Source organism: Balaenoptera physalus, assembly GCF_965194825.1.
Source record: "Balaenoptera physalus genome assembly, chromosome: 1".
NCBI classification, from domain to species: Eukaryota; Metazoa; Chordata; class Mammalia; order Artiodactyla; family Balaenopteridae; genus Balaenoptera; species Balaenoptera physalus.
The window spans coordinates 168,941,958-170,028,536 of NC_138882.1; the positions used below are offsets into that span (position 1 = coordinate 168,941,958).

Below are 1,086,579 nucleotides of genomic sequence, written 5' to 3' on the forward strand. Positions count from 1 at the left end.
GATGAATCCACTCCTACTTCACAGAGAATATACAAGCTATCAGAAAGTAGAACTACCTCAGTCTTCTTCTGTCAACCTTACTTCAGTCTAAAACTATTCTTTCTTATCTCTCTCTGGTTACAGATCTCCCCTTTTGTATAAAAGTAATATTTCTACTTGGATCCCATTCCCTTTTACTTTTCAGGAATCTTCTTTATTTATCCCCTCTATTCCCTATATTGTTCACCCACTCCCTTACCAGCTCCTTCCTAATTGCATTGAAACTTCTCAGGTTGTCCCCAACTTTAAAATTTTTTTAAAGAACCTAGCCTTCTCTCTTCCCCTAACTAGTTACTGCCAGATCCCTCTCCTATCTTCTTATTAAAACTTTCTGAAAATGTTGTCAACACTGTTTGTGTCTCCAATTCTTACTGAACAGTCTCCGCAAACCATCATAGTCTTGCTTTCATCGTGAACCTGCCCTCATCATTGTCCTCTGTTTGAAATGACCTCCATTTGAAATCCCAGTTGTCATCTTTCAGTCATCATGCGCCTTGGATTCTTGGCAGTCTGATGCTGTTAACCACTTCTCCCTCCTAGAAACTCTCTCTTCCCCTTGGCACACTCTCCTGGTCTTCCCATGAATACTGAAGTTACCACTTAGTCTTCCTCTTCTTGACCTTGAATGACAGAGTTCTGTGCTGGGTTTCTTCTCTTTTCCTTGCTATACCTTAATATTGGATGCATTGTATGGTAGATTATTTACAAAAATGTTCCCAATTTTCTACCTTTCCTTGTATTCTATGCTCTTTATAATATAACTTTGCAACTCCTCCTATCAAGAAGTAGAGTTTATTTCTCTACCTCTTGAATCTAGACTGGCCTTGACTTACTTTGGCCCATAGAGTATGGCAAAGCAATGGTGTACCAGATCCAAGCCTGGGCTAGCTACCTGGATGATGAGAGTCTATGGCTTAGTCACCTCAGCCAATAGCCAACCAAGCAGCTGGTGAGTGAATCCCCCTGATACCAACCAGCCTCAGCCAGCCTGCCAGCTGACCATGGACACATGAGCAAGCCCATTTGAGATCAGCCAAGCCTGTCCAAGATGACAGAATTTACAAACTCATGAACAATAATTCAGAGTTGTTTGAAGTCACTAAGTTTGGGGATAATTTACTATGCAGCAAAAGCTAACTTATATAGTTTCACTCCCTCTCATGCCACAATGGTCATCTCTATGTTGATCATTTTCTAGACTACATCTCTAGCATAGATCTACCATCTTAAGGCCAGACTCACATCTATACTTGCCTACTAGACAATAGCATTTATCCAGTTTTCCGTATGGTCCAGATGCAATGCTACACACATCTTTCTCTTTATCCTCTCAACCATCCTATGTGGTGGATTTTTCCATTACCCCATCTTACAAGTGAGAAAACCAAGGCAAGGAGAAGTTAGTGATGTGCCCATAATCACACAGCAGCAATTGGTAGATTTAGGATTTGAATTCATGTCTGTCAGACTCCAGAAGCCTATGATAGTCACCACTCTAGTGCCTTTCCCCACTACTTGTGGTTCCAAGTACTTATCACATTCTCACCTCTCTAACTTTACTGATGTTGACTCTTCTTCCTTACACATTCCCTCCTTTTGCTCTTCTTGGCTAACTCCTGCTTATCCTTTACAACCCTGTTTGTATATTACCTCCTTAGGAAGTTTCTCTGACTTCCCCTTCTTCCTCCAGGATGGATTAGATGACCCTCCTCTCCGCCACCATAGCAACCCCTGCAAACTTCTACCTACTCTCACTGCATTATATTGATGCTATATCTCTCCATAGACTGTAAACTCCTTGAGGACAGGGATTCTAGCCTCAGGAATGGGGTCAGTGGGTGCGAGTCTCGCCTCACCCAGTCAGGCGCCATAAGCCAATATACACCAAAAGGATGTTGCTTAGATACCACCATGGCACTATGCAAAGTGAGATAAGTAGAACTGGAATACCTAAAACCGATAGAAACGCCAGCTACTCATACAGAAATGGAAATTTCAGTCCACCTGGCAATTTCTAAGGCAGTGGGTCTTAAAATGAACTTTTCACAGACAGGGAATTTGCAAAGCAACTCACCCCAAACTCTAATCTGTGGGCTTGAAGAGAAAATGCAAGATTATGGGGTGATTGCTCTTTTTTTATTTCATTGCTCAACACTTTCTCATGAAAACAGACTCTAAAAGGTGCTGGAAATGAGAGATTTAAGGAATGGAACCCATCTCTCTGGCCATATCTCAGGCAATGCAAAATTCAAATGGCCCCCAAAGGGCACTTCTCTTTTGACAGTGAAAGCAAACCCTCTCTAGATGAGTGGGGCTTCCCCAGAGCCCCGTCTCAGAAGTTGTTATCGTCCAGCTGGGGAAGGGAAGGTGTCATACGGTACAGGGCCATCAACTCCACTTCAGCCATCTTTGATGTGATGAGACAGTGATGAAAAAAGCTGCCTTCAGGAGAGGAGAGTCTTTAGAGCACAAAATCCTGGGGTCTAGGAAGCGTCCCAGGCAATTAAAAAAGCCATTATGAAGTGTGCAGGGCGTGAACAGTGATATGGTGATATAACAGGTCTAGAATACATTTTGCAAAGTTTCTCAAAGAAACACCAAGTAATCTTTTGCCACTTACATTTTTACAGCCTTCTGTTAAAAGTCCTTGATTCTAAAACTAAGCGCATACCAGCGAGGGGCTGTGGAGCCAGAGTGATCACGTGGGGCTATGGGTTAATTTATCTCTGAGTTAGCGGTGTTTGCATTGTAATAATGACGTGGCATTATTTTGGAATGTAAATACTGTTGTACATAAGTATGTGCTTTTTTTCACCGAAAATCCATGGTTTCCTCTTCTCTTGGATACACAGATAGACTACACTTTCCAGTCTCCCTTGCTACACTCTCCACCTCCACTCTCATAGGTGTGGCTATGAGACCAAGTTCTAGCCCTTGAAATATGAGAGGAGGTGATGTGTACCACTTCTAGACTTGGCTCTTAAAAATTCCTATCCATCAGATTTGCAAGATGAAACAGCTCTACAGATGAATGGTGGTGATGATGGGTACACAAAAATGTGAATGTACTGAATGCCACTGAACTATGTATTAAAAATGGTTAAAATAGTAGATTTTTTAATTTAATTTTTATTTTTTATTGGAATATAGTTGATTTACCATGTTGTCTTAGTTTCAGGTGTACAGCAAAGTGATTCAGTTATATATATATACACATACCCATTCTTTTTCAGATTCTTTTCCCATATAAGTTATTACAGAATATTGAGTAGAGTTCCCTGTGCTAAACAGTAGGTCTTTGTTGATTATCTATTTTATATAAAGTAGTGTGTATTTGTTAATCCCAAACTCCTAATTTATCCCCCCCCCCTACATTTCCCCTTTGGTAACCATAAGTTTCTTTTAGAAGGCTGTGAGTCTGTTTCTGTTTTGTAAGTAAGTTCATTTGTATAGTTTTTATTTTTTTAGATTTCACATATAAGTGATATCATATGATATTTGTCTTTCTCTGTCTGACTTATTTCACTTAGTATGATAATCTCTATGTCTATCCATGTTGCTGTGAATGGCATTGTTTCATTCTTTTTTACAGCTGAGTAATATTCCATTGTATATATATACCACATCTTCTTCATCCATTCATCTGTCGATAGACGTTTAAGTTGCTCCCATGTCTTGGCTATTGTAAATGGTGCTGCTACAGTAGATTTTACGTTATGTATATTTTATCACAATTTTTAAATTAAAAAAAAATTCCCAAACATGCTCCATCACACTCTTGTTCCCTTCCTGGGAACTGGCTGAAATGGAGACAACTTCAGGGCATTCTTGGAAGCCATTGAAAATGTTGAAAATGACAGTCTCTTTAAGCACAGTTACAAGTACTAGACATAAATTTCTATTGTATTTGAGCCATTATTCACATTGGGGTCTGTATTAATTATCTATTACTGTGTAACAAATTACCCCAAAATTAGTGTCTCAAAACAATGACATTTATTATCTCACAAGTTCTGTGGGTCAGGAATCTATGTATAGCTTAACTGGATCTTCTGCTTCAAAGTCACTTTCGGGCTGAGATCAAGGTGTCAGCCAGAGCTACAGTCAGCTTAAGCCTCAACTGGGGAAGGAAGTATCTGCTTCGAAGTTCACTCATGTGATTGTTGGCAGGATTTAGTTCCTCAAGGGCTGTTGGCCAGAGGCAGCCCTCAGCTCCTGGCTATGTGGGGCAGCTCACAACATGGCGGCTTGCTTCATCAGAGCCAGCAAGCAAGAAGAGCCAGAGGGAGAGCGGGCAAGACAGAAATCACAATCCCTTGTAGCCTAATCTCCGAAGTGACATCCCATCTTTTTGCTGCATTCTATTCATTAGAAGCAAGTCACTAGGTCCAGCCCATGCTCAATCAGAGGGAATTACACAAGAATATGAAAGCCAGGAGATAGGGATCATTGGAAGCCACTTCAGAGGCTTCCCATCCCAGGGTCTGTTTGTTACAGCAGCTTGCCTACCCTAGTACCATAAGTCTAATGGAGCAATTTACATCCTTGGTGTTGCTGAGAATTTTGAACGATTTTGTTTGAACATTTTACCCCATGCTTCCTGCCTATTCCTGGGAGTAGATGCAGAAGTGCCCAATGTCAGGTTTTTCATAACTGAATAGGTGAGTGATGACATTTCAAAGAGGACTGAGTTCTCCTGGCATGATTCACATCAACGTCATGACGACAGCTGACCAAATCCAAGGCCAAATGGAGAATTAGTTTCTCCTAGTTGTCAGATGCTCCCTTTTTCCTTCCCCCAGTGACTACAAAGCATGACAGCAGAACCTTCCTCACAGTGGTAGCTTTGCCACCATGTCCTCTGAAGGGTCTGGCTAGTTCCTGATACTTTAGAAGATGGAGAAGAGCACCCTAGTCTGGCTTTCACAAACCCTGTGTTGAGGAAGGGCTGGCCAGACAGCTGTCAGATGCAAAGATCCTCGCTATGTGTATAGCTCAACTTAATTGCTCATCTGGCTAGGCCCCATTCCTCTGCAGATGTTGTATCACAGCACTGCTGGATTTGCTGCTTTCAGCCTCCTCTCATCACCTTAATTAAGCCAAAATAATAAGGCAGCATGTTAGACACGATGATCAAGTTTTAATTAGACTTTGATAAACCAATGTGAACTTGATCTCGTCAGGGGCAACATTTCTGACAAGCAGTGAGGCCAGTGAATCATGAGATAGTTTGGGTATAAATAGCAACTATGGTCTCAATCTCATCTGTGTGGAGGAAGGTCAGGGGTTGGGTGTGTATGTAGCCATCATAACCCTTTCCATTTGAGGAAGACTTTATAGTGTGCGGAGTCCTTTCAGCCCATTGTTATGTGATTGTGTGAGCTGGGACTCATTTGGCAACAAGACATCCAGTCCCAGATGGGGAGAAGAAGGCAGAAGCTCACATTGAATCAATTTATAAGACATGCCAGAGACAGTGCTAGGAGCAACATATATGGAATAGAAGTCAATGTCTCACCCGAAGTCTCAGGACTTAAGAAGTGTCAGAGCAGAACTCCCACCCAGGTCTGTTCATTTCCTTTATAGAACCCTCTTCAGCACTTCATGCAAATAATCTTCCAAAGCCATCCTGAAAGGCAACTAAATTCGAGCTGAAAATGCCCTTAGAGATAGATCCAAATCCCTTCATTGTACAGATGTGGAAACTGGGGTTCAGGAAACAGAAGACATGTCCCTCTGTTAGACAATAATTTGGTGGCAGAACCGGATAAGAACTTAAGTCTGACACGGCCACTCTCTCTAATTCACTTAATTCAGTTTGATTCAACAAATATTTGTTGAGCATCTACTCTATGCTGAGCACTGTTTTAGGGGTGTATCAGTGAATTACAAGAGATAAAGATGCATGCTCTAGTAGCTTTCCATTCTGAGAAGTGGGGAATAGATAGTGAACAATGAATAAGTTAAGTATATAGTATGTTAAGAGTGAATAAGTGCTATGGATAAAAACAAACAAACAAAAAGATAAAGCAGGATAAGTGGGATGGAGAGCTGTATAGATGGCTGAGCTTAATTTTAAAACATGATGGTTAGGGTAGGTCTTACTGAGACTGAGAAATCTTCCTAAAGGCAAAAGTTTCCGTTCATGCATTCATCCACTGAGAAATTACTGAACACTCACTGTGTCCAGCCTTTTGATAGAGGTGGGCAGCCAGCCATCTCTGTTAAGGATCCCAAGAGCACCACTGTGGTCTGAGCTATTTTTTTCCTAACAAATGACATTCCCCAAGCTCATGACCAGCTAAGTGGCTGCAGTGCTACTGACCGCTCCCATGTGGCACAGACCATCCAGACACTACATGAAAAGTATGATAGTCAGGCAGTGGTCAGGCATGGAAGTGAAAAGGCATCCCTGGTCATGCTGGGGGGCAGGCAGCTTATCTGCAGGAGTCTTTCCCCCTCCCACTAACTCACCACACATGGCAACCCTACAAATCTCCCTCTCTGGAAAATGTCCCACCTAATTTTTACCAACCTTCAGAATTTCCCCAGAGTAGCACTAATCCCATGATCAAAGCCTTGTGTGAAGCTCCCAGGGGTCAGTTAGTCACCCCTGTAAGCTAAATGAACCTATGGACCCCTATGTCTATTCCAGTCTGCTAATTAGAGTCTACTGACCCCAGACCATTCATTTTCTCCCTCCTTCTCATTTGTTGAAACAGCATTCTAGAGGTGAGTGGTCTCTGTCAGGGGCCTTCATATTACCTTATGTGGGAGCAGTAATGTTGTGCGTTCAGAGAGAATTTTAGGATTGACAAGGGCACTCTCACATCCATCATGTCATTTGAACCCCATAAAAGTGCTGGGTCATTGTTCCCACTTTTTATCAGATTAGGAAGTTCTTAGGAGTGAAAGATCTATCCAACATCACACAGCCATTGAAACACAACTAAATGCCCAGGGCTCTTTCTAGAACTCCAAGCTGGCTGGCCCTGTGGATAACATCTGGTGACAGGCCAGATAGATGAAGTAAGGTGATCCAGCCTCGAGTTAAGTAGAAAAATAATAAAGATAGCAGCCTGAAATCCGGGAGCAGTACAGTATTCCCCATACTTCAGTGCATACAAAAATCAATCACCTGAGGAACTTGCAAAAATGCAGATTCTGAATCTGTAGGTCTGGGGCAGAGCCTGAAATTCTGCATTTCTTTAAAACTCCCAGGTGATGCCAATACAGCTGGTTCTTGGGCTGAGCTTTGAATAGCAAGAGGATGATGCAAGTCGATACACCGAGTCATCTGATTGGAAGGCTCCCAGATCTCAGTTCTGCCCTTTAGCAGCTGTGTGACTTCGGGCAGGTCTTCACCAAGCTCAAATTCAGGGTGGTTGTTGCTTTTTCTTTCCAGACTCCACAACAGAGAAATGCTATGGTGGACACTCACATTTGTCCCTAACAAGACTTCAACTGACCAACTTCCTGAAACCATCAGGTAGGGTGAAACAAGATGCACACTGCACAGAGGCACTGACACATGGTGGTGGGTGTCAACTGAAATCCAGCCCATACTGCACTCACCATGCAGAGCCCCCTGCATAAAGCTACATCCACCTAGAGGAGGGGACATTATTTCTCTCATTTACACAAGGGCACCACATGGGCCAGTGGAGGTCTTGACCTTTCCACCATCCTGGACAACTGCTCTTAGTCTAATCGATCTGCCTTTTCAGGGTTCGATCTAGTTGCCAAGCTTCTCCTCTACACTTTTTCTTCTCACTCAGGTAATGACCTCTTTGACTCGTCTTCCAGGCCACTACTGATTCCCACCCCCATCCCTAGGTTTGTGGAGAGACCATGTTCACTCATAACCATTTGTTCACTCAACAGCAAGTATTTATGTGGTGTTCACTGTTTGCTAGGCATGGTCCCAAACACTGAGAATACAGTGGTGAACAAAATAAAGCTCTTATGGAGCTACCATTCTCAAAAGGAAGAGGCAATCCATAAATAATGTATAAGATAATGGCGGGCAGTAATGCGTGTAATGAGGAAACTAAGGCAGGAGGTGACATTTGAGCAGAGACCTGAAGGAGCTGCGGGAGTGAGCCTTGTGGGGTGATGGAGAAGTGCAATTTGGGTAGAGGAACAACCTCTGCAACAGGTCCTGGAGCAGCAGTGTGCTCGGTGTGGACAAGGGAGATGCAAGAAGACCAGTGTGGCTGGAGCGGCACGTGTCAAAGGGAACATCTAGATCACCTGGAGACCTTTGGGTTTTATTCCGAATGTGACAGGATAATGCTGGAGAGCTTTGTGTCATGGCCATTGCTGCTGTTACAGTTGTCCCCCCACCCTTTTGTTTCCCATTCAAGTATTTTAAGGGAGTTGGGGAACAGAATAATTCATTCAACAAACTCAACATATATATCTTGAATCCCTACCATGTGCCAGGCACTGTTCTAGGCTTCAATCTAGGTCCTGGGAATATTAGCAGTGAGCACAATAGGCAAACTCCCCACTCTTGTGGGGCTTACATCGCTGTCAATGGGAAGATGAATCTCAGCTCTCTTCTTGCTGAGATCCACATGGAGATGAGAGAGTGATTGCACTGCCTACCTCTCTTTGGATTTGCAAGTTGGGCTGGAGATAGAATAAGCCAGAAAGTTCTGAGGGACCCACTGCTATCTTCACACAGATGCTTTGTGTTGGTGACTCTTGTGGAAATCAAGAGCAAGAGGTTGATGTCATGTTGGGGGAGGTCAATGTGAAGCAGAGGGAAAGTAGAGCCCCAGGTAGGAAAAGCCTGTGGGGCTGAGCTTTGTGAGGGAGCTGGAATTGACCTTGGGAATGAATATAAACCTTGAGAATGTACATAAATTCTGGGGAAGAAAGGAAATGAGCTGGGAGGCTTGACCTTGCTCATATTTTACAGGCATGGACATAAGCATTCTGCCCAAATTGTACTTGCCCTTCAGAATCCAGCTTAAACAGCATCTCTTTTACAGGACCATCCCTAAAACCTTCATCACTTCTGCCTTTTAACAGATGTCTTGCCTGCACCTAGCTCAGTACTTCCAGTGCCTGTCACAGAACCTGGCTCATAGCAGGCACTTAATAAATACTTGCTGGGTGAGTAAATAGATGGAAGGGTGGATGGATGGATGGGTGGGTGGATGGATACACAGATGGATGGTATGATACCCTAACTTGTTGGCAGGTATACGCATGTGGCAGTGAGGGAGCCACAGGAAAGATCTGAAACTGATTAATTAATCTCCTTTTCTCCTATACCACCTAGACCGTGGCCTTGTACATAATAAGAGTCCAACAAATGTGTACTGAATGAAGGAAGATAGGCTTTGACCAGAAATATGAGTCCAAGGGTTCAGGTTTTCCCATGAAACTTTAATGCCAAAAAGGATTTCTGCATATAAATTCACCCTTCTCTGCTCACCTTTACATAATTCAAGCAGCATGTGGCTCCTTGGGGACTTCTTTGGACATTAAGTTCTCTCTCAACAGTCCGAGGATTGAACAGTTGCACTGAAGCAATTACCATCGATTTGTCATTACGAGGGGAGTATGGAAGGAAGGGCATGGAGCCGAGAGACGGAGGTGCAGAAGAGCCCGGGACAGAGGGACCCAGGGACCAAGAAACACAGGGGCTGCCTCTGTGGAGGCAGGCAGCTTGGAGAAGTCAGTGTCTCTGGAAGAATGAGAATGCCAGGCAAGGCCATTAACACATCCCAGAGGCATGGAAGCTTTTAAGCTGCTTCCTGGCATGTTTGTTTCTTTCCCCCTGAATGGTATCTAGCTCATGCCCCTCAACATCAGCTTGACAAGCACACCTCAACACGGCAAGTCAGAAAAGGGAAGAGGTCAGAGAGGTTGTCTTTGTTTTGCAGTGAAGACCCAGGAGACGATGAGGAAAAGCCTTGAGTTACTCTTTGAAGATGGGAGTCTCCTGGGAGCTGTCAGAGAAGTGGGAAATGGCTCAGGCAGGGTCTGCCGGCTCTCCCACCCTCGGGTCCCAGAAACATCTGCACTGATGACTTGATAAGGAGAGATGTCTTGATAAAGAGAGGTGTCTTGATAAGGATAGATCCAGATTAGAGATGACCAGGACTGCAGAGGAGCAGCTGGCAAGGACCCTCTGGGAAGAAAGATAATAAATGTCTCCTGCAGGGGCTCCGAATTCAGAAAAGGGAAGCTCTGAGAGAAAGAGGAGGAGCAATTCCCCTTCTCTGACTCCTCACTTAAAAGGAAATTCCCTCCAGTGGAGGTGGGATGGGAGAAGAAACCCGTTGGTCCCTTCTGCTTCATTGTGAATTAGTCATGCTCAACCCTCTCGAGAACAGAGACACCTGGAGAAGGAGAAGCAGGGAGCAAACGAACACTTAGCATCCACGCCACTCTGAGGAAGGCAGCTTCACACACATTGCCTTGTCAAACCCCAACAACAATTCTCTAAAACGAGTTCTCTGATTCCCATCTGTGGTGAGTTAAACTGTGCCCCCCAACCAGATATGTCCTGGAACCGGACATTGTGATCTTATTTGGAAAAAGATTCTTTGCAGGTGTAACTGAGTTGAGGATCTTGAGATGAGATCATGCTGGATTCTCAGATGGGCCCTAAATCCAATGCCAAGTGTCCTTATAAGAGACAGGGGAGAAGACACTGACTTAGTGGAGAAGGCCACATGATGATGAAGGCAGAGGTTGGAGTGATGTTGCCACAAGCCAAGGAATTCCTGGAGGCACCGGAAGCTGGAAGAGGCAGTGAAGGATCCTTCCCTAGAACCTTCAGAGGGAGCGCAGCTATGCCGACACCTTGATTGCATGCTCCAGCCCCACCGAACTATGAGAGAATAAATTTCTGCTGTTTTCGGCCACTGAGTTTGTAGTAATTTGTACAGCGGCCCTATTACACCATTTTATAGATGAGAAAAACGAGGCTCAGAGAGGGTGAGCAACTTCTCTAAGGCCACCTGGCTCAGATGAGACAGATCTGGGTTATAAACCTCAGAGTGGAGCAAAAGGTTAGCATTTTCCAAAGAGCACCTGCCGAGATGCACCCAGAAAGGCCAGCTGAATAGAATTCCATAGTCAAAAAGCTGGGAAACGCCCTGCTTTGGAGGTCCTCTCTGCTAGCGTCTGTGGTGAAACCCCACGAAACCTGCTTAACCTTCACTTCCTCAGCAAGACCTGTCCTCACGCTCTCAGCCCAGCAGTTTCTTCTCATAGCACCTTCCCTGGGCTTCCTTCCTTTGCACTTACAATCACAGCCCGAGAAAATGTGTATTTGGAGTTTATTTTTTAATTTTTATTTTATATTGGAATACAGTTGATTTACAATATTGTGGTAGTTTCAGGTGTATGGAAAAGTGATTCAGTTATACATATATCTATTCTTTTTCAGATTCTTTTCCCATATACATTATTACAGAGTACTGAGTAGAGTTCCCTGTGCTATGCAGTAGGTCCTTGTTGATTATCTGTTTTACATATAGTAGTGTGCATCTGTTAATCCCAAACTCCTAATTTATCCCTCCCCCACCCCGACCTTTCCCCTTCGGTAACCATAAGTTTGTTTTCTAAGTCTGTGAATCTGTTTCTGTTTTGAAATACTTTCATTTGTATCATTTTTTAAGATTCCACATATAAGCGATATCATATGATATTTGCCTTTCTCTTTCTGACTTACTCTGCTTAGTATGATAACCTCTAGGTCCATCCATGTTGCTGCAAAGGGCATTAGTTCATTATTTTCTATGGCTGAGTAATATTCCATTGTATATATGTACCACATCTTCTCTATCCATTCATCTGTCAATGGACGTCTACATTGCTTCCATGTCTTGGCTATTGTAAACAGTGCTGCAATGAACACTGGAGTTTGTCTTTTGTTTAATGTCTTTCTCCCCAACTAGACCATAGCTCCGTGAAAGGCAGGATGTGTCCAACTTCTTCCCCACAGCACTCCTGGCTCTGGGCCCAGCACTTGGTACATGGGAGGTACCCATTAATATCTGCTGAATGGATGATCAAGAAAAAATTATTTAACTTTATTTAATCCAAGGTTTTCCAAACTTATTTAACTGTTTTTTAATAGGCTTTAAAAATTTTTATTGGAGTATAGTTGATTTACAATTTTGTGTTAGCTTCAGGTGTACAGCACAGTGAATCAGTTATACATATACATATATCCACTCTTTTTTTTTAGATTCTTTTCCCATATGCACCATTACAGAATATTGAGTAGAGTTCCCTGTGCTATACAGCATGTTCTTATTATTATCTCTTTTATATATAGTAGTGTGTATATGTCAATCCCAATCTCCCAATTTATCCCTCCCCCACCCCCTTATCCCCTGGTCAGAAACTTATTTAACCATTAGACCCTTCCTGCTATAGCACCTGAGAACATCAGATTTGGGGAAAGGTGGGGGTCTCTGCCAACAAGTTGGGCTGACGACACTCTTTTCCCCTGAGGCCAGCTTGAGTACAGACCTCCCCCTCCTCCTGGGCCAAAGGAGTCTGCTCTCTCCTTGGGAAAGGGAGATAATCATGAGCCAATGTAAACCCAATGAACATACCTATGGGATTTGGAGAGTGAGGAGGAGCAGATGAACTGATTTAAAGTCTACACGGAGAGGGCGCAGACCAGCCACGAGCGGGCCACACCAGCCCTCCGCTCTAAGCCTCCTCCAGTACCTCCACAGGGCTTACCTCAGGACGTGGGGCCAATCAGCTGGGGACACCATTCCCAGTCATCGAGATGCTGTGCTTGAGCCACGTGGAAGTTGCTCCCACTCCATCGGAGGCCCTGAGGCAGAGCTGAAGTTCCAAGCCCACTGAGCCTCACTGAGGCTCACACCATCGTGGGTGGGCACTGCCAGCAGGCTCCCAAGCAGGAACCCGGGGAAGCTGGACAAGCTGGCTGGGATGTGATGACTCAGAATCACAGAAATTTCTCTCTTTCTTTCTATGGAGCAGCAAGAGCAGAAGATTCTAAGATGAGAGCAGTAGGCAGAATGAATGAGATTTCCTGGGAAAATAACATTAAATAAGATACTTTATCGAAAGTTCTCCAAACAATTAAGTGGACAAGTCATTACTGTTAATGATGCTTTATGAAGAAACATGATTGCAGAAATATAGATTTTTAAAACCACAATATTTAATTTATCAGAAGAAAACCTGAGACTCGTGAAAGATCAACATCCAGAATATCCATGGCCGTGTGGCTGACAGGGTCTTGGTGCTCCGGCCAGGTGTCAGGCCTGAGCCTCGGAGGTGGGAGAACCAAGTTCAAGACACTGAACCACCAGAGACCTCCCGGCCCCATGTAATATCAATTGGCAAGAGCTCTCCCAGAGATCTCTGTCTCAACGTTAAGACTCAGCTCCACTCAATGACCAACAAGTGCCAGTGCTGGACACCCCATGAGAAACAACTGGCAAAAAAGGAATACAACCCCATCCATTAGCAGAGAGGCTGCTTAAAATCATACTAAGTTCACAGAAACCCCAAAACACACCACAGGACGCAGTCCTGCCCACCGGAAAGACAAGATCCAGCCCCATCCACCAGAACACAGGCACCAATCCCCTCCACCAGGAGGCCTACATAACTCAGTGAACCAACCTTACCCACTGGGGGCAGACACCAGAAACAACGGGAACTACGAACTTGCAGCCTGCCTGCAAAAAGGAGACCCCAAACCCAGTAAATTAAGCAAAATGAGAAGACAGAGAAATATGCAGCAGATGAAGGAGCAAGGTAAAAACCCACCAGACCAAACAAATGAACAGGAAATAGGCAGTCTACCTGAAAAGGAATTCAGAGTAACGATAGTAAAGATGATCCAAAATCTTGGAAATAGAATGGAGAAAATACAAGAAATGTTTAACAAGGACCTAGAAGAACTAAAGAGCAAACAAACAGTGATGAACAACACAATAAATGAAATTAAAAATTCTCTAAAAGGAATCAATAGCAGAATACCTGAGGCAGAAGAACGGATAAGTGACCTGGAAGATAAAATAGTGCAAATAACTACCACAGAGCAGATAAAGAAAAAAGAATGAAAAGAAATGAGGACAGTCTCAGACACCTCTGGGACAACATTAAACAAACCAACATTCGAATTAAAGGGGTCCCAGAAGAAGAAGAGGAAAAAAAGAGACTGAGAAAATATATGAAGAGATTATAGTTGAAAACTTCCCTAGTACGGGAAAAGAAATAGTCAATCAAGTCCAAGAAGCACACAGAATCCCATACAGGATAAATCCAAGGAGAAACACGCCAGGACACATATTAATCAAACTATCAAAAATTAAATAAAAGAAAAAATATTGAAAGCAGCAAGGGAAAAGCAACAAATAACATATAAGGGAATCCCCATAAGGTTAACAGCTGATCTTTCAGTAGAAACTCTGCAAGCCAGAAGGGAGTGGCAGGACATATTTAAAGTGATGAAAGGGAAAAACCTACAATGAAGATTACTCTACCCAGCAAGGATCTCATTCAGATTCAACGGAGAAATTAAAACCTTTACAGACAAGCAAAAGCTAAGAGACTTCAGCACCATCAAACTAGCTTTACAACAAATGCTAAAGGAACTTGTCTAGGCAGGACACACAAGAGAAGGAAAAGACCTACAATAACAAACCCAAAACATTTAAGAAAACGGTAATAGGAACATACATATCAATAATTACTTTAAACGTAAATGGATTATGCTCCTACCAAAAGACATAGACTGGCTGAATGGATACAAAACCAAGACCCATATATATGCTGTCTACAAGAGATCCACTTCAGACCTAGGGACACATAAAGACTGAAAGTGAGGGGATGGAAAAAGATATTCCATGCAAATGGAAATCAAAAGAAACCTGAAGTAGCAATTCTCATATCAGACAAAATACACTTTAAAATAAAGACTACTACAGGAGACAAAGAAGGACACTACATAACGATCAAGGGATCAACCCAAGAAGAAGATATAACAATGGTAAATATTTATGCATCCAAAATAGGAACACCTCAATACATAAGGCAAATGCTAATAGCCCTAAAAGGGGAAATCGACAGTAACACAATAATAGTAGGGGACTTTACACCCCACTTTCACCAATGAAAGTGGTGAATTTCATCCAAAATGAAAATAAATAAGGAAACACAAGCTTTAAATGACTCATTAAACAAGATGGACTTAATTGATATTTATAGGACATTCCATCCAAAAACAACAGAATACACTTTCTTCTCAAGTGCTCATGGAACATTCTCCAGGATAGATCATATCTTGGGTGACAAATCAAGCCTTGGTAAACTTAAGAAAATTGAAATTGTATCAAGTATCTTTTCTGACCACAACGCTATGAGACTAGATACCAATTACAGGGAAAAAATCTGTAAAAAATACAAACACATGGAGGCTAAACAATATGCTACTAAATAACCAAGAGATCACTGAAGAAATCAATGAGGAAATTTTAAAAAATACCTATTAAAAAAATGACAATGAAAACACGACGACCCAAAAACTATGGGATGCAGCAAAAACAGTTCTAAGAGGGAAGTTTATAACAATACAAACCGACCTCAAGAAACAAGAAAAATCTCAAATAACCAACCTAACCTTACATCTAAAGAAATTAGAGAAAGAAGAACAAACAAACCCCCAAAGTCAGCAGAAGGAAAGGAATCATAAAAATCAGATCAGAAATAAATGAAAAATAAATGAAGGACACAACAGCAAAGATCAATAAAACTAAAAGCTGGTTCTATGAGAAGATATACCGAATTGATAAACATTAGCCAGACTCATCAAGAAAAAAAGGGAAAAGAGTCAAATAAACAGAATTTGAAATGAGAAAGGAGAAGTAACAACTGACACTGCAGAAATACAAAGGATCATGAGAGGTTACTATAAGTAATGATATGCCAATAAAATGGACAACCTGGAAGAAATGGACAAATTCTTAGACGCGCACAACCTTCTGACACTGAACCAGGAAGAAATAGAAAATATAAACAGAACAATCACAAGTACTGAAATTGAAACTGTGATTAAAAATCTTCCAACAAGCAAAATCCAGGACCAGATGGCTTCACAGGCAAATTCTATCAAACATTTAGAGAAGAGCTAACACCTATCCTTCTCAAACTCTTCCAAAATATAGCAGAAGGAGGAACACTCCCAAACTCATTCTACACTGTCACCATCACCCTATAACAAAACCAGACAAAGATGTAACAAGAAAAGAAAACTACAGGCCAATATCACTGATGAACATAGATACAAAGATCCTCAATAAAATACTAGCAAACAGGATCCAACAGCACATTAAAAGGATCATACACCATGATCAAGTGGGATTTATCCCAGGAATGCAAGGATTCTTCAATATATGCAAATCAATCAATGTGATAAACCATATTAACAAATTGAAGGAGAAAAACCATATGATCATCTCAATAGATGCAGGAAAAGCTTTTGACAAAATTCAACACCATTTATGATAAAACCCTCCTGAAAGTAGGCATAGAGGGAACAACATAATGAAGGCCATATATATAACAAACTCAAAGCCAACATCCTCAATGGTGAAAAACTGAAACCATTTCCACTAAAATCAGGAACAAGACAAGGTTGCCCACTCTCACCACTATTATTCAACATAGTTTTGGAAGTTTTAGTCACAGCAATAAGAAAAGAAAAAGAAATAAAAGGAATCCAAATTGGAAAAGAAGAAGTAAAACCGTCACTGTTTGCAGATGACATGATACTATACATAGAGAATCCTAAAGAGGCTACCATAAAACTACTAGAGCTAATCAATGAATTTGGTAAAGTAGCAGGATACAAAATTAATGCACAGAAATCTCTTGCATTCCTATACACTAATGATGAAAAATCTGAAAGAGAAATTAAGGAAACACTCCCATTTACCATTGCAACAAAAAGAAGAAAATACATAGGAATAAACCTACCTAAGGAGACAAAAGACCTGTATGCAGAAAACTATGAGACACTGATGAAAGAAATTGAAGATGATACAAACTGATGGAGATATATACCATGTTCTTGGATTGGAAGAATCAACATTGTGAAAATGACTACCCAAAGCAATCTACAAGTTCAACGCAATCCCTATCAAACTACCAAAGGCATTTTTCACAGAACTAGAACAAAAAATTTCACAATCTGTATGGAAACACAAAAGACTCCAAATAGCCAAAGCAATCTTGAGAAAGAAAAACAGAGCTGGAGGAATCAGGTTCCCAGACTTCAGACTATACTACAAAGCTACAGTAATCAAGACAGTATTGTGTTGGCACAAAAACAGAAATATAGATCAATGGAACAGAATAGAGAGCCCAGAGATAAACCCACGCACATATGGTCTTATCTTTGATAAAGGAGGCAAGAATATACAATGGAGAACAGACAGTTTCTTCAATAAGTGGTGCTGGGAAAACTGGACAGCTACATGTAAAAGAATGAAATTAGAACACTCCCTAACACTATACACAAAAATAAACTCAAAATGGATTAAAGACCTAAATGTAAGGCCAGACACTATAAAACTCTTAGAGGAAAACATAGGCAGAACACTCAATGACATAAATCACAGCAAGATCCTTTTGACCCACCTCCTAGAGAAATGGAAATAAAAACAAAAATAAACAAATGGGACCTAGTGAAAACTTAAAAGCTTTTGCACAGCAAAGGAAACCATAAACAAGATGAAAAGACAACCCTTAGAATGGGAGAAAATATTTGCAAACGAAGCAACTGACAAAGGATTAATCTGCAAAATATACAAGCAGTTCATGCAGCTCAATATGAAAAAAACAAAAAACCCAATCCAAAAATGGGCAGAAGACCTAAATAGACATTTCTCCAAAGAAGATATACAGATTGCCAATGAACACATGAAAGGATGCTCAGCATCAGTAATCATTAGAGAAATGCAAATCAAAACTACAGTGAGGTATCACTTCACGCCAGTCAGAATGGCCATCATAAAAATTCTACAAACAACAAATGCTGGAGAGGGTGTAGAGAAAAGGGAACCCTCTTGCTCTGTTGGTGGGAATGTAAATTGATACAACCACTATGGAGAACAGTATGGAGGTTCCTTAAAAAACTAAAAATAGAACTACCATACGACCCAGCAATCTCAGTACTGGGCGTATACCCTGAGAAAACCATAACTCAAAAAGAGTCATGTACCACAATGTTCATTGCAGCACTATTTACAATAACCAGGACATGGAAGCAACCTAAGTGTCCATCCACAGATGAATGTATAAAGAAGATGTGGCACATATATGTAATGGAACATTACTCAGCCATAAGAAGAAATGAAACTGAGTTATTTGTAGTGAGGTGGATGGACCTAGAGTCTGTCATACAGAGTGAAGTAAGTCAGAAAGAGAAAAACAAATATCGTGTATTAACACATGTATGTGGAACCTAGAAAAATGGTACAGATGAACCAGTTTGCAGGGCAGAAGTTGAGACACAGATGTAGAGAACAAATGTATGGACACCAAGGGGGGAAAGCCGCAGCGGGGTGGGGATGGTGGTGTGATGAATTGGGCGATTGGGATTGACATATATACACTGATGTGTATAAAATTGATGACTAATAAGAACATGCTCTATAAAAAAATAAATAAAATAAAATTCAAAAATTAAAAAAAGAGAAAAACAAATACCATATGCTAACACATATATATGGATTCTAAAAAAAAAAGAAAAAGAAAAGGTTCTGAAGAACCTAGGGGCAGGACAGGAATAAAGACACAGACGTAGAGAATGGACTTGAGGACACAGGGAGGGGGAAGGGTAAGCTGGGACTAAGTGGGCATTGACATATATACACTACCAAATGTAAAATAGGTAGCTAGTGGGAAGCAGCCGCATAGCACAGGGAGGTCAGCTCCGTGCTTTGTGACGACCTAGAGGGGTAGGATAGGGAGGGTGGGAGGGAGACGCAAGAGGGAGAGGATATGGGGATATATGTATACGTATAGCTGATTCACTTTGTTATACAGCAGAAACTAACACACCATTGTAAAGCAGTTATACTCCAATAAAGATGTTTAAAAAAAATAAAAGGAAATAAAAAAAATAAAGTTTACATGGAGAAATAAACATGTGATACTAGGCAGAAAAATTCTGAAATTGAAAAAAAAAGAATAAATGAAAATGACAAGACTTACCAGATATTAAAAAAATAATAAAAACTGATAATACTTAAAAGCGTTTGGGAGTAAGACAAGGCAGTCAAGTAGAGGAAAATAAAATCCAGATAAAAATCCAAGAAGACACAGGCATTTTGTATATAATGAATATGGTATTTCAAATCAGTTAGGGAAAAGGGATTATTCAACAAGGGGTGTGGAGAAAACCAGCTTGCCATCTGGAAAAAAAGTAAAATTGGATCTTGTCCTCACTTCTCACATCCAAAAAATTCCAGATGGAACAAGGATTTCTACATAAAAAAATAAACTCATAAAAATACTAGAAAGGAATGTGGAAGACTTTTTATGACTATGGAGTGGAGACAGCCTTTCTCAGTAAGACACAAACTCTGAACAGAAAAAGTAAAGAATGGTTTCATTTGAATAGAAAAATAAAACTTTCAGAACTTCAAAAAATACTGTAAGTTAACTCAAAAATCAGCAAACAAACTGGGAAAAGTATCTGCAACTCATATGACACACAAAGGCCGACTGACTTAATATATCAAAAGCTCTTGTAGATCAATAAGAAAATGACAAATAACCCACCAGCAAAAAAATGGGCAAACCCAAACCAAAACAAAAACCAGAAACAGGCAACTCAGAGAAAAAAGACCTGCAGGTGGCTAATAATATGTTTTAAATATGTTTATAGCATTTTTCATAATGAAAGAAATGCAAATTTAAATGATAAATTATGTTTCATCTTTCAGACGGGCAAGATTCAGAAATCTGATAAGACACAGTGGTAGCAGGGGGTGGGGAAACAGATACTCTCATGCCTGTTGGTAGAAACTAAATTGGTGCAGGCTTTTGCTGGGGAATTTGGTGACATCTATCAAAATGAAAAGAGTGGGTCAGAGGCTCAGTGGATGCAGATCCCTGATTCAGCAGTGGTTGGGCCGAACCTTGACCAGTCCCTCAGGGTCCCCAAGGTCACCTCTCCTCAGCTGCCTGCTGGGACCTCACATCCCCCTGAACCACCACAAGCACTGAGACACCTCCCTCAACCCCAGACCAACCTGGAGCTCTGTGCCTCCTGAATCTACTGTCCATGGCTTACCACGTTGACCAGTATGAAGTGGCTTTGGAGAACTCTGCCAGAGGTTTTCTTCTCAAACCCCATTAAGGGAGGAACATGCTTAGAAACCAAAAGCACTGCAGAAGCTACAAGGTGGCCATCCTCCTTCAGAACCAAGAAAGCAGCCCGCGGCAAATGAGAGTGGGATTGAATGAAGGGAAGTGTGCATTACACTTGAACAAGAGTGTGAATTTGTTGTTAAAAGGAATTGCACAGACAGGCTGTTGAAGCAAACGATCCTCACTTTGTGAATTCTGAGGTCCATTACCTGATGTACACTTGTTATCCATCAAAGAACGGGGTGAATATGGAACCAACTTCTCCACGACGTGTAAGCTGTACCAAAACATCCTCCATGTTTTCTTTGAATAGTTCCACTATTCCTTACAAAGGGAATGTTGTAGCTCGCCCCAAAGAAATATACATTTTAACCCAGCAACCTACCTTTTAGGAATTTATCTTTCAAGTATGCTGACACATGTATGATTATAGGATTGGTAGTAATAGCAAAAGACAGAAATAATTTAAACATCAATCAATAGAGAACTAGTCAGGGGCTTCCCTGGTGGCGCAGTGGTTGAGAATCTGCCTGCCAATGCAGGAGACACGGGTTCGTGCCCTGGTCTGGGAAGATCCCACATGCCGCAGAGCAACTGGGCCCGTGAGCCGCAATTACTGAGCCTGCATCTGGAGCCTGTGCTCCACAACAAGAGAGGCCGCGATAGTGAGAGGCCCGCGCACCGCGATGAAGAGTGGCTCCCGCTTGCCACAACTAGAGAAAGCCCTCGCACAGAAACGAAGACCCAACACAGCCATAAATAAATTAAAAAATAAAAATTATAAAAAAAAAAAAATAGAGAACTAGTCAGATTATAGGCCATCATGCAATGGAAAATCAGGCGGTAATGAAAAAGGGTGAGACAGCTGATATAGATGAATCCAAGATATATTAATTTTTTTAGAGCATGGTACTGAATGTTCCATCATCGATGTAAAAAAAAATCTATATACGCATAGAATATATCTAGAAGAAAAATTGCCAGTACAAAAAGTATACAGTAAAACAGATTATTCTGTTCCACTGCAGGCCAACCTCACCCTAACTCTAAAGAAGGAAAGAGCTATTCATCATCCAAAATCTGCTTGATCACCAGCCCCCGAGCAAGGATGGAGTGGGACTGCATGGGGCGGGTGCAGTGGCCAGACCCCTAACTCTGAGCCCTGAGGCAGAAACCCGTTCCCAGGATACGTGTCTTCATTACCAATTGCCCCTGACGTGTGGAGTACAGTCTGAACAGAATACCAAGCACAGCGGCTAGAGTCCTGAGTCACACCTCCTGCGTGAACGCTGATTCCTGGAGTATTTACGACTGCATCTGGAGTATCGGGCACTGCTTCCTGAAATGCTGGACTCTCCCTTCAGGTAAACTAGGTACCACACCCCACCTGGAGTCATCAGCCCCAACAGATGCCCACAATGCTCAGTGCTGTCTCCCGGGGTCCTGAGTTCTCTGCCCGGACTGCTGATGGCATGTCTTGAACACAGAGCACTGCTTTCCTGGAGTTCAGGATACTCCAGTTCTGATCACTTGCTGCTAGGGACCTGAGCAGGGCCCCCGAGGGCTGAGTACTGCATGCCTGGACCTCGGGGTTGAGTGTGCTGAGAGTTTTGAGCGCTGTCTCTTAGAGATGTGACGACTGTGTCTGGCAGGCTGGGAGGGATGCCCGCCCTCACCCCTACTGCCTCATCATGAACCACTACTGTTTCAGACCAGGTTATGTCTCTTCCTGCCGTCTGGCCTCCTGTTCAGCATCTTCCCCAGGGTAACTCTACCCTGCAACTGCAGTAACATATTTATTGAACACCAACAATGTGCTGGGCACAGTGATACCTTGATACCGACTGTGTGCTGGGTACGGTGGAAGTCTTATAGGATTGGTAGTAATAGCAAAGGACAGGACCTGTTTTCTTGACCAGATCCCACTTAGATGCATGCAAGGTGGTCTGACAGTTTTCTAGGCTGCTCAGAGTGAGTTTAGCAACTAGGATATAGATCTTGGTTGGCCAAGCTCCCAGAAAGCTGAGGGCTAGCAAGATGGATTGACTTCATTTCAGGAGAGGTCAGAAGATCTGAGATTGGTTGTGAATACTGATAGATTGGAGTGCAAGATGTGCTGAGTTAGTCCCAGTGTGGGTCAGGGAAACCCATGCGTGTCCTATGGGTCAGAGACTGGGGAGCCCAAGGGTATGCCGTAATACCCAAGACCCTTTCTCCTGTCTTGGCCCCCGTACAGCCCACCCCTGCCTCCACCAGTTTAGGCCACAGTTGTAATTAAACCGTTCCCAATCATGATAGCAGATTTTGCCAGGTGCAGCCTAGGAGATGGCATCAGCAGCTGGTTTGCCCCTGGGCTGCCAACCTAGGCACATGGTCAATGGTTAGTGCATGGTAAATTTAGTAGTCATTCTCTGCCGGGGTCATTTTCTCTCCCACTCCTTCCCCATGCTAATGTGTATCCACAATGCTGACTCAGGCTTTTTGGAGAAGGATGGCTCCAGGAAGACTCATACCTATTTGAGATACTTCACAAATTATAACACCAATCGGGAAGTTCTGCAGCCACAGCTATCACATGTGGTACCCCCTATGTGTCCAGGGGTAACTCAGTGGGTGAGCACCGAAGCCAGAGCACCTGGCTGCAGACCTCACTCACAAGCAAGTTGCTTTATTTCTCCATGACTTAGTTTTTTTCACTGGCAAAATAGGATCAAACTCGTATTATTTCATACAGTTGTTGTGAAGATTAAATGAATTAATCTAAGAGCGCTTAAAACAATGCCTGGCACACACTGAGTGCTCAATAAATATTAGCGAATATCACTACTAACAACGATCTACTGAACAGCAGACATCGTCCTTCACATGTGTTATCTTATTTAATTCTCACACAGTGCTCGGAGGCAGGTATTATCATCCCCCTTTGCGGATAAAATAACTGAATCAAAGAGAACCAAAGTAACCTGCCCAGGGTCTGATGTCTAGAAAGTGGTAGGGCTGAAACGGGAACCCAGGCAGCTGGGTTCAGAGCCCATTTTTGACTCTAAACCCTGTACTCCACTGCCCAGCAATGCAGCCTCTTCGAATGGGTTTGTCAGAAGCAGCATCGCACACCAGGTTTCTTTGGAGACAGGCAGAGCTCCACTTCAGGTATGCTCAGGACCATTCTTTGTGGCACAGAAGGTTACTTTCCTGAGGTCACTGTAAGATCAGTCCCTAGTATCGGTGAGCTGGTTCCAGCGAGCGCAGGGAAATCAGGACAGGTATCAGCGCTCATAAGAGCTAATAACACTTACCCAGCACTGTGTCAAACCCTTCTTCCTCATTTAAGTGTCAAACGGCCCTATTAATTAGGTACTATTTTACCCCATTTTATAGGTGATGAAGGTGAGGCATAGCCAAGTCAAATAACTTGCCCAAGATCACACAGCTAGGAAGGGACAATTATCTTTGGAGGGGCCTCGCTGGGTACAGCAAACATCATTAACATTGGCAAAGGCTGAGAAGGTGATGCCTGCACCTCTGATGTGATGGTCCTTCAAAGGGCCCAAGAGGTGGAATGAATCCTGGGCAGCCTCCTAGGCCAAAGTATGAGTCGAGAGGAAATGTCGAAGAAGGACAGAACCCAGCTCTGTGCAAGAAAAACAGTAGAATGAGTTATCTTAGGAAAGAGGGAACTCCCCATAGCTGAAAGTGTCTCTGAACAGATGAATGCTCACCTACAGGGGCCTTGGAGAGGAATTTCCTTCCTTCCTCAATGGATTCAAGATGTACCACATCTTAGTCCATTCATTCATTGACCATTTGTTCACCCAATGAGCACCTGCTATGTGTCAGACACTGGGCGAGGAACAGTTGATGCAAAGGTGAACAAGACACAGCCCTTCCTTTGACCGCAAAGGTGTATTGTGGTATCAGGGGTATTCAGAAGGACTCTCACTCACTGAGTTGTAACTTTTTAGTGAGTCATGTACCACTCAAAGAAAGCTTTGGACATGCACACCTACACAATATTTTATATCCAAAATTGAAGTCCACAGGAGAATGAGAGATGGTGTCCTAGAGTCTGTGCTTCCAACCTCTTAGCTCCCAGACCCACACAGCTGAGCAGGGACTGGCTGTCTGCTGGCCATGCTGGGAAGATGGCAGACACATCTGCGGACAAGGATGCAGAGCAACTGCAGACTGAACTAGTGTCCAGGGAAGCCAGTCATGGTGACAGAATCCAAACTCGAAGAGGGCATGAGCAGACCTGCTCCAGCAGATCACCATCCAAGAGGAATGAATGCTTCTGGCAGGATGAGCAGGCAAAGATGTTCCTGAAGTGCAGCGTAGGGACTAGGGAAGAGGGAGACTCAGAACCAGGGCTTTCCTGGAATTCCAGGAGTAAAACCAAACTAGGCTCATTCTAGCAGAGGGGAAAGATGAAGACTCAGGCAGAAAGCAGGGCACCCTCAGTCCTCTACCAGTGCTTTGAAGGATTAGATGAAGGGAATAGAAAAATCCAAGAGATACTGTCAAAGAAGAGCCAGGCAGTGACACCGGTCTCCCACAGGGATTTCTGGTTTTGCTCTGCAAAGAGCAGTCAAGACTATTTCTAACTCACTGTTGTCTCCAGGACAAAATCTCTTGCTGTTGGGCTCTATGGGAGGTCAGGGCTGGCCACAGCTCCAGAGGGGGGGGAACTAGAATGGGCGAATGCTGCCCAGAGCCCTCAGAAACGCCACCAGGATCCAAGCCCCAGGATCAGTCCCGGTCATGTGGGGAAAAGAGGGCTGGGGCCACTCTCAGGGTCAGTCCTGGAGAACAAAGGGGCTGGGACCTCCCCTGAAGAGGCCTTGGAGGCAGCAGCAAACCAGGTGAGAAGTTGAGATTAGAGCGCCTGCCTCTGAGATGAAGCTGACCATCGATCCATCTTCCATCAAGAAGGGGTTCAAAGAGCTTCTCCCTGGGTGACATTGTTCCAACACCGGTCTTTCATCATGAAAGCCTGGGGTGGCTGTTCTCACTGGCAGAAAGGTCCATAGGATGGAGACAACTTGTCTCCATCCACCCCTCCATCAACTTCAAAAAGACAGAGCCCACAATCTCCCTCCTGCTAAGTGCCAGATGCTTCTGGACACTTTGCACACGCCTCTCCCATAATCCTCGACAACCATCATTGTCTTTACGAGCCAAGTGAAGGGTCACTGGCCAAGATCACAAGTTAGTCATGGTAGAGCTAGGATTCAGACCTGGTCAGTCTGGGAGCTGTAGCACTGGGCAACCCTGCCCCCTTGTTACTTGCTCTGGCCTGGCTCCTCCAGGGATGCCCCAGGGTCATCTTGTTGCACGGCATTTCATACTTTGGTGTTTCGATAACCACAACAACCACACTCCTTCTTGGTGAGGATCTGGACTCTGCTTCTGGATGGTCAGGTCTCTGGCTTTCTTCCTCAGGTGGCAGCAGTAGCTCCAGGTGCCTGGCACCCCCGCATTTCCACCCTCGCTCTGGCTTCCGCAACTGGCACCTCCATGCTACTGACCCTTAATGCCAATGCTCCTCCTTTAGTAATGTTTTTTCCAAACTTCACAACAGCACTGTTGTTCTGCCTAATCCTCACTTGAGTATCAGCCCATCCACAGCCCTGCCAGCTGAGACACAAGGGGCAGGCCGGCTGGACCTGATCCCATTCACTTTGTGTCCCCCTCAATGTGATCCTTCCTGAAATATCTTCTGATGATGTTAGAGGCTTTAAGCCTGAGCCTCACCCACATTTAGTCCAGTTTTCCCCAGCCACAGAATATCATCTTTCTCCAAAACTTGTTCTGCCAGTTGAGATTTTCTATCCTCAAATGGTCTAGGCCAGGATGTCCAAAAAAATCTGTCTCTGAGTTAACTGAGGTCTGCTCTGTTGCATCTCAGCCCAGGATAGATCTGAACATTCAGTGGATTGGCCACAGTAATCGACAGGAGAGGCTGGACCAGCTGCTCCATCTGGTACATCTTTGAACAAGCCTGGACATTCGGCCCTTAAACTAATGCCATCGTGAGTCATGACTTCACTGCTTATCTTCTCTCCCCGACTAGATTGTAGTGTCTTAACATTAGTCTCAGACCATGTGCTCAAAATAACGAATTGAATCAATGATTGGAGGAGGAGGAGAGGGAAACTCTCATTTACTGGACACCTACTTTGAGAAAGGCACTAAGGGACTGCCATGGACTCAGTAGTGTCCCCTCCCAAATTCATATGTGGAAGCCCTAAACTCCAATGTGATAGTATTTGGAGATGGGACCTTGGAGAAGTAATTAGGGTTAGGTGAGGACATGAGGCTGGGGCCCTCGTGATGGCATTAGTGCCCTTATATGAAGAAACATCAGAGTGTGCTCTCTCTTTCTGTCTTTCCACATACACACACAAAAAGAGATCATGTGAGCACACAACAAGATGGTAGTTGCCTACCACTCAAGAGAAGAAACCTACCTTGCTGGCACTTTGACCTTGGACTTCCCAACCTCCAGAACCATGAGAAATAAATGTCTTTTTTTTTTAGCCACCCAGTCTATGGTATTTTGTTACAGCAGCCTGAGCAGACTAAGACAGGGGCATTATGTCTTTTAACTCCGTAACAACCCTATGAGGGAGAGCCAAGCCATTCCCCCTTCTTCCTTAGTTTATAGAGCCCTAATTTGGCCTCTGTATTCGGCAAGTCTAACGTGCTCAGGAAGGTAGGTCCCTTCTCCAGTTCCAGCATCTCAGCTTTCACCAGTCAGAGTGGAAGGTTGAACAAATGGACATGACCTTCATTCAACTCCAGTTACAGAGCCTGAGCTCTATAGACAAACTCCCTGGGTTCAAATCTAACCTCTGACAATTATCTGCTGAATAGCTTTGGACAAGTTTTTTAAACCTCTCTGCATCTTAGAAATAGCACTTATTTCTTGGGATTGTTTTCTTAAGTAAGTTAACCCATGTAAGTATTTAGAAGGTGCCTGTCATGTCCTAAGTGCTCCATAAATGTTACTATTGTTGTGGTGGTTATTATTATTGTTGTTGTTGCCATGAGCTACAACATGGAAGTCCCCTGGGAGTTTCAATGCAAGACTATGCTCCTTGATGAAAAGGGAGGTGACAAGGAAGGCAGCCCCCTTTTTCCTGCTTTGAATTTGATTGTGATAAGGTTTGATACCTGGAACTGTCATGTTGGGATTTTGAAACCATAACCTAAGGATGAAAAAGCAAACATGCTGGTGTGGTGAGATAGAAACTTAGAAAGCCTAGTTCCAAACTTCTCTTTCTGTGAGATGACGATTAGCCTTTCTATGTTATTATTAATCCATTGTGCCAATGAGGAAACTGAGGCTGGGGGAGGGGTGAAGGGTGGTTAAGTCATTTGCTCAGGATCACACAGCTAGAGGGCAGATCTAGGATTCAAACCCAAAGCCCAGGCTCTTCCCTGGGAACCTACAGGCCTGGAGGCTTGGAGAGAAGAGTGTGTGCCTTGGAGAGGAGGTGAGGGAGGGTGTGCCTTGCCTGACTCCTCGCATCCTCTGGAAGAGGTGTATCAGAGCAGGTGCCTGCCTGCCTCCAGTGCCTTGCCTGTCAATAAAACCCCCAGCCTGGCTGTGGCAAGCTGCAGATTCATGCAAATTCAGGACCTATATTTAGCAGTAATTTAGCTGTCATCAGTCAGAGGGAGAAGAAAAAGCCCTCCCCGATGTAATGGTTATTCATATCGACTACCTACTCCTCCGGTGCCTTATAAATCCAAAGGAATCTGACTCAGAGCAGTGGTGGCACACAGGGGGCTGGCTGGCTTGGATTCTTCAACCCCCTACTCCCACCCCTGGGCAGAGATGATGGGGCAGTATCCTGAGCACAACGGGAAGGAAGGTTCATTTCTCATGGAAGGTGATGATAAGGGAGAAATATAGAGAAAGATGAGTCAGTTGGAGAAATCTAATAAAAAACCCAAAACGAGAAGGATGTCGGTGAGTCAGAGGATGTCGGAGCTGGGAGGGCCCTGGGAAATCAAGCAGTCCAGCCCTGAGGAAACTGAGGCCAGGGAGGAGAGTAATCATATTAACAGATCTCATAATTACCGTGAATTGAAGGCTCGCTCCCTGTGTCAGTCACTGTTCTCAGCACTCCACGGTGTGTAGTCATTTGTTCCTCCCAATAACCCACAAGATCAGAGTTATTGGCCCCACCATACAGACCAGGGACCAGAGATAAGGAGAGATTCAGTCACTTGCCCCAGGTCCCAAAACGGCAGAGCCAGAATTTGAACCCAGGTCTGTCTGATGCCATAGTCATTGCTTGTAACCACTAACAACACTGCCTGATTTGTCATCAGTTTCATGGTTGATAAGTGTCAGAGCTGGACCAGGCCTTGGCTTGAACAACTATCTGTTTTTTTTCTCCTGTATCTTCCAAGTAGAAAAGAGCAATGACAAGATGGAAGAATGAAAAAGGGAACATGAGAGATAAAAGGCAGAGTGGGTTTGCGCTTGAGGTGGTTGGAGTTTGGGAAGAAAATGAATTACTGTTTTCTCCCTCTAGTGATACACCCCTTGGATTTATTTGAGGGTGTTATGAGGTGCCTGGGAGATGGGAAGGAGAGGCTGCTTTGGGAAGGGGTGCAGGAGGCATGTCTGGGGAGGCATGATGATAGGGGCTTGGGGCATCGTGAGGGCACCCAGAGGATGGAGAGATGGGACACGGAAAGAGAAGGCAAAGAGGTAAACTCTGCCAGCTCGCACCAAAGGTCTGCTCTCTTGCCTAAGCCACACCGGGCACCACTTTGCGCAAGGAAACTTCACGAAAAGAAACAACCCTGGAAAGGAGTGAGATTCGGGTTACACACTTGATTTCATAAGGGTTGGGCCAGAAAGGAGCCAGATCCCTGCTCTCAGCCCACAGAACCTGACCACAGATTTCAAATGGATTCACAGTGTACATCTCTACCTGGTGATGGAATCCCTCACATGTAGCCCCTCCAGGACAAAGAACATGGACTCTGGACCAAGTTCGTATTAGCTGTGTGACCTTGAGCAAGTCAGTTAACCTCCTTGTGCTTCAATTTCCTCATCTATACAATAAGAATCATAATAGTCCCTTCCTCCTAGGGTTGATGTGAGGATGCAATGAGTTAATATACGGAAGGTGTGCAGCACAGCGCCTGGCACAGAGGCAGTACAGTGTGTTAGCTTTTACTATTGCTTTTGTTATTGTTCATTCTGAGATGCTTTTGTCTGCCAAAGTAGAAGGTCTGTAGGACTGAACATTTTCCCTCTATAAACTCAGGATGATTAAATTTTCCCTTAGCCATGCCACAGAATGTACACACCAGTCACTCAGATGATATGCAAAGATATTATATCTCTACCCCTACCCTTTCTCCACTATTTCCCCCCATTTTACCCCCATCCCACACCCCAACATGCACGCACACCACCTCCTCATAACTACCTTTATCTGGATAATAATAGAGAAATAAATCCTGCTTTGTCCTCAAATTGCCCAGGTATCTTAAGGCCAGCTCATTTGGGAATATTTTGGCCGAGAGTGACTCTGGCCAGGCTTCTCTTCTGCCTGAGCATCCCCTCCCCCACCCCCAGGAAGCAGGGGCTGCTACTACATCATGTCCCCGCACCTCTGCCTCATGCCACTCTGGTCCCCTAGGTCAGAGACCATCCTATCCCCCCTTTCCATCCTGGAAGTTTCAAACAGCAAGTGTGACTTTGCAGTCAGCATTTTATATCCTGAGCAGCCAGGAAGAGGAATTGCCGCAAATAACCGTGCTAATGGAGGTAATGGAAGTGGGGAGATTGATGTCTCCAGTTCACAGGAGGGCTGGTGGCACGGGCTTGCTGAGCACTTCACCCAGCTGCTGGCTCCTCAAAGAAAAAAGCAGTGAAGCAGGCTGCCTGTAGTGACAGCATCTCAGGAAAGAGTCCCACAGTCCTCGGGTCTGGGGAAGATGCAGAGAGGGCATTCTGTCCATTTTTCCTGCCTGCAAAAGGCCTGTCCCAATTTTCCCTTTCACAGCCCTTCACAGGAGGGAAATGCACAGAAAGCAAATGGTAGCATCCATCAATGCCTGTCAGTGAGCGGACCCTGGACCAGTGGCATCAGCGTCACCTGGGAACTTGTTAGAAATCAAATTCCCAGGCTCCACCCCACATCTATGAAAACACTGAATCAGAAATTCTGGAGGTGGGTCCCTGCAATCTAGGTTTTAATAAGCCCTCTAGGGAACTCTGCAGCATGTTCAAGTTTGAGAACCACTGGTCCAGTCAACAGTTCTCAAACTTTGCTGAATATTAGAATCACCTGGGGAATTTTAAAATCCCAATGGCCCGGCCACACTCCAGCCCTATTAAATCAGAATGCCTCAGGGTGGGATCCAGACATCAGTGTTTTTAAGTTCATCCAGGTGATTCTGATAGACGTTGAAAGGTGTGAACCACTGACCTAAATATTTAATAGCCAAATCCACAAACATCCTCTTTCCAATATGAATGTGCTTAGCAAAAGTGGTAAAGATATTTTGTCTCTGTGCAAGAGAAGGGAAATCAAGTTCACTGCACCTATTAGATGCCTAGATATTACTGTGTCTGTTTTACCAAGGAATAAATGAAGGCACATATTTGTTAAGTAGCTTGTCCAAAGTCAGAAGCAGATCCACCCACCATGAGGCAGACTCTACACAAATCCTAACCTGGGGGTTCAGGCTAGACCCTGTGGCTGGGGCTAGACCTTGACACCACATGCCATATAAAATGTGTGCATCACTCTTGTTTCCACAAAGAAGTTCTTTAAACTCAGGTCTTGTGAATGACATCACCAGGTGGCAGACCTCAAGTACATTCAATCAATAAGAATTCAGCAATACCAAGATCACCCACCAGTCAGATACACAGAGTAGTTTGTATATGTTAGCATCATGAGATGGAAATTAAACTATAGTTGTAGAGAGTGTGGCATACTATACAAAACATAAAAAATTCATTAACTCTGTCTAGTACCTAAGAATATAAATTAGAAATTTTTAACCCCCACAAGTGGAAGATATTATGCTAAGGGTAAAAAAATGTAAATCAGATTAGCAATGAAACCAAAGCAGTGGTTTAGTTCTCACTGATTTCACATACCTTCTGGCGTTGGTTCCCCATTTGGTAAGTTTCAGAGCCAGAATTTGAATCCTCCTCTGCCTGATCCCAAAACTTAGGCATTTAATACTACTTTGGATGATTAATTCTTAGGTAACTATTCAGTAGAAGCAAAGAACTTCTGCATAAGGATATTCATCAAAGCACTACCTATCATTTCCCAAAAAAAAAAGTTGAAAAACACAATAACAATAATAATAATAACATTAATGATAGTGTCTACCCTTTAATGAATGCTCCCTATGTTCCTGGGACACGGTGCTAAGAACCTCACATGTATGGTTCCATTTTAATTATATGTCGTGGAAATAAGCATAATAACATAGAATTCCACAGTCATGTGTTGTGGAAATTATCAAATGCTTCTAGTTCTCCCTGTCTAACAAGGTAAGATTATACTTCTGGTCCCCTTCATTCGTGGGTGGCGCCATATAATTCTGTCAAGAGAGTTGTAAACAGGTGACACATGGTTTCTTTGTCGTTCTGAGTCCCTAAGTAACTGCAATGAGCAGAACCACACCATCAAAAACCCCTCCCACCACCAATTAACCCATGATATGCATGTAACATGAAGAAGAAATAAACCTTTGTGTTTTAAACCACTGAGACTTGGGGTTGTTTGTTATGCAACATACAACCTACACTGACTGATACATACATATTATCTCATTTTAACCCTGATAATGTCCCTCAGTATTAGTATTGACTCCACTTTATAGATGTAGAAACTGAGGCTCAGGGAAGTTAAATTACTAACTTTCCCAAGGTCACAGAGCAAGGTTTTGAATGAGGCAGGCTAACCCAAAGACCATTAGTCATTACAGTAAGGAAATGGTATATACACTCCAAAGGACTATTATGAAATCAGGATCAATAATTTCAAAGATAATGTGAAAACAGAGGGAGAATATATATGATGAAATAATAAATGAAAGAAGCATACTGCCAAATGGTAGGAACATTGTGTTTGCAATTTTACCTATATGCATCTGAAATGAACCAAACCAGGAAGGAAATATGCAAAAGCAGAAATGTTGGTTGTATTAGAACAGTGGGATTGTGTGTGACTTGTCAAAACTTTCTCCAGTGTTAGCTCATCACTTTTTCATTAATAAAACAAATCGATCTTCTTTCTCAAATGCCTACATCTGCACGATGTTGAACACGTGGGTGGAAGGTAAAAAAGTGCCATCTGTCAGCAGCACACATCTCTTGCCCAACATCAGACATCTGGAAATTCTGAATGAGCCAAATGACTGAATTTTTCATGCCTCACTGAAGACTTTGAGGAATGGGGAGGACAGATCTCTCTGAATATCTTGTGAGCTTCATGGAGAAGCTGACTTGTGTAGAAATTCTGTGGACAGCAATGTCCTTATTGAGGAAAAGTGTGAGACGGATGGATACAGGCTCCAAAGAAAATCGGATGAAAGATATTGCTCTGGTCAGTCACCTCTACCTCAGGTCCTGGTGAGAAACATGGTTCCTGGGGAGCGAACCATTTAGCTGGTGACAGATATTGAGTTTATAGGGCAGGAATTCTGTCTTGCCAGGTCCTGTGGACTCCCACCTCTGAATATGAGAAGCTCTGAGGATTGTTCCAACCCACTTGAAGGAAACAATGCCCAGGTCAATATTCATCAAAATACAGAGTAGATGGAGTCTCCAAACAGGCATGCCCGTTAGCCCATCACTCTGGAGTCCTTCTACAAAAATTGCCATGCTGGTTGACCCAACCACTCTCACCCAGACCCCACAGATACCACACAGGAGAGCACCTAGGCCAAGGGGTGGATGAGCTACAGACTTGTGAGTAACCTCTGACTCAGTCTAGCCAGAAAGCTCTACTCAAAGGAAAACGTCACCTTAAAAGTCGAACCCAACTCTCCTTAGTGGGGGTGAGTGGGTAGCAAGGGGGTAACTCTCCTTAGTGGGGGTAATCTCTGCCTTAACACAAGGCAGAGATTAGACAGTGGGTATCAAGAATGGAAGCAGGAGGACACACGGGGAGAGCTGAGATGAGAGCGTGTCTCAGTCATGGTCATGGCGGACCACTGGACACACTCTTGCTTCTGGGGGCGGATGGGTGGGACTAAAATGATTGATGGTTAAGTGGTGTTGGATCCTAGAGGATCTTCCAAGTTATCGTCCAGTCTCGAGATCGCGAGGCTGTGTGGCTGGTCCTAGGGTACCTTGTCCGGAGGTGTTTCTTAGGGTCATTCCTACAACCTGGGGTCTGCTGGAAGGAGAAGCAGCTTTGCCCAGGGAGCTGTTCTAGGACAGGGATGCCAAAACAACGATGGAGGGAAGTGACCGCCAAGTTCTACAAATATACTTCCCAGTCTAATCGGTTGGGCCAGGAGTCAGCAAATTTTCTCTGTGAAGGGCCATATAATAAATATTTGCAGCTTTGAGGGCCAAATAGTCTGTCACAATGATTCAGCTCTGCTGTTGTGGCTTGAATCAGTCATAGACAATGTGTGAATGAATGGATATGGCTGTGAGCAAATAAAACTTCACTTACAGAAACAGGTGCAGGCTGGATTGGGCCTATGGGCTATAGTTTGCTGACCCCTGGGTTGGGCTATCAGGTTCCTCAACCTGATGGTGACATGTCCAGAGGCATCTCAAGGATAGCGTGCCTGCAGCTCACCGAATGCCTTTCCTACACACAAGCAGCTGGTGATGGCAGTGGAGGGATTAGCTGGGGAGCAAGGGCATTAGTCTCCAGCTAATGTCACTTTCTTCTGCTTTGTGGCCTCTAAGTCTTTTGCACCTCCTGGATCCCAGGGACAGCCTGATAATGAGGAGATATAGGGGTGACAGAGGGCCTGGCTCCAAAGCCTTGTCTTTCTTAACAACTCCTCTGCCTTTTGGGGAAAAACAGCTTCCTAAGGTGAGGGGAGATGGTGACTGTTCAAGAAAAGGAAACATCATCTGTGAAAATAAGAAACCTCCTTCTGACTCCACCCATCCTGAAATAAATTATCTCGCTCATGAAAAAGTAGATTTCTAACAATGCCCAACCACTTCTATACTGATCGTCTCTCCCAGACATTCCACATGGTCTGGTTAAAGCCACTGGCCTCAGCTCCAGGTACACATAGATGACTGTCTCCAGGTGGGTGTTCAATCAACATCTCTTGATGTCCACTCCCCATGGGTCCCAGATCTGTTCTTCCCCCAGTTTTCCACAGCATTAAAATGTCACCTTCAATTACTCCATGGCTCGGACTTAAATCTGAGGAATCCTTGTTCTCCCTTACCTTGTACGTCCAATCCACTGGCATGTCTGAATCAGTTCCACCTCCAAAATTTATCTCAGGTCTTTTCTCCTGCCTTCTTCCCCGATTCCACTTCCAGATCCAGCCTGATCATCCCCGCTTTCAATAGCTTCCAAAGTACTCTTTTTCCTTCTCCTCCTACCCCTTAGAGCCCACTCTCCATTCATCAGCTGGAGTGATTTTTTTTTTTAAAAGAGAAAGATGGGGCTCATGTTTTATCCTGAAATTCCCTGCTCAAAATCCTCCCTTAGCTTCCTATGGCTCTTAGAATAAAGCCCAGAGTGCTGATGTAGCATACAGGCCTGGAATAACCTGACTCCTGCCCACTTCTCCAGCCCCATCCTGCAACACTCTCCTTGTTCACAATGCTCCTTCCACACTGGGTTCCTTTCTATTCTTTGAATACAGTGGGCCTCGCTAACCTCCAGACTCCACATTTGCTGTTCCCTCTGCCTGGAATGCCTTGTTCCCGGTTCTTTGCACCATTGACTTATTCTCACCCCTCAGGTCTCAGTTCAAATGCATCTGCTCACAGAGGCCACCACATCTACAAGCCATCCCCCAGTTACAGCCCTACCACACCATCTGTTTCCTTCCACGCCCTTCTCTTAGTCCCAAACCATCTTTTTGGATGTTTGTTTACTTGTTAATTGTTTCCTCTCTCACTAGAATCTAATCTCCTGGAAACCAGGAATCTTGTCTCTTTGCTCTGCTGTTGCCTCTGTGAGAACCTGGCACAGAGTCTGTGTTCAATAAATACTTGTAGATTGATTGAATAAGTAACCTCACCCCACAACACATGGGGGGAAAAACCAGTGGTCCTCCTCTCCTTCGCCTTCTCCCCAATCACCAGGACTCTGGGTCTTAATTACCTGGCCCACATTTCCAACTCCCGAGAGAATAGAAGGTACTCTTCTGTGTCTGTGTGTGTGTGTTAAGAACAGATAACAGGAGATCTACCTTCTTAACAAATCTTAAGTGTACAGTACAGTACTGTCAACTATAATTTAACAATGTTGTACAACAGCTCTCTAGAACTTATTCATCTTGCATGACCAAGACTTTATACCCTCTGAACAACAAGTCCCCATCTCCCCTCCCCTTAGCCCTTGGCAACCACCATTCCACTTTCTTCATCCTGAGTTTGACTACTATAGATACTTCATATAAGTGGAATCATGCAGTATTTGTCATTCTGTGACTGGTTTACTTCACTTAGCATAATGTTCTCAAGGTTCATCCATATTGTCACATATGGCAGGATTTAAGAAGGGACTTTTTGAAGTGTGCAGGGGGGCCCACACAGACTTTATTTCACAGCCAAGAGCAGCAGGAATTAGAAAAGTAACGATTCTAGCAATCCCACTACTGGGCATATATGCAGAGAAAATTCTAATTTGAAAAGATACATGCACCCTAATGTTTAGAGAGGCACTATATACAATAGCCAAGACATGGAAGCAACCTAAGTATCAATCAACAGATGAATGGATAAAGAAGATGTGGTACATATATACAATGGAATATTACTCAGCCATAAAAAAGAATGAAATGATGTTTGCAGCAACATGGATGGACCTAGAGATTATTATACAAAGTGAAGTAAGTCAGACAGAGAAAGAAATATCATATGATATCACCTATATGTTGGAATCTAAAATGTGACACAAATGAACTTATTTATAAAACAGAAACAGACTCACAGACAAAGAAAACAAACTTATGCTTACCAAAGGGGAAAGGGAGGAGGGAAAAATTAGGAGTTTGAGATTAGCTGATACACATTATTATATATAAAATAGATAAACAACAAGGTCCTACTATATAGCACAGGGAACTATATTCAATATCTTGTAATAAACTATAATGGAAAAGAAAAAAAAAAAACAGTAAGGATGTGTGAGGCCCAAGAGCTCAGAGCAACAGTGGTCCCTATCAGCCTTTTATATCCTTTACTCCAAGGAAATCCCTTGACCGTGAGTTTTGGTGTCCTTGCTCTGAGATGGGATCAGTAATAGCTACCTCAAAGGGGTAACTATTTATCTCCAGATAAAATGAGAGAACATTCTTGAAGCTAACTTTGTACTGAGAAACTTTAGAATCTTGGAGCAGGGGCAGGGTTTTCAGGTGTTGCCTTGTTGGGCATATTGATCAGTGTCACTTAAAAGGAGAACATTCAAAGGCTTTCTAGAAGAATGCAAGCTCCATGGAGCAGAAACTTTGTTTTATCCTTGCTGTGTGTCCAGTGCCTAGAACAGTGACTGGCAAAGAGCAGGCACTCAAGACCCAAGGGAAGTAGTCAGTGAAAGCCACATGTTGTTACTTGTTATTAGTCAAGAGTGAGAGAGACAGAAATCAAATGGGTCTGAGTTATTACTGCTGAAATCCTTTGCTCTCAGTTATAACAAAAGGAAAAAAAGGAAAGAAAAAGAAAAAAAGTGTTACTGAGTACAGTCAGGACTGTAATGAAATAGCTTGAACTTGTTTGGAGCTAATACAGGTTTTAGCACTTAGGAACCTTGTTCTTCTGAACTGTTATTTTGCCCCTTTCTCATCTCTCTGCCGTTTGGACTCAATATATTTCCCAGCAGCAAGTCTTCCATATTACTTTTCTACCATGCTTCACTTCCCTCAGACAGACTCTGGGATTAACTTGGGCAATCCATTCTGTTCAGATGAGGGAACTCTTCACTTGAGCTGATGAATGTGGAAACACAGGTAAATTATTCACTCAGAATCAGTCACTCTTTGTGACCGTGGTGAGAATGCCGCAGCCCAGGCTCCAGCCTCTCCCGCTGCTGCCCTGGTTCCTGGTGCCTGGTAGTGGGGCTTCTCCAAAACTGTTCGGTCCTGAGAGCTGCCACTTTCCTCCTCAGTCAGTTCCCGAAGTGAAGCAATTCATGATTCATGGTAGTCATTGGGGTGTCTAGACATAACCCTAGGCACAAACCAGGAGCAACTACTGACTTGGGATGTGAGTCTGAACTTCCTCAACGAGGTTCAGGTATGGATGAAATTGAGGAGGGAGGGAACAGGGTCTCAGAGGCCATCTGATTGCAGCTCCATCCTAAGCAGCCCTCAGTGTGAAAATGTCATGAGCCTCTGCCACGATGTTTCTTCTGCAAAAAAAACTTCCCCCACCCTCACCCCTTTTTCAAGGCTTATTTCTTTCTCAAGATTTAGCATGAGTACTTCCAGGAAGTCTTCCATGATCTCACTGAGTCAGAGGTCCTCCTGACTCTTGTGCTGGCCCCTCACACAGCCCTTAACTCACTATCTCCCCCTCTACACTGAGAGCTCCCCCATGGTGGGGACTTGTCTTATTCCTCTTTGATCTCTTGTGTCAAAAATAGGACCTATCACATAAGCATCAGTGAATTTGGAGGTTGAATAAAGGAAGCAACTTTCTGATGATCGCACACCTGAGAAGTGGCAAAGCCAGGTATATGAGTTAACTTGGAATTATAACAAACAATTCCCGATCTCAAGGCTAAAACAACATACATTTACTTTACACTCACGTTGCATGTCATTAGCTGCAGGACAGCTGTGTAGCTGCTCTATGTATCTTCTCATTCTGGGACCCAGGTGAAAGAAGCATCCCCTGTGTGGGATACACCCATTCTCAGGGCAGAGGGGAAGAGCAAGAAGCTGACACAAAGCACACACTTAGAGCTTTTGCTCAGACATACTATATGTCAAGTTTGCTTACATTACATTGGCCAAAGCAATGGCAACACCCAAAGTAGGTGGGCAGAGGAGACATACAGCCCTCCTTCAGGGAATATTTAAGTAGAATGAAACAGTCTACCACACCAGGACTATGTGACTCCAAAGTGGCCTGTCTTTGCTTTGCACCTGCCTTCTAGCTTAGAAGCCCCTCCTGAGGCTTGACCCTTAGGAAATAAGGAAAAGGGAGGGATCCAGATGTAGAGATGCAGGCTGGTCGTAAAGAATCATCATGACACCTTTCTGAAAAAGCTGTGTTTGTCTTCCATGTTTCTGAAAAATTGGCAACATTTACACCATCATAGCACAAGTAGAACCAAGACTTAAGTGTGACAACTTCCATAACTGATTTCATGCATTTTTGGCAATCCTAGCACATTTCATGGAATCATACGTTTTCTTTCTCCTCTGGGAACCATGTCCTTAAAACACAATGCTTATAGAAATAATAGGAAACACACACAACATAAGCTCAATTCTCTTCCCAAGTCTACATTTATGAGCACCAAAATATAAAGTGATATAAAGAGCTGTACAGAGTTGACGCCTACAACTCAAGCCAAGATTATGACAATAACCCCCAACTGAGAGGTGACCTGTCTCCTCAGGGATATAGCCCTCACTTTCCTTCTTCCCTCAATGGTCTGCCTGTTTGTGACCCATGTGGTATCTGGGAGCCATTTTGACTCCCTAAGGAGCTGGGAAAAAGAAGAAAGTCAGAGAGGGCCTAATGTCTATTTGCAAACTAGACTCTGACTAGTGACAGGCAACATGAAAAAAAATCTGGAGATAGCACTCAAAAAATCCAGATTTCTGGACCCTAGAAAAATTGGAAGGTGAAGCAAGGTTAACAACCTGCCTTCCCACACGGCAATGGTTGGCTAGTGCTGAGCAATGGAGCAGCTGAGCGATGGCTGCCCCTGTTAACTGGGACATAAGCTCTGGTCTCCAGATGGACAGAACCACACCCCAGTGTCTGAATGTGTAGTTACCTACACATTCTAGCTTGCTTCACTGTGTGAAGGTCACTGTATGATCCTGTGGGTACCTGTCATTTTCAACTCTTTATTTATTAAGTGCCTACTGTGAATGAAGGACTGTTCTAAATGCTATTTATTCTCCTTGTTCATTGACCTTCTCCACAAACAACGCAAAAGACTGACCCTTCTTTCCAAACTTCCCACTCAATTCGGTGCTGAGAGGGTCACATAATGACTTTGGGGCCAGGGTGGCTGGTATCCCAAAGGTCCAGTGAATGGTCTTGTTTAGGCCATTGATATCATTTACCTTTGGAGCATTCCTTATTAACTCATCCATGTTAACCCTTATTGTTCACATTTAGGATGATGTTAAACTTGCAAGAATACGGATTTTGAGTCAAATTAACCTGGACTCAAATTCTAGCTCCAAGTCATAAAATTCTCTGAGCCTGTTTCCTCATTTGTAAAATGGGCATATTAATTTGATCTTGATGGGTTGCTATGAGGATGGAATAAGTGAGATCATGTATGTAAAAAGCAGACCATGCATTATAAAATATTCAATAAGTTTTAGCTCCCTTTCAAAGTCCCATCCACTTTACAGCCTCACAAAATATGAATACCAGGTACAAGCAATAATTATACAGGGAGAACCTTAGCTAACATATATGAGTGGCAGTAGTCTCTCAAAGAGATAATGGAAAACTAGGTAGGTCCCTCTGTTTTAGGGAAGGAACGTGCTGTTGCCCATGGACACCATGCCCTATGACATGGCTTCCTGTGGACAGGCCAGTTCTGTTTGCACTGTGAAGGTGTTTTCTTATTTATTGTTTGTGTTTTTGTTTCTTACCATTGCACTTTGTTTTATGAAGTTGATTGGGCAGATGTCCCATCTTACAGATACAGAAAGGTAAGTCTCAGGTGTTCTGGTTCTAGGTGTTCTAGTTCTAGTTCTAGGATTCTTGGTTGCAAAAGCCAAAAGCCACTCAAGCTGGCTCTGGTTGAACAATCTAATGAATAGGAGAGGCCTGGGCCCAGAGTACAGCTGAGTCTTGCAGGGACAGAAACTGGCCAATCAAGGACCCAGGCTGTTCTTTCTCTCAGCAGCCTCACAGTCCTTCTCATCTCTTTTTCTCTCTGAGTACTCAGCTTGCAGTCGGCCCAATATGACCACCAGCCTGACTCTACCCCTTGTCCTTTGAACTTATCAGCTTCCCACAGGCCAAGGTTGAGCTTCTCTCCTGGAGTCTGAGGTTCTTTCCCTGCCTCTGGGAATAGGATGCCAGGTAAAAGACTCTACAATGTATACTGCACATGTTTTATGGGTTTTTCTGCCCTCTGGCCATTTTTCATAGTAAAATGGAGGAGTGGAAATACTCAAAGTAATAGTAACTTGGGATTTTCCAGAATTGATAAAGGAACATATTAACATGTGGGTAAACCCAAATAAATATTGACTATACAAATAATTATAATAATGTCTAATTTGGGATGTTAAAAAATACTGAACAGTAGTAGCCTTTAGTCAGGAGGAGAATAATTGTAGTAAAGTGAAAGGTAGTTAAAATTCTTTGAATTATTTTGGTGGAAAGCATATATTTAATTTATTCCGTTAAATATGCGTAATATAATTTCTAACATAACACTACAAGAACAAAAATAATATGTGTAACTTCTATACTATTTGAGGAATAATGAGTAAGTTTAGGGAGAATCAATCTAAAAAAAGGCAAAAAAGTAGAACAAAGTGGGAGAAGATAAAAGGACAAGACCAATGGAAAGCATAAAATAAAATGGAAAAATAAACTCCAACTCTACTGGTGATCCCAATAAATATAAAATGACTAAACTTTCCAGTTAAAATTAAAAGGTTACCAGAATTTAAAAAATGTTACCAGAATAATAAAAGGTTACCAGAAAAAATAATGTCTTATATACTGTAATTAAGACAGAAAGTATACAGAAGTAAACAGAAAGATTAAAGCATAAAGATGGGGAAAGATACATCATTTAAATACTAAACAAAATAAAGCTCATGGCTCTATTAGTATTATCTAATTTAAAAGACTTTAAAGTGAAAAGCTTTACTGGAGAGAGTTCCCTGGCAGTCCAGTGGTTAGGACTCTGTGCTCTCACTGCTGAGAGCCCAGGTTCAATCCCTGGTCAGGAACTAAGATCCCATAAGCTGTGCGGCACAGCCAAAAAAGCCCAAAAAACAAAAAACAAAAAACAAACAAACAGAAAGCATTGTTAGAAATAATAGGAGTCACTACATATTGATAAAAATTCAATTCACTAGGAAGATTTAAAAATTCTAAACTTGCATGTAATGTAGTGATATTATTTCAAAATAAATGAAACAAGAACTGATAGAACCACAAGGAGAGCTGATAAATCTGCCTTCATAATGGGAGATTTTAAAATATTCTCATAGCACAGTAACAAATAGACAAAGAAAGAAAAAATCAGTAGAGATATAGAAGATGTAAATGCAAAATTTAAAAGTTAGATCTAATCGAAATCTATAGCAACTGTTGGAGAATAATAATCTTCCCTCATAAATAAGGAACATTAAACAAAATCTGAATGAATTTCAAACAATTTGTATTGAATAGACTGTGTTTAGTGACCATAATGCAATTAAGTTAGATAACAATAACAAATGAATAACTAGGAAAATCCATTTGAATATCAAAAATCACATGTCTAAATAACTCATATGTCAAAAAGTAGAACACAGTGGGAATTAGAAAGTACTTAGAACTACATAATATTGAAAACACGAAATATAAAAACTTGTGGGATGCAGCTAAAATACTACTTATAGGAAAATCTGTGTAGTAAAATGCTTATATTCATAAAGATTGAAAATTAATGAACTAAGCTTTTTCCAACTTAGTTAATTAGAAACAGAAAACAATAGAATAAACACAAAGACAGTAAAAGGGAGGAAATAATGAGAAAAGCAAAGTTACTAAAATTAGAAATATGTGCAATAGTGATAATCAGCAAAGTCAAAAGTAAATGCTTCAAAAAGACTAAAATGATTATCAAATACCTGCCAGGGTTCTTAGAGAAATTAAAATTATGAGGTATAGAAGATGGCACACAATGCAGATATAACAGAGAATAAAAAGGTAATAAGAAATTATTATGAACAACTTTATTGTAAACTAGAAAACATAGATAAAATAAGTACCTGGGAAAAATGCCTAAAGTTATTAAAAACAAAGGGATAATATGAAGAGTTCTACAACAATTGAAGAAACCATCAGTAGTTTAAAATTGTTCTATTGCTATATAGAAATACAGGGCCTAGAAGGTTGCACCCATGAGTTCTATCAAACATTAAAGAAGAGGTGATTCCAATATCACAGAAATTCTTTCAGAGACTATGAAAAGAGGGAACACTTCCCAACTCATTTTATAAGACTGGTATACTTTGATACCTAAATCTAAAATCTCAGGAGATGAAGAAAAGCATACAGTAAAATTTAACATCCATTGGGTTTTTTAAAAAATACACTATTGCAAGCTACAAATAGAAGGAAACTTCCTTGAGCTGACGTAAGGTATTTACAACAACATTACAGCAAAGAGTATACTGAACAGTTTAAATTTTTAAAAATTCTCTTCAAAATTAAGAACAAGCATGGTGCTTGCTGTCACTACTTGAATTCTATATTCTAGTTCTAAACAGTTCAGTAATACAAGAAAAAAATGGAAGTCATAAAGATTGGAAAGGAGTAAAGAAAGCTATCATTATTCATGTGTTACGATTATTGATGACAAATACCCAAAAGAATATGCAGATTACACAAATTAAGATAATTTAATAAAGTTGATGGGTAGAAAATCAATATATATAGATGTTGACATTTTTGTTTCTATACACTAGATTAAATTGTAAAAAAAAGTAAAATAAATCTAAAAAAATATACAAGATGAGAGAAAAGTATACAATGTTATTAAAATATATTAAAGAAGATCTAAATTAATGGATATAAATAATATCTAATTAAATGGAGAAATATATCTTACTCATGAATAGAAGGAATCAAAATTATAAGAATATCAATGCAATACTATTCCTATTGCAATTCCAATAGGGTTAATTTTTTTAAACATCTTTATTGGAGTGTAATTGCTTTACAATGGTGTGTTAGTTGCTGCTGTATAACAAAGTGAATCAGTTATACATATACATATATCCCCATATATCTTCCCTGTTGCGTCTACCTCCCTCCCACCCTCCCTATCCCACCCCTCTAGGCGGTCACAAAGCACCGAGCTGATCTTCCTCTGCTATGCGGCTGCTTCCCACTAGCTATCTATTTTACATTTGGTAGTGTATATATGTCTATGCCACTCTCTCACTTTGTCCCAGCTTACCCTTCCCCCTCCCCGTATCCTCAACTCCATTCTCTACCAGGTCTGCATCTTTATTCCCGTCTTGCCCCTAGGTTCTTCATGACCATTTTTTTTTTTTTAGATTCCATATATATGCGTTAGCATACTGTATTTGTTTTTCTCTTTCTGACTTACTTCACTCTGTATGACAGACTCCAGGTCCATCCACCTCACTACAAATAACTCAATATCATTTCTTTTTATGGCTGAGTAATATTCCATTGTACATATGTGCCACATCTTCTTTATCCATTCATCTGTTGATGGACACTTAGGTTGCTTCCATGTCCTGGCTATTGTAAATAGAGCTGCAATGAACATTGTGGTACATGACTCTTTTTGAATTATGGTTTTCTCAGGGTATACGCCCAGTAGTGGGATTGCTGGGTTGTCTGGTAGTTCTATTTTTAGTTTTTTAAGCAACCTCCATACTGCTCTCCATAGTGGCTGTATCAATTTACATTCCCACCAACAGTGCAAGAGGGTTCCCTTTTCTCCACACTCTCTCCAGCATGTATTGTTTCTAGATTTTTTGATGATGGCCATTCTGACTGGTGTGAGGTGATACCTCATTGTAGTTTTGATTTGCATTTCTCTAATGATTACTGATGTTGAACATCCTTTCATGTGTTTGTTGGCAATCTGTATATCTTCTTTGAAGAAATGTCTATTTAGATCTTCTGCCCATTTTTAGATTGGATTGTTTGTTTTTTTGATATTGAGCTGCATGAGCTGCTTGTATATTTTGGAGATTAATTCTTTGTCAGTTGCTTCATTTGCAAATATTTTCTCCCATTCTGAGGGTTGTCTTTTCATCTTGTTTATGTTTTCCTTTGCTGTGCAAAAGCTTTTAAGTTTCATTAGGTCCCATTTGTTTATTTTTGTTTTTATTTCCATTTCTCTAAGAGGTGGGTCAGAAGAGAATTTGCTGTGATTTATGTCATAGAGCATTCTTCCTATGTTTTCCTCTAAGAGTTTGATAGTGTCTGGCCTTACATTTAGGTCTCTAATCCATTTTGAGTTTATTTTTGTGTATGGTGTTAGGGAGTGTTCTAATTTCATTCTTTTACACGTAGCTTTCCAGTTTTCCCAGCACCACTTATTGAAGAGGCTGTCTTTTATCCATTGTATATTCTTGCCTCCTTTGTCGAATATAAGGTGACCATATGTACGTGGGTTTATCTCTGGGCTTTTTATCCTGTTCCACTGATCTATATTTCTGTTTTTGTGCCAGTACCATACTGTCTTGACTACTGTAGCTTTGTAGTATAGTCTGAAGTCCGGGAGCCTGATTCCTCCAGCTCCGTTTTTCTTTCTCAAGATTGCTTTGGCTATTTGGGGTCTTTTGTGTTTCCATATAAATTGTGAAATTTTTTGTTCTAGTTCTGTGAAAAATGCCATTGGTAGTTTGATAGGGATTGCATTGAATCTGTAGATTGCTTTGGATAGTATAGTCATTTTCACAATGTTGATTGCTCAAATCCAAGAACATGGCATATCTCTCCATCTGTTGGTATCATCTTTAATTTATTTCATCAGTGGCTTATAGTTTTCTGCATACAGGTCTTTTGTCTCCTTAGGTAGGTTTATTCCTAGGTATTTTCTTCTTTTTGTTGCAATGGTAAATGGGAGTGTTTCCTTAATTTCTCTTTCAGATTTTTCATCTTTAGTGTATAAGAATGCAAGAGATTTCTGTGCATTAATTTTGTATCCTGCAACTTTACCATATTCATTGATTAGCTCTAGTAGTTTTCTGGTAGCATCTTTAGGATTCTCTATGTATAGTATCACGTCATCTGCAAACAGTGATAGTTTTACTTCTTCTTTTCAGATTTGGATTCCTTTCATTTCTTTTTCTTCTCTGATTGCTCTCACTAAAACTTCCAAGACTGTGTTGAATAATAGGGGTGAGAGCGGGCAACCTTGTCTTGTTCCTGATCTTAGTTGAAATGTTCTCAGTTTTTCACAATTGAGAACGATGTTGGCTGTGGGTTTGTCGTATATGGCCTTTATTATGTTGTTCCCTCTATGCCTACTTTCTAGAGGGTTTTTATCATAAATGGGTGTTGAATTTTGTCAAAAGCTTTTTCTGCATCTATCAAGATTATCATATGGTTTTTCTCCTTCAATTTGTTAGTATGGGTTATCACATTGATTGATTTGCATATACTGAAGAATCCTTGCATTCCTGGGATAAATCCCTTGATCATGGTGTATGATCCTTTTAATGCGCTGTTGGTTTCTGTTTGCTAGTATTTTGTTGAGGATTTTGCATCTATGTTCGTCAGTGATATTGGCCTGTACTTTTTTTGTGACATCTTTTTCTGGTTTTGGTATAGGGTTATGGTGGCATCGTAGAATGAGTTTGGGAGTGTTCCTCTGCCTGCTACATTTTGGAAGAGTTTGAGAAGGATAGGGTTTAGCTCTTCTCTAAATGTTTGATAGAATTCACCTGTGAAGCCATCTGGTGTTGGACTTTTGTTTGTTGGAAGATTTTTTTTTTTTTTTTAGAAATTTCATATAATGTCTGAAACATTTATATTAACATATTTCCATACAAATAACCCAATGAAAGTTTAGTATTAGTTGTTTTGTTTGTTTGTTTGTTTATACTGCAGGTTCTTATTAGACATCAATTTTATACACATCAGTGTATACATGTCAATCCCAATCGCCCAATTCAGCACACCACCATCCCCACCCCACCACAATTTTCCCCCCTTGGTGTCCATATGTCTGTTCTCTACATCTGTGTCTCAACTTCTGCCCTGCAAACCGGCTCATCTGTACCATTTTTCTAGGTTCCACATACATGCATTAATATACGATATTTGTTTTTCTCTTTCTGACTTACTTCACTCTGTATGACAGTCTCTAGATCCATCCACGTCTCAACAAATGACTCAATTTCGTTCCTTTTTATGGCTGAGTAATATTCCATTGTATATATGTACCACCTCTTCTTTATCCATTTGTCTGTTGATGGGCATTTAGGTTGCTTCCATGACCTGGCTATTGTAAATAGTGCTGCAATGAACATTCGGGTGCATGTGTCTTTTTGAATTACGGTTTTCTCTGGGTATATGCCCAGTAGTGGGATTGCTGGGTCATATGGTAATTCTATTTTTAGTTTTTTAAGGAACCTCCATATTGTTCTCCATAGTGGCTGTATCAATTTACATTCCCACCAACAGTGCAAGAGGGTTCCCTTTTCTCCACACCCTCTCCAGCATTTGTTGTTTGTAGATTTTCTGATGATGCCCATTCTAACTGGTGTGAGGTGATACCTCATTGTAGTTTTGATTTGCATTTCTCTAATAATTAGTGATGTTGAGCATCTTTTCATGTGCTTTGTGGCCGTCTGTATGTCTTCTTTGGAGAAATGTCTATTTAGATCTTCTGCCCATTTTTGGATTGGGGTGTTTGTTTCTTTAATATTGAGCTGAATGAGCTGTTTATATATTTTGGAGATTAATCCTTTGTCCGTTGATTCGTTTGCAAATATTTTCTCCCATGCTGAGGGTTGTCTTTTCGTCTTGTTTATGGTTTCCTTTGCTGTGCAAAAGCTTTGCAGTTTCATTAGGTCCCATTTGTTTATTTTTGTTTTTAGTTCCATTACTCTAGGAGGTGGATCAAAAAAGATCTTGCTGTGATTTATGTCAAAGAGCGTTCTTCCTATGTTTTCCTCTAAGAGTTTTATAGTGTCCAGTCTTACATTTAGGTCTCGAATCCATTTTGAGTTTATTTTTGTGTATGGTGTTAGGGAGTATTCTAATTTCATTCTTTTACATGTAGCTGTCCAGTTTTCCCAGCACCACTTATTGAAGAGACTGTCTTTTCTCCATTGTATATCTTTGCCTCCTTTGTCATAGATTAGTTGACCATAGGTGCGTGGGTTTATCTCTGGGCTTTCTATCTTGTTCCATTGATCTGTGTTTCTGTTTTTGTGCCAGTACCATATTGTCTTGATTACTGTAGCTTTGTAGTATAGTCTGAAGTCAGGGAGTCTGATTCCTCCAGCTCCGTTTTTTTCCCTCAAGACTGCTTTGGCAATTCGGGGTCTTTTGTGTCTCCATACAAATTTTAAGATGATTTGTTCTAGTTCCGTAAAAAATGCCATTGGTAATTTGATAGGGATTGCATTGAATCTGTACATTGCTTTGGGTAGTATAGTCATTTTCACAATGTTTATTCTTCCAATCCAAGAACACGGTATATCTCTCCATCTGTTGGTATCATCTTTAATTTCTTTCATCAGTGTCTTATAGTTTTCTGCATACAGGTCTTTTGTCTCCCTAGGTAGGTTTATTCCTAGGTATTTTCTTCTTCTTGTTGCAATGGTAAATGGGAGTGTTTCCATAATTTCTCTTTCAGATTTTTCATCATTAGTGTATAGGAATGCAAGAGATTTCTGTGCATTAATTTTGTATCCTGCAACTTTACCATATTCATTAATTAGCTCTAGCAGTTTTCTGGTGGCAGTTTTAGGATTCTCTATGTATAGTATCATGTCATCTGCAAACAGTGACAGTTTTACTTCTTCTTTTCCAATTTGGATTCCTTTTATTTCTTTTTTTTCTCTGATTGCTGTGGCTAGGACTTCCAGAACTATGTTGAATAATAGCGGTGAGAGTGGACATCCTTGTCTCGTTCCTGATCTTAGAGGAAATGCTTTCGGTTTTTCACTGTTGAGAATGTTGTTTGCTGTGGGTTTGTCATATATGGCCTTTATTATGTTGAGGTAGGTTCCCTCTATGCCCACTTTCTGGAGAGTTTTTATCAGAAATGGGTGTTGAATTTTGTCAAAAGCTTTTTCTGCATCTATTGAGATGATCATATGGTTTTTATTCTTCAATTTGTTAATATGGTGTATCACATTGATTTGCATATATTGAAGAATCCTTGCATCCCTGGGATAAATCCCACTTGATCGTGGTGTATGATCCTTTTAATGTGTTGTTGGATTCTGTTTGCCAGTATTTTGTTGAGGATTTTTGCATCTATATTCATCAGTGATATTGGTCTGTAATTTTCTTTTTTTGTAGTGTCTTTGTCTGGTTTTTGTTGGAAGATTTTAAATCACAGTTTCAATTTCAGTGCTTGTGATTGTTCTGTTTATATTTTCTATTTCTTCCTGGTTCAGTGTCAGAAGGTTGTGCTCTTCTACGAATTTGTCCATTTCTTCCAGGTTGTCCATTTTATTGGCATGGAGTTGCTTACAGTAGTCTCTTAGGATGCTTTGTATTTCTGCGGTGTCTGTTGTAACTTCTCCTTTTTCATTTCTAATTTTAATGATTTGAGCCCTCTCCCTCTTTTTCTTGATGAGTCTGGCTAATGGTTTATCAATTTTGTTTATCTTCTCAAAGAACCAGCGTCTAGTTTTATTGATCTTTGCTATCATTTCCTTCATTTATTTTTCATTTATTTCTGATTTGATCTTTATGATTTTTTCCCTTCTGCTAAGTTTCGAGCTTTTTTGTTCTTCTTTCTCTAATTTCTTTACGTGTAAGGTTAGGTTGGTTATTTGAGATATTTCTTGTTTCTTGAGGTAGGGTTGTATTGCTATAAACTTTCCTCTTAGAACTGCGTTTACTGCATCCCATAGTTTTTGGGTCGTCGTGTTTTCATTGTCATTTGTTTCTAGGTATTTTTTGATTTCCTCTTTGATTTCTTCAGTGATTTCTTGGTTATTTAGTAGTGTATTGTTTAGCCTCCATGTGTTTGTATCTTTTACCAATTTTTTTCCCATAGTTGATATCTAATCTCATAGTGTTGTGATCAGAAAAGATACTTGATATGATTTCAATTTTCTTAAGTTTACAAAGGTTTGATTTGTGACTCAAGATATGATCTATGCTGGAGACTGTTCTATGAGCACTTGAGAAGAAAGTGTATTCTGTTGTTTTTGGATGGAATGTCCTATAAATATCAATTAAGTCCATCTTGTTTAACGTATCATTTAAAGCTTGTGTTACCTTATTTATTTTCATTTTGAATGATCTGTCCATTAGTGACAGTGGGCTGTTAAAGTCCCCTGCTATGATTGTGTTACTGTTGATTTCCCCTTTTATGGCTTTTAGTATTTGCCTTATTTATTGAGCTGCTCCTATGTTGGGTGCATATATATTTACCATTGTTATATCTTCTTTTTTTCTTTTTCCACAATCATGAACATTTTATTCCAAAAGAATCAGTGTGAAATAATAAAAATTCCTGGAAAAAAAATAAGAGTCTAGAAACACTGCAGAACTTCTTCAAAAAAAAGCAAACAAAAAAAGTTTAGAATGGCTATATCAGAACTAATACGACAACAGTAGATAAACTGAAAGCAAGCAAGCAAAATGAATCTTCCTTAAAAGACTTCGGTCAAGGAGAAGAGAATTAGAGGGGAAAGCAAGGGCTAGAGTAGACAATATAGATAGACCTCACTGTTATACAGATTTTTTACTAATTTAGACACAAGACATTTTTCAGCTACTTACACCAGTGAAAGTTATGAATGACTAATGCAATTGCTAACTTGAAAAGTGTTTAAATTCAAGCTTTTCTATAACAGTACAAAGGTTATACACACGGTATCAGGGACTGGTGAAGTATTATTTAGTGAGCCCAAGCCTCAATGCATTTGTAAATGCAATTTTTAAAAGTAAATGCCTCACACCGAATATTAAGTTTGCACATGGTGTAGTAAAAGTTGTACATCAACAGAACTCTATACATCCCAGATATTTTAAAGCAGACTACACACACAAAAAAACAATTTTGACTTTAGCTTTTTAAATGTTATATTTTTAAGAGCCCAATAGTATACCAAAGCACAAAAACACTGAATTGACTAACAGGTGTTAATTTATAATTAACTTTCTCAAGACTTGGTAAAGTGTCAAAATATCTGTTTCTTACTTTTCAAAAGTTTAACTTTCCCAACTTTGTAGAGACAAATAAAAGTCGACTGGTTCAAAATCAAACTGAAGATATACATATTTGTTTGAGGACACCCTTTTTAAGCTAATCCAATCTTCCTTCTTTCAACACTGCATTTCCCTAACCATTCACCCCAGGCATATATGACATGTATGTCAGCGAACAATACTACTTACATTCTAAATATATACCAGCCTGAAGAACAGGTGCAACACTATTTAGATGCATGCCTTTTTTCTTCTAAGCCTAAATTTGCCTTGGAAAGTGATTTTAAAATAAACACAAACACCCAAAAGAGTTGAACAATCCTTTTAAAAAGATGTAGTCCTTCTGAAATACAAGACATAAGTCCTTAAAACACCAACAGTCTTCCAAAAGTTAGGTAATCCAACCTATCAAAGTTTCACCTTAAGACTGAGTCCGGCTCAATTATGAAGGATCCTGAGGATATTTAACTTTGCTTCCCCTGCGTGAGTTGGTAACATGAGACAAGTACGCTTTACTCCAAGTTAATATTAAATCTTCATAAAGACGGCACAGATATTCTGGTTTGGCTTTTTATGTGTAAAGAAGGGGATGGAGGACGGTGAAGGGTATTCTAAAAAGAAAAATTCAGTACAGAGAAGCGCTGATGAGTCAGTCACTAAGAACTCAAAGGGAATCTAAGTGAATAAGGCAGCATCCCAGGTAAGAAGGTACTTAAAGTTGGCGGTAGGAAATGAAAACTTCACAGGTCAGCCGCAAGCCATTGTGCTCGGTAGCAGCCCTGCAGTTCCGCCCGCCCCACCTCCCAGTGCGCCCGCTCCATCTCGAACCGAGCCCACTCATGCTGGATGTAGTGCAGGATCCCTGGGATGGTGTACTGCTGCGGCCGGGACAGCTCTGGGCCTGCCGCGGGACCCGCTCCCTCGGCGCCCGGAGGACCCCCGCCGCCCGCCGCTCCATTCCCCCCGCGGGGGAAAGGCTCATGTTCCCCCCAGGTCCCTGCTGCTGCCGTGGAGGGGCCGCCATCCCGGGGCCGCCACCACCACCGCCTCCGGCGAGCTCGTCCATTGTGTGTGGGGACCCGGCCGGGGCGCAGGGCGAGACGCCGACCGCTAGGCGGAGGGCCGGAGAGGGTGGCGCCGCGCTGGCGGCGGGGCGGAGGCCAGCTGGGAGAAGGGCGGGGAGGGGGTTGTTGCTGAATGCCTGCCGTGGGTCAGAGCAGGGAGCTGCCTGCCGCCGCCATTACAGTCCCTCCTCCATCTGCCAGTTTCACTCACTCACCTTAGGGGAAGGGGGGGGCAGGGTTGGGAAGGGGAGACACGCAGGGCTGCCGCTCCCGCGCAACATGCCGGGTAGAGAACGCCCTGTTATATCTTCTTGGATTGATCCCTTGATCATTATGTAGTGTCTTTCTTTGTCTCTTGTAATAGTCTTTGTTTTAAAGTCTTTTTCTTCTTATGTGAGAATTGCTACTTCAGCTTTCTTTTGATTTCTATTTGCGTAGAATATCTTTTTCCATCCCCTCACTTTCAGTCTGTATGTGTCCCTATGTCTGAAATGGGTCTCTTATGGACAGCATATATATGGGTCTTGTTTTTGTATCCATTCAACCAATTTATGTCTTTTGGTTGGAGCATTTAATCCATTTACATTTAAGGTAGTTATCGATATGTATGTTCCTATTACCATTTTCTTAATTGTTTTGGGTTTGTTATTGTATGTCTTTTCCTTCTCTTGTGTGTCCTGCCTAGACAAGTTCCTTTAGCATTTGTTGTAAAGCTAGTTTGATGGTGCTGAATTCTCTTAGCTTTTGCTTGTCTGTAAAGGTTTTAATTTCTCCGTTGAATCTGAATGAGATCCTTGCTGGGTAAAGTAATCTTCATTGTAGGTTTTTCCCTTTGATCACTTTAAATATGTCCTGCCACTTTCTTCTGGCTTGCAGAGTCTCTGCTGAAAGATCAGCTATTAACCTTATGGGGATTCCCTTGTATGTTATTTGTTGCTTTTCCCTTGCTGCTTTCAATATTTTTTCTTTGTATTTAATTTTTGATAGTTTGATTAATATGTGTCTTGGCATGTTTCTCCTTGGATTTATCCTGTATGGGATTCTGTGTGCTTCCTGGACTTGATTGACTATTTCCTTACCCATATTAGGGAAGTTTTCAACTATAATCTCTTCAAATATTTTCTCAGTCCCCCTTTTTTTTTCCTTCTTCTGGGACCCCTATAATTCAAATGTTGGTGTGTTTGATGTTGTCCCAGAGGTCTCTGAGACTGTTCTCAATTCTTTTTATCCTTTTTTCTTTATTCTGCTCTGTGGTAGTTATTTCCACTATTTTATCTTCCAGGTCACTTATCCGTTCTTCTGCCTCAGTTATTCTGCTATTGATTCCTTCTAGAGAATTTTCAATTTCATTTATTGTGTTGTTCATCATTGTTTGTTTGCTCTTTAGTTCTTCTAGGTCCTTGTTAAACGTTTCTTGTATTTTCTCTATTCTAGTTCCAAGAGTTTGGATATCTTTACTATCATTACTCTGAATTCCTTTTCAGGTAGACTGCCTATTTTCTCTTCATTTGTTTGGTCTGGTGGGTTTTTACATTGTTTTTTCATCTGCTTTGTATTTCTCTGTCTTCTCATTTTGCTTAACTTATTCACTTTGGGGTCTCCTTTTCACAGGCTGCAGGTTCATAGTTCCCATTGTTTTTGGTTTCTGCCCCAAGAGGGTAAGGTTGATTCAGTGGGTTGTATAGGCTTCCTGATGGAGTGGACTGGTGCCTGTGTTCTGGTGGATAAGGCTGGATCTTGTCTTTCTGGTGGGCAGGACCATGTCCAGTGGTGTGTTTTGGGGTGTCTGTGAACTTAATATGATTTTAAGCAGCCTCTGTGCTATTGGGTGGGTTTTGTTCCTGTCTTGCTAGTTGTTTGGCATAGAGTGTCCAGCACTGTAGCTTGCTTGTCATTGAGTGGAGCTGGGTCTTAGCATTGAGATGGAGATCTCTGGGAGCGCTTTCACCATTTGATATTACATGGGTCCGAGGGATCTCTGGTGGACCAATGTCCTGAATTCGGCTCTGACACCTCAGAGGCTCAGGCCTGACGCCCAGCCGGAGCACCAAGACCCTGTCTGCCACACAGCCAGGTACGTGGGTTGTTTCTTGCCTTTTGCGAAGTCTGAGGTCTTCTGCCAGTGCTCACCAGTTGTTCTGTAGGAGTTGTTCTGCATGTAGATGTATTTTTGATGTATTTGTGGAGGAAGGTGATCTCACGTCTTCCTCCCCCACCATCTTGAAGGTCCACCTGAGAAGTGTTTTTAAATGTCTTATTTCTCCCACAAGTTTTTGTTCAAACTTTGTGATTCTTTGCATTCAGGTTCCCCTCCTGCAGCCTGGGGGTCTTGCTCAGTGAATGCCTCCAATAGGGTTTTTCATGGAAGTTGACAAGTTGATTCTAAAATTCATGTGAAAAACCAGAAGACAATCCTGAAAAGGAAAATTAGTGTGGCAGGTTTATTGTAATAGATAAAAAATGTGTTGTGAAATTATCATAATTATGTCCTTTTATTACAGGGACAAATAAATTGAACAGGACAATGGAACAAATTGGAGAGCCCAGTAACAGACCCACAAATATTTGGAAACTTGATATGTAAGAACTGGAATTGCAGATGAGTAGGGAAAGGAAGGTCCTTTCCTTAAATCTTTTTGGGAGAATTATAGTCTTGCGGAAAAATTGTATGCTGAAATCTTGTCTCAAATAACATGCAAAAATCAATTCTAGATATATTACATATTTTGTATGAAAGGAGAAACTATAAAACTTTTAGAAAAATAATAGGAAATAATATCTATAAGACCTCAGAGTTGCAAAATATTTCTAAGACTCCAAAAGCACAAATCATAGAGGAAAATATAGATAAATTCAACTCATTGAAATTAAGTCTTTTTGTTTATTACGAGAGCCCATAAAGAAAAAAAAATCACCAATTAGGAAAGCCTCAAAGGATTAGTATTCAGCATATATAAAGTAGTTCCATAAATCAATAAGGAAAATTTAAAAACAGAAAAACCTCATAGAAAAATAGGCAAAGGCATGAGGAGTTAGTCACTTGACAGAAGTGGAAACAAAAATGAACAACATGAAAAAGAAGATGCTCAGTTTCATAAGGAATTAGAAAAAAATTCTAATCTTACACCCTTAAGACTTTCAAAAAGTGAAGTTAATTTCTTTAAAAGATAGTTGACTCTTTAAATTAAAATTAATAACAACGTATTACGGGATTTTTAATCCCATAAAAATGAAATGTATGTCATAAGTAACACAAAGAAAGGGAAAGGAAAAATAAAAACATACTGTTTATATTTGTTTTCTGGGGCTGCTATGTGGCTTAAACAATGGAAATCTATTGTCTCACAGTTCTGGAGGCTAGAAGTCCAAGACAAGGTGTCAGAAGGATTGGTTCTTTCTGAAGCCTGTAAGGAAGACTCCATTCCACGCTTCCCTCTTGGATTCTGGTTGTTTGCTGGCAATCTTAGGCATTCTTGGCTTGTAGAAGCATTACTTTAACCTATGCTTTCATCTTCACATGTTGTCCTCCCTGTGTTCATAATGACTGTGTCCAAATTTTCCCCACTGGTCATACATACTAGATCAGGGACCCACTCTACTCCAGTATGACCTCCCCTTAACTAATTATACCTGAAACAACCTTATTTCCAAATAAGGTCACATACTGAGGTGGTGGGAGTTAGGAATTCAAGCTATGAATATGGGAGGAGGGCACAATTCAATCCATAACTGCTGCCCTCTGGAGCTCCCCAATTCGTATCTTTCTCACATGCAAAATACATTCACCCCATCCCAACATCTCCAAAAGTCTTAACCCATTCCAGCATGTAAGTCTAAAATCTCATTTAAATATCATCTAAATCAGTTATGGGTGAAATGGGATATGATTCATCCTGGGACAAAATTCTTCTCCATCTGCGAACCTATCATCTGTTTCCAAACTACAGTGGAGGCACAGGCACAGGATAGACATTTCCATTCCAAAAGGATGAAATTGGAAGGAAAAAATATATAGGGTCTTGGGTCCCAATGAAGTCCAAACCCTAGCAGGGAAAATTCCATTAAATTTTATGACTTGAGACTAGTCAACAGTCCTTTCTGGCCTGATGCTTTGCCCTTCAGACCCACCCTCCATCCTGTGTGGCAGCTTTGCCCCTGCTGTTTGGGCCTTTGGTGGTGGCAGTGAGAGCCTCACTGGCCTCAGCATTTGTGGCTCTGTCCTTGAAGTAATTCTTCCTTCAGTTCATCCTATCACTGTCTCTTTTAGTCCAGGTCTGCAGTGTTTCTGTTGATAAAAAATTGTTAAAACTCATGTTAGCCTAACATGAAATCTGTGAAAGATCAAGTCATTAGAAAAGACAGTCCTCCCATATCCTTCCTGAATAACTACATCTCTATTCCTGGATTCTGCTGAGATGGTTGATTGGATCCATGAGTCCCATGCCTAGTCTCTTTAGTCAGTTGTTGTCCAGTCACACCCTTAGCTCCATTTCCAGAGCATCATATCTGGATAGGCTGAGATTCTTCCCAATTGTCAAGTGCTAGTTTGTTGTTGCCTATTAGTTCCTTCAATTTATTTCTCTCCACTCATAGCAAGGAGACAGGCTGCTTCACCTTCAACACTTTGTTTAGAAATTTCCTCACTAAATATCCAAGTTTATTACTTACAAGTGCTTCTCCTATTTTCAATAACATGACCTTCATTTCTGTATGAGACCTCACCAAAAGCATCTTTAACATTCATATTTCTAGCAAAATTCTCTTCATGATGCTATATGTACTCTCTAAGACAATAGAATCTTTCTCTTCAGCTCTCCTCTTTTCTTTCTGACCTCTCAGAATCTCCTTTAATATCCATATATATACTAACAGTCTCCTTAAGGCAATCAGCCCACAATGTGGAAAGGTCATGTGTTATATATTACTTGAATCAGATGCAGTAAGTTAAAGAAGTATATTGTAAATCCCAGGGCATCCATTAAAAGATTTTAAAATACATGGAAACATAGTTAATAAGCCAAAGTGGAAATTAAATAGAACATTTTTTTCAAAACTCAATATAAAAGAAGGTAGGAAAAGGAGAAAAAGAAATAAAGAACATACGGGACAAATACAAAACAAATTGCAAGATGGTAAATTTAAACCCAACCATATTGTTAATTACATTAAGTGTGAATATTCTAGGCTCTCCAATTATAAGATAGAGATTGTCAGACTGGATTTAAAAAACAAAGCCTGGAGTGACATCAGCAATATGGAGGAATAGGAGGTTCCAGCCCTTGTCTCTCCACAAAAATGTCAATTTAATAGCCATCCACAGGTTAAAATACTTTATGAGAGCTCTGGAATCCAGGTGAGAGATTACAGCACCCCAGTGAAGCATAGAATGAGAAAAGATGCATTGAAAAGGGTAAGAACAATTTCACTGCACCCACATCACCCCTCCCCCAACTTGGTACAGAGCAGCACCAAGAGAGATCCCTTTGGCTCAAGAATTCTCCCATGAAATAGATAGCAAGTCCACGTGTGGAGTCCTATGTCAGTTCTGCCAACCTGTAGACCCCATTTATGGTTCTACCTTGCCCATGGGCTCTGTCACCTGGCCCACCCAGAATCTCTGGCTACATTGACTGATGAAGGGCTTTCCCTGCTGAAGCCATTCTGTAAAGACTGAAAGAAGTTACTCCCTCTTCAAATGTGCAGATACCAACAGAAGGCACCAAAGGGCAAAAATAAAGCGTCAGTAATTTACCCTAAAGAAATGGACATCTATCACTGACTGAGAATGAATTCAAAATAATCATCTTAAAGAAGCTCAATGAGCTACAGAGAACACAGACAACTAAATGAAACCAGGAAAATAATACATGAACAAAACGAGAAGTTCAAAAAGGAGATAGAAACCATTAAAGGAATCAAACAGAAATTTTGGAGCTGAAGAATATAATAACTGAACTGAAGCTCAAACAAGAGCTTCAACAACAGACTTAATCAAGTAGAAGAAAGAATCAGTGAATTCAAAGACAAGTCATTTGAAATTATCCAGTCAGAAGAACAAAACGAAATGAAAAAGACTGAAGAAAGCCTATAAGAGTTATAGAACACCATCAAGATAACCAATGTATGCATTATGGAAGTCCCAGAAGGAGAAGAGGAAAAGAAAGGGGTAGAAAGCTTATTTAGAAAAACAATGGCTGAAGACTCCCCAAATCTGGGGAGGGAAATGGGCATCCAGGCCCATGAAACCTAAATGACTCCAAATATGTTGAACCTAAAGAAGTCTACACTAAGATGCATTATAATTAAATTGTCAACAGTCAAAAATAAAGAGAGAAATTTGAATGCAGCAAGGGAAAAGCAACTCATCACATACAAAGGGCTCCCCTCCATAAGATGATCGGCATATTTCTCAGAAGAAACGTTACAGGTCAGGAAAGAATGGGATACTATATTGTGCTAAAAGAAAAACCTGCAAAACAAGAATGCTAGACCCAGCAAAACTGTCTTTTTAAAATGTAGGAGATATAAAGACTTACCCAGACCAATAAAAACAGGAATTTTGTCACCACTACACCAGTCTTACAAGAAGTGGTAAGAATTCTTCAAGTTGAAATGAAAGGATACTAAACAGTAACATGAAAGTATAAATCTCATCAGTAAAGACAAATATATAGATGAATACAGAATAATGTAATACTGTATTGGTGGTGCGCAAACCACTTTGAACTCAAGTATAAAAGATAAAAGACAAAAGTATTAAGAATAACTATAGCCACAACATTTATTAAAGGATACACAATATAAAAATCATAGATTCTAACATCAGTAACATAAAATGTCAGGGGGAGTAGAAGTGTAGAGAGCGTTGCACGAATTGCTACAAATTGTTACAACTGAAGAGTTTTGGTATGTAATTGTTATCAGTTTAAAATAGACTGTTATAGGAAGTTTCATGAAAACCGCATGGTAATCACAAAGAAAAAAACCTATAGTACATTTAAAAATAATAATAAAGATGAAAGAGCCAAGTATATCACTACAAAAAAAATATCATATCACAAAGGAAGACAGCAAGAGAAGAACAAAAGAACTACAAAAACAGACAGAAAACAACCAACAAAATGGCAATAGTAAGGCCTAATCTATCAACAATTACTTTAAAAGAAAACGGATTAAACTCAACAATCAAGAAATATAGAGTGGCTGAACTGATTTTAAGAAAAGCAATATCCAACTATATGCTGTCTACAGCAGACTCACTATAGATTTCAGGACACACGTAACTAAAAGTGAAGGGATGGAAAGAGATATTCCATATAAATGACATCCAAAGAGAACAGAAGTGGCTATGTTTATATCAAAGAAAATAGTATTTAAGTCAAAAACTGTCATGAGAGACAAAGAAGGTAATTATCGATGCATAGTGATGAAAGAGACAATTCAACAGGCAGGTATAACAATTATAAATATTTTTACACCCAATATCAGAGTGTCTAAATAAATAAAACAAACATTGACAGATCTGAAAGAAGAAAAAAAGTAGCAACACAGTAATAGTAAGAGACTGCAATGCCTCACATTCAATAATGGATAGATCACCCAGATCAAAAAGCAATAAGGACACAGCAGATTTGTACAACACTATTGACCAAATAGGCCTAACAGACATAAACAGAGCATTCAACCCAACAGCAGCAGAGTACACATTCTTCTCAAGTGCACGCAGAACATTCTACAAGACAGATCACATGCTAGGTCACAAAAGAACTCTTAACAAATTTAAGGAGATTGAGAGCATTCCAAATATCTTTCACAACCACAATGGTATAAAACTGGAAATCAATAAAAAAAGGAAAATGGAAAAACTCACAAATACATGAAAAGTAAACAACATATTCTTGAGCAACCATTGTGTCAAAGAGAAATCAGAAAGAAAATTAGAAGATATCTTGAGACAAACAAAAATGAAAACACAACATATCAAAACTTGTGGGACAAAAAAAGCAGTGCTAAGAAGATTTATAGCAATAAAAACCTATATTCACAAAGAAGAAAGATCTCAAATCAACAATCTAACTTTACACTGCAAGGAACTAGAAAAATAAAAACAAACTAGCCCAAAGTTACCACAAGGAAGGAAATAATTAAGATTAGAGCAGAAATAAATGAATAGAAAAACAATAGAAAAATTGACAAAACTGTGTTTTTTTTTTTAAAAGAAAATCAACAAACCTTAGGCAGACTAAGAAAGAGAGAGTACTCAAGTAAATAAAATCAGAAATAAAAGGAGAACTTAAACTGACACTACAAAATACAAAGGTCTAAGGAGCTAAAGACCTGTACTTGTAAAAGTATAAGACACTGATGAAAGAAATTGAACATGACACAAACATATGGAAAGGTATACTGTGTTCATTGATTGACATGATTAATATTGTTAAAATGACCATACTACCCAAGGCAATCTACAGATTCAATTCAACCCCTGTCAAAATACCAATGGCATTTGTCACAGAACTAGAACAATACTTCTAGAATTTGTATGGAAACACGGAAGACCCCAATAGCCAAAACAATCTTGAGAAAGAAGAACAAACCTGGAGATATAATGCTCTGTGATTTCAAACTATACTACAAATCTATAGTAATCAAAACAGTATGGGACTGGCACAAAAACAGACACACAGATTGATGGAACAGAATAGAGAACCCAGAAGAGAACCCACACTTAGATGGGCAATTATCTACAACAAAAGAGGCAAGAACATATAATGGGGAAAAGGCAACATCTTCAATAAATGATGTTGGGAGAACTGGATAGCTACATGCAGTAAAACTGGACTACTCTCTCACACCATGAACAACAATAAATTCAAAATGGATTAAAGACTTAAATGTTGTAATACCTGAAACCATAAAACTACTATAAGAAAAGAGAGGCAGTAAGCTCTTGACATCAGTCTTAGTATTTTTTTTTTAAATATGTCCCCTCAGGCAAGGGAAACAAAAGCAAACATTAACAAATGAGACTACATCTAACTAAAACCTATTTGCACAGTGAAGAAAACTATCAACAAAACTACTGAATGGAAGAAGATATTTGCAAATGATACATCAGGTAAGGGGTTAATACCCAAAATATTAAAAGAGCTCATGCAACTCAATATTTTAAAAAATGCAACCCAATTAAAAAATAGGCAGAGGATCCGAATAGACATTTTTCCAAAGAAGACATACAGGTGGTCAATAAGCATATGAAAAGATGCTCAGCATCACTAATCATCACGGAAAGTCAAGTCAAAACTGCAATGAGATATCAGCTCTCATCTATCAGAATGGCTATTATCAAAAAGACAGCAAATAATGTGTTGGTGAGGATGTGGAAAAAAGGGGAATCCCCCCTGCAGTGTTGGTGGGAATGTAAATTGGTGCCACCACTATGAAAAAAAGTATGGCGATGCCTCAAAAAATTAAAAATCAAACTACCATATGATCCAGGAATTCCATCCTGGGTATTTACCCAAAGAAAATAAAAACATTAATTACAAAATATACTTGCACCCCTATGTTCATTGCAGCATATTTATAGTAAGATATGGAAGCAACCTAAATGCCCATCAATAGATGAATGGATAAAGACAATGGAATATTACTCAGCCATAAAAGAGAATGAAATCTTGCCATTTTTGACAACATGGAGAGAACTGGAAGGTATTAAGCTAGTGAAATAAGTCAGACAGAGAAAGACAAATACTGCATGATTTCACTTATATGTGATATTAAAAAAATGAAACAAATGAACAAACATAACAAAACAGAAACAGAGTTATAGACACAGAGGACAAAACATGTCGTTGCCAGTAGGGAGGTATGTGGGGAGAGGAAAGAAATAGATGAGGGAGATTAAGAGGTACGAACTTCCAGTTGCAAAATAAATGAGCCACGGGTGTGTAGTATACAGTGTGGGGAATATAGTCAGTAACTATGTAATATCTTTGTATGGTGACCTGTGGTAACTAGACTTATTGTGGTGATCATTTTGAAATGTATAGAAATATCAAATCACTATGTTGTGCACCAGTAACTAACATATTGTTGTAGGTCAATTATACTTCAAAAACAAACAGACTCATAGAAAAAGGATCAGATTTTTGGTTACTGGAGATGGGAGTTAAGGGGGGTAGAATTGGATAAGGTAGTCAAAAGGTACAAACTTCCAGTTATAAGATAAATAAGTACTAGGGATATAATGTACAACATGATAAATATAGTTAACACTGCTGTATGTTATATATGAAAATTGCAAAGAGAGTAAATCCTAAGAGTTCTCATCACAAGGAAATTTGTTTTCTTCTATTTCTTTAATTTTGGATCTGTGTGAGATGATGGATGTTCACTAAACTTATTGTGATGATCATTTCATGATGTATGTAAGTCAAGTCATTATGTTATACACCTTAAATTTACACAGTGCTGTATGTCAATTATATGTCAGTAAAACTGGAAGAAATTAATCTTTAAAACACTGATGAAAGAAATTAAAGCAGACACAAATGAATGGAAAGATGTTCCACTATGTTCATGAATTGGGAGAATTAGTACTGTTAAAATATTTGTACTATCTGAAGTTATCAACAGATTCATTGCAATCTCTATCAAAATCCTAATGGCATTTTTTACAGCAATAGAAAAAACAATTCTAAAATTCGTATGGAATCACAGAAGACCCTGAGTAGCCAGAGCAATTTTGAGCAAGAAGAACAAAGTTGGAAGCATCACATTTCTTGATTTCAAAATATATTGCAAACCTACAGTAATCAAAACACTATGGTACTGACAGTAAAAACAGACATGTGGATGAAAAAACACAATAGTGAACTGAGAAATAAACCCATACATGTACAAGGGTGCCAAGAATACACAATGGAGAAAGAACAGTCTTTACAAAAAATAGTGTTGGGAAAACTGGATAGCCACATGCAAAAGAATAAAATCTGACCCTCATCTTACACCAAACACAAAAATCAATTCAAAATGGATTAAACACTTAAATGTAAACCTGAAACCATAAGACTTGTAGAAGAAAACATAGCAAAAAGTCTTCTTGACATTGGTTTTGCCAATGATTTCTTGGATATTACACCAACAGTGTAGGCAACAAAAGCAAAAATAGACAAGTGGGAGTATATCAAACTAAAAAACTTCTGTACAGCAATGGAAACAATCGACAAAATGAAAAGGCAAACTGCCGAATGGAGAAAATATTTGCAAACCATATATCTGATAAAGAATTAATATTCAAAATATATAAGGAACTGCTACAACTAAATAGAAAAAACCCAAATAACCCAATTTGAAAATCAGCAAAGGAACTAAAGAGATATTTCTCTAAAGAAGACAGGTACATGTAAAAATGTGCTCAAAATTGCTAATCATCAGGAGAATGCAAATGAAAACTACAATGAGATATCATCTTACACCTGTTACTGTTAATATGGCTATTATCAAAAATAATAATAATAATAAGTGTTGGTGAGAATGTAGAGTAAAGGGAATGCTTGGACATGGCTGATGGAAACATAAATTGGTGCAGCCACTATGGAAAACAGTATGGAGGCTTCTCAAAAAATTAAAAATAGAAGTACCATATGATCTAGCAAGCCCAATTCTGGGTATATATCCAAAGGAATATATATACAATGAAATATTACAGCCATTAAAAAGAATGAAATAATGCCATTTGCAGCAACATGGATGGACCTAGAGATTATCATACTAAGAGAAGTAAGTCAGACAGAGAAAGACAAATATCATATGATATCACTTACATTAGGAATCTAAAAAAAAAAGATACAAAAGAACTTATTTACAAAACAGACTCACTGACTTAGAGAACAAACTTATGGTTACTGAGGGGGAAGGGTTGGTGGGGAGGAAAAGAACGGGAGTTTGGGATTGACATGTACACACTACTATATTTAAATTAGATAACTAACAAGGACCTATTGTACAGCACAGGGAACTCTGCTCAATATTCTGTAATAACCTAATGGGAAAAGAATTTGAAAAAAGATAATACATGTATATGTATAACTGAATCACTTTGCTGTACGCCTGAAACTAACACAACATTGTTAATCAACTTTGCTTCAATATAAAATAAAAATTAAAAAAAAAAAAAACAAAGGAATTGGAATCAGGATCTCAAAGAGCTATCTCTGCGCTCCCATGTTGCTTGCAGCATTATTCACAATAATCAAGATTTAGAAGCAATCTAAATGTTTTATTGACAAACAAATGGATAAATAAAATGATATATACATACAATGGAATATTATTCAGCCTTCAAAAAAGAAGAAAATCCTGCAATTTTCCAACATGGATGGAGGGCATTATGCCAAGTGAAATAAGCCAAATACAGAAGGAGAAATACTACATGATGCCACTTATATGAGAACTCTAAAATAGTCAAACTCATAGAAGCCAAAAGCGGAATGGTGGATGGCTTGGCTGGAGAGAAGGGAAACAGGGAGGTATTAGTCAGAGGGTACAGTTTCAGTTATGCAAGATTAATAAGTCCTAGAAATCTACTGTACAACATAGTGCCTATAGTTAACAATAATTATTAATTAATACTTGAAATTTTGCTAAGAGGGTAGATGTGTTCTTATCACAAAAAGAAAATAATAATAAATAGAGAGGAAACTTTTGGAGGTGATGGATATGTTTATGGCATAGATTGTAGTGATGGTTTCACAAATATATACTTATCTCTAAACTCATCAAGTTGTATATATTAAATATGTATGGCATTTTTTAAAAAATTATTTATTTATTTATTTATTTTTGGCTGTGTTGGGTCTTTGTTTCTGTGCGAGGGCTTTCTCTAGTTGCGGCAAGCGGGGGCCATTCTTCATCGCGGTGCGCGGGCCTCTCACTATCGTGGCCTCTCCTGTTGCGACGCACAGGCTCCAGACACGTAGGCTCAGTAGTTGTGGCTCACGGGCCCGGTTGCTCTGCAGCATGTGGGATCTTCCCAGACCAGGGCTCGAACCCGTGTCCCCTGCATTGGCAGACAGATTCTCAACCACTGAGCCACCAGGGAAGCCCTATGTATGGCATTTTTAATGTCAAGCATACATCAACAAATTGGTGTTTAGAAACAAAAAATTTTTTAAAATAAAAAGCAAGGCCCTATTATCTGCTGTCTATAAGAAACACAATTTAAATATAAAAATACGAGTAGGTTAAAAATAAAATGACAGAAAAAGTTATACCATGTAAATGCTAAACATGAAACTTGAAGTAACTATACTGATATCAAAGTAGGCACACACAAAAATTATTACAAAATAAAAAGGATCATTTCACAAAGATAAAGGGAACATTAAACAAGGAGCCATAGCAATTTTAAATGTGCATGCACACAGTAACAGAGCTTCAAAATACATGAAACAAAAACTGACAGAACAGAAAGGAGAAATAGACAAATCCACAATTATATTTGGTGATTGAGAAAGTATCAATTATTTTCTCAATAACTGACAGAACAAATAGAAAAGCAGAAGGATATAGAATACTTGAACAATACTATCAAAAGCCTGGAGATAATTGACATTTATAGAACATTCTTTCCAACAACAGCAGACCACACATTCTTTCAAGTGTACATGGATCTTTCACCAAGTTTTAACCATGTGCTAGACCATAAAACAAATCCTAACAAATTTAAAAGAATTGAAATCATATAGAGGATGTTCTCTGAATACAGGGAATTAAATGACAAGTTAGTAGTAAAAATATACCTGGAAAATCTGTAGACATTTGAAAATTGAAGCAACATTTCTAAATAATCCATATCAAAGAGGAAATCACAAGAAGAATTAGGAAGTATTTTGAGTTGAATGAAAACAAAAACAAAACATATCAAAATCTGTGAAATGAAGCTAAAAGAGTGCTTCAGGAAAAATGTATAATTTATATGCTTACATTAGAAAAGAAGAAAAGTCTAAAATCAGTTTTCTAAGCTTTCATCTTCAGAAAATAAAAAAGAATAACATATTAAGAACACAGTAAGTAGAAGGAAAGAAATAAGATAAGAACAGAAATTAATAAAATAAGAAGCAGACTGAAAATTGAGAAAATAGTAAAATCAACAATATAATTGTTGATAAAACCATAGTGAGGTTGATCAAGAAATAAAGAAGAAGGTACAAATTACCAATATCAGGAATGAAAGAGGGACCACCACTACATATCATGTAGGGAATATTGATACCAACTTTATGCTAACAAATTCAATACTTTAGGTAAAATAGGCTAATTCCTTGAAAGACAAAATATACTATAGCTCACTTAAAAAGAAGCAAGGAATCTGAATAGTCTTATACCTATTAGTGAAATTGAATCCTTAAAGTCTTCCCCCAAAGAAAACACATGGTCCAGATGACTTTGAGTTCTATAAAATATTTAAGGGAAAAATAATACTAGTTATACACAAGACCTTTCAGCAAATAGAATAGGAGGAAACACTTTCCAAATAATGTTATGAGTCTGGAATTATGATGAACCAAAGCTAGACAAAGGTATTAGAGGAAAAGCAAACTATAAGCTAATATCCTTTGTGAACATAGACACAAAATCCTTAACAAAACATTAGCAAATTTAATCCTGCAATATATAAAAAGATAATACATCTTGACTAATTGGGGTTCATTCCAGGAAGGCAGTATTGGTTAACATTAAAAAAATCAATCAATGTAATTCAGCATATTAACAGAATAAAAGAAAAACTGTACTATCTCCTCAATAGATAGAAAAAAGCATTTGAAATCTTCAAGACCTACTCGTGATACAATCTCTCAGCAAACTAGGAATAAAAAGGAATTTTCTCAACCTGAAAAAGGACATCTGCAAAAAATACACTACAGAAAAAAAAAAAAAAAAACCCTAAATCAAACTTAGTAGTGAAAGACTAAATGCTTTACCTCCTAAATTGGGAAAAAGACAAAGAAGTCTATTATCACCATTTCTGTTCAACATTGTACCGGCAGTCCTAGGCAGTAGAAAATGACAAGAAGAGGATTTTAAAAGACTCTAAGTAGAAAATTCTAAGCAATGTACCCAAAAATGTCACCAGTACTAATAAGCAAGTTTAGCAAGGTCAATATACAAAATATATTGTACTTATATATACTACCAGCTTTCAATTGGAAATTGGAATAAGCAAACCATGCCATTTACAGTCATATCACAAAACATAAAATACTTAGGGATAAATTTAATAAAATATATTCAGACCTATACACTAAAAACTACAAAACAAAGACAGAAAGTGAAAAAGACTAAACAATGAAAAGATATATCATGTTCATGGATCAGGTCTCAATATTTTTATGATGTCTGTCAGTTTTCCCCAAACTGATCTATAGATTCAATGCAATCCCAATCAAAAGGCTTGTAGGCTTTTATACAGAAATTGAAAAGGGGATTCTAAAATTTATATGAAAATGCAAAGGAACTGGAATAACAAAGACTATTTTAAAAAAGAAGAACAAATGGAGGACTTTTATACTGTCTGATTTCAAGATTTGATATAAAGCTGAATATAAAGGTACAGTAAGCAAGACAGGGAAATGTATTGATCAGTGGAATAGTATGGCAATAGATCCACATATATATCGTCAATTGATAGCACTGTATTAATTTTTCATTGCTGCTGTAACAAATTACCACCAACTTGGTGGCTTAAAACAATACGAATTTATTATTTTACAGTTCTGTAAATTGCAATCTGGCACAGGTCCCACTGGGCAAAAGTCACTGTGTCAGCAAGGCTCTGTTCCTTCTAGAAGATCTAGAGGAGAATGTTTCCTTACCTTTTCCAGCTACTAGAGGCTGCCCTCAATCCTTGGGTTGTGGCCCCTTCCTCCATCTTCAAATTTAGCAATGGTGGGTCAAGTACTTTTCACACTTCATGCCTCTAACTTCTATTCTGCTTCCTTCTTCCATTTTTAAGGACCTCTGTGATTACATTGAGTCAAGCCAAGCAATCTGGGATAATCTCCCTATTTTAAGGTCACTCTATTAGCAACATATTCACCTAACATATTCTTATGTTAGGTTAGGACATGAACTTCTTTTGGGGGGAGGGGCATTATTCTTTCATAGACGCCAAGGTAATTCTATGGTGAAAGTGTAGTCTTTTCAACATATGGTGCTGGTACAATTGGATAGCCATACAGAAAAAAAATGAACCTTGACCATTACCTTACCCCACCCACAAATATTTTCTTGGAAAAGATTATATATCTAAGCATAAAAACTAAAACTATAAAAATTTTAGAGGAAAATCTTTACGATCTAAAGGATGGCAAAGATTTTCTAGGACACAGAAGATTCAAACTATAAAAACAAAATTGGCAAGTGGGTCTGCATTAATATTAAAAATCTCTGATCTTCCAAAGATATTATTAAACAGTTAAAAGCAAGTATCAGACTAAAAGAAAATATTCACATGTATGTATCTGACAAAGGGTTTGTATACAGAGTATATAAAGAATTCTTACAACTCAATAATAGAAAGACAAACAATAAAAAATGGGCAAATGATTTGAACAGACACTTCTCCAAAAAAGATATATGAATGAAAAATAAGTACATAAAAAATACTGAATGTCATTAATCATCAGGAAAATAAAAATGAAAATCACAATGAGATACCTCTAGACATCCATTAGAATGGCTGAAACTAACAAGACTGATAATGCTAAGTGTTGACAAGGAAATGCAACAACAGAACTCTCATAGATTCCTGGTGGGAACGTAAAATGGTACAACGATTTTGGAAAACAGTTCGGAAGATTCTTATAATGTTAAACCTATATTTTCCATAAACTTAGCAATTCCACTTCTACATATTTATCTAAGAGACCTGAATACATTTGCCTGTACAAAGACTGATACTTAAATGTTCATAGTAGCTTTATTCATAATAGCTATTAATTAGGAACATCCCAAAGACCCTTCAGGAAAATTGTAGTATATTCATACATCAGTACAAATGAATAACTATTAAAAGCATCAACATGAATGAATAACATCGATTGAAAAAAAAGAACAGATTGGAGTCCATATTTAAAGTGCATAAACATATATATCATCTACGTGCTTATGTATGTGGGAGAACTATAAAGAAAAGCAAGAGAACGACAAACATAAAATGCAATAAACTGGTTACCTCTGGGAGGGTTAGGAAGGAATATGGGTTTGCAGTGAGACATGAAGAAAAATTTAGAGGTGTTGGCAATACTCTACTTATGCTGAATGATGGTAACATACATTTTTATTCTTCTTCTTTGGAAACATACATTATAATTATTCTTTTGTATGAATATAATATCTGTGAATATAAAATTTTAAAATCACATAGCATTTCAATGGCAGAACTGGAACTTGAACCCAAACCTCTTGACCCTTGAGACCCCTGAATCTATGGACCCCGAGCAGAATAGATCTTACCATCCTGCTTCCAGGTCGGAGTTGAATTTTGGGGTGGCAGGCAGTGCTGTAGCTGGCTGGGGAAACAGCCTTCACCCTGCCATTTCCATCATCCATGGATATTGTTAATATCATCTGCCTCTTCTCTCCATCAAATATCTCCTCTGAATACTAGGATGTTAGACAATAGATTAGATCCTACACAGGTTAGAGCCCTGTCACATGGGGACTTTTCTAGTGCATGTAATGGACAGTGAAGGTGCTGGCTACCAGCACGTGTTCATTTTATCCTGAGGCAGCTGGTATCTCAGGGGCAAATTCTCCATAAGATGAGGAGCAGTCCACTGGGTTCCTTTCTAAAGCCACAATCAGAAAATCACCTCTGATACAAAGGTGCCATGTGCCACCCATCCTCCTGGATGGCATGAGAGACCCAACATCTATTACTCCTCCAGGGCTGTATCAAAATGCACATCCTTTACCTTGGACAGCCTGTTGGCTCTCTCCCATTAGCACATCTGCACCAATGAGATCAAATCTCTTTACAGACTGTTCCTTCCTCCACTCATTAGTCCAACATTTATCAAGAACCTACCAATTGTAGGAGCTGTGTCAGTGGATGAGGTGCAAAGATGATGAAGCAGGCAAGGTATCTTCCCATAAAAAGTTTATAAAGAGAGAAAAAGATATATCAACATATAATTCCAACACGCTAAGCTTGGTGCTAATTGAGTTTTGTATAGAGGGAAAAGTAGCAAAATGTCAGAGGAGATGACATTTGAGATGGGGTTAAAAGGGGTAGGGATTTGCCAGAGAGAAGGGTGGAGGCAGAGACCCTCTGAGAAGGCGTGGAAGGTTCTGGGGTGCCCTAAAGAAACAAAGAGATTCCCACAACTGGAGTTTGGCTGTACAGGGGAAGGCAGTGTGCACAAAAGCCTTTTAGGAGAGCTAGAGGGAACAAGAGCTTAGAGTTTAAGTTCTAGGCCAACTGTTTTTATCCTATGAGCCCCCAGAGAACTTTTGGGAGAATCATAAAGTTATGTGGAAGGAGTTCTCAAATTCTTAGGTTCACCAAATATTGCCTGTTGAATGAATAAAGACTGTAAATACATATGCTACTATTTTTAAATGTAAATAAATATTGCCATGATTTTTATAATTCAGAGGCACTTAATGGTCCTAGTATGTTTGGGCATTATGCATTTTCCCTTTTGACAGTGACCAAAAGTACAATCTCTGTCATGGGCTAAGGTGCAAGGAGGTGTTTAGAAACATTTTCGATGTGAAAGGTGGGGAGCGATGGTCCTCCTCATTGAAATCTGGGCATTCTCTGAGGCAATGAGGGGAAATGAGATAGTTTTAAGTAGGAGAAGGACAGAGTCAGGTTTCTGTTTTGGAAAGGTCACATTGGCCACCACAGAGGCAGGATGGATTACAGAAGGGAAGCCCCATTGGAGACAGAGCCATCAGCCTCTGGGGACTCTTGCAGTGATGGGATGAGAGATACAGGTGGTCTGAGCTAGATAGATGGTGGTGAAGATGGCAGAGAGGCATATTCAGGAGACATTCAAAAGTCAGACTTGGGTTGTGGGAGGGATGAATAAGTGGAGCACCAAGGATTTTTAGGGCAGTAAAAATTCTCTGAATGATACCATAGTGATGGATACATGTCATTCTACATCTGTCCAAGTCCATAGAATGTACAACATCAAGAGTGAACTGTAGGTGATTACAATGTGTCAGTGTAGGTTCATCAACTGTAACAAATGCACCACTCTGGTGGGAGACATTAATAATGAAGAGGAGGTAGAGGGGAAATGAGAACTCTCTGTACTTTCCTCGCAATTTTTCTGCTCTTAAAAATTGTCTTAAAAAATTATAAATGTTTGGGGCTTCCCTGGTGGTGCAGTGGTTGAGAATCTGCCTGCTAATGCAGGGGACACGGGTTCGAGCCCTGGTCTGGGAAGATCCCACATGCCGCGGAGCAACTGGGCCCGTGAGCCACAGCTACTGAGCCTGCGCGTCTGGAGCCTGTGCTCCGCAACAAGAGAGGCCACGATAGTGAAGAAACCCGTGCACCGCGATGATGAGTGGCCCCCGCTTGCCACAACTGGAGAAAGCCCTTGCACAGAAACGAAGACCCAACACAGCCAAAAATAAATATAAAAATAAAAATAAATAAATAAGACCCGGTGCAACCAAATAAATAAATAAATATTTTAAAAAATATATAAATGTTTAAAAGTCCAAATTGATGGAACTTAGTGACCAGCTGGATGTCAGAGGTGAAGGAAAGGAAGGAGTCCAGGATGGCTCCCTGTTTGCAGCTCTGATAATTGCCAAGGCCATTCATCCAGGCTGCCTGCAATATCTCCTGTAATCCTATGATTAACCCCATTCTTGAGATGGCCTGGGCTTTGCATTTGGAAATCACAAAACTCTGCATTAAAAAAAAAAAAACAGAAAACAGGCATGAAATCTTGACCAAAAGTTTGAGACAGAAGGAGGCAAAAGGAATGAAGTATAAAAGTGTAGCTCCTGGGGCTTCCCAGGTGGTGCAGTGGTTGAGAATCTGCCTGCCAATGCAGGAGACACGGGTTCGAGCCCTGGTCTGGGAAGATCCCACGTGCCGCGGAGCAACTAGGCCCGTGAGCCACAACTACTGAGCCTGCGCGTCTGGAGCCTGTGCTCCACAACAAGAGAGGCCGCGACAGTGAGAGGCCCACGCACTGCAATGAAGAGTGGCCCCCGCTTGCCGCAACTAGAGAAAGCCCTCGCACAGAAACTAAGACCCAACACAGCTAAAAATAAATAAATAAATAAATTTATTTAAAAAAAAAAAAAAGTGTAGCTCCTGACAAATCCTTCAGGGAGAGAAGAGACTGAATGACGCAAGTTACCAAATACAGGTGAGTAGTCATTATCTGGGTCATGGCCCAACCAATAGAAAACATTCTGAGCCTAGAGGACAAGGCTTGTCTGTTAATCACTCCTGTTTGCTCATGGGAATGAATGCGCGGCTGCAGGGGAACAAGGAAGTAAGTGTTGAAGCTGGAACTTAGACTAAATCACGTGCACGAGGTTTCACAGCTGGCACCTGGTAGGGAGAGGATTCAAATAATAGTATCTAACATACACGGAATGCTTACTAGGTGTCCAAAACTGTTCTCAGTTCTTAACACGTATGAATTCATTTCATAAACCCCTCAGCTCCCAGAGGTAGGTAACATTTTTATCCCCATTTTACAGATGAGAAAACTGAGGCTCACAGATGTGAGCTAACCTATCCAAGATAGCACACTGATTTTATTTTTATGGTGGTAAGTGGGGGAAGCTAGGAATTAGACCCCAGCAACCTGGCACCAAAGCTTGCTCTCTTGGCCGCTACTCAAAATGCTAGGTCTGTCTGTCCAACGCCAGATACTGGTTGAGACGCTATGCTTAACTACTGAGCCGCACTGCCCTGACATGGGAGAGAGTCCAGGTGTCAGAGGAGATGGTGATGCCAGTCCAAGTTCCAGGCAGTCAGAGGCCAGGAGGGGTGGGGTGGCACACGGGAGGTGCCTTTGCTCAGTGAGGTGGGTCTGGTGGACCTCTGGACCCAGAGGGCCTAGGATGGGGAGGGGGCAGCAGCAGGACTGATGGCCCCAGCCCACCCTGGACAAAGGCAGGTGAGGGATGGAGAGACTGCAAATTTCCACGGAGGCGGAGCAAAGGCACAGTGGTGGGAGGGGCTAGGAGACCGGAGATGTCTAAGCTTGTTGAGATTCTATGAGGGCACTTCACAAGAATCAGGCTTTCTGGGTCTTGTGAAATTGATTTTATTTTTATGTCTTAAGTTTGTGCCAGGATGTTATTTCTCAGTTGAATTCCTTTGACTACTTCTATCTCCAAATTACACTCTCATCTTCCTCCTGTAGCTGTGCATTCATTTCCACGTGCAGACAGGGATGGCGAGCCGACAAGCCTTGCTTCCTGTAGGCGAAGCATGTTGTCTGCCTTTTGGCCATGACCCAGAAAAGGAGCGCTCCTGAGTCTAGTAACCTGTGTTAAGTCAGACTTCCTTCCTTAACCATCAGTCACCGGTTTTGCTTTTTCTTTCTTTCCTTTTTTTTTAAATTCCTATTTGCCTCATTAACCCTTCACTCCACGGTCCCTCTTTTTTTTTAACCCTCGAAGTTCAGTGACTATGAAAGTTTCAAAGTACACAGAGCACATGCCTTTGCTTCCTGCCTTTGGCCTCAGCTAACAGGCTCCATCTAAACTTCAGTGCCCTTGGGCAAGGCTACATCCTTCTTAAGACTCCACTGTCCCTGGAGGCTCCTTCTGATAGAAGCAGCCTCAGGAACAAGCAGAAGGCAAAGGGGGTGGAGATGCACATTTACTGAGCCCCAGTTTTGTACCTGCTGCACATACTGGGCATTCTCCAATTTAATACTCACCTTTACTAGGTGCTGGACTCCATGCTAAGTGCTATGCAAAAACCACAGTGGTCTTTAAAAACACAAATCTAGGCCTGCCACCCTCCTCCTCAAAATCAGTCAAGGATTTCCCATTGCCCTTCGGATGGAGCTCAAAATGGGGTTCTTACCAAAGTCTACAAGGCATCTGCAGTCTGGTCCCTGAGGACATCTGTAGCCTCGTCACATTGCCCCCTCCTCCCTCATCTGCTATCTTTAACTCTGCTAGTCATCGTTCAGCTCTCAGCTCAAAAGCCGCAGTATATGGGAGAGAGGGGAGTACAGTGGTTTGGGGCATGACCTCTGCAGCGATGGGATGAGAGATACAGGTGGTCTGAGGATGGTCTGATGGCCTGGGCTTTGCATTTGGAAATCACAAAACTCTGCATTAAAAAAACCCAAAAAAACAGGCATGAAATCTTGACCAAAAGTTTGAGACAGAAGGAGGCAAAAGGAATGAAGTATAAAAGTGTAGCTCCTGACAAATCCTTCAGGGAGAGAAGAGACTGAATGACACAAGTTACTAAGTACTGGTGAGTAGTCATTATCTGGGTCATGGCCCAAGCAGTAGGCCAAACTGCCTGGTTTCAAATCCCAGCTCTGGGCCTGATTGGCCCGGTTTGGATCAGGTGTCCATCTATAAGCCAATCAATGGTCAAGGTGATGGAACACCCAGTGCTGTTCCCTGGGACCCAGGAATGAAATCAATTTTCCTGAGAGCATGGTGGTCTGAGAGTCGGGGAGAGATGATTCACCAGAGGAAATCAAGAACTGTTGCCCCAAGAAGGGAAAGCAGATGCAGGAATAGAAATTGTCACTCAGTTGTCATGCTATGTTTGCCAGAATTTGATCACTGTGTTCCTCCCTGATACTTGCCATATTCCTGTACCACTTGCGCTATTATTTAATTTGCATTATCACCACTCCCTTATTGGACTCTCAGCCTTATTTTTAAATAAATTTATTTATATTACTGCTGTAAATGAAAAATGAGTATTACTTACCATAAATAGGAGGTAACCTTAAACTTTTTTTTACAGTGAAAACAAAACAATGTTATTAAATTCCAACTAGAGACTGTGGCCTGCTAAAATGCTTTGAGATTGTGGCCTTGTTCTCTCTTTGTTAAAAAGAGAGATTAGCAAGTCTTAGAGAGGTGTAAAGACATACTAACACCAAACTGAGCCTTTCTCCCTGATGTAATCAAAAAGCCTAAGAAAGCATTGAAAAGGAAATTACTTTCTCACTCTGTGATTCAATGTGATGTGATGCCATATCCATATAGCATTGAAAAGTCATTTTCCGTGCCACTTGCAAACATCTGGTAAACCCCTAATGCTCCCTGCCTGACACTTTAAGGAGCACTATCTTGGAGTGTTTGAACTTGGTCAAAATTGTTGAATGAATGGCCAAAGAGAATGAGATTGAGGACAAGTTGGCTAGTGGAGGGATTGGGAGGCGAAACAGCACATTTTATTAACAGAAAATTACCTCTTGGTCTGCTTGGTCCTTTCCAATGAGATATGAAAGGAGTTAGTTCAAGTCATCTTGTTTCTCTCCTTGCTTCCTGCAGAGCTGCCTCTCCCTTGTGTCAGACACTGTCCTTCTAGGCTGGTGCCTACACCATCTTTTCAATGAACAACCCCTCTTTCTGCCAGCCTCCATCCTGTACACCCCCTGTTCACTCATCCCCTTCACCATGACAGTTTCCCCCACATATTCAGTCATTTCCACCTCCTAAATATTTCCTCATATCTGTCCATTTCCATTCTTCCCCACTGCAATCACCACAGTTCAGACCACCATTACCTCCATTCTGGACGAATACAGTCACCTCCTAACTCTCATTCTGCTTCTCCTTTGGCCCTAATTCCCCAATCCATTTTCCTATCATCTAGAGGGCTCTTTTTAGAAAGTGAATTGGAACACTCATTCCCCTGCCTTAAGACTTCAATGGCTTATTGAGGTTCGAATAAAAGCTGTAGCAAGGCTTACCTGACTGGCATCTGGACCTGAGTCCACCTCACAGCTCACCTCATTCTCCTCACCTCCTCCATCCCTGCTTTGGAGATTTCTCATTTTTCCTAAGGTCCTGAATAAGAGGTTCCCTCTCCCTGGAGCCCTCTTCCCCGCACTCTGCCCCTACTTCTCTCGCTGTTTCCTTTTCATCCTTCAGGAATGCCTTCTCTAGCCCCCAGTACAAACTATATCCCCTCATCATAGGGCTCCATTCTTTGCCCTTAAAGCACTATTCACCATTTTAACTCTACATATTTGTGTGTATGTTTGCTTAATGTCATTCTCCTCCATCAGACTAAAAGCTTCATAAGAGGAGGGAACAGGTCTGTCTTGCTTATTCACGGATACATCCCCAACCATTAGCCCAGAGCCTGGCACTCATTCAAGTTTGTTAAAAAGCATAAATAAATACTTTCCATAAAGCAAATAATGTCCTTAATGTCTAAAATTGGCTAAGAGGGAAATGCATTGCATTAGAAGAAGAGAATTTGTAGGTTAAGCATTAAGTGTATTGAATACATTTAGTAAGAGGTTTGGTAGGGGATAAGGTATAATTATGTGGCTAAATATGCTTAGGGATGATTTGTGTTTTGTGTTTAGCTTGTGGAAAATTTTAAAATCTGTTAAGACAGGGAATTCAAGAAAACATGAAGATTTCACTAAGGCATTGGACAAAACAGGCAGGTTAATTCAGAGGATGCTGTGTTTACCTCCTTGAGACCACAGGTGTGAAGTGAGCCACAGACATGGCTGGATTCCAAATAAGTAGAAAAAAGGACCTCAAAGCAAAGGCTCAACAATGTGGCCACCACTCCACTTGCTCTGCTCCTCCTGCTAATTACAACAGAAATGGAAAATCCTCCTTCAAATGGGACCGCTACAACAAGAAGTCAAGCTAGCTTCACCCTGAAGAGGAATTGGGTGGAAATAGGAGGGGTTTAGGGAGAGGATGAAACATGACAGCATATGGGGATGACACTGAGGGGTGATTAATAAAAGAATATACTGAGCCTTGAAATTGTCTTGAGGAGGTAAATTCTTGCATGTTTCTCCTGCAAGAATGTGGCAGCCAGTGTTAATATATTAAGGATTTGGGAAGCCACATTTCCTCCTCTGTCCTGCTCACCACTACTGCTGCCTGGAAGGGAACCCCACAGGGAGCCGGGCAAGGAAAAGCCAAGGGTCTCCACCAGTTTAAAACAAAAGTCAGATATCTTCTTCTTCTTATGCTGATAAGGCCAACAGGACCGGCAGACATGAAATGGTGAGAGGATGGGCTCCTATGTGGTCATTACATTCACACTGTCTGTGTATAGTCAGTGTATGATCCCCAGAACTCAGACATAAGATAACTCTTCATGAGTGCATCTGTTTAAAGTGTTAATTAGAGAGTAAGCTTTACTATCAGCACAGGGCCCTAACTAGGTAAAGCAGAGTTGTGCTAGAACCAGCCCATACCAGCTTCCAAAAGTCAACTGTTACATTTTCTGGAATTTTGTGAACCAGTTGCTAAGCACAGACATTGTTTAAAATTCAATTCTCTAAACCTACAATTAAGTACATTTTATTAAAAACAAAGATAACAAATACTCAGGACTCATATACTTCCCAATTATTTTGCATTTTACTACCATCTATTCTTTTAAAGTTACTTACTTCTATTATACCTGTATGGTGGAAATACCATATAAAGGTGTGCGATTACAATCTCTTCCCAATTCAGTGACATCACTTTGATGGCTTGACATCGGCCAAGGTGGGAGTCTTTACACCCACGTAAATCAGAAAATGCTACAAATCAGGACTTGATTTATTGTTCTGTTGATTGGACTTAAGAAAGTGATGAAGAAAATGTCAATAATGCAGATTAAACTTAAAAGCCTGTCACGTCTGTAAATGTTGCATTGTGAATGGCATAAAAATTGAGGAAATATTCTTCCAGTATTTGAAAATGATTATCTGGTTCAGCAAAGCAGTTGTTCACATCGTTCATGAACGAATGGCGTTCCAGCACGCCCTTGCGGTTTCACTTTCATCTCACTCGTTAATGTAAAAGAAAATATCAGCCAGTATTCATGTCAGAACTACACCCATTCACCAAAGCTTCCTTAGGTTGGCTATAGACACAAGTGTTCAGCAAAAACGATGAAAGCATTCTATGAGAATCAATTGGCCCTATGGAATTTATGATAACTAGTGTTGTATATTAAAATATTTGCAAATTGTGTGAAACACATCCTTTACATCAGTAGAATTTTAATAATTGAATGTACATATGTACAGTATATGTGTATCTTTTTGAGAGCTGGTTGTCAAATATTGACCAGTGTACCACTTGGTACCTCCCAAATCAAAGCTGGAGACTGAGCATAACAGCACAAGAGGTCCACTGGGTTCTAATCAATGACATTGATAGTATTGCAAGAAATGCCAGTGGAAGGAAGCTGAACTTCACAAAGCCCCGAGCGGATCCAGCAAAGGGGAATTTCACTGTTGATCCTATCTTGTCCAAGCGAGAGGATACAGGCATTAGAATAACAAGCATTAGAGAATTGTTTTCTGCTGGGAAGAGCAAAGGTTTCACCAGCTCTCACAATTGTTTAGATCATGGTTTCTCAGCCTTGGCACTGTTTTGGACCAGATAATTCTTAGCTGTGGAGGGCTGTCCTGTGCATTGCAGGATGTTTAGCAACATCCCTGATCTCCTCCCACTAGGTGCCAGTAGCACGTCCCTAGTTGTGGCAACGAAAAATGTCTACAGACATTGGTCCCTTGTTGAAAATCACCTGCTGAGGTGAAATATCATTTTAATTCCATTCAACTCAACAAAGAGTTATTATCACCGGCTAAGCGCAAGGCACTCTTCTAGGCACTGGGTTACCTGAGTGAACAAAATCTCTGTAAGAGGTGCCAATCACCATGCCTCTGATGACCCACTGAGTTGATTTCTCCACCAGACTACAAGCTCCTTGAGAGCATCATTGTGTGTTATTTTTCTTGGGGTCTCCAATCTGTCTCGGCACAGGACCTGGCACCAAGGTCCTCAGTGATGTGAACACCTGGGCTGCTTGAACAGACTGCCTACCTCTATAGCCCCACTCCTTTTTGCAGCACTGTGTTTTGGCTGAGCTGAGCTATTTTCTTTCCTCATGGTTCTCATGCCCTCTTTCTCTTCAAGATCTTCCTTAACTTGTTCCCTAGGTGTGTTGGTGTCCTATTGATGCATCACAAATTAATACACACGGAGCAACTTAAGATGGCACCTATTTATCATCTCATGATTTCCGTAGGTCAGAAGTCCAGGCTCTCTGCTCAGGTTCTCGTGAGTCTGAAATCCAAGTGTCAGGTGGCTGCATTCTCATCAGACCTCTCGGGTCTTCTTCCAAGCTCATTCAGGTGGTTATCAGAGCTCCGTTCCTTGTTGGCTATGCACTCAGGGTGTCACACTCAGCTCCAAGAGGCCACTCTCCTGTCCCTGTCACATGGGCAACTCCACCTTCAAAGCCAGCCATGGAGAACTTCTCACACGTCAAACACCTCACGTGCTTCGAATCTCTCTGACTTTGATCTCTTTCTTCACGAAGAGCATTGTCCCTTTGAAGGGCTCATGTGATGAGGTCAGGCTCACTGAGGATAAACTCCCTTTCTCAGTCAACTGTGCCACATAACATAACCTAATCATGGAAGCAATATCCCATCCTATACACAGGTTCCTCCCACCTCGAGATAGAGGGGATTATACAAGGACGGGGTTCTTTGGGAATCATCTTAGAATTCTGTCCACTGCAGTTGGACTCCCCCAGATCCCCTTCAACTTTACTACCCCAGCCCTCTTCCCTTTTGGATCTCTTAGCTTAGATGTCGCTATTTGATAACAATAGTCATTTCTTTTTATGGAATTATTTCTAAAATCTGTGCACCACCCTTTATATATAGTTTTGTATTGAGTTTTCACAACAGCCACATGAAGTACATATTATTTTTATTCTCTGCATTTAGAGTTTCCTCTGCCTCACACTCTTCCAGATAATCTTCATGTTCATTCCTTTACTCCTTTCTGGTTTCCATTCAAACGTCACCTCCTCAGAGATGCCTTCCCTGATGGCTCTACCTAAAAATAGTGCATCGTAGAGTACCAACTAATAAATGCAGAAGAAATGACGGAATGAGAACATCACCATTTGGCAACCATCGTGTTAGTTATTGATTCAGACAAGAATCACCAGTGGAGCTAAAATTAGTGGGTAAAATTTTGTTGAGGAACAGGATAGCTATATAGGCTCAAAGTATCTCCCCACAAAATACTTATTAATTATAAAGGAAAAATTAGAGCTGTTATGATGGAGAAAGCTGGGAAACACCACCTTATCTAAATGATCAGAGTTAATATCACCAGCAGTGTAATAATGCTACTGTACATGCCTCCTAACATGATGCACTGAGAAGGATATGTTACTTCCGTGGTTTTCCTGTCTTACCAGATAGGCCCCAATGGAGGGATCACTAGCTTGGACTCTTGAAAAATGTCAAGACAAAGAAAAGCTGAGCAACTCTTCCCAATTAAAGCAGGTTAAAGAGACATGACAACTAAATGGAACATGTGACCCTGGATTTGGATCCTGGACCAGAAAAAGCAGCTTTTTTTTTTTTTTTAAGTATAAAGAACATGATTGGTACAACTGTTAAAAACATAATAAGGTCTGCAAAAAAGATAATAGTATTAATTTCCTGATTTCAATAATTGTCTTGTGTGGCTGTGTAAAGAAAATGTGCTTGCTCTTAGAATATATACACTGAAGTATTTAGGGGTAAAAGGGGCTCCATATCTGCAACTTATTGTCAAATGGTTCTGAAAATAAATAATAAAATAAAATAAAATGGTAAAAGGTTAACAGTTAGGAGTCCTGAGGGAAAGGTATACTGGAGCTTCTTGTCAACTATTCTTGCAACTTCTATATATTTGAAATAATTTTAAAATAAAGTTTACCAAAAGAAAAGAAAATAGGATAAGAATAACTCACTTTCCCACTCTTCAACCCTTACTCTGTTTTACTTTTCTGCATGGCCCTTATCACCCCTGGTTATAACATGTATTTTATTTAATTTGACAACAACCATATGAAGTATGTACTATTACTGTTCCTTGCCTTTATAATTCCTTCTACCCGGAAAGCTCTGTTCTCCAGGTCTCTGCATCTTACTCCCTTGCTGCTCTCCACTCAGATGCCTCGGATAAGAGTAGTAAGGTTCACTCCTTCCCTCACTATGCTGTAAACCCCATCAGAGCAGGGACCTGGTTTTGTTCATTGCTGATCCTCATATCTCTCAACAGGTCTTGGCACATGGTAGGTATTCAACAAACGTATGTTGAATAAAACACGTCCATTTTAGAGAAGAGATTTAGGAAGAGACTGTGAGTTTTGAATCCAGGCTCTGAATTCAAGTCAAATGATTCTAGAACTGCTACTAATGACTCTGTTTTCTGACTTCATTGTTCCAGGAAGCTCCCTAGCCTTCGTGTACTCCCCTCCTCTTGAGTGTGGGCTAGACCTTGTAACTCACTTCTAATGAATAGAATATGATAAAATTACAGGCTGCCACTTCCATGATTAGGTTAGTGGACCCTTGCTGGCACTCTTTCTTGCCTTCTTGCTTGCTTTCTGTCTTTGTGAGATGTTCTATGGAAAGGTCCCTGTGGCAAGAAACCAAGGAAACCCCTGCAAGGAATTGAATCTTGCCAACAAACTCATGAATGCTCACTTTGGGGGTGGATCCTCCCCAGCTGAGCCTTCTGGTGAGATTGCAGCCCCAGCAGACACTTGGATTGTAGCCTGTAAGAGACGCTAAAGCAGAGGACTCAACTAAGCCATGTCCACGTTCCTGACCCACAGAAACTGAGATAATAAGTGTTGTTGTTTTAAGCCACTACATTTTGGAGTAATTTGTTGCATAGCAATAGGAAATGAATACTTTGATCCTCTGTATCTCCACAACTATGTTCTACTCTTATAAAAAACATTTTGTGCTATATTTACTTATATCTTCCACCCTCCCCATCACCCACACCATAAGCTCTTTCTTCTTGGGCAGGGACTGTAATTAGTTTACCATTTTATCTAGGATTCATAGCATGGTGCCCGTCTCATATCTGGAGCTCAGTAAGTGATTGTCAAAAATTACTGAGGGGTCTCTCATTAGAAATAAATTTTAGTTGGGTTTATACATCAACCTAGGAATTTGGTCAGATCTAAGGGCCCTGATAATGTTCTTGAATTTGCAAAGCTCAGAAGCAGAGTCTGAACTGTGGGCTCTTCACCATAGCTGTGTCCCCCATGAGGCCCCATCTGGGTGACCAGCTGGTCCCCTAGATGGCAATTCCATCTCAGCTTCTTTAACATGATAATTCTTGAAACCAGTGTTTGTAACACTAAACCACACTAGAGGACAAAGTGACCTGCCCATCCACCTGTTCTAATGAATATACTTTTAAACCGCTCAAGGAAAACCATTTCTCCTCCTTCCTTTACACCAAACAAAGATTTAGCTATAAAATTTCGGCTTAGAGTAATCACATCCTGAATCAATGGCTTATTTTTTGAGTTAAAAAAAAAAAAGAAAAAGATCCCTCTAGCATGCTCATTTTAATTTTAAAAATCCTCTTTTAAATGGTAGGGAGCCTTTTAATTCTCCACTCTGGCTTATAAAAAAATAATACATAGACAGAAATGTGTTATTAAAGCTATTTTTCTTGGCGTTCTGGTAATTTAATAAACTGCTGAAGCTAAGCCTTGAGGCTCTATGAAGCAGAAAGAAGATGACTTGACTGTTGATTAATAGTTCCTGATCATCCCCCAACCAACCCCCCTGCTTCCTGGGGTGATTCTTGAAGGACAATGGGTGATTTCTGAAGAATGAAGATTTGGAGAAACATTGTGCAAAAATGTCTTGTCCAAGGAAGCTTAATCTCTGGGATGACCCTCACATTCTTCTCTAAGACTTGGGGTGCTGGAGAACTGGTTGAGGTGAGTCTCAGAAGATAACTCTTGATGTGGTCACTTCCATATTTGACAACTTCAGAGCATTTCACCAACCTTGAAAAGTTTCCATGTCAAGGTCATTGCAGAATGTCTTAGTCTGCTGGGGCTGCCATAACAAATAATCATAAACTAGGTGGCTTGAACAACAGAAATTTATTTCTCATGGTTCTAGAGTCAGGGACCTCCAAGGTCAAGGTGCCAGCCAAGTAGGTTTCATTCTGAGGCCTATTCTCCTGACTTGTAGGGGGCCACCATCTGGCCATATGACCATGTGACCTCTTCTTTGTGTGCATGTGGAGAGGAAGAGCCAGCTCTCTGATGTCTCTTCTTTTAAAGGCACTAATCCCATCATGAGGGCCCCACCCTCTTGATCGCATCTAACCCTAATTACCTCCCAAAGGCCTCATCTCCAAATACCTTCACATTGAGGACTAGGGATTTAACATATGGATTTGGTGGTTACACAAACATTCAGTCCATAACAGGAGGTGTGTACCAGTTATTAGGCCTTCATTACTTGGCTTCAAATCCACTCCTAATAATCCTTAAACTCTGCAAGCCACATTTCTGCTTTGCCTGCTGGATCTCTGTTTGGCTCTGTCAAGAAGGGGCACTGGAGGGAGACCCAAGGCTGGAGGAGGAAGAAGGGACTTCTTCATTCCTGTTTGGCTCCTATTCTGATCAGCATCACTGTAGCAATGACAATTTTGTTCAATAGCAGCAATTGCAGTCAGTTTACTATTTTTCCAACACTTGCAGAACCAGTCTCGCTGTGCCTTCTTAGAATATCAACACCAGTAGTCTGATGCTTCCTTCTTAAAGGTCTGGGCTCCTACCCCCATGGAGCACCTTTTCTGGGCCCAGAGACACCAACACCAATAAAACAGTTCCTGTTCCCCAGATCCTTGTGTCTGAGCTTCAGCTCCTCAAGGCTCCTCCTCCAGGCCTCTACATTTTAATAATTCCACCCTCTTCTCTTTGGATGGTAGCTGCATTTTGCAGTTGCTACTTCTATGTTACCCTTGGAATTCTTTTTTTTTTCCCTTCAGTTTTTCAATATAGATTTAACAATGATTTATTTATATTAAATTATTTCTGTTAAAGTAAGTAACATGGTTCTGTCTCCTCCTGACTGAGAATGGGAACTTGGCCCCTTTCATTTGACAGAAAGATGCAATCCCCCACAAGTAGATAGGCCACTCTTGCATTCTCTAGGCCTATTTCTCTCCCTGTAAAGCGAAGCGAGTGGTAAATATGTTTCATGGATGAGACTGACCCCACTAAGCCAATTTTTTCCTTTTCTTTCAGTAGCAGCTGGGCACTATGGTTGCGGAAGGAAAACCTTCCTTGTTGAAAAGCTTTTCTTTATAGGCAGCTCTGTGAGGGCAGAGAATAAGATTGTCCAACTATGTAACTCAGGACTTAATCCAATGCCTTGTGCAAGAGAGGCATTCAGTAAGTGTCTACTAAGTGATGAATAAATAGAAAGATGGATGGGTGGATGGATGAGGAATGATGAATGGATGGATGGATAAATGGATTGGTAGATGGAAGGATGATGTTAGCAAATCTCGAGAACGTCTAGTAGTAGAAAGAAGAAGGTCTTCTTGAAGGAATGGTGTTATTTCATTTTTGAGCATGTCACATAGGATTAGGTTTGGTTATGTGTGAAAGAAACCCAAAATAACAGTAGCTTTTCAAAGGCGTTTGCTTTCCTCTCATGTCAACAAAGTCCAGGGACAGGAACTCCGGGACTGGCCTGCCACCACCATGGTCATCAGAGGCTCAGCTTTCTCTCTTGTTGCTCCACCAAATTCATAATGTAGCTCCGATCTCCAGAAATCGCACATAACACTTCCGCCTACATCCCATCTGGCCAGAACTAGGTAGACTATTCTGGGTGGTCACATGCCAATCTGAAAACGGGAGTTCTATTACAAGGGGGGGGGAGGAAGGGAGAAATGTATATTTGATGCCAACTGGAAATCCCTGTCATAGTGAGGAATGAACAACACAGAACTGAAGGAGGGAGCCTTGGAGGAGAACTTGAAGTCCGGGAGGAGTTGCTCCAGAGGACACCCCTTTTCTGTAGGGCTACTTCCCCTCCTCGTCCTCAGCCCCGGCCTCCCACTTCTTCTTCCACCATGGCCTAATGCTGGAAAATGACCTAGAGGTCTTAGTTGCCTGAAAACTTAATAGTCGTTAACCACGTGACGTGTGTCTCAACAAAGTTCATTCACTCTGGGCCGTGTTACTGGAAACAGGGAAGTGGGAGGAAAAAGGGGTAAGAATATTGATTTTGAGTCACTTACCCCCTGACCTTAAATAAGTTACTTAATCGCCCTGAACCTTAGTTTCTGCACGTGTAATAAATATATATACATCACAGGGTTATTATGAATGTTATTATGTTTTTTAACATCTTTATTGGAGTATAACTGCTTTACAATGATGTGTTAGTTTCTGCTTTATAAGAAAGTGAATCAGCTATACGTATACATATATCCCCATAACTCCTCCCTCTTGCGTCTCCCTCCCACCCTCCCTATCCCACTCCTCTAAGTGGTCACAAAGCAATGAGCTGATCTCCCTGTGCTATGCGGCTGCTTCCCACTAGCTATCTATTTTACATTTGGTAGTATATATAAGTCCATGCCACTCTCTCACTTCGTCCCAGCTTACCCTTCCCCCTCCCCGTGTCCTCAAGTCCATTCTCCACGTTTGCGTCTTTATTCCTGTCCTGCCCCTACACTAGATAATAAAGGTGATGTTTACAGCACGGTGCCTGTTCCAGCATAAGTGCTCAATGACTAGTAGCTGTTTTTATTTTATTAAGTATTTCTGGGACCCAAAATTTTGCTACTCCTCAGTTTTGTCGTTTAAACCATGCATAGACTATCATTCGTTTTAAGATTTGCAAATAAAGTAGGTTCTGAGGAAAGAGACTGGGGGTGGGGAGTGGACTTGAAAACATATCCGATGAGAATTAGCTTCAGAGTCCAGGGAAGTTAAAAGAGCAGACGTCATTCATCTGACGGTCTGAACTGGGGCGGGTGTCCTGCTCTCATATATCCCCTTGATAGACTCCTCACCTTTTGTAGTAACTATGAGTTAATGTCTCAGCATAAAGTGCAGGCACTATGTCTGTCTTGCTCATTACTGTATCTCTAAGAATAAGTTCCAATGCGAGTGTGCTGAATGGAGGGGAGAGTTGGTTGGAAAGAACAAAGAGAAGAGATGGGGATTTTCAATCCCTTCCCAGACTTTAAGATCCCAGTTCTGAGTCCCAGTGCCCACCGCTCTCTGTCTGTTTCTGGAATTCTCTGAGAGGTGAACAGAGTCAGGAAGTGCAACGTATTGGAAAGATTTGGGGCTTTAGCTCCAGCCCTCCCCTAAGTTTCCTCCTAAGGAATTTCTTAGGGGGAAAAATTCATAGAGGCTTCTGAGAGTCTGATTCTTAGACATCCTGGGACAGGGGCTTGGGAAGTGAGCTCCAGCTGTGTCCGAATGCAGCTCAGTACAGCTCAACAAACGTTTTTGACTCCCACTATGTGCCAGGCACCATACTAGATGGTGTTCTGCATGCCCTTTCTCATTTTGAAAATGAATGCTTATTTTTATTAAAGTAATACAAACACATTTTAAAAGCCAAATAGTGCTATTCACAATAGCCAAAACATGGAAACAACCTAAATGTCCATCCACAGGTGAATGGATAAAGAAGATGTGGTACATATATACAAGGGAATAGTACTCAGCCATAAAAAAGAATGAAATAAAGCCATTTGCAGCAAAATAGATGTAACTAGAGATTATCATACTAAGTGCAGTAAGTCAGAAAGAGAAAGACAAATACCATATGATATCACTCATGTGGAATCTAAAGTATGACACAAATGAACCTGTCTGCAAAACGGAAACAGACTCACAGACATAGAGATCAGGCTTGTGGTTGCCAAGGGGGAGGCAGGTGGGGGAGGGAAGGACTGGGAGTTTGGGATTAGCAGATGCAAACTTATAAAGGATGGATAAATGACAAGGTCCTACTGTACAGCACAGGGAACTATATTCAATATCCCGTGATAAACCATAATGAAAAAGAATGTTAAAAAAATGAATGTCTATATGTGTATAACTGAGTCACTTTGCTGTACAGCAGAGATTGGCACAATATTGTAAATCAACTATACTTCAAAAAAAAAAAAAAGCCTAATAGTGCTAAAAGAGTCATAAACAAGGCAGCGAACCCCACACCTCCATCCCTCACAAACCAATCTTGCTTCTCATAGATAACTCTTTCAACTTTCTTGGCCCTTTAACTCTGGGATTAACCTCCAGAATTCCAGATAATTATGGGAATTCTGCTATCTCTCAAATCATCCATTTGGGATATCACCTACTGATTTTCTATTATGATAAAAGGATTTTAGCTCTATTCATACCCTTTTCTTCACCTCCATCCTCCCACTATAGTTATCACACTAATTTTGGTTAAAATCCATATTTGGGTTTTTTACTACTATGATCACATATTGTTCATTGCCAAGTTAATAACAATTGTTTCATTTCTTATTTGAATTTATAGCTAAATCTTCCCTCCCCCACCAACCACTATAAAACAATTCTCAACACAGTTTTCCACACAGTCAACTCTGTCAGAATAATCTGTCATTTTCTTTTTCTTTAGCCGCTCCCCACCCCCCGCCCCCAGACACCTCCTATCTGAGGTCTCCAACTTCCTGCTCTATTCTCGACTGGTGGTGGTAGTGGCTTTTCAGGCTTTGCTTCATGGTTCTTGAGCTAAGATCTTTTTTCATCACCCCAAGAGTTTCCTTGGCCTCCCCCCAGCTGATGATACCTATTTTCTATATTCCATGTCTTCTGTCTTGGTTTACCCGCTTGTCTTCGTGGGGCACAGAGCTTCCTGACAAAGGTGCAAGGACGCACATTTTTTGAGACTCTGCACATCTGAAAACATCATTCTACCTTCACAGATAAGAGTTTCGAATTTTCCATTAAAAGCCATTTCCACTCAAAGCTGTGACAGCTTTGTCCCAGGATCTTCTAGGTTCCAATGTTACTGTTGAGAAACCTAATGCCATTCTCATTCATGAACATTTGTATCTGAGTGGGATTTTCTGAAAACCTTAGAATCTTGCCTTTATCCTTGATACACTGTAATTTCATAATGATATGCTTGATGGAGTTTTTTTCATTCATTTCTGTGAGCACGGGTCCGGACCACTCAATCTGGGGAATTTTCTTATGTTTTTCTATTGATACTTCCCTCCCCTCTCTTTTCACTATTCTGCCTAGAACTCCTATTAGTCAGATATTTGGTCTCCTGGACTGAGCTTCTCATTTACTTACCTTTTATCTCCTATAATCCATCCCTGTGTCTTTTAAAAATTCTCCTTTCCAGAAGATCTCTTTGATGTTAGCTTCCAACCTTTTCCACTGAAAAAATTAAATCAGCTATCACTGTTTTAATTTCAAAAGCACTTTTCTGTTCTGATTTTTAAAAATAATCATAAGGCATATTGTCTTATTTTTAAAATAGAGTGGCTTCTCATAGCTCCCTGAGAATGTTATGCTCTCCCTTTTTAGTTTTTTTTTACCTTTGTTTTCTGTTTTTGTTTTTTGGTCACGCTGAGGGGCTTGCAGGATCTCAATTCCCTGGACAGGGACTGAACCCAGGCCACAGCAGTGAAAGCCCAGAATCCTAATCCTTAGGCCACCAGCGAACTCCCTTACCTTTGTTTTGATCTGTGCCTTTCTTGTTGGAGATTGTCCATTTCCATTAAACATTAAGTCTTTAAAGGTTGATTGGAAGCTCTTTGTGAAAGGGCATAATCGTAGGGTAATTTTCATTGGTACCTCCAAGTGCCTTTGGGGCATTTCATTTTCTTCAGGGAACCCTCCAAATTCCTGCCTCTTGTGTAAAGTCTAGCTGCTGGCCTTGGGTGTGGATGTGTATTTCACTTAATGCCCATTTTCCATCAGTACCCTCATCTCCACAATCCTTATGCATGGTCTGTATGTTTCTCCAGAGAAAGTACCTCCTATCTCCTATAGAACTGTCTGTGGCCCCCGGCTTTGTGGGGCCAGGATAGGAGATACTTCTTATAACAGCCCCTTGTTTTCATCTCTCTTCAGCCCCATCTTCCCTCCTCAGCATCCGGCACCCCCTGAGGACTTCAGGCTCTGCAGGGGAAAATGGTTTGCTTCTTGTTGATTGGCAGGCATTTCAACGTGATCTTCCCCTCCTCTGCTAAGGCATTACCATTCCTCCACCACACTTCTGCCCTTTTATATAGCAGATGAAATTGCTGGCTTCTCCTAATTTCATTGAGAATGGAGTTCGTATAGATGTTTTTACTCTCCTTCTTACTTGGGGGTAAATTTCAAGAGAAAAGGGGCAGAAACATCTTCACCATCTTGAAAACACAAGTGTACATGAAGTATACATTAAGCCTCTATTAAGACTACATTATCCTTTAATCCTCAAAACTATTAACATTACCATTAGTAGAACTGAGGTTCAGAGAGGTTAAATTCTCTGCCCAACATCAGAGTTGGAAAGCGGCTAAGAACCCTTGTCTGGACAAGGGCAACTCCCTTGTTCTCTCCTGCCCCCAAGCACTCTGAGATCCAGAGAGGGTGGCAAATTATGGCCCAGCCTGGGTTAATACCTAGAGGTACAATGTGAGGAAGCTCATTGGGGAACAAAAGAGCTCCTGCATTGGTGAGAACTTCTAACCAGTGTCTCTCAGTCAGTGGAGAGTCTAGACTGTTAACCAAGGATATCAACAAGAAACACGATGTGCTAAAAGTGGGGTGAGCCTTGGGGAAAGGGGCTGAAGAACTCAGGGGGAAATCTTAGACTTAGACCATGGAGAAAGGAGAAGGCATAAGTCCTAAGAGAACTTGGGAGAGAAATTGGTTTCCAGGGACCCAGGAAGAAAGGCCAATTGTGTCACACTGTGAAGGCAAGAGAAATGCTCTTGTAAGCCCTGAACTTAAGCTCATTCCAAGACACTGGTGACTTACAGAGCCCTAGCCTCTCACTGCAATCAGGATTGGCCTAACATTCCCCAGACCTAGCCCTCACTGGTCTCAACTTAGAACTGACAATGTTGGTCCATGTGTATGTTCATGGCTCATTTTTTAGACCCAAGAGGAGGTCCTTACATTAAACCTCTGTTTAATTTCATCTTATGATGGTTTGCCAGAGGATAGCACATGAGTTTCATTTCATAGACTGTCCCTGATCAGTGATGGCTGCCTGGACCACCATAGGGAGAATGATTCTGTGACTTTGTCCAGGCTCAGGGGATCGGCTGCTTAATGATGCCTGCCATGGGTGTCGAATAGGAGAATTACGGTATATGTGTATCACTGACTCAGGCCATCTCCTCTTCCCAGATTTGTGTCCTCCATTAATGTGATCAAGATGCTCTCAATGTCCTCATTAAAGTCACTGATAAAAGCTGATTGAGAATGATCCAGGGACAGTGCCATTGGGGGGAAGTTCTGAGATTGACCTCTAGCTTGGCATGGATCTACAATGACTGGCTATAGTCTATCACATTCAGGATTATTTTTAGAATTGATTTTCAGGCCACTTTTTCCCATCTCATGTCCAAGAGAGACTTTTTCTGTAACCGCCACCTGGATAGGGCAGGGCAGGATGCACTTCTTTTACATCAATTCCAGAGATGCATAAACTGGGCGATTGAGAAGTGAGTGGATCACAGAAGAGGAGAGATAAGCCCTCAAGTGTATAATCCCTGGGATCCCTTATTTACAGAGCAGCCCTTGGAGGACTGTAGCCCGTGGTGTCTCTTCATGTCCTCAGTAAACCTGGAGCCTCATGGGGGAAAAAGGAGCAGTGAAGATCACGCAGAACATTACAGAAAGTAACAGGCACACTCCATTTCAAGCAGCTCATACTTTTATCAGAAAATACAAACTTTCTAAATTAAGTGTCTTACGTCTATTTTACCAACAACAACAAAAGCAAAAATCACTCATGTTAGCTAAACACAGATGCATATGTGGATGAGCAAGTGAGTATGAATCCGAGGGGGGTGTGTGCAGTCTGTGCTGTGTGTGAGGGCGGGCTGTGTGTGTGTGTGTGTGTGTGTGTGTGTGTGAGTGTTGGTCCATGGATGCGTCTGGCCTTGCTGTTTTCTGTCTGTGACCCGGTCGGAACCTTGGCTTTCCAAACTTCATACCAAGCTGTTGCAGAATCCAGAATTCCAGAGCCCTTAGCCCTGCTCCAAGGGCTAAGGTAGGAGGAGGGAGATGAGAAGAAGATCTAAAAATTTATGCCATTCCCACTAGAGGAAAAATAGGGGCTGTTCATCAGGGGCCCACCGGATGTTGAGCCGAACCTGGAGGAGAAAGAAAATGACGTTATCATAGAATTCCTGATGTCGGCAGAGATATTAGGGAAAGTAGTATATTAATTTTGGGGCTGTCAAAGACTGGGAAGATCATGACAGGCTTGGAAGCTGAAAGCTTTAGCAATAATGTAAAAAGTTTTGGCTCTGGGAAAATCACATATTGAAATGATACAATTGGAAGATAATAAAGGGTTTCTTCTGCCACCTCCTTAGGTCAGGAAGGCCCTGGCAGCCTGTAGGGGCTCTTTCCACCCAGCCTATGGTCTCTCCATATCCAAGACCAAAGACTAGGGAGCCTCTCTGGATCTAAGCACCTTACCTGTGGGCCTGTAGCCCCTCTACCTGCCTTAGAGGACCCTGTGTGTCCCTCAGGAAATTCCACAACATCAGAGAACTCATAGCCACGTCCTAGGGTGAGATCTCAGAGTCCGGACAATCCCAGGGTTCCTGATCCCCTTCTCAGCACCAAGCTAGATCAGACCCTCCATTTCACACCAATCTGGCAAGTAAGCACTGAGGCATCCCTGACTGCCTGGAACTCTGCTAGACCCTCAGGGAAGGAAGTGCCGAGAAGATTTAAGCATCACCCTCCGAGAGCAGAAAAACACACCCTTCTGCTTTTTCTCCCTGGCACACTGCTAATTCATACTTCAAAAGAGAGTTCAAAAGCCATCTCCTCTGTGAAGCCTTCCCCAACCTCTCCAGATGGAATCATTTACTCACACTTGGGATCCTACTGCAATTTTCTTTCCCCATCTGCTAGGATACTTTGAATGAATGGAACAGAGCTCAAGACAAATTGCGGCAGAGCAAATGGCTAGATATAGTCTAATCCAGGGATTCTCAGTCACTTTTCAGCTGGGCCGAAGCATATTACAAAAGATGCTCACGTTCGTGGCGCCCTCCCATGAATTGGTGAAACAAAAAAAGGGGGGGAGGGGAAGAAGCGATGGGAACGAACCAGTGCATTAATTTGTAATCCCTCAGCTGGTACGTGTATCTGTTGCTCACTGTGAGCAGTCACGGACAAGCGAGGCTTTGGGTTGTTTGATCCCTTCTCACAAAAATAAACTTCATGAGAGCAGGGACACTGTTCGGACTGTTCACCATTTGACACTCAGCACTCAGGCCAGGACCTGGCACCAGGTAGGTGCCCAATAAGCCATTAATGTCAGTGGTAACCCCACCTCTTTTTCTAAAATCATATTGGAAAAGAAACGATTAAAAGTGATGTTATTATAAGGACACTCTGAATTCTACTCTGATTTATAAAATAAAGGCTGTAACCCGTACTCGAGTATTTAATAATTACCAGTAACAAATTACTCATGACACACACCTTGTATCTGATTGCCACACCCCACACATCTGAGCCCTTCATGATGAGAAATTCTGATCAGATCAACTGCCAAGGGCATGGTCTAGACAGGATGTAAACTAGAGGGCCAGGAAGAGAGGTAATCCATGTGGACTATAGTTATCCAGGAATGCTTCCTGGAGGAAGAGGAGGGGCTTAAACTGCCTCACGAGCGTGGTGAATGGTCCTGGTTTGCCTGGGACAGTTTCTACACTGTCCAGTAATAATTCCAGTGTAATTATCATTTGTGTTCTCTTTAACTCTCAGACTTATTGTTCTTTGGAAGATACATGGTATTGTTATCCTGCCCTGATGGATGTATGCAAATGGACTTGGCAGAGGGCAGGAAGGGCTCCCCTCATCCTTCCCTGAGAACACGGAGGCTACATACTCCTTCCTCTCCCACCTCATACAGTTTAGTCTCTTGGTTCCTGACCCAGAGGAAGCACTGAGGCCCCTGGTCTCCCAGACTAAACTCTCCACCTACGCCCTTGTACCCCTCCCCGACCCAGGCAGCCTCTCCTGGACCTTGTTGCATCCAGCATAGCTGGTAAACCTCAACACCACCCCTGTGCCCAGTGTTCTCTACATTCCATCCTAGAGTGGCCAGGTTTTCTTGCCATACTGTCATCCCTCCCTCTCTTCTCCTGGCTCCCTGACTCCACACTCTCCTGCTTTTCCTCCCACCCTTTAGATCCTTTGCTGGTGCCTCCCCATCTCCCCAACCCCTCTACATGTTGGAGACCCAGGGCTCAGTCCTTGGGCCTCTTCTCTTCTCTATGTACATGTGCTCCCGGGGCGATCTCATCCCATCCCATGCCTTTAAATATCATCTATATGCTAATGACTCCCAAATTTATATTATCAGCCACCAATTCTCCCCTGAGCCCCAGACTCAGATATCCACCTGCCTATCAACTGCACCATGCAAGTGTCTAACGGGCATCTCAGATTTCACATATGCAAAACCAAACTTCTGATCAACAGATCCTTGCTCTCATCATCTGGACCCTGGTATTCTGGCATTGCCAATCATCTGGACACTCCAGTCAAAAACCTAGGAATCATGCTTGACTCCCCTCTTTTCCTCATTCCACATCCAACCATCATCAATTCCCATCAATTCTACCAAGAAAACAAATGCTCCACATCTTTTCTCTTACCTCCTTCCCATGGTCACTGCCCTAGTCTACGCCACCAGCACCTCTTGCTTGGATAGCTAAAAAGGCTCCCATCCTGGTCCCCTCCATCAGCTCTTACCCGTCAGCCCACTCTTCATATGTCGGTCAACACCATCTTCCTTACACGGAGAGTTAGAACATTCACGGCCTCCCGCTGTTCTTCCTTCCCTCGCCTCCCAGGCCCTCTCTAGTCCGGCCCTGCCACCCCTCCGATTTCAATTCTGCCCACTCTCTCTCCTCCACTCACTGTGCTCCAGCTACATTTCCCACCGCGGGGCCACTGCACTTTCGATTCCTTCTGCCCAGAGCGCTCATCACCCATGTATACACATGGCTCATTCTCTCGTTTTGTTCAGATCTCGGCTCAAGAGAGGTCCCTTATTCCCTCCTCGCTATCCCTTGCACCTGACATGTATGGTGCGTATTTACTTCCGTATTGTCTAGTTCTCCTCCTGGAATGACGGAAGTAAACACTTTGTCTTGTTCACTCCAGTAACCAGTGCCTAGAACAGTGCCGGGCACACAGAAGATGCAACAAACATATTTTTGAATGAACGAATCATCCCTTTGGGGGACACGGGCCTGCACTCCTCGCCTCGTTTTTCCGACCTCACTTTCCTGGTCTTTCCACCCTCTCAGGCCGCCATTGCACCCTCTCAGGCCGCCATTCCACCCATCACTCTCCTCCTTCGCGCACGGTGTCCCCAGCTGGCTGCAGGCTCTCTCCCACTTCTGAGGCTGCTCCTTCCTCAGTCTCCTGCTCACTCCCTTCCCCCTCCTGCCCCTCTGAAGACAGCCGGAGACCAGGTCCCAGCCCTCGGCTCGCACTGCTCCCAATCAGTGCTTCCCCGACCGCTGACTGCTGAGAACTTGGGACCACGCGGCCTCCGAAGGACAGCAGGTTCTGGCTTCTGCAGTAACTCCCTCTTCCCTCGAGCCCAGAGTCACAGCGTGGAAGGGGGACGTCTGCTGGCCTGCAGGTAGGCTGTCTTCCCTCTGCAGTCTCATCTACTCTCACCTCCGGGGAGGTGAGAACCTCTCTTACAGACCCTGCAGTCACCTCCAGACTCTGCCCTCTCTTCCCTCCTGTTTCTCTCCCCTCCGGCCCATCAATTCACTCCAACGTTCACAAATCTGCATGGGATCCCCAGGCCTACCAGTCAGAGCCTTTAATAATCCAAGCCCAGCCCCCCTTTTCCTATTTTCCACCTTGTTCAGGGATAAATCTAATACCTCAGCCAGATGCCTTTATTCCGCAGGCCTCAAACCCACCACGCACCTTCCCACCTGAGGGCCCTGTTCCCCCAGTCGCTGCTCGCTGGACCCTCCCCATCCTGCAGCTCTCATTGTCCACCCAGCGGGGATCCTCCCTCCGTCCTCGGGACACTTGGATGGTCTTCACTTTGTCACGGCATTAACATCGTTGTGCCCCCTCTCATCCACTCTCATCTCTGAAGGGAGGAACCATGTCCTATTCATGGGCGGTGCCCCACGGGCTAAATTCACCGTAACTATGTGAACTGACACAGCGCTTTCCAGGCTGCATTGGCGAAACACACCATGATATGCTCTACAAGAAGAGGGAAAAAAGGAGAGGAAGGAGGGAGGGAGGGAGGGAGGGAGGAAAGAAGGGAGGAAGGAAGGGAGGGGTGGAGGAAGGGAGGGAAGGAAAGAAGGGAGGGAGGGAGAGGTTGAGGGAGGGAGGGAAGGAAGGAAGGAAAGAAGGGAGGGAGGGATGGAGGAAGGGAAAGAAAAAAAGAAATAAGGGGTCATGGGTTTTATATTCAAATGACACTATCGACCAGCTTCTTGAATGTTCTCCATGAACCCTAGTAAATTAAATAATCTGCAAATTCCAACAGTTAAGAAATCTGTTTATCTTCGTTTCTACCTTTCTTTTCCCAAACAGATCTGACTATGGAAACCTCTTTCCAGCATTTATCCCTCTATCAAGACATTCATGGGAAACACCGATTGAAAGGGTCCAAGTCCAGGACACCGGCTGACACTACAGTGCAGGGCTGTGATGGGGCGGAAGGGAATCTGTGTCAGGTTGGGGAGTTTGGTCCTAATCCTGTAAAGGGAGGTTCTCAAACTGGAGCACACGTTCCCCGGGATGTGCCTGGGACACCTGGATTCTCAGGACTGACAAGGCACCACCCGCCTTGCAGAGCATCAGTAGTGAAGGTTTGGTGGGTGGGAATGAGCCGCTGCATGTTGTTACATTGAAACAACAAACACCAATTTCTTGCTGACCCGCATGAAAAGTCTGAATGGAGCTGTCAGCTAAAATGTTGAGTTTGTGTTGGCTGCTAAGCTCCTCTCCTCTGCTGTTTGGGGTATTTTGGGGGAAAAGTGTGAGCAGCCTGATAAGCAGTGAGAAGACCTTCAGCAGGGCCGGCTGCGAACTCACTGGGCTGTTGGAGGAATTAGCCTGGCAAGGAGCTCAGGAGGCAGTGAGTGGGGCAAAGAGCTGTAAGAAGATTACCTGGCCGTGGCCTGCTGGAAACCAGGCAAATGGGGAAAGGCATACGCGTCCCGCTCCACTACCTGCCACCTGCCATGGGTGGTGCGCTCATCCACTACTGACCACGCAGCTGCATTTCTGCACCAAGCTGAGGACCCCAGCCCCGACTGGGCCTGCCAAAGGGCACCCCCCCCGGGCCCAGATCAGGCTCACCTCCACATCCGCTCCACCCGGGACCCACAAGGCACAGGGTCTGCCCTCCCCACAGCCAAGGAATATATGTACCAAGAGAGCAGCAGTGAGGCCCAGCGCGCCCACCTCTCCTCTCTAGCAGCTTTCGGGATACGAGGTGAATTTCCAGTGTGGGCTGAGGACTCACCCATACGCCTGGGGGAAGGGGTACTGCAGCCCATCTCCTGCCATGGGGGGAGGGTCTCGGGGATTTCTGGCCAGCTTCTGAGGTGTCCTCTGAGGGTACGGATAGTTGGACTGGACGAAGGGGACGTAGCTCAGCAGGGGGGTGTAGGAAGAGCGGAAAATCTGCTGTCCCATCTGCTGCGGGTTGTGTGGCGTCACCTGCGGGGCAGAGAGGAGACAGGGGTGCCACTAAACTTCACAGTCCCCCAGCCCTGACCCTAACCTGAGCCCCCACGCCTCAGCCCCTGTGCCCCTCAGTCACTGTGGGGTGCATAGAAGGCAATGTGTCGGACGGGGAAGAAGCACGGAGCTCAGCTTCTATATGTGAGACTGGTAAGTTATTTAATTTATCTGAGTCTCAGTTTCCTTATCCATAAAATGGGCAAATGCTATCTCCATTGTATCTGGACTGAGTCAGCTGATATAAGTAGAGAGACTGGCACATAATAAATAGCAAAGGAATATTATTTCCATTATTTCCATTCTCTTCTCTGTCCCCTGCCTTACCCTCAGTCCATAACCATCTCAAAAGCCCCTGGTTCATTTTTTTTTTTTTAATTTATCTATTTATTTATTTATGGCTGTGTTGGGTCTTCGTTTCTGTGCGAGGGCTTTCTCTAGTTGTGGCAAGCGGGGGCCACTCTTCATCGCGGTGCGCGGGCCTCTCACTATCGTGGCCTCTCTTGTTGCGGAGCACAGGCTCCAGACGCGCAGGCTCAGCAATTGTGGCTCACGAGCCCAGTTGCTCCACAGCATGTGGGATCTTCCCAGACCAGGGCTCGAACCCGTGTGCCCTGCATTGGCAGGCAGACTCTCAACCACTGCGCCACCAGGGAAGCCCCCCCCCCCCAGGTTCATGTTTAAGTCTTTTACAATCTCAGTAAAGGTTGTTGGGATTTATACATCCCTGGCTTCGAGCTCAGGATCTCAACAGACCCCAAGTCCAAGATAGCTCTGCCCAGTGGAAGTTCCTGTGACGGATGATGGAAATCTTCTGTGTCTGTACCACCCAATATGGTAGCCACCAGACACAAGTGTGGCTACTGAGCACTTGAAATGTGGCTAGTGGGACTGAATTTCAAATTTTACTTAGTTTTGATTTCAATGTAAATAGCCACACGTGGCTGGTGGTTATGGTACTGGGCAATGTGAGTGAGGAGAAAGGCCAAATGGGGGCACTGGGATTCAGCTCAAACCCTAAGAAAAGTAGGAACTCATTGGGTTTCTGAGACCACCTGGATCAGACCCCCACCAAGAAGCAGGGCTCATACTATCTTGCCCCTGATGAGGCAGGAACCCCACCTGTCTTATTTACTGATTTATCCTTGGCCCTGAGACGGTGCCTGTCACACAGTAGCTGCTCGAAATATATGTTAAATGGATAAGTGCAAGAAAGAGAGAGAGAGGAGGAGGAGGGAGGAAAGAAGAGATTACTAAGTGTCAGCCTGAATATCTAAAATGACAGGGAGCTCATTACATCATGAGCGCTGTATTCCACTACTGACAGCTCCAAATGTCTTGTGTGGAGCCGACATCCATCCTCCTGTGTGTTTCAGTCAAAACTCGGGAAATTTCTGGATTTCCACTTTAATAGCAAGTCTGTAGTCCAAGCTGCTCAGGGGTTCAGCGTACTGACTGCCCTTTCTCACCCTGCACACCCTTATCTAATTTAAAAAGATGACAAAGGCTAGCGCTTATGAAGTGATAACAAGGGTGTGCCAGGCCCTTCATGTGGATTCTCTCATTTAAACACCAAACAGCCCTGTGAGGTAGGACCATTAGGATCCCCATTCTAGAGATGAGGAAACAGGTTCAGAGAAGTTAAGCAACTTGCTCAGTAAGTGTTTCAAGCGTCTTGAGTTTTGTTGCGATCCCCAGTGTGGCAGGCCCAGAGCCCGTGGCCCTGGAACGCACCGCTATGCGTGCTCCCTCTGGAAGCCTGAGCCCCTCCCTCCGGGCCCTCCCCATCTTTCCCCCAGTGGACAGGTAAGATCTGGTGACACTAGACCTGGGCACCAAACCCCCAAGAGGGTGAGCTGAAGGTCAGAAAGTGCCAAGAGCTCACAGAGAGAACCCAGGAAGGCACCTCCAAGACAGACACCCGAGGGTCAGCGTGGCAGAAAATAAAAAACCCTGGTTTTCACAGTGAGGGGACAGTCCTGGACCTGGGAGGAAACTGACGTGAAAGAGAAGATACGGGTCCTAGAGCTTATGCAAGCTTTATGCAAAACTGTATCCTAACTACATGTCACGGATAAAACGCATAAAACAGAGCTGGGTACAGGGCTCTGGAACCATCTCCAAGATGTCCTCTTTGCTGACAAAAGCAATGATAGAGCAGTGTGCCCAGAATGCCACATCTGTATAAAAATGCTTGTATAAATAGATATCACTGGAAGGATACCTAAGAAACCAATCACAGTGATTGCCTCTAAGATTTTAAAAATTTTGTACCAGGTTTTTCTATTACTGTTTCAAATATATGCATTTACATAACTTTGTCTAAAAGCATTCACTTTGGAGCTAGGTGGATGGAATCACTGCTCGTGGGGTGGAGGGGATGAGACTGAGATTCTGTGAGCCTGACTGCCTCATTTCATCTTCACCTCAGAATGCAAAAGCTCCTACTGCTGAAAGAGCAGTCCTGGCCCACGTAAGAAAGTAACCTACACTTATGGGCCCTTCTCTACCTTCTGGAACATTCTAACATCCTTCAGAGGTCAGAGGTGCAGTTTGCAGAGAAAGGGTAGGGCTCCCCGGGGAGAGAGGAGAGGCGGAGGAGTCTGTGGGTTTGATCTGTCCACCTGATTGTGGGGTTGCAAGGCCAGCCTGAGAATGTAGCCGGTCCTCAGCTCCCTTCCTCACACCCCCATCCCTGCCCCTAGATACTCAGAACCTCTGGAAGTGTTGTTTTGTGTTTTGTGTGTGTGTGCGTGGGCCCACACGCATGCAGCTTGGCATGCATGTCTATAACTGCATCTTTATTTGTGTCTGGGTGTGTGTTTGTATTTTTGTCTCTGCTGCTTTATTTTGATACCGTATTTTTGTGTGTCTGTATACAAGAGGCAGTAAGGCACAGTTATTGGGAACATGGACCCTGAAGCCAGGCGGCTCAAGGTCAAACCCCAATCTGCCATTGTGTTACTGTCAAGTAGATATTGACCCCCGACCTATCCATGGGAGTAGAGGGTGCAGATTCAGCTAACAAAAATATATAACACCCAGTTAAATTTGAATTTCAGATAAACAGCAAGTTTTTGGGGTTTTTTTAGTATAAGTATGGTCCATGTAGTATTGGGGACATAGCTCTGCTAAGACATTATTCACCATTTATCTGAAATTTAAATTTAGCTAGGTGTCTGGTTTTTTAACTGACAAACTGACATGGAAGGGATATGACTCCCAGCCCCACTGATGCTGGGCAGGCCATGTGATTTGCTTTGGCCCGTGGAAGGCAGGTGTACATTACCACGTCCCAGCTCTGAGCTGAGCCCCTCAGAGACACTGGGCGTTTCTGCTCAGCCCTTCCGCCATCCAGCATGGCAGGAGCAAAAGTGACTGTATCTTCGGCACAGGCCCAAAAGGGGGACACGTGAAACAGGCTTGAACCCAACCCCAGTCCTGCTCAGCCAACCTGCAGACCCGTGGGTAAAAAAGTAAAGCCTCTGAGACCTTGAGGCCATTTGTTGCCACAGTAAAAGCTAACTTACGTGTTAACTGTATAATGTTGGACAAATTAATCTCTCTCAGTTTCCTCATCTCTAATCTATAAGGCAGATTATAGGGTAGTTCTGAAGGTGAAATTAATGCGGGTAAGGCCCTTAGAGAAGGGCCTGGCACACAGTAAGGGCTCTGCAAGTGCCAGCTGGTATTATCACCTGGGGACACTGGTTTGGGTCCACACGCATGTTGGTGTTTCTGTCTGTACTCTGGAGTCAAGCACGGGCCGGAAAGTATGGCTGGTGACCAGCTAGACAAAGACAAGGGAACAGACATCCTTCTGACATGAAGGCCTTTGCGGAGCTGAGACAGGCGAGGAGGTCAGCTACTCACCTGTCGGGAGTAACACCCCAGCTGGGGGTGCAGGGTCTGCTGGTAGGGCATCCTGGCCGCCCGCTGTGGGTACAGGCCCTGGGGAGAGAAGGGGGAGGCTCAGTGCTGTGGGGCGGTGGGCTCCCAGCCAGAGGACAGCAGCCACTCAACTCAGCTTCCAGCTCCCTTGCCTGGACCTCCACACACGTTCAAGTCCGTCCCACCACACTACTGGCCAGACCCACCAGCTGCCTAGTCCAGCTGGAATCAGGTCGAGCCAGCACGCCTCACACCACCCAGGAAGCCCCTGGTTAGCAGGATTCACAGCCTTTTTGGTGAATATTTAAGGCAAGAGCTTTAGGAACCCGCCTGCCTCTTGAATTCCAGATCTGCCCCTTAGTGTCTGTGTGACCTTGGGCAAGTCACTTCACCTCTCGGAGCCTCTTTTCCCTTGTCTCTAAAATTATGTGTGTTCAAGCCTGCAAAGCCTGTGAAGGTAGCCAGATGATCTTTGTTGCTGTCTATACCCCTTTCCTAAGTGCCTTTTCCCAAACCCCACTCCTGCCCCAAGACGTGAAGTACCCATGCACATGTGCTAGCTTGCCTCCCTGTTTATTTAAGCACATCTGCACGTGTGCTTCCATTTGTGTCTGCAGCTGTGTGTTTCTGTGTACAAATGTGCAACTATGAACCTAGGTGTATTAGTTTTGGTCTCTGCTGCTGTGCATCTCTCTGCCCACACATACACCTGTGTCTGTACCTGATGATGAAGACTGATGTGAAGATAAATGAGTTAATCCATCTAAAGGGCTTAGAACAGTGCAGCACGTAGTAAGGATTCTGCCACCATCTCTCACTGCCACCCCCTGCCCCTGCTGCTCCCACCACTTGAAGAGGCTGCCTGGCAGTTCAGCCCGATGGGAAGTAGAAACTTTACTCACAACTCTGTCCGGGGTGGCCTTAGGTGTCCACATGTACACACACACACACACACACAGCAGAACCGCCACTGTGGATGGGGTCAGCCCATGACCCCTCCAGTCCCAGGCTGCCTCTATCTGCCAATCCAGAGTTACCCTCTAAGATGCAGGTCAAAACCCAAAGCACCCCTCAGACCGTATATCTTTCCAGAAGATTCCATGCCCCAAGATGCTGCCTCCATCCTGGGCTCAGCTTGTGCCATCGTCTAAGTGTTGATGGTTGATGCTGCCCTTGACGACTTCCTCAGAGCCCATGGGCTCCTCCTAAAAGGCTCCGAATCCCTGATGTGGGGTCCTGGGGAAGCCCCCCAGCTCTCTCAGCGCCCATCCCCCACATCCCCGAGAGAGCACATCCTTCCAGGGCCCTCCTTGCTCTCTGCTCCCGTGCCCCTGCACTTGACCGTGGCCGGGCCTTTCCCACATCCACCAACCCCTTCACCTGAAACCAGTGCACCTGCTCGCCTTTTCTCCAAGCCCTGCTGCCAGGGCAGCCCCACTCACCACCACGACCAGCCTGTGACCCCAGGCGTGGCCTGAACTGGGACAGAGGTGTCAGCCGGATGGAGCCGCCCTGCCTGTTCCCAGCCCCCAGCGGGTTCCAAGGCTGCGTTCTAAGTGTCCCTCCTCTGCTTCACTCCCTCCCCATCAGCGCTCAGCTCTGCTTTCCACAGCCAACTCCCCCAGGGCGCCATCCTCCCCACGCCTGCCTAGGTGAGGCTACCCCTAGGATCCGTGACCCGCCTGTCCCTGCTCTGTCCCGGGGCGGATTTTCAGGAGATGATGCCATATTCATCAGTATGAGCCACACTGTATGACTTGAAGGAGATTTCTAGTTGTTCAAATTGCAATTCTGTAAAATCACAAGCAAGGGTAAACACACATTCATTCCTCTTTGCTTGAGGCCACGGCCTCTTCCTACGTGCCCTCCCTCCTTAATTGGGAGCAGAGTTCCTTTGTGTCAAGCAGCCCAGGAGCCGCCGGAGTTCCCGGGTGCTGGGGACTTAGTCTTCCACGGCTCTGCGTCCGTCCACAGTGAAGCCCTGAGTAAATTGGATTTGGGACCTCATTTTTATTCCTAACACCGAGCAGGAAAAGAGGCTAGGATAGACTGTTCCCCATTTCTCCTCTGTGCCTTCTCAAAGTCTGTGCTCCCTGACACTGTTTCCTAGGAAGATCAGGGCTGAAAAGTAATAAAAACCAATATCTATATCATACTTGAGATTTTACAAAGCCCTTTCCCATCCATGGACTCCATTAACCTGACAACTGACTCAAGTGTTTGCTGCTGCTGCTGTAATGATTATGAGGCCATTTCATAGGTGAGGAGACCAGGGATCAGAGCATTTGGCTAACTTGCCCAAGACCACACAGCTTGGAAGCAGCACAATTCCCTTAAACCCAAGTCTGACAATTCTAAAACCTGCTTTCTTTTTATCATATCAGGCCCCTTGATCAGCCGACTTGAAGCCTGATGGCATTATGAGATCACGAGGAGCTGGAAGAAGGTAAATTACCCTGTCCCTGTGACCACCTGGGAGTGTCGATGTGTACAGCCAACTTCAGCTGGGCCTATTCAGTGTCTAAACTGCTGCATAGGACCCAGGGGCCCTACCAGCCAGGGCCCTTCTGCCCAGAGGCCCAGGAAGCTCAGAGTCAGCCCTGTGATGCACACATCAGCATCTCTAAAAACAAAGGACTTCATGCTGGAAAAATACGTCCAAATCTCACCTACTCCGAAAGTCAAGTCAGAAGAAGTTAACGTAGCAGAGAGAAACTATCCCCTCTTTACAGAACAGACCACTGCAAATTAGCTTTACATGGTGAGCCCTGTGAGTGCATTTGAGAGTGAATCGGTTTACACCAAATAAAATTATGCAATTGTTTCTCCTTCAGGGGTGGGGGGCACACCATGCTGGCTTTTGATTTGTCCCTGACTTGTACTGGACTCCGAGCTTCCTAGTCATCTTGGAATCACCTCACCTGAGTCAAGGCCTATACTCAGTGACTCAGTGTGAAGCAAGGGGTTTTTTGTTTTAACTACTTAAATGAATGAGAAAATAAATAAATACAGATGCGTGCATCAGGGATTAGGTGATAAACGACTGCACAGCGAGTGAGCAAGGGTGGAGGAACATCAGTGAAGGAGCTGGTGAATCAATGAGGACATGAACAGGGCATTTCTCTCGAGCCCTCTGCCAGGACAACATATCATAGACATGGGAGGGACGCACTTGGATTTTCCCGTGGATCACGCTTCCTTATGACGTCTCACCCCAGTGGCGGGGTGTGAGGGGAGTGTGGCCACTTGCTCTGTTTAGCAAACAAGAAAAGGCTTGAAAACAAAACTTTGCAGAAGAAAAGAGAGACCATGCTAAACTCCTTTACTTTAGTTCCTGTTTAAGAATCAGGGGCTAAGCCTGGTGGGCCAGCTGAGAGGGGCTTTACGGGGAACAGAGAAGATCTACCTTCTGTGCAGGATGTCTAAGCTGTGAGGCCTGCCGCTCTGTTGTAAAGGAGGAGATGACACGTGGGACCGGAGGGTCAGGGGGAGGGGGAGGGGCACGGAGACAGGATGAGTCGATTTTCAGGTGGATTTCCTTCTCTCTCTGCCCTCTCCGGGCTTGGCCAGGCCAGGCTGGGGTAGCAGGTTCACAGGAACCTGGCCCTTTCATACACCTGCACACCATTCTGGAAAGGAGCCACGGAGGAGACAGAAGACTGAGAAATCTTAGACACTGAGCACCTTTCCTGGAGGAAATGAGCCCTACCTGAAGGGACTATTTAAGCTCTTGGTTTAGACTCTGGTTTAAACCAGAGTGAACATTTATTTGATTTTTTCTTCTACCTACCCAGTGGGTGGCAGCTCTTAAGGGAGATTAAGTTAAATAGACAAACTAAAGAAACTACACTTTCCCTGAATAAATAAGTCTGTGAGTAAAATTTCCCACCGGGCAAGTGTTTCTCCAAGCCATTGGGTCTGGCCCCTCTTAGCTATGAGCCCAAGACCAAGAATGTGGGTCAAGCCATCTTAGCTGGTAGAAGCTAAGATTGCTGGGTTGTAGTTGAAATAAAATGGCCACATAATTTGTCATCTGCACCAGGACACCTGAGAGTGAAACGGGGTGCAATTAATAATTATGCTGGGACAAAAGACCTGAACTGGGACTGTCCCAAGTAACCTAGGACACATGTCATCCAACTGGAAAGGAGGTGGTGGGAAACAAGGACTGTGCTGTCATTCTCTCCTGGGAGCCCAAGTACTTCACAGGCCAAAACTAGCCAAGTCTGGAAGACACAGCACAGAGTGAACGGAAATTCAGACAAAGGAAAATGAGAAATATACACACACAGGCATGTGCATGTGCGCACACGTGTACCGGGTGGTTGGTCTGATGTGGCCCCAATGAAAAAATTAACTAATGAGTCTATGGCTCTTTGTGAATTAGGCTTCCTGCGAGCCAAGGCTCCTCCGTGGACACAGGCCCAGGACCCGCTCACTCACCTGGTACTGGGGGAAGGTGGAGGGATTCGTGAACATGGGCAGAAGTGGATAGTTCATGTTGAGCCAGAGCGGCTGGTTCACGGTCGCTGAGGTCGAGGTAGTGGCAAAGCGTGGGGTGAAGACATTCCCTGTGTACTTGAGGTTGTTCTTGTCGGCCCCCGTCACGGGCGGGTTAACTGTAAGTCACAGGAGGGGTAGAGCGTTTCCGTGACTGAGGAAGGGAGAGGCCAGGACGCCCTCTGCCCCATGACTGCCTGAGGGGTTAGTGTTCTCAGAGGTTAGGTCTTTTAAAAGCTCCCAGAGGGTTCTTCAACTTTTGGATGAATTTCCAACTCTAGGAAAACATCGTTAGGTCACACCTTGCCAATTCGGAAGGGGTGAAAATCCCAGCATGGCCTGGCACGGAGCATCTCTCTCTGTCATTCACTAGTAAGGAGGCAGTTTAGCAAGAGGATGCAATAAACCAGATTGCTGGGGCTGTATCTCACCGACTTACAAAACTACGTTCTTTCAAGTGCTTTCGAAAAATCCAGTTTGGTATAAACAATTGCTATGCCATTGGAAGTCATTCTTATCAAATTATTAAAGCAACCCCCTGAGGACATGTACTTGGCAACAGTGAGGACCTGGTGCAGGTTGTTGTATGTATGTTGGAATCATTTTTTAAAAAATACTTTAAAATATTACATAATTCAGTATGATAGGACCCAAAGTTAGTCGGAATGAATGAGATGTGAGTGAGTTGTTTTAGGATATGGATCCTGGATTCTTTCCTTCTACAATATGCTCTGTGGGCTTATACAGTCTGAGCTGGGGTGTCAGTTTCCCCTTATTGGCACATTTTTGGGGGGAAAGGCAGTTACACTAAAACAGTTGCAGAAGTACGAGGGAGAGAAAGCCGGCACATGAATAATCTCAGTGTAGAAATAATCTCGAAGAACGGATTTTTCTTTGGTTTGGACCACTTGAGGGGATATAAGACATGCTGAGTCAAGGCTATATTCAAACTGACCACCAATAATGCCCATGTGACCCCTGAAAGTCAACTGCATTTCTCTAGCAATAGTATTCCCTGTAGGGGACACAGGAAATCATTTCCCCCATTTTATGGGACTAGGGAAAGACAGTAACTTGCCCATGGATGAGACAGCCCTTTGATGGCAGAGCCACTCCAGGGACATTTGAGGGTTTCTGAAATCCCTTCCTCTACAGATTTCCTCTGGGCAGGGTCAGCTTACGTTTCAGCTCCAGCCCGTCCACCTCCACTTTGCTGTGAAGCTCCAGCTGTCTGCTTGGGTTCTTGGTGGCCCCAAAGAATTCACAGAGCAGGTTCTTCTTGGCCGGACAGGCAGGCTTCTTGGCAGGCAGGGCCATGGACATAGAGCCCATGGGGTCACTGCCACCCTCCTTACCACAGGTCTCCTGCTGTCTCTGGGACCACTGACTGAGAAAGAGGCTCTCTTGACCCTTGGTCAGCTGCTTGGCGCCAGGGTTCCATTCTACAGCAGAAGGGAAACTGAGTCAATGACTCTGGAAGGCCAAGTGCTGGATGCGGGGAGCACTGTCTTGTAGACTAAGTGATGGGTCCTCCAGAGCACATCTGAGGCCCCAACCACTCTGGGCTCTATCTCCCAGCCAAGTTCAATCCAAGTTCAATCCCTGAAGGCTTCACTGACCAATGCCCATTATGGTCTCCCCATCCCATGCACACATGCATGCATTCATCCATTCTTATCTCCTTGCCTTCCATCTACCCATTCATCCTCCCTTCCATCCACCCACTCATCCTCCCTTCCATCCACCCACTCATCCTCCCTTCCATCCACCCACTCATCCTCCCTTCCATCTACCCATTCATCCTCCCTTCCATCCACCCACTCATCCTCCCTTCCATCTACCCACTCATCCTCCCTTCCATCCACCCACTCATCCTCCCTTCCATCCACCCACTCATCCTCCCTTCCATCTACCCATTCATCCTCCCTTCCATCCACCCACTCATCCTCCCTTCCATCCACCCACTCATCCTCCCTTCCATCTACCCACTCATCCTCCCTTCCATCCACCCACTCATCCTCCCTTCCATCTACCCATTCATCCTCCCTTCCATCCACCCACTCATCCTCCCTTCCATCCACCCATTCTTCCTTCCTTCCATAATTCCTTTCTTCCTTCCTTCCTTTCAAACTTCCTTCCTTCCAGTTACCTCTCTTTTCTTATCTTCTTTTCTTTCTTTTCTTCCTTCCTCCCTCCTTCCCTGACTTCCTCCCTTCTTCCTTCCTTTCCTTCATTTCTTCCTCTTTTCTTTCCTTTCTCCCTCTTTTTTCCCTCCCTTCCTTCCAACCCTCCATATGTTGGAAGGTTGGAATACAAAGGTAGTTGGAATACAAAGGTCTCAGATACAATGCTGACTTGGACACAGTTCCTGACTTCAGGGAGCACCTGGCTTAGTGGGGGGACACAGATTCCTACAGAACACATGTCTGTTCCCTCATCGTGGACTCTCCTCTTGCTAAATCGTCAGAGCGATTTAGCACTCTCGTCAGTGCCAGGCTCTGACCTGAGTCCTGGGGACACTGCGATGAGTCAGAGCCAGACTTGGCCCTGCAGGAGCTCAAAACAAGGAGGAAGAGAGAGACAGACCCAGAAATAGCTCTGGGACAAGGCAGATGGGAACCATGAGGTGACAGAGGGACATCGTGGGAGAAGAAGGTGGCTAAGACAGCTTCTGTCTGAGAGGACCAGAGGGCTTCCAGAAGGAAGGGGGTCTTCAGCAAGGCCTTACACCAGGGGGCTATGGGTGACTGTGGGCAAAGGCACAGAAGCATCGGAGAGACACAGTAAGGCAATGGATGTGGTCAGTGTCAGGCTCAGATCTTTCTCCAAACAGACCGAGTGTCCCCCTAGTGCTAGGACACAGTCTGGACCATCATGGGACCCTCTACAGCAGTGGTTTTCACCCATATTTCCTTTTGAGCAATGGAACTCTTTCTTCCAACAAAATTAAGTATGATGGGGGGAAAATACATATATATATATGTGTGTGTGTGTATATATATATATATAACTGCATATATATAATATATATACACATATAAATTTTTTAAGGCATTGCTTGGTTGAAGCAGGAAAGAGGGCCTTGTTCTCAACATCTTCACACCTTCCCCAGCCAGAAGGTCCTGGTCTCCATGGAGCTTGGCTGGGAAATGGCGCTGGACACACAGCAGGCACCTCGGATCTTTCTGGTAGCGGCAGGACCAGAGGACCTGTGCCCAGTATTACCTGTTGGGAGTGGATGTCATCCCACCCACTCTTGGCCCCATTAGCCCACTGGCCTTGGGGCTGAGTCTGGACAGGACAGGGCCTGACCTCCTAGTGCCATCCCAGCAAAGGAAAGAGCTGCTCTAGCCTGAGCCAATTTAGGAGAAAATGACATTTTTATCAAAACATGTCCCTAGAGTCTCTTCCAAGAGTTTGTCTGGTTGCAAGTGTAGCCCCCAGCCCCCTCCCCAGAGGCCCCACACCTGCCATCACACACATACACACCCAGCTGCCTGCAACATGCTTGCTGCTCGCTCATCTCCAAAGCTCCCTCTTCCAACGTCTGTGTACACAGACCCACGCACATTCCTGCCTGTCGTTCCTTTGGCTCACTCACACGCACACACAACTACACACAGAGAATGGACGCACACAAACACATACACACGATCACAATCAGATGCACCCACCCTGCATTTCCTCTAACGAATACGCTCACACCTGCAAAGCTCCCCTTGGCACACCTTTGCCCACACACTTGTACACACATACACACACAAACGGTGGGAGGGCGGAGGGGACAGGACGGCCTCCAGCCCAGCACACTCATCCGACAGAGAGACATCCACGGCTGTCTCCTGCAGAAGGAGGCGGGAGGAACGTCCCCTCCGCCAGGTAGGGCTCCATCCTCTCACGTGTACAGCCCATCGTCCCCAGAGTCCTCGGGCTCCTAGAGGCTGCCCAAGACCCAGAGTCCAGCGTGCTGTCCACAGCTCAGAGCCCTTGGCCTTCCTCCAGTGCTCCAGAGCACGAATGTTCTTTAGGGTGACCGCGTTCCCATTTTCTTAGGAGGATGGATCTGGGTCCTCCCCACACAGGCATCTCTCCATTACCCGTCCATGCTCACAGCCTGGGGGGAGTTTTTCTTTTAGTTTTCTCCTAGTGACTGTGGACAGCAGGCAAATGCCACTGCCATCAGTCTGCCTTCTTGGAACCATCCAGTCTGAGTGGCTGGATCGGAACAGGCACAAAATGCAGAATCCTGGGAGTGGGGCGGGGGAAACTTGGGAGGTGGCTGGATTTCCTGGGGACGATGTGAACTCCTCAATTCAGGAGTGGGAATGCACTTTCCTAAAGCCCTGGAGTACCTGGGAACAAATCCCAGCGCCAGCAGTCTGCACCGCACCTGGAGAGTTTACACATTCACCCTCCTGCCCCACAGAGAGGGGACCAAGCCTCACGGTTGGAACAGGAGCTTCCATGAGAAGCCAGTCAAATTTCCCTCCTATCCAGCTTAAAGTCCCCACACTGCACTGTCACCCTGGACCCAGCGAGGATAAACGTTCCCTTCAGTGTACTCTGGGTGCCTGTGGATTTAAAAACCCAATCACTTACCAAATGGGCCTCTCCCTCTTCCCAAACCACATTGGGTTCAGAGCCACTGTATCTGCTTACAGGAGCTGTGCCCTGTATACGGGCATCCAGCAGAGGAGGCCTGTGGGGACTGAAAACAGCCCGTACCGGGGGACTGTGCTCGCCAGCGAGGCCACGTCGCCCTACTTTGCACAAAGACGTTGCAGGTGCCTGATGCAACCCGGTAAGTTGTTTCTTCCCCCGCGGGCCCATTCCCTAGCCCTGCTCCCAGCCCCACTCACCCATCAGTGTGTGCCCCTCCATGGCAGGGTCAGCCTCGGGCTTGGAGCAGATCTTGGCAAACACTGGGAGCTGCTTCCTCTGAGCAGGGAGTTTGGGGGGCTTGTCGAGCTTGTCGGGAGGCGCTTGAGGAGGCGGGGGAGGCAGCAGCAGGAATGGGCCTGGCTCCGCGGGCTCCCCGGGTCCAGGGCCATTGAACATGCTGTTCTGCAGGAAGTCCTTGATGACCCTGTTCTCCTCCAACACCGTCTTGCTGTCGGGGGCCTTGGACGTTTCCGTGGACTTCAGTGGGAACTGAGCCAGGAGCTTGCTGATCTCTGAGCTGGAGGCCCCCAGGCTGTTGCCCCTGTCCTCTGTCCCCTTGGCACTCTTGACCTTGGCAGTACGCAGAGTGCCCGTGACCGTAGACATGGCAGAATTGCAGTCCTGCTGGCTGCCGATAACGGACGCTGCCACCTTTGGCTCCAGAAGCTTGTCACCGGCAATGATGGAGGCTCCTGGGCGTTCACTGCTGCCTGCCACCAGCGAAGGCACAAGAAGGCAGGGAGCCGGCTGCCCGGGCCCCTCGAGGGAGCTGCTGGGCGCCTCCAGCTCCCCTGAGCTCTCTGTGACCAGGATGAGGTGATCTTTGGTGAGGCTCAAGAACTCCTGCTCCACCAGCAAGGAGATCTCATCTTTGCCACTGGTGAGCTCCAGAGGCCTGCAAACAGGTCAGAAAGACAGATGGCTTTAGTGCCAGCTCCCTGAGGGTGGCCGTGCAGCAGGGCACGGGCCGCAAGGAAAGGGGATGGAGGAAACACGTCTCCAGGTGTGAGAAACCTATTGCTTTTTAAGAGAGAAAATGGACCATCAGTGGACTCCAAGGGGTTTCTACACCACACCAGTGGGCATAGTACCGAGAGCTTGGTTCTGGGAATCGGGATGCCTGGGTCCTCTCCCAATACTACATCTTGCTGAGTGAGCTGAGCCTTAATTTCTCTCCACCTCTCCCTGTTCAGTCATGCTCAGGACCCGAAGCAATAAAAGACCAGCAGCACAGGGGACAGGACTGAGCCGACAGCTCTGAGCGTGGCATGCAGAGTGCTGGGGCTGAGTCTTAGGAAGCCCCCAGATGCACTGTAGCATGGCAGACAGCAGGGGACCTCAGGGCCTCCCAGCCTGGCTCTGTCACTTCCCAGCTATGTGATCCTGGGCCCCTTGCTCAGCACCTTGGTCTCCTCTCCTGGTGAACAAGAATATCATAGAGACACTTCAGACCTTGTCTGGCACAGTAAGGGCAACACAAGTGTCAGCTAGTATGTCGACACTTCCGTCAGCCTGGCTGGGCCCCTGGTCCTGAAATCTGCACAGTGGCTCCATGGATGCCCGTGTCCACCTTGGCTGGGCATGGCCCTCTGACCAGAGCACAGACTGGGCCCCACTTCCTGGGAGCACCAACAATTTCTTGATCCCTGAACCGATTCACAAGCATCTCCCTGTATCTAAACACAGGCCTCTACCTGCACCTCAGACCCCGGGGGCTCCAGCCTGGACCCTTGATGGCCAGCACCAGCCTGATGGGGCCTGATGGTCCCATGGACTCTAGGCTCCTGACGGCTGGCTCTCTCCAGATGTGGGAGAGGGTAGCAATCCTGCTGGCCAGGCTTGTGGCCCAGCCTGCCACACCAGCATCCTTGGCAAGGGGGAAGCTTCCTCCCTGGCACTCCCAGGAGGACCATGGTCACCCATCTTAGAACCATCTGCTATCCCTCCTGGATGGGTTCCCATGAAGGGTGGATGAGGTGGCCTACACAGAGCATTCTGGAAACTGCTCAACACTCTACTGCTGGTAGAAGGTGGTGAAAATGGCAAAAAAGAGGCAGAGGGAAAAATTAAAGCTCCCTGTGAGTGGAGCTTTGGGGAGGCCCTGCGCACATTCCTGCTCTGACAACCCGTTCTGTGGGTGGAGTCAGCCCCGAAAATAATGACTAGGGAATGCGCCCAGCAGGGTCGGTCCTTCCTGGTAATGCTCTGTGTATGGGCACACGCACGTGGACACACACACACACACGTGCAGTGCAGGCACAAAATGACTCAGTCATCACACGCAGAACCAGGGGACAGTCTCCACATCTGACGACCAGCCACTGCCTACTGTGCCAGGCATTAACCCCTTAGTTGCTGGGTCCTGATGAAGCCCAGAGGGTCCTGGAAAAGGTTTTCCGTAGACAGGGCACTTGGGAAGCACAGGGAAGAGTTTAAAACTTGGGAGTTTGTCACTATTCTAACGACCGAGGCAACCAATGCCTCCTGACCACCAGCCCCCCATGTGGCCTCCCCAGGCCTGGAGGCTGAGAGAGGTGCCAGGAAAAGCAGACTCCGGCCAAACAGACCGAGGTCAGGATCGGGCACCTCTGCGTATTTCACGTCAAATCCTGGAAACTCAGAGACTCACATGTGATGAGGGTATGACACCTGTGACATGGGTAGGACACTACAAGTGCCCAGACGCTGGGTGGGATGAGAACTTGGTACAGTAACCCCTGTGCGGGCTCAGCATGGACACGCGCCAAAGAAGCCCTGGGCACACGGTGGCTGTGAGTGGCAGTGGGAGCAGGCTGGCCCTGGAAGCTCCCGGAGGCCATCAAAGCCGTGTATGAGGCAAGGCGGTCCACTCTGTTCTCCCCCTCTTTCCCTGCCCTCTCTCCTCTTCCCATCCTTTCCTCCTTCTCACTCTAGACTCCGTCTATAAATTGGCCCCCCTCTCCTGCCGTGTCCCTGGGAACACCTGCAATAAAGAGACTGCCAATCCATGGCCCCGAGTTATTGATCCCCTGTCTTCCTCTTCATCTTCACCCTCAAAGGGAGCAGGGGAGTCTCGAGTCACAGAAACCAGATACTTGAGGGACCAGTTTTTGTCTCTCCCGTGCCTGCCCCAAAACTTGCAAAGCAAGTTATGTACCAACAGATCTTCTGAATTGGAAAGACTCACCACAATTACGTTATTTTTTTTTTTTTTTTTTTTTTTTTGGCCATGCTGTGCCAGGCTTGTGGGATCTTAGTTCCCTGACCAGGGATGGAACCCGGGTGCTCGGCAGTGAAAGCACACAGTCCCAACCGCTGGACAGCCAGGGAATTCCTCAACTATGTTAATTTTTAAAAATTGGGATAATGGGATTGTGGTTATATTTAAACAACAACAAAAAGGATCCTTTTATAGATACATACTAAAGTATTTACAGAGAACATTATGCCTGGGATTGGCTTTAAACTTAATCTAGCAAGGGGAGGGAAAAGATGGAGGCGGGGGAATAGATAAAATAAGATTGCCCCTATGTTGATCATGGCTAAGGCTGGGTGAGGGGTACATGGGTTCATCACATACTAGTTGTTCTATTTTTGTCTGTGTTTGGTTTCTCGTTTTTTTTTTTTTTCTAAAATAAAAATGTTCTATAATAGACGTACACATAAAAGTCTCACCACTGAATCCTTTAAAGTATCAGCTCCAAGGAGAAGTCAAAGCAGCTTCTAAAAGACCCACAGGGCCCGAGGTCCCTGTACCAAAAGCCACCCCGCAGGCAGTCCCTTCTCAGCACCTGAGAGGATACTCCTCCCCCTCCCCCACGCGGGAGCCAGGCTGGCAGAGAGGACCCGGCAGGGGCTGAGTGTGAACCCCGTTCACATTCCCCGGTCATTCTCCTCTGGACACATCACGGGGGTCACTGGGCCTCTTAGGAAGCTGGCATTCCCAGAAGGGGCAGGGCAGTGCCAAGAACAGAGGGGCCCACCCTGGCTGTGGGTCCCCCACGTGTCCCTGAAAGGCTGGCCCGGAGCACCTGGCCCTCCCCGAGACAGCCCCTACAAACTCCTATTTCCTTTGAATCTGCCATGAATCCACTACAGGCCAGACTGGAAGCCAGGCATCCATGTATATGCTTGCATTTTAATCCTCTCCACATCCCTGGGCAATAGACAATATCATTCTCACTTTACAGGTGGGAAAAGTGAGCCTGAAAGAGGTGAAGGACCTTGTCGCTGAGAAAGTGAAGAGACTGGTGTGAGGATGCTGTCGGGTCCGGCTGACTTCCTGACCTCCTCCTACCCCAACCCGGCTTCTTTTCCAGGGATCGTTCTCCAGCGAGGTCCACCCGGCCCCTGCTCCGTGGCTGGGCTTTGGTCCCCAATCTGAATGCAATCAGGGATATTGCTAGGATCATCCCACCACTCCACCCTGCGGAGGATCATCACGGTGAATCCTGAGCCTGTCATCCGTGGCATTAGCCATCCCTGACAGCTCTGTGTCAGCTGCATGTCTGATGAGCACGCCTTCTGGGTCCCCCACCAACTGATGGACAGAAATGTTGAAGGGGAGAGAGTCCAGGGCCGAGCCTTAGGGCCATTGCTGGAAACCCTCCCCCTCCCAGTCTGACAGTAATCCTGGATCAACAGTTTGGGGGAATAAATCAATCCAGTCACTATCATCCCATCTCCACTTCTCCAAGACAGCCTTTACCAAATACCTTGCTGCAATCAAGATTCAGCACACAATTACAAGTCTCTGAGCAAGGGTCTCGCCTACCTGCCCTCTCCACCCCCAAGAAAACAAGATTCGTTTGCTCTTTTCTGTTCTAGAAAACTGCATGCCTGCAGAGCTCAGACATTCTTAGAACTTAGATCTAAACCATTCCCCCACTTAAACCCTTATGTGAATTCTCACTACACATAGACTAAAAATCCAAACTCCTTTCTGACCCCCCAGGGCACCCCACAAAGTGGCCCTGTTACCCCCTCCTGCTTTGACTCCTCTTCTTCCAGCCACTCTGGTCTTATAAATATGCCTTGGCATGTCAAGTTCATTCCAACCCCAGGGCCTTTGCACCTCCTTTGGATGCTAGATCATCCCTTGACTGACTCTTACTAGGCACTCTACGCTCCATCAATCTGTTTATTTTCTTCCTAGTGTTTATCATCACCATCATGTAGTATTTTCTTATGTCTTCACTCCCTACAACAACTCATCCTCCCTGAGGGCAGGGACTGTATCTTGTTCACCATGGAGGCCTCAGGACCTCGAGCAGTGCTGGGCACATACCTCCAGCTCATTAAGGATTTGTTGAATAAATGAATAAACTGGCTCACGAACTTGTCTTTACCCTTGTCCGTTTCTTGAAACTCTTGAAATCAAGAGCTGTGTTGCCAAAGACTGCCCAACTCCTTCAATGGTCGCAACCTGCCTGGATTTGATTCTATTTCTGGCCTTCCATCTCATGTCCCACCTTGGGCCTGGCACCCCTGTGAGCTGACCGGATGACACTGACCAGCCTGCTTGGTCAACCCCTGTAAGTCAGTCCCACGGCAGAACCCACACAGACCCTGCCCAGCTCTTAGCGACCACTTTGTGGCTCACAGGTTTTTCCCTCTTCCAACAACTTTGCTGGGTTCCACATCGAGCCTGCCCGCCTGCATTTCCTGGTATCTATCTTTTTTCCTCTCTTCTTAAGAAGTTTTGCCGATGCTGGCACCTCTCCCGTGCTATTTGCTTTCTGCTTTGAGTTGGTAAAAAGCATAAAATCTGCCACAGACTCTATCACAGTGAATCATTCAGGGCCGTTAACCCAACTCCCGGGCGCTGACAAAGGAAGCTAGTCAGAATTGGTGCTGGGGCTCCAGCTGCTGCCACTACCTCTGCTTTGCCCACCTCCAGAAATGATAGGTGTCTGATGGTGACTCTGTACACGGGCACCACACATCATTTCTGCATTTGCAGTGTATAGAGTCGTATAAAAAGAAAGGCTATTGACTGGCTGGCACCCCTTCCCAGAATAATGACTAAGCAAGCATGCTGTTAGCTCCCCGACCGCAGTTCTGTGTTCACGATAACACCGAGAAAAGATGAAAACTGCTATTCGTCTGAGCCAAACAACAGAAAAATGCAAGCAGAGAATTGTTAGTGCTGGAAGAGGACACCAAAACAACTATTTTCTTCCCACTATGGCATTTCAGATTGATGACAAACACGGTACCCAGGCCAGGTGCCCAGGCAACATGGGTGGTTGAAGATCGAAGCAAGAGAAGGGCTCTGGCTCCATCAGGAGACTGACCTCCTGGCTGGAGGTGAGGCCGACTTCACGTGTCTGCGTGGGTGGGGCAGCAGAGCAGAGCGGCTAAAAAGCTCCGCGCCTGGAAGGAGGCAGAAACTGGATTCAAATTCCCACTGCTTAATGGAGGCCAGCCCTCAAGCAAGCTGCCTAATATGTCTAAACCTCAGGTTCTAGTTCACAAAATCAGAAGGATGAGCATTTATGGAGAATGAACTAACCAGCCAGGCACTGTGCTAAATGCTTCCCATGCAAAACTCTCATTTTAATTCCCACAACAGCCCCAGTGGGGTGCTGTGAGGACCGATTACGGTTTTGACCCTATGGTAGTTCCCACCCACCTTGGTTCAGTAACAAAGCAGAGACTTGGAAAGTGCCTGGGCATCAGGGCTTAACCTCTTGTTTCTCTTGGGACTCAGCAACCTCCACGTGGACGAACCCAGGAAAGTCTGCTGGAGGATAACACATCCCGTGGAGAAAAACCCCAAGGTCCTCAGCTGACTAGCCAGACCTGGGTGACTACAGACACTGCAGATGTGTGGGTGGGCACGAGGCACTTCCCGCCAAGCCCACCCGAGCCTCTCCCAGAAAAACAACCCAGAGGAACCCAGCCCAGACTGCTCAACTACGGAAATGGGAGCTAAGTAGGAAGCTGTGGTGCTGAGCTGCTAAACTCTGAGGTGGTTTGTTACACAGTCGGCCCTTCGTATTCACAGGTTCGACACTGGTGGCTTCAACTGACTGTGGATGGAAAATACTGGGAAAAAAACTCCAGAAAGTTCCAGAAAGCAAAACTTGAATTTGCTGCACACTGGCAACTACTTACATAGCATTTGCATTGTATTGTACAACTCTTTACGTAGCATTTACATTGTATGAGGTACTATAAGTAATCAGGAGATGATTTAAAGTATACGGGAGGATGTGTGTAGGTTATATCCAAATACGACACCATTTTATGTAAGGAACTTGAGCATCCGCAGATTTTGATATCCATGGACATTCTGAAACCAATCCCCTGTAGATACCAAGGGACTATTGTTGATCAAAAGCTAACGGGCACAGAGAGATACAGTTATCGCAGTTTTTAAATGAAGAAGCTAAAGTCACCATCCCCCGATTGGCCCCCATCCTCACTTGACCAAGGCTGGTGGACATTTCTGGGTCTTCCTGTCTGCATGGGGAACAGGGACCCATCTTCAATGCCCCTGGAGCATATGTCACAGCACCCAGGGTGGCCCCTGCCCAATGTGGAGGGAAGGGACACAGCCACCTCTGTCAAAGCTACCTGGTGTCTTCATCTTTCCTCTCCTCCAGAGCCAGGATTCACTGAACTGCCCTGGGTACACACACCATACCATGCACACACATACGCACCAACTTATGTGTGCACACACAGCAGTCACGTACATGCACATATCCCAATGTGCACACACACACCCATGCACACACACATACCACAGCTGTGCACACACACACACACTAACGCATATGCATACACACATAAAGCAAGCCATGTACACACACACACCAATGCACACACACACACCCAGGCACACAGCTGTGCTACAGCCACACACACACACACGCTACAACCATGCCCACACACATACCACAGACGTGCACACACCCACACATGCAAACAACCGCAGCATGTACACACACCTCACAACCGTGCACATACACCCAGGCACACACGCACACACCACCACCACCATAGCTTTGTAGAAACCCAGCAGGAAGAAAGAAAGGGGGAAGGAGGGCGGATTCCCCTATCTCCCAGCCTGAGGGGCCTGGGCCGACTGTTTTCAGTCTACGGGGGGAAGGGGGCAGTTGAGAGAAACTGCAGATTCAGTTGCCATCCCAGGGCCTGCGCACCTGCGTCCCAAAGGTACCTGGAAAGCCACTGAGTTCCACCTGCTGGCCTTTCTCTGGTGGGGGTGTGGTGGGCAGCGGGCCTTCAGAAAACCCTGATTCCCACCCCGCCGCTCCTCCGCTCTCCAGGCTGCGTGAGGATTAAGTGAGATGATGAATATGAAAGCGCGCGGTAAACTGTAACGGGCGCTGTGCAAATGTTAGCGGCTCTGACGGAGAGACGTGCGGTGCCCAGAGGCCCGCTGACCCTTCGCAGCCCAGGGCCTGGCCGGCTGGGGGTGGGAAGCCGGGAAGTGGCTGAAGCTGCGGTCACCTGCACCGTGGGGATGCTGACGTCGCCGGGGGTTAAGGGAGACGACACTGTGAAATCCCTCAGCTGCCCGAATGCCACGCCTGGGCTAGATGTTCATCTCATTTCTTAGCAAAGGCCTTCACACAGAGTAGAGTCCATTTTTACAATGTCCCTGGCATCCTCTTAGAACCCAAAAACGGTCAATCTCCTTCCTTCATGCTTTTTTTGGAACACCTCTTTCTCAAAGCGGTGTCCCTTTGAAGCCTAAGGTTCCATCATCTTTGACCCCCAAAGTATCAGAGAACTTCCTACAAATATGCACAGGAATCTCCTGTGGTGCTTGTTTCAAATGCAGATTCCCTGGGCACTCCTGGGGAAATGGCAGTTCAGTTGGTCAAAAATGGGGCCCAGGCATCTGCATTCTGAGCCAGGATCCCTCCTCCACCCTCTGCCCCCAGGCCTGCAGTTCTGGTACAAATGAGGCACCTGAGGACACACATCCAGGTGTGAATTTCCCTTCCCTCCCTGACCCTCCATCTGTCTGGAGGGGAGAGAAAGGAGTACACAGAGGCAGGCAGGGGTTGAGCCTCCGACTGGAAGGGTGGGGGGATGAAGGATTCAGTGAGCTGGGGAATGAGACAAGAAATACTGGGGAGTAAATACAGCAATAAAGGAGCTTCGGCTGGGAGCTACAGAGTGATTCTTATTGTTCAAATTATCTTTAAAACTTTTCATTTGAATCTGTTTAATAAGAGGAGGTTTACCCTAAGGAAGAGGTATTTTTTTAAATGTGACTTGGGAGCTGAATTGGAAAGAACGTTGCAACAAAGATATTAAAAAGGGGATTAAACCAAACCACCGGTGGCCCATCTCTGCAGGCTCCTACAGCCTGCGACACGGCTCCCAAAACCATAAAATTAAATTAAAAAGGGGGACACGGGACGTGGGATGTTAATCATGATTCATCTTCCCTTCACCGCTCGTGGCTCCCGGTGTTAAGCAGAAGGAGGAAGGGCTATTCTGAATGGCTCCTGGTGTAGCGAAAGAGCTCTGGTCTTCAAGCTTCACCAGGTCCCTATCCCTATTCTGCCCCCTCCAAGCTGGATGACTCTGGGCAAGTTGCCTAACTTCTCTGAGCCCCAGCTTCCTCATCTGTAAAATGGGAATAATATTGACCATCAACTGGGAAGGGTTGCTAAGACAATGTGATAAACAGAAAATTGAACTACAGAGCCTGGCACATATTAGGTGCTCAAGAAAATGTTAGTTCCCTTCTTAAGCTCAAGGCAGAAGGAGGAAAAGACCTTGCAATGTCTTGGCTTCCTGATATCCCGTCCCTACGTCACTCAATGCTTCCTCTGATGATTGTGACCTCTGGTTTGGATCCTGGCAACCTCTGGGCCTCACTCTCCTTGCAGTGGCATTTTTATGGTTCATCCATCATTCACTTACTCATTCATTCATACACACTGCATTGCCACTGAGTGCCAGGAACTCGGCTGGGCGCTGGGGAGACAATGATGAGCTAGACATGGCCCTTGCCCTTAAGAAGCCGTGGTCAGGTGGGGGAAGAAAGACTGTTGCCACCAGCAGCATACAATACATGCCAGATGACCACCTCATCAGAAACCCTATGCCAGAATGGCGTTGACACATCCCACTGGGTCTTTGTGTCCTCTTCTCTGGCCAACGGTCAACACAAGAGCTGGTTATAAACTGACTCTTCCATTCTATTACCTGCACATAAAGACCCCTACCATTAGGTCCTCAGAGCTAAGGAAGGATTTGTCTCTCCTGATGACCTCTCCTGCTTTCTCTTCTTAGATGATATGAGTTATAGAAACTAACTGGTATATTCCCACTTTTTGCCCCAGCTGCCAAGAGTCTCAAAGCAACATGCTGGCCTCCACTGAATACTTTTCCTTAGCTTAGCTTTTCTGGTATATAAGTCTCCTCGCCCCATACCATTCTTGATTACTTAACCCTTGTCATTTTGTCCTTGATAGTAATGATAATAGGGTGATGATGAAGATGATGAACTTGAAGTCCTTATTTTCTGCCAGGTGCTGTATGAACTTTGCACACATTCTTTCATTGACCTCCACAATAGTCCTTTAAGGTGGTCACTATGACTTTTTCCATCTTTCAGATGAGGAGAATGGGGCACAGAAAGTTTGAGCAACTTGGTGACAGCTAGGAAGTATACTGGGATACTCCTTATTTTATTGTTCTCTGAGCCACCTTTAAACTCTTAGGAAAGAGAGGGGATATAATTGTTTATTTAAATTTTTAAAAAGGAACGTGGAAGAGGGAGGAAGGAGAAATGTTAAATGGGGTGAGCAGTGAAAAATTTACAGAACGATACACTAATTCCAGGTCTTTAAGGATGGGTAAGATTTCAGTAGACAGAGAGAGATGGAAGAAAGGCATTCCTGGTAGTGAAATAACCTGAGCAAAGGTAAGGGAATGTGCGCCCGCTTGTGGCGCATCTCGGTTTACAGAGAGTCTGGAGAAGAGCAGCCAGGTGTGCACCTAGAGATGTGGGTAGGACCAACTACAGAGATTCTTTTCAAGACCAGGTCAGGGGGTTCAGAAGACAATGAGGAAGCCGTGGAAGATGCCTGAGCAGTGCTGTTGATGTGCCTCAGGAAGACGAAGCTGGTAAAGGGCGAAGGACATCCAAGAGGGAAAGGAACCAGGCACAGTAAGATGAGACGATCTGAAAATGGCAGAAGGGAGACCTGCAAGGAAGCAAGGAATCAAAAACCATCATGAAGGCAACTGACAGATGCGTAAGGAGACTGGAGGAGAGAAGGGTCAAGGGCCTTGAACCTCTATCTGCAGCACTATTTGTGCACTAATTCACTTGACAACCGGGAGGGAGGATGCATTGATGTCAACGTGATTGGGGTCATAGTAGTGGCTGAGACCCAGCCCTGGGAAGCTTAAGGGAAGGGGACACTTAAGTGTTCATGAGAAAAGGATTCCAACCTGGGGCCTGGGGTTTTCTGACATTCTAAAATATCAAGGGATGTGAGGATGTGTTTCAGGCCAAAGGGTGTATGGCGGCTTCCCTCAGATTCTCAAAGAGAGGTTTGACCCCTCCAAGGGGAGAAAATGCTAGTCTGGAGTGAGCATTAGACTCCAAGGGTGTCCAGAACTGGCTTCTGCTCTAGGGCATCAGTCCGAGTTTCCACGTGCGAGTCTTGTCCTCATCACTCCCAACACTAGGTTTCAAGCTTTAAAAAAAATAAATTTTTTAATAAATAAAAGTGAGGATGTAGTCCAAGCAACTTTTCCAGAAAAGTAGGATTCATCCCATTTTTCCTGAGCTGGGTCTTGAGAAGAAAGCCTCCAGAAAGAGTTCTATAAGCGCAGGGAAGGACGGGAAGCTCCCTGGGGTGATGGGAAATCGCGTGGGGGTGGATGAGAGCGGAAAGGTGGCTCTCTTACTGTTTTAATAACTGTAGCAACAAAGGACTGGTTTGTTGGGAGAACAGTTTAAACAAGGCAGCACGTTGGGTTCCAAGTCGCAGTGGCTCTCCTGCCTGGAGGACTGGCCAATGGGTGCAAGCAGTGAAAATTTACTGGAGCAAGTGCAAAACAGCCCTCTTCCGTCATGAGACAGACAGTACCTCAGAAGGCTGCCAGTCAGGAAATCATTTCTGTTTTGTAAATGCTTAAATGGATTTCCTTTCTTTCTGTAGACTTCTCCTCCTACTTGGGTCTGGCTCAGGAAGACCTTCCAGCTCGCCTCCCCCAGCCTCCTCCAGAAAGCCTTCCCTGAGCTCCAAGCCCAGGTCACGTGTCCCCTCGGTGTGCTCCCACAACACTGGCACTTCATCCGGACATTTATCCTAATATGTTGTGATCTGCCCTCCTCAAGACACTGAAGGTCCAGGTAGGAGCTCGGAGACTGTCCCCATCTTTTTCACCACTGTATTGCTTTCACACTTTGCCAGGCATGCACAATAAATATTTGTTGAACATCATTGCTGTCACATGGATCTGTGTCCGTCCCACCCACTAGACTGGTAGCTCTCAGAGAGACGGGCTTCTGTCCTACTTATCTCTGTATGCCTGGGACCCAGCACAGGGCCGGCCACCCAGAAGGCAACTGTGAATGTCTGTTGAATGAATCCATAAATGAGGGAATGAACAAATGTCATTTCACAGTCAGGGCAATGGAGTCAACAGCAAATCCAAAATCCCCATTCTAAGGCTGTGAAGTTTTAGCAACAGGGGGATTGAATGAATAGGTAATCCTAGAATATGAGTCAGTAAGTGGCTTTCCACAATTCTCTCAGCCCAAATTTAAGACTAATTAAAAGATAACTGAACAAGAGTCTGGAGTTTAATTGACGCTAGACAGAACTACTGATTTCTCCCCCATAGCCCATTTCTCCCCATTTCTTCCCCACCTCAACAAATGCACCACCGTCCAACCAGCGCTCAAGCCAAAAACCTCAATTCAGCTGTGACGTGTCTATCTGTGTGCCCCAAACCATCTGCAGGCTCTTTTGACTCCTCTCAAAATACACGCCAAATCCCCCACTTTTTCCATTTTCACTGCAATCACTCTGGTCTAGCCACCATCACCATCGTGCTCATCTGGACTATTGTAGCATCTTCCCAGAGGTCTCCCAACTTGCTCTCTCACCTGTCTAACAAACCATCTCCACACAGCAGCTGGAGACATCTTTAAAAACTAGTGAATGTGATCGTGTTACACCCCCTTCCTAAAAACCTCCAAAGGTCTCCCATAACATGGAGAATCAAATGTGAACTCCCTACTGTGGTCCTCCAGGCCTTCTGAGACCTTGCCTGACTGCCTCTGGTATCACCCTGTGCCACGTCACATCACTCACTACACCCCAGCCGTGTTGTCCCTCTCCAAGCCCACTCACATCTCAGAGTCCCTGTGGTTTCTCTCCTTTCTGCCTGGACATCCTTCCTTAGGTCTTCACCTGACTGGCTCCTTCTTGGGGTCCAGGTCTCAGCTCAAATGACCGCCTCTACTCAGAGAGTCCTTCCCTGACCACCCCATCTAAAGGAGGTCCCCCTAGTACTTTAGTCAGTTTTATTTCCATCAGAGCACTCTCTGCTAGCTGAAATTATTTGGTTTATTTTTATGTGTTTATTATTGGTTTCTTCCAACTAGAATACCAGTTCTTTTCCCATTCTAAAGTTATCATACTCTCCTATTTACTTATTTTCTGTTTCTCTCCCCTACTTGAATGTAAGCTCTAGAAAGGCAGGACCTCATCTGGTTTACAGCTCTATTCCACTAGCTCTTAGCACAGAGCCAGGCACATAGTAGATGCTTAATAAATACTTGTTGAACGAATAACTGAAGGAATGAATGAATGAATGAACTCAAAATGTGTCCATAGGCTAAAGTTGGCTTGTGGAGAAAAGTGAACGTGGTGTTAATTGCCATTAACAGGAATACAGAATATAGATGGGGAGAATCCAATCTGCTTGGATTGGATCATACCTGGATTATTGTACTTGGTTCTTGTTGCTGCACTGCCCCAGGGACCAGCGGTGTGGGCAAGAAACTGACCAAGTTGGTACATGAAGGGAAACTTAGAAAAACAGAGATACTCAGCTTGTGAAAACAAGAAATCCTAGGAGGAATGTTGTTGCCATCTTTTAATATCTAAAGGGTTATTGAGAGGAAGGCGGGGATAGATTTGGTTTGGAGCCCTAAGGGCAGAATCCAGATCAATGGGTATTAGTTTGATAGAGACAGATTTCAGCACAGGAAGAAAATGGTTTTTTGACAGTCAGGGTTCACAGCAAAGGAAGGAGCTACCTTAGCAAGTGGTGAGCTCTGCATCTAAGAAAGTGTACAAGTGGATAACCACTTGGCAAGGATGTCGAGGAAGGGATTCAAGCAGCAGAAGATAGCCTTCAAGATCCCTTTCAAACTTGAAATGTCTGGGTTTCTATGATATATGGGGACAAAGTAAAAAAAAAAAAAAATCTGGCTAACAAGAGTTCTAGAGCTTACTTATCTACCTGCCCTGATAACAGTTAGCAACTCCAAAACCCAAACTGGGTTTACAAAATTAAACAGTAAGCAGATTAGCTGAGAGGTTCTCTTGTGGGCCTGAAGCCATCCCACAAATATGCTGGACAGCTCCCTGGATTTGAAATCTGTTATCTATGTGTGATCACTCAGAACATGGGACTGCCGAATATTTTGACTCTCCAAAAAGATGCCTTAATTTCTAGGAGAAGGCAGCCAACTCTATCACGCAGTGGCTAAGATGGTCCTGGGTTTGTTTCCTGAAACTCCACCACTTCCTAACTGTAGGACCTCGGACAAAGAAATGAACCCCACCAAACCTGTTACCTCATCTGTAAAAAGGATCTGATTGAAAAATAGGGGAGGGAGGAATTGAAACAAGAATGACCCAAAGTTAATAATTAATGAAGCTGATTGACAGACATTCATTATACTATTTTATGTGTTTGAACATTTGCATAACAAACAGTAAAAAGAGGGGGAGTTTAAAATAGTACCCACTTCATGTAATAATTGTAGGGCTTAAGGAAATCATCATCATCATTATTACAAGGAATTTTTACAAATCCTAGTTATTACCGGGAATGTTTAAATATCCCATTTAATCATCCCAACAACCCAATGAAATGCGTAGTAATCATCTCCACTTGGCAGATGAGGAAACTGAAGCTCACATAAATTAAACAAATCCCGCAGCTGGCACAGGGCTGAAATGCGATCCGAAACCAGAGTTATCTGATTCCACCACTGCAGCTGCCTTTATTTCAAGAACAGCTCACTGTGTTCTACTTGGTTGATATCTGCACGATTATGATATCATTTATTCATCTAAGGCAATGGTTTCCTAGCTCTTTTATCATAGCAGAACCCTTTTTTCAAATGCAGCCTTTACTCAGAACTTCAGTAAGTAAAAACCCATAAAAGCCGAACAGCTCTGGCTGATGTGGGGATCGGGACCCAGCAACCAGGACACTTGACTCCAGGGTTGCCCCTGAAGCACCCTAAGGTCTATGAGCATCATGTGAAAACCCCAGATTGAAGGCAACAAAAACAACCACTAAAACCCCTGAACCCTGAGAATTGCATTTAGGGACAGCCTCACGGGAATAATGTAGCTTTCAGTTTCCTGTCCCCATTACATTTGATCCTCATTATCAACTCTGAGATGGACAAGGCAGGGCATATCATTCTCCATTTGCAGATGAGAAAATTAAGGCCAAATGGAGTTAAGCGACTGGCCAAAGGTGTGCCAGTTCAGTTTTCAGCCAAGTGCAGACTGGAAGTAGAGTCTGTTTCCATTAACTCCGTGTGACCTGGCAGAGAGGGTGCAATCTACTGGAAATTGCCACTGACCCTTGGTCCACAAAGTGGCCAATCAGCTCCTTGGCCACTGAGAGCTGAGCAGAGCCCCACAGGCCCCCTCCAAGGCCCTGTCCCAGAGCAGATGGCAGTGGGCAGGGGAGAGGGTCTCAGTGCCACCGGAGGGCAGGACAGCAGGATTTTGGCTGTAGACGGGCCATTCCCATCCCAGCCGTATACTGCTGAGCAGGGGGCAGGGTAGGCAATAACAGCCAAAGTGCCTTTCGCCTTCATGTGTAGCAAGTAAATAAGCCCAAAAAGGGTCAGCATGGAGTGCAGAACTGGGGAGCAGTTACGCTTTGCCTTTCTTAGCTCTTGCGTAGAAATCCCTGAAACCAGACTCAGCTCATAATTGCCTGAAGGGTTCCCCCACTCCAGAACATCTCTGAGCTGAGCTGGAGCATGTGTTGGAAGAGGCAACACTTAATTATCACTTAGTCTTTAATTAGCACTTAATTATTAACACTTAATCCATCTGTAAAATGGGGACACGAATACCTGCCTCACAGGGACTCTGGGAGGATTAATTAATGTTTGCAGCCCACTTTGAAGATACAAAGCAGTAAACAAGTGTTTAATGGTGGCATTAATAACTCGCCGGATTTACTCGCTTTTCCTAAGGAGGTTCTTTCTTCTTCTCTGTTCCTCCCTCTCCTTTCTAATATCCGTCCCCAACAACATCTACCCAACTTTGCCCTCGTGGAGAAACTTTTAGCTCTGTGTTTCCCAGACACAGGATTTCCCATCCAGGAAATGGGCTATTTACAGCCATCTTCCTGCACTTTAATTTTCTATTATGTCCTCTGAATATGTCAGTGCCTTCCCAGTAAATATTTTGATGTGCGCTCTCGCAGCGGCTTCCGTGGAGGCTGAATGGGACAGCTGCTCCCTGTATTAGGGAATTCCAGATGTGGTTTAAAACCATCAGACTCATCTGTGCCAATGCCTAGCCTTTGAGGGCGGCAGGGGAGAAGGATCTTCTAGTTGCCTCTGGGGAAAGCCACGGACTTCTAGCCTTCAGCCCTGGCTAGGGTGGTTTTTCAAGGTCCTCAGATCTACATTGGAGTTGCCAATGCCTTTAGACAAGAAATATCCCCTGAGTGGGCTGGTACAGAGGCAGTAGAAATACAGCCCTGGTCTGGCCCTTCACTCAGGTAACTTCAGGATCCCCATCAACGCTCCTACTGGACAGAGGACCATGGTGGGTGGAGGAAAAGTACACAGCCTTTAGGGTTTAGCCAGACTGAACAACAGGTCAAAACACTCCCCCAGAGGGTTAGACCTCATCTCCTCCCCCCTCCCTTGGGTCACGTAAGGGGACACTCACTCTTCTTGGAAGCTGAGGCCATTGTCTCTTGGGGTGCCAGCCATGGGGGCAGAGAGCTGCTCCTTGGAGGTCCTGGGCTGCAAGGCCTCGGGCAGGCCCTGAACTCTCTTCCAGATTTCATGGCAAGTCTTGTCTAAGCTGTCTTGGGGTGTGTCCTGGTGGATCCAGATGTACCTGGGGAACGGGCCCAGGGCGGAGGGGCGCTTGGCCACCAGGGCTGAGGACAAAGCCAGCCCATTCCCACTGGCCATCCTCTTCCTCTCTTTCCGGAAGCCCCTTTGTCCACCCAGGGCTCGAAGACAGGGGGACCGTCCGCCACCACCCCTCATTCACCAGAAAGGGAGATGAGGATGGGGCAGAAGGAGGTCAGTTCTGTCTAGCTGTTGGTCCAGCAAGGTGACTATGTTCAGAGGCCTTCGATTTGTGCGTAAGTGATGGATGGAGGACAGCTTTCTTTTGGGGAGGGGGTACTTATTTTGATTTGTTTTTATTTGCTCTGTCTTGACTTTTGCCCCCCTCCCCTTCTCCCTTAGAAGAAAATATTTAAAAGTCAACAAAAACCAGTAGCTTAGTAACCGTGGAATCCCCCTGAGCTCAGGAACCAGGCACCTGGGGGGGCAGAATGACATCTGGGAACAACTGGAAGGGGAGGGCTGGCTCTCCTCCCAGTCCCTGGCACTCTCCCGTTGCCACCGGCCCCTGACTCCTGGCAGCGCCCGGGGCTCAGCCCATCATCGCTCGCTAAGCCTGGGGGATGACCTGGTGAGGGCCTGGCACACTGCTAGGCACCGGGCTCCGGGATTCTGCCATCGGTTTCTCACTGGGCCTTCCCAGGGACCCCGAGCCCACCGAGGGCCAAGGGCCCCCTCCCGGCCGAGCCCCGCCCTGCTCGCCCCAACTCCCCCTCCAGTCCCCCTCTCCTGGCCGCTCTACCGCCCACAGGAACGGTCCCGAGTGCCCAGCGCCCGCCCCGGCGCCCCCAGCAGACACCTGCCACGGTCCCCTCCCTGGGCTGCGGGGTGGACTGGGGAAGGGTCCCAACGCCTTAAAAGGGCGCTGTCTCCGCGGGGGGCTGGGGCCGATTTGCAGGGCCGGTGGCTCCCACCCGCTTCCCGTCCAGCGCTGGAATTCCTCGCTGGGTTTCAAACGCAACGGCTCGGTGCGCGCGGCGCCCTGCGCTCGGTCTGTGCCCCAGGCCCTCCGGTGGGGTGGGGGCGGGGACCAGAGGACCCCAGAGCGCTTTCCCCCATTAGAGGTCAAGGGCACCGTGCCCCGGCTCGCCCCGCCACCGCGGGCTCCTCGTACCCACCTGGACGCCTGCCGGTCCCTGCCCGGGGATCACTGATTTCACCCCTAACTGCCCTTTGACCAGGCGCTTACCATGTGCCAAGCGCTCGGCTTTAAAGTTGATACCGTTATGTATTATTGTTCTACATTTGAGGAAACCGAGTCTCAAAGTCCTAAAGGGGTGTGTCCAAGGCCCACTAGGAAGCGGGGAGCTGGGGTTCAAACCCAGGCACCCCAGGCTACTGATACAGACCGGTTTCTCCAGCGCTGGGCTCAGCGGTCCCCAGGGTGGGCGGAGGTGCCGAGAGAGGGTCTAAGCTAACCGCTTGCTGCTCGGTGGGCTCCGCCCCACACTGGAGGGGCTTCCTTAAACTCGGAACCAACATGGGACCTCCGTCTGCCCGGGGCTCTCTGGCCCCAGGAGTCAATGGTTGTTCCTCCAGTGTTTCCCCAGTAAAGGATGATCAAGAGGACGGACGGGAAAGAAGAAAGAAGCCTGGACGCGAATAGACGAGATGGCAGCCTGTTCATGTAGGGTTGAACCCTGACACTGCCCCTTACTAGCTGTGTGACCCTAACAACTGTCTTCACTTCTCCCATCCTTCATTCACTCCCCAGATACTGATGAGCCCTCCTCTGTGCCGGTGAGTTGCGGGACAGTGAGAAAGCATGAAGGTGAACGAAACTGGCATGGTCCCTGCTCTCATGGACCCTATATTCTCTCGTGGAGGGAGATAGATCGCCAACTAGCAGAGCAGGTAAATAAGTAATAATTACAGATGAAATACGGGCTCTGATGGAAACTAGCCAACAAAGTGAGGCAATGGGGGGAGAAGAGGTGGCAGCATCAGATGACCATGCAGGCAGGCCACTTAGAGTAGGTAAGGTAACATTGGAGATGAAGCAGAAGGATGAGAGGGGCCCTTTTTTGTAAAATGGTGTTAAAAATTATTAGGAAGATCACATTTCCGGTACATAGTAGGCACTTCATAAATCTGTGTTGGATGAATTCATGGCATACTGTATGGAGTGCCTGGCATACCACAGGTGCCCAATACACAACCTTGCTCTTTACAGAGGGCCTGAGTTCCTGGAAATGTTGACTCTAAATTTTGAAATCCGAGCTTGATTCCCCTTTGATTTTCATTATAAAATTGAAGATGTGTTCCTTTGGGGAAAATTCTGAGGACCTAGACTGAATAAAATTATAGTTAAGAATGTAGAAAACCTTTTAAGATAGTGCATTTAAAAGGAAAAGTGATCACTTCTGATGAAATATTAATAGTTCTGAAAATGTCACTCAGTGTTTGTGTTGCTTGGCATTTGGTTGGCTAACACCTATGCTTAGAGCAGAGCACCAACGACCCTGTACTGCCCAGGCCACAGGATTCTGGAAAGTTAGCCAGCTCACTCATTCCTTCTGTTCCTTCTTCCCTTCGGCAGGAGACTAGGCAACAGGGGCCAAGGACTGCAAAACAAAACAAAACAAAACACGAAATACACCACGGATAGAGAACAAAGATAGGGGTGTGTTTCTTGGAACACAGAGCTGACGTATCTAGACGAGTCTGCAAAAAACTTAAGTGGCAAACAGTATAGAGGTGTTTCAAAAAACTAAAAATAGAACTACCATATGACCCAGCTATTCCACTCTTGGATATATATCCAAAAAAACAAAAACACTAATTCAAAAAGATACATGCACCCTAATGTTCATAGCAGTATTATTTACAATTGCCAAGATATGGAAGCATCCTAGGTGTCCATCAACAGATGAATGGATAAAGAAGATTTTATATATATATATATATACACACACACACACACACACACACACACACACACACACACACACACAGTGGAATACTACTCAGCCATAAAAAAGAATGAAATTTTGCCATTTGCAGTAACATGGATGAACTTGGAAGGCATTTTGCTAAGTGAAATAAGTCAGACAGAGAAAGAAAAATACTGTATGATATCTCTTATATGTGGAATCTAAAAAGCACAAATACAATGAACTAGTGAATATAACAAAAAAGAAACAAACTCAAAGATATAGAGAACAAACTAGTGGTTACCAGTGGGGAGATGGAAGGGGGGAGGGGCATTATAGGGGTAGAGGATTAAGAGATACAAACTATTAGGTATAAAATAAGCTATAATGGTCTATTATACAACACAGTGAATATAGCAAATACTTTATAATAACTATAAATGGAGTATAACTTTTAAAAATTGTGAATCACTATATTGTACTCCTGTAACTTATATAATATTATACATCAACTATGCTTTAATGAAAAAATATGTAAGTGGAGTATTTAGAGCCAGTATAAACAAACCACATCTAATCTGGTAGCCACTAGCCACATGTGGCTATTTTAATTTTAATGTAAGTTATATTAAAATTTCAGTTCCTTAGTTACATTAGCCACATTTCAAGAACCACGTGTGGCTTGTGGCTACCATTTTGGACAGCACAGAGAACACTTTCATTATTGAAAAACACATAGACTCTAGAACCAGACTACCTGGGCTCAAATTCTGAGTTCATGTTTCCTGGCAATGTATCCTTAGGCAAGTTACTTTATGCCTTGGTGTATTAGCTTTCTAGAGCTGCCACAACCAAGTACCACAGACTGGGTGGCTTACTCAACAGAAATTTATTTCCTCACAGTTCTGGAGGCTAGAAGTCCAAGATCAAGGTGTTGGCAGGGTTGGTTCCTCCTGAGGTTCTCTCGTCGGCTTATATACGGCTATCTTCTCCCTATGTCTTCATACGGTCTTTGCTCTGTGCATGTCTACGTCCTGATCTCCTCTTCTTATAAGAACACCAGTCATGTTGGGTTAGGACTCACCCTAAAGACCTGATTTTTACCTTAACCACTCTTTAAATGTCCTATCTCCAAATAGTACCTCACATTCTGAGGCACTGGGGGTTAAGACTTCAACATCTGAATTTGAAGGGACACCATGCAGCTCATAACACTTGGTCTCCTCATCTGTAAAATGGGATGACAATAAAGAATATCTATTTTGCAGAATTATTGTAAATGTCCTATTACTACTTAATTATTTAACAAACGGAAAGCCCCTAAAACAACACCTGGCACACAAGAGACACCTAAAAGTGCTGTATATTAGTTTCCTTGTTGATTACATTGAAGTGCGTGCCACTGGAGTTTCTCAATAACAGCTTCTGTGCTACGTGTAGGGAGGGAGAACTTTAGCTGTACTGGGGAAATTTGCTTTGTGGTGGAGGAATGGACTCGAATCATCAACTAAGCCTTTCTAGGCTTTGTCCATTTTTTAGCACCAACCGTGGCCAAAATTGTGCAAGGCACAGGGCTAGGAGATGAATAACACCTCTAGCCTACACATTGTCACAGGAAGGGAGCAAAGCATTCCAGAAGTGCCTGCTACACAGCAGGTGTGGGAAAAACTGATACACTCTGTGCCCAGCACGTGAAATGGTGTCCAGGACCATTGACTGCTTCGCTTCAAGCTCTAAAATAGGCAGGCACCGGGTTTCACTATTCTATCTTCAGCACCTTGAACAGTGGGTTCAATTTGTGAACCCCTATTACCCTGAGCAGGTTGTTTCACCTCTTTATGCCTCAGTTTGCTCATCTGTGAAATAGGGATAATAAAATACTGACCTCATAGAGTTGTTTTGTGGCAACTGAGATAATACACGAGCTGTGCTTTAGAATAGTGAGTCTGGCACATGCATCGTACCCAATGAATGTTAGCTATCATTATTTACGATTCTGGGATTCTTGCTTTTCTATTTGAAACCAGGAAAGCCTCAGGAGGAGACAACTCTCCCTACCTATTCTCCAGCCAAAGCCTCTCCTCACGTGGCTTCCATCACAGACACAAACACGGCTAGGATGGAGAACTCAGAAAGGTGGGCACGGTCTATGTTTTCTGGTGATTCACAGCTTACTCGTGGAGGCCCTGTCCGTCCTCTAACATAGTTTCAACAGCCAGCTCTCACCATAAATATCTCTTTCTAGCTGTAGAAGAAAATTGAAAGGTTTTTTTTTTTGCCATTTTGCTTTTGCAAATTTTGGGCCATTAATAATTTATTTAATTTATGGTCAGTTATGATTTCTCACCAATCTTGGTGCCTACCTGGGAAATCTTGTGCGGTGAGAAAACGCCAACCTACGAATTTTTATCAGATGTAATGAAATTTTTATGACTACTAAATTCAACAGCTAATGAAGTTGACATAATGGTACATTTAGCATTTAATTAAATATTTACTGATTTCAATGTTGCAGTTTTCTTCTTTGTATTGTGGAGCTAATAACACTCTCAGACCTCAGACTTTTTGCAGGACCCTGAAAAGTACAGTGACATGATGCCTAAAGCGACATGTTGCCTAGAGTGGATTATGCCTAAAGGGTCAAACCGCCCAGAGGGGGCCCCATGCATAAGGAGACTGCAGGCAGGCTTCTTAAGGGACAAACCCCGGAACAGGAGGAAGAGAGGAGGGTGCAGCCATCTGTCACGTGAATGGGCCTCCCTTGGACGTTGTCCCAGGAACTGAACCTGACTTCAGAGCAGCCAGCCTTGGGAATTCCCTGGTGGTCCAGTGGTTAGGATTCTGGGCTTTCAGTGCCCAGGGTCTGGGTTCGATACCTGGTTGGGGAACTAAGATCCTGGAAGCCAAGCATCGAGGCCAAAAAGGAAAAAACAAAACAAAAACTAGAGTAGCCAACCCTTTCCAGGACTTTGGAAAGGACACCAGAGGATTCTAGAAGCAAAGCTGTGGCTCTGGGATTCCTCTTTCCTGGCAGCACCATCAGCAATCCCTACCATTCCCACAGGGGATTTCATCCCTTATTATTGCCTCCAATCCTTGCCCATTTGTGAGGAGATTGTTAAGAGCTTGGGCGGTGGCAGCAGACACACTTGAATTTGAATTCCTGCTCTGCTACTTACTGAAGGGTGGCTTTGCACATGCTCAGCTTCTCTGGCATTCCATCATCGGCAAAGGGATGGGAACACTAGACAGGTATGGAGGGAGAGAGTTTCAAAGAGGGACATCTATGGACGTTCTCAGGTGTGCCCTCCATAAAAGATACCGATTATTGTTGTTGTTATTAGCTATTAATGTAAAAATGGGGGCTGCGAAGACCCAACACAGCCAAAAATAAATAAATAAATAAAAATTAAAAAACAAATGCTTATGTCTAATTCCCACAGACAGGGATTCTGATTTAATTGGCCTAGACTAGACCTGCTCAAGAAGATTTTAAAAAAATAAAAAAATAAATTAAAAAAATGGGGGCTGATGAGATCTCCATTTAAAGTTAGGGGAAAGGAAAGCCATAGTTGGCGGAGGGAAAGAATATGACTTGTCAGCGGTGGCCCAGTAAGGTGGCACGAGAGTTGGAATGCAATTGGTCTTCCGCTTCTGCCTTGGCCTTCCTGCCAGACCCCTGTCGTGATAGGAGCCCCAAGAATCCCTGGAGAGGCTCTGTACGCGGTCCCTCTCAACTAGAAGCTTGGTGTTCTGCCCTTCCTTCCCTAACTTCCAGGCCTGGACGTTGGCCACCAGTATGCATTCATTTAAGATTTATACTAGAGATGATTTGAGGCAGCTTTCAGATTAAAAAGTAAAAATTACAGCATCGAAGGATAAAGCAAGAACTGACTCCATCTAAAGAAAGCAGAAAGAGTTGCTGCTTTCAGGTCCCTGAATTGGTCAGGATGCATGGAGGTAATAAGGTAATAAAACTGGGTATCCCTGTTTGTCAGCTAAAGCAAAAACGGAAACACGTCGGAAGGCAGAGTTTTTATTTTCTGACAGCAGAAAATACACATCTTCATCTGCAGAGACAAGATGCTTCCTGGAAATAACCCCAAGCATGAATTTATCATGAGTCCTTATATAATGGACACTGAGTGACATAGTGGGCAATATATTCAATTCTGTTTTCATAAAGACAGAAATGCCATTAAGGTGGTCAGTTTCTCACATCAGGTTTCTCTGAAGACAGAGAACATAACATTAAATCATAACCCAGAGAAGGCATTTCTTTAAGGAATTCAGATAATGGAGTCTAGGAGAGACACCTTTGGGTCCATTCCACAAACATTACCGAGCACCTACTCAACCATCCATCCATCCATCCATCCATCCATCCATCCATCCATCCATCCACCCAGCAAACATCTACTGAAGGCCCACCATGTACCAGGCACTCTGAATGGCACTGGTGAAGACTGCTTGTAAGAGCTGACGCCTGGACTGAGTTTTGAAGGACAAATAGGAGAACGCCAGACACAGAAGGAGGGGAGAGCGTTCCAGGCTGAGGGAGCAGCGTGCACAAAGGCCCAGGGGGAAGGGAGAGAGAAAACACGGCTCATTTCAGAAGTGCAGGGGCCTCAGAATGGCTGGAGCGAGCGTGGTGGGTGGACAGTAGGGAGACAGGGGGCACAGGAGAGAGGGGCAGCCAGGGGCAGGAAGGGAGGGTCTAGCAGAGAACTTGGATTTCACTCTGTAGGCCATGGAGAAACATCCGGGGAAGGCAGGGAAGCTGTGAAATCAGGTTAGTGTTTTAAAAGAATGGGATGGGAATGTTGGATGGGACAAGAGCGGAGTTGGGGGCACCTGTTATGCGGCTGCTGTCAGAAACCCAGAAGAGAGATGTAGGGATCTGGCTAGGACCTGGGAGATGTGAAGGAGGCAGAATTTAGAGGACTTGGGAGCTGCCTGGATGTGGGGGCTGAGTGAGAGGGGGGTCCAGAATGATCCCCCAGGTTTCTGGCTCAGGAACTGGGTGGACGTGGAAACTGGCTCCTGAGATGGGGGACCGAGCAGAGGGGCAGGTTGTGGTGCCGGATCAGAAGTAGGTGAGTTCAGTTGTGAGCAGGCTGGGGCAGAGCATCCTGCAGGACATCCAAGAGCAGAGAATGCCAGACACCACACAGGCACTAGGGACTCAGGAGACCTCCAGGAGAACATTTCTGCCTAGGGAACTCCCCAGTCCACTGCGGGGGCGGGGGGAGCAAAAGAGAAAGCTGTCAATTACAGAGAGACTGGGGAATCACAGAGCAGAGGTACGGTGCCCCTCCTGCCTGCCCTCCAGCACCCTGGACCGCTGTGAGCACTGCAGATTCTTCTTGCTGGGTCTACCTCCCTGCATTTGCCCACACTGCTTTCTTCCTGGAAGGTGCCACTTCTTACCTGCCCCTCTCCCCAGGCTGAGCTAGAAGCCCTTCTCATTTCCATAACATCCGGTAATTCTCCCAGAGTCATTATGCTTTGCTGTTTAACTCTTTTCTCAATAAACTATCCATAGCCTGAGGGCAAGGACCAATGGTCATGTTTTATTCTTGTTTATATTTGTTCCCTCAGCACCTAGCACAAAGCCTGGTGTGCAGATTAATGTTTGTGGCTGCACAAATAAAAGAATGAGTGAGGAGTAAGTAAATGATACTGCAGAAAAAGCATGGAGGGGTGTACGACGGTGTTGCTAGCTGCTGTAACACACCTCAATATTTTGGTGTCTTTTTACTGTTAAAAGTCGCTTCTCACCTAACAGTCCAATTCAAGTGTCCCAAACTGGTGGGTGACTTTTCTCTACAGGGTGATTTGGGATCCAGGCTTCTTCCATCTCATGGCTCTGCCATCCCCTAGGGACCCCAAATGCTCTGTATCCAGCCAGCAAATGGAGGAATAAGGGTGGGAGGATTTTATGGGGTAAGCCTTTAAGTGACACACACATCACTTCTGCTTACATTCCTTGGGCAAGAACCCTTGTCTTATGACTGCACCCAACTGCAAAGGGGGCTGGAAAGTGTAGTCCTGGCTAGGCAGCCACTTCTCAGTGATAAATCGGCACTATTGACATTTTTGGCCAAATAAACCTTTGGGGTGGAGGGGGGCTTCCCTGGGCATGTAAGGTGTTTAGCACCATCTCTACCCCCTAGATGCCAATAGCACCCTCCAGTGGTGACAACCAAAAATGTCTGTGGACACTGCCCAATGGCCCGTGGGGGTCAAATCACCCCTGGTGGAGAACCATTGCTCGATACAATGGAAGGGGAGGCGTACCGTTCTGATGTCCAGCTAGCTGGCCGTGCTGCAGAGGGCATCTAACTAAGCAGAGGGTGTGCGTTGCGGGTGCTGGTTAGGAGAAGCTACCTGAAGGAGGTGACACTTGAGCTGAGTGATTAGGAATCATCTCCTCTGCACAGTGAGAGAAGGAATGGTATCGCACTCAGAAGAAGCAGCGTGAGTGAAGGCGTAGGGGCTACGATAGCACAGCTGATTGGAGGAACTTCAAGCAGAGATGAGAGCCGAGCATAGCCCCTCTCCTGTGGATTATGGCGTCTGACAAGCAGAGGAAACATTTGACCTCTTTTGCCACTGACTCGAGTTCTGTCCCTTTCTTTGTTTCACAAACACAGGATTTTCTGCAGGAAATGCTAGAATTCGATGGTCCCAGCATTTGGTAGCACTGGAGGAATCGCCCAGACTGTGGGCCCTTCTCACATCCCCCTCCTGTTTGTGGGGCTCCCACAGCGTCCCCCCCAAGTTTGTCCTGGGATTTTTCTTCCTGAACCGTTTCTGTCACCTTTCCTTGGGAAGCAGATCACTGTCATCTCTACGGTGACAGCCTTGCTCTTGGGAAATACTAGCTTCTGTCCCATCGCGTTCATCATTTTAAAATCCCCACCCTCCACTCAGACCCCAGGCTTTTCCTCTGAGCCCTCGCCTTTGCTCTGTAGCCCTTCTCTGCCGTCCTACTCAGCCCTCAGCCTCCATTTCTGCCCTCGTTACCAGAGCATCCATTTGCTGGCTCATTTTCTCTCTCTCGGCTTCAGCAGGTTCTTTTATTTTCTTCTTAGGTCAGAATGAAACTTTCAGGGCATCAGGAGTGCAGCCCCTACCTGAGTCAGGCCAAGTTCTCCAGAGCACCAGGCCTTGTTTTCTTTCTAAAACCAACTCTGATCTTATCTGGGTATTAGGCTTATCTTGGCCAGTCACCACACCACATTGGGCTTTTTGCAATGTGATACTGTGGAGAGACCTTGACCCATGGCTGCCTCTTGCTCCTGGGGAGACAGGAGTGGGTAGGCAGGGAGCCAGCCCTGGGGGTTGGGCTGAGAGTCACACTCTCCTAGGCTAGAGAGGGGAGGGCTATTATTATCTCTTGGACCCCTGCCTCTCCCTTGGCCTGCAAATGTTCAGGGTCCCCATCTCTGGTCTTCAGAGCCGGGCACCTTTTCAGACTACTTCTTGATAAAGCAATCACACTCCACGCAGCCTGATGGACATCTCTTTAAATCTAGTTTCTGACTGTCATGCATTTCTTCTCTCTCTTCCCTCCATCCGTAAAGACCTCTCCTCCTGTTATGTGCTGAATTCTGTCCCTCCCTATGTCGAAGTCTTAACCTCTAGGACCTCAGAATGTGACTATATTTGGAGACAGGGCTTTAAAGAGGTAATTAAGTTAAAACTAAATCTGTAAGGTGAGGTCTAACCCAGTATGACTGGTGTCCTTATAAGAAGAGGAAATTTGGACACAGACATGTACAGGGGGAAGACAATGTAAAGATGTAGGGAAAAGACATGCCATCTACGAGTCAAGGAGAGCAAACTCAGAAGGAGCCAACCTTGTAGACACCTCGATCTCGGACTTCTAGCTTCCAGAACCTTGAGACAATACATTTCTGTTGTTTCAGCCACACAGGTATGTGGTACTTTGTTATTTGTTATGGCGGCAGCCCTAGCAAATGAATACACCTTGTACTTCCCCCTTTTTAAGACTAAAATCCAATCTCCTCATCAGCCCCTAAAAGACCCCGCATGATCTGGCTCTGGTCCCATCCCCTCCCTCATCTCTTAGGGGTCCCGTCTTATTCACCTTGACCTAGACCCAGCCGCCTATCCCAGACCCCCTCCCTTTTCAGGGCTTTGCCCTTCCTTTTCCCAACTCTTTGCATGGCTGTTTAGCTTTATTTTCAATCCCACCTTCAAGGTCACCACCTCAGACAGGCCTCCCCAGACCACCTATTTAAGGTATGCCCCGTGTAGCCCTTCTCACAGCAACTATGAACTTTTTCTTTATAGCATCTTTGATGAGTTACTTTATATATAATTGTTTATTTATCACCTGCCTTCATCAAGCCAGGGACAGTTCACTCAAGTGTGTTTATCTAGCACAGTGGCTGGCATGTAATGATGCTCAATTACTATTTGCTGAGTAAATCAATCTTCACCTCGTCAACGTATCCAGGCTTCAGGGTCCAGCCCAAATCTTACTTCCCTCCTTAAATTGGCCTTATGATCCCCCAAGTCCAAGAAAAGCTTCCTGCCTTGATGTGCCTTTGTTACTGTCTGTAACATGCCTTTTCCGTCCTGGCGATCAGATCAGCGCTGCCTGGGCTGTGGGGGGGGGGTTTCCATCTGTGCCCCGCATCCTCCCGTGCAGGACCGCACACTGTGCATCTCTGCATTGCCCACAGCACAGGCTGGCACAGGGCCCAGAACTCAGGAGGCCTCAGTAAGTATATGTGGACACAGACAGATCAGAGGGAGGGAGGAATGGTGGAGGAAGTGAGTAGCTGGGCCAGTGTCAGGAATTAAAAGGGTGTCCCTGCCCTCCACGGCCCCCAGGGAGAAGGATGACAAATGTCCCATTGCCGGGGAGGGTTCTGGGGTAAACATCAGCTGTGGGTTGCAGCCACAGAGCAAAGTGCTGGGGCTGAGGAGGGAGTGGGGGAAGCCCACTGGCCTGGAGCCCCAGAATTACAGAGCAGCCCAGACTCCCTCCTGCCCAGCTGTAGGCTGCAGGGGAGGGCTCTGCCCGCTGGAGCTCGAGGACCCCTCTGGCAGGAGAGGGGAGAGGCCCAAGCTCATGAGCCAGGGCTTTCCCCCAGGGAAGATCCCACCAACAGCACCCCCAAGGCTGCCACCCACCAATGGCCCAGCCAGCCCCTCCCTTCTCCCCAGCGCTGGCGGGAAGGCCAAGGCTTGGCTGGCTGAGCCCTCTCTTTTGGGGGCTGGGCCTGGACAATGGGAAGCGACAAGCCCCCTCCTCGCTGCTCCGGGGACATAAAGCAGGCCTTTCACTGTGGAGTTCTGGCCGTTTTGGTCGGTTCTTGGCACCCAGCGAGGCGGCGTCGGGAGGGGCGAGAAAGGCAGCCTGTTGGGGGTGGGGAAGGGGCCCGGCGATTCTGAGGACGCTCACCGGCCCGGGGCTACCGGGCTGGCTCCCCAGCTGCGGGATGAGCTCATACTGGGAAACCGGAACAACTTGAGGTGGAGGAGGGAGCCGGGCATCAAGGGAGCTGGGAGATCGGGAGATCGCGGCTCCGCACAGCAAGTTTTTCTTGGGGGGCAAGGACAAGCATCCACGCCTCCGGCCCTGTCCGCCGCCTTCCCCACTCCGGTCGTCAGCCCCATAGCCCTTTCCACCCTCTTTCCCGGAATATTCCCACCGACCGCGGGCCATTGCCCCCTGGGCTCGCAGACACTAGAGCTCCGGCTTGCCAACCCCCCTACGCCCCTAGCGCAGCCTCTCCCGGGTGCCTCGGGCAAAGGGGAAGGGTGTTCACCCGCTAGTGCCTTTCCACCCCGCGCGCCGGGGGGGACCTCCTCCCCAGGCCCTACGCCTCCTGGTCCCCCCCCCCCCCCGTAGCGTCTGTTCCCTCTCGCGGAGAGTTTGGCGTAGACAGCTAAGGAGCCATCGTGACTGACGGAGGAGCCTAGGAGAGACGAGACAGAGACGGAGACCGAGTGGGGGTGGGGGATCGGGTGGGGACCGGCGCTGAGCCCTTGGGGCCTGGCGGCAGCGGCGGCGGGAAAGAAGTGGGAAGGGGCTCACGCCATTGGGAGAAACTCGTCTGGTTTGGGGCCAGGGCTGGGAGGAGGAGGGTAAGGATGAGAAGAAGCCGGGTCCGGTTATTTAATTTTGAGGATAAATTGCACAAGTAACTCTTGCACCGTTCCTCTACCAACCTCACTTCCCCTCCCCCACCGCAACGGACACAAGCACGCCTCCCTCCATCCCGAGATTTTGCCTTAGGGTAGGGGAAGGACAGAACAGAGCCAAACCCGCGGGTTCCCCCACCCCCGCCCCTCCCTCCCTCCCTCCAATTCTTAATCCTGGGTCTACGCGCACACACACCCTTCTCCTGGGATGGGGTAGGAGGCTGCTGCCACTGGGGCTGGTAAGCATCGCCCCACGCCCCAGATTGCAAGTTCAAAGCCACCACCCAAGATCAGCTCGTAAGAGCCGTGACTTGGGGAACCGCGTCCTTCTTTGGTTACCTTTTCCCAGACAGTATTCTAATTTCCAAACGTGGAAGAGGCGTGTGTGTACGTGTGTGTGTGTGTGTGTGCGCGCGCGCGCCTGTGAGTGTCTGTGTCAGTATCACTGTGTGTGTGTGCGCGTGTGTGTGTAAGGGGGAGGGTGTATTAATGGGTGATCTTATAAATGGAAACGAGAGAACTGAACTTAAAAGAAACTGGTCAATTGTAAAACAAACAGGAATAAACAACCCTTTAGATGTAATCTGTGGTTTGTCTGGAGGTGGAGGTGGCGCTGAAGAGGAACACCCGCCCCCTCCCAATATTTTCTCCTTTGCTGCGCCTCCACCCCCAGCATTTGGAGCGGCGGAGAAGCGGCTCCGGAGTGATTAATCCGGGGATAATTCACCCCCCCTCCGCCCCCCGGCGCGAACCCCCCGAAGCGGGATTGGAGCGAGTCATTTCCGAGAGCGCAGCGCGCCTCTCCCCGGCCGGGCGGACACTTGGTTCATTCCAGCCGCAGAAGCTCAGAGCTCCCGCGTACCGGGATTTTTTCCGAGCAGAAAAAAGCTCCAGAGCTCTCCTGACCTCCTTTCTCCTCCACTGCGAGGGGAGCCTCTCCCTCGGCGCTGCCGGCCGCGCCATGCCGCGCTCGCGGGGACGGAAGCAGGGGCGCTGCGGCTGCCCCGCGGGGAGGGCTCGCGCCGAAGCCGGGATTTCGGCGCTTGTGCCGGGCGCCGGGAGCCGCTGGGGCCGTCCGCCGCCGCCGACGCCGCCGCCGCCGCCGCTGCTGCTGCTGCTGGGCTGGGGGCTGCTCAGCGCCTCGGCCGCCGCGGGTAAGTCCGGCCGCGCCGGGGAACCGGCGGCCGCCGCGCGCCCCACCCGAGCCCCGAGCCCACCCATCCACGACCCGGTCCCTGTCCCTTCCCCCCGCCCTCCGCCTTAACCTCCCGCCCTCCCAAACGCCCACCGTCCTGCTCAGCCTCGCCTCTGCCCCCTCCTCTTTCCCCCCCACCCTCACCCTTCCTCCCCGCCACCCTCACCCTTCCTCCCCGCCACCCTCACCCTCACTGCTACCCACACCCCCAGCCGCAACTTGGCCGGATCCGGCCAGGGGGCCTGGGAGACAGACCATCCCCGCCTGGGGTTGCGGGGCTCCCGGACCGTGGCTTCAGTTTCTTCAGCCTCCCAGCCCCCAAGGTGCCAGGCTTTTCCCAGATAAACTTTCCTGGAGCCCTCCCCGCCTCCCGATCCTGGTTGGCACGCCCGTCCTGGGGGCTGGAGCGGAACGGCGCGCCCCCTCCCCATTTCCGCGTCTGCAGGGTCTGCCCTTCCCTGCCCCCGCCCATTTTTCTCGCAACTGAAGCCCGCGCCCCCGCCGGAGCCGCCCGGAGACTGCGGCCGCCACCCCCCTCCGCAACTGTCCCCCTCCCTGGGCGCTCTGGGCTGGGAGGGTGGTCAGCTGGGCGGGGGTCCAGAGCACGCCGAGCTGGAGGACTCCGGTGGGGGCTGGAGGGTGCTGAGCGACGGACAGGCGGGGGCGGGGGTTGCGCCCGGGGACGGGGGAGGGAGTGTCGCCGCCAGGCCCCGCGCCGCCACATTGCCCTCGGTTTCCACTCCGCGCCAAAGTGCCCTTTCCCGCGCCCTGCTGCAGCCGAGCGCCGGGTCTGCGGCAGCGGCGGCGCGGGCGGCGGGACCTGATCCCGGCGACCGAGTCGGGGAGGGGGACAGACCTGGCGGGTGTGGCGAGTCCCGGAACTTCGCCGATGTGTGGCTGCAGCTTGCGGACCGGGAAGGCACGCGGAGCTTGGAGAAAACCCAGTCCCCACTGGGAACCACTGGCCTCGACTGCTGCCCTTCCGCTTTACCCCCTGCACCCCTCCGAGGCTCAGCTGTAGCCACAGCCTAGAAAGTTCTGTGTTCCCGGGTGGGGACGGGTCCGCCGGGCGATGCCTGGGGCCGCATTTTTATTTAGGCTGGAGGCTGACACCCACGGGGGGAGAAAACCCGTAACACCTGCTGCCCAGGCTTTGACTGAGAGCACCTCCAGCCTGGAGCCGTGTAGGGTTTTTTATTTATTTGTTTATTGTTTTTTTAAACCACCGATTGAACCTTTGAAGGCTTGGCCTCAGCCATCGAGCCTCTAGGTGGTCCCTTTTTGGAAACGGCCACCCTTCCCTGGCGAGCTCTTCTGTCCACTCTGGGCTCCAGCATCTTGTGAGCCGGTCCCCGCAGACCGTGTCGCCAGCTCCTTAGCCGGGAATGTTAGGGCTGCTGGTCGGGAAGGGCGCCCTGAGACAGCCCTAGCTCTCCCATCCCTACTTGACCGGACTTTCTCAGGTTCCCCTAAGAGTCATAGCGGCCGACACCCAGAGAGGGGCGCCCGCGGTGCGCGCGCCTAGGAGCTCAGGCCTCGCGCACACCCACACCCACTGGGTGGCTGCACGGTTCACAACAACGCCGCTGGTCACCAGACTTGCCACATGAGAGGTGGGGGTACCGCTCGTACCGGCTGTCAGGCCTCTCAGACGTGTGTCCAGGAGCGGCCCCTGCTCCGGCTTAGCAGACCTGAGATTGCCCCTAATATGATCCAGCTGGTTTTCAGGCTCGATTTGTCCCTGCCCCTTGGGCATGTTATGCCCCCAGGGAAAGAAGAAGGCCGACTACCGGAGCTTGCACACTGCTGGGCTGTGTTGGAATCCTGCCTTGGAGAGATCGGTTGTCTTGCAGTTCTTTGGTTGGCAGAGAAGTTGGGGGTGGGAGTGCTGAATGGCTTGGGGGAGGGGGTGCTTGCTCTCTGGTGGGCGTGCTCTGGCTTACCATCCCGCATTTACATGTGCTGTTTGACCTTGCCAGCAGCAGAGATTTGGAAGTGGACTTGGTGACAAATGATGGCAGGATTTGGCACATTAGAGGGGGAAGCACATTTATTTTGTGTTCTCTTCACGCCGTTGACTTTAAAAGATGCTCAGGACTGCTCTGTCTCCCTTCCTTGGCCCAGTGATGACTGGATAAAATGAATATAGGATTTGAAAGGAGAAGCCTCCTTACCTGCCTTCAACTTGGACCCTCACCCCTTCCATCTGTGCCCTCACACTTCCCCCACCCCCAGCCTCCCTAGAGACCTTCCAGCAGTTACCTCCTCCCCCTAGATGATAGATCCATCAGTCTCCTGTCTTTTGTTTTCCCTAAACAACTTAATCTCTAACATAAAACAAGCCAACCAGACTTCTTGGCCCTATTGACCTTTTAGCTCCCATCCCATCTTTCTTTCTCGTTTACAGGTTAACTCTCTTCAGACGAGTCTTGAACTCACTTTCTCTGCGACCATTCACTCCCTGCCGACTGGCTTCTGTCCCCAGGACTGGAACTCTCTAGGAAAGATCACTGATGACCACCTTAATCGCCAAACCCATCTGCTTTCTCTTTCTTTCTCTTCCTTTACCTCTCTGAACTGTGAACACTTTGGATTACTTCTTTTAAAATTTCTCTTCCTTGGGCTTCCGGCACACTGTGCTTGGCTGATTTTTCTCCTACCTCTTGGCTGTTCCTTCCCAGTGTCTAATAGTAGCACTTATTCCCCTCTTGAAAGTCTGGCTTCCTGCAGTGTTCCATTCCTTATGCTTTTCCTCATTTCCTTTCACTCCTCCCTGGGTGAGCTCATCCAGGCCCATTTCTTCCACTACCACACTCTGAAGCTTCCAGACAGATCTCTCCTGCCAAGATGCTTCTCCCGATATACGTCTATTGGCTTCCTAGCCCACGGAAGCTCTGGATCTAGACAGCCCGTATAACAGGCTGACTCTTGGACAATCTTCACATAGATGTTTCCCTTCCAAAGCAAACTCATTAGCTCTGCACCTAACCTCCAGTATCCTCCGTGCAGGCTGGTGGTACTGGCAGCCTCCCAGTTACCTAGCTGGGAACTTTAGGATCATCCTCAACTCCTTCCTTATCAGGTGGCCATCAAGTTCTGTCAGGTTCATTCTCTCAAATGTTCTCAAACCTGGCTACTTTTCTCCGAATTAAGCAGCTCTGAGCATTGAAAAGACTGTTATGCTTCCCATTTCCTTAATAAGTAATTTAAAATAAAGGCAATATTAAACTGTAAGTATAAGGATTTTTATACTTACGGTTTCAAGTTCTGATTGTTTCCCATGCTAACCACTTCATTGCTTTAAAAGAAATCAAATATCAAATTATTTTTAAAAAATTTCTCCCTGCTTTGCTTGTTTTCAGAGGCCTCTTAAAAACTGGAGCACTGACCATACCCAGTGTTTGATGACAGTACTAACTGAATTGTATTCCAAGTAGTTATTTATCTGCTTCACGTATTGAACTGTGAGCTTCCTGAGGGCAGGGACAGTGCTTTATTTCTCTTGGCATCCCCAGCACCCAGCTCAGGACCTGGCATAGAATTGGTGGCTGATAGATGGTTGTTAAATCAGCAGATGATTTTTTTTTTTTATAAAGAGCTCCTGACTTATTTATTTATTTTTTTACTTTATTTATTTATTTTTTGGCTGTGTTGGGTCTTCGTTTCTGTGCGAGGACTTCCTCTAGTTGTGGCAAGCGGGGGCCACTCTTCATCGCGGTGCGCGGGCCTTTCACTGTCGCGGCCTCTCTTGTTGCGGAGCACAGGCTCCAGACAGGCAGGCTCAGTAGTTGTGGCTCACGGGCCTAGTTGCTCCGCGGCATGTGGGATCTTCCCAGACCAGGGCTCGAACCCGTGTCCCCTGCATTGGCAGGCAGATTCTCAACCACTGCGCCACCAGGGAAGCCCCAGATGATTTTTTAAAATATTTTTTTCTTGGACAGTTTTCTAGGGGCTGATAAGCCTAAAACAAGAGTTTTAGGGATCAAAGAAGCCAGTTGGTTTGCAGAGGTAATGCGACAACAAAGCCACCTGATCCCCAGTTGCTTTCCCTCCAGAACCAAATGTCACAGATTGGTAAGATAGCTCCTTAAGTTCTAGAACCAATACAAGAACAAGCCCTAAGCATTACCCACCCCCCCACCCCCCCAGGAAAGGCACCAATGTATGGATTTGAATTTCCATATGCAATTGAGCTGTGGGTTTGTGGTTTTAAAAAAGAAACTGACCACAGCAGAGAGTGTTGACTGACCATGTCTTGGACTGGTGACAGGGTAGCTTTGTTGAAGGTGAGGCTAGAATGATGTGGAAAGGCACTGGAGAACCAGATTGCCAGGGCTCGGACACTGCAAGGTTTGGGTGTGTCCAGAAGAGTCCAGCAGGTGGCTTCAGCGACACCACCTTGCCTCATGTGTCTCATCTGCCTCTGTTTCATCATCATTGTCACGCCAGCAGGATTTAGGAACTCTGATGGCTCAGCAGAGCCAGATATTCCTTGTTGGAGAACTAGCTGATCTTCAGACCTCCCCAAGGCTCAGGCTGCCTGCCTGCAAAAGAGACAAGGCATCCCTGTGTTTTGGGAGGGATTAGAAATCAGAGATGCAACAGGCCCAGCACATACATATTGATTGTGCCCACTGAATGGAAGATGGGGTTGGAACAGGAACACTGAGGACAGAGGACTCGGCCAGGAAGTCTGTGTACCCTCCCAATATCCTCCTCCACTGCTCAGAAAGCTGTCTGGGTACCCAGGGGAGTGACACTAACAGCGGATGTCTGTTGAGTCCTCATCATGTGCTGACAGCAACCCAAGCACTTGCGTGTATTAACTCGACCCTCACAGCGACCCAGTGAGGCCAGTAATATTATTCTCCCCATTTTATCCACAAAGAAATAGGTTCAGAGAGGACACATAACTTAACCACACCCCTAGTCAGCCAGAGATTGAGCCCAGGCCTGCCTGACTCCAAATCCTTTACTGGTACCCACCCTGTTATCTGTTCTAAGGAGACCCAGCTGGTGCTACCCGTGGAATCCTTCCACACAGGCTACCTATCTCTGTCCTGCTTTTCCCACTGGGCTGTGCCCATCAGTTATGCTGTGATGCTTTTAGCACTTGAGCCTGGATCTCAACCTTCCAACTCCTCAAGCAGCCATGGTCCATCAATCTCCACCACAGCTCCTGGAGGTGACTACAAAGCCGTCCTTGATTTGCTTCTAGTCTCAGGCACCAGTCTCGACTGAACTCTGCTGTGAACTCTCACAACCCAGGTTGTCAAACTCCTCGTATTGTAAAACTCATCAGGACATATCGGGATTTCTTGTTTAATGAGACAACGTCTGCCTTTATTCCCTAAGGCTCTATGGACTCAGGCGAGCATTGTAGCCCAGATCACAGCACATAGCAGACACTCAATAAACACCCGCTGAAAGGATCAGAGGCAGGTTCTCTGGAGCCCAAGGTTCCCTTTCTCTATGACTGCCCTTTTGGACATTCCCAAGGCAAGGGGCTTGGAGGAGTGGGACGCGATGAAGGGGCATCCCCAGGTGGGAGGCGGCCCTATGTCCTTCTACATATTACTAATGATAGCTCTCCTTTACTGAGTGCTGGCCTAGTGCTTTATAGACATTCCTATTCAATTCTCACAACAATTCAGGTACTATAATATCACATTGGAAGAGACTGAGACTCAGAAATTAAACAATTTGGCCAAGATTATAGAGCAGGTAGGAGAGGAGACAGGATAGAACCTCAGGGCTTCCTGACTCTAGGGCCCATCCTTTTAATTCATGGAAAGCATCTGTCACAGTGCCGGACCTGTCGTTAGCATTCAGTGTATGTTAAATGCTGCCACTACCTCTACTGCTACTACTATTGTCCACTTGCTTTCTGCACCAGCCTCTTAGAATTATAAGAGAAACAGTTCTCATCCTATGCCACTCTAAGATGCCACCAGATGCATCAGCAAGAGTCTTTCCTCTGCTCCTCCCACTGAAAGCACACTCCTTAGAACCTGGCCGACTCACCCACCTATCAGCCCGTGTTAGTACACCTCTTCCTAGAGGGATGAAGAGGGCGGACCCTCTAGCTCCCCCTAGAGGTTGGAGAATGTCACTGACACTGCCTTCCTTGGGTTTCACTCTGGGATATGGCCTCCCAATCCCTCCTCTCTGTCAGCTACAGAGATTTTCCAAGGCAACAGGGGAACATCTGGGTGAACCTGAAAATGGAGGGTTACCTCAGAGTTTTCCACCTCACAGAGACACTGTCTCAGGACTCATTGGCTTTGAATAGAATTCGGCTTCCCGTTGGGCCCACAGAAAGCAAAGGGTAGGCTATGCAATGTGGGTTTCTCAACTTGAAAATAGTGGTGTGGTTCTTAGAGCTCTTTCTTGGTTCTTGTAAGTTAAGAGAAACATGAAACTCATATTTATTTTCTTTCTAGATGTGGGAGCTCAACCCCCTGGGCTATCTTTTCATAACCCACCTTTAAAGATGAGATTCTGTTTTGGGGGGCCTGTACAAATTCAAGACATAATAAGAATTACATACTCTTTTTAGAGCATGCTTTTGATTCCCTATCAATAGATTAAGCATTTTGGAAGTTGTTTGAAAAAAAATTAAGATGAGATTCTGTATCTTTTTTTCCCTCCTCTTCCACCCCAATACATACTTAACTCTTAGGTCTCTGGGGTCCTTTGGCTTTCTCATGTAGTTTCACATGACATGAAGAATGGTCATGCCCTGTATACATTAAAAAATGAGAACTCTGGCCAAGCAGGAGATGGGATGGGAGCGGATGGAATGGAATATGGTGGGGTGGGATTGGAGAAACAGGATAATTTGAGATGGACTGAGGTGAAGTAGGAAGGAGTGAGTTGGGGTAGGATCAAGCCTGGGTTGGGATGTATATTGGGATGGAACAGATAGAATGAATTGGGATGGACTGAGATGGGTGGTGGAATGAAATGGAATAGGATTGAGTAAAATATGATGGTTTGAGGTGGAATTGGGAGATAGAGAGTGTTCGGGGGATTGACTGGGATAGGACGGAGTGAAGTGGGATAGGATTGGGTCAGAATGGATTGGGATGGGATGGGATGGGATGAGATAAGATGGGATGGGTGGAGTTGGGTTGGGGTAGAGTGGGACAATCGGGATATGGTAGAGTGGAGTGAATGAGTTGTGGTGGGATGGGGTGAGATGGGGGTGAGTTAAGATGTATTGGGGTGGCTTAGGTTGGGTGAATTGGGAGGGGATACTGGGCAATGTAGTGGGATTATATAACCAATTGAGTGGGCATCGTGAGGAAATGGGGAATTAAGGAGGGTACCAGAAACAACCTAACCTGCTTCACCTTATTGTAGCATCTTCATCTTCCTCCCCAGAACTCCTCAGTTCCTCATTTGCCTGAACTGTGAAATTTCTAGCAGATAGAAAGTCCCCATCAGCCGTTGGTTCCACACTGGTGTAGATTCTAAAATGCTGGTGGCTCCAGTCTCTGCTATTAGGGGTCATTCTTCAGGGAGAAATTGGGAGTCCTGTGTGGCCACCACCATGAACCGTAGCAGAGAAATATGCCAGGCACAAGGCAGGAGCCCCAGTGCAGCCCTTGCCAAGCCCAACATCAGAGAAGGGCACTGTGCCCACCCTGGAGCTAGCGGGGTGGCTGTACCCACAGAAAGCAAAGTTCTGGGTAGTGTAGGGGTTCACCTCTGTGGTCCCCTCTTTTGAGGAGTTTCCCCACTGGAAACTGCCTTTCACTTTCTACCTATTTGTTTCTTATTGTTGGAAAATTTTAAACTGAATGAGCTCTAAGGAGATGTCAAGTCTGCCCTTGAAAATCATCGTTATAAGGAACTCTTGTGATGCTAAAAGTAATGTCTGTGTAGTTAAATTACTGACAGCACCAAGATAACTCTTAGAAACTTATTTGAGAATCTCCCATGTGGTCTGGAGCAGAAAATAAGGGCTCATATTGTGGCACAAATAGCCTTCCTCCCTGCCCATGTCTCATTTATACTCAAGTGCAATTATAATCCAGAAACCTCAAAAAATTATGTGTTCATCTTCTTGGTTTTCAAATAGGCAATAGAGTAAGGTCCATTATTAAGTAGCTACATCTATTTATTGATTGAAAGTAAGCAGGTGTGACAGTTGTAACTTGAAAGGGAGAAAGCAGAAACTTTGAAACAGACCATTTGAGATACAAGTGAATTATCAGAGAATGCGTAGGCATTTTGTGCAGAGTGATTGATAACCCTTTCTGAGATGAGCAAGTGTGGTAGAGTCGACTCAGGCCCCGGGAGGTTTGTCTGCGGGTTGCTGCCTAACTCCCCACCCCAGCCTGAGTCTTACCACCTCCTGCCCTCATAACTCCTCCATCGCCATGTCAGGGGTAGGAGTCAAAGGTGGAGAGCGGCTCAGAGACTGGGTGAGGCTTGGTGATGGTGCATGGGGCTTCTGGCACATTACTCGGCAACAAAAAGGAGGTGAAAGTTTAATGATTTATTTTCAGTCCATGACCAACAAGGACCTACTGTATAGCACAAGGAACTGTGCTCAATATTCTATAATAATCTAAATGGGAAAAGAACTTGAAAAAGAATAGATACATGTATATGTATAACTGAGTCACTTTGCTGTACACCTGAAACTAACACAACATTGTTAATCAACTATACTCTGATATAAAATAAAAATTAAAAAATAAAATAAACTGTTCCTAGCATGAAAACTGCCCCTTCAAGGATGGCATCCCTCCCCCCAGGGACCTGTGTTGCCCTGCTCTCCTGGCCTTTGTCATTTGTGCAGTCCTAGAAGGGCTGAGCTATGGCAGATTCATAGCTGGAAGGAACATGTTCTGATATGTTTGATATGTTTCTTAAAATTTGGCCTGAGAGTCAGGAAACTAGTCTTCCAGCCTTGGTCATGACTCTACATCTCATTTCTTCTTCCTGGGCCTGACTTCCTTGCCTGTAAAGTGGAGATAATAATACCCACCTTGTCTATGTAATGCTGAACTTGGCATTATTTAATTAACAAAACAAAAAGGATCCAGAGATTTTAGAGTAGGTCACCAGTGTAAGCCCCATCCAATGGGAGATCCTGCCCAGTGGTCAGGCTGGCTTGGCATGCCAGGGATGCGAATCTCACTACCTTTGCAGACAGCCTGCCTGGCTATGCTTCAGGGCGCAGGGGTAGTGGATGAAGGAGGGTGAACTCACTCAGCTTCCTGGCCCTTATCCATTCTTACCCTCCAAGTGGCTGATCCTGAGAAACTGAAAGGGAGGACACGGACAATTCCCATCCACCGCCCATCAGACATCTGCTGCAGCCTCCTGCCTTCCCACCCACCCACCTACCCTGGGGCAGCATCACTGAGCTCAGGCTGGGGGAGGTGATTGCTAGGGCTTCATATTCACTAACACATCCATCCGGGGGACAAGATTTGCCCGAGGCCTTTTAACTCTAGCAAGATGGAAATTCCCTGTGTTTGAGGACCACTGGGACTCACATCTCCTGTGACATTTTGTTCCAAGAAACATAGAAAGAGGAAAATGTAACAAGGATAGTTTTGCTGGTCATGTGGAAGGCACTGCTGGGTGTTTTTTTGGTTTCTGCTTTTTTTTTTTTTTTTTCTTTGAGCATGACATGGAATTAACCTACCCTCAGATCATGACACTTTATGATCATCTATCTATGAAAGGCTCCTTTCTTGTTTTATTTTTAAAAATTTCCTTCCTTTATCCCCAATCCCAAGGCGATTGTTGCCTTCTCCCATCAGTACCCACTCTAATATATTTTATATATATCTTGAAATATGCATGGATCCTTATAAAATATGTAAGGTTGTTTTGTGTGCATATGTAAATTTACATAAATGATAGTGAACTATAAATTTCATCACGTGTCTTTTTATTTACTTAGCACTATAGTTTATAGATCTAGCCCTGCTCCTTGTATATGTCTAGTCCTTCACTGCATTATAAGTTGTGCATCCATCCCATTGTATATATCCACTCCCCCTGGGAATAAACCCCTGGCTTGTCTGTAACTCCTCCTGACTACACATGAAGTTCTGAAGAACATCCTTGTACATTCTCTCTTGGGACCCCATGTAAGAATAACTCTGGGCTATACAGAGTGGAAGATTGGGATCCCTGAGTTAACATGTTGATTTTCTGTGATATGCCATAATATTTTCCAGAACAGCTGAGCTAGGGCTCATTTCCACCAAGAGTGCACCAGAGTTTCTGTCTCCCCATGTCATTACCAATACCTAATATTGTCCACCTTTCTAATTTTTGCCATTCTGATGAGTTTAAAGCGCCATCTCGTTGTTTTGTTTTATTTTGCATTTCTCTGATGACTAGTAAGTTTGAATATCTCTTATATGCTTGTTAGCTATTTGAGCTTCTCTTTTTGTGAATTGCCTAGTCATATTCTTTTCCTATTTTTAAATTGGATTTCCTGTCTTAATTTAGAAAAATCTGGGTTTGATTTTCAGGAGTTCCTTTTATATTCCAGGTATACCCTCTGTCAGTTTTAGAGATTACAGATAACTTCTCCCAATCTTTCATCTGTCTGTTTTGTTTATGATGTCTTTCTTTGGACAGAGATGCTTCATTTTGAGGTAGTCAGATTCATCAATGTTTTGTGGAAGGCAGAAGTTGAGATATACGGGTGCCCTGATGAGCTAAGGGGCAGGGTGGGCTCCCAGGCCCACCTGAGCCCATCCTTCTCCAGGGCTGGCTCTCTGTATGGAGGGCTTTGAGCAGTCCCAGAGCTTTCCTGTCCATACTGGGGCCCCAATTCCTATAGGAGGTCTTTCTTCTGGCTCAAGGCACTGTTTTAGAAGGTGCCAGTTAAACTACAAATAAATTACTGGATGGGTGCCACACTTAGAGAATGTGAGGGTTTGCTTAGCCCTTCAGCAGGCGTTTATAGAGGGCCTGTGCTGGGCCTGAGCTCTCAGATGCGTTGGGGACCATAGACAAGTTTCAAAGATAAGGGTACATAAGAGAGACAGCTGCCCACATATTCATAGCAGCATTAGTCATGATATCCAAAAGGTGGAAATAACCCAAGTGTCTATTGATGGATAAATGGATAAACAAAATGTGGCATCTACATACAGTGGAATATTATTCCACCTTAAAAAGGAAGGAGAGTCTACATTGTACAACTTGGATAAGCCTTGAAGACATTATGTTAAGTGAAATAAGCCAGTCACAAAAGAACAAATACCGTATGGTTCCAGTTATATGAAGTACCCAGAGTAGTCAGATCCACGGAGACAGAAAGTAGAATGGTGGTCGCTGGGGCTGGGGGTTGGCGGATTGAAGGGAATGGGGGGTTGTTTTTTTAATGAATAGAGTTTCAGTTTTGCAAGATGAAAAGGGTTCTGGAGATGGATGGTGGTGGTGGTTGCACAACAATGTGAAGTACCTTAACGCCATTGAACTGTACACTTAAAAATGGTTAACGTGGTCACTTTTAGGTGATATATATTTTGCCACAGGTAGAAAAAAAGAGGGGTAACTATCCAGACTCCAGGGGTCAGGGAAGTCTCCTAGAGCAAGTGATGTTTAGGCTGAGACTCGCAGGATAGATAGCAGAGGGCAGATGAAGAGAGGCAGCAGGGGGAAGGATTCCAACAATGGAAACATACCTGTACAGGCTCATGGTTGGGTGGAAGTGAGGCATGTTCAAGGTCTGGAAGTAGCTCAGTGTGACGAATAAGGGCAATGAAGAGTCTAGAGGGTTTGGAGCAGGGGTGTGGCCCCATCAGCTTGGTTGGCTGGTGCAGGTCTTCAAGGAATGCGGTGATGATGAGGGCAGGGTGCGGACCAGGGCACTGCTGGGGAAGGCAGGTCTTGGTGTCCCTCGGGGAGAGGTCAGCAAGGAGGGGATGAGGGCATCCTCTTCCTTCCTCATTTTTTTTACCCTGTTCCCCACCTTCCCAGAGAGGGTAAAACATCCACAGAACTGTCAAAAGTCCATGAAACCCACGTAATAACCTGTGGATTATAAATCACAGTTCTGTTCATCCTGCCTCAGTGAGAACATCCCACAACTTTCTGCAAGAAAGAAAGTTCAAATAGTTAATCTACCTGCTCGGGGATGACTCCACAGGCCGTTTCAGCATCCCGTCTCCTGGGGAGACCTGCTGTACTCTTATCTTGTCCAGGTCGTGTGCGCCCCTCCACATTTTGGTCATTCTGCGTCCCCTGGTCCACCGCCTCTCCTCTTCTGACCTCTCCAGTTATCTCCTGCCCCTTTCCTTTCCTGCTCCCTCCTTTCCCCAGTCCTGTTATTTTCCTGACACCAAGACTCTTCATTCTCATTGCAGAGTCACCCTTCCCCCACCCCCAGCCTCACCATCAGTTTAAGCCTCCTCCTGACCTTTGACCTTGTTGCCTCCACCCCCCCTCCTCATCTAGGACCTGCAACCTCCGTGGCCTTTCCTTTAGCCAGGCTTCAGCCCACCAGCTCTGTCAGCAAGGAGGATTTTCAGGGCTTTTAGCTGCTCCCATCTGCTTAGGACCAGTGGGGCTGGGTCCTTTGAACATGCACTGAGCACCCGGTGCAGTGGCCCTGGCCTGGGGCTCAGGGATGCAAGTACCACCTAAAACCAAGTGCCTTCCTCAAGGACAGTTACAGGCTCCTAAAGGCCCAGGGAACTCTGAGAATGGAGGAGGGGGAGGGGCAGCAGGGCCAGCTTCACCTAGGGGTGTAAGCAGGCTCTCCAAGAGTGAGCAGGCGTCCTTCGGAGGAGGATAATATGGGAGTAGGAGGTCCTCGGTAGAGGGAGTGGCCTGGACAAAGGCTTGAGGCAGGAAGCTGTGTCGGGGGATGTCAAGTTTGCATGCCCCTCCATCAGCATCATTATCACGGAAGCTGGAATGGTCCTTTAGGGAACACTCAGAGCTGTACTTTCCCCTCCCTAAACCTTGTGGCAGTCCTAAGAAGGTGATGATTTTGCAGTTGAGGAAACTGAGATTTAAGGAGATTAAGTTACTCGCCCAAGACTAGACAACAGGGAGGGAGAGAGCCTGGATTTAAACCTGGTCTGATTCTGGCACCCACAGACTTAACAACCACTGTTGTACCCAGGTTTCTCAGTTACAAATGTAGATACCCAGGCCCTCCCTGGATCTTCTGAATCGGAGTATCTCGGAGCAGGGTGTGGAAGCTACGTCCCTAATAAGTTCCTGTTATTATTATTATGCACATTAAGTCTGTCTAGGAACCTCTTAGGCAAACAGCTCCCGATGCCTGAAGGTGGAGCCCAGAGGAGATGGGCCTTCTTCAGCCATCCACTCCTCTGCAATGACCGTGGCCTTGACCTCACGCAGGAGTCGACAGAGGAAGGGCTTCCTGCTCGCCCTCCCCACTCCTTTCCTCTCAGCTCTGCCCGGGTGGAGCTGGGACCCGGAGGTGACCAGATTAGTGCTGCCAAGATTCGGTGGCCCTCAAGGAGAGGCTGGGGAAGCACACTAGCCCCACAGGCCTGCATCCCATACCTGAACTGCTTAGCACACCTAACAAAAGGCCTGTTGGTCTGGGTGGGCCTGACAGCTCTGAGCTCCTGATTTACCACGTCCTTCCACCAGGCCCTGATTTGTTAGGTGAGAAAGCAGGGCACTCAGGGGAGTCTTATCCGCAACTTCCTTGTGTACTAACTCCTATTATTCCAGATTTAATACTTGAAGAGCGGACACAAAGCACTGAAGTGCCATTTTCCTGGGGCCTCTTGGTGGGAGCCAGCTGTATTTTAGGACAGAGGCGAAGCAGGCAGGGTAAGGCGGGGTGGCCAGTCGTGGTCAGGGTCAGGGCAGACGGGGAGGGCTCCCAAGGGTGAGGCCAAGGCGTCCAGGTTTGTTCCTGGCTGGGGGAGGACTCAGTGGCCAGGGGAGGGGCTCTAGCCCAGTGGATGGACATTTAGGGAGTCCGTGGTCCCTGTGAGGAGCCAAGGACTCTGCAGAGAAACCGAGGCAAAGGGCCAGTTATGCAAATAAGGATGCTAAGACAGGAAGTACAGAAGTACAGAGACTCTGGGAGGCCAGGGGGTCGGGGGGAAGGGGGTGGAGGGGGTCATTCATTCATTCATTCATTTGGCCAAGTGTTTCTTGGGTTTCAGGAAGTCGGGTAGGGACTATTAAATGAGTGCCCTGAGAGAGAAAGATTTCATGATCAGATGAATTTGGGAATCACTAGACCTCTGGTTTCCAAAGTGTGGTCCAAGGCTTTGCCAGGAAGCTTCATAGAATTGCAGCTTCACTGTCCTGCCTGTAAAGGTCTATGTTTGCCTGACTCTCAGCATGCAGCTTTCCTACCCCTTGTCCACATAAATCTGTGCCCCACTGACAAGCGTTTGGGTTCTTTTATTCACCGCTGTGTCCCCAGCACCTAGGACCGTGCCTGGAGCATGGTAGACGCTCAGTCAGTATTGATTGAATGCATGAATGCTCACCAGGTGGTTGTCAGGTCCAACTGAACACCCTGGAAGCTGCTTTCTGAGCAGCAGAGACACAATGCAGATTGCCTTTCTGTTTTCTGTTGCTGTATCAGATACAGCTGATGTCCTAAGGTGATGAATTGCTGAGAGGCTTGGGCAAGGGGGTGGTGGAAATTTTTGATGCAGAGCAATGGGATAGCTGCTTTGTGCCAGCCTGCGTTTCAGGAAGATCCTGATGTTGCTGGAATCTTTGAGTTGGAAGCCATTGTTAGAAGTCAGTTTTTTGAGAAGTGTTAGCTATTAACACCTTAGTAAAAAAAATGAACTGATCAGTCTGGAGCGATTAGGGTCAGATAAGGTGGTAAAGGGTAAATTTGTGTGTATCTGGACCCACCCAATGTCTCCAGGCCTCAGATTTTGAACCTAGAAGTTAATCTGACCCAACCTTGTTCCTCTCTTTTCTCTTGATCCGGCTCTTGTTGGCCTCTCCCACTCAGCTCAGTCCTGGTGTGTCCTTCCTCTGGCTCTGTGCCGCCCTGAACCACAGGCTCCATCTGGGACTATTCTCATCTCTGGGGCAGCCTTACCCACTCATCCTCCCGAACAACCGTGTTTCCCACATCACAGAAAAATTGACACTAAAGGAAACAACTGCATGAACCTTGCCGCTGAATTTGGGTAGGAAAGCCCCAAGGGTGCTGTGCCCTGCGCTACCCAGGAACGTTGCTGCTGTAATTGGCTAATTGGCGTCCCTGCTTCCCATTTCTCTAACCCCTCCCTCCTCTGTTTCCTTTCCGTTAGCCCAGAAACACACTTTGTTTTCATCTTAAAAACACACTAAACACCACCCCTTCCTTGACTCTGCACCTCTTTTGACTGTCACCCCGTCTCTCTCCTTCCTTTCCTGGTCTGGCTTCCTGAAAGAGTGTGTCTGCCTATGTACTTCTCAACCCCTGTCATCTGGCTTCCACACGCCCCACTCCGGCGGAAGTGCTCCAGCCCAGGGCACCACATGACTTCCCATTTTCCAAATCCAAGCCTCTCTCTCTGCTTCTAGACCTTTCTCGGTCTTTCCACAGCCTGCCTCTTGCCCTTCCATCTGCCTCCTCCCCTCCTCAGCATCTGACACTGCTCATCATTTCCTCCCATTTAAAATTTGCTGTCATATTTGTGTTCTCAGGCCTTAGCTGACCTCTCTTTTTATTCTCCATTCATTTCTTCCCGTGGCTTTATGCCACTGTCCAAATGCTGATAATCTCCACATCCCACATTTAGGTGAAGACCTTGCCTCTGAACTCCAGAGCCACATACCACCCGGCCGATCCATGGCCCTGCGCTCAGCATGCCATCTACTGAATTCTTCCTTTCTGTTGTCACCTGTGTCACGCCCCTTGCCCCCAGCAGTCTCACCATCCTGTATTCTTTTGTGTCTCACCTCCATGCATCTTCCTAAGCCAGAAGCCTGGGCATCGTCCTTGAATTCCACCCCTACCCATTCCCTCTCACTAGTCAGATCTTGTGGATTCTACCTCCCAGATAGCTCTCCAGCCTCCCCGCAGTCTCACTAGTGCTGCTGAGGCTTAGGCCTCAATCTTTGCTCCTGGACACTTGGGACCCAGCATTCTGGCCTTGACAGTGGCAACAGTTTGGTCTCCCACAGCCATTCTTGTCTTCCTCCAGTTGATGGTTCGGTAAGAGAGACACAGGAGAGCGGCTTTACTCTCTGGATGGAAGGGGAAGGATAAAACAAAGATCAGTGAGAAGTTGGCGCCCCTTGAAGAAGTAGCAAAGACTCTGAAGCTCTTGGGATGAGAGTGGGTCTTGGGAGTTGAAGCTGATATGCCATGGACAGCTGTTCCTATCACCCCCTCCCTTCCAGGGTTCTGACTGATGGGCTGTAAGGACAAAGAATGTCAGTTGGGAGGAAGGGAAAGTACTGATTCATTTGTTAATAGCTGGGCATGTGCCTGACACCCCTCGAGGCACTGGCCTTTGGTCCATCATGTTGGAGAGCATGGCTCAGGCCTGAGCCCAGTGGTTGCCTTTCATGTCCCACTGTGAGGGTAAATCTTGGGAACTGAGCACTCAGGATCCTTGGCAGAATCAGGACTGGGAAAGGGTCTACAGCGTATACTCAACGCCCCCTTTCCCAGCCAGCTCTCAGCATGAGAATGACGGGCTTGCTCTACGCACGGGTTTTAGGTAGGACGGGGGGCATCTGGTGGACATGCTTTGCCTTTTAGTCCAGTGTCCCTGCCCCCTGGGGCAAAGGGAGATCTCCCCTCCTCTGTGGGCTGAGACTGCGTGGTGAGAGGCAGGGGACCAGGCTCCTAAACGTCTCCCTCTCCCAACACAGCCCAACTTTGTTACGACTGGGGACACGCTCCTGTTCTCCGAGTTCCTCCCAAGAAACTTGTATATCAAGGCACTGTTTCCACCAGTCTGCATTTATCGAAAGGGGCATGGATTCTTTTCCCAATTTTTTTTTAAAATTAATTAATTAATTAATTAATTTTTGGCTGTGTTGGGTCTTCGTTTCTGTGCCAGGGCTCTCCCCAGTTGCGGCGAGCGGGGGCCACTCCTCATCGCGGTGCGCGGACCTCTCACCATCGCGTCCTCGCTTGTTGCGGAGCACAGGCTCCAGACGCGCAGGCTCAGTAGTTGTGGCTCACGGGCCCAGTTGCTCCGCGGCATGTGGGATCTTCCCAGACCAGGGCTCGAACCCGTGTCCCCTACATTGGCAGGCGGACTCTCAACCACTGCACCAGCAGGGAAGCCCTCCTCATTTTTATTCCTAAAAGAAATATGTAACTGCCAGTTGTTTCGGGTCCGTTGGCCCTGATCGGCTCTCTCTCCACATCCCACCCACCCCGAAGCAGTTACAGGGAAACTGTGCCACGGGGTCAGAACAAGTGCAGGAGACCCAGGCTTCCTTCCGCTCTGCCCTCACACGGAGGCGGGCAAAGCCACGTCCAACCTGTGGAAAGCCCCTCCTTCCTACCTTTCAGCTCTCTGTTCCAGAGCCCCAGGCCCCTTCCCACCTTCTCGTGGCCTCAGCCTTCCTTCGTTTCTCACACGTTGTCTGAGTTGACGCCCTGATTTCTAACATGGGTGGTTCTGATCTTCTGCCCTGGGAAAAGGCATCTTCTTGGAAACTCACTCTTAACTCCCTTTATCTGTGGTTGAGACACTCCCATTCATTCCCAAACACACCTCATTGCATTTCTCCTTTCAAAGCAGCAGACAGTCCTGCCAAGGGACTAAGGTTTCTCAGGAGGCCGTAGGCAGAGGGGCTGGGGAAAACAACATCCCTTAATTGTCAAGCCTGTGGGGCCCCCAGAGGGCCCCGGCTCCATCCCACCAATCAGAATGGACAAAGGACAAGCGTGACCTCACTGACTGGGACGAGTTCCAGCCCGAAGCAGACACTTGGCATGTATTTGCCTGGGCATTTTGATGGTGGATAAATGCAGTTTCTGTTAGGCTCTTTGAAGTATTGAAAGTAGCTCACAAACTCTCATTACTGCCTTTGAAGACCCGTAGGGGTCTGGGAACCCCAGGCAGGGCCCTGATCTTGTCCAGTGCCTCCTCTGCACCCTCCCTGCCACGCCTTTCTTCCCCTCTCAAATTTGGAACCAGACAGAGTGAAAAACAACAAGAGGAGTCAAATGGAGAGATCAAAATGTCAGCTCATTACTGATGGAGCTGGTTGGAGAACGTGGCTTTGGACATGAGGCCAAAGTGGCTTGTTAGTACATCACTCTTGAATGGGAGAAACTTACCCACCCATTCAGGGGCAAAAGGGGGCAACCTGGGGCCTCCCTCACAGGGGCCAAGCCTGCTGGACTAAGTTTAGGGAGGTGCGAGGTGGGTGGGGCTGAGCTGAGCTCGCCAAGTTCTCCCCGCCAACTCACTATTTAGACAAGTCACTCCCCTCCTGCAGGGGGCGAGAGTGAGGGGTCAGGGAGACCAGAGAAATATGTGTCTGCGGTACTTTGTCCTCTGGGGCATGGAGTGGGAAGGTTCTACCCTCTGTGGAGTTGGGGCTTGGGCGAGCACGTGCTCTCCTACCTGGCTGTGTTGGATCTGGGCCAGCGCAGGTCAGCATCGCCTGCAGCTGTGGGGGGGCAAGCATGCCTGTCCCACCCACCACCCTCCCACCCTGGAGGGATGCTTGGAGCCCCATCTACTTTGGGCACAGCTATGGATGCCAACCAGCCTTGGAGATTTCTCAAAGCCCTTACCCAGACCTAGAGGAGATGCTGACTAAGACATTGATCATCTGGCCCGCTTATCTCTGTGACATATTTAAATAAGAAAATAAATCGTTCATTTTTCTTTTCCTTTCGTTGTCTCCTGGAACAGTAGATGGAGAATGTGCTTCATCCAGGTGAATTTTAGGAAATGGGACTGCTGTTTAAAATGCCTCTGCTCTGGAGTCAGACCTGATTCTCCTTGGTTAACTCCTTGAGAGAAACTGATGTCAGGTTAGGGCCAGGCACCATACATTTGCTTTGCAGATGAAGGACCAAAATTGAGTGGAATAATAGGTCCAAGGCAAGAGGAGCAGTTGGTGTATGACGGGGAAAGTTACTAGCCTAACAGTAGAAATACCACGACTTTTCCCTTTTCTCATCCTCCCTTCCCCTCCCCTCTCCTTCCCTCCCCTTCCCTTCCCTTCTGTCTTTTTTCCTTCCTTCCGTGCATCCAGCCGTCTGTGCATCCATTCAACCATGTTGTGTTGAGCTCCCACACTGTTCTGGACTCTGTGTGGGGTTCTGGTACCTAGAGGTGATGACATGTATAGTTTCTGTCCCCCCAGCCCCACCCCCTAAGCTTTCATTCTTTCTAATGTATCACCACTGGGGTGGACAGATAACTAAGCATAACTTAAATGCGATGTGATGAGTACCACAATAGAGTTTAGCATGGGACTGGGATGGGGGTAATGGGAGGACAGAGGAAGGGCAGGAATCCAACCAGGGACCACTAGGGATAACTTCCTGGATAGATTTTGAAGGTAGAGCCGACAGGGTCCAGTGGGAGTTGGTCTAGGGAAGACAGAGAAGAGTAACCTGTGGCTTCTTGACCTGGTAGCGATGTTGGTAATGGGCCGGATGCCACTTCTTGGGGGTGATAGTGTGTCGCCTGGGTGGGATGTCTGTGTGATTCTGATTCTGTGTTGGGCACATCGCTGTACACAGTCACTGGACAGCAAGACCCCACTGAGCTAGGTCGTAGAGTTATTCCCATTTTATAGAAATAGAAACTGAGGTTTGGAGGAATGAAATTACTTGTCCAAAGATCACGTAGCGGGTAGAGGATGGAGCCGCGACCATTGCTGCTACATAGCGCCACCCATGCAGAGTCTCTTGACAGTGTTTCTACAGCTGTTTCCACCACAGCACACAACCCAGGATCCCTGGAGAGAGTCCAGCACTGGCACGAATCACAAACTGTTTTTATAATAATAGTGGTGATAACATTATCTTCATGTCTGCAGTTCCTACTATGAGCCACTGTGCCAAGCATTTTGTATACACCATCTAATATACATCTAACAACAGGCTTGTAAGATAAATGACATTATTACCCCCATTTTGCAGATGGGCAAACTGAGGCTCGGTGATATTACTAATGGCTCAAGGTGATACACCAGTTGGTTAATGTTGGAGCTAAATGAGAACCCAGAACTGCAGGACCCCAGAGCTCATGGTGTCGAGCAGCACATTATTCACTTCCCCCTCTGCAATTTCACACAAGAATGGAGGGAAGGGGCCGTTCTTGTCTTATTTCACTCCCTGCACATGTTCCTGCCACTTTCCAAATCTCAGTTTCCTCATCTGTATTAAGGGGACAGTCATTCCTGCCTGCCTTGAACAGAGACGGTGACAGGCTCACCAGGGCCTTGTAAAGGCCTATTTCATTGGACCTATAAGACACTTGTAGCTGAAGTTCAGGGCTCTCATCTCCCGAGGGCTGGGTGTCTGTCTGGGGAGAGACTGAGGGGGTGGAGAGGAGCCACTTGTGGGCCTCGGCTCCAAGGGTGAGTTCTCTGATCTGATCTGTCTGATCTGATTGTTCAGATCCATCGTTTCTTGGATGTGGACACCAGATGTGGAAGGATAAGAACATCTTTGGAGGCAGATGGGGCAGTTGGGACAGGATGACCCCTGTCTCTTCCCCAAAGGCCACGGCAGCACAAGGAAGGTGCAGAGAGGCTGCTCGGGGACACTTCAGGGCTCACACTAATGGGCCTGGCTCTGTGCACTGTTGCCGAGGTGGTCGGATGCCCTTCCTGCCTTGAGGAGCTCACGTTGCTGTGGGGAGGCACGCGTGGCGCACGCAGTGCAGCGTGATGCCCGGAAACCCGCAGGCATCCTCCACGCTTCCCTTTCTTGTTTCCTTCCTCCCACAGTCAAGCCATGAGCCAACCCTGCTGGCCGCACCTTCAGAATACATCCAGGATCCACCCGCTCCTACCATTTCCATCGCAGCCCAGAGTCCGAGCTGGCATCTCCTTTGCCTGAACTCCTGCAGGCGCCCCCTCTGCGGGTTCCCTCTGTCCACTCTTGCCAGCCCAACAGCTGGAACGCTTTGAGCAGTGTCATCAGATCATTCATTCCTCTGTGCGGAACCCTCCAGTGGCTCCCGTCACGGTCAGATACAAGTCAAAGTCCTTCCCACATTCTTGCCCCGGCTTCCTCCCTGACCTCATCTCCCCTGAGACTTGCCCGGCTTACTCTGCTCTGGCCAGTGGCTCCCCTGCTGTTTGTTAGACAAACTGGCCGTGGTTCAGTGGTCTTGGTCTCAACATCCCCAATAGCCACAGGGCTCAATCCATCGCTTTCATCAACTCCTGCTCAGATGTCACCTCCTTGGAGAGGCCTCCCTGATTCCCTTATCCTTTACTTACGCTGCCTTAGGATTCTTCATAGTGCTTTTAATTGCCTGACATGTTGTATATGCATTTCCCCCCCCCCCCATTTAGTGTCTGTCTCCGCAAGTAAGTTCCATGAGATCAAGGAGCTTGTCGGTTTTGTCCAACTCTAGAATAGCGTCTTAAACATAGTCGGGGCTCGGTGACTATTGGGTATTGAAGGAATGAATATATAGAGAGAGAACCAAGGCTGACAGAAGCCCAGAAGAAGGAGCAAACAACTCCATGTGTGGGTGGGTTGGTAGGGGGTGTCACTGGGTGAGTGGATGGGGGTCACTGGGTGAGGTGACATGGGAGGTGGGACGTATAGGAGGTGCAGGCAATCTTCAGGGGAAGAAAGAGGGGATGCGATCCCAGGAAAAGCCCCGAGACCTCAAGGGGCTGGCTGTTCACAGGAGCGGAGGAGAAGTTCCCATGGAGGGAGGACGCGTTGTGCTGTAGCTGAGGCCACGCATCCAGCTGGGAGCCGGGAGCGGGGCAGGTGGCAGAGGAGGGGAGGGTGGGGCCGCTCCCTGTGAAGTGATTATGAGCCCGGACTCTGGAGCCAGTCTGGCTGGGTTCATATTCCAGCCCTGCAGGGAAATCTCTTAAGTCACCATTTGAGGTGCTATTAGATCATCTCGCAGGATCTCAGAGCACAGTGCTGGGGTGTTCTCAGAAGCACAAATTGGAGCTTCAGAGAGACCTAGGCTTCAATCCTGGCCCTGCCTGGTCCTATAGCCTGCATAAGAGACTGAATAGTCTCTTTCGGCCTCAGTTCCCATCTCTAAAATGAGAACAATAGTCCCTAATTCACAAAACCTTTGTAACGTTGCGGTGAGATGATGTATGTGAAGCACTTACCTAGGCCTGGCCTGGTGCTTGGTCGTGGTTGCCAAGGCAACGAGCCTGCTGAATCCAGTGGGATCAGGAGCATTGGGAGGAAACTTGCTCCTTAAGCTCTTGGTGGGCCTCGGGTGTGCTCCAGATATTTGCTGGCCTGCGAGGGCCCACGCCTTCGCTCAGAGACCCTGCCCTCCAGCCCGCTCCTTCCTTCAGGTCCTTAGAGGACCATGCCCCCTCCTGCCTTTGGGCCTTTGCACGTACTGACTCCTCTGTCTGGACTATTCCTGCCCCCTTTCACCTCGTTAACCGAGGCTCATCTTGGCTCAAGGTTCACTTCCCCCTCCTGGACCCTCCATCTAGCTCATTTTCATAGAAGTGTGTTCCTTGCCCTTGGATAGCTTATCTTAGGTAATGATTATACATTGATCATAGTCATTAATTTACTGTTATCGCTCTCCTCATAGACTGTAGGCTTCAGGAGGGCAGGGACTGTGTCTGGCTTATCTCTGGACTATAGACAGTCCCTAGCAAATAGTAGGTTCTCAGTTCAGATGAGGAATGACTCAGGGAAGGTGGAAGGGACACGCACAGCTGTAGCGACCTTGTCTTATTCTTATCCTGTTCTTCCCCAAACAAGACTGGGAAGACTGAGGGAGGCACCTTCGCCGTGAACCTCGCAGCATTAGGAGGGATCCCAGTTCTTTTAAAATTTACAACAACAACAATAATAAATAACACATACTCAGCGCTCTAGTCGCTATGCTAAGTACTCTGTAGACATTACTTCATTTAATTGAAACGTCATTATTATTGAGTGAGAAAAGCAACATGCCGAGAAGTGTGTATAATGTGATCCAATTTTAAAAAGATAAACAATGTCAATTCCCCACTCTATATGTAAATGTGTATACGGGAGTATGTAATTTTATGTTTGCATATGGTTTTACGAGCAAGAGTAAAAATATGGAAAAATGCAAACTGGATTGTTAATATGGGTTACCTAGGGGTGTGTGTTGGCTAGTGGGTAGTTTGAGTGGGTGAGGTGGGGGAGTGAGGGAGAAAAAGCCAAGGGAAAAAAGGGAAAGTAAAAAGTATAATTGCACTTAAAAACTCAGTATGCATAATAAGATCATACTTAGGTATTCATGCAAGATTGTATATGAATGTGTATGTAAAAAGAAATAGAAAAATTGTTCCAGAAAGAAAAAAGTACTAGATGCCGGCAAGGGTGCAGTGTGGTGGGCACTTTCATAAACTGCTGGTGGGAGTGTAAATTGTTACAAACTTTCTGGAAAGCAACTCGGCAATATATTACCAACAGCCTTAAAAATATTTATATGTTTGGACTCAGTATTTCACTTCAAAGAATTTACCCTGAAGAAATAATCAGAGTTGCAGTCAACCATTTATGTGTAAAATGCATAGCATTCTTGGTATGAGAGGGAAAAATGGGAATGAACTAAATAGCCAACAATAAGAGAAAGGTGAAACAAAATGTTATGTCAAAAACTAAATTACAGTCTTACGACAGTCCTGTAGACAGGACGACTCTTCGCATCTCCATTTTACAGATGGAGGAAACAGAGGCTCAAGAAGGGGAAGCAAGTTGGCCTTAGTCACCGGCCAGTAAGTAGGTGGTGCAGCAGGATTCGAACCCCTGTGCATTTGCAAAAACGTGAGAATTCCTGCCTTATGGGTAGGCTTGCCAACAAGGTGCATATCTGGTGTTCAAGTCCCTCCCCTGGAGGAAATTGTACAGTTCATTGCTCCAAACGCTTGACATCTTGAGCTGGGACCTGTTCAACCATAGCATGTAGAGGGACCCCCCAGAAGGATCATCAATGTGACTTCACTTTCTTTTTTATTTATTTATTTATTATTTATTTTTGGCCGCATTGGGTCTTCGTTGCTGCGAGCAGGTTTCTCTATTTGCGGTGAGCGGGGGCTACTCTTCGATGCGGTGCGCGGGCTTCTCATTGTGGTGGCTTCTCTTTGTTGCGGAGCACGGGCTCTAGGTGCACAGGCTTTTTAGTAGTTGTGGCACGCGGGCTCAGTAGTTGTGGCGCACCGGCTTAGTTGCTCCGTGGCATGTGGGATCTTCCCGGACCAGGGCTCGAACCCGTGTCCCCTGCATTGGCAGGCGGATTCTTAACCACTGCACCACCAGGGAAGTCCTTCACTTTCTTTTTAACGAGATAATGTACAGAAAGCCTTTTAGTCAGCACCTGAGGCAGAGTTAGCACTCATTATAATCTCTAACTTGTAGTTCACGTCATCATTTTTCCTTGGTTAGAGAGGCAGTTAGGAAACTAGGTCTTCTTCTTCCTTGTCATTCTAATTTCTTCTCTCTGGGTTAGCTTGGAACTTGTCCTCTTAGTGGCAGCCCATGGGAGCGTAAATAGTTAAAGCTTTGGAGTCAGATCTGCGTCTGAATTCTGGTATTGCCTCTCAGCAGCTGTGTGATTCCAGACAAATTATTTAACCTCTCTGAGCCTCAGTTTCTCCTCTGATCCTCTTTGCCTGACTCAGAGAATTGCAGTGAAGATGAAATTAGATGTCAAATAACAAGTGCCTACCACAGTTCCTGCCTTGTAGAAGATGTTTATTAAATGTTAGGATGCTTGCCTTTCCAATTGGAAGGCATATTCTTCAGCTGAAACCTTGCTGAGTGGCACTGCTTTGTGAATGGTTTTAGGCCAGGTTGGACCAGGCCAGAGCAAGATGTAAGCTGGGCCAGGGGTACAAACATTATGGCTGGAGCTTTAGAACCCCAGGCTAGAGTTCAAAGCGACGTGCAGGGTAGCAGGGAAAGGAACATGTGTTTACCTGGGCTCAGGAAGGGCACTGGAGGTTGCAGGCAGGTTCTGAGTCTGACATTTTTGCTCTTGTTGGTACCTAGAGGTCACAGCTGATAAAAGACCAGTGAGAGAGTCTGGCATGAAAGAAAGAGGAGGGACGTGACATTTGGATAAAGACTTGCTGTTGAGAGTGCTCGGATATGTCCTGGGTGAAAAGAACTTATCAGGCCTTGAGGAAAGTAGCATGGTTTTAATCACTTTTTTTTCTTGTAAAGTCATTTGACTTTGGTTGACCCATTCTCTACACCTCCAGAGGCATAACCAGGTCCAGGCTATGGAGTGGAATGAAGAGATGCAGTTGATGAATGGATGAGTGGATGGACGAATGGATGGATGAATAGGATGGTAGGTGATGGTAGGTGGATGGGTGGATGAGATGGATAGCTAGATGGGATGGATGGGCATTTGGGATGGATGAATAGAGATGGGCTATTATATGGGGGTGGTGGATGAATGCATAGATGGCTAGGATGGAAAGATGAGGATTGACTGATAGGCTGGTAAAGTGGAAGGTGGAAGGATAGATGAGATAGATGGACTGGGTGAATGGATTGGATGAATAAATGGAAAGATGAATGACTAAATGGAAGGATTGACTTGATAGATTATACAGATGAAATGTGATGGTTGAATGAAAAGATTGAGGGAATGGATGATGAGTAGATTCATGGGATGGTAGATTTAAGAGTGTTTGGATAGGTGAATGGATAAAAGAAAGGACCCAAGGATGTGTGGATGGAAGGATGATTGGATAATGCTTGGATCAGGGTTTTTGTAATTTATTGTTCAAGCAAACCCGTTTGGGGACTGTCTGGTTGAAGGTGGAGATACAGGCTGATGGGAGAATAAAATATCTTGGTTTCTTAGAGGGACTGCCTGGGGATAGGAGTCTGGACTCCTCTGCATCATTCTCTTATCAATTCCCATGACGTCCTTAGTGAAAACTCTGTATCAGGCCTAGAACACCAACACAGACTATGTTCACATACCTCTGTGTCTCTTCTAATGCACACACAGAGTTTTATTGGCTCTGACATGCAAGTACGAGATATGTCCACACTGGCATTTACACTCATATGTAATTTGTAATGGAGATGGTCTGTTTGTTCTCTGCTGGAAACCAAATGGGATTCAATGGCTAACTGTCCACAGCACACCCAGTTGGGTGGGATGGGCCAACAAGAAGGAAAATCAAGTGGCCCAGGGGCCCTTGCCTTGTTCAATGGATGTAGGGTTTTATTCTTTGTTAAACAAGTAATTTATTTTGAAGGCCACCAGTTCAGCACAACAGAGTTTTTAGTTGTTCTTTATCAAAGCAAGCTGGGTGGCTAAAGATAAAACACAGAAGAGATCTCCCAGGTTCTCGGTTGGGAGTCTGAAGAGTCTCTAGGATACAGTTACCCAAATAATCTACTTTTCCTCTTCTCCCAGCCATACTGCTTACTTGCTCTTTCTCTTTGATGTGATTTAATTAGTTATAACTACTTTTCAATCACTATAAAGGTAGTGTATCCTCAGAGCAAAAATTCAAACAGCATAGAAGGGCATTTGGTGAAAAAAGGTCTTCTCCCCACCACAGGTCCCCTAGTCCCACTTATTCTAGAGATTTTCAAATTCATAAGTAGAAATATGACACAAACTCTTTGTATCGCACACAAATGGGATCATTCTAGGTATAGCAAATGTACTATCCTGTAGCATGCTTTTTCTCTTGACAATATCTCTCATACATCTTTCTGGGTAGGCATATATTAATTCATCTCATTCTTATTAATGATTGCACAGTATTTCACAAATTACCATAAATGACTCAATCAGTCCCTTATTATTTAGGCTTTTTCTAGTTTTTGGCTCCCCCAAATAACACCACAATAAAATAGTTGTGTGTGTGTGTGAGAGAGAGAGAGAGTGATTTCAACATGAATGAACTAGTCTGTACAATGGATTTAGTGCCTCAATAGATATATGAATTTATGCTGATAAAACTGCTAAATGACATTAATTTAAATACTACAAATAGTATTGGAGAGTTCTTGGTTTCTCTACATCTTAGAGTGCATCAGAATCAGCTAGAGGGCTTGTAAAAGTACACATTTCTGGGCCCAAGAGTCTTCTGATTCAGTAGATCTGAGATGGAGTATGTCTGGTACAGTAGAGAATTTGCATTTCCAACAAGTTCCCAGGTGATGCTAATTGCTGGTCCAGGAACTACTGCTCTGTACCTTTCCAACAACTTTATTTATTTATTTATTTATTTATTTATTTATTTATTTATTTATTTATTTATTGGCTGCACGTGGGCTTTCTCTAGTTGCGGTGAGCAGGGGCTACTCTTTGTTACGGTGTGCAGGCTTCTCATTGTGGTGGCTTCTCTTTGTTGTGAGCACAGGCTCTAGGCACACGGGCTGCAGTAGTTGTGGCACACGGGCTCAGTAGTTGTGGCTCGCAGGCTCTAGAGTGCAGGATGAGTAGTTGTGGCACATGGGCTTAGTTGCTCCGCGGCATGTGGGATCTTCCCAGACCAGGGCTCGAACCCGTGTCCCCTGCATTGGCAGGCAGATTCTTAACCACTGCTCCACCAGGGAAGTCCCCTCCAACAACTTTTAAAAACTTGCCAATCTGATATATATCAGTTATCTGATTATTACATTTCTTTAATTATAAATGAAATTGATCATCTTTTCATGTTTCTAAGTTACTTTATCTGTTTTTGTGCAAATTGTCTGTTCATGGACTTTGTTCATCTTGCTAGTTTTCTATGGCATTGTTCATATTTTTTCTTATTGATTTATAAGAACTTTTTGCATATGAAGGACATTGGCTCTTTATCTGTAACAGTGTGGCAAGTCTTTTCACCAGTTTGGAGTTTGTTTTTAGGTTCTGTGATTCCTTCCTTCCTTCCCTCCTTCCTTCCTTCCTGCCCTCCTTCCTTTCTTCCTTCCTCTCTTTCTCTTTTTTCTTTTTTTCCTTGTACATATAGAGGTTCTACATTTTTATGCAATCAGATTTGTCAATGTTCTGGCTTTCTACTTTTGTGTTATACTTAGAGAAAGGTCTTTCTCACTTAAAGATTATATAAAAGTTAACAATGAATATGTGTTAATGCTTGTTTTCTTCTAATCTAAAATAGGGCAGCAAGTGTTACTATGGCAGTGTAGTAATTACTTAATTGAAAATGAAAATGTGAAGTCTTCACATTTCTGAATTAACCTGAAGGGATCTTTTCAGCCTCTTCACCCTTGGGTCTGTAAGAGAGAAAAGAAACTCCCATTTGATGATTTCCTCCTCTTTTGGCTATTGCTGTGATGAGATGAGATTAAAAAAAAAAAAAAAGAGTTTGAAGTTTGAGGGCAAAGTGTGTAGGCTGTTTTCAGACAAACAGATGTTTCTAAAGTGATGGAGGCACAGAGAAAACCATGGAGGCCACAAACATGAGGTAGCAGAGCAAACAAAATCTCCCTCCCCTTCTGACAGTCTGGCTGCTTTTCTGTGAAACACTCCTGTCCCCGGGCATGCCTTCCTCCACTGAGCTGCAAGGCTTCCCACTGGAAAAGAGGATCGGGAATGAGGGATTGTGAAAGAGCCTTTTATACAACCTGTAATAATGTATGCATTGATAATCGTGGGCTGCCTGAATTAATGGAACCATCATGATTTGGAAAGGATTGCCTTTTCTATTATTCACACAACTTCGCATGCAGGGTTTTGGAACAAGGTCCTGGATGCTGAGACAACATCCTTAGCCAGCCACTGTACCAGCTTCAGAGGAACTGGCAGCCTAGTGGACAGCTAGACATGGTCACAAGTGATACTTGTAAAAAGAGAGAGAGGTGCTAATGGAAGGTGCTAGCGTGTACAAAGGCAGGAACCACGTCTTATCTATCATTCTGTCCCAGGACCTAGCACAGCACCTGACACGTAGGGGCTCAACCAATGTTTGATGACTGAATGAATAAGTTTGGGGGCAGAGAGGAGTGAGCAAAGAGCTCTGCCCGGGGAGGTAACAAAAAGGAGGAGATATTTGAGTCTTAACAGGAGGAAGTGTTACAGAAAGAAGTGGGTAATAAGCAAGGTGGGTCTCTGTGGGTGCCACCCCCTGCTCAGCCGGGCTCAGGGTGAATTCTATAATGTCACGTGGCAGGGGTGAAGGCATAGACTTTATTGGGGAAAGGGAATGTTGACAGAGTCGGGGGCCACAGTGCTGTGCCTGACATCAGTGGGGGTCTGTGTTCTAGGGGAGGGGGCCACCCTTGTCTGTTGCCCTTCCTCCTTACGGGCCAAGCACGTGAGCCACCTTATCAGTGAAGGGACTAGCTGCTTGGGAGTGGGCTGTTTATAAGATTTGTCTAGGAAGGCCAGCTGCCCTGCACCTGGGGAATTTGCAGCCTGTGGGAAGTTGGAGTCCCCCTTGGCCCTTGGGAAGCTGAGCTTGGATGCCCCTGGTCCCAGCTAGCTCATGGTTCAGGGGACCCCGAGTGAGCATCCAGAGATGTTGTCAGAAAATCCTGATGCTTGTGTCACGTTGGGGAAGGGTATTCTGGGCTGACAGGTGAGCTTGTGCAGAGACTGAGAGGTGCACCCTGGCCCATCTGAAAATCAGAAGGACGGTTTAGGCCTGAAAGGGAATGAGCAGCGTGGTGATGGTGGGCTTCCTGGACCCACTTTTCCCTGCTCTGTGCCTGCTCACAGGGAGGCCCGGGCCGGGCAGCTATGGGTGGGGGCAGAGTGAGTCTGTGATTTCGCCTGCTCTTCACTTTCTGCCGTTCCTGGTGGTGGGCAGGCCCCTCCAAGCTGGGTGCTGGAGGTGGAGTGGAGGGAGAAGGTTCAGGATGCTGAGGCCAAGCCTAGTCTAGGTGCAGTCCTGGAGAGGGCAGGATGGAGACATCCCCAGGCCAGGCCGGCCTGTGTAAATAACTTGCAAGATATAGTCACCCATTTGTTTATTTAAAAAAATTTAAGACATGACCTCCACCATCCCCCCATTCCCCCCCCCCCCACTGCCCCAATGGAGCAGGCAGAACTTTGATTCTGGGTCAAGTACTGCCACTACCACACCGCTGGCTGTGTCACCCAGGGCAAGTTATTTCCTCTTTCTGCACCTCAGTTTCCTCATCTGTAAAGTGGGGTTATAATAGCCCCTGTCTCGTAGGACGGTTGGGAAGGTGAAAGGAGAACGTGAGCTTGGAAAGACTCAGCACACGCAAGTGCTTACAGTATTTGTTAACAAAAGCGGAGCATCCACTGGTGAGGTCAGAGGTAGGGGTCACTGGGGGAAGGGTGCAAAACTCTGGGCAGAAAAGGACAGGTGCCATATTGCAGATATGCATCTACTGAGCACCTACTATGTGCTGTATCTAGTGGGTAGGTACATAAAGGAGAATCAAACCACGCCTGTTCTTGAGTCCGAGGTAGGATGACATTTGTTTGTCTTTTACACCAGGAACCAAGCGCTGTGGATATGCAGAGGTGGGGCCCAGAGTGGGTCTCCTGGGGAGGTGGCCTTTGAAAACATTGCTCACTAAGAGTTGGAATGTGGCCTCTGTAGTCTGGAGTCATCAGAGAAGGCCTCTTGAGAGAGGATCCTGTGAATCCCTGCTCCCCGAGTGATGCCCTCAGAGGTGGACCACTGCAGATGAAGCTCCGCCCCACCACCTTCTTCATAGCTCTGATCACGCTCGCTCTGTCATTTGCTTACTGTTTACTTGCTTCCATCCGTCGTCTCCGCACTAGAAAACAAGCTGTGTGAGGATGTGCACGGGGAATTTGCACCGCCAGTGCCTACAGCGGGCTTGACACACAGCGCTCAATAAATACTTATCAATTGCATGAATGAAAGGCACAAGGGTGGGTGGAAGGGAAAAAGTGAGTGGTAATTAATGTTTATTGAGTTCCCTGTGCCTGGTGTTTCACATCCATAATCTCATTTAATCTTCCCAGCAGGCCCGTGAGGGAGCTGTTATTATCCTTCCCTTACAGATGGGGGAGCTGAGGCTCAGAGAGGTTGAGCAGGGTGCCCAGTGTCACACAGCCAGCAAGTGGTAGAGTGGGGCTGTGAATTCAGGTCTGTCTGACCCCATAGGCTGAGCTCATCCTCACCGCTGCGCTGCGGGATGCTTGGTGTGTGTGTGTTGGGAGCAGGGAGTGGGCTCGAGTAGCCTTGGAAAGTGTGTGTGTCTGCGATAGTGGGGGGGTCAGTGCAGATTAAATTGTAACTGTCATGGGCTCTTTTAAATTCCCGCATCCACGTATTCTCATCTATGTGCGTAAACACAGTTTCACCAGACACACACAGCCCTCTGCCACTCACCAACACCGCACCAGGTGGAAGAGACACACAGATTCTTCCAGAAGGCTGCGGGGGTTCTGGTGGAGGGAGGGGGCCCACTGAGCCCTCCCTCTGAGATGGTGGATAGAGAGCCTGAGGGTGTGGGCTGTGCACCTGTATACCGAAGAGCCGTGTGCACGTGGCAGCAACATGTGAGCTCCGAGTCCGAAGACAACGTGGGAGAAAGGATGTCCACACCCTGGCGTGAAGCAGAAGTGGGACCAGGGAGCGGCTGAGGTCGGCTGCTGAGAAGGTGATAAAACACGCCGCTTCCCCAGAGGGACGAACCAAGAGCCGCAGCCAAGGGCAAACTGAGGTAATGGCCGGCCAGCCAGGGCTGGGCCGACGAGAGCCTGGGACCCAGAAGGCCCAGGAGGTGGGTGGAACGATGGCAGCGCTCAGCCGTGCGATGCCTCTTTAGAAGCTGGAGACCTCCCGCCCTGCAGCAGCCCCTTTCATTCCACGTCCACCCCTTGAACGACGGTCCCCTGAGACCCTCAGCCTTTACTCCTCTGCTGCCTGTGCTCTGCACACTCGGCCCGGGCTGAGTTGCACACTTCAGTTCTCGGACTGTAAATCCTGCTGCTACTGCGTCCGAGCCCTGAGCCCAGCCCGGCTTAGCCCTCCTTCTTTCGGCTGCCCTATCAGCTCCTGACTTGGTCCTGAGAGTGGATGTTCCAAGACGCAAATTCCCGGGTCCATCACAAGATGACCCGGCCAGTACCCTGCTGAGAACATACAGACCATCAAGAATGGGCTTCTCCCAAGTGCTGCCACCCTTCCTGCCTGTCCCCTGCACCTGCGGCCACTCCTCCCCTCCCCCCACTCCCTGGGGAAGAGGGGGGTCGCTCCTGCTGTCTCCACTTCCCAGGCCTCTGATTCCACCCTTCTCTCTCTCTCACCTCTGGGAGTCGGCTCTTCTCTCCCCCTCACCGCTCCCATTTTATTTTTCTTCTCCACTGACTTTACTCTTTAAAATATGTTCAGAATAAAAAGCGGGCTGTCTCTGGGCCCTGAACTCCTCTGGCTACTGCCCTCTCCTTCTCCCATTTAAGGCCAAGCTGCTCCCAATGGCCACACTCAGTCTCCAGTTCTTCCCAATTAACTCGCGCGGGGCCTGTGTGTTCGGTGACGCTGACAGCCTTTGTCACGAGGCTGGGGACCCGTGGCTCCTCTTGGTTCTCAGTCCACAGCCCTCTCTTTATTGTTGCCTTTTCTGCCCCTGATTTGGTCTCCCTGTGCGTTGTCTGTCTCTGTCACTTCCATCCTTTTTTGTCTTTTTCTCTCCTCTTCTTTCTCGCGCTCCCTCGCTGGGTCTGCCTTTGCGTCTTTTTTTCCATCTGCCCGTCTCTCTTCTGCCCGTTTTCCCTTTGAGTCTCTGGTTTTCTCTGTCATTGTCTTTCTGTCTTTCTACCTTTCACTGGGGTGTCGGGCCACAGATGGTGTCGGGCCATAGATGAAGGGGGTCCCAGTGGGTCCTGAGATGCCCCCTCAAGAGCCTCTCCTGGGGCCTGGACAGGAACAACATAGGTCTGGCTGTTCTGGGGCCTGACACGGTGGCCCTCCTGGAGGCAGTGCCCTCCAGGCAGCAGTGGGGCGAGGAGAGAGTCCATCTCTGTGCGGCTCTGTGGAGGTGTGCACACGGCGGGGGCCTGGAGCACTTCCATTTAGCATAATTACATTCTTCCCGCTGACAGCTCCCACCATGGTCTCAATTGGACGTGACATTCTTATTAAATAACTTCACCAGTAACCAGTAATAATAACACAGTCCTTACTTGCTGACCTAAATTGCTCGATGCTATTTTGGTAAGCAGCAACGGTGCTGCAGGGCTTCTGCAGAATGGCCTGCCAGATCGCCAGCAGCACCTACACACACATGCACACACACGTGTGCATGACTGGGGCTGATGGGAAGTGTGCGTGCACTGCCTGGGCACAGCCTACATGCATGTGCCCGGGGGTGCCTGGGAGGGCTGCACCCCCTCTCCAAACCAGGGAGTCCTGGGTGCCTGATGGCCCAACATCCCTGGCAAGGATGACTCTTCCTAGCCTGGTTGCCACAGAGTAGAGATTCGGCTTCCAAAGGATCTCCTGATTCTCTGTCCCTTTCCCTACCCTGCTCCAGCCTCTGTGCATTCATACCTTCCTTCCCCTGCCTCTGGAGTCTTCTTCCCTCCCTTTTCCTCCAGGTGAAATTGTATTCATCCCTTAAGGCCCAGTGCTGATGTTACCTCTTCCGAGAAGCCATCTCTGATTCCACCGTAGTGGCATTAATCACCCCCTGAGCTGTTCTCCTGCTTTACTGTGTCTGGTCTGGCACTATATTCAAGTTTGTTAGCTGAAGATAGAATTGTCCTTTGAGCAACAGACCATAATTTATTTAAAGGCCGGGACTGGGTCATAACCATTTCTGATGATGTACCCACCCACTCCCACAGCAAGGCTCCCTGAGGGTTTACTGAATGGAAGTGAATTCAGGTTTATGGGGAGAGGGGTACGGCTGGAAACGGAGAGGTGGTAGTGGTGGGTTTTTCCACAAAGATGAAACACTTGCAAGGCTCCTAGTCTTTGTTTTTATTTTCCATCCTGACAAAAAAAAAAAAAAAAAAATGTGAGGTGTTCACTCTCGCAGAACAAATAGAACTGTGACTTCGGTTTCACAATTTACGGGGCTGATTTTGTCTGCTTTTGACAGTTCTGTCATGTTCCTGACAGTTACAATTTGGTTTCTCTCTGGGACCTCAGGATGATAAGTTGGGATGCCAAGCCTGCATTGATCCATCGAGGGAGCATATAGCCCCTTTGGGTTTCTCCCCATTCTGTGCTTATGAATTTGGAGTTCTGAGCAAGCCAGGGGAGGATGGATGGGGAGGACATAAGGCCATGTGAATGTGTGTGGGTGACTGTGTGCTGGGGGAGGGGTGTCACACAGATCGTCTGACGCAGGTGGCATCGGAGGACATGAGCAGTGCCCACTTGACATGTGACCACAAAAAGCATCAATACATGTGTACTGAGTGCATGATGAATGGATGGACGGGTGAATGGGTGAATGAATGAATGAGTGGTTCTGTCTTCTATAGCATGTTGTTTCCTTCCCTGACCTGAGCACGGAATGTTGAGTCTGTCTTAGATTTGAATCCTAGGCCCCCTGCACACTAGCTGAGTGATTTTGGAAGGTTCTTTTGCCTTTGAGAAGCTGGTTTCCATCTATAATATCAAGAACAGAATCCAAGCTTGCCTGGGTTGTTGTTGAGGTGAAATGCACGAGGGGCCATATAGTGTGTAGAGGTTAAACTCATAGGCTCTGGACTCAAACTGCCTGGGCTCACATCCTCACTCAGCTACTTCCTGGCTGTGTGACCTCGGGCGGCTTAGCTTGTGTGCCTCAGCCTGCTCATCTGTGTACATGGGGTAACAGTGGTACCTACTTCTCAGGGACGTTGGGAAGATTATATGAGGCAAAGCATTCAACGCAGGGCCCGGCATATAGCAAGTGCCCAGGACATGTGTGACAGAGCACCTTGGCTGAGTCGCAGCTGAGATTCAGATATAAAAGCATTTAGGAATCAGGCTATACCCTTTCTAGTGGGACTCTCTGTCCCCTGCTCAGATGTCTCCTTACATCTCATGGAGCTTTTAGGGTGACTGGCCACACTCTGGTTTGTGTGGGGTTTAGGAATTTCATGAGGAAGAACTTGAATCCTGAGCACAGATGGGGTTTAGAGATATGTAGACCCCAGTCCAGTGGGAAGTGGGGAGCTCCATGAATATTAAAATGCTGGGTTAGATAAAGTGGCACCAGAGAGAAAACTCACTGTGAATGAGTAAGGGACCAGACAGGGACCCATAGCTTGAGGGTCAAGAGAAGGCAGGGGTTCTGGATCAAGGACAATCAAATACGTCTCCAGATGTTGCGAAATGTCCCCTGGGAGGCAAAATCACAAGCATCTGAGAACCACTGTTTTACTAGACCTTTAGAGGATGACAGCTCCCTCCCAGCTGGAAAGAGAAGTGAGAAGGGGAAGTCAGGAGGTGGGAAAGATAGAAAGGTTCCTTCCAGCTGCCTAAGACTGTTCACGCTCTTGCACATCCCAGAGCAGGGTGGGCCAGTGTCAACACATGGCTCTCAGCAGACCCTCAGCAGCAGTAGTGAAGTTTCAGTGGCCCCCAAGGCAGTCAAGGGAGGGCACAGCAGCTAGGTGAGGACTGCAGGGTCCAGAGCAGTGGCTCTGCTTCCATGTGAGTTAGTGCCCTTGGAGAGTCCTTGAGCTCTGGTTCTCAGCCTTGGCTGCACATTGCTGGGGTCCCACTTGCAGATGTTCTAATTTACATGGCCTGGGTGGGGGGCCTGGGCATTGATTAGCAGTCTACAAAGCTTCTCAAGTGTCACAGGGTTGAGAACCAACCACTGTAAGCTAGGCTTTGCATCAGAATCACCTGGAAGCTTGTTAGAAATGCAGATTCTCAGGCCCCACCCAGCCCTATTGATTGCCCGAGTGGTTCGTACACACATGGAAATTTGAGAAGCACCGACCTGGGGTATGAAAAGTGGGAGAACTGAGGACAGTTCAGCCTGGCAGGTGGAGTCTATTGATCCAGTACCTTTAGGGAAAAACAGTTACATCAGACTGGCAAGAGCTAGTGGGCGTAGTCTCCTTTCTTTTGCTGAACCAGAAGGGACCAGGGGCAGCAGACCCTTCAGTGGATAGGTCTTCCCCATCTCTCATACACTGGAAGCTGGTCTGGCTGCCTCCACAAGCCCAACCAAAAGAATTCCGCTCATCCCAGTCTGTTCTTGTCTTCCTTCTCCTTTTCTCTCTTTACCAAGAAGATTGATGGATGCAGAACAGATGCGCCATCTCGCTGTCCCCATCTCCACATTCTTTCATTCATTCATCCATCAAATATTCATTGTGCATCTCCCGTAAACCACATACTCTTCTAGACTCTGAGGATTCAGTGATAAACAAGAAAGAAAGAAAAAAAATTCCTGCCCACAGGGAGCTTGCCTGTCTGGTTATTTGCAGGCAATAAACAGATAAGTAAGTAAATACATAACATTAGGTTGAGTGGGGATAAGCTCTCTGAAGAAAAATAAAGCAGGAGAAGGGTGGTTGGAAAGGCCTCTCTGAGCATATGGAAGGAGGAGGACATTGCCTTTTTTTAAAAAAATTAATTAATTAATTTATTTATTTATGGCTGTGTCGGGTCTTCGTTTCTGTGCGAGGGCTTTCTCTAGTTGTGGCAAGCAGGGGCCACACTTCATCGTGGTGTGCGGGCCTCTCACTATCGCGGCCTCTCTTGGTGCGGAGCACAGGCTCCAGACGCGCAGGCTCAGTAATTGTGGCTCACGGGCCCAGTTGCTCCGCGGCATGTGAGATCTTCCCACACCAGGGCTCGAACCCGTGTCCCCTGCATTAGCAGGCAGATTCTTAACCACTGCGCCACCAGGGAAGCCCGACATTGTCTTTTTTTCTCTAGTTGGAGGGGGTGAAATTAGTCACCAATTGATGGCTGTCCTGCCTTCCTCGCTGTCCATATAAATCTTACCCAAATCCCAAGCCCCCCACCTTTTCTATATTATGGTAAAAAACATATAGCATAAAATTTACCATCTTAACCATTTGGAAAGTGTTCAGTACAGTAGTGTTAACCACCTTGTTATGCAGCAGATCTCTGAACTTGTTCATCTTGCAAAGCTGAAGCTCTGTACCCATTGAACAGCAACTCCCTTTTCCCCCCTTCCCCCAGCCCCTGGCAACCACCATTTTTAAGAGTTTGACTAATTTAGATACCTCATATAAGTGAAGTCTTGCAATATTTGTCTTTTTGCGACTGGCTTATTTCACTTAGTATAATGTTCTCAGGTTTCATTCATATTGCAGCATATTACAGGAATTCCTTTTTAAGACTGCATAATATTTCATTACACGTATATACCACATTTTATTTATCCATTCATCTCTTGCTGGACATTTAGGTTGATTACATTTCTTGGCTATTGTGAATAATGCTCCAATGAACATAGGTGTGCAAATATCTCTTTGAGATTCTGATTTCAGTTCTTACCCAAAAGTAGGATTGCCAGATCATATGGTAGTTCTATTTTTAATTTTTTGAGGAACCTCCATACTGTTTTCCATAGCAGCTGCACCACTTTGTGTTCTTACCAACACTGCACAAGAGTTCCAATTTCTCCATACCATCACCAACACTTATTATTCTTTTTTTTTTTCTTTCCTACTGGCCATGATGATGGTGTGAGGTGCTATCTTATTGTGGTTTTGATTTGTACTTCCCTGATGATAGGTGATGTTGAGCATCTTTTCATATGTTTATTGGCAATTTGTATATCTTTGGAGAAATGGCTATTCCAGTCTTTTGCTCATTTTTTTAATGAGATTATTTGGTTTTAGGTTGCTGAGTTGTAGGAGTTCTTTATATATTGTGGATATTCATCTCTTGTCAAATACATGGTTTGCAGGTATTTTCTCCCATTCTGTAGGTTGCCATTTCACTCTGTTGATTGTTTCCCTTGGTGTTCAGAAGGTTTAACATTTGATGTTGTCCCATTTGTTTATTTTTGCTTTTGTTATGTCCAATAAATCACAGCCAAATCCAGTGTCATAAAGCTTTTTCCCTGCGTTTTCTTCTGGGAGTTTTATAGTTTCAGGTCTTACATTATATCTTTAATTCATATTGAGTTAATTTTTGTATATGGTGTAAGGTTAGGGTCCAAAATCATCTTTTACATGAGGATATCCAGTTTTCCCAGCACCCTTTTGTCGAAGAGACTATCCTTTCCCCATTGTGTATCCTTGGCAACCCTGTTGAAAATCATTTGACTGTATATGTGAGGGTTGATTTTTGGGCTCCCTATTCTATTCCATTGGTCTATATGCCTGCCTTTATGCTAGTACCATACTGATTTGACTACTGTAACTTTGAAATAGGTTTGAAATCAAGAAATGTGAAACTTCCAGTTTTATTTTTACATCTCACAATTTTCGGGGCGGGTATTTGGAGTCCTTTGAAATACTATATGTTTAAGGATTTTTTCCCCTATTTTTGGCAAAAAAAAAAAATACCACTGGGATTTTGATAGGCATTGAATTGAATCTGTGGATTGCTTTGAGTAGTGTGGCCATTTTAACAATATTAAGTCTTCTAATTCATGAACATAGGATGTCTTTCTGTTTATTGTGTTTTCTTTAATTTCTTTCAGCAATGTTTTATAGTTTTCAATGTGTAAGTCTTTTACTTCTTTGGTTAAGTGTATTCCTAAGTATTTTATTTTTTGGAGTTACTGTAAATGAAATTATTTTCTTAATTTCCTTTTTGAATTGTTATTTTTAATGTATAGAAACACAATTAATTTTCGTGTGTTGATTTTGTATCCTGCAACTTTGCTGAATTTGTTTATTAGTTCTAACTGGGGTGTGTGTGTGTGTGTGTGTGTGTGTGTGTGTGTGTGTGTGTGTGTGTGTGAAGTCTTTAGGCTTTAGGCTTTGGTACATATGAGATTATGTCATCTGTGAACAGAGATAACTTTACTTCTTCCTTTCCAATTTGGATGCCTTTTATTTCATTTTCTTGCCTAATTGCTCTGGCTAGGATTTCCAGTACTATGTTGAATAGAAATGGTAAGAGAGGGTACCTTGCCTTGTTCCTGATCTTGGAGGGAAAGCTTTCAGTTTTTCTCCATTGAGTACGATGTTAGCTGTGGGTTTTTCATATATGCCTTTTATTGTGTTGATGTAGTCCTAGTTATGTGTGTGTTTTTATTATGAAATATTGAATTTTGTCAGTGCTTTTTCTGCATTAATTGAGATGATCAGGTTTTTTTTAACCTTTGTTCTCTTAATGTGGTGTATTACCTTGATCAATTTTTGCATGTTCAACCATCCTTGTTTTCCAGAAATAAATCCCACTTGGTCATGGTATATAAACCTTTTAATGTGTTGTTGAATTCAGCTTGCTAGTATTTTGTTGAACATTTTTGTATCAATATTTAGCAAGAATATAGGTCTGTAGTTTTCCTGTAGTATATTTGTCTGATTTTTATATCAGATCAAAATCATAATAGGGCCTCATAAAATGATTTTGGAAGTATTCCCTCTTCTTTTTGGAAGAATTTGAGGAGGATTGGTTTTAATTCTTATTTGGTAGATAAGAGTGTTTGGTAGAATTCTCCAGTGAAGCCACTGGTTCTTGGGCTTTTCTTTGTTGAGAGGTTTGTTGATTACTGATTCAATCTCCTTACTAGTTATAGGTCTGTTTAGACTTTTTACTTCTTTATGATTCAGTCTTGGTAGCTGTATGTTTCTAGAAATTTATTCCTTTTTTTCTAGGTTACCCAGTTTGCTGGCATATAATTGTTAATAGAAGTTTCTTATGATCCTTTTTATTTCTGTGGCCTCAGTTGTAATGTCTACTCTTTCATTTCTGATTTTTATTGAGTCTTCTCCCTTTTTTCTTAGTCTAGCTGAAGGTTTGACAATTTTGTTGACCTTTTCAAAAAAAACCTCCTAGTTTTGTCAATTTTTTCTATTCCCTATTTTGTTTAATTTTGTTTTAATCTTTATTTCCTCCTTCTGCTAACCTTGGGTTTAACTTGTTATTCTTTTTCTATTGCCTTGGGATATAAGTTATTTTGGTGATTTGACATCTTCTTTTTTAACGTAGGCATTTATTCCTAAAAACTTTCCTCTCATCTTAATACTGCTTTTGCTGCATCCCATAGTTTTGGTGTGTTGTGTTTTCATTCTCATCTGTTTCAAGATGCTTTCTAATTTCCCTTGTGATTCTTCTTTGACCCATTGGTTGTTCAGTGGTGTGTTGTTTAATTTCCATACGTTTGTGAATTTTCCAATTTTCCTCTTGCTGTTGATTTCTAGTTTCATTTCACTGTGGTAAGAAAAGGTACTCAGTATGATTTCAGTTTTCTTAAATTTGTTAAGACTTGTTTTGTGCCTAACATGTGATCTATCCTGGAGAATGTTCTGTGTGTGCTTGCAAAGAATATTTATTTTGCTGTTGTTGGGTGTGGTGTTCAGTATATGTTTGTTAGGCTTAATTGGTCTATAGTGTTGTAATTAAACACTTTCCTTATTGAACTTCTTTCTGGTTGATCTATTCTTTATTGAAAGTGAGGTATTGAAATCTCCTACTATTATTGTATTATTGTCTATTTCTCCCTTCAGTTCTTTCAATGTTGGTTTCATGTATTTGGGTGCTCTGCTGGTAGGTGCATATGTATTTATAATTATTATATCTTCCTGGTGAATTGACCCTTTTAATATTATATAATATCCTTTTTTGTGTGTCTTGTGACAGTCTTTCACTTAAAGGTTATTTTGTCTGATATAAGTATGGTCATTTCTGCTCTTTTTGGTTACCATTTGCATAGAATATCTTTTTCCATAGTTTCATTTTCAGCATATGTGTGTCCTTATATCTGAAGTGAGTCTCCTAGACAGCATATAGTTGGATCTTGTTGTTTTCCACTCAGCCACTCTATATCTTTTGACTGGGGAATTTAATCCATTTACATTTAAAGTAATTGCTGATAGAGAAGGACTTACTATTACCATTTTGTTAATTGTTTTCTGTATGTCCTGCAGTTATTTTGTCCCTCTTTTCCTCTCTCACTGCCTTCCTTTTGTTTCATTAATTCATTTGCAGTGATATGCTTTCATTCCTTTCTCATTTTCCTTTGTGGATCTTTTATAGGTAGTTAACATGGGGATAACATAAAATATCTTATAGTTAATACAATTTATTTTAAACTGATAACAACTTAACTTCAGTCACATAAAAAAACTCTACTGCTTTACATCTCTGTCTTCAACTTTATGTTATCAATGTCACAAGTTATATTTATTTACATTTTGTATACATTAACTTAGTTTTATAGTTTTATTTTTATGTTTATCTTTTAAATTCTATACCAGAATTTAACGTGATTTTTTGTACCACCACTACAGTATTACAGGATTCTTTATTTTCTATATATTTACCTTTGCCTGGAGCTTTATAATTTTGCACTGCTGTGTAGTGTTGCTTTGTAGTGTCCTTTTTGTGTGTGTATTTACTGTGTAGTGTCCTTCCATTTCAACTTGAAGTACTCCCTTTAGCAATTCTTGTAAGGCAGTGGTGATGATCTCCTTCAGCTTTTTTTTTTTAATCTGGGAAGGTTCTTATTTCTTCTTCATTTTTGAAAGACAGTTCTGTCAGATATAGTATTCTTAGTTGGCAGGTTTTTTTTTTTCTTTCTTTCAGCACTTCGATTATACCTTCCCACTCCTTTCTGGCCTGCAAAGTTTCTGCTGATAAATCCACTGATAATCTTAGGAGCGTTGATAATCTTATGAGCTCCATTGTATGTGACAAGTTGATTTTTGTCTTGTTGCTTTCAAGATTTTCTCTTTCTTTGTCTTTAACTTTTGACAATTTGATTATAATCTTTCTCAATGTGAGCCTTTTTGGGTTCATTCTAGTTGGAGTCTTTTGAGCTTCTTGAATTTGGATGTCCATCTCCTTCCTCAGAGTTGGGAATTTGTAGCCATTATTTCTTCAAATAAGCTGCCTGCCCCCTTTCTCTCTTCTCCTTCTAGGACTCCTATGATGCATATCAATTGGTCCAGTTGATGATGTCCCCTAAGTCCCTTCAGCCTTCTTCACTTTATTTTTTTCTTTTTTGTTCCTCTGACTTGATAATTTCAAATGACCTGTCTTTGAGTTCACTGATTATTTCTTCTGCTTGACCAAGTCTGTTGTTGAAACCCTCTAGTAAATTTTTCAATCCAGTTATTGTATTCTTTAGCTTCTTACTACAGAAATTTTGGTTCTTTTTTAAAAAAATACTTTCTGTCTCTTTGCTGATATTATTTTATTCATGCATCATTTTCCTGAGTTCGTTTAGTTGCCTATCTGTGTCCTCTTGTAGTGCATTGGACTTCTTTAAGATGATTATTCTGAATTCTTTGTCAGTAGTACATGGATCTCCATTTCTTCAAGTTCAGTTTCTGGAGATTTATTTTGTTCCTTTGACTGAGGCATGTTTCTCTGTTTCTCCATGTGCCTGTTTATTTTTTGCTGTGATTTGTGCATTTGAAAAAATAGTCACCTATCCTCATCTTTATGGACTGGCTTCATACAGGGGAAGACCTCCAACTAGCCTGGCTAGAGCCTCTGGAGGCAACTCAAACCTTCTCCAGGGATGTGTCTTCTCTGGGCTTGTGCCTGTAGTTTCTCAGAGAGGCTTGCTATTTTCTTTTGCAAGAGCTTGTAATTTCTTACTTCCTCTGGTATCTGTCTGTGTCTCTGCAGTTTCTCTGGTGCTGCAACAAGCACCAAGCTCTCTTGTTCTCTGTGGCTCCCAGGCATCTAAAGTATGCTAATTCCCTGTTTGCACTCCAGGTCAGACAAGACAGAAACCAGTTCCTTGGGCAGTTCTCTGAAAGTCTGGAGCATTGGACTTATGTTCCTTCTTCTCTTTCCTCCCAAGGGAAAAGCTGCTGGTTGGGCTATTCTTCTTAGTCTTGATGAGCTATGCTGTCTTGGGGCTGTTGTGGTTGGTGTGAAATGGCTTTTCTCACCTGTTTCAATGTGACTGTTCTTGAGTTTGAACTTGCCTGGGGTACTGTGACTTCTTAACACGTTCCTGGAATTCTCATAAAGAGTTTTTGGGTCACATGCTGTTAAGTTGGCATCTCTGTGGGGAAGTGAAGTCCAGAGCTTCTTATTTTGCCATCTGGCTGATGTCATTCCTTAAGCCTCTTTTTAATGGCACCTCTTCCAGGCACCCTTCCCCACTGCCCGCAGCAGAGGCCACAGGACTGTAAGGGGTGTGGGGGCACCAGGACCTTTCTCCTGTAAACGCCATACTGTGCCACAGTAAATGCTCTCCCACCCAGCAGTTGATCACGGGGCATATGATGGTTGAATATACGTGTGTTTCTGCTTTTCCTGACCAAGTGCAGTGTGCATGGTCTTCATACTGCAGGTGAACATGTGCTCTTAGCTTTTTCAGGGACAGATGTGTCTTGAGAGGATGTTGTATCTGTGGGATCTGTCAGGAGTCAGAGGTCCTGGGTCTCAGCTCCACCACCCCCAATCGATGTGACACTTCTGGTTTCTTTCTAGTCATGCATGATCAGAGTCACACGTCCCTCTTGGGAGGCACAAGGAGATGGGTACCTCTAGATCCTAAGAATCCACAGGGAAAGTGTCACCAGGAGGGTACAAGAAACAGGGACAGAACAGGTTCTCCAGCCTATGCTAAGAGACTGGAGCTAAGGGGTGGCCCTGCCAGAGCAGAGCTTAACTCACAGCAGTAAGGATGAAGCTGGCTTCCACCTCTACCTCCAGGTCCCTCTCTTTCTCCTTGCTATAAATTCTCTGTCCTTCCCTGTTACACATCTGCTTGCCAGCTGCCACTCAAGCAAGAGCATTGTCAGGGAAGGGTCAGGCTGTCTTGGAGAAGGCGCTAGTAAATATCCATTGAATTGGCTTGACTTTTGTTCTTCGCATAGGCCCATGCTACTCCTCAAGCCAGTGTGTTTCCTGCCACAAATCCCCAGCACTGGGACCAAGTAGATTCTAGAGGCCCCTACCTACAGATAGGGGCCTCTAGAATCACCTAGGGACCTTACAGATTCTCCTATTAGAAGGCCGGCCGATTCATTCAACATATACTTTTGATTTTTATCAAGGCCACACAGCCGATGGCCCTGGGAATTCCTGATACCATTTTAGTGTGCCCACAGGAGAAGGGATACAGCACTGGCAGGATTTCTGGTGGCCCTAAAGTGTCCCCAGGACTCTCATCCACAGAAGTCTGCAGAGCAGTCCTCCGGGACGCCCTTTGAGTGACCTCAGGTGCTGAGTGTCTGTGGATGGGGCTTTCACTGGAGCATGGATGCCACTGGGACAGCAGGCAAGTATATAGGCCGGGGCTGTGGCTGACCAGGTTGGAGGAGGCCCCAGGTGAATGAAGACCTCTAAGGCCAGCACTGGGCATCTGGGGAAACAGCCATAGCGATGTCTTCTAAGCAGAAGTCTGAGGTCACTGGGGTGGGTTCTGAATCAGATGCTTCCACGTGACCAGCCTCATCATCCTGTTCACCGTGGTTTGCACGCGTATGGGTGACGAGCAACAGTGGAGCTCTGATTTCCTTTTATAGAGATTTTAAGAGGAAATACATTTCTCTATTACTCCCTGACACAATTTTTACATTATCTGTCTCCCACTCAGATATATTTTTCCCTCAGTTTATTCAAACTCAGAGAAAGAGAGAGAGAGAAGATATAGAAGAATTAATTAAAATAAAGTCTCTTCTAGGACAAGGTGTGTCATCTCTGTACTTCCTCTGGGGTGGGGGTGGGGTACAGGGCTGTAATGGAGTCGTGTCCAGCCAAGAGGAAAACTCCTTAGCTCTGGTCAGCTCTTTTAGACTTCCATGCTACAGATGGCATATGGCCTGCCCCACCATCGTTCCCCCTTCTTTCCTTCCTCCTTCCATCCCTCTCTCCCTTCCTCATTCTCTCTCTCTCTCTCTCTCTCTCTCTCCCTCTCTTTCATCCCAGTGCAGTGGTAGAGCATATACTTTCAGATCTCAACCTCAGGAGTCAGACAAACCTGTGTTTGAAAACCTGCTTAGTCATCTATTACTGTATATGTGAACTTGGATGAGTTACTTAACCTAAACCTCATTTGCTAAACAAGGTAAAAAATAATACCCACCTCTTTGGTATGTGGTGAGGTTTGAAAGAAATAATGTGAGTGAGGAGCTCAGCATTGTGTGGGGCACATAGTCAGTGCTTGATAAATGACGGCTGAAATTCCTTCAGCCTTGTGCTTACTGACATTCGCTTCCTTTGGCAGCCCCGGGCTGGGCCCTCAAGAATGTGTTGGTGAAAAAGGCAGACTATGCTCTCTGCCCTCAAGGGGCTCAGTCTGGAGGGGAGGTGACCATGGGAGCAGTGGGCAGTGGCCCCTGGGAGGCCAATGGCATCCCATCCCCAGCTCTAATTCCACTGTGGGCTGGATCTGTGGGCTCTTCCACCTCAAACTGCCTTCCGACAGAGCCACACCAGCTAGTTTGGCTTCCTGAGCCTTTAGGGAGTTGGGTTTATATGAGCTGTACATTTGTGAGTGCACTGGATTGTAGTTCATTCATTCATTGAACATTCATTGCCTTACTCTGTGCCAGGCACTGTTCTAGGCACCTAGGATGCATCAGTGAATAAAACAGGGACTTTGCTCTTGTGAAGTGAATGTTCTAGCAAGAGGAAACAGACAATAAACAATACACACAATATATAAGTAAACTAGTAGGATGCTATAGAGTGATACATGCTATGGGAGAAAGATTATATGAACAGGTGAGGGAGCTTGGAGGTGCTAGGGATGGAGGTGGGGAAGTGGGATATGATTTTCTAAAGAGTAGTCAGGGTAGACTCATTGAGAAGGGAATGTTGAGCAAAGACTTAAAGGAAGAGAAGGGGTTTGCCTTATCTGGGGTAAAGAACATTGCAAGAAGAAGGAAAAGCAAATGCATGGCAGCTTGTGGGAGGAATGGGAGGGAAGCAAGCATGGTTGGGGAGGGGTGAGTAAGACAGGGAATCTCTATGAGAACAGAGATTGTGTCCCCCTGTGCCTGGCAGGTGGTAGAAGTACAGTGAGTACTGGTTGAATGAATGAATTTTTACTGGCATCTAGGCTGGTCCAAGCTGCGCCAGGCCAGAACTAACCCATCACTAATTTTCTTGAACAGAGAGGGCTGACTTAAGCTCTCGGATAGGAACAATTTTCAAATTACCAAACAGAGCTCAGATAAAATTCAAATGTGCAGTTGGGGGCGTCAAAACACAAAGGCCTTTCCTTAGCATGTACAAAGAACAGCACATTGCTGAAGAGTGGGAAAAAACAAAATGAAATTACAGATGACCTTTGAATGCCTAATTTAAAGGAAAGTCTGCCGCGAAAGTCTCCATGAGTGAGCCTTTTGGATTCCCAGCAGATGTCCAGTCTGAAGCTGCCGGAGGAATGAGGGGGGTAGGCCATCTACAGAGGAAGAAGAGGCTGTACCCAACTGCTGGTGACCACATGTCACATCTTCCCTTACTCTGGCTTTTGGGATGTCTGATTTTGTTTCTTACTCTGTAGCTCAAGTCTCCCCACCCTTCATCTCCAGAGAGGTAGTCTCCCTCTCTGTCCTACTTATTGGTTGCCGAGGAGTAAGTGCTAGGAACATCTCAGGAATACACTCCTAAGGGACCACCCCCCTTTCCCTCACCCCAGGCCTCCTGTGGCAGACCACCTCTAGTGTGGCCTCTGGCTCTGTCTGGTCTAAGGCTGGAGGACGTTGTGTCAGGCATTCAGGACCTGAGTGGAGCTCCAGTGCTCTCTGCCCTCACCTCTGCCCCGTCAGCCCCTTACCCCAGCTCTCCCTCTCTCCTTCTGCTTCTTCATCTCACCAACTCCTTTCTTCCTTTCTCATCTTGGGCAGAAATCCTGGGAGAGGTTGGACAGGCATCTCAGTGGCCGAGGGTCAGGAGAAACAACAGTCCCTGAGGACAGTAATGGTTCAGGACCATGGATAGGGCTCTTCTGCTCCAGGCAGCACCAACCGTTCACTTGGGTCAGCTGACTCAGGGCATCTATGTGAAGGTGACCTTGAGACCCCCTTTATAAGATGGAGGGGTGGGGGCCTTAGTGACTAAGGGACTTGACCATATTCCTTGCTATGAAGTGGCAAAGCAGAATTAAGAACCCAGGTTTTCAGATTCTTCCCATTTCACCATGTTAGGTTCCCCCCCCCCATTTTTTAATTAATTTTCACATCTGGGTCACATGAGACCAAAGGGCTTGAAATTACCTCTGTCCCTTAGAGATGAGGCCAGTTCCACCATGGGTGTGTGTATTAGAAAAAATAGCAGCCATGAGCTTTTGATGGATAAAGAAACAAATGAAAAGCAAAACAAAACAAAAGAAGCACAGATGACAACTGGACAAGCTAATCTATGTACTCAACAGATATTAACTGAGTGTCTATGAAATGCCAAATTCTGTGCTGGAGATTTAATAGTGAATCAGATGTGGTCCTTGCCATCATGAGGTGCTCTGGTGGTAGAGACAGAGACATAAGCTTGGTTTCTCAATTTCGCAATGCAAGCTTGGTTTTGACAATTCACTCCCGTTTCCCAAGTTATTTTTTTTTTCCTTCTGGGAAGTCCAATATGTACAGAATTTCCCATGTGTCCTATCTTCTGATGCCACACTGAGCCTCACCATAGTGGGCTGAACCCCAAAAAGGCAGGCAATAGGGCAGAAGCCTAGGAGTTTGAGCTGAGATGATTGACACTTAAGAAAAGGGCTCCCCAAGGCAACATTCTTTGTCTATCAGAGTGGTCTAGAAAGAAATAGGCATCTAGCCACTCCCCTCACCCCCCAAATCAATTATCACATTGGCCAAAATAGGCATCTAGCCACTCCCCTCACCCCCCAAATCCACCCATCCATGGAGTAGTGGTTAAAGAGACAGGATATGACACAAGATTGCCTGGGGTTGAATCCTGTTTCCACCATTTATCAGCTGTCTGACCTTGGGCAGGTTACTTAACCTTCCTGGGCCTCAGTTTTCTTGCCTGTGATATGGGAATCATGATAGTACCTATCTAATACGGTTGTGGGGATGGAATGAGTTATTAGATGTAAAGTACATAAGACAGCCCTTGGCACAGGAAAAAATGTTTAATGATCTATTATTATTAGACTAAGTCCATAAGGGCAGGGATAGTGCCTGGGACATAGTGAGTGCTCAATACTGTTTTTTAAATGAATAAATGAATGAATTTGCTAAGACCTGAACTTCTGTGTGTCAGTCCCTGTACTCAGCCCCATCCCTTGAACCAAAACCACAGCTCAAGTGTCTTCTCAGCTGAGGAGAACTCAGTGATATTTCCCTATGTTTGCTCTGAAAGACCCAGCCAGGAGCAGGACCAGCCCGGCAGCGGCACCTGTTCCCAGACACACCTGCCCTCTTCTCTTGGTGCTGATCCAGGGATGTAGCACAACCCAAAGAGTGAGAAGCTCTGCCATCAGCAATGCAGAGATACCTCTGCTGGTCCAGGATTCCCTGTCAACATGATAAACAACCCCTGGCTGGTATTGGCTCAAAATGATGACAAAAGAGCTGCATCTGTATCTCCAGGCAGGGAAAATCATATTTGGTCCACTGTGATGGCTTCTGTGTTCAGCATGTCCTGGAGAATCAGAGAGCCTGGAGTTAGAATTAGGAAGCTGAACAGCACGGGATTATTCCCACAGAGCAATTGGACGTGGCACAGGGACAGGCTTGCTGCCTTACCCCGTCTGCCATGCATTGTTTTGTGCCTTTGCTGCATGCCTCCCCGGCTTGAGAGGAAGAAGGAGACCCTGCTTTGTTTCCTTGTCCCTGCGGCACAGCAACTGTGCTAAGCTCTTTTCAACAAATCCCAGGCTTTGCCACTAGAGCTGGGTGCAGAGTGGAAACAGCACCATAGCTTTGGAAGTGCATCCCCAGGTGGTGTGTGAATCTTGTAGCCTGGCAGAGGGAGGGGCCTGAGCTTTGCTTTCACACAGATCTGTGTTTGAATCCCAGCTCTTCCGCTGCTACCTGTTTGACCTTGAGCACGTTCTTAAGCCTTGAGGAGCTTTGGTTCTTCACCTGTACAGTGGTGGAGGTGGGGGCATGACAGCCATTTCAAAGGGTCATTGCTAAATTCAGGGGGACGATGTTAGGGAAGCACGTGGATAAATGTTGGTCCCCTTCTTAGACCTGCGCAAAAGCACCCGTCTTTCTGGGTGTGCTTGTATGTGCTCTCCGCTGTGCCCCTGGGATCCAACAGTGAGGTGTCCTCAAACCACTCAGCAAGTGGAGACACGGTTAGTAAGATGGGCCATGTCCGTCTGTCTTCTATACTCCACTGTGAACTCTTTGAGGGCGTGGATCATATTACACACAATCCGCCCCTCCCATTTCCCACCCCCCAATCCCACCCCCTGAGACCCGCACACACCCACGCTCACATACATAGAGCCTGGAACTAAGCAGCCCTCCCCAGACGTGCTGAATGAAAGCTTGAATTTGGCTTGGACCTCTGAGGTTCTGGGTAGAATCCAGGGCATCTCTAACTTGGATGGAGAAAGTTGCATCTTTATTTTCACTAATCTTCTACTGAAACCTAGCATTTCTATTAATCATGAATATAAGCAACAAAGTACAGCAGTACTAGCAGTACCTGTGAATTTGTCACTCAAAAGATCACAGGTATTTTCATAGAACATTACAGTAGTTGCAGCTATCTAGAAAGACCATTTGTGCTTTGAACTACAGTATTTTTCAGGCCCACTGCTAGATCTTGTTCATAATGAATTAATAAAGGAGCACCTATAATACTATATGACAAACTTTTGAAATATTTTGAAAACTATATTTCAGTATAATTGGTTTCCTTTGTAATTCTATGTATTTTGTTGTATGCATTTAAAGAGATCATTTGAGACGGCTTCACCAGGCTGCCAAAGGGGGCCACGGCACAACAAAGGTGAAGAACCCCTGGTCTAGGAGGTCCATGGGTGGGCTGCTTTGGCCTGCAAGTCCCCTAAAATAAATGAAAAAAGGTGGGAGGCTAGGTTCTTATGTATATGTGACTTTCCTTCTTAGTGGACATTTGGCAATGTCTGAAGACATTTTTGGTTGTCACAAGTGGGAGGTGCTACTTGGCACCCAGGGGTAGAGGCCTGGGATGGTGCTAAACATCCTGATGCACAGGACAGCCCTCCCAACAAAGAACTGTCCTGCCCCAAATGTCAATAGTGCTGAGTTGAGAAACCCTGGACACATTAATGGAAATTTCTCGGATTGTTAAGACTTCTAGGGAAAAAAAAAATCAATGCACGTCTTCATTAGAAATACCTGTGATAATTCTCTCATCCAACACTGAATGCACATCTACAGCATATACCAGGCATTGGGCGCTAAGGTTCCAGGGAGGAGTACGACCCTGGAGGAGCTCTGGGTCTGCAGTTCAGTAGGATGTGCGACCCAGTAGAGTTGCGTGCAAGGTGCAGCCATTATGCAGATCTCTACGGGGCACCTGTTGTCCAAGCAACATGCTGGGTGCTGCGGATCAGCGTGAATGTGACAGAATCCACATCTCCCAGGGAACACAGACAATAAGTGATGCCGTGATGTGTGCTGTGAGTGATGACAGAGGTGCAGGGCTCTGTGGGGACACACAGTGGGGTGTGTGCTTGGGTGTGTGTTGGGGTGAGGGGAGTACACCTTAGTGCAGTGGTCAGTAAGGTCTCCTGGGGGTGCTGAAGTTTCAGTTGAGACCTAAGAGATGAATAGGAGTTGACCAGATCAGAGGATGAAGAAAGGTTGCTTCAGTCAGAGGGAGCAGCAAGTTTGAAGACAGAGGGAGCAAAAGAGCACAGAGCATCAAAGGAACCAAACAGAGAGAGCCTGGCTGGGGCTGGAGTGTCACTTAAGGGAAAGAGTGGCAAGAAGCAAAGCCTGGGAGAGGAGCAGTGGGTGTCTCAAGGGGGCGTCTTGTGTGCCATGTTTAGGACTGTGGGCTTTTCCCAGAGGAGCCATTGAAGGATTTTAAAGCAAGAGTGGCAAGCCAATTTTTGTTTGTTTGTTTGTTTGTTTTTTTGAGAAGGATAGATTGGGAGGGAAGAGGCATGGAATTTGGTGGATGGCTGTTGCAGTGACAGAGAGAGAGAGGGAGAAAGAGAGAGAGAAAACTTAGTAACTGCCCAGGAAACGAGGGGAGGTGCCTCAGAGGAGGTGCTGTATGAACTGAATCTGGAACAGTGGGTAAGGTTTCCTAGGTTGACAAGGTAGGGGAAAGGCATTCCAGGCAATGGGCCAAGCATTGTACGGCCTGAAGGATCGTGGGGTGTTTGTAGGTTTGTAGATGATGAGCTCTTTGGTCTGACAAGCATAATGTGCAGGGGAGAGGGGCTAAGATGAGGCCCAGTGCCAGCATCTCTATGACCCTGGCTTCTGGTTCACAACTAAAGGGTGACTGCAGAGGCCAAAGATACTGTTTGGCCCCTGCTTCTCCCATCTGTCCAGACAAGGTGCCCCCGCAGAAGGCAGGCATAGAGGTAAGCCAGAGTCCCGTTGTAGAAGTGAGATAGACAGCGGGCTGCCTGTGTGCAGGTGAGATGTTTTTCGTGGGCGTGACTCACCCGGCATCTGCCGCACTCCTCTGTGTTTCCTCTTAGGGCAGTCTCATTAATTGCATGCTTTCCACAAATCCATCTCTCCAACCCAGATTGCACTCCCACATTCCAGTCTATGGCCCTAATTGCTTTCTGGCCATCTCTGTCTGGATGTCCCACTGGCTTCTCCAACTAAATTTGTCCCAAACTGACCTTATCAGTCAATAAATATTTGCAGAATTGAATTGAATTTTCCTGCCAAACTTCTCAAAAGAGTTATCTCCTCAAAATTATCCTTATTTGTAGACAACATGATTGTATGCCTAAAACACCCAAGGGAATCAACTGAGAAATCTTTGGAATTAATAAGAGTTCAGAGACCCTGTTGGATGCCAGATGAATGTATAAAAATCAATAGGTTTTCTGTTGATCAGTAATAACCAGCTAGAAAAAAAATAATGGGAAAAAATGTCATTCACTAGAGCAAGAAAAAGGGCATAAAATGTCTAGGAATAACCTTAACAAGATGTGACTGAGACCTATATAAAGAAAAGTACAAACCTTTACTGAAAGATTAGCTGGTATTTATTGATTACTTATAGTGTGTCAGGTACTATACTGAGTATTTAGCAGTTTAGCAGATATTATCACATTAATCTGTACAACCATCCTAGAAGTGGTTGTTAATTTTAAAGATGTTGAAATGAGAGTTTAAAGAGTTTACATAAATTGCCCATAAAGTATTAAGTGGCAAAACTGAAATTTGAACTGAAGCCTTTTTGTTTCCAAAACCCAAGCTTTTAACCTTTTCACGAAGCCACCTTCAGAATACGCCGTACATACACAAATGGTAGGTTGGTAGGTGTCTTCTGGGTATTATAAAAAGATTAATTCATTTCACTCATCCATTCATTCCAAAAATATCTATGGAGTGACTACTATGGGCAAGTATTGAGCTAGGTGCTAGAGATAAAACTATGAATGAAATCTCAAGGAGTCTATGGCTGGAGAAGCCACATAAACATATCATTATGTCACCATTGGTGAAAGCAGTGATATTCACTGGTTCACTAAGTCATTCACTAAGGATGAGCAAACAAAGGAAGAAAACTTGCCATTATCTCGAGGGTTCCAAGAGGGCTCCCTGGAGGAGGCAATGAGTCTTAGTGTGCCTTGAGTCAGCTGGGTGAGGGAACTAGAGAGAGAGCATTCCAAGCACAGAGAGCTGGGTAGGCAATGAATATGCATGAATCATTCATTCAACCAACAACTCTTCTGGGAGCGTCTGCTGTGTGCCAGGTACAGGTCTGGGAGCTGGAGAGAGAGTAGAAACAAAATAGCTCCCCTGCTCTTATGGAGATGGCATTCTATCGGGGTAGGGGGGCACTGAAAATAAACAAGAAAATAGATGTCAGAGGATGCTCAGTGCTGTGGAAAAAATAAAGCAGGAACCTGGAGGGCTGGCGTGAGAGGAGGGAGGCTTGGATTTCATTTAGGGTGGGCTGTGAGGTGGTGTTACTTGACTCAGGCTGAAGGAAGTGAGGGAGTGAGTCACACAGCTCTTGGGGAAGAGCTTTCTGGGCTGGAGGTCGAGCAAGTGCAGGGTCCCAAGGTGGGCATGGGATGGGCTTAGGTATCATGGCCCATCACAGGGATGAAGGGATGAGAGACAGGAGAGAAGGTCAGGGGCAGCGAGGTGTCCGTTCAGGTAGGGCTTCTGAGATGTGGGAAGGACTTCGGCTGCTGTGTTGAGTAGGATGAGAAGCCAGAGAGAAATCTTTCTAAACGTCAATAAAGGAAAAAAAAATATTACCAAGAAAAAGACAGGTAAAGATGGCTGCCTGTAAAAACCAAACATTTCATTCTACATGAAAAATGTAAATGAAACAAAAAGCACACAACAGGTGAAAAACAACATTTTCAGCAAATATGACAAAAGAGTGAAATCCTGATTCTCTAAAGAGTTAGCACAAATTAATAAGAAAAATAGTAAGAACTCATGGAATATTTAAGAACATAAAATTTAGATACCTTTGTATGTCATCATAAAATTAAAAGGCCAAAATGACTACAAATGTATATGTAGCACGTGTGATGCATGGAAGATGTAAATATGTAACTCAGTGAGAAAAAATAAACACCACAGTGGAAAATGAGCCCAAAATTTCATCAGATAGTTCCTCAAGGGAGGAATTAAAATTATTATTGAGGACATCTTCTTTATCCATTCATCTGTCGATGGGCATTTAGGTTGCTTCCATGTCCTGGCTATTGTAAATAGTGCTGCAGTGAACATTGGGGTGCATGTGTCTTTTTGAATTATGGTTTTCTCCGGGTATATGCCCAGTAGTGGGATTGCTGGGTCGTATGGTAGTTCTATTTTTAGTTTTTTAAGGAACCTCCATACTGGGTTATAGCTTTCTCAACTCACTAACCAACATTTGATTCCCGGGAGACTTCCAAATGAGTCCGGGTTCCAGCGCTGTCTAACCATCTCCAGCAGCGCCTGCCACAGAGATCAGCCAACCTCCTATGGACAGTACACCCCCCAGAAACCAAAGCTGGATGCAGTTACCGCTTAAGTGAACACTCGGTGTGGGACGCTGGCCATGGAAAAGCATTTTCCACCACACTGACCAGCATGCTGTCACCAGACCTTACTAAGAGGCCAGGTCTTACTTATCACAGAAAAAAATATCCAGAAACAATTTAAATGCTTGACAGTAGGAGAATGGTTGAGTAAATTCTAGTATAACCATATACTAGAATGTGGCGCGTCCATTTAAAATGCTGTTTATGAATTCAGTATCTTGGGGCGGGAGGGCTTGTGTTGTCATGTTTACTGAATTGTTGCAAAAGAAAACCGAGAAATGACCTGAACGGCCATCAGCAGGGGAGTGGTTGAATACATTGAGATATATCCAGGCTGTGGAATTTTACACATTTATATAAAAAATCAGTTAGATATGGCTCTACTGACCTGGAAGGTGTCCCCAGTGTATTGTTAAATGAGAAAGCAGGTTGCAGAGAAATGAGTGCAACTACGATTTCATTTTTTAAAAAAAATAATAAAAATTCTCCCGGAATGTGTCTTTGCATGAGAGATGAGAAGGTTGGAGAGGAGAGAGTTACCTGCCGGTTAACTCTGGTAGCTTTGGAGTGGGTAGAAGGGAGAGAGATTGGGGACCCATTTGTCCTTATACACCTTTGTGTTGCATGTATGTATAGCCATGTATATTACAAGTAACATTGCCTTTTACAACTTAAAACTGAAGAATAATTTACTGAAAAAAGAGCCCACAAAATTATATATATAATATTATCTCGATGTGAAATATGCATGGAAAAATCTAGAAAAAGAAGAAAATATTAACATCAGTTGCCTCTGAGAGGAAGGCAAGATTGTAGTGTTTCCTCTTTTTTTAATTCTTGCCTATATTTTCCAAATTTTCTGCAAGGAGGAAGATATATACGTTACTGTTTAAAATATAATGGCCTCTACCTTCTCACAAGCCAATCTTGCCTTTACTTATTTACAATCTGGCCTCTGTCCACCGTGTCACATGCCACCTGTCTTTGCTGAAGTTCGTGTATCCATTCTGCAAATACTTATTGAATTCTCAGCACTGGGGATGCAACAGGAACCAGGACAGAACTTCCACTCTCAGCATCCTTACTTCCAGAGGGACCATTTAGACATCAAACCAAGTAACCTCATCCCAGACCCTCACCTTAGCCCCCCTCTGGTGCTCAATGCACTGAATCACCTTCTCCTGTATGGAACTGCACTCTGGTTCTCCTCCCACCATTATGCCTGCCTTCCTGCCTCCTACTCCGTCACCTCTCTTGTCCCTGTACACGGAAAGTGTTCCCAGGGTCTCTGTTTAGAGCCCCCCGATTTCTTTCTCCGCAGCACGAGATGCTGTTCATACCCAGGTTCTGAATCAGAAACTGCAAACCCACACAGCAGTTGGGATGCTGGTGGATGGTGGTGAATGTTGGTATCAGTGGTTGACCAGGACACGAATGAGGGTGGTCCTCAAGGCGTGACCCCTGTTGGGTCTATACTCCAGGATCATTCTGTGCAGCCCTGTAGCACAGTATTGCCACGTGGAAGTATTTGCTTATGTCTGGGTCTATGAATCCAGGCCCCAAGGCCCATCCCAGGGTCTAACCTAGAGGAATGAATGAATGAATGAGTGAATGACATGATGCAATGACATCACCAGACAGATTTCAGAGACATGAGCTGAGTAGATCTGGTGCCAGTGCCAGTGAGGTGAAGTTCAGGAACAGGAACCAGGGGGCTCCTTTAAAATTTGTGGAGATAGGAGCTTTATTTCCTTATTACTGTAGTTGAATATTTTTTCTGGGTTCTGAGCCACTTATGTCTTCCTTTATGAACTAACTTATTCAAGACCCTGTCCAGCTTTTTAATTATAGTGCTTGTTGTTTTCCTGCTGGTTAGTAAGAGTTCTTTCTGTGTTAACTGTTTTATTGATACTTTTCTACCTAACCTTTTTGTGTGCCTTTTGATTTTGTTTCTATTTTTGACCTACACATACTTTCTGTATCAACTATCAATCTTGTAGTATCTTCCACAGCTTTTACATTCAGAAAATCACAGTCAGATAATTATTTGTGTATATATTCTTCTAATTATTTTTTGACTTTTTAAAGAACTTAGTTTAGTATATGGTGTGAATTGACAAGATAACTTAATTCTTTTCTCAAGCAGTTAATTAGTTGACCTTGCAAAATGTTTTTCTTTTCTCACTGATTTTTAATGCTTGTATGTATTTTAATTTTTACGCCTATTTAAAGCTATTGCTGTAATACTATGTCATTTTCTACCTGTCCAGCCTTGGGCCACCTCCACACTATTTTCAAAGCATCATTCGGTGATTCTGTTTAGTATCTTGTAGAATGAGAATACTACAGTTTCTACCTTTTCAAAAAATATCCATTGTCTGCCACTGTCTGTTTCTTCCAGTTAAACTTAGGCACCCTTTTACTAAATTTAAAACAGGCTATTGGGCTTTTGATCAGAATTGCATTAAGCTTATAAATTAACTTTTCAAAAGGTTAATATTCCAAATTAACCTTTCAGAAGTTAGTCTTCCACTCAAGATTACGTATGTCTCTCCAATCATTCAAATTTTTTATCCCTCTCTAAATGTCATTTTTATACAGTGACTGCCCATTTCTTATTAAGTTTATTTTCATTTATTATACGCATTTTGTACTTATCATAAATAAGACCTTTTTTCTTTATATTTTTATCTGTCACTTGCATATGGAAATGTCATTGATTTTGTATACTTATTTTGTGTTTGGCTACTTTACTGAAATTTCTTATTAGTTCGAATAGCTTCCTAATTGATTCTCCTGGGTTTTCTGGGTATATTAATATATCATCTGCAAACCATAATTTTGCTTGCTCCTTTCTCATTTCTTTTTCCTACATCGCATGGATTAGCTCTTCCAATAAAGCGTGAAATCTCAGAGGTGATAGTAGCATTTCTATCTCATTCCTGATCTTAATCAGGCGTTTCACCGTAAGTAGGATGTAGGTTATTGTTTTAAAATAGATGCTCTATCATGCTAAGGAAATATTCTTTCTTCTACTTCCAAATGCTTATTTTAATCAGGGTTACATGTCTAATTTTATTAAATGCCCATTTAGCATTTATTCATAAGACCTTAGTTTTTTTTTTCTTCTTTAAATGCGATCCTTTGTGTTATCCCTCTTTTCTGTTAAAAGAGATTTTTCAATATTAAAGTCATTTTAGAGATTAACTGTCCTTTGTCAGTTAATCCCTAAAGTGGGCTTTAAAAAAATTAGTGTTGAGTCAGTTTATCAGCATCATAGTTAAGGTGGATCTGAAGTGGACTGCTTACTTTTGAATCCCATCTGAGTAACGGGGTGACTTGGACCCTTTCCTTAATTTCTCTTTGCCTTAGTTCTTCATCTGTAAAATGGAGGTGGTATGAATAGTATCCACCTTCTAAGGCTGTTGTGAGGATTAAACAAGTTAATATATGTAAAGTTCTCAGAGGAGTGTCTAGCCAAACACTCACTAAATACAAGCACTATATTAAATTAATGAGAACTTACCATGTATCTGGTACTGAGCTTGGGCTATGGATTTAAAGATGGGAAAACTCAAGTATGGTCTGTCTTCTCACAGAGCTTACAGCCTGGCAAGAAAACAGATACTTATGAATTAATCACATGGAAGCATGGACATTTGCTTCTATGATAAGTGCTACCAAGGAGAGGTGATGGTATCCTGAGAGCATATAATAGGGGGTTTGAACTAGTCAAGGAGAGACAGTTGACTAGACATCTGAAAGAAAAATATGCCAAGGAGGGAGGGAAGAGTATTCTAGGAAGAGAGAACAGCATACCCAAAGGCCCTGTGGCTGTGCAGTGAGAGTTTGGCCAGTACAAAGGACTGAGAAGGGCGGGGTGTTTTTTTCTGACAGATATACATCTGTGGCACATATCACTGTGTAAATTTAAGGCATACAGCATGATGGTTTGATTTATGTATATTGTGAAATGATTGCCACAGTAGGCTCAGCTAACAACCATTATCTCATATAAAAACAATAAAAAGAAAAGAAGAAAGGAAAAAATGTTCTCTTTGTGATGAGAACTCTTAAGATCTACTCTCCGAACAACTTACCTGTATATCACACAGCAGTGTTAGCGATAGTCATCATGTTGCGCGTCACATCACTAGTACTGACTTATTTTACAAGTGGAAGTTTGTACCTTTTGACCACCTTCCTCCAGTTCCCCTTCCCCACCCCCCCACCTCTGATAACCACAAGTCTGATCTGTTTTTCTATGAGTTTGTTTTTGGGGTTTTCTTTGTTTGTTCAGGTTCCACGTATAAGTGATATCATACAGTATTTATCTTTTTTTCTCTGACGTATTTCACTTAGCATAATGCCTTTGAGGTCCATTCGTGCTGTTGCAAATGGTAGGATTTCCTTGTTTTTTATGGCTGAATAATATTTGTGTGTGTGTGTCTGTGTGTGTGTGTGTATGTATCTCACAACTAATTTATCCATTCATCTATCGATGGACACTTAGGTTGTTTCCATGTCTTGTTTATTGTAAATAATGCTTCTATGAACATGGAGGTGCAGATATCTTTTCGAGTTAGTGTTTTTGTTACATTTGGATATATTCCCAGAAGTGGAATTGCTGGATCATGTGATAGTTCTATTCTTAGTTTTTTGAGGATCCTCTGTACTGTTTTCAACAGTGGCTGCACCAATTTACAATCCCACCAACAGTGCACAAGAATTCCATTTTCTCTGCATCCCTGCCAGCATTTGTTATCTCTTGTCTTTTTGATGATGGCCATTCTAACAGGTATGAGGTTATATCTCATTGTGGTTTTAATTTGCATTTCCTTAATGACTAGCGATGTTGAGCATCTTTTCATGTACCTGTTGGCCTTTTATATATGTTCTTTGGAAAAATGTCTGTTCAAGTCCTTTAGAAGGGTGGGGTTTGGCTGGAAAGCTAGTGGACACAAGGGTAAGAGGTCACCAAGGGTCAAACCATGCAGAGACCCTCATAGGTCTACAAGTGATTTTTCCTTACTGAAGAGCAATGACGAGCTATGGGAGGTTTGATGTCGGTGGAGGAAAGGGGAGGTGACCTGATCAGATTGCTGTTTTGGAAAGACACCCCCAGCTGTAGTGTTGGCAAGGACCAGGGTAAACGCAGTTGACCAGTTAGGAGGTAGTTTTTATGGCAGTCTGGGGGAGAGATGCTGTGGGGTCGAGGGAAGTAGAGACAGAGACAGGATGATCGGTTGTCCATGGGGCTGCGAAGGAGAGGAAAGTGTCAGGAAAGGGTGGGTGGAGGACATCACGAGCCTGAACATCCCAAAGGAGGTGTCAGGTCTGGAGCTCAGAGAGAGGTCTGGCCTGAACTGTGAAGTTTTGAGTCATCAGTGCACAAGTGGGGAGACAGAGAGGAGGAGAGGCCCCAACACTGAGCCTGGAAAGGAGCCAGAGAAAGCCATGGGAGGAAAGATGGAGAGTGAGCGGTACGGGAGGAAGCCGGGGACCAGGCTGCTCAAAGCATCATTGCATCTGCAGGGCACCAGGTAAACGAGCAGGCTCTCTGGCCCCTCCCAGGTGCTGTCCATCAGAATGTAAATGTCAGCCAGGTCCCCAGGCGCTGCTCATGTGCAGTGTAGTCTGAGATGCTCTGGCCTGGGAAGGGTGATTCCAGAAAGGAGGCAACAGTGTCAGAGGCAGCTGAGAGAGAGGTCTGTTAAAATGAGGACTGAACAATATCCGCTGGACCCATCGGTGACCTTAGACCTGTTTGGGTGGATTGACAGGACCAGAAGGCAGAACTGACGGGCAGGGAGTAAGGAAATAGAGACAGAAAGGACAGACAGGTTGTGTTTTCTAAAACTTTGGCTGAGAAGGGGAAGAGAGAGACAAGGCTGGAGGGAGAAGAGAAGTGGAATGGGGAGTTGGTTTTTTAAGGAGAGTCTTGAGCACATTTAAAATGGGAAAGTTCCAGTGGAGAGGAAATGATTGAACACTTGGAACATACATAAGAGAGAAACGTATATAAGGTTCTTGAAGGTTAGGGAGGGATGGGATCCAAAGGGCACATGGAAGGGATATGTTTAGATTGCAGGAGGGCTAGTTGGTCTGCAGGAGGAAGGAAGACCGTGTGGGGCAGGCTAGACGGATTTGGAATTGGGAAGACAACGGAATCCCCACTGGTGGCTTTTATTCTCTATGCAGATGGGAAGAGGGGGCTGGGGCTGAGAAGAGGAGCCTGGAGCGTCAGGAGGCCGTGGAAAATGGAGAAAATTTGAAATCATCAGTCTGGCATTTAATGTTGTAAAGAGGAAGTTCCACCTGGTCTGCTGGCCTTTTAGTTCAAACTCTGAGCGTTGTTTCCTACCTCACAGGGTTGTTCTAAGGCTTGAGTACAACGATGCCCATTTTATCACCTGGACATTTCACGGCACAAGCAAGCTGGCACTCAGTGTGTCAGTCGCCCACCTTCCTTCCCTCTGCACCGAGCATGGGCTGGTCCAGAGGAAACACTTGGAAAAGGGGGTTCATGATCCTCTAACACACTGCTCCCGTCTCTCTGGGAGATTCTCAGAGTTCTTCCGGCCGTACTGAACAGCTCCCTTTCTCTCTCCCAGGCCAGAACTGCACGTTCCAACTGCAGGGTCCCAATGGCACCGTTGAGAGCCCGGGGTTCCCGTATGGCTACCCCAATTACGCCAACTGCACGTGGACCATCACCGCGGAGGACCAGCACCGGATCCAGCTTGTGTTCCAGTCCTTTGCCCTGGAGGAGGACTTTGACGTCCTGTCGGTGTTTGATGGGCCGCCCCAGCCAGAGAACCTGCGAACCAGGTATCACGCCCTCCTCCCCGTGGCCGGCAGCTGGGCCTGAGCCAAGCTTGCTGAGAGGAAGAACCAGGCAGGGTGCTTTGTCGTCAACACAGACCTCTGTTTTTATGAGGCCTGCCCTGAACTCCTCTGCTTTCTTTACCTTTCCCAGTTCCTTTCTCCTGCTTAGAAGTTCCCAGTAGGCAGGAGTTTTTGTAGGACATTTGGGTAGACTAGATAGAAAACATACAGAGCAATTCAAGTCTTTCTGTTACAACTGATTTCGCATATGTGTGTATGTGTGCATATCTGTTGGTGTATATTCTTTGCACACACAGAAATATATCCCTTGGACCCAGCAGATATGAACTGAAGGCTAGTAGCAACTATGTCTTGCATCCCCGACTTGAAAACCATCAATACTTTGTTGGATTTTGCCTTGCATTTGCATGGCTTTGGCTGTGGGTACAGAATTGAGAATTTAGGGAAGTTTCTACTTTTTAAACCGCAGCACACTTGATAGAAGAGGAAACAATGGAGAGGATGAGATTGCTTTCCCGTGCTCCAGAGCTGCCTCCGAAGGGGAGAGTTCACATCAAGGAAGGGAAGACAGGGAGGAAGGCTCCCACCTCTGCAGGAAGAGCAGACTTTGGGGGGGGCAAAGATCAAGGCCCCAGAGTCATAGCTCTCCAGGTTTTGTTGACCTGGTGGCCTGCTGTGCCTCCCTTGCAATACTCGTCCTGGTCCTGCAAGATAGGCTTTGGGCTCCCCGGGAGACAAAGGGTTAATGGCTTACCAGCCAAGCCCTGGGGACTCCAGGATCCTCAAGGCTTTGTTTAAGATGCTCTTGGAGCAGAGTCACAGACAACATTCCCAGGACTGAGCCAGCCCTCTTCTTGCTTGCTCCCTGCCCTCTCAGGGCAGTGCAGAGGTGAGCTGCCATGTCTGCAGCTGGGATGGGCATCTGGGGCTCCCCTGACTAAGCGGTTCCTCTTAGACAAGACCAGGCTTGTCCGTCTGCCCTTGACATTCCACAGGGATTGGCACACAGTAGGTGTTCAGTGAAACTTGGGTGGAGGGACTGGAGTGCTCTTCACTTATTCATTCCGCAAATATTTCATGAGCACCTACTATGTTCCAGACACTGGCCTGCGTGCTGGGGACGCAGCAGTGAGCAAAACGAAGCTACTATCTTCAAGGAGGTGACATGCTAATTGGGAAGGGGGCAGGCCTCGACTTGAATCTGTGAGTTTAGAGTTCAAGGACATCGGGGCTAGAGATATAAAGTTGGGAGCCTGGGACTGGTTAGTGCTTAAAACCAGGAGACTGGACGAGGTCACCATCAGATGTCGAGCTCCGGTGACCCCATCGGTGGGGCACCGGCGCAGACCCTTGAGGGATGTTGAAAGACGGAAAGTCAGATCAGGCCAGTGGGGCAGTTAGTTGGGGTGCAGATGACTGGAGGCCTGTTCTGCGTCCTGAAGTTCTTCCAGCTCTCTTTTCTCTTCAGGCAGGGTCCACGCACGTGTGGTCAAAGCTCTATCTTCTGACGTTTGGGTTCTCTGGCTCTGAGAGTGAAGTGTGGAAGACCCCCAGAGGGGGGATGGCTCTGGCCGGCAAGGGTGGGGGTTCTGGGACCTAAGGAGGTGGTCCTGGCAGGGGGTCCCTGGATGTATTCCCAGGGCACAGCCCACTCTGGCCAACCAGCCGTGTCTGAGGAGAAGGCTCCTGGGATTTGTACCTCCACAAGGTCATCCCTGCTCGGGCTCCTCATCCCTGTCATCTGCCTGATGTGCTCATTTTGGTTCATTTCAGAATTATATAGTTTTCCCATACAGCATTTCCAACTCCACGCTATCTGGGATCACGTCCGCTTTCTTGTATCTGCTCCCGCGCATTTGCATTTTCTTTCTTTTTACTTATTTAGTCTTGCCAGAAGTGTGCCTATTTTATTGGTCTTTTAGAAGTCCCAACTCTAGGGCTATCAGTTTTATTCTTTTCCTGTTACCTGACTTGTTGACTTCTGCTTTTATCTTTATTCATTCTTCCCTCCCACTTACCTTGGGCTGGCGTTGCTCTTTTGCAGTTTTCATGAATTGAATTAGTTTCATTACCTCTTGTTTGATATTAAAATCATTGAGGCATTTTTCCCTAAGTACAACTTTGACCATATGCCATAAATTTTGATGGATAGTTGTTATTTTTAGAATAAATAATTCTAACTGCAGGCTCTAACTGCAGTTTTGTTCCTTCCTTGACTCTAGGGTTTTTTTCCCTCAAAATTTCCAAGTAATATTTTTTTATACTTAAGAAGTTATTATCTAGTTGTACTGCACTATGTTCAGATTATGATTTCTATTTTGGAGAATTTGTTGCCTTTTTTTCTCAGTATAAGATCATTTTTGGTAAACGTTCTGAGTATTTGAAAAGAACATGTATTCTGTGGTGGAAGGGTGAACAAATTCATGTTATTAGTATTGTTTAATTTTTCTAATTTCTTATTTATTGTCTAAGTGATTTTTGTCAAGGATAAGCAACTTACTGTTTTCACATTTTCACTATTATTTTTATCATTTTCTCCCTTTATTTCTAAGTTTTTACTTTATATATGTTGATGTTATTCTCTTCAGTATGTCATTATTTGTAAACATCAGATCTTCAGACTGAATTATAATTCTTCCAATATAAAAGTTATATGTATCCCCCTTTTTTTGCCTTAAATTCTACTTTGATACTAGTTTTACCACTTTTATTATCTTTTAAGTTTGCATTTATCACCCATCTTTGCTAATTTCTCATTTTTAATATTTCTATGTCATTGTTCTATATGTATCTTTCAGAGTTTTGTTTTTAAATCTTTCATGAGAGTTTTTATTCTTTAACAGAAAGGTTTAATTCACTCACAATTTTTGGTGATAACTGATGTATTTGTCCTTGTATAATATTTAATACTTTCTGTTTTTAAGCTTCCTTACTATGATTTCCGTTTCTCCATCTTTAAGCACAAGTTTTCTTTGCCTCGTCTCTGATTTTTATTCCACTAGTGGTTAAAGTTACTTCTTGAGAACACATTTTAAGCTATATTTCTCTGTCAGCATCCTGTCTAGTGAGCCTTTTTCTTAGTCAGGTCTCACCAGCACTGCATCTCGTAGAAATTCCTTAGTGTTTGTAGCATGTAGGTGTCTGTCTCTTTTTCCTAGTTTCCCACATGGACATATGTAGTCTCTCTTTTTATATACCTCAGACTATTTCCGTGACAGCTTGGGAGGTCAGGTTGAAGGAGCGTTTAACATGTTGCCTTGGCTTTCCATCTTGAACTGGAAATCTCTCTTGAGATGTTTATTCTTTTTTGATTTGCTGTCATGAATAGAATTATTTTTCATTATATTTTATTTTTGGATGATTCAGTGCTAATATGTAGAAATACAATTGATGTTTGTATATTGATCTTGTATCCCGTGACCTGGCTGAGCTTCTTATTAATAGTTCTGATAGTTTTTAAAAAATATCTGTGAATAAAAACAGTTTTTGTTCTTTTTCAATCTTGATGCCATCTATTTATTTATGCTTAATTGCAGCAGATAGAATATTGACTATACTCAATCTTCAATATAATATTGAATAGAAGTGGTGAGGGTGGACATCCTTACCTCGTTCTTGATCTTTAAATACTCAGTTTTTCACCATTAAGTGTGATGTTGGCTGTAGGTGTTTGGTAGATGTCCTTCTAATGAAGACATTTAAGTAGAGGATTTTGGCATGATCTGGCTGCAGTGTGGAGAATGCATTAAGGTAGGGGTCCAGACTGGTGACTGCCAGGCCAGGCAAGAGACGGAGGTAACCTGAGCTAGAATAATGAAGAGAGAAGATGGCGTGGGTTTGTATGATGTTATGGGGCAGTGTGGTACTTGGAATTAAGGGTGGGTTTATAGGGATTGTAGAGTGGGAGTATGAAAAAGGAAGGTGTGGAAGATGGCTCCACATTGTCCGGCTTGGAAGCAGAAAACAAGCTAGGTCAGCCTGATGTGAATTGCAGTCTCCAGGAAAATGTGTTCTCATGGCATCCCAGGGTATTCTGTGCACTGATGTTTTTCTTCATTCATCTAGCAGAACAGGTAGGTCACCTCGTCTCACAGTGTTTTCCCGTGAGACAGGAGGGTACGGTGGTGACAGGCCAAGATTTATACCCAGCTGGCTTCTACATTTATTTGCGCCATGACCTGTGCAAGATTTGGCTTCTCTGAGACTCATCTATAAGTTGGAGGTGACACTGACCCACCTCACAGGGCTGTGTGTATGAGCCACCGCCTAGGACCCCCTGCTGTTCCATAAACACTATTTGCATCTTTCCTGGCCTTTTGCTCTTAAGAACTCAGCCCGCTCTGGAGCGCTTTCATGCCTGTCTTGACGCTTCCTCTGTGCCCTGCCCATTAGACTTTTTAGATCTGGGAGCTGCAGATGTGGAGGACGGACATCCGAGAAGAGACTGGGCTCAGGGGAAGTCATTCGTTGTGGGTGGCATTACTCATCCCACGGTAGCCCAGCAGTGGGGCCGGACTGACGAGAAGCCTGCAGTGGGGTTCTCTCTGCATCACTTGGGGCTTTCGTCTCAGACTTGACAGGCGTAAGTTTTGTGATTCTGCTCTTTGAGCATTTTAATGCATTTCTCTTTTCTTCCTTTACCTTCAGTCCTTTTCAATTTATTTATGGATGCATTCCAGCAAAAGGCTGGAGTCACCTCCCCACCCCAACCCTCAGCCCTCTTTAAACTCATCTTTCTCCAGCTGCTAGCTCATGGGTGGTGGTGTGAGCAGCAGGCTTCCCTCCTGGTTAGATTCTAAGCCCCTTGAGGCCGGGAGTCAAGCCTTCTACCACATGTGGCTGTGGCTGAGCCATGCAGTGAAATATACATCTTGCACCTGCAAGGCATGAGTTCCAGCTCCTCGCTAGCTGCTTGGCATAGACAGGTGACTTTGACTCTTAGTATCTTCATCCATGAAGTGGATGTATCAGTATCTACCTCATAGGTTGGTTGGTAAGGATTACATTAAATAGTGTGTGTAAACTGCTTTGAACTGTAATGAAATATAAACAGAAGAAATACTTGTATGTTGGTAGAAAAAAAATTAGAAAACACAATTAAGCAAAAAGAGACACACACACACACATACACACACACACACAAACCCAATACATTTATATGACGTGAGGTAGAGCAGTGGTTTTCAACTGAAGGTGATTTTGACCCCACGGGGACATTTGGCAATGTCTGGAGACATTTTTGGTCGTCACAACTGGAGAGGGGCCCTGGCATCTAGTGGATCAAGGCCAGGGGTGCTGCGAAGTGTCCTACCATGCACAAGACAGCTGCAACAAATGCCAGTGGTGCTGAGGTTGAGAAATACCGAGGTAGGTGATTAAGGGGGAGTTAAGGCCTTTAGCATCAGACATACCTGTGTGCTAATCCTACTTCTGTGTCAGTGACCTTGGACAAGTGAGTCGACCCATCTGAGTTTCAGTTTCCTCCTCTGCAAAATGGGGAGCTCTCAGTGACGCTATGTACTGACAGCTGCACCTGGCATCGTTAAAGAAGAGGTGCCAGTAGGCACACTGCACACGGCTTGTTCTATATGCAGATGCCATTCATCTCCCAGCAACTCCCTTTCTCCACCAGGAGTTCACAGACACCTTCTTGAGAGCACCTCACATTTCATCTAGAGCTATTCATAAGCAGCAACATCCCAGGGTGCCAGAAGGCAGCGTCTGGCTGCTTGAAATTAAATTTACAATAGAAGCTGATCAGATTCTTCTCATAATGGATCAGGGTGGGAAATGGGAGTAGGAGCTGGTCCTGAAGGCTGGGGAGCCTGTAGGAGTTTGGAAATTAGCGAGAAAAGAACAAAGAGCCTCCCAGATAATGCAGTGTCAGCCCTGCCTGGATGAATTACTGAAACAATCCCCACATCTCTGCTTTTGCACAATTAGGTGGCCTTTCCGTGCTGGCAAACATCCTATTGCATTGCAGTTGAATGTGGGATGAAGTTTTCTAATGGAACACGAGCAAACATAATCTATGGCAATGCTGCTAATAAACGACATCACTGTGTATTGGAGGGTTTATAGGGCACTGGTGATAACTGCACCAGTTAAGCACAGCTAAGCATCCCTTAATTGAGACATCTGGGCTCAAGTTATGGGAAACACTGCAACTGGTTCCCTCCATTGCTGGCAATACACATTCATCAGCCTAAGGTGGAATGCAGTTTTAGTCATCTGGGGCTGGTTGCAGATTTCACTCAACTGGCATTAGACACCTGTTTGGAAGTTGTAAAAAACCTACAAATTTGTCAGATTTACTGTCTTCTTATGACTGTGTATTGCAGCAGGGTCCCCTGAAGGACCTGCTTGTTAGATTCCTTAAAAAGTGTGCCCTACACCTCAATAGGATTGTCCTTGGAGGATCCTTTCCCCAGAGTGCCTTGAGAATGTGCTCTTGTGGTCAGGAGGTGGCTGGAAGGACCCATGGGGATGAGGGAGCATTCCTGTTTAGGATTGAAACAGAGGGAGGATACTAGAAAGGAAAAAGAAGTGATGACACCAGGCACCTCTTGTGGGCCAGCCACCGTGCTAGACATATTCATTCATTCATTCATTCATTCACTCATTGTCATGTATTCAACCTTTATTGAATGCCTAGTGTTGGGGATACAACAGTTAACAAGACAGCCTCTGCTTTCAAGGAACTTACAATCTTTTTAGGGAAACATAAATAAGCAGGTGAAGGTAGTCCAGGAGGCATGACTGAGGAACCTGACCTAGTCTTGGGGAGATATTTGTAGATGTTGCTCTGTGGGCCTGGGATGCTATCCTTCCATCTGCCCCTTTGCTTAGTTACCGCTCCCTCGTTTTTTATATGTCAACTCACTTGCACTTTCTCACCTGGGGAATCCTCTGAGACACCCCTACTTCTCAACCTGGTCACACCGTCCTGTGATACCCCTGAGATTACTGTGCATCTGTCCTTCGTGGCTTTACGTGTGCGTGTGTGTGATTCTTGGATTTCTGCCCATCTCCCTCACAAGACTGTAGGCTCCTTGACTGTTTTATTCTCCACTGCATCTCCAGGGCCTGGCCCATAGGAGGCGCTCAACAAAATATTTATGGAATGAATGAATGAATGCTCTCTGGAGGAAGGGATCCCTGATAGGGCGTGGAAGGAGGGGCTGGGAGAGTGTTTCAAGCCAAGAGAATAGTATGTGCGCAGGTCAGGGCAAAAGCGAGAGAAAGGCGAGGTGCAGGGGGCTCACTGGGGGTGGAGTGCTGTGGGGAGATGGGGGCGTCCGGGCCGGATCACCAGGGGCCCTCTATGCCATGCTGGGGAGCTCGCACGTATCTTAAGGGAAGTGGGGACACACCAAAAGGTCCTAAACAGGCATTAACACGTGTTATGTAATAATTCAACAACAGCCCCATGAGATGGGTAGTATTAATTTTCTTTGCAGAGGTTGAGTAAGCGGCTGAGGTCTCTTAGATACTAAGCGACTAGTGGAGGAGAAGACCATGGGTCTCCTAGAACCAGAAACCAGGCTTCCTTCTCCGCTCCAAATGCCTTCTGACTGCTTGGGACTCATTTGCATTCACTCCATTTCCCTTTTAAAAAATTCATGCCATTTTCCTTTTCAAGCTGCTTCTTTAAAATGGTAAAAGTAATGGGAACTCAGTATTTTTTTAAAAAGTCAAGCAGTGCAGCAATGTATAGAGTGAAAAAACACAAGTACCTCCTTCCCAGGCCCTTGTTCCAATTCTGCTCCCTGGAGATAACCACTGTTAACAGTTTGGTGTGTGTCCAATTTCTTTTTAAATAAAGATTCATTAAACTGCCCATGAGGCTTATTGGGACATCCATCAGCCCTTTAAAAATTGTTCTGATGAATTAAGTGTAAACTAATTAGAAACATGGATTCAATTACCCTCGAAACACACAAGGGTTTAATAATTAATAGGAAGAGGGCTTGAGGCCAAAGGCATTATGGATTTTATTAAACCGCTAACATCTGAAAAGTAAATATGTTTGATTCATCCTAAATGCAGGCAAATTTGCCATCTGGAGGCAAACCTGTTGGTAGGAGCTTCGTATGTAATCGGGAAATTTATCTCTGATTAATAAGGAGTCAGCTGACGTGTTTAGAGGCCAAGGCCTGCGGGTGTAGCCGGACGGGGCTGCAGGGTCAGGGCAGCAGCCTGTCTTTCTGGGTTGCCGTAGTCGGCTTTGTTCATGACCTTTCCCCAGGCAAGCTTTGGGAGACCTGCAGAGATCCCCAGTGAGATCACTGACCCCTACTGTGGGCCCAGAGCATCTGGGGACAATACTGGGCCCAGAAACTCTGTAGGACATTTGGGGGAACCATTCTGTTTATCCTCTGAACGATGAGTTCTGATGACTTAAATGGACATAGAGGAGGGTCAGGGGGTTGGAATAAATATTTACCTGTTGTGTGCCAAGAGCTTGATGTCCCACATCTCATTCAATCTTCACAGTTTTCCCAGACATAAGAATTATCACCTCCATCTTTATCGCGAGAAAATACTGAGTCTCCAAGAGGCTGCGTGCCTTGGGCGAGCTGTATTCAAACGCCCATTTTCACACAGGTTGGCCCAACCACACCAGGTCTGAAGGGGGCTGCAGAAGGGAGGGAGCAGGGTCTGCCCAGCTTGGGGCTCGGGAAGCCAACTGCAGTGACCCACGGGCGACCATGTGCTCCATCATCTAATGCCAAAGGGTGGGTTTGGGCAGACGTGGTGGGGCAGGGGTTGGCAGCCAGTGATATACAAAACCAGGTGGGCAGCAATGTCGGGGTCCTGAGCAATCTCTCCCTTCACAGTGGGACCCTGTGGTTCAAGGTCAAAGTGAATTTTTGTGACAAAGCCTCACGTTGCTCATTCGCCAAGTCTGCCATTTAATAGCGGCCAAAATGTAAGGCCCCACGGAGCCTGAGTCTTGGGCCAAAAGGCTGTGTTGCCTACATCCCTCCCCATGATCGGTCCTGCCCACCGTGTCACCAGGTGTTGTCAAAGATGCGACATTACCCCAGAATGGAGTTGGCTTCCCCTTGACTCTCATCTGCCCCTTTCTTGCAAGTGATGGCCGACAGGTGTGTTGCTGAGATAGGAGTGTATCCCTTTCTTTATCCTCAACTCATTCCCTGAACCTTTGGGGCAGCAGAAATCAAGGTGCAAGGGACCCTGGTAACCCAGAGATGTTGTCCTCAGGGTAGAGGCAGGTTTGGAACCTGTAATTTTAGCATTTATTCCATTTGTCAGCAGAAATGGTACCCGAATAAACACCCCCCAACTCTGAGCTCCTCGTTCCCTTAGAGTTTACGTAAATATAAAAGAAAACCAATCCTCAGCTTTTAAGTGAACAGAGAGCCAAGTTACTGCTTCCTTGGGTGGGTCTGAGCTGCCACCAGATGTGGTGCCAGGAAACAGGACTGGGGCAAGGAGACCTGGGTTCTGGCCCAGGTGTGGCCACTGGTGTACTTGTGACCGTCACCAAATCCCATCCCTTCTCAGGGCCAGCTGAATTTTCCTGATTTATAAACTGAGGACTTACATCTAGGAGAACTCCAAAGCTTCTTCCAGCTCTGAAATTGTGTGATTAAGTGTTGCTGGAGGTGTATGTAGAAGGGCTATAAAATACTCCTGATCTTCTTGGACTATTTCTGCCATATTCAGGAACCGCTCTTGGCTTTTTCAACAATTTCCCCATTTGTCTTTGGCATAAGGGTTTATTTCCCAGTGGCCTGTTAAGCAGTGTGTCAGAGAAGGCTAACTGTCCACCATCATTCTTGCTTCTCTTCCGCAGGGCAGCGTTGTCTGTGGGAAGCAGCTGCCCAGCCTGGGTCAATATTTCTCAGCCTCCTTTGCATCGAGGTGGAGCTGTGTGACTTAGTGGTCAGTATAAAGTGAATGAAGTAATGTGCCCCCCTCCCAGGCATGGCCCAGAAAAGCTCCCTTGCAACCTGCGCCGTCTCTTTCCCTGGAAACAGGAGATATAAGAAGCCTGGATGCCTGGTTGGCCATGTGAAGTAGAAGCCACCCCCTCCCCCGACTGCTGCAGATTGACTGGATTTTACATAAGTGAGACACGAACTTGTATACACACTTGGACCTCTGAGAGTCCAGGGTTTGTCTATCACTGTAGCTAGTGCTTCCTTGCTTCTCTGTCTCACATCTCCTGCTGCCCCAGCTGAGCACACATGTGGGGTGGTGGTTAAGAGAGGGGCTTTGGAGCCAGCCTGCCTCTGCTTCTTACTTGCTGTGTGATGCTGAGGGAGTCACTTGTCTCTGAGTCTCAGTTTCTATGTCAACAAAGTTGGAATTAGAGTAGTACCTACCCTGTAGGGAAGTTGTGAAGATTCAACTACCCTACAAGGCATAAAGTGTGTAGAAGATGTTGGACACACAGTAAGCACTGGGTAAATGTTAGTCATCTTGTCATTGCTTCCTTTCCAAAGCTCATCCCTTCCAAATCCCTCCACTGCCACCACTGTGGTCCAGGCTACCATCATCTTTTGCCTTGATTATCACAGCAGCCTCCTCCTTAGTTTCCCTGCTCTTGCCTTTGTCACCTTCAGTCTGTCCTTCATACCAGAGCTAGAGGGATCGTCTCTTTTTTCATTTTTTAAAGAAAAATCTTTTAAAATAAATAGAACTAGTTTGAGGTTTATAGAAAAGTTGTGAAGATGGGACAGAGAATTCCTATATAATACCCCTCACCGAGATTCCCCTATTCTTATCATCTTACATCTGTATGGTACTTTTGTCACAATTAAGGAACGAATATTGATTTATTATTATTAACTAAAGTCCATATTTTATTCACATTTCCTCATTAGTTAGTTATTAGTTTTTACCTAACATTCTTGTTCTGTTCTAGGATCGCATCCAGGAAACCACATAATGTTTAGTCCTTCTGCCTCCTTAGGCTCTTTTGGCTGTGACAGTTTTGCAGGCTTCCCTTGTTTTTGATGATTGACAGTTTTGAGGAGTACTGGTCAGGTGTTGTGTTGAACGTCCTTCAGTTGGGATTTGTCTGATGTTCTTCTCATGATTAGACTGGAGTAATGTGTTTTTGAAGGAAGGTCACATTTTCATCACATCATCTCAAGGTTACATACCATCAACATGACTTGTCTCTGTTGATGTTGGCTTTGATCACCCGATTGAGTTCATGTATGTCAGGCTTCTCCACTGTAAAGTTACTGCCCACTCCATACTGTCCTCTTTGGAAGGAAGTCCCTATGTGTAGCTCACACCTACAGAGTAGAGAGTCATGCTTCATCTTGAGGGCAGAGTAGCTACATAAATTATTTGGAATTCTTCTGTAGGAGAGATCTATTTTCCTCTGCTTACTAATTTATTTATATCAGTGGATTCATGGATATTTATTTTATACTTTGGGTTAAAATTCAATACCAGTTTGTTTATTTTGTTGCTCAAACTGGAAAGCTTTGGCCACTGGGGACTCTTTTAGTTGGCTTCTCCTGTTTTCTTTGACAGTTCCCCAGCATTGTGAGCTTTTGTCATTGATGTTATTGTTGTGACTGCTATTGTTTCACCAGAGCTCTTTGGAGAAATGAGCTTTACATCTTTTAATTGGGAAATGGTGTTAGAAACCAAGATCTGGCCCTGGGTGTGCTCATTGCTATTGAGGTATCATTGCTTCTAGGCCCTCTCAGCTGACAGAGCAAGGAAATATGTGTATGTATACTAACTCGTGTGTATACACATATCTATAAATATTTTTATATGTACCATGTGTATCTGTGTTCAGCTAAACGCGAGTTCATATTGAAGTCTCCAACTCTAATCCAGTACCCCATGGAACATTCTAGCCTCCTCCCCTTACTTAGCTGGAAACTTCCACTCCAACAGTGAGACACCTGGCTCCCACCATCTGCCATCCATTGACTGAATTGTTCAATTCCAGGATGTAGAGTGGTATCAGAATTGTTAACCCGTACCCCTTGGAAAATAACTTCTCAACTAGAGTACAGTGATCATGTGATCAGTTGTCTTTGCCTTTAGCCTTACAGTTTCCACTCATCTGGAAAGTTACTTAGATAAGCACTATGAAGAACATACACATCAGGGAAAGAATGAAGTGCAAGGGGTGAGATTTCAATAGGATGGCCAAGGAAACTGTCACTAAGAAGGTGACTTTGGAATAAAAAACCTGAAACGAGGTGAGTTTGGTGTCTCCACCTATCTTCAGCTGGCTTTATGACACCTGTTGTGTTGGGTTGTGTGTCTTACGTGTGTTTCCTTTCTCAGGGCCCAGCAGGCTTTATTATGGAGATTTAAGGGAGTGGAAACATAGATTCATTGGTAGCTTCAGATGACATGATAGACACCCAGGCACACATTATGGTATCTGTCTCCCTGAGCTGCACTGACTCAGGCTCCCAGGGTAATGTGATGAAGGCAGTGAAGACAGTGTAGACTGGTCTGGCTGGTGATGTCATAGCACCTCACGTCGCCCTTGAGCGTCATGGAGGCTGGCAGGGCAGTGTCTTCAATCCCACTCAAAGGTTTATATCAGCAGGCTCCTCTGCGCCTTGGAAGGTCTTCCCTGTCCCCTCCTGATTTGGTCTTCCCCATGAGCATGGCCACTCGTCTCTTAAGCAGTGGTGGTGTTATCAAGCAGCCTTATCAAGGAAGGAAGTGTATACCTTTGACTCCACCTTTCCAATTTGATTATTTCATCCCAAAGGGCTCTCAACGAGTGATCCGGGGGCTTTGTGATCCCCTGGCCGATCGGTAGAGGCACATTCAACTTCTCTCTTCTTCAAAGTCCTGCAGCCACACCTCACAGACAAGGTGGATCTTAGGCTTATGTAACCCCTACACAGCAAAGGGGAAAGGTGACAGATTCTGGCTCCGAGAGTCCAACTGTATTTCAGTCATAACAGGAATACATCCCTGCCCACAGATAAATGCAGAAAGCCAGAAGGCTGTCAAGGCCCTGAGTAGGTGGAGGAATGAAGAGCAGAGGAGTTCTTGCAAACCAAGGCAGGTTTGGAATCATCCACCTTTCAGTGCCTAATATTGCTTCTCCCAACTCTGGTCGTTTAAGCTTCCCAGACACATTGTGTTATTCACTTCTCTCAACAATCCCCGAAGTGTCTTTTTTGGCCCCATTTTGCAGAGGAGAAAGCTGAGCTTCCGAATGGCAAATAAGTGCCATGTTAACAAGAAGTGGCCGAGTTCTCAGCTTTTTATCCCTGCTCTTTGTGAGTGTCCTCCAGCCCTCTAGACCGCGATGCAATGGGGAATGGGAGAAAGGCAGCCTGAACACAGAGCCACCCATCCTCAAGGGCCTCGATGGGAGAGAGGAAACTACCAGAGATGTGATTCCTCTTGCACAGCTCCCTGCCCCCCCACCGATATTAGAATTTACCCGAACTGGGGTAAAAAGGACAGAAGAATGGAATGACTGTCTTCTCTCTGCTGTGCTTCTCTCTCCAACATAAGCTAGGTGAAGACCTCGACACGACTAATTATTTGTAGAACCCCAAAGGAGCGGGTTCCTTCTATTTTGGAGTATGTAGAAGTGTAAAGATTTTCTTTAATTAGATAGTGCCAGATAGATTTAATTAAAGCTTCAAACCTGCAGTTTTCTTTGTTTGATTGATCAGTTGGTGCTGATTGCCTGGAGTAATTATGAAGGGGGAAGTGGAGTTGTCGGTCTGGTGGCGATCAGAAGCAGACTGAGTCGACCCCTGGATACTTGGTTGTCAGAGTGGATTCTGAAAAGGTTTAAATTGCACAAATGTTTGCTAGCCAGTCGGATAAAAAATAAGGTCTCTAAATTACATTTTTGTCTAAATCGTGCTCCTGGCTGATGTGCTTCTGTAGAAAAGTTCCCTTTCCCCTCCTTTCTCCAAACGTAATCACGCCCCTGAGATCAGGCAATATTCTGTTATTTTTGTCTTTCTTATTTATTTATTTATTTATTTAAATTTATTTATTTATTTATTTATTTTTGGCTGTGTTGGGTCTTCGTTTCTGCGCGAGGGCTTTCTCTAGTTGCGGCAAGTGGGGGCCACTCTTCATCGCGGTGCGCGGGCCTCTCACTGTCGCGGCCTCCCTTGTTGCAGAGCACAGGCTCCAGACGCGCAGGCTCAGTAGTTGTGGCTCACGGGCCCAGCTGCTCCACGACATGTGGGATCTTCCCAGACCAGGGCTCGAACCCGTGTCCCCTGCACTGGCAGATGGATTCTCAACCACTGCACCACCAGGGAAGCCCCTTTGTCTTTCTTTTGTGAAATAATTGAAGCACACATTTGGGAGTGGCTCATAATGGCCTTTTGAGATTGTGGGAGCCCATGGAGGGTCGGGAGAGAAAGACAGTCTCTCATAATCTCAGTGTGAATTTAGGGAACTCAGAAGGGGTTTTGAAGTCAGCCAGTCCCTGGGTTTGAATCTAGCCTGTGACCTTGGGTAAGTACCTTTTCTTTTTCCTCATCTGCAAAATGGGAGAGTTGTTGAGAAGAACAGTTGAGCTGATGCATGCATATCTAGGCCCTGGCCTGCAATGGGCTCTCACTGAATGTCAGACCCTTCCCCTTCCTGTGCTCTGTCGCCTCTTTGAAGTACCACCACAGAAGCTCCATGAGCTCAGGAGACCAGAGCCATCTTGCTCACCATTGCAAAATAGCCCCTGGTGCATTGTTTGTATATGGAGGGTCTCAACAAATATCTGTCCAGTGGACAAATGAATGAATGAATACCCTGTGTATTTAAGTCCCCCCCCCCAAAATAGGTGACACCAGTACAGGGTAGAAGAGGGGGCACCATTCATGAAACGCTGAGGAGACTTGGTCCCCATTGGACACAGTATGAAGAGTGAGGTGGGAGCCGCCTTTGGAGAGCATCAGTGGGAGAAACTGTTCTCTTTTCTTCTGGACTGGCCAAACCAGGCTGGGAGACTGAGTTTACTTCTCCTTTACGCACTGGGAGGGGATGCTAAGGATGATTGTCACGACTGTTGCAGCATAAAAAATAGTTGGAGTTAAAAAAGCGAAGCATGCTCTAGACTTGCTTGTGCATTATATATATCACTATGTAAGAACATATACACAGGTGAAAACGATTGGAGGGAAACACAACAGCATGCTAATAATATAGGTATCAGGATGCTTGATTATAGATTATTTTGTAATCTTTATTTAATTTTTTTTTGTAACACAGTGGTGTTATTTTTATAGTAAGAATGCATTTTCAATTAATACAAAGTTCAATGTAGAAGAAAAGGAAACAATTCTATTACTCTCCATGCATACCCACAGAGGGATATTGACAAACCAAAGTAGGTCCAAAGGAGAATGACCAAGGATGAAGAGGGATGTCATTTATATTGCAAGATGGAAGCTGAAGGACTCCAAGGTGTCTACTTGGAGGAAGAAGCTCTTAGGGAAATGATGGCTGTTGTCAAAGGCCTGGGGAAAGGACTCAAAAGCTGACAGCAGATGGTGGCACTCAGGCTGTGACATGCAAGGGACGGGGGGAGCAAACTTCAGGTCACTTGGAACGCTGGTATCTATCTAGAAGTGGGGCTCCCTGCCTCAAGAGGCACTGAACTTCCAGCTTCTGCAAGACTCAGTGCAGAAGCTGAGGCTTCTAGGGCTGCCTCTCTCTGGGCCACAGATGCCTCACCTGTACAGTGGGGGCCATTGCTCTGTAGATCAGTGATGCTCTACCTGGGGACATGCCTCTCCCCAACCCAGACCTTTAGAGAGGGGGCAATGGTGTTGCATCTAACGTTCTAGAAAGGAGCCGGAGGGGAGGTATACATGCAGTTTAAAAAGCATCTTCAGAATGACCGTTCCTTTGATTTGTTTGTATTCACTTTATTTTGAAATTTTAAAGCACATTAAAGAAGGAAGTGATCACTTTATGTGGATCACAAGGGGTCCCAAGGTTTTCAAAGACTGACACACAGTGGTTTAGGTGGGTGCTTCGCAAACTTTAATGTGCGTGCAAGTCGCCTGGGGTTTGGGGGAAAGTGCCAGTTCAGATTCTGCAGGTCTGGGGGGCGGGGAAGGGCAAGATTCTGCATCTCCCAGTGAGGATCCTGGTGATGCCAGAGCTCCCGGCTCGTGGCCTGTTCAAGCGGGTCCCTGAGCCCTTCCCAGCAGCTCCTGGGGCCCTGGCTCCCTGCAACGGCAGAATATTGCTTGCTTACATACGAGTCGTTGGCCCATCCCTCACAGAGTCTGTTAAATGGAGAGGAGCCAACTAAGAATGAAGACCCAGGCATGAATGAATCCAGGCAGGACGTGAGAACTGTGTTTTAGTAGCAATAGAACTAGGCATTCATTGCTCAGATTTACATCTTCGGCACATGTTTATGTCTGTGCCGATGGCTGCTGAATGTTTGCCAGTAATGCTCTGTTGTCTTAGTCCTGCCTTTATGGCTAAGGATGTGTGTTTCATTCTGATCGAGTGTAGAATTTGAGTAAACATGTATTTCTCAGTATCTTCCCCTCTAATCGCAGGATTGTTTCTGGAGCCCGTGCCCTCACGCCAGCCTTCCCTGGCTGCCCGCCGTGCGCCCGGTGGGGGTGGGCCTGCTAATCCTCCAAAGTGCCTTCGTTGCTGGCAGACGGAGCCAGCATGACTTTCTCCATGAATCTCCCTGGGCTTGATGGGCCTGCCAGCACCACTGATCACTGGTCCCTCAGAGCAGAGCCGTTTCACTCTGTTTCCAGGAATTTGTGATGTTTGTAACGTGATCATTCAGTATCATCATCCACTGCCCCGGGCCTGCTCAGCTGCAGGCGATGCTGTTCCCCACACCCTGACCCATCCTGCCCCAGCCTGACTGTGGAGAGACCCCCATCCTTACCAGGGGGTGACTCGGGGCTGAGCATCCCGGGCCCAGGATCTGGGGACCCAGGCACTCCGGTACCTGCTGTGCTGCGGTGCACCAGGCCCCCTGGCTAGTCCGTGCCTGCTGGGCCCCAGCCTGCCTGAGCCCTGGCTCCCTAGGCCGGGGCTGGACTCCACTTGGCTCTCACTAGCCCGCTTGTCCCAGTAGCTGCACTCTGCTCCGGACTCCTGACGCCACGTCAGATGGGGTCCCCAGGGCCCTGCCAGCCCCCAGGTCTCGAGCCTCCAGCCTCACTGCACTTCCCCCTCCACCAGGCTGGTTGCTGAACCCCAAGCTTTGATTCTCCCCCGCTCCCTGCCATCCTCTGTCCCTACCCTCTACTGATTTAGGGCGTATTTTATGATGCCAACAAGAAGGGAATGCGGAGGGAGAGGCAATCCCAAGGCAGAGAGTGGGAAGCAGGAGGGAACAAGCAAGGAAGAGAGTAGGAAAATCAAAAGCAGGCTTTGGGACAGTGGTTCCTGGTAGTAAAAAATAACAGTAAAATTATATCTGTATAATTTTGTATAAAACACACACATATCATGGATATAATGTGCCTGGCATTCTTCTAAGCCTGACAAGCAGCATGTCATTTTGTGCTCTCAACAGCCCCGTGAGGGAGGTATTATTATTATCATCCCTGTATTATGGATGGAGATTGGAGTAGTGGAGTAGGTCACGTAGCTAGTAAGCGACAGAGCTAGGATTTGGACCCAGATGGTCAGACTTCAGAGCTCATAGTCTTTTTTTTTTTTTTTAATTTATTTTTGGCTGTGTTGGATCTTCGTTTCTGTGCGAGGGCTTTCTCCAGTTGCGGCGAGCGGGGGCCACTCTTCATCGCGGTGCGCGGGCCTCTCACTAGCGTGGCCTCTCTTGTTGCGGAGCACAGGCTCCAGACGCGCAGGCTCAGTAGTTGTGGCTCACGGGCCTAGTCGCTCCGCGGCATGTGGGATCCTCCCAGACCAGGGCTCGAACCCGTGTCCCCTGCATTGGCAGGCGGATTCTCAACCACTGCGCCACCAGGGAAGCCCCAGAGCTCATAGTCTTAACCACTATGCAATATTGTCCCAAGTTCCTACTTTGGCAGGGTGGGGGTCATGGACCCCTCTGAACTCCTAGTGATAGTAATGGATTCTCCTCTCCCCCTGGGTACATACACACTCATTTAACAATGTGCATTTAATTTAATGGATGGACACATAAACCCCTTGGGGCCCACCTTTGAGCCCCAGGTTCAGAACTCCTGCTTTAGAGGCTGTGCACATGAATGTCAATAATAATAACAGAAATTGATCCTTTGTGAGCATTTACTATGTTTTGGGCACAGTGCTAAAGGCTTTCTGGGAATTATCTCCTTTACTCACCATAATAATTCCAGGAAGAATTTTCACCCCCATTATGCAGTAAAGAAAACTGAGATTTAGAGAGGCTGAGTCACCATCCCAGGCTCCAGCAGCTGGTAAGCCCCAGAGATGGACTTCAACCCAAGTCTGCTGACTCCAAAGCCAGTGCCCTGTATGCCCTGCAGCTGCCCTGCAGAGGGCTGGGCAGTGCCCTTGTACCCAGGCTGACCTAGACCCGCAGGAGAGAAATGGAGATTTTGGGGGATGGTTTCTAACAGGTGCTTCTTGGAGATTTTGACCCCAGCACAGGCCTGATGGGTTCTGTGCACATCCTGCAGAGTGCTCCCATCTTTGAGCGCAGGAAGACGGTGGGAGGAAAAGAAGGAAAGAGTTGGGGGACCCCAAGGCAGAACTGGGCACGGGAGAGAGGAGGGAGGTTTGTTCCAGGAAATCGAGAAGACACTCTCAGAGGGAAGAACATCAGGAGGGAGGAGAGAGGGAGGTCATGGGAAAGGGGAGGGTTTCGGGGAACGTCGTCTCGCAGAGCAGGGCTGGGGAATTGGTTTCTGCAGCCAGTTTTTTTTCTTTGCTTTTCCACTGGCTGTCAGTTGTGGAGTCAAGGAAGGGTCTTAAAAACCAGCAGAAGCAAGGGTGGGACTGGGGGCCGTCAAGCAGGACAGGCCGCAGGTTCAAAAACAGAGATTTAGAGGTTGCCCTTGGCTGCCCTCCCTTGCCCACTGCCGCACCCTCTGGGATGGGTCCTGATTCTCTGTTCTCGTGCTCATGGTCATGCCGCCACCGTCCCTCCCTCTGCCCTCTCCTTCACCTTCCCTGTGCTCTGTGTCCCCTGTCCTCCGCATGGCTAGCTCAGGCCAGCTCAGACATATATCCTGAAGCACGGCCCCAGCAGGACTTCCTGGCTTGGACATTTTGAAGCATCCACATTAAGGTGACAGTGTCAGATGTACAGGCCACTCTTTTGTTACCAGGCATGTGTGCCACAGACACCCTTGGTAGATGCCAATGACAGGTATTCCTTGGCAGTAAAAATAGCTGAAGGGTTTAGGGTGTATTTTTAGTCTGGGTCCAAATGTCGCTGGCTGAAAATGCCATTGCAGAACCTCGGAGGGCCTGGTGGATGCTTTCTGGGTCAAGTCCTGAGCTACGGCCAGCTCCTGGGTCCCGGTGAGGTCAAAGGGCATGCTAGAAGGTGCTCTGGTTGATTTTAGATTCATCAAGGTCAGGCGTCGAGGGTCCTAAGAGGTACATCTGTCCTGCTTGAGTCCACACTGGAAGGGAGACCAGCAAATTCTCCAGAAGGGGGTTTTGTCTGATCCTGGCCCCTGCTGTGGGGATCCTACACCCAGATATGGAGAGGCTTAGAGCAAGTCCCCTCACCCAGCTGAGCCAACAATCTCCTATTGGGAAAATGGGGGTAATACTTGGGCTATGCATATGCATGGCAATCATAGTAACAGGTTATAAGACCTCCAAGAGGTCTGTGGGAACCAGAGCCGGAGTGTGTGTTCCTGTGCGTGTGATGGGGGAGCTCTGTGGCTGTGGTGAGTTACGGTGCCCAGGGATCAGTTCCACTCACCTGAGTTACACCCAAGGCTGCTCTTTCCTGAGCACTTGCTGGGTGCCAGGCAATGCTGTAAGCACTCTGCTTGTATTAACTCTACATCTTACAATAACCCTAGGAAGCAGGTGTCCCCATTTTATAGATGAGGAAGGTGGGGCGCAAGGACAGTAAGTGACTCATAAATGCTGGTGCTGGGAGTTGAACTCAGGCGGCCCCTGAGCCCCACTCATAACAGTGAGATGGCACAGAATCTGTGAGTGGTGACCCTCAGTGCCCAGGAGAGCCCAGGGCCTCGTCTTCCTCTGTGAGAGCCTTGATGAGTGTCTGCATAACCCAAGGATGGGGCAGAGATGGAGGCCGCCTCGCTGCCAGGATGAGAAGGTGCACAAGAAAGGGCCTTCACGGAGCCCTTCTCCACGGTGTCACCGCTGATGTTCGGGGCTGGGTAACTCTTTATTTGGGGGGGTGTCCTCCATGTGTTAGGGTATTTAGCCGCACCCCTCTCCTGCTAGAAGCACCCCTCCCCCATTAGAGAAGCCAAAAAAATGTCTTCAGACATCGCCAGATGTCCCTGGAGGGGACAAAATTGTCCCTGGCTGAGGCCCACTGCTCTAGGGGTCAGAGAAAGTGAGCTCTCTCTCTGTCCCAAGGTCTCTTCCGTACCTGTAGGTTATGGTCTCTCGTGCAATTAGCTGCCTGCAGTCGTGGCCAAAAGCCGCTTTTCGGGCCCCTGGGGATGCAGGTGGGTGGGGCCTCTGTGCATCTCAGCTTCCAGGCGGAAGCCGGGGGTGGGGACACGAAGGTGAGGCCTGGCTGAGATGCGGGCCGGACAGTGACTGCTTCCCAAGCCTTCATGGCCTTCTTTTCCTGTCCCATTAGCCAGATGCGTGGCACTTCTGTTCCTCCATTTCTGCAGAGAATCAATTGAAAAGATAAAAAATATGGCATCTGGAGAGTTTAAAATTAGCTTCTTACAAAATACAAAGTGGAAGAGAGAGGAACAAAATAGAAACAGGGAGCCTGTGACTTGCACAAATCCTACATTTGTTGCCTGGGAGCTGAGCAGCGTGTCTTCCCATGAGGAGGAATTCTGGGACACGTAGGGGCGGGGTCCGTCCACCGGGGAGCAGGGGACAGGAGCCACCCTTCAGAGCTCCCTCCAGGCCTCCCTCGCCTCCCCTCCTCCAGGGCCTCCCCATCCTCCGCCTCCAAGTCCTTCTCCTTCCCTTCCTTTGATACATAGGCTTTCATTACATAAATATATTCTAATTATAGAAAACTTGGAAAATGCAGACTATTATAAAGGAGAATTTTTTAAAAATCAGCTGTCACGTTGCCACCCCAAAAAGAACCACTGATAACACCCCCATACACTTAGACGTTGAATTGACCAAAATTAGATCATACTGTATATCCTATTTTATAACTGCTTTCTTTTCTCCCCATTTAATTTGTCCTAGACCAATGGGAGGAATCCAGCCTCTCTGGGGTCCCCCTGCCCTCATCCTATCAGCGATGAACTCCACGGCGCTCAGTGCTGCAGGGGCAGACGGGGATGAGAACGCCCCAGACACCCCCGGCCTCACCCCAACTCCCCTGAGCCCTCCCAGGCTGGAAAGGGACACAGGACCACTGACGGCCTGAGCATTGTCACAAGGCAGTGTCTTATCTTTGAAGACTTCCTGGAGGGACCCAAGCTGGGCTTCGAAGAATCAATCCGATTTGGCTGGGAGGACGGGACAAGGCAGGGCGTGCCAGGGAGAGGGTACAGTGGGAGCAGTGGCTGGGGGGAGGGACCAGCCCAGTCAGGTTTGCACAGATCTTGAGAAGTGAGGTTCAGAACTTGCATGAAATAAGCGCTCTGTCCTGCCGAGCGCGTTGAGGATGAACAGTTCCTGGGTGACTCCCACCATCTGCCTCCGGGGTCCTTGGCGCATCAGTGTCTGGTCACCTCCACTTCCGTTTGCAGTGGCTACCTGGGTCCTCCCTGTGGTCTAGACGGCCTCGGTTATCTCCATCCTGCATCCGGGATCACACGTCTTTGCTGGCCTCTCCCATCCTCCTCTGGTCTCTTGACATCCTCTGCCCTTGTCATCTTGGTGCACAGCCAGCGCCCACTTCATGGCGTGTGACCTGGGCTTGGAAAGGGCCCGCAATTGGTTTAACCTTCTGTTGTCACTGTTTGGAAACTCCTAATCATTTTTGAACCAGGGCCTGCGTTTTTATTTTGCTTGGGGCCCCACGTGTTACGTGACTGGTCCTGCACTCAGTGGAAGGCGTCACTTCTCATTTTACTGAGGTCCCCTTAGAGGCCCCTCTGCCTCAGAGACCTGCCAGGTTCCCATCGGTCCCTCTTCCTCTGAGGCCACCCTTCTCCCTGGCTCTCAGGGCCAGTCGCACTTGGACTGTTCCCCACTGATTGTCTCTCTGCACTCTCATTCGCCCTCTTCCCGCTCCTTCACTTCAGCCTGCACAGAGGCTGGGTTATTACCATTCTTCAAAAGGAAATTAAAAAATCCATCCTTTGCACACCTACCTGCCCCTTCCTTCCCAAATGTCCTCATTCTCTCCTCCTTCCACTTCTAAACAGCCCCCTAAGAAATCTCTGTTCTCTTTGTCCATGTCTGTGTCATCTCCTGAAGTCTTGTTTCTGAGCCCTGCACCCCGTCACCTGCACAGCCTCTGCAGATATTCAAGCACGTGACCCAGGGGTCTTAGCTCACACTCCCTGCCCTCTGAGGTATCACGTCTGTTGGGCCTGCCTGTCTGGTCCTCACCCTCAGCTCCTGGCACTCTGCGCTCTCCTGCCTTTCTTCTTTCCCTCTCTTCTCCATTTCACAGAGGTGGTGAAACCCAAGGGGTCCATTCCAGCCATGCCTGTAGCTTCTGGCAGCCCAGAGGTGAAGAAGTGAAGATGCCCAATGGTCCGGCATGGTGGAGGGATGGAAGGGTGGGCGTGTGAACTAACACAGATGAGGTGGGACCAGCCAGGTGAGAGTCCAAAGGGTGGTGGCTGATGAGGGTTCAGACCATAGGGCCATGGGGCAGGGGGATTAGGAAAGCAAGAGACACCCCCCAGACCTGGGTGTGCTGTGGTAACCACGGTAGTGGCTTCCACTGCCCCCACTGCCTGCCTTCACTCATTCATTCATTCATTCCCCAAATAGTCACTGAGCACCTATTGGGGCCAGGCACCGAGGGCGCCGAGTAATGTGTTAATTATAATGGGCCATGTGGTCACCCCACAGGAGTGAACAAGGCATTGGGAAAACAGTGGGGGAACAAAGCACACAGATTCCCATCTTGCCCAAATTTAGCCTGTAGTAGGAGAGATTATTAAGTAAACAAAGAAACAAACAAAGGGAGTACAGCTTTCAGTAAGCTTTCTGTTGGAAATAAATAGGATGCTAGCAGAGAGAGAGTGTGCCTGGCTGGGGGAGGGGCAGCACTGGTGTGAGTTTTCACACAAGGACCCCCAGGGATCCGAAGGGTAGGGTGGGCAGAGCAGAGGGGAGAGGGTGCCAGGCAGAGCCACACATGGCAAAAGGCCCTGAAAGGCCCACTTGCCCATCCCAGCCACCGGGGCATAGCCATCGCTGGTCGTGGGAAGCACCTTGACTCCTGGTGATACTGACAGCTTCGTCCTTTTTCACGTGTAGCAGCGACCTGATGGCCACAATGTCACCAAGTACTTGAGCCCTCATGACTCAAGCAGGGCCCAGTCTGGCACATCACTCTGGCTGTCGCTCATTTCTTTGTGTCGTGCCTGACCTTCGTGCTTCCGTTCCGTGGGACGTAGCCAGGAGCCCAGTCTCCAGATTTGCAGGAACCTCGAATATGGGATGGGGTGGCAGTGGGGGTGGGGAGCTGGGTTTCATTGCTTGGGATGTTCACTGACCAGTGCCCAAGAGGCAGAAGGTTCTAGAGCTGGTCCAGGCTGGGGTTCCCCTCCCAAGGTTCAAAACAAGTCAAGATCTAAGGATGTGGCATCCAATTTGTAAGACGCTTCCCGTCTGGCAGGGGGTGAAGTAAGAATGCAGTTCAGGGCTGGGGTGTGGGGAGCAGGGTCCTGTCTTCCGGGGGAGGGGGCTGAGCAGAGCTTAGTAAGGCAGGATGAGTAGGGCTGAAGGCCAGTTGTGTGCCTTGGGAACCAGGGTGGAGTGGCCCTGCGGGCATATGTGGCCCCTCAGGGCTGACACCCACCCCGATGCCTGCCAGCCTTCAGTTACAGCCCTAAACCCGGCCTCTCCCTGCCCCCTCGGCGGCCTCGGTGGGTACGGAGTCCCTCTGCTGCTGCGGGCCCTTTACATCTTTCCATCCTGATCCAGACTGTGGCCTGACAGCTAAATCCTTCTCTTCCCTGAGAGCACATCTTGGTTTATTTTTCTTCATAAATTCTGTTTGATGGCTGTAGGAATGTAGAGGATTTGTTTTTATATCATTATCATCATCATATTGACCCCTTCCTCTATGCCAGCATCCTGCTAAGCACCTTCCCTATATTAACTCACTGAGTCATCACAAAGATCTTCTGAGGGAGGTGCCATCATTCTCTCCATTTCTCAGGTGAGGAAATGAGGATTAGGGAAGGGACGTGACCTGCCTAGGGTCACAGAGTGAGTAGATGACAGAGCCAGCATCTGATTCAAGTGTGCAGGTGCTCTGCTTGGACCGGCTCCTATGTGATGGAGGACCCTGGGGAGGGGGCCTTTCTGCCCTCAGCACAAAGGCCATCCTTTGCCAAGGGGCACCTTGGAGTTCTCACTTCCCACTACAGCTGTGCCCACCTCTGCCCCTGACCAGGTGGCTATGCCTGGCTTCCCCTTCTCCCCCTCCTCCCACCTCTACACTGGGTCCCCCTCTGCTTTCAGGCCAGGAGAAGCCAAGCCTGCCGGACAGTCTGGGTTAAAGAAGGAAGTCAGAGGCCTCTCTGGCCAATGTCACTGCCCATCTAGAGCACGGCTCACCTCCTTGCCCAGCTCCCGGGTTGCCTGCCAGTACTCAGATGTGTGGTGCTATAAAAAGCCAGGTAGTAATACGCAAATTGCCCTGATTATTTATGGCAAAGTTAGTAAATAAGCCTGAGAGACAAGGTGAGTTGTTGTTTTTACGATCTCTGCAATCCTAGCAGGAAAACCTACGGTAAACAGAGCTCGGGTGAGCAGAGCCAGAGCCCACGGTTTAATAAACACAGCCTAATTACCAGGCACCAGGGACAAACAAGCGAGGGGGTTATGGAAGGGAGTCATGAGAAGCTGGCCGCCAGGGAGGAGGAGGTGGAGGGGGCGGAGGGCAGGAGTGGGCAGCTGGATCCTCTGTCAGGCCCAGCCTCTGAGCCACCTGCTGGGAGAGGGCGGGGACCTGGCCACAGATCACCATAATGGGCCGTACGTGTTGCTATGGGTCCTGCCACAATGCCAGGAGCTGCTACTAAAGCTGCAGAAAAAAATTGTCAGAATGAGACTGATGAGGGAGGCCCAGGGATGAGGGGTCCGTGAGAGGGAGAAGGGATGCTTTCTGCGAGTCATCAGCCTGGTGCTGAGGATGGCATGGCTCGCTGGCCCATTACCCTGATCAGTTTTCAGTGCTGTTGCCTCTCTGTGGTGCCAGCCCTTGGGAAGCTGTGATCAGGATGTAGTCAGGGGGAGAGACGGGGCAGGGGGCCAGCAGCACTCAACAGACCTGAGCAGAGCAGGGAGGCAGGCAGCCAGGGGGCACAATCAGAAGTCCTTCTTGAGCATTTGCCCCCCACCCTCCCCATAGATCATGTGCTTAAGTATCCACTGGGAGTGGAGGGAGACGCAGCAGAGCCAGTAGAGACCCCGACCATAGCTCAGTGGTTGGAGCTAAAGTCTCCAGGAGCAACCAACAAAGGAAGGCAGTTGGTGGATCGATACCCCAGCTTCCTCTCCCTTCAGGTATGACTACTGAGTTGCCTGTTCTACACCTACTCCCGGCATCCCCCAGTGGGACTCACAACGACACCTTGTGTGACTAGCACCCCTTTATGGGATGCATTTCCTTTCCAGCTCACTTCCCCTCTCCTTCACTGTGCTTCCTGGAATCAACTCACAAATAAACTCACTTGCACACGAATCCTTAAGCTAGCTCTTGCTTTTGTGGAAACCCGATCCAGGTGCTAAAAACTTTGATAGAAATAATCATAATAATAGCTATTGAGCACTTACAGTGTGCCAAGCACTATTCTAAACATTTTACCTATATTAACTCATTGAATCATCTCAACACTCTGTGAGAGAGATACCATTATTAATCCCCATTTGGCAAAGGGGAAAATGAGGCACAGAGATGTGAAGGCACCTGACCGTGACCACACAGCTAGTTAGTAGCAGAGCCAGGATGCAAACCCAAGCACTGCTAGCTTTACAGATTATTTTCTTAATCATCACACTAAACTGCAAGCCTCTCAAATATTCCCCAAGCACCTCTTTATTCCAGGCCTTAGGCTTGGATGTTGGGATCTAGAGACGAACCGGACACGGGTCCTGACCTTGGAGAGCTCAAAGCAGAAACATAAATGAAATAGACAAGTCAGTGCAGTTTGGAGAGATGTGTCCAGAGCAAGGAGAGTTTAGAGGCAGAGCACCTGGAGGGATCAGGAAGGCACGACTAAAGAGGTGCCACTTGAGCCAAGTCTTAAAGAAGAAATTGGAATTGGAAAATGGCAGGGGATGAACGTGCAGGAAGAGTCCAGGCAGAGAGGATAGCGGGTATAAAGGGGCCAGCGTGTATACACCATGGCTGTATTTGGGGAATCACTCGACCTTCTGTATGGCTGGAGTGCTGGGGGTGAGTTGGTTTTTTGCGTATTTGTTTATTGTTATTGTTGTTTGCGGTGGGGGCCGATGACTGATGGGAAAAGAGGCAGAAGCCAGATTATGGAGGGTCCTGTCGCCATGCCAGGGGGAGGGAGAGCTCCCCAGGGCTACGACTGTGTTTACAATGCTGCTTTTCCTTAGTGGGTGTTGAACATGAAGTTGCTTATTATATTCTTCTCTGGACTTTCTTGTGTTTCTGAAAGATTCTTACTTTTAAATACAATTTAGAAAAATAAACACAGTTAGGAGGTAAACAAACCCACATGGATAGACCAGAATCGGCCCCCTCTCCCTTCGGACACTCTAGCCCTGGGAAGGTATCCCAAGGTCTCATCAGCTTTCTTAGCACCAGAGCGCACAATCAGAGTCAGCTTCGAGCTCCAGGAATGTTTGGCAGCTACTTTTACAGTTTGGGGTCTAGGGGTCAAGGACAAAAATTTACCCTTATCTGTCTTCAATGCAAGTCCTCTATATTAAGCCTCGGGGGACCTTTTGGATTTGGGTCTCCATCATACCAGTCATAAGTTGACCAGGGTACCAGCTGTTTTCCCGTACAAGACGTTAGAAATGATGGTGCTAAATGCAGTGTAGTACCCTGGGTTGGATCTTGGAACAGAAGAAGTGGAAACACTGGTGAAATCCAAATAAAGGCGGTACTTTATTCCTAGTAAAATACCATTGTTCATCTCTTCATTTTGGCCAATTCCATGGTTATGGAAGATGTTAACTTTAGGAGAAAGTGGATAAAAGGTATACGGGACCTCTCTGTACTATCTTTGCAACTTTTCTATAAACCTCAAATTACTCCAGTATCAGGACTTTATTTAAAAATTATGGTGGACAGGGCAGGACCAAGGGCTGGACTCCATTACAAAGCCCTATTCCCAGTTGACATCTGGGCGTGGTGGTTGAGCAGGTAAAGGATCTGTATTATTGTGGTGACATCTAGCCCACCTTGCCTCTTCTTATGCGTTTATGCCTTATTGAAAGACAGGTACTCCATACCTGTCACATTTTCCTGAGTTTCCCACCTGGTAATTCTTTTCCAAAGGGAATGAAAGTGATGAGGTTGTGCTTGGAGAGAGCATGCCACTTGATCAAAAGGTTCATCCAAGGTTGCCTTGAAACGGCATGCTTTCTTGCCATGCTTTAAGAAGTTCATCTACTAAAGCTATATTTTCATTGGCCTTTTCAGAAATCTCTGGAGCAAGGCAGACCTTTCTTCCCCAAGGAAGAAAGATAGGAAGAGGGCTTCAAGGGTGGCAGAGCCCAGCAATGAAAATGGACCCCTTGTGACCCTACGTGTACCACTACATTTTAACCTTCCTTGGAGATTTCTTGTCTCTGCTTTGCTCAAAGGGACCCAGGAAGGTGGACTAATGAGGAGTTAGTCACCCATGGAAGTGTCCCATTCTGACCTAGAGATAGTGGGGACCTTTCCGTCTTTCCTAGACAGGCGACATGGCAAATCATCCTCCCCTTATATCGTTCTAATTGTCCCTGCTGATTAATGAGGTCACTTAAGCTATCAATTATTATCCTGCCAAGAGAATGACTATTAGACTGAAACGAAGGCCCATGAACTTGCTTATTCTATTAAAAAATAAAGCAATGAAAGATGATTAATGGTGTGTGCCCAGAGAGGCGCCACAGGAAGGGGTGGGCAGGAGAGGAAGGTGGAAATGAACATTTTCTGATTAGGGGGCAAAAAAGGCTTTTGTTTAAAACTAGCTTCTGATTGACCCTTTTCCCTTCAACCCCACTGCTTGAGAGACCCGTCTAGACTCAGTGTCCCCACTTCCTCCCTTCCTAGGCGCGGCTTCCCCACAGTAACCCAGTTGCAGTCTGACTGCTCCACCACACTGCTCTGGGAAAACTCACCACTGCCCTAATTGCCACATCCATCGACCCTCTGATCCTCCCTCATCAGACCCCTCAAAAGTGTTCGCTGCCTGTTGACCTTGTTCTTCTTGGAACACTTTCTTTTTCTAGCTTCTCTGACACCACCAACTCCTCACCCATTCATTCCATTTCACATGGATTTACTGAGCATCTGCTCTGAGCCAGGCACTGTGCTGGGCCCTGAACACATAAAGTTAACCAAGATGGACAAAGTCCTTGCACTAAATGAAACTTACATCCAAGCCGAAGAAGATAGGCAATTAACAAATAAATACATATCAAGAAGCCATTGAGGGTTATGAGGAAATAGATGGAGTGACTGATGGAAGATGATGACAGGGTATGATCACATGGGAGGCGAGGCCAGTGGGAGCCTCTCTGTGGACGAGGTACCTCCATCACTTTCGCACATCAGTCCCTTAAATCCTACCGCTGTCTCCAGGCTCCCATGGCTTCTTGTGTATCATCTCACTCTCCGTAGACTTGGGCGGAATCTTGGGGATTAAGGGATTGCTCTGGATCAGTCTCTGCTTTGCAAAGTGTGACACCAAAGATGACCAAAATGATGGCATCCAGGGGGTAAAACCCATTTCCAAATTTAAGCTGCCAGTTGACTTAAGTCTGAGCCTCCAGGCAAAGAGACAGAATTCAGGGATAAGGCAACAGTTCCGAATCCAGGGCCATAGAATGTGATATGAATGGCACCCCGTGGAGTTGTGCTCCGTGGTGGCCCTGGAAGCCACATGGAGTTAGAGAACCATACAGACACTGGCAGATAGAGCCTGAGAGCTTCCCCAAACCCCCCGCAAAAAAATCCCAGGTAACCAAGCTGTCTCACTGCCCCTGTGGCTTCTTCCTCTCAGGTCTCCGGGTAAGGGCACAGGGAAGGGCTCTTTACTATCAACACACCTCTCTTGTTCGGATATGATAAGTCAGGTTGACCCCCCACTGTTCACCACCGCCATCACCCATCACCTATGACCTGGCCTTCGGCGCTGTGCCTCATGCTGCACAGCTGTGGGACCAGTTTCCACATTCTAGCCTGGCCTGCGAACCCAGACTGAGCAGAGCCCCAGTCAGTCCCCTTGCTTGGAAGGGAATCTGCACAGTGCCTCCTGAAGGCCATGGTTCTGGAAGCTTCTGTGCATCCTGGTTCCCCGGAGCATGGGAAAACAGTGAACTTGGTACCCTGTGTGGCCTGGGCCTGGGCCTGGCCCTGCCCTCAACCATGTCCAAGGGGCATTACTGCCCAGGTCACAGGGATGGTGCCTGAGCTCTCGGCTTCCTATCCAGCAGCTGCTGGAGGAGGGTTTGCGGCAGGTGGTGACGATGATAGTTGTCGTTCCTGGGCTCAGATGCTGCACACTGGAAGTTTGGTCTCTAATATGGAGACCCTGACTCTTCATACCAGGTGCCGTGCTCAGAACAGGCTCTGGAGGCCGAGAGGAAGGGCACGGTGGTGCAGGGCCAGGTCAGGTGGGCCACCCCGTTCTCTCAGTACAGCCTCCCTGCCCTCTTGCAGATATTTTCAGCATCTTGAGCCACCCAGAGCTCACCGAGACCCCACCTGCTGTCTTCCCAGAGTGGCCTCAGCAGCTGCTAGAGGCTAGGTGGGCACAAGTCCTTAGGATGGAGAATCTCCAGGGAGAGACACTGCTGGCCACTCACTTATATTTGGACAACCATTGTTTGTATCTCCCTGGTATGTGAGGAACAGGAAATGCAAAGCTCTTCCGGGTAATGCCAATCCTAGGATGGCACCGTCTAAGGGCCTAGGTAGGTCCCAGCTGTTCCATGGAGCCCCTTGAGGTGGTTCTGACTTTAAGGGCAGCCTGGACGGAGAAAGAACAGCTTCCCTTCCCAAATGGGGGATGTCACTGGCCCGATTTGGTGGGGGGGTAGCTACAGAAGCAGCAGTCTTCTGGAACACGGTGGCCCCTCTTTCTCAAAGGCCCCCTTCCCCATTGCCATCTCACCACGCCCTCCTGACCCATGGTGCGGGGCGCTTCAGCCTCTGTCACGGAAGACCAAGCTGGGTTAGGGTTTTCCAGGATCCTGTAGGAGCAAATAAAGTCTGTACCTGAGCAGCCTCCAGAAAAATCCCCTCTCAGGGAGACTGGTAATTAAGCAGTCATGGTTCCTCCTGAAGGAGGAACAGCTGGTGGTCTCCATTTGTTCTCCTGGCACTGGTTGGAGAACAATTTCATAAATTACACGTAAAGTTGGGTGTTGTCTTTCCTCCACTCTGCCATCCTCTTTGCTTCAAATGACCTCCCTGTCCTCCCACTACCCTCCGTGTCCTTTGGATGATTGGCTAATAATTTATCTTTTCCATCAGCTCAGGCTGGTGATGTTGAAATCCCCGGGCACATCTCTATCACTGCACTTACTGTGTTGCATTATCATTGTGTCTTCAGCGATAATAAAATTAGTTATTAACTCCTGTTGTGTAGCTGGCACTGTTCTCTAATGCGAGCATAGTCCCAGGGAATCAAATGAATAAAATTCCCTGCTGTCATGGAATTCACATGCTGGTGGGGAAAGGTGGACTTAATAAATAAGGCTTCATTAAATATATAATACGTCAGATGGTGATTTGTGTTATGGAGAAAATGCTGGACAAAGATCAAAAGCCATGAAGTGGTGGTGGGGAGGGTTGCAATTTTAGATGGAGCGTTCAGGGAAAGCCTCGGTGTAGAAGAGCGCAAAAACCTGAAGAAGATGAGGGAACCAGCCATGGACATGTCGGGGAAGAGATGGGGTAGTTGGGGAAAGCTGAGGGAACAGCAAGCGCAAAGGCCCTGAGGCAGAAACTTGCCAGATGTGTTCAAGGAACAGCAAGAGGCCATAATGGCTGGAGCGAGTGAGCAGGGGGAGACAAGTTGGTAATACAGAAAGAGGCAATGGAGTGGGAGTGGGTAGTGGTGTCAGAGGATTGCCCAAGGCCTTTAACTTGTTGTGAAATCAACTAGGGCACTTTTAGAAGAGTTCTAAGCAGAGAAGTGACACGATGGGACTTAAAATAATCATGCCACTGCCTTGTTGAGAATGAGCTGTAGGAGGACAAGGGGGAAAGGGGGAGACCAGTTGGAAGGTTATTGCAATAACTAGGGCAAGAGATGGATGTGCCCTAATCAAGGATGGATGGCAGTAATGAAGGTGATGAGAAGTGGCTGAAGTTTCAGATAAATTAATGTGAATGCCTCCTTTTGAGGGTGAACTCCTTGAAGGCCAGGTCCATGTCTTATAAATTTTTATCCTTAGAGCCAAGCATAGTACATGATGTATAATAGGGCACACAATTAATATTTGTTAAATGGATGATTGAGGAAAAATAATTTTTAAATGTTAATTGTGGGAATAAGTAAGACTCTGGTCTCTTTTTTGAAACTGTCAGATCATAGAGCAAATCCTGGGTAACATCCACCTAGATTTCCTGAGGTGATATTGTAAAGAAGGCTGTTCATGGGTGTGCTGAACCGAGAAGTGTAAGGCTCAAACTCTGTCTATCTTTCTTGCTGAAAGACTTCTCAGAGCCTTTAATACAGTAATACTCAGGATCCCAACATTTCTTAGTTTGAGGTACCATTAAGTGCTTCAGTAGTATTTCCACCATGCTCCATGGGTAAAAGAAATACCTATCAGCTCCATTTATTAAGTAGTAAGGGCTGACTAGCTGAATAAGTACTTAAATCCTAACAACTCTGTAGCTCTTTGAAAAAATAATCAATATAAATTGAAAGAAAAAAAATCATATTTTTATTTCATCCTTAACTAATCACAAATACTTACTAATGGAAAATGTGTACTTGTGGGGCTCTGCACAGCTTCTCAAACCTTGGAATCCGATTGGACACTACTACCCTCACATCCTGTTCTGTACCGATTGTCACACAGCACCTACTTTATTTCACACCAACCACCGAACGCCCAGGTCTGAAAAGAAATGATGTCATTTAAAGGAATGTAGCTTCAAGTTGAAACTGGAACTACTTCTAGCTAATACTTTGTGTGTCCAGTAGATACTGAATATCACAGTTTCCCTTGAAAATTTAAAATATCCCTCAGTGCTCTTGTAAATTCCCTGCAGCACCCCAGGGTACCTCAGCACACAGTTTGGTAACTATGGTGCTACTTTGAGTGTAGCATTTTCCAAAATGATTTACGCATGTTCTTAGGCAAACCTATTAACACAACACTAGATAGTATTCCATGGATTGTGTTTTGGGAACTGTTGGCAGAGAGCAAAAAGAGGGAATACCCAGAACTCCCTGCTGCAGAGCCAGAAACTACAGTCCTATGGGAAATGCTCCTGGGTGTTGACAGAGTGTGTTGAGAGGATTTGCATTTCGAACATACAGTGCTGCCCCCCTATTTTTAGACCTCAGCAGGTGGACCTGCCATGACACCAGCCCTTGCTTCTAAAGCCTGCATGCATTCTAGAAAGTATATATGGTGATTTGGCGGCCTAGCATTGCTCCCATCCAACCAGATACTTAGGACAGATATCCTGGCCTCCGAAAAATAAATGGACATGGGCAGCTGAAAGCAGAGGTTTGTACAGCCAGTGAATGTTCTCTGGATAGACTGGAACATTTGAGAGAAGATCCTTTGGACTTAAGCTGGGATTTTCCAGCAGATATCTGGCTAATGCCAGGTCACTCTCAGAAATGGGGGTTTATTACAAAGATCCCCAGATCTTGGGGCAGCACAAGAACCATCTCTACAGATTTTTGGTTATTGTGGGTTTCAGGGCTTCTGAGACCAGGAGTGTCAGTGCTCTTTTTTTTTTTTTTAATTAATTATTTATTTTTGGTTAGGTTGGGTTTTTGTTGCTGCGCGCGGGCTTTCTCTAGTTGCGGTGCGTGGGCTTCTCATTGCGGTGGCTTCTCTTGCTGCGGAGCACGGCCTCTAGGCGCACGGGCTTCAGAGGTTGTGGCTCGCGGGCTCAGGAGTTGTGGCTTGTGGGCTCTAGAGCGCAGGCTCAGTAGCTGTGGCACACGGGCTTAGTTGCTCCGTGGCATGTGGGATCTTCCCAGACCAAGGCTCGAACCTGTGTCCCCTGCACTGGCAGGCGGATTCTTAACCACTGCGCCACCAGGGAAGTCCCTGTCAGTGCTCTTATATCCAGTGTAGCAGCAGCATGATCTCCATGAGCTGCCTGCTTTGGGCATTTCATTTCCCAGAGTGTTTCATGGAATCCCAGCCCACAGGATGCTCTGAGAAAAAAAGGGTTTATGATATATATATACTTAAAAGCACAGAAGGCCTGATTTTTCCAAGTTTCCCAGTTTTAGAAGCTCTTGATTAAATGCAAATGGGAATTACCAGAGAGAACATGTGTCTGTAGGGGTGTCTGTGTGTGTCTGTGTATTGTGTGTGATTATGACTAATGTCCATCAATTACCTGAAAATTACTAGATGATGCCTGTAATGATAGTTCTGTTTTTAGCTTAATGGTTTATATATCTAACTAGTGGCTGCTCTCTGGAGTAGGGCTGCTGGCAAATCAAAACACTATTTGCCAAGCCTGTCAGTGTGACAAATGTTGCTTACCTGTACTCTTTTATTCCCAAGGTCAAATGACATGTCTTTTTTAAATATCACTGTTTGAAGTGCTAAGAGCCTTAAATGAGAGCCACTCAATAAAGGCCCAATTTGCTATATTACTGTTTATTCCTGGATAATTCTATACTCGTTGGGCTTTTTAAGATGGCAAGGAGGAGACATGCATGCATCACCCTCAGAAATGGGGATTTCTTACAAGGATCTCTAGATCTTGGGGCACTCTTCAGCCTTTTGGTGTCACTATGGGTTTCAGGGCTTCTGACACCCAGATCATCAGCAGCCTCCTGGCCAACGTAGCAATAGCCCAAGCTGTGACCTGCCTTCTCTGGGCATATTATTTCCTAGAGTGGGTTCCACACAACCCCGGCCCATATGCTGCTTTAAGAATAAAAGGGTTTATGATCAGATGTGTTGGGGAACTGTTATATAATCTATTCCTGCCTTGGAAGTTTGCTGTTAGCTTATTAAAAGCTCCCATAAGCACCTTGTTTTTCGTTTATTTTCGAAAAATCCTTGCTTCACTTTGTTTAACCCAGCATTTCCCATTTCTGTTTAACCACTGAACACCTAGAATATCCTTCGGAGAATAATCTAGTATTTGTACTTTGCAGAAGAATCTGGTTGTGTTTATTTGTCACCCTCTGTGTTGGATGTCCCCAAGATCCCTCTTAGCTTAGGTTCAATGATTGACTGGAAGACTCACAGGATTCAGCATATAGCTGCACTCCTGGCTGTGATGTATTAAAATGAAAGGATACAGAGCAAAACAACAAAGGAAAATTGCGTATGGGATGAAGTCCGGGGGGAGAAACCAGTCACAAGCTTCCAAGAGTCCTCTCCCAGTAGAGTCACACAGAATGTGCTTACTCCCCCCAGCAATGAACTGTGGCAAGTGAAATGTTACCACCCAAGGAAGCTCATTGGAGACTCAGTGCCCAGAGTTTTTCTTGGTGGCAGATTGCATGGGCACCCTCTGCCTGGCATGTACTAAAGTTCCAGATTCAGAGGGAAAGCAGGTGTTCAGTATAAACCATAGTGTTTGTACAAATATTTTAGGACACTCTTATCAGTTCCGGGAATGGTGGGGACCCTCCTGAAATCCATGATCCCAGATTCCAGCCAAGGGCCAACCTGGTAAATAGGCCTTGCAAAGGACAACAGTCAAGGCTTTTTCTGTCTTTTGGAAGCTTGTGACTGCTTTCTCCCCCTGGACTTCATCCCATGCACAAGTTTTCTGTCGATTCTCTAATGGCTGAATATTCACTCATTCATTCTCTACATATTTGTCTTAATCAGCTTGGGCTGCTATAACAAAAATTCCATAGACTGGGTAGCTTATAAACAACAGAGATTTATTTCCCATGTTTGGGTGCTGAAAGTCTAAGATCAGGGTGCCAGCACGGTGAGGATCTGGTGAGAGCTGTCTTCCGGGTCGCACACAGACTGCCACCTTCTCATTGTATCCTCATATGGTGGGTGGAGAGCAGAGAGAGGAAGCAAGCTTTCTCATGACTCTCGTAAGGGCACTAATCCCATTCAACAGGGGTCCACCCTTCTGACCTCTTTGATTCCTAATTACCTCCCAAAGGCCCCACTTCCTAGTACCATTAACTCTGGGGAGAGTTGGGTTTCAACATATGAATTTTGGGGGGACATATGCAGTCCATATGTTCAATAGTATTCCATCTTATATGTGCTAGTGATGCAGAGAAGAAGTTAACGTCCTTACCTTTGAGGGACTTACCATCAAGAAGGAAAGACAGATACATCACAAGTAATTCAATAAGAAAATCAATTCATTATGATTGGAATGCATATTATAAAGGAGAAATACTCTGTTATTGGAGGACGTTTATCAGGGATTTCCAAACTCTTTCCCAGAGGAAGTAGCATTCAAACTGAGACCCCAGAAGCTAGTGGGAGATGGATACGTGAGGTGGTGGCAGCCTGGGTGCCTAAGGGAGAGAGCAGTGCACACAGCCCTAGAGGCAGCATATGCAAGGGCCCTGGGGTGGGAAGAAACACGGCACCTTCAAGGGAAGTGTAAAGGCCCATGTGGGTGCAGGGGAGAGAGCAAAGGGGAGAGAGATGTGAGCGGAGGCAGAAAGGCAGGCCAAGTACTGCAAAGGCAAAGCCTTGAGCCACATCACCCAAGGGTTGGTCTGTCTCTGTCATTCCCAGTCATCACGCCTTTAGAGCTGACCAGATCTCTGGTTTCACTTGAGACCTAGAGCACCAGCCACAGCAGTACTCACGCGGGGATGACTCATTGTTCTGTCCCTATCTCAGAAGGCCGCCATGTGCCTGGAAGACGCTCAAATAAAGCCTTACTCTTCCGTCTGTCCTGTCCTCCTGTTTCTCTAGACATCAGGAATCAGGATTTACACACACTGCAGTAATGGAGTCACTTCACTGTACTAATGGACTCCAAGGCTCCAGATCAGAGTTCGTGGAGGTAAGAGTTTCATTCTGGTCTTTCCCATGGGTCCTCTGACTAGTGGAAACAAAGCCATGTCCCGGTGATCTCGGCCCACGGCTCTGACCCGTCTCTGAGGTTCAGCATCTGACACCCATTGGCACTCAGTAAGTAACTGAGGAATTAAAATTGGATTGACCTTGAGAGGCAGCCTATTCCCTCCCCAAGCAGGTGTGACTGCCCATGTTCTTCTGTCTGTGGATGGACCCAAGTAGCTTCCCCGGAACCTCCGTCCTTGCGGTCCTGGTTCTCGCTCATCATTTCATGAGGACATTGGTGTGTCAGGCATGGACTTTCAGGGGTTTGAAGACAGTTCTCTCCTGACCAATTCTCTTTTACTTTCCATGCCCACTTCCTTCAACTATTCCTCACCTGACAGGGTTCCTTCAAGGTCTCACCCCAACCCTTGTGCCTCAGAGCCCAGAGGCCCCAGCTTGGGAAGTTGGTAGTCAGTCAGCTGAGAGCCTTGGAATTCTCAGACATGGGTACTATCTCCTGGAGTCAGAAGACTACCTTTTATTTTTACAGGTAGGAATATGCAAATGCTTCTCTTGGGTGGAAAAAGTGTCATATCATTGCATTTAAGAAAAATTTTGACCTAGAGCCCCCACTCATGAAGGTGAGAAATCTCATTTCAGCCGTTGTTGCGGTTCCCCCAAGCAAGTCTTTCACAGACTTCAGCATTTCAGGAGGGTCCCCCCGGTCTTCAGGCCACACTGGCCACTGCTGATATGCTCAAGGCCTCAGTGCTTCTTGCAGGTGGGCAGCACCAACTCAGCTGCATCTGGGCCAAACTTGGGTGGGGACGTACCAGCCCTTTTGTGGACAGTCCAGCCTTGCTGGGTGCCCCAGGGAGCAATTCCCCTCTCAGGGTCTCTCCCTTCCTCAGTCTCCACAAAGCAGGGAGGGTGCAGTTCTGAGCCTGGGGCAGTCTCACCTTCCCACCTGGGCTCACTGCTTCCTCTCTACCCTTCCTCCACTTCCCTCTGTCCCTTCTTCCTGATAGTCCCATTAAAAGCCCCTCTTCTTCCTGGAGATGTTCAGAACAGGCTGCTTTTTCCTTGTATCTCACCCCATTTCATGGGTGTAGGGAGATGGCCAGAGTCAGTAAATGTAAATTATACCACGTCCAGCTGTCTCCCCCTCCTGTTGTCTATCCTGGCAGCATCACGATGAACTGTGACACTGTGTGGCTGCCCCTGGAAATGACAGATAACCCTCCATTCATTCATTCAAAAATAAATACAAGTCCCCTACATGTGAACTTTCAAAGATGCGAATGTGCATTCGCATGTCCAGTAACATAAGTTAGTTCACGTGTCTGGTATACATTGTCACGTGCGTGCATCCTCTACAAGTGGTTGCGCTTTTGTGTACTTTACTGTACAGTACTGTATAGAGTACAGTAGTACAGTGTCTTTATTTCAAGCCCAAGATGTCTGGAAGCAAGCATAAAAGCAGTGGTGATGTAGCTGGTACTGCTAAGAAGCGCCAGGAATTGGAGGCCCAGAGAAAGGACGAAGACAGACAAGAGGAAGAACTAACTGAAGAACCGAAGGGATTCATGATGCAGGAAATGGCAAGGGGATTTTCTTTATTTGAGGAGGCACTGTTAGTTTTTGAGGCACAGCACCTGAACGTAGAACAGTACATGAAGGTTGCAGCAGCCGTTCAGAATGCAATCCAGTGCTACCGTGTCACCTATGACGAGAAAAAAAGAGCTACTACCCAGACATCACTGGATCGTTTTCTCAAGAGGGTAGATAGAATTGAATCCAGAACCTGTGCCTTCAACGTCAGGCATGAGTGAAATTTCAGCTTGCCCTCCATCTCCTATTGCTGACGATCCTTCAGCTCTACCATCTCCCACCTCCTCTCCCTCCTCCAGTCAGTAACTCTTCTTGCCTGTTCACTCGATGCCAGCCCCTGTATGCCAGCTGTTATATGGTACTACTGTACTTTTCAAGGTTCTGTACTGTAAGATTAAAAATGTTTGCTTTATTTTTTGTGTTTGTTTTTTATGTATTATTTGTGTGAAAAGTATTATAAACGTATTACAGTACAATACTATATAGCCGATTGTGTTAGTTGGGTATCTAGGCTAACTTTGTTGGACTTATGTACAAATTGGACTTAACGAAAGCGCTCCCCGAACGGAACTTGTTCATATGTAGGGAACTTACTGTATGCAATGAATTGGACAAGGATGGGGAAAGCAAACACATCCACTGCTTTCATAGAGACCTGAACAAAATAATCACAAAAATAATAAAAATATTTACCCCAAAATACATCTTATTAGGAAATGTGATAAATGCTAGCAATGAAAAAAAAAAAGGGTAATTGTCAGGATGGGCCATGTATGGCTGTGTGTATTAATCACACAAATAATACAAATGTTTTCTGATGCTTTGACATCTTGGGACTTTGCTGACCCAGGAGAGGTAGCCCCTCTCAGGGTTAGCAATTCTAAGACACAGCAAACTACTCTTCTGGGAGTGAGCCTTTTATATGCAAACCAACCATTTCAGAGCCCACCTACCTCCTTTATGGAGTTCTTACCTGTTAAGCCACTGTAGCCCTGCCCTAAGCACCCCAGGGTCAGATGTCAGACAACTAAGGGCAGTCGCCTGCTTACCCTGCCTCACCCATTCCTTCCCCTACTGCAATCCCAATTAAGGCTCTTGCTCACATTTTCCTTCTATCCCTTCTACATCCTGACCAACCTGGTGCTTCCCCATGTGGCCCTGTGTGGCATGGTATGCTCCCTCCCCCACTTTTGGGAACTGTAACAAACTATCTTTTCAATGGCAATTGCCTCCCCATCTGTTGCCCTCACCATTCCTGTATAGTAATAAAAATCTACACTTTGAAACATTGTGGTAACAAACAACCCTCAAATCTCCAAGGCTTAACTCACTAAAAGTTTCTTTCTTGCCATGCTACATGTTCAAAGGTGGTGTGCAGGGGTTGTATGCTTAGTGGAATCACTCAGACACCCCGGCTGACAGAGACCCAGGGTCACTGCAGCAGGGAAAAGGGAAGAGGGGAACTTGGCGAAAGGAACCCAGGCTCCTCGAGGCTCCCTCCTTGAAACAGCACACTTCGCTGCTACCCATTCATCCTTGGCAAAGCCAGTGCCATGGCCAGGCATGAGCTCAGCAAAGGTGGGGAGGGACCGTTCCAACAGTGTCTGAAAGGAAAGCTGGAGATACGTGAAGAGTAGCAGTGACCTGCACAGGGACCTTCGAGAATGCAAAATAGACAGACTAGTCTGGGAGGTCAGGAATGTACCTTTCTGAAAATAATGTTGACATTTGTGAGGAGACTTGAATGATGAGAAGGGGTTAATCAAAGAGGTGGAGGGGATGTGAGAAAATGTTCTGAAGAGATAACAGCATGTGCAAAGGCCCTGAGGATGGGGGCCTGGCCAATTGAAGGAACTTAATCCAGCAGTGTATCAAGGAGGAGGGTGGGAGAGAGGTGGGGAAGAGGATTTTATCGCTGACACTGTTTGGGGTGCAGACTCATGGTGATAATAAGTAGACTTTTCAAGTCTGCTTTATTATAGTTTTCAAGTTCTCCACAGGAAATACACCCCTTATTGCCTGCACTCTGGGCTGACTGCTGCCCCCACACTTGACCAAAGAAGACTGGAGGGGCTGGAGCCAGGCAGGCTTTGTGGGCCTCCTTAGGGATTTTGGTTTTAATTGTAAGGACGGTCAAAAGCCATTGATGGATTCTGAACTGGGACAGTGAGAAATTTGGGGTCATGAGCATCACCAGTTTCCAAGACTCTGGGCTCCTCTGGGCAGGGAGACAAGCCAAAAAAAGGCTCTTGAGGAAGTGGAAAATCCAAGAAGCCTTGATAAAGCGACAGAAGAGTATTAACTTACATCTATGGCCATGCCATCTGTTTGCAAAAGCTGTTCTCCGCACATTTTAGAGTCAACAAGAAGATAACCAACAGCAATAGGAGCCTCTTGCCTTTCCTGCCATCATTTTACCCCATTTCTCTAATAAGTCTGGATTGCACTATTGAACAATACCTCACTCCTTTCAATATAGTATTTAGACTTGTCAGATAAAAGATGTGAAAATCTGAAAGTTTTATTCGCTTATTCCGACATGCAACGTGATATCTCCTCCTGGCTTGCGGGGTCATCAACTCGTCTGAAATCAATTCAACAATAAGGAGTGAGGGAAGAGCGGGCCACAGGGCAGAGGAATGATTCAAGTATCCAGATGGGGAGACTCAAGCTTGCCCACCCCCTCCAGCTTTAGCACCTTTGAGGAACCCTCCATGTTAGAATTTATCTCCCAAGCCTGGGAAAGAGCAGAGCAGTGGTAAATATCTGATTAGAGAAAATGCCTAGTAAGCTGCAATTCCATATATTGCAAATGATAAAACTGTAATTGTTTGTTGACAGTGTACATTAGCTCTTTGCAGCTTGTGTCAATATAGTACCAAGAAACTAGGGTCTAGGAAGCTTTAATGGCAGCTCAAAAATATCGTGGAACTAGCTAGGGGAATAAAATCAACAAATTTTACTCGTTGGGAAGAATGTCATTTCCAGAGACGACTTCAGGGGAGAAGTGGTCATGCCTTGGTGAGGTGTGAGATTTCTGCATGAAGCTGTATGTTGTTGAGTGTCTGGGAAGGGCATCAAGGCATAATGCTGGTGCACATGGGTGAGAGGCAAGTTGCAGCTGCTGTGAACTGGGCCCGCTTGGGGGTAGAGACAAAAAGGGGATGGGGCCTGAAGTTCAGATCCAGATAGAGGTCTGAGCCCTTTGGGGATAATTTGGTATTTTGATATCAGGGTCCACTGGGATCCACAGTCTGGCATCATCATACATGACTATCTGGGGGTGGAGAAGGATGTCTGGTGCATGGGCAAGTTGGTGGGAAACCAGCGAACAAGAGAGTGGTGGGCTGGGGGCCAGGGTTGTGGTTCTGGTGGTCAGCCATTTCCAGCAAGGACCCAGCCAAGGATGGACGTGTGTGTGTTTGGTGGTGGGTGGAGACATCGTTGGGGTTGAAATGAACAGGAGGCAGCTGAACAGAGGGACCCACCAAGAACCAAGTAGCAGCTCAAGGCTCAATCTAGGTAGACTGAGTTTATGTCAGATTTAGTGGAGGACCGAGGTGCTGTCCAATAAAAATATAATGTGAGCCACATATACGATTTCTCAAAACTTTCAATTTTGAAATAATTATAGATCCACAGGAAGTTGTAAAGATCGTACAGAGACGTTCCATGTACCCTTCTCCCAGATTCCCCCAATGGGTACATCTAATGTAAGTACAGTACAACATCAAAACCAGGAAATAGACGTTGGTGCAATGTGTGTGCGTACGTCTATGTCATTTTATCATGTGTGGATTCATGTCACCACCAGTGCAATCAAGATGCGGAATTGTTCCATCACCACAAAGTTCTAGTTCTCCCTTGTGCTACTCCTTTATAATCACCCCACTCCCCTTCCTCTCACCAGACCTAACCCCTGGCAACCGCTCATCTGTTTTCCATCTCTTTAATATTGTCATTTCCAGAATGTTATATAAATGGAATCATCTGCTACGTTATCTTTTGAGATAAGCTTTTTTTTTCACTAAGCATAATAACCTAGAGATCCATCCCAGCTGTTCTATGTATCAATAGTCCATTCGTTTTTATTAGTGAGTAGTATTCCATGGCATGGATGTGCTGCAGTTGGTTTTATTATTCACCTATTTTAGGACATTTTTGTTGTTTTCAATTTGGGGCTATTCCACAAACAAACAAACAAGCAAAGCTGCTCTGAACAATCATGTGCAGATTTTTGTGTGGACACCAGTTTTCATTTCTCTGGGACAAATGCCCAGGAGTATGATTGCTGAGTTGTATGACTAGTGTATGTGTAGTATTTTTTAAAAAGAAATTGTCGATTTTCCAGAATGTCTGTACCATTTTACATTCTACCAGCAACGCATGAAAGATCCAGTTGCTCTGCATCATTGTCAGTCTTTGTCACTATTTTTATTTTTATCTGTTCTAATGGTGTGTAGTAATATCTCATAATGGTCTTAATTTCCCTTGCCCTAATGGCTAAGGATGTTTAACATTTTTCTTGTGCTTATTTGCCATCCACATATCCCCTTAGTGAAACGTCTTTTCATGTCTTTTGCCGATTTTTCAATTGGATTGTTAGATCCTTGCCTTGTTCTCAGTCTTAGGAGAAAAGCATTCAGTCTTGCGCCATTAAGTGTGAGGTTAGCTATAGGATTTTTGTAGATGCTCTTTATCAAGTCAGGAAGTTTCCTTCTATTCTTAGTTTTATGAAAGTTTTATTTTTATTTTTTACTTTATATTGGAGTATGGTTGATTCACAATGTTGTGTTAGTTTCAGGTGTACAGAAAGGGATTTATTTATACATATTCATATATTTATTCTTTTTCAGATTCTTTTCCCATATAGGTTATTACAGAGTGTTGAGTACAGTTCCCTGTGCTATACAGTAGGTCCTTGTTAATGACCTATTTTACATATAATAGTGTGTATATGCCAATCCCAACCTCCCAATTCATCCCTCCCCCTCACCTTTCCCCCTTGGCAACCACAAGCCCACCCTCTAAGTCTGTGAGTCTGTGAAAGTTTTTTGTTTAAATCAGGGATGAGTGTTGAATTTTTTCAAGTGCTTTTTCTGCATCAATTGATACGGTCATGTGATTTTTCTACTTTTGGCCTGTCAATATAGTGAATTACATTGATGGATTTTCAAATATTGAACCAGCCTTGCAACCTTTGAATTAGACCCCACTTGGTTATGGTGTATAATTATTTTTGTGTATTGCTGAATTTTCTTTGCTAATATTTTGTTAAGGCATTTTGTGTTTATATTCTGTGGGATATTGGTCTTTAGTCTTCTTTCTTTGTACTGTCTTTGGTTTTGGTATCAGGGTAATACCTCATAAAGTGAGTTTGGAAGTGCTCCTTCTTTCTCTGTTTTCTGGAAGAGATTGTAAAGAATTGGTGTAAATTCTTTTTACATTTGGTAGAATTCTCTATTGAAACCTTCTGGGCCTGGGTATTTCTTTTGGGGGAGTTTTTAAATTACGAATTCAATTTCCTTAATAGCTATAGGGCTATTCAAATGATTTATTTCATACTGGGAAATTTATGGTAGTTTGTGTTTTTCAAGGAACTGGTCCATTTCATCTAATTTGTCAAAAGTATGTGTGTAATTTGTGGCATTTTCTTATTATCATTTTGATAACTACAGGCTTCGTTTTCCCTAACCTTTACCAACTCTGGATATATGCCAATCTGAAAGATGAAAAATGAGTCTCGTGGGTTGAGTTTTCATATTTTTGATATTAATTAGGTGGAGCATCTTTCTGTTTCTGTTCGTATATATCCTTTGCTGTTTTCCTCCTTCCCTGTTTACCTTTCTCATATTGATTTGTAAGTGTTCTTTATAGATTATGAATACTAACCCTCTTCCTGTCATATATATTATACATAATCTTCCCAGTTTTCACTTTTCTCTTTATCTTTTTTACAGTTTTTTTTTTTTTGCTCCACATACATGCTTTTAATTTTCATGTAATTAAATCAATCAATATTTTCCTTTAAGGCATGTGGGGTTTTATGCTGCATCTGTCAGTACTCAATCAATTTCAAGAGATAGAACCCAAATCAAACTAGTTGAAGCAAAAAAAAAAGAAAGAAGGAAGGAAGGAAGTGAAGAATGTTGGCTCATGTAACTGGATGCTACAGAAGTAGCTCTTTCTGCATGGCTGGATTAGGATCTCCACAATATATCATCAGGGCTCTGTCTCTCTTCTCACTGTTCAGCTTTGTCTATATCTATATGAGATATCATTTTCTCTAAAGCAGATAATCTCTGTGTAATGATAAAAAGAACTGCTGGCAGTTCTGAGCTTACATTCTAATGATTTAGAATCCCCAAATAAAGGACTCTCGAAGTCTGTATATCATATCCCATGGAAAGACTCAGAATGACTCTGCTTGGGTTATATGTCCTCCTCCCCCTTCTCCCTGCCTTGAAGCAGTCCATAAAGTTGAGAGATGTGCCATGATTGGTCATTTGCCCAGTTCTGTGGCTAGCGAGCAGGTGGGGTATCTGTCACAACCCCATACAACGATGGGCAGGTAGAAGCCAAAGGAGTTCTTTAAACATGTCACACTTAGAAAGACCTTCACCAGCATAAGAGGATTAAAAAGTTTGTTTCCTTCTAATATGTATGGTTTCAATATTTGACATATAAGTTTTTTGCTCGTGTGAGAAAGTGAGGGACATAGAGACAGAAAGACAGGGACAGGGATGGGAAGAAAAGATGGAGTGATGTAGGGATCCTTTGCTGGGTGTTTTGATACCTGAAGAGAAGATGACCTTGAAACTTATTTGTTCCCCCCTTTTACAGTTTGATTACTTTTCCTTCTCTTTTCCTTCAATTTATTCTGAGTTAACATAAATCCTATAAGATTAGGATGGTGGGAAGGGCAAGGGCTTCACCTAGCACAGGGCTTTTCATGGCGGGCATTAGCAAATATCTGATTTAATTTGTTTGAACCCAGTACTCATGCCCTCCAGGGGATATCTGGGCATCCAGATATTATATAGCAATGGGAGGTACAGAGATGGATCCAGGAACACCACAGATATCCTAAACTACTTAAAAATAGAGGCAAAGGTACACTTTGAATTCCTCCCTGAGCCCTGCCGGGGGTGGGTGATGGTAGATAAGCCTCAGATAGGGGACAAAGGACAAAGGTGGACAGGAGTCTGGCCACCCCACCACCACCTTTGTGCACAATCACGTCACCTGTGGGGGCCACCATGTGTGGACACCCAGCCGAGGACAACTCCTTTCCTAAAATATGTCCCAAGTGTTCAGTGAAAGCTTCATTATTTTATCCTTTTAACATTAGAAGAATCTTTTAAAAATGACTCTCTTGTGCTAAAAACATATTATTTCAGGTTCAACAATTCCTTTTGTTTCACCCCTGTTTCTTTTTCTTTACTTAACTCGCAGGGAAAAAATGTAAGCATTTTAATTTTAAAAGCACATACAATATGATCCCATTTGTATGACATTATTTCACTGAATATGATCTGAACTACTCATCCTTCCATCTCTTTGTATGTCAACTGTCAAGAACGATTATTTCTAGATTGTATTGGGTTTTTATTTTTTGGTTTCATCTTTTAAAAATAATAACCACTTATCATTTCTATAAAAGCAGTAGACCTGTTCCTTTTAAAGAATAAAGTCTATGATAAGAAGCATCCACATTCTGCTACTTAGAGTTGGATATATTTTCCTCTGTATGTGAATGAATATGTCTGTTGGTGATTATTCATTGTAAATTTGTGGCAAAGTCTACCCAGAGCCTCAAAGGACCTTAGCCAGAAAGGGAAGAGTCAGTGTTACTGAACCAAATGTGGGTCTGCTTGTCCACATGCAATAAAGGCAATCTACTGACACCAGGTTGTGGTTTATTGCAGGGTGACAAGCAAGGAGTCCAGGTAGCTAGTGCTTAGAATGCCAAACTCCCTGAAGGCTTTCAGGGAAAGGTTTGTAAAGACAGGGTGAGGGAGGGGGGTTGTGGGGTAAGTGATCAGCTTGTGGACATTCTTCTGATTGTTTGGTGGTGAGGTAATTGGGAGTCAACATCATCAACCTTCTGGTTCCAACCGGTCTGGGGACCTACGTGCTGTGGGCATCATCCAGTTAACTTCTTCCACCTGATGGGATTTTCAGCATCTGCAAAACAGCTCAAAGGACATGGCTCAGAATATTATCTGTAGCCCCTGAGGAGGAACTAAAGGTCCTTGACTTTGTTTAATGACTAAGCTATTATTATTTTGTCTAGCTTGACTGTTTTCCTTTCTTTCTTCATTTTCTCACTTCTCTGATTAAATTTACTCTTTGGAACTCAGAGAAGGCCTAGGAGGCTACAGTTTTTCTGCGGACAAGAGACAGGTGGAGGACATGGGGTGGGGGGAGTCTGTCCGGGGAAGGCCCCGTAGGGTCCTGCTTGGATACATCAGGAGAAGAAACTGGAGGAAGAGAAAGAGAAGAGCCATAAATGAGCAAGCCTCCAGGTCGGGGGTAGCCCATGGCTTCGGGGGAGTAGCCCCCCATATTTCTGTGATTGGTCTCCATCACCTTTGCTGGAAATTACTTTAACTTTGAACACCTTGCATATGCCTGGCGTTTGACTTCTTTCATATCCTTCCCTGTGCCTAGATCAGCACCGTGCATCCAGCAGGTGCTCAATAAATGCTTAAGGCATGTTCAATTCCCAAGGGGGTCATCCTCCCTCCATCTCACCTCTTTGTCTTTCAGGCTCACAGGCTTTCAGCTGCCGGCCACCGTCGTCAGCGCGGCCACCACCCTGTCTCTGCGCCTCGTCAGTGACTACGCAGTCAGCGCACAGGGCTTCCATGCCAGCTACGAAGGTAGGTGCCTCGGCCCGGCCTCAGGAGCCTTATGTGTGAGGTTGTAATAGCTGCGGGCAGGGCTGCGCTGCTCTTAGTTGCCTGGAGGGCTTCTTCAGATTCAGAGCTTGTGCCTGTCCTAACAAGACTGGTTACTAACCAGTAACTCAGTTACTTAAATTGCCCCTGCTGTGTTGTTTCCAGGAAACTGAGACTTGAAATCAGAGCTGAGCTGCTGTCGTTTATCTTGAGGGCCTGGTAACATCTCCTTCTCTCCCCTTAACTGGGTTTTGTTGTGTTTTTATTTTTTAAATTCTGTTTTCTCTTGGGCTTCACTGTATTATAAGGTACCTTGGCTTGGTTTTGGAAATAAGACAGATATAAACCCTAAGTAAAAGACATAAAATAAGTAGCTGAAAAAATTTTTTGCTCACTATAGTGACTGCAAAGAGTCAGCTTTATATCATTCAGAGAAGAACAATCAATTTTTCCTTGATAGCACAGATTAGGGTTTCTTGGTTTGAGTTATGCAAATAATTTCCGCTTCTCTCAGCCTGTTTAAATATGGTGTTAGCATTCAAATTAACACTAATATCTTCAGATTATACACTATTATTATTATTAACTTTATTATGTTAGTTCAGAAGGTGGTACGTCTAGATCACTGTCATTTCCCTGGGAAATTTACATCTCATTAATAGGTAATTATGCTGCTCTTGGCTAAGACCCACACCGCTATTTTGTGTTGAGATCATTCATAGGCATATTTTAAGACTGTTAATGATAATTAATAACAATAATGACATAACACCCTAGTAAAGCATGCCAGTTATTTGAAAACTTTCTTCCTCTTGCCTCTAAGAACTTAAAGAATAAGTGATGCTTTCTTGAATGGAGCTATAGCAATATACAAATAGATACCACCTTTGTCTTGGCTAGGAGTATACCACAGAAAGAGGGCAAATCCTAACTCCCTCGGCAAAATTCACACCTGTTGGTAAGGGGTGTTTGGTGCTTTAACCTATGCGATTGAGAGTTCCTGAGAAGGTCTGTTATTTTTAACTAAAGATACTAAGAAGGCTCCAGAGAAAGTTTCACATGCCTTTAACTGGGGGCTTCTGACATAACTCCAGATTGCTTTAACTGAGGGCTTCTGAAAAGACCTGTTTGTCTTTAAAGTGAAGTCTCCTGGGATAACCCAATTTCTTTGGAAAAAACAATCAGTTCCTCCCAAAAGCAAGCCTGTGATCTTGGTCATCCTGGTTCTGTCCTCAACCTGGACCTTTGGCTCTGAACCCAAACTAAGTCTCTTTGAGTCTGAGCTACAACCTCTTGATTAAGTAAGAGAGGCCTCTTCAGAAGCTTCTTCCACAATATGTGGGCCTTGGGGGGACTGGCTGTGTTTGGGGATGGTGGGGGGAATGAGTCATTGACACTAGAGTTGGTGGCTGCAGAGATCCCAGGAGGGGCTGACACACAGCGGGACCCAGCTGGGCCCTAATGGTGTCCTCATTTAGCAGACTTTGTGGATATTTGTCTGAGGCCTGGACTTTCATGAGGTTTTAGGAAAAAAGTATCCTGTTGATCCCTGACCATGTTGCCTGCTCTGGGAAACAATGCCAAGTGCTTCTCCATCAGGCAGAGCAGAGCTGAAGGTACATTCATAGAGCCTTGTAAAATCAGAGGTTCTAGCCTGGAATTCATGGGGAGGTCTACAGTAGGGCATCAAAGGTCTGCAAACCCCTTGTAATTAGAAACCACATTCTGAATGTATAAGGGTATATGTATTTTTTTCTTGAAAGGATCTAGATCAGGGATCAATAAACTATGGCCCACCTGGCCAAATCCAGTTCCTGGCTTGTTTTTATAAATAAAGTTTTATTAGAACACAGCCAAGCCCATTTGCTGACATTGTCTATGACTGTTTACCTGCACTACAAATTCAGAGTGGAGTTATTGCCACAGAGACCACATGGCCTGCAAAATCGAAAATATTTACTATCTGGCCTTTTACAGAAAAAGTTTGATGACCCCCGGTCTAGAGCTGTGCTATCCAATAACAGTAGCCTTTAACCACATGCCACTATTTATATTTACATTAATAAAAACTCAATCAAATTTAAAATTTCATTTCTCACTTGCACCAGCCTCTATCAAGTGTTCGGTAGCCACCTGTGGCTTGTGGCTACCATATTGGGCAGCACAGACAGAGAATATTTAGTCACTGCAGAAAATCCTCCTAGACAGGGCTGAGCTCGGGCTTCCATCAGATTCACGAAGTGTCTGCGATTCACATGAGGTCATGAATCATTAAGATAAAGTGGAGGCCAGTGGGTCCCTCCTCCCCGCTGCCTGGCCCGGGGGTGGCAGCCCCGACAGGAGAAGGACCAATGGGACAGAAGGAAGGGCCCGCCCTCCATCAGCCACTTAATGGTGTCAGGTCTCTAAGTCATCGGCACTAAGAAGGGAAAGGCTCCAGGCGAGGCCCAGGCAAGCCCTGCATGATGCAAACAGGTTGCTATAGCTGAGTGACTCTCTCTGTAGTCACCTGGGCAGGGTTTCCGCCAGCGCCGTGGTCTTCGTGGCTCTTTGTGCTGCCTGGCAGAACGGCTCACAGGAGAGGCAGGTGCGGGGAAGCCAAGGCTGGGGCTATCACCAAACCCTGTCGATCTGGCTCAGGACTGGACCACGGGGCAATTTGTGCATCTGGAAAAGTGTGAGTCGCACTGACTTTTGGGACACCCCCAGTGGAGGGGCCAGGAGGGGAGGTGGGAGGAACCAGCAGGTGCAGCCACTGCTGCGGATGAACCATGTGATAGACTACATCCACAGCCGTCCTGGACCCTCTCTCTCACTGGACTTCTCAACAAGACACAGGATGATCCCACATTTAGGGATGTACTGATAAATACTAGCTTCTTGGGCCTATAACTGAGTAGCTGGGTGACCTTGGGCAGATTTTTTCAAACTCTCTGGGCCCTGTTGCGGGGAAGGGGCGATCCAGTGGTCAAAAAAGACGATAAAGATTTAGCTCTCAGGGAAAGAAGTCAGCCCCTCCCTCCATTGCAGAGCCCACCTTAGTCACTAGGGCTGGAAAGAAAGCAGACAGACAGACAGGCTCTGGAGAACTCCCCTCCCCCCAGCCCCGCAGCAGCCCGGGCTGACCCCGGTCAGGACAGCCCCCTCACATCCAGTCTTCTGGGTGTCACAGGACCTGTTTCTAAATGCCATCAGGGCCCTGCTCTTGGTAGCTCCCCTTGGCTGACGTCCCTGAAAGTCTGCTATCAAAGGGAGTCTCATCCTCCTCCACCCTCCTTGGGAGAGTGAAAAGTGCAGATAAGGAACTGAACTGCTGCTCGGGATTTTGGAGAAAGGTGAAGTCAGATGAAGGGTGTCAGCTCAGAGCTGCTGCTGCTTCAAGGAAAAGATCAAAAAGGCCAATCGTCAAAGCCCGAGATGACAGGAGATGCTTGACTTGTAATCCCCGCGGGCAAGAGTGTGGGCTGCGGCCGTGGACAGGAGAGAAGGGGATCAACTTGTATTAAGCACTGACTGTATGCCAGGCACTTTACATACATTATCTCATTGAATCCCCGAGACAGCCCGGTGGACAGACGTCGCTATCTCCATCTTACAGATGCTGGAGCTGGAGCTCAGGAGTTCTGTGTTCAGCTTTAAGGCTACTTGATGGCCAGGAGTTTTAACGTGACTTTTCTGGCTGTAAAGACTGTACTCTTCTCCTGCACTGCACACCCTGCAAAACTCCTGGAGGAAGGCAGAGACTGGTGACTCCCTCTCATGGGCAGGTAGATTGGAACTAAGTCAGAGGCAGTGTGGACACAGGAAGCCTGCCTTGGCTTCAGCGCCCCTCCCGGATGACTTGGGTCATCTCAGGGAATCAATAAGAGATATGTCCAGAGCCTGTCAGCTAGGGTTGCCAGATAAAATCTAGGATGCCCAGTTAATTTGATTTTTAAATTATTCCAATTTTTTAAAATTTGAAAAAAACTTTAGTGTAAGTATACCCCAAATATTTCATGGGACATACTTTTACTAAAAAAATTACCTGTTGTTTGTCTGAAATTCGAATTTGATGGAGTGTCCTGTATTTTTATTTGCTACATCTGGCATCCTCATTCCCAGCACTGAATCCCCAGGAGCTCTGACCCCACTCATCTCCTCCTCCTCCTCTTTCTGACGCCCAGATCTGCCCCTGTCCTGCTCTGCCCAGCTCGGGCTGCCCACGCACTACAGAGGATCTAGGCTCACCCCTGCCCTTCCAGTGAGTGTCCATTTGACAGCTCTCTGAACGCCCACACACATGCAGAGACGCAGATCCATGTGCACTTGGGGTTACACTGTGTGTGTAGTTCTGTAGTCTGGTTGACGAGGCTGACGTTTTTCTGTGTTAATAAAAGCGGCCCTACTCTGTTCTTCCTAATGAATATCAGTGAGGGAGCCATTGTGGTTTGCCTATACCACAATTAGTTAACCAGTCATGGGGACATCTGAGTGAAGGACATCCCTGTACATACAACTTTAACCCTCATCTAATTATCTTAGAATAAATTCTTGGAAGTGCAATTGCTGGGTCAAAGAGTGTGTTGATTTTTCATTTTATTACATAATTCCACGGTGTCTTTAGGAAGATTCTTCTGGGGCACACCTCTACCAGCAGGGTGTAAGAGGGCCCATTCCCCCCCTTTACGTACATTGCGCACTGGGGAGTCTTAAGTCAATTTCATTGATTAAAATGGGTGAGATGAAATCTCATTTGTGGTTATAATTTGCATCTCTTTGATGATCGGGAAGGTTGAGGACCTGTCACCACTTTCTGGCCTTTAGTAGATCATTTTGTAAGTTACCTGTCCCTGTCTCTGCCTACTTTTCTTTTGGGGTGTTAGTATTTTTTTCTTATCCCTTTTGTAAGTGATTTTGCATATTAAGGCTATGAATATTACGAGTTTCCTTTTGATGTGCAGCAATTTTAATTTTCATGTCACAAATTTTTTAATATTAATTTTTCTTTGATAATCTACCTTTGATGTTATGCTTAGAAAGCCCTTTTCCATGCCAAGATCAGCTGGTCATTTAGATATTCCTCTCATTCTTTTAGCATTTTATTTTTCCATTTCACTTTTAAATCCCTCTGGAATTCAGCTATGTTTGTCTTGGTTTCAGTGACCCTGTCTCTGATTCTCCAACGTTCGCTGTGTCCTTCTGTCTGTCTTTCAATGTGTGGAAGCCTGTTACTTCCCCGGCCTTCGCACCGTGTCTCTCCCTGATGTTTCTAGTCTTGCTGCGTTTAGATGTTGTTTCTCCCACCCAAGCCCTTGGGCTTCACACCTTCTCCACACACGACTCTCAGAGGTTGTATGGGGTTGTTTCTGTCTCTGACAGGCTGATCAGCAGGTAAACAAGAGTTGTAAGCAGATCAGAAATGTCAATTAGAGAAGAGTCTCTGCAGGTTTTAATGCCTAATCCTGGTTGCACCTTTTGCATTTTAGCAGCGTCAGTCCTGAGCAGTCACTCTGACACTTTCGTGCAAGAGAGCCCATCTCTGACTGCTGGGTCTCAGTCTATTAGATCTATTTAATCATCTACATCTAAGAACAGGTATTTCTGTTTAGTTAAATCTAACTGTCATCTTGAGTTCTCTCAAAAATATAAGAGGCTTCCTTAAAAATCAAAATCACTTATTATCCCCACATGGAATTTATTTTATTTATTTATTATTTTTTTAAGGGTTATTAATCTTTTTTTTTTAACATCTTTATTGGAGTATAATTGCTTTACAATGGTGTGTTAGTTTCTGCTTTATAACTAAGTGAATCAGTTATACATATACATACGTTCCCATATCTCTTCCCTCTTTTTTTTTTTTTTCTTTAATTGGACTTTATTTATTTTTTTAACATCTTTATTGGAGTATAATTGCTTTACAGTGGTGTGTTAGTTTCTGCTTTATAACTAAGTGAATCAGTTATACATATACATATGTTCCCATATCTCCTCCCTCTTGCATCTCCCTCCCTCCCACCCTCCCTATCCCACCCCTCTAGGTGGTCACAAAGCACCGAGCTGATCTCCCTGTGCTCTGCGGCTGCTTCCCACTAGCTATCTATTTTACATTTGATCCCACATGGAATTTAGAAGCATGAGGAACGCTTATTTTTGCCAACTCCCCCATCACCACAAGGGGAGAGGCTGCACAGTACAATGATTAAGGCCTCAGGTTCTGGGTTCCAACGGATCTGGAATCAAATCCCATCTTTGCCACTCACTTGCTGTGTGACCTTGGGCAAGTTACTTCACTTCTCTGAGCTCTGGCCTTTGCATCTGTAAAATCAGGGTAAGAATAATACTTCATAGAGTTGTGAAGGTTAAGGAGAGAACACACAAGTCACATGATGTGCTCAGCACAGAGACTGGCAGATTGTCAGTGACTGATAAATGTCAGCTAATGAAAGAAGTCACCCTCCTCCTAACCTCACCAGATTGGGATTATTTCAGGAGATGGAAGAATAGATATGTCTACTCCATAGGTCACAATCCCAGCCCCACCCCAGCCCGCTGGCTCCTGAGTTTGCTTAAAATTCTCAACCCACTTGTTCGTGGTATGTCTGGACTTACAAACAGACCATAACATCTGTGGGGAAGGAGCAGAGGAGTCTCCATATTCGTGAGCTCCAGCGCTGCCGGGGAGACTGCCCACCACATGGGGATGAGGTCGTGGGCCCTGTCCCCTGGTGGGCTGGAGCTGATGAGGCCCATGCCGGGAATTTAGTCTTTTCATGTCCTCTTCTCTTTGTATCAGAGATGTTGGCTTTAGGGCTAATGGTGCTAGTGACACATCCAGCAGACCTTAGACTTTGGGGGTCATGGACTTGAAAGCTGTGACTGTCTCCAGACAGACAGACACACACACACACAAACACTTTTCCATGTTATTTTTCATATAATTCAGATGCCCTGAAGCCCACCCATGAACCATTAGTCCACCTGAAACACTGAGCCCAGAGAGGCAGGGATCACACATTCAGTGGGTGGTAGAGATTCTTTCACTCACTGAGCTGATATATATCGAGAGCCTACTGGGTGCAGCGCCTGATGTTTCAACCAAGTCCCATCCTCACCGTCATGATTTCCTCCTCTACCCCTACCCACCTACCCTCCCAAAGGGAACAGAATGGGGGAGGAAGAGCTCAGTTCAGTGCCGCATCTTGGTGAGTTTTTGCTCCCAGTGCAAGGTCAGTAATGTCACCTCCGCCTCTGGACCAGAGCACGGTGGGACAGCGTCAGACAGACACATCTGCGAGGGACAGATGGACAGAGATGGAGCTCCCTGTTGTCATTCTATCAGGAGAGGCAGGCTTGGGACAGAGTGTGCTTTCCTGGCTTTTGGAGGGGGAAATAGGGTAGAGGTGATCATGTCATGCAGGAAAATGGAGGTCCAGAAATGGACCCCCTCCTGGTTTTATTCCCTCCTGTAATTAGACCTGCTGATCTCCCTCTCCCGGCCTCTCAGACAATTTCCTCAATTTGAAAGAGTTCCCCAATTCAGGGACATTCTGCAGACATCTCAAAATTGGGCTAATGGAAGCTATTTGACCATATACATATATACACTGAATATGCAATTTGCACCGTTTAGGCCACTCAGGCCAGAATGGCAGGCCTGGCGAGGCCTCCTTTGGGGGAGGGGAGAGGTGATGGATGTCCATTTCCTCTGCCTGGGAAGGGATGGTGTGTGCTTCCTGAATCAACCTGCTCCATTTCCGAGGGCTCTGCCTTGGGAGTTGGAGAACATTCCTTTTAATCAGTACGGTGGAGTAGCAAATTAATACACAGAGATGTGACATTTGAGACAAATTGGGCAGCACTTCTCCATAAGTGGGGAATCAGGATGAATTTCATATCACGTCCTCAATAATCCCACAAACAGTTCATCATGCATAGTGATAATTTCCCCCTTTGGGGAAGAATATTAACATAGCTTGAAGATGATATCATAGCAAATTCTAGTGCCCTGACCCTCCTCACCTCAGGGTGTCAGAAGACAGGGTGATGAAGGCAAAGGAGCATTTTCAGGTGGCTGGATGACCTGTGGGTAAGGGGTACATCTACTTTACTTCTCTGGCCCTGTTCATTCATTCATTCACTCATTCACTCAACAAATATTTACTGCACACCTGCTCTACTCCAGGTCCCTAGGTAGACTTTGAGGAATATGAATGAATAAGAAGTGGCCTCCAGCTTCAAGGAGCTCTTAGACCTAAAATTGTTGGAGAGGAGTGTGTAGGAGTAGAGGAATGGGGTCCAGGAAGAGGTAGGTTCAACCCTGGCTAGCTATGACACCTTTCGCATCTCCCGACCTCCCCGAGCTGATTTTGTGCAAAAGAGGAACTGCAGCACCCACCTCAATGGTTTGTAATGAGGGCTAAAGAGTTAATGGCTGGGAAGTGCCTGGTACAGAGTCTCTGTTCGAGAAACACCCATTCCTCGACCACGTGGAGAAAATTACTCTCATGCCTGGTTGGGTGTCTGGAGATCAAGTCTGAGCCCTGCCATGTCCCCACTGTGTGACCTTGGACAAGGTACTGAGCCTCTCAGCTCCCTCCTATGGGACATGGGATAATCATGTCTTCCTTTCAAGGGGGGAGTGAGCATTAGTGGTAAGGTACAGAAAGCACCTAGCATGACATTTGACACATAGTAGGCACTCAGTCAAAGGAAGCTCTTATAATAGGTGTGTTTTGTAGGAATGAAAAAAAAAATTCTTTCCTATGACAAAATCTTTGGTCAAGTCTTGTGGGTCTCCAAGAGCAAGGAATGCCACCTATTTTTTGTTTCTTCTGTCACTGCGGTACCTTAGTTCAGGGCTTGGTACACAGTAGGGACACTGCAATACTAGCCAGTGCTTGCCTCTCCTGACCTGGATCTTTGCTAGTCCATATAGGGCTTTTGTGCAAATTAGCACAAGTGGCCACCCTGAGGGGACACAGCCCTGTGAGCGTTCGGCTTAGTGCATGGAGTAGAGGCTGGGTTTTAACCACAGTCACCCACTGTCCAACGATAGATTCAAAGAGTCATTAGAGGCCGGGTGCAAGGATCTTGGGGTGCTTTCACTTAAAACCCTCTAATTGGGGCTTCCCTGGTGGCACAGTGGTTAAGAATCGCCTGCCAATGCAGGGGACATGGGTTCAAGCCCTGGTCTGGGAAGATCCCCACATGCCTCAGAGCAACTAAGCCTGTGCGCTACAACTACTGAACCTGTGCTCTAGAGCCCGCGAGCCACAACTACTGAGCCCGCAAGCCACAACTACTGAGCCCACATGCCTAGAACCTGTGCTCTGCAACAAGAGAAGCCACTGCAATGAGAAGCCCACTCACTGCAACGAAGAGCAGCCCCCGCTCGCTGCAACTAGAGAAAGCCCACGTGCAACAACGAAGACCCAACGCAGCCAAAAATAAATACATAAATAAATTTATAAAAACAAACAAACCCTATAATTACTTCCCAGATGGAGAACAAACTCCTTACCTGGCCATCAAAACTGGGCATCAGCCTCACCTCCACCCGCTTCCTCCTCCAGCCACACTGGCCTTTGTCTGGTCTTAAGATATGCCACACTCTGTCTCCCCACCCATCCTTCAGACACGCTGAGTGCCTTCTTCTGAACCTTCCTCCCCCACCTGACCACTCTTCTCTGCCTCTTTGTTTCCTTCCAATCTCTGCTTAAACCAAATCCAGAGGCTGCCCCTGGTGCCCGATACTCCCTTTACTTTCCCTCTTAGTTCCCCGTGCATCTCCTCCAGTTACATGCGTCCCTCGTGTATTTCCTGTTCCTTGTTTGCCCTCTCTCCTCCAGTATGTGCTCCCAGACAGTGGGGAACACCAAGAGGAAAGCTCAGGGTCTGGAGGAAAAATCGACTCTCAGCTCAGCCAGTTAGTAGCCAGTGTGGGACTTCGAGCAGGTCACTTAACCTCCTCTGACCTCCGCTGTCACAGGGACAATAATAATACTAATCCCTACTCTGTGGGATTATCACCGGGAACAAATGAGGTAACACGTGTCACGGGTTCCTAACGGTGCCTAGTGTGGAATAAACACTCGGAAAGCAGACACATGGGCTCTTATGATTACTCTTCACAGCTGCGCCTAGCCCAGGAGCTGACGCATGGTAGATGCTCAGTAAACGATGATTGAATAAGTGAGTGGATAAGGGATCATTCCACCCAGTGTAACGGAAAGAGATTTGCTCAAGGTACCTGGGACCATATTCCATTGAATCCAAGATGTTCTCAGTTAAAAGATGTAGCTTTATTGGATGTACCACTAAGAAAAAAAAAAATGCTGCCGATTAAAGTATGACATGCCGTCGATTTTAAGATACACCCCAATTTCAAAGATATGAAAATATGGAAAAATGTGCTCCCTGGAACTGACGAAGTGTGGTAACTGCTTAATTGCTTCTGACCGCCCCTCACCTCGTTTGGGGTGGGCTCATCGCTCTGACCTCTTCTCCAAGCCAGGGCTCCCTGACCGTCAGGGCTCCTCTTTTTCATCATTCAGGTGGTGGCTCTCGCTGGACGTGTGATCACCTCTTAATTCGTTCTCTCGGCTCCAAGTCTCATTACTTTTCAATTTTCTGCATTGCACTCTATTTAACACCTATTAGCACAGGTCTTCAGCTGATAAATGACCTTCTCGGGGGAGGCAGCAAGATGCCCCAGTTTTGATCCTGTCTCTCGTATCTGTGCCCAAGGCAGGGGAGCCCATAGAACCCAAATAGGGGCCCCGCAGGACCCCTGCCAACCCCTCCTATAATAGCTCCCAAGGTACCAGGAATACCACTGGGTGGGGACCTGAATGTGATTTCTCCCACTTGGATGGGAGATGGGAGAGTCAGCCTTCGGCCACTGCTCTGGTCATGACTGTAGCTGGACACACTCACCTGTCTCCTTCCTGTGGACCTGGGTCAGGTGACCCCATCAGAGGTTCATCCACTGACGCCCACCCTGGAGGTTCAGGGGACACACGTCCTTCTACCGTCTCTTCCTTGGGGGAAGTTATCTCCCAACCCATGAGCCGAGCATCAGCAGGGAGAGAAAGCTCCCAAGTAGAAGTATCAGATTGAATATTCCCATCCCACCTCTTCCCGTTAATTGATAATTTGGGTGTGATTAGCCACTGTTTTGGATTATTCTTTCCAGCCCTTTCCTTCATTAGTGTGGATAATTGAGGGTTGAACCCATTGCCATTTCATTGGAACAGCAGGAGAGAAAAGCATTTAGGGCGTTGGTGGGTTCTGATTTGGAGATTTGGTGGTGGACAGATCACCTCTACCCTTCCCCTTTCCACTCTGTTGAATGATGGGCACTGTTTCCCAGTTCTGTATCCTCATTCACGCCCTGGATCCCTGACCCCAGGGCCTCAGAGATGAAGGAAACAAAGGGACCAGCTCACTGCATGACATGTCCAGCAATGCAGTGGGAGCTTTGCAGACACTGATACACCCCCTGGGGAGCAAGGCCTCAAGAATCCCCACTGTACAGAGAAGGAAGTGGAGGCCCAGAGAGGTTAGTTACCTTGCCTGAGGTTACACAGCACCTAAGGGTCGTGCACAGTTTGAAAATCGGTTTGGTTCCAAAGCCCACCTCTTTCCACTAGGTGCTGCCTCCCCACATAAGTTACATACAGTTCTCCAAGCCTGCCCCTCCCACATCTCCCAAGCCCACAGAAAGGAGGGGCCGTGGAGAGGCGGGGGGCCAGCCCTTGACGCTGGAGCGCCTCCCCGGTCTGGCCATCCCCAGCCTGGCCTTGCTGAGGACCTTGTTGCTGCCCAAGACCCTGTCTTGCGGGCGATGGCTTTCCTTCCCTGCTTTTCAACCTTCCTTCCAGCTCTTCATGTCCTGCCCCTCCCTCAAGACCTTTATCCAGCCACAGATTAGGAGTAATGCAAACTGGCCTTGGTAATGCATTAAATTACCAGGAGTTAGCCTTGTGAAGTGGAGGGGGGCAGAGGAATGAGCAAGCCAAGCACGTTCCAGCCTCAGGGCCTCCGTACATTCTGTTCCCTTTGCCTGTACTGCTCCGCCCTGGTGGCCGCATAGCTCTCTCCGTCATGTTGTTCACTTCTCTGCTTAAACGTTCCATATCAAAGAGGCCTTTCCTGATGACACTGTATGACACAGCCGCCCCACCCATCACTCCCTGTCACCCCCACCCCGACATATAATACAATTATTTGTCTATTTGCTTATTGTCTGTCTCCGCTGTCAGAATGTGAGTTTCCTGGGATCAGGGCCTTTGTCTCTTTTGCATTGTTATTTTCTGCTGAATCTTCAGTTCCTAGAACAGGTTCTGAACCATATTAGGTGCTTGATAAATATTTGGTGAACAAATGAATGAATGAAATCAAAGGCCAGAAGAAAGAAAGAATGTATGTATTTGAGCACCTTCAAGAAATCCCAAGGGATGGAAATGTAAAGTACGAGAAGTGGGGGCAGCTGGAACAGCTGGAGCTGAGCTGGATGGGGATCGGGGGTCAGCTCATGCGGGGCCTGGGAGACCCCGGAAGGCATCTGGGCTTTATTCACAGAGCCCGCCCGTCACCAAAGGGTCTTAGGCAGGGAGGTGATGCAGTGAGATTTCTGCTTTAGAGATGGTGAGGAGGGCGGGGGGGAGATTGGAAGCAAGGGGAGCCAGTCACAGGCGGGGACCGTTGTCCAGCACAGAACGTGCCTGGACCTTTGTCAGCACCGGGGAGGGTGCCAGGACAAGGGGAGAGCTAGCCCAGGCTCACACCACACTGCCCACATTCCCTGTGGATGGGTATCTAAGCTGCTGGGACAGAAGGAATGCCCCACACGTGGAGCAGCTTGGCTTGCCCAGTGGCTTAAACAAAAATATTTATGATATTCCTGTCTGTTCTACGGACATTTGTGATGTGACTGTAACCCACTGAACAAGCTCACCTTAAGAGTCCCGATGAACAGATGAATGTGCGAGTGCTGGGGTCTCTGGTGCTAAGTGATGTGGATGAAAGCCTTGAGATCACACTTGGAAATTTTGCAGAGGATTCGGAGCAGGGAGGAAGGGCAAATGCATTGGACAATGAGGACGGTAAGGATGACAGTGAAAGCTAACATCACTTCAGCTCTTACCAGGGGCCACGTACTCTTATAGGTGCCTTGCATTTTTAAAAAAAAATTATTTATTTTACTTATTTATTTTTGGCTGTGTTGGGTCTTCCGTTGCCGAGCTCAGGCTTTCTCTAGTTGCGGTGAGCGGGGGCTACTCTTCGTTGTGGTGCGCGGGCTTCTCATTGCGGAGCACGGGCTCTAGGCGCGCGGGCTTCAGTAGTTGTGGCACACGGGCTCAGTAGGTGTGGCTAGCGGGCTCTAGAGCGCAGGCTCAGTAGTTGTGGTGCACGGGCTTAGTAGTTGTGATGCACGGGCTTAGTTGCTCCGTGGCATGTGAGATCTTCCCGGACCAGGGCTCAAACCCGTGTCCCCTGCATTGGCAGGCGGATTCTTAACCACTGTGCCACCAGGGAAGTCCCAAGTGCCTTGCATTTTAACATTTAATCCTCACAACAATCCTATGAGGTAGGCACTATTATTATCCCCATTTTGCTGATGAGGCACAGAGAGGTTAAGTAACTTGCTTGAGGTCACACAGCTAGTTAAGAGGTAGAATGTGGGTTTGAAACCAGGCATTTCAATTTCAGGCTGAAAAAAAGAATAAAATAGTTTCACACAGCTGGGACTACTGGATCAAAATAAAATATTCCACTATAGTAGAGAGCAATGCCAAGGTTGGTACTTTAAAGCTAACAAAAGGAAACGATGTGGTAATCTGGCTATATTCAAATGTAAAAGTTCTGTACAATAAAAAACTTCTAAAAATGGAAAGAAACACAATTGACTGTTGTATAATTTTATGCCAAATATGGCAGGAAGGGGTTAATCTCTATATTATGTAACCAGCCCATCTGAAGTGGTAAGAAAGCTATCTGGAGTTCACATCAGAGGAAATAGAGTCAGCAAGTAAATACACAGGAAAGCTATTCGTAGAGTCAGCAAGTAAATACACAGGAAAGCTATTTGGTCTTGCTAGTAATGAAAGTAATGTCAATTAAAACAATGAAACTACACTTCATCCCTTGTCAATTAGCTCTAAAAGCCTTGTGAGGACACAATACAGTGCTGGGGTGTTTGCAGAGAAACGGGCATGCTCACACGTTGCTGGTGGCGATGGAAATTAGTCCTTTGGGAATCCAATTTGGCAACACGTGTCAAGAGTCATAAAGTACTCATGTCGTTTGACCCAGTGATTCCCCTCCTGGGATTATATCCTATGGAAATAATTCAACAGAAGAAGAAAGTTATATGCATGAAAGTGTTGATTTCAGCATTATTTATAATGATGAAAAAAAATTGGAAACTGTAAAAATGTCCAACAATAGGGAAATGACTAGGAAAATTATGGTATATCTACCTAATGGATTTATGCAGCCATTTACAATTATAATAGCATTATTTAGCAATATGGAAAGATGTTTATGATATAATTTTTCAGTGAAAAAAGCAGAATGCAAAATTGTTTCCCCATATTTATTACAACCATGGAAACTAGGTCTTATGCAGACAGGGACTAGATGGAAATAAAAAAGGAAACAATTGATATGGGAGGGCAGTGAGATTGTGGGTGATTTTTTTAAAAAGTTCCTCCTTATGGCTGCTCTAGTGTTGATTGTGTGATAAAGAGCAGATAGGAGAAAATCCAAAATCAAAGAGTAAACCAAAATCAACAGCAATGAAGTCCTGGCTTATGTGTAAACTACATAGAGGTTTCAGCTGGCTGTGAAGGAGGTGAGCCCAATACCACATGGCTGGATGAAGAGAAATATGGATTCCCCGCATAATAAGGCAACAATCAGAACAAGGTGTTTTTGAGGAGCAGGGACTGTATCTCCCATTAGACCCAGCACAGAGTAGGTGTTTGGGAGGAATGAATGAGAGAAGTAGTGATGATCCCACAAAGAAAAATTAAAGAGAAGACCTGGATGTGACTTGAGAATTTGCCACAGAAAAGACAAATAAATGTTTTTTTCTGGATTGCTCCAAAGAGCCGAGCAATGTCCAATGCATAGATGTTAGAGGTAGGTGAATTTCAGCCAATAATCAAGAAGAAATTTTATGTAGCCTTAATTATCATAAGTTGGAGTAGGCTGCCTTGTTAGGGAATGAGTTCCCCATCTCTGGAGCTGATCAAGCAAGGGTTTGATTGATCAAGATCTGCCAGAGATGCTGTTAGCATACTTCTCAAACTACTGTATGTACTGGATTTCATCAGTTTAATAGTCCATCAATGGTAAGATGCACAGGAAACTTCAGAGACAGGTCCTGATGGTGCCCTGCACACTAGCTTGAGTCCCTAGTCCCCAGATGCATGCGCACATGTTCTTTTCCTGATGAGGATTTTTTTGGTGTGAGCAGCCTGGCTGAATTGGATAGGTTGTTTTCCTAGGTGCCTTCTAAAATTCTTGACAAATCTAAGAGTCGCTAATTCAATGGCTCCACGATTCTGTAACTCACTACTTGAAATCAACAACTCCCCATCCATTAATTCGATTGACTTTGATTCCAAAGCATTTTCTAATCTCCAGTATTGTTCTTGGCCCTGCCAATCAAGTCCCATTGATGCTGAGACTGCAGTGATACAGGCGCTTGGCCAGCACCCCCTATCCCACAACCCTCTCCTGACCCACATTCCAGCACCTGTGGAACTGTGGCAGCCCTGTTTGATCCCAGAGCTGTGGGGGGCTTGAGAAGGCAGGAAACTTCCTCAGGCACAGGTAAGCCTAGACCCAGTGCCCATGGTGTCCGCTCATGCCTTTCACCTAGCTAATCCACCTGCTTCTGGAGGCAGGGGGAAAGCAGGAAGCAGCCAGGACAGTAGAATGAGCTTGCATCTTGGAACCAAATAATTCTTGGGTTAATCTGCCATTCACTGTGTTACCTGGGGAATGCTTTACAATATCTCAGAGCCTCAGTTGCCTCATCTGTAAAATGGAATGCATACGTGAGCACAGTGAGATAACAGCCGTGATCATCCGTAGCCAAGTCTGAAGGGGGTAGAGTTTGCTTCCTCCTCCAAGGCCCTTTCTTGTTCTGGGACCACATGTGACTCTTCTAAGGCTTCCCTGTCCATCTCAAATGGAGGGTGAGATGCGGGGAGATTTCTTTCCTGTCTTGGGAAATATGTCTGGGAGGCTGTGGTTTCAGTGACTCCACCCTTCGCGAGCCGGGGAGAGTGTTCTCTTTTCTGTGCTGCACACTCAGCTGTCTTGGACAACATCACGGACTCTGCTGCGAGGCAGCACGTGGACTCATTGGCTTCTGCCTGAGGCTTCTTGGGACACAGAGTATATTTCTAGGTTTCTCACTGTCTAATCAAGCACAAACAGGAGAAAATGTCCCAAACAATATAAAGGGAGAAAATGTCCCAAACAGTATAAAGGGAGAAAATGTCCCCAATAGCGTGAAGGTTATGGAAAACCTAGCTTTTTGGTTCATCTATGTATCCATCCATCCATAGATGGATGGAGTAGGTATCCACGCCTTGAATACATACTCTGAATGGGGCTTGGGAAAACACAGATGGGCAAGACCCAGTCCTTGACCTTGGACAATCATGATCTAGTTGGGGGAGACAGATAAGAAATCAAACAGCTGTGAGGCAGTGTGATCACTGCCTGAGATGAGGGCCCGGGGCACGGTGGTTGCTTGCCTAGGCTCAAGGTGGGTTGCATACCACCACCTTCTGGCAAATCTCCAGGCTGAGTCAGCAGCACCCTCCATCCGCGCACCCCAAGGTGAGAGTTTGCCTGGTGCATCTGAAGAACAGAGATGAGGCCGTGTGGCCAGAGTAGAGCGAGTGGTGGGGAGAGGTAAGAGTTACTAATGTCAGAGAGAAGAAGAGACCGGGTCAGGCACAGCTTCTACATGATGGGAAGGACTCAGTGTTTACCCTGAGCATGATGCGGCTCGCTGGCAGGCTCTGAGCAGAGGCTGGTCTGATCTGACCTACAAAGGAGGGCAAGGGTGGGGGCAGGGAAACTGGCAGGAGTCCGCTGCAGCGACGCAGGTGACAAACGAGGGGCCCTAGACAAGCGCAGTAGCAGTGGAGGGCATGAAAAGTGGGCCAGTTCCAGGTAGATTTTGCAGGTGGAGGCAACAGAGTCAGTTGACGGATTGGGTGTGGGGTGTTAGGGAGAAATCAGTGTGGCTCTAGGGTTTTGGCCGGAGCCGCTGGCAGAGTGGAGCTGCCCTTAACTGAGACAGAGAAGCCCATGGGTGGACAGGCTTGGAGGGGCAGAGGTGGGGAGCCCTGTTGGGACTGTTAGGTGGGAGATGCCTGCCTGGCACCTGGAGGACCTGGTGGGTAGGCAGCTGGATGGAGAGAGCCTGTCTGCAGGTGTAAGTTGGAGGCTCCCCAGCATGTAGACGGTATTTAAAGCCATGAGGTTAGATGAGATGACTTCGAGAAGGAGTGGAGATAGAAAAGGGAGATTCTTTTTACTCCCCAAAACTGTATTTGCCCGTGATATTCAGAGAAGGCCCGTCACCCCTTTTTCCCAGGTGTGGCTCTGAGAACCAGTTATGTCTGTTTCCTGGTTCTTGCAGCGGCTGTAGCTTCAGTTCCTTCCAGAGGTCTAGGAGAGGGCAGGCCATCTTGCAGAGTGCCGAGGACTGAGGACAGTATTGGCCTTGGCAAAGGACAGCTGGTCCCCGCCCTGAGGGATTTACTGGCACGCTCTGTATCTTCCAGAAGCAGGTGCCCAGCACCCAGCAGGAGCTCAGGAAATGTTGGCTGAGCAGAGAACGCAGGGTCTCAGGAGAGTGGGAGAGCTCGTGGGCTCCACCCTGAGGTCCAGGGAGAAACAAGGGGACACCTGTGGTGCTGAGAAGACACCCCTCTGAGCATCAGGGCAGGCTGTGTGCACGCGCCTGGGTGCTGCGGGGCTGGGGACAAAACAGACGGAGGATCGCCTGCAGCACGGGGAGAAGAAGCTCATCTCTGCCTGGCGGGCACCTGCTGCCTGGGGAACTTCGGATTGAAAAATCTATAACGGGCATGACAGTGAGTGATAATACTTGAAAGGAAGTCTGTGGCGTCTGCTTTCGAAGCCACGTTCCCCGGAATGCCGATCTGAGCTAGGCTCCTGGAGCTGTGCCTTTGGAGACGTCCCTGGTTGCTCAGCCAGCTTGCTGGTGTGAGCCCGCCGAGAATAATTAGCGAAGCTGTGGCTTGGGCTTGGTGTTGGGCTTTTTTTCTAAAGGCTAAACATTGGTTTACAGAAGTGAGGCACTGGGGACACATCACAGGTCGGGGCCCCAGGAAAGCAATGGCCAGTCCTGGCTACAATGAAATGCACACAAGCTCAAGGGAGGCAGACGTGTCACCTTTATTCCCAAGCCCTGACAGCTATAATGAAAGAGCTGTTTGGGATTTGGCAATGGTTCACTGGCTTCGTTGATGGGGATTGTGCATTTTTGATGGAGAATCATGTATTCATTCAACAAATATGTATTGAGCACCAACTACGTGCTAGGCACAATTTGAAATTTTGGGCTTAAAGCAGTGAACGAAAGAAGTGCCCTTATGGAGCTTACATTCTAGAATATGGAGCAGATAATGGAGAAACTAAATGAGTAAAATATATAGTGTATAGACGTTAATGAGTGCAAAGCAAACTAAAAAGAGAAAGGAGATAGGACAGGTCCAGGGTGGGGAGGTTATAATTTTAGACTGGGTAACCCAGGAAGCCTCCTTGAGAAGATGATAATTGTGTGAAAATCTGAAAGAGGGGAAGGAGTGAGCCAGGGGGATGTATGGGGAGAGTGTTCCAGGCAGCAGGAATAACAAGTGCAAAGGCCCTGGGGTAGGCCTGACATGTTCAGGGAACAGCAAGGAGTCAAGGGTGGCTGGAGGGGATGAGTGGGCATGAGATGAATAGGAGGCAGAATCAGAGAGGCCACAGATGCCATAGTCCCTGATAAACTGTTTTACAACTAGAAGAAAACTTTGAGCCTTGCCGCCTAAATTCCCAATTTTTCAGATGAGGAAACTGACCCCAGCCAGGCAAAGTGGTTTGTCCATTGTCTTTTTGTCAGGAGCTGACCTGATTCTCACACTCAGGTCCCCTGACATCCAGATTATTCCTTTTCGTTCAACTCATTTCATCATTCAGAAAATGTTTATAGACATTTCATTCACAAGTAGAAATGAACAATACACAAAACTGGTGGAGTGGCCCCAAGAACTAGGATGGGGGATGGATGGACTCTCACGAGAAGATGCTCATCAACTCTGTTTATATTTCCCATCCTGATGAAAGCATTAAAAGACATCACCCCAGAGCAGACGCCCAGCTTCCCAGGCTGATTTCTGGACTTTTGGAGTTTTGACTTTAGTTCACCTCTACCCACCTTTACATCTCAAAGTTATTAGGTGGAGTTATTAGACTAGGGCTCAGCCTCCAGTGGGAAAAGAAGTAAAGCCTGTAGTAATTTGATCAGGAATTACTGGCATAGTGCAAGGCGGTGGGAATTCACTGGCCATCAAAGGCAGCCTTCACCTGAGCCTCACGGAGCTCCCAGCCCAGTTGGGGGACAGGCCAGTAGTCACGCACAGTGACCAGCGCTGTGATGGGGTTGATAGGGAGCTGTGGGGTTGTAGAGGATGGGTGTTGAGCCGGATTTAAGGTGGGTGGGTTAGAGAAGGTCTCCTAGAGAAAGAGGAAACCCAAAGGATGAGGCGATGCCAGGCCTTCCCAGGGCAGAGGGAGACTTGTAAACAAATCACCGAGAGTCCTGTGGCAGGCTCTGGCGGTTATCAGCCCGGATTCAGGTCCAGCTCCATTGCTCATGACCTTTGTGACCTTGGGGAAGTCATTGAACCTCTCTAAGCCTCACTTTCCTCATTTATAGAATGAGAATAACAATAGAACTTACCTTATGGACTTATTATGAGGATATAATAGGAGAATGCAGGAAAAAATGTTTATGCTATGTTACAAATGCTCAGTAGATGGTATATATCATCATTATAATCCAGTATGGTAGGGCGGACCACAACTCCCTGCCTGGCCTCTGCTTCCTGGAGGTGGTGTCATCGTAGCTGAGTCTTGAGTGGGGGAGGGGTGAAGGCATGGAGAGGAAGGCATTCCAGGCAGAAGGGGCAGCCTGAGCCAAGACTTGGAGGCCAAGGCCAGCATGGTGAGTGTGAAAAAGTCCATGTGGTAAAATAATGAATTAATAATAATTAGAAGGGAAGGAAGGAGGTAAGATGATGCTGTAAAAAAAGAGGCAGGGTCGGGAGCATAGAGGCCTGTCTGAATGTTAAGGATCTGAATGTTGTCCTGTAGACAATGGCGAGCCATTGAAGAGCCCTTAGAAAGGATGAAGAGGCATAATCAGATGTTTTGAAAGATCACACGGGGCGGGTTGCAAGGGTTCAAAACAGGAAGTGGAGGTCCACTAGGAAAACAATGCATTGGTCCAGGTGCGAGATGATGTGACCCGAGCTGGGATAATGGCAGTGAGGATAGGGATGGAGAGGAGGGGTGGGACTTGAGTCACATAGGAGTGAAATCAGCGGTACTTAATGTTTATTAAGTTTGGTAGGGGTGGGGGTTGGGGAGACAATGAAAGAAAAGGAAGATCCAGAATATTCCAGGAGGTCGAGCGGTTTTAGGAAGGACACTCCAGATGGATTTAGGAGTTAACGAGTTTATATGTGTGTATTAGTCAGGGTTTTCCAAAGATACCAAACCAATAGGAGACAGATGTATATTTCTTATGAGAAACTGGCTCACGTGATTATGGAAGCTGAGAAGTCCCAGGATCTGCCATCTGCAAGCTGGAGGCCCCGGAAAGATGGTGTTGTGATTCAGTTTGAGTCTTAAGGCCTGAGAACCAGGGGAGCCGATGGTATAAATCCCAGTCTGAGATGTGATGTTCCAGCTCCAACAGTGAGGCAGGAAAGAAAGCTCATTCCTCCTTCCTCCACCTTTTTGGTGTATTCAGGCGCTCCGTGATTGGCTGATGCCCACCCACAGGGGGAGGGCAATCTACCTTACTGAGTCCACTAATTCAAACGCTCATCCAGAAACACCCTCACGGACAAACCCAGAGATAATGTTTAATCTGGGCACCCCCATGACCAGTCAAGTTGACCCATAAAGTTAACCATCACAGTGTGGTACTCAGCACCGTGAAACAGCACGAGGTCACCTGGGGGAGGCAGTCACAGTGGGGAGAGCAGGGGGCAGAGCTGGGAGCCCTGGGAGATAGCCAGGGTAGGCAGAGGAAGAGGCTTACATGGAGGGACCATCGCTGAGGCCCTGGGAGAGCTGGGAGTCAGGTGCACGGATCCCAAGGGGTCAGGACATTCGGGAGAAGGGAGAGCAGTCGTGGTCAATGCAGCCGAGTGTCCAGGAAGATCAAGGCTGCACAATGTCTGCTGGACCTGGCTCTCGGGACATGGCTCCAGGGTGAGCGGGGTTAGCCATACAGGGCTCCCCCACCCCCAATGCAGGGAGCTGAAGCATGAAGGGGAGGTGAGGAAGGAGAGACGAGAGTGTCTTGGCACCTCGTTAGAGACGTTTGAGTGATCAGGGGAGATGTCAAGCCAAGCCAGGTTCTGAGTCTGTTTGTCTCTGTTTTTACTATAGGAGAGACAAGAGTGGGCTTGAAAACTGAGAAGGAGCTTGCTGGAAGGGAGAGAAAGGGATGCTGAATGAAATCCTGTGTGGTTAGTTGAGAAAGATTTTTTTTTTGGTACCTAAACCTGTTGTTCTGCTTAGTTCTCCTGTTGAACAGTCCAGGGCGATGATAGAGCCCTGTGGCAGACCGCTAGAGACTGCCTTCAGATGGATAAAAGTCACCTGACTAAATCTAGGTCATTTCCTAGTACTGGCATTTCTCCATCTTGACTCACAGAAACTTCTGCCCATCTACCGTGCTCCAGATGACAAAAGGCAGCATGAGTATAGGAGCTGGAGTCGTCAGGAAACCTGGATTAAAGCCCCAGCCTGGCTCCTCACTAGAGCGACACGTTTGAATGAAACAGTTAACCTTTCAGGACCTGCATTCCCTCCTCTATGAACATGGGGTTAGCACTAATACCTGCCATGCCTTTTTCACACGGTGCTTGGGAAGGTTAAACGGGGATCCTGTGGGCAGACGCCTGGTAAAACGTCGTGCTGAGCACAGCTGTGGTTCTTATTTCTCACCTTTGCCCACTTGGAGTCTGAGCCACTGACAGGTAAGTGCAGAGAAGTGGCAGCCCAATTCAGAGCCCTGATTTGGTTCTGCATGCTTTATAAAGCATAATCATTTGTTAGTTTAAGTGCGATCTCTAGGCTTTTTTGGAGTCACACAATTTATATTCAAACTGCAGCTTGACAGCCAGACTTGGAGATGCTAGTCTTTTTATCAAGAGCACGTGTCTTGCTTTTACAGATTATAAAAGTATCACATGTTCATGGGAGAAAATGGGGGAATGCACAAAAGCACAAAGAAAATTACGAGTAACTATGATCTGACCCTCTAGATAGAACCACAATAAATATGTTGGTATTTATTCTTCCAGGCGTTGTGTGTATATGTGAGCATAAAATTAGAATTTTTAATATATATAATATAGCTATATTGGTATAATTATTTAACCAATCCCTTGTGTTTAAATTGTTTCCACTTTTCCCCTCTGATAGATATTGCCACAGTGAAAAATTTTTATACATAAATCATTGGGTGAATCCGATTATCTCCTTAGAATAAATCCATAAGGCCATGGCCATTTCAGAGACTTTTGGTAGACGGTTTCAAATTGCTTTCCGGAAAGATTTATGTTCTTGCCAGCAATGTATACCCAAGCCTTCACACCCTCCCTGACACTGAGTATTAACATGTTTAAACAGTGGTTCACCAGTTTGACAGGTAAAACATGGTTCACCAACAGGGGTTAGAGGAGGCCAGTCCTGAGGGGTCGCCTGTATCCCAACAGCTGGAGGAATCGCAGCAGAGCTCCTTTTTTTTCAGGAGCTTGTTTTTCGTGGCCACTGCCTGGGCCTCTGGGCCTGCCACCCATTCACTGAGGACCGAGCCAGTGCATCTGTGCATTTGCCGCAGAGTGGGGCACTCCCAGGAGGCTGAGGTCAGACCTGATGGGGTAATAATGCTCAGGGGCATCTGAGTCCTGGAGAGAGAGAGAAGGCATTTCAGGTGGGGGACGGCCAGTCCCCTGCATATCATCTTGGATGTACTTCCGCCTGGGCTCAGATGGTAGGATGCTCTTTGGGGCTCCACCCATACTCCAGAAAGCTCTATTGTTCACGGAGCCTGGCATTTTCCGGACTAGAAGCAGACCTTCTGGGGGCAGTGGGCGTGCAGAGCGTTCAGAGTGCCCGTGCAGGAGGGAGTCTGGCCAGCTGGTTCCCTGGAGGGCACTCACCCTCCTCCTCCTCTGTGCTTTCTTGTTATCCCTTGGGGGCTTCCACTCTCCCACACCTGGGGCAGGGCCCTGCTCCACCTATGAGTGGTCACGTGTCCACCCTGGATGTGGCCGGAGGCCCAGGGGAGAAGAGGAGGCAAAGAGTAGAAACTTCCCGAGTTGGTACCCAAGAATGAACTGGGGCGCATTCATCTATCCATCCTTCGAGCTGATAGTAGGAGAAAAATGAAAATGAACAGGACCGGGTCCTTTGGTGCCTCTAGGAACTCACGACCAAGTAAGATAGACAAGCTCGTAACAAGCACTCACAAACATGGGCGTGAGTGGTGAGCCCAGAGCAGCTGGGCCTGAGGCTCTGGAGGCTCAGGCTGCTCACCGATCTTCTTCATCCATTATTTGCAATTTAGGAAACAATTCCTCTGGAAGCCAGTGTGGGATGGTGAACCAGAGTCAGGTAATGAGGACTGGGGTGGGATGGGTGGGATATGAGCAGCTGACCTATTGGCAGCCCTTGGCTGAAGCTCCTGGAATAATAAGAGCAGGTGTGAGTAGGGTCTGGCAGCCACAGAATTCCCCAGGTGCAGTGTAAAGTGTTTCCCTCCTAGGAGACAGGATATTAGGGAATCAGGTACAGGTGGCCTGGGAGGACTGCCCCAAAGTTGTCTGCTTTGGCTGGGAATCAGGATGGGCTCAGTGATGGACCAAGATGGGTTGGAGCCTAAAAGACAAAGAGCCACGTATGGGCTGACAGAAGGGTCTGGCAGAGAGGGCAGATGGGTCGCACCTTGAATGCCAGTATCAGTCAATTCATGGTAGCTGCCAAGGACCATGTATCGAGGCCACATCTGGATTCACTGAGAAGAGTGCGGAGATCAGTTAGTGATGTCTGCATGGGAGTGGAGGAGAGGAATGGTGACGTGTATACTATTTTCGTCATCCCTGATTTCAGGCATCACAGAAGATATTTCTGGATGCCAGAGAGGACAGTGTCATGATTTATGTTTGTCCCTGGGAAGGGGGCTGCATAGGCCCCACAGAAGTACAAATTCCAGGTGGCAGAGGAGCAGGAGCCATCCATGGAAGAAAGATTGTCTGAGCTTAGCAGGGCATCAAGGTCCCAGCCTTGGTGACCAGATTCAAATAAGATTCCAGTCTTAGGGGAGCTGAAGCACCAGTCAGGGAAACTGAGGCAGGAACCCAGTTATAACCAGGCCAGCCTGCTGAGGGCAAGGAAAGCTCCAGCTCAGTGGGCTCCCCTGGGCTTACAATATTGGGCCTGTGACCATATGTGTAATTTGGACTCTACCTTCTAATGACCTCCCTGCTGTATTCAGGACTAAATCAGGACTTGGGCAAGATTGAGCCTGCAGGGGCTGCATGGGTTACATCTGATCACAAACATGTCATGAATATCAGCCATATAGAGGGGAATTAGGGGGAGTCCTGGCAAGTGAGGTTTTAGGAACATTGAAAAGCCTCCTTTTCTTCCCCAATGAAATCCTCTCCTGTGTCCTAAGCACTGTCTGCATTTTCGCCGTCAGAGGTGGTCCCATAAAATGTCCACTCCGGAAATGAGCACATGACCCATCACTGTTCAGGAAGTGGATCCCTTACCCTCCATCTGCCTCTTGGCCAAGGCAGAGAGGGCACCCCTAGCTGAAAGTGCTTCTGTCTGGACATGCTGTATTTTTTGGGGAAGATTTCTCCATCTCAGCTCTGATTAGTTTCCCTATTGAGAGATCGTTTTTCCCTAAATGGGGACTTGGCTCCTGTGTTGCCCATGTCAGTGGGAAACGCCACTGATGGAAAGTGGTAGGAGATTGTGCTCCCTCGGCAACCTCACCATGTGCCCTGTCTTTGGTGGTAATTGGCGAATGACCAATAGCAGCAGGACCTGGGCTGCCCAGCCCAGCCCAGAAAGGATGGAGGCAGAAGTGTTTGCAGTAGAAGAGGGAGGGAGAGGGAGGATTGGTGAGTCGAGTCCAGAGCCAGACAGGAAACCCCACCTCAGAACAACACCATGCTCCCAGGTGCAGGAGAGAGTTGGAAATAATAGAATCAAATGGAATTAAGATGGTATTTGCCTAGGCCACAGGACTACCTGGAACCTACCTTAGACCATCCCTTCCTGAAAAATCCTCTAGGGAAGCTCTATCCTTGATTCTAAGATGTTGCCTTTCTATATTCCACCCAAGAGTTTAACCCTTCTGAAATCGAAACAAACCTTAAAACAATCAACCCATGCAATTCATGCTGTATTTTTCTTTTTTCTTTTTCCAAAAAAAAAGCTCTAATTAAATTGACAGCTCATGTCATTACTGATGGCATGCTTGAATCAAGGAATTATGGTATATATGCAAAGAATGAAGCTGGCAAAGGAACCCTTGATTACTAGATAAAGCTGTGGTTCCAAATGCTCTTGTAAGCTGGCTGGATTCCAGTGAAACTGCCTTTAACTAGCTTAATTGCATGATTCTTTCAGTGGTCCATGAGAGAAAGCCAAGTCAAAGAAACTTGAACACGAAAGGGAATCTATTGGCTTAGGTTCCAAGGAAGTCCAAAAGATGGATGGCTTCAGGAATAGCTGGATCCAGTGATACTGGGACCCTCTTCATCTTTCAGCTCTGCTTTATATCTTTTATGTGGTGACAAAATGGCCCTGGGAGCTTTGGGCTTACACGATCCTGGAGAAACAGAGAGATCCTATATCTCCCAACATCCATATGGAATCTATATGGAAAAACTGCTGTTGGCCATGCTTGGGTCATGTACCACCTCCAAGAGAAATCACAGTGGGCTGGGGATGAGATGCCATACTGGGGAGCCATATGTGGCTAGAAGACAGGCAGGGTGTTGTGATTTGATTGACAGTCTGCACAGAGCCACGTGGGATGGAAGCAGGGCAGTTCCTCAGTGGGAAGAGAGAAATGCTGGTCAGGTAAAAGCTGTAGCTGTCTACTCTTGGGTCAGCCTGAGGGCCTAGCACCAGAGCTCTCCCCCGCAAGTTTCATCTGAGACTTGCCTCTTAGCACCTCTGTTTGAGAAAAGGCCAGTCTGGAATAGCCCATCAGAGTGACAGAGGACATGAAGAGGAAGAGGCAGAGGGTGGCATTGCTTCAGTGTCCTCCCAGGTCAGGGCTGCCACTGGGCGCATCCCCACAGAGGGGACATGAGTGTCTATATAGAAACAAAATAGCTGAAGAGGGTTAGGGCAGCCTAAGCCGAGCCGACAGGAAGGAAGAGGTAGAGGGGAGATTGCATCTTCCGTGAAGATAATGCATGAGAATGCTTAGCCGGGTGCCTGGCACCCGGCACTCAATCAATAAATGGTAGCTGTTATTATTACCCATTAGAGATCATCCCTCAGTGCCTGCAGTCTGGGCATGATGGATGTAGGCTGTGTTTGTGTAATGGGGATTATTTATTAGTCACCTTGTAAAAAGCAATGACAGAAAGGCACAAAACTGTGTTACCACAGAGGGATCTTATCTCATGGAAATCAAAAGCTTCTGTTTTTTCCACTAGGAAAAAAGAGCACTTGTTCTCAGAGATTAAATCCAATTCTTCTGTTGAGATGTCCAGGAGAAGGAGGGGATGTAATTTCCATAGATCTCAGCACTTCTTGTAGGATAATTCTCCTCCAGCCCCTAAGTACCTGGGAGGCTGTGTGTGTGTGTCTGGGGGGTTGGGGGCTGCGGGTTGGAGGGAATGGGAGTTGGAGAAGGGCGGGGCCGTTGGCGTGCAGGGGCAGCAATGTCCCTTGGAGACCACTTAGGCCTTGGCTCCAATTTTTCTACCTTTACAGGCTCAGGGCAAAGACCAGAGATGATGTTTACGGGAATCCGTTTCTTTTGGTTGGGGAGTCTGTGCCACCCTGCCCACTCCCCTTCCCTTTCACCCCCTCCCCAGCCACACCTGCCTTCAGCTGCCTCACTTTGCCCACTGCTAACCCTAGACCTATTTGACAAAATTGTGGCCCATTACCCATTGCCATCTAGTGACGTAGACAGTTTTAGAACTACTTAAACCAATTTTTAAATGGTTATATTTTCAGTGAACAGAGTTATTAGCAAGAGCATATTTATGTGGCAATACCCATATAGCAATTCAGAGTGGCTACAAAGTCCCCATGCGTGAGATTAGGTCCTTTGCTAATTATTTGTTTAATAACAGCTCTGCCTAACAACAATTGAAGACCTAAAGACAGCCACTGTTCCCCAAAGAACATGGGGACATTTTAAATTTATGTGGAGAATAGAAGGAAGCATACAAATCACCTCTTATTTGCATGCAGGGAGACTCTGAGGCTGCTCTGAATAGAACATTTATTAAGCACTTACATTGCCTGGCACTTTTTGATCATTATCTTACTTCCCTCTCCAAACTCTCCTCTGTGGTATGTGCTATAGACTATTGTTACCCCATTTTACTGATGAAGAAGTTGAGGCACCAAGAGATTAATAGACTGGCAGAGCGTTGAAACCAGACAGTGTGACTTCAGAGTTGGTGCCCGCCACTGCCCTAAGACAGGGCCAGGTACGGAGGCACCTCATGGTTCATGTCTATTATCAACATCAAAGAGATACAGCAACATTATGAATACATATCAATTGTGCATTTTGTAATCGCACAAAGTTCCAACAATCTGAAGCTAAAGCATTGTTAACATTTTGAGAGCATCATCCTGGACATCCAGCTACCTGGGGAGAAAACCAGCTAATGAGATGGCTGGAAAGAAAGAATTTTAGAAAAAAAAAAAAAAAATGAAATTGCTGCATTCTCTCCATTTTATTTTTATTTTTTGAAAATTTTACTTGAATTCAACAGATGGGAAAAATTAAAGAAAAATGGAAGGAATTGTTAAATTTCAAATAAATAGACATTAGTTCCTAAAATATTACCTCTAAAGAGAAGAACAGAGATTAAAGAACACCTTGAGATGTGACAGTCATTTTTACTATTATTTTTATTATTATTCTTTTTGCAATATTTGTTAACCCCCTGCCTTGAACAATGAGGAGGTTAGTGCATTTATACTTGTTTCTTCAACCTCCTGGGTCAGTTTTCTTAAAAAGTTATTTTACCTGGCAAAGTCTATAACATTTATATTCTGTTCTGTACAATCACTCTCACAAGTGTGTGATTTTACACAAAACCTTTATAAAAACTCCATATTTATAAAAGGGTTTAACACTCATCGCCCATCTTCTGACCACCTATTTTATATTCCAGAGTTCTGTATTCTGATTGGTCTCTTGGTTTGCTGAAGTTCACTGTCAAGTACCTTTTCCAAGAAGGGCTCATGGGTGGCTGTAGTCTCTGAGTTCCTACATGCTCAAGAATGTCTGCTCGTTGTCTAAATACTTAGGTGATAAGTTCACTGGGTATATGATTCTTAAGCCATCATTCTCCTCAGAGCTCAATTAGATTGCTCTAAGGTTAACCAGACTTACTTCTCTATTGTTTGGCTTGGTTTTTCTGCCTGGATGCGTGTATGATTCATCATTTCTCCTTGAAATTGAGTAACTTCACCAGGTGATTACTATATATAACAGTTTTGGACACGTCATGTGCCCTTTTGATCTTCAAATTCAGCTCTTTCTATTTCAGGATGTTTTTACTGATTATATCTTTGGATATTTTCCTCTATGGATATGTTGGATCACTTTTGCCTTTATTTCATATCTATGATCTTCTTTATAATCATGTTAATATATTTGATGTTTTCCATTTATTTTTTTAATTGAAGTATAGTTGAATTACAATGTTGTGTTAATTTCTGCTGTACAACAAAGTGATACAGTTATACATATATATACACATTCTTTTTTATATTCTTTCCCATTATGGTTTATCTCAGGATATTGAATATAGTTCCCTGTGCTATGCAGTAGGGCCTTGTTGTTTACCCACTCTATATGTAATCCTTTGCATCTGCTAACCCCAAACTCCCAGGCCACCCCTCCCCCACTTCCCCCTTGGCAACCACAAGTCTGTTCTCTGTGTCTGTGAATCTGATGTTTCTGTTTCACAGATAGGTTCACTTGTGTCATATTTTAGATTTCATATATAAGTGATATCATATGGTATTTCTCTTTCTCTTTCTGGCTTACTTCACTTAGTATGATAATCTCTAGTTCCGTCCATGTTGCTGCAAATGGCATTATTTTGTTCTTTTTTATGGCTGAGTAGTATTGCATTGTATATATGTACCACATATTCTTTATCCATTTATCTGTTGATGGACATTTAAGTTGTTTCCATGTATCGGCTATTGTGAATAGTGCTGCTATGAATATAAGGATGCATGTATCTTTTCAAATTAGAGTTTTCTCTAGATATATGCCCAGGAGTGGGATTGCAGGGTCATATGGCAATTCTATTTTTAGTTTTTTGAGGAACCTCCATACTATTTTCCATAGTGGCTGGTCCCATGTACATTCCCACCGACAGTGTAGGAGGGTTCCCTTTTCTCCACACCCTCTCCAGCATTTGTTATTTGTAGACTTTTTAATGACGACCATTCTGACTGGTGTAAGGTGGTACCTCATCGAAGCTTTGATTTGCATTTCTCTAATAATTAGTGATGTTGAGCATCTTTTCATGTGCCTGTTGGCCCTCTGTATGTCTTCTTTGGAGGAATGTCTATTTAGGTCTTCTGCCCATTTTTAGATTGGTTTTTTGTTTGTTTTTTTGTTGTTGAGATGTATGAGCTGTTTGTATATTTTGGAAATTAATCCCTTGTTGGTCACATCATTTGCAAATATTTTCTCCCATTCCATAGGTTGTCTTTTTGTTTTGTTTATGGTTTCCTTTGCTGCCATTTATTTATGTAATTTTCTCAAACTTGCCTGCCAAGTTCCTGGTTTGGGTTTTCAAACATGCTTGATTCATTCTTCCCCCTCCCCTTCCCCCTCCTTCCTCCCCTCCTCCCCCTTCCCCCTCCCTGTCTCCTTCCCCTTCCCACTCCTTCTTCTTCAATTGCTTTCATTACAATCTTTCTTTTTCTTTACCCTGCTCTGCAGGCTCACTTTCCATGTCTTTTGCTTATCTTACAATTGCCCTTTTAGATCCTTGAAACTCTTCATTGAATTCCTTTTTTAAAAAAATCTATAATTCTTTAAGACTAGAGAACCCTGGTTTTCTGAACTCATATTGTTTCTTTTGATAATTCCTTCTGAGGTATATGTTTTCCATAGCCTTTCACTTCATTAACTCTTTCCCTTCTTGTTTATTTGGTGATTCCTACTTGTACTTCTCTGAATGGTTCCCTACTAATTATCTCTGTTTTTTGAATAGGACCAAATATTTGCTGAAGAATAGTGTGCAGAACTCTCGGGCCTGGGAAGTGAGGGATTATGAACTGATCAGTTCTGCACTGCAGGTCAGGTTTTGTGGCTCAGATATCCTCTCAGTAAAGCCAGTATTTCTATTGACTCTGGGCCAAAAGTTCTCCATGTGGTGGTCTAGTCTAGGGATGGATTCCTCGCTCATTCTCTGCCTCGTTCTGCAGCCTCCCTAGGACAGGGGTGGGGCCATAGGTCATTAAGCAGAAAGGCAACAGAGTCTCTTCCTCAGCTCCTTCACCTCCTTTCCTGCCTCTAGTGCTGATGGGGTTCTCTACAGGACACTCCCAGTTCTCTCCCGGCTGGTCCATGTTCAGACATCTTGCCACTCTCATCAAAAGTTCATTGAAAAAGACTATTACAAGAGACAAAGAAGGACACTACATAATGATCAAGGGATCGATCCAAGAAGAAGATATAACAATTGTAAATATTTATGCACCCAACATAGGAGCACCTCAATACATAAGGCAAATACTAACAGCCATAAAAGGGGAAATCGACAGCAACACAATCATAGTAGGGGACTTTAACACCCCACTTTCACCAATGGACAGATCATCCAAAATGAAAATATATAAGGAAACACAAGCTTTAAATGATACATTAAACAAGATGGACTTAATTGATATTTATAGGACATTCCATCCAAAAACAACAGAATACACATTCTTCTCAAGTGCTCATGGAACATTCTCCAGGATAGATCATATCTTGGGTCACAAATCAAGCCTTGGTAAATTTAAGAAAATTGAAATCGTATCAAGTATCTTTTCCAACCACAACGCTATGAGACTAGATGTCAATTACAGGAAAAAATCGGTAAAAAATACAAACACATGGAGGCTAAACAATACACTACTTAATAACCAAGAGATCACTGAAGAAATCAAAGGGGAAATCAAAAAATACCTAGAAACAAATGACAGTGAAAACACGACGACCCAAAACCTATGGGATGCAGCAAAAACAGTTCTAAGAGGGAAGTTTATAGCAATACAATCCTACCTTAAGAAAAAAGAAACATCTCAAATAAACAACCTAACCTTACAGCTAAAGCAATTAGAGAAAGAAGAACAAAAAACCCCCAAAGTTAGCAGAAGGAAAGAAATCATAAAGATAAGATCAGAAATAAATGAAAAAGAAATGAAGGAAATGATAGCAAAGATCAATAAAACTAAAAGCTGGTTCTTTGAGAAGAGAAACAAAATTAATAAACCATTAGCCACACTCATCAAGAAAAAAAGGGAGAAGACTCAACTCAATAGAATTAGAAATGAGAAAGGAGAAGTAACAACTGACACTGCAGAAATACAAAGGATCATGAGAGATTACTACAAGGAACTCTATGCCAATAAAGTGGAGAACCTGGAAGAAATGGACAAATTCTTAGAAATGCACAATCTGCTGAGACTGAATCAGGAAGAAATAGAAAATATAAACAGACCAATCACAAGCACTGAAATTGAGACTGTGATTAAAAATCTTCCAACAAACAAAAGTCCGGGACCAGATGGCTTCACAGGCGAATTCTATCAAACATTTAGAGAAGAGCTAACACCTATCCTTCTCAAACTCTTCCAAAATATAGCAGAGGGAGGATCACTCCCAAACTCATTCTACGAGGCCACCATCACCCTGATACCACAACCAGACAAAGATGTCACAAAGAAAGAAAACTACAGGCCAATATCACTGATGAACATAGATGCAAAAATCCTCAACAAAATACTAGCAAACAGAATCCAGCAGCACATTAAAAGGATCATACACCATGATCAAGTGAGGTTTATCCCAGGAATGCAAGGATTCTTCAATATACACAAATAAAACAATGTGATACACCATATTAACAAATTGAAGGAGAACAACCATATGATCATCTCAATAGATGCAGAGAAAAGTTTTGACAAAATTCAACACCCATTTATGATAAAAACCCTCCAGAAAGTAGGCATAGAGGGAACTTTCCTCAACATAATAAAGGCCATATATGACAAACCCACAGCCAACATCATCCTCAATGGTGAAAAACTGAAACCATTTCCTCTAAGATCAGGAACAAGACAAGGTTGCCCATTCTCACCACTATTATTCAACATAGTTTTGGAAGTTTTAGCCACAGCAATCAGAGAAGAAAAAGAAATAAAAGGAATCCAAATTGCAAAAGAAGAAGTAAAGCTGTCACTGTTTACAGATGACATGATACTATATGTAGAGAATCCTAAAGATGCTCCCAGAAAACTGCTAGAGCTAATCAATGAATTTGGAAAAGTAACAGGATACAAAATTAATGCATAGAAATCTCTAGCATTCCTATACAGTAATGATGAAAAATCTGAAAGTGAAATTAAGAAAACACTCTCATTTACCACTGCAACAAAAAGAATAAAATATCTAGGAATAAACCTACCTAAGGAGACAAAAGACCTGTATGCAGAAAATTATAAGACACTGATGAAAGAAATTAAAGATGATACAAACAGATGGAGAGATATAGCATGTTCTTGGATTGGAAGAATCAACACTGTGAAAATGACTCTACTACCCAAAGCAATCTACAACTTCAGTGCAATCCCTGTCAAACTACCACTGGCATTTTTCACAGAACTAGAACAAAAAATTCCACAATTTGTCTGGAAACACAAAAGACCCCGAATAGCCAAAGCAATCTTGAGAAAGAAAAACGGAGCTGGAGGAATCAGGCTCCCTGACTTCAGACTATACTACAAAGCTACAGTAATCAGGACAGTATGGTACTGGCACAAAAACAGAAATATAGATCAATGGAACAGGATAGAAAGCCCAGAGATAAACCCACGCACATATGGTCACCTTATCTTTGATAAAGGAGGCAAGAATATACAGTGGAGAAAAGACAGCCTCTTCAATAAGTGGTGCTGGGAAAACTAGACAGGTACATGTGAAAGTATGAAATCAGAACACTCCCTAACACCATACACAAAAATAAACTCAAAATGGATTAAAGACCTAGATGTAAGGCCAGACACTATCAAACTCTTAGAGGAAACCATAGGCAGAACACTCAATGACATAAATCACAGCAAGATCCTTTTTGACCCACCTCCTAGAGAAATGGAAATAAAAACAAAAATAAACAAATGGGACCTAACGAAACTTAAAAGCTTTTGCACAGCAAAGGATACCATAAACAAGACGAAAAGACAACCCTCAGAATGGGAGAAAATATCTGCAAATGAAGCAACTGACAAAGGATTATCTCCAAAATTTACAAGCAGCTCATGCAGCTCAATATCAAAAAAACAAACAACCCAATCCAAAAATGGGCATTAGACCTTAATAGACATTTCTCCAAAGAAGATATACAGATTGCCAACAAACATATGAAAGAATGCTCAACATCATTAATCATTAGAGAAATGCAAATCAAAACTACAATGAGATATCATCTCACACTGGTCAGAATGGCCAGCATCAAAAAATCTAGAAACAATAAATGCTGGAGAGGGTGTGGAGAAAAGGGAACCCTCTTGCACTGTTGGTGGGAATGTAAATTGATACAGCCACTATGGAGAACAGTATGGAGGTTCCTTAAAAAACTAAAAATAGAACTACCATACGACCCAGCAATCCCACTACTGGGCATATACCCTGAGAAAGCCATAATTCAAAAAGAGTCATGTACTACAATGTTCATTGCAGCTCTATTTACAATAGCCAGGACATGGAAGCAACCTAAGTGTCCATCGACAGATGAATAGATAAAGAAGATGTGGCCATATATACAATGGAATATTACTCAGCCATAAAAAGAAACGAAATTGAGTTATTTGTAGTGAGGTGGATGGACCTAGAGTCTGTCATACAGAGTGAAGTAAGTCAGAAAGAGAAAAACAAATACCGTATGCTAACACATATATATATGGAATCTAAGAAGAAAAAAAAAGAAAGGTCATGAAGAACCTAGGGGCAAGACAGGAATAAAGACACAGACCTACTAGAGGATGGCCTTGAGGATATGGGGAGGGGGAAGGGTAAGCTGTGACAAAGTGAGAGAGTGGCGTGGACATATATACACTACCAAACGTAAAATAGATAGCTAGTGGGAAGCAGCCACATAGCACAGGGAGATCAGCTTGGTGCTTTGTGACCACCTAGAGGGGTGGGATAGGGAGGGTGGGAGGGAGGGAAACGCAAGAGGGAAGACATATAGGAACATATGTGTATGTATAACTGATTCACTTTGTTATAAAGCAGAAACTAGCACACCATTGTAAAGCAATTATACTCCAATAAAGATGTTAAAAAAAAAAAAGTTCATTGAAGCCTTTCGGGGGCTGAGGTACGTGATTTTAGGGAAATCTGCATTTGGCTGAAGGTCTGAGGATGCTGTCAACATCCCCGGTCATTTATGTCAATATTCTGCAGTATGTGGCCAATATGCTTAATGGCGTGCGCTGGGGACCATTTCCTTGCCAAAGATGCAGCTTTTACTCCCCTGTATTTTCGTCCTTTCTGTTGTCGTTGTCAGTGGATTTCAGGAGAAATAAATGTCTTTCCTTGACATCTTTAAAAAGCAATCTTCCGTGGCATCATCGTTGAATGGTTGCACAGAATTCCACTCTGCCAATTAGCAACATTAAATTTACTACAGTTCTCTGTTGAAGGACATTTATGTTTCCTTTTCTTCTTTATTTTTTCTTTGAATATAAACAATGCCATGATGCATATCCTTGGATATCTGTCCATTTGCCCTCATCCCACTGTAAAGAACTGAGAGAAAGCCTCAGAGAGGGTAAGGGGTTTGCCCAAGATCAAAAATCTAGTTAGTAGTGGACCCGCGAATGTAAGCCTAGCTGGGAGACCCCCATTTGAAGCTGTCCACCTGTCACAAGTCCGTGTCTCCTTTCATCCAGAAAAGACCCTTCCCACTGCCTGCCCTCTCACATTTCACTCTCTCCTCCAGCTCCACATTCTTGTAGATTTAACCCCTGTTCTCAGAGGGATTAACTGTAAGAAGATTTCTGTGCAGCTTTTCTCCTGGATTCACACAAAAGGACTTAGATAAGTCTTGGCTTATGGGGCCTTAATGGGCCATTAGGGGAGACTGGAGCATCTGGGGCCAGCTCTAACCAGAAGGAAGGATCAGAGAGGCTGGGGCATGCCTGGGGAGGGCCTTCCAAAGCCTCTTCTTCAATGTCCTATTTAACGGCAGATTCTGGGAGTCTGGGCTGTTTATGTGATCCTGATATTTGGACTTTCTTAAATTGAGGATCGACTCTTTGGGGGCATTCACATGCAAATGACAAATAGTTGAGTACCTAACAGGTACCCAGGGCCAGCTTCATAGGCATGCCACCTGTCCATTGCAGGGGGCACAGCCCTTAGAAGGGTCCGAGTCTGGTTGAATACTCTGCTGTTGCCCTCTTGAAATTCTTAATCATGTTTGAACAAGGGACCCTACATTTTCACTTTGCACTGGACACTGATTATGTAGCTGGTCCTGCATGTGCACATACAGTACCAAGCTCTTGCATCAGGGTAGGCTGTCGTAGGAAGCAGCAGAGACCTGGATCTGAGAGCCGTTGGGCTGAGAGTCTTCAAATCCTGCAGGCGACCTGGCGTTGAGAGCAGTAACGAGGCTAACGCAGCTGTGCAGATGGAGGAACACTTGGGCAAGGTGACAGTCCTCGAGCCCTGTAGCCGCAACTGGTCATATCGCAAAGAGCACCACTGGGTGGGTCTCAGGGCTGCACCAGCAGGGCAGATGAGATGCCTATTCTGCCTTCCCGGACCACAGCCTGCTGAAGGAGGCCGCTAGCACAGAAGTTGTTCATTAGGTTTTCACTCCATTTTTCTCCCATCACCAGTAGCAGCACCAAAGGGAAGGAGCCAGTTTTAATAGTCGTGCAGACAAATCGCATTATTCCTACCTAACAGTGGCTGGAAGACAGTCTGCCTCTCGCTCCCCATCCAAGTCTCTCCCTTTCTCTCTTTTCTTTCTTCTGTTTTATTAGCTGCACAAACAAACAAAAAAAAAGATTTTTATTACTCAAATGAGCTCTCAGCACGTCTGCTAATACACTCCTAATGGGTTTTAAGACTTAAAAGCAACAGCATGGATCACCATTTGCCTGCTCAGCAAGAATTTGCCTGGTGGGAGGGCAGGATGAGGAAGGGGAGGAAGGCAGGGAACAGGAGATACCTCTGCTGGCCAGACCCACCATGCAAATGAGCTGGGATGCGGTCCCAACATATTAAGTGGATCAGAGCAGTTTCTCGTTCACATGTGCAAATTAGATTAATCAGACTGGACTCCAAAAGAGGAGAATAATAATGCCGTTACTAAGGACACACGGGCACCCGCAGGGATGCATGGGAACTGGACTTGGACTGGAAGTCATCTTTGGGTGATGGGTCATGACCCAGCCATTCAGCTGGGTCCAAACCCAGCAACTGATCCCCGCCTTGCCTTCCCACTGGGTCTGGCCTGCTCAGGCAGCTTCCAAGCCACCGATGAGCAGGAAATCCAACTCCAATTTCTTCACTGCCCCCTTGATGCCTAGGGCTGAGTGCTGCCCACAGGCCAGGCTGCAGAGATGCAGTGTGGTCTGAGGGTTCAGAGCACAAGACCCAGGGTCAGATGAGCTGGCAGTGTCACTGGCCCACTGCATGACCCTGGGAGAGTGACTTGATCGCTCTGACTTCAGTTTCTGCAGGCGTTAAGGATAACTTCTTCCAAGGGTTGTTCTGTGAATTAAATGAGATAATATGTGCAAAGCACAGTGTCAGATGCAATAAATATTAGCTATGCTCTCCTTCCTCCCTCCCTCCCTCTCTCGCTTCCTTTTTCTTTTCTTTTTTTTTTTTTAATTAATTTATTTATTATTTATTTATTTTTGGCTGTGTTGGGTCTTCGTTTCTGTGCGCAGGCTTTCTCTAGTTGCGGCAAGCGGGGGCCACTCTTCATCGCGGTGCGCGGGCCTTTCACTATCGCGGCCTCTCTTGTTGCGGAGCACAGACTCCAGATGCGCAGGCTCAGTAATTGTGGCTCACGGGCCCAGTTGCTCCGCGGCATGTGGGATCTTCCCAGACCAGGGCTCGAACCCGTGTCCCCTGCATTGGCAGGCAGATTCTCAACCACTGCGCCACCAGGGAAGCCCCCTTTTTCTTTTCTGATTCATGGAATCGGTTCCAGTTTTCTAAGTTGATTCATAAAACCGACTCCACGATTTCTCTAATTCGATTGTCCAGGGGAGGCTCACAAACCCTCCCACTCAGAGAGGGCGCCTTTTGGAAACTGCCTGCCTGGAGCAGCCCCTAGGGCGGGTACCCCCTTTTCTAACAGTCTTTGCAAGCTTCTCTGTCCCCCTTCTCAGGGAGGGCAGGTGTGCTGGGCTCAGCCCTCTTGTCTGCCCAGCTCTCAGTTGCTGCGGGACGATTAGGAGCCACTGCCAGTACATTCTGTGTGCTCCCCGCCTGTTGTGCGCTGACAGCTGATATGTACAGCATCCTCACATCTGTGCCAGGATCTGTGGGCAAAGGGATTTTTGTGGAAAAGCCACCAGCTAGGAGAGAGGAACTCAAAGCTTGACAGAACGTGGCTTCTTATCATCCGTCGACATTTTTTCATCCCTCTGTGCTGAATTTCATTTTGGTGGGCAGAGCGTGTCTGGATGGGAGCGGGAGGGAAGGGTGGCCACTTAGCCGGAGGGTGTGGTCCTCACACACTGCTCTGATGATCGCTGGGCCCGAGCATCTGTCTGTGTTTATGGGCCATTTGTAATACCTTTCCTGTGAATTTTCTGTGTGTTTCCTTTGCCTGTTTTCTTGGGTCATTTGGATTTCTTTTCCTTTTTCAGTAATTTGCAGGAGCTCTTAATAATATTCAGCCATTCATTCTTTGTTTGTTATGTACATCGTGCATATTTTCTTCCAGTTGACTGCTCGTCCGAACTTGGTCAATTGTGTTTTTCACCATGCACATCACTCCGGTGACCTCAGCGAGGCGTGCACCGGCCCCAGGGTGGGCATAGTTGCAGATGGTTGGGGTCACACATGGGAATAAGAACTGTCGAGTGTACATCAACAGAAAAATCTAGATGGAGTGCTGCTCCAGGTGACTGGATAGTAACACAACTGGACTTTGGAATTTTTAAAGCACTGCTTTTCCTATTTGGAAAAAAGTCAGTTTCTTTCCCAAGTGACAAGGGAGCAGAGACAGAGTGAACTCTCACTGTCCTGCTGTACCTGGGAACCAAGTGAGAGCAAAATGATTAGCGAATAATCCAGGAGTGGGCACTGGTGAGACAGCTGCCACATTTTCCTATTTCCTGAGAGCTAAGCTTCACCTCAGGGTTCTGGGGGACACAAAAGTTCTACATGGGCCTGAGATCAGGAGGCCAATTACAAAAGCAAAATCCCACAACATGAGGTGGGCAGTGGCTCTTGGTCCTAGATTGCTGGGCTAGTAAGAAGTGACATCCAAAAGGACCAGGGCTCATGTCCTGGAGCCCAGTCCTGAAGCCACCAGCTCTGCCTGCATCAGCCACTTGGCAGCTCTGATGGTGACCACACAGCAGTCCTGCAGATGTGGGTTTAAAATGGACGATTCCAGCCTTGGTAACGCCAAAGCCACCCCCCACCCCCCGCCATATGTGTACAACTTGGGGTGCTTATTCTGTGAGAAGCCAGGACAGCACAGAGGCGTCCGAGTATGAATTTTGAAGAAGTCCACCTGGATCCACGATGAGAACTTGCCATATTAGAGAATTTTTTTTTCTCTTTCTCTTCGTCATCGGGAAACACATTTACCAGGCACCTATCGCGTTCAGGACCGATGGGAGCTCTTGGAAGTATCTCTTAGGTGCGTAAACCAGCCAGTTGATGTATCCAGTCCGTGAGGTGAGATTCCTGGGTGCATCAGTGTGTGAGAAGTGGAAGTGGCTTTGGGGAAGAGGTTTCACTGTGAAGGGATTTTGAATGAACAATGAACTAAATTCCTTTCTTCTGGTGACTATTTATGGAATATCTACCATGTGTTGGTGACTGGGTTGGGCTCTGGAGATATAATAAAAGAGAAAAACAGGTGCAATCCTTCTCTGGGTGGATCTTAAAGCAGACATTAATCAAAGAACTCATAAATACATGTACACGACAACTGTGGGAAGGACCACCGAGGCACTGCCCTGGTGTTGCGAGCAGGAGGCCAGGAGAACTGCCCTGGCGGGAGGTGGAGATGGCTGAGCCCACAGCTGGAGGGAGATGGGGTTCAGCCGGGGCAGGGCAGGCGTTCCCAGCTCCGTGATGACACCCTCCCATCACTCATTCTCCCCTTCCTCCCGCTCACCTCCCCGCTTCCTTAACCCAAAGCACACCAACTGTATCCAGTTGGTCGCACATCCTATTTATTCTGCCTCCCAACAATCCCTCGAACCTAACCCCCTTTTCATCTGCTCCCGCACTTTATATTCATCTTAATATCTCTGCCCCGATTTCCTCTAAGGATCTCTCCCTGGTGTACTGTCCTCCAGCATCTCCCTTCAGTTATTCACACATCCTGGAGGCAGGGATTTGCCTCCATCCATTGGCAAAAGCCTTCTTCACGGAACATGTTTGTTATTCAGTTAATCGTTGAAAGTTGGTTATGCGCTAGACACTGAGAAGGCCATGGGACTTACTAGGAAGAAGGGGGTGGGTTTTCTGATATAAGGGGCTGGTGGAGGAGACCTTTGCAAAGAGCGATGTTAAATGTTGCCGGTTGTGGGGGGGGGGGTGGTCCAGGGGCATGAGGGTCGAGAGAAGGCAACTTAGGGGAACGTCCAGGGCAGTGTTTCCTTATTTGTCAGGAATAAGAGCTAGATAACATGGGATTGTGAGGCAAGGGGAGGGAGTCCTCTTTCAAGAGGTTTGGTCTGTAAGAGGAGCAAGTGAGATGGCAGCTGGAGGAAGCAGAAGTAGTGAAGGAAAGAAGTGGTGGTGGGGACGCTGAGGATGCAAGAGTGTCTGGCTGGTAGGGAAGGGCCCAGGAGAAGCAGGATGGACAGAGGTGGCCGAGATGGGGTGGAGGGCCCAGGTCCTGGAGTTCAGCATGGACTGGGACAGGGAGGCTTTGTTCCGAGACAGGAGGCTAGCAGAAGTCAGCCATGTATGGGCCACTGTGATGGACAGAAGCAGAGTGAGGGAGGGAGAATCCCCCCGCCCAATTCTGCAAACCAAGTTCTTTTTTTTTTTTTTTTAACATCTTTATTGCAATATAATTGCTTTACAATGGTGTGTTAGTTTCTGCTTTATAACAAAGTGAATCAGTTATACATATACATATGTTCCCATCTCTCTTCCCTCTTGCATCTCCCTCCCTCCCACCCTCCCTATCCCACCCCTCTAGGTGGTCACAAAGCACCAAGCTGATCTCCCTCTGCTATGCGGCTGCTTCCCACTAGCTATCTATTTTACATTTGGTAGTGTATATATGTCCATGCCACTCTCTCACTTTGTCACTTCTTACCAAGTTCTTAAATGATAAAAGTAAATAGGTGGATATAATATTTTGCTGCGAATTTTTCAAGCAGTGCAGAAGTCTCCAAGGGAGAAAGAGTATCCCCCTTCACTAGCCCTCTCCCCCATTTGCCTCTCAGCGATTTTGCAGTTTGGTCTGTCATCTTCTAGATTCTTTTCTAAACACTTATGCCGTTGTACATATATCTAGATAGAGATCCATACATCTACATAGGCACAGATGTACAGACACAGATATAGTTTTACTTTTTTATATAAATGGGACAGTACAAAATGTACTATGCTGAAACTTTGCTCTTTTTTTCAGATGACATATGTCTTTAGAGCTCTTTCTACATTCATATTCATTCTTCTTGGCGGCTGTCAGGATTTCTGTGCCATGAGTTATGTATTTTACTGATGGCCATTGAAGTTGCTGCAGTGACCTCTGTGAAAAGCAGTGTTGCAGGGAGGGCTATTGTCCACACGTGTTTTTGTGCATATGTAAGAGTATCTATCGGATACAAAGCTAGAAGTGGAATTGCCCGGTCAAAGAGTCAGCAGGCTATCATTTTTATATCTTTAATTGTCTTCCCCAAAGCCATTCTAATTTACATTCCCACCAGCGACCTAAGTTGATTTCCCTACCTTCTCCCCACACTAGATTTTATCAGTCTTTTTCATTCTGCCCATCTGATTGTCAAATAGTGCTGTCTCATTGTGGTTTTGATTTGCATTTTCCTGGTTATTAATAAGGTGCCTGTCTTCATATGCTATCCTCCATTTGTATTTTTTTCCCCAGTGAGTTACCTGCTTGTATCTCCTGCCCATTTTTTTTTTCACATTGGGACTTTTACTTTTTTCTTATTTTGTGGAGATTTTACTATATTCCGGGCAAAACTCTTTTGTCCGTTATACACGTTGTGACTCTTTTCTCCTATTTTTCTGTAACTTGTATTTTAACTTCTTTTGAGGCCCGTTTTAGAGATGAAGAAACTGAATCAGAGAGAGAGATTTTAAATGACTTGCCCAGAGCTGTTTTCTGATTCCCAGTGTTCCTTCCACCAGGTCCAGAATTCCTCTGCAGAACAGCAAGGCTGTGTCCTCCTGGCTCCCATTCAGGAGGATTTGTAAAGTTGAACCCATAAAGTTTTATCAAGCTGCAGAGCTGGATGAGGGAGGGAGACCCACGGTGGTGGTCCTTGCTCAGGTCCACTCCACCTCCTTCACCTCCCTTCTATATTCCAATGGAAGAATTTCAGAGATTTACCAGCCCACAGCTCATATTGGCTTAGGAGCTGCTGGAGCCCGACAGGTTCTAGGTTAGTGTATCAAGGCCACCTGGAATAGGGCTGCCAGATTTTCCAAATAAAAATAACAGGACACCCAGTTAAGTTTGAATTGCAGATAAACAACATGCTTTATTATGGCCCATGTGATATCCTAGTATAGGTATGCCCCATACAATATTTACTTATACCAAAAATCCATTCACCTTTTATCTGAAGTCACACTTACCTGGGACATGTGATCTATGTGGCAGCCTCACCTGGACAAGGTGGGAAAGGTCAGGGCACCTGAGGAGGCTCAGGATCCCTTCCCTATCCGCTAGCCTCAACCAAAGGGTGACACTTCTTTTTCTTTTTCGTATTTTTTCCGTTACGTTTTATTACAGGATATTGAGTATAGTTCCCTGTGCTATACAGTAGAACCTTGTTGTTTATCCATTCGATATATAACAGTTTGCACTTGCTAGCTCCAAACTCCTAATCCTTCCCTCCCCCACCCCGCCCTTACCTTTGGCAACCACAAGTCTGTTCTCTATGTCTGTGAGTCTGTTTCTATTTTGTAGATAAGTTCATTTGTGCTATGATATCGTATGGTATTTGTCTTTCTCTTTCTGACTTACTTCGCTTAGTATGATAATCTCTAGGTTCATCCATGTAGCTGCAAATGGCATTATTTCATTCTTTTTATGGATGAGTAATATTCTAATATACCACATCTTTATCCATTCATCTGTCGATGGACATTTAGGTTGCTTCTATGTCTTGGCTATTGTAAATAGTGCTGCTGCTATGAACATGGGGTGCATGTATCTTTTCAAATTATAGTTTTCTCCGGATATATGCCTACGAGTGGGATGGCTGGATCATATGGCAACTCTGTTTTTACTTTTTTAAGGAACCTCCATACTATTCTCCATAGTGGCTGCACCAATTTACATTTCCACCAACAGTGTGGGAGGGTTCCCTTTTCTCCACACCCTCTCCAGCATTTGTTATTTGTAAACTTTTTAACGATGACCATTCTGACCAGTGTGAGGTGCTACCTCATTGTAGTTTTTTTTTTTTTTTTTACAGTTACATCATAATTTAATGACCTTTACAGACAAAAATGATTCAAAAAAGATGGGCATCATTCATCCTTTTTGAGAAAACTAAATGTAATTGCAGTCCAACAATATTAACATTCAAACTAAGAAAGGGAAAGCTTAGGATTTATAAAAAATTGGAAATGAACAAGAACAGTATTTTTTTAAAAAAATAACTGTAAAAGTATTTAATCTAAAAAGCAATTATTTCAAATTAGGTAGTGAGACAATAAGATCTGAAAAAAATGTCCTCAGGAAGAAAAGAAAAATATCACGTAACAAAGATAAAATGCATATACTTTGTAACACCTTAATAAAAATACACTTTTCTCAAAAAAAGTAATTAGGGTCTCTGAATGAAAGGTATTTGTAAAACAGAATCATGATCCAAGTACAAAACTGAAACATGACATTGTTTTAAGAGCTGGTGCACTAAAAAGCATAAGCAATTTGACCTTTGTACCAGACACTGTCCACACAAATTTCTTTTATTCCATCTGCTGCTGAGTCAATGATACTTGTGGGCTCTGAGCAAATCCACACATGCATAACCTGACAGCATCTTTCGTCAGGATAACACCTACACCTCTGATCTCCTCCCCCAGAGATTGCCTGTTGTCCCACCACAGACATCTCCTCTGTATTTACCTCATTGTAGTTTTGATTTGCATTTCTCTAATAAGTAACGATGTGGAGCATATTTTCATGTGCCTATTGACCATCTGTATGTCTTCTTTGGAGAAATGTCTATTTAGGCCTTCTGCCCATTTTTTTTATTGCATTGTTTGTTTTTTGTTATTGAGTTGTATGAACTGTTTGTATATTTTGGAAATTAATCCCTTGTCGGTCACATCATTTGTAAGTATTTTCTCCCATTCCGTAGGTCGTCTTTTCATTTCATTTATGGTTTCCTTTGCTGTGCAAAAGCTTACAAGTTTGATTAGGTCCCACTTGTTTATTTTTGCTTTTATTTCTATTGCCTTCGGAGACTGACCTAAGATAAGAGTGGTAAAATTTATGTCAGAGAATGTTTTGCAAAAGGCAACACTTTAAATGTCTTTGACTTTTAGATTTAGAAATTTAAGGTACAAAGGGATCAAGTGACTTGGCAGGGCTGGGATTTGGAGCCGACATTTCTGAGCGAAGAGCCCAGGACTTTTCCCACGTGCCCTGAATTTGGGGAGGCCAAGCCTCCTCTTTATGGCCTGTGACCATGAAGGGCAACAGAAGGTCCAGGAGCAGCAAAAGGTGTGAAGAGACAGACCAATTATAATAAGGAGGGAACTGATGGAGAGAGAGTAATGTGTGTTTTCTGCAAGACTCTCATTACCTTAAATGGAGTGAATCCACATTAATTCAAATTAAGTAAGTATTTAATTGGCTCTGACTCCATTTCCAGAAGTGAGTTCACAGCCCATGTATGCATCTCTGGGCCTCTGATTTTTACATATTTTACACTTTTTTTTATATAGCTTTTCTAATTGTTTTAAAAATTACCTTTATTGAGATATAATTAACCTACAGTGAAATGCACTAATCTTAAGTGTACAATTGGATGAGTTTTGACAAGTTTGTGCATCTGCCTTACTAACCACCACAATCAGGACACAGATGTTTCCATCATCAGGAAAAGTTCCTCTATGTCTCTTCTTTAGTCATTCTCCTCCCTCCCCCAACCCCAGCTAACTGATCTGCTTTCTGCCACTTCAGATTAGATTTGTCTTTCCCGGAGTTTCATGTAAGAGAATGAGACAGTATAATCACACAACATACATAGTCTTTTTTGTCTGGCTTCTTTCAGTGTAATGATTTGGAGATTAACCTGTGTTGTTACCTATATCGGTAGTTCATTCATTTTTACTGTTCAATAATAAACAGTTGTATTATTATACTGTAATTTGTTTATCCATTCACCTGTTGATGGCAATTTGGTTTGAGTTTTGAGCCATTATAAATAACTATGAATGAATATTTGTATAGAAATCTTTGCATGTTTTCATTTCTCTTGGGTAAATACCTAGGAATGAAATGGCTAGGTCACTTGGAAGGAGTATGTTTAGCTTCATAAAGAATTGCTCAGCGGTTTCCCAAAGTAGTTGTACTGTTTTATATTCTCATCAGCCACATGTGATGGACATGACCTTGCTAAAAGTTGTTATTCTCAGTCTTTGAATTTTAACCATTCTAGTAAGTGTGTAGTAGTATCTCACTGAGGCTTTAATTTGCACTTCCCCAATGGCCAGTGATGACAAACATCTTCTCATGTGTTTATTGGCCATTTGGATATTGTCTCTTCAAGGCTTCTGCTCATGTTTTAATTGAGTTGTTGAGTTGTTCGTCTTATGAGTGAGTCATAAGGCTTTATGTATATATTCATAACACATATACAGACATATAAAAATATGCATGTGTCTACATATAAATATATAATAAATATACAGAATGTATAATAAATACATCTAGAGAGTTGTCCAGCACCATCGGTTGAAAAGACTATTAGATCATTTTTTAATTAAGATGCAATGTGATTAATTCCATACCAGCCCTTTAATTTTTTCACCCTTTTTTTTTCAATCAACAAACATCTGTTGAGTTTCTTGCATTGTTTTAAGTGCCGAGCATCAGCAGTGAACAAGGTAGAACAAGACCCTGCTCTCACGGAGGTCCTAGTCTGGAGGAAGGAGACAGTCCACAATTTAACCAAAGATAATAATAGCGAACCAGGTACTAAAAAGAAAAAGAAAATAGAGTTTGGAAACAGAGAGCAGCAGGACGTGCTGGAGGGAGATGGAGGCCCAAAGGATGGAGGGAGCAGGGCCTAGGATCTCTGCAGATGGGCATTTAAGAGAAAAGCCTCATTTCAAACACCCCTCCCCTCCATTGCCCGCTCAGCTTCTCAGAAGCCCCCTTAGGTCCCTCTGCAGAGTCCTGTGTCCCATCAGAAGCTACATCAGGCCTCTTCCCTGCCCCAGCTGCTCCAGCCACCGCTCACAAAGCTGCATCTTAAAGCAGTGATTTTGCTGCCCAGTCTGCTGGGATTGACCTTAGCAGATTTCACTCCTTCATCCATTTCTGTAACCGAAGGCCATGTATGAAGTACACTAAGTGAGCTTGGTACTGTGCATAACCCTGGGGAGACAGAGATGAACGAATAAAGAGGAGAAGGTTGGAGAGTGGGCCCAAGTCACGGCTTCAGCAGGAGCCAGTTGAAGAAGAGTCTTAAATGCACGGAGAGCACTAGGTCTGTCCTCTGGAGCCAGGGGAGCTCTGAAAAACGGAGCTAAGGCAATGACTGCTCTTGCTGCTGTGCAGGTACCAGATTTGGGGTTTTGGAGGTGGAGGGAAATGGAGGCCTAGTAGGATTGAGCCTGGGAGGTGTTGCAATAGGCCAGGCAGGCCATGCTGCGGGTATGAATTAAAGCAGTGGAGATGGGGACGGGGAGAAAGACCCTAGGGTGACTCCGGGTCTCTGACTTGAACAAAGGGGGCTGGTGGTGCCATTGACTGTCTGAGGGGACACAGGAGGAAGACCGGGTTTGGAATGGGTGGCTGGGGTGATGAGGAGCTCATTTGGGGCCTGCTGGGAGTGAGGCACACCTGGTAGGAATGTCTAGAGCTTCATTGCACTTGAAGGTCTAAAGCTCAAGAAGGAGGTCTAGGCTGGAGGTCAAGCCTTGGGAGTCGTCCACACGGAGATCATGGTTGATGCCAGAGGTGGATGAGATATTCCCAGGAAGTATCTAAATAATTACTTGCTCTGTGGCAGCCTTTGCACCCAGCACGTTGCTAAATGCATAGTACAGAGGTTAAAACATTGGGTTCTGACACTCAACTCCTTTCATTCAAACCTCATTCCCACTTACCACCAACTCACTTCCTGTCTTCCTCCACTTCTTTGTCTACGAAAGGGTGGTAATAATAAATTCACCCTGTGGGGGTATTACATGGATGAAATTATTTAGAATGTGTATAGCACTTAGAATAGTGGTTTACTTTGTGATCAATAAATGTGAGTTAATTATAATGCCCTTTCATTCTCACAGGGCACCTATAAAATAGGGATTATCATTCCCTATTTTACAGATAGGGGAATCCAGGGTCTGACAGGTTCATGCCCAAGGTCCTGGAATCAGGAAGTGGAAGAACCAGGATTTGAACCCAGGTCTGCATGGTCCCAGAGTCTACCGTACAAGCCTGTCTCCCACGGTGGACAAAGACCTGGGCATTCTGTGGCTTCTTGACTAACTCAGCTCCTCTGGGCCGAGGAGTTCCGACACCTGGCTGAGTACTCATCACTGCTGTGCCATCAGCCATTGCCAGCTTCTCCTCAACCCCAGCCTGGGGCCGCCAACCCAGCAGACCGGCCTGCAGGCCTTATGCATGCATGCGTAGGACACTGCCTTTCGTACCTCCTCCAGTTGCCCTCACTCTTTAGAATCCAGGTCCCTCCCTCCTCTCCCAGGAAGCCTTCCCTGACCACTCCGGTTCCCAGAAGCCCTCCTCCTCTGAGCATCCTTAGCTCTGCCAGCCCTGCCCATTCACTTGGGACCTGCACACACACGGTGCTGGACAACCTTTGGCATTTTGTGGCATGATGTTCCCCTTGTACCTATGATGCTGTGTCTGAGTCAGATGCTGTGTGTCCCCTACCTCAGCCTCAGAACAGAGGGAGAGAGGCGCCTTTGAGTTCGTGCTGCCGGAAGTCTGTTCTCCATGCCCAGTGGCCTGCGTTATGCTCCAGATGCCCATTTGGAGAAGAGAGCTCGTCAGGGGCCCTGGCTGAGAGAGCCTGGTGGCCTGGGGTTGCAGCCAAGAGAGCAGACTTGGAAGGACTTGAGGCTATTAGCAAATAAAGCACAGATGGAGGCCAGGAGTTCTGACAGGAGCCACAGGGTTAAGGAGCCGCCTGAGTCATGGTCCAGTGGGGAAGCAGGAAGGCAGCCAGCCCCGGGGAGGACCCTGAGAGCCGGCAGACCTGGGCTGGAAGCCTGGCTCTACTTACGTGCTCTGTCACAAGACGCCCGACCTCCCTGAGCCTCAGTCTCCTCAACTGTAGAATGGGTATGACATTGATACAGCCCTTCCAGGGTTGCTGTGAGAACTCTGTGCAGTGCCGTGGGGGTTACTTGTAGGTTTCCCTTCTCTTGCCCTGCCTCCCCAGGGAGGGAAGACGCCCTACAGAAGACAAACCTTTAGCAGTATTTGGGAGACAAGGAAGGAGGTGGATTGGGAGAGCAGAGGGAGGAGGGTATTGCTCAAGGATATGAGCCTTGCAGGCCTGGAATTAGCTGTGTGGAGGGCGCTATGATTGGAGGGGTTAATAGGCATCCATACATAAAGAGGGAAGGAACTGGCTACTGTCCGTCTATAAATCCTCACTGGTGCCAGCTCTGGACTTGGCCTTGGGCTGGACTTGGGTGGTGCCAGGGTGAATGGGGTGCCACCTCTGCCCTCAAGGAGCTCCCTGGTGATGGGACAGTCAGGCCAAGTAATGGGGCATCTCCATTCAAGGTGTTAGGTGATGATCAAGGGGTGGGCCAAGACCACAGAGCTCAGGTGAAAGAGCGATTGCTTCTGCCTGGGCTTCTGTCAGCATTGATTGCTATGGCCTGGCGGCCTGTGGGTAGACTGAAACCCCAGTGTTCCCCTAAGGGTGCAGGTTGCGGTCAGAGAGACTGTATAAACTGCATGCTGAAAAGGCAGCATGGTTTTGTACCAGCAGGACTGAGCTGGGCAGTGCCCTGAGAACCTTGACCTCCAGCTGGGGAAACAAAAGCACAAGATCTACGGGGAGCAGAGACTTTCACAAACATTATCCCACTCTACCACCCCTTAATGTACAGAGGATCCCTAATGTATCCCTCTTTTATCTGACGCCCAAAGAGGTCAAACAACTTACCTAGAGCTACACAGGGAACCAGTGGCACCACCAAGGTTCCCACTGGGGTCCTTCCGGCTCCACCAGCCTGATCTTTCCCACGTGCCCCCTCCTGCCAGCCTCGTGCCTTCCCAACAGATGAGCCGCTCCCACGCTTCTGCAAAGTCCTGCAGACGCAGCCACGTCCTGCCTTCTTCCAGAAGAGCCGGGGCAGCCGTGGGGCCTGGCCCATCCCAGTCCTTCCTGCCCTCCCCAGCTGCCAAATTAGTGGGCCTGGCATCGTGGACTCCAGTGCGCGCTAGCGACTGCTCTCGCAGCTTCCTTCCCATCACACCTCCCCTAGAAAGCCTGGCCACCTCAGGCTATATTTAGCAGCAGCTGTTTGGCAGGGAGGGACGGGGTGGATAGAGAGGGGAAGGAAAGCGAAGTCCGCAGCCTTGATCCCCACACTGAGAAGGGGGTGTCAGGCCCGCCTCTCCTCCATCACCTGCAGGTGCAGCCTCAATGCTGTAGCACTGGGGCTGCTGCACATATTTGGCTCGAATATGATGGATGATGAGGTCCATGTAAAATAGCAGTTGAAATCTTCAACATCAGACTTCTGTGTTCATCAAAACTGCCTTGTTTCATTGACAGGTTTTGTAATAAGTAAGCATCACACATTTGTATGTGTACGATAGTTTTATATTAATGTCATCTGTTTCATACACTGAGGTACTGTGCAAGGTTTCTTTTGAGAGGGGATTTGTTCCCTGAAAAAAAAGTTGGGACATCAGAAGCTTCACCCTTTAGTGCCTTGCTGCTTGGGGTGTGGTCCGTGGACCAGGAGCATGGGCCTCACTTGGGAGCTTGTTAAAATGCAGGATCTCGGGCCCCATCCCAGACTAAGTGGATTAGAACCTGCGCTTTAGAGGATCCACAGGCAAGTCCTCTGCTGTTTGAGAAGCACTGCCTTAGCATAAATCAGACTCACTGGGGGAGTTTGTGAAATGCAGACTCCCTGGCCTGGCTTCATGAGATCAGAACCAGGGCAGGGCCCAAGCAGTCTACCTGTTTCAGAGCATCCTGACCATGGTGCAAGCCCTCGATCTGCCCCCAGAGATGCTAATGTTCATGCTCTGCTAATAGCATCAGGAAGGCAGGCTGGCGAGCAAAAACACAGAAACAAGCTTTCCTATGAAACTACTTTCTTTCCTCCCAGGGACACTCTGCCTTGAGGTCCCTGACTCCAGGGGCAGTGGGATGGGTGACAGCCTCTACAAGCTCAGCCTGGGGGAAGACACACCTGTGACCCACAACTTCACTCATTCTCACTTTGGCCTTGACCGTGGAGACATTCTTCAGCTGCAGGGAGAGAAGGACTGAGACAGTGGACACTCTGGGGACCAGGCCTGTCCCCAAAAGGAGCAGCCATGGTCTTAGACCAGATCTGCAGACTCTTCCTAATCATGTTCTACAGAACCACTCACCGAGGTGTTGATGCTGGTTCTTTCCTGCCCTTCCTGCCCTGGCCTGCCCTTCCTGCAGGGAAAAGCGTTCCCTGGGAGAGAGATAATGTCCCAAGGTGGGTGGAAGGGAGGGGAGAGACAGGTGATCAGACAAACTGGATTATCCATATCCTGGAAGATGAAACCCTAACAACTTCTTGGTACCTGCTAAGTGCACAAAAACACTGAATTAAAAAACAGACCATCCCTCACCTGGATTGCGGTAGAAGGCTTCTAATGAGCCCTCAGCCCCCAGTCTCCCCTGCTTTAATTCATCCTTCTTAGGGCTCCCAGGCCCTGCCATTCCTTGCTCTGAGTCCTGTGTGGCTCCCTGGGACTCTCAGGGTCTGGTCCAAACGCCTCTGCAGGACTTACAGGGCCTTGTGACCTAGGCCCTGCCTGCTTCCCCAGCCTGAGCCTTTGCCTGACCGTCCACGTGTCCTATGCTCCACTTAGAATACTTCATGTCTGGTGTCTTGAGTGCACCATGCCCTTCCGTGTCTCTCTGCCTGTGCACCAGCTGTTCCCTCTGCCAGGGACACCCTTTCCCCACCCACTAGCAAGTCTCCTACAACTCACCCCAGGAGCCATCTCATCGGTCCATCATTCATTCAGTATTTCAACAACAATTCAGTGAGTTCCTACCACGTGCCATGCACCAAGCTACGGTCTGGTGTATAAACGACAACAACTAATTTAAAGTACTCACAGACCAATAGGCTTCGGGATAATCTCTCTTCACTCCCTACATGTTACTGATGAGGAAGTCGAGGCACAGACTGGTTCAAGAACCGTCTCAGGAGAAACAACTAGGAGGAAGGCTAGGGTTTGAACACAGAGTCTGTCTCAGAGCCCGAGGCTTGGGCACCCACCGTTGGCCAGCCCTGTTGCAAAGGCCTCTTCCCAATGTCACCCAGCTCCTCATCCCTCGTCCTCCTGCTACCCCTTCCTCTGCCCTGGTCCTCCTCCCTGCTCCCAGCTCAGAGGATGGAACCACTGGCCATCCAGTAGCCCAGATCAGAAACCTGGAAGCCACCTTGGCCTCTGCCCTCCCCATCAGCCGGTCCTGTCTGTCTGCCTCCTAAAATCTCTCTCTAGTGCCTGCCACCTCCTAGTCCAAGGTTCCCTCATCTCTCACCTGGATGGTAGGTACTTTCCCTCTTGTACCCCTACAAGTCATTCTTTACAGAGAGCAACAGTTTCACAGCCAATCTGACCAGGTCACTCAACGTGGATTCCCATCTGCCTGGAGGCTCTTCTCATCCCTCACCCCACCCCCACCCCAGCCATGTCTAATTGTGCTCATTCTTCAGCTCCCAACTCAGGAGTCATCGCCCCAGGGGGACCTCTTCTGATCACCCGTTCAGCTCAAGTACCTCTGCTTTCTGCATGGAACTGCCTCGCTTTATGATGACACACTTACGGGTGTCATTACTTTATTAACACCTGTCTCCTTCATGAGACCAAAAGCTCCAGGAGGACAGTCACCGTGCTAGTTCTGGTCTTCACTCTATACACAGCACCTGGTAGAGCCTGATGTTTAGTAGACATGCCAGCAATAGTTCATGAACAAATGACGGGGTTGCTGTAAGATCAGACCAGAGAGTGCATGTAAAAGCACGTGGTACAGTCCCTCGCATAAAACAGGCACTCAGTTATTAGCTAATACTAACTGCTGTTGTTGTTAGAACTCATCTTGAGCAAGCCTTACCTGATGCCCAAAGCAGGTGCAAATTGCAAATCACAGGGGCGGTGGCTGCAAACAGCTGGAGAGGGACGATTAAGAGCCGAGGGTGGCAAAGAGCTGGAGTGTTGAACTGCAAACACCTGGGAGGAGGAGCTGCAAACAGCTGGAGGGGAGGCTGCAAATAACTGGGGAGCAGAACAGCACGGGGACAGGCACGCATGCGTGTGGGTGCGGCCCCCTCTCCCACACCTGCCGTCTGCCAACAGTACCGCGGCCCCTACACGCACATCCACCTCTCTCCTAAGAGAGGGGGCCGAGCCTCCACGGGGGTCTCTTGTGAGCCTGCAGACAACTCCGGTGCACCGTCTGTGTCTGATCACCTGGGTGACTTCTTTCTTTCCACTCCTGTGCCCGCCCCAGGCATGCCGCCCTCTCAGATACTTTGCGGGTGCCAGTTCCTCCCCTGAGCGGCCCTCACCCTACCCTTCAGATCCGAGTTCCAACATCAGTTTATCGGAAGGACTGGATTGGGCTCTCCTTCTGCACCTTCCTCATTTCTTCTTCCTCAGTGAGAGCAGTGATTACTCTTCCTTCGTTTGCATATACCTGTGGGGTGCTCTGATTAAAGCGCATCTCCCCTACTAGGCCATAAGCTTCTAGAGAGCAGGCGCCATGACTGTACTCACCACCTAGCCCCAAGCCTGGCACACAGTAGGTGCTCTTAACTCTGAGATGGGTGCAGGGATGGGTGGAGGGACTCAAGTGGTCGCTGAGAGGCGCCGGAGAGATCCTTGAAGGCAGGGCCAAAAAAAAAAAGCTATTTATTGAGTGCCTACGGTATACTTAGCCCTGGGATAAGTTGTCCCCTTCTCGTTAGGGCTGGGGACGCTTGTGTGTTTCTCCAGGGTGGCAGAAGCCCTCAATTCCCACCTCGTCTTGGCCACTGCTTCACTGAGGACCTGGCCTGATAGGACATCTGTTGGGAAAGAACAAAATAGGCCCATGACTGTCTGCACTGACAGCCATCCTCCCTGCTTCACACACAGCAAGGAAGGAACCAAGGACCTTAGGCCTCAGTTTCCCCATGTTTAAGAGAGGGATTTGGGCTCCTAGGTGATCCCTGAGGACTGTGCCAGGTGTGATAGTGTGAGTCGGGGACTGATTTCTCTGGGAGCTCCCTATATGTTCATCCTAGAACGAGCCAGGCCTTCCCAAGAGTCTCAGCCCCCAGGCTCCAGACGTGAAAGAGTCTGGCCACCAATGTCCACGGCCTCGGCCAGGAAAGGATCCACAGTGAAAGCTCTCCTGGCTCCAGACCACATGTTCTATCCACTGAGTTGCCTACAAGAATCCCACAGATCCATAAAGCAGGCACATAAACCCACTAAGAGACCCTAAGTAATAACCATACTCAACCATTAAAGCACTAGCTAGACGCTCTAAGCTGAAGCTCAGAGAGGCTAAGGAACTTGCCGAGTGTCACACAGAGAGTAAGTCACAGGGCTGGGCTTTGGGCTGAGGCAGGTAAGCTCCAGAACCCCTGCTCTTGACACCTGCACCGTAGTCTGAGACACCTAGACACACCCACTGCCAGACACACCAGCTCACAAAAGTACGCACACATGTGAAACGCACACAGGCTTTTCCAGAGAAGCCAGCAAAATGGCTCCCGCCTTCTTCCTCTTTCCTCTCCTGAAGCACCCGGGGGCTCCGCCGGCTAGAAGCTCTGCACAAAGCCGGAAAGGGGCTCTCGTTACCGGTAGGTTCCTCTCTCAGGTGGTTTGGCTTCCCCGGTCTCTCTGCCAGCCAGGCTGCAAATGAGGCTCGGAAAGCCCTGAGCCTGCAGTTCCCTTGGATACAGGTACCCACAGTAGTGGGGGAAGGGGTAGGGCTATTTCTCAGCGGGTCCCTGGCCTGGCTTGACAGCTGCTTTGGATAGCAAGCGAAATGCCTCCTTTATCTCTGCACCATTAATTCAAAGATGCCTAGGGAACCTGTTAGGAAAAGAACAAAATCGGTCTGCTGACCCTCTGCACCGCCCTCCGCCCTTTCCTCCACCCTGCATCAGACACAGCCAGGGAGGGAACCCGGCGTCTGTGAGATGCCCGGGTCCTGCCGGGCACAGAATCTGACCTGCAGGGACCGGGGGGACTGGTGGGCAGGGGGAACCTGAGCAGGACTTAGAGGGGGCAGAGCAAACCAGCGGGAGGGATGGGAGCGTGGCAGACAGGTGCACAGCGCAATGGGCATGTGGGGACGAGGGCTGGGAGCTTCTAAAGCAGGTACGTACATGTCACGAGGGTGCAGCCAGGGAAGACGGGAGGGTGGGAGCAGCTGCTGTGGATCCTGCCTCCACTACTGACGGGCCGCGTGGCTTTGGGCGAGTTACTTACCTCTGTGCTTTAGTTCGCTCTCCTGTAAAATAGAGATGGCAATGGTACTCATCCCTAAGGGTTGTGGAGAGGATTTAACGAGATAGTCTTGCAAAGAGCTTAGGATGGCATGTCCTAAGCATGCAATGGATGTTAGCTCTTATTATGGTAATAAGGATGGTGATGAGGGGTGCAGCTGGGAAAGGAGAGATAGAAGGGACGGTGCCAGGGGCAAGGCTGGCTCTGAGCATCCGTGTATTACTCCAGCCACCCTGAGTTTCTTTAGTTCCTTAGATGACGTGCTGCCCTCTCTTGGCCTTTGCATATGCTGTTCCCTCCACCTGAGCACTCTTTCCCGGTTCTTCTCTGGATTCGTTCCTACAGTGAGTGCTAAATAAGTATGTTGGAAATGAATGAAAGAACCACTGGTGTCAGATCTTGTCCTATCAAACCTGAGTGACTCTTGAAGACCAAGTTGGCACGTCTCTTAGCAGCTTGAAGACATACTGAGACACTGAGTGTGATGTGGTCAAGAGCAGAGGCTGTGGACTCTGAATTCTCCTTCCTTAGTAGCTGTGTGACCTTGGGAAAGTCACTTAACCTTTCTCTTCCTGAAGTTCCTTATCCACAAACCGTTAATAATAAGAGTCGTTGGGAGGACGAACAAGCTAATATACTAAAATTGCTTGGAACAGGGCTGGCCTAGAATGAGCTCTGAGTAAGCCTTGGTCATCTTGGACCAGACGTTCCACCCAACACTCCCTGCCCACATGGGGAATTGTGTCTGCCCCGTGCGGGTCCCTTTCCCTCTTCTGTTGACTGTTTTAGTAGGTTGTGGAAGCTGCTGTGATTTTCCTAATTTAATGTTGATACCCTTCTATGTCCAAACCAAAAACAAACAAAAAATGTATAGGGTTCAAAAAAGAGAAATGAAAGCCATGTTGGTTAGGACAGGGCAGGGTGTCTAATTTAAGCCCTGGTCAGTGGGACAGGGCTTGCCGGGCCCCATCTGGGTGGCTGGGCTTGCTGCTTCTGATGCGGCCCAGTCCTCAGCCCCACCTGGGCCCAGGACAGCCCTGTTCAGGCATCTCAGGCTGGCTGAGAAGGCTCAAAGCCACCAGATCGTGGACTGGCTAGGCTGTCCTCGGCTGGATGCCCTGTGAATAAATGCCGATGTGGGGGGGGTTGGTGATGGGGGAGAGCCATGCCACCCCTCTCCTTGCTTCATGGCCCTCCCTCTGACCTCAGTCTTTGTTTCTGGACTTCCTGATTCATCTGGTTTCTGGCTGAGGCTAACTGTCTCCTTCAGCTTGCTTGTCTAGGTCCCAATGTCCTGTAGCTCTCACCAGCCCCTTCCCCAGCGCTGGATTCGTTCTCTAGTCCTTCAGCAGCTAGCTCGGCCTCCTTCACATCTGGCAACTTCTCCACCCCAGATCACCCAAAAATCTGGCGTGAATGCCTCCCCAGGTCAGATCTGGAAGCAGCACCAGTTCCCATGAAGGCAGGCATGCCTCAAAGCCACGCCTACAAAAGTTAGGACTCAGAATCAAGACCAAAAGCCAGGCATGGCCGACAAGGTCCGGCAGACAGGGCTGGTGCTCAGCTCTCGGCCCCCGCTCTCTCTGCTCTCTGCATCCTGGACACACTGGCCTTCCCTAAGTTTCTGGAATGCCCCCTGCCTCCTAGGGCCTTGGTAATGCTGCTTTCTCCACCTGGAATGCTGTGCCTCTGCCACCCCCTCCTCTGCAGTCTCCTGTCATCCTGCTCCGAGCTCAAAGGTCACACCCCAGAGACACCCTCAAGACCACCACAACTAGGTACAGTCCCCCTGCTGCCCATTCCCATGGTCCCCAGAATCTGTTCTCCATCAACTTCATCATTGCTTATAATTATTAATTAATTAGCATTTTTATTGGATTAGTGTCTGTCTTCCCACTAGACTTCGTGGGAAGCCCCCTGAGGGCAAGGCCTGATCTGCTTACTCACCCCAGAGCTTAGCCCGTGCTCGTCATCAACACACTTTCCTTGAGCCCCTGCTGTGCACCACTAGGCGTTGAGCTAGTTGCAGCGGGTACCGTGGTGAGCGAGACGTGGGATAAACGGCAGGTGATCGGGGTGCCGGGGAAGCGCAGCAGAGGCAACGCGGCAGAGAGGAAGGCCGTGGGGAGGAGGGGATGTCTGCATTGAGACTTCCGGTCCACAATAATAGGTTCTGTTTCTTGAGCTCTTCTTCCATAGGGTCAGCCATGCTGGAGGGTTGGGTTGGGGAAGGGTGTTTCAGGCAGAAGAGCCAGCAGGAGCAAAGGCCCGGAGGCCGGGAAGCGTGTAAATATGATCCACAGCTCAGTGATCCTGTTGCTGCCAGGCGAGCAGGGGAAGGGGCTGAGAGGTGGATGGGGACCTGATTGGGGGGATTATGGGGGGTCATGGTGAGGGGTCATGGCGAGGGCAGGGAATCTAGCAGGAAGACAGCAGCATGCCGCTGAAGGTTAAGTTGGGCAGACCTGAGTGATGACCCTAATGGAGGGGAGCCAGAGAGGGGCGTTTGCTGGGTGATGATGGCGGTGTCTTTGAACAACCCGGTTGAGTCTCCTGCTTCCCCAGTCATCACTCACCACCCCATGCTAACTGGGCCTGTTTGCTACTCTGCCCACTCCCTACCCAGCCCTACTACCAGATGGCTACTTCTAAGGGCAGGTCATTCCTGCCTTTTTACCCTCAGCACCCTGGGCGGGGCCTGGCCTAGAGGAAGTAGAGGTGTTTTCTTTCTTCTTCCTTTCTTTCTTTCTTACTGACTTCCTAACTCCTTTCCTCCTAACTCACTTCCTTACCTTCCTTCCTCCCTCTTTACCTCTTTCCTTGAATAATGGCTTGGGCTGTGAACTGATTTCTCTCCTGTTTCCCCTCCCCACCCTCCCCATATCCCATCATCTGCCACCTCTTTGTTGGAAAAGTTCTGAACTCAGACACACTTGAAGAAGGTAAAGGGAGGGGCTAAAAGAACCAATGTCAATTGCACAGCTTTTCTATGCCAAGAACCACACTAGGAACTTTACATGGATTACTTCATTTAATTGTTAAATCAACCCAAGGAGGTAGATATTGGTGTCTCCATCTTATAAATAAGAGTCAAAGCAGTTCAAAGCTGCCCAATGTCTCCTTATGGCAGAGCCAGAGGTTTCATCCAAAGAAAGGGTCTATAGTGATGGAACTTCAGGCTTTATAATGGGACAGTGGGAGAGAGCTTTTGGAGCAGGGAGACCTTCCCAGATCACTCACATCACGCCCCCGCTGTGATGCCTCCCCCTCTGCCTTGGGTCAGAGCAGGCCTGGTCTGAGCCTGGAGTAGACCATCAGCTCCCCTGGGTCAGAGGGTGCCCCAGACAGGACGAGCATCTAACTCAGGCAGAGCTGCAAAGGTGGTGTTGGAGCCAGAGTGGCAATGAGGCCAGAGGCCAGGACCCCGGAGATGCAGTACGGGGCTAAGGCTACACCTTACGCCAGGGATGCTCTGATGGGTCTCGAGACCCCCTTTTAGCATCCCCTCCATTTGGATCCATGTCACCATGTCCTCAGGCATCTCCTGCCCCTGCCCCTGTGCATGTCTCCATGCCCCAGTCACAGCCCTTGGCCAGGATAGATACGCTTTTGTTCTGGGCCTCACCACGGCTGGTAGAAACCCTGAGCCGTCCACAGCCTGAGCTTCCTCTGAAAGTTAAATTAATACATTCTACTCAGGTGACAAAGCGACCCTGGCCCCTTGGCTCGGCATCAAAGGGCCCGGAATTATCAGCAAGTTGCTTTTGAAAGAGTAGAGAAACGAAACATGGGAGGATATAACTTTTAATTTAAAATACCGTGCCCTCTGCATTTGGATGTCAGGAGGGATCTTGAGTGACATTTGCGGAGCTGCTGGGGTGAGCCTGTGAGGTCAAGCGTACTCATTAGCCATGCTCAGAGGCAGCTGCAGAGGGAGTAGAGAGTAAATCGGTTCCACCGGCCGGGTTTCTCCCTATTAGGAGGGAAACAAAGCTGAGACTCACTTCAGCATCCCCTAGGCAGGGCCATGGCTAGGCACAGAGAGAGCATCTCCGGGGGCCATGGTGGAGCATCGGAAGGAGATCCAAGTGGCTTCACAATCTCCTTGTCCCACTGGGAGGGGAGACCCCCAGATTGCTCCCTTAAAGATGGCACCTGCGTGGCATTGTTTCTGCTTAGAGCAAATCAGATTTTGGCTGCCAGGAATTTTACCAGGGGAGGAACCCGGATGACCAGACATTGTGGGGAATTCCCTAACCCATGACCCTCAGATATTTATGTAGCAGAGTGTGTGTGTGTGTGTGTGTGTGTGTGTGTGTGTGTGTGTGTGTACGTACGTGTGTGTACTGTTGGGGGAGGCAGGATCCATAGATCTAGTGAATTTCTTCAGATTCTCAAAGGGGTCCGTTCATTTTTTTTTTTCATAACTATTCTTTCTCTTTTAATTGAAGTATAATTTTTTACAATAAAATGAACAAATCTTAAATGTTCAATTCAATGAGTTTTTGACAATTCTATACACCCATTTAACTACCACCCCAAACAAGAATTGAACATTTTTATCACCCCCAAAATTACCCTCATGCCCCTTTCTAGTCAATTCTCTTATGGCAGAATTTTTTATTGTGAAAGCCCCCAAACGTTCTTAAGAATGTCTTCTATTTTCTTTAATTGAAGTATAGTGGATTTACAATGTTGTGTTAGTTTCTGGTGCACAGCAAATTGATTCAGTTTTATATACATACATATATATATTTCATATTCTTTTCCTTTGTGGTTTATTATAGGATACTGAATATAGTTCCCTGTGCTATACAGTAGGAGTTTATTATCTATCTATTTTATATATAGTAGTTTGTATCTGCTAATCCCAAACTCCTAATTTATCCCTCTCCCGCCCCCTTTCCCCTTCGGTAACCATAAGTTTGTTTTCTATCTCTGTGAGTCTATTTCTGTTTTATACATAAGTTCATTTATATCATTTAAAAATTTTTTTCAACTGATAATACTACTTTATTTTTTAATTTTTATTTTATATTGGAGTATAGTTGATTAACAATGTTGTGTTAGTTTAGGTGTACAGCAAAGTGATTCAGTTATACATATACATTTATCTATTTTTTTCAAATTCTTTTCCCATTTAGGTTATTACAGAATATTGAGCAGTGTTTCCTGTGGTATACAGTAGGTCCTGTTGGTGATCTGTTTTAAATATAGCAGTGTGTACATGTCAACCTCAAACTCCCAATCTATCCCTCCCCTACAACCTTACCCTTTGGTAACCAAAAATTCGTTCTCTATGAGTCTGTTTCTGTTTTGTAAATAAGTTCATTTGTATCATTTTTTTAGATTCCGCATATAATCATATGATATTTGTCTTTCTCTGTCTGACTTATTTATTTGTAATGGCTGAGTAATATTCCATTGTATACATGTACCACATCTTCTTTATCCATTCATCTGTCAATGGCCATTTAGGTTGCTTCCATGTCTTGGCTATTGCAAACAATGCTGCAATGAACATTGGGTTGCATATTCTTTCAAACAATGTTTTTCTCCAGATGTATGCCCAGGAGTGGGATTGTCAGAATGGCCATCATCAAAAAATCTACAAACAACAAATGCTGGAGAGGGTGTGGAGGAAAGGCAACCCTCCCAAACTGTTGGTGGGAACGTAAATTGGTATAGTCACTGTGGAGAACAGTATGGAGGTTCCTTAAGAAACTAAAAATAGAGCTACTATATCATTTTTTTAAGATTCTACATATAAGTGATATCATATGATATTTGTCTTACCTGAGTTACTTCATTTAGTATGATAATTTCTAGGTCCATCCATGTTGCTGCAAATGACATTATTTTGTTCTTTTTTATGACTGAGTACTATTCCATTGTATATATATATATATATATATACCACTTCTTCTTTATCCATTAATTTGTTGATGGACATTTAGGTTACTTCCATGTCTTGGCTATTGTAAATAATGCTGCAATGAATGTTGAGGTGCATGTATCTTTTCCAATTAGAGTTTTCTCTGGATATATGCCCAGGAGTGGGATTGCTGGATCATATGGCAACCCTATTTTTAGTTTTTTGGGAAACCTCCATACTGTTTTCCATAGTGGCTGCACCAATTTACATTCCCACCAACACTATAGGAGGGTTCCCTTTTCTCCACACCCTCTCCAGCATTTATTATTTGTAGACTTCTTAATGATGGCCATTCTGACTGGTGTGAGGTGATACCTCATTGTAGTTTTGATTTGCATTTCTCTAATAATAAGCAGTGTTGAGCGTCTTTTCATGTGCCTGTTGGTGTTCTGTAAGTCTTCTATGGAGAAATGTCTACTTAGATCTTCTGCCCGTTTTTTGACTGGGTTTTTTTGTTGTTGTTATTGAGTTGTATGAGTTATTTGTATATTTTGGAAATTAATTCCTTGTCGGTCATATTATTTACAAATATTTTCTCCCATTCCGTAGGTTGTCTTTTCGTTTTGTTTATGGTTTCCTTTGCTGTGCAAAAGCTTAGAAGTTTGCTTAGGTCCCATTTGTTTATTTTGTTTTATTTCATTTTTTTAAACATCTTTATTGGAGTATAATTGCTTTACAATGGTGTGTTAGTTTCTGCTTTATAACAAAGTGAATCAGTTATACATATACATATGTCCCCATATCTCTTCCCTCTTGTGTCTCCCTCCCTCCCACCCTCCCTATCCCACCCCTCTAGGTGGTCACAAAGCACCGAACTGATCTCCCTGTGCTATGTGGCTGCTTCCCTCTAGCTATCTATTTTACGTTCGGTAGTGTATATATGTCCATGCCACTCTCTCACTTTGTCACAGCTTACCCTTCCCCCTCCCCGTATACTCAAGTCCATCCTCTAGTAGGTCTGCATCTTTATTCCCATCTTGCCCCTAGGTTCTTCATGACATTTTTTTTTTTTTTTAGATTCCATATATATGTGTTAGCATACGGTATTTGTTTTTCTATTTCTGACTTACTTCACTCTGTATGACAATCTCTAGGTCCATCCACCTCGCTACAAATAACTCAATTTCGTTTCTTTTTATGGCTCAGTAATATTCCATTGTATATGTGTGCCACATTTTCTTTATCCATTCATCCGATGATGGACACTTAGGTTGCTTCCATGTCCTGGCTATTGTAAATAGAGCTGCAATGAACATTGTGGTACATGACTCTTTTTGAATTATGGTTTTCTCAGGGTATATGCCCAGTAGTGGGATTGCTGGGTTGTATGGTAGTTCTATTTTTAGTTTTTTTAAGGAACCTCCATACTGTTCTCCATAGTGGCTGTATCAATTTACATTCCCACCAACAGTGCAAGAGGGTTCCCTTTTCTCCACACCCTCTCCAGCATTTATTGCTTGTAGATTTTTTGATGATGGCCATTCTGACTGGTGTGAGATGATATTTCATTGTAGTTTTTGCATTTCTCTAATGATTAATGATGTTGAGCATTCTTTCATGTGTTTGTTGGCAATCTGTATATCTTCTTTGGAGAAATGTCTATTTAGGTCTTCTGCCCACTTTTGGATTGGGTTGTTTGTTTTTTTGATACTGAGCTGCTTGTAAATTTTGGAGATTAATCCTTTGTCAGTTGCTTCATTTGCAAATATTTTCTTCCATTCTGAGGGTTGTCTTTTGGTCTTGTTTATGGTTTCCTTTGCTGTGCAAAAGCTTTTAAGTTTCATTAGGTCCCATTTGTTTATTTTTGTTTTTATTTCCATTTCTCTAGGAGGTGGGTCAAAAAGGATCTTGCTGTGATGTATGTCATAGAGTGTTCTGCCTATGGTTTCCTCTAAGAGTTTGATAGTGTCTGGCCTTACATTTAGGTCTTTAATCCATTTTGAGTTTATTTTGTGTATGGTGTTAGGGAGTGTTCTAATTTCATTCTTTTGCATGTAGCTGTCCAGTTTTCCCAGCACCACTTATTGAAGAGGCTGTCTTTTCTCCACTGTATATTCTTGCCTCCTTTATCAAAGATAAGGTGACCATATGTGCGTGGGTTTATCTCTGGGCTTTCTATCCTGTTCCATTGATCTATATTTCTGTTTCTGTGCCAGTACCATACTGTCTTGATTACTGTAGCTTTGTAGTTTAGTCTGAAGTCAGGGAGCCTGATTCCTCCAGCTCCGTTTTTCTTTCTCAAGATTGCTTTGGCTATTCGGGGTCTTTTGTGTTTCCATACAAATTGTGAAATTTTTTGTTCTAGTTCTGTGAAAAATGCCATTGATAGTTTGATAGGGATTGCATTGAATCTGTAGATTGCTTTGGGTAGTAGCGTCATTTTCACAATGTTGATTCTTCCAATCCAAGAACATGGTATATCTCTCCATCTATTTGTATCATCTTCAATTTCTTTCATCAGTGTCTTATAATTTTCTGCATATAGGTCTTTTGTCTCCTTAGGTAGGTTTATTCCTAGATATTTTATTCTTTTTGTTGCAGTGGTAAATGGGAGTGTTTTCTTTATTTCACTTTCAGATTTTTCATCATTAATGTATAGGAATGGAAGAGAATTCTGTGCATTAATTTTGTATCCTGCTACTTTACCAAATTCATTGATTAACTCTAGTAATTTTCTGATAGCTTCTTTAGGATTCTCTATGTATAGTATCATGTCATCTGCAAACAGTGACAGCTTTACTTCTTCTTTTCCAATTTGGATTCCTTTTATTTCTTTTTCTTCTCTGATTGCTGTGGCTAAAACTTCCAAAAGTGTGTTGAATAATAGTGGTGAGAGTGTGCAACCTTGTCTTGTTCCTGATCTTAGTGGAAATGGTTTCAGTTTTTCACCATTGAGGACGATGTTGGCTGTGGATTTGTCATATATGGCCTTTATTATGTTGAGGAAAGTTCCCTCTATGCCTACTTTCTGGAAGGTTTTTATCATAAATGGGTGTTGAATTTTGTCGAAAGCTTTCTCTGCATGTTTTTTTTTTTTTTTGCTTTTAATTTCTATTGCCTTCAGAGACTGGCCTAAGAAAACATCACTATGATTTATATCTGAGAATGTTTTGCCTGTTTCTTTTCCAGGAGTTTTATGGTGTCATGTCTTCTATATAAGTCTTTAAGCCATTTTGAGTTTATTTTTGTGTATGATGTAAAGGCATGTTCTAACTTCATTGATTTACATGTGGTTGTCCAGTTTTCCCAGCACCACTTACTGAAGAGACTCTGTTTTCCCCATTGTATATTCTTGCCTCCTTTGTCAAAGATTAACTGACCATAAATGTATGGGTTTATTTCTGGGCTCTCACTTCTATTCCATTGATACATATGTTTGATTTTGTGCCATTAGCATGCTGTTTTGATTACTGTAGCTTTGTAGTATTGTCTGAAGTATGGGAGGGTTATGCCTCCAGCTTTGTTCTTTTCCCTCAGGATTGCTTTGGCAATTCTGGGTCTTTTATGGTTCCATATAAATTTTAGGATTATTTGTTCTAGTCCTGTGAAAAGTGTCATAGGTAATTTGATAGGGATCACATTAAATCTGTAGCTTGCTTTGGGTAGTATGGCCATTTTAACAATAGTAATTCTTCCAATCCAAGAGCATGAGATATCTTTCCATTCCTTGGAATCACCTTCAGTTTGCTCTATCTATGTTTTATAGTTCCCAGCATATAAGTCTTTCACCTCCTTCATTAGGTTTATTCCTAAGTATTTTATTTTTTTGATGCGATTTTAAAAGGGATTTTTTTTTAACTTTCCCTTTCTGATATATCATTGTTAGTGTAAAGAAATGCAACAGATTTCTGTATGTTAATCTTGTATCATGCTACCTTGCTGTATTCATTTATCAGTTCTAGTAATATTGGTGCAGAGTCTTTAGGGTTTTCTATATATAGAATTATGTCATCTGAATTTAATGACAATTTTACCTCTTCTCTTCCAACTTGGATATATTTTACTTCTTTTTCTCATCTGATTGCTGTGGCTAGGACTTCCAATACTATGTTGAATGGAAGTGGTAAGAGTGGGCATCCTTGTCTTGTTCCAGATTTCTGCGGGAAGGCTTTCAGCTTTTCACTGTTGAGTATTATGTTGACTGTGGGTTTGTCATAAATAACTTTTATTATGTTGAGATGTGTTCCCTCTATACCCACTTTGGTAAGATTTTTATCATGAGTGGACGTTGAATTTTATCTAATGCTTTTTCTGCATCTGTTGAGATGATCATGTGGTTTTTGTCTTGTGTTGATGTCTTGTGTTTTCTTTTGTTGTCATTTATTTATTTTTAAAAAGTTTTATTAAGCAATTAATATGTACCTGGCATTGTTCTAGGCACTTGGGGTATAGCAGTGAACAGTTTGTTGATGTTCTAATCCAGGAGTATAAAATATAAATTACTATAAAATATAAATAAATCCAATAGTATAGAACAAATACATGACAGTACTTTGTTTGATGGGTCTTTGTGTCATGAAGAATAGAGCTTGGTAAGGAAAATGGAGAGGGACAGGCAATAGTCTATAGACAAAAACATGACCCTGAAACTATCAGGAGCCCTTGGTGGAGACAGTAAGTAGATTCCAGTCCATGTGAACTGTGTCCCTGGATACACTGCACCTTACAGAACAGGTCTGGGTGTGAGCTGGTTGCCTTTGGAAGCCAGGTCCTCTGGTCATGAGGATAGACCCCGGAGAGACAGGGACGTCTCCTGAGCCTCCTTCCTGCACCTAGCCCCGTGCCAGGCCCCTGAAGGGAGGGGTAGAGCCTGCCCAGCGAGGGGCAGGCTGAGTGGAGCTCCGTGCAATGGAAAGCACCCAGCTTCAGGGTCCACTTGAGAGGTGAGCTGGGTGGACACATCAAGCACCTGATGTCGTGTGTGGCTCACGGTGGCTGCTTCATCCATAGAATGGCCTCCTCCCTTTGCTTATTAGGGATACTCCCAGATAAAAAGTGTGCAAACATCCAAGTGCACTGGTGTGGAAGGGGCCGGGAAACTCTGGTCGTAAGAAGGTCACTCCTTAGAGAAGCTCCCTCTGCTCTCTGGGGTTCGGCGGCTTCACGTGCAATGTAGGAGTTCGGTTCTAAGACGGGCCTGTGCTCCCTTCTGGCTCTCATGTTCATGCTCATACATTTGCCAGCATTTTCCTGAGAACTCCTTTGTGCTGAGCCCGGTGCCACGATGAACAGCACTCAGCCCTGATCTTGGGATGTTCACAGTCCAGTAGATGAAACATGCAAGCCAAGCAGCTCTGCCACTGACCAGCCCCCGTAACCTTGGGCAAGTTACTTCAACTGCCCTGGGGCTCAGTTTCCCCATCTGTAAAATGGGGAGTGTCAGAGTACCTTCTGGGGCTTTTGCAAGGATTAAACAAGTTACAACATACAAAGCACTTAGAACAGCATGCTGCAAAACCAGCTCCTCGGGGACAAGCAGACTGACGTGGTGATGTCTGTGTCCCTTGTGCCTGGCCCAGTGCCTGGCCTGGAGAAGCGTTTCCAGAAGAAAGGCAGAATGAACACACGTGGGAGGAATCTCTTCTGCGGGCCGGTTGTCCGTTCCCGGAGCCACGTGAGATTTGTGTGAGCCCGTGTGACGCTCAGACAGCTCCTGCAGGCTGCTGTAAAGCTCTCACCAACACCTGTCCCTGCAAGCTTTCACACTGTGTATTTGAGCCTTTGATATACAGGGAATGCTTGCCAGGGGAGAGAAATGTTATTGGACATTTTTTGTGGTCGTAAAGATTACTTCTCGATGAAAACACACGCAAAGAAAGACTTACAGGCCTCCCTTAAGGTAGGCAAATGAATGACGTGTGTCTACAGCATCCCAGCCATCGCTCAGGGCTGTCGGCTCCGCAGGGGCGGGGGCAGAGGAAGGGGACCAGAGGCCGCGCGCAGGCAGGGGCAGTTCCCGCTAAAACTGCAGCAGCACCTTTTTCTGAGCCATCCCTTGTCTCTCCTTGCTCCTCTCAGGTGGTCTAAGTTTCTCCTGTGGAAGACCCAACCTTTTCCTTGAGGTCTGTCCGTGTCACTCCCCCTCCCTGAAGTAGAGACGACCTTGCACTGTGTGCCTCTGTCTGGAACACCCGCCCTGGGCTCTGGCGTCCTGGGGGCTCAGACCCTCCCGCCGCGGGAGTCCTGTCTCCCGAGCCAGGTCCTAAGTCCGCGAGGGCAGCGTGCAGGGCTGTTCCTCTAAGGCTTCCTCCGACTCATGGGGCACAGTTCACCACCTGCATCAGTCTGGCTGAGGGCGGAGGGGAACTGCCTTCAGGTGCCTTTCCTCACCTCCTCACTGCGCTTCTCCCAGCTGCCTCCTCTTCTGGCTGACCTGGGAGACGCTGGGGGCAGGAAACTTGTCCCATTCAATCCCTGCTCAGGGCCTGGGGCAGTCGGTGGAGTGCAGGAATGCCTGAATGAATGCCTGAATAATGAGGCTCTTCTTCAGCCTGCTTGCTGACCCCATCTCCCCCTTGGCCGGCCCCCCAGTGGGAAGGAATGTTCCCCCTCCTGGCTGGCTGCTCTGCTCCCTTCTCTGGGTCTGCTTCCTGCCTGGCTTGAGAGACCTTCGTGCAGCAGACACAGTGGTGCCCTTGCTTGTGAAGATTGGGGCCATGCAAGGGAGCCCGGCAGTAGGCCCGGAGAATCTGGAGGCAGTCAGTGTGACCAGAGTGGGGCCCGGTGGGGCTGGATTCTGGCTGGGCCTGGCCTGGGGTCTGGTTGAGGAAGGAGTTAGAGGCAGACAGGGCCTGGGTCAGGATGGGTGCCTGGGAGCTGAGACTGGGGATCAGAGACCAAGATTGACTTAGAGCTGTGTACCCTTGGGTGGATGGCTTACCCTCTCTGTGCTGTGAGACGTATAATGGGGAGACAGTGAGGGCTGGGCCACATTCCCCCACCTTTTCTCAAGGCGGGTCAGTTCTCACCACACAGTTTAGCATGCAGAAGTCCCCAGGGAGTCCATTTCTGCAGCCACCCTCCGTCCATCCGCATCCCCTCCACCTTCCCTCCCCACTCCCACCCCCTACCCCCATCCCTGTCCCTGGCTGGGGAAGCCATAAGCGTTGCCAAACCATAAAAGTGGGCCTCAGAAACTTTAAAATGTTTTTACCTCCTAAGCGGTATGTTATTCTATACAGATCAGCTTCCCTAGGGAGTGTCAGTGATATAAACATAAATAGTGTAAATATTTGTCTCCTGGGCTGATGGCAGTATCAAGCTCTGATTTATTTTGTGAATTGTGCTGTCTCTCTCCAACCCACCTGAATCCTCTGAAAAAAAGTCCTTGGCATCTCTGTGAACAGTAGACTGTGCCTCTTTGGAAGTCCTCCAGGAGCAGATCTTAGCACCAGCCCTCGAAGGCTCCCTGGGGCCCAGGAGGAGCCAGGCAGGAAGGTGAGGGGGGGTCAGAGTTGGCCTCCTGGAGACACTCTCCCTCACTCATCCCGCAGCCATCCTGCTGAAGGCACTTGCACATCCCACTTGGCCTTCCCAAAGCTTCCGGAAAAGGCAAAGGAGCAATCAGCCTCCCTGCCACTGGGTTCCACTGGGAAACCTCAGCTCTGTTCACATTTCACACGATGTGTCTCCCAGAGCTGCTGGAAGCTGGTGGCCCCGCTCTCACTCACGCACACGATAGAAAGGACATCGGAATATGCCTGGCGTCACCCAAAAGCTGAAGTGATGGGGATCAGGCAAATGACCCAAGACAGGCACGCTGCTTCCAGGGGGCTGCAGACCCTCCCGTCCTGGAGCTGCCCCGTCAGGGCTGGCTGGGCGGCTGCTGCCTCCACGGGGCTGAAGGAAGGTCAGTCGTGAGTGTGCACGAGGCTGCTGACGCCAGCTCACGCACGCGCTCGGGGCCTTGGGAGCTCGGGGAGTCACCACGGACGTGGTCCAGGCAGGGCCTCCAGGGACACAAATGCTGTGCTCATCCACCGCATGTTAATCCTGAGTCACGCTGTCCAGGAAGGCGTCCTTGGGCCACTCCAGGAGCCTTGAAGAGATGCTCTTAACTGCCAGCCACTTCCCCAGAGTCCCTGCAGACACCCCAGGGGCCGCCATAATGATAACGGTGATCCTGATGATGATAATTGCACTCATTTCCAGAGTGTCTGTGCTGTGCCACGCCCGGTGCTAAGCTCCTCACACGCATTATCCCAGTGAATCCTCCCAGCAGCCCAATTATTACCATCCCAATTTTACTGATGCGGAAACTGAGGCTTAATAAACCATGAATGATGCAGATGGAAAGTTCAGGAGGGAGGCAGCATGGGTTATGGAAAAAAGGACACACCTTTTGGAGTTAAACACATCTGGATTAGAATCCAGAGTTTGCCACTTACCAGTTAAGTGACCTGGCAAGTCACTTCCTGGCTCTGGGTTTCAGGGAGGCAGGAGAAAGCAGATGGGCACATATGGGTCCACCTCCCCAGGGTCTCAGCCCTGTACCTATACATGTGAGCTCCATCCCTACAGGCAGGGAAGAGCTTCACAGGAAGCCACCTCCCTCCTGGGAAGGTCCGGGCTGGCAGGAAGGGCTGCTCTGTCCAGTGGACACCTGCTCTTCCCTGCCAGGCAGGGCAGGAACTGGGAGTGTGCCAGGGGGCTTCTATAGAACTGCCCACTCCCAAGTGCCAGGCCTGAGCTCAGTCTCGGATGCCATCAGATGTCGCCTTGCGATTCTGCAAAGCTAGGTTCGCTTGCTGAGCGCAGAGACCAGGGGGAGATCTTGAATGATGGTCAGACGAATGACTGCAGACACAGGGATTCCCAAGAGAGGCTGTGTGGCAGCCTCACACAGGGGAGGTAGGAGGGAGGGAGCCCGGGGCGCCATCTCTGCAACAAGGCTTGCCTTTGCCTAGAGAGCCTAGTGGCAAGAGCCAGTCATTCCACCTTGCATCACCATCAGAAACATACACACGTGCTCATTCATTCACTCCTTCACTCATTCACTCATCTAAGGAGTCAGCAGAGCATAGTGGTTACCAGTGAAGAATTCTGAGTCAACGAGACCTGGCATTGAATTTCTGCCTCTTGATGAATTCTTCATGCAATCTTGGGAAAGTCACTTAACTTCTCAGAACCTCAACTTTCTCATTTGTAAAACAGAAATGATACAGTATTACATGAGGATCAGATGCTATAGTGTCATAAATCATTAGCACAGTGCCTGGCACCAGAAAATAATTCCAAATAATTCCAAAATATCTATCAATTGATTGATCTAATAGAAATAGGATGTAAACCTCAAATGTGAGCCATATATGTAATTTTAAGTTCTTAGTAGCTATCTTAAAACAATAAAAATAAACAGGTGAATTAAATCTAATAACATATTTTACTTAAGCTAACATATCCAAAATATTATTCTTTAAACGTGTAATCATTGTAAAACATACTAATGATATATTTTACATTTTCCCTCTCATACTAAGTCTCTGAGATTGGGCATGTATTTTATACTTACAGCACATCTCGATTTGGACCAGCTGCCTCGAAATGTGCACATTCCCCAGGGTGTGGTCCTGTTCTGTTCTTTCCTCTCCACATTCTTTCTCACATGGCCTCACTGACTCCCACAGTTTCAATTATCACCTCTAAGTGAATGATGATGGGAGAGTCTGACAGGGAACAGACAGGATGTGCACAGAACATGCCAAGAAGGGCATGCAACCAACAAGGGTGAGTGTTAGCAGAGGCCTAAGAAAGTAGCCTTAGTATGGTAAAGTCCTAATGGAAAATGGGTGAAATAGTTGTCATCACAAATAACAATGATCACAAGTATAGATTATCTTAATTACAAAATTGTCATAAACTTAGCAGCCGAAAACAACACACATTCATTAACTCACAATTAATAATACTAACACAGTTGTCATATAGGTCAGGAGGCTGGGCATGGGCTAACTGGATCCTCTGCTCAGGGTCTTATAGGCTGCCCTCAAGTATTAGCTGGGCTGCATTCTCATCTGGAGGCTCGACTGAGGAGGAATCCCCCTCCAAGCTCATTCAGGTTGCTGGAAGACTTTCTTTCCTAGCAGCTCAATTACTGAGGACCCTCAGCTTTCTGCTGGATGCCACCCTCAGGTTCCGGAGGAAGCCCTGGGTCCTAGAGGCCACCTCCATTCCTTGTCACATGGGCTTCTCCAGCGTGGCCTTTTAGCTCATGAAGCTGCAAGGGGAGTCTCTATCTCCAGTCTGCTAATATGGCATAATCATGAGAGTGACATCCTGTCACCTTTTCCATGTTCTATTGTTAGAAGCAAGTCACAGGCTCCACCCACACTTAAGGCGATGGTATTAAACAAAGATATGAACATCAGAAGGCAGGGAATTTGGGGCGATCACCTTGGAGTCCATCTGCCACATGGGATTTGTGAAAAACTGTAAAGATGAGTAACAAGAGTTCAAGTTAAGACACTCCTCTTCCCATTTAAGTTTTAAGTCAAAGAAAGAAGAGATGCAAAGATAACTTGCCAAATAGGAGTCAAAGAACCAGCTTTATTAATTTCTGGACAAGCTCCCCAAAGTGGGGGACTTGGGAGGGCTAGATTGGAGAATAAGGTGGAGTTGCCCATCTTCTCTAAAAGAAAAGACAGGCAGGCTCAAGGGGCAAGGCTGGCCAGATTTACCCTCCCAGCCACACACAGGAAAGGTGGACCAGAAGGAGAGAATGGTGTGATTTCCTTTAGAAGGCAGATTAAATCAGAGCAAACACAAGAGTCAGCCCTTTTGCTCTTGAAAATATGGCCTGATAAATACTGGGCTCTCAATAACCATTTGTGCTCCTCCTCTTTTCTTGAGGAGGAAGAAATAAGGGAGTAGGGAAAGAAGCCAGAAATGGCCTCTCCTTTATAGAAGGGAGGTAAGGACCTGCCCTCAATAAACATAAAAGGAATTTACAATTATGTTGAAGCAGGAAGAAGTGCCAGGCCCACAGCTAGGTAATAACTCCTAACGTGCAGTGGAATTTGTAGTCTCCTGAACACGTTCATGCTCACTGACCCACTGAATCTTGGTAACAACAGTCAAGGCAGGGATTATCATGCCCATTTTAGAAATGAGGAAGCTGAAAGTCTGAGTGATCACGTGACCTCGCTGACCAGTTGCATGGCTGGTCCTCGAAGCCAGATTTTCTGGTTCTCCATCTAGTCCCCCTTCCACTGTCTGTTATGCTGGCCACAGGATGAAGACAATGCAGAGCAACTCAACCTCTCTCTCACTTACATCTGCTGTTATTCTTTACATCCACCTAAGAGAAAGTTCAGCAAAGACTTAATTTCATAGCTGGAGAACAGCTAGGTGCCGAACCAGCATGGGTGCCCTCAGAATATGTCCCATCACGTTTACCTTGCTTGTTACAGTTGGCCAGGGGTTGAGAAAATAACAGGTGCGCATGGTTCCCGTGCTTTAGCATCTAAGAGTACTCCAACGGGGTGGTCCCTCACCTGTGGTTTTCTGACCTCCTTGCAGAAAACCGTCCAAGGAAGACTTGGTATCTTCCTGAGTTTCTGTTATCCTAGAGGATGGAGCCCTTCAAACCAGCCCTCCTTCCTCTATCTCGAGTGTTTGTCCTGCTGCAAGGCTCTTGTTCACAGACTGGAGGTCTGAAAGTACAACAGGAATGAAGCAGAGTGTGACCTGGGATCTTCGCAGAGGCCCATTGCCCCAGTTGAGGCATTTTTTAGGAGGTTGCTCTAAGCCAGTTGGCCCCAATATCCCTGGGCAGGCCCTATGGGATGTTTCTTCCAACTTGGAAGCCCTGACTTTCAGGTTAGTACCCGTGGCGGGGTGGCGGTTGGGGGGCGGATCACAAAAAGCTCATGAGTTTTCCTCGGGATACCTCTAGAACACCTGTTGAGTGACGTTTATGGGCCTTTGGCTAGGATCTGACCTGAGGAGTAGAAAGAGGAGGAAGTGGCATCACCATAGAAAGAGAAAGAAGTCTGTAGAGATAGCTACATGATGTAGGGAAAGGGGGCTGTGCACACTTGAACTTGTGAGTGCAGGTGTGCTGCCTGATTAAGCAAGAGTATACCTGGGTATGTTCACACTAGGGTGAGTGAGCATCCTTTTGTGTGTAGATCCTCGAAATTCAAGCAGGGTATATTCTGAGAACTTGACATTCCCAAATCCTCAAGTATCTTTATAGGATATTTCCCCCCTTAAATTAGTAGAGTGTGTACTTGAAAAAAAAGTATTTTGATGACCTCTTCAGATCTTTAATGATTCCATAACTAAAGACCAGAGCCATTTATAAAATATTAAAATTAATTCTCCACTAAAATAAACTCCCCTCTCCATTGCCTCCTATCATTACTCAACCAGCGTTCATGCAGAGTTTAAGCAAAGCTTCTAAGCTGAAAGGAGATCATGATGAATGATAACGCCACGCCCCTATTAACTTTTGTGGCAAATGGAAAACACTTTGCAGAACGTTTAAACCTTTCCTGTGCTTAGAGGTCAGTCCATAGCCACACGACTGCCTCTGCCACCCAGTGCTTTATGGAAATGTTAATGGGGCTCCCAGCTGTATTCCAAGAGCATTTCCATGGAGAATCCTGGGTTCCATGGGCAAATTCTCACAATGCTCAACTGCCTTTTGAGCAGTCACCAAAGTATTCATTCCCACTCAGTGCGCAATTTTTGCCCTGGCTGAAGCACTTGCTGAAATGATTTTTTAAATCTTTTCCTTGTTTTCAAACACTCACAAATCAGAGCCACCATCAAATTCAACATCCACTCCTTAATTCACCCATGGCTTCTATTTTCTAGCTAAAACCCATTACTTCCTTAGACTCCTCACTTACTTTTCACTTCCATTACCACCTTGGGAGGTTGGCTTTATTTTGGGAAATGATTTTTCACAATAAAATAAAGATTTTCATCACTTCACAGGAATCGCTGCATAAACCCAAGAAGAGAACCCCAGAGAACCGGAGATGTCCAGTAGTCAGCTAGGTCTGCCCACTAGACAAATGTCTCCCTCCTATGTGATTCAAATCTAAGCCTCAGTAGCATTAGGAATGGTGTCCTGGGTCAAAGTTCTCTTTATGGAGACTGAGCCTTCAAGGATTTGCAGCCCTAAGGGCAAAAAACTTCTATGGCTGTGGTTTAGATGTGCAGGGGGGACCAAGGTTGGCCTGGAGTTGAGGTCTTGAAGGTTTCATGGCTAGTGGGCTAGCTGGGGTCTGGTGTCAAGATGAGAGATCCAAGGTCCAACTCAATGGACCAGGGACTCCCTGGGAGTTCAGGGACCCTCGTAGGTTTCCTGTCCTATAAAACCCAGATCTTGAATCATTTCTTCCTGGAAGCCAACCCTGACCTCCCCCTGGCCTCTGCACAGCAGGATAGCTGCTTTCCTGAAGTTCATGCTGCCACTGCCATGCCTCGGCCATTGGGCCTGTGACTCTGTGCTGGGCTTACCTGCTGGCTTCTCTCTGTGTCCCCCATGAGACTGTGAAGCCCTGAAGGCCAGAATTCTCTTCCATCCTCTTCAGCCCAACCTTCATTTTGCTGCTTCTCGGCCCATGGAGAGGATGCGCCCTTTTCATAGCTCCCTGCATTCAGGACCAGCTTCAGGGGTGTAAGGCCTGTGTGGTCACACAGGGCACCAGGGCCCCTTGCGTGGTTTCATGCTCCGCTGCTATCTTGCAATTCACTTTTTTTTTGAATTTTATTTTATTTATTTTTTAAATAGCAGGTTCTATTAGTTACCTATTTTATACATATTAGTGTATATATGTCAATCCCAATCTCCTAATTCATCCTCCCCCTCCCCGCACTTTCCCCCTTGGTGTCCATGTGTTTGTTCTCTACATCTGGGTCTCTATTTCTGCCTTGCAAACCGGTTAATCTGGACCATTTTTCTAGATTCCACATATATGCGTTAATATATGATATTTGTTTTTCTCTTTCTGACTTACTTCACTCTGTATGACAGTCTCTAGGTCCATCCACGTCTCCATAAATGACCCAATTTCGTTCCTTTTCATACCCTAGTAATAGTCCATTGTATATATGTACCACATCTTCTTTATCCATTCGTCTGTCGATGGGCATTTAGGTTGTTTCCATGACCTGGCTATTGTAAATAGTGCTGCAATGAACATTGTGGTGCATGTGTTTTTTAAATTATGGTTTTCTCTGGGTATATGCCCAGTAGTGGGATTGCTAGGTCATATGGTAGTTCTATTTTTAGTTTTTTAAGGAACCTCCATACTGTTCTCCATAGTGGCTGTATCAATTTACATTCCCATCAACAGTGCAAAAGTTCCCTTTTCTCCACACCCTCTCCAGCATTTGTTGTTCGTAGATTTTCTGATGATGCCCATTCTAACCAGTGTGAGGTGATACCAGTTAGAAACTACACCTCATTGTAGTTTTGATTTGTATTTCTTTAATAATTACTGATGTTGAGCATCTTTTCATGTGCCTCTTGGCCATCTGTATGTCTTCTTTAGAGAGATGTCTATTTAGCTCTTCTGCCCATTTTTTGATTGGATTTTTTTTTTAATATTGAGCTGCATGAGCTGTTTATATATTTTGGAGATTAATCCTTTGTCCCTTGATTCGTTTGCAAATATTTTCTCCCATTCTGAGGGTTGTCTTTTTGTCTTATTTATGGTTTCCTTTGCTGTGCAGAAGCTTTTAAGTTTCATTAAGTCCCATTTGTTTATTTTTGTTTTTATTTCCATTACTCTAGGAGGTGGGCCAAAAAAGATTTTGCTGTGATTTATGTCAAAGAGTGTTCTTCCTATGTTTTCCTTTAAGAGTTTTATAGTGTCTGATCTTACATTTAGGTCTTTAATCCATTTTGAGTTTATTTTTGTGTATGGTGTTAGAAAGTGTTCTAATTTCATTCTTTTATATGTAGCTGTCCAGTTTTCCCAGCACCACTTATTGAAGAGACTCTCTTTTCTCCATTGTATATCCTTGCCTCCTTTGTCACAGATTGGTTTACCATAGGTGCGTGGGTTTATCTCTGGCATTCTATCCTGTTCCATTGATCTATATTTCTGTTTTTGTGCCAGTACCATATTGTTTTGATTACTGTAGCTTTGTAGTATAGTCTGAAGTCAGGGAGTCTGATTCCTCCAGCTCTGTTTTTTTTCCTCAAGATTGCTTTGGCTGTCTCAAAAAATTTTAAGATTTTTTGTTCTAGTACTGTAAAAAATGCCATTGGTAATTTGATAGGGATTGCATTGAATCTGTAGATTGCTTTGGGTAGTATAGTCATTTTCACAATATTGATTCTTCCAATCCAAGAACATGGTATATTTCTCCATCTGTTTGTGTCATCTTTGATTTCTTTCATCAGAGTCTTATAGTTTTCTGAGTACAGGTCTTTTACCTCCTTAGGTAGGTTTATTCCTAGGTATTTTATTCTTTTTGTTGCAATGGTGAATGGGATTGTTACCTTAATTTCTCTTTCTGATCTTGCATTCTTCGTGTGTAGGAATGCAAGCGAATTCTGTGTATAACTTTTGTATTCTGCAACTTTAACAAATTCATTGGTGAGCTCTAGTAGTTTTCTGGTGGCATCTTTAGGATTCTCTATATATACTTTCATGTCATCTGCAAACAGTGACAGTTTTACTTCTTCTTTTCTAATTTGTATTCCTTTTATTTTTTTTTCTTCTCTGATTGCTGTGGCTAGGACTTCCAAAACTATGTTTAATAATAGTGGCGATAGTGGACATGCTTGTCTTGTTCCTATTCTTAGAGGAAATGCTTTCAGTTTTTCACCATTGACAATGATGTTGGCTGTGGGTTTGTCATATATGGCCTTTATTACGTTGAGGTAGGTTCCCTCTATGCCTACTTTCTGGAGAGTTTTTATCATAAATGGGTGTTGAATTTTGTCAGAAGATTTTTCTGCATCTATTGAGATGGTCATATGGTTTTTATTCTTCAGTTTGTTCATATGGTGTATCACTTTGATTGATCTGTGTATACTGAAGAATCCTTGCATCCCTGGGATAAATCCCACTTTATCATAGTGTATGGTCCTTTTAATGTGTTGTTGGATTCCGTTTGCTAGTATTTTGTTGAGGATTTTTGCATCTATTTTCATCAGTGCTATTGGTCTGTAATTTTCTTTTTTTGTAGTATCTCTGTCTGGTTTTGATATCAGGGTGATGGTGGCCTCATAGAATGAGTTTGGGAGTATTCCTTCCTCTGAAATTTTTTGGAAGAGTTTGAGAAGGATAGGTATTAGCTTTTCTCTAAATGTTTGATAGAATTCACCTGTGAAGCCGTCTGGTCCTGGACTTTTGTTTGTTGGAAGATTTTTAATCACAGTTTCAATTTCATTACTTGTGATTGGTCTGTTCATATTTTCTATTTCTTCCTGGTTCAGTCTTGGAAGGTTATACCTTTCTAAGAATTTGTCCATTTCTTCCAGGTTGTCCATTTTATTGACATAGAGTTGCTTGTAGTAGTCGCTTATGATGCTTTGTATTTCTGTGGTGTCTGTTGTAACTTCTCTTTTTTCATTTCTAATTTTATTGATTTGAGTCCTCTCCCTCTTTTTCTTGATGAGTCTGGCTAAAGGTTTATCAATTTTGTTTATCTTTTCAAATAACCAACTTTTAGTTTTATTGATCTTTGCTATCTTTGTTTCTATTTCATTTATTTCTTCTCTGATCTTCATGATTTCTTTCCTTCCACTAACTTTGGGTTTTGTTTGTTCTTCTGTCTCTAGTTCCTTTAGGTGTAAGTTTAGATCATTTATTTGAGAGTTTTCTTGTTTCTTGAGGTAGGATTATATTGCTGTAAACTTCCCTCTCAGAACTGCTTTTGCTGCATCCCATAGGTTTTGGATTGTTGTGTTTTCATCATCATTTGTCTCTAGGTATTTTTTTATTTCCTCTTTGATTTCTTCAGTGATCTCTTTCTTATTTAGTGATGTATTGTTTAGTCTCCATGTGTTTGTGTTTTTTACATATTTTTCCCTGTAATTTATTTCCAATCTCATAACGTTTTGGTCAGAAAAGATGCTTGATATGATTTCAATTTTCTTAAATTTACCAAGGCTTGATTTGTGACCCAAGATGTGATCTATCCTGGAGAATTTTCCATGTGCAGTTGAGAAGAAAGTGTAATCTGCTGTTTTTGGATGGAACAAAAATATCAATTTTAAATATCAATTAAATCTATCTGGTCTATTGTGTCATTTAAAGCTTCTGTTTCCTTATTTATTTTCATTTTGGATGATCTGTCCGTTGGTGTAAGTGAGGTGTTAAAGTCCTCCACTATTATTGTGTTATGGTTGATTTCCTCTTTTAGAGCTGTTAGCATTTGCCTTATGTATTGAGGTGCTCCTATGTTGGATGCATATACATTTATAATTGTTATATCTTCTTCTTGGCTTGATCCCTTGATCATTATGTAGTGTCCTTCCTTGTCTCTTGTAACATTCTTTATTTTAAAGTCTATTTTATCTGATATGAGTATTGCTACTCCAGCTTTCTTTTGATTTCCATTTGCATAGAATATCTTTTTCCATCCCCTCACTTTCAGTCTGTATGTGTCCCTAGGTCTGAAGTGGGTTTCTTGTAGACAGCATATATATGGGTCTTGTTTTTGTATACATTCAGTGAGCATGTGTCTTTTGGTTGGAGCATTTAATCCATTCACGTTTAAGGTAATTATCAATATGAATGTTCCTATTACCATGTTCTTAATTGTTATGGGTTTGTTTTTGTAGGTGCTTTTCTTCTCTTGTATTTCCCACTTAGACAAGTTCCTTTAGCATTTGTTTTGGAGCTGGTTTGGTGGTGCTGAATTCTCTTAGCTTTTGCTTGTCTGTAAAGCTTTTGATTTCTCCATCAAATCTGAATGAGATCCTTGCCAGGTAGAGTAATCTTGGTTGTAGGTTCTTCCCTTTCCTCACTTTAAGTATGTCATGCCACTCCCTTCTGGCTTGTAGAGTTTCTGCTGAGAAATCACCTGTTAACCTTATGGGAGTTCATTTGTATGTTATTTGTCATTTTTCCCTTGTTGCTTTTAATAATTTTTCTTTGTCTTTAATTTTTGTCAATTTGATTACTCTGTATCTCGGCGTGTTTCTCCTTGGGTTTATCCTGCCTGGGACTTTCTGTGCTTCTTGGACTTTGGTGGCTATTTCCTTTCCCATGTTAGGGAAGTTTTCAACTATAACCTCTTCAAATATTTTCTGGGGTCCTTTCTCTCTCTCTTCTTCTGGGACCCCTATAATGCGAATGTTTGTGTGTTTTATGTTGTCCCAGAGGTCTCTTAGGCTGTCTGCATTTCTTTTCATTCTTTTTTCTTTATTCTGTTCTGTGGCAGTGAATTCCACCATTCTGTCTTCCAGGTCACTTATCTGTTCTTCTGACTCAGTTATTCTGCTATTGATTCCTTCTCGTGTATTTTTCATTTCAGTTATTGTATTGTTCATCTCTGTTTGTTCTTTAATTCTTCTAGGTGTTTGTTAAACATTTCTTGCATCTTCTTGATCTTTGCCTTCATTCTTTTTCCAAGGTCCTGGATCATCTTCACTGTCATTATTCTGAACTCTTTTTCTGGAAGGTTGCCTACCTCCACTTCATTTAGTTGTTTTTCTGGGGTTTTATCTTGTTCCTTCATCTGGTACATAGTCCACTGCCTTTTCATTTTGTCTGTCTTTCTATGAATGTGGTTTTTGTTCCACAGGCTGCAGGATTGTAGTTCTTCTTGCTTCTGCTGTCTGCCCTCTGGTGGTTGAAGCTATCTAAGAGGCTTTTGCAAGCTTCCTGTTGGGAAGGACTGGTGGTGGGTAGAGCTGGGTGTTGCTCTGGTGGGCAGAGCTCAGTAAAACTTTAATCTGCTTGACTGCTGATGGATGGGGCTGGGTTCCCTCCCTGTTGGTTGTTTGGCCTGAGGCGACCCAACACTGGAGCCTACCCTGCTCTTTGGTCGGGCTAATGGCGGACTCTGGGAGGGCTCACACCAAGGAGTACTTCCCAGAACTTCTGCTGCCAGTGTCCTTGTCCCCACAGTGAGCCACAGCCACCCCCCAGCCTCTGCAGGAGACCCTCCAACATTAGCAGGTAGGTCTGGTTCAGTCTCCCCTGGGGTCACTGCTCCTTCCCCTGGGTCCCGATGTGCACAGTACTCTGTGTGTGCCTTCCAAGAGTGGAATCTCTGTTTCCCCCACTCCTGTCGAAGTCCTGCAATCAAATCCCAATAGGCTTCAAAGTCTGATTCTCTAGGAATTCCTCCTTCCGTTGCCAGACCCCCAGGCTGGGAAGCCTGACTTGGGGCTCAGAACCTTCACTCCAGTGGGTGGACTTCTGTGGTATAAGTGTTCTTCAGTTTGTGAGTCACCCACCCAGTGGTTATGGGATTTGATTTTATTGTGATTGCGCCCCTCCTACCATCTCCTTGCAGCTTCTCCTTTGTCTTTGGATATGGGGTATCTTTTTTGGTGAGTTACAGTGTCTTCCTGTTGATGATTGTTAAGCAGTTAGTTGTGACTCCGGTGCTCTCGCAAGAGGGAGTGAGCACACATCCTTTACTCCACCATCTTGAACCAGTCTTCTGTCTTGCGATTCTTAACCATGCTTTCAACAAGGGGCTCTGTATTTTGCACTGGGCTTTGCACATTATGTAGCTGTTTGTGCATGCGTAATACACTGGTGACCAGGCAGTGGTTTTGGAGGGTTGGTATGCCTAGACATTAGATGAGAATACCTAAGGGCAGGGACCACAGTTATCCAGCACTTTCTGACAGCACCCAGCATCGGCCTAGGCACAGGGGCATCCATACAATGGCCTTTACCCACTGGCCTTGGCTGGGGCAAGTTGAAAATGAGGAGAGCGTTCCCTTCACCCAAGGAGACTCTTTAATGAGAACCCTGGACCTACTCCTGAAGATCATGTGTTTAGGGCGCTAAGTGTGGAAGGCATTTGTCCTCTGGCATTATTTCAAAGCCAAACGGCAGTAAAGCCAGGAATGCTGGGCTCTGATGAGGCCTCACAAATCAGGTAGGATGCAACACCATAGGCCTTTTTATCAGTCCTCATCCCAAGAGGACTTGTAGGGGAAGCGGGGAGCAGGGGGGCCTGAGCTTCATGGTCAAGGGGCACAGGATGAGTGGGGAGAAGAGTTCTAATTCCATCCTGGGTGACTTTGATTCAAGCCTATGAGATTTACCAAGCAGTTGCTTGCTAAATAGAGGTGACCAAGGGGGACAGAGGCAGCGCAGGTGCCGAGACCAAGCAGCCCTCTGCCTCTACCTCTTGGAGGTTAAAGAATAATAGTTTCCTAAGCACTTTCCACGTGCCACTTGTGAAACTACTGAATGCTTACGTGAAAAAGTACAAGTTCTCATTCAACCCTCCACAATCCTATGAGGGAAGTGTTAGGAGTGTCGCTGTTTTCTAAATGAGGGAACGGATCCCAGAGAGATCTGATGACCTGTTCGTGGTCATCCAACTTGTTAGGGGCAGAGCAAGGATGTAACCCAGACCTATCTGGTGCCGCCACTCACTGCCCCTCCCCAACCAGGGACTGGGAAGCCCCTGCTCTACACCAGTGGCCTCTGGGGTCCAGAGGAGGGGCTTTCACATGAGGGGAAAGGGTCGTACATCAGTCCCCCTGGGCAGGGCCAGAGGAGAGAGGAGGCTTGGGTCCCCATCCTCAGGAATAGAAACAGAAAAGCAGAAGTCTTGATGGGAGTGGGAGGTGTGAGTCCCAGAATTATCTCAAAAAGCCTCAGCACCTTGAGGATTCTAGAATCTTTGTCATTGCGCCACTCCAGTTGCTTAATTTTCCATCCAGCAGACGTTTCCAGAGAGCCTGACATGTGCCAGGCAAGTTTTACTAGGCACCAGAAGTGTAGAAATTAAAAGATAAATTGCAAATATTTATGAGGTGCTGAGCTGCAGATGTGCCATGCAGTGGGAAAACAGGCTGAAGTGGACGGTAGGTGTTCCGAGGAGGTGTGCTCAGAGCAGGGCTGCCAGACTCTGCCTGGGCGCAGTCAGGGGAAATGTCTCAGCCAGGTGACAGCTGATCACACACAAGGCTATGGCATTTAGAAGCCTGAACAGGAGTTTTCCAGGGTAAGGAGGATGGAGGATGCCAGGGAAGGTGGTCCAGGCAAAATGGGCAGCTCCAAGGTCAAAGGCACAGCGGATGGAGAGACCAGCATCTGAGCGGGAACATCTTGGTGGTCCGTTGCCTACAGCTTGGGGTTGTAAAGCAAAGAACACAGGAGAGGCCACAGAGGCAGGGCATGGGCCCTGCGGAGGAGTTTGGCCTTTATCTTGAAGGTCCCCTTGAGGATAAGGGGAAAGTTCATCAAATGATGACACTACCCTTTCCCAGACGTGGCTCTCCCTCTCCCGGGAAGGCTTGGGTGCAGCACAGATTATTGGGCGAGGGACTCGATAAAGGGCGTTAAGGAAGAGAGTGACGTGGTCAGGGATGCATTTGAGAGATCACTCTGGGAGCCACAGCGAGGAAGGCAGGAGGCCGGGATCTGGACTCTCACCCTGTGACAGCAGGATCTGAGCTCTCAGGTGGGTGGTGCCTGCCCTTTCTTCCTTCCTTCACTTATTCATTCATTCAGTGGATATTTACTGAGGGCCAGCTATGTGCCAGGCACTGCTCTAGTGCTAAGAATAGGAAGGAACGAATCAGAAACCTCTTCCCCAAGGAGCTTACGTTCTAGAGAATATAAACAATCAAGTTAAATGACTACAGAATGTGTTGGATGGGGAGAGGTGGGGTGAGGTGTGGGGCTTGTGATTTTAACTAGGATGGTCAGGAAAGATCTCACGGAGAAGCTGACATTTGAGGAAACAGCTGTTGGAGGTGAGAGAGTGAATCTTCTGATCTTTGGGAGGAAGATGGTTCCAGGCAGAGGGAACTGCAAGTGCAAAGGCCCTGAGGCAGGAGCGGGGGGTGGGAGTAGAGCAGTAGAGAGGAGGGCAGATGAGGAAGAGTTTGTGTGGGACCTTGCAGGCCTTCCCAAGGACGTTGGCATTTACTCTGAGAGGGGAAGCTGTTGGAGCATTTGAGCAGAGGAGTGGTAATAAATTTATTACTGCAGGGTTGTTTGTAAATCAGATGTTTGTCAAGTGAATCCAGCTTAAAATCCCCTACGAGAACCCAGGCTGACCTAACGGTCCTTGCTTGGAGGTGGCTGGTTCCCACAGAGCAGGTGCATTTACAGAGTCCTGCTTTTACCAAATTAAATCTTTATGTCCCCGCCCCCCCCAACCCTTCTGGGAGAGAGAACCAGACCCTCAAATAGCAACACTGCCCACTTATAGCACTCGCTCTTCCCCCCCCCCGCCCCGGGGACTGCTTCTAGGCAAATCAGCTCACCCTCATTAAAAGTGGATGAAGCCTGCAAGGAGGGGAGGAAACATGCAAAGAAGATGGCAATCATGAGAGTGAGGCTGCTGGGCCCTGCAGTCAGAGCTCCTGAACAAAAGAGCCTGAACATTCTCTCTCTAGCTGAGCCCGCATGCACTTGCTGAATGCTCTCCATCCCAGCCTAAACAGCTACGTACCATTTATTGGGCACTTACTATGTGCCAGGATCTGTGATAAGTACTTTACGTGATCTATCTCATTTAATTCTTTCAACACCCCTGAGTCTTAATAACTCTCATTTCACAGATGAGGCACCTGAGGATGAGAGAGGTGCAATAGATTTCTCAAAGTCACACAGCTCAACTGGAGCCTGGGTCTGTCTGACTCCAGAAGCCTGCTTGGAGCCACTTGTTCCAACTGTCACTGAAACATTGGCGGCCACTGCTTTCCAAACAGGAGAGGGCACACCAGGCCAGGAGACCCGATTCCCAGTGAACACAGCCGTCCAGCCCTCCACAGCATAATGGGACATCGGTGGCAGGCTGTGGGGAAGGGGCAGGGTTGGGGGCTAGGCTGGGCTTGAACTGGGGGAAGGGGCCAAGCTGCTGATCGTAATGAGGGTGCCCAGCAACATAACTGCAGAGCCCCAAACGTCCCCTGATCTATCTGCAGGGGTCTGATCCAGTGGGTGGGACCAGGCAGAGGGGTGCGCCAAGCCAGAGAGCTCTGGGTACTCTGTCTTTTGAAAGTAGGACTCCAGCTGGCCAGCAAGGGGTTGGCAGACCGTGATGCTCTCTGTCACATTGATGGGCTGGATTTAGTTCAAGGTCCAGTGCTAGCTGGGAATGGGAGAGAAGGACAGGAGATGGAGACAGAAACCCCGACCCAGGCTTGCCTGAGCCAACACAGAGATCAGAGAAAGGATAGGCGACACGGCCCACTCCAGACCCTGTCCCCCGTGGGCATGCGCCCTGGAGCACTGCCTCCCAATATCTTACTAATTCCAGAGTCGCCTTCAAACCAGATTTGTCCCCAATCTGGGGGCGACTTCTAAACACCTATGCGTAGATTCTGCAAAACACCAAGAAAGAACTGCAAAACTCTCATTCTCCGGAAAGATCGTTAGCTGGGAGAGGAAGCGTCTGATTCTCGAGCTCAGAACGGTTGGTAGAGGAGTTTCCATTTCCATGCGAAGTGATTGTGGCCCCCAGGCTCCCCCAGCACCCAGTGCAGACTTCTGCTCCAGCTGCCCCTTGTCTTCCTGTAATTATTTGCTTATACATCTGTCTCCCCTACAAGGCCACGAGCCCCTGGAAGGCGGGGTCTGAGTCTGATCCATTGCCCTGTCCCTGATGCCTGGCACAGGCTGTTCCACAGAGTTATAAAATAAATTAATGAATAATTAGGAAGAAAAGGCTGCCGGAGAGCTCCAAGGTTCCGAGCCAGTGGTCTGATAATGTCTGTGCGAGCGCAACGGGCTCCTGTGCATTTTGTGTGTTGAATAATTGAGTGAGGGATGCCAGAGGCAGAGCAGATGTGAGATTTCTCGGACCTGACAAATGACAGACAGTTTCAATACACAGGAGGCGGGGATGAGGTCGAGACCCCTCCTGGGGGTTCATCAGGAGGAAAGGGTAGAGTGAGGGGCACAGCTTCAGATGGAGGAAATGGGCAGGAGATCCTGGCGCTGGGAGCACCAGGGACCACAGAAGGGGGCAGGGGCAGGGCAGGTGGACCCTGGGACCCAGAGGGCTGCCGTCTTATGGTGACCAGTATTTGGAGAGGGGTTGGAAGTCTAGGTAGAAGATAAGACTTCATTAATTCATTCAACTTGTGTCCTCGGCGCTAGGACCCAGCAGTGAAAAGGCGGTCGCTGCCCTTATGGAGGTTGACTTCTAGTGTGGATTCAGGTCAACAGGTAAATAATCGAATTTCAGAGTGGGATAAGCAGTGCACAGAAACAGGGCCAGGGAAAGAGAGCGGTGAGTTGAATTATTGTGGACAGACCAGTCCAAGAGGGCTTCTTCGAGGAGCTGACCCTTGAGCGGACACCTGAGTGATGCCAATGCACCTGCTTTGGCGGCTCTGAGTTGGGCACGTTTGAGGAGCTGCCAGAAGGCCGCAGTGGCAGGAGACAGGGGCTCGGCGGGGAGGGAGGGGGCAGGTGACCAACTGTGCTGCTGTGTCCTGACCCAGGCTTTCCCGGGACATGGGGCTTTCTGTACTAAACCTGGTCCCAGGCAAACTGGGACTGAGCTAGTCACCTAGAGGTGGGACAGGAAAACAGAGGAGGGCGGGGGCCGGAACATGCAAGGCTGCCGCCTCGGAGGCTGCGCTGAGGGGTTTGGGTTTTATTCTACGTTGGAGGGGAATGGAAGACAGCAACTCCTTTTTGATGTAACAAGTACCTCTGAGTGCCTCCTCTGCGCCCGGGGCTGCTCTGAACAGTGAGTGGGGGTGGGGTGCACACAGTCCTGCCTTCACGGATTTGGGGCTTTTGTGGTCTCTCACACCGGCAGTGAAGTCACTGTCGCCACACATTTTCTCTTTGGCATTTTCCAGCTAAGCTTGAGGTAAACAAAGGAAAACGTCTGTAGCGATCAGAGCAGGTGCTTTCCTTTCCCATCCAGATCACCGGGACACTATTTCCAGACATCATTTCATTGTTACAGAGAAGGAGGAGCATGTCATCTGATCTCACGCTGCAGCCCAGGTCACCTGAAAATCAAATCCAGGCTCACTTTGCACACCTGAGTTGGAAGGGCACAGGGCAGCTGGGAGGTGGAGATAAGGGGACAGTTTCAGCACGGCCTGGTAAGGGCCGTGGTGGCTGTGTGAGTGGGAAGCTGTCACACCAGCAACAGCGAACGTCTACTAAGCACCGACTGTGTCTGCTTCCCATTGCCATGTCACACACTGCCACAGACAGAGCCACTTAGAACACATTTATCATCTCACAGTTGCCTGGGTCAGAAGTTTGGGCATGGCTCCACTGGGTTCTCTATTCAGGGTCTCACAAAGCTGGAAGCTAGGTGTCTGCTGAGGCTGGGGTCTTATCAGAGGCTTGGGGTCCTTGCGCCTGCTCACGTGACCGCGGGAAGATTTCATTTCCCTGCAGCTGTAGAGCCACGGCTGCTGGCTTCTTTAAGATCAGCAGAACAATTTCTGCTGCTTCAAGTCTCTGACCAACAAAGCCTCAGGCTCACCTGATTTGGTCAGGCCCACCCAGAAGATTTGTTTTTTTTTTAACTCAAAGTCAGCTGTTTTGGGTTTTAATTATATCTGCAAAAAAATCTTCCTTCACCTTTGCCAAATAACTCTGTCTAATCATGGGCATGACATCCCATCCTATTCATGGGTCATACCCACACCAAGGGGAGGGCCTTATGGTGGTGGGACTCAGAATTCTGCTTACCATACTAGCCACGTAAGAAGTGCTTTACACACATCGGTTCGTTTAATTCTCAGAACAATCCTATGAGATGGATACTGCTATTGGCCCCATTTTACAAATTAGCAATGTGAGGCAGAGAGAGGGTAAGGAAGAAGCCTGAGGTCCACAGCTAGGAGAAGCTGGTGCTTTGGCAAAGCACAGTGTCCTGGAGCCCGGATCCCTGTGGCAGTCAGGGAAGGAGGAGGGGAGGGGAGCCAGCCAAAGTTCCCATTGCTGTTTCTAAAACGTTGCCATGGAAACCCTGCATGAAGCATCACTTAAAGAGCTGTTTGATTATTTTTTCAGGGTGGCATCTGCAAGCACATAGCAGCAGCACCAACACACACACACACACCGTGGTTGAGTTCATGGGCCGAGTGGCAGGCACATGGCAGGAGGTCCGGAAGGTCCATTGATAACGGAATATGCTCATTGGCGTGATCAGGGCCTGGTGAGCGTCCCTGTTGCGGGGACCCAGATCTGGGGAACCATTCAGGTCCTGTTAGTTTTCACTGGCTGTGCGCCCAGAGGGGACCGTCTCCCAGTTGCTCCCTTCTCTCCTCCCACCAGGTCTACATTCCTGGCCCCATCCCGGCCGCGTCCTTCCTGGGCCTTCTCATAGCAGCAGTCTTTTTTTTTAACATCTTTATTGGAGTATAATTGCTTTACAATGGTGTGTTAGTTTCTGCTTTATAACAAGGTGAATCCGTTATACATATACATATGTCCCCATATCTCTTCCCTCTTGCGTCTCCCTCCCTCCCACCCTCCCTATCCCACCCCTCTAGGTGGTCACAAAGCACTGAGCTGATCTCCCTGTGCTATGCGGCTCATAGCAGCAGTCTTGGTGCCTTGGCCCAACCAGGGATAGGGTGAGGCCACTGTAGAGCTCATGGAAGTCAAGCCCAGACAACGGACTCAGGAGGGCTCCAAAGCTGCTCACTAAGCCCCTTTGAGGAGTTCAGCTCCCATGATGACACAGAAAGTCCTGGACACTAACTGATCTTGTCCCAAATCTTGAAGCGAGGGCTGGCCCAGCAGACCAAGGAGGCAGGAGGTCCAGGGTAATAATTATGTCGACAACTATGATCATAATGACTGCCAGCGAGTGTGACTTCTGCCAGGCCCCACACAAAGTGCTTTGTATCCATTGTGTCTAATTGCTCATTTGTCAGTTCATTCAACAAATATTTATCGTGCAATGGCTGTGCCAGGCTCTGGGTCTACACGTGTGAAATGGTGAGACTTGGAGCTTATGTTCTCATTCGGAGAGATAGACAATAAACAAAAGGGGAAAAATGACCCATTGCAATAAGTGCCACAAAAAGAATTAAAATAGAACAGTGTTGGGGACTTCCCTGGCCGTCAAGTGGTTAGGACTCGGCGCTTCCACTGCAAGGGGCACAGGTTCGATCCCTGGTCAGGGAACTAAGATCCCGCAGGCCGTGTGGCACGGCCAAAAAAATAATAATAATAAAATAAATAAAAGGTTAAAATAAATAAATAAATAGAATAGAATAGAATAGAATAGTTGGAGGGAGGGCCCGGGGGCTTCTTTGATTTGTGTGGTGAGAGGAGGCCTCTCTGAGGAGGTGAAAGTTAAGCAGACATCAGAACAAAAGGCTGTGCCAGGGAGAAGGTACAGCTGATGCAAAGGCCCTGAGGCAGGAACTGGCTTGGTGAGCCTGAGGAACAGAAGGAAGGGCCGGTGTGTCTGGAACGCGGAGAGTAAGGAATAGAGGGCAGGAGCGAAGGTTGGCCAAGGAGACTTTGTAGGTTCAGGGGAGGCGTATGGGTTTTATGTGAAGGGAGATGAAGTGCCTCTGAGGTATTTTCAGCAAGGCAGATGCATGCTGTAACTTGTGTTTTAAGAGATCACTCTGGCTGCTCCTGGAAGAATGGCTGTGTGGGCACGAGAGAGCAGTCAGAAGTCCAGTTAGTAGACGTCTGTGGGGACCGGGGAAAGGATGCTGATGGCTTGGACCATGGAGGCCGCACTGCAGCGGGAGAGAAGGACATGCATTCCGGTGTGGTCAGCAGGGCTAGCTGATGATTTGGATATGGGGGTGGAGAAAAGGATTCTGGACTACTCCTAGGCTTTGGGGGTGAGCAGCAGGGTAGATTCCATCCTTGTGAGAACTCTAAGGTACATTGTTATCTGCATGTCATAAGTTAAAAAAGCAGGCCCGCAATCGCCTGACATCTGCCATAACATGGATGACCCTTGAGGACATTACGCTAAGTGATAAGAAGTAGTCAGATTCACAGAGGGAGAGAGTGGCAGTTGCCAGGAGCCAGGGGAAGAGCGGGTAGCGTCAGTGTTTAATGGTTATGGAGTTTACTTTTCACAAGATGAAGAGTGCTGTGGATGGATGCTGGTGAGGGCAGCGCAACAAGGTGAATGTACTGAATACCGCTGAACTGTGCCTTAGAAAGGGTAAAGATGGTAAATTTTATATTATGCGTATTTTCCACAATTTAAAAAAAAAAGGAAAACAGGCCCAGGATCACACTGTTAGTAGGAGGTCAAGCCAGGTTTTGAACTGGGCCCAGCAAACTCCACATCTGATGTGTTGAACTGCCCCCAGGGAGCACAGGGCCCCAGCCTGTGTGTGAGCTCACCTTCCTCCCCAGTACCAAGGTGAGGGTCACCCCACCTTGTGTGGGCATCAGGCGAGGATGCCAGCCCTACGTGTGGCTGGTTGGGTGCCTACTTGTGGATGTTTGAATGGCGAGGGGAACAACAGAAAGCAGACCAAGTCTCAACACTTCATTTTGTCTAATAATCGTGTGTGTGTGTGTGTGTTTGTGTGTGTGTGTGTGTGTGTATTTTTTTTCCAAAGCAGCCCTTTAGAAACGATGATGCTGGTGCTGGTGGTGATGAAGATGACGATGACAATAACAAAATGATGAAAATGTCAGCTCCCACACGTGAACATATGTGTGCCATGCACTTTCCGTATAACGTTTTATCGATCCTCTCCATAACCTATGTGCGCACTTTCATTATCCCATTCTACAGATGAGAAGACTGAGGCTAAATGAGATTAAGAGACTCACCCAAAGCCGCCTGCCAGTCAGTGGGAGTGAAAATTCAAAGCTTGGCCTGTCTGTCTCCAGATGCCTTTCTAGTAAGGGCCCAGGTTAAATGAGGAGGCTAATTAAGAAGGTATAACTGTGCTGCTTCTCAGAGTTCTATTTTTTGGGCCAATTTGAAGGGACACAGATAATTATTTCCTGGAATGAGCATCTTCTGCACAGGCCCCAGGATCCTCCACACTCAGCCTCCTGCGTGGAAGCTGACACCGCCTTTGCTTGGCGACAAGTCACAACAAGGCTGGGCCCAGTCCCGCCCCGCCCCATTCAGACAGCACCTCACGGGGAAACAAGAGAAAACAAAATTAAGCTGAGCTCCTAATTCACATTCCATCTCTGGCAGCTCCTTGATGATAAATAGTCTGGAATTGGAAATGAGGCAGGAGGGAGGCGGATGGCGATCTGGGCAGAGCGGCTCGGCAGACCGTTTCCACTTGGGATCACCCTGTCTGCTTCTTGGGGCAGCTGGGGAGGCAGGGTCTACGGCGGGGGTGAGCAGGCACCTTTTCCTCTTCCTTTAAAAAATTATTATTTTTAATCATGACAAAATAGACATAACGAAGTCCACCATTTTCAAGTGTACATATCAGTGGCATCAAGTATATATTCACGTTGTTCTACAACCACCACCAGATTCCATCCCTAGAATATGTTCATTTCCCCAGCTGAAACTGTACCCATAAAATACTAATCCCCATTCCTCCCTCCCCCAGCCCCTGGCAACCACCCTTCCACCTTCTTTCTCTGTGAATTTGACCACTCTAGGGACCTCATATCAGTAGAATGTGCGCCGTTTGTCTCTTTGTGACTGGTTTGTTTCACTTAGCATGATGTCCTCAAGGTTCATTCATGTTATAGCATGCTACAGAATTTCCTTCCTTGTTAAGGCTGAGAAATATTCCATTGTATGGATATACCACATTTGGTTTACCCATTCATCCATCGATGGACACTTGAGTTATTTCCACCTTTTGGCCAGTACGGATAATCCTGCTGTGAACATGCCTCCTTCCTCCCCGACCCTAGGCTTGACCATAACTGTATAATCAGGGTATTGAGGTGGCCAGGTTAAGTCAGTGTGCCCCACAGGACTGCCACCCTGCACAGTGCCCCCATGTACCCTTCACCTCGCCTCACCAGATCTCACCCCAGGTCTTGCAGGTTTCCATAGCAACCCTATGTCAATCAGCTGTGAAAGGCAGTCAAGTGTAGTGGTTTGAGTCCTGGCTGTGTTACTTACCAGGTTGGTGACGTCGGGCAAGTTCTTTTATTGTCTGTGGCCTCAGTTTCTTCACCTATAGAGCTGGAATCATAGTAGGACCTACTTCACAGCTAAGAGGAGGGGTTGCAGAAAATGGTACTAGCCCTTGTTGTGTGCCAGGCATCGTGCTAGCGCTCTGCATGGATTATCTGACCCCACAACTACCCTACGTGGCAGTTATCCCCTTTATTAAAGTTAGTGTAACTTTATAAAGTTAGTGTAACTTTATCTATAAAGTTGAGTACTTTTCCATATGCTTCTTGGCCATGTGCATATTTTCCTTTTAGAAGTATCTGCTTAAGTGTGTCGATCATTTTTGTGTTCTTTGTATTTTTATTTAAAATGTAATTTAAATATATATATTATAGATAAAAAAAAAAAAAAGTTATCTGCTTTCTAGATGAGGAAACTGAGTCTCGGGGAGGTGGAGCCCTCGCCGGTAAGTGGTGATGCCGGGATTCTGAGCACTGCACCTGCACTCTTGTCTGATACCTTATCCTGCCTCCTGTGCCGGGAAGGCATCTAGCACAGGGTCTAGTCCACAGGAAGTGGCCAGCAAATGAGGACCAGTGTGATAAATTTTGGACGTGGCCATAGGTGGCTCCTGGGTTGATGAAATCAACCTGTGTCCTCCAGGGAGCAGAGTTGGCCTTATCAGGCAAGGCCATTATTTGGCTTAGACATTTTGAACTTGGGGCTGGGCTGACAGGTCTGCTCTGCTGGGCAGAAGCACTAGAGATCTATACCTGACCTCAGGGCCCTGTGAATCCTATGATCCTGGGAAGAGGAGGATCCAGGTGTTCCATCATTTCTCAAAAGGTTCCTGACCCCAGAGTGGTGAAGACCCACTTGGGTTCTAAGCCCATGGATCCCGGAAGGGGCCACAGGCTCTAAGGTTTATGAGCAGCACAGATGATGTTATGCTGAGAGCTCAGAGGAGGCAAGCTCCTGGGTCAGCCAGGCTGCAGTCATCATGGAAACCTGGCAAGGCAGCACAGGCCACGGCTACAGGACAGACAGAACCAGTCAGGACCCAGGTCATGTGGGAGAAGCTGGTCCTGACTTTAAGGATGACCAGGTCAGAGCGCTGAGAATGGTCAGCCAGGCCGTGGTAACTAAGAGACAGTCAGATTTCCACGGCCAGCAAATAGAACCCCGTTTCCTACTCCTGTATCCGTCCTGGGCAGGTGACAGTGGAAGCAGTATGGGGGACTGGAGAGGGAGTGGGGGTGGCAGGGGACCTTCAGGGGAGGCTGGGCGGGTCAGCAGGAGAAGGCCTGGAACGAGGTCCATTCTTCCTGGCTGTCGGGCATGTGAAGTACGGCATAGTGCGCTGGCACAGAGCAGGCCCTCAGATGCCATTGCCTCACCTCCCGATGGGGGCTGCGGTCTGGGGTGGGCTCTGGTAGCTTCTTAAATAAAAGAGCACCATCTCCAGAGTGTCAGCATCATGAGGGCTGGGAAGGCGCTCATTGTGGGACCGCCAGCACGCCACCCGCGTGTGAAGACGTTGGTTGAATACATGAACGAATGAATGAATGAGCAGCTCTTACTGTAAGCCAGTGGGCCTTCTGGGCAGAGGACAGTGTGAGTGACAGGCGGCCCTAGCGTTTAGAGATTCTTGTCACTTTGCTCGAGGCTGGGCAGAGAGAACAAGGCCTGCTTCCGGAGCCTCCTCCAGCCCTACCCAATCGGCCGAAGGAAAAGAGGGTGGGAAGGTCAGAGGCAGGCAGGAGCGACTGTGGGTTCAGTTCAGACAGAGGACAAAGGAGAAGGAGAGATTGGAGTCCTCAGGTGTCTAGAAAAACACTGGAGGCTCTGGGTAAAGCTGTGACTCCAGGCTCTAAGCAGTTGGAGCCAGAATTAAGAGCTTGTCTGTCTTTGGGGAGCAATCCCAGCAACAGAGCCGTCAGGTCCACAGCAGCTCTTGGGAGCCAGAGGGTGTTTCAGGCTCTCGGGGGCCTCTTGCCTCCATCCTTGCCAGAGTGGTGCAAAGGGACCGGGGCATGGCTCCATCTCCACGCACATGCCCTGCGCCCCAGGCCCGGTCTGGAGGGGGTGCGGCTCTCTTGATTCCACACGGAGAGGGGTGGGGGCCGGTAGCTCCTGACTCCCAGGCCCTGGTTCCCTGGGGCCGTCAGCAGCCCTGGCTCTGCTGTAAATATCTAGTCTTGCCCAACTGTGCCAACCATTGGGCCCCATCCCCAGCAGGCTCTTCCACATAAATACACATGACATATAAATACACGTAGATACATGTATATATACACACATGTACACACACATACACAGGTACACAGGCATGCGCATGTAACACCAACACAAAAGCTTGGCTATAGAAACCCGTGCCTCGGTGATACACACACACACACACACACACACACACACACACACACACACACACACCACAAATAGCGTGCTGGAGGAAATGTAAGGAGTTCAGTGTTGCAGGAACAGCAGGTTTGAGGGGAAACGGTGGGGATAGAGGCAGGGGCCGGGCCAGCTTGTGGAGGACCTTGAGTGACATTCCAGGGATTTGAACTGACCTGTAAGAGACGGGGAGCCACCACAGGGCTTCCAGTGGGAAGCGCTGTGGTCCCAGGGGCTGTTGAGAGAATGCGTTGGACTGGGGCGAGTCTAAAGCGGGAGCAGTGAGGAGGAGGGGACCATCTCCAAGTCCCCAAGAAGAAGGAGAGATGGGGGAGTGGCCCTGGGCGTTAGCAGCGGGACTGGGGTGGGGGGGGTCAGATAGGAGGGACGAAAGGAAGCCGACTCGAGAGACTGAGTGGGCTGGACGGACTCCAGGTCAGTGCCAGGCTCTGGGAGCCCAGGGCACAGGTGGCTGGCGGCGAGGCCAGGAGTTGAGGTGGGCCATGTGCAGCTGGTGGCACGTGTCAGGCTTCCACGGGGAGCCACCCAGAGGTGCTGGGACTTGGGTCTGTGGTCAGGAGGAGGGTCTGGGCTGGGAGCCTGAATCAGTCACACAAGGGACAAGAGCCTGAAACACACGCGGGGGCTGGGTGCTGCTGCGTGTGTGCCCGCCCCTCTCCCTTCTCTGCCAAGACCACCCCGAACGCCTCTTCCAGGAAATGGCTCTGAATTAGTCCCTCCCGTCGTCCCTGAGGCTGGGTGCCGAGGGCAGGTAGGGCGGCACAGGGCAGTGAGGAGAGGGGCAGAGAAGGGGCAGGGTCTTGGGCTGGTATCTGTCACCTCCTGGGCCTCTGTGTCGCCTGCCTTTCTCATGTTGCTTTGGGGCTTAGTAGGACCATTTGCGAATTATTCTTATTAAGATCTAGGGGAGGCCTTTCAGACAGGAAGCTGCAGGCCCCTGCCTGGCTCGGTAAAAGCCGTGTGGGTCCAAGCGATGCCCCCTGCCTGGATGGCTTCCCGCGTTCCAGCTCCAGGGACCCATCTGCTCTCTCCAGCTGCTACCCCGAGCTGCTTCTCTTTCTTACTGCTCCAGCATCTTCTCCCAGGGAGCTCTAGGGACTTATATACAATCATATCCCAAATTTATCGGGCATGTACTATGTGCCAGACACTGAGATAAGCCCTTTGCCTGGTTTATCTTACTTCATCCTCTCAACAGCTCTCTGAGCTGGGTGCAGTTATGACCCCCATTTGACTGGTGAGGAAACTGAGGTGCAGGAGGTGAAGGTAACTTGCTCATGAGGTAACAGAGTTGGGATTTGAACCTGGGCCATCTGTCTCCAGAGCCCCCTTTGCCAACCAGTGCACTCTGCTGCCTCTTCTGTCACAACTGCTAACCCCTGCCTAGGAGTGGCGCGGGCGAATTCAAACCTGCGTCTGTAGGATGCCGGAGCCCTTCTCTGACCCGGGATGTTCTGTGCCTCCCGGACCCAGATATGCCTTTTGCCGCCCACCTCCTAGACCACGGCTTGAGCCAACAGCTACATGGAGCCCGTCCGGGGTCAGATCTGCATCCCCACCCCCGCATTTCATACTATGCCTGGAATGACAAGAACTTAAATGCAGGTGCCAGGCAGGCCCCTGAGTGTAGGGGAGAGTGACACTGGCTTCCAAGAACTTAAATGCAGGTGCCAGGCAGGCCCCTGAGTGTAGGGGAGAGTGACACTGGCTTCCAAGAGGTGCTCTGGGTGCAGAAGTGGACTCCGGTAAGAGAGGGTCATCGGCCCAACAGAGGCTGTCCAGAAGGGGATCGTCATTTGGCTACATAAACATGGCTTGTTTACTGGTACATGTGGGCGTAGGTGTCGTGTCTGTTGTCATATGTGTGAATGCAAGAGCTCGCACAGATGCATTCTGGAGGTCTGGTTTTACATGTGCATGTTTGTGTATGAGGATGTAAGTGCATGTGTGCGCATGAGGGCATGTGTGTGAGAAGGTATCAGAATGGATGGATTTGTGCATATTGGCTGTGAAAGTATGTTGTTGTGTCTGTTTCCATGTGAGAGAGTGTGAGGACCCCCAAGTAAGGAGCCTCCCTGGGCAGAGCCTGTCCTTCCTCCTGCCTCCTGACCCAGGAGGACATGGACCAATGGTCCCCGCCTGCACTGGGGCCTCCACGAAGCCTTTGGAGTGGTTTTTGGGCTCAGACAGGAGTAAAAATAAATGGCCAAGCAAGAAGCCAGGCCTTTCTGTCTCCCCCCATTCCTGATTCTCAAGCTGCAAAATGTACACCAGGCACCATCTTTGGCCCCATTGGGGGACCTGCAGGAAATGGAGCCTTGAAGCCAACTTCTCAGCCTCACCAAACCTTCCTCTGCCTCTTTGCTGGAATGCAGTAGCTAAGAAAGAAGGTGCAAGAGTCAGTCCCACTGGGCGTACTTCCCAGCTCCCCCAGCTCTAGTCATGTGAATGGAAGCTCATCGTCTCTGAGCCTCAGTTCCGTTATCTGTAAAATGGGGGTAGTACCCACTTCACAGTGTTGTTATGGGGATTAAATGAGATAGGGTTCAACAAGGAGTTAGTCCGTACAAGTGGTCAGTAAGTGATGGGGCTGATGCAGAAGAAGGAAGTGAGGACAAGAGGAGGATTTACAGAGATCCCATGGGGACTCAGATGCACCTTTTACTTAGGGTCTTTTGTAGTCACAGAATCCCCCATCCTTTGCAGAAGGTACGAGAAATAGGTGGGTGATGGTGGCTGGAAGCCTCACTTCTCAGCGCCTCTGTAGGCCCCTCTGTCTAGTTTTTCTTAGAGAGCGGGAAGCCGAGGGGTCCGGAGCCTTTGGAATATTGTGCTTCTTCCCATGGGATGCGAGTTAAACTATCTCTTGCCTTAAGAAGAGAGATGGCTGTGAGGTATGCTGAGGCTTCCTGGTCCTGGACAGGGGGCCACATGGAGGGAACAGGGGCTCTGGGGCTCTATGTCCACAGGGCTGGAGTTGGCAGGTGGGGTATCGCCATGGGCATCGCAAATGGCACACAGAGACGGCACTTCCCAGCTGGCCAGCAGGATGTAGGGGGGCTAACACCCAGCCTTGGGGAGGGAGCTACAGAGTCTGAGGGAAGTTAAGGGGAAAGCAAGGCAGTTACGCAGCGGTGGGGTAGCCCTAGCAAGAGATAGGATGACCTTTCTTATGAGCAGCCTCACCCAGGGTTAGGGGTCCCAGCCTCACGACAGGACCCCCAGCTGACCCAGGTCACTGCCTCCTCTTTGAGCCCCTTTGCTAGGATTGGTTCAGGATTCATGACTGCCTATCTGCAGCTGGGCATGGCTGAGGACCAAACCCGGCTGGCCCCGGCCACAAGCCTTTGGAAGTCCAGGTGCAGCAGGTCAGGGATCATTCTGCCCCAGCCAAGCAGAAACTGTGCCCTGCTATAAAAGTTGTCAGATGAAAAGGAAGAACCTACGCCTTTGCCCTTCTGTAACATAGGCTGCTCTCAACTGGAAGTGATACTGGGTTCTTTGGTAAGAAGTGATCCCAATCCCCAAAGCTACTGACCCTCCCAGCCCACAGAAAAAGAGATGTGCCAAAGGGAGATCACGTTTGTAAAAACAATGCATGTTAACCCGGAAAGGTCTGCGTAAATGTCAACTATCATTGCTGTTGTTGTTTTATGATAATAATGATTAATAAGGAAAACAAAGCAACTCAGGTTTTTCTTATCTAGAATCTAGCAATTCCCAAAGTGTGTTCCACAGAACAATTCAGAAGCTAATAGGTGTTTCTGAGGAAAAAAAATTAAAAAGGGAGAGGAGAGCTTCTATGGTCAATTTTGTGGAGATTCTGATTGAAGCAAGGTTTAACAGGTTTCTCTCCTGCAGAACCTCTGAGACAAATTCGTAAGCATTTGTTTCTTCCAGAGGAGAGAAATTCTGCAGCATTTCCCAAAGTTCCTTGACCCCCTGAATGCTTTTCTCGTGGACCTTATTTCTCAGCCTGTGTTTTATGGAATGTACTTTGGGAAACACCTCTAGGCGTCATTCTGCAATTAATCAAATTTAGCCCCAAATTGCATGGTTAGCTATTCTAAGCCTAACACTGACAGTATTCTCTGTGCTGCCCCATAGGGTACCACTGATGTTCCATGCATTGGTCTGTCTCGACGAGGTGGAAAGTCCCAGTGCTAGTGTGTGATGGGGGCAGGGGGTGCTGAACAGGGAACAGCGGGGCTCAGGGCTGCAGAAGCCACCAGAGGCTGCGTCACAGGGGACCTTGTGCCAGCCTCAAGCTGTTCATCAGAGGGGCTAAGGCATAGCACAGTCTCCTGCAACAGGAGAGGGACAAGGGTGTGCAAACTAACACCCGGAGCTTCCCTTAGAGAGTTGACTGGGGGAGGGAGGAGGCCGCCCAGCTCACTGCTCCCCTGTAATCCTGCTGGACCCTAAACTTCCGCAGGCCCCACCCTGGGGGCTCTGAACTTTCCTCTCCTGCAGCCTCTCTTCTGGTTCAGTGTTGAGTTCCTTAAAGCTGGGCTATCTCTCTCCTTGTCCTCTTCCCCTTTTCCCCAGAGAAACCCCCATTTCCTTAAGAAGCTGAAGTTATTGATGGAGAGAATACTTCCCTCTGGAGCAGAGTTGATAAAATTAGCAAAGGAAGATCCAGGATGCCCAGTTAAATTTGAATTTCAAATAGCAAATACTTTTTAGTATAGGTATATCCCAAATGTGGCATGGGATATACTTATACTAAAAAAAGAATTTGTGTTTCTCTGAAATTCAAATTTAACTGGGTGGCCTGGATTTTAACTGGCAACTCTGTTCTGGGGCCTAGGATGTAACCTTTTCGGTTTTGCTTCTAAAGAATCTCAGGTGAGAGAGAGGAGGCCATGGGGCCCTATGGTTATGAAGCATCAAGCAGAATTCCTGCGGAAAGCCCCGCTGTGGCCCCTGCTGGTGGGATGATGGCTGAGTGTGCAGGTTGTCCAGGTGGGGGGATGGGGCCAGCGAGGGGTCTGATTGGGTGTAGGTCAGGCGTGCTCTAGGCCTGGCAAGGAGAGGGACGGTGTGCAAGCCCAGAGCGCTGCCTCCATGCTGGGAAACACAGGCCTTGAAGGTCAAGGTTACAGACTGATAAGGACACAGGCGCTGAAGTCCAACAGCTCAGGTTTCAGCCCCGGCCCCGATCCCAACCAGCCGTGTGACCCTGGGTCAGAGTAGCCTCATCGTTCCTCATTCCCCTGCCCCCGAAAGAGACCAGTCAGAGTACCTCGTGGCAGGGTAAGATGAGATAGAAGAGTCCAGATAAAGTACTGAGCAGAGTGCCAAGCTCATATTAAACACCCAAAGGGTGACTATTATTATTATTGCAGCTAGCTGCGTGACCCTTCAGCTCTCTAAATTCAGCTGTTTGGGGTGAAATGGGGTTCATAAATACCAGCCTAAAGAGTAGCTCTGAGTACTAGCATGAATTCTATTTTAATGGGAAAGATTGTGGACTGAACGTACGCACACAAGCCCTTCCCTGCAGCCCGCACAATGCCCCCTGTCTCCAGGGCCACATTGAAGGGGAAAGGAAATGTAAGTTCGGTCTCGGTCCTCAGGTGCCAACCGCCTGTCTTCTTCCTGCCAGTCACCTGTCCAGGACTCCCACCTGTGCAGCCCACTCCCCTCACAGCCCCTTCCCTTCCTTGACTCCCAGCAAAACAGGTCTTTTCTTAGTTCTCTTTCTCTACTGTGGGAGATGGGGGGAGGTTCCTGAGATTGTACACCTGGGATAAGTACGTAACTGAATAAACATGAATTCAGCGGTACCACACTGTGGCCCGTGGGCTGGGGACCTGTTTTATAAGTAAAGCTTGGTTGGAACATGTATTGTCTAAGGCTGCTTTTGTAGCACAGCGGAAAAGCTGAATCACTGGGACAGAGACCATTAGGCAAGGCCAGAAGTATCTACTCTCTGGTTCTTTACAGAAAAAGTTTGCCAACCCTGCTTTACTTTGTTGCTCCCTATATATAATGCATATTTTTATATGCACATAGTATAAACTACATGTGTGTGTGTGTATGTGTACATATATGTATATAACACATTCCATCAGGGTACTCCCTCCCTGCCAGGCATTAAATCAAACACTAGATAAAAAAAGAATATGTCATTTCTGCCCCTCAGGATAGACACCTAAACAAACAATTACAGGCAGACTGAGCTCCCATTTGGAAGCTGGAGTATTGTAAATTAATGAACGATTGAATTGTAATGTCGTATGACAAATGCAGGAATTGAAGTACAAGTAAAACCCTGACTTAAATCTGCAAGTGGGGTCCAAAAAATCCTGTCATGTAAAATGTGGGCCTGTGAGATTGCAAAATTAACCAAATGACCAGAGCAAGCCTGTGTAGTTAATGGTTTGGGAGTTCCAGGACTCTGGGAGCTGGTTGCCAATGACATTATACCTGAATTTACATTCTATCAGGATATCTTCTCCTGGGGTTTTCCAGTTTATACAAGACGCTAAGGGTATCAAAGAGGGCTTCACAGAGGAAGTGGTGCGGGGGAAAGATTGGGGGAGCAGGAGATGAGGCAGAAAATGTCAGCAGGGGTCAGATCACAGAAAGATGGGGCTGCATGAACCTAAGACTGGATTAATCCTGACAGCAATAGGAGGGTTCTCATGGTTTTCTTTTTCTTCCCTTTTATTTATTGTGGTTGATCTTTCAACATCATTATTTATTCTTACATTCATCATGCAAAAGACCAGAGGTCTTTTGCCCACGCACCTTGGTGGTAGGGAACCTGCTTTGGCACGTGCGCTCCGGAGGGGGGAACAGGGCAGGACCGTGGTGACTTTGCCATTGTAGAAAGCTCAGTCCAGCGTCAGTGCAGACAGTGCATTGGAGGGCGCAGGGCCAGCGGCAGGGAGATCAGAGTTGGGTTCAGAGGTCCCGCAGAGAGATGATGAGGATCCTCAAGTGAGAAGGAGGGAGAGGGCAAGAGTGATTTACGGAGGACAGCAACATCCCAGGGAGAAGCCAGGCTGGCTGCTCCCAGAAGTCAAAGCCCAGTAACAAGAAAGGCGCCGGAAATTGAACAGTTCACAGCTCAGAGCGATAAGCCGACGGGGCTAATGGAATAACCTGCATGAATAGGTGGTTCTCAGTTTCAGCTCTGCTTACAGTCACCCAGAGGAGCTGAGGCTCTCCCTCTGAAATTCTGATTCGGTAGGTCTGGGGACAGGTCTAGGCATTGGTGTTTTTATAAAACTCCCCGCGTGACCCTGATGCTGAAGGTTGCAAAATTGCCAACATGAGCCAAGAGAACAGGCCCACAGTGGAGAGCTGATGCCAGATGCTGGGCAGGAGGAGGCTTGGCAGGACAGGGCCCTGTGGACTCGTGGGTGGCATATGCCATCTGAGGTCCTGGCACCCTTGCCTTTGTTTGATTGACAGGTAGCAGGAAATGTACAGGACCAGGCTAAGGGTTGACTTGTCTGGTTGTCACCCCAAGTCATCCCCACAAGGAGAATGAGTGTGAGTCCCCTGTGAGGGTGTTTCAAGGTACACTAGTCACCGTGGACTCTATGTGGAATGGTCAGTGCAAGCATGGCCTAGCGCAGGTGCAAAGTACATGGGCTCGGTAGTCAGGCAGTGCTGTGGACACCCAGCTCTACCCCCAGTGAGCTACGGGGCCTTGGGTAATGCTCCAACACCTCTGGCATCTCAACGAGAGATAATAGCCCCTCTCTCAATGGGTTATTGGGAGGATTAAATAAAATCATTAAGTCACACAATAAACTCTTATCAAGGTATTATTATACATCAGGCACTGTTCTAGGCACTGTTCTAGAAACTGGGACACAGAAGGGAACAAAATAGATTAAAAAAAAATATGTGTCTTCATGGAGCTTATATTGTAGCAGAGTGGGACTAACAATAAACAAATGAATGCATCAACTATATGCTATGTCAGATGTAGATGCGAGAGGAAGTGGAGACAACAAGTATAGACAATTCTTTGGGGTGGAAATATATGCAAAGCACCTGACAATGGGGACGACACATAGTAAGTGTGCAGTAAATTATGTTTACAAGACCAAACAGCTAAAAGCAAGGGAGTTTTAAGGATTAGCTAAGATAATGTGTGATGCGGAAGTGCCTAGCACAGCGTAGGTACTGAAAAAATAATGGATCTTATTCTTCCCTCCCCGTCCATGCCCACTACCCCTCAAGTCACACACACACACACACACACACACACACACACACACACACACACACACGCCATCTCCCCTTTCCATATTGAGGGCTGTGGAAGAAGAAATCTTTCTTCCTGCATCCTTTCTCCCAGCCACCCTGCCACTTTGTATCAACTGTATGGCCATGGACATGAAACAAGTTACTTGATGGAAGATAAGAAATCAAAACATATGGAGGGTGCTTGTCCAGAGAGCATAAATGACTCTTCATTATAATATGGGAACTAAAGTCCCACATTAAAAATAAAAGAAGGTATTATGTAGCTTTTGCTGCACTCCAACCACAAAGGAGGTCCATTGTCATACAGTCACTGAGAATATCTTGTTGATTGGCAAGAGCCGGGCTTTGTAGAAGGAACAAAATTCCCCACAGCTAATCTACAATGGAATTGTTCAATGTCAGGCACAGCTTTAATAATATTGTTCTGGGCTGCCTTGGATGTAAATATCCCACTCTTCATTTTGTAAGCAATCAAAGGGAAGTTTTATAGACGGGAGAGCATGAACGGTTATAATGTCTGTGCCAAAAAAAACACATGGGCAGAATCGAAAAATCAAAGAATGCTGTGCCTTAGAAAGTCTGGCTTTTGTGGCTTATCTTTGATCTCTGTCTGTCCAGCAAGTTGTGCATCAGATACATTACAAAAGACCAAACTTTAAATGTTGCCCTTGACACTATTAAAAAGTACAAGATTGGCAAATCAGACTGGAGAAGAAAAGACAGACAATTAAATCTGGACAATCAGGTAATCACCCTTCATTTTGTCTCAGTGTCTAGAATAATGAAGGGAGGAAGGGAACTCCTGGTCATTAAGTACCCACTATGTCCTGGGCACTGTCTCTGTCAGAAGCAGTACTGTATTCCAAAATTAAGAGTGCTGAACGATGGAGCCAGAAAGACCTAGATTCAGAACCTAGCTCTGCCATTTTCTACCTCTGTGGCCTTAGGGAAGTTGCTTAAGCTCTCTGTGCCTCCATTTTTTTCATCTGTGAAATGAGAATAATAGCTGTCGCACATGATTGTTTTGAGGATTAAGTAAAATGAATTTGTAGCCCAGGGCCCAAAACATACGAGGAACTCAATGGTGGGTATTATAAATCTAGCTTTATTTAATCTGTACAACAGTCCTGTTATGAGTTGAATTCTGTCCCAGAAAGATATGTTGAAGACCTAACCCCAGTACCTGCGGATATGACCTTATTTGGAGACAGGGCCTTTGCAAATGATGAAATTAAGATGAGGCCATTAGAGTGTGTCCTAATCCAATATGATTGGTGTCCTTATAAAAAGGTGAAATTTGGACATAGAGACACAGAGGGAGAATGCCAGGTGAAGGTGAAGGATTGGACGGATGCATGGACAAGCCAAGGAACGTCAAAGATTGCTAAAAAAAAACTACCAGAGGCTAGGAAGAGACAAGGACAGTTTCCCCTACAAGTTTCAGAGGGGTCGTGACCCTGCCGACATCTTGAGTTTAGACTTCCAGCCTCCACAACTGTGAGACAATAAATATCTGTCGTTTTAAGCCACCCAGTTTGTGGTACTTTGTTACAGCAGCCCTAGGAAACTAATACAATTCACCCTCTGACCCCATAGGAAGAAAAAGAAAGTATCCTCATTTTTAGATGAAGAACTGAAGTCCAGAGAGGTAAAGTTTATGGCTCAAGATCATTCAGCCAGAGGTGGATGAGCTGAGATTTGAATCCAGGCCTCTCTGAGCCCAGCGTCTGCCCTCTCTTCGTTCCCTGTGTGACCTCTCGGGAGCAAAGATAAAAAAGGAGGTGGGGTTGGAACTGAGACTCATCACACCCAGGTCCCAGTGGAGGTGCCAGGTCAGAGCGATCTGGTTATGAGCGCTCATTAAGTAAAAAGTAGTGAGCGTTTGAGAGTGACTTTTTAAAAAGAATCGGGTTTTATTTATAGTGATGTTCCAATCATTAATTTCAAAGGAAGAAAGCCCAAAGCAGAAACAGGTTCATTAAAAATTTGACATTAGTAATTTAATTAAATTGGGTCTTTGCGTCTCGTTGAGGAAAATGAAATGTTAGTTCTACACCAGTTCTCAGCCCATTTCCCCGGTTGGCTCCCTCCCCTCACCTTAGCTTGTTTTCTTCTCCAAATGTTTACCTGACCTGCCCCTCCCACCCCCAACACTCACAAACGTACTCACATCGCAGTTTCTGCCTCCACTGTGGCCAGTAGTGCGGGATCGTGGGGAATGCCAAGGAAGCCAGCACTGTGGGATCATGGGAAATGCCAAGGAAGCCAACAGAGTGGGATCGTGGGGAATGCCAAGGAAGCCAGCACTGTGGGATCATGGGAAATGCCAAGGAAGCCAACAGAGCGGGATCGTGGGGAATGCCAAGGAAGCCAGCAGAGTGGGATCGTGGGGAATGCCAAGGAAGCCAGCAGAGTGGGATCATGGGAAATGCCAAGGAAGACAGCAGCATGGGATCGTGGGAAACGTCAAGGAAGCCAGCAGAGTGGGATCATGGGGAATGCCAAGGAAGCCAACAGAGTGGGATCGTGGGAAACGCCAAGGAAGACAGCAGCATGGGATCGTGGGAAATGCCAAGGAAGCAAGCACTGTGGGATCATGGGAAATGCCAAGGTATCCACCAGCCCAAGGACTATTCTAAGCTAGGCTAATAGACAGGGTGATGGAAGTCAATCCTTTCATCTGGGTTATCTCACTTGTCAGAGGTAGAGAACGGGCCTGGAAGAGCTCTTCACCCCTTAAGATAGTTCTCCCACAAAAACATAAGGGCAGGGGCCCTTTTTGTCTAGTTCATTGCTGTATTACCAGCACAGAGTGCAGTAGGCCCACAATATATTTTCGTTGTATGAAGGAATTAATGCATCAATGGGTAACCCTTCCAAATGACTAATTGATGAACACTCAAATATGTCCCCACAAGTGTCACACACAGTGTTAGGCTCCCAGGATACACCCAAGGACTGCATGGCCCTGCAGTACAGTGGAAGGATAACATCTGACATTTTTGAGCACCTACTCTGTGCTGGGCACTGTGCCAGCCATGCATCAGTTATTATCATAACCTCATCAACCACTAGATATTACTGTCCTCCTTTCTCAGTTGAGGAAACTAAGGCTCAGAGAGCTCACATGACTCAAGGCCACAGAGTAAGACAGTGACAGCACCTGGCTTCAGACCAGATCAAGCTAGTACCAAAGTCTGCCCTTTCCCTCTACAACAAGCTGTCTCCTCCTGGGAGGAGAGGAGAAGTGGGAGAGAAAGCCTTCTTTCTGAGGGCTCTGAGATCAGCAAGGCTGGCAAAGAGGGTCCTGGAAGAGAGCAATATGGGCTGGAAGAGGGTACTGCAAGGGCCTGGGAAGCTTTCTAGAATCCAGGCTGGCCGTCTCCACTTCTTCATCTTTATTCCTCATCACTGCCACCCCTACCCTCTTATTCCAGGCTCTCTGAGCTCTTAGGTTATCTCTGGCCTCAGGGCCTTTGCACATGATATTTCCTCTGCCTGGAACACACTTTGACCTAGCTAATTCTTACTAATCTCTCAGGGTTCAGCATAGACATCACCTCTTCCAAGAAGCCGGCTCTGACTACCCCCTGACCGGGTTTGTTCCCCTGCCTGGTCCCTATCTCATCATAACACTTAACATACCTTTAATCGTATGCATCTCCCAATGGACTGGGAACTTAGATTCACTTGTGTGGTACTCACTGTATCCAGGCTTTACATACCTCCACTCAATTCTCAGTGACCCCAGAGGAAGGTACTATTGTGAACCGCCTCTTACAAAGGAGGAAACTGAGGCACAGAGAAGTTAAGAGACTAGCTCAAGGTCCCACAGGTAGTAAGCCATCAGGCTGGGATGTGAACCCAAGCACTGAGGCTCTCGGGTCTGTACTTTCCACCACCCTGCTCTATGGCCTCTCAGGGTTGGCCTCAATAAACCATTGCCAGATGAATTAATGGAGAGGTGCTTGGATGGCAATCTGGACACGGCTGTGACCACTTGTCCTTGCCTTATGGGGAGGTGTGAAATGGTAGGAGGTGGGACCTTCTGGGCACAGGCAGTTCCAACTCTAGGAAGAAAGGCAGAGGGTAGGGGGAGCTGAGTCAGGTTGAACAAGTGACTCGGGCACAGAGGAGCTGCGCCCTCCCTTTCCCCCTCCTGATTGGCAGGTCATGATGCTCACGCACCCTCACCGAGACCATGTCCTCTGGATAATGAGTGCACACTGGCAGCTGGCCGTTATTGCTCTGGCTCAGGTGGCACACTGTACATCTTATTCTCTGGCTCCCCATTTTCCCCTTGAAACGGGTCAGTCTGATCAGAGCTCAGGTTCTTGTCTCCCTACCTCACTGCCTACTCCAGCACTAATGACCCCTTCAACTCCCCCAAACCTGCTGGGCCAAAGTACAACTCTGGCTGCTGGGGCAGATACACATGAAAGAAAGGACATCGGGTTTAATGAGCACCTACTCTGTGCCGCTGTCTTTGTCCCTTCCATGGTGTTTATTGGGAAGGACTGTGGAGTCTGAGATCAGAGCAACCAAACCCAAGAGATTAAAGTGATTTCCCTGGGGCATCTCAAGTGATGGGATGGACGTGTTACTGAACCAGGTTCGTTTTGCCCAACGCGCAGCAAGCCAAAGCGCTGAGGTGCCAGGGTTTGCAGCAAAGAGAGTGTTTATTCACAAAGCAGCCAAGCGAGGAGATGGGATAACAAGTCTCAAATCGGCCTTCCCAAAGGCAAGGGGCTCAGGGTATTTGTGGGATAGAGACTAAAGAAGCAGTGTGGTCTGAGGCGTGGGGAGCTTGGGAAGCATGGGGAAAGGTGATTGGAAAAAGGTGCAGTAATCATCGTTCTGCTCAGGCGTTAACTAAGCTGCAGGCCTCCATTTTGGGGGTGGGTGCTTAGCACCATCTGAGGGTGGAGTTTTTGGCCCTCTGACATCAAAAGTCAACAAGCAGATGTTTGCACATGTCCAGTTAGAGCTAGTCTTAACTGGCTTAATTCGAACTAGACACAAGTTCCTGGAAAACAATTCAGGCAGACATCTTATTGTTCAGGCTCCGTGCCACTTGGAGGACATGCAAGCCTTTTGTAGCAACAGTTAAAACGACCTTGATTGGTGAAGGCAGGATACAGGTGAAATGGATTGAACTGATGCTTACCCACAGTTCAGACATACTTCACATCCAGGGCTGCACATGAGAAAAAGCAGGAAACCTGGATGTCCAGGTGTAAGTTGCGTGTGCGGCTCCTCCTGAACGTGTGACCCCTGCGAGTACTGAGGGGCCAGGCAGCCTTCAGGGGCAGCCCTGTCCTACGGAAGAAAGGAGGTCCGGGGAGGAGGGTCACCCAGGGAGGCGCTGCTCAGAGGCCGGGTGTCAGGACTGGAGACCCGCTCACGGGCTGCGTGTCTCTCCTTCTCTTTACAGTTCTCCCCAGCCACACGTGTGGGAACCCCGGACGGCTGCCCAACGGCGTCCAGCAGGGCGCAACCTTCAACCTCGGCGACAAGGTCCGCTACAGCTGCAACCCCGGCTTCTTCCTGGAGGGCCACGCCGTGCTTACCTGCCACGCTGGCTCTGAGAACAGTGCCACGTGGGACTTCCCGCTGCCCTCCTGCAGAGGTAGGTGGCCAGGGAGGGCCTGAGGGGTGGGCAGCACCTGGGAGGGATGCTGCAGCTTTCAATGGGACCCAGTCTCCATCCACGCCAGCAGGGGGTGGGGTACCCATTATGGGGAGCCCCTGTCTGGGGGCCACCAAGGGTCCTCAGGGTCCCCAGGTATTCTAGGGGCTTTTAGGCCTCACTGGACCTCCTAGTCCTCAGGTGTGCACTCCCTCAACCTGCTTCCCCTGCATCAACAAATTTATTTTTAGTCGGTCTGCCCTTCCCTCCTGCCCTCCTATCTCCGAAGATACATCATTTCTCTTCCTGTTACCGATGTGTCTCCTGTGCACGGCTCTCTCCCAGCTGCTTTCCTATTGATCTCACCCTGGCAGTTATTCTTCTCTCTTTTCTATAAATTCAGCCTCTCTCCCTATATAATGGTGTCCTCCTCCCAGTCTTCAAATATGGTCAAAACCTCTTTACCCCAACACTGCCCCCCAGGAAACCCCGGCTTCCTTCAGTGCTACATTGGTCTCAGCCTCCCAGCTAGGGTAACCAACTTGTCCTGGTTTCCCTGGCACTTTCCCATTTCTTAGCTCCAAAAGTCCCGCATCCTGGAGACCCCCTCAGTCCCAGGCAAACCGAGACAATTGGTCGCCCCCTTCCCAGCCTATTTCTTATTGCCCCCACATAATAATCAAGCTTATTTCAAAAATAATTGCCCATGCCTCTTATCTGATGATAAAAATAGCACATGATCATTTTAAGTGAGCTTAGAAAATACAGAAGGGAATAAAGAAGAAACAAAATTTACCCATTTTAACCACGATTTTCATATATTCCCTTCCCATCTTCTTCCTCTTTTTTTTGAAATTGAAGTATAGTTGATTTACAATGCTGTGTTAGTTTCAGGTGTACAGCAACGTGATACAGATATACATATATATATATATTCTTTTTCAGATTATTTTCCATTATAGGTTATTACAAGATATTGAATATAGCTCTCTGTGCTATACAGTAGAACCTTGTTATTTATCTATTTTATATACAATAGTATATAAAATAGTTATTTTATATATACTATTTATACTATATATATATATATATGTATATAAAATAGTATATTTTAAAATATACTATTTTATTTATAATAGTATATATATCTGTTAATCCCAAGCTCCTAATTTATCCACCCCCTACCCCTGGCTTCCCCTTTGGTAGCCATAAATTTGTTTTCTTTGTCTGTGAATCTGTTTCTGTTTTGTAAATAAGTTCATTTATATCATTTTTTTTAAGATTCTACATGTAAATGATGTATGGTATTTGTCTTCTCTGACTTACTTCACTTAGTGTGATAATCTTTAGGTCCATTCATGTTGCTGCAAATGGCATTATTTCATTCTTTTTGATGGCTCAGTAATATTCCATTGTGTGTGTGTGTGTGTGTGTGTGTGTGTGTGTGTGTGTGTGTGTGTGTATAATATCTTCTTTATCCATTCATTTGTTGATGCACATTTAGGTTGCTTCCATGTCTTGCCTATGGTAAATACTGCTGTTATGAACATTGGGTGCATGTATCTTTTCAAGTTAGAGTTTTCCTCTTTTCTGGATATATGCCCAGGAGCAGGATTGCTGGATCATATGGCAACTGTATTTTTAGTTTTTTAAGGAACCTCCATACTGTTCTCCATAGCGGCTGCACCAATGTACATTCCTGCCAACAGTGCAGGAGGGTTCCCTTATCTCCACATTTCCCTCCCCTCCAGCATTTATTATTTGTAGACTTTCTCCTAATGGCCATTCTGATTGGTGTGAGGTGGTACCTCCTTGTAGTTTTGATTTGCAATTCTCTAATAATTAGTGATGTTGAGCATCTTTTCATGTGCCTGTTGGCCATCTGTATGTCTTCTTTGGAAAATGCCTATTTAGGTCTTCTGCCCATTTTTTGATTGGGTTGTGTTTTTGATATTGAGCTGTTTGTATATTTTGGAATTTAAGCCCTTGTTGGTCGCATTGTTTGCAAATATTTTCTCCCATTCTGTAGGTTGTCTTTTCATTTTGTTTATGGTTTCCTATAAGTTTGATTAGGACCCATTTGTTTACTTTTGCTTTTATTTCTTTTGCCTTGGTAGACTGAGTGAAGAAAACATTGGTACAATATATATCTGAGAATGTTTGCCTATGTTCTCTTCTAGGAGTTTTAGTGTCATGTCTTCTATTTAAGTCTTTAAGCCATTTTGAGTTTATTTTTGTGTGTGGTGTGAGGGAGTGTTCTAATTTCATTGATTTACATGTGGCTGTCCAGCTTTCCCAACACCATTTGCTGAATAGACTGTTCTCCATCGTATGTTCTTGCCTCCTTTGTTGAAGATTAATTGACTGTAGGCATGTGGGTTTATTTCTGGGGTCTCTATTCTGTTCCACTGATCCATACATCTGTTTTTGTGTGCAATACCATACTGTTTTGATTACTATAGCTTTATAGTATTGTCTGAAGTCTGGGAGGGTTATGCCTCCAGCTTTGTCTAATACATATTGCATACATGCATATATTGTGAATATATATATGATTGAGATTATAATACATGTAGATATTTTTAACCACCTTATACAAACTGTGACATCATGAAAAGGGTTCCTTATGCCAACAATGCCCAGCATCTTGAAAGCTCCACCCAGCCTTGTCTATCCTCATCTCCCACTTACTCCCCTGCAAACTGGCCTTTGCCACAAATATTTTGCATCACGTTGCCAAGTCAGATGGGAATTGTTTTGGCCCTTATATTCCTTGATGTCTCAACAGGCTTTTGCATTCGTGACCACTCTTTCCTTCTTGAAACCCTCATCTTGAAATCCAATGGATCTCCGAACACACAGGTATAAGTCTAGGAGGATTGTTTCAAGGAGTTGAGAAGTGATTGGAACAAGTAGCTCTCCTTGGGTTCAAGTTTAGAGGAAGGTTTTCTGTAATTACTATCAGAAGACTAGCTCGAGGAGAAGCAGCTCCCTCCTTCCACCATATGCTCACACCCATTTTACTGTCTACACGAGCAATGGAAAATACTTGGCACATAGATCCGTTTCTCTTCTACCATTCCCATGGGAGGCATAATTAATTGATCATAGCACCCTTGCTGCTTGATTCCGGAGGCAGCTGTGAATTCTTTCCAAACAGGCAAGCCACAAGCAATCAATCTGAGTTGCCACTTGACTCCGTGTTTGTTTAGCCCTCCTCACCCAATAGAATTGGCCTCAGCCTTGTTGGTCCTGGGGAAGCTAGTCTCCTTTCTCGCCTTCCTAAGTCCCCTCCTCCCAGGCCCCCTTTCTAACATGGGATAACTTGGGACATGTCTCTCTTCATATGATTGATACCAGGAATGTCCAAACCAATCAGGTGAGACCTTGGCCCCTACACACTAGTGTGTGGCCCTGAGTGGCCTAACTGTGGTCTGAATCTGCTGTTTCCACTCTTCCTGATAGCACCTCTACCCACTCCCTACCTAGAGGATGTCACGGTTTAACACTCTGATCTTCCAAGGAGAGGCGTCAGAGTTGTGACATGGTAATAGAATGTGAAACATGATAGTAAATGTAATTAAGTATTTAAGCTGTGAAACGGAAAACACAGTTCTCGTTCTTTTTACAAAACGATAGATATCATACTTTTTTAATCAATGTGGAAACTAAAGACAATTGTAGCCCAAATATCAGAGGCAGAGGGACTATCACCACGTCCTCTGAAGTATAATTCACATCGGTAGCCCATCTTAATGAGGTGGAAATCTACAATCCCTCCAAGTATTTTCAGGAATCTTTGTCAGCTCTAGCTTCCTTTGAACCTTGAACTCACTGCCATGCCTCACCTCCCTTGGTTCTGCTCTGCCAACCTAGGTTGAAAACTTGGCCCATTTTTCCTGACCCCCGCCCCAAAACAAAGACAAAACCATCAACAAAGGTGTTTGCATGCAGCACAGCCTTTATTGGAGGTTTGTGACAATGCAGGGACTTCACATCTCAACAATGCAAGTGGCTTGAAATGAAAATCGGAGCAGTCAGGAACCCCAGAGCCTTTCGGCCCCTCCCCCTGGAAGCTTCTCCCTGGCTTCTGTCTTGGCAAGCCCCGGCTTCCCTGTGATGTGCGTTGCCCCCTCTCATCTCACTCCAGCCTCCTCCACTTTGCTGCCTCTCGACCTCAGCCCCATCTCAGTACTTCTGTTGACTTCTTAGGCACAAGAGCCCAGTTGCCCTTGGCTTTGCCATCTCCTTACAGGCTGATGTCTCCTTCCCCGACCCAAGCTCTTTAGGTATAGGGTGATATTGTCTCTAACACAGAGAGCTTTCACTTGGAAGAAACCCTGGGGCTGGCTGTTAAAATATCTTTGTTGTTAACCCACTAGTCAAAGAGAAGATGAGGGCCACCTCATGGAGGGCTTCCTTTGCCAGGTCAGACCATGGCCCCGCAATGCAGGGTCTTCATGTCCTGGCATGGGGGCAGCGAGGGCTGGCTTTTCAGTGGGCGGAGTGGGCTGGGGTGACAGCGCTCCCCCAATGTTCATATCACAGCAGTAATTCATGGACGTGCAGAGCCTTTGGGGGCCACAGCTCTCTCCCAAGTCGCTCCTGATTCTCTCTCAACCTCTCAGATGACGATGATTCTTTCTTTCCCCACTTCTTCTCCACTGACTTTTCTCCTCCTCTTTCCCCTTAAAGCCAGAGGGCCCAGCATGGCCTCTTCTCTGGGAACTTCTTGCCTCTCTTGGAATTTCTCATCCACTCCGAGGCTTCTACTGTTGCTTGGGGACGACTCTTCAGTCTCTACCTCCAACCCTCCCTCTGTCCTGAGCTTCAGGCCCACAATGATATCAAACTCACCTGAAGCCCTCCCTAGAGGGTGCTTCAAATGCAGCACGCCCAGATCCTAACTCCTTCTATTTTCCCAAACCTGCTCTTTTTGTTGCCTTCCCCAGCTCAGTGAAGAGTGTCACCATCCAAGGTGGCCAAGCCAGACACCACAGTGGCATCTTTACACTCCTCACCCTACGTGCTCCCTGCACCCTTAGTCACCGTGACCTGGCAAATCCGTCTCTGCACTGACACTCCCCTCCACGCCTTTGCCGCTCTTCAGGGGTGATGGTCCCAGGCCCTCTCAGCTCTCGCCTGTCTCACTGCAAAGCGTCTCCAGTCACCCCACCACACACATGGCAATTCATTCTCCACTGCAGGAGTGAACTTCCTAAGACACCGATCTGACAGCATCACACGTTGCTCAGACTCCCGCCGGTGACTGTTTATCACTGACAGGGTCAAGTTCAGATTCCTTAGCATGGAGCACAGGGCCCTTCCGGAAGGAGTCCGAGGCCGACTTTTCTAAGTCCTCTCTAAGTAGCTTGCAATTAACCACACCAAAAATGCTCCCTTCCAGAATGCACACACCAAGGAAGCCAGCCGAGCACGTGAAATCTTGCTTTCAGAAGGGCTTCGAGCCCCGGAGACTCCCAGGGGCCTGAGGGGCCTGAGACGAAGCTCTGCTCAAAACTGGGAGGGAACAAAATGCTGTCCCGCTCTCCGAGCCCCCAGGGCCCTCCACTCCCTGCGATTCGGGTCCGTTTCTCTGTTCTAATTCACCACTTGCTGCAAGAATAGCATGAGAAGCAGCCTCAATAATGTCTGTGATTTTCTGAAAGTGATTTTCCAAACTGCCCTTCCTTAGTAGTCTGAGCTGAAAGGAACAGAGAACAGTGCTCCCCGTGTGCCTCATGGCACCAGGAGCTGTGGTCATGCCAGGGTTAATGGGTTCAGACTCAGGGAGGATTAAACCTTTCTTTCTCTCATGTAGAACTCTCAAGGGCTGGCATCTGTAAGTGGATAAACCGCATCCACTGGGCAGTGGTCCGTAAATCCTGTCCGTAAATACTTGCTGAGTGAACCGATGGCTGGATGGGTCTAATTCACCATCAGGATTATGTAGGCATACGAGCCCGAAAGGGAAATTACTGGCCTGGGTTCGCCAACCTGCCCGGCAGCTCGGAGTGACACGAGCTCTTTGAGTCCAAGGCTTCACAGAGCAGTTTGGAGGGTGGTGCCTCTGCCTCAAACAGCAAACGCCACGCGCCTGGCTGAAAGGTGAGCTCAGTCTGGAGACACAGCCTAGACCAAGAGGGAATGGGGGCCATCTAGGGTCTGGGGGCAGAGCAGGTGCAAGTCTCACCTCGAAGGAGGCCCAGCCCAAGGCTACTAGTCCGTCAAGGCTTGGCCCAGGTGGCAGAGGGAAGGAGGCAAGGTCTCCCTTCACTTTGTGTCACTTTTGGCACCTTTTCAAAGGCAGAAGTCCCTGGGAGCCCTGAACCTTGCAGAACCTCTTTGATCCGTAAGAAGGGAGACCATGTGGATTTCAGCAACAGGCCCCTGACTTGTGAGGGACGTTGGCCCTAGACCAAAGAGTGCCGCATGGGGAAGGAATCGGGTTCAGATGCTCTGGGGGCTGAGAGGCAGGTGGTGGAGAGAAAGCATCCTGAACAAGAAAGACTTGGCCCCTGAAGTCCAAGCCCAACACTGCAGGCTGCCCCCAAACCCAGGGAGACAGGGATTTGGTCTGCAGCAGCTTGGGCGGCCAGTGCCCAGATGCATTGCAGATTTTTTGGCCCCAGGGAGAGGAACCTGTGAAATCTGAGACAGAAGCAGTGGCAGGCATGGAAAGAGCATGGATTCAAACAGGCCTACATTCAACCCTAGCCATGCCAGCTCAGAGCTGTGGGTCACCGGCTAAACCCTTCTGAGTTTTAAAGCGGGGACATGAGTAGTGGCCTTAAAGGGTGATTGCTTGTTCATTCACTCAGGATTTAACACCTTTTGCTCGAGTACCTACTATGTGCCAGCCAGTCACTGACTCAGTCCTTATTTATTAATTGCCGTATTTATTAAGCGCCAGACATTGTTCTAAATGCAGAGAATTGCAGTGATGAATAAGTCAGACCAAGTTCCATGATCTCAGGGCGTTTACGTTTTAGCATCCTAAGGCAGAAAACAGGCAAAAAATCAAATAAACAAATTTCAGATCATAATAGGAACTATAAGGGAAATCAAGTAACTAATAACAAGGAAGGCTGCTTTAGAGGGAGCCGTCAGGAGGGGACTCTCTGAGGAGGTGGCATTTGAACTGAGTCCTGAATGACAAGGAGCCTGTTATGTGATGACCTGGGGAAGGGCATTCCCAGCAAAAGGAACAGCAGGTGTAAAGGCCCTGAGGTTGGAGCGAGCCTGTTAGGGGAACAGAAAACAGACCCACAGCGGGCAACGTAGAGTTGGCGGGGGGAGGCGATGGGAGTGAGTGGGGCTGTGGTGGAGCAGGACCAGAAGTGTGGGTTTGCTTCTAAATTCAGGAGGGAGCCGGGGAAGGCTTTTCAGCATTTTCTGAAATGATCACCCTGGGTGCTAGAAGGGAGAGGGATTGTAGCTGGCAAGAGGCACAACTAGGAGGCCAGTTAGGAGGCAGCTAGTGCAGGTGTGCAGGCTGGAGACGACGCATCTCGGTCAAGGGTGGCCGTGGTAGAGGTGGAGGGAAGGGGGTGAACTGGGGCCGTGGTTCAGGGGCACAGCCAACAGCCTTGCTGCTGGAAGGCATGTAGGTGCTGATGGAACAAAGGGTCAGGGTTGACTCCTAGGCTCTTTCTGGAGTGCTGGCAGGGTGGGGATGCCAGTGACCAAGATGGGGATGGCTGGGACAGGGAGTAGGAAGTGTGTGCCCTAAATACAGTCACGAGAGCTCATTTTGTTCGGGTCAAGTTTGAGATGCCTGTGAGATCTCCAAGTAGGGGGTATCAGTTCTGTGGCTGGGGGCGGTTCCAAGCTAGAAAGAGATCAGGAGAGGGGTGAGAGACCCTGCGTGACAATGGAGATAACCAGGAGGGCCTGGGGACTGCATGCTGGGCCCCCTTGTGCTGTTCAAATTATACAACATACAGAAAGCACCAAATACCATGCCAGACAGTGTGGACCTTGAGTGATTCTAAGCCCAGGGACTTGGCATGGACCATGGCTCCCAGAGGGCATTCCTAACTGCGGGGCCCCTCTGCTACCGCTGGGGTCACTAGTCCTTCTCCTGTCGCCTTTGCCATCACTGCTGTTACTGTTACAGAACCAGAACCACGCAGAACATGGGCTCTGGAGTCCGATCACCTGGATTCAAATCCTGGCCTTGACACTCACACCCACTAGCTGAGTGACTGTGGGTGTGAGTGCCCTTCTCTGTGCCCTGGTATTCTCACCTGTGAATTATAATAACAATAGTACTTAACTCAGAAGGTGAAGTGAGGCTCAAGTTGATCAATGCTCCACTCGCAGCAGAGGGCCTTGTTCACAGTAATGACTCAATGACAGTTAGCTGTCGTGATTCTCACAGCCACGACCATCACTGGCCGGCATTTATCAAGCACTTAACGATATGCCAGACCTTGTGTTATCTAATTTAATCCTTACAAAACCCCCAGGAGGTTAGGATCTTACACTGAGGGAACTGAGACCTGGTGAGGTGAGGTACTTTGCCTGTGGTCGCACAGCTAGAGGGTGATTCTGCCCAAGTCCATGTGCCTACCAGCCACGACCTTGGCCACCCCCGTCTACTGTAGACAAGGACAATGGCCTGTGACCCATGGCAAGAGACTCATGATGGCACCGTTACTTCCAGAGCTCCTGCAGTTTGGTTCGGGACCCAACAACTTGGTCCCCTCATAGGTACATCCCCTGCACGGGTCCACCAGGCCAGGGAGTGCCCCGTCTCCTGTGGTTTCCCTTTGACCCTCCTCTTTAACTTGTACCAGGAGCTCTTTAGGAGAGAAGCCCCAGGGAAAGGGCCTGAGGCGGTTCTGCTGGGCAGATGCCACTTTGGGGTGGGGGCCAGGGTCTGGAGGACCAGGGTCTCTTATGAAGAAACCTGACCCAAGTCTCACCCACCTCTACCAGAGCATGGGTGGCGGGGTCCTAGCTGTGGAGACTGCACAAAACCTCTGCCTCAGGCCCCTCAGGCAGAGAAGAGGGGGAGTGGGGGGTGGCTTCTCCCACCTGGAAAACCCCTCTCCAGGATCTGGGGTTTCCAGAAGCCCATGTCAAGACTGGCATTGCAGTGACCAAGGCCTGAGAGGCAGAGAAATAGGTGAATAATGGATGGGTCTGGAGTCAGAGAGTTATGGATTCAAATCCTGGCTCCAACATTTAGTAGCCAGGTGACCGTGGGCAAGTTTTAAAAACTCTCTGAGCTTCAGTTTCCTCATCTGTAAAATGTGGGTGACAAAACACCTATCTCTTTGAGCAGTTTGAGGATTAAATGAGAAAATGCAGGTACAGCATTTAGCACGATGCCTGGCCTGTAATGAAAGTGCAACAAAGAAGAGGTACATAGCCGAATACCATGTCCTGTTTACGTTCCTCCTCTCAGAAGGTCACCTCGGGGGAAGTATCTACGAAGAATTCTGGGTGTGGCGGAAATAGCAGTGCTCTCGGGCAATTGGCAATTTCTTAATTTTAAGAAGGGGTGTCCTTGATAAAGCCAAGGATAAAGGGGCAGAATCCTGAGGCCCCAGAAGAGGGGACTGATGAGGTTGAGCAGGGACACTGAGCTACACAGTACAAGGAAAGGGGGGACACTGCTGGTGGCTTTGGGGCAGTGATGCCCTGGCTCTCTCAGCCTTGCACTTGAGTTGTAAGATGGTAGCTTCGCCCCAGTAGGGGGCCTATTGGAATTTTCCTTTCCTCAGAGGCTGAGTAGCCCTGGGGAGGGAGGATATGGATAGAACCCCAATGCCAAGGGCCCCAAAGCTTCTAGGCATCCAAGATTGTGCCCTGGAATTGGCCTGAAATTGTTGCGGGGGGTCGGGGAGGAATACAGTGTAGGTTCCTCCATTCCTACCTGAAATTTGTGAGTCACTGGAGAGTTAACAGACATCAAAGGGAGCTGAGGGATAGTTCTCAAAAATTATAGTTAATTGAGGAAATTTCAGTGCAACTTTAAGACAATCATAAATAAAGTCATAAACTTGGAAAGGCAACTATCAGCATAACACACCTGTACCCAAGAATATACATGACTTAATAGCAATGGAGAATGCCCATCGCCACAGAAGGAGAAAGTGTAAATTAATATTTTAGGAGTGTGGTGTCAGCTGAAGGTTATATTTTATGATTCTGAAGTTGTAACCATGAAATATGATACCTTGTTTAAAGTGTGAGAAAACCTCCAAACAACTTTTACAGCATCTTCAATCAAAACAGAATGGTGCAGGAACAAGGATGTCAAGGGAGCCCAAGAGGCAGGGAAGACTCCAACAGCAAAGGTGCCATCTTCAGAGTAGACAGATGCCTCTGGCTAGAGGGTCTTAAGCTCTGAGTGCTCAGTTCCAGCACAGTCTGGAAGTCATTGACTAAAATTGGGAAGTTTGACTGTCTCAGGATGGCTTACCAGACTGCTATCAAGCAGGGAGTGTTACTGAGCCAAACCTGGATCTGCTCGCCTGACGCACAGCAGAGCCAAACTACTGACACAGGATTGTGGTGAAGGAAAACACAGTGTTTATTGCAAGGCCAAGCAAAGAGAATGGGCAGCTCATGTTTAAAAGACCCAGACTCCCTGATGGCTTTCACGGAAGGGTTTTTAAAAGCAAGGTGAGGGAGAGGGTCACAGGGTGCCTGATCAGCTCACGGACATTTCCTCTGATTGGTTGGTGGTGAGGTAATTGGGAGTCAACATCATCAACCTTCTGGTTCCAACAGATATGGGGTCTACATACTGGTGGTCAGCATGCAGTTAACTTCTTTCACCTGGTGAGGGTTTTAGTTTCTGCAAAACAACACAAGGATATGCCTCAGGATATTGTCTATAGCCCTTGAGGAGGAACTAAAGGCCCTTGACTTTGTTTTATGGCCAAACTACTGTTATTTTGTCTTGCTTGACTCTTCGTTTGTTTCTGCATTTTTTCACTTTTCTAATTAAATATACTCTTTGGAATTCGGGGAAGGCCTAGGATGCTAAACCTTTTTTTTTTTTAACATCTTTATTGGAGTATAATTGCTTTACAATGGTGTGTTAGTTTCTGCTTTATAACAAAGTGAATCAGCTATACATATACACATACCCCCATATCTCCTCCCTCTTGCATCTCCCTCCACCCTCCCTATCCCACCCCTCTAGGTGGTCACAGAGCACCGAGCTGATCTTCCTGTGCTATGCAGCTGCTTCCCACTAGCTATCTATTTTACGTTTGGTAGTGTATATATGTCCATGCCACTCTCTCACTTTGTCACAGCTTACCCTTCCCCCTCTCCATATCCTCAAGTCCATTCTCTACATCTGCGTCTTTATTCTTGTCTTGCCCCTAAGTTCTTCAGAACCTTTTTTTTTTTTTTTTACATTCCATATATATGTGTTAGCATACGGTATTTGTTTTTCTCTTTCTGACTTACTTCACTCTGTATGACAGACTCTAGGTCCATCCACCTCACTACAAATAACTCAGTTTCATTTCTTTTTATGGCTGAGTAATATTCCATTGTACATATGTGCCACATCTTCTTTATCCATTCATCTGTCAATGGACACTTAGGTTGCTTCCATATCCTGGCTATTGTAAATAGAGCTGCAATGAACATTGTGGTACATGACTCTTTTTGAATTATGGCTTTCTCAGGGTATATGCCCAGTAGTGGGATTGCTGGGTCGTATGGTAGTTATATTTTTAGTTTTTTGAGGAACCTCCATACTGTTCTCCATAGTGGCTGTATCAATTACATTCCCACCAACAGTGCAAGAAGATTCCCTTTTCTCGACACTCTCTCCAGCATTTATTGTTTGTAGACTTTTTGATGATGGCCATTCACACTGGTGAGGTGATACCTCATTGTAGTTTTGATTTGCATTTCTCTAATGATTAGTGGTGTTGAGCATCCTTTCTTGTGTTTCTTGGAAATCCTATATCTTCTTTGGAGAAATGTCTATTTAGGTCTTCTGTGCATTTTTGGCTTGGGTTGTTTGTTTTTTTGATATTGAGCTGCATGAGCTGCTTGTAAATTTTGGAGATTAATCTTTTGTCAGTTGCTTCGTTTGCAAATATTTTCTCCCATTCTGAGGGTTGTCTTTTTGTCTTGTTTATGGTTTCCTTTGCTGTGAAGAAGCTTTTGTTTCATTAGGTCCCATTTGTTTATTTTTGTTTTTATTTCCATTTCTCTAGGAGGTGGGTCAAAAAGGATCTTGCTGTGATTTATGTCATGGAGTGTTCTGCCTATGGTTTTCTCTAAGAGTTTTATAGTGTCTGGCCTTACATTTAGGTCTTTAATCAATTTTGAGTTTATTTTTGTGTATGGTGTTAGGGAGTGTACTAATTTCATTCTTTCACATGTAGCTGTCCAGTTTTCCCAGTACCACTTATTGAAGAGGCTGTCTTTTCTCCATTGTATATTCTTTCCTCCTTTATCAAAGATAAGGTGACCATATATATGTGGGTTTATCTCTGGGCTTTCTATCCTGTTCCATAGATCTATATTTCTGTTTTTGTGCCAGTACCATATTGTCTTGATTACTGTAGCTTTGTAGTATAGTCTGAAGTCAGGGAGCCTGATTCCTCCAGTTTTGTTTTTCTTTCTCAAGATTGCTTTGGCTATTCGGGGTCTTTTGTGTTTCCATACAAATTGTGAAATTTTTTGTTCTAGTTCTGTGAAAAATGCCAGTGGTAGTTTGATAGGGATTGCCTTGAATCTGTAGATTGCTTTGGGTAGTAGAGTCATTTTCACAATGTTGATTCTTCCAATCCAGGAACATGGTCTATGTCCCCATCTGTTTGTATCATCTTTAATTTCTTTCATCCGTGTCTTATAGTTTTCTTCATACAGGTCTTTTGTCTCCTTAGGTAGGTTTATTCCTAGGTATTTTATTCTTTTTGTTGCAGTTGTAAATGGGAGTGTTTCCTTCATTTCTCTTTCAGATTTTTCATCATTAGTGTATAGGAATGCAAGAAATTTCTATGCATTAATTTTGTATCCTGTTACTTTTCCAAATTCATTGATTAGCTCTAGTAGTTTTCCGGTAGCATCTTTAGGATTCTCTACATATAGTATCATGTCATCTGCAAACAGTGACAGTATTACTTCTTCTTTTCCAATTTGGATTCCTTTTATTTCTTTTTCTTCTCTGATTGCTGTGGCTAAAACTTCCAAAACTATGTTGAATAATAGTGGTGAGAGTTGACAACCTTGTCTTGTTCCTGATCTTAGAGGAAATGGTTTCAGTTTTTCACCATTGAGAATGATGTTGGCTGTGGGTTTGTCATATATGGCCTTTACTATGTTGAGGTAAGTTCCCTCTATGCCTACTTTCTGGAAGGTTTTTATCATAAATGGGTGTTGAATTTTGTCAAAAGCTTTTTCTGCATCTATTGAGATGATCATATGGTTTTTCTCCTTCAATTTGTTAGTATAGTTTATCACGTTGATTGATTTGCATATATTGAAGAATCCTTGCATTCCTGGGATAAACCCCACTTGATCATGGTGTATGATCCTTTTAATGTGGTGTTGGATTCTGTTTGCTAGTATTTTGTTGAGGGTTTTTGCATCTATGTTCATCAGTGATACTGACCTGTAGTTTTCTTTCTTTGTGACATCTTTGTCTGGTTTTGGTATCATGGTGGAGGCTGATACCAAAGGAGGCTGATGGTGGAGGCTAAAGATTTTTTAGAAACAAGAGGTGGGGGATACTGGGGGTGGGAGGGAAGGGTCTGTCCCTGGGAATATCCAACAGGGTCCTGCTTGGTTTCAAGAAGTGTGATGTAGTAGAGGAGACCACAGTCCTGGTCCAGAGAGACTTAGCTGGAATCCTGAGTTGGCCACGTACTGCATCACCTTCTGAAAGTTACCTTCTGAACCTTTCTGAGCTTCGGTTTCCTGTATCATTTGTTTGTTCAACAGATATTTATTGGGTACCTGCTATACACCAGGAAATGTGGTAGCTGCTGGGGATAGAACAGACATGGCCCCTGCCCTCATGGACTTTACTGTCTAGACATTAAGTGAATTATTAAGTTGATCAATTGATTATGGGAAAGTATGTGGTGCTGTAAAAGTATATGATGGGGAGAAGGGGTATTCTGTTTCTGGAACGATCCTTGAGAAGTGAAACTTAGACTGGGACCTAAAGCCTAAGCAGGGGCCTTCCAGGCCCAAGGAGGTAGGGAAGAAGTTTTCAGAAAGAGAAGGTAGCACTTTCAAAGGTCCTTGGGCAGAGAAATGCTTGGTGCAAGAGAAGAGCTGGGAAGAGGCTGGTGTGGTTACAGAAAGTGGGCAGGTAGAGGCTGGTATGAGGCGAGGCCCTATGAGGTTCTTGTCAGCCCCTGGATAGGATATTCTGAGTGACAGTGGAGTTGTCGAAGGTCCCTGCCGAAGGGTGTGGCGTCATCAGGTCTGTACTGTTTGGGATCACTCAGGCTTCTGTGTGAGGAATGGGTGTGCTGGGGCAGGAGGAATGCTGAGACACAGGAGGGAGACTTCATAGCTGGGCTTGGACCACGATGTGGCTTAGGGTAGAGCAGATGCCGTGAAGACAGGAGACCGAATCAAGAGCCGCTCAGAAGGACAGAGAGGCTTTGGTCACTGTTGGGTGTGGGGTGCAGGAGGGCTTGAGGATGTCCCCCAGCTCTGGCATGAGGCATGGGGTGAATAGTACTGACACCCTCCCTCCAAGACAGGAAACTGGAAGAAGACTGAGTGTCGTGGGAGGAGAGGATGAGGACGGTATTGGTCAGGGTGTGTTGGGAACGACATATGATGGATACCTAGAAGGGTTTCTAGGACCAGGAACCAGGCAGGAGGCTGAGGAGTCGTTCTCTCTCCCCCAAGACCTGCTTCCCCTCCAGCCTTCCTTGCTGCTGCGTCATCATCTAGATGCGCAGACCGTGCGGACCGCGGGCCTGTTGGAGACCCCTGCACACATCGTGGCAGCTGGGGCTGGCTCAGGGTCCCTGTGCTCCTGACACTGCCCCCTCGTCTTTCCACTGAGGGCTTCCCCTCTGCCCTCCACCCGACTGCCCCTTCTCAGCCTCCTTTCAGGAGCCTCTGCTTCTGCCTGCTGCACGTTAAATGTCTTCTGTCCCCGGCCTTCTTCGCTCCCGTGGAGCCAGCTCTCTCTTCATCCTTCATGCACACTTCTGGCCTCTTGGTTTCTAGGCTCCAGGTCCTCTCTGCTGTGCTCCAGACCCACCTGCCTATCCCTCTTGCACTCACATTCGGCGTGGGGGCGGGGAAGGGGTCACTGTCCCCCATCGCTGTCATCATCAGCACTGTTACCCTGTTAGAGACCTCAGCATGCTCTTTCCCTCCTCCCCTTCTTCACGGCCCACTCCCGGGTGGTGGAGGCCACATCCCCTTGCTTCTCCCCCAGCCTCATTCTTGAATCTCTTCTGTTCCTTCTCTTCCCTCCCACGGCCACGGGTTCAGGCTCTGACATCGGGTACAGCCTCTTCACCATCCTCCTCACTGATGTCTCCCCACTGGGCACACTCGCCACCCCCCAAACCACAGCATCCATCCATCACGTGGGGACCAGAGTCATCTTTCTAAAGCAGGCCTGGGCTTTCACTCCCTGCTGACAAACTGGCAAGTCTACCCGACACCTGCAGGGTAGAATCCATCCCTTTAGCGAGACCACCAAGGCCTTTCTGAGCTGACCGCTCCCTTCCTTTCCATGTCCACCCCACCACACACCTCTGCATCCCACACCTTCACCTGGAGGAAAGCCGATCACTCCCCAAGCACGCCACACCCATTCGGACCCCCTTACCTCCAGATGCCCTGTTTCCTCTGCCGGGAGCCCCTTATTTTTCTCTCCCTCCAGCACACTCCTACTCCTTTTTCAAGGTCCAGGTTAAGTGTGTCTTCTTTGACCATGATTTTCCTAACCGTCAATGCAGCCAAGCTGAAGCCACTGTGGCCAGGGGTGTAGACACTTCCACCTGCTGTAGACAGGGCCAACGTGGGACTATTGGGGCCGACAGGCCCAGTGCTTGCTGGGAGCGACATTGACAAATCTGCTTACTGGCTGGCTCCTGTAGCTTATCTCCCTGGTAATGGTCACGGTGAAGTTATTTACATCAGAAGGAGACAAACCCTGCCTTGAATGTCAAACTGCATAGGCTCCTGCCAGAGAGATACCCAGGGTGGAAATACCGTGTGATTTGATACAACAAACAAATAGCACCGGCAAACTAGATTTAAAGCTAGGCAAGGCAATCTGCCTACCTTCCCTCCCTCCCTCCTTCACGGGGCCTGGACACCTGGATTGGAGGTAGTGAAAGAGAAAGGGAGGAGGAGGAGGAGAATAGAACTGCAGCTCCTTTCCTTGGCATCTGAGGCCCCTCACAGCACAGCCCTTGCCTTCCCGCCCAGCCCAGCTCCACCATTTCCACCTTGCTCTTTGAGTTCACACAGTCCTGACTAAGTCCCTAAATGACGCTCTCACCCCTGCAGCTGCCTTGCTCTTGCCTTTCCTCTGCCCAGGACACCCTTTCGCCTGATCCTACCGGGCAGTCAGCCCTCAGTTGAAGTGGATCCTGCCAGCTCAGCATTCAAAATGCAGTCAGTCACTGACTCCCTCTCACTGGTACCACCTGGTCCAGGCCACCATCATCTCTCTCCTGAATCATCACCATAGCCTCTACAAGTGCCTTGCTTCTGCCTTCTTCCTCTTTGGTCTGTTGTCTGCATAGCACCTCAAGGGATCCTGTTAATACACCAGTTAGATCATGTCATCTGCTCAGAACCATCCGCTGGCTTCTCATCTCACTCAAGTTAAAGCCCAAGCCCTAACAGTAGCCTCAAAGGTCCTCCATGGGGCCTTGTCCCTGCCACTCTCCTCCTCACTCCCAGTGCTCCAGGCCCTCGGGTCTCTTGATGCTCTTCAACAGTGCCAGGCCTCTGCACACCATAGCCTTTGCATTTGCTGTTCCACCTGGAATGCTCTTCCCCCAGATAACCAGCTGGCTTTCCCTCTCCCTCCTTCAGGTCTTGGCTCAGATGTCAGCTTCTCAGCGAGGCCTTCCCTGACCACCTTTCTGCAATGTCCATACCCCCACTTCCAGTGCAGAATACTCCCCATCCTCCTTCTGCATTTATCACCACCTCACTTACCATAGGGTTTACTTATTTACCTTGGGTATTGTCTGTTTCCCTCTGACTGGAATGTAAGCTCCATGAGGGTAGGGATTTTCTTTCGTTTTATCTGCTGACAAATCCCTAGCACCTAGAAAAGTGCCTGACACATAATAGGCACTCAGTAAACATTTGTTGGATGAATGAATGTTTCAACACAAATGTTGCCTCCTGTGTGAAGCCTTCCCTAAGTCCCATCTGCTCTCACTGTGCCTCGACACCTCGGTTATAACAATTCTGGGGAACCACTGCGTGTGAGAAACACTTGGGCAGGGATGAAATCAAGCTTTTCATGATGTAGTGCTGGTCCTGGCCCAGTGTCTGGCACACAGTAGGTGCTCACTTAATGAGTGTGGGAGGGAAACATTCATGAGTACCTACTGAGTGAAACGCCTTCATTTCTGTGCTCATACATACCAAGGAGCTGGCATTTAGAAATGGGCTAATTCTCTTGAAATAGACCGTGACCCTGTAGAACGACATTCGTAAGAATAGTTCAGGGCCACTGAATAAACTCACTTTTATCTCCATCCCACACTGCTTCTGTTTATCCAACTGTCAGCTCCATCTCTCCACTGGGACATCCCCTGCACACACTCAGCCCTGGTGTCCAAAACTGAACCCTGGTTGCCTTCCACACCACAAGGTGCCCCCCTCCTGGGTTCCCTGCTGCAGGAAGCGGCAGCTTTCATCCATCCAGATGCTCGTAGCTGAAGCCTGGAATCCATCCCTCCAGACCACTAGTCCTGTAGATTCTACTTCCTAACTATCTCTCAAGCAGGTCCTCCCCCCACCCTTCCAGGGCCTTAGCTCAGATCACATCTGGCGTCACCTTGACTTTGGTGACTCTGCACTCTCAAGGGCATCCTGCCCGCTCCCCCAGCTCAGACCTCGTCTATGCCACAGCCACAGTGGTCTTTCTAAGACGCAAATTTAATCCTGTTTCCTCACTGCCTTTGATCCTCAAGATGAAGTGGAAAGAAAAGGAGAACTTGGCATCGGTTGGGCATCTAACACATGCTAGTCTCTGGCTAATGCTCGGTACTGTCACATTAATTATGCCATTCAGTTGTCATAAGAAACCATTCTACAGAGAAGCAGAATGAAGCTTAGAGAAATAAATCACCCAAGGTCCCATGGTTGGCAAACTGTGGAACCTGATTTCAAATCTACACCTTCCTGATCCTAAAATCCATTTTCTTTCCAATATGGTCCGCTGCTTCCAATCTTTTTTGGGCCCAGCACTCTCTGTCATGAGGCTCCTTCTGCATTTCCAATACCATCGCCCATCATTCCTCTCTGTTCACTCTGTGTTAGGCCATCTAGAACTACGTATCTTAGATATGCCTCGTGCTTTTGGGCTTCCATGCTTATGACCTTTGGTTCTCTTTTCTCATAAATGCCTTTCCAGTTCTTCTCTAATGATCTCCTAGTCATCCTTCAAAACCCAGCTCTAATGACACCTCCTCCATTAAGCTTTCCCAAATTGACTCACCCAAGCAAAGTAACGTACTGCTTTATCTCTGTCCTCAAAGTGTGAATTGTACTCCTGGGAGACAAGAATGTGTTGGTTAAGAGCATAGGCCCTGAAATCAGACTGTTGGGCTTAAAAATCCCAGCTCCTTTAATCACTATAAGCTGTGCCTTTGGCAAATAACTGAAACTCTTTGTGCCTTGGTTTCTTTACCTGTAAAATGGGAATAATACTTCGCAGGGTCATGAAACATGTAGAGTAGTTAGAATAGCACCTGGCACAGCGGAAGTGCTTAATAAGCAGTAGCTTTGATTGTTGTTACTCTACTGCCTCTGATACACGTTTGAACCCTGATATTGCATTTTTCCTTTCTTTACAACTTAGTCCACATCTCTAATACAGCATATGCTAAGTGGATTACGATCACTTACTTGCATACAAGCTCCAGGAGGGCAGGCTTAGGAAATTTGGATAACTTCCACTAAGTCACCCAGCTGGAAGCCGTAGAGGAGGGATTCACACTGAGTCTGCAATAATTGAAAAGCCAGTGCTCTTAACTATTTTTTGTCAGAGCATGTTCCTTGGATCATTGTTTCTGAATATCAAGTCTCAGCTGGGATTTAGGCTGGAGCAGTGACACTCCACCAGGATGTGCTGCAGGGATGAGTAAGACGTGGTCTCAGCCCTTGGGGATTCCCAGCAAGTTCAGAACCTAGAGTGGCAGACAGACGTGTGACAGGTCATTCAAACAGTGCCAAGTACCGTGTCTGAAGTTGGACACTTTGCTCCAGGAGCACAGAGGAGAGAGCCGTTACTAAAAGCTTGGGGAAATGAGGCTTTACCGAGAGGTGGCTTTGGAGTTGGGTCTCAAAGCATCAGAAGACTTGGTCTGGACACGGGGTATCCCAGGCAGAGGGAGTGATGTGAGCAAAGCCCGGGAGGTCTGACCCCACACAGCACTAGAACAGAGCTAGCCTGGGCCCAAGGGGCAGGAGGGAAGATTGCAGAGGTCCGGCCAATCTATGACGGGCCTGGAATGCCCTTTGAGTTTTGCCCAAGGGAACAGTGCTGAGTTTTTGTTTTGTTCCCTCACATCTGAGGTGTACCGAGATCTGGTGGGAAAAAACATCCTGGTCACCACAGTCGTGACCGTGGAAATAACTGTGACAACTGATTTCTCCTTCCTTCCTGGTCGTTGCAGAACAGTGTGGTATAGTAGTTAAAAACGTGCTCCAAAGGGCACAGTTCACCCAACTCGTTAGCCTCGCTTGTTGGCTGTGTGACCTCAGGCATGTTACATCACCTCCCTGTGCCTTGGTTTCTTCATCTGTTCATTGAGAACAGTATTAACTAAAATTCTCACAACAGGGTCTGGCACGTCATAAGAGCTTTGGAAGTGCTCAGTATCATCGTTATGAGGCCAATTCAGACTAGGGTCTTGGGGCACCCTCTCTGCACGTCATGTCCCAGGACCCTCCCTGCCTCTCGTGGGTGAAGCGCAGGGTGAGTACCAGGGCCTGGGAACCTGACCGCCTCCCAGTGAGCCTCCTGTCTGTGTCCACAGCGGACGACGCATGCGGCGGAACCCTGCGGGGCCAGAGCGGCATCATCTCCAGCCCGCACTTCCCCTCGGAGTACCACAACAACGCCGACTGCACCTGGACCATCCTGGCCGAGCTGGGGGACACCATCGCCCTGGTCTTTATTGACTTCCAGCTGGAGGACGGTTACGACTTTCTGGAAGTCACGGGGACTGAAGGCTCCTCCCTCTGGTAAGCGTGCCTTTCCGCTCCCTCCCCTGTGCCCTGCAACTGTGGCTTACTGGGGTGTGGTCCCCTGGACCTGCAGCTGAAGGCCCCTTTGCCACTTCCTCCACCCACTGCTGGAGAGCCTTCCTCTCATCGTAATGAGAAGTCACTACACATTTTTAGAGCTGGGGTAAATTCTTACAGTGATTTTGGTATCTGATTTGAATCATGTCCTTGCTGAAGAATTACAGGATGGGCCTTGGTCGAGTAACTTGCAGTAAGACTAACAGTGTTCTGGTCTCAGGACATGGACAGGGTCTCAGTGAAATGATTTGAAATACTGTTCCCTTTCTGGAAGCATCCAACAAAGGGAATAGAACCCTGAGTGGCAGTTGCTTTTCCCATCCCCAGGGCTGTGAGATGGGACAGGCATTGTGTCTCGATTTCTGCGGGAAGAACTAGCCTGCTCCCTGTCATTCTGGCTTTGCCACAAAGCGGGGCTTTTGTGAGGCGTACTCCGCTGCCATGGAGACCCGGTGTTGGCAGGTTCGGGAAGAGAGGGATGATGAGGGCTCACCAGCCTTAGTTGCTTGTGGTCTCCCAGAGACGTGCCCAAACTGAGGTCGGCTTTGGGAGTGTTTAGCTTCCTGTTTGGGTGACAAGCTGCGAGAGTGGTGGTGTGGCGTTCAGAAGGTGTTCTTGTATTCTCCTGGTGGCTCTGTTATCAGGACAAGGGCACCACTGGGACCTGGGTCAGCACGTCGGGAGCCAAGAGAAGGATGCACTTAGGTGTGCTTCTTTGTAGCCTTCGTTGCTGCGCGGTGCTGGGGAAAGCAGGGCTCGGTGCCTGGGACGGAGGCAGAGGAGGTGTCACCGAGGGCTCTGAGAGAAGCAGAAAGTGGTAGCTGCGAAAGTCAGGGGCAGATAGCGCCTCGGAAAGGCAGACACGGTGGTCAGTGGGCTGGGGGCGCAGGCGGAGAAGGGGAGGAAGGGTGGGAGAGGAAGAAAACAGGTGTCGGCGGATATTGAGCACCTCTTTTGTACCAGGTTTCATGCTATGTTGTAGAAACGCCAGTGGAGAAGGACATGGCCCTTTGAGGGAGAGAAAATCAGACAAACCCACAATAGGAGCCAAGTATGACTCTCTGAGAGGGATAAAGCGGTAACAGACCCCTGCCAAATATGGACTTAAAGCTTTTGGAACCGGGAAACTCACATTTCCTGGTGTAGTGGAAGGCACACTGACCTGGGAGTCAGAAGACCTTGGTGTCATCAGCTCGTCACGTGAACTTGGCCACGTCAGGTCATTTGCTACCCTGGATGGGGTGTTGAGAGGGACATCAGATGGCTGATGACTAATTGCTGTGTGGAGGCTGGTCCAGGGCCAGTGGCTAGCACCAAATGGTGCTCAGAGTTGGGGTGGAACTCTAGATGACTCTTCACTGAACTGCACTCCCAGGGACCTGCCCAGCCTGAAGACCTTCTGTCCCCCTGCCTCTTTTTGTAAAATACCTATTTTTCTGATCATAAATGTAATACGTATGCTCCTATAGAAAACACGGAAAATATTAAAAGGTATAAGGAAATAAATAACAAGTATTAACATTTTGATGTATTCCCCTTTGGTCTTTTTGCTTTGCCTAGATCAAGCTAGCTGGCCATTTATATATATTTTAATATTACAAAATTAGGAACTTAAAATATATCAGTAGTTATGTACTTTTAACTTAACAGTATATCATGAAAATTTTTTTCCTGTGTCATTACAGATGTCTCTAAAGTATAATAGGTATGATAATAGTATTTATTTTGTAAATAAACAGTATTTATTGAGCTTTTGTTATCAATATTTGGCAGGCTAATTCTAAGCTCTTACAGCTATAATTTCATTTCGTCTTCTATGAAGTAGGTGGCATAATTTTCCTCCTTTTACAGATGAGGAAAGCGAGGCCCAGAGAGGTTATGTCACTTGCTTGAAGTCACACAGGTAGTAAGGAGCAGAGCTGAGATTCAAGCCCAGGTTAGTTGGACTTGAAAGCCCATCTTCTTAGCCAGTCAGCACAGTAGTCATGCTACGTTTGTGAAGGACTGTCGGCTGTGTGGCATTCCCTCCTGAGACTGACGCAATTTACTCAATCAGATCTCTTGATAGATTGTTTCCAAGTTTTCACCTCTATAAACAGATACCAAGATAAATATCCTTGCTGGTTCCCTCTCTTCCAGCCCCAAGGCCTCTTCCACTCACTTGTTTGTCTGCGGGCCAAATGGTCTCCCACAGCTTCTGCCCCCCAGGTGTGGGTCTACACGGTTGTCCAAACTTCTGGAGTGAAGCAAATCTGAAAGATTATTCCTTTTCCTATTAAGTCACTCAGTGGGGAAGGAATTAAGCAGAGGAAATCGTTAAGGGAGTCATTCAGAACTCTTTGCTATAAGATTAAGTTATAATTATTTACAGGGTTGATGCATTGCCAGGCAGGATGCATTTGTTGTTCTAATTTATACCTGCATAGCAACTACGGATAAGCAAACTTGGAGGCTCAGGACGTACATGCAAAGAACCTGCTCTTTCCCCAGCCCCTCTCCTTTATGTATCCCTGGATTCCTGTGAAAATGTGATGCCCCTGGTTTATAAGTATACTGCTTTTATCAGCATACGTTACGATTTTAGGCTGTTCTCTTGAGTTCTGCACCAAGCACAGAAAGACAGCAGATCTTCTTAGAAAAGATGAATTTGAACAACTGGGCATCCCTTTATCTACTGAGAAAACAGAGACACCTTTGAGAGAAAAAAATCCACTGTCTCCCTTATCGGGTAGCAGATTCGTGCTGATTCAGAAGAGGGTGGTGGCATAGACTGTCCCTGACTCAGTTTCCACACTCTCCTCCTACCCCAAGGGGGAATATAAACAGGAGAGTTTAAATTAGGGGTTCCTGTAGTTTGGATTTCATGGACTAGTAAAATTTCCAAACAATCAGGGAAGTATGGGGTTGATAATTTTTTATTTTGCCAAGTAAGGATATTAGAGAAAAAAAAAAACAAAATCTGCCAACTCCTCAGAACATTATTCCATAAAACAAAGGACAATTCAAAGCCAAAAATACGGCAGGATATAATCAACTGCACTGACATAATGAAAGATGGGGGTGGGAGGAGTGTACGTAATAGCGGCGTTTGCCCGTAACTATAAAGCTCTGTGATGTGTATACATCAATCAGTGGCTCGCTGCTTCCTGTTGTGCTTGTACATCACTGGCCTCTGGGAATCCGACCATACACGTTTTGAGCAGGAAAAGGTTGTTACTATGGTGAGCACTGAACCCTGTAACTCTGACATGCTGAGAGGGTCTCAAGCATCTTAGACTTACTCTCCCTCAAGTTAATTGCCTTTCTGTGTGTGCGATTGACCAGGAGCAAAAGCCGGGTTTGAATTGACTGAGAGTTACAATCCACATAGTAGATTTGGTGTTACTCCCCCACTACACACACATGTACACACACACACACAGCCAAAGGACACACCCCCCCCAAGTCATCACCATGTACACATCACCATATACACATCACACATCACCATATACACATCGCCATGTGCACATCACACATCACCATGTACACATCACCATATACACATCACACATCACCATGTACACATCACCAGGTCAAACCCCCTGACACGTACATACTTCTAGTTCTAGTTCACCAAACTCCATTTAGGGGCCAGAGTTTCTCTCGCTGATCTTTCTCGGGGGTAGGTGGTGGTCTTTGTTCTGCTCTGACCCAGTCTTGGCAATGACCTTCAGGGAGCCCCATTCCTTCCCCTCCAATTCTAGGTAAATACTCTCACCACTGCTCCAGTTCCTCATGAGGTCCCTGGATTTTCAGAGGGCTGGGGCTGGGGGATGCAGAAGACTCTTAAAACCTGGGGTTCTGGGTCCCTGGAGGGAATCAGGATCGTGTTATCATAACGAGGAGAAATAATTGCCAGCCCATTACAGAGCCGGCCTCTCCATCAAGGAGAAAATCAGTGAGTTAAAGTCTACCCAGAATCTGTCCCCTTCTCCCTCTGCCTCATGCTGGACTCTCTCCACGGGAGTCTCACCAGACACTTCCTCTGGGCTACAAGGAAGGAGAGGAAGCCAGACACTCCTCCAAGAACAGGGGTGAGGTCTGTGCAGCGTCTCCAGGATTAGGTGTCAAGCCTGCACCTTGGCATCTAACTGGGGAGATAGCAAGCTCGGGAGTCAGGTGGACTTGGCCTCAAAACCCAGATCCACTTCTTAACAGTTGTGTAATCTCAGGATATTTACTAACCTCTCTGAACCTCAGTTTCCACATCTGAAAAATGGGGCTCATTTTACCAACCTACAAAGCATATGGAAAGGGATAAACATGCAAACTGGTGCCTGGTTTATAGTAGGAATAATAGTCCTGGGATGGGCACAAGAGGCAGGGGCTCACTCTTTGAGGGGAAAAGGGTAAGATGAGGCATCTCCAGCCACTCGGAGCCTCCCATGAGGCCATCTCCCAGCCTGCCAGCCCAGTGGCATCTTACCAGGCAGAAAGGCACACACACAGGCTGGTCACTCTGCCTGATCCAGCTCCCAGGGGAATTGCCTGGAAACCAGGTAAGGTAGACTGGCAGAGAGCCCCTGGGTCAGACTAGAGGATGCCCTTGCAAAGGTCAGAAGGTGGAGGGTGATTTTGCTGAAACCGTCTTCCCAGAGCTGCACTTTCTGAGCACATTACGGGCAGCGTCTCCTCCTCTCTGCCTGGACCCAGCCCCAGGCTGGCCAATTAGCTGCTTTTTAGAAAAGCAGAGGAAGGTTCAACTCATTCAGCTACCAGTGGCTACTCTGTGCAGGACTGGGAGCAGGGGCACTTGCCCGGAGCCAGGCACAGCCCCTGCCCTCAGGGGCCTGCAGATTTAGAGAGCAGGGGCAGAGAGTATGGAAAGGATATCCAGGAGAGCACTGCAGAGAGAGGGGAGGAACATCTCTGCCTGGGATCCGCTCGCTGTCTCTGATTGATGAGGATGCAGAGTTTGTAGGGCCTTCCTCCCTCCTTTGCTCCTTCTCTTCCGCTGTCCGCCCCCACCCCCTTGGCAATTTCCTCCTATAGCAGGGAGGGCAGGCAGGGCATGCCCTGCACTCAGAATTGAAGCCACCCTTTTCCTGGGGGCCAGCAGAAGTGCCAGCCACCGGCGTGTGTTTGTTGGGGTGTGTATGGCTCCTTCCCACATCTGGGATTTCTGTGTAGAGCCCAGGACCACTCTCCCATCTTCTGTGGGTCAGTCTCTGCTGTGATTCCCAGCCTCTCTTCCTTGCTTCCTTCAATATACTTCAATTTTCGTTCTTTGTTTCACTCCAGTCATTTGGGATCTGCTGCCCATTCTCTATGTGCCCACACCCCCAAGCCTAGCCCCCCCCGCAGACCTCTATGTGACAAACTTGCCTCCACCAAACATGTAAAGTAGGAAAAGGAAGGAGAACACACTGCAGGGCCTCAGAGGAGGACACTATCCTGGGGCGGGAGACCAGGGCCTCCAGGCGGGGCCTGCAGTTGAGTTGGGCCTTGAAGGGTGGGTACCATTTTGATATGGGAGATGGAGATGAGGGGGCAGGTGGGCATCATTCTAGGACTGCTGCCTGGGCCTCCTGGCCAATGTAAGAGCTCCCTTCCCTGATCTAGGAAGTGGTTCCAGGGATTCTCTGGTGAAGATTTTCTCCACCATGCACCCACCCTGGGGCTCTGACATCTACCTCTGAGCCTTGGTGGCCCCTTCCACCTGGAGAAGAATAGAAGAAAGTCGACTCCACTGTCTGGAGTTCCCAGGTCCTGCCCCCAGGGCCACCCAGTAGACTTCAGCTGTTTTTTGAAAAGAGAACTTTCCTGGAAAGCAGGTTCAACCTACTCTCTGAATTCAACTTTGAGGGTTTTTCTTTACCTTGTTTCCCTTCATTTGTTTGCTTTTGTTTTTATAGGTGGGGATACAAAAACTCCCATCTAATTTATAGACATTCAGTTTGAAAATTTTGCTAGTAACATTTTATCCTCTTGGAAGACCGAGTTTTCATTATTAAGCATTTTACACGTGGAATTTGAGCCAACTAGAACCATTTGATCTCAATGACTTTTAACTAGATATTTCATTCAGGAGTCATTAGATTCAGATATAATTAGAATGAGAACAGCATACCAATGGGGATTTGTTAATAATAACTATTCACTTATTTATTCATTCACAAATACTTTGTCAAACCATTGGTTTAGATCATTTTTGTTCTTTGTTACTTTTCCCCTATTTATTTTTGGTAATCATTTACTGCCAGCCTTGATGAACTAGGCTCTGCTAGGTGCTAGGGAGACAAAGACACAGTCCCATCCCCAAGGAGTTATTTATTTACTCCACAAATGTTTATGTAATAGCCATGCACTTTACAGGACCCTGGAGCTCACAGTCAGGGCGAAGAGGCAACATATAATTAAGTGTTTTACAATCTTATGTGTTAGGTACTTTTCTAAGAGGTATACAGAAGTTCCCATAGGGGCTAAAAAAAGAAATGTAGTAGCTAGAATTCTTTTGGTTCAAGACGTAGAAACCCACCTCCAGCTGACTCAAGCTAGAAAGGGAATATGTTGTCTTCTGTAACTGAAAAGTCCAGGGAGTGGCTACAAGCACTGCTGGATCAAGGCGTACAGATATCCACAACTGCAGATGTCCACAGTTGCTTCTCCCCCTCCCACAGCTTTGTTCTCCCGTGCGTTGGCTTCAGTCTCAGGCAAGCTTTACCCATGAAGTAGCAGAGGTGACTGCCATCAGTTTCCTCCATCCTCCTGGTTTAGCAATCCTAGCAGAAAGGAAGTGTGTCTTTCCTAATCGTTCCACAAAAGCCCTCAGATGATTCTTGATTGGCCCAGATTGGATCATGTGCTCCTCCACTCTCAATATCAGTATAGCTAGAGAATGTTCTCATTGACCACTCCCAGGTCACATGACTATCTGTCCTGCCCACACCTCTGACTGGGAGTGGAGAAGAGGTGGGTCACCAAAGGAATACAGGGTCACTGGGAAGACGGAAACAAAGGACGTCCTCTAAAAAAAGGTCTCAGTCTTCCGTCACGATGGAGGGGCTGCTGGGAGGATTCAGATAAATGAGTCCCAGAGGGCATGACTTTTGAGTTGAACTGAGGGGTGAGTAAAAGCTTGCCACTGGCATGGAGCAGGAAAGCCTTGGTGTGTTTGGAGCTTTGCAAGTGGGGGGGTACAGGGTGCAAGAAAGCAAGGGCGGGATATGAGGCCTGAGATGAGCACAGGAAGAGCATGGGTCTTGAAGAACCTTGTCCCCATGTTCATAAGCTGGGAGAGGATTCCATAGACCGCAGAAAGCTATTGAAGTATTTTAAGCAGAGAAGTAACATAATCACACTGAATCTTAATTGAGTTCAACTAGAAGCCTCAGAAACCAGCTATAAAACTCTGTGACCCCTCAGGCAAGAGATCATCCAGCCCTGAATTATGGCAGTTGTAAAGGGATGGAGCACAGGAGGTGACATCAGAAAACATCTCAGATGTAGAGTCAACTGCTTTGGGAGCTTCATAGGAAAGGAGGAATGAAGGCAAGGGAGGAGTCTGGAGTGAATCCCAAGTTTCTGGCTAGATGACTGTGGTAGGGTCATTCACCAGAGGAACACAGTGGAAGGAGCAGTACTGAGGGACGGTGATGCTCGCTGGCTTCCCCAGCATGAAATGGGCACAGGGAGAGAAGTTAAGGCCATAGCAAGGAAGGAGATACAGGGACCCAGGTCCCCTTGGTTACTGATACACAGTCTTTGGGATAAGACTAGTGGAGATGGTCATGGGACAATCAATAGCTATGGCTGTAAAGTTGGTATTTGAATAAATACTGTGGCAGGGCCTTGAGAAGTCATCTTCAGGATCAGCACCAGCATCATCTTCATCAAGAGTGTCTCCTTCAACATCTCGGTCAGCCTTACCATCTCCATCTTTACTGCCATCAGTTTTCCATCATAATTCATTCAAACAAACTACTTAAGCCCTTCTATCGTCTGACATTGAGCTTGGCACTGGGAATACAATGGTGGAGGAGACAGATTAAGCCCGTGTCTTTGTGGGACTTCTGGTCTACTTGGGGGAAACTGACATTAATAAAAGAATCACAAAATAAATGTAAAATACACATGTGATAAGCACCATGAAGGAAATGAACAGGATGGGGAATAATAGCAATGGAGACCTTATTAAGATAAAGGGGTCAGGGGAGGCCTCTCTGAGGGGGTAGGAGCTAAGATTAAGACCTGACTACTGAGAAGGAGACACCGTGGGGGGAACTCAGGATCAACATTTCAGGCAGAGGGAATTGCACATGTAAAGGCCCATCGTCACAATGCCCTATTTTCCTTTGAACTTCATACAGGGAAGTGGCGTAGGCTTATGCCTGTCCTCTGGGGTTTCAGACTGTTTGAATGCCAGGAGCAAGGCAGGGTCAAGGTCTCGGGCTGGCAGAGATGCTCAGGAAGCAGCTGAGCTGGCAAGGGGATGGGCCTATGCCAGCAAGACTCAGAACCTCCTGCCTTCCTGTGAGTCTGTGACACCCTTGCTTCCCTCTCCTTTCCTGCCACATCATAATGCTTTAAGCCAGCCCAAGAAGCTGTTCTCTTCTCATGGAGCCCATGAAATTACATCTGTTGTCTCCATCAGGAGCCAGGCCATAAATAACCAGCCCTTTAAAATCTCATCTCCCGTATCGGAGATGGAAGTAGCATTACTGGCTCCGCAGGCGAGCAGTGGGAAAGGATTAGTGCCCCAGCGTGCTGCTGGCAGAACAGGCCTGGAGAGCTGGGGAGCGAGGCTGGGGCTCCTGCACACGCCACAGGGTATCAACGTGACTTCCTTGTTTGCATCACTGAGAACTTGTTCTCGGGAAGAGAACACAAGCCGCAGCTGGAAGGGGCAGGAAGTGAGCCAGGGTTGTTCGCTGTCGGCACAGTGGCTCCTCTAGAGCTGGCGATTTGGCCAAGTTCTGTGTGTGGGAAGCTGAGGTCGGGCAGCTGGCCTGTACCCCGTGGGTCTGACTGCATGCAACAGGTTGGTAATAAGTACGGCGTCTGCGTGGCAGCCCGTGCCAGGACCGTGAAGGGCACCAGACAGCAAGATGCTCTTGCCACCCTCTCTTGAGGAGCTGCCAGATGCCTGATGGTGCCGCTAAGTCAGATGGAAGGAGCTATCCCCTTCCAGGGGCCCATCATTCTGGCATGATCTGCCTTCCAGAATGATGTTAGTTCGTTCACAATGTTCAAGGCCCCAGTCCTGATCTCCTTCTTCGCACTTGGCCACAAATGTTTGTTCTACTCACTTTTGACATCACCTAGCCCATGTTTCACGCTGGCTTTTGCCTGTCCCTTGCTCTTACAATCTCTTCTGGCTTCCTAAGACTGCCTTACCTCCCTGGTTGTAACCCTGAGCTTATATTTCTTTTAATCCCAGCTTCTCCTCATCCAGTGGCTGGTGTGTAACACCCACAGCCTCACCAGGGAAGCAATATTCACAGAGAAAACTAGCATTTGACAATCTGATGAAATGGCAGATGGTCACTGTTGAGCTCAACAGATTCCATCATTTGGGAAAGGAGAGGGCAGGCTTGGTTTGAAATTAACAGTGAGGCTTCAAGGAATAGTAGAACTCCAGTGTCCCTGAGAACTTCTCATCTGCGTTCTTGGAAGAGTGGTCTATCTTGGCTGCCTCTAATTCTTCTGTCGCCAATAATTCCCACCTACTTCACCATGCCTTCTACCCCAGCCTTGCCCTGAAGCCATTCCTATTAAGATCATCATGAGAGAAACAACCCCCACTCCAAACACTACCACTTCCAATGCCAAAGCCAAAAGGTCGTCTTTAGGTCTCATCTTACTGGATACTTCTACATTCCTTTACGTTGTTGGTTATTTCTCCCTTTGGAACTTTCCTTTCTCTTTTTTTTCTTTCTCAAGCTACTGTCTGTGATTCTTCTTGACCTCTCTGACCATTCCTTCTCTGTCTTCTTTGATGACTCCAAGATTCTGCTCTTGCCTTACTGCTCTGTCCATTCCACACATTCTTCCTGGGTAAACTTATCTGCTCCTGTGGCTTCAGATAAACCACCTGTCTCTTTACAACTCTCAAATCTGGCTCCCTAGCCTGGCCTCCCCACTGAGCGTCAGACTGTGGAGCCAACTCTTGTTGGACAGCCCCACCTTGATGTCCCCCCAGTGTCTCCAATTCAACAGGTCCCAACTCCACTCATAATCGACGACTAAAATGGTCAGAGTTTGTTTCCTTTCTTAGTTTATGGCACCACCCTATACCAAGTCATCCAAAACTCTGGGAATCATCCCTGTTTAATCCCTCTCTCTCACCAGCCACATTCAATTAATTGCTAAATTCTCCCAATGTACCTCCTATAGCATATTTTGCAGTCTTTACTACCACTCCCCCAGTTCAGCCCATCATCTTTTCTTCTTTGTGGGTTGTAATAGCCTCCTTGCTGATTGCTCAGGTTCTCGGTGCTCTCTAATTCATCTTCCCCGCTGCTACCAGAATGGTTTAATTAAAATGCAGATCTGACATGCTAAGCCCCAGGCAAAAGCTTTCAATCATCTTCCATTGTCTACAGAATAAAATTCCAGCCCTTGATAGGCCCTTCTTGATCCAGCCCTTGCCTCCCACCCCAGCCTTATCTCTTGCCACTTCCTTCTTTGAACTTCATTAACCCTAACACTCATTGGTATAACACCGCAAAGTTTTATTTCTCGCTCATGCTACACATTTATCATGGGAGTGGCTCTAATCCACATAGTCATGCAGGGGTGCGGGGTGGGGAGGTGGGGGGGCTGGTATCCAGGCTCTAGGATCTTATAGCTCCACCATCAAAGAGAGTAGAGAATCTAGCATGGGCTTTTCACTGCCCCAGCCCGGATATGATACATACCACTCCCACTCACGTTTCATTGGCCAAAAGTAGTCACATGGTCCAGCCTAGCCATAAGGGAGCCTGGAAACATGATAGCAGATGAAATGGTTGGTGAGCCAATATCTCTGCCACACCTCACGTTTCAGTAGACACATGCCCTGGCTCTTGTCAAAGAACAGCCCCTCCCTTTATGCTCCAGCTCTCATCTTCTCCAAGGATTCCCTGCTAGAGACATCTCCTCTTTCTTGCACTCATCATTTTTCTCTTCCCTCTTAGACATTGCTTAATGTCAAAGAACATAGAGACATGTTCTAATATCTACCATCTGGAGTCAAAACAAAAACAGCACGCACCAAACTCCCCCATCGCTCAGCCCCATTCAGCTACAGCCTTGGGAAGATTGCTGGTGACCAGGGTCACTCCTCCATCTTCATCTGACTTGGCTTCTTGGGAACATAACACTGGCCATCTGTCCTTAAACTAGTTCTTTCTCCTAGCTGACTTAAACCACGTAGCTAGCTGTCTATGGCCATTCCTTCTCTGTCTCGTTTGCTGTCTCCTCCACTGTTCAAGCTCTGTCCACTCTTTACATGCGGACTGCCCAGGGGGCCCTGGGACCCTCCTCTTCTCCATTTACCCTCCCTCCCAGGTAATCTCAATGAATCACAGGTTGGCTTTCAAAATCATCTATATGCCAATGGCTCTCAATTTCAATGTCCAGCCCTAAGGGACCTTTTGGGCTCCATATATATGGACAGGAATCTCAAAATCTTAACAGGATCTCAAAATGAACACTTCAAAGCAGACTTTTTTTTTTTAATTGTGATAAAATAAGCGTAATGTAAAACTGACCATTTTAATCATGTTTAAGTGTACGATTCAGTGTCATTAAGTACATTCACATTGTTGTGCAACCAACACCACTATCCATCTATAGAATTTTTTTCGCCTTCCCAAAGCAAAACTCAGTACTCATTAAACAATAACTCCCCGTCCACTCCCATCCTCTGGTAACCACCATTCTACTTTCTATCTCTATGAATTTGACTACAAGTCATACAATACTTGTTCTTTTTGTGGTAGCATAATGTTTTCAAGGTTCATCCATATTATAGCATGTATCAGAATTTCATTCCCTTTTAAGGCTGAATAATATTCCACGGTCTGTATATACCACATTTTGTTTATTCATTCATCTGTCTGTGGACATAGGACATGCCCTTCTCCCCCTAATCTCTCCTCTCCCAGCCCTCTCCACCTCTGTCTACTCCCCAGAAGAAGCTGCTCTGCCCATTCTATGCCGCCAGCATCTGGCTGCTCAAGGGCCTTGTCTCCCAGCTTCTACCCCTGCTGTAGTCCATTCTCCATACAGCAACTGGAGTGACTGACATTTACACATCACATCATGTCTCCCCTGTTTAAGGCTTTCCAATGCCTTCCCATCATGCTTAGAATAAAACCCTACAAGACTATAGGGTTACTGCCCACCTCTTTGACTTCCATCCTATTACCCACACCCACTCACTGCGCCCCAGCTCCACTCGCCTCCCTCCTGTCCCGTGGATGGGCTAAGCAGATTCCCTCCTGGGGCCTGCACTAGCTGTTCCCAGGGTTTAAGATCCTCTTCCTTCATAGTTAAAAAACATACAAACGACAACAACAACAACAAAAAAATCCCACAAGAAAAAACACGAAAAAGACCTGGCTGTTTTGAAATGCAGAGTTCCATTTAAATTCCCCTTCCTTAAAAAGGCTTACCCTGTCCATGCAACCTAAAGGAATCCCTCACTATCACAACATCTTGTTTTATTTTAGGTATTTGTCAATCCCTGATGTTTTCTGGCTTACTTATGGATTTGTCTTTTTTTTTTTAAATTAATTAATTAATTTATTTATTTATTTATTTATGGCTGTGTTGGGTCTTCGTTTCTGTGCGAGGGCTTTCTCTAGTTGCGGCGAGCGGGGGCCACTCTTCATCGCGGTGCGCGGGCCTTTCACTGTCGCGGCCTCTCTTGTTGCGGAGCACAGGCTCCAGACGCGCAGGCTCAGTAGTTGTGGCGCACGGGCTTAGTTGCTCCGCGGCATGTGGGATCCTCCCAGACCAGGGCTGGAACCCGTGTCCCCTGTATTAGCAGGCAGACTCTCAACCACTGCGCCACCAGGGAAGCCCTGGATTTGTCTTTTTTCTGTTCCCTCCCTTCTCCCACCACTGCCTGCAGAACCCTGAAAAGCTGCAAAGGCAGGGCTTGGCACTTAGTCGGTGTCCAAGACTGGCTTGTTGGGAGGAGAAACTTGCTTCCGCCTCACCAGTAACAGTGTCCTGGGGCTAATTGCAAAGGTTAACATGGAGCCTCTCCACCAAGTATTTTAAGTAATAACCTTCCTGGGGGACATTTGCAAATTAGCCCTGACTCTTGCTGATTACTCATCCTAAACTCAGTCTGATTAATGATTAATCAGCAAACTGCTTGGCCAGAGCAGGCTGATCAGTGCTAGAAAGGATCTTAAATTATGCAAGTCACTTGGCCAGTCTTAAAAAAATAAAAAGCTCAGCAGTCGGCAGAACGGGAGAGGTTTGATTGCAACGTGAGTGAGGTTAAGTTTTCTCAGTTGTTGTTTTCCCTTTTTGTCTTTTTTTTTTTTTTCCTTTTGACTAAGAAATCAATTAGGCTCGAACTTGCCACCTCAGAGAGAGACTGTGTAGCACAGAAATAGAAATGTGTTAAATATCACTCTTTTTTGTTCCTTCCCTTCAAAAGAGTTTGGGTCTGGGAGACAGAGGTTAAAATTAGCCAGTTTGTTAAGCAGATGCCTGTCTGGCACCTGATGTCAATTTCTGCAGCCACGTCAGTTTCAGCTATCCCTTCACCTCCTCTGAGCGGCAGCACACAGGGCCTGGCAGGAAGGAGGAGAGAGGGTTGATGAGGGCTACTCACTCCGCCTGCCCCTCGGTTGGGGCAGAATCAATCTGCCCGCAACCTGTCGCACCAGGAGTCCTTGTAGTGCTCTTTGCCTGCTGCCTACAAACCCCAGGGGGACAGGAAAAAAGGCAATCAGGGTGATGAACAGGCTCCCCACTGCAGGAGTGAACCCGGTGACTGCCCGGGACCCCTTTTACCCTCAGTCTGCAGCCTCCATCCTCCAAGGCTGGTCCTGCCTGTCTTGCATGTGGCTTCATCTTTCTCCTCCAGATTCCTCTTCTGGTCACTGGTGCTATGGCCGAGGGGGAGATTCAGAGAAAGCAGAGCGATCTGTTGACGTTGCTCTCTGGGCCAGGGGAAAGCCAGGGGTATAGGATTTAGAGCAGTTAGTGCAACCCCGATGCCCGTTAGAACCAACACCCAGATCAACTAAGTCAGAATGCCCAGGGCTGGGAGCTGGGCATCAGTATTTGTAAAGCTCCCATGGGATCCCCATGTGCACTAAAGTGGGCGACCACAAACGGGTGGAGGGTAGGAAGCTTTGGGGAAAGAGATTATGAAGGACATCAAAGAATGAAGTAGGAAATGGGCTGATCAGGAGTTGACTGTCTTCCCCAGAAATAGAGGGACATCTGTCTGTCTTGTGATGGGCAGGGTGAGGGGAGAAGAGGTGGCCAGACACAGCAGCTTCCAGGAGCCCCAAAGCTCCTGATCTCTCTCATTTCTACCCCCGATTAAAAAAAAATACCCTCTAGAACGCATCCTTGTTTCCCAAATTGTGATGCACCAACCAACTCCCTGAATCAAAAAACTTGCCTAGAAGGCATTTGGGAATGCAGATTCCTAAGTCCTACCCCAGACTACTAACTCCAGAACTTCTGAGAATTGGGCCCAAATTCAGTGTTTGTAACTATTCTCTCAGGTGTTCTGAAGTAGATGAAAGTTTGAGGGCCACACTGGGCCTAAACAGAACTCTTGCCAGGGCAATAATAGGGTGGGGGTGGATTTTTGCCCATTAAGAAATGCTCCATCTTCTTATGAATGGCTCCGTTATCGAATTTCTTGGCATGGAAATTCCCAGATATATAAATACACACACCCGGGAATTTCCATATATATATTGTTTTTTTTAAATAAATTTATTTATTTTATTTATTTATATTTGGCTGCGTTGGGTCTTCATTGCTGCGTGTGGGCTTTCTCTAGTTGCGGCGAGCGGGGCCTACTCTTCTTTGCGGTGCGAGGGCTTCTCATTGCGGTGGCTTCTCTTGTTGTGGAGCACAGGCTCTAGGTGCGCGGGCTTCAGTAGTTGTGGCACATGTGCTCGGTAGTTGTGGCTTGTGGGCTCTAGAGCGCAGGCTCAGTAGTTGTGGCACACAGGCTTAGTTGCTCCGCAGCATGTGGGATCTTCCCGGACCAGGGCTCGAGCCTGTGTCCCCTGCATTGGCAGGTGGATTCTTAACCACTGCGCCACCAGGGGAGCCCCTCCTGGGTGATGTTTGACTTAAATGTTTGGTTATGGTTTATGCACAAGGCCAGGCGAGCACATCTATTACCTAAAACAAAGCACACTGACTCCTAACCGACTTTATAAATTTATTTAACAAATGTTTTTACCTGCCTGCTCTGTGCCAGGTTCTGTGATAAGCCCTGTGGTTACGATGCTGAACTAGAACGTCTCAACTCTCTAGCTTTGAAGTCTAGCCTCACCTTCTTATCTACCTGGTGGAGGCCCACACAAAGACTGTCTCCTTTGCGTGTGAAATCCTGAGATGTGATAGTATCTCTGCCTTCCCTCCCCACCCACCCACCCTGGACTCCTGCTGTACTGGCACCAGCCACTTCTTCTCTAGCATCCTTCTCCCAACATGAACTCTTGAAGAGCATGAACTTGCCCCAGCATCCCTGAATCCTCATTGCTCAGCCGAAGTCCCGGCAACAGGCAGGCATCAAGGTTTGCTGACAGTTTGTTGAATAAATAGAGCCTCTGACGTCTTAGAATCTCAGCGCCCTCCTCAAAGCCCCATCTCACCCCACCAGAAAGAAAGGCAGGTAGCTCTTTGTCCCACGTACCTGGTCTCAGAGTCCTTTGGCAACGGGACAGATATCACAATAAATCAGCAGGCAAATATCTCTTGACCGCCTCAATGAGCCAGTTGGTTCCTGTGCTGAGTGACATCACGTATATTGTCTCCTTGAATCTTCATCAGCATCTACAAGTTAGGTACCACATCTTGCAGAAGAAGACACTGAGCCTCAGAGGCTCAGCATACTCTCCCCACACGCTCTCCTCTCCATCTGGGTTCTTCCCTTTCCATTCTCTCTGCACAACACTCTTGGGATAATTCCTTGCCCTTAGAGCAGGCTCTGGTGCTCTCTATCTGACCCCTTCGAGTCTCTGATTATCTGCTCCCTCCTGCCTTAATATACCTTCAGGGGTGTAATGATCTTTAAGAGCTACAGGGTGTCAGGCAGTGTACCAAGGGTTTCACATGCATTATCTCATTCAATCCCTATGAAACTCTTGTAAACAATGTACCATCATCCCTATTTTTCAGGTGGAAAAACTAAGACTCCAAGAGGTTAAGACACCTGTCAAAAGTCATACAGCTAGTAAGCACCTGAGCCAGGAGTTGGACGCCGCCCACGCCAGACTCTAAATTCTGGTCTACTGCCCGTCTCTTCTGCTCCTTGAGCTCTGATTCATTTTCTGCTCTGATCCCATCATTCAAGTGGCTTTTTGGGTCTCTCTTTTTGAGTCTTGGGTCCTCTCTTTCCTCCCTCTACAGGCCTGTAGGGTCAGTCCTGGGTCCCAGCCAGCAGAGGGCGGCCCCTACCTACTGTGCACTGCTGCCGCCTCCAGGACTGCATCTCCCACTCAGTTCTCCTCATGTCCCAAGATAGTCCCAGTTGCAGCAAGTCCCTGGCTCTTGAACTAAGCATTGAGTTTTCCCTAGAATTACACTGGAGTCTTGCTCTGTTCCTGTGACAGGCCGTTGAGATTTACAGGCTGCTTCCCATGGAGAAGGTGAGGGTAATGCGACTTCTGCCCAGTGCTTCTCCCCTCTCCCAGTTTTCCCTCCTGCATTCTATACTGCCAGCTCCATGAAGGAGATGTGAAACCTCCTTGGAGGATGTTTGTGGCAGGTCGCCTGGAGAATGCTTGTCCAAAGGGCGTGTGGGCTGCTGACTTCCAAGCTGGGTGCTGAGTACCCCCAGCCCCATGCTGGGTCCCCAGTAGGCTTGACCCTCCTACTTGGATACCTGTTGGATCTGTTGGATACCCTTGGATACCTTCCCCCATGATGCCGCAGCTCCAGGTGTCTGTGGCCCAAGTCGGGAGGTAGCAAGGGCTCAGCCTGTTCTACCTCCAGTTCTGGTCCCCGAGCCCAGATCTGCAGAGCTGGCTGAGAGAGGGACCACGTATCAGGGTCTCCCCTTCAGCATCCCGGGAAAGATCCCCAGGACTCCCTGCTCACCCCTGAACCTCAAGAAAGGCAGAGTTGAGCAAGAGAAAGATCAGGGATTTGGGAGTCAATGTCGGGTTCAGATACCAGCTCTGCTGCCAATAAACCACGTGACCTCAGTTAACTTACCCTCTGGGGGCCTTGCATAGAGTTACAAGAAACATTTGGCCAGAAAGACTGAACAGGCCCAGCTTCCCAGCCTTTAAATCCTGCTCGTGTCCTTCCTCTGACCTTGCATGGCTGAAGTACCTGGAAGGGCCTCCCTCCCTCTCCCCCACTCCTGGAGTCTCCCAGCAGGTGCTCCAAACAGACAGCTGCACTGGCTCCCTTCAGAGATTCCAAGGTGATGTGGGTCTCAGCCTCTGCAGCTGATTGGTCAGGGCGGGCGGCAGCTGCAGGCTGGCCCCCAGCGGGAGGCCACAGCAGGAGGTTGTCATGACCCTCTGGGCCAGGCAGCTCTAAGGTCCCAGGGCCATTTGGCAGGACCCTCAAGGGCACGCAGAGACAGACAGGAGTGAACAATACGGCTTTGACTCTCCCTCTGAGCGGGGAGCTCAGCTTTCTGAACTTCAGGGGCCCCAGTTTTATAAGGCAGGTGGCGGGTCCTCCCCACTCCCCCTTCTCCCCCCAGCCTGCTGGGAACCTGCGGCTTGTGCACAGAGACTTTCTAACTTTTCACGTATAAACGCAGCACCACCGACTCCCCTCCAGCAGGAGCCACCCCCTACAGTGATTTTTCTGGAACTGGGAGGGTTTGAAGAAAAGACAAGTGTTCTTGGTAGAGCGTCAACTATGTTCCAGGCATCTACACTCATTATTTCCTTTGCATTTTCAAGTAACCGTGAGAAACTGAGACTGAGCAAGGTCGTGTGGCCACGGTCACAGAGCTGGCAAGTCGCAGACTGAAGCCAGGGCCCTTTGCCTTCCAGCCTCTTGGTCTTTGTGCCTCTCTGGATTGGGGTGGGAATTCCAGCCGGGGAGAGACTTTGGGTGTCCTGGAAGGATGCCCCCAGGCCTACAGCCTCAGCTCCCACTCCTTCCCCCTGGTGTGGTCCTTGTCTTTTGAGCTGTGCTTGGTAGGAGCTTTGGGCGGGCCTCCCTGCTCACCAAGGCCTCAACTGCCACGTGTGGCCAGATCCCTAGCGGACGCCCCATGAGCACAGGACAGACCGCCGGCAGCCTTCCCCTGCAGGAGAGCCGTGTCACTGCAGACAAATGGCCCGTGTCATTCAGCCATGTCCTCCCCATTGCTGGTCTGTGGCCTGAGTTGTCCAGATAACTCTTTTCATTTGATGTTGTCTTTACGGCTGCCACAAAGGTCCCCGGGCAATGACAGCCTAGCCATTGCCCCAACCGAGAGGAGACACAGGCAGGCCTGCTTCCTGACTTCTGTGTGCTGCCTGTTAGGCTCTCATAATCATCTGAATCTGTCAAGCTCCATCAAGTGACGTTTTTCACATAAAGGCAAATGTCCCCTAGGCCACTCTCTGAGCTGGGGATGGCATCCCGGATGCTGACGTGGCCTCCATCCTTCCACCAGCGATTTCCTTCACAGTTGCCCATCTTCTCCCAACCCTCGCCCCACGATGCCCTTCTAAGACCCCCTAAATCCCCCCAATCCCTCTGCTTGTAATCATCCTCCCCCAGCCCCCCCCAGCTCCCCCCTACCCCCCACCCCATGCCAGTGCCTTGGCAAGTAATTGCTTTCACAGGGAAGTTGACAAGTCTCTGGCGACTCCTACCCCGGCTGGGAAAGATTCATTATTCTGTATCTGGAAATAACCAGGCCCATCAGCCCAGGGCTGAGATAACACCAGTGTAAAAGTTCTCTGTTCAGGGGAATTAATTAGGATTCCTTATTAAAGATCCAATTAGGCAAAAGGGCATTTTTATCTGTGATAGTCAGCTGCTCCTATTTTTCTAAAGCCATAACTCCAAGTTTAAAAAAAAAAAAAAAAAAAGGAGAAAACCAGGGGCTGTGTTTTCCTCTAAAACAATTCACTCTTTCAGTGTCAGTTATGTCTTCATCAGGATGTGAAAATAGATTTTCTCATTCAATTTGCAATGCTTTATGTCCTCAGAGTCTAGTAATGACTCCACTATATCCCTTTAGCAAGAACCACGGCCCCAGATGGGTATTTGGGGAGTGGGACATTTGGTTAGGATGGCTGCAAGAGAAACAGTGTTTTTTAGCAACCCAATTCACGGGCTGGCAGGAAATGCCGGCTCTGCCACATTCTGTCCCTGCGACCTTGGGCCAGGCATTTAACCTCTCTAAGCTTCAGTCTCCTCTCTAAATCTATCTCCCAGGGCCAGGGAGAGGATTAGGAGTAAATTGGTGCAATATAATAAAGTGACTAAGAACCAGCTCTTGACCGGGATGACCTTTCATCACATGTAGAAGCCAGGAGTCCTTGGACCAGTTCACCTCTCTGAGCCTTGGTTTTCTCATCTGCAAAATGGGAGAGAAATCCCTCCTCTAAGGCTCTGGCAGGATTAAATGAGAATAGGTGAAGGCACCCTGCCTATGGAGGGCGCTTAATACATGTTTCTCAAACCTGAATCGACCCATTTTGTATTTCCCTCGAAGAAGCCCAGTGAGGATTCCTGGGAAGAGCTTTTCCTGCTCCCCACCCGGAAGAAATGGAGCTCATTTTGTCCTGGGTGGGGCTTGGGTGTTAAGTTCCCCGGCTGGTTCTAAAGTACACTGGGGCTGACACTTCGTGGCTCCCAGAGGAAGCAGTTCAGACAGGAGAGGGGTCACCTCTTGACCTCAGTGGTCGTCCTGCTTTACTCCCAGCCTGGGACCCAATGCCCAAAGTCCACCTGCCCATATGATGTGGACATGCTCCGTGTAAACCCCACAGATATTTTATTTGCATTGTTGAAGAGAACAGCCACAGCCTGTTTCTCCAGGGAAGAGAAGACTAGGAGGAATAACAGAATCTGAGGCTTCCAGAAAGTTCTGTAGAAAGCATGCTGTCGCCCTCCTGCTTCATTCCACGGATAAGGGCACGGAGTCCCAGCATCACTCAGCAAGCACATAGCAGAGCCAGGGCGGAATCCAGGCTCTCCAAGTCTGATCCAGCCCTATTTCTACCACCTTTGGTATTTCCAGGCTCCCTACCACTGGACCAGCGTTTGCCAGACTTCACACCGTGTTCCTCTCCCGTCTGCCTGTCCTGACTCACTGCTGTGCCCCACCCAGTGCCTCAGTTTACCCCAGAGAGGAGCCACTTTATCTTCTGTGTCCTCTTCTCACCTTTCCTTCATATTCTTTTGATCTCAACACCCCCTTTTAAAGTCCCTGCACCCTCTGACCCCACTCCTTCCACCATGACCCCTCTGCCCTCACCTCTTCCTACTCTCTTGTCCACTCCGGTAGCCACACTGGCTTCCTTGCTGTTCCCTAGACACCAGACATGCTCTTCCTATCTCAGGGCCTTTGCACATACTGTCCTTTCCACCTGGAACGCTCTTCCTCCTAGACATCACCTCACTTCCTCACCTCTTTCAGGTGTCACCTCTAAGGTCACATTCTCAGCGAGGACTTCCCGACCACCTATTTAAAAATTACAAGTGCCTCTTTCTATTCTTCAGTGTCTGTTTTTTTCTCAGCTGGATCCCCACACCTAAAAGAGGGCTGGCATTTGTGGGTTCCAGCCCTTGGTTCCATCCCTGGAAGCTCCGATACTTAATAGGCACCATCCTCATTCTCCAGGTGAGGAAACTGAGGCACAGAGAGGCGGCAGGTGGCTTACTCCAGGTCACCGAGGGAGTTAGTGTCACAGGAGTGACTTGCTGGTTGATCTTAAAGCAACTGTAAAGGTAGTTGTGTTCTCAGGGTTCTTTGTGTCTGTCTACGTGCTTTGCCCGGGTCCTCAGGGTCTGACTTCACTAAGCGATGCCCTTGAGCCTCACTGAGGCCTCCAAGAGGCAGCCCTGTTCAGGACACACATCCTGGAAACAGACCGTCCTGCTGCAGAAATGCGTTGCTAGAAGAGAACACAGCCTGGGCTGAGAATCAAGAAATCCTCTCCCCCTTGGCACTCCCCTTCTCGTTCCCCTATCCCCCCTGCCAATTCCATCAAATAATTCCTGATAATGAAGTTAAGATGATTCATTGGTTTTCTGATGAGCGTGAATTCATCATCAAAATCTACATATTTCAATCCCCTGATATGTGCTCTCAGATTCCTAACCTGATTAATATGTAAAGTGCTTCATCCTGTGACTTAACAAGAGAAAATCCAGCTTGGTTTTAGGGGCCCGCATGGTTCCCAGCCTGTGGGGTTCTGGGGAGTGCCGACTCCACCCTGGGGATGGTGCAAGGAGCTTAGCGGGGACTGGGTCAAGGTGCCAGCAGGCACCTCAGCTGAGAGGGTGCTGGTTGCCCAGGTCAGGCCCCGGAATGCAGAGCACTGCAGCCTCAGGCCCAAGGTCTCATCACCCAGAGAGCCCTGGCTGCAAAGTTGTTCAACATTCACGGGCCCACAGATTTGCAGGGGCTGGGAATAGCCCACACCCCGTGTCTGGGAACCTGGGGGAGATGCAGCAGCCCCCACCTGAGCCTTTCTGGATGGGACAGCCAGTGTGCCCAGCCAACCTTCATCCGAGGCCATCTAAGCCTGATCCCGGTACCATGTCCCCAAGCCTCTCCGGAGGGCAGGCTCAGGCTCAACCAGCAGCCTTGAGCCTCCCTTCCACAGCCCCAGACCCTGGAGCAGGCCCTGCTGCCGCTCAGTCTTCTCATGTCTGAGATGCCTTCCGTTTAAGATCCCGGTCCCAGCCCCTTTCGCCCTGCCCCCCAGGCATCCCCGCCCCTCCCCCACCAGATTCTGCTGGGGGCCCAGACTGTACCAATTTTGCTCCTGCTTCCTTGGACTCAGACTGTGCCTCATACCCCCAGGTAGGGCCAGCCTGCCTGTCTCCACCACCCTCATCCCTGACCCACAAACCCATAGGCCCACCCCCACCCCACAGGGTCTCCTGCCAGGTGCTGTGGCCACCCATTTCATGAGACGCTGTTTGCCTAGTCAGACATGGATTCACACCTCAGCTCCAGGATTTGGGGAAGGGAGTTCACCTCTCTGAGCCTCTATTTCTTTAATTTTAAAATAGAGCTGTCAGCAGTAATAATTGATACTGCTTCGGGCCGTTGTGAATTTCATATTAGCACTAAGCAGCATGTCTGGCATGTAGATAGCACTCGATTGAGTAGTAGCTGTCATTGTTATTCATTTTTATAGCTGCTGACTGAGGTGGACAGGTACGCCCACTTTTCTGATGTGGAAACTGAAGCTCAGAGATGTTGAGGTCGGGATATGGTTGAGGGGAGCAAGGCAGCACCTCTTCTCCACAGAAGTACCTGGAGCCTTTGGGAGAAAAGGATTTGGGACCCTGCAGAAGATGGGATTTCCCAAGAGGAGACCTGCCCTGTAAGAGATGGGGACCCACTCAGTGACCTGGACGCCCCAACAAGATGCTGGTCCCAGCAGTGGAAGGCCACTGCTTGGCACATCTGTGTCTGATGCTGGGATTCTCATGCCCCTGGAATCAGGGTATTGACCTAGTTTGGTTTTTCCCAAAAGCAGACCTGAGACAAAGGCTCAAGGGCAAGTAGTTTATTGGGAGGTGCAGGTAACACCAGTCGAGGAGGTGGACATGATAGGGGAAGGGACAGTAGCCTATAAAGGGTATGTGATCACACCAGCTATCACAGTAGGGGCCTGGGACATTATCCCACAGGGATACTCTGGGAAACCCAGATCTGCAGAACCCAGGTCTTAGAATTATCCCACCCAAGGAGCAAGGGAGCTGGGGTATTTATACACCAATTCCCAAAAGTCACTGAATGAGGGCTGCTCCTGGGGGTTTAGTAGTGCCTGGTCCTTCCAGCCTACTGTGCACATGGACAAAGTGGCCTTCCATGGGGAAAAATGCCCTTGGGCACAGGGGTACCTGTGCTGGCAGTTGGCAGTCAGCTGGCCCACTCTGAAAGACCCAAGATTATTGGCCAGACACTAACAGCACCTGCTGTTATTGGCGAGACACTATCAAAGGGCAGGGTAGAGGTGAACTGAAAGAGCTGAAACACTTGGTGCTTAGACAGCTTTGTGGTGGGACCCAGCTCACTGGGCATGACCTTGGGGAAGGAGCATCTTCCCTTAAGCCTTGAGAAACCACTGAGACTTGGGCAAATCCACAGAAATCTGCAGAGGGGACAGAGGCTCTGGCGAGCAGGTACAGGGGACAGCAGGACCCCATTATCCAAGTAGCCCCACTGCTGTGACACTAACCCCCCACCACTGTCAGACAACAGCTCTGGAGACCTCCCAGGACAGGAGGAGGGGGAGACCCCATATCAGGGTGTGTTTGGATCTCTTGCCCTTCCAGCAGGCTGCAGCCAGCAAGTAAGAGGACCCTTTCAGGGACCAGTATCAACCACCCGAGGGTCCTGGGAAAGGCTAGGCTGCCTGCTGGCTTGGCAATTAGCCATTGAGATTTGGAAAATCAGGCACATGAAACCTATTTTGGGGTCACAGAATTGTAAGTTCTGTGAATTTAGGTCACATACACATACACATTTATGCAAACCAATTATTCACTGGGATGCAAGAATCTGCTGTCAACATTCAAATATTTTTGGAAAGTTTTGCTTTTTCCTGGCTGCACTTTTTTTTTTTGAGTGAAGTCGTGCTTATTCCACAAGTTGGAGGCATCACGGGTGAAGTCACAAAGAGCTCATGCATAGTTGAGCAGGGACGCCCACTTGGGGGCTTTATTTAGACACGCCCCAGCATTCACTTCATCCTTTCTGGAACTACCATGAGAAGTTTCAGAACTCAGCCTGGAGAGCAGGAAAAGGGCTCAGAGTTCAAACACATCCATGACCCATTTAGTCTTCTAAAGTATGTGGGAGAGATCTCCTTCGTGCTTTACTTCCCCATCCTTCCTCCCCTCCCACCCTCTGGCTGGGAGGCTGCTGGACAGAGCCCAGGACTTGGAAGTCAGATAAACGGACTTCTACTGGGCAACCTTGGGCAGGGACTAATCTCTCCATGTTCCCTTCTGCCAAGTGGGTGTAATACTGCCAAAAATGGTGCTCAAGAGACAAGTGGAACATAGTAGATGCTCAGTAAGTGCTACTTCCCACCCCACTTCCTTCCTTATAAGTAATTTTAGTTCTCTCTTTGCTTTAATTCCTGTTCTTCCCGGCTCAGTCATCCAGGTTGTACCGAGCAGAGATGCGACCCAGGTGTTTCTATTGATGTGGGGAGCGGCTGGGTGGTTAGTGTGATGATCCACTCGAGTCATAATAAAGCATCACCAACTTATTGCACGCCGACTGCTGTACTAGGAACATTCCATTAGTCATTTTTAAGGGATTGACGTAAGCCCTCTCACCATCCCATTTGGTCTGATTCCTGTCTGCCCTTGGTCATTCACCTCCTACAAATGCTCTGAAGTCTGTGCTTGGGGCCCAGAGATTCCAAATCCCCACTTTCTGCTTCCAAATCACCCAGCCAGCCTCAGCGGAAAAGAGTGAAAGCACAATTATTTTGCTGGTTTCCAGCAAAATAATTAGTTTTCCAGCAAAAGCCATTCGTTTTTTGGTTTCCATTATAAACGTAACACATGGTCATTAAAGAAAATTTAAAAAATAGAGAAAATTTGATAAATAAAGAAACTCATGCATGAACATTTTGATGTATTTCCTTCTATTTTTTTTTTTTTCTAGGCATGGCTTTGTTTTGTTTTTCATTTAAAGATCTGTGTTCTGGGAGTTTATATATCTATCCTTTTTTGTTATTTACCAAAGCAATTCATGCTCATTGTGGAAAATGCAAAACATACCCAAGGGTACAAAATAAAATATTCGAGTCTTATTTGTCAACCCCCTACTCGAAGTCTCCTCTCCTCCCCAGAGGCAAACATTATTAACAAATTTGGTATGTAGCTATGTAGACCTGTCTCTATGCATTTACACACAAACACGGGACAGGGAGTTAAACATTGTTATCCTACAACTTGTTTCTGTTCTCTTAAGTGCATGTATTAGATATTTTTCCATGTCAGTACCTATATCTACCTCATTATTTTTTAAACAATTGGCTAATAATTACCATTTTTCATCATTCCAAACAGTGCTACAGTTAATACCTTCATGCATATATCTCAGTGCACATCTTGGAGCATTTATAGGATAACTTCCTTAAAGTGGAATTTCTGAGTCAAAGTGTGTGTCTTTTTAATTTAGTTTCTGCCTAAGTATACTCCCCCAAAGCTGTGCCAACTTAATATTTCCATCAACCATGTATGAGACTGGCTATTTCCCTACATCCTTCCCAAATTAAAATTTTGTTATTTTTATCCTTCTTGATGGGTGAAAAATAGCAGTTCATTCTTTTGATTTCCATTCCTTTAATTATTAGTAATTGATCACCTTTTCATTTGTTTACGGTCATTTCTATTTTATTTTCTGAATTACCTCTTTATATTCTTTATCCATTTTTCTATTGGGTTGTATGTGTTTTTCCTATTGATTTTTAGGAGCACTTTGTATATTTTGAATATTAAAACTAGGTCTATATCTTAGTCTGTTCAGGCTGCTATAACAAAAATGCCACAGACTGGTGGCGTATAAACAGAAATTTATTTCTTACGGTTCTGGAGGCTGAGAAGTCCAAGATCAAAGTGCCAGCAGACTTTGTGTCTGGTAAAAGCTTGCTTCCTGGTTCACAGTTGGCCATCCCCTTGCCGTGTCCTCACATGGTGGAAGGGGCAAGGGAGCTCTCTTGCGATAAAAGGGACAAATTGGAAAGACATTTAGGAGGTAGAACTAGCAGGACCTGGCAACCAAGAGATGTCAGCAGATGACAGCTGCCCTGCTGCCGAGCAGACTCAATGCCCATGAAAGAGACGATCCAGTTAGGGACTCAGGGGAGAAGCGATGCCCTTATAAAAGGGCAAGGCCTCTTTTATAAGAGCACTGATCCCATTTGTGAGGGCTCCACCCTCATGACCTTATGAACTATCAAGGACCCCACCTCCAAATACCATGACATTGGGGGTTAGGTTTCAACATATGAAATTTGGGGGGGACACAGACATTCAGTCTATACCAGTTTGTCCTATATGTTGTAAAATTTTCCTCAGTAAGTAACTTGTCTTTCAGCTTTATTTTATTCTTCCTCATAGCAGACAGTTTACATTTTTATCATCAAATCAGTTGTTCTTTTCCTTTGTGACTCCTGAGTTTTGTGTCTGGGCCAGGAATACTTCCCCACTTGGAGATTACAAAAAATAGTCCTCTCTAGTTCTTCTAGAACTCTCAGACTTTTATATTTTGCAGTCAGCTCTTTAATCTGCCTGAATTATATTTTGTGCCAGGTGTGAGATATAGATCTAAATTTTAGTTCCAAATGAATAATGAATTGTTCCCAAACCTGTCCTTTCTGATTTGAAATGGCCCTTTTATCATAAACTAAGTTCATGTCTATCCATGGTTCTATGTCTGGATTTTTTCTTCTATTTCATTTATCTGTTTTTCTACTTATGTGCCAGAATCCCATAGTTTCAATTACCATAGTTATATAGTAATTTTTGTTTTCTAGTAGGAAAAGTTCTCCCTCACTATTCGTTTTAAAACATTTTATTGGCAATTTTTGTGCATTTACTTTTCCAGATAAATTTTAGAATAAGATTTTCAGATTTCTCGCAAGAAATTCCATTGTGATTTTGGTTAGAATTTCACTGAATTTGTAGGTTAATTTGGAAAGAACTGACATTTTTACAATAGTGAATATTCCTGTACAGGACCATGGTATGTCTCCCATTTTTCAGATCTTTGTTTACATTATTTAATAAAATTTTATAGTTTTCATCATTTAGGCCTAGTAAATTTCTTGTTAGGTTTATTCTTAGGTAGTTTTATAGCTTTTATTGTTATTGTAAAGAGTATCATTTTGCCATTGCATTTTCTAATTGTTTATTGCTTGTAAATAAGAGATCCATTGATTTTTGTACATTTCTTATGTAATCAACCATCTTGTTGAACTCCCACATTAGCTCTAATAGTTTTAAAGTTGATTATTTCAGATTTTCTAGGTTAGAAAATCATATTAGCTGCAAGTAATGTGATTTTGCTTCTTCCTTTACAATGTGTATGCTTTTTGTTCCCCTGGCTTCTTACATGGCTAATGCCTCCAGAACTGTATTCAAGAAGAATGGTAGGTTTGGCATCCCCATTATTTCTGCATAGGAGACACTTAAAGGCAAGCATAATTTTTTTCTAAATTCTTTATTACAGATCAACAAAAATAACAAAATTTCTAAAGATGATTATACTCCCACTTTGTATAAGGTTGATCAATCATGCATTATCCATATTAAGTAATGTTATTAATTTTTAAAATCTAGAGTGATTCAGAAGGGACTGATGGAGATTGGAGGGGGAAGTGCCAAAAAATGGAGCCCCACGTGGCTCTCTAGCACCATCTCTAGATGATGCTATGTGTAATTTTGCATCCTGATTATGTTCCACTTGTAATGTTGGTATTTTCCTTATTATTATAAACCCTCGGCCCCCAAATATTCCATTAAACGGATATTCACAACCATTCTTCTTTCTGTGAACATTTAGATCGTCTCCAATTGTTCATGTTATAAATATTGCTGTGAAGAATATTGTAGTGTGTAAAGCTTTTTGTTTTTTTCTGAATTTATGGTGATTTCTTTAGGAGTGATTTCCAGAATTAATATTTTTTTAAGACTCTTGATTCTTATTGCCAAATTGCTTTCTAAAAGCATTCGATCATTTTGCACTGCCAACAGCCTTATGTGAATGTCTGAAGAAATGGGACTTTTAAAATTAAAGATTATGAAATATGTTGTAGAGGAAAGAGAATGTGCTGTGGAGTCAGAGAGCTGGGTTTGAATCTGGTTCCACCATTGACAAACTGGGTTAGATTATTTTTATATTTGCTATCTTTTTTTGGTTTGTTTTGATTTGATTTATTTACATTTTTATTGAAGTATAGTTCACGTACAATATTATGTAAGTTACAAGTATACACTATAGGAAAAGCTCTGTGAGCCTCAGTTTCCCTATCTGTAAAATAGGCAGCTAATCCTTTCTGCAGCTGTGCTGAAGTTTGAATGAGAAGAAATAGGTGATGGTGCTTGGCTCAAAGTAGCTGTAAACATGTGAGAGTCCTTTTCCCTTTCTTTGGACTATTTTGAGAAGTTTTTCTTTTCTAACCAGCTTTGGAGGCTTCCCCTGCAAAACAGGCTGCAATTAGAGTGATTTCTGTCCCTTTCCATCTGCCAAGAGGGCAGTCCTTTCCTGCTGCAGGCCACTGGCCCCCGCTGTAAGCCCCACCACCTCTTTTGTAAAAGAACTTCCTGTGGGCTGCCCACTGTGCCCCACTCTGTGGATGGACCATTCACGAGCCTCATGAAACTGGGGATGAGAAAGAGCAGCAAGGCCAGCATTCCCAGTGGAAACAGTGGCCAGGGCCTTCCGGGGAGGGCATCGCTTCTCCCCTGAGTCCCTAACTGGAACCTCTCTTTCATGGACATTGAGTCTGCTCGGCAGCAGGGCAGCTGTCACCTGCTGACATCTCTTGGTTGCCAGGTCCTGCTAGTTCTACCTCCTAAATGTCTTTCCAATTTGTCCTTTTTTTTTTTAACTTATTTATTTATTTATTTATTTATTTATTTATTTATTGGCTGTGTTGGGTCTTCGTTTCTGTGCGAGGGCTTTCTCTAGTTACGGCAAGCGGGGGCCACTCTTCATCGCGGTGCGCGGACCTCTCACTATCGCGGCCTCTCTTATTGCGGAGCACAGGCTCCAGATGCGCAGGCTCAGTAGCTGTGGTTCACGGGCCTAGTTGCTCCACGGCATGTGGGATCTTCCCAGACCAGGGCTCGAATCCGTGTCCCCTGCATTGGCAGGCAGATTCTCAACCACTGCGCCACCAGGGAAGCCCCAATTTGTCCCTTTTATCGCAACACCAAGATCCCAACCTCGCTCAGGTGCTCTCACACCTGGAACACTGAGGCAGCCTCCCACTAGTCTCCAGTATCTCCCCTCCCATCTGTCCTCTCTTCTGGCCAGTGTGGTCCTCTCTGGCCTTGCCATTTCCTTGCTGCAAACCTTCAGTGGGTGCTGTTACCCCACAGAGTATAGTTCAAACTCTGAGCTCTTCATCCAGGGCCCTTCCAGCTGGCCGGCACTCCTGAGATGTGCAGTCCACTCGTGCGTTTGTTTATTGAATGGTCTAACACTTTTCGCACTCCTTACAGGCACTTGGTGCTGTGCTAATCAGCACTTTATATGCATAATCTCTTTTAACCCTTTCCGTAACCCGATGAGACAGGATTACTTTCATTCCCCTTTTACAGATGAGGAAACTGAGGCTCAGAAAGTTAACATAGGCTGCCCAAGGTGCCTCCGCTAGTAAGTAGTAGAGCTAAGTTCTCTGTCACTGGAGCCCCTGCCCTCATATGAAAGAAAGAAAGAAAATCCCAGTTTCTTTCATATGTTTTATACCTGAGACTTCCTATTAGACTAACCTGGTGGTATCTTCTCTATACTCATATTTTATAAGAAATAATTAGCAAAATTACAAAACTTGCCACTGACCAGGGGCTAGCATAAGAACCTGGCAAATTCTCGACCTCCTGAGTGCTCCAGGACTGACCAGAAGATGCCTCCCTGGTTCCAACACCCCAGTTCCTGCCTCCTCACGTGGTGCCCCATGCCCTGGCTAGCTATGGCTTCCCAAGAGGGATCTCTGCCTTTCTCTCTGGACCTTCCGTAGCCAGCCCTTACAGGGTGAATAGTGGGCACTCGATAACTGCACTGAATTGAATTGGATTGAATTGAACCAAACTGAATTCGGAAGCAGATATTCTCCACCAGTGGCTGGGATATAAGTTCACTGCTGTCCTAATCATCCTGTGGTAGAGTACCACTGCCTCTTCCATAAGCCAGGCTAAGCACTTGGGTGTTTGAGGATAGTATACCTTAAGGGGTCTCTGTTTGGGCAGGGTAAATTTTTCTGCATAGACCATTGGAAATAGATCTGAATTGTGTTCTTTGATGTAGTTTTCTGATAGGTCTCAGAAGTCAGACAACCTGAGCTGAAGAATCATCTGCACCACTTGTACTGCTGCATGACCTTGGGCAAGTTACTTAACCTCTCTGAGCCTCTGGTTCCTCATCTGTCTCTGTCCCATGGGAATATTGTGAGGATTAAAATGAGAAATTGAGTGTAAAGCACTTACTATGCACAGTGCTGCATAAGAAGGGCTCACAGGTTTTGATAATAATTGTAATAACTGTACTTTTCTGCCCATTTCTCCTGTCTGTGCTGAGTTAGATAGTGAGGTGGATTGGGGGCAGTGACAGTAGGGGAAAGTCAGAGGCAGGTAATCAGAAGCCTGGTCTTCAGGGAGACCGGTCAGCCCAGGGGCCCTGGAAGGAGGAGGAGTTCCCAGGTTCCATGCCTGGAAACGTAGCTGAAGGATGTGGGAAAACGGAGAGGGTATGAGCCTAAAGAGGTAGAGGGAGGCCGGATTATTTGTATTTTATTCTGGGGACAGTAGGGAGGCACTGAAAGGTTTATAGCAGGCGAATGACATGATCAGCTTTGCCTTTTTGAAAGACCACTCTGGCTGCTGCTGGAGAACAGGATGGAGGGATGGAAGCAGGGACAGATCCAGGCTCAGACACAAGCTGCCCATTGTTGCGGTAGCCCAGGTGAGAAATGATGAGGCCTGAATAAACGCAGATGGTAACAGCGGAGACTGTATGGAGGGGTGGATTTAAGAGTCTGGAAGACCATACACACAGCATCACTTGGTTAGTGATCCAGTGAACCTGGGGGACTAATTAGGAGGAGGAATAGAGGCGGCTCCCACTCTTGGTTTGCGTGGCAGGTGGATGGCAAGAGGTGGTGAAGGGAGTGCTGGCGTGTTAAGCATTGGATGCCTACGGGCCGTCTAAGGTGGATGGATGTAAGGGTCTGAAATTTGGGGGAGGGGGGTGGGTTGTAAATAGACTTTTGGGAGCCATCAGCACAAAATTGGGTACAAGGAGAGAACTCACACCTGGGAGAACTCACAGCAGGGAAAGAGAGTGGAGCCGAGATGACGAGGGGGCACATGAGGGTAAGTACGTAAACTGTTCCAAGTGTGAGGACTCACTGGGGGTCCCGCTCCACCAGAGGGCAGGTCTGGAGTTGGTTGCACAGATACGCAGCGTGTCCAGGAAAGGCCAGGGCATTCTGTCATCCACTGCTCGACTGTGTTGGCCCTCCAGCTCCCGGCCTGGCCTGGAATGTGCCCTCAGTATCAATCTGCTTGGCTGACCCCTGGGCCCCTGCCCTGCTTCTCCCCCTCTGAAGGGCTGATCCTCTGCCTTGGGCAATATGAAGATTATCAAAATAGCTTAAGCCCTGATCTACAGGGCAGCACCTTCCCCAATGCCCTCCCACTTCCACATTCCAGATCCCAGAATACAGAGGGAAGGCCTCTGAGTGAGAAAAGAGCGAGACTCCCTGAAAACAAGCCTTGCTTCCCAGTTCAGAGGCATGTGTCCTCTGTGGGGCGTCTCACTCAGGGCTCAGACAGACCGGCCCTTGAGTGTGGACCCCTGAGCAGCTTTGGAGAGCTCCCAAAGGTCTTAAGGCCTTCCAACTTCTTGGCACATGGATACTGCCCGAACTAAACAAATAGAAGTTCCCAGATCCCACTCCCACTGAATGTGACTCAATGGATTAGGGCTATGACCCAGAAATCTGCACTTTAAATACCCACCCTAGGCCATCTCGATGCAACAAGTCAGAGAGCACCTTTGAGAAATACTGACTTAGAAAGAGACAATTGTGAGGGGACCCAGTATCTATCAACCACCCACCACTTGCCGCACTGTTGGCATTTCACTCAGTCCTCACTGCTCTCCAGTGAGGTAAATGCATCATTGTTTTTGGTCCAGGAAATAACTGGAGACTTGGAGATGTTTAGCAACTTGCCCTAAGAAGCACAGCTGTTTACTAGAGTCAGAAGCGGAACCCCAGGTCTGTATGACTCCAAAGCCTTAGACGCTCACGCTGCAGCACCTCCAGCATCCTGAGAGGAAAATGGCACCTATTTTCAGGTAGTTAAGTGTCCATCATAGGGAAGAAAGTTTAGCTAATTGGCAGAAACTGAAACAATGGGTAGCTGCAAGAGTCACACCTTGACTTGGTGCAAGATCTAATAGTTAGAAGAGAACAGCTTTCTGCGGGAGGACTGTTGGAGTTAAGTAGGTGCCGGACAAACACTAGTTGGAGGTGTCATAGTGGGGATTTATGGAGTCAGCTGCAGTGCAACTCCGAATCCCTTTCAAGCCTGTAGTGTCTAAGATACGGTACTTTGATGAGATGACTCCCTGAGTTTGGTCCTCATGTTCTGCCTAGACTTATATTACTGCGTTTATGGCTGTGAAGGGAAGGAGTGGGAGGGCAGGGAGAAAGAAGTCAGCTAGTAGATCAAGGTATGAGGATTGAAAGAGCTAGGATCCTGAATCTTTTATCCCTCATCAAGTCATTTCTTAGTTAGGAGACAACTGAGAAAACATGCTGTATCCCCAGAGAGATGGGTGCCTGATTTCCTTATGGCTCAAGGAAGGGTATGCCCAGTGTAGACTTGTTTAGGCATGAAGGAGGAATCCTCCTTGAATCACACTTCAGATGACCAGGCAAGTTTTCACACGTGCCATGTGCACTAATGCCAGTCCAAGGCCTGGGTCTACAAAGGCATAACAGTCAAGAGAAAGGGAGATGTGTTTTATTCCTCTTTGGTCTGAACACTCTCAAGTGGGAAGAGTCGTGACATAGGCAGCTTTATAGAGAGTATGAAATTGCAAGTGTTGTCCGTTGAACAGCCTGTCTTTTGAAGCTGTCTCATTAGACCATCCATCTTCACCCAAGTCAGTTTCAGTGCTCCAGACTCAATTACCTCTGGCCACCCCATCCTCCATCTCCCCACCAAAGCTCTGCCATAGCCCTGTGGATACCGGTGCCCACATTTGATTTCCAGCCCTCCACTCCCCAGCTGTTTAATCTTAGGCAAGTCATTTAACCTCTTTGAGCTTCATGCCCTGTTGGTGGTATTATAAATTGGCAGAACGTTTTCTGGGAAGGTAGTTTGACGGTACATAGTGATTAAAATGTAAAAAATGCATGCCACTTTTAGGACTTTATCTTGAGGAAACAGTGAGAGGTCTTTGTAAAATGGATACACAAGGATGTTCCTTGCAGTGATGTTTATTATAGTGCGGAAAAGGAAACAGTATATTTCCAGCATTAATGGTTCCATAAACTGTGGTACATGTGGCTGATAAAACACGTAGCAATTAATTTCAAAGAATGTTCAAAGAAATTGGAAAATGCTTAATATGATATTAAGTGAAAAAAAATCAACATACGAAACAATGTATATAGTATGAACTAACATTTTTACACACATACATATATAATAGTCACTAAAAAAAGCAGACAAGAAAAATAGTAGCACCATGAGCTCAGAATGGGGTGCTAATGTATTTTTTATGTTCTTTTGTGTTCTCTTAAAGTTTTACAACAAGCCTATGTTACTTTCTGGGTGCAGAAAAATCAGTAAAAGTTAAAATACATTTCATTAGTTTCTACCACCTGCAGGATGAGGAACAAACTTCTTAGCGGAGGATTTTCATAATCTGACCCCTTCCTAAAACAGCAGCTTCATCTTCTGCCACTTCTCCCCATTATCACCAGCTCCGCCCCCCATTCCCCTGCCTTGCTTCAGCCACTGTAGCTACTTGCCATTCTGTAAATACATCATGACTGTGCATCCTGTCACTGCCTTTGTCCTTCCTGCATTCTCCGTCTGGAATGACCTTCTCCACATTTTTCCAGAATCAATTCAAGTATCTCCACCTCTTCCTTGACAGTTAATTATTTCCTGCTCTTTACCCCTGCAGAAATGTGTGTGTGTGTATAGATATAGATATAGACATAGATATTTTTAATAGTTACTTATTTAGTGTCTGTCACCCCCACTTTCCCCTTATTCAAGATTTTGTGGGAACCCCAAGGAGGGAAGGCCAATTCTGTCTTGGACAGTGAGGAAAGCATTCAGAGGAGAAGATGTTTGATTTGGGTTCTTGAAGAATGAATAGGAGTTTGTGAGCTAGACAAAGGATGATAGACATCTCACACAATTCTAGAACCAGCTCCCAGCTGACAAGTTCTTGTATCTATTTCTAGCATAACCCTTATCTCACTACATAGTGTGCTGCATAAGGATATGTGTGTCTCCCCAACCAGACAGTAGGTCCTTGAAGGTAGAAAATGTGCCTTGTTTTCCTTGCAGTGTTCAGCAGAGTGCCTGACATATACCGGGCATCGTAAAGACATTTTTTGTCCCAGAGTATAAAGGTCTGAAAGTACCAAACCCATAATTACCTTTCTCCTTATGTGATTGCACGTGGGCAAAGATCGTATTCTTGTCTCTTATCACTGGTTTCAAGTATGGGCCCAGAGATGCTGAAAATACGTACTCTATAAATTGTCTGCTGATTTGAACCAAACTGAAGAAGTTGCTCACTTGGTAGACATTAAGAGGATCTTATGCAACGTTTGGACTTCATTTGAGTATAAAAATTTCACCAATATGAGCTTTGATTCCCTTTTAGACAACATGCCATGGTTTCAGAATGATGCCTTTGAAATAAATCCTGTTTGAGTAATGTTTCTCTTGGACTCATAAAATCTTTATGGCAATCTTTTCTCATTTGATAGACTATGAAAAGGAAGAGAGAGCCAGAACCACTTAGTGGGGAATGCAGTATTTTCTCATATGTGGGTCACACACTTATTGGAAATAGTTTTAAAATGCAAATACAATACCAACAGCCATTAGCTAAAAAATCCTAGCTCTGTCCAAAGTGCTGAATCTGTGGGTACTCTCTGATTAAGAGTAGTGGTATGGAAATTATGTATCCATTCAGATAGAAGGTTTGAATGTATTAAAAATCCAGTAATAGCCATACTAAGGATAAGAACACAAATACTGGCAGAAATAAAACACAAATGAACAGCTTAGTGTCCCCAGTTGCAAAAAAAAGAAAAAAAAGACAGAGACAGAGAGAAAAAATAAGTTGATAAAGCTGAGCTCTCAACCCAGTTATGCGAAGGAGCACTGACTTGGGAGCCATGCATTAATTCAACACACATTTTTCAAGTGCCTACTATATATTAGGCATTGTACTAAGACACTGAATGAGATAAATCATAATCTTTGGTCTCCACGAGGTCACAATTGGTGCTTGCTCAACCACTACCCAACTGTTGACCTTGGGCAATTAACTTAACCTTTCAAGGCTCAAAGCTCTCATTTAAAAATTTGGGAAAATAGGATCTCACAAGATTACTGTGCAAATTAACTAACGTAATGTTTGCAAAGCACTTTGCCCAGAATTTAACATATCAAAGCTCTCAGTGAATGTTACATGTCAGTATTATGTGTTACATTATGCTATGTTCTGTCTATCCATTATTTCATGTATGCTCTCATTTACTCTGTACCAGTCATGTGGGATAGGTTTTAACAACCACTTTACACAGGTGAGGAAAATGAGGCTCAGAAGAATGGAGTTAGAAGAATTAGTCGCCCAAGTTCGTACCGTTGGTCAGTAGTGTGGACAGAATTCAGGGCCAACTCTTTTCACTCTAAAGCCAATGCTCATAACTATGATGATGCCGATTAGAGCAGGACTTGAAAACAGACCGACTGTCCATATTAACAACCAAGGAAAAAGGCAAATTCTACCCTCATGTGGGCCTGCATTTTTGAAAAGGAAAATTCTGAGAGAGTGGGTGGACATATGGCCTAGGTGCTTGTGTGAATTTTAGGTCAGGGACACTTGTGGGCTGATGGAGAAGGGAGGGATAAATCCTAGCACTCAGGAGAATGTGGCCAAACCCCAGAAACACCAGAAGGTTTCACCAGGCTCCTAGCCCATGAGGGAGCAGGAGTGGGAACCAGAGACTACAGCAGGCCAGTTAGGCAGACAGGCCACACGTCAGTGGTATGGTTAACTACAAAGGCTGCAGGGACTCTGGGGGCTGAATTCCACAGAACCCATGGCATCTTGGATTGGGGTGGGGAGTATGGGGGAAGAGAACAGACTATTTCCAGAAGCCACCTGACTCGAGGACAAGGGGCTCATGATGAATTTTCTGCTAGAGACTCACTGGCACTGGGACAGGGCAGGTTGAAACAGAATATGTGGCTAAGCAAAGGCGGGCATCACAGAAGCCACTGCCTCACACACTCTATTTGAACCTCTGGCTGAGAGAAATCTGTGATTTTCTGCTCCGTGTCCCATGGAGCAGGGGGGCGGGGGATGGGGGAGAATGGGACTTCTGAATTAGTGACAACACATTGCTTACCTTGGTGGTAACTATGTGCTTTTTTTTTGTTTTAGGCCAAGTACTTATGATTCAGTCCTACAGACTCCACATAAATATATATCCTCTTTGCTTTTCTCCCTGTGGGAGGGCAACATAGGGCTACAAAGCACAACAATAACCACCCCCCCCTTTTCCCACAAAACTGCCCAATAAACAACGAATGCTATTTGGACTCCCTTGATTGAAATGGAAAGGTCACATCTCAGTCGTGTCTTTGGGGCTTGCTCTTCCCATTTGTGACAACGCTGGGCTGTCCTGGGGCCTCCCTAAGGTGCCCTTCCAGCCCTGACCTTCCGTGAGTGTCTTTTAAACACAGAGTCTGGCCAGTCCTCAGGCAGGCACATGGATCAGTGAGGGCTCTGCATTGGACTGTGTTCCCAGGGCCTCCGTGTCTGCTGCCTTCCACCCCTGCTGCCGCCGTCAGATCAATGGGGGGACCAGATGGCTGTGCTGTGTCATAACAATGGCTTCTTCGCAGGGACTTTTCTCAGTCCTTTTCCTTCAAGCTGTGGAGTCCAAGGGCAGCCGTGCCTCACACCCCAGCTCTCTGGGGAGGCCCATGTTGGCTTCTGATAAAGGTCAGCAGGGGTCTCTGGAATGGACCATGGGCGGCTCCCACTCACCTGTGATACCGGCTGTGGTGTCCCCGTTAGAGAGGAAGTGTGGCTGCTTCCATCTCGTGTACCAACGGGACCTGGCCTCGTCTTCCACTGAAGCTGAAGGGAAGGCATGGAGTGTCAGAAAACAGTGCAGGAGTTTCAGGTTGTTTCCAATGCCTCACCTTCATGCAGTAATGGCCTCATGGAGATGGCTCCTGGCTTAGGAATCCAAAGGGTTTATTGACTAAATACATGGGACAGAAAGTGCTGGAGAGCAGCTCTCTCAGGTGTCATGGTCTACTCCCCTTCTCTCTGATTGTTAAGCAGTACACACAGTCCCCGATGGTCACTCCCATCCCTGAGTCTGCCTGACCTTCTAGCTTTAGGGACCAACTGACTGACTCCCAGTTTCCACATCTGTTGCCTTGAATTAGCAAGAGAGAAGATCTGGTTGGCCCAGCTCATTAGTCGAGTGTCAACTTCTTGTCCAATCAGCTGATACCAAGAAGGGGGGGTGCTCAACTGGAGCAGACATAGCCGCGGGAAGGAGCCCACCCCTTCGGCGGTGAGCTGGGGAGGGGGCAGCGCGGCAGTCCTGAGCAGAGCGCTCGGGCTGGGCACACAACCCAAGGCATATCTTCTACGTGGGTTTCACCGTTCCAGCTTCTCTTCGGTCTCCCTCAGGAGGTAATGGAGAAAACTACTTTTCTCATCTACCTCCTTGAGCAAAACAAAATCAGACCGACTAAGGGCCTGGCACTCTGTGAAGAGAACTTGAGAGCAATTTCACGGGACCCTCGCCACTACAATGTTGTCTATCTGGCTTTCACAGTCTACAAAGGGAAGCTCTGTAAATACCAGAGATTACTGTGATTACTGTGAATCCTCTAAGCAGCTAAATTCCCCCAATTCACACAGTTGTAATGCCTTGGGATTTAGAGAGATAATTAAGAACAGATGAGCCTCAAGAAGGTTGATGACAATGAGGGGGGTTGCATGAAACAGCGGAGGGAATGTTGATGGGAGTTCCAGGACTTCATCTCCCTCAAATGGTGGTGGAACGCAGCCTGGAGGGGGTCGGAGGCAGGAAGGACCTCGGTTACTGGCGTCCCTGGGCCCAGGCGTCCTTGCCTCCCAGTCTTCCCGAACTGGGGACACAAACTCCAAACTACTCAACCGCTTAGGACTAACCAGAGCTGATTCAGCCTTGGACTGTGGCCCTGAGGCCGCTCTGAACAGCTGCCTGCTGCTGTGGGATGGGAGGGGCCCGACTGGCCACTTCTGACCCCTTTCCTCTTGGGCGGCCTTGTGCCCACACATCAGCCTTGGCACAGGAGGGCTTTGGCTGCAGCACTGAGTCATTCCCCCCCACCCCTCCCCGGGCCCCTTTTAGTTTTTACTCATTTCTCGGTGTTTTTCTCTCTGACTTTACTACTTACTGAAAGGCACAGGAATACCAATAAGGCAATACTATGTTTTATTTGATCTATCCACTGTGGCGAGCTGAATCTATAGTATTGGTCATGCCGAGAGTGTTTTGACCTTCCAAAAGGAAACAAGTGCTCTCCGAACCAGAGCCAAGCAAGCAGCCTAGACCCTTCCATGAGCAAAAGTCTGGGACCAGGGGAGTTCCAGAGCACGCAATCACCATCAAAATGTGACTAGACTTGTTGAGGTTGAAGTCCTTGCAGCAAGGGAAGGGAAGGGGCTGTGATCCAACAGCTACCATGAGGGAGTAGAGTGAGGGTGCTGGAGCCAGCATGCCTGAGTTCTGCTCCTTGATAGCTGTGTGACCTCAGAGAAGTTGCTTAACCTCTCTGTACCTCCATCTTCTCTCCTGCAAAGCAGGGACTCTAATAGAACCTGCCTCACGGGGTGGTTGTGTTACCTGAGTCTGTACATGTGAGATACCCAGAATGGTGGCTGGCACACAGGAAGTGCTCGGAGGGGACTCTTCTGTCCCCTAGTGTTGCATAGGTGCCTTATACTGTGTCTCTTCCATTTTTTTTCTGACAATAACTGTGGGAAACAGACTTTTATATTCCCATCATGCGAAAGAAGAAACTGGATCTAAGATGTTCAGAAAATTGCCCAGGGCCGGGTAGCTAGTAAGTGGCAGGGACAGATTTCGAAAGTGGAGATCTCCGGCTCCAAATCCTATGTTCTCTCTATTTCACCATCGTAGCCAGTCCCCTTCGTGGTCAGCCTGGCTTCCCCTAGTCATACCCCTTCCCCTCCTGTCCCCTGCGTCCCTCAGCACCCACTGCAGTTTCAGTGATGCTGGAATCACAGCACCACTTCTTAGCTTCGGCAACTCTCTGAGCCTCAATTTCTTTATTTCTGTAAACTGGCACAATAACAGGGCCTGTTGGGAAAGGGAACAGCAGCCCGCTGAGGGCCAGAGACTGGCCTGGTGCTGGGAGCTGGCCTGTCCCCCACACCTAGACTACGGCACGTGAGCGCTCCACGACCGTGATGGATTAAGACAAAAACAAGATTACTTCGTAACCACATCTGAACTCGGACACAAGCAAGGACGTTACCGAAAGACAAGTGACCGGACATCCCCTCCCTCTTGGCTAACATGAGTGACAGCCGCTTCTTTACCAATTCCAACTTTAGTCTTGCTTCATTCCTCCCACCTTCTAGATAAAAGTTATTAAGTACCCAATGGTAGAAGTATATTGACTTCCTGACAGTATCCAGTCCAGAGCAAAGCTCCTCTTCTTTGAACCTCCCCCAAATCATCAAATCAAACCTAATTCCTACAGTAAGTTCTTTCCAACCTCCTCTTACTGAGATGCCCCACAGTTCCCAGGGCTGTGCATTCTCCCTCATTGCCAAGAGCCGAAAATCCCAACTTTGTTCAACTACAGGTGGATTCCCGGTGGTCTTTGGCTGTGGTTTGTGGTTGGAGGTGGCAGGGGCAGGGGGAATTGACACTGCCTTCTGCTGATGCCTGGCGAGCATTAAATCAAGGCCAGGAACACAGTAAGCACCCAATACATGCTAGTTATTAGCATGATATGTGTTACCAAAAATATCTTCCTCCTCCGGACGGAGCTGGTGTGCACACGTACCTCTCACCAACCAGCACCTTCTTCTCTGAAATCCGTGCAGACACCCCCTTACGTTTGCCCCGGGTACGGCAGCACGCCCCTTTGCATTTTCTCACAGACCTTTACTCCACACTGCAGACCCCAAGCCCGTAAAAACCTTTATCACCCCTGACATCCGGGTGGAGGACATCCTCTCAGGGTGTTTAGACAGCCTAGGCGGGGGATGGCAGGAGGGCCAGGTCGGCAGTGGAGTGACCATCAGGTGTCGGCAGGCCCCCTTCTGCTTCCTGGCAGAGCAGACGCTGTGCGAATGGACGCTCCCTCACCCACTCGCCGGAGCCGCGTGGGCCAGAGGAGCCGGGCTGGATTCTTCAGCGCAAGTGTACTCGCAGCTGCATCCACCAGGGGCAGCCCCAGGGACCGCAGAGTTCTTTCATGCCCACTGCTGCTAATTGCAGATAATGCATTAAAGATACAGAGCCGCATCTGTTCATTTCAACATGAGTATCGAGGAATTTACGTGGTTTGTAATGACAGGGTGTGAGGGCGGGGAAACGCTTATTCTGCCTGCGGGCCAGAGGCACAGCTGTGAGCAGAGAGCTGGAGGTGTGATTTCTGGTGCCCAACAAATTCTCTGGGTGACAGCCAAGCCCTTCCTCGGAGGCGCCAAGGGAAAGATCCAGGTATTTCTCCGGAAATGCCAAACACAGAGTCTGGGTGCTCAGGAGGCCTCCTGGCCCAACTCTGCCTGTGTAGAGTTCCCGAGAGACAGGAGGGAACTGACACTGCCAAGCCCGGGACGGGAGGAGCCTCTCCGGGTTCCATTGCTCATTTTCCAGCACCAAGCGCTTCGCCTAGAGTCTCAGTTCCTCATCTGCAAAATGGGGGTGTTTAAAGTTTCTGCCTCATTGAGTTTATTAGTAAATAAGATCAGTAGAATTGCCTCAAACACTACCAGGCATGGCATAGGTACATAAATAACAGTTTTCTATTATTATTTTACTGCATGTCAAGCATTGTGTTAGATTTTAAAGGTACCAGGATGAATAAGGCAAGGCACCTGCCCTCCTTCACTAGTCAAGACAAACACTAGTTAAGATGTGATATGAACGAGATGGTGATGTGATATGGGAGCACAGAGGAGGGTGGGAGGGTCCAAGAGGGCTTCCTGGAGGAAGGGACACTTGACCTGAGTCTTGTCTGAAGGTGGAAGTTTACCAGACCTAAAAGGTAGGATGAGTTCAGCCTGGAGTAGCATGTGCAAAGGCCCTGAGGAGAGTATAGTGTTTCTGGGAGAAATACTGTAGGGCAGGACCTTAGGGTGGGTGCGTTAAGTATCTACTCCTGCGTAACAAATCATCCCAAAACTTATGGTTTGAAGCAACGTTTATTATCTCACCTTGTCTGCGTGTTAGGAATCTGGATGTCGCTTAGCTGGGTACTCCAGGCTTAGAGTGTCTCCCAGGGCTGCCATCAAGGAGTATTCCAGGGCTGTGATCATCTCAAAGCTCAGCTGGGGAAAAGGATTTGCTCCAAGCTTATTCCCAGGGTGCTTTGGAGGATTTTGAGTTCCTCAGTGCTGTTGACCAGAGGCTACCTCCGTTCCTTTCCATAGGGTAGCTTTCAACATGGCTGCTGGCGTCGTCAGAGCGACTCCGAGAGAGAGGAAGACAGGAGTCACAGTCTTTTATAACCTAATCTCAGAGACGGCAGCCCATCACTTTTGCTGTATTCCCTGTGTTGGAAGTCACTAGGTCCAGCCCACACACCAGGGGAGGGGGCTGTACAAGGGTGTGAATGCCAGGAGACAAAGAGCGTTTAGTCACTTCTGAAGCTGCCTACCGCCAGCTGCCCTCCGGCCCCCAATGATTCATGTCCCTGCCACGTGCGACACACAGTTACCCCTTCCCAAGGCCCCCGAAAGCCTCATCCCATGAAAGCATCAGCTCAAAGTCCAGAATCTCACCATCTAAATCAAGTTCAAGTGTGATTGAGGCTCTTGGGTGTAGTTCTTTGAGTACAGGTCCTAGAGTACTGTTACTCTGGATCAGTAGCTCTGCAAAACTAGACAGACAAGTTCTCTGTCCCCACACACCTGACATACAGTGGTGGGATAGGTACAGGGTAATGGCTCTAGACATTCTTACTCAAAAGGGGGGACAGTGTGAGGCAGAAAAAAGTCCCTGGTCCATAACAATTCTGAAATCCATCCAGGAATACATTGGAAGTTTCTTGATTAGTTTTAAAATCTGGGAATATTTAACTTCACCTTCTGAGTTCTTGGTTTCTCCCTCTGAGTCTTCCTTTTTTTTTTTTCTTCATGAAAGGAAGTGCATGTTTGAAGCTGACTTTTCTTCAGCCTGCTTCCTGCTGAGAATTTTGGGAGTCCAGTGACCTCTTTTTGTTTTTTACTGTCTCTGTCCTTTTTAGTCCAAGCTGACAGTGTTTCTTCTGATAATAGTTTTCTCCAAAACTTTGTGGGTCTTCTGTAAATTTCACTGAGAGTCACTCTCTTACACAAAAGCCACAACCACAGATTTCTTTGAACTAAACTTCTCTACCTTGGGCTTCCGCTAAGAAGGCCAAGGGACGATGCTCATATGCTTCCCAGAGGCCCTATTGTTTGATCTTGAGGATCTGTAAGGCCCGCCCTAATCTCTTTAAAGGGCCTTTATGTGGCGGAATAATACTACAGTCCTTTGATCTTTCCTAGGTCTTAGCCAAAGGCTGCAAAGTCACACCCTCAGCTTTATCTCCAGACCACCTTTTCTCACACTGCTCAAAGCCATCTCTTAATTTTAGCATCCTTTGCTGTCTTGGGAGGCTGAGAACTTTCCAAACTATGAAGTTTGGCTCCTTTTCAACCACCTTTCCCTCCATTTATCTCTCTTCTCACATAAGCAGCAAGAAGAAACCGGCCAGTACCTTCAACCCTTTGCTTGGACACCTCCTTAGCTAGATCACAAAGTTGATTCAGTGCATGTCCTGCCTTCCACATCCCTGCAGATGACATTGTCGCTAAACTTTCTTCCACTGCGTAACAAGGATCCCTTTCCTCCAGTTTCCATTAACATGTTCTCACTTCCTTTGGAGCCTTCACTGGCAACATCCTCAAAGTCCAGCTTTCTCTAACAAGGTCTTCAGAATACTCCCAGCCTCTACCACTGCTGGTTCCAAAGACATCTCACTTTTTTAGATATTTTTCATGGCACTATCCCCCTCTTGATACCAACATCTGTATTCATTATCTATTTCAGTTTGCAACAAATTATCCCAAACCTTAGTGCCATGAAACCACATCTATCACCTTAGTTGCTACGGGTCAGGAATCAGGTACGGCTTAGCCGGGCCTGTCATAAAGTTGCAATAAAGGTGTCCACTGGAGCTGGGCAGCGGTCTACTTCCAAGCTTACTCACGGTTGCTGGCAGGATTCAGGTCCTTGCCGGCTGTCTGAGGGCCTCAGTTCCTCGCTGGCCATTGGCCAGAAGCCACCCTCAATTCCTTGCCATGTGGGCCTCTCTACAGGGTGGCTTTCAACATGTCAGTTTGCTTTGAGCAAGCGAGAAAGAGAGAGAGGCAGAGAGAGTCTTTCATAGCCTAGTCCCTTCCGAAGAAGTGACATCCTATCACTTCGGCCCTATTCTGTGCATCAGAAGGAAGTCATTAGGTCCAGCCCACACTCAAAGGGAAGAATCACACAAGGGTGTGGATACCAGAAGGCCTGGTTCACTGGGAGCCATTTCAGAAGCTGAGTGTGGGCGACAGTGCAACTCGCGAGGCAGCAGTGGCCTGATTATCCTGTGTCAGACTCCCGTAGTGAGGGGCAACCACCGCAACGTTTCACTGCTGACGGGGAGGAGTCTTCACATATCACTCAGCCAGCTGGAGCAGAGAAAGGGCTGGAAAGGGAGCAACGACTAGGGGGAGCTGTTGCAAGGCAACTGTTATGAGGGGATGGCCACACGGGAACGCTCAGCGTGCCACTGCTCATCCACCCAGAGGTCAAGGCCAGTCTGCAGGGTCACATGACCCCCTTTTGGCCTTTGGCCAAGCTCTTTCTCCTGCTTGAACTGCCTTTGTGTGTGTTGTTCTCTCCTTCTTTGCACCATCCCTTAGAGACCAGGGCAGGCACCCCCATCCACTGGGCACTTCTTACACATCAGACTTCATTTACAAGCATGTCCCAGACATTTCGTTTATCCTCCAGCACACCTGGAGGGCAGGTATTGTTTGTGGGCGTGTGATTAGAGGTGCATGACAAGACACAGAGGTGCCAGGGCTTTGTGACTTCACCCTGATGACCTCACCCTGGCCAGGGGCCTGATCCTCGGTCTTATAGGCCCAGAAATGGAAACTTTTTGTCCCCAAACATGCTTTAGTGGAGGCTGAAATCAACTCTAAGATCCCAGTGATGCTGTGTGGCCCAGATGCTAATCGATTGTTTGCAGCTGGGATCGACTTCTCCGTTGGGATTTGAGGGAAGCCCCAAAAAATGAATAAACAAACAAACAAACAAACAAATACTTATTCCTTTGTCAAGTTCAGAATCAGTTGGCAGATGAAAGAGAAAGACAGATGAGGATCAGCCTTTCACCTTTATTACTGATGAACTGGTTGGAGAGCAGACCTGAACACACTTTGCAGCTGGGGTTGGCGGGGCGAGGAGAGAGAAGAGCAGGTCAGCCCTTCCTCTCTCTCAAAGTCACTAGGCAGATCAGTGATGCCTCCTCCAGAGTAAATGCCAGGGCTGCACGAGGAAAAAGAACTCCTCCGTGGTCCTGGGGCCAGCAGCATCAGTACCACCTGGGAACTTTTAGAAATGCAAATTATAGGGAGAGGAGGGTCAGAGTGGAGTGATTCAGGCATTAAGACAGCCATGGGCCCAAAGACTCAGCCTCCTTCTTCCCGAGGGCAGGGGCCCCTGAGCCCAGCCGAGTGGGTGTGCATGGAATGCTGGTACCACACCAGGTTTTCTGCCTGCTTTTCCTCTCGCCCATTATCTTAGACCCAGGCTCCCCCTACTTCTCCTCCTCCTCCCCTCCTTCCCCCTTCACTGTCATTGCATTACAGTCATTAGAAGCCAGCAGATTCACAACCTCCTGTCGGCTTTTTCATAAAGGACTGTTAATAGAGTTAGTTTTCTGCGGGGGCGCTGCAAACTGTTGTCAAAACTCTGACTTAGCCACCCACATCCACGTAATTAATCACAGAGGAAACCAGAAAAGAGTGGCATGAGGGCTGGGGTCCAGCTGTGTGTGGGCCCTCCTCCCGGAGGGGACTGTCATGTAACACACAGCCGCTGCCCACCAAGAGCCAGGCTGGAAACAAGACAGCCTCACTGGAACCACTGCAGAGTACAAGTCAGGATCTAATTAGCACTGGGGGGCGTTCGCCACCTTCCAGAGGCTGGTAGCAAAGGAAAAGAAATGAAACAGGTGGGGTAGAGGCTGGAGGGAGAAAAAAGGTTAAAGATGGTTTATTTTAAGATGACGAGGAAGCTGGCATTTATTGAGTACTGTATTAGTTATCTATTGCTGTGTAGCCAATTACCACAAACTTGTTGGCTTAAAACAACACACGTTCGTTATCTCACTATTTCTCTGGGTCAGAATCCGGTAACAGCTTAGCTGGGTCCACCACTTGAGGTCTCACAAGGCTGCAATCAAGGTGTCAACCAGGGCTGAGTTCTCATGTGGAGGCTCAGCTGGGGAAGGATACACTTCCCCACTCATGTGGTTGCTGCAGCACTTAGTTTCTTGTGTTTGTAGGACTGAGAGCTTCGGTTTTTTCCTGGCTGTTGGTCTGAGGCACCATCAACTCCTAGAGATTCCCCGCAGTTCCTTGCCACGTGGGCTTCCCCAGCTTGGCCACTTACTTCATCAAGCCAGCAGGAAGAATCTCTATAGAGCAAATCCACCAGCAAGATAGAGTTGTATACACCATGGTGTAATCACAGAGGAAATCATGTCCCATCTCCCCTGCCCTATTCTCTTGGTTAAAGGCAAGTCACAGGGGGACTTCTCTGGTGGTCCAGTGGTTAAGACTCCATGCTTCCACTACAGGGGGCGCAGGTTCGATCCCTGGTCGGGGAACTAAGATCCCGCATGCCGCGTGGCGTGGCCAAAAAAGGAAAAAAAAAGGGAAGTCAGAGATTCTGCCCACATTTAATGGGAGGGGGGTCATACCAGGGTGTGAACACCAGAAGGGGGAAATCATAGGACAGCCGCCCTAGAGCGTCAACCACAGTACCTTTTATGTGCTAAGGACTGTGCCAAATGCTTTTGCGTGCGTTACATCGTTTGATCACTAAAACACCCTGAGGGGCAGGCATCATCCCCTTTGCACAGATGAGAAGCCTGAGACCGAGGAGCGAGAACTTACTTGCCCAAGGTCCTGCCAGTGATCAGAACCACTTGTGTCAGGACAGCAAGCTTACAGGCTGCAGAGTCAGCAGCTTTACAGTGAGGAGCAAGGGCCCGAGGCTGGTGGGGAAGAGGGTAGTGAGAGGGTTCTAGCTATGAGGCGTGAGACCAGGAGGGAAGATGGCTGTGGACTTCACGTTGAGAAAGAATAAAACCGACAGTGCTTTGTTTGATGATCTCTATATTCTCAATGAAGCAGAAAATGAGGGTGTCTCCTGAGAGACTGGAGGTTGGGCTGGAGGGGAAGCAGAGCCCAGTTGGAGCAGCACCTGTGCGGAGTGGGAGAGGGGGAACAGGAACCTGGCCAGCGTGAGTACAAGGTTGCCAAGGAGGATAAAGCTGCTTCTTCCATGAAGACTTTAGCAGTTGCCTCGGTAGGTGGTACTCGCTCCCACCCCCAGCTCTTTGTGCAGTCTACACTCTCCTCAGGCCTTGTAGGGCGGTGGTTTATGCCCGCGTCCATCCCTCTCGTCAGGGCAGGAACCTAACAGTAGACTGCGTTGGGCCTCCTGGTACCCAGCACAGGGTCTGGCGCATGGGAGCCCTTCGTAAATGGCCTGATTCCAGACCCTGAATTTCTAAATCACTCCACTCTATTACCTCTCACCCCCTAAAGGCTGACCCAGTTCTAAAAGGCTATTCAAAAATAGGTATTTTTATTATTGTTCCAAAAGTAAAATTTGAAACAACAGCAGGTTACAGAGATGCAGATCCCTCATGGAATAAGGGTTTAGAGCTGGAATTAAGGAAGTCTGTTGCATGCAGAACCTGGTGACAAAAAAAGTAATTTTGCATTTTGGCTCAGTCTCTTTGATATCAGAAGTCAAGAGCCATTTCAAAATATTCCATATCAATCTAGATTGGTGTGAAATGTTGCCTACAGTGTATTATTGCCTGAAAAATACAGTTATAGTAGACGGAACAATCCCATTTGTATCAAATGACAAGTTTTGACTCATTTTAAGTGGCAGAAAACCGAACTCAAACTATCTTAGACAGAATCCAAAACGTGTGGGTTTATCTTCAATGGAAAGTTCAGGATGCCAAAGGGACTAACATTTTGGCCTAAGAATGAGGCAAATGGCTGCCAACGGCCCCTGGGGCTGCATCCTCCCCTAGGATTCCTTACACAAGTCCTGAGATCCACTCCGATTGGACCAACTTGGGTCACATGACCGTCACTGAGCCAATCACTGTAGCCAGGGGGATTCCATCTGATCCAGCCTTGGTCAGGATGGAGTTGGTGTGCTGTGATCAGGAGGAAAAGGAATGGATGCCGGGGTGGTCAAACAGGCAACAAATGTCCACTCTGTGTGTTGTGCTTACGTCCACAGAAAAATGACCGGGTAGACGCCCACCAAAATGTCGAGAAAAGGGTTCTCTCCAAGTTATAGTACTTGGGGCAGAGTCAGACGCCTGTTTTTGTAAAATCAGCCCCATGCTTCATCCTAGTGACTAGACTAGGGACCACCACAGGAGTCTCATCCTGGCCCACTAATAGTATCGAAGCCTTGCTGGAGGACCAGTTCTGGAATCCCTGGAGACACTGAGTCCCCTAAGGCCCACCTAAACTCCAGTTTCCCAGCCTCTGCTGGGGCCTGAATTGGGAGCCTGACCTGGACTCCAGGCCTTTTGCCCTCCTGGCGAGGAGGGTGGCAGGGCTGGCGTTTGCTCACTTCACTCCGAGTAGGGTCCTCCACCCTGGAGACCCACTTGGGACCAGGACGCTCCCACCCCCAGGACTCCTAGCTTCTTTCCACCTGGAGATTCCCACCCCACCCTGCCTGCCCAAGCCAAGCCCGGTAAGTACGGACCACACACTCTCCAGACACTTCTCTCAAAACCAGCCCCTCCTGGGATCAGTTTCCAAACCCTGATCTCAGCTCCACCGTGCCACTCACTTGTTGCCCAGAGTGGCAGCAATGGCCCCTCTAACGCTACACACGAGACCAGGGACAGGCGGTACCATTGAATGGCATTTTATTTCTAATTGGATCCATCAGCTGTGTCTGACTCAGTTTGTTTGAACCCTCTGCGCTGGTTCTTAGCCGACCCTTGGAGGCTCTTCTTCCTGGCATTACGGTAGATGCCCAGTTCCTCTTGGTACTTAGCTCTCAGGAGAGCTGCCCTTTGTTCATAGGGCTGTTTGTCGTCGTCTGTCATTGCTGACCACATCTTCCCCGAGGCCTTTGCCACCTGCACTACTGACCAGTTTGGATTCTCCCACTTGAGCTGGGCATAGTGGTCTTGGCAGAAGAGTAGGAAGGACGATGGAGGTCGTCTGGGTGCGTGGGGGTCCCGCTTTCTCTTCTTCTTCTTCCTGCCAGAGTAATTCATCATCTCTTCCTGGTATCGGGCTTTGTCGAGCTTAGCCAGGGCTTCATATTTGGCCTTTTCTTGCTTTGAGATAGACCTCCATTTTTCCGAACACTTTCTAGAGAACTCTTTAAAGCCAAGGTAGGTATTTGGCTGCTGCTGCTTGAACTTGTTTCTGTAATTCAGCAAAAAGTGGATGTAAGAAGAGACATTTGCCTTGGGCTTTAGCTGGACTTCTTTTCCCATGTTCATAGGGTCATTTTATTTTCTGGATCTAATAACTCAGACAGCAGAGACTTTTGTCCGCCACACTCCAGGAGCAATTAGAAGGTGCTCTGCTGGCGGTGAATGTTTCTCTCTGTAAGAGCTGCAGGCAGGGGTCTGCCTTTTCAGTGGTGGTGGCATTGTTGGGTCAGAAGGGATTGTGACATCACTCACAAGCTGGCCACTCCAGGCCAGGGCTGGTGGCATTTGCATACAGGTGCTCTTATTGGTTGGCTACTTGGCGGTCAAATTTCACTTCTTGTGAAAGATAATGGTTCATCCAGAGAAGGCTCTGGAGCAGTACCCCACCCCCTGGAATGTTTCTCCTTGGTTTCCTGGAGGCAGTGGGCTTTGCTCAGTTGGGGAGCTTTCCATCCCTCAGATGTAGTAACAAGCCACGGGGTCTGCCTTCCCCGCCGTACGATTGTCAAGATGCCTTCTCATCCCTTCCAGAGACAGGTTGGAAATAATGAACACGAGGAGGTGGATGGCTCCAGAGCTGTCATGATAAAACGTGAAGTCTTTCTGTTTGCCTTGAACGGTGGCAGTTCATCCTGTACAAAGAGTTTAGTAGTAACTCTAAAAATAATCAGGTATGACAGCTGTGACTCGGTTCCTGTCAGGACAAAGTTGTCTAATTTAAAACCCAAGCACTTGGCCTATACGTCTGAACTCTTCATTTCTCTGAGGAAATTGGGGGTGGGGTGGAGGTTAGGGAAGAAGGGAGGAGAGCCTTATGATTTTACTAATTACACCTGAGTCCATGAAAATGAGGCAGAATCCTTGGCCTATCAGGAGGCCCCCCTGCCTTTATCCCAGGGGTCCCCGTTTCGTGGGGCTAGAGCACAAAGCTCTAGCAGCTACCCTCAAACTAGTCGGCCTCTGGCTTTTTGAGAAAAAAGTTGCAAACATTCCATCAGTCTTCCAACTGGAGGGAAAAGAAAGGAAAAGTGTCATTTATTGACCTTTGGACATTGCGGAAGTACTTGTTTACCTGGTCATGGAGTTGATACCACTCAGTGGTTGATGACAGAGCCAAGTTTACAGAACTGGAACACTGAGCCTCATTAGCATAAAATTAACCTGTTTAAGGTAAAACAGCCACTCACAGGTTGGATCTGGATTTGAACCATTTTGCCTGACTGGAGCCTCTGCTTCATCCCGCCTGCACAGAACTGCTGCCTGGGGGGGCCTAGGGTCCGAGTGCATGGCCTCTGCAGCTGAGCTGAGTCTGACACTGAAACTTGCCTGAGGCTAGACCCCGTTTTGAATTTTGGCCAAGGCCATTTCCAGGGCCCCACAACCGATTTCACCTTCCATCTTACATAAAAGAGAGTTGGCTATTGACTAGAGTCTCCAGTCCTGAATTCTAGTCCCAGCTCGCCACGAGGCGGCTGGTCTACCCAAGCCAGTCCCTTCCTTCCTGTAAGCCAATGATGTCTCATCTGTGAAATCAGTGGTGCGGAATCAGTGTTCCACTGGCCAGGGAAAGACCCTCCCGGTGACATGCTGTAATTCTGTGGCTGGACTGGGGAGCCCGTGAGATACCAGGTGCCAGCTCAGGGAGTCCGGGCCAGTGGTGGGGGCAGAGAGGTCTGGCCAGTGGGAACAGTTTAATCTGGGGACACTTCTCAGCCTAGGGAGCTTTTTGCCACTCTGGTTCTTTGTCCCACGGTGGCCAGAGGTTGGCTCGTCTGTCCTTTGGACTTGAGCTGGGCTGCCGAGATGAATGAGACACAGCTCCTTCCTGAGGTAGAAGGCTGGGTTGTGAGGAAGAACTTGCCTAACATCCATATGTGATAATCAGCTTCAGCCCAGACTCACAAAGCACCCAGCAGCTTATCTGTGCCTCTGTTCACAACCTTCTACCCCCTCTCAGGATGTTAAGATCCAGGAACATTAACTCCATGATAACCATCTGGAGCCTAGCAGATCTAGGAAGAGAAGACAGTTAAGGTGAAAGCTATGACAGTCCTTTGGTGTTGGGGCCACATTCCCGACTTGGCGGGGTGAAGCAGGGCACCCCTTTGTCTAGTGGAGCTGCGGGAGAAGTACACCGGACTTTCTAAATCGATGCTGTGTGCGCTGGCATCTGAGGTTTGCTCCTTTCCATCCTTCTCCAGCCTGCTCCCTGTCCTGGGTAGCTGACCCATATGGACCACGTCACTGGCTCCTGTGCCCTCCGGCTTCCACTCCAGTTTGACCGATGGGGACCCCAACAGGAGATCAGGGAGGGAGGGAGGTGAGGTCAAGGCAGTTACTCTTCTGGCTCCCTCCCTGCGGGGGTTGCCTGGAGCTGGCTCCCCAGCCCCAGACTGAAAGCCCTGGCTCCTCTTAAGGCATCGTCTTGAAATGACTCTCCTTCCAGGTTCCCTCTCCTTGTTCCCTCCTGCTGAGGGTGGTAAGAGCTCCACCTTTACTAGCCTCTGAGGATTCGGCTCTCCCTTGTGGCTTTCCAGCACCTTGCCCATCCCTTTGTAAATAGCCTCTTTGTTAAACACTCCTCAAATTATTCTAATTTGAGTGGCCATCTGTTTCCTGCTGGGACCCTGACCAGTGTGCTGTGTTTCTAACCCTCCACCGTGAACAGCGGAGGTGGAAGAATAAAGCAAGTGTGGGCATCCATCCAAAGTAGAAGGGTATCGAGCTTCTGGAGGCCTGAGTGCTGGGTAGTCACACAGCCCAGAGGGGCCTGCAGGGGCCAGTGTGCCTGCCGGGCGGTGGCAGGACAAGACCATGTGGCTTAGGAAGAAGTGTCTAATGTCCTTTGTACCATGAGATGACCTCCAGGCAGGGCTGTGCTGCTCTGGAGGTCCAGGTAGTAAATAGTGCAGGCTTTGTGGGCCATGCATTTTCTGTTGCAAGTTCTCAGCTCTGCCATCGTAGCTCAAAAGACAACACGTAAACGAACGAGTGGCTGTGCCCCAGTAAAACTTCACAAACACAGGCGTTGGGTTGGGGCTCGTAAGCCTGCCCACCCCAGTCTAGAGATGTGAGTTCAGTATTTGCAAATTTTTGGATTGCAGTCTACAATAAGAAATGTATTTTACACCGTGACCCATTTAGGCACGTGCACACTTCATAATAATAATATTTATACAATGCCTAATGTGTGCCTCTGTTCTAAGCACTTCACCCCGTATCAGCTCATTTAATCCTCGTGACAACCCTGTGTGTGGGGTGTGAGCCGGGTCGTGCTACTTTTATCCCCATTGTAAAGATAAGGTCTCTGAGCACATAAAGTTTTCAGAAACAAAAGTTTTACGAAACTATACCTACTATGTGTGTGATGTACTCTTTTCTTCTCCATTCTATGCTGTTATAGTCTCCTCTACTTTATTTTTTTCTTTAAAATGCACCCCACGGTCTGATCTTATGACCTGCGAATGGGTCACAATCCATTGGTGGATTTGGAAAACACTGTTTAGGCAGGCTGGGATGGACCCCCCACCTCGGAGGTGGTGAGAGCCTCTTTCTCGGCAGCGATAACACCAACTGGACAAGCGACATCCTTACAGTGGAGGAAGGGGGCAGATACCACTGTAACCAAGGGATCAAAGCAAAGACTGTCAGTAATAGGCCATGCTGATATCACACCCCCCCTTCGATGATGCAGTAATAAGAGCATCTCACCCAGTGGTATTCTTCCCCCAAATCCATAACCCTGGTCTAATCGTGAGAAAATATTAGACCAACCCAAATTAAAGGTCAGTCTACAAAATACTTGACCAGTACAAAAGTCTCAAGGTCTTGAGAAAATAAGGAAAGCCTGAGAAGCCGACAGACTGGAGGAGACTCTGTAGACATGATGCCCCCGTGCAAGAGAAATGCTGGACTGGATCCTGGAGCAAAAAGGGGCCCTAGTGGGAAACCTGGGGAGATGCGATAAAGTCTTCCACTGAGCCAATATTAATGTACCAGTGTGGTTTCTTAGTTTTGCTAGATGGATCATGGTTATGTAAGATGCTAATAGTAAGGGAAGCTAGAGGAGGGGTATACAGGAAATTTCTATACTGTCTTTGCAATTCTGTGCTCATTTCAAAATAAGTTTTTTTAAATCTCCCCAGCTGATGGGAATGTGTACCCAGGGTTTAGGCACCCCGCTCTTAATCCTTCTCCAGGAATCCTAGGGCAAATTTTACCCTCAACTGTAGCAGCATATGCTCCTGGCATATCATCTGTCACAGTGTTTCTCAAGTTTGGGGGCAAGCATCAAATTTGGGGAAATCTTAAAAATCCCAGGGCATAACAACAACAACATGAGAAGCAGAAGTACGTGGCAGGGGCACATGATAAATGCTGTGATGCTCTCTCCATCCCCCTGCTGCCCTTTCTCCTTTGGGGTGGGAATCAGTGCTGCACTTGCCCTCTGAGTGAGGCCTCTGTGGCAGGTAGAATAATGGCTCCACGAAGATGTCCACATCCTAGGCCCCAAAGCCCATGAATATGTTACCTTACGTGGCAAAAGGAACTTCGCAGATATGATTATGTTAAGGATTTGGGGATGGGAAGATTATCCTGGACTATCCGAGTGGGGCTGATGTAATCACATGGGTCCATATCAGAGAAAGGCAGGAGTTTCAGAGTTAGAGACGGAGATGTGATGACAGATGCGGAGGGTCAGAGTCAGAGAGAGATTTGAAGATGCTCCACGGTTGGCTTTGAAGATGCAGAAAGAGATCACAGGCCGAGACATGAAGGTAACCACTAGAAGCCGGGAGAGGCAAGCCAACGGATTCACCCCTAGAGCCTCCGGAGAGAGTGCAGCCCCACAGACACCTTGACCTTGGCGCAGTGATACCCATTTTGGACTTCTGACCTCCAGAACTGTCAGATAATTAATCTGTGTTGTTTTACGCCACTAAATTTGCAGTAATTTGTGAAAGCAGCAATAGGAAATGAACACAGTATCCTTCTCATCCAACTGGTGGTCTGTAACTATTCCTGTGCTGTTCTTAACCCCTGCTTGTGTTAACAAAGATGAGAAATGTATGCCGCCGCTTAATGGATGAGTTGAGGGAGTAGGGAGCATGATCTAGTCAATTTTACACACTTCACTCTCTCGCTGACTCATTAAGTCACTAATTCGCTCACTGGCTTACCAGTTAATTCACTCTTTTATTCTTTCAGTTTATTCACTCACTCACTCATCACTCATGTGCACACACACACACATTTCAACCAGTAGGTGAGTTGCTGGAGCATTGCGGCGGCTGCTTTAAAGGCCATCGATAAGCAGTGTTTGAGGGATGGATATGTCTCAGGATTGGTGGTGGTAGGAGGCATCTGAAATTTCCTGGAAGCCAGACCGGTGGGGAAGACATGGTCATAAGCAGAGCTAGGCTCTTTGGCATGGACCTCATGCCAAGAAATGTTACTCAATCAGATGTGACCGTGATAGTTTAATAAAAATGATGATAATGCTTTAGGTAGATCACCTCCAGAAGCCTAGAGAGAGAGAGATTAAATTGTCCAGGGCAAATGTGAAACGCTGGATTGGATCCTGGCACAAAAACTGGGGAACGTTAGCCGAAAAACTGGGGAAATGTGAATAAGGTCTTCCATTGAGCTAATTGTACAGTACCAATGTTGATTTCTTAGTTTTGATACATGGACCGTGGTCATGTAAGATGCTAATATTAGGGGAAGCTGGGGGAGGGGTATACAGGAAATTTCTGTACTGTCTTTGCAACTCTATTCTCATTTCACAGCAATGAGTGGCAGAGCCAGGCCTCAAACTCAGGTTGGTTTGACTCCAAAGTCTATGTGTTTAACCTCTACTGAGCGTCTAGGAACTCCCTTGGGGCCAAGGAGAAGGGGAAGCTGGCAAGGAACAAGGCCACATACTGCAGGAGGAGAGCAGGTGGAAAGAGAGAAGGTGTCTAAATCTCAACACTTACGGGGTTCTGGGGAGACTTTTCCCATCTGGGTTGATCCTGATTCCAGATGCACCTGGTGAAGTTATCCCCAGGTCATAAGATGCCCCGAGTTCAGCATGTAGACTGACCTGGATGGCCCACTGAACCCCTCGGCAGGTACACACGGAGCCTGGGTCCACTCTCATGGGCAGAGGCTAGCCAAAGCCAAGTACGGGGTCAGCACCTAGCCCAGTGGGCTAGTGAACAGGTGGACAGGAAATGGGACAGATGATCAGGTGTAAGAATAGGGTCAGCATGCGGGGGGCCAGGCCTGCGTGTTTACCTTTGGCAGGTTGTGGCAGAGGGGGAGAGGATGAGAGCTAGAACAAGACCACCTCTGAGGAGATAACCCCCAGAGCAAGCTGTGGGTACCCCTCACGGGCCTTGACAAAGCCCCTCCCTGACACCACAGAGTAGAAAGAGTGGCCCCTGATCTTTCTGTCCAAACCCCTGCCTCTTTCAACCGCAGTGGACATCTTTTATCTGCCTGGCACCCCTCCCTTCTTTCGAGCCCATTCCTTCTTTGGGAAAACTGTCCCCAAAACCAGTCATGGAGTTCTGGTAGGGGCCCATGCCCTCTGCCCCAGGAGTGGACACAACCCCAGCTAGACTAATGAGAGGCTCCCAGTGAGCTTTTCCTAATTGAACCCAAGGGACGAGATCTTCGTTTTCTCTCTGGAGGTGAAGCTGGGAGAGTGAATCAGGGAGCTGCTAAGTATGGCCACAGTCCCAGCCTCCAGCAGCACCATCTGCAGTAGCGAGGATGAAGCCAGAGACAGAGCACGGCACAGACGGACCCAGAGACAGGGGCCTGTGGCATCTGAGTCCCTGGGTCTAGTCATCCCTGGGGCCAGCTACAGTGTGACTATGGCAGCCGATAATTCCTTCTCTACTCCACGCCCATTTAATCAGGATTTCCGCCACTTGAAACCACGAATATAAGACGTTAACTTAGATGTGCTGGGGGTGAGTGATATAAGACAGGAACTCTCCCCTCCCCCATTTCCAAGCCTTCCTTCCTGTCTCTTTCCTCTCCCCTCTGCTTGTGTTTGCTCCACCACACTAATGGCTGGGTCTCTGGTGTGTTGTTCAGGTGGCGTACGGACGGCACTGGCACATGGTGGGCCCTCCTTAACAGCGAATGCTTCTTGAGCACTTGCTGTGTGCCAAGCCCTGTACTCAGAGCTTGCAAACCCATTATCTCACGTAAACCTCCTAGAGTTCTATGAGGTACGTGCTGTCGTTATCCGTATTAAATACATGGGGAGACCGAGGCGCAAAGCAGGTCAGTTACCTGCCCAAAGTTAGACAGCTGGGAAGTGTAGAGCCGAGACTTGAACCCAGGCAGGTGCCTTCCAGGGCCCATGTGCTTAATCTCTGCCCCAGACTGCTTTGGATTCAGTAAATGTTAGACCCTTTGCCCACGCGTTTCCCTTGCTGCACGGAGCTATGACATGACAAGAGTGATGGCTGCTGTCTTGAAGCCCCAGCAGGAGTTTATCAGGATCACTGCGTCACCTTGAATCATCATAGTCACGCTATGAGATGCACACTGGGGAAAGAGAGGCTCAGAGAGGGAAAGCAACCTCCCCAGGTCACACAGCCCGTGGTTGTGGAGGCAGGATGGGAATCCGGCTCCATCTGACTCTAGGATAGCTTCCTCACTGACCTTAGCAACCCCGGTCCCCAAGACGGTTTAGCCCATCCATTCTCCAGCCGCCTGGGAGGTTCACTCCCTCAGCCAGGGCTTCAGAGCTGCTGAACCGTCAGGCGGGGCTGGCTAGCTGCCTCCTGGAGGGGGAGAGGGAATGTTGAGGATGCTCAAACTCAGAATGGCAGTCGAGTGGCAGGCAAAGGCTGGCGTGGGCGGCTCCTCGATAAGCCATCTGCAAACATTTCCTCTGGATGAGAAGTATTATCCAAATTTAATCCCCAGAGGCCTCTGCAAGGCATACATTGCCACCCTCCCTGGAATGGGGGCAGGTCCCTTCTCCGATTCCTGTTACAGTGACAGGCGGAAGCTGGGCAAGGCTGAGTAAGCACGAGCTAGTGGAGGCCAGGCTGGGGCTGCCTGAGGGCGGGAAGGAAGGTGGCAGCCAAGTGTACTGGCTATGCTGGGTGCCACAGAGTGCCCTGCCCTTTCACCCCTGCACTGTGCTCCCACCAGAGTGGACGCAGGCATCCTTATTTCCCCAGGGAAATGAGGCCACACTATTCTGGGGTCTCCTTACTCCCTGTGTTCTCTGGAGGCTAGAGTTCAAGGCACTGATAAGATCCCATCTCCTCTCTTCTCAGACCTAAGCAAGGGAGTAAAATAGTTCACATTTGTGAGATACCTACTGTGTCAGGCACAGTCCTGCATACGCTATATGCAAGAGCACAGAATCCCATTGCGCAGATGAAGAAACTGAGGCTCAGGGAATTCATAGCACATGCCCACATTTCACAGCTAGATGACAGTCAAGCCCAGATTCAAATACAGGGCTGTCTGATTTTAGAGACCTGGCCTTTAACCCTGACCTTCTTAAACCTATTGCCTCTGTAGGGGAACAAGACAGGTGATGAACCTGAGAGGTGGTGTCTCCACCTAGACAGAGACCTGAGCCAGTAAGGGAAGAGGGTCCAGGTAGCGTGTGAGCACACCTTGGTCACGAGGCTCCTAAGGCCAGCACCCTGTTCCTGGGTGAAGCCTGGTGGGGGTAGGCTTTGACATCTTCAGGCATGGGGACCATCAGGTCTGCAGGCTGGATCTCAGGTCTAATCTATGGCAACAGAGACTCGGGCTGGGGGCAGGGAACGGCCAGCTGAGGGCCCAGCAGCTGGTCAGGGCCCAGACTGCTCTTAGATTCTGTCCCAGTCAGACTGGAGCGGGACCTGGAGGAGGACGGGTCTTATAAGAGTGATGGGGTGGGGGGCAGGAACAGAGGTGGAAGAGATGATGCTGGGACACCCTTTTCCCAAATCTCCTCTGGGAGAGCTAGGCCTGTGAAGCCTTCTGTCAGTCACTGCACCTGCACGGTCCCGTTAGCTGATTGGCCTGGCCTGGTGTCACGAGGCTGCCCCTTCCCAGAGCTGTGTGTCGAGGGAGGGAGACTGATCTTCAGAGGCTTCTAGCACTCAGAAAAGAGTTAGAACTGCCTGATAGTTAGGCCTGGAGACAGAAAAGGAGAGAGTTGCCCAGAGCTTGGCCCCCAGCGCCAGGGCCCATCTCCAGACCCAGCCCCCATTCACTTTAGCATCATGGGCACGGTCTCTCCACAGAGGCAGGACACCCCTCCCCCAGCAGCCCTGCCCAGTGAGCGGCTGAGCTGGGAATGGAAGGAACCAACACCCCAAGCCACTCCCCAGACCTTCTCACTGTGTTCCCCTCAACTCACAGCCCCAGGACATCGTGATACCACTCTCATCCCGACAGCACACACAGCCAGGAGCTCTGTCCCTCAGCCCTCCCGGGCTCAGACACACACCCTCCAGGGAGCAGTGCTTCTGGAGGACAAGCATGTACCTGATGTAGTTTGTGTGGGTTCCCTGGAGCTCACAATTAGCCGAGCAGGGAAGAACGATGATAATTTGTTGAGTGTATTGAGTTGCTTCTGGGAGAGAGGGAACATTTGCCCACGTTGATTATCAGACTCCACCGTTGCTGACCTGGGGCCACGTCACCACAAGAAGAGTTTCCCCAGAAGGTACCAGCAGCTGCCCAGCACATGGGAAGAACAGTGAGGGCTGAGGGCCCAAGGGGCTGGGGCAGCACGTCTTCACGGGAGACCAAGACGAAACCCCGCGTGGCCTCCGAGCCCCTCCCCGCTGCCCCCAGGCTTCCCTGCTCACCTGCCTTTTCCTCTGCTTTCCCCACGTATGCCCTCTGCTTCCTCCCGCAGGACCTCGTTCATCCGTTCATTTATTTAAGTGTTCCTTCTTCCCGTGAGCAGTATTTCTCGAGCCCTTCCCACGTGTCAGGCACTCACAAGGTACCGAGGGAAGAACCGAACAAGAAAGGAACATCTCCTGTCTTCAGGGAGCTCGCGGTTTGGTGGGGAAGCAGATCCCTGCGCGATGCATGATGAGACAAGCACTGGCTTGGACCAAGTGTAAGGACTCTTTGCAAGAGAAAAGGAGGTACCAGGGAGAAGCCCACCTGGCTTCCGGGAGCCAGTGGCTGTAAGACGACACAGGATGGATGAAAAGTTGCTAGAAGAAGGGTGGGGTGGGTCAAAGTGGACAGGGAGAGTTTGGCTGGGAGGTGAGTTCTTCATCTTTAGAAACATTCAGAACACACCGTGACTGACCATGTGTCCAGAATGATGGAGCTGGGATTCATGCATAGCCAGGCAGCAGACCTGGAAGGCCTCTGAAATTCTCAAATATGATGTTAAGACTGGCTGTTTCCCACTCTTCTGATCTCAAAGGGGATAGCGTTAGAAAAGATGCCCCACTATTGAAAGCAAGAGACTGTCATTTGCATGTTTGCTCATTCATTTATTCATTCATTCATTCATTCACAAAGCATGTGTCATGAAAGTGCTTTAACCATCTCCCCCCAGGCAGCTCCCTGGAGTGGCTGGCACTCCCAGGCTTGGTGGATCTTCCTGCCCGAGGCCCCCTGGCACTCAGCGCTGGCTGCCTGCGGGCTGTCTCCCTCCCCCACCCCCAATGCCTGTGCACTCCGTGCGCCCACCAGCTGAGCCTTGCACTTTCTGAGAATCGGATGGGTTCGTTGCCAACTCTCTCGATGCCAGTCATACTTGTTATTATAATTATGTGACTTAAATTAAACATCACATAAACTGATGAAATATGAGTGTGAAAGGAAGTATAGTTGCATCTCTGGAAACCAAATTGAATGCTTTGGCATGGTTCCATGAAGGAGACGCCCTAAAAAGAATTGCTTCCTAAATATTAGGTGTGAGTGAGTGAGAGAATGGCACGCCACTGAGCTGGTTCCATCTGGGAAGGGACGAGGTCTGTCTTGCCCACTGCTGCATCCCCAGTGCCTAGCACAATGCTTGGTACATCGCAGGTGCTCCATAATCATCTGTTGACTGGAGGAGCTGTGGCAGAATTGGAAATGGTGAGCGATGCATTATCGGTGGAGTTTATGCAAGATAGACAATGCAGAGAAGAAACCCACGGTCAAAGGGAAGACCTTGCTCCTGAGTTACATGGACTGGCAAAAAAAAACATGTCCCTCCAAGTGTTTTTACATTATAATGGAGTGTTTAAGCTATGAGTGTATTCTTTTATCATTCCCCACTTAGAAATTATTTTTTACCAACCGACTGCATCATGGGCAAGGCTTCTACGTTCGGCGTCAGTAAACTCTGTAAAGGGCAAGGTAAAGATTTTCAGCTTTGCAGGTTATACTTACTGTCACAACTACTCAGCTCTGCCTTTGTAACATGAAAGCAGACAATATGTAAATGAATGAGCACGGTGGTGACCCAGTGAAACTTTACTGACAAAAGAGACAGCGCACTGTGGTTTGCCAAGCCCGGATCTATGGAACTGATTTGTTCTGTGCGCCAGGCACTGTGCTGTGTTACTGGACACACAGAGACAAAGAAAATTCTGTCCCTGCGCTTACGGAGCTCGCCTTCGAGTCAGGGAGGTGGTCATGAAGTCAAAAGATGATTACAGTTTGCTGTGCTCAGTACAGCAGTGGGGCATGTCCAAGGTGCGAAGCGGACACATGGAGGGCACTGCTCCTCCCACAGGGGCAGGGAGAGGGAGAGGTGGAGGAAAGGAGGCATTTTGTTAGGTTCATGGGATCAGTGATATTTTCCCAGGTAGCCAGGTCGGGCAGCAGGAAAAGGCATTCCAGGCACAGGGAATAGCCTATGCAAAGGCATGGAGACATGAAAGTGCCTGGAGCTCAAGGTGGGTGTCACTGGAGAGGGAAGACATGAAAAAGCTTAGACTTTATCCTGGAGCCAGTGGACCTTTGCTGCTGGGTTTCCAGCAAGGCAATGACTTGAGCAAGTGCCCGCACAGAGTATGGAAGATGGATGGAGGCCGAGGGCAGATCAGAAGGCTGTCTCTGTAGCGCGGGTGAGGAACGATGCGGTCGTGAGGTAAAGACCATGTGGCCACAGTTGGCCACGGGAGCGAAGGAATGGAAGGAGTTAAGGATGATGCCCGGGTGGGGTGGCTGGGAGGAGGGTGCACATCATGGGGAGAGAGAACGCTAAGGGGCAGGAATGACGGGCGAGGGGAAGCTTTGGTTTGTTCAGAGCATACAAAACAACCCCCAGGGCTTCCCTGGTGGCGCAGTGGTTGAGAATCTGCCTGCCAATGCAGGGGACACGGGTTCGAGCCCTGGTCTGGGAAGATCCCACATGCCGCGGAGCAACTAGGCCCGTGAGCCACAACTACTGAGCCTGCGCGTCTGGAGCCTGTGCTCCGCAACGGGAGAGGCCGCGATAGTGAGAGGCCCGCGCACCGCGATGAAGAGTGGCCCCGGCTTGCCGCAACTAGAGAAAGCCCTCGCACAGAAACGAAGACCCAACACAGCCAAAAATAAATTAATTAATTAGTTAATTAATTAAAAATAAAAAGAAAGAAAGAAAACAACCCCCAAAACATACAGTTAGGTAGCCAGGAGATGAATCTTTGTAGGGTAGCTCAGGCCTCTCAGAACTGCCTCAGTACCTGGGGTGGGCAGGCACTGCTGGGAACCAGAACCTCGGGAAGAAGCCAAAGGGCCTCTTTCCAAAGGTAAGTCTAGAGGCCGGGGGGCTCCAGCAGCCCACAGCCAAAAGGGACTTGCACTCACCCCAGACATTCACCCAGTTCCTGGAAAATATGTAACATCACAGGTTTGTCTTGGGAAAAGGGTTTTCCTCAGTATAACAAGAGTCCTAGGCGTTTGGCTAAAGAAAAACTGATATGGAAATCATTTGTGATGAGACTGGGTGTCAGGGCTGAGTCAATAAAGGCTCACGTCAGGGGTGAGAGGGAGCTTGGGCGGGGGAGCAGGAGTCAGCCTCCAACGAGGGCCTCGGTGTCCTTTGCTGCCACCACCCAGACATTTCCAGAAGGCTTTCCCTGGTTGCATCACGGTGTTCTCTCCATTCCCCAGCGGGGAGAGCAGACAGCAGGTGGGAAGGGCAGAGGGCTTGGGAGTGGGGCGGCAAGCACCTCCTGTATGTCACTGTCTCCCCGGCCGGGTGGGTCGGGGGTGGAGGGGTGGTTTATGCTTGGCCCTGGAAGATTCTTCAAGCCTGAATCAGATCCAGGCTGTGCGCATAACTTGGTTAAGAGATAAAGCCCACAGAAGGTGTGCTGGGAGCACAGAAGCCAGAGGCTATTGACCGAGGAGCTGCACAGAGAAGGAGACGGTGAAGCCGAACCTTGTAGATGACAGGCTTTGCAGGAACTGTTGTATCTAGGGAACCACAGTGGGAGTGGTACCTACCGGCAGGCACAGTACCTTATACACAGTATGTGCTTGGTGAGTAAATGAATGAATGAAAGTTCCCCTGAGGATGTCCATTTTCAGGGATGCTGAGATTTAAACCAAGATCTCCTAATATTCCTCCCTCTCAGTTTAAAATTAGGCAGCAATTCCTTGCAGATCACTATTGTCATCTTATGGGGCATGTCTCTCAGCACCCCAACATCCTGACTGTACGAGAAGCTTCTTAAGAAGAAATGCTATCCACACAGTCTGCTCTGAGCGCTCCTATTACTGAAAGCAGAGCTTAGAGCTTTCTGCAGAGGAACTCAAAGCCACTTTTTCCATAACCAACTACATGCATTAAAGGGAGTGTTTTTTTTTTTTTATTCTCCCCAAGCCAGATTCCATTAAGGAAGCCCCATTTAACGGAAGTCAATTTACCAAAAAGAAAAAAAAAATGAGCATAATTGCTTAAATACATTTTATGTTGTACTGCGGCAGCAATTTCCGGCTCGAACTTGGAATTCCCCAGACCCCTCATAGCGAAGTTAATATGGACAGAAAGGTTTGAAGGGGAGAATCTCTCTCTGTGTTTCTCTTCTTTAATTATGATTCTAACAGGGAGCAAAATTAAAGAGGATCCTGGGGGGAGGAGGGAGGGAAAGTAAAGGAACAGGATGGAATTCAGCCTACACTGTTCCACTGCCTTCCCCGAGTACAGAGGCTCTATCTAGCATGAGTGGGATGGTTTGGGTTTGAATCCCACTTCTGCCACTTAATAGCTGTGTGACCTTGTGCAAGTTTCTTAACCTCTCTGTGCAGCCAGGTGGTGCAATGGGAAAAGGCATTATGAGCACGCAAAGGCAGAGAAGCACTAAAAAGCAGTGTGTGTTCCAGTTCACGTAGGTCTTCTGTTTGACTAGAGAATGGGGTGTGTGTGTGTGTGTGTGTGTCTGTCTGTCTGTCTGCAAGTCTGTGTGACGTGCTCAGAGAGGGAAAGCAGGCAAAAGTCAGACCAGGAAGGCTTCACTGGGAAGGTGGCATTTGACCAAAGGCTTTGAGGAAGTGAGAGGGTGAGCCAGGTGGCGGTCTGGGAGAAGACCCAGCCAGCAGGCAGAGAAACTGTCAAGTGCAAAGGCCCTGAGGCAGGAGCAGTCCTGGCCAGTTTTGAACAGCATGGAGACCCATGTGGCTGGAGCTTAAAGCATAAGTAGAGGAGGAGACAGGAGAGGTGAAGACACACTGGCTTTTTTAAGGCCTGTAGACCCTGGTATAGTCTTTGACTCTAAGGCTTAGAGCCACTGAAGATTTGTTTTTAATTAACTCTATTAAAGTATAATTTACACAAAATAAAATTACCTATTTTATTTTATTTTATTTTTTTCTGCGTTGGGTCTTGGCTGCTGCGCACGGGCGAGCGGGGGCTACTCTTCATTGTGGCGTGCGGGCTTCTCATTGCGGTGGCTTCTGTTGTTGCGGAGCATGGGCTCTAGGCGTGCGGGCTTCAGTAGTTGTGGCACGCGGGCTCCAGAGCACAGACTCAGTAGTTGTGGCGCACGGGCTTAGTTGCTCCACAGCATGTGGGATCTTCCCAGACCAGGGCTCGAACCCGTGTCCCCTGCATTGGCAGGCGGATTCTTAACCACTGCACCACCAGGGAAGTCCCTAAAATTACCCATTTTAAATATACAGTTCTGGGGGCTTTGACAAACGTGTATATGCCATATAACCACCATCTCATTCAAGATATAGAACATTTTCATCACCCCAGAGGGTTCCCCTGTGCTCCTTCCCAGGCAATCCCCACCTGTACCTCTCACCCCCAGCTTTGGCAACCACTGATGTGCTTTCTCTCACTGTAGATTAGTCTTTTCCAGAGTTTCATATAAAGGGATTCACACAGTATATAGTCTTTTATCACTCAGCATAATGCTTTTGAGAATCATTCATGTTGTTGTGTGTGTCAGTAGTTTGTTCTTTTTCTTGGAGAGTTTTGAGTGAGGCATGATACCATCGCAATGGCAGAGTTTAATGTGATGCTTCCAGCATTTAAGCCTCCCATTCTCTGATAGATGCCAAGAAAACTCTCAAATACGCATTTATGTCCAAGGAGGCAGGAGTAGTGCAGAGTAGAGATGCACAGGGCCCTGAGTTTAAGCCTCGGGAATGAACAATCATCGTCAGGATTCCTGGGAGCAGGTGAAGGTGTGGGAGAAATGGGAGGCAGAGGATGTCCCTTCGGGCTCCTCCAGCCTGTACCATTGGGGGTTAATGCAGATCCCAGGGCTGGAGAATACCGACTTTGTGACTTCTGGTTACAACCTTGATCATTACTCTCTTCCTGCCCTTGGGACCCCAGCATCCTCCCCTCATTCCATTTTGCAATGAACAGCCCTTGGTTCTGAATTATTCAGGTAAATTCTCCCTATTTCTACTTCCCTTATGTAAATAGTCTCCAGGCTTTGTTATTGAGATAGAATTGAATTTGGCCTGGGGAAGAAAAAAGCCCACCATAGTGTTTGTGGCTCCTTAGAAAACTTAAATGACTCTGCCCGTAATAAAGTATTTTAAATGGGGTCTGGTGAAATACAGTAATTGGTTTCTGTAATAGCTCTTACCCTAGCAATATGGGTGATATTCTTGGAGGTTGGTGTATATCAGCATTTTCATTAGAGTAAAAACTCAGTTTTGCAGGGTGAGAAGCTCCTTGGTTAGTTCCTTTGTCTAATAGGCATTTATGGAGACCCACCATGCTGGATCTCTTCCTTTCACCCCTCCAGATCATCTCCCCTCCCTTGTCTACCCTGTTCCATGCTCAGGAAGACTTACTGGTGAGACTACATCAGTATGCTCCCTTGCCCTCTGGCTTCCAACTGGGCTAGATCCACAGAAACATCAGCAGTAGATTGGAGGAGGGGAGGGGAGGGGAGGGGAGGGGAGGAGAGGGGAGGGGAGGGGAGGAGAGGGGAGGGGAGGGGAGGGGAGGGAGGGAGTGTGTCTTGCTCCCTCCTTGTGGGATTTTCACAAACTGGCTGTAGTCTCCACTGACTGAAGATCTGGGTCCTGTGTGGTGGCCCTTTCTATGCAACCCTCTCCTTCAGGGATAGCCATGTCCTCTCCAGGCCTGTGAGTGGAAACCAGACCCCTGTTAACAGCCTCAGGATACTGCCCCAACCCCGGTGGTGAAGAGGCCATTCGTTCAACTGGAATTATTCTCATATGACCGAGCCACCTGTTTTCTGCTGGAACCCTGACACACCTGCTTTGTATCAAGCATTGTGTTAGGTGCTTAGTACAAAGAGGAAGAATGAAGATGATGGAGAATAACATAGCAGCTGCCATTTACCAAGAGCTTTCTATTTTCCAGAGACCGTGCTAAAGTCTTTTTTGTGTGTTATCTCATTCAATCCCGGCAGCCCTTTGAGAGAGGGATTATTATCTTCATTTTACAGATAAAGTTACTGAGAATTTAAGTAATTTTCATAAGGTAACACAGCCGATCCCTCTAGAGTCCCAGCTTCTCCCCTCCCCCACCCACCCACCAGTCTGCACTGCCCTCTTTGAGGCATTATCCTAGGGAGACACACACGTAGGTAAATAAATTATAATTTTAATAACATGCTGTGACATCACAGAGGAGGGGAAAGGAAAATTATGTTTATTGAGCTAATATGTGTCAGATACTGGGCTAGGTTCTTTGCCCATAAGGCCTCTCACATATTCCCACAGACTCTCCGGGCCGGTGTTGTTCCTCCATTTTCAGAAAGATCAAGTAACTGGTCCCAGGTCACACTGGTAGGAAGTGGTGAAGCCTGGATCTGAACCCAAGTCCGTGTGGCTTCAGAGCCGAGGAGAATAGGAAAGGCCTTCCTGGGGACATGGTGTCTGAGGGCATCCCGAAGTCGTCTCAAGTGATATAGCTGGTGCAGGAGAGAGGGTTACGCGCGGGTACATTCCAGGCAGAAAAGGCAAAGGCACAGAAAAGGAGAAAGCTTGGAATGCTTCGATGTAAGCAGGGTGTCCAGGCGGGGTGGGAGCGGTGGTGCCATAGGGGATTCATCAGGATGTTTTGTCCCTGATTCAGACGCAGGGAGGAGGAGCCGAGAGACACTGGGCGTCGGCCCGCTGGAGGCTGTGGGGTTGAGGAGAGAAGGGCGAGGGGCTCCTGGGGTGCAGCACAGCAAGCAGAGCGAGAAGGGGCATCCGGGGCTTAGCCTGGGTGTGGCGGAGGGGCCGGCACCGAGCGGAGGCCCGTTCAAGCAGGGGACAGTGTGGAAAGTTTGGAAAGCCAGTCTTGCATGGGCACCGGGGAGCCATGGAAGGTTCTTGAGCTCCGAGCAACTCTAGGAGGAAAGATCTGATTGACCTGAAAGCTGGCTCAGGACACAGCTTGTCAAGAGGCTGGGGCAGTGCCTGGCAACGGTCGGGGATATCCTGGTTTCCCACCCACTGAGCCGGCCTGGCTGAAAGCAGACAAGGCTAATCTAAGGGCGGAGAGGTGGCCCAGCAGTGGGGGCTGGCCTCTTGTGGAGGAGCAGAGACAGGGGCAGGGGCCAGAGAAGACCCAGCGCCTAGTTGGTGACCCCAGAACAGGCTGTCACAACTGGGAAGGGCCGTGCTGCCTGTAGGCGCTGCCTGAGCCCTTTCTCCTGACTCCTCAGAGTCCCCGAGGGGCTGGCTCGGGGTCGCTGAACCTCTGCCCGGGAGTGGGGGGCTGAACCTCCGCTGGAGAGCTGGGCTGGTCCTCTGCTTGCGGGCTGGACCTTTGCGGGGAATCTGGATCTCTGCTAGGGGTGGGTATGTGGACATCTGCTGGGGTGACGGGCCTCTGCTGGGAGGGCTGGACCTCTCTCCTGGGCAGCTAGACCTCTGCTGAAGGTGGGGAAATAGGCCTCTGTTCCAGGCCTGAAGGATCGCCCCCTCCTCTCAGCAACTCAGCGGTGGGAAGAGCCCCCGGGGCAGCCAGCTCAAGCGGCCCAGGCTGCAGGCTACTGGCGGGCGGCTGGGCCAGCACGGCCTTCCCTTCTGCCAGGCCTGGGAGGAGGCCCCAGCCCACGTGGGCAGTGGGGAGACTCCCGGGTGCCCGGTCTCAGGCAGCTGTGGTCCCTGACTCCGTCTTCCTGTCCCCACAGGTTCACCGGAGCCAGCCTCCCGGCCCCCGTCATCAGCAGCAAAAACTGGCTGCGGTTGCACTTCACGTCCGACGGCAACCACCGGCAGCGCGGCTTCAGCGCCCAGTACCAAGGTAGGCGGGGCCGGGCTGCCCTGCTTCCCCGGGGTCGGGGGCGGGGGCGGGGGCGGCAGAGATGATGCCTGGGGCCGTCTTGTCCCCGGACTGGGTCCGGTGTGTCTTCAGGGTACACTTGCCTCTGTTGTCCTGCTCTTATTTGCGGACTCAGAGGTCTGCATATCTGCGTGTCTACATCTGCCATTGTGGTCTGTTGTCCAAGGGAAGACACTTCTCAAATTGTGTAGAATGGTGTACCCTGAGCTGCCCGTCTTCAGGCCAGGCGAATCATACTAGTTTATACCAAGGGCCTCCTGAGAGCCGGGCACTGTGCTAGGCTCTTGGTCAGCGCCATCTCACTTAATCTTCATCATTACCCTGTGAAGTAAATACCATCACCATCCCCATTTGATGGACGAGAGAGCTGAGGCCCAGAGAAATTAAGGCAGTTTCCCAAGACCATCTGAACTCCTGCCTTTTGAATCCAGAGCCCACCCTCTTAACCGGCAGAGTTTAGCCTACCCTGGTATAAAGCGGGAGAGCTGCCCACATTTCAGCTCTCATTCATTTCACGTAGAACACAGATGTTTGACAAACGATGGGCAAAACAACTCTAGGGAACTCTCTAGCTTAGGTGCTCAAATCTGTGAAGAGCTGTCTGGTGGCAAGAGATCACACCAAGAATGGCAGGTGGAAACTGCAGGTAAGCAGATTTCTGCTCCAATCGTGAAGGATTTCTTAACCCCGCGAGCCGCACATAAAAATGAGTGGGTTGACCCCGAGGCAGGGAGCTCTCCACGCCTAGAGGAGATCCCAAAATCCAATGGATGGGTGGGAGTAGATGACAACATTCCTTTTCAACCTTGGGTTTGTTCAAAGTACACAAAATTTATCCACAGAGATAAACACCAAGGGTTGGCTTCAAAGTTGCTCATTAAGCCATTACTGTCACCAATTACAAACTGAGGTTGGTTCTGATTGATTCAATGTGAACTTGTATTGCACACCTATTAAGCAGAAGGCCCTATATAAGACCCTGGGGAAGAGAGTGGGCTGTGCTGTGAGTGAGAGAGTGTGGTATATTGGTGTGCGTAGGACACAGGCCTGATGGAAGAGTGAGCTGTGATCACCACCTCACCGCCGAGGGTCAGGAGGGAGCACTGACTCCAGTGGAGGACATGCTGGCAGCTTGTCCCTCCAAGCCTCACCTCGGAGGCTCTGAGCACACTGCCCCCGGGAGGTGGCCCCGGCAGAGCGGGGCCCCCCCAGGGCCAGGCTTTCAGGCTGGGATAAAAGCAGCACTGGGAGTAGAAGCATTACGTGTAAAATCTGAATCTTTTATGAATAGCCTCATTTCCTTAGCCTTGGGTAGCAGGAGTCCCTTGAAATATTTTTAGAAATAAACAGGAAACCAACCTGGTCTGACAAGCCTGGCTCCGAGAACTTTCCTGGATACATTTTTTCCGCCGCTGAGGTTGGGCCTTTGTGGGAGTGAAGCACCTCTCTGGATCTTTCTGTTGTGTTTTCCAAAATAGGAAAGAAGAGGTGAATGTTATTGTTTCATCTGATTAAATAGGTGCCAGGTGTTTCTAATATTTCAAGTTTCTGAGGCCCCATTTGTCATGGTCATAGATTAGGGTTTTCTGCCAGACAACAGGCAATGAGGACCCAGGCCAGGCAGTCTCTAGGTCAGGAGCACACATCCGTTGCACACCTACTGTGCACCAGGCGCTGTACTAGGCAGTGTATAAGCATTGCCCCATTTGATCCTCTCCACAGTGCAGCGGCTAATATGTTTTTAATTTCCGTATTTCAGTTGAGGAAGTTGAGGTTCAGAGAGGTGCACAGACCACACAGCCTATACATGGTGAAGCTCGAATTCATTCGCAGGCCTGTGTGAGTTTTTCTGCAAAATCACAGGGCCTTCTCATATGGTGCTTTGGGTGCCTCACTTTTCCTATTTGACTGGTATCTTTTAAACTTTATTTTGTTAATCTCACCCCACCATAAAAAAATACATTTTCCATCACAACCCAGGACACACATATATATCTGCAGAACTAAAAGGAAAATGTCACCAAGTGGTATTTACCCTTAGTAAGAGTGAGGCCCCTGAAAATTTCTTTTCCAATTTTTAATGTTAGTTGCAACCTCGAAATCAATTTCACAAGTCTGTAGCAGGGAACAACCCACAATCTGAAAAGCTGTTTTAGTTATGAACTTCTCAAAAGCAGGCCCCTTCTTATTCTCTCTCTGACTCCCCCCAAGACAGCCCAGAACAGGATTTGCACATTGGTGTGTGCCAGCGTTTCTCTCTGGGTTTCAAGAACTTGGCATTTATTACTTCATTCAGACCTAACAGCAACTGTGTAAAGCAGGTACTACTATTAGCCCCATTTTACAGATGAGGAACGAGAGTTGCAGAGAGGGTAGGTATCTGGCTCAAGGTCTCCTCGATAGAATGTTGGAGTCTGAGTTTGAACCCCAGCCGTGTTCATCTGGATCTGGCATCCTAATATACTGTGGTGTATACTGATTGTGTTAATACATGATTCTCCCCTGTGAACTTTCTCTCGTGTTTTCCAGACTGAGGGTATATAGTGCAAGGGTCTACAATAATCATTTGGAAATGCAATTGGTAACTTTATAATGCAGGGTGTCTCAGCTTCCGCACAATTGGCATCGTGGCCTGGATGATCCTCTGTTGTGGGAACCTGCCCCATGCACTGCAGGATGTTTAGCGGTATCCCTGGCCTCAACCCACTAGATGCTAGATGCCAGCAACACACACATACACACACACGACAACCAAAAAGTCTCCAGACTTTGCCAAATGTCCCCTGAGTGCAAAATCACCCCCGAATGAGAACCATTGCTCTAAAGGAGTGAAAACTTTGGAACCACTAAAGACCATTCTAAGTTTTGCTACTTGCAAGTTCAGTCCCAAAGAGTAGCAGAGAGAGGTTTCAGTCAGGGGTCCAGTAGGAGACAGGAGCATACTTATTGCATGGCTTTAACTGAAGAAGGTTTAGTGAAGGGTCCAATTACAGAGGTAAAGGTGAGATTAAAGGAACCCAGAGGGTTTCCTTTTAATGAGATTACCCAGAGAATGAACGACAGAGAGGCCTTTACCACACTAGGGAAAGGGCCAGGGGAGACAGGAGCAAGAGCTGGAGCCATTGAAGAGGGGCTGCCTGGCACAGCTGAGGAGCCTGACCTCTGCCAACCTACAGTGCAGAAGGGGGGGGCCAGGAATCTGTCACCAGTGCAGGAAGAGGGAACTGGAAATATCACCAGTGCAGAAGGAGGGGGCCTGGGAGTCAGTAACCAGATCTTGCCCTTCTCCCTCCCTCACATCTGCTGTGCCTCCCATCTGCCAACCCACTAGGAAACCAGCAACAAGAGGACAGTCTGCTCTATGCCCTGGGAGACTGACCAGTTTGACCAGTGGACCCCCTTGTTCTGTAGCCGTCCACAGGGGTCCGGCTCTGGGGGCACAGAGCTGGGGGGAAAAGTTTAAAGAATGGACCTGGGGAGTCATCAGCACGGGCTCAGCTTCACCCGCGCTCAGCTTTATGGCATTAGAGTCTCAAGGGATGTAGGGCACTTCAGAGCCAGCAATTACCAACTCCTGATTATATCGATGGATGTTTTGTCCCAGAGAAACAAAAAATAAAATTAAAATAAATAAAATAAAATAAATCTAACTAACCTACAACACAGCACATTCCATTCCTGTCTCAATCCAATCAGAATTTAGGGCTGTTCATGGCCAGACACAATTTTAACCAATACCACATGGTATCAGAGGATCTGAGTTCTAGGCTTGCTTTGCCTGGAGCTGGCTGTCGGAAGGTGGGCAATTGTATTTCATTTAACGAGCGTGTCCCATGTGACACTACCACGTGACAGCACAGAAAGATGTACACAACGAGGCCAGTCTCTGCTCTCAAGGAGAGCAGGTTCAAGAGAGGAACAGACATGAATATACAACTTCTGTGCCACATGAGAAGAGCTATAGTTGAGGCCTGATGAAGGGTTCTAGGACTGGAGATAAAGAAGCACTTCGTTTTGCTGGACACACTTAAGGAGAGCCGAAAAAGGGCAGTGACTTCAGTGTGAGTCTCAAAAAGATGCCAGACAGACAATGGAACGAAGCATTCCAGGTAGAGCTGAAGCAAGGTAGCGTGAAAGTGCTAAGTCTAAGGAACCACAAATATCTGTGTGTGTCTGGAGCACAGGTCAGCAAACTATAGCCTGCAGGCCAGACCTAGCACTCTGTCTGTTTTCATATGGTTCTTGAGCTAAAAGTAGGTTTTACATGTTTAAATAGTTGGAGGAAAAAAAATCAAAAGAAGAAGAATATTTCATAGCACATAAAAATTGTATGAAATTCAAATTTCAGTGTCCATAAATAAAGGTTTCTTGGAACTCAGTTACACTCATTCATAGACAGATTGTCTACAACTGCTTCAATGCTACCAGAGTTGGGTAATTTGCAACTGAGACGACGGGCCACAGCCTAGTATGTTTACTCACAGACCTTTTACAGAAAACATTTGCCGACCTAGAGCGAAGTCTGCAGTCCAAAGCAGTGAGGGGTAGCGGGTCATGAGGCCAGAAAGAGAGGTGGGGGTCTCGTTGTTAAAAAGCTGCAGTAAAGCTGGGCTTGATTCCATGGTGATGAGAGGTGATCAGAAGTTTTAACAAGAGGGGAGGTGTGATCATGTTTTCATTCTAGAAAAATCTTTGCTGTAGAATGAAACTGGTGGGAGACAGTTGAGAGTTTTGGAGAATGAGAGGATGATGAGGATCCAGAGGTTAGGCAGAGGCAGTGGAGGGGGGGGGGAGGGGACAGACCCGAGGAGAACTTTCCATGGCAAACCAGCCTGGACTCAGGACTCGTCAGATTTGGGAGTGAGGGGGGATGCGGAGAGGAGATGAACGAGTCAGGCGTGAATCTTAGGTTTCTAGCTTGAGTAAGTGAGTAAAAAAATTTCTTTTAGAAGTACTATTCACCAAGGTAGTCTCTGGCACAGGGAGATGGGGGATGGATTTTGCTTGAGACACATTGATTCTGGGGTAGTACTGGGATATCAGGGGTTGAGAGACTATCTAATAAGTACTTGGCTATTCTGTCCATCTGTAGCTCAGAGAAGAAGGGTCTGGTCTAGAGATAAAGACGTAAAAGTTTCAAGGCAAAGTAGAGGCTGAGGCCACCAATCCCCTCTTAGGGCACGAGTCTTCCCCATGTGTGTAATATGGGCCCAAGAGAGTGGGCTTTTAAAGTGGGTTCCTTGGAGGCCAAGGGGCTCTCCCAGCAGCTGTTTTGCTAGCGGCTGAGCAGGTGGGATTTCCATCCCAGCTTCAACCAGAGAATTCTCTCTTTGACCTATTTGTAGCAGGCATTTACCTAAGCAGATTAAAATAGGTTCTTGTACCTGGCAACCCCAGGACTTGAGGTTCTATAAGGTTCCTTCCGGTTTTGGAAGGCCACTGAGGTTGTATAATCCATCCCTCTGTCTCCAGGTGAGGAATATTTCCAGTCCTTCTCAGAGTGTTAATTGCTTTCTTGGTTGTTTTGTTTTTATTTTTTTAAGCCTAAAGGGATGACAGTGAGAAGAGCCTTTTTTTAAATGCCCCCAGTGGCCAGTGATCACAAAGGGGGAGGGGCTTCCCTGGCAGGGAGGATAGCACCCCCCACTATTGCTTTCCTCGTCTGTAGAGGGAATAATATTAACCCCACAGGGCTACTGGAAATTAAAGGAGCTCCTGGTAAAATATCTGACACGTGGCAGTCACTCAATACACGGAAACTTGAAGCTTCCTACCCCATCAGTCACCTTGACCCCCTGTTTGTTATATGGGAAACACTTGTGCAGTGAGAGCGATCTGCCTGCTCTGGCTCCTTCTCACACATGTTCCCTTTGCTGCCACTCTGACCTGATGATCATCCTCTAGTGTCCGTCCCTCCCTTCAGCCAGATCCCAGCCTGGCCCCGCTGTCCCTTCTCACTGCCTCTGTCCCTCCCTTCAGCCAGATCCCAGCCTGGCCCCGCTGTCCCTTCTCACTGCCTCTCTTGTCAAGTCAACCCTGGTGACCAGGAGACTGAAAGATATTCTGCTTTCTAGAAGTCCTGTGCTGGGTCTCAACTGTCCGCCAAATAAACTTTTCCATTTGAGAACAATTTGCATTTACTGAGATGCTTGAGGCTTTTTACGGTAACAAGCTGAAGCTTCTGTTGTTCACATGAACATGTTGCATTCTTAATTGTGACTGATCCACAGTCCTGGGCCAGAGCAAAAATGCCTCAGGCATCCCATGGCCCAAGCTCTGATTCATCTGTCCTATTCTTGTTGGCCCTCTGAGCTGCCAGACCCCTTACCAGCCTCATTTCCAGGTTTGGGCCTCTGGGGGCCTCAGCACAAGTCTCAGGGGCCCAGGGCCGGCTCCCTACAAAGCCAAGCTCCTGAATTCAATCAGGAGGGAGCCTGGACTTCCCTGGCAGTCCAGTGGTTAAGACTTCACCTTCCAGTGCAGGCGGTGTGGGTTTGATTCCTGGTCAGGGAGCTAAGATCCCACATGCCTCACGGCCAAAAAACCAAAATGTAAAACAGAAGCAATATTGTAACAAATTCAATAAAAACTTTTTAAAAAATGGTACACATCAAAAAAAAAAAAAATCTTAAAAAAGAAAGAGTGGGCCTGAACTGAAAAGTGAGCGTGAACACATATGTGATGCCCCTCACCTCACCAGGCTTCAAGTGTTACCCCTTCCTTTTGCCAGAAATTAATTCAAAGCACATATTCTGTAACAGTGGGTCGTTCATCCACTCAGTCATCAAACTCTTATTGGGAACCTTCTCTGTGCCTGGCTCTGTGTCAGTCCCGGGACGCAGACACAGGAGCTCATGAGGCAAATGGCTAGAAGCAGACCTGCTGTTCCCGTGTAATGAGGGCTTCAGCCGAGGTCCGAATGAAGCCTGGAGAGGGCACTGACTACTCCCTGAGACGTAGACAGAGAGGCAGAGAGGAAGTAACCTCTGAGTGAGGCCTTCCAACAAGAGGTAGCCAAGCAGAAAAGAGGAGAAAGGATGTTCCAGGGAGAGAGGAAAGTGTTGCAAAGGCAACTGAAACCAGTAACTGATGGCCATAGTGATTTCCTTAAACATCCTGCTTCCAGTTGTTTCCTCCAGCTGACTTCTGGGAAGCTGTTCGTGAAGACCGCTGCACAGCCCATTGTTAATAGCAAAGCATGTCTCTATTCTTTCTCAAATTCCTTTCCCATTTAGGTTATTACAGAGTGTTGAGCAGAGTTCCCTGTGCTCTACAGCAGGGTTAGGGTTATAACTGAATCGCTGTGCTGTACACCTGAAACTAGCACAACATTGCTAATCAACTATATTCCAATATAAAATACAAATTTAAAAAAATAGCAAAGCACGGTCCTAGGAATTAGAACATGAGCCACCCCCGATGCTGCCCCCCATCTACCATGCCAGGGTCCTCCTCTCCTTTAGCAATTCCAGCGGCACAGCGAGTTTTGCTGTGGTTAACCGAGAAACTGCACCAGCATCTCCCAGCAGAGCACTACTTACCACCTGAGTTGGGTTGATGATTCCTTTTGCCACCATATTTTAAAAATTGCCCAGCATGGTGCATAACCAGCTTCAGAGGAAGTTTGCAAAACTTTCTCAACTATCCGTTATCCTTCAACACCTGCATTTTTTTTAATTTATTTATTTATTTATTTATTTATTTTTGGCTGTGTTGGGTCTTCGTTTCTGTGTGAGGGCTTTCTCTAGTTGTGGCAAGTGGGGGCCACTCTTCATCGCGGTGCACGGGCCTCTCACTATCGCGGCCTCTCTTGTTGCGGAGCACAGGCTCCAGACGCGCAGGCTCAGTAATTGTGGCTCACGGGCCCAGCTGCTCTGCGGCATGTGGGATCTTCCCAGACCAGGGCTCGAACCTGTGTCCCCTGCATTAGCAGGCAGATTCTCAACCACTGCAACACAAGGGAAGCCCCAACACCTGCATTCTTAGCAATGGTCATCGCCAGAGTTTTGAGTGTTCTTTTAATGATTTCTGTACCAATTTTTTGCTCTTCATTTAGCTGGATCAGTGAATCCAAGCCTGGAACGCACTGAAGCAAGGCAGCCAGGTGACGCTTTTGTGAACAGCAGCTCTTGTAGCATTCAGAGCATCTGGGACTATTTCTTTTCATTCTCTTCCACGTCACTTGTCCTAGCAATCTTCAGCAGAGTTACTCCGTCTGAAGTTTTGCCAGATGTTCTTTTAGTTTTTCTTTTTCATGGTCACTGACAGTAACATTCTAACTGCTCAGTGATTTCTTAACTATGTTTCTCAATTTCAATATTGTCACCTTTTCCTTGCAAGAATGTGGCATCACCTTTGGTCACAATAACCTCTCCAATTTTTCCTAGGTCATGAAGCAAAACCTCTTAAAGATTGAGGGTCCAACTCACTTTTCCAAGTACCACACCATCAGTAGCACCGGCCTTGTTGGGTTCATTCTGTGACACCAAAACCTGGAGCTTGGGCTCTTATAACCCAAAGGCCAATTTTCATCCTATTCCAATTGAGTGTACTGAGGGCATTTTCAACAATTATAATCAAAGACTTTCACTGGGCATTGGCAATTTCAAGAGTGGATACCAGAAACCATCAGTGTCCTGGAATCCCCATTTCTGAACTTTTGATGTATTATTCAAGCAGAGAGATATGTAATCTTAGTCAACTTTTGTGCCTTCAGTTCCTAATTCATCATACAGTGTTTTCCTGTCCTCTATTGTAAGCACACCCTTTGAACCTTTGTGGTTGCATCAGAAATGATGTTGCTGATTTCTGTCTCCATGTTTAGAAATTGTGGCAAATTGAGCAGTCTCTTCGGGGTTTAGCGCAGGTTTGGGCTGCTTCCTTAGTTCAGCAGTTATAGCGTCAACACGCAGCCTCACACCATTCCTGGTTTCCACCGGATTAGCGCCTTTGCTAATCTTCTTGAAGCCTTCCATGGCAATCAAGAGTGCCAGTGCAGTAGCAGTGGTGGCGCCACCCCAGCCTCTTCATTTGTGTTGGCGGCGTCCCGATCAAGTCTGGTGTGATAGTTTTATATTTATCCTTTAAGTCAGTTGACCTGGCAGCAGATACCTCACCTTTTGTTACTCTGAGGCATCTTCAGCTCTGTTCTGTAACCACTGTTCTTCCCACCATTCTTCTCCGTAGTAAGGGCTTCCCCATCTGCTAGAAGGTCTGCAGCTTGAAGCATTAGGTCTTAGGCATCTGCACCGAATTTTATATCTTTGGCATGAATCTCAGTGAGATGCGGAGCCAGTGCGCCAGAACCTGGCTTTGTCCAGCAAAAGACAGTGAGTAATAAAAGCATTTCTGCAGGGCTGGTGACCAGGCAGCGAGGCAGGTCCTCAATGACAAGGGAAGGGCAGAGTGCAGGATGCACACCCAAGTTTGCGAAGTGGCAATCAGATTGCCATTTTTAAAAGATCACTGTCTGCAACATTTTTTAAGATGGGCCAGAGACAGTGAGTCGGTGAACCAAAACCAAGCAAAAAAAAAAAAGGATACGTTTAAGGCAGGAACGACTTAGAACATTGAAAGAAGGATACGCACTGGAGAAATTTTCTGAGGCTGAACTAACTGGATTTGGTGTGGATGTGGATGTGGGAGGACATGAAGGGATGGTCCAGACAGCAGGACAGCCAGGTGGTGGGGAAAGGCGAGTGGTCAGGCTGAGAGCAGGGGCTCACTGTTGTGGAGGGAAGTCTGAATCCACTGGGATGAGAAGAAGCCGTAGGTTCCATGCACTTCTTGGTTCCCAGAGCCATGGAGGCAGGTTACGCCTCCCTCTCCTGTCTCCTCCACTAACAGGTCCTTGTCTCCCGCTAGCTCAGCCCAATAACTAATGCTGCAGACTAGAGAGGCATTTGTATCGCCAGATTCTTCCAGCTAAATGTGTACCATGTGTTCCGCTAACCTTTACAACAGTGGGGAAATGTCTTGTAATTAACCAGAATATAAAGGATGAATGGAGCAGGCTGGCAGTCTCCTGTAGTCATTATCATTCAGAGGAGGTGAATGTAGCTACTAAGATTTCCGTCAACCAGTTAAAGCCAGCACTTTTCTCTTGGGAGTCCTGACTTTGTTCACATACAGTACAAACACATGTATAAGCGTGAATTATATTTGTATGTAAAGGTTTGTAGCCATGCATACACAGGGGCGTAAATGTGTTCTTGTGGGTGCACTGGTTGTAGACACGGATGTGCATGCGTGCATGGATGTGTGGCGTGCATATGTGCGCCGGGGGTGTGCATTCAAGTGTAGCCGGGACCCAGGAGCCAGCCCCGGGCTCCACATTTTCTCCACTGCGTCAGTGGTTACAGAATCCTCTTTAGAGACCAGTGCTTCAGTGCAATACCATAGGTGCTACGCTAGTGGGCGCTCCGTGAATGAATGTTCAAACAAGAACAACTACACCTCAGAAATTCTCCAGGTCCTTGCTGTTTTGCCCTTGCTTTCTGCTTAGTTCTGTTAGCAGTGTGCTGTGGAGACCTAGAGAGAGAAGTGCCCTTGTTCTCTGACCTTTCACACCAGGTCTGCCCTGGTCTGTCCGGCTAGTTCTTCTACGAGCTCATTTCAAGGCTGATTTCCCATGGTGCTCCATCTTCCATGGTCACCCACCACACACTTGGTCAGACTAAGACAAATTAGCTGTCTGTAATTCAGTGTGCGAGTGCTTCCCTGGGATTGCCAAACCACTGCGACCCCGGTACATGGAGGTGGTTTCTGGACACTAAGATCCCTGGCGATGTGGATATTGCCAAGTGGGTACCCCCCTAGCCAGGTGGCTTTCTGACCCATTCATCAGTTCTGGGGATGGCGTAGGCCAGCTGTAGGCTCCACCTCCCCAGAGCCTGGGCCAGCTGGGCCTGGACATACGTTTCTTGAGAGGTTGTGTTATTGGTGTGAGGAAGCCCTGCCCACAGAGCTGTGGCCCCCGCGTTTCCCAAGCTAACGTGGGGACCCACCAACAGCGTGGGTGACGCAGCCTCTCAGACCTGGCTCAGAGGGGTAAACCGTCCCAAAGTTTGCATATAAGTTAAGGAGCCCCCTCTAACTTTTCAGGTTCCTTCTCAACCAGTTCTTCTCACCACCTTAACAAACTCCATCCCGGGGTGAGTAGCAGGATGCAGAAGAGGAAGGACGGAATTAGTTCCTGCTGGGAGGCATCATGATGTCATCCAGTGGCTATTAAGCACTGATGAGTCAGCTTAGACAGTCCTTCCTGGAGAGGACCGAGTAGACAGGATGGCCATAGACATTGGAAGGATTCCCTCTGGGGCCTGGAGATGGGGGAGGGGCAGGAGCCTCTTTCTCGATGCAACCTTGAGAAGAGAGGAAGAGGGCTTCCTCTTAACCACCCCCTCATATCCACCTGCATCTCACGGTCCCCCTTCAGCAGCTACAAGGAAAACCCAAGCAGTGTTTGCCCCTGGGAATGGCATCCACGGGGCACTGACCCCCTTCCTCACCCCCTCCTCCAGCGGACACTAGAACCTGAACAAGGGGCTTGGGAAGACTCTGACTCACCTCCTCCTCCTTAGCCGGATGCCCTGAGCCATCTTCCCAGACCTGCCCTCAGATGGGCTGCACTGGGTCCTAGAGACCCCTCTCCTGATCCCTGCCCATTGGTGGGGCATCCGGGAGAAGAGCTGGAATTGTTCTCACAGTGCTGGGACCATTCCTGTTCTCTTAGGGATGTTGAATCAGAGGACATTTTTTCCCCCTGCCTCACCGTTATTAGCTTGGCTTGAATAATGCATGTTTCCCTATGAATACCCTGTTTGATAATGGGCCCACGTTAGTGTTCATTGGAAATTTTCCTGCTGAATACACATGGAGAGTAATACACATTTATAAAAGGGATTTGAATGCACGTTGGGAAGTGGTGACTCCGTGGAAGTAACTGAATTTTGTCAGGCATTCAGCTTAGACAGCAGCTTGCTGGGGGACCAACCTTTGGGGAGCTTTTTGATACAGGCAGAGCAGGGATAGACAGGGGGTGGGGGAATACTCGGAGATGGTCCCCTTTGCACACCTGATCGCTGTAGGCTTTAGTTCTGGGGTTGACATGTTATCTCAAGTGCAGAGTGAATATCTGAGTCTCCAGGGGCTGAGCTGGGGAGGGGGCAGATGCTGAAGAAGGTTGACCATGCCCTTGGGATAACTTTGGGGACAGGTCACAAGAGAAGATGCTGAGGTCCCACCAAGAGCACAGCTGCCTCCTGGCTGTGTGACCTACAATAAATCACTTAAACCATTGTGAACCCCTATTTTGTTATCGATCAAGTAGGTATAATAACGACCGGTCAAGGTTGTTGAACATATATAAGGATCAAATGAAATGATTATTGAAGACCCGCTATGAACCAGGCACTATTCAAGGCATTGAGGACACAGCAATGAACAAAACAGACAAAAATTTCTGTCTTCGTGGAGCTTACATTGCAACGTAGGTGACAAAAATCACTAAGAAAATTATATGTATGCTAGAAAGTTAGGGATAAAGTGGGTAGGGGTTAGGGAGAACTGGGGTTGGAGGTATAGTTTTAAGTGGAGTGGTCAGAGGAGGCCTGCAGTAGGAAGTGGTGTTCTCACAAAGGCTTCAAGGAGAAAAGGGAGCAAGTCATGAAGATAACTGGGAAAGAGCCTTCTAGGGAACTGGCAGGCTGAAGCAGGCATGGCTGGTGTATTGTTGGAATTTCAGGGGGGCCCATGTGGCTGGAGAAGAGTGACTGAGGTCAAAGATGGGGTCAGAGAGATCGCGGAGAGGGCCAATTGGTCTGGGCAGGCCCTTTTAAAGACTTTGGCTTTTACTATAGGAGAGTTGGGTTGCCCCTGAAGAGTTTTGAGGAGAGATGTAATTTGGTCTGACTTGTGTTTTAACAAGATCCTTCTAGATCTTGTGTTGAGAACAGATTAGATGGGGGCAAGTGTGGAAGATGGAAGGTCATGGCAACAAGGGGAGAAGTCTTGGAGATTTGGACCAGAGATGCAGATGTGGAAACTGCACTGGGGATAAATTTGGAAGGGTTTGCTGATAGATCATGTGTGGGTGTGAGAGAAAGAAAGGGGCCAGCGATGCTGATTTAAGTAAAGAACTTGTAAGGTCCTCAGCCCAGTGCTTGGCACGTAGGAAGTGCTGGTCACAGTTGTTAACCGCTGCTGGTACCAGTCAGAGTGGGGCTGAGCCCCCTGGCAGGGGGTTCTGGGGCTGGACAGATAAACCAAGCCATATAACCAGAGACAGGATGAAGCCCTTGGCAACCAGCAGAATGCTTTGGAGCATAGGGGTACTCAGACCCAAAGGAGGTTGATGGATTCAGAGGAATAGCCTTTGGAATTGTGGAGTTCTGGCTCTGGGGCCCTTTGTACGCTATTTGGCCAGTTCCTGATGAGCTATGGACTGGACTTAGCGTTGGGATCAAAACCCAGTTCAATCCATCAGACCATCCGCCAGTGACCTCCCGGACTCAGCTGCCCCTGCTCACAGTAGGTCAGCGGGTGTGGGCTGGGCTCGGCTAGGATGACGGGCTCTGCTCCTCGTGTTCCCACCCTTTCAGGACCAGCCATGTCTTCTCCCAACGATGACAGAGATTCAAGTGGGCAAGCCTAATCTGACAGGCAGTTTTCAAGTCTTTGGACACATCAAGGCCTCCATAATGACCAAACCCAAAGTCAAGGAGTGGAGGAAATATACTCCACCTCTTTAACAGGAAGGATTACAGTCACATTGCAACAGCTGTGGTTACAGCGAGGGTGACACCTTGGGGCCCTAATCCAATGTAACACACCTGGCCAGGGCTGGTTCAGAAATTGGCCAGGACTGGATCAGGAGGAGAGCAGAGCTGCAGAGGGCGGGCTGCGGGGCTTCGCATGTGGACACTCGCCACCAGTTTGCGGGGAGATCACCCCGGAGGGCCAGCCTTGATAGCAGCTCCTTCTCCGTGTTTGAGACCCTGTTGCACTTGAATGCTACCCTTAGTATATCCCTGCCCAGACGGGCTTCTGGCTTTGACCCACCATGGAATGTCCCAAGCTAAGAGAGAGATCATTCTGGAGGGACCCATCCCCAGTCCCATACGACAACTAAGCCTGATTTTCCTTTCACCTCTTCTCTAGTCAAGAAGCAAATTGAGTTGAAGTCTCGAGGCGTGAAGCTGATGCCCAGCAAAGATAACAGCCAGAAGACGTCTGTGTGTAAGTGTCCGCCCCCGGCCAGGCCTCTCGCTCGAGGCCAGAACCGCAGGCGCTGTGACCGCGGGGAAGCCTGACGATGCTGCGCTGATGTCCCTTCAGCCCTGCTTCCCTCCGCGCGGGTCTGCGCGTGCGCACACGCTACCCTGGTGCCCAATGAGCAGCCCCGGACCCTGCCCTTTGTCTTCTCGTGTTCCTCCTCCCATTCCCCTCCTGCCTCTTCTTTCTCCCTCACTTCCCATTCTAACTGCAATCCAGGGAGTCATTCCTGCTACATTTCTTTCTTTATTTTTCCTTTTGAATCACTTCCACCTGCTAAGACAATCCTTTTTCTGGCTCATCTAGGAGTCAGTAGACTCCAGCTGGGATTTTGGAGGCTTCAAGTCCCTGATTCCAGCTCCCAAGGCAAGATTGGGGGAAGGGGAGAGAGGGGAATGCCTAGAACCTTCCACCAGGGTCCATGGACCTGGCTGGGCAAAAGGTGGACTAGGGAGTGGGGGTCCCGCTTCTTGAGCTGATGGGGCAGTGCCGGGGGCTCCCTGCTTGGACATGGGGCAGATTCTGTCCATGGAAACGTGTTCCTGCCATTGATGTTTGAAAGATCAAAAGGAGGATGTCCAGTGCTGGGCAGTTGTCTGGAATGTCACTCCAGAAGCACCTGATCAGAGCCTGTGCTAAGGGGCTTTTGAGCTAGAGCATAGGAAGGCTTTCCCAAAGGTTCTGGGCCACTCCAGGAGGCTGGACTTGAAAGCAGAGCAGATTTTTCCAAGAAACGCTCTTTTTTCATTCTGGAGGTGGCGGCAGGGAGCCTCCCTTGGTCCCCCAAACACCTGGCCTTCTGGTCTACCTTCTGCCTCCCTTTGCTCTCTGCTTCTCACGCCCTTCTCTCTCTCCTTCCACTCGTCCTCCCTCTTTGCACTTTCCTCTCCTTCCTCCCCCCTCACCCTATCTGCTTCGCCCTCTTTTTCTCTCTGTCTCTGCTCCCTGCTGACCCTCTCCTTTCCTCGTTCACCTCCATGTGCTCCCTCCTCCTGAGGTGCTGGAAGTAATTGCTGGAGAGAGGCAGAGAGAGGCCATGGGTGGGTCCAGAGCTCCGTTCTGTGGGTGGCAGGGAGCAGTGGGGGGAGAGGCAGTTTGGTCCCAAGGCCGTGACGAAACTGAGCCTGGCTGTGGGTTTTCTCTGGTCTTTCAAGTCCTCCAATTGGAGACAGGCACCACTCCTTGCCTCTGGGGACCATTGTCTGGTCACCCTGCCACAAGGGGGCTGGATGGCAGAGGGCAGCCAGAAGGCCCTGCTTCTGTGCTTGACTAGGGAGCCAAAGGAAGGAGCAGAGGGTTAGGTCAGGAGTCTGCAGGGAAGGTTCGAGACATGGCCCGGGCCCTCACAGACTTTCTTTCTGCAGCCACAGGAAACCAGAGGAACTGAGGCAGGCACGATTCAACTTCAGAGTTTGCCCTGGGGCCACAGGCAAACTTTAAGGAAACTGCTCTGATTTGGGAGAGCACGTTTTTATCCCAGTTGTATCCTTAGGTAACTGTGTTATCCCAGGCCCTAACACCTCAGTTTCCCCATCTGTAGAATGGGGATGCAAAACCTTATCCTCCCTTTCTGCTTTGGATCTGAGTTGGGGCTTCTTGACCTAGGACTTCAGGAGGTCCATGAACTCGCTAGAAAATCACATGTGTTGTTGTGGGTGCATTTTGGGGTGGAAGGGAAGGGTCTGTGGTTTTCATTAGTTCTCAGAGGTACCAAAAACTCCCTCAGAAAGATGAAGAAACCCTATTTTAATAAAAAAATTCAAAACCTCTTTGAAAAAATATACATTTCTCTACAACAAGGTACTGGTCTCCTTTCTGAGATTCCTTCAGGGAGGAATGGGTGTGTGACTCAAGCTGCCTCGGAGGCAGGTCACCAAATGTCTGCAGGGGTCTGGCCCATTGTGTTCTGCCCAGATTCCCTGTGGACAGATGTCCTGAACTTCAGGGGAGGAGTGGGCCACACTTACATCTCCTGGATCCTACTTACTGCCTTTACCAGTCTGTGGGCACCATGGGCCCCCGGCCATTGGTTCTGTTCACCCATGTGTCTGTGGCTCCCTTCACTTTGGGTAGAAGGCATTGTCTTTCTGAGTGTGTTGCGGCTTCTTCCTCACCATAGGGACCGGGGCAAGGATCACCTTCCGGTCTCTTCGCTCTGCAGCCAAGAGCAAATTCATGCTACAAGCACAAGCGGCTGGTCTTGAATAGGCAGGGGAGGCTGGAACTCAGGAAAGAAAGGGGAAAAGCCTTTTGCCTCTGTAACTCCGACAGTAAACTGTTCACTGGGATTTGAGTTTGCTTGTTTCCGGGGAGCCTTGAAGGCTCATACGGGGATGCCGTCACCTGTTCGGTCCTCCCAGGAAGAGAGGGCACTGGGGGGGATATGAGCTGCTCACCGCTGGGCTTGCAACTTCCTGGATGGCGCCTGAGCCTCATTTCGGGCTGGCTGATTAAAGGGGACGCAGCAAGGTTTGCCATACATGTCAGGGGCTGCGGTTCGGCGGGTGGGCTTCGCCATGGCCTCGGCTCTCCCGTCCAGCCACATCCTCATCAGTCAGCCTTCCTCTGTGCTACGCTGAGCAGTGTCAGCTCTGAACGAGAGGGAGAGAGAAGGAGGCAAGAATCTGCTGTGCATTCTTAACACGCTGCAAGGTGGTGTGTGGTTCCCATGTGGTGGTAAGCAGGGCCTTTGGATGGGGGCAGTCGGTGCACAGGGTTGAGTAGGCAGGGCCTAAAGAAGGTGGGCGCTTAGCTCAGAAACCCTCAGTAGGGCTGGGTCACAATGAGGCTGTCTTGCCAACAGACGAACCCGCAGGTAGAGCTCAGGGGTCCTCTCTCCCTCCTGCCCCTGGGGATCCTGGAAGCCCCAGTTTTCTCTTTCCTCCCGCCTGCTCGCAAAACACCGAGGCCCCAGGAGGCAGGGGCTTGCTCTGCTTTTGGAGATGGCGCTTCCGTCTTATTAGCCGAGCCTGAAGGGTCCTGGACTGGGGGAATGTTGATGTAGCTTAGTTGAGGATGTGAAAGTTTCAGAAGTAGAGGTTTGGCAAGGAAGGGGCTGGGAGTAGGGGACGAGTGTCCAGTGGGAGCGACTGGCTTGAGCCTGGCACTGTGGAATGTTGGAAAAAAGGAGGCTGCCCAAGAGGCCTTGTACTCGTCACCACACAACCAAGAGGGTAACTGGTCTCTGGCTTGAGCACTCAGTCTGTCCAAATGCCCAGGTTCCCTTGGCCAGCCACACCCGGGGCTCCCTGGAGATTTGGGCAGGTTTCTAACAGTAGAAATGAGCTTCAAACTCAGGTCTGAAATGAGACTAAATGAGTCAAAAATGGGATTCCCCACTGCTGCACTTCCATCAACTCACTTGCATCCTCACAGGTCGCTGGGCCAGGAAGTCCCCTGCCCCCTCTCCCCATGCCCTACTCTTCCACAAGCCCTGATGACTCTTTCTTTGCCACGTGCATTCCCATCACTTCATGTCTGTCCCCACTACCAGGCTCTTGTTGTCCTTTACCTGAATGAGCACAAAACTTTCTAACTCATTTCACAGTAACTGGCCTCCCTCTGAGCAATCCAGATCTTACAGTGCCCTTCCCCACTCAGGACTCTTCCCATCGTCTTTAGGATCAGACTCGAGCCCCTTCAAAGTCTGACCTCTGAAACCTCACCTTCACTCCTCCATGTCACTCATACCCTCCCTCCTGTTCTGGCACACCGAACAACTTACAGTTCTGTTTCCATGTCTCCACCTTGCTCCCCGGGCCCATCTGTCTGCCTGAAATGCCATTTCTCTGTTATCATGTATCTAAATCCTACTATCTCAGTAGCTCCATGTCAAATGCTGCCTCCTCCAGGCAGCCTTCCATGCTTCTCTCAGCAATATGAGATGGGTCCTCTCTCTGAACCTCCCTGTAGCTGTATCTTTCATTACCTCCCCATTGTGGTTCTGTAGTTTCTTTCCATAGTTCATGTAACTCCTTGAGGACAGTGGAGTGGTCGTATCTTATACCTGACATTGGCACTTCCCACTGTATCCAAATAGGGTCTTGTATACAGTAGGTGTTCAATTAATGCTTGTTATGTACCATGTGCAGGAATGAGTGGGTGAGTGAGTGAGTGATGGAGCACGTTGCTCATATTGTGGGACACTGACTGGGTGAGAGGGAAATGGGCCAACTCAGGGAATGTTGCTCCAGTCTCCCCATCATCCCTCGTCTAGAGGTGGTTGTCGGGATTGTGGGGTTGGTGAGGGCTTGAGTGGAACTCTGGCTCCTGGTCATTGCCGAGGCCAGGACTCCAGAGGTGCGAGGGAGTTCTAGCCTCACAGCATCTCAAGAACAATGAACTGCAGGGGCCGGAGGGTTTCCACCTTCTCCACTGGAGACAGGAGAAAACTGACTTTGTGTGTATCCGCCGTCCTTTGACCAAGCTTCTCCTTTAACCTAGAGTACCGTGCACGTGGCTTTTAAAAACAGGACTCTGGTGTTGGCGAACGTGAGGGCATCACAGCACCTGCCAGAGCTACCGCAGGGGCTACCTCAGTGCCCTTGGCCAACGGCACGGGCGGGAGATGCTCTGGTTACCGCTTACTCTGCATTGAGAACTGTCCGGTGGGAAGAGGTTTCTCAGCAGAAATATCCGTGTTTGAGCTCAAGTCCCTGCTTTGAACTTCAGACTGCAGCTTTCTCTTACATTCTTTACCGTTTCTGACCACACATCCACCTTTTATTTAACTTTCTTTGAGTCATTTCTCCATTGGGGGCTGAGGTTGGGGGGCTCATCTCATCTAGAGCTGCCATCAGCAGATTGGAAGGGTGGGGAGGCCACCGGGGGCTGTGGACTGTCCACCTCTGGCCGTTGGTGCGGGATAAGGGAACGGGATGGCTGTCGGCTTGGGGTGCCTCTGAGCCCACACGCTCTTGATGAATTTCACTTGGACTTCTCTCCCAAAGGAATTTGTCAAAAGCAGCTCCCCATCTGCACACTCGGGAAACCCGAGCCCAGTAGACCCCAGCAACCCCACAGGCCCCAGCAGAGCAGGGCCTCTTTCTGTCTCTGCATCCACCTCCCACCCTGCGACACTGCCCCGACTGGTTTCTTCCTGTGATTATCCATCTCTGTATGTGCTGTTTTTTGCCTTGTAGTAACTCAGGTTGGTGTGTCCCAAGGGCATAATATGTGTCCAGACCCTGGCATACCTGAAAGGGGCAAAAGACTAGGCTCAGATTTCAGGTAAGATCTGTTTGGGAATGTTCTTATTGCAAGAAGGGTGGGATGGCCTGGTTGGGGGGAAGACAGGGACTGGCCTTCCTGGAGGTAGAGTGGAGAGGACCGTGTGGATACAGGATCACTTCCTGGAGAAGAGCTTTGGGCTTTAACATTCTCTCTTGGTCCAGTCCTGGGACTAGTACCCACACCTTAAGGGGGAAGGGAGGGCTGTGGACTGCCAGTGTCACCCAGCAGACCTATACCCAGGGTACAAAGGGCTGCCATCGTCAGGAATGACATGCCAGCAGGCAGCTCACACCTCTGATAGTCTAGGACACCCTGGGGCCCCAAGACAGTGCATTTTGTAAAGTTTCTAACTATCGAGGCATCTTCTCATAATCCTCCACTTTCATGAAAGTTTATGGGTATCATCCACCCACTCTTAGCTGTCCTAATTGTCCTAATACTTATCTCAGAAGATTGCTCTTTCGCTCACAAAGTCATCTTTTAACTCGATCCTAAAACCATTAAACAGTCCAGAAAAGAAGATGAAGAGCAGGTGTTCCTTCCAATGGAGATTTCAAGTGATAAACGGTGGAGGGGAGATGAAGGGCCAGAGGAGAAATAAAGTTCGGCATGGTGCTTCTTTGTGGACCTAGGAAGGACTCAGGGGGGGACCTGGCAGGCCCAGGGGTGGAGCTCACAGATACTCCTTGTCTCCCAGGTTAGGATCCAGCGTCCAGTTCACCTGCAACGAGGGCTATGACCTGCAAGGGTCCAAGCGGATCACCTGTATGAAAGTCAGCGACATGTTTGCAGCCTGGAGTGACCACAGGCCGGTCTGCCGAGGTGAGGGTGCCCCTGGAAAGGGAGGCCGGCCAGCAAGCTGGGCTGGGCGTGGAGGACGGAGCCCAGCTCCTGAAGCCCGAGTCCAGACTCTCATCCAGGCTGGCTCACCTCACTCTCGCTGCTCCCCACACCTCAGATGCTGCACCCATTTACTAATGAACCCAACACATTTATTTAGCACCTCCTCTGTATCCAGGCCTATAGAGGAGCAGGAGATAACAGAGATAACAGATAACAGAGATGGGGAAGAGAGGCACGGTCCCTGCCCTGCCTGCACCTGACAGTCTAGTCAGGGAGTCACACATGAGCAGGTTTCTGGCCCACCGCACCAAGATATCACAGCTGCACCTAGATGGGAAGGGAAGTCACTTTGTATCATGTCACCTTGAATCCTTCCATTATAGCACACAGACATCCCAAACCCTCCGTCTCAGTGACCTTGTGTCTTTCCACATACTCAGCAAAAAACAGACCTGTCACTTCTGAAAGAATGCTCTGAGCTATGCAGGAGTAACAGGGACCATGACCTCAAAAGACCTCTCTGTGGGATTCCTCTAACCTCACACCTGGACATCTTATTCTCGGGGGCCCTGCCGTCCCAGGTTTCACAAGAACCAAGTCTGGGCTGGCCAAGTCCCCATCCCCCAAATAATCTTAAAATACGGGACCTGAGTGTATTTTTCCTTTGGGACAGGACAGCAGCTGCTTCTATGGTAGAGAAGCCCCTGGCCTCATCTCGCAGGGCACCACTAGACAGCTTTTCATGTCCTACACTGCATTCATCTCTCTTTTTCCATTGTTTGCACACATGACAGGACTCAAGAGTTCTTGGTACAAGAGTAAGGAATCACTCTAGAGTTTGTAAACAAAGACAGCAGTTGCCCTTTTGAGTGACCCTTTGGAAGAGAAAGTGTGCTGCCCACTAAAGTTACATTCCAGATCCTTCCAGTTTAAGAAGGAGATTCTTTGCCTCTCTCCAGGCACATGCATCAAGATGAAATTCATGCAGAGTAAGATGGGTCCAGGATAAAGAACTTAGATCACTGCTGCACTGAGGAAGGGGCAAGTTGGAGCTGAGACCCACTCCCTTTTTTTACTGTGTTGATAAGCGCTCTGGAAGAGGGTCATGAAAATCTCTCTCAAATAAGCCTTAGATTAATTCATTCTCACTCAACTTTGAGGTGGCCACTGTCCACAATTAATAATGTGCTTTGCATCCCCACTGATTTTAGTTATATTATTTCAAAGATTCCACTTAGCTAATATTTTTCTAAAAAATCAAACAAAAGAAGAATTCTTGGGTATTACTCTCAGCTTTGCCACCAGCTGGCCGTGGGTAATTGGGCAAAGCCCCTATCTTCCCCGGGCTTATTTTCTTACTGGTAAATGTAGATCATGGCTCCTACCCTACCCATCTTGTGTTAATGTGAGGGTCAAATGGAGTTGTAGATATGGAAACACTTTATGAATTGGGAAGTGCTGGACAAGAAAGCGAACATCCTTGTGCTAGAATATAAGCTCTATAGGACGTCTGTTTTGTTCACTGCCTTGAATAGGGCCAGGCACATAGTAGGTGCTCAATAGCATGTGTTGAATGGATGATTTAATTCATGAATAATTGAATAGCACAACACTCCATTTCCGGGGAACCAAGACACCAGCTGAGTAGACAGGCATAAAATTATCAAGTCTGAGGATCAAGGCACCCTTTGCCTGTCTGTCATTTCAAAATTCCTTTTGAGGAGCCAGAACAAGGATGCCTTCAGGAGGTGGTGGGATCTGATCTCTCCCCAAGACCTTTTCATTGGAGGCAGGTTGTTCTCTTAGTAATGGTGGTTGTTTACATGAATAAGCCCAGGGTGGGGAAGGGCTGGTGTTTCAGAAGAAAGTTCACGGTCAAGCAATGTGCTCATCTTTTTCTCCAGACATGTTGTGTGCCCCAGTCAAGTCCCTCCAATGATTTTGACCCACTGGACTTTGCATTCTCTGCCATGCTATTGACTTAAGCATTGGGCCGAGCTTTTTCACATCCATTTTCATCCCATCCTCTGCCCCTGGGAAGTGGGGGGGAAATCACGGAAAACAGAGCCAGACAGGATTGGGTACAAATCCAACCATCACCACTTTTTAGCTGGGTGTCCTTAGGCCTGTCTTTTCACCTCTGTGAATCTCTTTTCTTTTGATAAAAGGCAGTGATTATAGAACATTGCTTTATGACATTACTGCGAGAACTAGAGGAGACAGTGGACATGAAAGGCCTCATTTAGAAATGACCCCAGCGTATCTGTGAGGCTCGTGTGCAGCGTGTTTAGTTTAAACTGCTGAGCCCTGTCGGGATATAGCTTCCCCATGCCTCAGAGCGCACCCTCGGCCTCTAGTGGCTCCAGATCTTTTAGAAGACTGTTTCCTCACTGTCCTGTCCAATCCTGTTGCAATCACACACCTTGGAAGGCCCACAGACTTTGATCTAGAGACCAACTCTACCTCCTGCTGGCCTGCTGGCCCTGGGCGGCTTCCTTCCTCTTTTTTAGCCACAGGGCCCTCATTTGTGAACTGGGAACACAAAACCTCCAGTGCCTAGTGATTGCCAGATTGAAACAAGCCATTTTATAGAAAGTGACCAGCACTAGCTGTGGTTGAGAGGGGGCTCTAGGGCAGGTTCACCTTCCTGCCACTCTCTCCCTCTTTTTCCCTCTCCCAAGGTCATTGTGAGGGAGGAAGAGAAAAGCAAAGGTTGCTGGGTTTGGACTTGGATGATCTGTCCTGGACTTCCCCGAAGGCCAAGGGCTGAGTTGGATATTAAATTCAAGGGGGGTTCTTTAATTTTGGCAGTTTTGAAAGTTTTCCTTTTAAAATCTCTTATTTTTAATTAGTCAGAATTACTATTCTAATTGTGATTTTTTTAACAGAGAGTTTAAAGGAAGCCCACTTTAAAAATAGAAAGGGACACAACTCTTTGAATTCCGCGATCGCTCCACTAATAAGCAAGTTACCAAAAGATCACAGTCTGAAAAGGATTCACCGCCACACACAGTGGTATTATTTTTCCTCTAATGCATTTAAAATATGATTTGATTTTAAACATTCATTTTCCACACAATTAATTCTACCAAAACATGGGACCCGGCAAATGATAGGTTTTCAACAAATGTTTGAGGGCAACCTGAATGAATCAGTGATTGAAATGCATGAACAATTGGGGACCGTGCCCTCATTTTGGAATTTGAAATTCGATATTCACAGGCCTTTTTTTTTCTTCCCTTCTCATCAGAAGAAATAAGCTTCTCATTTAACTACTAGAAAATTCTGATCATCCAAAGGAATCGAGGACAGCATGAAACATTGTTATCCTGTTATACTAATTCTATTCAGGCCCAGATACAGGCAGTATAATATAGGGCTTGTCAAACTTATTTCACATAGGGAGCCCAATATTTTTTAAAAAGCTTTTGCAGAGGCCCCATAAATAAAATAGATACCGTGGAGCTTCTCTCAATGAAGTAGGGGCAGGGGATTTGGAGTTGCCCCCTTCTCACCACTTCCAGCAGCCGCGAAGCCACCTCCAGGGAACCCCTGAGGTTCTGGGGAGCACGGTTTGTAAACCACTGACGGAGTGAAGAGGACCAAATTGACAAACAGGAGATCTGGTTACTTGTGACCACAAATTGGTGTTGACAGAGGATAGGGATGGAGTACCAGCCCCAGATGAAATACAGTTACTGAGTCACAGAGTAGATCATCAACAGAAAGTCATACATTATTTTTCTTCCTAGAGTAAGAGCTTTTTTGGTAAATAGAACACCAGACTCAGGACTCAGAGACCTAAGTTCAAGTTCCAGCCTTGCTAGTAACATACCATATGGCACAGGGCAAATTACTGAAATGCTCTGAATCTTCTCGCTCATTCTCCTGAGGTGGGAGTGAAATGTGGGAAATATTGCACAAAAAAGTTTAATTTAATGCCGTGAAAATTACAGGTGGCTGTCTTCCGTCTTGGGTCAGCTTCCTGGGCCTCCCCCTTAAACACTAATGTTGTTCAGAGTTTTGTCTTCATGTCCCTCCCCTCCTCTTTTCTCCACCCCCTCACCCCTACCCCCATCCCTCCCCCATGCTACCCCCGCCTTCCTCTCCTCTCCTCTGTAGTTATTCTCCCCTGGGTGATGTGCTGACTTCACTAGAATACATGCCCCATTGCTCCCTGAGCCCCTTACCTATACGTATGTACTAATGGTAAAGCTCCCATTTATTAAGCTATTTGTATAAAGCAGTACAGTAAACATTTTTCATAATTTCTTTACAAGGAAAGAGGCAACATCCATGTTTTATGCTCAGCTCAAGCTTGGAGTGGTCCGCCAACTTGCCCAAAGGCCCAAAGCTAATCTTTTGAACTGGGACTCCACCGCAGTCCAAAGGCTCTATCCTACTTCTACTTGAAAATTGCACCTGGACACCAATTTGGAGTAAATACACACTAGATGGAACCACATAGAACAACCTCTCCTCCCCCCTGCCCCCACTTTTTGGTAACATTTATTTTGATCTAATTGTGAACTCACAGAAAATTGGCAGAAACTGTGCAAAGTATTATATGTTCTTTGCCCAGATTTAAACAACTACTTTTAGGGAGTTAATGGACAAGATACATCAGTCAGAGAGGTAGGAGAAGAACCAGAGGCATCATGGAAGCCAATGAATGTGAGTTGCACAGAGAGAGAAGGGTCAGCAGGGTCAGACACTTTAGAGAGGTCGAGTACAACAAAGACCAGAAAGCAGCCCCTGGGGTTAAGTGGCTTAACTAAGTGGTGGATGTTTGAAATTGCCCCTGTAAGGAGCTGTCAAGGAAACGGAACAAAGACAAGAGAGAGGACTGACTTGGGCCAAAGCTTCCATTACAGCGGCAAACCACAAGTCTGTGGTGGTGCCATGGTTCTCCTGGCAGCCCCCAGGCACCCAGGATTAGGAATAGAGATGGTTAATCAAAGGTAGATAGGAGAGTGTTACAGGAGCTGCTGGTGAGGGTCTTGAGGTCCAGACTAGGTAGTGAGAGAAGAGGGGTCAGGAGAGGATGGAGAGATGGGGAGAAATGAGGGAGCCAGGAGTCTGGAGAGGCCTAGGATTTAGGACAGCAGGTGGTGCATCGAGACCAAGGTCACTCTGCTGGATGCGTAGGCAGCAGGGAAAGGAACGGGGTGATGGAGTTTAAGATCTCACAGATGGGATGGACTCTCCTGGGTCCCAGAACAACAGGCCCTGGGTGTGGCCATGGACGTGGTTGACCTTGGGCAGGGGCACCTGATCTCAGGAGGAGGTGCTGACCTCTGAAAGGCGAAGGAGCCATCCCTCTGTTGGAACCGAAAGGAAGAAGATGAGCACATAAGCAGACGGGATTGCAGACTTGGGGGGTGAGAGAGAGGGCACGCCTGCCAAATGTCCTCTGTTCCACCCACAAAGACTGAAGCAAGGTCATCACCTTAGAGTAAGGGGAGGCAAGGGGAAAGGTGAGAGGTCCGAGGGACGTGCAGGAGGCATGAAAGTGTCTTTGAGCAGAGTGGGAGGGTGAGCTTAATAGGGCTAAATGGCAGAGTTGCTGGACAATATCCAGGACTTTTTGAGGTGGGTGATCATGAATTTATAGTGACACCAATCTTCCTACTCATGTGATTTTCTCCAGCAAAGCTCTACTGCATGGGGGCAGGGCTAGAGAATGTAGGTGGAGAAGTTCATCCACAATGGATGTCTTTTGGGCAATCATTTAAAGGAAAAAGGAGCAAGGGACTTAGGTGAATTTGCAAGAAAATGATCATAATGGTGGACCATGGGATCTAAGTTGGGTAAGGGTGGAGGAGAAGACAGGGAGCTGATGGTGGAGAGAAAGTTGTTGTCAGTGGAGTGAGATACAGATGAAGGTCAAAGAAGACTTCCTCCAGGGGGTTAGCAATTGTTCGTGGAACAAAACACTGGAGGGGAGGAGAAAGCTCTCCACTGCGGAGTGCTGCGGACCCAGGAGGGGGAGATGGGCTTCACTCACCGCAGGAGTTGGAGCAGGCAGTTCTGAAAGACATTGCAGCTACACGTCAGAGTTTGTTTGCCTTAGAATTGGTGGTCAGGAGGTGGTTCTAGAGAGAGAACTATGGAAAGGAAAGGATGAGGAGGGAGGTCAGTAGTAGGAGAAGTGAGGGAAGCCAGCATGGAGCAGGATGGGAATAAGATTTGGGGAGAAGATACGGGCTTCCCTGGTGGCGCAGTGGTTGAGAATCTGCCTGCCAATGCAGGGGACTCGGGTTCTAGCCCTGGTCTGGGAAGATCCCACATGCCGCGGAGCAACTAGGCCCGTGAGCCACAACTACTGAGCCTGCGCGTCTGGAGCCTGTGCTCCACAACAAGAGAGGCCGCGATAGTGAGAGGCCCGCGCACCGCGATGAAGAGTGGCCCCCGCTTGCCGCAACTAGAGAAAGCCCTCACAGAGAAACGAAGACCCAACACAGCCATAAATAAATAAATAAATAAATAAAAATTAAAAAAAAAAAAAAGATTTGGGGAGAAGATAGAAGACCAGAGGCACTTGCACCTGGAGCAGTTCCCTTTCTGGTACCAAGTTGTTTTGATGCCAGAACTGGCTGTGGGTCTAAACGATGTCTCCCTAAAGTCCCCTGGAATAGTGCCCCTGTTATATGGTGTAGTGATGTTCAGAGGAAGAATGGGACTTTGCAGCAGAGCTTGGGCATGGAAGGTCCTGGAAAAGTCTCCTGAAAGTTATCCAGCAAGGCATTTGATGGGAAAAGGCAAATAGAGAAACACAAATATGTGTTTATTCATTTATTCAGTCACTGTCTGAGCATCAACCGTCTCGCCAGCCCTTGTGGGCCACAGCAATGATCTATCCATCTGTTGGTGGGATCGCAGCCAGCCGCTGAGAAGTCTGTCTGTCTGCAGACCCGCTGACCTTACCCAGACAGCAGAGGAGAAAAGGAGCTGATGCTCTGTTCTGAACCTATTTTTAGGTGCTCCATGCTAACTAGCTGCAGATTGTAATATTTTCATTAAACCCCTCTAAGCCCTTAAAGTGGTAAATGCCTTTTTGACCTGTTCTCTCTAATTTACCTTCAGCACATTTCAACAAACTGCAAATACCATCTAATTTTTGGAAACAAGTGCAGGATAAATTAAGTCTGAAGCTGAGGGCTTTTGGCAGCAAAACCTGAGTCTCCAGGATAGGTGTAAGGTAGTGCTGGTAGAGATTTGTCAGATTCCCTGCATGTCTAGCATTCTAAATCCACAGGTCCTCTTTGCAAAGGTGGGCTGGGATCAGGGTTTTGGTTTTGATTATCTTATTCTAACTTGTTTAGTGATGTTGTCAGTCTCAAGTGTGGTCATGGGAAACAAATCCTGTAAAGAAACTTCAGGAAAGGTAGAATAAAGATCCCTGGCCTTGAGAAATCTTGGGGATAGTGAGATGGAATGAATCAGAGTCTGACAGTCCCAGCTCCCCTTTGTTAAATACTGACGATGTCCCGGATCCTTGGTGAGCCTTCATATCCAAAATCTCATAGAATTTCATCCTCACCATGCCTCAGTGGGGCAATATCCCTAGTCCCATTTTACAGATGAAGTAGAATCAGAGAGGTTTTCTAACTTACCAGACTTAAATAAACAGAAAGTAGACTTAAAACCCAGAATGCCAAGCTGGTAAACCCCACAGCATGCTCTCTCCTCCCCATGCGGTGCTGCCTTCAGGCCCAGTTGTATCAAGTGGAATCAGTGATTGTCCGTGTTTCTCAGCCCAGAATTACAGGAGCAATCAGATGCACGGGAGGGGAGTGGGGGAGAGGGTTCCACTAGGGCTTTGTTCAAACTTGATTCAACATTTGAGGTCAGGATGAGAAGATCCTTCAGGTGCAGGACTGGGGAGAGCCACCGAAAGGAACTTCCCCGCTGAAGGGGATGAGCCGTAGGAGCAATTCTGACCCCGGGTCTCTTGCGCGTAACCCCTGACAACACTCACTCCACTCAGTTGTAACTGTTTTTCACATCTGTTCCCTCCACTTGCTGGTGGCCCTTCAGAGAAGAGGGATTGTGTCTTAGACACTTTCCTCTCCCCACCCTCTGCCTGGCCTGTTAATAGGCACTCAGTATATGTGGGAATGAATGAGCACAGGCATGAGTGTGTGAAATGAGAAGAGATTAATTATGTCCAGAGCTGGGGAGCCTGCTTCCTCAGGCCCTCCTAGGAAGGGTTTCCTGGGAAAGGTTTATCACAGCCCTGTCCACACACGGAGAGGAGTTCTAGGATATTTTGCCCCATCAGAGGAAACCAGGTTTGACACCACTTTCATTTTATATACTTAGGCTTGTTGAGTTTGCTTGCTATTTCTTTACCGTTAGGCACTTTGCCTACAATTAAGATAAATTGCCACGTGGGCAGCAACATAACAGGCTCCTAGAGCTCTTTATTAAAATAGCTGAGCGCTAACATTGAAGAATGAAGGGGTTGGAACTAAAGAACATGTTTTTAAAGAAGGCAAACACCTAGATACAATGTAGTATCTTAACTGGTATCAATCACTACTTAATCTAATTAGTTTAGAAGCTATTTTAAAGAGCTTAATTAGATTAAGTTGTGATTGATAACACTTTATATCTACTTGAGGAGAGTACTTCTTCTAATTCACCTTGAATCTTCATGCTTCCAGTCAAAAGCCTATTTCAGGCATGTGCTAAGTGTGGGGAAGTACTTTATTGTCCCTGAAATCACTCTGGGTGCCTGGCACTGGGCTGAGCCAGGGGCCTCGGCAGAGTCCTTGGGTTCAGACATTCTGATACCTAGTGGGGTGGCCTTGACAAGGACACCATGAGATTCTACTTCAGGAGGCCTGAGAGCAAATGGGGGAATGCAGAAAAGTCAGCAGAGCAGGAGGAGAGCAGTTTAGCAGGCCCATAAGTACATGGGGTCCACCTAGCTTGAGGTCAAGGTGTGTAGTAGCCCACACTCTCTTGGTAGAGATGTGCTGCTCGGTCACAGTGGAGTCAGGGTAGGGGGCTTGCTTAGCCTGACGGTGGAAGTTCATCGTTGCCTAGAGAGCAGCGGGTCAAGGCAGGTGGGGCCTACTCCTCCCCCAGTGCTTGGGGAACTGTGACTTCCTTTGAGCCCGCTAAGAACGATGGGGGAAGGAAACAGGAAGTAGGAAGTTATATCCGGGGTGGGATGTACAGACTTCAGTCTCTTCTGGGCTGGGAGTGGGAGGTGGGGATGGGAACTCATCCTAACCTAAACTAAAATGCTTGCCTTCCATCTCCCCTCTGCAGCCCGTATGTGTGATGCCCACCTTCGAGGCCCCTCGGGCATCATCACCTCCCCTAATTTCCCCATTCAGTATGACAACAACGCACACTGCGTGTGGATCATCACAGCGCTCAACCCCGCCAAGGTAAGGCTCTTGGGGAGGATGGGGAGTGTCCTACGGGCAGGACTGGACTGGGGACGGTTGTCCTACCAGGGATTTCAAACCCAGAACTTGGTTGTGGTAGATTCTCTGCAGACAATTATTAAAAATTGTTTTTACTAAATACCAAGTAGATAAAAAGCATACTTGTAAAATATAAGATATAAAGAACATCAGTACAACAAACACCTGTGTAGCCATCTCCCCACTCAAGAGAAAAGAAAAAAGCACACAGATATCTTAGTGATGTGTGTCCCTCACTAACCTCATTCCATTCCCTATCCCTCAGGTCACCATTACCTCGATTGTGTGCTTTATTATTCCTCTGCTTTTCTTTATAGTTAGCACATAAGTGTGTATCCATAAAAATACTTAGTTTGCCAGCATTTGAACTTCATATAAATGTAATCATGTTGTATATACTATTAATCAAGTTCACTCAAAGTTACATCCTTAAGATTTATCTATGTTGTTGTGTATCATTTTGCACTGCTATATACATCTTTTCACATCTTTATTTCCCAGTTAGTATTTTTTTTCCTGTGAAGTGCCCTTTGTTCTCTAATAAATTTTATAAGTATCTTGCCAAGATCCACAAAATGACCTGTTGCAATCTTTATTTTAATTATACCAAAACTACAGATAAATTGGAGAACTGATATCTTTATGAGACCAAGTCTTCCAGTCCATTAATATGGTATAGCTTTATTTACTTAGGGCTTCTTTAATGGCTTTCAGTAAACTTGTGTAATTTTTCCATTGTAAATCTTGTACAATTCTTAATATATTTATTCCTAGATATATTTGTTGTTGCTTTTATAAATCATATCTTTTAAGATTTTATTTTCTACCTTTTTCTTGCATGGTGGTTAGAAATGCAGTTCATTTTTATACTTTGGTTTTTGTATATATCAACTATTCCATAATAATTTATCTGTGAATTCTTTGGAGTTTTCTACATAAGACAGTTATCATCTGCAAAGAATGATGGTTTTGTTTCCTCCTTTTCAATCTTATACCTTTTCTTCAACCTTTTTCTTGCCCCAATGTTCTGCCTAGAATCTCCAGTGTAATGTCAAACCATTGTGATGATGGTAGGCACTTTTGCCATTGTTCAGTGTTAAACACAATGTTTTACTTCCTCACCATTAAGTATGATGTTTGCTGAAGTCTTTTTCTTAAATTTATAGTTCCTTTCTAATCCTAGTTTGCTAAGAGCTTTTATTGTGAATGGATGTTGACTTTTATTGAGCATCTTTCTATATCTATTGATATAATCGTATGATTTTCTCCTTTATTCTCCTGTGTGGTGAATTCCACTGGTTGATTTTTCTGATGTTAAACCAACCTTGCATTCCTGAGATAAACTCAACCTGGTCATTTAGTATTATCATTTTTAAACATACCTATATTTGATTTACTAATATTTTGCATAGCGATTTTGCTTCTATTTTGTTATGTATTATATATATAACAAAATAGAATATATTATACACACACACACACACACACACACACACACACACATACATACATACACATGCATACACACACACCCCTGCCAGATCTCTGTGTCAAAATATTGTTAACCTCATAAAATGATTTGGAGTTTTTCCTCTTTCTATCCTACCGTTGTTTTTGGTGTTCTACAGTTTCACTGTCATATGTCTAGTTGTGGATATTTTGGTATTCATCCTATTTGATTTCATTAAGCTTCTTGAATCTATGGATTGCATCTTTCATCAGTTTGGGAAAATTTTTAGCCATTGTCATTTCGACTGTTGTCTCTCTTTATTCTCTCTCTTTTCTGCTTCTGGAAGTCTGACAAGGCATGTTAATGTTTCTCACTCTATCTTCTTTGATTCTTTTTTTTTTATTATTACTTTATTTATTTTTGGCTGTGTTGGGTCTTCGTTTCTGTGTGAGGGCTTTCTCTAGTTGCGGCAAGCGGGGGCCACTCTTCATCACGGTGCACGGACCTCTCACTATCGTGGCCTCTCTTGTTGCGGAGCACAGGCTCCAGATGCACAGGCTCAGTAGTTGTGGCTCGCGGGCCTAGTTGCTCCGTGGCATGTGGGATCTTCCCAGACCAGGGCTCGAACCTGTGTCCCCTGCATTAGCAGGCAGATTCTCAACCACTGCACCACCAGAGAAGCCCTCTTCTTTGGTTCTTAACGTCTATCATTTTCTCTCATTCTGTTCAATAATTCTCTGTTCAGTTATCTCTAACCTCTGTTGAAGTCATTCACTGGAGATTTATTTTAATTTCAAATATCATTATTTTTGGTTTATGAAGTCCTATTTAGTTTTTTTTCAGGTGCTTTTTGAGCTAATTTTATAATCTCTTGCTCCTTACATATATTTAAGTTATTTAAATATGTTAAACACATTTGTTTTATATTCTGTCTATGAATCTCAGTATATGAAATCTTCGCAAGTTTCACTCTGTTGCCTGTTGTTTCTCACCTCTGGCCCCCAGAACCATGTTTCTTTCTTTGTTTTGTAACTTTCGACTATGTGGTTAGAATCATAAACTTTGTCTGTGGGAATTCCTTGAGACCTGGGTAGAAGCTGGTGTGTTTGCTTCTGCTCAGTGCCTGGGGGCATTACCAGCCAGAAACCTCTTCAGACTAAATTCTCAGTATGAAGATTTCAAACCACCCAAGTAATCTGAAGGCTGAAAACCCATGTGAAGACAGATTTAGCATGATGGAGTCTCAGGGGAAGTTTTCTGTTTGCTGTTCACTCAGTGTCAAGGTCTGAGATAAACAATAAGCCTCGAGATCTACCCAGAGGGCAGCAGTGCTGTATGAGAAGGAAGGTAGGCTTATTTCTAGTTCATCCTCACACTAAGGGTGCAGCCTTCACTAGCTCAGCTTTGTTCAGGGGTGTCATCTGAGAGTCCCCAACTTTGGTGGACCCTGACCTTTGTCTCCTTCTCCCTCTTCTCCACAAGGCCCTGAAAACCAAAGCTCTACTTCACCAGTTTTTAAAAATGCACTCAAGGCCAAAGCCAGCTTCATGCTCTGAATCACATTTTGTATCTCTACATTCACTGGGTTTTAGACTCTAAGAATTCTTACTGTACTAGTCTTCTCAGGCTTCCATAACAAAATATAATAGACTGGGTGGCTTTAACAAGAGACAATTATTTTCTCACAGTTCTAGAGACTAGAAGTCTATGATCAAGATGCCAGCAAATTTGGTTTCTGGTGAGGACTCTTCCCAGCTTATAGACGGCCTCCTTCTCACTGTGTCCTCACATGGCCTTTCCTCTGTGCACATTCAGAGAGAAACTTTCTGGTACCTCCTCCCCTCTTTTGAGGACACCAAACCCATTGGATTAAGGCCCCACCCTTATTACTTCATTTAACCCTAATCACCTTCCTAAAGGCCCCATCTCCAAAGGCCATCACATTGAGGGTTAGGGTTTCAACATATGAATTTTAGGGAGATATAATTCCGTTCATAACACTTACTAACTTGTAAAAAGCTTTTTTTCTTTTCTTTTAAAATTTTACTCAACATTTTAAAATTGTTTGCTCAAGAGTGCCTAGGACCATAATACTTGGAACACTGGAAACAGATTTCCTCTGCAAGGCCTTTTACAAAGAAAGATTCATATTTTATCAAACCATTTGGTGATGAACCTAGTCAATGGAGAAGGATGTTTCAGCCACATGGGGATGGAAATGGAGGCTAAACCAGAAGAAGGACCTACTACCATGAAGTTATTAAGCTGCTGACTAGAGGACTCTTTCTTGGGCATTGTTAAAAATGCTTATCTCTGTTTGCCTTTTAATCTGAAGGTGGGGTACGGGGGAAGTGTAGGTAAGGCGTGAGAATTTTCTGAGAAACAATTTGATTTGCCCTCAGAAGGCCTAGCCTTGGCTGGTGTGTGAAGGTCAATGGCCCCATATTGGTCACTACCCCACATGCCCTGCAGGAGGTCACTCCAACCCGGGTTCCTGAAGCCAGCCCCTCTGAAGGACACTCCCTCAGAGTCAAGTTGTGCAGAAGGGTGTTCTTAGCAGCGTCATGGGTTCTTACTGGGCTTCAGGTAGTGCTAGGGGAGCCCAGAAAGGCTGAAGGGAGTTCCTTACTGACACCACCCAGGAGGACAGCCAGGGAGCATACAATGCCGAAAGGAGGGTGTAAGAGTAGAAACTCAAAGTCTTAGACTGAAGACTCGGAGCTGCCTTCCTGCAAATAGCAGGGAAAATGCAGAGTGTGTTCCTACCCCTGTTCACTGGCCCACAGGAGAGATACAAGTGTGTCCAGGAACTGCTTGTCTGGTCACTTTGGGAATATCTCCTTCAGCAAAAATCACAGCCTCTCCAAGTTCACAATATGTTTTATGAGATGAGCATTTATTCGTTCATTGACCATGATATGATCTCTGCCCTGCACAGGAGCGTGCACATAGGCGAGAAGTCGTGTAAGTAAATGTAAAGCTAGAGTTTGGATAAGTGCTAATGGAGATGAGTCTAGAGTGCGATGGGAAAATCTAGGAAGGAGCCACTACCTGGAAGGTCAGGGAACTTTTCACAGAGGAGGTGACATTTGAACAGGGTCTTGAAGGATGAGTAGGCTTAGAAATCAGTATTTCAGAGTGGATACATGTGCAGAGGCACCAAGGTTTGGAACAGTCTCTGAGAACTGAAAATAATTCAACATGCCTATATCAAGATGAGGCTGGAAAGGTCAGCAAGATTTAGATCATGCTGAACACACATGCTTGGTAGAGAGGCTTGAGTTTTATCCTGAAACAGATTTTTAAGGGTAGAAGTGTTAGGCTGTTGGTAATAACAATAATAGCTATCTCTTATTGTATTCCTGTCATGTGCCAAGAACTGAGCTAGGCCTTCTGTGTAAATGACTTTCTTTCATTCTCTTCATAGCACAATTAATTAGGTTTTAAAAAGACCCACTTGATGGATGAAAAAACTGAATCGTGGACAGGTTGAAGGTTAAGAAACTTACTCATAGCACATAACCAGGAAATAAGTGGCAGCCCTGAGATTTAAACCCAGTCTTCCTGGGTCTATTGCCCATGAACTTCAGTAGCTGTGCTGTGCTACTGGATGGAACAAGGTCTCAGAATAGATGGGAGGGGTTGGGAGTGGTAGCCCTGGGATCAGCCTTGGGAAGGATGAGGGCCACTCTTTCTTCTGAACCAGAGCAAAAGGAGGAAGGTCTGAGTTTTTGAAAGATTACTCTGGCATCTGTAGAGCTATTAGAGAGGGATACTGGGGGGAGTGAGACCAGTTAGGAGGCTGAAGCAGCTACCCAAGTAAGAAATCTGGGGTCATCAACCAAGGCTTTGGAAACATGAAGGGGGAGACAGATTTAAGAGGAATTTAGGGAATGGGATGGGACTTGATGGCTGATAGGGTGTGAGTTGGAGGGAGAAGGAGAGGTCTCATTCAACATTGTGTCCCAAGTGACCACCATAGTGCCTGGTATATAGTGGGCACTCAGTAAACATTTATTCAATGAACAAATAGATGATGACTCAGTGTTTTCTGACGTGGACCAATCGGTGGCTTTAAAAAGAAATACAAGAAGAGGAACAAGCTTGGCAGCAGTCAAGAAGGAAGCATGTGCATTTGAAGTGCCTGCATTTCATCCAACGACATTTGGATACACTGGTTGGAAACTGGATAAATCTGGGTTCAAGAGAGAGATTTGGGGTCATTTCATCAACACACAGTTGGGAACAGAACCGTAAGGCATGGATAAGCCTTCTTGGAGAGAGCAAAGAGAATGAAAAGATTTAGAATGGATCTGGGAACACAATCCTTACAGATGAAGGAGATCCAGTGAAAGAAACAGAGAAGGAGCAGTCGACGTGGTAGGAGGGAAATCAAGCTGCAAAAGCAGGAAGAGTTTCCAACCAGGATATGTCTAATAATGGCAACACTGAGAAACGTCTTGTTGGAAACAGACTGGAAAGAGACTGTTGGCTTTGGTCTTGGAAGAAGACCTTTCAGTGGAGCTTTGGGGGGCAGAAACAGCAGTGGGATGGGGAGTGAATGGATGGGGAGGGGGGGAGGCTCAAGAGGCCAGGCATGTAGACAGCCTTTTTGACTTCATTGTGAAGCGAGGGAAGGAGAAAGGGCACATGAGGGAGGTCGGGTGGACAGAAAGCTTTGGGCTACTTAGGGTGTTTGTTTAGGATATTGGGATTTTGAGCCCATTTGTAGGCTGTGGGCAAAACAAGCACAGAGAAAGAGAATGAAGATGTAGGAGAAAGAGGATGGTGAGTGAAGGATCTGGAGTGAGTGAGAGGCAAATTGGACTGAGAATGCAGGGGCTCCTTTCACAGTGAGCAGGTGAAGAAAAATGCTGTCATGAGAAGGAGCTGAGAGTTTTGCCTGCAGGAGTGTACAGTAGGACTCCTTATAATCATGGAATGATTACGCATCCCTAGTACCTGTATGTGTGTGGGCATGAGGACCCTTCCTGCCATTTCATCCCCCTTGTAGGACCTCTCCTGGTTGGGCTTGACAGGGAGCTGGGAATGTTTCAGTGACTAGGGCCTCCAAGGGCAATTGGAAGGTCCAAACAAGGCCCAAAAATGGTCTGACGTGGGAATGGCCGAGAACCTATGTCAAGATGGCAGCCTTGATTGAGCACCATGGGCTCTGCTGCTCTGCCCTGTGGGAACAAGAACTGACAGTCTCATTGCAGAGGCAGGTGAAGGGTATGTCTCTCCTCGATAAACTAAGAATAAAACAATTAAAACCACCTTGGTCCATCCTCCCGGAAGCTGGACAGATTCAGGGAAAAGAGAAAAGGCGGCTCAGAGCAAGTGATGCTGGCCTACTAGGTACACAGCTCTGCATTCTCCCTTTGATTGGGATGGTCTGGAGAAATGCGAGCCCCGCCTTGGCCAGATGGGCTCTCTTAGTTTTTGTAGTCATTTTGCCCACAATAACATTTCCCAAATTTGGTCAATCCTCAGAAATACCTGGAGAAAGTTTAAAGACACAAATTCCAAAGCTCTTTCCTCAAAGATCTGATTCAGTGGGTCTGAGATGGGAACCTGGAACCTATATTTTTAAAGAACATCCTGGTGGTTCTGACCAACCTGGCGTATGTGATAAATAACAACCCCCTTCCCTCCCAGCAAAGCACACGAGGCCCTCCTGCCCACCTCCCCTCAGGCAGCCCTGGCTTCAGCCACACTGAACTCCCAGTTCAGACACAGCTGGCCCTTTAAGAACTCTGTCCAGCACACCCTATCCCAGTGTGCCTTCCCTTCTCCTCCAGGCAAATCCCTACCCATCTTTGAGACACAGTTCAGATCCCTGCTCTTCAGAGAAGCCTTCCTACCTCCACCAGGTCTTAGTCCTGCCTCTGTTCCTCCAGCACTTCGTCAGCCCCTTCCGTTTGCATGCATGTTACATTGCACTGTGTCGGGAATCTCTTTCCTCCATAGCTCGTGAGAGCCCCCAAAGTAGGAGTGGCATTTTGTTTATCTCTCCTGCAGTTAGCACAGTGGCCGGCACAGAGGAGGAGCTCAGCAGAGGTTTGGATACGTTACCAACTGACGGAAGAGACCTGTCTCTGCGTCAGGTAGCTCCTCAGGTATGGCCCTGCCCATGCTGGGTCCTATTAGGACCTTTCAGCTCAGCCTCAGGAAAGATGTGACTGATGAAATTTCTGTGGTCAGGACTGAAACCCGGACCTGAGTCGATGCCCCCTACCGGCGCGCATCTGCCTCTCTTTCACAGCTTCTCAGTATGAACTCAAGACATATGAGTCAATTTGTATATGATCCCCGCTGGATTTGATCAGGACATTTAATCCACCTGTGCTAGAAAAGAAGTAAAAGGCAGGCAGGAGAGAAAGAGAGATATGGGAGGGAGAGAGATGAGGACGCCAAGGAGAAGGAGGGGGCCTGGAAGGGAGAGGGAGAGGAAAGCACATTTTATGAACTTCAAAGCCAAAGATAACAGCGTTTTGATTATTCACTCCTTGGGGATTATCAGTGTCACTCTTCCCTTTGTAGATCCGAAGAACAGAGAAATAACTCCCCAGCCAACAATCGCTGTGTCGTGCAAATGTCAGGAACCCATGTGTTGGCCCTTTTGTTCACTCATTTATTCACTGAGCAGATATTCACTCTTGCACTCTCTGTGCTGCGCCCCATGCAAGATGCTGGCTGGTGATGAGAGAGGTTTTCCCTAAATGCCCCCACAGCTCATTCCTCACGATTGGGCGGCTCTACAGGGACCCTTCCACGGCCTCCTCCAAGTCCTGACCCTGATCCCTTTCCTTTTTACAGTTGTTTTCAGTTCTCGGCATATTTTGGCATTCCTCTTCCCCTAGAGCTGGCCGTGGCCTATTCCCACACACCTTCCTCTATTCGTGAAGACAAGGCCTGCTCCCTCCTCTAGCCGGGATTTTGTGCCCCTCGCATTTGCCCATCCCCGTGTTCCTCTGATTTCAGCACTCATCACACTGCGCTGTGTTTCGCATATACCCGTGTGTCTCCCCTTCTGGACTGTGAGGTCTCAGGGCAATGGCCATGTTTGTCTTCCTCTATTGCCTCTCCAAAGCCCAGCACCTGGCAAGGACGTATTAACTGTTGAGTGAATAATTGAATGAATGAATCCATCAACCAATGAGTGAATGAATGGATGAAGGGCTCACTACTCTCAGAGCCAGCAAAATTAAACCTGAGGTAGTGACCAAAGTTCCAGAACCTCTGAAAGTTCTCAATCTCTGCCCCTGGGCTTTCTTTCCCAACCTCCTCAAAAACCTTCCTTAAAGGTGCCGGAGGCCTCTCTGCCTGAACTCCTGAGGGTTCAGAACAGCCCTTCCACCGAACTCCCCTCCTCCCCACCCCAAGAGCCAGTTCTCCAGCCCTGCCCTGGGTCCTCAGCAAGACCCAGGCAGGAGTCACCATGCGGGCCGTGCCCAGGGAAAGGGAGTTCCCTTCCTTTCATGGAGCTAATAGTCAGGCTGTCCGCAGCATTAGTATCCTGAGGTGGGGGGTTGGGGGAAGCCAAGGTCAGCCCTCAGGAACTCAGAGAAGTGCTCTGAGGAGGAATAGGGAAGGAGGCCTGGAGCCGAGGGTTGTGGAGGGAGCTCTGACTCACTGGGAAGGGGCAGGGGCAGGCCATGGAAAGCCTAGGGTTTCCATGCCAAGAAGCGGAACTTTCTCCTGAGGCTCAAGAGTTGATAAACTTTTCTGTGGTGATGAAAGCCTTGCTTCAGAACCCATAGTCATTAGGTTCTGATTGGCTGTGAGTTGCAGAAAACTCCTCCACAGAAGCTTAAACAAAACACTGATTATTTTCTCCATAACCCAAAGGTCCAGAAGTGAAGACTCCAGGGCTGGTTTAGTAGTTTTCTCAGTGTCTTGAGCACCTGCTATTTTTCCCTCTGCCATGCTTTGCATGTGGCTCTTGTCCTCATGATCACAAGAAGGCTGCTTCACCTCTGTCCTCACATTTGTATTCCAGGAAAGCAAGGAGAGAGGTGGGAAAATGCCCTGAGAACTCCTCAGCTCATGTCTCATTGCCCAGAATCCTGTCACTTCACTATCCTTAGCTCTGAGGTTAGCCAGGTACATTGCCATGCTCCAAACAAAACCAGCGTTCTATTAAGAATGGGTAAATGGTGGGAGGAACATTGAGTGAACCACTATGTCTGTCACAGAGTCCCAATCATGAACTAGATCAAAAGGAACTGCTTTGGTTGGAGCAAGGCCCTGCCCACTCTGGCTCTTTTCCCACCTTTGTTTGTGCCCCCATAGTACCTTTGTAGAACCCCAGGGTGCCTGGGAACTCAATTTGAAAACCATTGCTCTAGTCCAGAGGTCAGCAAACTTTTTGTAAAGAACCAGATCATAAATATTTTACACTTTGAGGACCATGTGAGGTTTCTGTTGCACATTCTTCTTTGTAGTGGTTTATTTATTTTTTAATCCTTTAAAAAAGTAAGAACACTTCTTAACTCAAGGGGCCAAACAAAAAGAGGCCACAGGCCTGATTTGGCCCAAGGACCATAGTTATCCAACCCCAGCTCTAAGGGGTCGTGGGGCATAGAGTTTTTGGTACAGAGTGAAGGATGAGCAGCAGAGGCCGGAGCCCAGCTAGGAGGCAGTTATAGGAATGCGGTCATTGGACAAAACAATCTCAGTCTAGATCTCTTGGGACTCCAGCTTCCCAAAATATGCCTGAGAGCTGTCACATCCTCTGGAGCCTCACTGAGACCTTGGGCACAGCCTGGCAGGACTGGGATCCCTGTCCTTCGGCTGGTCCTGGATGGTGCTCAGGAAGCAAGGAATGTCCTCTGGGCCCAGGGTGGGCACCCTCCATGGTCCCACTCCCGTTGCCCGCAATTCTCCGGAAAGGCGGCTGTGTGCTGAGGGGTACAGTCTCCAGGATTCCCTCCCCCACCCACTCTCTGCAATGAACACAGGCTCAGGCTCGCCTAAGCCCTCGTCCCACTCCTGGACCCTGGACCAGCCTCCTGGCAGGTCTCTCTGCCTCCAGCCCTCCCTCCATGCCGAGTTATAGCTTCCCGCCCATCTTCACCCTCAAATCCAGACTGCTTGCTCGGGCCTGCCAGGCAAAATGCAGACTCAGCTGTGCTGCTCGCCCCTCCCCGCTGACCCCTCGGCTGCCCTCCTTGCTCCTTGTTCCCCTGTTCACTGCTCAGAGCATGTCCGGGACGGAGCCCACACCCTTCTCCATCCTGCAGGTCCCTGCACACCCACCTCCTCCATGCGGCCACCTTTCATCTCACCCTCCTTTGCCGTCCTCCAATACTCACCATCTGCACTGTGCACTTGGCGTTTAGATTCTGCTGTGAATTGTCAGGCAAGTGAGATAACTTATGGGAAGCAGCTAGCTCGGTGCTTGGCACAAGGCAGGTGCTCAGTAATTATGCCCTAGTGCAGGGTTTGTTTATTCATTTACCTAATGGGTGCAAATTGGGTGTCTGAGCTGTATATACGCGTGCCTCTTTAATCATGCCTATTTCATGTGCTGCCACTCTCCTGCCTTAGAAAGACACTTTGCCAGCTTGATTTATCTGTATGTTAGTTAATGAATCATTATAGGATCCTGTCTTTAAAGAAAGGCCAAAGAGAAGAGCGAAAAAAAAATGAAAGCACCAGTACACTGTGCACTGGGGGCCCATCCCAAAGCTTCAACATTGTATATGTCGTGCTGTCTGCTTGGTGTAATTAGCTCCCATGTTAGGGTCAGACACTCTAAAATGCAGCTCACATCAATGGTGCTCTAATCAGTGATGTGAATCATTTTATAGTTCTGGGTTCTGGCCTTCAAAGCAATGTTTTCCCATCATAGACATAGTAATCACGTGCTCTGTCTTTTGGCGGTGGCTTCGTGACTGGGGGCTGGCTGGAAGGGGTGACGGTGGTGAGAATGTACAGGCAGGACCCTCACTCCCTGCAGAGGCCAGGCCCCTCAGTCTGCAGAAGGCACAACTGGCCTTGGAGTATTTTATGAGCAAGTGTTAGCTGAGCCGCTGGGATCCAGAAAAAGAGCTTAGGGAAGACTGAGAGGATAAGTCGTGGTCCCTACCTTGTGGACCGGAGACCTCCCTGGGATGCTATGAGGCGAGCACAGTGGTAAGGGCCTGGCCTCTGGCTGCCTGATGAGTCCCAGTTCTACCACTTAGCTGTGTGATCTTAGGCGAGTCGCCTAATGTCTCTGTGCCTGGGCTTTCCCATTTGTAAAATGGAGGTATTCGTAGTGGCTGTTGTGAGTCTTACATGAGTTGATGTACGTAAAGCGCTCAGAACAGAGTGGAGTACATTATAGGTGTCGGCTCTTGTAGTGACAGAATCTCTCAAGAGAAGATCAAAGGGAAGATCAAAAACTGTGATTAAGTGTCTCAAAGAATCTCCTAGACCAGAGGTCGGCAAACTACCACCTTTGGGCCAAATCCAGCTCATTGTTTGTTTTCGTAAACTAAGCTTTATTGGAACACAGCCATGCCCATTCGTATACATACCAGTGTACGTGGATTATGGCTGCATGGCCGTGTGAAGCTGTGGCTGCATTCATGCTACAGCAGCAAAGGTGGGTCATTGCAACAGACATCAGATGGGATGCACAGGGGCAAATATTTACTGCCTGGCCCTTTACAGGAATAGTCTGCCGACCTTTGTCCTTGATGATAGCTCCTGTGAGGGGTCCAAGAGCCTGGCGATAAGTCCATGCTGGGGAGTCAGGAAAGGTCTGGAAAGCGTTCTCCCATTCAGCATTGTCTGAGCCCGTGGCATGTGCCTGGCACACCGACAGGCGCTGGTGGTTCAGAGGCCATGAGACCTGGCCCCTGCCCTCCAGGAAGTTCATGGTGTAGTGGAAGACCAGGTAAACAGATCAGTCGCAGTGCAGCAGGTAAGTCCTGACACGGAGAGGAGAGGAAGGGCAATCAGGGAGCACTTGGACAAGAGTTCAAGGATGTGGAGACGTTGCTAGGGGAACCGGGGGCGGGGGAGGGGACTGTGCAAAGCGGGGTTGTGAATGGGCCGATGTGAGGGGAGACCACACAGGCCCTGAGGTGGGAAGGCAGCGGGGAGCAGGTGCCGAGGGCCCCCCCTTGCGTACTGGGCTAGGAAATGGCGACATCGTTCTGTAGGGCAGGACTGGGGAGGGTAAGAGATGGGAAGGCGATTCCAGCCTAAGCAGATGGTGATGATGGGTCCTCAGGGAACATGGAGGCGAGCTTGCCTGCTCGGCGGGAAAACCAGAGGGGCTAAGGCTTCCCCACTCACTGTAGGTTGCTCACTGTAATATGTGTCTATGTAGCCAACAAGGATTTTTATCAGTAGGGTCTAGTATTTTTGTCGAAACTATCTGAGAGCCCCAAGCAGGAATGCTTTCCTCACTCTACTTGCATACCACCGGCGATGGGCTGCTCACTACCTCTGAATGCAGTCCTTTTCATTGTGGGACAGTTCTGACAGTCACAGAGGTGGGTCTCAGTGCCTTGTCGTCTCCACGTTTGCCCCTGGAGCCAGCCGGGGTTACTGCTGCTCCTGCCTCTGTCCCTGAGTCTCTCTTCTCCAAGGTCAGTACCCCCAGCTCCTCCATCCCCTGTTTTCTAATAGGCCCCAACTGCTGCCTGCTAAGGGCCCACATCCTCCCTCACCCACACTGTTGTACAGCCCAGACATCGGGCTGTTTTCCACCAGCCCTCAATGCTATTGCTCCTAAAACAGAAGTCTCGTGCCGTACACTTACTTACAACTCTTCCATGATTCCCCCTTGTCTTTAGGACAAAGCCTAAATCCTTAGCATGACAGACAGCCCTTCCTAACCTGGCTCCTCCCACTTCTCTGGCGTCACCGCCCTCTGCTTCCCTCTCAGTCAGACAACTCCAGATCTACTCGCCCCACGCGTCTGCCCCAGCACCTGCTTCTCCCTCTGCTTGGATCACTTTCCTTTCCTTCTCCGTTTATCGGACCCCAGTCCCTCTCCCAAACTCAGCCTGGGCTTCATTTCCTCCAGGAAGCCTCCTGCAGCCTCCTTCCAGCCAATGGCACCCGTCCTCCCTCCCGTCCACGCTCACGGCTTCTCGCTGTGAGTCCCGTGCCCAGGCAGAGGGCACTGCACAGGCGGTACCGGGCTCAGGCACAAGTGCAGCAGCCGTTTCCTTCCGGGGCACCTGAAGGCGCCCTGGGGTGACGCTCTGCTGGGCTGTTTGGTTTGGACAGAGGAAGCCTGCACCACTAGGAAAAACCATCCACGGGAATTCTCTACTCCTTGAGGGGCAGAATGGAAAACAAAGTGCTTGCAGCCTCCCTACTGGGAGACTGAAGGTCTTTATCCCATTGAAACCAGCCTGAAACAGACAAAAAGAGGCCCAGATGAGATGTTAGGGGAGGGGACTCTGTGTGTTCTGTCTTCATGAACGGCACTGTCACCCACCACCCAACTGCCCAAGCCGGGAAGCTGCAGGTCTTCCCAGACTCCCTCTCTCCCTCAGTCCCCACATCCGTCCAGCCACAAACCCTGAAGACTGCAGGACCGTCTCTCTCGTGCGTCTCCACTGTGTGGACCTCCTGCATCGCTCACCTAACTGCCACCGAAGCCTCGAATCAGCGCCACCGGCTCTGGCCTCCCTCCTGCCACGTCAGTTTCCACACGAGCAGCCAGACCAATGTTCTTCTCCAACACCTAATTGTCCCCGTTACCCACTGTTTAAAACTCTCCTGCCGCTCCTCCCTCAGGATAAAGCCCAGCTCTTCGGGGCTGGGGAGGCTATGAGGCCCTTTGGACCTCGCTCCAGGCAGATGTCTCAAGTTCTGGACCTTCTTGAGCCACCTCCTTGCACAGAAGGCCCAACCACATCGTCCCCCAGAGTGAGGTAGCTGACGGCTATGTTCAGTTTGTGGACCTGCATTGATAGACACTGACCACTCCGGAATGTTCCATCTCTGCCACAGCTCGGGCCTTGTGCACTAGACCCCTGCCTCTCCCGTCATCCCCTTCTGTCCCCGACAGTCTTCCAGAGCCTTCAGAACTCTCAGACCACCACCCCCCTGCCAATCACAGCCTCCCTGCCTCTCCCCACCATAGGCTAGCATCTGTCACCTGGGGTTGTGGTTATCAGTTTACTGTTCTGTCTCCCCGCTCACCCAGGGCAGGGACCGTGTCATGCTCACCATGAAACCCTACCTCCTAGGCTGGCATGTGGTGTGAGTGCTTAGTAAATATTTGCAGCAGGCAGGACTAAAACAAGATAAAAGAATCAAGATTCTTTTATTCAACATTCATTTATTCAACAAATAAACAATCAAAGTGGATGGAGAAAAGCAGGCAGAGGAGAGGCCGAGGGAAATGTCTGCAGGTCCCTGAGGACCGCATAGCTAAGAGTCCACATGTGGCCTGAAAATCTGCCTCCAGTTCCACGGGGATTTCTGTGCATTAAAGCATGAAGGAAGAGTCTCATCCTCTCACAGCTGGCCAGATGTGCCTGGTGTTGCCATGACAGCCTCCAGAATTGGCCAGATGTACCATGATCATCTTTGGAAAACATCAGGGGACCCCAGAGACTGTATGGCCCCAGAGAGAAAAAGTTCACACTCAAAAAGGTGGCATGGAAACGCTCAGTTTGGATTGAGGGTTGTGTGGGGTGGTGTCGCGGGCGCTCTGGGCATGGGGACATGAAGATCCTTGCTGTCTTCAAGGCCGTGGGAGTCTCTCCCGGCAGCCCCTGCCCTCTCCCTAACCCCTGCTCCCTCCCTAGGTGATCAAGTTGGCCTTCGAGGAGTTTGACCTGGAGAGGGGTTACGACACCCTGACGGTCGGGGACGGTGGTCAGGACGGGGACCAGAAGACGGTTCTCTACATGTGAGTGAAGCGGAGCACGTGGTGGGCAGGGCAGGAGCACGGGCACCTTGGCTGGGGGCAGGGGGATGGGCTTGTCGAGTCCTGCTTGGTCCCCCTGACCCTACCCCCTGCCACCATGCGATGACAAGGACAGGTGTCCTGCAGCACTGTCTCAGCAACAATCCTTCCGTCTCCCTCTGCTCCTACCAAGGGAAACAGAGCACTGGGCCAGAGTCTCGCTAGGAAGTCACAGGGAAAGTGTACAGAAGGGGCAGCCTCTTAGGGAGCAGGGGAAATGGAGGTTTGGTGCGTGCGCCTGGAGCGTTCCGCTTGACTGTCTGCATCTATGCAGACCCTGCTTCTGCCCCCAGGAGTTTTTCCTCAAGGCCACGTACGTGTGGTGGTCTAACTTCAGACAGAGACAATGGAAGTGTTTTGCTAATTTCCCTCCACGCTCATAACTGTCTGGGAAAAGGATGGTTTCAGGGAATTGGGACCACATTTTCCGAGGCCAGAAAGGCTGGTTTGACATGGTCTAGTCGAGGGAGAGGATGACGTCGGGCTGCCCTGGGTTCCATTACACTGGGTCTCAGCTCTTGGGGGCCATTTGGCTCCTCCTTCACCCACCATGATTAGCCTGACGTGAAAGCAGGAGAATACTCCTGTTCAAGGTGTGTGGCCCAGCGTTAGAGAGATAGACAGGCCTGACCTCATCCACCTCCCCTGCCAAGAAGGAGGGGAGATTTCACATATGTTGGGCACCTACTATGTGCCCAGGCACTGTGATGGGAACTTTCACATCAGTTATCTCATTTAATTCCCACAGCAGCCCTGTGAGGAAGGTGCTATTATACCCATTTAACAGGTGGAGAAACTGAGGCCCAAAGGGTGCAAAGATGGTTGGTGGCAGAACCAGCACTTGAATTCATGTCTTTTGATTTCCATCAAGGACAGCATCCCATGCCACACCCCCTCCCAACCACGCTAACACCCTCTGGTCTTAATGCTGAATTAAAAAATGGCCATTCTGTAATAGCTGGCTTGTCCAGGAGCTGTTCTGTTCTGGGTGCTTCTCATACCTTCCTCACATCTACCTGGAATATCCTATTAGGGCAGTTGAATAACATAACCTACCATGTCAGGTGACATGGCTGGGACTTGGGATCTCTCAAGAGAAAGGAGTGGAATGTCAGCCTGAAGGGCATCGTCCCTGCTGCCTACTCTCCCCTGTGTTAATCAGGGTTCTCCAAAGAAACAACCAATAGGATGTGTATATATAAAAAAGGGATTTATCATAAGGAATCATTTTGTGTGATAATGGGGACTGACAAGTCCCAAGATCCGCAGGCTGAGTCAGCAAGCTGGGGACCCAGGAGAGCTGATGATGTAGTTCTAGAGCAAAGGCCAGCAGGCTCAAGACCCAGGAAAAGCTGATGTTCAGTTCAAGTTCAGGGTGGGAAAAAAGCACTGTCCTACCTGGAAGTCAGGCAGGCAAGAAGAATTCTCTTTTACTTGGGAGAGAGTCAGCCTTTCTGTTCTATTCAGTTCTTCAACTGATTGGATGAGGCCCACCTTCACTGGGGAGGGCAATCTGTTTTACTCAGTCTTCCAAATTAAATGTTAATCTCATCCAGAAACACCCTCACAGAAACACCCAGAATTATGCTCAGTCAGATATCTGGGCATTTTGTGGCCCAATCAGGTTGACACATGAATTACCCATCATCCTCAACCCCTCCCCTCCTCTCTGTGTATCCCCATCACTCACCTGCCCTGGCATGCTGACCTGTGTGGTACATCAGCTCGATGTGTCCAAGAGGCCAGGATCCCACTCTGTCTCCCCCATGACCCCATTGTGCTTTGTCATAGAGAGAACCGTAGAACAGAAAAGCTGAAAAGACTCTGGGGGAATCATACATTTCAACCCCTCATTTATATGGAGTGAAAAAGCTCAGAGAGGCTCGACCATTTGCTCAAGGTCCCACAGCAAATGAATGGCAGATCCAGGGCTTGTACCCAGGCCTCTGGACCAGTCTAGTTTGAGTGAGATCCCAACAAGTTCTGTAGCAGCCCAGGGGCTCTGCCACCACCCTCAGATCTCTTTAGGCCAACGTCAATTTCAAAACTTCAGGGAAACACATGCAAAATCGTTGGGTTCCTTAGTTGTCGTAATTGGGTCACACAGAGGAAGAGCAGAGGCCTTGGTCTTCACCCTTGCTCACCACCACCCTGGAGTCCATCCTTACTCATTACAGAATGTCAGAGCCCCCAGCCCAGGGATGTCACACGCACCAGGCTGGTGTGTCCCAGGTGGTCTCTCCCCGCTCCAGCTGCACGGTACTCACAGAGTACCGATCACCTCTCTGCAGCCAACTCAACAGCCCTCCTCAAGCTTTGAGACCCCAGAGTAGAGCAGAGATTAGAGCCCATCAATCCAACCACCCCCTCACAACCCCCCGACACCCCATCTGTGCTGGCAGTTTGTCTGGTCTCAGCAGAAAAAGGAAGCCAGGTCTCTTCTAGGAGCCCCAGGCTGTGCCGTGGACTCTGAGTCTGCCGCTCCAGCAGGCTGACCTTGGGAAAGCCACTGCCCATCTTGCACCTCTGTCTTCTCATCTGTACAGTGGGCATAACACAAGCTCTACCTCACTGGGCTACTGGGGACATTAAATAAGATAATGAAAGGGACATGGTCTGACTTGGGTAGGCGCCTGGTAAATGTGAGTTGAATCAGAGTCCTCTCCATGCCTAAACTCTCTTCTTCAGAAAGAGCGTTGCCCAGGGTGGTGGCTGTGCTTTAAGCCTCACTTCTCATGCTGGAGTGGAAAGAGGTGCCTCATTAAAAGGACTGGCTGGGTTCCGACTGGGGAAATGGGTTTCTGTCTGTGTCTTTTCTGCAATACAGTTCACAGGAAAGACAGGAGGTTGCAGGGGTGTAGACACCCCCTTGATTAGATCTGGCTCCGGCCATCCGTCCCCTGTGCAAGTGAGGACACAGATCTCTCTTCCAAGCCCTGGAATCTGGGCAGGGGAGTCATGGCTGAGATGCAAGCTCTGCCTGTGGCCGGAGGGGAGTGGTCCTGAGTCTCCCAGCACGTGAGCACATGCTGCCGGGCTCAGTGCCAGAAACACTGTGGGACTCAGTGTCTGCCTGAGTGGGCATGGCACCTAGATATTCCTTTAGATGTCATCAGTCACACCGTCATTCTCTTGGGGTGCCACAGTGGGGTGCACGCCTCTGAATCTCTCTCTCCTGACAGCCTGACAGGTACGTCGGTCCCAGACCTCATTGTCAGCACCAACCATCAAATGTGGCTCCTCTTCCAGACCGACAGCAGTGGCAGCTCCCTGGGCTTCAAGGCTTCTTACGAAGGTAACTGCTGTTGGGGAGCCGATGAGTCAGACGCTTGGGGTCTGGTTTGGAGTCAACAAGCCCTGGGTTTGAATCCTGGCTCTGTCCTGCACTAGCTTCCTCTCCTTAGGCATGTTATTCAACTCCTCTGAGTCCCAGCCTCCTTCTTTGTCCAGTGGGTCTCCTGGGCTGTTTTGAGGATTATCTGGGATCAATCACACACATCAGTTCCATCCTGGGTTCATACCTGGCTTGTGTAGACCTTTGAAAAGCCCCATAAACTTTCTGAGTCTTGCTTATTTTATAAAATCTTTAGACTGGAGGCAGTAGCTTCCCAAGCTACCCTATTTGGGTGTCATAGTGATGAGTGACTGTGTGCACAGGGCTAGGGACAGACACACACCGTTGGTGACCTGAGGAGGATGCAGACGCGGGTGACCTGCATCTCTTGGCGGGAACAGGCATTAAGGGAACGGCAAAGTCTGGGGTCCAAGAGATGCCTTTACCATCACCCCTCCATGCACTGCCAAGCCTCCTGATGACTGCTGGTGCAGACCCCACAGAAGGTGGAGCAGAGACCATCCCCCGAGCATTTGTGAAGGCCCTGTTAGGTATCCGACCCTAGACCAACACTGGGAGAACAGATGCATCAGATCTAGGCCCTTGCTGCAAGGGGCCTGCGCTAGCATGGTAAGACAGAGGAGAAAACAAACGAGCTATTATTAAAGCAAGATCATTGCAGCAAACAGAACCAATGGGAGCCCAGGGAAGGGACAGCCATCCTTTCTGGGGCATCGGGAAAAGCTTTATCGAGAAAGTGAGCTTTAAGTCTTTAAAATGACTAGAGAGACAGGCGGCAGTAGAGGGGGAGAGAAGGCATCCTTCCCCACCCCATTCGGAGACGTGATCATTCTACACGGGACTATTTAGGGTCCAAAGGACTCTCACTCTGCTCGTGTGACTCACACCCCCAGTGGACCAAAGGCCCTTCCTGTACCAGGACCTGGATTCTGTCACCAAACTGGGCACACAGGACATGTATTAGTGTCCTAGGGCTGCCCTAACAAAGCACCACAAACTGGATGGCTTCAACAACAGAAGTTTATTCTCTCACAGTTCTGGAGGCTAGAAGTCTGAACTCAAGGTGTCAGGAGGGCCACGCTCCCTCTGAGACTGTGGGTAGACGCCTTCCTTGCTTCTTCCTAGCTCCTGGTGGTGGCCACCAATCCTTAGCTTGTAGCTGCATCGTTCTCATCTCTGCCTCTGTGGTCGCACGTCCCCGTGTGTCTCTCTCCTCTTCTCATAGGACACCAGTCATGTTGGATTAAGTGCTCACCATCTTAACTTGATTTCGTCTGCAAAGACCCTATTTCCAAATAAGGTCACATGCACAGGGACCAGGGGTGAGGATTCAGGGACCAGGATCTTTTTGGAGAATACGATTCAACTCATAACGGGAGGCTAGCCCTTATCTCCTGCAGGAACACTGTCAAACCATGATATGCCCACTGGGGTAAGGAGGATGGATGTACTGTTCGAAGAGTAGGAAACATGCATCTAAGAGAGACAGGACAGCAGACAGAGAACACCTATTGGGTGACAACGTGCAGAGTTCAAATCCTGGTTCTGTCACTTTCCAGCTCCATGGTGAGTCAGGGAGCCTGTCTGGGGCTCTGTTTCTTCATCTGTGAAATGGAGATAATAATACACCTTCGGGCACAGGGCTTCTGTGAAGATTAAGTTTAGATAAAGAATGTGAAAATTAAAATGTTGCAAATTACAAGGTGATTAGTGAGTAGTGAGTGAGTACATAGGTAGTTAAATGAATGGGCTCTTCTGGCACATAGTTATATATATGCAGCTGTGAGGCAATGGAAAGAGCCCCAGACGAGAAATCAGGAGACCTTGATTCAGGCCCAAGCCCCGGCCCTCACTACTTTGGAAATGGGAATGGGTTTAGACTCAAAAGTTTCTAAGGTTTCCCCATTTCAGGACTTCTATGGATATTCAGCAGTGAATGTTTCCAGAAGTGGGGAGGAATGATTCTGTACCATCCACATTCCCTAATCTTTCCATATCTTATTCATGGCTTGGATAAGACAAAAGTCACATGAGCTTGAGAGGGATGATGGTACAACAGTCAGCAAACAGCGTGCAGAAAGCTCTGGATGGAGTGGAGTAATTGGCTAAATTACCAGGATAAGATGAAGTGGGAATAAATATCAAGTCCTGTTTGAAGTTTCAAAAATATTAGCTACTAGAATTTATCCCAGGGAGTGAGTGTGGCTTTATTCTATGCTGATCAGTCATCAGAGAACTGGGCATAGACGTGGGGACCTCAGCTTGAGATGGATAAGGAGAGGACTTAAAGTCAAGCCCAGCGAACAAGGTTAACAGCCCACTGAATGTTTATTCAGGGGAAAGTGGACTCAGGGGAGACTTGAGAGCTGTGTCCAAATATTTGAAGGGCTGTTCTGTGGGAAAGAGGAATTAGGCTTATTTGGTGTGATTTCATTGGAAAAGAAAGGGACATATCATTTGTTGAGAGCCTATTATGTGCCAGAAGCTGCGTGTTCATTGTCTTGGGGTTTTCAAACAGTGTCACACAAAGACCTGGGGTACCCTCGGGGACCACCAAGGTGGTGGGATAGGGGATGCCCAGCAGGGAGGCCTCTGACCCTGCCTCCATCTCCTCTTCTCCTCCTGTAAACCTTCTTCTAAGAGGGGATTTGTAGCTAAGCACGAGTTTGAAAAGTACCGCTTCATCTCATGCAGCGCTCACAGCTATGTGATGACGGCTGCTTTTCTGTAGAAGAGGAATCAGAGCCTCAGGGGGTAAGTGACCTGCCCAGGGCCACACAGAAATGTGGGACCCGGCAGAGTCAAGATTCGACACTGGGTCTCTGTAGCTTGAAAGCCCATGATTTTCTCTTATACTGGGAGCCTCCCCAAGTTACAGAATTTCAATTCCTTATAAAATCTTTATAGAAGCCAAAGCTTTGCCCCAGTCAAATGGGCCATGAGCCCAGTCAAATAAGTCATGAGCCTGGGTTCCTTGTTACTAGAGATTGGGATTAGGTCATTCGGCCATTTCACTCAGCCAGTATTGATTAAGCTCCTGTTATGTGACCAGAATGAGGCTAGGTACTGAGGCGACAATAGAAGGCAACATAGACTTGGCCTAAAAACATACGCTGTATGACTGCTGGTCACAGACTAGGCGTGGGCCGGACTTCTCCTCGGAACCATGACAAAATAGGAAGAGAGAAGAGAGTCTGAACGTTTAGACCCCTCAGTAACCCACAGGGGCTACACGGGTTCTGTGCACAGAGGCAGCAGCTTCTGTGAAGATAGAACAGACTCTGGAATTGGACCAGAGCTGGTGAATCCCAGCTTGGCCCCAGCTGTGTGACCTTAGGTGAGGTATACGGTCTCTCTGAACCTCCGTTTCCCCACTCATAAAATGGAGGTAATAATGCTGACTGTATTGCATTGCTGTGCAGTGTTATGAGATGAGATCACGAAGGCTCCTGGCACAGCGCCTGGCACAGCGCCTGGCACAGAGGTGCTGTCCCCTGGGGGCTGAGAAAGTTCCGTGATGACCACTGCCCTCCACTCCGGGCTGTGCCCTCCTCTGGGGGCCCCGTGGCTCCCTGCCTGTCCCCCAGGTGGCCCGTGGTTGCTCTGATAGCCCCGGTCCTAGGCCCCTGCCTCACCCTCACTCCCCAGACTGGCTGGGAAAGGAGGTGGTTCATGGTGGCCACTGTGTAAAATGTGAAGGCAGACGTGGCAGAAGACAGACCCTGGTCACCAAGGGCCTCAAGGCCTCATAAGGAGTTCGCACTTTGTTCAGTGGAAAGAAGAGCCTGGGAAGGGTTAAATGTCAGGATGGGCCTGCCTTTCCCTTCTTGTCCTTCCACCTTTGACCTTTGTTTGAGGGTGACACCCATGGGTCTCACACCTTCATGGCGAGATGCCCTCTTCTGTGGAAGAGGTGGGTGGTCGAGTTCCCTGAGGCCCTGATATGACTGTGTCCTTTCCCATCTGCTCTGGGCTTCTCTCCCTGCAGCCTTCTAGGTCCCCTCCACCCTCCTAGCTACTCCCCCTAAGCTCTTGCATGGCTCCCCACTGCCCCCTCAGGGCAGGCACTTCTCAGGCTCTCAGCTTTCATCCTCTTTTTCTAGAACCTTCCACCATTGATCACATCTACTTCCATGACTTCAACCTCAGCCTGAACCCTGGGGACTTTCAGATCTACTCTCCACTTGCATGTCAGTCTAGCTGTGACACATCTTACATAGCTTCCTCCTCAGACATCTCACGCCCACCCCATCTGTCTTAGGTCTATTCTGGCTGCCATAACAAAATACCGTAGACTGGGACGCCTGAATAACAGGAATTTATTTTCTCACGATTCTGAAGGTTAGAAGTTCAAGATCAGGGTTCTGGCTGATTCGGTTTCTGGTCCGGGCTGGCTTCAGATGGCTGTCCTCTCACTGTGTCCTCACGTGACCTTTTCTCGGTGTGTGCACATGGAGGGAGAAGAAGAGTGTGAGTGCGTTGTCTGTTCTTATAAGGACACTAATCCTATCAGATCAGGGCCCCACCCTAGGACTTCGTTTAACCTTTATTACTTCCTTAGAGGCCCCATCTCCAAATACGGCCACACTGGGGGTTAGGACTTCAACATCTGAATCTGGGGGAGACACAAACGTTCAGTGCATTAACACCATCCCAAACCAAGCTCTCCATCTCCAGCCCCACACCCCCTGCTCCCATGTCCCCATCCCAGTGAACAGCACCACCATCCACACCGTCACTCAGCCTCATCTCCACCTCCTCCTTCTCCCTCTCCCACCTCTGACTCGGTTCCCAGATTCTGCCAGTTCTCCCTCTGTGGCGCCCCAGCTCCTCTGTCATTGACGTGGCTAGGCCCTCGTCACCTCTCACCTGATGACCACACAGTCCTCCTACCCAGCATCTCTGACTCCAGGCCCCTCCCCCAGCCCCACCCATCTGCCTCTTGCAGCTCAGTGATCTTCCTAGAATCCAAATCTGGCACAGTTCCCTGCTACTTAAAAAAAAAACAAAAAAACCCACAAAACTTTAATGACAACTTCTCACTGCTTTCAGGATAAAGCACAGTCATTCATGTGGCATCCAAGGCCCTCAATGATGATAATTCCAAGCCAAATTCTGGCTCCTATGAACCCATTCTAGGCAGATTACAGTTTATTAATCTATCTGGTCCTACAGGGCCTAGCCCAGTGCCTGGCACAATCGGGCACCCTTCCTCTACACCCTCTCAATGCCCTTTTGTCCCGCTTTACCACCTCCCGGCACTCAGGTGCCAAGAGCCCACATTCTTCACTGTCCCCATAGACTCTGGGGTCAGACAAACCCACTTTATAATCGAGTTCTGCCATTGGCTCTGTGTGTGATCTTCAGCCGATCCCTCCGCATCCCTGAGCCTGAGTTTTCTCATCTGTGAAGAAGGGCTGATAAACGTTCATCTCACAGGGGTCTTGCGAGGATTCCGTGCAGTGAAGCCTCCAGCGTGGGGTCTGGCATTTAGTAAACACTCAGTTTAAAAGCCTGATCCCCTCCCCTGCTTCCCCAGTCCTGCAGCTCTTCTAACCTGCACTCATGGCCCAAAGCTTCAGAATGATCTCCACCCCCATCTTAGCCCTTCTTTTATCCCAGCTCCTGGGGAATTCCATGCAGGACAGGCATCTCGGCTCAGGGATGGGAGGGTGGCCGGGACGCATGTGTTCCACAGGTGGCATGAGGCGTTTGAGGGCAGAAACCCCCAGGCATATCTGGCCCCATCAGCATCAATACCCCCTCTGCCCCTGTTCAGGTAGAGAAAAGCTTCCTTAGGGCAGGCAGGTGACACTGCAGCATCACCACCACCACCCCCGCCATTAAAAGTGTGAGCTCCTGGGTGGGAAAAGTTGAGGGATTTATTTCCCAGAAATACTTCTCATTATGCTTGTCACAATCCCAGGTCAGGGTGGGGGAGGGGCCTCCAGCTCTGTCAATATCTGAGTCTTTGGCACCTAGAAAACTCAGGCCCCCTCCATGAGGGCAGCCAGCTGTAGGAAAGCATTCATATTTGCAATTGCTCTGCTTCCCAGCAGAATAAGAAATATTTAAGGAACAGGCAATTAACACTTACCAGAAACATTATAAAATTACATACAACTTGCTAACAAGTTTCAGCATCAGTCTCGGAGCCTCTTCACTTCCTGACTTGGAGCCTGGAATCTGGCAGCCTAATGCTAAATCTCGGAGGCCGGCCTAAGGGAGGGAGGAGCTGGGACCCTCACCCTGGAGATATGGAGAAGCAGGGCAGCGGAGATCATGCAGAAAGGATGCCCAATAGTCCAGGGGACTTGTGTTGGAAATAAGGTCACCTGTGTGTTCAACATCATCTAGGCCCCTATTATGTGTTACAGACACTGTTCAGACCACAAGGGGATACAAGGATAACAAGGCAATCTGTGCCTTCACCCAAGTCTTAGTCTGTCTTCATTAGAGTCCAGGAAGCATGAGAAAATGTGGAAATGTCAAGGAGGGGCAGCTAACCTTACTTGAGGGCATCAGGGAAGGCTCCCTGGAGGAGCTGGTGTCTGAAGCTAAGACTCGCTTATAAGATGGAAAGGAGTTGGTCAACATCCCAGAGAGAACAGGTTGACTTAGAAAGCCTGATCCCCTAGGGTTGCCTAGGGTTGAAGCTAAAACTTCCACAGAATAAAGTTTGAGAGCCAGTAGGGGGAAGATGGCCAAGTCTAGCCTTCTGCAGGCGGTGCCTGCATCCCCTTCTCCAGAACTGAACTCTGGTGGTGGCACCGGGAGGCCTCCTGAAGGAGATGGTGTTGGAGCTGAGCTTGAAAGGAGACCAAGGGCAGCAGCCCGGCATCCTGACTCTGCTCCTTTTTGGACCCTGCCTTTCCTCCAATCAGAGCGTTAAGCACATGGCCATTTTCAGCCTCCAGTCTGCAATTTTTAGGACCTCTGTCTCTTCTTACTTTATCCCCATAAGCTCAGAGGCCCAAACTTTCCAACTTCAACCAGGAAGGACACCAGGCATGTTCCTAAGATGCTCACTGAGTTTCCATGATACCCTTAAAGCTTCCTCAGGCACTGGGACCTAGAGGTTTGCTAGATACAGGCAGCAGCTAACCCCTCTCAGGAAGGCCCAGTGGGACCCACGCTGCACATGAGTCTTTCCTGGCCCCCGGGAGGCAGGGGTGCTAAGCAGCAAAGGATACTGCACCTTTAAAATCTAGCAGGAAGTCATCTGTCAATGAGACATACTCTTTAAATACATGGGCTTTTGCAAATGGCAAGCTCCAGTTTGGGGCTGGTACAGACAGCTTGGGGGCAACCTGGATGTTTGTCTTCACCCCGTATTCACCATATTCACCCCTGTTTCCCAACCTCCTTCAGTCTGTGACACACCCATGACAGTGTGGTGGAGGAAAGGGATGGGAGGGACGAATGTCACCCACCTCATCCACCCACATCTCCATCCCATTCATGAAAATTGTGTGCAGAGAACAATGCACAGATTCCCAGAGATACATGTACAGCTGCCCTCTGTCTCTTGCCTGCTTGCGCCCTTCACATCATCAGTACAAAAGTGGAGTGGGATGTGGTTCCCAGGAAATCCATGAGATCCAGGCATGCCCAGAGGTCGTCTTAATGCACCAGAGATGTCCTGGTCACTCATTAGGAGTCTGTGCTGGTTGAACAATTGGTCTGGAGGCCTCAGGATGCATAAGGCACTGCGCTTGGTTCTGGAGGTAGAAAGAGCAGAAGGGGTGGGACCGCCGGCTGTAAGGAGCTGATCCCGGCTCTTCATGGTCTCCCAGACCATCTCTCCAGCCTCATCTCCTTTCATCATCACATCCTGCCACATTGAACTTCTAACTCTTCTCCAGAATTGAAAAAATAAATAAATAAATAATTGTCCAAGGGGGCTGGGAGTGAGAGTGAGAGAGAGCTCCTTAGGCTGCCTGGGTGATTCAAGGGTACAGCCCCAAGGAAGCACTTGAGCTGACACTGAGAGATGATTCTTTGTCTAGTGGACAAGTGGGGGGTGTTCATGAGGAAGAGAGGACAGCGGGTACCAAGTTAAAACCATGTGAGAGCCGGCTGGGCTCCGCCAACAATGGGCCAATAATGACCTTGAGGAAACACCTCCTGGTTACTGGTTACGTGCCACGTGCTGGACATTTTGACAGTTGTCTTATATACATAAACTCATTTAATCCTCAAAACAACCCTGCAAGGTAGCTGTTATTATTGCCATTTCTGTATTACAAGTGACAAAACTAAGACTCAGCCAGGGTACGAAAGGTACCCAAGGTCTACTACTTAGTGTCAGAGCCAGGATACAGATCCAGGACTTCCTCAGAATCCTCACCTTCTCACTGTTTTGCCCCCTGCAGGTGGCTCCGTTTTGTGGTGAATCTCAAGGTCAGAGATGGACAAAGAGGAGGCTGGGGTGGGAGGGGGTAGACAAAGGTCCTGCCATGCCAAGGAGTTAGGGTTTTCATCTGTGGATTTTTGGGAAGCCATGGAAGAATCAATGAGCAGGGCACACTAATGATCAGATGTTTGTTCCTGAGCGATCTCGTGCTGCTTTGCTGAATACGACAGAGTAGAGGGAAGGGGCAGGGGAACAGCCCTTGCCCAACGCCATGCCCAGGTGAGGAATTGAGAGGGGTGGACTTAGGCGGTGAGGGGAAGAATGGAGAGTAGAGGGTGCAGGGATGTCCGGGAGGAGGAGCCGCCAGGAGGTGGTTAGCAAGGGCTGTGATGGGGAGGGGAGGGCAGAATCCAGGCTGATTCCTGTGTCTGCCTGGGCAACCTCCATGAAGCCTTTTGCCTCCCCCAGCCCCAGCCCGAGACCGGAGCTGCCTCCCCTTCGCCCCCAGAGGTTGTGTGGTCAGGTACACACCCCGTCCCGGCCCCCATCAGTTACTCTGTAACTATCTCTAGAGCCACCTGACTGTGAGTGGTCCAAGGGCAGAGGCCCTGGGTCAGGCAGCTCTGTATCATTAGCACTGAGCGTGGCATTTGACACACTCCCCGTGCAACACGTATCAGCTGTGCTCACACACTGAGCAGCGTGCTGTCTGTGCTCCAGACGCCGTGCTAAGCGATCAACAACACACAACTGACGCCTGCCTCCATAGGGCTTCCCTTCCAGTGGGTGGGGAGATGAGAAACGAGGAAGCCACCTGACAGCCAGTGAGGCGCCAGTGGGGGCTGAGATGGTGAACCAGGTGGTCCCTGATGCCCCAACAGGCAGTAGGCTCCAGGAGAGCAGAGATTTTTGCCCTTTTTTCCACCGCTATACGTGCAATGTCTAGAACAGGAACTAATGAAATGAATAGAGGAATGCTTACAATCGGTGCTACAAAGAAAAAGACCAGGGTGCCAAGAGAGCAAAGGAGAAGGGAAACATCTAAGGAGAGAGGTTAGGGAAAGCACCTTGAGGAGGTGACGTCTTAAGCTAAAGTCTGTAGCGTGAGCAGTCGGCCATGTGGCATTGGGGAGGAGAGGAAGCTGCAGCCCGGGGTTGAGGGAACAGTGAATCAGTGAAGGAACAAATGAAGTCCCACCCGGTTGGAAAGGCAGCGAATAGTAGCCCATGGTCGGACTCTCCTCTCCCTCTACACGGCGCTGCCCTTCTTGGAGCACATCCAATGGTGAATTTACACAGACACGAGAAGCAGTTCCTTCTCTACAGACATTGTCATAAAAGAGGATTCCAATTTGGAATCACAAGTTTAAAAACCTGGGGAGAAGACAGTAAGGTTGATCACAGACGATAGGAATAAAACAGCGGAGAAAGGGGAACGCAAATATGCAGAGCCCAGTTGTGATGGAATTCTGAGGGTCTTTGAAGCACGCATCTTGTGTTCGCCAGCTTGCTTCTGGTCAGCAGAAGGAGGGAGAGAGAAAGATAAACACTTATAGAAGGGAATTCTATTAGGCCAGATAACAGGAAGCTGCATGCATGATTTCCTCCAAGTCAGAATCTGGCTTATGGATTTGCACTTCTGGGCCCTGATGTCAGATTTGGTCGGCACCTGGCCAGGAGGGTCAAGGTCACGTGCCTTTTCAGGCAGGGCCGTGGAGCCCAGGGAGTCCCCTTGCGGGAGGGCAAGGGGACTTGGTTCCCGTGTGTCCCCAGCAGGGGTTGGCGCTGGGCTTGGAGGGAAGATCCAGACCAGGACGAGGGTGTCTGAGGGCCAGCCCCCAGCCCCCCTGCCTTCCTGAAGGGAGCTCTCAAACTCTCGAACCACCCTGCTCTGTTCTTCCTCTCCCCCGACCTGGTCCTGATTCCGTGGTCTGCACATGCCCCTCTCCAACGCCTTGGACCTCTTTGCCAAGTGCGCCCTTAAACCTGACCTCCCCGAGGTCACCCCTACCCAGGAGCCCTCTCCAGCACTAGCAGCTCCTGTCCGCAGACCCCGTGAACTTCACATTTGAGCCGTGGGCTCGTGCGCTCGCTCTCCAGCGCTGTTCCACCTACGTGCAAACCCTTCTCCTTTGACCTAGGCTGTCTCCACCTCTGCCACTCGCTACCCTCCTCATGGGTGTCGCCAGCCTCTTCCTCTCCACTCTGAGTCTCGCCATGACCTTGCCTCTCGTTTCTCAGCCTTCTCCCATCCTGTCAGTGCGGACCTTGCTCTCTGGCACCTCTGGAGCCTTCACTCCACCCACCCGCTCTGGGGCCCCTCGTCCCTTCCGCTCCCCCACCCGTTCCTCCCTCTACTCCATTCACCATCCTTCTCTTGGCCTCTCCATCACCATCCCCTCCCCTTCCTCCTCTGTTCACTTCTTTCCTCCTTCAGCCTGAGACCCTTGCATCACACATCAGCCATTCCTTGAACAGTATCCTTGACTCCCTGCCCACCGCCCTGCCATTTCTCCACGTGCACGTGAACCAGGTTCTGAGGGATCTGGGACAAGCCACACAGCCCTGCTCGGTGACAGCACCCCTGTAAATGAGCTGTCTCCACCCTCCGTGGAACCCAGGGTGCACGGCAGTCCTTCCAGCCATGATTCCTCTTCTCCAGGTGACTGTTGCAGATGTTCTTGTCAACGTCGCATCCTTTTCCCCACAACTGGTCCCTCACCTGCAGCAAACGTCATGACACGTCCTCCTGCTTCACTAGGAAAGTAGAGCCTGTGTCATCACAAGATCTTCTTCAACCTCCCACTGTCCTACCTGAAAGCTCGCTGTGATCACCTCTTCCCTCTTCCCCCCACCACGAGGGAAGGGCAGCTTCCTGGGCTCTAAGGTGAGCCCCCCAGCGTGCGCTGGGCCCCGGCCTCCTGCTTCTCCATAGCCTCGTGCTGTCACTGCCCATTCCAGCTCACCAGTGTCTCTCATTCAGTTATATGCATTCATAGTCTCTCTCTCTCTCTCTGCCCTCCCCTAGCATTTAATTATGGTCAAGTTTCTTCGGCCTTAAAAAGCCTCTTCAGCTGCCCCCTCAAGGCCATATTCCTCATAAGTTGCCACCTGAATTCTCCCCATTGCTTCACTTCCAAGAAACGCCTTCTTTACGAGTCATCTACTCTTCCCAGATCGTCTTCCTCTTTTCCCGTCAGTGCCGGGCCGGCCCCATCATCACACTCAAGTCTCCTGCCAGTATCCAGTGAGCTCCTTTCACTGACCTGCTTTCCAGTCCTTTCTAAACTTCCCTGCCACATTCGATGCTGTTGGTCTCCTTCCTGAAACTCATTCTCCTCTAAGCTTCTGGAGCTCCGCTCCCCGCAGGATCTTAGACTAGCCTTCTGCTGGCCCCTGCGGTGTCCCTAGCTGTTCTCTCCGGACTGATGTCTCCCCTTGGGTGGTCTCATTCTTCTCATGACCCTCTGTGAGCTGAATCCAAATTCTGTATTTCTAGGCCAGATTGGCCTCGTGGGCATAAGACCCACATAGCCCCTTTCTACTAGGTATGTCCCCGTGGAGGTGCCGAGTGACCCTCCAGCCCTGCTCCTCCTCGTGCATCTGGTGAAGATGAAAGCACACCCGGTACCCAGGCCAAGCCCTGCAGTCATCGTAGCCCCTGCCTCCCCTTTATCCCCTGTCTGCTCACTCGCAGTGTGGCCTGTGGCTTCTTCCTGCTTTAGACCTCCCAAGTCCTCTGCCTGTCCCCATCCCCTCTGCCTGTGCCCATCCCCTCTGCCTCTCCCCATCCCCTCTGCCTCTCCCCATCCCCTCTGCCTGTGCTCAGTCCAAGATGCTGTCAAAACAGCTCCCAGATCACTGAGAGCCTCCCTCTAGAACGGAACCTCCGTGGCAGCAGGGCCTGTGTCTGCCTTGTTCTCTGTCGCACCCACAGTGCCCAGCACAGTGGCTCATGCTAAGGAGACACTCAAATGTTTGTTGAATGAATGAACGATCTCCCTGCCTCCAGAATTGCTGCCCCCAGACCGTTCTCCAGGCAACAGTCAGGGTGACCTTTTAAAATCCACACTATGAAATGCCAAGTGGAATGAAACCCTTTCCTGAGCCCCCATTGCCTACACTCTGAAGTCCAGTCTCGTTAGCAGGTCGAACAGGCCCTTTTGTGGGTTGGCCCTGCCTGCCTCTTCCAGCCTCGTCTCTCTTCACCCGGTGGAAAGTACTCATGCTTGTGGAAAGTCAATGTGACATGGTGGTGAAGGGCCCTGGAACCATACAACCTGGGTTTGGACCTCAGATTCACCATTTCCTGGCTCTGTGACCTTGGATAACTACATCACCTCTCTGTGCCTCAGTTTCCTCACCTTTAAAATGGAGATAGTAGTACCTAGGTCACAGTTACTGTAAGGATGAAATGATTCACTATATGTAAAGTTCTCAGAGTGGCTGCCAGCACATAGTCAGTGCTAGAGTCATTAGTTCTGTAACTAAAAGTTCGTTATGATCGTAACGATTAGCTAGTTATCGTCACTTCTATCATTGCAGTCCTGCAAACAGCCTCTGAGACTCTGCATGGGCTCCTCCCCCACCGGAAGGGTCCTTCCTCCCCTCTCCGTCCCACTGATGCCTTTCTCTTCTTCCCAGCTTTATTGAGATGTAATTAACATATAACATTGTGCAAATTTAAGGTGTACAACGGGTTGATTTGATATATGTATATATTGTGAAATGATGACCACAATAAGGTTAGTTAACGTACCCAGCACCTCACCTTACACTTTGTGTGTGTGTTTGTGTTGAGAACTTTTAAGACCTACCCTCTTAGCAACTTCCAAATATACAATACACTGTCGTTAACCAGAGTCACCATGCTGTACATCATATCCCCCTGGCTTATTCATCTTATAACTGGAACTTTGTATCCTTTTACCACCTGCACCTATTTCCCCCACCCCACCCTTGGCAACCACCATTCTATTCTCTGTTTCTCTGAGTTCATTTTTTTTAGATTCCACATATAAGTGAGATCATACGGTATTTGTCTTTCTCTGTACAACTTATTTCACTTAGCATAATGCCCTCAAGTTTCATCCATGTCACAAATGGCAGGATTTCCTTCTTGTTTGTGGCTGAAAAATATTCCATTGTATGTGTGTGCCACATTTTCTTTACCTGTCCATCCATCAGTGGACATGTAAGTTGTTTCCATGGCTTGGCTGTTAGTAAATAATGCTGCAGTGAATCCCACATACTCCTTTCACCTGCTGGCTCCTACACAGACTTCAGGCCTCAGCTTAAACATTCTCCAAGAAGGCCTCCTCCGAGAAGCCTTCCCTGATGCCAGGGTTGGGATTGGGCTGAGATGAGAGAGACACTCACCTTGGGCATAATTTTAAGGGAGACACCAAAGAACTCAGTAATTAAATAATATTTTAATGTAGTATTTTTTAAAAACCAAGATTAATGCAAAATATCCATGATAAAAAAATAACATTTCAGTAATGACAGACTCTGATGGCCAGGACTAGGGTGAGACAAGTGAGGTGAGCTGTGCAAGTGCTGGGTCGGATCTGGTCTTTTTATTAAGTTCTGGTGTTCTTCTTCATGTTGGATTTGATTTATATGCATCAGTTTTGATTTTCTAAAAACAAAATATTGCACTAAGATCGTATTTGTCTAGATGGCTGAGTTTTTGGTGCTCCCTAAAATTTTGTGTGCAAGGTTAGTGCCTCACTTCCCGCACCCTGTTTCCAGCCCCACCCTCCAAGTTTGAGTTCTGTTGCTGCTCCTGGGCGCATCCATGGCACAAATCACCCTGTGTCGTAAATACTTGCTTCCTTGTCAGGATTGTTCAGTCCCTGAGACCAGAGCCCACGTCCAGGGACTGGCACACAGTAGGTGCTCATTATATGCTTCTGATCGCACTGACGGCAGGAGAAATTGGATGGGTGTGGAAACAGCCAGGCCTGCACAGTGGAGAGGGCTGGGCAGCTCCTTCCTCCCGCTCAGGATGCTTGTTCTCTGGAGCTGATCACACCTTCAGAGCAGCTGCTGTGGTCTAAGATGCAGGCAGGTGGACCCCACATTTACATCTTCTACAGCATGCGGGGATCTCACCAGGACATCTTAAACCTGGGTCCTGTCCCAGGCAGTGAGCCCCAGCTCTGTCTTCAAACACCAGGTACCTCCTTCCAGGTCTCAGGGTGCCCGCAGTGACAGTCCTCGCCAGGGCCTCACGCCCCAGAGAGAACGTGTGTGGGGACACTGGAAGAAAGAGGGCCTTGCTGCTCGCTTCTGCAGGCTGACTTGTCCCGGGGCCCGTCTTCCGTTCCTCCCGATCCCCTGGGGCTCTGGGACCTGGAGCCAAGCGGCCGCCTTCCTGGGAATGCCTCAGTGGCTGCCTTCCCCCAGCCCTGGCAGGAGAAGAGCCAGCTTCAGAGGAGGGTTGAGGTGTGCTTTCAGGCTGTGTGTAGAGGGACAGGCCAGGGGCACGTGTGAGCTGACCCGCCCTTGAGTCCTCAGGCCTGGTGTCTGCTCACACAGACCCGTCTTCTCCCCCGAACCCGAGGACTTTTGCTGTTTGACTTAGATCTCTCTCTGTCTTTCACACACACACACACACACACACTCCCACAATCCCAGCCAAAGAAAGCCTGTTCTGCCAGTAGTAGGGAACAATGAATGTGACAGTCAGCAGCCCATCCGTGTAAGGCGGCGGTACTCGGGGCTCACCTGACCAGCCCACAGGGCCCAACAGCTGTGGGAAGAAAGCTTTTGCAGAATCACCCGTGTCAGGGCCATGCACAGCAACTTCGGGGACTAGGGCTCCTGACAGCCCATAATGGTGCCTACGGAAAATGCAGGGTCCCTTTGGCCTGACAGTCCTGGGAAGGTGTCCAGAAACTTCCCCTTACTCCAGCCGCCTCTCTCCCAAATCATAGGACTCCTGCCGTCCTCACCTCACCATCTGTCACATCAGTCGTGACTCGCGTCCTTCCTGCAGGGTGCCTCCCTCTCTGGGAGCAGAGCCCTTCCTCCTCCCGCTCCCTCTCTCCTGCTTCTTCCTCCCCGCCTCCCTGCCCTGCATCTCTCACAGCACTAAGCACGGGGCTGGTGGAAGCGGGGGCAACTCCGGAGGAAACTCCGGGGACTTGGCCAGGACAGACTCCTTTCCTGGAAGGTCGGGGTCCTGATTGACTCTGCCACGAGGCAGCCAGCCCATCAAGCCCCCTGAGCCCAGACCCCCAGAGCTGTCTCAGGGAAGCCACTCCCTGTCTGATTCACCACTGTTGAATCAAATGAACTTTAAAAGCATACTTAATGAGTCACGTGTTTCATTTTACCTGCTCCCGTCTTAAATTGAATTAAAAATGTATCTTCGTGAAAGTGCTTCCATATCAGAAGGCAGTGAATATTGATTCTCACTGAATCTCTGGCTGTGGCAAAGGCAAGCAGCAAAGCGTCAGCGACCTTCTCATCTTGCGCTCGCCTTGGCTGCTCAGGAAGGGACGGAGCTCAGAATCTATCAGGTGACGTGAGTAATCTGAATGCAAGTCAAGTCAGTAAAGATCTCTCCAAACCGTGAGCTTGTGAATTCCTAGGACAGGTGTCTCACAAAGAATGGAGACCCGCCTTCCCTGAGTGAAAATATCCAAGCACCTGGAACACTCTGTGTGGACATAGAGTCCAGGCATTTGAGAGCAGGAGGGCCTGATCCTCCCAGGATGCTGTTTTAAACACGACCTTGCAGGGTTTCTCATCAAAAGCCCACCTGGGTCCCTCCGAGCCCAGCCTCGTGGCGGAGGTGCAGCATGGGCTTCAGCTCCGAGAGGCATGGAGTCACCATGTGTCTCTGTTTTCTCTTTTCCTGTCTTGCAGAGATCGAGCAGGGCAGTTGCGGAGATCCTGGCATACCTGCCTACGGCCGGAGGGAAGGCTCCTGGTTTCGCCACGGGGATACCCTCCAGTTTGAGTGCCAGCCGGCCTTTGAGCTGGTGGGGCAGAAGGCAATCACGTGCCAAAAGAATAACCAGTGGTCGGCTAAGAAGCCAGGCTGCGTGTGTAAGTGAGCGGGGAGGGGGCCGCTTCGGGGTCTGCACCGAGAGGCCAGGGGCCCATTTCCTAGCTAATCCGGACCCCATCCTTGGGAACCTCGTAGGTCGTAACCGTAGCTTCACTCTGGTTGGTTTCTTCTCCTTCTCAAAACGTTGCTGGCTGAGTCCTCATTTCTGGCAGTGACGTGGATCGTAGCACTGAGAATGATTGCTCTTGACATTTGGGGGCCTTCTTCAACGCCGTCTTACTCTCCCTGGTGACCCTTGAGAGCAACGTCAGACCCCGACATTTCCTCCTCGCCCTTCTTGCTGTCATTGACGCCATGTAGTCGAGCCAGGGCAGAAGGTGCTGGCGATTTCGTAAGACTGTAGACTCTGTGCCAGCCTTGGGGTACCACGAGACACCATGGCCTTGCGGGGATATATACAAAGTTTCATCAGATGGCTTCCTCTTGCATTGGATTTAGGGAGGGATGGGGATCAAGCTGTCTTTGAATTGTTGATCTTTCAGAGGAAGGGTTGGAGTTGAGTGCTCTGTTCTCTGGAGATAACAAGGAATCCTTTCTTCCTTTCTCTGGGACGGTCTGACCTCACTTTCCGGCGCAAAGAATACTTTAAGTCCTGGGTCCCAGGGAAATTGGCAAGCGTAAGGGGACTGTGTGTAGAGGAGCAGGCTTGGTCTTTGTTGAGAAATCAAAGGTTCTACCTCTCGGGGCTGTCACCTCTTCTTCTCCCAGCCCTTGCCACTGCCCCTCTCCGTCTCTTACAATCTGCTTCCCTCAGGGAAGGGCAGACAGACTGACCCTCTGATCTTTCTTGCCATCTCAGTGGGCTTCTCAGGGCCTTGGAGTGCTGCCTCATAGAGAGTGGTTGCCCCTTGGGGCCGGGGAGAGGAATGACATGGGAGACTATAAGGGAGTATCTGTGATGACAGAGAGTTTGGCATGTGAGTTGGTGAGTTGGGTCATACCACGGTGATTCTACTTTTCAAACGAAAAAATCACTTTGTGTAGTTGACAAAGCATTTTTGATGACTTGTGAGCTTATGTAAAAATTCTTGCAGAGGTTTAAAGATCAAATCGTTCTTAGATACACGTTAAGCAAACCACCCTTATTGAAAAAAATAAAATTGCATGAAATTGGCTGCCCATCTCTGGCCCAAGGTGGTTAGATATGTGTACCCTGAAAGCCAAGGGGACCGGAGGGGCAGGGGAGGTTAGCAGGGGGCAGCTCCAGGCAGGCAGGAACAAAGGGCCTGACAGTCTAGAAACGAGCCCAGGGCAGAGTGGGTGGGTGGAATGGAGTTCCACAGGGTGCGTCGGAGGCAGGGCCTCAGAAGGCAAAGGTCCAGACTGGGGGAGTCCCAGGTAGTGTGGGTGTTCCATCTCTGAAATCCATGTAGGTGAGACAAGGCAGGGAGAACAGGAAAGGGTCAGGCCTCTGGGGCAGAGAGCTGGCAGGAGGCAAGTGTGTAGCAGAGCCAGCCAGCCACTTGGAACCAGGATGAAGTTCCCTGCCCCACAAGCTGAGAGATGCGGGGAGCAGAACGCTACTGGGGGTGGGGGGGGTCTGTCACTCAAGCCCTCCAGGAATTTACTTGACCCTTTGGCTCTTAGAAGTAGTTTCAGGAAATCTTTCTAGAACCTTCTGTAAGTGCTGCTCAGCAGGCCCCTCGTTTCCAGGAGGAAGGCTGACGGGATGCTGGGCACTGCTTACAATCACCTGAGAGGAGACGAGGGCAGAGCAGTCCTGGAAGATATGGGGCGGTGCTCTCTGTGGTTTAAAATAAGGAAGAGGAGCCCTAGGCTTACTGATGAGAACCGTGAAGCAGGCACTCTGTGGGGCTAGGATGGCATTTCTTCTTCTGGATGATTCTGGGAGATGGGGGATGGTATCCCCAAGGTACTCCCATTACTCGGGCTTTTCTGCTCGTTTGGGTGTAAGAGACACAGCTTGAGTCTCAGGGGTGCTGGCTTCAGTGGAGGAGGCCAGGGAGAGCCAGCTGGCCCCAGGCCTTTGCACCACAAGCAAGGTCACGAGTGAGTGCCATCTGTCAGCTCTCTACTGAGTACCCAGCCCCTAAGCTGATGCATCCCTAGGTCCTGGGCTTTGCCCTCAGGTGGTGAAAGATGGTACTAAGAAAATCCGGGCGCTCTGAGAGAACTTTGGATTCAACATCTGGGAGACCTGTGTCTTAGTCCCGGCTCAGTTTTGTGACTACGGCCAGGGCAACTTCTCTCTGGAGTTTGGTTTACTAATCTATCCGATGGGGTGGCACTCCCCAAATTCTAAGCCTCTATGATCGTATTTACAGAAAAAGACAACTATGACGTGGATAGTCCTCACGTTTTCCATCGTGAATACTTGGAAACCACTTCCTAAACTGGGTCATTTACAGAGCAGCTCATGCTTCAAGGGATAAAGTTAAAATGTGGCGATCTGCTTCTGATCCCAGATCAAATATATCATAGTGTGTGATCTGCAGAAAAGGGACAACATCTGTAAGCAGTTATAAAAATATAAAATAGTACAGGCAGCCTCTGTGTTTTATAATGTGGTCATAAATGTACATAGAAAAGCACCTCTAGCAAACGTTAGCTTAAGCGTCCTAAATTTTAGCACACATTAGTCACAATAAATATTAACACAATATTTAGCAAACCGTACTGTTCTTTCCTTCTGAGGGTTTAGAAGAGGATTGGGGGGATGTTTTGATGGCTCCAATTTCTTTGAACAGTTGTCCAAAAAGTGCACAGCAATGCATTGTTCTTCTCTTGAAACATTTTCTTCAAAACAGTTCCTTACTCGGGAATTGCCTGCCGAGACTACACAAATACACTGTTGCCTTCATGTTCCAAAACATTTTCTGTAGCAAGCAGGGACTTCAGAATCATTTCGTTGGCTTTCGAGCTGCCCTCACAGCAGTAGATGCTCAATAGATGGTCTTTTTTTTCACTCGGTTTTAAAGATGATGATGTTTCTCGCAGTGAAAAGCATTTTGAAAGAAAAGACAGAGCCAGCTTCTCTCCTCTTACTCTCTCTTCTTCCTTGGCTAATTCACATCTCCAGGGATCACTGCTCCAAATCAGGTGGCACCAGTGCCACTTTCCATCCATTCAACAGTATTTACTGCGTGTCTACCCCGTGCCAAGCACCAGGCATTGGAGTCAGAGCTCTTCGGGCTCTGCCTGGGAAACATGCTCAACCTGGGGTCCTGGTGAGAAAGCTCCCCGCAGGTTACACATACTCTTCACCTTCCTCACAGGGACATCGAGAGCCTGTCCACTTATTCCTCCACAACAAGAGATACAAGGGAAGGAAGATACAAATAACTCTGATGGTGGTTTGCACAACACTTGATGCTTTGTTGACAGGCTAGCAGAATACTTCACACTTCATAAGGAAGGCAGGAAACCAATTATCAGTCCATTAACAGCCACTTGCAGAAGAAGTTTCAAAACAGCCTTAACCAGAGAAACGCCAAGACTGCACAAATGCCAGCTTCCCTTCGCCATTTTGTAAACCACCACCAGAAGGTGTGAATCCTAATTGCTCAGTTCCTAATGTATATGGCATAGGTGTGAAATGGGAATACACTGAGATGTATACAGTGCGAGTTACAAATCAGCAGCCGAACCTTGAGAGACCAAGGGAGGGAGAAGTGGGTCCTCTGGGGCTCAAAGAAAATGTCACAGATGATACGGGGCTGGAGCTGGGCCTTGAAGGGTTGGGAGGTAAAGGAGGGTGCTTCACACAGGGACGCTACGGGAAATGGTCCTCTCCTAGCACACTCCTGTCCCTTGCTCCCTGTGTCCCCCCCCCCCCAACCATCCCCACGCTCTGGACACACACACACACACACACACACACACACACATACACACACAGGTTGCTGGACAGAGAAATGGATTGAGTCCTAGGGTCATCAGGATTCTCAGCCTCAGCACTACTGACATTTGGGGCCAGATGATTCTTTTTCGTCGGGGGCAGTCTTGTGCATTGCAGAACGTTTTAGCAGCAGCCTTCTCTACCCTCTAGAAGCCAGTAGCACACATACCCACCTCCCGCTGCCAGTTGTGACAACCAAAAATGTCTCCAGACGTTGCCATACATCCTCTGGGGGAAAAAAGCCACCCAGGATGGAGAACCACCAGTCTAGGATAACCTAGTCTTGTCAACTTCTAAATACAATGAAATCTGTATATTTGCATTTTGTGTTAGATCGTGATTAAAATCTATAGAATAGTGACAGTGAGGAAGCATGGGGTAAGGGAAGATGCCAGCATTTATTACATGTTTTATGTCATTGGGAAGATAGGCATCTTCCCTACAACGTTATGGAATATTTATTCTCTCATTTTTACAGATGAAAACAAAGCTCAAGGAGACAAGGTACATAGGCTCAGAGGTTATAGAACTATTAAATGATGGGCTGGAATTTGAACTATTACTTGACAGAACAGGCTCCTACTCCAAATCCTGTACTCTCTCTATTGCACCAGACATCCAGAATCCAAGGGGTCATCTGCAGCAGGAGAAACAGGGAAGTCTTAGGACAACAAAATTCGTCCAGACTACAGAAACAAACTGTTGTCTGTGTTACCCCCATGAAGTAACAGAGATTGACAAGTGTGAAACAAATTCATGAAGGCTAGATCCATGACCCTTGTTGGGACTACATCAGTATTTGCACACCAATATGCAATATACTGGTGTCAAAGGCATTTCCTCATCCTTACTTTTTCTCATTCCTTCTACCCATCCATTTATCCATCCATTTTGATTTATTGAGCACCTGCTATGTAGAGTCAGCTGCATAAGAGGGTATGGCTTTTCCTGGTAAAATTCTAAACTGGAGGGCCTCTGGGGATGATTGATCCTGCTCAGCTCGAAGTGGTGATCTCTTAGTGCCATGTCCTATATAATGTGCTGTAACTCTTTCAATAAGTATCTGGGGCTTAAGGGCCACTACTCAACACAGGCTTTTGGTATATTCTAGTATTTTATAAGTTTAAATGAATAAGATACTCTTAATTCATTTCCTTAATCATTTTTAAATTTGGCCATTCCTTTTTGATTCTTATGCATGTGCACACATATTTCGGATGGTTTTAATCAAAGTGAACATACCGTCTCGCATTCTGTCTCTTCAAGTTCACATTATATTGCATATCTTGCCATGTTACTACATGTCTTTTGTAGTTATCATTCTTCATGCCTATAGAATATTCTGTCTAGTGAGTGGACCATAACTTAGGCTACCAATTATGTTCAATTATTTTTATACAAGGCTATAATGAACATCCTCAAGTGTATGGCCTTTTTTATTTTTCTTCTCTTGAATTATTTTCTTAAGATAAGTTTCCAGGAATGACGTTGTTGGGCCAGAGTAGGAACATTTAAAAATACCTCTTGATGTATACTCCTAGGTTGCTCCCCAAAAATGTTGTGCCAGGTCATAATGTCAACAGCAAAAGCTTTAAGGTTAAAAATAAGATTCGTATAATACATGTCCTTCCCATCCAGAAATATGGCATAGATTTCTCTTGTGTTCATCTACTTCCCCTTTTCTAAATATAACAACTTTGTGGTTTTCTTCATATAGGTCACATATATCTCTTGTAACCTCTACCAGCATCGCCAAACCTCAAGTATTTGTGCGGCCTTTAAAAAATTGCTAATTTAATAGGTATAAGTTGAATACATCCCTCCAGCACACCCTTGTCAACTTCCGCAAAGTGCCAAATGTTATGATAAGTGCTGCGAATGTAGAGACGAATTGAGCACAGCCCTTGACTTCAAAGAGCTCGCTCTAACACGAAGATAGAGATAATTATGTAAATTAAAGTGGGCTCTTGTGGTTCAAAATTTAGCTTTTCAACTAGAGAGCACTGGTGAATCAGATGCATTTAGAACCTGCCCCATGAAGATTCATTCTTTTATTTAACACATATCCATTGGGGGCCAGCGATGGGGCAGGCATCGTAGTGGGTGTGGAACAGGGAAGCACAGCCCCTTTGCTCTTAGAGCATAGACTTAGGTCATCGCTTTTAGAATAGTTGGGGCTCAAAGAGGGGAGGACAGATTTGAAGCCCTGCTGGGAAGGGAGCTACCCTAGTGGCAGTACTGGGTTCTGAGAAAAGCCAGGGGGTCTGGACCTCTGCAAAAGGAGGATGTTCATTGGATACATTGACACACATACACACACCTACACACACGCGTGCACACACACATGCACAGTCTGCATACTTGATTTGCAGTGGTTCCTAAAGGGGTTGGCTGCTGCCGAACATGGGTGAGTGAAAGAAGAGAGGTGGGGCCCATGGGAGTAGGGTCTGGAGAGACTGGTTGGTACCCATGGCTGGAAGCATGCCCCTGTTGGAGCAAGAGGTATGAAAGTGGTGTCAGGATTTCCATTACAGGACCCTGGACAGAGGCTCCAGTCCTGGCCTTTCTCCAGCTGGCCTGGGTCCAGTCCTGCCCAGCAAGGACATGGGGCATTTGCTATTTGTAACCCCCGTGTAACAACTGTCTGTCCTGACGTGTGGCTGCGAGAGTATCGTGTTGGTATTTTCCTTTCCAATTTGAAGGATCTTTCTATTTGATACACATATTTTACCAATCTCTAGCTTTCTTTTTTCTTTCTTTTTGTTTTGCTATTTTACATTGTACAGTTCCTTTACATTTTTATATAGACAAATCTCTTGATATTTGTGATTTCTTTTCAAAGCTGACAAAGTTAGCATTCTGCCACAGATCTAACAAACAGCTTGTTGTATTTTTAGTTATTTGTCAGTAATTTCATTTTTTTAAAAACATAATTTGTTAATCCATCTGGAGTTTATTTAGATGAATGCATGATATTGTCCAAACTATTACACAGTTTTCCAACACGATTTATTAAGTAATTCATTTCCCTTTTGATTTGAGGGAAATGAATTGTTCTATCACATTCTGAATCCTGAAATGTAGTTAAGTCTGTTTCTTGACTCACCACTTTGTTCTGCTGCTAATTTCTATCTTAGCACCGGTGTTGAATAATTTTAATTGTTGTTTTATAATATGTTCTAATATCTGGCAGAGCTGGAAACTACTCCTTCCTCCCTTAATTATTTTCTCTTTCAGAATATTCATCGTTATTCTCATCTGTTTGCTCTTCAAGATTAATTTTAGAATCATTTTGTCATAGTAAAAAAAAAATCCTATTGGGATTTTGTATGTGTGCTCCTATTAAACTATAAATTAACTTGAGGAAAATAGGCATTTTTATACTACACAGCCTTCCCATCTAGAAACATGGTGTGTCACTCTCTTTGTTCATCTACTTTCATTTTTCTAAATATAACAGCTTTGTGGTTTTCTTCACATAGGTCACATACGTCGCTTGCTAGCTGTATTTTTAAACAGGCAGGTGCTTTTTCACTCCTCTCCCACCTCGACCGCAATGCCCTGTGCACACCTGAAGCATGTCCCGTTTTCCCTCCTCTCTGTGGCTGAATCCTGGCGTTCCCCCTAAATATATAATCCCAGATTTTCCAGGACAAGTGCAATTTCAAGCATCCTTTCCTTTATCCCAGAAAATATGATCACAATAGCTAGAGTCCTTGGAAATTGCCTCTTTCAAATGTTCAGAGCCAGAACTGGGATCAGCTGAGGTTTGAAGACGTCAGCCTCGGTGTGAGGGATAATATTCCTGGGAACTGCTTGTGATTGGGGCAGGGGCTGTGATCACAAGGGCGGTGTGAACTTCCTCCGCTGATGTAATGTTCTCCTCATTTCTCTGGGCTGCCTTAAAGGTCCCATGAACACACACGTGGCCCCGGGAGAGAAGCAGGGAACCTGGGGGTTGCTTTGGTCCAAGTTTGTCAATTTCAGGTCCATTCCTGGAAATTGAAAACCAGCGTGTGTAGTTCTGGGCCCCCTTCTTCTGTTACCCAGGCCCCCAGCACCTGGACCCTGAAGACGTGTGGTCTCACTGTGCTAGTGATGAGCAGAGCTGGGGGCGCCTGCTCTGTAGAAGGACCCCAGTAATCCAAAGGGGTCAGTTCCTTGAGCAGAAAGTCCTGATGATGGCAAGAGCTGGGAAGCATCTCTATCTGCTCCTGCAGTGGGGAATGGGCACTGCAGTCATGGCTGCGAAGCCTACCAGGACCACAGGGGCGGCCTGGGAAAGGTAACCCAGAGTCGAGGGAGGCCGAGGCTCGGAGAACTAACCCTGAATGAAAGGATGGCTCACATAGGGGCCGGCCAGCACTTCCAATCAGAATATCCAAGGAAGTAGAGTCAACACTTGTCCTACCAGGCCAGTGTGGGTCCTGCATCGCCTGTTACCCTTATTCTTCAATAGGCAGGTACTTGATGGGTGAAGGTGGCTTCTGGGTTGGATCAGGTCCTCACCCAGGGGAACAGGGTCTGCTGTGCAGGGTATCCCAGCCCCAGCAAGAGGCTGCAGTTTCATTAAGAGCTTTACTCACAGCAGGGACTGCAGAGGAAACCAAGAACCAGAACAGAAGCCCAGTCCCTGAGCTGGGGCACACGTGGTGGGGCAGGGGTGGCAGGTGGGGAGGCGCCTGAAACTCTGTGGGCCTGTGGGTGTGCTGGGCTCCTCGGAAGCCCACCAAATGCTGCCTGTATGAAACCAGACTCACATCTCAGCCCACTGGTTTGAGGGGGCGGGACTTCCCCATGACTGTCAGGCGTGGCTGGGCTGGGCTCAGGATCTGGCTGTAAGAAGTGAGTCTGTGGAATGAAAGTGTTCAGTGTACCTGGGTAGGGTCTCATCAGGCAAAGACTGGATGTGAAGGGATGGCTCACAAAGGAGGCTACCAGCACATCCAAGGAAGCAGAGTCAACGCTCTTCCTACCACGCCAGTGTGGGTCACAAACAGCACTTGTTACCTTTATTTTTAAATTGATACATTATGGGGGAAGGAGGTATCTTTGATGGCCCCGCCCAATACAAAATAGACCCAACCCAGCTAATCGTGAGAATCACTCATAGGCTTTTTAAAATACAGAATCGTGGTCTCATCCCCAGAAATTCTGATGCAGCAGGTCTGGGATGGGGCCCAGGAATGATTGTTCTAAAGCCTTCCTAAGTGATCTAGATCAGATTAGTGAACCCCACTAATAGGGAGTACCTACTGTGTGCCCGTGGCTTGCAGGGGTGTTTGGGATCATTCCTGGGGGGCTTGGTCCCCTGTCAAGATGGCAGCCTCTTGAGGCATGGGGCTAGGATGTACATGGTCATATATGTTGTGGTCATATGTTGTTACTATGAGGCTGGCCAGGCTGAGGCTGCCATAACTCGGGTGGTTACGATGGTGGTGGCCTTCTGGGGTCCAAAGAACGTTGACCTCAGTATTGCTATCCTAGTGAGGCATGGGATGCAAAGTTCAGTACTGTGACATTACAACTCGATGTTGCGATTGCCTGCCTTTCATTTCTCTGAATGCAGCAAAAGGTGGAGGGGAGGGGCTGCTATACACCCGACAGTCGGAAAAGGGAACTGGGAAAGGGATGGGCATAATTTTAACATGGTTCTTGTCTGCCAAGAGCTCATGGTCTAGTGAGTGTGACAAGCACATACTTTTATTATAAAGCAATCTTTGAATTAGTGCAATTTATAGATGTGGCCACAAAGTGCTACCAGTATGTAAGGAAAAAAAATTTATTCCAGTTGGAAGATTCTCAGAAGATTTCTTGGAGGATCATGGGCAAAATTTCAGCCCAGTCCAACCCAGGGATATATCCAGAACCAAACTGCAAAAACAGTCCGAAGGCCATATTCCTACAGCTAGGAGTCCTGGTCCAAGGTATCTGGGGACCACAGCCACCTGGGTGGCCTGGGGGCTGGAAAGACTGACCAAGCTTTGGGGGTCTTACCCTGGGCTGTGACCTCTGCTTGAGGGCCGCTGGGGAATGGGTATACCTACCATTCTCACTTCAGCTTTCAGCTTTGGAATCAGAGCAAACAGGTTCTTTTCCCTTTATAAAATTTTCAAAGTTATGTGTATGCCAAGTGCATTCCCCATGCCGCAGCACAGACCGTGCCTTCTCCATGGTGCTCTGCGATGTCTGCTAAGAGAGCTATGGGGGAGACACAGCCTCTCTAGTCAGGGTCTGTTTTCACAGCTGCTGGCTCCGGGGCTGGGGCTCAAAGCTCTCGCAGTACCCTCCCCCGTCCTGTGAGCCTCTGGACGAACCTGTCATCTCACGTGGCCAGAAGTACATCCCCATCAGTGCTGGGTGTTGTGGGTGTGCTCAGGCTCTGTGGTTCCTGGGGAAGGCACTGCTCGCCTTTTCTAGGGGTTGGCTTTCAAGGAGAGCCTTGGGCTACCTCTCTTGTGGGAACAAAGACCCTTCCTCCAGTCCTATGTACAAAGGCAGTCTGGGGGTGTCTCGGGAGATGGGCTGAGTACAGGACTGCTCCCCTCGGCTACCTGGTTAACTCCCATCTTGCTCAGGGAGTCAGGTCAAGCTCCTGGTCTTGAAGGTAGCTCTCTCAGGCTAACTGTAAACTCCCCTGGATCATCGTGGATTCCCCTGGAAGGAAATCCAAACATACTCCCTTACGGTCCAGGGGAACAGCCACTAAGTGTTCTTGTCCTGTCTGCAGTGGCTGGTGTTCTGCGGTCATGACTGGGCTTAGGGTGGCCAGGACCATGGATAGCACTAGAATGCCTGAGTGAAGAGGCTCTGCTGAGACAGCCTCAGAGGAGATGGTGGGGCTCTCCGAGGGGTCCCAGAAGCACCTTCTGAGCTTTTGGGAATGTAATCTACACCCTTTCTTGAATTCCCCTGACTAATAGGAAGTCTTGGGTTCTCGGGCTACATCATGCCCACATACTTTTCTCACCAGCTAATACCTGTGTCTGGCTGATGAAGTTAATTAAGAACAGTTGAAGCTAACCCCAGCAGAGGGCACAGAGGCCCACTGAGGTCTGCCCTGTGGCGAGGAGAGTCCCCACGAGTATCACTCAGAGATCCTGGGGGCTGGGCCCAGGCAGCTGTAGGACCTCACAGCAGTGAGAAGCGCTTTTGAGAAGCCTTTGCTTGGCACATGGAAAGACCGGTCATCAGGGCACCCATTACTCACCCAACAGGGCACAGCTCCTCAGAATCCCAGACAGAACTCAAGTCTGACAGAATAGCCAACACTCAAGTGTCAAGCTGTTCAGCTCCAGGCACCTCCGTGCAGCTGACAGAATACATCTCCTTTCCTAAGTCGGTCTTCCCAGAGAAGATGACACACAGAGTCTTAGCAGCCAAGCATTCATTCCCACAAAGGGGGAGTTTTGTCAGAATCCTCTGGGTTTGGAGTTATCTGCTCATCCACCGAGAAGAGGTACTGAGGACCAGAGTGCAAACCTTTCGATCTGGAGTCTTGCTTGGTTGAGGAATGGGCTACGCTGGGGAGGGGTGAGGAGACCCCGCTCTGGCTGCCTCCTCAGGCTGGTTGAGACTTGGAGACATGCCGAGCAGAGGCCTGGGTGGAGACGTGGTCTCCAGCAGCAGCACTGAGACATGCCTCTCGTTGCAAATTCAACAAAGATTGAATGTATAACGCCTGCGTGCCCAGGCACGGGGCTACACCCCATGCCTTCAGAAGCTTCAGCACAATGAATCGTCACAACAAAGGTGTGATTTAGAAGTTATCAATCTAATTTTTCTGCATGTGGAAGTAGAAAGCAAGGTACAGAATGCTTACCCCCACCTCCCCGCTCAAAACAGCAGGCAGACCCAAATTTTCCAGGATTCACATCTGCTCCAGCTTTGGGGTGGTGGCTTGGTTTAGCTACATATACTTTCCAAAGAATTCATAGCCTGTTTTCAAGGTAAAAGCCGAGCCCCAGGAGTGTGGACTCAGTTCCTTCCCAGGAGTGGAGAGCAGGGATTTTTCTTCATGCTTTGTTCCATAAGGGACCAAAACTGTCCTTCGAGCTGGTGGCACGAGATCTTCAGCCAGCAGCTATGGAGTACATAAGACCCCAGCTCAGAGCCTGGCCTGGGCAAGGACCTCTGAGCAGGTCTGAAGAGGGTCTAAAGCCTAGGGTAAGCGCCAGGAGTGGTTTGGGTGGGCATTATTCCAGAGGTGTGGCAAAAGTCAATCATGACCGCAGGGTAATTCCAGGCAGCGGGTAATTCTCAGAGGTTGGCCTTTGCTGATAAGCAGTCAGTTTATACCAAGAACCTAGCAAGGCTCTAAGGGGGTACAAGGATCAGGGTGCAATCGCAGGAGACAAAAATTTAGCAATTGTTAGGCCCCTCCCAGTGAGCTTTGATTTAAGATTCCATTCCAGAAGGGGATTGGCTTGTGAATGAGGAACTTGAGGCAGAAGCTACTTTCTCAGGATAAAGGATACTTTTGTGGAAGGGAAATAAAAAGACCACGTGTGGAGTGACCATACCTCCATACTTGCTCGGGACCCTCCCTGTTTACATCTTTTGTCCTAAGGTAATTATTAGTGGTACCATCTTTCATTCTCAAAAGTGTCCCAATTTGGGCATTATATTATGTGGCCTCCCCAACCATGACCCAACAAACGTTATGCCAAGAAAGGCATTGAGCCACAGTTGAGTGCTTTGGATGCTGAGGGTGATCTGAGCCAAAGATCTAAGAGGTGCTGTAATGGACCCCTTCCTCCCTCTCCCCTCATCCCGTGCCCCTCTCCACTTGCTTACTTTTCCCAGACACACTGGCCCTCTTTCAGACCTTCAGATACGCCAAACTCTCCTACCTCAGTGCCTTTGACTTGAGGTTAACCTGTTGGAATGTTCCTCAGGAGGCTGGATCCTTCTCATCACCCCTAAAGCTGTCACCTCCCCAGAGAGGCCTTCTCTAACTACCCTATCCAAAAGAGCTATCCTTCACTTTCTGATTTCTCCATATCCCATTTCATAAATATATTAGTCAACTTTTGCTGTGGCATCAACAGTGCAAAAATCTCAATGAATTGCAACAACAAATATTTATTTCTTACTTGCATCGCATGAGGGCTGTAGGTCAGTTGCAGCTCTGCAGGGCTCAGGGGAGCTCTACATAGCCTCTTATTCTAGATGTGCCTGCTTGGACATGCCTATGCCATGTCCACTCACCTTCCATGGGGTAAAGCAAGTCACAAGGCCAAGCGCAAAGTCAGTGCGGTGGTCAGGAGGGCTCTGCCTAAAAGGAAGCAAGGCAAGGGCAGGGCGGGAAGGAATGATTGTGAATAAATAATACACTGTAGCACAATAAGCTATGCTTATGTTATTTGTTGGTTGTCTGGTGCCCTCCTAGACTGTAAATTTCCTGAGAGCAAAACAGTATATGTCTTGTTCACTATTGTATCTACGGTGCCAATCAGATAACAAATTTTTAGTAAGTACTGGTTTCCTATTTTTGTTATAGTTATTACTGATCATATTAGTGTTGGAGTTATTAGGTAGACAAAGCCAACATGGTAGGGATAGGAGAGCCTCTGGTTTGGAAGACACTTGGCAACCCGGAGCCTACTAATGCAGGATTTCGTTCTTCAGCTCTCAGGCTGGTGGGGTTATAGCCAAGGGTGGCTTGGGTACTGCCTTAGTCCATTCGGGCTACTATAATAAAATGCCACAGACTGGGTAGCTTATAAACCACAGAAATGTATTGCTCACAATTCTGGAGGCTAGAAGTCTGAGTTCAGGGTGCCAGCCTTGTTGGTAAAGGTCCTCTTCCAGGTCGCAGTCTTCTCCTTGTATCCTCACATGGCAGGAGGAGAGCAGATCTCTCTGGAGGCTCTTTTATAAAGCACTGATCCCATTCATGAGGGCTCCACCCTCATTAGTTAAGTAGCTCCCGAAGGCCCCACCTACTAATACCATCACCTTTGGGCATTAGGATTTCAACATATGAATTTGGGGGAACGCAAACATTCAGACCTCAGCAGGCACTGAGTGGGATGAGCCTGGTGTACAGGCTCTATGGCTGCAGCTAGGAAGGATAAATGGAGGGGGGGACACACAGCACTCTACAGAAATGATGCATAACAGAGTTTTCCAGATGGAAAGGAGAGAACATTCTAGAAAGAGAAAATAGCCAGAGCAAGACCTGGCGTTAGCCTTGCACATTTGTAGGGCTGCAGTAATCTAATATAGCTGGAATGTCAGGGAGAGTTGGGAGGTGGAAAAATAAAAGAGTTTGGCAAGGGCCTTCAGTCTTTGAGGGTCTTTTTGTACCCTTTTGAGAAGTTTAGGCTTTATCTTCTGTGCAACAGGGGATCTTTATTTAAAGAGTTCCAAGCAAAGATGAAATATCATGAGAATTTGTGATTTACAAAATTCATTCTGGAGCCAATAGGTAGGATGGATTCAAAAGGAATGAGATTTAAAGACAGAAAACCAGATAGGCTATTGCAGTAGGAAGAGAGCCTTCACTTAACAGGGTGTGATGGGGATGTGACAAGTACAAGAGACACTGAAGAGATAGAATCAGCAGAAGTTAGTTACAGACTGGATTTGGGAGCAAGGGAAAAGAAGTTGATATATTTTGCTTAGGCAACTGGGTATTGTCATTCATGGAGATAAGGAATGAAGGAGGCTTAGGAAAATAGATAAAGAGATCAATTTTGGACATGCATTCAGGGTGCTGGTGGGATCTCCAGCAGAGATGTACATCAGACAGTTACATACCATGTCTGAATGTGTAGGAGGGTCTGGGCTACCAGTATCATTTAGGAGGCAAGGGCATAAGGAAGAGTGGCGGGGAGCGGGAAGGGGCCAAGGGAGAGCCCATAACTGGGTGACGGCAGAGCTGAATCATTCCCTGATGCCAGGGAGTGTTCCAGATGCAAGATTCTAGGAGAACCAGTTTTGGGAAAAAAGACTAGGAGTTCAGTTTTGGCCACATTTCATTTAATTTGCTCTGATAAAATCCAGACTCCTCCTGAGTCTAAAAGATCTTTGCCATCCTCTCCAACTCATGTCATGTTCCTAGCTCCATGGTTCACCTTGCTCCTGCGCTATTGGCCTCCCTTCTGTCCCTCACATACACCAAGCTCGCTCCCACCTCAGGGCCTTTGCACTTGCAGTTCCCTCCACCTGCAGTGGTCTTCCCTTAGGACAGCTGGCCACGTCTCAGAAGACGCCTCCTCAGATGGGCCATCGCTGACCGCCTTATTGAAAGCAAGCACCCCCCCATTCACTCTTTTCCCTTCACTCTGTCTTATGTTCTTGGCCACCTGTTAGAATGTAAACTTCATGCCAGCTGAGGACTTGCTCATCTGTCTGGTTGGTTGCCTCCCATATCTAGATTAGCGTTTGTCACACAGCAGATGCTCCGTTAGTATGCCAGCTAGGTGGAGACATTCTAAGGCCATGCAAAGGGGCCTGCACAGGAGGCAGAAAGGAAGCGTTTCAGGAATGGGGGAGGGCTCAGCTCTGTCGAATGCCCTGCTCACCTAACGCAGGGGGCCTGCGCTTTTGCCTGCCTGCGAGGTGGGGACGGAACAAAACAAAGAAACACAAAAACTTGACACAATTCATGGCTTTTCAATCAAATTACATCAAATATGAATTGAAGAGGACATGTTCCATGCTCAGGAAATACGTGGACAGCGTCATCCGTTTATGCCTGATGCTCCTTTTGGAATGTGTATGAGTTTCTAGAAGGCATCCTCAGTTCTCCTCAAAGAGAACCCAGCATTAACTTAATCTTGTTTATGATAAGGCTGAGCTCGGCTGGGTGACCAGTTTCAGCCTCATGAATGTGACCTTGAAAACCTCACCAGCTTCCTCAGGCCCAAGGAAGTTAAATAATAACTCTCACCAGCTCCAGTGCCAGGGATGTTGAAATACCTCAGATGAAAACTACTGTACCCTGAGCTTCTGAGCAGAAAGAGGTGAAAGGAATTCATTAGTGGCTTTGTAAAGCCTCTGGCTCCAGCTCAGTTCTAGCATTCATCAGCAGAGCTACCTCAGTTTACTGGTTCAGAGATGCACAGTGAAGCAAGAACAATCTGATTGGGCCTCTCCTGCTTGGGTGAGCACTGCTGGAGAAAATCGCCCAACCAGGCAAATTGGTGCTGCTACAAATTCAAGGTCACCAGTCTCAATCAAGCCTGCCACAGTGCCCAGCATCCATCTGTGTTTCTTAAGTCAGTCTATTCTCCTCTTCCCCATGGAAGCTATGCCAAGCATTCTCCACTCCACCCCCCCCCCCATCCTGGGAACAGCCCCCCTCCTCACCTTACCCTGGAGAATGACCTTGTCTCCCACCTGGGAGACGACGTCCTCAACTTCCAAATTCCAAAGACACCAAGACTGCATTTCATCACCATCCCCATCCTTCCTCTCACCTTCCCACCTTTAATACCAGAGATGCTCATTCCTCTCTCCCATCAAAAACCAATCCCCCTGTAGCTTATGCATCCCATTTTGGCTTTAGATCAGGTACCTTCAAACACCTTTAAACTAACAGTAAGAAATGCAGTGCAGCACACACTCACACACACACTCACACATGACTGAAACAGATTCACAAACAGTACTTACCTTTATGCCTATAATGCCCTCAGTTATTTCCCATTCTCTTCCCTTTGTTTTTGTTTTTTTTCTTTTATTTTAGCATCCAGCCCATGACCCACCACGTTGCTTTCACGAAGAGTCACTGTTTCAAAAATTTTCCTATAGATTCCCCCTCGCCTCCCACCTTCTCAGGAATCTGTGCCTCATGTAATTCATCCTCTTTCTTCTGTCTCAGCCTCTCCCTTCTGCCACGTCCTTCCCATCGCCATTTAAATTTCCCCAGGTCCCTCTTCTCTTAAAAGTAAAACTCTTTCTTCACACCTCCCACATCCTGTCCGTTCTTGAATACTCTCCTTCGCATCCAGACTCCTTTGACGGGATGTCTTTCCTTGCTGTGACCACTCCTCACTTCCCAGTCCCTTGTCACCCCATCCTTTCTGACCTCTGTGTCCACCACACCTGGAAACTGCTCTCACCAAGGTCACCAATGAGCCTCCTGTTGCTAAAACCCAATGGGTTTTACCCAGATGCTCCACTCTATTTCCGGACAGATAACCCTTCCCTCCTTCTGGAAACCACTCTCTTGTTTTTCCTCCTACCTTCATCTGCTTTGTCTCCATCTACCCTGCCAGCTTCTCTCCATCCTCTTGCAAAGTTCCATGCTGTCTGTTTTTTCTTTGCCAACTTGATAGCCCTACTGTTTGAAGTTTTTGTTTCCTTATAATATTGTACATTTCCCCAATCTTTATTGACCAATTTTATTCACTTGTTAGTTGTCTCTTAATTACCTTAGCCCATACTTCTATTTTGAGTGTTTATCTTTTTGTGGAATTGTAGTTCTTCATATGTTAAACATAGTAAATATTTAATTGTAATATCTTGCAAATATTTCCTTTTCATTTGGTCCTTACTATTTACCTTTTATGGTGATATTTGAAATCCAAAAGTTTTTCATTTCTGTAACTTAAAATACTGTTTTCCTTTATGATTCTAACCTTAGTATAATGCTAAGTCCTTCACCACCTCTGAGATTATACAAATATTCCTTATATTTTCTTCTAGTACTTCTATGGTATACTGAGTGAAATGTGGATCTAATTTTTCCATTCTGGATCCAAATGGTAGCCATTTGTCCAAGCATCCCTTATTGATCAATCAACCTTTACCCTGCTAATTTAAAAATCCCCCTTCATCATATATTACATTTTTGGATGTCTGTATCCTTTTCTGAACTTTCTTTTTTGGTTCCATTGAACTCTCCTTTGAAGTTGATACATTACAGATTTTATTATTGCAGCTTTATAATATGTTTTAATATCTGAGTTGATAAACTTCCCTGCCACTGGAAGAAAATCAGTATTGTGGTTGAGAGCTTGGGCTTTGGAACCAGCTTGACTGGGTTCATATCCCAGCCCCATCACTTACATGCCTGTGACTGTGGGCGGGTTACTTGAACACCCGGACTCAGCATCTGCATCTGTAAAATGGGGATAATAATAGTATCCACCTCAGAGTGCTGCTGTGAGGGTTGATGGGTTAAGACATATGACGTCTTGCAATGCCAGCTAGCACCTCATATGCTGTTTTTCCTTGTCTCTCTCAACAGATCGATCTTATAGTTGTTTTAAGCTCCAGAAAAAAAAATCAGTGTGGGCCTTGTCTGGAATTACATTAAATTTTGCCTGGAATTACGTTAAATTTATACAATGATTTGAAGATAATTGTTATCTTAACAATATGAACTCATCATCCAGGAAAAAAGTTTGTCTCTCATTTTTCAATTTTCTTTTCTGCCTATCAATAAAGTTTTGTTGATTTTATTATATAGGTCATGTTTGCTTATTGTTTTAGGGCTGAATTTGATTTGGTAGCACTTTACAAATAAGATTTTTTACACTGTGGGTGTATTGATGTGTGAGTAGATGAGTATGAATATGTGTATCATACATACTATCTTATGGGAATATTTGTATCAAGATTAATTAAATAGCATAGCTACTATAGCTTGCTTAAAATTTAAAAGCTCTGGCCCTAAAAATACCTATTCCCTAAATGTTTTCCAGTCTTCTCAGGTTTTTCTCTTCACACAATTTTTGTAATTTAAAATTTCCTGGGAAATTCTCCATTTTGTGAATATTTCAATTTTATTAGTATGCTACACATACTATTCTTTTATATCTGGCTTGTCTTCTTAATTTTATTATCCTGTCTCTATGTATATATCTTCCCTCTTTACTTCTTGGGTAGACCGATGAGAAGTTTCTCTTTTGCTGGTCTCTTCAGTTAACTTTTTCTGCTTTTATCTTTATTAAGTTTATTCTCCCGTTTCTCCTTAATTTTCTTTAGTTATTCTCTTTGTCACTTTCTTAGTTTAAATGCTCATTTCACTTATTTCTTTTTTATTTAATAATGAATAAGGCTATTAATTTTCCCTCAAATACAGCTTTGGCCTAGTATCATCATCGTTATTGTAAGTAGTCTGTACTGACAGCCTTTGTTTCCTCTTTGAACTCAAGAACTTATTTAGAAAAGGGTTTTATAACTATTTGGGTGATTAGGGGTTTTTCCTCATTCTTTTACTGTTTTTTTAACATCTTTATTGGACTATAATTGCTTTACAGTGTTGTGTTAGTTTCTGCTGTATAACAAAGTGAATCAGCTATATGTATACATATATCCCCATATCCCCTCCCTCTTGCACCTCCCTCCCACCCTCCCTATCCCACCCCTCTAGGTGGTCACAAAGCTCCGAGCTGATCTCCCTGTGCTATGCAGCTGCTTCCCACTAGCTATCTATTTTACATTTGGTAGTGTGTATATGTCAGTGCTACTCTCTCACTTCGTCCCAGCTTGCCCTTCCCTGTCCCCATGTCCTCAGGTATATTCTCTACAGCTGCATCTTTATTCCTGTCCTGCCCCTACGTTCATCAGAACCAATTTTTTTTAGATTCCACATATGTGTGTTAGCATACGGTATTTGTTCTCCTCTTTCTGACTTACTTAACTCTGTATGACAGATTCTAGGTCCATCCACCTCACTATAAATAACTCAATTTCGTTGCTTTTTATGGCTGAGTAATATTCCATTATACATATGTGCCACGTCTTCTTTATCCATTCATCTGTCGATGGACACTTAGGTTGCTTCCATGTCCTGGCCATTGTAAATAGAGCTGCAGTGACATTGTGGTACATGTCTCTTTTTGGATTATGTTTTTCTCAGGATATATGCCCAGCAGTAGGCTTGCTGGGGCATATGGTAGTTCTATTTTTAGTTTTTTAAGGAACCTCCATACTGTTCTCCATAGTGATTGTATAAACTTACATTCCCACCAACAGTGCAAGAGGGTTCCCTTTCCTCCACACCCTCTCCAGCATTTATTGTTTGTAGATTTTTTGATGATGGCCATTCTGACTGGTATGAAGTGATACCCTATTGTAGTTCTGATTTGCATTTCTCTAATGATTAGTGATGTTGAGCATTCTTTCATGTGTTTGTTGGCAATCTGTATATCTTCTTTGGAGAAATGTATGTCTGGTCTTCTGCCCATTTTTGGATTGGATTGTTTGTTTTTTTGATACTGAGCTGCATGAACTGCTTGTAAATTTTGGAGATTAATCCTTTGTCAGTTGCTTCGTTTGCAAATATTTTCTCCCATTCTGAGGGTTGTCTTTTCGTCATGTTTATGGTTTCCTTTACTGTGCAAAAGCTTTTAAGTTTCATTAGGTCCCATTTGATTATTTTTGTTTTTATTTCCATTTCTCTAGGAGGTGGGTCAAAAAGGATCTTGCTGTGATTTATGTCATAGAGTGTTCTGCCTATGTTTTCCCCTAAGAGTTTTATAGTGTCCAACCTTACATTTAGGTCTTTAATCCATTTTGAGTTTACTTTTGTGTATGGTGTTAGGGAGTGTTCCTAATTTCATTTTTTGCATGTAGCTGTCCAGTTTTCCCAGCACCACTTATTGGAGAGGCTGTCTTTTCTCCACTGTATATTCTTGCCTCCTTTATCAAAAATAAGGTGACCATATGTGCGTGGGTTTATCTCTGGGCTTTCTATCCTGTTTCATTGATCTATATTTCTGTTTTTATGCCACTACCATACTGTCTTGATTACTGTAGTTTGTAATATAGTCTGAAGTACAGGAGCCTGATTCCTCCAGCTCCGTTTTTCTTTCTCAAGATTGCTTTGGCTATTCAGGGTCTTTTGTGTTTCCATACAAATTGTGAAATTTTTTGTTCTAGTTCTGTGAAAAATGCCATTGGTAGTTTGATAGGAATTGCTTTGAATCTGTAGATTGCTTTGGGTAGTATTCATTGTCATTTTCACAATGTTGATTCTTCCAATCCAAGAACATGGTATATCTCTCTATCTGTTTGTATCATCTTTAATTTCTTTCATCAGTGTCTTATAGTTTTCTGCATACAGGTCTTTTGTCTCCTTAGGTAGGTTTACTCCTAGGTATTTTATTCTTTTTGTTGCAGTGGTAAATGGGAGTGTTCCCTTAATTTCTCTTTCAGATTTTTCATCGTTAGTGTATAGGAATGCAAGAGATTTCTGTGCATTAATTTTGTATCCTGCTACTTTGCCAAATTCATTGATTAGCTCTAGTAGTTTTCTGGTAGCCTCTTTAGGATTCTTTATGTATAGTATCATGTCATCTGCAAACAGTGACAGCTTTAGTTCTTCTTTTCCAATTTGGATTCCTTTTATTTCTTTTCTTCTCTGATTGCTGTGGCTAAAACTTCCAATACTATGTTGAATAATAGTGGTGAGAGTCGACAACTTTGTCTTGTTCCTGATCTTTGAGGAAATGGTTTCAGTTTTTCACCATTGAGAATGATGTTGGCTGTGGGTTTGTCATATATGGTCTTTATTATGTTGAGGTAAGTTCCCTCTATGCCTACTTTCTGGAAGGTTTTTATCATAAATGGGTGTTGAATTTTGTCAAAAGCTTTCTCTGCATCTATTGAGATGATCATATGGTTTTTCTTCTTCAGTTTGTTAATATGGTTTATCACACTGATTGATTTGCTTATATTGAAGAATCCTTGCATTCTTGGGATAAACCCCACTTGATCATGGTATATGATCCTTTTAATGTGGTGTTGGATTCTGTTTGCTAGTATTTTGTTGAGGATTTTTGCATCTATGTTTATCAGTGATATTGGCCTCTAGTTTTCTTTCTTTGTGACATCTTTGTCTGATTTTGGTATCAGGGTGATGGTGGCCTCGTAGAATGAGTTTGGAAGTGTTCCTTCCTCTGCTATATTTTGGAAGAGTTTGAGAAGGATAGGTGTTAGCTTTCTCTAAATGTTTGATAGAATTCGCCAGTGAAGCCATCTGGTCCTGGGCTTTTGTTTGTTGGAAGATTTTTAATCACAGTCTCAATTTCAGTGCTTGTGATTGGTTTGTTTATATTTTCTATTTCTTCTGGGTTCAGTCTCAGAAGGTTGTGCGTTTCTAAGAATTTGTCCATTTCTTCCAGGTTGTCCATTTTATTGGCATACAGTTGCTTGTAGTAATCTCTAATGATCCTTTGTATTTCTGCAGTGTCGGTTGTTACTTCTCCATTTTCATTTCTAATTTTATGGATTTGAGTCCTCTCCCTCTTTTTCTTGATGAGTCTGGCTAATAGTTTATCAATTTTGTCTATCTTCTCAAAGAACCAGCTTTTAGTTCTTGATCTTTGCTATTGTTTCCTTCATTTCTTTTTCATTTATTTCTGATCTGACCTCTATTATTTCTTTCCTTCTGCTAACTTTGGGGTTTTTCTGTTCTTTCTCTAATTGCTTTAGATGTAAGGTTAGATTTTTTATTTGAGATGTTTCTTTTTCTTGCAGTAGGATTGTATTGCTATAGACTTCCCTCTTGGAACTGCTTTTGCTGCATCCCATTGGTTTTGGGTCATCGTGTTTTCATTGTCATTTGTTTCTAGGTATTTTTTTATTTCCTCTTTGATTTCTTCAGTGATCTCTTGCTTATTTAGTAGTGTATTCTTTAGCCTCCATGTGTTTGTATTTCTTACAGTTTTTTTCCTGTAATTGATATATAGTCTCATAGCATGTGTTCAGAAAAGATATTTGATACGATTTCAATTTTCTTAAATTTACCAAGGCTTGGTTTGTGACCCAAGATATGATCTATCCTGGAGAATGTTCCATGAGCACTTGAGAAAAAAGTGTATTCTGTTGGTTTTGGATAGAATGTCCTACAAATATCAATTAAGTCCATCTTGTTTAATGTGTCATTTAAAGCTTGTGTTTCCTTATTTATTTTCATTTTGGTTGATCTGTCCATTGGTGAAAGTGGGGTGTTAAAGTCCCCTACTATGATTGTGTTACTGTCGATTTCCCCTTTTATGGCTGTTAGCATTTGCCTTATGTATTGAGGTACTTCTATGTTGGGGGCATAAATATTTACAATTGCTATATCTTCTTCTTTGATTGATCCCTTGATCATTATGTAGTGTCCTTTGTTTCTTGTAATAGTCTTTATTTTAAAGTCTATTTTGTCTGATATGACAATTGCTACTCGAGCTTTCTTTTGATTTCCATTTGTATGGAATATCTTTTTCCATCCCCTCATTTTCAGTCTGTATGTGTCCCTAGGTCTGAAGTGGGTCTCTTGTAGACAGCATATATACAGGTCTTGTTTCTGTATCCATTCAGCCAGTCTATGTCTTTTGGTGGGAGCATATAATCCATTTACATTTAAGGTAATTATTGATATGTATGTTCCTATTACCGTTTTCTTAATTGTTTTGGGTTTGTTATTGTAGGTCTTTTCCTTCTCTTGTGTTTCCTGCCTAGAGAAGTTCCTTTAGCGTTTGTTGTAAAGCTGGTTTGGTGGTGCTGAATTCTCTTAGCTTTTGCTTGCCTGTAAAGGTTTTAATTTCTCTGTCAAATCTAAATGAGATCCTTGCTGGGTAGAGTAATCTTGGTTGTAGGTTTTTCCCTTTCATCACTCTAAATATGTCCTGCCATTCCCTTCTGTCTTGCAGAGTTTCTGCTGAAAGATCAGCTGTTAACCTTATGGGGATTCCCTTGTATGTTATTTGTTTCTTTTCCCTTACTGCTTTTAGTATTTTTTCTTTGTATTTAATTTTTGATAGTTTGATTGATATGTGTCTTGGCCTATTTCTCCTTGGATTTATCCTGTATGGGACTCTCTGCACTTCCTGGACTTGATTGTCTATTTCCTTTCCCATATTAGGGAAGTTTTCAACTATAATCTCTTCAGATGTTTTCTCAGTCCCTTTTTTTTTTTCTCTCCTTCTTCTGGGACCCCTATAATTTGAATGTTGGTGCATTTAATGTTGTCCCAGAGGTCTCTGAGACTGTCCTCAATTCTTTTCATTCTTTTCTCTTTATTGTGCTCTGTGGTAGTTATTTCCACTCTTTTATCTTCCAGGTCACTTATCCATTCTTCTTCCTCAGTTATTCTGCTATTGATTCCTTCTAGAGAATTTTTAATTTCATTTATTGTGTTGTTCATCATTGTTTGTTTGCTCTTTAGTTTTTCTAGGTCCTGTTAAATGTTTCTTGTATTTTCTCCATTCTGTTTCCAAGATTTTGGATCATCTTGACTATCATTACTCTGAAATCTTTTTCAGGTAGACTGGCTATTTCCTCTTCATTTGTTTGCTCTGGTGGGTTTTTACCTCACTCCTTCATCTGCTGCATAGTTCTCTGTCTTCTCATTTTGCTTAACTCACTGTGTTTGGGGTCTCCTTTTCGCAGGCTGCAGGTTCGTAGTCATTCTTTTATTATTGCTTTGTAGTTTATTTGCACTGTGAATAGAAAATGTGTCCCAACAGTTTTTGCTTTGTAGCGGAGTTTATGGAGAATTCTTTGTAGCCCAATATAGGGTCCATTTCTGTAATATTCCAAGGGCATTTGTGAAGAAGGTGGTGTTCCTTGTTTGAAGGTTACAGAGTTTCATATAACATATACACACTCATAGTATTTTACAGATCCACTTTATTTACTTTTGACTGCAGATTAGTATATTTTTCTCCAACTCTTACGTTTTTTGGGTTTTTTTAATTTTTATTTATTTATTTTTGGCTGCATTGGGTCTTCGTTGTTGCACATGGGCTTTCTTTAGTTGCGGCGAGCTGGGGCTGCTCTTCGTTGCAGTGCACAGACTTCTCATTGTGGTGGTTTCTCTTGTTGCGGAGCACGGGCTCTAGGTGCATGGGCTTCAGTAGTTGTGGCTCACGGGCTCTAGAGCACAAGCTTAGTAGTTGTGGTGCACGGGCTTAGTTGCTCCGTGGCATGTGGGATCTTCCTGGACCAGGGCTCAAACCCATGTCCCCTGCATTGGCAGGCAAATTCTTAACCACTGTGCTAAAATTAGTTTATTTTGTCTGTTTCAGCGCTTTGGGGCCAAATGTTTCATAACTGTCATATCTTCATTTTGGAATGTGCACGTCATCCATTTTTTAAATGTCATCTTTGGATTTGAGATTTTGTTTTGTCTCATTGGGTCCCTAGTAACTGAATTATCATTTTGAAAGCACTGAAACTAGCAGTGACAACACCTGAGGAAAAGATAGTAAAAGAGGATTTTTCAACAAAACTTTTATTTCTTACTCAAGGTCCTATTGAATAATAATCCAATATTATACACAGTAATGATACATCCATTTGGTAATGAGGTTTCCACCTTTATTATTTTTCAAAAGTCTGAACCATTTAAAGGCTTATCCAAGGTCAAGATCCATGAGCACAACATGGTAACTGCTTCCAAAGGGAGAGCATACCTCATCTTTCTCTTTTACCTGGGTGATTGATAGTGATGAGATACAATCACAATACGTTTTGTTATCCTCATTTGGGACACTGAGAAGCAAATTCTATTCTCCAACAGAAGCATTCTACCGTAATATGTAAACCTAATTTTCCAGTGAGAGAGATTAGACCTTTGTTGGACAATGCACACTCCCTTTTCCTGCCCTCATTGTAACAAGTCTGAATTATACGTTGGGATAGAAAACTGAGCTTTACAGGGCCACATTTCTGTTCTATTAGTGTCAGTTTATCAGCTCCATCTCTTTCCAGGTGCAAGAAGAAATGTCTCTTGGTAGCAGTCCAGAGGACTCTTGGACTGAAAAAAAAGAATCATCAAGAGTCTGGTGTGATATTATAACATCCAAGGGTCTGATATTAGTATTAAAACTCCTTTTTTTGTGGTTTGCATTTGCCTTCACCAGTAGGTCTCAAACCCTGGCTGCACATCAGGATCACCCGGAAGCTTTTAGCACCTCTGATGCCCTGGGTACACTCCACCAAATAAACAGGAATCTTTGGGGCCTGGGCATTGGTAAATTGTAACACTCTTCTAATCTGAAGTCTGAGCTATCTTGGCCCATTTCCTTATTCTTGACTATTCTGAGTCACTTTAAGTTGTGTGTCTTTTCCCAAAATGAAAGTTATATTTTTCTAAGACAGATAAACCTGTATACGTTTACTATCATAAATGATGTTTTGTCTTTTTCCCCCTTTTTTAGCATCTTACTTTACATTTCCCCTCTTTATGATTCCTTGTTGTTTCCTTTGAATTCCATTTTTTTGCTAAATTGACTGCTTTGCTTTTTCCCCTTTGGTAATTTTGAAGATAAGATACTTTATAGTCTATTACTAATTACACTTAACATCTTTAAAGACACACTGTAACCTATATTTCTCTAATTAACCACAGAAACTATATAACAGAATTTCTTACAAAATGAGGAAATTAGCATATCTCCTTGCTTCAACTTTATACTTTACATCAGAATAATCTGCAATATTTTACCCTGGGGTTTGGGCAGGAGTGATATCTTTTATCTTCTCTTCCAACAAATATTTGTTACACTTGCAGTCTATTTTCTAACTATGTTTATAGCAATTATTTAGATTCTTTACTATATTGTTTATTTGCTTATCACCAATCTTTTTTCATTTTTTATTAAGCATAACTTTCTCATACTTGAGTTCTGCATTTTGATTCATCTCTTGGTTGGGTTGAAAACATCTTCACGTATTTCTTTAGTGTTGTATGGATAATATACTTTTTGAGGTCTTTGATACTGGAAGTGGTTTCTGTTGTCTTTGCTCTTTAACAATTTGGCTGGGCCATACTCTTTTCTACTCTAAATTATTTAGGGACAGATCTGTACCGTGTCTAAGAGACATACATTGAGGATCACAATGTAGTATTTTTTCCATGTTTCCAGAGCTAACACAGGTATCCACCTATTTTTACAGACTTTGGTCAGTTCTTTTGGTTGGGGCTTGGAACGGGATGGGGATGTGAGGCACGTGTATCCATGTCACCTTCTCTTCAGATGGTATCAACCATTAAATGCTCATTGATTCATTCAGCAAATATTGATTGAGCACCAACAATGTACCAGGCATTGTGGGAGCCATAGGGATTCAGAGAAATCAAACAGACAAGATTTCTACCCTCATGGATTACATGTGTGTGTGCTGGGGAGAGGGAGGGACAGACCATAAACAAACCAGTGAACAAGGTAATTTTAGAGAGTGATAGCTAGAGCTGCCATATGTAGCTGCTCAAAATGGTGCCCCTGGAGCTTTACAACATGGCAACTCGGGATAAAGGGTATAAAGAAAAAAACGTGACAGAGTGATGGAGTCGGGGTGGGGACTCAGGTGATGTTAATTAAACTCTCTGCAGCAAATCCATTTGTTCTCATGCTTTCAGTGCCTTTGAAATCGTAGAGCTTTTCTTTGTCTTTGGTCCGCCTTGATGTTGTTCTGCTGGTAGACAGACCATGTGGTTTTCCCCTTCTGTCTTCAAGGTAGTGGTCTTTGTTGGTTTCAGATTTCTCATTATTTGTATTATGCTTCCAGCTGGACTACCACAAAGCCATAGATGGGATAGCTGTGTGGGGGCATCTGTGTCCAGCCTAGAACCTCCAGTTCAGGGCTGATATAATGCTTGGGGTTAACAGATGAATCTTTAACAGATTCTAAGAACACCCCCAAGAACTCCACTATTAGACTTAGTGAGCAGTACTGTTCTCATACTGGGAGACGATGTTGCTGGGTGGCTAAGGGCTTGGCCCGTGGAGTCAGGTGGATTTGAATTTGCATGGATTTGCGTGGATTTGAACTCGCTGCTACCATCTACTGGCCGCGCAGCTCTGACAAGCTACTTAATCTCTGTGTGCCGCAATGTCTTCATTTTTAAATGGGGTTAATAACAGTACCTACCTCATGCCGTTATTGTGACAGTTAAATTGTGTAATTGATGAAAGTGCTTAGAACAGTGCCTGTACTTAGTAAACGCCCAATAATATACAATGGTAATTACTATTAACTATACCTTGTGTTGCCTAAAAGCTTTTTCATGTCCTTCTCTCCCCTTGACTCAAACTTTCAATACTTATAAAATACAGAGATTATAGGGATGAGACTGAATGTGTCCTCGAGACCAGGTTCACTTTGGTGAATTTGATGGGAGGGCTTTGAATAGCAGGTTGAAAAAGTAATACCTAATGCAGAAAAGGGGAAGGTGCGTAGAGTCAGGCAGAGGAAAGAGACACTCAGCGGAAGGAATCACCAATCCCTTTGTTTTGTGTTTTTTTTTTTCCTTTTGCAAACATGATTTTATTATTATTTTTCACCTTAGCTTCATTATAATTAATAAGTCACATATTATACTTACTTTAATTTCAATATAATTAATACCAAACATCACTATAAATGTTATAAAGGCACTTAAATGTTTGTCCATATTCGTTTTTACCTTCTTTACACTTTTATGTATCAAAAAATGTTTCAATGAGCCTATATCATTTTTGCAGTCAGAAAAATTAAATATTGTTTTCATTTTGAAAAAATATCACCCCCAAACCTTTTACTCTAATACAATTTTTTATTTGGGGGCTCATGTCCAGTCTTTACCCATATATAAGCAAATATTTAATAGCTATAATCCAAAGCATGCGTATAATTTTATGATGTACTGTTTTACTTTAAAATGTTTAACATTCTTCTTTCTACAGGGTCATATTTATCACTTTAATGATTGTGTTCAAACTGCACCACATTAAAGGCTATAATTTACCTCGCATTATTGGGCTGACATGTAGGTTGTTCACATTTTTTCCTCTGTAATAAAATTATGTCACTGTAAACATCTTTGTCCATGTGGCTCTTTTTCTTTTTAATTAATTCCTAGAGATTACTGAGTCAGAATATTTGAATAGTGTTGTGGCTGCTGATAAGAATGCATACACTCCCTTCCAGAAGGATTATATCAACTTTACTGTGCAACTGCCAATAAATACATATGAGTTTTCATGAAGCTGCAACAGTATCGGTTTTTTTTTTTTTTTTTTTTCCTAGTGAAATGGACTGTGTTTTCATATTAATCCCATTTTCTCTCATATGAATCCGCTTTGGTCATCTTGGTGATGTTCTTAGACAATTATAAAAGCTCTAATTCAATATTGATAGTTGCCCTTTGGTATATTTGTTGCAATGTTTTTTCATTCTGTTATTTTTCTTTTTAATTTTGGTTTAGTGTTTGTGTGTTTGTTTTTCCATTTATAGCACTTTGCTTTGCCTCAGCCTTGTTCCAGGGTCTGTTAGTTACTGGCATGGAAAGGATTTAAAATAAAGATTTTCAGAAGAGTCGATCCTTGGAATGTGTGCAGGGCCTCAAGATAAGGCGCTGGTCACCTCTCTCCCCCAGTTTCTTCCAAAACTTTGGGCTCTGAAAGATGGTGCCTACCTAGCGCCTCCTTAGCATAGTTTTGTAGCTTCGAGGCTGGCAGAATCCCCAGGGGCACACCTATCATTTCCCCACTAAAAATGTTTAAAAGATAGAAATGGACTTGGAATATCTCCACTCTGGTTACCACCCGGGGGATCACCACCAGCTAAAAGGAGCCAGGCACTGGGTCTACATTTAAGCTTGAATGGTGGTTTTTCTCCCCAACGCAAGGGACCGAGAAGCATGCAGGCCCTGCCTGGGGTGGGCTCACCGAAACGGAGAGAGGGCCAGGAGAGGACCAGCTCCACCTTGTCTGTGGCTTGCCAGAGGGACCCTTCCCAACACCACGTGTGGCATGGAACCCATCATGTCTCCCACCTAGAGCTCAGAGCCCAGCCGGTCCAGCCCAGCCCTCGTGTCACCCTTTCTCTCTGTTGCTCTTAGACTAAGAAACGCTCCCCCGCCAGCCCTCAGGGGCCCAGGCACAATACCAGGGATGCTCACTGACCTCCACGGCTCCTCTCTTGCAGTTTCCTGCTTCTTCAACTTCACCAGCCCCTCCGGGGTCGTCCTGTCACCTAACTACCCGGAGGACTACGGCAACCACCTCCACTGCGTCTGGCTTATCCTCGCGCGGCCCGAGAGCCGCATCCACCTGGCCTTCAATGACATTGATGTGGAGCCTCAGTTTGACTTCCTGGTCATCAAGGATGGGGCCACGGCTGAGGCCCCAGTCCTGGGCACCTTCTCGGGAAACCAACTCCCCTCCTCCATCACAAGCAGCGGCCACGTGGCCCGTCTTGAGTTCCAGACCGACCACTCCACGGGGAAGAGGGGCTTCAACATCACCTTTACTAGTGAGTCCAGCCTGTGTCCTCAGCTGACCGTCCCTCTGGGGATGTCCTGTGGAGGGGGCGTCAGCAGAGGAGTGTTGATGTGGGTGGGCACGTTCCAAAAGCCTTGCGGGGCTGCGGAGCCAGGCATGGGGCTCCAGCATGAAGGGAAAAGCGGAAAGCGTTCTTTTCTGTGGCGTCACTCGCTTTTGGGCATTTATTTCCTATGAATGTGCCATATAATGTGAAAGGAGCCTGGGGCCCCATTTCTCCCTCCCACCCTCCCCCTCCGAGAAGGCCCAGCTAGAACCAGGAAGGGCCCAAGGGAGAGCAAGCCCTCCCCATCCTCTTCTAGCTACGGACGCCTCTCCGATGTGCTCCCCCAAGTCCTCGGATGCCTGCTCACTGCCGACTTCATGTATCCCCCGTGGGGCTGCTCACGCTTTGCTTTGCCAGTTGCCACTCCCATAGGCAAATCAGAAACAGAAGTCTAGAGCAGTGTTTCTGTTTGGCTCTGAGACTCATTAGAGCCAACTCTCGGGGCATTTCCTCATGGCCCCTCTCAGGGCCGCAGTCCCAAAGTTGTCACCTCCAGTTTTAACCCTTGGCCCCTTCTCTAGAAACAAACTGAAGCTCAGCCGTGATTATTGTCGTTTCTGTGTCTCGGGGGGTTGGGCGGGGCAGAAGCTTGGAGAGTAGAAACAGCAAGCGGCAAAGGTAGCAAGAGGTGCTGTTCAGGGCAGAACCAGCTACAGACCCAGTGAACTTGGCCAATGGCAAATCTTCAGAGGGGGCTGAGGCTGGGTCCGTCTGAGCAGGTTAACCAGATCCTTTCCCAGAGGCCGCTTGTGAAATGCAAGTCCCCAGTTCAAGCTCCGCCCCACGCACCCAGCACACACGCAGCGCTTGTCCCTCTGGCACTTTCAGATAGAACTGATCTCCGCCCAGCCCCCCTCCCACCCTGGGCAGAGAGGTCTTGCTTCCTTGTCCCATCTGTCCCCAGGGTCTAGTTGAGCTGAAGACAATAGGTGCCAAACAGGGGTCACTGGGGACCCCAGATTCCAAGCTAAAGCCCTTCCCTGATATTTCCCTCAACACCTTCTTCAGGATGCCGGACTTGATAGAAACAAGCCATCTTCCCAGGGATGCCTCCTCCAGGGCACTCGTCTTCCCATCATCTGTGGGCAGGAGGAAGCAGAGCCCAGTTCTGTCTTCCCTAATCTTCCCAGTCTAGCACTGCAGCACTGGCTTTTAGTTTATCTGTCCTCATCCCTACTTTCCCGTGAGGTGATGAGCTCTGGAAAGATGGGGGTATGTATTACTTATCCTTCTATGCCCTCTGCCCAGTGCAGGGTCTGGTACATGGTGAGGATCAGTAAATGTTTATTGGATGGAAAGATCCAGGAATGGCTGAATAACCTTTCTTCCCTCCTGGGAAGTGGGAGTGGGAAAAAGAAGGGTAAGAGCTGTCCCAGGGAAGCCCACTTATCCAGGACGGGGAGGGCCGAGGACTCTACAGGTTCACAGCAGGTGTGGATACACCGATGGAGGACCTGGCTCAAAAACAAATACCCATAGTCTCCGAGGAAAACCATATCCCAGTAGGTCCCCACTTTCCAGGACAGGAGCAAATGCCAAATCCTCAGGAGGAAGAGGCAGAAAGCAGCAAACCCGAATGATCAAGCTCTTACCCAGCATTCCTCTCGAAGGTTCCTCCATCGCTGTAAAAATGATACACATCCAATACGTCAGTAGTCAAAAAACAGGGGCAGGTCAAGGAAGAAATGCTGACTACCACCCTAGATCCCCCCACCCAGAGATGATTCTTGCCAATATTTGGTGAACACTATTACAGACATTACAGATAATTTTCTGTGCATTTGTACAGATAGAGTGGGTTGGATAGGTAGCAATAACTTTTAAAAACCTGAGCCCCATCCTAGACCTGATGAATCAAAATCTCTAAGGAGTGAGGCCCTAGAATCTACATTTTTTACAGGCTTCTGGGGTGATTCTGATGTAGCTAGTGAAACCACAGTCCATGGGCAAGTGTTTGGGAACTAGTGTAGTCTCCCCCGCAGGACGTGCATCTCCTCAGTCACGTCCCAACTGACGATCGTCTGGGAAGAGCTGGAATTTGCCCTATGTCAGGGAGCTCGCATCCCCCACCCCAAGACAGCTCTCTCCACAGGTAGAGAGCACTCGGGGCTTCCCCTCATGATGACCTGAAATCCGTGTCCCTGTAACAAGGCTCAGGGATCCCGTTTCCACCTCCAGAGCTCCTTAGAGGAAACCTAATCCTTCTTCCATGTGAGTATTTTGTTCAAAGATGAGAGTAGCTGCTTTTTACTGAGCACCTACTGTGGGAGCATCCTGCGGGCATCACTGCCAACCCCACAACAGAAACTTCCTAAGCTAAGATCTGTCCCTTTTCACCTGCCAGGAAACAGATTGACAAGGTACATGGGTGGAACTGGGCAGTATTTAAATCCTTGACTTAGAGCATTTGCTTCAAGGTATTGGAAATGGCTCCATATCCCTGCTCAGTGTGTACACGTGTGTGTGTGTGTCTGTGTCTGTGTCTGTGTATCTGTGTGTCTGTGTGACTGATAGGGTTTTGAATAGACAAACGGCTGGACTTCTGGGCCCCAAGTGCCACTTTTCTTCCCACCCCATGTTTCTAAATGTGAGGGCAAGCTCATGGTCATAAGTTCCTAATGAGGAAAGGTTGGGAGACTGATGTCTGGGCTGACTTAAGCTTGCATTTCAGAGGGAAGGGGGTCGGGGCTCAGCTGGGATCATCCAGATCATCTCTGTGTCAGATGCTCCCTCAGCCCAGCTTCAGTAGGAAGGATCGCCAGGTTTGCTTCCAGCAAGATGGTCTGACAGCCTCCAGGGCTGCTTCTGTTTCTGACTGTGCAAGTGTTTCAATCACTAGGGAATCTCAGAGGCCTCTAAAGTGGCCCACGCCCTTGCAGCCGTGGAGCCTGGTCTCCACTGGGAAGCCACCGTCCTTAAAACAGCAGGGATGCAAAAGGGCGTGGCCTCGGACTCGAGTGTGAGAACTGGGCACCCCTGTTGGAGGAAGGTTGGGAACAGGAAGAAGGAAGGGAACACAGACTTAAGGGGTACTGACCACCTGTCAGGTGTTTACCAAGCATTCGCCACTTGCAAATTCAAATCAACTTTCATGTTATTCCTATCTCAGAATGGCCCATTTTATAGGTTAGGAAACAGAGGCTCAGCAAGATTACATAAGTTGCCCAGAACCATGTAACTAATAAGAGGCAGACCTTGATTAAACCCACAAGTGTTCTGACTCTTTCCTCCCCCCCCCAACCCCCACCATGGTATTATCAATTGCCTGGGCAGAGTGAGAGGCAGCCTGACAAGGGGCGAGGAAATGAAGGGAATGGCTTCAGACAGGGTTAATTCCAGGGCACCTACTTTATGATGCTTGGTATCTATTAGTGTCACAGGATTTAGAGCCCGGTTCACCTGCAACATAAATGATCCCACAGCTGTCTGAAGGTAGGGACGCACGGAATGGATTTGACATTGAGGACACAGATCTGCTCCTTAACCATGTTGAGCGTCAGTTTCCTTATTTGTAAACTGGGGTAATAATACCTAAGTCACAGAATCATTATTTGGTATAAATGAGCCAACAGGAGAAACAACCCCCTGCCTGATCTATAAATGTGCTATAGAATGAAGTTGGATTAGGTGCTCAGGAAGGCAGGAGATCAAGTTTAACAAGTACCTGCTTTATGCCCAGTGTGGTTCTAGGGTATGTAGCTCTCCCCCCAGCATGCCAGGCTCTTGGGGAAGTGGGGGAGGTCTAGGATTGACCATGATAGTGAAGCTTATTTTCTTTGGGGGTCCATCTGCACGCCAGCTCTGTCTAACCCCATCCCTGACCCTTATCCACACAGCTTTTCGACACAATGAGTGCCCAGATCCGGGCGTTCCAGTAAACGGCAAACGGTTTGGTGACAGCCTCCAGCTGGGAAGCTCCGTCTCCTTCCTCTGTGATGAAGGCTTCCTCGGGACTCAGGGTTCAGAGACCATCACCTGCATCCTGAAGGAGGGCAGCGTGGTCTGGAACAGTGCCGTGCTGCGGTGTGAAGGTGCGTGCCTGCCGGGCCGGGGGCCGGGGCTGTCAGCCAGAGAGGCTGAGGAGTGGGACCGAGTGGCCCAAACCCCAGTCGTCCTCTTCTCCCAGGACATGGGACCACCCTCTCGCCCTCACGCCGGAATGGCCGGGGCTTTACAGAACCACAATGCACAGAAATTTGAATTATAACCAGAGATTAAACAGGAGAAATGCAGGTTCTAGACTGTCAGGCATCGAAAACACCTCTTCTTTCAACTGGGAATGCTCTCAATATCACAGCCATTAGGAGCCCTGCTCCCAGCTCCTGCACAGGGGAGCTCCATCAGCCTGAAGCAGTGTTGGCAGAGCTGTGAGTTTGCATGTCTTTCAAGCTGCCAGCCACTCTTTCCTTCTCCACATGCTAATTTCCCCCAATTCCCTGGGACATCTCCCCGGCTTGGCCTTGGTATCCCTGTTAAATGCTGCCTTGATATCCTTGCAGTGAATCTCCAGGAGACTAGGGGCAGACCAGCCAGAAAAAAGACACAGCTTGAAGCAAGCACAGGGGTTGTTATGGTGTCTCCTCGGTCCTGCCTTGCCACGCAGACAGGTTTTGACTCAGTTTCAGAGACTAGCCATCTGGTCCCCCCAACTGCAGGCGTGAAAAACACAAATTAAGCTTCTTAAGGGCAGGAATTATGTAAAACTTGTGCACCAAGCACAATGCCTGGCACAGAATAGGCCCTCGATAAATACTTGTGAATAATGGGTGGAAAGTGAGTCTCCCACAGACCCCTTGAAGGCAGTGACAGTGGAGGCAAGGGCTTCAGTTCCCTGCTTCTGGGACCCAGAAAGCGCCTTCCTCTTACCTCGCGTGATGGACAGAGGGTAGCGACCTAAGGGACCTCTCCATACACAGTCCCCAGACCCAAACCCGAGCACCCCGGCCAGCAAGGGGGAAGGACAGGAGAGCAGAGCAACGAGGGGGCGTGCCTCAGGGCGACCGCTGCCCCAGAGCTGACAAGCAGGGGGAGCGGGGAGGAGAGACCACCAAGGGCACAGGGCCCGAGGCAGAGAGGGTGGCGTCAAGGTGGGCCGTCGAGTCAGAGGGACCTGGGCTGGAATCCTGGTGAGTCGCCTTTTTCCCTCTAAGCCTCTGGTTTGGTTTTTTTTTTTTTTTCAGCTAAAAAACAAGTGGGGAGATGATAATGAGATGCACGTGTAAAGGGCACTTCCAGGCAGAGAGTGAGTTCCTAGCGTAAGTGTTAGCCATGCTCTTGCTGGTGTGTAAGCTCTGTGAGGTTAGGGAATCTTCCTTGGCCTCGTATCCCCACAGCTGGCATATTGTTTGATGCCTGCTAGATGCTCAGTCAATACTGGTTGATCAATCACTGAATGAATGAATGAATGAATGACCTTTTAACTAGGTTAGAGCCTCCTTCATGGCCTCCAGAGCCCTGACTCTCACCAGACTGCCTTTTGTCTCCTCCCTGAAATTTACCCGCTGAGTCGCCGGGGCCAAGTGACTTGACTTCTCTGTGCCTCAGCTGCCCCATCTGTAAAGTGCAGTTCATAATGGGAGCCCCCTCACAGGGTGGTCGTGAGCAAGCACCGCTCCTGGAGCAGTGCCTGGCAGAGAGGCAGCGCTCAGTCAGTGTTGGCTGTGAGCATGATATTCACCTGATTTTAACCATCCCTGACACCACCAGATGCGTGTTGGTCCACTTCCGGGGATCATGGGGTGGGTTCATCCTTCCAGGTGCCTGTTCCAATCGTGACACAAACAGGCGTCTCCCTGCCCCCCACGGTCACCCAACCACATCCACACAACCTCCCCTGCTGTTTTTACCCAGCAGAGCAAGCACTTTTGGAAACAGCATAAGCTTTGGTGTCAGGGAACCGTGAAACTCCTATCTTTGCCCCCTCCCAGTTGTGGACCCGATGGGTTGGGTAGCTCCCTCAGCGGCAGTAGGGGCGTAACCACGCATGTCTGATGGGGTTGTTTGGGGGTGAGGCAGAGCCCAGGGTCTGGGGGCTTGTCGGTCAGTGGTCTCACCTTTCCTTCAAGCTGGGCCCCTCATTCTCCCTCATGCTCGTCAACCTCCTCTGACTTCTTTGGTTTTCCTCGTGGTCCATCTCATCCAGGACATCTTCCCTGCTGTCTCCCACTCACCTGATCTCTCCTTCCTCCTGGTTCCCTTGCTCTATGGGCCACCGCTGGACCACTCTATCAGATACTTGGTCTCACCATGACTACATTTTTCTTTACCAGTTCCACGAGTCTTGGCCCTATCTCCCAACCAAGACTATAGGACTTCCGGGGCAGAAGCCCAGGCCACAGTGCCCCTGAGCCTGTGGGGCTCAGTCCCAGTGGAGTTGACCCCCCTGAGAGGGATCAGGACTTGGTAACTACAGAATCCTCCTCCCCACCCTCCACTTTCCTGAATCAGGTGCTCCTAGACCATAGTTCTGCCGGTGCAGTGAACCACTCCAGACCATGAGTGTATGTGCAAGAGAACTCGACCTTCATTAAAGGACCTTAAAGCGGTTCACTGTTTCATAGGCTGAGTCTTAATTTTGAAATTAGAGCTGTCTCATTCATTCTGTCCCTGGAGGGGAAAATGCTTAGGTTGGGGGACAGTGGACAACCAGAAATAAGGGGGCAGCCTATTGGAGAGATGCTGACTTGGCACAAGGGGAGTCTGCTCAGTCTTCCTAGAATGATGGGCATTTGATGCCAACCTGGTTTCCGGAGACCTGGGGAGCAGCAGATTAGAGGGCCAGAGTGAGAGCCGGACAGCACCTAGGGTGGCCAATTCTGGACTTGAAACCGTAGAGCAGACAGGGTAAGAAGATCCTGGAATCTGGCCCCTCCTTGGCCCCTTTCCCTCCTGTGTTGAGCCTTGGAAGAACCCTGCTCTGTAATCAGCATCTTTGTCTTTCCATTTTTTCTAGTTTTGTTTTTGATTAAGTATCCCCACCTTGTGGACAATTAAATGTGGAAGCTAATGATCTTTTAAAAAATCTTTTAATATATGCTAAGAGCCTCTTAGCTTTTGAGAGGCTATAAAAGGACAAGGGAGAAAATGGCTTCTTCTCCTAAATTTAGAAAGAAGGATGATCATCTGGCTGATCTAAAGCAGAAGTTGCAAACTTTTTCTTAAAGGGCTAGCTAGGAAGTGTTTTCAGCTTTGAGAGCCCTAAGATCTCCCCTCGACTCTGCCATCGTTATGCAAAGACAGCTTTGACAAAACAGAAATGAATGGGTCGGATTTGGCCCCTGGGCTGTAGTTTGCTGACCCCTGATCTACAGAACAGAGGACATAAGGGATCCATATGTTTAAAATCAGAAATTTCCTAAGAAAGACTTCCAAGGAGTGAAACAGCTACAAAGGAACGCACGGTTCTCACCCCGGCATTCATCTCTTCCTTGTCTCTTGTAAGGAAGAACGAACTAATTATACATCACTATGGTAGGCGGTTTACAGGTGTCACCTCATTTCAGCCAGGTACCAGTCTAGGTAGCAGGTGTTGTTATTGTCCCATTAAAGCACAGAGAAGCTAAGTCACTTGTCCAGGGTCCTCCCAGCTTCTAAGTGACAGAACCAGAATCCAAACCCAGGCTCTTGGCTACCCCGTTACTGTATTTTTCTTGAATTATATCACTAGAGGGAATATAATTTCAAACATATTTGTAAAAGACTTAAAAGCATCCACAAATAGGATGAAAAGCAGGTTTTCTACTTTCCATATCCCAGTAGAAAATTAAAACAAAAGGAAACATATTGCCTATCACAAAAGACAAAGGAAATAGGACACCATGTGGAAGCATCCGAAATTGACAGCAGTAAGACAAACATATCAGTTATGGTAATAAAGTAATTACACTCCCTATTAGAAGACAAAGACTCTCAAACTGGGTTTAAAAAAATATGCTGTTTAAAAGAAATACATGGGAAAAAAGGAGATAAATTATCTACAGTGAGTATGTATTTTCATTTTTAAAGTAATACTTGGTAGTTGTAAAAAATGTAAACAATACACAAGTGCAAATAAAGTTAAAGTGGAAATATTCATTTCCTAATCCCACTCCCCGGAGAAAAATGGCATAACACTTTGGTGTAGACACGTCCACGTTTTTTTCTCTCTGTATGTAAAATAAATGTGTTATTTTTATAATTTTTTTTAAAAGTCTTCTAAAAAAGAAAGGTCAGTTCTCCCCACTCCCACAAGAGGAGTCTAAGTGATGGTGGTAGTTCATTTAGGCCTCTGAGGAAGAAGGGTAGTTACTGCGTTTCTAACATTATTTCATTTAATCTTCTTGTCACTCTTGTGAGAAAGATTATTATGCTCTATGCATGAGAAATCTGCAAACCAGCAAGGTGAATTGACTTGCCTGCAATTACCCAGCTAGTAATAATTGAGCACTTACTATGTGCTAAGTACTAGGCCAAGTGCTTTACATACATTGTTCTATTACATCTTCATGACGACCCTACAGGGGAGGCACTGTTATGATCCTCACTTCACAGATAAGGAAACTGAAGCACAGAGTGGCTAAGTAACTTGACCAAGATCACACAGCTAAGTGAACGGGAGAGTCAGGATTCAAATCCAGATATTTTGATACCAAATGATCACTTTGAACCACCAAATGCGGTCTGACTCCAAAGTTCATTCTCCTTTTGTTCTACCACAGTATGGTGGAGGATAGGTGGTGAGGGGTATGGGGCGGGGTAGTGGGGAGGCAGCGCTGGAGGGAGTCAAAGAAAAAGCTTCCACTGCTTCTAGATATTCACACTGAGACCCCTTTGAGGGCAGTAGTCGGGGGGTGGGGGGGGGTGCATTCCCGCGTCCACCCGTAGTGGTTAGAAATGGAGGCTCTGGAGACAGACTGCCTGTGTTTAAATCCTGGCTCTGCTGCTTCCCTGCTGTGTGTTTCTGGACCAGTTACCTAAGCCCTCTGTACCCGTTTCCTCAACTAGGAAATGAGGCTAACGCCAGTACCCACCTTAAAGTTTGCTGTGAGGGTGAACATACAGGAAAAGCAGAAGCACGTGTCAATTAGCATGCGGCTTGTGGGGGCTCAGGGAGCACGAGCTCCCGGCATCACTCTATTCCATCAGCACCCCCATCTGCCCTTTGCCTCGTACAACTATAGCATCCAAGGTCAGGGGAGGTTGGTCCTCCCTCACAGGGGACACCAGCCCCTCATCAGAAGCCCAGCGCATTAGCCATCTCATGCTGCCATAACAACATACCACAAACTGGGTGACATAAACAACAGAAATGTGTTTTCTCATGGTTCAGGATACTGGAGGTCCAAGATCAAGGAGCCAGCAGGGTTGCTTTCTCCCGACATCTCTCTCCTTAGCTAGCAGATGGCCATCTTCTTGCTGTGTCCTCACATGGCCTTTTTCTCTGTGTACATGCACTCCTGATGTTTCTTCTTCTTGTAAGGACACCGGTCCTTTTGGATTAGGTCCCTCCCTTATGCCCTCATTTCACTGTCGTGATGTCCTTAAAGGCCCATCTCCAAAGCCAGTCACATGGGAGTTAAGGTTTCAACCTATGAATTTGAGGAGGCACAAAATGCAGTATTTCGTTCCTTCCACAAACTATTTATTGAGCACCTACTCTGTGCCAGGCACTGGGATAAGGCACTGGGTACCTCTTTTGTCTTATTGCTGAATTCTTCTCCCTGTTCAAGGCAGGACCCTCTCCTCTTTTTTTGTCTTTTCCGTGTGTGTGTGTGTGTGTGTGTGTGTGTGTGTGTGTGTATCTATGTGTATATCCTTCTTTTCACCCTAACAATTTTCATGGAAAATTTCAAACAGAGAGAATAGTATAGCGAACCCCACGTACCCATCACCTGGCTTCAACAATTATAAACTCATGGCCTATTTCATTTCATTCATACCCTCTGCATTACCAGTATCTCCCACCATTACCCTGCTCTGGGATTATTGTGAAGCAAATTTCAGGCATAATATTTCATGCACAACATTTTAGTGTATATTTCTAATGGATGAAAAGAACTCCTTAAAACAGAACCACCATGCTATTATCTTAAAATTATGAAAATAATTACTTAATACAATCAAGTTTCCGTGATTATCTATCTAACCCTTTCTTTCATAGTATTTTTTAAAAAGTCAGAGCCCTAGGGAAGCTGATATGTCTCAAGTCCTTTTTAATCTGTAGGTGTCTGCCCACCCTCTTGCGATATTTTTGTTGGGGAAGCCAGGTTGTTTATCCTGAGGAGTCTCCTGCAGTCTGAATTTTGGCGATTACGTCCCTGGGAGGTTGCTCAACATGATCCTCCCTCTCTTATATTTCCTTTAATTGACAGTAAGGTCTAGAAGCCTAATCAGATTCAGGTTCTGGTGTTTGGCCAGAATATTTTATAGGCAGGGCTCTGTGCCTCTATCAGATGCATGTAATGTCTAGTTGTTTCTCTTTGGGTGATGTTAGGAGCCATCAGTTTTCATAGCCTAGAGATTACAAAATGGTAACATTCTATCTCTTCTTTTATAAGCTGGAATACTTATGGAAAACTTGCCCTGATCAACTATTTGGTTACCCTGAGGTATAGTTCATACAGGAAAGACAGGAGAAATACTTAATTATTTTCCTTTATTTACCAGTTTTCATATTAATGGGTTGACTCTAACGTCTTCCAAAGTTGAACGTTTTTTTAATATCATTACAATCCAAAGGATTGAAACATATTTTATGCATTTAAATCCATTGCAGTTATTACTGTAGTCAACGCTCAAATTGTCCCATTGGCCGGCAGGAGCCTTTTGAAATTGGCCCAACCTCATCTTGTACATTTTCTGTCCCTGACCTAAAATCAGCTGTTTCTCCAAGGAGTCCTGGTTCCTTTTAGTGAGAAATGATACTCAGAATCTGGGCACTGGCTCTGCTTATTACTATTGAGTAGGTCCTTATTTCTAAGCCTTTTCAATGAACAGAGCTAAGAAATGTTTTTTGAAAGATAAAATGCATCATGGGTTCATTTCATTTCAAATGTAAGAACATTTTTTCTTTTTCACTGAACTTCCTTGATGTCATATCTTTATCTTCTTTCACTCTTGCTGGTAATCCCAATTCTCAACACCAACATAATTTCCCATTCCTTAATATACACCCAGGAGTCTCAAATTGTAATACCAGTACTACCAACAGCAGTACGATTATTGAAAATCGTTTTTGTGTTTTTCCTTTCAATTCTTCTTGTCTGTACATCCTACTAGGGATGGACTATCAAATTACTGTGTTTTAAAATCTCTTTAACTAGTTTCTTCATGTATGATTATGCTACCAGCTGATACAGTATTATATTCATTTATTTTACACTGCTTTTAAGTTTTGAGAAATTGCTTATCAGATTTAAATCTTTTTTCATTAGGTAAAATATTTACATAGTTCCAAAGCTAAACCTCTAAAAGAAGGTATATTCTGAGAAAGTCTAACTTCTACCTCTATCCTCTCTACCCTGGCCCCTCCCTCCATCCATAGGTAATCTTTTGCATTTTGAGTTTGCCCTTTCATTGATTGTTAATATGAGAAAATATGTGTGTGTCTCCCACCCTTTTCTTAGATAAATGGAATCATTACCCTTGCTTTTACTGCTGTATCTTGCTTTTATTCACTTAATAAAATATTCTGGGGACCACTCCATGACCTTGTATAGAATAATCCTTATTCTTGTTTTATAGCTGCATAAATAGTCCATGTTGTTGATTGCCCCAATTCATTTAGTCAGCTCCCTATTGCTGAGCATTCTGGCTGTTTCCATTCTTTGGCTGTTATAAATAGTACTGCGTTATGTAGCCTGGTACATATATATGTCTTTGCATATTTTTGCCAGTGTATCTTTAGGACAGAGTTCTAGAAGTAGAGTTGCTGGGTGAGAGAATAAATGCCTATGAATTTTGCTGGATGCTACCAAATTTCCCTGCGTAGGGTTTGTGCTCTTTTGCATGTCCAGCAGGAAAGTACTAGAATTCCTGCTCTCCCTCGGCTTCACGAGTCATCAGACTTTTTGCATTTTCCCTACCTGATGGATGAGAAATAATTTCTCGGTATAGTTTTGATTTGTACTTATTTTCTCAGTAAGAGGGAGGTTGAGCATCGTCGCAAATGTTAAAGAGACACTGCACTTAGGAATCCTCCCCTCCTTCTCCCTGCCTGGCAACCACCACCCTGGGATATGAAGATTAACTAGAGAGAGTGAAGGACTGAATAAATGGAGAGGTTGTTTGCCAATCACCTGAGCAGAGAAGAGAGGAACTAGCCAAAGTGATAGAACGACACAGCAGAGAAAGAAAACAAATGGTGGCCACCAAAGGAAAGATTTGAGTTTCCTTCTCTGGAAAGTTTAGATAGGGCTTTGTTGATGTATATGACTGAATAGAGAGTAGCCTTGTCGGGCAACGGTGACTCTGTGATCTATGGCTTCCTGCAAAGTGAGTGACAACTTCGCAGTCCAGCAGCCAAAGAGGCTAGGCCTGTGCTGAATGGGAGCCAAGAAAGAGTCCCCACTCTCTTCTGAGGCTCTGTGCCTGCCTGGGGACCCAGGCGCATCGCAGCAGGCATGCCCCTCCCCACCTCCAAGGTCTGGAAGAGTAGAGCAAAGTATTAGTAGTTTCAGTGCCATGGATGGATGGGTTTTGAAAACAGGTTACTCAGGAAATAACAATACCTATAGGCAATTTATGCTTTCAATGTTTGATAGAGGTGCTATGTAATTTCTCAGTTTCTCCAAGCCTCAACTTACTGAAAATGGGATAATAATCCCCGCCTATAAAATCAGGATAATAATGGTTATATACCTTTTAATGTTGCAATTGTCACAAGGATAATCCACGTTAAGCCCAACACATAGTAAACTCAGTAGCAGTGAGCTCATACCTATCAGCTGTGGTTGTCGTGCTATTATGTGCTGCAGGGAGATTTGGAGACAGAGGTCTTGAGGTTAAATCTCTGCTCTAACTTTATTAGCTCTTGATCTAGTCTATCAGCCTACTTAGCCTCAGTTTTCTCCTCTGTAAAATGAGGATAGCTTCATAAATGCTGTGCACATTTAAATGAGATAACACGTGGGATGGATTGGGTGGGATGGATTGGGAGATTGACATTGACGTATGTACACTACTATGTATGAAGTAGATGGCTGGTGAGGGCCTACTGTGTAGCACAGGGGGGAAAAAAAGAAGGTACAGTCTGTTTGCAGGACATATATTAAGTTAACCTTAAAAATGCATTCCAACATACATTAGATGCAGACAAATACTGTTTGATTCCACTTATACGAAGTACCTAGAGTAGTCAAAGTCATAGAGACAGAAAATACCTTGGTAGATGCCAGGGGTGGGAGGGTGGGGGGCGTGGGGAGGAGGCATGGGGGGTTAGTGTTTAATGGGGACAGAGTTTCAGTTTAGGAACGTGAAAAATCCGGGAAGTGGATGATGGTGAGAGTTGCACAACAGTGTGAATATACTTAGTGCCACTGAACTGAACAGTTAAATATGGTTAAAATAGTATGGTTTATATTGTGTGACTTTTACCACAATAAAAAAAATTTTTTTTAAATGAGATAACACGTGTAAAGCAGGTAGCATCGTAAGTCATCAGTATGAGTTGTCTACTATTAACATCATTATTATTCTTTTGTCTTCTTTGTTAGTTAAACTTTCTAATATAATCTACTATTAAGAATGCTTGACAATTCTTTTAGATATTTTCAGGAAGGTTACAGAATTGAGAGAGAAAGGTGTGGTACATTTGGCTATGTTTTATGAGACTGATTACTTGGGGAAATTTGCAAAAATTTGCAGTGATAGGAATGTCAGTAGTTCCTTATCCCCTTTCCTTTCCAGTCTTGTTCAGCGCATTTTGGGCATCTGGTAGCACCGCAGTAAGGGGATCCCAAGGAAGCAGGGTTTCTTTTAAAACTAGGATGCTGCTTAGGGTATGATCTCTGGTTTTATGCTGTCTTCCTAGGTCTGAATCCAAGTTCTACCACTTGCTAACCCTAGTTAGCAAAGGCTAGTTACTTAATCTCCACAAGCCTCCGCTTTCTTAGCTGTAAAATGGAGTAAATAATAGCACCCGCCTCACGGGGTTTGTGTTTTGTGAAGATCAAACCTGATAGACACGTGAAGCTCAGCGTGTGACAGGAGCGGGCTCTCAGTCCATGGCCGTGGTGGTGACAGTGGCAGCGGCTTTGGTGCTGGTGGTGATCAATGGCCTCGTTATCAGTCTCGGGGAGGGAGGTGCCTTATCAGGGTGGGCGAGGTTAGACTGTACTAACAAACAACCGCAGAATCTCAGTGGCTTAAAAACAGGAGTTTTGCTCTCACACAGACTACTCAGGCTACATGGGTGACCTGGGTCACGGGGCTCTGCTCCTCAGGGTCACTTAGACGCCCAGGCTGATGGTACTTCCTTCTAGACTTTCACAGTCACAAGCTGCAGATCACACGCTGGCTCTTCACGTCCCCATGTGGACATGACACGCATCACTTCCACCCTCGATTGATTGGTCAAGGCAGTCACGTGGCCTTGCCTACACGGACACAAAAGGGTGGACAGTGAAATCCAACCACGTGGCCTGAAGGCGGAGCACTGGAGCAGCTCTAATGACCACCACGGGGCCAAGGGTCTGGTTGCAGGAAGAGGCAGGAGTGATGGGAAAGATGGGAGAGAATGGAATGGGAAACTGAGGGATGGGAACATGGGCAGAGAGAGACCAAAGGACTGAGATAACAGGGTTTGCAAGCTCAGAGCCAGCGTGATGGGTGCCTGAACCCTGGGGGTCTTGTGGCTTTGCCTGCCGTGACTACACTCATCCTTCCATCTACTCATTTATTCATTCAAGCAATGGTCACTGAGGGACACTCGTGTGCCAAGCACTAGGCTAAGGGCTGGGGGTTCCGAGTGGCATAAGACAAATTATACGGCCTCTGCCCTCAGGGAGCTCGCAGTGGAGTGGGCTGTGTGCTCCTGGACCAGAGCACTGGGTGCCAGCTCTGCCAGGGTGGGCCGGGCTTATGCCTCTGCCAGAGACCTGATGATTGAGTCAGGAACAAAGAGAGAACCAGTGTGACCCAAATATTAGTTGTAGTCCAACACTTCTAGAATGGCAAAGGACTTTGTTTAAAGGATTCTTTTCATTCCTCCCCTCTGGCCCTTCATAAAACTCCAAGTGATATAACTGGACATATCCGTAAAGGACCCAAAAGACAGAACTCACAGTTTATACAGTTTATGTAATTCTCCATAAAAACAAAAACAATACTTGCTGGCAGACACGTTTTATAGAGAGATTTTTTTGTTTATTTATTTGTCCCCCCAAGAAACCTGCTTCTCTCCCTTCTGTCCCCCCAGCTCCCTGCGGTGGTCATCGGACTTCGCCCAGTGGCACCATCCTGTCTCCGGGCTGGCCTGGCTTCTACAAGGATGCCCTGAGCTGTGCCTGGGTGATTGAAGCCCAGCCAGGCTACCCCATCAAAATCACCTTCGACAGGTGCTTGTATCCACAACCTGGGGGTGGGGATGAGGAGTGATATCTCTGCAGTGGTGTGGGAGGGAAGCTGGGGTGGGTGACGGACCAGCACCGATGCTGGAATGTCAACAAGGTCAGAGGACACTCGAGTGGCTGCCCTGGGTGGGGTGGGGGCAGGCTGCACTGGCTTCGCCCTTGGCCTTGGTTCCATCTCAGTAGTGGGGTCTGTGATGTTTAGGAGACTATTAGTATCTGAGGAGCATAGCCCTGACATTTCCAGTGTGGGAAGGCGGTCTTCCTCACCTCTGACCCAAATCCTGCTCGTATGCCCCACTTCTAACTCCCACCCTGGCTGTGCCCCTCGGGTGGGGGAAGTAGCCACCCAAGTATGAACACAAACTTCTTGTAGACAAAGCATTCGTGGCCTAGAATAGCCGTTGCAAACTTTTCTGTGAAGGGCCAGGTAGTAAATACTTTAGGTTTCATGGGACACTTGCTGATATCTGTTGCATAGTCTTTGCTTTTTTAAAAAAAAAAAATACTGCTTTATAAATGTGAAAAACATTCTTAGCCCTTAGGCCATACAAGAACAGACTCTAGACCAGAACTGGCCCTGGGGCTGTAGTTTACTGACCCCTGGCCTAGAACATTCTGACTCCCATGAGGCTAGTCCCTGTGCCTCTAGGTCTGAGGATGGGTCACAGCCCAGGCCACAGAGGGGACTGGGAGAGCCGCATCCAACCGCAGGAGGAGGAGGAGGAGGAGGGTTCAACACAGTAGGGAAGGTCCTCCCGCATCTCCAGTAAATGTGTGCAGATTATACTAAAGTATCCCAGCCTGCCAAAATCCAGTTGTTCTGAAGCCCAGGTCAGGCAGGGCCTTTTGTCATTTGAAAATTAATGAAGTTTCTCAAGACGTCTTCATTTCCATCTTCGGCAGATTTAAAACTGAGGTCAACTATGACACTCTGGAAGTGCGAGATGGACGGACGTACTCGGCGCCCTTGATCGGAGTTTACCATGGGACCCAGGTCCCCCAGTTCCTCATCAGCACCAGCAACTACCTCTACCTCCTCTTCTCTACCGACAAGAGTCACTCGGACATCGGCTTCCAGCTCCGCTATGAGAGTGAGTGTCGGGGCGTCAGTGACAGGGTCGGCCGCGCGGGGAAAGGACCAAGGGCTGAGCTCCGCCGGGAGGCCCCGCTCGGCCGCGTCCCCGTGGCGTTCTCAGTTAGGCTGTGCTCGTCGGGAGGTGCTTCTTGTTCTCAACATCTCTCAGAGCTCAACTTTAGAAAGAACGGAAGGTCCCCCTCTGCGCGCAGATGACTGGACGCCGCCATGCTGGGCACTCTGGGGACAGAGTGCTTGACAGATGGTGACTTTGAAGTGAGATGTCATCTCCTGCTCCCTCACCCTCTCTCATCACCTGCATTCATCGCTGGTGCCTCCATTGAAAGAGCTTGTTGATTCAATTCTTAGCAGACCACTCTAGTAACTTAGGGCCGACAGCACTGTAAGGAGAGGGTCGTTTTCTTACCCGTGTTCGTATCCATAACCTTTAGCATGGCGTCTAAGCCACAGGGCACACTTCACTGATGGTTACTGAATGAATGATGAATGAACAAATGATGAAGACCGCTTGTTCTCCCTGACAGATGGGTCTTCAGATACCCTCAGCAGATACTGACAGCCACATTTGAGGAGGGGGCAGATGACAACTCCAGCCTTCTCTCACTCAGGGCTCTCTCCCCCCTCCCTTTGTGAGTCAGCTGGGGTCCCTCTACGCTCACAGTGAGCTTCCAGCTGTGGGCTCTCTATTCCAGCTATAACACTGCAGTCAGACCACTGTCTGGATCCAGGGATCCCCGTCAATGGGCAGCGTCATGGGAATGACTTCTACGTGGGCGCCCTGGTGACCTTCAGCTGTGACTCGGGCTACACACTAAGCGACGGGGAGCCCCTGGAGTGTGAGCCCAACTTCCAGTGGAGCCGGGCCCTGCCCAGCTGTGAAGGTGAGACATACCAGCAGGGGGCGCTAAAGTAGAGGACTCCTTTCCTGCCCTGAAAACACAGGCACTGACCCCCTTGACCCTGTCAGTGAGGGTTGGAGGTTTGGATGAGATGGGGGCTGGGATCCCAGGGGGACTGTGGGGGAAGCTCCCTGGGCCGCTCCAGTCTTTCAGTGCCCGCTTCCCTCCTCTCCAGCTCTCTGTGGTGGCTTCATTCAAGGCTCCCGTGGGACCATCTTGTCACCGGGGTTCCCTGATTTCTACCCCAACAACTTGAACTGCACCTGGATTATCGAAACATCACATGGCAAGGGTAAGTGTTTAGGCGCATGACAGGTATTGGGATGCAACGTGGTCAGGGCCCCAAGGTCCCCAGGTCAAGGTGACCTCTGGGCTTAGTCTGAATTTTTCTCACCAACCAGAAAACTCCCAGAACCTTCCTATCTCTTTGAATCACAGAACTCATTCAACAAATATTTTTCAAACCTAAAATCTCCATTCTGGAAGAGATCTTAGAGATTACCAGCTCTCAAACCTACTTAATTCGGTCGGGAATCTTCTCCAAATCACTCCGCACAAGATGGCAACACACCTTCTGTCTAAACACCCCCCGTGGTGGAGAGGTGACCAACCCACTCAACAAAGGGGCACCTATTCTCATTTTCTGCTAGATCTGACCCCTCCTAATAACCTGAGACTGAGTTCCTTGCACTGAGCCCAGCCCTGGAGGAACATAGGCTGCCTCTGCTCCCTGTTCCTCACATCCAGCCTTCAGGTATTGTACGTGGCAATCCTCTTCTCACAGAACTCACACGGTTCCTCAGAGGAGTGTTTTCATATTCCTCACCAGGCTGGCCTCTTGCCCTACCTTCCCTGACATAAATGACCTTTGAGGGTCCCAAGTTCAAAGTAAGGGTGCTGACTACAAATAAACATTAACTAATATACTCTTTCACTCCACAAATATTGATTGAACTCCACCTATGTGGCAGACCCCGGGGCTGGGAATACACAGTGACCAGGCAGACATGGCTTCTACCCTCAGAAGCTTGCTCCGAAGTTCATCTAGAGTTAAGGTTCTTCGTTTTTTTTGTTTTTTTGTGTTTAACATCTTTATTGGAGAATAATTGCTTTACAATGGTGTGTTAGTTTCTGCTTTATAACAAAGTGAATCAGTTATACATATACATATGTCCCCATATCTCTTCCCTCTTGCATCTCCCTCCCTCCCACCCTCCCTATCCCACCCCTCTAGGTGATCACAAAGCACCGAGCTAATCTCCTTGTGCTATGCAGCTGCTTCCCACTAGCTATCTATTTTACGTTTGGTAGTGTATACGTGTCCATGCCACTCTCTCACCCTGTCACATCTTACCCCTTCCCCCTCCCCATATCCTCAAGTCCATTCTCTAGTAGGTCTGTGTCTTTATTCCCATCTTTCCCCTAGTTTCTTCATGACCTTTTTTTTTTCCCTTAGATTCCATATATATGTGTTAGCATATGGTATTTATTTTTCTCTTTCTGACTTACTTCACTGTGGAGAGGGTGTGGAGAAAAGGGAACCCTCTTGTACTGTTGGTGGGAATGTAAATTGATACAGCCACTATGGAGAACAGTATGGAGGTTCCTTAAAAAACTAAAAATAGAACTACCATATGACCCAGCAATCCCACTACTGGGCATATACCCTGAGAAAACCATAATTCAAAAAGAGTCATGTACCAAAATGTTCATTGCAGCTCTATTTACAATAACCGGGACATGGAAGCAACCTAAGTGTCCATCAACAGATGACTGGATAAAGAAGATGTGGCACATATATACAATGGAATATTACTCAGCCATAAAAAGAAACAAAATTGAGTTATTTGTACTGAGGTGGATGGACCTAGAGTCAAGGTTCTTAACGCAGTTTGGCAAATACTCTAATGTTAGACCCCTACACTAGAGGTTTAGATTTTCTATGTTGGAGGTGGAAACCAGGCAACTATGTTTTTAGAACACTTCACTAGTAACTGTGATACGTGCCTTTAAATAAGAACCTCTGATCTAGAAGAATTAACGTGTAGAAAAGCCAAGAAAATCTTTAAAGGGAAGAGTAACCCTTCCAGATATTAAAATTTTATAATGGGATAAAATAATTTTAATGATGTGGTATGAGTATAGGAGTGGACAAACAAATCAGTGAGGGAGAATAACGATCCAGAAATAGATTCCCCTGTGTGTGTGTGTGTGTGTGTGTGTGTGTGTGTGTGAGAGAGAGAGAGAGTGTGTGTATGTATGTGCAAGAGAGAGACAGTCTTCAGTATATGATTAAAGTGTCATTTCCAATCCATTAAAGAGAGGATGGATTATGTAATAAATGGTTTTAAAACAGTGGGCTTAACCATTTGGGAAAAAGAAAAAGCCAAATCATACCTCACGCATTTATCCACAAATTCTAGTGCTAGAAGGATATGAAAGTCTAACCTCAGGTGGGACTTACTTAAAGAGTAGCACCAAAAGTAGAATCCATGAAGGCAAAGACTGTTAGATTTGATTAAATAATACTTTGAATAGATTTATGGTTTTTTAAAATAAATATATAAATATTCAAAATATTCATGTAAAATATTCAAATAGTTAATGGACAAAAATATTTGCAACCTATGTAATCATCTAAGGACCACGAACCTGATGCATAAAGAGCTCTTAAAATTTTTTTAGAAAAATATGCCTGGTCTACAGGGCTATAAAATAAGCAAAGCTATAAACACTTCATAATAGAGGAAATACAAATGAAAAGACCTCCACCGCCCCTAACAATTTTAAAAATGCATATTCACCCAGTAAATGAAATGCCATTTCCCTTTTCAAGTCAGCATAGAACATCACAACAGTGTAACAGTGTGGGGAACAGTGTAGAGACACAAATACTATTCGTCGGTGCTGCCATCGTGCGAAACTGCTCAAACTTTCCAGAGGATGATTCAGCAATGAATCAGAAGCCTTAAGAATATACGTGCCCCCGGTACTTCCCTGCTGGCGCAGTGGTTAAGAATCCGCCTGCCAGTGCAGGGGACACGGGTTCAAGCCCTGGTCCGGGAAGATCCCACATGGCACGGAGCAACTAAGCCCGTGCGCCACAACTACTGAGCCTGCGTTCTAGAGCCCGTGAGACACAACTACTGAAGCCCGTGCGCCTAGAGCCCGTGCTCCGCAACAAGAGAAGCCACCACAATGAGAAAACCGTGCACCGCGACGAGGAGTAGCCTCTGCTCGCCACAACTAGAGAAAGCCTGCGCGCAGCAACGAAGACCAAACACAGCCAAAAATAAACTAATTAATTAATTAATTTTTTTTAAAAAAAGAAGAATATATGTGCCTCTGGACCCAGCAGTTCTACTTCTTGGAATTTATCTGAAGAAAATAAATAAACTGTACATCAAGATTTAGCTACAAGGTTGTCCCCTAAAACACTTTATTAATTGAAAAACTAGTAACTATTCCAATGTCCATCAATCAGGAAATGTTAACTAAACGTATGGTATTGCCAAATAATGAAATATTCAATATTACCATGCAGCTACCGAAAGGAATAATGTGAAAGAATATTTAAAGCCCTACACAGATGGTTGCAATACACTGTTGACTAAAAAAAAAGTTTGCCAAAGTAATATATTCAGTTTATAAAAATTGAGCAAGGAGAGCTGGCTTCCCTGGTGGCGCAGTGGTTAAGAATCCGCCTGCCAGTGCAGGGGACACAGGTTCAAGCCCTGGTCCAGGAAGATCCCACATGCTGTGGAGCAACTAAGCCCGTGTGCCACAACTACTGAGCCTGCGCTCTAGAGCTCGCAAGCCACAACTACTGAGCCTGTGTGCCACAACTACTGAAGCCCACGCACCTAGAGCCTGTGCTCAGCAACAAGAGAAGCCACTGCAATGAGAAGCCCGCACACCGCAACGAAGAGTAGCACCCGCTCGCCACAACTAGAGAAAGCCCGTGCACAGCAACGAAGACCCAGTGCAACCATTAATTAATTAATTAATTAATTAATTAATTAATTAATTTTGTTAAAAAATAAAAAAATTAAGCAAGGATATGTGCATAGAAAACAGTCTGAAGAGCTATGCCCCCAAAGGTTAATACTAGTTGTCTCTTATTTTCATCTGTTGACTTTTTCCTAATTTTGAGCACTAAATATGTATTCCATGTAAAGTATACCATTTGTATAAAAAAAGAAAATTTGAAAGAAAAGTCACTTATAATCCCACCTCATGTATTTAAGCACTGTCACTGTTGCCTTTAATAGGCCTGGTATTTAGCCGGGATTAGGACAGCCTGGAGCTTCTTGGGCAAGACAGGACTCTCCGGCAGTCAGGGCAATGTGGGGCTGGCCCCTTTTTCCCACAGTATTGTTCCCAAGGAGAGGAGGGATGGAGGCAGCATCCTTGTTCATCCTGCAGAGCTGTTTCCACCAAGCCTGGTCCAGAGTTGGCCATTGCCAGAGCCAGAAGCTACTCTGTGGCATCAAGAGGGAAAGAAAGGCAGCCCCCTGTGATCCCTAGAGTAACGACCCCCTATAGTCATGATTCTCTCTGCGTCTGACGTCTGTAATTATAGGGTGTATGTTCCTCTTTACCTTTCTACCTGTGTCTTTTCTTAGAAGTCAATGCGGTTCAACAAATTTTTAACAAATGCTTATTTGACACTTGCGCTTGCTGTAGGTGCTAGGCAAACACAGGGGAACAAATCCTCTGGCGCTGCCTGCCTTGTAGTCTAGTGGTAGAGATCCAGCCTAAAGAGATCTCTCAATGTACCATGTTCAATTCTGGGATAGAGCAGACACAGGTGGGGAGTTGAGACTTAGGCCAGTCTTCAAGGATGAACAGGAATTAGCCAGGATGAGAGGTGTTCCAGGCAGAGAATCAACAAGAGGTCACTGATGTATATAACCAGGTCACTTCTTCCTTAGAACCATTGAAAGGCTTCACCAGACCCTAAGCATTGAGCCCCAAATTGTAAAATAGCTAGCATGGCCTTATAGCCCTGGTTTACCTTTCTCAGCCTCCTTCTGAGCCCTCTAAACACTAAGTTCTAGCTACACTGAACTTCTTTCAGTTCCTAGAACTTCTTAGGCTTTCGTTGTCCTCTAGAGCTTTGCACAATGGGACAACTTTCTTCTCCTGGAACACTTCCTGTCCCCGCATCATCTCCCCCATTCCCCTTGCCTGGCCAGCTCCTCATCCTTCTGAACTCACTTCCTCTACTGAACCTTCCCGACCCCCTGCCCCCAGTGCTGGGTCTGGGTGGGGCTCCCGTCCACAGGCTCCTATGTGACCCTGTACCTTCCCAATCCCAGATTTCTCCCCACTGTATGGAACTTGGCATCCTCGTCATCTGTCCCCCGGACCAACTCTAAGCTCTTTCAGAGAAATGTCTGCCTTGCTTCCTGCAATTTCCCCAGCTGCTGGCTTCATGCCTGGCACATAAGAAACTCCAGAAATATCTATATGAATTGAATTAAAGTGAACTCAGACCCTTCTCCAGAGGGCACCCCTCAGGCTCTGCTTGTAACAGTATCTTGGGCTAACAGACCTATGGAGGCTGCTGACTCCGATTGCTCCCTACCAGGTAGAAGTCCAGGTGGGGAAACTGAAAACTCTGTGAAATTCAGAATTGTTCAACTTACCACATGCCCAGCCCAAGGGAACAGCCAGTTCAGGAGTCCAGATAACGTGCCCTTGCTAAGACCCCAGGCCTGACATCTTTTAACCCACAAGGCTGTCTCGGAGTTAGATGAACTGAGTACTAAGAACGCCTACTGTGTGCTAGGCACTGTGCCGTGGGCTTTGCATGTGCTGCCCCAGGTGTTCCTCTCTCCAAGGATTAAATGTCACCTAAAGGCGCAGAGCAACTTTGGCCCAGACACTTTCGCTGGTAGACGGGCTTTTGACGCAGGTCTGCCTCCCTCCAAATCCCCTCCTTTCCCACGGCCCTGCCCTTTCTGCTCCAGTGTGGTGTTAAATGTCCTTTGCACGATTCTGCATGGTTCCCTCCAGTGGAGTCTTCGTTTGTGTGTGCATCTGTCACACCAAATCTGGATTCAAACTCCAACACAGGGCCTCTCTATTTCTGTGACAATGTCTTCATTTTCACACAATGGCCAAAAGATCCCCAAGCAATCAGCATAGCTGGGAAACCCAGGAGTTTCATCTCAGTTGTTTACTTATCCTTAGAATCTTTGCCAAACGTTTACTCCTTTGGAGGGGCTGTATTTGCATGCTGGAAAAACAGAGTAAAGGCACAGTGCTTAATTCACCTTCGTTTCCGCCTGTTACTGTGTCTGACTCGTCCTCCACCCAACCCTGTGTTCCAGCTAGGAGGGAAAGACATCTATTCCACCAAGCCCCTTCCCAAGCTCTGCAGACTGAGAACAGTTTTCTCATTTGCACACGTGTTTACGTGTCGGCAGTACAGGATATGTACAGGCATACCCGTGGGGTTCCAAGCATGCTTACACCCCTCGTGTCACAGACTGTGACCCCTGTGAAGCCTTCCCAACCCCGGAGGCATAGTTGCCCACTCTCCGTCTGTCCCTGTCTCCTCCTCTAGACTGGGAGATCTTTCTCGGTGCTTAGCCCAGGCCTGGCACTTAGTAGGTGCTCAGGGTCTATGTCTTTGAGTAAATAGATAAATGGATGCGTGTCAGCTGCCCGGGCACAGGGCATTCACAAGCTGCTTCCCTGGTCCCACCTCTACTGGATTCTGTTCCCCCAACCCCCACCTGTAGAATCCCAAATACTCCAGATCACCAGTTTCTATCAACAGAGAGGCAAAAAACCTGAAAACATCTCAAATGCTTAAGCATTAAGACCTTGGATCTAACCATCGTTTATCAAAAACGTGTCAGTAATTAGAGAAGTATTCCTCACACTTTTATGTGCCTACAAATCTCTTGGGGGATCTTGTTAGCATGCAGATTCTGATTCAGGAGGTCTGTGGTGGAGGCCAAGATTCTGCATTTCCAACAAGCTTCCAGACAATGCCCCAGATGCTGAGGTCCGTGGACTTTGAACAGCACTTCGGTGCAGCATTCCTTGCCTACCCGAGTTCCTGCCCTGGTACATCCATGGCATGTATTCCCATGGGCACACTCACCCGTGGGTGGATGTGCATTACACATCTGCCCACCCAAGCACAACTGCCATCTGGACAAGTTCAAGAGTTGCTCTGGGTGTTAAGATCCTGCTGCTCCATAACCTTGCTCACCCCTGACCCCTCCCACCACCTGGCCCCTCCTACCGCGGGCTCTCTTGCCATAGCGGGAGAAGCTACCTCGTGGGGTGGTTTTTTGCACAGCCTCTGCCACCAGATTGTCTCAGTTCAGATCTCAGCTCTCCCACCTACTAGCTGGGCGACCTTGGACAAATGACTTCATCGCTTTGTGCCTTGGTTTCCTCAGGTGTAATATGGAATGAGAATAATCATACCCATGCTGGAGGGTTCTTAGCAGGGTGAAATGTTTCCGTATTTCCCCTTCTGATTGATAGGGGCCAACTAAAGGGCAACTCAGGACAATGACACACATACTTAGTGCTGAATGTTATTATCTTTATTGAGTGCTCTTAGCCCCTTCCCCTAAGCGGAGGTCCCCTCCCTTTTTCCCATCTCAGATGGGATGGCTGCCTGTCCCCTCCCCCACCAATCCCCCTCCTCCCTGTCTTCTGTTTGATGTCCCTCCTCCCGCAGGCTTCCAATCTGCCCCTCCTCTGATGGCCGCCCTTCCCTGCTCTGGTCCTCTTCATGCTTGTTGATTCAGGTAGCAGCTGTCCCAGATCTACTCCTGTAGTCTGACCTTAGTCCTGAACTCTAAGTCTGTACTTCCAGTTCCCACTAGCTCACGCTGCTTGAATGCCAAACATGCAGGGTGTTCAAAGCCAAGGCCATTACCTTTCTACCACCTGCTCCTCTTCTTCCTATGCGTCCGACCCCGGGTCACAAAAGACATCACTGTCCTTCAGGTCAAGATCTTCCCCATCATCCGGGGAGACCTTCAAGATGGCAGAGGAGTAAGACGTGGAGATCACCTTCCTCCCAACAAATACATCAGAAATACATCTACATGTGGAACAACTCCTACAGAACACCTACTGAATGCTGGCAGAAGACCTCAGACTTCCCAAAACGCAAGAAACTCCACACATACCTGGCCATGTGGCTACAGGGTCTTGGTGCTCCGACCGGGTGTCAGGCTTGTGCCTCTGAGATGGGAGAGCCGAGTTCAGGACATTGGTCCACCAGAGACCTCCTGGCTCCACGTAATATCAAACGGCGAAAGCTCTCCCAGAGATCTCCATTTCAACGCTAAGAAGACCCAGCTCCATTCAACAACCAGCAAGCTATAGTGTTGGACACCCTATGCCAAACAACTAGCAAGACAGGAACACAACCCCACTCATTAGCAGAGAGGCTATCTAAAATCATAATAAGGTCACAGACACCCCAAAACACACCACCAGATGCGGTCCTGCCCACCACAAAGACAAGATCCAGCCTCATCCACCAGAACACAGGCACTAGTCCCCTACACGAGGAAACCTACACAACCCTCTGAACCAACCTTAGCCACTGGGGGCAGACACCAAAAAAAACAGGAACTACGAACCTGCAGCCTGCGAAAAGGAGACCCCAAACACAGTAGGATAAGCAAAATGAGAAGACAGAGAAACACACAGCAGATGAAGGAGCAATGTAAAAACCCACCAGACCAAACAAATGAAGAGAAAATAGGGAGTCTACCTGAAAAAGAATTCAGAGTAATGACAGTAAAGATGATCCAAATTCTTAGAAATAGAATGGAGAAAATACAAGAAACGTTTAACAAGGACCTAGAAGAACTAAAGAGCAAACAAACAATGATGAACAACACAATAAATGAAATTAAAAATTCTCTAGAAGGAATCAATAGCAGAATAACTCAGGAAGAAGAACAGATAAGTGACCTGGAAGATAAAATAGTGGAAATAGCTACTGCAGAGCACAATAAAGAAAAAAGAACGAAAAGAATTGAGGACAGTCTTGGAGACCTCTGGAACAACATTAAATGCACCAACATTCTAATTATAGGGGTCCCAGAAGAAGAAGAGAAAAAGGAAGGGACTGAGAAAATATTTGAAGAGATTATAGTTGAAAACTTCCCTAATATGGGAAAGGAAATAGTCAATCAAGTCTAGGAAGCACAGAGAGTCCCATACAGGACAAATCCAAGGAGAAACATGCCAAGACACATATTAATCAAACTATCAAAACTTAAATACAAAGAAAAAATATTAAAAGCAGTAAGGGAAAAGAAACAAATAACATACAAGGGAATCCCCATAAGGTTAACAGCTGCTCTTTCAGCAGAAACTGCAAGCCAGAAGGGGGTGGCAGGACATATTTAAAGTAATGAAAGGGAAAAACCTACAACCAAAATTACTGTACCCAGCAAGGATCTCATTCAGATTTGACAGAGAAATTAAAACCTTTACAGACAAGCAAAAGTTAAGAGAATTCAGCACCACCAAACCAGCTTTACAACAAATGCTAAAGGAACTTCTCTAGGCAGGAAACACAAGAGAAGGAAAAGACCTACATTAACAAACCCAAAACAATTAAGAAAATGGTAATAGGAACATACATATTGCTAATTATCTTAAATGTAAATGGATTAAATTCTCCCACCAAAAGACATAGACTGGCTGAATGGATACAAAAACAAGACCTGTATATATGCTGTCTACAATTGACCCACTTTAGACCTAGGGACACATACAGACTGAAAGTGAGGGGATGGAAAAAGATATTCCATGCAAAGGGGAATCAAAAGAAAGATGGAGTAGCAATTCTCATATCAGACAAAATAGACTTTAAAATAAAGACTCTTACAAGAGGCAAAGAAGGACACTACATAATGATCAAGGTATCAATCCAAGAAGAAGATATAACAATTGTAAATATTTATGCACCCAAAATAGGAGTACCTCAATACATAAGGCAAATGCTAACAGCCATAAAAGGGAAAATCGACAGTAACACAATCATAGTAGGGGGCTTTAACACCCCACTGTCACCAATGGACAGATCATCCAAAATGAAAATAATTAAGGAAACACAAGCTTTAAATGATACATTAAACAAGATGGACTTAATTGATATTTATAGGACATTCCATCCAAAAACAACAGAATACACATTCTTCTCAAGTGCTCATGGAACATTCTCCAAGATAGATCATATCTTGGGTCACAAATCAAGCCTTGGTAAATCTAAGAAAATTGAAATCATAGCAAGTATCTTTTCTGAACACATGCTATGAGACTAGATATCAATTACAGGAAAAAACCTGTAAAAAAAACAAACACATGGAGGCTAAAAATACACTACTTAATAACCAAGAGATCACTGGAGAAATCAAAGAGGAAATCAAGAAATACCTAGAAACAAATGACAATGAAAACACGATGACACAAAACCTATGGGATGCAGCAAAAGCAGTTCCAAGAGGGACGTTTATAGCAATACAATCCTACCTCAAGAAACAAGAAACATCTCAAATAAACAACCTAACCTTACACCTAAAGCAATTAGAGAAAGAAGAACAAAAAGACCCCTAAGTTGGCAGAAGGAAAGAAATCATAGAGATCAGATCAGAAATAAATGAAAAAGAAATTAAGGAAACAATAGCTAAGATCAATAAAACTAAAAGCTGGTTCTTTGAGAAGATAAACCATTAGCCACACTCATTAAGAAAAAAAGGGAGAAGTCTCAAATCAACAGAATTAGAAATGAAAAAGGAGAAGTAACAACTGACACTGCAGAAATACAAAGGATCATGAGAGATTACTACAAGCAACTATATGCCAATAAAATGGACAACCTGGAAGAAATGGACAAATTCTTAGAAACGCACAACCTTCTGAGACTGAACCAGGAAGAAATAGAAAATATAAACAGACCAATCACAAGCACTGAAATTGAGACTGTGATTAAAAACCTTCCAACAAACAGAAGCCCAGGACCAGATGGCTTCACAGGCGAATTCTATCAAACATTTAGAAAAGACTTAACACCTATCCTTCTCAAACTCTTCCAAAATATAGCAGAGGAAGGAGCACTCCCAAACTCATTCTACGAGGCCACCATCACCCTGATACCAAAACCAGACAAAGATGTCACAAAGAAAGAAAACTACAGGCCAATATCACTGATGAACATAGATGCAAAAATCCTCAACAAAATACTAGCAAACAGAATCCAACACCACATTAAAAGGATCATACACCATGATCAAGTGGGGTTTATCCCAGGAATGCAAGGATTCTTCAATATACACAAATCAATCAATGTGATACACCATATTAACAAACTGAAGGAGAAAAACCATATGATCATCTCAATAGATGCAAAGAAAGCTTTTGACAAAATTCAACACCCATTTATGATATAAACCCTCCAGAAAGTAGGCAAAGAGGGAACTTACCTCAACATAATAAAGGCCATATATGACAAACCCACAGCCAACATCCTCTCAATGGTGAAAAACTGAAACCATTTCCTCTAAGATCAGGAACAAGACAAGGTTGCCCACTCTCACCACTATTATTCAACATAGTTTTGGAAGTTTTAGCCACAGCAATCAGAGAAGGAAAAGAAATAAAAGGAATCCAAATTGGAAAAGAAGAAGTAATGCTGTCACTGTTTGCAGATTTCATGATACTATACATAGAGAATCCTAAAGAGGCTAACAGAAAACTACTAGAGCTAATCAATGAATTTGGTAAAGTAGCAGGATACAAAAATAATGCACAGAAATCTCTTGCATTCCTATACACTAATGATGAAAAATCTGAAAGAGAAATTAAGGAAACACTCCCATTTACCATTGCAACAAAAAGAATAAAATACCTAGGAGTAAACCTACCTAAGGAGACAAAAGACCTGTATGCAGAAAACTATAAGACACTGATGAAAGAAATTAAAGATGATACAAACAGATGGAGACATATACCATGTTCTTGTATTGGAAGAATCAACATTGTGAAAATGACTATACTACCCAACACAATATACAGATTCAATGCAATCCCTATCAAATTACCAATGGCATTTTTCACAGAACTAGAACAAAAAATTTCACAGTATGTATGGAAACACAAAAGACCCCAAATAGCCAAAGCAATCTTGAGAAAGAAAAATGGAGCTGGAGGAATCAGGCTCCCGGACTTCAGACTATACTACAAACTACAGTAATCAAGACAGTATGGTACTGGCACAAAAACAGAAATATAGATCAATGGAACAGGATAGAAAGCCCAGAGATAAACCCACGCACCTATGGTCACCTTATCTTTGATAAAGGAGGCAAGAATATACAATGGAGAAAAGACAGCCTCTTCAATAAGTGGTGCTGGAAAAACTGGACTACATGTAAAAGAATGAAATTAGAACACTCCCTAACACCATACACAGAAATAAACTCAAAATGGATGAAAGACCTAAATGTAAGGCCAGATACTATAAAACTCTTAGAGGAAAACATAGGCAGAACACTCTCTGACATAAATCACAGCAAGATCCTTTTTGACCCACCTCCTAGAGAAATGGAAATAAAAACAAAAATGGGACCTAATGAAACTTAAAAGCTTTTGCACAGTAAAGGAAACCATAAACAAGACAAAAAGACAACCCTCAGAATGGGAGAAAATATTTGCAAATGAAGCAACTGACAAAGGATTAATCTCCAAAATTTACAAGCAACTCATGCAGCTCAATATCAAAAAAACAAGCAACCCAATTTAAAAATGGGCAGAAGACCTAAATAGACATTTCTCCAAAGAAGATAGACAGATTTCCAACAAACACATGAAAGGATGCTCAACATCGCTAATCATTAATTAGAGAAATGCAAATCAAAACTACAATGAGTTATCACCTCACACCAGTCAGAATGGCCATCATATAAATGCTGGAGAGGGTGTGGAGAAAGGGGAACCCTCCTGCACTGTTGGTGGGAATGTAAGTTGATACAGCCACTATGGAGAACAGTATGGAGGATCCTTAAAAAACTAAAAATAGAACTACCATACGACCCAGCAATCCCACTACTGGGCATATACCCTGAGAAAACCATAATTCAGAAAGAGTCATGTACCACAATGTTCACTGCAGCTCTATGTACAATAGCCAGGATATGGAAGCAACCTAAGTGTCCATCATCGGATGAATGGATAAAGAAGATGTGGCATATATATGCAATGGAATATTACTCGGCCATAAAAAGAAACGAAACTGAGTCATTTGTAGTGAGGTGGATGGACCTAGAGTCTGTCATACAGAGTGAAGTTAAGTCAGAAAGAGAAAAATAAATACCGTATGCTAACACATATGTATGGAATCTAAAAAAAAAAAAAGGTTCTGAAGAACCTAGGGGCAGGACAGGAATAAAGACTCAGATGTAGACAGTGGACTTAAGGACACGGGGAGGGGGAAGGGTAAGCTGGGAGGAAGTGAGAGAGTGGCACTGACATATATACACTACCAAATGTAAAATAGATAGCTAGTGGGAAGCAGCCGCCTAGCACAGGGAGATCAGCTCGGTGCTTTGTGACCACCTAGAGGGGTGGGATAGGGAGGGTGGGAGGGAGACGCAAGAGGGAGGAGATATGGAGATATATGTATATGTATAACTGATTCACTTTGTTATACAGCAGAAAGTAACACAGCATTGTAAAGCAATTATACTCCAATAAAGATGTTTAAAAAAAAATGTTAAAAAAAACACCTTCCCCGTCGTCCCTTAGCTGCTCCTTCGCATCTGTTCCTCTGATCCCTGTCTACTTCACCTCCTGAGTCTCGTGTCCCTTTCCTGCTCTCACCCGCTCTGCCAGCCCCCATCCACTTGCCCCCAGTGCATGGCTGACCTCCTTCTGACTGTTCTCTCTCCCTCCACTTCGTCCTCCTCACAGCCACCAACATCTTGCTAATCTGAAATTGGATCCACTCTGGATAGGATGGCTTCTCAGTGCGTCCAGAAAAACATCCAGTCCAGCCCCAGCCTACATTTCCAGCCTCTCTTCCAGATGTTTCCTGCTTAGTGTGTCCAGCCGCACCGTGCAGCTCACAGAGCCCTGGAATCCACAGTGGCTCTGTCCCCTGGTGCCCTGCCTGGGGTGCCCTTTCCCCTCTTACCCGGTTAATTCCTAAGCCTCCTTTTAAGACCCCAATCAAATGCTCACTCTTTAGTGAGGGCATCCTACCCTCCCCTCTTTCCCTTCTGCCCCCCAGTGCAGTCTGATCTACATTGGTTCCAGCGTTTGTCACTCTGTACTGTAGCTATATCCCCTTGCACCCACCTAGCCCTGGGTCCTGGCCCATAGGAAGTACCCAGTAAGTGTACAAATACTTGTTGACTGGATGAATGACCTAGCCATAAATCTCCCTTTCAAATTGGGACAACGAGAAAGCAGCATCCTTCTCCCTGACTGGACCTCAGGGCAGGGGTGTGTGCGGTTCACCTGGGTTCCTTCACTCAGGTTGGCTGGTGTGTGTTGATCTTGCTCAAGCTTGAGGTTCTGCACACCGATAGACGTTTGCAAACGGGGAATGTCTGTGCAGACCCCGTCGTGCAGCTGAGCCCCTTCAGCCCTCTCACTGTCATCACCCTGACCCTCTGGTCTCCTGGCAGGTGTGTTCTTCACTTTCCACACCTTCCACCTGGAGAGCAACCACGACTACCTCCTCATCACGGAGAACGGCAGTTTCACCCAGCCCCTAAGGCAGCTGACCGGTTCCCGGTTGCCAGCCCCCATCAGCGCTGGACTCTACGGCAACTTCACTGCCCAGGTCCGCTTCATTTCCGATTTCTCCATGTCCTACGAAGGCTTCAACATCACCTTCTCAGGTAAAGCACGTGAGGGTCCCTCGGGGTAAGTGATGGCTGAGCACTCGGTCCCTCCCACCACCCCCCACCCCTGCCGCCGGTCTCTGGTCTCCCCAGCAGATAGTTCTTGGTCCCCTCCCCAGCCTCTGGGAGGGGGACCTCACTGCTGCAGCAGAAGATAGTCGGGTTAGACACAAGGACGAACTTCCTCATAGTGGGCTTGGAAGGAATTAGCAGGTCTGTTGGGGAATCTCCTTCTGTGAAGGTATTTAGGCTTCACTCTGAACATGACCAACCCAACTGATTGAACTAGAGGACCTCAGGAGTCCCATCCTGCCCTAGTAATTCCAGCTTCTTCTTCTGATTCCACTTCCACTACTTCACAACCACAGCAATTTCTAAAAAAAAAAAGAAAAGAAAAGAAGGGAGACTGAAATTCACATTTTGGAGTGTTTTGGTCTCATTTGGGGGCTGCTTCACCAATGCTAAGTTAGTAGCGATGGATATTTATCTTTGTGTTTAGGAATCCTGAAAAGAAAGCTCGTTAATATGCATTCAGGGAGAACAGAGGACCCTTCACTCCTCTAGTACCAAGTCCTGCTGCTGCTCTCATCCTATTGCTCCCAGACCACCCCCCTCCCACCACCAGCCAGGAGTAGAGCCAGCAGGTGGATTCCCCCGGGACGGGTGAGAGATATCTGACCTCTAGGAAATGGGACACGGCCGAGCTCAGCCCCACAGTGTCCCTCCAGCAGATGCCACCTGCCATGTCCTGGCTGATGGGACATATCCAGCCAGTCTGCCTCATCCAGCCTCTTTCTCCCCACCACACAGAGCCCCGGGGTACTGTGTCCCAGAAGGGAGATGCCCTTGGGGATGAGGGAAAAGGTGCTTCTATATCATCACTAGAGGTATAAAAGTCACTAGAGGCAGGTCCCTGGTGCATAAATGCCACTCCGTCACACATGCCATCTGCCTCAAGTGCCAGCGTTACCAAGACACAGCTTCAGCTGAAGCACTTGGATTCTTTTTCCCAATGTAAGTTGCCCTAGGCTGGGTCATGCATTCTGAACCTCTAGAACCAGGCTGATTGAATTGATCTGGCTTGGTGCCCAGGGAGAAAGAGGCAGGAGAGTCCACAAGCCTGAGGCTGGGGTTCATGTGGAGATGAAGGGACAGAGGAGGGAAGGGTCAGCCTCAGAAATACTCCCGGGAAGCATGTTTCCAGAAGGGCGGTGCTCTCTCCCACTGCTTGTGGTCTGGAGGCACTCAGACCACCCAGAACACACCTGCCTGTTCTCGCCCGTCTGTGTCCCTCTCGGGCTCTCTCTCCTTCTCTCCTTCCTTTTCGTGCATCGGTGTGTATCCCGTACCTCTGTCTGTCTTCCTCTCTCGTCCTCTTCTCCCTGGTGTCTTTGTCTGTGTGTTCCCACCCTCTGTGTCTGACCCCAGCTCTCCTGCTCCCTTTGCAGAGTATGACTTGGAGCCCTGTGAGGAGCCTGAGGTCCCAGCCTACAGCATCCGGAAGGGTTTGCAGTTTGGTGTAGGCGACACCTTGACCTTCTCCTGCTTCCCCGGGTACCGTCTGGAGGGCACGGCCCGCATCACGTGCCTGGGGGGCAGACGGCGCCTGTGGAGCTCGCCTCTGCCAAGGTGTGTTGGTAGGTGGTCACGTGCTTTCATTTTGCTTCACTAATGGGGTTGGCCGGACTTTAGTCAATTGCTGGGAGGTGGTGGAACGCACCTGGGCCAAGAGGCTGACAGGACTGGGTTTAAGGACTGTCTTAGCACACGGTTACCTTGGGTGGGTGGCCTACCCTCCTTCCACGCCAACCTCCTTAGCGGTACAGGAGAGATGGCGCTGCCCGCTTCGTGAGCTGTTCTGTAGCCTCAACTGACCTTTACAAAGCGGGTCCACAGTAGGCAGTCGGATGAAATCAATTTCTATGCTGTTCCCTCCCATCCTTAACACACATTCCCGTGGCTAATTGATGCCTCTTGTGGAGAAATCTGGGTGGGGTGTGTGGGTGCACCTATAGGAAGGAGGTATGACCTTTGCCCATGGAGAATCCCCATCTGGTGGAGGAGAGGGCTGATTTTACTTGTCCAATGAGGATGCTAGCTTTTGAGAATCTCTAGAAAGACTTCCTCCATTCCGCTGGGGAAGAGAGAGAGAAGCAGGAGTTGGGTTCACTTACAGAGCACCCAGTGCAGGTCGGGCATGCTTCTGGGTGCTGAGAATACAAAGGTGAGCAACACAGGGGAGGTCTCTCCGCTCCTGGTCTCACATTCTGGTGGGGGGAGATAGGCTGTAAACGCGTGGATGTGTAGCGTGTCGGGCAGTGTTGAGGGTTACAGAGAAAGATGGTCAGCTTAGAAAGTGCTGGAGGTTTTTATAACAAGTGGTCAGGAAAGGCTTCTCTGATGAGCTGACATTTTAGTAGAGATCTGAAGGGATTCAAGGAGCTAATTCATGGGAGAAGAGGGAGCAGAGTACCAAGGCCCCAAGCCACGAGGCTGCTCGGTGTTTGAGGAATAGCTTGGAGGCCAGTCTGGAGCGAGCGAGGGGGAGAACAGTGGATGGTTAAAGAGGCAGCTGATGGAGTTGGGACCAGGAGCCCTGTGACCCAAGGTCCTGCCGGCCTCCTCGCCAGCGTGCTAGAGCAGGCTATTCAGAGCTCCAGGCCGAGAGGGTGGAGAGAAGTGGGGTGATATCCCAGGGACTGGGGACAGTTGCCGGCTGTCCCTCGTTTATAAGGTTCGTGGCTCTGCTTGCTCGATGCTCACACCATGGGGCTAGACGGAACACAGGCTGGGTCGGTGGAGTACCTTCCATGCTCACTGCTATCCGCTAGTGCTAAATATTACAGAAAACCCCAATGTACCAAACAGATCAAAGCAGCACTGCACTGACTGAAACAGGCGCCGGCGTCTTGAGAGCCCTTGAGGTCAGCCTTGCCCAAGACAACCGCACGGAGCCCTGGGGCTCTGCAGAGGACAGTGGTAAATAGGATGGCAAGATGGGCTGTGGGGTCACCTGGGCCCAAGGGTGAGTCTCTGCTCTGCCACTTACCAGCTGTTAGATCTTGGGCAAGCCACCAGACCCCAGCAGCTCCAGCTTCCTCGCTTATAAAACAGAGATAACAATATCCAATTCACAGGCTTTATTCCAGATTCGATGATATAATTTACATAAACCAGTGGGGTGGCATATAATTATCATTTTGCCAATGACCTTTTTATCATTATTTATCGATGACATGACCAACAACCAATAACCCTTTACGATCTCAGAGGGGAAACATTAAGACAAATAGATGCAGAATTCCATTTTTGATCAATTAACTAATCTCAAAGTTTATCCTTTTTTCTGCAGCCATCTCCCAGAGCATCCACCCACCCTGACCTGGACACACATTCAGACACACATGTAACTCCCACTGTGTAGGTTCAGTTTCGATGTGGCTGCTAGCAGCTCTTTTCTGCTCTGGAGAAATGTCTTCAGCTAAGTGGCTCTGAGGGGAATTTTTCCTGAATGGGATTATCCAGGACCACAGATACGCACACGCCCTAAGCTCTCGCCTCATTGATCTCGTTACATAAACTCATTCTTTAACTTATTATTCCAATTACTGTTTGTTCACGGCGTCTCACAATATTTTCATTATTCCATTTGTCTTCTGTTTTGTATGTATTCATAACGCATAGCAATTATAATCACCTCTAATTACCACCAGCCCACAACAGAACGTCAGGCTGGAGGTATCACGGGAATGCCCACCCGGGAGATGCTCCCAGTTGCCATATGCACTGGAGGTGTAAATTGAATAACTTACCAGGAACATTCCCTGCTGAGAAGGAGATGGACAGTCCTGGGCTCTAATTCATTGTGTGACAGGGCGACACAGCCCCTGACCTCAGGGTCCCCTGAGCTGGATGTGGAAGAGACAGCCCTGATCCCAGAGTACCCCATTCTGCAGCAGGAGACATGGCCCTGCCCCTGGGAGCCCCGCATGACGGAGCAGACCTAACTGTCTGCCTCGGCAGCCCCAGACTGATGGACAAGACACAGCCCCTGCCCTTAACGAGACCTCTTCTGATGGGGATGACAGAAGTCGTAGATGCCCGAATTAGCCGCAGCACTTTCCAGTGCAGATGACTGTTTGTTTCTCTGGAACATTTATTTGTTTCCATTTATGCTTGTGTTTGGCTTTTCAGTGCATCTGCTCACCTCCCCTGATACTTTGGAAACTCTCCCAAAAGCAAGTGCCAGGTCCCGCTACCTCCTGTACACTCCCCGGTGCCCTGGAAAAAGGCCTCAGTAGGGGCCAAGGACTGGCCCCATCTGAAGCTGTCAGTCCCCTTCACCTCCCCATAAAGGTGTCGGGAATGTGGGAAAGAGGAGAGGGTCATGCTGGGGCAGAGATGGCATATAGCTATTGTGCAGCAAGCCGGGGCAGGAAGGAGGTGCAAAAATATGTCAAAGCCCACGTTTAAGGAAAACCAACTTTTAGGAACTAGGCAGAGAGCAAGAGGTATCAGAAACAGTGGAGGTGCTGTGAATGTCAGGCAGCTAACACATGCTTCCCGAGAAGCTTCTTGGGTTTTCTGCCATTCCCAGAGCCTGGGCAGTTAGGGCTCCAAATAGAAGCAGATAAGCTGCGTAGATTCATCGGGTTAGATGGGGAGAGAAAGGAATAACGCTTGTTGAGGGCCTACTAGGTGCTAACCACTCCCTATATGTTCACCTCTTTCATCATAAAATTTCACATATGTATTCTCTCTAGTTTTATGTGGATGCTGTTATTGTCCAGATGGAGGCAGATGAAGAGACCGAGGTTCAGAGAGTTGATATAACTGGTCTGTCTGAGTCTAAAATCCATGCTCATCCCACTGCACCACATGTTGTTCCCTAGACGGAAGAGAATACTGTGCGATGCCCAGAGATGGTGGAGAGCTGCTTCAGAGGGCTGCCCACGTGATGTGACTGAGTAATAAATGTCTAAATATGCACAGCCCTTAGCACCCCCTCCCCAAATGCCCACCTTCATCAGAGGGCACCCAGAATACTTACACACTTTAGAAACATATCTACCTAAAGTATCAGCAGCCACCAGGGTGCCCGTCCACCACCCGCCCTTTAGCTTTATGCCCCAGCTCTGCACATTCATTACACACGTTCAGACACTTTGCAAACAGGCTGAGTTTAAAGTACTGCAAAGCGAGATTTCTCCTCCAAGACAAATGATGGCTGTCCTGTTCAGTTTGAGCTGCTATAAGAAAATACCATAAAGTGGGTGGCTTCAACAACAAACATTTATTTCTCACAGTTCCAGAGGCTGGCAAGTCCAAGATCAAGGTGCCAGTGGATTCAGTGTCTGGTAAAGGCTCTTTCCCTGGTTTCCAGATGGCAGCCTTCTTGCTGTACCATCACACAGCAGACAGATTGCAGGCTCTGGTCAATTCCTCTGCTGATAAGGGCACTAATCCCATCATGGGGGCTCTCCCCGCATGACCTCATCTAGACCTAATTACCTCCCAAAGGCCCCACCTCCAAATAGCATCACACTGGGGAATTCTTATGCTTCAGCATAAGAATTTGTCAGAGGGACACAAACATGCTGTCCGTGGTAATGGCTTATGTGACGTCTTAGGAACCTGAAGCTGGTCCTGAACTGGAAAGGGCCCAGGGAGGAGGGCTTGTCCCACCAATCAGAGGACTGATTGGCGGGACATGGTCACTATCTTCAAAGTTCTAAGGAGCAGCCTTTGGGACAAGAGAACACACAAAGGTACAACTAAGCCCACTAGAGGCTCAGCTCTGAATGTTCCTGTATCACATGCTCCCTCCACACTGCTGTGGCCTAGGACACTCCAGGCTCAGGGCAATTAAAGTTGAATATGTGGTGACCTCAGGGTCCTTCCAGCCAATGACTGTGCCTAGAATAGGGACACTGAGGAATGGTTCGGGGAAAGCAGATGTGCTACCACCAACCTCAGAGATTCAACATATGCTCCATACTCCCCATATGTCCAGACAAATAATGGGCCTGCCATCTGGACTTGTATTTATATCCTTCCAGAACCTAATCATTTTTAGAGCTGTCCATCCTCTGAGGTCAGTGTCCTCCATATTTATTCATTCATTCATTTGGCAAATATTTATTTTACAGACAATCTGGGTTAAGCCTTGGAAATTCATGGATTCATTAAGCATGACCCTTACCTTCAAGGAACGCACAGTCTGGGTAGGGGGTGCAGACAAGTAACAAGCCATCAGGGTGCGATCTGGTAGACGCTCTGCCACAGGGAAGCCCAGGAAGAGGCTTCACAATTATCAAAGACCCTAGAGAGCCAACTGCAGGGTCCTTCAGCACATGCCCTGCACTGAGCTACCCCTTTCATAGCTGCTGCTGTCCTGCCCAGGCATGGAGCAGAGCGAGTGGGTGCTGGAGATACAGAAATATGACCAAGCCCTAAAGCATCCACAGGGCAGTGGAGGAGATAGAAATGTTAACAAATAAGTCAAGTAAAATGTGATAACCGCTATAAATAGAGGTATAGGAACAATGGGGAAAGAATGACTAATTCTGGAGGAGCAGAAACAGATTTTGAGAGGAAGGTGTGAATTCATTAGCTGTTGAATTAAACAGGGTTTCCATGGGTCTGTGCCAAAATTTTCTTCAGAGCCTCAGAGGCCCTAAATTCCAGGACCAAGAGGGCTGAGTTGCAGCCCCCTCCTCTTCTTGAATTGAGAGATTTGATCTAAATTGCTAAGTACCAGGGTCTTTATCTTGAAAACAGGGATAATTGTGTCTGCCTCATGGGGATCGGTTGCTGTGACTAATGGCTGAAATGATCCTTGTAAAGCTTGGAAGATGCTAGCAATTATTATTCAATCTTGTCCCCTCTTTGTTTGTATCCTCTGATACTGAAAGGCTTCATCCCTCCTCACTTGGCTGCCCCCATCATCCCCTGATGCCCTCCTTGGTCATTTCTGTTGCTATGATACTATAGGAACAGGTGGGAGGGAGAATGGCTGCTTCATAACACTGTGAAAGTAAAGGGTTCCTGGTGGGTTTATTTCTATTTCTGCAGAAGAAAAACAGACAAACTGAAGGAGAGAAATAAAGGAACGTAGCAGAACTACAGGTGGGCAGGTGTTAAAAAAAAAAAAAACTTTGATAAGCATTCCTATAGACAGGCAGACAAATGGACAGATAAACAGGCACTCTGGCAGGTAGAGAGGCAAGCAACTTGTCATCTTTGTAAGGTATTCCAGCGCTGTGAGTTGTTTTCCGGATGTAGCTGATGGGCGTTAATCTGTGATTATTGTGATTCTCTTTCCAGCTGAGTGTGGGAATTCAGTCACGGGCACTCAGGGCACTCTGCTGTCTCCCAACTTTCCTGTGAACTACAATAACAACCACGAATGCATCTACTCCATCCAGACCCAGCCGGGGAAGGGGATTCAGCTCAAAGCCAGGGCATTTGAACTCTCTGAAGGAGATGTCCTCAAGGTAACACTGATAGATTTCATAGAGTATGTATGTTACGGGATGCAAAAATATGGTCACCACACTCATTTATCTCTGTGTGAATGACCCAACCTTTCTTCTTCCCTCCTGAGTCCCAAGATGTTGTCCTCACTCATCTGAGAGAAGTGAGAATCTAAGAGAGAAGGGTAGGCGAGTGTATTCTAAAGAATGTGGCTTTAGAGTTTGCTTAGGAGCTGACTGCTCTCAAATATGTATGTGATTGAGTAGGGGTTGTCTGGACAGTAAATCACCATAATAAACTCAGTTGGAGTGGCCAGTGGATCAGGTTTTCCATTGTGAACTCTGACCATCAACCTAGATACGGAAGAGTTCATAGAATATGTGCATTTGTGTAGATATGTGTGGATATACATATGTTTATATGTACGTTTCCACATGTGTGTGCATCTGTGTCTGTGTCTGTATTTGGTTTGGGTGATCTGTGTCTGTACATACTTGTGTTCTGTGCGTGTGCATTTGTGTATGTTTTGAGTTTATGTTTCAGTGACCGGTGGGCTATTTCAGTAGCTTCAGTGTGCCATGGTGATGGCCTGCATGTAGCAGTGGGGTTGAAGAAAGTGGATTCAAGATCTACACAAGAGAAAGAAGTGAAAGGACTTGGACTAAAGAAAGGGTTATAGAGAGGGACTTGTTAAGACATTGAACACACTTATGACTGTGTTTCTTTGTGTGTGTGATTTGTACCTCCAATAACACATCATGTGTGTGTATGTGTGTAATCAAAAGAGTTGACTCTGGAGAACTTATCAAAGAGCTGCCTTATTTAAAAAGATTATAAGGAAAATCTCATACTGAGTAGGTCCATTTTCATCCTAGGCCAAGAAACTTTTTTATCTTATTCTAATATAGTTTTATTCCCTGTAGCCAGAGAAGTCTAGACATTAGAAACAACCAAAGGTCACCACTCTAGAAAATCCAAAGAGAAACCATTAAATAATCCCCATCCCTTAGGACTCTCTGTAGATATGATGAGTACACTGTACTTTTTATGCAAAGATGATACTCTTGACCCACCCTCTGGGGCATGTGTGTGTGTGTGTGTGTGTGTGTGTTTGGAAGGCATTTCTCACTCTTACCTAATTACTCTTGAACCCAAGAGGAAGTACCATGAGATGACCAGTTGGGACCGGATATGCCTGAAACAGAACAGAATATGGCAAAGTGGCCCAGGTGTGAGTGGGTTCCTATCATTGGCTCCTTAAGCTCTACTTTTCAACCTCTAAGCTCCCCAAACAGAGAAATGCAGTGTGCATCTCCCTATAAGTGAACAATAGACAGGACGTTATACTTTCCAAGGGCCATGTCTTCAGGCGTCTCCCTTGACCTCAGTTCTCTCCATCCATTTGTTCATCATCAACAACGGAGCCTCAGAGGACACACCCAGGGCCAACAAGGCCAGAGGGACTTCCGTGCTCTAGTGCTGCAGGTGGAATTGAGGAAAGCTGGACGATGCAGAGACCTTCTTGGAGGAAGGCTGCTGTTCACCCTGCAGAAAAAGGCATTTTGGAGACTTACAGTTCTCAGGTTTTGAGGCGAGCGTGCACAGCAGTTCTGTGCATGTGGCCTGACGGGACCGGCAATAGGCCTCCTTCCTTGGCTGCTAGAGGTCACATGGAGCATGGCTGGTGCCCCAGCGTCCTCTCTAGGGTGGTCTGGACTCAGAGTAGCACCTAAGACCTAGTCAGCAGGTGTGCATACCCCGCTGCACTATCAAGCTTCTGCCTCGGGGTTGAGTGAGCAACTTAACAGACAGAAGAGAGACTTTTGGAGGCACTCAGGGTAAGAAGGGAGGGACCTGGGGCATCATCCCCAGGTCAGAGGTCAGGGAGGGCTCAGGCAGGGATCAGGACCTCAGGTGGCCCTGCAGGGCTGTGTGCAGAGGGGGATGATTTCCTGTGTTTCTTACAGGGATCTTCCCAGACTTCAGACTTGGTCTCTGCAGCCGCCTGCCCGGCTGGCCCTGCCACCAGCCTTCTAACACTGGGCTCCACCTTCTTGCCCAAAAGCCTCTTCCTCCCTTTCTAGGCCTCTGTAGTGTCCTCCTCAGAAGGTTGGGCTGTGGTGCTGACCTGACCGAAAGGCCATCCACACGATCCTGTAACCACCAGAGAGAGCTTCCATAGCAGGGGGTCTGGGGAAGGGAGGGCAAGGCATCCAGGGAGATCACGTAGTTTCCTGTTCTAACTCTTCCCCTCAGGACCCTTGCCCTCCCGAGGGAGAACCTGGGACACGAATTATTTTGGAATGAAAAGAAATGCACGGTTATAGTTTCCACCCTGCAACCACTGTCAGCTGCAGGGGCAATGTTCTTTACACCTGTCGTTCCGATCTACCTCGACACAAAGGAGGTGGCACCCAGAGTCACCTCCAGGAGAACCCTGCCCCTGCCCTGGTGTAACTGGCCCATCTGCCAGAACACTGGTGTATTTCCAATCCTGAGGATGTACCTGTCCCTCCCGAGAACCCCAGTGCATACCTGGACTCCTTCCTGCCCAGCGAGACCCACCACTTCCTCCACACTTGCGTCTGACCAACCCTCCAAACCTTCCATACACTCTTGGATTTCTGACCCATGACTGTTTTCTTGCATTTGTGACCCTCAGTCTTTTCCTTACCTTTAATAACTGAAAATTTCTTAGACCTCACCCCTACACATACTCCAGCTTGTCTCCTAGGACTACCTGATTTCTTCTGTTTCGGCCTCCACCAAAATTTTGACCTCTGTCATCTGCAAGACAGAAGGTCCTCTAAATGCAATAGTGTGGAAAGACAACAGCTCCCAGCTCAAGATGGCACACGAAGCCCATGTATATAACTACATCCTCTACGGTTCCCACGGAAATGACTAAAGGGACATGAAAATGGGAAATTAGGCAAGGCTGCCTTTCACATACAACTTAAAGGAATTTTTGCCAAATGGAATACCCCCGAAAAGGGATCCATTTTGAGAAAGAGCCTAATCAAAGTGTAATTCACATAAGTGAATTGAAATCCTGCCTGTGAATTAAGTGCTAGAAACCTCAAGGAAAGAATGCATCTAAGACCACCTAGGTCAGAGCAGCAGAGCCTGGAGCCAAGGACACACCATGGGGCTGTTGGCAGGGGCCAGATCTCAATCCAACTAGCTCTTCTGGAAGCGTACAGGGTCTGGGAAACCACACAGAGCCACAGTTCCCTCTCAGCATGACTTTCTGGATTCTATTTAGCTGTTGTTGGCAAGCTGGATAAAGCAGAGCAATGCCATGGCTGGCGCCTGACAAGAGTGGGCAAGCTCATTAGAGAAGAGGCTGCCACAATCATACACACACACACATGCACATGTACACACACATACACATATACGCACTCTCCCTCACACACACATGCTTTAGTACCAGGAGCAAGAGAAGCTCCTACTATGGCCTCTTCTGGCTTAACTCTTCTGCTCTGCCTTAGAGACTGCTGGGTCTTTCCATTATCCATATTTAGTTTCCCTCTGTCATGGTGTGCCAACCAGAAAATGAACTGGATATGTGTGAATATTCAGTAGATCAGAAGATGGGGACCTGTCTGAGGAGTCAGAGTTAATTGCCCCTCTGCAAGCAACAAAGAAAAAAAAAATACTTTAAAAACTTCTAATTTGTATTCTTAACAGGATTTGAGAGAATATTATATTTATGACACAAAAATAGGAAATAATGAAAACAGAGCAATCTGAGATGAGGAAAGATTGAATAGCGATGAAAAACATGATCACCCAATTAAAAAATGGAATGGAGGCAATGAACAGAAGATGGTAAACCACAGAAGAATGAAATCACTTTATTATAAGATAAATTTGAGAACTTCTCTCACATCTCATAATGAAATGAAAAAGAGAATTCTTTTATATTAATAAAATGCACAATCAATTCACAGTAAAACTTTATGTGCCAAATAACATAGCATGAATATATTAAATAAAAATTGCTAGAAATGTAAAAAATTTTAATAAAGTCACAGTCATTGTGGAAGATTTAATATACCTCTATTAATCTCTGATGTATCATCTAGGTTAAAAATAAATAAGGATTTAGGTAGCTTGAATAATATAACAGAATAAATCCAAAGAAAGTAGAAAAAATACTTTTAAAGATAAAAGCAAAAGTGACTGAAAAAAGAAAAATTTTAAAAATAGCAATTATCAACAAAACCAACTGGTTCTTTGAAAAATAATAAAATAGACAAAATTTACAGGACTCATCAAGGAATAAAGAAGCCACAAATATATAATTTTAAGAATGAAAAAGGAACATAGTCATAGATAAGGTAGAGATTATGAAAACAATAAGAAAATGTTTAGGAAAAAGCATAAGACAAAAAATCTGAAAGCTTAAATGAAATGGAAATTTTTATAGATAATAAGTACTAATATCAAGAAAAAATACAAATCTGAATAAACCAATAACCATTTAAAACATTGGAATTCTCCTGTATTCTCTCTCAAAGTCCCCAGACCTAGACTATTTTACAGGTAAACTCACAAAACTTCAAGAAACAATTAATCCCTGAAATAATCAAACTGTGTCAGAAAAGAGAAACATGAGTATCCATCTCCCCACTCACTTTATTTAAATGGGACAAGTAGAAATATTGATATCAAACTGAATAAGGGCAGCATAAAGTATTAGGCCAGTTTCACTTATGATCATAGATCTAAAAATCCTAAATACAGTATCATGTTGAATCTAGCTGTGCATTAAAACAAAAATGACCAATGGGATGGATTCCAGGAACATAAGGCTGTGTCAACATTACAAAAGCTCCTAATTTTCTTTATTGGGCAACCCATATGAAGTTGCCATTTTTGTAGCTCAAGAGCAGTCAAATATCAGCAATTTCATCCTATAAACAGATTAGGAGAGAAAAATACATGATCCTGCCAATGTATCCCAAAACATCGTGTGATGAAATTCAGTACTGATTCATGATTTTTAAAAATATCTCATAAAGCTATGGACAGAACTTTCTTAATCTAATAAAAATTTTCTGCCAACACCTATAGCAAACATTATACTTAATGACAAAACTTCCTAAGGATTCCCAGTAAAGTCAGGAACAACACCAGTTCTGCTACCACCAATAGTATTCAGATCCAAGCCACTGCAATTATACAAAGAAAAGAACAAAGAAACTACAACAATTAGAAGGGAATATCCAAATTGTCTCTTATTTGGAAAATATAAAACAACCAGCTGATAACCTATCAGACCAGTAAGACAATTTAGCAAAGCTGCTGGTGTTTCTACAACCAATTCAAACATGTAATCAGAGGTGGGGAGAAGGTCTCATAATAGAAACAAAAACTATAAGACACCTGGGAATAAGCCTAACAAAAATGTGTATAATCTTTACTGAGAAAATTATAAAACTTTATACTGAAGGACATAAAACTAAAATAAATGCAGGGAGGTTTCATATTCAGGGCTGAACAAAGGCTATGAACAGGCAATTCACAGAAGAGGAAAGTAGAATTGGTAAACATACAAAAAGATATTCCACTTGGGTGATAATCGGGGACATACAAATTAAAATGGGATACCATTTCACACCCATCATATTGGAAAATTTTAGAGTGCCTGAAAATATCAAGTGTTGGTGAAGATATAAAGCAATGAAAGCTGTCATACGTTGCTAGTGAGAGATTAAATTGGTATTTAATCTTTGGAGAGCAGTCTGACAACATCTAACAAAGTTGAAGATGTGCCTTCCATGTGCAACCCGCTTCTCTTCTCTGTTTTAGTTCTAGATATATGCCCTAGAGAAACTTGAGCACCTGTGTGTAAGCAGACATGCATGTAGCATTGTTCATAGGAATGTTACATTGAAACTGTGTGTTAAAAGCTATCCATTTAGCATATTCATTTTGAAGGCAGCCATCTTGCTGAACTGTCTTATTAGATGTAGTGGTATGTACATATCAAAAATCAAGTTGTATGGGACTTCCCTGGTGGTGCAGTGGTTAAGAATCTGCCTGCCAATGCAGGGGACACGGGTTCGATCCCTGGTCCGGGAGGATCCCACATGCCGCGGAGCAACTAAGCCTGTGTGCCTCAACTACTGAGCCTGTGCTCTAGAGCCCATGAGCCACAACTACTGAGCCTGTGTGCCACAGCTACTGAAGCCTGCGTGCCTGGAGCCTGTGCTCTGCAACAGGAGAGGCCACTGCAGTGAGAAGCCCGCGCACCACAACGAAGAGTAGGCCCCGCGTGCCACAACTACAGAAAGCCCGTGCGCAGCAATGAAGACCCAACTCAACCATAAATAAATAAATAAATAAATAAAATTGATTTGTACACCTTAAATATATGCAATTTTTATTCGTCTGTTTCACTTCAATAAAGCTGAAAAAAGTGGAAACATATAATAGAGAAAAAGAAAGAAAGAAGGTTAGATGTAATGGGTGTGTATAGATTCTCTTGGATTTGTCAGGGATAAATCCATCACCTGTATATAATGATGAACTGGACCATCAAAGCAATTTTCTTATAGACAAGCAATATTCTGTTAGGAAATAAATGTATACAAGGACCCAATTACCAATATCAATAAAAAATATTAAAATGCCCAGGAATAAATACAGAATTTTACTGAGAGATATAAAAGACAACTTGATTAAATGGAGCCAGATGTCCTGTATATGGATAGGAAGATTTAATATCATATAGATATGTTTTCTCTCTTATCAATCCAGGCATTTAATATTAATCAGTCAGAATTATACAAGTTGTTTTGGGTCTTTTGGAGGGATTGGGGGGAGTTGTTTCTCTTAATTTGAGAAAATTCTTCTTGAGTTTATCTAAAAGAATAAACATGGGAAAACAATTTTTTAAATTAAAAGCAGACAAATGTGAGGGGACTTGCCCTACCAAATATTTAAATATATTACAAAGCTACAATAACTAAAACAGTTTAGATCATGCACAGGAATAGGCAAATAGATAACTGCAGTAGAATAGAAAGTTGAGCAAAAAAAATTTATATAACTACATATGTGATAAAGTTGGATTTAAAGTTGGTGATAGGTGGAATATTTACAAACAGGGTTTTGTTAAAAATGGCTAATCAACCAGGAAGAAAATGTATCTTATACCATATGCCAAAATTCCAGGTGGATTTACGAACAAAATTACTGAAAGAAAATATTGGTTTATTCATTTATCATACATTTGTTAAGTGCATCTTATGTGCCAGGGCACATATTCCACATATTCTGGACAATGATATGCGAATGATTATATTGTGGGTTGGGTTAACTTTATGATGGAAATTTCTACAGCTGTTTAAGTGCTGTTGTGGAAAAAATATTTAATGATTTGAAAAATATACACATTATATTAAGTGAAAGAGCAGGTTACCATATAGTATCTATAGTTTGATCTTGCTTTTATAAAAAATAAATTTAAAAACTATATAAGGAAAGATATGCATAGCAAGAAGCCTAGAAAGATAGTCACCAAAATGTTATGAGTGCTGAAAGTTGCTTTCAGTTTCTTCTGTGTTATAAGTTTCCTGCAATGAATATTTTATCATAATGACATATTAAGAACAAAAATATTCTTAACGAATTAAGATGAATTATGCTTTGAAATTAAGGAAAAAATCCTATTCCCATTATACTTTTATTAATTAACAATTTCTTAATACCATAGTATATCCAGTGAGTGTTCTAATTTCCAATTATCTCATAAATGTAATATTTTTTAAATTTACAGTTTATTTGAATCAGGATGCAAATAAGTTGTACATATTGGATTAGTTGCCTCAAGTATTTTTTTAGTCTTTAGGTTTTACCTCCATCTCTTCTTTTTTACTCCCTTGTAATTTATTTGTGACTTGTTTATTTGTAATGTATTCATTTCATATGTTCCTCTGTCCTCCATATTTCCTATACGTTGGAAATTGGATCCAGTGGCTTGATCTGATTCAGGTCTGATGTTTTTTTGGCAAAATGACACCATAGGTATTGGTGTGTCTTCCATTAACAAGCACATGATGTCTGGTTGTCTCTCTTATTGTGATGTTAGCAAGTGTTGATGATTAATGCCTTGATCAGTTAATTAGAAAATATGTTTTAATGGGGTAAAACTATTTTTATAACAATCTTGATGCAGCAGTGTGCTGAACTCTTTGAACTGGTGTCATGTCTGTGTCTGCTGGCACTCTGGAATTCTCCCAGTCTATCAGTGATATAAAACAATTGCATATAGGATCTGGAAACAGATTTTTGAAGCTCCCAGGGGCCTAAACAAATCTCTAATATACAACACTGTTAGCTTGAAGGATGGCTTCTTTTAGAAAACTTTGCTTCATAAATAGTAGAATGGAAATATTGTTCCAATTTGCTGGCAGCTGGCACCACATCCTGTGCCATGCACAAATATTCATCACCCACCCATAGATCCCATCTTTGATATTTACCAAAGCAACAGGGGGTCCTTCACTCAATCACAAATTCTGTTGTTATTTGCACAATTATCTGGAAAGGAGCAGCAACCTCGGAACCTGGGGAGCCAGTTCATTATTCTGATGAGTCTTGTCTTTGCTGGTGCTCAGTAGTTCAGGGGACAGATGGGACTCAGGGAAGCCAGATGCCTGCACGATTCCACCCCTGGCAAGCCTGCAGGCCCTCGCTGGAGCCCTCATTTTAGGAGGGAAGGAGCAGAGACTGAGCTTGGGGAAGGGGAAGATACCATGATACCTGACACGCTGGACATTTTAACTCCATCCTGCTGGATCCTAGGGGTCATGTCCAGCAGAGTGTGAGACTGAGGCCACTGCCACAGTGGAGTAGGATTAGGGAGGAGGACGATTGTCTCATCTCCTGGAAGGGCAGGATGGAGTGTTTAGCAATGCAGAAAAGTCGAATGCTTGCAGCCTGCCTGTCTGCAGAAACAGATGGTCTGGGCACTCAGGCAGCCCCAACCTGGTCTCCGCAAGCTGCTGAAGAGTAAGCTGGTGCCATCTGGGGGTTGGGGAGCTAAGACCAGATCTCCTCTGGGAAGGTTAGAACAGCATCCAGTTCCTAGAGATCCAATTAACACCGAGATGGGCTGGGCACAGGACTGGTACCCAGTAGGCTAGCGGGGCTGATAACTTGCCCCGTGGCAACTCCACTCTGCCGTCTTCCTTGCATCTGATGACTGACTGTCCCTCTAACGGTTGTTATCAGTGCTAAATTCTGGGAATGTGGGCTGTGGGGTGGGAAGCCGTTGTTCAAGATAAGGCCATGCTGATGATGTGGGGTTGGGGTCTCTCCCGTGTCCAGGTCTACGACGGCAACAACAACTCCGCCCGTTTGCTGGGGGTGTTCAGCCGCTCTGAGATGCTAGGGGTGACATTGAACAGCACGTCCAGCAGTCTGTGGCTTGATTTCATCTCTGATGCTGAGAACACCAGCAAGGGCTTTGAGCTGCAGTTTTCCAGTAAGTCTTTTTCGCATCTGAGTGGACAGTGAAATCGGGCTTTCCCCGGTTCCACACACAGGGAGGCTGGGCTCTGGGACATCACCCATCAGTTAGTGGGTTTGATTTTCTCTAACTGGTGTGTGCTTAGCGGACTGTTTCCCCTAAGACATTGTGCCCGTGATTTGGATAAGCTGCCACTTGGCGTACAGCTCCATGGTTACACCTGTGAGTAACTTAGCTAAGAGTCACAGCACACCTTTGACTCACTAATCACCTTTTACTCACTAAAAATAATAAACGCTGAGCCTTTGAATTAAAGCAACCAAAGATAGCCTTTCCTAATGGTGACATTTATAAACTAATGTCCAGCTACAGTCAGAAGTAAAAAATGCAAGCACTAACGTATAATTATGTTCTTTTTTACTACTCCCTAAAGAGTCGAGGCTTGATTCTTTCCCTTTTTTCCTGATTTTAACTTTCTCCTTTACTCCTGAGATTTCAAAAACAGAAAGCACTGAGGTTCGTACACAGCCCCAGAGTACCTGGGATGACATCTACCATACTTCAGCTTCACAGCTATTTTATTCATTTATTCGAGCTTCTACTTGCCCAGTAGCTACAAAGAAAGGTGCTTTTGTAGACTATTTTAAAAGCCAGTGAATATCCATCGACTGATAAATGGATATGTCCCTCCATACAGTGGGATATTATTTGGCCATAGAAAAGGATCCAGTTCTGTTCCATGCTACAATGTGCGCGACCCTTGGACACATGATGTGAAGTGAAAGAAGCCCGTCACAGTACATGTAGACACATGTATTGCATGAACCATTTATATGAACTGTCCAGAATAGGCAAATCCATAGAGACAGAAGGAAAATCGTTAGTTGCCTGGGGATGAGGGAGTTGAGGGGAAATCACCTTCTCTTTGAGGTGATGAAAATGTCCTAAAGTCGATTGCAATGTTAGTTGCGCAACTCTGTGAATAAACTAAAAGACACTGAATTATACACTTTAGTTGGGGGAGTGTTTAGTATGTAAGTTATGTCTCAATAAAGCTGTTAAAATAAAAAAACCAACGAGTCTACTCAAGATTCCTCTTGCCTGCGTGTGTAGGGTCTGTGCCTGTTACAGCAGGCACATAAATGGAAGAGGATTCAATAGAGTCATATTCAAATTCCGTTTCTATCATCTGAGATTGCGTGACTTTGGAACAATTTGTGTGACCTTCCCGAGTCAATATTCTCAGCTGTGCAATGCACAGTTACCCCTCCTGGTAAGACTCCTGTGAATAACAAGTGAGAGCTAACACAGGTGGCCACCGTGCCCTAGGAGCTCTGTGTAAGCTCACAGAGGTCTCCTTCTCCAGGCTCGTTCAATAGAGTGTATTTAAGCAGGACAAAATTGAGCTTTGAAACATACATTTAAAGTGACTTTTCCATATTACGCTCTCCCATCAGACTGTCTCAGTTAACAAAATGGGAAGGGCAGCTCCCGCTACCAAAATGCTATGGGGTCAAACCAACAAAAAAATAGGAAATCCGGACCCTATACCTGAAAACTATTAAAAGCTGTCCTGGGAGAAATAACTGAAGTCATTTACATATAGCAACAGGGAGAACAAACACTCCGTAACAGACCCTCACCTGAGCACAACAGCCGCATGACACGCCGAGGGGCGCCTCCATCAGGACCCAGGGGCATGTGCCGGGTGGCTTCCTTAAGGATGTGCGCTCTTGGTGGGGGGGGTGGGGAGGGCGGGGTGTGGTTTGTGCCATGACACGTCTTGATCACCCTTATCTCTTCTCTCGTCCCCAGGTTTTGAACTCATCAAATGTGAAGACCCAGGAACCCCCCAGTTTGGCTACAAGGTTCGCGATGGAGGCCATTTCGCAGGGAGCTCTGTGTCCTTCGGTTGTGACCCTGGGTACAGCCTGCGGGGCAGCGAGGAGCTGCTGTGTCTGAGCGGGGAGCGCAGGACCTGGGACCGGCCGCTCCCCACTTGTGTCGGTAGGAGGCCTCTTGCTCTTCAGGTGACCCCCCTCTGATGTCCCCTAATCCCGAGTTCCCAGCTCTGGTCTCATTAAGGGTCTCCCGTTGGCCCTCACACTCCATGGCCTTGGGGCCGTCTGAACTGTCTTGTTCACGGCAGTCATGTCTGGCCCTGCCCGCCCTTCCCCACGTCCTCACTCTCACACCTTATTACACCCGCACGGCAGCGAGGCCAGGCGGTGGCTTGCCGCTGTCATACATTTAGCGAGCGGGACCAGAGCCAGGTCATGCCCTCAGAGTCGTAATCCTCTCCTGGCGGAGAGGTGGGAGGGTCAGTTAGAAGGAAGAGGTGGACTTTTTGCCTGGTTCCAGGGGTTCCTGCAACATCAAGTCTCAGATGAGTCTCCAGCTCACTCTGGCCTCAGTTTCCCCATAGGCAAAATGGGGTTCATGCTCCCTTTTCCGGAATGTTGAAAGAAAGAGTCAGGTCATGAACTAACATCTATCTTGTTCTTGAGAAAGAGTCAGATCATGAGCTAGCATCTATCTCACACTTAGGAAAGAATAGGATAATGAACTAGCACCTTCTTAAGCCTGTGGTGCTTCCAGAATGTCAGCACAGGCTCTCTGGAAGCTTCATCCATGTGTCACAGGACAAGAGAAGCCTGGTCCAAGGCAGAAGTGGGAAATAGGCAACACCCGTCCTTCTGTCTGTGTGGCCTTTCCACCTCTCACCCCCCGCCTCACTGCGCGTGTGACCCTCCCTGCTGACCAGGATTCCACCACGCTGCTTTGTCCTGTATCCCCAGCCCCAAAAGGAGAGAGGCCTTTCCCTCTCTCCATCCCCTGCCCCATGGCTCACGACCTCAGCGTGGCTGTGCAGCTCTGGTTAATCTTATAAGGACAAAACATCCACCGGGAGAATGTTTAAGTGCCTACTAAGCGCCACCTGCCAGAATCCTCGCAGGTGCATGTTTGGGTATGTGCAGAGGCAGAGAAATAAAAAAGGAAAGAGTAAAGCATCTTCCTGCCCTTGGGGAGTCCATACCCTGGCAAGGAGAAGAGACACATAAACAGGTCATTATAATACAAGATAAACACTGTAAAAAGAGTAAGTGCCAAAGTGTTGAGGGAATACGAGAGAGTTGTGCCTAGGAGATGATATTTCAATTGAGACTTGAAAGGATGGGTAAACATCACCCACAGGAGGGGAGGTAAGGGCGATATTCTTTTCCCCCAGGCGACTACATGTTAACAGGACCTTCGACATTGTTACCCAACAGAGGGTCTAAAGGTGAGGATTTCAAACCTAACTGTGGATAGATCAGGATAGTGGCCTCTAGAATCTTCCTCTGTCTGCTCAAGTCTACCTCATCCGCAGGCATACCCCGTCCCTTTCTCCCTGCTTCCCTGTTGTTATCCCCTTGTTTCATTCATGTGCCAGGCCCTCTGCCAGGCACTGGGAATACAGGGAAAAGCAGATCCCAGGCCAGTGAGGGAGACACAGGCATAAACAGACAACAGTATGATGCCATAGGCAAGCCAAAGCAAATGAAATGTGAAGGAGGTGATGATTCACACTGCAAGACAATTATTTGCTTTGCAAAAAAGCTCCACTGAAAGGTTCTTCTGAGTATCTAATTTGCCGGTTGGACCAAACTTAGAGAATCCACTCAAGCAGTGCTAGTGAGAGTACTTATACTTTGAACCTCGGAGGGCTTCCCCACCGAGACTCCCTCAGGCCCTACGCAGTGGGGGGAGGCTGTGTATTTGGGATTATGTGTGTATAGTTTTACACATGTCATGTTGTGATGGACTGGATCGTGGTCTACCAGAAATGACTACTACAGCTGAAACATCCAGCTGTTTTCTTTGTGGATGAGTGGATGCTACAGCCCAAATGAAGCAGCCAGGGCTGTAGGATGGGGATAAGGCAGGAGACCAGAAAGACGAGAGTCTTAGGGTCTTGTTGGTAGATCTGCTGCTTGCCAGCCATCTGGCTCCCCCTGCCCCCCTGTCCGTCCCCAGATAAAGTGAGCCCTGAGGAAAGAGCAGTCGTGTCCCTGAGGAAGTGCTCCTGGTGCCCCTGCCTCCAAACGCTCGCCTCTGGGAAGCAGGAGGGGCCCTTCCATCAGGAATACGGAAGGAAGCTCCAGCCCAGGGCAGGGATAATGTCCTGCCCCGTTTCTAGCTGCCTCTGCTAGTTGTGGGGCCAGACAGGCTTCCTCCCCACAACTTACAGCTCATCCTCCCACCCACACGCTGCTGCCTGCCGCCGGCCCATCCAGCCCGACATCTCTCATTCAGGTTGGCTTCTCCCACCCCAATGTCAACACGGGGGTATTTACGCAGGAAGAAAGGGCCCGGTCTCGTGCGCAGGCTTCCTGCAGAGGGCCCCTCCCCCGCCCTGCCTTAGTGGGCCCGGGTCAAGCCATGGGGCCCAAGAGACGCTTGATGGGTCCTTTGTAGCAACAGATGAAGGTCAGTCTCCCATGTGTGACTTTGATCCCCTCATCTCCTACTTCTAAGATCTTGTTTAATCAGATCTTTCCTAAAAAGCTTTGCAACAAATCTCTTCATTTTCTCTCATGCTCCCTTGATTCAGACCCTTCATAGTAATTCTCCTGGGAAGCAGTAAGCTTCTCTCGTCCATCTGATCATCCACCCACCTATTCATTCAATAAACACTTGTTAAAGCATCCGTGATGTGCCAAACACCATGCTAGACACTTGATGTACAAATGTAAGTAAGACACGGTTTCTGCTGCTGAGTGAAGGAGATAGATTTTAATAACCTGTTACACGTCTATGATAAAAACCGTTCCATGTTATAATGGAGACACAAAAGAGGATAGTGTCAACTCGATGTGAGGAGGGGAGGGTGTCACAAAAGGTCTCATGGGGAAGATGTTGGCCGACTTGTCAGTCCAAGGAGAGGCCTGAAGAGGCCCAGTGTGCCTGGGCTTGTGGAGTTTATCACACTTGGCTGGACCAAGGGGTGCCAGGACGGGACCAGAAAAGGCCAAAGGGAGCCTCTCTGGGGGACTTGATGGGCTCTCCTAAGGAGCTTGGACTTCACTCTGGGAAGGGTTTAAAGCAAGCAGTGATGTGGCCAGTTTGTATTTTAGAAAGATCCTTCTGGTGGCACTGCCGAGGGGGATGCAACTCTGCCACCCTAGAGATGGTAAGGGCCTGAGCCACAACTCTAACAATGGAGGCAGAGGCGGGGCAGGTGTGAAAAGCATCCCAGAGGTTCAGGCCCTGGGGCTCAGAGGCAGATTAGACAAGGGGAGGAAGAAGGCCAGGAGGATCACCAGCTTCTGACCTGGAGGGCTGCTCTGATGGGGAGATGGACCTCTTCACTGGTGCCCTGCCTCTAGATCGACCCCTCTGCGCCCCTTCACACTGCTACAGGAGCATTCTCTCTAATGTGTAAAGGGCACTAGTGTGTAAAGTGATCAATTTACTCTCGTGCATAAACACTGCGGTTCTGTGCAGTGCCCTTCAATGAACGATGCTCGCCCAGCTTTCCAGCCCTGCCTCCCTCCAGGCCCCATCTCATACCCCGTCCCCCAAGCTGCCATGCTGTTTCCCACCCCCAGGAAGTTCGCAGTACTCTTCCCTGTCAGCCTCCCCAGCCCACGCCTCCCACCCACCCGCCCGCCTCTCCCTGCCCTGCGCTGGAGGAAACTGATCACCTCCTCCTCTGTGCTGCCACTTGCCGTGAACGTGCATCTGTCAGGGCGCAGGGCACACGCTGTGGCCGCCTCTTCCTCCAGGTCTCCGGAGGAAGGACGCCATGCCTCGTGCTCCTGGCACGTGACACCAGCCCAGTTCCTGTCAGTGACCAGGTTCAAGTGTCTGCACATTCTCAGGAGACCTCAAAGAGTCTGGTCACAGAGTGGGCCATCAGCCCTACCCCCAGGGACCTTTTTTTTAATAGCTTTAATGAGATAGACTTCACATACCATACAGTTGGCCCATTTAAAGTGTACCACTCAGTGCTTTTTAGTGTATTCACAGGGCTGTACAACCATCACCACAATCTAATTTTTGAACATCTTGTCTCCCCAGAAGGAACCCTATACCCGTTAGCAATCCCTCCCACTGCCACTCCTCTTCAGGCCTTGGCAACTACAAATGTACTTTCTGTCTCTGTAGATTTGTCTGTTCTAGATATTTTATATAAATAGAAACACATAATATGTGGCTTTTTGCGCCTGGCTTCTCTAACACAGCATAATGTTTTCAACGTTATGTTCATCCACGTTGTATCGTGTGTCAGTACCTCATTCTTTTTAATGATCAAGTAATATTCCATTGTAATGGTATACCACATTTGTTAATCTAATTCAACAGCTGATGGACATTTGGGTCATTTCCCTTTTTTGGATATTATGAATAATGCTGCAGTGGTCATTCGTGTACAAGTTTTCATCTGAACATACGTTTTCGTTTCTCTTGAGTATATATCCAAGAGCAAAATTGCTGGGGTCATAGGGCAACATTTTGAGGACCTATATAGAAAACTGTTTTCCAAAGCAGCTGCACCATTTTGCACTCCCACCAGCAATGTCTGAGGGTTCCAGTTTCTCCACATCCTCACCTACACGTTAGTTAGTCTGTCTTTTTGATTATAACCATCCTAGAGGTTATGAAGTGGGATCTCATTGTGGTCTTGATTTACATTTCCCTAATGACTAATGATGTTACACATCTTTTCCTGTGCTTATTGGCCATTTGTATACTTTCTTTGCAGAAATGTCTATTCAAAGGCTTTGCCAGTTTTTTAACTGAACTCTGTCTTTTCATTGTTGAGTTGTAGGGGCTTTTGTAGGTCCTGGATACAAGTCTCATCCAAGGGCCTTTCGCTATGCTGCGCTCAGTCACCTGGAATGAACGAGAGGGGCCCTGGCACACAGGCAAGAGGAGCCAGTGGATGGCTGCCGTGAGCACAGGTCACCCCCTGAAGCTCGCTCTTCCGGGATTTCTTTCAGCTGAGTGTGGCGGGACGGTGAAAGGAGAGGTGTCAGGGCAGGTGCTGTCACCCGGGTATCCAGCTCCCTATGAACACAACCTCAACTGCATCTGGACCATCGAGGCCAATGCCGGCTGCACCATCGGGTAAGTGCCAGGGCCAGCAGAGGAGCCATTGCCAGCTGTCCAGGGGAGTCATCACCAGTCCACCAGCCAGTGGCTGGCCCTGCCCACCTCACCTGGAGGCCCTGGTGAGCAGCAGTGGTTGCTCTGACCCCAGGCTCAGGCCGGGGCCCATGGAAAACCTGAAGAGGCCAGCCTTGGCCTCACAGGGCTGCAATCCAAGTTCAGACAATCCACTGGCCTAGGCGGTACGGTGTCCGCACAGTAGCTGAGGGCATAGGCGTGAATCCCAGCCCAGCCATTTGCCATTTGTAGGACTTTGGGTAAGTTTCTTCTCCTCTCCTTCTGTGGCGTATGGGTTATAATATTGGCTTCTCGGGATAAAGCATCTAAATGAGACGCTGCAGGTAATGTACTCAGCACAGTGCTTGAAACATAGTAAGTATTTATTCATGGTTTGGTGGTTATTTCTCTGATGGTAGTAAAGGTCAGCTTAGCACTGTAGGACCCCAGATTGCTTCCCTTTCTCAATCTGAGTTTCTACATCTGTAAAATGAGAACAGAAATGCTTGTGATTTAGAGTTGTGGAAGGAATAGTTCGAAAAGCCCAGCATACTGTCAGGTACTGTGTACGAATTCCCTCAAAATGTAACTTCCTTTCCATGTACGTGCTTGACTAACAGCAATTACTTTTTGGAGTTCCAAAGAGTCAGAGAAGAAAGGAGCTTTACCATTTATTGAGCACAGGGCCTGGCACACGTAATGTCTTATTAACTCTTCACAGTAGCCCTGGGAATACGAATAGTAAGCCCTAAAAATAAATAGACATTCTTATTACTCCCATTTTATAGATGAGAGAACTGAGATTCCAGGAGAATGCATAGTGTGTCTAAGCTCACACAGTGACTCAGAAAGCTGGGGCGTGGATCCAGGTCTTTCTGAATCTTCGCACCAGATAATGCTGCTGGCAAACTGGGTTCAGAGGAGCTGTGAGGAAAAGAGGAGGTTGGCGTGGCAGGATGGATGAGGTATGGAAAGAGAATTGAACCAGGCAGTTGGAGAGGGAATGGTCTGGCTGGAGTGGGGAATGCATGTGGAAAGGAATGGAGACAGAGTGGGCTAGGGAGCAGCCTGCTTGCGGAGGATTCTATTTATTTATTTATTTATTTGTTTATTTATTTATTTATGGCTGTGTTGGGTCTTCGTTTCTGTGCGAGGGCTTTCTCTAGTTGCGGCAAGCAGGGGCCACTCTTCATCGCGGTGCGTGGGCCTCTCACTGTCGCGGCCTCTCTTGTTGTGGAGCACAGGCTCCAGACGCGCAGGCTCAGTAGTTGTGGCTCACGGGCCCAGTTGCTCCGCGGCATGTGGGATCTTCCCAGACCAGGGCTCGAACCCGCGTCCCCTGCATTGGCAGGTGGATTCTCAACCACTGCGCCACCAGGGAAGCCCCGGAGGATTCTAAATGCCAATAAACAAGAGGGAGCCGTGGAAGGTTCCTAAGCAGGGTTATTTACAGTGGAGAGAGCTCACGGGAGGAAAACCAGTCAAAAGTCTGTCGCAATAATCCAGGGATGAACTGCTGAGACTTTGGAATAGTGGGGAGTCAAGACAAGAGGCAGAAGTGTGGCCAGGAGAGGTTCCCTGCCCTGGCGAGGTCTCCGTGAAGGGGAACTGGCTGAATGGGTGTGTTGCTGCCAGAGATACAGCTGTTGGCACATTCGCTGATGTACACATGGTCTTAGACCCAGTTCAATTAAAGAAATGTATGAAGGGTTTGCCACGTGCAAGTTTTTGAGCTCAACCCTGTGCAAAATGAGGTCAGCAGAGCTCTTGGGGATTTTGTGTTAAATACAAAAGTTCATCCCACACTGCTGCTGGAGTCACTTTCTGGAAGCGCTCCTGATCAACTCACACTCTAAGTAGAACGCTTGCATGGCACCCGTGCTCACAGGAGCTGAGCATCTTATCCTGGTTTTCAAGGCTGTCATGACTTCAACCCACCTCCCAACCTTATTTCCCACTGCTTCTCTTCAATGACAAAGCTGAATTGCTAGTGGCCCCCGTACATATACTCATGGCCGTGCTCGGTGCCTTGGTTTCCACTCTGCCCTCCCCGGAATGCCCCCCTCCCTCCAAAGGCTTATGTCTACAACTCTCGCTCCCTCAAAGTCAAGTGCACATGTCAGCTCACCCAGGAAGTCTCCCCCAGTCCACTCTCAGGAGACTCCTAGGAGTCCTTTCTCCATTTCTGCATTCCCAGTGCCCATGGCCTGTCTTTCCCTGATGACATTGACCACTCTTCCCCTCTCTCTATGCTCCTGCTTTACCTCCCCAGCCAGAGCCATGCTCTCTGCCCAGTTCATCTTCACAAGTCTCCTGGCTCTCAGCACAGTGGCAGAGGCTTAACAAGTGTCAAGCGTTGAATGAATGAATGAATGACTGCAGCAAGCAGGACCCAGATATGAAGGTAGTTTTATGACTAGCAGATCCATGAAGGTCCCTCAGTAAATAGTAAATGAACAATGAATTCATCACAGGTGTCTCCATATGCAAATCAGGAGGTTTTCCCACGTTCCCACCTTGCACGTTACTCATTCATTCATTCGTTCCTCCATGTAATAGCTGTCTGCTGAATACACGGCAGTGCCTACGGGAGACACTGGCGTTGCCCAGATGAATAAGACCACGGCCACTGTTGGCAAAGAGGACATGTGCGTGTACACAGAACGAGGTGGTGGAAGGAGGGGGCAGGGGACTGAGCAGCAGTACAGGAGACCAGAGAGGCTATCCCGGAAATGAAGACACCAGAGTAAGTCATGTAGGATGGAGAGGAGTTGCCAGGTAGCCAAGGAAGAAGGTTGGCAGGACAGAAGGGCCTACAAGGCAGAAGAGGTGACGCAGGGTGTGCGGGCTCAAGGAGCCGGTCCCCATGGCTGGAGCGTCACCTGAGATTTGGTGGAGGGGTGGGCCATGGAGGGGGAAGAAGCTGGTGGAGCGGGCTGCATGCGGCCAGAGCGCAGAGGACCGTGGCGGCCGTGACGCTGAGTTTGGCCCTGTCCTGGCAGCCTTGTGGAGAAGGGGACAGACGGGGTCTGGGACCCCAGTGAGGAAGAGCCTGTCTCCGGAGCGTCGTCGGGATGAGGAGACCTGAACCCTGCCGGTGGCGATGGGATGGAGAAGCAGGATGGAGAAGAAGGGACAAGTTCAGGAGACATTTAAGGAGTCACACCAGCTGGTCTCACTCGCCTCAAGAAATGTGGAAACTGAGATTTCTTCTGTTTCCGTATTTTTTGTTGTGCAACATACAATATGTAAAATAGAAAAGTCGAACAGTATGCCGAGCGCCTGCTTACCTACCACCTAGACACAACTACTGTGAATATTTGCCCTCTTTCTTTTTTTTTCTCTCTGTCCCTTTTCTTTTTTTTTTTCTTTTTTGTCTGAATCACACAAAGGTAACTGTAGACATCCTGCTACTTCTTGCCTAAGTACTTGGGCGTGCATCTCCTCCATGACCTAGTAACCTTAGCACACACCATGACATGTGACATCAGTCCCCGGGCATTCAGGTTTAGGAGAAGGGTGGGAGGAGAGCCGTGAGATCTCCGAGCGGCGGACAGGGAGAGCACAAGAATTCAGTGATGGCATTTCTGGGCAGACGTGAAGACTGTTATCAATTACAGGGATGATGGGTGTGGGGTGGGCTGGAGGGGAGAGCAGAGCATCCCTTCCTAGCCCTCAGGAAGAGAGGGTCGAGACAAATAGAGGAAATATTCTCTCCAGAGATAGAAAGAACTATAGAGGGGGCCTGCTGGGTGTGTGTGTGTGAGGACCCCGAGGTGGGGAATGGCGTGGAGAGGGTGAAAGTAACCTCAGCCCTCGATTGGGAAGGCTTCTTGGAGCCACACAACGTCAAAGGAGCTGATGCCACATGAGCAGAGGCTGCACGGAGAGTGGCCAAAAGATGGGGATGGAGTGATGGGACACTTTCGCCTTCCTCCTGCGATCCCTCCACCCCAGGCTGCCGTGCCAGCCAGCGTCTGCCCCGTCCACATGCACATCCGTGCTCTAGCATGTTCTCTCCCTCTCCTCCTCTCTCTCCCTCACCGCCCCACATACCCCACCACCCCTCCCCGGAATCACCAGACACAAAGTTAAGAGAATTTGTAATCAGATAGAATTCAGACAAACACAAAAAGCCCCTTTTGTGTTTGTGCCCTTATTCAGAGTAAGACTTAGTTATTATTTTTTTTTAAGTATTATTTATTTATTTATTTATTTATTTTTGGCTGCGTTGGGTCTTCGTTTCTGCGCGAGGGCTTTCTCTAGTTGCGGCAAGCAGGGGCCACTCTTCATCGCGGGGCACAGGCCTCTCACTATCGCGGCCTCTCCTGTTGCGGAGCACAGGCTCCAGACGCGCAGGCTCAGTAGTTGTGGCTCACGGGCCCAGTTGCTCCGTGGCATGTGGGATCCTCCCAGACCAGGGCTCGAACCCATGTCCCCTGCATTGGCAGGCAGATTCTCAACCACGGCGCCACCAGGGAAGCCCTAGTTATTATTTTTTAAGTGAGAATTTCTTTATGGAATTTTTCTTTATAAAAAAGAGATACTCATTTTTAAAAATTCAAAGTACAAACCATAAAGAAGTTTATAAAGTAGAAATCAAAATTCTCTGCACACCCTACATAAGATAGCCATTGATATCCATTTGTTCAACTTCCTCTTTTAGGTATTTTGTATGCCAGCATATACAGAAAGCAAATGCAATAAGCATGCTTGCTAAAACAAGATCAGCTCCTTGAGTGGCTCAGTAACTTGCTTTTTGTTTTAACCTCTACTCATATATCATCATCTTATCCTCTCAGTCTATATAGATCAGCCTCATCCTGGTTGATGGTTACAGGGAATTCTGTTGTCTGTACAACCATAATTTATTTAACTATTTCCCTATTGATAAAGTGAATATTTTCAGTTTTTCGCCCCAGTAAACATCCTTATACGTGAATCTTTGAACAGTTGTCCAACTAGTTCCTTAGGATATGTTCTTAGAAGGCAAATTTTGATACATGACCTCAAATTTCCCTCTAGCTATTGCAGCAATTTACACATCTACCAAGAGCCTGCTTCCCTACCCAGCATTACTCTGTGTTGTCAATCCTGGCAGTGTTTGATGGGCAAGATGGTATTTAATTGCCTTTGCTGCTTCAAGCTCTTTGTATATTTTTCCATGGAAGAGTTTATTTTTTCTCATATAGACTGTTCAGCTGGGTTTATTTCTAGTCTATAATTTTAGGTTAGATTTCTTTTCAACCTGAGTATTTAAGAATGTCTTAAAAGTTACTAAGTTATATATTTTGTATGATTTTTAAATCAGTTCCACTTTTACTGCATTGTGCCCTTGTTACTTTTTGAATTTTTTCTTACTTATGTTCTATGTATATTTGAAGGAAGGGAAAAGAGTTCAGGGATTTATACATTTTTTTTTACATCCAATGTATTATGCTTTCTTTCAAACAAAATATATTATGCTTTTTATTGCTTTTTTTATTTTTAACTCTTCCTATTTTTAGTTGATTTGATTTAATTTGCTCTGTTTCTCCTCTGGTGATTTGAAAGATCTATATCCCATTTGCATTCTGCCAGTGGTCTTGTGTTTTCATTAATTCTGTTTTCAACAGTATTTATTCTGTTATTCCTCCCTCTTTATTTTGGAAATCTTGTTTTGGTTTTCGTTTTTATTTCAAGAAAACTGCACTTTTTGTTTTCAGATTGCTCTTGACAGCTTACTTTTGTTTTTATCAATGCATTATCATCTTGCATCTCTCTGAGGACAGTATTTATGTTTTGTTTTACAACAGCTCCTGTTTTCCCCCCCGCATCGACTGCGTCCTGCAGTTGGGCCATTCGGGCTGATCATTCAGCTGGATTCCTTTGAAGAGCTGATTATCTTTATGTCCCAGTTGTCCTCCCAGTTGTCACTCATTCAGTATCAAGTTGCAGCTGAGAGCCAGACTCAACCACCACACTACCTACCACTCTTATCCTCTCTGTAGCTTGGGAAGCTCTTCAAGCAGGCACCCTGTGCCTCAGTTCTCTTCTCCGTAACATGGTGATTAAAATAGTACCTACCACTTGAGGCTGCTATGAGGATGAAGTGAGCTAGCATATCTGAACACTTAGAACAGTGCCTGGGACGTAATTCCCAAATGTGGAGAACCCCCTCCACGAGCTGCAGGTGGTTGTTCATTTGACCCAGATGGGCATCCCGGAGCACAGCAGGTGGTAGGTCACCCCTTAGATCACAGATGGTGGGTGCCGTGCTGTTGGTGGGGGCAGGTGTCAAGCAGGTCTTTCCCTTGGGTGTGCCAGCTGGGAGGGGATGTGCGACAGCCCACAGGCCAGTCCATGAGACTGTCCCCGGGGGCACAGACAGAAGACTTGCAGGTGCCTCCCAGCACCCTGTTCAGCCTCGACCAAGCATTGGAGGCAACGGGAGGGATCCGTGGTTGCCTCACCCCAGCAAGCTGGGCAAAGAGAGTCCCTTTCCAGGAGTGCCCAGGGGAACAGTGGGTGGCTGCAGGGATTCACGTTCAGGCTGACCCCTGGGTGGGGCCCAAGCAGGAAAGCAGGCCCTTCCTGGGTGGGCTGGCTGGCTGTGAGACCCTGCCCTTGAACGTGGGCGGGGTGGGGGGGGGCGGCCTACAGCATTTGGCAAGTGTTTCTCCCTGAGGGCCAAGAATGGGACAGGCTGACTGATGAACTCTGTCCAGGCCTGGCAGCTAACAGCAGGAGAACAGACCAGGGAACTGCGCCCTTCATGTCACCCCTAACTATGTTGTCAGTTCATAGAACATGGAAGTTTCAGCCCACATGGGTGGGACCTCTTCTCAGTTTCCGATGTTGGGTCTGAGTTTTCCTTTTGATAATCAGTGGACCAGCTCAGATGACAACTGGGGAAGAGCAGGAGGCAAAGCCTTTTGCTCTTGGGCCTCCCTTCTACTTAGTGTTTATCCAGTCTCTACAGCATATCAGGTTCTAGATCAGTTATTATTGTCCCCATTTTATAGATGGGATCATTGAGGCCCAGAAAGGATGAATGTCTCACAATTACCCAGCGATACAGATTTCAAGCCCATTCTGTCTGGCCCCAGTCTACCCTTCTGACCCTGGTTTAGTTCCATTTAACAAACCAGGACATTGAACACCTTCTCTGTGCCAGAGACTGTGTGATGCTGTGTGGTGGGAAACACAAAGATCAGACCACGGCCAGTCCTTGTCTGCCAGGGGCTCATATTCTAGTGGGAAATAGGCAAATAAACAGGTACCCCCAAGACAGTAAGTGCAAGCCAAGTTCAGTAATGGGGAAGAGAAAGACAAGTTCTACCTGGAGATGTAGAGGGGAAGCATGCCAATTGAGGGGAAGGAGAGTGAAGGCATGAACCTTGGGGAAAGTATAGGGTCTGTCCACAAAGGAGGAACAAGCAGTCACTTGATGTGGCTGGATGTGGGGGGACAAGGTTGCATGGGTAGAGACGGTTCTCTGCGGGACCCTGAATGCCAAGATGAGAACTCTACATGGATTTCTCAGTATAACGAGCAGCCACTGGAATAATTTGAAGACAGTAACGACATTCAGTTCATTTTAAAACTTGGAGCACTTAGTGCCAGGCATTCTGCCAGGCACTGAGGGTATAAGTGTAAATAAGAAACAGTCTTTTCCCTTGAAGGTCTCAGTCTTACAGACAGAAATTTTATCCATTAGGAATGAAAATAGAAAAACTGACTAAAGCTGGCTTCAGCAGATGGAGGTTCACTTTTTCTCCTGGAAAAAGAATCTGAAGATCCCATCCAGACCTGGTGCAGCTGCTCAGGACGCCATTGTTTTTCTTCTTGTTCTGCCATCCTTAGGCTTTCGTCCTCATAGTTACCTAGTCAGCTGCTGCAGCTCCAGGCATTGTGTCTGTGTTCCAGTCTCAAAGAAGAGGGAAGAGGAAAGGGAGCAGACCTTTCTTCTAGTGAGGGTTTACATATTTATTGAGGAAGAACCACCATCCTCACAGACATCTTCCTACATTCCATTAGTCTGAACTTGCCATGACTGGCTGAGGGAAAGTGAGAGATCGGTTTTGTTTTGCTTTTACAGTTTCAATAGTAGAGACAGATGAGAGGTTTGGAAATGGAGTACAGATAAACCTACCTATAGTGCCTACTTAGATTCTTATATAACAAAATAAATGCTATAGTAGAAGTATGTACAAAACACAATAGAAAGCATTTGCAAGGCCAGTTCATAATTTTAGGTGGCAGCTGAGGGGCAGGGTGTTACAGACAGGAAGTGCTATTCTAGCTACACTTTACCGAACAGTAGTAGTTCACCATGCAGAGTGGAGGTAAAGACCTTCCAGGCATGTAAAAGAGAAGAAGGGGTGCGTAGCTGCTTCTGAATGAGCTCATTATCTGGTATGTCGTGATGATATCTCCAGTTCAGGAAGTTCAGTGGCAGCAATGCAGAGGATAAATTGACTGGGAAGCCAAGGAAGAATTGAGTATAACTGTTTGAGGGGTCCTGGTTACACCCAGAAGAACTGAGTACAAATTAGGTTGAGGTTGAGAGCTGTATGTGGCTGGCTATAAAGAAGGGAAGGGGGAAAGGGATAAGACACAGTGCTTTGCTGGTATGCTTTCCATGAAGAGATCTGGGGCACTTGGAGAATGGAGAACTTATTGTTCCTGGAAGCTCTGATTTCTGCTCCTAATGCCCATTTAGTTATAAAGTTCATGTTTGGCTAATAGTCCTAGTTTGTTGATTTTTAACTGTGGAGATGCTTCTTAATGATTAACATGAGGGCAACCTGGGAACTCTGTTCTTGGCTGTTGGTTAAGATTCAGTAGGATTGCTGAGAGAGGGGGCCATGGTTTTGATTAACCAGAACCCCTGCCCAGTGGAACTTGTCTTCCTGGGAGGATGCCGGACTAGACAAAACATCTGGCTGTGCCTGAAGCCCAGATGGCCCCGCTGCAGTTTCATATCAATCAGAGGGCAACAATTCCCCACTGAGGTCAGTGTGGCTTCCCTTTACCCAGCAAGCAGGCAGCTGGCCCAGAGGAGGCACCAGAAGTAAAGCTTCTGTTCATAGCTCTTGCCAGGAATTGTGGCTGCAGGTTTAGCAGCTTCCAGAAGGTTTATTTTCTTGCAGTGACAGCAAGTCAGACCTTAAACAGAGAAGGTCCATGTACTCATACCACAAGAACTGACCTGAAGGAACTGAACAGATAAGCACAAACACGATGGGGTATGGCTTTGTCAGATTTAGTTTCAACAAACCAACAAAAAGGAGCTCGAAAGTGTTTGAAGGAGAGGATATAGGTAACCTGGTAGGTATAAATGTAGCTTTAAGAGTGGTGGTGCTCTCTGGCACTTTAGCTTTTCATAGGTTACCTCTAGAAAAAGAAACACAAACTACTTCAAATTATCCAAGAATAATAATCCAGCTGAGCTACACCGGATAGTTGAATTGGCCAGAATACATCAATTTGACTGCCAGTTTACAATTCCAGAAATGAATTCCAACATCTCTTAGGAAGAAAATAAACAGTTCAACCAAAGAAATGCAAACCTTGTTGATTGGCCACATTGGACCAGTGTAAATCTCTCCCTTTCAAAAAATAAGTAAACAAATAAGCAACAATTAAACTAAATTAAATGAAAAGCTTGTGATGCTACTTAAAACATACCATTCTTAAAAAAAGAGAACCATGTTCCTAAAGAAATAGAAACATATTTCCTGAAAAGATTTTACCATGGTAGGCAGAGGAAATTTTAAATTGGTATATAGATAATATTCTCATTTAAATATAAGAAATAGGGATGAGAAATAGCAGAAAATGGATGGTGAAATGGAGGAAGAGAGCTCCTGAGCTAGAAGCACAGTGACAGAGACAAGTGAAGAATGAAAAGAAACTAAATACAGAATAAAAATTTACAATCGCAGTATTTGTCTTGTAAGAAATAAAAACATTGAAATAGGAGACAAGCTGGAGAATCTCTCTGAGACGGAAGAGAAAAGGTGTGAAGGTGGGGAAGTAATGAAAGAAAAGTTGCCAAATGTGGAAGACAGAGCACCAATCCAGGCGGCATAAATGAAGAAGAACGATTAACAAATGGAACAATTAACAAAAGGTACAATAAAACACATGATGGCAAACTCTTCTTATCCTTGGTGAATTGAAAGGACTCACTGAGTTCCAGGCAAAATGAATAAGATACAACTTGATGAAAAATGGAACAGTTCCATGGAGAACAAAAAATCCCTACAAGCATTTGACAAAACACACACAGGTAAGCACACAATCAGCCCTCAGCAAATAAAATAGCCATTTACGATAAATAATCACAACTAATCCAACCCTCCTGAAGTTTCTTCTCTGTAACATCAAAGACCAAAGCCTTTGGAGAATCATTGATTCAGCCAGGATATAATATGCACAAGAGCCACAGAAAATTGCCCACCCGGGCTTGTTGAAGAACTTGCAAAGACAGGGCAGCAGGCCCCCAAAGTTATCAGGCCCTAAAGCCTGGAACCTGTAAACACTACCTTATTTGGTAAAAGGATCTTTGCAGATGTGGTCAAACCAAGGATTTTGAGATGAGGAGATTATTGTGGATTATCTGGATGGGCTCTAAATGCAATCATATATATCCTTATGAGAAGGAAGCAGAGGGAGATTTTATATACACAGAGGAAAAGGTGATATGAAGACAGACACCGAGATTGGAATGATGAGGCCTCAAGCCAAGGAATGCCAACAGTCACCAGAAACTGGAAGAGGCAAAGAACAGATTCTCCCCTAGGGGCTCTGGAGGGAGTGCAGCCCTGCTGACACCTTGATTTCCGCATAGCAATACTGATTTCAGACTTCCGGCCTCCAGAACTTCAAAAGAATACATTTCTGTTGTTTTAAGTCACCACATTTGTGGTACTTTGTCACAGCAGCCACAGGAAACTAAAACAGACATAATTTTTAGCCTACTGAGATGTTTAGGAAAAAAACTATACAAAGAATTGATGACCATGAAAGACGATATTTAATTTGAGTCTATACTCCCTGCTTGTATTGTCAGTGTTTTGATAGTTGGCGGAAGGCAGAGGGGAAAGTAAAATCTTTTTAGCTTTTCTGTCTTACATAAAGGAGAGTGAAATGGTATATTATTTTTCTTTTTCTTTTTTTTTAACGTCTTTATTGGAGTATAATTGCTTTACAATGGTGTGTTAGTTTCTGCTTTATAACAAAGTGAATCAGCTATACGTATACATATATCCCCATATCCCCTCCCTCTTGCATCTCCCTCCCACCCTCCCTATCCCACCCATCTAGGTGGTCACAAAGCACTGAGCTGATCTCCCTGTGCTTATTATTTTTCTTAAAATTGATAATTAGAGAAAATGCCCATTTAGGAATACTTTTGAAAATGTTTAAAAATGCCTAAAGTAGAATTAAAAACAAAATGTATACTTTGCAAATCACTGAAGGAAATGTGAAAACTAAGACATGTTACAAAGAAAAAGGAAATAGCAAGAAAACATAATAAACAAAAAGCATAAAACAGGTTGATGGAGATAAGCTTCTATTAGTCTCCCTATATTAGGCTCCTTTCACATGAGACCCTCACAGTCCTCCAGTGTGTCCTCAAATTTGGCCAGCTGAGGAGGAAAAGAGAAGGCATCAGAGAGTAGAACAAAACTTGTTTTAAGAGTCAGGTCTTCCTCCTCATCCCACTGACCAGAACACATTTCCCAGCTCACCTAATTATAAGGGAGGTTGTGCCTAGGTGGAAGAAGAAACGAGTTCGTGAATACATAACATCATCGCTGCTTCAAGAACAAACGTTATCAGTTCTGAAATGAGTATAAATTCACTTTTGTCTGGCCACTCCACAGTGCGAGGTAGAAGAAAGTAAGAGGAGAAGAGGTGGTCCCTGGAGCAGGCCAGGGTTGCAGGAGCTCAGGATGGCTGGGGGAGGATTGAAGGATCAGCCAAGAACTAAGGTCAAGTGGGAGAGCAGAGTGCAAGACTAAAATGCTGAGCTAAGAGTCTGCAAAAGGAGTGGGCAGAATGATGTGTGAGCGTCCCAGAGGGAGGCCCCGAGATGAGGGCACACAGGAAAAGGAAGCCTCTACTGTTACATGTGGAGCTTTCACTGACCAACCTGTGGGCAGGGAGGGAGCTGTAAGGAGCCTTGAGCTGGTGCCCACAAGTTAAGTTTCCATATTAACTTGGAAAAAAGAGAAAAAGATTCTCATGTTAGGTAAAGAAAAAAAAAATGCTGCTAAACAGAAGAACAATAAAATATTAAAAAGTTGACACAAAGGAATAGCATGAGAACATACATAAATAAAAACAGGGGTCACAATATTGCTTTTCCAAATAAAGGTAAAATTCAAGGTTAAAAAATATATATACATATTAAAGGGGAGAGAGGGAATTATTTCACGTGATAAAATGCTTAGTCCACAAGTGTGTCAACAGTCATGAATATTTATGCACCAAATAACCTAACAAGAAAACTCAAAGCAAAATCTGTCAGAAAAGCAAGAAGAAATTGACAGCCGTAGGAGACTAACATATCTCTCTTAATGGAGTAAAACAAATACAGTAAGTCTTCTACATATAAGCAAGTTCCGTTCTCAGAGCTCATTCGTAAGTCCCATTGTTCGTAAGTCCAGCAAAGTTAGCCTAGGTACCCAACTAACACAATCGACTATAGAGTACTGTACTGTAGTAGGTTTATAATACTTTTCACACAAATAATACATAAAAAGCAAACACAAAAAATAAAGAAAACATTTTTAATCTTACAGTACAGTACCTTGAAAAGTGCAGTAGTACAGTACAACAGCTGGCATACAGGGGCTGGCATCGAGTAAACAGGCAAGAAGAGTTACTGACCGGAGGAGGGAGAGGAGGTGGGAGACGGTACTGTACTACTGTACTCTATACAGTACTGTACAGTAAAGTACACAAAAGCACAACCACTTGTAGAGCATGCACTCACATGACATTGTACACCAGACACGTGAACTAACTTATGTGATTGGACACGCAAACGCACATTCACGTCTTTGAAAGTTCACAACTTGAAGGTGCATATGTAGGGGACTTACTATAAAAAAATAGAACTAAACTGGAATTTATTTTAGGTGATTTTACCATCTTTTGATTTGATATTATGTATCAGGCTCAGTGCTAGGTACTTTATATGTGGTTTCATTTACAATAATCCTCTTGGCAACACTGCTGGATAGATGATGTTACTGCCATTCTACAGAGGAATAAACTGAGGCTCTGTCAGGTCACTCAATTAGCTATCAAGAATGAGTATTTGAACCCAAGTCTTTGACCCCGTAGCCATTTTGTTAAATAGCCTCTTTGGGAGGCAGAGCTTCATTTCATGGAAAACATTTCTTCAAAAAAGGATAAAGGCACCTCTGCCTCTCACAGAGTCCCTGACACCTCCAGGGCAGGTTCTGGTCAACAATAGGCAGTCACAGAGCCTTCATTTACAGGGCGAAGATAATGAGAAAAGAAGTGGTGCAAGGTTACTGAGCAAGGAAGAGTGAAACACAGGGCAGTAGCTTCAGTGCTGCATCTGTACACCGCCCAGCCTCCCAGAACATCCGTCACTGCAGCTTCTTCAGTGACTGAAGCCCAGGTTTATTCTTTCACTTAGGAAAATAACACAAGAAGAATCTTTCCGTCTTGCCAATACCAGCTGGCACCAGGAAAGGACAGCCTCTAATATTGCTCTAGACACCAATGCTTGCTTTGAGCTTTGGTCTGTCTTCTCAGTTTTTGCTCTTTGGATGGCACAATGCTTTAATTATTATTGTCTGCTATTATAATCATGGTTTAATTGTTGGTTTGCTGCACCGTGGCTCAGAGGAGGGCATTTTGTGAGACAAGTATTATTTTCTTATTGTCATTTCCAAAGTCACTGAGGATAATTTAAGCTGCGTTCTTGTTTGGGGACAGGAGTGATTTCTGACCCCTCCCCCCGCTGCAGCAGCTGTTCGTTCACATGCCATTTTCCCCTGATGTAAAGATCCGCTGTTAACAACTCTTCTTCCCGGTGCAACATCCATTGTGTTCATGCAGTGGTGACAGTTGCTTGGAAGCACCCAAAGCCTTTTCATATTCTGGGGCCCAGTCAGAAGGCAAGTGAAATCAACATATAAAGATGCTGTGATTTTTTTCCTTTCTAGTTTTTGCATTTTTCTAATGTGCGACGGATACAGATGAACCACCTCTAAGTGTGGAGGTGGGCGGTACCCGAGAAATGCCCAATGTGTTAAAGTTTCCTTCAGACTGAGAGCTGAAAACCATAATCCCAGACTCGAGTTTGTCTGTGGACAGCACTTAAGGGGTGCAGCCCCCTACAATGACAATTTGATGCTCTCCTAGCTTTTTAGATGAAAGTTCTGGCAGTAATTCTCTTCCTGTGGTTGAAGCTGAGTGCCATGAGCCTTACCTGCAAAGCCTAGGGGGACTCTTAGTGGTGGGCTGGTGGGCAGAGGTAAGGGAGTGAGGGCCAGGTAGGGGCTGCCTCACCTGGGGAGCTGCTGTTGGGACATTCTGGTGGAAGGTGGGACTCTGCGGAAACACCATGATGAAAAGGTGTACAGAGATCCCGGAACAGAGATGGCCCCACGGTCGAGGTGCCCTGCAGTTAAAGGGAGTGGCAGCCAATCTGACATGAAGACCCAGCTCCAGAGACAGCAAGCAGAGGTTCTGGGCAGCCCCCAGGGGAATGGGAAAGAGAACCAGAGACCAGCGGGGCTCATTAGCTGAGCTGGCATACTTGTCAGTAGTGAAAGCCCAGGCTGTACCCCAGGCAGATTTAGGACGCTGAGACCAACTCAAGGCCCCTCTTTTTTGGAAACGGGGCTCCCCCCTCTCTGCCCCCAGCCCTGACCCAGCACCATAGAAAGGATCGAAGAGGCCATGCCTGCCTTGCCTTCTTCCACAGTTGGACATCATTGCCCTGCCCTGAGTCACTCTCCTCTCTCTTTTTTACTTATTTATTTTTGGCTGCATTGGGTCTTTGTTGCTGCACGAGGGCTTTCTCTCTAGTTGCAGCGAGCAGGGGCTACTCTTCGTTGCAGTGCGCGGGCTTCTCATTGCGGTGGCTTCTCTTGTTGTGGAGCATGGGCTCTAGGCACGTGGGCTTCAGTAGTTGTGGCACGCAGTCTCAGTGGTTGTGGCACACGGGCTTAGCTGCTCCGCGGCATGTGGGATCTTCCAGGACCAGGGCTCAAACCCATCTCCCCTGCCTTAGCAGGCAGACTCTTAACCACTGTGCCACCAGGGAAGCCCCTCTCCTCTCTTGACTCCTTGGGCTGCACCTTTTTCTGGTTTACCTTCTACCTCCTCCACTCATTCTTAGTCTCCTTCCCCTGCTCATCCTTAATGCCATGGATCTCCAGGACACCCTTCTCTGTGTGCTGCCCACACTGATACTCGTTGGGTGGGCTTGTCCAAACCCATGGCTTCAGGTCTCACCCACCTGCACCCATGCTCTCGTCCTCCTGAAGAACCTGTACTGTCCTAGGGGTCCCCGTCTCTCCATCCCATCAGTGTCTTTGAGCAACCTCTTTTCTCTGCCCGGCATTCCCCTTCCTTCTCACACTCCTCGCCACCCCCTTCATCTGGAAAATCCTGTTCATCTCTCAAGACTCAGTTGTTCCCTCCTCCGGGGACCTTGCCTCACCCCTTGGCCTGAGGTGGGACCTTCTCTGTGAGTATCTGTACCATAGTACTTATCACACCACAGCTAGGGGCAGAAACAAGCCATGCTCCTGTCTGTATCACCTGTGCCTGGTGTGGTATCTGTACCCATTGCCTACTATTCATTGATTGGATGTGTGAATATTGGTCAGAAGACTTGTAGAGCTGTATTTGGAGAGTGCGAGACCAGGGCTGCAGCATCCCCCTGTCTCCTGGCTTTAAACTAGGCAGCCATCTCTGGCCCAGGGTCTGTGCAGCTAGGTCCTATCTCTATGGTGGTGATAGGATGCCAAAGACATAGATTCAAGGGGCGGGATGTGGGCAGTAAAGAGAGATGTCAGAACCTCCAGTGAAATAGGAAGTATCTTCCTGAGCACATAGGATTTAAGTTGTCCATCACCAAGTGGCACACACAGCACGGACAGTGGGTGAGTTTGGCTGAACTGTGGGCGTCCCCAAAAGCTGATGAGCCATTCACTGATTCATCAGCTCACCCAAACCGGGAGCTTAGTGTGGGCCAGGCCTGGTGCCGGGTACCAAAGATACAAACACAAAGGAGACACAAACACAACAGTTAAGGAACTCAGTAAGACAGGTTATTCAGTGGATGACTGTGATACACAGGAGCACACAGAAAGAGCATCTCACGAGATCGGGGCCGGGGGAGGGCTTGGAAAAGCCCATGGAAAAGCTTACCAACTGGAGGTGGGGATCTACTGGGACGTGTTATTCAGGTGGTATATTAGTTTACTAGGGCTGCTGTAACAAACCGAATGACTTAACAGAAATTTATTTTCTCACACTTCTAGAGCCTAGAAGTCCAAAATCAAGGAGCGAGTAGGGTCACGCTCCCTCTGAAGGCTCTAGGGAAGAATCAGTTTCATTTCCCAGCTTCTGCGAGTTGCCTGCACTCCTTGGCTTGTGGACGCATCACTCCAGTCTCTGCCTCCATCTTCACATGGTCCTCTTCCCTGCGTCTCCTCGGTGCCTGTGTATCCAAATCTCCCTTTCCTTTCTCTTAGAAAGACATCAGTCATTGGACTCAGGACCCACCCTACTCCAGTATGACCTCATCTTAACTTGATGACATCTACAAAGACCCTATTTCCAAGTAAGGTTACATACACAGGGACCGAGGGTTAGGACTTGAACATATCTTTTGGCGGGAGACCATTCAAGCCACTACAGGTGGTGTGAGGGCACGTATAGGGGTTGGAAACGTCCAGGCAGAGGGAAGTCCCTGAAGCCAGAGAAAGAGAAGAAAATGGGTAAAGAGTGAGAGGAAGAGGAGGAGGCAATTGGGGCTATTCACGGAGGGCTTGGAGCATCCCCTAGGAAGCCTGACTTTATTCTGTAGGGAAAGGGGAATGACTGGTCAGATATGTGGTTCAGAAATGTCAGCTGGCCCTGGTGGAAAAGGTGGATTGAAAGGGGGAGGGGGGGTTTGGGTGCACACTCTGTGTGCCTCTGTAATGCTGTTCTCTCTCTTGCAGTCATCTTCCTTGTGCTTTGCTTTTATTTCTCCAAAACTGCTTCAAAGACATCTCCTCCTTGAAGTTTTCCTTGCCTCTCTCAATTAGAAGAAGATGATGATGTAAAAGAAAGGCCTTTGGTCCCAGACAGACGTGGTTTGAATACACCCTCTGACCCTTACAAGCTGTTTGACACCCCCCTCACCCTCAGCAAGTCTCCCCAGTTAACCCCCGGGACTTCAGTTCCCACATCAGCAAGATGGCAAAAGTAGGCTCCAACTTACAGGCTTGTTATGAGGATATTAGACAATATACATAAAGTACTTGGCACGTAGATTTCCAACAAATGATTAGTTCTCTTCTTCGTCCGGTTATTTTGATAGCACTTTATTTATCCCACGCTTTCAGCACCTCCTGCACGTATTATTGTGTTGTGTGTGTCTCTTTCAATAAACAGCAGCAGCCTCCAGGGCAAAGACACAGCCTTCCATGTTTGGGCAGCTCTCAGCACAGAGCATGGTGCACATTAGGCCCCCTCCCTCTTCCGTGGCTGGTGTTGTGTCTGTGGCCCAAAGAAACAAGAGCGCAAACAGGGGAGGCGTCAAGATGAAGGATCACCTTCTCACAGCATGGTGGGCGCGGGATCCTCAAATGGTTTTCAGTATTTCAAAAGCCAGAAGGAGACTGGATGGTCACCTGCAGGGGAGCTGCTCAGGCAAACCCAAATGTCTGCTTGGGCCCAGAATTATCCCTATCAATGAGAACCTCTAATTAGCATTTTATAGACTTTGATTTCTATGGGATGAAAAACGTCTTCAATAAGAGTCTTAATCCAAGTGGTCAGACTGGCAAAGCTTCACTGGCTAGCATCAAGGATTTATCATGAAAGAGGCCACTAGCACCTGTAGTAGCCCCCTAGCTAATTTCCCTGCATGTGCCGTTGCCGTTGCCAGGCTGTTCTTATTCGGGCAGCAGGAGTGATCTTCAAACGAAAATTGGATCTTGTAAGGTCTCAGCTTAAAATCCTTCAGTGACGTCCCTTAGCCCATAGAATAAAATCCAAAAATTTCCCCGACCCACTGGGCCCCACGAGACCTGGCCTCTGCCTACCTCTCTTGGCCCAGGGACAGCCTCAGTGACCTTTCTTTTTTTTTTAATTTATTTTTATTTATTTTTGGCTGTGTTGGATCTTTGTTTCTGTGTGAGGGCTTTCTCTAGTTGCAGCAAGCGGGGGCCCCTCTTCATCGCGGTGCGCGGGCCTCTCACTGTCGCGGCCTCTCTTGTTGCAGAGCACAGGCTCCAGACGCGCAGACTCAGTAATTGTGGCTCATGGGCCTAGTTGCTCCGCGGCATGTGGGATCCTCCCAGACCAAGGCTCGAACCCATGTCCCCTGCATTGGCAGGCAGATTCTCAACCACTGCACCACCAGGGAAGCCCTCTGTGGCCTTTCTGTTGCTCTGATGCTCCGAGCTGCTTCCCTTTCGGGGCCTTTGCTCATGCTGCCCTTTATCCACAGAAAGCGTCCTCCCATCTCTTGCCCTGCCCTGCTCTTCACGTGACTGGCTCCCTTTAAGCCTCTCCTCTTCCTTAGATGTCACCTCCGTGCAGAGGTCTTCCTGGCCAGTCTGTCTAAGCCGGTGGCTCCATCTCAGCGCTCTGCTGTTTCCTTCATCGCATTTGCCCACAGCTGATGGTCTTCTGATGGGGTTGTGTGTGCAGGAGTATTGCCCATCTCCAGAAACAACTGGAAAATGACACCCTGTCTGTCATCTTCGCCATTATCTCCCAGCACCTGGCACACGGAAAGCATTTACATAAACAAAGGCAGTAAGAGGTCCGGAACTTCAGCTTCTCTCCTTTCCATGGCCAAGCTGCCTGGTTTCTGCCTGCAAAGGACCTCAGGCTCCCTCCCCTGGCCTCTGGCCTCCTCTGGCCTCTCTGGCCTCGTCCTCCCGCCTCTGCTGACCTCATCAACGCCAAGCCTTTGACTTTGTCTGATTAACAGATCAGTTAAGCTGAATGCAGTGAATTGGCACTTTTAATTCCGGGTCTTAAATCTCCGCCCTTTAACCTTGTGTATGATTCACATGTAAACTATTGATTACTGATGGGGCCTCTCTGGAGCAGGCCTAGCTCTCGGCCACAGCCTCTTCCTTCTGGAGGCGCAGGCAGCGTTGTCAGGGGGAAGAGAGGAAGCGCCAAAGTCTGACCTGGACTGTAATTATATAAAGTAGTTCTGTGTCGCTCTCTGACCTGCCCTTGACCTTGAGCAAGTTATTTAACCTCTCCGAGCCTCAGTATTCTCATTTTTCAAGAGGGGAACGGTGCTACCTGCAAAATAAAGGTGCTGGTGAGGACTAAATGGGATAAGGTGAAGTTGCCTTGAACACAGGGGTTGTATAAATATGTTTTCTTTCATTTCTACCTAGTGTACATATTCTCTCTTTTCACACTTCCCATCGGTCTGGTCCTTCTGGGATTTCATTTGTTCATTCTTCAATTCACTCACTCATCCATTCCATTATTCACCCTCAGGGACCTCAGTCGGTCTCTAACCAGAAGAGGATAAAACCCCAACTCTGCTAGCTAATACTGATGTCCCTCTCTCAATCCAGCTAGGTCCCTATGACATCCTCATGCCACCCGAACTCCAGTGTGGCCGTCGCCTGTCTTCCCAGGTACCTTAACCTCCCCCCTGCCTCTGGGTCTTGTCTTGTGTTATTACATCCAAAGAAAACACCCTCCCTTTCACGCCGCCCAAACTTCTAGCCTCGTCTCCTTCCTTCCGTGACAAGCCTGGCCCACGAGAACCTCTCTTCCCTGAGAGCACGTCTGGAAGCACCACACAGCTACCACTTGGTCTGCGCCTGCAGGTGGCTGCCGATTTCCCAGTGCATCACGGACCATGGAGGAAGCAGAGAAGCCAGGGGCAGCTTAGCACAGCAGGGTGGATGCTTGTTTGCTCTGCTTCCTGGGGAGCTCCTTCTCCCCTTCCAACCAAGTGTAGGGCCCCAGTCTGCCAGTCTGTTCCCTCCTAAACGCCTTGAAGAGAAGCCTATCTGTTTTCACTCATCAGAAGTCCTTGGAGGAGAGGCCTGCCAGGAGGATGAGTATACAACCATTGAGGAAACCCACACAGCTCTGGTACTGAGGAAGCTCCACCTGTATCTATAAAAGGGTCTGCCTAGGAAATCCAAGAGCTTAACTTGAAGCCTGTTAGAACTTAACTAGTGACTGAAAATAAGATATACATGCACACACACACATATACATATATATATCCAACAATAAATATGTAACTAATAATTAAATCCCACTCACAATGGAGCTGAAAGCCAAAAATTGAACTTAAGAGGAAGAATGCAAAGAGGAAAACCATAAAACTTTACCAAAGTACCTAAACTAACCCCTAAATAAGTTACAACATCTACAGTGTTCCTGGCTGGGGAAAATAAGTAACGTAAAGATATTAATTTGCCCGAGTCAATCAGTAAGTGTGTGCAGGGCTTCCCTGGTGGTGCAGTGGTTAAGAATCTGCCTGCCAATGCAGGGGACACGAGTTCGAGCCCTGGTCCGGGAAGATCCCACATGCCGCGGAGCCACTAAGCCTGTGCGCCACAACTACTGAACCTGCGCTCTAGAGCCTGCAAACTACAACTACTGAAGCCCGCACGCCTAGAGCCCGTGCTCTGCAACAAGAGAAGCCACTGCAATGAAAAGCCCGCGCACCGCAACGAAGAGCAACCCCCGCTCACCGCAACTAGAGAAAGCCCGCGCAAAGCAACGAAGACCCAACACAGCCAAAAATAAATAAATAAATAAATAAATAATTTTTTAAAAATAAATAAGTGTGTGCAATTTCAATCATAGTATCCACGGGATTTGGAGGAATTTGAAAGGATAAATTTGGGAAATCAGCTAAGAAATTTTGGGGAAAAATACGAAGGGGAGCTTGCCCTGTAAGAATATCAAAATATGAGACTGAAAACTGAAATCAGCCGAGTATCTGAGCTCCTGGTACCTCAAGTATTTAGAATCCTGTCACGACAAAGGAGGGAGCCCTGGAACAGAGCAGAGTCTAGACTCAGACCCATGGCCAAGGTTTCAAACCCGTTGAGAGAGACAGCCTGGATTATCCAGGCACAGGCATCTTCATTCAGGTACTCGTGAGCGCTATCAGAAGCGTCAGGCGTAGCCCAGGCAGTGGGGCTACCAGAGTGAAGAGGAACTGCCCCCGCGCTCGTGGGAGTCATGTTCTAGTTGGGGAGAGGAGTAGTCAACAAATAAATAAAGTATAGACTGTAATAAATGCTAAGGAGGAAAGAAGCAGAGCATGTTGATAGAACATGGAAGAGGCCACTTTAGGTAGGTGGTGGGATAATTGAGGGTCCATTTGGAAAAAATAATGAACCGATAAACCTCAACAAATGAAACTCCACAAGTGCTGAGAAAATATTAAAGTTTTGCTTTCTAATCATATAGGGAAGAAGAGGGTTTGCCCAAGCGTACCATGACATCCAATATCCTTAAAGGAAAATATTAACATTTGATTACATAGAATGAGTAACTTCTATACCAAAAAAGACACCATAAACAAAATTTCAAGGAAAAAGAGATACCAGCTGCTGGGAGAAAATGTCAGCAACAAATATATAAAAGAGAAATTAAAATATATAAAGATAATAAATAAAAATTATAATGAGTGAACAGAATTTAAAGACAAGTAACTCAAGCTGGGTAAAGGATGTGAAGATATACAAATGACCAATAAATATGTGCAGAGATACGCAACCTTACTGAATTATCTAAATTTAAAACACTAGTGAGATTCCATTTCGGTTTAGCAGATGAGCAAGTATATTAATATAGAATATATTTACATTATAATATCTGATGTTGGTAAGGTGAAGTTTAGAGAGAACAGTCATATGAATACTGTTCGGGGGGAATGTAAATGACACAATCACTTAAGAAAATAACTGAGCAGGATTTATCAACAACTTTAAATATATTGTATACCCGTCCCCCCGACCAAAGTATTTCTACAAGCCAACTGAAATATTAACATAAATGTGAAACACTACATAAAGATGGGAATGTTCCTTGCAGTTTTATGTGAAATAGTGAAATATAGCAATGTACATTTCTACAGGAAAAAAATGAAGTAGATGTATATCTCCATTATATAGTATTAAGTGAAGGAAGTTACATAAAACTATGTAAAATATAGTCCCATGGCGGGGGGAATGTATGTGTGCACACTGAAAAAAATCTGGACGTATTTGCACCAAACCTAATATCAAGTGGAAGGTTCTAGAGAACAGATTGGTTTGTGTGAGAGAGACTTCTTAAAAATTCAGGACATCTGTATATTGTTAGCCTTTTTCTGCCTTGAACATATCTTATTTTTATAATTTTAGAGGACATTTTTAAAAGGATATAGTGATAAATGGATTGGATCCTGGAACAGAAAAAGGGCATCAGTGGAAACACTGGTGAAATCCAAATCAAGTCGGGAGTTGAGTTCATAGTAATGTACCATGTTGGTTTCTTAGTTGTGACAAATGTACCAGGGAAATGGAAGACGTTAACCAGGGCAGAAGTGGTAAGGGGTCTATAAGAATTCTCTGTATTATCTTTGCAACGTTTCTGTAAGCCTAAAATTAATCCGAAATAAAAAATTCATTAGGAGAGAGAGAGACAGAGAGACAGGCTGGTATCCAAGTTCTGCTCTGGGAAGCAGAGGTGTAGGTTCACCCTTGCCCTCACTGCAGCTGGACCAGCTTCTCGAAGGTCCTGCCATAACCCCTGACCTTTATTTCCCCCACACTCACCTTTCTTAAGACTTAGATTTTTAGAGCAGGCTTACGTTCACAGCAAAGCTGAAAGTACAGAGATTTCCCATTCACTCCCTGCCCCACACCTGCACAGCTTCCCCCATTATCAGCATCCCCCATCAGAGGGGTACATTTGTTACAACTGCTGAACCTACATTCATTGACACATCATTATCACCAAAAATCCATAGTTTATATTAGGGTTTGCTCTTCGTGCCCATATTCTATAGATTTGAACAAATGTGTAATGTCATGTATCCACTATTACAGTATCGTAAGTGTATTTCCATTCCCCTAAAAATCCTCTGTGCTCTACCAGTTTATCCCCTCTCCCTGACCTAGCCTCTGGCAATCACTGACCTTTTTACTATTTCCATAGTTTTGCCTTTTTCAGAATGTTATGTACTTGGAATCATACAGTATGTAGCCTTTTCAGAATGGCTTCTTTCACTTAGTAATATGGATTTAAGGTTCCTCTATGTCTTTTCAAGGCTTGATAGTTCATATCTTTTTAGCACTGAATAATATTCCATCGTCTGGATGTACCATAGTTTATTTATCCATTCATCTACTGAAAGACATCCTGGTTGCTCCCAAGTTTTGGCAATTATGAATAAAGCTGCTGTAAACATCTGTGTGCAGGGCTTTGCGTGGAAATCAGTTTTCAACTCCTTTGGGTAAATACCGACGAGCACAATTTCTGGATCGTATGGTAAGAGTGTGTTTAGTTTTGTAAGAAACTGCCAAACTGTCTTCGCAAGTGGCTGTACCATTTTGCATTCCCACCAGCAATGATGAGAGTCCCCGTTGCCCCACATCCTCATCAGCATTTGGTGCTGTCAGTGTTCTGAATTCTAGCCATTCTAATAGGCGTATAGTGGTATCTTATTGCTTTTTTCATTTGCATTTCCCCGATGACATACGATGTGGAACATCTTTTCACATGCTTATGTGTCATTGGTATATCTTCTTTAGTGAGGTATCTGGTAAACTGTAGCCCATTTTTTAATCATGTTGTTTTCTTACTGTTGAGTGTTAAGAATTCTTTGTATAGAATTGGCTCTCCATATCTGCATGTTCAGGATCCACAGATTCAACCTACCTCAGATGGAAAAGATTTGAAAAAACGCCACAAAGTTCCAAAAAGCAAACTTGAATTGGCCATGCACAGGCAACTATTTACATGGCATTTACATTATATTTACAACTATTTACATAGCATTAATGTTGTATGAAGTATTATAAGTAATCTAAAAATTATTTGAAGTATACAGGAAGGTGTTCTATGCAAATACTAGGCCATTCTGTATAAGGAATTTGAGCACCCTCAGGTTTTGGTATCTTGTTATCTTGCAGAGCAGCAATGTTTAATTTTAATGGAGTCCAGCTTATCACTTGTTTTCTTCATGGATTGTGCCTTTGGTGTTGTATCTAGTAAGTTGTCACTATACCCAAGGGCATCTGAGTTTTCCCTTATGTGATCTTCTAGGAGTTTTATAGTTTTACGTTTACATGTAGGTCTGCGATCTGTTTCGAGTTAATCTTTGTGAAGGGTATAAAGTCTGTGTCTAGATTCATTTTTGCATGTGGGTGTCCAGTAGTTTCAGCACCATTTGTTGAAAAGACTATCTTTGCTCCATTGTATTGCCTTTGCTCCTTTGTTAAAGATCAATTGGCTATATTAATATGAGTCTATTTCTGGACTTTTGATTTATTTGTCTGTTATTTCACTGATATCACGCTCTCTTGACTACTGTAGCTTTATAGTAAGTCTTGACATTAGGTAGTGTCAGTTCTCCAAATGTGTTCTTCTTCAATGTTGTGCTGGCTCTTCTGGCTCTTTTGCCTCTCCATATAAACTTTAGAGTCAATTTGTCAATATCCGCAAAATAACTTGCTGGGCTTTTGACTGAGTATTTGTTTTTTTACCTCTATCCTTTATCCCCAGATCCTGCCTTCTCAGCATCCCCTTCCAATTAGAATGATATGGATAGGGGCTCAGGAGCGAGGCCTGGGGACTGCCGTGTAGAGTAGAGGAGATGGGTGGGGTTTTACAGTGGCAACAGGAAGCTCCATAATAATAAGCAGGATGCACACAATCTATCCTCCCTCACCCTTGTTCCCATTTTCTAGTGACCTCCAATGGGTGGAGCAGGCTGGATGGAAATTGAGAGGAAAATTCTCTCTAATCCTCTTCCTTCCTGCGAGTCTTTCTTAGGTGTATGACTTTGCCTGAATGGAAGCCCCTGGGAAGAAGGGGCTGAGCCCCGAGTGACCACCTGCTTCTTCTCTCCGTTCAGACTCCACTTCCTGGTCTTTGACACGGAGGAGCTCCATGACGTGTTGCGCATCTGGGATGGGCCCGTGGAGAGTGGGGTTCTGCTGAAGGAGCTCAGTGGCCCGGCCCTGCCCAAGGACCTGCACAGCACCTTCAACTTGGTCGTTCTGCAGTTCAGCACCGACTTCTTCACCAGCAAGCAGGGTTTTGCCATTCAGTTCTCAGGTCTGTGCCCACCTTCCGCCAACCTCCATCCATCGGTCCTGCCGTAACCCCCCTTCCTCCTCCCTCAAGTCCCTTCTTTCCTCCATCTCTCCACTCGGGTAAAGATATTTATTGAGCATTTGCTCTGTGCCTGGCCCATGGGTAGTGCTTGTTCTGATATCTGTGCCGAGCTTGCTCTGAGGGGAGGGGAGACAGGTAGGTGAATAGACACTGACATACAAATCAACAAGTATCTGGAGGGAGAAATGTGAGCTATAATGGTCACCTTGGAGCATCAAGGAAGATGTTCCAGGAAAGGTGATGCCCAAGCTCCAAGCGGAAGGATGAGTAGAAGTTACAGAAGAAAAGACAGTATTTCAGGAGGGCATAGTCAACTGTGGCGTGGATTTAGAGTTGCCATGGAGCTGGACTTGGAGGATTCGTGAGTCCTTATTAGATGAGAAAGAGAAAAAAGGGCATCCTGGGTGCAAAGAGCGTGTGAATGTGTGAGAGGCAGGATAACGGGCTCTGGAAGTGGAGGGTGGTCCACTGTGGCTGAAACGTGAAGAGTGGGGAGGGAGGCAGGGGAGGGACAGCCGACACTGGTTTGGAGCACAGTCACAGAAGAGCTGAGCTGACGTGTCACACACTCTTGTTCTTAGTTTGGTGCACATCTCAGTAAGGACTGGAAGCCAAATATGAGTAATCTAAATTCAATTAATTATGTACTGCAGTAGCCAGTTATGGCGGAGCATGACAGAGAGCTACCAAAAATGGGCAATGCTCAAACGTCCAAGTCCCAACACTGGCTCGTTTCTATGATTGGTCCTGCCTCTCCCTGGGATGCATCATCTCATCTCCTCTGAAGTGCCTCTTCCATCACTCATCTGCCTGCCCGAGTGACTCTGCCTCGGTCTATGCTTATGTTTATTATACAGCAGCTGTCCTCATTACCATCTCCTTACTCCACTGCGTGTATGTGAGAGGGGGGTTTCCATGGTGATGCCAGAGCGAGGCTGTGTGGCACCTGGGCCATGGCTTTGCCTCCACACTCTCGCGTGGTAGGTGTATCAGCTAAGGGTGGTTGGGTATAGCTCTAGCACCAGTAAAGCTGTAATGGCATTACAGAGCCTACTTCTAGCTCTTTCCTGCCTCTGTCTTCCCCATGGAGAAGAGCATTTAGCAGCGTGTGTGGCAAACGAGGGTCCCCAGGATCATGTTCCTGAGTACTCATTAACTTGCCCACTTAACACTCATGCAGGCTGCCAGCCTCTCGAGGAAGAGCTCCTTGTGGAGTTCATTGGGAGTCTTCTGACTGGAAATCCCCGCACCCATTCACCCATGGAGAGGGTCCCCGGGAACCAATGAGTAACATTGAACTCACCTAAGGTTAGGGTCCCAATGTGGGGCGACAAGAGAGTCATTTTAGATAAGCATTTCCCAACACCTGTTCCCAGGGGTTCCATGGACAATTAATTGGTATTTAAAGGAAAAGGAAGTCTGTGTGATCAAGTCATGTCAGGAAGGTGCTTAGGTTGAGGCAGACCTAAAGAGGTTATCTGTAATTCGGAGCCTCCGAGAGCATTTGTTCTGCTAATGCAGATGCATTAGGAAGGTGTCTGGTAGGTCACAATTCTCAAACATATTTCATCATGGATGACTTTTTTCTAGGCCATCTCAAGAGACTAGCATTTCATGGAACGAACTTTGGAGACTGCTGGGGTAAGCAATAGAAGGATCTCCCAGCAGTAAGGAGAGTAGAATGCTAGAGACAGCTCAGTCCACTCGCTGGGGGGAGGAGAATGGGGAATAATTAAGCCAGACATGTATTTTCTCTGTGCTCAAGCTGATGGGTATGGCTTTAAAAAAGGAAGAAAAAAAAAAAAAAGAGCCCATCATTGTACCGGCAAATTCCCCCGCGGATTTGCATTATCTGACCTCCAATGTGTCCTTGCAGTTGCCACTTGGGACAGAGTCCCCGGGCGCTCTGGTGAGCCGTGCCTTCGCCCAGCAGCTTCAGCTGCTTTCTCATGCATTGCCCAACTCGTAGAAGCCCTGTTGTCCTTCAAGGTTCATCTCAGATGCCACTTCTTCCTAAGCTCCCCATTCACAACAAATTGCTGTCGCCGATGGCACCCCCAGCACTCAACTTCTATTTCTTCAGCACGTTGCCGATTCCAGGCACCTGGCCTTGCCTGGGAGCTGGCCACCTATTTGCCAGCTCACAGAAAGCTCTTAGAGGGTAGGGGCCACCTCATGCCCATCAGACTCCTGCACAGTGTGTGTATGCAGCAGGAGGTCACTCACCACTTACTGGACCATTGGGCACAGGAAGACTTGAACAAATGAAAGGATGTTTCTCTCTAACACAAGAGTTTCTTTGGGCAAGCCATCCTGAACATCACTTAGGCCCACAGAGAGGGGAGTGGGCAAAACTACCTGGCCTGGTGTGCTGGTGTACCCGAGGTTCGGAAAAGGTCACCTTCCCTGTTGCTGTCATCACTTAGCAAATACCAGCACTACCCTAGGGAAGAGAGACCGGCTCACCCCATGTTAACGTTATAGTGTGTGTTTGACGGGGGATTGTACAGAAATGCCAGGGACGATTAGTGCAGGCTTGGCTTTATTGAGTAAACATGACTGTGTAACATCTAACATCCTGTGTGTACTACGTGGATCCAGCCGCTCCCTGGAGGCTTTGCCAAGCAGCTCACATTCAGGAGCATTAAAGGGAGAAAGTGAGAACGAAAAAAGGTGAGAGGGAGCACAGAAGGAGAGGAGAGCATAATCACTGCCATCTATAGAGCCGGCACCGCCCTAAACTCTCTACAACATTATCTCTTATAATTTTCACAAAAACCATAAAGTACAGGCATCATCATTAATCCATGTTGCAGATGTGGGCTCTGAGGCCCAGAGAGGTTTCTCATTCAAGGTCATCTAGTTAATAAGTAGCAGAGCCTGGGTCAAAACGCCTGTGTCTGATTCCCAAACCTAGGCCCTTAATCATCGCACCCCATTGCCTCCCCTATAAATAATCTTTCTGAGTATGGTCACAAGAGTGAGCTATTTTTCTTCCAGGGAATCATTTACATGTGTACGCTGTAAAGCTAGAGATGAAAGCTAAGTCTGTTTTTAATTGGGTAGGAAGAAGATTGGTTCTTGTTTGACTTTATAAATAAATTCAGTAAGTATCTGATGGTGATAGTTTGTTCATTTATTTATTCACCCAAGAAATATTTACTGAACACCACTGTGTGCCAGGTGCCACTCTAGGCCCTGGAGAGACAGTTGAGATCAAAACAGCCAAGGTCTCTATTCCTGTAGAGATGCACAAGGGATCTACAATAAAGAGGCAAACACATGATCTAGCAAGATGATTACAGATGGTGTTATGAAGAGAACAAAACAGGATAATGTGACAAATTTGATGGAAGGGGGTTAAGGGATGAGCCCAGAAGGTGATCAAAGAGGCCTGTCTGAGAAGAGGATATTGGAGCTGAAAACTGAATGACAGGATGGAGCTGGCATGGGGAGATGTATGGCAAGAGCATTCCAGGCAGAAGGGCCAGCAGGTGCAAAGGCCCCTGAGGGCAGGGATAGGGGGAAGATGGAGGGGGCTAAGCTGGCTGTATTGGAAGGAGATTTTACCAATGTGCCTGGAGCATAGTGATAGCAGATCATTGAGGGTGTTAATGATTTAAAGCTGGATCAAAGCAAAGGGTAGGTTTAAAATGTGATCTCAAAAGAAGAGAGTGTAAGAGACCATAAACCGGGGGTCGGTAAGCTTTTTCTGTGAAAGGACAGGTGGTAAATCTTTTTCTGTGAAAGTCCAGGCTTTGTGGACCACATGATCTCTGTCATAACAACTCCACTCTGCTGTCAGAGCACGAAAGCAGCTGTAGACAATATGTAAACAAGTGAGCATGCCTGTGTTCCAATAAAACTTTATTTGTAAGAACAGGCATAGAGCCAGATTTGGCTGTGGACCTCAGTTTGTTGCATACTGTCTTAGCCGTTACTGGGTGTAAGGTATTAGATACTCCAACTCCAGACTCGTCCATGCAATCCTAGATGGTATAATTAGTGCTATTAGTGTATACAGTTGCCCTGGGCTTTTCCACCGAAGCCATCCTAATAGCAGAGGAGAGTAAATGTATATCCCCAGGAGATCTGAGGTATGTAGGAAGCATAAAATCTCTTTGCGGCTTCCTGGTTTGCTTAAGAACTAATGTGAATCTTACATTCTACTCCATAATAAATTCACTTGTCTTAGTGTAAAAGTTATTTTTCCCAGAATTTCTGAGAAAAACTGACCCTCCAAGCCAATGAACCTTAGGGATCCTGTGTCCTCCAGAACCTTCTGTCCCTGGGGCCTGCCGACCACAGCCTGTGAATGATGACACAGGCGGGGACCGCGGAGGCAGCCAGGGTTGATACAGCTGCCTCAGAATCTTTTCTCTGGAGTTCCAGTTGTACCATTTCCTTTGGTGTGTTTTCTCATGCTGCATTTTGTCCATTTGTTCCCTCAGTCGTGCTTTTATTATTTATTCCTCCCTTCCATCATTCATTTGATGTTTGCTTTTAAAACACCTTCTCTGTATTATGCTGTCTGGTATTAGACTACAAACATCTCCCAAATTCCTGAGGTTTTAGAATTTTTAATGCATCCCAACTACTTATACTTATTTTGGACTTTGTCACTTGCTACAAACACCAGAATCCTCTCGGGTTTCGGTCTGGTGAGTTGTTGGTTGTTTGCCATACGAGGGAGAACATGACCTTCACCCGACCTTAGTAACTCCAAGCATCTTCTCAACCACTGCTCAGCATTCAGGCAGGCCAACTCCCAAACTCCTTTGCAGACCTTTCTGGTTGAATATTGGAGTTTATGCTTAATTACCTTGTCACTCCCTCACACGGATCACGTTAGCTACATTTTGCAAAATTGCAAAGCTGATCTATGTAATAAGGCTTGTATCGTTAAACCAAATTGAACTCAGTCCTACAGTCATAGCGATGCAGTCATGCTTAACTCATAGTATAGTATCCCAGGACAGGTGGATGATGGTGATGGTGAGGGTACCAATAGAGTAAGTGATGGTCACAAGTAGTGGTGGAGGTGGTGACAGTAATGGGCGTGAGAACGGAGATGGTGGCGCTGTTGCTGCAGCTGATTACACCGGCGGGAGGTGATGGAGATTGCAACAGTGGCCCTGGTGATGGACGTGGTGATGTCAGTGAGGGTGGTGAGCCAGAAGCCTCACTGTCGGGCAGACACCTAGGCAACCCCACTTCCTCCTCTGTTTTCTTATCCCAGTGTCCACAGCAACATCCTGCAATGACCCTGGGGTCCCCCAGAATGGGAGCCGGAGTGGCAACAGTTGGGAAGCCGGTGACTCCACGGTGTTCCAGTGTGACCCCGGCTATGCGCTGCAGGGAAGTGCAGAGATCAGCTGTGTGAAGATCGAGAACAGATTCTTCTGGCAGCCCAGCCCGCCAACGTGCATCGGTACAAAGCAGCTGCAGTGTGAACCCTGCCCTCTGGTCCCACCACTTGTGTGCTCCAGACCTCCTACCCCCTTAAGTGGTAGCTGCATCTTGAGCCTGGCCAGGAGAGTCAGAAGAGCTGAAAGTTGCAGAAAACTCAAAGTCTACTCTTCTTCGCATGTCTATGTATACACACACTCACTCGCATTCACACACCCACACTCTACACACTATGAATTCGTCACTCTCCAAAATGGTCCCAAAGATTTTTAAGCCAAGTGTGCCTGTCCCTCTTCTCCTGACCCAGACCATATAGATTGGAAGGAGGACTGTGGGTCACCTCGGGTAGCAAGGGTCTTCAGGTTCTCAAATGACCCTTCTATTACCTGGAGCGCTAGAAGGGCACCCACAGACCTGGAGGTAAAGGAAAGACCTTTGCTCTTCCTCTTGGCAAGGAAATTATTGGTTGCCTGGCTTTTGGTTCTCCAGATCTGTCCTTAGTCCTTAAATCTCCCCATTTGCCAGATGAAGCAGTGGAGGCTCTGTGATGTGTCCAAGGTCATGTAGCTCATAAGGGTTGGTGCCTGAGGAATCGATCCTGCTCCCCAGTTCCTTAAGGCTGGGAGGAGGAAGGAACTTGAAGGGAGAGGAGGACAGGAAAGAAAGAGAAAGTGATGGAAACAAACGTTCCAGGGGCTCATGTCCACCTGGCTCTTTTCCTCAGGCAAAATACTGAGTGCAGTTCTCTGCTGTATGAGCGATGGCAGACAGTTGTGGAGTCCTTACTGTGTGCAACTGGACATTTACTTACAAAACCTCACTTAACTTTCCCTGCAGCTCTCTGTAATGAGTACTGTTCCCTCATTTTACAGTACAGTAGACTGAAGCTTAGGCGACTGAGTATCTTGCCTCAAATCACAGAGCCAGGATATGGCAGAGCCAAGAGTCACACCCACATCAGTCTGAATGCAAAGCTTTTCATTTTCCTACCTCCCACACTGATTCCCACCCCGGAGATGGGCTCAGGGGACTTCCCGAGATGCACCCCAACATTGCCCACCCCAGCGACGCCCTGCACCTCTTTGCACACAGACTCAGGGGAGGGGCTGTCCAAGCGTCTGAGGACTGGCCTTTGCTGGGCATGCTCTGAGGCCTGGTGTTAACACTAAGTCCGGTCCCTCGGTGGCAATGAGGAGTCACATGGGTATGTGTGGTTGGATCTCCGTGAATGTACTGCAGACAGGAAGGTGAGACCTGGGTTCCAGAGCAAGCTCAGCTCTCAACTATGTGTTGTGATACGTTGAGAGAGTATAGGATATTGAAGAAGACAGATCCAGGTTTAGTTCCTGGCTCTGCCATTTACTAGTTCAGTAGCCTTGGGGAAATTGCTTCAACTCTCTGACCCAGTAAACGTGCAGCCAGCAGAGCAGAGAGGTTAATTCAGCTTTCGTTACCCACTCTTCTGCGCTCGGCGTGGGGAAATGTTCCTCGCAACTAAGTGAACATCTGCCTGTCCTCTCAAACAGTCTGCAAATCCCAGTGACAAGCCCCTCATTTCCAGCTCCCTTGGCAGTCTGCCAGGACGGGTCTGGCTGGTCTTCACCCCCCTTCATTATAGGGAGGAAGCAAAGGGAGATAACAAACGTTTATTGAGCGTCATCCCCATGATAGGTGCTGGGCTAGACGTTGTACCTACGTATTCACAAATGAAATCACCGTGCGGTAAGTTTAGAGCTCGGGTTCTGGATTCCAACTGCCTGGGTTCGAGTCCCGCTTCACCATGACAAACTGTGTAGCCTTAGACAAATCACTTCATCTCCCTGCGCCTCATTTTCCTGCCCTGTAAAACAGGGAAGATGATAGTACCTACCTCATGGGGTTGTTTTGAGAATGGAATAAGATAATGCTGTAAAGCACTTAGAACCATGCCTGGTTCCTAGTAAACATTGTGTATGTTAGAGGCCATTATCGTCATTATTCTTTCTCTTTTTTTTTTTATTTCATAGATTAGGTAACAGAGGCTCATAGAGGTGGGATAGTCTTGCACAAACTCACAGCTAGGAGGTAGCCGGGTCAAAATTGGAACCCAGGACTGTGCAACATCGAAATCGGTGGTCTTTTTCACAACTCGCACCTGTCGGCACAGCCTGCCCGCTTTTTAGCCGCCTGGAATGATCACCTGTTCCCATTCCAACCTGGGCAACGTGGTTTGTAAGGTCAAGCCTGGGCCTGAGGATGGAGCCTGCCTTCTCCTTCTAACTCAGTGGGGAGCAGACAGGGCCTGACTGTGGGGCAAGGGGGCGCCAGTGCCCAGGATTGGAAGGGAGACCTGGCTTCTGGTCCAGCTTGGTTCCCAGCCCCAGCCCTGAGTACCCGCTGAAAGGATGGGGTGCCACTGGGATGTCACCAAGGCCTCACTTAGTCTCCTACAGCTCAGTTGTCCTGCTGGCCAGCGCCTGGGCCTAGAAGGGGAAGGGGGACTTTGTGTCCCTCAGCCAGCCCCGCCCAAGCAGCGGGACCTGTCTGTCCTGTGGGTGAAGCAGCCCAGGAGGCCAGCCAGGGCCTTGAGGACAACTGGCAGAGGGCGGTGAGGCCCACGCCGGGGTCCTGAGTGGGAAGCAGATGCCTGACTGTCCGATACTGGGGAGCCATCTGGCAGGGAGCTGGGCCAGGGCGGGGGACACGAACCCAAACACACTGAGGGCACTTTGGGGGTTGGCGGAAGAATAACGGGAGCAGTTCTGAAACACCCAGATTGACCCCACCTGTGGCAGCTTAAGGGAAGGAACCCCTGGGCTGTAAAGGTAGGTCGTGCCTACCAGCCCTTGCCCGAATGGAGGCATTGTTGGGAAGATGCCCCGGTAGCTGGGACCGCAGCCATGACTGGGCTTCCTACTCTCACTGGCTGCATCACTGTGTTTCTAGCCCAGACTGGGTAGGGCCACTCTCTGTGGACTGCGCTGTGTGGTCTTGCTTTGTTAAGTCCAAGGTTTTATCCTGATCAGGCAGGCCTCTAGTCTGTCCCATCCATCTAACCATCTTGTCTAGAGAGGGTTCGGTGGAGAAGAAGGGAGTGAGAGACAAGGCAGACCAGACTCGAGGGACCATCCTCGCTCCTAGAATCTCTTCGCCTGGAGCCCCTCCCCTGCCAGCTTGCAGGGAGGGACAGCCCTCTCCACTCCCGCTGCGGCCAACGATTCCGAGGCAGTGCAGAAGAATGGGGACATGACGGACTTTGGGACCAGACAGATGTGGGTCTGAGTCTCAGAGTGACTCTGGGCAAGTTCCTTAACCTCTCTGAGCCTCAGTTTCCTCCTTTCTGAGTCAGGAAGAGTAATCCATAGCTCAGCAAGTTGTTATGAGGCAGAAATGAGATAATGGATCTAAAATGCTGTACGTTGTGTCTGACATTTAATAAGTGTCCACTTGAGTGTTTCTGGTACTCAGGTTGGGACTTGACATATATTTTCCACCGAAAAAAGCCCACACTACTCACGACCCCTCGGGTTTTGTGTTCAGCCACATTAGGGCTTTAATGGCCTGGTCTGAAGACCCACCGTTTTGTAAAGAGACCCTGCTGGGGATTGATCCAGACCTTTAACCTCACCCCGAGTAAAAGCTACACTGAGGCAATAAAGCTCTGCTCTGGGACAAGCAAATGGCCACTCTAAAGTTCAGTCCTGGATGTACCCTTGGCTCCCACCTCCATGTCCATTCCTGTGGGCTCACTATTTGCCTAAAGTACTGCCAACCTCCAGTGCTGCCCTGAGGTTTTCAGACCAAGCCATGTTTAGAGTCTCAGCCATCTTTTCCTGTTAGCGGCCCCATACACCCCCAGCCTCTACTTTATCAGACCCTCATGCTATGGTGCAATAACCCAGCCATTTGGGGGAGAACCTGATTCAGGATCTGGGAGGTGCCCCCAGAGGGCTCTGGATGAATCGCTTGCTGTATCCCTGGCCACCTCCCCACTCCCTGCCCCTGGAAAGGCCCGTCATCTCAGGGGAGGGGGACCACTGTGGACTAATTGGGGTTTTGTAATATCTCCGTACAACGGAGGAACACATGATCTCTTGGACAAAGGCCTTTGAGAAAATTGGAAGGTATCTGCAGCCCTAAGCAGTGTAGGAGGCCAGGCACACTTGGCAAGTACACACGATTGCTTTCCGCTCCTCCTGACATCAAGTGCACTGGGACTCATGGTAAATACCCACAAAGCTCGCCCAGAGACAGGATGTGAGGCCCTGGAAGGAGACCGTGTATTTCATATCTAAAAGCCTAGTGATGGCTCTATATATTGACTACGTACGGTATGCCAAGTGCTTTAACAGACATCTCTAAAATCTTTACAACTACCCCATGAAAGAGGTATTATCTGTGCAATAGAGGAAGGACACTGAGGTCCAGGGAGGTTAGGTAAATTCCCTAAGGTCACACAGCCAGGAATTTTGGTTTTGTTTTTTAATAACAGCGTGGTGAAATTCCCATATCATAAAATCAACCATTGAAAAATGAACAGTTCAGTGACATTTAGTACATTGACAATGTTGTACAAGCACCTCCGCTATCCTGTTCCAAACATCTCCATCACTTGTAGGTGAAACCTCATGCCCATTGCAATCCACCCTCCCCTGGGCCCCTGGAGCCAAGTTCTAATTTAGGTGTATCAGACTCAGTCCCTCCTCTACCAATACCCGCTGAAAGGTGACCAGGTGAAGGGGACAGTCTCACCCTCATCTTCCTCTCTCCTCAGCTCCCTGCGGGGGAGACCTGACGGGACCATCGGGAGTCATCCTGTCACCAAATTACCCAGAACCCTACCCGCCAGGCAAGGAGTGCGACTGGAAGGTGACCGTCTCTCCCGACTACGTCATCGCCCTGGTATTTAACATGTATGTACCTTTCCCCCCGGTGGGAGGTGGAGGGTTCAGAGCAGCGAGGGGTGCAAACCCGGGTCTCTGGGTGAGTATACATAGGTCTGCTGTGAGCGGGGTTTCATTCCAAGGGGGTGAAGGAGTCCAGAAAAGGAGAGAAACCAGCATTTATGGAACATCTCCTGTGTGCCCAGCACCGTGCTTGCTCCATGACTTCACACATATTATTGTCTTATTTGATCCTTAGGATAATTTATGAAGTAGCTATTACTATTTCTTTCTTTCTTTCTTTCTTTCTTTCTTTCTTTCTTTCTTTCTTTCTTTCTTCCTTCCTTCCTTCCTTCCTTCCTTCCTTCCTTCCTTCCTTCCTTCCTTCCTTCCTTCCTTTCTTTCTTTCTTTCTTTCTTTCTTTCTTTCTTTCTTTCTTTCTTTCTTTCTTTTTAACCTCTGATGATGCTAAGATGCCAAGATGCAGAAAGTAGGGCACTGCTGGGTCCTCTCTCCCCTGCCCTGCTGAGTTCTCCTCCTCTGCTCGCACCAGATCCTCCCATCCGCCTCCCCAGTGTAGGAACAGCCCAGGTGTCTCTCAGCTACTCCCCCCTTCAAGCTCCGGCACGATCTCCTTGGTTTCTTTTAAAAGCAAACTCTTCAAAAGGATTATCTCTGCTTTTCTCTCCTTCCTCGCCTCTTGTTCACTTTCACATCACTGACATCTGGTTTCTTCCTCCACGGTTCCACTGGAAACTCCTCTGAAACTCCCACGCACTCCTGGCTGCCAAACCAAACAGCACTTTCCGTGCTTTATCCTTTGCATCACTCCCTCCATCCTTCCCCTGCTTCTCCCCTTGGTTCTGTGGACTTACTCCCCGCTGGCCCTCCAGCTCCTTCTGGGACTTTGTGGCTTCTTTTTCATGCCCTTTGCCCTTTGCCAGGCTCCGTCACAGATTCCTTGTCTTCTCGCCACACCTCCTTCCTGGACAGGCTCATCCACTCCGACGCTTCACTCTCCTCTTGTAAACTGGAGATTCCCCTCTACCACCCGCCCAAACTCTCTTGTGGGCTGCAGGCTCCTCCATTACAACACATACAAAACTAAGCCTCCTGCTTCTCCCCACAGATGAGCTCTATTCTGAAAATGGGGGAGCGGCCCCATCATCCACCTTCACTGCTCCTTCTGTTAGTGGCCAAGGCATGGAGCCTCTGCTGCCTTAACCTCAGATTTTCCCTTCTTCTCCATTCTCCCAGCTGCTGGCTTGGTTGAAGCCCTTATTGTTTTCTGTCTGAACTACTGCCATAGGCTCCTAACTGGTTCCTCCCTATCTTTGCCTTCTGTGTCAATCTCGTCTTTAGCTAGCTGTCAGTGTGATGTTGACACTGGAAAACACTGAAATATGCACCTCATTTTCCATTTGAACGTACGGTAATATACTACTCAACAATAAAAAGAAATGAACTACTGACACATGCAACCACGCGGATGAATCTCAAAATCTCCTGCTGACTGAAAGAAGACACACAGGAGTACATAATGTATGATTCCACTAATATGAAATTTTAGGATCAGCAAAACTAATCGAGGTGATAAAAATCAGTTCAGTGGTATCTTCTGGGGGCGGGGAAGATTGATTGGGAAGGGGCACCTGGGAAATTTGGGGGATGGTGGAAACCTTCTGGATCTTGATATACATGTGTCAAAACTGAGAGTGATTTACTTTAGAGCTGATTATTTCATGGTGCATAAATTATACCTCTGTTCAAAAACAAACAAAGAAACAAAGGTATCCTTTATTTTTGAATCCTATAATGGCTCCCTCTTCTCTATAAATTAAGGTTCCAAACCTTTTGTTTGTTTTGTTTTGGGCTATTTTTTTGGTCCAGTCTTTTGAGTTTCATTCCAAGGCAGCTGGCCCCTGCCTACCTCTCCCCTCAGTTCCCCCACCCAGTCCTAACCCCACCCCGTCTAACCCCTGAGCTTCAGCCAGACTGAACTACTCACAGTCTCCAAAACTATTTCATGCCTTCGTGACTTTGCTTCTGCTTCTCCCTTCATAGCGACTTCCTTTTCCCTCCTTGTCCAACCGCTGAGGGTCTTTTAATGCCCAAGACAAACTTCATTCCCATCCTCCCCCGCAAACTCGGTGCTGTGTTCCCACATGCCTGTACAGACTTTTGACTTTGTTGTCTTCACGTCTGTCATTTCCTTCAGATCCATCTCCGTCTTGAAGAAGGGGTGACGTCTGACACATCCCTGCATCCTGGGCACCTTGCACAGTGCCCAGCATACTGAAGGTGCTCAGATAAAACCTGGTGATTGATGGAAGGCAGGGGCAGATGGAAGGCATTTTGGAAGTGATGGAGCCATAATTTGTGACCCAAATTGACCCACTCCCAAACCCTTCCCTGGTGCCCTTTGAAAGAGTCAATGAAGAAGCTGAACTATGGGAGCAAGAAGACCATACCACCCGGCAATGGTGGGGTGACCCTGCAGCTGACACCAGTGTGAGAGGGTGCTGTGTAGGAGGGAGGCCAGTGCACACCTGGCTCCACCTCCAGTCCTCCCAGATCCCCATCCTGTCTCTCTGCAGCCCTACCCCTTTTGTCCTAGATATTTCATGGCCTCATCTCTTGCCATGTCTTAGCTAAAGGGTAGAACCACCATTTTGTTCTCAGTCCTGCCAAGTGGAGTGTCTGAGTATCCTAGCCCTTGGTTGGGCTATGAACCAGTTTGCATCAGAACTCTATTCTCTGCAAACTCATTTACTTCTGTTGTTTCCATCTTTACACCCTTGATTGGCACCAATTGCCTTTGTTGGATGTACACCCAAGAGTGGCACCACTGCATCATAGGGCACGCGTATGTTCAGGTCTAGTAGATACTGCAAAACAGCTTTCCCAAGTGGTTGAACCAATTTACACTCCCACCAGTAGGATACGAGCGTTCCAGTGGCTCCACGTTCTTGCCAGTCCTCGGTATTTTCCATCATTTTCATGCTAACCATTCCAATAGGGTAAATTACACTCAAAAACTCTAATATTCATTCTGCTAAGCTAAGACAGTTTGTAAAATGAGTTTTTTCCTAGACTAGGGTCAGGATTGCTGAGAAAGAGGCACACCTGTGAGAGCCAGGAGTGGGATGGGAGCAGATCCTGAAGAGAGCTGAGAACCAGCCCCAGGGTAAAGGAATAAAGTGAGGGTCCTTCATCAGAATAGGCCCCTTCCTGCCTGGGAATAGCTCGTGGGGTGGCTCTTTCCCCTCAGAAAAGGGGGTACAGCATAGACAGTATAAAGACATTAGAGGCAGGTAAGAGACCTGGGTTCTGACCACTCTGTGTGTAGAGCTGGTAACTGATTGTCCCTTCTGTGCACAGTGTAGTAAATATAGACAACAATACTGTGTTATCATCATCAAACTTGCTAATAGGCTAGATCTTAATTATTCCAACCACTAAAAAGAAACGATAATTATGGGATGTGTCAGAGGTGCTAATTATTGCTACAATGGCAATCATATAACAATGGACAAATGTATCCAATCAACATGTTGTATGCCTCAAATTTACGTGCCATGTCAAATATATTTCAATTTTTAAAAATATTTTAACTCCAGCTAAAATAGGTTTTCAACTCCAGCTTTCTGGACACCGATACTAGAATCTGGTTCCTCCGCCCGAGCCTGCCTTATCCATCTTCTTTCCCTATTGGGAGGTCACGGGGGTTTCACCCTCCCCCTCCCCACCAGTAGGTCTTGGGTTGGGCGCTGGTGGGATGGAGGCCCTGTCCTTCGGTCGAACCCGAGGCCAGTGCCGTCTTTATTTGACCTTAGTGGGATGGGGGCGGGATGTTTTTGTTCCCCAGCTTTAACTTGGAGCCTGGCTACGACTTCCTCCATATCTACGACGGGCGGGACTCGCTCAGCCCCCTCATAGGAAGCTTCTATGGCTCCCAGCTCCCGGGCCGCATCGAGAGCAGCAGCAATAGCCTCTTCCTCGCCTTCCGCAGCGACGCGTCGGTGAGCAACGCCGGCTTCGTCATCGACTACGCAGGTGAGGGCCCTGGGAGCAGAGGTGACCGAGAGCAGGGCTGGCCACACCTGGCCAGGGATGGGGAAGGTGTAGTGTGGTGAGGAGAGCGCTGGACGGGATCACGGGGAGCCCGCTGCCACCTGCAGAGCCCCTGCCTCTCTGTGGCCCTCTGGCTTAGTCCCTCACATCCAGGTGCCCCAGGCCTGGGAGCAAAGGAGCTTCACGTTCCTCTTGCACCTCATTTCTGTTTCCACGTCACTACTCCCCTTCGCTCCTTGTTCTATGAGGATCATGCCTAGGTCTTCCTGAGTCTCATAACCTCAGCCCATGCCATCAGCTGACATCTTCGTTGCCACGCCCCTGCATTTGCTGCGGCGTCTGATATGAGGCTCAGTCCTCCTCTCTACCCCAAAGTGTCCCACCCTCCTGGGTAACTTCAGCACCCATGTGGACAGCCCATCCAGCTCCTGGGGTCACAGTGCCTGGACCTTTGTCCCAAGGCCATTCCACGGCTATCCTCTAGCTCCTTGTCATAGACTGGACGCTTTCTGATACTTCCTGATCACATTTTCTCATCCCTCCAGCTATCCCATCCTTTTATTCTCATTCCACTTTTAGATTAATGAAGGCAAGCTGAACAGTGTGAAGGTCAAGAGCGGGGGTGGGGGGGGGCAAATTTTTTCTTAAAGGGCCAGACAGTAAATAGTTCAGGCTTGTGAGCCACGCAGTCTATCTCGGTTACTCAGCACTGCCCTTGTAGCATGAAAGCAGCCAAAGACTGAACAGAAAACAGTGGGCGTGGCTGTGTTCTAATAAAAATTTGCTTACAAAAACAGGTCTTGGTCCCTGCCCAGTCAAGAGCATTGACAGATCAACTGGGTGCACGGCTCATGTTTGCTGCGTGGCCTTGAGCAAGTTATTTAACCTCTCCGAAACTCCATCTCTTCATCTATAAAATAATGGTCGAAAAATTCCTACAGCACAGAAACATAATTGATGAGTCCATGCATTAAAGCCCTTGGTCTGGGCTCTGGCACCTTCCAAACATTTTGTAATGTTCACATGGTAGCAGCAGGAGAAGGAGTATTCCAGGCTCTCGAGCGCTCCACTTTCTTCTACTCTGCTATTCTCTTTTTGACCTCTTCTTCTTCTCTAACGAGCCCAGGCCCCGTTATCCAAATCCTAGCTCCATGTTTTGCTTGATTTGTGAGCTTGGCAAATTATTATCTCTTGGAACCCATTTCTCCATCTATAAAACGGTGGTAATAATAGTTATATTGCAGAAGATATTTTATATGTATAAATGAAATGTGGACTAAACACTAAACACTAAACACTAAACACCGATATGGACTAAACACTCTGTAGATCCTGTTGAGATGATCGATTTTATTATTGCTACTGTAACCCAAGTTCACCCGGGCCTCATCAGCCTGTGTGTACAAATGGGATCACAGTACCAGTTAAAATTAAAAAGCTCCCGGCTCATGTCCCCCATTTGCATAATGTGGGACCTCAGCAACCTTTTAAAGTTTGTGGCAACTCCTGGGAATGTCTCACACGAGCTCACAAACAATCCCAATCATAATGGTAGTTAACTTAGCGCCTGCCAACTGCCAGCACTGTCCTGAGCAGTTCACATCCATCAACTCACCAAAATCCTCATAACTCTCCATCGCTTGCTGTGTGTCAGATACAGTTCTAGAAGATGCTTGGTGTGCAAGTTAGAGAATGTTTTGCCTGTGGTCATCTTTTCTCATGGGGCTGGCCTGGGAAGTGGATACTTTGCCATCCTCTCTTCCTCCAGACACCTGCCATTCGATAAACCTCCTGTACTCAATCTCCACACGCTGATGTCAGAACAAACACAGTCACAATTTGTGGAATTCTAACCTAAGGCATGACTTAGACTCAGCCTGGGAGCCCCATGGCTCCGCCCACCACCATCCCCACTGCCGTATCATCATCACCATTTTATTATTATTCATCTCTTTAATCACACTCATCAGTCCCCTCAATTTTCCTGCCCCCCGATCCTTCCAATGCATAAACCTTGCACAACGGCATCTTTTATTAAACGCACACTCAAGTGGCTGAGCACAGCCAGAAGTCACACAAACAGGGCACTTGGAGCCACCACAAGCGATATCCTTTAACCCCAGCCAGGCCTTAGCAACGACCAGAGCCACACCTGACTCGTCCCACCTGGGTCTTCTACATCACAGAGATTCTAAAACTTTACCCCAGATGTCACCACTTCCAGCCTCTTACAAGAGGACTGCATTTCGTCATCCCTGGTTACAGGGGCCACTGGACAGAAACTCCCTCAGCTTCCTCCCTGGCCACCTTGTTCCTGGCAAACTGGCTGTGGCCACCTCTCCCTCAAGTGTTCTCCATGAATCCATGTGCTAGAGCCATACTTCTAGGTCCTCATTCCCAAAGAAGCCCCTTCCGCGTTCAGCTGTTGGCCCAAGACCATATCTAGAGGGGTCCCCAGATCCAACACACAGCTCCAGAGAATAAAGCCTTCCGGGCTGCCATCTGAACCAGGCAAGCAGCTGAAGGAGGCCAATTACTGGGGAGAGGGGAAGGGGGAGGCACAACCCACCCACGCAGCCTCTACCACCTTATGAGGATCTGTGGTACAAGTGCCAAAGAAATGTGCCTGCTTGGGGTGGGAGGTACCTGGTGAGAACTGGAGCTGCCCTCCTTCCTTCCTTCTCAGATGGCACGCCTCCTAACGTGGGTGAGCCCTCCACTATGTCCCTAGCCTCTGGTCAGGTAGCCCATTTGATGGAGCCCAGGGACACCCTGTCTTGCCCCATGGTCTCCTTCTCCATATCCCAGGATCCCTGGATTCCTGGAATGGGTCTACTCTGCTACTGGATCCCAAGAACTAGATGATATTCCCCCGTGTTCAAAATCTGTATAGGGGAAACTGCCATCACTTATCACCTATATGGCCTTAAGCAAGTTACTTAACTTCTCTGACATCACTTCCTTATCTGTCAAAGAGGGACGGTGACACCATATTGAAGGCGTTGTTGTGAGGGCTGGTCAATAGGCACAGCACCTAGCACCGTGCCCCATGCCAGTAGGTAGTTGTCACATACTTTGATCCAACTTCTTCCATTCTTTTGCCTTTTTCTCCTGGGTGATGGATATTTCATTCGTTCTGCCCTTGTTTGGAAGGGAAAACCTCTCTTCATGGGGCTAGCCCAGTAGAATGAAGTACATTTTCTTTTCTGTTTATTGAAGATATAAAGTATGAATATGATGTTTTGTACACACATATATATATGGGAGTGTGGGTTTATATATATACGTGTGTATATATATATATATATATATATATATATATATATATATATGAGTGTGGGAAATATATGAATATTCGTGATGTGTGTGTATGTGTGTCCTGTATACTTCTCCAATCCATGGCAAAGAATTTAGACACTCTACTCCCTGCGAGTCCATAGAACACCCTGGATTGAGATGGTAGCCCACGGAGGACTTGCACACTGAGGCAGGTGTGGGTTCTTAGGAAAAGAAGAATTGACCTCCTCTATCTAGAAGCCATCTTCTGTCCAAAGGCAGAGAGATCCAGGGCTCCACTAATGCTGAGGATCTGGGTCTCCTAGGAGCTGGGGCTTCAAGGGTTCTGCTCTGGGAGGTGTTTGAGGACCCACTTGGAGAGGTGTTGCCAGACTCAGCTGGGCTTAGCCCAGTGAAAACCACTCTCTGACCCAGGTCAACTCCTCCTTTGACCCAAGGTGAACAGACCAGGAGCCTTTCCCCATTTCCCACCAGCTTCCCGAGGGGGAAGCAGAAACAGTTTCATCCCATCTTAGTGAGGGATCATTTAGTTCATATCGAGAAACTCACTCAGACCAACTTAAGCAGCAAAAGGAGTAATTTATTATAAAAAAATGTGAAAAACAGAAACACTTAAACCAACTTGAGACAAAAAGAAGACTTTATTATAAGAAAACAACTAACAGCCAAACTGATTTAAGCTAAAGAGCATTCTGTATTTTAACAATACAGATGATAAACACTCACTCTCACTTAACACCGAAAGGGAATACATTTTTAGAATACAAGAGCCCAAGGACAGGAAGCATGACCTCCCAAGGGGATTACAATCAGGATGGGAAAATCGGAGGTTGAAATCACCTTCCTCCATCTCCAGGGCCACTCTGTCTCCTCCCTGCTCCTTTCTGAGTACATGCTACATTCACCTTTCTCTGCTGGTCAATTTTCATTGCTTCTCCATTCTCCTAGGACAGTAGGGCTGCCTCACTCTTGGCTTTGAATCACTTCCCAGTTTGTAGCCCAACTCCAAATCCCAAAGGACCATCAGATTGACAAGCTTAAGGCAGGTATCCACTGAGTGGTGTCATTAGGTGGATTCGGCTTTTGCGCAAGGGGCAAAGGCAGATCAGGCATTTTGATTCATTTGTTCACTCAATAATATTTATTGAGCACCTACTATGTGCCAGACACTGTTATAGGGGCTAAGAACAGAGCAGGGAACAAAACAAAGTCCCGGCCTCCATGGAGTTCATATCCTAGGCTGACAGGCATTTCTACTACAAATGGGATGTTGGAAGCCCACCTGATTATAAGGCAAAGATGGGTGGGTGGGGTGGATTCGTAGATGTCTCTGTTCCGTTGCTCCTGGAAGGTGGCTGTGCTGGGTTAGTCTTCTCTGGGCAGGCCTTCTAAGAGATTCTGAATGCAGTCATGTCAACTGTGGATTTCTATTACACCATGCTCTGGCACACTTCTCATCTGAATGCAGCCTCCTGGGTAGTTTTACCCTCTGCTAGAAAGATGCAAAGGGAAGGAGGAGGATCCTGTCTTTTGAACACAGTTATTAAAAATGAGTCCCAGGGAGGTTTAGTGTCTTTTTTCAGGCCAGAGAAACCAATAGGATGGGTGGGAGGGACCTTTATTCTTACCTTGCAGCAGGTGTGGTAGCCTCCTCTTGGGGAGGGAGGGACAGGCTAGGACATCCATACACGTGTCTAGTAACCATTCCTTCATTCAACAAATGCTTATTAAGCTCCTACTTCATGCCATGCCCTGTGCTGGATGCAGAGGACACAGCGGTGAACAAAAGTGTCAGGGTCCCCACCCGAGGGGAATGTAAAGGTGAGTGAGGGAAACAGACAGTAAATAAGGAGACGAACAAGAAGTGAGAAGCATAAGTTAGGAAAGAACAACCTATCCTAAGAAAGAGCAATGGGGAGCCCACTTCAGAATGGCGAAGGCCTCGCCAAGCAGGTAACACGTGAACAGAGACCTAAAGGTTGAGAAGAAGCCCCCTGTGTAAGAGCAAGAGTGGGGAGGGTTTCAGACAGAGGGATGAAGAGTTCAAAGCAAGTGTTAGAGAATCTGAAATAACTCAGGAAAGGCCAAGATGAGTCAACTTTTACTGAAAGGTACTAAAAAGTACCTATTTTCTCTTTCAAGCCCTTGGAAGTAACACTGTAGGCCTAGGAATTACCACCGGCTTTCCACATCTGCCCCTGCCATGACTACTCCCACCACCCAGCTCTCCCATGGTCTGTCTTTCTAAACTCAAGATCTCTTCATTTATGCTTATTTCAAAGTAACACATGTTTGTTGGAAAAATTCAAATAATACAGAAGCATATAAGATGTGCTCTAAAAACTTAACATCTCCCCATACTACCATCCCCTGAAGTACCAGTATTAATGGTTTGTTATCTCATTCCAGATGTTTTATATACATATAAATAACGTACATTCTATACCAGAGGTTGGCAAACTTTTTCTGTAAAGGGCCAGAGAGTAAATATTTTGGGCTTAGCAGACCAGATGGTCTGTGTTGGCTTCAATTCTGCTGTTGTAATGCTAAAACAGCCATGGACGATATGTAAACACATGGGTATGGTTGTGTTCCAGTAACACTTTACAAACACAGGCAGCGTGTCAGTGGACTGTAGTTTGCAGATCCCTGTTCTATATGAATGGAGATCACACCATATATACTAATCTGTAACATGGGTTGGCTTATTTTTTTTTTTTGCTTTGTTTTGGGTTTTGCCCAGCAATAGATCTTGGGCATCTTTCCATATTAGTAGCCAAAGATGTTTGCTATTCTTTTCCAAGGTTGCTTATATTTCAGTGGATGGCTTTAATCCAACCTTTTTAACAAGTTCCTTACTGTCTGGGTTGTTATTTTCAGTATTTTGCTGTTTTGGTGTTTGGAAATGGGCTTTATCTATTAGGACAAAAAGAATCTGGTTCTTTTTATTTTCCCATTTTGGAGGGCTTGGGGTTTATTTATTATTATCATCATGCTGTTTTAGTCATTTCGTTTTATCATTCACAGCTGAGCTCTGGTTTGGCAGCCTGAAGACCTGATTTTGGTTTTAATTCTACCTCTTAATAGTTGAATGGCTTGGAAAACTCATTTAGCCTCTCTGATCACCACATTCCTCATCTATAACCGGAACAGAAGTGTACCTGGCCCTGCCTGCTTCAAAGGCTATTGTGAGACACAAATAAGAGAACAGATTGGAAATTGCTTTGAAAATTACGAAGTGATAGTCCTGTGTAAGGGGCTATCATCATTATCATTAGCCTTGTCGTTATTATTAATGTGATAATGCTTGGAATGATGAACTCTTCTTGCTCTGACATGTGAGCAAAGGTAGAATAGAAGCTGTAGTTGGATCACTGACGTGGTTGTTGATTTTCTAAGCCCAGAGTTGTTCAGCCAATCAACTCAGCATCCATTTATTAAGCCCCTATTATGTGCCAGATGGAACCCTAGTGCCAAGTTCTGTGCTAGTTGCCAGGGTTATGAGAAGAATAGATGATTGATTTCTGTCCTCTAGGAGTTCAGAACCCACCAGAAAGAAATACCCTTAGACAACCTACCAGGATAATCAAAAAAAGAGAAATGGAATTCTGCCAGAGAGAAGGCAACGTTCAGGACATTTGCTCAGGAGAGGGTGGCGCTGAAAAGTGTAGGAGTTTGCCACACAGAGAAGGGAGGAAAGGACTTTCTGACACAGTGTAAAGTTCGGGACAGTCATACCCAGCTGGGTACACTAGCGTGCCAGGTACCCAAAAGCCCAGTTGTTTATATGAGGTGGAAGTCTATTCTTCTTCCTGTAAAAGAAATCTGGATATTGTCATCCAGGGCTGTTGAGGTGGTTCCACCTAGGCTCCTCTTGTTTTTCTGCTCTACCCTGCTGCGTGGTTCCCATCCCCAGGGTTATCTCAGCATCCAAGGTGGTGACTGGAGGTCCAGCCATCACGTCTGAGTTCCAAACTGTGGGAAGGAGGAAGGGAGGAAAGAAGGGTCACTGAGCATTCTCTCACCTGAGTCACCTTCCCTTAAGCAGCCTTTCTAGAAGTCCCACACGTATCCATTTAAGAAATATTTATTGAGTGCCAATCATATGCCAGGCACCGGACAATACTGGAAAACTGCCTTCATGGAACCTACATTCTAGTGGAGGGAGATAGAGAAAATAAGGTAACTGTATGGTGCATGAGATAATATTGACCTCAGTGCAGAGAAATAAAACAGAGAAGGGTGATGGGGAGTGTTGGGGAGAGGAACACCACAGTTTTAAAGAGCTGATCAGGGAAGTGTCATTGAGCTAAGTCCTAAAAGAGGTAACGGGGGAGCCGTGCAGATGGGGAAATGTTCTGTACACAGAGGTCAATGTGATTGGAGCAAAGTTAGCAAAGGGACACTAGGAATCAGGGTCATAGAGGAGAGGACTGGGGCAGAAGGTACAGGGCCTTGTAGACTTGTAAGGATTTTGGCTTTTACTCTAAGTGAGACGGAAAGCAATGACCTGACCTGACTGTGTTTACTTCTCTTTGGCCAGATCTAGCTGCCTGGGAGGCTGGAAGGTATATATCTTAGCTGGTGCCTTGATACTCTGGATAAAACCTGGGTTCCATTATAAGGATGAAGTGGGGGGATGGATATTGAGTGCCACAGCTTGTTCTGCCTCTTATGAGCTATGTGAACTTGGTTCCAAGTTACTTAATTTTTCTGAACTTCAAATAAGATTTGACCCACTCTGAATTTATAAAAAAGACAGATGAAATAGAAGACCTGGTGACAGTTCCCTGTATCTCTGCAAATGGGCCACCCAATGGTCAGTTGCATTCTGACCAGAGCCACTAAGCTTTGGGGAAGGACAGATTTGACGTGTGGGACAAGGTGATACATCACAAGGCACATGAGGAAACCACTGAGGGGTCCTCTGTTAGGTGAGGAGCCATGTTCTGGGTCCCACTTGAGTGTAAATTTAGTAATGTATCCTGGACTGCTCCATCCTAAATAGGCTCTAGGCAAAGACAACGAGCAGGGCCATCCCACCATCGGGCACAGGTGCAGGTGTCTAGACTTGACTGAATCACAGACTCAGAGTCCCATCCCATCAGTCAACGGGCCGATCGGCAGCTGAGCAACGCCCTCTAGGCTATGACTGCCTCCTATACACGCAGCTTAAAGGTACCCAGGTGACAAGGACAGACCTCAGCAAAATTCCTCCTGACCTATTCACCTCTCAACTCTGATCCCTTCTGTTCTGGGTCTTTCCTCCTTAAATCTGCTCTTTGAACTTCTGGTTCCTTCTGCAAGGGCTGTCGGCACCTCTTTGTGAATCCCCATCTCTAGACCCTTCCGCAGTGTAGCCTCCAGGGTTTCGATGGTACCCTGATACTCTGTTGCATTCTCCTGACACTGCCCAGCCCTGACGACAGGGCTCTTGACCATCAGTGGTTCGGGAACAAGGAATATGAGGAAAGGCAGCAGTGGATGGAAGTGAACACTGGCTCCCAAGAGCTGTTTGGGATTTCCAGCTGCTGGGGAGGGAGGCTGTGCAGTGAATGTCCTGCTCCAGCGACTTGCAGCCCCAGCTGATACTCTCAGTGGCTCAGGCAGCATCAAGTTCACTGTTGTCCAGTGCCCAGGGACAGAGTGGATGCAGCGTAGGTGCAGCCGTGGTATGCCTGATTGGGAAGACATACAAGCATCAGTAGTCAAATGGAAAAATACTGCTGTTTTAATAAGCTGGCAAACATTCAGTACCCCAATGCAAAGCCCTGGAAAACTGCATTGGAGATCTGGACGCATCCCAGAGGCTAAAATGGGGTTTCCTACTTTCTTCCTAAATCTAAATATCGGTACCCATCCACTCAGAAGTGCCTGCAAGGTATGGATATAACAGCCTGCAAAGCTGGTATCAGCGCCACCTACCTACCCAGCCAGCAACACAGCCGTCAGCAAAAGAAAGAGAAGAGAAAGCATCTCCAAAAGCGGCCCTGCTTCCCACACAGACATAAAACCAGGAGGCCGCCATGTTGAGTGTGCAGGGTCACACCTGAGCAAAGGTGGACTGGGGCTTCCCTGGTGGCGCAGTGGTTGAGAATCTGCCTGCTAATGCAGGGGACACGGGTTCGAGCCCTGGTCTGGGAAGATCCCACATGCCGTGGAGCAACTAGGCCCGTGAGCCACAACTACTGAGCCTGCGCGTCTGGAGCCTGTGCTCCGCAACAAGAGAGGCCGCGATAGTGAGAGGCCCGCGCACCGCGATGAAGAGTGGCCCCCGCTCGCCGCAACTGGAGAAAGCCCTCGCACAGAAACGAAGACCCAACACAGCCATAAATTAATTAATTAATTAATTTTTAAAAAAAAAAGGGTGGGATGTGCCTAAGCCCTGACCTTCACCACAGTGACCCGGTCACGACTGAGACACGATCCTAGGACTGTCAGCTCCCACCAGCCAGAACAGCGCGTGCCTCCCCGGCGGGAGGAGCGAATCAGGGGTGAGAGAAGGCCTCAGAACTGTAGCCGCAACTCCCTCCTTTGTGGGTCAGGGCAAGAATGTGGGGAGAAGAAGGGAGATTTCACTCTCCAAAATGACTTCCAGCCCTAGTTTCTTTCTTTTTTTAATTTTTAATTTAATTTTTATTTTGTATTGGAGTAGAGTTGATCTACAATGTTGTGTTAGTTTCAGGTGTACCGCAAAGTGATTCAATTATACATATACATATATCCATTCTTTTTCAGATTCTTTTCCCATATAGATTATTACAGAGTATTGAGTAGAGGTCCCTGTGCTATACAGTAGGTCCTTGTAGATGATCTATTTTACATGTAATAGTGTGTATCTGTTAATCCCAAACTCCTAATATATCCCCCCCACCGAACCTTTCCCGTTTGGTAACCATAAGTTTGTTTTCAAAGTCTGTGAGTCTGTTTCTGTTTTGTAAATAAGCTCGTTTGTATCATTTTTAAGATCCCACATGTAAGTGATATCATACGATATTTGTCTTTCTCTGTCTGACTTACTTCACTTAGTATGAAAATCTCTAAGTCCACCCATGTTGCTGCAAATGGCATTATTTCATTCTCCAGCCCTAGTCTGTAACCAAATTTAGAGAGGTTTCCAGACCTGAAGAGAATATACCCATCGGCCCCAAATCCCCATGCGCTCTGTGGCTAATCAGAGTCAGGGTCTCCCCATAGGTGCTGTGCCCTGGAATTAGGCCACTTATGAGCCCTCTGTGTATATGTGTCTGTGTGTGTATATATGTGTTTTTCTTTTTTTCCAGAAAACCCACGGGAGTCATGTTTCGATCCTGGTTCCATCAAGAACGGCACGCGAGTGGGGTCCGACCTGAAGCTGGGCTCCTCCATCACCTACTACTGCCATGGGGGCTATGAGGTGGAGGGCTCCTCCACCCTGAGCTGCATCCTGGGGCCTGACGGGAAGCCTGTGTGGAATCATCCCCAGCCAGTGTGCACAGGTGGCGGAGCCCAGGGCTGGGGTGGAGGGAATTAGGGCATCAGAGGCAGAAGGGGCTGGAGGCTAGGGGAAGGGGCAGGCAGGACACGGGCCTCACAGCAGGGCTCCTTGGGTTCGCCGTGAATGAGAAGGGCTGCAAATTCCCCAGGTGTACCAGTCCCCATCTGTGTGTCATCTCTCTCAGATCACATAGTGCCCTCACCCCCACTCCAACAGATGTCCTCAGCGGTGGCCCGAGACATGCCAGCAGCCCACACCAGGGAGAGGGGAATCTAAAAGTGACCCTGAGATTGTTCCCGGTCCTAGGGGAAATCACTGAGAGTTCAGATGTGTAAAACTAAGACCAGCAGGGTGGGCTAACTCCAAGGGCAGCTCGGTTAGCCATGGGGTCTCGACAAAAGGGATCGGATGGAGTGCCGGAACTTCAGGAGCATGGCGGCCACCTAAGTTGAAAAGTAAGGAGGCCCCTTTGCCCAGGTGGGAGAGGCTGGCTCTGAGGTCCACCCCTCGTGGGACTGGGACCATGGCTGGGTCGCGCGAGCCGTCTGCTCCCAGAGGGCTGTTCTGGGGAAACCTCTGCTCCTTAGTCGTGCAGACACTAAGTGCCCAGGTGCAGACATCAGCCGTGGGGTGGCACACCATCTCCGGGTCCCACCTGTAGGCAGGAGAGGTTCCTAAAGTGCTCCCCAAGGCTGGGCCTCTAGGGACCAATGCCAGTGTCACTAGTTAGAGGGCAAGGAGTGGCCGGTACCCAGGAGGGCCCTTGATAGCATTGTGGGGGGGTGGGGGGTGGGGGTTCAGGCCACATGCCAGGCCAGGGATGGATGTCCTTGGGCAGGGCGGGGCAGGGCAGGGCATGTCCCCAGAATTCCCCTCCTCCACATTAGTGGCTTCAGACCTCAGAGCAGCCCCACCTGGGCCAGAAGGTCAGGCTGAGAGTGAGCAGACAGAGGGTGGACAGCTGATGAGAGGCCCGTGAGGTCACCTGGCCCTCTACCTGATTTCTTTTTCAGCCCCCTGTGGGGGACAGTATGTGGGTTCAGATGGAGTGGTCTTGTCCCCTAACTACCCCCAGAACTACACCAGTGGACAGATCTGCCTGTATTTTGTCACCGTGCCCAAGGACTACGGTATGGATTTTTTTTGTATATTTGTTTATGTTTTCCAACGCCTTGCAATTCCACTCCAAATTGTATCCACTCCTATTGTGCAAATGGGCCGAGCAGTCTCCCTCAGAGGACAGCTGCGTGCCATTGCTCTGCAGTGGGCTGTAGAGTACGCTCCTGATACACAAGGGAGGACGGGACCAGTGAGACCTGCTGGAACCAAGGGTGGTGTGGTTAGGGAGGAACCAGCCAGGACAGAGGGAAGGCAGGGTGCACCGGGGGCTCCCTAGCCCAGCCCGGGTCTGAATAGAGGTGCTGCAGACCCAGGCCGATTGGGAACCCAGGGGAGGGTGGCGGAGGGGCAGGAAGAAGGGAAGGAGTGGGACTGAGCTGGACTTGAACGTACAGGTGAGGGAGCTGGGCGCCCCATCATTCCACTATTCTGTCTGTGAGCTGGAGCCTGGTCCAGCAGCAATTGGTAGGATGAGCAAGACAAAAAGAGAGGAGCAGGTGAGTGCCCTGGAAAGGCAGAGAAACCTCCAGATTCCAAGAGACCCCGGCAAAAAGAAGCCAGCCTTGTCACCTGGTTAGCAGTGGGACGGTTAAGAGTCCTGGCAGCTCTGGAGGATTCAGGAAGTTCCCGAGGGGCACAGGACTGGTTGTACCTGGGCAATCAGTGACTGGCCGGGCTGCTTTCTCCCTGCATCTCCTCTTTGTAGGAAGAGGAACAACTGTTTCTAAACAGAGTTGGCGTTAGTGGGGTAAAGGTCATCTATATATCCTGACCATCTGAGATGGGGCAGCGTGCAGAGAACTAGCTGCTTTTTCCCAAGAGATAGGATGGACTGAGCATGGGGCAAGGCCTGACCATTCGCCAAACATTTATCAAGCACCTCCTAGGGACCTCGCACTCTGCTGGGAACCAGAGCTGCAGAGGTGAGAGAGACGTGATTTCTGCCCTCTGTAAATTCCCAGCCTCATCTTTACCCACAGCTCTTGCCATCGGGCACCACTCCCACACCAGCACCTGCACACTCGTGTGTGTGGGCACACGCTCCCCAGCACATTCATGTGGCAGGAGCTTTTGACCTGTAGGATCACAGTTAGAAAAGTACTGAAAGGTTGTCCAATCCCACCTGCCACCCAGAACCGAATCCTTGATAGCTGGGCTGCACATTGTACTTGAATTCCTCCAGTAATAAAGAGCTCACGCCTTTGCAGGCAGCCAGCCCCAAGGCTGGGCGGTTTCACTGAGCTGAAACCTGTATGTGGAGAACTGATTCTAGGAGGGGTCGTGATCTGTCCCAAGCATCTTCTCTTTTTTACTGATGCTAAACCCAGGGATTTAGGTGCAGATTTTTGCCTCAGGTCGGAAATACTTGTCCCCAGCCTGTGCCTCAGCCTTAACACCCTCTCCTCATAGATCTTTCTTTGATCCCCTATCTGAAGTGGACTGCCTTGCCTTATCACTTTTCTCCCACTCTCTCTAAAATTTAACACTATCTGAAATTATCTTGTTTATCTATTTGCTTAAGTGTTGTTTTTTTTTTTTTCACTTTTGACTGTCTCTTACTACTAGAATGCACACTGTGTGAAATCAGGAACCTTGCCCATGTGTTCACCTCTGTAGGGGAGAGTGTGGAAATATCCCTGCCACCACCCCTCACTCAGTGCCCATTTTCAGGGCACCAAAACAGGCTCTCCCTCCTTCTCCTCTGCCCGTGAGTTGAGAGCTAAAAATCTCTCACTCCACTCACTACTATACTCATCGTTGCAAATGCTTTCTGTCCCCAGGCAGTAAACTCCATGGCCTAAGTCCCTCCCAGCCTCAACACACACACACACACACACACGCACACACATGCACATACATGCACATCCGACTTCCTACATGCTCAAGGCTTAAGCCAAAATAGAGAAGGGCTTACCCTGGTACTTGCTCTCAGATGCACCCAGCCAAATGGGAGACCAGTGCAGGCAGAATGTACCAGGGTCTGAAATGGAGCTGTGCCCCCCATGGCCCCGCAGGGTCAGTAACCCCAGCCCCTCCAGCAGTGACTGGCAGAGATGGGACAGCTGAGGAAAGACCCTGTGATGGCCATCAAATGGCACGGCCCTCAGGTCTTGTCTGAAAGGGGGCTCCTCAAGGTCATGGTCCACCAGTTTTCAGCCCCTCCCATGAGCTAGTTGAGTGGCCTTGGGGAACTCAACCTCTGAGCTTCAGTTTCTTTGTCTATAAAATCAGGTATCTGGAAGAGTCAGGGTTGAAGAAGATGACGTGCATGACAAGCATGGTACCCAGCACAGAGTAGGTGCCCAATACATGTCATTTTGCCTCTTTCCTTGGATTTGCCAGAGGGAAACGAGGTAGAGATGTTTGCCTCTTCCATGGACAGTCGCTCCTTCCTCGGGAGAAGGCTGCTACTCAGCACCCTCATTCCTCTTACATGTGTGGGATCTTGTATCCAGGGGATGCCCTCACTGGCTGGATCTTTGAAGAAAAAGTGAAGGAAAATACAGGGTCCTGAGATCAACGTGGAACCCGGGGGAAGTTACGGAAAGCTCTTCCTTTTCCTAGAGTAGCTGCTGCCACTGCAACTTGAGAAAGGACTAGGGTTAGCCTGTCTGCTCGTGCAGCCCACAGTGTCATCTTGACCTGTGTGGAGAATGCCGTCCCGACCCTTCCCAGGTCCCCGCATCCCTGTGCCCGGTGTCTAATCAGCCAGTGGAAGGGCTCAGCAAGCAGTTAACCCCATGAACCGACAGCCTCCTCTGAGGTCGCCCTGCTCCTCCAGCTCTCCAGGGCTTCCCCCCAGCACGGCCGCCTGGTCTTTCCCCTGAGCTGTCTTCACCGTGTCTCCTCCACAGTGGTGTTCGGACAGTTTGCCTTCTTCTACACGGCCCTCAATGACGTGGTGGAGGTGCATGACGGCCACGACCAGCACTCCCGGCTCCTCAGCTCCCTCTCGGGCTCCCACACAGGTACCCAGGGCTGGGCCAGCACGGTGAGGGTGGTGGGCAGGGGCGTCGAGGGGAAGGAGGAAGGAGGAGGCCCTGTGAGCAGGGCGTGGCCACAGGTGGAACCACACCTTTGTGAAGGTGGTACAAAGGAAGGTACGACCACACCTTTGTCGTATGCTGGTGCTGTCAGCTCCTGATAACACCACATAGAAGGAAGCTTCAGAGGCTACCCTCACTCCAAGCTGTGTCTACACCCCCCCAAGTGGTACAGCATTCCCCTGTCGGTGGATATTGAGACCCAACCTGTTTTTCTAATGATAAACATGTTGCACTTTCATTGTAGAAAACTTAGCGGCAAGAAAAATTAATTGTATAAAGAATTAAAATAAAAACCACCCCGAAAGAACCACTGAAAAGGTGGAGTGTATTTCCTTCCAGTCTTTATATCTACTTACACTTAATCTTTTACATTTTTTATTGAACACACAATATACATATTTTTATTAAAATGTTCATTCTGAGCATTTCTCTTTTTATTTTCCTCTGTAATCGGATTTTTAAATGCTGCATAAAAGTCTATCATAGAGTTATTTAAAATTTATGTAATGAATTCTCTATTATTGAACATTTAGATTGTTTTCTTATTTTTCACTCTCATGAATAGTAATTCAATATAGTATACATATATCTTTGTATACATCTCTATTACCTTAGAATAACTAGAAGCAGAATTGCTAAGTTAAAGGAAATGTGTGATCTTTAAGGCTTTTTTGTTTGTTTGTTTGTTTATACTGCAGGTTCTTATTAGTCATCAATTTTATACACATCAGTGTATACATGTCAATCCCAATCGCCCAATTCAGCACACCACCATCCCCACCCCACCACAGTTTTCCCCCCTTGGTGTCCATATGTCTGTTCTCTACATCTGTGTCTCAACTTCTGCCCTGCAAACCGGCTCATCTGTACCATTTTTCTAGGTTCCACATACATGTGTTAATATACGATATTTGTTTTTCTCTTTCTGACTTACTTCACTCTGTATGACAGTCTCTAGATCCATCCACATCTCAACAAATGACTCAGTTTCGTTCCTTTTTATAGCTGAGTAATATTCCATTGTGTATATATACCATATCTTCTTTATCCATTCGTCTGTCGATGGGCATTTAGGTTGCTTCCATGACCTGGCTATTGTAAATAGTGCTGCAATGAACATTGGGGTGCATGTGTCTTTTTGAATTATGGTTTTCTCTGGGTATATGCCCAGTAGTGGGATTGCTGGGTCATATGGTAAATCTATTTTTAGTTTCTTAAGGAACCTCCATACTGTTCTCCATAGTGGCTGTATCAATTTACATTCCCACCAACAGTGCAAGAGGGTTCCCTTTTCTCCACACCCTCTCCAGCATTTGTTGTTTGTAGATTTTCTGATGATGCCCATTCTAACTGGTGTGAGGTGATACCTCGTTGTAGTTTTGATTTGCATTTCTCTAATAATTAGTGATGTTGAGCATCTTTTCATGTGCTTCTTGGCCATCTGTATGTCTTCTTTGGAGAAATGTCTATTTAGGTCTTCTGCCCATTTTTGGATTGGGTTGTTTGTTTTTTTAATATTGAGCTGCATGAGCTGTTTATATATTTTGGAGATTAATCCTTTGTCCGTTGATTCGTTTGCAAATATTTTCTCCCATTTTGAAGGTTGTCTTTTCGTCTTGTTTATGGTTTCCTTTGCTGTACAAAAGCTTTGAAGTTTCATTAGGTCCCATTTGTTTATTTTTGTTTTTATTTCCATTACTCTAGGAGGTGGATCAAAAAAGATCTTGCTGTGATTGATGTCAAAGAGTGTTCTTCCTATGTTTTCCTCTAAGAGTTTTATAGTGTCCAGTCTTACATTTAGGTCTCGAATCCATTTTGAATTTATTTTTGTGTATGGTGTTAGGGAGTGTTCTAATTTCATTCTTTTACATGTAGCTGTCCAGTTTTCCCAGCACCACTTATTGAAGAGACTGTCTTTTCTCCATTGTATATCTTTGCCTCCTTTGTCATAGATTAGTTGACCATAGGTGCGTGGGTTTATCTCTGGGCTTTCTATCTTGTTCCACTGATCTATGTTTCTGTTTTTGTGCCAGTACCATATTGTCTTGATTACTGTAGCTTTGTAGTATAGTCTGAAGTCAGGGAGTCTGATTCCTCCAGCTCCGTTTTTTTCCCTCAAGACTGCTTTGGCAATTCGGGGTCTTTTGTGTCTCCATACAAATTTTAAGATGATTTGTTCTAGTTCCGTAAAAAATGCCATTGGTAATTTGATGGGGATTGCATTGAATCTGTACATTGCTTTGGGTAGTATAGTCATTTTCACAATATTGATTCTTCCATTCCAAGAACATGGTATATCTCTCCATCTGTTGGTATCATCTTTAATTTCTTTCATCAGTGTCTTATAGTTTTCTGCATACAGGTCTTTTGTTTCCCTAGGTAGGTTTATTCCTAGGTATTTTATTCTTTTTGTTGCAATGGTAAATGGGAGTGTTTCCTTAATTTCTCTTTCAGATTTTTCATCATTAGTGTATAGGAATGCAAGAGATTTCTGTGCATTAATTTTGTATCCTGCAACTTTACCAAATTCATTGATTAGCTCTAGTAGTTTTCTGGTGGCATTTTTAGGATTCTCTATGTATAGTATCATGTCATCTGCAAACAGTGACAGTTTTACTTCTTCTTTTCCAATTTGTATTCCTTTTATTTCTTTTTCTTCTCTGATTGCCGTGGCTAGGACTTCCAAAACTATGTTGAATAATAGTGGTGAGAGTGGACATCCTTGTCTTGTTCCTGATCTTAGAGGAAATGCTTCCAGTTTTTCACTGTTGAGAATGATGTTTGCTGTGGGTTTGTCGTATATGGCCTTTATTATGTTGAGGTAGGGTCCCTCTATGCCCACTTTCTGGAGAGTTTTTATCATGAATTGGTGTTGAATTTTGTCAAAAGCTTTTTCTGCATCTACTGAGATGATCATATGGTTTTTATTCTTCAATTTGTTAATATGGTGTATCACATTGATTGATTTGCGTATATTGAAGAATCCTTGCATCCCTGGGATAAATCCCACTTGATCGTGATGTATGATCCATTTAATGTGTTGTTGGATTCTGTTTGCTAGTATTTTGTTGAGGATTTTTGCATCCATGTTCATCAGTGATATTGGTCTGTAATTTTCTTTTTTTGTAGTATCTTTGTCTGGTTTTGGTATCAGGGTGATGGTGGCCTCATAGAATGAGTTTGGAGGTCTTCCTTCCTCTGCAATTTTTTGGAAGAGTTTGAGAAGGATGGGTGTTAGCTCTTATCTAAATGTTTGATAGAATTCACCTGTGAAGTCATCTGGTCCTGGACTTTCGTTTGTTGGAAGATTTTTAATCACAGTTTCAATTTCATTACTTGTGATTGGTCTGTTCATATTTTCTGTTTCTTCCTGGTTCAGTCTTGGAAGGTTATACTTTTCTAAGAATTTGTCCATTTCTTCCAGGTTGTCCATTTTATTGGCATAGAGTTGCTTGTAGTAGTCTCAGGATGCTTTGTATTTCTGTGGTGTCTGTTGTAACTTCTCCTTTTTCATTTCTAATTTTATTGATTTGAGTCCTCTCCATCTTTTTCTTGATGAGTCTGGCTAATGGCTTATCAATTTTGTTTATCTTCTCAAAGAACCAGCTTTTAGTTTTATTGATCTTTGCTATTGTTTTCTTTGTTTCTATTTCATTTATTTCCGCTCTGATCTTTATGATTTCTTTCCTTCTGCTAACTTTGGGTTTTGTTTGTTCTTCTTTCTCTAGTTCCTTTAGGTGTAAGGTTAGATTGTTTACTTGAGATTTTTCTTGTTTCTTGAGGTAGGCTTGTATAGCTATAAACTTCCCTCTTAGAACTGCTTTTGCTGCATCCCATAGGTTTTGGATCCTCATGTTTTCGTTGTCATTTGTCTCTAGGTATTTTTTGATTTCCTCTTTGATTTCTTCAGTGATCTCTTGGTTATTTAGTAACGTATTGTTTAGCCTCCATGTGTTTGTCTTTTTTACGTTTTTTTCCCTGTAATTCATTTCTAATCTCATAGCGTTGTGGTCAGAAAAGATGCTTGATATGATTTCATTTTTCTGAAATTTACTGAGGCTTGATTTGTGACCCAAGATGTGATCTATCCTGGAGAACGTTCTGTGCGCACTTGAGAAGAAAGTGTAATCTGCTGTTTTTGGATGGAATGTCCTATAAATATCAATTAAATCTATCTGGTCTATTGTGTCATTTAAAGCTTCTGTTTCCTTATTTATTTTCATTTTGGATGATCTGTCCATTGGTGTAAGTGAGGTGTTAAAGTCCCCCACTATTATTGTGTTACTGCCGATTTCCTCTTTTATAGCTGTTAGCAGTTGCCTTATGTATTGAGGTGCTCCTATGTTGGGTGCATATATATTTATAATTGTTATATCTTCTTCTTGGATTGATCCCTTGATCATTATGTAGTGTCCTTCCTTGTCTCTTGTAACATTCTTTATTTTAAAGTTTATTTTATCTGATATGAGTATAGCTACTCCAGCTTTCTTTTGATTTCCATTTGCATGGAATATCTTTTTCCATCCCCTCACTTTCAGTCTGTATGTGTCCCTAGGTCTGAAGTGGGTCTCTTGTAGACAGCATATATATGGGTCTTGTTTTTGTATCCATTCAGCAAGCCTGTGTCTTTTGGTTGGAGCATTTAATCCATTCAGGTTTAAGGTAATTATCGATATGTATGTTCCTATGACCATTTTCTTAATTGTTTTGGGTTTGTTTTTGTAGGTCCTTTTCTTCTCTTCTGTTTTCCACTTAGAGAAGTTCCTTTAGCATTTGTTGTAGAGCTGGTTTGGTGGTGCTGAATTCTCTTAGCTTTTGCTTGTGTGTAAAGCTTTTGATTTCTCCATCAAATCTGAATGAGATCCTTGCCGGGTAGAGTAATCTTGGTTGTAGGGTCTTCCCTTTCATCACTTTAAGTATATCATGCCACTCCCTTCTGGCTTGTAGAGTTTCTGCTGAGAAATCAGCTGTTAACCTTATGGGAGTTCCCTTGTATATTATTTGTCGTTTTTCCCTTGCTGCTTTCAATAATTTTTCTTTGTCTTTAATTTTTGCCAATTTGATTACTATGTGTCTCGGTGTGTTTCTCCTTGGGTTTATCCTGTATGGGACTCGCTGCACTTCCTGGACTTGGGTGGCTGTTTCCTTTCCCATGTTAGGGAAGTTTTCGACTATAATCTCTTCAAATATTTTCTCTGGTCCTTTCTCTCTCTCTTCTCCTTCTGGGACCCCTATAATGCGAATGTTGTTGCGTTTAATGTTGTCCCAGAGGTCTCTTAGGCTGTCTTCATTTCTTTTCATTCTTTTTTCTTTAGTCTGTTCCACAGCAGTGAATTCCACCATTCTGTCTTCCAGGTCACTTATCCGTTCTTCTGCCTCAGTTATTCTGCTATTGATTCCTTCTAGTGTAGTTTTCATTTCAGTTATTGTATTGTTCATCTCTGTTTGTTTGTTCTTTAATTCTTCTAGGTCTTTGTTAAACATTTCTTGCATCTTCTCGATCTTTGCCTCCATTCTTATTCCAAGGTCCTGGATCATCTTCACTATCATTATCCTGAATTCTTTTTCTGGAAGGTTGCCTATCTCCACTTCATTTAGTTGTTTTTCTGGGGTTTTATCTTGTTCCTTCATCTGGTATATAGCCCTCTGCCTTTTCATCTTGTCTGTCTTTCTGTGAATGTGGTTTTTGTTCCACAGGCTGCAGGATTATAGTTTTTCTTGCTTCTGCTGTCTGCCCTCTGGTGGATGAGGCTATCTAAGAGGCTTGATGGGAGGCTCTGGTGGTGGGTAAAGCTGACTGTTGCTGAAGGCTCCACTGGGGGAGGATCTGCTTGCAAGCTCCTATATAGTTGCAGGCAGGATTCAGTTCTTTGACGGCTATTGGACTGAAGGCGTCAGGTCCTTAAGGACTGTGGATGAGAGGCCCCCTTCAGTTCTTTGCCATGTGGACCGCTCCATAGGGCAGTTCACATATGGCAGCTCAAGTTGTGTCAGGGGACTCAGCGCGGGTCCAGCTGTGATGGACTGGTAAGCCCTGAGCGTCTGGAGCAGCTTAGAAAACTGCTGAATCAGAGCTAAAGGACTGCTGCCATGACCGCTCTTGCCAGAGGAAGCATGATCTCCAAGGCTTTTTATACAGATTGTCAAAAATTGCTCCAGAAAGTTCTTGCCACTTTGTTTACCAACAAATAAGTGGGCATGTTTTTGCAGCTCAATAACAAAAGAACAAACAACCCAATCCAAAAATGGGCAGAAGACCTAAACAGACATTTCTCCAAAGTAGACATACAGATTGCCAGCAAACACATGAAAAGATGCTCAACATCACTAATCATTAGAGAAATGCAAATCAAAACCACAATGAGGTATCACCTCACACTGGTCAGAATGGCCATCATCAAACAATCTACAAACAATAAATGCTGGAGAGGGTGTGGAGAAAAGGGAACCTTCTTGCACTGTTGGTGGGAATGTAAATTGATACAGCCACTATGGAGAACAGTATGGAGGTTCCTTAAAAAACTAAAAAAAAAACTACCATATGGGGCTTCCCTGGTGGCGCAGTGGTTGAGAATCTGCCTGCCAATGCAGGGGTCACGGGTTCGAGCCCTGGTCTGGGAAAATCCCACATGCCGCGGAGCAACTAAGCCCGTGAGCCACAATTACTGAGCCTGCGCGTCTGCAGCCTGTGCTCTGCAACAAGAGAGGCCGCGATAGTGAGAGGCCCGTGCACCACGATGAAGAGTGACCCCCGCTTGCTGCAACTGGAGAATGCCCTCACACAGAAGCGAAGACCCAACACAGCCATTAATTAATTAATTAATTAATTAATTAATTAATTAAAAAAGAAACAAAACTACCATATGACCCAGCAATCCCACTACTGGGCATGTACCCTGAGAAAACCATATTTCAAAAAGATACATGTACCACAATGTTCATTGCAGCACTATTTACAATAGCCAGGACCTGGAAGCAACCTAAATGTCCATCGACAGATGAATGGATAAAGAAGATGTGGGACATATATACAATGGAATATTACTCGGCCATAAAAAGGAATGAAACTGAGTTACTTGTAATGAGGTGGATGGACCTAGAGTCTGTCATACAAAGTGAAGTAAGTCAGAAAGAGAAAAACAAGTACCTTATGCTAACGCACATATATGGAATCTAAAAAAACGGTACTGATGAACCTAGTGGCAGGGCAGGAATAAAGACACAGACACAGAGAACAGACTTGAGGACACAGTGGGGGAAGGGGAAGCTGGGTCGAAGTAAGAGAGTGGCATGGACATATATACACCACCAAATGTAAAATGGATGTGTAGTGGGAAGCTGCTGTATAGCACAGGGAGATCAGCTCGATGCTTTGTGAACACCTAGAGGGGTGGGATAGGGAGGGTGGGAGGGAGGCTCAAGAGGGAGGGGATATGGGGGTATATGTATACATATAGCTGATTCACTTTGTTGTACAGCAGAAACTAACACAATATTGTAAAGCAATTATACTCCAATAAAGATTTTTTTTTTTAAAAAAAGAGGGCATGTTTTATTCTCACAAAAACTAGGTAATTAAGAAAACAAAAGCATCGTCAGTTTGAAAAGTGAAAATGGTATCTCATTTTTTAATTTGCCTTTTTTTTATTACTACTTAGGTTAACCTTGTATAATGTAATTATTGGCCCATGAATTTTTTATTTGTGAATTTACTTGTAAATTAGTGTTGATTTTCTATTAGCATTTATTTTTGTATGTATTTAGTAGAGCTCCATATTATTAGAAGCTATATATATTACATGCCATAAAAACCTCTTATCTATAGTATATGCTATGAAAACCTTCCCCTATAGTTCGTCATTTGCCATTTAATTTTCTTCAGGGTATGTTTTAATGTCAGAAAATCTAAATTTCCCATGATATTAAATCTATCAATGTTTTCTGTTATAGTTTTCTCCTCTACTTTTCTGCTGACTAAATAAATATTCCTCTGGGTTTTCCTTTACTTCTTTTTTAGTTTCATTTTTTCTTTTAATACCTTTGGAATTTATTTTGATTTATTATTTGAACTAGGTAACACCTAACCAACATCTTGCTAATTTAGTTAATCAGTTGTTCTAATGGAATTTTCAAAATGCCAGATCCACATATATTAAATTTTTATAAAGTTAAAGGTATGTTTCTAGACTTCTTATATATTTCCTCTAAGTGTCTGTTTATTCTTGTATCAGTATCAAAAAGCTGTAGTTAGTGTAACATTATAATAATGTTTAACACTGTAATAATTTTAAACATATGGTACTGTAAGTCCCCATTGTCATTCTTGATTCTGAATTTTTTATTGATTATTCTTGCTTAATTTTGCTTCCAAATAACTTTTAGAAATATTATATCAAGTTAAAAAAATTGCATTGGAATTTTCATTGGAATTCCATTAAACTTATAGATTAATTGGGGGAGAACTCACATGTTTATGATAGTAACTCTATTTCCCATTAGGAATATGGTATGTCTCTCTATTATCTTTTGAAAGAAACAAACAAAAAAAACCTTTAGAAAGGTGCTATAATTTTCATTTAGGCAGTATCCATTTTCTGTTAATTTTATTTCTAGATATTTTGTGGAATTTTTGTTGCTGCTACTGTAAATGAGTCTGCCCCTGGCATCACCTGCCTGCCCCACCATTATATTTTCTAAGTGGTCTTTGCTAGTATATTAGAAGACTGATATTTGGGGTATATTCATCTTGTAAAGTCATTGAGCCCTCCATAATAATGCTAACACTGCCAAATGATTCTCCTGGGTCCTCTAGGCAAGAAACGGTATCGTCTGAAAATAAATCTGTCTCATTATTTTATCTCTTTTCAGTAGTTTTTCTTTTATTTTCTTCCATGGTTATTGGTCTAGTCAGGTATATTAACTTAACATCAATGTTAATATTTTATATGTTAGTAAAAAAATCTATTTTGTGATTATTTTAAATGTAACACCATCGCTTACATAATATCCTATGATGATGTTTAGTCTCTTTTGTATTAGTGGTTATACACAAGAAAAACAAAATAATCTGAAGAAAAATAGGAGGAGCGATGTCATGAAACAAAAGCAGAGGTTAATTAATTAGAAAATAATAACAAGCTCCACAGACTGAATGGTATATTCATAGTTGCCCTTTTTTCTCAGCTGAACCAGAGGTTTTATATTGTTTAGTTTGTTTCGTTTTGTTGGCTTCGTTCTGTTTTATATTGCTTCAACTTATCAATTCTTCTGTAGACTTTATTGTTTTCTAATTAATTGAACCCTGCTTTTGTTTCATAACATCTCCCCTTTTTTTCTTCAGATTATTTTATTCTTCTTGTTGTAACTTTTTGAATTGAGAGTTTTATTTTCTCTGTGTAATAAAGAAGCATATTTACAGTATATATATATTCACCTCTAAGCATAGTTTTGGCTTCATGCCATAAATTTTGATATGTACTATTTTCATCATCATTACTTTCTAAATAATCCATGATCATGATTTACTCTTTGTGCCCAAGAGTCGTTTAAGGATGTCTCTTCTTTTTCCCCAAGAACCTGGATTTTGTTCCCGTTACATTTAAACATTTGTGTTAATTTCTATTTTTATTGCCAGGTAGAGAATGCGGCCTGTACCATTTCTACTTTGGGGATTCAATGAGGTCCTCTCAGTAGCCAAGGACATTCTTTTTAATTCCTTAATTATCTGACAAGAATGTGTGTTCTCTGTTGCGTAGAGAGTCCACGTAGAGAGAAGGGGCAAGCTCAGGCCCTGTGGCCACACTGCCTGGTCTCTAATCTCAGCTCTCCAACTTGCATGATAGGCTCTTGCAGTCACAATCTTTGGCCACTCTGAGCTTCAGTTTCCTCATGTGCAAAGTGCAAAAAGTAAAACTTCTACCTCCTAGATTTACTGTTAGGATTCAATAAGCTTTGTAATAGCCATTAGATAAGGCTTACCCATTTTTATTATTCAAACCCATTATATCAGTGGTTCTCAATGAAATGGAACACCCCCCACACACACACTCATCCAAGGGTGTAAATCAGGATTTTGGAGGGTAAGATGCTTTTTCAAAATCTCTTGATAGATAGATAGATATAAGTATATCCATAGATATAGAAGTATAGGGGCTTCCCTGGTGGCACAGTGGTTGAGAATCTGCCTGCCAATGCAGGGGACACGGGTTTGAGCCCTGGTCTGGGAAGATCCCACATGCCCCGGACCAACTAGGCCCGTGAGCCACAATTACTGAGAGGCCCGCACACCGCGATGAAGAATGGCCCTCACTTGCCGCAACTAGAGAAAGCCCTCGCACAGAAACGAAGACCCAACACAACCATAAATAAATAAAAATTTTTTTAAAAAAAGTATAAGCATAGGTACAGGTAGAGAGATAGGTATACACTTAGAACCTGTAGATATAAATATGGATATAGGTATAGGGATAGGTAGAAATGTAAATGACCAATAGAAACAGAAAGAAACAGGGATAGAGATAGATGACTGATAGGTGGATGGATGGATAGATAGATGGATAGATAGATAGATAGAAGTATAGGACCTATATACATTAATATCAATATCCTCAGATCATCTCTTATTCCTCATATAGAGAAACACTGATGATGAGACTTTGGTGCTGATGGGAGTGAACTGTGTCCCTGTCCCTGAGGCTGGGCTGGGGGAGAAAAAGAAAAGTTTGAAGACCACTACTCAACAGTCTTCATTTTGTTTTCCTATTTATATATCAATGAGAATGTTGTGTGAAAGTATCTGCCAGCACAATTGTGATATTTTGTTGTCTTCCTGTGTTTCTAACAATTTTTTATCTGTGTTTGCCTGGTTTATCTTTTCTCATTTTCTTTGAGAGTCTTTTTCTTTTAAGAGGAAGTTTACTTATAAGTGAAACATGTGGCCTGCTATATGTCACCTTGTTTTGTTTGTTCTGGGGTTTTGTTTGTTTTGTTTTGCTTTTGCTTCTTCACGTTTCCATTCATACCTGACCCATCTCTAATTTCCAAGCTTTGCTGATACATTTGGACTTTATCAATGTTATTAGTAATTATTTTATAATTATGGACTTCTTCCCCAAGAACAAGTTTTTCCATTTGCATTTAGTTTTGTTACCTCTTTAACAATAATTAATTGGGTTTAACTATATTTTCCTAGTTGTCTTTATCCCTGATAGTTTTTAATTTCCCTACTTTTGTTCAGTTTTTAAAAGTAGGGCTCCTCACTGCAGTACTTTCTGTCACCTTGCATGTGTGAGAATGCCTTTCCTTTGATGTATCATATAAATGACAACCTGATTATAAATCAAATTAGGGGTCACAAACATTTCAAAGCTGCAGTGGTTACTTTATTCCAATAGCTAATATTATAGATGAGTTGAAATTCAACCTGATTCTTTGTCCTTGTAGGCAACCCATGCTTTTCTCTTTTAAAAACCTTTCACATTTTTTTCTTTATTTTTAAAATTGAAAAGCCCACTAGGATGTGTTGTGGTGGAAATCTCTTTTCATTAATTAGATCTGGTACTTTGTGAACAATCTCATTCAAAAACCTCAAGCTTAGAAAGTTGTCTTCCTTCTTAAATTATTTTTTCTCGTTCAATTTTCTCTTGTCTTCTCTCTCTAGAATTCTTGATATGTGCATATTGGATTTTTTTTCTGCCTGTCTTCCACATCACTTGTCATTTCTCTCATTAGTTTAATCTCTTTATCCTTTTTCTGTGGAGTCTGGAAGAATTTCCCTAATTTAATCTCCACTTTGCTGTTCAATTTCTGCAGAATCCAGCTCCAAGTGCCAGAGTTTCTCATCTCTTTGTAGCTTTTATTGATCTCAGATCTGTTCTTTGACACATCTTCCTCCTCTAATTTCAGAGACGCAATGCTAAATTTAATCTTGTGACAACCGCTATTAGAAATCTTCTGAGATTTTTACCTGTTCTTTGTTGTAGTTCACATAAAGATACTTGCTTTGACTTCTGAGAGGTCTCCTCCCTTCAAACTTTGGAATCTTTTCTGATGTCCAGTGATTTTTACTGTGTGTTTATACCTGGAGAGGGAGAGCTGCATATGTCCAGCACTGGAAGTTGAAATGGGTCCTGTGAGACATTACGGGGGGTCCTACTCCACATATATCCGGCCAGATGATGGGAAAATGGAAAAGTTGAGTTTGTTCTGCTCGCATTTATTGAGAGGAGGAACTAGAGATGGTGGTGAAAATCACGAAAAGCTTTTCTTCGTGAGTTTCTTTTTGCTTTGGCAGCCAGAATTTAGCTGGGCAGTGATTCCTAGGCTCAGCCACCTGGGATCTATGTACATCTAAGTGTGTTGTGAAAAAGGCTCTCTAATCCCCATGACCAGTAGCACCACATGGGCTTTCTGGAAGCACTGGTGGACCCCGGATGTGCCTCCCAATGGCTCCTTGGGTCGTTCCAACTCCAAGCCTCCCTGAAGTGGAGATGTAGCCTGGCTTTCTGTAACACCTGCTTCCCTTCTGACGGTGGGGTCGGCAGACATTCCCAGGGGTCCCTAAGGCTATGGAGGGGCAGTATGCAGAGTGGCCATGCCACTGCCCATCACCCCACATTCTCCCTCAGCTTCCACAGGAAGGCGAAGGTGAGCAGGAGTCCACCTCACGGCTGCAGGTCCATCTGCACCACGTCAAGCAGAAGATATATCTTTATCTTCTGATAAAGAAGCTGTTGGGCTTCCTTAGCTTCCTGTGCCTGTGCGGACTTTCCCCACTTTATTGTGTTATTGGTTGGTTGACAGTACACCCTGCTTTGCCTGGGATAGTCCCAGCTTTCACTTGGTTGTCCCAGCATAATTATTGATAGCATGCCCTTTGACTCTCGGAAGTGTCCTAGTATGAACAATAAATTATACGATCACTCTGGTTGTCAATCATTTCACAGGGCATCTGGGAAAAGCCAGTTACTCTCCAGTGATTATGTCACCCTCCTTCCCAGAACTTGGTGCCTTTTTTGTTTGTTTGTTTTTATCAGATTGATATCAGTTTTCCAAGTAAACCACCAGTCAGTTTGGTAATGGCCATTCTCCCCCATCCATGTGGGTCAACACATCTTTAGAAGCTTTCTCCTTTCCAGGCAGGTCAGTTGATCTGAACCTATCTTTCTTGATCTATAAACTGCAGGTACTGAATGCCAACCTCACATTGACATGGATCAACGTTAAGACCACGGATGTGAAAGCTTTCTGTAAACTTTAAACTGTAACTTGAAGTAAAAATGTGAGGTTTCACTTTAGGAAGAGCTGGGAGGTGGAAGGGGCTGCTGTGTGGGGTGTGAGCAGCCCCTCCATCCTGGCCAGGATTTTACCTGCCAGGCCCGACTGCGGGACTCACAGTCTTCCTCTCCTCCTTGCCCCTTATCTCTGCAGGAGAATCGCTGCCCTTGGCCACCTCCAATCAAGTCCTCATTAAGTTCAGTGCCAAAGGCCAAGTTCCAGCCAGAGGCTTCCACTTTGTCTATCAAGGTATGCAGGACGTGGACGTGAGAGGTGTGAAGGCAGTCTCAGTTCTTCAGAGAGAACAGGGACCTTTGACCCCCTAGTCTGAGCCTCATTCTTAGGGTGTTTTGGGGCAGTTACTGGTTTGTGGGGCAGTTCCCTGAAATTCAGCTGAATTTTATACATTCATGTACCCAACAGACAATTCTTGGACCAAACTCCATGCTGGATAAGGGAAGAAATCATAGAAGGGAAGCTAATTTGCACACACACCCCCACCGCCCATTGTCTGGCACAGTCCTGATGGCATTGGGAAGACCAGCCCAGGCCTCTTACCCAGACCCTCTCCCGTGGAGCTTGGTTTTGTCTGCAAGAGCCAGTAAAGGTGCGGGGAGAACACAGGCTTTGGAGTGAGCTGGACACGGATTTGGATCCCAGCTCTGTCACGTTCTACCTGGGCGCCAGCTACCCCTCCTCTTGGAGCCGCGGTTTGTTCACCTGTAAAAGGAGGGTGATCATATTACCTCAGCGATGGCATTAAAAGAGTTCACAGAGTAGCTGGCATGAAGCAGGTCATCAGTGTCTGTCCCCTTCCTTACGAGCCCGGAAAGGCCACGTCCTGGAGCACCCTGGCCTCCACCTGGAGGCCCCAGCCTCTCTCTGTCCAGGAGAACGTCCACTCTTCTAGGGCTCAGGTTCCAAGAATGGTCCTGTTCATTCCACTGCCCAGGATGAGATGTATTGCCCTGTGCAAGGATAATCCTGCCCCTGGGACACCCTCCCTGGGGCCTGGGTTCAAAGGTCCTATTAGCCCCTGTAGGTAGGAGGAAGGGAGATTCAGGTCATGAGAGCAGAGCCCTGGGCAGGGTCTTCAGGCACATGGGGTGAAGAGGGCAAAGGCAGGGTCAGGGGAGAAGGAAGGGCCATTCTCCCTGTTAGGGGACATGGGACCCTACTGGGCAAGGGGCTTCACTGGGGAGGCGGAGAGCACACCTGGGCCTAAAGTCTGGGCCCAGGGGGCTCACAGTGCCTCCCGTGGTTTCCAGAAGCTGTGCTACAACATTGTGTGTCCAGCTATGTTTCAGTAAGATGGGCCTCATCCTAGAAAGCCCCCTACCCTTGCTCTGAGGGAAAGCGCCCAGAGCCTCTCAGGGTCCCCCCCAGCTCCAGCCCCCCGGTGTGCGCATCGCCGGGCCAGTCCCTAGAGGGCTGCGGCCTGCCCCTCAGCGGCCTCGTCCCCTACAGCGGTGCCCCGGACCAGCGCCACGCAGTGCAGCTCCGTGCCGGAACCCCGCTACGGCAGGAGGCTGGGCAGTGACTTCTCGGTGGGCGCCGCCGTCCGCTTCGAATGCAACTCCGGCTACGCCCTGCAGGGCTCCCCAGAAATCGAGTGCCTCCCTGTTCCCGGGGCCCTGGCCCAGTGGAATGTCTCAGCACCAACGTGTGTGGGTGAGTCCTGGACAACCGGGACTTGGGGGCGAGGGTGGCCGGCCAACACCCAGCAAGACGCACAGCAGCCCCGCCGGCCAGAGTGACTTCAGGGGGGACCCCTTCCAGCCAAGCCCTCGTCCTGTGGGTCGGCGTGAAGACAGGGAGGAGGAGCGGCGGGGGCTGCTGGGGAAGAGACATGGGGGCGGGGGAGCGGGATCCAGGTCCCTCAGGAGGGTCGTATGGGGAGGAGCCACTGGAGGGGGCGGGGCTGGGGCCAGGGGCGGGGCTGGGGCCCAGGTCGGGGAGCCAGCCGGGGGCGGAGTCACAGCGAGACCAGGGCGGGGGGCGGGGGGCGGGGGGCGGGTGGGGGGGGCCTGGGAGGGGTCTGCCAGGGAGGCTCCCCTGGGGACCCACAGAGACCAGAGCGGCCTCCTTCCCAGTGCCCTGTGGCGGCAACCTCACGGAGCGCAGGGGCACCATACTGTCCCCCGGCTTCCCCGAGCCGTACCTCAACAGCCTCAACTGCGTGTGGAAGATCATGGTCCCCGAAGGCGCTGGCATCCAGGTAAGGGCCAAGGGGGTGCCGGGGGCAGACACAGCAGCCTGTCCCTGCCCCTCAGGCCAGGTGTGCGGGGGAGGCCCCCAAACAGAAAAACAGAAGAGCTCCCGGCTCAGGAAGGCCGAGGGGTGGGTGCTGGCTCGGCCATCAGGGAAGCCAGAAGAAGGAGGTGGGCCCGGAGCTGGAGTGTGAAGGCTGGGGAGGAATCGTAGGAGGTGTTTCTCAAACGGCTTGAAGGGTTCTGTTCTTCAGAGTGCGGGGGGATGGAAGAGGAGGCATTGCAGGTGAGGGGAGGGAGCAAACCGGCCAGCACAGATGAAGCAGGGACCGGCACCCGGCGCACACCTGGGGTGTCGCACCTGCGGCCTGAGGCTGCAGTGGAATCGGGACCGTGCTGGTGCCCGGGGGTGACAGCCAGCTGGAGGAGGCCCAGGACAGCTGCAGCGGCCGGGAAGAGGGGCCGGGGCGGACAAGGCCAACAGAGCGGAGCCGCAGGGACTCAAGGTGGACAGGTCCAGCCAAGCTCGGGTTATTGGCTCACAGCTGTGGGATGTCTGGTGCGGTCGAGACAGGAAAGTGAGGAAACCCCAGGAGTGTTGGAGAAGTGAGGAGGAGGCCAGCTGGACCGAAGTAGCCTGGGCTTTCCTTTCCCCGTTCTCTGCCTGACCGAGTACCCCGCTGCCGTGCAATCATCTCACACCTCTCTCCGCCACTGGACAATGCGCTGCCTGGGAACAGGGACTGCATCTTACTTTTCTCAGAGCTCCTAGCACAGTGTCGGGTCCAGACTAGGTGCTCCTCCCTTCACGTAGATGGGAAGGGAGGAAAAGAGGGAGGGCTGCCTAACCAACGATTCAATCCCCCTGCCTTTCCAGATTCAAGTCGTCAGTTTTGTCACCGAGCAGAACTGGGACTCCCTGGAAGTGTTTGACGGTGCGGACAACACTGCAGCCATGCTGGGGAGTTTCTCAGGTGAGGCGGGGCCTCTAGGGACCTGGACTCCGAGGGCAGTCGTGGACTTTTATTATTATTATTGAAATGTAATTCACATGCCATAAAATTTACCATTTTAAAGTGTACAATTTAGTGGTTTTTAGTGTATTCACAAGGTTCTACAACCATCACCGCTATCCAATCCCAGATCGTTTTCATCACCCCCAAAAAAGAAACCAGGTACCCACCTGTACACACTCCCCGTTGTCCCGCCCACCCACACCCCCTGGCAACCACTAAGCTACTTTCCATCTCTATGGATTTGCTCGTTCCGGACATTTCATATAAATGGAGTCCTACAATATATGGCCTTCTGGGTCTGGCTTCTTTCACTCAGTGTAACGTTTTCAAGGGTCACCATGTACAGCACACATCAGCACTTCAGCGTGCGGACAGACCACATTTCATTCATCCATTCATCAGTTGATGGACATTTGGTTGTTTCCAACTTGTTGGCTAATTATGAATAATGTTGCTATGGACATGCACGTACAAGTTTCCATGGGAACATGTTTTCAAGTCTCTTGCCTATACACCTAGGAGTGGAATTCCTGGGTCATGTGTGATTCTATATTTAACTTTTTTGAGAGACTGTCAGGAGAGTGGCCACACCGCTTTCCATTCCAGCAGTGGACTTCTAAGGGTGGTGTATGATTTTGCCCAAAGGTCAGGGCAATTATCTGGGTCTTGTAGACCCCAGAACTTCATGCTGCCAAGACCTAAGAGGAGTCATGTGCCCCAGATAAACTGTCTACACTGCCTGAATGGCCTAGAGAATTATCCACGTCAGAGTCACTTTGGAGACTCCTGGAAGGGGACCAAACTCATAGGCCACCTGAGGGAAGTCACCCTGCTGCTGGCATGTGGCTCTGCCACTGCTATTTTGCAGGAAGTTGTTTGGAGTCTCTCCTCCCTCAGCCGTTGGAGACCCAGCACACTAAGGCAAGCTAATGTGTCATTCAGTGAGTTTGATAACTGGGGACATCTGGGGGCCTTGGGAGCAGAACGTCAGCAGGTAGCAACAGCTGGCGAAATGGGCAGGCGCCCAGGGGTGAGGAGAGGCTAAGTCTGATTGGTCCCCATTTCCTTGCCAGGTACGACCGTGCCTGCCCTGCTGAACAGCACCTCCAACCAGCTCTACCTGCATTTCTACTCAGACATCAGCGTGTCTGCAGCCGGCTTCCACTTGGAGTACAAAAGTGAGAATCCAGCTGCTTGCAGGGTTCAGGGTGGGAACTGACAGGGCCCAAGTTCCCATGAGGAGCGGGGGTTATCCTGGGGCTATATATTCTCCACCCCACTGAAGCCTTATGCCGAACTACATGAGGATACTCAAGCTCAGAGAAGGTCTGAAACCTCCTCAAGACACACAGCCAGGAAGTGGTGGAGCCAGGGTTCTCACCTAAGGGTCCGTTCCTCAAAAACCTGTGTGCTTCCTCTGTGTCCACACAGGAGTGGGAGGGGGGCCTGGTCACCGGCTGGGGCCCAGTAAATTATTTGGGGTGTGAGATGATGGAGGTGCTCTCCTCCTCCAGTCCTAAAATCTGGCTTCTCCAACCCCTGGTCAATGATGTAACTGTCCTTGAAGTTCTTCTCCTCATTGCAAACTTCACTCCTCTCCCACCCTCAAAACCTTACATCCTGGCTTCCAGCATCCCTAAGTGGTCACAACTAAAAACTCTTAAAGAAAAAAGGTTGCAGGGGGAGGGGGAGGTACAAACTATTGGGCATAAGATAGGCTCAAGGATGTATCGTACAACACGGGGAATATAGCCAATATTTTATAATTATTGTAAGTGGAAAGTAACCTTTAAAAATTGTATTAAATTTTTTTTTAATTTTTAAAAAAAGAAAAGGAAAAGGGCTGCAGATGTGCCTTGTGGGGCGACAAAGACAGAGGTTGCTGGGGTAGCTGCTTTCATCCTGAGACGGCCTGCCCATCCCCATCCCCACTGGGTACAGGAGAAAATACGTTGGCAGCAGCGTTTGCCACGCATTCATTCAGCAGTTACTTATAGGGTATTTACAATGTGCCAGGTGCGATGCTGGGATCGGGTAAGAGCAAGATGGGTGAGTCCCCTCTGAGTCCATGGGAGAGAGGCAGACACGTGGACAGAGCAGGACATGACAGCATTCCAGGTGCTCACAGGGGTGTCACCAGGAGGTACAGCGGTGGTTCAAAGGATAGAACGGTCACTTCTCCCGGAGGCTGGTGGAGAAGTGAATGTCATGAAGAAACACTGGACACCTGCAATGTGGCACGCCCTGTGCTAAGTGCCCACGGAACAAAGATGAATAAGGCACAAAGCACAAAGTCTAGGGGGAGAGATGGACATGGAAACAGTAATTGTAGTTCAACCTGATATGCTAAGGGTGTACAGAAGAGGGGAGCTAACCCTGGCCACGTGAGACTTTACAGAAGGGGTACCTGAGTTAGATTTGGAATGAGAAGTAAGAAATGGGGGAAGGTGTGGTTGGCTGGACCATCTTGGACAGGATGGGCAGATGGAAGCCCCACTTACTGCTGGAGGCCTGATAGGGTCAGCATTGCCCAGCTGGTCTCAAAATGAACGAGCTTTGTCCAGGTAGTTGGGAGAGGATTAGCTGGATCCCAGGATGTTCATCGCCTGGAAGAGCTGAAATGTGCAGCTGGTCAGAAAGCCCTGGGGCAGCTGGAGGCCAAGACCCTGCAGGGTGGAGGATAGGACAGGGACCTCCAAGACCTTCCTCCCACAGACCTCTCGGGCCTCACTCACCCAGCAGGGTGAAGTATCCTGGGCTCTTGAATAATTCATACTTTTCCTTTCACCCTCTCGTCTCTGTTCTCTCCAGTTTTGTTTCCTTATCCAATATTTAAATTTGAGTTCTTAAATGTTCCCTAGAATCTTCTCTTTTCTTACATGTTCCAAAGATAGAACTTCCCTAAATCTCTTTGCCATTGTACTGCCTCATTCCCAGGAAAAATTCACCTTTCTGAATTTTTTTTTGCTGTTGCTGTTGTTCAAAAGAATGGGTAGTTTTCTCAGTAGCTGGTGTTCACCATGCACTGTCCTCTCACAGTGGAAAGAACTAGGGGAAAACAGAGGTCTCCATTAGTATTTGGAGACTGCAATTCCTAGGAGCCAGTACCCTGTAGTTGTGTTTGTTTTGTAGATAATCTACAAAGAGGGTACAGAAGGGGAGAATTCACTGCTATTGTAGAGGCAAATGGTTTTGAAGGGTACTGAAAAGTCTTGTCTACTGCTGTGACTCATATTTAATATTTATTTAATTGAAATGGAAATGAAACCGTATGCTTTCAGAAGTAATAAATTGCATATGATTTTTTTTTAAGTCTTCCTTTGTTGTAAGCATGGCTTAAATAAAATCAAGCTATGCAATGTAAAGAAGTTAGAATGGACTTTTCTCTGTGTCCTTCTGTCTTCCTCTCTCTGTCCTCACCTCTCTCCCCATTCCGTTCTCCTCCCACCACACTCTTTTGCTCTTGCTTTCTCTTTCTCTCTGCCCCTCCTCCTCCTTCTGTCTACCACTGCCATTCCAGCAAGCAGGTCTCAGGTTACTGAGCTGTGATCACCTCACTAAATACTGAGTTGCCTTCTACTTGGACTGCAGGGAAGAGTGGGGCAAAAAGAGACAAGATGACGGTTGAGATGAAGTACTTTCAATTCAGTTTGATGATTGTTTTAATATTGTCCTTGGAGTCTTTTGGCCCAGATGCTGGGATTTGTGGATTTAGGCCCAAACAGCTTTCATTTCCAAGCACCACATTCACTTCTTAAAAGCACATGAAGGACAAAAGTTACTTGGGAAGAGCATGATGGAACTTCTTGGGGTATAGTTTTGAGCCTGAGGACCTGTGGATGGCCAGAGTCCCCAGATGATACCCACCTGCCCCAGGAGACTTTGGTCTGTTGAGCCTCTGTGCCGTATAAACATTCTGATTTTCTCATGTGCTGGGAGGTGAAAGGCTTAGGAAACCCTGGCCTAGAGGCTGGGAGGAGGGAAAGCAGAGAAGACACAGAGTGGAGGCAGCTTCTCCTCCCTGCTGCCAGCCATGCCCTCAGCCTGCTCTTACATCCACCTGATGGGCTTGTCCATTCTCCTGTTGTCTGTCTCTGTCTGGTCTAGCGGTGGGCCTGAGCAGTTGTCCAGAACCTGCTGTGCCCAGTAACGGGCTGAAGACTGGAGAGCGCTACTTGGTGAATGATGTGGTCTCTTTCCAGTGTGAACCGGGATATGCCCTCCAGGTACCTCCCGTTGACCCCCAGGGCCGGAAAAGGTGTCCCCTGAGCTGGGGTCAGCCGGCCTTCCCCCAGCAGAGCTGCAGTCACCAAAGAACAGAGAGAAGCCCCCCAGATCCCTCAGGCACCGTTATCCCCTCCTGGGGCTGTTCATGCAAAAGACAAAGTGCTGACTTTAGCCATCTGGCACAAGCTAGCCTTGAATGTGTTCCTGCAAAGTTTCTGTTTGATTAGACTTCAGGAAAATTTAATTTTCCTTTGAAGGCAGTGAGGGACTCTAGTAATTAAAGGAGTCTCACAAGGAACCTTTAGTAATGAGAATTCTTTAGCAATAGCCGCTAATAAGCCTCCTTCCCCAGATCTCTCTTCCTCTGCCTCACTCCCCATTCCACAGTGGATCCATGTGTCTCGTTCCTTGACCCAAGGCCCCAGAACAAGCCCCCTGCTCCAGGTTGTACCTGCAATTGTGCCCGTGGGGGCAGCTAGCCCACCCTCTTCTTGATTCCTCCAGGGCCACGCCCACATCTCCTGCATGCCCGGGACCGTGCGGCGCTGGAACTACCCTCCTCCGCTCTGTATCGGTAAGAGAGTCCCTGCTTTTCCAGTTCATTCAAATCCATTTCTACCAGGGCTTCGAGTTCAGTGACATATCACTGGGATCAAGTTCGACTCCAAAGGAAGTTTGGTATTCCGGCTCTGCTCACAGGCAGTATTTTAGGATGTTTTTGTAAGCTGTAACTCTCAAGATTTTCCTGACTTTTGGATACCTTCACCCGCCAAATGAAACACGACAGGAGGCTTGCCCATTCGAAAACCTGACGATGACCATTCTGATTCCAGATAATCGACCAAACCCCAAATGGAACCTCTGGGCACTTTGGGCTTTCTCCTGTGACTTCTCGTGGGACAGACAGATGGAATCCACTGATAGAGGAAAGCTGAGGGTTCCCTGTGAAACAAGGACTTGGTTTGGTTTCTGTGCCGAGTAGTGATGAAGAGATCATTGGATACAAGAAAAGACAGGATCTCCACCCTCAGAAGCTTCTAGTCAGCTTGGGGCAGGGGGAACATCCCTTTATTGAAGGTCTGCCACATGCCGGGCACGGAGCTACGTGTCTCCTCACCGCAGCCCTTCAGGGCAGCTGTCATCACCCTCATTTTTGCAAATAGGAAAACTAAGGCTTTTAGGATTCTTAAGAAAGTGGCAAAGTCGGGAATGGAAACCTAGGTTTCCCTGATGCCCCGCCAACTGTCAAGTGCAAATCTAGGCTAACCTTCGAGTAGGAAGCAAGGCGAGCCCAGGACGTGGCACTGGAGCATATGACATTTCCCTTCAGTGGTCTCACCAGGATACAGACCTGGTCGTCTGCAGAGCAGTCAGAATGGGACTGATCAGCCCAGGGCCCTTTCCCCATCCTGTATCACAAAGGCCTTGCCCGGGGAACTGCTCATAGAACAGAAGATGCCGTGGCTGAGGGTTTACTGTGTGTTGCAGCCGCTGTTCCAAGTCAAGCGAAGTCCTTTCTGTTGTAACCTCATAACCGCCCTGTGACACAAGTGCTGGGTGGGGGAAACTGAGGTTTGGGGGTTTGGCGTGGAGGGAGTTAGAGCTGGCCCAAAGTCACTCAGGAAGTGGGAGCATTGGGATTGTGACCCCAGGGGTCAATGCCCAAGTCCCCGCTTTGCACCCGGGCACCGATCCCTTCGGGTCTGTGTGCTCGAGTAGTCCTCTCCCCAGAAGGCGTTTGCGTAGACACGGCATATGGCCTCCCCTCCGCTCCTTTCTGTGGCCTCCCATGACAAGCTAACCCCTTTCTGCTCACACAGCCTTTTCCTAATAAGATGTAAAAGGAAAGAATCGACGTCAACTGACCAGGCTGCAGTCGTGCCCCAGCCCTGCGTCTTCAGGTGACTGTGACTGAAGTCACCTCGATTGGACATTCAGATGCCCCAACCCCTCCTGGGCTGAAATAATCACAGTCACTTTGGCTCAGGGCGCGTGTCCACGCTCTGAGGGTGGGCTTGTGGTGGGGCTCCTCTGTTGACCGTGCGGTCCCATGGAATATGTATTTGTAAAGAGCCTGGCCACGTGCCAATGCATCCCCGTCCCCTTCTTTCCTATTTTTCAGTCCTGGAAGAGTTGACTGGACAGTGAGGAGAGGGAGATTTGGGGGATAGTGTAGGAGATGGTCACACTTCTCTTGGGGCAGACCACTTTTGCTGCATGACCTCACTAAGGAAACTGACTTTGAAGGGCATGCTCAAGGTCAAGCATCTGTAACTTGGGTTTGTGGACGGCTGGGCAGACCTAGGATATGCTTCCCTTCCTGGATTTACATACTCAGTTTGGCCCTTGTCTGCAGTTTTTTTAGGGAGATGAATTATAGGTTCCTTTGGGTTCTCAAAGGGAAATTGACTTGGGAAAGTCCAAGTGCTGCATGGCCCCGTACTCACCTCACCGCAGTCCTAACGCTCTGTCTGGTCTCACGGTCACAGCGCAGTGCGGAGGAGCAGTGGAAGACATGGACGGGGTGATCCTGAGCCCCGGCTTCCCGGGCAGCTACCCAAGCAACACGGACTGCTCCTGGCAAATAGCACTGCCCGTGGGCTTTGGTAAGTCTTCACTCCCAGGCCTCTGGGCTTAAAGCAGCTGTCTGTGGTTGTCACTCAGCATAACCTCGGCTGAGTCCATTTAGCTCTCCGCCTCTCTGCTTCCTCAGCTGTTGACCTCTTGTGCAAGCGTGAGAATCAATTAGGAATGGTAGAGATGAACGGGCTTTGGGGACATAAAATAGGGAAAAAACTTCAGGGATTGCCATTATTATTTTTGTCATTTGAGCAGTGAGCTAAAATGTGGAATGAGAAATTACTCAGGGCTGGTTAAAAAAGAAAAAAACAATCTATTTTACTGAGACTGGACTTCAGCCTGTTCTTTTAATTCCAGTATCTAATTTCTCATCCTAATTAAATTGAGCCAAGGTCAACGTGAAATTGAGTTTGCATTCTTTATACTCACCTTCTAGCTGGCCTTAGAGGTTGGGAGATGTCTTTGTGTGTGTGTGTGTGTGTGTGTGTGTGTGTAGACACAGGGGTTGATGTGGTGTAGAGGAAATTGATCTGGGTACAAAATTAAATTAGTGGAGATTCATGTGTTGTGCACTGGGAATGTAATCTAACCCCCAGTATTTCTGTTGAAGAGATAAAGGATTTATGCTGAATGGAATTTATAGGCTGTACACATAAGTCATCTTGCCCAAGTCATTTCTCTGCTCCTACGAATGAAATGTCCCGAGGAGATCACTGCTGCACAGGCCTGTGAACCCCCAGTCTGTGACCTCAGGAGTGAAGACCACCTCTTTTGTCCTTTATTTTTCATCCTAGAGTGGGTCTTCCGATGGAGAGGAGGCTTTTAAGAGAAAGTGATCTAACTAAAGATCTAAAGCTTACCTGAGGGGAGGAGAGAGGTTGTGACCCTCAGAAAATGGAGTCATATTAAGTACCATCTTCTGAAGGAAACTGGGGATGGATGATCAGGGTGCAAAATGATGATGACTTTGGCAGCCTTGGGAATGGGAAACTCCAGACTTTGAGACACTGAGGGAAAGAGGAGCTGGGGGACCCTATAGCTCTGCATCCAGGCATGAGTCAGAAGAAGCTCAGATGATAAAGGGCTGGAGGGAGGGCGCTACATCCAGAGGAAAACAGAAGTTTAAGTGGGAGGTGCATCACTTTCTTTGTATGTCTTGATGTTCAGCCACCAGAGACCTCTATCTTTAAGTCCTCCAGGAAGTCATCCTCTTGCAAGGACCAGTCACAGAAGACCAGATCCCTTGCTTTCAAGTTAGTGTTGGACTCCAAACAGGCCCTAATGGCACCTGCTTTGTGTTTAAAAGCCGCTGCATTTACAAACTTCTGCCACTAGATGGCGGCAGTCAGGCAGCTCAATTCAGAAATTCTGCAATCCTTGAAGAGCCCCTTTCGTGGACGTGCAGCCCTGGTGTTGGGATGACGCATGGGCGGTGGGCTGGAAAGCATAGGTTCCGCAGATAAGTGCAAAGGTGCTCAATGTAAAATTATCTGTAATTTGGAAACAATATACATGTTAAATAATAGGAGAGTGAAGAGTGTGGCTGGATAATTCATTAAATGGAATTAATTAATATGTAGTTAAAATCAATGAACTGTATCTTTACATATCAACAAGGACAGACCTTGAAAAACACATGCTAAATTTAAAAGTTTACAAAACTCTACATACAGCATAATAAGATTCATGCAAATGTTTAAAACAAACCAGATATATATTTAAGAATCTAAAAACATGAACTGGAAGGCTATCTTCCAAATTCATGGGAGTGACTGCCTCTGTGGAGAGAAGGACAATGGGAGAGGGCAGGAGACATGAAGGGTCTTCAACAGTATATGCCAAGTCTTTATTTTATTTAAATAATCAGATGCAAAAAATTCACGCCTATGTGCTCATGCTAAGCAAATTATAAAGTACAGATGAGCAAATTATAAAAATTCCAATTTATCTGTAATCCCACCATGCAGAAATAATCACTCACAGCTTAGTCCTCACCATCAAAATGTGACCTTCATGAAGACAAGGGCCTTGTAGATCTTGTTCCTCCCCGTGCAGTGCCCACCTAGCACAGCCCTGATGCATGGCAAGAGCTCAATAAATGTTATTAGTGAATCAATGAATAGTCCTCCAGTTTTTTAATACAAAAATTAGAATTGTATGCTACATACTACTTTGCAGTCAGATTTTCGTAGTTAACATTGCAGACTTCTTTCTATGCTTAGAAATATATTTCTTCAATAATAGTAATCTAATTTGAGAAGTCTTATCAATAAATAAGTATCAGTAGTCCCACCTTTATTCTTCAAAGAATATATTAATATGTAAGTTAAGATGTTAATGAGATCCATTTAACCTGTTGGGTTGCTAGGAGATCTTGATTAATCCAATAAGATCCCAAAGTATAAACTTCACTTGGCATCTTAATAGAACCAATAGGACGATGTATTCCTCTAATTTCTGAATTATCATAAGTGTTCTGGAAAATACCAGTATTGAAGTTCATGTCTTTTGATTGGGTGTAGTTATGTTTAAGTGATGGTATTTTTAAGTAAAAAGTTTATTTTAACAAAGCTATCTTTATACTGATACTACACATATGAATCCTAAATTTAATCAGGTGTTAACCCTGAACTTCGTTTTCCATAAAATAAAACAGACTCAAAATGGCACTCTGAAATGACTGATGCCTTTCATTTTGGATGAATAATATAAATACTTTTAAGTTCAGTCCTGCCTGAAGAGGAGAGACTGGGCTGGACTGGTGACTCCCCACATGTGGTCTGGGAACCCTAACTGGGTGGGCAGTCTGTAGTGGGGACCCGTGGGCTCTGGCAGGTGATGCTTTCATGAGGCGGCACGTGGGATGCGGGACTGTATTGCTTTGGGCACTGTCTGTCTCTCTCTTGCTCCCAGGAGCTCACATCCAGTTCCTGAACTTCTCCACCGAGCCCAACCATGACTTCATAGAAATCCGGAATGGCCCCTATGAGACCAGCCGCATGATGGGCAGATTCAGTGGAAGTGAGCTTCCCAGCGCCCTGCTCTCCACATCCCACGAGACCACCGTGTATTTCCACAGCGACCACTCACAGAACCGGCCGGGATTCAAGCTGGAGTATCAGGGTGAGGACAGGGAGGGCCCGTCCATCCCCACCTCTTACTCACAACCACCCGTCTTCCCAGCCTTCTGCGTAGGGGAGGAGGGAACCCAGGAAGGGCGGGGAGGTGGGGGGCAGGCCCGACCACCGTGACACGTCTCTCTGGCCCACAGAGGCTGTTGAACCCCTTCGACAAGTCCTTCCCAGGGCGGCAGCCCCAAAGCGCCTTCTCAGGCTCCATCCCCATCCCGGCCCAACAGCCAGCAGCTTCCCCTGAACAAGTGACCCATCAGACCCCCTCAGGCATCCCGAGTGTCCAACCAGCCACTGCCCCTTGGCCTTGAGAGGCTCGCTTCCTCCTCTAGGTCCTCCCCTGTGTGTCAGTCATGCCCGGCAAAGCTCCTCCTCTGACATGACGGATGATTCCAGTAACAATTCTTGTAACAAGCCCAGAAGGGCCCGCTGAGCCTTAGCGATGAGACAGGTGCGTTTACTCCCGCTGAGGGTTTCCCTGTGTGAGGCCGGACCACGCTCACCACAGCTCCCCCGTCCTGAGCTGGAGTCCTGTGACCGGCCCACTTCTCCTGGAAAAGCTCCATCCACTCCAGCTCAGGCTTCCCCTGTGGAGGGGCCGTTACCCGTGCCCGTGCAGCTGTGCCCACCTATGCAGCGGTACACGGGCCCTGATCGGACTCGACGTCTCCCTCGGGGGCTTTCCTAGTGTGACTGACTGAACCGTTTGTTCTAACCTCTTTGCCCAGATTCTTCCACTGAATTTTTTTTCATGTGTTTAGACTTTTTTCCAAGGCTAGCACATGCTTGTCAAAAAATTAAAACATCACAGAAGTTTTTGTGAGCGCATCACAGAAAGTCAAAGTTCTCCCATAACCCTGCCTTATGCAGAGATATCAACTTGTAACAGTTTGCTTTTCCCATTTTTTCTGTACATATACTGATATAACTATATTTTTAACCAAAATTGGATCACTATACATACTGTTTTGCAATCTGCTTTTTTTAAGTTAATTTTTAATTACACAGACAGTCTACAAACACACCTACCGTGTTAAAAAAGAAAGGGGGAGGGAGAAAGAGGAAAGGAGAGAAGGAGGGAGGGAAGGAGGGAAGGAAGGGAGGATGGAAAGAAGGGAGGAAGGAAGGAATTAAGAAATTAAAACATTACAGGTAAGGCCAAGCTTTCTTTGTCTACAGCCTCCAAACCCAGAATTATTCCCCAGAAGTAACCACTATTGTTTTGATGTGATCTTTCCAGATCTTTTCCCACACGGTGCCACTCCTAGTTACATGTTTCTTGTGAAGAATATGTAATACGTCATGATTTTTTTGGTTGTGTTGTCTGTGGTAATATAGAGTTTCTATATACATACCATTCTGACATTTGGCTTTTTTATCCCTTGTCAGAGATGAATACTGACCAAGGATTTGGGCTTGTCATTGGGGGAAATCCTTAAAGAGTACCCCACCGTTGGGCCAGTTATACAGGCGCTGCCCCCTCTGGGGACCATCCCTGAGTATAGTCAGGGTTGTTACCACCTGGGAAGCCTCAGGAGGAGGAGCTGGGACCCTCACACCAAGGCAGCAGCAGGGAGAAGCCGAGCCTCTTTCCCAGAAAGTGCCACTTCGTTGGTGGTAACTCAGCTGCCCACCCAGAGGACCTGTATGTGGGCGCATCGCAGAGGCCGACCTTAACTAAAGGAGCCTGTGCCTGTGAAGTGTACACAGCCTCGGTGGGCAGTGAGGCCTGTCCAGTGGGTCATGATGCATCCCGCGGCCACAGTCTGTCCCAGGAGAGACTCAGGCCCAAATACAAGGTCAGGGTGCCTCTCTGGGACAGACGCATGCCTCTCTCAGGCTTCCTAGGTATTAGTCTCCTAGGGCTGCTCTATCAAAGTACCGCAGACTGGGTGGCTTAAACAACAGAGTTAATCTCTCACAGTCTTGGAGCCTGGAAGTCGCAAGATCAAGGTGTGGACAGGGTTGATTCCTTCTGGGAGCTGTGAGGAGGGATATACTCCATGCTTCTCTCCTGGCTTCTGGTGGGTTACTGGCCGTCTGGCATTCCTTGGCTTGTGGAAGCATCACCCCCATCTTTGGCTTCATCTTCACATGTTGTTTCCCCTGTCTGTCTGCCTCCAAATTTCCCCTTTTTATAAGGACACCAGTCATATTGGAATAGAGCCCACCCTAACGGGCTCATTTTAATTTACGTAAAGGCAGGCGAAGACCCTGTCTCCAAATAAGGTCACTTTCTGAGATACAGGGGTGGGTTAGGACTTCAACATGTGAATTTGAGGAGGACCCAGTTCAACTTGTAACATCCTCTTTCAGGCCCAAGGGCTCTCCCTGACGCTCCTCCTCTTGGATAAGTGCAAGGTCTGATTACGCCACCATCGTGACAGGGACAGCCGCTCTGGGGCCCACCCGTGCCCTGTGCCTTCACCCCTGTGACAGGCACAGCCCTGCCTGCCAAGCTTGTGTGGTGGGACTAGACACTCTCGCTGCATTCCCCACGTGCTAAGTCCGCTTTGCCCTTGTCAAAGCTGCCCTCTGAGTCCCGCAGACTCCATGGACTTCCCTCCCTGTAGAAGAGACCTAACTACCCCCACGGAGCCCTGGTCTCAGCCCCTCCCATGCTCGCCAAGCCCTCACCTTGGAGGAGCTTCGCCTGCGGCTCCTCTGCACACGGGCCCTGCACTAAGGCTTCCAGACATGGGCCGGCACTCTGGGTTAGCGCCAAACGCACCAAGGCTCCACATGTTCAGAGGAAGCCGGTTTCTTGAAGATGCTCGCTGTGTGGTGGGGGGGGCAGGGGTGGAAGCAGGGAGGAGGGGTGGTAGGTTTGCCTTCAGAGGACCAGCGCCTTCACCTGCGTTGGCCCAACTGTGTGACAGGCCCAGCGACGTCCACTGGGGTTTCCACTCTGTGGTAGCCCAGCTCCCCTCACTCACATTTTACCCCAGCACTCGCCTGATGTTCCCTTGGGTCACAGGCCCAGCTCTTTCCTCAGCACCTGCTCACTGCCCCAGTCCTGACGGCCCCTGCGGAGCCACTCTTGGTGTCAGGGCAGCTGCCCCCCTCAGATTTGACCTCAGCTTCCATTAAGCCTTCTCGTTTATGATGACCCCAACCTCCCGACTAGGTTGTCTCTAGTGCCAGAGGCCCAGGCGCTCCCACCAAGGCCTCCCAATGTGCCAGGCCCAAATAATTCTCCCTGCCCCATAGACCCACATTCTTTAGGCTGACCACTCACCCCAGGTTTTTCCTTTATGAAAAGACCTGCTTCATGAAAGAGCCACCTGTCACCACTGCCGCCACGTCTATAGAGCAGGTCTAGCTCTCTCTGGTCCCTTGACTTTCTTTGGAAGAAATCCAACTCCTTACTTTTCCTCAAAATCCCTCCTGTTAGACACTCTGAACTTCCTCGGCTGGGGTTCTCCTTTCCCTTCTTCAGGTAAATATTCCCACAAAGTTTTCAGTAACAGCATAAGCTACTCCTACCCAGGTCTCCTAGTCTGACAGGCTTAACTTATTCCATTAAAATTTCTCAGGAGATTGTAAAAACACAAGAACTTAGCAAAATGATGACATTGTTACAAAATGTTAGACATCATCATTATTAGTATTTTTAATATGGCACTTTGTTTGAAATTGTATCTGTTCCCACTGGAGCATCTACTACTAGTATCCCTAAGGAGCCCTTTCCTGGGAAAGTTAATGAGTCCACCTCTTAGGGGTCATGTCTGCCCTCTAGGCCCAACCTCTCCCTTTTTTTTTTTTTTTCATCTTTTAATTAATTTTTATTGGAGTATAGTTACTTTACAGTGTGTTGTGTTAGTTTCTACTGTACAGCAAAGTGAATCAGCTATACATATATATATCCCCTCTTTTTTGGATTTCCTTCCCATTTAGGTCACCACAGAGCATTGAGTAGAGGTCCCTGTGCTATACAGTAGGTTCTCATTAGTTATCTATTTTATACATAGTAGTGTGTCTATGTCAATCCCAATCTCCCAATTCATCCCACTCCCCCTTTCCTCCTTGGTATCGATACATTTGTTCTCTACATCTGTGTCTCTATTTCTGCTTTGCAAATAAGTTCATCTGTATCACTTTTCTAGATTTCACATGTAAGCGATATTAAACGCTATTTGTTTTTCTCTTTCTGACTTACTTCACTCTGTATGACAGTCTCTAGTTCCATCAACCTCTCCCTTTGAAGCTTCCTCTGGTGGAACGGGCTCTGAGACTTCTCTCCATGTGAAAGCAGTCCTGGTACCCTCACTTCAGGGTCTCTCTTTGTGAAAAACCCAGCTCCTTCCGCTGGAGACAATTCCTGTAAGAGAGACCCAGCTTCTCTCCTCCAGGCTGCTTCTGGCTTCTCACGAGGCCTCGGTCTTCAGGCTCCTCCCCATTGTGGGGTCCGCCTGTTCCCACTGAGGCTTCTCTTTAAAAGCCCAGCTTGGACTTCCCTGGTGGTGCAGTTGTTAAGAATCCGCCTGCCAATGCAGGGGACATGGGTTTGAGCCCTGGTCCAGGAAGATCCTACATGCCGCAGAGCAACTAAGCCTGTGCACCACAACTACTGAGCCTGCACTCTAGAACCCGTGAGCCACAACTACTGAGCCCACGTGCCACAACTACTGAGCCCATGTGCCGCAACTACTGAAGCCCATGCACCTAGAACCCATGCCATGCACCGCAACAAGAGAAGCCACCACAATGAGAAGCCTGCTCACCGCAACGAAGAGCAGCCCCCACTCACCTCAGCTAGAGAAAGCCTGCACGCAGCAATGAAGACCCAATGCAGCCAAAAATAAATAAATAAATAAATAAATAAAATATTTTACAGAAAAAAAAAAAACCCCAATTCATCCATTCAGTCACCTCCCTGAGCTACAGGCTCCCTGCTTCTACTAAGACTTTATTTGCCAAATCGCCCAGACCCTCTGCTACTAACAGAGCCATGTTCCCTTTGGCTGACCAGCCCACCCACTCTCTCTAGAACTGCTCGATTTTTCAACACAGCCAACTACTTGATGATATCCAGTGAAACCTGCCCAGTTCTTCCCACAGAGACCTCCCTGCACGATACTGGAAGGAAATACATAATAGCCACCGTCACAGAGGGAGAACTTCGCAATGGCGCTCTCATGATGACTGTTATTTATGTTGTTATCGCGCGTGGTGAGTGCACCGGCTTGCATGGAGCACTCACTGGGTCTCAGCTCCTCCCCCTGAGAACTTCCGCCATTGGAATGCTCCCTCTACGCCCGTGGCTGACTTTCTGTCTGGTGGGCCCAGTTACTGTGCAATTAAGTGAAGGCTCTGCTCTGTGACATGCTCAGCAGATCCCTCAACGACTGCTCCCGGTGGGCCAGGACTCAGCCACTCCCATTAAGGAGGGTGAGGCAGGCACACTCATACGCGGGGAAGCAACTTCCTTGCTCTTTGGAGGGACTTTTCCCCCAGCTATTCTGTCCTTTGCCGCAGGTTTGGCTTCCTCCCACCCCATTTCTTCCTTCCTGATGGGCTCTCGTTTCTCAGAGTTAGAAGGGCCCCACTCATGTCCTCACCTGACCACTTCCCGTGTTTTTGACCTTGGTGGTTGAATGAGGTCAGCAACAGGAAAGAGCGAAGGTCAATGCTGAGCCCCAGTGAGGTGCTCAAAGAATAATCGTTCACAAATGTGAAATAGATAGCTAGTAGGAAGCAGCTGCATTGCACGGGGAGATCAACTCAGTGCTCTGTGACCACCTAGAGGGGTGGGATAGGGAAGGTGGGAGGGAGACGCAAGAGGGAGGAGATATGGGGATATATGTATACGAATAGCTGATTCACTTTGTTATACTGCAGAAACTAACACAACATTATAAAGCAATTATACTCCAGTAAAGATGTTAAAATAAAAAAAGCCTTGTCTTCCTTGGGTCCCCTACTCCCATGGAAACAATAATAACAGATAGCATTGATTATGTTCTCACCATGTGCCGGGACTGTGCAAAGAGCTGTGTACATTTGATCCTACTGGATTCTCACAATAACCATTTTCTAAATAAGAAAACAAAGGCATAGAGAACTTAAATCATTTGCCCCAAGCCAATAGCTAGAAAATGAGGAAGGCCCATCTGAGTCCATGTCTTGGTTCTCCACCACTATGCTAACTCCCTGATATGCCTATATTCTGGTCAGGGAGAAAATGCCCAGAGAGAAGAAAGTAACCTTCTCTCGTGATCTTTTCCAGCCTATGAACTTCAAGAGTGCCCAGACCCAGAGCCCTTTGCGAACGGCATTGTGCGGGGAGCTGGCTACAATGTTGGGCAGTCGGTGACCTTCGAGTGCCTCCCAGGGTATCAACTGATGGGCCACCCTGTCCTCACGTGTCAACACGGCACCAACCGGAACTGGGACCACCCCCTGCCCAGGTGTGAAGGTATGTCCCTCCCTCATCCCTGGTGATTCTTTTTAGGGACACTGATCCAGGGCAGTCCCAGCCTCCACGTGCCTGCTCCGTGGGATCACCCGTGCTGGGAGGTCCTGGCAAACTTTGTCCATCCTGTTTCCATAGAGATGAGACCAAGCCTATCCAGAAAGAGGGTCCTGGGGACAGAGTTCTGGGCCAGCACTAGGGAGGACCTGGAGGAGATGTGGGTCACAGCCAAAGGAATCCATACTCAGCCCTTGGGAATAGCCAACCTCATGGGTTAGATGTCCCCAGTCAGAAGGGAAGACACTGATGTGCTGAGGGGTAGAGAGAGGTAATCATGGCACTTTCCTAAAGGGAGAAGAGAACAAGGAAATTCTTGTTCCTCTCTTCACAGCTCCCAGCTTATTCTCCCTCTCCTACATGAACCTAGAGAGATCTGAGTTGATGATATCAGGGAACTAGAGGTGGCACTTTCCTGGGTCTTCATTAACGAGAACCAGGATGGAGGAGGACCAAGAGGTCATGCTGTCCCTACCCCTGTCTGCACACCTCAGTTCCATTTTCCTTCCTTTTCCTGGAGGAGAAGCTGGGATTTGTCTTGAAAGGGGAAAATATGGCAGGAGGACAGTATAGTCCAGGAGAAAGCACCCCAGTTCCAGAATCAGACCACCCTGGACTTCCTCTCTGAACCACTTCACCTCTCTGACCTCCAGTTTCTTCCTTAGTACAATGGAGCTTCTCACCTCTGCTTCGTAAGAGCTGAGAGGGTTGCAAGATGGCTCATGTAAAGCGCCCAGCACAGTAATTGGCCCAGAAACGATGAGCTGGAAGTATTAACTCTCCATAGATAAAGAGACCTTGTTTGCACAACTGAGCTGTTCTGGTGTTGGAATATAAGATCATAATCTCTAAAACTATTCAACTTCCAGTTCGTTTTTCAGATTTTCAAAACCATCCTCGTGTATAACCAGTCCATCATTCTGGAATTGTTGGCTGGTCACCTGCTATATGACAAGCTTCATTGTGGATTTTTGTTCCCTTTTGGCATCACAGGAGAGAGGAACAAGCAGTGCTTCCTCCATCAGACATCTTGAGCCACAATCCCTTCTCCCTCCTAAGAAAATTCTTCCCTTAGCTTCTTTTATTATTTATTTATTTATTTATTTATTTTTGGCTGCATTGGGTCTTCGTTGCTGTGCACGGGCTTTCTCTAGTTGCGGTGAGCGGGGGCTACTCTTTGTTGCGGTGCGTGGGCTTCTCATTAGGGTGGCTTCTCTTGTTGTGGAGCATGGGCTCTAGGTGCGTGGGCTTCAGTAGTTGTGGCATGCGGGCTCTAGAGCGCAGGCTCAGTAGTTGTGGCACGTGGGCTTAGTTGCTCTGCGGCATGTGGGATCTTCCCGGACCAGGGCTCGAACCCGTGTCCCCTGCATTGGCAGGCAGATTCTTAACCACTGTACCACCAGGGAAGCCCTCTTCCCTTAGCTTCTTAGACGCCATCTTCTCTTGCTTTTCCAATTAACTTTCTGCCTGTGCCAACTTTTTGGTCATCTATTTCTTTGTCCCTTAAGTGTTGCTGTCCTTTGAATTTTTTTCCCAGACTGTCTTCTTTCCCTCACATCTCCAAATGCCATCTGTATCTGCAACCTTTATCTCTTTCCTGAGTTCTTCACCTGTACATCCAATTCCTTACTGAATATCTTCTCCTATCCAGAGGCATCTAAATCCCAGCATGTTCAAAAGGGAAGTCATCGTCCTTCTGCCTTTACATTGAGATCCTCATCTCGTGAAGGGTGCCTCTAGTCCCCTGGTTATTCAGCCTTCAATTTGGGCAGCCTCCCTCTCCCTTATCCGACCTAGTCACCAAGTCTTGCTAATTCCACATCCTAATTGCCCTTCAAATGCATCCACTTCTCTCTGTGTGCTGCCTCCACCTTAATCCAGGCCACTTAGATGAGGCTCGTCACTGGGCTCCCAGCCTTCAGTCTGTGTTCCTCAATCCACTTTTCACAGTGTAGTGAGGGTGAGCCTTCGAAATCATTCATGTACGCCAGACACTGCCCTGCTCAGAAGCTAGCAAGGCGTCCCCATCTCCCTTGGGGTAACGTCCAACCCCCTTGGGGTAGCACACGGTGTGCCTCAGGGCCTGGTCCCTACTTACCTCCCCCTGTTCTCCACTCTCTCAGACTTTACGCTCCAGCTCAGCTGAAATACATTCCATTTTCACCATGTGCCGTCCTCTCCTGCCCCTGGTTCTGAGCGCGTGCTGGTCCCTTCTTATAGAACATTGCTCTTCTCTCCTGCCTTACCTGTTTAGCCCTTGTCATCCCTCAGGTCTGAGTCTAAATGTGAATTCTGCCAGGACTCCCTCACCCCCTCACAGGACCAGATGAGGGGCTCCCCCAAATGTTCTGTGGCATTCCATGTTGATGGCGTGCTCCACGCTGGGCTGGAGATGCCGGTACACTTAGCTGTGTCCCAGGGCACTCACAGTCCCCTGGGACACACTCACAGATCAGAATCACGTGCCGTGGTATCCTTGCTGTCCTTTGCCTCCCCTGGCCATGCCTGGCACCGAATGGAGGTTCAGTACGTGGAGGAGGGATGGCATGCCCATGTGCACCAGCTTCAGGATGCGTTCACATTCGCAGGAACCCTGGCCGCCACTTGGAGGCATTGGAACTCTTTCTTTTCAGCCTGGTCCGGCCCCATCCACATCTCTGCATGATAACCCATGCCAACCAATACACTCATTATTCTGGACCAGGGTTTTTTTTGTTTTGGGGTTTTTTTTTGCCCAGAACCACTTTTTATTCTCCTCCATGGTGATTAACTCCAAATACCATGGAGACTTCCAGGACTCTTTATACCCCTGCCTAAAACCTAGATCAGAGTGAGTCTAAGCATAAGTTTGCTCTGGGGAGACAGAAGATAGGGAGAGAAGATCATGGCTATGCAGCACATGCCTCCTCCGTGAGCTAGCGCTGGCTGAGCATTTTACACGGAGCAGTTCATCTGATTGCCACCACGATCCTATGAGGAGGGAAGTCTTAGTCCCATTTTATAGGTGAAGAAAGAGAGGCTACACTTATCTAGTCAATTATCTAGTCAATTAATGGTTTAGCCATAATTTGAACCCAACCATAGCCTCACCACAAGAATCCGCAACTCTTAGGTCAAGACCAAAAGTACCACTCCAAGAATCTCAGAATAAAAAGAGAAAGAAAGAGATATTATCATAATTTCTTACCTCTTCCCAGCAGCAGTACTGAAGCCCTGACTCTAGTATTCCTAGGAAAGGAGAGGGGGTAGCTTTGGTGTGTCCTTCCTTCTGGACAGGTCTCTTCCACAAGAAAGAGAAAGAAGGGGGCCAGGGGCTGAGGCAGGCCCACAGAGGACCTGCACTGAAGATGGAGGGCCACTCGGGCTGTGGTGTGTTGGGAACAGTAGGGAAAGCCAGGCCTGGCCCTCCCTCAGCCCCATCTCCTCTCCCCATCCCGCCCAGCCTCCTGGAGCAGGATGATTCGTGCTGGGGGCTGGGACTGCATCAGGATGTCATCTGAATTCTCAGGGGGGAGGTGATCTCCAGCACTCATCTGTGTTTGTGTCCTCTCCCTGACAGTGCCCTGTGGCGGGAACGTCACCTCTTTCAATGGCACTGTGTACTCCCCGGGCTTTCCCAGTCCCTACTCCAGCTCCCAGGACTGTGTCTGGCTGATCACCGTACCCATTGGTCACGGCATCCGCCTCAACATCAGCCTGCTACAGACGGAGCCCTCTGGAGACTTCATCACCGTCTGGTAGGACCAGCTGCCATGTCAGCAGCCAATGAGAAAGGGGCACTAACTGGGGTCTAAACTGGGTCACCCATCTATTTGTCCAGAATACCACGAGCAGAATGGTTTTAAATGGCTGTCAGCCTCTTGGGTCTCAGATAAACATAGTGGAATGAGGACTTAGCTTCAATTAGCCTTTTTGACTCCTTGGAGGGAAAGGAATGGCAAGACAGTGGTTCCCAACCTGGAGTCCTGCTGGGGGTCAGTCAAAGTACCAATGGGTGTGGGAATGGGAAAGGGCGTAAATGGGCAGACTTTTCTCAGTATTTCCAGAGTCCAAACCAAAAGTCTACATTTACCTAAGATAAGCTACCTGAACTAATGAAAGAGCTTTGGAGTGGAATTTTGTGAAATCCCACTGGTCATCTCGTGCTGAGCCAGTGCTGACCACAGAACTGTCCGCAGTGAGAGAAATATTCCATATCTGTGAGGTCCAATATGGCAGCCACTCTACATGTGACCATTGAGCACTTGAATGTGACTAGAGTGACTGAGGAGCTGATTTTTAAACTATTAAAGTTTAAATAATTTAAAAGTAAATAGTCCCATGTAGCCTAGCGTTTACCAAACTGGACGGCTCAGCTCTGAGTTATATAGTTAGCGTATCTTGAGTTAATTTTAAAATGGAAATGTGAATTATTAGTTGATAGGTGCAGTTTCCTAGACAGCTTTTTTTCCAAACCACTGAATCTTTGGACAAAGATATAATTTAAACATTTCTTTGGGGGTTCTGGGAATCAGCAGAAGATAGTGGGATTCTCTTCTCAAAATTTCCAGGGCTGGATAATTCTCACCTGACTGCCCTGGATTGATTTCTCACTTAGTTTCCAGACAATGGCTAAGAACAAATGGGAGGGACTGGATAAGGTTCCAGGGAAGGCAACACAGGGATGTCTCTCTGCTCACTGAAGGCCGCTGACACACCAGGTGGAACAGGTAGGCATGGTGACCCGTGACGTGCAGCACCTTCTTTCCTGTTGCAGGGATGGGCCGCAGCAGACAGCCCCACAGCTCGGAGCCTTCAGCCACAGCTTGGCCAAGAAGACACTGCACAGCTTATCCAACCAGGTCCTGCTCAAGTTCCACCGTGATGCGGCTGCGGGTGGGATCTTCGCCATAGCTTTCTCCGGTCAGTATGGAAGCCTGGGATGGGGCGGGGCAGACTCTCAAGTCCTGGGCTTGACTCCTGGCTCCCACGTTTGCCAGCTGTGGGACTTGGAAGAGTAACATAGCTTCTCCGCCTCGGTGTCCTCAGGGTTATGAGAATTCAATGTGTAGGGTATGTGAGAGCTCCCAGCACAGGGCTCCCTAAATGTGAGTCTTCCTTCCCCTCCACGCTAGCAGGGCGGAGAGGCCCATGACGCTGATCCTTGGCACCAAGTTCAAGTTCAGAGACAGCAGGGTGAGGCTTCTTTCTTATCCATCATTCACACCAGCTCCCTGGCGGGTCTATCCCTTTACCTGTGCCCCACCTTGTCCTCAGCACATTCTAGAGGCTTGTCCCACTCCAGAGGAATCCAGGGCCTCTGTCGACCCCACAGGAACTACTGTGCACAGACAGAATCAGGGAGAATTCAAGTAGAGGAGCATGAACAATTCAGGGTGCATCTGTCCTTATCGACAGCCTACTTTCTTCTAAAAGTCCAAGGTTATGGACCCAGGTATTTCCTCATTTTTGTTATAGTGGACACAGCATAGAAAAACTTATGAAAAGTTCTCCGTGGGTTTGTGCCCAGCCATGAAATAACCCCCCTTGTTTACAATTTGCAGAACATTGCATCTATTTGGACTGGAAATCAGGAAGGCTTGACTTTATTGCTGGCTCCACCTCAAGTCAATGTCTGACCTTGTGTAGGTCTCTCCCCAGCTTGAGAGCTCAGTTTCTTCACCTGTGGAATGAGGGGCTTGGAGTTTGTGATCTCTAAGAATTCTGTGAGGTAGTTAAGCAGCTGTTATTACCCCCAATTTACAAATGAGGAAATGAGGGCCAAGGAAGGCAGGAGGGCCTGCCCAAATTGCATGGCTATAATTGGGAGGAGAACCCAGTCCTCGTAGCTCTGCACTGACTGCTCCAGTGGGACCACACGGTGTTACTGCCTCACACGTGCATTTATAGAAACATGAATGCATTCAGCCCTAAGTCCTTGGGAGAGTTAGTGATATCGAGACAGAAAGAGACAGAAACAACATTGTTGAGAGCATCGGCAGCTCCAGCCGCTGTCCCCAAGGAGCTTGGGCCCAGGTGAGCATGACATGGAGATGAGAAACCCACCATCTCATTCTGCCGTGGTACCCACACACCCCTCTTGTTGGGCACACTTCTCACCCCATTAATGGGACCCAGGTCTTGAAGGCTATGTCATTCTGACTCCATGTGACTTGCCCATAGAGTGATAGAGTGTGGACTCCTGAGTCACACAGACTTGGGTTCAAATCTCTGCCACATATTAGCTATGTGACTGTGGGTCTGTCGTTTACCTTTCTGAGCCTCGATTTCATTATCCACAAAATGGGAATCATATCAGTACCTAACCTCACAGAGTTAAATGAAATCATGCATGGGAATGCCTAGCTCTGGGCACAGAGTATAAAAGGTACTCAATAAATGACAGTGTTAATAATAATCATCATCATTATCATGATCATCATTATTATTATATTTAGAGATTAACAGGATCCATATGAAATCACCTCAGTCCTAGTCCAGATCTCTGGTCCCTGCTCTTGAGCATTCACCTGCTCCAGGACCAGGTGAAGGAGGCCCAGCCCTGCCCTGGGACGTCCTTGTTCCCGAGTTGTCCTGAGTAACTCTGCCCAGGAGAGCACTTGCTTCTGTGTGTGTCCTGGCCACTGTGCCCCTGTTGCCCTCAGATGAGAAATGAGACCCTTAGGTGCTTGCTTAGACCATGGTCCAAGGCCTCATTTGACTAGAGAGCAGACAAGAGCCTGGGCGAGAGGATCTACTGCTAGCCCAGGCCAACGGGCTTGGGTGGGACAGGCTCTTTGCAAGGGGCCGAGTGAGCAAGAAGGCACCTTCCACCCACTCATAGGGCTTTTGATAAATTGTGGAATATAGCAATGTGTAAAAATTGTGTATAACATACATGTGCCATTTAAAGAAGAAGAATAAGATGAACACCCATCGCTGAGCCTAAGAAAAAGAACACCAGGGCCTTTGAAGCCCCTGTGCACCACCTCCAACACGTTCCCCCTGCCCGACCCCCAGAGTTAACCACGGTCCTGAATTTTCTGTTAACCATTCATTGCTTTGCATTATAATTTTACTCCATAGGTGTATGTCTCCAAAAATATATACTGTTTCATTTCACATGTTATTTCTGTTATGTAAATAGAATTGTTCAAGAAGTGTTCTTCTGTGACCTGCTTTTTTCACTCAAAATTAAGCTTTTGAAATTCATGCGGATGCATGTGACTAGATTTAGTTCATTTTTCAATGCCGTGTAGTATTCCATTGCGTGAAAGTAGTGATTTATCTAGTCTACTGTTAATAGGCATTCAAGTTATTTTATTTCAAACAATATGAGCATTGTTGTACATTCCTTCTTGTGGACAAGAGTTTCTCTAGGGTACATGCCTGTGTGGAATTGTGAGGTTGTAAGTATTCACATATTCAATTTTACTAGGTAATGCCAAATTGATCACACGAAGTAGTTATAACAATTTACACTCTTCCTAGCAACAGAGGTAGAGCTTCTGTTGCACTACGTCCTTGCAAACACTGGGCTTTATTGGACTTTTAAATTTTTGCCAGCCTGGTGGGTAGCATTTCACTTTTATGTTGAAGATGAGGATGAGCATCCTTTCATATCTTCATTGTCCATCCATGCTTCCTGCTCTGTGAAATGCCTGCTCCCCATACAGCTTTCTTCCCCCAAGAAGAGAGAACACACAAGTAAGTAGACAAATAAAATGTTTGCAATTTGTAATATGTGCTATGAAAGAAACAAGTAAGATAGCAAATGAAAAGGTAGAGAATCTACTTCATGGAGAATAATTGGGGAAAATGTGTCTTAAGAGTTGGTATTTGAGACTAGAACTAAAGAAAAAGAAGGAGGCTGACTTGCAAAGAGCAGGGATTGGGAATGGGATGGGGGAAAGAATGTTTGTCTTTTTATAGCCAAACATTAGCCCTAAATAAATTTCCTTTCATATAAGAACCAAAAAGAAGAAAAATACCTTAAGGAGACTTATGGCAATATTCTACAGTATTTTTTTTTTAATGACAAAATAGGATTAGAATTGCAGAGAAAAATGCCCTTGGAAACATATAGTTTAGGAAATAGAAGTAAATTTTGGAAAGCATCTGCTTCCAGCATAAGAGTCTAGGTAACATGGAATCCAAATAAGAGCTATCTGGCTGAGAGGTTAATAAAAGGGGAAGTCGTACCCCACCTGATAGGATGCAGTGAGAAGGACCCAGCATCACTTCTGTGATCGTCCCATCAAAGATGTACAACCTGAATCTAATCATGAGGAATCAGACAAAGCTAAATTGAGGGTAATGTATGTAATACAGTGTTACATACTAGAAATTAACTGGCATATAATTTTCAAAAGTGTAAAAGTCAGGAAGGTCAAGGAAAGACTTTAGAACTGTTGCAGACTAAGGGAGACTAAGAAACATGACAACGAAATGCAACGTATGGTTCTGAACTGGATGCGTTTGCTATTAAAGACTTTATTGAGACAAGTGGTAAAACTTGGATGGAATGTAAGGATTAGGTGGCAGTAACATAGTGTTAATTTCCTCCTTTGGTGCTTATATTGTGGTTATGTGGGAGAATGTGGTTGTTTATACGAAATACATGCTAAAATATTCTGTGGTTATAGGGTATCATGTTGGCAACTTAATTTTCAACTGGTTCATGAGAAAAGTTTTGTGTACTATACTTCCAACTTTTCCGACACCCATGTGATTGTTTTAAATTAAAAATTTTATTTACGAGGGGAGCTAGCTATAAAAAAAGAAGGTTTAAAAGAAATGCAATTGCACAGTTTAAATTGGCATATGAACCAGCAAAGAGCAGAACTGACGCCGTAGAAAAACTATTCAGAGATGTGGAGGACAAATCAGAAAAGCTCCACATGAAGAGGGAAAAGGACAAGGACTTGAAAATGATAAAGAAGATGGTAAATAAAGAGATCCAGGGACCAAAGAACCAATGTACTGATAAGAAGTATTTATGAGTAGAATAACCTGATGGATAGAATAGAAATAATAAAATAAAACTCTTCTGAGATGAAGGAAAATCTGTGCATGTAGGATAAAAGAGCTCACTGTATACCAGGAGAAATCAAAAACAGCCTGGCAGGTTTTCCAAATTATAAGGATGCAGGGTGTAGGAGAGCTACTAGAATCCAGGCTGAGAAAATCAACTACAAGGAGCCAAAATCAACAATTCTCAGATTAATTATATTTGGCATTTAATTCCAGAAAATTAAGGAGGCATTTGTAGAGATGTTCAAGAAAAAAAAAATTGTTGGGCAAGAGACAGTCATTTGCAGATATCCAAGAGCTTAAAATTAGTGTCAACCAAAGTCTCAATTTGAATTGTTACTCAAGGATGTAGCCATCCAACAAAGGATGAACCAGTAACTCAATATAGGGAAGTTGTATAAAAGAAAAGATAAAAATGGGAAGCATTGATTAATCTTCCATGGAGGTGGAATCAATAGATATTATTCAATTATTGATTTTATAATTAGGAAAAGAAGGGTTCCAAGTATATATTTTAGTCATTAATAAATTAAAAATCAACTGTAGTACTTCCATATTGCTAAAAGAAAAAAATGAAGCAAAATACAATTCACATATAAAAGGAAGGAACACTGTAGAAACAGATACAGAAAACACAGAATAAGCACAAAATAAAATAGTTCAATTATTATGACAAATACAAATTTATTAAAGCCCAATTCCCTATTAAAAATACAGACTCTTAAATTAGGTTGAACACAATATAATTAGATTTTCCATACCAGGAATACAACTAAGACAATACGACAGCTTTAAAATAAAAGGCTGGATGGTGACATATTTGGCAAACACAACAGTAACAATCAAAGAAAAGAGTAGAATTCAAAGCAAAAAGCATGCAATGGAAAAAGTGGATTCTTTCATATTAGAGAATAATCTGTAATGAGAATTTTTAAATGATAAGCCTATTGGGAAGGTTACAGGGAGCAGTCCACTTAGTGGTGGGCAGGCTGAGAATATGTATCAAAAGGTTAACACAGTGTGATTAACTGCAGTGGAACTATTTTCAGGTGTCTGCCCAGCTCATAATGCTGTCCTTAACAGCCCCTCTCATGTGGGCACCTGTCAGCTATGTTTGCACATCATGACTCCCCTCCACGTACACCCACAACCCCAGAAACAGTAGCTGGAAATAAAGGTGGGCACCTGACCTGACTCCAGCAGAGATAATCAGATGCTCTCTTTTGGGAACTTGAAATTGAACCTGAGAGATTCTGCTTCTGGCTGGACTCGTCTCCTGAAGAGAGAAGATACAAATCCAGGAGCAATGGATTGCCTGTCTTCTACCGTCCAAGGAGACTGAGAAATAGAAAAGCCCTGTGTGCAGAAACAGAATCACTGAGACACATGGGAAAGTTCCCTGGGTTCCTGGTGGCCCTTCAGTTCCTTGTCCTCTACCTTTATGAAGTCTGGCTACAAATCCACCCTTGGGTTCACTCTTCTCGAAGAGGCTTCTTTTGCTTCTTCTACCCTGAGTTGATTTATGTTACTTACACCCAGGTTTCCTAATTAACAATGATCTAGGACCCACCAATCCTACTTCTGGAAGTTGTTCAAAAATATGTGTATAAAGATATTCCTCGAAGTGCTATTTATAACAGGTAAATTAGAAACAATCCAAACATAAAATAATAGGAGATTAGGTGTGCAAATTGTGACACACACACACACAAATGGAGGAAAATATAGTCATTAAAAATCATTCATGTAGAATACAATTCATTGATTAAGGCAAATGTTTATTTTATATTGTTTATATTGTTAAACTGATATTTTGGGGCTCAGATAACTAAAGGATGCTGTGATTATGGACCCCTAACCTAGACCACAGCCACCCCTCCTTGTGAGGTTCTTGAGAAAGAGATATATACAGGGAATAATGGCAAAGGAAGGCATTTTAATATTAGCTGGGCTTGAACCCTAAATCCAAATGCAGAGCCTAGAGTCATCGGGTAAACTGAACTGAACCAAGTGAACTGCATTTTTCCCTAAGCTAATTTGGCTTTTTTTTTTTTAAACATCTTTATTGGAGTATAATTGCTTTACAATGGTGTGTTAGTTTCTGCTTTATAACAAAGTGAATCAGTTATACATATACATATGTTCCCATATCTCTTCCCTCTTGCGTCTCTCTCCCTCCCACCCTCCCTATCCCACCCCTCTAGGTGGTCACAAAGCACCGAGCTTATCTCCCTGTGCTATGCGGCTGCTACCAAACGTAAAATAGATAGCTAGTGGGAAGCAGCTAATTTGGCTTTAAAAGCTTTAGAGATAAGGCCAATTCAACACACCCATCAGCATGAGGAGGAAGGTATCCAGAGTGTCAGTGGGAAAGAATTCCATGTTCAATGAATGACCCACAATGACTACTGCTGAGCTGACGGCTGCATGACATAAGCAAATGAGCCCTGCCCACTAGTTAGCATGTTAACACATAATGGAGTCTGAGCTGTATCAGTGCCTCACCCCCCAGGGGAATAAGGGGGATGGAGGCCAAAGGAAACAGGAGTCTTGAATGGCCCCCTGCCCTAGAGTTCTGCAGCAATAACATGGTAGATGCAGTGTGTGTGGGGGGGTGGGGGAGGGAGGGGAGTTATCTGTAAATATCAAAAGTCATACAACAAAATGCTAGCAATGGCTATGCGCAGGTGGTGGGACTTGGGGAATTTTTGTTTTATTGCTTTTCAGTATTCCACCAGCTTTCTGCATTGAGCAGAAATTTGTAATTTTTTAAAAGTTAATTTTAAAAATGTAATGGGAAATCACCCGATCAAACAAATAACCACAAACTATAAAATATCCACACTGTGTTTAGGTGGAGATTTCTTTTATTGATTTTTTTTTTTGTGGAAAGTTAAGTGTGTCCTAGAAGGTTTTAGAAGGTATGTTTTAAAGGTAAGCACGAGGCTGAGAATGGAAGGAATCAAATTTTTTTAAGCTCTGTAAAGGAAAACATTGAGAATTGGCTAAATAAACATTTAATGCTTGTACAAGTCAAAAGAGTGCCATAAATAGATGGGAGCAAATGACAAATTGGGAAATAATAGGCAAAGATCAATCTTAAATATATTGTACATAGAGTTTTTCAAATTTATAGGAAAAATAGAGGCAAAGGACATGAATAGAGAGTTAAAAAGAAAAATGCAAAGTCTATTAACATATGAAAAAAATATTTAGCCTAACTGGTTGTCAAATGCCAATAAAAGAAAAGAAGTGGTACTCTGCTGTCTATCAAGTTGACAAAGATTAAAATTGATGACTATTCCCCCCAATGGCTCTAAGTTCTGTGAGGCAAGGACTGTGTCTCTTTACTCTTGCATCATCCACACCTAACACAGTGCCTGACCCAGGGCAAACCCTCAATAGATAATCATTAGATGGACCAGATGAAAGAAGAATGACAGCACCCAGGGTTGGAGAAACTGTCGTTCTGTGGACGGTATCTGTTGGAGCAATTTTCCTGGAAAGAAAAATGGAAGTATGTATCAAACACAGGCCTGGTCCTCCCTGATTTATGTTAAATCAAGATTAAACCTGTCTGGTTACCCCAAGAGGGCTTCATAAAGCTATGTGTCACTCAATATGACATGTTTCAGTGGACACATCTGTAGAAAAAAATTAAAGTTAAATCCTCAAAACATAATACAACATTTTAAATAAAACTACATGCAGGAGAAGTCTTAAGTTACATTCCAGATACGACTGGTAAAATGTCAGAATGCCACATGAACATTTGGAACAGGTGTTTCAGGTGCCACTGGCTCTGAGGTTATCACACAGTGATGTTCACTGTGAAGGGTCCACCACCCAGCGCTATCCCAAACACGTTCTTGCCATGCCTTTCGTATTTAACCTTTGTTTCTGCCTAAGGTTTCTGTCCCAAGCTGAAAAGTCTGCAATGTTCATGGTGCAATATGCAATGCATAGAACTGCTGTTTTGTTACAAATGTACTAATCACTGGGTGATCATGAAGTGATGCTTTAAGTATTTACTTTCTAGCAGAGTGGTTTGTTGCATATATATAGGTATTTTGTAGTTTTCAGTACGTTTTGGGTCTTGGGTTACGCATTATAATTTTTTCCCATTTAAAGTAATGGGAAGTAGGCTCCTAGTAGCGTCTTGACACAGAATGTCTGATTTCCAGGAATGGGTTATTGATGTTCAGTGGGAGATGCCTGTACTTTAAAAAAGTCATACACTCTAATCATTCCTAGTTTTATAAAAAGAAAAGACTTCATAAAAGATGCATATATAGAAGGATGTTCATCACAGTTTCACTTTAAATTGCAAAACTTTGGAAATCTAAATGGTTTACAATAGAGTATCTGTTAAATAAATTTTAGTAGATTATATGATTAAATCCTATGAGGTCATTTCAATCATACTTTTGAAGGAATGTGATGACATGGGAAAATTCTTGCAATATAATAGTAAGTGCACAAAGACCAACTCAAAGTATGTAACATGGTGCAAATTTTGTAAAAGAAAAATCTATGTGCAGAAAATATATACCCTAAGAATTTACAGTAAAGGGTTAACAGTGGTTATCTCTGAGAAGGCAATGGATGAGTTTAATTTTCCTCTTACTGTTCTCATAGAAAATCTCAGATTTTCTTTAATGATAATGTGTTACATTTGTAAATTTAAAAAAAATGCTATTTCAAAAAACACAGCAAGGGTTGAAGTGACTTTGGAGATAATAACAGCAACAGCATTGGCAACAGCAGCTAACACATCCAGCACTCAACCACGTACCAGATAATGAAAGAAAGCCATGTTATGAGCCCACCCTGAACTTTGCCTCGGTAACACCCTGGCCACAGAGGCCAGTCTCTGCCCAGACGGATGGCTTCTGGTTTAGAAAATCCACTGAAGCCAGAGTGTTTAGCCAAAGGTCAGAAGAGAAACAAGCTGTCTTCGCTGGTCCCCCACGTAAGCCACACACAGCATTTAGATGCTGAGTAGTGGAAAGAATATGGGATTTGAGAGCAGCCAGACCTGGATTCCAGTCCTGTCTGTGCCACTTACTTCCTGTGTGACCTTAGAGAAGTAACTGAAGCTTTCTGAATCTCAGCTTCCTCATAAGTAGAGTGAGAACATCTCGCAGGGGGATCAGCTATTGTGAGAATTCAAGGTGACAGCGGGTGAAAATGCTTGACGTATAGTAGGTGTTCAGTAAATGCTTCTCTCCCCTCCCTTCAGCGCTAGGCACCGTCACTGCCTTCTTAGATCCTCTCCTTTATTGTTAGTCTTGATATATGGTTCCTGGTTTTTGCATCAAAAGCAAATAAAAACAGATGGCAGCGGATAAGCAAAATAGTGCTTGGCTAATCTTGCCCAGTGTACAGATAAGTACTTGTTAATATCTGCTGTGTGGATGGATGAGGAGTGAGAACGTGAAGCACTGAACAAATGAATGACCACGTGCCCCAAGAATGATGCTCTTACACCGACTTGTCTGCTTTTGTCTTTTCAGCTTATCCGCTCACCAAATGCCCTCCTCCCACCATCCTCCCCAATGCTGAAGTCGTCACAGAGAATGAAGAATTCAACATAGGTAAGACCTCCCAAACCAGCAAGGATGGGGCTGGCGAGGAGGGGCCGGGGGGGGGGGGTGGGGGCTGGCCAGTGGGGCTCATTCTCCCCTCCTGTCCGTGGAGAGAAACAATAGGCCCAGTGCAAGAGGGTTGATATTCTGTCAACTGAGTTTCACCCAAAATACAATCACTCTTCTTTTTAGCCATACGTAGCCAGAGGAGCTAGGAAAGCAGTTTTCTTCCATGATTCAAGTCAGGATGTTTTGAGAAGTAAGTCCGTGCAAGATACTCTAAAAAGTTCCTAGAATGTGGAACACTGTTAGGCCCAGAAGGCTGAGCTGTGAGAGGAGGAGACACAGTCATCTGGGTCATTTGACTGGAGTTGAGCTAGTAATTATTTCTGAACAGAACAAAACCCGCCACTGATCGTCTTGCCTGGAAGTGGGTTCAAGCTACTAAGGGGTGCCAATCAGCCCTGCCCAGACTTCTCCAGGGAATCCCCATATTGGTCTCTCCTTGACAGGTGACATCGTACGCTACAGGTGCCTCCCTGGCTTTACCTTAGTGGGGAATGAAATCCTGACCTGCAAACTTGGAACTTACCTGCAGTTTGAAGGGCCGCCCCCAATATGTGAAGGTAATCACACCGAGCCATGCCTTGGAGTTCCTCCAAAACATCTCCCCTGTTTTCCCTCTCTCTATATTCCCAGTCCCTGCCCAGGAAGCAAGAGGTCACTTGGTAAATGTTTGAATGAGTGAGTGAACAAGTGCTCTAGATAGGTTCTCTGCCCTGCTCCTAGGTCCGGGGCTGTGATTTGGCTGTAGTGGCCGCATTTATTTCTGTCTCCCTTTTTTCTAACTGACATTCCCTGGAAATGGCAGGAGGTTGTGGGACCTTGGTGGGAGTTGGGACTCACACACCAACCTTGCCTTACTGGAGTGCAGGTGCGTCCAAAACCCTATGTGCTGAACTAGGCAACCGAGAAACCACAGTTGTCTTCAATCCAGTGTGATGCCTTGATGAAAATGAATGTGCTTCACCAAGTTATCCCAACTAAGACCAAAAACAATTCTTTCCACTCACGAGGCATCTGACCTGGGGCAAGATACCTAACTGTGCTGTGCCTCAGTTTTCTTATCTGTAAAATAAGGATAATGATATTACTAATGCCATGGGCTTGTTATGAGGAATTAAATGGGTCAGTAATGTAAAGCACTTTGGAAAACTATGCCTGGCACATAGTAACTGTTCAATGTGGGCTACTATTATTGTTATTAGTTTTACTACTGCTTCTAGTGCTGTTGCTACCAATAGATATTTAGTAGCCCATGGAGAAACAGGTCAGCTTCTCCTCCATCTCTAGGAAATCAAGAGTAGGGAGAATCTGCAATATGGATTATTAATGAGGAAGAAAGGGGCTACAAGCCCCAGAATTAGGCTGCTGATACACTGAGAAATTCAGTATTTATTTCAGTTGAGCTGACCCACCCATATACCAAATGACCAGTCCCCAATAAAAGTGAACTTTCACCTTCATCTGCTCCAGAATCTCCTTAATTGGCTCCAGCCCAAGTTTCTCATCATCTCTGGCTCCGTTTCTATGTCTACATGGCTCCAGTCTTCTTGGCTTCACTCCCCATTCTCAGCCTTGTGCTTTCCTCTGGGACTTGGTGTCATACTTGGGCTTCCCAAGGTGTGACCCTTTATAGTCTTTTTTATAATAGCAGCTTGATCGGGATATAATTCATATACCATGCAACTCATCCACTTGAAGTGTATACTTCAATGGTTTTTAGTATATTCAGAGTTTTGCAACCATTATCACAATCAAATTTTTTTTTAATTTATTTATTTTTGGCTGTGTTGGGTCTTCGTTTCTGTGCGAGGGCTTTCTCTAGTTGCGGCAAGCGGGAGCCACTCTTCATCGCGGTGCACAGGCTTCTCACTATCGTGGCCTCTCTTGTTGCAGAGCACAGCCTCCAGACGCGCAGGCTCAGTAGTTGTGGCTCACGGGCCTAGTTGCTCCGCGGCATGTGGGATCTTCCCAGACCAGGGCTCGAACCCGTGTCCCCTGCATTAGCAGGCAGATTCTCAACCACTGTGCCACCAGGGAAGCCCCACAATCAATTTTAAAACATTTTAATCACCCCCCAAAGAAATCCTGTCAGTTCCCACTTCTTTCCAGCCCCCTCAGTTCTAGGCAACCACCAAACTACTTTCTGTCTCTATGAATTTGCCTATCCTGGGTATTTCATATAAATAGAATCCTATGATGTGTGGTTTTTTGTGACTTCTTTCATGTAGCATAATGTTTTATAGGTTCATTCATGTTGTAGCATGTATCAGCACTTCATTCCTTTTTGTTGAAAATAATATTCCATTGTACCTATACCACATTTTGTTTATCCACTTATCATTGATGGACACTTGAGTTATTTCCACTTCTAGCTATTATGAATAATGCTGCTATGAGCATTCATGTACAAGTTATTGGGTGAAACATATGTTTTCATTTCTCTTAGGTATGTATCTAAGAGTGGAATTGCTAGGTCATATGGTAACTCTATATTTAAACTTTTGAGGAACTGCCGGAGTATTCTCCACAGCAGATGAACCATTTTCTATTCCCACCAGCAGTGTATGAGGGTTTCAATCTTTCCACATCCTCTCTGTTATTATTAACTGTCTTTTTAATTATAGCCATCCTAGTGTGTATAATGGGTATCTCGTTTTGATTTGTATCTTCCTGATGGCTAAGATGTTAAGCATTTTTTCATGCACTTATTGTTCATTTGCATGAAGAAATGTCTATTTGGATCCTTTGCCCATCTTTAAGTTATTTATATGTTTGATTATTGAGTTGAAGGCGTTTTTTATATATATTCTAGATACAAGTCCTTTATCAGATGTGTGATTTTCAAAAAATTTTTGCATTTTATGGGTTGTCTTTTCACTTTCTTGATGGTGTTCTCAGAAGCACAAAAGTTTTTAATTTTGATGATGTCCAATTTATATATATATTTTTTTGGTGCTTGTGCTTTTGGTGTCATATCTGAGAAACTATTGCCTAATCCAAGGTCAAGAAGATTTACATCTATGTTTTCCTCTAAGAGTTTATGATTTTAGCTCTTACATTTAGGACTTTATCTATTTTGAGTTAATTTTTATATATAGTGTGAGGTAGGGGTCCAACTTCATTATTTTGTATATGGATATCCAGCGGTCCTGGCATCACTTACTGGAAAGACTATTCTTCCCCCATTGAATTGTTTTGGTACCCTGTTGAAATCTGTTGACTATAAATTTGGGGTTTTACTTCTTGATCCTCAATTCTATTTTCTTGATCTATAAGTCTATCCTTAGCCAGTACCACACTATCTTGATTACTGTAGCTTGGTCATATGTTTTGAAATCAGGAAGTGTGAGTCCTCCAGCTTTGTTCTTCTTTTTCAAGATTATTTTGGATATGCTGGATCTGCTGAATTTCCATATGAATTTTAGGGTCAACTTATCAATATCTACAAAGAAACCAGCTGGGATTTTTGTAGAGATTGAGTTGAATCCATAGACCAGTCTGGGTCTCACTGCCATCTTAACAATATTAGGTCTTCCAATCCATGAATATAGGATGTTTTTCCATTCATAACCTCTTCAGTGTACAACTTTCTTTTATGTTTTGGCTTTTTCTTCTCTTTTCTGCCTCAGCTAATGCCTTGTCCAATGATGTCCTAGTCTCCTATGACAAAGATCAGACATTTTTCTATCAGCTCAGAAGCTTGCTATAGCAACATAGAAAATTTGGTGAAATTCAAACCTAAAAACATCACAGTGCAATTATAGAACATCAAGGATAAAGATAAAATGTTAAAACCATCATGGAGAAAAGATAAATCAGACTCATAGCATTATTGCATCAACAATAATACCTACCAAAAGATAAAATGAAGCAGGAAAAATAATTGTAAACTGAACTTCTAAACCCAGCCAAATTATCAATTAAGAGTGAGAATGAATTAATGAAATCTTCAGACACACAAGGACTAAGTAAAGTTACTACCTTACTAAAAGCATAATTAAAGGATACACTTCAGTGCATTAGTCAGGATAGGATAGGCATATGCTGCAATAACAAGCAATCCCCACATCTCAGTGGCTTAACACAAAAAAAGTTTATATCTTCTTCAGGCAAAATTTTCTGTAGTCCAGGTAACTCTGAAGAGCTGATAACTCAGAGATCCAGGCTGCTTCAATCCTGTGCTACCATCTGAAAACTAGGTCCCCTCCTCCATCCTCCACTGCAGCAGAGGAAGAAAGAGAATGGACATTCACATAAGGGCTTTTCACTTCCTCAGCCCCAAAGTGACACACATTATTCTACTCACATCTAACTGGCCAGAAATAGGCACATGGATGGAAAGTGAAGTTTTTTATATGCTCCGGAAATAAAAGAAAGTCTGATACTGCTAAACACCAGAAATATCTACCACATTCAGCAAGAAAAAGATGAATACAGGTAGAATGATTCAGATGCAAAAATTAACAGTAAGCTAAGAAATCAGTAAAATATGGTAGTAAATCTAAAATATATTGACTGTAGAGAATAAAAAATCTGAAGAAATAAATGACATTGATTAACCATGACATGTCATGAAATAAATGACATTGATTAAATGACATTGATTAACCATGTACATTATTAAAAATATATACATTTATATACAATGTTTAAATTTATGCATAGTTTCCTTAAATTATGTATGTCTACAGTATGTGTAAGTTCTAAATTCATAACCAAAAATAAAGAGAATAAAGTAAATTTGATTAATCAAATAGGAAACATTAAAGGAGAAAAAAATTTTTTAAATCATGGTAAACAGAAAATACAAAATGAGGTAGCAAAACTAAGTGCAAGGGCTTCCCTGGTGGCACAATGGTTGAGAATCTGCCTGCCAATGCTAGGGACACGGGTTCGAGCCCTAGGTCCAGGAAGATCCCACATGCCGCAGAGCAACTAAGCCCATGCACCACAACTACTGAGCCTGCGCTCTAGAGCCTATGAGCCACAACTACTGAAGCCGCGTGCCACAACTACTGAAGCCCACATGCCTAGAGCCCGTGCTCCACAACAAGAGAAGCCCGCGCACCGCCACAAAGAGTAGCCCCCCCTCGCCACAACTAGAGAAAGCCCGCACACAGCAACGATGACAACGTTTGATAAATTTATTTATTTTTTAAAAAAAACTATGTGCGAATATATGTGCAACTGTGTAAATATAATGGAATCAAACTGCTAATTAAAGGTCAGAGATTTTCAGATTGGTTAAATTTTAAAAGTCTAGTTATAAGCTTTCCATGAACTTAGAATTGAATATATTCATTTGCCTCTCTAAGGTCATAGCTAGGAAGGTGTCACTCATCCCTGGTATGAAGCAAAATGTTAAAAAAAATAGATAGCAAGTACTAACATCTAAAATCTGGTGTAGCAAAGCTAATAGACAAAATAGAATTTAAGGCAGAAAGCATTAAAAGAAATAAAGAGGGATATTTCATGCTGGTAAACATAATCTACCAAGAATATATAATAGTCATAAACTTCTGTGCACCTAACAATAGTATTGAACTGTATAAAGGGAAAATTCATAGAATTACAGGGAGAAAGGGACAAATTCACAATTACAGTGGTAGACTTCAACACATCTCTTTCAATGACAGACCAAGAATAAGTAGTTAACATAAAATATTTGCAAAATATAGTTATATTAATGAACTTTTGTTGCAAAAAACCATGCCAAAACTTAGAGGCTTTAAACAGTAATTATCTAGTTTCTACAAAAGTTGTACTTTAAATATAAATACCAGATAGATTGCAAGGGAAAGAGGAGAAAAAGATATGCCATACAAGTGGTAAACTTAAGAAACATAAAGAAATTTCAAACAATACTGCAATCAAGGAGTATTACCAAAAATAGAGATATTTTGAAATGACAAATAAGTTAACTACATTAAAAAAGATATGCAGATGATAAAAGAGATTCAAAACACATGAAGGAAAAATCAACAGAACTGAATGTAAAAAGTAAAGACAAACTGCAGAATAAGAGAAGATATTCAGAGTATGTGTATTTTTTAAAAGGCCCCGTACCTAGACTATGTAAAGAACTTTTACAACTCAGTAATAAAATAATCCAATGAAAATATGCACAAGAGACTTGAACAGACACTTTGTAAAATAAGGTATGAATGGCCAATAAGTATATGAAAACATACTCAACATCATTAGTCATAAGGAAAATGCAAATTAAACCATAAAGAAATATTACTATGCACCCCCTAGAATAGCTTAAATTTAAGACTAACAATACAAAGTGTTAAAAAGGATGTGGAACAATTAGAATTTTCATATATTGCTGGTTGGGATGTAAAATCATACAATCACTTGGGAAAACCGATTGGAAGTTTCCTTTAAAGATAAATTCACCTACACTATCACCTGGCAATTCTACTCCTAGTTATTTATCAAAGAGAAATGAAAACCCATATCCATAAAAAGACTTTTATATGAATTTCATAATAATCCAAAACTGGAGGGGGCTTCCCTGGTGGCGCAGTGGTTGAGAATCTGCCTGCTAATGCAGGGGACACGGGTTCGAGCCCTGGTCTGGGAGGATCCCACATGCCGTGGAGCAACTGGGCCCGTGAACCACAACTGCTGAGCCTGCGCGTCTGGAGCCTGTGCTCCACAACAAGAGAGGCCGCGATAGTGAGAAGCCCGCGCACCGTGATGAAGAGTGGCCCCCACTTGCCGCAGCTAGAGAAAGCCCTAGCACAGAAACGAAGACCCAACATAGCAATCAATCAATCAATAAATCTTTAAAAAAAAAAAAAAAATCCGAAACTGGAAACAACCCAAATGTTCATCAGTAGGAGAATAAATAAGCAAATTGTCCTATGATTGCTACAGAACAATAAAAACAAAGGAAATAGTGATACATAAAACAGCATGAGTTGACTCTTACAAAAAATATATTTAGCAAAAGAAACCAGACACAAAAATAATGCATATATGATTCCAACTGCATGAAGCTCTGGTATGCAAAACTAATGCTTATAGAAATAGCATCATTGATTTCCTGGAGCATTGGGGCAGGTCATACTTATTGCAAAGGGGCATAAGAGAACTTTCTGGGGCAACGGAAATAATCTATATCCTGACTGTGGTAGTGGTCACACAGATATATGCATTAGCCAAAACTCATTAAATTGTGTACCTAAAATCTGTGCATTTTATTGTACATAAATTATATCTCTAAGTTTTTGAATTTTAAAAAGAAATTCATGAGTTATAAGCAGAAAAACAGGCTTACTGGTAAAGTAAAAAGAAGTACCTGAAATAAAGAGTAGCAAAATAATCAAACCATTAGGTAAGTTAAACAAAGGGAAAAAGCAGGAGTTTACAAAAATAAAAAAGGAAGAGTGGAATATAGCCATTGAACCAGGGGAATTTTTTAATTATGAGACTATTTTGTACATATCTATGCAAAAAATTAGTGATATGAATGAATTTCTAGGAAGCTATAATTTAATAAAATTGACCCGAGTAGAGACAGAAAGTTTATACCTTCAATATTCTCTTTAAAAAGGTGGGGAGAACGTTTTCAGAGGAAGCCCCACCAAAAACATCAAGATTAGATGGTTTCACGGAAGAATACTACTAAATCTTCAAAGGCCAGATATCTCAAGCATAGGAAAAACAAAAAACAAAAAAACTTGTAAACACGAATGCCTAAATCTGATAACGTTGCACACAAAAAGGCAAACCTATGGACCCATCTCATTTGAGAGAGCATGCCTGTTTCCCCCTGATGAAGGCAGATTCAAGTAGAAAGTAAAAAGCTTGAAAGAGACCTGCTACTGTAAGGAGGAGACCATAAGGCCTGGGGAACTTAAATATCACCACACCTCAGTGACCTGTACTGGTTGTCAGGTTAGTGAAATCTGGAATATTTCAAAAGCCAGGCTGGTTTCCTCCTTAGAAGCCATTCTTATATAATTCCAATGTTGCTTCTCCATTTCTTCTAAGTCCCACACTGCCCATCTTCCTTAGGGTGATACGTTTATCTTTAGATATCTTTTTTCTTAATCAAATTATAATTGACTTACAATATTACATTAGTTTCAGGTACACAGCATAGTGGTTTGATCTTTTTATAGATTATACACCATACAGTTATTATAATATTATTGACTATATTCCCCATGCTGTATATCACATCCCTGGGCCTTCTCTATTTTCTAACTGGCAGTTTGTACCTCTTAATCACCTTCAACTGTTTTCCCAACTCCCCATCCCTCTGTTCTCTAGCAACCACCACTTTGTTCTCTGTATCTGTAAGTCTGTTTCTGTTTTGTTACATTTGTTAGTTTGTTTTGCTTTCCAGATTTCATATGTAAGTGAAATCATACAGTACTTGTCTTTAACTGTCTGATTTATTTCACTTAGCATAATATCCTCCAGGTCCATCCATCTTGTTGCAATTGGCAAGATTTCATTCTTTTTTATGGCTGAGTAATATTCCATTGTGTATATATACCACGTCTTCTTTTTCCATTCACCTATCAATGGACACTTAGGTTGCTTCTATGTCTTGGTTATTGTAAATAATGCTGCAATGAACATTGGGATGCATATGTCTTTTTGAATTAGTGTTTTCATTTTCTTCAGATAAATACCCAGGAGTGGAATTGCTGGATCATATGGTAGTTCTATTTTTAATTTTTTGAGGGAACTCCATGCTGTTTTCCATAGTGGCTGCACCAATTTACATTCTCACCAACAGTGCACAAGGGTTCCCTTTTCTTCACATCCTCACCATCACTTGTTATTTCTTGTCTTTTTGATGATTGCCATCCTGACAAGTGTGAGGTGATATCTCACTGTGGTTTTGATTTGCATTTCTCTAATAATTAGTGATGTTGAGCATCTTTTCATGTGCCTATTGGCCATCTGTACGTCTTCTTTGGAAAAATGTCTGTTCAGGTCCTCTGCCCATTTTTAATCAGATTGTTTGTTTTTCCTGATATTAAGTTGTATGAGTTCTTTATATATTTTGGATATTAACCCCTTATCAGGTATATCATTTGTAAATATCTTCACCCATTCAGTAGGTTGCCCTTTCATTTTTAACATCTTTATTGGATTATAATTGCTTTACAATGTTGTGTTAGTTTCTGCTCTACAACAAACTGAATCAGTGATATGTATGCATGTATCCCCATATCCCATCCCTCTTGCTTGCATCTCCCTCCCACCCTCCCTATCCCACCCCTCTAAGTGGTCACAAAGCACCAAGCTGATCTCCCTGTGTAATGCAGCTGCTTCCCACTAGTTATCTGTTTTACATTTGGTAGTGTATATATGTCCATGCCACTCTCTCACTTCGTCCCTGCTTACCATCCCCCTTCCACTTGTCCACAAGTCCATTCTCTATGTCTGCGTCTTTATTCCTGTCCTACTGCAAGGTTTGTCAGAACCATTTTTTTTTTTTAGATTCCATATATATGTGTTAGCATACGGTATTTGTTCCCTCTTTCTGACTTACTTCACTCTGTATGACAGACTCTAGGTCCATCCACCTCACTACAAATAACTCAATTTCATTTCTTTTTATGGCTGAGTAATATTCCACTGTATATATGTGCCACATCTTCTTTATCCATTCATCTATTGATGGACACTTAGGTTGCTTCCATGTTCTGGCTATTTTAAACAGTGCTGCAATGAACACTGGGGTACATGACTCTTTTTGAATTATGGTTTTCTCAGGGTATATGCCCAATAGTGGGATTGCTGGGTCATATGGTACTTCTATTTTTAGTTTTTTAAGGAACCTCCATACTGTTCTCCATAGTGACTGTATCAATTTACATTCCCACCAACAGTGCAAGAGGGTTCCCTTTTCTCCACACCCTCTCCAGCATTTATTGTTTGTAGATTTTTTGATGATGGCCGTTCTGACCAGTGTGATGTGATACCTCACTGTAGCTTTGATTTGCATTTCTCTGATGATTAGTGATGTTGAGCATCCTTTCACGTGTTTGTTTGAAATCTGTATATCATCTTTGGAGAAATGTCTGTTTAGGGCTTCTGCCCATTTTTGGACTGGGTTGTTTGTTTTTTTGATATTGAGCTGCATGAGCTGCTTGTATATTTTGGAGATTAATCCTTTGTCAGTTGCTTCATTTGCAAATATTTTCTCCCATTCTGAGGGTTGTCTTTCCGTCTTCTTTATGGGTTCCTTTGCTGTGCAAAAGCTTTTAAGTTTCATTAGGTCCCATTTGTTTATTTTTGTTTTTATTTCCATTTCTCTAGGAGGTAGGTCAAAAAGAATCTTGCTGTGATTTATGTCATAGAGTGTTCTGCCTATGTTTTCCTCTAAGAGTTTTATAGTATCTGGCCTTACATGTAGGTCTTTAATCCATTTTGAGTTTATTTTTGTGTATGGTGTTAGGGAGTGTTCTAATTTCATTCTTTTATATGTAGCTGTCCAGTTTTCCCAGCACCACTTATTGAAGAGGCTGTCTTTTCTCTATTGTATATTCTTGCCTCCTTTATCAAACATAAGGTGACCATATGTGTGTGGGTTTAACTCTGGGCTCTCTATCCTGTTCCATTGATCTATATTTCTGTTTTTGTGCCAGTACCATACTGTCTTGATTACTGTAGCTTTGTAGTATAGTCTGAAGTCAGGGAGCCTGGTTCCTCCAGCTCTGTTTTTTCTTTCTCAAGATTGCTTTGGCTATTTGGGGTCTTTTGTGTTTCCATACAAATTGTGAAATTTTTTGTTCTAGTTCTGTGAAAAATGCTATTGGTAGTTTGACAGGGATTGCATTGAATCTGTAGATTGCTTTGGGTAGTACAGCCATTTTCACAATGTTGATTTTTCCAATCCAAGAACATGGTATATCTCTCCATCTGTTTGTGTCATCTTTAATTTCTTTTGTCAGTGTCTTATAGTTTTCTGCATACAGGTCTTTTGTCTCCTTAGGTAGGTTTATTCCTAGGTATTTTATTCTTTTTGTTGCAGTGGTAAATGGGAGTGTTTCTTTAATTTCTCTTTCAGATTTTTCATCATTAGTGTATAGGAATGCAAGAGATTTCTATGCATTAATTTTGTATCCTGCTACTTTACCAAATTCATTGATTAGCTCTAATAGTTTTCTGGTAGCATCTTTAGGATTCTCCATGTATAGTATCATGTCATCTGCAAACACTGACAGTTTTATGTCTTCTTTTCCGATTTGGATTCCTTTTATTTCTTTTTCCTTGCTGACTGCTGTGGCTAAAAAACTTCAAAAACTATATTGAATAATAGCGGTGACAGTGGGCAACATTGTCTTGTTCCTGATCTTAGAAAAAATGGTTTCAGTTTTTCACCATTGAGAACAATGTTGGCTGTGGGTTTGTCATATATGGCCTTTATTATGTTGAGGTAGGTTCTCTCTATGCTTGCTTTCCGGAGAGTTTTTATCATAAATTGGTGTTGAATTTTGTCGAAAGCTTTTTCTGCATCTATTGAGATGATCATATGGGTTTTAACCTTCAATTTGTTAATATGGTGTATCACATTGATTGATTTGTGTATATTGAAGAATGCTTGCATTCCTGGGGTAAACCCCACTTGATCATGGTGTATGATCCTTTTAATGTGCTGTTGGATTCTGTTTGCTAGTATTTTGTTGAGGATTTTTGCATCTGTGTTCATCAGTGATATTGGCCTGTAGTTTTCTTTCTTTGTGACATCTTTGTCTGGTTTTGGAATTAGGGTGATGGTGGCCTCATAGAATGAGTTTGGGAGTGTTCCTCCCTCTGCTATATTTTGGAAGACTTTGAGAAGATAGGTGTTAGCTCTTCTCTAAATGTTTTATAGAATTCGCCAGTGAAGCCATCTGGTTCTGGGCTTTTTTTTGTTGGAAGATTTTTAATCACAGTCTCAATTTCAGTGCTTGTGACTGGTCTGTTTATATTTTCTATTTCTTCCTGGTTCAGTCTCAGATAGTTGTGCTTTTCTAAGACTTTGTCCATTTCTTCCAGGTTGTCCATTTTATTGGCATATAGTTTCTTGTAATAATCTCTCATGATCCTTTGTATTTCTGCAATGTCAGTTGTTACTTCTCCTTTTGCATTTCTAATTCTGTTGATTTGAGTCTTCTCCCTTTTTTTCTTGATGAGTCTGACTAATGTTCTATCAATTTTGTTTATCTTCTCAAAGAATCAGCTTTTAGTTTTATTGATCTTCGCTATCATTTCCTTCATTTCTTTTTCATTTATTTCTGATCTGATGTTTATGATTTCTTTCCTTCTGCTAACTTTGGGGGATTTTTGTTCTTCTTTCTCTAATTGCTTTAGGTGTAAGGTTAGGTTGTTTATTTGAGATGTTTCTTGTTTCTTGCAGTAGGATTGTATTGCTAAAAAGTTCCCTCTTAGAACTGCTTTTGCTGCATCCCATTGGTTTTTGGATCGTCGTGTTCTCATTGTCATTTGTTTCTAGGTATTTTTTGATTTCCTCTTTGATTTCTTCAGTGATCTCTTGGTTATTTAGTAGCATATTGTTTAGTCTCCATGTGTTTGTATTTTTTACAGTTTTTTCCTGTAATTGATATCTAATCTCATAGATTTGTGGTTGGAAAATATACTTGATACGATTTCAATTTTCTTAAATTTGCCAAGGCTTGATTTGTGACTCAAGATATGATCTATCCTGGAGAATATTCCATGAGCACTTGAGAAGAAAGTGTATTCTGTTGTTTTTGGATGGAATGTCCTATAAATATCAATCAAGTCCATCTTGTTTAACGGGTCATTTAAAGCTGGTGTTTCTCCTTGCCTGAGGAGACAGATCCAAAGCTGGTGTTTTCTTATTTATTTTCATTTTGGATGATCTGTCCATTGGTGAAAGTGGGGTGTTAAAGTCCCCTACTATTATTGTGTTACTGTTGATTTCCCCTTCTATGGCTGTTAACATTTGTCTTATGTATTGAGGTTCTCCTACATTGGGTGCATAAATATTTACAATCGTTATATCTTCTTCTTGGATTGATCCCTTGATCATTATGTTGTGTCCTTCTTTGTCTCTTGTAATAGTCTTTATTTTAAAGTCGATTTTGTCTGATATGAGAATTGCTACTCCAACTTTCTTTTGATTTCCATATGCGGAATATCTTTTTCCATCCCCTCACTTTCAGTCTGTATGTGTCCCTAGGTCTGAAGTGGGTTTCTTGTAGACAACATATATATGGGTCTTATTTTTGTATCCATTTAGACAGCCTGTGTGTTTTGGTTGGATCACTTACATTTAAGGTAATTATCGATATGTATGTTCCTATTACCATTTTCATAATTGTTTTGGGTTTGTTTTTGTAGGTCTTTTTCTTCTCTTGTGTTTCCTGCCTAGAGAAGTTCCTTTAGCATTTGTTGTAAAGCTGTTTTTGTGGTGCTGAATTCTCTTAACTGTTGCTTGTCTGTAAGGGTTTTAATTTCTCCATCGAATCTGAATGAGATCCTTGCTGGGTGGAGTAATCTTGGTTGTAGGTTTTTCCCTTTCATCACTTTAAATATTTCCTGCCACTCCCTTCTGGCTTGCAGAGTTTCTGCTGAAAGATCAGCTGTTAACCTTATGGGGATTCCCTTGTATGTTATTTGTTGCTTTTCCCTTGCTGCTTTTAATATTTTTTCCTTGTATTTAATTTTTGATAGTTTGATTAATATGTGTCTTGGCATGTTTCTCCTTGGATTTATCCTGTATGGGACTCTCTGCACTTCCTGGACTTGATTGACTATTTCCTTTCCCATATTAGGGAAGTTTTCAACTATAATCTCTTCAAATATTTTCTCAGACCCTTTCTTTTTCTCTTCTTCTGCAACCCCTATAATTCGAATGTTGGTGCATTTAATGTTGTCCCAGAGGTCTCTGAGACTGTCCTCAATTCTTTTCATTCTTTTTTCTTTATTCTGCTCTGCGGCAGTTATTTCTACTATTTTATCTTCCAGGTCAGTTATCTGTTCTTCTGCCTCAGTTATTCTGCTATTGATCCCTTCTAGAGAATTTTTAATTTCATTTATTGTGTTGTTCATCATTGTTTGTTTGCTCTTTAGTTCTTCTAGGTCCTTGTTAAACGTTTCTTGTATTTTCTCCATTCTATTTCCAAGATTTTGGATCATCTTTACTATCATTACTCTGAATTCTTTCTCAGGCAGAATGCCCATTTCCTCTTCATTTGTTTTGTCTGGTGGGTTTTTACCTTGCTCCTTCATCTGCTGCATATTTCTCTGTCCTCTCATTTTGTTTAACTTACTGTGTTCCTGTTGTTTTTGGTGTCTGCCCCCAGTGAGTTTGGTTCAGTGGCTTGTGTAGGCTTCCTGGTGGAGGGGACTGCTGCCTGTCTTCTGGTGTGTGGGGTTGGATCTTTTCTTTCTCATGGGCAGGGCCGCGTCTGGTGGTGTGTTTTAGCATGTCTGTGAACTTAGTATGACTTTAGGCAGCCTGTGTGCTAATGGGTGGGTTTGTGTTCCTGTCTTGTTAGTTGTTTGGCATGGGGCGTCCAACACTGGAGCTTGCTGGCTGTTGGGGGGATCTGGGTCTTAGCATTGAGAGGAGATCTCTGGGAGAGCTCTTGCTGATTGATATTACATGTGGCCACGAGGTCTCTGGTGGTCCAATGTCCTGAACTTGGCTCTCCCACCTCAGAGGATCAGGCCTGACACTTGGCCAGAGCACCGAGACCCTGTCAGCCATACAGCTCTGGGAATTCAGGCAAGGTCACCAGGAATCATCTCCAAATGTTAAAGACTTTCAGCTTACTAACCAAGAGGAAATGCCTGCCCTTTCATTTTTGCTGATGGTTTCCTTTGCTGTGCCAAAACTTTTTAGTTTGATGTGGTCCCATTTGCTTATTTTTGCTTTTGTTGCCCTTGCCTGAGGAGACAGATCCAAAAAATATTGCTAAGACTGATTTCAAAGAGTATACTACCTATGTTTTCTTCTAGGAGTTTTATGGTTTCAGGTCTTAGATTTAAGTCTTTAATCCAGTTTGAGTTTATTTTTATATATAACGTGAGAAAATGGTCTAGTTTTATTTTTTTACATGTAGCTCTCCAGTTTTCCCAATACCACTTCTTGAAGAGAATGCCTTTTACCCATTGTATATTCTTGCCTCTTTTATGATAGATTAATTGCCCATATATGTGTGGACTTATTTCTCTCTACTCTGTTCCATTGATCTATGTGTCACTTTTTGTGCCAGTACTATACTGTTTTGATTACTGTAGCTTTGTAGTATAGTTTGAAGTCAGGAAATGATAACTCCAGCTTTGTTGTTCTTTCTCAAGATTGCTTTGGCTATTCAGGGTCTTTTGTGCTTCCATACAAATTTTGAAGTTATTTGTTCTAGTTCTGTGAAAAATGCCATGGGTATTTTGATAAGGATTGCATTGAATCTGTTGATTGCTTTAGGTAGTATGGACATTTTAATAATAGTAATTCTTCCAACCCATGAACACAGAATATCTTTCCATTTATTTGTTTCATCTTCAATTTCTTTCTAGATATCTTAGTACTAGTAATCAGGTCACAGCCATGCTCTGCTGTTTCCTTCTGTTCCTGGTGTAATTATCATCATCTGTATAATTTATGGAGGCATGCCATACATATATTATTTAGTATAATATGGTAATATATTATATTATAATATATAATCTTAATATATAATTATATAAAATAATATATAATTATATAACATTTTGTGTAATACAACAGCCCTGTCAGGTAGGTGTTATCTTTTTGGGTTGGAGATGGTGAAGCTATTGCACAGAAAGGAAATAATTTGTTCAAGACCACACAGGTAGTAAGTGACAGAGGTGGACTATAAATCCAGGTGTGTTTGACTCAAAATCCCATGGGCTTACCTCTGCCCTATACTCTCCTTGTACAAATCAAACTCATTTAGCTCTTGGATTTGAGGATGCCTTACAGTTATCTGTATGTATGTATCATCCCCACCTGCTCCAAAGCCCGTATCTGAGCTAAGAAGTGATTCCAACCAACTGACCAAGCCTGAGTCTCAGCAATATAGTAACATTGACACAGAATCTGAGACCAACTCATGCCATGGAGCAGTAAAATGATGGGTATTGGAGTCTTGCTTGAATGTGCTCAAATACCGTCTGGTTTTCCAATGATTGTCTTCTTCACCAGGGAAAAGCCAATGTGTTGGCACTCGTTCCATCTCCATCCCATGTACCTGGTATTTCTCTTTCTTTCTCCAAGTGCACTGCCCAACGAATGAGCTTCTGACAGACTCCACAGGTGTGATCCTGAGTCAGAGCTACCCGGGAAGCTATCCCCAGTTCCAGACCTGCTCTTGGCTGGTGAGAGTGGAGCCCGAATATAACATCACCCTCACAGTGGAGTACTTTCTCAGTGAGAAGCAGTATGATGAGTTTGAGATCTTTGATGGTAAGTAAATCAAATTGTTCCCTGCTACGGATAGCACAGACTGGCTTCAAAACCCCTGGAGTCTATGATGCAACCTCCCAATTAGGACTTTCCAGATGCTCCACCAAGGTCTTTCCCTACCACAGAAACTCCAGTACCATGGAAGCTGATGAGTTGTATGAGCAGGGCTGCTCATGTTACAGCCTAGACCTGCTACAGCACCCTTTCTTTAATCTAGCCACCACTCAAAGCTAGCCCCTTGAATGTCAACCAATAAATGGGTCATAGCAGTACTCCCAAGTGAAGAGTATGCTGCTTCCAAAACCCAAAGAGGTCTACCAAACACTGTACTTCTTTCTTGGTGGTAGGAGGGGAAAGGTGAAATAACCTGCTCTTTAATTTGGAGGATATGTCTCAGCATGCCCCAGACCACAGGACCCTAAAAAATTCGCCTGACTCTTTGTAGGGTTCCTCTCTTACCCTTTGGAGCATGTGTCTTGCAAAGGCATCTACACTAATTGTCCCTTCTGGCACATCAGATCCAATTAATACAATGTCATCGATATAGTAAATCAATACGCTGTATTCTGCAGGATGTCCAGATGGTCCACATCTCTTCATACTACATTATGACAGAGCAGGAGAATTAACATAGCTCTGAAGCAAGACCGTGGATGTATACTGTTGTCTCTCTCATGTAAATGCAAATTGTTTACAATCCTCCTTTCTGGTGGGTATAGAAAAGAATGCATTGCTAAATCAATAACTGCATTTCATATAACCAAAGCTATGATAATCTGCTCTAATGAATATACTACATCTGGCATAGCTACTGCAGTTGAGGCTACTACTGGGTTAAGTTTTGGGGACAAGACTCCATTTCTTACCAATCCCATTCTTCATATAACCCTGTTGTAACAAAGGAGCCATAATAGTGCTTTGGGTCCCAGGTATCAGCATCAATTCACACACTCTGTATACAAAAGTCTTCCAAATATCCAGACATTCCCTTTTCCCCAATATTCAGTTACCTGAATTAATAGTGGTGGGTCTTTTGGGATAAAGACTCGGGAATCACTACCATATACAACTGGTGTTATTTTGCAGGGTCCTTTTTCATAAGGACCCAGCCCCTCCTTCAGCCAAAGTATTCTGGAGTAAGAAACGAAACCTGGCTCAAGTCTCCAAATTACTCCAGGGATTGGAACTTCTACACCCTTTTGGTTATCTATTCATGATCTGTTTTGTTCATATGTTCATTTTTTTTGGCCACCCATCTATCTTGCCCTTAGGAATATCATGTTGTGTGAGCCATCTCCATAGATCCTGCAGGTCAGGCCCTCCTGGCTGCCATCCCAACCTTGCTGCCCATTTTAGTAATTATGCCAACCAGTGCTTTTGCCTGGCCTCTGTATTTAGGCTCCTTTCCTCCCCATCAATACTAGGAAGCCCAGCTTTGTGACAGCCTCTCCTCCCATCAGTTTCCGCCTACAGAGGACAGCCAGTTCTCAGGTTGTTGATGATGTTCACCCTCACGCCCTCAGCAGCGCATTCCTTATTGCTTTAGGAACTGGTGTGTCCCCCAGATCCTCCTGAAGGACACGGTCAGCTGGTGGGTGTTCTGGTCTAATACAGCAGACCTATCCCAGCATGCCATTCCTCTGAGCCATTTGACCCCTTCCTTCATAGTCTGTCACAGCAGTTCTGATGGCTCTCCTTTGTTTAATGTGGTCTATTACTTTTGCCAAGCTCCCAAGAGCTGTATCAGCAGCATATGAGAACCATCACTCAGGGCTCTTTCCAGGATAATATATCCTGTGTTTTGGATTATCTAGTTTTGTACTCTGCCTCCCTTGAATCAGCACCCTTGGGATGCACTTCCAGGCATCTAAGGAGGAGAGAAAGAAGAGGGAGGCCTTTCTGGAAGAGCCTTGGTAGGGACCATTGGGGAGCTATGTTATTTATGATATTGAGACATGATGATGTTTTCCTCTAGCTTTATTGCTATCTATTCACTCATAAATATTTTTTCTCTGTGGCAGGGACTGAACTGTTTTTAGTATGCACAAGTAGGATGGTGAGATAGAAAATGTTCCCAGGTTGAAAACCAGCTCTTCCTTTAACCCGCTGCTTGACTGTGGGCAAGTCCCAGGATGGCAAATAGATGTCGTCTCACCTGCCAACTGCTATGTGTTGTCAGGGACTTCTTGGATCCCTGCTTTAGGGCTCAGGAGGGGAGAGCACCTAGAGCAAAGCCTGTGGATACTGAGAGAGGAGGAGATGGACCAGTGATGGTGCTGAGTTACCATCCCAAATCTTCACGTCTTCACTTGAGGAGGGGAAAATCTGAGGTGGTTACATTAAAGGTATCACATCTAGTATCTCTGATAGCTGTGATAGTCTGTAATCCTGTGTCCACACTCTCCTCCCAGGTCCCTCAGGACAAAGTCCTCTGCTGAAAGCCCTCAGTGGGAATTACTCAGCTCCCCTGATTGTCACCAGCTCAAGCAACTCTGTATACCTGCGCTGGTCGTCTGACCATGCCTACAATCGGAAGGGCTTTAAGATTCGGTATGCAGGTGAGTAAAACATAAAGACTCATGAGAAGGGCCACGACCCCTGAGCCCCTTACGTTTCTCACCCAAAACAATAAGCTGTGGGCCATATCCTCGTGCCTGGCGGAGCTCCTCCACAGGCCGGGGGACTGGCTGCCTTTGTCCTCCTCCTAGCCACTCTCACCTATAGCTGCACAGCGTCCTTGACATTTTCCCGCCTCCCCTTTTTCTATACCTCTCCCCACTTTTAAGCTCTTCCCTCTTTCTGTTCATACTGCCAGCCTGTGTCTTTTGGATAAGTTTATTATATATGACCTGATAAGGCCTATAGGTGGTCCTGTCCCTAACACTGCTGAAATGTTAATAAAAGGTCCTTTAAGCCAAAAAACCCTAAGATGTGGGTCCCCAACTGGCAAATATTAGACAAGCAGCAAACGATGGGTTACATTCCAAGTCCAGGAGCCTCTCTTCTGCTCTGCAAGCCATATCTCATAGGCAGAGTCAGATCGAGGGCCAGTTCAACCGGATAGCTGACCAGCCAGCCATCTACAAGGAGCACAGAAATATCCTTGGAAATAAAATGAGATGGAGAAAATCAAAGTGATCTGAACTCCCATCACGGGGATTACTGTCTGTCGCTGGAAAGAAAAGCTGCTTGCTGCCCATTTTGCAGGGCAGTGGGTCCGTTGAGCTGCTGGCTGGCTCTGTGAGCTTGGGAGCAGAAATGAATTACTTAAGACCATGGCGAGTTCCACCAAGCACCGGTCCCCCTGCAGCACTCTTTCCCCTGGCTGCCTTTAGCCTGAGTTCCAAACAAACGTTGGACAAATTTTCAAAGAATATTGGTTAGAAGGGATGTCAGATATACATATTACAGCCTGAGTTGTCCCTTGTCTCAGTCCATCTCTTCTCATGGGCTGCCGACTTGGAAGACCAACCCAAACTTAGCGGGCTATCGAAGTCTTAAGAAACTCTTAGGTATGGCTTTGGGGGTGGGGGGGACCAACCAGATGAAGCTGAGGGGAGCCTGGGAGGAGAAGAAGCTTTACTCTCTCAGCGTCCATTTCCTCCGCAAAGTGGACCCCAAATTCCTTTCCCCCACGCACACAAGAAGGAGGGTACCTTCATGCCCCCCAGGGTCGGCAGTCGGCTCTGTCACTCAACCTCTTCAGGCCTCGGTTTCCTCATGATGGAAAAGAAACCTTAAGCCATCTGTCAGGGAGGTTCAGGCTGAGTTCCTAGAAGCTACTAACACAAAACAGAAATAAAGCAATTTAGCAGCATTTCACTATGCTAGTTGCTAAACTCTGAACTAAAAGCCATTAAGGAGTTGTGCTTCCCTTGATGTTTTTAAAGATTAATCACATGTTTGTGGGTAATGAGTCAGTTATAATTACAGTACATACGCCACATAGAAAGTGAATTAATTACATGGTGAAACAATGAGTCCTTAATGGAAATACAGTAGAGTCGTGTACTTTGCACATGCCTCTATCACTGTGACTAAGTATATTTTATAACTGAGGTTCTTGTTCTTGACCGAGGTAGACTTGTAGATACCACATAAACAGGACACAGGTGGCAAAGCAGAAGCAAGGAAGCGTTTCTGGCTTGGAAAGGAGGTATTTAAAACATCAATTTCACCAGCAGAGGGATGTGATCACGTAAAAGGCCAGAGGACCATACTGTGGGGAGGATGCAGGAAGGGTCCTGTCATCTTCATCCTACCTTGATCCCATGCCAGGGACTCTTAGAGCAGATGAACGGGCTTCCTCTCTGTGCTCCTTTGGTCATCCCTCTTTCCCGGCCTCACAGAACTTCCCCCGAGCGTCCCTGGCAGAGGTTTTTATTGCCAAGTTCTCTAAGGCTGGGGTTTTTGTCTGTTCTCGTCACTGTTGTATTCCCAGCACTTAGAACAGCACCTGGCATATAATAGACACTCGCTATCTGTCTGTTGAATAAATGAATGAAATAAGTTGAAACCAGACGTCGAGAGGGAATTAGGACTGTGGATTTGATGCCCTGGGTTGCCACAGCTCTCTCTCCCCCCATCCTCCACACACAGCAGAAAGCAGGACAGGGACCATTTACTGAGTGCCCTGCACTGGGCTGGGGGCTTTACAGACACGATCCCATTTAAATTGTCCCAAAACCTATGAGGGAGGCATTGCCAATCGCAACACACAGGTGAGGAAAGTGGAGCTGAAAGCGCCTCAGTGATTTGTCCCAAGTCACAGAACTGCGGAAAGGTGGGAAATGGGACTTGAGCACAGCCCTGACTCCAGAGGCCTCGCCCCTGTGGTCACACCCTTCTGGAACCAACCCCATTGGGTTCTATTTTCTGTGTCCCTTTGGGATATGGTGGGATTCGAGAGCCTGAACTCAGCTGCACAACTAGTGCTGCCTCCAGGTGCAAAGGGGACCCAGTGCTTCATGGAGCTGTTTTTTTCTTCTGTTTTCTTCTCTTTCCTTTCCTTTTTTTCCTTTCTTATCCTTCCCTTCTCTTTTCCTTTCCTTTCCTTTCTTTTCCTTTCTTTTCTTTGGCTTTCCTAAACTGGCTGCTTTTCAGTATCAACTTCCTCACTAGCAGTGGACCTGGCAGTGGTGAAGACAGGGAAAGAGAGGGAGAAGCAAGGGGGCGGGGCCTGCGTGAAGGACCACCTCTGTCCTCCCACTGCGTGTGGTCCCCTGACCCTCATCTTGTTGTCCAGCTCCCTACTGCAGCCTGCCCCGGGCTCCACTCCACGGCTTCCTTCTGGGCCAGACCAGCACCCAGCCTGGAGGCTCCGTCCACTTCGGCTGCAACGCCGGCTACCGGTTGGTGGGACACAGCATGGCCATTTGCACCCGGCACCCCCAGGGCTACCACCTGTGGAGCGAGGCCATTCCTCTCTGTCAAGGTGAGAAGCAGGTGGGAAAGAGGTGACAGGTGGCTTGGGTCCTACCCGCAACTTGGGCTTGTCCCAGGACCAATCACTTCCAAATGTGGGCTTCCTCATAGATAATTAATGCATTCTTTCAGCAAACATATACTGAGGACCCATAAGATCTGAAGCCCTGGGGACATACAGGTGTGTGAAACACAGCGTCAGTGTTTTCAGAGCAGAGAGGGAGATGGATATGTAGCCACAAAAATGCCAAATGCCAGAGGAAGGAAGTGCTATATCAGGAGCGCAAACAGTACTGTGGGAACCCAAGGTTAAGAGGGGACCTACCTGCTCCTGTACAGCTAGGGGGCTTCCAGAAGAGGGGTTGCTTGGGCTCATAGAACAAGGAAAGTTGAGGGCCAGGCATTGGCAAGGAAAACATTCTAGGCAACAGCAAAGGCGTTCGCAAAACCACAGACTCTGAGAGAGATCACAAAATATGCAAAGCAATTGGGGCTGGCTGAAGTGCCAGGTCAGGTGGGAGGAGGCGAGGGGCGGAGGGAAGCAGGGAGACCAGTGACCATCACCTACTCAGTCATCAGCGATCAAGCACGTGATATATACCAGGAAGTTTGCATGCATTACTTCTGATCATTTATGGGATTTTTTGTCCTTAAAGTAATATACATTCAGACTAGAAATCTGAAGAAGAAAACAGAAACTATAGATAATGCCAAAGAAAAAGTGAAAATGACCTATAACCCCATCAACTGAAATCACTGCTGTTAACATTTCCTTTGGTCTTTCATATATTGTATATAAAAATGGCATTATTGGTGTACAAAGCTCTTCATATTTTGTTAGCATCTATCACATGATTAAATACACTTCATCATCAATATTTGCAATGGTTTTGTAGCATTATAGAAAAACTGTCATTTATTCAAGTATCATCCTATTGTTGGTCGTTTGACTTTCTGTATTTTTTGCTACTATAAACAATGCTGCTGTTAAAATCCTTATAATTCCGTCTTTGGGACCATCCATATTTATTTCCTTAAAATAAATTCCCAGAAATGAGATTATTGAATCATACCTATACAAAGTCTACAGCTTTTGATACTCATTGCCATCCAGAAAGTTTGTCTTCACTTATACCTCCACCAGCAGCTTATTGTCTTTCCTCCCAGATTCTCAACATTATATACTGCATTTTAAAAAAGAAAGAAAAAATTTACCAATTATATAGACAAAAACAAGAAATCACTTAAGGTTGAGGTTCTTGTGTTTTGGTTCCCAGCATGGTGACGTAGTTTTTTAATGACATCTGTCTTCTCTGACCCTCACAACCTTCTTGGGCCTGTGCCTGAGCTTTCTCAAAGAACAGAAGCAGGGCATCATTGATATTCTCTTTGATGCTTTAAGCAAAGTTCACAGAGGACTGATTGTCCGCAAACGGCAAACGTCTTTTGGCTTCAGTTTCCATTTCTCTAACTGTAGCCACACAGACAAGTCTTTTTCCCAAAGTTCTAGTAGGAAGCAACCAGGCCTCTCACCTCTATCTTTTGTCACGTCCCAAAACCAAGCTCTGTCCACTCATCCCCACACTGCTCTGTGCTGCTTCTCCCCATCCCCAGCCCCAGCCCAACTTCCTCTCCGATGCCCTCCCTCTGTGCCATTCCCTCCGTGCTCTTTGGAATCCTGGTTCCATGGCCAACAAGTGTACACCCTCAGTCACCGCCCAGAAGGCTCTCTTCACTTCCTTCCTCCGCGGAGACTGTGGCTCTCCTCTGAGAACACAGATGCTGGGGCCCTTTCTGGGGAGGGTGCTTATCCCCTATGTCCCACAGAACCCAGGGCAAAAGGCCTGGCATGCTTCCCTTTCCCTGCTGCTGCTTTCCAAACCATGACTTCTCCACTGACAAACACAGCACATTGGAGAGTCTATGCATCCTAATGCTTTCTCTTTCCTTCCCCTGCCCCTTCTCTCACTACGCATTCTCTCCCTCAGAGGCCTCATTCCACCACAAGCTTTCAGGTACTTTGTGATTCTTCCCCCTCCTCTCCTACCCACCAGAGGTGTCCCTTTGGGTTTGGCGCACCGTGGTGTGTGATGAAGATCACTAGACAGCCTGGTAGTCTCTCAGGCTAAGAGGTTACCTTCTGTCCTCTCAGTTATCCAAGAGAGAAGGGCCAGGGAGGGGCAGTGACGTGAGCTGCCTGTGGCACCTTTCAAGCTGAACACTGTCTCTCTCCAGCTCTGGGAAACTTCCATCTATGATCACTCCATCCCCTCCACTTTCTCTGTTCTCTTTTCCTGCAACCCAGACCTGCTGGACCTCCTGGGCTGATTCCCTGTATATCCAGTCCTTTTCTCTCTCATTTTCAGTCTCCGTCTTTTTGGTCTATATTCTGTGAAATTTCATTTATTTTTCATTTTGTCGACTGAAAAAAAAGGCACAGCCTAAAAGTTGAGAATTATGTTTTATTTGGCAGAATTAAGCCCAGAAGAGAGCCTCTCAGTTATTCTAATGTTTTTATTAACATCTGTTAGACCCATTGAAGGGAATCAGAGGCCAGAAATAAGGCTTCCCAGACCAGTTTTTGTTTGTCTGTTTTAAATTAAAGGAGTTCTTAGGTTAACCATTATATATCTTTTTCCACCTTCTAATTTGTTTCCCCCACCCCCAAAGGTACCAATAAAACAGCTCTTTATAATGAAAGTTCTCTAAAAATTGATCAATTTAGAAGTTCCTCCAATTTAAAGGATCCATCGTCTGGCCATTAATGAGATATATGTAAATAGTGGATTCAAAACCAATAAGACGCAAGAGCCATCCCCATAAGAAAGTGTGAAGGCTGTAGCCTTCACAAGATCTAGAAAGTTTACTCCCAAAAACAGTCTGAGAAAGTAAAGGTCTTCACTGTACAGGCTGATGCAACAACGGTTAAGACGGCAAAAACCCCTGAGAGTTGGCAGACAAAACACTGCTCAGAATCCCAGTCTATTTGATTGCCAGATGTGTATCATATGTGCACCTTCCAGATGGCAGAGACCAATTTTTGAAAACACACACACACACAAAACACCTAAGAAGATCAGGTAGAAGATTTACACCTCAAAGACACAGGAAGAGAAATGCAAGTTCCCCCTAGAAGAGCTTTTGTTTTTTTAAGGTCAGAATTCTGAAAAGATGTTTTATCAAGCCGACTTTTTTTTAACTTAACTGCATAAGCAATAAAAGAGCCCCATATTGGCCATTTTAGGTTGAGATCTCCTTTAATATAATTTTCCCAATTAATTAGGTACTTGCAAGTATAAGACATGAATCTGGCTGGGGTGTTAGCTGGAGTTTGGCTTTCTGATGCCCCTCATTTTTCTGTTTGAGAGACTCTATTTCCCACTTTAAAGCTGAATTTGTTGAGGATAAAAGTTACCAGTGAAATTGTGTGGTGGGCCAATGTGCTGCTTATGAGCTTAATTCCTCTAGGTTTCTACCCTAGAGTTGTTTCAGCTCCTCTTCATGTCTCAGGTTCTCCCTCCCGAGCACTGCTCCCTCCCGAGCTCAGATCACAGAATGGCCGGTTCTTATTTCGTGCAGAGAAAGTTGTTTAATTAAAATGAGTTGGTTTCCCTGTTAGCAAGTCCAAGCTCGCTCTGCTCGCCCGCACGACAGGCCAATAAATCAGGAGACGAGGTGCTGAGGCAACAATACGACTTTATTCGGAAGGTTGGCAGACTGAGATGATGGTGGACCAGGGTCTCCAAAAAACCATCTGATGGGGTCTGGATGCCAGTTCCTTTTATAGAATCAGAGAGGGAAGTAAAGTAAAAAGGGCCATCAGTCTTGCAAAACATCTCCTGGAATGGCCAGCCTTGGGGAGGGGAAGTGTTAATTTCTTCTTTCTTGCAGCCATTCACAGGTGGGCAGGGTTCCCTGAGGCAGGCCATGATGTATGATTATAATAACAAAAGCAACAAAAAGCAAAGGCTAAAGTCAAAGAAACAGATCCAGTCAAAATTGTCTCTTCCCTGTAACAGTTCCCCACTGTGAATGTGCATTCCACAATCTTGTGGAAAAGGGGGTGACAACCATTCTAACTGCTCTGTCAGATGGATCTATCTGGGAGTGTCCGCCATTGGTGCCAGTGTTCCAAATGATGAGATTTGTCTTCTTTTTTTCCTCTTTGGAAGTGTCTGCTTTACACCTGTAGACTTAAAAAATATTCGCAATCTAAAAAGTTGAGAGTTATCAGGAATTTTGAGGGCTTCAAGCCCAGGAGGCCACATGTCAAGTTTAAAAATTTAGCGTTTTTCTATGTATGGGAAGATGCAAGTGTCTGGGCTCACTGAAGTCATTCCTTTGATATGTACCACAGCTATCTGGGGTCTGTATCCTGTATTTTCACATTCTGAGTTTCTTCATGGCTCACCATAGGAAATGGCTGCAATCTGATGCCTGCTAGATGGCAGGTATTCTTCTCCTTCCTGAGTTTCCTCAGGGCTCACCGGCTGACGTTGGAGGGCTGCAGTCTCTGGTGACTGATCCTCTCCTCTTGGTCAGGAATTTGACCAATACTTGGGAGACATGTCTTGATCAAATTTTGTCCCACGGTGCTGGGAGGCTCATCCCAGTTCAGGCGAAAATTGTTGATATGCCACTCCAGGTGCTAATTTTCGGATTAGGCCCTATTGATAATTAAAGATTCTCTGGATCCTCTGTCTAATTATGATCAGGAGACATTTTCCCTTGTTGCTTCTTCCCATACGTAGAATCACACTATTGCAATTATTTTATGTTATAAATGTGAGAAGTTTTGTTGGGGGCCTGATTACACACTAGGCACTGTAACAGACAACAATCTTATGAAATAGACAGGATATAAGTAATGCAGCTAGTAACATTGACAAAGACATAGTGCAGCAGGGACACACAAAGCACAAACAATTTGGAAACAAAGAACAAATTAAAACGATTAGTATAGCTAGTTGTCATTCCACTTCCAATAACGAGTGACCAAAGGAACCATAACTGATTTAATGAGCCATCCACAGTTTCACTGTACTGGTCATGCATACTTAGACATGCATGGCTTAATCTTTGAGACAAGCATATGCTACTGGCAGGATCAACCAGGTAGAGAGAAAAAGATAAATGTTTCATCTTTGTTTACAAAGGCATACTTTATCAACTTGTTGTAGGTCATAGCATAAGAGAAAAGGTTTTTTTCTGAAAAACAAAGATTAAAGCCAGTATATTTCCCAAAGTCATAAAGTTATAAATCATATTTACCAATTCATTCAGTCCCATATTTACCAGTTCATTGATTAATTGCTATTGATCCGGTTGACGTTATCAGGTTTTCCATTAGTTTTGTCATTTGTCACCCAATCCAGTGATATTATCTGAAGGCTATCAGAAACTTATATTTGTCAAAAAGTTCCTTTTTATGAGTCTTCTTGAAAATCTTCATTTTGTTAAAGCATCAGGACAAAACTTAAAATAGCATGGTTAAAGATTTGAGTACAATGCAAATAGCAGGAAACGGATATCTCTGTGACATATAACATTTTAGAATAACTAGAATTATGATTGATAACATATCAGGACATCATATCAGATGTTAGGGATTCCATATAAATTTTGGAATATCTATATTAAATATTCTATAACCTAAGGTTCATCTCCAATCACTTGACAATGTTTTTGAAGTAATTTAACATACCAAATAAACTTAGTTTGACATTCCTCTCTGAGATGCTGTTTCAAAGTATCCCAGAGTCAGCTGGAGGCTAAAAAGCTTTAGTCAGATTTTGATATTTGGGAAGTTTGTTAAAACTATCAAAAATGTTTTAAAACACAACAGGATCATAGGTCACTGTGAAACAATACTTATTTATTTAACCAAAGTCACAAAACGATTAAAAGAAAACAAATACGGATCACCTAAGGGCACAGAGACTTATACAATCTGTTATCAAAAAGGAGCACTTCTAACAGAGAGAGAGATCAAATTCGTCTTGTATTAGCTTACTTAACAGAATCCATTTACTTAGTTAACTTCAATCTAAATTTAGTTAATCCTGACCTTGTATAAAACTTTCTCAGTAAAATGTAATTCCATTCCTCATAACTTCTTAACTGAAAGCACACATTCTACCATACTGAAATGTTTTATTATTTTCCGTAGCTTTAATTATATATTTAAATTAGAATCCCCAACTCTTAAAAACTTCATTTCTAGTGAAAACCAAGAGATAAGTAATAGTTACCAAAATCTGGAGAAACTATTTTAGATGATTTTTAGAACATAATTATTCTTATAGAGTTTACCTAAAAGCCCTTATCTCATTTCCATTTACTTTAGAGTTTCATCATATCAAGTTATTTCTCTTGCTGACAAATTTGCAACAGGTATAACAAGACTTTATTTAACTTCTATTAAACCTAGGTGCAGTGAAAGTATTATACTTAATGTTGATGGCTCTAAAGACATGTCTATATTAATTAGATCAACAAACAATCATTAATACCAGGTATTAATTTAATACTAAATATTTCCCAGTTCATGTGAACCTGGAAACTCATTTATCTTAATTTCTCTTGTATTTAGAATTGTTTGGTTTGTAAGCACGTACTTTTCTTTAAGCCAATTAAATAGAGATCATTTACAGATTAACCTCAGCCATGTTATCCAAAGACAAAGACACATACAAACACACAAACAAACAGAGAGACATCGTAGCTCTCATTTCAAAATTTCAGCCCTGAGTTGGGTACAGCAATGTAAAACCCATCAATTTACAAAAGAGGTTGGATTAAAATTGGGTTTCTGACAGATGGAACAAATCAAGCTCACTTGTCTAGATGGCTAAACCCTTTTTACTAATATTTATGGAAAACAAGTTCTAAATTACTTTACCCTCTTTTTCAAAATTTGCATTTTAAAAAGATGGCAGAGTTAAGGGTTCCTGAGAAGACCAGAGAGGACATTTGCATCTCAAAGATACAGGCAAGTTTCTCCTAGGATGACTTTGTTTCCCCTTTGTTGGTCTCTGAGCAGACAAAGCCATTACAACCTTTCAGGCCTTTTTCATATTTCTCTGGGTACATTCAGCGTTTTCGGCCGTATCCCTATTATTGAAAACCGAATAAGCCAGTTGGAACAAATCGTTCATTGGAGTCTGAGGACCAGCAGTTGCTTTCTGAATTTTGCTCCTGATGTCTGGGGCGGACTGGGCCATGAAATGCATAGCCAAAAGTACCTTGGGGGAGGAGGGATCCACATCTGTTTGGGGTCCATGGCCCTGTAGGGTGAGGTCCCCTAGTTGGCATTCGGAGGTTGTAAGAACGAACAGTTTTGTACTTCTCCAGAAACTCCCTTGACCGGGATAGACTGAGAAGTTTTCTGTGCCACCTTGGCATTTACCACAGAATATGTGGCACCCATATCTATTAGAAAGTCAATCAACTTGTTCCCCACTGTCAAAGTTACCCGGGGCTCCTGAGGGGAAATTAGAATTGGACGCCTCAAGTCTAAAGGAGTCCCCTGGCCTCTTACAGGATTTCGGCGCAAGGGAAATTGCCCTGCTGCAGAAGTGGCTCCCGGTCCAAATTGGGTGCTCTATCGGGTCTTAGATGGTGATACTAAACCAGGTTCCTGTGCTCCAGGGGTTACTATAGAAACTGCTATTTGATCCCCATGGGTAGGGGGACCAGGAGGCGGTGAATATGTTGGCAGCATGGGGCTGGGGGGGGTGGTGCAGGTGGAACAACTGCCAGTGCAGCCTGCTCAGCCACTGGGGGAGCTGGATAGGCTGGAGGGGGGGGGGGGTTAAGTTTTGAAATAACATGTCCCCACTCTCATTTTCTCCCTCTTCCCCCTGTAGAATAGGTTCCTTCTTAGGTTTTCTTTCAGATCGCTGCACCATAAGGTGGCAGCCCTCTGACTTCTTTTCCTCCTGATGCAATAACATAAATGCTTCTACATACGGAATCTCATCTCTTTTCCCTGCTCTTTTGCAAAACACTTCTAACTGCGAGATCGTATAATTGAGTGAGCCATTCAGGGGCCATCGTTCTTCTGATCCTAACATATATTGGGTCCACACCCTATGACAAGAGTATATCATGCCTTTCTTAGTCATAGGCTCACGGCTATGTTTTGCCCATGTATCTAATATACGCCTCAAAGGGCTCTCTCTCGGGATAGATGGAGTATTTCCTATTTTTATAAGTTTGATAACACCAAAACACAAAAGACGCAGACAAATTCCAACACAAAAGGCACAAACAAATTCTAGCATCGATGCACACAAAACCAAAACAAAACCAATGAACTAGTTCCCAAATCAGGTACATTTACCCTACAAAACCAACGAACTAGTTACCAACGAACCAGTTCCCAAAATCAGGTAGAGTCCAACAACAATTCCCCTCTCCAACAGGGTACCCCAAGCAAATTGGCTTGTCCCATGAAGGAAAAGCCCAAACAGAGGGGGGAATATGTTCCCTGTGTGCACACCAGAGCGACTTACCCTCCAAAATCGAGTCCGTTGACTCGTAGAAGTTTGTCGGTTCCTTGCTTCAACTGCCAAGTGCTGGGGTAGCCGGTGCTGCTTCGGGGAACTTTGAAGGGAAGATCCTCAGGACAAATGATCCTGGCAGCTGCTAGGGCCTCGCGCCGATATTCCCCGACGGGGACCTGCTAGCCACGAGCAGCAAGGCTCCCAGCTGGCTCAGCCAAATCTGTTACCGAGTCCAAGCTCACTCTGCCTGCCGCACACCTGGCCAATAAATCGGGAGGCGAGGTGCTGAGGCAAGGAATACGACTTTATTCGGAAAGTCGGCAGACTGAGACGATGGCGGACTAGGGTCCCCAGAAAACCATCTTATCAGGGTCTGGATGCCAAATTCTTTTATAGAATCAGAGAGGGAAGTAAAGTAAAAAGGCAGAATAGAGAGGGAGAGGCGGGGAGGAAGTAAAGTAAGAAGGGCCATCAGTCTTGCAAAACATCTCCCGAAATGGCCAGCCTTGGGGAGGGGAAGTGTGAATTTCTTCTTTCTTGCAGCCATTCACAGGTGGGCAGGGTTCCCTGAGAGAGGCCATGATGTATGATTATAATAACGAAAGCAACGAAAAGCAGAGGCTAAAGTCAAAGAAACAGCTCCAACATGGAGTCAAAATTGGCTCTTCCCTGTTGCATGCCCGTGGGACCACTGCACAGTGTGAGGACTTGCCTCCACCACTCGCGCGAGTGTCTCAGTTGCCTGAGAAAGCCCTTCTCGGCCAGGAGGAGATGTCCCTTCTTCAGAGCTAAAAGCTCTCATGTAATATTTTCACTTTTATCCCAACAAATTCTCGTATAGGTAGCTGATTTGAGGAAACACGTCAGGTCAGCCTCCTCCCTAACCATTCAGCCCAGACCGCTCGGTATCTTTCGACTGAGCAAATCCCAGTGTCTCTCAACTGGGTTCTCCTAGTATCTTTCAAATGGGGAGCCAGGTACCTGTTGGACACCACCAGATAAAACTCAGGATCTTCAACCAATAATCAGGAGCTCCAAGAACCAGGAGAGATTCACCCGAATTTGTCTGGATTCTCCGAGGAGGTGGATGGGCGCCAGAGGCCTCTGCTGGTCCAGATTCCAGATCCTTGTAGAGTTCAGGTGAAGGAGAGAAGTCCGCTCTAGGCCCCTTCGTCAGTCACCAAAACTGTCGACTGAAAAAAAATGCACAACCTTGTTGACAAAAATTAATCAATAGTCAATCTATGAAAGAAGTGGAAATTTTTATTGGAGCCAAATTTGAGGATTATAACCCAGAAACAGCATCTCAGAAAGCTCTGAGAACTGTTCCACCCGTTAGACGTCAGAGTTATATAAGTTTTTTGAAGCAGAGGGCTCTACGTTAAATGACGTATTATTGACAGTTTACACAATCCAGACCTAAATGTCATCGTGGCCCCTTACAAGATCAAGAGGAATGTTATTTTTTTTTTATATATAACTTTTATCTTTAATTTATTTATTTATCTTTGGCTGTGTTGGGTCTCAGTTTCTGTGCGAGGGCTTTCTCCAGTTGCGGCGAGCAGGGGCCACTCTTCATCGCGGTGCGCGGGCCTCTCACCGTCGCGGCCTCTCTTGTTGCGGAGCACAGGCTCCAGACGCGCAGGCTCAGTAGTTGTGGCTCACGGGCCCAATTGCTCCGCGGCATGTGGGATCTTCCCAGACCAGGGCTTGAACCCGCGTCCCCTGCATCGGCAGACAGACTCTCAACCACTGTGCCACCAGGGAAGCCCCAAGAATGTTATCTTTTAAGGGGTTGGCTTGTTGATGGTAGGAGAATGTTGCTCTTTATGGTTGAGCAGGTATGTCTGACAATGGGGGAGGTTTGGTCGAGACATAAGGCAGATACACGGTGCACACTAGGCAGGGAGAGGAAGCCAAAGGGCAGAGAAAATTTTTTGTTTAAGTTTTTCTTGTCTTGCATAAAATATGAATTTTATTTCACAGCCTAAAAGTTGAGAATTATGTTTTTATTCAACAGACTTAAGCCCAGAAGACAGCCTCTCAGCTAGCTCTGAGGGACTGCTCCGAAGTGGCAAGGGAAGAGCCAGGATGTATAGGAGTTTTTGCAACAAAAACCAGGTGGTCAAAACATCAAAAGATTCCTGTTAATTAAAGAAAACCAGACATCTCAGGTTAATGAGTTTAGCGCTTTTCCCTGTACCAGATGCCAGAGTCAGGGCTGGTTGAAATCATTCCTTTGAAATGCACCTTAGCTATCTAGGGCCAGCATCCTGTTCTTTCCATTCCTGAATCCCCTCAGGGTGCACTGTCGTGGGCAGCTGCTGTGGCTGAGGGGGCAGCCTATTTGTCTCCATCCTGAGCTCCCTTAGCGCTCACCGTTGGGGGTGGCTGTAGGGCTGAGATGGCTGCAATATCCTTTGTTTGCTGAAATGGCAGGCAGCCATATCTTTGTCTACAATTTCCACCCCTTCTATTTAATGCTTATTTTGGTGATCCTATTTTTAACTTAACAGAGCCCTTCCTTGTTCACTTTTTGTTGTTCTCTTTTCAAAGCCCTCTCTTCTCATTTTATTATACGTCACCTTGACATTCTCAAGATCAGAAGTTTAAAGTTATATGTCTTCTGTTACCTGAGTTAGTTCTGTTTCCTAAAGGAGATTTTTCTTTCTATTTTTAATCTTATCTTTGTTTATCACTTTCATGCTGCTGGTTTTCTTCATTTGTATAGTGATCTTTAATTGTTCATATTTCAAAGTAAAGGCCAGGTTGATTTTTCCAGGTAACAGATGTGGGTTACCTTTGCTGTTATTATATGCAGCTATCATTGCCCACTAGGTCTCTCCCATGAATAAGAAGTTGAGTTGAGTATGTGGCAGAGATAAGCAGACAGAGGGGCAGGCTTTAGGCTGAGAGCCTTTATATTTAAGGATTAAAAGAGCTTTATTCCAGGATGCCTACTTCTACCATAGCATCCCTAATTCTCTCAAGGGAGTTCTTTTCTTTTTTTTCTTTTTTTTTTTTTTTTTTTCTTTTTTTTCCTTCAGTGGGTAAGAAAACCCTCTCTGTTTAGTTTGGAGAATGGCTGCCTGAATGTCTCTACCCTGTGTTTGTGGGAAGGGATGGAGAACTGGTCTCACCCCATAGCTCCCTCCTGTATATTTTGTGCCGCAGCTTCTCAACTCCATTTAATCCATCAACACACTTCTATCTGCATTTCATCTTCCAAAGCTTTTTTGTTTCATCTCCTCTACTGATCTTCCCATTTTCTTTTTTGTTATGAGGCTTTTCCCTCTTATTAGTCTTTACTATCATTTTATTAGGGCCTCAAGGGAGAGGAAAGATAAAAATATGTTCTCAGAACACCATCTTGAAGCAGACATGCTCATGACATTTTTTTCCTCCGCTAGCTCTTTCCTGTGGGCTTCCTGAGGCCCCCAGGAACGGAATGGTGTTTGGCAAAGAGTACACGGTGGGGACCAAGGCTGTGTACAGCTGCAGCGAAGGCTACCACCTCCAGGCAGGTGCCGAGGCCACAGCAGAATGTCTGGAGACAGGCCTATGGAGCAACCGCAATGTCCCCGCACAGTGTGTCCGTGAGTCCTTGGGTAGGGGAGGGGGGTGTGTCAAAGGGCTGGGTAAGCAGCTGAAAAGATTCCTGCAAGGAGCGAACTAAAAATCCAGTAATGGGACAAGACATGCCCATGGAAGCTGGGGACTCAGAGAGCTGAGACAAGTGGGTACTGCCATCTACCAACTTGTGTTCCCATTTGAAACTGCTTCAAAGCATTGATAGACCATTGCTCCCTGAGATGTTTCCATAAACCATCACAGAATGTAGGAATGACTGGTCCACTTCCTTTTAGATGGAAAAACTGTCAGAAAGTTGGCATGAATGTCCTTTGATCACAAAACTCTAAAATAACAGAGATATACTTCAGTTTTAAGGCCAAAGTCACACACTGGCAGCCTAATGGGCTATGTCTAGTCTGAAGATACAAAGTTTTGTGTTTTTGTTTTTGTTTTGTTTTGGTTCTTTGGCCTATGCAGTGCTTTATTAAAAATTTTTGAATCTCTTCCCAACATTTTAAAATCAGAAAATTTTACATAAAAATTCGTATTTCTAGCTTCTCTTGAAAGAGGCAGATCTGACCAATTGGAATTTGCAGTCTCACATCCACAGTCAACACTGACTGAGTGCCACCTCCCTTTCTTTTTTTAATTGGGCAGATCTGCCCACCCCAGGTTGTGAATTCCCCACCCAGCTCACTTCACTCATTGACCACACCTGCCTGGGGACTAACGGCTCTTGGATTCATCATTACTGCGTGACGGCCTCCCAGTCCCCAGCTCTGGGTCGTCAGTGTCTTCTATAATTAATTTATTCATCCTCCTCTCTACTTTTTGCCTCCCCAGCTGTGACCTGCCCCGACGTCAGCAGCATCGGTGTGGAACACGGCCGATGGAGGCTCATCTTTGAGACGCAGTACCAGTTCCAGGCCCAGCTGATTCTCATCTGTGACCCTGGCTACTACTACACTGGCCAAAGGGTCATCCGCTGTCAGGCCAATGGCAAGTGGAGCCTCGGCAACTCTATGCCCACCTGCCAAAGTAAGCCCAGGAGGGCAGGGTGGGCAAGTTTGGCACAGTGCCTACACCCTGAGCCATCTCATACCTGAGCTGAATTGGGGAGGGGGAGAAGAGGAGTATAGCCAGGGATTGCAGTGAACCTCCTTCTGAACACTCACCTAGAACCAGGAGCTGGGGAGAGGCCTTTTCCTTTTAGGAAGGACTTCTCAGCATCTTGTCCTCTTATTAAAAAGCTGCCTCTGTCCAGGTGAGCATCCACTAATTCATTTATTCCACATTCATACCAGGTATTGTAGAGGTATGAGGAGAAAAGGTTGTGGTTCCTGCCTACAAGGAGCTGAGAGTCTACTGGAGAGGCAGACAAATAAAGAAGCAAGGATAACAAAGTGTGATAAGACCTATAATGGGAGTGTGTATAGGGGGAATGAATATAGAGCAAGGGACCAGGCCACCTAAGTGTGCCTGCCTCTCCTCCATTGTAAGTTGTTTTTCTTTGGTTCTTTAAGATAGTTTCAAAGCTCAGGGTCCCTGGGAAGCACCTCTGAGATGGAGGTTTGTTAGGGAATGCCCTTGGGATCACCACCTGGGGAAGGGAAGGGGAGGGGAGGAGGAGGGGGAAAGGGGGAAAGGAGGGGAGAGTGAGGGGAGAGGATGGGGATGGAGAGGGAGGGGAGGCAAGAGGCGGAGAAGAAGTAGGAGTGGGAAGATGGAGAAGGTGATCGCTGATGCAGTATCAGAGAAGGCCTCAGCTGACCCTGCAAAGAGCTCTGAATCTTGGTGGCCCTTCAGAACTGTCACAAGTTAGGGCAGGAGGCCTTTATACTTCCACACTGACCAAACACTGGGTGCAGGCTGCCCCAGGAAGAGAGCATGACCTTAGGTGGGAGGACTGTTTAACCAAGGCAGCCTGAAGAGGGCTCGCAGCAAGGGGTTGTTTGCCAGCAGCTGGGGAAAGAAGTCCTTCAGTCCTAAAGGGGGTCTGAGTGGGTCAGCACAACATCCACCAGTAGGGATATTCTGATGCTATTTACTCAATCAGTAAAGATGTGACAGAGGAAGGAAGTGCTTGTGAAGGGACAGAAGGAGATCACTTATCAGGGCACAGGGGGACATTTGAGACTGGGTAGGAGGAGTGGTATCTTCCCAACACCTATGACCCAAGACACTGTTACCTTTGTTCATCCAAGTCCAGACTCCGAAGTGGAACCATGTATGTGACAGAGTAGGAGTCACGAGCGTGGAACAGCTTCCTTACAACGAAGGCGCTCACGTCTCAGTGCAGCCAGTGGCGTCTGCAGCGCTCTGTGGAGAAGGAGTTGAGGTGCTGCCGGGCTCGGCAGAGGGCACAAGGAGAGTGCCTGCCAGCGTCTGCCCTGGACGCCGAGGAGCGCACCACACGGTTGCCATCTCTCTGGCGCCGTGGTCCCTAACAAGGGTGCACATCCAAAACCCCTGAGGAGTTTTGGTTTTCTTTAATACACATGCTTGGGCCATATCTCCAGAGACTGTGAATCGTGGGTCCAGAGTGCAGCCTGGACATTTTTAAAGCTCCTCGGGTGCTTCTGGCGATACCTCCAGTTGAGAATTACGGGCCCAGCGTAACAGCACAGCCATCACGGTGGCGACCCGTATTCTGGTCATGAGTCCCATTAGAGTAGGTTGAACAGATCTTGTTTTTGTCATTATTCTTGCTAATCAGAAGCAGCACGTGTCCCGTCTCTCGGGGCTGGCTTCCTGAGCATTTTGTGGTCTTTGTAGTCATCTCCTGTGGAGAGCTCCCCATCCCGCCCAATGGGCACCGCATCGGAACCCTGTCCGTCTACGGGGCGACGGCCATCTTCTCCTGCAACTCCGGGTACACGCTGGTGGGCTCCAGGGTGCGAGAGTGCATGGCCAACGGGCTCTGGAGTGGCTCCGAAGTCCGCTGCCTCGGTAAGTGACCTCCCTGGACCTCTCCTGTCCCTTTTCCCCTCCTCAGGATGGGTTAGATCTTTCCAAAGCTGCATTCCAATCTTTGAACAGTACTGTTTTACCTACTGTCATAAAATGCTCAATCCAAATAGCTAGTGGCATCTACAAGAACCAAAACCCTGAACTAGCTTCCCTTGGAGCGCCCAAAAGAATGAGAAGAACTTCAAGTCTGAGGAGACAAACCTTTGAGGGGCTCTCATTCTTTTTTTTTTTTTTTTAATTTTTATTTCTTTATTTATTTATGGCTGCATTGGGTCTTCGTTTTTTTTTTTTTAATTTATCCCATTTTATTTTTATTTATTTATTTTTTTTTATTAACATCTTTATTGAAGTATAATTGCCTTACAATGGTGTGTTAGCTTCTGCTTTATAACAAAGTGAATCAGTTATACATATACAATATGTTCCCATTTCTCTTCCCTCTTGCATCTCCCTCCCTCCCACCCTCCCCATCCCACCCCTCTAGGTGGTCACAAAGCACCGAGCTGATCTCCCTGTGCTATGCGGCTGCTTCCCACTAGTTATCTATTTTACATTTGGTAGTGTGTATATGTCCATGACACTCTCTTACCCTGTCACATCTCACCCCACCCCCTCCCCATATCCTCAAGTCCATTCTCTAGTAGGTCTGTGTCTTTATTCCCGTCTTGCCACTAGGTTCTTCATGGCCTTTTTTTCCCCTTATATACGGAATCTAAGGGAAAAAAAAAAAAAAAAGGGGGGCTCTCATTCTGATCAAAAAGACACCCCCTTCTTATTGGCCCTTGTATGATGGATGAAGCCCCAGTCTCCGCCTCCAGGGACACTTTACAGAGACACATTCCTGCAACACACCTAAAATACCATTTATATTATTGGTTTTTCCGTAAGATCTTAGGGGAAAACCCAGACAACTTTTTGACCAACCCAATATGTATTAGCAAATTTTACACCCATATGTATACAAAAATACAATATTATATGTACTATATTATATAATAAATAAATATTTTTGTCATTAGCTTGTTTTATGACAAAAATATGTCAATGTATGACAAAAGCATAAAAACCAACCTGGCTTACAAAGGACAGAGTTATCATTTCCCTCATAGTTAATCCAGTCCCTGCCTAAACATTAGATATTAACGTTCTCTCTTCTCTCACACCTTTCTTGGACCCCTCAACTCCAAAGGACGGTCCCAGCTACACAGACCCAACAGCATAGATTGGACGGTCTGTTCCAGAGTGTACAGTGCTGCCCTCCCCCTGTCTCAGGCCTCTGTTAGAGACACAGTCATGAGTTATTTCCACACAGAGCCAAAAAATGCTAGTGGAAACACTAGAAATACACTCTACCTAAACCCCATTTTAAAAAATTAACTCACCTAGGTTTATATTATCTGTGTTCCTTGCCACTCAAGAAAGAAGGATGAATTTAGCTGAGCCACCTGGTCTTACATGATTATTTTCAACACGACCAGACTTTTTTTTATTCTTTTTCAAATTCTTTTCCCATTTAGGTTGTTACATAATATTGAGCAGAGCTCCCTGTGCTATACAGTAGGTCCTTGTCGGTTATCCATTTAGAATATAGCAGTGTGTACACATCAATCCCAAACTCCCTAACTCTCCCCCCACCCCCACCCCATTCCCCGCTGGTAACCATAAGTTCGTTCTGTCAGTCTGTAAATCTGTTTCTGTTTTGTAAATAAGTTCATTCACAACTAGGCTTTGACTGCTTTAATGAGACCACGGTGCCCTCCATGCAGTCGATGCTACGGAAATGCTGGCTGATGAGAAAAAGAGGGGGACGATCCCAGAGGCAGGGCAGTAACAGTGATCATTTCTCACCCATGTACAGACACAGAAACTAAAGCTCAGAGATGGGTAGCCATTTGGAATGCAACCTTGGGATTTGGGGTTGCCAAGTCTTCAACACCATTTCTATCACATCTAGGATTCCTGAAATCAGTCCTGGATGCTGCAGTCAGGGGGAGGTGGGAAAAACGATGGGTGGTCCTTTTCCCCACTGTCCATGTCTCCCCCTCCCCTCATTTGACCAAGTCCCACCTTATTTTCTATACGCTCCTCTTCAATTTACTCTCTTTTCCCACATCCCACCAAAGCTGGACACTGCGGGACCCCTGAGCCCATCGTCAACGGGCAAATCAATGGGGAGAACTACAACTACCGGGGCAGCGTGGTGTACCAGTGCGACGCCGGCTTCCGCCTGATCGGCATGTCTGTGCGCATCTGCCAGCAGGATCATCACTGGTCAGGCAAGACCCCTTTCTGTGTGCGTAAGTATGGTACCCACTCTCCCTAGTCACGGGCTCAGGTGCAACATAGACTTTCTCTTGTGTTGTCTTCATTAGGTTAGCTAGAGGTTTTTGTATGTTTTGTTAATGTTTTTCAAAGACAATAATTACATCTGTTGTTTTCAGTTTTCTGCATCATTAATTATTGCTTTCACCTTTATTATTTTCTTCCTTGTGATTAACTTCTTTGTTCATTTTCTTGCTTTTGAATTAGGAATTTAGTTCATTTATTTTCAGTCTTTTCGTTTTTATTGATTATTATGGATAGAAGTGTTTAAGGCTATAAAATTTCTTCTGATCACTGCTCTAATTATATCCCACAGATTCTAAAAATTAGTGTTTTATTATTTCTCAGAAATTCTGTAATTTTGATATTAATTCCCCCTTTTGCCTAGAAGATTTTTTTAATAAAAGAGTCCTTTCCAGATGGAAGGAACTTTTTGATTTTTACACTGATATTCATTTCTAATTTATTGCACTGTATATAATATTTCTACTTCATGGAATTTACTGAGGCTTCCTTTGTGGCCTAATATTTGATCAGTTGTTATGAATGTTCCATGTGCATTTGAGAAGAAAGCGTATTAGTGTCTTAAGTTCTATATATAATCATAAGACGTGCCTTATTGATTTTGTTGTTTATGTCTTCTGTATGCTTACTTATTTTTTTGTCCACCTGACCTGTTTGGTTCTGAAATTTGTGTTTCAAAGTTTTCTTTTATTAGTGTTCTTCTATTTTTCCTTGCATTTCCCATAGTTTCTGTTATGTAACAGTAATTGCTTTATTTGGTACATAGATATTCATAACTATTATATCTACATTGAAAATTGTGGTTTTAGCCTTTAAAAATATCTTCATTATCACTTTTAGTATTTTCTAGTTTGAACTGTACTGTGTCTAATACTATTAGGCTTATGCCTCCGACTTTCATCCTTTGCCCATTTGCCTGGTATACCTTTAACCACCCTTTATTTTAGACTTTCTGAATCACTTAAATTAGTTGTGTCTGTTATATACATCATAGAGTTGGGCCTTGCCTTCTGAGCCAGTTTGAAAATCTTTTTCTTTTAATAGGTTAGTCAAATTCATTCACATATATTGTTATAACTTATATGTTTGGTTTTAATTGTCATGTTTAATTATTATGTGTAAAATATAATACACATATTTCTTTCTTTCTCTGTATGATGTGTTCTCTTTGCTTTCTTTGCTTTGCTTTTTTTTTTTCATTTGATATTTAGGAAAGGTTGTTAACTTGTATGTCCCTTTCCTGTAGTCAGTGCATTGACATACCAGGATCCTTTTTCAATATGTTCACATTTAAGATAGACTTTCTCTTTCTAGCAGTGACTTTAGATCAATACTCCCCTGCTCCTCTCCTCTCCTCTCCATACAGCCTTGCTCTCTACAAAGGCTTGCGACAGAAGCATGAGAAATAGTTGTGCCTGGGTTTAGTGTTTATTTTTCTACTTACACATAATTTAAAGTTTACAGCATTGTCTGTCTTCTAGTTATGCTGCAGGCCTGGGCTTTCTACAGTTTTATTTCTTCTTGTTAGTCTGCATTTTGGGGATTTTGATGGCCACTGTTTATTCTCAGTTGCCTGGAAGTAATTTGTAAAATTTTCACTTTCTAAAGTTCCATAAAGTGAGCCTTTATATAAAGTGCAGGTTTTGTTCTTAATTTTTGTAAGGCAGGCTTTTTGTTTTTAATTCTTTTTCATTTGGCTTTTCATATATGAGATGGAACAATGAAATAATGAGCCTTACTCAGCAAGCAATGCATGAAAATTAGTCTTAATAGTTTCTTAAGTATTAGGTTTACAGAAAGGAAGACCTATCTATATTCAGTCAGCCTTCTAGATGTGTCTAAACAAAACATGTTTGGTTTAATCCAGGAAATGCAAATTCAAATGCCTTTAAGAAATTGACACAGAACATGTGTGAAAAGATTTGGGTTACCAATAATAGGGAATGTTGGAGTCTGTATAAATGGAGGATGTCTGCCTAACCTAAGATACTTAATTTTGCACCTGGTCCTTACTGAAAGGCAGTATAGTAAAGCATTTGGACACTTGGACCCTGGACCTAGATTGCCTGGGTTCAAGTTCCAGATCTACCACTACATAGCATGTGGCTTTAGGCAAGTTAGCTTATCTCACTAGGTCTCTTTCCTCATCTATGAAAAGCAGGTACCTCAGAGACTATTGTGAGGATTAAATAAATCAATACCTGTGAAACGGTCAGATGCTGCTGTTGCGGGTGTGATGACAGTGTGGTGGTGGTGGTGATGCCACCGCCCTGTCACATCACAGAGTCCAGGATCTCTTGTACCAAGCTCCATTCTCTCCTGGAGCACAGAGTTTTAGGAAGTATCTGGAGTAGGACGGCAAGAGTAATAGAACAAGTATTTAAAAGTGATTGCTCTGTGGCAGGTACTGTGTTAGCTGCCATCACCTATGGACTCAAGGTTTATGATATCAACCAGACTCTCAGAACTTTCCAGCTGTCCATCTACATTTCCTCAGTCAGCTCCCTTGTCCATTCTGCACAATTTCACAGCTAATTCACAATTTCACCTCCTTTCTGAACACCCGTATTCTATTTGTCAGCAAATAGCAAATAGTAAAGATGGCCTGAAAGCAGAGAAGCTAGGTTTAGAACTCAGACGAGCAACTGAGAAACTGTGCCCCTTGAACAAGTCTCCAGACTCCTCTGAAACTCTCTTTTCCTATGAGGATAACGATGGTGCCTACCTCACGGGGTTGTGAGAATTAAATGAAATAATGCATATAGACCCCAATAATTATTAGCTAATCATATAATCTCACTTTCTACTGTGCAGAGAAAATAGAAGCCATCAGATAATAACCCCTTCCACTTCCTGCTTCCCTGGTTCGCACATCTGTCCTTGTCTGCCTTCATCCTTGTCCCTTCCCTCTCATCTAGAAGGAGGCCCAAGGCTAATCCCTCCATGGGTCTCTGGACCTCCTTCCCTTCTGCCTTCCTAGTAAGCTTAGTCTGTTTTCACTTCTCTCCTCTGAACTGTGGACCTTCCATTTCTATCAATTTCCCTCAGCCTGTAAGACCGTATTCAAGAAACCTTTCCTTAGTACCTACTTTGTGCCAGGTGCTGTGTTAGGTGTTGTGGGGAAAGATGAATTGAATGTGCCGTAGTCTCGGCCCTCAGGAAATCTGGGTCCAGTGGTGCACGTGCTCGAGGTCCAGTTAAGAGCCCCCGCCCAGCAGAACTCCTCTTTTCCTTCCCAGTGGTGTGTTCTCCTTCTCCCTTTGCGCCTGTATTCCTCAGGGCCATCTGACGAGTCTTGAACTGTCCCCATGGGTCTGTGACACTCCCACCTCCTGTGAGCTTGATTTACTGCTTTGCTGACCACCGCTCCGGGTCCTTTGCAGGCATTTCGGTCAATCTGCAGCTCAGAAGCTGGTACTCCTCCCAAAGGTTTTACTCCTGAGTCCTCCTCTCTCGCTCTATACAAGTGGTTATTTTAGCCTTTGGGGTCATGACCCTTTGTGAGTCTGGTGAGAGCAATGGATCCTCTCCCAAGCTGATCGCAAACACCCAATATTTTGCATATAATTTCAGGGGATTCACAGACCCTATGAAGCTTACCTCCATTGTCCCACCACTTCACTAACCTGGCAAAGTCCTGCTCAGCCTTGAGACCCAGCTCAGAGGGCATGCCATTCCCTCTGTGGACCCTCCTTAACCACTCCCTCCCTAGCAGAGGGTAGGTGCCCCTCCTGGGCACCGGCCTGTCTCGACACCAGCCACGGTGTTGTGACAGCCTGCATCCCTGCCTGCTCTCCTACTAGGCTGAGAAGTGAGCCCCCTGAGCTCCTTGCATATCATCAGTATGTAGCAGAGTCTCTCGCACTTAGTGCGCGGTAAACATTTAATGAAGAGCAAATGTATGAATCTGTTTTTAAAGCAACCCTGTTAATGCATATTGAGATCCTTACTTTACAGATATAGGAGCTGAGGTGTAGAGTGAGTTGTCCAAAGGAAGGAAAGGACAGAGCTGAGCTATAAACCCTGGTCTGCTGGCCTCCTAGTCCATTCTCGTCCCACCACGCTGGCAGTCTTGAACCCCTTTAGTCCATTGTAACAGCACGCCTCTGCCCAGCTCTCTCTGCTAGAGTCAGGGATGCTACTCTTGGGATTTACATAAGAGAACGGGCCCAGGAAGACAGCAGACGTGGCCACAGCAAAAAGTGGGTCCTGCTTGCCCTTGTTCCCCGACCTCCATCCCTACCATTTGGGTTTGGGGTGGGGGGTCCGCATAAATCCAAGTGTTGGGATAAGAAAGCATTCCTCATGGCTCCTTAACCTCTCACAGCTAAAAATCCAGAACCAAGGGAGAGGCCTCAAAACCATCAAGTGGGAGTTCAGCCCAAAGAGACCAGGTACCAGGCAGGTACTAAACAGAACGAGGGACTAGGGCGCAGAGCCGAAGCCAGACATCCACCATTCATGACTCATTCATTTGTTCGTTCACTCAGCAAACATTTATCAAGCTCTTCCTGTACGTCAGGCACTGGTACAGACACGAAAGATAGAGCAAGGAACGAAACAGAGCCCCGGGCCCAGGCAGCTTCCATTCAGGTAGAGGGAGACAGGCAATGAACAAGTGAAGAAGTACATGCGGAGTGTGCCCATTGCTATGGAGAAAGGCAGGGCAGGGCGAGGGGGCTGGGCGGTACTGGGAAGGTTGTTTATCTGGTCGTAAGGGAAGGCCTCTCTGCTAGTGACATTTGAGGGGGGGACCTGAGGATATGAGTGCAGGAACCAAGGGATGTTCCAGCCAAGAGGAAAGCAAGTACAAAGGCTCTGGGGCAGGAACTTGCTTGTTCAAGAAAACTCGAAGAGACCAGTGCCACTGGGTGGAGTGAACTCCACTACTGGGAGGAAGGGGGGAAAGCCTGAGCCCTACAAGCACCAGAGCACTCTCCCTTCCCTGCCCAGGGCTGAACAAATTACAAAATGAAACAGAGTCATGGGTGGAAGCCAAAATATCACTTTTATTCCTGATAAAGACTAAATTGGAACCCACAGCTTAATGTGAGAGCCAAGTGGAATCTGCTGAATAAACCCCAGAACGGGGTGGATTCACACACAGTCAGAGGCAGCACTGCAATGGGGCGGGCATCGCTTCATTGCTGGGGAGAGCCTGTCTCTGGAGGAGTGGGGCAGAGCATCGCTGCCCACAGGCCGCCAGGTCCCAAGAGGAGGAAGGCAGGGCTGAGCCTTTATTCTTCCCAAATTGCACAGATGGGCCGCTCCACGTTACCCGGGGCAGAGTAAGGAAAAGAGCACAGAGAAAGGCCAGGAATTACATGAATTGAACTCCCTTCATGTGGAAGGAGTGGGGGAACGGTTGTGTCCCGGCTAAGAGCTCTGGTTCCCACTGGTCTGTCAGAGTGACCAGTCCCTCCACGCAGGCGTGGTTAGTATTGACTCTGGCTCCGTCCAGGTTGGCCCAGGAACTAGGCTGGGTCTGCATCACATGAGGGTAGTCACCAGTGTATCTGGCAAAGAAGAGTGGAGTTGGGGAGCCAGGGGATAAGGGAGAGGAAACGAGGCGGGAGGGACGGAGAACGACGCTGTGAGCCTAACACCCTGTGGAAGTCCAAGAATGACTTCTCTCATGTTGTCCAAACGGTGGACATGCCTTGAAAGAAAAGGGAATGTCCACATGCTGATTTCAGGGAAGCAGAATTTTGCAGCAAAAGAGACTAAAGTTAGACCTAAGGCTGAACTTCACTGATGGGTATGAGGAACGCCAGGTGAGGAGAGGATGGACTTTGGGGGATATGGAATAGCGGGAGGGCTTAACCTCTCTTCTATTCTGGTTACAGCGATTACCTGTGGACACCCAGGCAACCCAATCAACGGCCTCACCCAGGGCAGCCAGTTCAACCTCAACGATGTGGTCAAGTTTGTTTGCAACCCTGGGTATGTGGCTGAGGGGGCTGCTCGGTCCCAGTGCCTGGCCAGCGGGCAGTGGAGCGACGTGCTGCCCACCTGCCAAAGTGAGTCACCCTTCTTCTCACCTCCCCCACCCCCAGTACCTCTGCCATCTGTGGTCTGCGACCCACAAGCAGAAGCCAGTGGATTCCATTGTGGTGCTACTTTGACTCAAATGGGGAAGACTTGGGACAGAAAAGAACCATAAATGGGGGCTTTCTCAACCCCTAGATATAGCCACGTCAAATTTCTTCCCTGGTTATATAAAGAAAGCAAAGGACGTTCATCTTTCAAAATAGAAATGGAAAACCATCTTCTGTTTACATTACGTTACTTCTGTAGACCCAATAATTCACCATTATCATATAGAGCCCCATTCTTGATGAAAGAAAAAAAACCACAAGGGTTCAAATGAAAAATAAAAAGCAAACAGTCTAGGGGTTGGGATGAAGGGGGAGGGAAGAAAAGAAACCACGGACTCAAGAGGCAGACTCTGCGTAGAGGATATTCCGGCCCCATTCGGTCTATTTAGGAAATAGCTTGTAAAGCTTTTAAAGGCTGCTCACAGCAATGAAGGGCAATGGAGCTGTCTGCCTCCACCCAAGAGTGGCCTGGCAGCCTAGCTGAGGTTTGAATGGAGAGTCAGACAGAGGGAACAGTGAGCGAGGCCAGCCCTGGTCTGGAGGTTGATCAAGTCTTCACAGCTGTAAGGTGTGAGGGCTGAGACTCCCTCAGATGACGGCTCCCCCTCACAGTGTTTGGGGGTGCACGGCGATTGGCTGTGCAGTGTGTCACAAGTCATTTGTAACTGACATTAAAGGACCAAATTTTTCAAATGATGTTTTAAAATCATGAAAGATACATTCACAGCTAACCTTAAAATAACATTCCTCTCAACATTTCAAGGTGCCATTTCGAGTGAGACAAGGTTCTAGAGAACACAGGGGAAATTGTCGTGACCTTGAGTTGACCTTCCTTCCATCACCTATCCAGGCAGGAAGGAGCTGAGAACTGATGCTTTGGGGTGTTGTTATCCCATGCCCCCTTCTCCTCAAGAACTGTGCTCTGTCTCCCCAACACAAGGTCCTGTCCTGTAACTTCAGCTCCCCCCCTCCCAGCCCCTTCCCGGGGTGCTGTACTCAAGAGCCGATCTTGGAAACAGACGGCTGGGGTAAAATCCTTAGAAATCATGGCCTCTGGTCCTTCTCCCCACCAGCCCATTCTCTACTCTGACAGGGTGACCTGCCTAAAATGCAAATCTGATGAAGTCACTCCATATTTAAAACACCTCCCGAGACTTCCCACTGCCCTTAAGATAATAATAGTCTCCTCTGCTGGTTTACGGGGCCCACAGACCTGGCCCAGCCTCCTGTCCAGCCCACTCTTCTCCACTTCGTCCACTCCCAGCCTCAGCTCTGCATTGGGTCCCAGCCACACTGACCCCCTTCCGGAGTCCTCACACGGTGCCCTGTGCCCATAAACCCCCCAGGGCACCAGACACAGTTTCCTCCAATGCATTCTTCTCTGTCCCCTCAGACCCTCCCTTTGTCTGGGTGATTTCTACCCAGTCATCAAGAGCCAGCCTAAATGCTACTCCTTCTGGGAAGCCTTTCCTGCTCCACCCCCTGCACTGGGCTAGATGCTCTGCTTTGTGCTTCCAGAACATTCTCTGCTGTCCCTATCAGAGCACTTATCAAACAGGATAATTGTTCATTTGTCCCTTTCTCTCTAGACCAGTAGTTCTCAACTGCGGATGATTTTACCTGCTCCCCTGTCCCAATAGGGGACAGATGTCGGAAGACATTTTTGGTTGTCACAACTGGAGGGTTTCTATTGGCATCTCGTGGACAGAGGCCAGGGATGCTGTTAAACATCCTACAAGGCACAGGACTGCCCCCACAATAAATAATTATCAGCCCAAAATATCCTTCATACCAAAGTAGAGAAACCCTACTCCAGATTGTAAATTCTGTCATATCCTTACTGCCCAGCACAATGCTTGGCACTCAGTATATCACGATAAACAACATGAATGAATGAAGGCTACTTACCTGTTTTGTGACTCCAATCTCTCTGAGCCTCAGAGAGGCTCATCAGAAGTTAAAACAACTCACACCTGAAAAGCTAATCAAAGATTTTAAGTACCGGCTCTGCCCCCGTTATGATGCATATGAGGTCCAGGTAAAATAATGGATGTGAAAGTGTTTTGAAAGCAAAAGTACACATCATCGGGCTTCCCTGGTGGTGCAGTGGTTAGGAGTCCGCCTGCCAATGCAAGAGACACGGGTTCGAGCCCTGATCCGGGAGGATCCCACATGCCGCAGAGCAACTAAGCCCGTGCACCACAACTACTGAGCCTGCACTCTGGAGCCCACGAGCCACAACTACTGAAGCCCGCGCGCCTGGAGCCCGTGCTCCGCAACAAGAGAAGCCACCGCAACAAGAAGCCTGCGCACCGCAACGAAGAGTGGCCCCCACTTGTCACAACTAGAGAAAGCCCGCGCGCAGCAACGAAGACCCAATGCAGCCAAAAATAAATAAATTAAATAAATAAATTTATAAGAAAAAAAGTACACATCATGGGTTATGAATAATATGGTCATTATTCTCAAATCTCACTCTGATTTTGAGTTAAGCTGCTTTGGAAACACTAAAGGATTTAAAAGTCAAATTTATCCCCCAGGATTAATCTCCCCCTGAAATACTCGTAAAAGTGGTTAAAACAGTTTCCAGAAGAGCCCACCCCCCATTCCACAGCTTTGCTGAGGGAGACATTGTATCAGGGATCTGATCCCAGAGAGGAGGCATCCCTGCCCTCAAGGGATTCGTGTATTCAAACAAATCACAATCGAGCAATCCAGGTTTGTACCGGGAGCACTGAGGACGGAGAGGTTGACCAGTCTGGGAGGAGGTGGGAAGACTTCTGCAGGGAGGTGATGTCTAGCTGGACATGGAAGAATGAATCCCTTAACCAGGTGATCAAGGTGAGGGGAGAAGTACAGCAACCTCAGGACAAGCTCACCTTCCCAGGCAGAATCTCCTTTGTGTAGCCTATCTTGGTCTGGAAATTTTGCTGTACTGGAAATACGTGCCTGTTTGGACTTCTGAATTCTCATTTAAAAGAGTAGGAATATCCTCACATCCAGGTCTCTACATCTAATCATCCCGTTTCTTTGCAGTCATCAACTGTACAGATCCTGGGCACCAAGAAAACAGCGTTCGTCAAATCCACGCCAGCGGCCCGCACAGGTTCAGCTACGGCACCACTGTGTCTTACCAGTGCAACCACGGCTTCTACCTCCTGGGCACCCCGGTGCTCAGCTGCCAGGGAGATGGCACATGGGACCGTCCCCGCCCCCAGTGTCTCTGTAAGTCGATGTTATCTACTCACAATGATCACCCGTGCCTTCTGACAGGATGGTCCATATCAAAGAACAGCCCTCCTCTGTGTGTGTGTGTGTGTGTGTGTCTGTGTGTGTGTGTTCACGATGACAGTCACTCTGGCTGCTCTACGGATGTCAGAGAGCATCTTGGGCCCTGTTGGGTTAGTTGCCACACCAATTCTCACGCTTTCTTTGTTCCTGGCTACAGGCTTATTCTCTTTCCTCTCTAGTGCTGCCACCAACCTCTTCAGCCTCCAGGGTTCCCTTCCTTCAGGGGTCCTGGCTGCCTAGCGGGACACTGTCTCCCATTTTACCCCCTCCTTGCTTTTCCAGAAAGACAACACATGAACCCCTTTCTCTTGAAAGACTGAAGCAGAAATGCCACCGACCCTGGAGGCAGACCGACCTGGATTTGAATTCTGGCTCTGCCACTAAACATGCTGTGTGGTTTGAAAGAAGTCCATTAAACTCTCAGGTCCTCCATTTCTTCATCTGTAACAATGATGCTAATGTCTCTTCCATAGGGTTATTAGAGGATTAAACGAGAACATCCATTAAAAGTGCCTAGTATGATATGTCTGGTATATAGTAGCTACTCAATAAACAATAACTGCTTTAACTGTAATTAGGAAAAAATATGGGGACAACATGTGGGGAAAAAAAGGGTGGGGGAGGCACTCAGCATCCTGACATCTGGATGCTAGCCTCACACATCCTGAAGAGAAAATCAGTTCCTTGGGCTCCTGATCTCTTCTCTTGTTGCTAATGATGAACGCTGTGGGTTACTCTGTCCCCTGTCTTCCCAGTAGTAGAGGTGAAGATGCAGTCCCGAGGGACTGATGGGCATTGAGCTGGTGCCATTCAGTAGTCCTCTTATCTGTGGTGGGTCATACATATTTTGTAGGCCCCCCAGTCTGGATGACTCCATCTCCTTATGCCCTTGTGCCTCTAGATATGCTAGGAGGCTGGTACAGCTACTCACCTGCCCATATTTCGCTTGCTTGAGGACCCCAACCTGGCCATCCAGCCCCATTTATGACAAATCACCTGGGGTTGGAAATGGGCAGCCACCTGAGTACAGTGGTGACAGCTGAGATTCAGAGTGCATGGTGGTTTCAAATTGCTGTATCTTCTGGTAAAATGAGGCTTTTATCATAATAAAGTGACCCTATCTACGTTAATTTTTTCTCCCAAAGCTTATTTTATCTGATGTTAATATTGATATTGATATAATTAATATATCATTACAATAATATTATCTATAATCATTTCCTTAGGAGGATTTAATCCACTTCCATTTTTCTTCCTTTTTTTTTTGTAGAGAAATATAAGTCATATACCAGAAAATTCACTTTTAGAGTATATAATTCGGTGATTTTAATATAGTCACAAAATTGTGCAACCATCACCACTATCTAATTCCAGAGCGTTTTCATCACCCCAGGAGGACACCCTTTAGCAGTCACTTCCCATCGCCCACCACCACTCTATCCCCCGGTAACCGTACTTTCCATCTGTGAATTTGCCTATTCTGGACATTTCATATAAATGAAATTATGTGTGTGGCCTTTTGTGTCTGACTTCTTCCACTTAGCATAAGGTTTTCAAAGTTCATCCATGTTGCAGCATGTATCGTTTACTTCATTCCTTTTTATGGCCAAATATTATTCCATTGTATGGATATACCACATTTTGTTCATCCATTCATCAGTTGATGGACATCTGGGTTGTTTCCACTTGTTGGATATTATGAACAATGCTGCTGTGAACATTTATGTACAAGTTTTTGTGTGACCATATGTTGTCAGTTCTCTTGAATATATACCTAGGATGAAATTGCTGGGTCATATGGTAACTCTGTGTTTAATTTTTTAAGGTTCACTGTTTTCTAAAGTGGCTACACCATTTTACATTCCCATGGGCACTGTATGAAGGTTCCAGTTTCTCCATATCCTCATGTACACTTGTTATTTTCCATCTTTTTTATTACAGCCATTCTAGCAGGTGTGAAGTGGTATCTCATTGTGGTTTTGATTTGCATGTCCCTAATGACTAATGATGTTGAACATCTTTTTATGTGCTTATTGGCCATTTGCATCTTTTCTTTAGAGAAATGTCTATTCAAGTTCTTTGCCCATTTTTTAATTGGGTTGTTTGTCTTAATATCGTTTGTTTTAACTGTTCTTTATATATATACTACACCTCTATCAGACATATAATTTGCAAACTTTTCTCCCAAAGATAATTCTGGAGGATGTCCTTTGATGCACGAAAGTATTGAATTTTAATGAAGTCTGAGTTATCTGTTTTCTCTTCTGTTGCTTATGCTTTTGAAGGAATATTTAAGAAACCACTGCCTAATTCAATGTCATATCATAATCCACTATCATGTCATCTGTGAAAAAACATAATTTTACTTCATTCTTTCCAACCTGATACCTTTTATTTCTTTTTCTTACATAATTGCCCAGCTAGAACCTTCAGTACAATGTTGAATAGAAGTGGCAAAACAGACATTCTTGTCTTGTTTCTAGTCTTTGGAGTAAAGTCTTCAGTCTTTCACCATTAAGTATGATGTTAGCTGTGGGATTTTTGCAAATTCCCTTTATCAGATTGAGGAAGTTCTCTTCTACTCCTAGTTTGTTGAACGTTTTTACCACGAAAGGGTATTGGATTTTTTCAAATGATTTTTCTGCGTCTATTGAGATGATCATGTGGGGCTTTTTTTCCCTCATTCTATTCATATGGTGTATTACATTGATTGATTTTCATATGTTGAACAACTCTTGTGTTCTTGGAACAAATCATTCTTGGTCACGGTAAAATTCATTTTAATATGCTACGGGATTTGGTTTGCTAGTATTTTGTTGAGGATTTTTGCAACTGCATTCATAAGGAATATTGGTCTGTAGTTTTCTTTCCTTATGATATCTTTTGCCTTGGTATCAGGACAATGCTGGCCTCATAGAATGAGTTGGCAATTGTCCCTCTTCTTCTATTTTTAGGAATAGTTTGAGAAAGACTGGTATTATTTCTTCTTTAAAATTTTGGTAGAATTCATCTGGTCCTGGGCTTTTCTTTGTTAAAATTTTTTGATGATTGTTTCTATTTATTTGTTATGATTCTCTTCAGATATTTCATTTCTTCTTGAGTCATTTTTGGTAGTTTGTGTGTTTCTAGTAATTTTTCCATTTCATCTAGTTTATCTAATTTATTGGTATACAACTGTTCATGTTCCTAGTATTCTATAATCCTTTTTACTTCTGTAAACTCAGTTGGTAGTAATGCCTCCACTTTCATTCCTGATTTTAGAATTTGAATCCTCTCTCTCCCCCCCGTATCTATCTCTCTCTCCCTCCCTCTCTCTCTGGCTCTCTCTCTCTCTCATCAGACTAGAACATTTGTCAATTTTGTGACCTTTTCAAAGGACCAACTTTTGATTTTGTTTATTTTCTCTATTGTTTTTCTATTTCATTTATCTCTGCTCTAACCTTTTGTATTTCTTTTCTTCCATTTGCTTTGCTCTTCTTTTTCCTAGTTTATTAGAGGGGAAAGTTAGGTTGTTGGTTTGAGACCTTTCCTCTTTTTAATGTAGACAATTACAGTTATAAATTTCCCTCTGAGCACTGCTTTCACTGTATCTCATAAGTTTTGGTATGCTATGTTTTCGTTTTTGTTGACCTCAAGTATTTTCTAATCACTCCCCTGATTTCTTCTTTGACCTACTGATTATTTAGGAGAGTGTTGTTTAATTTCCATATATTTGTGGATTTTTCCAAATTTCCTTCTGTTATTGGTTTCTAGTTTCATTGCATTTTGGTTGGAGAACATACTTTGTATGATTTCAGTCTTTTAAAATTTATGGAAATTTATTTTTTTAGCTAGATAATTATTGAATGTTTTACCATTCAATAATTTTCTTTTTAGTTAAGCTGAGGTTTAACTGTTCATTGAGTTCCTATTTCCAATTATTTATTTTGCATTTGAGAAATGAATGCAGTATTTGTTTTTCAAATTTGCTTAATTATTTCCATAGTGTATTGTTCCTATGTAAATGTGTTCTTTTTTATATTTAACATATTAAATATACTTACTATGTATTCTATATCTGATACTTCCAATATCAGTGTGTTTTCAAGTCTAGTTCTGCTACTGTCATTTCTGCTTCTTCTCACTCTTGGTGACTTGTTTCTCATTGTTTTATTATGTTTGCGTTATGATCTTTTGTTTGACTGATCTTAATCTGAGGGAATCAGGAACCAAGCTCTCAGTCTGGTAGAAGCCAATGCCTAAAAACAAGCTAGGCATTCTCTCTCAAAAAAAAAAAAAAAAGTGGCTAATGCTCAACAATTGCTGATATTTTTTACTACAGAAAGCCAGTGGTCACTTCTTTTTGTCATTGGGATTTACAAGGTGCCAAACTCTACTTACAGTAATTACTGACACCACCACATTATGTTTTTATTAGAGACACAGAAACCAAAGGACCAACCAGTTCATTTTGGAGTAGATTTTCCCAAAGCAGACCCCATTCAAAGACAGCAATGTTTATTACTTCCTCTAAATATGAACTTCAGCAAGATTCCCATAAAAGAGATATACTAGCATCAGAATCCAATTAGCCTATTCACTTGTTGAAGGGAGAAAACATAGAAGTTTTCCCTGAGATTTGGTGAGACTATTTCAAAAACACCAGCCCTGAGGAACTTCCACTGGCTGTAAGGCTCTAGATCCCAGGTGACTCCCAGTAAAATAATTTTCACTGATGTTTCATGGTTATCATGACATTATTTTAGTGGGCTAACTGCATTTCTACTCCTAGAAGATCCAATTACTTGTGAATAGGATTGTGACAAATTGTAGACGACTATACGTATCCCCTAGTCAACAGTGTCAATCAGCTGTTCCTTCCAGGTGAAGGCAAACTGCTTTAATTAGTGTGGACATGCAGGGACCAAGGAAAATGCATGATCTGTATCTATGCTATATGCCGTTTCCCTGCTAAAGTGCTTTAAAAAACAATGGAAGCTCTGGAGGTGGCTGGCCATTAGCCCAACTCTCATACTTACGGTTTAGGAACCAGGGTGGGCAGCCTTTTCATTCTGCCATCGGACTCAGCATAGTCCACACCCAATCATGAATTGCTGATTTATATTATTGTTTTTTGCTTAATTACAATTTTATACTTTCTCAATCCCCTGTTATATGTGTATCCTGTGTAATGCAAGAAAATCTGCTACTATTAGGAGTGCTAAATACCTATCTTGCTGATTTCTTTTTTAAAGGTTTGCATTTTTTTTTAATTTATTTATTTATGGCTGTGTTGGGTCTTCATTTCTGTGCGAGGGCTTTCTCTAGTTGCGGCAAGCGGGGGCCACTCTTCATCGCGGTGCGCGGGCCTCTCACTATCGCGGCCTCTCTTGTTGCGGAGCACGGGCTCCAGATGCGCAGGCTCAGTAATTATGGCTCAGGGGCCCAGTTGCTCCGCGGCATGTGGGATCTTCCCAGACCAGGGCTCGAACCCGTGTCTCCTGCATTGGCAGGCAGACTCTCAACCACTGCGCTACCAGGGAAGCCCTATCTTGCTGATTTTTATGTACACATTTAAGCTTAATATGTAGTTAGCAGCTAGAGAGCCACTGCAGAAACTGGAATGATCCAAAGAGATCCAATTTGGACATGGGCATGAACGTTAAAAACATTAATTTTTTATATCAACAAATTGAGAAATGCAGCAACAGCTATTCACCTTGTCTTTGTTCTTCGCCTCCTAGATTTTTATGCAAATATGCAATGAATGCAAGTTGTTCCTCTTTATTGTTATCATATGTCCTTTTCTTGTTTCTCCTTATCCATACCAGGCAAATTGTATTGTCATTAATTTTTCTTTTGTCACAAGCATTATTATTGTTGACTTTTTCCTCCTTTAAAAGAACAAACCACAGGAAGGGAATAAAACAATAGAGTATACTGTAGTTGCTAATTTTACAGACACCCAAGTAGCCTAGATCAAGCCAGTAATGAAAAAATAATTTCTGGCATTGCATATACATTTTTAGAGATTATTAGATATTACCATAATTGAACACTATCCTCAAATTCCCCGAAGAAACATTTTAAAGCCAAATAAGAACATCAGGAAAAACAACCAGCTGCTGTCACAGAAATCGTTATGGGTAACCAACATAAATGTGTACATATGTACAGTAATAGACACGAACAGAAATGTTCTTATCAGCATTATTCATGAGTCCAAAACCAGAAACAACCCAAACGTCCATCAATAGGAAATGGATGATAAATGTGGTATATTCCCACAGTGGTGTGACAGTCAACCTATTCATACCTTTATGTAGCATACTCCTACATTGTACCAGGGTTGGTCTGTGTAAAGTGATGTGACTTGCAAAGCTAGGTTATAAAAGATATCCCACCTCCACCTGTCTTTCTTGGATCAGTCACTCTGGGGGAAGCCAGTCAAGGCTTGAGATGAATGCAGCCACAGTCAACATCCTGGCTGCAACTTATGAGGTATTCTGAGTCAGAACCACCTGCCAAACCGCTCCCAAATTCCTGACCCTCAGAAACCATGATCAATAATGCGTTTATTGTTGTCTAAGCTTTGGGGCAATTTGTCACACAGGAATAGATAACTAACGCAAATGGTAAACTATATAGCAGAAGTCAGCAAACTTTGGCTCCTGGGCCAAATCTAGCCTATGGCCTATTTCTGTATGGCCCTTGAGCTTAGAAGAGTTTTTATTTTTAATACTTTTAAAATATTGTACAAAAAAAAAGAAACAGAAGAATATGCAACACAGTCTGTATGTAGCCTCAAAACCTAAAATAATTACTGTCTGGACAGTAATTAAAGAAAATGTTTGCTGACCCTGGTATACAGCAATGATAATGACCTACTGTTATATACAGCATAGACGAATGTCACAGACATAATGTTGAGTGAAAGAAGCCAACATAAAAGAATATATACTATATGGTTCCATTTAAATAAAATTCAAGAACAGGCAAACTAATTAATGGTGTATGAAGTCAAGATAGTAGTTTAATTTGAGGAGGGAAGAAGAGAGGTAGTGATACAGAGGGCATGAAGGGGCTTCTGAGGCACTGGTGATATGCTTTTCTTGATCTGGGTCATGTATTCACTTTGTGACAATTCATTAAGCTCTGTTTTTATGGTTATTGTGTTTTTCTATATGTATGTTGCATTTTCATTAAAAAAGAATTTTTTTGAAAAATCATTTCAGAGTTAAAATTGGACAATTTCTGGAAGTCCAGAAATTTCTAGTAAACCGTCATAGAATCATTTAAATTATAATTGGGGGCTCCATTCCTTCCAGAAGGAGAGAATTCATCAGCAGTATTAAAGCAGTACTGCAGAAGGGAGTCAGTTACAATGCTTGAGGGTGTGCCCTCTGGAGTCAATCTGCCAGGTTTCAAGAACTAATTCTACTGCTGAACAGGCCTGTGACCTTGCGGAAGTTACTCTGCCTCACCATGCCTCATTATCTTCATCAGGAAGGTGGAGATAAAAACAGTGCCTACCTCATAGGGTTGTCTTAAGGAATAGATAGTGTAATCCTTGGAACTCACTGTATCAGTTACCTATTGCTGTGTAGTAAGCCATCTCAAAACTTAAAATAGCATCTATTTTTGTTTTCTCACAATTCTAAAGGTCAGGAATTTAGGTGAAGCTTAGCAGATATATTAATCTGGGTTGTCCAGAGAAACAGAATCAAAAACCAATAGGATACATATATATATATATATATTTTTTACATATATTTTATAGATAGATAGAATATATAGTATATATAGATATGTAATAAGATCTATATCTATATAGATTTAGATATATGATTTATACCTATATATCTGTACCTATAGAAACCATGAGCCATCTATATATCTGCTTCTAAATATGATATATAATATATGTTAAAATCATGTGAGCCAATTCCTTATAGATATAGATAGAGATACAAATATAGATATATAGATAGATAATAAGGAATTGGCTCATACAGTTTTGGAGGCTGGAAAGTCCCCAGATCTGTAGTGCACAAGCTGGAGACCCAGGAGAGCAGATGGCATAGTTCCAGCCTGAGTCTGAAGGCCTGAGAACTAGGTAGAGCCAACGGTATAAATTCCAGTCCAAGTCTGAGTCCAAAGGCAGGAGAATATTGATGTCCCAGCTCAAAGACAGGCAGAGAGAATTCTCTCTTACCCCACGTTTTTGTTCTACTCAGGCCTTCAAGAGATTGGATGAGGCCCACCCACACTGGGGAGGGCAATCTGCTTTATTCAGTCTAGTCTACCAATTCGAATGTTAATCTCATTCAGAAACCCTCACAGATACACACAGAATAATGCTGGACCAAGTATCTGGGCATCCTGCGGCCTAGTCAAGTGGATACATAAAATGAACCATCCCAGCAGGGCTGGCTCTTCTGCACCCAACGTGGTTCAGTTAGGACTGGAGGATCCAAAATGGATCCAAAATGACCCCACCTACATGTTTGAGGACTTGCGGCTGGCTCTTCTCCGCGTGGCCACTCTCTCCAGCAGGATGACATGGTCTCCTTTACTTGGAGGCTGGGTTCCTAGAGAAAAAGAGGAAGTTAAAGGATCTCTTAAGCCAGAGCTCAGAATTCCTAAAACCCCATTCCACGACATTCTGTGGATCAAAGCAAGTCCCAGGCCAACCCAAGTTCAAGGAGGGAGGAAATAAGAGACTCCACATCTGGGAGTGGGAAGAGTGGTAGGCCTGTGCCGGGATGGGGAGAGTTGTGGTGGCTGTTTTCGCAGACAGACAGCCCTTTGGCCACGAGAGTATATATCCTTCCCAGCTGCATGCCAGACCCCAAGGTTTAGTCTGCCCAAATCACTATCATCTCTTCTTGAACTACTGCGTCAGCCCCCTCTTTTCTTGCCCCGCCCTAGAATGTTCTCCACACGGTAGCCAGAATGATCTTGTTAAAATGTAAACCAGATCATATCACTCCAGGGGGGTCCCATCATGCTTGTAATAAAGTCCAAATTCTATGCCATAATCTGGCTCCCAGTAACCTCTCCACCCATGTCTCCTTCAGTTCTTTCCTTGTTCGTTCTATTCCAGCAACCCTGGCTTTCTTGCTGTTTCACGAACACCCCAGGCTCATTCCAGCCTCTGGGCTTTTCCACTAGTCCCTTCCCTCAGAATGCTCTTCCCCCAGATCTCACATGGCTGGCCTTTTCACATCACTCAGATCACAGCTCAAATGTTGCCTCAGAGAGATCTTCCCTGACCATCACCATCCTCCTCAAAAGCAGCTCCCTCATCCCAGCCCGAGCACCCTTTTCCTGATGCAGCTTTATTTTCCTTCACAGCAACCCCTAGAATTACCTCTTTTCTTATTCATGGTCTCTCATCCTCACTAGAACATAACCTCCACGAGAGCATGGACTTTGTTCTCCCAAACACATATAACAGTGCCTCGCACTCAATACGTATGTGTTGAGTAAATGAAAGAGCCTGGGATCAACCGTGGCAAGAACAACGGCAAGGCAAGCCCAGCGACGTCGACAGCACCGTCCTGCCCTGGCCCGTACACCTCGACTCTGCACTCTAACCCCATCACTGGTTTCCATGGTTACACTTTGGTGTCTCAGGAAAGGGAACTTGCACCAGAAGAGGACAAGTTGGAGACAAGTGATGTGGGCAGCTGTGAGATGCATTTGGAGAAGACTCTAACTGGCCCTCATTCTGGATCCCGTGGCCAATGCCGACAGTCTCAGGATGACAGATCACCCATTTGTCCTTTTTCTGATTAATTTTTTATTGGAGTGTAGTTGATTTACGATGTTGTGTTAGTTTCAGGTGTACAGCAAAGTGAATCAGCCACACATATACATATGTCCACTCTCTTCTGGACTCCATCCCACGTAGGTCATTACAGAGCACCGAATAGAGTTCCCTGTGCTATACAGTAGGTTCCTATTAGTTATCGATTTTATATAGAGTAGTGTGTATATATCAATCCCAGTCACCCAGTTTATCCCCTCCTTTCCCCCTTGGTAACCGTAAGTTTGTTTTCTACATCTGTGACTCAATTTCTGTTTTGTAAATAAGTTCATTTGTACCATTTTTTAAGATTCCACATATAAGCGGTATCATATGATATTTGTCTTTCTCTGTCTGACTTATATGTAGTTATATGTATACTAAATGTACCACCTTTCTGCCAGAGACCTCTTGGTATGTCCTACGGCAGTGAGGAAATAGGGAGAGGTGAGCACAAGAGGCAAGAAAGAGAAGAAATGGATATTATTGTGTCCCTACTACGTGCTGAGCAGTTTCACATGTATTATCTCATTCAGCTCTTAAAACAACAGATATTGCTCTGCAGTTCACAGATACGGAATCTGGACAGCGAGGTGGGTAGGCATTGTCTGCTGATGCCGAGTGGGTGTGCCAGCAGGAGGTTTGCTTCGGTAGATACCCCAGCTTCTCTTCTTCTCTGCCTGTCGCCGTGAAAAGCCTAGCACGCGTCCTGTGATGATGCATCCTGGTGCAGAGTTGCTGAGATGTTTGCCCTTCCCCACAGTGGTGTCCTGTGGCCATCCGGGCTCCCCGCCTCATTCCCAGATGTCCGGGGACAACTATACCGCGGGGGCGGTCGTGCGTTACAGCTGCACCAGCAAGCGGACTCTAGTGGGAAATGCCACCCGAATGTGTGGGATGGACGGACACTGGACTGGCTCCCTCCCCCACTGCTCAGGTAGGGGCTCTGGTGTGGGAGGAGGGGGTCCAATGGAACACCTGGCTGGGAGGCGAGCGAGCTCCCGAGGGTGTGAGTGTGACAGATGGACGGGAGGGAAGCAGACCTTTTGAACCCTCATCGCATCCCTCCCAGGCAGAGAGCACGGCTATCAGAGGTCCCAACTGGACTTCAGCCCTTGGTGGTCTGAGCCCAGGTTCATGCCCTTAGTCAGCGCTGGCCAAGCCCATACAGCCAAGAGATTGCAAAACTAGTGAAGACGCAGTTTGTGAGGTCACGCTATGGCCAGAGTCCTGTCCAGACACTTATTACCATGAGGTCCCAGGAACAGTCCAAGCCTTTCTGTTGTTCGGCCCAGGTCCAAACCCCCTCCTGTGTTCTCTTCTCCCCTGTTTGGGACTCCTGGGCCCCAGCCTGCTTCCCTTTCTGTATCACCGCCTCTCCTGTTTGTCCTGTGTCCTGACTGCCCAGTGAATACAGTTCTTCCCTCTAGCACTAACACACCAGCCCCCAGACATTTCCTATGAATGAGTTTGTTTTCCTGTTAATCTCTATGGGGACACAGAGAGATGTTATCAACACAGCAAATGTAGGGAACTGCCAAAGCTCCCGTGTCCATATTTCCAGATATTCATCTGTAATGTCATAAAAGAACAAAATATTTGAAACTGAATTGTCCCACCAACGAAGAAACCACTAAGCAAAAAAGTTAGCACCCCACAGCTTTCTTTTCTTTGGGGTGAGCCTGCCTGGCCCCAAGAAGGGAGGCCACATGGGATGTTGCCCACAAGAGGGCAGCTGTTCATGTAGCCTGATGTTCCTCAGGGGACCTACCGTGGCACTGAAGTTAACCCCTATGCCTTCCCATGCCAGATGCCCTCTAGAGGTAAGGATCCTGACCTCCTCCTAATAAAGAAGCCTTCTCCTCAAAGTGGGACCTCACCCACAAGATGTGCAGCTGCTCTGGCAGTTTGAAGTTTCCAGATAAACCTGTCTTCCAAAATTTAGGGCACTGCCAGAATACCCACCAGATATTAGTTAGGGCTCCTAAGAAAGGAGAAATTCCCGAAGCACTGGCCGCTGTTTCAAAGGGCTGTGGGCTGCCCAGGACGATCCCAGACACATCATTCTGTTAACACCCAAGACTTTGGCCTCTCACCCTTATTAATCTCATTAATCACCCAGTTCAAGAACTGGCAGGACTACGTATGAGCCACTGGGACTCCTTTAGCCTGTTAGCTGGGCCCCAGACTCCTGTCTGTTTGGACTTCTATTGGAAGTGTCTGGGGGAGGCTGGCATGGGGACGACAAGGATCATGTATATTGAGGCCTCCAGAGTTGTCCACAGAGCAAGTTCCAGGAGGAAGAAGTATTCCACAGAAGAAAGGCATGCATTTCGCGTCCAAATGCCCATCCAAGCATGCATTTGCCCCAGTGTCTTTGGTGAACGGTCCCTTTTGCATAAAGTCCTCCCTCTAGACGTTTCTCTAGGACATGGGACTAATGGTGTTCTTAAGGTCTGTTTTATGTATTTGGGGATCTTTGTTCTCCGTGGGAAAAGGAAGTACAAGGTAGGGGAGGAAGAAATCAGAAAGAAAGACTTCAGCATCTCCTACCCATTAGCATATGTAACCCAATCACACAGTGAGTCTCCTGGCCCAAAAGCACAGAATACAAAGTCTTTTCTCCCAAACTGTAATTTTCCTTCTCTGAAGTTGTTTTTGCAAAGGCTGGGAAATGACATACTGGAAATATTACAGAAACAATTCTTATAGATAACGAAGCTAGAAAACCTCTAAAACCTTTTCAACCCTGAGATTTCATAATTTTGTGACTACCTAAGTCCTGGTTCTGCATGTGGAAGAAGGGACTCTTCCTTGGCCACATCAAAGGTCAAGGGGAGACTAGAAACAAGCTGACACCTTGGGAACATGAAAAAGTAAGAAGCAGAAAAGAACCTTCAGAAGACATGGACCTCACTCATTAGGGGATGTGTTGCGTTAAGCTGTTTGATCCCCAATCCTGAACATTCTGAAGAATAGTTTGCAAACTTACTTCTCCCGTGTCTTCCTCAAGGATGACAGACACTTAGGAGAACAGAATCATGGGCAGAGCTTTCCTGGAGACCTCTGAGGACAGGAGTAGAAGGGATTCCATAAATACTAAGGCTGAGGAATGAATGAATCTTAAATACCTTAGATAAGAAAGTGAAGGTGGAAAAAATAGGTGATTAGGAAGTAACGCTAGATCTGTACTAGTGAGTGGGATATAATTCCACCGGTGATACAGATATCATCTTTTGCAACATCATCTCCTGTCAGTCTTTAAAAGATACACATTCAGGAGTTCCAGGGTCAGATTTTCAAACCTCATTCTGTACAGTCAGTGCACCCAGATGGTGCATAACAGAAGTCATAAGCCCCTGAGCCATAAAGGACATGCAGAGATTTCTGGCATTTGAGACACACTTCAGCAAGTTCATTGCCTACCTCTGCAGTGTCATCATCTTGCTGATGTACCTCTTCAGTAAAGAGTCAACAGTTGCCACCTGCCCCCATGGTACAGTATTCTGTCCCAGACTTCCTTATATCATTGAAACAGAGGCCAAACACTGCAGTGGGGACTGTTCTGTCCGATAACGCCCAGGACCCGGGAGTCCACCCTCAGGCCTGTTGTGTAATAGTGCTGGCTTCAGCCGAGGCCAGCTAGCCAGTGAGGGAGAGAGAGCGACTCACCGTCAGGGCTGCCTTCAAGGGGACCCTGTACTGCCTGTTGCATGAGCTACATCCTGGAAAACGTCAAAAGATAAGAAAACCTGGCCAAATGTGATAGGCTTTCTTTTTTCAAGTGTTTGAGTTGAAGGCTGAATGAATCCCCCTTCCACGGTAAGGAGCAGAGTGGGGAACATGGGGTTATATAGTATTCTCGTATTCTGAGACTAGACTGGAAAAGGAAATAATCCCAAAACTGAGAGGAAGATATATCAACAGTGGATGGTGGGGTACACATGGCTTAAGCCACTTGTGGTCAAGACTTTACTATCGACGCTTACACACGTGGATTCACGAGGAGGTGCATTCCACATCAATGGGAAACTTTATCTTCTCATGGAGTTGCCATTTATTCCTTCATTTTCTTCCTCCTTCCTCAAGCTTACCACGGCTTAGGCTGATCCAGTGGTGTCTCCCGTGCATCTCCGTATTCTGAGATGCGCTGGTTCCCACAGGCACTAGATCATGTAGCTTTGTCTCCTGTTCTCCACCCTCCCCCACCTCTTGGGTCCTTAAAACTCTCCTGGGTTGGGTTTGCACAATAAGCCAGATAAATGCAGAAATGTGGCAGGAGGCATGGGGCAAAGAAAGGAGGAAATGAGGGATCTAAGATATCTAATCTAGAGCTCACCCATATTGCATAATTTGTGAATAGGAAATCCTCGATTAAAGGCCCAGGATCAAGATTCAAGCTGGGCTGTTGAGCAGAAACTCTGCTAAAAAGTTGGAACTTTTTTGTCTCAGCAGTGGGAAGCCAATGGAGATAATTCAGCAGGAAAGAACCAAAATCAGATGGTTGTGGTTGTTCATTGCTAAGATTTAAGGATAAAGTGAAGATAGACTAGAGGGAGAGTTTGAGAGGAAGGGACATTAGTTAGGAGGCTCCTGCAATGTAGTTCAGGAGAGAGACGTTGAGCATCTGAGCTAAGACAGTGGAACTGAGAAAGGAGAGGGTACCAGATCAGCAGATGGTGGAGAAGAGGTGAAAGGGAGAAGGCCAGCTTGGCCCACGGGCATCCCACGCTGGCACAAGCCAAAGAACAAAGGCATGACTTCCTCCACAAAGCTTTCCCTCTGCCTTCTTTCTTCCCTTGCCTCATGGTCCCCGGGGACCCACACATGACCTCAGACCTCTGTGTCCTTTGACCACTGAGCACTAAGGCAGGAGCCTGTCCTGGTGACTCAGGCTAGACACACGGTCAGTTTCACTGCCCTCATTCTTAGGGCCCACTGCCCTTCCTTAGCATCAGCCCAGCATCTTTCTCTCTCCAAGTCCTCCACTCCCTTTCCTGCCGTGCTAAAAACAGCGGGGTTTTTTGGTTCTGGTCCATAGGAACCAGCATGGGAATCTGTGGTGACCCTGGCATCCCAGCCCATGGCATCCGTTTGGGAGATAGCTTTGCCCCGGGCAGCCTGATGCGCTTCAGCTGTGAAGCTGGCCACGCGCTCCGGGGATCTTCAGAGCGAACTTGTCAAGCCAACGGCTCGTGGAGCGGCACGCAGCCTGAGTGTGGAGGTAATGTATGTGACCGTTCTGCTTCTCCCCTCTGCCGGCCCCAGGATCTTCCCCCGTTTTCCTACTCCCTAGCGCCTGCCCTCACATGCACAGATAAAATCCAGGGCCCCATTTGAACCCTTGGCATGGTGAATAGTGGGCATCAACAGAGAGTTCACGTTCATCTCATTAGTAATCCAAAGGCAAACATATTCCCCACTTACCTAAGAAGGGCAGACACTAGGATAAACTAAGTTAAGCACATTTGTGCATTTATTTCCATACAGTTTCATTCAACAACTGTGTGCCAAGTACTGTAGTATATGCTAGAGACACAATGGTGATGGAGACAGACCCACCTTGCCCTCTTGGAGCTTACAGTTTAAGGGAAAACACTGTGTTTAAATAGCATCCAAAGTGCCAAAAGTAATACAGATCCAGCTTTTAAAAATCCTTTAAAAGTAATAAAAACTCTTAATGATGGTTCCTGAGGTAGGCCCAGTAGGGGAAATTCTATTTCTCCACACACTCCTAAATTTCTGGAAAAAAAACCAAAACTCTTTTTTAAAACCTCTCTCCCTAAAGTCCAACTTTTTGTACCTGCTCCCCAAATTTCTCTCTCTCTCTCTCTCCTCTCTCTCTCTCTCTCTCTCTCCCCCTCTCTCTCTCTCTCTCTCGGTCTCTCCCTCTCTCTCCCCCCCTCTCTAAAATACAACCTGCATAGCACTCTCCTAGTTAGGAAGCAGTTTAACAGTAAGAGTAAGATTGACTGAGGTGTTGGAAGAGGAAGGACACAATATGAAATCATCATCTAGCAAGGGAGGAGTGGGAATGGAATAGGGAAATATATAATTGCCAGGCAGCACCCAGGGCTCATTAAGGTAAGAGCCATTAACGTAAAGTGACAGTAGTCAGCATTGGTCTGGGCTTTTGTTCAAACACATTTAGCTACATAGTTTCAGGCACAAGGTAGGTGAAGCATTAGGTGTAGGGTTGGGGTTTTATTAGGCAACTAAGACATTGAAAGAAAGTGGCAAGGAAGATGAGGGTATACACAAAGCAGAGATTATGATGAATCTTAGCATCTAAGCTGGGTAAGGAGGGGATGGGTTTATGAGTGGAGTAAGAGGCTGTGAAAAGGTGGTAGGAGCAGTGGATTATAGGTCCCAATCACCAGAGAACGAATTCCAGAGGGAGCGAGCTAAAGAAATAAAAGGCAGTGGTTAGAGAATGGGCTGCATGAAATTGAGTTCGTGGCATGGTCCTGAAGAGCAAGGGGAGATGCTCTGGCCCATGATCCGGGGACACCAATGATAGAAATGGAGTCAGTGCCTTCGCCCACCTGTCTGTCCAAAGTCCTGCCTTTCTGGGGGTGCAAAGTTAGTTTTTATAGGATTTCCTAGGCATAGTAAGAGAGCTTTGTGGTACCGAGAGAGTGTTTTGGCAAGGGGAGAATTTAGTATATTCTCAAATATCCACCGTGACCCAGGTTCCCTTTCTTGCCACTCAGGTCCCAGGATGGAGTCAGCCATCAATGTCAGGAGTGTTCAGGGAACAGAAAGTGGGCAGCTGAGAGTTTGGACCTGGAAGCAAATATTTGTTGAGTGAGTGTATGTGTAACATGTACACAGCTCTTTGTGACTTCCCTTGACAAGCTCCCACTTATCTTTCAAGGATCTACTCAAATTCTTATCTCCAGCCCCAAAAACCTGCTCTCTTTTTAGTGCTTTTTTTCCTTCAAGTGTAGCACTTATTACATCATATTTTAATTCATCTGTTTATAGGTAGGTTCTTAAGATAGACTGGGATCCTCAAGGGCAGGGGACGTGGCTTGGTCACCACTGCATATCCAGCACCTAAGCAGCACAAATACTTGTTGAGTGGATGGATGTTAGGGCCTATCTGTTGTGCTAATTACATAGGAATCATTTTGTAGATCTGACTCTGGGACTATGTAAATGTTGTACATACTTGCAAAACAAAATTAAATGAAAGATTAGAAACAAGTACTCTCCGAATATCAAATCAAAATGGAAACAAATGAACTTAACTATGTATCAAGTTGGTGATTTAATGACCCAGAGAATTATTTCAATTGACTTGAAAAAATGAAATCTGACTATGGTACATATATCCTAAGGACAAAGAACTACAATGAAATCTTAAACTGTTTTTCGCAATCATATTGCTAGTAATAAAACTGGTATTACTATTCTGAAACTATTATGTATATAATACCATAATATATATGGATAAAACAAGTTAAAATTATTTATTGTCATTAAGAACCAAGATTTTCAACATAAAAGGGATATCATATAAAAATCAAAAATTTAAGGAAAACTCAATTCTAAACTTGGCTTGGTAATATCAGCATAAAGTCATAATGTATTTTTAATTTGAAAAGTTATTTTCCCAGTCTAAAAGTCTAGAATCAATGACCAGCTTGGTAGCAATGAGTACCCTTAATGCCCAGATTGTAGTTTTTAAATCCATTGCCCATTCAAAGGAACCAGAGCTCTTTAGAGAAATGGCTGATTCCAGGACTGGGGCAGGATATATGCAAGATGAACATGGAAAATCTTGTCATTACAACAAGGAATCTACCAAACACAAGTGGGTCATGTCAAAGGAACTCAGGAGCCAACTTGAAGGGGCTCCCACTAGTCAAAGATGGGATAATTTGAGCTTCAATAAGAATAAAAGTGGCAACAGATGGAAACATAGCAAATAAATTCAAATCTGTGAATTCAAATATTATCCTTTGGAGCTTGCTAGGGAATCAACTCATTGTTCTCACGTCTGACTTAAAAAAAAAAGAAATCAAGCATTATCCAACCTTCCTATGTGAACTCTATTTCTGGGTAAGCAAATATTTGATGATGTACAAGTTCTTAAACACTAGCTAAAGCAGAAAGAGTTATAGAATTAGAATGTCACCATTTCTATCCCCTAATGAAATAAGGAATCTGGTCAACAATATTTAATTTCTGGTAAAACCATTAAGTGACAACTAATAGGAACTTTATAATGCCAGGTGAGGCAGGCAGACCTGCCCCACTGGTCAGCCTCAACATCACTAACCAGAAAACAACCAGACATTCTGTGCCTCCTGATGTGATGGGATAAGAAAAACACAAAACCTTTGCAAAGTACCTTTGCCAAAAAGTAGAACTTGACTACAGTAACTACAGGGGACAGAGGAATATGCTGAACAATGCCTCATTGGTGCAGTCAGTAAAATCCAGAAAGTGGGAGATTCTACCGGATAAATGCCCTGATTTGTGTAACAGATAAATTGTAGGAGAGGGTAATCCAGTAACCTCTGGATTCAGAGTCTTAGAGACATGCCAACCAAATGTCATGTGTGGACTTTATTTGGATCGTGATTCAAACAAATCAACTGTAAAAAAGAGATAGACAGAGACACTAAGCACTGATTGGATATTTGGTGATATTAAGGAATTGTTTAAAATTTTAGGTGTGATAATAAAACAGATATAGTCTTTAATTTTTAGAAATCATAAAAAATCCCTACAGGTCTCTCCTCCCCTTCTAAGGGGGAGATGATCTGACATGAAAGCATCCCAAGAGGCATTTCAATCCACAGGGTCCTTACATAGCATGAGGTCTCCACTCTGGGCAGGGCCCAGCCCCCCAGGGGATGCCTGCTCTTGTTCTGATGAGTAATGTGTCCTTTCGGCTTCCTAGTGATCTCTTGTGGGAACCCCGGGACTCCAAGCAATGCCCGAGTCATGTTCAGCGATGGCCTGGTTTTCTCCAGCTCCATCGTCTATGAGTGTCGGGAAGGCTACTACGCCACAGGCCTGCTCAGCCGGCACTGCTCGGTCAATGGCACCTGGACAGGCAGTGACCCGGAGTGCATAGGTGAGAACCTCTGGGCTACATGGCAAATGGTGGCCAAGGCAATCGGGCTCCTCCGTGCCAAAGAAGAAGGCTGTCTGGAGGAGACTGGGAAGGCTGGCTGACATGGTGGGACTTGACCCTGAATGAGAATCATACAAATAGCCTCCACTTACTGGGCACATAGTATGTGACATCCACTGAGCTAAGTGCTTTGTTTCACATGCATCACATCTTTTGATTCTCACCACAACCCCATGAAGTAGATACTATTAGCTCTACTTTATGTATGAGACAACTGAAGCCCAGAGAGGTTGAGAATATATAATTATTTGCTATTTTTCAGACTCTAGCCAGTTCCTTGGGCTTTCTTTTTCTCTTTAAGGGCAAACCCCCAGTGATCAACCTGATTCTCTTTCCACCTTAAAGCTGCTGCCATCTACCATCTTTGTTAATTCCTTCTCTCCCTTGGACCCATCCCCACCCCAGCCTGGCTCCCCTTTCTTGCTTCTCTTAAGGGCAGCTCCAGACCCTTTTCCTTGAAAAGCAAATCACTGTGGGGCCCGGTGGAAGGAAGTGATAAGATAAGGGAATCTGACAACATTCTCCCTTTCAAAATCCTAGCTGTGATTTCAGACTCCATTTGAAATCCCCTGTCAAGTTCACTTTTGTTCTGAGGCCAGAGCTCACCAACCACCCCCCCAACTTGATACCATAACGTCGGTATGACCACTGCATTGGTCACAAGACCCTGCTCCTAGGCCACTGGACCCACAGAGGTCTCCTGGGCAGAAGAGCAGGCAGTAAGATGCCCTTTCCGGCGACAAATTGTCTTATGTGGTCCGTCAACACATCTTAACTCTTCAACCTGGAAACGTCCCTCTCCTTGGACCCCAGCCTCATTTATGAAGCGAGCCCTCTGGATACTTCCTCTTAGAGGTGTGGGCTTTAAATGAAAAAGATGGGGTTCCCAGCCCAAGTTGCTGGGGTGCGTAAGGATGGTGCGGGCAAGGATGGAGGATGTAGGACAGCCTTTGCAAGTAGACTTGGCTGCGGGGACTTAGAATGGATGGTGCCCAACTAGGAACCAGGCAGGGGACAGGACATCCCTACTCTGACAGCTTTCCTTCCCAAACACGTGCAGGGAGTGATAGGGATGGCGTTGGGGTGCTGGGGAGAGGGGGGTCTGTGCTCAGAGTGAACAATGCTCTATCTCCTCATCCTAGTCATAAACTGTGGCGACCCTGGGATTCCAGCCAATGGCCTCCGGCTGGGCAGTGACTTCAGGTACAACAAAACTGTGACCTACCAGTGCATCCCTGGCTACATGATGGAGTCACATAGGGTGTCCGTGCTGAGCTGCACCAAGGACCGGACGTGGAACGGCACCAAGCCGGTCTGCAAAGGTGTGTCTGGGGGCTTCAGATGTGGACACAGGGACAAAGAAGGTACAAAAGTCTTGAACATCTAGAAGGGAGGGTGTGATGAGGCAGAGCCCTAACATCTTATCGGGGGGTGTGCAAGGTGAGGAGTGGTCCCTGAACATCTGCAGGGAGGGAGTGGGAAGGTCCTGGGCCTTGAACATTGAGGACAGGGCCGTGCAGAGAGGAGAGGGTTGTCGTAAGGTGCAAAAAGAACAAGCTCCCAAAGGAAGAGGGGGCGTTCCTGCTTCCTGCCGCTTAGCCCAGACCCCCGGCAGGCACAGGGAGCCAGTGACGTCAGTGCTGGCGGCCACCAGAGCCTGATTTCCCCCGGGGCAGCCCCAGCACTCAGCCTGCTTTGGTCTCCCCCAGCTATCACGTGCAAACCACCTCAGCTCATACCCAACGGGAAAGTGGTGGGGTCCGACTTCATGTGGGGCTCAAGCGTGACGTACGCCTGCCTGGAGGGGTACCAGCTCTCCCTGCCTGCAGTGCTCACCTGCGAGGGAAACGGGTCCTGGACTGGAGAGCTGCCTCAGTGTTTCCGTAAGTCGCTCACGGGGGGCCTCCGGGGCATCCCATCTGCTGGCTCCATCCTCTTCCCGCCTCTGCTGCTCTGCTTCCAGAGCTCTGCTGCTAGGAGGCCTAGAATGGGGGTCCCCGGCCCAAAATCAGGGAGGAGCTTTGTCCAAGACACTATTAAAGAAGGAAGGGATTTGAAAGGAAGAATATGAGACTATCTTAATTGAGCCCTGGCTCCGCTCGCTGTGTGGAGTCACAGTGGAAGGAAATTAAGCCAGAGATGAGGGAGGTGTTTCTGAACCTGAAAGGTTGTTAACTGGATGCTCTAGAACCCAAAGCTGGGGTGATAGACAGGCAAGCGGGGCAGTGCTAGAAACATGCCTGTCTTCAAGGAAAATACCCTGCACAGAAGAGACGCTGGGGCCCGTGTGATTTTTTGGTGAGAGAGTTATTTCTGATCTACCTGGCCCGATTGTGTCTCAAAGAGCCTCAAGCCCATTCCGGGGCTCACTTCTTACCGAGTCCCCCAGAGAAGCAGGTTCCAGGTCACTTATTCTTGCCTTACCCCATAATCTGGCTCTGGAACTTGGACAAATAGTAGGACCTGTTTTTTCTTTCTACTTGGCATTTATCTAATGCTGCAGAAAACTATCAACTACACGTGACGCTGTTTGGGGACCTCTGAAAATTTACTTCAGTTTGGGAAATTTCAGCAGAGACAAGGGCCAGTAAAAGTGGACACAGGAAAGGCAGCATGTGGTGTGTGGTTAACCCCTTAGACCTTCGTATTCCTCCAGGGAGACATTAGGAAGGGAGCCAGACTCCAGGTTGAGTCTGGACTCAGAAACCTTGCTTTTTGTCTTGAGAAATAGCTGAATTGCTTTTTAACAATGAATTATGGTTATTGTTTAAAAAAAACCCAAAACTGTACTATATCCAAAAAATGCAAAGAAGAATGAAATAATCATCTGAACCCTCACTTCCCAAAGATAGCCATAGTTAGGCTTGTCATACTTCCACACAATCACTATGCATTTTTGCATGTGTAGCAGTATGTATGCAATTTTCTATAAATGGTACTGAATCATGCTCTTCACAACTTGTATTCAGTCACAGGCCGTCAGCCCCTTGCTCTATCAATACATACTAATCTATACATCATCATTTTTAATGGCTTTAAAGAATTCCCTTGTTATATATGCCACAACTGGTTTAATCTTCTCCTACTGGTGATGAAGTTGGGTTTCTCCAATTTAATCATGTTAGAAGCAGTTCTGCTATATATAGCCTCGAAAGTAGCATTTCTTTATGCCTGCGTTGAAGTCCTAGGAGTGAGGATGCTGGGCCAGCTGGTGTGCACACTATACATTTTGACGCATGTTGCCAAACTGTCTTCTAGAAACGGTGTCCCAGTTTACACTCCCACCAGCAGTTGATGAGAAGGTTTCTTGACTCACACCCTCATTAACAAGTTGATTTTGCCAATATTCTTAATACTTACCAGCCTGAGGAGTTTAAAAAGATATCTCATTATTTTAATTGGCATCACGTTGCTTCTTAGCCAAACTGAGCTGCTCTCTGTCATCCACTCGTATTTCTTATTCTTTGTGTTGCCTCTTCCTGGTTGTGGTGACTTCCAATTGGCTCAGCCTTTAACTGACTTCTGGTTGCTCCGTCCAGACTCCGCAGCTTCCAGGGCCAGGCTTCCATTTGATTTTGCATCTGATTGTGAACCTCATGACTCTATGTAAACACACACACACACACACACCATAGCATAAAGAAGTTTCCTCACGCTTGAAGTGATGTCTTGGGGAACTTGGCCTTCCACAGTCAATTTTTAAAGATACTCTCTGCTGATCTGAATGAAATGGGCACACTCAGATACTGCTCACTGCAAGGTAAAAGCACAGTCTATGGAAAGACATTTGGCAATACGCATCAAGAGCTGCGAACACACTCAAACCCTTAAGGATAGTAAGTTCACTCCTAGAGAATTCCCCTAAGAAAATAATACGAGTTAAAGAAAAGCCATAAGTAACTTTATAATAATAGAAAATGCCTAATGTGAGGGTTATGATAATCATGTTACACCATCTCATTGCAAATTTACATAGCCAATAAGCGATAATGATGTCATAAACATGGGACATGTGTACAGAGTATCAAGTGAACAAAGCAAGGGTGACAGCACCTGGACATCAGGTTTGCAGCCATGCACAAGTTTCCATACAACTGAACAAACAGTTCAGGGAATGAGCACAAAAATGCAAAAAATGTTTTGGGTAGTATGATGATAGTTTATTTTTTCTCCATGTTCTAGACTTCCTGTAATGTTACTCTGTTACATGGATATGATTATTAATAGGCTTTTGAATGTGGAAAGGAGAGGAAACACACAGCAGCACTGAGGCAGGTGTAATCATTGACCCAGGGCTGCCCCACAGCCAGAGTTCAAGTGGAACCAAGAGGAAAGCAGTACAAGGACCAAAGGCTGGGTGGGGGTTAAGGGGGGCGAACAGACTGAGTTCTAGAAAGCAACTTGGACCTGCCCTTCTCCCTCGTCTTCCCAGCTGTGTTCTGCGGAGATCCTGGCGTCCCGGCCCATGGCAGGAGAGAGGACCGAGGCTTCTCCTACAGGTCTTCTGTCTCCTTCTCCTGCCAGCCCCCTCTGGTGCTGGTGGGCTCTCCACGGAGGTTCTGCCAGTCAGATGGGACGTGGAGTGGCACCCAGCCCAGCTGCATAGGTGAGAGGTGACCGGGAGCAGAGTTTCCCAGCTGGTGGGCATCCTTCTTTGGGGCCCGAGATGATGAATTTTCTTCCCTGTCTTCATCGGTCTCATCTGCAAAAAGGGGCGAGCGCTCCTCTAAGCTACTCAGAACAGGAGGTGAAGTAGCCAGAGCGCATGTGCTGCCGGGAATCATCGTCAGCTGGGGCATGACTGGGGGGAGATTCCCAAGGGCAGGGAAGTCAGGGCGTGACTCCATCCTCTATCCTGTATCTGTTTCTCAGAGTGAGCAGGGGTGATGAAAGCCTCCCTGACCATGGTCTGTTTCTTTGTTTTGCAATCCAGACCCCACGCTGACCACGTGTGCGGACCCTGGCGTGCCACAGTTTGGGATACAGAACAATTCCCAGGGCTACCAGGTAACGAGGTCAACCGAGATCGGGCCTTTCTGCCTTCTGTCCCTTCTTGTCACTGTTTTCAGTCTCAGAGGGCCCAGGGACCTTCCTCAGGACAGCACTAGGGGGCATGAGACCTTGGAAGCTGGAGAGAGAAAGCAGCCTGCTTCTTCAAGCCAGGCTGCGCAACATGCCCCCTCAGAAACAGGCAGGCGTTTACACCAACCCCGAGAAGCTGATGTGGAAGAACTGACTCGCGTGTAGCTCCACAGACACTTCCCAGCAGCCCCTCGTGATTGGGGCAGGGACAGAAATGAGAGAGACAGATGGACCTTCTGTCCCCAGGGCACCCATACCCTACGGGGCTCAGACAGGGTGGCGGGAGCCAGCAAGTGCCACATGGGAGACAGTCTCCTGCCCAGTGGGCCCGTCCCAGCAGGATACAGGCTCCAGGGACACATCTCAGAATGCACTTCAAAAGGAAAGGATGTGGACAACCTGGATGGGACCCTCTGAGCAGGAAGAAGCAGGAAAGTATGGGAGTGTTCAAGGCAGGGCAATGAACTGGAGCCCCCAGTGTGCCCAGGGGATATCAGGGACTAAGCCGGAAATGGCGGGTTGGGATCTAACCCAGCAATGGGATTTATCAAGTATTTACTGCCGTGAACTATTCTAGGCGCTAGGAATACAGAGGGAACAAGACAGCCCAAGTGCCTGCTCTACGGGAGTTCCCTGGCTGGTGACAATAAATAAACAAGATCACTTCTGTGAGCGATAGGCACTACACATGGCATAATATAAAAGGGTGTGACGGGGAGTTGCCGTTTTAGGAAGCGGAGTGAGGGAAGAGGCCTCCTATACTTGAACTGTGGCACCCATGGTGGGAAGGGCCAGCCCTGTGCAGAGCTGGGGGTGGGGGGGGCGTTCCCAGCAGAGGCAACGGCCAGGGCAGAGGAGCCTCAGGCAGGGAACTTGCAAGTTGCAGGACCAGAAGGCTGGCCAGCCAGCAGGTCGGAAACATAAAGAGAGAGGAGAAGGACGTGAGGCCGAAGAGCTAGGCTGGGTTTGAAAACCGCCTGGCACTGCCTTGTGAAGTTAAATATTCACACATCCTGTGACCCAGAGTAAGCAACCCCGGAGATGCTCTCGTATGTGTTACCAAGAAATGAGAAAAATCCTGGTGTAGCCACGGGATGGTTCATCACACAGCAGTGAAAATTAAGGAACTATAGCTCCACACAACATGGATGACTGTTAGAAACATAGTGTTGAACGTCAAAAGTGGTAGGATACTATTTCTAGAAAGATTGAAACCAAGAAAAATTTATATTGTTTGGAGATATATGTAGGCATGTGTGATAGAATTATTTTTTAACTAAGCAAGGAAATGAAGAACACAAAATTCAAGAGACTGGTTTTCACCGAGGGGAGCTGAGGAACAGGGCAGGGAAGGAGCACACAGGCGACAAACATGTCAATGAGGTTGTAACCCTTAGGTTGAGTGGTGGGCTCCACTTAAGGTGTCCATTTTATTATGATGATTCACGTCTGTATATGTGCCATGTATTCTTTTCTATGCACCAAATATCACATAATAAATTTTGAAAAGAGAAGGGCATGGACCAGGCCATATAGGGCCTTGAGACCATGATAAGCATTTTGGATTTTATTCTAAATGTCATAGGAAACCATTTGAAGGTGACTTAATCTGATCCATCATTTGAACTATCACTCAGGACCCTGAGGAGAGGATGAACAATAGGGGTTAAGAATGGAAGCGCTTAGACAAATAGGACATTATTGCAGCATCCTGAGAGAAAGATGAGGGTGGGACTGAGCCGGGGTAGCGACAGTGAACATAGAGAGATGTGAAGGGGTCGGGAGGTATTTTGTCGGTAGAACCAAGAAGACTTCTTGAAGGATTGAATGGAGGGGTTGAAGGAAAGGGAGGAATCAAGGATGACTTGAAGTTTTTGACTTGCACAACTGGGTGGATAGGGGTACCATTTGCTGAACGAGGTGATGGGCGTGGAGGAAGGGAGCAGAAATTAGGTTTCACTTTGCGTTTCAGTTTGCTCCCAGAGGTAACAGAGACACGTGAGTGTTTTAAGCTGGGAAATAGTGTGATCCGAGTTGCAGTTTAGGAAGCTGATCTGGCAGCATCGTGCCGCACGGATTAGAGATGGAGAGATGGAGCTGGTGGCTGCAGGGAATGTCAAGTCAGACGGTGAGGAGCTAGTGGAGCAGAGGGAGGGATGCAAGGAGGGTAGCAATTCTGCTCAAGAGATTGTTTAGAAAGCATAGCTCCAGATTCTGTAGGGGACATGTCCTAAAAGACTTTATAGATTCATGGAGGGCAGAGACACACACAGTAATATTCTACTTCGCACAGTTCTTCACATTTTATAAAATGCTTTCAAATCTACCCTCACATTTGAGTGTCACAACATTCCAGCGTAGTGTGGCAGGGCTACTCATCCCAGCTCTACACGGGAAGGCTAAGGTGTAGAGAGTTTCGTGCAGCCTGGCATCCAGTGAGTAAATGTAGATGCCAGAACTCAAACCCAGGGTCTTCTGATTCTGGGTCAGGCACTCAGCCCCCCGCAACAGAATATGATATATCCCACGAGAGTGTTGATCTGGCCCAGGGAACTGGGGGAGGCCTTGTGGAAGAGGCATAATGTAAGCTGCCTCAAGGAATAAATAAGATTTAATCAGGCAGAGAAACAGAAGGGTGGGTAGGAGTAACGTCGTGGGAAAGTAAGCAGTCGGGTGACAGGGATGAAGCGTCGCTGGATGGAAGGTGATTGTGGGAACTTCGTCCTGGCCGCAGGTTGGAAGCACCGTGCTCTTCCGTTGTCAGAAAGGTTACCTGCTCCAGGGCTCCACCACCAGGACCTGTCTCCCCAACCTGACCTGGAGCGGAACCCCGCCCGACTGTGTCTGTGAGTGCAAGCTTCGCCTACAGCCCAGACAACTCCTCCTGGCAACTCATAGTCTCCCCCAGCTGGGCATCTAGGAGATGCTTGAATGCCCTGAATGACAGAGAGCTCACAACTCCTCACTGGGACCAGTATTGGTCTCTGTACTCCTTACCCCTTGGAGCCCCACAGAAGATATTTACACACAGAAGCCTTTCTGATATTTGAAGGCAATTCCTATTTCTCTGCCTTCGCAAAGAAAAAGAAATAACTTTCCCATGACAGCAAATACTAACAACTACAAGGCCTGCCCTCAGGATGGAAGATTTCAGGCTTTTGACCACAATTACTCCTTTTCCCTCAGGAAAATTGCTGCAGGTTTAGGTTCCCCCAGGGTTGACTGAGCCAATATCCACACGATCTCCATCTTGGCCACTCGTATAGACATCAAGGCTGGGGTGGGGCTGGGGCTGGGGAGGGGATGCTGGATCTGAAAGGGGCCCATAAGGGAAAGGAAGGGGGTGGTCCATCAAGGCACAGGGGAGTGGTGGAGAGGCCTTCTGGAGACCCTCGTCTCCCAGCAGCGTCTTCCCTGTCACCCAGCCCACCACTGCAAGCAACCGGAGACGCCGACGCATGCCAACGTTGGGGCCCTGGACTTGCCCTCCATGGGCTACACGCTCATCTATTCCTGCCAGGAGGGCTTCTCCCTCAAGGGTGGCTCCGAGCACCGCACATGCAAAGCAGATGGCAGCTGGACTGGCAAACCGCCCGTCTGCCTGGGTGAGTGTGCCCCCTCGGTGAGCTTCTCCAGGGTGGGGGGCCAGAGGGGATAGCTGAGCTTGAGTGAAAGAGGGCCAAAGAGAAGAAAGAAATGTGATTTCTGGAAGCTGGAGCCTGCTTCTGATTTTCTGAGGTGTTGAGTCTAGGAGATGAAACCAGAGTAGTCTAAAGACGCACAGAGTGAAGCCATCCCAAGTTTTACCTTGCTACCTTCTGCTTGAGCTTAAACACTCTGCCCACTGTTAAGTATACAGTAGTCTAAGGGTTATACTTAATCATCAGACAGAGAAAAGCTCTGTGTTCCACTAAACTGGAATAACACGTTACGCATATATGCATATCATAACCTTGATAAAACAGTACCCACTCACAGATCCCTCAGGGTTACCGCGATGTCTCAGACCTCCCTCCCCCTCTTCGTCATTCATTTGTTCTCTATTTATTAAGCATTATCACTGTGCGTGGCTGTGCTGGGCATGGGGGATGGGGACGTGAAAGACACAAACCCTGCCCTAAAGGAGCTCACATTCAGCTGTGGAAGACACACACATTATCAGATATAACAGTACCTTCAGGAACATAGAGATGCACTGAATGCTGTGGGGTTGATGGGAAGGGCACTAATTCAGCCTAAGGGGGAGGGGAGAATCAGGGAAGGCTTCCTGGAGAAGGTAATCTGAGTCCAGTCTTAAGTAAAGAATCCAGCAAGGATAAAGGATGGGTTTGGTGCTAGGATGGCATTCAGTAAGATGTCTCTTACAGGTGCTGACCTCACCTCACCACATTCCAGCCATTGTTCTAAGTACTTCGTGTACTAACTCAATCCTTGCAGTCATCCTATGAGGCAGGTGTTACTCATATCCTCATTTAATATATGAGGAAACTGAGGCACAGAGAGGTTAAGTAACGTGCCCCAAGGTCACCAGCTGGTAAAGGGAGAGAGCTGAGATTCAAACCCTGCAGGTCTAACTTCAGAATCCATGCTCTTAAGTACTCTGCTGTCCTGCCCCTCAGAGAGAGAAGGCTTCAGGTTCAGAGCCTTTATCAGAGCTAGAATTTAATAATGTATTTTCATTGTATGAATTGTTGTAAATTTCTTTTATTTAGGGAAAGTAATATTTGTGTTCCACAAATGGTAGTGGTATAATTTTTCTTTTTTAGAGTACATTTAACTTTTAATTGTGGTAAAATATACAAAACATAATATTTACCATTTTAACCATTTTAAAGTGTACAATTCAATGGCATTAAGTACATTCACAATATTGTGCAACCATCACCACTATCCATTTTCAGAATCTTTTCATCCTCCCAAACAAGAACTTTGTACCCATTAAACAATAACTTTCCATTCCCCTTGCTCTCCAGCCCCTCATAACCTCTATTGTATTTCCTATATCTATGAATTTGCTGATTCTAGGTACCTCATGTTAGTGGAATCATATGATATCTGTCCTTTTGTGTCTGGATCATTTCACTTAGCATAATTTTTTCAAGGTTCATCCATGTTATAACGTGTTATTACTTCATTCTTTTTTAGGCCTGAATAATAGTCTATTGATGGATATACCACCTTTTGTTTATCCATTTGTCCATTGATGAACATTTCAGTTGTTTCCACTTTGGGGCCATTATGAATGATGCTACTTTGAACATAAGTGTACATGTTCTGTTTGTATATATATGTTTTCAATTCTCTTGGGTATATATCCAGGAATAGAATAACTCAATGTTTAACAGTGTAAGGAACTGTCCAACCGTTATGCAAAGTGCCTTTACATTTACTTTATATTCCCACCAGCAATGCACCAGGGGTCTAGTTTCTCTACATCCTCCTTGCCAGTACCCATTATTGTCCAGCTTTTTGCCTATAGCCATCCTAAGTGGGTATAAAGTAGCATTACATTGTGGTTTTCATTTACATTTCCCTAATGACTAATAATGTTGAGCATCTTTTCATTTGTTTATTGGCCATTTGTGTATCTTCCTTGGAGAAAAGTCTATTCAAATCCTTTGCCCATTTTTTAATTGGGCTATTTGTCTTTTTCTTGTTGAGTTGTAAGAACTCCTTTACGTCCTGTTGATTTCTTTTTTCCAGCTTTATTGAGGTATAATTGGCAAACAAATTGAAATATATTTAAAGTATACAACATGATAATTTGATATACATTGTGAAAGGATTCCCACTGTCAAGTTAACACATCCATCACCTCACATATTTATCTTTTTTTTTTTTTTTGGTGAGAGCACAGGAGTTCTACTCTCTTAGCAAATTTCAATTATACCATGCAGTATTATCTACTATAGTTACCATGTTATACATATACATCTTATAACTGAAAGCTTGTATCCTTTTACCAGCCTCTCCCTATTTCCCCTTCCCCCCAGCCCCTGACAACCACTATTCTACTCTCTTTTTATAAATTTGACTTTTTAGATTCCACATGTAAGTAGTAGCATGCAATATTTGTCTTTCTCTGTCTGGCTTATTTCACTTGGCATAATGTCCTCCAAATTCATCCATGTTATCACAAATGGCAGGATTTCCTTCTTTTTAAGGCTGAATAATATTCCATTGTATATATACACCACATTTTCTTTATCCACTCATCCATCAGTGGACACTTAGTTTGTTTCCATAGTTTGGCTATTGTGAATAATGCTGCAGTGAACATCTCTTCAAGACAGAGATTTCATTTCCTTTGGAGACATAGAAATGGAATTGCTGGATCATATGGTATTTCTATTTTTTTTTTTTTGGTATTTCTATTTTTAATTCTTTTTTTTTTATAGAATAAAAATCTCTATCCTTGTATTGGTTTACATTATTATTTTCTTCATTACAGAGAGTATCTACTATTCATGTCTGCTCCTATAATAGCAACACAGCTTTTAAAAATTTCGTATTATTCCTTTACATAATTATACATTAGATTTGACTATTGATCCTTTACATTTATGATTACACATTATCTATTTTTAATTCTTGAAGGAACCTCCACACTGTTACATTCCTACCAACAGTGCACAAGTATCACATTTATCGGTTTGTGTATATTGAACAATCCTTTCATCCCAGGAATAAATCCCACTTGATCATGGTGTATGATCCTCTTAATGTACCGTTCATTTGGTTTGCTAATATTTTCTTGAGGATGTTTGCGTGTGTGTTCATCAGGGATATAGGCTTGGAATTTCCTTTTCTTGAAGTGTCCTTGTCTGACTTTGGTGCAAGGGCAAAGTTTTGATTCCTTACACTTTATATTTTGTATATCTACTGTAGGTTATGCTTTGTGTTTATCACAAAGCTTACATAACACATATTTACAACAGTCTTTTTTTAAGCTGATAACAACCTAACTTGGAATGCTTACAAAAGCTCTACGTTTTTACACTCCCCGACATTTTATGTTTTTGATGTCACAATTTACATCTTTTATATTGTATACCAATTAAAAATTATTGTAGTTATAGATATTGTTACCATTTTTGTCTTTTAACCTTTATACTAGAGTTACAAGTGATTTACCCACTAACATTACAATATTAGAGTATTCTGAACTTAATCATATATTTATCTTTACCAGTGAGTTTTATACTTTCATGTGTTTTTATGTTAGATTTTCACTTCCACTTAAAACCTGCTGTTTAACCCCTCTATTGAATTTTCCAGGTCAATTATTACATTTTCAGCTCTATGGTTTCCATTTGGTACTTTTAAAATATTTTCTCTTTGTTGAAATTCTTGCTTTGTGCATTGCTTTCCTGACCTCAGTGAGCATCTTTATGACCATTATTTTGAACTCTCTGTTGGGTAAATCACTTATCACTGTTTCATTAGGATCCGTTTCTGGAGATTTATCTTATTATTTGGTTTGGAACATTTTCCCCTGTTGATTCACTTTCCCTGATTCTCTGTGTTGGTTTCTACTCATTAGATAAAACAGGCAGCTCTCCCAATCTTCACAGACCGGTCTCGTTTAGGCAATGAACCTCATCAGTCAGTGCAGCCCAGTCTCCTGGTGCCTCCCAAACCTTTGTGACTGTCCAAGCTGTCGTCTTTATTCCTAGCGGCTCCCAGTAGTTGAGGGTGTACCAAGACCCATCAGTGTCCCACAGAGGTCAGCACCTAGATGCAGGCTGATTAGAAGCAGACTCTCAGGCAACAGTTGGAAAAGTATGCAGTCAGACCCCTTCCAGGGAGAAACTGGGAGATGTGCATTTTTACCTGCTCCCTCAGTGTGAGACCAGGTATATTGCCACAGGGGTTTCTACTGTGTCTATTTAAAAACTGCTTCCTTGTTTGCTGTAGTCCTGTGGAACTCATGAACACATGCCCCAAGCCCCATTGGCCTTCAGAGCTAGGTGATTTGGGCACCCATCCCTCAGGTGGCAGCCTTAAAAGTCAGGGTGCTAGATGTGTGGTACAAACTCAACACTCTCAGGGAAAACCTGGGAGTTGGGAGTCCCTCCTGATTGGATGGTGCCGTGCCAGGGGTGGGGTTTATTTCAAGAATGTGTCTCAGCCTTTCCTACCTGTTTTGATGTGGGTATTTTCTCAGTCACCCAATGTGTAGGTGTCACTCAGCTAGTTTCTGGATTTCTCTCGGAGAGAATTGATCTGTTTTCTTCTGCACATTCAGTGTATCCATGGGAGGAGGGGAATTCAGGAGCCTCCTATGTTGCCATCTTGGTCCGGAGTCCCTTCAAGAGTTCTTTATATATCTAGAATATAAGACCCTTATCAGATGCATGATTTGCAAATATTTCCCCCATTTTGTGGGTTGTCTTTTCACTGCTTTTTTTTTTTTTAATTTACAGTACTTTCTTTATTATTTCATTCATCACCTAAAATTTAAACTCCATTTTATCCTGTGTTAACTTTTTCTTTTTTTTTTTCAGGTGTGGATTTTTTTACAGCCTTATTGAGATATAACTGATATACAAAAACTGCACATATTTAATGTATGTGATTTGATGAGTTTGGATCTTTTCACTTTCCTGTTGGTGTCCTTTTAAACACAGAAGCTTTTAATTTTGATGAACTCCAATTTATCTATATTTTATAGGTTTACTTGTGCTTTTACTATCATATTTAAGAAACCATTGCCTGATCCAAGGTCACAAAGATTTGTACCTGTGTTTTCTTCTAAGAGTTTTGGGGTCCAAATTCATGCTGTTGCATGCGGATATCCAATTGTCCCAGCACCATTTGTTGAAAAGACTATTCTTCCCTCATTGGATTGTCTTGGCACCCAAAGACCATTTGACCACAAATGTGTGAGCTTATATTAGGATCCTCTGTTTTATTCCATTGATCTGTATAACTGTCCTTATACCATTACCACCAGTCCTGATTGCTATAGCTTTGCAGTAAGTTTTGAAGTTGGGAAGTGTAAGTCCTCCTTTTTGCTCTTCTTTTTCAAGATTGTTTTGGCTATTCTGGGCCCCTTTTATTTCTATATGAATTTTAGGAATAGATTGTCAATTTCTGCAAACAGACAGCTGGGATTTTGATAAGGATGGTGTTGAATCTATAGATCAATTTGGGGAGTATTGCCATTTGAACAATATTAAGTCTTCCAAGCCATGAGCATGGGATATCTTTCCACTTATTTAGATCTTTAATTTCTTTCAATGATGGTTTGTAATTTCCAATGTACAAGGCTTGCACTTCCTTGGTTACACTTATTCTTAAGTATTTTTTTAATACTATAATAGGTACTTGCATTTAAAAATACAAAATGCTTTAGATGCAGTTGAATCTCAACTCAACCCCTTACTATAAGACCCTGGGTAAGTCCCTTCACCTCTCTGCCTCTAACAAGTTTCTCTTCTATTAAATGAAGATAATAATGTCTACCTCACAGTTCTGAGAGAAGGAGTAAATGAAATAACATGAATAAAGTGCCTAGCACAGTGTCTGGCACATAAAATGCTTTCTCCCTCTTTGCTCCCTTCATCTTCTAAAACCTAAGACAATAAAGGCATTTTGTTCAGAGGTGCGCCTTCATGGAGTCACTGTGGAAAATATGTCCACAGCCTTCTGTACACCCGAACATAAGCTGACCTCAGAGTTGGAGACAGTAGGGGGAGTCCCCCCCTTTACTTGGCAACAAGACAGATATTTCTGTTGTTTCTCTGCAAAAGAAGAAAAGACATTAATATTTATTGACTGTGACTTTCACGTTCATAACCACATTTATTCAGCGTAAATCTGTGAGATATTTTTCAGTATTTTCCCATGTTTCAGATGAGGAGACAAGACTCTGAGTGGTGACGTGACTAGCTGAGGTCACACAATCACTAAGTAGCACTGCTGGGACCGGGACCTAGGCTGTCGGGCTCAGGCCCAAAGCCTTCTCCTTTGCCTTTGCCTGTGAGGGCTTCTCTGTCTTAATATCGTGACTCCAAGGGAGGGAAGCACTCCACTGAAACCCTTACCAGGACTTAGGCACTTCACTTTTGATTGGCGGAAGGCTGTCCTTTGTGCCAGACCTCTGGGGGGAAAGCAGAGGCCCTTCAACCAAGTGTCCTCAGTAGCGGCATTCAGCAGGTCTGTGTGCTAGGATGGGAAATAGACATCTTTATTTTCCTTTACCTCTTACTGAAATTTAGCATTTCTTTAATTTAGGATATAGACAAAAACTTGTAGTAGTGTTAGCAATACCTATCAATCTGTCACCAGTAGAAACTGCAGAGATTTCCACATTACACTACAATAGTTATGAATATCACGAAATGTTGGGAATTCCCTGGCGGTACAGTAGTTAGGACTCCGGGCTTCCACTGCAGGGGACACAGCTTCAATCCCTGATCAAGGAACTAAGATCCTGCATGCCATGTGGCATGGACAAAAAAAAGAAAGAAATGTTGTTTATGTTCCTGACTACTTCAAGATTAGAATAGTTACTGGACCTACTACTAGATCCTGTTATTTAATGCAGTAATAAAAAATCACATATATAGCTATATTCTAAATTTTTGCTTAATATTTCAATGTCTATAATTGGTAAATGGATTTCCTTTTAACCCCTTATATCTCACCAGACAAAGTAGTCCACCTCCTAGTCTAAGAGGATAAGTCCAGAGCAAGATCTCAAAGAACCCATTGACCTAATGTCAGAGAGCTGGCCATTATTTTTCCAATAGAACATAGACCAGAGGGTGAACCTGTTTTCTTCCATTCTCTTTCCCCAGCAGAGGTCCGGCCCAGTGGGAGACCCATCAACACTGCCCGGGAGCCTCCGCTCACTCAAGCTTCAGGTAGGTATGGTCTAGATCTTTGGCTCAAGAAACTGGTATTGCTTCCTTCACCTACTTACCCAGAAACATGCACATGAGTTTCTGTGTACCCAATAGGAGGGTGTGAAAACAGTCTATAGAGCCGAACAGATTTCCCCACCCACCTCCCAACCCCAGGCAGATCTCAAGAGGAAGTGAGCTTGAAGGAAGCAGGAACTGCATCCAGAATTGAGAGCCAAAGCCTCCTAGAAACATGTCCAGAACTTCATGCTCTAGAGCCAACCCCTTCCGGCACAGGGCTGGCCAGTGTGTGATCAGACACATACACCCAGGTCCTGCCTAGGGAGCTTGCTGGAAATGGTTACATTTTTAAGACAGGTATTGTGTCTTTCAAAGTGTGATGTCCAGAACTGGGCACAGAACTGCAGGTATGGCCTGACCAATGCAAAATTATTCTAGACTATCATATCCTTTTTTGAACCTTATACTTTTATTTACCATATTAGCATGTGTGTTATACAAGAAAGAAAACTACATTCGGCATCAAACTCAATTAAAGTTCCATTTTGGTCACTGGTCCTTGGACAAAGAAACTTCACTTCTTGAGCTTCAGTTTACCTTTTGTTAAAATAAGGCTCATAATACTCTCCTTAGAAAATTATTATAAGGATAAATAACAATTTTGGTTGCTATCATTCATTATATGCTTTTATGTGCCCAACATCATGTGACATACAATCATTTAGCCCCTGACGAGATAAGCAGGACAACCCCATTTACAGAACTACAGATGTGGCCTACACAGGTGAGAAAGTGGAGACTCTTGTATGTAATCAAACAACTGATAATTGACAGCCCAGATGAGACTCCAGATCTGCCTGACTCCATTAGTCCATGTTCCTATCTTATGACATTGGTTTTCTCGCCTCTCTTTTTCTCTTTCTCCATCTTTTCAACCCCTTCCCTCCTTTTATTTTCTTCTTTCTTCTAGTTCGTTCCCCCGTCCCCTCACGTTCTCTTTTTTCTTTATCCACTTTCTTTCTCTCTCTCTCTTTCCCTCCACCCATCCACTCTGAGACACAGAGCATCACAAGGAGGCCAGAACACTCCACCACCTCCTGCGTGTTAGATGTTGGGGAAAACAATCTCAGGGAGTGAACTGGGGTCAATCATCAGGTGGCCTCAATTCTACCAGCACACGTGAAAGCCCCTCTCACATCTGTTTCTCAATTCCTCTAGTTCCTGGGGATGTCTTTGCCAAGAATTCCCTATGGAAAGGGGCCTATGAGTACCAGGGGAAGAAGCAGCCAGCCATGCTCAGAGTGACTGGTTTCCAGGTCATCAACAGCAAGGTCAACGCCACCATGATTGACCACAGCGGCGTGGAGCTGCACTTGGCTGGTAAGGGGCAGGCCACCTCCGGGAAAGCCTGCAGATGATATGGGTGATGGGCGCATGCTCTTCACAAGAACGAGTCTACTGTCACTTCCTTGTACTATCTTGCAGGGCTAGTCTGGTAGGCAGGGGAAGAGGAAGTGTCTATTCATCTTTGTTTACATGATAAAAGCACCACAGACTAAAGGGAAATGGTTAGATGACAAACATTAATAAATTGAACATACAAAGAACTCTTACAAATAAAGAAAAAAGAGATGGATATCCCTAAAAACTGAACCAAAAATAGGGGCAGAGAACTCCCAGAAGCCAAAGTACAGACAGTTAATAAACAAATGGAAAAATATTTTTCACAATAATCAAAAAAAAGTAAACATAAAATGTCACTTTCCTCTTATCCCACTAAGATATTTTTAAGCAATAAACTCTGGTGCTAGTCCAGTGAAGGTACTAATGCAGTGCTGGTCAAAGTATAAAATAGTATAGTTCTAGAAAACAATTTGGCAACTTGTATCAAGAGCCATGAAAATGACTGGCCCCATTAATTACCCTTCTACGAATTTTTATCATAAGAAATAGTTATAGAGGGAATCAAACATTTACCAATAAAGAATGTTCACATTACAGGGCTATTTCCATAATATAAAACCTGGGAATAGAAAATTGTCTCAAAAGAAATGGATATATTAATTATAGTATGTCTGCTGGATAAAATATTATACCAGTTTGGGAGAAAATACACCTACTACAATGTATTTAAAATGGAACTCCAGTTTTTGAAGGAAAAAAATATATTCATAAGAAAGAAAATTGGAAGTAATTACACCAAAATATTAACAGTGGTTATTTCTCAGAAGTGAGATCAGGAGTGAATTTTCTTTCTTCATGCATCTCTGCATTTTCCAAAATATCCCCAATTTTCAAATTTTCTATAATCAGAAAAACTGAGTATCTTAGAAAGCAAGTGTTTATTCGAATAGATGGGTAGAACGATGGATGCATGAGTGAATGACTGTACACATGAATACACAACCCCACATGCAGTCACAGCCACTCATTCATGCACACACACACAAACACAACTAACGTTCATATTCACTCAGTTGCTCTAAGCCATAGTCCTAAACACATTCACACACTCCCATATACATGCCCTCATGCATTCCTGTACCCACTGAATTGTAAGCACACCCATGCATTAACTGACCCCATAACATATACAAAATCCAATTCCCTTTATTCTCACACATGCCTGTGTAAACAGGAGCACAACCACAGGTCAGTAGTCCAGTTGATTATTAACACATATGCACATTCTTGTGTATCCTCACATTCAGCCTGTACAAACTCACAGGCCACACTACACTTACCTAACTCCAGTTATACATGGGATGTATATACCAACATCTACACGTGAAATCCCACTCAGACACACACCCACAGACCCACAGACTTGGGTTTTGAAATTTTCCTAGATCTTTCAAGTGTACCCTCTGATCTTTCTTTTCCCAGGAACTTACAAGAAAGAAGATTTCCATCTCCTCCTCCAAGTTTACCAGGTTACAGGGCCTGTGGAGGTCTTTGTGAATAAGTTCAAAGATGATCACTGGGCCTTAGATGGGCATGTAAGTTCAGCAAAACCTCACTCAGTCCTTGCCCTCCCTGTGCCCTTGCCCCATCCCTGATTCCCAGATCACTGGTAGGGAGGAGGAGGGGGGAAGTTGGTGGAAACTCTTAGGATCAACATGGAAACTTGGGAGGAGGGTTTCTTTGGGGCCAGGACTGAGAACAAGGGAGTCCTCATCTGCTAGTGAAGTGAGCAAAGGGAAACATGGCAAGGGCCAGGAGGCTGAGAGTCTAAAGGTCAGTGCATCTGAGCGAGATGAAGTAGGTTCTGATGTGTGAGCGGAAAGCAAGAGATTGGAGGCTGGCAGTACATGAGTAAATTCAAGCAAGTTGAAGGTCACGGTGTGGTGGTGGGAGCTGGGAGGAGGTGGTGAGGCCCAGATGCACACTGAACATCTTCTCATGTTTGAGGGTGCCTGTTGTGGGTGATTGAGCACAGCTTGAGACACCAGGAACTGGGGGAAAGGAGACAACTCTCTTGCATTCCCTTGTGGGAAAGACTTGTTCCATGCAAAGGCATTCTTCGGGTGGAAGTTCTGCAGTGACACTCCTCTGCCCATACCTTCCAGTCTCACAGGCAGGGGAGTGGAGCGGTCATCTGTCACATCCTCAGCTTCCCTGTCCTGGATGATTGAAGCTAGAAGCGGAGGGGTGGGAAGAGGAAGAGGTCACGGGGCCAGAGGAGCAGAGAGCTGAGGCGTCAAGGTGGATCCTCACAGACAAGGCTAGCTGGTAGAGGGCTGTGGGTTGAGTGACTTTGCTGATAATCATACGAGAAGCAAGTGGTTCTCCAGGGGCTGGTACATGGGGTTAGTTCCTCGGGATTCTTGAGAGTATTCTGTGGATCCCCTCGGGTATCCTGGTCCTGGCTGGCGTCAATAGTAATAGTCCAAAAGCTGTGCCAGGACAGCAGACTCCATTGTGCTGGGAGGATGGCCAGAGGGGAGAGAACAAGGGTAAAGTTGGGAGCTGGAGCTGGAGTGCGGGCCAAGGGCTACGTGTAAATGCCACTCTGGAGGGCCAGGAACAGCCGGAAGGGCTGCCTGGGACTACAGCCAACAATCGGGCCCACTTCTCTGTCACCCAGGGTGTGTTTGGGGGGACAGGAGCGGGGGTCAGCCTAAAGCACAACAGACAGAAGGCTGCACCTGGGGATGGAGTATGAGTCAGAAGGAACCCCAGTAGCACAAGCATCCTCAAAGCAAGCACGCCCTCAGCCGAGCGGTCCCCAGCCCACAAGGTTGCGTGTCTGTGTCTGGTACACGAGCATCACAGAGGCAAGTACAGACAGAGCTAGGAGGCGTTATGTCCCCAGCTACCCGCCCCCAAATTAATAGCTATTTGAACTGGGATGAACTTTCCAAAGTACGTTCAATCTGCTAGATACATTTTAATCATGGTTTGGTTTGCTCCACGGTGCTCTAAAACTCAGTTTTTCATCACAATAATAATAGCTAACATTTACTCAGGGCCTATTAAGTGTTCTAAGTGCTTTACCTAGATTAGCTCATATAAATCTTCAAAGCAACCCTATGACATAAGTACTGTTGTTGTTCCCATTTTAAAATGAGGAACTGAGGCACCGACAGATTAAGTGATTCGACTAGTAGAAATAAAAATGTCTCCCTCCGTCCTACGAGCAGTTGGAGCCCCTGCCCTATCCCCAGCACCTCGCCATTGCCTGGGTGTGGGCAGAGAGCCGATGTCAGTGGAGGTGACAGGCAGGCGGGTGACCCCAGCTGTTGGCACCGTGTACCTTTGGGCATGTCTCCGGCCTGGCTGGCCGGGCCTCTAGCTCCTCCCGGCGTGCCTCCCATCTTACTCTGTCTGCTCCCGCCCTCACAGGTCTCCTCAGAGTCCTCCGGAGGCACCTTCATTTACCAAGGCGCTGTCAAGGGCCAAGGCTTTGGGCAGTTCGGCTTTCAAAGACTTGGTAACTAGCGTTTGTCCCTGGAGTGTAAGCTTGAGCGGGTGGCGGAGAAACTTGTATGTTGGTATGGAGGGCAGGGGTTTGGTGAAGTTCAACAGTCCAAGAGGGGCTCTTAGCCTCTTTTGGATCAGGGACGCCTTTGAGATTTTGATAAAAGCTGTGTAATATCTCCCCAGAAAGAAGCACAATACATAATACCCTCAGCTTTTGCCAAACAGTTTCATGCTCTGCCCTGGAGTTGAAAGCCCCCAGCTGAAGGGACATTGGGTCTCAGATGCGTCCCACAACACTATCCGGCCAGCCCTCGGGCATCCCCGGGACCCCCCGAGCATTACGACGTGGGGCTCTCAGGGCAGTCTCAGTCCCGGAAGGGTGGTACTGCGGTCCTCATTTTACAGATGGGAAAACTAAGCGTCAAGGAGGCTTCCTTCCCGAGTTCCTCCCCAGCATCTTTACCCTGGACCAAGCATCCTCAGTGTCAGGCATCCTCACGCCAGAGACTGGCCTTGACTCAGAGCCTCTAATGTGCGGAGGCTTCTGGGAAGCAGTTCAGGGGGAGACAGGAGGCAGGCCCGGGTGCTTGATGGGCAGCTCTATACACCCCGGCTGCTGACTGCCCTGTCCCCCGGGACCCCCCGTCTACCGAGGCAGCGCACTGCATTTTCTCACAGCTCTGACCTTCAGAAAGCTCCTCCCTGTCCTAAGCGGAAACCTGCTTCCCTGTGCTTCCCACTCCGCCCTGCTCCTCCCCTGGAGTTCTTCTTAGCTCGATCCTCTTAGCTGCCTGGAGTAAAAGCACTCCCTCTTCCACACAGCAGCCCTTCAAAGACTTGAAAGCAGTTCCCTGGCCCCTTACACACCACAGAGACCTCAGGAAACCGAGTTCTTCTTCTGGCTTCGCGGCTGACTGCCAGTGTGCCGGGCAGAGCCGTCCCCTCTTGGACGGAGCCTCAGCCCCCTCGGTTCGCTGACAGGGGCAGAGGCTCTCACCGTGGTCTTCTGAGCGCTCCCAGTCTGGGGCGAGGGGCGGGGAGGAGGAGGGGAGACCCTAGGGGGCAGGCGCTTCAGCACCGCTGCCACGCCCTCCAGAACAGGTCCACCTTCATGTGCTGTATGTTTTGGCTTCCTTGTAAGGTTTCATGTGATAAAATTTCTATGGCCGAAAGAAGTTTGGAAGCTTCTAAAGGGCTGCTCTCTTTCAAGGTTTTATTCTGGGACACGGTTTCAGGTTCTCCCGCAGACTGGCTTCCCCAGGCCTGACCAGCTCGTGTGGACTGACCACCCTTCTCCAGGGAGGATGGCCCAGTGCATGGGGGAGGCAGGTGGGGGGCCCCGGCCAGCACCCTAAGCCCCACCACAGTGGCCGCTGTGTCTGTGACCTGAAGTTTCTGCTCTGGGACTTTGCAGACCTCAGGCTGCTGGAATCAGACCCCGAGTCCATCGGCCGCCACTTTGCTTCCAACAGCAGCTCGGTGGCGGCCGCGATCCTGGTGCCGTTCATCGCGCTCATCATCGCAGGCTTTGTGCTCTATCTCTACAAGCACAGGTACGGGGAAGGGACGGGGGGGTCGCACGACGGGCGCCAGGCCCTCTCCCTTTCCCTGACCCACCCAGAGCCCTCCTGGCTCAGGCGAGCTGTGACCTTCTGAAGGGAACACAGAGCCTCCCTCTCCTCTTAGGGCCCCGAGTCTCCTCTCTTGACGTCTTGGTCACGCTCTCTCTCATTCCCAGGAGAAGACCCAAAGTTCCGTTCAACGGCTACGCTGGCCACGAGAACACCAATGTGCGGGCCACGTTTGAGAACCCGATGTACGACCGCAACATCCAGCCCACAGACATCATGGCCACCGAGGCGGAGCTCACAGTCAGCACGGTGTGTACAGCGGTATAGCCTCCAGGCCAGGCTGCCTTCGTCACCGCCACTGAGAGCCCCACCTCCGGCAGCTGGTGAGACACACACCCTTACAGACACGTCCAGTGTGAGAGGGACTGAGTGCCCAGTGCTGCCCTGTGCTGGCCACTGAGGCAGACACCTCCATTCACCTGGGTCGGAAACTGTTGTCACCCTTTTTACAGATGGGAAAACTGAGGCACAGAGAAAGGAATTAACTTGGCCAAGATCACACAGCTAATAAGAAGCAGGATCAGAATCCAGTTCCAGGCAGGCAGCTCCAGAGACTGTGCTCTTAGCCACTAGGCTCAGCAAAATATCCAAGTAGGTGTATTAGTCAGAACTCTCCAGAGAGAGAGAGAGAGAGATACATATATATACACAATATATGCATACATATATATATGTACATATATATATAAACTCTCTAGAGAGAGATATATGTACATATTGTGTGTATGTTTGTATTGTATATATAGATATAGAGAAAGAGAGATTTATTTTAAGGAATTAGCTCACAGGATCGCGAGGCTGGCAAGTCTGGAGTCCACAGGGCAGGCCTGCAGGCTGGAAATTCCATCAGGAGCTGAGGTTGTAATCTTGAGCCCAAAGGCTGTCTGGAGGTGAATTCCTTCCTCTCAAGGGGGACCTCAAGTCCTTTCTCTTAAGGTCTTCAACTAATTGGTGAGGCCCACCTACATTATGGAGGGTAATCTGCTTTATTCAGAGTCTACTGATTTAAATGTTCATCACATCTAAAAAACTCCTTCACTGCAACATCTAGACTGGTGTTTGACCAAACAACTGGGCATCAGAGCCTAGGCAGTTGACATATAGAACTATCCATCACCGAGAGCGTAATAGATGGGCAGTTGCAACCCCTGGCATTGGGCAAGGCAGGAGGGCCCCCCATCACACAGACAGAGGGGCAGACACACACACGGAGGCTCCCGTGGGTCCACTGGACACCCTCTCTCACACACACACACACACACACACACACACACACACACACAGGCCTGCCAGGAGGAGCTGACAAGTCTAGAAGGCACGGCCACTCCCCGCTGTGTCCTTCCTCACCGACAGCCCTCCTTCTGGGGCCTGGGAACCTGCAGGAACTGCCCCCACAAGGTGTGCAAGCCGCATCCTTCTGAGAACCGTGTCATCTCCTGCAGACCCCACTTTCTGGGGAAGGCAGGTGCCCTCTCTCAGGTGCCTCCCTGACCTTAGTGAGCCCGGCTCTGGGGAGATGTATCCCAGTGCCCAGAGAGGTGGGGTTCCAACAGGGCAAGGGGGTCATCAGCCAGACCCTAAGCAGGGCAGCTCTCCTTCCATGCTCCTGTCTGTGGCAGCGCATGCGATGGGCAGTCCTGCCCGACACGCGTGCAGCTCCTGGAGGGAGCAGGCTGTGTGAGGGGTGGGCTGGCGGGAAATGCGGGACCGGTAAATGCCAGGAGAGAGAAAGGGATTGTAAAACCACTAACCAGCACTGACTTCCCGGTCCCTGGCGTGCGTTGCTTCCTTTCATCCTCACATCAACTCCAGGAGGATTTTCACCACTTCAGCCTGAGTCTCAGACCATACGCCCAGGCAGTGCTGCAGCCCTCAAACATCCTAGCTTTAAGCACTCTGCCAGCCTGCCCCCCATCCTCCCCTCCCCTCCCCTCTTTGGGTCCAATTTTTTTCTCTAGATCATCTCTCTTGCATAAGTCTAAGCTTAAAATGGTAGGTACTAAGATAATTTATACATAAAGAAATAAAAATTATCTTCAGAATTTATAAAGGCAACTATTGAATACAAATAAGTAATTGATTGAGTTTTTCGGCACCAAAACAAATATTTAAAGAAGGAGGAGAAATTCTTTCAGTGGGATCATTTTAACATGTCCAAATTAGTTCTGAGGTTTCACCTTTCTGCTCCATCTTTACTTTTTCCTACTCATACAAATAGAAAGCAAAAACGAAAAAAGAAGAATCCCCTCTGATGACATAAATCAGGCCTTACAGGTGATCTGTAGAGACTCTAAACTTTGAGTTGCAGAATTATTGAACAGTAGAGGAAAGAAACAAGAATGTCCCAAGACCTGCACACACACCCTCACCGCCACTCCACATCTGGGGCTCCGCTGGGTCCCAGGTGCCTGTGTGCACGAGGTTTCACCTCTGGGTCACCTGGGGTTGGTTGCTCCAGGTCTAGGCAGCCCTCGCACTGCCCCTCGCCAGCATCCAAGGCCTCGGAACATCCCGCCCAGCACACAGCTCTCCGCGAAGGCCCCTGCTCGCTTCCGGCCCTCCCGGAGCTGGAGCAGAGAAGGTGTTGCTTGGCTTAGGAAGGTGATGCGTGAAAAACCACCCTGAATAGACACACATACATTTAAAATGAGTGACAAGGTGATAAATTCAAATGATGCCTAACAAGAATGGCTGAAATTAAAATAAACCCCACACGGGGAAGTCATCGAGGCCTGCGGGGTCAGCAAGTAGAGGGCAAGAGGCAGGGCTGTGTTATGACTTTCATGGACCCTTTCCTCTGTTTAAGATTAAAAATGGTACTTTACAACTATGTTGTTATAAAGATGAATATAATCCAGGCTGGATTCATTATTACATGGCCATTATTATTATATTCACTTTTTTCTTTCTGATTTTGAAAGAAACTGAAAACACTTTCCTGGGCCCCTAAAAGTGTAGCAGCCCCTAGGCGCTGGGGCTCCTGTGGCTGACAGGTAAGTTGGCCCTGCCCAGGGGAAGAAAATGACATCAGGAAAATATATATTCTTTTGTGTGTATTTCCTACCTACACCTCCACCCTTAGTTCGGAAAGGTTAAAACTCAAAGGTAAAGATCAAGGCAACTGATTTTCTTTCATTCTTTCCCCTTATTCCTTCTTTGCTTTGCCTCTTTCCTCTTGCTTTCTTCTGCTCCCACCCCTCACCCACTGCCCCTATTGTTTTACAAACTCTGGTGTGATCAGTTTGTTCCCAGTTCTCCAGGGGACAGGAAGTAAGCTCCCCTGGCACAGTGCCCAGTGCCCATCTTCGTCTGTCTCTCCGCCCGTGTCTGCTACTGCTGGGACTTGGGCCCTTGCCCTGCCACCATCCGCCCCCATCACCCTGGGGAGGACACCCACTCCGCCCTGACTCGGGGCCCTAAAGGAAGAGGGGCCAGCTGCCGTCAGAGGAAGGACGTTATGGATTGAAAACAGCAAAGGATTTTGTGGGTGTGCACATATGTGTATGGGCCTGAACACACACAAACACATACCTCTCCCTCAGTTGAGTCCTACGGAAGAGACCACAGAAGCTTAAAAAAGCGAAATGTGTGTGAAAGATGCCCCATGCCCTGCTCCCCACAAACACAGAGAAGAGATAAAGAAGACGCAGTGGATGTGTTAGCAGATGCATCCCATGGCGGTCGGTACGCAGAGGCCAGCCATCTGCAAGTGGACGGTCCCAGCCGCAGAACGACAGCAAGGATAACCCCAAGGGCCGAAAACAATCTTAAGAAATCGTTTGGAAATCAGTTTCTATTTTTTCTAACATAATTTTACTGAGCTCTAAACCCAGTGAATTAAAAAGTCCTCCTAGGTTGAAAGCAACACTGAAGAAGTAGGGCACGTCTGGGGAAGGTAAGGGCAGGAAGCCGGCCATGAGCCCAAGGTCAAGTCTGGCTGTTAACTGACAAAGAGAAGAGAAACAGGTGTGTGGCCCAGACAGGGACACCAAGTCTGCAGGCATCGGAGAGGTGCTGGAAGGGGCAGGACAGCGAGACAACCCCAGGGTCCAAAAATAATGGCTACCGTGGACTGAGTTTCTCCTCTGTGCCTGACACTTTAGGTGGTTCATTTCTAGACCTTACAGCAACCCCAGAACGTAGGAAATAGTATTCCAGATGGATGAGAAGGCAGAAAGGTGAAGAGATGCAAGCCAAACAGTAAGTGTGGGTCTGACTCCCAAGTCCACTACACCAGCTGCAGAAATCTGGGTCTAGAAGGGGGAGGAGTCAGTGAATCTCTAAGTAGGAGTGTGGCCAAGGCTGGTGGGCCAGGCAGGGGACCCATGCATCCTATCTGGGTTCTGTTCTCTCCACCTTGGCAGCATCAGGGCAAGGACCTGGTACCCAGGCTTCCTGGAGCTGGTGCTGGTCCCTCGGCTCCCAGCAGCCCCTCGCCATGGCAGACAGAGGCCCTAGGAACTTCTGAATCAAAAGAATGGTGTGAATAAGGCATATGCTCTCCAGCTCCTTGCAAGTAGGTTTGATTAATTTTGAGTTTTATCCTGCTTGGGTCATTGATGAATTCCATTTAAGTACTGTTGAGAAGCTAATGAGTTTGGGAATCAAACTGTGGCATTTAGAGCCCCTTTCTCTGTCCTCGGGAAGGTCCCCATGGGCTTAAGCGCCTGTGCATGTGTGACATGCTGGCCTCAGATGTTCAATCACGTATTGGAATGACAGAAACATACAGGAGTGGAGTGGCAGGGACACCTGGTTTGTAAGCAGATTCTGAGTTGAAACCATGCGATCTGACTCACGTGAAGATGGACTGAAGTGAGAGTGTCAATTTCCAGTGGATGCAACTGGCAATGGCAGGAACCCCGCTGCCCACACCTGCTCTGGGTCACAGCATCCCTGGGCTTGGCAGGAGAGGACCAGTCCAGACAAACCCACTCACATGTTCATCTCTCTCTTTCTCTGGAAGCAAATGCAGGAAGCTCTTTGGCTGCTCCCTTCCCCCCTTCTTACACTCCTCTGAGACCAACCAGTGGACTCCTCCTCCAGCCCTGCCTCCACCCCTCCCCTTGTGAAGTCCCAGGAGATGCCCAAGGAGCACATGCTGGTGGGGCACCCAGCCCTCTGCTGTGCATTACCTTTTCCCACCTCTGGCATTTTCTCTCCACCTCCAGAGGCTTGGAAGCGAACAGGGCAGACTAGGCCCTTCACCCACCATTCACACCATATACCCACCGCCATCCCATGAGGCTAAAAAAAAAAAAAAAAAAAAAAAGTAAAACAAAAACAACAAAAAAATCTTTTGTACAGAGATATATTTTTATTATACAAAGTTTGTACAGTACCAAAAAAGAAAGAAAAAAAAGGTGTAAATTTTTTTTCATTATTGTAGGTAAATGGTAGTAGAAGCCTTTTTTGTAAATGTAATAAAATGTATAAATATGGTTTTCAGAAAACATAAACTGCTGTAAATATGTAATCTACACACCTTCTTGGCTTGTCTGCAGTATATACATTTAATTTATCTGTCTCTGTATATGAGGCTTCCCCCTGGGGTCCTGCATTATGGTACTTTCCTGAATTTGAAAGCAATTTTAAAATTTTTGAATTCAAATAAAATATAAATTTTGCATTGGTTTTCTTACCTTTTTTATGGCCTTTTTCATGGCTAGGGGCAACTGTTTGTTGGGGAAGGGGAGGAAAGACATTTGGGACTAAAAGTCAAGTGGAAATGTGGAAATCTCTTTCTTAAATGGCCTTGTGTTGCCTCCAGTACATGTTGGGAACTCCCAGCAAAAGTGATAGTGGAGGCACCGTATGCAAAAATTAACTCAAAATGGATCAAATACCTAAACAAAAGACCTAAAACTATAAAATGTTTACAAGAAAACATGGGAAAGCTTTGTAACTTTAGACTTGGCAATGATTTTGTAAAATAGATGAATTGGGCTTCATAAAAATTTAAAACTTCTGTACATTAAAGGACACAACAGAGTAAAAAGGCAACCTATGGAGCAGGAGAAAATATTTGCAAATCATATACCTGATAAGGGATTAATATCCAGATTATATAAAGAGTTCCTACTACTCAACAATGAAAACAAACAAATAACCTGATTTAAAAATGGGCAAGTGACTTGAACAGACATTTCTCCAAAGAAGATATAAAATGGCCAACAAGCACCTGAGAAGATGCTCAACATCACTAATCATTAGGGAAATGCAAATCAAAACCTCAGTGAGAGCCACCTAACATCCATTAGGATAACTACTATAAAAAACATGAAAAAAACAAAACAAAAAACAGAAAATGACAGGTGTTGGTAAGGATGTAGGGAAATTGGAATCCTTGTGCACTGTTGCTGGGAATGTAAAATGATGCAGCCACTATGGAAAACAGTGTGGAGGTTCCTCAAAAAATTGAAAATAGAACCACCATATGATCCAGCAATTCCACTTCTGTATATCCAAAGAAAATGAAATCACTATCTCGAAGAGATATCTGTACTCCCATGGTCATTGCAGCATTATTCACAATAACCAAGGTATGGAAATAACTTGTATCCGTCAATGGATGAATGGATAAAGAAAATGTGTATGTGTATATATACATGTATATATAATGTATGTGTGTGTATATATACACACAATGGCATAAATAATAATAAATAATTTTTTAATTATAGTGATGCCCAGGTCAGCTCAGGACAGAATCCTGGGGACAAAGAAACTGCTTCCCTTCAGGATGGGGTCAGGCGTGAACTGAGGAGGTCAGGATCTAAGGACTGCAGTCTAAAGGGCAGGTGGCTTAAGCAGAAGGAATCTATAGCAGAGAAAGGCCAAATCAGGAGGGTCATCCAGGAGCAAAGGCCACTAAAGGAGAGGTGAGGAAGGAAAGGAAAGACTGGCAAGAACTAGGAGTCTCCTTCTCTAAATGCATATATATATTAGAAGTCATCATTTTCATGGAAATTTCATCCAGACTACCTTCAGGTTCCCAACTCCCACTATCCTTCACTTTTGCACTGCATCCTGGATCCCATTGTCCCCCAGTCACCTCAGTAACCTGATTTATATGAACCTTCCCAGTTTTAAAAATCACATTTCATCTGGGACATAATGTCTTGTATTTATCTCCAGGCCACAGAGAACCAGCTGGGTAGACCCAGCCCTCCCATCAGGGATGTCAGTACCTTGGCTGGGATTCAGGGTCAGGAACTGGACTGTTGTAAAACACAGGCAACTGGTGGATTAGGAGCTGGGAGGGCAAAGTAGCAAGTATTAAATCTAAGTTCCAAATATAAATTCACCCCACATAGAAACACTTTATAATAAATTGCATACAATTTCTAGACACTCCTTAGAGTGAGGAACACTCCCAAACATTATGCTAGGACAGGCTTTCATAAGCCTAAGGACCTAGAGGGACAGTGCCTGTGAGACAGTGCCTGTAAGATCACCCAACACCAAAAGAAGAGCATGCCTTTAAACTAAGAAATCAAATAAGAACCCAAATTACTCCATCCCTCACTCCAATAGGATCACCTGTTATTCCTGGTCTAGGAAAATCCTATACATTTATTTTTATCACGGACAGAAAAGGGGCACTCAACATACCTACAATGTTTCTATAAGAATAAAACAGAAAATAAGTAGTAAAGCATTTTAGCTAATGAAAATACTCCCTTAAGAAATAAAGGAAAAGAATCATTTTTAAAAGCATTCCAACATTAATTAAATGGATTAAACTCAAATTGATTAATTAAATGGATTAAACTCAAATGGATTAAACTCATTAATTAAATATAATTAAACAGGCAATTGCAAATATTACAGTGCAACACAAATAAGTTAAAAAACTCGAAATACAAATGGACATATAACAGGAAGAAGTAAAATGAGAGCTTACCAAAAAAAGCAATAACTTAGAAATTAAGACCAACCTGCAAAGTGTCCTAGAGATAATAGACACAGAAAGACATAATATAATAAAGACATATAGAAAGAAAATTAATGCACTTAAGAAAATAAAAATCAAATAAAGAAGTAAAAAGGATGAGGGATAAATTAGGAGTTTGGCATTAACATATACACACCACTATATATAAAATAGATAATCAACAAGAACCTACTGTATAGCACAGGGAACTCTACTCAATATTCTGTAATAACCTATATGGGAAAAGAATCTGTAAAGGAATGGATATATGGATATGGATAACTGAATCACTTTGCTGTACACTTGAAACTAACACAACATTGGAAATCAACTATACTCCAACATAAAATAAAAATTAGATTTAAAAAAATAAAAATAAAAGGATAAGCATGGAAGACAAAGATAAACTAATTTATGTGCAATAGGAGTCCCTGAAGAAGGAAATATAAATAAATGGAACAGAACTGATATTTATAGCACTCTAAGACAAACTTCTAGAACTAAAAATCTTTAACCTATATATTGAAAGTCCCACCATGTTCCAGGGGAAATTATCCTGGAATAGCCAACTCTGAGACATATCTCAGTAAAACTCTATTTTAATGAAAAAGAAAACATTCTCTGGGCCTCCAGGTTAAAAATTAAGTCAGTTGCAAGGAAAGAAAATCAAGTTATCATCAGATTTCTTAATAGCAACACACAAAGTGAAATGAGTAACGCAACATTTTCAACAAACTGAAGGAAAGAAAGTATAAGCCAAGGGTTGTATATACAGCGATTATTAAGCATCAAGACTATGAAAACACAGTATTAAAAATTCAAGAACTAAGGAATATTTTACTCAAGAGCCCTTCTCCAAAATCTAACGGGAGGACGAGTTGCATCCAACCAAGTGATAATTGGGGAACTTCAGCAAAAGGACTGATATGACTGGGACTGAGAATTGTTTATATCAAAATCTAAAATGAAGATGGAGTTAAAGAATAGTATGTAAATGCCATATTTCTGACAAAGTGGAAATAACATACTTTGTTAACGGGAAGAGAAGGGAGAGAATGGGGGAAAGTAAAATGACTCACTGATTGTGACATAGGTAATAGGTGGGCGTCAAATGAAGGTATAAAGAGGGATCTCTCAAACTTGGAAATATTGAAATTTTGGGCCGAATGCTTTTTTGTTGCTGGTCTTGGCTGTCCTCTGCATTGTAGGATGTGTAGTAGCATCCCTGGTCTCTGCCCACTAGATGCTTGTACCTCTCCTCCCCAAGCTGTGAAACAACCTAAAATGTTTCCAGACATTGCCAGATATCTTCTGGTGAGCAAAACTGACACTCACACAGACACACACACACACACACACACACACGCACGCACACACACGCACACACCCTCCCTCCATTGAGAACCACTGATACAAAGCTAATAAAATAGCAAGGACATAAGCAGAGAAAAAGAGGACTAAGGGCACTACATAAGTATATTAGTATAAATGAAATTGCTAAAATAAAAATATTTATATTGTTAAATATTAATACATGTATTTTTAATGTACCCAAAATATCACATTGTGAAAGAACCAGTAAATATGACAAATACACAAAGAATACAACATAAAATAATATGACAGATCTGAAAACAAACATAGTCCTTATATCATGAAATGTAATTAGGTTTAATTCACCTAATAAAAGAAAGATTTTCAGATTAGCTCACAAAGTAAAGCTCAACTCTATGCTGTCACAAGAGGCAGACCTAAAATAAAGTGACTCAAAATAGCTAAAAACAAATGAAGAGGCACACCTTCTGCGTGGTCCAAGACATTTACACATTCTGGAAACCTAAACCTTTAGTGAGGGAGGGGTGAGGAGGGAGGAGCTGTCACATCCACACTTTGGGGCCAGATATGGGCACCCTGAGAACTAGAGCCAAGTGGACACATCCTTACCTGAGGCATGGCTTGGTGCTAAAGTAAGGAAACTTAGCTGCTACAGTTATTACTGTTAGTCTTTCCAAGGGGAGAATCATCATCAACAACAACAACAAAGCAATGGGCAAAGGGACAGCAAGCATGTGCAAACAAGAAACCAGGGATCACCATCTTGGTATCAGAAAAGTGAATTCAGGCCCAAAGGCATTAAACAAGACAAAGAATGACACTAAAGGACACAATTCACAATGAAGACATAACTACGCACCAAATAAGAAGCAGCCACTGTGTTTTTTTCCCACAAAGCAGAATCTAGGAAATGCAAAGAGAAATAGAAACACACCAATAAAAGGAGCTTTAACTCATCACTCTGAACACAATAGATCAAGGTAACAACAAAAAAGAATAATGTTTTTGAAGACCGAAACAAAATAATCATAAGGAAGGGCAAAGAAACTACAAGAGACTAAAAATAACTGCATGCATGCTCAGTTGGGGCAATTATGAACAATAAGATAGAAAAAGGCCACAAACCAACTGCCACTTCTGAGTGCTGGGAGAAAAAGCAGAGTACTGTGCATGATCCCTGCACACAGCACCACCAAGGGGATGGGAAGACCACCTACGCCCCACTCTGGTCTGACCCACTGATCTGCCCCTACCATCGCCCCATTTAAGGAACCAGCTGGCCCTCCTCAGAGAGCAAACAAGGGAACCTATTACTTGTTTTCATTCCCTCCTGCTTCATCATGAGTCCCAGTAAAGCCTTGCCTGAATTCCTAGTCTCGCCTCTTATCAAGTTCTATTGATTAAAGTGTCCAAGGGCTCGAGTTTGTAACAAATGTGTGTCCAACTCTGCAACCCAATATTAGAGAATATATTTCTTTTTAAAGTAGGTGTGACACATTCATGCAAATAGCCCTCATAATTGAGAAAAAAAGACTAAAGGTACTATCATGGGCAAATAGTCAAAAACAATGAAAAGAAAGATAAGCAAAGACCCTTAAATATATGAAAAGATGCTCAGTTTCACTTCTTAGAGATACCATTTCTCACCTATTAGATCAGCAAAGATCCAAAAGCTGGACAACAGGCTCTGCTGACAGAGATGTGGGGGAAAACACACTCTCAGGATCTGCTGGTCCAACTCTCACGAAGGAGAATTTGACAATGTATAACAAAATTCATAATTATTTACCCTTTGACCCAGCAATCCCACTTGTAGGAATTTTTCTGAAGCTATACCTCCTCAAATATGAAATAACATATATACAAGGTTACTCACAGCAGCATTATTTATAAAAGCAAAAGACTAGAAACAACCTCAATGTATATTAGTAGGAGATCTGTGCATAAACCAGGGTACATCCATGTAATGAAGTATTACACAACTGTTAAAAACAATGAGGAAGCTGATCAAGAACTAATATGGAATGATTCTCAAGATATAATATTACATTAAAAAGACTAACGGCAGAAGAGTGTATATCTTAGTACTCTTGTATGATAAAGAAGGGGACTAAATTTACAAATTGAAAGCAAAATGAAATAAACACATGTTCTTATGGAGTTGGAATGATCACAAGAAAGGCACTATTTCAAATGATTTTATAAATACAGAAAATTAACTGTACACCCTTAGCAGGATAGAACTAAAGACAAAATGAACTGCAAAAAATTAACTGTTTTCACCATTTCATCTAAAATCAGGAACAAGACAAGGATGCCCACTCTCACCACTATTATTCAACATAGTTTTGGAAGTTTTAGCCACAGCATTCAGAGAGGAAAAAGAAATAAAAGGAATCCAAATTGGAAAAGAAGAAGTAAAGTTGTCACTGTTTGCAGATGACATGATACTATACATAGAGAATCCAAAAGATGCTACCAGAAAACTACTAGAGCTAATCAATGAATTTGGTAAATAGCAGGATACAAAATTAATGCACAGAAATCTCTTGCATTCCTATATACTAATGATGAAAAATCTGAAAGAGAAATTAAGGAAACACTCCCATTTACCATTGCAACAAAAAGAATAAAATACCCAAGAATAAACCTACCTAAAGAGACAAAAGACCTGTATGCAGAAAACTATAAGACACTGATGAAAGAAATTAAAGATGATACCAACAGATGGAGACATATACCATGTTCTTGGATTGGATGAATCAACATTGTGAAAATGACTACACTACCCAAAGCAATGTACAGATTCAATGCAATCCCTATCAAACTACCCCTGGCATTTTTCACAGAACTAGAACAAAAAATTTCACATTTGTATGGAAACACAAAAAACCCCGAATAGCCAAAGCAATGTTGAGAAAGAAAAACGGAGCTAGAGGAATCAGACTCCCTGACTTCAAACTATACCACAAAGCTACAGTAATCAAGACAGTATGATACTGGCACAAAAACAGAAATATAGATCAATGGAACAGGATAGAGAGCTCAGAGAGAAATCCACACACATATGGTCACCTTATCTTTGATAAAGGAGGCAAGAATATACAATGGAGAAAAGACAGCCTCTTCGATAAGTGGTGCTGGGAAAACTGGACAGCTACATGTAAAAGAATGAAATTAGAACACTTCTTAACACCATACACAAAAATAAACTCAAAATGGATTAAAGACCTAAATGTAAGTCCAGACACTATAAAACTCTTAGAGGAAAACATAGGTAGAACACTCTATTACATAAATCACAGCAAGATCCTTTTTGACCCACCTCCTAGAGAAATGGAAATAAAAACAAAAATGGGACCTAATGAAACTTAAAAGCTTTTGCACAGCAAAGGAAACCATAAACAAGATGAAAAGACAGCCCTCAGAATGGGAGAAAATATTTGCAAATGAAGCAACTGACAAAGGATGAATCTCCAAAATATACAAGCAGCTCATGCAGCTCAATATCAGAAAAACAAACAACCCAGTCCAAAAATGGGCAGAAGCCCTAAACAGGCATTTCTCCAAAGAAGATATACAGATTGCAAACAAACACATGAAAGGATGCTCAACATCACTAATCATCAGAGAAATGCAAATCAAAACTACAGTGAGGTATCACCTCAAACTGGTCAGAATGGCCATCATCAAAAAATCTGCAAATAATAAATGCTGGAGAGGGTGTGGAGAAAAGGGAACCCTCTTGCACTGTTGGTGGGAATGTAAATTGATACAGCCACTATGGAGAACAGTATGGAGGTTCCTTAAAAAACTAAAAATAGAACTACCATATGACCCAGAAATCCCACTACTGGGCATATACCCTGAGAACACCATAGTTCAAAAAGAGTCATGCACCAAAATGTTCATTGCAGCGCTATTTACAATAGCCAGGACATGGAAGCAACCTATGTGTCCATTGACAGATGAATGGATAAAGAAGATGTGGCACATATATACAATGGAATATTACTCAGCCATTAAAAGAAATGAAATTGAATTATTTGTAGTGAGTTGGATGGACCTAGAGTCTGTCATACAGAGTGAAGTAAGTCAGAAAGAGAAAAACAAATACCTATAGTAACACATACATGTGGAATTTGAAAAAAAAAAATGGTTCTGATGAACCTAGGGGCAGGACAGGAATAAAGACGCAGATGTAGAGAATGGACTTGAGGACACAGGGAGGGGGAAGGGTAAGCTGGGACGAAGTGAGAGAGTAGCATTGACATATACACACTACCAAATATAAAATAGATAGCTAGTGGGAAGCAGCTGCATCTCATGGGGAGATCAGCTCACTGCTTTGTGACCACCTAGAGGGGTGGGATAGGGAGGTTGGGAGGGAGACACAAGAGGGAGGAGATATGGGGATATATGTATATATATAGCTGACTCACTTTGTTATACAGCAGAAACTAACACAACACTCTAAAGCAATTATACTCCAATAAAGATATTTTTAAAAGTAACTGTTTTCAGAAATAATATTGATGTTAGTAGTGTCAGTATTTTATTTTGGTATTGTTTTGTGTATTATGGGAGAAAGCATATGAATAATTTTGTTAGTGTTGTTGGGAACTGGGATTTTTCTCAGGGAAGAAAGGAGATTCATGTTTAAGAAAGATGAGGTTAAGTAAAACATTTTAGTCCTGAATTTGAACTGGAAATATCACTATTATCTCATGATGTATTTTATCTTTAAAATACATATGTATATGTATGTATGTATGTATGTGTTCCTAGCTCTATCTACTGAAAGGGCCTAGAAACAATGAACAATCCAGTTGTAGTGAACATGTTTAACCTCCAGATTGTGGTCTCTAAATATTATATTCCAGTAAAAGGAATCAAGGCTCTTTGGAGAAATAGCTGATTCCAGGTCCTGGGCAGGAAATGTACAAAATGAACATGGAAAATCTTGTCATCCCCCAAACAAGAAAGCCACCAAAGACTACTTCTGTCATGTCAAAAGAATTCAAGAGCCAACTTCAAAAGCCTCCCACTGGACAAATCTGGGACAATTTTAACATCAATAATAATAACAATAATAATAGAACCATAAAGGCAATGGATGCAAATATAGTAAATGTGTTTGAATCCATGAATTTATTAATAACATTCTTTAAAAAACTCATTGGTCACCTATGGAAAATGCTAAGGAGCCAACTCATTATTCTGATAACCAGTAAAGCAAGGGGAAAAAAGCAAGCATTTATCTTGCTTTTCTTGTGTAAAATGTATTTTCGGGCAGCAATCCCCAACCTTTTTGGCACCAGGGACCGGTTTCGTGGAAGACAATTTTTCCACGGACCGGGGCTGCGGGGGTGGGTTGTGGTGTCAGGTGGTAATGCGAGCAATGGGGGGCGATGGGGAGCAGCAGATGAGGCTTCGATCACTCGCCCGCCACTCACCTCCTGCTGTTCCTAAAAGACCGCGGTCCAAGAAATGGGGGTTGTGGACCCCTGTTTGAGGGTAACCAAATAGTTAAGGAGGGGAAGGTTCTCTTTATAATAAATGAATTAGAATAGAATTCAAGTATCACCATTTTGAAACCCCTCTTAAAATAAACCCTGGCAATGATCATCAATAACTGCTAATACCACAAAAAGAAAGGCAACCAGACATTATTATGTGCCTTCTGATGGAAGTACTCAACTCCACTTGAGAAGTATTCTTGCCAAAAAAACACAGAAGTTAAATCTGAATCTGATCAAATCTCCAGATCTAAACACCGGTTTACAGATGATACAGATGACAGAGAAACAAGTTCATTGATACGGTAGGGATGCAACTAACAGTATACAGAGTCTGGAAAATTCCTCAGAAGAAATGACCTAATCCTAAGCCTAGTTGCAATGTATTGACCTTACCTGAATCCTGATTCAAACATTATTCTTAAAATTTTTGAGGCAACCCATGAAATGTGAACACTAACTGAATATTTTTATTATATTAATAAATAATTTTTAAATGATAGGTGTGATGAGGGTATTGTGGATATGTTTATTGTCAAAGGCATTATTATCTTTTGGAGCTATATACTGAAATATTTATGGATGAAATGATATGACATTTGGAATTTGCTTCCAAGTGATCTTCGGAGGGAGTGGGTAACAATGTACATAAAGCAAGAATAGTCATGAGTTGATAATTATTGAAGCTGAACATTCACTATACTTTCTACTTTTGTATATATTTAAATTTTTTCCATGGTAAAAAGCTTTTTATATAAGAGAAAGGAGGACAAATAATAATTTTTACACACATTTGCTTTTCTTGCCAAAAAAGGCAAGAAGGATTAACCCTCATTACCTATGGAGGATGGTGGGAATGGGAGCAGAAACCTTCAGTTCATCTCTCTTTATAAAGTTTTAAACTTTTATACCAAGTAAATTTACATATTCAAATATTTAACACTTTAAAAGTTTTTAAAATCTTTAAATTGAATACAAACAGCAACAAATGACCTAAAAATTTATCAAACTGATAACACAGCCTCATAGAGAAAAAATAACTATCTTAAAGTCACTTTTGAACACAGAACTCTGATTTAGTGATATCTATTCTAAGGATAAGAAGAACTGCAAATGAATCTTAAATGTTATTTTGTTTATTGTTAATAGTATTATCAGTATTGGAATTTTGAGATAATTTTATGTATTTTATATGACAAAACAAATAATATGCTAATGTTAATTAGTACCAATATGTTATCTGCAAAATAGATATAATTCTAGCACCTGGATATTACCATGGTAACATGGCAATGTGGTCAGAGTGCTTTGGGGCCCACACTTCTGTAATATTACTCTTGTGGGTAAAAAATTTGTTGTGGGAATTTTTATATTCATTGTGTATATGTATTTCTTTCACATTGTAAATGGCTGCTTGGTTTTCTGTTGCCTGCTCGTACTGTAATTTGTATCACATTCCCCTTTATTGGATGTTTCGATTATAAAATGTTTTATCATCATACTGCTGCCACTGACAACCTCATAGCATGATTGTTGAACATTGTTTAGGACGTAATCGACCATGAATTTATTATGGTACCAATTGTTCTGATAATGGGTTTTTTTTTCCCAGCGAAAGTCAATAGCATGAACGCAGCTAATAGACAGGTGGCATTACTGGATTCTTAGATGACTGAGATGATGTCAGGCAGATGTAACAAAAGACAGAGGGAAGAACTGCAAGACTATGGGTAAGAATAGTTGAAATTCTAAACTATGCTTAAGCTGGGTAGAAAGGGACATGAAAACAGGAAGGAGGTGATGGATCGAGGAAAGAATGTACTAGAGACCAAAGGTCCTTAGGTGTATTTCTCTCAGCTGCAAGGAAGAGGAAACCCCACTCAAACTAACTTAACAAGAAATTGTACTGGCTCGCATCACAGAGTCTGGGGGCTGAGTGGGCGTTGGCTCAGCCATCACCTCCAGCTCCATTTCTCTTGCTGGATTCCTTCAGCTAGGCTCTGTGTACGGTTGGGGCTCCAGGCGGCCTGGTCCCAAGGCAGTAAAGTTCAGAAACTAAGTTCAGAAACTAGTCCCACCCCCAGCAACCTGCTAGTTCATCTCGTTGCCACAAACTGGGTCATCCATTCCTGATCATCCATTCATTCCCTGTCATCAAGGGAATGGCATCACTGATGGATTGATTGTGTTCCTAGATAGAGAACGGGACAAGGAGGATGGGATTACCTTCGGATAGAGCAGGCTTGAGTCTGGAAGTGGGAGTAGGGGGAGTCCTGAGGCATGTGGGCTTCATGGGAGGAACTAGTTACCTAAACAAAAATTGCAGTACTCTTACGAAGGGGAGGCAACCAGAAATAAACATGTAATAAGACTGGGATGAGGGTCATGAGCAAAAGTGGGGTAAGAGTTAGGGACTGCCTTTCTGTGACATTTTTTTTTTTTTTTTTTTAGTGGGTGTTAGAATTCACGTGATGAATGCAGGGAAAAGCAATCCAGAAAGTGGGGACAGCATGTGCAGAGGTTGGAAAGGGCTCGTCTGTTGCAGAAATGGAGAGGAGGCCAAAGTGGCTGAAGTCTGAGAAAGCAGGGGGAATAGTGTGGGAGAGAAAGCAAGTGCAAATCATGCACCTGTAATGGGAAGCAGGGTCACGTGACCTGATTTACAATGTAAGAAAAAAACATGCAACTTCTGGAGCTTGGGTTGAAGAGGGCCAAGAGCAGAAGTAGGAGTGCAGCTTAGAAGACAGCAGGTGAGCAGTCAACCAGGCGGGGGTGATGGTAGCCAGGACGAAGGCAGTAGCAATGGGAGTGGAGAGAAATGGGTGAATTCAAGATATCTTTTGGAGATTTATTCACATGACTCAATGATTGGTTATAGAGGCAAAGGAGAGAGAAGACTCAAGGGTGACTCTCAGATGTCTGGCCTGAGCATCTGGATGGATGATGATACTCTTTCCTGGGATGAATAAGAAAGGGTGGAGGCTGCGGAGCAAGCTTGGGGGAAGCGGCCCAGAGCAGAGGCCAAGCAATGAGGTATGCACACCTGGAGCTCAGGAGAGAGCTTAGTGTCCCGATAAGTCAGATTGATGACATCAGAGGTGGTGGGTTCAAGGACAAATGTGGCTGAGCTGGCGTGGCAGAGGCTGCCGTGAAGTCAAAGCCTGCGTAGCCCTCCTGGGGATGTTTGAGTCACCCAGGGCGATGGCAAGAGTTGGGGTGCAGAGGAAGACGCCAGGCAGAGGAGGGAGTCTTCAGTGAGTGCGGGAGCATGTCCAGGGGGTGGGGCTGGCACAGGCAGGGAGAGGCTACCAGGTGATCCAGGCGAACAGGATTCACATCAAAGGAGCAAGCTTCAAAGGACCTCAAGGTTAAGAGTGCAGGCCTTGGAGCCAAACTACTGGATTTGGACTCTGGACTTTCCCATTTAACTAGTTGTGTGTGTGACCCAAGGCAAGTTGTGAATTTGCCTCTAGCCCCCAAACAGGCATGATAACATGATCTCCTGGAGTTGTGATGAAGCTGAAATTACATCGCCCACGGTCCTTAGCCTGGCTCTTGGGTACTGGACAAATGTGAGCCTTTAGAGCTATTCGTTCTCAGTGATCGGTCACATGCATAAGGGAGAAACAGAAGTGATGATCTGGAGGCAGCAGCAAGGAATGAGGAGGACAGCTGCCCTACCTCCCCAGCAAGAGGAACTCCGCGAGCAGATGAGCAGCCTGCCTGAGGGGGCTGAGGGGGCAGCGTCCTCTGAGAACGGCGGGCTTCCACAAGGCTGGCGGTGCAGCAAGGGCTAGGTGAGGAGGAGGTGGAGGCCCTAGGGCTTGGTCAGTGCGGAGCAGGATTTCTAAAGCACTGGATGGACAGGTCGGGGGAGAGCAGATGTCCAAAGAGGTTGGCTCAAGGAAGCAGCAGCTGCCCAGGGTGTGGAGAGGTTGATCAGTAAAATCAGCGATGGGAGGAGGGGCCTGGCAGAGGTGGCCCTGACCCTGGGCACTTTAGCCTCAGAGAATTCAGCTGTGGTTATTTCTATTCTGTGGGCAGCGAGAGGAGGTCCAGGAGAGGCTGTGGGGCAGTAGTCGCCTCAGAAGCACACACAGCGGAGGGCGAGGAACAGGAGAACTGAGTCGGGTCAGCCGGCACTCTGGGATGGGCAGCACTGGGTAGACTTTGGCCCTGTGTATGTGGAGCAGCCAATGAAATCCCCTCCCACATCCCAGAATCCCACAGAGACCAAGAGTGAATCAGCATTGGAAAGTCCCTGCTGGAAATACCCAAGAGTCTTTATCTTCACTGGGGCCAAGGGAGTGGGAAAGGCGCTCACCAGTGGCCAGTGGCCTTCCTTTTAATGCCCTGTATCCTAGCCACCTGGCTTTTGGCTATTAAGTAGAGAGAGCACTGAAGCAACATGAGGAAGCCTGCTTGAAAGGCATCTGCTATTCTACCTCTTTGTTCATCGGATCAGAGACTTCTGGACAAGCTTCTGTTCTGAGCCTCAGGTTCCTTACCTGGAAAATGAGCATAACATCTTCCCTTGAAATCTTCACATGAGTAGATTTCAATGGGATAAACTCTGAAAAGATTTTGAAACCTGAGTTGTGACATATAGGCTGAAACTGTGACTTTGACTTCTCTCCTTCAACCTATTCCAGCTTCAGAAGCTTCTTCCCGGTTCCCAGCATCCAGACTCAGCTTTGCTCAGTTACAGCCCACTGAGGAGGTCAGGTGTGCTACTGCTTTCATCTGGGGCACACGGCCCATCATTCAGTGGCCTTCCTGACAAGAGCAATAATGGGGCCATTTAAGGCCCTGAGCTTGCAAAAGAGGTAGATATAGAGGCAAGAGGTATGCCTTTCATGCTTCTCATGCGATACCTGGGGGGTGACCTCATGCCTGTGCACAAGCCTGGCCGTGCCTAACCAGCTTGACCTTATGGAGAAGACCCCACACTGATGGGGATCAACAAACCTGGATCCTAATCCAAGTGCTGCTACATTTGCCTGGTGACCGTATACAAGCCTCTGGGATCTGATTTCCTCACCTATAAAACGAGGCTTTCAGGGGTCTTTTCTAGTTCAAATGCCCTAGAACCATGCTGTGTAATAGAAATATAGCGCAAGCCACAAATGCAAGCTGCACGAGCACTTTAAATTTTTCTAGTAGCCATATGTAAAAGCAAAAAGAAACAGGTGAAATTAATTTTAATAATATGTTTTATTTAACCCAATATATCCTAAATATCATTTCAAGATATAACCAAAATAAAAAATATTGAGAGAGTCTGCATTTTTTTAATTCATTAATTAATTTATTTATGGCTGTGTTGGGTCTTCGTTTCTGTGCGAGGGCTTTCTCTAGTTGCGGCAAGCAGGGGCCACTCTTCATCGCGGTGCGCGGGCCTCTCACTGTCGCGGCCTCTCTTGTTGCGGAGCACAGGCTCCAGGAGAGACTGCATTTTTTCACATAAGTACTCAAAATCTGGTGTATATATTACACATCTCAACACATCTCAGTTCAGACTAGCCACATTTGGAGAGGTCAACAGCATGTGTAGCTGGTGGCTACCATACAGGACAGCGCAGCCGAGAACGCTCGATCTCGGTTACTATGGAGTCTGGACCACAGGAGGATGGAACAGGGGAAGGATAGAGCTTATTGACCCAAGCAGCCCAGCCCTCCATTTCTAACTTGGGAACCATGAAGAAGCTGCCCCCCGTTTCCCTGCTTCCCTCCCCCTCACCTGCTGCAATTCCTGCTCCTCCCTGCTCAGTTCTGCCTGCCCATCCCCCACCTCACTCACTGGACACCCAGGATAGCCCACCCCCGTTTCTACCTCTTACCCTTCCTCTCTCCCAGTCTTGGTTGCCTCCTCTCCTGCCTGCCCCTTTGCTCCTCTTCCCTTTCTGTTTCTCTGCCCTCCCCATACACCCACCATCCTTTCCGACTTGCTCCCTCCACCCTCAGTCCTTCCTTTGACCTTGACCTGGCTCCTTCCTCAAGCTGCTTGAGCCTTGTAACCATCGGATCCCACACGCCTCCTCTTCAGACCTCAACCGCAAGGATGCCCGGACCTCACCTGGTGATTCCCACTGCTTAGCTGGGGACCAGGTGCCCTGCCAGTCAGATTCCTGGTTCAGCCTAGAACTTCTGGCAACAGGAGCACCCAGCAGCCTGTGGATGTGGTGCCAACAGAGAGCCGGCCCAGCCCACAGGCATCCCCTCAGGCAGGGCTTCCCTCCTAGTAGTACATTCTCAGTCGTGCCGGCCCTGGCCAGCTCTCTGTCAAGATCGATCGATAAAAGAGTTCCTGTCCCAGCCCCGGTGGGCTGGTCAGCCTTAGTGGACCCCAACGTTTGTAACTAACCTCTGGGCCCTGCTAACAGCAAGAGAATGACAATGAGTTATCTATGGCCTCTGTCCTGTCTCCAGGAAGGCGAGCCCTGTGGCTCTGGTCACTGTTGGAGCAACTGCTGAAAAGAAGTTCCATGAAAACCTGTAAACAAGAGCTAGAACTTCTCCTCCAGGGAGACCAAGACTCATTTTCTCCCAGGTCTCATCTTTGTCCCAAGATGTACAGAACATCAATGCATTCCAACCATTACTCAACCTACACTTGACATTCTGACTCCTACAGGAAGAAACAGTTTCCTGTGGATTCTGATCAAAGTCACATCAAACTCTGAAATATCACTCTCTTTCTCTAATTCACGATCAGAATTCAAGGATAACAGAGTCTAAAAGGCAAAGGGTTGCCTATACCCCGTTCAACCAGGATGAAAGAGTAAAAGTTTACAAAGGAAACCTCAACCTTAAACTACAATGTCTTCTGGACATTACCAGAAGTGGAATGGGTGGAGGAAGGAGGGGAAAGAACCCCCCTAGAGACCCTCCAGCTCTTCCCTCTTTCTAAAGTATGAAGTGTGTCAGCTCTGGTCCTGAACAAGGAAGCAAACTGGGAATCAGATAAGATTCAGCCCTCTGGGAATGCCTTCCTTTCTTTTCATCCATCATCACCCTTATGTTATTTAGGTCCCAGACACCTCAGATTTCCCTGCACAGAGACCCTGGGGCACACAGCAAAGCAGATGTGTGAAGAAGGTCAGCAGACCAAGGAGCCATCTGTTATGGACAAAAAGCAGACTCCTGTGCTGCATACATCCACTCATGGCTGAAGAGCCACAGAAAACAGTGAAAGATGGCAGTCCACCACAAGGGGCGTGAGATCTTGGGCCCCAATCCTCCCTGACGGTCTCATTGTGTCCCCCTGATTTCTCCCCTCCTCCTTTGCTCCATGCTTTTAGTGTAACCAGCAAGATGCCAGAAGAACCCAAGACAAGTTCTTTTTTATGGTTTGCAGTTCAATTAATATAATTTATTAATTTATCAGGTCATTTCATCTCAAAATAGGATTTGACTCATTTTAAGAGATGTACATAATATCACAGGAAGAAGAAAATAATAAAGGATTGGGAAGTGAAAACAAAGCCAAATAAAATGAAGGCAGGGGTTGATGCACAAATGGAAAATCAAGAGGCTGTTCTGTTTTCAGACTTGGACCTTAAATCTCTGAGCCTCCTAGTGGCCAAAATTTAATCCATTTTAATGCCATAGTCACTAACAGGGAATGAAAATCAATCACAAATGTCTAAGAAATTAGTTGCTCAAGAAAGGTCCCTGAGATAACACCAGTGTTTTCTCTTCCTCCAACCAGGACACGCCGGATGGGTTTAGCGTGACCTTCAGCCCAGGTAGCCTCACCTCCTCCATCTATTTCTGGGCAACTTCAAGGAGTGGGGTTGGGTTAGGGACTTCGTATGTCATCCTGAACAAGCCCTTACCGGGTGCTGTCCGTAGACGGTGCTCCTGGCCTGGCACCCTGGGGGCAGTCTGCATGCAGAGCTCCTCACCACCGCCTCCAGAGCAGCCCCTCGACCCACCTCCTGCTGGTCTCTACTGCCTCTAACTACACAGAAGTGACTCTGTGCTCTATGAATTCCCCAAAGCACTAAAGCCAAGCTGTGTTCTGTGCAGAAGGAGGGAGAAGAGCCCTTTCCCCTCTGTGTCACACTGGTCGTCTGGCACCAAAGTAGGGCTCCCTGACCCCCAGTGACTCTCAAGAGATTCCAGTGACCACAGCTCCATCAACCCCTGCCCGCGGCTCCTCTCCTGCTTGAGCTCAGATGGTCCCATAAAGCTGATCCAGAAGCAGCCTTAGCAGTAGACCTGTTTTCTTCATCTTCCCTCCCATGGCCCTCACCCTCTGGATGGCAAGATGATGGGGTATTTTCCTACAATGAAAATGTGAAAAATAAACGTGACTATAGAAAGAAGCACAATGTATTGACAGACCAGATCAGAATCATCTTCACATGCACAGAGAATCACTAGCCATGCCCTGACTAGAAAATCGATCCCTAGTGAGTTTCGGCAAAATGGTCTCATTGGATTCTGGCCTTGACTTAACCTAGTGGCTCCCAGGACAAAGCAGCTCTCTGCCTTGAGAAGTGGGAGAACTGACTGCACGCTGAGAAGAAGAGGGGCTCTTGAGCTCTCTGCCTTCCCTCCCAGCAGCATAGGCTGGGGTCACTGGGGTTCATGACAAGGACCAGGGGAGCGAGGCCCCAGAGGGAGATGAGGTTATCTTTCTGCCACAGGGTTGGCTGGGGGAAGTCACAGTGAGGTGAGAAACTCGACACCCCCAAAAACTGAATTTGGAAGTAATTCCAGATTTGCCTAAAACCAGAGTGAGGCGGGAAGTGGTGCTAAAGATAAGGTGGTGGTAATACAGATGTTGGGAGTGTGCAGAGAGAACCAGCCACGGGCGGGGGGAGAAGACAAACGTCTGTCACCCTGGACCCCAAAGCCCAGCCTGAACCCCACCTCGCCGGCAAAGCCTTCCTGACCTCCCACTACAGGCAGAACTAACTTCTTGTAGGCGGTGACAGGGGCTTAAGATGGGCGTTTGCTGCTAAGAAGCGGAGGCTAAGGGACATCCAAAGGAAGGGCGGGATCAAAATTGAGGTCAGGTGATGTTTCACTTGATTAATTCCCAGTCTGTTCAGAAAAAGACTTCCTAGGCCGCTGGGCCACCACAGCCCAACTGGAAAACGCCCTTAGAAGGGACAGCGTGTGTCTGGGCGGCCACGTCTGGAATGTGCATGTCTTGCTGGGGGTGCGAGGAGGCGGCTTTCTGTGAGCCCAAGTGTGCACGTGAACGCCCGTGCTGAGCGGTGGACCAAGAGGCCGGAGACAGCAGCGGGTGGACGCGGGGCTGGAGGGCCCTGGAGGGACCCGAGTAGGGCTGGCCGCCAGGCCACCTGGAAGTTATCAGCATCTACACAGCGGTAAACATGCAAATGGAGTGAAGGGAGCGAATGGAGAAGCAGGCCTGGGCCCCAAGGCTGGGCTACAGAGACCCAGGGCGGCCTGGGGGACGAGACCGCCCGCCACCCACACGCACCCCAGACATCAAAGCCTCCGCACCCCCGGCCCCAAAGGGTGTCACTCTTCTCCACAGACTGACTAAAGGGAGTCTTTTCTGCAGCCCGAACGTGGAGGGCCATCCCCACTGCGGGCCCCAGACAGGATGAGGCAGGGAGAACCCAGGGGACCCGGCTGCTCCATTTTCCAGCGCGGGAGGACCGAGTTGCCTGACACTCCTTCAGGCTGGGGGCTGGGGGACACGTTAAAGCTGAGGCAGCCAGGACCGTGCCTTCAGCTGCTGGGGCCAAGGCCTAAGAACAGAAACGGGTATCTAAAGCAGCCTGGTCCCGCCTTTCCCTGCCGCTACCTTAGGGTCTGCTGCCTGCTGCGGAGTCTGTGGAATGAGAGTCTTCGTGATGCCCTTTAGTCACCTCCAAGGAGCCAACGCCCTTCCTGGGGTGGAGGGTACAGAAATCAAGGAAGGAGATGCAGCTCACACAAAACACCTTCCCAGGGAGGCAGGTACCGCTTCTGTCTCCCATGACCAGGGTCTGACCTGCGGCCACGCAGGCTGAGAAACCGCCCATTCTGCAGAGTGAATCTACTTCCCAAGAGCAGACTGACGGTAACAAGGCTCGGGGTGTGTCAAACCAGATGTCGGTTTATTTGAGCAGCAAAGAGCTGTTGGAGGATGTCTGGGTGCCCTGGCAGAGTGATGGGTCGGGCCCCAAACATGGAAGCCACCTGAAAGGGAACTTCTTCCAAAGGAAGAGTCAGGTACACAAGGAGAGAAGGTCCTCCTGGGCCACTTCCTCTCCTGGCCCACACTGCCCTCGATTTCATGGCTGAACCTGAGTTACGAGAAAGGACCAATAGGTAATAAACATCAAAACTGTTCACTTGAGAACATGAGACACCAGCATACTTCCAAGAGCAGGGGAACGGGTGATGCTTGGGAGGGGAGAGGGCCATTATCTCACTTCTACACAGAGCTCAGCTTGGCTTCTACAGGGAAGGTTCCAGGAAATTCAGAACTACATTGAGAATGCTGGCGTCAGCAGCGATTGAGGCAGTGTCCGAAAGTTGGCTGGAGTGCGCGGGAGGTGGTGGGACTGGGGGTTAGTCTAGATCTCCTCTGAGGGGCATCTTCCTCTACACGTGGTGTTTCTCCAGTTCTGTCCCGGGCCCAGCCTTTCTATGATTTGAACATGAAGGTAACTCCCAAGCATACAGATAACTCTCTAGTCCTAACCTCCCCCCAGCTTCAGGCCCCAATATCCAAATGCCTGCTGCGTATCGTATCACCTCTTGGATGTCCCTAACCAAAATGCCCCAAATTAAACTTCTGATCTTCTGCCCTCCTGCCCTATCTGCACCTCTTCCTGTGATCCCAGTTCGGAAAGACGGCAGGCTCCACCAGCCACCCAGGCATCCTGGCTTTCCTCCACTGCCCTCAATTCTGCCTGTGGAACCTCTCAAATCATCCCCTCCTCTTCAACGTTACCCCTGCTCTAGTTCGGACTCTCACGTTTAACTGGAATATTGCAACAGTGTCCCAACAGGCTGTCCTAACTGCAGCATAGCCAGGTTCCGTTCAGCTATTAGGTTTCAACAACGCACATCTGACCACGTCCCCCTCAGCAGCCACAAGGTCCTCCATGACCCACCCCCGCACCCTTCCAATCTGAGCTCCTAACACTCCTCACCTCCCATTTACACCCCAATAGAGCTAAGAAGTTATGGTCCCAGCCCCACCCTGAAGCCATGCAATTTCACACCACTTGGTCTTTCCCTGGACCTCCCTTCCCTTCCTCCAGGATCCTTCCTCTTGGCTCAGGTGGTTCCCTACCCACCATCCTACTGTTGCAGTTACTGACACCTGGTGGTTCAAAGCCAGGGCTCACTCACGGGCCCTGCTCCTCAGAGATAAGGTGAGCCAGGAGAGGTAAACCGGGAAGGGGGTGACAGGCAGTGATCCGAGGTAAGCAGGTTCTTGGGAAGCCGAGGAAGGGACTAAGGAGTGATATGCGTCGGTGGGAGTGCCAGTCTCCCCACTGACTGTTTCACATGCAGAGAGCTCCACTCTTCAAGGTTCCCTCACATCTACTATCTAATAGTACTTCCCAAGTTGATGAACGAGCCAGGGTATGAACGGCATTCCCAGTATCATAGGCGGATGTCAGGAGAGGGATGCTCCTTTAAAATCCTTTGGAAACCATAGTCCTTGGCCAACATTGTTTAACCCTCCTGAGGAGAAATCCTGGAGGCCAAAGCGCTGAGAACTAGGAAACCATCCTGTGTGAACCTTTCTGATTGAGCCTGTCAGAGCTGCAGGCAGGTCTTTCCAGCCAACATTTAGACAGCACTGGGTGGGCCTGGGCCGAGAAGGCTCAGAGTAAGAGTGCACCATGAACCTGGACTAAGCAATAGCCTTCAAAGCCCCCTCCGTGGCACTCCACACACACCGCTCCTTCCAACCCCTTCTGCCTCAGCCTTGGCGCAAAGCTTCTGCTGCGCCTGGAGGGAAAGGGCCAGGGGGCCAACACACCGGGATGAGTGAGCACTGGCCAGTGAGCCCAGGTTTCTTAAGGTTCAACCTACGATCCAGCCAAGTCTAACAAGAAGCAGGGCTGACCCCCTGAGAAAAAGGGAAATTCTTAAAAACCCCATTTCCTTAGCCAAAACTGTATCTCATTGGAAGAAACATCACTTTGGCTACATTATTGTTCCCAATCTCAACTCACCTCTGTCTGTCACCCATATTATTGTGAAGATGGAAATTCACATCAAGTGCTTTGATGAGAGCTCAGTCTCGCTCAAAGCACATTGCCAACTGTGAACATCCCCAGTCCTTCAGTCTTTTGGGATTCTCAATGTCCATATTTGTTAAAAACAGAATTCATAGAGAATTTTAACAGAAAATGTGGTCTACAAAGTGCTTTGGCACCTGAGTTACCTGCCCCAATGTGAAAGGGGATTCAGTGAAGCAGTGAGAGCACCTCAGGCCCTAGAGACAGAGCTGGTTGAATCCTGCCTCTGCCATTTTCAGATGTGTGACCCAAGCAAGTCACTTCTCTCTTCTGGGAAATGGGGAAAATATTAATACCTCCTGGGGCTGCTGTGAGGAGTAAATGAGATGATGTATACAAAGTGCTTAGCACAGAGCCTACTGAAGAGCTCGATAGATGCTGGCTACTTTTGCTATTATTAATAATGATCTAGTAATGATGTCACTGTTGTTTCTACCCTTTGATAAGCTCATGGTAGCCTGCTCTAGGCCACTGATTCTCAATTATGCCCCCATCACTGGAGAGTCTCAAAGTTCTCCCAGGAGGTTACGCCCCAACGGAAAATGGCCACGTATGAGAATTTGCCAACGTACACCGATGGGGCATGTGTACATGTGGACAGTGTGAAGGCACAGCAAGGTCTAGAATCACTGCTCAGGACCACTGATTTACCTCTAATCCCCTCAGTTACCAGTCTGGCTCAAACACTGATAAAGCTCTTACATGACAGCAAATATAAGGGCAGCCTGAGGATTGTGTGGGGTTTTTCTGCAGGAGAAAAAACACATTACACTTAAGAAAAGTGCCTTCAAATCTGGATCCTTAGCATTTGTAATTCACTTCCGAATTACTTGGATTGTACCAAGGTAAGGTCCCCAGGTACACGCTAAGCTTAAAAATTGGGACAGTTTCTTTCTAGCATACGTCTTAGGATCTTGGGAGATTTAAATATATGTTTCTCTCTTTTGTCTCCTATGATGCCTTCCCTCCTGCATGGGTTCTCCTGTGGGCACTGAAGTGGGAGCTGTTGTTGAAATCTTTGCCGCACTCTGTACACTTGTAGGGTTTCTCCCCGGTGTGGATTCTCTGGTGAATAATAAGACTGGAGCTCTGGTTAAAGCATTTCCCACACTCTCTGCACTTATAAGGCTTCTCTCCTGTGTGGATTCTCTGGTGGGTAATGAGGTTGGAACGGTCACGGAAGAACTTCCCACACTCGAGGCATCTGTAGGGCTTCTCTCCTGTGTGCACCCTCTGGTGTGTGATGAGCTTGGAACGCTCCCCAAAGCATTTCCCACAGTCTGTGCACTCATACGGCTTCTCCCCAGTGTGGGTTCGCTGGTGGTTGGCCAGCGTGGAGCTCTTACTGAAGCTTTTCCCACATTCAGCACATCCATATGGTTTCTCTCCCGTGTGGATTCTTTGGTGACTGATGAGGGCAGAACTCTTGGAGAAGCTTCTTCCACATTCGGAACACTGATAAAGTTTATCCCCTGAGTTGGTGCTTTGCAGTCCAGGAGAATTCAAGTTCTTACTGGCACCTTGAGTTTGTTCTGGAGATGTCTCCTCTGTTGAGTTCCTCCAGTGAGCACTACAGGATGGGCTCTGGCCAGAGTTTTTCCCAGGCTCACCATAGTGATCACGATTTCCTCCCAAGTGGATTCTCTGATGTTTCAGAAGGTTTGAGCTCTGGGCGAAGCTTTCCCAACATTCCCCACATTTATAGGGTTTTACCCTCGTGTGCGTTCTCTGGTGGGCGATGAGATTGGAGTGGTCACTAAAGCTTTTCCCACATTCAAGGCATTTGTAGGGCTTCTCTCCAGTGTGGATTCTCTGATGGGTATTGAAGTTGGACCGGTCACTAAAGCTTTTCCCACATTCAAGGCATTTGTAGGGCCTCTCACCTGTGTGTATCCGCTGGTGAGCGATTAACTGTGAATTCCGGCTGAACCGTTTCACGCACGTGTCACACTTGTAGGGTTTCTCTGCAAGGTACAGGCCTTGATGATCGATGAGTTTTTCTAAGTCCTCTTCAGAAGAACATTCTTTCCACTGATCCTGGGATGGATTTCCCCACTGCCCTTTACCTTCGTTTTCATTTTCACTGTCTTCCCCCCAATCATGAGGGTAGCAATCATCCTCTGCAGTACACTTTGATAAGGCTCCAGGCAAATCTTCAAAAATGTCCTGCTCTGAAATCTGGTCTTCATCCTCATGCCTCATCTCAAAACCTGAAAGAATGGACAGAAATGCATTCATTAGTTAGTGTCTATCTAACATCTGGATCTTGTGTCTTGTGAATTTGGCTAACATGAACTTGTACTTATATTTTATATCTCACAGCTTATAAATGTGACTAACATGAAATTGATCAAGTTTCAGCGCACACATGCATTTCTGACCTGTAAAGCTTAGGAACAGAGTTTGGGACATGGTAACTCCACCAAGGGAGCCATGAGCCCCAGCCCAGGCAGCCAGCTGTCAGTCTCCCTGGCCAGCTACCCTATCCCACTACTGAACAATGAACACTTTTCTCCTGGTACATTCAGTATGGCCTATGTCATACGAGACTGAATAAACTCTATAACTGCCCAGATGAATCCAAGTAAAATCTAGACTGACCACTTTTCTTATTTAGGGGATTACACTAAGCTAGAGACTGGATAATCTCAGCGAAGCACAAATCCTTAACTTATTCAATTTCATTCTCTCTTTTAGTTCAGAGAAAAGAAATGAGTCTGGCTTCCACACTCTCTCTGCATGCTTGCAGATTTTGTGGACATCTAATTACTCCAAGCTTACCAGTGTCTGGGATTTTAGGACCTGGGGTTGGAGGTCTGACGGCATCTTCACCTGCCATTTCATCCCAGGCCTCCTGGTTGACAACCTGGGTACCACTCTCCCCAGAAGTAGGAAGACCCACTGCCTCCTTGCTGGTCCCCATGTCTCTAACCGCAGTCCGAGCCCTCATCAGCGAGTCCAGCTCCTCATAGAAGGGGCAGGTCCCAGGTGGGTGGCTGCTCTTGGCTTTTCGGTAGCTTCGAAGGAGGTTTTTGAATCTGTAGCGACACTGCTCCAGGGTCCGCAGGAAGCCCTGTGCACACAGCCGCTCTGCAATGGCCCGGTATACCTGGCTGTTCTGGTGACAAGTGCGAAGCTTCTCAGAGAATGGGGACTCACTGAGAATGGTCAGGAAGGCCTTGGTCTCCTCGTAGCCCCAGTGCACACCTGCTGTCAGGAGTGAAGAGTTCAGAATTGAGAGACTTGATGAGATTTGCCTAGGTCATCAGGGACTGGGGTCACCTGCCCTGCTAAACACCTAGGCACTTTGGAAAGCATCCACGTGCCTGGCACACCAGCAAAGAATATACCCTTGTTTCTCAAGGCTGTGCCAGGGCTTCCCATCCCCACCCACTTCTAAGAGATTCTATTAACATTTAAGAGTCTTGGCTGAAGGGGAGGATTTAAGTGGCCATATTATACCAGGTGACCCATGTCCCTGGCTTCAGCTGATTGGTTCAAGGAAAGGCCTGTAACTGAGATACAAGACACTGTCTCTATACCCATTCAATACATGTGCTCTACTTACTTACTTTATTTATTTATTTATTGGGGGTTTTATTGGTTTTTTTAAAATTTTATTTATTTTTTTATACAGCAGGTTCTTATTAGTTATCCATTTTATACATATTAGTGTATACATGTCAATCCCAATCTCCCAATTCATCCCACCACCACCACCCCCCCGCCACTTTCCCCCCTTGGTGTCCATACGTTTGTTCTCTGCATCTGTGTCTCAATTTCTGCCCGGCAAACCGGTTCATCTGTACCACTTTTCTAGGTTCCACATACACACATTAATATACCATATTTGTTTTCCTCTTTCTGACTTACTTCACTCTGTATGACAGTCTCTAGATCCATCCACATCTCTACAAATGACCCAATTTCATTCCTTTTTATGGTTGAGTAATATTCCATTGTATATATGTACCACAACTTCTTTATCCATTCGTCTGTCAATGGGCATTTGGGTTACTTCCATGTCCTGGCTATTGTAAATAGTGTTGCAATGAACACTGGGGTGCGTGTGTCTTTTTGAATTATGGTTTTCTCTGGGTATATGCCCAGTAGTGGGATTGCTGGGTCATATGGTAATTCCATTTTTAGTTTTTTAAGGAACCTCCATACTGTTCTCCATAGTGGCTGTGTCAATTTATATTCCCACCAACAGGGCAAGAGGGTCCCCTTTTCTCACACCCTCTCCAGCATTTGTTGTTTGTAGATTTTCTGATGATGCCCATTCTAACTGGTGTGAGGTGATACTTCATTGTAGTTTCGATTTGCATTTCCCTGATAATTAGTGATGTTGAGCAGCTTTTCATGTGCTTCTTGGCCATCTGTATGTCTTCTTTGGAGAAATGTCTATTTAGGTCTTCTGCCCATTTTTGGATTGGGTTGTTTGTTTTTTTAATATTGAGCTGCATGAGCTGTTTATATATTTTGGAGATTAATCCTTTGTCCATTGATTCATTTGCAAATATTTTCTCCCATTCTGAGGGTTGTCTTTTCATCTTGTCTGTAGTTTCCTTTGCTTTGCAAAAACTTTTAAGTTTCATTAGGTCCCATTTGTTTATTTTTGTTTTTATTTCCATTACTCTAGGAGGTGGATCAAAAAAGATCTTGCTGTGATTTATGTCAAAGCATGTTCTTCCTACATTTTCCTCTAAGAGGTTTATAGTGTCTGGTCTTACGTTTAGCTCTCTAATCCATTTTGAGTTTATTTTTGTGTATGGTGTTAGGGAGTGTTCTAATTTCATTCTTTTACATGTAGCTGTACAGTTTTCCCAGCACCACTTATTGAAGAGGCTGTCTTTTTGCCATTGTACATCCTTGCCTCTTTTGTCATAGATTAGTTGACCATAGGTGTGTGGGTTTATCTTTGGGCTTTCTATCCTGTTCCATTGATTTATATTTCTGTTTTTGTGCCAGTACCATATTGTCTTGATTACTGTAGCTTTGTAGTATAGTCTGAAGTCCAAGCGCCTGATTCCTCCAGCTCCGTTTTTTTCCTTCAAAACCACTTTGGCTATTTGGGGTCTTTTGTGTCTCCATACAAATTTTAAGATTTTTTTGTTCTAGTTCTGTAAAAAATGCCCTTGGTAATCTGATAGGGATTGCATTGAATCTGTAGATTGGTTTGAATAGTATAGTCATTTTCACAATATTGATTCTTCCAATCCAAGAACATGGTATATCTGTCTATCTGTATCATCTTTAATTTTTTTCAAGAGTGTCTTATAGTTTTGTGCATACAGGTCTTTTGTCTCCCTAGGTAGGTTTATTCCTAGGTATTTTATTCTTTTTGTTGCAATTGTAAATGGGAGCGCTTCCTTAATTTCTCTTTCACATTTTTCATCATTAGTGTATAGGAATGGAAGAGATTTTTGTGCATTAATTTTGTATCCTGCGACTTTACCAAATTCATTGATTAGCTCTAGTAGTTTTCTGGCGGCCTCTTTAGGATTCTCTAGGTATAATATCCTGTCATCTGCAAACAGCGACAGTTTTACTTCTCTATTCCAATTTGTATTCCTTTTATTTCTTTTTCTTCTCTGATTGCCATGGCTAGGACTTCCAAAACTATGTTGAATAATAGTGGTGACAGTGGACATCCTTGTCTTGTTCCTGATCTTAGAGAAAATGCTTTCACTTTTTCACCATTGAGAACGATGTTTGCTGTGGGTTTGTCGTATATGGCCTTTATTATGTTGAGGTAGGTTCCCTCTATGCCCACTTTCTGGCGAGTTTTTATCATAAATGGGTGTTGAATTTTGTCAAAAGCTTTTTCTGCATCTATTGAGATGATCATATGGTTTTTCTTTTTCAATTTGTTAATATGGTGTATCACATAGATTGATTTGCATATATTGAAGAATCCTTGCATCCCTGGGATAAATCCCACTTGATCATGGTGTATGATCCTTTTAACGTGTTGTTGGATTCTGTTTGCTAGTATTTTGTTGAGGATTTTTGCATCTATATTCATCAGTGATATTAGTCTGTAATTTTCTTTATTTGTGATATCTTTTTCTGGTTTTGGTATCAGGGTGATGGTGGCCTCATAGAATGAGTTTAGGAGTGTTCTTTCCTCTGCAATTTTTTGGAAGAGTTTGAGAAGGATGGGTTTTAGCTCTACTCTAAATGTTTCATAGAATTCACCTGTGAACCCATCTGGTCCTGGACTTTTGTTTGTTGGAAGATTTTTAATCACAGGTTCAATTTCATTACTTGTGATTGGCCTGTTCATATTTTCTATTTCTTCCTGGTTCAGTCTTGGAAGGTTATACCTTTCTAAGAATTTTGTCCATTTCTTCCAGGTTGTCCATTATATTGGCAAAGAGTTGCTTGTAGTAATCTCTTAGGATGCTTTGTATTTCTGGGGTCTGCTGTAACTTCTCCTTTTTCATTTCTAATTTTAATGATTTTAGTCCTCTCCCTCTTTTTCTTGATGAGTCTGACTAATGGTTTATCAATTTTGTTTATCTTCTCAAAGAACCAGCTTTTAGTTTTATTGATCTTTATTACTGTTTTGTTTCTATTTCATTTATTTCTGCTCTGATCTTTATGATTTCTTTCCTTCTGCTAACTTTGGGTTTTGCTTGTTCTTCTTTCTCTGGTTCTTTTAGGTGTAAGGTTAGATTGTTTATTTGAGATGTTTGCTGTCTCTTCAGGTAGGATTGTATTGCTATAAACTTCTCTCTTAGAACTGCTTTTGCAGCATCCCATAGGTTTCGGATCGTCGTGTTTTCATTGTCATTTGTCTCTAGGTATTTTTTGATTTCCTCTATGATTTCTTCAGTGATCTCTTGGTTATTTAGTAACATACTGTTTAACCTCCATCTGTTTGTGTTTTTTATGTTTTTTTCCTTAATTGATTTCTAATCTCATAGCATTGTGGTCAGAAAAGATGCTGGACATGATTTCAATTTTCTTAAATTTACTGAGGCTTGATTTGTGACCCAAGATGTGATCAATCCTGGAGAATGTTCCGTGCGCACTTGAGAAGAAAGTGTAATCTGCTGTTTTGGGATGGAATGTCCTATAAATATCAATTAAATCTATCTGGTCTATTGTGTCATTTAAAGTTCTTGTTTCCTTATTAATTTCTGTTTGGATGATCTGTCCATTGGTGTAAGTGAGGTGTTAAAGTCCCCCACTATTATTGTGTTACTGTCGATTTCCTCTTTTATAGCTGTTAGCAGTTGCCTTCTGTATTGAGGTGCTCCTATGCTGGGTGCATATATATTTATAATTGTTATATCTTCTTCTTGGATTGATCCCTTGATCATTACGTAGTGTCCTTCCTTGTCTCTCATAACATTCTTTATTTTAAAGTCTATTTTATCTGATACGAGTATTGATACTCCAGCTTTCTTTTGATTCCCATTTGCATGGAGTATCTTTTTCCATCCCCTCACTTTCAGTGTGTATGTGTCCCTAGGTCTGAAGTGGGTCTCTTGTAGACAGCATGTATATGGGTCTTGTTTTTGTATCCATTCAGCGAGCCTGTGTCTTTTGGTTGGAGCATTTAATCCATTCTCACTTAAGGTAATTATCGATATGTATGTTCCTATGACCATTTTCTTAATTGTTTTGGGTTTGTTTTTATAGGTCCTTTTCTTCTCTTGTGTTTACCACTTAGAGAAGTTCCTTTAGCATTTGTTGTAGAGCTGGTTTGGTGGTGCTGAATTCTCTTAGCTTTTGCTTGTCTGTAAAGCTTTTGATTTCTCCATCGAATCTGAATGGGATCCTTGCCAGATAGAGTAATCTTGGTTGTAGGTTCTTCCCTTTCATCACTTTAAGTATGTCATGCCACTCTCTTCTGGCTTGTAGAGTTTCTGCTGAGAAATCAGCTGTTAACTTTATGGGAGTTCCCTTGTATGTTATTTGTCGTTTTTCCCTTGCTGCTTTCAATTATTTCTTTGTCTTTAATTTTTACCAATTTGATTACTATGTGTCTCGGCGTGTGTCTCCTTGGGTTTATCCTGTATGGGACTCTCTGCGCTTCCTGGACTTGGGTGGCTATTTCCTTTCCCATGTTAGGGAAGTTTTTGACTATAATCTCCTCAAATATTTTCTCGGGTACTTTCTCTCTCTCTTCTCCTTCTGCGACCCCTATAATGCGAATGTTGTTGCATTTAATGTTGTCCCAGAGGTCTCTTAGGCTGTCTTTATTTCTTTTCATTCTTTTTTCTTTATTCTGTTACACAGCAGTGAATTCCACCACTCTGTATTCCAGGTCACTTATCCGTTCCTCTGCCTCAGTTATTCTGCTATTGATTCCTTCTAGTGTATTTTTCATTTCAGTTTTTGTATTGTTCATCTTTGTTTGTTTGTTCTTTAATTCTTCTAGGTCTTTGTTAAACATTTCTTGCATCTTCTCGATCTTTGCCTCCATTCTTTTTCCGAGGTCCTGGATCATCTTCACTATCATTATTCTGAATTCTTTTTCTGGAAGGTTGCCTACCTCCACTTCATTTAGTTGTTTTTCTGTGGTTTTATCTTGTTCCTTCATCTGGTACATAACCCTCTGCCTTTTCATCTTGTCTGTCTTTCTGTGAATGTGGTCTTTGTTTCACAGGCTGCAGGATTGTAGTTCTTCTTGCTTCTGCTGTCTGCCCGCTGGTGGATGAGGCTATCTAAGAGGCTTGTACAAGTTTCCTCTCTACTTACTTTATGAATTGCCTTTTTAACAAACATGGGAACTGAGAATCCCTAAAGACATAAGTGGACTTCAGATAATCTTGCAACAGAGTCCAACTGAGGATCCCTTTCCTCTTTTGAGGAAGAAGGAAAAGGAGGTGGTCTATTTTCATTTCCTCTGCAGCTAAATGATGCAGCCAGGGAGGCAGCATGGTGGAGGGAAGACCAAATAAAATTGGAGGTGGGATCCCTGGGCTCTGGTCTTGACACTTCACAGCTTGGGCTTCTGTGTTTCCACTTTTACAGGGACTGGGTGTTTCCCTAGCATCAGTTGTTCAAGTATATACTGTCATGATTTCTGCTATATCTATTAAATATTTCACTCAACATCTGGCTTTACCTAAATTTACTATTTGTGAAGTCACCTGTTGATGTGCTCATACACATCAAAATTAAAAGTTCACTCAGGTAACACTTATGATCATCCCCATACTACCAGTGACACACTCTGGGAAATACTGAATTAGCTCTTTAAGGTCACTTAAGGTTTTAAAAGTGTTTGCTTCTTTTTGCACAGCAAAGGAAACCACCAACCAAAGGAAAAGACAAACTACTGAATGCGAGAAAATATTTGCAAATGATATGACCGATAAGGGATTAATATCCAACATATATAAAAAAGCATACATCAAAATAGCAAATAATTGTAAAAATGCGTAGAAGAACTGAATAGACATTTTTCCAAAGAAGAAGTGCAGGTGGCCAACATGCACATGAAAAGATGCTCAATATCGCTAATCATCAGGGAAATGGAAATCAAAGCTATAATGAGATATCACCTCACACCTGTCAGAATGGCTAGTATCAAATAGTCTACAAATAACAAATGTTGGCGAGGATGTGGAAAAAAGGGAACCCTAGTGTACACTGTTGGTGGGAATGTAAATTGGTGCAGCCACTGTGGAAAACAGTATGGAGGTGTCTCAAAAAAACTAAAAATAGAACTACCATGTGACCCAGCAATTCCACTCCTGGGTATATATCCGAAAAAACAAAGAAACTAATTTGAAAAGATACATGCACCCCAATACTCATAGCAGAACTATTTATAATTGCAAAGACATGGAAACGACCTAAGTGTCCGTCAACAGATGAATGGGTAAAGAAGATGTGGAATATATATATACAATGGAATACTACTCAGCCATAAAAAAGAACAAAATTTTGCCATTTGCAGCAACGTGAATGGACTTGGAGAGCATTATGCTAAGTGAAATAAGTCAGACAGAGAAAGATAAATACTGTATGTTATCACTTATATGTGGAATCTAAAAAATACAACAAACTAGTGAATATAACAAAAAAGAAGCAGACTCACAGATACAAGAGAGCAAACTAGTAGTTACTAGTGGGGAGGGGACAATATAGGGGTGGGGAATGGGAGGTACAAACTATTAGGCGTAAGATAAGCTCAAGGATGTATTGCACAACACGGGGAATATAGCCAATAATTTTGTAATAACTGTAAATGGAAAGTAACCTTTAAAAATTGTACAAAAATTAAACAAAAAAATTTAAGTGTTTGCTTCTATAACTAAGAAAACTCAAACAAGCAGAACTGATCATAGGAGAGAGAAGAAGAGCTTGAGGATGACCTACTCTAGCAGCATCACTCCAGACTGTGCCCTGAACTAGAGAGCAGAGGTTTGGTTGGTGAGAGGGTTGGAATCTGGATCCGATTAAGCCGCAATGTTCTTACCAATACGACTCTGGAGCAGAGCTGGGCCCCCTGGAATCCTGGGTCCGTGGACGAACTCTTCAGTGGCCAGGTGACTGTCATCACCATTACAGTCGTCCGTTGTTTCCTCAGGCTCCCAGCCCCCTTCCTCCTGCTCATCCACCTCCATGTCACTGTCCCCCAGCCTGGGCAGAGCCACAGCCTCTCCTGGGCCATCTGAGGCTCTGATGGCCGTCCGAGCCCTCACCAGGGCCTCCAGCTCCTCATAGAAGGGGCAGGTCCCTGGCGGGTGGCTGCTCTTGGCTTTCCGGTAATTCCGTAGGAGGTTTTTGACTCTGTAGCGACACTGCTCCAGGGTCCGCAGGAAGCCCTGTGCCCTCAGCCGCTCTGCAATGGCCCGGTACACCTGGCGGTTCTGGTGACAAGTCCGGAGTTTTTCAGAAAAAGGAGACTCACTCAAAATTGCCAGGAAAGTCTTAGTCTCCTCATAGCTCCAGTGCACACCTGATACTTTCACATCCTCCATGTCCCACTGATATCGTTCTTCCCAGGCCCTGGAATCCCTCCAGGCCAAAGCCTGAGCTGGTTTTGTTTGCTCAGTATCCCAGCTGTAATCTGCAGGGTTCTTTTGTCCAGAATTTACAAGTCTTGGACCCCAAAATTCTGGTCCTTGCTCTTGCTGGGAGATGAGGGTTGGTTTTGAAACTGGAACTCCTATACAAAAGGAAGAAGAGACATGATTAAATGGAAATGATCTGTTGAGCAAAGCGTTTGTCTAAGAAGTCCTTGAAACATTTGCCTGCAAGAAACTAAAGAGAAATTCCCAAGCTAATCCCTTAAGAGGTCTGGAAGGAAAGGGAGAGGTAACTAGAGGTAACCTCATCAGAAATATATTGACCTGTATGCTTTGTTCATTTGCTTTTTGGTTGGTGTCATGAAATACATCATGCAAAAGAGTGATTGTTACTGGTTCACAGATGGGCACATGCCCTAAATTAGCCAAATCAGAATAAATTTAACAGTTGGAGGAAAGGTTGTGTGTGGTGTGAGTCCCTCTTGCTAGGAACTTGAGGTCTCAAATGCCATTGGCATCTACCTTTTGCCTATGACAAAAAATAGCTTTAATATGAAGCTGACACAAAGAATGGCAGAGCAGAGAGAAAGAATCCAGGTCCGCTGTGAAGTTGCCGAGCCAGTTTGTACTGTGGTTGGAGCACACCCTCCTCTAGACTTCCAATACTGTGAGAAAATAAATTTCCATATTTCTCAAAACACTTAGCTGTGTTTAAAGGACAGATGTCCCAATAGCTCCCAACCCCAGCAAATAGGAAGGCTTTAATTAAAATAAATATTTGAAGAAAACTAGAGGAAAGAGTTTAGAGCTAAAAGAGGCTTAAGGATTCTCTAGTTCAGCATTTCCCAAAGGTTGTTCCTTTGAACACTATTTTCCCCAGATATCATGTGTAAAAAGGGCACACTTCTCATCATGTGTAAAAAGGATACACTGCCCAGCAAGTAGCCAACAGCTCCTAGTGTCTTACTTTACTGCCGTGAGTCAGACCTGCCACTGTCTCTCTACCTTATCCCACTCTCACGTCTAACTCTCCTCTTACTGATCCCAGGCTCCATGGGGAAATGTTCATTATTGTTTGACTTCCTGTGAAAATGTGCCTAAAGAGAAAGGGGTCTGTGCTGGTCATATGGGCTTCAAGTATTTTGAGCCCTGTGATATTTATTTCTCATTGTGGTTTAAACATGTCAGTCTCCTGGGCTTAGTTCACTTGACTCTGCCCCGAGAGATGGACCTTGTTTGATGCTGAAAAGACTGGGTTTCTGGGCCAGCAGGCTGGGCGCAGCCCTGGGACGGTGGTGAATGTACTGAGGAAATAAAAGATAATGAGTGCTGAGAGGGCAGGCTCTTGGCAGCCAGCCTGCCGGCCCAGAAATCCACTCCCCACACCCCCTCCCTGCTGCCACAGTGCTGGCCACAAAGAGCACATCTTCTCCCTAGGTCTGAAATTCCAGAGACTTCACAGAGCCATGAGTCTTAGGGAGTGATGAAACACTCCTTGGGAACTGAGTGTACCGGAAACCCGACCGTATCTTATCCAGAGGGCACTGTTTCCTTACCCAGGGGCAGGCCGTTCCCACAGCTGTCTCCTGGGGGGTCCTTGCAGAACTCCTTCTCAGCGTGTCTGCCGGGACCCAGGGCTTCCTGAGGGATGTACAACAGAAAGACCTCAAATGTCACTGACCCTTCAAAACAGCTTGGGAGTCCCACCAGGCCCCAGGAAATATAATGGACACAGCGATACCATGTGTGAGGCTAGCATCCTAAGGAGCAGCTTGACCCAGGAGAGGCCCAGTGGACGGGGGGATGAGGGGCAGAGGCTCGCACCCTGCACCCGACAGCAGGGCAGAGAGAGAAGAGAGGAGCAGGGCAAGGGCACAGGAGAAGTAATGACAGGAAAGGAGGAACAAACAGCAGCTTACCTGGGACTCCACTGTCACCTCCCAATCTCCAATGCTCCCCATCTTTGGTAGAGTAGGGACTCGGGGAGTGAGGACAGCTGAGGAGGAGAAAATATCTCTGAAACCCAAGCTCTGGTTCCCAAAAAACCACCTCCCTCTCAGGTCCAGCTTTCCTAAAGCCTTGCTTGGATCAAATTGAGACTATTCCTGTAGCCAGTGCAGACTTCCACTTTCTTTCCTTCTAGAGTATCTAGCTCCTAAGTTGCCATGTGTGAGATGTCAGCCCTGAACTCCTACGATCACCAGCCTGCCCCAGGCCCAGCCTGAACCTGCTACATGATTCAGCTACAGTGGGGTATGCTAACACCATTGGGAGCTTCATCTTCTTACTTCTCAGGGTGTCCATCAGACACTATTGTAGCCCTTGCCTTGAATTCTGCATATCCCTCCTCAGGCACCCTTCCTCACCCCCACCCTTTACCCCTCTTCCCTGATGGTCCCTGACTCCTGGTACTCACCACTCTCTTTCAAGAGCTGTGGTGCCATCTTGGTGTCTAGATGCTTGGGAAGGTCAGGACATGGATTCTTCACCCGCTGCTTCTGGGACTGTCCCTCGGGCCAGTGATCTGCTGGCCACCGCTGGAAGCTCTGAGATTCCTTCATTGTCTTTAAGGACCTGGTCTCTTCTGCACACAGTTCCAGTTCCTACACACAGACAGCCAAAATTCCCAACCGTAAGTTCAATAACTGGTAGGGCAGGGCATGTTCTTTTGAGTACAGCTGTGGTTCAGAGGTTAACAGGCTCTTTTTAAAAACCAAAGATGGCTTAACGTTTGACGACAAAGCCATCAGACTAACTTCAGTAAACATACCAGCATTCATACCACCAAATGAGTACTTTCTATTCAACACAGAAAGGCTATACAAGTGTTTAAATGAGGCCACTACTACTCAAAACATTTTTGAATCATAACAAGATAAATTATGTAAAATTTTTGTGACATTAAAAAAAAAAAAGTTAACCAGGTATATGTTAAAAGGCAAAAGGAAGCATAAAAGCAGATACAACTATAACTCTAAATGTAATTGCTCTAAATATTCCTGCTGAAAGGCAAAGACAATTTTAAAATGAAATGAAAGAATGTGCTGTTTCAGAAAGGCACATCTGATCTCAAAACAGAAAGATATGCAGAGATAAGGCACTGTAACGCAAAAAGAAAACAGAAGTGGCAATTTTAATCTCAATGTAGAAGTTTAGGCAAAAAAGTACTCAGATATGGAGAATATACATACAATAAAAGGAAATAATCAATTAAGAGATAACATTACCCAATTCAGCTCTAGCAATCATAAAGCTAATTTCTTAACTCTCTCTCAATTGGTTCCAGATTCAGAGGTAGTGGTTGAGATGTTATTTCCTGGCCCTAAAACCCCAACAATATAACAATCTCATTGTGTCATAGAAACACCTAACTTTAAAAAAAGTATTACAATTTTTTTCAATAGGCATTTTCAATACTCACATGGTTCAGAAATAGAAAATATACACAAGGATATATAATCAGTGAAAATATCCCATCCCCACCTGTCTCCATTCCACCTGCCCAGTGTTTTCCTGGACTCCTCACCACAGGTAAACACGGTTCTTCTGCATCCTTTCAAGTTTCTTTATATACAAGCAACTGTAAATATATATTCTTATTTGTCCCCATTTTTATACAAAAGATAGCAACTATATATATACATTGCCCTGAACCTTATTTTTTTTACCCAAAATAATATCCATCTTCATCAAACTTTATTATTGAGTTTGCCAAACTTCACTCCAAAAATCTTTTGGCCAATCTGAAAACTCAAATCCACTCTCACAGAGAGGAATTTTATCTTTGAGAAGATATATAAGAATGGGCCATGATCATCAAAAGCCATTCCCAATGAGGGGACCCACCAATGTCCTGTGTGGTTCACAGAGAGAAAACACCTGTTTATCAACATTTTTAGAAAATAATAACTTTGTGTTCAAGATAAAAATAACTTTGTTATAGTTACAATCTTATAACCCACAGAAGTACTGTGGACTGGACCCAACAATAATCCCCACTCGCAGCCCTAGCTCCTCCAACTATTGCTACACCTAAGCAAAGATTCTTATTCCATGGATGGTCACTGTAGACACAGAAAGAAGTAGATTCAAGTGACAATCAGGAGGCAAAAATTCAGTAGGATATTGGTTGGGGTAAGGTGAATTAAGAATCCATCAAATGTGGTACATATATACAATGGAATACTACTCAGCCATAAAAAAGAACGAAATAATGCCATCTGCAGCAACATGGATGCAACTAGAGATTATCATACTAAGTGAAGTAAGTCAGAAAGAGAAAGACAAATACCATACAATATTACTTATATGTGGAATCTAAAATATGACATAAATGAACCTATCTACGGAACAGAAACAGACTCACAGACATAAAGAACAGACTTGTGGTTGCCGAAGGGAGGGGGGTCAGGGGAGAGATGGATTGGGAGTTTGGGGTCAGCAGATGCAAACTATTATATATAGAATGGATAAACAACAAGGTCCTATGGTATAGCACAGGGAACTATATTCAGTATCCTGTGATAAACCATAATGGAAAATAATACAAAAAAGAATGTATATATATGTATAACTGAGTCACTTTGCTGTACAGCAGAAATCAACACAACATTGTAAATCAACTGTACTTCGATTAAAAAAAAAAAGAATCCATCAAAAATGCCTGTGCACCACACTAAAACCTGCACATGGATGTGTACAGCCACTTTATTCATAATTGCCAAAACTTGGAAGCAACCAAGAGGTCCTTGAGTAGGTGAATAGACAAATAAACTGTGGTACATCCAGACAATGGAATATTATTCAGCACTGAGAAGAAATGAGCTATCAAGCCACGAAAAGGCATGGAGGAACCTTAACGCACATTACAAATTGAAAAAAGCCAATCTGAAAAGGCTATATACTGTATGATTCCAACTATATGACATTCTGGAAAAGGCAAAACTATGAAGATAGTAAAAAGATCTGTGGCTTTGTGGTTGCCAGAAATTAGGGGGAAAGGAGGGATGAATAGGTGGAGCACAGATGATTTTTAGGGCAGTGAAACTATTCTGTACGATACTATAATGGTGGACACATGCCGTTATACATTTGTCCACATCCATAGAATGCACAGCACCCAGAGTGAACCCTAATGTAAACGTGGACTGTGGGTGATGACAATGTTCAGGGGTTGTAACAAGTGTACCACTGTGGTAGGGGACGCTGACAGTGGGAGAGGCTGTGCATGTGTGGAGCAGGGGGTGAATAAGAATTCTGTACTTTCTTTTTTATAAATTTATTTATTTATTTACTTATTTGTTTTTGGCTGTGTTGGGTCTTCGTTGCTGTGTGCGGGCTTTCTCTAGTTGCAGTGAGCGGGGGCTACTGTTCGTTGCGGTGCGCGGACTTCTCATTGCGGTGGCTTCTCTTGTTGCGGAGCACGGGCTCTAGGCGTACGGGCTTCGGTAGTTGTGGCACGTGGGCTCAGTAGTTGTGGCTTGCGGGCTCTAGAGCACAGGCTCAGTAGTTGTGGCACACGGGCTTAGTTGCTCCGCAGCACGTGGGATCTTCCTGGGCCAGGGCTCAAACCCATGTCCCTAGCATTGGCAGGCGGATTCTTAACCACTGTGCCATCAGGGAAGCCCAGAACTCTGTACTTTCTGTTCAATTTTGCCACGAAACTAAAATTGCTCTAAAAATTAGCCTTTTTTCTTTTTCTTTTTTTTTAACCTGATGGGGAGAGGGGCTGTGCAAGAGGGTGATGACAGAATAAACAAGCTCAAAGTCACAAAATAGCAAAGCTGAAAGATTTGTTTAAGGAAACTATTTTAGAGGGCATTTAGACAGCAACCCTTTTCAGGTGGTGGTTCTCTTTGAGGAACATAGTTAATGTATTTTGTTCCATTACTAAGACTTGGAAAAATTTTACCTGCAGAGACTGTAACCAACCTTACAATGTAAGATCACAAGCTACAGCATATGTGCCTAGGGGGAAACAACAAGCTTCTCTGCTACTTATCCATTTGTTTTGACATTTGTGAGTACGCAGGAGCAGGTAGAAAAGTTAAAAAATGAAAATAAAAGTCACAGAAGAAAAAAACACATTATAGAGAAGATTCCGTTACCCCCTTTTTTTTTTCTTTTTCAATTTTAGATTGCTCAGTTCACAGGGGTATAATTTGAGAACTTCTGGTCTAGTCCAACCCTCTCATTGTACAGATGAAGAATTATAAAGACCTTGATTTAAGTCAATTCTCATCTCCGGGTTTCAAGTTCTTCATCTAGCTCTGAAACCCTAAGACGTCCATATGTTTCTTCACTGCCACTTAAAACAAATAGCTGGTTTCTTTAAAAGAAATAATCTGGGAGGGTGCGGTAATATATTAAAATAAGGTATACTCTCTCAGATTTAGGTCTCTAACTTTAAATATTATGCTTTCTGTATCTTCAATCAGTTTGTAAAGGAATCCAAAAAGCGAAGCCACAGACCTTAAATCTTTCTGGCCCCTAGTCTCACATCTGTATAGAGCTTTACTTTTTACAACGTACAGAAAACCCCTACTGTGCACAGGGATATGTCCTCAAACCTATGATTTCCCCCAAAGAAATGTGATTAAGTATACTATCACAAGAATTACTGACTGTATAAGAAGTGGAAGCACCAAGGGTATGTTGAGATGAAGGCTCTATGCGGCTGGCTCAGCCCACAGCCAGCTGAAGGGCTTATTCTACAAGTTCCAGCTTCGAAGCAGGATTCAAACTTTGTGTTGTAGCAAAATTATAAATTATTATCATGGGCTTTCAGGGTCTCTTGCAAACTGTTTAAACTGTGAATGTTAAATCCACAATACTTTCCCTTATCTCAGCTCTACAACTTCTATAAATTTGGACAGGTTACTTACCTGGGTCTGTTGAACCATTTGAAAAACTGGCCATGATAACAGCACCTACCTTATTGGGTTGCTGGGCTGATTAGATAGATGAGCAATACACACAGAAAGCTTAGAACAGTGTCTGATGCACAGTGAGTGCTCAAAAAATGTCAGTTAATATCTCGTTTGAGCCTCATGACTCAGAGATATTTCAATTCCCATGGTTTGCAGATAAGGCCTCTCTCATGTAGTAGAAAGAACAATGAACTTGGAACCTAAGGATCTGGGTTTAGGCTCTGGTTCATACTGATGGAGCCTTGTGAGCCACCTGACTTTGGGGGCCTTAGTTTAATCTATAAGATGAGGACAATAATGCTATTCCTGTCTACCTACATTACTGCTGTAGGCATCCAAAGATATCACATACGTAAAAAGATTCTGTTAAGTATAAAACACAATACAAATTAAATGTACTGTGAATATGGTACTGAGAGGCAGCTTAGAGCAGTAGTTACAAATCCTGGCTTCAGAATCAGACTGCCTGAATTCAAATCCTGCCTCTACCATCTAGTAGCCAGTGACCTTGAGCCAACTACCTTTCTCTCCCTTGCTTCAGTTTCCTCATGGGTAAAATTAGGCTAACGGTACCTATCTCGTTTAACTGGTGACAGGATTAAATGAGTTAATACATGGAAAGCACTTAGAACAGTGGCTGGTACATGGTAGTGTTCAATAAATGTCAGATGCTTGATAATATTATTATTGTGGTTTGGCAATTATCAACCTAGCTGCAGCCCCACTACCTTGCCTGACCTGTTCCTTGGAGAACAGACTATTTGCCTCACCCGCTGTCCCGCGGCCCACGCCTCTCGGTGCCAATCCTCCACCAGGGCCACTGCCTCCTCGCCGCTCTCAGGGTGGCGCGCCTGTACCCAGGCCTGGACCTCCCTGGGTAAGATAGTCAGGAACTGCTCCAGCACCAGCAACTCCAGTATCTGCTCTTTGAGGCGGATCTCCGGCCTCAGCCAGTGACAGCAGAGTGCCCACAGCTGGCTGAAGGCCTCGTGGGGTCCCGCCGCATCCCTGTACTGGAACTGCCTGAAGCGCTGGCGGGAGGCCTCAGGGCCAGGGACAGGGTCATGGTCCTTCTCCCGGGGTTGGGAGTCTGGTCTCCACGAGTCCTCCTCCAGCTTGACAATCAGGAGTTCTTCAGGCTCTGGTAGCGGGGAGGCCTGGGCCCGGGCTTCCAGGGTTACAGCCATGGTCTCTCCTGGACGCCTCCCTTCACCTGGGCCGTCCTTGTGCAACGTCTTCCTGCATCTGTAGTGTGTCCTCAAGGGGCTCCTGGGAGAGGAAATGCTCCCCCAGGCTCTGAAGGCAGAAAGACAAGGGACAGTGTGAGCAAGAGGACCAGGAGCCTCCCCTTCCCCACTCCCCACACACCTTCCGCTGCTTTGCATGGGGTGGGACTGCTAAGAAACGCCCTTTCCCATAAGCAGGAAGTTAGTCCACAATCTGCCACCAAACCAGCAGCCAGCACACCTTGGAGGAAGACAGCACAGTATTAAATCCTCTGGGACACCCTAAACGCCTTAGCTGGGCATCAAGGCTGCCATGATTGGTCCCAGCCCAGCCTTCCTCCCTCTACGTGTGTCCCAAGTCTGACCTTCCCTCAAGTTGGGTCCCAAATGTCGCCCCCTCCATAAGGTCTTTCTTCCGGGCCGTAAGCTTTCCTCTAAGGGTGCTCTCCTTGCAAAATCCCTCACTCTACACTCTCCCTCGGTCACCCACCCATGTGCCATTTTTCACCATCTCTAAACGAGGACTCCCAAAACTCCAGCCGAGACCGGTCTCCAGGCTCCAAAGTCCAGCCACCCACAAGGCATTTCCACTTGACTCTTTCTTAGGCACCTCCAACTCAATGGGTCAAAAACTGGATTCATCATTTTCTCTTGAAAACCTTTCCCTCTTCTGGAGCTCTCCATCCAGTGAAGGCACCACCTTCCATCAAGGTACCCATGCCAGAAATGTGCTGATCGTATTTTTCCAAGATTCCCCACATCCATTCATCACCAAGCTGGGTCTTCTTGGCCTTCTCAGCATCTCCATCCCCAGCCTGTGTCACCTCCTTGTCCAAAAAAACATCATGCTTTCACTTGATCAGCCCCCTAACTCATGTCCCTGCCTTCACTCCCCTCACCCCAACCCCTGGTCCATTCTTCACACAACCAGATGAGATCAAAATCTGACCACGTCACTTCCCTGCTAAACACCCTCCACTGACCTCCCATTGCCCTCAGGATAAAGGGCAAGCCTTGCCCAAGTCTCCACCTCATCTCTTGACCACGCTCCCCCTTAGCAGGGTGTTTCAGGCACGGCTCGTGGCTCCTGCATCGGGCTGCCCTCTGAACCCTCCCACAAGCCACCGTCTCCTTTGGGAACAGTCTCGTCCCGTTCTTCACGTAGCTGTCAGCTGAAATTGTACTTTTTCCAAGCAGCCCTCCCTGTGCCCTGAAACAAGATTCAATCCTCAGCCACACGCTCCCATGCCACCTTAGGTGTTCTCTACCATTATCCTCATCATACTTTATTGTAATTATCTTACCCACTAGATCATACGCTTCCTAAGGGACCTAGCACAGCACTCAGCACACAGAGGAAGCACTCAATAAACAGTGAAATAATGGTCAACTGATAACGGCGATGGGTCATGAAGCAAGGATTATAATTAATCACTTTCTAGATTAAAAAACAGAGAATGACCTTCTTGCTGTTGTCAAAAGGAATTCTTTTCTCCTCTTTATTTCCATCTCTGTGACACTTCCCATGTTCTACATTGTACTAGAGGGCTGTGTGTACACATGTGTGTCCCCAGAAAGATTACAGCCTCACTGAGGGCAAGGAATATAGCTCACTCTTTTTTTTCACACCCCTCCCCTCCGCCACCCCACAATAAGCGAGGTGCACTAAACACAGGAGGCTCTCAGTAAATGCTTGTTGAGTGAACGCCTGGGGGTTGCTTCTTTTACACAATGAAGACTCTGACGACACTCATGCTGGGTTATCTGGAAAAATGAGCTCTCTGCGTCACTCCCAACAGATATAGATAACATTAGAAACGCCCACTCACAGGAGGCTATTAGCTGCTTCCAAGTGGGAATGACACAGCTGAATTGAGAACGGAGGGAGGGTGATATTTCGATTTTAGGCCATCTGACTGGACTGCCTGGAAACAGGCAAGGGTGATGAAAAATAAAGGCTTGTCCTAAGGACCTCCACACACATAGGGAGAGGCTAGGAACACAACTCATGACCACCTGGCAACTTCCTGCTTGTCCTTCAGCTCCCAGCTCAATGTCACCTCACCTGTTAAGAGTTTCTTGACATGCCCTTGTCATGCCCAGCTCCCATCCCCACTCTCCAAAAATCACCTCCCCTCATCCTGTGTGCCCAAAGCACTTGGCACGTACCTCTAACATAGGTGTTACCTGACACTATTGTAGTTACCTGTTCTTACATCTGACAGTCCCATTAGATTGTATTGCTAGAGCCACTACTATATCTTACCCATTTCTGTATCCACAGTACCCAACCCAGTGTCTGATAAATAGCAGGGCCATCGGAAATTTTGCCTTTTATTAAAATGGTAAATCGGGTACATCAAAAGCCTAATGGGCTATGGAAGGTCCATAACTTACATTGAGCTAAAGAATTAACCTTTCATGAAATTTCTTTTTTAACCACACCTTAATCATGCAGTAGTCCAAACACAATTGCATCACTGTCTCACATGAAGACTAATTCGCCAGTCATCTGCAGAGTCCCACTATGGACCCTGCACTGTACTGGGAGCTAAAGCACCAACAGTGAGTAAGACAAACAGTCTCCACCTTCATCAAAGTTACAGTCTAATGAGAGAGACAGTCAATAAAGCAAGCAAAGAAGTGTATGCTCCTGCACAGAGTGAACACTAACAAAAACAGGCAATTAGTAGCCCCACCAGGCCCAAAGAGTCTCAGATAATAGGTATTTTCTTCTGGGAATACTTGAAAGTTGCAAAGGTTAGTTTCAAATACAATCTGAAAGATTTTTCTGCTACTAGACAAATATGAATAGCAGTCTAGCCACAGAGGGAGGTCAACACAGTCAGCAAAGCAGACTTCACACAGAGCTGACAGAGGAAAAATGGTCAACAGCATTCCTCAGTCCTGAGACTACCAGAAATATGGGGGCTCACAAGGATCAGCAACCTCAAAGAGTATCCATTGATTGAGTGCCCATGGGGTGCCAGGCTTGGTGCTAAGTGTTCTACATTCATGATCTCACTGAGTCTTCCAGGCAAGCAGCTGAAGAGTCATTAGTGTTGAGTTGACTTACACTGATCTGTAACTTACACACACTAAATTACATACAAACACCAAAAAGAGAAGGAAAGGACATAATTTAAATAGTGCAGCCAGTTCCATTCACGATGTGTCTATTCCAGAGCACGTGGTGATGATACCCATGACTCTGCTGGTCCCCAGATTGACTGAGCTCCCCCCAGCCTCTTTCCACTGAGAGCGAGCAGGGTGCCTTTCATACACTGTGGTCACTAAACACAAGCCAACTCTTTAATCTAACGTTCAACCAATAAACCCCAGCTGTGCTATTAGCTTATTAAAAGACAGCATGTTGGTTTCTAAATGGCTCCTAGCCAAAGGATTTTCAAGCTGACTGTGATTTTTGTTTAAATGTGATTTTCACCTTCTGTGCTGACGTCAGAATATGATTAGCCTGTAAGGTATGACTTCACTATGTCCCCAATTCACATATACGGAACTGAGCTTCTATGAAGAAGATTCATGTGAGGTTCCACAACCAGCAAGTGGTAGAGTTGGGATCTAAGCCCAGTTTTCTGCAGTCATTTTTCTTAACCATCACACAGAGCCTCCTCTAGGTTGGCCAGTATTCCAAACCCCTGAGAAGATGGTACGGAGAGTGCAAAGAACATGAAGGCCGGAGTGAGCAGAAAAGGGTTCCAGTTCCACTCCTGCCTTCTACCAGCTGTGTGACTTTGTACAGGTCACGTAGCCTCGGCAGCTGCCTATCCAGACTGCAGCTTACAGCCAGACTCTACTCAGCAGCTGCCCCAGGCTCCCCAATTAGTAAGATGGGAGCACAGCAAAGAAACAGGGAGACTAGAATCAATGGTTACAAATTTAAATGGCTATGGGTCAGGCAATGTAAATGAGTACACGAGTGGAGTGGGGACTGCGGCCAACTACAGAGCACCAGGACGCACATTGGCCCAGTGTTCCCAGGCCTTCCAACTTTTCCCAGAGAAGCTAGAACTCTGCAATTCTAAATGTTGGCAACCAACTCAAAATTGTTTCAAACACCATAAGGATTAAATAGAGCATGATGGTAGGCTTCATTCAGCATGGGCTGTCACTTTGCCACCTTTCAGCTAAATGATCTCAAAGGTCTCTTCCAATAGCCAGGAAGACCTAGAAAGGGTACAGATTCCTCTCAGCAATGAGGGATCTGCCATCAAAGCCAGGATCCCTTCATAAACCCAGGGAAGCCGAGGGGCATCCTGGCTCCTGTGGATGTGGACACGGTTAGTGGGGTGCCAGCGAACAGTGGGTTGGAAGAGAAGCTCTGCCCCAGTCCCATGGGAAAGGTCAAGACTAGTCTGTGACCTCCAAAAAGAAAGAAACTGGGAGTTCCCGAAGGCTATCAAGCTCACTTGGCTGACGGTCCAGGCTACTGCTTAAAGCAGCCTGACCTTACAGTTAAGGGCTTAAACCAGGGAGAGCAAATAGGATTCATTTAAGGCACCAACTTCAGTCAACTGTGCTAAGGACTCTGAATCCCATGTGAGTATGTGTTGTGACCAATGAGTTGTGACTTCCAGACACAGAATGGGGAGTAGCAGCACACATTCCGTGTATTTGCCACCCCTGGCTTAACTCCCATAGGCACTGAATCAGCTTCCAGCAAAGACGGCCCTGACAGGCAGGAGAAGACTAAAGCTCACACTCCTGGAAATCCACTGGATGAAGCAGTTTTCAAGCCTGGTATAGCAAAGCTCACCCTGGATGGTCTTTATTCACATATTCATCAAGCATTTACTGACTTACTTGATTTACATCAAGTACTTACTACTCTGGGCTGGGCAGTGGGGAAATGGAGGTGATGCAGAAACTGTTCCTGTCCTGGAGATGCACACAGTACAGTGGAAGAGACAAAAAAGGAAAAAAAAAATCACAGATAATTATGATCAAATGTGGTTAAACGCAATAAAAGAGGTCTGTGGGAGCTGGGGTGGGGGGGTGACTTGAACAAAGTAACCTTTGAGTTGGTTCTAGAACAAAGAATGGTTCTCTTAGCAGAGAATGGGGGGTGGGGGAGTGTATTCTCAGCAGACAGAACAGCATGTATAATGGTGGAAAACCAAACAGCCTCTCCGAGATATGGGGATAACCTTGACAACACGAAGATTAGGCTGGAAAGGGAGTTCATGAAGGGTCTTGAATGTCAGGCTAAGGTGTTCAGACTTAATTCCATAGGTAATGGGAGTTAATGAAGCTTTTTAAGGAGAAGGCCAAATCTGATTTGGGTTCAATAGATCATGGTAGCTACAATGTGTTTGTCCAAACTGGGGAGGTGAAAAGGTGTAGGCTTCAGCAAAACCCCTGACAAAGAAATGTCTCAAGATACATTAAGGAAATTGAAAGATCTGAATATTCCTGGATGTGGAAGAATGCAAGAGGAATCAGAGGGCGCCTGGTAAAGTGGATGTTGGTACCATTCACTTCCATCAGGTAGAAGGAAAGAGGTGCAGGTTTGGGGAGGAACACAATAGCCAGTCCCACCCACTGGGTTCCAGAGGTCAAGACCATTAGAGAAACTGTACGCGGGTATCAACTCAGATGTTTGTTTTAGATGAGCAGATACAGGCTGGAACACTATTTTTAAGGTCCGGCTTCATGCTCAGGCCCACTCACCTTCACTTCTTGAAGGGCCCCAGAATCCTCTATCCTTCCCTATAAGGTCTCCAGACCCTTCCACCTTCAGAACCTCTCCCGGTCCCCTCACCTACACACCTTTCTAAGAACACTCCCAGGGCCTTCTATCTCCCTCCTCATCCCCGACCCCTCTTTGACCCTTTCCATCCCCGGACGCTTCATCCTCTGACCGCCCCTCACCCCCACCCCACATAAAAGCTTCTTTCTCCCCTCTCACCTTCCCCGGCCCCCCGTGACACCACCACCTCCTAAGTCTCCAGCCTAGAGCCTTGAGTCTCAGCTGCCCCCGCCCCGCCACCCGGACTCACCCACCGAGACACCCACTGCACAACAGGGCGGAAGTGTTCCAGGGCTCGCGCAGGGAATGCTGGGACGCGGAGTCCGAACGGCGCCACCCCGGGAATGGAGCGTCTGGGACTACAACTCCCAGAAGGAACCGCGGGAGCGCCGGTGGGCGGCACCCACCGCTTGCCGCCTTTCCGATGCCTTCAGCCAATAGATGCGTCATCTCCTCCGGGTCCCCGGCACCGGAACAAATCGGAACAGAGTCTAAGCGTGAGGGCGGGGCCTGTTGTGATCCCTGTCCTTTCCACAAGCTCCGGGGTAACGTCACCGCCCAGTGGGCGGGCATTCAAGGAGAAGGGGCGGGGTGTATTGAAGGGGCAAAGCGAGAACCCGAGGCCCTGGAGAGATCAAAGAAGAAACAGTAAGAAATAAGGGAGAGAGGGTGACTAGAGGTGACCAGACTGGTGGGCGGGAGAGAGTTGAACAATTGTAGGTTCAGTTTCCAGCTCACAGTTAAGCTGCGTAACTTTGGATCAATTGAGAACCTCGCTTTCTTCAGCTGTGAAGTGAGGATAATAATAGCATCCATGTCGCTGGGTTTTTGTGAGGCTTACTGGGATAATACACCTAAAACATTAGCTCAGAACTTGGGTCCTAATAGCGAATATTAGCTATTATTATGTAAATCAGTTAGTATGGAACTTGGCACTTCCTGGGTGTTGGAGGAATGTTAATCGTTATTAGAATAATAATAATCACAACAATTTTAATATAAATGCAGTTGCTTTGTTCCGTTGTGAATACTTTGGAGTATGAGCAATCTAATAATGGGTTTGAGAATGTGGGTTTTGTAGTCAGAAACGGATTCAAATCCCAGCCCAACGACTTAATAGCTGTGTGTTCTTGAACGAATTATTGCATCTCTTTTGTCTTCAGTTTTTTCGTTGGTAAAATGCAGGTGATATAACAGAACTTACATTGCAGGGTATTGTGAAGATTAGATGAGATAATGCAGGTAAAGCATGGTCTCTGAAGTCAAGGTGCTTGTGTTTGAAACGTCTTACTTTCAAATGCAGGATGTAGGCCTTTCCACTCACCAGTTGTGAAACCTTGGGCAAATTACTTAACCTCTTTATGCCTCAGTTTTCTTATCTATAAAATGGGAATTATAATAATGGCATCTACCTGCTAGGGTTTGTGAGAGGAATAAATGGGGAAAAATAGGTAAAGAGCTTGGTATGTGTCTGGCAGAAGGAGTTTAATAATCATTAGCTATTATTATTTTTACTAATAGTTATGAGATTCGGGGGAAATTGACAGCACCTAGCATATGGCAAGTGCTCAACACATGTTAGCTATTGTTAAAATTAAGGGAATTCTATATTTTAATTTTAAAGACCCAATTCAAAGCGCTTGTCCTCTGTGAAATATGTTCCAACTCATTGGTAGTAATAACTCATGTGATTTTACTCAGTGAATGTAACAGCAACCTACAAGCACTCATTGTTGTTGAAACCTCACAACAACCCTATGAGGTGAGTATTATTATCCCCAATTTAAAAGGGGGAAATGAGGGCTTAGACAGGTGAAGTGACCTGCTTGAGATCAAATAGCTAATATGAGCCAGGGCTGGGATTTGAACTTCGGGGCATATAACTCCAAAGGTTTCTTCTCGGCCCCATACTTGCATAAGGAAAAGATCACGGCTGGAGCAGGGTGCTGAGTGGGGAAAGAGATGGTGCAGCGGTGTGAGGTGCTAGGAGAACTGAAGACATTTAAGACTCAGAGCGTCAGGCTCTGAAGCTGGAAAGGCAGCTTTGCAGGGTCAGGTAAGAACGTCCTCTTCAGGTTCACCTGCCCTGAAGAGGAGGAATGGAGGTGAGGATGCACAGGGAGAGGACACCATTAGGACACAAGAGGGCGCCCCTCACCCTAAATCCAGCCTGGAATTTTGCCACGCTTTCCCTTAGCCTCTGTCTAATTAATGCCTGGCATTTTACAGGAGAGGAAAACTAAGGCCCCAAGAGGCCAAGTGCCCTGCCCAGTGTCATATAGAAATAAACAACAGAGCCTGAACTAGATCCCAGTTCTCTGCTCCAGCATCCACCAACATTTTTTTCTGTCCACAGTTGTCTATCAAGACCCTCTCTGCCCTGGGCTAGCATTAGGCTCTAAGGATGCAGAGGTGAATCAAACCTGGTCCCTATCCTCAGAGCCTGATCTCTAAACTTTTCCAGTCGAGTTTCCTGTTAGTAAATTAGCAATGTTCCCTATTAGCAAAAACATTTTTGAGCACACACGCCCAATATATGTGTATTTATCTACTTATAAATGATATACATGTACGTATATAATTACATGAAAAGCTAACTTTTATCGAACATTTACAGTGCATGATTAGGTCCTGCTCTCAGTACTTTATACGTATTAAGTCATTTAGCCTCTCAAAGTCATTTGAGAGAGGGTCTAATACTATTCCATATTACTAAAGCCATATGGCTGAAAAGCAGGCAGTCTAGCTTCAGAATAAAGTGAGATTAGAAACAAAATAGAAATAGAAGTTTTAACACTTTCTTCCTAAACTCCAGTGGCTCATCTTGTGCACCCCCCTTTGAAAACCACTGCTCAGGAGTCTCCCAGGGGCTTTCCTGGTAGCACAGTGGTTTAAAATCCGCCTGCCAGTGCAGGGGACACAGGTTCATGCCCTGGTCTGGGAAGATCCCACATGCTGTGGAGCAGCTAAGCCCATGCACCACAACTACTGAGCCTGCGCTCTAGAGCCCACAAGCCACAACTACTGAGCCCGTGTGCCACAACTACCAAAGCCCATGTGCCTAGAGCCCGTGCTCCACAACAAGAGAAGCCACCACAGTGAGAAGCCTGCACACCGCAACGAAGAGTAGCCCCTGATCGCCGCAACTAGACAAAGCCCGCGCACAGCAACGAAGACCCAACACAGCCAAAAATAAAAGCAAATAAATAAATAAATTTATTTAAAAAAAAAAAAGGAGTCTCCCAGACCTGTGAAGGCCAGTACAGTGTGATCAGTACTTTGAGAAAGGGAAGTGCAGGAAATTATGGGAACCCAGAGGCAGCAGCTTACCCAGGTTGGGAGATCAGGATGGCTTCCGGTCATGGCTGAGCTGAATCTTAAAGGATACTTAAAGGATACTTTTCTCCCCAGAGGAAAGAAATTGGGGGAAAGGGTGTTCTTGGGTGAAGGAGCAGCACGTGCAAAGGCCCAGAGGCAATAGCGCATGGTGTTCTGGGAGTACAAGTAGTTTAGCTCGGCTAGAGCACAGAGTGTCAAGGGGGCGGGTTCCCCTCCCAGCGCTGCTATGAGGCGCAAACGAGATGATAGAAATGACCAGGCCTTTGTGTTCTTATTGAGGGAACAGGCAATCAATCTGCTGCCTCCTGGGCAGTATCCCAGCTTTTTGGTCCTCAGCTGCCAATTCCTCTATAAGCCAAGGGGCCCCTTTGCCCCTTGAAGATCTAGTTGAACTTGGCCTGGACCCCATTCCACAGCTTAAGAGTGCTCAGAGCCCTCCTTCCTTCCCTGTACTCTCCATCAATTCCCAACTTTATTTCCTCTGGGCTACAGTTTCCATGACCCCAACCCCTTTGCCCTCTGCCTCATGTGGATTTCCATCAAAAACAAAAAGTCCAATTAAGCCAAGAACTTCATGGATTTAGTAGGTTTACTGAGGATTTGGAGATTTTGAGATCACATCACATACTGCACTGCCACTTGCCATCTCCCAAATTTTCTCATTCATTTGGAAAGCCTCCAGAGCCTTTCCAAAGCCTGTGTCCCCAAAGCCACCAGATGATCCTCCCTACACACACAGCACCCTGACCTCCTGCCAGAAGCCGAGGCAGGCTCACTCACCCACACGTACCCACTCTCTCCCTGCTAGGCTGGCTTGCTTTTCCTCTCCCCTCCCCTCCAACACACATGCACCCACTCTAGCCCAACCCAGGCTGCCCCAACCTGCTCCCCAGCCAAGCCCAGAACTCGTCCTTTCTTTCAGCTTCCTTGGGCCACATGCAGTAGTCTCCTCTGCAGAGCAGCCAGGACAGCCTAGAGCAACAAGGGAGCTGGTGGTGGGAGACCAGCTCCAGGAAGACCAGCAGCAGCCCTGGGGGGTGGGGGGCAGCCAGCAGGAGGAAGGCAGCCAGGCAGAGGTCCAGGCAGCAGCGTGGGGTGTGCACGGCCTGGCGACTCAGCACACAGAGCGTGACCCAGCTCCCTGCCATGCCATCTGCCACCTTGTCATCCACATCCTTGCCTGGCTCAAGGATGACAGAAGCGCAGACCCCGGCCCATCGGAGGGCGGCCCTCCAGAGTAGGCAGCAGCTCCCCAGTCACCCAGCTCTGGTTTTGCCTTCAGTGGGACACAAACACATCATAAAGGAACCTCCTGCCCTCACCCCTCTGACTCCTCAGACCCTGAAGCCAAGCCCTGAACAAGGCCTGCAGACAGAGGATCCAGGAGTTCCTGGCTTCCTATAGGAAAGGCAAGGAGATCAGCAGAAGCAGCTGTGCAACACGGGGAGCTTACTCATGCAGACGTGATGGAATTGGAGGCCCAGAGAAAGGACGAAGAGACACAAGAGGAAGAAGAAGTAACTGAAGAACCGAAGAGATTCACGACGCGGGAAATGGCAAGGGGATTTTCTTTATTTGAGGAGGCACTGTTAGTTTTTGAGGCATAGCACCTGAACGTAGAACGGTACACGAAGGTTGCAGTAGCCGTTCAGAATGCAATCCAGTGCTACCATGTCATCTATGATGAGAAAAAAAAAGCTACTACCCAGACATCACTGGATCATTTTTTCAAGAGAGTAGATAGAATTGAATCTAGCAGGGAACCAGAACCTGTGCCATCGACGTCAGGCATGAGTGAAATTGCGGCTTGCCCTCCGTCTCCTATTGCTGACGATCCTTCAGCTCTACCATCTCCCACCTCCTCTCCCTCCTCCAGTCAGTAACTCTTCTTGCCTGTTCACCCGATGCCCCTGTATGCCAGCTGTTGTACTGTACTTTTCAAGGTACTGTACTGTAAGATTAAAAATGCTTTCTTTATTTTTTGTGTTTGTTTGTTTTTTATGTATTGTGTGAAAAGCATTATAAACCTATTACAGTACAGTACTATGTAGTCAGTTGTGTTAGTTGGGTATCTAGGCTAACTTTGTTGGACTTACGAACAAATTGGACTTACAAACACGCTCTTGGGACAGAACTTGTTTGTATGTAGGGGACTTACTGTATGGGGGCATCTGGGGACTTTGCTCCTGGAGGCTGCCATCTAGCATGAGGCCTGTCTCCCAGTCTAGCACTAAGACCTGGAGACTTCCCAAGCCCTGGAAAGCAGCAGCAGACAGTGTCTCTAACCCCATTTTGACCAGATGCAGCACCTCCCCTGGGCAGCTCACCCACCAGCTCCTCAAGCAGCACTGAGCAGGGCCAGGCGTGGGACTGCAGTGCCTGCGGCTTCCGCTCCCATAGGCTGGGCAGCCCCGTGGTGCAGCAGGGCTTGGGGCTGTGCCCGTCCCCCCTTACCCTCTGATACCAGAGCCTGGAGAGCTGCCAGAGGAAAAGGTTAGAGGTGTCCTGGGAGCAGAGGGCCTGCAAGCTATCATCAAGCAGGGAGAGTTGGCAAAGGGCAGGGAAGATCTTGGTGACATTCCAGGTCCCCAGCTGCAATCCCCAGCGTTTTAGAGTCAAGGTCTGCAAGACTGTAAAGACATTAGAAGCCAGCCTCCCAGGCTTCCTGCCTGAGACCGCATGAAACTCCAAGCTGGTCAAGCTCATGGGCAGGGATAACACTACCCCAGAAGGGCCAGAGTGGAGCTGCAGGTTCAAGGTATGCAGACGCCCTGGAAGCCCAAGGCTGAGCTCAGCACCATGCGGGTATCCAGCAGGCTTAGGGCGGTTACTGCAGGCAGCGGAGCCAACCAGCCCTTGCCCAGGTCTACCAGTGGATTCTTGGCCAAGTCCAACTTCCCCAGCCTCCTTAAGCCCTGGAATGCCTGGCCCTGCAGACAAATCAGCTGGTTTCCCTGAAGTAGCAGCTCCCGCAGCTGGGGCAGCATGAGAAGGTGACTGGGGACAGCGTGTGCAGCCCATTGTTGGACAGATCCAGGGTCCGCAGTCTTGACACAGCCCCTGTCTCGTTCGTGCCCAGCATGGCACTTGCAGTTGGTTCCTACTCAAGTTCAGTTTCTGAAGGCTGGGCATGGCCGCCAGGAAACCTGGTGGCAGGTTAGTCATCAGGCAACTGCTCTTAAGACCCAAGCTCTTCAGGCTGTGGCAGGAAGCCAGGGCCTCCAGAGCTATGTGCCCTAAAAGGGTGGATGCCAAATTCAGCTCCTGCAGCTCAAAGTGTGCAACTACCCCAGCAGGCAGCTTGGCCGTGTCGGCATTGATCACAGACACGGTGTCCAGGCTCTGCAGCCCCAGTGCTGCCACTGCAGCTGCCTTCATCTCTGTGTGGTCCAGACACAGAGTCCCCAGCTTGAGCCCCTGGAGGGCCCTGGGACTGGCCATCTTCAGCTGATTGTTGAATGACAGGTCCAAATCTCCAGAAGCCAGGCATTGCCAAAGGAGGGGCCGTGCACTGGGTCTGGGAAGATGTCCGCCAGCTCCCCCAGATTCTGAAGGCAACTATACTTGACACTCAGCTGTCGTAGGCTGGGAGAAAACCGGACACCCGTGTTCCCATCCAGGCAGGGGCCCAAGAAAGCGAGGCCTGGAGGGAGCTTAGGTTGCCATCAGGGGTAGGAAGAGGTAAACTGTGTAGGGGCCTGTGAAGAAGAGCTGCCGCAGCTGTCCCAAGCTGCCAAGAGCTCCTGGCAGGAGCTGGGTGAGATGCAGACTCAGCCCCAGGACCTTGAGCCCAGGGAAGTGGGAGAAGGCATCCAGGCACAGAACGGAAGTGGAACCAGAGAGACAGAGGCCCTCCTCACTCTGGGGCACAGCCTCCAGGGTCTGTGTCAGGTTGGTCACTGAGGAGCATGCCACAAGGAGGGGCAGGCTGGAGTCCAAAGGGCAGATCAGGAAGAAGAGGGAGACCAGAGGCAGCCGGGAGCCTTCAGTCACCAGGCAGTTGGAAGCTGTCCAGCCTGTGGTCACAGAAGGGACAGGAGCAGACCAGGCAACAGCAAGTACCCCTCCCATCTCAGCACCAAGCCTGGTCCACAAAGAAAACAGAATCAGAACCCCCCTCTCTGCTCCCATCCCTTTTCCAGAGAGGAACCCAGACCCTATCCTCCCCCTGCACACATACATACACAATACTCATAACGCTGACAGGATACACAGACCCCCAGGAGGGTCTGGAAGCAGGGTCGGAGGGCCACAATACTTCCAAACTGAAGAACTTCTGGGAGGGTGGGGCTAGACTCAGAGATGCTTAGAGCTGAGGATCCAAGGGTCAGGGAAAGACAGAAGTACACTCGTGGGAGGTGAGACCTACGTCTCACTTCCCTGTTGTGAGGAAGCAAGCAGTGTTTGTGAGCACAAGGTATGGCATCAGAGGTCCGGGATCTCACTCTGCCATTGTCCTGAGCAGTGCATGTCCCCTCTCTGTTTCCTCACCTGTAAGCCAAGCATACAGATACCTACTTCATAATATTGGTGCAATATACATACGGGTTTCTCTCCTCAACACTCTCTTTACTAATTCCTCTCCTAACTCCAACAGAAAGGAGGTCTTGAATAAATCAGGATTTTTTTTAAAGCAGTTGTTTTGTAAGCAAAATAATACATCAAAATGATGCCTTCATGGGCATCTTGTAATGCTCCACATGGAAGATTCCAAGAAGCCCAAAATTTACCCAAGAGGACCCATAGGGCTCCATTCTTGCCCTTCCAGGCTGGAGCTAGGAAGAACAGTCTCTGAGTCCTTGACCTTGATGTGTCACTACCAGAATGGAGGCAAGACCCCAAGGGAGAGCAGAACAAGGAAAAGAAAGGAGCTTTACGATTATTTCAAACAATGCCGTAAACCATTCAATACAATTCAATACCTGATCATGACTTTTTAAAATAATAAATTCAAAGAGAAGAAAAATTCCTTGACTTATAAAAGGGTATCTACCCCAGATCTATAATAAGTATAATTATTAATGGTGAACCATCACCTGCATCACATTACAGGAATGAGACAACTATAGTTACTTCTGTTTAACATGATAATGGAGGCTTTAGCAAGGAAAATAAGAAAGAAAAAGAACAGAAAATAAAATTATAAAATCATAAGTGTTTTAAAAAACAAAGGGGTCACCATTTATAAGATGCTATGATTGTCTACATAGGAAATTCAAGAATTTCTAGAAACAAACTATTAAAACTAAAGTATGTTTAGCAAAGATACTGGAAACTAGATACTTTAAAAACCTTCTAACACACCAGTGCATTAGTCAGGGTCTCAACAGGAAACAGCACCTTAAATGAGGATTTTTCTAAGAGGTTTGTATGCAAAGAGGCTAATCACAAGGTGTTAGCAGTGCTTAGGAATACTACAAGGGGTAGTGTAGGAACCCAGGGCTAACAATCATAGAAGCTATCAACACTGCTAGAACTGAAGGATTAAGGACTGGGAGAAGTTACCAGAACCTGGAAGGAGAGAGAGTCTTATAGGGTCAGCTGCCTTGAGAGAAACAATGACATTCAGTCGAGTCACAAATCAACATGAGAGGACCTCACAGGAAGGAAGGAAGTTCTGGAACTGAAAAATTCAAAATCTGTAATGAAAAGTCCATGGGATAGGATTAATAGCATATTCCACACCAAGAAGAAAATAATCAGTGAACTTGAAGACCTAGAAATAGAAACTATCCTAAGTGAAATACAGAAAGATAAAGTCAGGAGAAAAGGAGCAAAACCTCAATGACCTGTAGGAAAATACCGAACAGTCTAACATATGTGTAATTGGAGTCCCAAGGGGAAAAAGGGGAGGGGGAGTGTGAAGAAATAACCAAAAATTTTCCAAATTTAATGAAAACTGTAAACCCATTATGCCATGAATTTCAAGAAAACCTAAAGATAATGAACACAAAGAAAACCACAATAAGAATGTCATACTCAAAATGTTGAAAATAATTGATAAAGAGAAAATCTTATGGGTAGCTAAAGGAAAATTACATAAAGTGACCCATTACAAAAGCAGGAAAAAAGACAAGAATTGCCATTACGGTAACCCTATGTTGGTAGAGCCACCAATGACTCAAAATCCTCAAGAATGAAGCTTTTGGTTACCCTACTGGATAAAACAAACAAGCAGACAAACAACAACAGTTGAGGTGCTGGATTAAGCTAAATAGAACATGAAAGGGTTAATGGAGAACAGAAGTAAAATATACCGCCAGAAAAGAAAGAACTATAACTACAGATCTGTATTTTCTTCCTTGAGTGTCATGTGTGTTTTACGTTAACTATTGTATTTCATCAATTCTAAGGTGCTCATTTTTTTCACGTTTTCAACACCTTTGAAATAAGGCTGCATCCTAAAATTGATTACCTCGCTATTGCTGGTAACCAGGCAACATTCATGGTATAGTTACTATATGCACATATGCTTACTTGGTCATAGTAGTTCACATTATTATAACTGCATTTGAGTTATGGATATTGTTGATAATACTCATTTTAGTTTAATTGTCCTCTAAAATGCCTTCTAAAATATTACAGTACAATTCCACATTGAAATGAAAAGTTATTCTATGTTCAGAAAAAAGCATGGAAAGAAAGCAGTAGGGCAAATAATCTTTGTTGGGAAATAATATGGGAGGAATTCAGGGTAGAACTATAAATATGAAAAAGTCTGAGGAATACCATAATCAATATATTCTTCTTATATTTTAATTTTTTGTATGCATAAAGTTATATAAGATAAACATCTATATCTACATTAAATAATTATAAAATAGCTCTAAATTATAAGTGATGAGAAAGTATTGTGTCATCATTTAATGGGTCATTTTCCTTAATGGTACATAAAATAAGGGTTTATTTTACAACTGATTCTTAGATTCAATAAAATGCAGCAATTTATCTATTTTAAAATAATTTTTCTCTTCTCTCCTTCATTATTAATAGTGTGTTGGTGGTGGTTAATTTTACAATTTATTGCTCAGATTATAGAATTTTTAGACAAAATAGCGGTTATCAGAGGGGTGACCATCACCCACAGACTGTAGACATGCAGTTACTGGTGAGATTTAGGTTGAATCTTTTGAAGATAATTGGAATGCATTACCGGGTTTTGTTTTGTTTTTTTCTGTTTTGTTTTGTTTTGTTTTTTGTTTTGTTTTTTAACGGTTGGTTGTGTTATAGTTGGTGGAAGCTTTATTTTGAAGTGTAAGTATTAGGAAAAGGAGTTATGTCAATGGACAGGCAAAGAGGTAGATAGTAGTGGGCATTTATTATTCATCTAGCATCTGAATTTCTTTCTTGTGCCTCTTTGGTAACCATGTCTACCTTGCCTTTAGTGCTACTGCTTGGAGTCTGCCACCCTAGGATCCTGGTAGCCCTACTGAAATCAGGGAGCCCATTTCAACTGCAGCGTCCTATGACAATCCTCGGCCTAAACAGAGAATAGCCATGATAGTATTGTTCAAAGATGACAGTGTTTCCCTCACTAATGTATTTCTCAACACTTTCAATAAAGGATTGTCTTCTGGAACCATTCTAGAAATTCAGTTAGTGGGTGGAGAAAACATTGAACATGGAAATGTCCTCAATATTCCAATCTCCCCCCCTCTATCCCTTCTCCAAACTCTATTTTATACCAAGGAATTTATGACACTTTAACTTTGTTTAGTAGACCACTGTTTAGTCCAAGATTCAGCCAACCAAACAAACAAATAATTGGAACTCTTCTGGCTACTCAAGCTAGCCTATTGAAATAAGGATCTCTGGTAAAGGATCCATACAAATAAATTCAGTATAATCTAAAATTATTTTGCTCCCTCCTTGGTCTAGCAAGCACTCTCAGGGTCTATTTCCACATGTATGCTTTAGATTTTGCCAATACAAATCAACAAATTTTTACCCTTATTTGGCTCTCCTATTGGGTTTGACTTTGTAATTGCCTTCTAGGTACACTGGAATCTGACAGTAGTTATATATCTCTAGACTGTGGAAAAGATGACCTTCCATTTGTATCATGTCTGAATCTGTTTCTCAGGTCCACTCCTCTCCTTCCCCTCCTCTGTTCCATATCACAGGTAAACTGATATAAGTAAGTTATGTTTTCTGACTTCTGTGTGAGTAAGAGTTTGGAGGGCAGGAGAAAGGGAGAAGCTGGGATATTTTTCCCCCTCCTTTTCTGCATTGGTAGAACCACCACCACCAGCTACAACACTTCCATGATTCCAACCCCAGTAGAGCAGACCTGCTATAGTTCTGGCTTCCCACTGATTGACCTGGTTGGCCCCAGTAATACACCTCTTCCCCCTGTTCCTGCCTCTGCATGAAATGTGAGATTCTTCCATCACAGTCATAAAAAGTCCTTAGTTTTTAGGTGGACACTTGAGCTGGGTAATTAGTATATGAGCTTGAAGTCTATGTGCCCCTCATATTGTTCTATAGAATAGCCACTCAGCCTCTTAGAGCCTTGCTTTCAATGGGCACTTCATTTTATTTGACTGGAAGTTTTCATTTAACTGACTCTTTCACCATTGTATGTCTGATCTGTCAGAGCCCCATTGTTTAAAGCTGGATTTTCACTGCCCTTGATCCCAACAGGCCTAATAACCGATCTTCAGATTCTTCTTCTTTTCCTGAGGGTCTGTTGTTTACACCCACTCCCTGTATACACCTCTGCATCAGTCAGGGTTTAATTATATGCAACAGAAACTGACTTTAGTTGATCAAAGCAGAAAAGGAGCTTATGGAAAGGATTTGGGGTAGCTCATGGACTCTTTGGGGGGTTGAGAACCAGACTTATGGCCACCTCATTACCAAAAAGGAATTCTGTTCGGTCCCTACATTTTTTTTTTTGAACTTTATTGTATTTAATTTTTATGGAGCAGGTTCTTATAGTCATCCATTTTATACACATCAGTGTATACATGTCAATCCCAATCTCCCAATTCATCGTACCACCAACCCCACCTGCCACTGCTTTCCCTGCTTGGTGTCCATACGTTTGTACTCTACATCTGTGTCTCAATTTCTGCCCTGCAAACCGGTGTATCTGTACCATTTTTCTAGGTTCCACATATATGCGTTAATATGCGATATTTGTTTTTCTCTTTCTGACTTACTTCACTCTGTATGACAGTCTCTAGATTCATCCACGTCTCTACAAATGACCCAATTTCGTTCCTTTTTATGGCTGAGTAATATACCATTGTATATATGTACCACATCTTCTTTATCCATTCATCTGTCGATGGGCATTTAGGTTGCTTCCATGACCTGGCTATTGTAAATAGTGTTGCAATGAACATTGGGGTGCATGTGTCTTTTTGAATTACGGTTTTCTCTGGGTATATGCCCAGTAGTGGGATTGCTGGGTCATATGGTAATTCCATTTTTAGTTTTTTAAGGAACCTCCATACTGTTCTCCATAGTAGCTGTATCAATTTACATTCCCACCAACAGTGCAGGAGGGTTCCCTTTCCTCCACACCCTCTCCAGGATTTGTTGTTTGTAGATTTTCTGATGATGCCCATTCTAACTGGTGTGAGGTGATACTTCATTGTAGTTTTGATTTGCATTTCCCTAATAATTAGTGATGTTGAGCAGCTTTTCATGTGCTTCTTGGCCATCTGTATGTCTTCTTTGGAGAAATGTCTATTTAGGTCTTCTGCCCATTTTTGGATTGGGTTGTTTGTTTTTTTAATATTGAGCTGCATGAGCTGTTTATATATTTTGGAGATTACTCCTTTGTCCATTGATTCATTTGCAAATATTTTCTCCCATTCTGAGGGTTGTCTTTTCGTCTTGTTTGTAGTTTCCTTTGCTTTGCAAAAGCTTTTAAGTTTCATTAGGTCCCATTTGTTTATTTTTGTTTTTATTTCCATTACTCTAGGAGGTGGATCAAAAAAGATCTTGCTGTGATTTATGTCAAAGAGTGTTCTTCCTATGTTTTCCTCTAAGAGTTTTATAGTGTCCAGTCTTACATTTAGGTCTCTAATCCATTTTGAGTTTATTTTTGTGTATGGTGTTAGGGAGTGTTCTAATTTCATTCTTTTACATGTAGCTGTACAGTTTTCCCAGCACCGCTTATTGAAGAGACTGTCTTTTCACCATTGTGTATCCTTGCCTCCTTTGTCATAGATTAGTTGACCATAGGTGCGTGGGTTTATCTCTGGGCTTTCTATCCTGTTCCATTGATCTATATTTCTGTTTTTGTGCCAGTACCATATTGTCTTGATTACTGTAGCTTTGTAGTGTAGTATAGTCTGAAGTCAGGGAGCCTGATTCCTCCAGCTCTGTTTTTCTTTCTCAAGATTGCTTTGGCTACTTGGGGTCTTTCGTGTTTCTATACAAATTGTGAAATTTTTTGTTCTAGTTCTGTGAAAAATGCCATTGGTAATTTGATAGGGTTTACATTGAATCTGTAGATTGCTTTGGGTAGTATAGTCATTTTCACAATATTGATTCTTCAAATCCAAGAACATGGTATATCTCTCCATCTGTTGGTATCATCTTTAATTTTTTTCATCAGTGTCTTATAGTTTTCTGCATACAGGTCTTTTGTCTCCCTAGGTAGGTTTATACCTAGGTATTTTATTCTTTCTGTTGCAATGATAAATGGGAGTGTTTCCTTAATTTCTCTTTGAGATTTTTCATCATTAGTGTATAGGAATGCAAGAGATTTCTGTGCATTAATTTTGTATCCTTCAACTTTACCAAATTCATTGATTAGCTCTAGTAGTTTTTTTTGGCGGGGGGGGCAGGCTGTCCCCACCCGCACCCCCACTCTAGTAGTTTTCTGGTGGCATCTTTAGGATTTTCATAATTGTTTTGGGTTTGTTTTTATAGGCCTTTTTCTTCTCTTGTGTTTCCCACTTAGAGAAGTTCATTTAGCATTTGTTGTAGAGCTGGTTTGGTGGTGCTGAATTCTCTTAGCTTTCGCTTGTCTGTAAAGCTTTTCATTCTTAGCTTTTGCTTGTCTGTAAAGCTTTTGATTTCTCCATCAAATCTGAATGAGATCCTTGCCAGGTAGAGTAATCTTGGTTGTAGGTTCTTCCCTTTCATCACTTTAAGTATGTCATGCCACTCCCTTCTGGCTTGTAGAGTTTCTGCTGAGAAATCAGCTGTTAACCTTATGGGAGTTCCCTTGTATGTTATTTGTCGTTTTCCCTTGCTGCTTTCAATTATTTCTTTGTCTTTAATTTTTGCCAATTTGATTACTATGTGTCTCGGCGTGTTTCTCCTTGGGTTTATCCTGTATGGGACTCTCTGCGCTTCCTGGACTTGGGTGGCTATTGCCTTTCCCATGTTAGGGAAGTTTTCGACTATAACCTCTTCAAATATTTTCTTGGGTCCTTTCTCTCTCTCTTCTCCTTCTGGGACCCCTATAATGCGAATGTTGTTGTGTGTAATATTGTCCCAGAGGTCTCTTAGGCTGTCTTCATTTCTTTTCATTCTTTTTTCTTTAGTCTGTTCCACAGCAGTGAATTCCACCATTCTGTCTTCCAGGTCACTTATCCATTCTTCTGCCTCAGTCATTCTGCTATGGATGCCTTCTAGTGTATTTTTCATTTCAGTTATTGTATTGTTCATCTCTGTTTGTTTGTTCTTTAATTCTTCTAGGTCTTTGTTAAGCATTTCTTGCATCTTCTTGATCTTTGCCTCTATTCTTTTTCCGAGGTGCTGGATCATCTTCACTATCATTATTCTGAATTCTTTTTCTGGAAGGTTGCCGATCTCCCTTAACTTAGTTGTTTTTCTGTGGTTTTATCTTGTTCCTTCATCTGGTACATAACCCTCTGCCTTTTCATCTTGTCTATCTTTCTGTGAATGTGGTTTTTGTTCCACAGGCTGCAGGATTGTAGCTCTTCTTGCTTCTGCTGTCTGCCCTCTGGTGGATGAGGCTATCTAAGAGGCTTGTGCAAGTTTCCTGATGGGAGGGACTGGTGGTGGGTGAGCTGACTGTTGCTCTGGTGGGCAGAGCTCAGTAAAACTTTAATCCACTTGCCTGCTGATGGGTGGGGCTGGGTTCCCTCTCTGTTGGTTGTTTGGCCTGAGGCGACCCAACACTGGAGCCTATCTGAGCTCTTTGGTGGGGCTAATGGCAGACTCTGGGAGGGCTCAAGCCAAGGAGTACTTCCCAGAACTTCTGCTGCCAATGTCCTTGTCCTCACGGTAAGACACAGCCAGCCCCCGCCTCCTCAGGAGACCCTCCATCACTAGCAGGTAGGTCTGGTTCAGTCTCCTCTGGGGTCACTGCTCCTTCCCGTGGGTCCCGATGCGCACACTACTTTGTGTGTGCCCTCCGAAAGTGCAGTCTCTGTTTCCCCCAGTCCTGTCAAAGTCCTGCAATCAAATCCCACTAGCCTTCAAAGTATGATTTTCTAGGAATTCCTCCTCCCATTGCCAGACCCCCAGGGTGAGAAGCCTGACGTGGGGCTCAGAACCTTCACTCCAGTGGGTGGGCTTCAGTGGTATAAGTGTTCTCCAGTTTGTGAGTCACCCACCCAGCAGTTATGGGATTTAATTTTATTGTGATTGCGCCCCTCCTACCGTCTCATTGTGGCTTCTCCTTTGTCTTTGGATGTGGGGTATCTTTTTTGGTGAGTTCCAGTGTCTTCCTGTCAATGATTGTTCAGCAGTTAGTTGTGATTCTGGTGTTCTTGCAAGAGGGAGTGAGAGCATGTCCTTCTACAGTGCCATCTTGAACCAATCTCTCAGTCCCTGCTTTTTAATGTCACTTATCTTATGATTTAAAATCAGTTTTATCTGATCAGTAAATACTAGTCCATGAGTCTACACTACAGGTCAAGGGAGGTTGAGATGCAAGCCTCTGGTATTTTTTATCTTCTCTAGTGAGAAGCAGGCTCTACCTCTCTGTGGTTGGATGAACTTTCTCCCCTAAAAAGAAACATAGAAAGAGGCTTGGATACTGGACAGCCAAAAAGATGATACACATCCACTGCCCTATGTGAACATACTGAGTTCATGATACATGCCTAGAACGGAGTGCTTAAGGGAGAATGCTTCTTACCCACTCCTTCTTCCTTGTAAAGAAACCCATTAGTATAACCCTCCTGGGTCTTCCCCCCTTCACACCTCCTGGAGGAAGAAATATGACTTACATTATTGATGAGTTTGGGAGAGAACATGAGTGTGTGGAGCTCTGTGCCTTCCTCTTTCCTTTCCCTTTGGGAGTACACATTCACATCTGCTTTGTGCACCAAGTTTTATAAGAACAGACGTCACATGGGGAGATGTGCATATTCCTTGCAATGTCTATAAATGGATGGATAAAACTAGTGTTCACTATTATGTCTGCAGCTCTAAGATATAGTCTCCAATAACAGTTCTACAGTAGGAAAGATGAAAGTTTATTCTTTGGCATACTTCTCAACTGGTTCATGAGTCAGGGATGAAAAGGAGGCCCCTCAACCCACTAATATTTTTTACTGTTTTGCAGCTAAATGTGACCTAGCCTCTGCCACTGGAGGGCTCTCACTCTAGTGGGAGAGGGATGCATAGCAGATCATTATAACACACCATGACCCCTGGGGCAACGTTTGACTGTGTCACTCCTTAGGACAGTCATACTCCAGAGCCTTTAGAATGCAAAATTGTAGACTGTACCCTTTAGGTGATTGTCCACCTGGCTTTTTCCTATTTAAAAGTGAGAAGAGGGCTTCCCTGGTGGCACAGTGGTTGAGAATCTGCCTGCCAATGCAGGGGACACGGGTTCGAGCTCTGGTCTGGGAAGATCCCACATGCCGCGGAGCAACTGGGCCTGTGAGCCACAGCTACTGAGCCTGCGCATCTGGAGGCTGTGCTCCGCAACAAGAGAGGCCGCAATAGTGAGGGGCCCACGCACCGCGATGAAGAGTGGCCCCTGCTCGCCGCAACTAGAGAAAGCCCTTGCACGAAACGAAGACCCAACACAGCCAAAAATAAATAAATAAATAAATAAATATTTAAAAATTAAATAAATAAATAAATAAAAGTGAGAAGAGTAAAATTTGCAGTCAGGTAAAAAGGAACTATTAGAATGGGACTGCTTCAGTTTCCCTTTGTTACAGTAACCAGATTAACTTGCTTTACCCTAATTCCCCAAGTGGGGGTTGGAGGGCCAGCATCTGATCAGAAGCTCTGGGATTCCTGCCCCTGTCTCTTTCCTTTCCCTAGTCATTCGAGCATCTCAGAGATTTACAGACTGAGCTGGAGAGGCCCTCTGAGTTCATTCAGTCCAACACCTCCCTTTTCAGATGGGGAAACTGAGACCCGGAAAGAAGAAGGGGATTTTCCAGGGCCAAACAGAGGGCAGATGGCAGAGCTGGGATCAGCACCCAGGGTCATGGTCGAGACAGGTCGAGATGGAGTGTTAGTGACAACAAGCAGCCTTCACTCCCGACCGTGGGAAGTGAAGTGAAGCTCTTGGAGTCCAGAAGACCCCTCCTGCCATCCTCCTGGCCCACTGTACCCTGCACACATTTAGGACAGGGATCTCAGCTTCCCTTCCCTGGGCTGGGATGTGAGGAGTTTATGGAAGGAGCCTGAAGTCAGACCTCAGTTCTCATGCTGTGGTCTGGCTAGTGCTGCCCAGAGAAGTGCTCTGGGAATAAAGAGAGCTGAGAAACCAGCTTTGCAAATAAATAAATGAAATGAAATAATGTGGCATGGCGTAAAATAAAATAGATGCCTTTGCCCTCATCAGGGGGCCACTTTCTGGAGGGGCTTTCTCCTTTCTCTCTCCATTCACCCATCTCTCCTGCTTCCAAGGTCAGCAGACCCTTACTCCCCATACTTTCCCTTGATCGCATCTCCACCACCTCCTTTTCCTTCCCACCCCTGCCTAGGCACTCCTGTCCTCCTGCAGGATGGGCTTCTGACAAACCCAAGTGACTGCCTTCTCTGTGGGTTGTTAACTGGTCAGCAAATATAATCTTTAATCAAACAAATTTTCAGCGATTTTATCACATAACCACATTCAGGTAACATCACTAGAATTCTAAACAAAAAGAAGAAAGAGTTGACCCCCAGCTCCACCACCACCAAATCAAATGGCTTTGGCTCTCCTGAGTTTGCTTCAGTTCTTGTCCTGACATTAAACAGATAGCTACCATTTTTTACACCTTCCTATATGCCAGGCATACTGAGAAGCACTTCAAACAATATAAACCTGGAAGTATTTTATTTCCCAGAATCCCCTTTTTTTGCCTATCCAGAATCCCTTTTAGTAGGAAGAAGATTAACATTTATTGAGAACATACTATGTGCCAGACACTATGCTCTCTTTTCATCCTCATGACCCAGTTTGTGTGTACTTTCCCAACCCCACCAACATTCTCCAGATGGAGAACTGTGGCCCAAGGAAGTTCAGTGGCCCGTCCAAGGTCCCCAGGGTAGTTAGTTTCTTCCTCTGTCAAAGGTGAGAATGTCCTAGTTATTACTTCCCCATTTGGGTTTCCAGGGGACAGTTGGGGTTTGGCTGTGAGTTCCTTTGTTGTAATTGCCTTTGTGGCTTTGGTGTTTTCAGGTGTAATTCCCAGACAGCCTTGAGTGAAGGATGCCCTTGTTTCCTGTTATTCCAAACATCACAAGGACAGACAGTGGAGTCTAAACAAGGGTTACAGGATGAGGAGATATTTTCACTGATACACAGAACAAATGGGAATCCAGCCAGGGGCAGCTGGACAGAACTTTCGGAGAAGAGTTCCCTGTAGTCCTGCCGCAGCACCAGCCCTTCTGGGAAAGTGAAAGAGGCCAGGCCAAGAGTGGCCTGGGCTACTCTGTTGTCTTGGTGGAGGTTCTGTTTGTGTTCAGGAACAAAAATCATCTCAGACTACCCCAGGCACAATTTGTTGGGAGGATGTAGGGGTATCTCATTGAACCCTAAATCAGCTGGGCCTGGGGAAAGCCTTAAGTCAGGAAGTAGAACCATCAGAGAACTTCCAGAAGTTTCTCTCTCATCTCTACTTCAACTTTCCTCTTCCTCCTAAACAGATATCTCTGCTTCTATGCTCTCATGGCTGACGAGGCCACCCCATCCCAAGGGAACTCCCGGCTGAACTAAACCAAAGGTCAGCTTTGGAGGGGGCAGAAGCTCCACCCTCCCTGCTCTAGTTTACCCCATCCCACCACTCCCACCACCAACCACATCTGCTCAAGGTCCCTTCCCACTACTGGTTTTGATGATCCGCCTCCCACCCACCCCTGCCCATCCATCAGGATCCACTGAGGGAGCTCAGAGGGAGGAGAAACCACCATCTTCCTTCCTTGGGGACTTCTGAGAAATCCTGCTCCATATGTTCCCTGTCTATGTGGTGAGCCTGCAGGATGCTCTGCTTGGGGATGGATGGGTTTCTCCACCGTTCTGGAGAGGGAAGCAAATATTCTCTTGCTCAGGAGGAGCAGCAAAGCGTGCCACTGTTCCATGGCCGAAGAAGGCTTGCAGGCTGGGCTGTAAGGAGCCACTGGTCCTGGTTTCTCAGTGTCCCCTTTCCTGTTGGCTTGCAGATCTCATTATTTAGACAGTCTCCTTTTGGGACAATTTGTACAAGGCCTGTTAGTCATTCATTCTATTCCCTCATTCAAGCCGCAGCTATTCTGAGCAGGGCACAGGGTACAGAGGCAAAGGAGTCAGGGCACCTGCCCTTGGGAGGCTCATGGTAGGTGGGAGTGACAAGCCCATGAAAAGAGGAGTGATCCAGACGTCCTCTTGTTTCTCCTGCTAGCAGGTCACACTTCCTTTTAATACATAAGCAGCAATAAACTGAACCCTCAGTCTGCAAGACTTCAGGAAATCCGGTCTCTTACAGAGTTCCCTTTCCCAAGGATCTCTGAGAATTCTTACATATTCCACCAATTCATATGGTTGTCACTTATCACCTTTGTCTGCTCCACTGGACCCCCGATCTGGAGCCCCAGCCCTGGGAGACCTGCTCTCCCCAGGCTCCTGTTTGTCTAACGAGGGCTTGTTCCCAGGGACTCCCAAGCTCCCTTCTCTCCTCTGTACTCTCTCCCTACATGATTTCATCCAGTCTCACGGTTTTCAAATATCATCTATTTGCCGATGAGTTTACAAATCTCTATCACCACCGCTGACTTCTCTCCCCAGCTCCAGACTCTTGTATCCAATTGCCTATTTGTCATCTTCATTTGGAGGTCAAACAAGCAATTGAAACAACTTAGCCAAAGCAAACTCTTGATTTCCTGCCCTGCTCTGCCTGCCCCAAAACCAGCTCCCCTCCAAGTATCTCCATTTCAGGCGATGTTTCAGTACACAACAGGACACCATCCACTTAGTTGCTCAATCTACAAACCTGAAAGTCATTCCTGATTCTTCTCTTTGCTCCCCCACTGCCCCCCACAGCTAGCCCTGTGGAAGTCACATCAGAACCCATCCTGAATCTGCCTGTTTCTCTCCATCTCCATCGCTAGGCTCCTAGATCACATGGCCATTGTCTCCCACCTAGATGATGGCAATGGCATCCTGACTTGCCTCTCTGCTTTCACTCCTGCCCCCTGCAATCTATTTTCCACACAGAATCCAGAGTGAGCTTTTAAAAATACAAACCCATCACATCACTCTCCTGCTTAAGCCCTTCCATGGCTTCCCATCACATTTAGAATAAAAATTTAATGTCTTACTCTGACCTACAATGTCCTCCCTGAGCTGGCCCTGTCTGCCTCACCGCCATCCTCAGGTATCACACACACAACTGTCTTTCTTCCTCTTCCTCTCTCTCCCTCTTCCAGCCACACTTGGCCTTCTCTCTGTTCATCAGAAGGGCCAGGCCCACCTCCACCCAAGGGCTTTTGCAATAACTGTTCCCTTTGCCTAGTAAGCTCTACCTGACCTTGGAAGGTAGGGGTGTGTGTGTGTGTGTGTGTGTGTGTGTGTGTGTGTGTGTGTATTTTTACTAATCATAAGTTAATGCTACAATACTAATCACTTTGCATATGAGTCACCACCGTAGGAACTTTTTGCCTGAGACAAAACAATTTTCCTAGGCCACCTAGAAGCTCTGTTCTCCCATCCTATTTTCTTAGCAGATAATATGCCTTGCAACCTAAAACAAAAAGAAACACTTCGAAGTCTTTCCAACAATGGGGGGAGAAAAAGACCATAACTTGGTAAGAAGAAGAACGAAAAGGAGGCGGAAGAGGAGGAGAAAACAAAATAGCATTGAAGACCAAATTATTAAGTGAGATTAAACAAGATCATGTTGAAACAATAAAAGCTACATTACTAGAGCAACGAAACACACCAAACATGGCTTTTACAAAGATAAAGAGAAGTTGCCAGAAGCACTATGGTAGTTTTCATTTATTCATCCAACAAGTGATAGCCTACTCTGTGCTAAACTGTTAGGGAATAAGAATAAGGCTGTTAGGGAATAAGAATAATCATTCTAAGTGTTAGGGAATAAGCAGTGAACAAAACATAAAACCCCTGAGTTGTGGAGAGAAAAGACACTTTTTAAAGTAAATATATAGTATGTATTATAATAATGAGTTCTAGGGAGAAAAATAAAGCAATAAAGGAGATTAGAGAGAAGCAGGAGTGGGGAGGAAGCTGCAATTTTAAATAGGGTGGACCAGGAAGACCTCTCCAAGGAGGTGACATTTGAGCACATTTGCACATGCAGCTCCCTGGAGAAGGGCACTCTAGGCAGAGGGAAGAGCAAGTGCAAAGGCCCTGGAGTGGGAGCTTGCCTGGCCTGTTAGAAGAAAAGCAGGAAGCCAAGGAGACTGAGGGGGGAAAAGCCAGGAGAGTTTGTAGAAGATGAGGTCAGAGAGGTCGTTGTAAGGACTTTGGCTACTCTGAGTGAGATGCAGGGTCATTACAGGGTTTTCATAAGAAGAGTGACATAATCTGACTTATACTATTAAAGAATCATTGAGGCTGCTATGTTGAGACCAGAATGGCTAGGGCTCTCAGTGGGTGAGACCAGAGCATAAAAACAAGCAAAGAGATATTGCAGTAACTCAGGTGAGAGGTCATGTTGGCTTGGACCACCATGGGGAAAAACATGGGTAGATTCTGGATGTATTTTGAAGACAGAACTTAAAACATTAACTGATGGGTTTCACGTGGGATGTGGGAGAAAGAGAAATCAAGGATGACGCCAAGACTGTGGGAGAATGGGTTTAAGAAAATTAGGAATTTGACTTTGGAAATGTTAAGTTTAAAATGATTATTATAGGGGCAGAGTCAAGATGGTGGTGTGGGAAGACGCGAAGTTCACGTCTCCCCACAACTAGGGCACCCATGGGACGCTGGTGGGGGACTTCAACGCCCAAGGTGATGGGAGGAACTCCCAAGTGAACTGGTAGGACGTGGGGGGACTGAGGGGGAGGAAAAGTAGAGGCCAGACAGGACTGGCACCCCTGAGGGGCAGCTGAGAGGTGGCAGGTGTTCCCACACCTGGATGGACCCTTGGGGGCTCAGATCAGGGAGGAGCACGCCCAGCGTATCCCCTACCCAATCAGCAGAGAAGTCTGCCCAGCTCTTGGGCCAGGTCCTATGCCTTCAGAGGCCCCATCTGGGCCGCGTGGGTCCTGGGGCCATAGGAGGGAGGCAGGGTGGGGGAGAATAGGAGGGGCCCTCCAGGACCGGAGGAGCAGGCAGGAGAGGAGCGGAGGGCATTGGCCCTGCCTACTCGAGCCCAGGAAACCTACTGAGCTCCCAGGTGGGGTCCCTGCCCTCTGAGACCAGAGGTGGGAGGCACGCCTGGGCCCCTTCTGTTCCATTGAGCCTAAGCCCCACCCTCCACACCCCCCAGGGCCTTTTCCAGCCCTGTGGGTCCTAAACATAGGCCCCACCCACCACCCAACCCCCACTCCTGCTTAGGCCCCGCCCTCCATAGCCAAGGCCTTTTCCACCTTTTTCTTTTTTTTTTCTCCTCCTCTTTTTTACTATTGTGGTTCTGTTTTACCTTCTGGCTGTTGTTTCATCTATATTTTTATTTTTATATTCTTTCTAACATATCTGTTAGTTTCCCAGTCTAATTTTATTTTTTACTTTGCTATTGTTCTCTCCTTTTTTCTTTCTGCTGCTCCACACAGCTTGCAGGATCTTGGTTCATGAGCTGGGGGTTGGGCCAAAGCTCCTGCAGTGGGAGCTCCGAGTCTGAACCACTGGACTAACAGAGAACCTCAGACCCCAGGGAATATTCATCGGAATGAGGTCTCCCGGAGGTCCTCATCCCAGCACCAAGACCCAGCTCTACCCAACAGCCTACAAACTCCAGTGTTGGAAGCCTCAGGCCAAACAACCAGTAAGACAGGAACAAAATCCCACTTATAAAAAAAAAAAAAAAGAGAGACAGCAAAAGAATATGTCACAGATGAAGGAGCAAGGTAAAAACCTACAAGACCAAATAAATGAAGAGGAAATAGGCAATCTACCTGAAAAAGAATTCATAATAATGATAGTAAAGATGATCCAGAATCTTGGAAATAGATTGTAGGCACGGCTTGAGAAAATACAAGAAATGTTTAGCAAAGATCTAGAAGAACTAAAGAGCAAACAAACAGAGATGAACAACACAATAACTGAAATGAAAAATACACTAGAAGGAATCAAAAACAGAATAACTGAGGCAGAAGAACGAATAAGTGAGCTGGAAGACAGAATGGTGGAAATAACTGCTGAGGAGCAGAATAAAGAAAAAAGAATGAAAAGAATTGAAGACGATCTCAGAGACCTCTGGGACAACCCTGAATGCACCAACATTCGAATTATAGGGGTTCCAGAAGAAGAAGAGAAAAAGAAAGGGTCTGAGGAAATATTTGAAGAGATTATAGTGGAAAACTTCCCTAACATGGGAAAGGAAATAGTACCAGGAAGCACAGAGAGTCCCATCCAGGATAAACACCAGGAGAAACACACCAAGACATGTATTAATCAAACTAACCAAAATTAAATTCAAAGAAAAAACATTAAAAGCAGCAAGGGAAATACAAAAAATAACATACAAAGGAAACCCCATAAGGTTATCAGCTGAATTTTCAGCAGAAACTCTGCAGGCCATAAGGGAGTGGCAGGATATACTTAAAGTGATGAAAGAGAAAAACATACAACCAAGATTACTCTACCCAGCAAGGATCTCATTCAGATTTGACGGAGAAATCAAAAGCTTTTCAGGGGTTTCCCTGGTGGCGCAGTGGTTGAGAATCTGCCTACCAATGCAGGGGACACGGGTTCGAGCCCTGGTCTGGGAAGATCCCACATGCCGCGGAGCAACTAGGCCTGTGAGCCACAACTACTGAGCCTGCATGTCTGGAGCTTGTGCTCCGCAACAAGGGAGGCCACGACAGTGAGAGGCCCACGCACTGCAATGAAGAGTGGCCCCTGCTCGCAGCAACTAGAGAAAGCCCTCGCACAGAAACGAAGACCCAACACAGCCATAAATAAATAAATAAATAAATAAATAAATTATTTAAAAAAAAAGCTTTTCAGACAAGCAAAAGCTAAGAGAATTCAGCACCACCAAACCAGCTTTACAACAAATGCTAAAGAAACTTCCCTAGGTGGGAAACACAAGAGAAGAAAAAGACCCACAAAAACAAACCCAAAACAATTAAAAAAATAGTAATAGGAACATACATATCTATAATAACCTTGAACGTAAATGGATTAAATGCCCCAACCAAAAGATACAGAATGGCTAAATGGATACAAAAACAAGACCCAGATATGTGCTGTCTACAGGAGACCCACTTCAGATCTAGGGACACATACAGACTGAAAGTGAAGGAATGGAAAAAGATATTCTGTGCAAATGGAAATCAAAAGAAAGCTGGAGTAGCAATACTCGTATCAGATAAAATAGACTTTAAAATAAAGACTGTTACAAGAGATAAGGAAGGACACTACATAATGATCAAGGGATCAATCCAAGAAGAAGATATAACAATTATAAATGTTTATGCACCCAACATAGGAGCACTTCAATATGTAAGGCAAATGCTAACAACCATGAAAGGGGAAATTGACAGTAACACAATAATAGTAGGGGACTTTAACACCCCACTTACACCAATGGACAGATCATCTAAATAGAAAATAAATGAGGAAACACAAGCTTTAAATGACACAGTAGACCAGATAGATTTAATTGATATTTGTACAGCATTCCACCCAGAAGTGGCAGAATACACTTTCTCTCAAGTGCACACGGAACATTCTCCAGGATAGATCACATCTTGGGTCACAAATCAAGCCTCGGAAAATTTAAGAAAATTGAAATCATATCAAGCATATTTTCTGACCACAACACTATGAGACTGGAAATCAATTACAGGAAAAAAAGCTGTAAAAAACATAAATATATGGAGGCTAAACAGTGCACTACTGAATAACCAAGAGATAACTGAAGAAAGCAAAGAAGAAATTTTAAAACTACATAGAAACAAATGACAATGAAAACATGACAACCCCAAACCTATGGGATGCAGCAAAAGCAGTTCTGAGAGGGAAGTTTATAGTAATTCAATCTCACCTCAAGAAACAAGAAAAACTCAAATAAACAATCTAACCCTACATCTAAAGCAACTAGAGAAAGAACAAAGAAAACCCAAAGTCAGTAGAAGGAAAGAAATAATAAAGATCAGAGCAGAAATAAATGAAAGAGAAATGAAGAAAACAGTAGCAAAGATCAATAAAGCTAAAAGCTGTTCTTTAAGAAGATAAACAAAATTAATAAACCCTTAGCCAGGCTCATCAAGAAAAAAAGGGAGAGGACTCAAATCAATAAAATTAGAAATGAAAAAGGAGAAATCACAACTGACATCACAGAAATATAAAGGATTATAAGAGGCTACTACAAACAACTATATGCCAATAAAATGGACAACCACAAAGAAATGGACAAATTCTTGGAAAGGTACAATTTTCCAAGACTGAACCAGGAAGAATTAGAAAATATAAACAGACCTATTACAGTAATGAAATTGAAGCTGTAATTAAAAATCTTCCAACAAACAAAAGTCCAGGACCAGATGCCTTCACACACGAATTCTATCAAATATTTAGAGAAGAGGTAACACCCATCCTTCTCAAACTCTTCCAAAAAATTGCAGAGGGAGGAACACTTCCAAATTCATTCTACGAAGCCACCATCACCCTGATACCAAAACCAGAAAAAGATATCACAGAAAAAGAAAATTATAGACCAATATCACTGATGAACATATGCAAAAATCCTGAACAAAATACTAGCAAACAGAATCCAACAATATATTAAAAGGATCATACACCATGATCAAGTGGGATTTATCTCAGGGATGCAAGAATTCTTCAACATACGTAAATCAATCAATGTGATACACCATATTAACAAATTAAGGGGAAAAAACCATATGATCATCTCAATAGATGCAGAAACAGCTTTTGACAAAAATCAACACCATTTATCATAAAAACTCTCCAGAAAATGGGCATAGAGGGAACCTACCTCAACATAATAAAGGCCACATATGACAAACCCACAGCAAACATCATACTCAATGGTGAAAAACTGAAAACATTTCCACTAAGATCAGGAACAAGACAAGGTTGTCCACTCTTGCCATTCTTATTCAACATAGTTTTGGAAATCCTAGCCACAGCAATAAGAGAAGAAAAAGAAATAAAAGGAATACAAATTGGAAAAGAAGAAGTAAAACTGTGATTGTTTGCAGATGACATGATACTATACATAGAAAATCCTAAAGATGCCACCAGAAAACTACTAGAACTAATCAATGATTTTGGTAAGGTTGCAGGATACAAAATTAATGCACAGGAATCTCTGGCATTCCTATACACTAACAATGAAAAATCTGAAAGAGAAATTAAGGAAACAATCCCATTTACCATCACAACAAAAAGAATAAAATACCTAGGAATAAACCTACCTAGGGAGACAAAAGAATTGTGCTCAGAAAACTATAAAACACTGATGAAAGAAATCAAAGATGACATAAACAGATGCAGAAATATACCATGTTCTTGGATTGGAAGAATCAATATTGTGAAAATGACTATACCACCCAAAGCAATCTACAGATTCAGTTCAATCCCTATCAAATTACCAATGGCATTCTTCACAGAATTAGACCAAAAAATTTTACAAGTCGTATGGAAACACAAAAGACCCCGAATAGCCAAAGCAATCTTGAGAAAGAAAAACAGAGCTGGAGGAATCAGGCTCCCTGACTTCAAACTATACTACCAAGCTACAGTAATCAAGACAGTATGGTACTGGCACAAAAACAGAAATATAGATCAATGGAACAGGATAGAAAGCCCAGAGATAAACCCATGCACATATGGGTACCTAATTTATGACAAAGGAGGCAAGAACATACAATGGAGAAAGGACAGCCTCTCCAATAAGTGGTGCTAGGAAAACTGGACAGCTACATGTAAAAGAATGAAATTAGAACACTCCCTAACACCATACACAAAAATAAACTCCAAATGGATTAAAGACGTAAATGTAAGACCAGACACTATAAAACTCTTAGAGGAAAACATAGGAAAAACACTCTTTGACATAAACCACAACAAGATCCTTTTTGACCCACCTCCTAGAGCAATGAAAATAAAAACAAAAATAAACAAATGGGACCTAATGAAACTTAAAAGCTTTTGCACAGCAAAGGAAACCATGGGGCTTCCCTGGTGGCGCAGTGGTTGAGAATCTGCCTGCCAATGCAGGGGACATGGGTTCAAGCCCTGGTCTGGGAAGATCCCACATGCCGCGGAGCAACTGGGCCCGTGAGCCACAACTACTGAGCCTGCGCGTCTGGAGCCTGTGCTCCGCAACAAGAGAGGCTGCGATAGTGAGAGGCCCGCGCGCCGCGATGAAGAGTGGCCCCCACTTGCTGCAACTGGAGAAAGCCCTCGCACAGAAACGAAGACCCAACACAGCCAAAAATAAAAATAATAAATAAATAATAAATTAAAAAAAAAAAAAAGGAAACCATAAACAAGACGAAAAGACAACCCTCAGAGTGGGAGAAAATATTTGCCAATGAAACAATGGACAAAGGATTAATCTCCAAAATATACAAACAGCTCATGGAGCTCAATATTGAAAAAACGAACAATCCAATTAAAAAGGGGGCAGAAGACCTAAATAGACATTTCACCAAAGAAGACATACAAATGGCCACGAGGCACATGAAAAGATGCTCAATATCACTAATTATTAGAGAAATGCAAATCAAAACTACAATGAGGTATCACCTCAAACCAGTCAGAATGGCCATCTAGAAAAAATCTAGAAACAATAAATGCTGGAAAGGGTGTGGTGAAAAGGGAACCCTCCTGCACCATTGGTGGGAATGTAAGTTGATACAACCACAATGGAGAACAGTATGAAGGTTCCTTAAAAAACCAAAAAACTAAAAAATGACCCAGCAATCCCACTACTGGGCATATACCCTTAGAAAACTATAACTCAAAAAGAGACATGTACCACAATGTTCACTGCAGCACTATTTACAATAGCCAGGACATGGAAGCAACCTAAGTGTCCATCGACAGATGAATGGATAAAGAAGACATGGCACATATATACAATGGAATATTACTCAGCCATAAAAAGAAATGAAATTGAGTTATTTGCAGTGAGGTGGATGGACCTAGAGTCTGTCACACAGAATGAAGTAAGTCAGAAAGAGAAAAATACTGTATGCATATATATGGAATCTAAAAAAAAAAAATTGGTACTAATGAACCTGGTGGCAGGGCAGGAATAAAGACGTAGACATAGAGAATGTACTTGAGGACACGTGGGTTGGGGGAGGGGGAAGCTGGGGCAAAGTTAGAGTAGCATGGACATATATACACTATCAATTGTAAAATAGATAGCCAGTGGGAAGCAGTAGCATAGCACAGGGAGATCAGGTCGGTGATTTGCGACGATCTAGAGGGGTGGGGTAGGGAGGGTGGGAGGGGACATGGGGATGTATGTATGCATATGGTTGATTCATTTTGTTGTGCAACAGAGGCTAGTGCAGTGTTGTGAAGCAGTTATACTCCAATGAAGATCTATTTCTAAAAATGACTATTATGTATCCTAGTGACGATGTCAAATGATGTAAAGTGCTAGATGTAGAAGGCACTCGATTTATGTGTGTAAGTATGACACGGTTAAACCTGGTTCTGTCTCTTGGTGGCTGTGTGGTCTTGGCAAGTCACCCACAGTTTAGACCTAATGTAGACCTAATGTAGAACCTGGAATGTAGACCTAATCAGACTTAATTCCAGGGTGTGGTATTGGGTTGGCCGAAATGTTCGTTCGAGTTTTTCCATAGGATATTACAGGAAAACCCAAAAGAAATTTTTGGCCAAACCAATATTTTTAAAACATGTCCACAATTTTTTGACACTCCTCCTAACCAAAGGTGGAGTCTCATTCCTCTCCCTTTGCAGCTGGGCAGACCTTAGTACCCAGTGGCTAACAAGTGGAGTGCAGAAGAAGTACTGGAATCTGACTCCCAAGGCGAAGTTAGCAAAGCTTCTGCTTGACTCTGAGGACACTCACCCTTGGAACCCAGACACGATGTTGTGAAAACTCCCAGGCCACAAGGCGAGGTCACAGAGAGGTTCCAACTCACAGTCTCCACTGAGGTCCCAGCATCCACTGCCAGAGACGTGAATGACAGAGCCTTCAGAGGATCCCAGGTGACCCAGCTGATGCCAAGTGGAGCAGAGAGAGCTGGTCCTGCCGAGCCCTGCCCAAACTGCACGTCTGTGAACAAAACCAATGGTGCTATTTGGGGTTGGTATGTTTTGCAGCAGTAGACAGTTACAACTCTAGGAAATCGTGCAAGCATTGTGTATGCTGAGGTGGGTGTCATCTCAGGCCAGGCTCTGACTCCTTCCAACAGCAGGCAGCCTCACATGTGACACCTTGCAGCATAATCTGATCCCTGGCCTCCTCTCCAGCCCCATCCTCCACCAGGTGCCTCTTTTGCTACCACCCCATGGAACTCCTTCAACGTGCTATCTCCAACCACGCCTCTGTGCTCTTTCTCATACTGTTCCTCTGTCTGAACTACCTTTTTCTCTCTGGATCCCAGGAACCTTGACTCCCAGATGCCTCCTTCCCTCTTTAAGGGGCTTACTTCACCCGATCTTATCCAAGGCAGGATCCAAAACCTTCCTGTGGGGAAGAACTTCTTCCCATTTCCCTGTTGAGATGTGGAGGTCACTTCCTAGAAATATGTAGGACCCACTCCTTTGGGCAATGAAGTCCCAGAAGATGGAAGAGTGAGGTGGAAGGATGCCTCTACCGGCTGCTGGAACCCAGCTGCCGACGGAGGGGAAGAGAGGTGAGGGTCTGTGTGCATTTGTGCAGATGGTTTTGAGTGATCAGAATACCTCCAGATCCCTGCAAAGCATCCCCGCCAAGTTCTACTGGTTCCCAGGACACACCTCACTTATGTTCAGGAATGAGTATTCCCATGGCAGCCCTGCAATCTTGCTGACTTCGGCCTTTGCCACACTCTTCTGCCGAGCTGACCTATCCTTCCGATCCGGATTTACACAGCTGCTCCTGCCAGATCCAGCTGTTGTCTGTGATGCCTGCAGCCATGCTGCCCGGGGCCTGAGGAATGCCACTGCCCCCTGCCTGATTGCTGGCCACGGCATGCACAGCAGGCTGTCATTCGCTGGGTGAATAAATGAAAGCAGTTGGGCTTTTGTCTACTTCTTATGTTTTGATCTGGTGCCTGGACCTTCCTGTGACCCCTCAAACCCAGCAGTTCCCTGAGCTCCCTAGATAATATGCAGTGGTGGGAAGCAGAACAGGGGAGAATGGTCTCTTCCCTTTGTGTTATAAGCATAACCTGGACACCAAAGGGCCTCACCAGCTTGCAAGGACGAAGGAGGACACAATGTCATTTGGACACACGTTTTGCTAGCTCAGTACTGCACCATCCCTAACCTGGATGACTGCCAGGCTCAGAATCATCACAAGATTACTTTGCCCTTGGCATCACTCAGAGTCCCAGCATTGTCTCAGGCATGCTTCTGCATCGGTCAAGGCTGCCACTCGGGCTGCCTCCTCTGCTCTGCCCTGGACATCACTTGAGCAGATGCTCGCATGGCAGGGCCTGCCTCTGACCACCCCTTAATGATCTGCTGGACTGCTGGTCAATGCCTGGGCCTCTCACACTGAGCCTTGCCTTTTCACTCTTAAAAGGAGAGAGACACTAATCCCCTCCATGGTGCTCTGCTCCCTTAGAGAGGAAATCACAGCAGGACTCCTGGAGTCCTGAGGTGGCCTATTAGAGAGACTGTTGTTTTGTTTCCAACACCTCCTCTGCCCCAGGAACACCTTCCCCTTGGTTTACTGAGAAAATGGAGCCAGGGGGGCAGGAGCTGTGGGACGCTACCCCGCCCCATGTCCCCCAGTATAACCACTTCACCATTCATCCTCACCGCCTTCTGCTCATCTCAGAAGAAATGTTTCTCTTTCTGCTCAAGGCTCATCTCTGCATCTTTGCTCTCGGTCCCAGCCCCTCCTGTCTGCTCTGAGAGCTGCCTCTTGCCTAATACAGGGTGCTAACTCCTCTTTCCCACATCTTCAAATTCTCCTCTACTACTTAAAATATTTTCTGCTTGTAAATATTATCAAAGTTCTCCCAACTTAAAAACAAACAGGGCTTCCCTGGTGGCGCAGTGGTTGAGAATCTGCCTGCCAATGCAGGGGACACGGGTTCGAGCGGAGCGACTAGGCCCGTGAGCCACAATTGCTGAGCCTGCGCGTCTGGAGCCTGTGCTCCGCAGCAAGAGAGGCCACGATAGAGAGGCCCGCGCACCGCGATGAAGAGTGGCCCCCGCTTGCCGCAACTGGAGAAAGCCCTCGCACAGAAACGAAGACCCAACACAGCCAAAAATAGATAAATAAATAAATAAATAAATAAATTTAAAAAACAAACAAACAAACAGTTCTTTGTTTTAGATTTGGCTACAGTCATCCCTTGATATCCAAAGGGGATTGGTTTCAGGACCCTCCCCCAACCCGCAGATACCAAACTGCGGGGATGCTCAAGTTCTTTACGTAAAATGGTGTTATTCAGTTGTTCCTCTGTATCTGCGGATGCAGAACTAGGGGATACGGAGGGCCGGATGTGTTTCTGCCTCTCTTTTCTTTCCTTCTCCTCCAAGTTATTCAAAAGAGTTGTCTTATACTTCTAACTCCATAACCTCACTTCTCATCCTCAACCCTGCCCTTCTGGGACCATACAAAGTTCTCAAATGCCAAATCCAGTGTGTATCTTCTGTCCTCATCTTACTGGCTTTCCCTACTGCGTTTAACTATTTAGTACCATTTGAGGCCTCCATTTCCTCCCTCTAGGGCAGGGTACCCAAAGCAGAGACTCTGAGTTGCCCCAGTGAGCTCCTTTTCTTCTTTCTTTTTTTTTTTAACACCCCCCAGAGTTGTAACAGACAGCAAGACTGCCCCGCTGGACTCTCCATTCCCCTGCAGGCCCCTCACCCCATGGCTAGGGGTCGCATTATGAGTTCTTGTCACCAGGGTGTGAGCAGAAGTGATGCAACAACTTCTTGGTCTTACCCTTGGCGCTGTGGACCCAGAAATGGGAGCCTCATTTTAAAGATAGTAGCATCCACCCACCAACCTCGGTCCTACCAGATCCTACCAGATCTGACCTCTTGGGACAGATCTGGTCCTACCAGCCATGGACTACTCAGATCTGGGCTTTTCATGTAAGTAAAAATAAACTTACATCTCATTTAAGCTGTTGTATTTTGGAAGTTTTTGTTATAGCAGCTTAGCCTGTACTTGAAGTAATATAACATTGACTCACGAGCAGGCAATCCACGGACCTCCTAAAACCTACCTCACCCCCAATCTAATTTAAGTCTCTCTTATGGTACCCTGTCTTTCTGCTTCAAAGCACCTATCACGACTTGTGGTTAAATCATTGTTTGTGTAATGAATGTGGGGGTCATTATTGACTGCCTTTCCAGCAACTATCTCCCTTCCCTTCTTTTTATCTCACAGAATCCTGATTTTATTCAGGTATTCACACTTCCCTCATTCAGACTCATGCTGCATGAAAAGATGAGCTTAGACCAATCAGATTCTCTGTCTTAACTTTTGAACTAAGAAACAAATCATGAGCCACTTATTAAAAGGATCTAAGATGGAAAGTTCACAGTGTAGAGGAAGCCAGTGAGGCTACAATGGACCATGTGCCAAAACTCAGAATGAGGGGCACCAGCAGGTAGGAAAGAAGCAGGTATGTGAGGTGCAGGCAGATCGCACCGGTGAGGACCTCTTCTTCCTGTCTGCTGAGGACACACAGCCACCTGGATCCAGGATTATCTTCCCATTCCAGTCTCTGCTCTTAGCTTTCCATAGACAGCATCTACAACTATCCCTAAAATACATCGTCTTTCCCAGGGCTAGCAAGAGTGCACACCTCTTTCTCATATTCAAGCAGGCCTGGATAAAATAGTAACTTTGAGTAAGCTTATTCAACAAATTTTTAAAATTTATTTCATTGAAGTATAGTTGATTTACAACCTTGTGTTAGTTTCTGGTATACAGCAAAGTGATTCACTTATACATGTATATAATAGTTTGCATCTGCTAATCCCAAACTCCCAATCCATCCCTCCCTGACCCCACTTTCCCCTTGGCAACCACAAGTCTGCTCTCTATTCAACAAATATATCTGAATACCTACTATGTCCTAGGCACTGTTGTAGGCACTGGGGTACTAGGGAGAATAAAGTATCTCCCTAAAGACAGCCTAAAGCATCTCTCTGAGAAACAAAATCAGCTATGTCACTCCTCTACCTGCCTATAATTCTTCAGTGGCTCCTAATTGACCTCAGAATAAAGCCCTAAATTCTTATTATGGTTTCAAAGGCACCCTTGCATGATCCAGCCTCTATCTACTTTTTGAATCTCCATTATCAGTTCCTTCACTCCTCCCTTCACTTTCAGCCATATCAGATCACTTTCAGGTCTCTAAGTGTGCTGCCTGTCTCATGCCTGCAGGCCTCTGCGCACACTCTTCCGTCTACCTGAATGTGGTGAGCAAAGGTAAAAGGCAAGGATGAGGATGAGGATGACGATGAGAACAACACTACCGCTTATAGCACTTTGGTAGATACTTTACATACGTAATTCTCAATCTCCATAACAGTGTCACAAGGTAGGTTCTATTTCCCTGTTTTACAGATGAGGAAACCCAGGCTACAGAAGTTTAGTCACTTGCTTCATATCACACAGTTAAGACACGGCAGAGCCAAAATTTGAATCCAACTCTATTTGACTTCAAAGGACAGGCTGCCTAGGCCTGCTGTCTCTGCCATTCTTTAGAACTCATATTCTGGAGGCGGACAGACTTGGGTTTAAAGTTGGGGCTCCACCACCTCCTAAGTGGAAGCCAAGCCTTCAATCTTACTCATCAAGTCATTCAATCACTGAGCCTCAGTTTCCTCACCTGTAAAATAAGGTCAGCAACAGAACCTACCTCAGAAGGTTATTGCGAGGTTAAAATGACAGAATGCATACAAAATGCCTGGCATAGTGCATGGCATGCACTGAAGCTGGAGATTGTTGTTCTGTTCTCATCACTGTGACCTTCTTCACTTAGGCAAATAGCTCTCTGTCCTGGGCCCTGTCCAGGTCAGAGCTCTGTGTCTTATCACGGACACAACCTAAGAGCTGTGTCCCGCAGGGCCTCCTTGGCCAGGCCTGCATGGGTCTGTGCACGTGAGCTCGGGCAGGCAGAGGAATGGCCTGTAATTGATCCCAGTTAGAGATCGGCAGGCCCCGTCTTTAGGCTGGGGCCTCAGGAAGCAGGGTGCTGCCTGATTTATGTCCCTGCTGCACCGAGGATGACCTGGTGCCCCCTCTACGTGTTCCGGCATCAGACAAGGCCATAAAACGGAATTGGCGCTGCACGTTTGTTGCTATCAGGACCGACTTGTACAGTTGCACCCAGCTTAGGTCAAACCCCTGCAGGACCCTCCCCAGGAAATGTTGGTGTGTGCAGCCACCCTGTGAGGTCAGGCCACCGGGAGTTCAGGGACTGTGTACAAAAGGAAAATCATGATCTCATATGGCTTCAGTGACCAGCTACTTGTGAATGACCCCCGCCCATCCTCATCCTGACCCTACAGCTCCTCCAGCCTCAGACTCAGCTATCCGATGGCCTGCTGGACGCCCCTTCCCACATGTCCCACAGGCCCCCATCTGAATGCATCACGTTCACCTCTCTGCTGCTCTTCTCCGCCCATGTGGGCACCACACCTAGGCTGAGGAAGCCCCTTCCTCCCTGGCCTGGTGCAGCGGCTTTGTACACCTCCTTTACACCTCTGACCACCCTGTTTTGTAATAAGGACCACTTGATGCAGGTTTTACCCTTATCTGTATCTCCATCTGTCTCCTCTAATAGACTGTGAACTCCCAGAGACAAAAGACTAGATCTGATTCATCTTTGCACCTCCACAGCATAGAGCAGAGCCTGGCACAGAGGATATGCCCTAAACCTTTGATGAATGAATGAGTGAATGAATGGATGGATGGATGAATAAATGAATGAAATAGATGAGAATCTTCCAAGGTAGTTTCTAAATAAAGATCAGGGCTTCTTAAGAGGGACCACTGAAGTTCTACTGGGAATAGTGGAATTAGATATTAGCATCTGAGAGTTAGATTAACCTTATTAATTGCACACTCCGAGCTCTTCCGTGTACAGATGACTGAGACCCAGAGAGATTAAATAACTTTCTGGAGTTGAACAGTGATTTAGTAGCAGAGCCCTGGACTAGCCCCCAAATCTCCTAACTATATAATCTGCAGCCTTTTCTTCTCTTTCTACATGCTGAGCTTGAGAGAGCTCTTCACAGACTCCTAAGCTTGGCTTCTCAAAATAGACTATAGAAGGCAGAGGATATGCTAGACTATCTACCAGGTTTTATTAACAACAATGTGACCCATAGAAGAAAAACTGAGATGAGCTTCTCAGAAATTTCTAGTTCTAAGAGCAAGTGTAAGACTATATGACTGTGTGGCCCCTATCCTCTCTAAGCCTCGGTTTTCTCATCTGCAAAATGGGAGCAATGACAGCACCTGCCCTGACATAAATGCATGTTTTTCACTTTAGGCTCTTGTGATAAGTTGTATTACTATTCCCAGTTATTTGCTGGATTCTCAGTAAGAGGATTATCCGTGTCTGCCCATTGCAATGAGACTTGCAATGCCTCTCTGGGAGGGGGGTGGGGGGAGGATACCTCACTGTCCCCTTGGTGTCAGCCCGGGCCATTGGCTTCCTTTGGCCAATGGAACATGAGTAGAAGTGATGTATGCCACATCCCAGCAGAAGCTTTAAGAGCCATTGCAAGGTTCAACTGTAGCATTTTTTCCTTCTGTCTCTAGACTACTATAGGAGCTGCTCCTTCAGTCTGAGACACAGAATGTGAAGAAACATAGAACAGAACCTCAACTGCTCTGCAGCTGTCATGTAACATGAGAAATCAACCTTTGCTTTTGTCAGCCATTGAGATTATGGGGTGGTTTCTGCTGCATAGCCCAGCCAATGCCAACTAATAATCTTCTGCTTACAATATAGACAGACTCATTGGGACATCTTTTTTTAATTAACTAATTTATTTTTTATTAAAGTATAACTGATTTACAATGTTCTGTTAGTTTCAGGTATACAGCACAGAGATTGAGATATAGATATATGAGTGTGTGTGTGTGTATTCTTTTTCAGATTCTTTTCCCAAATAGGTTACTACAAAATGTTGAGTATAGTTCCTTGTGCTATGCAGTAGGTCCTTGTTGTTTATCTATTTTATATATAGTAATGTGTCTATGTTACTCCCAAATTCCTAATTTATCCCTCCCTTCCCCTTTGGTAACCATAAGTTTGTTTTCTGTGTCTGTGAGTCTGTTTCTGTATTGTAAATAAGTTCATTTGTATCACTTTTTTTTAGATTCCACATATTAGCGATATCATATGATATTTATCTTTCTTTGTCTGACTTACTTCATTTAGTATGATAATCTCTAGGTCCATCCATGTTGCTGCAAATGGCATTATTTTATCCTTTTTATGGCTGAGTAGTACTCCATTATATTCCATTATATACATATATACATATATCTCATATCTTCTTTTTTTTTTATTTTTTTTATTTTTTTAAGAAATTCACGTTCTTTTATTTATTTATTTATGACTGTGTTGAGTCTTCGTTTCCGTGTGAGGGCTTTCTCTAGTTGCGGCAAGTGGGGACCACTCTTCATCGCAGTGCGTGGGCCTCTCACCATCGCGGCCTCTCTTGTTGCGGAGCACAGGCTCCAGACGCGCAGGCTCAGTAATTGTGGCTCACGGGCCCAGTTGCTCCGTGGCGTGTGGGATCTTCCCAGACCAGGGCTCGAACCCGTGTCCCCTGCATTGGCAGGCAGATTCTCAACCACTGCGCCACCAGGGAAGCCCTCATATCTTCTTTATCCATCCATCTGTTGATGGACATTTAGGTTGTTCCCATGTCTTGGCTATTGTAAATAGTGTCACTGGGGACATCTTAAAAGGGAGGATGTGGTAAAGATAACCGCAAAATGAATCAAATCCCAGGTAGTCCTAGGGCTAAGTATTAATTAGTGATCAGGGTAAGCTGCCATAATAAAGAGACTCCAAAATACAAGTCTTAAATCAGATACACATTGACACTGACCTCTCTCATAAAACAGTGCAGAGGTAAGTGGCTGACCCAGGGTTGTTAGGCAGTTCTGCTCCATGAACTTGCGCAGAGGTCCAGGTTCCTTCCAACTCACTGCTCCTGCTATTGTGTTATCCTCATCTGCCCCATGACCACATTCCAGCCTGCAGGAAGGAGGAAAGAGAGAGCAAGGATGATCTGTATTCATTTATAGGATGTACTGCTCACAGTCTGTTGATCAGATCTTACTTACCTGGCCATAGCCAGTATAAGGAGGCTGCGAAAGTAGTTTCTAACCACGTGGCCTTATGCTCTGATGAAATGCAAATGGGGCTTCCTATTAGTAAAGGGAAGAAGGGGATAGTTCGGTGGTATTCTGGAGCTGGCTCACAGAGGCTCATGAGAGCCAGCTGCATGTAATTTTCCCCCAATTCCGTATTCATTGACATGATTTGAAACCGCCTTAGTGGGAGTACTGACACCACAGAAACTGGCAAACACTACAAATCTGTATACCCCCCCACCCTGCCATCCCAATCTGCCAGGAGAGCCCGTTATTAAACATTTGCCAGCACTGGGAGTAATGGATACTGGGAGGCAATCAGCAGACTCTGCCACAGTCGGGTCACGGTTTCTTGGTGTCTCTGCTGCCTTTTCCTCTCACTCCTCAGCAACTTCCTCACCTTCAGCTCTATAAGAAGTCCTCCTTGGTTCAAATTCATGAGGGCAGCTCACGTGTTCTTGCCCCTTCCTCACTCTAGATTGCCTGCCCTGGGGCCAGGTGCCCACACTTGGGTTACTCAGCTGTGCCCAGGGGTAGAGGAGCTGGATGGGAATCAGGCACAGAGCTGCCTTCAGAGGCACCGGAGGCAGACACCGCGTGCAGCTGAGTGAAAGCCTTTCCCCACCCCTACCACTGAGTTTAGCCTGTAGGAGGCTCCCGTTATGCCGTTTTTCTAATATTCCTTTTTTTAAAAATATTCTTATTGGGGTAAAATACACATAACATAAAATGTATCATCTTAACCATTTTTAAGTGTACCGTGCAATGGCATTAAGTACATTCCTAATGCTGTGCCACCATCACCACCATCCATGTCTACATCTCTGATACTCCTTCTGTACCTCTTGTGATGAGATGACCCAGTTTGGTGTAAGATACACTTACTGGGGGACCAGAGGTCCCTGGCTGAGGCTGTGCCCTGTATGACAAGGGCATCATTTTGTGCGATAGACATCAGTGGTTTACGGGAGACCCAAGGTTCACACCTAAGGACCTAGGAAATGTGGCTGGATGAACAAGGGCAAGACAATCCAGGAGACAAGAAAGAACATAGGCTTCAGAGTCTGACGGAACCCAGAACCCAGCCCTGTCCCTTCTCAGCTGAGTGACCTTGACCTGAAGTCAAGTTCACCTAATGCCACATTCTTCATTCACACTGTGCCTTCTGTTCCCGAACAGTTCCCTCTTTTGGTTAATGCCTGAATCCTTCGGAGGCCTCCCAGCTAAAAGTGGGTCTCTGCGTGATTCTCTCCCACAGCACCCTAATCTTTCTTTTTACAGCACTAGTCAGGCTTTTATTATATGCTTATCCACTTCCCTCCTAATTTTTCATCTGTCTCTGCACTAACCTGGACACTCCATGTTAGTTTTGTTCAGCACTGAGCCCAGGCCTGGCATAAAGCTACCATTCAATAAACATGTGTTCAATGAATGGATAAATGAGTAAAAGAATGAGTTACATTAGTTAACGTCTCTAAACTTCACTATGAACAAGGAGGGTATTTAGAATATCTAACAAGTAAGGTGGGGGGCAGGAACATATAAGAAAGCATGCCAAGCAACAAAGTCCTACTGTATAGCACAGGGAACTATATTCAGTATCTTGTGATAAACCATAATGGAAAAGAATATGAAAAAGAATATATATATATATATATATATATATATATATATATATATATATATATATATATATATATAACTGAATCACTTTGCTGTACGGAAGAAATTAACACAACATTGTAAATCAACTATACTTCAATAAAATAAAATTTTAAAAAATAAAATAAAATAAAAATACAGATATATTTTGAAACAGAAAAGAAACAGAAAACATGCCAAGTGTTCAAGCCAAATTTCTAGAGCAGTGAGTATGTCAGAGGTCCCTGCTGTGTCAGGTATTAACCTTTCAGTTGCTGGATGGTGCAGATGTCTGGGGGATCCCAGGGGAGAAAGTGGGGTGATGGGAAGCTGGAAGGGTACTTAGAGGACTTGGAGCAGCAATCGATAAAAACATTTCACTAAATTAGCAAGCATGTGAGGCTGCGCTGGTACAAACCAGCTAAATGTTACCCCTGTCTGTGAAGTGGAAGAACTGATACCCAGCTGATCAAAGGGGTGCCGGGAGAGGTAACATCTATTAGCTCTGTGACATGCTAGGAGAGGCAGGCCTGAGGCAAAGAGAACACCAGAAGCTTAGGAAACACTAGGACAGAAATGGCTGCCTTCACCTACCTGCTCCCCACCCCAACCTCCAGCCCCAAGAGACAGACAAATCCTAATAACCAATGCCAAGTGTTGGGGGGAATCCAGCTCCATTTGCAAATGGTGCCAGTGTCTGAGGAATAGCAAATATGAAAGAACAGAACAGGACTAGGTGGCAGGAGAGACTGTGGTTTTCCAGGAGTTTCCTCCTTAACTAAGGAAAGTTAGAAATCAGGATCCCTCCATGAAAGGCCTGGCCAGGCCCCCAGGTCCTAGGGTGTTCTGGACCCTAGGCCCTTTCCTCCTCTCTGTGCTTCTAAAGTTCTCTGACCCAGAAGCTCATTCAAAGTAGAGGCAGAGGCTCCAGAGCTGAGCTAGGAGGTCTTTGGTCTCATCCAGGCCAGGACCCTTGAACTTGCTTCTCTCTTTTGAGCAGCCCTTGGGAAACGGACTTCTTGAGCATGGGAGACCAGCTGCTGGGGATAGAGCCTGCCTTCCGGGTGAAAACAAGAGATGCCCTACATCTGACCTCAACATAAAGAGGAATTTTCAGGATAGAGGTTGTGTTGCAGAATCCAAAGCTGGGGACTGCAGTAGGGATGCAATCAGGAACTTCAGCGCCCTGAGAAATCCAAGCACCGGCTTTGCTTTTCTTTCCAACGGCAGACTGACTGCCCCTTTTTCCTGGTATGCATGGTGAAAAATGCCCACCGCCAACAGCTCCTTCGTTTACAGCACCTTCATTCATGAGAGCAGCCAGCTTCAGGCAAGGCAGCACGGCTTCGGTGCCATTCCAGGGCTCTGGAGATGGGATGTGATTGGCTCAGTTTGGGTCAGGTGCCTGCCCTGACCAATCATTGGTGGCTTGGGTGAGGGGCGGAATCACAGGTGTGTTTGGCTGTTCTCCCTGCCCTGTGGACACAGAAGGGGCGGGGCCATTGCTAGAACGGGGATACTGGGAAGAGAGTAGACAGGAGATACCCTCTACATATGATTTATCCAATGTCACTTAGCTAGAAAACGGCACACTGGGTTCAAAGACTCCTGTGTTCCTTCCATTCTGCTCCATTTTAGGGTTATGAAATGAAGGTCATTGTGCCCCAGGGTGGGGGGACACCAGAGGTGAAGCCCAGGGCCTCAGACTCCAATAAGGGTTCAGAGAGCTGAAGTCAGTGAGTAGAACAGTGCTTCCCAATCCTGGATTCCCTTCTAGACTATAAACTGGGGAGGACTGTGTGTGTCTAGCATGGGTCCTGGCAGGTAGGAGTCCTTGGTAATTATTTATGGAAAGAAAGAAGGAAGGAAGGAAGGGAGGGAGGAAGGGACTGTGCTTCTAAATCACTTCTAGAGCTTGGTGGAAAGAAAGATAACAATCATAAGTAATATGTATTGAGCACTTGGTATTCTAAGACTTTGCTTGTATTAAATCATTAATCTTCACATCCAATCAAGTAGCTGAATATTATTATTCTCTTTTATTCTACTCCCTTTTATAGGTAAGATACTGAAGCTCAGAAAGGTGAAGACGTTCACCCATGTTCACTGGGTTAGTGGCAGAACCATTGCAAATCTAAGCAGGCAGGCTCCAGAACCTCTGCGCTCAACCACAGCACCACACAGCCTCTCAAGGTGTCAGCAGCCCACCCAGACTTAGAGAATCAGAATCTCTGGGGGGTGGGACCTGGGGAATCTGTATTTGAACAGGTTTTACAGCTGATTCTGATGCACAGCCAGAATTAGACCTAAAACTGTAAATCTAAAAATTAGCAGTAAGCCTGGGGCCATGTGACTGAAACAAATAAGGCTGCTGCCAGGCTTTTAAAGTTTATCTGATCATATGGACATAAGGCTTGCCACATAATGTTGACTGATAGTATCCCCTTTGTGAGGAGGGAACCCAAACCCAGATCAATTACAAAGAACCCTCCAGGGACCTGAGAGCAGGAGGCCAGCTCAGGGGACCTGGCTATGAGACATTTTCCAAAGGGGGTCCAGCCACAGGCCACCATCCTCGGGAGAGCTGGGATTGACTGTGTACCTGCCTAGTTCCTGGACTTTGATCTCCCATCTGACCTCCTTCTCACCCCTGCTCTGATCTGACAACTCCTGCTGGGTTGACCCCATCTCTGACCCTAGCCTGCCCCAGTTTTCAGCCTCACTGCTCCAGGCTGCGAGCTCACATGACGACAGCTCGAGGCAGGACAATATTCATATCAGCCATCAATAATGGGAGCAAGCTACCATCTCTTCTAATAATGTAGTGACAAATGGAATATTCATGTCAAAAGTACTGTGAATTTCAGGGTGGAATTCAGGTATCTCAAACCAAATCTGCAACTGTCACTGAGCATGAGATGTAGAAAAAATAAGAAATAAACAGCCCTTGCTACTAACTGGCACAATGTTTTTTCATTCATTAAACAAATGGTTATTGAAAGGCGATTCCATGATGGTTTCTGTGTTAACACTGGGGGCAAAAAGGTTGAGCAAGACATTGTGTCTGCCCACAGGGAGTTCCCTTATGCTCAGTTCTGCTGTGGGATTCAGAGAAGATGGTGCTTCCAAGATTAGCCAATGAACTGGGCTGAAGAAAAGAAAGGCTGCAGGATTGCAGTTCAGAGAGGGGATGGTTCTAGATTTTGTCTAAGGTTCCAAAATACCTCAAATACTGGACCAGCCTATGGAAGCTTGGAGGAGCTGGTAGTGAACCTCGGAACACAGACACCTTTTTAAAACCTAGGGTCTTTGTAGATATAATCAAGTTAAGATGAGGTCATACTGGATTAGAGTGGCCCCTACTCGGAAAGGATTGGTGTCCTTATAAGAAGAGGGAAATTTGGACACAGACACACAGGGAGAATGCCGTCTGATGACGGAGGCAGAGACTGGAGTGATGCACTCCCAAGCCAAGGATTGCTGGCAACCGCCAGAAGCTAGGAGAGAGGCACTGAGTAGATTTTCCCTCTGAGCCCACAGGAAGGAACACATCCTGCTGACACCTCGGTTTTAGACTTCTGGCTTCCTGAATTGTGAGAGTAAATTTGTGTTGTTTTAAGCCACCTGGTTTGTGATGTTTTGTTACAGCAGCCCTTGGAAACTAATATGGCCATTATTTGGAAATCATCCCACAGGTGGATGTTAACAGAGCCCTAAAAGGCACCAGTGGCCCTGACATCTCTCCAAATGTTCACTAAAGATGAGTCATCATTGTGTCTCTTGTGGATCTCTGAAGAAAAACAAAACAAAACAGTATCAGCCTGACTTCCCCATGGGGGAAGGAAGAAGGCCTTCCACACGATTATTTAGCAGGAAGAGGACGCCAGGGTGTGGGGAGGAGGGTTGACAGCTGCTTTTCTTCCCCACTGGGGACAGCCCAAGAAAAAAGGGGGCTTCCATCACTATAAGAGGATGTCAAGTCATTTACTTTCACTCATTCAGTAAACACATGTGGAGCACTTACTGTGCTGGGCACTGCTGGGCACCAGTGGACAGTATGTGTGTATGGATGGGGGAGGAATGCTAAAGAAATAGAACACTCATTCCCTGAGTTCTCTGAGCCAAGCTGGAGTGGGAGACCTGGGGCATAGTGGGTAATTAGCATGGACTTGGGAATCAGATGGTCCAGGCTTGAATCCTGATTCTACCACTGACTTCCATTGTGATCTTGGACAAGCTACTTAGTCCCTCTGGGTCTTCATTTTACTGTATTAAGTTAGATGATGTATATATAGCACAGGGCCAGAGTAAGTGCTCAATACATATTAGTTCTTTTCATTGTTGGAGAGTAAAGATGTTCACCAGAAATAGCTCAGTAAAAGAGTAAAGTGCTTATGATCAAGCAGGACCTCTGTCCAGTTCAGGCCCTCATCACCTCTTACCAGATACTATCTGATTGAATGCTCAGAACAACTCCAGGAGGAAGTTAGTCTCGTTTTACAAATAATGTAACTCTGGTTTGGGAATGTAAAATAACTTGGCAAAGTTCACAGAACAGGGAATGTGGCAGAGTCCACATTCAAACTAGAGGTCCCAAGCACTTATTCTTCCTATTGCAAATCAGAGGGGGTAAGGGGCAGCATATAGTTGGGAGAGGGCCCAAAGCACTTCACTTAAGGCTATGGTTGCCTCTATAGAAAGTATATTGTTTGTATTGGGCTTATATGTTTATTTTGTTTAATTAGCAAATATATCTCTAGGGCTTCCTATTGGGTGTTCTAAGCACCTTATGTTAGTAACTCATTTATCTTCACAAGAGCCTATAAGGTGGGCACTGTATTATTCCCATTTTACAGATGTGGAAATTGAGACACAGAGAGGTTAAGCAAATTTCCCAAGGTCACACAGATAGAGAATAGTGGAAGCAGGGTTCACACTTGCTTCTTCGGCTCCAGAGACAATGCTTTTAACCACTATCTACACTGCCCTTTCAGGGTGGTGGTAGAATGGCTGTTGAAGTGTGTGGATGGGAGAAAGGGGAGAGGATTAACACCCACCCCCACATGCCACCCTTTGGTGCTATTGCTGCAATAAGCCCTGAGTAATTTGACAATATAAGGTGAAAGGCAGGATGGTGCTGTTTAGCCCTGGGATTCTCTGAGTCAACAGCTTCTCATCTTTGGCCCACTTCCTGAAAACTCTTTGCGTCTCAGCTTTGGAAACCCTTTGAGCACAAAGAGCTCATTTCCTGTGGCCAGGAAGGACGGGACGAGTTCCTGATGACACTCATCTCCTTCATTAAGGCGCTCATAAAAGTGTTTCAAGAAGCCTGACTTATGGCTCCACTGTTTGTCAAGATCCCCTTCTGCAAGGAGCCACTCCGGTAATTTGGTGCTAGGAGATGTGCAGGAGAAACCAGCTCCTTTGAGTCAAGGAATTATTTATGATCCTAAGAAGAGAGGATGTCATTTGGAGAGATAACAAGCCTTCACCAGCACAACAGGCTGTTTAATATGCCACAAGGGATGAGAGACAGCTCCAGAATTCCAAAGCCAGCTAGGAAACCTTGAGAAATTCTGTACATGGGTTGTCTGTTCCTATGAAAGCTCCTGTGTCAATAACAGCTAACAATTATGGAGGTTTTACCTCTGAGCCAGGGCTTGTGCTAAGTAATTTTTACATACTAATCCATTTAATTCTCACACCATTCCTATCCTATTTTACAAATGAGGACATTGAGTCACAGAGATGTAACTTGCCCAAGTTCACACAGTTAGTGAGTAGCCAAGTCAGGTTTTTAACCTATTTAGGTCTGCCTCCAAGTTTGGGCTCTTGAACACCCAACAACACAACTTAGAAGGAAATTGGGTTTTAAGTCAGCCCAGTAAGGTGAAATGTACATATATGCAAAAATTACATTTGTTAATCCCTTAAAATGCCTATAAAGTTTAGTATATTTGGTTTGAGGCATTATTATTTTGTCCAATAATTAGAGAACCACTGAGCTAAACTAAAGGAAGGAGCAGAGGGAAAGTCTAAATGCAGATGCCTCTGCTTTTAAACAATTCAGTCTTAGGCGAACTATCAAATCCCTAGGGGTAAAATGAAGAGCTGAGAATTATAGTGTCCTTAACCCACTTGCGGGGGTGACTCTATTTTCTTTTAATATTTAGCCTCTGTGACCTTAACACATATCACCTGTCATGTGATATTTTGCAGGATTAAGAGAGAACATGGTCACATCTTAAGAGGAGAGGAGAGAAAGTTCTGTTAGAGAAAGGGTTCTGAAGTCCAAGTCTAAATTAAATGAACCTGGTACAATGAGACTCGACGAGACTAGCTTTGGAGCCAGATAAACCTGGATTCGAACCCTCATCTTCTACTTCTTAGCTGTGTAACCTTGGGCAATTTGCTTAACTTCCCAAAGCCTCAGTTTCTCAATGTGTAAAATGGTCATAGCAATACCATCATGTTGAGAAGATTGAATTTAAAAGTTTATAAAGTAGCAAGCTTGAGTGTAAATCATAGTAATTAAGCACTAGTTCTTAATAGCTGTCTGACCAAAGACAGGTCACCATCACCTCTCTGGGCCTCATTTCTCCTCATCTGCTATTTAGCCGTAATTGTTCTGCCTACTAACCTCAAAGGTCATTGTAAGGAAACACTAAAACACTGTACAAAATTTCTATAAGGATTTTCTCAGCTACTTGGTACACCTGGAATTGTGAGGAGGTGCTGGGAGACCCCTGCTGGAGAAAATAACTCAGGAGAGTCCGGGGGCCTGAAGTCAGAAATGGGCTCAGATCTCCAGTTCTGTCATTCAGTGTGGCTGTGTGACTTTGGGTGAATGACCCACCGTCCCTGAGCCTCCTCTTTCCCTTCTATCAAGTGGGGTTAATAGTACTGACATCACAGGGTTATCCCGAGAATCATATTCTGCAGAAAAGTGTTAGGCACGTGGTAAATGCACGACAAATGTCTGCTGAATCTGAAGCCTTCTGAGAGGAGCCAAATTCAGCCCCTCTCCTTCCGCGGGGTGGGAAACGTGCGGATGCCTCCACAAGGAGCTCAGGTAGGGTAGATGCTCTGTGCCTCCCCACTCCCCCGCCCTCCCAGCCGTTGCCGTGGCCACCGGTTCAGGCCCAGAGCAGCACCTGGGCGTGTTCAGCCCAATCCCCGCCATTCCAGAGTGACCATTGGCTGGAGACGCCACGTGATGCACGCTGGTATGCTAATATATGGTAATCGCCCCCACGCCCCTCCTCCCCGGGCCTTGGCCGAGTAGCCAGCAGGGTGCGCGGCGCCGAGCCGAGGGGCGGGCTGAGGGGCGGCCCCCGGGAGAGAGCGGCCAGGTGGAGGAGGAGCGCGAACGCGACCGCAGGTAACGGGCGGGCGCGTGCGCGCTGGGGCCGGCTCGCGGCGGACTGGCAGCGCGCGGGGCACTTGGGCCGCCGCTCTGCCGGCTTAACCCTTTGGGCACCCAGCTGTCACGGCCGGGCCGGGCCGCGCGGGGCGGGGCATTGCCGTGGGCACCGGCCGGCAGGCGGCGGCGGCCCGACCCGGGATCCGCGGTGGAGGCCGAGCAGCCCAGACCGGCGGATCGACCGGTCGCAGCGCGCCCGGGGGCCGGGACGCAGCCGCGGCTAGGGCTGCGGGGCAGCTCCGAGGCCAGTGCTTGCGGGAGGCTGCGGGGTAGCTGCTGAAGTACCGGCACTCGCGCTGTTTCTCGGGTCGCCGAGCCCCTCCCGCGCAGAGGCCCGAGCCTCAGCAGCCCGTGGCCTTGCGCGGCCTGCGTCTCCTCCGCGCATCCCGCAGAGTGCGAGGAGACCCAGGGGTCGGGCCTGACCTCGGCGCCCCCTCCCCAGCTGCGACCTGACAGCCCAGCCGCCGGCACTTTTGACCCGGAGTCAAGCTGGGGCCCCGGTGGGACGAAGGCAAGAGTGGTGCTTGGGGGCCACCAGCCAAGGGACCTGGGGATTGTCGGTGCAGGGAGGAGCGGACAATCCCCTAAAGGAAAGGCAGGCCCCAAGATTTGCCAGGTTTCTGAAGGAGGGATGCCCAAGAAAGGCACTGGCCCCTTGTTTTCTGTGCTGGGTGATGACCTGACACTCATGGGAAAAGGTCACTGCTGGACACCTGGATCGGGTCTGTCATGTCCAGAGGAAGCGGCTGTTTTGCGTGAGTTTCTAACAAATTTTTTATAAGGCCAGGATTAAATTCATCTTTCTCCCTCATCCTCCTCCGAGGTCTGCTACAGAAGTGTGTTCTTTTAATTACCCACCCCCCTCACCACCAATTCACTAAGATTGATGGCAGCTTTAGGCTTACAGTGTAATTTAGCTTTCACTACAATAGAAATGGTAGGATGGGCCATGTGCCACTAATATTAAGCTTGCCCTGGGAGCTTCTCGGAAGTGTGTGTGTGTGTGGCGGTTGGGGGGGGGGGGGAATGTTTCTATCACCAGTGCAGATGAAAAACTGGCTAATGTGCCAGTGATATCAGTAGAATTTCCTTTATGAGTCTAAAGTCCTTTCTTCTAAATCAAGGAAGAATGTGGTTACACATGCAAAGTACCAGGAACCAATTTGATTTTTGCAAGTGAAGTGCAAATTTCACTTTCATGTTGCTCTTGATGTCTTTTATCACACAACAACAAACTCTTGCTGTTTGCCAGGCACTCTGCTATGTCTTGGGGATGCAAAGATGAATAAGATAATTAGTCCTTGTCCTCAAAGAAGTAGTGGGAGAGACAGAAATAAAATTGCCAGTAAAAGTGATAACAGCATGATAGATGTGTACATAAAGAAGCACAGAGGAAGGAACAATTAGCTGTCTGAGAGGATCCAGGAAGGCTTTCCAGAGAAGAACATGTTTAAGGTCTTGATGGATGAATAGGAGTTTGCCTTGCAGAGAATATTGGGAAGAACAGGAAGGGCAGCCAAAGCAGAGGACACTGTGAATACAGACACTTAAGGAGCATGGTATCTCTAGGCAATGGCTTTATAGTGCAGCCCTGGCCTTTTTCCTTTCTTGATAAAGTAACCTAGACTTTCTAATTCCCACCACATTTTCCAGTGAAAATGCGGCTGTAGCTCCAAGGTAGAGGGGTGGAAAACTGGGCATAGGTGTGGCGCTAGAGGCATCATCCCAGGAGGGCAAGCCTAAACCATACAATAAGGGAGCAATATGGGTCATACCCAGGGAAGCCGTGCTGAATGTCAAATCTGTGAGGTCAAGTTTGTGAGACCTTGGGAAATGAGTAATGAGATCAGAAGCTGGAAGGATCTGGATTGTGGTATGGGTCAGGACAAGCAGTTTGGGACTGAGACCATGATTCATGCAGAGATGATAGAACTTGCTGTTAGTGGTGCCAGCCCTGGAGGACAGGCTTGGATCTGACAGCTTAAAGCAACTGCAGAAAAGGACAGCACCATCTCTTCAATAGAATATTTCCCGTACTTCCTTCTTTCTGTTCTCTTTCCCTCCTTACTATTACCGTCTTTTGATCCAGTTTCCACTCATGATTCACTTTTACTAGGCTTCTTTTACTGAGGTCTTAGCTACCAGAGCAAAGAAAATCCTGTTCTGCTGCCTTAGCCTCCACTTCTAGAACTATAAATAGTCCATTTTACCTCATAAGCCATCAATTTAGCCAGCCTATTTTTACTTCCTGACCATTTGGAAACAGAGCAAGGATGGGCCCAGAGGTGGTAAAGTAGACCTCATCCCCAAAACTCACCTAATGTTTGATTCAGATAACAGCCTTTTAGCTTTGCTTAAACCAAAGTTTATTTTTAGAATGGATCATGGTGAATTTTTGGCAGATACCCCATCTTGAACTCAAGCCTCATAAAGAACGTGACAGTGGGGGGATATGCCTAATGTGCTCTGCTGAGATTGACAATTCCGTAAGTGCTGGAGAATCACGGGTGCTATTTAAGCAGTCTTCTCAACCAGCATGTTTACTGAGCACCTGCTTGTGTGTAAATACTGTGCTGTATTTGTGCTTTGGAAGAGACAGGAAAATGAGAGAGGTAGTGTAGTCCGGGGATTATTCTTAGCTAAACAAGGATTCAGATCCCAGTTCTATCAGTTACTTGCTGTGTGACTTGGGCATGTTATTTGACTTTGTTTCTTCATCTGTAATAATGCCACCTACTTCATATACTTGTGAGGATTCAACGTAAAGCAGTTCTTCCGTAAATTTTCAAAGTGCTAAACGTATGATATTATAGGAGTTGAAAAAAGAGAAAGATCATTGTGGACTATGAGTATCAAGGAAGGCTTTTTTCAGAGACATGGTGGATTTTGTTACATAGAGAAGGAAAATGGGAGGGATTTCTAGATGGGAAAAAAAATGTTCATAAAACACAGGACCGGAATATGGACGAAAGTTTTCAGGGGTCAGTTGATAAAACTGACAAGATCAGAAGGTTTAACTAAAGAAGTTGTAAGATTGGAAGGGTTGGTTGAAGCCAGATTTTAACAGGCATCGAATGCTGAACTAAGGAGTTAGGACTTTATCCCGTATGATGGAAAGTCTGAAGATGTTTGGTTAGGGAAGTGTGCGCTTATAAAAGTAGTATTTTTTTTTTTTAAACTCTTCTCCACTGCCAGTTACTTTTTTTTTTTTAATTAATTAATTAATTTATTTATGGCTGTGTTGGGTCTTCGTTTCTGTGCGAGGGCTTTCTCTAGCTGTGGCAAGCGGGAGCCACTCTTCATCGCGGTGCGCGGGCCTCTCACTATCGCGGCCTCTCTTGTTGCGGAGCACAGGCTCCAGACGCGCAGGCTCAGTAATTGTGGCTCACGGGCCCAGTTGCTCCGCGGCATGTGGGATCTTCCCAGACCAGGGCTCGAACCCATGTCCCCTGCATTGGCAGGCAGATTCTCAACCACTGCGCCACCAGGGAAGCCCTAAAAGTAGTATTTTATGAAGATTCTCAACAACGATGTGGAGAATAAACTTTAGTAGGGATAGAAAGAGAACTGTACAACCAATTAGCAGGTTATTTGAATAGTTTAGATATGAGGGGATAAGGGGTTGAATTCGGGTGATGGCAGTGAAAATAGAAAGAGATAGGTTCAATGAGTATTATAAAGGAAACATGAACAGGACTCTGGCTGATAGATATGGAGGTCAAGAAATAAGGAAGAATCAAATATAGCCTTGAACATATGTGACAAGATCAACAGAAATAGGACAGACAGAAAGAAAAGCCAGTTCGGGAGAGAAGAGGAAAAGCCAAGTGCTAGATCTCTTGACGTGATACTGGAATTTATAAGTGGATGGATCCCCAAAATATTTGGAACTGGTGGGGGGGCCTAGTGTTCAAAAGAGAGAAGTCAGGGAGTCTTATACGTAGGTGATAATTGAAGCCATGAGATTAGCGTAGTTCCCACTTAGTTGTTAGTGGTATAACAGCATAGAAATAGAGATGTAGAGGACCAAGGCTGGAAAGTGGAGATTGCCCATATGCAGGGAGGTAGGAAGAAGAAATGGGGTGAGTATGGTGAAAAATAAGGAATATCAGAGAAGCAGAAGAACCATCTAATTTATTCACCCAACGAATGCATTCTCTTCAGGACCATTTATTTATGTACCTGATAGATGCAAGGCCTATTAGACATGCTCTTAGCCATGAGGGTATGGTATCGCAGAAGTGAAGCGAAGAGAGGGTTTCAAGCTAGAGGGATTGGTCAGCAGTATGAAATGTTACAGAAAAAAGTGGGACATGTCCATTATATTTAGTAAACAGGGATCAGTGGTGACTTTTTGAAAATAATAGCTTCAATTCCGTAGGGGATGGCCATAGGGATATTAAATGCCAGATTAAAGAGGATGGGGGCATGAGATGTGGGTAAGAAATGAAGACAGCATGTAGATCACCCTTTGTATGTTTGGCAGTAAAAGGAAAAGAGAGAAATAAGAAAGAGGTTAGAGAAGGTGGAACAGTCAAGCAAAAGATTTGCTGTTCCCTATCTGCTTCATTAATTTAGTTGCCCTAAAATATCATTCTCATTCTTTCATATCCTTGATAGCAGTTCAGCAATCCATTTCTTAAACTTACTGTTTTGAGATGTACCCACACATTTCATTTAACAATAATAAGATAGCTACCATTTATGGAGTGCTAACTGTGTGTTAAGCACTTTGTATACATTCTATTCATTATCCCATTTAATCCTCACAGTACTGGATTACAGCCATACAACCTCTTGGAAGCATGGAGAGGCTAAATAAACTGCCTATGATTGCATAATTTTTTTAATAAATTTATTTTATTTATTTATTTTTGGCTGCATTGGGTCTTCATTGCTGTGCACGGGCTTTCTCTAGTTGCAGCGAGCGAGGACTACTCTTCGTTGTGGTGCGCGGGCTTCCCATTGCGGTGGCTTCTCTTGTTGCGGAGCACAGGCTGTAGGCACGCGGTCTTCAGTAGTTGTGGCTCGCGGGCTCTAGAGCGCAGGCTCAGTAGTTGTGGCACATGGGCTTAGTTGCTCCGCGTCATGTGGGATCTTCCCAGACTAGGGATCAAACCTGTGTCCCCTGCATTGACAGGCAGATTCTTAACCAGTGCACCACCAGGGAAGTCCCTGCTCACATAATTAATGAGGGACAAAGATGGAATTTGGACCCAGCTCTGACTCTCAAGCTCTATGAAAGGACCATACTATACTGTCCCTGAAGACAGGGCCAACTTCATGGGTATGTGACCTGTGTAGTCTCCCAGGGCCCTGCATTTATAAGGGCTCCACACTCAGTTTAATGCTCTGTTGTTGCTGTCTTGAAATTCTTAATAATTTTTTAACAAGGGGACCTGCTGTTTCATTCTGCACTGGGCCCTACAAATTATGGAACCAGTTCTACCCGAAGGTATCAATATTCCCTCCTAAAGCTGGGAAAACATTTTGTGCTGTATAATTCCTTTTGGTTGCATAGCCTAAAGTCCTTACTGTGTCATAGCACATGATCACATTTTCCTGTCTTCTCATTTTGGACTCCTGGTATAAAGGGCAAAAGGGGGATATTTGGAATTTCAAGTATAGAGCCAGTATGAAAAGAATAGAGAATAAAGAGGCAAGGAATTATTTACCCAGAATGGCTTCTGGAAACTCACCCATCATATGATAGAGTTACTGTCCTGATTGTGTTGTTACTCCCAATTTAAGTAAGAAATGGTTAATTTCTATTTCTTGTGTAGTCAGATGTTCCCAATTGGTAGGAAGCTAGGAAGACCATTTCTCAACCTACTGAAACAGAAATTGGGGTTGAACAGGTATAATACAAATTGCCCTGATCTGATGCCTTTTTAGCCAGACTGGTGCCCATACCAGGGGCTATCCAGCAGGTGAACCATGTGACCCTGTTCACCACATTTGTCTTGAATGTTCATGTCCCACTTCCCTTTTTTGCCCATTCTATTCCTTCATCTACCTGTATGGATCATGAAAACGAGAAGCACTTAATTCTCGATATTGTCTCTCACTTTTGCTTTATAATCACTACTTGGACCTGACAACAAACTAAGTTTTTCTGGTTTTCATGGTTATTGCTCTCTCAAAGATAGCATTTACTCATCCCCAGGCTCCTCCCACTCCGGGTCTCTCTGAGTAATCATTTGACCAGGTGCTGACCAAGTCCTGACACCACTTGATACTAGCTGACCACATGACCAAGTCCTAACACCAGCCAACCTAGATTCCTTTGCAAAGGTTATCAGGCAAGATTGAGTTTGTGTTGCCATCACCAACGTCATTCCCATCCCAGAATAAGAGTGCTTACTCTCACTTTCTGCCCCCATCATGGATCAGGTGAGCCTAAGAATATGTGAGATTAAAAACATGAAGAGATTTAGAGTACGCCCTATGGTGTACATCATGAAAGCGTCTAAACAGCCAGGTGTTCTCTGTGGTCTCCTATTTGTGCTGCTGGCAGAGCGTCCATAAGGCACTGTAGTAGTTATTGCTGTGGAACAAATTATCAAATTTATCAGCTTAAAACAACAAACTTCTGTGTCTTTTAAGCTTCACGTATTACAGGGCTTCCCTGGTGGCACAGTGGTTGAGAGTCTGCCTGTCAATGCAGGGGACACGGGTTTGAGCTCTGGTCTGGGAAGATCCCACATGCCGCGGAGCAACTAAGCCCGTGCGCCACAACTACTGAGCCTGCGCTCTAGAGCCTGTGAGCCACAACTACTGAGCCCAAGTGCCACAACTACTGAAGCCCACGCACCTAGAGCCCCTGCTCTGCAACAAGAGAAGCCACTGCGATGAGAAGCCTGTGTACCGCAACAAAGACCCAATGCAGCCAAAAATAAAATAAAATAAAATAAAAAGATAAATAGATTAAAAAAGAAAAGATTCAAGTGTTACATCTCAGAAGCATTTCCCAACTCACTTTTAATGAATTAGTATCCTTCCTCTCTGATCTTCCGCTACGCTTTAACATCTCATTATAGCACTTACCACATTGTTGTAATTGCTAAGGACTCTGTCTTTTCCTAGCCATAGCTTCAATTCCTAAAACCGTTCCTTGAACATAGCAGATACTCAATAAATGGTTGTTGAATATACTTAAGAATGGCTTGTACCTTTATATACTTTTTACTCTATTCTTTAGAAAATATACGTATACTGTGAAGTAACTGGCTTTGTGCCCTACGATAAATACACCCTTCATCTCCCTATCTAGAAGCTCATGTATCATGGTTGTTGAAGGTGTAAAGAAAACACTGTAAGTCAAAGACTTCTTGACTTGCCAGCTTACCTTCTCCAAGGAGGACTTCTTGAGCTTGTTCCTGTCTGTAAGTCCCTGCTTCATCCATACTCTGAAACCAATTCTGGCCCTTGTAGGAAATTATATAATGAGCCCCTAGCCCAAAGATACTTGATTCAATAACAAAGCCAACATTGGCTAAATATCTTTATGTAAGCAGGATCTGGGTCTGACTTATCCACTGCTATATTCCCAGCACCAAGCACTGTTAGATGCTTAATAAATACTTGGAGAATGAATTAATGACGCTCCATTCTCGATATTCATATCCCATTCCTTTACCCAGGTCCTGCGCTCTGATCACCCAGAATCTTAGGCCTGAGTTCATCATTTCACAGGGCCCAGACTTTCTGTGTTGGTCCTTGACTCATCTCTTCCTGCACCTTATCACAGCTGATCTTGCTTAACTCAGAACTAAGTAAGGTACCTCTTCCTCTCTTGATCTTCCTAACTAATAATATTGGCCAGATGCCCTTTAGGAGAATCTTCTTTTCCTTACCTATAGCCAGAAATATCCAGCATACATATTTGATGTGTTTTAAAAGTTTTGAACTGAAGAGAATTACATTCTGTTTTGGCCAAAAGCCAAGTTCCAAGATTTTGTAAGTCTGTTCAACTGATTAACTTGTAAGCTTCAGCAGTTCAATGCAAATTAGTTTTTATACCAACCGGCGAATCAAGGGAGGGGAGGGAATTAAGTGGGTGTGTAAATATGGTTACCAGGGAAACTTTTCCTGACAGAAGAGGGACCCTCACAGGAATTTGTACAGGCCCAGGAAACCGATGTAACCTGACCTTTCTGTGTTCTCTTTCTGATGGGGGAAGAGAAGGACATAGAAACCATGGGTACAGATAAAGGTGGCTTTAGGCTTTTCTAGAGACTTGAGGAGTTAAGTTCTCCTTCTTAAAGTGGGACTGAATATTTTCTCTAGGGGAAAGATGACTATTATAAGGCACCCGTTCCTTCTGAGGAAACATCTGGAAATGCAGAGCTTCTCTGAAGCTGTCTGTGAAATAGTTTTCATTCATTCAACAAATATTTATCCAGCAGGGAATATGCTTATAAGAGATGGAGAACAATATGAAGATATTGTACTGCACCTAGTGGATGTTCCTTAAATTTTGTCTAAATTAATTTTTTGAGTGGAGGGTGATATGGACTTAAATATTTAATGCTTTTTTAAAGAATAAAATTCTGTAGCAAAAGCATAAACACAACTGTATCTTCTGCCACATCTCTATTCCCAGATGATCACTCCTGAGAAAAACCTAACTCGTTGATCCATAAAGCCACACCCCAAGGTGGATGTCATCTAGTGACAGTGTCCTCTAAATTGTAGGTGTCGTACAGTGAAGGACAGATCCATCTCCACAAATCCATCTCCTTGATGGCCCAGATCACAAGAGGACCTTCTGACTTTAGCTAAAAATGGTGGGTGGTTTAGGGTCTATTCTTGGCTGTAAAATGCATTTGGATTGAAATGTGTAACACTGTCCCATACCCGAGGCCTACTGTTCAGTGTCTCCTTTTATACTTGAATATACTGGAGTTTTGTACTGTACACGGTGCCTTTCACTGGGCTGCAGAGAAGCAGTAGAGGGTCATGGTTAACAGCACAGACAGGAGAGCCCGCCCTGCCTCTACCCCTCATTAGCTGTGACCTTCACAGCCCTCTTCAAGTCTTCACCCTCTTTGTGCTCCATCTTCTTGTGTGTATGGAGATAATAATAGTACCTGCCTGGAAGGATTGTAGAATTAAACAGGTTAATACGTGTGAGGTGCACAGTAAGTACCTTTTACTATTTCCTGTGACCTCCTGGATATAGTTCAAGCAGGAGACTGTTGAGATATAGAGAGGTATGATAACTTCCCTAAAGTTGTACACTAAGTTTGGGCTCAGATTATTTTCATCCTTAATTTAGCACTGAAAATTCCCATTCTACTTAGTAAGAGACAGAGAAAATGAGAATTAGAGTATGAGAGAGGAACTTGGCTTTTGGAGCATTTTGAAATAGGGGTTACTTCACAGAAGATGGTGACACTAAAGTGTATGAAGACGCAGTTGCTTTCTCAAAGGCACAATGAGTGTGAGAAATGGTTGGGAATAATATAAGATAGGGAATATCTTACTGGGTCAGGCCTGTAGTATATCCAGCCTCAAAATCTGTCTCTGATCATGGTAACAAGGGACAATTAGAAAGTATTGTAGCTGCCATCAAGACAAAAGCTTCTAATTATAGGGATGGACCTGGCCATCCCTAAGTGTCTTTTAGTATCCTGCCATGCCTTGTTCACCCAAGTATTTAAGCTTTATTTCTACTTTTGGTCTTTAAAATCTGTTCATTTTTTCCACACACACTTTTAAAGCTTCTGTACCCACATACTAATAGCTAGGGATGTGAAGAAGACTTGAACCCAATCCTGGCAGCCCAGAAGTTTATGAAGGAAGACAGACATGGAAATATCGATTATGGTATTGTACTTAGTGCCATAATAGAAGGATAGACAAGGTGTTTTGAAAGCTTAGAGGGGGGATCACTTAGCTCTGCTTAGAAGTGTCACCTTCTGGAGAAAGATACATTTGAGACGAGGGGTCCCTCAGGCAGACAAAGCACCTCAGAGAGGAAGGGCAGCATGTGCAAAGGTGGGGCGTGTATGTGAGAGCATAGTACACATGTGAGATTCCAGTAACCCCACATGATGGGAGCATGACGTATGACTCGGGCAGGGGCAGAAACAGGCTGAAAAGTAGGTCAGCGTCAAACACAGAAGGCTGGTTTCCAGGCTAAGGAATTTGGAATTCGTGTCAGAGGCCACGGGGAGCTGTTGAAGCATTTCAGGAGAAACGTGATCAGATTCTTTTCAGAGGCTCACATCCCCAGTGTGGAGGCTGGTTTGGACAGGAGTGAGACAGGAGACAGAACCCTGGGATGAGAAGGGAACCTCTAGCTCAGCTTCTCCTCTACTGCCAGTACTTTTACTATTGCATATGTACATTTACATTTGTTCCTTCAACCCAGATTTATTGATGACATGCAGGGTACTGGGCTAACTGCTAGGGGTGTAAGATCAACAGCCATCCGTATCTTGGAATTGCTTGCAGTGTTTTCTTTGTCCTGAACCAAAGCTTTCTTGAGTTTTGAGCTTTCCTGGTCTATCTTCTACTTCATCTCAGTCCCAGTGCTGGTGTCTGGGGTGTAAAAAGGAGTTGGTGTGTGTTCATCTTGTCTGTACTCTTCATCATTTACTGTCCCCATCATACCTCCTTCCTCTCAATCCTCTCATCTCTCCAGAGCGCAAAATTCCAATCATTTAATGAATTCCTGTAGAAAATGAATCTATTACATCCCTTTTTTAGACTTCACTATTTAAATTCTTAACTTTCTCTTGTTTCCCCCAAACCTCAAGTGCTATATGTTAGCACTCTTGGTCACACATTAAACTCTTTGGGCCCTACTTCCTGTCCTTTACTGGCTTGTAAAATCCTTACTTTCTTCATTCTTCTTTTCTTGTTTCCTCAAAGATGTACATACCAGAATTGCAGATTGCATTATTGACTTTCTTTGTGGTGTTAGTGCCTTTCACCCATGAGATCACCGTCCCTAAAGGGAAAACTCCTCTACCCCTGAAAATGTATAAATTGAAGATGAGACGATATTTCTATTTGTAATAGAATAGAAGATAGAGTTTTATAAGAAATAGTAGTATTTATTACATAATAATAAATTACGATTATAATTTACTGAGTACTTATTACATATGCTAATTTCCATGCTAGGACATTATGTGAGTTCTTATTTAATCCTCACAGCAACTGTAGGAGGCAGGTACTCTTATTACTCCCACTTTACAGGTGAAGAAACTGGCTCCAAGGGGTGAAATGATTCGTCCACCGTCATATCACTAATACAGAATAGAGGCAGGTCTCGAACTCAGGCCTGTCTGATTCCAGAAGCGAAGTTCTTCACTACTGTGTAGTGCAGGGTCTGAGAGGGGGTACCCACGGTCATTAAGAGTGAGCCAATTATTTTCAACCTTCCTTTAGTCATAACTATCATCATCAAATCTAGTTTCTCCCAGTTTTCTTGATTTTTAATAGTCATTTTAATAAGCTATTTTATTTGGATCACAAAACGGCACAATAAGTTTCTAGTAACATCCCCTCCCCCCCCCCACAAAAAGTCTGTAATGTTTATCATAATTTTTAAAGGTTTGAGTTTGCATGTTATGTTATAGAGGTGTTGTAGTTCACTGTGGATGCTATGCTGACAGTTTTGGGACCTACCTCCAGGTGGATGGATTGTGCCTTGGAATGTAGTTGCATATCCTAACAGGTTTGTTGTAGAAAGAACTAAATGTCCTTTCTAAAAAATTTTTTTTTGATTTTTATTGTAGTATAGTTGATTAACAATGTTGTTAAAAATGTTGTTTATGTTGTATTTCCACACAAGATCAATATACCCCTGGTGATGAGTGTAGCAGGCTGAATGATGGCTACCCAAAGATAATTAGGTCCTAATCCCTGGAACCTATAAACAATACTTGTAAGGAAAAAGGGTCTTTGCAAGTGTGATTAAGTTAATGATCTTGACATGGACGGATTATTCTGTATATCTGAATGGTCCCTAAATGCAATCACACATGTCCTTATAAGAGAGAAGCAGAGGGAGAGTTGACACACACAGGAGATAACAACCGCAGAAGCAGAGATTAGAGTGATGCGACCACAAGCAAAGGAAAGCTGGCAGCCACTAGAAAGTGGAAGTGTCCAGGAATGGATTCTCCCTGAGAATTTCCAATGGTGTGACCTTGCCAACCCCTTGATTTTATCCCAGTAAAACTGATATTGAACTTATGGCTTCCAGGACTATGAGACAATAAATTTCTGTTGTTTTAAGCTACAGAGTGGTAATTTGTTATGCCAGCCACAGGGAATTAATATAAGGGGAATAGTTACCTCTTGTACTGCTTAGTTCATTTTGAGGGCAAATATCATGACTTAATAAAGGTGACAACCAACTAATATAACGTGTATGATAATAATAATTTCAGCAAACCCTTGTGTAGTGCTTACTATGTGTGAGGCACTATTATAAGCATTTGAAATGTATTTACTCATTCAGTCTTCATAACAACCACATGAGGAGGTTTCTATCATTATCTCCATTTATAAATGGGAGGTTTGAAGCACAGAAAAGTTAGGTAACTTGACCAAAGTTATATAACTAGTAAGCAGTGTGTCTAGGACCTGAACCGAGGCAGTCTAGCTCCAAAAGTCCACTTTGCACTTGGGAGGCATTCAACAATGTCTAAAGCCTTTTCAAGCCCCTGGCCACTTCCTCTCCATGTTTTCTGCTGTGTTCACTGCATTTGTCTTCCTCCATGTGTTGTCCTTTATCTTTAATATATTTTCTTTTTTAAAAAAGAAAAGATATTAAAGATATCTTTATATCTGTGTGGTTTTGGTATTAGAGTACTTCTGGTCTCATAAAAGAGTAGGTAAGAGTTTCCTTTTTCTATTTTCTGGAAGAGTTTGTATAGAATTAGTATTATTTCTTTCTTGAATCTTTAGTAGAATTCACCAATAAAACCATCTGGGCCTGGAGTTTGCTTTGTGGAAAGGTTTTAAACCAAGGATTCAGGCTCTTTGCTAAATAAAGGGCTGTTTAGGTTATCTATTTTTTCTTGAATGAGCTCTAATAGCTTGTGTCTTTCAAGTTATTTGTCCATTTCCCCTAAGTTGTTTACTTTATTGTCACAAAGTTGTTCATAATATTACCTTACTATCCTTTTAATGTCTGCAGAATCTCTTTCATTCCTATTATTGATAATGTGCCTTCTTTTATTTTTCTCATCAGTCTGACTAGAGGTTTATCCATTTTATTGATCTTTTCAAAGAACAAGCTTTTCATTTTGTTGATTTTTTCTCTATAGTTTTTCTGCTTTCTATTTCATTGATTTCCACTCTAGTTAAGGTAGAAGCTGAAATTAATAATTTGAGATCCTTCTTCTTTTCTAATATAGATATTTAATGCTGTAAAATTTCCTCCAAATAATGCTTCAGCTATATCCTATAAATTTTGATATGAAATGTTTTTCATTTCATTTGGTTCAAAATATTTTCTAATTTCCCTTGTGATTTCTTCTTTGACCCATGGATTACTTTGAAATGTGTTGTTTTGTTTCCAAATAATAAGATTTTCTCAATAGCTTTCTATTATTGATTTCAAGTATAATTCTGTTATGCTCAGACAATATACTTTGTGTGATTTTGATTCTTTGAGATTTACTGAGACTTATTTTATTGTCCAGAATGTGTATTCTGTTGTCATTGGGTGGAGTGTTCTATCTATCTAAATAGGCTAGTAGTGTTGTTCAAGACTTCTATATCTTTATTAATTTTTCTGACTACTTGTTTTACCAAGTACTAGGACAGGAAAACTGAAATTTCTAAAACTGTAAATTTTTCTTTTCCTCTTTTTAGTTCTATCAGTTTTAGCATTATGTATTTTGAAATTCTGACGCTGAGTGTATACACATTTAGGATCGTAGGTCCTCTTGATGAAATCACTTTAAAATAATCTTCTTTTTCCCTGGTAATATTCTTTGTTCTGAAGTCTGCATTGCCCAATATTGATTTGGTCACTGCAGCTTTCCTATGGTTTTTATTTACATGATATATCTTTTCCATCCTTTTACTTTTAACCTATATATGTATATGTGTGTGTGTGTGTGTGTGTGTGTAAATATATATATAAGTATATATATATATCTTTTTTTTTTAATTGGGGTATAGTTGTTTTACAATGTTGTGTTAGTTTCTACTGTACAGTGAAGTGGAGCTCCCTGTGCTATACAGCAGATTCTCATTAGTTATCTATTTCATACATATTAGTTAGTGTATGTATGTCAATCCTAATCTCCCAATTCATCCAACCCCCTCCTTTCCCCCCTTGGTGTCCAAACATTTGTTCTCTACGTCTGTGTCTCTATTTCTGCCTTGCAAACGGGTTCATCTGTACCATTTTTCTAGATTCCACATTTATGCGTTAATATACGATATTTGTTTTTCTCTTTCTGACTTACTTCACTCTGTATGACAGTCTCTAGGTTCATCCACGTCTCTACAAATGGCCCAATTTCGTTCCTTTTTATGGCTGGGTAATATTCCATTGTATATATATATACGTACCACAGCTTCTTTATCCATTCGTCTGTCAAATGGCCATCATCAAAAAATCTACAAACAATAAATGCTGGAGAGGGTGTGGAGAAAAGAGAACCCTCTTGCACTGTTGGTGGGAATGTAAATTGATACAGCCACTATGGAGAACAGTATAGAGGTTCCTTAAAAAACTAAAAATAGAATTACCATATGACCCAGCAATCCCACTACTGGGCATATACCCAGAGAAAACCATAACTCAAAAAGACACATGCACCCCAATGTTCATTGCAGCACTATTTACAATAGCCAGGTCATGGAAGCAACCTATATCTCTTTATTTTTAAAGTGGGTTTCCTTTAGAAAGCTTTAGTTGGGTCTTCCTTTCTAATCCAGTATGAAAATTGCTGCCTTTTAATTGGGATGTTTAAACAATTTACATTTATTATAATTATTGATATGTTTGGGTTTAAATTGACCATCTTGCTGTTTGTTTTCTATTTATTCCATCTGTTCTTTGTTCCTTTTTCTCTGTTTTTTGTCCAAGTTTGGATTATTCACATTTCTTATTTATGGCTTCATTATATCTTTATGATTGGTTTATTGCCTATGTCTTTGTTTTATCTTTTTTTAGTAGTTGCTTTCATGTTTATGATATACATCTTTAACTGATCCTTGTTTATCCTCAAATAATATTATATCACTTTATGTATAGGGTAGAACTTTAAAACTATATACTTCCATTTCTCCCCTCCTGTCCTTTGCACTATTATCATATATTTTATTTAATATGTTATTTTGTGTTAAATAATCAGTTAACTTTTCAAAATAAGAAAACATGACTTTTGTATTTATCCACTTATTTATTGTTCGGACACCCTTTTTTTTTCCTTTGTGTTTCCATCTTTTATCAATTTCCTTTAGCCTAAAGAACTTCTTTTAATATATTTGGTAGTGCAGGTATGCCAGAATTAATTCTTTCAGTGGTTTTCTGTTTTAAAAGTTCTATTTTACCTTCATTTTGAGAGAGATTTTTGCTGAGTAAAGAATTCTCAGTTGACGGGTGTTTTTCATCTAAGGCTTTAAAGATGTCTATTCATTGCCCACTGGCTTGAATACTTTATGATAAGAAATATGCTGTAATTCTTATCTTTGGTCCTCTGTAATGTGTCTTTTTTCTCTGGCTGCTTTTAAGATTTTCTTTTTATCATTTCGGCAATTTGATTATGATGTTCCTTGAAATTGTTTTCTTCATACTTATTCTGCTTGGATTTGAGCTCCTTGGATCTGTGGGTTTATAATTTTCATCAAATTTGGAAAAATTGTAGCCATTATTTCTTCAAAATTTTTTTCTGTCCCCTTCCTCCCCAGATTTTTTTCTGTCCCCTTCCTCCCCTTCCTTCCTCTTTTCCTTCAAAAACTCCAAATTCATGAATGTTATATTGCTTGATATTGTCCCACAGACCACTGATGCCTTGTTCATTTTTATTCTGTCTAATGTCTGTCTGTGCTTCATTTTGGATAGTTTCTAATATGGTGTCTTTAAGTTTACTGATCTTTTCTTCTGAAGTTCCTATTCTATTGTTAATCTAATTCAGTGTATTTGTAATTTCAGATGTTATAGTTTAGCCTCCAGATGTTTAAGTTTTTTTACATTTCCTTTCTCTTGTCCTCATGTTTGTTTTCCTCTACTTTGTGTGGAACATATTTATTAAAGGTGTTTTAATATCCCTGTCTGCTAGTTCTTCCATCCTTGTCATTTCTGGGTATGCTTTTATTTATATTGTTTTCTCCTGGTTAATGAGTTTCTTTTCCTACCTGGTAATTTTTTATTGGGTACTGGATATTGTTAATTTTATATTCTTGGTTGCTATATTTTGCTTTGGAACGTAGTTAAGTTACCTGGAATCAGCTGGATCCTTTCACGGATTGCTTTTAAGCTTTGTTATGGTGGGTCCAAAGCAGTCTTTATTCTAGGACTAATATAGCTCCCACTGCTATGACAATACCCTTCTGAAGATTCTATGTAATTCCTTAAATATTACAAGGTCTTTCTACTCTGACTGATGTGAACACAAACTATTTCTAGCCCTGTGTGAACTCTGGGAATTGTTCTCCTAACTCCTTTATAGTAGTGTTGAGTAGTTTCCTCTCATGTGTGTGCAAATCTGTACTTGGCCAAAGACTCCAAGGAGGCCTGTCTATAAATAGAACTGTGGAGTGTGTGCCTCTCTCTCTCTTTCTCCTTCTCTCTGTTAGCACCCTTCTCTGTGGTTCTCTGTTTCACAAATTCTAGCCATTTTGACCTCCTGGATCTCTCATCTCAGTCTCTTCAGCCCAGTGAGACCACTGAGCTCTGTTTGGGTTCCCTGTCCCTGCGATGCATCCTGGAAACTCCTCCAGGCAATAAGCTGACACAATCTCAGGGCTCACTTTGTTTCTTTTTTCTTAGATCACAGGCCTGTATCGTCTGTCAACCAGTGTCCGAAAGACATTGCTTTATGTATTTTGTCTAGTTTTTTAGTTTTTTGAGGCAGGAGGGTCCCTGTTTCTCCAGTTTTTAAGTGAAAGTCTCTAACATCTTTTCTAGGGACTTTACATATTGATTGTAGGTTCCTTTCTTTAAAGAACTCTGTCACTTCAGACATGGTTTTTGGATAGTTAAAAAGCAGATCTGTATTTAAAGTAACAAAGTCATACATCTAGATAAATCAAAATAGTGTTTAGGGGATTTAGAGACTAATTCATTGTTATTAGTATGGCAGGGAGTCAAAAAGGAATTTCAAAATAGGGCTGAGGCTGCCCAGATGGTGATTTACTGAGGTTCCATGGTTGTACAGAGCTGTAACCAGCTCAGTCTTGGCTTTAATAAGCCCTTTAACTGCCCTACTATCTGTTTAAATTCCTTCTTTATCGATGGTCTTCAGTGTTTCAATGTTCAGTTTCATGCCTCATCCCAATATTCAAACAAGGAGTGAAACAGTCGGAACCATTGAGGTAAAGATCAGAACTACAGTGAGAAGGTCAGACAAAGAAAACGCTAATAGTGTTTAAACTGTGGAACCCTCCACCAACTACTGACCCAGAATTAATATTTTTCTCGAAGTCCTTGCTGGCCACACTGAAAATAAGTGAAGCCAATTACAACAGTCTATCCTTGAGCCAAGTTATGGGCAATAAATCAAGCTCAACTATTAACCTTTCGTGTGTGTGTGTGTGTGTGTGTGTGTGTGTGAGAGAGAGAGAGAGAGAAAGAGCACGCTAGTGAGCATGGCGGCAGGGGCGGGGGTACTACATGTGCAAGTATACACGCTCACATATTTATTTAGCATCTTACATGTGCCAGGCATCACATTTAATCTTCATAATAACCCTGTAAATTTGGGTTTTAGGTATTACATATTAGGTATTCAGTGAAAAAGCTGAGATCCAGAGATACCAAATGACTTGTTCAAGTTTTTCCACCACACCATGCTACCTCTCACAATGCCATACTGTATTCCCCTCAGTAGCACCATATTTCTGTTGTCAGTAGGCTATAAACACAGCCTTGGGCCATTCGTGTTGCAATCGTGTACTCTGGGCCACAAGAGGCATCGTAAGACAGAGTTGGATAGATAATCAGTATCTTTCATTAGAAAAAGAATTTAAAGTTCATAATTTACATAGAGTAGAACAAAACAACAATAAGGCAATAAGGACAGTATATTATTTTCCATATAGGCCAATTTAACCGAAAAAGCGTGATACATTCGTAATACCATACCACCTGTCACTCAAAGGCAAACCTTTTAGTTTGAGGTTGTAGTCGCTATTAGCAAAGCCTAACAGTGTTTGCAGCTCTGTCTTTTAAACTTACGATCTTCATAAAGAGCCTTCATATTTGAGATTGCTATCATGGAGTGGTTTTTCTGTGGTTGTTTTCCAGCTACACCAAGTTCATATAATTTTATCTGCTTTGCTGGCAGTTTCCTTGATTTAGCTCATGACGAAGCTACCTCAGTCTCCTGCTGTAGTTTTCTCTGCCTATGCCCTCTCCAGTGTTGGTAGACTGGCTGTATTTCAAGACTTCAGTATTTGATAGTAGGTTCAATAAATACTTGTAATTTAGCAATGCTAGTTATCCTATTATTCATGCTATTTCTGGTACAACTTTGATTATAACTACTTAAAAATCCATATGTAAAGTCCCTGATGATAACCCAAGCTGCTTCTTTAAAGACATAAATGCTACCAGTCTTTACTTTGTCTTATGGATATCAGTGCCTTACTTTTGAAGTCTACACCAGTTTTTAAAATTCTGTTCTTGAATTTGTCAGTGAACATGCTGTCCTTCACATACAAGAATGATGGTCCTGATGCATCATAGTACTCTTTCAAGTTTTGTTTTCTACTATTAGAGATAAGCTGCACTGAACTTGAGCATATGCAACTTATCTGGGTAGGGGCTGGGTAGGGTACATATATCTGGGCTGTATTAGTGAGGTTCTTTCCAGTGTGAAATGCACTAGCCCGTATAAGGATTAGATCTACAGCTTTGATTTTATTAGACAATCAACATTCATGCTTTTTATATAGAGAGTGAGGACTCAGGATTCACATCTTATTTTTTTCTACCCCTTCACGAAAATTTAGGGTGAAGCCACTGGTAATCGAATAGAAGAAGAGAAATGACGTTAGTGTTTGGGTATCTGTGTATAGTAATACCTTGATTATTAAGTGACCATATAAGTAATAGTTTAGAGGAACGCTCCAGGGCCAGACTACCTGGGTTTGAATCCTGGCTCCTCTATTACTATTTGAGTCGCTTTGGTCAAGTTACTTTACCTCGTTCTGTCGTTGTATCCTGTGACTTTGATAAATTCACTTTAGTTCTAATAGGGTTTTTTTGGTAGATTCCTTAGGACTTTCTACAAATACAATCATGTTGTCTTCAAATAAATACAATATTACTTCTTCCTTTCCAATCTCTATGCCTTTTTTCCTGATTTATCTAGAACCTCCAGTATAATGTTGAATAGACAATTGAATTGTCGTTCCCAGTCTTAGGGAGGACACATTTGGTCTTTCACTAAATAAATATGATGTTAGCTGTAGGTTTTTGTTACGTGTCCTTTATCAAATTGAGGAAGTTTTCTTCTATTCCTAGTTTGCCTAGAGTTGTCGCGATTGGGTATTGAATTTTGTCAAATGCTTTATCGTCATCTGTAGGGATCATCATATGATCATCTTTATTGTATTAATCTGGTGATTTCCACTGATTTTTGAATGTTAAATTTTTTCTTAATTTAAAAACAAGGAAATAGAGATATGCCATACATATTTCTGTGCATTTTTTTGGAAACTGGCAATATCTTAAGGTAATTTAAAATCTCTAGGCTTGTTCCCTAGTTGTCTCTCAATTATAAAGCTATATGTTAAAGACATAATAATCAACAGTAATACACCTTTCGAGGGGTAAACAAGTGATTATATTGAGTCTTCCTGATTGATGATTTAAATATATTTTAGTGAAATCTGAATCAGTGTAAGGATAATATAGTATTTACGCTGACTTCCTGATCATTAACTTCTCCCGTAATCCACAGAAAAATAATCTTAACTCTTTTGAGATCTTATTTTTTAAGGAAATCAATATACTAGATAATGAAGCTAGCTGGGTAATACATAATTGTTGAGAAGTAGTTCACTGCATATTTAGAAATTATTTTGGAGTAGTAATCATAATAAACAGAAGTTTCCAAGTAAAGAAAGTCTTGGTTCTTCATCAGGTGATAAAGAAAAAGAGGACCCCCATAGTTGGTGCCTTGATTTAGCATGCTTGCTTTTTAACCATGACCATAATATCATGTTCATTCTCTTTATAGGAAGGTATTTTTATTGTTTGTTACTAGGTATTTCTGGGGCTGCTTTATTATAGTGCCTGCTATTTTTGTAAAGAAGCCATTCAAATATAGTAAGAGTGATTCATCCCCTCCTACTGCCAGCTCCGGTCCCACAAATGGAAAAGCACTGAGGGGGACCTCGGCTGATTTAATCTTCCATTAAGGTTCTATTTGCATAGCCCATGGTCTCTAAAGGCTTAGTCTGCCGTTGCCTCAACCGACCTTTTGTACAAATAAAATTGAATGAAACAGATGAGTGGATAAGTGTGTCTGGAGAGCAGCCCCGGAGTCTCACTGCCCCCGCTCACGTGCAGAGCAGTGTTTCCCAGCCCTCTCTGCACACACAGGGCCCGTGGGGTGAAACCCGATGAGGTGCTCTCATCGACTCCTTTACAGGATTGGCCTTTTCAGCCTCAAGAAGCAGCATGACCCGTTCCATTCAGCTGCTGCTCTCAGCCCATTCTTCAGCTTCTCCTCTCACGTTCCCATGGAGGGAGGCTCTGGGCTCGTCCTGCACATGCTCCCTGAGCGAGTCATTCACAAAGGCAGTCTGCTCTCCAAGGCAAAGCTGCAGAGTCAGTGAGGCAGCAGACAAGGAGCCATGCCAGCCAGAGGGGGAAAGGAAGACACATTGAAGATGGCATCAGTGCAGTCATCCCACAGGGGCTTGAACTGAGCTTGGATGTTTTTCCTGGAAATTCCAGCTTGTTCCAGGCATTTGTTTTCTCTGTAAAGGAACGGGGGCAGGTATGATTCCCTCCAGGCAGGAGAGGCAAATAAGCCTTATTGAGCAGCACTGCACAGAGTTACTAAGTATAGAACAGACCAGCCTTCCAGGAACAATACATGAAGTCATCATAACAGTAACTTTCCCCTTGGGTATTCTCACAAAATATTTTTATTTAGTTTGGGTATAAGAGATAATATAATGCCATAAGGATAGTTTAAAATGCAGATTATTTGGTAGAAAATAATCACATTTGAAATATGTGATATTTTGTTACCGTTATGTGGGTAAATTTCTGACTTTTAGCAATCTGTTTTCAGTTCAACAAATATATGTCTTATGAGCCACCTACCCACTGCTGATGGCTAAATGTTACTCTTTATGCTGGGTGGCCCGAAAAGCTGAGAAAAGCCGTGTATGGACTAAGCATGACAAAAAGATGGAATTAGGAGACTGTAGACTTCTCTGCTATTTAGATGGACTGGACCTAGAAATGGCTGGTGTGAGGTGGTGGATTAGATGTATCCATAAGGGAAAGGAACTCTATTTTATATCAATCAATTTTTTCTTATTATAAAAAGAATATATTTTCATTCTAGGAGATTGGTGCCAGGGTAGGGGGTGGTGTGGATAAGCAAAGCCAAGGGAAAAACGCCTGCTATCCCACCACCCCAAAGTGATGCCGTTAACATTTTATTTTAGATCCTTCAGTGAGTATATGAGGGAAGTTTGACTTGTAAGCTGGACATCACTGAACAGTATCAAACTCCGTATTTGTATTTACCTACTCGTGCATCCTTGAACTCTGATTAAATCCTCAAACTTGATGTAAAGTCGTTTTCATTACACACATCCCTGTAAAGCAGACAGTGTGCAAATACCAAATTCACACAATTCAAACTGTTATTTTCTTTTTTGGTTAATGTTTTAAATATGTTATCCCTTCAGCTTATAAACAGAGTCTGACAGAATGTGACCAAAATAAACTAGTTGATTACCTTCCTCCTCTGTTTAAAAGTCCTCTGTTGGCTTCTCATCCCTCTTAATCTAGGAATTTTCATTTCTGGTAGTGGTGGGCTAGGTAGTCAGAACCACTGAGGACAACTCTAAAGGTTGAGAGAAATATTCTTTTTAATTTTCTTAAATGTATTGAAGAGCTAACAAAAGAGCAAGATTTGTAGACCTGAGTCAAAATCTAGGGTAAAGCAAGGACCCAGAGATGTAAGCTGAGCACTCAAAGCCTCCTTTTCTCTAAAGACATTTGCTAATCTGGAAGAAATATCTGTGAAATCAAACTGGGTTGTTGGTAGCCTTACAGGGCAAGAATCAAAACCTAGGTAAGAAATCTAATAAGCCCTCCCCTTTGTAAGCTGGGACCATGAAGAGCTATACCTTCAGAGTAAGAGTAAAGTGAAAGTAAACCAGCCCTGGAGCATTCAGACTTGTTGACACAGGTGGTCCAGAGAACCTCAAACTTTTATTAACTTAGACCAGAATGAATACTAGTCATGTTCCCTGGTGCCTGGCAGAAGCAAAGGAAAATCCTTTCTGGAGGATTGTGCCATTATCCTAAGGACTCAATCTCAAAAATGATTTTGTTCCAAGTATAATGACCAGTAGTCAAAGATAATTAGTTACAAAAAATAACAGGCTACCCTGAGTAATAACCAATAGAGACAGAAGACAACACAAAGTCCCACAAAAACTTCAGATATTGCAGTTATTAGACAGACTCTAAAACAACTGTGCTGACTACATTTAAAGGGTTTTTTTTAATGAACTTAAAAATATCTGCAGGAACAGGAATCTGTAAAAAATGTTGTAACAGATTGGAAAAAGAACTAAATAGAACTTCCAAAACTGAAAAATACAATAACCAAAATTAAGAACTCAGTGAACATATTAATCAACAGATTATACACAACTGAGGAGAGAACTGAACAATGGATCTAAAGGACGTAACCAGAATGCAAGAGAGGAGATAAAATGATAGAACATATACAAGATAGGATAAGAGACATAAAGGATAGAATAAGCCCTAACATGCTTTTAATGAGAGTCCCAGATGGTAAGGAGAAGCAGTTTGGGACAGAGGCATATTTGAAGAGATGATGGCTGAGAATTTTCTCAAACTGATATAAAACACCAATCCATAGATTCAAGAAGCCTAATGAGTCTCAAGCTAGCAAATGAAAAGAAATACACACTTAAAATATGTCATAGTAAACCTTCAGATAACCAAAGACAAATCTGTGATAAATAAATAGATTATCATCAAAGAAGTAGCAGTTAGGCTGATGGCTAATTTCTCAGTATCAACAATGGAAGCCAGAAGACCAAGGCTTCCATGATTCTTTCTGCAGATTGTTTGCTTTACAAGGACCTCCTGCCAACAAGTTAGTGGAGGCAAAAATCTGGTCCTCATTCCAGTCACCAGAACCCGTGCCTCGCTCTGAGCTGCTTCTGCCCAGAGAAAGGGGTGCATTTTTCTAATTCTCACAAAGATAGCTTCCACTTGCCAAGCCATGTGCCAGTGGGGCAGCATCTACCCACAGGAGGTACCCTGTTTTAACTTGGGTAAATCACCAGATGAGCTAGCAGGGGTTCTGCAGAAGAAAGTAAAATAACTTCATGTGCCTCTTCTAGTTTTGAAGCCACGCATTCTTTCTGTTCTTCCTTTAAGTGGACCCAGGCAGAGGAAAACAGCTCTGGAAAATTAAAGGTATTTTGAGGCAAACAAAAACTGAGAGTTTACGACTATTACATTAAATGTGAATAGACTAAATGTTCCCATTAAAAGACAAAGATTGTCACACTGGATTATAATTCAGTTGTCTACTATTTATAGAAGACTACCTAAAATATCAGACAGTATTTCTCAACTGAGGGTGATTTTTGTCCCCAAAGGGACATTTGACAGTGTCTGGAGATTTTTTTTGTTGTCATAACTGGCAGGAGGGGGTGTACTATTGACAAACAGTAGCCTGGGATGCTGCTAAACTACAGTGCACAGGACTGCCCCCTTACAACAAAGAACTATCTGGCCCAGAGGGTACACAGTGCCAAGGTTGAGAAACTCTGATATAAATAAGCAGCAAATTTGAAGAATTAAAAAATGGAAAAAAGATATACCATGAAAATATACAACGAAAGGAAGCCGATAACAGCTATATTAATGATAGGCAAAACTATCTTAAGTCAGAAAACATTTCTAGAGATAAAAGGTATTACTTCAAAAGAATAAAAGTTCCATTTATCAGAAAGATATAAGAATTTTAAATTTATAATTACCCAATAAAATGGCCTCAAAATGCATAAAGCAAGAATTTGCAAGACGAAAACAAATTCACCATCGAGGTGTTTTATGTTTACATTTTTCTCATGGTATTTGATATAACAAGCAGTCAAAAAAACAGGATATGTAAGATTTGAATAACAGCTAATTTCACTGATGGGCATTTATAGAATCCTGTACTTAACAACTATAGAATACATATTCTCTTCAAGAGCACACATGGAACATTTATAAAAGTTGACCATATATATACTGGACATACAGCTAGTTCAACACATTCCAAAAGATTAAAATGACACATAACTATGCTCTCTGACGTTGGTATCATTAAGCACAATAAGGAAAAGGTGACTGGAAACACATACTCTGCCCCAAATATTTCAAAATTAAGCAGTACACTTCTATATAACCCATGGGTCAAAGAACAAATCACAGTAGAAATTAGAAGTAACTGAATGATAATGAAAAATACAATGTATAAAAAAAACTCCTGGGGTGTAAATAAAGCTGAGTTAAAGGGAATTTTATAGCTTTAAACTCACCCATCTCAAGAAGTTAGGGGGAAAAAACAGCAAATTAAACCCAAAAAAAGTAGAAGGAAGGAAATAAGACAAGAACAGAAATTAATGAAAGAGAAAACATTCATAGAGAGGATCAGCAAAACCAAAAATTGGTTCTTTGTAAAGACTAATAAGATTCAAAATCCTTATAAAGACTGGTGAAGAAAAAAAGTACAAAGATTACCAATTTCAAGAATGAGGAAAAAAAAAAAAAAAAAAGAATGAGGGACTTCCCTGGCGGTCCAGTGGTTAAGACTCTCTGCTTCTACTTCAGGGGGCGCGGATTCGATCCCTGGTCAGGGAACTAAGATCCCGCATACCACGTGGCACGGCCAAAAAAAAAAAAAAAGAATGAAAATGAGAACATCCCTATAGAACCTACAGGCATAAAAATAGTATATTTCTAAAAGAGTGAACTCCAGCTTCTTACCCTGGGTGTACACAGCCCTGTGTGATCTGATCATTTAGATTAGATCCTCTCATTTTATAACACTGGCCCTCAAGTCTACTGTGCAGCCATCAATCATGCTAAGTCTGTTTCTATCTTAGGGACTTTGCTCTAACTCGTCACTTTTTCTGGGACACAATGCCTGTCTCCTTGTAGTTTGATCTCAGTTTTAACCATATCTCCTCAGCAAGGCCTTTCCTGACCACCAGCCTAATGTACCCACTAGTCATTCCCCATTACATGACCCAATTTTAATTCCCTAATTAGCACATATTATTATCTGACTTCTTAATTATTTCCTCCCTGCCCCAGATATAAAACACATGAGAGTAGGAATCTTATGTTGCTCACCAGAGTGCACACAGTAGGTGCTCAATAGATGTATGTTGATTGAAATACCATCTTCTCATTCAGTCAGGGAGAGGTAGGCTAGGGGAAATAGGAAAAAAGTAGAAACAGAAAATGAAGAAAAAAATCAAACTATTTAAGAACCTATTGTATACAAAACTATAGCGTTTTTTAAAAAGAGAAAGAAGAGACAAGAAAATGTGCACAATGGGTTGAAAGGAGGAGGGGGGAAAACACTTTAATCATATAGTAGTACTGTTGTGTTTCAGAAAAGCTCTTTTAATTAGAGGGAAAGGAAGTAACTTTGTTGAGCTCCCTCTGTGGAGGAAACCTAAATTTGCCAGATGATGTTTTTTGAAAGGTTTCATTTCTATTTAGAGCTGTAACCAAAATAATTTTCTTTGTTTTCAACTCTTTCCTAGGAAGAAAAGAGCAAGTTCTTTCATCTTATAGGAGGAAAAACAAAAGGTTCTTTGCCTTCACGGTGTAATATTTGTCCAGGATTACTGGTAGTGCCATTCACTGAAAGAGAATACAAGAAAACTCATTTTGGAGGGAAATCATAAGTTTCATTTTGAACAGGTTAAGATTTAGAGGCTTTTGAAACATCCAAGTAGAGAGAGATGTTGACTAGATAATGGGATACATCAGCCTGGGTCTCAGGGGAGAGGTCTGAGCTGGAGCTCTAACTCTTTGATGTACACAAGGTAATTGAAGCCATGGGCGTGGATGTGAATGTCTTGAGAGAGAGAATAAAGTACGAAAAAAAACGAGGTTCCAGGGCTGAACCTTGAGCAACTCCAACATGTAATGATTAGGCAGTGGGAGACCAGCCTCTGCAGGAGATTGAGAGGAATGGCTAGGAGAATGTGGTTTCATGAAAGCCAAAGTTAGGCACCTTTCCAAGGAGAGAGGAGGGTCAGCAGTGTTGAATGCTGCTGAGACATCAAGGAGGATAAGGAATGAAAATGATTATTAGATTTAGTGACATTAAAGCCTGTGACCTCAGTGAAAGTTGTTTTAGCAGAGCAGTGTAGAATCTGAGTCAGTCTTAGCTTTGCACCCCCAGTACCTTTGCATAGGGTAGACACTGGATATATTTGTTCATTTTACTGTGAAATGTTTAATAATGCAGGAATATGTATAATATGTATATGCAGAATTTAAAGAATAATTATAAAGTGAACAACATTTACTGATCACCCAAGTTGAGAGAATCTTAGAAGACACCTGTCTGCCCCTCCCTGCTAGCATCTTCTTCTCTGCCCAGAGATACCACTCTGCCAGTACTTAAGGGATAAGTATCCCCTTGCTTTTCTTTATAGTTTTACCATGTATAAATGGTTCCCTAAACAATACACTGGTTTTTTTTTTACAGTATACTTTTTAGTTTTGACTGTTTTGAATTCTGTGTAAATGGAATCATACTGTATCCACTCTTTTGGGTCTTGCTTCTGTTGCCCAACATTATGTTTTTCTGATCTGTCTGGGGTGATGTTGAGACTGTATGTCGTTTGTTTTCACTGTTATATATAGTATTCTGTTGAATAAATATACCACCATTTACTTTGACATTCTGCTTTTGATGGACATTTGGGTCACTTCCCATTTTTGCTGTAACCAGCAACACCATCATGAATATCACCATATGTGCTGCCTTATGAACTTGTGTAAGAGTGTTTCTAGGATGGGTGTATACATAGGAATGGAATTGCTGGGTCATATGGATATGTTCAGCTGTTCCCTAAAGTGGTGTGTCAATTACATTCCCACCCTCTCTGTGTGAGAGTAACCACTGCCCTAGATCCTCCCCAGTGTTTGACATTGTCAAACTCTAAAATTGCTGCCTGTCTGATGGCTATGAAATTTTATCTCATTGTGGTTTTAATTTGCATTTTTCTCATTATTAATAAGGCAAACTTTTTTTAATTGAAATATAATTGATTTACAATGTTGTGTTAATTACTGCTGTATAGCAAAATGACTCAGTTATACACATATACATTGTTTTTCATATTCTTTTCCATAAGGGTTTATCCCAGGATATTGAATATAGCTCCTTGTGCTATATAGCAGGACCTTGTTGTTTATCCGTTCTATATATACCAGTTTCCATCTGCTAATCCCAAACTCCCAGTCCATCCCTCTCCCACCCCCTTCCCCCTTGGCAACCATTAGTCTATTCTCTATGTCCCTGATTCTGTTTCTGTTTCATAGATAGGTTCATTTGTGTCATATTTTAGATTTCACATATAAGTGATATCATATGGGATTTTTCTTTCTCTTTCTGACTTACTTCACTTAGTGTGATAATCTCTAGTTGCATCCATGCTGCTGCAAATGACATTATTTCATTCTTTTTTATGGCTGAGTAGTATTCCATTGTATATATGTACCAGATCTTATTTATCCATTCATCTGTCAATGGACATTTGGGTTGTTTCCATGTCTTAGCTATTGTGAATAGTACTGCTGTGAACATTGGGGTGCATGTATCTTTTTGAGTTATAGTTTTGTCTGGATATATGCCCAGGAGTGGGATTGCTGGATCATATGGTAAGTCTATTTTTAGTTTTCTGAGGAACCACCATACTGTTCTCCACAGTGGCTGCACCAACTTACATTCCCACCAACAGTGTAGGAGGGTTCCCTTTTCTCAACACCCTCTCCAGCATTTGTTATTTGTAAACTTTTTAATGATGGCCATTCTGACCGGTGAATGTTTTTTGTATGCTTATTGGCCATGTAGTATTTAACAAAAGAGAAAATCCAATCAAGTCTATTGTCTGTTTTTCTGTTGTACCTTTTTCTCATTGGTTCATAGGTATTCTTTAATATTTTGGATGCAAATTCTTTTTTGATGATGTGTGTCGAAAATATTTTTATCAGTGTAAGGTTTGAATTTCACTCTCTTTATGATGCCTTTTAATAAATAGAAGTTTTTAATTTTAATATAGTCAAATTTATCAATCTCTTCTTGTTTAAAAAACCCTTTCCTACACTGAAGTCATGATTTTCTTCTAAAAGTCTTATATTTCTGTATTTTCCACTTAAAAATTAATTTGGTGCGAAATGGGATATCAGTTTCATTTTTTTCCATGTAGATACCTGATTTTCCCAGCACTGTTTAAAGAAATATCCATCCCTTCCCTACTGATTTGACATACCCATCTGTCAGATAACAGGTGTTCACAAATGTGTGGATTTGTTCTGGGAATCCCTCTTTGGTTTCATTCAGTGATGTGCTGATAAATGTTTAGCAACCAGCTCCTCTCTCTCCTCTCCTGATTCAAAAAAGCCCTGATTTGTAGCATTTGCTGATTTCTGGTGGGGTGTAAATACTCCCACCATGACCAGTTTCAAGCTACCAACATGATGTCACAGAATGCAGAGTTCAGAAGAGATGCCAACAGTGGGCTCTCAAGAGCAGAGTTTATTCCAGTGCTACATCAAAAAAGTGTCTGGCCCAATCCTCTTACTGATTTCTATGAGCCCCCAGGGCCTTGTAAATACAAATATTAACACATCAATTTTCAGAAACATAGTTACTGGGAAAATTAGGCATAATTATGAATTAGTTCCATCCACTTAGTATTATCTTATAAATATTTTAAAGCTACCCTCTTCCGCACCTCCCCTCCCCCACACATATCCTGATCATTCCCACCTAAAAGTTCTTGGGGTCAGGGTTGTGACTTCTATTCCTTTATTTTCTCCTGTCCCCATTCCCCAGTAGCACCAGCTTCTTTGCCAAATTCAATGACTGGTAGAGGAGGCTTGCTACAGAAATTTCAAAAACGTGGACTAAGTCACAACTCTAGGATGTAAACCACTCACTGGGTCATGTACGGCCTGGGAAACAGAAGGTTGTTCAGAGGCGAAGCAGACTCTTTACATATCTCCAAGGGCAATATTCAAGTCTATTACAGCAAATAAAAAGACTGACCTGTTTGTGTGGCATCAGCCAGGAAACCTTGGCACCAGTGACTGAGCTTTTTGCTATCCGTTCACCTATAATTGTATGACTTCATAGAACTTTTTCTAAATGGGGACCGTGGTGATGATAATGTTCTGTAATGTGGCCCTCATGGCCCTGGTCAGCTTATCGTCCAAAGTAATAACAACTGCAGTAGCTTCTGTGAGCGCCTACTGTGTGTGAGTGCTGTTCTAGAGGTTTTACAGGGATCCTGTCTGCCCCTCACCGTGTCCCTTCAAGGGTGGTTATTCCATTTTACAGATGAGGAAATAATGACTCAGTGAGGTACGGCACCTTGTCCTTGGTCACACTGGTAGTAGGTGACAGATGTATCCCATCCCAGGCCTGGGTAACCCCAAAGCCACTACCCAACACTGCTTTGTTCCACTCTTCACTTTGTATGTCCATGGTAGGATTCTCCACTTTGTGCCTTGTGTTGTAGTTCCCTGTATATTTCTATTGTCCTTACAATATTGTCAAAGTCGTTACAGGCAGAAACTGTGTCTTTTCCACCTACTGTCCAAGCAGCACTAAGTTAGGCTGACAAGGTGAACTGGATTGAGTGACCTGCCCAGGAACACTTCAGGGTCAGTGTCTGGGTCAGGAGTTGCACTCTCTGCTGGGAGACGATCCCAGGAGTCCACTACCTCCCATCTTCGTGTGCTTCCTAGCTCTGACACCCACCCAACAGTCCCTGGGTCCACTGGAATGTGTACTTAGGAATCAAGGACTACCCCCAGCCCTGGTCAGCAGGTGTCTGCACCTACTGCACCCCCAGCTTCTGAATGGCCAGGACTTGTTCAGATGGAGAATGAACATCCTTTCCCTGACATTTTCATTTTTCACTTATGTTTTGTGTTAAGAATATTGTGGTGTTTAAGCCCAGTTACTTGTAAAAATATAGGCAATTTGGAAAATAAATAAAGGCACAAATAAGAAGATGAGAATCAGCAGTAACCATACCACCCCAAGCAACTGCTATTAACATTTTGGTACATGTCCTCCCAGCTAGCTATACATTCAGTAACGTGGAATTCACAAAAATGAATTATATTATGCATGTTATGTTTGTAACCTGCTTCATCCCCTTCCATTTTTACTGGTTATTCCAAATCTAGAGGAAGCCCTGTTAGAGAAAAGTCCTCTCCTCCCTCTCACTGTGATTTAGTGGGTGAGATGGGGTTAGATCATAATTACACTTATTTAATGCCATTTAAAAGTTTGTAAAGCATTTCACATCCTGATGAGGAAAAAACTTAGTCTGACTCATAGGGCAGAGGCAGAGGTGTTTATATCTTTATGCCAGCCTCGGGATCGTTCCACCACTATTTATTCCATCTTTCCACAAATGCTTTAAAGTTTCAGGTTTCAGGAGGAGAGAGAGAAAAAGTACAATTGTAAGTAGGGCTAGATGATCAAATGTCAGGGCCAGATGGGATATTGTTTTTAACTGCATATCTATCTGAGGTGTTCTTTTTAAAATTATTATTGACTAACTTCTGAATATGTTTTACATTCATAGGAAAAAATTTAAAAGCTATAAAGGGTATACCATGAAAACAGCCCCCCACCCTATCTCTCGTCCCCTGCGTTCCTCTGCCACTCAGTCACCTTCTCTGGAGCATCCCTGTTAGCAGTTCTCGTGTGTCCTCACCTGAAGCATTCTGAGTTCAAAGGGCAGGGGCGTGCAGAGGTGATCAAGGGTGGGAAGAATGCGCTTCTGTATTTTCCTCTATCACATCTGTATCCTCCGCTGAGGTCATCCGAGTAACTGGGATGCAAAGCCTCCGACAATATTCCAAATGAAACAGAATCTCCCTCTTCCAAAGTCCCCTGTGGCTGTATCTCGAGGCAGGGTCAAAACTGCCACCTTCTGTGCCACTGGAGGCACCACTGACCCCGGACCAGTCTCAGCGTCAGAAGACTGAAAGCCTCGTCTGGGCTCTGCCCTGGACTGGCTCTAGGCAAGTTACCTCACCTTTCTGAGATGCCCGTTTTAACTAGGTAATCTCCAAGTCCCTTTCTTCTCTAACCATGGAAGATTAATTAAGAGGATGTCTTAGCTTAGGCTGCTATAACAAAATACCATAAACTGGTGACTTATAAACAGCAGACATGTATTTCTCACAGCGTTGGAGGCTGGAAGTCCAAAATCAGGGTGCCAGCATCATAGGCTTCTGATGAGAGCCCTCTTCTGGGTTGCAGACGGCTGACTTCTTATATCCTCACATGGCAGAGAGTAGAGCAGAGGAAGCAAGCTCTCTGGTAGCTCTTATAAAGGCACTAATCCCATTCGTGAGGGCTCCACCCTCATGACCTCATCTAATCCTAATTACCTCCCAAAGGCCTCACCTCCTAATGCCATCACACTGAGGGAGTAGGCATTCAACATATGTATTTTGTGGGGTACACAAACATTCAGTCCATAACAGGGGATAACTTAAAACAGTACTTCTCAAGTTTTAATATGCATGTGAATCACCCAGAAATCTTGTTACAATGCAGATTCTGATTCAGCTGATCTAGGATGGGGCCTAAGAGTCTTCGTTTTAAGCCTGCTCCCAGGTGATGTCATCTGCTGGTCTGAGGCTCAGGTCTTGAGTAGCAAGAACCAAGCTGGCCTGACTAACGTCCCATGACCTGTTCTAGGGATTAAGCACCTGGGAGTTTGGAGTAACATTTCCTTTGAAGCTGAGAGCTCCCTCTGGAGAACCCTGGCACCTGGTTTCCTAAGATTCTTCTCTGCTGAAAAACGCTGACATTCTGTGAGCTCTGCTGGGTGCCGGGCTCTGTGCTGAGTGCTCCAAATACATTCTCTCTCTTAATCCTCACAGCTACCCAATGAAGGCAGTGCTGTGATTGTCCCCATTTTACAGATGAGGACAGTGCAAGCCTTCGAGAGGATAAAGTGCTCAAGATTACTGGTAAGGGGCAGAGCAGGCATTCCAACCCAGATTATCTGATTCCAGAGCCTTCATCTTACTGCTGAACCAAAGAGCAGAATGGCATTCTCGGTTCCAGCCTTGGAAGTAAACACCACTGCATCATGTGTATGTGGGAGCACACACTGTTGTCCATCGGCGCAGAGTATCTCCTCCAAGGGAACATGTCTCTGCTTGCAGATCTACCCTCTGCATCAAATTTTCTTGATACCTCTGAAGGGGTTCTGACGGCAGCAGTATCATCCAATGGGTAGGGTAGGAAGGCTGCTCCCATGGACCTTCTCTCGCCCCAAGGAAAGGGTTCCTTGGCTGTGAACAGCACTTAGATCGTGTCACGGGAAGGCCATGGGCCTTAACAGGCCACATCCATTTTCATTTACCTTCTGAAAGAAGATTAAGGAGAAAATTCAATTTTGCCTAATGCCTCCCCCAAATGGCTAATTTATATGCTAATTAGCAAGATAAGAATCGATGAAACTGGTAATCAATATGATATCCAAGGCACCAGTAATGAAATTCATTTTGAGATGCACCGCCGGTGGAAATGAAGCAATTACACGGAATAAATGGGGCAGCTCAGGGAATAGGGGCTCCATATTGCACTTGACTGCATTATTTCCCCCATTACTCCTCCCCTCACTCTTTCCCCGCCCCGCTGAAATCAGCTGTCCATGCCGATCCTTTGGAGCACCACACACCAGCTTCTCCCCCTCTAATGCCCGACCCTGCATGATCCCTATGGATTTGTGGTCCAACCGGGAGAAAATGGAGAAGGGAAAATTACAGTCTGAGAAGCCTAGACGTACAAGCCCTGGAAGAGAATCAGGGGCTAAATAGGAGCTTTTAAGCCAAATGCTGAGTAGTGAATAGCACTTCACTCTTATACTTGCTGAGCATGGTTTAAGGGTTTCCAGTTCTAGAGCTTAAGTATAGCCACCGTATTGGCTTGATTTTCCAGAGCTGTCCTCATTTCAAACATTTTGTCTCATCAGACCATATGTCAAATGATGTGTCCTATTTAAGTCCAGTGTGAAATAGGCCATAGTGTCCTTATAAGATTTAGCCTGACTCTAGGAGGTCTTATTTCAACTTGACCATTTATTCATTATTCCAGGGTTTCAGATTTTTTTTTCTTTTCTGTGTGTGTGTGTGTGTGTGTGTGTGTGTGTGTGTGTGTGTGTGTGTTGAGGGGGTGATTGCAATCATCTCTGGAGATTAGGGACACAGAATTATTCATTTTGTACTTTTCAACTAAGACAATTAAAATGTGTCTTTTATCCCAGTGTCTGCTCACTGGTATCACCTGGGGAGCTTTTCCCCCCAAAGTTTATTTATTTATGAAAATTCTTAGCATATGAAAAAGTTGAAAGAATTATACAGTGAATATTATATACGTATAGTTTTCTAGATTCTACAGTTAGCATTTTACCATACTTGCCCTATCACATATCTATCTAACTATCCATCCTCTATCCATTCATGAGTCTAGCTTCTTTTTTATGCAGTTTCAAAGTAAGTTGCAGGCATCAGAATGCTTTACCCCTAAACACTTCAGCATGCATATCATTAACTGGAGTTCAATATTTGTTTCTTTTTTCTTTTGAGGTAAAATTTATGTACAATGAAATGTACAGATCTGAAGTACACCGTTCTGTAAGTTTTGACAGATACATATACTATGTATATGTATACATATAATATACATTAATGTAATACCAACCCCTATCAACATATAGAACATTGCCAACACCCCGGAAGTCCCCGCTTCCAGTTATTCCCCCATCCCCCCACTTCTAGAGGTAATCACCACTCTGATATTTCCCACCCTAGATTAACTTTTCCTGTTCCTACAACTTCACATAAGTGGAACCATACAGTTTGCAGTCTTGTGTAAGGATTCCTTCATCCAGCATAGCATTTTTGAGATACATCCATGGTGTTGCCTGTATGGACGGATAGTTTGTTCCTTTCTATTGCTGACTAGTATTCCACCGTATGGATGTACCACAGTTTTTTAGCTAATATGAATAAGGCTGCCAGGAACATGTTTGTATTAGACTTTTTATGGACAGATGTTTTCATTTTCCTTGACTAAGTTCCTAAGAATGGAATTTCTGAGTAATAGGGTAGGTATATGTTTATTTTCATAAGAAACTGCCAGACCATTTTCCATAGCAATTGTGCTTGAGAAGCTTCCAAAATACAATGCCTCCCCCTTATCCCCAGAAATTCTTAAATAATTAATTAATTATTTTGGATTGTGGCCCAGGTGTAATTGTTTCTGACATAATCATCCGGTGGTTCTAATGTGCAACCAGAGGTAAGAATCACTGAAGATATATTTCACTATATTACATGCAAAAAGTTCAGTGTTTTTTTGTTTTTTTACTTTGAAAAGTGGCTTTCTGTTGCTGTTCCCTTTTTTCCTTTATTTTTACTGCTGTAAAGACTTGGGTATGGTCTAGGATGATCTGGATGTCACAATGCAGACTTCAGAGTAAAAAGACCAGCTTTCTGATCCCAGTTTTCCACCTTGTATCACTTGACCAAGTTACTCATCAGATTCCTCTTCTATAAAATGGGGCTTATTGTATGATTTCCAAGGTTATGAGGATAAATGTGCCTGACTCAAAGAATTTTCTGAAATTCACCATAGGATTGGAGTGGGAAGAGAGTTTCCAACCCCCCAGATGAGTGGGATTCCTTAACTCTGCCTTTCTGAACAAGGGCAGATTGACAGTTCTTTTCTTTGGTTCCTTAATACGGCTCTGGATGGCAAGGCTGTGAATGTCAGAGGTTGAAGAGCTGTCACCACCTCCCTATAATGATTGAAGTGTAATTATCTCTTGTCTTACCAATATGTAAAAGGCACAAGTGAGTAGGATAAGGATTTTGAGTTGGTTTTCCATCCCAGTGGTAACTTGGGCTGCTCTAGCTATTCACCATGTAACCAACAACACACCTTTGCAAGACTGCTGGCTAGAGGCGGTGTTAAGACAACAGGGAGGAGCTATCCAGCAGCTGATTACTGAGCATTGAGTCAACAACTACAACAAAACAAACCACTGAAATCTGATCCCTACCATCTGAAGCCTGGCCCACTCCCCTAGGGGAGACAGACCTGGACACTCTGTCTTCTGAGTTCACCTTTTATGACACCAGTTCAGATCTGAGTGAACTGGCCCCTAAGCCTTACAGAAAGCTGGTTTGTGTGACTCCTGACAACGTTTTATATCAAATGCTCAATCCTTGTTGGGAAAACAGCAACAACGAAAACCTCTTTAAGGGGTCTTCTGAGTGATGTGGCTTCTCTCATTGTTCAACCATTTGAGTAAGGATTTGCCAGTGGGCACCAGGAAGAATGCAATTGTGAATAATAGGTTTTCCCATGTGAGACAGGCCAGAGTGGGCATAGATGAGGATCTTAAATCAGGCTAGAAGTGCCACGTTTTAGCTCCTTTCTGAACAGGAGGGCTGTGGAGCCTCCTCCTTCATGTCCTCTACAGACGACTACTGAGAATGCAGTGTTCTTGCCTTCCCGGGGAAGTAGGGTTTCCAGAGTATCAGAGGTTGCTCTGGGCTCCAGTTATCAGAACAGAGATCCAGGGTAAAGGATGGCTGCTAATGAGCCTCTCTTCAACTTTTTGGCCTCCCTGAGTGTCTGTCTGTGGGACCCACGTTCTTTTGTCAGGGGGTGCAGGGCAGAGGGGGTGAGGAAAAGAGATCAGATGGCCTGCTATCTGAGGCATGTGCCTGGCTTCAGTAGTCCCCTTTTGGGTTGGTTTTATTCTGTAATACGTCCCCTGAGAAGACAGACTAAGCAGCCTGGATTACCCTGCAATTTCTCCAAACTATTTGCATGAAATACTGCAGGCAAAAAGCCCAGCCCCCGATTGGCTGTTGCTAGGTAACAACATAATCATCAGGAAATTAGGCTGTCTTTTTTTTTTCCCAACCCGGAGTGTGTGGTTGCAGCATTGTGCGGGAAGAGAGAGGGAGTGGAACAAAGAGAGATGAATGGGATGGTCTTGAAGGCGGGGACACCACGGCCACAAACCTGCATCCCACGGTAGGACAATCTGCTTTGGGTTGGGCTCTTTACTCAGTCAAGCCAATATTGGTACATATTCCTTTCTTATAAGAATGACAAAGCTAGCAGTTCCTACAGACAGCAGGAACAGGAGCTATGGAAGCAACTCTGACATTTGAAGTGATTTTTAGAAGCAGGAGGTAGTGCTTAATATATGAGAGTGACTCCAAGTGACGATGAATAAATGAATGTGTCTGGAGAGTGTGTGTAGGCAGATAAGACCCCATTCGCGTGGCTGCAGAATGCCTGCAAAGAACAGACCTGAGAATGTGCATGTGAATGAGGCGTGTGACAGAGGAAATCCAAGCATGCTTTCAAATGTGGAAGGAAGCCCCGTAAACTGAAGTTTGGGATTGTGTCTGTTATGACCCCACCGGTGTTTAGGCATGTGGTCCTACTGTTTTTCAGCCAGGCAGTCCTCAGCCTACCCTTCTGCCTGGTTGGACTTGGCAGGTGAATGAAGAGTAACATGAAGAGAGCATTTGTGTGTGTGTGTGAGAGCGAGTGTGTGTGTGTACACATGCGCAAGTGCACACATGTGCACACGCATGCACTTTGGAGCACTTAGATCATTTTCAAGACTGTATACTGGAATAGCAGCATGGCAAGCCCTGACAAGTGTACAGTTACACCTGGACACTTCCACGGGGTAATGAATATCCATAGAGACCATGAGTACTTTCCTTTCTCTTCCTGCTAGTCCCAGATGGCTTTCCCACCTCTAACCTCCCTTATCTTGTCCTCCTTTTGAGTTCCCTAGCAATGACCCTGCCCTTACACTAGACCCTCCATTGCCGTGCTGCATACTTCATTGGCTGGCTACAACCCCAGGCAAGCTAACTGCCTTGTACCATTCAGTGCCTGCCAGATTAATGACCCCTCCTGTGTCTGGTTGCCCACAGCCTCCTCTGAGATTCCTCTGTGTCCTCTCTCTGGCTTGTCTTTCCCTTCTACCCGCCTCCTCAGCTCAGTCTCTCTGAGCCTGACATCTGAGTTTTTAGAAGTCATTTAATTTAAGTGCAAAAATAGAAGCACTGTCATTTTTTTTTTTTTTTTTTGCCCTGATCAGTGGAGGTAGTCCCCTGCGCAATGGGAGGGGACCATTTTGTAACAGGGATACAAATATACAAATGTATCAGGAGCAAGACAGAATGTGTGCCAATAAGCAAGCGCAGAAGGGAACAGGCTCCCAAGCAGACAGCCCTCCACGGTGACTAACTACCTCCAGTGGGTGAGCCTAACAAGATTCGAAGCCCCTGCCCCAGGGGAAAAAGTCATCCTGAACTTACGGTGGCTCAAAGCCCCTTTCTGAGTACGTGCACTAAATAGCACGAACCTGGTGCAGGGCAACGTCAGCACCCTATGTACAGATGTGACAGATGCTCTCCAAGACAGTGGTCCCTGGACCAGCAGTATCACAGATCTGCAGGTGGGGCCTGTAGTCTGTTTTGACAAACTCTCCAGGTGGATTCTCAGGTATGCTAAAGTTTGGGAACCACTGTGGGCCTGAAATTTTGCATTTTTAATAAGTTCCCAGATGATACTGACCACTCTTTGAAAACCTCTGCTGTAAGAATAGAAAATGGAGGACAGCATGTCATGGGAAGGACCTCCTTCCACCTAGAATGCCCCCTCCCCACTTCCAAAGTCCCAATCAAACCCATCTTTGCAGGCCCACCCCAAATGAAACTTCTAGCTAATTCAAAAGGTAATAAGGTTATCACTTTACACCTTATTACATTTCAGGGATCAGCAAACTAGGAATGGTTGGGGGACGGGGGTCAAATAAGAGTATGCAACAGAGACCATATGTGGTCCTCAAAGCCTGAACTATTTACTAACTGGCCCGTTACAGAAAAAGTTTGCCAGTTCCTGTCATATTTATTTATGTACTTTTCTTATTCTTCCTCATAAACTTTAACTCCAGAGTCAATATCTGAATCATTTTTGTATTTCATTCAGTCCCAAGCACATAATAATTGTTCAACAAACAGGGGAGGGAGGGATGTTGGTTGGGCGAGCTAGTTTTGTGTTTAACCAGTGTTCTGAAAGTCCAACAAAAGAAATGATCAGCTTCTCTACTTAGCCACTTTGCGGCTGCCCCATCCATGAAATAAGAACAATAGTTTCTCATTTGAGATGATGAGAATCAGGAAGTTCACACTAATGGAGTTTATTCTTTTTGTTGGTAACTAGAATGATGAAAACCAGTTAGGAGCTGACCTGCCTCTTGAAAAACAAGACTAGCATTTAGAATGTTCATAAATGGAAGTACTATAAAAATAAGCAAAAACTTACATTTTCACTTGGATTTCTGGTGTCCAGTAAAATATTTTCACGGTTATACACTACCAGAGTTAAAAGAGACCCTAGAGGCAAACGCTGCACGGATCACACCTGCCGTGACTCACCCTCTGCTTGACTGCCTCTGCCGACTGGAAACTCACTTCTTCACAAACCAGCCCGCTCCACTTTTAGCAACTCCAACCGTTAGTAAGCACTTTTTTCTGTTGAGTTGAAATCTATCTCCTTACAATTTCCACTCTGCAGTCCTATTCTAGCTATCAAAATTAGCTACCTAAGTTTTATAAATATGAGGAATAAAGTAGGGTAAACGTATACTTGACTGGAAAGAGTAGAAGATTGAGGGGGACCTACCCCATTTAGATAGTTTTCTTCTACAAACAGTAGTGAGATGGTTTAGAAATACAAGAAGCTATGCCAAGAGAAGAAAAGCAAACGCATGGGTATAAAATGGGATAGAACATAACATTCCAAGTACAATAGGAAACAAAAGACTGGTGGTGACAGTAGATCACAGGCTGACCACAGATATGCCTTATGTGTGTGCTAGAGAGGAATGTTAATAGCAATTAGAGGCTATTATTTGGGACAAAGGAGGGAAAGGAGGCCCGGAGCTGGGCTGGGGGGGGTGGGTCGGTTCTGGGGTTGTGGGGGGGACTGTGCAATTGCTTTGTGATCTCAAAGCTATGAAACAGCTGCCAGGACAAGTTGCTGGGGCAGAGAAGCACAGCAAGAGAAAGCCTCTTAGGAATGGCCAAGTCCTTCAACTGGTGGGCTGGGCTGAAGCAGTGAGGGCCTAAGGAGGGGACCGTCCCAAAGAAGATGGGAAGAGAGGCGTGGAGGAAGGAGGCTAAAATCTCAAGTTATACACCTGTTTACAATGTAATGTAGGCTTAGTACTAGTCCAGACACCTTACAAACTGACAAACCAATCACTGCATGAAAAGTAGCCCCAAGAACAGTGTTTATTGATCACTTATTCTCTGGATTTCTGAAGCGCTCTTACCGCACAGAGCTTGGAGCTGTGTGAGGCACTTAAGCTAGAAATAGCAGACGCTAATAAGCTTCTAGTCTCTCGCTTTCCCCTTTCCTTCCCAGCACACGTGTGCATGAGTGCACATGCGTGAACACGCACCTCTCATACACACACCACGCACACCATGGTTAAGTCTACCTGGTTACCACTTCTTCCAGTTTCACCTGTAGGTGGGGTGGGGGTTTTTTTCCTTTTTTTCTGCCCCCTTTTCATAGGAAGGAAATTCCTAAAGTTTGAGAATGGGGCTTTTTGGACTCTGGGGAAGAACTTATAATCAAGCCTGGAATAAGAGTATGTTCAATAATTGTAAAGGATTAAAAGCCCAAATTTTTCGAGCGTTTTCCCCTCTCCACGTTCAAGGCACCTCCCATATTTACAGTTTGGACTTGAGTTCTATTCTCAGACTGTTCTGGTTTATGCCACTTAATAGCTTTGTGATCTTGGGCAAGTCACTTGACCACTCAGCATCTGCTTCCTCAGCAGTAATTACTACTCCAAAACAATGCCAGAAAGAGTAAGCAGGCAGAGGGAGGCTAATAATTATTAAATGCCTCTTCTGTGCCATTCACTGTGCTAGGTGCTTTGCTTGCATTTTATTATTTGCTTTTCCCAATAACTCTTGAAAATCTGTATCATTAGCACTGTTTACAGATGAGGAAACTGAGGCTTGTGGATGTTAAGTAACCTGTCTAAGGTTTCCTAGCTAGAGCAGAGGCAAGAATCAAAGCAGCTTTCTCTGAATATGGAACTCATCCTTTTTTCTTCTAAATCGAGCTGCCTCCCTGAGCCTGTGCCTGGCACATAGTGGGCTTTCGGGAAAGGTAGTTTTCCTTCATCCCTACTCCCCAAAGGACTGTGGGGCAGTTGTTTTTGTTTTGTATTACTTTTCAATTAGATTGTGCAAATGATTTTGTAAACACTGCCAGCAGGGCCAGGCTTATATCTAAGTAAGATAATATATCTGAAAATAGGAACAGGAAAGACCTACAAATGTTAAACACGCCCCAGTTATCACTCCAGGTGTGCAAGCCCTGGAAGAGTTACAGTTGACAGGCCCGCTGTGGACTGACCCCCTGCTTGAGATAACGCCTGTGAGACAGTCTATCAGGAAGGCAATAGGAGCCAAATTAAATTGGTGAGAACTCACTGGCCCAGAGAGGCCTAGACTGGAATGAGCACAAGTCACTCTGCCTCTTGTGTGTGGACTTGCAACCCTGGTTTCAGATCCTGCACCCGCCATTTGCAAGCTGCATGGCCTCACATAAGTTATTGGACCTCTCTGAACCACAGTTTTCTTGTGGGAAAAATGAAGACATAATCCCTGTGTCATAGGTTTGTTGTGAGGAATAAATGAAATCATGCATATCAAGCTCCTGTCCCTGAGCAAGTACCCCCAAAATGGCAAGAATTATCGGTTACCAGCACCAGGCCTAAAGCCACTGGCCTCCTAGTGGATAAAAGATCATTCACATACAGACCAAGAGTCTTCATGACAGGAGGTACCACTTCTATCCCAGGGAACCTATCTCTCTATAATCTATCAAAGTCCCATTTCCTAATCTCCTCATAGGGGATGTAAAAGGAAACTCTAAAGGAGGAAGGCTACACTCTTGGAATAAGCTCTGGGGGGAGCGTGCTCAGGTGGCAGCGCCCCAGTATAATCCCCGCTTCTCCAAGGTACTCTTGACCCTGGTGTTCACAGAGTGAGCTAACTTCTTAACCTCAAGTGCTACAAAGAGTCAAGAGATACCTGTAGAACCACTGGGTAGGTCTGAGGTATATCCAGTTTGGAGGGTAGGACAAGAAGAAGAGAAAAAAAGGCTGGTGAAGACTTTATAGATAAATTTCCATGCCCTTGAACAATTACCTTGAAAGCCTGGCTGTTTCCCACGATCCCTGTCCTGGCTTAATTATGCTTGTCAAGAAGTAGCAGTGGCAGAAAGACTAGCCTACCATGGTTTAACTCAGCATCGGGCCGGTTCAAGGTTGAGATGGAGTAGCAGAAAATGGCATGCTCTGGAAATGGGGGAGGGAGGTGTGCATGTGTGCTCTGTGGAGAAACTTAGTACGGAGAGGCTTTTTATAGAGGTCTTTTTATAGCCTTGACTCCTGAGATTTCTCTCTATAAATCCCAGGAACGCAGAGCTCTACTAAAACTAAACAAGGAAGAATTGACTAAAACCATAGCATGAAGAATTTACTTTGTCACCAGACATACAAAAGAAGGTTTTTCTAAGTTTGAGGTTATTGATGGAAATTAAAGTGTCTTCCTCTCAAGAAATAGTCTTCTTTTACCCTACCCCAACCTACTCTCTCTCTATGCCATAATCTAGGTGGCTTCAAACAACAGAAATGCACTGTCCCATAGTTCTGGAGATTAGAAGTCCAATATCAAGGTCTTAATCCAGGTCAGTAGGGCCATGCTCCCTCTGACATACTTCCTTGTCTCTTCCCAGCTTCTGGTGGCCCTGGGTATCCCTTGGCTTATGAAAACATAACTCCAATCTCTGCCTCCATCTTCACATGGCTGTTTTCTCCTTGTGTATGTCTGCCTCTTCACATTGCATTCTTTTATAAGGACACCAGTCAGATTGGATTAGGGGCCTACCCTATGCCAGTATGACCTCATCTTAACTAATTACATCTACAATGACCCTTTTTCCAAATGAGGCCACATTCTGACATATTGGGGGTTAGGAACTGAACATCTTTTTGAGGGCACACAGTTCAGCCCATAACAGGCAATATTTGAAGTGAGAGAAAAAAGGACATGGATACAGTATATGATGGCTAGCTGGGAAATTAAAGAGATGGATGTCCTAACGTTAGGCACCAACTTAACATAATGATTGGATCCAAGTTTGTCTTCTGGGAAACCAGTAGAATAGCATCCCTCTTTAAACCCTGGAGTTAAGACTGAAGAACCTTTAATAATGTCAATAATAATAATAATTAATAATATCATGACAACAGCAGCTAACATTCTTTAAGTGTCTACTAAGTGCCCGTTACAGTTCTAACTGCTGTCTATGTATTAACCTATCTAATACTCCAAATAACCCTACAAGGTGGTGTTGTTGTCCCAGTTTTACAAGTAAGGAGACTGAAGCCTAGAGTGGCTTTCTAATTTGCTCAGAGTCAAACTGGGAAGCTGAAGGTTGAGCCCAGGCAGGCTGGCTCTAGAGCACGTGTTCTTGCTCAATATAGAGATGGGCTGTCTTTAAATCTTATGTTCCTAAAGAGCCTTCTGGAAAAGTGCCCTTTAAAAAAGAGGCAAACATTTAAACAGGTAAAACAGACCATGGTTTTTTATGAAGAGACTTTTGAGCGTGACTGTGACCGATGATAAAAATAACTTATGGGGTCCTCACTATTTAACATGCTTAAAGTGATCATTTTCCAAATCCCAAATCAGGCTCGCAGCCTTGCCATTCATCACATGCTTACTGTTTGCTAAGTATGGGCCTCAGTGCTTTACAGACATCACATTTAACCAGCCCATGAGGGAAATGGGGTCTCATTTCACTGCTGAAGAAATTGAGTCCCAAAAGATGACTTAACTTGCTCAAGGACACACGGCTAATGTGTGGCCTGGTTAGAATTTGAAGCCAGGTCTTTCTAACACCAAAGCCCATGCTGTTAGCCAACCTGCTGCAGGTACACGGTCAGCCATGTGGGTGTGGACAGATCAGGGGCCCTGGAAACTACAGCCCGCAGGCCAAACCCGGCCCAGCTCCCTTTTTGTAACTAGTATTGTGTTGGAACACAGCCCCACTCCACTAGGACTTGTCTGTGGCTGCTTTTGCCCAGCAGAGTTGCGTGGTCACGGCAGAGCCTAAAATATTTGCTCTCAGGCCCGTTACAGAAGTGCCAGTCCCTGCCATAGGCGATGCAGGCTGTACGGCTGCCCCGTCTTAGAACAGTGAGACTAAAGTGCCTCCACCGCAAAACACTCAGTGTTTACATAACGTGGCATTAACTGTATGTTCCGTCCACAAGAGATCAAATCCTTCTTGTTCCTCTTTACATTCTTCAGCCAACCAGCACCAGCTTGTTATGGAAACACTTGCTAAATTACAAAGAAAACAATGAGCTTTCAGAAAAAGTTTGTTCATTTAAATTTATGAGGTTCTGCCCTTAACCAGGTAACTGTGGTTAACGTCACCAATGATAGACCTATCAATAACATGTATCCCTTGAGATGAGGCGCTGGGAAGGACACGACATCACTTCTGTGGTATTTTTGCCCAAAAAAGGCTAACCTCGTTCTAATCATGAGAAGAAAAAAAAAAATACACCAAACAAACTCAAATTGAGGGACAGTCTAGAGAATAATTGACCAGTACTCGTCAAAAATGTCAATGGCATGAAAGACAGGACAAGACTAAACTGGCACAGATTGGAGGAGACTAAGGAGGCATGACAACCAAATGCTATGTGATATCCTGGACCAGAAGAAGGACCAAATAAGGTCTGTAATTTGTTTAATAATAGTGTATCTATGTGACATTCCTGGTTTTAATCATTATACTGTGGTTCATAAGAGTATATAGGAACTCTTGGCTATTTTCCCAACTTTTCTGTAAGTCTAAAATTATTTCAAAGTACAAAGTAAAATAAATAAATGCATCCCAGGGCTTTCTTAAAAAATTTTTAAATTTATTTCTTGGGTTCTGTTTCACAATGAAATTGTTCGATTTTGATGGCTAGGACTGTGTGGTCAGTTTTAACTTCTCATCCTTCATTTCTGCTTTGTGAGCCCTCATTTATTTGCTTGGGTTTCTAGAGACACTAAAGGAGACAACATGCAGAGGACTGGGGAGAGAGAGGGAACTTTCTGCAGTGGTTTGAGCTGAATCCATTTGGACTGCTTCCAATGTATCAGTAACCTCAGACAGCTGCCAGAGGCATAATCAGATCAGTGCAAATCAGGACACTTAGGTTGATTCAGTAACTAAGGAGGCATAAGGAGGCCTCCCCTCAGGCCCCTGAGTCTAGAGAGCCTGAACACTTTGCTAATACTGACTTATTCCTGGACAGAGAGGCAGCCAGAGGAGAGGCAGAGCCATAGCAAAGAACAGCATCGCCTGCCTCTTCAAACTCTGTCCCCCGAGCCATTGCAGGGGTGATAACAGCAGCAGCCTCTGTCGGGGGGGGGGCGGGGGGGAACTAGACCTCTCATCGCCTGTCAGTCTCTGCTTCCATAAGAGAAGCCCACCCCACTCTGCCCCAGGGCTTTAAGCTCCATTTGGAGGGCTCCGTTTTCAGTTTCTTTCCCCTCTACTTCCCTGGAACCTCTGTCACAGCTGTAATCCGCAGCAAATGGATTTCCCTGACCCTCGGGACAAAGGCCTAGTGTTCTCCAGACTTGGTGGCTCCTGGGAGGGCAGGACCATCAGCACTTCTCCAGCTGCCGGTCTCAGGCCCTCTGGGCAGCAGAGGCCTGTAATCAGATCCCTGTCTGGAGCTGGTTACAGTCAGCACATCACTCAAAGTGGTCCCTCGCGGTTGGGAGGGGAAAACTGACTAAAGTACGTACGAATCGCAGCCTTCCGAGCTCCGGCTCGCACAAAACCACACAGTGAGTTGGAACCCAGAGAAAAACAGACTCTCAGTTCTAGACGTTATAGCCATTAATCAGATTTGGCTTGGGTTCATAGTGGGAGTCCACAGGGATGGGTGGCCTTGGGGGGAGAAGTAAGGAACTAGTTAGAAGGAGGAATAAGGGTAGGAATTAACAGGAAATTCAATAGGGGTGTGTAAAATGCTTAAAGCCTAGCGAGTTTAAGTGTTCAGATTTTCTAACGTGGGGCCCCAGTTCGGCGTGCTAGGAGACTCCACATGTGCCTCGGTGGCCCTCACTGAGCCTTCAGAGCTTTGAGCCCACAGAGCAGAGCTTTGAGGCAGAAGGCCTTGAAAGCTTGGGTTCAAAGAGGGGAACTATAGTAGAAAAAGTTTGAAAGCTGCTGTATTGTTCCACGCTTCCTAATTAATTCTGTTTCTTTGCAACACAAGTTCCCTTCCACCAGGAGACCAGTGAGAAAGTGACATATGGCAGGACCCTAGCTTCAGATTTCCCCTTAGGGCAAACTCCAGCCCTCTGGTTGAGCAAATCCCCACCATGAGTCCAGCCGGTTTTCTGGGGGTGCCTCCGTGTTCATGCTGCTGCAGGACAGTCAGCGGAGCCCTATCTCCTTGAATGACTCACTTTCCCAAAAACGAGGGTTCTTTTGCATAGGAAAAACAAGGGAGATTGTGGTAATGTTCGGTTTCTTAAATTGACTGGTGGGTACACTTGTGTATTATCCTTTGTATATTATATATAGAGAGAGGTTATTTTGTAAGTATACAATATTTAATAGACATTAATTAATAATTAGGGATTAAATTCAGCAATCGCAATTCCTTAACTCCTCTGAAAATCTAGTATGCTCCAATATAGACTTTGGCCAATGTCATTGAAATAATTGCTCAAGGTGAGATCATGGGTGAGGTCTCAGAGGGTGTAGTGTGGGAAGAGCTCTGGCTTTGGCATCAGACTTGGTTTTACATCCTAGTTCTGTGATGATCTTAGATAAGTTACTTTGATAAGTTCTTCATTGACAAAATTGGCATAATACCTACCCCATAAGGGAGGTCATGTGTATATATAAAGCACTTACTATAGTGCTTGACACATAATAGGTGCTCAATAAATAATCAATATTATTAGTGTAGATACCATTGATTGAAGGTACTGAAATTAAATCACCAGCGCTATATGTTTTAAAGTAGTTGGCAAGAATTCTGAAGATGAGGTAGAAATTAAGCAGAGCTTTCCAGTGAGAGGTAGGATGGAGTACAGTGTGTTTCAAGCAATTTTGTTCAACAAACATTTATGGAATGAAACACTAGGTATATACGGGAAAACAGGATACGATCCCTATTCTCCAGGAGTTCAGAGTCTATTGGGGAAGACAGACACATAAGTAAATCACTTTCTTGTGATGACAAGTGCTAGGAGAGAGGTAAGCACAAAGTGTCTTGGGGTAAGTCAACCAACTGGATGGCTTTAAGAAAGAAATTAGGACCCAGTGTGAAGCAAGAGAAGTGTTAGAGGACGCTGCATTCAGTGAAGGTTTCACAGAAGAGACACAAGTTGTTCTGATGATCTAAGGAGCTGGTTAAGTGAAAAATGGAAGGCAGGCATTTCAGGGGAAGGGAACAACATGAGTAAAACCACAGAGGTAGGAAATAGCCAGTTTGGTGGTTCCTCAAAAAGCTAAACATTGAACTCCCGTATGGTCCAGCACTTCCACTCTTAAGTATATACCCAAAAGAACTGAAAGCAAGGACTCAAACAGATACTTGTATACCAATGCTCATGGTAGTGTTATTCACAATGGCCAGAATATGGAAACAACCCAAGTGTGCATCAGCGGATGAATGGATAAACAAAGTGTGATATATACATACAATGGAACATTATTCAGCCATAAAGAGGAATGAAATTCTGATACATGCTACAACATGGATGAACCTTGAAAACATTATGCTAAATGAAATAAGCCAGACACAAAGGGACAAATATTACATGATTCCACTTATATGAGATTTCTAGCATAGACATTCATGGAGACAGAAAGTAGATGAGAATTTACCAGGGGCTGGGCAGGTGGGGAGAGAGGAATGGGGAGTTATTGCTGAATGATGACAGAGTTTCTCTTTGGGGTGGTGAAATCTGGAAATAGATAGTGGTAATGGTTTCACAACATTATGAATGGGCAAGTTTTATGTTATATATGTTTTACCAGAATAAAAAAGTTAAGAAATAATGAAGGTATACCTCTACCTCACACCATATACAATAATTAATTCAAAATGGATCAAAGACCTACATGTAAAAATTAAAACTATAAAACTCTTTGAGAAGAACCTAGGTGTAAACCTCCAAAACATTGGATTAGGCAATGGCCTCTTAGATATGACAGCAACCATAAAGAAAAAGTTAAATTGGACTTCATCAAAATTAAAGAGCAGAGGAGGTAATCATGAGCACGTGGGTGTGTGGTCTCTGGGAGAAAAAAAGCAGATCTACTAAACCAGAGCAGTGGACTCACATTGTAGAATATAAGGTTAGAAAAGTGGGATGAAGCTAAGAGATTAATCCTAACCCACATATACCACCCCCAAATAGGTATTCTTATTACCCAGTTTTGTAGACTAGGAAACTAAAACTAAGAGAGGTAAACTGCATTGCCCAAGGCCATACAACTAGTCACAGTAGAGCTAGCATTCCCAGAGCTAGGATTGCCTGACTGCTAAGTCCATGCTCTGTCTCCTTCAGCACTTTGCCTCTCCTGGGAAGATTGAGAGACCAGAGAATGGGCAGAGGGAAGGGCTGGCCATCTGTTCCCCTACAGCAGTAACTACCCAGCGGAAGTGTCAATCTCGGCACTCACAAAGCCTAGAGTAACCTCCTCCACTTTCCCTCTGTCACACCGCACTCGCTCCTCAACACACCGCTCTTCTGAACGCCAGCAGGTGTGGTCTCATCGCTCATTTGGCATAGGGTCAGCAATATTCTTTGTATCTTTAAATTTGTACTTCGTGCCCAGTCCCTACCAACTAAGAAACAGAGTCCAGAGTTAAGGAAGAGGCTTCAAAGGATTCATGAACCTCTACAATTGTAAGTACATTTTTTTACACATCTGTGCATTTTTTCCCGGGCAAGAGGCCTTAGGTTTTACCGTTTCTAATATGCCTTCAAAAGTTATGAACCCGAAAAGAAGGATCCATGTCATCTCCCTCTTTTCAATTCCCAGTGCTTAGCAAACATACCCCACATGCGGTAGATGTTCAGATTGCGGGAAAACTAGGAGCGTGTTTATTCGGGAACGTTCTAGAAGTGGTTGACAAGGAGTGGAAGGTGGGACTGGGCAGCTTTATGCTGTGAAAGCAGAGAAAGCGTGGGTTCAGGTAGCTCAAATGTTACCTCTCCTTTGAAGTGGTCCCTAGTCTCTTAGGCAGAGTCTGTCCTTCCCTCCTGTGTGCTTTGCAGGAGAGACTGAGAGGGAGCCAGAGAGAGAGAGTGCGTGTTCACTGGAGAGACAGTTGTAGCCATCAAAAGTGGGAGCTGGAACCGAGAGAACCGGCCAGCCAGCGAGAAGGGGAGGGGAGGGAGCATGCGCTGTCCGGAGAGTAAGGGCATGTGCATGGGAATGAAGGAGAGGACGTGCCTCATCAGGCCTGGGGGAGTGAGATGGCCAGGCAGGGGGGCCACGAGAGAGGGGAGGGAGCTGGAGCCAGGGAATGGGGCCCAGAGTGAGCCGGCTGCAGCTGGGAGAGGGTCTGGGAGAGAGAAAAGAGGGCAGGAGTGGGGAGAGAGCTCATCTGAGTAACCAGAGCAGCCCTCCAGGGTCAATGGAATGAGGGCTAGAGGGCGGGGGTTGGGGGGGGATATGCACGTGTCCAAGAGAATCAGACAGAGAGGTGAGTGTGAGCACACAGGAGGGTGGGGAAAGGGAGGGCGGGCGTGAGCACAGGGGTGAGAGAGGATAGGGCTGAGGAGGCAGCGGCAAGAATGGGAAAACCAGGGGCTAGGGGCAGAAATTAACAAGACAGAAGAGGGGGAAAGCGGAAGAGGGGGTGCAGAAGCCAAGAACGAGGTGATGAAGAGAGGAGGGAAAGGCATGCTTGTTAGCAGAAGGAAGGGGGCAGGCGGGCAAGAGACCTCAGGAAACATATTGTGTCCCCACGTTACTAAGGTCAGTCTGTCTGTCTGTCTGTCTGTCTCTCTCTCTCTTTCTCTCTCTCAGGGAGCAGTTGCTGTCTTGCCTGTGCAGTTTTTCCATAAACAAATGCCATACTTTCTTTAGAATGTTGTCTTGTTTTATTTCTCATCAAGGATTGAGTATATACTGTGCCCAAGATCTGCCCTAGCTGCTGCAAAAGAAAAAAAAACAGAGCTGAGGCTTGATCATCCAGGATGTAGACTGCCCTCTCCTTAATTTGCTGTGGCTTCTGCCTTGTTTTATTTTATTTGTTTATGGTTATAAGGATTAATACTTCCGTTGAGATTTCCTAGGGTGGGATGCAAAGCAAGAACTGAAACCCAATTCTGATAGACAGTTTGGGAAAGGGAGGTGGGGCATTGAACTAAGAAGAGACTTTGGGATTCTGTGGGATATTCCAAGTTTGAATATAACGCCCATTTACTGATTTGTTGCTTGGTGAGCCTCAAAATTCCAACGGAGCCTCATCTCGACAACTAGGTTGTCAGTTTCTGCAAGATCAGAATTATACCTTCTACTGCTTTCTATCCAGCCAATGCTTCCTTCCATGGAGCATAAGATAAGGTAGATTCAAACTGAGCAGGGCACAGGAAATACTTGTAGACTTTGCTGTTTCTTCAACCTGCACCACCATCATCATCATAAGCATCCTTAACGAGTGAGTAGCCAAAATGAGGCCCAGAGCTGAGTGCAGTTCAGGACAAAGCGAATTCATGGAGGATGGCCTTGCCCTGTGGCAGTCAAAGCAGACATATAAAAATTAGGGGAAATCACTGCTTAAGGACCCAGGTCATGAGCGCTGTTTGCTTTGCCTTGGAAGCCATAGGCCTCTGAACTTCAACTTGCTGCCTGCCCACTGGGAGTAACCTGGACTTCCTCACCCCCAACATTCCTGTCTTTGAACCTTCATCTACACTTTTTGCAGCCCATGGTAAAAACCCACCCAGGCTGAGGAAGGCATCCTGAGGAATGCTGACAACCTCCAAACGGAGCGCATTGGGAAGAAGATGGCAGGACGTTAAGGACTATTTTAGTTCTTTGCACTAATGTTCTCAATACTGTGAAAGAATCATATTATTTTCTTCATTTATTAAGTTGGTATAATCTTCTGCAAGCAGAGAACTGAATGTCTATGATGGGATGACAAAGAAGTGTTGTTTTTAGGTGTAAGAAGGAATGGGTAGAAGGAAAAGCATATATACATATATAGATATAGATATAGATATAGATAGATATATAAATTAGGATTTTAGGAATAGCATGAAAGAAGAAAAAGAGAGGAACTTGACCTAGGACATGGGCATGACCTTCCCACCACTCCTTCCTTCTCTCCCAGCCCTTTTCCACTCCTTGCCTCAAGGGGATGCACAGCTTCCGGTTCTGAGTCCCAATCATAGGCTGGTCCCTGAAGGAATTTCTGGCACTTCTACCCTTAGTGACTGGGATAGAAGTTCCAGGAGGCTCTGCCAGTTCCACCTTGGAAGAGGATTGATCTACTGGAACCGGACAGTGGGAAACAGGCTGGGGACAGTTTTAATAACCACAACAACAGCCAATGCATAAGGAACACTCAGTATATGCTTGACACCCCACTAAGCGCTTTGTATTGTTAATTTACTTTATCCTCCCAACAATCCATACACTCTTGTGTCTGCCAGATTAAGACAGAAGGTTAGAGAAGTGTGACTTGCCAAGGTTTCCCAGCTGGTAAGTGGCAGAGCCAGGACTCAAACCTAAGTCTTTCTGACTCCAAAACCTGTGATTTTCACCAAATTGCTCAACGTGGTGCCCTGCTCAGCATTAGATCAGAGAGCACTCAGTGAGTACTTCAGGAAGGAAACAGACTCCAAACATACTCGAAGCTCTTCTGGTTGGAAAACAAAACAAAATAAACACTGCAGTTTATTTTATTGCCTCTTTCTCTCATTCTGTTCTCTCTAGATTTTGGATCCCATTTCTTTCAAGAACTGCCTATATAAATGTGGACAAATAATAATTTCTTTGATGTCCAGTTTCTCTACCCCAGTGATGAAAAGTTTGATGGTGTGAGGAACAGTCCTTAAGATCACTGCTAGGAAGCCCATCGTCGGGGATCCTCCTTGGCTGTTTTTCATCTCCTCTAGCAGAATAACAGTCGCAAAATTTAGATTCAGGCTGACCTGATTTCACACCTCGCCTAGTGAGCCAAGCCTAGACCTGTCCTGATGGCAGGGGTGGCTCAAGACCTCAGTTCAGAAGTAGTCCCACACAGGCTGGTAGAGAGCGGATGCCTATGTGTGTATTCTCTAGAACACGTTTGTTAAGCATTTCCCTTCTGCTTCTTCCCTCCCAGCACCTGCCTGCTCATCTGCCACCTGAGCACCCTGACTGTGCCCTCCCGTAGGCCATGGAGAACGAGCTGCCAGGCCCCCATACATCTAGCAGCGCGAGTGTCGCCAGCAGTACCAGCGGCGTCAGTAGCAGCAGTGGCGGCAGTAGCCGCCCCACGGGGCCCCAGATTTCTGTGTACAGTGGCATTCCTGACCGGCAGACTGTGCAGGTAAAACGCCACCTGATTAATCATCTCAGGGCTGGCCAGGAGGACGTGTTGGCATGGTCTGGTAGGACAGCCGGGGTGCTAAATCTAGAATGGGCATAAGGGCGTATGTCAGTGGGTAAATAATTGTGCATCATTAGAGGAGTAGTGGTACTAGATGGATTCAATCAGGGAAGGTTGGGGAGAGTGGGAGTACTTAGCAGATCCGAAAATTCCTTTCTTATCTGGTGACTCAGGTCCCACAGTGCCGTTTGGGGAGGATAAACATGTGAAATCGTAAAGGACACACAAGTGAAAATAGCAAAGAGAAAAAATGACTAGAATCTGCTCAGCCACAACCTAGATCCCCTACCCAAGTGACCACTGCCTTGTACCAAATCTAAGTTTCTTACATATGGAGGACCAAAATAGAACCCCAAACAATCCCTTGTCTTTACAGCTTTTTGCCTTCTTCCCCAAAGCAGCGGTTTGCAAAGTGTCATCTATGAGGCCTTCCGGGTGACTACACACTCTTCCAAAATGCAGTCATGACCATGTTTTGCCATCTGCCATGTGCCCCTCACTGTCTGAAGCATTTTGCTTATTTATCTTCTTCTCCAGCTGTGAGGATGGTTATTATTAGGCACAATTCTGTAATTGAGAAAACTGAGGCTCAGAGAAGGTAGTGACTTATCCAGGGTCACCAGGTAAAGACAAAAAATCTGAACCTGAGTCCCCCCAAACCTGTGTTCTTATTCACTACGATGTCTGATTGAGGCTCCTGGATAAACTAGGCAGAAAAGAGAGACCACAGCTGGGAAGCGTTTATTCTAATAGCTTTGCTATTGCAGTTCGGATGTACTAGATGATGAGCCTGCTCTGGCCCTAGGCCCGGATTAGGGGATGGAGGAGAAGCCACAGCAGATGGTGAGAGAGCCTGAAAAGCCTAGTTAAAGGAGACCCCGTCAGTGACTCTGGAGTCTTCCCTCGCCCAGCTCTCTCTGCCTCACACTTAATAAAACATGCTTCCATCCTTGCCGCCTCCCTCAGCCTCCTCCTCTGGCCCCTCTGCACATGAGTATTTTAGCACCAATTTCTAGCAGCTGACATTAGGATGTGCCCTCCTGCCCCGCACCACAGTTCTAGGCAAAAGGGATTTGAGGTTTCTGCTCTGGCAAATGGAGTGACCCAAAGTTGTGTTGCGCACCCAAGCAGAACCATTGGGGTGCCTCCTATTTCTGTTCCTTGATATCCTCCAGTGAGAAAAAGTCCATCTCTACTACTTCTGTCTGGATGCTTGGGGGTGCTTTTACGGGTCTAAGGAAAATAAAGAGGCCTAGATAAAGGGAATAAGAAGAAAGAATTCCAGGGAGAACAAGAAATAAAAAGAACTGAGCTCATGTAAACCAGGACCCTCAGAGGGGAAAGTACACTGAAAGAAGTGGGTGGAGGAGTTGGGATGGGGGAGGTATCTGGGGAGACCCCAGAGCCCATGGAGAATCTGTGGTATCAGCCTGTTTTTACAGAACCCCAAATCTGAGCCCAGAGGTGGTTTTGTCCGAGAGCCGCCAGCCCCTAGAAGTCACGTTAAGCTGGAGAGAGCTAGACTAGAGGCTCACTTGCCTGGGGCAGAACCCAGGGCAGGAGCAGCCCTGGAGCCAGGGCAGCAGAGCCAAGGGTGGGAAGTGGGCCAGAGCCTAGTGAGGGCCCATGTAGGGCACCCCATGAGAAGACAGCAGGAGGGTGACCAGGTGAGAAGGGAGGAGAAATGTACGGGGCTAAGGAGAAGAAGGTAGAGGGTCTCATGGCTGGAGGAAAGGCATTTGCTTTTCCTTGTTCCTGGGGGTGGAGGAGAGGCTTTGAGGGATGGGAGGGTGGGAGGGGATCAAAGAGCAGCCTTTTGTCGTTTCCCAGAGACTGTGGCTCAGCCAGTCCCATCGGGAAAGAGGGAATAGCAGTAAGGCCAGGGAATGGGAGATGGTGGCTCAGAAGAGAGAGTGATAGAAGGAGGGAAAGAGTAAAAGAGGAAGGCGGCATCCCTGTAGCTGTAGCGTCCCTGCCATGCAAGGCCAGGGGGACCGTCTCCTGAGGGACCAAAAGGACGTCCCAAGCAGCTGGGGGCAGCCCCTGCCGGAAGGGTTTGGCTGGCTGTGTGTTCGAAGCTAGAATAGGCCCCGCTGCGGACTTGTCTCTTTCTTCCCACCCCTGTCCTCCTCCCGGCCTTGTTGAACTTCGGTTCCCTCTGTCATCATCATCCCCGCTGTCCAGTTAGACTCATCTGAGGCTGCAGATCGGCGGGGAAGGGGGTACCTAACAAGCCTGGCGTGGGACCCAGTGTCACCGGAGGCTTGAAGGACTCCCATCTCCTGAGCTCCCACTGCCCCGAGAGTTGGTGGTAGCGGTGTGTGTAGCCCATATCGGGGAGGAGCAGGGAGCACGTGTGCTGAGGAGAGCCACTAGATAGGCAAGGCAGGAACGTGTGGAGCTTTGCACACAGTCGTCTCCCTGGCTCCCTGGCAAGTGGGGATCGCAGGCCTGGTCCTTATCTGAGCAGCTGGGGAGAGAGGGGGTTGAGCAGGCTTGGCTGCAGCGCGGGCTCTTCCCCTGCCACCCCACCCCCCCGCCCTCCGCAGGTGATCCAGCAAGCCCTGCACCGGCAGCCCAGCACGGCGGCCCAGTACCTGCAGCAGATGTACGCGGCCCAGCAGCAGCACCTCATGCTGCAGACGGCGGCCCTACAGCAGCAGCACCTCAGCAGCGCCCAGCTCCAGAGCCTCGCGGCCGTGCAGCAGGTAAGACGACGTCGCAGGAGCGCCGCAGATGCCCCCGAAGGAAGGGGCAGGAAAAGCAAGCACTGCACATGTGTGCCCATGCGTCCTCACAGAACCACTGCAAAGTGGGTGTGATCATCACCCCGAGTCCTCTGACAGACGAGGAGAGAGGTTCTGAGAGGCTAAGCGCCTCGCCCGAGGCCACACAGCTCTCAAGCGGGGCGGCTGGACCTCTCCGCCCGCCTCGCCCGAGGAGGGACTGGCGGGGGCCTGCCTCCCCGCCTCACCACACTGCAGGGAGGGGGCCGAGGGTGCGAGGAGGCGTCCACAGGAGAAGGCCATTGCCCATTCCGCTTGCCTGTCTGCCCTCCGTGGCCGAGAAGAGCCCAGTCACGCATTCGACAGAATCTTTACGCACCGGCTGCGTGCCAGAGTTCATGTCGGGCACCGAGCACGCCGTGGACCCTGTCCTCTTGCAGCCTGTAGTGGGGAGACAGCAAGTAGTCAGAAACACAAATAGACGAGGAGACAAAGTAGCTCACTACCAGAGTGCTGATAAGCTCTGCAGAAGAGAAGAGCAGCCTGCTGTGGCTGAGTAACAAGGAGGCCCGCCTTACGCTGGGTGCAGCTGCTGGGGAGCGGGGAGCCTCAGCTGCTGGGGAGGGGGGAGCCTCAGCTGCTGGGGAGGGGGGAGCCTCAGCTGCTGGGGAGGGGGGAGCCTCAGCTGCTGGGGAGGGGGGAGCCTCAGCTGCTGGGGAGGGGGGAACCTCAGCTGCTGGGGAGGGGGGAGCCTCAGCTGGTGGGGAGGGGGGAACCTCAGCTGGTGGGGAGGGGGGAGCCTCAGCTGGTGGGGAGGGGGGAGCCTCAGCTGGTGGGGAGCGGGGAGCCTCAGCTGCTGGGGAGGGGGGAGCCTCAGCTGCTGGGGAGGGGGGAGCCTCAGCTGGTAGGGAGGGGGGAGCCTCAGCTGCTGGGGAGGGGGGAGCCTCAGCTGCTGGGGAGGGGGGAGCCTCAGCTGCTGGGGAGGGGGGAGCCTGTCTGCTGGAGGAACAGTGAAGGTGACACTGCGGGCTGAGAAGAAGCTGGCCACGGGGAGGACACAGGCTGGACATTCCAGACAGTACGTGCCCGGTGTTCCACGTGGGGGCCGGTGAGCCGGGTATGATAGAGTGGGTACGGTGGGGCGGGAGCTGAAGAGAGCTGGAAACGTTGGTAACAGTCAGAGCTGACGGTTCAGGCGCTTATACGTAAATGCTCCGCCTCGTGTAATCCTTTCAGCAATCCTACAAGGTAGGTACTGTGGTTATCCCCACCTTATACAAGAGGAAACTGAGGCACTTGCTTGAGGTCACGTGGATGAGCCAGAATAAGGGTTTGACTCTGCACCACTGCCCTATAGTGCACCCTGCGGCAGGTGAGAGCCGGGGGGCATGACTGGAGGAGGTCTGGGCCTCTAGTGATGAGAATTCTCCCTTCCTAGGCAAGCCTGGTGGCCAGCAGACAAGGGAGCACCTCAGGCAGCAGTGTGTCTGCACAGACCCCCGCGCAGTCCTCCTCGGTGAGTAGGATGGGGAGCAGCTGGCAGAGCCCACAGCTCCAGGACCGGCTCCTTCCTCTTTGCCCAAAGTTCTCTTGGGCTTCCAGACCCAACTGTGGTGAATCCTTAGCCGTGCAGAACCATGGCTGGAACCTGTTACTCTTGCCAGAAAGAACAAGTGCATGCTGCTTTCTAACTTCTTTTAATAATTCCCCGTCCTCTTTCCAATGTCAAGGCCCTCTGTTCATAGCTCAGTCCTCTCCCCATCGGATCCTCCCTGCAGCTCTGCACATAAGCCAGAGATGCAGCAGTGCTGGGGGAAGATCCAGGGCCCACAGATCAGAGCTGGTCCTAAAGAAGGCTGAATCCACCAAGGGACGGAAGAGGCAGAGAGAAAGAAATGGATGAAGGGGTGCAGAGTTAACCCACAGAACCTCCTGTTTCCTACTTCGCGTGTCTCTCTCCTCAGATCAATCTGACAGCCTCCCCAGCAGCAGCCCAGCTCATCAACCGGGCTCAGAGTGTCAACTCAGCAGCAGCCTCAGGCATCGCCCAGCAGGCTGTGCTCTTGGGCAACACGTCTTCCCCAGCCCTGACTGCAAGCCAAGCACAGATGTATCTGCGGGCACAGATGGTGAGTCCCCAGCCTGGGCCACGGCTCAGGTGGGCCGGGAGGACGGAGGCAGAGAAGTTGGGAGCTGGGCAGTTAGAGAAGCATGGGGATTAGAGAAGGGTGGGGAAGAAGCACTAGGGGGACAGTTGGCAGGAAAGAAGGGGTGGCATCAAGAAGGCGGCCTGGAAGGCTGAGCGGGAGCTTTGGTACAAGCTCCACGACTCAAGGAAAGGTGGGGTTCCAGGCCGAAATAAAGTTACCCATGATGCCTCCTTTCCCTCCCCTCCTAGAGTGAAACAGAACTATCCTCTTCTTACCAGAAACCACTCCCTAAAATCAATTAGGGTAGAGAATGCGGGGATCTGTGCCCAGGTGGTCTGTACACTCAGACACATAAGATAAGCAAGTGCACAAACATCCAAGTACCCTACAGAAGTGGGGTCTTACCCCACTGGGACAGTGTTTGCAGGGACTGGCCACCAGTAGTTCAGGGTCAAAAGTGTGTTCCAGCCCAGGTGGTGAAGGTGGCAGCCAGCTCCAGGACATGCGGCTGCTCCACTGCCTTCCCAGCTGGGCCCCCATTCCCATCAGGGTCACCCTGTCAACCATTCATCAGGCGGGCTTGCTTGGGCCGAATGGACTCAGGACGGCATCAGTCCTGGACACGCATACCTAGAGTCCCCCCTTTACACCTGTCGCTAAGGTGCAAAGGCCCATAGGAAGCTGAGAGGTTCCTAAGATTTAGCGGAATTTCCCATTTGAAAGCAGCAGCATTCGCCCTAGGAGGCAGGAACATCTAGCTCTACGCGGGGCTCAGATCCCTGTGAGGCCAGCCTCCCAGCCCCCATTCTGAAGAGTTCTCCCTCCAGCTCCTCGACACACTATCCTAAAGACTGTACAGTCCCACCCCTCCCTCGGCTCCTACAGCCAGGACTTGACACTGGGAGCTTTTCTGGGTCCTGCTCCGGCACTTCCGTTCTTGACTCTGAGCTCATTGAGGTGCAGCTCCACTCCCGGGGAACAGCCCGTTAGACACACGTGTGGACTAGACTTCCACTTCTCCAGGGGGCCGGGCAGCCCATGTGACACCGCCCAAACCTGCTCTGTCTTCAGTTTACCCTGACCCTTGTCCTACTTAACTGCCCCCACTGGAGCCCTGCAGCCTGGCCATGTCCCTGCCCAAAGTGGGGTACTCGCGCTCAGAGGAGCAGACACGCTGTCAGACGCCGCATGCCCCCTCGGACACTGAGCTAGACTCGCAGGGGCGGGGGTGTCACGCAGAGACCCTCAGTCCCAGCGCTCCACGGAAGGAGATGCAGACACGAGTACGGCTCTGGGTGCTCTGGTTCCTCTACCGCTGTTGTCTCTGCACACGCACGTACACACACACACAAACACATAAATACACACACACACACACAAACACATAAATACACACACATACACAAACACACACACATAAATACACACACACACACACAAACACATAAATACACACACATACACAAACACACACACATAAATACACACACATACACAAACACACACACAGCCTAATCTGAATTTGACTAAAAAATGGCCAAAAGAATGCATCTAATTTGATCTCTTCTGGTGGAGAGTCCTGTTCTGACCCAGACCTGGAGTCCAGAGCAGGTTAGATTTAGAACATGGTCCCTAGGGCATCTGTCTCAGCACAGGGGCCCTGCTCCCCGGGATGCTGCAGAGAGGGACTTGAGGGTGTCCTGCGATTGTTGGTCCCTCTGGGGTGAGCTCTTTACAGATCCTTCTGAAGTAAACTTGTCTTAGGTGCAGCCCCAGAATGGCCCCCCACCCCTGGCCCTTCACTGCCCGGCCCGGGTCAGACCACGCCGAGCCTCTTGAGATTTTTGGGAGATCCCCTTGGACTCTTTCCCTTTCGTGCCTCCCTGCTTCCCTAGTCCACTCCCTGGCTAAACTGTTGTGTCCTGTGGCTGAGCCCACATTGGGCAGGTAAAAGGCGGCTGTTTCCTGTGATTCCAGGCCCAGCCAGGTAACCTGGTGCAGGTAGCTAGGAGCCTAGGCGGCACTGTTCCTTTGTCCCCTCAGCTCATCTTCACGCCCACGGCCACCGTCGCTACTGTGCAGCCTGAGCTCGGCACTGGCTCCCCCGCCCGGCCCCCCACCCCCGCCCAGGTGAGGACTCCATGCTTGTGGGAGGGCAGGGGGGTGGGCACCCCCGTAGAGGGGCACTGATAATGGGTGTGGGCCCGAGCCCTGGAGGAGCTTTGAATGTCTGGAAAGTTTGGGATGTTCTGGGAAAGCAGGTGGGAGACAGGGCGTCCCAATGCTCCTAGACTTGCTCCTTAATTCACCGCTGAGAAGGTTTCGGCCACTCTTGACTCTGCTTCGAGTCCCGAACACAGAGCAGGAGTCAGCAGCACGCCGTGAGTGCCAACAACGGTGGTCATCTCTACCTTTTTACCTTACACCCTCCCCAGGATAACTTCTGTTGTTGTTGCCTCTTAAGAGGAAAATTCCACTCTGGTTACACATGCTAGCACCTCTAGGAATCAGCAAAAATTGCATGGAAGAGGGAGCAAAGATGAGTCCTGGGTCCCTTCCTTCTGCTGGGAGTACCCAGACACTGCAGTGGCTGTAAAGATTCTGTGGGCTGCAGGGGAGAGGAACCATCCCCAGCTACAGACCGGGAGGACCCACCTGGTAGCAAGGTTATCAGATTTGTCAGATGTGAGTCTGGCACAGCCTCCGTGTGTCCAGCAGAGGGCACCAGGGACCAGGTTGAGGAAGCAGGCCCATCCTGGCGTAAACCTGATCCTGAGGACAGGATAATCCTTGGCCTGGGGGACCTTACTGGTCGATTAACTTTCACTTTTGCCCTGGCCTTTTCCAGTGTGGGAAGCCCCGTGCCCCGCTGTATCTGGGAATTCTTTCTAAGTGGTGTGCAGCCCATCCTGATAGTTTGGGGGAGGAGGGGAGGTAACAGAAGGGAGAGACAGCCCGGCCTCCCTGCCTGGGCCTGCCCCTGCCCCAGGAGGGGCAGACATCCCTGCTCAGAATTTAGCTTCTTCTGCTGATGAATCCAATCACTAGCACTCTTTCTGTCCCCTTTAGAAACTCTGCTCCTGGTTCCTCTTTCAGCCCCTGTCTCGTTCTCTCTCTCTCTTTCTTTCTGATTTTAACAACCCACTCTCCTGTTCAGCCATTGGTGGATCCATCCCTAACTCCTCCCCTGTGTGAATTGTGTGTCGGCATTGCTCCTACCCACATTCTCTGGACTCCTACAGACCCCTCTTTTCCAGGTACAGAACTTGACCCTCCGAACACAGCAGACACCAACTGCAGCAGCCTCGGGCCCTACCCCCACTCAGCCTGTCCTGCCCAGCTTGGCCCTGAAGCCCACGCCGGGTGGTAGCCAGCCTCTGCCTACCCCATCACAAGGCAGAAACACTGCTCAGGGCTCCCCCGCAGGTGCCAAGCCTGGCATAACTGACAGTGTGACGGAGCCACTCAAGAAAGGAGATGGCAACAGCAGTGTGCCAGGGAGCTTGGAGGGTCGGGCTGGGCTCAGCCGAATGGTACCTGCTGTGGCAACCCACCCCCTCATTGCACCAGGTAAGGGCTCCAGGAAGAAGGATCCTATCCCAGAAAACTCAGAAGGACTATGGGTCAGGGGGAAACTTTCAAACTTTCCTTTTTCCCATGGACATGCTAAGATGTCAGCCACGTGTCTCTTTTTCCCCTCCTACAGTCTTGAGATGTTCATCAGCTCCAGATTCTGTTTTAGGCTTCCAGCCTAGCTTTAAAGAAGGAAGCCACATCAGTGGGAATAAACGAGACCTTCTTCACAATGGGCATCATGGTGATTCTCAGGGTACACAATCATAGCTCTTCACTTTGAGAGTGGAGGTTTGGCAGTTAGACTATTTTGAAATTCTCTAAGGGTCAGCCAAAAGGACAGGGGCTAGCCAAAGGCATGTAAGAGTCCCACAGGGAGATGAAGAGAAGTGGGAATCTTATTTTCTCATCATTCAACAGACATTTGTTGACTAATATTCGCCAGTTATGTTGCCAGTTCTGGGTGTGCAGAGATAAATAAGGTGTGGGCCCTGCCCTCCCAGGAGGGCACAGTCTGGAGAGACAGACAAGTACAATGCAATATAGGGTGATAAGTACTGTAATAGATGTGATCACAGAGGCACTATATAGCCTGGCGGAGAGGAGCCGAGAAAGGCTTGCTGGTGACGGTGACACTTGAGAATAAATCTTTCAGATTAAAAAAGTAATAATCCAGCAGATTACTTGTGAGGCAGATTCTGTGAAGGGGATGAATCAGTATTCCCTGTGGCTAGACTCTTTCCCTGCCTGCTAACATTCTCCCAGTGCTGCCTATTGTAGGCAATCTTTAATGAGAAAATCTGCCAAGAGCCCCAGAAGCCAGACTTATCAGTCTCGGGAACAAGACCAAGCTGTTACAGCACAGAAATGTAGTGGTGGACCACGTGGCTTTGCATTAAAGAGAAACTCACCCTGGTCACATCCCTGAAATAACCACTAACCCTCTGTCCTCATCCAGACTATTTTACCATCCAATCTAACCTGCATTTTTTTTTCTTGAGAACCTACTTTATGCTTGTTACTAAAATAACCAAGATGGTCAAAATGTGATTTCTTACCTAAAGGAGTGTGCAGTCAAAAGGAGGGAGCCAGATATATAAGCAAATCCATTCAATTTCATAAATACCATTGTAGGAGTAAGTATAAGGTAAGTGTGGGCCCAGGTGGGCACCTCAGTGCCAGACAGGAGGGGTCAGAGATGCTGTCCCTCCAAGGAAATGGCACTGAGTATTGAAGCAGGAGTCATTTCCCCAACAGACAGAGGAGGGGAAGGTATTCTAGACAGACAGTGGGAGGCGAGCTGGGGAGAATCTGAATTCAAGTCCTTTATTCACCCTTTTGAGGCTTCAAGGACAGATGTGGTCTCAGCCTCCAGTGGTCACTCCGAGCTGAGGCAGGCACCTCCCTGCAGAGGCCTGACTGCCCCGTGGCTCCAGGCGTTTCGCCCTGTCCAGCATTGCTTTCTCCAGAGACTAGTCTAGCCTCTTCCTTTTATGAAGAAAGAAATGGAGGCTCAGAGGGTAAAGTCTGGAGGGTCTTACCCTGAGCTGATAGCAGCTGAGACTAGAGCAAGGAGCCCAAATTAACATTTCTTCTACCTTCCCCTGCAACCTACAAACCCTAGAGCAACATCCGGGCTTCAGGACTTCCTGAGAACCCCATTTCTGCCCAGGCCAAAATGTAACCTCTCCTTAGATCTAAGCCAGCCCCCCAGATTCTAAGGACCCTTCAAAGGAAAGACCAGTCCTTAGGGTTCTTCCTAAGGCTCCTAGGCAACCCTGGGGCCTCAAGAAAACTGGACAGAAAGGGGACCAGCCCTGATAAAAACCTCTGATGTAGACTAGATAATATGCTGGGCTTTTTTATGTACCTCACCTCTTTTGACCTTCAAAAGAACCCTGTAAGGTAGATGCTTTTATCCATTTAACAGATGAGAAAACTGAAGCTCAAAGCGGTTACCCAAGAACTTACTATAAGTGTCACTCAAGGTCACACCAGTATTACATGGCAGAACTGGAAACCAATTCCTTGTCTGGCTGAGTCAGATCCTGTGTTCTTAATCATCAAGCCACATTTGCCTCTCTCAGTTCTTACAGTGGGGCTTCCTAGGCCTTTCTTATTCCTGACCCAGAGCTCAAAGAGCCTGACCGTTCTAAGACTGTTCTGGGTTTTACAGAGTCTAGTGAAGGGCTCTCTTCTCTTGAGCCTGGTAAAGGGGAAGGCCCGTGAGTTACAGACTGAGGTCCAGGGCCCCAGGTGTGGCCTGAGACTTAACAGCATGTGGCTATAGGCAGTACAGAGACCAGTGGTTCCCCAGAACTTTCTACGGAGCAGCTGTGAGCTGCAGACCACAAAGACCGTCTCCCCAGTGAGACAAATCAGTAGGCTTTGCATTGTTCCTGTCTCCCACCATCCCCTCCTGTTCTTCCCTTCCTCTCCCACCCCTTCCTCTTCCACTCCTCACCCCCACCGCCCAAACGGAAGGCAGCAGGGACGTTTAAGATGCGGCAGACCCTCTCAGGGCCTCTAGAACAAAAAAAGGCTGAAATAATCCTCCTGACCTGATGGGGGGCGGCCTGGAGCAGCACCTGCCTTGGGTGCCACAGTTCCCCAGCGAGGAGGAAACTTCTGGCCTCCTGCCCAGCCAACGGACTGCAAATGAACGGAGGGATCAGAGTGTGTGCGCATGCGTGTGTGTGTGTGTGTGTGTGTGTGTGTGTGTGTGTGATAGAGAGAGAGAGGGATGGGGAGCAGAGTGGCAGGTTTTTGCTATTGGAGCCTTTTTTGAGCTGGCTGGCTGGCTGCCCCCAGGGAAAGTAACCAGTGGAGACTTGTGGCGGAGGCAGTGCTGGGAGGAGGGCAGACAGGACTGCGTTCTCCTGGGGGCTCTTTCCTCCCAGAGCAGGCAAACGCTCTAGTCCCAGCTGGGACTGCTCCCACTGACAGCTGTTTGGGGGCAAAGCCCCTCCCCCATGGCAAGCTCCCTGCTGTTCCTGCTCCTGTCACCTTGGCAACGGGCTTCTTTAGGCTCCGCAAATAGAAAAGGTCCCTTATGCCCTGAAAAGGCGTGGGTTGGTGGGTGGGGGAGGGGAGTAGGAGGCGGAAAGCAGAGCAGAGAGGTTGGGCTTCTTGGTGATCTGAGGACCCAACCAGGAGGGCAGAAGAGGCGCAGGCTGCAAGGTCCCATGGGCCTGGCTTCCAGAGGCGCCAAGACCTGGGGGAGCTGGGCCACAGCTCCTGATAGGAGGCTTGGTTCTTGGAGCCCTCATTCTAGGGGCTAAACTCAAGGCCTTGGATGCACATGCAGGCTCAAAGGTGAGGAGAAAGTGGCTGACCAGGAGGGAGATGCTGTGATAAAAGAGAACTGAAAAGCCTGGGCCCTTTTCACACAATTGTGCTCCAGATGCCAGGTCTTTGTTGTGTCTCTTGGTCCCTCCTCAGGTCTCTGGAAGGAGAGAGAATTCACTGTTGGGAAGGCCTGCCACACAGCGGCTTTGTTTTATCACAGAGAGGGTTTTGTGTCGGGGAGTGGTGATTCTGTCTGTGATAGGCGGGACAATGTGATGGGTGCTGATTCCAGGACTCTTGGGTACCATATTTCCCTCCCAAAGCAGCTGCCAAACTGTAGGGTAGATGCACTTTTACTTAGAGAATCCAGCAGAAACCAAAACACACATGTGGGCCTGTTATCTAGCTGGAATCAGATCCCCTACAATTTTGATGTTAAAATCATGCAGCCAGCCATGAAAGTCATTTCATTTATCCACTGTAGGATCAGATTTAGATTACTAACCATCTCCTCCTTATACTAGGGGGGAAAAGCCAGCAGATATCAGAGGAGGAGTTTTATATTTTGCTGAACATTTCTCACCATGGGTGTGTGTGTGTGTGTGTGTGTGTGTGTGTGTGTGTGAGAGAGAGAGAGAGAGAGAAGAAGCAGACTGTGTTCCTTGGAACTGTTGAGCATTCCTTCTTTCCTGAAATCCTTCACCCCAAGCTCCTGTTATGTTACTTCCATGGTTGCTGCCAGTAATAATAATTATTACCAGTTAATGAACAACCATGTTCCAGGCACTGTACTAAATGCCTAACCTACATACTTCATTTAATCCTAGCAATAATTATTCATCTCACAAATTAAGAAGATAGGGCTCAGAAAAAAATAATTAACTACCATCTCCATATAGCTTTTCACTCTTTAATTGTTCAATTCAGCTCAACAAATATTCATTTAGCACCTATTAGGTGCCAAACGTGATGCCAACCATATGGGTGTTAGAGTTGAACAAGTGTATAGTCTAAGAGGGGTTGTGGAAATTTGAGTCGTGCCTTGAAAAATGAGTACGTTTCCAGAACAGAACTGAAGGGGGATTATCTCAGCTGGCACTGGGAGGCACTATGCCCAGAGCGGCCACGTGTGCCTGTGACCATCTGTGTGTGTAGGTGGCCCTGCTGCCCCTTGCTTTTCCCTGGCCCCACTGCCATTAGGTGTGGGACTCCCAAAACACTCTGTCCATCCCCCTTGTGTTTGACTTCAACACCTACGTTTTCAGACACCTGCCACCTGTCCACAGATGACTTCTCAATGCGTGTCCGTCCCTGTCCTCCTCCCCTCTCCCCAGAGATTTCCAACTGTCTATAGGATACGCCCACGTGGATATCACCCCACCGGCATACAGATTTTTAAAATTTGGAGATTCATAAAACAAAAACAAAAACCCGGAAGTCTTCCTCTTCAGAAAGGTCCCCCTTTCCCGGTTCCTGGCTGCTGTCCACAATCATCAGGTATTCCTAGACTCAGACTTACAATCTCAGGGTTGTTTTGACTTCATTTTCCTTCATCGGAGAGGCAGGGTGTTATCATGGGAAAAGCAGAGACTTCGGAGTTAGACGTGGTTTCAGACCCCAGCTTCATCACTTACTAGGTTTATGACCGTCATCAAGTTACTTAATCTCTGTAAATCTCGATTTCTTCATCTGTAAAACAAAGATGGTTATATTTACAACAGACTGTAAAAATGGATGAGATGGCCTGCAGAAGTGATCAGATATCTACCGAGTAGGCTCACAGTAGATATCCGTTCCCTTTCCCTCCTTATTCCCACCCTCCATCACCGCCCAGTTTATCACCAGGCTCTGACCACATTTCCTACGTGTCGGCTCCCGGCTTTGCTTAAGGCCTGCTGACCATACGAGGCTTAACTGACCACCAGAACATCCTGCTCATAGCTGCCAGAATCGCCTTCCTCAGAGACTCCTTTCTTGTTTAGAAACCTTCACTGGGTCTTTATTTCCTACTCTGTCAGTCACAGGAGGGATTCAATAATCAGCACATTAATGACTTCTGACTGACTGACTCTGACTCTGGGCTGGGAGCCTTCAAGACCCCCCAATTGCCCCTTGAACCACTCTCATCACTCCCAGCTCCCTCGCATAGATCCTCTGCCTCGCCTTCCCCACTTCCCCCCGCCCACCTTTGTAACTTATTTGACCCACATAGACCTTCTACCTCCCCACCTTCTGGCATAACACACCCCCTTCGTTGTCCACCCCTCCAAGATTACCTCCAAAGTTCTCAACAGTCCCCAACTAACACTTGAAGGCCTGCCATTTCAACTTGAGCTCGCTGACTGCGCCATTCACTCGCCCGTCAGCATTTTTTGAGCATTTGTGAGATATAAGGCACGATGCCTCATCTGTCAGGTGAAGCCAACTTCCCCGGAACTTGCTGCACTGTGGAAGTCTCTCGGAAACAACTCTCTCTCCTTGCTTGTAAAGTGGGGATACCGCCCATTTGCTTCAGAGGCTGATTGTAAGGAATAAATGAGACTCAAATTACGAGAATGCTTTGAGAAGTTCAAAACAATATACAAATAGCAGGTAGTATTTTAAGAATAGCTACCACTTATTGTGCATCTTCTCAGTATGAACAAAGGCAGGGAACCTCTCCTCTTTGTGGTTGAAGCATAATATTCCATTTGATACTAATGACTACTCTATGAAGTGTATATCACCATTTGCAGAACAGGAAGTCAAGATTCAGAGAGGTTAAACAATTTGTCTTAAGTTGCACAGCCTGTAGGTGGCAGAACCAAGATTCAAACCAGATCTGTCTGACTCTAAAACCGACACCTTTAGCCACTTATGCTGTATTCTCATCCCTCTACCAAGGGTGGGTAGTTTCTTTTCTAATGCTGCAAGCTGCCTTATAAGGAATCCTGCTCACAGAGGATATGTGGTGGTTTTGCCAGGTAGTTGCAGAGCAGGTCTATAAGATATTAAGGCATAGACAGCCCACCATAGAGTGCCCCTGAGGTCAGCAACCCTGTTCTTGTAAACTTGTTTCGTCTTATGGGGAAATTCCCTTAGCTCCATTTCCCCTCTCCTATTCCTCCTACCCCTCAGCCTGGAAGGACTGCATCCGGGAAAATTCACGTGGCTGTTGCTTTCGGTTTTCCTAAAAGGAGCTTTCTTGTCTAGTTATGTGCATGTGGGACTCTGACCTCTAGAGTCAACCTCAATCTCAGTCACTCCCCGAGGCCTGATCACATGAGACATCTTTGGAGATGAGCAGCCTCTGGAGAGTGCTGGCATCATTTAGACCCACCCATCATTTTGCCTCTTCTCTGGCTACTCCTGCATAGTCGTCCCGGGTTCAGCTGTACAGGATGCCCTGTGGGTCCTTGAAAGCACCGGGGTGCACAATGCCTCCAAGTCTTCCCACGTGCTCTTCCTTTCAGCATCTTCTGAACTCTGAGTCATGCTAAACACTTACTTCCTCTGGGAAGCCTTCTCTGTTTTCCTTCCCAAGCTGAATCCCCTTTTCTGTGTTCTCAGTAGTCTGTGCTTATCTCCTGTCATAACATTTACCAGGTTATACCGAGAGTGTCTGTTTTCCAGCTATCTCTTTGACCAAACTGTAACCTATTCTAGGAACCATGTTTTAGCCAGCACCAAACATGGTACTTGGTCTATAGTAGGTGCTTAGTAATGTTTGTTGAGTGAATGAATGGTTGAAAGTATCTCTTCACTTAACTCTCTAAACCTTGAAGAGTAGTGGGTTGTAAAAAGTTATGCCATTCCTCTCTCACAGGCACCCTCCTCTCACCCATGGTCCAGGTAACTCCAAACTCTAGTCAAGTATTGCAGATCAGAGAAAAATAAGTGTTTGAGCAAACCTCCAGCCTACAACTGGGATGCTTGCAGCCCCCATGTACTTTGAGACAAGAGTCCCAGCATTTCTGGACAGTGAGCTGTTTCCTGCATCTGTGAAGACTTGGGATCAATCGAGATCCATTACTGATCACAAGTTCTGGCAGTGGATGCAGCGAAGGGGGCGTGCCAGTAGGCGGTCACAGCCAGCCCTCCTGCATGGGGGCCTTAATCCTCTTATTGCTAACAACCAACTGTTTGGGGAACAGTGAATTGGTCTCTTCAGATTCTAAGGAGGCCATCAAGGTTAGAGCACCAGATGGGAAGGTGAGCATTGGCTGGAGTCTCTCCTTTTAACTGGGCCCTAATTTGTTGAGGCCCTAGGCCTGCCCCTCCTCTGCTCCCTGACAGAAAGGGCTGATGAGGCCTTCCAAAGCTGTGGCTGAGGTCCCATGGAACCAACCCTTTGTTCCTTAGAAGCAGTGAGCTTTCCAGCTGCAGGGGATGGGGCAGCCAAAATAGGTACAAGCGAGAAATGAAGCTACTGGACTGTAGGAAAAAATAAAGGTCCAGAGTGATTTCTGTGCATTCATATTTCATAAACCGTATGCCCCATCCTAGCTGTAGCGAAGAGGGATGAGGCCTCCTCTGGCATTGTGGCTTCAGTGGGAAGTGCCCACCTTCACCACCCCACGCTGAGCTGGGAGGGCGTGGGCGAGGGAGGAGAATCCATCCATCTCACCAGGATTGGCAGCAGACAGTTGCTAAGCATCCACAGATGTAGCTTATTATGTTGGACAATGTGGAAGGGAAAAGAAACATTAAAAACCTAGTTCCATTAAAGCACATCTTTTAAGTTTAAAAAAAAAACATAAAACAAGTCTTTAACTCAAAAAGCATATAGTCTGGTCGGATAGATAGGAAATAAACACATAAAAGCATAAAAGTATTCCAGTTTAAGACACCACTGATTATAAGACACACCATTATTTTTAATTTATTTATTTTATTTATTTATTTTTGGCTGTGTTGGGTCTTCGTTTCTGCGAGGGCTTTCTCTAGTTGTGGCGAGCAGGGGCCACTCTTCACCGCGGTGCGCGGGCCTCTCACTGTCGCGGCCTCTCTTGTTGCGGAGCACAGGCTCCAGACGCGCAGGCTCAGTAGTTGTGGCTCACGGGCCTAGTTGCTCCGCGGCATATGGGATCTTCCCAGACCAGGGCTCGAACCCGTGTCCCCAGCATTGGCAAGCAGATTCTCAACCACTGCGCCACCAGGGAAGCCCCCATTATTTTTTTAACTCTAAGAAAAGCACTACCAATTAAACCAACATCATCAACTGTAATATGCATCCCAATTCAAAAGATGTTAAAGTGGAGGTGGGGGGGAAAGAATCGATTTTTAAGAATCAATGAAATACATATACAAGATAGCACATGTTAAATCATAAATGAATCAAAGAAACAAACAATAAAGTGTTCAGGACTTCTGAGGGAAAACCCATAATTGAGGGTTAAGGCAAAGAGAGAAAACACGAGCTGAGCCTGGGCCAAAGAAGCTTATGTTTTACTGAGATCACTGAAGTGGAAGGAGGGCATTCCAGAAAATGGAAGCACTGAAATCAAAGCCAGAAAGGCACGGGGGAAGTGATGTTGTACAGACAATGAGCAGAGAAGTTAGGGTGGGTGAAGGTGAGGGCAGGAAGGTGGTGAGCAGAGGTTGGACAGGAGGAGAGGCTTCAATAACCCAGAGTGCTGATAAAACCAAAATGGCCTGTGGGGTTACCCCCATTTCATCCATATTCTGACTCTGAAGAGGAAAAGTTCTGCGGGACAAACAAGCTGGAGTCCCACCGTGTTGTCATTCATGCATTCATTCATTCATTCAGCAATACTGATTGAGCATCTACTAAATTCCAGGTACTTTGGAGGAAACAAATCCTAAATTCTGCCTGTCAAGGGGAGATAAGTCATTTACTGAGATAACTATGAGGTATAGGTATCATCGTTACTCCCACTTTAAAGATGATGGCACAGAGGTCCAGGGAGGTCCAGTGACTTGCCCAGCCTCCCACAGGAGGTCAGGGATGATGAGAATTTGATTTATGGCACTCTAGACAGTATGAGACAAGGCACAAACTTCCGTACAGGGGACAGTGGACAGAAAAGATTGCTTAGATCAAAGAAATAATAAAATTGAAAGGTTAGTTTATGTTGTAAGAAGATCTTGAATGTCAGGATCTTTAGACAACCTCAGACAAAGGAGAGTCCCTGATGGCTTTTAATCAGGGATCAGATCTGTGCACTAGGAAGATTAATTTGTGATCTATCTACAATGCGGATTATAGAGAGAAGAAACTGGAATCAGACCAATTAGAAAGCTATTACAACCCTTTAAATGAAAGGAATTTGACCCAGGATAATGCTTGAGTTAAATCACGGTCTTGGCTTTTTATTAACCTTGAAAGGTTAAGGATGTACACTCCCCTCAAAATACCCTGGGGTCTTTGATCTATGAACTTATCTAAGCCATCATGAACTTTGTTTCCAGCCTTGTCATATACTAGCATCATTTGTTCTAAAACAATGGCCTTAGGGTTTCCACAAGCAGCACGGGGTCGGGGAGAGAGTGGGACAGAGAGGAGGCCCCCGGATCGAGGGCCGCGAAGCCAACAGTTGCCTCTCCCAATCTTGGTAAACAAAGGTGTACTGCACCTAACTACACTCTTTATACTCTACAGATCTAGACCCTTCTTCTCTAACCTTCCCTTTTCCACCTTATAAATCCTGAATTTTAAACTCTTTTCCTATGATAGCCACCCCCATCAGATTGTATGATTGCTAGTCCAAACCTCTTGTCTCACAGTTAAAACCCCGAAGCCCTGGGAAGGAAAAGGACCTGTCTCAGGCCACACAGCCAGTGGGTAGCGGGACAAGCCTCCGACCCTCCTAGCCTCTCTGAGCTGCACCATCCCCAGCTCTCAGCTCAGACCGGCAGTCCCTAGAGGGACTCTGTCCCCCGGCAGGAATTCATGGTTTTGTAATACGGGAGAACAAGTTTTACTTGTGTCTTCAGTGACGCTGCCCATCATTCTGCAGATCTTTTTAGCCTCTAGAGACTAGCCAGGCATTTCATGGCCTCTGCGGTATCTGTCCAGTGTCTTAACAATGGTCATCTTAAAAATCCCTGATTTTTTTTTTAATTTTATTTATTTATTTATTTATTTATGGCTGAGTTGGGTCTTCGCTTCTGTGCGAGGGCTTTCTCTAGTTGCGGCAAGCGGGGGCCACTCTTCATCGCGGTGCGCGGGCCTCTCACTATCGCGGCCTCTCTTGTTGCGGAGCACAGGCTCCAGACACGCAGGCTCAGTAGTTGTGGCTCACGGGCCTAGCCGCTCCGCGGCATGTGGGATCTTCCCAGACCAGGGCCCGAACCCGTGTCTCCTGCATTGGCAGGCAGATTCTCAACCACTGCGCCACCAGGGAAGCCCCCAAAATCCCTGATTATTAAGTTTGCCTGACTAACAATCTTGGCCTGACTGTTAAGTTTGAGCTATTCCTAAGGTGAAATTAGGAGACAAGGCTCAGGGTGAGGTCAGGGGCATTTCATAATCACCAAATGCCTGCTGGCAATTTCCATTTGGACATTCTGCCATCACCTCAAGCCCCACACATTTCTCTCAAAACCTCATGGCCGTCCGTGTTTCCCCCTCCCATCTTTCCCTGTCATCCAGGTTACAGCCCGTGGGCCAACCATACTCCCTCCTCTGCCTACAGCAGTCGGTCACCAAGGAGCATTTTGTTTCTCCTTACCGCCTCGTTTCTGTCCTCTCCTTTCCATTCTTATTGGCATTCTGCTTGGAACTCTGTGTTGGGTTGTGATGAGATAGTTGGAAACTTGCTTGTAAATGGACAGAATTTAAGAAAAAAGGTACCTCCCCTAACTCTGTTTGAAATCTGCTTACTTTGCACCTGTGTCACAGGATCCTTTTTAAATGTTAGCTCAGGACCCAGAATTTGCATTCCCCTCATTGGCTGGGAGCCTTTGGTTGTAAAAATCCATTTGTGAGCTTCCAGCTGTGGCCCTCAGTGCTTTTGCAGGGCACAATGTCTCTCTGCCGGCCCTCCAGCTGTGGGAGTCCCTGCAGAGGACAGCTTTTAGGCAGGACAGATTCAGCTGAGCAGCCCTCACGCTAAGCTGGCCTGGATGCCACTAGACAAGAGAGTGAGCGGCTTGAGGACAATCAGTCGCTGAGCTGAATTTCCTGAACCCCTTCTGTCTAGAAGGCATGAGCTGGACACAGGAGGGGTAACTAAAAAGTGTAAGGATCCTCACCTCAAAGAGCTAGCCTGGTTAAAATGGAAGAAGAAAGGACCAGCAGCAAATGGCAACACATGAATTCCAGTTCAGGACAATACGTTTGTTTATTTATTTAGCCCCCATCTAATATTAGGCATCATACAAGGTTCTGGATAAAGAGATACGTGATAGTTTCGGATCACGAGGGGTTCATGATCTGGAAGGGAAGACAGCTAAGAAACAATTACAATCCATTGCGAGACACGTCATTATGGTAGAGGTGAGCCCAGGATACTCAGCACCTAAGCCAAGACTGAAATAATAATTTTAATTATCTGATTGAATATATGAATTAAATGATTGACGATGACCATGTGCCAGGCACTGCGCTGTGCACATAATGTCATCTTTCTCTCATTTTATTCGCACAGCATTTTTCTTCTTTCATCCTTACAACTTTCTGGGCAAGAACTATTTTTGTTTCTGGTTCTCAGACAAGGCAGCTGAGGCCTAGAGAGGTTAAGCAGCTAGCCCAAGGTCCCTCACTGGGTAACAGAAGGAACCAGTGGTCCATCCCAGGCTGTCTCCCCCCAGAGCCTGAGGACCGTGTGTACAACCGACACTCCCTGGAGGGGGCCCAGCCTGAGCAGAGCCAGTAGGGTGAATAAGATCCAGCCTTACAGAGCTGGGCTGGGTGATGGGAGACTGCACCTGTTGCAGGCACAGAGAAAAGCGAGTGAAGGGCATGGAGGAGAGAGAACATAGAACACTGCAGAATCCAGTGTTTCTCTCAGCCGCTGGAATGATCAAAGAAGGCTTTGCAGAGGAGGTGAGCTTTGCATTGGCCTTTGAGGGACAGCCAAGGGCCCAATGTTTCGGCATGGGAAGAAAGCAAGAAAACAGAGAGAGAAGGCCAGGCCGTGGCAATGGTCAGGCCAGGCTCTAGGTGAAAGAGGAAAGAGATGAAAGCAAGAACACCGAGTTTGGAAAGCCTTCTTTATGTGGATGTGGGAGGGGGCACAGCAGAAGGTGAGACCGAGCCATGCCGCCTAACCTGGCCTCCCCCTCTTCAGCCTATGCTCAGCTGCAGCCACACCAGCTCCTCTCCCAGCCGTCCTCAAAGCACCTGCAGCCCCAGTTTGGGATCCAGCAGCAGCAACAGCAAGCATCACAACAGCCGCCGCCGCCCCAGCCATCACGGCCAGTGCTCCAAGCCCCGTCCCTCCCCCAGCTGGCCGCGGTCCCTCCAAGCCTGGCCCTGCAGCCTGGCCCCGAAGCCCATGCCATGCCGCTAGGCCCAGTCCCATCCACCCTGCCTCTCCAGTGTCCCGCTGCCAACCTGCACAAGCCTGGCAGCGCTCAGCAGTGTCACCCTCCCACACCAGATGTTGGGCCTCACAATGGATACCCTGAGGGCCTGTCTCACACCCCTCAACACAGGTTCCAGCATGCCTCGGCTGTCATCTTACAACTGCAGCCTGCTTCGCCAGTGGTGAGTAAGCCGATCCCAAGGTCCAGGGAACAAAGTGGGAGGACACAGCTCAGGCAATCCCGTGGCCCCCATTTGGATGTGTGTCTGGGTGGGCTGAGTGTTGAAGTCCTCTCTGAGTATTCCAGGAAAGAAAAGGGGCCTCTCCCTAATTTGGGGCTGGCTGAATCTTAATGTCCTTGCCTTCTACCCAAGCTCCATGGAAACGGGGGACATGTCCAGGAATGTAGAGGCAATTCACGAGAAGATCATCTCTGTCCTGTCCTTTAACAGCCCCAGCAGTGCACCCCCGATGACTGGAAGGAAGTTGTACCTGGAGAGAAGAGTGGGCCTGAGACTCGGTCTGGCCCATCACCGCATCAGCAAGCCATCGTCACTGCCATGCCAGGTGGCCTGCCTGTACCCAAGAGCCCGAACATCCAGCAGTCCCCAGCTCATGGTATGAAGTGTAGCGGGGCCCTCGGGGGAGGGGAGAGCATTGGCCTTCCTTGCCACCCCCTGGCACATCTCACTTGGGCATCTAGAATGGGAGGGAAACTACTCCAAGCCCCAAGAAGCAAGAAAGAAGCTGGGTAGGTGGAAACAGAGAGAGGATTGAGAAGATGAAGCAAAGATAAAGAAAGGGGACCCAGAAGGCATAAAGGAGAAAGAAAAGGAGAACTGAAAGTTCTAGATAAGGCTTGCCTGTCATTGCTGTCAGATGTATCTGCATATCCGTATGCCGGGTTGAGAGTTCACCCAGGGATCCAGTTGTCTCAATCCTCTGCTCTGCTTGGTATGAGAGGGTGTTCTTGAAGTTGGCAATATGACAAGGTGGCTGCGTAGTGCAGAGATGAGGGAAATGCCTAGGGGGAGCTAGGAGGGGATTCAGGGTGGGTTCAGCTCGCGGAAAGCATCTTTGAAGGAACGGTGCTCAGCTCTGGGATCCCCACCTTCTGTCTGTGAGTGCTCAGTGACAGGCGGGCTTCTCCAAGACCTGGGTTTTAGGAGACTCTGCTGATCCCCCTACCCTGACGAGAGAGTCACAGCAGTACCTCTGCCTTCACAGTGATCCCTTCGCTTTCCTTTCCTTCTCTGCCAGTGTGCACAGCAATCTTGGCCCAGATCTCAGAGACATTCTGGGCCATGGGCTGCCTACAACTCAGGGAGGCAGTTCCACCATCGGACTAAATGTGTGCTGGGAGTCGGGTGGGGAGAGCCAAGAGAAAAGGGGTTTGGAAACGGAAGAAGGAGAAATGAGAAGAAAAGTACTTTGGGACAAAGTAGTTATAAATGTCCTATAAGGAATGGAGGGTAGAATCAAGGAAAAGGAAAGCAAAGGAATATGAAGAAAAAAACATTAGAAAAATTAAAAGACAGCAAGGAGGTCAGCATTCTCTTGGCAAACTTGCAACGATAAGGAGCTCACCATTTTGAAAAGCAGCCCATTCCACTGTAGGATTGCTCTAATTATCAGAAAGTTGCTCTTCAAATTAAGCCAAAATCTGCTCTCCTGGAACTCCCACCACTGGCTATGATTCTGTCTTGTGGATTGTCCATCTCCTACAGTGTGTATAGACAGTTATCATGTCTCTTTCCTCTCCCCCATTAAAAAAAGAGAAAATCTTCAGGCTAAATATCTGAGATTTATTTCATTTTCTACCTATCACACATCCAGACCTCCCATTCCCACCATGCTGATCGTTCTTGTCTAGCTACATTCTACCTCTCCACTAATTCCTTTAAAGTGTGAGCCCCAAAATGAAGCACATTAATTCCAAATACAAAAAGCCGCTAGTCACCCTAGGTTGGCACCTAGACTTAGCTTTATAAGCCCTTCAGAGGACAGAGATCTGCATGGTATAGTAGAGAGGAACTAAAATTCGTTGAACACCTATGTGCCAAGTTCTGCTCTAAGTTTTCCTTTACTCACTCATGATAACCCTGAGAGATAAATATTATTGTCCCCATTATTTAGAGGAGGAAACAAAAGCTTGAAGAGGCTCCAGGTCACACAGCTATGAAAGGGCAGCGCCGTGATTCTGGCTCCAGGGGTAATTCCCTCACCTGCCTTCAGCAGGACATTGCACCTATGGCCCCACGTTAACTCCCCTGACCCAGGGGAATGATACCCTTAGTTCACCGAGCACTGTGTCACCTGAATTCCAGAGGGGTTGGGTTTGGTTTTTGTTTCTGTCTCTGTTTTTGTGGTTTCTTTTTACATGGACTGCTATCACTTCAGGTCTCCTCCATCTCAAACTTGTACAATTTATATTGTGAGCCAAAACATGATTAATTATATCTGTTAAATGTTATCTTGTGAATTTAGCCCACAGTTCCAGGCTAGCCAGAAAATGGTAATAGTTAACAGCTAACATTTAATGAGTCCTCTCTGCCAGCTTTACATGCATTTCCTCATTTAATCCTGACAGTAACCCTCTGAAGCAGGAACTTTTATCATGCCCATTTTAAAGATAAGAAAACTGAGGCACAGCAAGAATAAGTGGTGGGGCAGGAATGTTTTATATCTGAATTTTGTCACTCATTATACTAACTCCTCTGCTTAACTTTGCCATCTGTAAATTATATAGCGTGTTTTCTTTGTCTTTAACCAATTTGCTGATAGAAATATTGAATAGGACCTGACTGAAGACACATCCCCTGTCTGCAGGTTGGTGATAATCAACAGCCTTTGTTCAAGTATTTGTTATCCAACAACCTCTGAATGAACTGACATTTGCCTCCCTTTCTTCATCTTGTCTAGAAAGCTCTCAAAAATCTCTTTCTGAAATCTAATCTAGATGATACACACATAACAAAGCATCTTGCTTCTGAGGTTCTATCTCATGAGAAAGTAAGTTTTGCACAGTGGAAACAATTGTCAACCACCCAAGATTTAAATATTCATTCTGTGTATGTTTGAATGCCTGCTCTGCGCAAAGCACTGTGGGGTGGGAGGTAATAAATACATAGAGAAATAAGGTCTGTACCCTACCTTCAAGGAGCTTAAAGTCCTCTGGGAAACTTGAGAAATGCATAGGAAAAAAATACAGTAAAAACTAAGATATGATAAATGGCATAGAAAGATTATGGGTAAATGCTTTAAAAGGTAAGAGAGAGAAGTTACTGCCAAGTAGAGATTATCAGGATAGATTGTAGGGAGGAAGTGGCATTATTCTAGAGCGAGGGTTGGCAAACTACATCCCGAGGGCCAAATTCATCACATCACCAGTTTCTGTACAGCCCACAAGCTAATAATGGTTTTTACATTTAAAAAATTTTTTAAGACTCAGAAAAAGATGAATATTTTGTGATACATGAAAATTATACGAAATCCGAATTTCTGTGTCCATAAATAAAGTTTTATTGGGACACAGCCACGTTCATTCGTGTAGTGTTGTCTGTGGCTGCTTTCCTGCTGCAACAGCAGAGTTGAGTAGTTGCAACAGAGACCACATGGCCTGCCAAGTCTAAAATATTTACTATCTGGTCTCTCACAGAAAAAGTTTGCCAGCCACTGTTCTTGAGTCTAGACCTTGAAGGATAGGTAGGACCTGGACGTGTGGCATTGGGGAGAAGGGACTAGTGAAGTAAAGGAAGGGAGGCGGGAGGGTGGGCATGTTTGGGGGACAGAGAGGCCAAGCATTCATAGAACAAAATGTTAAGTGTAAGAAATGCAAAGGGAGAAAGGGGGAGGAAATGTGAATATTAATGAAAGAAGACTTTGAAAATTTGAAACATGGCGGGGGGGGGGGAATGAGGGAAAGAGAAAGGGAGCAAAGTAAACGATCAGGGAATATAAAATAAATGTAAAATGTGGAAATAAAGGAAAAGGGATGAGGCCTGAGGGGAAAGGTTGGGGATATGAATGCTAAGAAAGGTAAGAATATGAGAAAATGTTGGAAATAGAAGTCAAGCATGGAGAGAGAAATTCGGGGCAAGTATTCAGCATAAAGCTGGGGGATGGGGGTGCAGTGAGCCTTGTGAGTCTCACAAGCTCTAGTATATCTACTGAATGAAGGTGCTTTCCCGACAATTCAGTTTAATCCAGCGTGGTTTAGGAAGAGAAGTAACATTTATTGGGCTCCACCTGTGTGCCGGGCACTGCAGGCAATTTGTATAAATGCCCTCAGTTAGCCTGCACAGTAAGCCTAAAGAGGAGGCATTAGCCCCGTTTATGGAGGTGTAACTGGGTCACTTTGGTCATTACTTAACCTCTCTGTTCCTCAGTTCCCAGTGGGGAGGATAACGACTACTTGTGGGGTTATTGTGAACACTAAGTGAGAGGAAGTGCGTGCATGCAGGGCTTGACACATATTAAGCACTCAATTACTGCTAGTCGTTATTCTTCCTGCCTCCGACTTGGCCAGGCGGGAGTCCACGACCGCACGGGGGACTTCTGACCGGGCGAGAGCGGACATTGGCGTGGCGCGGCGCCCGCCTCCCTAAACCGAGCCCTGACGTTCCTAACCGGCCGCCAGCCCCCCTGCGCCTTCCGGATGGCGCGGGGCGGGGCCGGCGCGGCCGCACAAAGGAAGCGCGCGGCCCGGCTTCCGCGCCGGCGCCCCGCCTCCCTTAGGCCCCGCCCCGCGCGCCCATTCCCCGCCCCCGCTTCGCCCCGCCCCCGGCGGAGGCGGCCGCGGGAGCCCTGCCGGGACGCGCCGCATTGTCTCCGCGGCGGCTGCAGCCCTCGAGCGCCCGCCGCGCGCGCGCAATCCGCCGCCGCCCGCACCCCCGCCCCGGCCTCGCGCCCCCGCCGCCCTTTGTGGACGCCGGCCCGGCCGGTACGGTCGGATGCGCCGCGGCAGCCCCGGGCCCCGGCTCGGAGGCTCCCGGCGGAGAGGAGGCGGCCCGCCTGGGCCCGGGACCCCGCGCGAGGCGGCGCCCGGCCGAGGGGTTGCGTAGGCCCCGCCCGGCCAGGCCCAGCCGGGCCCTGGACAGGTCAGTGCCCGTGGCGGGGGAGGGGTTCTCGCCAGGAGGGGTACCGCGGCCCGCTCTCGTCGCACTGGACACCGGGCACCGCCCTCCGGTGCCACTCCCGGCCCGGGCCTACTGGGCTGCCAGGTCGTGCCAGCCCGCGATTCTCGCCCTCCCGGCGCCGGGGAGGTGTCCTGCGTCTCCCCCCTCGTCGGGGACCCTGCCTGCCCCGCACTTCCCCGGCAGCCGCTGTGTCACCTTCGGCGTGCCAGACGCTTCCGTGTGTCCCCGCACACCCCCACCCCGGCCTCGGTCCTCCGGGGCGGTGCTTTACCGGAGATGGACGGTCCGCTTAGGGACAGGGCTGCTGGCATCCGCTGTACTCTCTGGGTAGGGGACTGCCTATCTTGGAGGCCTGCGGCTTCGCTGGAGAGTTTTGTTTTTAATCTAGTTCAGTCTCACGAAGCTTTTAATTGGATGGAAAGGGACAAGCTGTTCTGTGTCTGTCCTCTCTTCCATTTTTAGAAGAGCGTTTTCTCTCCTTCCCGTGCCAAATGAAGGCATATTGTATTGTTGATTCTTTACATTAAAATCGGGACTTGTGAGATTCTTTATTTAAATTGAAGTCCACAGAGAGGGAAATAATTTGCCCAAGATCAGGTTGCAAACTAATGGTGAACCTACAGTGTGAACTCCTAGTCCCCGGCTCCTGTATTGTTGGATACCAGTTTGTGCCAGTGATACCCCCGCCATCCCAATCCTCACCATCCCTCCCCCAAGCCTGCCTTTTAGACCTGAACAGATTTCACTGACATACTTTCAGCTCTGATCAACTTTCCTTTCCTTCCTGCTCCATACCTAGAATGTTGACTTTCTTCCCATGCTGCCTACAGAGACGCTCTTTTATTCTTTTTCCTGCTAAACAACTTAGTGACAGCTCTCCCCTTAGATATCTCCCATCCTAGATCTTTAATCCCCTTCCATTAGCATATTGGACCCAGAGGATCCCTTGTTGTGAAATAAGCTACCGACCTAAATCCACCATATGTCCCCGATTTTTCTAGGACAACCCCAATTTAAAATATTCTATCACATTGTCTATCAACCAAGTGTCTCGATTTTTGGTTTAGAAAATAATGTCATTTTAACCATATCAGGCCCTGCTGTCCTGGCCTTTTCCAGCCATTTGGCTCTGGGGCATAACTGGGTAATCCAATTATCATTCACCTGGGATTTTTCATCCCTCCCCCCACCCCTGAGTCAACCCAAATGTTGGAACTGCTAGGATTTCTAGATGAGTCTGAAAATTGCAGGCTAATGAGGCAAGGAAATTCCTTCTTGATCCTGTATGTCTGCCCCCGCTGCCCTCCCCATTTTTTATTCCGGTAGAGGGCCTCAGACCTGTGGCAGCGTCTATTGATAAGGGCTTAAGTTGAGGTCACATGGGATGCAGGGCTTCATATCATGTTGACTCCAGAATAGAAAGAAAGAAACTTACTGTGTTGGTTACAGGGCAGGAGATTCTGTCTTGGATCTTAAGATACCTGCACAGCTAAGTAGTTTTGGTTCCACTCAGATTTCACACACCTTCATTAGGCTCCTGCCTCATGTAAAGCATTATCCTAGGCACTGTGGAGAATATAGAAGTGATTTTCTCACTTAGCCCCCAACATCTGGATCTATATCTGGAAACAGCCACATTTTTGAATCAGCTGATACAGTGTTTCCCACTGTTTCTTTACCTAAGTTCCAGTCCCTGCAAGGCGGGAACCAGAGCTTCTGGCTTGGCTCCTTCTCAAGGGCTGGCTTCTTTCAGAGGGCCCAGCAGATGGGTAGTGGTGCTCGTGTGGCACCTGCCCTTTCCAGGCACTCTTATCACGTGAGCTCTGCCTCTCAGCCCACCCAAGATCTGTTTCCAGGCTTGTCCATACACATCGGGAAGAATAGATGCCTTTTTTCTCCAGCATTAATCTTGCCACTTTTCTGTTGTTCTTGAGTTGGTTTCTCAGTTGTCCAACTGCATTTTTGTGAGAGGTAGCTCCTGTTTTCATTGCCTTCTCCTCCCCCCCACCCCTTTTAAGCTGTTGTTTTATTAATAGGTGGCACATAGGTACGCAATGAATGTTGGTATTTTATCATGCACTCGCCTCCCAGCCCTGTCCACTTCTCTTCCAGGTCCTGGCTTAATTTCTGATTTACCTTTGTCAGATGCACTCAACATATATTATTTCCACTTCCTCAAAGTAAGGAGGAAACCCCAGCTCTTCTTCCTTCTGTCCCAGTAATGATTTTCCTGGCTGTGGTCTCTTCAGCCATTGTTCCTCTGCATTTCAATGCAGGGTAACCTTTTAGGAAGGTGTTGTTATGCTTGCTTCTCCAGACATACCTCCTCTGTCACTGACTTTCTAGTCTAAGCTGATTGACCCTGAGACTTCTCTTCCTGCTACCAAGGCCCCTTCCCCCATCTGTGACCCTGTGCCGGTGACTTGCTCTGGCTCAGCCCCAGAATCCACTCTTTTTCAGACCACATCCTTTTTCCTGCCTTACTCATTTCCTGTCTCAGATACTTTGGATCCCTTGGATCTTTCAGTGGGAAAGAGAAAAAGAGGAATAGATAGACGATTTTATAAAATTGAACTGTTCTTGCCTCTGGTCTTGCGTGCTCTAACTTAGGCCATCCCCTCCCTAGGTTTTCTTGTTTTAGGGGGAAAAAAAATGACTGCTATCTCAGAATTAAGAACCGTTACCTGAGGTTTTGAGTGTCTTTTTATCTGTTTTTTTCCTGTTGTGAATGTGTGAAGAGGATGACTCGACTGCCTTAGACGCTTCCTCTAAGTCTCTGCCCTCCTTTGGGCTTTAGGCCTCACACTAGGCATTCGGTAACTATTTGCTGAATTAAGTTCACCGCCTTCCTATCAAAGTCCTTCACTTTCAGCTAGCATGGATCAGTAAACCAACATAAAATTTAAGTTGAAAAAACTAGGGAGTAGGATGGTGGCTCCAGTTCTGGTAACGCTGCTCCGTGTTAGTGTGACATTCACCGAGGGTTGTTTCTTCCTCTTGGTCAGTCCAAGTTTATATTAAAGTTCTCCCAGCTGTGCAGTGCCGTTTACTCTCCAGACATATTTGGTCCCATCCTGAAAAAGATTCTCTCCTGAAAAGATACATCTACTAGAGTTGAGAGTAGGGAAATGAGACACCTTCATAGAAGCATAGTTTCTCTTTTATTCCCTTTCTTTTGTGCCATTTTGCAACTGGAAGCTGAAGATGATGATTTTCTGTGGTCAGGAGGAATCTCACAAAAGTGGTTGTAGAGATTCTTTTGTGTTTTCCACCCCCGTGGAAAAGCAGGGTGAGGACTGGCTGCCTTATGCAATCTACTCTCATGAGGCCTTTGTACCAGTAACAGAAATGACTCTCTGCAGTGACTTAGCACCTTGTCTGGTGGAAATCAAAGCTGGGACTACCCCTCAAGGTAGAGGTATGAACATATACAGATTTATGTTTTCAGTGTTTTTATGGCATGCTTTAAACTACAGTGTGAGTCAACAGTTAAAAAGACTCCGTTTGAGTATGTGTTCTGTTAAAAATGTTTAAAGTAGGCCTGTTTAAGATAACTTGAATTACTTATTCACAATTCACATAGATGCAGGTTTCATTTTAAGCATTGACTTTTTTAAAAATTTCAGTTTTAATTTAGCTACATCAGCACACTGATTTGATGCTTGCAAAGAAACTCCGAAACAAACCATCTTTAATTCAACTTTATGACATTTTGGAATTGTTAGGAAAATAATCAACCATTTATTTATCCAAGACAACAGTCTTACAGATTCAGGGCTTTTTTCCCCCTTCAATAACAAAAGTAGAATATAATTGCCATGGTCAAGAAATGGTTGTTTTTTTTTCCGGCCCTGCCCCACGACATGCAGGATCTTAGTTCCCCAACCAGGAATCGTATGTGCACCCCCTGCATTGGAAGCTCGGCGTTTCAACCACTGGGCCGCCAGGGAAGTCCCGAGATGGGCTCTTTTATAGTTAATCGAGTTATACAGTTAAGAATGATTCGTTTTTGAAGGTATAAAATATAGTAAGAAACATAGCATATAATTTAAATAATAAGTTGTTGCTATGTGATTCATTGTAAGACCATCTAGGCCAGCATAAGAAACTTAATGGTTTGTTGTTCTTTTTCCTTCCCCTTCCAAATTTATTTATAGTTAGTGAAAAGGGATGTGCTTTCCTATACTTGAAATTTCCAAATGCTTTTTTTAGTTAAATCCAAAAGAGAACATTCTTTCTACATCTGCCAAAGAAATGATTGCTATTAAATAGGGATTTCCAGTGTTCTAAGATGAATCCAGATGTTGAAGAGTGTCCCAGTTTGCTGTTAGACTCTCTTGAAAGCAAAAACCTGTTTCTTGGATGATTTTCTTCTTAGCAGTGAAATTTGTCATAGCTTCTCTTAAGAAAAGATGACTGTTAGCTGCCGTGTCATAACCAACTCTTCTCCAGTAGATTAGGAGAAGCAGGCCTGATGCTGAATATTGAGACCGTTGGCAAGAAAATGAGAGTTCATGACTGCCGGGAGTTATTTTTAAAGCTCTAGTTGCATGGCTATTATGTCTCAAATACTGTATAATTATCCCTAGTTACTGATATCTTTAGCCTATTTGAAACCATCCATATGTGGCCTAAATCCACACAGCTATATTAAGACATTTTTAAACAATCAAAGCAAATGACACTTTAAATTAAAACAAAATTAATGTGAATCAACTACCATTTTTTAAAAAATTGGTTAAGTCCACATTTCCAGGCCTCCAGTAATCAGTATTAATCTCTTCTGTCAGCTGATTGGTAGCAAAGTAGCGTGATTGAAAACTTAGACAGTGGTTATTAAAGGAAGGGGGCAGTGTTTTCTAAGAGCAGAAATGATCAAGAAGATTGATTTGCAAGATAAGTATTATCTATCCCATTATATAGACAAGGACAACTGAGGTTTGGCTTTCTCTAGCATGTGCGTGTGCACTCTCTCTCTCTCTCTCTCTCCCTCTCCCATTTCTCTAAGAATATTAGTGCTTCTGCAGTTGGTAAATAAATAAGGCATTATATCAGGCAACATGGTGGCCTTTCCTTGCTATCAACCTGAAAATAGAGAATTTTCTAAACATTTCTAGTTGTTTTTTTAACTGTTATAAATCCATCTTCCATGATTTTCTCTTCAGCCTTTTAAAGTAATTTCTTTTCACAGGCTAAACAGCCTCCTGGCATTATAAGAACCACTAGGAAAAGTGGTTCTTTATTTGTTCCTGAGTTCTTTCTTTTCTGGTTCCTGGGGTTCTTTTGTGTAATAGCCTGGGACTGTTTATGAAAGAAATGCATAGGAAGGGAGGGAATCTGGCAGTTGTCATGTCCTTTGGATTAACGACTGTTGAAGGTGAATTGGGACGTGTGGTCTGCCCCAAAGGGCAGGTGCATTTCCCTTGTGTTGCAGTCATTGTCAAAGTGGAAGTAAGATTTCTTCCCGAAGCCTTACTTCAGGAGTGCAAGGACAGGACACTGAGTAGGCCAGAGCACCTGAGGAACATGAATGATACCTGAGTTTGGACCAGTGAAAGAACAGCTCTGCTCTGGGGCTGCAAGAGGCCAGGCTCAGTGTGAGTGAGACTGGGGCAGTTTCCTGATCTCTCAAGTCTCAGCGATGGGAGCCCTCCAATGGCCATGTCAGGCCTCTTCCACTGTGTCGTAACTGCAGTGACTTATTTAATCCTTACCACAGCCATATGGGACAGAGAGTACCTTCCCCATTTTACAGATGAGGAAACTGAGGCCTAGAGTAACTTGCCTGGGATTACAGAGTAGGATTTAAGCTTAGGGTCTTTCTGATCCCAGTCTTAACTGCTGGGTAGCACAGCCTCTAAATGTAATCAGTGCCAGGCATTTTACATATATAAACTCTAACATTCCCTGTAACCCTGCAAGGTAAGCAGCATGATTGTCATTTTTATAGATGGAGAAACTAAGGCGCAGAGCAGGTACCAAGTGCTTGAAGCTAGCTACACAGGTAATCAAAGATGGAACCAGAGTATGAACCCAGGTCTGCCCCAGTGCTGGTGGCCTTTCCACTCTGCCATTTTTCCTCTTGTCTCCTGTGATCCTGATGTCTCTAGCGGAGAGCCTCTCCTGTTGGTTCCAGACCTTTTGCCTTGTGAAATCACAGCGTCTGCTAGAGAACTGTGATGTTAGGATATCTGGGAGCCCTCAACCGCAGCCCTGGAGACCGTAGGGCTGCAGAGCTTTTTTTGAACGCTGTCCCTGGCTCCCTGCAGCCAGTGAGCCATCGCACGTTGACCAGCCGCAGGTGCTGCTGCTGAGTGGGACCTGGTCTTCAGCCTGGGCCGGGCAGCAGTGCTGCAGCTGTTTGGAAATCCCCCCTGGCTCCGGGTCCCGAGCCACGCGGGGGCGGCTGGCTGTCGCTCCATTGATTTTTGCCTCCAGAGCTGGGGGTGGCCACTTGGAAAACGTTCAGCTGTTTACAATTCAGCTTATGTACACTTTAGCTGGGGAGTGTGGGTGAGTCAGAAGGCCCGCTCCCTCTGCCTGTGTCCTAAGAGACAGCCTGAGAGTCAGCTGTATGGTAATGGCCGCCAGGGAGGAGGAGGAACCCACCCTGCCAGAGCCAGATGCTTAAGACCCAGGAGGCCCGTCTGCTCTCCAGTCCTCTTAACCCAGACTCAACAAGGTCACTCCGCAGGGACACCGAGGCGCGTCTGAGGCAACCTGGCCCAGCTTCCCTTTCATCGGGCCGCCACCTCCCCGCCAGGCACCGGGTATGGAGCCAGGGCCTTGCCCTCCCGTGACTCGGCAGAGCGCCCCAAAGGGATCCTCCTGTCGCAGCCCTTTCTTCCCTCTCGGGAGAGGCCCCTAAGAGCAGAGGCGCTCCGAGGGGCAGGGTGATGAGGGCACCTGTGTGAGGCAGCCACGGCCTGCTGTGCGTCCGGGAGCCAGGGGCTTTTCGTGGGTCTGACAGTAACCCGGTCCTTGGCAGAATTGCAAAAGCTACAAACATCTGGCATTGGTACCTCCAGCCTTCTGGTTCTCAGGAGGGACCCTCGGTGGGAAGGGGCCTACAATTTTCCCACGTCTCTAAGGGCTCCTTTTGTGCTTGTTTTAGAAGGTACTCTCTTCCAAATTAGGTGGTACCCACTCTTGCCTTGATTCTGAAATGCACACTTTTAACTATGCACCCTTTTCCTCCTCTGGGAAATTAAGATGTTAGACCCAGGGCCCTTCTAACTCCAGCCCTCTGTGATCTAGTGCCCCTGATCCAAAATGTCCACTCTTCATGCCCCAATCCTCCCACCAAACCTTATCCCTAAATTGGGAGGAAAGCTGTCTGCTTCTCTAAGTGATTCACAGCCAGGTGTGAATGGCCACAGGTGTATATTTGCATTTTAAAGCAGGTTGTTAACCAAATGAATCTCTTTAATGGAATACTCTGTCAGGGTCCCAGGATAGAGCCGCCATTCCTCCTTCCCTCTCTCTTCCCTCTCTCTCCCCCTCCTCTCTTCCCTCTCTCTCTCTCTCTCTCTCAACAAATTGGTGCTTAATGAGATATCTTACCTCCCTCACTTTCAGAGCAGCACTGATTTCTTTAGGGGCCCAAATATAACTAATGAGATTGTAAAGCGAGGCCGCAGCCTTTCCAGAGGGCTCAGCCCTCAGCTTGCCGTGCTGTTAGCACCAGGGGCATCTGGTCTGTGTCAGCTGCTCCCCGTCTGGGATGTGGCTTCCCTGGGCGTCACTTTGCAGGTGCTCCCCTCAGGGTCTCTCTAGAGCAAGCAGTTGTTTAGGAATCCTGCTGTCACCCCTCCTGGCCACGTGACTGGCCTGCTAAGCTCAGGCACAGTGAGCCGGACTTCAGAGCCAGGGGCCTGGAGAGAACGCTCTGTGTTGTATAAGCGACCTTGTTTTGCCATTTGTCGAGCAGAATTTGTTGCAGGCAAGTGATCCATGTTATCACCTACTCTGCTTCCTTGAATCCTTTATGAACTTCATTAGCTTTGTCTTTCTCCTGCTGCTGCCAAGCAAGGGTAGTTAGAAGTCTTGTAAATTAAAATGCCCCTTTCTCCTCATGTCTGGAGAAAGTGGAAATAGCCACTGGCCACGTTGAAGGGTAGAAGGAGAGGCTCTGCTTGCCCTTCATTTCCTCTGAAGTCAGGTCTTCAAGGCGACTTATTTTAGGGGCAAATAGAATGAGTGGCCAGGTCATCTGAAATACCCACAATAAATGTTAGTACTGAACGATATTTCAGCATAACTGATGATTTTTGCCTTACCTGTGCTTATAAAGAGCACCGTAACTGGTTCCGAAGTGGCCCAGGTGGTGCGTAGCTGGGGCCAGCCTGACCTCTGTCCTCAGTGGGCAGGAAAGCTCGGCCTCTCTGGGCACCTACCTCCTGGCCCCGAGGGTGGGGCCGTTTTTATAGGCGCCTCCGGCCTCTGCCTCTAGAGGTCCTCACGCCTTTCCAAATGCCTGGAGCCAGCATCAGTGTTTCAAAGGGACCAGGGAACCCAGAGCTGCAGCCTTTGGGGCCAGTTTAATGCTGTATCTCCCTTCTGCTGAGGAAGTCCTCACTCTAACAGGAAGAACTGGGCTAAGGAATAGCTCTCATTCTTCTTTATAGCCAGGTACCCAGAAATGCCACCCCCGTAGGCAGGCACCAGCCCAGCTGCTCCCTCTCGTCATTATCACCTCAGAAGGTGATGTGCCAGTCTCAGCTGGTGGCCGGTTGCTGCCGGAAGAGTAGGGAGATCTGTACGCTGGTCAAGAGTGAAGACGGGGACCACGGGTTCCCCATGCTCCAGCTCAGCAGCCGTTAAATGGTTGTCATATATTGGACACTGGGTTAGCCCTGGAGATACAGATGAGACCCAGACGGCCCCCACCTAACGGCACCTGCTTTGCCTAGCAGAGGAGACGGGCCCTGTAGCAGATAATTTCACAGACTGGGCCACTGGGGGGTCCTTCCTATTTTAATCCAGTCCCTACAAGGGCTGTTTCTGCCAGCGCCTGTGAGACCAGATTGAGAAGCAACCTACAAGGTTCAGGCCTATGTTATGTAACAACTCCCCCAGAACACATTGTTTTGTCCATTCTGATCCAAATACTTGGCCCTTTGTGGTCAGCTTCAGTTGAAGGCTAGATTCTACTTCCCCCTTCCACCACCACCACTGAAGCTTGGCTTTATTTCCCTCCTGCAGCCTCTCCTACTCAGGGTGTCCTGGCCTCCACCTTTCAGATCCAGCTAGCTAACTCTGTATGAAGGCATTTGAGACCTGTGGGAATCCCGGCAGCACTTATAGCCTCGGGACTGGTCAAGGGAATTGAGTAAGGAAGAATTCCAAAGATAGAGAATTTCTTTGTCTCTGTCTTTCATCTGGCCTCAGGGCCAACAGGGCAGGTTTCTGCAAGTTTAAGCTGCTTTCCCCTAAGCAGGCTGCAAAGCAGTCTGGGAGAAAGGGAAGCAGATTAAATTAATCTCAGTGTGCTGAGCTTGGCAGGGGGTGAGATTGTGTATGGTCATTCCAGAAATAGCCCAAACTCCTTTGTGACTAAAGCACATGATAAGGTATTGCCTACAAGATGACTGCAAAGCAAAATAGCTGCAAACCTTTGTACAGTCGTGAAACGCTCTCCCTTCCGTCCCTTGGATTCTGTGTCTTCTGTAAGCTGCCCCAGAGGTATAATGGAGAGTGACAGTTTCTAATGTTGTGGTGAAGGGGTTTATTAGTTTGTTCTCTTGCTTAATAAGATCCTTTTTTAAAAACTTAGATTCCCAAAAAGTCTTTTTCCTCCCAGAGTTAAGTATTGGCTCTGTAGCCTCTGAGCTGGTGAATGTCTCTGTTTGCTACTGTATTTGGCATGAGGAAGGACTCTGCCCTCAGGAGCTCCCCCCTCGTCTTGCAGTGTACGTTAGTAGGCACAGGTCTGAGAGACAGGAGGGAAGGGGGTAGAGGGGGCAAGGAGAAGAGTCGAACAAGATTGGAGAGATCCCATAAAAGGAGACAGGGTATCAGCTGTTTGGTGATAAATATCAGTGAAAAGAGGGAGGTGGGCGTGATCCCAGAATTCAGAGGAGAATGGATTAACTCCATAGAAGTATTATAAACTAAAACAAGGGAGTCACTCATTGCTCTCCATCTGTGCTCTCAGCTAGGAACAAGATTGTGTTCAAAAGAAACAAAACAAAACTCTTACCAACAGGATCTCTTGGATCAATACACTTGATATATTATGTTAGTATTGACTGAGTACCTGACTTTAAAAGATGCTGGCAAAGAAGACCTAGGGTGATGATGAATTTGCAACCTTTTATATAAGAAGTAGTCAAAGGAGCAGAGGGAGTGTGGCCTGGAGGAGAGAACATAAACTGGGCTCATAAGTGACATCCTTCATGACACCAAGAGCATTTCTTGAGTGTTTCCCAGTGTGCTAGCACTGCATTGCTATTCATTTTCTCACTTAGTCCTCGTAGCAACACTAAAGGGTAGGTCTTATTATTGTATGTATTTTATAGCTGGAGAAACCAAGGCTCAGAGACAGAAGAGGACTTGTCCCTAATCCACTTGAGTGATAGAGACCAGTCTCTAAGCCAGGTCTAAGTCTGCGTTTTTGCCTATTATACAAATAAGATTAGCCTTGTTCTGTGTGGTCCTAAGGAATAGAACCAGGGTAAGTGGACAGAAATTAACAGAAGATAGAGTTTTGGCTCATTGTAAGGAAGAACTTATTAATTGAACTGCCCAAGTTGGGAACAAACTACTTCAGAGATAGTGAGTTCCTTTGTCATTAGAGGTATTCAAACAAATGCCAGAAGATCACTGGGGGTGGGGCTATTATAGGGAAGGGTCAAGCACTGGTAAGGGGTTGAACCAGACTTTCTAATCTTGTGATTCCATAATCCGTACAGTAGCTCATTAGCGAAGCCAGGGAATATTTTACTAGGCTCTAATTAGAAGGGAATAGCCATCATCTAAAAATAGGATTTTAACTTACACAGTAACCTTTCTATTTTAACAACATTTATTCATTATTTTAAATAAAATACAGATTTGTTTCTTTGCGTATTTAAAATATTTTAAAATATAAACGCAACAAAAATGTAATTATGTAAACACAGACTTAAATATTTAAAATTTAAAAGCAAAGAAACTTAACTTGATTGATTGTATAATTAACTCAGTCCTCCTAGTTATTCATGGATTGTTAAGGAAAGATTTTTTTTTTTCTAGTTCCCAAACACCTTTACAATTTTAGAAAGACTGATTCTAAAGGAGAAATTTTCCATCCCTATAGAAAGGTCAAAAGTGTCAAAAAAATTTTTTTCAAAGGATTATAAACACGTAAAGGAATTTTTCTAACTTGCTAGTATGACTGTCTCCAAAAAAATTAATTTTTAAAAAATCTCATTAATCACATCTCTTAGGTAACTCCTGCTCAGCTCTGAAATTTATTATAGTTGAATTATAGAGGTCTGAGTACTGAGGGCATGTGTCATGGCCAACTCTTTTTTTTTTAACAAAAAAGATTTATCCCAGTTTATTGCACATTAGGACTACTAGTAAGAAAATGAGCCGGTTATAAACCTTTTCTAAAATGAGTTTATTTTGATTTCTCCATGCCACATAATTAGGCATTGTGAATTCCTGTTCTGGGGTGGGATTTTTAGATCTTTAACATGAAATAAGAGCATCTTCATATAAATTTTGTGCAAAAATTACTTAGCTAATAAATATACTGAAATTGTTTTTAAAGTGTGTAATACATACATTCACACCGGGTTATGCTTACTGTCAATAGGCTTGTTGCAATAAAGAAATGGCTTTTTCTTCTTTTTTCTTCTTTCTTTCTTTTTTTTCTTTTTTAGGAAGTTCCAGGTTAAAGGCAACCTCAGCTTCACACAGTTGGTGGTGGTAGAGAATGGCCCTGGGAAGGGGGGGGTGGGGAAAGAGTTTAAAAAGTGAAGAGAGAAAAGTTGCTTCTAAAACAGTGAAGCAACTCAGGAGAGGTACGTTTGGAGTGGAGAAAAGGGGGTCCCTTGTGGTGTGTTTCTGTAAAGGCACCTCATCATACTTACTGGAGCTCTGTCAGGCTCTTCAGAGAAAGGCTGGCAGGCCCGTGGAGAGGAAAACTTAAGCAAGGCTCTCCGTGGAGGGAAGGAGTCTGTGGTTGGCTGAGAATCAGATTGGCTGTGGAGCTGAGAACTGGACAAGAGGCTTGATTGGGAGCAGGAGACCTGCAGGAACAGCATAGAAAACCTCAGCTCTGCCCAGGGGCTTCCTCGGTGGAGAAACAGAATACACGCACATCTTAATGCAGTGATCCCAAATAACCAGTCTCCGATGAGGCAGACCTGTGTTAAAATGTTTACTTGGGGTTCAGTACTTTGACATTTCACGGCACGCTTAAAATCTAACCCTTTCCTGAGGAACCTCGTAGAAGGTTCATTTATCCTCTCTCCCCCAAACCCCGTCTTGCCCCAAGCCCTATACTAGTTCAGCTTTTCATCTTGGTTTTAGATGTCACCTTGAATACATTTTCTCCCTTGAGCAGAGCAGAATGTAAACTCGTTTGTCCACATCAGTATTGACCAAGGTCTTAACTCCTCCAAGGCAGAATTCTTGCCTGTGTAACCTGGTTGGACTATGCTTAGCACAGTTGGGAAATTCAGAAACACTGCTGGCGGATGAGCTGCATGGTTGCAGAGCAGACTGTAGTCTCACTTGGTGGTGGGTCCATTGAGACTGTACCACTTTTGAATGGGTCACTGAGGGAGGGGGCTGCTTGGTTTGCATCGTCGGGCAGTGTTGAGTCCCTGCTCTGCTACTGGCCTAGACCTGGTTCTGACCCCCCCTGCTTGTGTTTTCCTGCTTTCCCTTGTACAGAGACAGGGCAGGGCATTGTTCATGCACTGACCGACCTCAGCAGCCCCGGCATGACCTCAGGGAACGGAAACTCTGCCTCCAGCATCACCGGCACTGCCCCCCAGAATGGTGAGAATAAACCACCACAGGCCATTGTGAAACCCCAAATCCTGACGCATGTTATCGAAGGGTTTGTGATCCAGGAGGGGGCGGAGCCTTTCCCGGTACGGACTACTTCTTTTCCCCTTTTTTTTTTTTTTTTTTTTAATAAGTATACTTTGGATGTGTATTAGAATAGCTTTACATTTCCATGTAAAATTTCTGAAAATGTGAAAAATTTGCTCTTTCCTTGCTAATTTTCCCCCAGAGGAATGTCAGAGCCATTTTCTTTCTAGGATTGAGTGTCTTCCTAAGGTCCAGAAGGGGTCAGTGATTAAGAATAATTGGCAAGACCCCTTGGTTAGAAGTTTCCACACAGACTCAGCTGTGTCCCTGCCTGGTGAAGTGCGAACCCCTTGGTTGGAAGGGAGTTCACATTGGGGTATTTGGTGCAGGATGATGGACTTTGGCATTCAGGTTTGAATGCCAAAACCCCCAAATGGCAACACTTTGGCTGGTTAGAGAGCAAAAGGAACCTGTGTGGAAGAGAATTCTCAAGATCTATCTGAATGGAAGACAGGCGAACAGAATTACAGCCTGAAGCTTCTTTTCTGGGGACAGAGCCTTGAAAGGGGAGTGAATGAGGGGCACTTCAGAAAGGGGCACTTCATCAGGTGTCTCCAATTAAAGCATAAGACCAAGGGGAAACACAGAAGAATCAAGAAAATGGCTCATTAGAACAGCACCCAGAGCCAGTAGTGCGCAGTGTGAATTGGTGAGACAGGTGGCCTGCTGTCTAGGTGGGAGGAGCCCAGAGCCAGGTGCACTCCAGCCTCTCTTGTGATAAACTTAACTGGCTGTTAGAGACACAACATCTTCATGGGAGGCCATCTGTCTTTTGTGCATTCTTTGGATCCACGAGTGGTTTGAATAGTCAGCCGAAGCCTCTGAGCTTGATTAACTGAGATGGGTGGGCTGCCCTTCTAAAATGCCAAAAGACAAAAATGCCAAGACAGGTTCTTGTCCTCTTTCCCTCTGGAGGTCGGTCAAGGCCTGTGGCACCTTAGCTATAAGTAGCTCTAGCCCTGTCACATCCCTTCCCTCATTAGACTAGGTCCTCCCTTTGGCCCCCTGGAGAAGCTCCAGAACCCAGCTGATCTCACAGGGTCGATGCAGATTGGATAGCAGCCCCAGCATCGCCCTAGAGATCAGGCAACCAGGCTGCCTGCACAAAAGACAACAAAGGGTGTGCACCGAAGAGTGAATCAGCTAGTCTGGGATGCTGGCACCACCGAGGGCCTTTGCTTTCCGGTGTGGCCCAGCGTCCACGTTTTCCTCTTCTCCTCCGTGGCTGCCTGTCCCTCTGGCTCGGGTAGGGCAGTGGTAAGGGAGAGAACAGTAAGGCATCCAGGAATGGCGGCTGGGCCTCTGTGTCACACATAACAGTCACACACAGCCTCAGCTGTGTTCCTGCCCCGTGACGCGTGAGTGCTGGGGCCTGGCCCTTGTCCTGGTGCTGCGGGAAACCTGATCCCTGCCTCCATCTCTGCCCCGTAGACGCTTGGAAGAGTAGATATTCTCCTGACCTCCTAAGCCATCCATTGGTCCTGGGTTGAAGCCATTTCCATCCCCGTGCTTTGGTGGTCATCGGCATCTTGCCTCTTGAGCTAAACAGCAAAACAGGCCTTGAGCAGGGTGTACCTGGATGGTGATACAGGGGCGGGCATCTGTGCCTGGGTGCTTTATACATGTAATTTTGATGAGGCTGGATAGCAAGGAAGCATGCCCACCTGACCCTCATGGCCTCCATGTTGCCTTGTCCCCTAGGTGGGACGCTCATCCCTGCTGGTGGGGAATCTCAAGAAGAAGTATGCACAGGGGTTCTTGCCTGAGAAACTTCCGCAGCAGGACCATACCACCACCACTGACTCAGAGATGGAGGAGCCCTATCTGCAAGGTAGCGTCTCAGACCCTGGATGCTGGGGCTTCTAACGGGGCTGAACAGGACTCAGCAAGGCTGGAAGGTCCTTTCCTGGTATCCACGGAGGGGCTCTGAGCCGGGGAGCGTGTGAACATGTCAGCTGACGTTTCCCCCAGTGCCTGCTCAGCCCTGTCCCTAGAAAACGGATGGCAGTTCCTGCCCCTGGGGAACTGAGTGTGCCCTGCCTGTCTCCAGCCCCACTCCTGCCAGCCCCAGGATTCCAAGAGCAGCTTTTCCCACGTGAGTCATTCGCCAGTTGTAGGCCTGCAGGAGCAGCCCCAGGTGGCTTGTGCCCTTCCTCTACCGCCTCAGGAGCCTGCACTCAGGACGGGGGCCAGCGAGGGCTGCACTTGCCGCACAAGCCACCGACTAAGTGGAGGCGGGACGGGACGCCCACGTAGGCTGCGGAACTCCTGAGCTCTGTTACCCAGGCCGGCAGCCAACCGGACACCTCACGGGAAGGGCGGGGTCATTCCAGATCAGTGGTGACAGCACTGAAGCTTTCCCTCTGAGCCGCCTGCTCTCTTCCAGGGTCATAAAGAGGGGCGCTGGTTCTTCCCCACCCGTGCTTTGTCTCATAGCCCTTAGCAGAAGAAACTGCCGGGTGTCCAGGGGCCATCTTTGGACACCTTTGGATACTTCCAAGGGGTGAAACCACAGCCCTTCCAAAAATAGCGACAAAAGCAGTTTGGCGCTCTCCAAGCCACTGCTGCAGGCAGGACAGAGCAGAGAGGCCCCAGGGTGGGGCTGTGGGCAGTCCTGTGGGGACTACTCCTTGTCCGCGCTTACCGATTTTCATGCTTTTCAGAATCCAAAGAGGAGGGTACTCCCCTTAAACTCAAGTGTGAGCTCTGTGGTCGGGTGGACTTTGCCTACAAGTTCAAGCGTTCCAAGCGCTTCTGCTCCATGGCTTGTGCAAAAAGGTAAGAGCCTCAGCCCCTTCCCTTTTCTTGGGATTGCGCCTTGGTACCCAGCTCCTTATATCCGTGACCTGCCTGGAAGCAGCATCCTGTCACTCATTCACCGAAGAACTCCCATGAGCAGAGCAGGGCAAGCGGCAACGGTCCAAGGGAAGGAAGCAGCATTTAGCTTGTCTGGCCCTCCTGGGTCCCACTGGCACCCGCCCTTGGCAGCTCCCATCTCCTTAGGGTTTACCGAAGCCTCCACCGGAAGCTTTGCCCAGAGCCCCTGCGCTGGCTACAGATGTTTCCTTTGTGAGCATTCACCCAGCTTAGAAAACAGATGATCACAGTAAACACCAACGTTGTTTACTGTGGGCCGGCTGTGTGTGAGTCTCTGTGCTGAGTGTTAATATGCATTATGTCATCTAATCTTCAGAGTAATACTGTGGGGCAGGTATTGCTGTCGTGCCCTTTATACATGTTAGGAAACTGAGGCACCAAGGAGAAGAAATATCGCCTAAAGCCTTCGAGCTGGGGATCTAGACTTGTCTGACTCTAAGCCCGGAGTGCTCCTTGTGCCAAGAGGGAAGAGGCCTGAGCCCCCAGAAGAGAGGAACTCTCTAGGCCCCAGGCAGAGGTGCCCTGCACACCAGCTGGAGTAGGGCTGTCCGCAGCCCTCCCTCCCCACAGGCTGCGCTGGAGGGCCTCCCGCACCTTTGTGACGCTCTGCCAAGCTGTCCTCCGTCAGGACGGAGGATGCTAGTTTCCCGGCCCCGGTGATACGTGGAGTGGAATGTGGCAGCCCTGAGTTTTTACCGTGATCCAAGTTGTTGTGTCAGGCACTTTGCACACATTAGCTTATGTTATTGCCAGACCGGTTACAGAAAGTGAGTGGTCTCCTCCCCAACTCTAGATAAGGAAACTGAGGGGCTAAGTGACTTGCCCAAATCCACCCAGCTAGTACTAAGTGATGGACTTAGGACTGGAACGAGTAGGCAGACTCCGATTCTGCCAGGTATCTTGGCTGCTCTTACTCCTCCTGGGCCATTCGCCCTGCGACTGCCCTGACCACCCTTGTTCCCCTGGCTCTGGCAGGTACAATGTGGGATGCACCAAACGAGTGGGCCTCTTCCACTCGGACCGGAGCAAGCTGCAGAAGGCGGGAGCCACAACCCACAACCGCCGTCGGGCCAGCAAAGCCAGTCTCCCAACACTTAGCAAGGATACCAAGAAGCAGGTGAGAGGCTGGCGGAGCCTGAAGCTCGTGCTCTCGGGTCCCCACCAACTTCCCTTCCTAACACGACCCGGGACGCCTGCCGTCCTTTTCCGCTGCTGGCGTCAGTGCTCCATCATGTTCTCATCTCTCCTGATCTGTCAGGTCAAGCCGTCCCCGCGTCCCTTCATAGGTCCCTTCATTTAGACCCGTGGATGCTTCCACTTTCCCTCCTCCGTGACCTTGCCCCGACTTCACCCCTTTCTTCCAGTTTGCCTCCATCCTTGACTTTCGGGGCTCCCCTGCCTGAAGAGACAGGCTGCTGTCCCAGGTAGCACCTGCCTTCCGAGGAGGGCTAGGTGAGAGGCAGCCGACACCCTTTACTTCCCCTCCTTGCTGCCTCTCTGACCATCAGAGCGCTGAGTCCTTGAAGGTCTCTACCAGGAACATGGGTATTTGTTCATGAAATATGTTTTAGCACTGGCTGTACGTCAGGAGCTGTTAGGCACTAAATCTCTTAAGTTGTGCTACAGGAACTCACAGCCTAGTATGATGCTTCAGACCTTATGTGTATTTTGCTGTTTATTGTTATTGTTTTGGCCATAAACCTCTTTAAGAATCTGATGAAAGCTACAGTCCAACATGGACATACACAAGAAAATTTACATGCTATTTCAGGTGGTGTACAGACCATCCCCCTAAACCCACAGAGCCCTGGTCAAAAACCCCACGTCTAGAAGAAAGAATAGACGTAGAATCAGATTATTGCAGTGTAGTGTGGTACATGCTCCAGTACTGGGACTAACTCTGCTTAGGATCAGAGAGGGGACATTGCAAAAGAGGCTTTTTGATCTCAAATTCAAACATACATAGTAGCAGACCATGTAGAAAAGGGAGAATATACCTGCCTTTGCCCAGCACTCTGTTAGAGGTGGTTTATGCCCCCATCCTGAAGAAAACTGTTTCTCTCTGCTCCCAGCCAACAGGCACTGTACCCCTTTCAGTTACTGCTGCATTGCAGCTAACACACAGCCAGGAAGACTCCAGCCGTTGCTCCGATAACTCAAGCTACGAGGAACCCTTATCACCCATCTCAGCCAGCTCATCCACCTCCCGCCGGCGACAAGGCCAGCGGGACCTGGAGCTCCCTGACATGCACATGCGGGACCTGGTGGGCATGGGACACCACTTCCTGCCAAGCGAGCCCACCAAATGGAATGTGGAAGATGTCTACGAATTCATCCGCTCTCTGCCAGGTAAGGTCCTTGGAAGTTCCACACCTGCCTGGAGTAGCAAGGAAAGAGAGGGTGTGAGAGACCTCACCTGCCACCACCAGGAGAGACTAGGCAGTTCAGGGAGAGACTCGGGTTCAGGAACAGGGGGTCAGAGGTGAGTATGAGGAGGTGCCTGCCAGTAAGAGCTTACATTCTAGCATGGAGCGCCGACTGTCATGTTCTGTGGCTGTAACCTGCCGTATCTGTGGGCTCGGCGAGGGGCCTGTGTGAAGGTGATGACGTGACCAACCCTGTGTGTCTCCGGGGCGAGTTGGGAGGGGCGTCAAATGGGAGTGGAGGAAATCGGTCAAGGAGAACGTTAAAACGAAGAACGTTTACACTGAGTGACAGTGGACAAGCAGGCCTGTGCCAGATGGAGAGACCGCATCAGGGAGCAGCCTAAGCAGCCTAAGCACAAAGACACGCAAGCATGTACAGGCGCTGGTAGCTGCACATGACCCTGGGTGCGCAGTGCCGGTGGTCTCGAGGGTAGGGTCTAGAAACGAACCTTGAAAGACCTCCCGTCTGCACGGCTGCGCTCGTCGAGACCAGAGCTTCTCCGCTGTTTCTTGTGCCAGCCTCACCCAGCCACCGACCAGGTCAGGCAGAGGTGACCGTAAGCCCGTTCACTCAGAGACCAAAGTGGGATATAGTGGTTAAGAGCAGGCTTCGGAGTTAAACAGAACTGGGCTCAAATCCTGGCTCTGCCACTTAACCCCAGTGTATTAGTTACCTATTACTGCATCCCCCAAATTTGTTATCGCACAGGTAATGTGGATAAGGAACTCAGGGGTGGTTTAGGTGGGCAGTTCTGCCACAGGGATTCTTAGGAGGTTGCGATGAGGATGTCGGCCAAGGCCAGCCGAGGCCATCTGAAGGGTCACCTGGGGCTGTCAGATCTTCTGCCAGGGTGCCGGTGCCTCACTCACATGCTTCTCAGGGAGCATGTGGCTGCTGGCAAGAGGCCTCAGTCACTCTCCCACGGGTCTCTGCAGAACGCTCACGCTTGAGTGTTCTCGTGACGTGGCAGCCAGTTGTCCCCCAAGGGGTGATCCAAGAGAGCAAAGTGGAAGCCACCCACCATGCCCTTTATGATCTAGCCTCAGAAATCACATTCTGTCACTTCAACAATATTTTGCTGATCACACAGGTCAACCCATTCACTGTGAGGGACTCATGAAGGCATGAAAGGGAAGCAAGGATTATTGGGAGCTAGCTACTTGGAGGCCGGCTACTACCATAGTTCACCCCAGTGATTCATGTTCCTCCCTCATGCAAAATACCCTCACCCCTACCCGAGGCCCCACAAGTCTCATCCCATTACAGCGGAGGTTCGAGGTCCAGGATCTCAGCATCTAACTCAGGTCCAGGCACGGATGAGGCTCACTGGGTCCAGCTCCTCAAGGATGATTCCTCTCAATCTGCAGACCTGAGAACGAGGAACAGGTTATCCACTTCCCTCCACAAACCTAGGATATGGTGGGATGGGCATCGGGTAACCACGGTAGACGTGCCCATTCAGGATGCCCGGTTCAAGAAGGGAGAACACAGGAGGCTACAGGAGTCGCCAGTCCATACCAGGGCATGTGTTGGCATTTCCTTGATTAGGACTCAAAGCCCGGAGTGATTCTCTTTCGCTCTTGGTTCCACCCTGAGTCATCCTTCCTTTCCCATGAAAGGTAGCCTGTGGAGTTGTTTTCTCAGACTACTTCCTGCTGCTTTTATTTCATATTACTAATCTCTGACCCTTTCCGTCCATGTGAGCAGTGTTTCTGCCAGACGATTCTCTTACTCTTTGTGGGCTTTTTATGAATGTTATCCAACAATGTCTTCAAGACAAGCCTTACTCCACATTAGGTCTCTTCTGAAGCTGAGGGACAGTGCCCTTAACAGTCTGAGGAGCTGGGCTGTTGAATGGAGAGGCTCTGTGAGGCACGCCCATAAAATTCTGAGAGAGCGTTTGATCCAACAGTTCTGTGAGGCGGCACCTTAGAGCTTTCTGCAGTCTTAACAAATGATTTAAGTCACCCCTGCAGTTTCGTCTTTAGACTGTGTCTTTTTGACTGTGTCCTGGATTTGGTCTTTGCCTAGAAACCATTTCTTAATTTTAGCATCATTTGCCATCTGGAGAGGCTGAGGAGTTTCAAAATCAGCAAATCCAGGCTCCTTCCTGTTCTCGTTTTCCTCGACCTCATCCCTCCTCACATTTCCCGTGGCCACGGTGGGAAGCCAGGTGGCACTGCAGCGGTCTGCCTGAGGTCTCCTGAGCCCAGGCAACGTTCAGTAGGCGTGTCACACCCACCGGGTTACCACCAGCAACAGTGTTGCTAAATTTTCTACTATTTCATAACAAGGATCACTTTTCTTCCAATTTCCAGTAAGTTTCCTCACGTTCCTTTAAGCCTCCCCAGCAGTTTCCTCAAAGGCCATCAGGCTTCTTACTCCGTCTCTCAGGGAACCTTAGACCTTCACTGCCGCTCTCCTCAAAGTCCCTCCAGCTCCTGCCCACTGCCAAGTCCAAGGCCACGCCCACATGGTGAAGGTGTGGTGATGGCAGCACCCATCTTCCAAGTACCCAGATCTGCGTTAGTTACCTACTGCTCTGAAACAGATTACTCCAAGCCTAGTGGCTTAAAACACTAATCACTTCTTATCTCAAGAGTTCTGTGGCGTGGCTTAGCTGGGCACTTCTGGCACGGAGTATCTTTCAAGGGCTCAGTCACGATAGCAGCCAGAGCTGCAGTTTTCTGAGGGCTTGGAGCTGGAGGACCCCCTTCCAAGGTGCCGTGCTCACATGGCAATGGGGGGCTGGCTCTGGGCAAGAGGCCTCAGTTCCTCTCCAAGTGGGCTTCTCCAGAGGGCTGCTTGAGTGTCCTCACGACACAGTGGTTGGCATATTCCAAAATAAATTATCCAAAAGACCAAGGTGAAGCCGCTGTGCCCTTTATGATCCAGCCTTGGAAATCCCACGCTGTCACTTCCACAACACCGTACTGATCTCCGGGGCCAGCCCAGTTCACTGGGGGGGTGGGGGGGTGGGGGGGTGAACAAGGAGGTGTCGGGTCACAGGACCACCGTAGAGTCTGGCTATCTCGGGTAAGTCACTCGGCCTCTCTCAAGCTGTAAAATAAGAAGAGCAACACCTTCCTCAAGGTGTGGTCATGAGGATCAAGTGAGATGATGCATCTGAAGGGCAGTGACTGCCAAGCGTGACCGCTGGTAGCTCTAATTGATATTGATACTGTCTTTGGTCATGTCCCCTCAGGCTGCCAGGAGATAGCAGAGGAATTCCGTGCCCAGGAAATCGATGGGCAAGCTCTGCTGCTGCTGAAGGAGGACCACCTCATGAGTGCCATGAACATCAAGCTGGGGCCCGCCCTCAAGATCTACGCGCGCATCAGCATGCTCAAGGACTCCTAGGGCTGGCCGGGCACCGGGGTTCTGGCCCCGGGCTCCTCCTCCCGACTGAGCAGAGCCAGCGGACACTCCTGGGGGCCCAGAAATGGGGCCAGTTGAGGGAAGGGGCCTTCCCTGTGGGGCATGGCTGGGGAGGAGGTCCCGGCACCTCAATGGCTCTCAGGGGCCTTTCTTTCTGTGGGAGGGGCGGAGAGGTAGGTGGCGCAGAAGATGGGGCTTTATGCTTGTACATATTGATAGCACTGGCTTCCTCCAAAGTCCCACTACTCTAGCCCCGCTCTCTTCCCCTCCCTCTGTCCCCCATTTTCCAGGGGGTATACGGTCAGGGCTCCCAACCTGAGTTGGGTCACTTCCAAGGGCAGCCGTCAGGCCTGCCTAGAGGCTTCGGAAGCCCTTGCCTGCCTTCCTCCACTTCTTTCTCCGGGCCCAGCTAACTCTTCCTGCTGCCAGCTTCTCCCACTGCAGCCTGTTTCTGAAGCAGCCAGAAGGGTTCTCCCCCTTCACCCTCTACAGGTGGAGGGAGAGAAGCTGGGCCCAGTTTGGCCACGCCTGCTGGCACAGACGCCTTAACGCTGTGTGTGTGACTGTGTGACTGTGTGGGAGCCTGGACTGACAGGCCGAGAGCCCCCCTCTGGCATCTCCAGGTGTTTTGTAGCAAACAGCCACTTAGTGCTTTGTCCTGGACTCCACTCAGCCTCAGGACGGGGAATAGGAAAGAAGGGCCGCGTCCGTGCGGAGAGGCACGATCAGAAAGCGATGAAGATTAGTAGGAGATTCTCCTTTCCAGATGGCCGAGGTGTCTCCGCAGCCCCTTCCCGCACTGTGACGTCCCCCTGACTGCCCTGCTGTGTCACAGGCGGCACTGAGGAAGCTGCGGGTGGGCTGGGCCGGGCCGCGCCTCCCCGCCCGCCCGCCCTGGGAGCCCAGCGGTGGGGCCCAGGGAACGTCCAAGGGCAGAAGAGCTGGAGCGACCACCACTGAGGTGAAGAAGGCAGCCTTCGGCCTCGGGTCCCACACTTCTCTGCCTCTGGAACTTGCTGGTGGCGGTCTGAGCTGCCCGTGGAGGAGGCGGGGCAGGAAGGGCGAGGGCCTGCCTCTGACTTGCCCGGTCCTCTGCAGACTCCTGGGGAGAGTGGGACTCTCCCTGGGGGGAGGGTGGGTGCCCTTCTCAGCTTGTTCTATTCCCCACTCTCACCCCCAGGCAGGGTTGGAAATGAAGGACTTTTTTAACCTTTTGTTTTTGTTTTTTAAAAATAAATCTGTAAAATCTGTTCCTTCTGTGCCTTTCTCCCCTGGGGATGTCTTTCTGTGGTCCTGAATGGCTACTTTTCATCTGTCAGGAGAGGGGTGGGTCCCTGGGTTGGGGGAGGGACGACCACCTTAACTGGATAGCATATCCTCCACGCTTCGCTGGGGCTGGGTCCTTTGAGGGTGCCCTTGGCCCCAGTCCACATGAGAAAAGCAGAGCCCACCTCTCTTCTTCACACGGGTGTCCCCTGGAGTGTGAGGTCCAGGGCCCCTTCAACTCTGAGCCCCCCTACCCAGCACTGCCACCAGGGAGACACGATGCTGTTGGGCCAGGGATATCTGGCACACCTGAGGCAGAGCCCAGACCCTTCCCTCTGCCGCAGACACCTGTGGTGGTTGCAGCTCCGCGTCCAGAACTGCCCTTGGGGTGGCTTTGGCTCACTCGACACCTGAGCATTTTCTGGATGCTGCAATAGCAAACTATTAGGAGAGTCTCTGCCTCAAGGAGGTGACGCCTAAGCCTTGAATAAAGGAGAAGGGCCTTCCAGGCGCAGACCGCTCGCCGTGCATTCAGTCTGTATCGGCGGGGCCTGGGGAGATAAGCAGGGACCTTTTAAGAGCCAGTACCCATATCTGGACGAGAACTCTCTGCAAGGCCTTTTAAAATATAGCCACTACCCGGAGGAAGAGGAGAAACAAACTGGTTAGTGGACGACCCAGAGGGTGGAGCCAGGACTGGAAAGTCTGGTGGTCCAGGAGGTCGGGAATGGCGACAGGACGAGGCCAGGGCAGGACGCTGGGCCGAGGGGGAGTGGCAGGGGGCAAGGACCTCAGAACCTCGGGGAAGGTGCCTGGTGGAGAGGACGCCTCGGGAGCCCCCTGCGCTGCCCTCCCCTCTCCAGGCCAGATGGGCCAGCCCACTGTGGCCCATGCAGCTGGGCGAGTCCACGCTGAACCTCCACTTCCCCTTTCTGGAGGACAACGCCGGGCCCAAACTGAGTTTGTCCTTATGTGTGTGGTGGAGAAGGGAACTAAAACTCCTGAAAGAGGATATGGTGGATTTGCAGGACTGACTGACACAGGTAAATATCAGTGCTGTTTCTTCACTCTGGGTGAAAGGCCCCAGTTTGAAGGGTGCCTCCTTCAACATACATTTGCTCCTGATGTTTACACCTTACACAGAATTTTGCAAAACTTTTTTGATCATGACCAACAGTTTAAAAAAAGTTTCCCACCCTCGTATATGTACTTGAATATATATAACTGAAACAAAACAATCACAAAACAATACCTACCCTGATGTACGATACATTCTGATATTTTCAATTCCCTTCCTGTTCATACTTTTAAAATCTCAGTCATGATCCGTAAGATTGACTTCATGGCCCTCTGATGGATCATAACCTGCACTTTAAAAAAACCCTGCCTAGTGCAAACTTTCCAGCACTTTTCCACGTAACTACCTTGTGTGGCTCTTACCCTGTCCTGGTGGCTGGTGTACATACCTGTTTCACTGAAGAGATCACGGGCTCCTCAAGGTGAACTGTCCAAGGTCACAATCAGGTGACCGGTGCCCTTGAGATCCGGCTGAAGCTCTGCGCAGGACAAGGTTCTCCCCGGGTGGCAAACACCACAGTCCGGCCCGAGGACCACGACACTGAAGAGGGGCACAAGGAGGCCTGGGGAGGAAGAGGAGTCAGTACAAAATGTCCCAGCGCCTCTGGCCAACCAGAGCCGGCCTTCCATCCGCCCTCTCCCAGGTGACTGGCCCCAGGGGGCTCCTCTCCGGGTAGTTCATCCCTGCTTGCTCCTGTGGGTGTGGTTTCCGGCAGATGGCCTGAAACTGCTTTGTCCCAGTCACCAAGAATGGGTCATTTCTTCCCTGGCTCTGAGCCGAGAAGGTTCTTGGCAGGCTGTCCCACCAGCTTCCCGCCATGGCTGTCAGGCGAGGACTCAGGTGAGGGGGGACACTGCCAGTGTCAGGGGGGGATGGGGCGGGACAGCTGTCCTGAGAGGAGTCCAGCCTGGTGGCCAGAACAGTCAAGGAGGAGGCACCAAGGCTGGCCTGCTGAGAACCAGCTGAGCCATAGAGGTCCTGGGAGAAGGCGACTGGAGGACATCGCCCAAGGGGTAGAGACGGTCCAAGGAATGGATGGTGGGGCGGGGGGAGGCTGCATCCTGGCAGATCTCGTAGCCTGTGAAGAGCTCGGCGACTCCTCCTGCTGCCCTAAACTCTGAGCCCCCTTGGTGAGCAGAGAACAGACTTCGGGGTGCACCTTCCACTGTTAACTGTGAGCCCTCTATTCCAACTGGGAGTGACTGTCCAGGACTGCAAACTTGTTCCCACTTAGGAACTAATGACTGATCTTTAACCTCTTCCTGAAAGCAAGGAGAGTACAGGAGCAGGGCATGAGGCCACCTGCGGGACCACCTTCTGCAGGTGGAAGCGGGGTGGAGGGGCGGGGATCCTTTTGAAAATATCGGAGCAAGGAACTGGGAGGAACGGGTCAGGCAGGCGCCTCTGTGGACTAGGGGCTCCCAGGCTGGGCCAGGGGAGGGGGCGGCAGGAGCCTGTTGCAGGCCTGGGTGTCAGCACCCTCCCAGGACTGACGGCTGGAGCCCACCTGGACCACTTGGGGACAACTCTTCCTGGCTGCCCTAGCTGGGAAGGGGCGGCTAAGAGGGTCAGACGGCAGTGAGGGCAAAGAGAGCTCTGCTGCAGCCTTCTCCTGCCCCTGGCACCTCCCATGCCATCCCTCCGGGGGGACAGTCTCGCTTCCAGGAGCAACTGTAAAATATCTCAATAATTTTTATATCAATTACATACTGAAATGATATTTGGGGTTACATATTTCAATGATATATTAGGTTAAATTAAAATACTAAAATTAATTTCGGTTGTTTCTTTTCACTTTTTTAACATGGCTACTAGAAATTTTTAATTTACGTTCCTGGCTCACATTATTTCTATTGCGCAATGCTGTTCCAGATTTTTTCCTACATTTTTATAAAACAACATAGAAACACATGTCTGTAAATGCACAGGTACACAGGTATAGGGGCTTCCCCCCTCACAGACGTGCAGCCAGCCTCTATGTACAGTTGCTACTTCCTCTTCCACTTGATTCTTTAGGCCCTCTTTTCCCGAGAGCACATATAAATCTACCTCATCCTTTTCAGTGGCCACGTTGCTTTCCATTGTATAGAAATGCATAATTCATTCATCCAACTCCCTAAGGACGAATAGGGGGGTTGTTTATCTCCATTTGCTTTTTCCAGCAACGCTAGGAGAGCATCCTTGGCCTGCCCGCTGTGAAGTCTACGTTTCTAGAGGTGGGAAAGTTGGGTCTGGTGTGAGTGCTTGAAATGATTTTGCAGGCTCCTCAGGCAGGGCTAAGAGAGGTGGACTTCACCTTGCAGTCACTAGAAAGGCTTAAAAACACTTGTTTTTCCTAAATGGCTAACTCTGTACTTTTCCTTCATTAAAAAAGCAATAAAAGCACATTACGGACAACTGGGGGTAAAAATAAAGGGAAAAAACCCTCCCATAACTTATTACACAGACACTTAAGTTTTTCCTTTCAGCCGTATTTGCTGGGGCAGGTTTTCATTGCTAGATTGTAACCACAGTGCCCATCAGTTTTAGATCCTGCTTTTTTCATTCACGGTTCTTGTGCAAGTTTTTTCTATGTGACTGCAGACTCTTCATAAAAAGTTTATTTAGCCAGTCCCTTTGCCTGGATGCTGGGGCCTTTTTCAGTTGTATCTGAGAGGCCTGCACAATGCCTTCTCCACTGGTGCTCTCCAGCCCACGTTCAACCGAGCTCAAGTCTCCCTGCCTGAAAGAAACACACGCACCTCCATCAATCCCAAGCCCTCAGCCCCTCCAGTTACCATCCTCTCCCTTTCCTTTTACAGCCAAACTTCCGGAAAGAGCCGCTTCCACCACCACCACCCCAGCCTCCACTTCCTCCTCTGCTCACTCAGTCCCCTGCCCGTCCCCAACCGTGTCCTCGGTGCCTGGGCCCTGGCTCTCCTTCCTCTGCTCTCTCCCTCTCCCACAGCGTCCCTGCCCTCCTGGTGAATCCCAGAACTCTCTCCCGAGCCTGCCTGCCTGCCTGCCTTCTGGGCTCCAGCTTCTTACCCCCAACCAGACTATCAGCCACCATCTCCTTTCCTGGTCCCCCAGCCCTGTCCCTCTCATCAGTGACCAAGTCCTGCCCATCAACCTCCTTGACAGCCATTCATCACCTACTCCTCCCCAACCCACTGCCAACACTCACCTGTCTTCCCACCTCCACATGCTCCCTGGTCCCTGCCCCACGTCCAGGCTCAACAGTTCAGCTGGAGTATCTTCCAAGTAAAAATGTCACAGCATCACTCCCTGAAGGAAAGAGCTTTCAGGGCTCCCCATGGCCTTTAAGATGAAGTCCAAACCCCTTATCCTGGAAAGTGGGCCCTGGGTGACCTGGCTCAGGCTTATCTCCAGCCTCAACTCTCATCACTTCCTATCCACACCCTATACCCTGCCCCTGTGGCAGGCCTGCAGTTCCCCGTACTTTCCAAGCACTCTCACCTCACTTTTACACAGTGCTGTTTCTTTTTCATGGACCTCCCTTTCCCCTCCACTGCCTTCTTTGTGTGGATAATTTTTAGTTCTTCAGGTCCTAGCTTAAGGGTCACCTCCTCCAGGAAGCCTCCCTGATTTCTCCCTAATGGTATCTTATCATTTGCAAGATAATGGTATCTTGTATTTACACTAATCACAGCCTTAGCTGTGCTGTGTTCCATTCATCTGTTTGCAGTCTGTCATGTGACCCCATTCCCCTCCCTTCCTGGCCATCCACATCTTCCTGACCCTGCTCCCTTAAAGACAAGGTCTGTGTCTCGCTCACCTCTGAATCCTTGACCTAGCACAGTGCTTGATCCTGAGCTTGTGACCAGTAAGTATAGGCTGAACGCATGAATGAGCAGAAGTTAGTGAACATCTTGATGCATAAACTTTTCCCATGCTGAAGATGATCTCCTTTGAACAGATTCCCAGAAGTTGCAGTGATTGGATTAAAGTGGATGACTAATGAAAGCTTCAATTCCCACACCTAAGTAGCTTTCCAAAAAAGCTGTAGCAATTTACATCCCACCAGCAGGTGTAAGAGTACCTGTCTCGTTGTATTCTCCCAGTGTGGCTATTTTCATTTCTTTCTTTTTAAAAAGTGCTCATTTTATAGGCAAAACATCCCACTGAGTTCTAATCTATAAGTCTTTGATTACTAGTGAGGGTGAACATTTTTCCATATGTTTGCCTACTAAATGCATTTCCCCTTCGAGGATTTCCCTGTTCATGTGACATGGACAGTTAAGGCAGGTGGCGTTTTATGAGCTGACTCTGGGGGCTCTGTCAGGAGTGACTGGGAGCAGGGAGGTCACTGCTGCAATGGTCCTGGTGGGGGATGAGCAGGCAGGGTCACTGGGGGGGCCGGAGAAATAGGAGGCCAAGCCAACCACCCACCCCTGGGGACTGACAGAGGGCGAGGCAGAGGGAGGGGTCAGTGCACCCAGGTTTCACCAGCTGAACAGAAGGGGTGTCTGCCCTGAGATGCACAGGCGGATACGTACACACACAACCGCAAGGGGCCTCTCTGAGCTATTTACTGGATACACCTGCTGAGGTACGGTGAGGTGGGGTAGCAGAAAAGGCAGGGGCGGGAGGGTCTGATCAGGCAGGCTTCTTGAAAGAGACCAGAGGAGGCAGATTTTGGAAGGACTCATAGGGCAGGGAGGGGAGCTGGGAGGTTGTGCAGAGAATCCTGAGGGCTTGATTAGGAATACTACTACTAATGATAATCAACAATAGCTAAAGCTTACTGGGCTTTTACTGTGTGCAAGGCCTTGTTCTAATCACTTAGCAGGTATTAACTCAATATCCATCGCAGCCCTCTAAGGTATGTATTCTTATTATCTGCATTTCTAGACAAGGAGACTAAAGTGCAGAGGCCCAGAACCTTGCCCAAGGTCAGACAGCTAAGAAGTGGTGGCCTGGGATTCGAACCTGGGGGTCTGGCCCCAGTGGCCAGGCTTCTCACCATATGGGTCTTGTCTGTCTAGAGACACCAGAACCCAGAAGGGCTGAGGAGAGTTGGAGGAGACCCCGCCCCCACCCCCCGCAGAGGAGCTTATTAAAATTCTCAACTTTTAGGGCCCTTCTGGAAAACAAGCAACCATGGACAAATCCCAAAGTCCACCTCCTCTGAGCCAGCAGTGGGGTCGCTGAGCTCTGCTGGAGGGACCCGGCCCCGTGACTGGAGCCGCCATACACACGTGGTCCCTGACTGCAGCTGGCCCTCCGGGCAGCCCAGCAACTCATCCCTAAGCCCCAGACGCTCTCAAATCCCAGCCACCAAGCCACAAACCTCCCTGCATCCCCTCCCAAACTCTCCCCTGTCCGAGGTCAATCCTACCCAGGCTAAGCACCCCAACCCCTAACATTACTGTCCCCCAAGTTTGCTGTCAGGAAAAGCAAAAAATTATACCTCTAAATGCTCATCACAAGGGACCTGGTCAGGTAAATGATGCCACCTCCAGTCAATGGCATATTAGGCAGCTGGAAAAAAGGGTGAGGAAGCGCTTCAAGTACTGAGGTGGAATAACCTCAAGGACATAATGGTCAGTGGAAAATGCGAGGTGGAGAACAGCATATCACTGTGCTACCATTTGTGGGGGGAAAATAGAGGAAGGGACAGAGGGAAGGGAGAGAGAATTTGCTATCATATTTATATTTGCCTGTATGTGCATAAACTATCCCGTTGCAGGGGAACCGGGTGGCTGTGGCTGGGAACAGGAAGGACTGCACTGTCTATACTCTTTTGTACCTTTGAATGTCTGTGCCAAGTGAACAGAATAATACATTCATATTAAAACGAACAAATAAATGAAACATTGAATTACCTCATTTTTCATATATATGTGTGTGTGTATAAAAATATATGCAGAAATGAGTTGACGACCCCCCCTCCGCACCCCCCAGGGCCTGGAAGAGAATCTTCTGATCCTATCTGCACTTGGCCTCTTAGGGCTGCTCCTGCACGGGCTCCCTGTCGTCAGGTACAACCCCCTTCGCCCAGCACTCGCGATGGGACCAGCGGGGCAGGGTTAAAGTGGCTCTTTCCAAGTGCCTCCGTGAGAGATGGAGAGTGGCACCTGTCATGGCCCGCACAAGCGTCCTTGTGGGCTCTCCCTCCTTGTAAGGAGCAAAGCGAGAGGGCTCCTGAGCAGGCCAGCATGCCCCTCACTGCTCCTCCCACCCCACAGGGACCTCGAAGTCCTCACCCCCATGGGTGTCTGCCCTTTGGCCAGAATGTCCCTGCTGAGAGACAACTTCACAGGTCCCCTGCATCCTTGGTAAGGAGCTGCCATCTCTCCCATTCCGAAGACACCCACACACCCTACAGAGCCCAGAGTTCCTGCCCTCCTCACACCCCCCACCCTGGCAGGGCTAGGCACTCTACCCAGGGGCCCCATCAGGTAACACATCCCCAATACTCTGCTGGATCTGGGAAGAGATTTCTAGGGGCAGAGCCTGGGTGTGACCCATCTGCGGGTCCCTAGGGCCCAGGACTGGGGAGGTGGCAGTAACCACGCATCAAGCAGGTAGATGAATGGACCTGTCTCTCCATCCCTGCCCTGGCCAGGGCACGGCCTTAAGTCCCGACCTGTACCTGCTGGGGGGCCCCCATTATTTGGGATGGCACCTTTGACCCAGATGTGGCCCAGCAAGAGGCTGTACAGCAGAACCTCACCATTGGTCTGACTGTCTTTGCTGTAGGCAGGTAAGGCCCAGGGAGGGGAGCGGTGCTATCCAAGCAGGGAGTGGGAGGGGGTGTGCACGTGATGTAGGGGTGGAGCAGCCCATTCTCCTGGGCTGTAGGATCCCAATATAAAGCGAGAAGCAAAGACAGCACCCCTTGTCCCAGACTCCCAGCATGAGGGCAGGACCATCCTTTCCCTTCCCCTCCTCCCTGGAGCCCACCCAGCCCAGGCAGCCAACGGCTCAGCATCACAACCTAGAAGGAACCTGTCCAGGGCCTGGGGCTGATCATCTGGAGGCCTTGGGTTTGCGGTGAAAAAATGATGGGAGTCTTTCAGGTGAGAGTGGTGAGAGGAGGTGAGAACTGGGTAAACAGAAGGGATGGCCCGGCTGCAGAAGCGTCCGTGGAGGTCAGCGGCTCAGGTGCAGGCACACAGAAAGGGCCGGGCGGGGGGAGGTTCGCCAAGAAAGTCTGAAGGCAGAAGAGGGGCTGGGGAGCTGAGGGCTTTTGCAAGGGAGCGAATCTGGGCTGGATAAAGAGGGATGTGAAGAAAGGAGGATGCTGAGAGTGGTAGGGTCAGCAGACCAGAGGAGTCAGTGAGGAAGGACTGTTGGGGGTGATACATCACAGGAAAGTGGGCTGGAAGGACAGGGGGCTCAGACAGTGGGACGGGTGAAGCTGCAACTTGGGGTGGGGGGCAGACTGATGATGACCAACTCGAGGGAGAGGCCATGGGGGCAAGTGACTGAGGAGTGGGGAGGACAGACTCACGACAGGAGAGGCCAATCGAAGAACTAAGGGGCCCCCAGGCATGGAGAAGGAACCCAGAGTGGGAGGTGGAGAAGAAACCTCAGGGGGCTGACCTGCCCATCTCCCCATTATGGATGTCAGGGTGTCCAAGCTGGTATTCACTTTCCAGTAGTGATGCAAATGGGACTCCGGGCTTAAGAGTGGCAATCAGATCCTACAGTCCTAAGGTGCAGAGAGGTAGAGTTCAAGGCAACTTAAGGAAGAGTTTCTAATAATGGAACAGGCTGCTTTGGGAAGGCACGGAGAGCTTTGCATCCAGGAAAAGATATCCAAAAGCCTGGGGAAGGAATTCTGTCTTCAGACACCCCAGACCAGCGGTCCCCAACCTTTTTGGCACCAGGGACCAGCTTCATGGAAGACAATTTTTCCACAGACCGGGGGGTGGGGGAGGAGGGAGGGGGATGGTTTAGGCGGTAATGCAAGCGATGGAGGCAGATGAAGCTTCGCTCACTCACCTGACGCTCACCTCCTGCTGTGCGGCCTGGTTCCTAACAGGCCGCAGACCGTTAGCGGTCCGCGGTCCGCGGCCCGGGGGCGGCTTGGGGACCCGTGCCCCAGACAACTGCTCAGGGCTCCTCCAACTCCATCCCTCACACTCTAGAAGGGAGAGGAAGCCAGGAGGGCCCCGGAGAGGCCGGGGGCAAACAGGACTGCCGGCCTCTCCAGAGCCTTGGTGCTCCCACTTCTGTTCTGGACGCTGAGTAGGGTGTTCCTGCACCAGCCCTAGGGGTCAGAGTCTCTGAGTCCAGAAATTCCAGGGTCCTGAGGTCCTGAGTTCCAAGGATCTATGAGTCCAGCACCCTGGGATGCTGAGGCTTCCAAGGTCTCTGATTCCAGTTTCTCACAGTTCCACCCGGAATAGAGCAAGTGCAGGTAAGGGTACAGGCTCCAGTGCCAAGCTGGGTTCAAATCCTGGCTTTCACTTATCAGCTATGTGTATGCTTGCTTGCACAAGTTACTGAAGCTCTTTGAGATTCAGTTTCCTCACCTGAGAGATGGAGATAATAATGGTGAGGATTAAATGAGATAATGCACATTACTTTGAACACTATCTGCCACATGACACATGTTCCAAAAGATCAGACATTAGTACGATTATTTTAGAACCCTGGGATCCCGAAGCCTGTTCATACAAAGTTTCCAGTATTCTGAACGTCCCGGTTACCTATGTAAGGTATCACCACAAACTCAGTGACTGAAAACAGTTCATTATTACCATAGCTCATGATTTTGTGGCTCAGGAATTCTGACAGGGCTCAGCAGCAGGGGGGGCCCCTCCCTGCTCCCAAACGTCCTGCGGATGACTGGCGGGTGCCTCTCTCCGTGGCTAGCCTGGGCTCCCTCACTTCGTGGCAGCATCTGAGTTCTGACACTTCTTTTTTTTTTTTTAACTTATTTATTTTTATTTTTATTTATTTTTCGGTGCGTTGGGTGTTCGTTGCTGCCCACAGGTTTTCTCTAGTTGCCGCGATTCGTTGCAGTGTGCAGGTTTCTCACTGCAGTGGCTTCTCTTATTGCAGAGCACAGGCTCTAGGCGCATGGGGTTCAGTAGTTGCGGCGCTCAGGCTCAGTAGTTGTGGCTCGTGGGCTCTAGAGCGCAGGCTCAGTAGTTGTGGCGCACGGCCTTAGTCGCTCCGGGGCATGTGGTATTTTCCCGGACCAAGGCTCGAACCTGTGTGCCCTGCATTGGCAGGCGGACTCCTAACCACTGCACCACCAGGGAAGCCCTGAGCTCTGGGACTTCTTAAGCGAAGGGTCAGAGCTCTAAAGAGACAAAGGCTAACGAGCCGGTCCTCCCAAGGGCCAGCACAGCATCCCTTCCTCGGGACTCTAGTGACCGAAGCCGTCAGGGAGAGCCACGTTCATGCGGGGAACACAGGGCCTCTCCGGGCAGGGGTGTCAAACAATGGGTAATTATTTTTAATCCACCTCGGATGATTCTGGGGCTGGACAGTTCTGGAGTTCCAGGGACTGAAGTTGCAGGGTCACAAGGACGGGCGGGGGAGGGCTGAGAAGCCCGACGCCTCCGCGGATGGCAGAGTGCGCCGAGGCCCGGCTGACTCAAGACGGCCCCGCCCCGCCCGGCAGATACCTGGAGAAGTACCTGGCGCGCTTCCTGGAGACGGCCGAGCAGCACTTCATGGTGGGCCAGCGCGTGGTGTACTATGTGTTCACCGAGGGCCCGGTCGCCGTGCCCCGCGTGCGGCTGGGCCCGGGCCGCCGGCTGCGCGTGGAGCGCGCGGCGCGCGAGCGGCGCTGGCAGAACGTGTCCATGGCGCGCATGCGCACGCTGCACGCAGCGCTGGGCGGGCGGCTGGGGCGCGAGGCACGCTTCGTGTTCTGCATGGCCGTGGACCAGCACTTCAGCGGGACTTTCGGGCCCGAGGCGCTGGCCGGGTCGGTGGCGCAGCTGCACGCCTGGCACTACCGTTGGCGGAAGCGGCTACTGCCCTTCGAGCGGGACGCGCGCTCGGCCGCCGCGCTGGGCCCGGGCGAGGGCGACTTCTACCACGCGGCCGTGTTCGGGGGCAGCGTGGCGGCTCTGCGGCAGCTGACAGCCTACTGCGTGCGGGGCCTGGAGGTGCGCTGGCACGACGAGAGCCACCTCAACAAGTTCTTCTGGCTGCACAAGCCCGCCAAGCTGCTGTCACCCGAGTTCTGCTGGAGCCCCGACATCAGCCGCCGGGCCGAGATCCGCCGCCCCCAACTGATCTGAGCGACCAAGGAGTACGCCCTGCTGCCCGGCTAGCGGCGCCCTCGGCCCGGAGGCCCGAACGCCGGCGGGGCCCTTCTGGAAGCAGCGTGGCGCTGGTGGGGGCGGGGGGTGGGGGGAGGGCGGGGAGACTGCGTGAATACCGCCCCCGCGTGGGGGTGGCAGGAGGAGGCCTGGCCTTTGGGGAGCGCCTCCCTGAGACGGGCTATCCATCCCTTCCCTGACTTTCCACGGCGACCCAGATACCGCCAGCTGCCTGGAAACCTGTCACCTCTGACCTTACTGAGTTCAGTGGAGGCCGAAGAGACGTTTTAGCCCCTTCCCCATATCCCCCCACTTTTTTTAATGGGACTGAGGCACAAAAAGGGAACAAAACTACATAAGGACCCAGAGAATCTGTGAGTCAGTCTGTGAGGTCAGCAGCTGGAAAGCCAGGACTGGCCCTCAGGTCAAATAGAGCTGCCACTGGGCAGGAGCCCCAGATAGAGAAACACAGTGGCATCCAGTTCACCTCCGCCGCCCTCGGCAAAGTTTGTACATATTTAAGTTATATGATAATAAAATACATTATTCCAAAGTGTCCTATGGCCCTTTCTCCTAGAGAATCCAAGTCCATAAAAATTACATTTCCTCGCCATGGGACCCATATGGCTGTTTGGCCACAGTGTCTGGGAGATAAATTTCCTCACCCATGGCTGCTGTCCAGACTCTTCATTCTCAATAGGGAAAGGCACACGTCCCGAACAGAAGCGTGAAGTCATCAGGCTCTCCAGGAAAGGTGGTTCCCTCCGGGAAATCGCTGTGGGGATGGGGAAGTTATCTGCTGGAAGTCCCTGAGGTATTGTCTGACAGTTGAAAAACGGAGGCCCGGAGAGGGTGGGACTTCCCTCCAGGTCTTCTGACCCGTTTCCGTTTGTGTAGTGTTCTCATAGACCTTGCATTTTTAACAGGCTCCACTATTTTCAGGTAGGACAGCAATTCTGGCTATAAGCCAACTCTGATGGTTTTCATATAGTAACAGTTTTTACAAACACTTCCAGTTGTTGATGATGTAAGAGATATCTCCCTTCTCCGAAGCAGTTCCAAGGTCCCAGTGTCTCCTGCCTCAACTAGATTAGCAGAACCCAGAAGACCTTTTGGACTCTGGGTTAGAGCTAAGAACAGGTTAGGTGTGCCTAAGAACAGGTTATTGCTTGATGGCTATAGGCTGACATCCCTTCCTCTGGTGGGAGACTGTCCTCCACCTTACACTGCCTTCATCATTCACCAAGGGCCACACACACTGAGCCCTGGGCCAGCAGAGACCTGAGCTCAGGCCAGTAAGATCTGGATGGAAATCTGCTCCTCTTCTGACTCTGTGCGTGGCTGTGGACTAGTTCCTTACCCTTGCTGAGTCTCAGTTTTCTCATATGTAAAGTGGGGATGCCAATCACTCTCCTTGCAGGGGTTGTGATGCTGCAGAAAATAACTTGCCTTCTCCCTCTCCTTGCCTGCCCCTTCTCCAGCAAGTTCGTGGAGTGCAAAGGAGTCGCCGAAGGACAGCCATTTCCTGTTTTAAAGAGGAAGTGATGGCACGAGTCAGGGGTTTGCAGGTGCTGGGCTGGGGGAGCCTCATGCTGTGGGTCAAGACCTTCCTGAGGAGGGGGGAGTGGTAAAAGAAGCTGCAGCGGAACAGAGTGGAGGACCTCCTTTGTCTTCCCCAGAGGCCCAAGGTGCGGGTGGGGCAGGCTCAGGTGTAGAGAGGCTCAGGGCAGCAGCAGGGATAACAGGGGATAAGCTCCTTCTGCCGCTGCTTCCATCAGTGTCCCTGTTAATCAACACTATCCTCAGCACCCACGCTGGGACCCTCAGGGACCGCGTAAGCTCCTGAGAGCTTCCAGGTGAGCCGGTGAAAATCAGACTCCCATTCCCCCGAGTGTCACTGCTACATGCAAAATCTTCACCTGTCCAGCCATCCCACCTGCCATGCCAGCTCGGATGTCACCCCCCAAAATTCCCAAACATCACCAGCTGTCTAGTCAGGGTTCCTTGATCAGAAAGCACATAAATCCATCAGGGCTACATCAAATAATAACAATTACATTTATTGGGTACTTACTATGCACCAGGCACAGTTCTAAGCCTTAGATATCTATTGGTTCATTTAATCCTCATATCCACCCTATAAATTGGTTACTATTATTTCCCTCATTTTACCTATGAGAAAATCGGGCACAGAGAGGTTAATTAACTTACCTGATGTCACACGGTAACATAAATTCACTGATGTGAGAACAAGCAGGAAATTAGAGCGGGCCAGAAGATGGAGACAAAGTCAGGAGCTAAGGTTGCCACTGGCTGGCCCTCAGTCTCCTCTGTCCGTCTCCGCTTCTTTCTGCCTCCTTTGTCCTTCTGCTTGTGTCTGGCCCAACACAGCACCCCATCCACCCCCACCCACCCCCACCCCCCACACACACACAGGATTTTCCCGTTCAGGTGCCCACCATCGCCTAACTTGTTCCTAACTCACTGAATGAAGAATCTGATTGCAGAGTCAGCCAGTGGTGTTGTGGAAAACGTTTAGCAACTGACTCTTTGAGGAAAACGAAAGATCAGCCCTAACGAGGATTTACTGGCTTACGTAACAGGACGGTCCTGGGGTCGGGACAGCTTCCGGGCTCGATGATGTGTCTCCGGCTCTCCACTTGGCTTCGTTGGGAATCAGCTTCATCCTCGGGCTCCTGCAGCAGTAGCAGCTCCAGCCTCACAACCTCCAGCTAGTCCAGTGATCGAGGGGACCAAGAAGTCCCCTGCACACACATCTTCCCCATGGGGGTCACTGTTTTGATTGCCTAGGAGGGAGATGCAGGAACTCCCCCAGAGTTTATCAAGGCTGGCCCTGTGCTAGCCGCCTCGTGGGAGAGACAGAAAGTGACTCAGCCATGAGCCACCATCGGGAACTCACTCCTCTGAGCCCTCATGGTCCTTGGCTGCTAGTGATGGACACAGGAAGGGCCATTTCCCTTCTTCCCCCAGTCTGGGGGTGGGGGGCGGGGGAGGGGAGAGGAGCAGTGGAAAGGTGCCCCCCAGCCCCACCCTCGCACAGAGCACACCACACACCGCCGCCACCCGGCTGCAGGTACAGTTTATTCTTCACAACAGAGAAATACAAAGAGCAGAGGGTTTGGAATTCCTTTGTTTCTTGCCCCCTTTAGTGTCTTCCCCCACGTTTGACTTTTTTTGCTCCCCACCCCTTTCCTTCAATATAACGCAAACTTCGTTCCTGAAGCCTTGAGGGGCACCTGCCCTCACCTCCCTGCCACCACGATGCAGACTGAGAAGCCAACAGACTGTTTTCTCTTTTTTAATAAGGTAACTAGTTCTAAATATGGTGGCCTGGAGGTCCCATAGAAAAAAGCAAAGGGGTGTTAACAGTATGTATAACAGCGTATTTACAGGGTAGTAACATGCGGACAAAAAGCTACAATACTGAGTATCAGACGACGCCAGTCAAACAAAGGGATGGGGGTGGGGCAGAGAACCCCATGGGAAAAGAAACCCCAGGAGACGTTAAACTGGTAAATCAATGGCGAGTTAAGGCTTAAAAAGTGTATAAAAATAACACAGTTAATATTCAAAACGGGACTCCAGATACAGAATATATAGATGAGTTTCTGTCTAGTTTTCTTTTTTTTTTTTTTCCCCAGGGGATGTAGGGGGGCTTCTCCGGGCTCTGTACATGGTTCCTATATACACGGACACGCATGGCTTTCAGATTGGGGTGTGTCTGTGGGAGCTGAGGGCAGGGTCTGCTCCCGGGACCCTCCTCCCCGAGGATCCATTCCCTGCCGAGGGGGCCTAGGGCCTGGGCTGGGGATTCCCCTCCATGGCAGGGAAGACAAGTAACCCCTCCTTGGGCACTGCCCCATCTGGAGGAAATTCTGGAGGGGGGGGGGTCCTTGCCCCAGGCCCACTCCCTCCCCCTGACCACAGTCTGGGATGGTAGGAGAGGTAGCCAATAGGTTTCTTGGCCAGCACCGAGGTAGACTGGGGTGGTCTTCAGGGCAGCAGGGGTGCCAGGTCTTACCCAGCCCACCCCACCCCATTTCCCTGGGCCTGTACCCAGCCCAGCCAACACTGCACCCTTTGGTCCTGTGGACCTCCCAGCCCCTCTCATTTCGTCTCCTGAAGACTGGGTAGCCCTGGTAGCTGCCACATCCCTCTGCTCAGTGACGCCCAGGGCGCAGCTCTGGAGGCTCGAGCTGGCACCCAGGAGCAAGCGGCTCACTCCAGCTGCCTCCTGCCCCTCCCACCTGGGGGCCCCCTTTGCAGTCCAGAAACCCAGGCTTGAGCTTTTCCCTCAAGACCTGAGGCCGTGGCAAGATAAGGTCCCACGCTGCCCTCTGGTTCTCTGTGTCCATCTGTCCGGTTCTTTTAATTTCTCGGTCTTAGCAGCACCAACTTCTTGGCCAATAAATATCTTTTTTGTTATTTCCAAAACAAACTTAAAAAAAAAAAAAAAAAAAAAGAACAGTGAAGCAAGTGAAGGGTGGGGAACAAAAGGAAAACCCAGCAGAGAGGTTCAAAGTGCTCTGAGATCGTCTTTGGATGCCACCAAAACAGTCCAGAATCTTGCAGTTGGCCTGGCCGCCCCCGGAGCTGGACCGGGCAGGGCTTCTGCGGCCCAGGCTTTCTGGAAGGTCAGGAAGGTCATGAGAGAGCTCGGCTGTTCCTGGAGGGCCCCTGGAGGGAGTCGGGGCCCGGTGCTGCCTGGGTCTGTGTCTGCCAGTGGGCAGGGCGGGGCGGCGCCTTGGGTCGGCTCAGATGAGGGAAATTCGCACCGGGATGCCGGGGGACTCCGTCCTCTGGGGCGAGTGATGGCTCACCAGGTGCTCCACCACCGTGTGTTTGGACATGTGCTTCATCAGGTAGGTCTCCTGTGGGTGGGGTGAGATTCAGAACTTACAACTAACTGCTGGCAAGGGGTGCAGGGGGAGCTGCAGTTCCCACAAGCAGCCACTGGAGGGCTCCTTGGTAGGTGGGCTGGCTAGTGATGGACAGCCACAGCTTTGGGGGGGTCAGATGGGCATCAGCATTGGTTCTAGGGATGCTGCATCTCTGCCAGCAGTGGGGGCTGGCTTATTTACCAGAGTCCAAGCCCACAGTGTGCTGACTAGAGAGCTGGCAGGCAGCAGGCTCACCGCGCAGCAGTGCCCACCTAAAACTCCCTAGGGCCAGGCCAGCTGCCGTCTACCAACTGGCTGCAGTGGAGTCCTGTCCAATTGAGCATAGCTGCCCCCATGTGGCTGGTTCTCCCAGTGGGGGCGAAGCGGTAGGCCTCAGGTGACCCTGGCTTTGCCATTTCTCAGCGGTGGAACGTTGGACAAATCATCTTATCCCTCCAAGCCTCAGTTTCCTCCTCTGCAGGCAGGGATGGGGAAAAGGGCTGGTATGGTGATGTGGGTAAAACTCTTAGCATGCAGTAGGGTTGAGGGGACCACTGCTTCCCTAGTCTCTACATTTCGTTCTAGGTGGTGATGGGAGCCCCGGCCTCTGCACCCCCATGCTCCATCCTCCTTTGGGAAGGAGGAGGCCTGATCTGATTGGTGACTTTGGGAAGCTTAAACTGGGCATGCTCACCTAATCCCCTGAGCACTGCCACAGACTCTGCTAAGTCTGACCTGAGGCACCCAAGACTGGGTGGGCGAGGTGACCCAAGGCTCACCTGCAGGCCCACAGGCTTTCACACTAAGGTGGTGCTCTGGTTCCCACCTGCCACTCCTTGGCCTCATACCTCAGCTTGCTCAGAATCCAGCAGAGGAAGCCCTCAAATGTGGTGGCAAAGCACTATCAAACAACACCGAACGGACGCAATCAGCAAAATCCAAATTAGGAAACTATTCTTCAATCAGTAAATTGCAAAGAAAAAAAAGGCAGTGGTGTTGAGGTGGGGTGGAGGACCAATAGTTTAAAAGATATATTGACCCAGTGCAATGTAAGAATTTTATTTGGATCTTGATTAAAAAATAAAATTTGTAAGTAAATGAAATTATAAGTTATGGCATCCATGAGACAAATGAAAATGTGAATACCAACTGGGTATTTGACGATATTAAGGACTACGGTGAATCATTTTAAGGTATTATAAAGGTATCGTGGATAAGTTCAAAAAAGCAGTCTTTATGTTTAAAGACACAAAGTGAAAATTTTCAGATGGAACAATGTGATGTCAGTTTTACTTCAAAAAACAGGGATATGGATGAGGCAGCATAGACCGATGCCAGGTTCTGGGGTCTGATGGGAACACGAGGGTTCACTATTCTAAAATGTTTCTTTTATGTATTAAAGTAGTTTAAAAGTCAATCCATTAATATGTGTTTTTAAAAAAGGTAATTATTCTTGTTCTGTGGAGCCCAGTCAGGCCCAGTTCAGGGTGGGGCCTCAGGCCAGGTGAGATGTGACAGCCCCTTCCCCACAGAGTTCAGATCCCCTCTAAGAACCACGGCTGCAACCGCTGGTGGCCCCTCCTCTAAGAGGGGACGCGTATAGGAAGGTGCAATCCATGCGCCCCTCTCCAGCCAAAGTGAACTTTCAAAACTACCCTCCTGGACAATCCCCTCCCCATGGGTCCCCTCTCCACCAGGAAAAACATCCAGACTCCCTAACAGGGACCAACAGCCTCGTGTGACCTAATTTTCCTTCAGTTCCTGGAACATACCGCTACTGTTCCACGTCGGGGGTGTCTGCATTCCCTGTTCCCCTGCATGGAAAGTCCTTCCCGCTCCACTCCTCCTCACCTGGCCCATTACCTTCAAGGCTTCCTCTAAATGTTACTTCCTCATACACCTATCCCAACCCATCTCCCTTCCCCAACTCCATTTTGTCCTCCCTGCAGCTGCCTTTCAAAACATATGTTTCCTTTTTTTCCTTTACAGCAGTGGTTCTCAATCAGAGGCAATTTCCCCCCCTCACCCCAGGGACATTTGGCAAAGTCTGGAGGCATTTTCAGGGAGGGGTTGCTAGTGGGTAGAGGCCAAGGATGTTGCTAAACATCCTATAACGCACAGGACAGCACCCCTCGGCAAAGATGTCAACATGGGCCTAAGTTGACAAAGCCTGCTTAGAGCAGTTACCACGATTTGTCATTACATATCCGCTTGTGTGGTTACTTGTTTAATGTCTGTCTCCAGCAGTGCACTCTAACCTGCCTGGGGGCAAAGAATATGCCTGTTTGATTCATCCTGATTCCCAAGTGCCTGGCACAAGTGTTCAGCAAACACTGGGTGAATAAATCATTGTGTTAGCTAAGGTCTGTCAGGCGCTGACTCTGCCAGCCAACAGCCCTACAAGTTAAGAACTATTACCTCTTCCATTTTACAGATGAGGAAACTGAGGCTTGGTGATCAGTCTGGGTACATGTGGGGGTCTGTTAACCAGAATATTTGGACAGACATAGCCAGAAGGACACACATAAGTGACTCACTTGGACTCCCTCTCCTGGGTCTGAAAGGCCCTTGTTTAGGGAAATTCCCATCCAGGGATGGAGGACCGGCACCTTTCTGGCCCTGTTTGGGCCTTTCCTGGGAGATGAAGGTGGCTCTGGGCCAGGTCACTGTGCCACCTTGTGGGCATGACGGGGGTTGCAGCTACCCAGTGGGGAAAGGTCCTACTCCCTCCCTGGCTCTGGGGAGCAGGTTGCCAGCGCCTCCCCGCCCACCACCCCACACTGCTTGGAAGAAACCACATCTCCAGAACACAGGCGAAAGGCTGCCTGGGGAGAGCTCGGCCTTAGCAGCCGAAGACTGAACTGGAAAGCAGAAGCCCTGGCTCTGCCACTCACTGTGATCTTGGGAAGTCACTGCCCTTCTCTCGGCCTCAGTTTCCTCATCTGGAAAATGGGAGCATCAGTACAGGTCTGAGGAGGCCGGGGAGAGGGAGAGGCTCCTGGGGGCCCCGCACTCACCGAGGTGTAGGCCCGCCCGCACATGCTGCAGCAGTAGGCCTTGGCATGCTTGATGGCATGGGCCGAGAGGTGGATCTGCAGGGAGGCGGAGTCCGAGTAGGCCCGGTAGCAGTTGGGACACTTGTAGGGCTTGTCCTTGTTGTGCTGGCGCTGGTGAGACTGTGGGGAGCACAGCAGGGGTCGGGAGCTGGCTGGACTCCCCCAGCCCCACCCCCTCCTTACGCTCCCCTGGGGAGGAGGGGCTGTGCACCTGGCGGAGGCGGGCGGGCACTCACCTGGAGGTTGGAGAGCTGAGTGAAAGCCTTTTCGCAGCCAGGATGTGGGCACTTGTAGGGTCTGTCGCCTGTGTGGATTCTGCAACAGGCAGCCCAGTGAGGTGGCGTCCCTGACAGGTCCCCCAGGCCAGCTCCAGCCCCCAAGCCCTCGGCTAGCCTGCACACCCCTCTGGCCCCCAAGCCTCCCAGGCTCCCTGCTCCACACACTCTCCCCAGAGTGAGCCCCAGGCAAGAGCTGGGATTTCAAAGGCTACCCGCGTCCTTTCTTCTCTGGCCTCCCACAGCCATTCTGTGACCAGAGCCTCCATGCTCCCCACAGGGCCCCGCTGAACCCGGCCCTCCACCAGCACCCACTCAGAGAGCCCACCCAGGCCTCCGGCTAATCATGGCAGTCTTACTTTGACGGCATTCTGCCCCTCTTCTGAAAAAGCCACCTGCAGACCACCCACTGAAAAGGGCAGATTCACAGCTTTGCCAGGACCTTCCCTGCCCACCCTGCCTCTTTCTCTCAGGAGACATCACCCTCTAATTGGCCCCCAATTTCTATTTCCTGCCTCTTCCCCACATGGCTACCTGGTCACCCCAGCTACTGAGAGAATGCAGGACAGGGTGGCCCTGAATGTCAGCCCCTGTGTCCTTCCTGTGAGCCCCTTTTTGTCCTCACGCTGGCTCCACCATTTACTAGCTGGGTGACCTTGGTCAAATCACTGAGCCTCGGTTTCCTCATCTGCAAAATGGGTATAAAAATACAGTCCCTACTTCACTGGGCTTTGTGAAGATTCCATTAGATAATATGTGGAAGGGGCTTAGCCAAGGAGTGGCACAGAGTCAGGGCTCCATCACCACTTGCCAGTATTACTATTATTCATTTAACAATTATTATATCAGACACCCGTGTGCCAGGCACCACCCTGGGTGCTTGGAACATATCCGTGAACAAAACAAAAAAAATCCACTGCCTCGTGGAAACAATGATTATGAAATAAGTAAGTAAAGTGCGTGTAGAAGGTAGTAAGTGCTGTGAGAAGAAACAGAGCAGGTGAGGGGGGGTCGTGAGTGCATGGGGAGGGTGCAGTGTTAAATAGGGTGGTCGGGGTCCTCACTGAGAAGGAGACTTGGGAGCAGTGACTTGCAGGCCGATGGCCAGGCTTTCTGTTGGCTGTCGCCGCTTGTGCTGGTCCAGCAGCAAGGTGAGGATGGAGGAGGACCGGGACGGGGTGTGGAAACGGGGCTCGGGAGCGAGGCGCACACACCGGGACGGGGAGGCCCTCCCTGCTCTCCTAGGCTTGTCTTCAGTCACCTGCAAATCCTGTGCCAAGCAGGTAGGTAATGAAATGCAGACTGGATCTGAACCTCTTTTGCCTAAGTTGCCGATGAGCATTAGGTGGAGGGAGAATCCAGCTCTGACCACCCGGTATGGCTCCTTCCCTAAAGCCACAGCCCGCCCTGGGTTTGCTCCGCCCATCAACAGACTCATCAGACAAACTAAGGTCCCCCAGGCCAGGCCCCGTGCTGGCCAGGCTGGAATAAGGAACACTCCTTGCAGTCAGTAAGCCCACGACCTTGACTGCCCACTGTGAACAGTGACAGTCTGAATTCCCCTAGTGTGCCATTCAAGGCCCTTCACGTGTGGTTCGGCCTCACCTCCCTGCTCCTGCACCCTGAGTCCTGGTCAGAGGACCATTTCTCATCTGGCAACCACGGCTGATTGATGCTTCTGCCCGCCACCCCTGTGCCCTGGCTGCATCCTCAGCAGTGAGGCCGCCCCTCCTCTGTCTCCTCTACTAGACAGGGAACCCCAAGGGCAGGGACGGCTCGTCTCAGGCTGCATGGAGACAGGCCAGGTGGAAATGGGCTGGCCCAGTTCTGAGGACCTCTATTCTACCTGCACATTGGGGGTGTCACACGTTTGGGGACATCATCCCAGGCTACTGCACCCCGTCTCTACAATAGAAGGACCTTAAGGGTCATCTGGACCGGCTCTGCCTGCCGCCAGAATCCCTCCATTTCATCCCATCCTCGTTCCCCTCCAGGCCTCTGGAACTCGGTGGCAGAGGGGACCGAGGGACCCCAGGACATGTGATTTTGTTTTAAATTCTGCAACGCCCACCCCAGAATCCTCGCCTCCCACTGCTGCCCGAGTCATGTCTCTTCCTTGCCCCAAGGCTCCAGGCCCACCACCTCCTTCCGCGCCCCTGGCCCCAGCATTCCAAGTCCCTTCCTACCTTCCATCCGGTATCCAGGCTGATCCTCTTTCCAGGCACACTTTTCCCCCAGCTAATGCCTGGCTAAAACCCAGACTCCTGTTCTCAGTGTAAAAGCCCCTTGATCGTGGCAGCCTTTCCTGACCCCCCAGACTAGACCTGGCCCCTGCAGCCCACCCCTGAGCAGAAGTCTGTGTGTGGGCACGTATTTTGTCAATGTCTAGTCACTGTTTTCTAAGCTGCCTCCCTCCTTGAGAGCAAGAATGCCCTTGGTCTCGTTCGCCACCATCATCCCAGGGCCTGGCACAGGCTCAGCAGAGAGGACTCGGTATATAGGAAGGTGAGTTCTTTCCTCCTGAAGTCAGTTACTGACAACAGTAATATGTTCCACATAATCAACAACGCCCATTCCTCAAGGGTATTTCACAAGTGTTTGTTGACTGACCGATGGATGGTTCTCCAGGGACATCAGGCCCTACCTCAGGACCTTGCTCCTCTGGCCTCCTCCCCAAGTGCCACAGCTGCCCAGCCCCCTTCCTGGACTCCCGGCCTCAGCCTCTCCCCTCCACCACAGCAGCAGCGCAGGGACCTGACCCTGTCATGGTCTCCTCCACTGGCTCCCCCTTTTCCAGGACAGAATCCAAATCCACACCCCCCAGCAAGTCTCTGAGCCTTTGCTCGTGCCGTTCCTCCTGCTGGGAACACCATTCCCATCTCTCACGAGAGAGGGCTATGGACCCTTCAACACTCGCCTCCGATGATCCTCCCCAACCTCCATTACATACTTCCCCCTTTCATGGAAGTTTTCACATCCACCAGCCTCCCAGCGCATGGTGGGAGTTCCTTTGGCCCAGAGCCAGCCTCTGACCACTGATCTGTCATTATGCATGGCAGCCAGCGCTGGGCCTCAGAAGGGCTTCAGGGAGCAAAGGTTCCCCCTGATAACTGGCCCCTGAGCTCTTCACCCCTGAATTTCAAGTCAAGGCCAAGCCCTCAATCCCAACATCAGAGTCCTCCCTTTGCAGGGCATCTCCCCACTAGGGGGGCACCCAGGCCTGACTCCCACATCTGTAGTGATGGGGAGCTCACCACCGACTCCAGGCGCAGGGAAGCTGAGCTGAAATCGGGGCCCCTGGGCTGCTCCTTCACCCCCACTGTCCCAGCCCCACCCCGGGGCCCCGAAGACTAGCCCTGCTCTCCTGCCTGGACCTCGCTCCCACCTGAGTTTCTTCTGCAGCCAACATCCCCAGCCCCTTCCCTCCTCCGAGGCGGGGCTGTTCCTCGGCGCTCTGGCTCACATCTCGCTTCTGCCTCCTCTTAGTGGTGTGGCCTTGGCCAAGCGACTGTGCCTCCCGAGCCCCAGTTTCCTCACCTCTAAAACGGGGATAATAATAAGGGCTGTAAGGGCTGTAACTTACTGAAAGGGCGTTCCTAAGACAGTTTCACAGTGTTAGTTTTGTTTTGGTTTGGGTTTTTTTTTGGCCGCACCGCGTGGTTCGCGGGATCTTAATTTCCCGACCAGGGATAGAACCCGCACCCTCGGTAGTGAAAGCGCGGAGTCCTAACCACTGGACCGCCAGGGAAGTCCCCCCAGTGTTAGTTTTTAATACACTCATGTCTCTTTGAGACAAACAATTTATGAAAAACAACAAAGGGGGAATTTATTCAATGTTTAAATAAAATTATCGAGGATTCATTAGTTATCATTGATCCTTTATTTTCCAGGTAATAAGCGGCACGTTATATTGAATGGCTTCAGTCCCACTGTGCTTTGTAACTAAAACGATGGTAGATACGGTGACAGTGGACCTTCCTCGAGATGGTTGCCTCTCTGTGGCACTTTTCAGATTTGTTATTTCGGATTTGTAAGGACTTTATGGACACCTCATATGTAAACACCTTATGCAGGGCCGGGCACTTAGGAGCTCTCTGACAAGGAAGAGTTGTTGCTAGGATGTTATCACCATCACTATCATCACACTTGAGAAAACCTGCCCCTGCCACAATTATCACCACACATGTATACAACATTGCACAGCCAGGAGAAGGAAAACACGGGCAAAAAACCACTCTGCAGCCTGAATAAACAAATAAATCCAGGGTCACTTTGTCTAGCATACATTCCCCAAACAGGTAAAACGTTGAGCCCTTTCTTATACCTTACTAACTCCTTCATAAAACAGGGTTACCCCCTGACTTCTGCCTCGTGATATCTACAGATGTGTGATCTTATCCAGATGCTAACTGCACGAGACTACTGCTGTATCTCTACCGTGAACAGACTCCCTACAAATTCCTGTTAATTTTCCCCTTAAATACATGTATTTATAATTTACAGGGCCGATCCTTCTAAAGTCTGGATCTCTGCAAACACTTTGCAAGTCACCTGCTTTTCCTGTCTTGTTGCCTTCCGTTCATAGACAGAGGTCCCACCAAGATGCTCCAGAACCGCCAGCGCCATTCGATTACATGAACTGCCACATGCTTCCAGGCACATCTGTCTCAACTCCCAGGGGGCTCCTGCTCAACCTGCTTCTAGCTCTATTTTTATTACTTGACCGGGGCTGGTTCTGTTTTGACATGACCTTCTTTTACCCCCTTTATTATCGGCATAACGTTGAGAAGATGGATTTGATTATATGCCCTGTGTGGTTCTCTATCAAGGGGCAAAGAACAGGAGTCTCTGTGGAATGGGAGAAAAGCAACCTGGAATCTGGTTGCTTCTTTCTGTTTGGCTTTTTTTGGTTTGTTTGTCTTAAGGATTCTGGGACTTGCGGGCACTAGGGACACCAGCCTCTTTGTCACTGGGTTAGGACACATTGGTTTAATTATATACACCACTGCATAATGACTAATAATTTGTCTCTAAATGTTGATAGGACCCTCTTATGTTGCTTGTTCGGTTTCCAACCGCTATGAACTCAAATCACTCATAAGAAAAAAATAGAGGGAGAAAAAAATTGTGCCCTCAGGAACAGAGAGCAATCCCTGAACAAGGAACATTCTGACGAAACACTCTCCCCTTGGGCTTCCCTGGTGGCGCAGTGGTTAAGAATCCACCTGCCCATGCAGGGGACACGGGTTCGAGCCCTGGTCCGGGAAGATCCCACATGCCTCGCAGCAATTAAGCCTGTGTGCCACAACTACTGAGCACGTGTGCCACAACTACTGAAGCCTGCACGCTTAGACCCCATGCTCCGCAACAAGAGAAGCCCCGCTTGCTGCAACTAGAGAAAGCCCACGCACAGCAATGAAGATCCAACACAGCCAAAAATAATACATAAATTAAATAAATAAATTTAAAAACACTCTCCCCTCAAGGGCCTGTTAATTTTTTGTTGCTTGTTTGGTCATGGTCTTAAATAATATTTTCAAACAAACGTCTACTTCTGAAAACACTAGGATTCTTACTAATTATTACTTGCTACTGTGTTTACTTCCTACCAGACTGATGTTCTGCCTACTCTACCAACTTTGTGCTGTAGCCTTTCTCAAACCCAGGCCCCACCTTCAGAATAATAAAATATCAAGGTAACTTTTACACCCGGATGTGCTTGGAGTTTCCAGCTGGCCACTGGGCAACACCAAAGATTTGCTCCCCCGCTTTATAAAAGCTCCCAGTGAGGGCATGTTTTGTATTCTCCACATTTGAATTAGCCAAACACTAGAATGAGAGCCGGCCTATGAAGTGTCTAGCATAAGAAAGTTGGCAGATCAAAAGAAAAGAAGCTCAATCTCCCTGAGTTAATTTTATGTGTGTGTATATATGTAATTATATATAATTCACATAAATATAATATATAGTAATATCATATATAATATATAATTGCATATTTTATATATATATATATATATATATATATATATATGTACTTTTTAAGATGGAGGGAAAAAACCTAACAACTTGTTTTCATGTACAGAGACTAGTACCATTAGTATCCACAGAGAAATATCTTTAAAAAGATTTTTTTTCTAGATTTAACTATGCTTTTTAGTGCCAATCGTAACACATGCTTTATGAGATCAATTAAAAGACCGTGACAATGGGTCAACACCCCTGCTGCCTATAATATGCTCTGAATCTGAACAACTGATCATACATTATACCTTAATAGAGGCCTCCATTCTCCTCCACTCTGATATTGTTGGTTATATAATAAATGAACCAGAGTCATTTAGTCTTATCAACAGGTCTGGTTCCCTCCCTCACATTTGCCTCAAGGCCTGTGCTTCAGGTCAGAGATTGAGTCTTCTGAAAGAAACATCAAGAGCTGACGGCCTCAGTAGAGGACTGTACCAGTGCACTTGGCTTTTTACACTTTGGGAAGAGACATGGGGCACAGGCTTCCAAAATGACCCATCACCATGACCAGACACTGCGCAAGGCCAAAGCAGGAACCAAGCCTTTAGTCCAGAAGCAGGCAACTTTGCGCAGCAGACTAACTCCCCAAGACTGGGGAACAGGAATTATGACCTAGGACTGGATGAAAGTGATTTAATTGTGGTTAATGTTCTATTTTCTAATGGGCATATGAGAAAACCCCTTTTTTTTTTTCTTTGATCTATCCCTAATCTTCAATTTAGGAGGCTGTATTTGAACAAACTGGAATAGGATATTCCTTAAATGGTGCCTTGCTCCAGTTAACCCTTTAGAATTTGCGGGGGGGCACGGCAGGAGGACTATACACATTTAACATAGATATAAACTAATGAATTATCAAGGAAATTTTAAAATAATGGTCCTATTGAAAAAACACTATTGGCCTTGTCTACAAAACTACTCAGAACAATTGCTAAAAAATATTCAAAGTGCCTTTACTGAGATCTTTTCCTTTTTTATGACCATTAGTTTCTGTAAAAAGAATCTGTCCTCCTTCCTAACAGGATATAATTGGGTAAATCAAATTTGCAACCATGACCATGCCAGAAATGTCACATTTAAAGACAAATTTGATTTAATTAGGCATGACAAGCCTGATAGTAAGAAACAAGGCCTGTACTTTGTAAGTGGGAATGTAGCCTCCCCAGGCTTCCAGGAAACTGAACTGAATCTATTCCATGGCTTGTGGAATCCTTGCCTTTAAGGTTATGGGAAAAGTCATTCCTGCTAGCCCAGAAACACAGACAAACTTGGGATTCTCCAAAAGGACAGTACCCTTACCCTTACAGGTTGTATAGGCGCAACCTGACAAGAGGTGAATTGGATGGATCTTAGATAGGAACTTAGATAGATCTTAGATTAGATAATATGATAAGAAAAAATTTTTTCACACATACACAGATTAAAATTATGACCTGGGGGCTCTACAAAAATCTCCTGACAGAAGTTAACTCTCAAATCTTGGGGTGGCATGCTCTAATTTTAGTAACCATACAACCAGGGGGACCCTGTTTATTGATCAGCGCCTCATTACACACACCTATGTCCATAAAACTAGCCAAACTTCAAAAAATAAATTCATGACAAAATCAGAAAGTTTCTGAAACAAATCTACGTGGTCAAATCCATGCCTCAGGAGGCATGGGGACGAGAAAAGCAGACTGATGCCACCCTGCCGCTATCCTGTCATTTGTTCCTTACTATCAAACCTACTAATCATGCCCCAAAGTCAGAGAAACAGACAAAACATCTTGCCCCCTGGGATAAAGCAAACAAAGACAATGGAGAGAAATGAATAAATAACAACATCACAAGACAAAACCTAAGGTCCCTGTGTCTAGCCTTAGTATCCAAGATAAAGAAAACCTTGAGCGCTTTCTGTGAGTTACAGACGCCACAGCAAAAACAATTTTATCCCTGCCAATGCTGATATGGGCAGACACACAGCCGTGCTTATAGATACGAGAACCATCATGTGAGAAAACTGCTGTGTTTCTTCCCCTCTGAAGAGATGAACTGTAATTTGGTAACCTTTAGTTTATTTATTTAAATACCTATGGTATTTTTATTTGGTGAGCCAGTCTTTCTGATGTCTGTATTCCCCTGCAAAAACCTCTTTCCTTAAAGCAGGTCTACCTCCGAATCCTACTTTCATGCTTTCGACTAGACTGTACACCCTAAGAGGGCAGGAATCTGTGTCTGCTTTGTTTAGTGCTGTATCCCCAGCACCTAGGGGCATGTCTGGCATACATATTTACAATTCACCTCTTGTACATATTTGTTAAAAGGATGAATCATATGCCCTGTAAAAGCCAGTTCTATTTATTCCACAAATATTAAACATATGCCTCAATGTTTATTATGTGCCACCCACTGGGGATGTGGAAACGGAGGAGACCAAGCCCTCGCCTTCAAGAACCCTCAATATATTGGGGGTGGTGGGCAAATACCAGGCAAGTAGAAGACAGTCTACCCTGCTGGGATGGGGAAGCCCAGGGCCTGTGAAATCAGCTCAGGGGGGCCAGGGAGGACTTCCTGGAGGAAGCTTTACTGAGAGATGGATAGGAGAGGGTCAGAAAAACAGGATAAAGGAGGGGGAGGGCGCTTCAGGTAAAGGACACAGCACGTGCAAAGACCTTACAGATGAGCAACAGTGGGAAGTGACGTCCACAAAGGCCATATCATAAAAGGCCTCGAATGACAAGAAAAAGTTCAGTCTTGACCCTGAGAGCAACGGGCACCTAGAGAAGGTCCTTGTCCCTCCTTGCACCAGGTCCATGCACCAGGTGCAGGTGCTGAGCTGAAACTGGCTGCATCGGGGCAGCACCAGGCCGGCCACTCACCTGGTATGCTGTTGGAGGTGGGAGAGCTGTCGGAAGGACTTATCACAGTAGGAGCAGTGGTAGGGCTTGACGCCCAGGTGGATGCGCAGGTGCTGGGCCAGGTAGGAGGCGTTGGCAAAGGATTTGGAGCAGTGCGGGCACTTGTGGGGCTTGGCCTCTGTGTGCGACTTGGAGTGGATCTGCATCTCAGACTTGGTGAAAAAGGTCAGCGGGCATACCTTACACCTGTGGGCAAGAGGCAGGTTCATACCGGGAAGATTCCCACCCCCGCTCCGTGCCTGGACATCTCAGGGGAGACCTTCTACGTCAGAGAGACCTTGCACCAGGGACAGAGCTCTCCTGGGAGGGTCCAGGGGGCACGGGCAGGCCCCCAGCCTGGACACCCTCCAATCTGGAGGCCAAAGCTCTTCCCCCTGGAGACAGATTTACAGCAGGCTGGGGAGCAGGCTTACATCTCACAGGGAAGAGCGGCTGGTGACTCATGGTTCTGGGGGAGGGGCTCCAGCACTCCTGGTGAGAGGTTCTCCACCCTGGGGGTCCTTTAGAATCGTCTGGGGAGCTTTCAAGAAAGCCTGACCTGGGGCCCTCCGCATGTCTCCCCCCAGCAAGTTAAATCGGAACTTCTGGGGGTGCGCCCTGGCACTGGCATTTTTGGAAAGCTCTCCAGATGATTCTAACGTTGAGGGTTCAGAACACTGCTTGAAGAGTGTTGGGAACAGACTCTGACAGCCCAGGCTGTGGTGAGGGCGGCCCCAGCCAGAGACCACCTCTGAAGGGTTGTGGGCGGGGCGAGCAAGGAGACCCCGCCCCTCTGGACCGTAGCCCTCACCCTCCGCCTCCGGGGCCCCTCTTTGCAGTGCCCCACTGCTGGGCCCCTGCTGCAGCCTGAGGCACTGGCCTCTAACCCAGGCCCACCTGGACCCCCTCCCACCGAGACCCCCACCTGTATGTCTTGCCCTCCTTGGCAGTCTCGCCCGAGGCCAGGATGGGGTAGGGGACTACGAGGACAGGCGGCCCCCCTGGATTCTCCGCCTTGATCTTTTTTCGGCCGCGCTCGGACTTGGGGGGGCCAAGCAGGCCGTGGCCCTGGATTGTCTTGATGGAGTCCAGGAGGGGGGGGCTGGTGATCCCTGAGATGAGGGTGGGGGACGAGGCGATGAGGCGGCTCTGGCTGGTGGTGGTGGGTGTGGATGGGGTGCTGGTACCCGTGCCCGCACTCGACTCAGATGTGCTCACAGCCGGGGTCCGGGAGGAGAGCCCCAGACCTGCGAAGACACGGGGGTGGGGGCAGGGGTGAGGAGCAGCTGCAGAGGCTGGCTCAGTCCCCACCACCCAGCTGTGTGACTCTGGCAGGTCACCGGCCTTTCTGAGCCTCCCCTTCCCTTTGGAAATTATTACTCAGGGGTACAAATGAGAACTGTGTATGTGTAAGATTCCTTAGATACCTAAGGACTAAACTGAGTCCTATTATCTGTAACGGGGGCACTTTGGAAATCATTCCAACAAAAAACAAACAAAAAAAAACTGAGGCACAAAGATGTCCACTACTGTGTTACTTATAATAGCGAAAATTAGAGGCAACTGAAGTATGCAATATTAGGGAAGGACTCAATAAATTGTGATCAATCTCCTCTACTGAACATTAACTGCCCATTAAAAAGGAGATTGTTTGTAAAAAAAGGAAAATTTTAAGGCACAGAAAAAATTAAGTAGGAGACGGAGATGCACCAAAATGTGATATGGATGGTAGAATTAGGATTAATTTTAAAACAATTTTTTTGGCTTAACTGTACTTTCTGATTCTTTGACAATGAACTTTTTCCTTTTTTTAAAATTTCTGTAATAAAAGTTATTCTTTTAAAAATGAGGGGACTAGAAACATTTACAACATAGGTAAAGTACACAAAAAGATAAAAATGGTATCTATCACATGGTTAAAACTATGCTTTTTTAAAAAAAGAAACCCAAAATTTGTGCATTGAAAAAGATAATATCCAGAGTTGGCATCAGTATTTTGTGCGTGTGTCATACATGCTGGGAGTGTACATTTATCAACCTTAATGGAGGGTGGTTTGGCAATAGTTTATTAAAATTTCAAATGTACAAAACTTTTGACGAAGCAATTCTAATTCTAGAAATCACCCATGGATATTTATTTGCACATGAGCACAAAGATCTGCGTACTTGGACCTTCCATACAAAATTGTGATCAGATAGAACTGGACACAACCTGCTATTCTCAGCAGGGACTATGTAAAGAGATGTGGTCCATCCTCAATACGGAGAACAGGGAAGCCATGAAAACAAGATAGATGTGAAGTGATGTAGAGAGAATGCCAAAACATGCTGCCAGGTGAAAAAGTAATAAACCGCACACAGTATGAACCCACCTATTTAAAAAAACACGCATCCAAACTACATATGTATATACAGATAATGTAGGTGTGTGTGAAAGCACAGGAATAGATCAGAGAAGAGACACACCAAAGTAAACTGTGTATAAATTGTGGCTCTCTGTAGGGAGGGAGAAGAATTTGTTGGTAAAAGGAAATATTCATACTTTATCTGCTTCCATATTATTTGAATTTTTTACCTGGTGAATTCATCCATTTTTTACATCTGTGATTAAAGGATAAAATAAAATAAATTATAGAGAAAACATATGAAAATGCTAACAACAGTAGGACGAGGGTTAATTTTTTTTTCTCCTTTTAGCTTGTCTGCAATTTCTCAATTTTCTATAATGACTATGAGTTACCTTTATAATAAAATATGCACTAAATATGTTTACGATAGAATGGTGAGTAGGAAAAGAAAGTTAAAGTCATGGGTACAGCCCTACCACAAGCTCATCAAAACATGCCCGCATATTAAAAAACAAAACAAAAAGATGGAAAAGGAAGGAAATGGACTAAAAGGCTCTCTAAGCTGCTGGGTTATGAGCTGGGGATTATGAGTGATTTTCTTTTTTCTTAGTTTCTCTTTTTTCCAAATTTCCCTTAATATGCTTATATTACTTTTTTAATATTACTTTTATAATGAAAAAATAAATTTAATACGGTCATAATAAGGAGGGAATGTGCAGAGGGCGGCTGGGGCCTGGGGGGGGAGGCTCACAGGGCCCCATGACTCTTGGGCATCTCTGAGAGGCAGGAGGGAGACGGGGAGAGAGGCACAGGCATCTGGCTGGCGGCGGGGCCAGCTAGAGGAGGAACAACAGCCCAGATACAGTGGCCACTGGAGAAAGCCTGTCCAGCAGGCTCTGAGGTGGGCACCAGGCAGCCCAGCCTCATGACACTGCCTAGGATGTCCCCCCAGGCCCCAGCCTCAATCGATCCAAGACTGGGCTCACATCTTTCCCCCACCCCGCTCCCCCTCCTACGACTCCATCTCACTGGCAGTGCCTGGGAGTCTCCCTTGCCTCCTCCCACTTCTCACCCCTACAACCAGCCCAGCACCAAGCCCTGTCCGCTCTCCCTCCTCAACATACCTCATATCTGTCCCCTCCTCTCCATCCCTCTGCGGCTGCCTTGTCCAGGCCACCACCCTCTCCTGCAGCTCTCCCTGCCACTAAGCCAGTCTCCACCTTGTAGCCAGACCCAGTTTTCTCACCCAAATCTGAGCATTTCCCTTGCCTACTTAAAAACCCTCCACGCTCCCACTGCCCGAGGGTGAAATCCAAGCTGCACAGGTGGCCCCCAGGGCCCTTCACAGTCTGGTGCCTGCTTCCTTTCCAGCCTCAGCAGAACCAGTACAGCAAAAGGGTTCACACATGGGCTCTGGAACCACACTGCCTGCCTCTGCCTCTTACTGGCTGTGAAACTGGGCCTCAGTTTGCTCATCTGTTCAATGGAAACGTTAGAGTGAACCACACGCAACTGCTGTTTCTTTAAGTCAGCCTAACAGTAGCCACCTCACAGAACGGCTGGGAGTAATAACATGAATACTGGTGAACATATACAGGTGCCCACCTGGAGTTAGCTGCCATAATAGGATTATTATCATCATCTTTTGATCTTCCCTGCCCGGACACTGTCCTACTCTTGCTTTCTACACACATCCTCGCTCTGCACATGTTATTTCCTCCTGCTGCTCCATTTCCCTAGTCAACCACCAATCCTTCCTTGCATAGGGACTCCTCCAAGGAAGTCTTCCCTCACCTCTCACCCCCCAAGTCTGGTTAGGGCTCTCCTCTGGATTCCTGAAATAGCTACGTGGATTTGGCTTCCTTGGTGATCCCCCGACGGGCAGTGACCCAAGCCAGTCCCATCCAGGTGGCTTAGCGGGGCGCTTCGTCAGGGTACAGGACGGAAGGAAGTCCGGAAGCTCCACCCACCGCCCCAGGCCCTGCCTGCCCGCCCCGCCCCGCCGCAGGGTATACTGGCCACGCCCCTCCCAGGTAGTCTCCGCCCAGCCCTAACCAGCACCCCCCACCCGGCCCCGCGGTACCTGTGACCGTGCTGGTGGCCGGCCGCGCGTGCAGCGCCACGTCAGGCTGCGGCACGGCCTGCGGGTGCAGCCCCGGCACCTGCTGCAGCTTGGGCAGCGACATGACGGCCTGGCTGCTGTCGGCCGGCGCCGGCGGCACGAGGAGCGGCTGCTGCGACGAGGCCGACGTGGGCGGCAGGTGAGGCGGCCGGATCTTCTCCGCCATCAGCTGCTCCTTGATCTTGTTAATCAGGACCAGGTTGTCCAGCTGCGGGCGGGAGAGGAGAGGTACTGAGGGGGCTTGGGCCGCCGGGCCACCCGCGAACCCCTCGCCCCTCGCCCCGCAGGCCGCAGCCAAAGCCCGGGGCAAAGCAAAGCAGCTCCGAGAGGGGGAGGGTGGCAGGAGGGGCGACGCTCCGTCTTACCTGGCTGGGCATGGTTGGAGGAGGGGGCCAGAAGTAGGGGTTGTTAAATCGAGGCTCGGCCATCCTGCGGGGAGAGAGCGACTGTCACAGGGAAGAGGGCCCTCCCCACCGGCCAGGGGCGAGCCCCCATCAGCTACACCCACTCAAGTCTGGGCCAGTGTCTGGGATCCCTGCCCCCGTGGGACCCTCACCCCGCAGCGGAGCAGGCCTCCTGCCAGGCCCAGAGAACCACATCTCCAGGCTGAAAAGTCTGGAATTCAGGTGTCCCACGGTGGGCCCCAGAGAGCAAAGGTCATATCCAAAACAGAGTACTCCCAGCTCCCCCCCCCCCATGATGCCCGCAGACCAATCCCTATTACCCCACCCCCCAAGGGCCCTGGGCTGCAGAGCCAACCCTATGGATTCCACACAGAGCCTGCTGTCCAGAGACAAACTGAGAGGTCCGGGGCCAACTTTGTAAATAGCCACAGAGCTGAGGCAACTGCCCCTCCCTGATCCCTGCTCTCTGACCCCTGGCCCCATTAAAACACAGGGGGCAACTTGGGTCATCAGATACAGCCTTTCTGAAGGGCAATTTGGCAGGATGATTTACGGGGACCCAAATGATTACAGTATTGCCTTTTGACCAAAGAAACCGTACCTCTGGAAAGTTATCCTCAAGAAACAAGCATGGCCAGAAACAAACATTTTCCCTACAAGGATGTGTCGGAACACTGTGCTTAAGGAGGGAGTTGAGGAGGCCTGAGGCTAGGGCAGTCTGGGGCTCTTCAGTAGAAGTATGTGAAAACCCGTCTGGTGGCCCTCACCTCTGGCAAGTTCCTGTGCAGTTAAAAGGGCTTTTCAACCAGGGCAGTATGAAGGGTGGGCCTTCAAAGCTATCTTTGTCTTCCATAGGGTTCAAGTCTTCCTGTGACCCTAGAGTAAGTCAAGAAGTGACTTATAGGGACCATGCTGGACAGAGGCATTCCATTAAGTCTTGCTCCCTATCAAATTTCTCTTATTTATCTCTCTCTTACAGAAATTACTAACTAAATACCTACTGGTATTGGTTGCTTAAATGGAACTGTTTCTTATGATAGGCAAGGCTGAAATGAAGTGCCTTTAACCTTTTTTCCTGGCCCTACAAGTGGGAGAAGCCCCTACTAGAATCGCAGGCAGAGGATTTCAGGAAAAAGCCCTCAAGAAGGATACAACCTAATCAGAACACTTTAAGAAAGATCTTTTATATAAATTATCTCGTGATCTTTACTTGAGAAGTAGGCACAGGAGGTATTATCCCATTTTATAGGTGAAGAAACTGAGGCTTGGAGAGAAGGAAAGAGACCTGTCCAAGACCATAGGGCTAGGGTGCCAGAGTCAAGACTAGAAATCAGATTTGCTCAAGCCAGTTCCTCTGGGGAACTTGCTTTGCAAACCCCAGTCCTTGGTGGAACAAATCCACATGCAGACGACTCAATACCTGTATGCAAAGGTCCTTGCCTCTTACTCCCAGCCTGGGGGCCCGCTTCGGGTCCAAGCCTGGCCAGGCTGGGACTCAAGAGTATCCTCCTCTGCGTGGCTGGGGCAGCTCTAAAAGCCCTCCTGCTCCCGCCACCCACAGAGACCAAGCTGCCCTTCTCTCCACCCATCCAACCCTGCCCATCCTTCACAACCCAGTACCAGAAGCACTTCCTGCCTGGAGTTCTCCCTGACTGCTCCAGATCCCTGGAACTTCTCCTTTCAAAGAAAGACCTCAACACAATAAAAATAGTGAGAAGGCTGCCATTTACTAAGTACCCACCTTGTGCCAGGCATACTGACACCAAGAGGCAGGTACTCTTATCATCCCCATTTTACTACTAAGGAAACTGAAGTTCAGAGAGGTGGAGTGACTTGGTCAAGGTCACACAGCAAGTAAGCAGAGAGCTGAGATTCCCACTCTAATCTGCCTGACTCCAAAGTCCAGCTCACCAGTCCCTTAGCTGTTCAGGGGGAAGGACAAGGCATGCTGACTGTAGGATTGTGAATATGTCCTGTCTTAGGATGGCATAGCACCCACTACCCATCCACCCAGCAGCCTCAGACCTGTCCCTCCCTTGCTGTTGTCCACTGGGGAAACCGTGAAGGGGTCTGAGCTGTAAAGCCAGGGTGAGGAGGCTCCAGGGCTGAGGGGAAGAGGAGCTGGGGAGCTGCCTCAGACAGGCCTGGGAATTGGATACATCTGTCTCGTTCAGCTTGGCATCCCTGGCACCCAGGCCCAGAAGGTGATCAACAACATGAGTTGTGTGACAGAATGAATAAATGAAGAAATAATCAGAATTATTTTAAAGACAGTCCCACACAGTTATCTAGCACTGCTGACAGTGTACAAAGCCCTCTGTATCCAGCAGCATTCTCACCAGAGCCCCAGGAGGCAGGGAAAATCTTCACCCCCATTTCACAGAGGAAGAAGGTAGGGCACCAGGAGGGAAGCACTTGCTCCTGGCCACATGGATGGGGAAACAGGAGGGAGCGCTGCGCTGCAGTGTTGGGCATCGGCTCTCTGAGCCTCAGTTTTCCTCATCTGTAAAATGGGATTGAAACAGGCCACTCTGCTTCATTCCTGCCCTGGCCCAGGATTCTGCCCACTGTACCCAACTGTTCCTCAGACAGTTCTGGGGGAGCTGTCCTCTCCTCCTCCTCAGTTCAATGCCAAGTCCAGGCTTCCCCAAACTCCACCCTGGTCAGGGAGGTACCGGGTCCCATAGCCGGGATAGAGCATCCTCTCTGCCACTTATCAGGCCCCTGGTCAGCCAGGGACCACCCCTAACCCTGGTTGGGGAAGCAGGCACACAGAGGGGAAAGGTCTGCCCTGGGTCATGTACTCTAATCCGCACAGCCTCTGCTTCATTTCTCTGGGTCCTTCTCTGGCTGGGCTTAAGTAACTTAATGATTTGGTCAGTGACCCAGGTACTGGTGTACATCTACCGTGTGTCAGCGCAGGGAAGGCAGGCGGGGGCGGGGGGGAGCGTCTGCTGAGCCCTTACTGAGTGTCAGGCACATTGCCAGGTGTGCATCAAGAGCATCTCATGTGAGCCCCCCAACAAGCCTTCTAGGTGGGTGTGCACCTGTGCAGCCCTGGGACCCGCGTGACAGGGTGGCCGGGGCCGAGCTGAGCCACGCAGACCTTGTGTTGAGGGAGAGATTTTAAGCAGGAGAGAGACTGGTCAGATGTCTGTTTAGGACAGATGGACAAGGCAGAAGGGCATCCAGGCAGAGGCAACAGTGTGAGCAGACACGGAGGTGTGAAAGTACAAGGCAGGTTTGGGACAGGGAGCAGCCGCCCACTGACACCAAAGGGAGCTGGAGAGTGAGGCCAGCCAGCAGGGCCTTGAGTGCTGCTGGCGAGGAGGCGTCAGGCAGTGTGCTAAGCCGGGGAGCCTGAAGCTCGGAGGACCCAGGTCAGCGGGAGGAGCCTGAGGACAGTGCCTGGGGCAGAGGAGCCAGGCCGGCTAGGGCTGAGTGTCCACGCCGGACAGGCAGAGGAGACATGCTGGAGGTTGGGGAGGACATGCAGACCGGGCTTCATGCCCCAGACAGAAGCCAAGACTGTGCTTTGAGCCTCGAGACTCACAGCCCTGATCCTTGGCAGTAGGGCAAGCAAGCTGTCATTCTGTTTTTCTTGCTCTAAAAGGTGAAAAAAGTTGGATGGGTCAATGAATGAAACACCTCCTAGAGCCGCCCACCCACCCATCCGCCCATCCATTTGTTCTGGATACATCCTCTGGGCCAAACTGGGGACCGGTGCTGGGGAACCGTAGGCAAAGAGAAGAGCCCTGCCCTCTGGGAGCCCTGAGCTAAGTGGAGGAAGCAGACACGTGCCACAAGCTTCTGCAAAAAAAGAACTTTTGCCTGTGAGGCCTGCCACATGCCACCAGGGACCTCCATGCAGTCAAAGCTGAAGGGCTACCTTCCAGTCCTGTCTTTCATGGCCTCCCGGCCACCTGGGCCCTTTGAGAAGATCTGTGTGCCGCGAGCCCTGGGTTCCTCATCTTCTCAGTCTCTTTCCCAGCTCCCACCCCGCACAGCCTGGGCTCCTCAGGGTGGGCGGAAGCCTCCCCTCTTCCACTGGCCTCAGTCCCTGGGTGGCCCATCCACTCTAGGACTTTAAATACCAGTCAACCCCCAGGTCTCCACCCCCAGACCAGGCTGCCCCCTGGAGCTCCAGGCCCACCTTCCAGTTACCTCCCTGACGACTCATGGGCTGCTCAGACTCAGCAGGCCTGAGCTGGACTTGGTCTTCCCCTAGGATATGTACTCCCCTAGCGATCCCCTCTGAGCGGGGCATCGCCATCTGCCCAGATGCTCCTGCCACAGACACTCATCCACAGCACGTCCCCCCTCCCTCCCCTCCCAGCTCAGATACACCAGCAGCCACGTCTTCAGGATTCCATTTCCAAACTCTCTCTCAAATCCACTCCATCCTCTTCACAAGTCCTAGCTACTATCCCCTCACCTGGACCATGGAACAACCTGCTTTATTTGGAGCCCAGTGCACCAGGTTCAAATCTTGGCTCCAAAACACCAGCTGTGTGATCTTGGGCAAGTCACTTGCTCTTGCCCCCCAAGTCAGGGATGAGCAGCCCAGAGCACAGGATGGAAAGAAAGGATCAGGGAGGACTTCCCAGCGGAGGTGATACGTGCTTTAGGTCTTAAAGGATGAGTGGGAGTTAGCCGGGCAAAGAAGGAGTGGGGAGCATTCCTGGCAAAAGCAGCAGCCTGTGCAAAGGCCCAGGGGTGAGAAGCAACACAGTGCGTGAGGCGAGCTAAAGTGATCGGTGTAGACCGGGAGATAGGACATGAGGCTAGAGCCAACGGCCGGGGTCAGACCTAGAAAGGCGGTTCCAGAATCTGAGGCCTGGAGTCTGGACTTGAAGCAGTAGGTGACGGGACAGAATCTGTGGTTTAGAAAGGCCCCTCTGACTGCTGAGTGTAGGCGGGCCTGGAGAAGCCAGGAGAGGAGGCAGTGAGAGGGAACTGGTCGAAGGCCCCCAGGGAATGGAACGGAAGTGAGAGGCGGGGGCTACCCTGGGCCAGGGAAAAGGGTGACCAAGGAGGCCTGGCTATTTGGTTAGAGCTGGAGGCCAAGGAAGCATGCAGGTTGCCCTCCAAGGTGTGGCCCAGGAGGTCCTCTGGACACCGACACAGACAGACAGAGTCACAGGAACATGCAGACAGACAGCACCGAACTCCGACAGGCCAGATCTGTGGTCCCAAACGTGGACAGATGGGGACATGGCAACTCCCATGGGCAGGATCCCACAGCCACCAGGACAGAGTCACAGGTGGATGCTATTACAGGAGGGTGAGCGCACATAGCCCCCAGGCAGACCCGGAAGGAGGCAGTGAGGGGCACTCGGGGAAGTTGGGATGAACACAATTGCCTTATTCCCCCAAAGAACAAACCCCTCATTGACAGATTTCAACCTGGAATCACAGGCTCCTTACCTAGAGTGTCCTTTCCCACTTGGTGAACTTCTACTCATCCTTCAAGACCCAGCTCAAGTGTTCCCTCTTCTACGGAGCTTTCCCTGAACCCCCAGTCAGTCACTTCCTCTGTGTTCCCAACAGCACCTTGTATATGGGAATAACAATAACAATAATAATAATAAATGGCAGCTACCATTGGTTTCAACACCTACTACTTGCCAGGCACTGTGCTGAGTATGTTACACGCATCATGTCACTGAATTTTCCCAGTGGCCCTGTGAGATGTACATTTAACAGAAGAGGAAACTGCAGCTCAGAGAGGTTGACCAACTTGCCCAAAGTCACACAGCTAGCAAGTGATGGAGTTAGGATGCCACCCAGATCTGGTGAAGCACTACAGGTCTGATCACACCCTGGTGCAGTCATGTTTCCCTGGGTGACTTCCCCAGCAGACTGTGAGCTCTTCACAGGTAGAAGTGGTGCTCATTCACCTCTGCCATTCCAGCATCTAGTCCAAGGGGGTCTCAGAAACTCTTTGTAGAATGAAAAAGCACAATAATACCGACTACCTTTTCCCGAACACTTAAAATAGGCCAGGAATGGTAGCAGGGCATTTTACAGCCATTATTTTATTGTTGCAATAGACCCATTATACATATGAGGAAACTGAGGTCCAGAGAGGTTAAGTAACTTGCCTGAGGTCACAGAACTGACTCTGGATTGGAAACCAGGTCTGTCCATCACCCTTTCCCAGGACGGTGGCCTCTGAGGCCAGCCTATCAAGCTCCACAAAGGGGCAGTAGGGGCAGGGGCACTGAGGAAGGGGCACACCAGGTGCCAGGCCCTGCCACCTGGGGAGGTTCAGGCCTAGACAAACAGACACAAAGAAAATGGACAGCCCAAGGGGGAATGTGATTAGCCTTGCCCGCTGCAGGACAGCAACTTTTGTCCCACCTACCCCATCCCCAGACCAGCCCAGAGACATTAAAAAATGAGATCTGCCCAGACCCCATGGCCACAGGGGAACTAGCTCCCAACAAAGCAAATGGGAGAGAGCAGGACCCAAAACTGTCCGGATACTATGATTACAAGGAGGCAAAAATAAAAACCTGCGTCAGAAAAAGCTGCAGGGAACCACGCCCAGAGGGAGGCTGGGAGCGCTGGGGGAGGCGGCTGGAGCTGATCTGGTTTTTTGTCTTTGTTTCTCTAATTTCCAGATACTCTGCAATGTTGTTGTTGCTTTTATAATGAAAACAATAAATTTATTCTTAAAAAAAGAGAAAGAAAGTGGTTGGTAGCCAAGGGGGTGGGGGGAACAGATGGAGGGTCTGGAGGCAGGGAGGAGCAAGGGGGATCAGGGTCAGGGATGGTGGGCACTCAACTGACCGTCGCATGCCACGCCCTGCACAGGCCCCAACCTCCAGGTACATATGACCTGGTGGGTCATGGCAGATGTCGGCAAGAGCTGCCTGGCAGAGGTGACATTCAATTGGCACTTTGAAGCTCGTCAGGGTTCCACAGGGATTATCTCCACACCTTCCCTGCCCTGGTCCGGAGCCCTTTCTGCTCTGGCCTCAGCTATCGCCTCCTCCCAGGGTCCCTCACCTCTACCCACACAACGCATTCCATTCTCCTACTGCAGTCACTGTGATATTTCTAAAATACAAATCAGATCACAACATTCCCCTACTGAAAACCTTTGATGGCTCCCTCCTTCCCTCCAGACAAGGTCTGGATTCCTTAGGCCTTCCATGCCTGGCCCTTGCTGACCTCTTTGGCCTCAGTGGTTATTTCTGCCTTCCACTCTGCCCAGCCAGACCGAGCGCTCCCCCAGTGCTCCACTTCCCTTCTCACTTCCTCACCTCTCCCTGGAACCCTCTGCCCTCCCCATTTCACTGGTTAACTACAACTTATTCCTCAGGCCCCAGTTTACAGGCCACTTCCTCCTGGAAGCCTTCCAGGACTGCTAGGCTATGTTGGGTGCCTCTCCTCTCTGCTCCCTTTGTGCCCTGCATGTTCATCATCAGACCCTTGGCAGTCCATTTTCTGCCCGTTTTCTCATCCATCTCTGCTGTTGGACATGCTCTCTGTCAGGCCACAATCAAGGCTGAGTCATTTACCTTTAAACCAAAAAGTACCTGATAAATGTTTGAATGAATGAATAGTCTAGGTAGAGGGAACTGAAAGTGTCATGGCCTAGATAGAGGAAAGTCCCCTCCCCCTCCTCTGAGTCCCCTCCCGCCACTCTGGCACTATGTTGTCCCGTGTTATAGTCTTCCCTATTTTCTGTATCTAAGCCCTATCTTCTTAATTGATCTGAGAAGAGGCTGAGAGACTAGCAGACCAAAAAAGTTGTTAACAGCTAATAAACACAGAAAATGGTTCTGCTTCCCTAGCAGTGAAAATTAAATGAACTTCACATGTTAAAATAGCAAAAAGCAATAAGAAAATGATAATACTCAATGCTGGTGAGGGTATGGTGAAATGGCACTCCCATGCATTATTTCTGGGAGTGTAAACTGGAACAAACATTTCCGAAAACAATCTGTCAATAACGTGCCATGAGCTCTATAAAAATTTTCAGACTTCCTGGCCTAGCAATCCTATTCTTGGTCATCTGTCCCTAGGAAATACCCCAAATATAGACAAAGTTTTATGCACAAAGCTGTTTGCTTCAATGGTTTTTTTACAGTAGCAAAAACCTGGAACAGCCAAAATTTTAAATAGGGGGATGGATGGCTCTGTAAATCGTGTTACACAGTGATACTCTACAGTCGTTGACAATAGCCAATGTTTACTGGCACTGCAATGACTCATTTAACATTCATATCAACCTTACAAGGAACTGAGGCACAGAGAAATTAGGTAACTTGCCCAAAGTCAAGCAGCGTGTATACGATTTGAACTCAGAAAGTCGGGCTCCAGAGCCCATGTTTTCCACCCTGACACCACATCCATTAAAAAGAGGGATTACAACCACCCTGCAGTCATTTAGGAAATACTCATGATACAACATTAGTTGGGGGGGAAGGGAAGAGTTTAAAATTATTTGTATAGATAGAGCAATGACATCTATATGAAAACCTGGTGCTGAGGGAAAAGATAGGAAGGAAACACCAAAATGCTAGCAGTGGTGTGTTTCAGGCTTGGGGTGGGGACAGAAACGGGGGTGGGTTTTGGTATATTTCATTTCCCTATGCTCCGACTTTTCTGAAACGTGGCTATATGACTTTTTAAGGAATATTTTTAATAAAACTAAAGGTTCAGGCAGCCTTGGCCAAGAGAGACACCCCAGTCTCTGCCTACGGCCCCACTAGGATCCTGGCCTCAGGCCCTGCAGGTTTACCCAGGAGGAGAGAGGGGCTCAGAGAGAGTCAGGGGCTTGCTCAAAGTCCCACAGTGAGCCTCAAGCCCTACCCCAGACCCCGGTCAGGAGTGCAGTCAGAGAGGGACTCCCCTGCCTATCTGGGGACTTTGGGAGCCAAAGCCAAACAAAAGAAAGCCTGCCCACTCACTCACTCTCCTGCTTAAAATCCCTATTGGGTTGCCATAACTTTTGGGGTGTAGTTCAAACTCCCCAGGGTGGCCCAGGGCCTTTGCTAAGGAGGCCTTGCTGGCCACATGCATCCCTCCCTCCAGCCTCACTAAACTACCTGCAGGTTCCCAAAACAAGTTGCTCTCATGCCACCGTGCCTTTCTTTGCACAGGCCATGCCCTTCCACGTGGGGGGCCATCATCCAGTTGGAACCTTGTCAGATGCCCATCAGCCATCAGAAGTCAGCTGAGGTGTCACTGCCTAGAGGAAACCTTCCTGATCGCCAGCCCCATCCTAGGCTACATTTGCAGCCTCTCCCCTGAGCTCCCACAGCCTCCTGGGCTCCCCTTAGCTAAGCACGTATCCCCCTACCCTAGAATTGCCTGATAACTTATCTGTCCAGTCCCCCAGGTGTCAGTGAGATCAGGGCTTGGGTCTGATTCTTGGTTACAACCCTATATCCAGACTCAATGGCACAGCTCACCCAGCTCTTCCTTCAGGTCTCAGCTGAAGGTCACTCTCTGACCCTCTCCTGTTACACACGCCTGTGGCCCCCTGCATTCCCCCTACCCCACCTCTGTATCACACCTCTAAACACTGCCTCCCACCATGACCCTCAAGGACAGGGCCACTGCTGCAGCCCCAGAGCCTAGCACCGGCCACACAGTAGGTGCTCAAGTGCCTAGTTCACCCTAGCTGCTCGATAATGTTCACTGAGGGAAGCCATGGGAGGAGGGGGGTCTGTCCATGCGGGTCTTGAAGATGGGGAAGTCTGCCAGGAGAGCAAGAGGGTAGAGAGAGAGCAGAGGGACATGTGTGCAAAGACATGGAAAGCTGCTAGCTTCCTAGGACAGAAAAGCTTTCTCAAAAATGCCCCCTGGAAAAAAAAAAAAAATGCCCCCTGACCCAGGGAGGGGCAACAAGGTACTGCTGGGGTATGGCTGAGCTAGGGGCGGGGGTGGTCCTGGGAAGACGAGCTCATCCCATTGAGGGATGAACAAAGACTGCACGAAGGTGGGACTTACTGATAGCAGGAAGGGGAGATGTCAAGAGAGAGATGCCAGGGAAGGGCAAGCCGGGTGGGAAGAAATGCATGTGCAAAGGCCCCGAGGCAGGAAAGCACGTGGCCTCGTGTTTGGTCTAGTGTGGGCCCAGTGCAGGAATTCACAGGGGAAGGAGGGAAAAGTTGCCGGGGCAGTTCATAAAGGGCCAGAGTTCCAGGATAAAGTGCTTGGATGAAAGGCCATGCGGGGCCATGTTCAGGGGTCCCTGAGCCAGGAAAAGCCATGGTCAAGGTTTTCAACAGTCAGGTCATCATGGGGCCAGAAGGATGGCCTGGAAGGGACAAGCAGGAGATAGTCTACGAGAGGGAAGCTGAGATTTCCCACCTTCCCAGCGCTTTTGAGACCCCATGTGCTCAAAGTTTTTCTCCCATGACCCCTCTGCCCTCCATGTGCCCCCAACTCCACACAGCCAGAGCCCTGAGTCCCAGCTGCTGCCCCCCACGCCACCCCCAGTACCCAGGCCAGCCTCGGAAACTTGTTCCTGGGAACTTCCTGTGAGGAACTAGGCCTCTGAGGGTCCTGGATCCAATTAGGCTGGGTTTCCACAGCCCTGCAGGGCTGCGAAGGGCCGTTTTCATTGTGCTGATGGGGCTGATCAGAGCAGGAGGGGGCTGCTGTGTGCACCCTGGTCAATGGAAGCTGGGATGTTGTCCCTTCCCCTCCCTGTCCCTCCCCTCTCCTACCACCAGCCACTCACAGACACCCTGGGAGGTGACCCTCTCTGGAAGCCCCAGTGCCCTCACCAGGGAACGGGCCATGACCGCCTTCTCAGGGCTAAGAGGACATTCTGCAGGCTTTGAACACATGCCCTTCTCTGCTTCCATTTCCCCTTGGGTCCCCAGCTCCCATCCCCACAGGGAACTCCTTTTGCCAGGGTGAAATGACAATAATAATAAATCACTGAGGACTTCTTCCATATCAGGCACTATTAGGTGCTTTACAAGTATTTCTCACTCAGGCTCCTAACGACCCTGTGAGGTGGATTTTGTGAACATTTCGAAATGTAACACACATTCAGAAAGATGCCTGGAACAAAAATGAGCAGCTCAACGACTTATTACCAAGCACACATCCAGAGCGCCCAAAAGCCCCCACCCGTGTCCCTTCTCGATTGCAGTCCTCGCATCCCCCAAAGGTCCCACCCTGCTGGCTTCCAGGGCAATCTCTCCCTTGCTTGGGGTCAGGAATGAGGCTCAGAGAAGATGTAACCTGCCCAAGGTCGTGCGGCTGGTGAGGGCAGAGGGAGCTGGACGCCTCTGCCATCTGCCCGCTGTGTGACCTTCAGCAAGTCCATTTCCTCTCTGGGCCTTTGTTCCTTCCTCTATAAAACAAAGAGATTCAACTAAATCGCAGCCTGGATTCTTGGACCCTCTGAGGGGCGATGTGGCCACTGATGGGTTAAAAGTAAAGATTCTGGAACAAGACAACCTGGGTCAAAGCCCCAGAGACTGTTACCAAACTGGGATGATAAAGGTATGGCCTCAGTGTCTTTGTGAGGATTCGATGCGTGAATACGTAACAAGTCTTTAGAACAGTGCCTGGTACACAGTAAGGATTCAGTGTTGGTCGTTGCGGTTTTGTCATTAGGTTCTCCGAGGCACTCGGGAGACTTTCCCAACATTTCAAAGACCCACATGGAAATGTGACCAACCAGAGACATCACCTGGGCTGGGGGGCGGTGGATGCGGCAGCTCGGGGAGCCTTTCAGGCCCCACAGGGGCTGCTTGGCAGACCAGTGGAGAGCCAAGTCTGGGATTACTCAAAGCAAGAGAGCCAGCTGCTGAACCCCAGCTGTGGCCTGGCCCCCAGGAGCTTTCTAGACAGGTCCTAGGGGTCCCAGACCGGGAACCCCCAGCAGGTGGTCAGAGCCTGTCCTCATGCTGTATCTCAGGACCCCTGGGGTGGGCAGCCGGTGGGGCAGGACAGACAGGGCTCAGGCCCGGGGTGGAGGCCAGCAGGTAGAGTGGGCCCTGAGCAGGGTAAGGCAGCAAAGGGAAGGTTGGGCTGGTCAGAGAGAGGGATGGAGAGGGCCTGAGGTGGACATGTGGGTCGGGGTCGAGGCCAGGGAAGACCTACTACAGGCCCTGGCAGGCCAGGCCCACCTCCCCCAGGTCTCAGGGCTACCGCCTTCTCCATGTTCCTTGGTTTCCCACCTCGGGGCCTTTGCTCCAGCTGTTCCCTCTGCCTGGAATGCCCTCACCTGGAAAACTTCAAGCCAGTTCAGCTATCACTTCCTCCCAGAAGCCCCTCTCCCCTACACACACGATTATCGTCACTGGTTATAGTAAATCTAAAAGCACCACTTTCCTCCTCGTAGGAAAGTGGTTCCTTTCCAGCAGTTACCAGAGTCTGTAATCGTATCATCATTTGTGTTTGTCTAATGTCTCCCCGACCAGGGCAGAAACGATATCAGTTTTCCCCACCTCTGTCCCCAGCATGGAGCGTGGGCCCTGGTATATAGTAAATGCTCAAGAAGTCCTGCTGAGTGAAGGTGGGAGGTCCAGGCAGGGTGCAAGCAGATCCGGGCAGGGTGTGGGCACACACAAGTGCACGGGTGTGCAGGAGGCAGTGTGCAAGGCCAGAACGTGAGGCTGGTGTAAGAGGCACCTACGTGTAAAACACATGTGCGCATGAGTATGCCTGCGTGCAGGTGATAAACATGGCGTGTACAAGAGTGTGGAAGTACACGAGGAGGGGCAGGCAGGCAGCTGTGTGTTGTTTCCTGGCAGGTGCACACGGGCATATGAACATGTGTGTAAGCTGTGGGTGGCAGGAATGCATACACGTGCTTCTGTGTGATGTGTGTGCATCACGTGTGTGGACTTGTCTCCTGAACTCCTAGCTCCTATAGGCCCAGTTTGGGGCACCTCTGGTGGTGTTTCTGAAATAGCAGGGGAGCATCTCAAATTGGCAAAAGTGGGGCAGGGGGAGTAGGGTCAAAGGTGGAAGCGAAATGGCTGACAGTATGAATATGTGCAAGTGTGTGTATTTGAGTGTGTCTGGGGGGGTGTGCCCGTCCCAGCCAGGTGTCCTCCCATTGAACCCCAGAACCTGAAATGGCCAAGCTGTCCCCTCAAGGAACATGAAGCCTTTGCCCAAAGCTCAGAGAAGGACTCAAATGGTAGGGACCGCCCCCCAAGGATATCCTGCCACACGGATGAGGCAGGGACAAGGGAGGACGCTTTGGGCCCCAGAGCCAAATCCCTTGGCCTTCCCCACACACCTTATCCATTCAACACACCACTCCGCCCCGTCCCCAAATCCTACCAGCCTCCAAAGCCCGGCGCCAGCCCTGGTTCCACGAAGCCAAACCCACAGCCCCCAACCCACTTCCACTCCACCCACCTCTCAATCCCACCCAAGTCCAGGTGGGGCGCTGGGCCCTCTGCAGCCCTGCACCTCGAGGAGTTTTACCCCCATTGTGAAGATGAGGAGGCCGATGCAACAGAGGGAGCAGCTCCCCAACCAGGGCTGTCGTTGCCTTTGAACCCCAAGGCACATATTGTGGCAGCCTGTCGGCACCCGAGGAGAGGAAAGCCCACCAGGCAAAGCATCGGGAGGTGCGGACAAGGCCTACTCCTCTCCTTTCCCGCTGTAGTTTCCCCAACGGACAGACTGAGGTTTGGCTGGATAATCTGTGAGGTCCACCTCTCCTCAATTAGTGCGTGACTTTAGATCTCAAATGGTTCTCCACGAATTGGGTATACATGCGGCTACATGGAAAGATAACTGTCCTCTTTCCCCCAGTACACCAAGCCTTTCCAATACCCTGGACAAGGGCCTAGCACGGTGCTACAGAGACAGGAGGAGCTCGGGATGCATGTACACTCGATGCCCGGTCATACATTCAACACCGGGCACCAAGGAGGCCCTCAGGGAGCTCACAACCCAGTGGGGAGAAAGAAGCTACTGAAGTCATGAAACTATAAGGTCAAAAGCACTGGGAAACTGTCTATCACTAACATCACTTCCCAAGTGTTATTCACAGGGGGAGGTGCAGTACTTCACACTGTGTAAAGAAGACCTTTCCAGCAATGACAATTGTCTGACAAAGGGAGGCTAGGGGGACTGGTGAGGAGGGAACTCCCTGCCACTCTAGCGGAGATCAGAGGCCCTCTTGTCAAGGATGTGGGAAGGGGGTTCCCGCTCTGTGCAGGGGTCAGGTGAGGCTGGGCTTCCCCTCACCAGCTGTGGGATTCTAAGGCAGAGTCCCAGAGTGCTGGGTTCAAATCGCACAATGTGCCTGTTGAGCTCTGTGACCTTGGGCAAGTTACCTAATCTCTCTGTGCCTCCATTTCCTTGGCTGTAAAACGGGGGTAATAACAATGAGGATTAAATACGTCAACATTTATAAAGCCTTTTGGAACAAGGCCTGGCACAATGTAAGCACTCTGGGCCACTAAATAAGTAAGGCAGTGAGAGCTCTTTGTAAAGGGTCTAAGTCCCAGATTGGATCAAGTGCAGACTCCAGTGTCAAAGGTTCTGAGGCGGAAATCTTCTTAGATGCTAAGGTTCTGAGATTGAAAGAGACTAGGATTCTTAGATCCCATGATTTAATCATCTCATTATTTCCTGACAACAGCCCGGAGCCTCCCAGGGGAGGAGAGGGCAGAGCTTGGTGTCACTTCATCTCCCAGGGGCTGCCCCGCAGCCAGGGCTGCCGCCACACCTGGGCTCCCCGGGCATCTCCTCACGTCCACCAAAGCCACAGCCACTCCGTGCTGGACCCACCTGCCCACTCGCCTGCATGGGGTTTAAGCATGTGCCAGCTGTGCAGACAGGCAAGAAGTGCAAATAAACAAATACATGAGGAAGTTTCAGATACTGGTAAGAGCTGCAAGGGCTGATGTGACCGAGAGTGACAGTGGGAAGCTATCACAGACAAGGTGGCCAGGGAAGCCCCAACTGAGTCGAAACCTGTAAAACAAGAAGGCGCCAGCCGTGCAAGCATTCCAGGTCGGGGGTGAATGTGCAAAGGCCCTGCCAACAGGCTTTGTAAATTCGAGGTGCAGAAAGAAGCTGGTGTGGCTGGAAGTGGTGAGACTGGAGGGTAGAGGGGGAGCTGAGGTGGAGGGATGGGCAGGCCCGGACCATAAAGGGCCTTGTAGGCCTCTAAAGGACTTTGGATTTTTGTTCTTCAAAATGCCTAGGAAATATTAAAAGAGTTTCAGCAGGGGAATGACAAGGCTAAACAAGGCTTTCAGGGTCCCCAGATCATTGGGCTCATTCTGAAACCAGCACAATGGTTTTCAAAATCGAGGTAGGGCCTGAGTTGGTAATCAACAATCCTTCTAATTCAGTTGGTGTACACTGAGCTCCTACTACACGCCTGGCCGCGGCGGGGAGACATCACAGACACTCTTGTGTTCGTTCCCAACAAGCCACGAGAGAGTCACAGAGACTACCCCATTTTAAAGATCAAGAAATCGAGGCTCAGAGAGGGGAAGAATGTGCCCAAAGTCACACGAGCCATACACCACACTGTACAAACTGTAAAGACAAATGGATCTTGGACCCAGGACCCAGATTCACCATCATGGTAGTGGTATTTTCAAGCCCCTGCTTCTCCAAGAGACCTTCCCTGGGGACTCATGTAGGCACCCATGGATACTGCCCTAGCTAGTGCTCTCTGCGCCCTGTTAGCTTTGGAGCCCTGAAGGACTGTCCTTGTACTTCACATGGCTGTCCAACCTGGGCTAGGTAAGCTAGGGATTGGCTGGCTGGACAGATGAACAGATGAACGGATGGATGGATGGATGGATGGATGGATGGGAGGGCAGATGGATGACTACTGAAATGACTAACCAATAAACTAATGAATGTACAATGAAAGGATAAAAGAATAATCTGGCAAACTAATGAATGAACTAATGGATGGAGATGAATGAATGAATGAATGGAGGGAGGAAGGAAGAAAGGACTCTCACTTTACAGAGAGGCAGGGAAGTGTCTGCCCAGGGAAGGGCTGGAGCCAGGCTAGCTTCAGACCCAGTCCACACCTCACCCACACACCAGGGGCCATCTTGCCCCCATCCCCCGGACCACAGACAGCCTATTCCTCAGCCCCCGGGACAAAGCCATGCCTCTGCCAGGTGCTGGCCATTATAGTGCCCGTGGCCCCATCACCATAACCACCAGCAAGCAGTGGAATCTGGCGGGAGGTAGAGTGCTTCACTCTCCCTCTGAGTGTCTCACAGACAAAAGGAGACAGGAGACAGGCTCTGCTCCTAGCTGGGACCCAAACTGCTGGGTGACTTCAAGCCTGTGGCTGCCCCTCTCTGAGCCAAGATGACCTCTCAGGGCCTTTTCAGCTCTGACACTCTTTAAGGGGTGGGCTTCTAGATTTTTTACACAGTCAGTGGGGTCAGCAGAAGAATTTGAAAGATCAAAAACTAGAAGTTGGGAAAGACACCTGTCCACAACTACCAAAGTCCACCCAGGAAAAGGCTCCCTGGACAACGAGTCCGGAAGCTTGAGTTTAAGCCCTCCTCTTCCACGGCTCAACCTCTCCAAGCCTCGGTTTCCTAAATTTTAAAATGGGGTTAAGTATCCCCCACCTTGACAATTTCACCTGAGTTTCTGGGAGAACCTGATGTGATAACAATCATGCACTACACGGTGCAAACTGTAAAGTTCCCTTCACCCAGGCAGGATTATGATGGTGGTGGGCAGGGTAGGAGTGAAGGTGGACATGCTGTCCCATTCCAGTCCAGTTCTGTCCAAAATGACTCTTCCAAGGGTCAGACCCCCAACAGAGAACAGTGGAGAGAGCCCAGACGTGAAAACCTGAAATCTGAGTCCCTGTCTCAGCTCTCCATCTAACTGGCAGTGTGACCTTGGGAAAATCACTTCCCCTCTCTGGACTTCAGTTTCTCCATCAGAAAAATGCCTGGCTTGGTACCCTCTGGCTCAGACATGCCAAGTTCTGCAGCCCTGAATCCCTAAGCCCCAGGCTTCAACCCCTGGCTCTGCCCGAAGTGAGCTCACCCTGCCCTGTGGAGCCAGGACACAGACCAGGAGTGACTGGAGGGATCTCCCCTCCAGGAGACCTTGGGGCAAGGGTTAGACAGGCTTAGGGTCCTCCCAGGACAGACAAACTTTCCCAAAAGGGAAAGACCACACCCAACCAAGGCTGCCCAGGTGCCTTGGACAGCGCCAGCCACCCCAGACCTCGTGGGCCTGGCCTTCAGAACACTTCTGTAGCCTGAAAGCCAGCAAGCCCTGACCTGTCCAGAGAGATACTTCAGGAACTTCACCCAAGTCCAAACTGCCTCCAACAGGGAGCCTCCAGGGCAGGGCAGGGGCGGCAGAGGGGGTAAGAGCACACCCCAGGGAAGAGGCTCAGACGACCACCACCGCACCTCTCCTGGCCCCTCCCCTCAGACAGGTCCCACTGGGGCTGCCAGCCTGCACCCAGCCAAGAGCCAACCACCTGGGGGCATTCACCACCAGAAGCCACCTACCAGGGCCAGGAGGCCCACCAGGTCGGGGAAGGGGCTCTCCAACTGCCAAGCACACTTGCCCAAGGGCTCAGGGAGCCACCCCAGCACCCAGGGCAGGATTTCCGCCTACAATGGGGCCCCGGCCACCCATGAAGGAGACAGGCCCACCCCACCCCCAGCTCAGAGCTCTGAGGGTTCCACACTGCTCCAGGACAGGGTGGGGGAGAGCACGATTACTTCCTCATGCCGAGGGTCTTAGTTGGAAACCCAGGGCCCACTCAGAGCCCCTATTGCCAACCCTCTCCTCCAAATCTGAGAATATAGTTCCTTACAATGCCGTTTTACGCGGCCTCTTCCAAAAGACATTTCCTGGTCCCCCGAAACCCCCGTCCCCAATCCTCCACATCCCCCCCGCAGCTCTGGGGAAACCGGCAGTTAACTTTTTCCCAAAAATCCCGCAGAGGCAGCTGGCTGGGGGGAGAAATGCGCCCCGAGATCCTTTCGCGGCATTTCACCGCCTTCCAAAAGAAAAAAAAAAAAAAACTAAAAAAAAAAAAGAAAACTTTCGGAGTTAACTTTAAATTCCCAACCCTCCCCCCAAAATCGCCCAGAGGCTTCCTTTTTTTTCTCTCTCTCTCTTTAAAGTGCAATTGCATTGTGTCTCACCTCCCCGAAAGGCTCGCGGCTCTCGCCAAAGAAAAGGAAAAAAGCCAACCCTTCGGGTGCCCCCTCTGCTTCCAGCCGCCTCTCCCACATTCTCAGACAGTTTTATTAAAATTTTCAGACAAAAGAAAAACAAAAATGGCAGCCTGGCTTATTTTTAAAACAGGACAGGGACGCCATATTCTGCAGATCTGCAAAAAAAGGGAGAAATCCGGCACTGGCCGCTCCACCCGGCCGGCTGCAAAGTGCGCGAACCGCGTCGTTTGCAATCCGTTTATTTGCATTAAGCCCCATGAATCATTGTTTACCGGAGAATTGCAGCAGGTTTGAATAGCCCGGCTTAAGAAAACACACACACGCGCGCACACACACACACAGGCACACGCACACTCGGAGAGCAGACCAGACACACCGCCGGAGACACTTCCTACCCCGCGCGCCGCTACCGCCGCCACTCTGGGCCGGGCCCGAGGTGCAGACGGCCCCGGGTCCTCTGAGCGCCCCGGCCCGCGCTGACAGCGCCCGCGCCCCGGCCGGCCCCCCGCCCGCAACTCGGCGCAACTTTCCCGCGGGCGGGCGCCCGCCGCCGCCGGGCCCGCTCCCCGCGCTCCGGGCCCGCACGGACCTGGCTGTGCTGGCGGCGGCTCCGGGACGCGGCCGCAGCCCCGCGCCCGGCGGCCCGAGTAGGGCCGGGCTGGGGCTCCGGCTCCGGGCTCCGGCTCCGGCTCGGTGCGGAGCCGCGCGCAAACCTTCCGGGTCGCCTGCTGTTCACTTCTGGGTTCTGCAAGCGCCGAGGCGGCGGCGGCAGCGGCGGCGGCGGCGGGAGGCTGGGTCTGCAGCGCCGCGCGGCCCCCCGTGCGCTCGGCGAGCCCCCGCGCCAGGCGCCCGGCTCCGGGGGGGCCGCGTCGGGCCCCCGCCTCTCCGGCTGCGCAGCCCGTCCGGCCCCGGGGGCTCCCGCGAGTGGGCAGCGCCGGGCGCGGGCGACGGCGCGGGAGGGGAGGGGGCCGGGCGGGGGGCGGGGGCGGGCCGCGCGCTGGGGGCCCCGCTTGGGCCCCGGGGCCTCGTCTCGCGCTCGCCGCCGCCGCCGCCGCTGCCGCCTCGCAAACTTGCGCGGCGCCCCCCGCCCGCGCCGCGCCGGAGGCAGAGCCACAAAGGAACTCCTCGCCCCCCTCCGCCCGCCCGAGCCGCGCGGGGAGGGCACCGGCGCCCAGCCCTAGGCCAGCCCCCTTCCCCAGCACGGGGGCTCCCGGGGCCCCGGCTGCCGCGGCCATTGTCCCGCCCAGGCCCCCTCCCCGGCGACGGCGGACTGGGGACCTGGGCCTGGCGGGCCGCGGCCCCGACCAGGCCGAGCCCGCGCGGGGCCAGGCCGCGCCTGGGGGTCTCCCTCGCAGACGGCAGGCAGGAGGGGACCCCCAGGATGGGCTCCCACACCTGATAACCAACGATCGCGCTCAAAATCCAGGCTGAGATTTTTGTTTTTAAGTCGAGGACACGGGGATGGGGGGAGGGGGAGAAGTTTGTACAGGCCAGGCCACCCCCTCCCTCAGTAAGCTCCGGCGCTCCCTGGCCCTAGGCCCGAGCCCCCAAAGGGTGGGGCCGCCGGACGTTGTCAGTGGCTGTCCTCGCCGAGTCTCTCAGAGGTGGCACCGGCTGTCCCCCAGCTCCAGACCTCAGAGCCATCTGTGTGTGACTCCTCCTCCCGCTTCACCCTCCCCAGCCAATCAGTCACCAAGTCCTCCCGATTCGGCCTCCCGGGCTGTGTCAGCTTCCAAACTTCACTCCTACCTGAGGCGGCGGCCAGTCCCTGGGTCCTTTCACCGGGCTCAGACCTCCTGTGACACTCACTCACTGCCAGCCGGCCTCTAGGCCACGATGAATCAAGGCTGGCCCTGCCCTCAGGGAGCACCCAGTCCCCCGGGGAAGGACACACACATAAACAATCACCTGCCAGTGTTTGCCTTCCTCCAGGAAGCATTTCCCAATTCGTTAAATAGTGATTAAGGACCTCCTATCAGACGCTGTGCTGGTTGGCTGGAAACACAGCTATGAGCAAGTTGGTCAAAATCCCTGCCCTCTTGGAGATTCCAGTCTAGCACAGGATGTCAAGGCTGTGAGCAACTGGAGGACAGCGCCCACGTGGACCATTTGTGTTCAAGCCCTAAGCACAGTGCCTGGCACCGAGCAGAGCACAGTACATATGTGTAGTGGGAATTAGGTGGAATTACAAAGGGGAAGAGGATGTAGATGACACAGAGGAGGCCATTTTTTTTTTCCCTCAGGGAGGTGGAGAAGCTCTTCAGAAATTAGTTCTGGGGTGAGCCGGCTAAGGAAGAAGGGAGGGTTTTCCAGTTTCCAGGAAAATGAGGGTGGTAAATAGCAACCCATTGTTGAGAAGTTCAGTGAAATGATAAATTAATAAATGGGAGAGGAGACAAATCTCTCATGCAGAAGAATTTGAAATAATTTCTGCAGATAGCCAAGGAGGTGGGCTGCACAGAGTGACTTCCTTCCAAAGTGTGCAGTATGAAAAAGGAGGGGAAGAGGAGTAACTTCACAGCAGAGAAACCTGACACCAGCTCCCTCAGCCGGGTGATCAACGCCAACATCAACAGTCACAAGTCACATTGACAGTATGTATGTTTGACAGTATGTGATGAAAATGACACTTTACCTCTCTGGTCTTCCTCCCAATAACCTGTAATTTCAGTCTTGTCATGAGAAAAACATCAGGCCAAATAGAACAGTAGGGCATCCGAAAAAAATACCTAACTAGTACTCCTCAAAACTGTCACAGTAATCAAAAACAATGAAAGTCTGAGAAACTGTCACAGCCCAGAGAAGCCTAAAAAGACATAACAACTAAATGTAATGTGGTATCCTAGACAGGATCCCGGAACAGAAAAAAGATGTTAGGCTAAAAACTAAGGAAATCTTAATAAACAATGGACTTTCGTTAACAGTAATAAATCAATAAAAGTTTTCATCAATAATTGCAACAAATTAAAAAAATATAACATACTAACATGTTACTAATAGGGAAAACTGAGTGGGAGGGTGGGGGAGCATATGGGAACTCTGTAATATCTTCTCAATTTTTTTATAAACCTAAAACTGTTCTAAAAAATAAAGTCTAGGGACTTCCCTAGTGGTCCAGTGGTTAAGAATCCATCTTGCAATGCAGGGGACGCCAGTTCGATCCCTGGTTGGGGAAATAAGATCCCACAGGCCACGAGGCAACTAAGCCTGTGCCACAACTAGAGAGAAGCCCGCGCTGCAACGAAAGATCCCTCGTGCTGCAACTAAGACCTGATGCAGCCAATAAATAAATAAATACTTTTAAAAAGATAAATATTTAAAAAATAAAATAAATAAAAAATAAAGTCTAATAGGAAAAAAAAATACTTAAAAAATTCACCAACCCATGTGATTGTTAATATCATTGTTGTTCAATGAAGTAGTGCTTGACATAGCACCTGACACATTCTAAGGGCCCAACGAGTGTTATTATGTTATTATTATCATCATCATTGCAATTCTAAGTACTTAGAATAGCACATGCAAAGGCACTGGAGTTTAGGGTGGGGAGGGAGATGGGAGACAGCATCCTGAAGGCTTTGACTGCTGCTGAGCTGGAATCTTTATAAGGGATTTTTGGGGGAGGGTAACATGATCTGTCCCTGCCTCACCAGCCTCCCGTCTAACCACCTGGAAAGCTATGCTTCAGTCAGACTAAGTGAGCTGCTGTCTCAGGCCTGGCTCTTTACCTTCCAAGGCACACGCTGTTCCCTCTGCCTGGAATACCCTTCTTTGTCCTTTCATCCCACCTTTCCTGGTCACTTTTAACTCATCCTTCAGGTCTGAACTTAGCTGTTCTCTAAAAAGTCTTTTGGGAGCATCCAAGAGGCTTTTAATATGGTCTGAATGGAATTGGTGTGGGCTGAGATGCAAGAAGCCAGAGGTGAAGAAATTGAACTCATCTCTTTGCCACTGCCACCCAGACCCCTCTACCCCAAATCCAAGCACGCTGGACATTGCCGCTTCCCTGAACACACTGTGCACCTTCGTGCCTCCAGGCCTCTGCTCATGCTGTTCCCTCTGCCTGGATCCTCAGTTCTTTTCCACCCATCTTTTATCTCTCTAGTGAACACCTCCTTATCAAAGTTCAGCTCATACATCACCTCCTCTGTGAGGCTATTCAAGGTCCTCTGTGTGGGGAGAGGCACTTTCCTCTGGTTTCCAAGAGCACCATAGTCCTCTGGCCACACTGCTGGCAAAGCACTTATCATGGTGCATTAGAATAAATGTTTGCTGAATGGATGGACAAATGATTGATCGGGTGAACAGCAACCCACTCTTAGCCTCTCCAGTTCTTCAAATCCTCCTTATTCTCCTCCAGGAAGCCCTCCATGACCACTCCAACCCACTGACCTCCCTCCTTCTTCTTCTCCCTCCTTCTTCTTTAATTTTTACAATTTAGCCCCTGATTATATTCTAACTGTTGTGTATATAAGTATCTGTCTCTTGGGTTAGAGTAAATGCTTTGAGGAAGAAACCTTGTCTTACATGTTCTATTTTTTCACTCATTCAACAAGTATTTGCAAAGCACCTACTTCTATGTTGCCGCTAGGGTCCAGACTCTGGAGAGGCAGTGAACAAGACCCAGGCCCTGCTCTGTTAGAGCATTAGTTAGGATAAGCCAGACTATGCTGCAGTAACAAAGAACTCCAGTGACATATCACAAAACCTCAGTGACATAACACGAGTTGTTTATTTCTCCCGTGTGCCACATGCTCATCCTGGGTCCTCTGCTCTAGTCACTTGGAGACCTAGGCTGAGGAGTCCCTACCATCTTGAAGCTGCACCCACTGGAACATGTGGCTTTCTCAGTTACCATGGCAGGAGAAGAGAGGCTAGAGAATCCTCTCCATCCATTGGCCAACACTAGTCACATGGTCCTACCCAACTGCAAGGGAGGCTGGGAAGCAGTGTTCCTCTGGAAGGCAAAGGGAAGTGGACCTTAGTGAGCTCTCCCACCATCTGTTCCAGGAGACAGAATTTAACAGATAACCAAGTGAATAAGTAATTCATCTCATAAGAGCTTCAAAGGGGAGGTTGGAGGTGTCGGGAAGGGGGTAAGAGAAAATCAAGGAGAACTTCCCAGAGGAAGGGCCACATAAGCCGAGACCAGAGAAGAGATGAGAGAAGAGCATTTCTGGCAGAGAGAACAGTACGTGAGGTTCTGAGGCAAAGAGGAGCTTGCTGTATTGGAAGGCCAAAAAGACAGTGGAGCTCAAATGGAATGAGGGGGGTTGCAAAGTGACGCTGAGGGCCAGAAGTCCCAGGGAGGCTCTGGCAAGGATTTAGGACTTTAGCTTAAGAGCAATAGGAAGTCATGGAGAGGCAGGCATTAAGCAGAGAAGTGGTCAGATTTCTTTTCAAAAGGTCCCTGTCACTGCTGGGAGAAGAATGGGCTGGAATGGGGCAAAGCAGGAAAGCAGGGAGGACAGGAGGGAGATTTTCAAAGTCTGCCAGGTGAACAATGGTGATGGATTGGACCAGGGTGGCACTAGCAGAAGTGGAAAGAACTGGACAAATGTGTGACATATTAAGGACTCTGTGTCACCAGGACTTGGTGACAAATGGATGTAGGTAGTGAAGAAACAAGAGGTGTCCAGGCGATTCCCAGCTGCCACAGCCCCATCATGGCAAGCACAAGGCTGGCTTCATAGCCTTGCATCCCCAGCCTGTTCACAGTGGGATCTTGATGCCAAGAGATTTCCATCTTCCTCTCCTTGCCCTCAGCTGAAGCTAGCTGCCTCTTCATCCCACAGACTGGGGTGTACCTCCCATCAGAACTAAAAACAACCTCGAGCATCAACACATGTACTTTCTAATTGCACCCCGACAGGATTCCTGGGAGGACGGATGGCAGGGATGTTATACCCCACTTCACAGGTGGGAAAACTGAAGCCCAAAGAAGGAAAATGGTTGGCTAAGTTTGGAGCCAGGTTTTCAGCTGAGGTCCTCCAACTCCTGGTCCAGAGCTCTGTTTGCTGCAGGGCCTGGTGGGTGCTATGTGGTGTTAGCTGAGTGAATGAATGAATGAATGAGCATGTGAGTTCTCTGCCCATTCACTCTCTTTACCTTTGCCTATTTTATTTCTCTCAAGATGGCTGTAGAGTTTAGAGTTAACAGATTAGGTTTAAGAGTTCAACAGAGCTAGGTTTGAACCTCAACTTTGTCTCTTATGGGCTGGTGGTTTTAGGCAAGTTTTTTTGTTTGTTTGTTTTTTATTTAATTTATTTATTTTTGTCTGCGTTGGGTCTTCGTTGCTACGTGCAGGCTTTCTCTAGTTGCGGTGAGCAGGGGCTACTCTTCACTGCGGTGGCTTCTCTTGTTGTGGAGCACAGGATCTAGGCACACGGGCTCAGTAGTTGTGGCTCGTGGGCATTAGAGCGCAGGCTCAGTAGTTGTGGCTCACGGGCTTAGTTGCTCCGCGGCATGTGGGATCTTCCTGGACCAGGGCTTGAACCCGTGTCCCCTGCATTGGGAGGCGGATTCTTAACCACTGCGCCACCAGGGAAGCCCTAGGCAAGTTTTTGGGGTTTTTTGTTCTCTCTCTGGGCCTCAGTTTTCTCATTTGCACATAGAGCATGGCAATACCTACTTCACAGGGGAAGTACAAAATGAGATCATGTGTGGGTTAGGCCATTGCAATGTTGGCTTGCCTGTACTTCGGGGACCCACTCTCACCTTATCTCCTCTGGAAAAATCTTCCCTGAGAACACCCACCCCTACTAGGAACTTCTGTTATCTTCAGGATGATCTCATAACTCCATGGACCTCTTCTTTTTTGAGCACTTATCCCAGCTGTAATTCTGCATTCAGATTGCTAATCCTTTCATTGGACACCAGATGATAAATTGGATACTCAATACATATTTTTTCATTCATTCATTCAATTTAAAATGATGGGAGTTGAGGGCTTCCCTGGTGGCACAGTGGTTAAAAATCCGCCTGCCAATTCAGGTGGACGCGGGTTCGAGCCCTGGCCTGGGAAGATCCCACGTGCTGCAGAGCAACTAAGCCCGTGTGCCACAGCTACTGAGCCTGCGCTCTAGAGCCCGTGAGCCACGACTACTGAGCCTGCGTGCCACAACTACTGAAGTCCGCGCGCGCTACATCCCATGCTCCTCAACAAGAGAAGCCACCGCAATGAGAAGCCCACTCACCGCCATGAAGAGTAGCCCCCGCTCGCCGCAACTAGAGAAAGCCCAGGTGCAGCAACGAAGACCCAACGCAGCCAAAAATAAATAAATAAATTTATTTTAAAAATCATATTTAAAAAAAATGATGGGGGTTGAATTTTTGAAGGCGAGGGGGTTCAGAAAATGAAATATATGAGCATTGTCTTGAAATGTGAGGATGATCAGAAAAATGCAAGAGCTTGAGGAGAGAGGTGACCAGTGAACAGGGGGCTGCAGGACTTGTAAAAGCAGTGATAGCTATTATTCAACTTTCTGCTCTTTGCATCTCTATGATACAACCCCCATTCTCTTTCCTTAAGCCTTTAATAAGATGAGATGCATACTGAATGGTAGGTTGGCTCTGGGTTACCTGGATTGGCACAGAGCAGAGAGGAAAGGCAGGCAGAGGAGAGAGCTTGAAGGTGCACTGGGAGGAGAAAGTCGGAGCTGGAAATGACCAGGACTCTGTAAGTCACTGGAATGCAAAGAAACCTTGGGGACATCATTGGATTTCCACCAAGTGTGAGGTAGGAAATTCCAGTCGATTTTTATTTAAATCTCAAAGGATTAGGAATCTGGCCTCTGAACAGGAAGAATGTTGTGACTCATTAGTAATGACTGTCATGGGCAGGGCCAGCCTTATTCAGGAGTTTCCAGGTCCGCAGTTGAGTTTAGTGCTTGCTTAGCCAGAGGTCAAGACTGTGACTTAGTCGTCTATGCGTCTCTACCATCAGTAGTGAGCTGGGGCTTGTGGGATAGAGGGAGGTGGTAGAAGGAAAAGTGGGGGTGGGGGTGCGGGGAGAGCAGAGCCAGAAGCAAGTCAGAGCCCCAACCAGGCAGGGCAGGACATGTGGATCCTCGTCCTGACTCTGTTACTAACCTCAGTGAGCTTGGGTAAGCCACGTGGCAGCTCTGGGCCTCAATTTCTTCAACTGTGAAATGGGTCAACAGTGCCTGGGGCAAGTTGTAGGTGAAAAGCATGAGTGCTTTGAGATCAGACACACAAGGTTCAAATACTGGCTCCCAGTAGCTTTAGGACCTGAGGGCATCTCAGCCTGCTCCTTTATCAAAGGAGGATAATAACCCTATTTCACAGGGCAGTGTGTCAGGATTAGAAATTGCATACACCACCATTCACCAAGCATTACTATAAGTGAGGCATCTTGCTGGGTTTTTTATAGGCATAATCTCACGTGGAGAATGTAGGGCACGCAGCACAGTGTCCGGGACCTGGCAGGGGCTCAGGGAGTGTTAATTCCCCCATCCCTACAGGATCTAAGGAGTTCATGGATACGGAAGGGCCTTATCATTCACAAATCACCTTCAGAAAGTGATGGCAGTTACTATTTTCAGCCCTTCCTCCTAGGTGGTCTCCACAAACCTCCAGAGATGGGCTGTCACAGCAGATCTGGACACAGCTCTTTTTTATGACTGACCCAGGGGCTGCCAGGGGGAAAGGGCAGAAGTGCCATAATGAAAGGGCAGACAATTACCTTCCCTTATAATTACCATTTGCAGTAAATTAAATAATAATAGTCTTTTGCAGGCCCTGAGAACACAAAGCAGCCCACATGGATAACATCTGATTCCCTTCTCTTCTGCGAGGAATTGTGTGCCCACAGGGATGGGATGGGGAAATTGAGGCAAAGAAAGGAATAAGGCTAGCCACTCTAAGCCACACACAAATCAGGGTGCCAGAGTCATGGAAAAATCCTTAAAGAAGTGACTCAGAGTGGCAGACAACTGGGGGCTTGTATTTGAGGTCCTGGCGCCACTGCTCACATGCTTTGTTCCTATGGGGAGCTAACTTCCCTCTCTGGGCTTCAGTTGTCCCATAGGTAAAATGAGACAGAGTCAACACGTGACCTGATGTGAGTCTATTGTTCTAGGCTTTATTCTGTTCATATATAATATTGAACGCTTATTTTTGCACACTTCGGGTAGCAAGAAAGAGAACTCCACCTCAGGCTGGCAAATAAGCAGGAAAAGGGGGTTACTGGCTCACAGAATCCAAGACAAATTTGAACAACCAAGCTGTACAAGGAGCAGAGGTCTCAGGAACAATCAAACCAGGGGCTAGAATACCTCAGGCCTCCCTCCTTTCTGCTTCCCTCAAATAAGCGTTAATCTTTCTCCAGAGTACAAGGGCACCAGCAGCTACCCCAACCTGCAGATCAGAGCTGTATCCTCCTAAGGGAGTCTGCTGTCATTGGCCCTGCTTGAGTCAGGTGGCCACCTCTGGACCAATCAACTGCAGCCAGTAAGGCGGCATCTATAGCATCCCAGGGGAGCGTTAGAGAGCCAGTAAGAGAAGGGGCAAGTTTCCCTGGGGAGAAGTAGGGGGCACTAGGCAGGCAAAATCATGGTCATTCACTAAAAACAAAAATCCCTGCACATGGCCTGTAGAAGAGTGAAAGGGGAGGAATGTCATTAAACCAAAGCAGTGGTATAAATCCCCAGGAATGCAGAAATACTAGAGGCTCACCTGGGGCGGGGTGGGGAGACCTTACAGGCTTGACTTCAGACCCCAGCCCGCTGAGCTGGGTACCCAGTCCTATCTGGACACTTCACCCACCTGGGGAGAAGCAGCTTCCAGGCTTCTCAATGGCCTGGATGAAATACCTGTGCGTGGACATCAATTCATGCTTCCTGCTGGGCCTTTACCTTCTACAGGCGGCAACAGCTTCCTTTGGGGGAATTGCTGTGCCTCTTATTCCAACCAGGTGGTTCCAGTGGGGACCGGAGGGTCACATAACCCAAACCAGGCCAATCAGAAGCCTTCTCCTGGGCTATCCTTGGGCACCTAAAGCCATGGCCCCAGAAGAAGCCATCTGAGAGAATAAAAATCCTCTGAGAGGGGCAGAGTGCGGAGAAGAAGGTGCTGGCAGCACCCTCATCCCTCCACCAAGCCATCCCAAAGTTTGGCCTAACTGCAAGCCCCTCCCTTGGTTTGGCTACAATGAGCCAAATTCCCCTTGGGCAGGTGTATTCGTTTTGTAGAGCTGTTGTAAAAAATGATCACAAACTTAGTGGCTTAAACAGGAATTTATCCTCTCACTGTTCTGGAGGCCAGAAGTCTCAAATCAAGATGTGGGCAGGGCCACACTCCCTCCTCAGGTTCTAGGGAAGAACTCTTCCTGGCCTCCTCCACCTTCCCATGGCTCCAGGCATCCCTTGGCTTGTGGCTACAGATGTCCAATCTTTGCCTTTGTCTTCACATGACCTTCTTTCCCTTCTGTCTCTCATAGGGACACTTGTCATTGGATTTAGGGCCCTTCCAGGTACTCCAGAATGATCTTATCTCAAATTCTTAAATTTATGACATCTGCAATGACCCTTTTTCCAAATGATGGCACATTCACAGGTTCTGGGGGTTCAGACAGGGACCTATCTTTTGGGCATGCTACCATTTAACCCATTACAGCAGGCCTATGTCCTTGTAACCAAAAGAACCCTCACTCATACGTGCCTCGGGTCAGCCATGGATCAGTCCTCCTCCCTTTGTTCTGGTCCTGGACTCTGAACAACACTCTAAAAACTAATTCCAAGGCCTTTGAGGAGTGTGACCCCTCTCGGAGCCTCAGTGTTTGTTTTCTGCTGGTAAACCTGGGGCCATCTGTCTGTCCACAGGGAGGTTGAGCAGATTGAAGTGACACAGGCGAGACCCGGCCCCACAGTTAACACTCCACATGAGCTTGTCTCCTCAGGCCTGATGGTGGACAGGGTACGCAGGTCACCACAAAGGAGGAGGCACTTGACACCTGGTTTATTTTATTTATTTATATATTTATTTTGGGCTGTGTTGGGTCTTCGTTGCTGTGTGCAGGCTTTCTCTAGTTGCGGCGAGCACGGGCTACTCTTCGTTGCGGTGCACGGGCTTCTCATTGCAGTGGCTTCTCTTGTTGCAGAGCACGGGCTCTAGGTGCGTGGGCTCAGTAGTTGTGGCGTGTGGGCTCAGTAGTTGTGGTGCAGGGGCTTAGTTGCTCCGCGGCATGTGGGATCTTCCCAGACCAGGGCTCGAACCTGTATCCCCTGCACTGGCAGGTGGATTCTTAACCACTGCGCCAGCAGGGAAGCCCAACACCTAGTTTATCCATTGGGGTCCCAAGAGTATGACCCCCGGGACCTGATAAAATCAAGTCTCTGCTCCTGCAGAGCTGAGGGCTAGAGCCTCTTGCCAAGCCCGTCAGCCTTGTAGAGGGACAGGAATCCGAAGGCTGATTAAATGAGGTTTGCAGCCACAGGGGGAGATCCCAGAGATAAGGAAAACATAACATTGGTAGCTGTTCCCTACTGAGTGCCTCCTCCGAGCCAGGCTCCGTACTCAGGCCATTGACACCCCCCACCCCTTTTAATCTTCACCATAATCCCATGAGGCGGCTTTGGTGATCCCCATTTTACGAACAAAGTTGCTGAGGCTCAGAGAGATGAAGTCAGCAGCCAAGGCCACACAGGAAGTGAATGGTGGGGCCTGGTCTGACTCCATTCGCTCCGCCTCTCTCCTCCCACCACACATAGTGGCATGGGGTGCTTAGAAGCAGGGCGGGATAGCATTCTGAAGCATTAACTGAGGGGTTTTCCCCCACCAAAATGCCCTTGTGCCCTCAGTCCTTCCTCCATCAGATTTTTTTTTTTTTAATAGCTACTTTATTTATTTATTTATTTATTTATTTATTTATTTATTTTTGGCTGTGTTGGGTCTTCGTTTCGTGCGAGGGCTTTCTCTAGTTGTGGCAAGCGGGGGCCACTCTTCATCGCGGTGCGCGGGCCTCTCACTATCGCGGCCTCTCCTGTTGCGGAGCACAGGCTCCAGACGCGCAGGCTCAGTAATTGTGGCTCACGGGCCCAGCTGCTCCGCGGCATGTGGGATCTTCCCAGACCAGGGCTCGAACCCGTGTCCCCTGCATTGGCAGGCCGACTCTCAACCACTGCACCACCAGGGAAGCCCCCTCCATCAGATTTTGATTGACAGTTGTATGCCTGGTGCCTAAAACAGTGCCTGGCACATAGCTGGCACTTGATAAATATTTGTTGCGCTTAGCAATTCAGTTAGCTAGGGCACTCCTGTGGTTAGTGCCTCTGGGAAGGGATGACGTGATAACAGGGATAACAGGGGCTTAAGTTCTGGACTTTTGTGTCGAAACCCTATGCCCAGATCTAAGACCAAAGATTTAAGAGAACATGTGATAATCCCTGAGACTAGAAAAGACACCCCCTCTGCATCCACCACCCCGGGAATGAGGGGAGGGAGAGGAGACAGAGAGGGGCAGCAAAAACAAAGCTTAGAATGCTAAAGGGCCCCTGAGAAGGGAACCCCAGAGAGCTCTTGGGATCTGAGAACTGAGGCACGTGTGCAACCCCGGTGTTCCTGGTGCCCTGCATGGTGCAGGTGGGGACGAAATAGAGCCTCAGGGCTACCACTGCACAACCTGGGAATAGAGCAGGGCTGGGAGGGGCTGGGAGGATTGCGGGGCTAGGAAGGTGCTGGGATGCAGGCCTTACTGAGGCTCAGAGCATCCAGGGAGTGCAGAGGAGCTATTGAGCCACACTCTCTGAGCCCAAATCCGCGTTCTGTGTGACCTTGGGCGAGTTCCCCAACCTCTCTGTGCCATGCTTTCCTCATCCACAACGTGAAGATGACTTAATAATATGTCCCACTTCATAGGACTTGTGTGAGGATGAGCTGAGTACCAGGCACTTTTGCCACTTTAGTGGTTATTGTTATCAATACGTGAGCTGGGCCAGCACCCACTGCAGCACCCACTGCAGACCCCAAGGGAGGTCTCCCATGTGCGGCAGTGATGGAGTTGACCCGGGTCGCAGCCAGCCAGCACAGTCTACAAAATGAGATAATGTTTGTAAAAACACTTTGCAAAACAGAAAGTGCTCTAGAAATGTCAGTGATTATTCATAGGAACTAACTGCACTTCTGCTTCCCCCATCCTATCCCTTGACTAACAATTCTTTCACCAATCTCCAAGTTCATAGACACTTTTAAACTTCCTTCTCCTTTTAAAAATGTATGCTTATTTCATTCTATTATAAAAGCAACACGTGCTTATGATAGAAACATTTGAATCTACATAAAAGTTGAAGGAAGAGGGGAAAAATCTCCTTTGGTAACTACTATTTTGTTGTATGCTCCTCCAATCTTTTTTTCCCCAGGCATTTTCACAAAGGCGTTTTACCAAACTTATGTATAATTTTTTTTTTTAATAGGGAGCATTTTCTTTTTTCAAATTTTATTTATTTATTTTATTTATGGCTGTGTTGGGTCTTTGTTTCTGTGCGAGGGCTTTCTCTAGTTGCAGCAAGTGGGGGCCACTCTTCATCGCGGTGCTTGGGCCTCTCACTATCGCAGCCTCTCTTGTGGCGGAGCACAGGCTCCAGACGTGCAGGCTCAGTAATTGTGGCTCACGGGCCCAGTTGCTCCGTGGCATGTGGGATCTTCCCAGACCAGGACTCGAACCCGTGTGCCCTGCATTGGCAGGCAGATTCTCAACCACTGCGCCACCAGGGAAGCCCTGTATAATTATTTTTAATATCTCTCTTTTCTTATTATAATACATGACTAAAATTAACACATAAAGAAAAAGAGAAAGAAAAAAAATATTAACCAGAATCCCCCAATTCAGGATACAATGCACTCCCAGGTCCCTCCCTCCACTTCCTACTTGGTCATTTTCTAGGACTCGCAGTTTTTGTATGGATTTGTTTTAAAGGACTGATTTGGAGGAGGGGAGACAGCACTCTGGCTCCCCCAAAAGCAGCATTCATGCCTTAGAAACACAGCTGCCCCTTTTTTCTTGTTGCGACATACCCTAAGTGTCTGACCCAGGGACAGAGAGGGAAGGATATTTACAGTTTACCCTTTCCTATCAAATATCACTTGTGGCTTGCGAATCCCACTTCTTAATCCACCTCCGTCACTTTCTTTTTTTTAAATAAATTTATTTATTTTATTTATTTATTTTTGGCTGCGTTGGGTGTTTGTTGCTGCACACGGGCTTTCTCTAGTTGCAGCAAGCCGGGTCTACTCTTCGTTGCAGTGTGTAGGCTTCTCATTGCGGTGGCTTCTCTTATTGAGGAGCGCAGGTTCTAGGCGTGCAGGCTTCAGTAGTTGTGGCTCGCGGGCTCTAGAGCACAGGCTCAGTAGTTGTGGCCCACAGGCTTAGTTGCTCCGCAGCACGTGGGATCTTCCCAGACCAGGGATCGAACCCCTGTCCGCTGCATCGGCAGGCAGATTCTTAACCATTGTGCCACCAGGGAAGCCCACTTCTGTCACTTTCTAATAAGTATGAAGTCTTGATTCCAATCATGGCTTGATTTCCAACCCTGGTTTTTGATGTCTTAATGAATTTTTATCCTTTCCTGAGTTTTCATAGGTATGTTCATGAGTGTATCGGTAACTGCTTGCTGGAATCCACTGTAAAAGTCTGTCCTTATCCTGTTTGACTTTTCATGACATTTGTCCCCAGTGACTGCTTTCTCCTGCTTGACATTCTCACCTTCCTTGACTTCTGTGACATCTCTGCCATTTAACTCTCCCTTTACCTCTCTGATTACTCCTTTCCTATTTATTTTGCTGACCTCTCTTCCTCTGCCAGCTCTTAAATCTTGGTCTCCTTACAGTTCGTCCCCAGTTCTCTCTTCTCCGTGTAATTTTTTCCATCTTCCCAGGACTTGCACAAGGTTACTTCTTCCACCCTGATAGGTCCCTCCAGCACCAGGACCACATATCCAGCAGCTTGCTCTGTCCTTCCCTGATTATCCTTCAGGAGTCTGAGATTCCACTGGTCCACAGCCTCCTCATCACCTTCCCCCAATTCTTCCTGCTGAATTGATATATTCCACCCCCTGTCTTTCTCTCTCTCCCATTTTCTATTCACCCATAATAGGTGGCTCAGTGTCATCGGCTTTTCTTTACGCCACATACCACTGAGTCCAGCTCAACCTGTTTAGGCTTTATTGGTTTGGTGTGGGGGGTAAATTTTAATTTTGAAATAATTTCAAATTTACAAAAAAGTTACAACAATAGTACAAGAAACTCCCAAATGTCCTTTAGCCAGATTCACCAGTTGTTTACATTTTGCCTCATTCACTCTGTTTTTCTATCTCTTTCTATATCTATCTCTCGGTACCTATATCTACACACACACACACACACACACACACACACACACACACACACACACAATCACTCATATAGTGACATCCTGCCCCCTTTCCACTAAATATTTCAGAGGTAATTTCCAAAGAACAAAAATATTCTCTTAAAGAACAATAACACAATCATCAAAACCAGGAAATTGAGTACTGATACAATTCTGTTGTCTAGTCCATGGTTCATGTTCAAATTTTGTCAACTATTCCATTAATGTCCTTTATAACTATTCTTTCCTAGTCCAAGATCCAGTCCACAGTGGCACATTGCATTTAACTCTCATATCTCTTAAGTCTCGTTCACTCCGAAATAATTCCTGAGCCTTTCTTTGTTTTTCTTGAGCTTGACATTTTTAAAGATTCCATGGACCAGTTATTTTGTAAAATGGCCTCAATTTCGGTTTGTCTGATGTTTCCTCACGATCAGAATCAGATGATACATTTTGGGCAGGAATACTACTGAAGGTTGCATCCTTCTCAGTGTCCTACTTAGGGCATCCAAGACCCTGAACAGACTCTCCCCCTGTATATGATACCATTCTTTTCAGAAATACTCATGAAATGTTATGAATGATAATAATGGCCCAGAAAAGAAACATAGAAATGCCAGTGAAAATATGACGAAATAAAAATATTAAAAAATATTCTAGGGGCTTCCCTGGTGGCGCAGTGGTTGAGAATCTGCCTGCCAATGCAGGGGACACGGGTTCGAGCCCTGGTCTGGGAAGATCCCACATGCCGCGGAGCAACTAAGCCCGTGAGCCACAACGACTGAGCCTGCGCGTCTGGAGCCTGTGCTCCGCACCAAGAGAGGCCGCGATGAGGCCCGCGCACCGCGATGAAGAGTGGCCCCCGCTCGCCGCAACTAGAGAAAGCCCTCGCACAGAAACAAAGACCCAACACAGCCATAAATTAATTAATTAATTAATTTAATTAAAAAAAATATTCTAGGACAAAAGAAAAAATTAACGGATTAATGATTTTTAATTACACTGGTATAGTTTTTAGAAGAAAGGAGTAAAACTTATACCTACATATTGGTCTGTCACCGAAATGCATAATAACTTTGTGTTTTTGTGTCTCAACTGCTGTAAATTTCTCATGTCTTCATCAGAATTGATCTTATTCATATTTTCATGCTTAATGGAAAGCATAACTAGATTTATAAATCTGTCCTTATAGTTGATCCAAGAATTGTTTTTATTAACTTTAATTTAGAAAAGTTTCTTTCATATGAATCAACAGATAAACAGAAAAACAGGGGTGCGGGGGTGGGGCGGGTGGGGACTTCCCTGGTGGTCCAGTGGTAGAGGATCCGCCTTCTAGTGCAAGGGACTCAGGCTTGATCCCTGGTTGGGGAACTAAGATCCCACATGCCGCGGGTCAACTAAGCCTGCACGCCACAACTATTGAGCTCGCGCGCCTCAACGAGAGAGCCTGCGTGCCGCAAACTACAGAGCCCACGTACCCAGGAGCCCGCGCGCCACAACTAGATAAAAGCCGGAGTGCTACAACAAAGAGACCGCACGCCTCAAGGAAGATCCTGTGTGCTGCAACTAAGACCTGACGCAGCCAAAAAATAAGGTAAACAAACAAACAAACAAACAAATAAATAAATAGAAAAACGGGGAAGTTTTGAAGACACTCATAAAAATCCCGTTTCACGATAAATCCAAGAAATTTCACTGGTGCTCGTGGCTTTGTTTCTTTCAGATTGATACTGATTCTAAAAGTTCCACAATCAAAAAATTTCCACTAAAATATATTCACCAGAAAATTCATCAAATATTTCTATTATACTTGGTTAAAAAACAACTACCAAAGTTTTTCTTCTTTTGCAAAAACAGACAAAATGGCTGAAAATTGACATTATATGATACATTGTTTTTCAAAACTATCCAATTCGTGTTGAAAACAATTGCGGCATTCAAACATTTCCCTTTTATAACTTCTGGTAGGGTAAGAAGATCTTCTGTTGTTTCTCCCGCTCTCTTTTTAGAAATCTAATGATAACTTCTATGTAAATGTTCACTTCCTTACATTTGTTGTTACATAGTTAATGAGTTTCTCCACAACTTCTGTCCACCAACCTTCAAGAAGCAATTTTAAAGCTTGATGTTTTACTATACAGGGATGAAAGCTGATTCCAGCTGATTAAAATATTTTTGTGTCTGATGGACCTCATCAAGAACTTCACACTGATCAAAGATAACTCAGGGGGAAATTGTCACACATAGCAGAGAGCAAAATCTGAACTGGTTCTCCTTTGGATCGCGCAGTTCTTCAAAGGTTGAGGTTAACTTTTCCATCGTTGTTTCTACTGCATGCACAGCTTCATGTAGAGCAATCGTTTTTGTCTGGGAAAGCCTTTTCACTGTTCCTCATTCTGCAGCGTTTTCCATCAATGAAGTGAGCCTGAAAAGGATGACTACATTTTTTCTAAAGTTCAAAAAAAATGTCACACATGGGGGGAAAACTCCAGGTAGTCACATAGAATGTCAGAATTAAACTAACTCAGGATCACTTTCTTTGCCATCAATCACTCTGTTATTGCTTATTCTGAGTCTACTATTTAAATACAGGGAAATATAGAGGTTGGAGGCACAAACTGCTCCAAAGTTAGCTTGAATGGTTAAGAACTGAAATTGACTTACTCTAAAAAAAAAAAAAGTGGAAAAAACCCCACATTTTTCAGAGGCCACATATGCCAGGATCAACTGTATAACCGGAAATTCTCCAAATACGCTTCTGCTTTGAACCCAACATTTATTAAAAGATTAGTAATTAAAATATGCTCACATGAAACCCATGTGTGTGTGTGTGTGTGTGTGTGTGTGTACTAAATAGATAATTAAAACTCAAAAGTAATGGCAGCAATAGCTTAGGTATTTTCAGGTGTTTCATCACCAGATTGCTGGCACGTGGTCATCACAAAGAGCGAATCAATTTTAATCAGTTTTCCTATTTTTAAATTCTTTAGAAATACAGTTCATTCCTTTATTGCCTGCACCCTGGGCAGTTGACTCTCCACCACACAGCCCCACCCTTGGTATACAACTGATCCAGGGCATCATATCAGAAAGCATACCATGTCATCTTAGCCCAATATTGGTGAAGTTTACCTCAATCACTAGGTGAAGATAGAGGCCACCATAAAGTAACCGTAAAGTTACCATGTTTCCTTTTATAACTAATAAATAACATGGGGGAAATACTCCGAGACCCCATTAGTTTCCTGTTCCTCATCAGGCTTTCACCCGCTAGTTCTACCATCCCTTGATGATTTTCTAACTCTCATTCTTTCTATATTTAGTAGTTGACATTCTGGATAAGAAAAAAAATTTCCTTCCCATTCATTCATTCATCCATTCATTCATTTACATCAATAGAGACTCATAGATTGCTATTTTATTCGATGATGTATAATCCATTACTATCATTTATTATTTTGATTTTCAGATTGTCCCTGATTTGGCCAGTGGGAACCTCTTCAAGTTAGCTCCTGTGTCCTTTTTGATATGTCTCCTCATTCTTTGTAGCACTTCCTTACTTTCTGTGTAACAATATGTATAATGCATACCAGTATGTGTATGTATACCATTATGTGTCTATGTACCAATATGTGTATGAGTACTAGGAAAATGACCTAAGGGGCTCCGGAGAGAATGTTGGAGACCCTACTGGGGCCCATGTGTTGGGTCTTGCCGAGGATATTGGAGCAGGAGAAAGCAAGTCTGAGATCTCCTTTCAATTTTTTTCTGCAAGTCCCCACCAGAGTGAGTTTGCTGCCATTGTTCTGCCCAGTGGTATAATTATCCACCATTTATAATACTCTGTTGTTAATAGTATTTGATAATAATGCAACAGATACAGACTGGGGGATGGGTTGGGTGTTACTTGGCTCAAAATGGTTCTCCCAGTGCTAATTCACCATGTTTGTGTTCCCAAGCCCCCAACCAACACACACCATTTGGAAAACCACTCCTCCTGTATTTGTCTACTCAGACTACCACAGCAAAACAACAAAAAAGACTGGGTGGCTTAAACAGCAGAAATTTATTTTCTCCTGCTTCAGGAGGCTAGATGGAAGTCCCACATCAAGGTGCCAGAAGGGTTGCCTTCTGGTGAGACCTCTCTCCTCAGTTTGCAGACAGCACCTTCTCACTGTGACTTCATATGGAAAGAGAGAGTGAGTTCTATTGTCTCTTCCTCTTGTAAGGATACCAGTTCTATGGAATTAGGGCCCCACCCATATGTCCTTACTTAACCTTAATTACCTCGTCAAAGGCTCTATGTCCAAAAGCAGTCACATAGGGGGTTAGAATTTCAACATGTGAATTTTAGGGGGACACATTTCAGTCCATAACACCTCCTTTTGCTCTGGCTATATAACTTTTTATACAACCCTGCCTTCCTGGCTGCATCAATTGGCTGGGGGGCAAGCACCTGACCCGAGCTTGGCCAATCACAGTGCCTTGTTCTCCTCAGCTATGATGATTGGTCCATCCATAGGCACATGACTCAAACTGGCTTTCCAAGGGAATTTATTTTACAATTTGGATCTGGGATCCCGATTTTTAAATAAAAGGCTAGATAGTAAATATTTTCAGCTTTGGGGGAAAGGGAGATATGGTTGCTTTCAGAACTCTTAAATCTGTGCTAAACCCTGTCCTTGCAGGTGAAAGCAGCCAAAGACAATATGTAAAGGAACAGTCTTGGCTGGATTTGGCCCATGGTGGGCTGGAGTTTGCTGATTTCTGATCTACAGCATAGAATGATGGATAAAATGTGGGCTCATGCTGTGGTTTCTCCGTTCAAATCCTGACTTCATCATCTGCTATCTTTGCAAAAATATATATATTATTTATCATCTTGGTGTATCAGTTTCCTCATCTGTAAAATATGGACCAAAAAAACACAATTTTGTATTAATCAGACTGGGCAATGCCAGCTGCTGTAATAAACAACCCCAGTATCTCAGTGGTTTAGCACAACAAAGAAGTTATTTCTTAAGCTGTTCAGAGTCCACTGCTGATGGTCAGAGACGGGTGGCATAGTGAGTATCAGCTCTGCTCTGTGAAGTCATTCGGAGACCCACACTCATTCTACCATGTGGTCCCACCATCTTTTTTTTTTTTTTAAAGGAATTCCTTTATTTTTATTATTTATTTATTTTTAGCTGTGTTGGGTCTTCGTTTCTGTGCAAGGGCTTTCTCTAGTTGCGGCAAGCGGGGGCCACTCTTCATCGCGGTGCGCGGGCCTCTCACTATCGCGGCCTCTCTTGTTGTGGAGCACAGGCTCCAGACGCGCAGGCTCAGTAGTTGTGGCTCACGGGCCCAGTCGCTCCGCGGCATGTGGGATCTTCCCAGACCAGGGCTCGAACCCGCGTCCCCTGCATTGGCAGGCAGACTCTCAACCACTGCACCACCAGGGAAGCCCCGGTCCCACCATCTTTAACATGGTTTCAGCGCTGCCCTGTCTTCAGTCAGCTGGCGGACTAAAGGAAGAGAGAGCACAGAAGAGTATTCACTCTTAACTGCCTTGGACCACAGGTCACTTCTACTAATATTCCATTGGCAAGAACTAGTCACGTGGCCCCACCTAGATGCAGGGGTTCTGGGAAATGTAGTTCACTTGTGGGTCAAGGAAGAGAAACTGGATCTGATGAGTATCCAGCCAATCTCTGCTCTGGACTCCAGGTTATGATAAGGACTGAGTTAGAGAAAACCTTAAAGCCTTAGAACAGTGTCTGACTCTCAAAAGCACTCAATAAATGTCAGCTATGATTACTTGTAGTAAAGCCACACTGATGTCATCTTAGAGCAGCTGCGGCCATGGCCCCTACTGAATGGGAAAGCCAGAGTGAGGAAGAGATGCCGACACACAGAAAGAGAAGCCAAGGTGAGAGACAGAGGCCAGAGAGGGAACCCTGATTGTACTAAAGTGCTGCTGCAGTCAAACCTGTCCTTCTCCAGTCTTGCTCATCTGCAATGAATATCAACAATAATAGGAAGCTAACATTTATTGAGGCCTTATTATGTGCCAGATGTTTTGCGAAGTTCTTAATAGATGTTAATAATTTTCAAACTCAAACCACAACCCATGGCAAGGGGAGGGGTCATGAAATCATTTTAAGGAGTTGGTACCAATATTTTTTCAATAAACAAAACAGACTAGACTAAACTAGAACTGGAACTAGACTAAACTACAACAGAAAATTTTGTTTTACAGACTTGTTTCATAGTATGTGTATACTGGGTCATGATATAAAATATCTTTCTTATTGTGGGTTGCAGTCTAATTACTCCTCTAATTCATTGACCCTTCCCAACAACCCATTGAAGGAGGTATTATTATAAACTCCATCCTATAGATGGGGAAACTGAAACACCAAGAAGTAACCTCACTTGCTGTAGGCTGCATTGTTAGGAAGTGGCATAGTCAATAATTGTACCCCCGCAGTTTGGCTCCTGGTCTCACTCTAAAATGTACCTTAATATCCTTCTTTTCTTTTAATTTTTATTTTATTTTTTGGCTGCACCACTTGGCATGTGGGATCCTAGTTCCCCAACCAGGGATCGAGCCCATGCCCCCTGCAGTGGAAGCATGGGTCCCTAACTACTAGCCGGCCAGGGAATTCCCCTAATATCCTTCTGATAAGCTGATGACTTCCCTTTTGGCTTAAGCTTCTTCAAGTTGGATTTCGGTGCTATGCAAAGCCAAGAGCCCTGACCAATGGAAGCAGAGAGGAGAGAGCATGGACAGAGCACTGGATGTGGAGAAAGGAGGTGGGGTCCTAGACTGGGCTCAGCCTGGAGCTGCCCAGAGACCTTCAGCAGGGCATTTCACCTTCCCGAGTCTCTGTTGCATCCTACTGGAAAACAAAGATGGCAATAATGTCTCCCTCAGAGGCTTTTGCCAGGAAGAAATGAGGTGACCTAGGAAAGCACCAATCCTGTGCTTAGCTGTGAGTACCTGGGGAGGGAGGTATGGGGTGGTGCAGGGGCAGGGACAGCATCTGTAAAGGTACAGAGGTGACACTGAGCAGAGTAAGGTGAAATCAACCAGCCGGAACCAGAGGATGGGAGGCCAGGCACGGCAGGTGTCACGGGCCTCAAAGGCCAGATGAGGGGTGTGGATGGGATCCATTACCCATGCAGAGTCTTGGGAGGTTCTGAAAGGGTGAAGTGGGAAGTTCCCCAGTGTCCTAAGGAACAGACAGACATTTCCTATGAATTATACTTGAAGAATACACAGCATGGTGCCTCCATCACAGGTGGCTAACAGAGGAAAATGGAGTCAAGTATCTCAAACCCATGACTCAAGACTGGAGGTGGGAGGGGGGGGTGAGGAAGCCCAATGTTCGGGGCGGAGGCCTCCGCAGTTCCCAGGGCTGCACTGCAGGCTCCGTGCAGAGCAGGAAGCCAGGAGCTGCTCCAGAGGGCAAGCAGCTGGGAGGCCTCCTCTGGAGAGCCACCCTTTGATCTCCCTGGCAGCTGAGGGGTCCCACTTCCTGCGTCCCAGAATGCCTGCTCTGGAAGGGACCTCAGAGGTCACGGAGCCCAACCCCATTGGACAGATGGGTCCAGTGGAGCCCTGAGAGGTGCAGGCCCTGGTCAAGGTCACACAGTGCTCACCCAGGGCGGCCTCAGCTCCTCAAAGCTCCTCCTGCTTCCTCTAACCCAGCGGGAAGCAAGCAGGGAGGGCCTGCTCTTTCCAGTCTGTGCTGTGGGCGTCCATTTCCCGTCAAAGCTGAGGAAGTTCAAAGGCTCCTGGAATGGTGCTGGGGGGGGCCTGGACAGCACAGGGTGGGGAGTGGGTCTTTAAGTCACAAAGACTACTGTATCCTCTGAGATTTTGAGTGGCCCGGAGCCAACTTCCTAACATCCTTTCTTCTGATGTGGCCCTTGGCAAAAGTTATGACATGGGGTGGAGGCAAGGAAACTTCAGGTATCTGAGCCACCACTATATTCTGGGCTCTGTGCCAGGCAAATCTTTCATAGACATAACAGCCTTTCAAGGTAGGGATTGATTTCCGCATTTTACGGATGAGGACATGGAGCCCAGAGAGGTGAAGTAACTTGCTTGAGGTCACACAGCTAGGATTGGAGCCCAAGTGCGTCTGATGCAAGAGCCTTAGCAGTGTTTAACTTCAGGCCACATCAGTGCCCAAAGAGTTGTGTTCTGGGTATCCGGATTTTCACCTCTGTATTAGGGTTCTCTAGAGGAACAGAACTGGTAGATAGATAGATAGATAGATAGATAGATAGATAGATAGTAGATAGACGATATTTATTATAAGGAGTTGGCTCATTATGGGATTATGGAGGCTGAGAAGTTCCCCAGTAGGCTGAAGACCCAGGAAAGCTGATGGTGCATTTCCAGTCCAAGCACAAAGGTCCAAGATCCAGGAGAGCCAATCACATCAGTCCTAGCCTGAGTGCAGGAGAAGACCGCAGTTCCAGCTCAAGCATTCAGGCTGAGAGCAAATTTGCTTCTTCCTCTGCCTCTTTTTTTTTTTTCAGGTCCTCCTCAGATTTGGTGATGCCCACCCACATTGGGGAGGGTAATCTGCTTTACTCAGTCTACTGATTCAAATGCTAATCTCTTCTGGAAACACCCTCACAGACACACTCAGAAATATTGTCTAAATATATACCTGGGCATCCCTAGTCAAGCTGACACAAAACACCATCACAACTGCTCCATTCGTTCATTTAACAAATACTTGCTGAATGTCTGGTAGGTGCCAAGTGCTTTGAGTACAGAGGTAATGAAAATAGACAAGATTTATTGGGAACTTGCTATGTGCCAGGCACTGTTCTAAGTATTTTACGTGAATGAACTCATTTAATCCTCACAATTGTGCAAGGTAGAATCTATTAAATATCCCCATCTTATGGGGAGTGAAATTAAGGCACAGAGAGATGAAGGGATGTACCATAGTCCCATAACTAGGAAGTGATGGAGCTGGTAGTCAAACTCGGGTGCCAAAGTCAGTGCTCATGACAATTGCACAGCACTGCCCTGTTAGGCCTCTAGAAGTTCACAGTCTCGTGGGAAGACAAACATGACTCCAGGCAATTCTATAAAGTGTGAGGAGACGTGGGTGAGGGCATTGCAGGCATGCAGAGAAAGGGCAGGCCAAAGCCAATTCAGGTGGTCAAGAGAGGCTTCTGACAGCAAAACTAATGCCCAAAGAGTAAAGATTCAGAAAGGAAATAGATTATCCTGGGCAGATGGAGCAACATGGGCAAAGGGCACACCAGGGAAACTAGAGGATGTTCGGCTTGCTAGAGTTTGGAGTGAGGTGGGGAGTGCAGAATAGTGAGACTTGAAGCTGAAGAGGGTGGAGGGACCAAGGATCCTGACGGGATGCCAGGGTAAGAAGTTTGGGTTTTATCCCATGGGCAGTAGGGAGCCTGGCTGTGTGGTCCTGGACAAGTCATTTTACCAGACAGCAGTTCAGTTTCCTTATCAGTAAGTTAGAAGTAAAAGAATCTACTTTGCAATGGAATAAATGAGACAATGCATTTGTAGTAGGAACCTCACAAATGTTAGTTTCCGCCCCCTAAAGGAAGACTCAATGTGCAGACATCCAGCTGAACAACTAGGCAAATGCCACAGGAGCCAGAGGCTCCCTGAGTGCCAATCTGGAGGCTTTGAACAGCAAGGAACAGAAACTCCAACTAAATATGATTTAAGCCATAGGAGTTCATTTTCTTACATAACAAGGGAGAGACATTCTAGAGTTTGGAAATTCAGTGGCTCAGTGATGCCTTTAAAGATGCATCAGCCTCCATCCCCTGTTGGCAATGGCTTGCCTCATGGTTGCAAAATGGATGCAGCAGTGCCTGTCATCACCTGCAGACATGACAGTGTTAGATGAACAAGGTGTTTCCTCCTATGCATTTTTAAAAGAAGAAAACCTCTGGGGGCTTCCCTGGTGGCACAGTGGTTGAGAATCTGCCTGCCAATGCAGGAGACACGGGTTCGGGCCCTGGTCTGGGAAGATCCCATATGCCGCGGAGCAACTGGGCCCGTGAGCCACTATTACTGAGCCTGCGCGTCTGGAGCCTGTGCTCTGCAACAAGAGAGGCCGCGATAGTGAGAGGCCTGCGCACCGCGATGAAGAGTGGCCCCCGCTTGCCACAACTAGAGAAAGCCCTCGCACAGAAACGAAGACCCAACACAGCCAAAAAATAAATAAATAAATAAATTTAAAAAAAAAAAAAAGAAAGAAAACCTCTATTTGAAGCCCCCCATTAGACTTCCCCTCAGTTCCCATTGGCCAGGATTAGATCACATAATTTTCATTAAGCCAATACTGGCAAAGGGAATATAATCACCACGACTGGCTTAGGCCAATCGTGATTCATGCCCCAGGGCTGAGGAGGGGCCTGTCTCCTGAGTGCTTGGCCTCAAGAGGGTGGCACCCAAACAAAACAGCCCTTTCCAGCAAGAAAGAAGTAGGGATGGTTTTGGCTAGGCCATGAGCGTTAACATGACTCCAAGGACCTGGGTCTAAGCTCTGGGCCAAAAAGGTAATTCCAGGCCACACTTGCTGGTAGGCTCAGGTGCCGAGATCATTTTATGACTCCTGAAGTCAGGACAGGCTGAGCCCAACGCCCTGAGTCTTAGAAACAACCTCAGTGGGGCTGTGCCGCCTGCATCCAGCTCAGTGCCTCTTCCAGAATCCATCACTCATTCATTCAATACACAAATATTAATTGGGCACCTGCTTTGTGGTGGGACAAATAATGAGCAAAACTCAATACAGACCCTGCCCTTGCAGAGCTTACCCTCTAGGTGGGGAGACAATCAAATAACCACACAGGTGTGTGTAAAATGACAACCATGATCCAGTTGTGAGCTGTTTCAGGCACATGATGCTAGAGAGGACATAGCAGGAGGACCTGACCCAGGCAGGGAGGTCAAGGGCTTTGGATTCAGCTGGTGTCATTTTGAGCCCAGGCTCAGCCACTTACTGGCAGTGTGACTTTCAAAGGCAATTTGCTTGACATCCCTAGGCCTTGGTCTTCATTGGGAAACAGCAGAAATAATGGTAACCATCCCCTGGGATGGGTAGGAAAACTCAGTGGGATGCTGTGGCCTCTTTCGACCATCAAGCAATAATGCAGAAACCTCATGCTATCAACTATCCGGCAGTACAGCAGTGGTTGAGGCTTCCAGCTCAATTCAGACCGCACGCGTTTGAAACCCGGCTCTGCCTCCTTCTTCTAGTTGTGTGACATTGAGCAACTGCCACGTCTCTCTGTGCCTCAGTTTCCCCATCTGGAAAATAGCAATAACAAATAGAGCTGTTGTAAAGATTAAATAGATCATGTATATAAAGCTCTTAGCACAGGGCCTGGCACATAGTAAGCTCAAGAAATGTTGATGAAGGTTATTATTATCATTATTATTATTGTGTTGTTGTTTTGAAATTACTCATAAAAACGAATGTGAAAACATGGACGGATTAGAGACTTTCAGTCTAGCAATGCCAAGTCATTTTTCTTACTGATAGTTTAATGATAAAGGTGTTTGTCCTAGCAGTATGTGTACGGCTATGAATGTTAAACATCCCTGAGCATCTGTGGGTTTGATTACATCTCGATATTCCTCCTGAGTACTGGCCTTCCTATTTCTGTCACCTCCAGCACCATCAGTAACGCACCTTGAGAAGCAACCATTGTTAGGTTAAACAAAGCAAGACCCAGCCAGCAGCCAGACGCAGCTGCAGCTTCCGGGCTGCTTCCAGCTTGCAGTGGTGTATAACCAATCGCAAGCCGCGGGATGCAAATTGTGTTCCCTAATTCATCCACCAAGCTACGCGCAGCTCAGGTTATGAAAACCAGTGCTGTGGAGGAATGCTTGCTCATGCAAACACTTAGCGCTGGGCCCAGTGGACGTTAACTGTTCAGGGAACGCCAGCTATTGTTTTTGATACTACATACCCTCCAGATGGTGGGAGCATCAGACTTTCCTGTAAGCTGGAGAGAACCCTCACCAGCTTTGCTTTCCCTTCCCTTTGTGAAGCCACTGAAGCCTCTTTAGTTAATTGTGTTATGTTATAACCACACCTACTTCATAGGGTGAGAGTAAGGATTATATGAGTTTGTGCCTGCAGCATGTTTGGAAAGGTGCCTGGTCCAGCATAAGCACTCAGAAACAACAACAATAATAGTAGCTAATGCTTACTGAGCACTTACCAGTTTCACTTTCCAGATTTAATCCTCACAACCCACCAAGAAGGTAGATATTAATATCATTCCCATTTTACAGGTGAGGAAACTGAGGCATAGAAAGGTGAAATAACATGCTTAAAGTTACACAATAAATTTAAATTAGCTGCCATGATGATAGGTTTTTTTCAAAGTAGAGTATTAATCTGAAGAATCAGCAGAAGCACAGCTATATGTACAAAATGTAATCGCTTGTGCACCCAAAAACAGACTGGCAGGAAAACACTTCAAAATGTAAATAGTGCTTATCTCTAAATGGTAGGGATATGGGTGGGTTTTTTCCCCTCTTTTTTCATTGATCTGTGTCTTCTAAGTTTTCCATTGGCAACATGTATTATTTTTATATTGGGGGAAAATAATCAAAATTAATGTTTTAAGTGGCTGCAGCAAGAGCCTAAATGGATGGGGAGCAGAGGGAGGGACACTGGTTAATAGACAGTTGCAATAGTTGACGGGGGAGAACCAGGGCGTTGACTCGGGAGTGTGAAGGAAATGGTGGGTCCAGGAGAATAGAAACAACTTTGTGGCTGACTGGATATGGGTGAGGGAGCTGGTGGGATCATTCCTTCATTCCACAGATGACTATTAAGAAGGTGCCTACTAGTGATCTAGGAGCTGTTCTAGGACCCAGCTTGCACAGGACAGATAAAACCCTAAGCTCATGGAGCTTCCGTTCAACTGTGAGAAGGAAGGTAATAAACAAGCAGGGCCTGAGAAGTCAGGTGTTAAGTGTTACGGAGAAAAGCAAAGCCAGGCGAGGGGGACAGAGAGTGCCAAGGTGGGGTGTGGGGCAGCTAGGGAAGGATTCTCTTTTAGAAAGAGTTGAGCAGAAATGAAAGAAAAACGAGAGAAGAAGCCTTACACGTATCTTGAGGAAACCCATTCTCGCACAGGGAGCAGCAGTCACAAAGACTTGGTGACAGGAGCGTCTTGGGTGTCATGGAAAAGCAAGGAGGCCAGGGTGGCTGGAAAGAGGGAGGAAAACAGCAGTAGGTGATGGGAGGGAGAGATAAGGGGCCCAAATGACGTCAGCCATCGTCAGGACTTGGACTCCTATTCTGAGTGAGATGGGAAGCCAGTGGAGGTTTCCAGCAGAGGAGTGACAGGCTTGGCCTTCATCAGAAGGATCATGAGGCGGCTATGTGGGAAATGGATGTCGGCAAAGTTGGAAGCAGGGGACCTGTTAGGACGCCTTTGCAATAATCCAGAGGAGAGATGACATTGGCTTCTAGGGTGGTAGAGCCACACCGGGCAGTGTTGGATTCTGAATATACTTTGATTAGAGCCAACAGCATTTCCTGACTTACTGGTTGTGCGGTGCAGAAGAGGAGTCAAGGGTAAGTCCAAATTTGTGGCCCATGCAATTGGGAGAATAGAGTTGACATTGCCAGAGAACCCGATTTGTGGAAGGCAAACCAGGAGCAGCTGTTGGACACATTAAGTTTGTGATACCTTTCAGACATCCATGTGGAGATGTCAAGGAGACAGGTGAACATGCTGGAAAGAAGTTCAGAGGAGAGGTCAGGGCTGGAGGCAAAAATATAGGAGTTGTCAATGTGCAGGTGATGTTTAAAGCCCAAGTACTGGGTGAGAAGGTCCAAGAGTGAGTATAGAGAAGATGATTACTGGGTTTCAGGCTTGGGTTGCTGGATGGATGCTTTTCCTTTTTCAGAGATGGAGAAACATGGGAGGAGGAACAGATTTTGAAGGGAAGATGATGTGTTCTCTATGGACACACTGAGTCCGAGGGGCTCTAGGACATCACGAGGAATGGGGAGTGGCCTGGCAGGCAGTCGGGTCTTGAGGTCATGAGCTCAGGAGAGAGGTCTGGGTAAGAGACAGAGACAGAGGGTAACTGAAGCCCAGTAAATTTACATTAAAATAATGCAAATCTATACAAACCTGAGCCCTTTTCCCAATTCCCAGAGCCAGGGCAAACAGGTGTCAGTGCAGGTGTTCCAGGGATTAAAACAGGAATTTGAACCCACAGGTGAAGCCGTCAACCATATATATTGTGAGGGAAACACTCTCAGAAAAGAACTGGGTGCGGGGAAAAGAAGGACCCTTGCCCTCCCCAGTTCTGAGCACCATCTGCTTCTCCAGGACACCTGAATGAGGGACTCTTGAGGGACCTAGAAGGAATCAGATGGGACAGAGATGGGGCTTGTAGAGTTGGGAGGAGGAAGGTGGCTCTCTGGTTTTCTATTGCTGCATAATAAACCACCCCAACTTGGTAGGATAAAACCACATGTTTACTACGCTAATGGATTCCGGGGGCAGGAGTTTGGACAGAGCAAGTGGGAAGGGTTTGTCCCTGCTCCAGGATGTCTGAGGCCTCAACTGGGGAGACTCAGTGGCTGGGGACTGGAATCATTTGGAAGCTCCTCCACTCACATGTCTGGCTCCTGGCCTTGGCTGGCTGAAGGCTGGTCTTAACTGAGAATGCCACCTGGAGGGCTGTATATGTGGCCTCTCAATGTGACTTGGGCTTCTCACAGCATGGCAATTGGGTTCTGAGAGGGAACATCTCAAGCACCAGAGTCTAGAGAGAGCCAGGTGGAAACTGCTACAAGGTGGAGCCTCAGAAGTCACGTGTTGTCATTTCCCTCATACTCTAACGGTCAAAGCAGTCACAAGGGTAGGTGACATAGACCCCACCTTTCCATAGGAGGATTTTTTCAGACAATTTGCAGCCAGTTTCTTTAGTAACAGTTTGAGATAAAATTCACATGTCATACAATTCACTCATTTAAAGTATAAAATTCATTGGCTTTGAGTATATGTTCAACCCATCACCACAACCAATTTTAGAATATTTTCATCACTGCAAAAATAAACCCTATATCCTTCAGTTTTCACTTTACCCAATATTCTCACCCCTCTACCCAGCCCCTGGCAACCACTAATCTACTTCCTGTCTCAGTGGATTTGCTTTTTCTGGACATTTCACATAAGTGGAATCACATACATTGTGTTTTGTGACTTATCTCTTTTACTTAGCATAATTGTTTTCAAGGTTCATCTGTGTTGAAGCACGTATCAGAACTTCATTTCTTTTTATGACCAAATGATATTTCATTATATGTATATACCATATTTTGTTTATCCATTTATCAGCCGATGGACATTTAGATCGTTTCTACCTTTGACTCTTATGCATAATACTGCCATGAACATTCACTTATGAGTTTTGTATGAGTTTGGCCACTTTTTAAAACCATCACAGACCCACAGACAGGACATCCATGGGTGGACCTCAAACAGGATCTTGACATGTCTTAACTTTATGACCTTCAGCAAGTCACCCAACATCTCTGACCTTCATCTGCAAAATACAATGATAAAATACCCCTGGACCGGTGAGGATGAGTGAACACAAGGATGTAAAGTGACTATTAAAATGATAATCTGAGAGATGCTATGTAAGGAATCCTATGGGTTGCCCATCCAACTGCACTCCCTTTCTTGGTGACAGAACCTTGATTTTCATCAGGTATCAAAGCAGCCATCTGCCTCATGAGTCTGGACCCCTCCTACCATAGCAGACGAATCATGATCAGTCTAAGCCAATCACAATAATTCATTGTCCTTCCCTGTAAATGGTTTTGGATTGGCCTAGTGATGCAGTCCTGGTCAATGAAACAGGAAAGAGGCCTGCTGAGAGCCCTGAAGAAGATGAGTTTCTTAGCCCTTAAAAAGAGATGGAGAAGAAGAAACTATCCCTCTTTAGCAAGATATTTTCATGTCTTCTTGTGAAACTGTAGTAGCCAGCCTGCTGAGTGTGATCAAATGTGAAAATGGAAAGCAAATTGATGTCAGTCTTGAACTAACACAGGAGAAGGCTTGCCTCTGGATGACTTCTTTTGTAAGATAATAAATATCCTTTTTCTTTAAGGTCACTTTAGCTAGGTTTCCTGTAACATGCAACTGAAAAAATCCATACTTAAACACCTATCAGTTTCTATCCATCTGTCTATCTATCTCTCCCATCTACTTCCAGAGAGGATTAGTCTTATCTTACAATAAAAGACACATGGAAAAATCAGAACAAGGGTAAACAAGCAATGAAGGGAGACTTCTGTTTCTGACATCATGGCATACTAAATATCCTTAATGACCCTCCTGATTTTAAAAAAGCTGGAGTTATTTTAAATATATTTTTAAACCAATCAATTACATTTGTCAGCTTATATTTAAGTCAAGGGAGACAAAAAATCATAAAGTATATAATCTATCAGAAGGTAATAATATATAGAGAAAATAATTCAGGGAAGAAAGATCAGGAATAAGTGGATTACAGTTTTAAATAGGGTGTTCAAGGTAAGCCTCATTGAAATGGTGATATTTGAGAAAAGATTTGAAAGTGATAAGGGCAATAGCCATATGAATATCTAATGGAATAATGACTCAAGTAGAGGAAACAGCCAATGCAAAGAATCTATGGTGTGAACATGTCTGGAATATACAAGGAATAACAAAGAAGCCGGTATGACTGGAACTACATAAGTACAGGGGAGAGTAGAAGATGAGGTCATAGTAGTAATGGATATAGAATTCTAGATTGGCAGTTTTTTCCTTCAGCAATTTGAGATTCTCATTCATTTCACTGTCTTCCAGCTTCCATAGTTTCTGTGTAGAAGTCTGCTACAAGTCTTATTGCATATTCTTTGAAGATAAAATATTTTTTCCTCTGGCTGTTTTTAACATTCTCTCTTTGTCTTTAGTTTTCAGAAGTTTTGCTATTATGTGTCTGAATTCAGTTTTCTTTGTATTAATTCATCTAGAGTTCATAGTGCTTCATGCATCCTATGACTTGATGTCTTTCTTTGGTTTTGGAAATTCTCAACCATCATTTCTTTGAAAATTGCATCTGACCTATTTTCTCTTTCCTTTCATGAGATTTTAATTACACATAACAGACATTTTCACTGTGTTTCATATGTCTCTTACATTCTTTTCTGTATTTTTTCATCCTTTAGTCTCTCCTTGCTTTAGTCTCGATGTTTTCTTTTTGCCTATTTCTAGCCCACTAATTCTCACTTCAGTTGTGTCTAATCTGCTATCAAACCCATCTGTTGAGTTCTCAATTTCAGTTTTTATATTTTTAAGTTATAGAATTTATTTTTAATAATTTTCCATTTCTCTGCTGAATATCTCTATCTTTTCATTTAATTTGTTGATCATATCAATCACTGTTATTGAAAAGTCTGATAATGCTAATAACTGGGTCTCCTGTGGATCTCTTTCTAATATACATTTTTTTCTCTAGATTTTGTTGGTCAATTCATATCTCTTTGTATGTTTGGAAACTTTTTATTAAAATTTGACATCATGTATAAAAAATGTAGAGATAATTTGAAGCTCTGGCTCATGTTGCCTTTCTCAAGAAAAAATATACTTTCAATTTTGACAAGTAGTAGAGGCAGATCACCTTAATGCAATCAGGGATTGAGCTTACCCAAAGCTGGTCTACAGTGCTTATGATGGCTAGTCTATTTCTGATTCACTCAAAATTACATGAAAAATGCCATGAAGAAGGTAAACTGAATGATAGAGAGCAATTTGGGATTGGAGTGAGAGGTAGATGTTTCCTTAGCTAGGGTACTCAAGGAAGGCCTCTGTGAGAGGTGATATTGAGGCCCAACCTGAATGATGAGAAGGAAACAGCCATGTGAAGACGTAGGTCCTTCCAGACGGAGTGAGAAGCAAATGCAAGTTCCCTGAGATAGAAATGAACTTGGCAGCTTTGTGAAATAGAAAGAAGGCAGGATGACATTACAAGGTAGATAAGTGTCAGATATTAGCAGCCCTGGCAAAGAGCGTGGATTTCATTCCAAGTGCAATGGTAAATTATTGAAGAGTTTTACACAAGGGAGTGACATGATCACTCATGTTTTTGAAAGATTACCCTGGCTGCTATTTATGAGGGAACAAGAACTGAAGCAGAGAGACCATTGATAAGACTATTTGCAGTGATCCAAGTGACAGATGATGGTGGCCTGGACTAGGGTGGCAGTGCAAATAAGGAGAAATAGATGGACCTGAGATATATGTTGGAGGTAGGATTGACAGGGCTTGTTGCTGGGTTAGGTATGGGGTGGGAGGACAAGGGCTTGGGTGGATGGTGGTGCCATATACCAAGATGGGGAAGTACAGGAAAGGCATAGGTTTGGGGGATAAAAGTCAAGAGTTCCATTTTGAAGCCATTTACATGCTATACAAGTGGCATTAAGTTGATGTCTTTTGGTTGCAAGTATCAACCTGGCTTAAGCAAAAATAGGAAATCATTGGCTGACCCTCTTGGGAAATATACCCTCATGAACAGCTGGATCCAGACACTCTGTCATCACTACACACACACACTTTCTATCTTTCTATTCCCTCCTCCTCCTCCTTCTCCTCTCCCTCTTCCTCCCCCTCCTTTTGAGGGATGATTTAAGCTTTGAGTGACTGCAGCCATGCCCCTCTCACTGAGGAAACTGTCTACAGCAGGAGAAAATGCAGCCATCACACCGCCTGTGCTCCTATCACTGTATTCTACTGCCCGATCACTCACACTGTGTGAGATTACTTACCTACCTGTTTATCCCTCTAGGAACAAACTAGACACCCCTCAAGGGTAAGGACCACATCTTATTCCCTCTGAACCCCTAGCTTAGTAAAATGAAAAGTGAATCGGCTTTGGAGTCAGACACCTGTACTCCACAAGGCTCTGACATTTAGTAGCTGTATGGCCTTGGACAAGTCACTTAACCTCTCTGAGGCTTATTTTTCCTCATCTAATGATTAAAAATGTATAATTGGATAGGTTATGAGGATTAAATAAGATCTTGAAGAGAAATGCCTGGTACAGTTCAGGTACTCTGTGCTTTGATAAATGAGGACATAACAAAGGCTGTAGCACCCACCCTGGGTTTGTTGTTAGAGAAGTGGGTGGGGAGATGTGAAGCTGGAGTGGAGCCTGGCAGCAGGGGAGGGAAGCCAGCTAGGGGCAGCAGGCAGGGATGCCTGATGCTCACCGCGCAGTTTCCTTGGTCAGCCCCACCCCAAACCTGGCCTCAGGCCAAGCCTGCCTGGTGGGGACACTCTCCAGGGTCCCCACCCTAAGCCAGGACAGGCCCTGGCTTGTACCCCACTCCTCTGCCTGTGGCTGGGGTTTGCTAAAGCCACATGCATTCCTGAGGCATTGATAGGATTCTGGAAGCCACGCCCACCACCCACTGCCTACCTCAGGCTGGATAGGAGATGAGCACAGGCCTTTCCCCTCCACATGGCAGGGGCTGCCGGCCAGGACCCCCCTCCACATGCACACGCCCCTGCCTCTTCCTCCCAGAACCGCAGACAGTGCAGCTTTAAGGAGCCCCAAGGAGCCCCCAGCACCCTTCTTCAGATGACCCTGGTGCTGCCAATCTGGTGGGGGGGCCTTACCACATTCCCCAGGTAGCTCCAACCAGCTTCATCCTTCCTTTCCTCCGCTCCAAGTCCACATATTTTAAAAACATGCTCAGAATCCTTTGGCTTTAGGGAAACCGTGCCTAGGGTGACCGAATGATGGACAAATGTACCCATCACCCTCTGGGCATCTTCCCCTTGATGAGAGCTCCGAGGACTCTGCGGGCCCGGGACCCAGGTGGGAACCCACTGATCTTGATGGGTGCAGGACACAGTCAACCATGGCTGGGGAGGGCGGTGGGGAAAGAGGAGAGGAGTTCTTTGCCTCCGGGGTCAAACAGAGGGCTGTGCCCTAACTCCCTGACTCTGCACTTGTCACCTGGGGCAAATGGTTTAACCTCTCTGAGCTCCGGTGACCTCATCTGTAAAACGGAGATTGACAATGAGGTAAGCAAGGATTAAATAAAGTAACGTTTGTAAAGAGTTTAAGGAGGCTGGGCACATAGTAAGCAATCTATAAATGATGTTACTGCCATCATCATTAATAGAAACAAAGGAATAAGAGTCTATAATTCCTGTCTCAGCCTTGGGACCAGGTTGGAGATTGAAGAGACCCCCTCCAACCCTGCCGCCGTTGTAGAGTCCCAGGACCTCATTGCCTCTTACCTGCCCACCTCTCTTCCCCCAAAAGCCTGCCCCTTAGGGGCCTGGGTCCAGCCCTCTCCTCCAGCTCACTGCCTTCTCTGCCTAATGACTGATGATTCATCCCAGCTCCAGGCCATAGTTGTTCCCATCAGAAACCCATTTTTCCGGTTTCCCCTCCTGAGTCGGGGGCCCCTTGGGCCCTGCCTTGCTCCTAGCATAAGGGAGTGGTAGGGGGCCCTGAGTCATATAAAGGTCTCCCTCTCGTCCCTCTCCCCAGACCTGGGACCTAGAGAGAGTTGGGAGAGCAAGGGGAGGGGAGAGATGGGAAAGGAAGCAAGGAAGGAAATGATCCCCTCCCTTGGCCTGAATTAGATCTAGAACAAGGATGAACCCAGATTTTGCAGGCCTGAGGGGTCGGGAGGTAAGGCAGGGAGGAGGGGAGAGGCTAGAGCCATGATTTCCCACTGCTTGGGGGGGTGGTCCTGGAAGTCTCTCTAGGACCTCAAACTCAGCACAGTGCAAGCAGAACTCTTCTCCTCTATGACCAAACCGTACCTCCCCCAGCTGTCGCTGCAGTCCCTCAGGTAGAACACCTGGGAGCCGCCACCCCACCCCTTCTCTGGCCAGCGCATCTCACGGGTTGCCAGGCGCTGACATTTTCTGCCTCTCTCTCACTGGTCCCTCCTGCCCACAAGTCTTTCCCCACTGCCCTGGGGTGGGTCCTCATTAGCTCTCCCCCTCCTCACTGGTCTCCTCTCCTGCAGTCTCTCTCCACACAGCCAGCCCACGGGGGATCTTCCTTAGACACAGAACTGATCAAACATGGGGCAGGCTTGGGAAGAAGCAAACCCAGCTGTGACAGCAGGAGGCAGTGATTCCCTTTGTTCAGCCAGAGAGTGAATGGGCCTGGCGTGTGGGTGGGGGGAGTGGGCTGGGTGGGCTGGGCTGTAATCTCCCAGCACCTACACGTGCCAGACTACAACATTCCTCTGTTCACTGTTCCTTCACCACACCCTGGGAAGGTGGGTATCACTGGACCCATTTTACAGATGAGGAAACTGAGGTAGGGAGGTCGCAAAGGTTGCACCCAACCTACAGCTGGGAGGTGACAGAGATGGATTTGGAACTCCAGTCTTTAGAGCCTGATTCTCTTCAGTGTTCACAGCTGTCTCCAGAGACTGAGGGGAAATAATCTGTGTTGGGGGGCCCTTAAGAGTCAGTGGACCAAGAAGCTCTCTGGAAGGGTCTTCGTGGTGTGTGAGAGTGTGTGTGTGTATGTGTGTGTCCAGCCTGGAAGTGAATCTTGCCCACTGCTGCCCTCCGCTGACCAGAGGCAGAATTGCTCCAGTCTCTTGGGAATCTGACTGCAGGGGACCATGTTGCCGAACTCCAGGGACCCTGAAAAACCAGGTGGTCTGAGGTTAAATCCCTAATATATAAAGAGCTCTTAAAAAGCAATGAGACAAACCCAACAGAAAAATGGATAAAGGACATAAACAGGCCATTTCACAAAAGAAACCATCCAAATAGTTAATAAGCTGATGATCAACTTCACTAATAACCCAAGACATGAAAATAAAAACAATGAAGTGACATGTTCACCTATTAGATTAGAAATGGATAATGCCTTCTGCTAAAAAAGGGTTTTGACCAAGGCAAGCCTCGTATGTAAGTTCCATTGCTTACGAAAACTGCCACCTACCAAAAAAAAATGAGTGTTGAGAAATGGGCACTCATATTGTTGGTAGAAGTGAGAACTGGTACTAATTTTTGGAGGATAGATGAGCAATATACGTAAAAAACTTTAATGTTCACATTTTGGACCCAACAATTCCACATCTGAATATTTCTCCTAAAAATGCAAAAGGACGTATGTTTAAAGATATTCATTGTAGTAGTGTTCATGGTCCATTCGTTGACAGAGAAAAATAGGGAGCCACAAAAAATAAAGAGGTGACTAGGGTTTGCCCATGTTCGGGCTGATCACATTTATGCATTTGCATAAATATAATGGTATATTTGTATGTGAGTATGTAATCAACATTTTTTAAAACTTTAATAACAAAATATTTTTTACATAGATTCCATGATATATTATTAAATGAAAACAATTAGATTTTTTAGATTAGATTGCAACATAGTTAAAATATCAATACTATGATCTCATTTACACATAGTTATGTGTGTGGGTGTTTAAAGTATGTGTGTGTGTGTGTGTGTGTGTGAACAGAGGGAATTGTCTGTAAGATCGCTGTCAAAATCTTAATGGTGACTACCTTTGTATAATAGAATTGCACTTGAATTTTACTTTCTCCTTTATACTTCTCTTGTGGCTTAAATTTTTAACAATGAACCCATGTTATTGTTATAATGAAAAGAGTAATGCTATTTTCATTTTAGGAAAGGAAGAAATCAGAGGGTCTTGCTTCTCCAAGAGGTAGAGCCCAGTGATAGGGCTGGGGGTGACCCTACTAGGAGGGCATACTACTGGGTTGGGACATTAAGGAGAGACAGAACCGGGGCTAGATCTGCTGGCCCACTGTGAAGGTCAAAGGAGGGCCTGCTGGTCTAACACCCTCACTTTGAGGCAGGAGTTGATCGATTAGGTGGTGTTCAGAGAGGGCAAGGGACTTGGCCGAGGTTAGACAGTGAGCCAGTGCTGACTCAGACACCAGAATGCAGGCCTTCAGACTCAAGGCCAGGGCTCTTTGCTGGCTGTGCTCACTTCACAAGGCAGATCTGGAGGTCAGAAGTTAGGTCACCTTTTTTTTTCTGGCCACACCACGTGGCTTGTGGGATCTTAGTTCCCTGACAAGGGATTGAACCCAGGCCACAGCAGTGAAAGCGCTGAGTCCTAACCACTGGACCGCCAGGGAATTCCCAGAAGTTAGGTCACTTTTAAACAGCATGTTTCCACAGATATGGTGCTGCCACTGATTTGCTGGGAGAACAATCCTCTCCAACTTAGTCTCATCTGTGAGCCTGGAAGTCACAGCTCCCTGGGGACATCTTTGTACCGAAAGGCCTGTCACTGATGGTGACCAGGAAGCTGAGTTGTAGGGGAATAAGAAATGGCCTCTTCCCTCTGTCCCCATGGCCTCCCCTCAACCGTCCTCACCGCCCTCCCTGCCTCCAGTACTGCTGCGATAGTTCATTTTCTACATCGCCCTCAAGGGATGCATCAAAGACACCCCTCCAACCAGAGTCACCTCTGATTGGAAAATCTTTCTGTGGTTCCCCACTGCCCTCATTCAAGGCCTTCAGTGAGTGGCCCCAAACCATGTTTGCAGCCTCCTGCCCATCCCCTCCAGCCCTCCCCCAGGGTCACAGCCTATGTGCTGACTCTAGAATTTTTTTTTTTTTTTTAGTCCCTCTAGAATGTCTTTTTACCTCCCCGTGCATTTGCTATGCAACCCCCTCTATGTATTATAATATTTCTGCTCATTCTTTAAAACACCATCTTAAATAAATGTCCCCCTTTCCAGGAAGCCTTCCTGGACTCCCACAAGAATTTTTAAGGAAGTGCGTTAAACTATTCCTACCTCCTTTCCTGTGACTTCAGTTACTTCCTGCTTTTTCTTTACTTCATTTTTCTTATTTCACATCTTCTTTTGAATTGATTTTTCAAAAATCCCCTTTCTTTGTTCTCTCAGCTAGCATGGAAGTGAAGCATACATAATGCACACTTAAAATTGAGAGTTGAGTAAAAATCCCTTGCCTTACTTCTACCAACCAATTCAAAATCAGATGTTTTCAATCCATTTTATAATTATTATCATTATTTCTTATTTAGATTCACTAACACGTTTGCCAGTTTCTTTGTTCATCATTACCTCTTGCTTCCCACACTGTCCTTCTGGGATTTTTTTTAACAGCTTTATCGAAGTATAATTGGCATGTAATAAACCGCTCATATTTAAAGTGAGCAATTTTGGGCTTCCCTGGTGACACAGTGGTTAAGAATCCGCCTGCCATTGCAGGGGACATGGGTTCGAGCCCTGGTCCCGGAAGATCCTACGTGCTGCGGAGCAACTAAGCCCGTGCGCCACAACTACTGAGCCTGCGCTCTAGAGCCCATGTGCCACAACTACTGAAGTCCGCGCGCCTAGAGCCCGAGCTCCGCAACAAAAGAAGCCACCACAGTGAGAAGCCCACGCACCACAACGAAGAGTAGCCCCTGCTCGTCGCAACTAGAGAAAGCCCGCACGCAGCAACGAAGACCCAATACAGCCAAAAATAAATAAATTTATATAAAAAAAAATTAAAGTGAGCAATTTTGATAAGTTTTGACATATATATACACCTGTGAAATCATCACCACTGTCAAGATAATGAACATCACCCCAAAAGTTTCCCTGTGCCTCTTTGTAATTTCTCCCTCCTTCCCTCCACTCCCTGCCCCACCCCATCCTCAGGAAAGCACTGATCTGCTTTCTGTCACTATAGATTAGTTTCATTTTCTAGAATTTTATTTGAGTGGAATCATAACAGTAAGTACTCTTTTTTTGTCTATCTTCTTTCACTCAGCATAATTATTTTGAGATTCAACTATGTTGCTGCATATATAAATAGCTTATTCTTTTTATTGCTGTGTAGTATTCCATTGTAGAGATATACTACATTTTGTTTATCCATTTACCTGTTGATTTGGGACATCTGAGTTATTTCCAATTTGGGCTATTATAAATAAAGCAGCAACGAACATGTGTGTACAAATCTTTATGCAACGATGGTTTTATTTCTCTTAAGTACCTTGGAGTGGAATGGCTGAGTTATGTGGTAGGTGTATGTTTAACTTTTTAAGAAACTGCTAAACTGTTTTCCAAAATAGTTGTACGTTTGGCAATTTCCCCAGCAACATAAGAAAGGTTTATTTGCTCCACATCCTCACCAGCTCTTTGAATGGCCTTAGATGTTACAATAGGTGCACTATAGTATCTTACTGTGGTTTTAATTTGCATTTTAATGACGACTAACGATGTCGAACATCTTTTTACATGCTTGTCGGCCATCCACATGTATTCTTTGGTGAAGTGTCTGCGCAAATCTTTTACCCATTTGGTGGGGAGCTATGTTTTTTTTTATCATGGAGTTTTCAGAGTTCTTTATATTCTGGATAAAAGTCCTTTATTAGATATGTGATTTGCAGATACTTTCTCCCAGTCTATGGCTTGTCTTTTCATTATTGTAACAGTGTCTTTCAAAGAATAGATTTTTCTTAATTTTGATGAAATCCAATTTATCAATTTTTTCTTGTGTGTTGTATCCAATTTTTTTAAATTTCGGTATTGTATGCAGGAAATCATTGCCTAATCCAAGACACACAAAATATTTCTTCTATGTTTTCTTCTAGAAGTTTTATAGTTTTATGTCTTACATTTAAGTCTGTGATTCATTTTGAGTCTTATTTTTGTTCTTGTTTTTTGCCTATGGACATCCAGTTGTTCTAGTACTATTTCTTGAAAAGATAATCCTTTCTCAACTGAATTGCCTTCATATCTTTTCAAAAACCAATTGGCTAAGTGTGGCTCTATTTCTGGAATCTCTGTTCTGTCCCACTGATCTATTTGTCTCTCTTGAAATCAATACCACACTGTCTAGTTTCCTGTAGCTTTATAGTAAGTCCTCCAACATTCCTCTTCTTTTTCAAAGTTGTTTTTGCTATTTTATGTCCTCTGTATTTTTATATAAACTTCAGAATTAGCTTGTCAATTTCTACACACACACACAACCTGCTAGGGTTTTCATTAGGATTGTGTTGAGTCTATAGATGACTTTTGGGTGAATTGACATTTAACAATATTGAGTCCTGTAATCTAAGACCATGGCATAGCTTCCCATTTATTTAGGTCTTCTTTAATTCCTCTTAGCAATGCATTGCAGCATTTAGTGTATAGGTCTTACACATCTTTTGTCAGATTCATCTCCAAGTATTTCATATATTTTATTATATTGTAAATAATGTTTTAAGTTTTAATTTCTGATTATTTGTTGCTAATAAACAGAAATAAAATGGATTCTTTCATATTAACCTTGTGTCAAACCTTACTAAACTCAGTTGTTTTTTCCAGGAGCACTGGCAAAAATCTCTAGTATAATGTTCAATAAAAGTGATGCGTGCTAACATCTCTACTTTGATTCTGATCTTAGGGGAAAGCATTCAATCTTTTACCATGAAGTATGATAGAAATTGTAGGTTTTTCATAAACGCCCTTTATCAAGTTGAGGAACTACCCTACTATTTCTAGAGCATTGAGAGTTTTAATCAAGAATGGATGTTGGATTTGGAAAATGTTTTTTTTTTCTGCATATTAAGATGATCACACGGCTTTTCTTTCTCAGTCTGTTAATATGATGAATTATATTGATTACATTCCTGGGATGCATTGTTCTTTTGACCATCATGTAGTATCCTGTTTATATATTGTTGAATTCAATTTGCTGGCCTCATAAAATGAATCGGGAAGTATTCCCTCCTCTTCAATATTATGGAAGATTTTGTGTAGAATTTGTATTATTTCTTCTTCATATGTTTGGAAGAATCCCTCAATGAAGCCATTTGGATCTGGAGTTTTCTTTGTGGAAAGGTTTTTAACTACAAATTCCATTTATTTAAAACTTGTAGAGTTGTTCAGGTCATCTATTACTTCTTGAGTGGACTTTGGTAGTTTATATCTTTCAAGGAATTTGTCCATTTTATCTAAGTTATCAAACTTAGATTGGCAGAGTTTTCTTTCAGTACCTTAAATATCTTTGAAGATCCATTGTCTTTTAGTTTGCACTGTTGCCAGATACAAAACTGGCTGTCATTATTCTTTTTCCTCTGCATGCAGTGCATCTTCTTACTCCGGCTGCTATTAAGATTTTCTCTTTATCACTTGTCTTAAGCAGTTTGATATGATGTGTCTTGGTGTATTTTTCTTTGTTTCTTATGTTTGTGTTTTACTGAGTTTCTTGGATCTGTGAGTTTATAGTTTTCATCAGATTTGGAAAATTTTCAGACATTTCTTCAAATTGTTTTCTGTCCCTCCTCCTCTCTTTTCCCTCCTAATATACATATCTTAGGCTGCTTTAAAGTTATCCCACAGCTTATTTATGCTCATTCCATTTGTTACAGTCCTTTTTTTTCTTTCTATGTTTTATTTTGGTTAGTTTCTATAGCTATGTCTTTAAGTTCACAAAGCTTTTCTTCTGCAACATCAAAACTGTCATTAATTCAGTTCAGTGTATTTTTCATCTCAAACATTGTAATTTTCATCTCTAGAAACTTTTTTTTCTTCCAGTTTTATCAAGATATAATTGGCATACAGTACTCATCTCTAGAAATTTGATTTGGGTCTTTTTTATATCTTCCATGACTCTACTTAACATGCTTAATCTTTCTTCTAGCTTCTTGAACATATGGGATTCAGTTATAGTAAGTGTTTTAATGTCTTTGTCTCTTACTTCTATCATGTGTCGTTTCTGGGTGGTTTTGTTTTTGTTTTTTTTGGCCTCACCGCATGGCTTGTGGGATCTTAGTTCCCCAACCAGAGATCAAACCTGCAACCCCTGCATTGAAAGTGTGGAGTCTTAACCACTGGACCACCAGGGAAGTCCTTCTGGGTGGTTTGGATGGATTTTTCTCTTCCTTATAAGTAGTATTTTCCTGCTTATTTACACGCCTTGGTACTTTCTTATTGGATGTCAGATGTTGTGAATTTTACCTTGTTGGATGCTGAATAATTTTTGTATTCCTATAAATATTCTTTAGCTTTGTTCTGGATATGGTTAAGTTACTTAGGACTAATTTGACCCTTTCAAAAGTCTTGCTTTAAAACTTTTTTGGCAGGACCGGAGTAGCATTTAGTCTAGAGATAATTTTCCCCACTACTGAGGCAAAACCCTTTTGACTACTCTACTCAGTGATATTTTCCACTCTAGCTGTTGGGAATGGCACAATTCCTGGCTATATGTGAACTCTGAGAATTTTTTCCTCTAATCCTTCTGGGAGGTTCTTTCCCCAGCCTTGGGTCATTTCCTCATATGCAGTACTGTGCGTCTCTTCCCCACCTGGTAATTTGTCCTGCAAACTCTAACTTCTTTGGCCTCCTTGGACTCCCAGCTCTGTCTCCTTATCTCAGG

The 1,086,579-nt window shown here is 46.3% G+C and overlaps 7 protein-coding genes, 1 long non-coding RNA gene and 2 pseudogenes across 19 annotated transcripts; 3 read left to right on the plus strand and 7 right to left on the minus strand.

The window, feature by feature from the left end:
• Positions 1-64,799: 64,799 nt before the first annotated feature.
• LOC309638142 (uncharacterized protein C1orf94) lies at positions 64,800-127,812 on the minus strand. Its single transcript, XM_082413756.1, has 7 exons — positions 127,213-127,812; positions 110,251-110,948; positions 106,573-106,833; positions 105,335-105,510; positions 100,874-100,951; positions 96,783-96,979; positions 64,800-91,386 (listed from the first exon to the last, which is right to left on the minus strand). The coding sequence occupies exons 1-7, from the start codon at positions 127,539-127,541 to the stop codon at positions 91,311-91,313; spliced, it is 1,815 nt and encodes a 604-aa protein (XP_082269882.1). The 5' UTR covers positions 127,542-127,812; the 3' UTR covers positions 64,800-91,310.
• A 13,124-nt stretch (positions 127,813-140,936) lies between these two features.
• On the plus strand, positions 140,937-793,396 carry CSMD2 (CUB and Sushi multiple domains 2). Of its 2 annotated transcripts, none has more exons than XM_082415250.1 (70): positions 140,937-141,615; positions 202,503-202,719; positions 249,706-249,818; positions 357,148-357,342; positions 377,547-377,754; positions 445,698-445,810; positions 460,010-460,087; positions 465,265-465,352; positions 466,053-466,177; positions 475,481-475,602; positions 490,861-490,964; positions 494,204-494,316; positions 510,611-510,793; positions 540,538-540,864; positions 544,776-544,970; positions 556,334-556,472; positions 557,391-557,578; positions 558,276-558,464; positions 558,658-558,774; positions 573,170-573,385; positions 574,837-575,025; positions 580,715-580,884; positions 590,210-590,366; positions 592,167-592,358; positions 597,338-597,464; positions 622,834-623,036; positions 628,336-628,527; positions 633,259-633,397; positions 637,236-637,423; positions 648,022-648,216; positions 649,229-649,345; positions 652,190-652,303; positions 665,810-665,905; positions 667,124-667,327; positions 667,750-667,874; positions 668,744-668,840; positions 669,956-670,060; positions 672,990-673,108; positions 673,614-673,683; positions 675,599-675,715; positions 678,603-678,812; positions 685,050-685,238; positions 688,852-689,029; positions 690,049-690,194; positions 699,821-699,901; positions 700,405-700,518; positions 716,205-716,393; positions 718,805-718,951; positions 721,639-721,827; positions 733,735-733,920; positions 734,741-734,935; positions 736,673-736,846; positions 738,991-739,164; positions 745,060-745,233; positions 748,348-748,536; positions 759,156-759,329; positions 763,434-763,616; positions 767,307-767,483; positions 768,686-768,865; positions 769,253-769,426; positions 771,976-772,149; positions 772,477-772,550; positions 775,360-775,471; positions 776,051-776,230; positions 783,431-783,496; positions 784,715-784,876; positions 786,383-786,495; positions 788,342-788,429; positions 789,834-789,972; positions 790,158-793,396. In XM_082415250.1, the coding sequence occupies exons 1-70, from the start codon at positions 141,423-141,425 to the stop codon at positions 790,315-790,317; spliced, it is 10,830 nt and encodes a 3,609-aa protein (XP_082271376.1). In that variant the 5' UTR covers positions 140,937-141,422; the 3' UTR covers positions 790,318-793,396. The 2 variants fall into 2 exon arrangements, with proteins under 2 accessions (XP_082271376.1, XP_082271377.1); XM_082415251.1 differs by having other exon boundaries at positions 783,434-783,496.
• On the minus strand, positions 424,746-432,411 carry HMGB4 (high mobility group box 4). The gene has a single exon (XM_082416247.1). The coding sequence runs from the start codon at positions 427,237-427,239 to the stop codon at positions 426,658-426,660; it is 582 nt and encodes a 193-aa protein (XP_082272373.1). The 5' UTR covers positions 427,240-432,411; the 3' UTR covers positions 424,746-426,657.
• A 16,751-nt stretch (positions 793,397-810,147) lies between the features above and the next one.
• On the minus strand, positions 810,148-842,283 carry ZSCAN20 (zinc finger and SCAN domain containing 20). Its single transcript, XM_082464524.1, has 8 exons — positions 842,250-842,283; positions 835,770-836,295; positions 830,487-830,673; positions 829,990-830,066; positions 829,627-829,711; positions 827,518-828,210; positions 819,855-820,283; positions 810,148-819,283 (listed from the first exon to the last, which is right to left on the minus strand). Exons 2-8 carry the CDS (start codon positions 836,184-836,186, stop codon positions 818,025-818,027), a joined length of 3,147 nt encoding a protein of 1,048 aa, XP_082320650.1. The 5' UTR covers positions 836,187-836,295; positions 842,250-842,283; the 3' UTR covers positions 810,148-818,024.
• Positions 842,284-842,447: 164 nt separating this feature from the next.
• LOC309657935 (toll-like receptor 12) lies at positions 842,448-846,939 on the minus strand (annotated as a pseudogene). Its single transcript has 2 exons — positions 846,922-846,939; positions 842,448-846,765 (listed from the first exon to the last, which is right to left on the minus strand). The product of its transcript is annotated as a toll-like receptor 12 (transcript).
• A 307-nt stretch (positions 846,940-847,246) lies between these two features.
• Positions 847,247-849,529, minus strand: LOC309658000 (toll-like receptor 12 pseudogene; annotated as a pseudogene). The gene is made up of 2 exons: positions 849,526-849,529; positions 847,247-849,418 (listed from the first exon to the last, which is right to left on the minus strand). The product of its transcript is annotated as a toll-like receptor 12 pseudogene (transcript).
• Positions 849,530-889,285: 39,756 nt separating this feature from the next.
• On the plus strand, positions 889,286-991,306 carry PHC2 (polyhomeotic homolog 2). Of its 5 annotated transcripts, none has more exons than XM_082413759.1 (15): positions 889,286-889,389; positions 941,671-941,877; positions 944,487-944,645; positions 946,102-946,179; positions 946,628-946,792; positions 948,791-948,943; positions 950,071-950,383; positions 962,908-963,326; positions 963,597-963,762; positions 981,171-981,373; positions 983,076-983,205; positions 984,038-984,152; positions 985,227-985,368; positions 986,324-986,600; positions 989,884-991,306. In XM_082413759.1, the coding sequence occupies exons 2-15, from the start codon at positions 941,725-941,727 to the stop codon at positions 990,036-990,038; spliced, it is 2,628 nt and encodes an 875-aa protein (XP_082269885.1). In that variant the 5' UTR covers positions 889,286-889,389; positions 941,671-941,724; the 3' UTR covers positions 990,039-991,306. The 5 variants fall into 5 exon arrangements, with proteins under 5 accessions (XP_082269885.1, XP_082269884.1, XP_082269886.1 ...); XM_082413758.1 differs by lacking the exon at positions 889,286-889,389 and adding an exon at positions 889,509-890,186; XM_082413760.1 differs by lacking the exon at positions 889,286-889,389 and adding an exon at positions 889,514-890,186 and having other exon boundaries at positions 948,857-948,943.
• LOC309638194 lies at positions 950,681-981,164 on the minus strand. The gene is made up of 3 exons (XR_014251016.1): positions 968,554-981,164; positions 955,951-956,192; positions 950,681-955,363 (listed from the first exon to the last, which is right to left on the minus strand). It is a non-coding gene; the product is annotated as an uncharacterized lncRNA (long non-coding RNA).
• Positions 991,307-999,849: 8,543 nt separating the features above from the next.
• A3GALT2 (alpha 1,3-galactosyltransferase 2) lies at positions 999,850-1,002,675 on the plus strand. The gene has a single exon (XM_082413781.1). It carries the CDS (start codon positions 1,001,931-1,001,933, stop codon positions 1,002,612-1,002,614), a length of 684 nt encoding a protein of 227 aa, XP_082269907.1. The 5' UTR covers positions 999,850-1,001,930; the 3' UTR covers positions 1,002,615-1,002,675.
• Positions 1,002,676-1,005,718: 3,043 nt separating this feature from the next.
• ZNF362 (zinc finger protein 362) lies at positions 1,005,719-1,043,698 on the minus strand. 5 transcript variants are annotated; one of them, XM_082424706.1, is made up of 9 exons: positions 1,043,386-1,043,698; positions 1,030,075-1,030,200; positions 1,024,609-1,024,672; positions 1,024,205-1,024,451; positions 1,020,699-1,021,020; positions 1,019,756-1,019,980; positions 1,010,829-1,010,907; positions 1,010,554-1,010,712; positions 1,005,719-1,007,527 (listed from the first exon to the last, which is right to left on the minus strand). In XM_082424706.1, the coding sequence occupies exons 2-9, from the start codon at positions 1,030,110-1,030,112 to the stop codon at positions 1,007,411-1,007,413; spliced, it is 1,251 nt and encodes a 416-aa protein (XP_082280832.1). In that variant the 5' UTR covers positions 1,030,113-1,030,200; positions 1,043,386-1,043,698; the 3' UTR covers positions 1,005,719-1,007,410. The 5 variants fall into 5 exon arrangements, with proteins under 5 accessions (XP_082280832.1, XP_082280831.1, XP_082280833.1 ...); XM_082424705.1 differs by lacking the exon at positions 1,043,386-1,043,698 and adding an exon at positions 1,025,415-1,025,523 and having other exon boundaries at positions 1,030,075-1,030,189; XM_082424707.1 differs by lacking the exon at positions 1,030,075-1,030,200.
• Positions 1,043,699-1,086,579: the final 42,881 nt, after the last annotated feature.

What these genes read in the sequence shown, in the direction of transcription:
- PHC2 (XM_082413759.1), top strand. Translation starts at nt 941,725, where the DNA reads ATGGAGAACGAGCTGCCAGGCCCCCATACATCTAGCAGCGCGAGTGTC. An exon ending in CCCCCGCGCAGTCCTCCTCG is followed by an intron (nt 946,180 to 946,627) that starts GTGAGTAGGATG and finishes CTCTCTCCTCAG; the next exon opens with ATCAATCTGACAGCCTCCCC. An exon ending in GGAGGAGCCCTATCTGCAAG is followed by an intron (nt 983,206 to 984,037) that starts GTAGCGTCTCAG and finishes CATGCTTTTCAG; the next exon opens with AATCCAAAGAGGAGGGTACT.
- A3GALT2 (XM_082413781.1), top strand. Translation starts at nt 1,001,931, where the DNA reads ATGGCAGAGTGCGCCGAGGCCCGGCTGACTCAAGACGGCCCCGCCCCG.
- LOC309638142 (XM_082413756.1), bottom strand. Translation starts at nt 127,541, where the DNA reads ATGAGGGGTGGTGGCGGACGGTCCCCCTGTCTTCGAGCCCTGGGTGGA. An exon ending in GGCCTCAGCTTCCAAGAAGA is followed by an intron (nt 110,949 to 127,212) that starts GTGAGTGTCCCC and finishes ACCTGTTTGCAG; the next exon opens with GCCTCTGGAGCTCACCAGTG. An exon ending in GGAGGGGCACACACTGATGG is followed by an intron (nt 106,834 to 110,250) that starts GTGAGTGGGGCT and finishes CTTCTGCTGTAG; the next exon opens with AATGGAACCCTGGCGCCAAG.
- HMGB4 (XM_082416247.1), bottom strand. Translation starts at nt 427,239, where the DNA reads ATGAACATGGGAAAAGAAGTCCAGCTAAAGCCCAAGGCAAATGTCTCT.
- CSMD2 (XM_082415250.1), top strand. Translation starts at nt 141,423, where the DNA reads ATGCCGCGCTCGCGGGGACGGAAGCAGGGGCGCTGCGGCTGCCCCGCG. An exon ending in CTTCAACATCACCTTCTCAG is followed by an intron (nt 573,386 to 574,836) that starts GTAAAGCACGTG and finishes CTCCCTTTGCAG; the next exon opens with AGTATGACTTGGAGCCCTGT. An exon ending in TTTTGCCATTCAGTTCTCAG is followed by an intron (nt 623,037 to 628,335) that starts GTCTGTGCCCAC and finishes TTCTTATCCCAG; the next exon opens with TGTCCACAGCAACATCCTGC.
- ZNF362 (XM_082424705.1), bottom strand. Translation starts at nt 1,025,500, where the DNA reads ATGGAAGACAAAGATAGCTTTGAAGGCCCACCCTTCATACTGCCCTGG. An exon ending in CTCCAACCATGCCCAGCCAG is followed by an intron (nt 1,024,452 to 1,024,608) that starts GTAAGACGGAGC and finishes TCCCGCCCGCAG; the next exon opens with CTGGACAACCTGGTCCTGAT. An exon ending in AAGGAGGGCAAGACATACAG is followed by an intron (nt 1,019,981 to 1,020,698) that starts GTGGGGGTCTCG and finishes TCTTGCCCACAG; the next exon opens with GTGTAAGGTATGCCCGCTGA.
- ZSCAN20 (XM_082464524.1), bottom strand. Translation starts at nt 836,186, where the DNA reads ATGGCTGTAACCCTGGAAGCCCGGGCCCAGGCCTCCCCGCTACCAGAG. An exon ending in ACAGCTCTTGAAAGAGAGTG is followed by an intron (nt 830,067 to 830,486) that starts GTGAGTACCAGG and finishes TCTCCTCCTCAG; the next exon opens with CTGTCCTCACTCCCCGAGTC. An exon ending in TCTGCTCCAGAGTCGTATTG is followed by an intron (nt 820,284 to 827,517) that starts GTAAGAACATTG and finishes CACTCCTGACAG; the next exon opens with CAGGTGTGCACTGGGGCTAC.